This window comes from Dermochelys coriacea, chromosome 9 (assembly GCF_009764565.3).
Source record: "Dermochelys coriacea isolate rDerCor1 chromosome 9, rDerCor1.pri.v4, whole genome shotgun sequence".
NCBI lineage: Eukaryota > Metazoa > Chordata > Testudines > Dermochelyidae > Dermochelys > Dermochelys coriacea.
The window spans coordinates 75,011,971-76,165,403 of record NC_050076.1 but is presented as its reverse complement, the minus strand read 5'-3'; the positions used below and the strand labels follow the sequence as shown (position 1 = coordinate 76,165,403).

General features: G+C 40.6%; 7 protein-coding genes and 5 long non-coding RNA genes across 51 annotated transcripts; 7 read left to right on the top strand and 5 right to left on the bottom strand.

Annotated features, from left to right (window-relative positions):
* The first annotated feature begins 33,952 nt into the window (after window positions 1-33,952).
* LOC122455647 lies at window positions 33,953-62,259 on the top strand. The gene is made up of 3 exons (XR_006273999.1): window positions 33,953-33,964; window positions 39,945-39,953; window positions 62,104-62,259. It is a non-coding gene; the product is annotated as an uncharacterized LOC122455647 (long non-coding RNA).
* A 2,446-nt stretch (window positions 62,260-64,705) lies between these two features.
* RPS6KA6 (ribosomal protein S6 kinase A6) lies at window positions 64,706-139,352 on the bottom strand. Of its 4 annotated transcripts, XM_043491672.1 has the most exons (23): window positions 139,001-139,243; window positions 137,079-137,120; window positions 125,309-125,368; window positions 117,356-117,472; window positions 108,844-108,925; window positions 107,912-107,992; window positions 105,070-105,149; window positions 100,621-100,727; window positions 100,292-100,329; window positions 97,641-97,783; window positions 96,705-96,775; window positions 95,244-95,332; window positions 94,336-94,400; window positions 84,784-84,886; window positions 81,768-81,892; window positions 81,314-81,439; window positions 80,443-80,532; window positions 78,278-78,436; window positions 75,057-75,218; window positions 73,737-73,813; window positions 70,549-70,666; window positions 67,046-67,186; window positions 64,706-64,968 (listed from the first exon to the last, which is right to left on the bottom strand). In XM_043491672.1, exons 1-23 carry the CDS (start codon window positions 139,079-139,081, stop codon window positions 64,843-64,845), a joined length of 2,283 nt encoding a protein of 760 aa, XP_043347607.1. In that variant the 5' UTR covers window positions 139,082-139,243; the 3' UTR covers window positions 64,706-64,842. The 4 variants fall into 4 exon arrangements, with proteins under 4 accessions (XP_043347607.1, XP_038273315.1, XP_043347609.1 ...); XM_038417387.2 differs by lacking the exon at window positions 137,079-137,120 and having other exon boundaries at window positions 139,001-139,352; XM_043491674.1 differs by lacking the exon at window positions 105,070-105,149 and having other exon boundaries at window positions 100,621-100,714.
* A 103,262-nt stretch (window positions 139,353-242,614) lies between these two features.
* HDX (highly divergent homeobox) lies at window positions 242,615-331,177 on the bottom strand. 5 transcript variants are annotated; one of them, XM_038416952.2, is made up of 11 exons: window positions 330,709-331,024; window positions 320,299-320,338; window positions 315,547-315,693; window positions 308,512-309,636; window positions 298,369-298,422; window positions 279,152-279,298; window positions 271,384-271,591; window positions 265,696-265,775; window positions 261,760-261,843; window positions 255,375-255,497; window positions 242,615-251,722 (listed from the first exon to the last, which is right to left on the bottom strand). In XM_038416952.2, exons 3-11 carry the CDS (start codon window positions 315,691-315,693, stop codon window positions 251,597-251,599), a joined length of 2,094 nt encoding a protein of 697 aa, XP_038272880.1. In that variant the 5' UTR covers window positions 320,299-320,338; window positions 330,709-331,024; the 3' UTR covers window positions 242,615-251,596. The 5 variants fall into 5 exon arrangements, with proteins under 5 accessions (XP_038272880.1, XP_038272877.1, XP_038272879.1 ...); XM_038416949.2 differs by lacking the exon at window positions 330,709-331,024 and adding an exon at window positions 330,241-330,437; XM_038416951.2 differs by lacking the exon at window positions 320,299-320,338 and having other exon boundaries at window positions 330,709-331,177.
* Window positions 331,178-331,349: 172 nt separating this feature from the next.
* Window positions 331,350-341,181, top strand: LOC122455711. The gene is made up of 4 exons (XR_006274143.1): window positions 331,350-331,766; window positions 334,828-335,017; window positions 337,866-337,967; window positions 341,082-341,181. It is a non-coding gene; the product is annotated as an uncharacterized LOC122455711 (long non-coding RNA).
* A 9-nt stretch (window positions 341,182-341,190) lies between these two features.
* Window positions 341,191-346,806, top strand: LOC122455710. The gene is made up of 2 exons (XR_006274142.1): window positions 341,191-346,052; window positions 346,730-346,806. It is a non-coding gene; the product is annotated as an uncharacterized LOC122455710 (long non-coding RNA).
* Window positions 346,807-448,759: 101,953 nt separating this feature from the next.
* On the top strand, window positions 448,760-928,516 carry LOC119861898 (connector enhancer of kinase suppressor of ras 2-like). Its single transcript, XM_043492113.1, has 25 exons — window positions 448,760-448,900; window positions 545,037-545,200; window positions 588,645-588,847; window positions 591,632-591,719; window positions 606,896-606,937; window positions 629,466-629,543; window positions 657,499-657,618; window positions 671,550-671,609; window positions 694,828-694,896; window positions 731,766-731,912; window positions 751,751-751,884; window positions 755,238-755,443; window positions 772,647-772,733; window positions 776,622-776,875; window positions 821,856-821,890; window positions 843,317-843,365; window positions 858,869-858,917; window positions 860,337-860,512; window positions 861,740-861,813; window positions 881,508-881,579; window positions 912,096-912,166; window positions 915,554-915,654; window positions 917,062-917,569; window positions 917,937-918,136; window positions 918,624-928,516. Exons 1-25 carry the CDS (start codon window positions 448,837-448,839, stop codon window positions 918,837-918,839), a joined length of 3,267 nt encoding a protein of 1,088 aa, XP_043348048.1. The 5' UTR covers window positions 448,760-448,836; the 3' UTR covers window positions 918,840-928,516.
* Window positions 557,927-581,668, bottom strand: LOC122455709. Its single transcript, XR_006274141.1, has 3 exons — window positions 581,522-581,668; window positions 577,969-577,975; window positions 557,927-557,939 (listed from the first exon to the last, which is right to left on the bottom strand). It is a non-coding gene; the product is annotated as an uncharacterized LOC122455709 (long non-coding RNA).
* Window positions 928,517-933,686: 5,170 nt separating the features above from the next.
* On the top strand, window positions 933,687-980,873 carry APOOL (apolipoprotein O like). Of its 4 annotated transcripts, XM_043491987.1 has the most exons (12): window positions 933,762-933,861; window positions 948,565-948,590; window positions 949,090-949,357; window positions 952,713-952,817; window positions 954,480-954,599; window positions 962,577-962,615; window positions 967,744-967,798; window positions 970,645-970,743; window positions 973,148-973,239; window positions 974,686-974,802; window positions 977,678-977,873; window positions 980,124-980,873. In XM_043491987.1, the coding sequence occupies exons 4-12, from the start codon at window positions 952,713-952,715 to the stop codon at window positions 980,219-980,221; spliced, it is 921 nt and encodes a 306-aa protein (XP_043347922.1). In that variant the 5' UTR covers window positions 933,762-933,861; window positions 948,565-948,590; window positions 949,090-949,357; the 3' UTR covers window positions 980,222-980,873. The 4 variants fall into 4 exon arrangements, with proteins under 4 accessions (XP_038272110.1, XP_038272109.1, XP_043347922.1 ...); XM_038416181.2 differs by lacking the exons at window positions 948,565-948,590; window positions 949,090-949,357 and having other exon boundaries at window positions 933,725-933,861; XM_043491988.1 differs by lacking the exons at window positions 933,762-933,861; window positions 949,090-949,357 and having other exon boundaries at window positions 948,568-948,590.
* A 4,939-nt stretch (window positions 980,874-985,812) lies between these two features.
* On the bottom strand, window positions 985,813-997,477 carry SATL1 (spermidine/spermine N1-acetyl transferase like 1). The gene is given in 7 exon segments (XM_043491989.1): window positions 985,813-985,990; window positions 987,468-987,508; window positions 988,440-988,541; window positions 990,768-990,848; window positions 992,943-992,994; window positions 997,368-997,406; window positions 997,409-997,477. Coding segments are annotated over 7 exon segments (555 nt in total). The 3' UTR covers window positions 985,813-985,819.
* Window positions 997,478-1,036,015: 38,538 nt separating this feature from the next.
* Window positions 1,036,016-1,129,967, top strand: ZNF711 (zinc finger protein 711). Of its 30 annotated transcripts, XM_043493127.1 has the most exons (18): window positions 1,036,210-1,036,550; window positions 1,058,317-1,058,421; window positions 1,060,357-1,060,887; window positions 1,068,386-1,068,544; window positions 1,069,123-1,069,269; window positions 1,069,953-1,070,090; window positions 1,072,170-1,072,217; window positions 1,072,882-1,073,025; window positions 1,073,649-1,073,818; window positions 1,076,574-1,076,603; window positions 1,077,772-1,077,906; window positions 1,093,178-1,093,223; window positions 1,102,118-1,102,202; window positions 1,105,908-1,106,020; window positions 1,112,895-1,113,070; window positions 1,117,850-1,118,108; window positions 1,123,832-1,123,958; window positions 1,124,736-1,129,967. In XM_043493127.1, exons 2-11 carry the CDS (start codon window positions 1,058,343-1,058,345, stop codon window positions 1,077,808-1,077,810), a joined length of 1,485 nt encoding a protein of 494 aa, XP_043349062.1. In that variant the 5' UTR covers window positions 1,036,210-1,036,550; window positions 1,058,317-1,058,342; the 3' UTR covers window positions 1,077,811-1,077,906; window positions 1,093,178-1,093,223; window positions 1,102,118-1,102,202; window positions 1,105,908-1,106,020; window positions 1,112,895-1,113,070; window positions 1,117,850-1,118,108; window positions 1,123,832-1,123,958; window positions 1,124,736-1,129,967. The 30 variants fall into 30 exon arrangements, with proteins under 30 accessions (XP_038272080.1, XP_038272083.1, XP_043349062.1 ...); XM_043493131.1 differs by lacking the exons at window positions 1,123,832-1,123,958; window positions 1,124,736-1,129,967 and adding an exon at window positions 1,078,653-1,078,754 and having other exon boundaries at window positions 1,117,850-1,118,268; XM_038416169.2 differs by lacking the exons at window positions 1,123,832-1,123,958; window positions 1,124,736-1,129,967 and adding an exon at window positions 1,078,653-1,078,754 and having other exon boundaries at window positions 1,036,211-1,036,550; window positions 1,077,767-1,077,906; window positions 1,117,850-1,118,268.
* On the bottom strand, window positions 1,108,506-1,149,194 carry POF1B (POF1B actin binding protein). The gene is given in 17 exon segments (XM_043493146.1): window positions 1,108,506-1,108,559; window positions 1,108,561-1,108,630; window positions 1,110,023-1,110,099; window positions 1,110,671-1,110,799; window positions 1,112,565-1,112,675; window positions 1,112,883-1,113,035; window positions 1,114,459-1,114,572; window positions 1,115,325-1,115,417; window positions 1,117,844-1,117,858; window positions 1,117,860-1,117,919; window positions 1,119,056-1,119,082; window position 1,120,935; window positions 1,121,048-1,121,109; window positions 1,121,111-1,121,182; window positions 1,132,987-1,133,184; window positions 1,136,657-1,136,764; window positions 1,148,500-1,149,194. Coding segments are annotated over 17 exon segments (1,863 nt in total). The 5' UTR covers window positions 1,149,034-1,149,194; the 3' UTR covers window positions 1,108,506-1,108,520.
* Window positions 1,149,195-1,149,251: 57 nt separating this feature from the next.
* Window positions 1,149,252-1,152,256, top strand: LOC119861844. Its single transcript, XR_005295044.2, has 3 exons — window positions 1,149,252-1,149,438; window positions 1,150,007-1,150,076; window positions 1,151,913-1,152,256. It is a non-coding gene; the product is annotated as an uncharacterized LOC119861844 (long non-coding RNA).
* The last annotated feature ends 1,177 nt before the right edge of the window (window positions 1,152,257-1,153,433 follow it).

The window sequence follows — 1,153,433 nt, the reverse complement described above, 5'->3', positions numbered from 1 at the left end:
AGGTTTCAGAGTAGCAGCCGTGTTAGTCTGTATTCGCAAAAAGAAAAGGAGTACTTGTGGCACCTTAGAGACTAACAAATTTATTAGAGCATAAGCTTTTGTGAGCTACAGCTCACTTCATCGGATGCATTTGGTGGAAAAAACAGAGGAGAGATTTATATACACACACACAGAGAACATGAAACAATGGGTTTATCATACACACTGTAAGGAGAGTGATCACTTAAGATAAGCCATCACCAGCAGCAGGGGGGGGAAAGGAGGAAAACCTTTCATGGTGACAAGCAAGGTAGGCTAATTCCAGCAGTTAACAAGAATATCAGAGGAACAGTGGGGGGTGGGGTGGGGGGGGGAGAAATACCATGGGGAAATAGTTTTACTTTGTGTAATGACTCATCCATTCCCAGTCTCTATCAAGCCTAAGTTAATTGTATCCAGTTTGCAAATTAATTCCAATTCAGCAGTCTCTCGTTGGAGTCTGTTTTTGAAGCTTTTTTGTTGAAGGATAGCCACTCTTAGGTCTGTAATCGAGTGACCAGAGAGATTGAAGTCAACTGGTTTTTGAATGTTATAATTCTTGACGTCTGATTTGTGTCCATTCATTCTTTTACGTAGAGACTGTCCAGTTTGGCCAATGTACATGGCAGAGGGGCATTGCTGGCACATGATGGCATATATCACATTGGTAGATGTGCAGGTGAACGAGCCTCTGATAGTGTGGCTGATGTGATTAGGCCCTATGATGGTATCCCTTGAATAGATATGTGGACAGAGTTGGCAACGGGCTTTGTTGCAAGGATAGGTTCCTGGGTTAGTGGTTCTGTTGTGTGGTTGCTGGTGAGTATTTGCTTCAGATTGGGGGGCTATCTGTAAGCAAGGACTGGCCTGTCTCCCAAGATCTGTGAGAGTGATGGGTCGTCCTTCAGGATAGGTTGTAGATCCTTGATGATGCGTTGGAGAGGTTTTAGTTGGGGGCTGAAGGTGATGGCTAGTGGCGTTCTGTTATTTTCTTTGTTGGGTCTGTCCTGTAGTAGGTGACTTCTGGGTACTCTTCTGGCTCTGTCAATCTGTTTCTTCACTTCAGCAGGTGGGTATTGTAGTTGTAGGAATGCATGATAGAGATCTTGTAGGTGTTTGTCTGAGGGGTTGGAGCAAATGCGGTTATATCGTAGCGCTTGGCTGTAGACAATGGATCGAGTGGTATGATCTGGATGAAAGCTAGAGGCATGTAGGTAGGAATAGCGGTCAGTAGGTTTCCGATATAGGGTGGTGTTTATGTGACCATCGCTTATTAGCACCGTAGTGTCCAGGAAGTGGATCTCTTGTGTGGACTGGTCCAGGCTGAGGTTGATGGTGGGATGGAAATTGTTGAAATCATGGTGGAATTCCTCAAGAGCTTCTTTTCCATGGGTCCAGATGATGAAGATGTCATCAATGTAGCGCAAGTAGAGTAGGGGCATTAGGGGACGAGAGCTGAGGAAGCGTTGTTCTAAGTCAGCCATAAAAATGTTGGCATACTGTGGGGCCATGCGGGTACCCATCACAGTGCCGCTGATTTGAAGGTATACATTGTCCCCAAATGTGAAATAGTTATGGGTGAGGACAAAGATTAGGGACAGAAATTTTGTAGGCTGGTTTTCTTTTCTTTTAGAGCAAATTAAAAACCAGATGAAATAAAAATGCAGACGCAACCGGGGCCATTTTAAGCGATAAGTCAAATGTAAGCTTTTAAAATTACAGATCAAACCTCTGGTTTTCAGAGGGCAGTTCTTCCTGAAAAAAAAAAATCACACCCCTTTCAGATGTCTCAAACTGGGCACTTAAGAGACCTAAAATCTTTTGAAAATCTGGGATTTGTACGATAATCTAAGAAACACCAAAGATGTCTTTTAGAATGTGTAACTTTGTAGCAGTCTTAATAGTTATTTGCAAGCCAATGTATTTCATTACAAGTATGCAGAAATACTGTTAAACTTTCCCATAGATGAGAACACTAACAATTTCATTTCACTAACAGTGAAATTTCTCTTAAACAACCAAAGAGGCCAGCATAGGATGATTGCTAGAACAGGACATCTTTAACATGAGAGTGAACAAAACTGTACTGGAAATCCTGGAGATGTTTGAAAATGGTTGCCTAAGTCTAGACACAGGGGTTATCAACTGGAGGTGGTCCTTACTGTAGTCCTATGTGTATTTACTAATTGCAAAACAGCAGCTTTGGTGGTAGCCTTGCAAAACTCTACCCATCTTGTGGCTCTTGACTTTTTTTGATTGACTAAAACATGGCAATTTTTTCTATTCATGTTAAAAGTGTGTGGATTTTGTGCCTGGCAAGTATAGCCAGCCATTTTGCAAGGCTGTTTGGTCACTTTCCTGGATATTAAAATAATAATGAGTTTTAATCTGTGTGCAAGAGCTGAGTCATGTGCTCTAGCTACTTATGCTACCTTAGCAATGCTCAGCTGAATCTTGGACCTATCCATTCAAGCTGGCACATTAAAACCCTGGAAACTAACTAAAGGCTGATCAGACATTTCATGTAAAGGTCTATTAAACGCTGTTGTAGAGCATTTCTACAGCAATCGCAAGTTTGGGTTTTTGTTTTGTTTTAAATGAAGGCAGTGTAATAAGGACTTCCATGAGAACATTTTAGGTCTCACCATATGCATTCATTTCTGGGTATATTTTGTGATTTTCCTTTGATGATGGAGAGAAGGTAAACCACTTGTATTTTAAGCTTGTGATTTATGCCCATGCTTATTGGATTAACAATAGTGGGTGCTTGCCTTAAGTGTGATTATATGTACTATATTCCTAATAGGCTTTTCTCTACTGTAATTTAAGACTTTTGTAGCTGACGGACCGAGACGTCCAGAAGCGAACGCTGACGTTCTGGAAAAGGACGATCAATATGAAAACGTGAGAAAATGTTTTGTGCGTATTGGTGGGATGCTGGCCATGCCTGTGTCTGTGCCAGGCCCACTCTTCACCGGTGAGGAACTGTTCCTGTGAGCAAGACTCAGCGGGGCAGGCACGCTTCGCTAATTTAGGCTGCATTAGACTCTTTGTTTCTGCTTCAGCCTGTGCAATAAACCCAAAATCCGAGTGGTGACTCTCTGAGGGAGCGGAACATTAACTTCATGTTGCGCTCTGCTTGGTTGCTATTTTCTAAGCACTGTTCTTCTGCAATGCTACCTGCTGTGAGAACTCTGACAAGACTCCATTTAGTTGTGATACAAAGAATCTGAATAAGATAAATTCTCTTCCTTGTGGGAGTTTTATAATGCCACATTATCTGTTAAGCACTAGCATTGTGCACGAGTCTGTACAAGACACAGAAGACAACAGACACAGTCCTTGTCCCGAAGAGCTTATAATCTAAATAGATAACACAAAATCTTACTGGGAGACCAGACAGTATTTCTAGTTTACAAATTGTTATTTTGTGTGGGAGACATCATTCTTACTAACATGGGTTAGAGTTATTAGTTAATGCCTTCCTTTCTGCTCAGCTGAAATCCAAAATGTTGATGCACTCTCAGAAATGTATATTTTAAGCCCAGTTTTCAAATGTGGACATGTTAACAGGATGTCCAGATCCAATGTTTGGTGCTCAAACCAAAACATAGGTATATAAATGCCTGTTTACAGCCTCAAGTGATTAGACAAATGGCCAGATATAAGATTTGCATGCCCTTTTAAATGTACACATACTTGACAATGGGGTCTTTGACAAGACAACACTAGAGAAAAATGGATCTCAAACATCCATTCATTAACAGGAAGATACATTGGAGAGAACAATTTTAGTCTAAACATAATGGAACTAGCTCCCCGAATATAATCTTTGAGGGACTACATGTGGTATGTGGTTTCCCACTTCAATATTAGACTCCACACAACAGGATGACTGGAAAAGGTTACTTTCATTTTGACCGCACATAGAAGATAGTTGCAAGAGGGGTAGGTTGCCTTAAAAGAAAATGAAAAGATAAACCTTTCAGAGTCAGGTTCCATGGAGATGGGGGTAGAAAAGAAGTGAATTGAAAAGTAAATACAGTAGAACCTCAGCATTACAAACACCAGAGTTACAAACTGACCAGTCGGCCACACACCTCATTTGGAACCAGATGTACGCAATCAGGCAGCAGCAGACACACGCATAAGAAAAGCACAAGCACAGTACAGTTCTGTGTTAAATGTAAACTACTAAAAAAATAAATGAAAGTTTAAAAATAGATTTGACAAGTTAAAGAAACTGTTTCTGTGCTTGTTTTGATTTACATTAAGACAGTTAAAAGCAGCATTTTTCTTCTGTATAGTAAAGTTTCAAAGCTATATTAAGTCAATGTTCAGTTGTAAACTTTTGAAAGAACCATAAGGGTTTGTTCAGAGTTAGGAACATTTCAGAGTTACAAACCACTTTCTTCATTTACAAAACTATGGGCTATATGCTCCTATGATTTGCATGCCAAAAAGCAAAGTAGCAACTACTAATCACTAAAAGAAAAGGAGTACTTGTGGCACCTTAGAGACTAACAAATTTATTAGAGCATAAGCTTTCGTGAGCTACAGCTCACTTCATCGGATGCATAAGCTTATGCTCTAATAAATTTGTTAGTCTCTAAGGTGCCACGGGTACTCCTTTTCTTTATGCTACCAGAGCAACTTACAATACAAAAATGATCCCATGAAGATGACCTGAAAACATGACTAAAAGGTGATACAACCTGAAGAAGTGTGGATGTGTCAATGCACAATAGTGCTAAATGTGCTACCCAGAAAAATAAAATTAAGACTAACAAGTTCATTATCAGAAAGTGCAACATGTTAATGTATGAATGATATATGAACATCCCTAAATGTCTGCAAAAGGCAAGTTATGATGCTGTCAGTGATTAATATTTGTAACAAACATTGAAATGAAAAGTGCTGTTATCAGCCATCTTCCAGAATCATTCCAGCCTCCTTCAGGAGGTTCAGAAATAACTGAATGATTGACTGTATTAGCCCTACTCTAATTGTATACACTGGGAGTTCTGCATGTAGAGGGCTTGCAGGACCACAACCACAGTTTGCAGTTGATAAACAATGAATTGAAAGGGGCTTCTTTCCATGTTAACTATCAGCAAACTAAGCTGCACAAAATGCATTCACTTTGCTTTAAACAAACAGTAGCGGTAGTGTGTCTCATGTTATCTCTAGCAGTTACTCTCCAAGCTTTCAGGGAAGATAAAATCAAAAATTGAATTGTTATACAGTGAAACAGCTCTTTAGATTAAGTTTGCTCATTTGAAATCAATTTCTTTCAATACTATAAGAGTCACTAGTTGTTTTCTATTCTCTCCCTGCTTCCCATGCACTTCTGCCCTTTACCATATACCTGCAATGGAAAATAAAAATGTTTTTGCTTCATTATGATATCAAAAGAAAAGGGTTTTTAAGTATATTTTGCCTGGTTTTTACATTGTAAATCTTATCACCTTTAACTCATTATTAGACAGTGATTGTGCTCAAGGTATGCTAGCTGCTTCCTTAACTAGAGCTGGTCAGGGACCGGCATTTCTGTTCAATGGGGAATTCCAATATTTTGATTTTTCTTCATTCTGATTTGGAATGAAAAGCTAAGGTTTTCAAATTACCCTTATAATGAAAATTCAAAAAAAAATTCAATGCAGGACCATTAGACATTTTGTAATATAATATAAAAGTTAAAACAAAATGAAATGAAACATTGTGAATTCCTTCCCCCCCCCCCGCCTGCATCAATTTTTATTGATGAAATCTACAGATTCCCACAAAATATTTTGATTTCAACAAAACTGCCTTTCTTCTATGGAAATCTATTCCATTTAAATGTTTTCAACCAGCTGTAATCCTAACACAGCTGAAAGACATTTCCTGAGCTTGCAGTTTAAAAGTGCAAAGAGACAAAGGATGGGGGAAGGGATGTATTGTTTGTCAAGGAGGAAGATTCCAATTTACTCATTCTCACTGGGTAGCACCTGACTCTACAAGTGGCTTTAATGGCTACAGAGATTGGAGGAGAATCGTAAGAGAACAATCACAAAAGCCATAGGAGATAAGATGTTAATCAGGAGCCCTTGATCGGTGTTAAAAGCAGCTGAGAGCTCCAGGAGGGTGAGGATGAAGTACAGACCATGTGATGTGGCCAGGAAGAGATTGTTGAAACCTTGACGAGTGCAGTTCAGTGGAAAGGAGTGGATAGAAGCCGTATTGGAAGGGATACAGAATGGAGCTGGAAGGAACTCAAGGCAACAGTTACAGACTGCACATTTAGATTTTGACATCCTTGGTAATTCATTGGAGCACTAGCTTGATTATGGCATGATAAGATACAAGTGAATGGAACCTGAACAACAGAAGAAAGGATTTGTAGTCAGATTTTAAAATTCTGATAGAAGTTGCTCATCTTTGTTAAACAGCTGACAAAACACTTTGGAAAAATACTTTTTTGGGAAATAAGTTTCAAAACCCCTACTTTAATTGAGAGGCAAGAAAGCTCCTTCTCTAGCTCTCTAGTCCAGGGAAGTAAAAAAAAACCCTGCTCTCCATTACAATTCTTTTATTAAAAAACCCCAAATCCTTTCAGGCCTGCTCTAGATTATAAAACAATCTAATAAGGGTGTAACACAATTTGTTTTTCTTTGCAGGCCACCTTACTAAACCTCAGGAGTAACTGTAGATTTTGTGCAGTTAATTAACTAATAAAATGAAAGGTGACAGTTGAAGAAAATTTAACAAGTTCATTTTCAGAAAGTGTAATTTGCTGATGTATGAATAAATTATATTACTCCCCATAAATCTGTGAATGGCAAACCTTAACTAAGCTTGGCCATTTTTGAAACACGGAGCCAATGTCTTGACCAGAAAAAAAAAAAAAAAACACATTTGCAGTAGATTTTCAACATTGCATATGTTCATACAGATTTTTAAAGACATTTCTCAGATGTCCCCTGGGCAATTGTTCAACCCTTTTGCTTATTGCAGTCCAGTGTACAAAGAAAATCAGTAACAGTGTACAGAATGTCAAAGTGGAGAGCTGTTTGGTATATCACACAGCAAAGAGATTATAGCATCTTGCCATTCTTAATAGAAATCATAATAATCAGATGTTCACCATTTCCCACTTAAAGAAAAGGAGTACTTGTGGCACCTTAGAGACTAACAAATTTATTAGAGCATAAGCTTTCGTGAGCTACAGCTCACTTCATCGGATGCATTTTCCACCAAATGCATCCGATGAAGTGAGCTGTAGCTCACGAAAGCTTATGCTCTAATAAATTTGTTAGTCTCTAAGGTGCCACAAGTACTCCTTTTCTTTTTGCGAATACAGACTAACACGGCTGCTACTCTGAAACCTGTCATTTCCCACTTATTTCAGAGTAGCAGCCGTGTTAGTCTGTATTCGCAAAAAGAAAAGGAGTACTTGTGGCACCTTAGAGACTAACAAATTTATTAGAGCATAAGCTTTCGTGAGCTACAGCTCACTTCATCGGATGCATTTGGTGGAAAAAACAGAGGAGAGATTTATATACACACACACAGAGAACATGAAACAATGGGTTTATCATACACACTGTAAGGAGAGTGATCACTTAAGATAAGCCATCACCAACAGCAGGGGGGGGAAGGAGGAAAACCTTTCATGGTGACAAGCAGGTAGGCTAATTCCAGCAGTTAACAAGAATATCAGAGGAACAGTGGGGGGTGGGGTGGGAGGGAGAAATACCATGGGGAAATAGTTTTACTTTGTGTAATGACTCATCCATTCCCAGTCTCTATTCAAGCCTAAGTTAATTGTATCCAGTTTGCAAATTAATTCCAATTCAGCAGTCTCTCGTTGGAGTCTGTTTTTGAAGCTTTTTTGTTGAAGTATAGCCACTCTTAGGTCTGTGATCGAGTGACCAGAGAGATTGAAGTGTTCTCCAACTGGTTTTTGAATGTTATAATTCTTGACGTCTGATTTGTGTCCATTCATTCTTTTACGTAGAGACTGTCCAGTTTGGCCAATGTACATGGCAGAGGGGCATTGCTGGCACATGATGGCATATATCACATTGGTAGATGCACAGGTGAACGAGCCTCTGATAGTGTGGCTGATGTGATTAGGCCCTATGATGGTATCCCCTGAATAGATATGTGGACACAGTTGGCAACAGGCTTTGTTGCAAGGATAGGTTCCTGGGTTAGTGGTTCTGTTGTGTGGTGTGTGGTTGCTGGTGAGTATTTGCTTCAGATTGGGGGGCTGTCTGTAAGCAAGGACTGGTCTGTCTCCCAAGATCTGAGAGAGCGATGGCTCGTCCTTCAGGATAGGTTGTAGATCCTTGATGATGCGTTGGAGGGGTTTTAGTTGGGGGCTGAAGGTGATGGCTAGTGGCGTTCTGTTGTTTTCTTTGTTGGGCCTGTCCTGTAGTAGGTGACTTCTGGGTACTCTTCTGGCTCTGTCAATCTGTTTCTTCACTTCAGCAGGTGGGTACTGTAGTTGTAGGAATGCATGATAGAGATCTTGTAGGTGTTTGTCTCTGTCTGAGGGGTTGGAGCAAATGCGGTTATATCGTAGCGCTTGGCTGTAGACAATGGATCGAGTGGTATGATCTGGATGAAAGCTAGAGGCATGTAGGTAGGAATAGCGGTCAGTAGGTTTCCGATATAGGGTGGTGTTTATGTGACCATCGCTTATTAGCACCGTAGTGTCCAGGAAGTGGATCTCTTGTGTGGACTGGTCCAGGCTGAGGTTGATGGTGGGATGGAAATTGTTGAAATCATGGTGGAATTCCTCAAGAGCTTCTTTTCCATGGGTCCAGATGATGAAGATGTCATCAATGTAGCGCAAGTAGAGTAGGGGCATTAGGGAACGAGAGCTGAGGAAGCATTGTTCTAAGTCAGCCATAAAAATGTTGGCATACTGTGGGGCCATGTGGGTACCCATCGCAGTGCCGCTGATTTGAAGGTATACATTGTCACCAAATGTGAAATAGTTATGGGTCAGGACAAAGTCACAAAGTTCTGCCACCAGGTTAGCCGTGACAGTATCGGGGATACTGTTCCTGACGGCTTGTAGTCCATCTTTGTGTGGAATGTTGGTGTAGAGGGCTTCTACATCCATAGTGGCTAGGATGGTGTTTTTAGGAAGATCACCAATGGACTGTAGTTTCCTCAGGAAATCGGTGGTGTCTCGAAGATAGCTGGGAGTGCTGGTAACGAAGGGCCTGAGGAGGGAGTCTACATAGCCAAACTTCCTCGTGGCTGGACTTTACAAAAACTAGACAAGCCATTTACAAAACACACTTTGATTCTCTACAAAAGAGAAAGGACACTAAGCTATCTAAACTACTATATGCCACAAGGGGCCACAACAATGGTTCCCGTAACCCACCCAGCAATGTTGTTAATCTATCCAACTATACTCTTAGCCCAGCGGAAGAATCTGTCCTATCTCGGGGCCTCTCCTTTTGCCCCTCCACCCCCACGAACATGATACAGTTCTGTGGTGACCTAGAATCCTATTTTCGACGTCTCAGACTCAAGGAATATTTCCAACACACCTCTGACCAACATATTAACCCACAGAGACCTTCCTGCCAACACTACAAAAAGAAGGATTCTAGGTGGACTCCTCCTGAAGGTCGAAACAGCAGCCTGGATTTCTACATAGACTGCTTCCGCCGACGTGCACGAGCTGAAATTGTGGAAAAGCAGCATCGCTTACCCCATAACCTCAGCCATGCAGAACACAGTGCCATCCACAGCCTCAGAAACAACTCTGACATCATAATCAAAAAGGCTGACAAAGGAGGTGCTGTCGTCATCATGAATAGGTCAGAGTATGAACAAGAGGCTACTAGGCAGCTCTCCAACACCACTTTCTACAAGCCATTACCCTCTGATCCCACTGAGAGTTACCAAAAGAAACTACAGCATTTGCTCAAGAAACTCCCTGAAAAAGCACAAGAACAAATCCGCACAGACACACCCCTGGAGCCAGGACCTGGGGTATTCTATCTGCTACCCAAGATCCATAAACCTGGAAATCCTGGACGCCCCATCATCTCAGGCATTGGCACCCTGACAGCAGGATTGTCTGGCTATGTAGACTCCCTCCTCAGGCCCTTCGTTACCAGCACTCCCAGCTATCTTCGAGACACCACCGATTTCCTGAGGAAACTACAGTCCATTGGTGATCTTCCTAAAAACACCATCCTAGCCACTATGGATGTAGAAGCCCTCTACACCAACATTCCACACAAAGATGGACTACAAGCCGTCAGGAACAGTATCCCCGATACTGTCACGGCTAACCTGGTGGCAGAACTTTGTGACTTTGTCCTGACCCATAACTATTTCACATTTGGTGACAATGTATACCTTCAAATCAGCGGCACTGCGATGGGTACCCGCATGGCCCCACAGTATGCCAACATTTTTATGGCTGACTTAGAACAATGCTTCCTCAGCTCTCGTTCCCTAATGCCCCTACTCTACTTGCGCTACATTGATGACATCTTCATCATCTGGACCCATGGAAAAGAAGCTCTTGAGGAATTCCACCATGATTTCAACAATTTCCATCCCACCATCAACCTCAGCCTGGACCAGTCCACACAAGAGATCCACTTCCTGGACACTACGGTGCTAATAAGCGATGGTCACATAAACACCACCCTATATCGGAAACCTACTGACCGCTATTCCTACCTACATGCCTCTAGCTTTCATCCAGATCATACCACTCGATCCATTGTCTACAGCCAAGCGCTACGATATAACCGCATTTGCTCCAACCCCTCAGACAGAGACAAACACCTACAAGATCTCTATCATGCATTCCTACAACTACAGTACCCACCTGCTGAAGTGAAGAAACAGATTGACAGAGCCAGAAGAGTACCCAGAAGTCACCTACTACAGGACAGGCCCAACAAAGAAAACAACAGAACGCCACTAGCCATCACCTTCAGCCCCCAACTAAAACCTCTCCAACGCATCATCAAGGATCTACAACCTATCCTGAAGGACGACCCATCACTCTCACAGATCTTGGGAGACAGACCAGTCCTTGCTTACAGACAGCCCCCCAATCTGAAGCAAATACTCACCAGCAACCACACACCACACAACAGAACCACTAACCCAGGAACCTATCCTTGCAACAAAGCCCGTTGCCAACTGTGTCCACATATCTATTCAGGGGATACCATCATAGGGCCTAATCACATCAGCCACACTATCAGAGGCTCGTTCACCTGTGCATCTACCAATGTGATATATGCCATCATGTGCCAGCAATGCCCCTCTGCCATGTACATTGGCCAAACTGGACAGTCTCTACGTAAAAGAATGAATGGACACAAATCAGACGTCAAGAATTATAACATTCAAAAACCAGTTGGAGAACACTTCAATCTCTCTGGTCACTCGATCACAGACCTAAGAGTGGCTATACTTCAACAAAAAAGCTTCAAAAACAGACTCCAACGAGAGACTGCTGAATTGGAATTAATTTGCAAACTGGATACAATTAACTTAGGCTTGAATAGAGACTGGGAATGGATGAGTCATTACACAAAGTAAAACTATTTCCCCATGGTATTTCTCCCTCCCACCCCACCCCCACTGTTCCTCTGATATTCTTGTTAACTGCTGGAATTAGCCTACCTGCTTGTCACCATGAAAGGTTTTCCTCCTCCCCCCCCCTGCTGTTGGTGATGGCTTATCTTAAGTGATCACTCTCCTTACAGTGTGTATGATAAACCCATTGTTTCATGTTCTCTGTGTGTGTGTATATAAATCTCTCCTCTGTTTTTTCCACCAAATGCATCCGATGAAGTGAGCTGTAGCTCACGAAAGCTTATGCTCTAATAAATTTGTTAGTCTCTAAGGTGCCACAAGTACTCCTTTTCTATTTCCCACTTAGTTTCTCCAAATTAACGAAAACATTTGCAATCAAGCAAAATATTTATCATCTCACATTGTATCCCCCTGGATCTTGCATCAAGACAGTTGGTGGACAGACTTGAATGGTCTATTTATTAATCTGGTCTTTTTAAAAAAAAATATAATATTTTACACACACACACACACACACACACACAGTGCCACATTTTAAAAAACAACTTCATTTTAATGGGCTTTGAATGCAAGAAAAATTCAAATTCCATAATGAAGTGAAAGAGTTATGGAGCAAAGAGTGAAGTATCTTCATGGAATACTGTGTGAATTCCAGGCATTACGGTTTTTTGTGCAGATGAACTGGAATCCATTTAGAAATGCTCATCCATCAGTTATTTACTTCCAACTAACCCTCCAAAGTGGCCTGTACATTGTATGAATGGTTTGGATGCGTTTTCCCTTTAATAATATTCTCATTCTCTTTATGTCGTCATCTGCCAAGCATTAACAGCCTGACAGAACAAGGCACAGCCACAGAGGAGATGGCCACAGCACGAGAGTAAGATCTTGTGAATACCAGGCTGGGATGAAAATGTCAGAGATGAAACTTGTCTTGATTCAGGATTAGTGCTTTGGATTTTTGAGGTGTCTTTCCTGCCATAAAATCAGAGATTTTAGTCAAAGCAAACATGTATTACCTTATAAAAGTGTGTTGAAAATGGCAAGAAAAGTGGTTAGCTAAATTTGGGGTCTTGTGGGTTGTTCCATGTAGAAAAAGAAATTGATGATAGAGTCACGTATTTTCTGGTCCTAAGTACCTTTTAATTCATCCCTACAGAGTGCAACATTTTGGTATATTCTGCGATTCACATCCCTGTAGTCCTCATGGTAATGCAATGTAGACAGAACCTCGGTCTGTTTTGCTTCTGCTGACTCAGTCTCACACCCACCTCCCACCCAAAAACAGTGCCCAGGAAGGAGGTCCACCCAGGTCATTCAAATTTCTGAGCAGACTTGCACTTTTTGGCCAGAGACACATGCCTATGTTTTGTGTTTGGAGACTATTATGTCAGTTGCTTCTTTATATTCATCCTAAATGAAAGGCAGTGGTTACACCCAACGCACAACAACAAGGTTGGACCCAACTCACAACAATACTAATCTATACAGGCTGCCCTAGTTTTGACAAACAAGTCAGTGCACGTTCATACAACTTTTAGCTACACATTGAGATACTAAAAACAAACAAAAAGGGGCTGAAACTTTCCATTTAGCCAACTAGCCATGCAGGGTGGGGATTGCCATCTCTTTGACCAGTACCTCAGAGTTCCTGCTAGCCCAAGGACTCAAATGATGCATAAACCTTGAGCTAGCCCCTTGCATGAATTTCATGAAGAGCAAGCAGGGATTAAGTAGTGCCAGTTAGCATGTGTTACTGCTAGCCTCACAGGGTACATCTACTCCAGTGGTTCTCAAACTTTTTTTCCATGTTTCAGAGTAGCAGCCGTGTTAGTCTGTATTCGCAAAAAGAAAAGGAGTACTTGTGGCACCTTATAGACTAACAAATTTATTAGAATATAAGCTTTCGTGAGCTACAGCTCACTTCATCGGATGAAGTGAGCTGTAGCTCACGAAAGCTTATGCTCTAATAAATTTGTTAGTCTCTAAGGTGCCACAAGTACTTTTTTTTTTTCCATGGACCACTTGAAAATTGCTGAGGGTCTCAGCGGACCACTTAATGATCTTTCCAAATGTTGATTGTACCATTAGCTAACTATTGTAAAGAGCTTTGGATAAAAGCACTATAGAAAAAAACCCTTAATAATTAACTTTTTTTGTTCTACAAATAAAAGTAGTCTTACCTTTCTAATGCAATGCATGTGCCCTCTCTCCCCTGCCACAGCAGCCCGAGCTGGGGCTGGGAAGCAGTGGTAGTCTCTCCCCCACCACAGCAGCCATAGAGCTGATGCTGGGAAGGAGGGCTATCTCTCCCCAGCAGCCATAGCCCTGGAGCTGGGGAAAGTCGCCTCTTTCTCTGGCTGCTGCTGCCCTACATGTCCCAGATTCCCGCATCCCCTCTTCTCACCCCACTGCCCCCTCTCACCTACCTCCTATTCCCCCCAAAGGCAGGCATGGCTCCATTAATTAGGTGGCTGGCCCTTCATTCTCTCGTGTGCAGCCGCCGGCAGTGCACCATAGAGGGAACTATCTGTGGACCACCTAAATGGAGCTCGCAGACCACTGGTGGTCTGTGGACCACAGTTTCAGAATCTCTGGTCTACACTGTAATAAAAGACCCATGGCCTAGCCCTGACTGGCCCAGGTCACCTGACTGAAGTTTGGGCTCACAGAGCTAAAAATTACAGTGTAGATGTTCATGCTCAGGCTGGAGCCTGGGCTCTGAAATCCCGTGAGTGGGGTGGGTCTCAGAGTCCAGGATCCAGCCTGAGTCCAAGCATATACAGTGTTATCTTTGATCCCAAGAGCGTCAGTCAATTGACCCTGGCTCTGAGACTTGACACTTCAGATTTTTTATTGTAATGTAGATGCACCCTTACATTCTAACCAGCTAGGGAGCTGGAAACTCCCTTCTTCCTGGTACAGTAAATCTGCATTCCTCCCCTCACCTTCCCAATGCAGACCAATGGGGAGGCTTTGAACTTTCATATGAAAAATATACTGATATAAGTGCTATAGAAATACATAAATCAACTGTACCCACCTCCTTCACCTCTCCCCCTTCAGCAGAAAAACCGCACTGACTATTTTCCTTATCACAAATTAATCTGACTACCTAGCCAATCTATCCTCCATATTATTCTCCAAGATAAGAGGAACACAACAAAAAATGTTCTTAAAAACCTGTTTATTATAGTTACATGTTGACCTTTTTCCCCTTAGGAAAACATCTCACATACAATTCTTTTATTTCAAAGCCTGGCAAACCTCTCCACTATCTCTGATGTACAAAGATGGAAAGTCTTTTGCCAAATCAGTCTGTACTACTGTGGTCTCCTTCCCAATGAAGAACAGACAATCACACTAGGAAGTAGCTATGGAGATCTATACAAATTATGTAGTCATGCTGATCTCTATGACTTTCCTAGGCTTGGTCTACGCTACAGACTTAGGCCAATGATAGGCAGCTAAAATTTTAGTCTACACTAAAATCTTGCTCCCGCCAGCTTAATTCCACCTCCATGAGAGGCATAGAGTCAGTGTTGATGTAGTTAGGTCAATGCAGTGTCAGTGTAGGCACTGGGTTGCTTATATCAACTGTTACTAGCAGGAGCTGTCCCACAATGCCCCACACTGACAGTACAATTGATACAAGTGTGCCTGGTGAGAATGAGACCGTGCACCACTGACAAAAAGAACAAAGTATAGACACGCACAAGTGATGTAGTTACTGAGGCAGCTGTTTGCCAACCTAAGTTAGGTCAACTTAATTTTTGGTGTAGACATGTCCCTAGAAAGGAAAGTTTGTCTAAATCACCTAAACTGAAGCAGGATGATACCTTCTTGCCAGTGGAGAAAGGTCTCTTATTGACTGAATCAAGACTACCGGTCTCTTCTTCCCAATACAAGAAAATGTGCCCTTCACTAATTCATACTGCAGCACAATGGTCTCTTCTTACCAGAGATAGAAATTCTCTCTCAGTGATTCAGACTTTCCTAGAGGTGAATCTCTTGCATGAAGAACAGTTGTGTGTCTCCTTAGCAATGGGCAGAGTGCAGGTTTTCTTAGCATCACTAAGGCTGGTGTGAGCTTCTCTCCCTTTCTCCACTCCCCTTTGTTCTCTCTCCTACACCAGTGTCAGTGGAAGGACAGGAGTGTCATATCTTGAAATCTCATCTGCTGATTCAGGTATATGTGGGACTAATGAATCCTCACTGTTATGATCTGACTTGAGTGATGAAGGAAAATATTAGAAGGTTCTATTAAACGCCAAAAATGTGCTCTGATAATTGCCTGGCTCATTTAAAATTCAAAATGGAAATAAAGTGCACCTTTTTAACAGCAAGAGTAATGAACCAATGGAACAGCTTACCTAAGGATGTGGAGGATTCTCCATTACCTGAAATATAAGTCTTTACATTAAAATAAAAATATATTCTAAGAGACAGGTTCTCGTCTAACCGGAAGGACTTGATGCAGAAATTACTGGGTGAAATTCTGTCCTGTGTCATCCAGATGTTCAGACTAAATGACCAGAAAGGTCTCTTCTGGCCTTAATCTATTAATCTAACTGCCTTGATGCCAGGGCTGTAATGGGGAGACCCTGCCCCGTTATGTATCAAACAGCACTGCATCATGAAAAAGTTCAACCACAACAGCCCTCCGCAAGTACCAGCCTGAACTGGAATAAACAAAATAAGACTATCTTCCTGTTGGAAGTAAGCCTCCCCCTCATGAGTCATTGTATCTAATCATAGTCTCTGCCTCTACAATATATTTTATTATCTTATTTGTTTTTTGATGTAGGATTAAATTATTACATTTCCAGATATTTTCCCATTGATGTTTACTGAAATAGCTTACATGAAAATTGTAATAGTCCTTTGGTTGGTCCAGACTATTCATCATCTCATTTCTTTTCAAAAGGATAGGTCTGCAAATTAAATCTTTCTTCTCCAAGGCTGTTTTGGATGAATGATTTAATTAACAAGGAAACAAACAAAACAAACAACAACAAAATCTTTACATGCATTTAAAAGGCTCTCAAGCAAAATAATTCTGAAAGAATTATGAACATTTTATGAAAATTCTAACAGCGTGAACTAAAGAGGCCACAAAGTACTATTGGCAGCAAATCATTCAGTTCTTAGATACTTATGAGTGGCAAAAACATTTGACACACTGTACCTGAGTATAAATCATTCACAGTATAGCGACTCATGAAATTAAAGATAGTGGTAATTGTTTTGGGTTCAAAGTGAACTATGATGATTTTATAAAGTGTCTCTTTTCCTGGAAAGAGAAGCATCTAAATCACAATCAACTTTGAGCCACACAACTAGTAGCAGGTATTCTCATCTCAATGGGCAGGAAGTTGTGCAGATAAAACCCATGCCAAGATGATATATTATTTTAAACATTAAACAGATATACATATTCAAGGGCATGCGCAGAAATTTAACTTTGATCCCGGGGAGGGGCATGTTCTGTGGCAGGAGCTCACCCTTCCCTCCCCCCGCCCTGTCAGGAGCCTGCTCTCCCGCCTCTCCCCACCACCACCATTACTGTGGCCCAAGGGCTGGAGGAGTTCTATGCCCCCAACGATTATTGAGTGAGGGGCCTGTGCTCCCCACTTGTGCATGCCCCTGTTTATATTTTAAAGCCAAATATACCAGTTCTTTGGTTGTTTTATATGTAATCACTAACTGTTTATTTTTAGTTTCTTGACACTTCTTTTAGAGTCGGAAAACTGGTGTCTAACCCAGCTATGGTCTGCCCACTTATTTTTATCTCAGAACAAGGCTAATACATATTTCCATATCAGCTTTTTCTTCTTAGCAAGAGGGCATGACAAATGAGGGAGAGAGTAAAGAAAGCTGGAGGAATTCAATCAAAACAACAAAGCGACAGCATGCCTGCCCTCTATGGCATCCAGCAGTCAGTCAAGTTAGCAATACACTACAAAGGAAGAAACTGAAAGGCAAGTTGCTTATATATGACCCAATACACATAGAACCAAAAATCGTACTAAAGCCAATGTGAGTTTAGGTATTCAAGAAGTGCAGGATGAGCACAAAAAATTCAAACTTAGGTGAACATTCTCAAAAACTGGCAAACAAACAGCAATACACTCAAAGGACAAGGGGTCCGCACCTCTTCCCAGAACTCAGTGGACATTTTGCCACTGACCTCAGTGAAAATTGTATGGGGCCCCAAGTCCTGCAGCCTTCATCCACTGTCTTGTCTGGTTATGAACTACAGGATTTATGGACATTGTCATTACTTTCATTGGGAGGTCCTGCCTGGATATATATTGCAGATATTAGGCCAGAAGTGAAGAAACACATTTACAAGCTCTTAAAAATCTTTCCTAACCAATCAATACATATATAGTGCCTTCTAGAATGCCCACCATGTTAACTTGATGCAGTTCTATTTTCCCAATACTAAAAGAGCAACCATGTGCTAATACTTTCACTCCAAATAACTCAAAAGGAAAAACATCTTTATGAGAGTATTTCCTTTCTGAGAGTCTGTGCTCAAATGAACACAAAATGGCTGCCTATCTCTAAAGACAGCATAGTAATGAGATTTTAAAAGTGCCTGACACAAGATAAAGAGTTATAAGAAGATGCACACTAAATACATCACAGCCAGTCTTGCAATTTAGACATCAAAGGCACTTATGTGACCCTCATTATTATAGTATGTATTTATCCTCACAACACCCCCATTTTACAGATGGGGAACTAAGTGGCCTGCCCAAGGTCACACAGGAAATCTGTGGCTGGTTAGGAAATTGAATCCAGATCTTCCAGCTCCCAGCACCCTAACTCCTGAATCACTCTGACTCCATGTACAATCACCCTATTAGGTTTTTGTAGCAGAGCGTGGCAGGGTCCTCTTGGCTTCTGCCTCTGTTAGGCTCTGGGTTTTGTAACCACTGGTGCACTTTATTCTCAGGCTTGTTCCCACCACCATTTCACCATATACGAGTAACCCTTCACCATCTGCAGGCAGGAGGTACCTCCCTGCTTCCATTCCCTGCCTTTTTCCTTTGATACAGTTCCTGCTTTCCTCTGGTTTCCTTCCCCTGAGGCTTTTATGCAGGCCCAGGCTAATTAGGTAGCAGCTGTCACCGCCTCCCCAATTAGGTCCAGGTTACCTCCAGCCTGCTCTAATTTGTTCCCTAACAAGGAATGGGCATGACACAGGGCTGAATCTGCAACCCTTTGCCCAGCACACTGTCACAATTTCCCTTTTAGATGCTGATGCTCACACACTTAAATATTTCTGATGCTACTAGCCCAATAATATTGTACACATCATAAAGACAAACACTGGGAACCTGAATTGTATTTGAATTTGATGTGGGTGTTGTAACCGAGCAAATATAATATTTATTTCATGACTTTAAAAGAAACAGCACATACACACACACCCTCAACCAAATGAGCACACCTCCTTTCTTTCTCTATTCTGCTTGCCTTAGGCCCAGAAGCAATAAAACAAGGATCACCTGCAGGCCAAGTAACTTTCTCCAAACTCTAGATTAAACTCCATCTGGCCTGTATTCCGGTTACTGCCATCAGTGGTGAAATAGAATATAATTTAAGGGGTGGGGGAAATCAGTGGAAGATAGAATTCCATCCACATGCACAGTTTTAATACTCTAGTCGTATTGCTACAGTTTCCACCTCCAGGTGCATGCAACTCAGACTGCTAGACATTAAGGAAGTATAATTAGTGATGGTAGAACAAAGTCAGCAGCTCAGTTTTTCCTCTCTTTTTTAGTCAAAATGCAAGACTTGTACTGTATGAAAAGTATGTTCCAGGTAAGAGTGTGACTGGGGGTGTGTGTGTTAAACTCATTACTCAGTTGCCAGAGAAAATTACTTGATGACCTAAATAAAAAACATCTAGTCCTGTTAGGTGCTGTGTGTCATTATCTCAGAGGAACTGAGTCTTGTAGTGCTGGGTCCAAGGACTGCAGTATACTCAGTCTGAATCATAGCTTCCCATCCCAGCAGGGTGATCTCAGCCCTTCATGCATCCAAAGTGGATAGAAGGAGTATGATGTTTGACTTTCACATGAGACCTACAAAACAGGTCTGTCCTGCTCTCTGAGAACAATCCATGCTGTTACCTGAAACTGAGCCAATAAAAGGGTCTATGAATAGAAGAGACTAATACAAGAAGTTGAAGCAGTGCAGAAAGCTATAGCGAGTTTGTTGTATTCAGCATTGTAGATAGTTCAAACTACCCGCCATTTTGAGTACTCATCCAATTTGATTAAAAATACGAACAAGAGAGAGAGAAAGAATTAACCTTTTAACCAAAGACAGGTGAATAATTAATTCAATGTTTGCCAGCAAGGGTGGGTAAAACTTGTGGGAGGGAAACGTTATTTCCCAGAATTTGAAGATATCACATGGGTTTGGACTGAGTAAGACCCAACTTGCATCAATTCCGAGTGGTCCGTTAGCCTTTTCCATCCTAGGCACGCTAGTCTATCAAAATACTATAAGACGAAGCTGTTCTCAGATATTTTTTTAACCTGGGCACCTGCAAAATAGGGTGATAAAGAGTTAGCAAAAATCAGTCAAATAGAGGAAGGATTAAAGTTAGGAAGTTAAGTGACCAAAAGAATACAAAAAGACACCCAGAGCTCTGTTGCTGTTACTGGAAAAGTGCTCTGACTGGACTCAGAGAAGACTGTGCAGATAAGCTCTGCCGGAGCAGTGCAGACTAGCCATCCATAAAACACTGAAACTGATGGTACACAAAAAGCTGTGGAATGCACAAGTAAACAAGTTAAACAATAGAGAGAAACAGTTATTTTCCACTAGGTTCTTTTAGATGTGATCTACGCACAGCTTTTGTACCAATATAACTCTTTTTGGGAGGGGTGTGATTTTTTATTCGTATACAACCCTAATATACAGTTGATGCAGTATATTGGTATAAAGATACCTTATATGCATATAAAATTGGTTCCCCTTTCTGTATGGAAATGCAACCTATGCCAGGATAAGCACTTTTATACTGATATAACATGTCCACATTAAGGAGGGTTGTACTGCTTTAAGTATATCAGGATAGCTGAAGTGGTACAACTTGTGTGTTCAGACAAGGTCTTCCTTGTACCAAGGCATGGCAAAACACTGCTAGACAAAAATGTGATTATCAAGTTGATCATGTCCCATTAAAGGCTTTTATATTTATTAGGACTGTCAATTAATTGCAGTAAACTCACACAATTAACTCAAAAAAATTAATCGTGATTTAAAAAATTAATCGCGATTAATCACACTGTTAAACAATAAAATACCAACTGAAATTTATTAAATAGTTTTGGTTGTTTTTCTACATTTTCAAATATATTGATTTCAATTACAACACAGAATACAAAGTGTACAGTGCTCACTTTATATTATTTTTATTACAAATATTTGTAATCTAACTATGATAAACAAAAGATACTGTATTTTTCAATTCACCTCATACAAGTACTATAGTGCAATCTCTGTCATGAAAGTGCAACTTACAAATGTAGATTTTGTTACATAAACTGCACTCAATAACAAAACAATGTAAAACTTTAGAGCCTACAAGTCCACTCAGTCCTACTTCTTGTTCAGCCAATCGCTAAGACAAACAAGTTTGTTTACATTTACAGGAGATAATGCTGCCCACTTCTTATTTACAATGTCACCTGAAAGTGAAAACAGGCATTCACATGGCACTTTTGTAGCCAGCATTGCAAGGTATTTACATGCCATATATGCTAAACATTCGTATGCCCCTTCATGCTTCAGCCACCATTCCAGAGGACATGCTTCCATGCTGATAACACTCGTTAAAAAACATGGTAATTAAATGTGTGACTGAACTCCTTGTGGGAGAATTGTACGTCTCCTGTTTTGTTTTACCCAAATTCTGCCATTCATAGGTGTGAACTCAGTGGATGCTCCAGCCCTGGAGCACCCATGGAAAAAAATTAGCAGGTGCTTAGAACCCACTGGCAGCCAGCTTCCCCGTATGCTCCAGGGCCCCCCGTCTGCCAGGGGCCCTGCTGATCAACTCCTTCCCCTCCCTCCCAGTGCCTCCCGCCTGCCACAATCAGCCGTTTTGCGGCATGCAGGAGGCTCTGGGAGGAAGGGGGAGGAGCAGAGACAGGGCACGCTCAGGAGAGGGGGTGTAACTGGGTGGGAAGAGATGGAGAAGAGGCAGGATGGGAGTGGGGACTTGGGAGAAGTGGTGGGTTGGGGGTAGGGGCAGAAGCAGAGGCAGAACAAAGGTAGGAAGAGGCTGGACAGGGGGCTTGGGGGAAGGAGGCAGGTGGGGGTAGAACCTGGGATGGAGTGGGGGGCGTTGAGCACCCCCCAGGCCCAGAGGAAGCCCGCGCCTATGCTGCCATATATTTCATGTTATAGCAATCTCAGATGATGACCCAGCACATTGTTCGTTTTAAGAACACTTTCACTGTAGATTTGACAAAACGCAAAGAAGGTACAAATGTGAGATTTCTAAAGATGGCTACAGCACTTGACTGAAGGTTTAAGAATCTGAAGTGCCTTCCAAAATCTGATCGGGACGAGGTGTGGAGGTTGCTTTCAGAAGTCTTAAAAGAGCAACACTCCGATGCTGAAACTACAGAACCTGAATCACCAAAAAAGAATATCAACTTTCTGCTGGTAGAAAAACAAATGAAATGATGATGAAAATGATGCGAATGATGAAAATGAACATGTGTCGGTCCACCCTGCTTTGGATCTTTATCAAACAGAAACCAAATATTTGTAATAAAAAATAAATATAAAGTGAACACTGTACACTTTGTATTCTGTGTTGTAACTGAAATAAATATATTTGAAAATGTAGAAAACATCCAAAATATTTAAATAAATGGTATTCTATTATTGTTTAATAGCGCAATTAATCACATGATTTTTTTTAATCATTTGACAGCTGTAAAATTTATATATAATATTGCTCTATGTCCTACTGTAAATTAAACACGTTAACTATGACAAAGCGTTTAGCAAATGCAAAAGGCACATGTTTGAGAAGACATTTTTTCTGAAGTAGCATTTGAGTTCTTAAATTTTTAGTTTCCTTTTTTTTTTTTTTAAACAGTCCAAGATATTTAGCTCTATATATCATATCCATGGAGTTGCTACTTTTTTCTTGACTAATCTGTATTTTTCTTCCATCTAATTTCAGATATTGAAAGCTATAAATTAGTCCAAAGCTCATGGAATACACTAAGTTTTTCTCTGGACTTTCCGAAATCACCCCGACCAGGTACAAAGGCGAGGTCAAAGCCTTTAGACTTGCAAACAAACAAAGTTACTGTAAGTATTTAAAAATGCCACAAAATTTTACTGATTTAAATGCAATGTCTATATTGTACATGGAAGTAAGTCAGTCGCATAGAATTCCAATTACACTGTCTGCTGATAGCAGATATCTGATAATCACCCTATGAGCCACTCTATAGTTGACTGTACCATCTACTGCCGGTTAACTTTTATGAAGACATAGAAGAAATATCCTGAACTAGGCCTATACTGCCCTGTCCATGAGAGCTGAGACGGAAGGGCCCTTTGAGCCCTACATTTCTATGATTCTAGGAGTGTGAATACTGGTTTCCATGTAGGGTTGCCAAGCCCCCAGGATTGTCCTGGAGCGTCCTGGAATTAAAGATTAATCTTTAATTAAAGATTGTCATGGGATGAAACCTCCAGGAATACATCCAACCAAAATTGGCAACCCTATTTCCATGTTGGCGGATATATGCCGAAGAAACATGAGTGGCTAATGGGAGACATGGCAATCATCTATACAGATCCAAATGGTGTAAACCCCCAACTGCACAAATGGGTAAAGCTAGAATTTATGGAATAAACATTAAGAAAAGGAAAACTTAGGCTGCATATCAGGGAAAACTTCCTGATACTAAGACTTATTAGAGCTGTGAAATAGCTTTTCAAGGGAAGTGGTGGAAACCCCTAAAGCTTGGGACAGTTAAAACTAAAATGGACAAAATAGTGGCAAATGTACACTGAAGTTTTCCCCCATAAGGTACTGTGTGAGGTTCATGATGGGTTAGCTCTGCATTCTCCCAGCTGCCATCTCTTGGAAAGGAAGAAAGTGGTTAAGATCATTATTAATGTGCAAACTAATTATCTTTCAGAAACAGGATAAACTGAAGTCTCCACCCATTCAAATAACCCCAGAAACCTCAGCATTTCAACTTTCGAAGACACCATCACAGCCATCTCCTAAGGAGCCCACCCAGGACTCTTCCGAGAGCCCTATCTCCCCAGGCCCTTCCCAGGGACCAATATCAGAAACCTCCCCACAACCCTCCCAAGATCTCATGCCAGGACCCACCCTGGGTCTCTCCCCGGGGCCATCAAAGTCACACAAAGGATTTTTAAAATTATTTTCCTGCCTTAAAAAGAAAAAGCCATCTCCCACTTTGGCTACCGATGCAGTTGCTGTTTCAACATTTCTCTCAATAACCAATGAAACCAAATTACACTCAGGCCTTATAGCTTCCTCTTCGACTACTCAGGCTACCTCTAAGAAAAGTGATTTAAATTGTTTTCAAGGAACAGGATAAATCCAAATTTCCACATGCTAAGGTAAATTCTAAAGCTTTAACATTGCAACTTTCTACCCCATCACCAGAGTCTTCCTCCAAGACCCTTGCCCCAGTGCTGCCTGAGGCTCCCACCGCCAGGCCATCAAGGTCACGCAAAGGGTTTTTAAAATTACGTTTACTTCCCAGAACCAAAAAGGTATCTCCCAGTTTGGCTTCTAAAGCTGTTTCTGTTTCGACATTTCCTTCAATGACCAATGAAACGAAGTCACCTCAAGATCTTATAGCTTCCTCTTCAACTACCCAGGCTACCTCTAAGGTAAGCTCACCTCTAGTAAACACCAGCATTTCACCTTCATCTTTGAAGTCACAACCCCACATCTAGCAGCTGGTCAAACAGTGCTTCCCAAATTAAGCCAACCCACTATTGTGTTATCCACCACCTCGGTCAAATCAACTACTGACACCCAAGCAATCACCAATATTAGTGACACATCTGGAGCTACTATGAAGGGTCCTGGAGAAATGACAAACTAACATCTGCACTGACTCCTGGGGCATCTCTGCAAAAGAAAGCCGTGTCACGGTCTGCACCTCTGGTAAGCTTATCTCTGCTGGGACTTAGAAATGAGACAAATTAAGAGAGTAATCTGAAAGCATTTCATTCCCAGGGTGATCCTGGATTTGATGAAAGCTAGCTCATATTGTCCATACAACAAAAAGAAAAAGAAAAAGAACCTGCAATATTTCAAAATGGTTCCATGAATGAAATGTGAGAAGATGGGGAGCTCCATGTCAAATGTAGGCACCCAAATTCTTTATATGGATTATATTAAATGGTACCTAAGCACACAGAATATTAGGGAACCTACCATATGTGCTTGTTTGATTGGTCATATATAGGATTTGGATACATCATGTTTAGAAATTGGGCCCTGGAATGTTTATGGCTTTCAGCCACTGCAGTTTTTCTTCTTGTTGCTGAAAGATAATTTATTAGAACCACATGGAGATGTTCTGCTCACCTTCTATGTATGTGGAGAATTTCCCCTCTGCAGTTGTCACATCAGTGCCGTTTGCTCAGTTTCCAGATACATTTTACTGCTACTTTCATAACCAATAAGAGATGTACATTAAGTTGCCAGCTTTGCACTATGACCCTGACTAACATGCAAAAGAATTACAGTTAGGTAAGCAAATTTGTTTCAAGCTTTTTTTAAATTGCTATAAAAACTTGGCAATCGTAACAATTTATTTATACAAGATTACATGCACTAGGGCTGATCTTCCAAACCCCCCCGTACTTAAGAGAACACCCATTGAAGACATGGGAGCTCAGCACAAGGGGCACCTGGAGGCTCAGGCTCAGCAAGTTAGAATAGCCAAAAACATGGGGCCAAATTCAGCAAAGCTGGCATAGGAAGGGACAAAGCCCTGCCCCCATGCCAATTCAGCCTACTGCATGGAGGGAGGGGTAATAGCACACTGCCTGCAATCCAAAGCAATGTGTCACTGCCCTCTATAGGGACTGTGCCGGAGTAGGGTAGAGGGGGGCTAAAAACCACTCAGCACTGGCCTAACTCTAATCCTATTGAAGCCAAGGGTAATATGCTTATTCTGCAATGGGAGACAGAGTTAAACCAATGCAGGGAACTTTTAAAAATCCCTTTCTTCATTTCTTCAAGGGCTTCAGGAAACCCAGCTGGTAGGAACCCCATGGGGAGTGGTCAGATCCGCACACTTCATAATTTCCTTGGCTGTGGCCCATTTAGGTCTGAGCCACCATGTTACCCCTCACACCAGCTTTCCAGCACCAGAGCTTAGACCCCCAACATCTAACAATGATCCACTAGGAATTTCAACAGATCAAGCAGGGAAAAGATGAACTGTGACACCTATCTCCAAATCACCCAGCGCTAACCCAGGTGTCAGAATACACTTCATTCTTAGCTGAGGTTCGAATTCTCTAGTATTCAAATACTCCAACCTGGAGATTAAACAGGAACCCTATATAAAATGAATTCATTTCTTGTTTTACAGCTTGCACCACTCAAGCAAATTTTCAGGATGCCTCACTGATTTGTAAGGCTAATCTCTGAGCTGGTTATCATTCCTTTCTCTTTTCTCCTCCTGGTGATTTTGTTATGGCAGCTATTCTCTTCCTGGCTTTAAACAGGAGTGACTGAATTTTAAAAGCGTCCTCTAGTTGGGGGTGGGGAGTAGAGAAAAGAGAATCCTGGTGATTTCCTAAAGGCACTGGCTTCCTGCATTGGGAATTTTGAGGAAAGTTATAGAGGATGCTGTAAAATACATATCCCCAACTGCCTTTTTATAATGCTTTTTGATGGTTTTTAATGCTTCATTGTCTTATTTTAGCCTGATGTTGGTTTGCAAGCCACAGAGTTATGCATAACAAATGATCTGATTCTGCTTGACCAAAGGAGTCATCAAATCCCAGGATAATTTCAGAGTTCACTCAGAGTTCAGTGACATTATACTGTAGACTCTTTACACTTCTCTTTTCTTTTTAGTTAGAAAGGCTGGCAACCCTGACAAGAAACCAGGCAGACAATTTTTAAAAAGCCAGGTGCACGTTTCCCCACAAATTCTGGGCCCACTCCTGTATAGCAATGAATGAAAAGGCCAGTGGATGACATTGTCATAGTCAAGACACAGTACATGCCTTAATTCAGCTCTTGGTTGGGGAAGAGATCTGAGTGGAAAAAGCTGTAAGTGATAAGAGTAGCCAACTGGCCACCAATCCTCACAGCTTTCTCACAACTGTCTACACAAGCCAGTGAATGCTGCAGCCCCAGATAATAATTAGTCTAGCCCATGTATTTTCAGTTTGGAGATTTGCAACGTTCATAAGACTGCAAACAGGTGTCAGGAGGGCTGTGACCACCCTGCCTTTCCAATATTGCTATGGGAGGATGATGATGTCGTCAGGCAGCGGCACAGGAGCTAGCAAACAGAACTCTAAACAGGGGAGTTTGAGTGGGAGTTCTGTTGGAGGAGAAGGTAGTTGTACTTGGTTTTGTATTTTTAGTATTTGTGTGTGTGTGTGTAGGGGCTTTGTGCTGGGAGAGCAGCTGAGCCCTGATTAGGGGGAGGGGCTTCTGACTAGAGGTCCTATAAAGGTAGCCAGCCAGTCGGGAGCACAGGAGCTAGCAAACAGAGCTGTAAACAGGGGAGTTTGAATTGTAGTGCTTGTTTGGGGTTTGCTTTTGCTGGGGGGGGGGGAGGTGGTCTTTTTGGTGTGGCTTGTGTTTCCCAGATTAACAGGACTTAGGTGGGAAGGCGATGACAGATACGGAGGCAGCTGTGGGAGTGACTCCTGTAGTGGAAGACACATTGAGGATGACTGGATGTGGAAGTTGTGGTATGTACATGATCCTGGAGAGGGGACCTGGTAAGAGTTTTTTCTGCATGAAATGCTGTCTGATAGAGCTGATGGAGGAAAAGATCCGAGGTTTGGAAATGCAGGTGGAAAGTCTGGTTGAGTTTAGGAAGGGGTTTGAGCAGATGATGGAGCAAAGATATGAGGCATCTGAAGGGAAAAGCTCAGACTCACAGATGGAAGCAGGGCTGGGCAATTTTGAGGGGAGACTGGGTGAGGAAAGTGGTCAGTGGAAGCATGCAACTAAAAGAACCAGGCAGAGGAAAAGACGGGCTAGTGAAGGAGAAATAGAGCTTAGGAACAGGTTTGCAGAGTTGGAAAATGAAGAAAGGGCTCGGCAGGTAGTTGCTGAAGGTGGAAGGGCAAGGAAGAAGAGAAGAGAGGCTAGTCTTATAGGAAAAGGGGAAGAGTTAAGTGAGACTATACCAAATATGAGCCCCAGGAGGATACAGGATGGGTTTAAGAGGATTATAAGGGAAAATAGGAATGGAAAGAACTTGCAGCCAGAGGGAACAGGGGAGAGACTGGAGAATAGCACCATCACCAGGAAAAGGCAGGTCTATGTGATCGGGGACTCTTTATTGAGAAGAATAGACAGGCCGGTAACTAGAGCTGATCCAGAGAATAGAAGGGTGTGCTATCTTCTGGGTGCTAAGATACGGGATGTAGACCTGAGGTTGAAAAGGATCCTAAAGGGAGCGGGAAAGAATCCCCTAATTATCCTTCATGTGGGAACAAGTGATACGGCTAGATTCTCGCTGGAATGTATTAAGGGAGACTATGCTAGGCTGGGAAGATGCTTAAGGAAATTGAGGCTCAGGTGATCTTTAGTGGGATCCTGCCTGTTCCTAGAGAAGGGCAACAAAAATGTGACAAGATTATGACTGTCAACAGATGGCTTAGGCAGTGGTGCTATAAGGGGGGCTTTGGGATGTATGGCCACTGGGAGGCATTCATGGATAGAGGACAGTTCTCTCAGGATGGACTTAGACTTCTAGGATGGAGGCTGACACTACTGATAGAGAGCTTTAAACTAGGAATCTGGGGGAGATGTCCAGGTAATCTCCACGCCAGATTTTAGCATTGAGAGGGAAGAAGATGAAGAAAGAAAGGATACAGCCGTGGGTAGGAGAATGTATATAAGGAGCGAGGGCAGTGTGGATACTAGTCTAATAGTCTAATTATACTGGCTGTAGAATGACTGTGCCTAATAGGGTACAAAATGTGAGCGAGGCCAAACAGCAAAAATTAAGATGTTTATACACCAATGCGAGGAGCCTAGGTAACAAAATGGAGGAACTAGAGCTACTGGTGCAGGAAGTGAAACCAGATATTATAGGGATAACAGAAACATGGTGGAAATAGTAGTCATGACTGGACTACAGGTATTGAAGGGTATGTGCTGTTTAGGAAAGACAGAAACAAAGGTAAAGGTGGTGGAATAGCATTGTATATCGATGAGGTAGAATGTAAAGAAATAAGAAGCGATGCAATGGATAAGAGTCCATCTGGGCAAAAATTACATTGGGGAAGATAACTAGTAGAGCCTCTCCTATAATGGTGCTTGGGGTGTGCTATAGATCTCCGGGATCTAATTTGGATATGGATGGAGCCCTTTTTAATGTTTTTAATAAAGTAAATACTAATGGAAACTGCGTGATCATGGGAGACTAACTTCCCAGATATAGACTGGAGGACCAGTGCTAGTAATAATAATAGGACTCAGATTTTCCTAGATGAGATAGCTGATGGATTCCTTCATCAAGTAGTTGCTGAACCGACTAGAGGGGATGCCATTTTAGATTTAATTTTGGTGAGTAGCGAGGACCTCATAGAAGAAATGGTTGTAGGGGATAATCTTGGCTCAAGTGATCATGAGCTAATTCAGTTCAAACTGAATGGAAGGATTAACAAAAATAAATCTGCAACTAGAGTTTTTGATTTCAAAAGGGCTGACTTTCAAAAATTAAGGAAATTAGTTAGGGAAGTGGATTGGACTGAAGAATTTATGGATCTAAAGGTAGAGGAGGCCTGGGATTATTTTAAATCAAAGCTGCAGAAGCTATCGGAAGCCTGTATCCCAAGAAAGGGGAAAAAATTCATAGGCAGGAGTTGTAGACCAAGCTGGATGAGCAAGCGTCTTAGAGAGGTGATTAAGAAGAAGCAGAAAGCATACAGGGAGTGGAAGATGGGAGGGATCAGCAAGGAAAGCTACCTTATTGAGGTCAGAACATGTAGGGATAAAGTGAGACAGGCAAAAAGTCGAGTAGAGTTGGACCTTGCAAAGGGAATTAAAAACCAATAGCCATATAAATAAGAAGAAAACTAAGAAAGAAGAAGTGGGGCTGCTAAACACTGAGGATGGAGTGGAGGTTAAAGATAATCTAGGCATGGCCCAATATCTAAACAAATACTTTGCCTCAGTCTTTAATAAGGCTAAAGAGGATCTTAGGGATAATGGTAGCATGACAAATGGGAATGAGGATATGGAGGTAGATATTACCATATCTGAGGTAGAAGTGAAACTCAAACAGCTTAATGGGACTAAATCGGGGGGCCCAGATAACCTGCATCCAAGAATATTAAAGGAATTGGCACCTGAAATTGCAAGCCCATTAGCAAGAATTTTTTAATGAATCTGTAAACTCAGGAGTTGTACCGAATGATTGGAGAATTGCTAATATAGTTTCTATTTTTAAGAGAGGAAAAACAAGTGATCCGCGTAACTACAGGCCAGTTAGTTTGACATCTGTAGTATGCAAGGTCCTGGAAAAAATTTTGAAGGAGAAATTAGTTAAGGACATTGAAGTCAATGGTAAATGGGACAAAATACAACATGGTTTTACAAAAGATGGATCGTGCCAAACCAATCTGATCTCCTTCTTTGAAAAAGTAACAGATTTTTTACATAAAGGAAACGCAGTGGATATAATCTACCTAGATTTCAGTAAGGCATTTGACACTGTGCCACATGAGAAATTATTAGTTAAATTGGAAAAGATGGGGATCAATATGAACATCAAAAGGTGGATAAGGAATTGGTTAAAGGGGAGACTGCAACGGGTCCTACTGAAAGGCAAACTGTCAGGCTGGAGGGAGGTTACCAGTAGAGTTCCTCAGGGATCAGTTTTGGGATCAATCTTCTTTAATCTTTTTATTACTGACCTTGGCACAAAAAGTGGGAGTGTGCTAATAAAGTTTGCAGATGATACAAAGCTGGGAGGTATTGCCAATTCAGAGAAGGATCGGGATATTGTACAGGAGGATCTGGATGACCTTGTAAACTGGAGTAATAGTAATAGGATGAAATTTAATAGTGAGAAGTGTAAGGTTATGCATTTAGGGATTAATAACAAGACTTTTAGTTATAAGTTGGGGACGCATCAATTAGCAGTAACGGAAGAGGAGAAGGACCTTGGAGTATTGGTTGATCATAGGATGACTATGAGCTGCCAATGTGATACGGCTGTGAAAAAAGCTAATGCGGTTTTGGGATGAATCAGGAGAGGTTTTTCCAGTAGGGATAAGGAGATTTTAGTACCATTATACACGGCACTGGTGAGACCTCACCTAGAATACTGTGTGCAGTTCTGGTCTCCCATGTTTAAAAAGGATGAATTCAAACTGGAGCAGGTACAGAGAAGGGCTACTAGGATGATCCGAGGAATGGAAAACTTGTCTTATGAAAGGAGACTTAAGGAGCTTGGCTTGTTTAGCCTAACTAAAAGAAGGTTGAGGGGAGATATGATTGCTCTATAAATATATTAGAGGGATAAATACAGGAGAGGGAGAGGAATTATTTCAGCTCAACACCAATGTGGACACAAGAACAAATGGGTATAAACTGGCCACCAGGAAGTTTAGACTTGAAATTAGACGAAGTTTTCTAAACATCAGAGGAGTGAAGTTTTGGAATAGCCTTCCAAGGGAAGCAGTGGGGGCAAAAGATCTATCTGGTTTTAAGATTCTACTTGATAAGCTTATGGAGGAGATGGTATGATGGGATAATGGGATTTTGGTAAGTAATTGATCTTTAAATATTCAGGGTAAATAGGCCTAATCCCCTAAGATGGGATATTAGATGGATGGGATCTGAGTTACCCAGGAAAGAATTTTCTGTAGTATCTGGCTGGTGAATCTTGCCCATATGCTCAGGGTTTAGCTGATTGCCATATTTGGGGTCGGGAAGGAATTTTCCTCCAGGGCAGATTGGAGAGGCCCTGGAGGTTTTTCGCCTTCCTCTGTATCATGGGGCACGGGTCACTTGAGGGAGGATTCTCTGCTCCTTGAAGTCTTTAAACCACAATTTGAGGACTTCAATAGCTCAGACATAGGTGAGGTTTTTCGTAGGAGTGGGTGGGTGAGATTCTGTGGCCTGCATTGTGCAGGAGGTCTGACTAGATGATCAGAATGGTCCTTTCTGACCTTTGTATCTATGAATCTATGTCCTGAGGATGGGGGCTCCCCAATATGGAAAAAGTTGAGCACCAGTGGTCTAGTCTATGCATGAGGAGCTTGAACCTAATAGTAATCTCTCACCTAAGTCAAGTTCATTAGAAGAGGAACACTAACACCATTTTAACCTCTAAGTTTCCCCCCCCCCCCTCCTTATTCTCTTTCTTATGTCTCTTATTCAACAGCCTGGAGCAAAATGGGTCCAAAAACTCTTCTAAAGAAAGACTCCTTTTCCAGTTTCAGCAGCCTGCTTCCCTGTGAATAGCACATACAGAGACTGGTAGCAAGGAATGGTTCTTCCCATCAAATGTTACTAAATAAACCCTGTCACAAGTAACTATGCTGCACACAAAACCACTGCTCGCCAGTGATTTATAGAGGTAATTAGATTGTTTGGTAATGGCCTGAACTGTTAAAAAGAGGGGAAGAAAGGATACAGGAGAGTCCTGACCCATAACTATTTCACATTTGGGGACAATGTATACCTTCAAATCAGCGGCACTGCGATGGGTACCCGCATGGCCCCACAGTATGCCAACATTTTTATGGCTGACTTAGAACAACGCTTCCTCAGCTCTCGTCCCCTAATGCCCCTACTCTATTTGCGCTACATTGATGACATCTTCATCATCTGGACCCATGGAAAAGAAGCTCTTGAGGAATTCCACCATGATTTCAACAATTTCCATCCCACTATCAACCTCAGCCTGGACCAGTCCACACAAGAGATCCACTTCCTGGACACTACGGTGCTAATAACCGATGGTCACATAAACACCACCCTATATCGGAAACCTACTGACCGCTATTCCTACCTACATGCCTCTAGCTTTCCTCCAGATCATACCACTCGATCTATTGTCTACAGCCAAGCGCTACGATATAACCGCATTTGCTCCAACCCCTCAGACAGAGACAAACACCTACAAGATCTCTATCATGCATTCCTACAACTACAATACCCACCTGCTGAAGTGAAGAAACAGATTGACAGAGCCAGAAGAGTACCCAGAAGTCACCTACTACAGGACAGGCCCAACAAAGAAAACAACAGAACGCCACTAGCCATCACCTTCAGCCCGCAACTAAAACCTCTCCAACGCATCATCAAGGATCTACAACCTATCCTGAAGGACGACCCATCACTCTCACAGATCTTGGGAGACAGACCAGTCCTTGCTTACAGACAGCCCCCCAATCTGAAGCAAATACTCACCAGCAACCACACACCACACAACAGAACCACTAACCCAGGAACCTATCCTTGCAACAAAGCCCGTTGCCAACTCTGTCCACATATCTATTCAGGGGATACCATCATAGGGCCTAATCACATCAGCCACACTATCAGAGGCTCGTTCACCTGCGCATCTACCAATGTGATATATGCCATCATGTGCCAGCAATGCCCCTCTGCCATGTACATTGGCCAAACTGGACAGTCTCTACCTAAAAGAATGAATGGACACAAATCAGACGTCAAGAATTATAACATTCAAAAACCAGTGGAGAACACTTCAATCTCTCTGGTCACTTGATCACAGACCTAAGAGTGGCTATACTTCAACAAAAAAGCTTCAAAAACAGACTCCAACGAGAGACTGCTGAATTGGAATTAATTTGCAAACTGGATACAATTAACTTAGGCTTGAATAGAGACTGGGAATGGATGAGTCATTACACAAAGTAAAACTATTTCCCCATGGTATTTCTCCCTCCCACCCCACCCCCCTCTGTTCCTCTGATATTCTTGTTAACTGCTGGAATTAGCCTACCTTGCTTGTCACCATGAAAGGTTTTCCTCCTTTCCCCCCCCTGCTGCTGGTGATGGCTTATCTTAAGTGATCACTCTCCTTACAGTGTGTATGATAAACCCATTGTTTCATGTTCTCTGTGTGTGTGTGTATAAATCTCTCCTCTGTTTTTTCCACCAAATGCATCCGATGAAGTGAGCTGTAGCTCACGAAAGCTTATGCTCTAATAAATTTGTTAGTCTCTAAGGTGCCACAAGTACTCCTTTTCTTTTTGCGAATACAGACTAACACGGCTGCTACTCTGAAACCTGGTTTAAAATAGGATTCAGATGAGTGCACTGAACAAACTTTAATTAGTTCATTCTTGCAGTTTCCGTTAAAGTGAACCAGATTTATGGAGATCCTTATCACATCAAATTGAATGTGTTCCATGCTCCCAGTTCAAGTCAGAATGCTGAAAAGTGTCTATAAGAAATTGCAATATTGTCTTGGGGCCAAACCCCAGGAGGTGCTGAATGTCCTTCAACCCTATTGAAGTCAGTGGGAGCTAGAGGATGCTCTGCACTTTGCAGGACCAGCCCAACCTGCTATTAGCCAGGCTTAAGTAAGAATGATGGAGTGAAGAGATAAAATATAGGATTCCCCTCTGCCTTTCTGTAAGCAGCAGCTTCATGTTTACTGCTCTCGTGGACATCTCGTGGCAGCAGAGCCGCAGTCCAGCTCCATTCCTACGCAAGCAACAACAAAGCAAATCAGAAGATAAATGATCATGACATGTTCGCTTGATCTGACCTTGAAACAAGTTTCCCTTTTTCCTTTCTAAATGCAACTATTTTCCTTCTCCCCTCCACCCTTCGGGGAGGGCATTTGTTCTTTTTTAAAATAATGGCGATGGGCGGGGGAGGGAGGGAGGGAATTTTACAATTTTTCCAAGACAAACCCCTCGTGTGTTGTCAAAATGTCAAGCCCAGGGGGAGGGAGGGAAAAATTCCATGTCTGTTGGAACACATGCTGCCCTTTCCCTGGCTGTATTTCACTATGTGGTGAGTACAGTTACCTGCATTTCAGCACTTGCATTTGTATTTGTTTTAATACCAAAATCACTCACAGCAGATTTAGATCTCTCTCAAAGGGCTGCCTTCTTACCCCTGGAGAAAACAGGTGAGGTAAGTATTGATGCTGCTATAATCTAGCCTGCCTATAGCCCCAGTTTCTGGACATGCCTTCACTGCACAGTTAACCCAGGATCTTACCTGGATTTTAGTCCAAACCCCTCTCCCCCCACCTTCCACACAGAAAACCCCCTGACCTGGGTTTGGAGGTGTTTTAAGCCTGGGCTCACTTACACAGCTGGGAATGTAGGTTAGCTTTTAGGTAAGTTAATTCAGGCTGGAACCCAATCACTTTCCAGTGAGAAAACAAGCAAAAATCACTTGAGTGCCAATAATCCTCCAATGCCTTCCCACCATGCCTCCCAAAGCACAGACAAGTTCTCCCACAACTGATTGGGAAAGAGTCCAAGAGCATCACAGCACAAAGAACCAGAGGATATGCCCCCAGACACACACGGGCAAGTGCAGAAGCTAAGTAACATGTGGAGGACTTTGCTGTGGGCACGCTTACCCCACGCTGGGCTAACCCACCAACTTGCCAATCGCCCAGGTTAACTGTGCAGTGAAGACATACCCTCACTCTCTGAAACTGCTTCCTGTCTATGTGAGAGAGTCAGAGTCCTCCAGAAGCCTGGCCTCACAGAGGCCTGCACTTAAACTTTTCACTGATGTTTATCCCTTGAAAGTATAGGTATAGGGAGCCTCTTCCCACTATGCAAGCATGAGGGCAAAATCCCTCCTTAATGCACAAGAGTACTGGTGCATGACCTTGCAGTCTCCTTCTTGTGGGCTAGCACAAGCAGGCCGAGTTCCTGGAATGACAATACAGGCACTTGCTCAGTAACGGCAGAACATGTGATTATTACTGTATGTATTGCCTCTCCCCTCCAGCTGCTAGTGCTTGCTGACCCCAGAGGACACACTCCCTTTTCCGGGAAGGAAGAATATCCCCACCCTGCCTCTCTGGGTTACTTGCTCAGTCAACGCTTCTTCCCTCTGGGAGGATCCACAACTTTTTAGGGGCTGCCTGTCTATGGATGTGCCACACTCAGCGACCAGCCAGCACTGGAACCCTGTGACAATACACTAGGAGCTAGGCCTGGCTAACATGCCATGCCAAAGCAGTTTCAAGTGTTAGTTAGAGGGCGTATCTAGGTACCCTAGGAAATAGCACATACTCAGATTCTAAGGCCAGAGGGGACTACTGTGAACATCTATTCTGACCTGCTGTATAGCATAGGCCATAGAACTTCCCTACAATAATTCCTAGAGAATATCTTTAAGGAAAACATCCAACCTCGATTTTAAAAATGGTCAGAGATGGTGAATGCACCAGGACCCTTGATAAATTGTTCCAATGGTTAATTACACTCACCGTTAACAATTTTCTCCTCATTTCCAGTCTGAATTTGTCTAGCTTCTACCACCAGTCATTGGATTGTTATGTCTCTCTCAGTTAGACTGAAGAGCTCCCTATTAAATATTTGTTCCCTATATAGGTACTTACAGACGGTAATCAAATCACCCCATAACCTTCTCTTCATTAAACTAAATAGACTGAGCTCCTTGAGTCTATTGCTATATGGCATGTTTTCTAATCCTTTTATCTTTCTCATACCTCATCTCTGAACCCTCTCCAATTTACTAATAACCTTCTTGAAGTGTGGACACCAGAACTGGACATATTATTCCAGCAATGGCCACACCAGTGATTAAATACAGAAGTAAAATAAGAGGTAAAATCAGATGTTCTTGTCAACTGCTGGAAATGGCCCACCTTGATCATCATTACAAAAGGTTTCCCCCGGCCCCCCCCGCTCTCCTGCTGGTAATAGCTCACCTCTCCTTACAGTGTGTATGGTAAAACCCATTGTTTCATGTTCTGTGTATATAAAATCTCCCCTCTATATTTTCCACTGCATGCATCCGATGAAGTGAGCTGTAGCTCACAAAAGCTTATGCTCAAATAAATGTGTTAGTCTCTAAGGTGCCACAAGTACTCCTTTTCTTTTTGTGGATACAGACTAACACAGCTGCTACTCTGAAACCTCTCTACTCCTATTTCACATTCCCTTGTTTATACATCCAAGGACTGCATTAGCCCTTTTGGTCACAGCATTCTGTTGGGAGCTCATTGTCCAAGATTATCCACCATGACCCCCAAACTCAGCACATGGTGAGCATGTATACAGCTGGTTTGCCATTCCCTATATAATCTGGCTGAGGTAAGCAGTAGTTTCCCTGTGGCAGAAGAGGCACCGAGCTGCAACTCTGCTTCCCCCAACCAGTAAAGGATTTGGCCCTTACAAAGTGGCAGCAACTTTGTCTCCTCTCTATATGCTACAGTCCTCTTCCTTGTTTGACCCTCCCTCCCTTAGACATCACACTATCTTTGCTAAACAGCAAATTTACTCTGTAGCAGAAAACACTACAGCCCATGATTCTATCATCATATTTAAGGCATTCTGTCAATTGCACTTATTTTCAGCTTGCTCTAAACATGATCTGCAAAGGGGGAACAACAGGGCTGGCATACTTTTTTGCTTCTTAAAAAAAGACTGCAGGAAAAAATAAACTTTAAGGAAATAGAAAGGGTTTTTAAAGAAGCAGAGAATGGCATTAACCCAATTTTAAAAAAAAAAAATATTTGCAGATCACCTGTGACAACTCCCATCATACAACCAGGAAATGATAAAACTCAGATGGTTTATATGCATTAAACTCCAAGCAACTTTGAACAGGGTTCTCCTGGTGCCAAATCTCCATGCTGTAGTTAGAGAACTTTTGCTGGGAGAAGTTTATTTTACATGATGGCATTACTGTACAAGCTTCTGTCTAGGAGCTGTCTCCTCACGAATTCTTGGGATGGTCAGCACCCCCTCCCAATTTCTATCTTCGCCAGTAATTCTTCGTTATGACATTCTACATAGCAAAAATGTACCACAGGGTAGACTGCAACCCCTCAGGCAGCTTGGGATTGGTATAGGGAGACCACATGAGTTGATTCAACAACAGGCAAAAGACAGGTTACAGGAGGATAGAATCTTGAAATCTTTTCCTTAACAGGCTAGAAAGGCTCTTAAGGATTTAGCCTGTGACCAGCTGCAATAAAACCTGAAGTTTCAAGTTTTAAATTAAACTTGTGGAAATGAACACCTTGTAGAACACTTAAACCCTATTATGTAATGTGCAGATTTTTTTTTTTAACACAGAAAAAAACAAACCTTAGAAATGCTCCATCTTGTGATGGTTTCGCCACAATCAAAGCAGATGAAATCCAGTTTGGTGCAATATGTTTTAGTAGTCAGAAGAAATGATGTCACCATTTTGATTTTACCACTTATGCCAATTTCCTCATAAAAGGCCCGACCCAAAGCTGAGAGATCTTAATGGAAAGATGCAGAGGCAGTGTTATCGAGCATTTGAGCTAAGAACTGGGAATCAGATGGCTCAAATTCTATTCCCAGGTCTGCCACTCTACTCATGGAGACAGGGTCAAGACTAGCACTTAAAGGTATAACATTAAATTGTATCGGCTAAATTGATTGAACTATCATCATCTAAAAGCTCAAGGCAAGTTGTACTTTAGCACATGCCAAGCTGGTTGAGTTAAAAGGACTATAAGGTGGATAGAAAGCTGGCTAGATCATCGGGCTTAATGGGTAGTGGTCAACGGCTCGATGTCTAGTTGGCAGCCAGTATCAAGCAAAGCGCCCCAGGGGTCGGTTCTGGCGCCGGTTTTGTTCAACATTTTCATTAATGATCTTGATGATGGGATGGATTACACCCTCAGCAAGTTCACAGATGACACTAAGTTGTAGGGAGAGGTAGATAAGCTGGAGGATATGGATAGGGTCCAAAGTGACCTAGACAAATTGGAGGATTGGACCAAAAGAAATCTGATGAGGTTCAACAAGGACAAGTGCAGAGTCCTCCACTTAGGACAGAAGAACCCCATGCACTGCTACAAGCTGGGGACCGACAGGTTAAGAGGCAGTTCTGCAGAAAAGGACCTGGGGATTACAGTGGACGAGAAGCTGGAAATGAGTCAACAGTGTGCCCTTGTTGCCAAGAAGGCTAACAGCATATTGGGCTGCATTAGTAGGAGCATTGCCAGCAGATCAAGGGAAGTGATTAGTCCCCTCTATTCAGCACTGGTGATGCCACCTTGGAAACTGGGTCCAGTTTTGGGCACCCTACTACAGAAAGGATGTGGACAAATTGGATAGTCCAGCAGAGGGCAAAGAAAATTATTAGGGGCCTGGGGCACATGACTTATGAGAAGAGACAGAGAACTGGGCTTATTTAGTCAGCAGAAGAGTGATGAGGGATTTGATAGCAGCCTTCAACTACCTGAAGGGGGGATCCAAAGAGGATGGAGCTAGGCTGTTCTCAGTGGTGGCAGATGACAGAACAAGAAACAATGGTCTCAAGTTGCAGTGGGGGAGGTCTAGGTTAGATATTAGGAAAAACTATTTCACTAGGAAGGTGGTGAAGCACTGGAATGGGTTACCTAGACAGGTGGTGGAATCTCTATCCTTGGAGGTTTTTAAGGCCCAGCTTGACAAAGCCCTGGCTGGGGTGATTTAGCTGGTGTTGGTCCTGCTTTGAGCAGGGGGTTGGACTAGATGGCCTCCTGTGGTCTCTTCCAACCCTAATCTTCTATGATTCTATGAAAAAATAGACACCCCACAGGTTGAGCAGAGTTTTAGAAGATGTTAGCCTGAGGTAGCACCACACCTTTAAATTCTAGTCAGCACAAAGCCTCAGAGTTTGACCTAGTCATCTAACTTCTCTGTTTCTCGCTTTCCCGAGCTATATTAGAGGGCTAATATTAATAACACCTATCCACTCCATTTGTGAGGTTATTAATTCATATTTGTAAGCACTTTGAGATCTTTGGATATAAGGTGCTATATAAATGTGAAGTAGTAATTTAAACTGGGTTTGTTCATCTGAAAATGTTAAAATGTTTGCACCTTAGTTGGTTGAGTCTATTTTTTGAGAGAGAGACAAGGTGGGTGAGGTAATATCTTTTATTGAACCAAGTTCTATTGGTTAGACAGAAAAGCTTTTGAGCTTACACAGAGCTCTTCCTCAGGTCTGGGAAACGTATTCAGAATGTCACAGTTAAATACAAGTTGGAACAGATTGTTTAGCATAAGTAGTAAACACAAATTTCAGAGGACCATTCAAGGTGAAGTGAACCACTAAAACCCCTCCAGTCACAGGGAGGAAAGGAAACGTGTGCAGGTGGGGTTGTTAGTGGGTGACAGATTGTTGTAAGACGCCATGAATCCAGTGTCTCTATTCAGTTCATGATTTTTAGTCTCTAGCAAAGTTATGAATTTAAGCTCCCAAGCTCATCTTTTGAAAGCGTTGTGCAGGTTTCCTTTGAGGATGGGGACAGAGATCAGATACAGAGTGATCACTTTGTGAATAGTGTTCACCCACAAGTGACAGAGTGTTTTTGTCTTTTATAATTTTCCTGTGTAAGTTCATTCAAGAGCAGAGTGATTGTCTGGTTTCACCCACATAGTTGCTATTGTGGAGGAGGGACGCTACTTACTGTGAGAGATGTGTAGGACCCATGGAACTTGAAAGGTATATCATGGGGAGTGTTCATCATTGTAGCAGTGAAAATTTTTCAATCTTTCTAGTTACTTAAACGGGCTCCATCACTGAGGAATCTGAGCACCTCCCAAGTAATTAAAAAAGAAATAATTTATTTTTCTTTCTTCCCAGCCTATAGCAAAAATAGCTCAATTAAATTTAGAGGTTTTTGCTCGTGATTCTGTGAGTGAAAGGGCGTACTGTGAAGAAATTAAAGCAAATGGATTTTTTCCTCCAGGTTATATTGGCTGTTTCTACAAGGTACTATCAATATGATTATCTGTCTGTTATTTCAACATCAGTCCCCACCACTGGGGTTCACAAAGTTTGCTAAGATTGAAAGTCCTTCCATTTAGTGGCATGCCTTGCAAGATTTTCCAGCTCTGATTTATTCTGGAATAGAATGAGTCTCCCCTCCATTCAAACAGTTCATTCACTCCCATCATAAATATAAAGGGAAGGGTAACCACCTTTCTGTATACAGTGCTATAAAATCCCTCCTGGCCAGAGGAAAAACCCTTTCACCTGTAAAGGGTTAAGAAGCTAAGATAACCTCACTGGCACCTGACCCAAAATGACCAGAAAAATGACTTTCAGATCTGGAGCAGGGGGAACAAAGGGTTGGTCTGTCTGTGTGATGCTTTTGCCAGGAACAGGAATGCAGTCTCAGAAACTCTTAAGTTAGTAAGTAATCTAGCTAGAAATGCATTAGATTTCCTTTTGTTTAATGGCTGATAAAATAAGCTGTGCTGGATGGAATGTATATTCCTGTTTTTGTGTCTTTTTGTAACTTAAGATTTTGCCTACAGGGATTCTCTATGTTTTGAATCGGATTACCCTGTAAGGTATTTACCATCCTGATTCTACAGAGGTGATTCTTTTACCTTTTCTTTAATTAAAATTCTTCTTTTAAGAACCTGATTGATTTTTCATTGTTCTTAAGATCCAAGGGTTTGGGTCTGTGTTCACCTGTACAAATTGGGGAGGATTCTTATCAAGCCTTCCCAAGGAAAGGGGGTGAAGGGCATGGGGGATATTTTGGGGGAAGACATCTCCAAGTAGGCTCTTTCCTTGTTCTTTGGTGGAGGCAGCACACAGTCCAAGGACAAGGCAAAGTTTGTCCTTGAGGAAGTTTTTAATCTAAACTGGTAAGAATAAGCTTAGGGGGTCTTTCATGCAGGTCCCCACATTTGTACCCTACAGTTCAGAGTGGGGAAGGAACCTTGACAGCTCTCATGTAGAACTGCCCATGCTCATTATAGAGCAAAACTTCCATTAACACAGAACTGCCATTATCATTTTGGCAAAATACCACAGTGCTCACTTCTTTAATTGTCCTGCATCTGCACTGATGCAATCTCTCTACTTTCTATAATTTGAAATGGGAGCAAGTGGTTTGAGTGGCCTGTTATTTGTGTGACTGGTGAGAAAAATCAAAGTGAGAGAGAGTGCTGAATGCCATGGAGCAAAGTGAAACTTCCAAGTAGAGTTAATTCCAGACTATGCCCAGCAGTGTCTGCAAGTCCCTCATATGATCTCTTTAGTCTTTCTTCCAATCCCCACACCCCCACCCCCATTTGCATCTTCTAATTTGTTACAAAAGAAAACTGTTTTGGGTTTTCTCATGTAAAAATATAAGGGCATAGTAAATCTGCTCTCTTGGCATTTAACATTTTTATTAAAATAAACTCAGTTTTCCAGAGGACAAATATTAGTGCATAATATACAGTAAGATTCAATGATGTTTCCAGCAGGTTACTTTTAAAACTCTATTAGATGCATATGGCAGGTTATTTATTTACCTGTCTAATTATGCTATCTATTATGCTGAGTATGGCATTCACCCCTGCACCACCTCCTTGATGATTGCTAGTGATCAAAACAGGTGAGTGCCTGGACAAGTGCAAGGAGTCATGTTATCAACTGTTTCATCATATGCTTACAAGAAAAAGTCCTGTGAAACATGCAACATCATAAAATAAAGACAGACCACAGACAAACTAAAAATGATAGAGGGGATAGGAAAGAATTATTTTTTAAAAGCTGAATCTGACAAGACCTTAACCACAAACTTTATATCAGGCACAAAACAAACCCTATGTTTTCTAAGCAGTGCACTTCTGCTCCAAAAAAAGCTTCCAAGCTGTCTCTTCCTGTGGAAGAAAAGCGCTTCAAACTGAAACAATTTACATTGCCTACTGAAAACAAGTGTTACAACAATTGCATTTCCCAGGCCAGCCAGAGAGAAGAATCTGCTGAACTCAAGTCAAATTGCTCCTGCCTACCGTGTTAATGAATTAAAGAATTGCTCTGAATTTCAGTTTTGAAACTTCCGACAATAAGAGCAACTCTTGTACATTTTCTAAAATACAGACTTTCAGCTGCACTTGGAGCTTTTCTTCTCCTTCTTTACTACTGCACACCAAATCCAGGACATTTTCAAAAGGAAGGGCATGCCACATATTCAGAAATGCATAAACAAACACAGGAGCATTACTTCTCTGACCTTAAAAGGGAAGATGAGCTGTAAGGTATCTGAAGCTCAACATGGTTGTCCATTGAGAGGTTTTTAAATGTTAAAACTAACACCCTGAACAGCAACAGGCAGCCAGAGCAAATCATGGAAGAGTGGGTAGGTAGAATCCTCGTCGTTCATTCCCAATAATAATCTTACTGCTGTGATCTGCAGAAGACACAAACCCAGTTTCTTAGTTAGCCCAATACAGAGTATACCAAACTTGATGCCACAGGTGTATGCCATTATCTAGTTTCTTTAAAAGTGGTAACAACAAACAAGGATCCCTAACCACACCAGATATCTGGTTTTTAAATTAGCTCCTGGCCCTGACACACACTGAAATTGTAACTCCCCAGCAAAACTCAAGCAGCCAAGGAAAATGTCACCTGCTTCATACCATAATACAGGTTTGCTAGAACAGAGAAATATTGAGCCGTGTAATATGTATACAGCAATGTAACCCCCGGTATAGCTTTCCCAAAGGCATCTCGGAGAAATGCAGCATGGGGAGTGTACACTTGATCGCAGCATAGGCCAATGAGAATTGATTCAGTGTCACTCAGATGTTCTGTCAGATACAGCCAACACCAGTTGTGCATTCTAGACATACTTAACATACCCTCCACTTGGTAGTGCAACCATCAGCCATAGCAAATGTTGCTGATGAATCCAATATCAGCACAAAGGCCTCCCAACCTGTCCATTGTGGCAAGCAGAAATATCATGACTTCGTCACAAATCCAAATACAGTGACCACACTGGTATCTGAACTGAACTGCATCTGACATGCTTTGTATATATTTTACTCAATTTTTTGTTCCATGTTCCAATTGATTATATTTAAATGTAAAAAAAAATACTAACCATGTACTATATCTGTGTCTAATTAAAATACATTAACTTTAAAAATAACCTTGTGGAACAAAGGAAGGGAACAGTAAATGGAACCTGTGCTGCATTCTTCATTCTTGATAGTACCTTGCCATACACATTTGGGTTGCAACATCCATTGTTCATGAAATATATTTCAGTGCAAATGTTTGGAACACTCAAAAGTATATTTTAACCCTAATGTCGTAAGCTAAACTCTTAATTTAGGTCATTCTGTGCTGTTACTTTCATTCCACATTTTTATGCCACTTTCACAAAAAGTTGTTCAGACTAATGCATACTTCAGCACTTGCATTCAGTTAAATTTCAAGGAGAACATATTGCAGAAATGCTGTGTCAGTTCAAGCATGTGGGAAATAATGTGTCAGCTCTGCCTTATGACCCCAACGATAACGTCATTTCTGCATTCATGGAGATTACTCTTTTAGTACAAGAATAGTAAATCAAAAATGAAAATCCAACTCCCCAGTTTCAGAACTATCTCCCTCAGAGTCATGAGACCCCATTTGGTTCTTGAACATTTTTGATCACAGAAGAGTGCTTGATCATTTATAAGCATTAAGTTAGGGCGTTCCTCACGACCTTTATTAAAACAGGGTTACTTTAGTCTGAACATCACATGTTTGTTTATATTTAAGCCTACCCAGTTGGTATCACTGATGCTTTCCATTACAAGAGCAACATGTCCCATTATTAAGATGCCTTTCACCATGCAATAGTGAGGTACCAGACTGCTTTTTCTAAAACAGGTACATCTCCTGTTGCTAACTGCTGGGCCTTTTAGCATCCAATCTTCTTAAAAGGCATTCCATCCACAAGACCTCTAAACCCTGACCCTCTCTTGTGAGGACTCTCCCCACTGTATTTTCTACTGCATGCATCCAATGAAGCGAGCTGTAGCTCACGAAAGCTTATGCTCAAATACATTTGTTAGTCTCCAAGGTGCCATAAGTACTCCTTTTCTTTCAAGTAGACCACAGAAAATCTTCCCTCCAAAATCCTGTCTTCATGTCTTTTTGCACATGTTGGCATTATCCAGATAATGAAGTCAGTTCCAAGATTATTACACGCACTCAAGACTGTATGTATCCCTAGGTAATGGGATTAGGAAATAATTTAATACAGAAATTTAACTCATAATTATTGTTTTATATTTTGCTATTCTACAATTTAGAAGCATTTCTAGTAGAGACAGAAAAAGAAAAAAGAAGGTATAAACTCGTAGCAGCAACAGCCCTGGTGATGAAGTAAAGTCACCAGTGGTATTAAATATACATGAAATCTCGTGAAAATTCCTTACATTTCAGCTATGAATGCCCTGTGGAAAGTGGATGGTGCACTGCAAGAGCTACATAAGAAACTACTTTTAATAAACAAACAGTTTATCAGAGAACCAAGAGAAAGCAGATCAGCAGCAATTAATGGAGTGAGTCACCCAAAAGGCAGAGTGGGGGTATTACCAGACATAAGTTTTCATTGCTTGAGATGGGTGTCTAATGTCCTAGAGCTATAGCCCCGACTATGTCTTTTTTAATTTGCATCTGCATTTTAAGCCACAATTACCCTTCGTACAAACACATTCTATTTTGTCCCATCAAGTCCACAAATCACCACACTTTTACATAGTAGTCAACAAGTCACCCAGATGTTTCCCCTCGAAGGACTTTATTTTCCATTCCTGCACTAAAAAATGAAGAGATCAGACCAGTTCTCATTTCATTACACTGCATTTATTTCTAATCCCACCACTAAGCCTATTTCATTGATTCTTTCACCCATACCACCACTTAATGTCAGAGTCATCACTTGACAAGTTAATCTTTATTAAACTCCAGTATTTCTCAAAGGTGGATAAACCATTGCATTAATAAACCATGATTTGGGATCTGCCTGGCTCAGGTAATAGAGAGAAAAAGCTCTGCTCTCTATGTCCCCAGTTCAAATCCTGCTCCAGTTAACCGAGCCCAGTGATGAGCCCAAATTAAATCTCTAGCTCGAAATACCCCCCAAGCTCTCAGGCAACAGTATCTACACTTCGTCCTGTCTTTATAATAGGACAAACCAAAACTCCAGATTGGAATACTTGTGAAGTTTGAGGGAGTTTGGATCTGACCTAAACAGCTCAGTCCCAATTCCAGTAGTGACAAAAAAAATTCCGTCTGAAGTCTTCTTGATGACAGACTTCAAGCAGGTACATCTCACCAACGCAAAATTCACTCAGCATTATTGTCAATACATTAAATATTTACCCATTATAGGCTTACTTTACTGGGTTTACTTTAGTTTGCTCTCAGAAGTTAGAATGTAAACATAGGAACTAGTTTTTTTTTTAAAATATCAGAGGAGTAGTTAAATTGAATAAGCACTTCCCCCCCTCACACCATCGAAGCACACTACAGCTTTGATCCTGCACACAGGCAAATTGCTGCACCCACATGGAGCCCAGTTGAAATATATGGGGATTAATCACTTTTGGGATGTATTAGATATTCCCTCCTATTTGAAACATGCTTTATAACTCATTAAACTACCTTAAAATTAAATTTTTGTCTGCCTATAGATCACAGTATGGTTAAGAAAATTAAGCACAGTAATAAATGGTGAATAATTTTGAAATATTAATTTGGCCTGTAGCGGTTAATATGTTTATTTGCATTAATTAATTTGAAACCAAGTTTATATTGCCTTTGTCAGTAGTTTGCTAGGAACTTTCAATTATGTTACTAGTGTTCCAGAATTTACCCTTCTGGTGGTATATTTCATCACTGATTGCTATTTCCAGTGCATTTAAATTAATTATTTTGGCCAGCTAAAAATATGATCATTTTTATGAGAATGCATGAAAATTTAACAAGATTGCTACAGGGTTTGTTTTCAGTTTGGTGTGTGGGGAAATTAGTTAAAGAATGCTTGATATTAGTGGTGGTTAACTTTTTTGCCTCTGCCCACAACACCTACACGGTAGTACTTGTAACAAACCCTCAGGTATCTTGATCAGGTTGTTAAAGATGGGCTAGAATGATAAACATTGTTGAGGCTACAAACTGCATGTTTTGGGCACCACAAACAGATAACAGAGCTGGATACTCAGCCTCTCTGTGAGGCAGGAGATATCCTAAAACATCAACTCCGAGGAAGTTGATGTTCAGACCAGCAGCTCTCCTCTTCAGATCTACCTTACAGGTGACCTTTATCCTGGTCTCTCGACAGCTCAAGTTAAATATGACTTAGTCAGTTGATGCCAGGAACTCGTGCCCAGTCCGAATGAGAACCACATGGATTTATGATGCAATCAGTACAGTATAGAGATATAATATCTGGCTCAGTTTTGCTTTAAAGCCCACTAGAAATGTAGACACAAGTCTCACATTATTTGGTTTCTGTAATTGAGACCATATTTGGGGCATTTGCCCTTCCAAATGAAGTATTTGTTTGTCTACATTTTCTATAGATTACTTGGTTTAATTTGCTAAGGAACAACAACAATGACAATTGGAACATCAGTGACAAATCTGGAGCCCTACTGATTTTCCAGGTGTAGCCACATACAAGGCCAGGCCCTGAGACTCCCTCCTCAGGGCTTATCCACAATGGGGACTTAGCTTGCACTGAGTTGATGTGCACGAATTGTTGCATAAGACCTAACCCGCACTCACAGCCACGCCTGTGTCATTTCAATGGCCCATTCTAGATAGGCATTAAATCCTTCTTCATTTTAACTTCTGATGTGGGGCCAACTGTAGATGGGGCTATACAGGCTTCTCTAACGCTTGCCCCTTGGCCTTGGCCCACACTTCAGATGTCACAGCAGCGTGCAGGGTAAGGGCTGGAAGATGAGGATCTAAAGCCCTGCACATCAGCCAAAGACTTTTGCCAAGAAGGCTGACATCTTGTCCAAAAACTCATCCTTTGAAGCAGAGGGGCTGGCTTATGAGGACTGGCTTCCACAAGCCATCTTCCATGGCTATTTCACTGGGGACTGTAACAATCTTGGGAGTCATTAAATAAAAAGCCAGTGAATGAGAAAGGAATAAAACTTTAATAAAACAAAACTGGAAAGCATGTTGGCCAAACTGCTGCACAAAGCCATGTGGTGTTCCCAACCCCCACCTCCAGGGCACAGAGCCAAATTTCCACACTCACAACAGAGTCCCAGATGAGGGAGCATCTCCAAATCACAATCTTCCATAAAAAACTCTCTACAGGGAACTGCAGGGGTTCCACTACAATCAAGCAGTTCACATAAAGCCACCTGGGCCTTATCCTCCCTCCCATTCTCAAGCCCTCACACTTTGCTCCAGGCACTCCATGGCTGGTCTCAACTGATCACTAGCTGCAGGCTTCAGCAATCACTGTTACCAAAAGGGATATTTTGGGGGTCAATACACACCACTTTGCACCAAACCACAACCTGTAGACTGCTGTGATGCCACTGATGTAACAAATATTTTGCTTTCCCACATCGAAGAATTACTCAGGAAATGCTTGTGAGGGACACTAACCTAGAGGATCCTGGAGGAGCCTCCAAACATAACTCTTCTGACAGGTGGTTAACAGCAGCAAAAAGGGTCCTTCTCAGCAAATAACTAAACAGGCTCAAACTCTCAGTAATCTGGGCAAACTAAATACACCTTCCCTGGGTACCCTTAACTGGCAGATCTTGCCCACTCACAAGCCCTCCAAGATAGGGTACAAACAAGGAAAATTTTCTGGGATAATGAAACACAGTCATAAACTTGGGGAAATACAGCAACAGTACATATATGCAAATAAAGAATAAAATAGAATTGCCCCCTTTTGGCAATTTTGGCAGTAGCACATCTAACCCCCTCCTCCTCCACTAGCAAGAATCTCACAGGGAATAGTCCCTTGGCTGCACCACTTCACCCATCCATGAAACAGCACTCAGTTTGAATCAGCTAGTAGCAATGGTCCATGTGTCTCTTTATGGGTCTGTCTCCAGTCCTAAAGGAGCTGCTTGCCTGGTCACTGACTAGCTCAGCAGTTCAGTTTTCTTTAAGTTCTGGGTAGGCTGGGCCTTACAGGAGGGCACTCTGCTCAGAGTTATCCCTCGCAGCAAAATTTTCATGAGCAGGGAATCAAGAGTATTTAGGAACCTTAAGCATAGTCCTTACTCTTGGAAATGATCTCATTACCACAAGATAAGAATCCCACTACCTCCCTCCTCCAAACCTAAGTTCATGTTTGTTTATGGTAACTTCCCAAGTTTCACTTCAGGAATTGTGGGTAGTAGTCTAGGCAAATTAAGCTCTCGGGGGAGCACTTTCCCCTTTTCAGCAATAGAGAAAGTAGAGTGCTCTTTCCCCTCTGGAGCTTTAGGCCATAGGCTTACATAAGATTGATATTAATATCCTAGAAGCATGTTTAAAACAAAGAGGAATCATGCAAACATACACCAACATTGGAAATATGGCGTCATTCTTCCACAGACCTACAACATAACAAGAAATGGTTCCATGCTGCAGGAAGAAGCAACCTTCTGTCCAGACAACACATACTGCTCTGGCAACCTTTCCTTAAAGTGCAGGCTGGAAAAGGAGGTAGGCTAGCCAGAAGACATTATTTGCCCTATGAAGGACAGGTGATGAGATGCAGAGAGGTCAGGGAAGAGACCTAGGGAGGTTCTATGGGATCCAGGAAAAATACAGGTTTCAGAGTAGCAGCCGTGTTAGTCTGTATTCGCAAAAAGAAAAGGAGTACTTGTGGCACCTTAGAGACTAACAAATTTATTAGAGCATAAGCTTTCGTGAGCTACAGCATCCGATGAAGTGAGCTGTAGCTCACGAAAGCTTATGCTCTAATAAATTTGTTAGTCTCTAAGGTGCCACAAGTACTCCTTTTCTTTTTAGGAAAAATACAAGAGATCTGCTATGATGACTCATGGAGGCTGACAAAAAGATAGTTTGCCTAGTTTGTCAACACACCTCCACAGCAATATCCCAGTAGCATGCTTTGCCGTGATTATAGACTTAAAGGTTTGTCCACAAAACGGTTAGGGGTAAAAATGTAATTAAAAAATTGAATTTCAATCCTCCCTTTTAGTATTTAGCATTTAATTATAATCTGACTTTAATAATTATTACAGATTAAAATCTATTTAATAAAATAAAAAAGGTTTGTAAACTCTCAGTCTGATTACTCAATGGTAAAAAGAGGCAAGGTTAACCTCCTGAGTTTTCAGTCTAGTAAATGAAGCATACTTTTTGTACTCCGGTCATACTATATAGCACCGCTTTGATAGTAGCATTAGTTTAATTTAGGTAATGGCACCATCTAATGGCCAAAAGGAGAAGTACGGAGGAAAAGGAATAAAGGGAGAGCTTTGTGAATAGCCTTCTAGGGATAGGGGAAATTTCCTTTGTCAGCATTCTCTGACAACAAGGCCCTGAGTAGTAGCTGCTAAGTGGTGCAGTTGGTAAATACACTTGATTTTCATAGCTAAAAATCCTGCTTCAGATTTGAGCAGATTAAATTAAAAGGAGCCTTTCATATCTTGAAAAGAAAAGGAGTACTTGTGGCACCTTAGAGACTAACAAATTTATTAGAGCATAAGCTTTCGTGAGCTACAGCTCACTTATCCGATGAAGTGAGCTGTAGCTCACGAAAGCTTATGCTCTAATAAATTTGTTAGTCTCTAAGGTGCCACAAGTACTCCTTTTCTTTTTGCGAATACAGACTAACACGGCTGCTACTCTGAAACCTTTCATATCTTGGTTGCTGGGTCACGTCTAGGTAGGATTAACAGAACCCCAAAGTTATCCTCTCAGAGCTGTGCAGTGAGGCTATGATTTTGTCATGGATATTTTTAGTAAAAGCCACAGACAGGCCTTGGGCAATAAAGAAAAATTCTCGGAAACTGTGACCTATCCTTGACTTTTAGTAAATATATCCATGATAAAACAGGAAGGGTCTGGGCAGCTCTGGGGTCACAATCACCCATGGGGGGCTCAGAGCTGCAGAGGTCCCCTTGCCCCGCCATGGCCTCTGGGGAGCTGTGGGGTACCCCCACTGCCCATGACAACTTGGGGGCCCGCTGCCTCAGGCCAGGGCTGACACTACTGTTTTTGCCGCCCCAAGCAGTGTGATGAATTGCTGCTGCCATGGACAGCTGAAGATAGAAGCTGCCACCGATTTGCCACCATGGGTGGCTGAAGAGAGAGGCTGCCGCAGAATTGCCACTGCCACGGAAACGTCCTAACGGCACACAGACTGCCGCCCCTTGCAGATTGCCGCCCCAAGGACCTGGTTGGAACACTGGTGGCTGGAGCCGGCCCTGCCTCAGGCGGAGTGAGTACCTCACAGCTCCCTGCCACTGCAGGAGACAGTGGGACTTTGCAGCTCCTAGACCCTAAGCTGAAGTCACAGAGGTCTTTGGTACTTATAGATTCCATGACCTCCATGACAAAATTGTAGCCTTACCTATGCAAAATGGGTTGGTGGGCTCAGACCAGCATTTAGTGGACAGTGTCCATATCACTAAGTCACACGCAGAATGTTTGTAGGCACTCACCATAGAGGCATCATGAAATTTTAGACAGGTTTCAGAGTAGTAGCTGTGTTAGTCTGTATTCGCAAAAAGAAAAGGAGTACTTGTGGCACCTTGGAGACTAATAAATTTATTTGAGCATAAGCTTTCGTGAGCTCAAATAAATGTGTTAGTCTCTAAGGTGCCACAAGTACTCCTTTTCTTTTATGAAATTTTAGATTGCCTGTCATTTCCTGTAGGTGGGGCACCAGCAGAGCTTAAAGCAGTCTGAAAAGTGTGTGTGTAGGGGGTCTGTCATTACCCCCACATCTGCCCATACCCTTGGTCCATCCATTCTGCCCCAACACCCAAATCTATCCTGTCCTCCAGCCCCATATCAATTCTGCCCTGTCCAGCCACACCTCTACTCCTCCTGCAACTCCCAGGGTTCTACACCCCACTGCCTCTCAGGATGGGGACAGGCTGCATCAGGTTCCTTTCTCTATTCCCAGGCTGGATGTTGCAGGGAGGAAGTGGGAGTGGAACCACCCTGAGCTGTTGGACTTCCCACACTCCTTCCATTGAGCTTGGGGTGTTGGTTCCTGAGAGGAAGGGAAGAGGGCTTAGCCTGCTTCCTGCAGCAGCCCTGATTAGTTGCTCTTCCTGAGGGGGCAAGCAAGTGGGGAGAAAAAATCCAATCCAAGGGGATGTTCCCTCAGGTGCTACTAAAAACTAAAAACATGCACCCCTCAGAAGCCCAGCTTGCTTTTTATAAACTTTATTTCCAAGAATTGAGACCTGGGGCACTTTAACCACTGGGCACCAGAACAACAAACAAGTGGGAGAATAGGGTGGAAGGCTGTATTGATACTCCCTGCACTATAACCAGTTCTGTGGTCACCAAGGCTATCAAACTCATACAATCCATTAGCATTGGTTTACCACAGCAAATAAATAAATAAATAAATAAAAATTAGTGTATTTAGTGAAAGTGCATTGTGTGGGCTCATCTTAGTTCTCTGTAGATGTTTATCCATATCTATTCAGCAGACATCAATAAGGAGAGGCCCCGCAAGAGTGGGGTGCAGTTTCAAAATGAGCAGCATTGGTAGAGCTGTGTCTATTGTAGGGTTGCCAACTTTCTAATTGCAGAAAACTGAACACCCATGCCCTGCCCCCACCCACTACATTCCCCCACCTGCGCTCATTTTCACTGGGCTGGGGCAGGGGGTTTGGATGTGGGAGGGCTCTGGCTGGGGGCATAGGAGGGGGCTCCAGACTAGGGCAGGGGTTTGGGGGTGCAAGCTCTGAGGTGGGGCCAGGGATGAGGGGGTTGGGGTGCTTGCTCAGAGGGTTCTGAGATGGGGCAAGGGATTGGGGTGCAGGAGGGGCTTCAGGGTGCTCCCAGGAAGCAACATCATGTTCTTCCAGCTCCTAGGCGGAGGGGCAGCCATAGAGTTCTGCGTGCTGCCCCTGCCCACAGGCACTGACCCCGCAGGTCCCATTGGTTGCAGTTACCGGCCAACGGGAGCTCTGAAGCCAGCGCTTGGGGCAGAGGCAGCACGTGGTGTCCCCCAGGCATCTCCACGCTGGGGAGACATGCTGGTTGCTTCCCAGGAGCTGCACAGAGCCTGGCAGGGAGCCTACAAGCCCTGTTGTGCCACCAATTGGACTTTTAGTGGCCCTAGCCCATTGTGCAGATTATGCACTGACCATGCCTGTGGCCAGTACCAGATTATTGCATGGTCAGTGCCTTCATATATATGCCCTGAGTGTAGGCTTCAGAGCCCTACCCCTTACCTTAAAAGCCAAAATAACCTATTTAAAGAACTAGGAACAATGGTGTCCCGCTTTATAGGGACAGTCCCGTTTTTTGGGACTTTTTCTTATACAGGTGCCTATTACCCACCACCCTGTTCTATTTTTCCACAGTTGCTATCTGATCACCCGATCTACAGGCATCAACCGTGCAGCAGAGACCAAGACCCCTACACCTCCAAGTTCACACTGTACCCAACTAACAGTGACCACCGCAAGGGTTGGAACTTGAAAGGAACCATTTGGGACTAGGAGACTGGGGCTGAAACTATGTGTATTAATCTGTACACAGGGGTGTTGGGGGTCTGCACATATTGCACGACTGCCAGGGTAAGTGTGTGACTCCCTGTAGGCCCACCTCCACCCCCAATCTATTCCTAATATTAACAGAGGGTTTGTCTCTTCTCATGAGTGTATTATTTTGTTGAGTGTAGTATTTGTTCTTGAAGTTAATTTCTGCCTCCTGAAGGCTCAGGGACAGGAACCTGGGGGATTAGTGGGATTCTCAGGCATATAGATTAAGATTTGGGAACCAATATTTAAAAAGAGTAAATGGGATGATTCAGCTAATTATAGGTGTGACAGCCTGACACAGGTCCTGGGCAAAAGGAGTAGCTGATGCAGGACTCATATTAAAGAAGGGGAATATAATTAATGCTAACCAACTTGGGCTTATGGAAAATAGGGCCTACCCAACTACCTTGATATCCTTTTTAGATATTACAAGTTTTGCTGATAAAGGTAAGAGTGTTTTTAACAGTTCTGTAAGTCATTGGACTTGGTACCACATGACATTATTAAAAACTATAATGATACAAAAACAATATAGCACATATTAAATGGATTAAAAATTGCCTAATTGTAAACAGGAAATCATCATCCACCAGGTGTGTTTCTAATAGGGTCCTGCAGTAACTGGTTCTTGGCTCTATACTATTTAACATTTTTATCAATGACCTGGAAGAAAACCAAAATCACCCCTGATAAAATCTGCAGAGGACACAAAGATTGGGGGAGTGGTAAAGAACGAAGAGGACACGTCACTTATCAGAGCAATCCGGATCATTTGGAAAGCAAGGCACAAGCAAAGAATACACATTTTAAAATGGACAGATGTAAGTGTATACATCTAGGAAAAAATGTAGGCCATCTTTGAGCATAGTTTAAAGGTCCTACTCAGGGAACAAATATTTGATAATGGACAAGGTATAACAAGATCCAGTATCTTGAAGTTCAAACTAGATAAATTCAGACTGGATCTAAGGCATATATAAACAGTCAGGGTAATTAAGCAATGGAACACCTTTCCAAAGATTGTGGTGGATTCTCTATCATTGGTAACTTTGAAATCAAGCCTTGATATGTTCTAGTTCAAAACAGAAATTAAGGCCTATGGTCTGTGCTATCCAGCAAGTCAGACCAGATGATCACAATGGCCCCTTCTGACCTTGGAATCTATGACTAGCCAGCCCCAGGTTCCCTCACCACGAGAGCAAAGAACAGTCCAACATGAGTCACTTTGGAGAACAGGAAGCCTGAAAACGGACAACTGAAGAACAAACATCCCAAGGGGAAGGGCTGCTGCATTTCAAAAAGCTAGTTGAGTATTTCAGGGTATACAGCTTGATTGCTAAATAACAGTTGCAATAATCATGCCCTTCTGAAGACTGGATCATTCTTGCCAACTGTCATTTTGGCCAGGATTGCTTAAACCCTGTCCTGGGTGTTTGCATTAATGGACAACTGCCTGAGCTGTCAGGAAAAAAAAAAAAAATCCTGACATCCTACCATTAAAGTCCACTGTGGAGAACAAGGCAGCCTTATAGCATGGATCAACTTGCCTGGATTTTTGTTTGATTGCTTACAAGTAAGCCTTGCTCTGTGCAGGCCAGAGGTCTGGAGCGGGGGTGGCTTTTTCTGATATGTGAGCATCTAGGAGCTGCTGTGCAGTAAGTGGCACAGGTCAGGGAGAATGCCAAGTTGTTCCTGCTGGAATGCTCATGAACCACAAACTGCTAGAGGGATGTTAAGCAATGAACAGGTTAATGGGGCCTCAGAGGCCAATTATGCTAGCTGGCTGCACCTGGAGGGTGGGCCAGACAAAGATGAAGGTCAGCCGGGGAAAGATCTGTATGGCTGCTTTAAAGGCAGGACATGTGGAGCAGAAGGAGCTGTGGCAGAGAAAGGGAAGGAGATCTACAGTTCCTCTGCTGGCACTGAAGAAAAGTCAGCAGAATCAAGGAGGAAGGCCCAGGGAGATATCCTCTGAAGCAGGGAAGTCAGGCAAAAGGCAGGTGGAGCAAGCATTGGTGGTGAGCCCTGATAAAAGGGCAGGAACTTCCTAGGAGAGAGACCTGAAAGGCATTTAACTGAGGAACTGTGTAAGGGAAACTTGAGTAGTAACAGGTCAATCCCAAGGAGGGCAGAGGTTAAATTGTACTTTTGGTTTGAGATTTATTGGGGTATTCCATGAGGAGGCCTGTGAGTCCTGGCTCCAGGAGAAGACAGAACATAGAGAAGTAGTGGGGAAGTGGCCTGGTAAAAGGTGATGGTAAGAAACAGCCCAGGGAGGTAGTCGGTGCAGGTCTGAATGGAGCTGGACTTTTCACCCCGAGATAAAGCAGGGGAACCTACATGCTTCCTGGGACTGATCACCAGCTAGAGTCCATCTTTCCCTACTATTATGGGGGGCCAGTATGGGGAAGCTGCTTCTTCAGAAACCACCTCTGAAGTATCTGGCAGGGTACAGAGCACTTTCCAGGTGCAAAGATGATGAGCAGGCCAACCAAAGCACCCTGGAGAGCTCTACATATCTATTTAATGAGAAATACCTTTTCTCCCTCCACAAAAGGAGAACAATGCGTTGCTGGAGTCCCAGATATCAACCAAGAACAGGACAGTTGTACTTGCAGTATCTTGCTCATGTGACTGAGCAACCTGCCTTATAGCTGGTGAACAAGGTCAGTGAAGAGAGACTTAAATGGAGCCCACAGTGGGAATATAAAAATCTGGGGACATGAAGCAATCAGTTTTCTTGCAACCAAGAGCACAGTTTTGGAATAGCATCTTTATCCCTCCACACTGGTTATGCCATTTCCTACTGCAATAATAGCCCTCTCATCTATCACAGGCAAATTCTTCAAAGAGCTTGCATTGGTAGTTCAGTTTAAAATAAACTCAAATCCAAGTCAGAGACATGGATTGCAATTCGAGCTTTTAGACCCTCATCTGGCAAACAATCATTTCCGTATTTTAACTTTCAGCACTTGAGTAGGTCCCACTAGTTGTAATGGGGCTCCTCACATGCCTGAAGTATGTCCATGAGTAGGATCGAAGCTTTTGTGAAAAAGCTATTCCTGTAGAGCAGGGGTAGTCAATAGATGGACTTTGGGACAAATCCGGACCACCAGACACTTTTGAATGGACCTCAAAATCTATTTACCTATTAGTAGTTTTTTTTTTTTTTTAATGATTTTCTCTGGAGTCTGGACGTTGATTATACCTGGGCCCAGAAATTTGGGCCTCGACAAAAAATAATTGACTACCCCTGTTGTAGAGTATAAAAAGGATTTCTTGAACAACCAGAAAACCCACAATAAAAACACCAAAATCACGTGAAGTGGTGGATCATCCCACCGTAAGTTCATACTTCACTCATATCTGTTGTGTAGGTATGTTTTTTAAAGTGTTTAATATACACATTTTAAAACACTATGCTGTGATTACAAATATACAATGGGCTTTGATTTATGCTTGAAAATATATAGCAAGATTCAATAAATAATGCAATTCACAGTAGAGGTTATTTTATGAAAGTTGGCTCACTGCTTTTTAAAAAAAATTAAAATGGGCTTGGAAAGTTTCTGAATCACACGATCACATTTGGTCAGTTATAAAGTAAAAATTTGCACTTTTTTCCTAATACCCAAGGAACTGCAAGCTATTTAAAACTGTCCCTCTATAATTATTCACAATGCTTTTAACAAAAATAAATACAATTTCTTAGTCATCTTTGGCATGTTGTAATTCAAGGTGAGAATATTTAGCAGCATAGTGTAAAAGAAAAAATACATACTGTATAATGCACTACTGGATTCAGCCTTACAAGGAGAAGAATGTAGTACAATGCAAACTTTAATGTCAATATATACAGAGCTTTAAAGAAAACATCTTTTAAAAAATGAAATAAATACAATATGATACAAAATCCACAATATGTTTAGAGAAGGAAATGATAGTTACAATATCTGACAATGGGGACCTTTTGTAAAGTTCATCTTTGAAGTACCTCAGCATATAATTGAATTGCACACTTTGTTTTAACTTTAATGCCCTTTCATATATTGAGATTTATGCCTAGTCACATGCCAAGATAGTTTTAGCTATAATCAGAGTATCAGTGCAAGAATGCCTAAGTGCTTGGGAAATTATGACAATGCAATAGTTAGCAAATGTTCATAAGCCTAATGCAACGTACATATTATAGTAACACTTTTCCCTGCAAAGGAGATACCTTCTTGCTATTTTTTTCAGTACCGGAACAAAAACAGGTGTAATTACTGCTGATTACTATAAATGGAATTTGAATGATTATTTCTGAAACATACTTATCAATAAGGGGACTTGCCAATTAGAGTTTAAAGATCCTCTACATACAGCTTTCAGAACTGTTCTTTTCATGAAAGAATTTGTTTTCCTTACACAGAAAAAACCCAATAAGAGATAACGATTTGTATTATAAAAGGTTAAAAAAAAAAAAAGACTAGTTACTCTACTATTCAGCTTTAGCCATACAGCTGCTTTTCCTCAATTTAATTTCCGTATTATTTATATTCGCAAAGAAATATGCAGGTTTATCAACAGTCAGGAAAATATTGCAGTTTGGGAGCAATTATTCTTAAAAAGATACACTGAAAATAAGGACAGCTAGTATTCCGAATGCACTTAATTGAACAGTTGCTAATACAGAAGTGTGGTATATAGCCAATTACAGCATTTGTCTTCTATACACACACACGGTAACATGTATGAATGCTTTAATAAGTAATTGTGAATCAACTGTTCAGTCAAATATATTGCTCCTGTGGTATTATACAAGTAAAGGATTCCCCTCCTCCCCCCACTTTAAACACTACAATTGAATCAAATAGGAGGTTAAACACACTGAAAATTAACTTCTAAAAAAATTCTTTCATTTATCTTAAACACATGCATGCTTCCAGTTTTTGGCTGGGAGTAAGAAACATAACTGTTCTAGTAGTGCACAAAACCCTGTTTGCTTAGCTATTTTAGCCTCATTCTGTTGACTAAGTGTGGATAATCACCACACTCATGGACAATTTATACAACTGAACCTCAATCTTTTGCAGGCTCCCCCCTCCTCTAATTGTAATATCTGAAAAAAATTAAGTATTTTGATGTTATAGCAACCTGTTAAAATGCACTGATGAACAGATGCCTACAATGAATGTTGGTTAAAATACATCTTAAAATTTGCTAGAAATCGTTTTAATTATTGGATATTTCAATTAATTTTTTCAACTCTTACAATATACAGTGAGTGTACAAGTTTGTTTTAATTATTTTTTTCAAAGCTAAAGAGAAGGATAAGGATAATTCAGCTCTATAACTGGAAGTCTAAAGATAACAGCTGACTGGTGTGCGGTTTGCTTTCATTTTTATATTCATGAGAGATGTTTCAGATGTGTTCTCTGGAAGTACTCACTAAGCAGGACATCTAAATTATACAGCTGTGCTACCAGCAATTGGACAGCTTTTGTACAACCATATACATCACAAGTTTCTAGTGTGGCCAAAGGAATGCTCTCCTTTTGAGCATAAGAAAAACGCATAAAAAACTAAAACCTGTATTCAACAACAGATCACAAAACCAAAACATGTTGGCTTAAGACAATCTGCCCATACTGAAACTCCCTAGATTCTGTTGATTCTGCAACATCTGCAATTTAGCCACCACACAACTTTTGAGTAATGGGGCCAGGAGCACATTGCAGATCTTTTCATTTTACAAATACCCGGTACTTCAATGAAACAATCCCGCAGTGCACAGGGTACGACACCTTTTATTACAGTCTTGCTCCAGTTCAAACTGAAGTCAATAGAAGTCTTGCCACTTACTTCACTGGAAGCTGGTCGGGATCTATGTGAATACATATTTGAAAAGAAGGGCTGATTACAATTGCACTACTGAGACTGACTTTTGGCAGGCTTCTTGCTGGGGAATGATATTTGAGATACTAGCCCATATTGGATCATATTAGGTAGGATGGTAATTAGCACTACAGAAATCCCTATATTTAAGTAGCTCTCTATTCTGTTTTTATAAAGGACTTAAGGATGAAAAAAATTCACAACATTAGTGTAGCTTACTTTTAAGCCAGTATCCACAATAAAATGCTAACCAGTTTAGTCTTAGGGTTGCCAACTTTCTAGTTGCACAAAACCGAACACCCTTGCCCCACCCCTTCCCTGAGTCCCCATCCCCATCCCAAACCTTCTCCAAACCCCGTCTCAGTTCACTCCATCCCTTCTCTTTCTGATGCTTGCTCTCCCTCAACCTCACTCACTCATTTTCACTGAGCTGGTGCAGAGGGTTGGCGTGCAGGAGGGGGTGAGGGCTGCGGCTGCAGACTCCGGGATGGGGCCAGAACTAAGGCATGCAGGAGGGAACTCTGGGCTGGGGGGTGGGACCGAGGTATTCAGAGTGTGGGAGGGGGCGAGTGTTCCGGCCCAGAACTGGACACCTGGCAACCCTATCTGACTGTGTGGTAGCTCTATGTATATGACACAAATTATACTTTTCAATAGCCCCTACCAAAAGACTCAAATAATTGTAATTCTCTTCATTTTCAAACAATTCACAGATTACTCCTGAGGAGTTCATGTTGCTTACCTTTTAAATTCCATGACTACAGGGTTCTGCAAAACTGACATTTTCCTTTAAAAATGAGAAAAATCAGCTCAACCCCCAAAAGAGCATTAATGAAGGTTGTGTCATGAAACACTGTAGGGGGATATTCTGCAAATATGAAGGTGAAATTTTATTCCAGCAATACCCAGAGATACTGAAAGACTGACATGATGAAATTGTAAGTATCTAGACAGGATTTTGTTTGCACTAGTTACAATAAGTGTGCCTTATTCCCGAAATAAAAGTGGAAATAGACATGCCATGTATGCCTGATGTGTGTGTCAAATATAACAAAAGGTGTTGCCTACACAGTTTGTCTCTGTGAAAAGGTTACCCCTGTAACAGTGCAGCCAGGGAAACCTTATTTTTGCTCTGGGAGTGCCATTTGTAATAGAGCTTAATGATGTTCTTATCCAAACTGCAGGATTGACTTAGAAAGTGTTCTATATTGTGTGTTCACCAAACAGCATGTCTTTGTACATTTTTCCTCTTTACAACACTATCCTTCACTCCAGGAAGATACCATTACATGCTAAGTACCTTAGCCTGCTTATTACAGATTTAGTGCACAATACTTGTAAGGTGCTTATTGTACAGTGGGTCTGAACAAGTTAAGTGAAAATATCAATGAAAACACTGCTAAATCACTCATGAATAAAACCAAAGAAGACCAGCTGCCACTTTATGGGGGGGAAAATTGAAGACAATTAAACTTAGCATCTTAGATGTTCTCTTTCCCTCATTTTTATTACTTTAACATTACATATAGATCTTTGTTTTTAAATGTGCTTTTTGCTCTTTGTTCTCCATCTAGAGTCTGATTTTTTGTGATCTTAATTTTGATAAATAATTTTTAATATTACAAATGAAATTACAATATTAGGTGGGAAATATGGAGAGGTGTACACTTAATTGCACACAAAGATCTCTAGTAATGAAAAAATGTTGTAAGATGCAGATTTATTTCTAAGTAGTATGTTTCCCGTGTGGCAGCTGTGTTCTTTGATATTTTTCAAGCATTTCAAACAGGCACCTCAAACTAGGTACAAATGAGCCCTAATATTTCAAACACCTATTATACCCAAGAAATTGAGTAGCAGGCATGACACTAGTGTACACACGTTCTTCATATTCATTAAATCCCATACCAACAAGCATCCCAATTTAAAATACTAAATTGTTCAGTAAGGCAATTCCTACCTCCTGCACAGCAATAAAAAGTAACTAGCAGCATATTTACAGTACTCCCAATGACAACAAAAAAGTAGCGAGTCACCTCCATGTTTTAGGATGAGTTGCTGCTACTTTTGTTATTTCAGAATCCCACCAAAACCCTCACACCATTTTATTATCTCAGTATGCAAAGTCTTCCCTCCCCCTGGATTAACATTTTACGATCTGCTATAAAAACGTTACAGGATTAGAAATTCAATGATAGCAGACAAGTCTGGACAACAATTGATTTTTGTTCATAATGATTCTCAATGTGTTCAAATTTAGCAATAGACCACTAGGTATACTTTTGTAATATTTAAAATGTTTATCATTGTACTATATTAGAACAATTGTGTAGTAGTATCTAAAGCTTCATGAAATATTTTATTTGATCACATCCTCCGAGAACTGCATGAGGTTCTAGTTCACTCCTAGGTGCAATTTAAAGTGTTGGTTTTGATTTAGAAAACTCTAAAATCATTTGACAGGTTTCAGAGTAGCAGCCGTGTTAGTCTGTATTCGCAAAAAGAAAAGGAGTACCCGTGGCACCTTAGAGACTAACAAATGCATCCGATGAAGTGAGCTGTAGCTCACGAAAGCTTATGCTCTAATAAATTTGTTAGTCTCTAAGGTGCCACAGGTACTCCTTTTCTTTTTGCTAAAATCATTTGGGACCTGGCAGTGCTACAGATTAAGAGAGAGAGAGAGAGAGAGAGAGAGAGAGACACACACACACACACACCCCACCCACCCCCCAAAGTAGTTCAGGTCAACCAAGACACTTAACTAAATGCCCCTACATTCAGAGAGGGAGAGGGCAGCAGGATATTTTCAGTGAGGTCCACAACTGTGAAACCTACTCCCGCTCTTTGGTCAAAATCCTGTACCTACTGATTTTAAGAGCACACTTCGAGGCTTACTTATTTTCCCAGGCTTCACCTGTGGTTAGCCAAGGAGAGGGTTTTTAACAGGGCCATGAGTCTTTGCATTTATCTTTTGTAATATCTGTACATGTGCCAAGGGACATAGGAGCAATTACATACATTTAAATAAATAAAACTAAAACTATGTGCCAAATATGCTACAATGAAATGTCAATTTACCTAACAATCCAGGATAAACTAACATTGAATATATTGCTCTTCAATAGAAAAGATTGCCAAAGGAACAGCAATATAGTCCACATACAGAGGGATAGCCAGGTACTAATGGACAGCCTTTGATACAGTGGATAAAACAGCTTTATGGAAGTTGCTATGCCACTATGGAATCCCTTGGAAATCTGTGATCACACTGAGTTTCTGTGAAAATATGACATGCCAAGTAATAAGTAACAGTGAGCTAAGCCAAATGAGTTTACTACCAGCAACAGCCAAGGATGCCTTATGTCACCCATGATCTTTTTACTGGTAGCACATTGGGTAATGAGAAAGACCACAGAACAATCAAGTGGCATACAATGGAGTTTCACACAAAAGTCAGAAGATCTAGACTTTGCAGGTGACATCAACTTGCTATCCCATGCTCAGAGGGGCATGCAAGATGAAACAAGTTATCCTTGGGCATATGCACAATTAGTAGGGTTGAAAATCAACACACAACAAGAAACACCAACACTTTCTGGGCTTGACATAGAATAGGTCCAATATTTCACATATCAAGTACAACAGGTAGGACAGACATTAAAGTTGGAATAGCGAAAACCAGACATGCCTTCATAACTCTGAAGCTGACAAGAAGAAACAGGAATCTTGCCCTTCAAATGAAATTTTGAATATTTAACATTGAGAAGTCATTCTTAATAGATTGCACTGAAACTTGGACAATTAAGAACTTACTATCTAAACTCCAAGTTTTCATAAACAACTGCCTTAAACAAATCCTTAATATCAGATGGCCAGGAAAAAAAATAATCGAACTCTGGAGGACGACAAAATATACTGATAGGTCAGAAAATTATGGAACGAAAATGAAGATGACTAGAACATACATGGAGGAAAGACCCAAACAACATAAGACAGGAGTTGGACTGGAACCCTGAGGGCAAGAGGCAACAAGGTAGACCAAGCACAACATGGAAACACAATAGAAAGCTATCAAAATGATATGGGAAGACTACAGCAAGAGACTGTCAAAAGATGGAAAGCAGTGGTGAAGTCCCTATGTTCCTCATGGAATAGACAGGCATAATTCAGTCAAGTCACGGAAGGATAGACAAGGTAACTAAAAGCATATGGACTACTTGGAGATATATCACATGTCCTATCTAAAGTAGTACCAATACTATACAGGCTCTCACTCTTGAACACTTATAATCATTTTTATAGCTCAGTACAGAACACAGTAAGATCTTTTATGTTGAAAACAAGGGGTGTTTCCCCAAGCATATGACTACTGACCAGTGGTGGACAACCTGCGGCCCACACGTGGCCCGTCAGGGTAATCTGCTGGCGGGCCGCGAGACAGTTTGTTTACATTGACCATCTGCAGGCGCGGCCGCCTGCAGCTCCCAGTGGCCACGGTTCGCCATTCCTGGCCAATGGGAGCTGTGAGAAGCAGCATGGGCCGCAGGGACATGCTGGCCACCACTTTCCGCAGCTCCCATTGGCCAGGAACAGTGAACCGCAGCTGGCCATGCCTGCGGATGGTCAATCTAGAAGTGTCTCGCAGCCCATAAGCAGATTACTCTGACTGGCCACAGGTTGCCCACCACTGCTGTAGACAGAAATACATACTGACATTAGACACACCCATTCCCTAAACAAGGTCACTTGTTATCCAGTTGTATGGTTCACAAGTGATCATTTTAATTTTATGGACAAACTGCAATGTCTCACACAATTTTTTTAATATTTTTACACAAAGTTTTTCAATTCTTGGCACCAGGCAAGTGTAGATCTCCCATATTAGCACTAATGCATTTTGCACTGGCACAGTAAGGTGGTCAGTCTTGTCTTCTAGCATCAATGAGTTAAATGAATGGAGTCCATTGGTAAGTGCCCAATTACAAAGTAATTTAAGTAAGAATTTGCAGATCTTTTACAAATGGGTTTGATGGTAAAAATACTGACACTGACACTTTTTACGTACAACTTGGTTATTGGTAATGGTCCCCTAAACCACTTCTTCATGAACCCAGCAAAACTATACAGTATGTAAAGAATATTTGCAACAAATCTCTGAAAGGACAGTGTACAGAAATTCCTTATATCTTTGTGATGTACCCTGATGTTTAAGTTAAACAAACATGGACACCGCCTGTAAAACAACACAGTGTGAATCCCCCTGAACCTGTGGATTTTTTTCTTTTAAAAAAGGACTTTTACAGAATTCAAGTAGTGTAGCAGGAAACCATATATGTCTTTCAATCACAGGTCAGGCAGATATAGAGCCACTTATTGGATTTTCCTTTGCTCCAGTTTGGCTAACGTGCCCCAGTGGATCTATAAGTCTGTTGAAGTTAGCTTTTTCATGCTTCGTCGTTGAGCTAAACTTGAAGCTGCAACAGGCTCTAAGACTGGCTGAAATATCTTGTGATTCAGTGCAGAATACGTGGCAGCCATGGCCCCCTAGAGAACAATGAAATCCACAAAGATTGTAAAAGTTATCTGGGAACGAAAACACAATGTTAAATATTAATTCTTTATGAATCCTGGAAAAGCCACAGAGAGAATTTGTGTGAGGGCAGAATTACTTTTGTGAAACCTTGTGTTGATAAAGGGATAATTAATATTTATGTCTGGGTCCTCAAGGCTGCTAAGCATGGGTTCTTCATAGACCTTAGGTCTGTTCCCTCTTCCCAGTAACATTTATTTCACTTTCCATTAAATTTCCTTTATGTACATGAGGCCAGCAGTGCAAGTAGAATTCATTTCTTACCAGTATGCTGCACTCATGAGAACACAAAGGACACAAAGGAGGGGCACCAGCTAAGGGGGGGCGGGGAGGGACATGTGGGAAATATGATCCATCCCATATTACTGGGGGGAGGGAGGGAGGGCAGGCCTCTGTCCTTCGCTGTGCTGGAGACTTCTGAACTGCAGGGCTCTCCAGAACAGCAGCAGCAAAAGGAACAGAAAGTGTGGCTGCTGGGCGGCCCCATGCCAGCAGCTCCTCTGGCACGGCTGTACTGCCCCCAGCCCTTCCACACAGCTGTCTCTCCTGAATCCTGTCTGGGTTTTGTACAGCAGCCCCACCAGAGGACAGGGCTTGGGACAGTACAGCCATGCTGGAAGAGCTGCACATTCTGCTCCTGCTGTGGTTCTTGGGAGAGCTCTGCATGCACCAGGAGGGGCTAGCCAGCCTGAGATGCTCCTGTCTGAGATGCTAGGTATATATTCAGGATAGCTAGCTAGCTCTTTGTGTTTGTGCTGCTGCAGCTACGCTATTTTTAGCATACTAGCTTGATCAGAGCTAGTGCAGGTAAGTCTCCTTAAGCTGGAAGTGTAAATTCCAGCTTGATGTACAGACATCGCCTTAGAAACCCACCCAAGCCTCCAGAAAATTCTCTATCTGGGTACTGCCCTTATACTCTACTATTTAAAACCAGGAAGAACAGCAACAATCTCTTCTCTCAGCCTCCAAGACAAAAAGCTCGATTAGTTTGTCAATATTTCGTTTGAATGTTTATGAGCGAGCGTGTGCATTGTGACATGACAGAGAGAATGCTAATTCTAAGAAAGGTGTTCAGCATTTAGCTCTGAAAGTGGCTGGTTCCATAATCTAGGACCAGCTCTTGAGAAATTTCTATCATGAACTACCTTCAACAGTTTCATTGTTCTACATAGTGGGAGGTCACAGTTGCAAAAAAATGGTTGCAGAGGTGATTCTCAGATAACTAGGGCCAATCCCCAAGAAGGCTTTGATTACAAGGACAGAGACATTGAACTCTGCATTCAATGAGGAGCCAGTATAGAATGGATGACTGGGTGAAGCGTTCATAGCAACACAAGTTGTTAAGTTGCCAGTCTTCCGTGTTTGGTACTACTGGAGTTTTTGCTGGCCATGGATATTCTGGCATCCAACTGAGGAGCCAAAAAGAACTAAAGACCATGAACCAAGGTAAGGGCATACAGTGAAGGATACTTCAAAAAATGTCCCCAATATCTAAGGGGAATTTCAAACAGAGTAGCTACTCCACTTCTCAATCCACATACTCCCTCGTGATCTACAAAGTCCTGATCCCACAGAAATGTGTCAGAGGGGCTTCTCTGGGCAGGGGAGCAAGCCTGGGAACAACTGCCCTCCTCCTTATTTCCTCTGCCAACACTCTCCATAGGGTTCTCCTTCACTGACATTACTGGGGAAGGAGGGAACAAGTATCATCCCCTCAGGCAACAGAGCAACTATGGAAAGGACAACTTCAAGTGAAGCACATACAAAAAAAGAAAAGAAAAGAAAAAGGATTAACCCCTTTTCAAAAAGGTCCTTATTTCCATGCTAACATCCTCTATAATAAAAAAAATTTTGAAAAATCCCCAAAGCCATATCAGCAGTTTAGGACAGGAAGTGAAAAGCCATCCTATATCCAGCTGAAGCTGCAATTGGAATTTAGGCAGATGATAATTAGCAGAGTCAGAAAAAGACTGCTTTTCTCTCAAAAATGTTAGGCTCACACGTATTGAGATGGAGGACTTTTCGTTTTACCTTAACTAGATGTGGTGCATCTTGTCTGTTTAGCTGATAATGAGGCAACTGGTCCCTGCAGGCTATCCACGAGTGTTTTAATACTTGCTCTGCCGTATATCGCTGATGTGGATCTACATGAAGCATATGGGATAGCAAGTCCTAAATTAAAATAAAAACACATATACAGTTGTTACATACAAATATAAAGTGCCAGAAAGTTAGTGTTAATTACTAACATGAAAAAATCCATTTAATTCATCTGGAAGGATCCAAAAAGCCACACCAAAGAAGAAATTCAATAGCTGTGGTGGGGTATTCTATGTCTTGACACTTCAAATGTCTGAATACGTGTGACACTATATAGGTACAATGAAGTCTGTTAACAGAGCGTTCATTCTAAATAAATTCTTAGAATGTTCATGATTTTTCATATTTTGGTTTGCTTATGAATCCAGTCATCTTTAAGAACAAGGACAGAAATAGTTAGCACTAACCCAGACCAAACAAATAAGCAATCCATTTGCCTTGGATGCATTTTTTCTAGTGGCAGATGCTCCTCCTCACTCCTGCTATACAATTAACGTCTGGACTACCAGCTGCAAAATCTAAAACTCAAATATAATGATATGCCTCTGAAGTTTTTCCACTTTAAGGTACAAACTTGAAAGGTGAAACTGACCAAAAAAGTGTACATTGGGTTTTGTCCTGTTGGAGTATTAAGAAAGTGCTATTTTAAGTTCACATGCAATTAGAAGGTTGGTCAAAAGAAGGTGGGAGAGAGAACAGATTAATTAAAACATTAATAGGTGGAAGGAAGGATATCAACAAAAGCAAGAACAAAGAATGATTACTGAGCAACTGAAGTAAGGACAATACAAGGCATTTAAAAAAAATATAATAAGAACAAACTAAATCCTAGTAATGGTATAGGTCCATTACTAACAGAGATGGGAAAATTGTCACTAATGAAACAAAAAGCAGAAGCGTTCAGTAAATATTTATGTGGTTTTTGGAAAGAAGCTGGGTGATCCATTCACATCTCACAGTGATGATTTTTTTTCTTTTTCCAGCAGTAACTAATTTGGATGATAAACAGCTACTATGGTTCAATATTTTAAAATATAATTTGCACCCGAGTATTAAAAGAACTGTCCAAGGATCTCTCTTAACCACTGATGTTGATTTTTAAGAAGTCCTGAATTACTAGGAAAATTTCAGATGGCTGGAAAAAGGCTAATGTGCCAGTACTTTAAAAGGGTAAACTGAATGGCTTGGGTAACTATAGGCCAACACTGATCCTGGTGAAATCAAGGAATGGCTGACACAGGAAGCCGTCATTAAAGAATTACATGATGGTAGATTAGTGCCAGTCGACAATATTTTATGGAAAAATAGGTAGTATCAAACAAATCTGATATCATTTTTGATTAAATTACAAGTTGGGTTGAGAAAGGTAACCATGTTGACACAATATACCTAGACTTGTGTAATGCATTTGACTTAGTACCATATGACCGGAGGCTGAAGCTAGACAAACTCAGATTAGAAATAAATTTTATTTTAAATTAGGATAAAAAACTAAGTGATAACTAATTGAACAGTCTTTAAATCTAGATTTAACATCTTTTTAAAAGATGTCATAAGCTATGGGTTTGATGTGGGAATTATGGGTGAAATGCTACCACCTGTGTTAAGGAAGTAAGATTAGATGATCAATAATGGTCCCTTTGTAGCTTTAAAGTCTATTAACCTACTAATGGGTTAAAATTTATAATTATACTGGCACCATTTTAGATTACTAAAACTGGGAGATTTAAAATATAACCTATTTTTTACCATTGACACTGTGTGATTAATTTTGCAATTCACATAGCTAAGTCATGAAAAAATAGATTAGTTCCTCCAGTTGATTTTCACTGACTAGCAAAACATTCACCACAGGAGATGCAAAAATTGCAGTGGAATGTTTGCTCCCAAACCAAAAACTTGGTGGCATCTAAACATTGTGAGTAAGAGGCAATTTTACATGTTGAAATACTCAGAATAAATAGATGGCAGTCAACTATTTTTTTCTTATTTTGTTGATTTGAGTCATATCCTTATCATTATCGTTTGTGTTTTGCTTTGCTCTTAGTGTGTTGCATACCAGATTATTAATCTTAGTACATTTTCCTTGTTTTTCTTCACTATCTCGTCATTATATTTCACTGAAATTTAAAATTTTCCACCTGGAGTATTTACAAATTTTTTTTTCAACTTTTTATGCTTCTATTTTAATTTTCTAGTTAAAATTGTGAAGTCAACCAAATCCTAAACACATTATTTGATTTAACTGTGAATCGCCATATAAAAACTTTTACTTTTGATAAGTCTTTATGGACATACAAGAAACAGTTTTTCCTTTTTTTGGAAGTATTTTCCTCCTGGTTTTTCCATTGGGTGTTATCAGATGCAGTCTTTCCAACTTTTTACTGGAAAAAATAAGTCTTAGAAGAATCTGAAAAGCCACATTTGCAAGTCAGACTGAAACCTGAGCTGCAGTCCTCATGTCAGTCAACTGACAGGCTTGGTGATGGTTAATTTTAGGGAGCTATTTTAAAATCACTCAGACTTTTTTTGTGCTGAATATCCTCATTAGACAGGTTATGGGGAAATTCAAAGACATTTATAACTAACCCTTTAAAACATTTTTTCTTTAAACTTCTCTTGGCTTCTAGCTTATTGGTTGTATCCCAGAATGCATCGTCCTGTGCAATCACAAAGACCATGGAACACAACTTAGTAGTAATAAGTAGTTAGTATTTACATTCGGGAACACCTTCATTAAACCAGAAGGTAACTTTATTTTGTAGAGGTGGGGTGAATTTTAAAAGCCAGTTAAAAAAAAAAAAAAAAACAACAACAACTTATTTCTCTACTGAAATCAGCCTTTATCAGCAAGAGCATTCAGTACAGCAATTTTGGCTTAACATTTCTCATTTTGGTTTTTCAGTTCACATCAATACAATAAAACATTAAGCTTTCATCCTTCTGACTTTGTGAATTTGGAGTCCATAATAATATGCTGTTAATAGTGCTAAACAAGAATCAGGTAGCCACAACTCAACAAGAATCAGATTTAAGTAGTCTCACACAATATCCATCCCACGTCAGCTGACTCTGTTGGAAATACAACTCAGGTTTTAGCCCTGAAATATGACATCACCATCTTTGTCCTCCAAAGACTCCTGAAAGTCTTCCAGCAAGAGAGAAGTTGTAGAACACATCCCAAACCTCTTATATAGAGCATGTGGGCTTTGTGAGGCACCGTAAAACATTCTTCCCTTGTTCAAAATGTAGTTCGATATAGCCCTAGCATCAGAAATCTTCAAAAAATATACCCACAGATTCCATACATAAACAAAAATATACCAAGATATAATGGCTAAGAGTTAAGTTACACTAGTCAGATATCTGATCAAGTTTAACATACATTTGCTTGTACCCTAGATGATACTATAGAAGATAAAATATATTTACACCTTTGCTGCATCTGAAACAGTGTCCCAGTTGCCTCCTCTTAAAGAGAATTTTCCACTGCCTATTCGTAACAGGATTTCCTCAGGAGTATCATTGGGACCATTGGCAAAAGGAGTATAGCTATTTAAAAAAAATTACAAGCAAAGGAAGGATTACATGTATATGAAATCTATCAAGAAACATGACGTAAGCAAATCTTCAGAAAGCAGTGTCATTTTGTCTAGATACTTATGACATGGCTGTGGTGTTACAACAACTATGTTATGTGATTTCAGATATTTGCTAAAAATATATGAAAATATAATCTTTAAAAACTTTTCTTATTACTCATTGCAGTGGCTTATTCAGTGGAACAAATGAAGTACAGACCAAAGATCCATAGTAACTAAAGGTTAACAACTTGCAGGCTATACATTCTTATCATTCCAGAGTTCATCAATTAAATTGAAATGTTTCACAAATAGAAATGATCAGGAATATCCTCATGTAAGGTCACACTTTTTAAACTGAATGGCAATAAAGTGACCAAGAAATCTGACTGAAACCCAAAAATGTGTCTACACCTTTTATCATGGACAGAAAATACAAAAAAAATGTGACTGGGACTGGTTATAAGACTCCAGTCTGGGAGGCTCTCATTGTTCAAATTACAGAAAAGCTGTTTTCAGAACCTTTTAGAAAGTTTTAAGCAACAGTCTCTGCCTGTAAAGTCAGATCCCTTAGTAACCATGAATCCAATTGTGGAGCGCTCAGAAGAGTTAAAATGACTAAATATAAACCACATCCAAGAGAACAGAACAGTTCCTGAGAATGTTATGTTGTCTTGTTCCTTCCATGTCTAGAAGCAAACACTGAGTAAAACTTGTACAAGATTAGCAAATGACACTGTTTGCAAACATTTGCAACTACCCTTCAATTGTAATTTACTGTGACTTCAATAATTTATTAATCCCAGATGTATGACTGCTTGCTACCCAGAAAGAGCTGCATTTTTGAGAACTTCATGGTTGAAGCCTCTTGTCTTTCCCAAGCTATGAGCATGAGGATAACACACATTAACACTAACATTTTAAGATACACACAGTGACGGTCAAGTACCTGGTCCATACTGAATATTAAAATCTTTTAAAAGTTAATGATTTCATACATTTTGTTTAAAGCTGAAGAATTAACCTATCACATTTGTTATGTAACTGCTTTCATGGAGGACAAACTCCACAATGTTTAGACTTCTAAAACAATACTCTTTCAGGTCCTGGGAGGGCATAAAATTAAGCCCCTTTGAAAAGCAGAAACCTGCGTATTTTTGTTGCTTTTCTATATCTTAAAAATCAATTACATTCCAGATGTCCCAAAAATATTAATCTTTTGAGTGCAAATAATGAGACATTTCAGTCCAGAAAAGTACTTTTTGAAAGTGTTACAGTGGGATGAGAAGTACAGGTTAGAGAATTAAATGGCAGCTACAGTCTTTTACTTGTGTGCTACTATTAGTGAGTGTCCATTGTCCATTAAAGCTATAATGGCCAGACTACTAAAAGATTGTGAAATTCATGTAGCAAAATTTACCATTTCTTGTCATAAGGAGAATCTCCTCTAAGGATTATTAATTTCAGTACTGTATTCTTGCAAAATCATCTTTAATTGGCCTAACAATTAACACAATGCCCCTTTAGCAGACTGGTATAGGATAGCCACACTGAGAAGCAGTATGTACCTTAAATTTCAGTAAAATGGGTTGGATTCCTGTCCAGGAATGTTATGGCAGTTTGTGAAAGTTTTTCCATGTTTATTGCTAAAAGTTTATGTCACTGATATTCCAACTCAGAGAGATTACTCTGAAGATCCCCAAAATATCCAGCACCATTATATTTTCAGATTTTGTATTCAGTGAATTTGAATTAGCATTCTGGGGAATGAAATCTTAACACTAAGCAGCTGTCTACAAAAGGTTCACTAGAACGTTACACAAAACTAAATTCGGCCTGTTAGCTGCAAGGCAGTTATCAAAAGACAGTATGAAAGCTTGATCTGCAAAATTTCTGATGCTGAAGCTAGGGTAGAATGTGTGCTAAAAAGGAGTCTGACTTCACAATTTTTTAAAGTATTAATTACACACTCCATTGTCATTAGGGTTACAATACAAATATTTATATTTTGAAATTCACATTGATGAATCAACTAATATACTCCTTATTAGGTAGATATGAATCTATAATTTTGAATTTGCTCCGAAAATTAAGTCAACTGTCTGCCTAAAAGGAATAGGTGGTAGTATCATATCCTTAATCTTTAGTGCTATCATTTTACTAAAAGCCTCGCTTTAAATCTCAATCTCAGTTTATTATTTGCTATGACAACTTCAACAGAAATTGCATCCTTTTATATTTGGATGCTACTAAAGAAAGTAACTCAATTCATTTTTTCCATAATGTTGTAATTTAGAGATTTCAAAACTCATCTAATGTAATGTTTCATACCCATGTAATGTATGATTTTTGTGTCAACATCAAAACCCGTAAGGGATGTCGGACACTTGAAATCTGATCAGAAAAACAGTTGTGTATGTGACGCTAAATCTCCCTGCCAAATCTGGTAGTTTTGCCCTCTTATTTTTAAGCACTGTTCTTTCCCCTGTTCCTATAGAAAAGATACAGACCAGGATAATTAGCTATTCAGAGCAAACAGTGAAAATGACTACATACATAGGGCTGTCAAACACATCAAGGGAAAATGAAATAGAGAAAAAATATTTTTAATATTTTAGTTTTAGTAATCTTAGATACTACTTATAACAATATTAGGTACATTTTTTCCAGACAGGAGCACAATTACATCGAAAGCAACAGATTCTAGATTTTGAGTATTTCCACAAATTTATGTTAAATGTTAACACAAAGAACACTGCTGAATTATGGAAGGCTTCCATTAAAATATACTTTATATTGCAATCCATATATTTTTAAGACTGCTACTCAGCATGCCACAATGCCTGATACTGTACACAAAGCTTATTGCAAGTAGGAAAAAAAAGATTTTCCTTCAAACTAGTAAAATCTAGAACTTTTATATTCATTAGCATGTCTAATCCATCTCGGGGCTGCTGTTATATCAGAATGTCTGTGTGTATACATCAAACTAATAATTCTAGGAAACTAAGATGACATCTGAAAGCTGAGAAAAATCTTACCCTGCCAGCATTGTGTAAAGGAGAACACCCAAGCTCCAGATATCACAAGCAGCATCATATCCCTGTCTCATGAGAACCTATAAAACAAAGATCTGTTAAAGTTTTATTTGCTGCATGTAAAAAACTACAGTAAGGGTAGCCAATCCCAACATTCTTTCTTAAAACCAAACAGAAATATGACAAATATACTTAAATATAGATAGTCAGTATAAATATTTTTAAAACATGCTTGTGTCCTCCTACTGGGGGCCACTACCACCATTTTATTTGGTTTGAGCCACTCCTTGGGAGATCAGCAGCACAAACACATTGACAGTAATATTGTGCTGGAAACCCATGAACCTGATTCTACTGTCCTTAATCATGGAAAACTCCCATAGAAACAATTTCAAGATTAAGGTCTGCAGTATTGTATCCCAGTGAGCTTTAGGGACAGATATAAAAGGAAAAACTTTCAGTGTCTTTTATTGTGAAATTTCTCATTCTATGAAGGAACGTGTTCTCTTTAAAGATCTCATTGTAATACTAGAAGCACATGGCAAAGTTGATACAATCTAAAGATGCAGAATACAAGACATTGTCGCTAAGGAAAAAAGCTTGGGAAAAATGAGAAAAAAAGACACGAGTATTTTAAATGCATTTCCTGGACAAATATTTAAAGGGAAGATAAAAATGTTGAAGTTGTAATTAGAAAGGTATCTAGCCTAAATTAGAGTCTCTGGAATTTATTTGGAACTAATCTTTTTGAGACTTAGGATGGCAATATTTAAGATCACCACTCTCGAAACAATACCAGAGCACTGTCATGACAGGATGCTTTTTAACTGTAACAGCCATTTTAGTATAACAATGACTTCTAGCGGTTTTGGGAAATTGCTATTAATACTAAGAATAAAACTGAGGAAGGAGTCCACAAGCCCACAATGTATGCAGTATCAAATCAATATTTTGTAGGACAAAAAGGGATCTAAATGTTACACAGCAAGGAAAGAGTGTAGAGTTGGTTAATTTTAGCCCATTAAGCTAGGAAATAAATTTGTCTCAAATTTCTCATGAAGTCATTCTCAAATTCCAAAAGGAAGAGAACATCTTATTTGTATTAAATAAAAACCATTGTGAAGACTTATGAACAGAGCGTGAATGATATTTATAGATAAGTTTAGGGAAAAGGAGAACAAGAGTTGGAACAATTAAATATGTTGTTCACATCTTTTAGTAGAAAAATATGTCCATCTCAGAAAGGTTATAATGGTGGAACATGGTTTCTTCATGAGTCAGAATGGTACATATAAAGTCAATATATTAAACTGCTGAAGATACCTCTGGTGCTACAAAGTTGGCAGTGTAGCAAGGAGTTAAAAGAAGTCCATTCTCCCCTCGAAGTTGTTTTGCAAATCCAAAATCACAAATCCTGATAGAGTCAGCATTGTTTGAGTCATCCATATATAAAATATTACTTGGCTTAAGGTCTCGATGCACTACCTTTAAAAAAATAGACTTCAAAGTATAATACTTGTAAAGATAACAAATGTTTATAGGGCACAGCTGCAAAAATATGCAACTTCCTTACCTGTAACCGTTCCATGAAGGTAGCACAATACTGATCCATACAATTACTTAAAGTACATGATGTAACTCCAGAAATTCTGGATCTTTAAAGTAACATTATGTAGGAGTATCAGAGCGATAGCCATGTTAGTCTGGATCTGTAAAAGCGGCAAAGAGTCCTGTAACACCTTATAGACTAACAAACAGACGTATTGGAGCGTAAGTAAGGCACTGCATTTACCGCTACATGCATCCGACGAAGCGGGTATTCACCCACAAAAGCTTATGCTCCAATACATCTGTTAGTCTATAAGGTGCCACAGGACTCTGCCACTTTTACATAGGAGAGCTCCCAAATCATGGTAAAGATGCAATTACCCTTTATTGATCCCCCTCCTGTCCCCCAAACTAAGAAATAAAACCTACTCCATGTCATAAGCTATCAGAACAGTATGATTGTTACTACAATGTTAAATGATTATTTATGATAAAGTATATAATTTTTCTATTTGAAATACTGTTTACATTCTAATCTATGAAAGTTCATTAGCACTGATGTGATGTCAGATACTTTAAGTAACTACAATTAAATTAAACTTCTTACTTAAAAACTTATGAAAGACCAAATGAAAAAGTAACTTTTCTCTAAAGTTCCTTCCTGACCTTGTTAACAGGGCTAAATCTGGGAAATAACTCTTTGAATCAAACAGTGTATAATCATAGGCATAAAATTATTATTGTTTTAATTGCTGAAGAGATACATCTCCTGTACTGGATAAGACATATTCCCTGTCTGATGATGCTAGGAAAGCTTGCAATAAAGTGACAACCTCCCTAACACAAGAAGAGAAAGAGCTAGGATTGAAATGGATTATGAAAAAATTACCAGTATTTCTACACAACATAAAAAGATCCTTCTCTTGTTTCGTTCATTGCCCCATACATATGGTTTTGTACTAAATATGGCATTGTTACATATAACAATTTAACAGTTACTTGTTTGTATATCATTTAACCCCTTAAGATTTGGAAAAATGTAATTACTACAAAAAAAACAGAACTCCTAAATGGGCTTTCGTTTTATCAAAAGTCCAGCCTGTAGTGAAAACTTATCTAAATAGCGGGATGCCTGTGTTCATTACTGAATCTAGGTTTGTACATATGGAATCAAACTATCTTGCCATAATCTCATGATGCATCTTGTGTTCAATTCAGTAATTTCAAGAAAATGTGAGGGTTTGTACATTTATTAATGATTCTATTACTTGATAGGAGGATATTAGTGTTCATTTTGGTTTTACTATTTGGGTGTTAGATATTTTTTAGTGATAGCACCCCACATATACAGGGGGCCCAATCTTGCAACAATTTCTGATGTAAATAGTCTTTACTCATGTGAATAGATATTTTATAGCCAATAAGCTTACTCTTGAGCAAGAGAGGTACTAGGACAGCATCCTCACACAACTCTGGTAATATACCTCAATCATTATCTGTAAGAAAAATCTTTTACCAGAAGGCTTCATTTATCTGAATTTTAACACGCTTACATGGTTGCATGTGGACATTTCGAATAAGACTAAGATAACCAACCTCATTTATGATCTAGACATCTCCAAAAAGTGAAAAGCTGGTGCACTCAGCTAACTAGATTTTGAAACCTTAAAAGTCACTTTGCAATATGACTTTTATAAGATACATATATGGATGAACTCTTACCACTAAATATTCCTGCTAATAAACATGTAATTTAAAAAAAATCTGACATAAAAACATTTCTAGTACTAAGCATATGCTTTAAACATTTTAAAAGCTATTAAAATTGGAGTATATTATTGAAAAAACATGTATATAAAGATAAATGCATTAGTAGCATTACAGGTTTGACTACAAACTAAAAGCTGGGGCCTTGTAGGTGAATAAATATAATACTGGTTTCAGAGTAGTAGCCGTGTTAGTTTGTATTTGCAAAAAGAAAAGAAGTACTTGTGGCACCTTAGAGACTAACAAATTTATTTGAACATAAGCTTTCGTGAGCTACAGCTTACTTCATCGGAGCATTCCAATGAAGTGAGCTGTAGCTCACAAAAGTTTATGCTCAAATAAATTTGTTAGTCTCTAAGGTGCCTCAAGTACTCCTTTTCTTTTTGCAAATATAATACCGTAGTTAAAATCCACCTACATTTTATTCTGAGTTGATAGTGACTTTGTATAACAGCAATGTGTATTAAAACATACAGATTGTACAGATGTTTATATAATGAAAGCAGAAATTCAGAACAAAATTAAATCAGATTTCCACAAAATGCCCACTTCCTGCTGTGTGATGCACAAACCTCATTAGTATATACAAGTAGTTATCTGGCTGAGCTCTTCAAGGGGATTAAGCATTATCTGGTCATTATAAATAAAAAATCAGATTATGGCAGTGATATAATCCAATTGGTATTTCCAGATGGATAGTTCTAATAATTCAGATAAATTTTAAATAGAATAACTGAGTAAACTGTTTGTATACTTGAAGTTCACATATACAATCAGATCTCTGGGAGGCACATTTCTATAGAAAACTTTGTTTCTGGTGGTTTAAATATTAATTTATTTTACATAATTATCCTACAGGAATTAAATACTTCATATTAGAATAACTTTGCATTCTAGTTTTCCATTAGAGGAGCAAAAATATTTTTCTTTGTCTAACTGCATGAGTCAAAACTGAAATCTTGGTACGAAATACAGAAAAGTACTCCTCTTCCTCACCCTCCATGGAGATGTAGGATAATTAAAGGTTGTGTAATCCAATTAATTTTCTAGAAAGACTTTTTATAAATCATGCATAAAGCTTTAATTATGTTGTACGCAAATGAAGTCAACTCTTTTCATAATGTGTTCACGTACTAACAAGTCAACAAAAATTTGTAAGAAACAAAGAAAATGTGATTGTTAATTACACAAAGTATAAATACAGTCATGACATAATATCTATCACTTACTCCTTGACAATGAAGGTAGTCAACTGTTTTAGTTATAGTGTACAATACAGCACTAGCCTCCCGTTCTGAGAAATACTTTTGTCGGAGAATCCGATCAAGCAGCTCTCCTCCCTTCATCAATTCAGTGACCAGGTAAATATATCTGCCATCATCATACACCTGCAGAAGTTTAAAAACATACACACACTCATTTGAATAATTCACAATTAAATATACATTCTAAGAATTTTAAGCACTAAATAAAAAAAGTCCTCTCAATCTTCTAAGTGTATATGAATACGAACAGGTATTGCAAAATTTAATTCTTCAACTGAAAATTCATGCCTCATGGAACAAGAATTAAAGAAACCTTACATCTCACTGAACTAGATATATTCATGGAGGAAGGTCCATCAATAGCTATTCGGCTAGGGACACCATCCTTGCTCATCCTGGCTCTGTTTGCCAGAAGCTGGGAATGGGCAAGAGGGAATGGATCACTTTATGATCATCTGTTCTGTTCATCTCTTCTGGGGCACCTGGCATTGGTCACGGTCAAAAGACAGGATACTGGGCTAGATGGACCTTTGGTCTAACCCAGCATGGCCGTTCTTATGCAATGTGAAGGTAGTGGGTCATTAAATGATGATTCTGGGATTCACTCTTTGAGTCTATGAACCTGTGCTGCCCTGGGAAGAAGCATTTTGTTTCTCCCTATTTTTATCAGATGCAATTTTGCGTGATGGCACTTAATATATCGCCTCCAAAGTAGTTTATTTCTCCATTAGATCAACATCATATCAGGTGTTCAGCTGAGATAAGGATGGAAAGACAAGCTTCCAATATCAGACTCAGATACATATATTAAAACTGTTCAGGCAGCCATGGAACTTTACATTTATTTATATAACGTAGGGCTTTTTGTTATTATTTTAAAAACTAAATAAGCTCCCCATGTGCTGGCAAAACATATGGAATAATGATAGCTGCAGTTAGCCAAAGGGCGGCTAGAGATTCTGAATGGGAAGAATCAGCCCTGTATCCCTCTACCATATGTTCTCCACCCTTGTTCAACTGTGGCTCCAGTGGCCCATCAATTTGCCACCCACTGAAATGGGAGTGGCATTTTGGTTCTTTATAGCTAATGATGAAAGCCCCAATGAACTTGGTTTCTGCTTGGTTTGGGCGTTTTTTTTTTTTTGTTTTTTAAAACTTTAGAAATAGCAGGAGTATTTTTTTTGGTCCTTTTTAAAATTTCTGCTAACAGAATTCTTTGGAATACCAGAGAGCTACAGTGGGAGCTTACTGAGGGCTTGTCTATGCTTACTGGGGGATCGAGCAGCAATCCATGTATCGGCGGTTGATTTAGCGGGTCTTGTGAAGACCCGATAAATCGACCGCAGATGGGTCTCCTGTCGACTCCTGTACTCCACCAGATCGGGAAGAGTGGGGGAAGTCATCGGGAGAGCGTCTCCCGTCGACATCGTGTAGTGGGGACCCCGCGGTAAGTAGATCTAAGCCACATTGATTTGAGTTACGCTATTCTTGTTGCTACTCAAATTGCGTAGCTTAGATCGAATTCCCCCTGTACTGTAGACAAGGCCTGAGCCATAAGTTTAAAGTGTACAAGTCGTGACTCTTAGATCTTTTAACTGTTAGGCATTTTGAGTTAAATTGACATTAAACAAAAACCAAGAAATTATTAGTATCTAAAAATCCCATCCCCTCTCACATAGACAATTTCCATTAATTAATTACGGTATCATAACTCTACTAGCTCTCTAGCTGTCTACAGAATCTTCCAGTAGAAACATAACAAACAATATCTGAATTTCAAATGGGAGGGAAAGTGGAAATAAAAGCAAGTAAGTGCAGAATTTTCTTTTCTTTGCAGCCCAGAATCATTTAGGAATTTAATTAATTAGTTAGCAAAGGCCAAAAACATTCCGAGTCTCACAAAACCTGGCACCTTTGCAAAAAAATTAAGATATAATTTATAAGTAACAGTATGTCATTTAAAATATTTTACCTTTTTTTAAACTGTAAGTATTGTTTCCAGTATATTTTACTGGAAATGCACAACTTGGGATCCCTACCCAACCATTATTTTATTTACTGTTTGACTGCTCTGTGGTAAGAATTGTAAAATTTAAAAAAAAAAAAAAAAAAATAAAAAGAGTACATACATCTTTTAAAGTAATTATATTAGGGTGTTGTCCATAGCGCATCAAAATCTCAATTTCTTCTGAGGGATCTCTCTTACTTTTGTCAATTATCTGTGAAATAAACGGTGGAAAAGGTGTCAATGTTAAATGAAGTATTTCCTCATAAAGGCAAAATGGATGAAAATCCCGGATTTAGGATAAGAGACCACAAAAGCTACAAGTAATAAGAATTTTCAAACTGAGCAAGACAGCAGTTTTGACTATAAAAGTCACACGTTATTTCTCTTTACTTTCATGCTTCATCCTTAGTAGTCATGAATGACATTATCCAGCCTATTCACTTAAAGCTTGAGGTTAATAGTTACAAAACAAGTTCTAGCATATATTGAAAATTGTTCTAATTTGAAGATTAGTGAATTTATCAGACTATCCTAAATATTCCTACTTCCCTCCTGCCCACTTCCTCACCTAAAGAGCCCACTGATCTCACCTGTGTTGTACTCTTACTGTAAGGGCAAAGAAAAAAGGAAAAGGGAACATTTAACAGTATGTCTATTCAGTCTAACTAAACATGTGATAATTGAAGTAATTTCAAAGCCAACAGAATTGTGTTTCAAATAATTGATATATTGTTCCATAAGTCTTTTTCCAACAAAGTTTTATGGCAACCTTCCCTCTAACAAGAAATAATGGTAAAAGCAAATACAAAATTTAGCTGAACGGAAAAATTAACTTTTTCACTTCTCAAAGTGCATATAACATTATGCTGACTGAAAAATTAGGTTTAAAAAAAGAAAAAAAGGGTCTCTTTACTTACTAGTACATTAAAAAGACACATGACTTGACTGTGGAGCAACTATTCAAATACCAAGAGAGAATTTACACCAAGTACCTTCACAGCAAACTCCATATTGGTAGCTATGTGCACACATCTCTTGCAAACAGAGTAGGAGCCAACACCAATATCCTCCTTCAGCTCATACACATCAGTGAACTCTGCACTGTTTCCATGAAGTTGCTTTAAAGAAATATAAACTGCATTTTAAAACAATAAACTGTACTTTAACAAAACATGATTTTTACTTTCTCAAGCAGCACATTTTTCTTTACTTTGCAGTTTTTTCCTTTTGAAATTTGCATTTAAAGAGACATTCAACTTGATTTTTGATACTGGATTACTTTAAATTGCTGCACATAATGTTTATACATATTATAAAGGTTTTGGTGCTGCTCTGCCAATATAAGGGTCTTTCCAACAGAGGAGAATGGAGGTTAACTATCAATATATACATCAGCTTTAGGCATTTCAGTTAAGAAATATCTATACCAAGAAAAATAAATTTTACCTGTACTATTGGCAATATATTGGTGAGGGGTGAAATTTTATGATCTTCTATGGCAGTAGTTGCAACAAAGCTAAATCCTTTGAACAGCTGATGCGCATTAGCACTAGGTGGAACTCCTGGAGAATCTAATTGTTAAATACACATGGTTTAATTAGAATCTGAAGAGTATGCTGTTACTACAGTATATTCAAGCTAAGCTATTCTGTGTGTTTACCACAGGTATGTTCTCAAAAGTATTTTGAGGAAAATACTAGAAAGTGGAATTGGTTCTGAACTATAAGATGTAGTCAGGGTGCCAATATATCACCTTTCACTTATATTCTCACTTTTACTTATTTTAACAGTATCACATGCTAAATAAAATACATGCTTGCCCCCCCACACACTTTTTTTTTAAACTACAGGGCTTCAAGATGTTGCATAAACTAGAATACATGTAATTTCATCTATTCCCTCCAAAAAACAACCCAGTCTGATTATTCACAAAGAAGAACTAAAGATTGGTGCCATTGTTTCATTCATAGTAGCGAGCTCAAGTATGTGGAGTCGAAAAGGGTGCATACAAGGGCACTACTTGCTAGAAGTTTCAAATGAAGAACCATAGATGTGGGTATGGCAGAAGTACAAGGATCCATTGAGACAATACTTGAAGAATGTAGTGATATGTTTCAAAAATGATGAGAGCCAAGATCATCCCCAGTGTACACTGTGTGCAACTCTAACTTCACTGTACTCTGTCTAAACACAAATAAAGCACCATTTGGCCCAGAGGTATTTTAACATATGTATGTAAACTTAAGAGCTATATTGGAATACAACCTGCTGATAATACCTCACATGGCCAACAAACCAGGTATCTGGTTTTAAAGTCCAGATGAAACCATCAAGGGGAGATTTATAAAAGGGACCCTTTAAATGAACATACTAATTGCTGAACAGTAATGATCATAAGCCTTAATTGAGTGACTGAACATTAGAACAAAAACATTTCACTGTGTAGTCATTTCTAAAAGGTAATTAAAAGATGACTTCACAAAAAAGGTATTTACATAAGTTTACTTGAAGCACTCCTAAAATTGATTTGATTGCACTGGCTCAAGTCAGGCAAAACATTAACATACCATTTTACTTTCCCCACACATCCAGTTTTACCACTGCACCTCAATACTGACATGGAAAAATCCCTCATCTCTCAAACCTGGATTTCACCTAAGTTCAAATTTGACTGGGCAAAAGAAATAATAAACCCATCAAAAACGTAATTGAGCCAAATTATTTCCAGCTGTTGAGGACGGTGATCCTGAAATATACTCAAATATTCACAAGGCACTAGGATGTCAGAGTCATCTTCACTTCACTTTTGACAAGATGTGAAGAACATATCTAGGCTCACAAGCAATGTCAAAGACTCAGACATAGGACAGATCTGCTCCAACAACTATATTAACCTAGTCCCAGTCATAGGCACATTCTGCAGAATCAAGGCTTTTAATATAAAAATGATTCCCAGCTCTTACAGTTGGAAAAATAATTGTTATAATGTGAAACCAAATAAAACGTACTGCTGTCTTCCTGATCTATAGACAGGCTGGTACAATACCTTTATGAGGGTGAATGGCACTAATTCATTACAATTGAAATTACCACAGAATTGATATTAATAATTTCAGTGCTAATCATTTTAGCAGAAATATTCAATGTCTACTACTACATACAATCCCATTAGCTGGATATCAATCACAAATAAAAAAAAGAACAGTTCTTTCTCTCCATGACTGTCTGGCAGTTCTTATCCTCCAACACACACTGGTCAAAATGGAATAGAAGGAACATGCATTGCTGCTCAATTTCCTCTCATATTATCCACTTAGGAGGAGAAGGCAAAGAAAAAACACTTTCTCTGCAGTTTCTCTCTCCAGCAGCTAGGAGGGGATGAATGGGAGAAAATGATTCACTGACTAAGAGTTCTCCTCTCTGGGGCCTGCACTGAGGTAAGGATGGTTTGTAAAGGATAAGGAAATGAACCTAGGTGGGGGAAATTATGAGTCACTTGGGAGAGAGGAGGGAGATTTGGATTTCAGGCCCCTTTCTACAATTTCAAGTCAATCCACCACTGGAGAAAATGGGGACCAAAAAAAGATAAAGGTCAAAACAGGAACAAGAGAAATGGAGAAGGGAAGTAAAATTGAGACAAGAGTAAAACACACTTGTCTATCCACTAAATGACCCCAATTCCACAGTTGATTTTACTATGATTGGTACGGGGTGAAAAGTAAGTCTAGCGACTTCCAGGTACAGAGCTGGGCTGGGGCCGGCTCTGGCCCCCGGAAGGGGCGGGGCCACAGGTGAAGGGGCAGGGCTGGGGGGGAGGCTCAGAGCCAGCCCAGGCCCACCCTGTACCGGCAACTGCCTCCTTCCCCCTCCCCAGGGTAACAGCAGCAGCTGGGGGCTCTGGCAGCGGTTTAAAGGGCCCTGGGCAGTAGTGGCGGCCGGAGTCCTGGGCTCTTTAAATTGTCCCCAGAGCCTCGCCACCACTTTCCCAGAGCTCCAGCAGCATGGCTCCAGGGACAGGGCTCCGGCCACCACTATTGCCCCGGGCCCTTTAAATTGTCCCAGGAGCCTGCCGGAGCCCTGGGGAAGCGGCAGCAGGGTCCGGGGACGATTTAAAGGGCCCAGGGCTCGGCCCCCCCCGCTACACCCCAAGCCCTTTAAATCTCCACCCCAGCCTTGCCGCCACTACCCCAGGGCTCCAGCAGTGGGGCTCTGGCAGCAATTTAAAGGGCTGGGGGCTCCAGCCGCTACTGGGAGCCACAGGCCCATTAAATTGTGCCTGGAGAAGCCAATCCACCCCCGGTACGGCGCACTGGCTCTTGCCTTTCATCTTTGTGCCAACTCCCAAGATCAATGGCTCTAATTTTATAGCTCTAGCCCCCAGGTACCAAAACAATGTAATTTAGCCCTCCCCATACAATGAGTTTATCATATTGACTCATTATTTTCTAAATATATGCATTACCTTTGGGGGTTTTTGCTGTGAATTCTGGATCAAAACAGAAGGTATCTTCTGGCTTACCAGAAGCAGGTTTAAATGGGGGCTGAATTTCTCTTCTGAACAGTTTCTGGAACAGAAAAGCCACAAAAGAAGTTTAACTAAAATTCAGAATTACTTTACAGATATTATATATTTTGCTAAACTAGAATGTTTTTATTTTCAAAAGATTTAGTTTTCTGAAAGAGCACACTTCAAAATAGCAGGCACAAAAAACAAACATGTATTGCTAATCCTTTTTTAAAAAGATTTATTCAGGTTTTTCTGCTCTCCTGATTTGAAGGGCCATAGCAGGGAAGACAGAGTCAGAAAGGCACAAGAATATACCAAAGCTTGCCCCTGCCGCTGTATACACCTTACCCACCAGGCCTCTCCCCTTCCAGCTTATTAAGTAAACAGCATACAATTGCCCCCACTAACTGATCCTTACCTCCGAAGGAAATGGGCTGGCAGTGGAGTATTCCCCGAATACCTGAACTGGATCCCAGTTTCTGGCTATTGTGGAGGGAGCCAGGTTCTCCAAATCACTCCAATCCCAAGAGGAGGGAGAGGATATCCATCCCATACTTTCCCATTCTGGATCCCTAGGGCAGGAGATTCTCCCTACTGTCTTGCTCTTCCTGCTTTAGGGGATGAAGGAATTTGCCACCTCTTAAAATAATAATCCAGGTCTTTCTTAGGTCCCTTAAGGGAACAGTGTGGAATGGCAGCTCCTCATTCTCCGTCCTGATGAGCAGTACAGTAGTAAAGCATTACCCCAAACAGGTACTCCCCCGCTCTGTTCAGGGTTTGGGAAGAGAAAAAGGAGGCTCACTCAGCATCTCTGTTTTCATCCTTGTATGTCAAGGCCTGTGGAAGGTTGAGTGGATTGTAGGGGCTGTCTGTCTCTATCCTGGCCGGGTGGTACTCCCTGACCATCACCAGACTCCCACTGCTTCCTGTCCTTGTGTGCAGGAATATCCACTGAAGAGAAGTCATCCCAGGCCCACTATCACAGGACTTGGGGAAAATACGCATGAGCTTACCCAGAGCAGTGCATGACACAGGAAGTGAAAATGACCATTACCAAACCAGAATTGATTACACACTAACTGCTGTCAAATACTCAAAGTGCACACTGTAAAAAAGCAGGTACAAAACTTTCAGGTAAAAGTGCAATTTCTCAGTGGTTTTCAACTTTTTTTCATTTGCAGACCCCGGAGAAAATTCTAAATGGAGGTGTGGACCCCTTTGGAAATCAGACAATCTGTGGACCCCCAGTTATCTGCACACACAGACTGAAAACTGTTCTAGATACTGCTCCCTTAGAAATCTCAGTTCCTTATCAATAGAAATCCTCTTGCTACTGTATAAATATATTTTCCTATTACTCAGTATAGGAAAATAGGATTTTTTTCTCTATTTAATATTTGTATTCCCATAGCACCTGCCAGACAGAGACAGGTGAGTACAGGGAAATAAGATAATATTGGTCAACATGATAGGCAGTGGTCTCAGCACACCAGCTGCCAAGCTGTTAAGATTTTTGTAGGCATCACAGCAAAGGAGAGTTTTAAGGAGGGATGTGAAGGAGGATAATGTTTCGTGGTTCAAGGACACTCCTTCAAAGCATGAAGGGAAGCATGGGAGAAAGAACAAAGGAGCTAGTTTGAAAATTCAACAAGTGGACATTAGAAGTTGGCCTCATGGGCTGATTGGAGATGGCAGTTGTCATCTTGGTAGTAAATTAGAGATGACTGGTAGAGTTAAGACAGGCCATGAAAGGCCTTGAAAAAGTGAAGACAAGCAGCTTATGTTTGATGGGACAGAGAAGGGGAAGCCAGTAGAGGAATGCAAAACAAGGCAGGGAAGGGAGGTGATAGGATTAAGTCATCGGGCTAGGAAAATGTTCTTTGCAGCAGCATTCTGAATAAATATGAGCAGGGCAAGATTGCATTTGTGAAGGCCAAGGAAAAGGACACTGCAGTAATTGAGATGTGAGATGAGAATTTAGCTGTGTGGATGGATTGGAAGAATTCACAGATGAGGCCAGAAGAGACCACTATGATCATCTAGTCTGACCTCCTGTACAACAGGTCTTTAGGACTTCCTTGCATTATTTCTTGTTTGAACTAGAGCATATCCTTTTAAGATACAAAGATACAACACTGATTTAAAAGGCTGTATTTTAGAGATGTTATACAGAAAGAATCAGTCAAGATTTAGACAAAGCCTGGATGTGAAGACCTAGAGAGGTCCATATGGAAGAGATACTGATGTTTTGGGTCTGTAAGACAGTTAGAACAGTGGCATTGTCCACAGTAATCAAGAAAGAAGGCATCAGGGAGGGTTTTGGTAGCAGAGATTAAAAGCTCTATTTTAGCCATGTTGAGCTTGGTCTGACAGCTAGACATCCACAAGGATATGTCAGAAAGAGGCAGAAGTTTTAGTTTGGACAAACTGAAAAAGATCTGGAGCAAAGAGGTAGATATACAAGTCAGCAGCATGGAAAGCGTTGTTTAATTTGGGCAAATGAGATGCCCAGATAACATGTAGAGAGAGAAGAGAAGGACCAAGGACAGAGCCCTGTGGAACCCACACAGAAAGATGAAAGGGGAGGTGAGGAGGAGAACCAGGAGAGGACAGTCACAGAAGCCAAGGGAAACCAAGATTTCAAGAAGAGCATGTCTGACAAGTCAATGAGGATGAGGATGGAGTATTGGTTCTGAGCTTGGGCACAGAAAAGTTCAATAGAGACTTTAGCAAGAGGAGTATCAGGGATGAAAGCCAGATTAGAAAGGACCTCGCATGGAATTGGACAGGAAATCCAGACAGCAATTGTCAACACTGAATTCAATGAGCTTAGAGATAAAAGAGGAAAGGAGATAGAAAGATAGCTGGAGAGACAAGTGAGGTCAAGGATGGGGCTTTTTTTAAGATGCGAGACTAAACACGATTGTATTATGAAGGGAAGAGCCAGAGGAGAGTGAGATATTAACAAGTGTAAGGGAGAAGATGAGAGTGGGTGGCTAGCTCCTTTAAAAGAAGGATGTCCAGCTTCCTTATATCATAGGAGGAGCTCCCAGCTGGCCAATTATGAGGGCGGGGCAGCATCTGGGGCTATAGAAGAATCAGAAAGGAAGGAGGTCCATGAAAAAAGCTATAGGAGATTCCTGGAAAAAGGCTGAAGGCATGAGAGCAGCAGAGAATTGTTGTCTGACTTTCAAGCCAAACAGCCAGAACTGAGAGCCACAGAAGGCTGAGGCAGGGGAGCAGCAGAGGGGTTTACCCTCTGACATTTCCATGGTGCAAAGCTGGAACCAGTGGACTGAGCACCAGGGGAACAGTGGAAGGGCCTACCTGCTGCCTTGTCTGACAGTTACTGAACAGGGGGACCAATGGGTGCTCTCCTGGTGAGGATGATCTCCCAGCAGAGAGGTGGGGGAGGGGGAATCTTCTGGGAAGAGCTGGGTTATGCTCCAGTTCCGGTTATGCTCCTGCTGTCATGGCAGAAGGACAGGAGAAGACCAAAGAAAACCCCAGGTGTGCTAGAAGATGCCAGAGTATAGTACATGCACTGTCAATGGACTAGATGGTTTGGAGTTTTACGGATTCTATGCACTGGGGTGATAAATGACCTAGCTTTTGGGACTTTTGGTTATGGACTAGTTGGGCTATGCTTAGTAATAAACTGACCCCCGAGGAGGGGTATTACTGAGGCAAGACAGCATGTCATGGAATCTTTACCGGCCTAAGAGAGCAAATGGAACAGTAACTGCAGCATAAGGACGACCAGCCACAAGGAAGAACTCCGGGCAGAGGAGTAATTATTTACAGGGTATAAATGTGTTCTCTCCTATCCTCATTTCCTTTCCCATCCACTCACCTTCTAATATTTAAACTAATGAACAAGTGGGGTTTTTTAGGGCATTTTCACAAAGCTCCACTGAAGAACAGTTACTTACTCTACAACAATTGGTGTTCTTACACATGTCATCAGCGTGGATCCCACTTTAGGTGCACACGCCCCTCCTGAGCACAAGAGTCTTTTGAATAGCTGTGTCCACCTGGGTCATGCAGGCACCCCGTACCTCCCTTTGTGAGGGCATAAAGGGCAGTACATCTGTGACTCTCCCTCAACTTCCTTGCAACCTGAAGCCAGCATTAGCTGAGGACTCCTACAGCAGGGATAAAACGTGGGTTGTAGGATTCGCACTGACAGCATCTCAAAGAACCAGTTACATAAAGGAACAGTTCATTCTTAGCTATGTATCAGTGTGGATCCCCTGTGGCTGACTGGCATAGAAAACTCCCTCTCCCCCCCCCCCCCATGGTGAGAATGAGGCATTCCAGCTGCATCAATAGAATACAGACTGACATGGTCTACACTTGAAGGTTATATCATTGCAGCAATGTGAGTTAGGGGGATGAAAAACTGCATCTGATCAGTATAAATGCAATTGTGCCAAAGGGAGAGGGCTTCTGTTGAATTAGCTAACTTGTTTGAGGAGATTGTGCTCCTACATCAAAGGGAAAATCCCTTCCGTCAGCGCAGACATACTTGTAGCACTGCTCTTCCAAACCTGGCAGCTAAGTCCAAGGCATAGTGCTTGGCAGAAGTCAGCAGGTTATTCCACGTTGCCACCTTGCAGACCTTTTGACACTAGCACATTTCTGAAGTAGGCAGAGGATAAACAAATAGTGGAGTGAGGTCTGATGTTTGGCAGGAGAGCTGCACCAGTCATTTGTAACGCAGCATGATACACTGCATTATCCATTTAAATATTCTTTGTGTTGAGATGGCCTGACCCTTGGCCAAGTCCACCCCGGAACAGACAGAGAGAGAGCCTGAACAATTTATTTTTCTCAGCATAGAGAAGCAAAACTCTGGAAATGCCCAGTATGTGTAGATTCTCTCCCAACGCAGAGTAAGGCTTTTTTTTGGGGGGGGGGGGGGGGACAAACAGGCAGGTTGATTGATTCAGAGGGAACTCTGAAATCACCTTGGGAAGGAATGTAGGTTGACATTTCAATACCACCTCGTCTCTATAGAATGTCATGTAGGAAGGATCAGCCATAATAGCGCTTGAAGCTCACCTCACTCATTCTCCTGGTCTAAGTGATATCAGGAAGATTGTCTTCAGAGTGAGATGAAACAAGGAGCATTCTGAAAGAGGCTCAAAGGAAGGCCCCCTGAGCCTCAAGAAGACAATGCTGATATGTCAAGCAGGAGCACGTTCTTTGACTGGTAGGTAAAGTATCTAATAGGCCCGTGAGGAACTCAGATACCATAGAGAGGAAGAAGACCAAGCCTGATGGTAAAGGTAGATGGCAAGCAGAGATTGCTTCGAGGGGGACCTTAATGGAGCTGAATGGAAGGCCAGAGGGTTCTAATTGCAGCAAATAGTCTGTATAAGGTCCAGGCCATGTTGGGCCATCCAAATAGAGCACTTCTTCCATTCTGACAAATAAGTCCTTCTGGTAGATATCCTCCTGCTCTATACCATGATCTCCTGGACTTATTATAACAATTCCTGTCCATGGTACCTAAGCAGCCAACATCAAGGCCAACAAGCTCAGGAACTTCAGGTGGATGGAATATCTGCGGTGCTGTGAGATCAGGTCTGCGCAATCTGGGATCTGGATCAGAGTCTGAATAGACCTTTGTAGCATGTCTGTCAACCAAAACTGCCTCAACTAATAGGCACCTATGAGAATGATTGTAGCTTTGTCTCTTGCTTTTGGACATCACACTGAGCATCAGGAGAAATCACTCGAAAGGTGAAAAGGAGGCCTGAATTCCACTGCAGAAAGAACACATCTGGCAATGAGCCCTGGCTCATGCCCCCTTTGGAACAGAAATTCTGACACATGGAATTGTCCTTGGTTGCAAAACAGGTCTACCCTGTCCTACCATAACACTGGCGTATCTTCTTTACAACGGATCTTTGCAGGGGGCACTACTGACTGGTCATGTATGGTCTCCTAAATAAGCCCACCAAGTCATTGCTGACTCCTGGAAGATGAACAACCATCAGGGTTATCTCATGTTGGTAGCATTGTGTCCAGAATCTGATAGTTCCCAGAAGAGGAGCAATCAGCAGGGTCCTCCTGCTTTCACATGCAGTGGATTGCAGGTGAGCTGTCAGTCAGAATCTGCACTGTGAAATTTCAGAGGACAGGTAGGAATGGCATACAGGCTAGTCTGACGAATGAGTTCCAGGACTTACGTGAAGTCCCATGTCTTCTGGGAACCAGGGGACTTGCATTCATACATGGTCCAGGTGGGCTCCCCAGCCTGTCCCTGATGCACTCATAATTAAAATTCTTTTTTGGGGTGAGAGGGATGTGAACAATATTCCTCTTTTTTCAGGTTCTAGGTACCACGTCAAGTCTACAAGGACACGAAGTGGCACAGAGACCTCCTTGTCCATCTGCTGTTTCACAGAGGGGGAGACTATCCTGAACCAAAGCTGTAAGGGCCCCAGGTAAAGTCTGAGAAGCAGCACCATGGACACACATGCTGACATATGACCTAACACCCTAAGGCAAGTTTGTACTGTCATGTTTGATTTTATCTCAAGAAGCAGTGATTGCATAACAGGATTCTAACCTCTGAGAGGTCCGCTCTCTTTTACCTTGAGTTGATCATAACTCCTATGAACACTTATCTGCAAAGGAGTAAGATGATTTTTCATTCTTCACTAGGAAGCCCAACCACGCACACAAGGAGAGTTCATCTTCTAGACTTGCTACCTTCTCCTACTGAGACTTGCCTCTTCTCAGCCAGTTGTCCAGGTACGGGTAAATGCGCCACTACCACCACCAACAACCATTTTGTGAAAACTCTCAGCGCCACAAGTCAACTCTCAGAGTTGAATGGCAGTAACTTGCGTGAAAATTTGGGGAATCTGTACACCTTAAGAAATTCTGGCAGACATTATGAAGTTGTTACTATGAAAACTGCTGTGTATGTGGATTCCACCTTTGCTGATAAGGGCTGGATCACATCCCTCCCATACCAAGAACAAAAAGGGGTCATTAGAACTCAGTGACTGCATATTCTGATAGAAGCATCTTGGGACAATGGATTAGCTGGAGCAAAAGACAACCAGTTTTTCCCTACCCCTCTGCAGGGGGCTGGTGTTTGGAAAGTGGAAAATCCCCAAACACAAAAGACAAAGAAATCAAGATGTTGATGCTAACCTTTAAAAACCTCAGAGACGAGGTGGTCACAGGAGATGACTCAGAACCACACTGGAAGTTTTGGGCAGGAGAAGGGCAGAGATGAGCATGCTTGCATAGCAGGGAGCCCAGTTTAGCTGTAGGACCAAACAAGTCAAAGCAAGCTGACCTGGATAGACAGGGGCTCTCTGGTTAAGAAATCAAGCCATGAGCTGCAGGAGAAGGATCCCTCGGACACCTCTAGAGGATTCAGACCCAAGCCCAAAAATGCTGCAGAGTGATGAGGAAACTGAGTCAGTGAAACAAGTTTACTTTCTTTTTTTTTTTTTAAAAATAGATCTATGCATTTCTTGTGCTAATAAAGAAGGAGCAATGGCTGTTTACAACCCTGTGCAAGGTCTGACAGTGTGTGCTGTATTACACATATCACAAACATACCCTGAACAGTTAATTTATGGACCAGAACACCCATGTGCCTGGAGTTCTGTGAGAGAGTGTGTTTAAGCTACAAGAGAGTTTGAGATATAAGCACTGGTCCCAGGGGTGAGGCAACTGGAGAGTGTACTAAACAGAGGTGCTACACACCAACTGTGTGCTCAGAGACCACACATCCAGGGGAGTGTTTCAACAGTTCAAACTCCAGAGGTGGAAAGTACATGGGATACAGTGAGGTGATCGCTCACAGCATGAGTGACCAACAGGGAGTGCTTAGCTAGATCCAACACTTGGTATTGACAGCGATTTGGACCCACTCAGCTATTTCCTGTGGGCCAGACGGATGGCTATGTGGAAGTACGAGTCCTTCAAGGAAAGAGCCACAAACCAGTCCTGAGCCTACGTGGATTGAATGGCAAAGGCAAGAGTTAGCATCCTGCATATAGGGCAGCAGCGTATGTATTTGTTCAGTCTCCTCAAGTGTAGGATACGACTAAGACCTCTTCTTCAGGACAAGGAAATATCAAGAGTAGAAGCCTCATCCCCTGTATTCCTGCAATTTCTCTTCTATGGCTCTAGACAAAGTAACAAGGCCACATATGTTTGCAATAAGCTCTATAATACGCTCTCTGAAGCTGGCCAGGGAGGGTATCAGTCAACACTCAGGAGCAAGAGATATAGGGGGTTCTGCAAGGGCATAACATGGTTTGATTGTGGGGGATCAACTCAAGTATTGGGGTCCTGTACCGTATACTGTTTCCACGAAGGTGGAGGACTTACCGCTTCCACCCTTGGAGAAGTGATGGTTTCTGTCCTTGTAGGATGGCCCCAGTATTGTTTGGAGATGCATTTATGCTCTATATGAAATTATGCCTCAGCTTCTCTTCTTCTGTCAGCATGGCATAGGTATTGTTGAAGTTGCTAGCCCGTTTCAACAATGTCCTCTTCCCAACCTTTCTATCTCTACCTGATCCCAGGAAACAGAGGCATCCCTCTACATGGAGTGCTGGCCAAGGCAGACTTGAACCTCCATCTCGATGGTGATTGTTTCCTCTAGGTCTGAAATGACCTGCACGTTTGCTCAAGCAGATGTAACTAGAACTATGTGTCTCTGGACTAGTGGGTCTTGGAGAAAAGCAATCAGCACACTCAACACCCGTCTGGGATATGGCTGTCCCCTAGGCAAAAGACGCAGTAATCTATGTCGGTCAGTGAGGGGATGAAGCTATGACAAGAGAGGCAGGGTTTGAAACATGATTATTTAGACTCCATGTGGGGGGGGGAGAGCAGGAAGAGAATGTATTTTTAATTGGAATATTCAAATTAAAGAAAACAAGATAAAAAGGGTGAAGATCAATTCTCCTCACCAAACTAGTTAGGAAAAGGACAAGTTTGACATTCAGAGGATGTAGTGGTTGGACACTCACTGGGTTCAGCCCTGCTGCCACAGGCAGTAATAGGGAACTGAAGGAGAACTGTGGATGCACTGCCTTTTATGGCTTCGCACAAGAGCACAAGAAGGCACAGTGTGCATGCACAGCCCTGACAAACACTGCTATTGAAAAGAATCCAGTCTCTCGAACACAGGCACCTATCTTGGGCTTACACTGACACACAAAGGACTCAAATTTCTGTACCTCTCCCCTCTTAGTCATTTTGAAGGAGTTTTATTTGGTATTTAAGATTTAGAACGTTGCAATTCTAATCACTATTAAAATGTTAATGTATGTTTTAAAATTTTAGTGAGACCCTCAATAAATACTGTACAGCAATGAGGAGAAATACAATCTCAGAATACTATAGTGAGAGGTCTCATTTGTCTAGTATATCCTGTTTAATTATCTTGCAATTTACAGAGGCATTGCAAAATGTTGTAGCAAAACTAAAAATGGCTTTGAAATTAAATTGTTTTGTACTTACATTCCAATCAACTGTTGAAAAAAAAGGATGTCTCTTGATTTCTTCAACTCCATCTGAACCAGCTCCTGTAATTATAGGGAACAAAAGTTACAATTAAAACCAGCTTCAGTGTAAAAATCTCTAAACAAAATTGCATTAAAAAGTCAGTCACTTGGTTTCTTGGAAAATTGCATGGAATCACTTATTCATGGAATACTGCCTAAGGTTAGCATTTCCAAGCAAGATATTTGACCGAGAACGGACTGGTGTATAGCTAGTAGAATTCACACACATTGAAGAAAAACAATCACATTTAAAGGGAACCTGGAAAAAGGAAAAAACTGGACTTGTGCCTTGTTTGCTTCTTTTGGAAATATATAGGAGCCCTCCTCACAGGGCATCTTTACATCAGTTTACAAAGAATCAGGAGACTTCCCTGCAAGTCACTAGTTTAATATTAAACCTCCAAACAAGTAATTGGAGACTACGGTTGGGGGAGTATAACAGCATTTTCCAATCTGCTTCCTGAATTTTTGTTTGGCACCTTAATATCTAGTTTTTACTCCAGAATTACAGCCATTTGGATGGTCTGATAAGCCACTGTTCCATGCACCTGGGAGGGGTGCCAGCAAAAACAGGAAGTTCTACTAAGACAGAGACAGGCATATTGAGGGAGCTAAAATAAGAGAAAGGCTACTTTTTTCTGAATGATGGACTGCTGACCTTCCTCTGTCATTTACTCAGGTGAGCCAAACCCAGAACAAACATACTGCATACTTAAGAAAATGAAGACTGTTGAATAACCAAGAACTGATATGGCTATTCAGTGAAGCTTCACTTAACAATTAAGTTGTTCACAATTTATGGTGTAGATGGTTTTACTTCAAGATCCAGGTCAAAAAGAACCAACCAAAACAAGATCACATTACCTAATCTGTTTGATGGGTTCCTTTTAAACAACATCCTTAGAAGGCTTTGCGCTTCAGGGCTAAGGAATTGTGGCATTCCAAGCTTTGCTCTGGAGAAAGAGAAGGAAGAAATTAGGACTTCAAAAAGCATGTTTTGATAAAAACCCTCTAGATGGACTCATTAAACTGAGGGTAAGAAACTCTGCCATCAGATCTGTTAATGAGTGTCACAAAGACAGTGGAATTGTGTGAACGAGATTTCAAATTGAATACAAATATTAAAATAGCTACCCATTCAAGAAACTTTTAGAAAAAAAGCACATATAGCGTGGTATAGTGGTTTTCAACAAATAGGCTGCTTCAGACTAAAGCTGCATAAAGTACTTAGACTTGGATCTCTTCAGGGATACACAACTTTATCCAAACATGCTGGCATATGACAAAAAAGAAGTATTCATCCTTTCCTACCAGAACCAACTTTTGAAGGCACTTGGAAATAGCCAAAACACCCCTGTAATCTACACAACCCCACAACTCACCTTTTTATTCCTCCACTCAGAAAAAGCCTCAAGAATTAGATCATAAAGTCATTAGAGAAGGCCAAAGGGATCAACTTCATGGAGATTATTTTGTAAGGACAATAACTAAATTTAAAACAATTTTAGTGACTTGAACAATTTTTTTAATCAAAGTGTCTAGTTCAGCCTGAAATTTCTAGGCAGAATTGTAACATTGTTATACACGCACATATTCATTATGCTACAAATCCTGAAATAGGTGGTGAACTAATCAATCTTCTGCAGCAATGCTGCTATTCATTAACCACACACACTCCCTCCTGTCATGGAGTCAGGACTAAGCCCCCTTTTCTTTAGCACCCACCCCCCTCAGAAAGTCCCAGAAGTCTAACCACATGAGCTGCAGGATACCCTTTGACTACTCAAAGCAATAAATGCTTGCTTCCCTCATTTAAAGAGTGGCAAAAGAGTACAGTTAGGACTCGTTTACCAATCACCACTGTACACTTGTCTTACTATTACAAGATGGATTAAACTATTTTATACAGAACGTGTGGGTATACACACGTATGTACACAGAGAATAGCATACACACAATCTGTATAAAATAGGTTGTTTTGTTTTTATAAAAGCTATATCGTCACACAGACAAACAGCATATAGAGAGGTCATTGGCAAATAACTCTCTAGTGTACTTTACCGCCCCTATTTTTAATACTAACTTTACACACACACACACACACACACACACACGTTTATGTTTACAGTTTTAAGCCTCAGAGATATTCTGCAGTATCTACATTGTTTGTGATCAAATTCTTACTTTTGTGTTTGACACGTTATAATTTCACACCCTGAAAATGAGCGAACTACAATACATGAGCTAAAGCATAATATCTATAGCTACATTTTTGGTTACTTTCAAAAACAAGGGTAATTCTATTAAAAAAAGAGAAATACTTACTTTAGTATCATATTCATAGTTTCATTTCGATCTTTACCTTGAAATGGTAGTGTACCAGTAAGCATTTCAAACTGAAAAGAACAAAATGTTTAATCAACATCAAGTGGTTAATTTTTTTAAAAGTACTCTTACAAGATTTTAATTAAAATGGTATTCCACTTGTACTACACACACCAAGACCTGAGAAGTCTTCAGGGTGATTAGCAAATATATACTCATTTTAATTTTAAAAATATCCAAAAGTTAAACATTTTCTCTTCAAAGGCAATTTATATGACAATCTCAATTGTAGATGGGATAAAAAGATGATGTAGAACACCTTGGAGGGCTTTACAGACTAATGGTGGTTCAGGGACCATAATTCAAAAGCTAGTTGAGGAGTCAAACGGAATTCTCCCTGAAGTCATGTACGGCTACACCACAAAAGAGTAGCCAAAATTTTTTTTATTTTTCCTCCTCAGTACAAATGCTAATGGTATAACAATTTATTGTCCACAACGGCACATATATTAGTATTACTGGTGTATTCCACTTTTCTGTGTTGTTCATTCAACAGGCTTGCCGTTACAAACATTTTTTAAAAGGAATGCTTTGCCAAGCTATATGTCAAAGAAACATTCAAACTGAAGCCTTACAACAACCTAGGAAAGTGACTGAATAAAATTGTTCTGGACTGCTACAAAGTCATGTATATGTTAATAATCCTTAGAGGTATGCTTTTCCTTAAAGGTCTAAACAAGTCAAGATTCGAATTACTTCAAAACTATTGTTTCTTCAGTAGTAATCTAGTTACCAGCTTCTCCCAGGTCTTCCCCTTAACTTAAAGTCGTCCTAATTCTGTTTAGGCAGTTTATTCTAAATAAATTTAACATTACTCTGTGGAGGCATGCAGACTATTTGACTGCAAACAACATTATGCAATTAATCATACAGTACCATAAGAACACCAAATGACCACCAATCGGCACTCTGGTTGTGGCCTCGCCTGTTTACTACTTCAGGTGCCATGTATTCTACAGTACCACAGAAAGAGTAGGCCTTCTTCTCTTGATCTACTGATTCTTTGCTGAGTCCAAAGTCTACAACAACAGCATTACAAAGATATATCTAGTAAAGAACTTTAAAAACAATATTTTATACAATAATTTTATATTTTGGATTCAAACAACCAAAGACTGCTTATGAGTAAAGAAATGGTAATCCTAAAGCTCACTGGAGAATGGAAGTTAAATAGTGCATTACACAATCTATTGTACTGTGCCAGGAACAAGTGAACTGAAAGTCTCAGTGACCATTATTGTTGCTTAGTTTTTCTGCAATTAGGTATTTAAAACTTTACATATTTAGAACCTTAAAAATATGAAAGGTTCTGCTTTTATTTTTCTTATTTGCCGAGACTTTGCTGCTTGCTTTATAGGATGGAAAAACTAGATTTAAATGAGAATGTTTCATCATAAAAAACACCAACTACTAAGGCTATGTCTACACTTACAAGCTTGCAGTGGTACAGCTGTACTAATACAGATGTGCCGCTGTAAAAGCCCTCATGTAGTCTCATTATGCCAAGGGCAGAGAGCTCTCCCGACAACATAATGAAACCAGCCCAATCCGTGGTGGCAGCTATGTCGGCAGAAGAGCGTCTCCCACCGACACAGCGCTGTGCATATGAGCGCTTATGCCGGCAAAACTTATGTCGCTCCAAGGGGTGGTTTTTTCCCACACCAATAAGCAATAAAAGTCTTGCCGACATAACTGCTGGTGTAGTCACGGCCTTAACTTACTGAAAACAGCTTATGTAAAAATCAGACTTAAGGTATTTCTACACTTAAAAACGCTACAGCAGCAAGTTACACCACTGCAGCGTAGACGCTCCCTCCGCTGACAGGAGAGTGTTTCCCATCAGCATAGGTAATCCACGTCCCTGAGAGGCAGTAGCTAGGTCAAAAGAAGAATTCTTCTGTTGACGTACCACTGTCTACACCAGGGGTTTACTACTACAGATATATATAAATTTGCCAAAGTCAGACTTGTTTATATCAAGCACACCTCTCAGTTCTCCTTTTCATTGTAAGAAGGAAAATGGAATTTTATAAGTGCTTGTTAATTCAAAAAGCTGCCTTACAAGCAGCTTCCAAATGCTGATGAGAAAACAAAGCCTCAAAGAATTACAAGAAGTTTTTTCCTTTGGACCCAAGTTGAAACTGAATTTAAGTATTGATGTACCCTGCAATACATCAATATATAAAACAATATAATCTTGTAACCCTGATTTCTCACTATCCCCCCACCCTCCCGACCTCACTTTTCCACTAGTCCCTGCACTGTGAAAGCCCCAAATGGCTAAGGTGTTTAAATGTGGTCTGGAAGGAGTTAATCTAAATTAAATCCCTCAATTTGGCATTTCAAGAGAAGCAGAAAGCAAGAGAGAAAACCGCTCAAAGCTGAAGGAGTCCAAGAGAATGGTATCCAGAAATCAATAATATTGTATAGGGATTCAAATCCCTGTTGTTGCCTAAGAGTCTAAAGCAAGTCTGAAACAAAAAACACATCCTGTGGTGCTTTTAAATAATGAATATCCAGTAATTCTGTAATCTACGCAAAGCCCATTTGGCTAAAAGTTCTATCAGAAAGAATAAAAAATTACTAGTAAAACTATTGTGTATATACATTGCACTAAATGGATGAGAGTTTAAATAATCAATCTTTTTAATCTTGCAAGGTGGTTCTAATAGAAGTTAATATTTATACAACACATCATATAGTGGACTTTATGATATAATCAAAATGTTTAATTTATTATAATATAATTTAAGAGTAAACTAGTTCACAACACTTTGTACTTATCCAAATGTTTATAATGCAAGTCTTGTTGGTGAACTTTATTTTCTAAAAGAAAATAGCATTTTTTCTTGTAATACAGAATTTTTCTGCACCTTTGTTTTTAAGCTGATTAGACTATAATTTCTGAAATCACATTTTATATTTTTTAAAGAACATGTTGTCTGCACTAAATCTTTATCTTTCTTTTCTTAAAAGACCGCGTCAGCATATTGACATTTCAGCTTTGCTGAACCTCTGCCTTGCTCAATCACATTAGCTGTTGATCTTCAGATAAAGAGACATTTTATAATCAACCTTGATATAAGACACTTCAACCTGAACAGTAGTTTATTTTTGTTATTGATGAAGTGTCATCTGAATTTATTTTCCTTATTTTTAAAAATGAAGTAGCTTTCAATGTCTATTTTATAAACATTAATTTCTACAACCACTTTACCCACAGAAATAACCTTTACAGTGGTTTTGGGTTTAACATAAATACGATGGCTCCAATCCTGCCATCTAATCCATGCAGGCAGATCTCACTCACGTGGAGTCACACTAACTTCAATGGGATTCTACCCAGGCATAATAGTCTGCTAATGTAAAACAGACTGCACAATCTAGGGCTATATCAGTTAATCTAAAAAAATTAAATTAAGTACTGGTATATCAAGATTATTATACAAGAAATTATATGCAACTCCACACTAAAATACTTAATTTCATTAAAATATTTAAGAGCTATACTATTAAATTTTACCTACCTGTTAACTTGATATGTCCTGCTTCATCAAGCAAAATGCTGAAAATTAAAATTCACATTCACCAATACACGTAACAGGAATATTTACATATAACAATTTAAACATAGTAGCTAAAGACAGATCTCAACCAATCTCCCAATCTTTAATTTAAGAATTCTGTACATTATATTGCAATCAGTGCATATATTTAACTATTAAACCCAATACATATAGCTTATAAAAACATCTTTTACTCCATTTTTATATAGTTATAGAGTTGTATAATGAAAATGCAAAGAAACAAACAAACAAAATACATGTAATAGTGGATAAAATAAATTTTACTTTACTTTTCTGGCTTCAGATCCCTGTATACTATTCCCAAGCTGTGTAGATGATCCAAAGCAAGGGCCAGTTCTGCGAGGTAGAATTTCACATCTTCCTCTGTAAACATAACCTAATAAGAACTGTATAGATTTACCTTCAGATCTTGTCAGTTTCTAATACTGTAATCTAAAAACAGACAGTTCTTCTGCTTCCCTAAATTCAAATATTTCTCGTAACTACATTTCACAAATTCTCAGGAGACAATTTCACTTAATACGGGTGATATGCAAGAATAAACTATAGACTATTAAGTTTTCTGTAGATCTAACCCTGAAATTATTTTTTAGTGTTCCTCACAATCCAGCTCTTAGAGAATTAAAAGTAAAAATAAATTTTGTTGCAACTGCAAGGTAGCATAATTAAAGGAAAGTTAACTTTTGTATCTGCCTTGCTGGTTTACCAGTATTCATTCAGCCACAGTGCCCTATACAGAGCATTTCCTCTTCCTGTTTTTCCACTTTAACATGTATATTTTATACTATTGTAAGCAATAGTACATCAAACTACAGGATGTGTAATTGTAACCTTAAAATTTTATATTCCCATTTTATAGTTTTCAATTGAATGATGTTAACACTATTAAGACTTATTAAGTTTCCTTCTAAAAAAGGAACTACCTGTTCCTAAAGTTACATTCATACTTCACTGAGGTGAACGAGGTTGAAGAGTGGACAGAATTTGCACATCATTTACATGAACAGAGATGCATTCAAACTTTTCTGCTCCCTTTTTTGGAAGGGTGGGGGTTTTGAACATTTTGCTACAAGGTTGGGCTGAACAGCAACAGTACATATTAACATTTTGTTGTGTTTTGTCAATGGGAAAAAAATGAGATCCAGGAATTTTCTTCTTTAGTTTGCCTGCCTCTCTCCCTTATCACCACGGCTGCTCATGTAAAAGAGCCAAGGATGTTTGGGCACCGTCTCTACATATTCCTCCCCACCCCCTCTCCTCTCTTTGGTGTAACAGAAGTAGAGATGTTCTCTAGCAGTCCAGAAATTATTCGCTCTCCTTATTCTAGACCTGCTTCAATACATTCTGAAGACTTTCAGGTATTTAACTTCTAAAAATAGCAGCAGTGTTGACAACTCATGATTTTAAGTCTCACGGTATTTGTTGTTCTTCTCAAAGCCCTGGCTCCTGGAGTCAGGAGATTATGTGAAAAATCTGAGTTTTCATTTAAAAACAAGTTTGTAGCCCTACTGGTTGTAGAAAAAAGTTCTCACACACACACTTATTTGTGTGTTTCTGTGTCACTCTTCCTCCACCCTCCCTTTCTCACTCTCTAGATATATCATTTTCAAATGCTTTGGTAATACTGTAATAGGTTTATATTTTGTATGCACACCATTTAGACAGTCTCTGCACAGATAGAAATTAGTCTGGGGGAGAACTATTTCAATGGCCATGATTCTCCACTGCATCACAGGGGATGGGATGAAGGAAGTGGTGGGATTCTCAAATGATCATCTCTGTTCACTTTGTGCAACTTGGCCTATTAGATGAGAAATTCATGCTCTAAATGCCACATATAACCCAGGAGACTTGAACATATATTCAATTGTATCTAGCCAAATGTTACACCAGGGGAGGTTAGTAGTGCCTAGCAAAGAAGCAGGGAGATTGAGGGAGTTAGTTAAATAAAATAAGGAACAACCAGTCACGTATGTGGGGTACAGATAAAGCATTGCTTTACCTATATACGATGCCATGTACGCTAGCTGGTTGACTCTGCATGACTGGAGCCTCACCAGGATTGAGAAAAATATATTTGCCCTCAGTAGCAGAGTGAGTTCTCCCTTCTGCTCTCACTACTTGCTGTTCCTTTCACCATCTTTCTTCACTTAGTGTTATGGTATATACATTATTTTACCATTTTAACATGCTGGTACCATATGGCCACACAGTCATTATTTGAGGAAACTATAACATAACCAGTAATAACTTGAAGCATTTTGGAGGTCTATATTCTTAGATTTTTTTTTTTTTTTTTAGGTCTTTAAAACCTCAAATTATATTCCAAGATGAACTATTCTCCATTTGCTGAAATCATTGAGAGTATTAAGGAGCATAGAAACTTTGTTCATTTAGTCTCCTTATATAGAACTAGTTAGTCTTGTATAAACCGTGTTGATTAAGCTTAGTAATATACATCAGCATTTGGAACTATGAATACAAGATGTACTCTTATTGCTGAACAGCTCTGCTCAAGATTAAGAAATATTCCTAATTTGCACAGCACACAGGTATTACTGTAGTTTATGTCATGTCAAAGTTATATGCAACAGAAATAAAAGGCTTAAGTTCCTTTATAGTGCCCACAAAGGAAGCAAGAGTCATCTCTCCTATTTCTGAATTAAGAATGAAGTACAATGAACAAAAATGACTGTTTCAGTCCAAAGATACAAAGGAAGTTTCCAAATCTCCAAATACAATTATTCTAATTATTACATTGCAACCTAACAATATTGCACAAATTCATTTTAAATATGATTTCCCCCCACCAAATTAAATGTGATAAAAAACAAATTGCATTAAGTTTTACTTCTGAAGTGAAAGCTGCGGTAAAAGTGCTTTATTGGATGGATATCAGTTATTTTCTGCATTGCAGCAGAAAAAGTCCCATGTTAGAATTTTAAAGACCAAAATTAACACTTCAAACATCTTATTAACAGCTAAATATTCAAAAACAATTTCAAATATGCCTGATAATCCATGTGCAGGATGGTTTCAAGTGGCTCTAGGAACCGACCCCCCTCAATCAGCCTGGGTCATTCACTTTCTATTGCCATGTGGTATTGCAATAAAAAACAGTGTTTTTAAAACTATTGTGTTTTCTTTATAGAAAAAAATCTCAGGTGTTTTTTAATATACAAAATTAAAAGTTTTAAAATATCATGGTACTTTAGAAATAATCTGAAGTTTGTTGAAAACCAAATATAAACTTGAGTAATAAGTGACCTCAAAATTATTGCTCATTTCTTTACTCCTAAAAGAGAGATTTATGCCTTTTTCAGATACCCGGCCAATATTTTTACAGCCAGATTTGCACCCTTCATGTAAGTGTCTATTTTGGAGGATCAGTATATTCTAGCTGCACTATCACAACAAGACCTGAAAGTCATTTCCTATTATACTGAGATTTCTTAAGGGAGACATCTCAGATCAAATGGAAGGTGAGATTGACCAATTTCCTGGTTTATGCTTCATTAATTCTTAACAGGTCTGCTGACTCCTACAAATAGACAACTCTCTCAATATTTTCATAGCACAGCTACAGGATATTTACATTGAGTTTAGTTGTGAAATACTGAGAGATCACTATTGCAAGCTAATAAAAGGAGTTCAATGTAATTTTAGGCATATACTACGTATATGTTCCCTGACCCATCCTCAATATGTAGCTTGACTTTAGGAAACAGATGCACTGAGAAAATCCAGCTCATTGGTTCTTAAAGCTTAAGGATACTAATTTGAAAAAACTACTGAATCAATTTCACATCTAAGTCAGCCAGCCAGCTAGTTTGCCCAATTTTAGACAATGTCCTCTGTTAGACATTATCAAAAGGAATGTCTTGAAATCATACGGAAGTAGATTTAAAATGAGAAACAGACTCGTGAAATTTATGAAGCACTAAAAACTCATTATGAAGATATTTTCAAAAGTTTAATTCAACATCTAGAATTTTTACAGAAAAGTTTTGAAAAACAGAATATTTCTTAGCTTGAAATATTACAAATACCATTATAGTCCACATGCAATTTCACAGACTGACAGATTTAGAGACATATCAGAGTAGCACAATTAGCATTCCTCCCCAAACAAACAATAGTGAGCTGTCAAACAAGGTTGTGATTTCTCCAAAATTGGGGTGGGGAAGAAAGGGGGGAGAAAAGTATTTTACCTAGAAAAAAAATATTTGATTCAAGAAACTAAACACTAAAATAATTCAGGGGCATTATAAAAACAGACTCGGGGCAGCTAAACTGACATCAAGCTCTAATCACACCTGTGTTCTTTATTATATAAACCTGATTTACCTCAACTTGGTCTTTATGCAACAAGACCACTTTTAGATTAGAGAATTTGGTATGGGGAGGTACAGAAAAGAAATTTTAGGCCAATTATCAGTAAAAGTTTGACACTGAGGTTTCTTAAGCTATGGAATATTGTCCCAAGGGATGGATATATATATTAGGAGCTCAGTTGAACTTTCATTTTTGTATATATATAAAAATGAAAGTTCAACTGAGTTCCTAAAAACAAATGGGTCAAGAATTAGAGAAAAAGACATAAGGAACAATCCAATATTGGTAGGAGGTTAGACAAGGATGACATTTTCCAGCTCTAATTTCTGTGCGTCTTTGAACAAATTTTTACTATTGTATTCAGTTAAAATGTAGGTACTTACCTCTTTGGATAATCGTGTGAATACATCTCCTCCCCTGAGAAAATCCAATATTAAATATAGCTTCCCTTCGGTCTGAAAGGCTGATTTTAAAACATCACAAAACTTAATGGATAGTTTTATATGACAATGGTGAAATTAGACAATACTCAGGCATTCTATAATACTTTTTTACAGCTTTTATTTTAGCGTAATAGAGCACAGTTGCTTCTGAATTGAGGTAATTCAATTAGGCATGAGAACTTCATATGAACTACTGAATTCTGCGAACTAACCTGAATAATTAACATCACACGAATACTACACCAAAATGTACTATATTCATTTATTTGAAATATGTAATTTAGTTTTATTCATTCTGTTAATACTTTGTGCAGGGAAGTTTGAAAAAAGTAACCTTTACTAATATATTACGAAGTCCTAGTGACAAGAGATCTCACTACAGCACTGCCATTCTATTACATCTTTGCTAAGCATGGGGAGACCCCTCAGTATTTGTACAATAATTATGTTTTTAATTATTGATATGGGAATTAATGAGGTTCTACTATAATAAAATTTGCCCACAAGTTGTTAGGACCTAACACAACAATTTGAAAAATTAAGAGATTCGGAATTCAAACAAGTCATCCACACACCACCACACCCACAGGTGTGCCAGTCTCAGTTTTTATATTGGACTAATGTTACTGTACCTAAATTATTACAAAGTATTGGTTTTAAAAATGGAAAAGCAATATCTGTGGGACATTTTGCAAAATCTGTAGGAAGTCTTTGGGGAGCTTAATAATAGTAAAGGCATTCAAAAATTATGAAAATATGTTATATGACTATGATGGGGTGTTGTATTCCTCATTCTGGCTCTGAGAAGGTTGAATTAGGCCAGGCAGACCCAACCAACCAATTAAGCACCAAGTCACGAAGAGGAGGCTGTGGTTACTGGAGCAAGAGGGGCCTTCAAGGTGAGAAAAGACAACTGATAGGGACACCGACAGAGGAGGGCAGAGCTAATCCCCAGGACTGCCACGAGGAGGAGCCACTAGCAGTATGTGGACCCTGTGGCAATGGCGTAAAATCGAAAAATGAACAAGGGATCAGATTCTGGGTGACTTGCTCATATATATGTGCAGTGAATGGGAGAAGCACAAGAAGCCTCTTACTCCAACCCCTTGCACTGTCCATTAAAAGTCAACTAATTACATTTTAAACGTAGTGATACATTTTAAACAGGACCTGCCAATCAGATTCTAAAAGGACATTCATTTTTCACTTCAGGTCAAAAGCTTTTTACCTGCAGTTGATAAAAAAAAATATTAAATGAAAAGTAAGATAAAATCACCATTTTCCCCCTCCCCTCCAGTTTGTTTACATTTGACTGCACTTTGTGCAGAGTCTGTTTCAGTTTTTCCCCAGAAAGTTAGTCAACTTCCACTTTTGTTTGTTACAGCAACAAGGGAGAAAAATATTTTAAATACGAAAATTATACTATAAAAATTAACTGGGGGGAGGTATAACAACTGAAACCAGGCTTAACTTTTTTTTTTTTTAAATTGAGTGGATTTCAAGTTAATTGCGTCCCTCCCTATAAAGAAAACAAGTTGGAAGTAGGTAGGGGGGTGAGGAGAGGAGGAGAAGCATTTCAGCCAGTTAAAGACATAGGATGGCAGTGCTTGAAACCTCTGTCAGTGGAGAAACAACAAGACCAACAGCAGAATTCAGGTCTAATGAAACTTAAAAATAGGATTGTGGGGAGAGTCTGATGGGCTGTGAATGAGAAAATAAAGAAGCACAAACGGAGGAAAACAGAAGCCAGTGACCAAAAAGGGCTATAATATAGAGGTCAGGATCCCGATAACACATGCCCAGTGGGTTTTCGTGACCTTTGAAAAGTCATTTCTTTTAAAAAGATTAAGATAAATATTTTAATTCTTCAGTCTTATCAAGGGAATGGGGTTTTTTTGTCTTTTTTTACTACGCATAGTCTATTTAGATGTTTTCTTATGTGCATGTTACCATTTTACTATGTGAAGATGTTAATTGTTTATAAATCTATCATATGCTTTTAAAGTACTATAAAAAGGTAATTATGTTTTCTTGATTAAGTGCTTAGGAATTGGTTTAGTGTGTGTTAAATTGATCACGTGCATGGTTTATTTAATGTAATTAAATGTATTATTTAATATAATAAATGTAATTATTTCATGTCTTTAGCCTCTTGGGAAAAGCACTATCCTGATCTGAACTACATTGGAACAGATATGCATGTACATATGAGAAACATATCCCTGCGAGGTTTGCAATTCACCTTAAGATATGTGCATATCTTACAGAAGAAAACTCGGACAAAAGGCCTAAATGACAAGACTCAACACCATGCACAGGCTGTTAGTATAGAATGGACTGGGCAGATACTTTGACACAGAGAGAGATGTAGACCATAATAGTGAAAACTGAGATATGCTCTGTAATTATAAAAGAAATGTTTACATAACTGAGGGTATATTCAAACCTCTCAAGGCAGAAAATACTGGTTCTGTTAAACTCTGCAGAGATTAATGCTTCAGAAAGGCTGGATTGATGTTTATCTGTTAATGTCATTATTTTTCAGAAAGTGTCCTTAGTTACATACTGGAAGGTAGAAATTACTAGTCATCTATGCCTAGCTTTCACATTATCTGTACCTGCTTACAACAACTGTTAAGGCAGAATAAGATTACATTTGACTTGCCTAACGAAAACTAGGTTTTAGAGCAAATGCACTCCAACTATTAAGAAAGAGATGACTAATGCCCTTAACATGCTAATCCTGCCAAAAATATATAGGCAACAGAACAAAAATACCAACCATAGTGCAGTTTGACGATAAATGGATGATTTACTTCTACTAATATATCTCTCTCCATCTTTGTACGAACTCTATCTCGTACTGAAAAAAAGCAGAATAGTAATAAATAATTCTCTATTTCAGTAAAGTGAAGGTAGGACAGGAAGGAATAGATAGTAAGTTCTGAATTTCCAGAGAAATATAAAATGTTCTGTATTTAGCCTTTAAATCATTTCTTTTTATTTTGAGGTATTACATTTTCCCTCTTACCACTATATATTTTAACCTTTCTAAATTCTGCAACAAATCCAGCTATATTTAGTGATCTAGCAAGTTTCTTTTCAAAAATCGTAAAAAAGTTGGGGAAGGTTGGATTGGTTTGGGGGGGGGGGGAGAAGCTTCAGCTAACTTCAACCTCTGGATTCTGCCTCCTGTGAATATGTATTGTCTATTAAGATCATATTTTGGATTTTCTACCAGTAACACTTCATGCCCAAATGTAACCCACAGTGGACTAAAGTCCAGTGATGTGCCTTGTAAAGACAGAAATACCTTATAATTTGGCTTACTTTGACTTCCCCAATAAAGCAGGGTTGACTCAAAACTTGACAAATGAACAGTTTTGACCAAATTAGAACCATGGAAAATACAGAAAAACTGTTTCTCTGTAATTCTCTTGCTGTAATAAAAAAAAAAAAAAAAAATGTTAAATGGACTTACAGAAGGTTAATATAAAAAAAAATCTGGAGTCATCTGGACAGGTTTGAAATAAATTCTTCAGGCATGGCCTCAAAAAGGTTAATTAAAAAAAACTGATGTCAAAGAAAGAATTATGACTTCACTGAAGGAACAGCTTGTTTAAGACACAGGGCTATTTAATACAAAAATATTTACAATACTGACTTCAACACAGGAAGTATTTTCTAAGACCATTATAAAGAAAACACACTTACCTTTTAGAGAAGCTTTTTTCAATACTTTCATTGCATAAAGCTGCTCAGCATCAGGACCAATTATTTTCCTCACAAGAAAAACCTGACCCAAAAAATATTTTATATTTCAAATTACTGCTAAAATTGTTATATACAACAGTGATTTAGTTTGAACAAAAAGTTATTACATTATGGTCTGTTTCAGTATGAGGAAAAGAGAATAGACTGCATTAAATGATAGCCTCCATAGGGAAAAACTAAGATAATGGGGGTAGGGGGACAGAAAAATCAGTAGGTTTTCACAGTACACCATCGTTTTGAGAAAGCAATTATTAAATCCAGTAAGGGACTATGAGATCTTCTTTTGGCTGGATATAGGAAGGAGCATTAGATGCTAGGACACACACACACACACCCCTACCTGTGCAGGCAGAGCAACAAAAGTAATTGCACTCTCACCTCCACAAGTAACCGGATTGCAGGTGGTAGAAACCCCCAAGGTTCCTGAAGTAGCTAGACCTGGGCTCTAGGCACTCTTCAGTTTTTCTACAGAGATCAGCTTAAATTAATGCTTACAGAATGAATATTAATTTACATGCCATGTACCTGCATATTTTACACTAGTGTGTTAGGAAAGGGCAGCATGTCAAACAGGTGTCCCTAGCTCTGTCTCCTTCCCTACAAATGCTATGTAACCTCAAATACATAGAGGCTTCACATAAAGATCTCTGAAGCTGGAGTGTGAGGAGAAGGGAGTGGGGAAATACCCCATTTAAGATCAAGGCCCTGCACCTCGGGGGAGGGGGGGTTACTACCTTTTTTCCCCTCAGTCTGTTTAAATTTGGAGAGTATGATCTTGCGAAGTAACAAATGTGATTAGAAAAATCGATTGCTATGGATTATGTGCATTTCCATAATCCAAACATCTAATGACTAAGAGCTCTTCTAGCGTAACTACTGAATTACCATTTCTAATACGTTTCAATGAGCAAATTTTTACTATATTATCATAAGGTTAAAATCCAATCATAGGTTTAAAAGTATGCTAACAAAAACCTGAGGTTCAAAAGTCTTTTCATTCTTCGATTTATTTCCAGATTTTCAACACTAGAAGCAAAAAATGTTACTACTGTTTATGGTTTTAACTAGAAGTGGTTAAATAAAAGTATACCATATATACTCGTTCATAAGCCGATTTCTTCTAGTAAAAAAGGGAAGCACCAGAGAAGGGGGTCAGCTTATGAACGGGTATAGAGAGAGGAAGAGGTGGGACACAGCCCTCCCTGCAACAGAGGGAGCAAGGAGAGGCAGCACAGCCAGCAGAGCCAGAAGGGAAGAGGCGGGGCCAGAGTCTCTTCGCTTCTGGCCACTCTGCCCGGCCCTGCCCGCTGGAGCAGGCTGCGGTCACACCAGAGACATCCTCCCTGGCAAGCCTCAGCTAAGGTGGGAAAGGATGGGATGGGGAGAGCGTAGGGGTCCCAGGCTAGGGGGGTGGTCACAGGAGTTACTCCTCTGACCCCCTAGCTTCTCCCCCCCCCCCAAAAAAATTTCCCAACCAGTTGCTGTTCTGACCCATCAAGGTAAGCAGCTGGCGCGCCGGGACACTTTGTTTACTTAGGTTTACCTCCGTGCCTGCGGACGCTCAAGGTAAACAAACCGTATCGGCCCACCAGCAGCTTATCCAAAGTTTGCCGACCCCTGAATTATAGGGTCGTCTTATGAATGGGTCATAAAATTTTTCCATTTTTACTTATCCAACTTTGGGGGGGGGGGGAGGTCGGCTTATAAACAAACCGGCTTATGATCGAGTATATACAGTAATTCATCTATTAAATAAAAATTTTCCATTCCAGGATCAGGCCACCTTCAGCCCTTTCTATTGATTTAACTTCTTTTGATTATTTAGTCAGTTAAACAGAGATGTTCTAAACATAATCCTTCATCCCGATAGGCTAGTTACCTTTTTAATTTTTGCCCAGTGACTGACATAGTGCTTGTTTCCATTCTTAAGTTACTCTTTGAGAAGCCAAAAGCAGCATGTCAAACCTCAATGGATGAAAAAAAATCTGAACTAAGATTGTGACAACGTATTAGTAATAAAAAAGGAATTGGTGAGATACAGATAGTACATCAGATAGAAGGCAGATATTTACAAATATTTTAACATTAGCAACAGTGTAACACCTTACCACACATTTATTTAAAGCAGAAAGTTTTCATAACTAATATTTTTGCCAATTGTTCACTCATAGCAAGCTTTCAGAAGGTCTAAAGTGAAGTATTACACTTTTCCCCTCACTCTACCACATGCACAGATTTCTTATTGTGCATGTGATGGTTTGGCAATGGGCGGACTGGACTGATTAGTGAAGGGATGTTGTCTTTTTTTAAGAAAAAAAAAGGAGAGAAAGCACGTGCGCACACATGAGCTGGATCAAGGTTTTTGGTTTTTTAACTCCAGAACAGAAGTAGTACATGGACTTTGCAAGGAATTTTTTTCTTCAAATCTGGTTTAAGGAATTAAATGGTTAATCCCAAAATGTGGCTAGCTACTTTAATTTTTAATTTATGCATTTCCAATTTTGTAGTGTTAATTTACTGTCCCCGACATCTGACATTTCATTTTCCGCATGGACTGGGACAGGATAAAGTAGGTTTTGTAGTAAAAGAAAACATCCAACCGAATTTATCATTAGAAATGTAACACCACCAAACTTTCAATTAGGATGTTTTTACTTAATATTCTTTGTTTCAAATCACTTCAAATAAAACAGTACAATAAAAAGCATAAAAACAAAATAAAACATATTTCATGGGTTGAAAAAAGATGTTAAGTTTCTCTCTATATATCTACATACGCCTAATGAGAGGTTTGGTATTCTTTCCGACTATAGTGGTTTACTAGTAAATACAAGTGTCAGCCTCTGAACACCACAAGGAATTTTTTTTAAAATTCATATGAAATGACTGCGTTTTAGACCCAAAACAATCTTTTTCCCAAAAAAATGACTTCCACACTAACCCTTGCTGTGGTCGGAAGTCAGAGAACACTACTGCAGTATTTTGATAATTTTTTGCTATTAGACTGATGTAGGCAATACATCTACACAATTCCCAATGAAATCATAGTGGTTAAAATTAAAAAAATATTTAAATAAAAAAAACAAATAGAAGGGAAGTGCAACATGGTGGCCTTCCTCCCACTTCAGTCTTAGAAAAGTATCTGCAAATAATGAATTAAATTTCCAGAAGGTGGAGATTAATCTGGCTAGACATTCAAAACTGTTTACCTATCAGAACATCCAGAGGCTACAAAAACGAAATCCCTTGCTCTCATCAGCTATATACACCCAACCACCACATTACTTGGCTCCTCCACCCACTAAACCCTATAAGCCTCCACGCTGACCTAGCTGCAGAATCCAACAGTCTCTGTTGGCCACTCTGGATGCTCCATTCAAGTTTTCTTCACAAAGCCAACAATGTATATCTCGATGGCTGCAACAACATGCATTTCGATTCCTCTCCATATTATTGTGGTGCTTTAATAGCTTAGCTGTTCATCCAAAACTTTCATGTATCTAAGTAATGATGAGCAAATGCACATCAAATAATCTATTCATTATGTAAATGGAAGATTGCAAAGATTCAGGAGAACTAGACAGGTTTCAGAGTAGCAGCCGTGTTAGTCTGTATTCGCAAAAAGAAAAGGAGTACCCGTGGCACCTTAGAGACTAACAAATTTATTAGAGCATAAGCTTTCGTGAGCTACAGCTCAGAACTAGAGTCTTTGATTTCACAAAACCATCTGAGAAATAGGTCCTTCCCCTCGCACTTGCCCCTCAACAACCCACCTCATTTTCCATTCTTCTCCCTACCATGGGTCCACTGGCAAAGAGCCCCCACCTGAAGGGTGGCACAGAATGCTTGGAAGGAGTACATGCAGTATGTGCTGCAGCAGCAGAGATTAGGCCCGTCTCCCCCTGCTGGTTCTTCCAGCTCCCTACCTCCTTATGGCCACTGCCAGAAAGAGTAAAGGAGACAGCTTTTGGAGGCATGAGAGAGACAGTACTCACACATATAGGTGACGGCTAATAGCCAGAATGATGACACCACAAAGAGGGAGAAGAAATAGAGGGAAAATAGATGGAAGAAAATGGAGATGGTGAGGATGAAGAGAGCAGGGGAGAGAAAACAAAACAAAAGAAAGACCTAATCAGAAAAAAACTGAGTGGATAGAGAAAAATATTGAGATATAAGTAGTACTGAAAATTAGTGAACATTAATCTGAGTGAAACAATGAACCCTAAAGCCACTGAAGGAACAAAAAAGACAACACATTGCCGACAGGGAGAGAAAAAGAAAAATATATATACACGTTACTTTATTTTATAGAAAGACTGCTTTAATCAATGATTTTATGGTGGTTTGGCTGTTTCCAATAAGACAAAATTTAGAAGTTCTTACAGATTTTGGATTAAGAGGCCAACAACATTTCCCTGTAATTTTAACCCAGAAATTGACAGATGTAGAGTAACAGCTTCTCACCTCCAACCCATGCCTCTTACAGCTTCACTTCCCTTTCTACAACAGGTCCCACTACTGAACTAACTGCTCATTCACCCACTGAAACTTCATCCTTAAATCATCACTGGACACATCCTTGATCATGTGTGCATCAGAGTCCAAAATATGATTAAAAACTGCCAGAAATTTGAGAATAAAGAGACTTCATATCATAGGCATAATATTGAACTAACAACTCAACCAATTTTGTGACTGTATGATTATTTGCCAGCGAAACTAGTCCATTTTAATTTTCCCAAGTCAAATGAGGTATACTCTGAATAGTTTTCTGCACTGCCAAGTTTCTCATGCAGTGCTTATAACTAACACGAGGACACCTGAAAAAAGTTTTAACTCTGAGTTTTACACTTCTAATGTGAAGTGCAACAGAAGTAAGTTTAACTTCAAAAACAGTATTTTTAAATCAGTTTTATATCTTTATATTTATTTTTCAATTAAATCAGGTATAAAGTTTTTAAGGTCTTGAAGCTCTATTTGGATAAGAATTCAATTCTGCATTTTGAAACTGACCTTACCCAGCCATCACTGAAGAACAACAACTAGAGCCTGGGGTTTTTCACAAAATGCAAAACACAGTATTAAAACAATTAAAATGAAAAACTCACCCCACAGCAGCGGACCCTGAGTCTCCTGTCCCACAGCACTGGGCCCAGCTCCAGCCATTGCAACCTGGCACAGGGGACTGGAGCATCACTGAGGTTTGGCCCGTCCACCTCCGTCATGACCCCCAGACAGGGCCTCCAGGGACAGGACCCCACTGTGCCCCCCAACTTCCCACATACTCCTGAGGGCAGAACCTGACCCCCCCAGGTGAAAGGAAAATGGATACAACCAAATAACAAAAAACTCCCCAAAATAAAAAGAATTTCTCAGAACTCTAAGTATACCCTGGTGGTTTAAGCAATAATTAGTACTGAATCTTATCAGATGCCTCATCGCTCTGTAGGCCTATGGACAGTGATCAGAAAAGCCTTGTATCAATTTCTGAGGGCCAATATATCCACATTCTTTTCCTACACAGACCCAGCAGCAGTTGCATGTGAATTTGTCACCTTAGGACTTGATTACTTCAACTTACTGCATATAAAGGTGCTCAAAGGCTTAGGAAGGCACTTGGTAGCAGCAATCTACCCTCTGATACCAGAGCTAGAGAAGTAGACGTCTGTCAGAGTAACTTGGGTGGCTTCAGTAGTCCCTTACTGATGAGCACTGTAAGACGTCCAGGCATGGAGGTGTGTAGGAGGTCCAAGAGCTCATGCAACTTCTCCTGGACAACTTCCAGCGAAATCTCAAATATACCCATCATTCTGCATAGCAAACTTGTCTGTAAAGTAGATATTTCAGGTACCACCCCTCATCAAGAGGTAGCAACAAGACAGGTGCTGGGATGGAACGGTCCTCCACCTGTAAGTCCTCATCAGAGCCCTGATCATCTCATACAGTCAATAACACGGCAGCATGAGCTGACAGTGGAGTGGACGGTGGGGAAGGGGATCTAACTCTGGACTGGGGTGCAGAAGCTGGTCTTCTGGCTTGTAATCTCCATAGTGCTCAATAAGGCCATAGATTCCAGTAAGCATAGGGAGAAGGAGACTATGGGGCAGAAACCAAGGCATAGTACCAATGGGATAATAATAAAAAAAAAAAAAAAATGCGTCCTAGACTCTCACTCTGAGGTGTAAGGGTTTCAATACCTAGACCACAGAGAATGTACTGGAGACTCCTTGTTGCTATTATCTGAGCCTGAAGAAGACACACTCTCCTCCTCTTGTGGGGCTGAAGCTTGAGTAGTTGGGAACACACTCAGGCTGTGCTTGGTACTAAGCTTGGGGTATCAGACCATACCTTTATTACCAAAAATAGTGCCCAGTACCAAAGAGGCCATAAAGTAAGGCTACAATTTTGTCACGGAGGTCACGAAGTCACAGATTCCGTGACTTCCAAAGACCTCCGTGACTTCAGCCCTCAGGGGTAGCCCTGCCACCCTCAGCCTACGCGGGGAGCAGTGGAAGCCCCACCACTTCTGGCCCAGGGGGAATCGGCAGCTCTGAGCCGCGGGTGGATGGGCACCATGGAGCTCCAAGCCGGCCCCACAGCTGCCCAGCGGCTTCCCATTTTGTCATGGATATTTTTAGTAAAAGTCAGGGACAGATCTTAATTGCCCGTGACCTGTCTGTGACTTTTACTAAAAATATCTGTGACAAAATCTTCACCTTAGCCATAAGGTCCCTTGATATCACACAGGTTTCAGTATCAAGTACACTAGTGCTGCAGGTAGGCAAATGTAAGGTGCCTGTACCAGAGATATCAGTAACAGGGGCTCAGAGCAAGGGGTTTGCACCTGGTAATTTCTGCAACAAAAATCTTTTCAGCAGTGAAATGTTTCATGGTACAGTATTGTTCTAAGAGAGTCAATTTAGAACTTTGGCCACACTCCTAGTTTAAATATTGTACATTGTAAAAAGTTAAGACCACACAACGTCCAACCAGATGACAGCTCATGTATGCTGATGTAATACCTAACAAGCAAGTTAACAACATGTCTCAGCAAAGGACTAAAGTCAACATGACAACACCCCACAGCATCCCCCATTTAAGGCTGAAACATGTTTCTCTGGTCCATGATGTATTCTATTAATAGTTCTTTCCAAACCCGCTTTCTCAATCTATTGTTTAATATCATTACCTTCCTAAGCCCCATACAGACAGGTGGGTATCACATACATAGAATAAAAAAACATTTAAAATACGGGAGAGACTAACTTAAGAGAAAAGAATTGGCTAACCAACAATTCAGGGGGTACATATGACAGGTCAAACATATATAACGTATGATTGTAAAAACACCCAAGAGTTATGGAATAAAAGTAAGACAGGATCATTTATGCTGAACTTCATAAGAAGCTTCTTGACAGATCTGTTAGGCTGTGAAGTAGTCTCCCAAGGAAAGTCTCAATGCATAGGTCAATTAGAGCTAGACTGGACAAAGCACTAGTAAATGCACAACAGGGAATAATCCTACATTAGCAGGGAGATTGAGTAGTTACAAGACCTTTCCCATCTTTCACTTGTGAGAAAATATGTACTCCACATTTAGAGGCAGTAACTGTGGAAGAGGATAAAGGAAACTTACCACAAATATCAAGTGATACTATATACCCTTCCACAAGAGTTTTATCCTCCTCATGTGACATGGCTAAGTAAATGAACCCCACTGCACATCTCTTCTGCAAGAGACTAACAATTGATCTGAGCATGGATAACAGGAAGAATGGAGTGGAAACACTGGTTTTAGTTAGTTAGACAGTTATAGCAACAAAAAAGGTAAAGAGTGTCTAAAGGACAAGCATGTTCAGGTTAATAGGGGGCTACTGGACACAAGGTTTAAGTTTTCTAATACCGTCACCTCCACATAAGAACTTACAAGACAAGGAATAACATCCTCAGAAACAGGCCAATTTTCACAGGTGTGTGTTTGTGGCTTATTAGGCCTCAAAAAACGATGTCTGCCTTCTCTAACTCAGTCTCAAACTGCAGACAGTAACCGGTTTCATCAAGCTTAAGAATGTTTTTGTATTATTCTGCACCCAGCCTTGCAGTCCTGTTACTTATAGGAAAATTACCCTTGACTTTAATGGGAGTTTTGCCTGCATGAGGACTGCAAGATTGTGCTCCTAATGCTAAGGATAAACAATATGGTGATCAAAGGGAGAAATTCATGTCCTGCTTCACAGGCAGAGTACAAAAGCCTCAAGAATACATCAATATCCAGTGACACTGTAAACTCTACAGGAAAAAAAAAGATGCACTTTTGACAGCAGTCAGGAGTATTCAGAAGCTATAAAACCAACTTTAATGGAGAAGTTCATTAATGTTAACAAGTAGGACTAAGTAGCTATCTATCAGAAGTAGAGGATTGGGATAAAAAAAGAAGTTTGTATCTTACCTTTCCAAATGATCCCTGACCAAGAACCTTAAGTAATTCAAACTGTGCAGGATCTGCTTTCTCACACCCTTCTTTCACATGATGGGTAATAGGAATTTCTTTCACATTTCCTTCATCCTGTTAAAAAAAATGAGGTGGGGAGGAAAGAGGGAGAAAATCAGCACAACACTGAAAAGTATTGAAATAATTATCTCTTACAATATGTATATACAACTACCTGCTGCATTTGTAGATAATTATTGAAAGGGCACTAATGTTATTTTTATAATTGAAGAAGTCATTTTCCTTACTGTTCATATATATATTCTCCTTTAGGAATCCTGAACTTGAAGTCTGTTTCCTCACCAAATTCCCTTCCACTAAGACAATATTCTTCATGGAAGGGTTGTAACCAGATTATGGATTGTAACCATTACAAATTTCCCCAGAAGAAAGGAATTACATCACCACAATATAGAGATATTCTAGCTAAGGCTGAGATGGAACTTCCATTCCAAATCCCTGGCTTCAGTTGCATTTAGCTCTCTCAAAAATAATCATCTGGGGATGAAATTTATGCTTGGCCTTGGCCAAAATATTGTTAATTAAAATTTACTGGCGATTCCTTCATCCTTTTGAATTAACTGAGAATAAAAGGAAGAGTCCGGAACAAACAACAAATGAAGTTATTGACCTGAACAACAGAAGGATGTGCATTATTTGGTGACAGTCAACAGAATGTGAATAGACTATCTAAGCTTAAGAATTCTTCATGGAAAAGCCACCTCTGTGATATGTAAAACAGTTCAAAGAAAGATCAGTCTTTGCTGTGATCAGTTCACTCTTTTCAAAAGTTGAGTACAAATCTGAGGTAGGGTAGGAGATTCACCAGGTCTTCGACTACTCTAGTTGCTTTTTGCAGGGATGGCACCTTCTCTAATAAGCAGTGCAGATGACAGTATGGGAATCTGTGTGTGCAGCACGACAGCAGCTACTATTAAGAAAACCCTGGGAGCCAAGGTGAAGCCAAATGAGATGATGTACTGCTGACGTATTTAACCCAAGGTGAAAGAGAGAAACTTCTGGTGAGCCACACAGTTAGAATATCAAATAAGCATCCTTCAAATGAAGTTAAGTGCTTAGGTCTACCACAATAACAGAAAAGATCATTTGAGCCTTGAAATATTTGAAGGTGGAAGAGATTGGATCTAATGAGAAAAATGCTGACATTTCTTGAGCACTGCAAACAGAAGTGAATAGACTCCAGAGAATCTTGCCTGAACTGACATTGGGCTTACTGCTTTCAAGTCCTGGAGGCGCCCAGTTACTACCCACTTCCTCATTATTAGTTCCTTCCCATGCTCAGAAGCTACGTCTTGAGGGAAGATAGCTAATACTCAATACATACACTATGGTATTGTAGCTCAGATATGGGGGAATGGGAAGGGGAAAGCCAACCCTGCCCTTTGTGGGAGGACTTGCTTTCTGGCATCAAAATTTTTCCATGGCTAGTTTGAGGAATGGGAGAGCTACTGCCTAATATCATGCATCAAAGCTTCCAAGGTCGGATATAAAAAGTCTCGAGGCAAGAACAGATATGGAAACTCCCAGATGATCTGTGGAAGCTCTGCTGATCCTGATTGTAAGCAGGAAAAGCAATGCTTCCTATAAATAGGACAGTCTTTCTCCTTAAGGTCTTGATTCAAGGCATCCCCCACAAAAGCCTCTTCTTTGTCAGAAGCGACAATAAGATGTTGTTTTGTTTGGAATCCTGATAGCCATATTCAAAGCTAGAGGGTTCTTCTACTCATATTAACAGGCAGGAATAAGAAAACTGTGTGCATGCTTCTGGGGGAAGTATCAAAGTCAAAAACCCAAGGTTAGGAGTTAACTCATTAAGCTTTATGCCCAGGCAAATAAGTTAATTTTTTCCTTTGGTGTAAGAAGCTACAATTGTAAGGTTAACTCTCTCTTTTGTGACAAGATCATTTCTCCTTTAACTATATTAAATGCCCAGAGACTTCATTAATACAGCGATACGTTCTCCTATTGGTTTCCTGTGCTCTTCCAGAACGAGAGGAGTGGCTAAACTTAAACTTCTGTAAGGTAGAAAAAAAAGTTAAGATGCATTCCAGGGGTGGCATGTATCTTAACTCTGCTTCTTCTGGAGCTGGCAACAACGACTGGGAATAGTTCAGTAAGTATGCTGCAAAGGTTAAACTAACAAAGTGGTAGATTGTCCATCTCTTGGTGTCTTGAAACCAAGACTGGATGCCTTCATTTTCCTCCTTTCATCATTCCCTCCCTAAAGGTCAGCATGGTTTCATGCTCAGAACAACTGTGATACACATTTTGTTTTATAAAATGCCTCATAACTGTTTTGAAAGGTCTCTTCCCAATGTAAGTCACCAATACGCTGCAATTGTCTAGGCACATGAATCTTGCCAGCTTAGAGAGAGTAAGAACGGAAGAGAGGGATGAAAAAAAGAAAATAAATCAATATTTTTTTTAAAAGAATCATCACCACCCCTCTCAGTTGTAGGACTTCCCCTTTTGTGGAAGTGCTGGGTGTGGTCACTGTTACTGAAGCTTGTGAATAGCTGAGGTGGCATCTTCATAATGCTGGCAAACAGCTTGAAAATTTGAGTGCAGGGACACATCAAATCAGGGGGATTATAGGAGAGAATAGAGTGATCTGAACACACAATAAGATTAGTAAGAGGTAATTGTACATCTATAAATACATGTATCCTGACTAAAAACACTAGAGTACAAAGATCCATACATTGTACAATTAATAATTTTGCAAGCTAGATACCCAGAACCAAAGTGTGGAGGCGGATGGGGACAGTTCAGTTATGCATCAGGAAATGTACCATTTCTGCAAAATATGCTGTTTCACCAAAACCCTAATGTTTAGCAGATACGTTTCCACAAAACTTTAGTTGGAAAGGTTTCTGAATCCGAGGCAGAGAGAGAAAAAACAGTTTAGGTCAGGGGTTCTCAGACTGGAGGTTAGAAGAACAAGTGCTCAATTCCTTTCTTTTCACCTGTTAAGCCAGGGGTGGGCAAACTACAGCCCATGGGCCAAATCCAGCCTGCCAGCCATTTTAATTCAGCCCTCGAGCTCCTTCTGGGGAACAGGGTCTGGGGCTTGCCCCGCTCCGGTGCTCCAGCCGGGGAGCAGGGTCGGGGGCCATGCCACACAGCTCCCGGAAGCAGCGGCATGGCCCTGCTCCAGCTCAGTAGCAGGGTTGGGGGCCACGCCACACAGCTCCCGGAAGCAGCGGCATGGCCCCCACTCCAGCTCCTACACATAGGGCAGCCAGTGGCTTCCGCTCTGCACGCTGCTTCTGCCCCAAGTGCCACCCCTGCAGCTCCCACTGGCCGGGAACCACAGCCAATGGGAGCGGACAGGGCAGTGTCCCAAGCCGCCTGGCCACATCTCCGTGTAGGAGCCGGAGAAGGGACATGCCACTGCTTCCGGGAGCCACTCGAGGTAAGGGCCATCCAGAGCCTGCACCCCTGAGTCTCTCCCCAGCCCCCTCAGCCACACCCCAACCCCCTGCCCCATCCCTAATTCCCCCTCCCGGCCTCCAAACCCCTTAATCCCAGCCCGGAGCACCCTCCTACACCCCAAATTCCTCATCCCCCCCACTACACTCCACTCTCCCACCCCAGCCTGGAGCCCCCTCCCGCACCCTGAACTCCTCATTTCTGGCCTCACCCTAGAACCTGCACCCCAACCCCAATTTTGTAAGCATCATGGCCCGCCATACAATTTCTATTCCCAGATGTGGCCCTCGGGCCAAAAAGTTTGCCCACCCGTGTGGTAAGCTAAGGAAGCACAGCACAACTTACAACATTTCCATAGCCTCCACTTCCATACCACCCCTCAGTGTGTTCTGGTGGGAGCAGTGGCAAAGTTATTTCATTTTAAAGAAGTCTGGTTCTCTCTATCAGCACAAGGAAACAGCAGCTGAACCACACTGGTGCAAAAATCCCTAATGTAGGCAAGTTCTAACATCCAAGCCCCAGTCCATCCAATACAAGAACCAAAATCGCCTTTCCAACTGGTCTTCATTCTATGCATATTAGGAATTTAAGGCCATGTCTACATTAGCAAGCTTACAGCAGCACAGCTGTACTGATGCAGCTGTGTCGCTGCAATATCACTCATGTAGCCACTCTATGCCTACAGGAGACAGCTCTCCCATCTACATAATTAAACCACCCCCAATGAGCAGCAGTAGCTATGTCGGAAGGAAAGTGTCTCCTGCCGACATAACACCATCCACACCAGCACTTCTGTCAGTGTAATTGTGTTGCTCAGAAGGGTATTTTTTCATATCCCTGAGCAACACAAGTTATACCAACAAAAGTTCTAAAGCAGACATAGCATAAGCTTTGCTTTAAAGAAAAGGCAGGAAAGAAATACTAGCAACATTCAAGTTGCCTGGTGACAGCAAGAATTTCTTTAGTTATACATTTAACTGCCTAATGAAATCTTAAATAGCTGTTGATGCGTCACATTAAGACAAAAACATTTTACTTAGAAGCCTTTCTATTTCAACATCACTGTCTTCATTTTTGTTCCTTAATACTTAGAACATTTGTATGAAAACAAATTTCTTAAGAGTTCATCTGCTCTTATGTTTATCACCCACCTTGAATCATTATCCTCTGACATCACAATTGGTTGCTGTGGAAACTGACAGTTATTAAACAGGGAACTCAGGAGAAAAATTTGTTTTTCATGCTAATGTCAATTAAAATAAAGAATAAGTCAATTATAAAGGATGCTTTATAAAAGTAAAACATTTGTTTTAAAAAGCAGCTTATTTTATATTTAGTATTCTATTTAGTTAACTACTACTAGAGAGTTGCAATTTGGCACCCTTGCTGAGCATGGAGAGACCTCTGCAACACCCGCGTCAAAGAATGAATAGGTTAAAAAAAATAATGCTCTGTTTTATTTTTTGGTGCATTAAAAAAATTAACAAATTCCAATGCTACTTTTATAAATTTCAATTAGGTGAAGCAACTACCAAAGTGTGGTACATTTGCAGTGTATTTGCTATGGGCATGTCTACGGTCAGTGCATGGCAAGCAATGTGTGAATCTACAACACACTAGTTGCTGTGCAGATGCTCCTATCAGGCACTAGAAGTTCTGTAGTGCACTCTGACTTTTGGGAGGAGCTTCGGCAAGTTAGTTTGCAGCAAGACAGTGCACTATAGATTCATACTCTTGCTTGTGCCCAGTAACTTGCCCTTTGCAAATACATTTCACCACAAGTATAATTCCACATAATCTGACCCTGATCATAAACTTTAAATTTTAATATTTTTCCCCAAAGGGTCACTCTCAGATTACAAGTTTCCCCAACATACCTGACATTATTAAAACTGAAAATTTCTAAATGCTAATTTATTTCACACTATTCCTCTTTACATTAATTCAGGATGAACACTGAAAGTATATTAACCCGTTTCTATTTTATTTCTAGTCTAGTCTCCCTCGATTACAAATCTGGTTAAGTGGTTTTGCTGCCTGGGCAACAACATCCATTTCTGGGCTTAGCATGTGCCAAGCCTCACTGACTCGCTTGCTTACATAAGAGGTAGTTAGTTTCAGCTGCTTAAAGTGGAGGTAATCCAGCATCTACAGTGATAGCACTTGTGGCACCTTAGAGACTAACAAATTTATTAGAGCATAAGCTTTCGTGAGCTACAGCTCACTTCATCGGATGCATCGGATAGTGATAGCACTATCAGTTTTGGCTTGTTGCCCAATAATTTATTTACAGCATGAGGGGAGGGTGGCTCCAAGCGCTTCACAATCAGATCAAGCAAGGTCTGAGAGATTCCTTTAGTTCATGTAAAATAAAGGGCTTTCACACAACCTACTGCTCATCTCCATTTACCGTGTGGAACAGATTTCTACCAAATTGGAGTCTGTTTACTACATTGTGCTGGAAGATGTACACACAAAATAAGAGCTGCTGCCCCAGGTTTACAATCTACACCTTTTAAAGAAGAGTCATATTTTGGTAGTAATGTAGTAGCGCACATACTGGCTATTATTACATATAAGGTCTATTTGACATCGCTTCTCCAGGGGCCCATCCAGAAGCTATGGATATTATATTTGCTGAGAAACTACTTTTCCCATTATACATTTAGTCTTTTTACTGTGGAGAATTACTTAGTTTGAGATTACTCTGAAACCTAAGTTTGAGATTGATTCTGCATGGAAAGTACCAATATTCAACACGTTTTGGGGATGTAACTTGACAAAATATTGGACAGGATCTGTCTTTGGTACAGTATTTCTAAAAAGGCCATCTTCACAGAAAGGTCAAAATGACTATACCTTTGTTTTCAATAGACAGGTTACACAACTTAGTATTTATCTTATGGGACTGACAGACACTTCAGAAGATGTACAGTCAAACTACCAGAACAACTACAGTAAAAAGGGTGACTGAAGTTTTCAAAGTCAAAATAGTAATACATTAAAGCCCTGTCACCTAACACAAGATCTGCCATAACTGACCAAACTGTCACCAACAGAATCTGGTCCAATAAAAGGTATTACACTTCACCCACTTTGTCTCTCAAACAATCCACACAAGTTCAGTATCTCTGCTTTAGCACCTGATGCTTCAGAGGGCATTGAAAACCACTTCTTAAAAGCATTTAATCTCTCGTTTAATATAGTATAGAGCAAGACAAAGTTCTTTCCTAATCCCTGCCAGTGAGTAGCTAGCTCATGCCTTGAAGCTTGACAAGTTTTCTCCCTTTCAAATCAAACTGAATTGACTAAACATGGGCTAGATCAATCAAAATATTTCAATTAAGTGGGACTAGGAAGATTCACAGAAAATTTAAGAATTCCTAGTTAGCAGCCCAGGATCCAAACAGCCCAATAAAAAGAAACAGGCCACGATTTTTTAAAGTGATAGACTGTCAATTTTTGGGCACCTAACTTGAGACTCCTTTAAGGAGCCGATTTTACAGAAAGAGCTGAGAATCTTCCTCTGAACCTTGAGAAGCAATGAGGTGTAGAGAAATAATTGCAAAAGAAAAACATTTATCAAAACTTCAGATGCTTGCTTTGAAATAAAACATCAGATATGTAGCTTGCAGTTTGTGGCCAAAAGATTCACACCAGGTATCTTTCAGAATTGCACCTGTAAATATCAACAGAGTCAAGCTCAGTACAGGACTTTTCTACCTTCTCCTCAACCCCAAAGAATTGAAAAGGGAGCATTATACCTCGATTTAAATGGAGATTTTATGAGCCAATTATCTTGGCAAGTTTATATGTTACTTCTAAGGATAAGGATGATCAGCCACCATCATCAGATATTAAGTGAACAATTTGTGGAGTGCAGACAGCACAAGCTATATCATCATAAAATGGAAATGGCTGTTGCCCAGTTTAAATCTGATACACATCCTAGGCATACTTCTGATCAATACTTGGGAGCAAGATGTATACTTTGCCTTGATCAGGAGAAAACCTGGAAGAAGCTATGCTGAAACTGAGGGCCATAATCCAATCTGATAATCTGGAGAAGGAAACATTTTCCAGGAGAAAAAAAAAGAAAAAAAACAAACCACATGAAACATCTTCCTGAGTAGCTTAGTCAGTTTTCAAAAGTCAAAAATGGGGTACAGGCCTGCTTTTTTCTTTGGAATAAGAAAACCGGAATTAATCTCTTTGCTCTATATATCTACTGTAAAATCAACAGTTGAGATCATCCCCAGGAAAGGGGCTGGGTTTTGACCTGGCCTCCAACTGGAAGGCAATCTCATTCAGTCATCTCCAATTGTTTATACTGCTTGCTTTGTGGCTCAAACCACAGAGCACAACTACTACAGTGGGTAAATTTTTTAAAAGGACTTCCCCCTCTGGTTCTATGCAAGCAATAAGCATCCAATACTATATTCATCAAAACATACTTACATTGTAAGAATATGGTTCTCCTTCTTCCATGGGCTCATCCACCATTTTAAGACCATTCAGCTAGGAGGGAAAAAAAGATTAATTAGCAGCAGCAGCAATGTTAGAAAGACAGGAGTAAATTAGAATAGCATTACAACACAATTCCAACAGAAATACTTTCATTGCTAATCTGATTAATATTATAAAGCAAGCAAAAATGAAAGTTGGGTTTCCTTTTGGATTGACAACTGCAATTTTGAACCAGGTCAGACTACAAAGAGACATCGGCTTATTCATTTAACAAATTGCTTTGTAAATTTTCCTACGTTGTGCTGATTGACTGGGGATTAATTAAAAATAGAAGCTGTGCACAACACTTATGTCAGACATTGCATACAGTGCCTTCCCCACTCTTGCTTGGAAATGTCTGCCACACAGTTTAAGAAAATGTAGTTTGCCAGTGAGCTAATTTAGAGTTTAAGAAGGAAAGATTACGAACAGGTGTTAGATTTATCCAAGAAAACATGGAAATATTTATCAAGAAGTTAAAATCCAATATAAATACTTTGTGTACTAGAATATTTTGAAAAATAATTTGAGGTTCCATAACTATATGTCCTTAAAGTAATTTTGAAAATTTTTATACTCGCCATTATTCAAAATTATCTAGATCAGTGGTTCTCAAACTAGAGACGCTGCTTGTTCAGGGAAAGCTCCTGGTAGGCCGGGACGGGCTGTTTACTGCCTGCAGTTCGCTTCTCCAGGCCAATGAGGGCTGCAGGAAGGGCGGCCAGCACATCCTTCGGCCCATGCTGCTTTCCACAGCCCCCATTGGCCTGGAGCAGCGAACCGCGGCCAGTGGGAGCCGCGATCGGCCAAACCTGCAGACGCAGCAGGTAAACAAACCAGCCCGGCCCACCAGGGGCTTTCCCTGAACAAGCGGCGCCCCTAGTTTGAGAACCACTGATCTAGATAATTCTATCTTGGCAAACTGAGTAATTCTCAAACTTTGTGAGGTACTACCATTTCTAGTGGAGGAATTGAGGTCTACAGGATTTTTTAAAAATTAGAAAAAGAATTATAGATGCCACAGAGAAGGAAACTTGTCTGTGAACAGATCATTTTAAACAGTTGATATGTAAAAAGAAAAGGAAAAATAGGAGTAATATTGTGTAGATTTAATAGAAACAATTTGGAAGAAATGAAACTAGTTTATTTAAAACACTACCCCACCTGTAACAAATAATCTTCCTTTCTCAGCTTCTCAACCAACTAGAAGTACAGTAAGCCAACATATTAAAAACATGTAATTTATAAAATTAGTAATGTAGATGTCCTGTAGTTAAACTTTTTCTCCTCACTAACGAACACTAAATTTGGCTTAACAGTTGAAACTTAAGAAACAAAAATAAAAGGATATGCCCTGCTTCAACATGCAATGTATTAATTTAAAAACTGGAAAAACCTGGTGAAAAGGGTGAGGCCAATTATTCATTTTGATATAGTAATTACCATGCAATTCAAAACACTAGTAATTATCACAATATCTCCACCTCATGTGGCACAGACATCACTCAGAAAAATGTTAAATATAAATATTATGAGAAACATGTTAGTAAACTAATTTTTTTTTATGTCTGGAAATGAAAATTCACGCAATACACGAGGTTACACAGCTAAATACAAGCGAGATTTTAAATTTTATCTAAAATATCAAGAGAAAGAATAGAATGTTTACCAATACATCTCTTCCTTCACTGTTGCATGTGATTTTTAGGAGAGGTTTAATTCTTGAAGTAGTGAAATCTGATGCAAACTAAATCTGAAATCTGGTTAGCAAGATGCAACCCAGAAAAAAGTAGTAGTATTTTTTTTTTTTAAATGTACTCAACATGCTGTTAATAGCAAAAGCTGAGGTTTTGGCTAACTTCAGTCTCTTCCTAGTTTTTTTATTTTATATATGATTTTTTCACATTAAACAAGTATCTCTTAATTTGACCGCTTGTTAATCAGATGCTAGTCAGTTCTGCCCCCTCTTCCTAACAATATGCACAAACTCCATTTTCTCAAGACTGCAGATCCCTATGCCACTACCTGAAGGTTCTGGATGCTTGCAAAACACTTTTTAAAACAGCTTGCTTCTGAACTGTACACAAAAAGTCTTATAAGTGAGAAACTTAAGAGGGGAAAGTCAACATGCTACCTGAAGCTGTGCGCGCGCATGTGCATATACACATTGTACAACTTCTCTATTATGCACTCCGCCACTTGAGATTTACTAGACTTATCCGTCTTTTTCATTATTATTATTTTTACTTTTAAGTACATTTAGTGTTCATGAAAATTGCCATAACAACAACTCTGGAGAATGAACGCTGTTATCCACAACAGAAGTACGATTCAGTATAAGCAGAAGCTTATTCACGCTACCCTGTTCTGGAGGGGCTGTTGAAGGCATCAGGTGTTACTATCAATCACAATTGGAAAGTAAAAGGCTTTGTATTCCATATACGATACCCGAACCAAACTACTAGTTTTAGAGGTTTTAAATAATACAGACGTACATGTTATTTTCTCCATAAAAGACTTATTAGATAAAATTTGTGTATGCAAGCCACCATTGCAAACGATGGATTAGTGATCTTGTTATTGATCTGTGGACATTCTATAAGGCATTCTGATATCAGTGAGGTGTGGCCAAAACTTCAAGCCTGGTTACCTAAAATTAATCTCCTGAATCCATATTTAGGCACCTACATTTTAGTGGCCATATTTACAGGCATGCCAAACACCACTTGTGGGCCCCCATAAGAGCTCAACTTTAGGCAAGCAGGTATGAAAACTTTGGTGAATGCTTAGATGTATTTTTTCCCCTCAAAATCCATTATGCTGTTTGTTCAGCATACTTTCCACACATCCTGCATACCCATACTTTTGCATTCCTGTCAACTCTCATACAGTAAATTACTGAATGTAACGGCAGGTAGTCAAAAGTTACCTTAATTAGCAGTTTCCTGTTATATGTTTTGTCTCTCCAATATTAGTTTTTTCTGTCCATTCTCTCTTTCTTTATTGATCTTTAAAACTCACTATTGGGCCCAGTGAAGTATACTAGAATATGCCACATCCCAAGTTTCTTGCTACTAAACCACAGTTTCACCTACTGAACTCTGTCAATGTGGCTGACTACTTAGACTTCATAAAAATCAAGCTTTTGGATCACCAAAAGTTGACTCACCTGCAGTGTGCACTTTTAAAATAATATTTAGTTCTAATATTTTCCAGATAAGCTATCAGATCAATCCACATTAGATACATGACTGCGAATTTAAAGACTAAAAGGTTGCAAACAAACATTTTTCTATCATCCACCTCTCGTCAAGTGTTTACTAGAGATGTATCCTTTTAGTTTTAACTCTGTATACCAACTTTTTAGTCCAAAGAAATATTCAAGTTTATAAACCTGGTTTTACAGTCTGACATTGTTGGAGACTACAATGCTGGATTATTCACTTGTGAACTATAACCACTATCCCTTAAACAAATACTCAAATAAACCCATGGACTGCAAATCACAATCCAGTAGTTTTAAACAAGGGCACATAAACTTTGTGCTATTGACCTACAAAAAGTCAAAATTATGATAAAGTGAGTCACTAGCTTTTTAATATTCTGTAGAATTACTTGCATTCAGCAAAGGTTTAATATTCAGCATTATTCATTACCTTACATAAAATGTTATACAGCAAATACTAAATAAAATACCAAGCCTAACTCCCACCCGTAAAGAAACGCAAAATACATACTAACTTGAATTCTGGCTTTTCAGATTACTTTTTTCAGTATAAATTACTGGCAAATGGCTTATCCACCGAGATATATTCAGCTATTTTTAATAAAGTTTCTGACTGTTATATGCAAAGGATAAAGGAATAGCCCATCAATTAAATAATATGCATCTATTTAGGGGGCCACAAAACTAAGTTTAGAACATCTAGATCCTTGGGTGCATCTTCAGAAAAGAAATAGTTATGTGAACTAGAAAACATAGGCTACTCCTTTCACAGCAAATGTGTGAAAGGAAACAACATAGCTAGTTTCAGAGTAGCAGCCGTGTTAGTCTGTATTCGCAAAAAGGTGCCACAAGTACTCCTTTTCTTTTTGCGAACATAGCTAGTGAGAACCAAGAAGTGCCATCAGAATGAGAGACAGTGGAATCACTCAGCTCTTCAGTATTTAACTTTGTTGTAATTATTAAAAAGCTGAAAATATAAACCATCAACACAAAAGCTAACTGCAGCAGTACTTTTCAGCAAACTGTATAAATTTTAAAAGGTGCTCTAGGTTGCTGGTTAGTACAGATTAAAAGAAACTTCTGCATACAAAAAGACAAGACTAAAATCATATCCTATAAGCCAAGACAACACTAATGGTGAAAACTTACTTTTTCAGATGAACAGCTTTGAAGGTCCAACCAACCTTTCAATGCCAAACTGCCTGTCTACATGAAGTTAAAGTGAAATTTGCTTTCTAATTTAAATACATTGCTACAGCTTCAGTGGATCCCGGGACTGGTTGGGAGTGCACTGTATTAATTTGGGAGAATACATTAATTTTTTTTTTATTTCCTTTAAAAATCAAGCCTTTTGGCTAAGTAGGATTTAGTCAGCAGGCTAAAATATGTCTACTAGAGTAAAATATCACATTACACAAGAGCCAGAGTTCCATAACTCCTCCAACAAGAGAAACTTTCAATGTCATCAGAGGCTCCTTTAAAAAAAAAAAAAAAAAAAAAGATAGCCACAGTAGTTCTAACACTACTTAAATGTCTCAGCTTGTTTAGTGAGTTTGTTTTGCTTTAATGTGCCTGGAGGTTTTAGCTAAAAGAAGAGAAGAGCAGAAGTGGAGCACTCCAACGGGTTGACAATTCCAAACCACAAGAGAATCCAATTCTCAAAAGTCAAAAACTGGCTGGATTACCCCTCTACTTAAAATTCTTCATTTTGTCTTTTCAACAGAATTAAAGAATAAAAGAAAAATCAAAACAGCAGAAGTGGGCATTTTATAAAAGCAATACCACCAGGGGTGCAGGAATAAGATCTACAGTCAACAAGGTAAAGCCACCACAGATAAAGGGGAGCTCATAAGTTTGGAGCAACAGGTAAAAGTTTCTGCTAAATACTATGCTTCCATGAAGATGGTCTTCACTCTTATAATACTCCTGACCATGCTAAGTCATTGCAACTATATTATTGAAGATTTACAGCTTCCCTAACATTCTCTCAAAGGGACACAGGATGAGCCAGTCCTTTATTCTGCAAAAGGGATAGGATTTTTACAAACCCACATTAATGTTTTAAATAAAATGTGTCTACTGATATGTCAGTTATTTTGAAAAGGTTTTTCAAAAAAAGTATTCTTTTTAAATAAAGCCTGTGCAGAATTTGCCACATTAGTGAGATTCAAAGGACAACAATCTTGCTAATTAGGTTCCTGAGATTTGTTTGGGAAATTCCACATTTCTGTGCACAGGCAGAGACCTCCCACTCCCCCACTACCTAGAAGTGTCTTTCAGCTGCAATTGTTTCCTTTTTGATTACAGTGACTTGTTCTTATTATAAAAGATGCATCAACTGTATCTGTACCCGACTGAAATGTCATCACTGTGGTATCTGATCACCTGAGTTGCATATGTTAGCTATCTTATAGTACAGGTTTTGCATGCTTCCAGAAGGGGATGTAGGTATAAGATAAGTCTCCCCTGACACTGTTAAGTAGGTCTGGATGTAAAGCAGGAATTCCATTTTGAAAAATATTGAGATTGACATTTGTTTTCATTCTAATGAGGAACAAAAACAGACCTTTCAAAAATTTTAGCAAAAAAAAAAAAAACCAGAGGCACCCCAGAACAAACATCAGCTCAATGACTACAGCATTCACATGAGATATGGTAGACCTTTGTTCAAGTACTGTTCTGCCTAACCACCACTATAAAATCTTTCTTTGTATGAATAGTTAAATATTCATTGGGCCAAAGTGGAACAACAATAACTGTGGTTATGGCACTCATCTGAGATGTGGAAGACCCAGGTTCAAGTCAATCATTCACTGGGCTACTAGCTATTGTGGGGTATTTCTGTGTCTCCCTCCCACTCCCTTCCAATTGTTTTGTTGAAACATTTCCAAGAAAAGATTTGTTTAAAAAAAAATCAATACTTTTCATCAAGAAAAAAATATTTTAAAAAAATTCCTAACCAGTTCTAATAGTAAGTGACCAAATGGGGAAATGAATTATGGAGGTTATTAGGGTCACTATACATGGAACTCAACCCTAACTATGAGTCTTGAATATAACCTCTGCAATACCTGGAAGGATAGATGAGACAAGAAGGAGGATGGTCTAATAGCTAGGACACAAACCTGTGACTGGTTAAATCTTCTGCTCCACCAGGGCTGTGTAAACCTGGGCAAATCACTTAGTCTCTCTCTGCTTCAATCTCTATCCATAAAAATAGGGACATTACCACCTCCACTCCTGGTGTATCAAGAGGATAACTACATTAAAGATTGAGAGATGCTCAATACTACAGTAATGAGGATCATATGTTTACTTTAGGTAGGTAGGGAAGATTTGGGCTGTGTAGCTCACAGCAGTCTATGTAGCTAAAAGATGTTAACATTTCTTAAGTCCTTTGTATACGATACATATAACTACGTTATTGGGGCAAGTTACAAAATGTTTGGTCCCTGATCTAGTTCAACTGTATGTAGTATGGATGGGATCTCACCATGCCCCACAACTGGATTAAATCCTTGAATAGCCCAAAACCAAGGATTTCACCAGCTGTAAGGACATAGTGTGGAAGGAGCCTTACTATAAACTTTAACTAGATTGGGGCAGCTGCACTGTAAGTGTGTCCCATATCAGTTATAGCGAGGGCCCTACATAAATCATGATTTCACAGAAGGCATGGATGTGAAAATGCACCCAAACTGTTATTTTAATTTTGTTTTTAAAGACAAATGTCTACAAAGTCTTTAATACAATAAAATCACCTTTGCTAGTCAATTTCAAGGACAGAATGAATTTCATAAGTATCCTTAGTCAAAAAGTTTACTGGTAAAATTCATTCCAACCTCAAAATTGGCTAAATTTAAATTGAAAAATTCTTTGTCTATTCTATGATAGAAAGACAGTTTATAGAACAGTATTAGTGTATGGAGGGAAACTGTGGTCCATAAAGGAAATTCAGAAAAGAAGTAGAATAGCACCAGGATGATTGTGTTTACTGAGGTTATTGGAAGACACAGGATAGACAATGAAATAGGTAAGATTTAAAGTTGATGGGGATGTATTTAAACTTGTTCCTTAACTTAATGAAGAGGTCTAAATATGTAAATTAGTTAATATCCCAGATGACAACCGTGTTAACTAGTATATAATGATATTCCTTCAGCTATAGCTGCAGCAAAGTTTCTTGCAAGCTATCCTGATGAACTACTTCAAGTAATCTAACTGAAAAGACCAGTGCTGGTCTTTTCAGAGGTTCATACTCCTCAACAAACAATTCCAAGATAAGCTACTCCAACTTCTAAAGTAGTAAACAAAAACAGTAATACCAATTATTATGGAATGTACTTCCACAACTAGCATTAATTCACTGGTTTCAGATACTGTTAAAAGTATTTGTGTGCTTAGATATTTTTGTAAAACCTGTTCTCATTTATGTCGGTTTTCAGAAAGTTGTCTATCATTGTGGTGCCTGAGCACTGACATCAATTCACAAGTTATAAACTACTACTACTCCTCTCAATTCTTGTAACTTCAAAAAAAGGTTATAAGTCTTGTAAACTTTCAGCCAAACACAAATTTAGGTACTTAATTCACCCTCCCAGACTGCCAATATTCATAACAGTTGTATGCCTAGTCTCTAGATACTCTGCCAATAGTGTACACTAGTCTTTATATGGTTCAGTATTTAACAAAATATGAAAAGAACAAATTTAAGAGGATGTCTTATAAACAGCAGCCAAAAATCAAAGTGATGCACACTTGTTTCAAACTGATACAACAAGCACCAGAAAAAAAGATGCAGAGACTTGGCACAACAACAGAAATAGGAAGGCTTAACACATGTACATAGTATTTGCCTTCTCCAAAATAACGGCATTAACCTAAGCAAATATCCCTTTTTTATGGTTGAATAATTTCATTTCTGGTCACTATTATTCTGATTTTTTTATTTCCTTGTGGATTTTAAGGAATGAAGAGATAGCTTTTTTGAAGAATAGATATGTACATGGGAAAACTTACAGCATGGGCAAAACAATTTACAAAACTAATAGATGCTAACTGAAGAGACTGACAGATGTAATAAACCCAATTAAAAGACATAGGATTTTGAAGCTAACACTAAATCTAATTTTGCATATTACCACCTTTATTTGATTAAAGGTTGATTAATACCCAATTTAAGTAGCTCTCTGCATTTCTTAATTCATGTGACATTTCCAAACAGGGAGAGAAATTTTCAATTCCCCCTTACTCTCTTCAAAAGAAAATGCTAAAGTACTGCAAGAATTCTGAAATAGTATCAACACACAAAAATGCAATATTAGTACAAGTAAATTATTAATTTTAATGACATTTTTAAAGATTGACCTTGAAAACTGAATATATGTTGTAAATAAACAAGTTTACTTATGTTTCTTAGTAGTGCCAGAATTTGCTTATCTTCTGTGTGTATCTGGCTACCTTCTCTAGAATCAGTGAATTGTTCAATATGACCTAATTGTTCAAAAACACTTCACACCTAAAAGACCCAACCCACACAAGTTTTTGAAGAGTTACAGCTTTTGGTAGGTATATGCAGGCCTTCTAGCATTTGTACGTAAAACAGTTCTCTTTACAATTAGCTTTGAAGTTCTAAATACATCTGTGGGCATAAGTACAATGTTCATTTTGCTTAAACTGCCTGACCTATTAGACACTGCAATAAGTTTTCCACTTTTAACAACAATCAAAACTGTTTGCTGAATAGAAGATGCTTTTAACTTCTTGCCAATCTTACAGGAACTTTATAACCCAAGTACGTTTTGGTATGAGCCCTTGAACAGAGGGGGTTCATACTCAACAGGATTTCTGGTTTTGTTGAATGAATTTTTTTAAACAAAACTTGTCTTAGTCTGTTTCAATATGAGAAAGTCAAACATTTGTTAATGATGCTTTACAAGATAACTAGAAATGCAGAGTGAAATATATTTCCTAGTATTATCTTACACTATTTCTCTATGGAAATACACAAAAGCACCATGAAAGATATCCTAGAGGTTTAATTAACCTTCAAAAATAGAAGCATCTTTTGGTATGAGTAACGATGAAATTCACTTGACTTATCTTTAAAGTCAAAGTGGCCATAGATTCTACAGACGCTGTAAAGGTGACCTGAAAAAGAAGTTATGCCCTATTTCTTTCTTTACGGTGTATAAATAAGATTAGAAAAATGTCCTACCTCTCCCCTCACAAAAATGTCCACTTTTTTGTTTAATGTAATTTCAATCCTTGATAACCGTTTCCAAGGGAGAGTCAATGGACAAATAAAGCAGTATATCAAAGAAAATATATGTGAAACACGATAGGAAAGAGTAAGTTATTTTTATTTAACTTCTTGTTTCACATTTAAGTAAAGCTCCTGAACACCCATGTAGATAGAAAATATTTTCTTTTTGTTTTGGTAAAGATTTGACACCAAGTTCCTTTCAATAAGAGCTTTAAAAAGCTCACAATGTACATATAAAGAGTTCTGTTATACCACCTTTCAGGTGTTTTATACATCATAAAGAAGCAAATACAGGGCACAACCTCTCCTTCAGATTGCTCCTAAACTGGCTGTAGAGCCAACTGAAATGAATGGATAAGACGTAATTCAAGTGAACCAAAAAGTCAAATGAGGAAGGCATGAACCAAACTGAGAATCTGGCTCTGACTCTGCAATTGTATCTGGACAAGCAGATCCTTGCACTCACATGGAGCTCCAGTAGTTCCAATGGGGATTTGGACAGACAAATCCAACTGTAGGATCAAAGCCAAATTCTCAAAGTTCCATTCATGTTCTCATCTTGGTAGACAGATTACATTTGTAGGACAGCTATTAAAAAAGACATGGCCAACATATCACTTTAAATAGTGTCCTAGTCACTTTCACTTTCTAGTTCCCATGTAGTATACGGTTATTACTGCATAGATATTTATAAGCAAAAACTTAGTTTTCATCTATTTAATAAAATGAAAACATTTGTGTATACAGCCTGTTGTAAAAATGTATTTCATTCTTCATACATATGAAGTGTAAACTACTTGACAGAGATCCTTAACATCCTTAACTCACTCATTTAAAAGAGGACAGTTTATAGGAAACAGTGTCAGTGATTACTAAGTATAATGACAGGTTTCAGAGTAGCAGCCGTGTTAGTCTGTATTTGCAAAAAGAAAAGGAGTACTTGTGGCACCTTAGAGACTAACAAATTTATTTGAGCATAAGCTTTCGTGAGCTACAGCTCACTTCATCGAATGCATCCGATGAAGTGAGCTGTAGCTCACGAAAGCTTACGCTCAAATAAATTTGTTAGTCTCTAAGGTGCCACAAGTACTCCTTTCCTTTTAGTGATTACTAAGTGACTTCTCATTTTTGTCACAGGAACATAAGAATTACCACACCAAATGAGACCAGAGTCCATTTAGTCCAGTGCCTCTGATGCTTCAGAGGAAAAAAGTGCAGAAAAACTGACCTGGGCAACTCTGAATAAATTATCCACAGGGAAACCTTATTTCTAACTCCTTAGAGGTTGGTTTTATGCTTGAAACAACAATACTTCCCATAATAAATATTTTATTTTCCCTCCTAGATTGTCAGTTCAAAAAATAATTGCCATTTCACTGGAAATGTATTTATCTACCTTAAAACATGGGATAAATTTAGCCAACAAGCATATCCTCAAAGATAATTTCTGAATGGTCACCTTAAACTATTTAACCCAACAGACTGGAGCACCGATATTAGAGTAAATGGCCTGCCCTGCAAAATATAAGCTATTGAAAAATTACCACTATTAACTCCTTGCAACTCCATAGAGTCCATGGTCACTTTAAACCCTCCAAATCAGAACCATGAAGTGGCATGATGCACTACAAATTAAGGTTAATTCTACACGTTTACATACAGGATCAAACCCCACCAATATAAAAAAGATTTAACTCAAAATAAACTACAGTTTAAATCCAGTTACTGAGTGAACAGGGACTTCCTAAAAGGAACTCAAAAATCCTACTGTATGTGTGTGATCCAATTAATACAAAATAGTATATTGCAAAATGGTAAATATTTGCATTTTTAGTTTATGAAAATGCAGCTGCAAGGAAAAGTCCTTTATGCATTTAAAACATAAAAGGAGAATATAAAATAAAGACCGTTAGGCAAATGCAATTTGGTTTTAACATCATACATACTAATTTCTGTTCTTGAATTACAGTGTGTCCAAAAAATCTAAGAGAGTTGTGTGAATTCATAACAAACAGTTCATTCCCTCCAAACCCTTAATATCCAAGGCATACTTTATGTATGTTTGTACTTACAGACGCACGCACTGTCTCACTAAGTATAGCCCAATGTACCACAGGAAGCGAGTGAGACCTGTTTTTAGAAGCTTTACTTAGAAAACATCTTCCATATGTGTAACATGTAAATCAATCCCTCAGACACATATGTGTGATCATTCAGTTCAACTGTCTTACCTGACAACTCTGGAAACCCAGGTTCCAGTCCACTTCTGATTTCTATATTTAAGTGCGTAAAATAATAATACTGAGCTGTTACTACTCGATAAATACAGTACTAAATACATATTTAAAAATTACACAGTGCAGCTAAATCACATTTGGTGCTCCACTTCTGCCTAGGACTCTGTTTAAGAGGAAGTAAGGAAACTGTAAGGCTTAAGCACTATTTAAACTCCTCTAGCAAGAGCTTCTTTGATTTTACTCTGAAACTGCTAAGTTCCCAAACCCTTGCTTCATCTCAGACTTCTCCCTGTAAATCACTAATTGGCAGGTACTCTATGGTTATTTAACGAGAAATGTGGTAGTAGCCACTGTATGCAGGCACAAAAATACAGGCTAATTGGTAAAATTCTGCAATCAGAAGAACCCAAATAAATGTCTAACAAAACTATAACAGCAACAAGAGTGTTTAAATTACCAGGACAGTTTATAGGAAGTCCAATACCAAACAGCATTTTCTTCACCACAACCTAATAGCTTGGCAACTGTTAAGTTAAACACACACAGAACTGTGCACCACATCAAATTAACATCTCACACTCAATGACCATTAATTCATCCAAAGAGAAGCTGACACAGCTATAACTTTGCACACGCTACAGGTAGCATAAATCCATGAGAGAAGAGGTCTGTCAGCTCCTGCTGAGCCTAGAAACAGTAACCAGCAGGGCTCTGGGTGTAAGGAGGTGACAGCTAACTGAAGGGGATGGGAACAGTTCAAGGTGGTGGTTTAGGAAGTGACTGGGGCCTCAGGGGAGTAACTGAGGGGATGAGTCGGGGGAAGTCTCGTTCTTTGGGATGGACTGGTTGATGGGCACTTTGAGACCTCAGGAACGCAGGGTTCAGGGCGATGACTGAAGGGGCAATTTAGGATGAGTAGGCTCTCAGAATACGAGGTCAAATTCACTGTGTAGGTGGGATCTAGGGGTGGCTGAGAATGGCCAGGATGAGGAGTATGCAGGATCTATTCAGTCTGACTGGGGGCAGAAGGAAGATGAAGAATAGTAGGCACTGGGGGTGGCTGGAGGCAGCAGGATTGAAGTAACAGGAGGGACCTAGCTTGGTTGTTTGAGGCAGCAGAATTGGGGTGAGGGGCAAGTGGTCTCTTGGGGGCCAGGAGAATAAGGGTGTGGAACAGCAGAGCTCTCAGGGGAGTCACAGCCACATCTAGGGGGACAGGAGCTGGGAACAGCAAGATCAGGATGGGGCAGGTGGGCTCTCAAGGGATGGCAGCAGGATCTAGGGGAAAGGGGCTCATGGGCTCTTTGGGACAGCATCCAGGTGAAGCATAAGCAGGCTCTCCAGAGGTGGCAGTTGGGGGCAGCAGGATTCAAGGGTGGAGACACACATGGGCTCTGAGGGGAACTAGAGGAGGAAGAGTTGCAGAGGAATTCTCGGGGAGGATTTCTCGACTTGGGCTGGGGGGGTTGCTCGACTTGGGCTAGGGGGAGCAGGTCTAGAAGTGAAGGGCAGGGAGGCTCTCAGGGGGAGCAGACGGGGGCTGACAGTCTCTTGGTGGGGGGGAAGTGAGCTCTCTAGGGGCCAGGACCGGGATGGGGAGCAGGTGGGCTCTCTAAGGGATCGGGGGGCAGGTGGGGTCTGACAGACGCAGGATAGGGGGCTGATACGGACTAACAGCCCCAGGGTGGGGGCGGGCAGTCTGGGGGGGGGGGTCAGGTAGGCTCCCGGGGGCAGATCAGGAGATGAGAGGCGAGTAGGGGCCGATAGTCTCGGGGGGGTTCCAAGCTTTTCGCTCTCCGGCCCGCTGCCCCAGCAGCCAGACTCACGCGTGGGAGTGGGGCGGAGACAGCAGGTGCCCGCCGGGCGCCCCCATGCCTGCTGCGCGGCGCCCGTCCCCGGCCGAGCCCCGCACTGACCTCGCCGCCACTCACGCACAGCTCCATTTTGTGGCAGGGCTCCGGCTCCTCCGCGTCCTCCAGAGGGGCGAACGGCACCATGTCCCCGCGCCCGCTAGCCGGGGAGCCGCCGCCGCTCGCAGCCGCTGCTCATGTCCCGGCTCCGCGGCGGCGGCTGCTGCTGCTGCTGCTGCGGCCTCAAGGGCAGCGCGCTGCCGAGCCGGCGGCTCCCCTCCGCCGGCCCATAGAGCGCGGCGGCGGCGGGCGGCGGCGGCGCAGGAACTGGCTCGGCTACTGCTGCTGCTCGGCGGGGGCGGCTCCGCTCTGCCCGCACCGCGCCCCCTCCCCCAACATGGCGGCCGGGGAGGGGGCGGCACCGCTGCAGCATGGGAATGACGTCAGGGCGGGCTGGAGAATCCCCGGCACGGGGAGGGATGGGAGGCGCACGTGGAGCGGGCGGTGTGGGGGAGGCGGGGGATGACGTGAGCCATGGCGTGGGCGTGATGCGCGTCCTCTGTAACGTCCTCGGCGGGCTGCGCGCTCGGAGCTCGGCCGCTGCGCGGGGGGCGCCCTGCCCCCTCCCCCGCCCCGCCGCAGGCCAGCAGGAGTGCGCCGGAGGAGGCTGCCTGCACCCGCCCTGGGGTGGGATCCCCGCTGCACGGTCCGTGCTGACCGCCTCTCGCTGACGATGGCAGCCCAGAGCCCCAGGGGGTAAAACGGACACCGGGGCCAGAGCCGTCCTCGCACGGGGTGGGGTGTGATCCTGCCTTATCGCGGGTACTGCTGCCAGGGGGAGTTAGGGGGACCAGACCTCCGGCTATTATCGGGACCGTCCCCTGGGTTAGGGGTTTGGAGTTATATAGGCAACGATACCTCCCTATACTCCCCTGCAAGAAAAGAAAAAAAAGTGCCCTGATATTTCATACTTGCTGTCTAGTCCCCCTCTTTTGCCTGGGGGAAACTGAGTGAGGACTAAAAGAAAAGGAGGACTTGTGGCACCTTAGAGACGAACACATTTATTTGAGCATAAGCTTTCGTGAGCTACAGCTCACTTCATCCGATGAAGTGAGCTGTAGCTCACGAAAGCTTATGCTCTAATAAATTTGTTCGTCTCTAAGGTGCCACAAGTCCTCCTTTTCTTTTTGCGAATACAGACTAACGCGGCTGCTGCTCTGAAACCTGAGTGAGGACTGCGGGATTTGGCCCTGTTGCAGAGAGGTGTTGCAAGTGCCAATGGCGCCCCAGGCTGCTGGGGATGGGCATCGTATCTTTAAAGCCAAGGGGAGTAGTGCCATTAAAGTCAATGAATGGACACAAATCAGACGTCAAGAATTATAACATTCAAAAACCAGTTGGAGAACACTTCAATCTCTCTGGTCACTCGATCACAGACCTAAGAGTGGCTATCCTTCAACAAAAAAGCTTCAAAAACAGACTCCAACGAGAGACTGCTGAATTGGAATTAATTTGCAAACTGGATACAATTAACTTAGGCTTGAATAGAGACTGGGAATGGATGAGTCATTACACAAAGTAAAACTATTTCTAACCATGGTATTTCTCCACCCCACCCCACCCCCCTCTGTTCCTCTGATATTCTTGTTAACTGCTGGAATTAGCCTACCTGCTTGTCACCATGAAAGGTTTTCCTCCTTTCCCCCCCCCTGCTGTTGGTGATGGCTTATCTTAAGTGATCACTCTCCTTACAGTGTGTATGATAAACCCATTGTTTCATGTTCTCTGTGTGTGTGTATATAAATCTCTCCTCTGCTTTTTCCACCAAATGCATCCGATGAAGTGAGCTGTAGCTCACGAAAGCTTATGCTCTAATAAATTTGTTAGTCTCTAAGGTGCCACGGGTACTCCTTTTCACACAATGAAAGTTAGGGATGTGCTTACCTTGTGGAATCGGGCTTAAGCCCTGATCCGGCAGTGAAGTTAAATTGCATACACACAATATTGCAACTATGGGCTCTTTGAATTCCTCAGGTAGTAACTGATGACTAGTTTCATAGAGTCCAAGGCCAGGAGAGACTATTATGATCTTCTAGTCTGACCTCCTGTATAACACAGGATAAGACACCTACAGAGCAGCGGCAGTTGTTCATGAGAAGAGGTCGTTGAGTTACCAGTGCTAAACTGGTTTACAGATATCATTTCATATTTGCAGCAAACATCTTCTGTATAAGTTGTTCAAATGATAGCAAAAAAATAAGCCAGTGATTAACTTGTGAAATTCACTAAAGGGGAGGATAGGAATATATACTCAGGTCTAGAAGCTGCAAGATAAAACTAAGACCTGTTGGGGTCTTACAACCTTTTAGAGCCAGAAACAGCATAAAAGCATGAATGTGTATGCATGAGAAAGGAAGGGATCATATATTTTACCTTGGTTACAAGCACCAAGAGGTTTATTCCTCGGTTTCCAAGTACGTAATTAGGAGGAACATTGCATTGTTTCCGATTCTGAAGGAGTTTGGCACTGTAGTTAGTTTGCTATTTGCCAGATAAAAAGATGTCTGAGATCCTCTGAGTGAAAGGATAGGGGTTTTTTTTCCCCCTACATCATTCTTTGATCTTAGAAGGAAAAAAAATTGTGGTTCTTGGAACACGGTTAAAAATGTGTGTTTGGAAATTATTACCCAAGACAGAGAACTATTCTGAGAACATTTTAGACTTATTTAAACAAGCTGCATGACCAGGGCCATCCTTAGGATTTATGGGCCCTGCGCAGTATTATTAAACTAGTGCCCCTATGCTCCACTGAAGGCGTCCCCAGTCGGTGCCACTGACCTCAGTGTGTTGAGGGGGCACAGCCACCACCGCCGCCCATGGACTCCCAGAACCCCCCCCATTGCTGACACACACTGAGCTTCGTACACCGCAAACGCTGCGACAGTGGCTCAAGGCAGGCTTCGCACTGTAACATGGGGGGCTGCATCTTGCCAGAGCCCACGGCCCTCCTGCAGCCCCTAGCCACTCCTGGCTCATCACAAGCATTTTGACAGGAAGTACCAAGCAGCAATAACAACAACAATAATACAAGTGTGTGTGTGTGTGTGAGAGAGAGAGAGAGAGAGAGAGAGACTGTGTTACTGTATGTTGGGAAGTGGGAGAGGGAGGGAGCAGGGTTGGGAGCCGGGAGAAGCCTGCTGGCCCAGCGTGGGGGAGGTGCCAGAGAAGAGAGGATTCCAGCAACAGTCAGTGAGGGGAATGGTGCCCCAAATTTTTGGGTGCCAGATGCAGCCGCGTATGCTGCGTATGCCTCAGTACGGCCCTGTGCATGAACTTTCACAAAGGAGCATCACATAAAGCTAGCAAGCACCCTCTCAACAAGAGACAGTTCTTGATTGCCAAATAATTTTTATACAATTGGCAGGACTGAGGGAGCAAGCTGGTACACCACATGGTTCCGAACTATTCAGCCTTGCTTATTTCATTTTACTAAGTGCACACAAGAAGATGTTTTGGTGCTGTATTCCTTGAATACATTTGGAAGAGCAGCATGTCTCACAGAACTAGCCATGATGCATTATAACTGAGCTGTGTGTCTACAAAAGAGAATAGGATATTGTGAGTATGACATGATAACAACACTCAGTTAGCCTGTGAGAACTTCCATTGTAAACCTGTTTTTAAAGGCTTACAACTCAGTCATCGAAAAAAATGTTTTGGCCTGAAACAAACCATGTGCGCACAGGAACATTCCTCCTCCCTCCCATCCCCCATAAAATGTAGTTCACTTGCAAAATATTTAGGTCCAAAATGAACATACTATACACAGTGTTTGATTATTTATGGGCAACTAGTTTTGATTCAAAATATGTAGCTGCTTCTGTTATATTAAAGGCTACTCAGGTCTCTCACAACTAAAAAAAATCATTGTTGGCTTGCAAGAGGGATATTCAGGTTTTAGAGTGATCAGGTGACAGGACAGGAAATGAACTTCACAGATTCTAATGACAAATGCAACCAGGAGATGCAGCCAAGTTTTTGTACCTTTAGTTCACACCCTGGCTGCTCCCTACTCCTACACCTCTGTTTGCACACAGACATTATTAATGTTATTGATGTGCATCAGCAGAAAGCCAAAGGACCAGACCTTGTCTGTGTGGTTAAATTGTAGGCAAAAAAGTACCACTGGGGAGCTATTAATTTAAATCAAAAAGGATAGAAGTGAGAAGTAACTTTTTTTGCTGGTGACACTTCAGCCCTCAGCAAAGCCTACCCTTTCCTCCAGCATTCCAGTCACTTACTTTGAAGGTTGTTGAGGCAGTTCCTACTTCCCAAAAGGGTGACAGGTTACAGACACATATTCAACGACATATAACATTTCAGAATTAGAGGGGGTTCGGAGAAGAGCAATGGAAAAGGATTAGGGGTATGTGAAAACTTTCAAATGAAGACAGATTCAAAAAAATCTGGATTGTCTCCTTAGAAAGAAGATGAATAAGAGAGCACATGGTATATATAAAGAATGAATGGGATAGAGATCAGGAGCTTTGCTTTTCCCTGTTTCATAACAAAAGAACAAGAGGCTATTCAATGAAATGTAAAGGTGGCAAAGTCAAAACCAATAAAAGGAAATACTTTTTTCACACATAATTAAGTTGTGGAACTCATTGTTATGGGATGTCATTAAAGCCAAAAACCTGGCAAGATCCAAAAAGAGATTGGATATTTATATGGATATTAAAAATACCCAGAGTTATAACCATTAATGCTAACAAAGTGAGGAAGAAAAGGAGTACTTGTGGCACCTTAGAGACTAACAAATTTATTTGAACATAAGCTTTCGTGAGCTACAGCTCACTTCATCAGATGCATTCAGTGGAAAATACAGTGGGAAGATTTATATACAGGTTCTATAGCCTGCATTGAACTTTTTTTCAACTTTTCCTACACCAACTCAAACAGCTCTGTTGTTCCTTTATAGACCTCAAACTGTGGTCATATGTCAATAACCAAGTTCTTAGACAGGTACAACATAGAGGGTGACCATGCACATCATATCTCCTTTTATGTGCCTCAAATTTATTCTAGTTAGCCTATTTCAAAAGATATATACAGTCTCCACATCCATTCAATCATTGGCTTCTCTAAAAAAACTACAAATAAGGGCACTGTACCATATGGACTGGTTCTTCCGCTTCCCCACCCCATCAGCAGGTGTTAGAATCCTCCAGGAAAATGCTGACTGGTACAGCTCATTAACTCCACCCTGGATAATAAGGGAGGCAGGAGTGGCAATTTGGGTAAAAAGAACTGAGCTTTAGGTCAGAGAGATCTCCGCAAGGAAACCCTTAAAACAACAATGCCTGAGGAGAACACCTAGGCTTAAGTGTTTGTAATTCTGTGATTTATCAATAAAGCCAAACCCCAGGAAGAGAATAAATGTCAACTAGTTGTGTGTAGACCCTGTTCAGAGCAGGGTGGGAACTCAACATAACTGCAAACATCAATTAGTACCAATTGTGAAGATAGTTTTTGTGATATGGATACATTTACAATTGAGTCTATCATCTCATTTCATCTGCCTTGTCTATCTACAAAAGATGTATCACTTTAACTGTAGAGGTATAGTACAACCCCCTCCCTACTCCAAGTCTATGGATGTAGTTATACAGGATAAAATGTGCTTATAGGGTCTAGTTTATTCCTGTATGGGAAGAGGAATAAGCTATACAGGTTAAGGCACATTTATACTGGTGTTAATCCATCCACGCTTTGAGTTGTGCCATTGTATCTATTTCAGTACAAAATCATGCTCCTAACCGAGTTATAAGTACAAAATCTGCATGTAGATCAGGCCTAAGCCAGCAAAGAGCCATTAGTTCATAATGACTTTTATATACTACCAACCTGGGTTGGACCTAAACTAGTGAACTAGAGGTTAAAAGCTCCATATTCCATTATTGGATCTTGTCTGTACACATACTAAAAGAGCATAAGTAAGGACCATGTTTAAAAATACATATATTTACATAAATGTGGTATAAAACCTGCTATGAAACTGTTCTGCTGGTTTTGTAAATCAGTTTATTGCATGGGTCATCCCTTTCCACACATGGTAAGGAAACTCATATTCACATGATAAGAGCAAGAATCGATTTTATGCACAGTTCTGGTTGACATGGATTTGTCATGAGTGAAACGACCCTAACAAAACTCTTACCTCATTTTTGTTTTTAAGATGATTAATACTTTCTCATGTCAATCTTTCCTAATTTTTGTAGTTATATTGTTAAAACGAATGGAAAAACACAATCTGCCCCTTTATATGTGATGCAACACATTTATCTGTTTTCCACTCCCAATTTAGAAATGTTCATTAGCCTAGATAAATAATCTGATCTTGTTTTCACGGATAAGAATCAAGCTGCCTGAAAAAAAATTAACTAACTATGGAACCGTTATAGAAAAAGAACACTATCATACCTGACACTTGGTCTGGCAGGTCTCTTTTAATCACTGGAAGAGCTTTTTGTGTACAGCTATAATGTTTTTCCTGCTGCATTATTCTGCTCCGAAGGAGTGTTACTTAGAAACAGGCAATCCTAATTAGATGGAGTTAATGTAAAACTCATTTGAAATGTTAAATCCTCTTCTCAATGGAACACAATTACATTTTTAAGTAAAAAAATATGTATTTTACAAATACTACTAGAAAACTCACTATGGGCCAAATTCTTCACTGGTGTAAATCCACTGAGGTCAATGGAGTTTCACCAACAGATAATTTGATCCTATATATAATATCAGATGCCAGTTGCAAAGCATTTACCATTTAAATCCCTAATTTCACATGCTCAGACCTTTTGGAGGAAAGTTTGAGAGCAAAATAGCTGCCACCATTTTTTAGTCATAAGACAGAGAAAAAATAATTTTTCCCCATTTTAAAATAATTCCAACCACACTTTTAAAAATAAGACTACAGAAAAAACGTCTGAAGGCTGAAGCTTGAAACTTGTCTTGAATATTGTGCAACAAATTAAGGGCCTGGCCCTTTAAGGTGCTAGGCACCTTCTCAGCGGAAGGTGAGAGCTCTCATCATCTCTCCAGGTTATGCCCTACATGCACTCTTGGGGACTACAAGTTTTGATTTATTTGTCAGTTCATATTAAATCCGCAAGCCCAATATTTCCAGATTAGGAATTCTGCAAGCTATACATGCCCCACAGATCAAAGATTTTCTTTTCCTATTTTTTCTGTTTAAAAACACAACCTAGGAAATTAAATGACAAAAACTGTTTTAATGCAATATTAAAAACCTGGAGGCTTCCCTATCCGAGAAGCAGAGGCAATATTCATTGGGAGTTCCTCCATGCCAGGGATTCCTGGATTGATGGGAGCAGCAGAGTGTGCTTGAGAGATATCCATGCTGGAAAAGGAAAGCCTGACAGCAGATGAAATTGTGCCCTGGGAATTAAATTAGGCCACAAAAAGCCAGAGAACAATCTGGCTAAGGACTGGGCCGGGAAACAGAACTTGGTGAAATAGGAGTTCTGATGGACACAAAACTTGTCTAGAGAAAGAAAGACTTCCTCACACATGTAAACTGATCTCCCATACAGGGACAGGACCGTCCTTAGGATTTATGAGGCTCTATGCAGCATTATTAAACTGGGGGGAGGGATAGCTCAGTGGCTTGAGCATTAGCTTGCTAAACCCAGGGTTGTGAGTTCAATCCTTGAGGGGGCCATTTAGGGATTTGGGGCAAAAATTGGGGATTGGTCCTGCTTTGAGCAGGGGGTTGGACTAGATGATCTCCTGAGATCCCTTCCAACCCTGATATTCTATGATTCTATGATTCTATGGTGCCCCTATGCCTGACGGCAGCCCAGGCTCGCAGCCCAGGTCGGGGGCAGAACAAGGCAGCAAAGGTCACTGAGCTGCCCGGCCTGTCTCAAGGCAGTGGAGAGTCACAGTTCCCTGCAGAGATCCCCGTACCTTCTCCCTCATGCAGAATGTGCGGCACCAGCACATTCGGCTCTGTGAATACGACCCCTGCCTAAAGATACGGCAGCGCATGCTTGGGTGTGCGCGAGCCAACCTGCTCTTACCTGCTGTCATGGGTGAAGCTGCCGCCTGGGGAGGCTAGCTCCCCAGCACACCTCTTCTGCCTGTGGCCCCACCCATACTCCACTCCTGCTCTACCCTAGGCCCCGCACTCACTCTGCCCAGGCCCCGTCCTCTCCCCACTGTCTCCCTTCTTCCCTCCCCCTCCCTGATCACCCTTTTCCAGCCAAATCCCTGAACCCAAATGAAGCAAATGACACTTGAAAAAAAACACTCTTCTGCAATTTCTTTCTAAAGAAAATGGAGCATGTTTTCCACTGCATGCCAGAAGGTGAAGACTGAACACGCAGAAGGTACCTAATTAAAAGCACTACATTTGGGAATAAAAAATGTCAGTTGCGGGTTTTTTGATATACCGTAAAGTTTGTCAGAGATTTATTTGCAAAAACTTTGTAGTAAGGGCAAGTCAGCTGTCCTGCTAAAAACAACATTGAATATTATGGAATACATGATGCAGCTCTTCTCTGTTTTACATTTTCTTAATCAGTATTTCTAAGCTGATTTTATATTTTAAATGTACTCTTACGCCTTCAAGAAGTAATCATTCCAGATTACTACATATTTAAGTCACTGAAACAAAGACATTATTTTAAATTAATCAGTCACAGAGGTTTAGTGTGTTCATAACAATGTTCATTGCTTTTAGAAAAAGGGAACACCAATTTATTTTGTGTGATTTCCATAACAATAGACATGTTTATGAAATTTCACCAACTTTAAAAAATACGTTTCCAAAGATTTTAGGCATAACAAAGGATTTTATATCTTACAAAGGTACTGATTTTGCTAGAGGATTCTCTTAAAACTAGTTCACCAGATAGTCAGAAGTAAAGAAAGGGAAACTGGTTTGTCCAGTTGTCTGGCAGGAAATGGGTGTAGTCCCTTTAAGGGCTCTCTTCAAGGATTTTTTAGAGATGTGACTTTATCATTTTCAGCAACACACTAATGAAATATTTTTAAAGCAATTTTTAAACTAAGGTCCTATAGACTAACATGTTCTAAGTAAATATTACAATAATGCATAACTGTTTTTGTCAGTAAATTCAGAAACTGACAGTATATACCTGGGGGTTGGCAAATGCCTGTTAAATGGCTTCATTGCCACTTGAATGGCTCTTTAACAGTTTCAATGTTGTGTTAATAGGTCTGGCAGGCTAGAAGGTTTTTCACTTTTAAGTTACTAGATCCCCTCTGGAGTAAGCTAGCTATGGGAGCCTTCAGGAACGGTCAGAACAGGCATAGGAAGATGCGTAAGGGTGGACACTAAAACCCAGGGGTGCCCCAAATTTTCTGGTGTCCTACCCAGTCAGGTATGCTGCATATTCCTAAGGATGGTCCTGTACAGGGACAGTTGATAATGAAGCCAAAGTCCATGAAAAATGGTAAAAGCCTGAAAAATTTAACAACCTGAAACATGAAAATATATAGAAGTTATAAGCAAATGACAACAGCGTTAGACTATAAAAGCTTATGCTACCACTCCTGCTATAATAAATCAAGGGCCCATCCTACAGGCAAACTCTCATTGGATTCACTGGAAGTTTTGCTGCAGTGCAACAGCACAGAATCAAACCTTCCTGGTGTTCTTACATGAGTGTACATAGTATTTAATAAGTATATTTGAGGAATTGATCTTTTTCCTAAAAATATCTCTGTTGTCCCATTAACCTTCAGGGTAGTTTATGTGATGGTGTGATGTTACGCTATGAAATGGAATAATGACAAATATGGCTTTACTTAACTTTTACTGTCTCCCTACAGCTGCCATAGGGGGTGCATATCAAGCCTCATCCTATTCTTTTACTGTGTTCCAGTCAACCACAGTGAAAAATCTTCCAGTTTAGGAAAGAGATCATCCTGCCTTTTGACTATAATGGTTTATTACAGACTTGTCTCTTTAGAAAAATATCTTATCTCATAAGACTGAAATGGGAGCCCATATCTCTCTGAAACAGAACAAGAATAGTGGATTGTATCTTTGCAGTTGCAAGGTACTATTTTAAAATATTATATTTGGCAATCATTTGCACTTATTGCTGGATAATGAGATTTGATTACATGTGCAGAATGATGCTGTGAGTAACCAACAGCCAGGTTACTGACTACAATTTGGAAGATATTAGTTTAGGTCTTAATTAAAGATTCAAAGGTCCTGCACCAGCATCATGGCTGTTAAACTTCCAGTATGTAGGCTGCATCTGGCCCACTTGAAAGATTTAGATTCTGCAAACCCCATGATTTTTTTTAAAGTAAGTTTCAAGCTCTAACAGTTGCAAAAAAAAAAAACCCTTCTAACCATAAACTGAGTATAAATGGATGTAACATTTATGCAGTTATCTTCCTGAGTCCTTGTTCATATACAAAAGTTGCACTAGTTCAACTAAAATTGGTTTTTAAGTAATTCAAAGTGATGTGAAGCCTCAAGGTCCTGTTTGACTCCTCACTAAGCTTAGACTAGCAGGTAATGCCAGGGAAAACAATATCTTCTTCCATTGCATCTTGCTAGGAACTGTCATCCGTTCTCAGAGCCATGCATTTGTTACCTCAAGAACTGATTACAGCAGTTTACTATCTTCGGGTCTTAAAGTCGAAGCAACGTAGAGGCTGCAGTTTGTGCAGAATAATTCAGGTACTGTGAACATATCACCCTTGTGCTCTGATTTCTCCACTGGCTGCCAGTCTGCTGCCAGTGCCAGGTCAAGGTCTTGGTCCTAATCTACAAAGCCATCAGGTATGAAGATGCAGCTTCATACCAAGACAACTGCCCTCTTCTGGGAAAATGCATCTGACAAAGCTGAGGATGAAACATGTGAAAGTCAGAAGAAAAAGGGTTCTCAGTTGAAGAGGCTTCAACTGTGGAATGACTTTCCAGAGGAAATAAAGCTAATCCAGAATCTGACTGCCTTTAGAACATCTGCAAGACTCTATTGAGTCTCTTCTTCAATAAAGCTTTCCCACAGTAGCCAGCAGGATGTATCAAATCAGTTCCCTGTGATGCTACTACCCACCTTGTAACTTTTAGCCCACTGGTTAAAGGATGTGGGAGACCACGGTTCAAGTCTCTCCTCTGTTTAATGGGGAAGAAAGGATTTGAACAGGGCTCTCCCACCTCTCAGGAGCAGGGCTCTAACCACTGAGCTACAGGGTAGTCAGATATGAGGCTTCCCCAGTCTCTCCTGTTGAAACTGTTCCACTATGGATAAATAATGAAAAAATGATTGGAGCAGGGGCACCACACCATGGGACTCCAACCTCCAGGTGGGTGCCCTAACCACCAAGCAACAGAGCCATTCTCATTCTTTTTCTGGTCCAGTGACTATTTTAGTATTTACCCGCAACTTGGGAGGAGAGGGAGCAGAGAGAGAAAGAGAGAGAGACTTTGAACTGGGACTCCATTTCTGCAAAGAAGGACTCATGACTCCCTACCTAAGGGGAAAAAGACACTGAACTGGGGTTGGGGCCTGGAGGGCCAGTGTGTAAGGACTGAATAAATTGGACCCAGGAGGGAAATGTTGTAATTACCTTTGGACAGAATGAGGTATTAAGGGGCCTTGAAGAGGGAAACTGCTGCAGAGTGACTCCTAGCCCCAAGGTGGCAGCCAACCCCATTACACTCCCCCCATATAGAGTTCTTACATGGACAAAGTTGACTTGTGTCTGCACTCCAAATGTCTTACTAAGGTAATTTCCAATTTTCATATGACTCCGTTTATATACTTGTCAACCTTTTCTACAACACCTCACTCTCACAAAGATGAGGAAAAAATATTTTGGACATCCACTGTGCGTCACCATTATACCTGGACAGGACTAAGGCATTTGATCATCCCCTCAACTATTTGTTTTTTCTGCTGATAGAATGAAGGGAAAGCCTGTTACCTGTCAGATGATACCTTCCTGGATCTCCTCCTGGATTTGTTTGTTCTAAGACGTTGCTAAAGATCTTTTACCCCAGAGAGTTTTAGCACATCCTACAAGGGATCAAGCACCTTCAGCAGCTTTCCTGGATCATGTTCCCATTACTGACATTTGCAGGGCTGCCACCTAGTCTTTGGTTCATACATTCAGCACTCATTATGCAACCTCCCAGGCCACTAGGGATGATGCTAAGTTTAGAAGAGTAATGCCTCAGGCCTTGTTTAAACAGACTCCAATACCGTCTCCATATGGGACCACTTGTGAGTCACCTAAAGTGGAATGGACATGTGCAAGCACTCAATGAAAAAAAATAAGGAAAAAACTGATACATAGCTGCTCAGTAACTGTTCTTTAAGATGTGTTGCACATGTCCATTCCATGACTCAATCACTTTTTCCTCTATATTGGAGTCAGGGGCATGCACAGGAATAAAAATTTGGCTGCTTTTGGAGGGGCACTTTCTGTGTCCTTCATGGCTGAACAAGCTGACTATCTCCCCGTCCTCTGGTGTCCATGGCTTTCCCCTTCTCCACCCATGGCCCTGGGCTCAGAGGAGCTCGATCTCCCTGCCCCAGAGGAGTTCTGTACCCCCACTGATGGGGGGGCATGCCCCTGCTTGCTCCCCACTGTGCACACCCCTGATTGGAGTAACTTAAAATACTGGCTTTTAGTGTGAAGGAACTGACGGGGATCAAAGTGTCTCCGTCCATTTATACTCTCAGCTGGTGGGATGGGTGTGCAGAGGGCACATGTGTTGCCCAACAGGTAGCTCTATGGGAAAAAGTTATCCATCTCCGGAGCATGGACACCTAAAGTCAAATAGACATATGCAACACATCTCAAAGAATAATAGGTACTGAACAGGTATGTAGCCCTTTTTTAGATATGAAGGGTTCATTACTAAATGCCCTTTCAGAATATTGAGCAGAAAAATGTTCTTGGTGCTTAGGAATTGCTCTCAGGAGGAGAAAAGTTTATTATGATGAAAAAGACAAGTTCTTATGTGACCTCTCTTTTAAAAGAGGTATTTTAAAAGAAAATTATCCAAGGAGAATGGGTTATTCCCTTGACCCTTGATCACTTTGGGCACTGACAAAGATATGTAAACACTTAACAACTACTATTTTTATAAGAAGCTCTGGAACATTAAACAAAAATATACACATATCTACAGGTAAAACAGAAAGACAGACAGCTGAAAAAGTGGGATCAAATCATACTTGCCACAGAAACAATTTTTCAAAACCTAAATTAGCTTCTTTCAAGAGAGTGTTCTAATTGATGCACTTGCCTTTTTTCAGATAATTATTAGAGTACTTACTTTAGACTGGGAGAACTCCCACTCTTTGAGAAACAGAAGGCAACTTATCTCTCCCATCCAATATTATTACATAGCTTTCATGTGTCACCATAACTTGAATCAATTACTATTTCTTCTTCACTATCAAGATTACTTTCAAACCACCTTGACTTCTCTTCTGACCAAATTTGGCCACACCTTGATTCATCAGTTCTTTATCTGGAATACACATCACGTTTCTTCCTTAAATCACCTTTCTTCCCAGTGAGATCATCTGTTTATGGTCATTCAATCCTTTCTTCAAGTTCTGACTTCTTAATTGCTAGCTAGTGCCAAGAATCTTCCTTAGGCCCACAATTCAGTAAAGTATCCCTAATCAGGAAAGCATTTAGGTACATGCTTAACTTTATGCATGTGCTTATGTCCTGCTAGAGCCAATAAAACTTAAGCATATGCTTAAAGTTAAGGGCATGCTTAAGTGCTTTCTTGAATCAGGGCCTAAGGGCATGATCCTGTTTCCACTGAAATTGATGTCAAAATACATAATAGCATCAGTGGGGTAGGATCATGATGTAAGTAATTGCTATCAAGAATTTAATTAAATCTCATGTGATTGACATTTTTTGTTTGGAAGGTTTCTATTTCAGAACAAGTGTCTTGCTAAAATATCTCTTTTCATCTTAGTCATGACTGATAACAGATTAATCATCCCAGCTTCTTTTCACTTTTTTCTGAATATGAATTTTTACACATCAAACATACAGGACTTGAGTATGGCTGTCCGTCATAGCCGATGATGATGTCACAGCATCTCTTGTGGCTGTATAGTCTGATCTGTGAGGATCCAGATCACAAACAGATGTCACATAGTAATGTGTAGGCTCCCGCTAAAGACTTGGCATGATGCTTGACCCTTTTCTTTAAAATCAGTCTTTTGCATCTGTCTTTTCCAAAGTGTTTACAACCTTTATTGGGATCTGCTCTCCATTGAGGTCTATCATTGTCTGTCTCTCTGAAGTTATCAATATTTATGCCACATGAGTTGAAATTCTGCTCAAGGGTGTCTTTGAAGTATTTACATTGACCACCCTTCCTGCATTTTCCAAATTTTAGCTCACTATAGAAGACTTTTCTTGGGAATCTGTCATCACCCATTCTGATAACATGACCCGTCCATTTAAGCTGAGCTTTGGTAATCATTGCCTTGATGCTGGTTATGTTTGCTTTTTCAAGGATGTCAGTGTTTAACATTTTGTCTTCCCATTGGACCTTCAGAATAGAGTGAAGATAGCTCAGGTGAAATTTTTCAAGTTGCTTAATGTGTCTGCAATAAACTTTCCATGTTTCACACCCATATAAAAGGGATGTTATCACTGCTGCATGGTATATCATCAGTTTTGTTGACAGTTTAATAGTATGCTGGTTAAGTATCCTATGGTAAAGTCTTCCAAAAGTCTGGCTTGCCTTTCATATTCTGTTTGATATTTCTTGATCTAGGGAACCATCACTTGAGTACTGTCAAGTTATATAAAGTGATTGACATTCTTTAATTTTGTACTATTGATGGTAATGTTTTATTCAGTGGCAGTGATTAATGGGGCTGGTTGGAAGAGGACTTCTGTTTTTTCCAGGCTGAAAGTAAGACCAAACTGTTTAGTTGCCTCTGGGAAGTTCTCAAGGCTAAGCTGTAGGTCACTTTCACTATAACTGAGAGAAGCACAATTATCCGCAAAAAGGGCTTCACATATGAGTTCCTCAAGGACTTTTGTCTTTGCAGAAAACCTTCAGAGTCTGAAGAGTTTTTCATCAGTTCTGTAAAGAAGAGACCAAAGTGGACCACTGCCAACACACTGCCTTGCTTCACCCCGTTAGCTATGGTGAATGGTTCAGAGAGACCACCACCTGAGAGTACTTGACCAGCCATGTCTTCATAGAATTGACATATGGTAATAAACTTGGTGGGGAAGCCAAAATTTTGCAGAATTTTCTGGAGGCCATTTCTGCTCACAGTGTTGAATGCTTTTTTTAGATCAATGAAGACAGTATATGGTTCCATGTTTTGTTCAATGCATTTTTCCTGAGTCTGTCTCACAATGAAAACCATGTTTGTGGTACTCTAACCTGATATAAATCTATATTAGGTGTTGGTAGATACCTCTCTGATACTGTTTTGACAAGCTGACTGAGCAAAATACAAACAAGGATTTTATTGCCTGCAGGTAGCAAGCAGATAGTGGGGTAGTTGCTACTATCAGATTTGTTGCCTTTATTTTTGTATGGTAGCTATGATTGTATCTTTGAAATCCTGAAGAATTCTCCCAGTTTCCCAGCTATCTTAATAATTTGGGGGCCTGAAAGTTTAAAGATTTGAGCTGGTATATTGTCTTTGCCTGGTAAGATCACTTTGCAAGTCACATATGACTTGATTAAAGGACTAAAGATGAAAGTGAAATGAAAAATTAAAGCATAGAAAAAGAGAATCATGGGGCAGGAAATGATGCCAAAGAGAGTTCATAAACTCAATGCTGATCCACACACAAATCAGAAGTAAATTTTACATTAATGAAATGCCCTGTACTAACTCATGCCTTACATGACCGCTTCTTGTTTTTGATTTTGCTACCCAGATTCCTGAATTACTGTACCAGTGTATAGTAATTATCTTACTCTCCTCTGTTGCTCTTTACAGTGCAGCTGTTCAATAACTGGAGACTTTTCTCCTTTTGATACATGCATGTAACTCCCATTACTACCAATGGGAGTTGCACACATGCACGGCTGGCCCACAACATTTTGGCACCTGAGGCGGGGAGCTCAAATGACTCCCCATGCCCCCTTGCTTGGGCCAAAACTTTGAAAGGTCTCAATTCTGCTTTCCTCCTGTTCTACTACTCTCATGGTACTGCTCTGCTACTGTCAAGGTTCCTTCCCCACTCTGAACTCTAGGGTATAGATTTGGGGACCTGCATGAAAACCTCCTAAGCTTACTTTTACCAGCTTAGGTTAAAACTTCCCCAAGGTACAAACTATTTTATCCTTTGCCCTTGGACTTCCATTGCCACCACCAAACGTTTGACAGGGCTTACTGGGAAAGCGTTGTTTGGAAACATCTTTTCCCCCCAAAATCCTCACCAAAACCTTGCACCCCCCTGCCTGGGGAAGGCTTGATAAAAATCCTCACCAATTTGCATAGGTGACCACAGACCCAAACCCTCGGATCTTAAGAACAATGAAAAAAGCATTCAATTTCTTACAAGAAGAATTTTAATATAAGAAAAGGTAAAAAGAATCACCTCTGTAAAATTAGGATGGTAAATACCTTACAGGGTAATTAGATTCAAAACATAGAGAATCCCTCTAGGCAAAACCTTAAGTTACAAAAAAAGACACAAAGACAGGAATATCCATTCTATTTAGGTTTCAGAGTAGCAGCCGTGTTAGTCTGTATTCGCAAAAAGAAAAGGAGTACTTGTGGCACTTTAGAGACTAACAAATTTATTAGAGCATAAGGTTTCGTGAGCTACAGCTCACTTCATCGGATGCATACGATACGATGATACGATACGATCGAAAGCTTATGCTCTAATAAATTTGTTAGTCTCTAAGGTGCCACAAGTATTCCATTCTATTTAGCACAGTCTATTTTCTCAGCCATTTAAAGAAATCATAATCTAACGCATATCTAGCTAGATTACTTACTAAATTCTAGTACTCCGTTCCTGTTCTGTCCCCGGCAAAAGCATCACACAGACAGACACAGACCCTTTGTTTCTCCCTCCCTCCAGCTTTGAAAGTATCTTGTCTCCTCATTGGTCATTGTGGTCAGGTGCCAGTGAGGTTATCCTAGCTTCTTAACCCTTTACAGGTAAAAGGGTTTTTCCTCTGGCCAGGAGAGATTTTAAAGGTGTTTACCCTTCCCTTTATTTTTTATGACAGCTACCTACGCTAATAAAGAAGAACTAACAACTTAAAATGCCTTGTTCAAAAATTTTAAGTAACTCTTAACTTTCAAATACCTGAACAGCAAATGTAACTTTTCTTGTCTGCATAGTAAACACTGGCATTTTTATCTGTTGAATAATCAAGGTGATGCTTTTCGTGCCTTCTTGGTTGCAAAGATTTGAACTGCTTCCTGAAGGCCCACAGTCTGGGCCAGCTCATGCTCTATTGAGATGGTTGCAAGGCCAACCAGCCTCTCCTGTGTCATAGTGGAGCGTAGATGTGTTTTTATTAACTTCAGCTTGGAGAAGCTGCGTTCTCCTCTGGCAACTGTAACAAGAAGTGTTAGAAGTATGCACAGAGCAACAAAAGCATTTGGAAAGAGGGTGGTCATCTTATTTGTGCACATATATTCCAGAACAGCCTTTGGAGTTGATCCTGGTGAAATGTATCTTGAAAGGGCTTTCAGTTCATCACCTAAATCACTCACATCAATATCATGCATGTCATAATGTGTCAACACTGTCTCTAGTGCCCTGCATTGCTGGTGTAGGTCTTCTTCAGGTATAGTGAGGAGTTTTGGAATGTCATACAACATTCCAAATATACTGCTGTGTTCCTTGAGCTGTATGAAACGTTCTTCAACTGACTGTATTGCACAATCTAGCACCTGGTTAAAGAATTCAACTTTGAATTGTTGTTTGGGGTCTCTTATGGGATTATCCTGTGACTCGTAATCAAAATGTCTTCTTCTTCGGTGACTCTTGTATTCTTGAATGGGTGGGAAAATAGCTTCAGTGTGAAGTTCCTCTGCCAACTTCTGTGCACTCTTCAGAACGTTTTGAAATCCCTCACCTGACTGGAAAGACTATAGATCTGACTTTGCTTTTTCCAGTTGTTCCATTACTCCAGATATATCAAGGTCAACACCTTGGAGTCTCTTGCTTACAACATTTATTTCAAACAGTATGTCATGCCACAACACTAAGCCACACAGAAATTTGAAGTTATGTATGTTTCTGGTGATTCCATTTCCCTCTCCCATGAACAGTTCCTGTCATAGCATTATCCTCCATAATGGCAACTATGGCATCATCTCTCTTCCCAGTTTGGTGTTTGATAGGCTTTATCACCTCCACTTGACTTTCCCATTGTGTGGCACTCAGTGGTTTCAGTGTCAGAGAGGATATTCCCAGATGTTGCTTCAAAATTTGCCATCGATGAGTTGATGCAGAGAAATATACATAGATGCTTTGAATTACATTAAAAAACTCAGCAGCCTCACTAGAAGCTGATGCTGCAACACTGACCACCAAGTTCAATGAATGAGAACTGCATGGGACAAAAAAAGCTTGAGGGTTAAACTCTCGGATCCGTGTCTGCACTACTCTGTTCTTTCCTTTCATGTGGCACCATTATCGTAGCCCTGACCTCTCATGTCAGCTGTCGCAATTCCCGTATCTTCCAGCTTTTTAAGAAGCACACTTGTCATATCAGTTCCTGTATTATCATCAATGTCAATAAATTCTAGAAAATGCTCTCTGACAGTCACCATTGCAGGGAAATTTTCACTAGGTTCTGTTGTTTGTGACGGGGCAAGGCCAGATGTCTATAAAAAGTAGTCTTATTGGGATCCGGGAAGTGGGCGGGCGAAGCCTGTCCACTGCTAAAGGATCCCCCCCAGCCTAAAAGGGGGATCCACAGGACCTAGATACCCAAAAAATTCCGGGGGACAACTAATAAAATAACAGGGACAGGAGTGCGGTCAAAGGGTCAAAAGAAGGGAACCGGACGGGGACACCAAGCAGAGAACCCCGGACAGAGCCCACTGCTCCTCAAAGGCGTCAAGGGAGTCAGAGGACGCCGCCCAGAGGAACTCTGCCCGGATACGTGAACGGACCGAGGATCGGAAATAGGCCCCACAGTCACAGGAGACTCCATCGGCCAACCTCCTCACTCTGGTTTTGTAGATGGCCATTTTAGCTAGGGCCAGGAGGAGGTTGACCAGGAGATCCCGGGACTTTGTGGGGCCACGGATAGGGAGTGCATAAATGAGAAGGTGAGGGGAGAAGTGCAACCAAAAACGTAATAAGATATTGGTGAGGAGCCGGAATAGGGGCTGCAGCCTGGCACACTCCAGGTAGACATGTGCCAGGGTATCCCTCACGCCACAAAAGGGGCAGGTGTCTGGGATTGTGGTGAACCGCGCCAAGTACACGCCCGTGCTCACGGCTCCGTGAAGGAGCCGCCAACTGATATCCCCGGCGGGCTTTGGGACGAAGATAGAATATAGGCTGGCCCACCGGGGCTCCTCGCCCTCCGAAGGTGGCAGGAGGTCCCGCCATTTTGTATCGGGGCGGGACACGAGGGTGCGGGCGTGAAGGGTGTGGAACACGAGCGTGTAGAGATGTTTTCTTGGCGCGGTTTGAAAACAGACCGGTTGCATCTCGTGCAGCCGGCTTCTAGTGAAGGGGTGAAGGGATCGGTTGGGTCCACGGGGGAGGGGTCCAATTAAAAGGTCCGGCGGGCCTGGGGTAGTGGGTGGGCGGGGCGTGCCCTCGTGCAGGACCCGGTCGAGATAAACCCGAGCAGCGGGCGGCAAAGCGGCCTTCACCTCCTGAAGTATGCATCGGGGAGTACAAGGTCTGGAAAGCCCCATGCGCTGAGCGAAGGTTAGGGGATCCAGCCAGTCTCCCCGGTCATAGTCCAGGAGGTCTCCGACTCTTGTGACCTCTGCCAGGACCAACCTCTGGCGCACCGAGCGGGACTCCGCCACCTGCAAACGGAGCTGGGGGTTGTGTAGCAGGGGCTCCGCGAGGAGATCTGCCCCCTCGGTGGCCGCCACGGACCTGCTCGTTGTAAAGAGTTTCCAGGTCCGGAGGAGGTCCTGGTAGAAGACCGGCAGCCCGGAGAGGTCTCGCGGAAGACCTCTCGCATGGAGATAAAGGAGCTGTCGGTCGTATCGGAGCCCTCGGAAGCGGCGCAGGAAGGCGTGCGCCAGTATGCTCCACGCCGGACTACCTGCACCATAAAGGAGCCTCTGCAGGGTCTGGAGGCGGAAGACATGGACCTGAGTAAGCAGACATTTGAGGCCCTGCCCTCCCTCCTCCAGAGGTAGATGAAGAACCCCTGCAGGGACCCAGTGCAGTCCTGACCAAAAGAACTCCAGAATCGATGTCCGCAGGTTGGTCAGGAAAGCCGGGGCTGGGACCAGGGTGTTGAGCCGGTACCAAAGCATGGACAGGACTAGTTGATTAAGCACTAACGCTCTCCCTCGAAGGGAGAGGCACCGGAGCAGTCCTGTCCATTTCCGGAGCCGCTCTATCACCCCGCCCTCTAAATTCTGCCAGTTCTCCGGCGGAGAGGGATGCGTGGCAGAAAGGTAAACGCCCAGATAGAGCAGCGGACCCGTGCTCCACCGGATGGCTTGAAGCGCGGGTGGGCGGGGGCTCGCCTGCCGCCAGTCCCCTACCACCAAGCCAGAGCTCTTGACCCAGTTGACCCGCGCAGAGGAGGCTGCTGAATAGATGGCCTGGCAAGCCTCCACTCGCACCAAGTCGCCCGGGTCCTGGACCATGAGAAGCACGTCATCAGCGTACGCCGACAGGACCAGCCGCAGCTCCGGCTCCCTCAGCACCAACCCTGTCAACCTCCTTCGGAGGAGACAGAGGAAGGGTTCGATCGCCAGAGCGTAGAGCTGGCCTGAGAGGGGGCACCCCTGCCGTACTCCTCGCCCGAAGTTGACCGGTTCGGTCAGGGTCCAGTTGAGCTTTACCAGACACTCTGCGGAAGCGTACAGCACCCGGAGAAAGTTCACAAACCTGGGTCCGAAGCCAAACGCCTGCAGAGTGCTCAGGAGATACCCATGATCCATCCTGTCGAACGCCTTCTCTTGATCTAAGGACAGGAGGGCGAACGACAGACCATCCCTACACCCAAGTTCCAATAGGTCCCGGACCAGATATAGGTTGTCGAAGATACTGCGGCCCGGGACGGTGTAGGTCTGGTCTGGGTGGACCACGTCCACCAGCATGGACCCTAGCCTCAGGGAGATGGCTTTTGCCACGATTTTGTAGTCCGTGCTGAGGAGCGAGACGGGACGCCAATTTCGTAAATCGCGGAGGTCCCCCTTCTTCGGCAATAAGGCGAGCACGGCTCGCCTGCACGAAAGAGGGAGGACCCCGCTCTGCAAAGACTCGGCCCAGACGAGGTCTGGGCCCAGGACGTCCCAGAACACGCGGTAGAACTCCACGGTCAGCCCGTCCATGCCCGGAGATTTATTGGTGGGCATGCGACGGAGGGCTTCCGAGAACTCGGCCAGAGTGAGAGGCAGCTCTAGCCGGTCTCGGTCGCCCACGCTGACCGTCGGGAGCTCCTCCCACAGCACTCTGCAAGCGTTAGGATCGGTCGGCTCCGGGGAGAAAAGGCTTGCGTAGAAGGTTCTCGCCCTCTCGCACATCTCCACCGGATCCGTGAGGGGGGTGCCATCCTCAGTCAGTAGGCAGATGATATGTTTCTTAGCCCCCCTCTTTTTTTCCACGGCGTAGAAGAAGCGGGAGCCGCGATCCATCTCCCGAAGGAGACGGATGCGGGATCGAACAAAGGCACCCCAGGCCCGATGGTCCTCGAGGCTCCGGAGCTCCTCTCGCTTCTCCCGGCACGCTCCGCAGAGGGGTGGATCCTCGGGGCTGGCGGCCAGACGCCTCTCCAGCTCTAAGACCTCCCGTTCCAACTGCTCTATCGTTGCATCCCTCCGTCGGCTGGTGCCCCGGGTGTAGTCACGGCAGAAGAGCCGGGCGCGCACCTTCCCTACGTCCCACCACCGCCGTGCCGAGGGAAAGGCACGCCGCTGCCCTCGCCAGGCCAGCCAGAACTCCCGGAAGGACGCCACGAAGCCCGCATCCTCCAGCAAGCTGTTGTTAAAATGCCAATAGGCCGGCCCCGGCCTCTCCGCGCAGAGGGAGGCTGTCACGGTGGCTATGTGATGGTCAGAAAATGGGGCCGGCCGGATGCTGGAGGAGTGGGCTCGTGTAAGATGAAAGCGTGATAAATAAATGCGGTCCAACCGGGAGTGGCGCGACCGATGGGCATCCACCAGGACAAAGGTGAACGTGGAAGTGTCATCCGGGTGGTGGTCGCGCCAGACGTCCACCAGGGAGTGGTGTTCGACTATCTCCTGGAGGACGGCCACGGCGGCCGGGCTCTGCTCGGTTCCCGAGCGGTCCCGTTCCTCAAGGGTGATGTTAAAGTCCCCTCCCAGGACCAGGCACTCCTGAGGATCCAAGGTGCCAAGGAAGGCGGATGCCTGCTGATAGAATTGCAGCCACTCCGGGCTCGCTGCTGGGGCATAGATGTTGACGAGGTTGACTACGAGCCCCTCCATTTGGACCCGGAGGTGCAGCAGGCGACCCGGCACAGCCTCGGCGACCCCCAGCACCTCGGGCCGTAGGTCGGGGGAGAACAGGGTCGCCACTCCACCCGTATGAACTGTGAGGTGGCTAAAGTAGACCCTGTCTCCCCAATCCAGCCGCCAGCTGTCTTCGGCGGTCGGATCCGTATGGGTCTCCTGCAGGAAAACCACAGAGTACCTCCCCTCTCGAAGGAAGGAGAGCACCTGGGACCTGCGGAGACCCATCTTACAGCCACGGGTGTTCAATGTTGCGATGGTAAAGGGTGCCATGAGGAGGGCTGGGGGGGATCCTCACCGGCAGGAATGCTCGTGGCTCCCGGCGGGCCGCGTAGCAGTCCGTGACCCACCCCGTAGGTGAGTAAGGAGTCACGGAAGTGGCGGACCCACTGGTAGGCCGTGGCGCCCTGTCTCCCGGTCCTTTTCCCCTCCCCCATGAGGGCCCTTGCGGCCCGGAGGATTTGATTAAAGTCCCCCCATCGCTGGAGGGCAAGCTGGACTTTGTTGCGGGAGCCACGGACGTCTTCTAGGAACTCCCGCAACTCCTCTCGCAGCGCATGGGGGGCTGGGGTTATGGTCTGGTTGCTTCCCGATGGGTCCCTTGGTACAGCCCCCTGGCCCAGCGGGACGGGCAGACAGGGTGCGGACCCCCGACGGGGCTCTTGATGGGTTGACCTGAATGCTGGGGCGATAGGGGGCGGCGGAGGGAGGATAGCAGCCCCTGGTGGGTCGGGACGGGCAAACACAAAGGCCATTCCCTGGGAGTCATCTGTTGGAAAGGGGAAGGAGACTGTCCCAGGGGTGGCAATAATATCTCGGGAGGTGGGCGGGAGAAGGGCAGGGGCAGGAGTAGAGGTGAGATTCTGGGTCGGGAGAAGGCTCTCACCGATGCCGGGCGCAAGCTCTCTGGTGGATTTGGCAGCCATGGCATCAGGAGGTGGACTTTCTTCTGTAGGGTCCTCTCCCGGAAAGGAGGTCGAATGCTCCTCACCAGCGAGGGATGCCCCTGGTGGCTCAGGTTCCAGCCGCGTGGCACTGGCCATCGCCTCAACTGGCTCGGCGGCTCTCAGCGGGGTGCCCTCTGCAGCCGGGTTGATGGAGGAGTCCAGGGGCTCCTCGGAGGTGGGAGCAGAAGCAACGGTTACGGGGAGGGAGTATGGGGAAAAGGGGGCTGGAAAGAAGTCGCCCAGATCGAGGCCCGCTGGCATAGGATCGTCCTCCCCTTGGGTGACCGGGGTCAGACCCAGGGCCTCGATCTCCTCATATATAGAGGGGAAATTGTTTTCCGCTACCCCGGGATTCTCCCCGCCGGCACCTGACGTGATGGTTACTTCGGGGCACACTGGGGTTTCAAATGGTGCCTCGGGGGTCTTGGAGGGGAGGGACTCCCGTGGAGGGGAGATACCGTCTTCCAGTGCTGCCACGTCTTCCCCAGCCGGCTCTGGTGGGTGGAACACACCCCTGGGTCGAGTGGAAGGCTCGGCATCGGTGCCCCCCTTCCTGGTCTTCCGGGGGGCCTCCGCGTCACATGGGAGGAGCGGAGCTCGAGCCTTCCGCTTGCCCCGCTTCCCCTTGACTAGGGCCCAGCCCTCCATGGCATCATCCGGGGGCTGGCTAGCAGGGGTTGTGTCAGGGGGCAGAGGCGATGGCTCAGGGACTCGAGGGGGTAACGGTGGGGCAGCACAAGGGAGGGAAGATTCCCCTTGGGGCGGGCCCTCTCCCATGCTTGGCGCTGTCCCTGCCGCACCCTCCTCCACAGGCCCCGCCAGATTGCAAGCAGCGGTGGCGGGGTTCTCCCGTTCGTCTGGGCATAGTGGGGGAGGTGCCCCTTGGGCCCGAGCGGGAGCAATGGTGGACTGGGAAGGAGGAGGGGCAGTTTCGGGTGCCGGGCAGCCAGGGGCGTCGGCGATAACGGGGCCGGTGCCCTGCCGGGACTCGTGTGTCCTGGATGCCCCTTCTTCCTGGGCCAGGGGGCAGTCCCTCCGGACGTGCCCCATCGCCCGGCAGAGGTAGCACCGGGCCTCCCCCGTGGAATAATGCACCCGGTAAGGGGTCCCCTGGTAGGGGACTAGGAAGGACCCCTCCAGTGCCTCTCCGTCATGCGCCGCCGGCGGCAGTTGAAGCTGCACTTGCCGGCGGAAGGAGAGGACGTGACGGAGGGCGGGGTCTTTGCAGCCCAACGGGAGAGGGCTGATGACAGAGATGGGCTTTCCCAAGGCAGAAAGGGCGGGTAACAGGGCGGCATTGGGGAGAAAGGGAGGGACGGAGGTCAGAACCAGGCGGACGCCCAGGTCCTCTAGTGGCTCTAAGGGGACGAATACGCCCCCGACCGCCAGGCCCTTCTCCACCGCCTCCTGGGCGGCGGCCTCCGATGCTAAGAAGAAGACGACCTTGCCATACATTTTGGACGCCGCCACAATGGCCGTGGGCCCCACCACCCTCGCCAATGCCCGCACATAGGTCTCCACGTGGGGTGAGGCGGGCACCAGGAGGCAACGGACGCCGTGCTTCCTGGTCATGGTGGGAAAGGGGCCCCGGCCGCTATAGATGGTAGCGGAGGCAGTGGGCTGGAGAAATGACGTAGCGGCAGGCGAAGGGGCTGCCGCCACCTGGGCATATGCTCTGGGGGCCTGGGGAGGGACACCTGCAGAGCTGGTGGAGGGAACAGCGGGGAGGGGCGCCCCAGCTGGAGATGGGGCCGGGGCATTGGGGGCAGCCCCTGCCATGGAGGGCCTGGTCTTTTTAGCGGGGCCCTTCCCCTTCTTCTTCCCCTGGCCCTTCCCGCCGGCTGGGGGGACTCCCCCCAAATCTGAGGGGGTGAGAGACGTGGCAGCAGTGGAGGTCACCCCGGTGCCCGTCGCTGCTGGTGCCCCAACGGGGGCGATGGCAGATGGTTTGGCAGCGGAGGTAGAAGCTTGGGGGGGTGACAGAGGGGCAGGCGGGGGAGGGGGAGCTCGGGCTACTGGAGAGGTCTCACCCGTCTCATCCCCCGCCATCATGAGCAAGGAGGAAAGGGGGGACACCAAAAGGAGGAGGGGAGAGGGGAAGCAGGTCGACCACTCCTCCCCGCTAGGCTGCAGGCAGGGGAGGAGGGCGCCAAAAGGGGTGAGCTGGACGGGGGGCAATCAGGGGTTAGGGGTCAGTCACCGACACAAGGTGGAAATTCCGGCTCCTCTTGGTGCACTACGGGGGCGGGGGATTCAACAACATTGAGGGCGCAGTGAAGAGGGTTGCAACTAAAAAGGGGAATTGCACAAGCGCATGGGAGGGGGCATGGGCACACGGAGCGAGGGGCTAAGCGGTCCGGGGGTAGAACAGGGAAACCAAGGGGCTAGCTTCAGAGACTGGGGCGGGGCAAACAAACAAAGGCTGCAGAAGGAAATAGGCGGGGCAGGCAAACAAACTGAAGCTAGTAAGGGGGGCTGGAGCAAAAGAGGAGGCAAAGCAAGTGGCAAATGGGGCAGGTAGTAAAGCGCAAAGCTGGGGGTTAGGCAGTCCGGGGGGGGGGCACATGTGCCCATGTGCACTTGCACAAGTCTTTTTTAGCTGGCTGCTGCTTCTGGCCCAAAGGGTGGAAATAGGGCGTGGCAAGCCAAGCAAGCAGCTGAGGCCAGAGGCAGGAGCTGAGGCAGATGGTATACAGCCAGTGGGGGTGGTGGAGGGGGCAGTGGTGGTGGTAGTAGTGGTGGGGGTTGGGGGGACACACAGATGGATGGGGGGGCAGCTCCACGCCACACCCCGTGTCCCTGTAAACACAGTCAAAACCCCCACCACAAGAGCACAGTTTGAAAATTACTCAGTCTTAGGCCCCCTCCATGGTGGTCTGCAAAGTCTCTAGGTGCTCCCCCACTGGTAGATGGTCCTCTTCTTCTCCTCCTTGGGCTTCAGCAGCTCCAGGTAGCAGACTCCACAGCAGCAGCAGCAGCTCCAGGAACTCCAGGTGGTGATCCAGGCAGGCAGAAAGGACCCCTCTCAGGTGGTGGTGCCGGTGGTGGTATCCACAACAGCAGTGGCTGGGGTCCCTCACTCCTCCTCTCTGGGGAGTGGGCTAGCAGCCCCCCCCCCCAGGGCTGCAGTTGCAGCAGTAGCAGCACCCAAAAGTGGGGGGTCCAGCAGCCAAGTAGCAGAGAATGGGGGGTGTCTGGCCCAGCCAGGGGAGCAGCTGGAGCAGCAGGGAGAGCTTAGGGCCTAGTAGCAGCTTCCCACCTCCCTCCAAGCTAGAAGGCTATGGGAGAGCCGTGGGAGGGAGAGAGAGATTCGCTCCAGGCTAAACAAATCCCTGGTACCAGGTTAATGGAAGCTGCTCCAGGTCAATTAAGACACCTGGGGCCAATTAAGAACTTTCCAGAAGGCAGGGAGAATGCTATGTTGATTGGGACACCTGAAGCCAGTCAGGGGCTGGCTGAAACTAGTTAAAAGCCTCCCAGTTAGTCAGGTGGGTGTGCATGTCAGGAGCTGTGGGAGGAAGTTGCGCTGTTGGAGAGGCTGAATAGTACACACCATATCAGGCACAAGGAAGGAGGCCCTGAGGTAAGGGTGAAGTGGAGCTTGAGGAAGTGAGGGCTGCTGTGGGGGAAGTAGCCCAGGGAATTGTACATGTCATGTTTCTAAAAGGTCAGCTACCATAGCTGATACTATTAGAGTCCCTGGGCTGGAGTCTGGAGTAGAGGGTGGGCCTGGGTTTCCCACCACCACCTTTGCCCCCTGTTTAATCACTGAGACTGGGAGACAACAGAGACTGTGCAAGGAAGAATAACTTCTCCTCACCTCCCTCGCTAGCTTATAATGAAAATGGCTCAGTAGACTGTGACCCTTGTCTCTAGAGAAAGAAGGGTTATGTGGAGGGTCACTGTGAGCCTCTAAGGCTAGCGAAATCCTCCAGGAAACATGGGACCCACGGAGACAAGGACAGAGCTTTGTCACAACTGGTGTCAAGAGTGGGGTTTCATTCACAGCGTGGCAGAAATAAAGAGGTTTAAAAAAAGTGCACTGGGGTTTTGGATTTTTTTTTGTTTTGGTTTTTGTTTGTTTGCTTTATACCACAATGGAGGAGGTGGTAAGAGCTCTGGTACAAGCCATGGCAGCCCAGCAGGAGGCCACCCGAGTTCAGGCAATGGCACTACAGGAGTCTATGCGGCTATGCAGGAAACCAAATCAATTATTGATGAGCCAGGCGACCCAAGATCGTGCCCTCTTGAGAGAGGTGGTAGACCAGCTGAAGATCCTCACCACCCAGGCCCAGGGGTCTGACGGGACGCGAACCCTGAGGGCCACTGGTTGTCTGCCAAAGATGACGTCAGGAGATGATGTAGAGACATATCTCCTCTCATTCGAAAGGACTGCTCAGCGTGAGGCATGGCCCCAGGAGTAGTGGGCCAGCATTCTCACTCCTTTTTTGTGTGGACAGGCCCAGAAGGCCTACTTTGACTTGCCTGCCATGGATGCCACTGACTATACCCGTCTGAAGGCAGAGATCCTACCACGATCAGGGGTAATGGCAGCGGTAAGGGCCCAGAGGTTCTATGAGTGGAAATACCATGAGAACAAACCCCCGCGGTCCCAGCTATTCGACCTCATACACCTCGCACAGAAGTGGTTACAGCCCAATGTGTGCAGGCCGGAGGAGATTTTGGAGACCCCGCATGTAATGGTCTATGACCAGGACTGCCGCCAGATCTCCACAAATGGGTAGGCCAGAACGATCCGTCCATGTACGACGAGATGATCACACTGGTAGAAAGACGGATGACAGCAGCAAACTGACATGACTACCCAAGGAAGGCCCCTTTCGAAGTAAGCACCCGGCCCCAACCCTGGAAGGTTGGGCAGCCAAACCCCCGGGGAGTCCTAGGTGGAAGAAGTGGGAGGACAGAAAACCAGCTGGGACCCCAGAAGGAAGGGATTGGTCTGAGTGGGGGGAGCCCCGGGACTAAACCCCCTAACACCCAGGATAGGGGAGTGATTAAAAGCAATTATAGATGTTATGCATGTGGCGGGAGTGGGGACACATAGTGGCACAGTGTCCCAGCACCGAGGAGCCTATGCAATGTAACTTGGGGAATTGGGAGGTCCCATGCTCCCTTATCCACCTCACGGGGGTCGCATTAGCCCGCTTTACACCAGGCCAGTGAGGATAAATGGAGCAGAGACTACAGCGCTTGTCGACTCTGGGAGTGCTATCACCCTCATATCAGGTAAGCTGGTAAAAAATAGTCAGCTGCTACAAGCCAAACGCTTAGCAGTGACATGCGTGCATGGGGCCGTGAGCCATTACCCCACCATCCCAGTGGAGATAGAGGTTCAGGGAAACCCCATTGAGGTGACCGTGGGCGTAGTTCCTAAACTCCCATATCCTGTAGTCATTGGGAGGGACTATCCAGAGTTTGATAATTTACTCCCCCCAGAGAGGCTGGAGGGCGGTGGGGACCCTGAGGACAGTGACTCGTCACCGGGAAAATGTCAACCCCCGATGTTCGCTGAGATTTCTCAGGATCTGTTCTCAGCCCCCCAAAAGACCCGGAAGACAAAAAAAGAGAGGAACGTTGCAAAGGCCTTGGGAACCTGGATCCTGACCCAGGGCCAGAAGATCTCCCTAGTAGGCAAATGGACGCGAGCAGCCAACAGAGAAACTTCCACCACAGAAGGTGAGCCAGAAGTTGCCCCCAGCCATGATGGCGGCGAGCCGTTGGAAGAAGCAGAAGCCGGCCCCTGGGAGCTTGGGCAGGTTAGTCGCGGGAGAGAGACTTTTGGGCAGGACCAGGCGAAGGACCCCAGATATGATAACGCCAGGAAAGAGGTGGCCGAGATCAATGGGATACCCGTGGATGGGAAGGTCCGGGGTCCCGGACCTTACTTTATAGTGAAGAAAGATCTCCTGTGGTGCAAATGCTGCATGGTGCAAATGCAGGAGCAAGAGATACAACTTCTGGTGTCACGAAAACATCAAAAAGCCATATTGAGTCTCACCCACAGTCATCTATTTGGAGGACACCTAGGGATAGAGAAAACCCAGGCACGGATCCTGTGGAGGTTCTTCTGGCCAGGAGTACATGAAGATGTCCGGCGATGCTGCACCTCCTGTTCCGAGTGTCAGTTACATAGCCCTCACCCGCACTTGCGGGCTCCTTGGATACCTCTTCCAATAGAGGTTCCTTTTGAACGGATAGCCATGGATCTGTTAGGGCCCCTAGAGAAGACAGCTCGGGGCCACCAACATGTACTTGTTGTACTGGACTATGCAACCCGGTACCCGGAAGCTGTTCCCCTGTGCAACACAGCTTCCAAGACAATAGCTAAGGAGCTAGTACAGATCTTTGCCCGGGTTGGGCTACTCAAGGAGATATTGACTGATCAAGGGACACCTTTCAGGTCCAAGTTGATGAAAGATCTCTGTTCATTGCTCTATGTACAAGACCTACGGACTTCTGTATACCACCCGCAAACAGATGGCCTTGTGGAAAGGTTCAATAGGACCCTCAAGGCCATGATCAGGAAAGTGGTGAACCGGGATGGGAAAGATTGGGATACCCTACTGCATTACCTCATGTTCGCCATCCGGGAGGTTCTGCAAGCGTCCACGGGTTTCTCTCCATTTGAACTACTATATGGGCGCCACCCTCGGGGCATATTGGATATAGCCAGAGAAGCCTGAGAAGAGGAACCAAATCCCGGAAGGAACATAGTTGAGTATGTACTGCAGATGAGAGATCAGATAGCCCAAGATACGCTCATTGTATGGGAACACATGGAGAGAGCACAGGAGACCCAGCGAACCCATTATAACAACAAAGTGAAGCTTCGACAGTTCCAACTAGGGGATCGGGTGATGGTACTGGTGCCCACAGCAGAAAGTAAACTGTTGTCCCAATGGCAGGGGCCCTACGAAATAATCAAAGCCGTGGGAGAGATGAACTATAAGGTGCGGCAGGTGCGGAAATCGGAGCAAATTTACCACATCAATCTTCTAAAACCTTGGCATGATCAAGAGGCATGATTAGTCATGCAGGAAACCCTTCCCCAGGAGGTTAACTTACACGAGCAAGTGAGGATGTCATCCGACTTGATGCCGATTCAAAAGATCGAGGCAGCCGACATGATTAATCGCAACAGAGATGTGTTCTCTACAAAACCAGGGTGGACTACTGAGACCTATTACCATATCTGCATGATCCCCGGAGCCAAGGTAACATTGAGATCCTACCGAATCCCAGCAGCCAAAAGAGAGGAAAACAAGGCCGAAGTAAAGAAAATGTTAGAATTAGGGATTATTGAAGAATTTTACAGTCAGTGGTCCAGTCCAATTGTTCTAGTGCTTAAACCTGACAGTACCATGAGATTCTGTAATGACTTTTGCCGATTGAATGAAATATCCCAGTTTGATGTATACCCCATACCACACATTGATGAACTGGTTGACCGAGTGGGTAGTGCCTGATTCTTGACTACACTGGATCTGACAAAAGGGTACTGGCAGATTACTCTGACCAAAGAATCTAAAGAAAAGACAGCATTCTCTACTCCGGATGGGTTATTCCAGTACACCGTCCTCCCTTTTGGGCTACATGGGGCCCCAGCCACATTCCAGCGCCTCATGGATAAGCTGCATACCTAGATGATGTCATCATCCATACGCCAGACTGGGGAACCCACTTGGAGAAAGTTGAGGCAGTACTGCTCACCTTAAGGCGGCCTGGCCTCACTGCTAATCCCGCTAAATGCGCCATAGGGCTAGCAGAGGCTAGGTACCTGGGATATATTGTGGGAAGGGGCATAGTGAAGCCCCAAATGAATAAGCTAGAGGCAATTCAAAACTGGCCCCGGCCGACCCGAAAGAAGCAGGTTCATGCATTCCTAGGCATGGTAGGCTACTACCAACGGTTTATTCCCCACTTCACCACTAGGGCAAGTCCCCTAATGGACCTAGTGAAGGCCCGAGGTCCAGACATGGTAAAGTGGACCGACGCAGCAGAGGGGGCATTTACAGACCTTCGGACGGCCCTCTGTAATGACCCTATACTCATAGCCCCAGACTTTAACAGGGAATTTATTTTACAAACAGACGCTTCCGAGGTGGGGTTGGGAGCAGTTCTGTCGTAAATGGTGGGAGAAGAGGAAGACCCGATCCTCTACCTAAGCAGAAAGCTTCTCCCAAGAGAACAGAAATATGCATTAGTCGAGAGAGAATGCCTTGCTGTCAAATGGGCTATGGAAACACTGCGTTATTACCTCGTAGGCCAGCAATTTACTCTTGTGATGGACCATGCACTCCTCCAGTGGATGCAGCGGAATAGGGAAAAGAATGCAAGGGTCACCAGGTGGTTCTTATCCCTCCAACCATTCCAGTTCCGCATACGGCACAGAGCTGGATGCCACTATAGTAACGCTGATGGTCTGTCACGAGCATACTGCCTGGCATCCCAAGTTGCCCAACTCTATGATATTGAGCAGAGGGGGGGATATGTGACAGGGCAAGGCCAGATGTCTATAGAAAAGTAGTCCTTTTGGGATCCAGGAAGTGGGTGGGCGAAGCCCGTCCACTACTAAAGGATCCCCCACGGCCTAGAAGGGGGATCCACAGGACCTAAATTCCAATTAATTTCGGGGAACAACTAATGAAATAACAGGGACAGGAGTGTGGTCAAAGGTCAAACAAAGGGAACTGGATGGGGACACTGAGCAGAGAACCCCGGACAGCGCCCACTGCTCCTCAAAGGCGTCAAGGGAGTCAGAGGACGCCGCCCAAAGGAACTCTGCCCGGATATGTGAACGGACCGAGGATCGGAAATAGGCCCCACAGTCACAGAAAACTCCATCGGCCAACCTCCTCACTCTGGTTTTATAGATGGCCATTTTAGCTAGAGCCAGGAGAAGGTTGACCAGGAGATCCAGTGACTTTGTGGGGCCACGGATAGGGAGTGCATAAATGAGAAGGTGAGGGAAGAAGTGCAACCAAAAACGTAGTAAAATATAGGTGAGGAGCCGGAATAGGGGCTGCAGCCTGGCACACTCCAAGTATATATGTGCCAGGGTATCCCTCACGCCGCAAAAGGGGCAGGTGTCTGGGATTGAGGTGAACCGCGCCAAGTACACGCCCATGCTTACGGCTCCGTGAAGGAGCCGCCAACGGACATCCCTGGCGGGCCTTGGAACTAAAGTGGAATATAGGCTGGCCCACCGGGGCTCCTCACCTTCCAAAGGTGGCAGGAGGTCCCGCCATTTTGTATTGGGGCGGGACACAAGGGTGCGGGCGTGAAGGGTGTGGAGCACGAGCGTGTAGAGATGTTTTCTTGGCGCGGTTTGAAAGCAGCCGGCTTGCAGTGAAGGGGTGAACAGGTCGGTTGGGTCCACGGGGCAGGGGTCCAATTAAAAGGTCCGGCGGGCTTGGGGTAGTGGGGGAGCAGTGCATGCCCTCGTACAGGACCCGGTCAAGATAAACCCGAGCAGCGGGCGGCAAAGCGGCCTTCACCTCCTGAAGTATGCGCCGGGGAGTACAAGGTCTGGAGAGCCCCATGCGCTGAGCGAGCGTCAGGGGATCCAGCCAGTCTCCCCGGTCATAGTCCAGGAGGTCTCCGACTCTTGTGACCTCTGCCAGGACCAACCTCTGGCGCACCGAGCGGGACTCCGCCACCTGCACACGAAGCTGGGGGTTGTGTAGCAGGGGCTTCGCGAGGAGATCTGCCCCCTCGGTGGCCGCCACGGACCTGGTCGTTGAAAGAGTTTCCAGGTCTGGAAGAGGTCCTGGTAGAAGACCGGCAGCCCGGAGAGGTCTCGCGGAAGACCTCTCGGATGAAGATAAAGGAGCTGCCAGTCGTATCGGAGCCCTCGGAAGCGGCGCAGGAAGGCGTGCGCCAGTGTGCTCCACGCCGGACTACCTGCACCATAAAGGAGCCTCTGCAGGGCCTGGAGGTGGAAGACATGGACCTGAGTGAGCAGACATTTCAGGCCCTGCCCTCCCTCCTCCAGAGGTAGATGAAGAACCCCTGCAGGGACCCAATGCAGTCCTGACCAAAAGAACTCCAGAATCGATGTCCGGAGGTTGGCCAGGAAACCCGGGGCCGGGACCAGGGTGTTGAGCCGGTACCAGAGCATGGACAGGACTAGTTGATTAAGAACCAACGCTCTCCCTCGAAGGGAGAGGCACCAGAGTAGTGCTGTCCATTTCCGGAGCCGCTCTATCACCCCGCCCTCTAAATTCTGCCAGTTCTCCAGCGGAGAGGGATGCGTGGCAGAAAGGTAAACGCCCAGATAGAGCAGCGGACCCGTGATCCACCAGATGCCCTGAAGTGCGGGTGGGAGGGAGCTCGCCTGCCGCCAGTCCCCTACCACCAAGCCAGAGCTCTTGACCCAGTTGACCTGCACGGAGGAGGCTGCCGAATAGATGGACTGACAAGCCTCCACCCACGCCAAGTCGCCCGGGTCCTGGACCACGAGGAGCACGTCATCAGCGTACGCCGACAGGACCAGCCGCAGCTCCAGCTCCCGCAGCACCAACCCTGTCAACCTCCTTCGGAGGAGACAGAGGAAGGGCTCGATCGCCAGAGCATACAGCTGGCCTGAGAGGGGGCACCCCTGCCGTACTCCTAGCCCGAAGCTGACTGGTTCGGTCAGGGTCCAGTTGAGCCTGACCAAACACTCTGTGGAGGCGTACAGCGCCCGGAGAAAACCCACAAACTGGGGTCCGAAGCCAAACGCTTGCAGAGTGCACAGGAGATACCCGTGATCCACCCTGTTGAACGCCTTTTCCTGATCTAAGGACAGGAGGGCGAACGACAGACCATCCCTACACCTGAGTTCCAATAGGTCCCGAACCAGATATAGGTTGTCGAAGATGCTGCGGCCCGGGACGGTGTAGGTCTGGTCTGGGTGGACCACGTCCGCCAGCATGGACCCTAGCCGCAGCGAGATTGCTTTTGCCACGACTTTGTAGTCCGTGCTGAGGAGCGAGAGGGGACGCCAATTTCGTAAATCATGGAGGTCCCCCTTCTTCGGCAATAAGGCGAGCACGGCTCGCCTGCACAAAAGAGGGAGGACCCCACTCTGCAAAGACTCGGCCCAGACAGTGACTAGGTCTGGGCTGAGGACATCCCAGAACACGCGGTAGAACTCCACGGTCAGCCCATCCATGCCCGGAGATTTATTGGTGGGCATGCGATGGAGGGCTTCCGAGAACTCGGCCAGAGTGAGAGGCAGCTCTAGCCGGTCTCGGTTGCCCGCGCTGACCATCAGGAGCTCCTCCCAGAGCACTCTGTAAGCGTTAGGATCGGTCGGCTCCGGGGAGAAAAGGCTTGCGTAGAAGGTTCTTGCCCTCCCGCACATCTCCACCGGATCCGTGAGGGGGGTGCCATCTTCTGCCAGTAGGCAGATGATATGTTTTTTAGCCCCCCTTTTTTTCTCCAGGGCGTAGAAGAAGAGGGAGCCGCGATCCATCTCCCGAAGGATACAAATGCAGGATCGAACAAAGGCACCCCGGGCCCGATGGTCCTCGAGGGTCCGGAGCTCCTCCCTCTTCTCCCGGCATGCTCCGCAGAGGGGTGGATCCTCGGGGCTGGTGGTGAGACGCCTCTCCAGCTCTAAGACCTCCCGTTCCAACTGCTCTATCGCCGCATCCCTCCGTCGGCTGGTGCCCCAGGTGTAGTCACGGCAGAAGAGCCGGGCGCGCACTTTCCCTAGGTCCCACCACCGCCACAACGAGGGAAAGGCACGCCGCTGCCCTTGCCAGGCCAGCCAGAACTCCCGGAAGCATGCCATGAAGCCCACATCCTCCAGCAAGCTGTTGTTAAAATGCCAATAGGCCGGCCCCGGCCTCTCCGCGCAGAGGGAGGCTGTCACGGTGGCTATGTGATGGTCAGAAAATGGGGCCGGCCGGATGCTGGAGGAGTGGGCTCGTGAAAGATGAAAGCATGATAAATAAATGCGGTCCAACCAGGAGTGGCGCAACCGATGGGCCTCCACCCGGACAAAGGTGAACGTGGAAGTGTCATCCGGGTGGTGGTCGCGCCAGACGTCCACCAGGGAGTGGCTTTTGACTATCTCCTGGAGGACGGCGATGGCGGCCGGGCTCTGCTTGGTCCCCGAGCGGTCCCGCTCCTCGAGGGTGATGTTAAAGTCCCCTCCCAGGACCAGGCACTCATGAGGATCCAAGGTGCCAAGGAAGGCGGACGCCTGCTGATAGAATTGCAGCCGCTCCGGGCTCGCTGCCGGGGCATAGATGTTGACGAGGTTGACTATGAGCCCCTCCATGTGGACCCGGAGGTGCAGCAGGTGGCCGGCACAGCCTCGGCGACCCCCAGCACCTCGGGCTGTAGGTCAGGGGAGAACAGGGTCGCCACTCCAGCCGTACAAACTGTGAGATGGCTGAAGTAGACCCTGTCCCCCCAATCCAGCTGCCAGCTGTCTTTGGCAGTCGGATCCGTATGGGTCTCCTGCAGAAAAACCACAGAGTACCTCCCCTCCCGAAGGAAGGAGAGCACCTGTGACCTGATGAGACCCATCCTACAGCCGTGGGTGTTCAATGTTGTGATGGTAAAAGGTGCCATGAGGAGGGCTGGGGGGGATCCTCGCCGACAGGGATGCTCGTGGCTCCCGGCGGGCCGCGCAGCAGTCCGTGACCCACCCCGTAGGTGAGTAAGGAGTCACGGAAGAGGCGGACCCCCTGGTAGGCCGCGGCTCCCTGCCTCCAGGTCCTTTTACCCTCCCCCATGAGGGCCCTTGTGGCCCGGAGGATTTGATTAAAGTCCCCCCATCGCTGGAGGGCAAGCTGGACTTTGTGCGGGAGCCACGGACGTCTTCTAAAAACTCCCCCAACTCCTCTTGCAGCGCATGGAGGGCTGTGGTTATGGTCTGGTTACTCCCCGACGGGGCCCTTGGTACAGCCCCGTGGCCCACCGAGACGGGCAGACAGGGTGCGGACCCCTGACGGGGCTCCTGATGGTTTGGCCTGAACGCTGGGGCGATAGGGGGCGGCGGAGGGAGGATAGCAGCCCCTGGTGGGTCGGGACGGGTAAACACAAAGGGCGCTCCCGGAGAGTCATCTGTTGGAAAAGGGAAGGAGAGAGCCCCAGGGGTGGCAATAACATCTCGGGAGGTGGACGGGATAGGGGCAGGGATAGAGGTAAGAGTCTGGGCGGGGAGAGGGCTCTCAGTGATGCCGGGCGCAAGCTCTCTGGTGGATTTGGCAGCCACGGCATCAGGAGGTGGACTCTCTTCTGTAGGGCCCTCTCCCGGGAAGGAGGTCGAATGCTCCTCACCAACGAGGGGTGCCCCTGGTGGCTCAGGTCCCGGCTGCGTGGCACTGGCCGTTGCCTCAACAGGCTCGGCAGCTCTCAGCGGGGTGCCCTCTGCAGCCGGGTTGATGGAGGAGTCCAGGGGCTCCTTGGAGGTGGGAGCAGAAGCAACGGTTGGGGGAGGGAACATGGGGAAAGAGGGGCTGGAGTGAAGTCGCCCAGATTGAGGCCCACTGGCATAGGATCGTCCTCCCCCTGGGTGACCGGGGTCAGATCGAGGGCCTCGATCTCCTCATATATAGATGGGAAATCATTTTCCGCCACCCTGGGATTCTTCCCCCCGGCACCTGACGTGACGGTCGCCTCGGGACACACTGGGGTTTCAGATGGTGCCTCAGGGGTCTTGGAGGGGAGGGTCTCCCGTGGAGGGGAGACACTGCCTTCCAGTGCTGCCACGTCTTCCCCAGCTGGCTCTAGTGGATGGAACACACCTGTGGGTAGAGCGGAAGGCTCGGCATCAGTGCCCCCCTTCCTGGTTTTCCGGCGGGCCTCCACATCAGATGGAAGGAGCGGAGCTCGAGCCTTCCGCTTGCCCCGCTTCCCCTGGACTATAGCCCAGCCCTCCATGGTATCATCCAGGGGCTCGCTAGCAGGCGTTGTGTCAGGGGGCAGAGGCGATGGCTCAGGGACTCGAGGGGCTAATGGTGGGGCAGCACAAGGGAGGGAAGATTCCCCTTGGGGCGGGCCCTCTCCCATGCCCGGCGGTGTCCCTGCCACACCCTCCTCCATAGGCCCCACCAGATTGCAAGCAGCGGGGGTGGGGCTCTCCCGCTCTTCTGGGCATAGTTGGGGAGGTGCCCCTTGGGCCTGAGCGGGAGCAATGGTGGACTGGGAAGGAGGAGGGATGGTTTCGGATGCCGGGCATCAGGGGCACCAGTGATGATGGAGCCAGTGCCCTGCCGGGGCTCGGGGGTCCCAGATGCCCCTCCTTGCTGCGCCAAGGGGCAGTCCCTCCGGACGTGCCCCCTCGCCCGGCAAAGGTAGCACCGGGCCTCCCCCATGGAATAATGCACCCGGTAATGGGCCCCCTGGTAGGGAACTAGGAAAGACCCCTCCAGTGCCTCTCCGTCACATGCCGCCGGCGGCAGTTGAAGCTGCACTTGCCGGCGGAACGAGAGGACGTGACGGAGGGCGGGGTCTTTGCAGCCCAACGGGAGAGGGCTGATGACAGAGATGGGCTTCCCCAAGATAGAGAGGGCGAGTAACAGGGCAGCACTGGGGAGAAAGAGAGGGACGGAGGTCAGGACCAGGCGGACGCCCAGGTCCTCTAGCGGCTCTAAGGGGACAAAGTTGCCCTCTACTGCCAGGCCCTTCTCCACCGCCTCCTGGGCGGCGGCCTCCGATGTTAAGAAGAAGATGACCTTGCCATACATTTCGGAGGCCGCCACAATGGCCGTGGGCCCCACCACCCTCGCCAACGCCCGCACATAGGTCTCCACGTGGGGCAAGGCAGGCACCAGGAGGCAACGGACGCCGTGCTTCCTGGTCATGGTGGGAAAGGGGCCCCGGCCGCTATAGATGGTAGTGGAGGCGGTGGGCAGGAGAGATGACGTAGCGGCAGGCGGGGGGGCTGCCGCCACCTGAGCGTACGCCCTGGGGGCCGGGGGAGGGACACCCGCAGAGCTGGTGAAGGGAACAGCGGGGAGGGATGCCCCAGCCTGTGGTGGGGCCTGGGTATTGGGGCAGCCCCTGCCATGGAGGGCCTCGTCTTTTTAGCGGGGCCCTTTCCCTTCTTCTTCCCCGGCCCTTCCCGCTGGCTGGAGGGGCTCCCCCCGAATCCGAGGGGGTGAGAGGCATGGCAGCAGTGGAGGTCACCCCGGTGCCCATCGCTGCTGGTACCCCAGCGGGGGTGGTGGCAAATGGTTCGGCAGCGGAGGTAGAAGCTTGCGGGGGTGATAGAGAGCCAGGCAGGGGAGGGGCAGCTCGGGCTGCTGGAGGGGCCCCACCCATCTCATCACCCGCCATCATGAGTAGGGAGGGAAGGGGAGACACCAGAAGGAGGAGGGGAGAGGGGAAGCAGATTGACCACTCCTCCACGCTAGGCTGCAGGCAGGGGAGGAGGGCGCCAAAAGGGGTGGGCTGGATGGGGGGCAATCAGGGGTTAGGGTCAGTCACCGACACAAGGTGGAATTCCGGCTCCTCTTGGTGCACTAGGGGAGGGGGGGATACCACAACATTCGGGGTGCAGTGAAAAGGGTTGAAACTAAAATGGGGAGTTGCACAAGTGCATGGGAGGGGGCATGAGCACACAGAGCAAGGGGCTAAGCAGGCTGGAGGTAGGGCAGGGAAACCAAGGGGCTAGTTTCAGAGGCTGGGGCGGGGCAAACAAACAAAGGCTGCAGAAGGAAATGGGTGGGGCAGGCAAATAAACTGAAGCTAGTAAGGGGGGCTGGGGCAAAAGGGGGGGCAAAGCTACAAGTGGCAAATGGGGCAGGTAGTAAAGCGCAAAGCTGGGGGGTTGGCAGTCCGGGGGGGGCACGTGCACCCATATGCACTTGCACAAGTCTTTTTAAGCTGGCTGCTGCTTCTGGCCCAAAGGGTGGAAATAGGGTGTGGGAAGCCAAGCAAGCAGCTGAGGCCAGAGGCAGGAGCTGAGGCAGATGGTATACAGCCAGTGGGGGTGGTGGAGGGGGAAGCGGTGGTGGTAGTAGTGATGGGGGCTAGGGGGGACACACAGATGGATTGGGGAGTAGCTCCACACCACACACCCTGTGCCCCTACAAACACAGTCAAGACCCCCACCACAAGAGCACAGTTTGAAAATTACTCAGTCTTAGGGCCTCCTCCACGGTGGTCTGCAAAGTCTCTAGGTGCTCCCCCACTGGTAGATGGTCCTCTTCTTCTTCTCCTCCTCGGGCTTCAGCAGCTCCAGGCAGCAGACTCTGCAGCAACTCCAGGAACTCCAGGTGGTGGTCCAGGCAGGCAGAAAGGACCCCTCTCAGGTGGTGGTGTCCACAACAGCAGTGGCTGGGGTCCCTCACTTCTCCTCTCTGGGGAGTGGGATAGCAGCCCTCTCCTCCCCCCCGGGGCTGCAGTTGGAGCAGTAGCAGCCCCCAGAGTGGGGGGTACAGCAACCAGGTAGCAGAGAATGGGGGGGGGCAGTGTCTGGCCCAGCCAGAGGAGCAGCTGGAACAGCAGGGAGAGCTTAGGGCCTAGCAGTAGTAGTAGCAGCTTCCCACCTCCCTCCAAGCTAGAAGGTTATGGAAGAGTCTTGGGAGAGAGAGAGATATATTAGCTCCAGGCTAAATAAATCCCTGGTACCAGGATAAGTGAAATGGCAGCTGCTCTAGGTCAATTAAGACACCTGGGGCCAATTAAGAACTTTCCAGAAGGCAGGGAGAAGGCAAGGTTGATTGGGACACCTGAAGCCAATCAGGGGCTGGCTGAAACTAGTTAAAAGCCTCCCAGTCAGTCAAGTGGGTGGGCATGTCAGGAGCTGTGGGAGGAAGTTGTGCTGTTGGAGAGGCTGAGTAGTACACATCATATCAGGCACAAGGAAGGAGGCCCTGAGGTAAGGGTGAAATGGAGCTTGAGGAAGTGAGGGCTGCTGTGGGGGAAGTAGCCCAGGGAATTGTACATGTCATGTTTCTAAAAGGTCAGCTACCATAGCTGATACTATTAGGGTCCCTGGGCTGGAGCCTGGAGTAGAGGGTGGGCCCAGGCTCCCCCCTCCACCTTTGCCCCCTGTTTAATCACTGAGACTGGGAGACAACAGAGACTGTGCAAGCAAGGATAACTTCTCCTCACCTCCCTCGCTGGCTTATGATGAAAATGGCTCAGTAGACTGCGACCCTTGTCTCTAGAGAAAGAAGGGTTACATGGAGGGTCACAGTGAGCCTCTGAGGTTAGCGAAATCTGCCAGGAAACACGGGACCCATGGAGGCAAGGACAGAGCTTTGTCACATGTTGTTACAAAACGCTCCATTGAAGTCATTTGTTCCATATGGCTGATGTCAGGTGTGCAGTCCAGAATAACAGAGTAATATCTTTCTGACTTCAGATCTGCCACAATCTTCTGTTTGACTTTTGTTGCCAGTAACTGTATGATCTCATTTTGAATTGTTTTTCCAAGGTAGTGGTGTGTGTACATTTCTTGGGTGGTGACTCTTCTTAGATGCTCCTGGAGTACAGCATCTACACTTGATCTTAGCCAAAAGGCCGAGAAGCGGCCTTTTTTTTTTTTTTTTTTTTGCCTACCTCTGTAGCATGGGGCATGGTTGACTGGAGGGAGGCTTCTCTGCTCCTTGAAGTTTTGAACCATGATTTGAGGACTTCAATAGCTCAGACATGGGTGAGGTTTTTCATAGGAGTGGTGGGTGACATTCTGTGGCCTGCGCTGTGCAGGAGGTCGGACTAGATGATCAGAGTGGTCCCTTCTGACCTTAGTATCTATGAATCTACAGCATCAAACTCAGCCATCAGCTCCACAATTTTAAGGAAGTTTCCATTGTTTGGCACATACAGCTGATCTGAAGTGCCACGCAGTGCTAGGTTTTCGGTAGCAAGCATTCTCACAATGGCAATAAGGCTTTTCAGAACATTTTGCCAGTAAAGAGGCTCTGATGCAATCTTCTCTTGATGCTGATCATCTATGGTGGCCTTTAACCGTAGTCTCATCTCAAGCTCTTTCCACCTATGGAATGCTCTCTGGTGATTTGCTGCCTTCTCATGGCATGCCAGATTTCTAGCCAGATTTTTCCAGTCCTTTGTTCCTGTAGAACCCAATGTGGCTGGAACATTAGACTGGAAGAGTTTTCAACAAAAACAGTATGCAGCATTCTGGGTTTTTGAGTACATAAGCCATGACCTCTCCACTTTGTTACCATTGGGGATTTCACGCCAGTAAAGTGTTGGATGGAAACTTCTATTTTCATTGTTTTTGGGGAACATGAAGTTTTTCACTTGCTATGGCCCATGCAGTACAAGGAAGTCCCTCAGGCTACTGCTCAAGTGGGTCCACAGTCCTGGATCATCTAGACTTAAGGAACTAAACTCAGCAGCAGCTGTTTCTTGCACCTCCACCACACTCTTCTTTGATCTACACTTTTCTTCAGGAATGTGCATGGTTACATCCATTTGAGATGGAGATATGGATGCTGCAGTAGCTGCTCAGGTCACCTGCACTCTGACTAACTGGAAGATCAGGCATCTCCTCACCACACACATCCTCACTGGGGCTGGAAAGCTCACCGTGAACATTTGTGTTTATGTATCTCAGGAGAGCTCCTTCCTACTTAGATAGGAAAGCTTCCTTTACTTTCTTTCTTTTTCTGAATGCTGCCTCAGAGGGGTGTTTTCTTCTTTCACTCATGACTGCTGTTCTGTGCCACTATAGTGGCTCTCAACACTCAATTGAAGGGCACAAATAAGCAGGCTGGTAGCAGGGCCTGAGTGAGGGAAGATATCAGCATCTTAAGGGCCTAACTGGCTCCTGCTACTTCAGTTGACTGCCTGTTCTCCTCAAGTGGGTTCAGGGAAGCAGCAGGAAACAGGAAGCTCCCTGATAAGCTGTGTTAATCAGTCCATGCTCCTGGGGGTGCTAAAGAGATGCATAAGAGGCTCCTCCTCCTTTCTCTCCCTGCAGCTCCTGCTGCTTTCTGTTATTTTCTCTCACCTTTTCTCCTGCCTGCCTATTATGTCTCTTGTGCCCTCCTTCCTCCAGCACAGCACTCCACCATCTCTGTGCATCTAGAGCAGAGAGAATACATATGCATCAAAAGCAGACACAATTTTCCACACTCTGGGTCCTAGTGGCGCCCCCCACAGTCTGGTACCTGAGGCGGCAGCCTCAGTTCGCCTCATGGTAAGGCCAGCCCTGCACACATGTATTAGCTGGAGAACAGATCCACTAAATACTAACTAACATGTCATACAATTGCTTGTTATTTCATTCTGTTTCACTTAGCCTAGTGTTCTTCAAGAGTTAACTGTCAGTCTTGTAAAAGCTGTCTGATAGTTCAATACCATCAGCAAAGTCAGAACCATTTATCTCAGTCACACTGTGCTTCTTCAGGACAAATCTAAAGCCACAATTACAACTGTAATTTATTTTTAAACAGAGTCTTCCATACAGAGAAGCATCAGAAAATGTTTCATAGTTCATTTCATTATCTTGTTTCCTCTAGCACTTTAATAAAAGATTGTAATCTCAGGGCAGCCGAATGCTAAGATGCAAAAGGATGTACTTGTGGATGTTCCTACTTCTTTACAACATTTTCTCATTTGCCATAAACTATATTTGTGAGATCCACATATTATGAAGCTTTTTAAAACCAGCCGACTTAACAATGAAAGAGCTGCCTCCCCTTTTAATGTTGACCTTCAAAGCTTTGGTTAATAAAACCCCACATTAAACACTAAGCATTTCCTGTAGGTCTGCCTAACCTAATAGATGCTCATATTCATTGAAGTCCACTTGAGAGCCTGACCCACGGGTATGTTCGCTCTCCTCCAACTGACAGGTGCGTTTCTAAATCCTGCAAAGGACAGACAGTGATCTCAGAAATGTGTCTTTATTTCCTGAAGTATTAGAAGAAGCAGAGACACTGGATACCAGGATACATGCATCTCTCTCTCTCTCTCTCTCTCTCTCTGTTACTGACTGTCTGACATTATGAATTGATATTTTAATCATTCAGAGAACCTTAACTTGGCCACTCTTGCAATTTTTTTGGAAAAAGGGAGAGAGTAGTTATCAAAGACATTTAAGACCTCCAGCAGCAAAAGAGAAAAAGAGAATACATTTCTTCCTTCAGCAAAATTAACAGAAGGTTAAAAATTAAGCCCCAAACCTGCAAAAAAAAAAAAGTACAAACATGCTTAACTGTATCCATACAACCCATCCCACTGAAATCAATAGGATTACAAGTGCACGTAGATCTTTGCAGATTCAGGGCACTAACAAATTATATGAAGCAGGACATTCTATGATGAGTTATCTGGCCCAATCCTCCATCCATGCATACACCGAGGAGATAGTTTAGCTTTGGGAATAATTCTGTAGCATGAAAATACAGTGTGTATTGTAACCTCTTGCAAGAGGTTAAAAAGCTCTACTGAATTACTAATTGCATAAAATTGCCATCTCACTATTGTCGCTATTCCTGTTCATAGCCAGGTGTCACATAAAGGTAACCAAATACTACCAATCAACAACTTTTTGATGCGGAATACTTACTGAATCACTCAGCTGGGCAATTTTTTTCCAGTTTCTGTGGATCTGCATGGACTCATTCCACAGAAACACAAAGCCTTCAACTAAATCCTATAAATCCTCCGTATCCTTAGATCATAGGACACTGCAAAGCAGTTGTCAAAAAACAACCTCCCTCACACTTTCAACTAGCCCGTATGTGTATTACTCAGCAACAAGGCATTAATATTGACTGAACCAGGTCATTAAAAGTCACACCAGTATTTCCACTAGCAACATGGTGCATGACAAACAATGTAATCTACATTGATGGTGCAATCTAGTCGGGGGATTCTGAGGTCAGAATGAAACACAAAGGAATCAGGCCAAGAGCATGAAGCAACTCTTACCTAATGCAGAGGGTCCATGTCCATTATGGCTGTTTTAGAGTTAAGTTTCTCACTACACCTGGTGACTCTTGTGTGTCACGTCAAGATTATTACTTAGAAAGGACTTGCCTACATTGTAACCTCTTTCTGCTACCTGTCTCCTGCCTGCATCACAACCTGACAGGCAGCAGCCTGAAAAATAAAATATTCAACAAATTTCAAATACATAAATATGTACTACAGCTACAAAATACGTTTATGAATATATCATGGTCTTATAAAAATTACTATTACTGTAATTTTGTATGAAGATATCAGTTCAGAGCATCAGCTGGTATACATTGGCACAGTTTCATTTACTTCAATGAAGCTGCACTGATTTACACCATTTGAGGATGTGGCCCATTCCGTTTAAGATTCCACATCTAACTTTAGAAATTACTGATTGAGATTTCCAGCACTTAATTCTAAGGTTGTTACTGAATCCATTCTCAGGCACAACTCCCAGTAAAGTCAGTGGGAACAAGCTTGAACAGGGACATAGTAAAAATTGAGTAAGGAGGTCAGAACCTAGTCCCTAGTGAATAATGAGTCACAAACACATACACATACACAGTCTTCCTTTTAATGATCACACTCTCTGGCTCTATCCTCACACTTGATTTTTCATTGATAAATATGAGAAAGTCTAAGGTTAAAGTGAAGTTATCTTTTGGGCTAGTGTCTATTGATTCTACAGTTTCTACATTCCAAATTGTGATAAGCAAAATGTGGGCTAATTACATGGAAAGGTCTTTTTATTCCTGCTGAGAATGTATACAGTACAGTACCTGGTTTAAAAGAGTCTTTCTTCTTTATCCTTATTTAATGTTTGTATTTAAATGAGCAGTTGCCAAACCTTGCCATGAGCCTATAGGGTTTTTAAAGTATGTTTTGCAACGGTATTCTTAGCATTCAAGTGGGACGGGGAGGGAAGGAGGGAAATGATCTATTGCTACAGTAGAAATGAAAATGGTAATGCACACATGAGTAATGCTTTGGTGCTCTGAGCTGCATGCTAGCTGAATCTTAGTTGAATCACTTACTGATGCATGTACTGATTTAAATCCAAACATCTCCTTTTAAAATTAATAACACAGTCGGTATTCCCAAGGAATATTTCTGCCATGAAGGTGAATGTTATCATTATCTTACTCATAGAAAGACATCATTAGTCTGAGTTCCTTTCAAACTCCTTCTTTATAAGTATTCAATAGTTAAATGTCTATTTGACAAATTTCTTACTAGCCACAAACAAATTAGCTGACAAAATCCATCATTCTCAAAGATGCAAATACATAACTAACCTATAATCCAACATTATCTGGGTCTTGGCTAAAGAACTAAATTCAATCTATTCTCATTTCAAAGAAGGGTAGAACAAAGTGCACTAACAAACTGTAAATGCATATCAACGGGGTCCACATGGATAGTTAGTGTATGAGAGACTAGTGCAGGATAGAGGCACACTCCAATTTGTTGTGAACTAAATGTTTGTGTGGACAAGCCCTCCGAGTTTCCTTTCAACCAAAGCATTTTTGAGACTGTTGCATTGAATTTCCTCCTGTAATTTTTATCAGGAGTGTTTTGCTTTTAATACTAGTTATTATTTTGTGCGTACACTTTATTTATGTGTTTTTTTTATATAATACGCTACATGCACAAAATTCTTTCTTTCATGCTTTATGAGACACAGAAGAGGAGAAAAGATGTGCAGCTCCAGGGTTAGTAATACTGACCCATATCTTCCCCTACAAGACAACCTTGCAGATTACTGGGATGACCTTGGGCATCACTGGTCTTCCCCATGCTGGGTGTTTTCTCAGCACATCTCCAGGCCCCCCGTCTCCCCTCACCCTGCTGCTGTGGATTGATTAATGATGCATCTGATTGCCACCTTCGTTCTGCCATTCAGAAAAGCTGGAGAGGGGAAATCCAAGGTGTTGTCTGTGCTCTGTCTGTAAGAGCCATACTGACAATTCAGGGGTGAGGGGGAGCAATCTCATTCCCTCCACCATCACAAAAAACAAGGTAGCATTGGAAACACACACACACACACACAACTTTGCAGCACTTTCTACTCCCTCTGTGGGAAGTGTTCACACACAGGAAGTCCTTCCCTCATTGATAAAATGCAGCCACCTCTAAGTGAAACATGGCAGCTGTTTAGCAACACACAGCAACAGCAACAGCGAACACCACTTTAGGCCAGGAAATGACAAGGAGTTGGACTAAAGCTGGAATTTGGTCATGATACTTGTGAAAGATTTTAAGGGCTCATTAATGACCACAAGTAGTCAGGACTTTGATACAATATAGTAACTTCCAACACCACACTCAGATATGATTCAGCACTGACTCAAAGGAAAGTGCCACCCCCAAATCACCAGCAGCTCATTTGGATTACATGCAATGCATATGTACACCCTTTTGTTTCTGTGGATACCCTTTGAATGCACAAAGAAACCTATGAGTGTAAAGCTACTGTGACAAAGCTCTGTCCTTGCCTCCGTGGGTCCCGCATTTCCTGGCAGATTTCGCTAGCCTCAGAGGCTCACTGTGACCCTGCACGTAACCCTTCTTTCTCTAGAGACAAGGGTTGCAGTCTACTGACCCATTTTCATCATAAGCCAGCGAGGGAGGTGAGAAGAAGATATCCTTGCTTGCACAGTCTCTGTTATCTCCTAGTCTCAGTGGGGCAAAGGTGTGGGGGGGAGCCTGGGCCCACCCTCTACTCCGGGCTCCAGCCCAGGGACTCTAATAGTATCAGATATGGTAGCTGACCTTTTAGAAACATGACATGTACAATTCCCTGGGCTACTTCCCCCTCAGCAGCCCTCACTTCCTCAAGCTCCACTTTACCCTTACCTCAGGGCCTCCCTTCCTTGTGCCTGATATGGTGTGTACTACTCAGCCTCTCCAACAGCACAACTTCCTCCCACAACTCCTGACATGCACTCCCACCTGACTGACTGGGAGGCTTTTAACTAGTTTCAGCCAGCCCCTGATTGGCTTCAGGTGTCCCAATCAACCTTGCCTTCTCCCTGCCTTCTGGAAAGTTCTAAATTGGCCCCAGGTGTCTTAATTGACCTAGAGCAGCTGCCATTTCACTTATCCTGGTACCAGGGATTTGTTTAGCCTGGAGCTAATATATCTATCTCCCACTACTTTTCTATAGACATCTGGCCTTGCCCCGTTACACTACATTATATAAATCAGACATTTATACATATAATGTGCTGTCAGACTTTTGATTTTTAACTATTTGACTGATGTGGTAGCTGGGAAATCAGTTGTATTATTATAGCTTCCGGATGCACAAATCAATTACACACCAATTCAACTGCTTCACTGTGGAAGAAGCATACAGTCAATGACGTCAGCAATCTCTTGCTGTCATTGAAGCACCAAACACTTCTTTTCTCCCATGCTAAGTAATCTAAGGAAAGCTACACCAAGAAGCCTTGGGGCTTTGACTAAGCAGCTAAAGTTAATGATTTTGATTTCAGATATTTTAGTGGATTGGTGCTTAAGCTGAAGCCTCTATGAGATTTAAAGGGAGACCACGTGTTTAATTCAGAGCTGATTGAACGCTTCATTATGAATAATAATTGCACAAATTTTTCCCCTTTCAGTTAGCAAATTGTCTGTGGACCAATTCTTATTTTCTGATAACATTCACTTTTTCAAAGTACTCATAGGTAAGTCTGCGTGAAGTTGTGACCCATCCTCTGCAAATTAAGTCACATGTTTCTGCTCCCTGAAAGGGGGTTAATCCTGCAAGGAGCTGAGTGTGCTCATCACTCACTGAGCTCAGCAAAACTTGTGAGTGCGCCGCAGCTCACAAAAGTACTCAGGATCCTGCAGGAACAAACCCCAGATGAATGACATTTTTTAAACAAGAGCCTAAAAAATAGGGGAGGGGGAATCACATTTCAGGGTGAATTATTGGACAAATCATAATTTATACTACAGTTTGTGAAACTTTTCTAAATACCCAGTGATTTGTCCAATTCTGTATAAATACAGCATATGACCCCATGACTCATAGCAGACCAAGCCTGTTATTCACAACAATACGCTCAGATTTACTATTCAACCTGCTATGTGCATACAGCAGTGTGTTGAAATGTTAAAACTGGGCCAAAGGTGGGATTACAGAGTTAAGAGAGTGTGGATTGCTAAAAGAAGAGATTGTTGAACTAAATATTTGAAAGAATTAAGGCTATTGGGAGAGAACTGTAGGCAGAGGTAGATAAAATAATTTAATACTGAATATTTGGCAGACTCCTTAAAACATATTTATAATGCAGATGGGAACGTGGATCTGTTCCATTCACTGAGCAAGCCACTTGCTTCCTATTATAGCAAATAAGGCCCATTGTCAGGGGGCTTTTGCTTATGATGGCTTGGTCAATATTACACAGTGAAAGAGATCTCATAGCAAACCTAAGTGTATGAAAATAGTTAATGAGCTTGGTTAGAAGGGGAATAGTTTATAAATTATTCTATAATATGCTGCTTTGGAGGTTTTATGTGTTTGTTTTTCTCCTCTGTTCTGATTTCTACGGGATTCTTTGCCCTTCTCCTCCTGATATGGATTTTGATCTCTCCCTCCTTCTGTGTTTTCTGATTTTGTATTTCCTTTTCTTAATTTTTTACCTAATCAGCATTTTGTTATTAATCATGTTTAGTACAGTAGTGTCTAAGGGTCAACCAAGAATTGTGCTAGGCACTGCATGGATACCATCTATCTTCCATCCTTCAATCTACATCCCTTTTCCACCTAGTCTTTGCCCTCTCCTTTATCTATTCATCCACATTCTTTCACCAGTTACTTGTTCCCCTTGCACCATCATCATCCTGGGAAATAGCCCACTGTCTGCCTTTGAATTCTGAGAGATAAGATGCCTTCTATACCCATGGACATGTGGAGACAAGCATTCCCAATTGCCAATTGTGGGAGACTCAGGCACTGTAGTAGATGTGTTTCAGAGTAGCAGCCGTGTTAGTCTGTATTCGCAAAAAGAAAAGGAGTACTTCTGGCACCTTAGAGACTAACAAATTTATTAGAGCATAAGCTTTCGTGAGCTATAGCTCACTTCATGCATCCGATGAAGTGAGCTGTAGCTCACGAAAGCTTATGCTCTAATAAATTTGTTAGTCTCTAAGGTGCCACAAGTACTCCTTTTCTTTTTGTAGTAGATGTGACTGTGAACTAACAGTAGCAGGAGAGCCCCAGTCCTGATGCAGTTTGCAAAAAGGGAAAAGGCTACATTAAAAAAAATCTTGGTGTTCTGAACCATCTGAACCACCCTACTCAAGCAGGCTGGAAAGAAGGGAGCAGCCCATTGGAGAATCAGCTTTGCCACTCTATGATGGGGCAGAGACAAGCCACCTACCCTCAACTAGGTTGCAGTTTGTGTCCATTGTGCTAGCACAGTTGACTCAAGCCATAGGTCTCTAAATAGGGATATTTCAGTTTTTGGGGACAACTCAAGCTCAGGGTAGGACGTAAGAATAAATATAAACCTTGCAGATTGAGAATTAAGAGGCTCATTTGGGGGAACCATACTCACTGATGCAGGCCCCAGAGAAACCCTTGAGCACAATTCTGTGGGACTATGAGCACTACTAGCCACGCAGGAGGTGCAGAAGGACCTACTGAGACCGCCAGACAGCACCAGGAAAGCAGAAACCGCATCAAGCTCAGGCCCGGTTTTGTTTGCCCTCCAAGAAAGGGATGGGTATGAAGAGACACTTGTGGTCCTAGAGTTGAGGAACCACAAGAAGTCAGGTTCCCCTTGTACCTCTCTGTTGAACAATCCCCCAGTAAATCTTCCTAGGGACTATATCTTCCATATTTTTTCCAGCAAAGTATAATCTATCAAGTCTATGGGGTGAACAGCCTTTCTTCCTGCAAGCCCTAGTAAAGATCATCTTTATTAGTAGACATGTGAGTGTGACTATTAGGAACCCTCCTAAAACAGGACCCTATTAGGCCTAGCATTTGAAGTGCCTTCAGCACTTACCTCAGAGCCTCTTGTACACCTGGCATGCTACCAAGTATCTAAAAGGATTTGGTGTGCTACAACACTTATAGCACTTTATGGGGGTTGATTTCAGCTTCTTGTTTCCTATACCGATGGAGTCAGCTGTCTTGTTTACTGCTACAGCTCTGCAGCGAAAGCTGAAATTAGTGCCAAGGAGTCAGTGGCAGATGAAGAAGCAGTATTTTCTTTATAAAAACACAATTTTATAATGTTTTTGATAAATACAGGAAGGATTTTGGAAAAACATACTAAAGTTCTTGAAGCTGGAAGAGGCTATGAATTTTGAGCAACAAAAATTAAGCAGTGGTCCCATAGGAGTTATTTTCTGTTCTTCTTCCAAGCTAGTAAGAAGGAGAGTGGAATGGGGGGTGAATAACTGTTGTCTCCATGGACTACAGCAAGTGAGTCTGGATGTGTGCATGTGTAATGATTAGATGTTGGATTTGATTGCTAGCATGGTGAAGGAGAGCCATTTTTTCAAGAACTTTAATGTGAACAAGTCTGTCATGAGAGAGATTGTTCTTCAGCTACTTTTGGTGATCAGAAATTACAACTGAAAATAGCCAGGAAAAGCTTTAAAGATAATACGTTCAACCAAATCAATCAAATCTCTGTTTCGCATAAAGAATCTATTGGACAACTCTTTATTTGAGTTTCTTTTATAGTTTAACACCTTCTAAATGAGGATGAATGCCAATGACAGGTTGGAAGGAATGTGGTTCAAAAATAAACAAAAGTGATAAATTGATTCTATGTGTAGTACAATTGTCATCATCTTTGTTTATGTCTAACTTCTTATTTGTGAACCATCTTTCCTCAGACATATCAAATGCTTTTGCTGAGGTCTAAGTTCAAATCAAGTGTGAGTAAAGAACTAACCTGCTTTGAGTTATCTGAGCACAAAAAGGCAACTTATTTTTTTTAAAAGGGACTCTTCTTCCAAGTTTGCACAAATCAAAAATAGCTCAACTGACTTTGCTAAAACTTTATTTTAAAAAAAAATATGTTGTGGCTGAGGGAAAGCAAGAGAAAAAAATCAATAAGAATAGTAATAGTCAATGTCTTATATTTATATAGAATCATTCTGCAGGATCCCAAATTTTAACAGCACACAGTGCAACAGCATACACTATACAATAATTTAGGGACCTGATTCAGGAAAGCCCTTAAGCATGTGCTTAACTCAATTGAGTTCAATAGGCCTTAAGCACATGTTTAAAGTTCAGTAGTACATACTTGCGTGAATTTCTGAATCAGGTTCTAGAACAGGAAGTGAAGAGTACCTTATCCAGTTTAAAATGTAGCATTTTACCCACACTAGAATGTGGACTGGACACCAAGGAGACGCTCCTAGAGCCCGATCTGCATGTGCCATACAGAGTTAAACTGCACCAGGAAGTTTAAGGTTGCCATGTATCCTGCAGGACACGCTTCATGGTGACTCTCAGGATGTTTCTGCACTGGAGCTGGAAGATGTAATTTCTGGCTCAAGTAGACAAAGTCCTGCTAGCTCTGATCAGGCTAGTGCTTTAAAAATAGCAGTGCATCTGGACAGCATGAGTGACAGGAGGGGCTAAGCTGCCTGCATGCATACCTAGGGTTTCAGACAGGACAGTACTTGGGATGGCTAGTCCCTCCCACTGCTTCTACCGCCACAGCCACACTTCTATTTTTAGCATGCTAGCTCTATCAAAGCTGGCACAGGTATGTCTACCCAAGCTGAAACCAGTTCCAGTGTAGACATACCATCAGACTCACACCACCAAATGCTGGACCAATTGTAGAGTCTGAGGCCAAGAACACAGCCAGGCTAGGTTACAGCAGCATCAGTACCTCACTCATCACTGAAATACTGTAATACATGACAAAGCCTTATTCACATGATCACTCCTTCCTCACATGAGGAGTCAGATTGAAATCTACTATTACTCATATGAGTAAGAGTTTGTAGGATTGTGTCATAAAAGAGCAATGGTATACTGCTACATTAACAGCAGTGCATGGGGGACAGAATTGGAATGGAAATTTAGTTTATTTGGCTGATTTTATGTTCTTGTTGTTTCTGGATGGGGCAAGTAACCTTCTGAAAGACCTCCACTAGTACAAAATCTACTGACATTTTAGCCCAAGAGGAAACATCTTGAGACAGTTCTGAGGGAATTAAAATAGGGATCTATGCCCCTCTCCTGAAAAGATTTAAGCACCTGTGTTATCTGACTGACATGAGTGGTCTCATTGATTTGAAACTTGTTATTGAACCCCACAATAAGAATGTTACGCTGTTTAAAATAATAGATGAAGTCTGACTCCAGATCTTATTTTTGTAGCTTGGTTCCAAGTCCTCACATCCCACACACATTTAGGTTTTGGTTCAGACCTATCCCTACTTATAATCTAATTAAATACATGAATCCATGTTAATATAATGTGAAAGTTAACATTTTAAGAACTCAGAAATCAAGGCTTTCAAAAATCAAGGTTCTCCGGGCAATCTTGAAGTGTGGTTCTGTTCTGAAACGTGACTGTACAAATGGTTTTCTGCCTCAGCAGCTGTGGTCAAGATGGTGGATGACCATACTTGTCCACACTGCAGATAGCCAGCTCCCTAAAGTAAAGCCGTACACATGGTCGTCAGTGACACCCTTCTGGGAAAAACATTTGGTTTCCTAGTCAGTTTGTATTTGCTTGCGAGGATTTATTTATTATTGCTAATGTGGTGGGTTGTTGGTAAATATGTATGTTGGATCTGGTTTATTATTGGAGCACTTGCCTAGTAAGATATTTTGAAGGAGAGGTGGTCACAAGGTGCTCAGGTGACTTTGGACAAGACTGGCTCATAGAACAGTACCAAACCTTCTTCCAGAGCATGCCAATGACACGCCCACACAGATCCCGTCCCAAGAGGGACAGGCTGAAACAGCAGTGTCATCTTTACTGCTTATCCACTGTACCTTGAGCTCTGAGGGCACAGCAACTCTGAGGGCACAAAGCTGATAGAAAATGGTACATTTTTTGCTGTGGAAAACTTAGAAAGAAATGGGGGGAAAAAGCCTTTTCTGAAACTTCTTATTCTATCTGATGTTTTGATGGGAAAAAACCTCAAACTTCTAAGGTTCAAAAACCTGAAACAACCAAAACCCGAAAACATTTCAGTTTTGGTTTATGAAACTTAAAACATTTTCTGGGTTTGGTGGTTTTTGTATTTCCATTTTTGATTTTTTTAATTGAAAAATTGGAAATATTAGAGAGAAACTAACATTTTCATTTTTTTAAAAAAAGGCTGTTTTTCAGTGAAAAAAATGTTTTGACAGAAAAATTTCAACCAGCTTCAGTCCTTCTGTCATCTGTTCCTCTTTTCTCCTCTTTAGTAGGAAACCATCATCAACGACTCCTTTACTTCTCTGCAAAAACACACACAGCCATTGTCTGGGGCAAGAGGAGTGAAGAAAGGTCACACACTGAAATTCCCTTGAACCAACCCTTCCTCTGGGTTTGGAGGGCCATAAAAATAAAAATGTAGTGTTATTATTTGGGGCTGAAGGCATTCATATAATCTGCCTATTTTTGAAGGGAGCCAGAGTTTTCAGGGCTGAATAGAACTGTGTATAAACTCTAGCTTGCAAAATAATAGGTCACTCTTCTCCAAGCTGATTTTCCTCTCTGGCTGGAAATGCTGTATTTCCTCTATTGTGCTCATGTGAATCAAACAAACTAAACAACCTTCCTTCCACTGCTGACTCCTCATTTGCCTTAGTGTCACTAAAAAAAGCAATGGCATGCAACAGTGCACACATGATGCAATGAGCAGGATCACCGTCTGTTTCTGCCTCTGTTGTTTTCTTTAACCATGTCTGTTTTTATATTTTCCACCTCCATCTCTCTAGCGACTAATACGTTTTAAATACCTCAAACTACCCTAACAAATTCTAGATCTGCTCAGCCCTGACAGTGACTGGGAGGATACGTGACATCAAAGGAGCAAAGGTACCACACTGAAGAGGAAATCTGGGGATCCCTCAGACATGGACCTGGGTAAGAGCCCATTTTTATAACTTAAAATATTGTGTAATTGGGCTGCAGAGGGGGAGGAGAGATCATATCATTTCTTGTCTATTTTTTAAAGATAAGAATTAAGCAAGATTGTACTTGCTGTACTCACAGGGCTTTCTCTATTCAGCACAAGTTTCATATTTGACAGCTTGGGCCTGGCTGGCTGAAGTGAAGACTAAGGGAACTATCTCACTATCAGGAAATGAGTCACACAATCCTGATTTGCGCATTGTGTTCCAAAACTTGTGTGAATGATATGGAAATTATGTGAAGTACTGCCCTGTCTTTGGCATCCCACAACATAGCTTGGTAAGTGTAGCTTAGGTGCATGTCAACTTGAGAAAGGAGCAGGTCCTCTAAAAACAGGGGTTGAGACTCCAGAACAAAACTGGTTTAAGACTAGGGAAAAGTGAGCAGCTTTGATGTATTCTCTTCCAAATACCATGAAAGTGGAAAACAAATGTGGTGCATTGATTATGTATTTTGGTTACTCTCTTCTCCACTGTGTCACAAGGAATACCCTAACTACAACAGTGAGCTAGCATGTATCATTCTTCCATTTAGGTATAAGTGAAAATGCATTTTGTTGATTTATTTTTTAAGTGAAGGACTACATTCATCTCCAGTGTAGTGACTGCACTGAAATCAATAGGATGATTTTTATTGTTTAATTGTTTAAGATGAATTGCAAAGTTTGTTTTTTTTAAATACATGCGGAAGCGTAAACATGTTTGAATGAGTCCAAAGTAAGAGGGAGAAAAAAATTATGCCTGTCCCTTAAAAATGCAATTAGCAATGTACCAAAATAGGAACGAGTACCTTTCCAATTCCTTTTGTCCTTTGCAAGAGTAAGTATGAGTATTCCATTCCACGATTCCAATCCTGCAAAGATTAAAGTACATCCATAATTTTACTCACGTGAGTAGTCCCACTGATGTCATTCCTGAAATCATGCAAAGTTCATTGTAGCTCAGTAATCCATACCCACTGTGTTCAGCTTTCTAATAAAAAAAATTGTCCCAAATTTTCAGAAGTGGCTAATGATTTTGGGTGCTTCAGTTTTTGGGTGCTCAATTAGAAACACCCAAAATGATGAGTTACTTATAATGTAGGCTTTTTTTCTGTCAGCTCTGTGCATTCAACCCGTGTTCTGTAACTCTACTGGAATGGGGTCTTAGGCCATTTTATGCTTTCAGTGACACCTGTGCAAACCCATTGCCTTCAGGAGGTTTGTACAAGTGTAACAAGCTAGAACTTTGTTCAACAACATAGAACTAACTAGAATTTAGAATAACAGTTCTGCTGCTGATAATCAAGGACAACTAGAATTTCAATGGCAGTCACTTGAATCCTGGGGGGCAGGAGGGGAGGGGAAAGGAAGAATAGGGTCCCGTTCTCTTTCTCAGTTTTATTGGTTCATCAGGAATAACAGGTATAAAAATAGTAGATATCAGATTGGATTCTGATTAATATACATTGGGAGTGGGCTCTGCTGAGTATGAAGAGGCTATTTTTCCATAGCTCTTTTTCAGAGTAGAACTGCACTTACACTGTCTATTAATACGTGTATTTATTAGAATTACAATTATTGCAACATATGTGTAACGTAGATGAACTGAAGTTATTAGGAGAACCTTAACACTAGCAGTTTTTGATTTTTGAGCATTTTCAGCTGTAAATTTAAGGTAACATTAGCTACAATTTTGAATTTATTTCCTCGTTTTGTGTGTTTTTTAAGAAAAAAGAGGAAGGTGACAGTTGATATAAAGCTCAATCTCGTGGATTTCCTGGTGCACTTCCACAGGTGAAAGTTCATAGTCTTTGGGACTTTGCAGTGAATTCAGTAGGGTGACCAGATGTACCGATTTACAGGGACAGTCCCGATATTTGGGGCTTTGTCTTATAAGGGCCTATTACTCCCCACCCCCATCCTGATTTTTCATACTTGCTACCTGGTCACCCTAGAATCCAGTCTGTATTATCTTATCTCATACACACCCCAACCACATTCCCCCTCTCCCTACACAAAGGTAGAAAAGCGGAGGTTACTCCTCCTGTGCAGTAACTCTTCAAGTAGTTCTTCAAGATGAGTGTCCCTGTGGGTGCTCCACCCCAGGTGTTGGTGTGCCCCTGGGCCTTCATTCGGAGATTTTTACAGCAGTACTCGTACCGGCCACGCACGACGGTACCTCAATAATGCACGCACAGCCCAGGCTCCTCAGTTCCTTCTCTACAACGGAGACCACTCCAAACTCTGAAGTACAGGAGAGGAGGGTGGGTAGTAGAGCACCCACAGGAACACTCATCTCGAAGAACGTCAGGTGAGTAACCTCCTCTATGAGAGACAGAGATGTCCCTCTGGGTGCTCCACTCTAAGTGACTGAAAAGCAGCATCTCTTGAGGAGGTAGGGACTTTGGATCTGGTAAGAAAGCTGTAGACCGCACAGCATGGCCCATTCGGGGTTCCCTGAGTAATAGCATAAGGTTTAGCAAAGGTAAGCCCCGAAGCACAGGCGGCTTTGCACATATCTGTGAGGGGAATGTTACATAAGAATGCCACTGACATTGACACGGGTCTGGTGGAGTGTGCCCTAAAAGAAGTTGGAGGATTCATATTCTTTAGTTGGTAGCATAGGTGGATGCAGGCTGCTATCCAACTGGATAGTCTCTAGGTAGAGATGGATTTGCCTCTGGATCGTTCTGCAACGGAAATGAAAAGTTTAGGGGAAGCCCTAAATGGCTTAGTCCTATCCAAATAAATGGACAATGCTCTGCTCACGTTGAGTGTTTGCATTGCTGCTTCAAAAGTGTTTGCATGCCGTTTAGGAAAGAAGGTTGGTATATGGATAGGTTCATTGAGGTGGAAGGACGAATGCACCTTCGGGAGAAATTGGGATGTATTCGGAGTGTGACTTTGTCCTTAAAAAACATAGTGTATGGTGGGTCAGCCATAAGCGCTCCAAGTTCTCTTATACATCTGGCAGATGTAATGGCAACTAAAAACGTAGTTTTCATGGATAGATGTTGGAGGGAGCACATTGCTAGTGGCTCAAATGGTTGGTGCATCATGTGAGGACCAAGTGCAAGTCTCAGGGTTGAGTGGGTGGTCCAAGTATAGGGTCTGGAGGCCTTTGAGGAACCGCTTTGTGATGGGGTTGGCAAAGATAGTAGTGTCTCCGGTCTTATAGTGAAACAACGTAATTGCTTCTAGATGTACCTTTATGGAGCTAAAGGAGAGCCCAGATAGTCTAGTATTAGTGAAAGAGGCTCAGAAGCAGGAATGGTTTGCCTGGCGGAGCACCAGTGAGTGAACCTAGTCCACTTATAGAGATAGCACAACACAATCCACATGTACCACCTATGTAACAGTACTCTTTGTACCTGTTCAGAGCAATCTAGTTCATCATTAGAGAACCATTGAGGAGCCATGCTTTGAGGTGCAGCATCGTTACTTTGGTGTGGTGTAGTTGACCCCTGTGTTGTGATAATAGGTTTGGAAGGGGCAGGAAATGGAATCGGAGAGCAAACTGACATCCTTGTTACAAATGGGTACCATGCCTGCATGTACAGCACCTCGTTGTTTTTTTCTGCAGATAACTTCTTGCCATCAACGGGGAAATCCTCCATGGTATTTTGTATCTTGCATGGGAAAGAAGAAGAGGTAAACCATGAAGCTTGACGCCTAACAATGGCCATCACGGTGGACCTGGCAGCTGTGTCTGCAGCATCGAGGGCAGCCAGCAGTGCCATGAAGGAAATAATCTGCCCTTCAAAGACTACTGCTCTTACTTGTTGTCTCTTGACTTCTGTAATGCCATTAATAAAGTCCATGAGTTTCCCATCATTTCTGTGATCATATATGGCTAGTAGGGCCGAGTAGTTTGCCACCCTGAATTGCAGCGTAGATGATGCATAAACTTTGTAGCTGAGCAGGTCCATTCTTTTACTGTCCTTATCAGAGGGAGTGGACCAGAAATACTGCTATTTGTTCCTTTGGTTGGCTGCTTCTACTACCAGTGAATTTGGTGCTGGATGCGTGAAAAGGAACTCAGAGCCCCTGGAGGGGACATAGTATTTCTGGTCTGCCCTTTTGTAGGTAGGGGGTATGGTGGCCAGATATTCTTGCCAGGGTCCATAATGGCTCCATTAATAGGTAGGGCCATCTTGGAGGAGGTTGAAGGTTGTAATATGTCAGTCATCTCATGCTGAGAGTCTCCGACACCTCCTCCAGAATGATCTTGAACTCATTAGCCACTCTTTTGAAGAGGTCCTGAGAATGAGTAAAATCATCTGCTGCTGTTGGGGGTTGGAGTATAATAGCCTCGTCTGGTAAGGAGGATGAATTATTATTATTTGGAGAGGTGTCAGGTGCCTTCTCTTCTCTTCCAAAAACTATCATGCAAACCCCATTTTTAATTTCTCTCTTCCAACATGTTTAGTTTGTTGAATATCCTAGAGCAGCTACTAAACAGTGCACAGAACTATACATTCAACTCCCAGCTGGGTTGTGGCAAAGCCTCATCTCTGATGCAATTCTTTTAAGTGCAGCAATCATTGCTCTGATGGGAAATGAAGGACTCAGCCTCTGACTGAGAGGAGGTTTATACCACCACTTATGTCACTCTAATTTACCTCACTTAGGGGTGTGAAAAAGCCACCCCCTGATCGACACAAGTTACAGCAACCTAAGTGCTGTCCATGCCAGCGCTATGTTGGTGGGAGATGCTCTCACGCCAACAAAGCTTCTGCCTCTCGCAAAGGTGGAGTAATTCTGCTGACGGGAGAACTCTCTCCAATCGGCATACAGTGTCTTCACAGACACACTACAGAGGTGCAGCTGCGCCGATGTAGCGCTTCTAGTGTAGACTAGCCCTGAGGCATCATTCATGTCTCTATGCTTACTGATCAAAGCACTGCATCAATTACTAGTGGTGAATTAGTGAAATGAGCTTTCTTTACCTGTGGTTTTGAGGGAGTAAGTGGGATCTGATTATTAAGGATTTCCATTCACTACATCTGTTGGATTACATGCATTACTCAACCTGCTAGAGAATTACATTGACCAACAATAATGTCCCTAGGCACAGAGTCAAAGAAATGAAAGATTAGCCAATGATAAGTTTAACTCCTGATGAATCTGTCAGTGCTATTAACAAAGCACAAAGAGAAGCTTAGAGAAGGATATGGGGGAAGACAGCCTCGGTTTAACATATGGGGATATTTTTTTCCAAATTGCTGAAGGCCCAAGACATTCTTGTTAGAAACATAAGAGATAATGCTGGCTTCCTACCACCCATTACAGAGGGGAGAGTAGAATGTGTTGCTGTTATATATAAATATTTTTTATTAAAATCTTCTTGTCCACAGAACAGGATCAGCAATACAGCAAACATCCCACACAGAGCCCTGTTGACACGCTATAAGCCTATCTTGGAATGATCATATTATTGAGACAGAGATTAGGTCAATATCCATGCTCATTCAGTCCACTACCTCTGATGAGACTACAAGTAAGAGTGCAATCTATGCTCGCTTGGATTCTCTGATGTTGTCCTCAACTCCACTTATTGCTCTGTCTTCCCTGACATTCAGAAATTGGATTGCCTTAGACAGTTCCAAGCTCTGAAAATTTCATAATGGGTGTTGTACACACACTTCTTGTTCTCAGCTCCTGCAGAGGAAACATTTAGTTTGATAACACTCCTTCAGCAGTCAACCAGTGCAAGCATTAGCCTTACCCTCTGTGGGCTAAATTCAGAAACAGACCTGAAGAAGAGCTCTGTGGAGCCTGAAAGCTTGTCTCTTTCACCAACAGAAGTTTATCTGATAAAAGCTATTACCTCAACCACCTTGTCTCTCTCATATCCTGGGACCAACATGGCTACAACAACACGGGAAACAATAAAAAAGGTTAATGGTGACCAGATACTTAACACAATTAATATTAACAACAAGGGGAGGGGTGGGGAAAAGGAATGCAAGCCAAAATAGGGAAAGAACAGAATAGGGAAAAAAATATTTAAAAGATATGCTTGATGTATTCCAGTCAACTGGGCCTGATGAAATTCATCCTATCGTACTTAAGGAATCTGGGATAATTGGGTGCACAACTAGTTGAAAGATTGTATTCAACAAATAGTTATCAATGGTTCATTGAAAAACTGGGAGGGCATATCCAGTGGGGTCACACAGGGGCCAATCCTTGATCTGGTACTATTCAATATTTTAATTAACGACTTGGAAAATGCAGTAGAGAGTATGCTTATAAAATTTGTGGATGAGACTAAGCTGGGAGGGGTTGCAAGTACTTTGGAGGACAGGATTAGAACTCAAAATGTTCTTGACAAATTAAAGTATTGGTCTTAAATCAACAAGATGAAATTCAATAAAGACAAGTGAAAAGTACTTCACTTAGGAAGGAAAAAATCAAATGGACAACTTCAGACTGGGGAATAACTAGCATGATGATAGTACTGTTGAAGATGATCTGGAGACTATAGTGGATCACAAATTGAATATGAGCCAATGTGATGTAGTTGCAAAGAAGGCTAATAATTCCTTTTGTCTTTAATCTCTATGAATCATTCTGGATTGCATTAACTGCAGTGTCATATGTAAGACATGAAAGATTATTGTCCCGCTCTACTTAGCACTGGTGAGGTCTCCGCTGGAGTACTATATCCAGTTCTGGGTGCCACACTTCAGGAAAGATGTGGACAAACTGGAGAGAGTCTAGAGGAGAGCAACAAAAATGATAAAAAGTTTAGAAAACCTGGCCTATGAGGAAAGGTTAAAAATGCAGGATATGTGTAGTCATAGAAAAGAAGACTGAGGGGGTATCTGATATGTTAAAGGGCTGTTACAAAGAGGATAGTGATCAATTGTTCTCCATGTCCACTGACGGGAAAACAAGAAGTAATGGGCTTAATCTGCAGCAGGGAGGTTTGGGTTAGATATTAGTAAATCCTAAATATAAGTATAGTTAAATTCTGGGATAGGCTTCCAAGGGAGGTTGTAGGATCTCTATCATTGGAAGTTTTTAAGAACAGGTTGGAAAAACACCTGTCAGGGATGGTCTAGGTTTACTTGGTCCTGCGTCAGCTCAGGAGGCTGAACTTGATGACCTTTCAAGGTCCCTTCCAGCCCTACATTTCTATGATTCTGTTTATTATGTGATTAGTGAGGTTTGGTCCAAGTTTCAAAACACAGCTGATCGTGTCTTGCATATGGTGATTTTTGAATGCCATATGTTGTTGTCTACTGGTACAGGATCAAAGAAAATAATTAATGGCAGATTTTAAATTAACTAATTCTTGGGCTACAGTTAATTAGTTTTTTCTCAAGTAGTATGTTTTTTTCACGTTACTGGATTCATTTTATCCCTTGAGATTTCCATCAAATGTATTCTGTAAAAGCAATTTCTTCTAAATTCATCAGTTCCTGAAAAAGGTTGATATCTGAGAAAAATGCATTTAGTCCATTATTGAATCTTCCACTGAGCAAATGGCTTGGATTTAGTTTGAATGGTATCAAACCTAGATTAAAAAGTAAAGTCTCCTCACCAATAAACATTTCGAGAGGGCAACATAAATAACTCAATGGAAAATAGAGAAGCACACATACATTTAGGGAGAATTTGTAAAAGGTCTTCTGTGATGATGATGATGATGATGAAGAGGAGAAGGAGGAGGAGAAATGCATGCTTCTATTTATTCTCCCAGCTGGCATTGCTGAGATATCTAGGGCCCAATTCTCATCTCACTTAGCATTTTATGTTGATGTAATTCCTTATTTACATTGGAGTAAATATGATCAAAATTGGACTCCTAGAATTAACTGTTCAGAAGCCTCTTTCTGACACTATTATTAACTAAAACAATTGATAGTCCATTGCTAATGTCTAGACTATTTTTATGAGGAGACCACATGACTCACAAAAAAAATTTGGGGCCAAATGCAGCTGTGTTGTAAGAAGAGACCCCCCACACACACACACGGAAGAGAGTGGAGTTGTGCCCACATATGCCAGGGCTGAATGTGGTCCATTGTGTACAATACATGATATTTCCCACTTTATGTCTGTAAAAAGTCACTTACAAATGTGCATACTGTATTCCATGAACTTTAAGATACTTTATCTTCCCTCTGCCTAACGTTTGCAATGTTTATTTTTTCCCCTTGCTATGCAAGGTCAGTGTGCATACGTTTTCATGCAATCCAGTGCAAAGTCTGATTCCACTGAAAATATCAAATGTTAATTTGCTCCTTACTTATTAATAGAATCTACACTGACTAAATTCCAGCTAACACTAATTAGACCATTGCAATTTAATTTCCTATACCATAACCCAGTTTTTATATTAGATGTTTTAGAAAGGAACATTTCAAGACTTCTCTGGATGGAGAAAAGACTATCATCTTTCACTCTCTTTAAAGTTTACTGAGGGTGAATACATCTCATCTGTACAAATCTAAATACAGGAAATGTATCAGCTGCCACAGTTTCACATCTGGCAATGTCCCTTTCTGAAGGATGTGGGACAGAAAACTGAGTTGACCTTTCAGAAGCAAAAATATAACATTTTCTTGAACAAAAAAAGTGTATATATTTTTAACCTGTTGTACTCTAACAATTCAATTACAAGCAATTACTACAGTGTAGCACATCCTTTTGTTTTAAGGAAGATGTTAAATATACATGTACAAAACCATTACAAATAAATTAACAGAATAAATCAGCATAACAGAGAAGATTCTTTAAACACTATATCTAATTATAAAGAAGAGTAAATTGGGGGAGGGGGCGGGAGTGTCTTAAATAGGAGATGGAAGAAACCTCACAGTAACTAACAATGAAACAGGAAGCCAGCAATTTGGCAATTTTAAATAGTGCAAACTTGTGTACAGATCCTGCATCTGTGAACGGCACACCACCTGGAACCTCAGTGAATGATGCACCATATGGGCACAGACATTCCCATTGAAACTTCTGATTGCAAGAACAGCACCAACATAAGAACATAAGAACAGCCATACTGGGTCAGACCAATGGTCCATCTAGCCCAGTATCCGGTCTTCTGACAGGGGCTAATGCCAGGTGCTTCAGAGGAATGAACAGAACAGGTAATCATGAAGTGATCCATCCTCTGTCACCCATTCCCAGCTTCTGGCAAACAGAGGCTAGGGACACCAACCCTGTCCATCCTGGCTAATAGCCATTGATGGACCTATCCTCTATGAATTTATCTAGTTCTTTTCTGAACACTGTTATAGTCTTGGTCTTCACAACATCTATGGCAAAGAGTTCCACAGGCTGATTGTACATTGTGTGAAGAAATACTTCCTTTTGTTTGTATTAAATAAGCTGCCTATTAATTTCATTTGGTAAACCTTAGTACCTGTGTTATGTGAAGGAGTAAATAACACTTCCTTATTTACTTTCTCTGTACCAGTTATGATTTTATAGATCACTATCATATCCCCCCTTTGTCATCTCTTTTCCAAGCTAAAAAGGCTCAGTCTTTTTAATCTCTCCTTGCAGGAAATATGATATTTGCTGTCTTCTTATTGTGACGGGGCAAGGCCAGATGGCTATGGAAGAGTAGTCCTACTGGGATCCGGGAAGTGGGCGGGCAAAGCCCATCCACTGCTAAAGGATCCCCCGCAGCCTAAAAAGGGGATCCACAGGACCTAGATACCAAATAATTCTGGGGGACAACTAATGAAATAACAGGGACAGGAGTGTGGTCAAAGGGTCAAACGAAGGGAACTGGATGGGGACACTGAGCAGAGAACCCCAGACAGTGCCCACTGCTCCTCAAAGGCGTCAAGGGAGTCAGAGGATGCCGCCCAGAGGAACTCTGCCCGGATATGTGAACGGACCGAGGATCGGAAATAGGCCCCACAGTCACAGAAAACTCCATCGGCCAACCTCCTCACTCTGTTTAATAGATGGCCATTTTAGCTAGGGCCAGGAGGAGGTTGACCAGGAGATCCAGTGACTTTGTGGGGCCACAGATAGGGAGTGCATAAATAAGAAGGTGAGGGGAAAAGCTATGGAATAGTAGTGGGAGATAGATATATTAGCTCCAAGCTAAACAAATCCCTGGATTTATCCCAGGGATAAGTGAAATGGCAGCTGCTCCAGGTCAATTAAGACACCTGGGGCCAATTTAGAACTTTCCAGAAGGCAGGGAGAAGGCAAGGTTGATTGGGACACCTGAAGCCAATCAGGGGCTGGCTGAAACTAGTTAAAAGCCTTCCAGTCACTCAGGTGGGAGTGCACATCAGGAGCTGTGGGAAGAAGTTGCGCGGTTGGAGAGGCTGAGTAGTACACACCATATCAGGCACAAGGAAGGAGGCCCTGAGGTAAGGGTAAAGTGGAGCTTGAGGAAGTGAGGGCTGCTGTGGGGAAGTAGCCCAAGGAATTGTATGTCATGTTTCTAAAAGGTCAGCTACCATAGCTGATACTATTAGGGTCCCTGGGCTGGAGCCTGGAGTAGAGGGTGGGCCCGGGCTCCCCTCCCCCCCACCTTTGCCCCCTGATTAATTACTGAGACTGGGAGACAACAGAGACTGTGCAAGGAAGGATAACTTCCCTCCCTCGCTGGCTTATGATGAAAATGGCTCAGTAGACCATGGCCCTTGTCTCTAGAGAAAGAAGGGTTACGTGGAGGGTCACAGTGAGCCTCTGAGGCTAGCGAAATCCACCAGGAAATGCGGGACCCACGGAGGCAAGGACAGAGCTTTGTCACATTATTTATCCCTTGCTTAATGATTTCCAACATTCTGTTTGCTTTTTTGATTGCTGCTCCACATTGAGTGGATGTTTTCAGAGAACTATCCACAATGACTCCAAGATGCCTCAGAGGGAATGAACAGAGCAATTACAAAGTGATTCCTCCTGTCAAACAGGCCCAGCTTCTAGCAGTCAGAAGCTAGGGACAGCCAGAGCATGGAGTTGAGTCACTGACCATGTTGGCTACTACCCATTGATGGACCTATCCTCCATGAACTTACCTAATTCTTTTTTGAATCAACTTATACTTTTAGCCTTCACAATATCCCCTTGTCAATGAGTTCCCCAGACTGATTGTGCAACGTGTGAAGAAGTGCTGCTTTATGTTTGTTTTAAACCTGTTGCCTATTAATTCCATTGGTTGACCCCTGGTTCTTGTGTTCTGTGAAGGGGTAAACAACACTGTCTTATTCACTTTCTCCACACCAGTCATGATTTTAGAGCCCTCCCTTTAGTTGTTTCTTTTCTAAGCTGAAAAGTCCCAGTCTTTTTAATCTCTCCTCATATGGAAGCTGTTCTATAAGCCTAATCATTTTTGTCACTCCTCTCTGTACTTTTTCTAATTCTAATAGATCTTTTTTGAGATGGAGCAACCAGAACTGCATACAGTATTCAAGGCATATGCATACCAGGGATGTATATAGCAGAATTATTATATTTACTCTGTTACCTATCCCTTTCCTAATGGTTTCTAACATTCTGTTAGCTTTTTCCACTGCGGCTGCACATTGAGCAGATGTTTTCAGAGAATTATACACGAGTCCATAATCTGTTTCTTGATTAGTAACAGCTAATTTAGTCCCCATAATTTTATACATATACTTGGGATTATGTTTTCCAATGTGAATTAATTTGTATTTATCAGCACTGAATTTCATCTGCCATTTTGTAGCCCCATCACCTAGTTTCTGTCTTTATAACTCTTCACAGTGCACTTTTTACTTAACTATCTTGAGTAATTTTGTACTGTCTGCAAACTTTGCCATCTCATTGTTTACCCCCTTTTCCAGATCATTTATGAATATGTTGAAGAGCACATGTCCCAGTACAGATCCTTGGGGGACACTGCTGTTTATCTCTCTCCATTCAAAAAACTCAGTGTGTCCTGCCTTTTAACCAGTTACTGATCCATGAGAGGACCTTCCCTCTTATCCCATGACTGCTTACTTTGCTGAAGAGCCTTTGGTTAGGGACCTTATTAAAGGCTTTCTGAAAGTCCAGGTACACTATATCCCCTGTCTCACCCTTATTAACATGTTGTTGTCACCATCAGTGAATTCTAATAGATTGGTGAGGCATGATTTCCCTTTACAAAAGCCTTGTTGACTTTTCCCCAACAAATCATGTTTATCTATGTATCTGATAATTCTGTTCTTTATTATAATTGCAACCTATTTGCTTGGTACTGAAGTTAGGTTTACCCACCTGTAATTGCTAGGATCGCCTTTAGAGCCTTTAAAAAAAAATAGTGTCATATTAGCTATCTTCCAGTCATCTGGTAGCTTTACACATGTGAATAGTCCCATTGAAGTCAAATGAGGCAATTTGTGTGCCAATATGTTTGCAGGATCAGGGCCTAATACTTATACAGGTATTTGTCACAGATACAACAATACGAAGAATCCGATAGCACATCCCAATAGTCTATTCAGTCCTTTCTTCTAACAAAGCATTATGCCAACAGCTGTACACATTTTTTAAAAAGTAGAAGCTGCTCAGTTACTAAAGTTTCTCTAGGTAGAGACCAAATCCAGTCAAAATCAGTGCTGTCTGCTAGAGGTAGTACAGATGTACTCTCTTCCTGAACTTAATCCAGAAGATGAGTCTTCAAATTTCTACCTCAAGGCAATTTTTTTGTATTGATAGTCAGAGGGAACCCACATTATAATATATTTTTAAGACCATTTACATTTGTAACCTTACTCTATACTGTAGGCAGAATTTAAAACTAGGGCTACTAGGAAGTCTCTTTACTAATTTTGGACATAGGTGGATAATTTCTTATCAGCGGGTAGTTTTGGGCCGCACTAGAACATATTGCCCAAATTTACAAGGCATATCTGGCAATTAGAACTAATACAGTTTTGAAAAGCCAAATTTTTTTTAGAAGTTCACTATGTTCTGAAGACTGTATTAAGACCCAGGTCTGCAATCACTTATGCAAGTTAATGGGACTGCTCACACAAGTGCAACTGCCTAAGTGTTTGCAAGGTCAGAGCCTCTGACTATAAAATAAATTTGTCTGTGTTTTATATTCATAAGATTTTGATCCCATTTTCAATGTCACAATTTATATACAAGCAAATTAGAAAGTTTGAAAAAGTTTTTCTTCTTTGCTGAAGTCAGTTTCCCCCCAAAAGCCACAGTTACATTTTGAAAGAGATTTAACTGCAAAGCCCCACTTTGGGTTTATTTCTGGTTTGTTTAACTCTGAAAAACAACTTTTTTAAAAAAGATTGAATTAGGCATTTCCCAGTCTCTGCCTCTACTGGTGGAGTAGAGAGAAAATAAGTCAGTGAAGTTTGTTGCTGACCGGCTTCCTGACATGCTATTTTTTTCACCCCCTACAAGAGTCTATTTAGCAGGGTGAATTGGAACTAGAACCCAAAGCTCCTGATGGCCTGTTGTGTGCTTTGTCCACTAGATATGCCTCTTCCTTTTAACTCAGAGGCATCTGAGCCTACAAATGAGACCAGTTCAAAGTTCATCCCAGGTCTCAATATGCTAACCTGTGCTGAGTTTAAACTGCTGAATGTATTAAAAAAGATTTCAACTTATCAACTCTTAATGTTCAAAACATTATAACTATTGAACCAATTTTCTTTGAAGTTGACTTCTACTGTAGATCTCATTGAGACTTAAAAAACAAGCCAGACCCGAAGATAATATATAAGGACTTATACCTCCAGTTTGTAGAATATATTCTATATTTAAGTTTATTAAGATAGAAATTAAGACCCATTTTAATGCATAAGTACAAAAGGGCAGAATTAAGGTTGAGCATTAATTAAATCTCCTGACTTCTGAGTGCCTGATTTCTCAACCTTGATGTTAAATTAATGCTTATATTTTTAAAGGAAATTTGCTAAATTCCACTGTTTTTCAGTCAACCATTTTTATTCAGTTGTTTATGTACCCTTGCCACCAGGTGGCAATATAGCAATATACATCTCTTCAATATCACTGATTTTCCAAGAGATCTATAGTTGTCAATGTACCACTTTCAAATTTTTCATCAAATATTTAAGTGTCAGAGGTTATCAACTTGCTCTTCATTTCTCTGCATTTTTGTCTTAACTCTCTCAAGATCTTTTAAAACCTTTTAAACCTTTTAAAACCTACCTCTGCACCCACACAAACAGGTACAGAGACTACCAGGTCAATTCCTTCTTTGATATAATCGACATAACCACCATTATCTTACATGGAAACTACCTCCATGGGGAGAGCAGAGAATAGACCCTATAGTTTCTAATAAATTCAAGTCTTGTCAAAATTATTTTAATCTGTTGGTAACTGCCAGGATTTTATGCATCTCCTGCATTAGCTACCATGGGAGAGTCTTGATACAGCATTCAACAATTGCGCTGAGCATGGGAACATACAAAGTATCCTGGATCAGACAGTGGCCAGTACTAGACGATGAAGCATTCCGACATCTTCCTCTGAAGCGGGTAGATATAGGGTAATTTGCCCTCATCACAGTTCACGGCGAATGCACCTGTATTTCCTCCATGTGGTCCAGCAAGAGCACCTTCTCTATGGCTTCTGGCTCCCTTCTTGTGTTGTAAGACAGGACAAATGGGCATCCCAGATCGACCTTCTCTATGCCTTTCGTTATTTTATATACTGTATTGTTATCTCCTTTTATTACCTCCTTTTTAAAGATAAACAATCCCAATCTCTCTTTATATGAAAGACTTTGCGTACTCTAGATCATTCTTATTACCATTCTTTGAACCCTTTCAAGTTCAGCAACATATTTTTGAGATGGCAACATTCAAGATAGCACACAAAATGCAAATGCGTTCTCCTCTTTGAGCCTATAAGTGGACCACACAAATCTACACACTTTATAAAGCACACCGATTTCCCAGCAATGATTTACTAGCAAAGTAACAGCGAATTCTCACATCAGTAAAACTTGACTACTATTATAGAACAAGCTAGAGAATATTTACAGTGATACATTATCCAAAATAATTAAAACTAAATCAAGTGTGTCAAAACAAACATATTACATTATTATGCAATAGCCCTGCTTTAATTGTCTGTTCATATGGAGCCTCAGCATGTTCTTCTAGCGGAAACAGCACTCCCTTTGGTTTCACTGGGAGTTGTCAGTGATGGGGCCTCCTAGTCCCCTTCCTAAGAATCATGGGGTTGGTTTGTTTTTTGTAAGTGTTCACTTGCAAGTACTAAATTGCTTCCATAGCTTCACAGTAACTAAATTACCTTATTTTGGCCAACAGAATTCTGGTGTCATAGAAATACACCAAAAAGAAGCTTCTCATCAGGGCAGGAGGTACAAGTGGAAAAGGAAAAGATGGTTTTAGCCTTTCAAAGTCGGTCTAAGTTTAAAATTGTAAATTCTCTACACGAAGCACTGCCCATGGAATACTGCAAGTAAATGTTTGTAATGATTTCTAAGATACACGGAACTATCATGCCACAGCTCTGGCTGAATCAGCTCTAATTTGACCCTCAAGGAACCACACTGGTCATGAATAACAATGAGAAAAGCAGAAAGATAAATGTTTCAACCAACAGTGAGCACTGGTTATACAGAAGGATGATCTTCAGAACACTGGTTATTTCACTGTTACAATGCTTAGTTTATACCATATTTTATATTTGTGGGTAATGGAAGATTAAATACTCAACTGTAAAGTTACCTGGTTTCGGTTTAACAAGCTGATATTTCCATTTATTTTATTTTTGTATGGGGCAAATCATATAATGCAGGCCTAGTTGGCAGCTGCATTCAACACTATGCCCTGGCCCATTCCGAAGGATCTAAATCAGCAGGATGCAGAAGCAAAATTAGGACCGTACAATGTCAAAAACATCCCTGTACACGTATCCATTAAAAAGGTCTGATACTTATGTAAGCGGGGGAATAGTCCCGCTACTGTGGGGAACTTTCCTGGCTTCTGCATTACCCCAGTGAAGTAGGCTAGCGAAAGGATCCGAGTCCTCGCTCCCACTTCCTTTACCCAGTGGCCTCCCTGCCCTTGAGGACTCCCCTTCCACTCTCCTGTCTGGCAGACTCTTCGTAACCCCAACAAGGCTGGGCCCAGGATTCCTGGGGGGCTCGACCCCCAACCCTGCTGTGGTCACCTAGGACAAGGGGTAGGGTGTCCCCACTCTGGGGTATTCTATTTGCACTGGGTACTTCTCTGACCCACTGACCATTACATAAAAGTTAAAGTTATTTAATCAACAATTAATTTTAAAAAGAATAAGGAAAAATGGGAAAGGGTAAAGGAAACACATCAACCCGCTCTGTGACAGGGAACATCACAAACAGTGTCTCTGGAACATCAGGGCAGTTCACAGTCTGTTCCTTGTACGTCCCAGGCCTTTTTCTCAAGCCCTGGCTTTGCTGTAGGGATGCTGTGGATTGGACACTTGCTCTGGTGGTAGTCACACGCCCTTAGACTCTAAGTGGTAGGACCCTTCTTCCCAGTGTCGCTCCCGCCCTGTCGGGGTTATGATCCAAGCCTGGCCTGCAGAGCCTCTTGGCTGAGGCGTCTCCCTGTGCTGGGCCTGCTGCCCAGAGTCCCCCTCGTTCTCCCCAGCTGCTCACCGCACCCAGCTCCAGACTGCTCCAGCCCCAGCTCCACCACTCTGTCTCAGCACGGATGCTGCTGCTGCTGCTCTGCCTCCAGCTCCCTGGGCTGCTTCTTTGGCCCCTCTGGCTCTGGTTGCTGCAGCTCTGCTCCCAGCACAGGTCTGCTCTGCAGGCTGCTTCTGTGACTCTGCTCCCAGCACTGACGTGCTTCGTGGGCTGCTTTTCTGGCCCCTCGGGCTCTGGTTGCTGCAGCTCTGCTCCCAGGGCAAGTCTGCTCTCTCTGAGCTGTGCCTCTGGCTTTGGGGCTGCAGCTCTGCTCCCAGGACAGGGTCTGCTCTCTCTGGGCTGCTTTTCTGGTCCCTCTGGATCTGGCACAGCTCTGCTTCCCAGCTCAGCTTAAGCCCCTGCTTTCTCCTTAGCTCAGCCCCACTCTGTCTGACACAGGCAAATCCAGCTCACACAGAGAACGGGACCCCCCCGGCCTCCTGACTCCCTGATTAGCCTGCCCGCCGTGTCATTCAGGCTGACCTGGAGCATTGGCCTCTCCCCATTGTTCCTGGGGACTGTCAGTCTCAGGGTCCTGATTTCCCATAAACCCTTCCCCTTTTAGTACTGGGAGCTAGCCAACCAAAACACCCCCACTGAATGTTAGTAAGGGGGCAACAGTCCCCTTACATTCCCCCTGGCTAAAATTCTGCCACAGCCACAATATGCACACCAGTACATCTGGGCCCCATAGTAACACCATATATCCACATCATATCATATCAAAAACCCATTAACAATTATTAAAAGAACATTTAACATATTTAACATTCCACATCTACTTCTTCATACTGTACATAACAATATTAATTAAAACACTACATAGAACCAATAACATAATTATCTCTAAGTCTAACAGGAAGTACACCCTTATTAGCCCTTTGGGACCTTCTTAAAACTGGTGATTCGTTACTCATATTTTCTACTTCCCTGTTCTCGGGTAATACTGGGTCAGCTTGAGGGATTTAGCCATTTTCATTAGGGTTTGTGTTTGCCCCACTCTGTTCTCCTCTGTATTCGGTTTGTGGGACTAGAACCATCCCCCAATTGATTTCTGTCTCCTCAGGGCGTGCTGATCTATGCCTCCTATGGTCCCTGACTGGACTAAGAGTGCAATGTTTTAGCTGGTCCCTATATACTACTCTCTCAGGACCTCCTTGTTCAGGCCGGATGGTGTAAACTGGTAGCTCGGGATTGTTGTGAGTGACTACAATGTGAGGATTTGACTCCCACTTGTCCTGTATTTTATTACGCCCCCGGTGTCTATGGTTACGAACTAGCAATGGTCACTAGGCCTGATGAGAGCTCCACTGGACTTGCGATCATAAGTCCTTTTCCTACTTTGGGCTGTGTCTTTAGCCGTATTGAGAGCAACTTCACAAGCTATTTTCAGCCTGTCATGGTGACCTTTGACCCAGTCATCCAAATTGGTCACCTTATCCTCCTCAGGGCCCTCTCTGTCCAGAATAGCCAACGGCAACCTGGGATCCCTCCCGAACATGAGATAAAAAGGAGCGTAACCTGTTGACGAATGGACATGGCTGTTATAGGCCAACACCAGCTCAGGGAGATTTTTCTGCCAGGCTCACTTCTTTTCAGACAGGAGTGTTCTTAGCATGTCATACGTTGTCCGGCTAAACCTCTTGCACTGAGCGTTTCTTTGCAGGTGATAGGGTGGTGTTCGGCTTTTGGCTATGCCATACAGCTCACACAATCCAGATATCATCTCCGATTCAAAATTCCTCCCCTGATCTGAGTGTAACCATGCTGGACAACCATAGTACACAAACCAGTGTTTTATGAAAGCTTCAGCCGTTGTCCGCGCAGTCTGGTTTCTAGTTGGAACTGCGACAGTGAATCAGGTGAACATGTCCGTGAGAACCAGTACATCCTCATTCCCCTCTGAAGATCTCTCTAGCCGTGTGTAGTCCATCGCTAGGACCTCCATTGGGGCAGTTACGTTAATACAGGTAAAAAGGGCTCGGTTGGGAGGAAACACATCCTTGGCTAGGGCACACCATTTGCACTGATGGACCCATGGTTGCATGTTACTACCCATCGTGGGCCAGTAATAGTTTCTCCTCATCACCTCAAGGGTGCTCCTGTCTCCAAAATGCCCCCCGTGATCATGCCTGGCTTCATAAACTTGACGACGTAGTGACACAGGCACCACTAACTGCCACACTTCTTCGCCATCTTGGGGATGTTATGTTACCTGGAACAGCACTCCATGGTATAATCTAAGTCATCCCACTGTCTAGCTAGCTTCTTAGACTGAGGGTATCTGGCCCAAATCTCCGGTCTGGCCTCCTTCGGCTTGTGACTGCCACTAAGACAGGTCCAACGTCACCTTCTCGTTGCAGAGTCTGAATTTCCTCCCATGAGTATCCCGAGATCGTTGCGCTCTCCCCTTTTACCAGGTTTTGTACTGCATCCTTTACCATCACTTTGTCCTCAGGCATTGGATTCTCTAGTCACAAACATGTCCACACAACAACTGCAGGAATGACTAGGAAGTCTTTCTCCAGATCCTCACCCTCTTCCAATTCCTCCTCCAGAGGCAGTCTAGACAGGGTGTCAGCATTGATGTTCTGCCTTCCAGGTTTATACTGTACTTCAAAAGTGAACTCAGTGAGTTGGGCCCACCGTTGTTCAATTGTGCCTAAGTTAGCTGTTGCCAGGTATTGGAGTGGATTGTGGTCTGAGATTACCATGAATTTAGATTACACTAAGTTATCCTTAAATTTTGCAGTGATAGCCCACTTCAAGGCCAGCAGTTCTAGTTTAAAAGCACTATAGTTCTTATCATTTCTTTCTGACTTCCTCATCCCTCGGCTCACATATGTGATCACACGCTCAGCCCCCTCTTGCTTCTGGCTGAGCACTGCACCTAGGCCGTGCAGGCTTCCATCAGTTGTCACTATAAATGACAGGCTAAAGTTGGGATATGCAAGGACAGGTGGTGACATCAGCCGATGTCTTAATTCGTCAAAAGCTGTCTGACAGGCATCATCCCACACAAAGCATTGGTCCTTTCCTTTGTTTTGGGCCGGTTGGTCCACTAGCCCATATAGGGGTGCAGCAATGTGCGCAAACTTTGGAACAAATCGTCTGTAATAGTTCATAAACCTAGAGCCTGCCGCACTTGTTTGGCATTCCCGGGGACTGGCCAATTTTCCAGCGCCCTGGTCTTCTCCTCATCTACCTGGATTCCAGCCTTTAAAATCACATGGCCCAAGAATTTGATTTTTTCACGTAGGAGGCAGCACTTGCTTGGCTTCAGTTTCAATCCGTGTTCCTTCAATCGTGTGAAAACCAAATCCAATTTTTCCATATGACTCTCGAAATCCTTGGAAAACACAATAACATCGTCCAGGTATATCAGCAAAGTGTCTAGGATATAGTCTCCCAACACCCCCTCCATTAGTCTCTGGAATGTAGCAGGTGCATTACACGAGCCAAATGGCAGACGCGTCCATTCAAACTGCCCTAACAGAGTCATCACTGCTGTCTGTTCCTGATCTTGTTCTTCCACTGCAACCTGGAAATAACCAGAAGTTAAATCGAGGGTTGAAAACACTCTTGCACTTCCTAATGCATCCAGTGACTCTTCCACCCGGGGTAGCAGGTAGGCATCTTTGTGCGTTACCTCATTCAGTTTCCTGTAATCACAGCAAAATCGCACCCCACCATCTTTTTTTTAATCACAATCACCGCGGGTGATGCCCAGGGGCTGTGGCTTTCTTTAAGGACACCTTGAGTCACTAGGTCCAGGATGTGTTTTTTTTTTTTACCTCCTGGAACACTCATGGTGAAATCTGTCGGTGTCTCTGTTTTATCGGAACAGCATCTCCAGTGGCTATTTGGTGTGTCGCTGTGGTGGTGTAACCAAAGTCTCGCTCATCCCTGCAAAAGACCTCTTGATGTTTCTCCAGAAGTGCCCACAAATGGCTGGCTTGTGTAGGGGTTAATTGTTGGAGGTCCACTTGGACTGGAATGGGTAGTTCTTCATCGGGTGCCACTTGCGATGTGATAACCTGTGTTCCTTTTTCCACTTTTGTCACCCGCAGGTCATCCCCATTTTCTTCCAGGGCTACCCTCACTGGTGGCACCACTCCTTCAGGTCGGTGTACCTCTGCCACCCTGGTTCAGGGGCACAACTTTATGACCTTCTCACTTGAGTTTAACAGCCTGACTGGCACTTTTCCTTTACTGGCATGAGCAAGTACATTTGCAACCAGTAGCCCATTAGGGAGACTGGCACCAGGTGTTAGCTCGACAAGTACTCTGTATCCATCAAGGTCACTTGACACCCGGCAGCGCCCATCAATAATCTTCTCACTCCAGGGAGGTATAACCACTTTCTGTCTCCCTGCCACCTTAACATAGCCAATTTGTCCTGTGGGACCCAGGAAACATCCATGTCTCTCCACCTGGGCCAGTACCCGTTTCAGTGTAGCATCCTTTTTAGGCCGCCCATGAGTGTTCATCTCCTGGGTTCCTTCTCCTACTAACAGTAATTCTTTCAGTTCTCTTATAATATTCATCCCAAGAATTCCCGGTACTCTGTTCTCCATTAAAGTTTTTTCTGAAGCTGTGTCCTCTAGGATAAAGATGCATTTCCCAGGGATCGTTTGACCCATGTACCCTACATCGGCTTCAAGACACCCCACAACAGGGATAGCAAGTCCATTAGCTGCCGTTAGCTGTACAAATTGGGTATTTTGCATGATCAGATCTCTTTCTTTTAAGTAGTTTTGGAAATATGACTCAGAAATAGTGGTGACTTCTGAGCCAGTGACTATCAAACAGTGGGTTCTCACCCCTGCTAAGGTTATTTCCACTGTCAAGCAGTCCCTGAAAGCTCGGCCGCAGAAGTGGTCAAATACACTAACATCATCAAGGCCCTCTTCCTCACTGCTGACATGAGGCCCTTTTCCTAGGGACAGCCGTAGAAACCCTTCTGTCCCCACATGACCTTCCCTTGATGGTGGGCTACTCGCTCCTGATGTCTCTTGGATTTCAGGTGCCTGGGACTCTGGTCTCCTTCTCAGAGTACAATTTCGGCTAGTGTGTCCTGGCCTTTCACAAGTGCAACAAATACACCTTCCCAGCTCGTCCTTCAGTGGAGATCTTTGGGACCCTGGAGCCCTGGGATATTTTGGCACGTTAGTGGAGGTTTTTCCTTTCATCACCTCAGTCATCACTTTCAGCATCTTCCCCTATTGGACCGCCAGTTTTTGGACAGCTTCACTTAAGCTTTCCAATGTTAGCTGTGTTTGGGGCAGGACCTTTTCCCCAGAAGCTGCATTCACTAGGCCCCCACTTTGTGTATGGGGGTTAGGCTTGGTTGTCTCTGTCACAGGAACTTCCTCTTCTTCTGACCACATAATGGCAGCCTGCGTTCATGGCACTTCTTACTGGGCTCTTCCTTAAATCTCCTTTTCATTTCGTGATGGAGGGAATCATCCTGGAGCCCCAGCACTAACTGCTCTTTCAGAACCGTATCTGGGTCTGGAACTCGTTGAGGGTCTCGCCACTCCACTTTGCTCATTCTCTCCTGGAGGTCATATGCATATGCCGAGATAGTTTCACTGGGCTCCTGCTTTCACTCAAAGAACTCCTTTAGTCGGGTTCCAATAGGTACCTTATCTCCATACACTTCCAGGAAGAGTTCAAACACCTTTTCCACATCTTTCTTGACTCCCATTGCCATGAACTTTACTGTGGCCTTGGCCTGGCCCTTGAGGTGCTCCTCTATGAAGTCCACATGATCTTCTTCAGGTCTTAGCACATGCAGAGCCGCCTTCACAGACTTGACCCATTCCTCTACTGTAATATCTCCTGGTCTAGTCAGGAAGCCACCAAACTCTGTGACCTTCCGCTCCCATGGGACATAAATAGCAGGGGGCTTCTTAGCTTCTGCTGCCTGTTGGTCTATTATCGTCTTAGCCAGTGATAAGGCTTCTCTCTGTTTTGTTCTAATGCCTCAGCTTGGTCTGACAATCTGTGCTGAAGTCCAGCAAACTGGGCCCGTAGTTCTTCAATTCCAGTCAGAGTAGGGTTCTTGACCAGGCCTGGACAGTGCTACCAGAACTCAACCAGTAAACCAATGGGGTGGACCCTGTGGATAGGATCTTGTTTGTGACGCCAATTATGTAAGCGGGGGAATAGTCCCGCTACTGTGGGGAACTTTCCTGGCTTCTGCATTACCCCAGTGAAGTGGGCTAGTGAAAGGATCTGAGTCCTTGCTCCCACTTCTTTTATCCAGTGGTCTCCCTGCCCTTGAGGACTCCCTTTCCACTCTCTGTCTGGCAGAGTGCTCGTAACCCCAACAAGGCTGGGCCCAGGATTCTTGGGGGGCTCAACCCCCAACCCTGCTGTGGTCACCTAGGGCAGGGGGTAGGGTGTCCCCATTCTGGTATACTCTCTCTGCACTGGGAACTCCTCTGACCCACTGACTATTACATACAAGTTATTTAATCAACAATTAATTTTAAAAAGAATAAGGAAAAATGGAAAAGGTTAAAGGAAACACATCACCCCGCTCTGTGGCAGGGAACATCACAAACAGTGTCTCTGGAACGTCAGGGCAGTTCACAGTCTGTTCCTTGTATGTCCCAGGCCTTTTTCTCAGGCCCTGGCTGTGCTGTAGGGATGCTGTGGGTTGGACACTTGCTCTGGTGGTGGTCACATGCTCTCAGGCTCTAAGTGGTGGGATCCTTCTTCCCAGTGCCGCCCATGCCCTGTCGGGGTTACAATACAAGCTTGGCCTGCAGAGCCTCTTGGCTGAGGCATCTCCCTGTGCTGGACCCGCTGCCCAGGATCCCCCTCGCTCTCCCCAGCTGCTCACCGCACGCAGCTCCAGACTGCTTCAGCCCCAGCTGCACCACTCTGTCTCAGCACGGATGCTGCTGCTGCTGCTCTGCCTCCAGCTCCCTGGGCTGCTTCTTTGGCCCCTCTGGCTCTGGTTGCTGCAGCTCTGTTCCCAGGACAGGGTCTGCTCTCTCTGGGCTGCTTTTCTGGTCCCTCTGGATCTGGCACAGCTCTGCTCCCCAGCTTAACTTGGACCCCTGCTTTCTCCTTAGCTCGGCCCCACTCTGTCTGACCCAGGCAAATCCAGCTCACAGGGAGGACGGGACCTCCCTGGTCTCCTGACTTCCTGATTAGCCTGCCCACCCTGTCATTCAGGCTGGAGCATTGGCCTCTCCCCATTGTTCCTGGGGACTATCAGTCTCAGGTCCTGATTTCCCATAGACCCTTCCCCTTTTAGTACTGGGAGCTAGCCAACCAAAACACCCCCACTGAATGTTAGTAAGGGGGCAACAGTCCCCTTACACTTAGATCAGCACAAAAGCAGAAGAAGAAGAGGTATCTTCCTACCACTGATACTGTTGGGGCCATCATTTTGTTTTGTATGTCCTCAGACACAAGCACCACTGAAACTAAGCAAGAGAACTTAGCAGCCAGGCAGGTGAAAGAAACTCTGTAGATAGCCTTGCCATGATAATGGGAAAGCTTTAAGATTTCCAGTTTGCGTTGCAATCCATCCTAGGGGATTTTTTACTAAACTGGAAGACCTGACTGAGAATCAGGGAGAGGGACATTCCACAGGAGCAGGGATTCCTGACCCCTATAAAACAAACTATAACAGCTTGAAGAATAAGTAGAAGAAAGCAAGAACAAAGGTTTTAGGAAAATATTAGTATAATACGAATGCCTGAAGGAGTTGAGCTGCCTCCATCTGCTTCATTATTTGAATCCTAGGTTCTAAACTTATTTGAGATGCCAAGAAAACCTAGGAAGCCGAAAAATGAAAGAGCACATGAGATACTTACTCGTCCCTAAATCTGCAGGCAACACAAGACCATGACCCCTGTGTCACTCTGCTTCCACAACTATGAAGATGCCCAGGTGTTTTAGCTGCTTCCGTTAAAAAAGGATCAGTGACAATGGCAAGAATATCATGTTTTCCCAGGATTTCTCTATAGCACTGCAGGAAACACACAGCCTTTCATATAATGTGGATGCTCTTCCAGCAACACTTACAGGTACTGCACCATCAAATCCAACTACTGTAAAAAAAAAAAATGACCAGAAAAGAACACAAGAACTTCAAAACAACCAGACACATCTGTGAAGCATGCTGAAGAGCTGCATACACCAACAGCACTGAGATAAGCTCTTCACAGTATAGACCATAATTCAACAAAGAATTTTTGCACATGCTTAATGTAGGCATGAGTGGTCCCATTGATTTATTGCCACATATTGTGAGGCTATTTCTGTATGCTCGTCTCTTGCTGAAGCTGACAAGCATACTAATGGCAGGAGCCTGCATTAAACTGGCTTCAAAACCTCCTGATTTCCATCACCATAGAACTAAATACATGTTAGCTTCCTGTACAGACCATACACAAAACCAGTCATCTAACAGTACAAGCTGGATGCAGATTGCAGAACTTCTGTAATGTTTGTGGAAATGAGGAAATGAGGAAGTCACCAGAAGCCAAAGTTTTCTTTTATATGTGTCCACACATCAAAGTCAATGGGAGCAGAGTGAATGTATATGAGGTCAGAATTTGGCATAATCCTAGTGTCTGAACTCAGGGAAAGTTCTGAACTGAGTCTTGAATTTGTGTCTACTCATGCCACAAACAGGATGTTTGCTCCCTCTAATTAAAGCTGCTCATTTTAGTTTCTCATTTGTATAATTTTTGTGGACAGCTACTACAATCATCTACACTGCAGTGATCATTCGAACTAGCCCATTCACGTTCACGTAGTGTTAATTAACAGCTGGTATGAATGGAGAGCATCAGACAATTCTACAAAGGCAGCAGCTATGTGTATGACTTTAATTTTTGTCTTACATTGCTGCTGTATTAGGCAAGCAACTAGGCATAATATCTTCAGAGTTCTGATGAGACAATAAGAAAAAGAGATTTATAACTAAAGTGAAATACTGTCCCCTTGAATACAGGCTTGTCCTGATGTCAAACAACAAAAAGCTGAATGAGGTTTCTAAGTAAGCAATAACACAGGGTGTATTTTCTGTATACCACCCCCGTCACCTTTGGATACATTTATACACAAGAAATTGCATAAATTGGTCAGCACACACAAACCAATAAAACAAAGATTATTTTTCCTAAAAATTAAAGTTTTCAGATTCATATTATCAGTTTTAAAAATACCAAAGCCGCTTTTCAAAGCACAATGGGAGACTTTCTCCTGAATTGACTGGGGGATGGATTTGAGTCCTAAATCAATTTACTCCAACACTTCATTTACCATCTTGGGAACCCCCTCCTCTCCACACAGCTTCTGACCCACACAGATTCTTAGACATTATCACAGTGTAGCCTATATCATAACTGAGATTATGTCATGGACCAAATACCTTCCCATGGGTCATTAAATACATCTCAGAGGCAGCTACATCAATTGCAGACATGGAAACCCAATACTAGGAAAGTGTTGTATGTGTTAATGTGATACGGCAGTTGAAATGAGGAAAGTCAGCACCACGTGACCAGACAGGTCTTCACAGAGCACCAGAAAATGGCCTGCAGCCCACAGTTTGGGAAGCAATGCTTTAGGAGAGTACTGAAACTTGATACTATGTGAGTTGTGAAAGACTGCTTTATTCAGACAGACAGGGAGCTCTGAAAACACTACCTCTTATAGCCTTGACAGGCTTTGAAGTGCAATTCTGACCAATAAGGGGTTGTGTCACCATTTGCCCTGTAGCACTGGGTGCTTTATGATGCTTTGCTGCTGTAGCTCCTAGTCTGGGCCGTTCCCAGCCAGCCTACAAGCATGCAGGTCACACCCTAAGTGTCTTTGTGTTAGACAGCCATGGTTCAGCACCTCTGACCCCAGCAGCCTGTGTACAGCCCCACCTTTGGTTACAACCAGCAAGCTGACCCAACACACTCCCAGTCCTTTGGTTTCCCCCAAACCAAGTGTCCTGCTGTCCAGCCCTCCCCGGGGGAACTGAGAGACATAATAAAGTTTGATGCTCCTTTAAAGAGACAAAAGCACAATACAGATTATTAACCTAACTCGGGTAAACATACCCTTCCCTTCAAATACAGCACTGAGTTGATTGATAGTAAAAATAAAACAAATTTATTAACAATAGGACATAAATTAAGTGATGCCAAGTCAAGGGAATAAAGTTAGAAATGGTTACAAAAGCAAATACAGGTGAAAACACACATCTAAAAGTCTAAAACTTAATCTAGCAAGGTACAGACTTTGGTCAAGATGGCTTCTCTCACCAGTCATTCTTCTTTCCAACCATGGCTGACTTTCCCTCAGTAGGGACCTTCCCCAGAAGTACAAGATGCTGGACCAAGTACAAGACCAATTTTTCTCTGCTTGCAAGAGCTCCGTTCCCGTGTGTCTGTCTAGTGATGCCCAAGATAGCTTTTGTATTTGCTTACTTCTTACAAAGTTCAATGACCTTGTTTCAAGAAGCAGGATGACCTCATGCTGTTTTCCCCTTCCTGTGGGCGTCCCATTCCCCTGTATGTACATGGGGCTTCCATTATTTTGATTCCATCAACCTTAATTTAATAAGAGACAGATAAATAGCTGTGAAATTCCCTCCTGTCAGGGAAAGATCTGTTTCTCCCTTTTGTTAGGACACAATCTGTAAAGCCTAATATCAATGAGTATCCATAATTCCTTATATAATGGTAATACATACATTTTACAATCATATTAATCACCAGTGTATCATAAGCTTTCATAAAACACCACACGTGATAAACTTTTATAGTACAGTAACATTGCATACAATCAGCTGATTTAATTGCTTATCACTTGAGGTTCACACCCTGTCTTTATAACCCAGATAAAGTTTCTCTTCCCTGCTGAAAACTGTCTCCTCCTTGCATGATAGCATTGTTTACCTAATTATGTAATTGGACCTTCATTATCTCAGCCTGATGACCTGACTGGTCAGAGAAGGAAATACACATTCCATTGTCTAAAACAGGGGTGGCCAACTTGAGCCTGAGAAGGAGCCAGAATTTACCAATGTACATTGCCAAAGAGCTATATATGTCAGCAGCCCCCCAGCAGCTCCCACCACCCGCTCCCAGTGTCTCCCACCCACCAGCAACCCCCCCAATCAGCGCCTCCCCCTCCCTCCCGATCTGCTGTTTCGTGGGTGCAGGAGGCACTGGGGGAGAGAGGGGAGAAATGAGGACATGACAGGCTCAGGGGAGGGGCTGGGAAGGGGTGGAGTGGGAGCAGGGCCTGTGGCAGAGCCAGGGGTTGAGCAGTGAGCACCTCCCGGCACATTGGAAAGTTGGTGCCTGTAGCTCCAGCCCCAGAGTCGATGCCTATACAAGGAGCCACATATTAATTTCTGAAGAGCCGCATGTAGCTCTGGAGCCACAGGTTGGCCACCCCGGTCTAGAAGGTAGACCTGTTTACCAACTGCCCCGATATGCCTGGCTCTCAGTTTGAAGTTGCCATCAATTTAAAGCTACAAGTAGAAGTAATTAAATGTAATAAAAGAAGCAGCTTGTATACAAAATTATTCAGTAATTCTGATTGCTTGAACCATGGAACTGCTGGAACATTTTCATGCCTTGTGCTGATCCCTTCTTCTGCCCATCTTAGGTGGATGGGCCATGTGGGAGCTAACAAGCTAATGGCACTTATGAAAAATAGTAGGGAATAAGTTCACCTTTTTGGCCACATTCATTTCTTTTAATAACAAAACAAACTAATATTGAAGACTACATGAAAGCTACCATTGATTGAGTTCTAGCTGCTCCATTTGTCCACATCCAGTAGTCACTGAACTATCAATGTTTAACTCATTACTTTGCAGAGCACTTTGAATATGAAAGGCACTGTATAAAAGCAGAGCTGAAGGCTGATTCTCCTGTATACTAATGTAAGGGGACTGTTCTCCCCTTACTAAAACTCAGTGGGGGTGTTTTGGTTGGCTAGTTCCCAGTATCAAAAAAAGGGGAAGGGTCAATGGGAAATCAGGACCCTGAGACTGACAGTCCCCAGGAACAATGGGGAGAGGCCAATGCTCCAGGTCAGCCTGAATGACAGGGCGGGCAGGCTAATCAGGGAGTCAGGAGGCCGGGGGGGTCCCGTTCTCTGCATGAGCTGGATTTGCCTGGGTCAGACAGAGCAGGGCTGAGCTAAGGACAGAGCAGGGGCCCAAGCTGAGCTGGAGAGCAGAGCTGTGCCAGATCCAGAGGGGCCATAAAAGCAGCCCAGGAAGCAGACCTGTGGTGGGAGCAGAGCTGCAGCAACCAGAGCCAGAGAAGCAGCACAGGGAGCTGGAGGCCGAGCAGCAGCAGTGCTAAGGCAGAGTGGAGCTGGAGCAGTCCGGAGCCAGGTATAGATGATTATCCCATACATTTTCAGAAGAATGTAAAGGGGCCTTAATGTAAGTGGGAGAATGGTTCCGCTATTGTGGGGAGAACAAGGGGGACCCTGGGCAGCGGGCCCAGCACAGGGAGACGCCCCCAGCCAAGAGGCCTTGCAGGCCAAACTTGGAGGGGGATCATAATCCTGACGGGGTGGAGGTGACGCTGGGAAAAAGGGTCCTGCCACCCAGAGCCTGAGAGCATGTGGCTACCTCTAGAGCAAGTGTCCAACCCGCAGCATCCCTGCAGCACAGCCAGGGCCTGAGAAGGGGCCTGGGACTGGTGAGGAACAGACTGAACTTCCCTTACATTCCAGAGAGGCTGGTTGTGATGTCCCCTGCCACAGAGCGGAGTGACGTGTTTTCCTTTCACCTTTCCCAGTTTTTCCTTATTTTTTTAAATTGATTGCTGTTTAATAAATTGCATTTGCTTTGAACTGGATGGAATGATCAGTGGGTCAGGGAAACATCCAGTGCAGAGGGAGCACCCCGGAGTGGGACACCCCAGCCCCTGGCCTAAATGACCACAACAAGGTTGGAGGTTGAGCCCCCCAGGAATCCTGGACCCAGCCTTGTTGGGGTTACAAAGACTTTGCCACACAGGAGAGTGGAAGGGGAGTCCTCAAGGTCAGGCAGGCCTCTGGGTAAAGGGAGCGAGGACTCAGATCCTTTCGCTAGCCCACTTCACTGGGATAGTGTATAAGCAAGGAAAGTTCCCCACAATAGCGGGACCATTCTCCCAGTTACACTAAGGCCCCTTTACATTCTTCTGAAAATGTATGGGATAATCAGGCTCATAGTCTGTATTTTGAAGAAGAGAAACAGGTATTACTAAAATAATAATAGTTGGTTCACATATAGCACATTTAATCTTCAAAGTACTTTTATAAACATTAATTGTGTGTAGTTTTTCTGTACCCTGGCATGCTTTCTTTAAGGTGAGAGCTATTAAAGCTGTTCCCAAATCTCCACTCAATTTCACACTGATGCAATTGAAGTCTGGAGCTACACTGGAGGAAAATAGGTACAACAGAAGGGAGAACTGGTTCATAGTTTATTACATTACTGCAGTATTAACTTTCTTTTGATCTCAGTCACAGCACTGAGATTAGCTGTAGGCAAGGCAAGATTTGTTTAAAAGTGTTAGCTAGTTTAAACCCCCTTAGTCATGACCACAACCAGCTAATGCATCTTAATATGACTTGCCCTATCTACATTAGGTGAAAATACCTGTTTAAAATTGTTGTATGCAGTGTTGTTGTTGCTGTGTTGGTCCCAGGATATAAAAGAGATGAGGTGGGTGAGGAGGTATCTTTTATAGGACCAACTTCTGTTGGTGAAAGAGACAAGCTTTCAGGCTCCACAGAGCTTTTCTTCAGGCCTGGGAAACATACCCAGAGTGTTACAGCTAAATACAAGGTCGAACAGATTGTTTAGCGTAAGTAATTAACAAATATGTAAAGGGACAATTCAAGGTGACGTGGCCTAACACCCTTCCAGTCTTAAGGAGGAAAGGAACCTGGAGGAGGGGGTTTGTTAGTTGGTTATAGATTGTTGTAATAAGCCCTAAATCCAGTGTCTCTATTGAGTGCATGATTTTTAGTGTCTAGCAAAGTTATGAATTTAAGCTCCCAGGCTCAACTTTTGAAAGTCTTGTGCAGATTTTCTTTGAGGATGAGGCCCGAGAGGTCATACATAGAATGATTGCTTTGTGAAGTGTTCACCCACAGTTAGTTAGAATGCTATTTATTAAATATTTAGAAGACAACCCATTTTTCTAGACTAGACTTAGCCTAAATTGTTGACTCTACGTTTCAGGTAAAATCCTGGCCCCACTGAAATCCAATGTACATGGCAGAGGGGCATTGCTGGCACATGACTGCATATATCATCAGGTCTCCAACCTGAAGCAAATACTCACCAGCAACCACACAACAAAAACATTAACCCAGGAACCTATCCTTGCAACAAAACCCATTGCCAACTCTGTCCATATATCTATTCAAGGGACACCATCATAGGACCTAATCACATCAGCCACACTATCAGAGGCTCATTCACCTGCACATCTACCAATGTGATATATTCCATGTCATAAAAATAAAGGGAAGGGTAAACACCTTTAAAATCCCTCCTGGCCAGAGGAAAAACCCTTTCACCTGTAAAGGGTTAAAAAGCTAGGATAACCTCACTGGCACCTGACCACAATGACCAATGAGGAGACAAGATACTTTCAAAGCTGGAGGGAGGGAGAAACAAAGGGGCTGTGTCTGTCTGTGTGATGCTTTTGCCGGGGACAGAACAGGAATGGAGTCTTAGAACGTAGTAAGTAATCTAGCTAGATATGCATGTTGTGAATTATACCTGATAGGTCACGCACAAAAACTGCTACGAATTATACCTAATAGGTCTCACACAGTTTGAGTCTAGGCTGAGGCACATAAACAAGTGTGTGTTTGCTTGCTGAGGAAGTATCCGAGCGTGTGTTTGCTGGGAGGGAGCCTGAGTGAGTGTCTGATTGGCTGCTAGCCTGCAGGGGGCGGGCATTAGGGTGTCTGTGTGTTTGCGTCAGGGAAGCCTGGCTGTTTAAAAATAGCCAGAGCCTCGCGAACCAGCTGAGCGGCAGCGAACCAGCGGAGCAGCTCACAGCAGGAGTTTGCCTGGGAGTTCGCCTGGAGTGAGCCCAGTGAGGCTTACATCTTGCCAACGTCTCTGAGGAAGCTCATAGTAGGTAGGTGATATGGAAGGGGGGGATTCAGCTGTTGTGACCTGCACTGGATGTGCCATGTTTGTCTTTCTTCCACAGGACAGAAGCGACTTTGTCTGTACAAAGTGCAAGCTGGTCTCCATATTGGAAGAGAAGATTGAAGGTCTGGAGCAACAGGTAACGACCCTGCGTTGTATACGAGAGACTGAGGATTTTCTGGACCAAACTCAGGATAGCCTTCTAGGGGCACAAAGCTCTAAAGATATAGAGCAGGTTGCACAGAGGAGCCAAGAGGCCAGTGAAGAAGCTTGGCAACATGTGACCTCCAGAAGAGGTAAGCGGAATGTCCGGGTTCCAGTAACACAGACACAGGTAACTAACCGCTTTCATGTTCTCTCCACAGGTACCAATGCGGAGAGTGGACCAGATGATATGTCTGGGGGGAGAAAGCAGAAGGAGACTCCGCTGGTTGGGAGGCATGAGATGCGATGTCCTGAGGTTGGGGGTTCCACGACCACCACTCCCAAGAGGAGAAGGCGGGTGGTGGTGGTCGGGGACTCTCTCCTCCGGGGGACTGAGTCATCTATCTGCCGCCCTGACCGGGAAAACCGAGAAGTCTGCTGCTTGCCAGGGGCTAAGATTCGTGATGTGACGGAGAGACTGCCGAGACTCATCAAGCCCTCGGATCGCTACCCCTTCCTGCTTCTCCACGTGGGCACCAATGATACTGCCAAGAATGACCTTGAGCGGATCACTGCGGACTACGTGGCTCTGGGAAGAAGGATAAAGGAGTTGGAGGCGCAAGTGGTGTTCTCGTCCATCCTCCCCGTGGAAGGAAAAGGCCTGGGTAGGGACCGTCGAATCGTGGAGGTCAACGAATGGCTACGCAGGTGGTGTCGGAGAGAAGGCTTTGGATTCTTTGACCATGGGATGGTGTTCCATGAAGGAGGAGTGCTGGGCAGAGACGGGCTCCATCTTACGAAGAGAGGGAAGAACATCTTTGCCAGCAGGCTGGCTAACCTAGTGAGGAGGGCTTTAAACTAGGTTCACCGGGGGAAGGAGACCAAAGCCCTGAGGTAAGTGGGAAAGCGGGATACCGGGAGGAAGCACAGGCAGGAATGTCTGTGAGGGGAGGGCTCCTGCCTCATACTGGGAATGAGGGGCGATCAACAGGTTATCTCAAGTGCTTATATACAAATGCACAAAGCCTTGGAAACAAGCAGGGAGAACTGGAGGTCCTGGTGATGTCAAGGAATTATGACGTGATTGGAATAACAGAGACTTGGTGGGATAACTCACATGACTGGAGTACAGTCATGGATGGTTATAAACTGTTCAGGAAGGACAGGCAGGGCAGAAAAGGTGGGGGAGTAGCACTGTATGTAAGGGAGCAGTATGACTGCTCAGAGCTCCGGTACGAAACTGTGGAAAAACCTGAGTGTCTCTGGATTAAGTTTAGAAGTGTGTGCAACAAGAGTGATGTCATGGTGGGAGTCTGCTATAGACCACCGGACCAGGGGGATGAGGTGGATGAGGCTTTCTTCCGGCAACTCAGGGAAGCTACTAGATCGCATGCCCTGATTCTCATGGGTGACTTTAATTTTCCTGATATCTGCTGGGAGAGCAATACAGCGGTGCATAGACAATCCAGGAAGTTTTTGGAAAGCGTAGGGGACAATTTCCTGGTGCAAGTGCTAGGGGAGCCAACTAGGGGGAGCGCTTTTCTTGACCTGCTGCTCACAAACCGGGTAGAATTAGTGGGGGAAGCAAAAGTGGATGGGAATCTGGGAGGCAGTGACCATGAGTTGGTTGAGTTCAGGATCCTGACGCAGGGAAGAAAGGTAAGCAGCAGGATACGGACCCTGGACTTCAGGAAAGCAGACTTTGACTCCCTCAGGGAACAGATGGCCAGGATCCCCTGGGGGACTAACATGAAAGGGAAGGGAGTCCAGGAGAGCTGGCTGTATTTCAAGGAATCCCTGTTGAGGTTACAGGGACAAACCATCCCGATGAGTCGAAAGAATAGTAAATATGGCAGGCGACCAGCTTGGCTTAATGGTGAAATCCTAGCGGATCTTAAACATAAAAAAGAAGCTTACAAGAAGTGGAAGGTTGGACATATGACCAGGGAAGAGTATAAAAATATTGCTCGGGCATGTAGGAAAGATATCAGGAGGGCCAAATCGCACCTGGAGCTGCAGCTAGCAAGAGATGTCAAGAGTAACAAGAAGGGTTTCTTCAGGTATGTTGGCAACAAGAAGAAAGCCAAGGAAAGTGTGGGCCCCTTACTGAATGAGGGAGGCAAGCTAGTGACAGAGGATGTGGAAAAAGCTAATGTACTCAATGCTTTTTTTGCCTCTGTTTTCACTAACAAGGTCAGCTCCCAGACTGCTGTGCTGGGCAACACAAAACGGGGAAGAGATGGCCAGCCCTCTGTAGAGATAGAGGTGGTTAGGGACTATTTAGAAAAGCTGGACGTGCACAAGTCCATGGGGCCGGACGAATTGCATCCGAGAGTGCTGAAGGAATTGGCGGCTGTGATTGCAGAGCCCTTGGCCATTATCTTTGAAAACTCGTGGCGAACGGGGGAAGTCCCGGATGACTGGAAAAAGGCTAATGTAGTGCCCATCTTTAAAAAAGGGAAGAAGGAGGATCCTGGGAACTACAGGCCGGTCAGCCTCACCTCAGTCCCTGGAAAAATCATGGAGCAGGTCCTCAAAGAATCAATCCTGAAGCACTTAGAGGAGAGGAAAGTGATCAGGAACAGTCAGCATGGATTCACCAAGGGAAGGTCATGCCTGACTAATCTAATCGCCTTTTATGATGAGATTACTGGTTCTGTGGATGAAGGGAAAGCAGTGGATGTATTGTTTCTTGACTTTAGCAAAGCTTTTGACACGGTCTCCCACAGCATTCTTGTCAGCAAGTTAAGGAAGTATGGGCTGGATGAATGCACTATAAGGTGGGTAGAAAGCTGGCTAGATTGTCGGGCTCAACGGGTAGTGATCAATGGCTCCATGTCTAGTTGGCAGCCGGTGTCAAGTGGAGTGCCCCAGGGGTCGGTCCTGGGGCCCGTTTTGTTCAATATCTTCATAAATGATCTGGAGGATGGTGTGGATTGCACTCTCAGCAAATTTGCGGATGATACTAAACTGGGAGGAGTGGTAGATACGCTGGAGGGGAGGGATAGGATACAGAAGGACAAATTGGAAGATTGGGCCAAAAGAAATCTAATGAGGTTCAATAAGGATAAGTGCAGGGTCCTGCACTTAGGATGGAAGAATCCAATGCACCGCTACAGACTAGGGACCGAATGGCTCGGCAGCAGTTCTGCGGAAAAGGACCTAGGGGTGACAGTGGACGAGAAGCTGGATATGAGTCAGCAGTGTGCCCTTGTTGCCAAGAAGGCCAATGGCATTTTGGGATATATAAGTAGGGGCATAGCGAGCAGATCGAGGGACGTGATCGTTCCCCTCTATTCGACACTGGTGAGGCCTCATCTGGAGTACTATGTCCAGTTTTGGGCCCCACACTACAAGAAGGATGTGGATAAATTGGAAAGAGTACAGCGAAGGGCAACAAAAATGATTAGGGGTCTAGAGCACATGACTTATGAGGAGAGGCTGAGGGAGCTGGGATTGTTTAGTCTGCAGAAGAGAAGAATGAGGGGGGATTTGATAGCTGCTTTCAACTACCTGAAAGGGGGTTTCAAAGAGGATGGCTCTAGACTGTTCTCAATGGTAGCAGATGACAGAACGAGGAGTAATGGTCTCAAGTTGCAATGGGGGAGGTTTAGATTGGATATTAGGAAAAACTTTTTCACTAAGAGGGTGGTGAAACACTGGAATGCGTTACCTAGGGAGGTGGTAGAATCTCCTTCCCTAGAGGTTTTTAAGGTCAGGCTTGACAAAGCCCTGGCTAGGATGATTTAACTGGGACTTGGTCCTGCTTTGAGCAGGGGGTTGGACTAGATGACCTTCTGGGGTCCCTTCCAACCCTGATATTCTATGATTCTATGATTCTATGATTCTAAGTTACAACTGATCAGTCTTTGCAAAGTTTCTGTTTATTATGCTCGAGCGTGGTGCCCCCCTGCTAGTCAGAGGGGGACCCTATGCATTGTCTACACACCATATATATATATATATAAGTAGGTGATACATGCAGCCCTCGTGCCCGAACCCCTCCACGAATCAGTAGGTTCCATTGTCCTCGTGCACAGGGTTCTTTAGCCAATGAGTAAAAGCCCATTATTGTTGCATTTAGACCTAACCTTCACTTGCAATAACATGCTTACACAAAATTTTGCTAACTCCAGGCCTTTTTCATAACAGTCGCTTATCTCGCCAAACAGCGAGTCAAGGCCAGGCCAGAGCAGCCTGCTACAAAACCACAGAAATGAGAGTTCTCTTAATTCTTTCACAACAATGCATTAGATTATGATTTCTTTAAATGGCTGAGAAAATTAAGTTGTGCTGAATAGAATGGATATTCCTGTCTTTGTGTCTTTCTTGTAACGTAAGGTTTTGCCTAGTGGGATTCTCTATGTTTTGAATCTAATTACCCTGTAAGGTATTTACCATCCTGATTTTACAGAGGTGATTCTTTTTACCTTTTCTTATATTAAAACTCTTTCTTGTAAGAAATTGAATGCTTTTTATTATTGTTCTTAAGATCCAAGGGTTTGGGTCTGTGATCACCTTTGCAATTGGTGAGGATTTTTATCAAGCCTTCCCCAGGCAGGGGGGTGCGAGGTTTTGGTGAGGATTTTGGGGGGGAAAGACATTTCCAAACAACACTTTCCCAGTAAACCCAGTTTGGTGGTGGCAGTGGAAGTCCAAGGGCAAAAGGTAAAATAGTTTGTACCTTGGGGAAGTTTTAACCTAAGCTGGTAAAAGTAAGCTTAGGAGGTTTTCAAGCAGGTCCCCACATCTGTACCCTAGAGTTCAGAGTGGGGAAGGAACCTTGACATGCCATCATGTACCAGCAATGCCCGTCTGCCATGTACATTGGCCAAACCGGACAGTCTCTACGCAAAAGAATAAATGGACACAAATCAGACGTCAAGAATTATAACATTCAAAAACCAGTCAGAGAACACTTCAACTTCCCTGGACTCTCAATTACAGACCTAAAAGTTGCAATTATTCAACAAAAAACCTTCAAAAACAGACTCCAACAAGAAACTGCAGAACTGGAATTAATTTGCAAACTGGGCACCAATAAATTAGGCTTGAATAAAGACTGGGAGTGGATGAGTCATTACACAAACTAAAAACTATTTCCCCATGCTAATTTTCCCCTACTGTTACTCCCACCTTCTTGTCAACTGTTTGAAATGGGCCATCCTGATTATCACTATAAAAGTTTTTTTTCCCTCCTGCTACTAATAGCCCCCCTTAATTGATTACTCTCATTAGAGTTGGTATGGCAGCCCTCATTTTTTCATGTTCTCCGTGGCCTGGTCTACACTACAAGTTTATGTCGGATTTAGCAGCATTAAATCAAATTAACCCTGCACCTGTCCATATAACAAAGCCATTTTTTTGACATAAAGGGCTCTTAAAACTGATTTCTGTACTCCTCCCCAATGAGGGGGTTAGTGCTGAAATCGACAGTGCCATTTCGAATTAGGGTTAGTGTGGACGCAATTCAAAGGTATTGGCCTCTGGGAGCTATCCCACAGTGCACCATTGTGAACACTCTGGACAGCACTCTGAACTCGGATGTACTGGCCAGGTGTACAGGAAAAGCCCCGGGAACTTTTGAATCTCATTTCCTGTTTGGCCAGGCGAGCTCATCAGCACAGGTGATCATGCAGAGCTCATCAGCACAGGTGACCATGCAGTACCAGAATTGACAAAGAGCTCCAGCATAGACCAAACGGGAGGTACTGGATCTGATCGCTGTATGGGGAGAGGAATCCGTGCTATCAGAACTACATTCCAAAAGATGAAATGCCAAAACATTTCAAAAAATCTCCGAGGCCATGAGGGACAGAGGCTACATCAGGGACGCAACACAGTGCCGCATGAAACTTAAGGAGCTCAGACAAGCGTACCAGAAAACCAAAGAAACAAACGGATGATCCGGGACAGAGCCCCAGACATGCCGCTTCTATGCTGAGCTGCATGCAATTCTAGGGGGGGCCGTCACCACTACCCCACACCTGTCCATGGCATTAGATGATGGGGTACTCTCCGCCATGCCTGAGGATTTTGTGGATGGGGAAGATGAGGAGGAGGAGGATGAGCTTGAGGAGAGCACACAGCACACTGTTCTCCCTGACAGCCAGGATCTTTTTATCACCCTGACTGAAATACCCTCCCAACCCAACGAAGCCGGAGAAGGGACCTCTGGTGAGTGTACCTTTTAAATATAATATATGTTCTAAAAGCAAGTGTTTTTTAATGATTAAGTAGCCTGAAGACTTGGGATGCATTCATAGCCAGTACAACTATTGGAAAAGTCTGTTCATGTGTCTGGGGATGGAGCGGAAATTCTCCAGGGACATCTCCATGAAGCTTTCCTGGAGGTACTCTAAAAGCCTTTGCAGAAGGTTTCTTGGGAGAGCAGCCTTATGCCATCCTCCATGGTAGGACACTTTACCATGCCATGCTAGTAGCAAGTAATCTGGTATCATTTCATGACAAAGCCTGGCAGCATATGGTCCTGGTGTATGCTGGCATTCAACAACATCTGTTCTTTATCTCTGTGTTATCCTCAGGAGAGTGATATCGTTCATGGTAACCTGGTTGAAGTAGGGGAATTTAATAAAGGAGACATTCAGAGGTGGCTGTTCCTACTGGGCTGTTTGCCTGTGGCTGAAGAGAAATCCTCCCCGCAGCTAGCCACACGGTGGCAGGGGAAGGAGGGGCATTGGTGTTGAGCTGTTCGTGTTTGGCTAGCCGGGATCTTCCCTGATACCAGCCACGAGGTGGGGGGAGGGGTAAAGCAATCATCCCAGAGAATTGGATGGGCGAGGGGTTAGTTTGGTTTCTGCTGCTGTACGTTAACCGGAAAACCGCAGCCCCAAATGGCCAACTCAACGTGCTTTGCTTGGTATAGGAGAGGAGGGTGCTGCTGTTATGAAGGTTGCAGAAGCCAAAAGTCTATAGCTTACCATGGCTGCCTGCTAGCCGAATTCTGTTGCCCGGCACTGCATATGTGATCTCTAACACCAAAACCGCAGGCACTCAATATAAGATGCAAAATGCAATCTTGTACCAAAAACACATGTGCTATGTAATGTGAATAGTGTGTTCACCATGAAAGAGTATAGCCATTGTTCTGTAAAATGTATCTTTTTAAATACTTCATTCCCTTTTTTTCCTCCAGCAGCTGCAAATGTTTTAAGCCTCCCTCCTCCGTCTCAAAAGCTATCTCAGATAAGGCGGTGAAAAAAACGCACGCGCGATGAAATGTTCTCTGAGCTCATGCAGTCGTATGGCACTCAGAGCTCAGCAGAATGTGTGGAGGGACACAAGAGCAGAGTACAGGACAGCGGCCGAAGAACGTGAGGCGAGGTGGCGGCAGGAAGATCAGAGGAGGTATGAGGCAACGCTGGGGCTACTGCGGGATCAAACGGACATGCTCCAGTGCCTGGTGGAGGTTCATGAATGGCAGCAGGATCACAGACTGTCATTGCAGCCCCTATTTAACCACCCTCCCTCCTCCCCAAGTTCCATAGCCTTCTCACCCAGATGCCCAAGAACGCGGGGGGGGGGGGAGACTCCAGGCACCCAACCACTCCACCCCAACAAGCAACAGAAGGCTGGCATTCAAGAAGTTTTAAAGTGGCCTTTTCCTTCCCTCCTACCCTCCTCCCACACCCCACCCGGGCTACCTTGTGAGTTATCTCCCTATTTTTATTGTCAATTAATAAAGAATACATGTTTTTTAAACTATAGTGACTTTATTTCTTTGCAAGCAAGCTGTGATCGAAGGGGGGAGGGTGGGTGGCTTAGAGGGAATTTAGAGGCAACCAAGGGGGCAGTTTTCATAAAGGAGAAACAAACAGAAGTGTCACACAGTACCTGGCCAGTCATGAAACTGGTTTTCAAAGCTTCTCTGATGCACAGCGCTTCCTGCTGTGTTCTTCTAACCACCATGGTGTCTGGCTGCGCATATTCAGCAACCAGGCGATTTGCCTCAACCTTCCACCCCACCATAAATGTCTCCCCCTTACTCTCACAGAGATTGTGGAGCACACAGCAAGCAGCAATAACAATGGGAATATTGGTTTCGCTGAGGTCTGAGTGAGTCAGTAAACTGCGCCAGCGACCCTTTAAAACATCCAAATGCACATTCTACCGCCATTCTGCACTTGCTCAGCCTATAGTTGAACAGTTCCTTACTACTGTCCAGGGTGCCTGTGTATGGCTTCATGAGCCAGGGCATTAAGGGGTAGGCTGGGTCCCCAAGGATAACTATAGGCATTTCAACATCCCCAACAGTTATTTTCTGGTCTGGAAAGTAAATCCCTTCCTGCAGCCGTTTAAACAGACAGAATTCCTGAAGATACAAGCGTCATGAACCTTTCCCAGCCATCCCACGTTGATGAAATGTCCTTTGTGATCCACCAGTGCTTGCAGCACCATTGAAAAGTACCCCTTTCGGTTTATGTACTGGCTGCCCTGGTGGTCCGGTCCCAAGATAGGGATATGCGTTCTGTCTATAGCCCCACCACAGTTAGGGAATCCCATTGCAGCAAAGCCATCTAGTATGACCTGCACATTTCCCAGAGTCACTACCTTTGATAGCAGCTGTTCAATGATTGCATTGGCTACTTGCATCACAGCAACCCCCACAGTAGTTTGCCCACTCCAAACTGATTACCGACTGTCCGGTAGCTGTCTGGCATTGCAAGCTTCCACAGGACTATTGCCACTCACTTGTGAACTGTGAGGGCTGCTCTCATCTTGGTATTCTTGTGCTTCAGGGCAGGGGAAAGCAAGTCAAAGTTCCATGAAAGTGCCCTTACACATGCGAAAATTTCGCAGCCACTGGGAATCATCCCAGACCTGCAACACTATGCGGTTCCACCAGTCTGTGCTTGTTTCCCATGCCCAGAATCGGCGTTCCATGGCATGAGCCTGCCCCAGTAACTTCATGATCTCCAAATTGCTGGGGACCATGGTTTTAGAGAAATCTGTGTTCATGTCCTCATCACTGCACTGCTGTCGCCTCCTCGCCGGGTTTTTCAGGTGCTGGTTCTGCATAAACTGCACGATAATGCGCGAGGTGTTTACAGTGGTCATAACTGCTGCGGTGAGCTGAACAGGCTCCATGCTTGCTGTGCTATGGCATCTGCTCAGGCAATCCAGGGAAAAAGGTGTGAAATGATTGTCTGCTGTTGCTTTCACGGAGGAAGGGAGGGTCAACTGACGACATTTACCCATAAACACCTGTGACAAATTTTTGGCCCCATCAGGCATTGGGAGCTCAGCCCAGAATTCCAGTGGGCAGCGAGGACTGTGGGAAAGCTACCCACAGTGCACCACTGGGAGTGTCGACGCTTGCCACAGTACTGTGGACCCACACCGCCAAATTAATGTGCTTAGTGTGGACGCATGCACTCGACTTTATATAATCTGTTCTCAAAAATCGACTTCTGTAAAATTGGAGTACTTTTGTAATGTACACATGGCCTGTATATATGTATATCTTCCTACTGTATTTTCCACTGCATGCATCTGATGAAGTGGGTTTTAGCCCAGGAAAGCTTTTGCTCAAATAAATTTGTTAAGGTGCCACAAGGACTCCTAATTTTTTTAAAGTATGGTGAAGGATTTGAAGATGCCTATAATGTTTTATGAACATTCTCTTGACCAGGTTATTGTGATGCTTACTGTATGCAAATACTGAGTAGATTCAATAGCAGGATTGTCAGGAAATGCATCCAGGAAGGGAGGGTGGATCCTTAGAGACTCTTCTCAGCAAACACTTGAGAGATGATGCAAGAGCCATTCACTTTGTTGCCTGACTTCTCTCCCCTGCTTGACTTGCCAGACCAGTTTCTGCAAAAGTGATGCCATCCCTGAGGGAAAGGGGGAATAAAGGATACAGGAGGCTTTAAAGAGGCACACACCCCTTTAAAAAAAGAAAAGGAGTACTTGTGACACCTTAGAGACTAACAAATTTATTAGAGCATAAGCTTTTGTGAGCTACAGCTCACTTCATCGGAAAGCTTATGCTCTAATAAATTTGTTAGTCTCTAAGGTGCCACAAGTACTCCTTTTCCTTTTGTGAATACAGACTAACACGGCTGCTACTCTGGAACACTCCTTCAAGAGTCTCACAGGTTTATGAGCCTGCTATGTGGTCGGGGCAGGCGGAGCTAGACCTATTGGAGTCCCCCTCAGGAAGATAGATTTGCATATAGATCTTTTACATAAGAACAAAAATTGGTGCTACTGGGTCAGTGGCCAATACCAGGTGCTACAGAGGGAATGAACAGAAGAGACAATCCTCAAGTGATTTATCCCCTGTTGTCCACTCCCAGCTTCTGGCAGTCAAAGGCTAGGGGCACCTAAATCCTGGGGTTGCATCCCTGACCATCTGGACTAATAGCCATTAGTGAACCTATCCTCCATGAACTTATCTAATTTTTTTTAACCCTGATATAGTTTTGGCCTTCACAACATCCCTCTGGCAACTAGTTCCACATGTTGACTGTGCAATGTGTGAAGAAGTGCTGCCTTACGTTTGTTTTAAACCTGTTGCCTATTAATTCCCTTGGTTTATCCCTGGTTCTTGTGTTATGTGAAGGGGTAAACAACACTGTCTTATTCACTTTCTCCACACCAGTCATGATTTTATAGACTTCTATCTCATCCCCCTTTAGTTGTCTCTTTTCCAAGCTGAAAAGTCCTAGTCTTTTTCATCTCTCCTGATATGGAAGCTGTTCCATACTCTTAGTCATTTTTGTTGCCCTTCTCTGTACCTTTTCCAATTCTAATATATCTTTTTTGTGATTGCATGCAGCATTCAAGCTGTGGGTAAACCATAGATTTATATAGTGGCATTATGGTATTTCCTATCTTATCTATCCTTTTTCTAATGGTTTCTAACATTCTGTTAGCTTCTTTGATTGCTGCTGTATGCTGAGTGAACGTTTTCAGAGAACTATCCGTGACTCCAAGGTCTCTTTCTTAAGTGGTAACAGCTAATTTAGACCTCATCATTTTGTATATATAGTTGGGATTATATTTTCCAACATGCATTACTTTGCATTTATCAACACTGAATTTCATCTGCCATTTTCTTGCCCAGTCACGCAGTTTAATGAGCTCTCTTTGTAACTCTTCACAGTCAGCTTTGGACTTAGCTATCTTGAGTAATTTTGTATCATCTGCAGACGTTGTCATCTCATTGTTTACCCCCTTTTCCAGATAGTCTATGAATATGTTGAACAGCATAGGTCCCAGTACAAATCCTTGGGGGACACTGCTATTTATCTCTCTCCATTTAGAGAGCTGACTATTTAGTCCTACCCTTTGTTTCCTGTCTTTTAGCTAATTACTGATCCATGAGAGGACCTTCCCTACTATCCTATGATTGCTTCTTTTGCTTAAGAGACTTTGTTGAGGGACCTTATCAAAGCTTTCTGAAAGTCCAAGTACACTATATCCACTGGATCACCCTTGTCCACCTTTGTTGACCCACTTAAAGAATTCTAATGTTGAGGCATGATTTCCCTTTACAAAAGCCGTGTTGACTTTTCTGAAACATAGCATGTTTATCTATGCGTCTGATAGTTCTGTTGTTTATTACAGTTTCAACTAATTAGCCTGGTACTAAAATTAGGCTGTAATTGCCAGGCTTGCCTCTGGAGCCTCTTTTAAAAATTGATATCACATTAGCTATCCACCAGTCATCTGGTACAGAAGCTGATTTAAGTGATAGCTCTGCAGTTTCATATGAGTTCCTTCAGAACTCTTGGATGGAACAGCATCTGGTCCTGGTGACTTATTACTGTTGAATTTATCATTTTTTCCCCAAACATTCTCTATTTCCCCCTCAGTAGATGAGGTTGTGTTGTTTTGAGGTTTTGTTGTTTTAAAATTGTTTTCCTTTTACATGTTTTATTCTCATGGTTAAACAAACAATACTTTTGTTTTAGAAAGCTGTTTTGGATCACTGGTCACAAGCACCAGCAGGGAAGAACTGCAGGTACCTGAACCTGGTGGGACCTGCAGGGTAAGGATGGTTGGTACTCAGGATACTGAAGCCCAGGACCTGGTCTAACAGCGAGTGATTCCACAGCGAGTAAAGTAAAGGCTTGAGGCCTGATACTTGAGGGGGTGCACTCTGAGAGATCAGATCAGAGAGCAGCAGCTAGTTCTGTAACCATGGCACCTACCTTTATAGTTTTAAGAGGGAAAAACTGGTAATGTGTGTTGCTATACTGCCACCTGGCAACATCTGTGCATAAGAGACAGATGAATAAAAATGGCTAATCAAAGGCATTGTATTACTGAGTGCAGTCCCATGGGCTAAATTCTCCTCTGTTAAGATGGTGATATCCCGTTAACTACAATGGACTACAACTTGGGAATTTGCATCAGAATATTTACCAACTTTTTGTATTTATAGTTGAAGCTCAGATGCCATGGATTGAGGATGCCTCACATAAAAGTTCTCTTTTTCACAGTTAATAACCTTGCTTGCTAATATCCACATTCTTGAAATCACTTTTAAAAATCTTCATATAGCTTTTAGTTAGAATATTTTGTGACAAAGTTCCTGCTCTACCTTGGTGGATCTTGCGCTTATTGGCGGATTTGCTCGCCTTGGAGCTTCACAGCAGCCCTCAGCTTGGCCGTTTTTCTGAATTCACAGTCCAGGTCGACTCCTCCTATGTCTGACCAGGAGTTGGCAGGATTTGGGGGGAACCCGGGCCCGCCTTCTACTCTGGGTTCCAGCCCAGGGCCCAGTGGAGTGCAGCTGTCTAGAGTGCCTCCTGAAACAGCTGTGCGACAGCTACAACTCCCTAGGCTACTTCCCCATGGCCTCCTCCCAACACTTTCTTTATCCTCACCATAGGACCTTCCTCCTGGTGTCTGATAATACTTGTACTCCAACAGTCCGCATTCTCACTCTCAGCTTCTAGTGCCTCTTGCTCCCAGCTCCTCACATGCACACCACAAACTGCACTGAGCTCCTTTTTAAAACCCAGGTGCCCTGATTAGCCTGCCTTAATTGATTCTAGCAGTTTCTTGATTGGCTGCAGGTGTTCTAATCAGCCTGTCTTAATTGTCTCCAGAAGGTTCCTGATTGTTCTAGAACCTTCCCTGTTACCTTACCCAGGGAAAAGGGACCTACTTAGCCTGGAGCTAATATATCTGCCTTCTATTACTCTCCTATAGCCCTCTGGCCTGACCCTGTCACAATTTTTTTTACTGCAAAGTCCTTGGAGAAGGGGCTTCATCTATCTATACGCTCTGCGGTACTGAGTACATTTGCCACTGGTTTAAAAAATAAATAAAAATTAGTATTAATCATTTTTGCCTGAATTCCACAATACAGCTAATCACCAACCTGCAGTTCTATTTGTGGCTAAAGGTAACTAGTAGCAGTTAGCTCATACATGTTTGGAATGTGCTATGTAAGTGCTAAGTAGTGTTATCAGCAGTACTGTTCTGAATAATTTAGGAACATTATGGTTTGACAGTTTAAAGAGCTGGCATTTAAGTTTCCCTTGAGGATCCCTTGATATAATTTAAGGAGTTATGACTGAGGTGTGCAAATTTGTTTGATTTCTCTCAGCACTGTAGCAAGAATGTATAAAGTGAAGCTTTTCAAAAATGCCCAAGGGACTTAGGAGCACAAGATCTGTTGAAATTCTGTGCCTGCTTTTGAAAATCTCCCCCTAAATGATTTCAGGTCGCAGTTATTTTCCTCTGGGGTCTTTAGAACTGATCTTCTTTGAAAAAAGAGCTCTACTTGGTAGACAGCTTATGAGCATAAGATCAGTCAATGTTGTCTTCTGATTGAGGCCAATTAGTAATGGCAAAGTTTTGTTAGCATCCCATTACCTCATTTAAAAGGCATCACAAGAGTCTAATCTAGGCCTCATTGTGTTCCTGATCTATATTCTGCTCCAGTATTATTTGTGCATATTTCCATGTTTAGGTCAATGATAAGCAAATGGTATTTTTTAGTGAAATGTATTCCATCTCAATATTGGTCCTGTTTGCTAGGGATAAAAGCTGGAGGATAAATAATTAAATCCAATCAAATATCAGGAAAACAGAGGATATTCTAGCTTGATTGCCCAGTGAACAGTTTCTTACCTATGCTTTATTGGCAGAGTGTCATCTCAAGTGTCATTATACTTAATAATTCAGAAGAGTCTGGCTACTCAATTTTATATTCCTATTTCAGCCTTTAAATTATTGCCCACTTACAGATTCTTCAATATAGATGATGCAAAGAGCCTTGTGCATTTGCTTTATTTCTTTATATTCTGACTGCAATTTCTTTGTGTCTTGATGATGCTGAATTAGATAGCTGATGATGAATTATACAGTTTGAGTAGGACTTAAGGAGCACATAGGCTGGCGCTGCCTCTCTGCCCTAAACTGAATGTAATCCCTTTGTGTTTATACATAGTGCAACCAAGCACGCTGGTCTTAACAAAACTACATTAGGTTCCATTTCTCTATTTATAAGAAATTTTCTCTCAGGAACTGGTTCCTACCATCAAAATGCTTAGTGGGCAGGCACTGATGATATAAAAATGTTCAAGTGTCATTTGTATTCATTTAAAAATATAATAAAAGGTCAACATTCAAATGCATTTAGGGAAGGTCTGAAGGGATTTTTTTAAATCAAAATTTTTTTTTTTTTAATAAAAAGTATTCAAAGTGGCTTGAGAAATCCTTCCAAAAAAGAAGGAAGACTGAACACAGGAGACCTAATTTAGACTACTAGGATACAAGACAATGGGGAAAAGTGGAGTTATACTAGGAATGAACTGGGCCAATTTCATATTTTTACAGGCTGAACTTCCCACTGGGAATACTTAACAGGCACACTCATTTCCCTTCTGCAGTACTGAGGTAGAGTTTGTCTGTTATATATACATTAGCTTTACAACAGATGGATGTCTAAGTAACACACATCCACCCACATTTTGGTATATCTCTAGAACACTATGAACATTAAAATCCTTACTTCTCTTGGATATTTTTATGCCAAATTAACTGCTATATTGGTAAAAATTAACAAAACTTTACATGAAAAATATGTATCAATGCACTGACAATTCAGCTTCCCCTCCTCCCCCAACATACTACAGGGTCTCTTACAGCTTTGAGAACCATGCATCCGGCCTGTACCTCAGCTTCTTAAAACACACATCCCTCTGAAGATGTATTTTACAAAAATATTTACTGCCAAACTATGACTAAAAGAAAGGAATATTCATCTCATTTACTCAAAATCTCTCATTATCTGAAACTTGGTTATGTCCCTCAACATGCATCATTTGTATCAAAAAGTCTGTTGTTCAGCCAAATAAATTCCACTTCACCCAGCTGTTTGGATAATGATTCTTCTCTCTATATTGCACTTTACAATTTATTCACTCTTTAGGAAAAAATTGATTTTAAGTAATCAACAGTATGGTTTATTTTTTAAAATCTGGTAGTGCAGTAGACTGTTTAGTATTAAACAGCACATGTTCATATGCATGAATTTAACCTTTATTATTAAAGTTGGTTGGCAACATGGTTGTAAGCTAGCAATAATCAGGCTTTTGCAGTGAAGCATGCTACTTTCAGGAGAACAGCATCTAGGTTGTCTTCAGTGCAGAAAGCAGACATATATATTTTCAGTTAGACGGTACGTAAATTCAGCAAACATATACATGAATTCAAGTATCTGTACTCAACTTCAGCTCTCCGGGAAATCTTCAGCTGAGCTATTTTAACACACTTTTCTACAAAACCAATAGGAAGAGAACTTTCATTCAGATGAAAGTTTTCATTGTCTGAATCATCCCATTCTCAAGACCTCTTCATCAAGGCATTTAATCATTTAAACGTATTTTGTGTGTGTGTGATTGACATTTTTATGAATTAGAAATAGAGGACCTGGTCTGAATTAATTGTAAATAAAATTTAAACATTTTAAATGATAAAGCTTAGATTGAATAAAAGGAACTTCTTTATGAAACCCTTCAAGTGGACAGCCATATTTAGGTTCTGATCTTGCCATTTGGTTTCCCACACAGCTCTGATTGCAAGAGAGTAGAGCCCTTGCTAGTAAACTAACCCCACTTTATAAGTAAGCCATGTGTATTGTACAAAGAGAAAAATAACAGAGAAGGTTTAAGCTTTGTGCTATGATATTACGTACACAGAGCATTATTTTGACCTGAGTGCATATACTGAAAAATTAGAGCACGAGAGATTAATTCAGAGCTATTTCATCAAAAGGAGAGACTGTTCATTTTACAATTTAAATTTTTTTTTGAAATGCAGAATGTCCTGAACTTTTGAATATGATCTTTGTTTCAGCTCATGACTCCAGCAAAGTCTCACCTGCCCTACTAGACCTACAGTGTCTGAGACTCTTGGGCCTGTCACGTATCATTTCATTCTTATTCTTTTTTTCTCTGTAATACCCTGCTCTGAGAGTAGTAGCTGTTATTTTAGTAGTTGCCCTGCTGATGCTGGGAAGATAAGCAGCTCTCTTTGAAGTTCATAAATCAGAAAACTATTTCCCTTGGGGACGCAAAATTGCAATCCCCATCGGTTAAAACATCCCCTCTATGAAATTTAGCCAGCCTGAGCTTTAAGAATCCAGAGGACAATGATGAACCCAGGTCTACCATGTATTGTAAGGCAATACATTACCTACTGAGACTGTGAGCTGTTAAAAATTAGTATTTTTTTAACATGATGCTTCAAAATGTCAAGATGCTATTCAACTATGGCCCCTGTATACCCCTTGATGCCACCTGCTTATTGTGCTGAAAAGGAACTTCTTTTTATACCATAATTTGCAAAATTATCAGGTCTTTGTAATCCAGGTGGTTATTGCCATATTGGTGATGAATCTACTGAACAGTCAGACAAGCAACCCTACAACATGCCTCTCCCTTTTCCCAACACAGTGCTTTAATAAGGCCCTGATCCTGCACGCTTTGTGCATACAAAGTTTCCATTGACTTAAAAGGGGAGGAATTGGGGACACAAGAATGTAGTATCTGGTTTTAAACATCTGACTGTACTGATTTTTACAGGTTAGTAATGATTAAAAATATAGAAACTGAGAACTTTATATAGGAAAATGAATTCGTTAACCTTTATTTCATTTCTCCAGATTCCCAAACCTGATCGACTTAGAAAAATATCCTTGAGTCTAGTAGACAAATTTACCAAAGGTAAATAGCCCTTTACTCTGACCAATTGGGTCAATATAGATACATTTTTTTTTATAACCACTGACTCAATTTCTTAAAGGTTTTGCCAAACTATATATGATAAACTAATGAAAAGTTATTACTTCTTGAACTAACAAAGCGTGCATATGAGGATAGATTAAAAAGCTTTAAAGGACAAAAAAGATTAGGGAAGAAACCCTTGATGCAGATATACAGGATAAATAAATTAAAACAACTTTAAGCAAAAAAAAATTAATTTAACTATCAAATAACCACATAAAATTGGTCACAGTTTACTTAAATGTGAACCAAAGATGAGCCAAAGCAAGTTCTGTAAACTATCTGTAGTTAAGTTAGAATAATCTATGGCACAAATTTTCACAAAAAAGTTAAGGCAGAGACCAACATTTATATAAAAATAGCTGGGCAGGTTTCTAAAGAAGGAAATAACCATTTTTCATTATGAGTTTTGTTAACATAAGATTATAAATACCCTTATATATACAGACAAGATCAATAGAAGTGGATGGAATATTTCACTTGGCATCCATCTTTCAAATAAACCAAGATCATATATCCTGGATCTTAACAGAGGTACTCAAGTTCAAGATTGGTAAATCTTTTTGCTACACATACTAATACATACAATAAAAATGCAATATAAATATTGATTTTCACAGAGAAATTCAGTATTATACTAAATTTACAAAACTTGCCAAATTGGCTCAAAAGGACATCATATTAAGTTAAAGAGAATGAGTTACCTTAGCACTTTATAGACAAATTAAAATAGCATACCAGCTTATATAGTAACACTTAAACTTTCAGTGAAGTCACCTTTTCAAACTTTAGTGAAACTAAAATGGACTCTGTCTTGGCTGAAGACCGTTTAAACTCTTCATAAGTTCAACACAGTTTGTGTGCTGAGATTACTTAGGTATAGTATTATACTGGGCTTTTCAAGGTAGTTTTAAGCCTAAACCTAGCAGCGTTATTCTGAATTATGAAAGATTACATATAATCAATATTTATGTGGATGCGTTCAATTTAATCCAAAAGTATGTCTTGAATATGAGAAAAAACAAAAATGATGTGGTAGTTACCTGTTTCAACTGATATCGACTTCACAAGTATTGCATTTGGAATTTCCTCAAGTGAAAATGCCTTTGATGGTGCTAATGTGAGTGAATCATATTTAACTTAGTGTTTTATATCTATATGTGTGTATACACACACAAAACACACACAAATCATGTATGTAATAAACTTAGTAAATTGTATTTAATTTCTATGAGAGCACAGTTTATCATAAGACACATTTTCAATGGAGTTTCCATAATTTTATACTTTTCATTTTATAATATTTAAGCACTTCCACCTTCAAAAAGCCAAATTTTCCCACTTAAGAGATCTTTTGCATTCAGTTTATATCCATGCTTTATTGAATGAAAACCAAAATATTTTTTAAAAAGTTTGTTAATTTTGTTGATTCAACTGACATGTTTATTTGCACCTGACTTTCTCCCCATACCTAACACATTTAAAAAAAAATTTTTTTAAACAGTCTGCAAACTATTTCATGGGTTGGTGGGAATTTACAAGGGCACTTTTCTTTTTGATGTGAAACTTTTATAGGCAGTTTGGTCTGCACTTGGGGCCAAATCCTGATCCAGTTAAAATTGAGAGCTTTGCCACTGATTATTCTTAGACTAGGATTTGACCCTTTATTGCATGCAAATAAAAATACTCTCTTTCTGTGCAGACAAGTGTAGATGCAAACAAAAACTAAAGATAGATTAGTTTAATCCCATATAGTGATGTACTCATTAGATTTTAAATCTTACTCTTTTCAGTATGTAGCTGAGATTCATCACTTGGCTGCTCTCCATCACAGAAATTAATTTGTTTTATGTTAGGAAATGTCACATTAGTCCTTTGGCACTGATAGAGCTCTCTAAGTGCAATATCTATTGCCTGCAATAGCTGCACCAAACACATCACAGCTATTTACTATCTTAACAGTATTTGGACCCAGAAGATGGTAACATTTCCATTGACCCCAACATATACATGCCATATTTTCTTCCCCATATTGTAGACTCAAAAGTCAGGGACCATCATGATCATACCTCATCCTCCCACTCCTGTAATAGACCCATAACCTCTGGCTGAGTTACTGAAGCCCTCAAATCATGATTTAAAGACTTCCAAGTTGCAGAGAATACACCATTTACACTAGTTTAAACCTGAAAGTGACCCATGCCCCATGCTGCAGAGGAAGGCAAAAAATCCCCAAGGTCTCTGCCAATCTGACCCTGGAGAAAATTCCATCCGGATTCCAAATATGGCTATCTGTTAGACCCTGAGCACGGGGGGAAGACCCACCAGCCAGACACCTGGGAAAGAATTCTCTATAGTAACTCAGAGCCCTCCCCACATAGTATCCCATCACCAGCCACTGGAGATATTTGCTGCTAGGAGTCATGTCATCATTCATTGCTTTCCTTTGTCAAAAGTTTGAGTAGCTTGGAAAAGAAAAAAAAATAAAAGCGAAAATTAAAGAAAAATATACAAAACTAAAAAGCATAAACCTTAAATGCAACACAAACACTTTACTAAAAATGAGTATAAAGCTGAAGGAAAATGTGTCTATTGGAAGTTATTGCCCATTATAAAAGTTAAAAAACAAAAAAAGTTCACATTTTTTGATGTGGTCTTAAGGTGGTATTATGTTTCAGAGGTAGTATGTGTAAAATGTAACACAGGATTCTAAAGGTCTTATTCAGTGAAAATGCTTAACATTACCACAGAAATTACCAGAAAGCATTCACCTTAAAGGAACATTCTTTTAACATTTCTTGATTAGAGATTTGCTTTTTTGTTAAATCACTCTTCTTTTTTTTTTGTATCTTGCATCCTTTAAGCAGAATGCTAGCCATTTTTGGTCACAGGGAAACAGGCTTTTTTGATTTGAGTAAAACTGTGGATTCTGCTTTGGTGAAATGTGGTATAGTACAATCTGCCAAAGGCTGTTCCAGTCTTCTGGTACAATTTAGTTTTTTGCCCATAGCTTTTTTGAGGCTGCAAAATGTGGTCAGCCAATGTGGTAAAATATTAACTTGCTGGACAAATCAGATGCCAAAACATGGCATTGATGCCTTCTGATGAGTAGTTAGTCGGAGATTTTGTTCCAGCCATTTTCTGACTTTGATTGGAAATTTGATAACTGATTAACTCATGCAATCTTGGATTTTTAGACAAAGAAAGCAGAACCTCATATTAAAGTTGAAAGAATGCTTCAAAGATTCCAGACCCTCTATAAATAAGCCAGCCTATCGTATAACTGGTTGTAGCTGACAGATCTGGGTAGTGGAACTGGAGGTAGTAAAGTACAGTACAGTAAACTAAGCTTTTGGTTGCAATGTTATCGATAAACTAAATTTTGATTTTTCAGATGCTCTGCTTAATTTTCCATTCATGTGCATTAATTATTTTCTTTCCTCATGCCATCAGAATCCTGAGAGTGAGAATCTGCTATGGCTAAGTGCCGATGGGAAAGGCATCACTACCCAACTAGTTTTTAAAGGGTTAATGCTTATTAATATGGTAACAATAGTACAGTTCTGCTTTTAGATAGGTGACCACTGTGCAGCAGTAAGTTCCACACATATTTTCACCACACATATTCCTGCCATATAATTCTGATTGTATAACTGCATTGTTATTTGACACCCATATTATCTCTTCATTTGGTGGGTAGAGGTGATTAACTGCTTCCTAATTTAAGCTGGCATGTTACATTTTTGGTTTATCTCCTTATTTTGCTCCCCACTTTGTCTCTGAGGAGCTGCAAAGCTCTTTTTTTCTTACCATTTTTAGTACTGACTTCGGTCACACAAAAGGTACTTTAATATTAAAGTCCAATGCTACTCTCAAAAGTGACTACTTAAGACAAGGAACACCTTCTTAATAGATCAATTCTCCATGTGTATTTAAAGCCTTACCTGCTTAATTTACTGACTAGAAATATTCATTACTACTCAATCCTGTTAGCACTGTAGGCAATACAGGAAACATTTTCAGGAAATGAAGACAAGCACCCCTCAAGGGTACAACTTTCCCTAGGTATAGCAAGTTGACTAGCGTGAGACATACTTTCATTTCTCCCTATAGGGAGACAGCACCTTATTGCTGGTTTAAAATGCATGTCTGTTATCAATGCCTTTTTTCACGTTAGGCTTTCTCCAAGTAGGATACAGTAACTCCCCACTTAACGTCCTCCCACTTAACATTGTTTCGAATTTACGTCCCTGCTCCATTACAGAATATGCTTGTTTAAAGTTGTGCAATGCTCTGCTATAACGTAGTTTGGCCACCTGCTTTGTCAACGGCTGGCAGCTCCCTTATCAGCTCCCCTCATGCACCCCACCCCGCGCCTCCCACCTGCTGGTGGATCCCGCGGATCAGCACCTTCCCCGTTCCCCTGCCTCCTAGCCATGGCAATCAGCTGATTTGCGGTGTTCAGGAGGCAGGAAGGAGGAGTGAGGACGTGGCGTGCAGGCTCCCTCTCCCTCCCCTACCTTCTGAATGCCGCAAACCAGCTGATTGCTGCAGGCAGGAGGCAGGGGAGGCTGCGCGCCAAGTCCTCTCTCCATTCCCCCTCCCCCCTGAACACCATAAACCAGCTGATTGCTGTGGGCAGGAGAGGGAGAAGTGAGGACGCAACGTACGGAGGAGAAGAGGTGGGTTAAGGGTGGGGGCTTGCGGGAAGGGATGGAGTGGGCGGGCCGAGGGTTGAGCCCCCCTCGCCAGCAAAGTCAGTGCCTGTGCTTGCAAGAACAGAAAGAGGAGCAGGAGGACAATCTACCCTCTTCCATTCTCTGACTCCACCACCTCAACCAAGCTTCATACTCAGCAATGATGACTGTAGTATTAAATTGCTTGTTTAAAATGTATATAATGCCTTTTGTCTGGCAAAAAAAAAAATCCCTGGAACCTAACCCCGCACCTATTTAAATGAATTCTTATGGGGACATTGGATTTGCTTAACATCATTTAGCTTAAAGTTGCATTTTTCAGGAACATAACTACAATGTTAAGTGAGAAGTTACTGTACACTCTTCTATAACCCATGTTGCAAAAGATGTGTCAGGAATAAACAATGTCTCTAAAGTCATCCCTCACTGACAAAGCAGGAAATTGATGGAAGGTTCTTCAACTCATGGCACTCTTGCTGTATCTGTTGTTTAACTTTATGATTCAAAGAAGTGAAATGGTTGCTTTTTAATATTTCCTCCATGGTACCATAGTATCAGCTATGATTATTTCTCCCATTTTTTATGGAAAAATAAATCTTCCTTGCAATCTATAGTGCAGTGGAAGATGAATTAGCATCTACCTATGAACAAAGGAAATAATTGTAAAGCAAAATCCTAAAAATGTCCAAGATCAACAGAGCCATCTTTGCTTTCTGTCAGCTGAAGAATACCTAGAATTCATTCAGGAGATGAACATCAAGGTGTTCTCTTCTGGGCATTAGACACAGATCAGCTAGTTATCATGACAAATTTAGCTGGAAGTATGGATGGACAATATGAGGTCTTAGGACCAAATTCTGCCCTATCTTCCATGGTCACAATTCCCTATTATTTAAGTGAATAGAAGATGAACCCCTTGAGGTCAGGACTGAATTTGCCCAAGACCATAGCCCTGTGTTTGATCGCAGAACTGGAGAAGCACCTCCCAACCTCATCCTCCACAAACACTTAATATGAAGAGTGTGTGCACCTTCCTAGACAAGCACTGCTCCCCAACCAGATGTCAAAACAAGAGAAAGGGGGCAGCAAATAAAGAACTGGACAAAGACATAGGGAGACTTGCTGATGTTATGCTTATTAATCTGAACCTGTGAACTTAATTATTATATCTAGCTGTCTTTCTGGAGAACAGAACATCAGATCATGAAGCCATGAGACGTGTGGTGACAGAGCATGGCTGGAATGCAATATTCAGAAATGGCCATTCATGACTTTCAAACATAATTGTCCTTCTGAGTTTTTACCATACTGTGCAGTAAAAGAACAAATCTGTTGCTCTGCAGCCTCTGTCCTGTAAATCTATATTTCCTCAATATTTTTAACTAGCACTGGTAATAACTCACCATTAAGAGTTTTGTTTTTCATGTTGCAGGTATTATGGAGGTTATTTTGAAGAGAAGCATGGAGGTACTCAAACAACTGTATAGTACTGCTCTATAGAGCATCTTATTACATCAGAACATAGTTCATATTCAATATTTCTTCTTGATCATCCTACGTTGCCGCTGATCATTTCTGGATGTGAAAGCATGACTATTTTATTATAAATGCTCTGTTATCCTATATTGCAGAAAGAGTCAGAGCATATTTTGCTCAAAGGAATACACTGAGTACAGACTCCAGCCAAGGAGTGTGGAGCCTAGGATTTTAGATGTATATCATGAACCAGGATTCTAGTTTACTGAATTCTGTTTTTGGCACAGTTTATCCAATCTGAACTTGCTGATTTAGTTTGATGTCGTGTCAGGAAAAAAGCAGGTCAGAACAATACAAAATTACTAATGGCAGTGATAAAATTCTACTTGGCTACTAGTGTAAAAGGTAAGGAATACTTGTGGCACCTTAGAGACTAACAAATTTATTTGAGCATAAGCTTTCATGAGCTATACCTCACTGTATCGGATGCATGCAGTGTTTTCCACTGCATGCATCCAATGAACTGAGCTGTAGCTCATGAAATCTTATGCTCAAATAAATTTGTTAGTCTCTAAGGTGCCACAAGTACTCCTTTTCTTTTTGCGGATACAGACTAACACGGCTGCTACTCTGAAACCTAGTGTAAAAGGTGAAATTGCAAAAAGATTCATAGACCACAAGATTAAGCATTAGCTTTAAGAAGATGCTGCCTTTTGTCATATCATGTCAAGGAGAAGTAACGGAATTAAGGTCCAAGTTGTGGAGCATGAGGGCTAGACCCACATTTTAAATTTCTTCAGTAAAGCTTCCTGAAAACATGAGTGTTTATTGTCAGTTGCTGGATCTTCCTATCTAGAGGAAGTACAGTTAATAACCCAGAGCAGAAAACCTATCATAAATCACACCTATTGTCTTAGGGTGTATAGTAATGTAAATTAAATGCATAATATATTTAAATACCGTACAGTGATTGTTTCTCACAGTACTGGGTTGAAATGACTGTCAGATTTAGGGCTAGAAGGAAGTTAATACATTAACACCATATTTACGATAGAATACATTTGTCCCTCAGAAAAAGTTCTGACAGCAGTTTGTTGAACACCTTGGAACATGAATTCAGTTTAAGAGAGAAGATGGACAGAGGGTGCAAACTCTGCATGGATTTTCCTTTTTGGACACTTAAGACTGTTTTCATTTAGAAAGACCAGATTGTTCAACCCTTACTCCCATTATACAGTAAATAGCCTCATTAATTTCAGTGGAACTATTCACAGAATAAGGTACCATTCAGCGTAAGGGTGAAAGAATCTAGCTCTCAAGCTGGTGTGACCTAAGGTTTTAGTGAGGCCAGTTTGTAAATATTCAGACTAGAAATTACCAAGTTCTAGCTGTATGCCGCAGTACTGTGTACCATACTGAACTTATTTGAATGTGTCAGGGTGAATGTATTTATTCAAATGAGATGTGAGATTTAGTATGAATGAGCGCTGAGAAAGGATAAGTTAGCAGAGAGTGGCTAAAGCTATCAGGCACACAGTTTAGAAACTTCAGCTAAATTTATTCTTTGTCAGCACCTGGAGTCTGCTGGCGGAATGACACAATGTATTAAATTGGGCTAATTAGTCAATGAATCACACTGAGGAAATTTGTGGGGCCCAGATTCTAACACTAAAACAGCTTCGGAGGGAGACGGGATGAAAACTGTCCTTGGCTGACAGCACTATTGCAATGAAATGGAGTATAGTTTGTAGAAAATCCATGTAGCTGATTCTTGAATCTTCATGAACCAGAGCTTTTACTGTTCAGGTTTTATAAAATGAAGTGAACTAAAAACATCACTATGACTGTAAAACTCTAAATATTGGTGTAACATTATCTAATCCCATTACTATAGTAAGAATACCAGAAACAGTTGCCTTCTCCAGTAATCAAGCGTTTCCAGTAAAAGCCTAATGGTTTACAACATTTAGTTCTGCTTCTGTACATGAGTAATTTATTGAAGCCAATTAAATTTATTCACTTTGTCTTCCAAGTGTTTTTCAGACATTTTTATGAGATAATGGGAGACTCAACAAGTTGCACTTATATACCAATATGCACCTTAGTTTAATCTTTTAATTCAGATTTTTTCAGGGGTCCAAGAACAACTCTGCCCATTTGCCCATAACAAGCTCATTTTTCCATCTGGATTCCCAATTTTCAGTCCACCTACCTGAGTTAGAAGGGGCAAGGGAAAAGGCAATGATCACAAACAGGACTGCTGAGTCTTACATGACAAGCAACGTTGAAATGTTACCTGGCTCTGTAACTGCGATTTATTTTCCATTCTTGGATCCCTGCTCAGAATAGATTTTGCTACAAAGCAAGAATTATTTTGGAAAATTATAAATGACCTAAATCAAGGCTGTGATGCTAAAAACTAAAACTTTTTCCATGTAGCTTTATCACTTGCCCAAAACGAAGTTCCATATTCCTTGTCACCGCAAGTTGCAGTCGTATCACATCCCATTCACCCTTCAGCAAGGTCTGCCTAGTTAACCCAGGTTTTTGTTGAGTGAATGATATCAGATAACAAAATGCAGTTATCTTGAAATGCACACCTGTTAGGCAGTCTAAGATTGTATATATATATTATTTTTCTCTAAAGATCACAAACTGTCCGAGGCATTTTTCTCTGATAAAGACGACAAGCTGAATGAGGTATCATCAGGCTCTGGAGATACATGATTGAAATCCATCTCTTCTAATTCAGGAGGTAAATCTGACAGCAGTGCCTATGTTTAAAAAAAAACAACTTTTTTTAAAATTAGTATTTGGACACGTTTTTCAAGTTCCATGTTAACTCATTAAGTACTTTGTATAGTAAAGGATCACTTTTTATGATTTTTTCACTGATAATGGCGAAATTTCCAACACTAAAGGAGAAACAGAATGCTGTCCAAAAATGATGTAACCACTGTACTATTGCCAGATAACAAGCTTACTGCTTGCAAGCACAGAGGAAAACAGTGATATCTCAGCTATAAAATGAAAACATAATAAGTGATGGCAAATTACCATATTTCAAAATAGAAACTACTGTATCCTGAGATGCATACATAGGAGGCTATCCAAAAGTGAACCTCCCGCCATTAGTAGTTTAAGAGGGAAATTCATAATTTAATCTTTTCTTCTTGGGACACAAGAAAAATGCCTTAATATACAGGTCAGTGACTCCTTTCTACTCCTACAATATCTGTTCATCACAGTGATACAATTTATATTGTAGTTCTTCCATTAACAGTTATACTTTTCTAGTCTGTATGGCATATATTTATTTTAGATTTTCTTTGTACCTTAGAGTGAATACATTCAAGGACAAATTAAAGAAGTTTAGCCACTATATTTTTTTCCGAATGAAGACATTTTTAGGATGATTATATTTTACAATACATATGCAGACTTGCTAATTGTTTCAGATACAATAAACACTACAAACCATACCTTTTGCCCACAAAGAAAAAGAAACTACATATAGTGAAGGATTCCCAGAATGTTTTCATGAAATTAGACCCTGTTCTATGGTTTATATGATGTAACAAATAAATAGCTTGGCTCTGCACTATTGATTTATAGGTGTGTCAGAAGCAGAAACTATAATTTTTTAAGAAATACTAACAGTTGGCTTATGTAAGATAAATGTCTGGACTTGCTGTTTAAATTTGGAGTACTTATTTTTATTGTCAATATTTATATTAAGATAGCACCAATTGGGATTGGGGCCCCATTGTGCTGGGGTCTATACAAACACATATGAGACAATCCCTGCCTTGGAGGGTTTACAGTCTAAAGATTTGCACAGACAGGTATTTTTTTGGGGCCTTGATAGTTCCAGATCTAAGTCATAAATTATGAAGCCTTCGTGGATTACTGGTTCCAATCCATCCTTGAATGGTAATGATTAACTGTCATCACCAATTGACAACTGCTTACTATGTTTACTTTAAATAAATTGGTGGCCTCACTCTAGTCCCTAGTGAATGGATATTCTCATGATAATTGATACTTGGAATCCTTATTGGCAGTCTCTGTAGAAAAGTCACCATTAAATCAGCATGTAGAGATGGTTCCTTCTGAATAAGGTAGAGACACATTTACAGAGCAATATAGAGGAAGCTTGCCCTGCTGCTGCCAGTGCTATTTCTGTTTTGTGAGTAAACTCATGTCAGTTATCAGAATTGCCAGTCTGGCACATTTCACAAATGGGAAATCAAGTGGGAAATTAAAATAAAAAGATAATACTTTAGGATTCAAAGTTTACTTTAGTAATCATTTTTTGCAAAGCATATTCTGTTTATAAGATCACTTTTAACATCACTTACTTCTAATCAGCTTCTAGGTTACTGTGGATGCAGATTTAAAATTAATTAATGTAAGTAATATTTGAGTTTTAAGATTACATGGTTTTCATATCACTTTATATCTCTAGTAGAATTTTCAAAAGTTCTGAAGTAATTTAGGAGCTTAAGTCCCATTCTCAAAAGAGGCTGACGCTTGAAATTCAATTGGATTTAAGCTCCTAAAATCACTTCAGATCTTATGACAATTGTACTCCATATCTTTAATTTCCAGAGGGCAGGTGGGTTGATTCCTTTTCTGATTGTAAGTTTTACAAAAATGTAAATATAAAGGTAACAGGTTTAAAACATGTACATAATTCTCTTTTAATATGCATCCAGATTTTTGCATCCTTCTGAAAGGAACTGTACTGAATTGCACTGACTTCAAAAGCAGATTGATATCCAATGTTATTTCTAGTATTACAATATGTTAAAAATTCATTTGAAAAAAGTGATTATTTTAATGCAAAATTACCTCAAGATTTAAATTTTTCAAGTAGGACAATTAATTACTATATTATAATGAATATATAAAAAAGGGAATATATACGACCATCTCTACGGACCTGATCCTACATCATGTGAGTAAGGGATATGGGACTGGGCCATATTACAACATCATTAGTAGTTTGCTGTAATTGATGTTTCAGTTTCATAGTTTGTGACATCTCCAAGACTCCAAATTAAGCTTTATTGTACATTGTCAGCTGTGCTCATTCCTTAAATTAAATGCTGTAATAAACAAGGAGCATTATTATTTTAAAAGAAATTATTAGAATGTACAAATTTAGCTTCAAAATGCTGCATGATTTTTTAACACCAAAAACTATGCACCAAGAAGAGAGATTGGAGATTTGATATTTTTTGTTCAGCAGTATTCATTTACTGTTTGTGGATGATCCCCACAACTTACAGTTTGTGACTGGAAAGCTGAACAAACCTACACACACCCCTGAATTAGTATTCAGCCTGTGCATATAAACCCTGATCCAACAAAGTACCAAAGCATGTGCTTAAAGTGAAGTAATATATTAAAATGTTTTGCTAGATTGGGGCCACAGTTCCACCTAACAAACTGAGGAGGAAAATGTTAATGTTTTTATGAATGACTAGAAGAAACTCTACTATCTTACAGTATCACATTATGCATTACCACACAATACCAGATCCTCAGCGGGTATATGTCTACGTTGACATCCCTGGAGACTACACTACATCAGCTGAAGATCTGGCCTTCCGAAAGCCACTTGACACGGTACAAAAATAAAAGGAGTACTTGTGGCACCTTAGAGACTAACAAATTTATTAGAGCATAAGCTTTCGTGAGCTACAGCTCACTTCATCGGATGCATTTGGTGGAAAAAACAGAGGAGAGATTTATATACACAACCAGAGAACATGAAACAATGGGTTTATCATACACACTGTAAGGAGAGAGTGATCACTTAAGATAAGCCATCACCAGCAGCGGGGGGGGGGGGGGGAGTACAAAAATAATGATTCCTCAGAGCAAACTAAGACTAAAGAGAGTAGTTAAGACACTGGCAGGAATTGAGGAGATCTGGTTTTAATTCCTAGTTCTGCCACAGACTTCTTATGTAACCTTGGGCAAGTCGTTTTTTGGTCTGGGCCTCAGTTCCCTCTCTGAAGAATGAAGATAATTCTTTCACTCTCTTATCCTTTGCCTGTATTGTCTGTCTAGACTGCAGAATGTCAGAGGCAGGAACAGTCTTACTGTGGGGATGTCTATACTGCAATTAAACACCCGAGGCTGGCTCGCGTCAACTGGCTTGGGATGTGAGGCTGTAAAATTGCGGTGTAGACATTTGGGCTCAAGTTAGAGCCCGGGCTGTGGGACCCTTCCCCTCACAGAGTCCCACGAGTATTTAATTGCAGTGTAGACATACCCTATGTGTCCATACAGTGTTGATCACCATAGGGCCCCAATCTAAGTTGGGGCCTGTAAACACTACCATAATATAAATAAGTACAAAAATGACAAAAGAAAAAATGTCTGACATAGTTGTTGCCTACTTCTTAGACTTACCTGCTGCTGTTCTTTATCATCTGATTTAATAGCAAGTATCAAGCTCCTAGTGAATGTCTGTAGTTCAAAATATTTCTGTTTGTGATTCTCCAATTCATTTTCAATGAACCTAACTTCTTCATTCTGAGGGGAAAAATAGATATAATTCTCCAAATAATAATTAGTATTGGATAAAATTATGACATTAAATGTACCTATATTCAAATAAAAAGGAACAATGAGTTTCTTATTGTTATGATAAAAGTAAAATAGGGTAAAACCAAATAATTCTAGAGAATAAAGATTTCCTGTGAAAAACTGGAAAAATTCCTCAGGCTTAGCACTGTCTGATTTTATTACTTTGGTTTGATAATTAGGCATTAAGACAGAACAAGGCATGTTTTATAAGGCTTTAGAAATTAACACAATTGGGGCATTCTAACTGGCTGTGAGTGATGTCATACTAGGCTTATAATGCTTAGTAAATGCATAGGCCAAACCATTTCTTCTGATCCTATATAAACTCAATTTATTTATTTGGCATATGCAATCAATGATGTTCAAGGCACGAAGACCTCCAAGAAGCTGAGTCATTTTGTATATTAACTGCATAATAGCAATCACACTACAGACAAAGCATTTCAGGGAAATTACTGTACTCCTCTAGAGCACTTTTAATAAGCACTGTCTTTTGGCCCCAGAGAGGAGAATCTCCTCTATTACCTTAAAGGAAGTTTCTACCTCTCTCCCAGGCAAAGTTAGTCTTGAAAATGTAAACCAACTGTGAGACACAGACAGCAGCTAGGCCACTGCTGCCGCAGGAAGCTTGAAATGGAAAGAAGTGAGGGAAAAATCCCTAAATTCCCTAATTCCATGGCACCCAGAAAAAAACACGTGTTATATGGAGTCAGCTAAGTTTGTACACCCAAGGATCACCTCAATAACCTTCCTCAAAATCCAAAGGCCAGCATGTAAATAGTGATGCATTGACAGTAAACTATTTTGTTTGGAGAATGGGAAGAAAATTTTTTCAAAGGCTCACCCAAAATACTAAAGCTTGTCTGCTTAACTTTCTGAGGTTGGGACTGAGCCAGACACTGCTCATTCAGACAGCTACTGAGCCACAAGTTGGATGCACTATTGCTGCTCCTGGCACTAATCCACCAGCTGCTCCAGTAGAGAACAAGAAGAGGAGCTGGGATCAAGCTGGTGCTACACAGAGTGGAGGTCTTGAAGCCTGCCTCTTTTCCACCACTGTTTGCCTGCCCATAGTTTGCAGATAGTATCTTAGATGTGATCACAGGATATTAGAGAGAGAGTCTGGGTGAGGTAATACCTTTTATTAGTCCAATCACAGATATTACTTCATCCACCTTGTCTCTCATTGTTTACAGAGACAGTATTAGGGGGGAGTCTATAAACTGTTTTCCCCTACCAACCCTGACTCCTACCCAAGAAAACCCTCTTCTTTATCTGCTCCTCCACTAATTAGGAGACACCAACCCACCTAATTCAAAAGCCAAAGAGTACTCATCCCAAACCAATAACCTAGCCCATCATTGGAGGGGACCTGCTAAACCACTCCACAGCCAATCTATTGCTACCAATGCCGATAAAGGAATGAATCTTTGCACATTTAACTCCTCTTTCCATGCCTTCAATAGCTATTCCCTGGATAACTGAAATCCAGCCTAGAAAAGTAGTAGCTGGAAATTCAGCATCTGATTGCTTAAAATAGCCTATGTGAAATGAGCTGGTGGTTTCAAATTCCCAGTTTCCACTATCCATAGCACCTCAGATATTACAGTGACATGCACACTATAAATACCCAAATAGAAAAGAAAAACCACCACAACTGACATCCTCATTGACAGACCCAGCAAAACAGCAGTGTACTAGTCTCTCTCTCTCTCTCTCAAGATGGTCCCTTCATGTCAGATTCATGGCATTCTGGTAAGGGAGTGTGGGAAAGCACTGACAGTGCCAACACAGTAGATAAACAAGAGGGATTCAGCCAGGCATTTCTCAGCCATTCTATAAACAATGAACAACACATATTATTGGATTTATAAAGCACAAGTTTAATATCTAGATAGCAAATCTCTTAAATCAAAAGTTCAGATTTAACTTCAGGTTCAGTAAGTACTTCAGCTAACTCCCACATATGCCTTACTAGACTTACTGCACTGTATATATTCTAAGTTAATTTCCTGCACATAAAAATATAATTTCCCCATGGTATTTAATCCCTTTGCAAAGATCAGTTTATGGGAAGATTATATGTAATTAACTACCTGTGTTCTGTTTAGATTTTCAAGATTAAGAAAATAGTGTCTCTGCAAAAGGTGTCCAAATGATGGCGCTGAACACCAGTTTTCCACAGGATAAAAACAGATATCAATATGCAGAAACTACATCACAGTCAGTGCAAGATTTCTCCCATATGTAGTCTTCAGCCTTCCTCACCACTTCTGCCTCAATTCTGTTCTGGAAGACTCAGTTTTAGGGATGAGAGGGTAATTTGGTATCCATGCCAATGTAGCATTTTCTTTTTGCTGCGACTCCCAAGAGATTGTCAGCTTTTGCTAGCAGTTTTTGGCATATAGATTTATGTCTGCTAGAAACTGAACTGAGATCAACAAATTATTTTGCAACCATGTTTTTTTCTTCCTACATTTATTCATTCCCTAGCTAAGAATTTCTGAATGCAAAGTCAATAATAATCCATGCATACACACAACATGCTTTCACTGTTACACTGTTCATTAAGCTTTCGGGAGAAATACGTATAAAAAACTTCACAATATAGAGCACTTAGAAATAAAGAATTAATAATGAGCACCAGGAAGCTTGAATACTGGTGCCATAAATAGTGATGTTACAAAGTAATTCTTTCAACAAACATTGGAGTTCACATGCCACTAAAATAAATACCAAACATCATTATTTCAGTTAAGGATTCATTACACGTTCTTCTCTTTGAAAAAAATTTAAGCCTTCCTAAATTGAAGGAGTGTAGGTAAACTGCATATACTATATATTTCAACAACCAGGCATGATTATGTTTTTCTTATTGGATGGATAAAATGCAAATCAGAACTCAAAGTGGCTCTTTTTGATCTAATAATTTTTGAAGGCATATCCTAGTTGTTTGGCTCAAACTGTAAATTAATTTGAAAAATCATCTTCTGTGAATGTATAAATGTGCATGTTTGCAGATTTGAGACGTGGAATCGTAGTTTGCTGCAGATACCAGAATTTGTAGCTGTTTTGTACAATTCAGTGCATAATTTACAATGAACAGCAAGAAATTAAGGAAATGGTGTTAGCATGATTTTATTTTTCCTTTACATAATCAATATAAAAAGCCAAATTTCAAAATCATTTAAAATTAGGTCCACCCATCTGTTCATATGATCATTTGGGCCTGCAATGATGTATATAAACCAATTCCTACAGAAACTTTCAGGTTTCGGTAGTAAGAAATTATTGCATGTGCAAATTTACAAATCTAGTTAAAAGGCATCTGAAAACTTTGGCAAAAGAGTGTGCAAAAATGTTCTGCAGAATAGGCATTCATTTATTTTATTGTGTTATTTTAAAAACCTGTGAGACTTAATACTATGTTCTGGACATGAAAGTTATGCATACAGATTTATTTCAGACTGGTTATGATTTCACATTAATAAAACCTGTCTTTCAGTTAAGATTAAGTGATAATCAATTTCCCATTATGCCTAACAATCCGGGATGAATTTTCAGCAGACCCAATCTTGGTTGGTGTAGCTATTTTTGTATACAACACATTTTCCATGAACAAAATGGACAGTTAAACATGTATTTGCCATTATGCAAGCCCTAATGTAATTGACAAACATTGTGAACTGACTTTTATAGGCTTGCTGAAGAGTTGGTCCTAACAATACATTTAATATAGTAGCTTAAAGAAAATATTCTCTTTTGGTAGAAAAATCAGCTTAATGGGATTTGTTGCTGATGAAAGCTTGCAAGTCAGCAATTTACTCAGGGCTTTGGTCCAGTAAAAGCTAGCATGCATATTTATGCAGAGAACATGTGACCATGAAGACTAATAGTTTATGTCAAAACCTAATTAAAAAAAACAAACAAGATTCTGTAGGGCATGCTGTCACAACAAGCCATTCAGTTCAGTGACAAGTGACATTAAGAAAAGGTCATTTGCCATCCATATTCATCCTGCATTGCCCTTACCCTGAACACACTGCCCAGAGGATTCATTTTTGTGCCCCTAAGGATATAGTCTATTTTACTTTTTAAAATATTTTATTCTTTTAGAAACAGGCTCTATTCTAATAAAAGCCATATATTTTACAAACAAGGAAGTTACAAATTTGTCAGTTTCACACAGAAAACACAAGGTATAAAATGAAGCCATGGCAACTCTTACCTGAGCTATAACAAACATGTAACCTTTACAATTTTGGCAGAAGATCGTGAATGTCAGGGTATCCAGTATTTTTTTCATGTTACTGTTTCAAAGACAACTCTATCTAGTCATATTATAACTAAAATGGGCAGCAATGTTGTTATACTGTGGTCTACATTATTAAAGCCATTTCTTTCTCAGACCTTCCTGCTTTATTAGAGGACTCTAGCTGTGATGTTGCCTCCCAATGCTGGCAGTATTAGGCTATATATTTAAAATAAAACCCAAAAGAACAGACTCCTGGCACAAAGAATGTTTGTATTTGATGAAAACTGTAGCCCATGGGATTATTTTGCTAGCTATTATATTTTACTAATCCACCCAGCAGTATCAATTAATATGTTTTTTTTTCTGAAATTAATCCATTTTATTCTTATATTTTATCAGTATTAATTCCATCTGAATTTAGGATGTTTTGAGGCATGTGTTTCCTAATAACAAGTTTTGCTGAAGTGCAAGAAGCCTACTGGCCTGTAAGATCCGTTAAAATCTGCTATATAGCAAAAAGTATGATCAGTTATAAATATGTCAGCATAAATGCTGGCAACCTTTGGCACAGATAAAAATGGTCCCTTAACTTTGGGGAACCAAAGGGAGGAACTATCCACATCACATCACAGGTTTATCTGGCTTCTACAACCAGTTGGTAACCACAGGGTACACCACAATTTGGAGATCGTCAAGAGAGCCTAGGTTGCCAGTTTTGGAATGAAATAATCCTTATTAATATATTTAGAAAGTAAGTGTCATAATCCACTAACCAATCGGAGAAGGGTACCCATAAATTTCTTAGGGTACGGAAATAAGATTTGAGTATAGTAGGTTGGGCCTGAGTTCTTAGTATTTGAGTTCGGTTCTGCTAAATTCAGCTCTTATAAATTCTAAGCTCTATCTATCTACTATCACGCTATCAGCTCAGCTTGTGCAGTATAGTATAACTACTCAACATTCCTAACCATTGGGGAAGCCAGCACCATCACATGATTGGGCATGCCAGGAGCGAGGCTGGTCCTTCACCTCCTATTACCAAGTCCTCAAGGAAGGGTGCGAGTATGTTAGGTTAAGGTACTTATAATAGAAATGGTACCACAAGGAGTTTTGGAATTCTTTTACTGTTTTGCAGTTATAAGTTTCATTGCATTTCTTATTTTTATGTTAATTTCAATAAAGATTTTATCAATTTGGTATTGTCCTCAGTTTCTGTTCTTGCCAAGCACCCTGAGAATCCTCTCCCAATATAGAACTCTCTGAGTTCTTGAAAAAAGAAAAGGAGTACTTGTGGCATCTTAGAGACTAACAAATTTATTTGAGCATAAGCTTTCGTGACCTACAGCTCACTTCATTGGAGGCACCATGAAAGCTCACAAAAGCTTATGCTCAAATAAATTTGTTAGTCTCTAAGGTGCCACAAGTACTCCTTTTCTTTTTTGCGAATACAGACTAACACGGCTGCTACTCTGAAATCTGAGTTCTTGAACTCTGTAGTCTGAATTGGATAAGAACCTATAAATCTTCTGGGCGGATGCAATCAGTGGCGAGCCATAACAACTAACCCATCAAATTCAGGTCAACAAAATGCACATTTCATTTAAAAAATTAAATGAAAAAGATGGTATGTTTTAAACGCTAAATAAATTGCCTTGGTGTGAGACACCCAGTGGAAGCTATAAGCTGCTAGAATCATAGTAATTTAGCTGCTATGAAGGACTGATGCTGATGCTTCTTTCTGTGTTCCTTTCATTTTGCAGAAACAAAGAACCAATGGCTAAGAACCCACAAATAGATGACGGAGCTATTATCACAGCCTGAATGCTGGAACAGAGGTCTTCTTGTGGTTGGGGTGAATTCCACCCTTCCACATTTCTCCCGGCAAAAAACCTGTTTGAGCTTTCTGTGTAAGGGGAATGTCTCTCTCAGCATTACAAGATCTCAAACACTTACCTTATAATCCAAAAGAGAGCTCATCTGATCCACTTCAGAATTACTAATCATATCACTTTCTTCATCATCTATAATTTCTATTTTCTGAAATAAAAGTGAAAGGTATTTCGTTCAGAAAACTAAACTCTTGAATTTCTAGCTTGCTAACAGAAGTCTCTACATTACTCTACTATTAAACTTAAGAAACAATAATTGCATCTCTCAAATTATAATGGAAGAGTCCTAAGGAGATTTCTTTTGCCTATTTACAAATTATTTTGAATTTTGAGTACTCATTAGATGGCAATCATGCACTCTGTTCACATGCAGAGCTCCAGGGAGGAAGCTACCTGAGGCAGTGTACACCCAAAGTTAGGACAATGTTGCCATGGTGACTCACTTTGTTTACTGTGGAGGAGCTAGCTGCTGCCATATTTTTGTTGATTAAATTAAATACTGCATTCTCCTTACAGCATGCACAGGTGGCTTTGGGGGAAAATTTATTTCTTCTACTGACTCTTTGTGAGAGATCATCATACCAGCCATGTAGAATGTTTATTCCTCTAGAATCAGAAAGCAAGACAGACTACTATGATGAATGACTGCAAACCAAGGAATCTCCTACTGGCAAGTTTCGACTGGTTTAATTTTTGCCCTTCTATAGTAAAATCTCTCTTTTTTAAAAAATGGCTCCTCATCTAGTCTGTTTTAGGACTTTGGCAACAATATTACGATAGCTACAGGAATTGACCCAATCTTTTTTAAGTAAAATGATCCGACAGGGATGGGACTCAAGTTTCCTGTACCTCTTCTCCCTCTTCCAGCACCAATGGAAACAGAGAAATTAGTGGTAGGAAATTGGGGAGTTCAATTATATATTATGAAAGAAAAATACATTTGTCTCCATCTGTTAAAACTCTGAGTCTAGACGTATGGAAACTAAGAAAAGGATCATCATCGAAGAGGAAGAACATCCTCTTTTTTGTAAACATTCTAAGACAGTAACATTCTCTTCAGGTAAAGACAGGTTGAGAGTACATATAAGTGATTTATGGGTAGCGTCCAACTTGTGTGTAGGTGAAGGGATCCCTTCCTGAACACCATATGATGTTTCCAGTGAAGGTATAAAGGGGAAATGAGGACAGTAAGGAGATTTTGGGGGGATAGCAAATAGGGGGAATCCCCCTTTACTTCCTGCAGACGTCTGCATTAGAAGATCTCCAATCCTGATTGTAGCAGTCCCTTCCAATGCTCTACCTCCCATATGCATTTGGGGGCTTGCTGGGGCCCCCTAACATCTACTGCAGGTATGTTCTTCAGGGCCAACCAACTTCTCCCACAACAAATCTCAGGAGATGGATCAGTTCTAACAAGCTAAACTTGTATTGCTTGCCAGCCAATGAGCATACATAGGATCTTCAGCCTTCTGAGGAGACTCTATTGGTTCATCAGGGGGCTGGCTGACTTAGTTTTTTTTCCCCCCAAATAGATCCTGATAACTATCTGAGATCCGACCATCAATCCTGAAGCCAATATTCCTTTGTTTGTGGAATTCAGATTGGGGGAGGGGCAGGAAGGCTAAAATCCAGTTTATGACAGAAACTCAATTGTGACTTATCTATGGAGATCTCACACATCACTAATTCTAAGGTATTTAAATTTTACCATAAAAATTAACATATTTTCCCTAAATTCTATAACCTACTGCCCTTTTGAAGGGTTAAAATCCATTACTGATGTAATAATCTAGTATATGGATTTGTGTACAGGCCCAAAGTCCAGAGTTTGGTCAAGAGATCAGAGGCCTAGCAATAGCTAAGAGAAAGCAGAATAACCAAAAATAACCTTGCTTTTGCTAAGATATGCCTGGTCAGCAAAACGCCAGATGTTGGGGGCAATAATTGTGTCTTATTCAAAGTTGCAAATAGAACAAAGAAGTTAGTTTCTTCTGTAGGGAAATATTCTTCCCACACATCCAACCTTGAGTTTATGAAAGGTTCAAGCATGTCAGTATAAGATATGGCCTCCTCCCACCTCTCTTTCACATGGCACCAATGCCTGCCTTAAAACACAAATGAACAACTTGAAAGACAATCTTTATTGTCATCTACTTTCACTGTTTCTTTGCTTTTACCCCTAGATATGTATCTGTTGGACAATCAAAGGAGCTACTTCATTCCTATGGACCCCAAATCAGAATTCAACATATATATTTTATACTAATACATTTATTAAAGTACTAATTAAATGTTAAATGTTATGTTGTTAACTTGAGACCATGGGCGGAGACATGATGTAACCTCTGACCACTGGCTACTGTGCTATCATGTCTTGCTGCTAGACCTATCCGGGGTTGTGGGACTACACATTCACTTTCCCTGGCCCACGGAAAATCCATATATTCCATGGTAATCAATTGATTGACAGTGTCTCTGAGCCTAATCAGATGACACTCCGTCAGCGCTGTACGTAATAAACTCCTGTGCTTGACCTCTACACGGTGTGGATTTATGTCCTTTATCTTTTTATCTGAGTGTTTATTTTTATAACCTTGAAAATTATTTAATTTAATCACTGTTCTTTTAAACAGCAATAAAATTGGTTAAATTTATTATACCTTAGCCCACAGAGATTAAATACTGATTGAAATAGTAGAATAAAAGCCTGCCCTAACACCATTATCTTCCTCATTGAGCCCACCACATACAAAAGTCGAGAAATATAGATTCAGTAATTTCAGGTGTTTGCAGTTTATCTCTTTGATTTACTGGCAAGAATGCCAGCCTCCTATCACAAACTGATTTATATTCATTCCATCTGCTCGAAATCTAATTTAAATATGAATAAAAATAAAAACTATCTCATGGGCACTGTAAAAGCCCATAAACGTGACACGCTTTGTTCTGTCATAACACACTTTCAGAATCATTCTTCTCACTGAGTTTTTTCTCAAAAATATAACACATTGGAAAATACCACCTAAGTGCTAAATACTGTCAAAATAAACATTTTTCAACATGAAATATGGTAGTAATACTGTATTGTGATTGAAAGAATTTATGTTTAACACACTGGCCTTTTACATTCTTAATTAGATATATGTTTGAAAAGTGTAAACCTCTCAATTTTTCACAGAATTAGGTAAAAACACCCAGATAAAAATCTTACTACTTGACAGAATTAAAAATAAATTGATAGTAAAAGTATATGAACCAAATTCATCAAACAGCAGAAGTAAGGCTACCTCAGTGTAGTCTATGGAGTCGTACCTAATTACTCAATGGTGAATTTGCCCCTATATTGTCATGCAGTACACTGGGGCTTTCCAAGACACAAAATTATTAAACACATTATAGTGAGACATGTACCAAGGTCTCTGGGGCATCTGGTCTCTGAGGTTCACAGAATATCTCAGGCTAGCTGTAACCAAATAAGGTATCAGTACTGGGAGGAGCTCCATATGGCACCTCTACAACCACACAGAAGTTCCTTCCTGGATCAGGGCCTAACCATTCAACCTGAATTTAATTGTTTCAAGCCTAGCTAGTACACCAAAACTAAGCAGGACAAAACACTCTTTCAGTACTTCCACATGTCCCTATACACAGGGCATAATTCTACTGAAGTGACAGTGTTCCAGAGCGGAGTAGAGTGGAAGAATTACTCAGGACTTTGGAGATGAAAGAGACTAGAATGTAGTAATGCAGTTACACTAAATAGCCTCCTAAAACACACGATTTCTACTCATTATATGGAAAATATTTTTACATTTTTTGATTGTATATGCACAATTCTATCAATAACTGTTTATTTTTAGTATTAAAGTTATAAAACAGGGTTCTTTTTAACAGGACATGAAAAATCTCCACTAACTTAGACGTACTGCCTTTGGAAGATAGTTTATACAGCAATAATTAAGAAGGTCGAATTGGTAGGATATGGAAAAAGTGTACATACCACATTATCTGCAGATAATGTATTTTGGTCCTCTTCTTTGTGACCAATTTCTTCATTTTGAATAACTTCACTGGTTTCTTCTGCAGAAATAAATGAGCTATTACATCTTCCTTGGAGTGTTGGCTTTAGTACCCTATGCCCTTTTTATGGAATTCCTTCAAGATATATTTATGTGGTGATGCCTTCTATGACTTTTAAGCCAAAGTTTATTTGTAATTTAAAAAATTGCATATAATTAATGTTTGACACAAATATTTCAAAATCACATTTATACCAATCACTGCCTGAGAAGATAGACATTACTCCTGTCAGTTACTCTCCTACAAAATACACCAATTTCTTACTGCTTATAGCTTCAGGCTTGGGTTTTCAAAGGAGCTTAAGGGAGTCTGGCACCCAACACCCTCTGAATTTCAACAGGAGTTGGGTGTCAAACTCCCTAAGCCTTTGAAAATTCCAGCCTAAAAGATATGGGGTACATATATGTGTGGGTTTGCCTGTCTGTGTATCTCACTCACATGCATGCATACACCCCCATGTTGGTGTATTGGGACCACTAAACCCTGGTCTACAATACAGAATTATTTCGGTATAAACCGAACAGCTGATTGGATGGTTCATTGGTTTGTACCTGTATGGCAATCCCTATATTCCCAGTTAATTCATACTGCTCTAATTGCAGACATACATTCACAGTAACTATGGATCTGTGTAAGGCAGCCGCTTCAGTTCAGGAAGCTTCATAGCTCCTTCGGGGCCCTGAATCATAAGAGCTACAAAATCTTACTGCACTGCCCAGGGTCATTGTGGAAAACAAGGGAGACATCTTTATTATTTTATACAAATAGGATATGTATCTCAGTTTTACCAGATGGATATTTAATTTCCTCATAGACTTTTGTTGTTTTAACTCACTTCTCTGACTGCAATGTAGCATTAATATTTTGTTTTGATGAAGCTGTTTTGTGTCACTTCCATTGCCTGCTTGTCACAGGCTTCTGGAGAAAGTTCTGCAGGTGCTGAAAATAGTTAAGCCTGTCAATTTATCACTGGTGGTAAACAGTTGGGCTGCAGCCCAGAGATCAAGTCTAAGAGTAGTAGACCAATTGGTTCCACCCAGAGAAGGGTGAAGGAAGCAAAAGCTGTCACCAGAGAGGTGCACATGAGGGGAACTGAAAAAGGATCTAAAGTGTAACTTGCCCTGTAATCTCAACAGTCACCATTTGTTTAGTTTGACCAGTGAATCCAAATTTCCAATATGAAGAACCAGTTCTTCAACTAGTGTAAATTGGCACAGCTCACTGACCTCAGAGCTGCACCAATTTACACCTAATGTGGATATAACTAACGCAGTATGGACAAAAGGGCCATTTAATGTTACAAGTGAACCATAATGTTTTCCATTTTCTGATTTTGATAAAGTATATTACCTTAATTTTGCATCAAGTTATGGTTTTGATGTTTGTTTTTCATCAGCTACTTTTAAAGAGTAGCAGCCTTCACCAGCCTCATTCCACTTATTTCACTTACCTAGTTAGTTTTTTTTACTCCTGGGGGAATTTTGCACCACTGCACGTGCGCATAATTCATATGCCATGCATATTTTTGTGTAAAAAGAAAAGGAGTACTTGTGGCACCTTAGAGACTAACAAATTTATTAGAGCATAAGCTTTCGTGAGCTAGTGAGCTGTAGCTCACGAAAGCTTATGCTCTAATAAATTTGTTAGTCTCTAAGGTGCCACAAGTACTCCTTTTCTTTTTGCGAATACAGACTAACACGGCTGCTACTCTGAAACCTGTCATATTTTTGTGTGTGACAGAAAATAGCTTCTGTTGGAAATTTATTGAAGTTCTACCTTTTGCTCACTAGAGGGTGCTATGGCACTAGACCAAAGCAGCCTCAGCAGAAAATAACTTCGGCTGGAAAGTTGCTGCAGTTTCGCCTTTTTCCCACCAGAGTGCTGTGGCGTTGGAACAGAGCCACCACTCAAGGCCAGCTAGGGAAGAGAAAGAGCCTGTAGTGTCTTCTCCATAGCACAGGGCCACAGGGGTGAAGAAGGTGCAGGGCCACATGCAGATGGGAGGAGGGGGTACAGTGCCACATGGGGATGAGGAGAGTGGGTGTCTGAGTGGGGGTGGAGGGACACATTTGGACAGGGGGTGCAAAGACATATGGGGGTGAAGGGACACAGAGATGGCGCAGATGTGCCTGACTGAATGGGAGAGGCTGGGGTCAGCCAGGGTCTGCATGGGAGAAGCTCCCTAACAAACCCTCCCTGCCCCCCTCAGAAATCTATTCCATACTTTTCCCACCCATACTTAACAATGCCAAGTTCACACCCAGGCTCCTTCCCAGCAATTACACTTCCCTCTCCCTCAGCTCCTCTGTTACCCCTGATTCCCCCAAGCCTTTGCACCGCTTCTGAGGGGTGCAGGAAATACGGTTCTGTATTGTAGTTTAAATGAATTATTACTCAGAGTTATGTATTAATATGCCTAGTAAGGAATCTATTTATCAAAAAACATTTCCTGAATCGTTTTTGTCGTCTGTATTGTTATAGACATACTGGCTGACAGGTATTTTGAAATAAAATGACCAGAAATTATTCAAACTGCTGTGATTATATTGTGTTAAATATACAGACTTTTACAGAGTATTAAAATATTGTGTGCAAAATTTTTACTTTTTTGGTGCAGAATTCCCCCAGGAGCAGTTCTTTTCAACTCTCTGAAAGTCCTTTTGGAACCTAGAGTTGTATTTTCCGAAAAAGTTAAAAGGGTGATTACACAGCTCCGATAAAACAGCTGTTGCGTGTAATTCTGGACTACTTATCTTCTCCAGGAGTGTCAGCTCTTTTTTCAAGCCCTCATTGATATAATTAGCCTCTCTCTCTCTCTCTCTCTCTCTCTCTCTCCTCTCATAAAGTCTTTATTATGGGGTTAGCAGACTGGAGACTTAAAGTTAAGTGACAGTCAGTGCCAATAGAAGACATAATGTCTGCGACCCAACAATAAAACTGAAATCATCATTTTGGCATACAAATAGATTCAAGTTTTAAAGATTTTTAGAGTCAAAGTCCACTACTATATCAAAGGGGGTTTAGTTACAATTTAGTCCAACAGCTTTTTCACAGACTTGGGCAGGGTCTAATAAAATAGTTTACTTATTTTTAATTAACCCATTTTAATTTTCCATAAAGGTTCTCTTTATTGCCTCCTAATCCATTTTGAACTACTTTCTGGGTTGTGGCTGGTAGGAAAAGAATCTTTATGCTGAAAATAAAAATCTCTTTAATTTTTGTTACTAAGGAAATCCTGTCTTTGTCCATAGCTCCATAAGCTTTATTATAGTCATATTCTCCTTGCCTGGATCCCTTACAGCGCTCTGTTCAGCTTCAAAAGGCCTACCTCAATGAATATTGAGTCATCCTTCACTTTAAATGGCATAACATTCACTTTTCTTTCTTTAAAATAAACATCCTACTGGACCAGTTCCTTCTCCCTCAGGCAAGTCAAGGATTCTCATACTTTGGCATCTTCCTTGGATTTCAATCAGTTCTACCCAATTCTGTATCATCTTATTCTATTTATAGTTGAATTTGACAAAGACATCACGAGTTTGTTCCCAACAGTTCTCAATGTCCCTAACTCTTTCCTCTATACCACTCAAACAAATTGACAAGATCATATGTGGCATACAAAGCTGCAACAGTGTGCACTAAAACAGACTTCCTTTTAGTTTAGCGAGCCCAGGGCTTATTGATCACTTCTAATCAGAAGCGCTGGGAGCAATTAGTTCAACTTTTGAAGCCAGTGAAACGTGCAAAGGTGGCAGTTCATCTCCTTTAGGGCCCAGAGTTTTAATTTAAAAAAAGAGACACAGAAGACTGACTTTGGTCATTCTATTCTGTGTGACACAGCAAATGAGTTGATTGTCTAATTCCCATTTAACACTCAAACTCATGAAATTGTGAGGGTGGGAAGACAAATTCATTCTCTCTCTCTCACACACCCACCTCCAAACAGCGCTGTGCTACTGACTCTGCTGCCTAATTCTCTGCATTGTTACCAGGCTATTTAAAGAGGCTTTAATACTATTGTAGGTTTGTTTGGACTAGACTGTTCTGGTTGTGTTGTAACTCTAGTCAAACAACATGATTGTGTATTTGAGTTGATCTAGAGCAGTGATTCTCAACCTGCTTGTGGCCCAATCAGCACACAGCTGTGGCCCACGTGACATTCTCAGGGCCATAACTACGGCGGAGCAGGGGCTGCACCTGCCCCAGGCACAGAGCCAGCAGGAGGGGAGTGCAAAAATGGGGCAGTGCAGGATTAGGCCAAGCGTCAGCCCCCTTCTGCAGGACTGGGCCCAGCAGCATCGGCAGGAGGCCAGGGTGCTCAGCACTCCCCAAACTCTGCAAGATCGCAGATTCACTGACCCCAGCTAGAGCAGGCTTCCCATCACTAGGACCACAGTAGCAGGTGGGTAGGGCCTCTGGGCAGCTGAGCTACTGTCGAGGTAGAAGACCAGCCTGTGCGGGGAGGAGGATGCAGGGGGGTACAGCTGTGGGGAGGGGGGGTACAGCCGGTGCATGGGGGATAGACTCTAGATTGGGGACTGCTGGCTGGGAGCAGTCCCTGGATGGGGGGCTAGATATTAGGGCACAGTCCCTGGATGGGAAGGTTCAGTGCTGGGGGGCAGTACTTGAGGGTGCTGGGTGGGGGACTAGATGAAGGAGGGGACTGTCCCTTGGAGCAGAGCAGTGGTGGGGGGGCGGTCAGCACTGGACAGGGCACCCTGTTGCTGCAGGGCAGGCATGTGTGCCAGCCAAGTGTTGGGGTAGGGGGTCTGGATGCTGGGGGTACAGTCCCAGGTGGGTTGAGTGATGGGGGGCATTCCTGGCTGGGGGTAAAATGTGGGGAGGGGCTGGGGGGCAGTCCCTACATGGGGGGGGCTGGGCACATGGGGGAGGAGAGGGGGAAATCCCTGGCTGGGGGGTGCCATCTTTGCAGGCAGGCTCCGCAGCTGTGCTGCCAGCAGCACGAGGAAGTGAGGGTGGCAATACACCATACCATGCCACCTTTACAGTAAATTAATTCATTTTAACAGTTAATGTTTTGACTTATTTTGCTAATTTAAAATGCTCTCGGTAAACATTTGCCAGTGTTGAAATGAAAGGTACTATATCAGTTTGAATCATACTGCTGTCATATAACAAATACTAAACCTTATTTTATTTTTTTTTAGATCTACAGGTTTTGTGTGTGTGTGTGTGTGTGTGTGTGTGTGTGTGTGTGTGTGTGTGTCCCACATAATGCACAGAGAGCTACATATGTGGCCTACAATGGTAAAAAAGCTGAGAACCACTGATCAAGAGGAACTGACAGGTCTACTTATTTTAGTGTTTTAGAAAAAAAAAATAGAGTGCTCAGAGTGCTGAATGGGTGCTACAGTTTGTATAAATCTACATAATAGCTCAAAAACTTGCCTCTGCCACCTTGGCAAGGACAATGCCAAATGACTGTAATTTTAAAAATACTGGTTTGCATTTCAGAAGGCTGTTCATTTCATAGGTAAGAAAAGCAACTGTTTCAAGCACTTCTGAATGTACACACTAGAGAGAGATGAAAAGCACACAAATTGCAAAATATAATTAACAAAACAGTAGCAATTGCAGTTTCAAATACCTTGTGAACTTCCTTCAGATAAGCAGATTGATACTTCATCATTCCTGTCATTATCATCTCCCACTTCAGTAGCAGTTTCCTCTCCTGGAGTAAGTGCTGATTTAGCACCAGATTCAGGATGGTCACAGAAATCAGCAGGGCCTCCTCTAGGGGGTGGGACTTCAATCCCCATTAAACGATATTTTCGTCTTCTATTCCCAATCCAAGTCTTATAGAGAGAAATACAAATGGATGATATCAGAAATAGTAACAAAAGTCTAAGTCCTAAAACCAAGAGTAATGAACATTTCTGTGCGACAGGGAGAGGGCAAGATCCTTGGCCCAATTTTCACTGCTCTACCACATGCCAGTGGAACAAAGCAGACCAAAACCCACAGCATACTGTAAATCCTCCAGTGGTATAGCTCTCTCTCATTCCCCTCCACAAAGAGGACATAGCCAGAGAAAACTGGGCAGAGCGAGAGCACCACTATGCTTTGGCTTTCCACCGTAGTAAGAATAGCCTTTAGGAGTTATCAGTCACATTGCCCAGGGATGCTGTGGAATCTCCGTCATTGGTGATTTTTAAGAGCAGGTTAGATAAACACCTCTCAGGGATGGTCTAGATAATACTTAGTCCTGCCTTGACTGCAAGGGACTGGACTAGATAACCTTACGAGGTGTTAAGAGCAACCTTCAGGCCACTCCAAACTATGCAGGAACCTGGGGTAGCCTCAGGGTCAAGTAACCTTAAGGTGACTTAGAATCAGACAACACAACCTTACATTCCTTTCACATAATCCAAGTCACCACACCTCTCAACAGATAAAGATTTACACTTAAAAATATACAAGTATGACCATATAGCTGGTAATAGACATGCTTATTCTTTTTCCTAAATTACGAACATTAAAAGAACATTATTAAGATTGCAAAAAGTCAAGCATTCAAAAATTTAAAATGCCATAATTAAGGTTGCCTGTGGCTTCTTGTCTGATCTGTCTCTTCCCTCCCCACCCACATTGGCTCTCAATCTCTGACCCAGGCTCTGCATCCAGTGATTGGTCATCAGAATTGGTCATCCCCCTCCCTATCTCCATGTCCCAGTCTCTTTGTCCAGCCAGTCTCAATCTTTCTTGCCACCTAATCTCCCCTCACCTCCGTTCCTCCCCAAACTGGTTCCTTGTCCCAGTCTCCTTGCCCAACCAGTCCCAACTTCTCCTTGAACTCCCACTCTTGGTCTCTACACCCAGCCAGTCCATGTTTCTTGCCCCTCCAGTCCCAGTCTCAACAAACTTCTTGTTCCAATTCACTCCACTCCTCTTCTTCCCCTCCAAAGTCTGGTTTTCTGTTTCCTCTGTATTCAAATCAGGCAACTTCTTCCTCCTTGCTACTTGGGTGTCATCAGGGGAGTCACTGAAAGCACAGGAGACACAAGGTCTCTGGGATCAGTTCCCATTCCCAGCCCCACCCTGACTTTGGGATGGCACAGGCAGAGTCTGGTCAGATGTGAGCTGAGAGGCACTGTAACATGCTCGGTGAAGATAGAATCTTCAGATATTTTTAGCAGCTATATTCAAGTCATCTCTAATGAGCATGTGCAAATTGGGATTTTCTTCAAAGGTTTATAATTTGGCCAAAATTGGGCAGATTTTCACAGAGATAGAGAAGGCACATCCCCTGATAAATTTCTAGTTCTGGCTCCAAAGCATGGAGGTACTAAAGCATAAAAAATAGTTGCCAGAATTTTTTTAATATTGGCAAAATATTTATTTTTCCAAAATATTTATTTTAACTGTTTTGGCTGAAATTAAAAAAAGCCTGAAGACACTCACCATGGAAAATTTGAGCCCAAAGTGTTAAAGTTTTACAAAGCTATAAGAAACTGAAAACAGGGTCTTATAATGCAAAGCGTCTGGCAACTTTAACCACAGACAGGGATACCAGCTTTACCTACAAGACTTTGCCATGCTGTATGTAGCTTTTTTCAAAATCAAGTACTTTTGAAACAAAATTACTTTAAAAATGTTCAAACTGGTTACTCGTCACATTGTTTCTGATGATCCCTTGCTCTTGGATAATATGACCCTTCCCCTATCTACATTTTCATAATAAAAATGTACAATAGTTCCAAAAATGGGCAAATTATTTGAAGTTAAGGACTTTCTCATAAAATAATTTGCCATATATTTAACTTCCTTGTGATTATGGCAGCAATGCATGGTGCCAACAACTGTAGGGTTTCTGCAACATTACCACAATTTATCTTTCCTTTATTTAAGAGTGAGTCTGCCTCTTTATTCCCTTCTACAGTGAATTACTAAAAAAATCCAGCAAGTTGTTATTGGAACATATGGACAAGGCAGACTGTTTATTTTTCTTTTTGATGTGTCATTTCTGCTTTCAAAATTCTGCCAAAATAGAACCGTGCATTCACTACTGTATGTTGAACATACCCTTTGAAATACATGTATCCACTTCTGTAGCATCCAAAATTAAAATTAGAAAAGAAAATATATGCCATGTATTTGCAGGCTTTCCTATAGCAAACACCATTCTATAATGAATATTTTGGAGCAGTGCATTGAGAAATGCACCTAAATATATACATTTCTCTTTTCCTTAAACCAACTGGCTTCACCCCAAGGAGGAATACTGATTTAAACATAGTCTAATTGAATTTCTTCATTATACTATCTCCTTGAAAAACTCAAATCAACACTCTACAAAGAATGCATACTTTAATTACTTGCAAAATTCCATTGTCATGCATCTGTCCTCTATTCCTCAAATTATTTCTGATTATGAAATTGTGCAAAGAAAGTTTTTCTTTTCTAGTCATCATCCTTGTGCTCCCAAGACATTCAGATGTCTGAGAGCCCTGGTCATCACCATGAAAGCTCTTCTAATGTAAAACACTGAACTTTGGTATGAATGAATAAATCAGTCAAGAGAAGGAGGATTAAAAAGAAACAAACTTCTAATTAGACACAAAAAGCTAGGTAATTAATCAAAAAAGAAATGAAAGAAGTATTGGACAATTTTATGAGGTTTTGGTACAGAGTTCACATGTCTGAGAATACCACAAAATAACTAGCTTTTCTTCTGGTACCTTGGAAATCCATGAAAGACCATCTGGGGGTGTCAAAACATTTGTAAAATTAATGTACAGCCTGCAGTCACTCTATGGGACCACAATCCCTTTGGAAACATTGGAGCCAGGGGACAAACTAAACCATTGAATCTGAAAGGACTGAATCTGCTCGAATTTGACGGTGCACAGGCGTGAAATGTCATTCTTATGTGAGAAAGAAAAAGCATAGTTTTTATTCATATTCTTTGCACTAAAGAATTCTAATTATACATGGGGCCACGTTTATAGATCACATATGTGTGCATTTCCAGAACAGCAGCATTTCTTGCTGGGGACAAGTATGTTTAGAAATCCTCATTAAGAAAAAATTATCCCCCTTAAAAACCTACTGCAAGGGGGTAAAGCCTGGGGTGGGGGACACAACTGAATAGAATTAAAACAAAGTAAAATTTTAAAAAAAAGACATAAAATGTGAAAATTGTGTACGTACATTAAATCATTTATTTTTGTCACACTTCTTCACAAACTGAAAGAACACAGGGAATATTTGTTTTTGTTTCATGTAACTATACCTCAGTGCTATGATTCAAGTTTGGTACTCACTTCTTCGAAAAAATGTAACCAATAAATTATTAATTCATTGATTACAGGAATTACTTCCCAAAAAATCTTTGTTAGCTAAAAGTTAAGGCTGAGAAGTACTACTCTAAACAATATGCTCAATGAAAACAATAATTTTAAAAAAAACAAACACGCAGTCACCAGCTAATGTTAAACACACAGTTCTGACACCAGACTTAAATGAAGGCATAGAACGCAAATCTGTGTCTGTTAAGCAATCTTAAAAAACTCAGTCCTTGCAGTGCTGCCAGCCTCCAGTCTTTCATGATTTGTGCCTTTCATAGCTAGGTCCTGTTCCTGAAAAACCTCTACATGATAACACCTGTTATTCTGATATGAAGAATATTTAAAAAGGGCTTTCAGAAGTTGGCTGGTTATGGTGAAAATCTTTTTCCATATTAAGATGTCCACGTATTGAGCCAGTAGCAACACCACGTCAACTGCCTTATCTCCTTTTAAATTTGGAGAGTGGTGTACTGTTAGGCCTAGAAGATTTATACACATAGGACCACTAGCTCAGAGCTGAAAAATACTTGCAATTGTCACATCAATTATACTGGTGTCGACATACCACAGCACCTTCAAAACCCTAACATGCATAGATACATTTTTTTTTTATTATTTAAACTGAAGAGGGACTGATAGTCATCTCACTCCTACTGGTACAATCAGGAATTGGTAAAATATATATTCTTTTGTATATCGTTGTAAAGTAGAGCAGAGTGTGATTAAGAGTAGTGCATTCCAGATATTGTTACCCCGAAAACAGATTTAGGGTACCCCCAGAATAGCTCACCTACTAAACAATCTGTTTTCCTGATGTATGGGTCTCCAGGATGGCTAAGGAAATACCTGGAGGACACAGACACAGGCTTCTGATAAATGACTGACACAAAGACAGTGTTCTTTTCAAAACAAGGCACCTTTTTATTGGTGCAAATAATAATCCCTAATACAATAATAATCTAAACCACAAATCTCTTATAGCAAGTTAAAGAACACCCCAAACCATATTGCCTTACAGTTGAGATGATCCTAAGTGATGCGCCTGGCTTATGGTGATCAGTTGTTCAGAGGTGGCTGACAGCAGTTTTAAATTTTCTTTAAATCCTATGTATATACATTCTCTTTACAAATAGCACAACACAAACACACATCTTTATTAACCTAAGTGTACACATACATACCGATACTCACTACACTATATTATTCTGTAATATTGTCTGACAGACTTACTCCACGCTTGCTGACTGTTTCTTCTGGACTCTCTCTCTCTCTCTCTGCTGCTGTGTCGTTTTTACTTCTTCTCCTTCTGTTGCTGGACCAGGCAGGATACTCTGCTGCTGCTGCTACTGTCAATGGACTGCTCAGGCAAGCTTTGCTCTTCTTCTCTGTCCTTCTTGCCTGTCAGCTCCTATTCTCTCCTCCTGTCAGCCCACTGACATGCTGACTGGCCTGCCAAAACTTTTTAGACTCCTTTGATAAGATCTTCCTGTCAGATCTTTACTGCACATGCTCACCGCCATCATTCCATGCATACTCACTGCCAGTTCTATTTTTAGCATGCAGCTGTTTACCTCGGCTGACCTTTCCCTTACTTTTGAAGTATCTTGTAGGGTGACCAGATGTCCCAATTTTATAGGGAAAGTCCTGATATTCGGGGCTTTGTCTTAAATAGGCTCCTATTATCCCCTATCCCAATTTTTCACACTTGCTATCGGGTCACCCTAGTATCATGTGACCTGCAGTTTCCAATGGTGGAGTGACTCTTGCTTATTCAAAAGCGGGTCAGGAATACAAAATGGAATCTGGGGAATTTCTTTGGTATCAATGTGATTCCTACTGATGGGATTAAGTTGTTTGTAATGGCTATACAGGGACAATGGTGAGGCAAGAAGTGGCTTTCTCCCATCCAGACCCATCTTTTACAGTCAGTGTACTGCTGCTCAATTACAAATGCCATAGATGGTAGTCAAATACACTAGATAAATTTCTATTATTGAACATGCTCTTCTTATGAGCACAAGGCCTTCTGCTGAAAACAAAACCACACAGCCAGACCCCTGCACCCATTCAATACTCCACTGACTTCAATTCACAGGCATCCTGAAGCATACTGTGGCTTGCAGAATTGAGGGATCAAAGGGCTTGACCCATCAAACTCTATCCAAGATGTCCTATTAAATAAATAATTGGGCCCATAATGCCTAAAAAAATATTGATTTACTAATCTCCAAAGAGTGCAGTACTATGCTCAGTATCTGATCATTTCCATATTCCAGTGTAAAATACCCAAATATTTGAGAAAGGATAATATCTTTTCAGTAGCCTAAATCCCAGAGTATTATGTATTACCTATCCCTTTTCTAGTACCTCCAGTCTCAAAAAACTCCCAACACTATTAAATGTGAATGTAGAGAGTTGTCTCAGTAATTAACCTTTCAAAAATGAATTAATGTACAAGACTATATTTTTCAGTTCTAATGTTTTCTATTTTAACAAGTACTGGTCGGTACTTAATATGACAGTAGAGTGCCTCCTGGGGCACAAAGGGATTTAAGTAAATTTACATAAAAGGAAATAAAAAAAATTTTGGTCACACAATGGTAAAAAGCCTTTAATCCAAAAATTCAAGAACTACAACAAATGAAACATTCCTTTAAATGCTTGTGTACATTTCAATTTATTACTGATATGATGAAAATTTTATGCATGCCCCCACATAGTTTATAAAAAACTATAAATGTTACTTAACTAAATAATAAATATTTTCATTAGTGCTTAGTACAGCTCCTAAAAAAAGATGATGAAATATCAAGTTAACTAAAATGAAAGATCATCATACAGTTAGCTTGGACTCAAGATAAAAAAATTATCCTGAGACTAACACCTACTTGTCAGAACCATGAAAAGTGAAGGTCAAAGTAACTTGTCATGTCCATCTTCCTGCTAATAAAAGACTGTTCTCTATACTATACTGTCCTACATTTTTCTCCAATTATTCTAAAACAGTCAGGCAAAAGAACTTCCATTACTTGATTTGGCAAACTAGTTCAATATTTGTAAACTGTTCCAACTGCACTCCCTCTTAGTCATCATACAGCCAAACTACACACACTACATTTTTTTGAACTCTTCTCATAAGTCAATTCCTCCATCCCTAATTGCTCTAAATTCCTCCTGACTTTCTATTAGTCAGGGCTCAGAATTTTAAGCTTTACTTTAGGCAGAATTTCACTAGTTTTCAATGATGAGATTATCACTTTCCTAACCCATGGGAATGATGCATCTGTATAAACTCTACCCATATTGATCACAATTCTGCCTTTCTGTCTTCTGCTGTAGTATCCACATTCCAAGTTTAAGGTAGAACAGATCCTGAAATCCAGATATTTGAGAATGCCCCCAGGATTGCATTCCTCTCTACACCTCTGGAACATCTGTCCACTGGTGTCCAGTATCCTTTTACTATTTTCTTCAGTTATATTGCATGGCTTTCTAAAATGATCAAACACATCAACCTTGTATTCATTTCTTTTCCCTAAGGAAATCACTGATGACTATGTGGACTACTAAATGGAAATTCCCCAGTATCCCTCAGAATATCCTTTGCCCACTTTGTCACATCTTGTCCTGGATCCTGCAAAGTATTTCTCCCCCGCCCATTTTGATCAATTTCTTTCATGTGTTTTTGATTTTACACCAAAAGCATTCTCTTATCCCTAGAGGGACTTTGTATTTTAGTCCCATCATAACTGCTAGTTCTTTTCAATCTGCTGGGATAGTCCTGCTCATTTAAAATCTTATATGAATTCCACTCTAAATGGAATGTCAAATGTTTTGTAAAGCTGCTCTTGCTGCTAATCAATAAAAAAAAATTTAAAAAAATCACCTGAGGGCTTTTATCTATATATAGACTGGTGAAAGAGCAAGAGTACATCCTATCAGGCTATTCATTATTTAATATGGTAAAATATATTTCTGGCTACCTCAAGCAATTTTAAAAGGTTTTTTTTAAATCTGTGCTATTTTTGCTTCTGAAACAAGAGAAGGGAGAGACTGAACATTTCTTACCCGCACTATTTCACAGTCAACATTTAATTCTGCAGCAACAGCTTCAATTTTTTCTCTGCAGACTGAGCCCAGGCTGGTCATGCCATTATCCCAGTATTTCTTGAGAGTGGCTAAATCTCGGTCACTAAACTGTGTGCGGTCCTGTAGCTGTAAGACAAGAAGTTATGATTAGAACAAGATATAAAAAAAGGCTTTCAGGTGATACTGCCTTGTTCACAAATGAAGTACTTTGGAATTACAAAACCAAAAATCACTTCATGGCCTTCCATTTCCTTAGCTTTTCTGTTCTTTAAATTCTCTCATATTAGTTTCCCTGAAGATGTCAATTTTTAAATCTATCTAGATTGTCACAGAGTTCTCTGGGATTCACCTCTGTTGGTGGTTTTAGAACCAATGCAAGTTTTAAATGTGCTAGCATTGTTTAATTCCATCTTATTTGATTTGTTTTATTTCATTTTTATAAGATTTCATGAGTAATCATGGGGCATTTTTTGCTTCAGCTGTTTACTTTCTCTTCACCCCATTATGCGTATTATCCCTTGGGGGTGGAGAAAGTTGCCTTTTTTTTTTTGTTTTTGTCAGAACCTTTTTATCTTACTGATAACTACAATACATGCATAATTCAAAGGATTCCAAGCCCCCTAAAGAGAACCCTTTTATGTTTATATGGTAGGCTCTGGAGTTTAAATTGTTTTCACTATTTATGATTTACCAAATGTTGTGTTTTGATAAAACTGCACATGATAGTAGACAACAGATATAAAAAAGACACTGGAAAATGATTCTGAGATTACCTACCATTTCCTTCATTTGTATGGTTGTGTATTAAAAATGTGTTATGTATGTTATACTGCACTGCAAGTAAAACCATTAGTTCCAGTAACTCGTTAGTCCAACTATCTTAATCATTGTTTCCATTTCCTCACGCCGACAAATAGATTTGTCACCTCTTGCTGCGAAGAATCCATAGAGGCAGCTATTTTTGAAGTCTACATAAAGAGATAGCAGAAACACATCTGCAGATGCATAGTTATTTATTATTTACACCAATTACTGGAATTATATATTTAAAACCAAGATTTCTATGTCGGAGGAGAAGAGAATTTTCAAATAAAAAGTTATTAAAACATTAATTTTAAAATGAGTCATCAAAATTAGTGGAACCAAAATTATCGCTAAGATTTTTGATAGAATCCAATATTGTCCTCTCTCTCTTTAGTTAAAAGTATCTGCTGTTTTCTCCCTTTTTAAATAAATGCTTAACAAGTCATTAAAAGAACTTCAGCTTCTTCAGTGCTAAATTAATATAAAATAGGTGTGCCAAATTATAGTTTGTTTTCTAGGAAAATAATGTCCTGTTTAGAGTGATTATATAATTCAGCACATGTATAGTGTAGTATTAACAGATTATATTCACTACCAAAAAATACTCCAAATACTCCCCTGCTATGTACAAAAAGAAAAAGGAGTACTTGTGGCACCTTAGAGACTAACAAATTTATTAGAGCATAAGCTTTCGTGAGCTACAGCTCACTTCATCGGATGCATTTGGTGGAAAAAACAGAGGAGAGATTTATATACACACACACAGAGAACATGAAACAATGGGTTTATCATACACACTGTAAGGAGAGTGATCACTTAAGATAAGCCATCACCAACAGCGGGGGGGGGGGGAAGGAGGAAAACCTTTCATGGTGACAAGCAGGTAGGCTAATTCCAGCAGTTAACAAGAATATCAGAGGAACAGTGGGGGGTGGGGTGGGAGGGAGAAATACCATGGGGAAATAGTTTTACTTTGTGTAATGACTCATCCATTCCCAGTCTCTATTCAAGCCTAAGTTAATTGTATCCAGTTTGCAAATTAATTCCAATTCAGCAGTCTCTCGTTGGAGTCTGTTTTTGAAGCTTTTTTGTTGAAGGATAGCCACTCTTAGGTCTGTGATCGAGTGACCAGAGAGATTGAAGTGTTCTCCAACTGGTTTTTGAATGTTATAATTCTTGACGTCTGATTTGTGTCCATTCATTCTTTTACGTAGAGACTGTCCAGTTTGGCCAATGTACATGGCAGAGGGGCATTGCTGGCACATGATGGCATATATCACATTGGTAGATGCGCAGGTGAACGAGCCTCTGATAGTGTGGCTGATGTGATTAGGCCCTATGATGGTATCCCCTGAATAGATATGTGGACAGAGTTGGCAACGGGCTTTGTTGCAAGGATAGGTTCCTGGGTTAGTGGTTCTGTTGTGTGGTGTGTGGTTGCTGGTGAGTATTTGCTTCAGATTGGGGGGCTGTCTGTAATGTTCCCAATGTTTCACAATATTCTAGGATGATAGTTCTCTTGCTGCAAGGAGACAGAGCAATATGGCAGCTTTTTCAAGGTGAAAGTGCTAAAACACAACCACTGCAAGACAGGGCAGGTTCTGTTGCTAAAATTAAACCACCTAACAGTATATACCTTCAACCTCATGCCAGCATTCTATTACCCATAAGAACATACAAATGGCCCTACTGGGTTAGGCCAAAAGTCCATCTAGCCCTGTATCCTGTGGCTAATGCCAGGTACCCCAAAGGGAATGAACATAACAGGTAATCATCAAGTGATCCATCCCCTGTCGCCCATTCCCAGCTTCTGACAAACAGAGGCTAGGGATACCATTCCTGCCCATTCTGGTTAATAACCATTGATGGACCTATCCTCCATGAACTTATGTAGTTATGAACCCGGTTATAGTCTTGGCCTTCACAACATCTTCTGGCAAGGAGTTCCACAGGTTGACCACCAACACAACACATAGCTTGATCAAACATCCACTACTAACAGTGTTAGCAATGGTTAATTTTGCAATGAGGTATGTGGTGTGGAGAACTGGGGGCAGAGCTAAAGTTGCAGTGTGCAGTAAATTGTGAGAACAGTAGGATGATTCCGGGGGGAGGGAGAAGAGAGAAAGTATAGAGGGTAAGTTCTGTTAAGTAACCTAACTTTTCATTTCCTCACTTTTGTGGGTTTGAGCCAGGTAGGTTATGTGTATAGCAACCCTAATGACTTACAATGGTGTTTTGTGTTTTAAAATATGAAGAAATTAAGTAGGGAGTGTTAACTCTCTTTCCCTGGACAACTTGTGACGGACAGTAATTGTGTGCTTTCCCTTTGACAAATTAAAAAACACTGAAGTAGCAATTCAGCCCAAGTACCGAATCTTGTTTTAATTTTTTTATATTAATAAACAGAATATTTTAAAGTGATGAATGTATCTGTGGCACTGACATTTCCCACAAGGCATTTTAAAAAAAGCCCTGTTGTTGTGACCATAATAGTAGAGATGGGCAAGCTAATTAAGACTCCAGTCTGCCTTGAGCAGAGTGCTTGGCGGTGTGTCAATGAAAGAGGAATAATAAAGACAGACAAGTGAGAGAGAACATTTTGGCATTACTTTCTGGGGGCCACAATGACCTCATACTTGTCTATTGTCTGTCCTTCAGTGCTTATACTTGTACAGCACATGTCATCTCCTTTTGTCCTACCCATATGTACAGTGACCCTTTCTAGCTAGATAAGCACTCTGTATGATGTGTTAGCAATCTCCTATAATTGTTTTTATAGAATTTTTATTAGAGAAATCAAATTACTGCAGTTTGCTCCCTGTCATTGTTAAGCACCACAGACAACAGAAACAAAGTACCTAGCGGGTCGCTGCATGTAGGAAAAAAAAGTCTGAACGGACTCGATCAAAGCAAATACGTCTTAAAGTAAAACTGTGGGAATTGCCCACTGGCGACATCTCTACAGAAACCTTGTTTTTCCACTTACTGCTGTCATACAGAAGAAATTTAAGACAGTTTTGGTTTTACCTCCTTGTCAGAAAAACACTCTAGCCTTTAAGATGCCACTAGCCAAATAACATTTTCCTTCATTTACATGTCAAATCAGGTATTTTAAATTGCTACTGTACATCTCCTTCAAGAGCAAGTATAAGGAAAAGCATGCTGATATTGCTTCTAGGCAGAAATAGGGGGGACAAGTTTCTTCACCTGACAACTAAAATAGGAAATAAAATCTACTCTAAGGATTCCAGATAGCAAAGACAAATTTGAGGGTGGGGGGAAAAGAAATATATTTAAACACAAGACAGAGTACTCAGTTAGAAAATGGTTCTTACTAGGAAAGTTTTACATCACAATGGAAATACATACGTTTCTCGCAAAACCTAGAAAAGGGAAGCCTCATCACAACACCCTAGAACCCCAATTCTAGCAAGACCTTTGCATCTGCAAGCCATCTCTTACTTCTCTTCTGCTTTAACTTCTGTTTCCTCCTTCTACACCTCTTTCACTTTTTGGTCCAAGTCTTTGCTTTGTACTTCCAGGTATCAAATGATGGGTAAATGTTTACCCCCGGAATTAAATTTATCAGTTTTGTTATCCATATTCTGAAAAGCAGATTGTGAGAGTCTTCTGGTGAAAAGCTTCAAAAATTAGCTTCAAAAAGCAGTCCTAGTGAGCAAACTGAGTCAACAACTCTGCCAGACTCTGGGTTATATGCTGCTTATACCAGGGATTCTCAATCTTTTTCTTTCGGAGGCCCTCTCAACATGCTATTAAAAACTCCATGGCCTACCTGTGCCACAACAGCTGTTTTTCTGCATATAAAAGCCTGGGCCAGCATTGGGGGGAGCAAAGAGGGCAGTTGCCTGGGGCCCCATGCCACAGGGGCCCCCCACAAAGCTATATTGCTCACGCTTCGGCTTCAACCCCGAGTGATGAGGTTCAGGGCCCTGGGCTTCAGACCCATGCAGTGAGGGATTGGCTTTCTGCCCTGGGTCCCAGTGAGTCTATTACCACTGATCCTATTTGTCAAACCCTCTAAAGCCTGCCCGTGGCCCCCCAACCCCTAGTTGAGAACCACTGGCTTATACAATGGGTGGGTGCGTGGGTGTGGGTGTGTGGGCAACATTTTTTATAAGAAATTATCCAGTTTGCATATTATGGGCACTGCTGGCATTCAGCCAAGTGTCACAGAATACGCACAATATATCTAAAAAAGTTTTGTTGCAAAATTAATACCTAAAGTTGGTAAGATCCATTAAATTTCAATGGCACTTTCCTATCATGTTACTGCCTTTTGAGCACTGGCTCTGACTTCCCAACTTTTATGCATTTGTTGAAGATGTTTCAGAGAAAATGTACCAAAGCTATACAGGAACAGTATAACTTAATTTTAAATACTCAAGCAATTTAATAACATCAATATTAAATAATTAGAATTTTTAAATATCAGTTCTGGGTATTATATGTTGTAGCTTCCATAAAAGGAGATGTTTACACCTAAAAAATACCATTTACCCAAGCTGGTTTATTTAAAGTAGACTGAATTTGCATTTATTGCCTCTGAGATTCACTGCATTAAACTATATTAAAAAAACCCCACCTTACTAAAATGTTCATTTCTTTCTTTCACCCAGAACAGACATATGATAATCCAGAATTACCTTCCTATTCTTTAAAGATACAATCTACTTCATTCTGATGTACAGACCAAACCTATAACCTGAGAAATGAAAGATTCAAATGTTCACTGAGCCATTTTATAAAGTTTCTATTAGGAATCTATCATTCATTAATTTTGTCTCATTGTATATGTCATGATAACAAGATGGCTTTTATAGAAGTTATGTCTTCTTTCATGAAAATCTGAAATTTGATCAGTAGCAGAGGCAAGACTTGATTTAATTTAAATTAATGAAATTGCTTAAAAACAAATACCCTCTCTGCCCCGCAAACTCTATCACTGAGACTGAGATGGGAAAAACAAATACTTTAATAAAACATATTTTATTAGAGCATGCAGATTATCAATCTCAAAAGCCTACTAAAATAGTCTTCTTTCAATGTGCTTTTTTACTCATTTCAGACAACACAATAATACGTGTCTGTTTTTATTCATTATTTCTTCTTGATTTTAGGACACATACCCCTACATGTTCTCATATTGTATCTTTAAATACTCCATAAATTATATTTATATATTTAACCACAGTAACAGAAGTTACTGCCTGTTTCTTTATAAAAGGGATAGGTCAACTTCTGACCATATATATTACTCAAACCTAAAAATTCAGTTTTTACTTTATTTCGTTCCAGAAGTCAGAATGCTCTCCCTTTTTAAACAGTGACCCATTAGCACTATGCCAGATTAGCTGCATTATAACACATTCACAAAAACCTAACAGCCTTGATACAAGTGTTTGGATTAAAATGTACATCCTTTAATAGGGTTCCTGTAATGGATAACTATATCAGGAAAACAGATCTATAATTCTCTACTACACTCCTCCTTAGAAGCCATCATACACTCCAGTCCCCATTAATATAGGTAAATTAGTGAGGACACTCCACCCGACCCTCGTCATGAGAGAGAGAGAGAGAGAGAGAGAGAGTGTGTGTGTGTGTGTGTGAGAGAGAGAGAGAGAGCAAGCATTTTATTTTTAGAAATGGAGTTACTGGCGAACCACCACCACAAATAACTTCAGCAGGTGGGGGAGGAGATCATCCACTTGGAATCCACACAACTAGGGGAGCACGTTGCACTAAGAGGTTACTAGTTCTTCACTCTCCCTAGAGCTACATAAAACCTTATACAGACACTCCTCAGGTTACACAAGACCCAACTTATGCAAATTTGCACTTACAGAAAAAGTTCCGTAAGCCAGAAATAGGATTTTCAAGTTCCGGAAATTTTTGCGTAACATACAGGTTTCTGACTTATGCAAAATTTGAGTTACACAAGGCTTTCCAGAATGGAATGATTGCGTAAGTCGGGGGGCATCTGTAGACCTCTGCTGAGATTGGAACCTGATGGGTGGGAGAAACATGCAAGAAGTCTGGCGTCAGCCTGAAACAATAGGCCAAAAATCGTGTGAACTGCCTGTCTTCATTTCAGAGTGTTGATATTTTGCCAACTATTTCACTGATGAGTTTAGAACAGGGGTGGGCAAACTATGGCCCACAGACCGCATCCGGCTCATCGGACCTTTTAATCCAGCCCCTGAGCTCCTGCTGGGAAGCAGGGTTGGGAGCTTTCTCCACTCCGGTGCTCCAGCTGGGGAGCAGGGTCGGTGGCTTGCCTGGCTCTGCTCCGCGCATGCAGCAGCTCCATTCGGCTTCCGGAAGCAGGGGCAGCCACGGGGGCTCCACATGTTGCCCCACCCCAAGTGTTGGCTCTGCAGCTCCCATTAGCTGGGAAATGCGGCCAATGAGAGCTGTGGGGGGCAGTGCCCGTGGACAGGGCAGCACGCAGATCGGCATGGTCCCATCTCTGCGTCGGAGGCAGGGGCAGGACGCTGTTTCCAGGAGACGCTTCAGGTAAGGGCCACCCGGATCCTGCACCCAAGCCCCCTCCCCCCCGACACCCCAACTGCCTGCCCAAGCCCCGATTGCCCTCCAAATCCTTTGATCCCAGGCTGGAGCATCTTCCTGCACCCCAAACCTCTCATCCCCAGCCCCACCACAGAATCTGCATCCCCAGCCAGAACCCTCATCCTTCCCATGTGCCCCAATCCCCTGCCCCAGCCAGCCCTCCATACAATTTCCAGGTTGAGATGTGGCTCTCAGGCCAAAAAGTTTGCCCACTCCTGTTTTAGAAGAACCATTCAACCAGGATACTCATCTCCTAGTCTTAGGGCTAGTCTACACAGTTTTTGCACTGATTTAGCTATATTGGCTTAGAAACCAAGCTAATGCAGTTATATCAATATAGAAGTAAAAAGAAAAGGAGTACTTGTGGCACCTTAGAGACTAACAAATTTATTAGAGCATAAGCTTTCGTGAGCTACAGTTCACTTCATCGGATGCAACTTCTACCCCCATCCGCCAATCCCATAACTATAATTCAGTTACGTGTTTTCAATTAAAAAATTTGCAAGACAATGAATGCTGAAAATTCAAGGTCAAAGTAAAGTAAATAGAATTTGACAGCAAAATAGACATCAGAATGGTTCCATACCGATTCTATTTGTTTTCGTATTTAATTCATTTAGAATCTCACTTTTTGAGTTTGCCAGCAGCTGCCAAAGAATTTCCTGTCAGCTGCACTGGCATACCACAGAAACCAGGGAACCTTGCAGTGGAACTTAGGTCCAGCTTGCCATGAAAATAACAAGGCCCCAAAAAAGATTATATTGCTTGAATTTTAGAGATCTTAAAACTTGCCTTCCTTCACCTTGATTAAGAAGATTGCTGTTAAGAGGCAGTACTGATAGCCTATTTTGTCCAAAAGAACATTGCCTACAATAGGGGCTTTGAAGGTGAGGATAGTTCAATGCAAAGTAAATACAAAAAAAAAAAAAAAAAAGCAGATTGGGGAAATAATGAGGGAATTTATAGAGGTGTATAGGAATCTTCGAGGAGGAAAGAAGAGTTAGTCAGTGAGCCAGAGATTACAGCAAAGAACCGTAAACCCGGAGAATCCTAACAGTAATTCAACAATGCAAATATATCAACCGTTGTGACCTTCCATTCTATTCAGGTTCGTAAGAATCTGAATGCCTCATTATGCGACATGACTAGAATGTGTAATGTGTGGGTTTCTTTCTTTGTCTTCCCAGGGAGAAACTGTGCGGTCTCCCCATCAATAATTTAATATAGTATATGTACACTGCAGTCTGTTTATGCTAGCAAAAGCAAGGCTGAAGTACACTTTGATTGGAATATGGTGAAGCTAGTAGTGGTTCTTATTCTTATGGGAGTTTATTCCAGTTTTGGACTGATCCCAAAGAAAACTGTCTCCAAAGAGCTTTACCTTGCAAGAGTCAGTTTTATTGTGCCGGAGTGGCCATGGCTCTTATCAAAAAGCATGAGGTTACCTTTTAGGTATCCTGGGCCCAGATCATTGAGTGTCTTAAAGAGGAGGACGCAGACCTTGAATTTGACATAGTATTCAATGGGGAGCCAGTGTAAAGAGCAGAGGACAGGTCTGATGTACTCATGACATACCAAGTTACCAAGGAGATGTGCTAATGCATTCTGTACTAGACTAGATAAGAGTTTTCTTGAGGACTGACAACTCTGCACCCAAGTAGATAGAATCACAGGGCTAGAAGGGACCACCAGAGTAACAATGCCGCAATCCATTTGGGAAGTGAGAAATGCATTTTTCATTGATGCCAGATAATCATCTGTCAGGATCAGATGCCATCTCTTGTCCAGCCATAGAAATCAGAACTTAATATATGTATTTCTGTATTTTGTTTTTATAGCTTAGTAAAAAAACAAAGAATATTTTCTCTGGTTGAAAAAGAACTAATGAGAAGTGAGAAAATAAGAGGGAAACCAAGATGCTATGATCCCAACATGATCCTCCAGTCTGTCAATATCTCAGACTTTTTGGTAAACATATATTTATACTTGAGTGTTTTTCATCCTAAAGTCCTTCTCACATGGTATATATAGGATACCAGTGAAGTGCAACCATCTCTGGGATGAAGGGCAGCACGCATCTGTCTCATAGCACAGTTCACAAGAGTAAGGTGAGCAAAACTTTGTAGCCACAGACACTGAATCAAACCACCAAAGAAATGCCATGAAATCTTTTGGCCTAAACTGTTGCTTGGTCTGAAGAAAGGGAGGTGGTGAAAGAAGACACAAAAGGGTTTTCATTCCTTTACCCTGGTGTCTACATACAAAGGTCGGTAATAATAGTCCTTGAACTCCCTTAGCATATGGACTGCTTCCAGCTATCACCAGCATCAGCTACTCTGACAAGACTGGGATAGGATGGGGTGAGTCTAGTCCCATTGCTCCTGATTTCTTACCCATTAGCCAGCAGAACTGTTAGTACAAGGTGGGGGAGGTATACATTGCTCCTATTCAAAAAGTAGCAGAATTGTCCTCCAAAATAAATTCGCCTAAAGCTCCTGCAATTCAGGACAAGTTCCCTTGCAGGTCTCCTGCAGCTTTGATGCTTCTCCATGACCCTCACATGGACCAGCCACAGTCTGATTCTTAACATACACAAAGTAGACAGAACCTCTTTTTAAGATCTCATTCGTAACACACACACATACAGTAAACTGCATAGCCTTAACACATCTGTTTCAGAAGGAAGAAGGGCTGAAAGGCCTCTGCTGAGATCTGAACTTGTGTTCAGAGTGTCTTTGTATTCCAGCAATGTTTAGCCCATAACCCCTCACATTGTGATTCCATGTTCTAGGCAAAACTTCAATGCTGTGGCTCAAAAAGACCAATTTCTACCCTTGACTGTGGGCAATTAAAACAGAACTAAGGAATACCAGAATTCCAGTGTCACTCTTGTAGATGGGGTAAAGATAGGGGAGTCTGGAAGTATCATTCTAGTTAACTTATTTTGGTTTAATGGGTAGCACAATGTCCATCTCAGAGTGAGAGTGAATACACTAGAGAAGAGATTTTGCAACACTATCTTGTTTATCACAGCTGTTGGATGAATACTTGTTTCTTTTTAAACTGCAAAGTTAAAAACCCACAACACCCAAAAATATCCAAGTTTTCACTCATATCAAAACACAAGTCTCAATAACCTTAATTACATGTGGAGTAGCAATAACAGCTATAGTTAAGTTTAATTACTGTTTCCACTCTAGTTTCTCAATTGTTCAACTTTGTTTTTTCAAATTTTCACATTTTGGGCTGAAGTTTTCCAAGATTTGCTTCTACCATTGTGATTTTAAAGGAAGTTTTAGCAAGAATGATCCAGACACTTTAAAAAAAAGCAAAAACACAACACACATTTCTTCAACTTAAAAATAAAAGACCATACTACAGCTGAAATGGGCAGGAATTTTTCCTGGTCAGAAAAACTTTTCACTGTGCAGCCGCACCTGTATGCCTAGTGCAGCCTTCCTTCTCTGTACATTTTATAAGCTTTGTGAATAAGCTGTGCAAACATAAAAAACAGTTATTCACCTTCTCCTACTGTTGTTCTTTGAGGTGTTTTGCATATGTCCATTACACTAAGTGTGTGTACATCCCATGTACTTGTGCCAGAGCGTTTCCCCTGGCAAGACGCATGGGGCAGCCATGCCTTCACCATAGTGTTCCTCATACACCAAACTGAGAATATTAAGGGGCAGAGCTGCCGTGTGTGTCCTTCAGTTCCTTCGTACCCGACTTTTAGATGATAGACTTTGCTGCATTGCAGAAGGGGGTGAGTCAGGTAACGGACACATGCAACACATCTCAATGGGTGACAGGTATACGAAGGTGAGTAATTGTTTTTTCTTCGAGTAACTGCATATTTCCATTACACCAGGTGACTCTCAAGCAGTTTCTGGGGGAGCTAGGAGTCTCAGTGGAAGAGAGACTGCAGAACTGCTTTTCTTACATTAGCATCTTCTCTTGATGTGGTTGTAATGTCTAGCAAAAGTGTGGGCTGAAAACCATGTTGCTGCTCTATACAGATATCCACGACAGGAACATTTCCCACAAATACTGTAGAGATTGAGTGTGCAGAGAGCTTTTCTACAAGCGTGATGTCCTGGATCTTGTAGCACATAACAATTCAGCTAGTGATCCATTTGGAAAGTTGTACTGTGATAGGATGTCTCCCTATTCATTCTGAGTAGGAGACAAACAACTGGGAAGAGACCCAAAAGGCTTTGTTCTTTTCAGATAAAAAGCTCGTGCTCAGCAAATATCCAGAGTGTAGAGCTTTTGCTCATCTTTTTGAGTATGAGGCCATGCAAAGAAGATTGGTAAATACAAAGATAGATTGGGGTGGAATCAGATACTACTTTGGAGAGAAACTTAGGGTTTAGCCCAAACTGTACAGCATTCTTGTAAAAAACCTATATGGACAGTCACTAGAACATGTAATTCCCCCATTCTTCTTGCTGAGGCAATGGCTATTAGATAGGCCACCTTTGCAGAAAGGTGTAACAAATGGGTAATTAACAGTTTGAAAGGGAGCCCATAAGGGCTAACAACACTAAATTCAAATCCCAATATGAAGTAGGGTCCCTGATAGGAGGGAACAATCTTTCTAGACCTTTAAGAAACCGTTAAGGTGGTCATAGGATTGGAGAATGCAGTCCCATGACATGAGAGTGAAACTCCAAAATTGTGACAAGGTGCACTTTTATATAGAGCTGACCACCGAACCTTACTCTTAAGGTGCAAGAAATAATCAAAAATCTATTGGATAGTAGATTGCATAGGAGACTCAGGGGATATTTACTCCGCAATTAAATGCCCAGATCTAGCCCATGTCAGCTGACTCAGGCTCACGGCGCTCAGGCTGTGGGCTATAAAACTGCAGTGTAGATGTTCAGGCTTGGGCTGGAGCCCAGATTTGGGGCTCCCGAACAGGGAATGGTCCCAGAGCCCAGGGTCCAGCCTGGACCCAAAACATCTACACCACAATTTTACAGCACCACAGCCAGAGCCCTGGGAGCCTGAGTCAGCTGATATAGGCCAACCTCAGGTGTTTAATTGCAGTGTAGACATACTCACCCAGATAAAGAAATGTTTCCACTTATTAAGGTATGTAGCACTTGTGGATGGTTTCCCAGTATTTAAGTAGGACTAACTAAAAACTGAACATTCACTGCAATCTTCACGGAAGGAACAGACAGACAGAATACTCCGATCGAACATGGATGGTAGGAAGGAACTGAAGGATGAGGAAGGCTCCACCCCTTTATAGCTTCAGAGGGAGCACAAGGAGCACCAGTGAACAAACATGGCCACCATTAGAGAAAACTCTCTGGCACCATAGCATGAGATGCACGCATCCGTTGTGTAATGGACATATGCCACTCTAATAACTTTGCATACAGAGCATATGATTGTTCAGTCAAAAATTGGTCAAAATCAACCAAATTTCACTGGAACACTTAAAAGCATTTCTCTTCAGTGAGGGTTATATCCATGCCACTGTACAGAGAAGTAAGGCTGAACAACAGTTACATATCTAGCTAACTCAGTCACACAGGGAAAGTTTTTAAGACAAGAAAGAATGAACAGAGGGATGTTTTCAGGTAGGATGAGGGCAAATCTCATGGGCACACTTTGGCAAAAATTTTCAAACCTGAATGTTTAAAGTTAGACAATTCAGTCCATAGCTAGGCAAGGCCATAAGTGTCCTGATTTTTTGAAGGTGCTGAGCACCCATTATACATTAAGTCCGTGCCATCCACTCCCAGCCTCCTCTCCTCATAAGAGACTTGTCAGGAATGTGTCAAGGATGGGAGAGGAGGCCCTCTGGCAATCTCCAGCCAGCAGAGCCGCCCCATGGGGCCACTGCATCCAAAGTGTGTAACAGCAGCCCAGAGGCTGCTCTTATTGATGCCAAAAGAAGACAAAGGTGGCCTTAATCGACATTTGCTTTCCCACATGGGGTCCTGAGCTTGAAGATCAGACTATGTATGTCAATTCCATTTCTCCTTCTGATGATGTTACAGATGGAAACCTAAAACCATACTGAAAGACTTCTGAAGATTCTTTTAGAATGAGTGCAATTTATGCATCATGCCATTCAATTAAAATGCAAGCAAGAAAGCAAGTATGTAGGAGTTACTTCAAAATGAACACTAGTATCTGCCACTGAAAATAGTAGTTCAAAAGCTGATGAAGTGTCTAGTGCAGGGATCGGCAACCTTTGGCACGCGGCCTGTCAGGGAAATCCGCTGGCAGGCCGGGATGGTTTATTTACCTGCAGCATCCGCAGATTCAGCTGATCGCAGCTCCCACTGGCCGCGGTCACTGCAGTTAAACTGTCTCAGCCCGCCAGCGAATTTCCCTGATGGACCACGTGCCAAAGGTTGCTGATCCCTGGTCTAGTGTTAAAGCTGTAGATCATAAGAAAAAATTAGTTGTTCAGATGAAACTACATTTCTCACCTAAATACCCAGAGTTTGTTTTTCATACCAGGTCCTCCACGTGTGCACATACAAACTTGTCACTTGTGTACACAAATGACAGAAGCATCAGCATATATAATCGACTTATTTAATATCAAACAATTTTATTTCTTTTCTTCTTCTGTAAATTGCCAATTACTTATATTAGGTTAAAACTCTTAAGGGAAACACATCTCACAGGAAGCACCAATATGATTTCCTATCTACAGCCCACAGGTATGGAAAAAGGACTATGGTTTTGACTCTAGATCAGTTCCTCAGAAGGGCCTGTGGATACTATTATAGATAGCAGAAAGTCAAATGACATAAGTCTACAAGGAAACTCCACAACATTTTCTATTTTTGCTTTCCTTCCTCATTTTTATATTAGTTTTATCTGTTTTTTAAAGGTGATCTACCAAGAGTATGCATGTGTATCCTTTTTGTGATTATTTCTTATAATGACATGAAGAGGAATCCATCTGCTACTCAGGGCACCTTTCACAAACAAACAACGCAGTAGGGGTTTTTTTGCTTTCTTTTAAATAAAAATGCTCTGTCTGAAACACATGAGGAGTGTTAATTCTTCTCTGTCCTTGGAGGTCTCCTTGGAGGACAGATGCGGATTGTGAACTTTCTTCACCCTTAACTGAAGGGATCGGGTGTTGAATGTTTAATATATTACCTCCCAAAAGTTTCAGATATTTGAATTAAACAGATGTTACATACAGCCTATTATTTTTCTCATTGAAAAGTTATTTTTTTCTTTAGAGATAATTTGAGGGCTTATCCACACATAGACTTGTTCCTAAATAATCAGGAACAGCTAATTGGGAACAACTCCATGTGGAGACAACCCCCAAGTTTAAAGGCTGCCAGAAATACCACTTCAAATTAAATTCAACTGTACACCCTAAATACCTACTAACACTGTACAGCCTTCTGTTTTTCTCCAATTTCTCTCTACACAACTCTATTTAGAACCCTATCCTAGATTATTCTGAATTACAACACAAAATTAGATATTTTGTTTTCCTACCACATGTTCAGACAAATACAAATTATTTTGTCTTTTTTGAATCTCATTAGAAGACAATTTGCCTTGTGCGAGATTATGTGAAAGATAGGAAACTGAGGTCATTTAAAAGAAAAGGAGTACTTGTGGCACCTTAGAGACTAACAAATTTATTTGAGCATAAGCTTAAGTGCCACAAGTACTCCTTTTCTTTTTGCGACTACAGACTAACACGGCTGCTACTCTGAGATCATTTATTACACTAGTAAACCTGCAACAGTCAAAAATGGTTTACAAAGCATCTTCAACTGCGCTGATTCAGGCTATTTAACAACACAAATTAATAGCAAGATAGTTAACCAAGGTTACCAAATAGCAGTCTTGGCACACACATTATTGTATTTCCGGAGCAGATTTACAGTTACTACATAAGCTAAAATATTTATGGATCTACATCAGCACATTTTAGTTCCTGTACATGCCAAGCAATCTACAATCTAAGATTTCAGTTCACGTAAATTAAAATGAACTAAAGCAAAATAAATAAAAACAGAAATATATTTCAAAGCTTATTTAAAGGATTATCTAAGATTTAGGAGAATAAGAACTTTACATTACTTTTAAACTAATTTTAAAACTGTAGATAAAAAGTTTCATTTTGAGGGAGCTCACTTGGAAGGAGCTTCATTGCTCTTTCCATTAGCAGGGCTTTAAACAAAAAAAAAAGAAGAAAGAAAACAAAGTCTTATGCTGCATTTCTAAAGAGCTGTGCTGAGCTCTTTTGCACTCCACTGGGTTTTCCAGTTGCTCTTTGTAACATCAGTCTGCCACTAGAGTTATTCTGCTGTTGAAAATCTACTGCATTCTGACTTACAGAGGGAGTGCTAATAGCGACTTTAAAGTATCTCACTATTACATTGTTTCTGAAACTGACTGCTGTAAAATATGCAATCTGCTATAAAACAAATTAGCTTCTCTGTACACAGCAGTAATGAAAGCCAAAGCAGGGACATACAGACAAGTTAAACCTACATTTAAAAGAACCCCTCAGCTTTCTACCCCTGGTGAAGTAGCCTATCAGAAGACAGAGGGCCCCAAACCTCAGGGTTTTTTATATATATTATATAAAAAAGAGATTTTTGATTAGATGGGAAATGAATGACAGAGCTGAGCACCTCACCATCAACCTTGTGATGCTTAACTCTAGGGACTGTAACTCCAATCGTCACAGCGGTACATGAGGAAAACAATGGTTTCTGAGGCCATTACACAAAACTAATCCATCCTGACATTATATTTATGGAACACGATTATTCCCCAGGAAAATAATGCCAGAGAATATGTGCACATTCCAAGAGTAGGAAATCAAAAGAGCTACTTCAGTTTTGGTTTCATTCAGAGAATTATTTTTTATAAATATGTGCATACACATATTTATATACACATGCAGTCAGGGTCAGCTCAGGAGACTGAGGACTTCACTACACTGCAGTGTTAGCTAGAAATATAACTTGAGTGCTGCCCCATACCAGATTCCCACTCATGCAAAAAAATTTCCAGCTCAAGTGCTGACTGACCCATCAGAGGGTATATGAATTGTTAATCATGTCTATTATGGTAGTGCCAACCAATCACGAACAGGGCCCCATTGTTGTAGGCACTGTACAAAATACAGAGTAATACATGGCTCCGTTCCCGGAGAGCTTACAAAAAAGCTTGAGTCCTGGTAATGATGCAGCTACTCTGTGCTGCTCATACTACCACTTTGTGCTGCTCAGATGTCGTTTTGCAGTGTTACCATGCTCATTTGAACTAAGGAAACTTGAGAGTAGTTACCTCAACTCAAGCTAACATTGCAGTGAAGACAAACCTTGAAGCAAAAACATTCTTGTGACAAGAGTAGAAAAGATATGAAACACGTGTGTTTATTAAGCCATGTCTGAGATAAATGGACTGTGGAAATTTCCTCCTGTAGGCACTGGCAGTCACTACAGAAATGAGCCAGCTCAATTTTGAGTTAATTAAATACTTACTCTATGTGGGAACAATGGATGCAGTCAAATTGATGGGTCATTAACAGCAAACAGGGAAATACTTACATGTCTTTTGTAAGTGAGGGATGGGGAGAAAATGAAGTTAACTGTCTTTTCTGGTTTATCAGACAACTTTTTAACCATGCACTCTCATATCCCTGACCATCCTATTACATGCCCAAAGCCCCTTTATACCCTCATATTATATCTTTTCTACATTTCTAGTATAAGCTATGTTCCTATATAAAGTACCATTGATACTATCCCATACTCTTCATATTGTGGTACTCCACAACATGTGCAACCATTATCCACCTACACCAGAACACACCCTCCTGCAGATTGCTCTCCCTTTGTATCATTAACTCATCTCCTATCCTTCATATATTGGCTAAGAAAGATCATTCTCAAAACCTACCTTCTCACTAATGATATCACAACATATCTATCTTACCCTCTACATACATTCTATAAACACCCACCCTTCTAACCACTATTTCACTGTGAACCACAATACATCCTATCCTCTGAACATTTTGAGGTCTAAAAACACTACTATACTTCTCTTGATCTTATGCCTGACATGGATTCAAACATCCCTTTAACCATATAGAATCCATATATCCATTCTAATCCTCTCTGAAAATATTGCCCCCTAAGTATTTCATTGTCCCAAAGGCTAGACTATTTACTCTATGCAGCAGGGGAAGCTCCCACTTTCCTCACATAGTGTGGAATGCAACTTACTAGGGATTGCCTTGTGCCACCTTCCCTCCCAACCAGGATAGCATAAAGCTTCTCTGGCAACTACAGCAATTGATTACATGAAAAAGTAATTAGACAAGTATTTAATTAATTTTAGCTGTCTTTTAATGTAATTTAGCAGATGAGAATGAAGCAATATTATAGGCCTGATCAAAGCTCATTTAAGTCACCAGAAAGACTCCCATTGACTTCAATGGATTTCAGAGCAGGCCACATGTGACTCACTGAACATCTGCAGTCTGCCAGAAAGTTCTCCATGGCCCATCACTGGAACTGCTAACAGACATCAAAGAAACTGGCATGTGCTTACAATATGAAAAACATTTTTTCCCCCAATTTTAATAATTTTTCAAATGTGAAATTCAACCGTTTTCATGCTTATCACAAGCTCAGACTAATTTTATGTGTAGAGTGCACAGCATAATAGAATATAAGGGCAAAGTTATTAAAAATGTGGAATGTCTCTGAATTATCCAACTCACAACATTTAGGTTTAGGGTTTTTTTAATTTTTTTTTTAAAAACTACAATGTTTTACTAAAAGATTCCTTTGTTTAAACCATATCTATTTCTCATCTTTATCTTAAAGTTCTTTTTATGCTTTGGGAAACATGTAAGCATGAACAGCTGCCTCTAACTTTTTATCTTTAAAAAGTAATATTAGATGTATTAAATAGAGGTGCTTTTATATCTAGTTAGGATTTACTGACGGTTGAACTGATACATTCTACCACTCAAAACCTTACTACATGTAAATAACACAGCAAATATTTTCCCTCCGACCGTTATACCACAACACTGACCGTGATCATTTTAGGAAAATAGACTTTGAGCTGGAAGTCAGGAAAGTTATGACATTTTCAATAAAAGTTTGTAAATATGAACAGAAGTATAGTTTTATACTATATTTAGGAATGCCTTATGACTTCAGAACACCAATCTGGTTGATTTCGCTTAATAGGAAAGGGTATAAAAACTAAAATGTGGATAAAAGTTACACCTGAGATAACTATGACATACATTTTAGACTAAATCCTGCTTCTCATATTTTATATATAGACATACAGATAGGATCAAGCAGGCTGACAAACTAGGATTTGTCTCCTTACGAGTTTAGTTTTCTCTCTCTGAATTTTTGGGTCATGACCAGCCTTTGTTTCATTTTTAACACAAATCACATCAAGTCTTGCAGTCTTTACTCATGGAAATAATCCTTATTTGTGCACTTCAGATAGTTAGACTACTTACATGTGTAAAGGTGGCATGACGGGACCTAGGATTTCAATTTTGGGCTTTTAACACACTAGATACTGTACAGCTATTTATGGGGTATATTTACAGGCTACTGTTTGTGACTACTATGAACAAAAAATAAAATAAAATAAAATAAAATAAAAAACAAAAAACACACATTTCTGTTTTACCAAATACTCAAAGTGACATTTCTCTAGAGGTCATTCAAATTTTTTTTTAAAATGTTTTTCCATGCCTTTACTTAGCCCATTTGCTGCTTCAAGTGAAATGTACTTACTGCTCTTTTTCTGGAACACCCTGTAATCCAAGGCACAGTAAGGTTTCCTGAAATCTGTGGAAGCAAAAAAAACAATTACCAATAAAGCATACTCTCAGACTGTTGGTATGGCAAATAATACTATGTACACAGCTTTTGCATGACTTGTGCAAAATAATTCAGCTTCAAGAGTGTGTATTCACTGTGATAAGTGTCTATAAACATGAGTCCCGATCTAAATACTCTTCCTTTCTGCTTAAGAAAAATGCTTGCAAGATTTTCATAGGGGGCCAAATTCTGTGTTATTCATGTGAGTAGCCTGATTACTGTGGGACTTCTCTGATGAGTTAGGTGAGCAGAGTTGCTCTTATTGAACTAAAGTTTCAGGACTAACTTTGTACTATATTATAGTAACACCAGTCCTAAAACATTTTTTTTTAAAATGATGTGGAAATCAAAACATTTACAGAGCACTTACTGAAAGGGTATCAAATTTATTCTGTAGCACTGGCCAAAATACATTTTTTATTATAGTCTGTAGAACAGAACTACTAAATTAAATCAACAGCCAGCCAATCTCCCATTAATAAAAATGACCACAATATTGAGTGCTACTGAGCACCTACTACCATCATTGAGTTACAAAGGTTTAGCACCTCGTTGGATCAGGCCCAGTGGGAGATTTCCATAAAGACTATGGGTAGAATATGATCCTTAGTAATAACTATTATTTAAGGGCCAATTTGTTCAGTCAGTTATATGGAGGCAACTTTAATTTATTGTAGCTGAAGATGCACCAGTGGAACTGAAAGCAGAATTTGGCTCTTAATAAAGCTACTGTTGCACACGGCAGGAAAATAGTTTACAAAGCACTAAAATCAGTGTCACTTCTGCCCTTTGTATATATGACTAGAGGCATGTGCCATTACCCAATTTCAATGCACAATTACAGTAACTGCAAGTTAGGCAAACTTGTACACCCAAATTATTTTAAATTTTCTTGCTTTTAAAAGTGTCACTGTTAGGTTTCAGAAGTAACACCTCAACAAGATGAAAGTAAAAGTCAAAATTTAGAAAATAGTTGTTTCAGGCTAAGAAAAAGTTACACCAACACATTCAGATAAGGCCTAGAAATTTGAAATGAAAACTTGAATTCTACATCATTTGAGTTTGTCATAGAGGCCCATCAAGCAGGCTTGATCTGGCTCATGACCAAGTGAATGAAACCACTCACTGCCAAAACACACCTTCCAATTGTATCTGTTATGTGTATTGCTTTTCGTGTAATGTTCCAGGGACATTAAATAAATGTACCAGATTCAGAACAGGTGGTTTTCAACATCAAACTTTTGTAGATAGCAGAAATTTGCATTTTAGAGTAATAAGTGATCTTTTTCAGGGGATCTCTCCTCTTGATCACCACAAATTTCCACCCTTCCAAAGAGGCATTTGCTTACATAAACCTGAAGTGTACTTCTTTCTCTCTCTGACTCAAACATGCAGGGTATGAAATAACATTCTAGGCTGGTTTTAGATTCTGGTACAAGCATTTTTTTATGCACAACAGAAACTGAAGAGACTCTCAAACAGTTCAATAAAAGGAAGAAAATAAATCCATCATAGATTTAACTCACCTATTTCAAAATATGGTAAATATAATACTTCCCTCTGAATTATATTCATCATTAAAAACATTTACTAATTTCTGAACAAATGCGTATCCAAAAATATAATTGTATTTTCCTCAGCTAAAAGTTTATCCTTGTACTTGCTACCTAAGACACTTCTGTGTCTTAAATACCCTTTAAGATTCTCCAAACTTCCTGTTTCGCCAGCCATCTTCTAGCTTGATCAGGATGCCCACTCACTTTGGACCACAATGGGTTGCCAACTCTGTAATATTTAAAAACCTGACACTGCAGCAGGAGTGTTGGAATGCCCCCACCACCACTTGTTCCCCGCGAGGTCCCGCCCCTGCACAATCTCTTCCCCCAGGGCCTTGCCTCCATTTGCTCTCTTCCCCCCCACGGAGGGACTCGCCTGCAGAGCCGGGGCTGGGAGCTGCAGCTGCCCAACACAGGTAGGAGGTGGCCCTGGCTGAGTAGGGGCTGGCGCGGGTGATGACCCAGTGCCTCCCCACCTGCAGTAATCGGACTTTGGGTGTCCTGTCAGTAGATCTGACTGGACACTGCGGCGGTCCGCTTTTCAACCCCACTTTCCGGTCAAAACCCGGACACCTGGCCACCCTATAAGGGGAGGGAAAGAGGAAAGTCAACATCACCAGTGTTTTTGTCAAAATACCATTCTGTGGTTGCTGCATGCACGCATTGTCCTTTTCATAGATTCTAAGGCCAGAAGGGATTATTGTGAACATCTAGTCTAACCTCTTGTACGGCACAGGCCATAGAACTTCTCCAAAATAATTTCCAGACCATCTCTCTTTTTAAAAAAAAAAAAAAATCTTGATTTTGAAATTGTCAGTGATGGAGAATCTACCACAATCCCTGGTAAACTGTATCAATGATTACTTACTTTCACCATTATGTAAGGTTAAGGCAATGTTTGTATTTACATAGTATCTGCAGTTTGTCAGGTAGGGTTTTCAATTACAAAACAAGAAAAAAAATCAAGAATATAAAGATACTATGTATATTTTTAACATTTGTCCACCAATTCATTTTAACATAGTTTTAAGAAGCTAAACCAAACTGTTATACTGCTTATGTGATTCACATTATTTTTAGGGGCTAAACTGCAATACTCATACTCATGAAGAATAGTATCTAGCTCCTTGAGCAATCACACTGGATTTAAATGGGACTACTCAATGTGAGTAAGAGTATCAGAACCTGGCCCTACATTAACACTGTAGTTTGAATACACAAATACATAAAAGCTGATATTTACAGAGAACTATCTTAATTGACATAAATCACGTTAGACAATAAAAGGCCCCATATCATACTTGTTTTGCTTAAAAAAAAAAAAAAGCAGCGCACCATTCTCTACTACAGGTGGTGTTTTCAATTTCTACATCTGTTAGTCTACTGTTAATTTCAGATAAATCTAGAATGTCTATCTTGACATTTTCATGTGTTCAACAACTCTTCATAAGAAAAATAAAGTGGGACCAGTTCTTTTTTTCAAAAGAATGTAGAAAACATAACCCATAATTGCCATAACACTAAATAAACTAATGGCTTTATACCTAACATTTTAAAGAGGTATCCCAGCCCTCCTCTGTACCTGGCTGCAATGTTTTAAATTTTCATGTACAAAATAAGGGCAAATTACAGACAGCACAGTACAGGATTAACAATAATGTTTCCAAACAGGGAAAGCTAATGTATTAAACAAAAAAGCACCCCATGTTCATTTATATTTCACTAAAATGAAATTCTAACATTTTCTACAAAGAAGCTTAAATACATAATTTCACTTTATTCCCTCCCCTCGCCCCCCAAATAAAAGTCAGACATTAATTTAGTCCCACAAGTCATGCAACTTGGTAAAATTGCTTTGCTCCATGTTAAAAAAGTCTTAAGACACTGATTACTCATTTTTAATAGTTTGAACAGAAAATTTCTGATGAATAAATAACTGGATAAATAATTCCAAAGAACCCCTTGTGTCATAAAAATTGATTATTAAATTTGTTCTTATGTTAGATTAGCATGAATTTAATTAAATTATTTCAATTGGGGAGGTTATGACTAATTGCTTATTAGATATCCCACCAATGTTTAACAGTAATGAATTCATCAGGACACAAATCATCACTTCTTGCTCTCAATCGCTATCTGTTATAATAACTGAGCGTTCAAACAATTCAGTAACTAAAGCTTCATATGTTTCTGAATCTGAAGGATTTCCCAGGAATTTAAGAATAAGGATATTCATTCCCAGGTTGATGGATTAAATTATATTACACTTGAGCAATAACATGAACAATAAATGACTGCATATGCTAGAGTGTCAGACCACAAAAATCTAAAATATTTTTCTTTTTTTCCAGGTTCTTTCTAATGCCTCTCCAAAAGAACAATAAAAGCTGATACTGAAAAACTATTACCAAAATATGGTTTATGTTCCCACAAGCATTTAATATGTAAAAGCATAGTATGTCATAAATATTCATGAAAGTAGATTTTCTTAATGGGATACCATCCTGGCTCTTAGCCAGAAAGTCAGCCTATCTTGGCAGTTTTCTCACTATGAAATTATTGCCATCAAGAAACATCCTCTGTGGGGAAAGGGTCAGAGATGGAATTGGTTACTTGCTTGTTGGGGTGCTCTACTATCTAATGATGCATGTGATTTTGAAGGATAATCAGAGCTTTAGACATGTGCCTGTTTGTTTTAGGTATTAAAAACAAATCAAATTTAAAAGTGGATCCGTGCCACATACAAAAATGTATATAAGAAAATAATCAACACATAAATTACTGTAGTGCATAAGTAAAGTTAAATGGTAAACATTCTAGAAGCCCCACTTGAGGAACTGGTAGGCTGCTTGTCACTCAGGAACCTCTTGGTGCCAAATGGCAGAAGGCATAGGGCTGCATATGGTTTGGAATCCCCTGTGTCTGCTAGCTCCATATTTCTTTCAAAGAGTGTCATGTAAGGTCTCTACTGAAAGCCTCTTTCACACTGATCATCACTGAAAAGTGTATGTACAGTAATATGTATGGAGTTATGTATATATGCTGAAAACTTGTTCTTAAGGCACACAAGACAGGTCACCAGAAGGTGATAAACTTATTCTATTCAGGCAAGAGATAAGAGACATTTATCTTCATAGGAGACATTTGTGTGTCTTACAAGAGAAGTCTGATGGAACACGGTATCACCAGCTAATCAAGACTGCAAAGTTTACAAGAGACCACAAAATCTACAGGAAGAAATAAAATGACAGCAGGGTTGCCAGTTTATGACTAAGATCAAAGAGTTAGTTTGGTATATCAGAAGAATGCAAAGAGACACACAATAATTTTCACCTGGGGAGTACACTGACAGTGGGCTTGCTTCATAAACAAAAAAATCACAACCTGTGGCTTTAATACACTGGAAGGATTTTGGGTGAGCTTTTGCTCTTATGACATAATGTCTTATTAGTTAAGTTTAGACTATAAGTTAAGAAGGCAATTTTATTTCATATGCAACGCTCTGTTTCCAGTGTTTATGCTTGCTATCATTGGAATCTCTGTTCTTTGTTAAATAAACTTACACTTGCTTTCTCTGTAAACAAATCTAAGTGCTATGTGATAAGCAGAACTGTGCTCTACAGCGTAACTAGATAAGCCGTGGTATACTGTTCCTTTAGAAACAGAGGAGCTGGGAATTCTGAAAGTGTCCTGAGTATCAGGGGCTAGGAAATTCCAAGGAGACACTCAGAGGTTGGGGTGTGACTATCATTAACCTGCAAAGAGAAAGCGGGGCCTATGGAAGCCTCAAATGCAGTGCTTGCGATGCCAGAGCCTGGTGGTGATGGGGAACTGACCCACTGCAGACACCGACAAGGCTTCCTCATATTAAGGGCAAGTGATAGTGAAATGTCTCACAACCCTGTGTACCCCCAAAAAGCATCATAGTGCTCAGCTCCCAAAAACCAGCAGATTCCCTCAAGATCTCATGGGATCTACACAGCACCTGTGCCAATATCCCCACCACTTTCTGCAGAACCAGGATGCCATGAGCTCCTGCCTTCCCCCTCATCACACACTGTTACCCCCCAAATCTACCATCTTAAGAAGGATTTCACAGCAAAGAGGCCACTGACAAGTAAATTAATGCTGACAGCTCTGTATTAACTTAGTCACAAAATTTTTGCGAGGCTGGAAATGGGCGCAGGGTCAAAGGCACTAAGAAAAAAAAGAAAAAGCTGTTCCCCCTGTGATGCTGCCTAGCAGGTTGCCAACTCAGACCAAGGCAGCAGGCTAATTCACTCCAATGCTAATAGAACTCAAAGGAGTGCCAAAAGATATTCGCAAAAAGAAAAGGAGTACTTGTGGCACCTTAGAGACTAACAAATTTATTAGAACATAAGCTTTCGTGAGCTACAGCTCACTTCATCGGATGCATCCGATGAAGTGAGCTGTAGCTCACGAAAGCTGATGCTCTAATAAATTTGTTAGTCTCTAAGGTGCCACAAGTACTCCTTTTCTTTTTGCGAATACAGACTAACACGGCTGCTACTCTGAAACCTGCCAAAAGATATTGTATTGTGATCAGACTAGTTTGCTGAAGTAGTTCAAAGAAATGTTAATGTTATTGTCTTCACTCATCTGTAACTTGTTGATTCACATTATCTTTGTCCCTGTAGTTAATTAACCCTAGATCAGAATGATGTATTAGCATGTAATAGGGATGTAAATATCGTTTTAAAAGTTAACCAGTTAAACCATTACAATTATATCGTTTAACTGGTTAACCAATTAAAGGGAGAGGGGCCAGGGGCCACCCCGACTCCTGGCCTCCTGGCTCAGGGCTGCTGCTGGGGCTGCTCCTACTCGCGCGGGGCAGAGGCTGCTCCATTGGGCCGGGGGCTGGGTTCGGCAGGCCGGTGCAACCAGTGCTGTGCCGGCCCACCCAGGGCTGGGGGTTATTGGTTAGGCTGGGTTATCCGTAATACTAATGCTTACCGGTTAACTGTTTACTATTTTACATCCCTAGCATGTAGATGAGAATTTATTTAAATGTGTGAAACTGCATGAAAACTAATGAAGGATTGTTTCTGGCCATCACATTGTTCATGAAAACTAATGAAGATTGTCTTGATTGCTGTAACTGAATGCATTGTGCATGTATGTAACTGAATTGCCCATCAAACAGGATTGAACTGTAAACGAAGAAGCATGTTAACTTCAAAGTATAGATCATTATGTTCAACAATGGAAAATCCACAAACTTTGTCTGTGTTTAGTCAACAAAGGGAGGGCTCATGCTGTGATGGGAAGTTGCCAGATTGCCTTGTGGGGAAAGTAGCTATCAGAAGAATTTCTAGGAGTGATCCAATGTCTCTGATGGATTCTGACAGGGGGAATCCTGAGCAATTGGACAGAGGTCACCAAAGCCATTTTGGGTAACCTTGAGCGACTCATGGAGAACTGGCATACTACAGCTCTGCTATCATTTGGAGTAAAAACTCTAACTCACCTGTAATGTATTTTACCTGCTTTAATATCTCAATAACTCATTTCTTCTTCTTGGCTAATAAATCTTTAGTTAGTTTACTAGAGTAATTGGCTACGGCATTGTCTTTGGTGTGAGATCAACAACATCCAATGAAATAGGGTAAGTGACTGGCCCTTTGGGGTCAGGAGTGTCCTAATGTGTGGGGACTTTTGGTTTTAATAACCTTTTATCACAAACTCCAGTTTGTCTTGGTGGTAAAGTAGGGGTTGGAGAGCCTAAGGAGGACTCTCTGTAGCTCCGTGGTAAGACTAATAAGTGATCCAGGAGTTCACACTTGTTACTAGCTTGGTGAAATATAATAATAAAATGCACCACCAGTTTGAGGTGTCTGTCTTGTTTTCTGACAGTCTGACCTGAGATTGGCACTCACATCTGGAGCCATACCTGTCACGGTGACACCCCGACTCCTGGCCTTGCCAAAAACTGCACATTGCAAAACATGCATGAGGGACATACACAAAAAAAGTCAGAGGAAATACAGAAGCAAAACTGGCCCCTTTCTAAGGCTCACGACCAGGATATACCTTGTTTTCATCCCACTAGCCACAGAAAAAAAGGGAATGAAAAGGAATCCCTAAACGAAGAGCCAGGTTTGATTGTAATAGTTCAATTACATTTATTAGTTTTTCCTGACATAACTGTAACAAATCTGTACAAGTTATAATGATTGGGATGTTCTGATCTGTATTATACTGTATCTTACTCTACTGCAGACACCATGAACCAGGATGAGGAATCTCAAGATCTTCCAAAGGGGAAACAAAACAGACCAGGTGGGTGAGGTAATATCTTTTATTGGACCAACTTCTGTTGGTGAGCAAGACAAGCTTTTGAGCCACACAGAGCTCTTTTCAGGTCTGGAAAGGTACTCCCAGTTTCACAACAACATGCAAGGTGGAACAGATTGTTTAGCGTAAGTAGTTAGCTACTATCATCTCTTACAATATGTACTAACTACTTATGCTAAACAATCTGTTCCACCTTGCATGTTACTGTGAAACTGGGAGTATCTTTCCTAAACCTGAAGAAGAGCTCTGTGCAGCTCAAAAGCTTGTCTCACTCACTATCAGAAGGTTGGTCCAATAACAGATATTACCTCACCCACCTTGTCTCTCTAATATCCTGGGACCAATATGGCTACAACTACACTGCACACAAAGGGCAAGTCACTTTTCATTCAAAAGGGCTCTTTTCCCTAGGAAGGGATGCATTCCTAGGGGATATATTTTAGAAAAGAATATACTGAACCACTGGTAACTAGTACAAAGCCATACTATTCAGACTAAACAGAAAGACTCCCTTTCACAGGAACAAAAGAATCCTTTGAAATAGGCTGATGCTGTCTGAAGTCTTCTTACAGCAATATGAGGAAGAACTGGTCTATTTGTGCAGTGGAAAAAAAAACTGATTCAAGCTTCCTGATTATAAAATAATAATGGAGATGTATTATATGGGAAGGCTGGTTACAGGTTTGCTAATTTCTCAAGTGAACAGCTGGCCTAATGCTTAACAAGTTAAGGAGGACTTTTGATATCTAGTTTCCTAAGACCAATGTTGAGTAAACACCAAAAAGACTCTGCCACTGCCACCATGTCATGAACTAAACCAAGAATGTCATTTGTTTGCAACAACAGCGAAGAAAAACAAGAAAATACATTTAGGTATGTGAAGTTTCAATTCTTAAGCTGTACACCCTTTTAACAGCTTAAGCTGTTGCAGCTTTTAACAGCTCATGACTAGACAAAAATATGTTTACAGGCTTTTCTTCATTTTCACAAATCTGGTTTTTCTTAAGTAAAGGCACTTTGTTAACAGCAAGTACTAACTTGACCATCTCTAGAGAGGAGAAAAGCTCTATCCATGAAGGGAGAGAAAGGAGGGGTGAGCATACCACATGCACCCAAAATGGCAAGAAGATGCTTGGGAGGATTTGCAAATCCTATTAATAGAGGTCACAAAAACTATGGACAGGGTCTATGCTAGCACATAATGGGCTTTCAAAACTTGCAACTGTCACAGAACTGTGACATTCCTGGTAGTACCTTATGATGAAAAGTCACATATATTTGAAGAGTTAACAAACCACAGTAGTGAGAAAAGTATTTAGAAAAATATGTTGAAATCTGAGGCATTCCAGAAGTTCCCATTAGAAGACTACAGTTCATCTGAAAGAGGAACAGCAACCAATGTCATGTCAGGAGACAATGCTCAAAGCTATCTCCTCATCATGATTATAGGAGCATCTTAACTCAGGCTCCAGGCTCTGTGCTATGCTGGAAAGCACAGCAGTTCTGCCACTTTGAAACCAACTCTGATGCTTCCTGCAGTTTCTCTTCCTCCAACAAATGGATCCACAGTGGTTTGCAATGCTCCAGCCACTGCTGGACACAGGTCTTTTTTCAGCCCCCCCAATAACCTGAACTCACATTTCTCCTCTCTCTTTTACCCCTGTAAGCATATTTTATGGGAATGAGATGCAACCTGGGTCCTGGAGATGCCCTCACTACTTTTCCTGTAACACAAATGGAGTAAACTAAACTGCAAGGGTGAAGGATTCACATCCTTGTAACTGGTATCTGCCATCACCCTGATTAGTTGGAAGGAGATCCCAATCCCCATCAAAAAAACAGGAAGCAAAAAAGAGTAGATGGTAGTTTAGTGAGCAGGGTAGTATAGAAGGAGGAACTGATGCTTACCATTTCTAACAATGAATCCAAAAACTTTCATTTCAAGGACAGGGGATGGGTGCACTCAAAAAAGAGGGAGCGAATGATATGATTTGATCTATATGCCAGACTCAGCTCATAGTATGCAAGGAGAAAACCTGAAACAGTGCCAAGGAACAGTGTAAACTTTCATCAATGGATCAAGATATATTAGTCTACATAGATGTATTAGTCTACATTCTCAGCTTTCACAGGAGAAGACTGTCCTGAAAACCTGAAAGGCAAAAATAAATTTACAGATTACCTGGTAGTTGTTTTGGTTTTGTGACAGCCTCAATTGATTTGAAGATGTAAAATGAGGAGAAAAGTTACTTCTTGATGGATTAGCACTACTATACAGTGTATTGGATGGTGTATGTAATGAGGTCCGTGGAGGCAAGCGATAGTCTCTGTTATGATATAATATATTGTCAGGCAAGTCCCTGGCATTCACCATCTGTGAACTGCAGCTCACATTTCTGCCTGGTCCAGACAAAGCTGTGCTTTGGTTCTCCACTCGAAGGGAACTGCTGTTTTCACAAAATCTTGAATAACTTTGTATTTGTGCTCCCATAGATGCAAGCTCTTCTTCTCTAGCATATTCATCATCAGCATCTCCTGTTTCCATTGCAATGGACAGGCAACTGCCTTCGACTGAACAAGGCTTCTGTGTTGTATTTCCTCCCATAATTCTTTGAGGTTGATCAGTAACTGCCAAGGAAAATACTTCACGAATTTCTAAGTTTTGTGTGCTACAAGAAGGGTCTCGAACATTGGCTCTTTGTCCAGATGGGATGTGTGATGCAAGGGCTGTGTGTTCTGTTTTGTGTAATCTCTGACTCCCGACTGGTTCAGCTTTACATGGCCTGTGGCATATTATTGGCTTTTGAGGTAACACCAACTCTGCAGTCTGGACTGATGAACCACCATAATTTTTCTTAGTATGATTGTATATGGAGTTTGTAGAATTCAACACACTTGTTTGTCTTGACAAAATAATAGTTTTTTCCCCCAGGAGCAGCGAAGCACCTTTACAATGGGGTGCTTGTCGTCCTACAGGAATATGCTGCTGCTGAAATTCTGTATCACTTTTTCCAGGTGGTCTCTGAATAGAGTTTTTATGTATCTCAGTCATCAGAGTATTAGTCTGTTTTGTGGATCCCTGCCTGCTGGATGAACTAGCTGGGCTATATATACCAGTTACTATTACATCATTGTTAGATGATGTCCAAGAAGACTGCTGGCTTTGGGATCGAGCAATGTTTACCACATTTCTGACTGCTACTTCTGGAGGAACTGTAGGGGTGCTAGGAACAGTCCTTGGTGGGGTGCCTCCAGATTCTGCAACATTCTTGCTGCTCATCTTTCTTCTTTTATTGCCAACCCAAGTCTGCAGATACAAAATATTAATATACAAGAATGTTAGCCAGTCAGTTTTTTTTTAATATTCAAAGCCTCAATCTTGCAAAGACTTCAGCATGTATACAAGTCTTTACAATTAAAGATTTAAATTACTAATACATTAGAAATGGGCAGCAATCAAAAATAGTTCTGGGGGGAGGGGAAAAGACATGTCCTGATTATGCAAAAACAAAACCCACAGATGATGGGGATTCAGGTCCCATTTTATCCAAATGCCTGAAGTTCAGTAGAGTGCAGATTTCCAATTCTGGCCCATCTCAGAAAACAATATACAACTTGTTGCATCTCCCCTCTTCTTGCCCAAAAATTATCTTTGCATAAATATGGCAGCAGCTTGTGGTTTTCTCCTCCAAATATTTGGACTTGGTTTTACCTTTCATTTTTTATTGTGAAAAACAAACAAAGATACACAAGGTGTTTAATTCCTTCCCCTACCTAATTTCAACTTTTACATCTAGTGAAAATAAGGTACTCCTGAAATCAGTGACTATACTGAGAGATTCAGCATAATCAGTATCTTTACTATCCAATAGCTGAGGAGATGTTTTCAAAATTGCTATACTACAGACACTTCTATCGTCTCTTATTTTTTAATTCAATTAAAAAAAAAAATACAAGCGTAGTCCTCAAAGTACCTATGAATCCCAAGAAAGGGAAAAGTTTTCCAATAGAAAGAGACTGAATTGAAGATTGGTCAAAAAAGAATTTTAAAAAGTTAAATTAAAAAGACAAACGTTTTTATATCATATACTCCAGAGCTGCTTTTAGTGAGAAATTGATTTGATTACACAAATATAATACAGACTAAGGGGATTAGGTTCAGCAGACAGAATAATTTCCCATTACAGATATTTCTGTAACTAACAGTGAAGATATATGGAATTATATTCAAGATATTTAAAACAGTGGAGGCTGTTTTATGCGAAAATCTCTCTCTTTTGAAGAGAGCAAGCGAGAGATATTTAGTGATTTTGTACAAAATTGTTCCAAAAACACTACTGGTTTCAAACAAAATACATCCTTAGAAAAACTTGCTCTGAAGCCAATGAATAAAAATATATTTAAGAAAGGTCGTGGGGAACACTAATTTCAGCATTTCAACAGTGTTGCTAGTAACTTATTAGAAGCAGCATGCGTAGTTGCCAGCTCCATGAGTACTCCAGGGCTGGAGCACCCACGGAAAAAAAAAAAAAAAAATGGTGAGTGCCGAGCACTTACTGGTAGTCCCTCAATCAGAACCTCTTACTCCCCCCAGCACCTCCCACCCGCACTGGGAGGGAGGGAGGGAGGCAGGGAGGTGGAGCAAGGGCGGGAGAAAGAGGCCAGGTGGGGTGGGGCCTTGCAGGAAGGGGTGGAGTGGGGGCGGGGCAGAAGGGGAGCACCCCTCCGGCACATCAGAATGTCGGCTCCTCTGACAGCATGTATGGTGTTACAATATCAGTACTACAAAAACAAACAACCTTTACCATGAGAGCAGTGGGATGAATTTACACACTCATAACAGTTTCGTATTAAGTTGTCTGCAGTGTTGTAGCCATGTTGGTGTCAGGATATTAGAGACACAAGGTGGGTGAGAGAATATCTTTTATTGAATCAACTTCCGGTGCTACACAGAGGGCTTGTCTACACTGGCACTTTATAGTACTACAACTTTCTCGCTCAGGGGTGCAGCAAGTTTCAGCGCTGTAAAGCACCAGTGTAGACAATGCACCAGCACTGGGAGCCGCATTCCCAGCGCTAGTAGCTATGCCCTTCGTGGAGATGGCTTTTTTAGAGCGCTGGAAGAGCTCTCTCCCAGAGGTCTGCCATGACCACACAAGCCACGTTAAAGTACTGCTGCCAGTGTAGACTAGCCCAGAGCTCTTCAGGTCTGGGAAAGGTCCTCAGGGTCACAGCTAAACAGAAGCTGAAATAGATTGTTTAACATAAAATAGTTACCATGGATTGTAAGAGACCATTTAAGGTGAAGTGGCCACTTAACACCTCTGCTGTCATAGGACCAAAAAAAAAAAAAAAGTGGTTAATATGTTACAAATTGTAGTAATAAGCCATAAATCCAGTATCTTTATTAAGACCATGATTTTCACTGTCTGGCAAAATTATGAATTCAAACTTCCAGGCTTAAATTAAATGTAGACAAAGGTGCTGAACACGCCTATCACAACATGTGCCCCAACAACAACTATGTGGGTGAAACCAGACAATCACTATGCTCTTGAATGAACTCACTCAGAAAAATTATAAAAAAGACAAAAAACACAATATCAGAATTTTCAGATCACGACATAACTGACCTCTCAGGCCTCATCCTCAAAGAAAATCCACAACACATTTAAAAGATGAGCCTGGGAGCTTAAATTTATAACTTTGCTAGACCCTAAAAATAACAGTTTTATTAAAACACTGGGTTATGCCTTATTACAACAGTCTGTAACCCACTAATCCTCCTTTTTTTGTCCTGTGACTCCAGAGGTGTTAATTGGTCACCCCACACTGAATGGTCTCGTACAATATGTTAACTACTTGTACAAAACAACCTGTTTCACCTTCTCTTTAGCTGTGACATTTCTGTACCTTTCCCAGACATGAAGAAGAACTGTGTGTACATCGAAAGCTTGTCTCTCTCACCAACAGAAGTTGGTCCAATCAAAGATACTACCTCACTCATCCTGTCTCTTGCCTATTGAGGCCTGGTCTACACTAGAAAAATAAGGTTGGCTTAACTATGTGTAAAAAATCCACACCCCTGAGCAGCGGCATTAAACCGCCCTAAGTCCCCGTGTAGACAGCAATAGGCCAACAGAAGAATTCTTCCACTGATCAAGCCAATGGGAGAACCCCTCCCATCATGTAGGTTGCATCTAGACTGAAGCACTACAGTGGCACAGCTGCAGTGGTGCAGCTGTACCACAAGCATTTTAAGTATATACAAGCTGTAAATTGGACTTCAGATTTGTAACCGTCGATTTCTGCTAATATATATGCTTCAGTATAAAGAGAAGAGTTACGGATATAAGGAACCACCAGAAAATAAGATCTTCCTTCTGCTCACATTCAAGCTAGTAACAAAACTCCGCAGACATCTATGGGTGCAGGATCAGACCGTAAGTGTGTACATAGAGCATATAGTGCAATTTGTTTTTTTTGCTGTTCCACTTTGCTGATCTTTGGTGTGCAGCAAAATGGTGACCAGTTAACTCAAACAAGAGCTGAAAATTCAGCAAACCAAGTGATCAATTTTACACAGAACAAAAGGGAGATTTTATTCTGTACTTACTCTGGATTTCTATACAAGTACTAAAAAAAAAAAAAAGCAGCAGCCAACCCCACCTTACATTCTGATACACCCACATAGATGGTTTTGGTTTTTTAATATTTGAACCTCATACCAATAGAAATTCACTGGAAATCTCACTCCAATACAAAAGTAATCTGACACTCATGTTTACAGAAGAGAGCAACTTTCTGCATTACCATCCATCTACTAGCATGTATCATGCAAAATAAAGAATAATACCAATGATATCTCATTTACAAGTTCTAATGATCAGTATAAAAACAAAAATTTAACAATTGTAATGATATGTAGCCCCCAATCCAACAAAGCACTTGATGATAAGCACAAGATAAAGCATGCAAATCATCTCATTGACTTCAATAGTTATGTATATAAAAGTGTTTGGTTTAGGAAGGGCTTAAATTCGTCGCATTATGTTTTTAGTTCTGCTCTCTTCTTAAGAGGAAAAAACAGGAACAAGCAGCCTACAACCCAAAAATGACTAGCCACAAGTTTCAGGAAAAAGCAAATTAATCTCTCTCCCCATTAGCTCACAATCACAGACATTAATTTGAGATGGATAATTGAAAAGTTATTGCATCCTGTGGTACTATTTGTTTTACTTCTATTCAGATAACATCCTTTTCAAATTGAAATTATATCAAATGAAAAAAAAACTGTAAAATATATTTTAAAAAAAAAAAACAACCCACAGATTGGAACTAATAGAAAAGTCACCTCATCGTTCAGCAAAATTAATACTCAGTTGTCAAATCAAAAGTTATTTTAAAACACGTACAATAAATTGAAGTAAAACTGCTTTAGTAAAATATTTTACAACTATAGTTATGTTAATTATTAAAGAAATAGCTTATTTCTGAACAACTTTCTATGTTGGGAACGTCCAAATCCATTTTGGTTTGAATGCTTAAGTATCCCAGCAAGAAAAAGAAATCCTCTTTCTTTCCAGGACTGGCTGTACAGGTCCTAATTTGGAAACAACCAATATATTGCATCATCTACTTTCGTCATAAAGCTTATTTTTGTTTTTTAAATGGTATCACAAACCAAAATAAGTCATTAAAGAGAATCTCAAAATAAGTCTTTACCTTATCCCCAAACCAATTCAAGAATTTGTCAAGATGGCAATATACTAACCCATAAAACTAACCAAGACTCCATACAGAGATTAACATCAGAGACACTATTGTATTTTCTGTATGACTTTTACATTATTATTAATTGTTTCCAGTACTCTGGTAGAATCTATGCGTCCCAACTCAGATCTAGGTCCCACTGTGCTAGGCACTGTACACAGTAAGAAATAGTCTTTGCTTCTACAATCTAAAAAGACAAGTTAGACAAGGAGGGGTGGGGATTACAAAATGCCAGCAGAGCAAGCGATATGTTGGTCTGCAAATGGCATGTTACTGCCACAATTTTTGTGGAAATGCTTTTATCAGAAAGGCGATGGCTAAACAGGCAGAAAACTGAAGGAAGAATGGACCTTCAGGGAAAGGAGCAAAGGGGATTGGAGAAGAAAGAAGAGGGATGGAAGGCAGGGAGTAAGTACTACAGGTAGAGTGAGGCAAAGAGACTGTGAGGGACCTGATGCAAACGGACAATCAGCACAGGGGAGAGAATGTCCAGAGCAAAAACTGTAGAAAGGATCCAAAGTTCCCTACTGCAGCTACTTGTCTGCTCCCGCCAGTCTGAGTTTCTGGTGAGCTCCCTGGCGTTTTTTTTCCCTATCCTGAGCTCAGGTTTCTCCCGCGAGGCAAGGCTACTTAGAAGCTGGAGTGCCCCTGGAGTGGGGGGATGGGAGGGGCACTCCCCTACATGGTTCTGGGTCCACAGGGTTGGGAATAACTAAATGGATCTAATCTCCTTCCTCCCTCTCACATGGTGTTGTAGATGTACCCACTGCAGCTGCTTGTATCTGCTCCTGCCTGCTTGATTGTTGTATCAACTCTCAATTATTGCTTCATGATTTCTACTTCCTTGTGAAACATTATATAACAAAATGGCTCTTCTTTCATAGAGGGAGCATTATCCCGCTCATATGGAACACAGTGTCTTCAGAAGAGACCCCAGAAGCAATAAGCTACTCAATGATATTATTGTTTAGAGATAACTGTAAATACTAATAAGCAGCAATGCCATCTACTTATGACAAGGTACACAAACATGAGAAGACAGTAGTTTTATATATCTCTCTCAATGTCATTTTTAAAGGATACAAAATTTCTATTCTATTTCAAAGTGGTTTCCTGATATAAACAACATTCACTTTATGTGGTATATAATCTAGGTTTTCAGCAGGAAAACCCTATTTGGAGTTTAACTTTCTTGAAGGGACGCCTGCTGCTTGCACAGTATGAAAGTCCCTATTAATACTTCAATAACGTAAAAGCATTCATAGGAACACAGACTACAAGCAGCCCTCTCTCAGGAAAAAATGAGCATATATTACAGCTGGGGATGGAAGCTTTTTTTAAAAAAATAAAGTTAATGATTCCATCCCCTACAGATATTTTATGTAAACAAATGTACTTGTTAAATAATTATGTAAATTCAAGTGTGGAAGGCCTCAGTACTTACCCTGACTACACTGAAGTCCAGCTTAGTTTCTTGTGCACACTGTAATATGAGCTGAAAGCAATTTTTACTTTGATTTGTCATTCCATTTTCATAATAACGCTGTAATATCCTTTGTTGTTCTACAGTAAATACAGAACGCAGATTCATCTAAAAATAAAAGAAGATACTCTGAAAGTTGGAATAAATATTTTAATACTTGTAGAAATTACTCATTTATCCAAACAATCATAAAACTAGTGTACACATCTCACTTTTTTCCTAAAAAAATAAAATTCATCCATGCTGATTTTTATTTACTTTTCAAAACTTCTGATACAAACTATGTTCATAGTTTTTCTTTATGAGATGGATTTAACCTGAGCTGTTAAACTATATAATCAAAAAAGGCTGTCACCTTTTTATATCAATACTAACTAAAAACCTCTAACTAATTTCAGTTAAAAAGGCTTCTTCCTGAAGATGCTAATGTTGCTTGTAACAACCACCAGTAAATTCTCTACGGAGCAGTACAAAGTATGAGATGAAGTCACCTTGGGGGCAGTGAAGACTCATCAAACATTTAACCAAGGCTGTAAAGGCCTGGTCTACACTAAAAAGCTATGTCACTCAGAGCTGTAAAAAATTTCACATCCAGAATGCAGCAGTTAGATGGACCTAATACCTGGTATAGAAGCTGTTAAGTTGACAGAAGAATTCTTCCATTGACCTATCTACTGCTTCTCAGAGAGACAGATGAACTACACTGATGGAAAAAACCATTAGTCGATGTAGGAAGTGTCTACACAGCAGCACTGCAGCATCATAGTGTGCTGCTGTAGCGTAGACATGCCCTAAATCAACTCTGTAAATCTCCATAAAAATGTACTAGTCCAGGCATGAAGTCTACATGTCCACCTTTTCCATAAAATTAAGAATACACACTCCACATAAACCTAATGCTATTTTACATTATCAACCAAAAAAACCCTTCACTCCTGGCAAGATGAAGTTGTTACCTCAAAAGGATGCTTTTTCACTTTATCGCCATTTAACATTTTATGGCCTGATGCCCCCTTATGCATGTAAAATATTAGTGGGAATTTTGAGCACACATGGAATTCAGGACTAGGCCCTTTATTTGGCTTTAAATAAAAGGTGGCAGCGGGAGAAGAGCAAGATAGCATGTGATGGCAGTTTTGGAAGTAGCTGATACAGTGCCTCAGGAAGCAAAGAACAACTGACCATATATATTCTTTTTACACTTTAAGTAAATGCAGAACACAGTAAAAAGAAAAACAAAAAAGTCCATTTCATGGGAAAAGAGGAAGAAAAAAAAATCAATCCCAGATAGTGGAATATTTTAAGAAGAAAGTTGTTAAAATAATTTTTGTCCATCAATTACAAAATAAAATTTAAAACATCTAAAAATGTTAATTGCTTGTAGATATTAGACAGAATCTTGACTATAACCACAATCATTAGTTTCCTATAAAGTAAAAAAATTTCATGTAGAAACAATAAATTCAGCTTGTTTTATACAAAACAGAAGGTTAGACTGACATTTCTGAACAAGAGAAAAAACTTGACCTTCAGCAAAATAATTCTTTAAAATAAAAAGAAATAGAAAATCATGTTACATTTAACTGAAAACACTGTACCTTTACAAACTATCAGGTTGAAAAAACTAGAGATTTATTTTCTTTAAATGTAGGTGTCAAAACAATATGATTGGATTTTTTTTTAATATTGTGATCTGAAATCTGTCAAACTTCAACAGGGGTGCTTCACCACCAATATCATCAGTCATTAATGTAAAATTCCACTATTTCCCTAGGCCAGAGCTTTAATGGCAAAGTTTATTTTCCTCCAAATGCTAATAATGGAAAAAAGAGAATGGGGGAAAAAAGGCATTTTCACAAAGATTTTTAATGTGGCTTTCAAAAATTAGGTGGTTAATTCCTTTCCTTCCAACAGTGCATACTGAAGATGATTTGTCCATACCATATTTCACCTCCCCTCCCGTCCCTTACCTCAGACTGGCAGTCTAACAGAAGTTATGTTGTTTACAGCACTAACAGACCTGTCAAGTGTCATGCATTTTTGCACCAAGGTCTATCATGCACCAGGCAGAACTAGTAAAATGTCATACATTGGGGGAGGGACCATCCCTCCCAATACTCTGTAGCCTTGAGGAATGTACAACAAACTACAAGGCAAAAGATATGAGAGCCATCTCTTCCACTAACGAGCAAGACTTCACACCCCTTTTATAAGAGAGGCAACTATCATTCATACATTTTACAAATAAGGTAACAGAGTTTTCATAAGGCCACCACAAATAGAGCTAGAAATAGAACCCAGTTCTCTGATGTAACAGACCTAAATTTCATCCACTCATTCACACTGCCTTTCTGAAGAAGTATTTGAACCCTGGGTATCTTTGTCCCTATCTGGAGGCTAGACCATGTGTACAAGTTTATGAGTCTTCTGCTGCCTCGATATGAATGAAACTCAAATGATAGAGATCCCAGTTTCAGTTCCTATAGATGACCAAATTGATCCATTATACTTGGTGATGCTGGCTCTCACAACTAAAACCCACTCTCATCACAGAGCCAGAAATCAAATCCTGATAACTCAATATGCCACTGTATGTCATACACCTGAGGGCATTCTGCACAAAAAAAAATTAAAAATTCTGCAAGTTTTTTTGTCAATAAATAAATGCAGAGGCTCCAGCATGGCAGTGGGGAGCACAGGCCACTGGCTGCATGAAGGTGGGAGATCACTCTGCAGGCCCCCCCCGCCCCCATCTACCCCTGGGACAGAGACTCAGCAGTGAGGCTAACCCTGACGCAACACAAGGCCTGGACCTGCCCCACAAACACCCTGGGCTCTGCGCCAGATGCACCAGGTGTGGGGAAGGCAGGCTCAATGAGGCAGGATCCCCAAGTGTGAAGGGCCTCAGTGTGGGGGGATACAGGTGTGGGGTGAGAGGCTTCTGTGTAGGACAATCTGGGTGCAGCAGCTCACTGGGGGGGGTCTAGATATGGAGGGGATTTGGATGCACAGAGGCTCATTGTGGGAGTTCCAGATGAAGGGGTTGATGTGCAGTGGGGTGGGGTTCAGGTATGGAGTGATAGGGGGTTTTGGGTATACAGGGTAAGACTTGGCAAGGGTGTCTGGGTATGGGAGATCCAGATGCACAGGGGTTGGGTGGATGGGGGAGCAGCTTCCCATACATTCCCCCTCCCCACACAGCTGATGAGTGATGGGGGCAGGAAGCAGGGGAGGATACTGAGCTTCCTACAGCTGGGGGAGGTTTCTGCAGGTGGGTCTGACACAGCCCCAGCCACTCCTTGCAGGGGAAGAGGAAGTCCCATCCTCTCCTGTCTCCAGCCCAGCCAGGACTAACAGCTGATCCCAGCTCAGGATAGGAGCCACTGGCTGGGTTGTCCTCAGCCCCACAGTGATTTACCTCTCTGCTGGCTGCTCCAAGTGCCTGAAATGATGTACCTGCACTGCTAGGGAATGGTGCATGACTGCTCTTGCAGCTTCTCTTTGCTTCTCTGGCAGAAAGTCATTTTTCTGCGAGGAAGCAAAGAAATCTGCAGGAGACATGGATTCTGCGCATACACAGTGATTCAGAATTCCCCCAGGAGTAATGTCACAAACAGTTGTATAACTGGCAAATCATGTTATGTCTCCTTCTATAGGCTGGTTCACTAAAATGATAAAGCATGCTTGCCCTAGCAGTTTCTCTTATAAAAGTGTATAGAAGAGATCTCTCTATGGATCTGAATATTGTGGGGTCCAGTCCTGATGATCACCTATGTGGGAAGGGGGAGGAAGAAATAGAAGTTTGTTTGAGGACCCTAAAATACTTTTTGAAGTAATTTTATATTGCAAAATGCATTTAGAAGTGAATTAAGATCGATGCTAGTATTTGGGGTTTTTTTTAGTACCTGTATATTTTTAGATAATGGTAGATATCTATAAGGGACAGAGTGGAGCATTTAAATTATAGAGTTTGTTTGAAGAACAGCAAGAACAATGTGGGAGATTTTGCCTGTGAGTGCAGAGTTGGTGAACCTACCTATGTAATCACCGTTATGGGTAAAAATTTACTAGAAGAAAGATCCTTCCAGGAAGCCTACCTCAGTCTCAAAACGGCCATAAATAACTGTTATTATTAAAAGAATTCTCCCCTTCCCAACATAGCTGTGTTGGCAGCCGGTATGTGTAAGAAGCTTGCCCCTGCTTCTCCTTCAGTTGCTCTACCGAGAGAGAACTTCATCCATCAGGGCTGTCAAGTACATGCCTCTCACCTGCACTGAACTTGCAGTTTTTATGGTGTTTAATAGTTATGTGTGAATTTCCATAGACATGTAGCTAATTTAAATAAATTTGCATAAAATATCATACATGGTGCTGCACAAATGTGGCAGTTATACACTATGCCCCAATCCTGCCAAGACAAGCAGTAGGTAGACCCTTGCACAGAACCCCACAAAAAGCTACTTAAATGATTAGGTTCCCCCTCCGCAAAGGATCTTGATAATCAACAGACATAACAAATGGAGTAAGTCAGGAGGCTTTGCGAGGTGGGTAGGATTCTTACTCCTGATATTACTTTCAGCAGTAGCTTTGCAGGATTACTATCTAAACAGATTTACAAGAGCCTACTTCCTACCAGGAAGACTATTAGATAACCCTACAGATATTTTGGAATCAAACTATATAGCAGGGTTATGTTTTGAATCATTAACTTACTTGGAGGTTTTGGGTGCCCCAAGAAATGCAGGATCCAGCCCTAAGAGAACAGATGAGCATTAGTTCACTAGAACAATTTGCATCTAAGGTTTATTGAATAAACTGGCTAAGAGCGAGAGAAATGGGTCTGCATTGATTTCTCCCCCTTAATTTTAGTATCTTTTCATTTACTAAATTTATATGGATGACAAATCCATTCATTCAAAGACCTATCCAATGATACTCCTAGTCAATGGAGAGAGAAATAAAGACAGAATATCCACTTTATTCACACTGCTCTTCGAATTAATCTGTCCTAACTTTTACGTACTGTCCTTTTCCAGAGGCAGAACAAATTTAGGCTTAATCTTGTTTAGTATAAGGTTCTTTAGAGAGCAGAAATTCTAAATTAAAAATTAAAATTGTGACATTACAATACAGATTCCAGCTGAGAACAAACTTATTTACATTTCAGAATTATATTAAATTGAACTGAAATCTTAGAAACGAAAGAGCAGTGATTTTATCCCTTTAGGTTTTATACACACACACAAACACACACTTAAATTTATATATCATGTATTAAACTAATAGTGCAACAACTTAAATGATGCATTATCTGGATATTTCCCCCATGTCTATTTTCTTGTCCAACATATATCTAATGTGGGTAGTGACTGACAGCTGCAAATGTGAAGACTTTTCTCTATGTAACTCTGCAACTGAGTTAGTTTGTTGAACAAGCAGTGTTCCACTTGAGTCTCAGCCAAAATTTTCAGTTATAAAACTCTGAAATGAAGTGAGCTGTAGCTCACAAAAGCTTATGCTCTAATAAATTTGTTAGTCTCTAAGGTGACACAAGTACTCCTTTTCTTTTTGCGAATAGGACTAACACGGCTGCTACTCTGAAACCTGAAAGAAAACTGGATCAATGAAAACACAAAAACGTCTTCTCAAATTATTTAAACGCAAAGGAAATTAACAGGATGGTGACAGGGCTGCTACTTTGTTGAGCCATTCTGATATTAGTGCTTGAACACTGCATTGTAGTTACTGCTGCTAAGTCACACTAGCAGGTGGATTTTGTTGTTGTTGTTGTTTCAGCCATGATACAAGAAGAGTTGTAGCATGTCACTAAGAAAAAAGTGAGCCAAGGTCTGGGATGGAGCTCTTAGCAAAAACCTAGAAATGACCAAACTGGAAAGAAAGCTTAAACTGAGGTTCATAATTGGTTGTTATTTGAGTTACAAATAAAGCAAAACCCAGGAATGAGGGAAGTTTGGAGTCTATGTTCATAGCAAGATGGAAAACACACTGTCTCCCAAGACATTAGAAGAGAATTTAAAAAAAGTTGCATCCATCTTGCTAGTCTCAATTTAGGAACTGAATAGCAAGCAAAAGTTTTCCATTTGGAGATCTTTTTGGCCATGAGCATAATGCCAAAAAGGGACACTATTTGTGACATTAACAGTGGGAAGCCCTGAACATTCAGTCAGACAAGGTATGCCAGTTGTCATTCTGTTTTAATACTGGTTTAATAAGTATCCAAGGTACAATCAGCAACATTTCTTTTCCAGTTATTAAAATAAAGTGTAGTTGGAAGTCAGTTTACACCTAGTGCTTTTCACACTGGATTTTTGCCAGTAATTAATTCACACTTCAGAAACATAGCAACGTAACTCATAGCTAGAGCCTCAAGTACCTATTTAAAATGTTAAACTTTATAAAAGTTATCAGATTTGAGGGAACTGTATTAACTTTCAGGAGCTGCACTGAGATAAATGAGAAGCATTTTCTTTTAAATCTCTTAGTTAAGTTAAATAGATCAGGTGAAAGTCATCCTGCAAAACACAAGAGCTGCAGTGAGTCACATTTCCCATATTTGGACTAATGAGGGTTTCAAAGTACTGACATGGAGAGGGAAAAAAACCCTAAAACCCACCAAAATAAGTATGTAAAGAATGTTTATGTTAAATTAATAAATGCTGAGTAAACAAACACCACATATGTACAAGCCTAGCAGCTACTGTAAAATAAACCAACATTGGTTACTTAACAATATAAAAATCCATAGGTTCTTGTACACAGTAACAACTCATTAGAAGTATAATTTTACTACCTTGGATTTTTTCATAAACAAATATCCGGTTTTATTTGGAAGTCAATAACTGCCCTTAAAAACTGAGCACTAAAATAAAGAGGCTCCCAAGTACTGTCAGGAAACAAAAACTGAAAAAAAATCAATATCAAATATATTTGCGGATACCAAAACCTCACAAAATTTGACTGTTTCCTGTCTCCAATACATGTTCTAAAATTCATCATTTAGGACTGGGCACTACTCCACTGTGCTACAATGAAGAAAACTTCAATTCACTGTAATAGAGTTCTCCAGCAGAAAAAACTTTAAAATTTCAGAAAACCCTAACCATAACTCCCACAACTATGTTTACGAAGAATAACCCATTAAACCACTAAAAGGATTAACCATTAAATGGAAATTTTTTCTCTAAGATCTTTATGGTTTCTCAAAGGTCTATATTTCACTTATTTACTTTTGTGAAACATAATCAGCTTGTATTACCTAGATAATTGCTACAGGTACATAAAAGTCTGACAGGTTTCAGAGTAGCAGCCGTGTTAGTCTGTATTCGCAAAAAAGGAGTACTTGTGGCACCTGAGAGACTACCAAATTTATCTGAGCATAAGCTTTTGTGAGCTACAGCTCACTTCGGATGTTATTTTTTAGCCTCTAACCTTCTTATTCGAGAAGTCCACTGATAAGCAGGGGAAAATGTGTATACAAATCCATGCCCAAGACAAGATATCTTTAACTTACAGTTAAATTTGCTTTAGTGCATTTCCTATCACTGCAATCGCTTTTTTTTTTAAAGTCAGCAGTTAAGACAACATTAACACCCAGATCAGCCTCAAATACAGACTCCTCAGTTTAAACCAGCTCCATTTCCAATTACAGTCACCCACAAAGCACACATCCAATATCAATTTCACCTGAACTTGGATGTCAGACTTTTAAGTTAGAAACATGGACTTTTGACTTCAGCAAGTCTAAAATAACAATGTTCCTGTGAAGTGTGCATCTGAAGAATTGGATGTCTGTATAGTTGGTAGTTGGAATTGAAAGGTAGTTTCTTGTAGAGTAGAAGAGTCTGTGAATTTGGGTATTATGTTTAGGTGACAAGGCATGAGAGTTGAGGTTGCATTGGTTATTTTTTTCTGGAAGCAGGATAACAATAATGAGGAAATAATTAGAACAGTTGCACAATTTGCCTATGTTGCTAGTAAGATAAGAGAGTTTTCATCAAGTGTTATGTTTGCTAAATGTTATGGTGTCAAAGCACGATTATATTTTACACCATTTAGAATTTAACATTGTATTACACGTGTGGAATTTAGAACTCAGTTTTATGTCTAACATGTCAGTGCTGACATACTCATTTGTATCTCTATTAGCTTTTCTCATGTTTGACAAAAGCTGATTGACCTAAATAGTCAGTATAAGCTAGGAAGTAGGTCTCCCTACTAGTTCTCTAGCCCCTGCTGCTCACTTATCCTGAGCCTTGATGACCAGCCCCACTGCTCCCCTTGCTTCATTTAGAGAGGCTTTTTCTAAATGTAATGAACACAAAAACACAGTCTACAGAGAGAAGTTAAGTGAGGGAATCTAAATGAAGCCAAAGAACCAGAGAGCCAGGCACCGGGGCCAAGGAACTAACCTAGGCAAAAAGGATGGTGAGTATCAGGGGCCAAAAAGTCAAACTCCATCCACTTGCAGCTTCTCTGCAGCTTTGTTTAGTATGAACATTAAGAGTCAAATCTAAATGCTTTTGTGAGGTCTGTCCAAGCAGTACCCAACCTCTCATGAGCCGCAGTAGGTTCTCTACAGGCAGAAGCTTCCTCTCCAGCAGTGCTGAAACTTCATTTCTCAAGCATCTTTGGCTACAACTCCCCCTCTTTCTCCAACTGACAATGTGCCCTATTTGTAGCAAGAACTAGGACAGGTGGGAGTGGGGGAAAAGGAGATACAGGTAAATTGGCCTAAGAAACATAGCACATAGCTTCTGTTAAAAGGTAAGTTCCTAATGGAGTGAATCTCCTATGGCTTGCCTGAGGGACCACCACTCCCTCCACTTTTAGTTATACTATGGACCCTACAGCGGCACACCTGTACCGCTACAACTGTCCTGCTGTAAGGTCTAACATGTAGCCACTCTTTGACAGCAGGAGAGCTCTCTCCTGCCAGCATAATCAAACCACTCCCAACAAGCAGCGTTAGCATCATCTCCTGCTGACATAGTGCTGTCCACAGTAGCACTTTTGCTGGTGACACTTATGTCGGTCAGGGTGTGGTTTTTTCACACCCCTCACCAACAAAAGTTTTACCGACAAAAGTGGTAGTGTAGACAAAGCCTATATTTGGTATATAGGACTAGGGCTCCCTTTGTGGGAGGTTCTTGTAGTTTGTATAAAAGAGACTGGGTGGAACCTAGAGACATATAATTAGGAACAAAGGTGTGCATCTTGGTGTCTCAGGAGAAAACGACAGCAGGAGGGCCATTGAAAAGACCATAGAAAATGGGAGTCCTCCCTGAAGATTCAGTGCTCAATGGCAAAAGATATATTCAGTTACTACAAAGCAGTCAAATGACTGTTTGTATTTTAAGGTGTTTTTTTCCTCCCCCAGAATTTAAACTATAAAGCCTTGTGTGTAATTTCAAGTTTCTGACTTTTGAGATTGTGATGTTATAAGGACCCTAAGCATTGAGGTCTCTAGGATGGCTTTAAGAATGTTAAGCCTTTTAGAATAAACACACTGAAAGCTCAGAGTTTGAAAAATGCCTAGAAAATTAAAGGTTTCAGAGTAGCAGCTGTGTCGCATCCGATGAAGTGAGCTGTAGCTCACAAAAGCTTATGCTCAAATAAATTTGTTAGTCTCTAAGGTGCCACAAGTACTCCTTTTCTTTTTTAGAAAATTTAAGTTTGTCCTTCAAATAGTCCATCTCTCAGATTGATTTCTCAAAATTATATTCAAAAGGATATATACTTTAGCGCAAACCTCAACACAACCTTAACTATAGAGCCACTAGGAGCCTCTATAGTCTTAAACAAAGAAATCATCATTTAAAAAACACAGGTTAAGTTACTGTGTTGATAGTCAAGGAAAGAGAATGTTACCATTAATGGACATAATAGAAGCATCAGGGCTTGAAGTACAGTACTCATTCCCTGCCATTTCTACTCCATCCATTTTAACAGGTAAACCTTATCCCCACAGAATTCTTCTTTCTTTATTATAAATTATCTTTTCACATGCCATATTGGCCTGTAAATATTCCCTCATACTTATTATAGTCTGGATACTCAAAGCAGATACAATGTCACTCTTTATGCTCTATTTTTGACAATGCAGATTTCCAGAAGTGATATAATCTCCAAAGAGTCCGATACAAAAAACCTAAAAATGAGACAATTGCAAATAGTAAAACATATTTAAGGATACATACACAAACAAAATAAACTGTCAGTACAGATGCTAGGAATCAGCCACGGAATTAGAGCCCTGCATTTTAAAATTGTATTCATTCACTTCCCTTTCCATTCCCAGTCAACAGTTCAAAAGTTTTCTGTTCTATGTTTGCCATAAAATCAGTTAAAAAAAAAAATACAGGACACACAGTCTGTATGCAAGCATACAAGGGACCAAAATTACAATAACCAGAATATTATATATTCTGTGAGTTACATAAAGGAAAGGCAGCAGTTATCTATAATAAGAAGAACTCCAAATAACTATGTGGTATTCTAATTGATTTGATTCTGTTACTTTTAACTATAGTGAAAGCGGTTTTATCAGGCACTTCACCAACTGGAAAGCTCTATAAATCGGCATTTCTGATCTTCATTGAAATTCCAGTTTATAGTCCAATCGGTGCAGGGCTGGCAGGAAGTTGGGACAGAGGAGGGGGTGTGGGGCACGGGCTCTGGGAAGGAGTCTGGGTGCTCGAGAGGGCTTGGAGCAGCAGGTTGGGGAGCAGGAGGGGGTGAGAGGTACTGGATAAGGGGGATGCTCACCTCGGGCAGCTCCCCACAAGCAGCTGCTTGTCCCGGGTGCTCCTAGGCGGAGGCGGCTCTACGTGCTGTCACCACCCCAAGCACTAGGTCCGCAGCTTCCATTGGCTGGGAACTGCAGCCAATGGGAGCTGTGGGGATGGTGCCTGCAGGCGGAGGCTGCGGGCAGAGGTGCCTGCTGCGCCTCCGCCAAGGAGCAGCTGGGACAAGTCGTTGCTTGTGGGGAGCCGCTGAAGCGAGTGCCTCCCGGATTCAGCACCCAGCTCCCCCTCCTGCACCCCAATCTGCTGCCCTAAGCCCCCTCCTGCACCCAAACTACCTCCCAGAGCTTTCGCCCCGCACACCTTCCAGCACCGCAAGCTCCAGCCCCAAACCCCTCCCACATCCAAATTCCCTCTCTCTTAGTTAACTGGCATTTTTCACTTACTGGCACCCGCCATTCCCCCAACATGCTGGATAAAACAGCATTTACTGTATATTGACTAGGAGTATAGAGACATCCTTTTTCACTACCTAAAGTACTCACTGTGTAATAGGCTACAGCAATGGTTCTCAAACTTTTGTACTGGTGACCCCTTTCACATAGCAATCCTCTGCGTGTGACCCCCCCTTATAAATTAAAAACACTTTTTATATATTTAACACCATTATAAATGCTGGAGGCAAAGCGGGGTTTTGGGTGGAGGCTGACAGCTCATGACCCCCCCCCATGTAATAACCTTGCAACCTCCTGAGGGGTCCCAATCCCCAGTTTGAGAACCCTTGGGCTACAGTCACTGAACTACCAGCATTTTAACTTTTAGAACTCAATCCTTTATTGAAGCTGAGCAATATTACTATGTGTGGATCCAACTAGAGTTCGCCCCAATTCTGCTAACACTTATGCATGTGCTTAACTTTACTCATGAAAGTTCTAATGACATCAACGGGATTAGTCACCTGTTTAAAGTTAAGCTTGTACATAAGTTTGCACCATCGTTGCCTACTTCATAAAACTACTATACTCCAAGCAAGCAAGGAACAATTAACTACAATTGCTCCAAAGGGGCGGGTTGTTTTAAAAGGTCACCATCAGAAAAGGTGTGCCTAAAATTAAGGTTTTATAAAAATTCTAAAAGACAATTTACTAAATATGGATACCAATAGATTTTTTTCCATGAAAAGCGTTTTGAATAATACTACCAGAAGTCAAAGTTCTCATGGTAGACTTGCCTGTTTTCATTTCCAAGCCGAGAGAAATGCAAAAAAACATAGTAAGAAGTATCCTGCAGACACTTAGGCAAATGCTTAAGTTTAAGCATGAGTAGTCCCATTTTGTCCAGTAGGCGTATCCAAGCTATGTACATGCTTAAATCTTAGCAGGATCAGGGCTTATATGATATATCCAAGTCAATCATGAATAGTGTGGAGAAAGTGAATAAGTGTTATTTACTCCTTCACATAACACAAGAATCAGGGTCATCCAGTGAAATTAATAGGCAGCAAGTCTAAAACAAACAAAAGGAAGTATTTCTTCCCACAACCCAGAGTCAACCTGTGGCACTCATTGCCAGGGTATGTTGTAAAGACCAAACCTATAACGTGGTTCAAAAAAGAATTAGATAAGTTCATGGAGGATAGGTCCATCAATAGCTATTAGCCAAGATGGTCAGAGATGGTCTGAGTGTCCCTAGCCTCTGACTGCCAGAAGGGGGGGGAAGTGGATAACAGGGGATGGATCACTTGATGATTGCTTGTCTGTTCATGCCCTCTGAAGCACCTGGTATTGGCCACTGTTGGAAGACAGGATACTGAGCTGGGTGGATCATTGGTCTAATCCAATATGGCCATTCTTACTTTACTGACTACTCAAAATAGGCGTTGTACTCATGTGCAAAGCAAAAAGTAATTGGTTCTTAGTTTACTGTATCTGCAGAATTAACACTACTTGCAAATAATTTAAAGGAGCACATGGGAAGATAGTGGTATAAACATTTTAAGAGTCTGAGCAAGCTCCACGGGCAACTAACTGCTAGGAGCCATAAAACAGGATCTTCATTTAGAAACACTAATATATAAAGATTGACATTCAGCCTCTGCAACAAAGTGTTCGTAAAAAAAATAGGTAATTAATGGCAAATCTGATCCAAATATTTTAAAGTAAATCTTGCTTGACAAAACAGGTTTTTCTTTAGACCTACATCTTGCAACAATTTGAACATATCCATAACTTTACACGAGTACTCCTTCTAAAGCAAATACAGTACTCAGACATTTCACAGCTCATCTACACAGGGAATTTTACAAGCATAGTTATACAGTAATAGCTCATGTGGTCACTCAATTCCTTATGTAGATTGTGCATATTCTTAACTCATTACAGTATCAAGGGCCTTATTAAACAGTGACATATCTCAGACTTCTGGGATGCAGCAAGAAGCAATTTTCTTTATCCACTGCATATTGATGCTCCTAAACCAGGGTCACACCATCAGCACAGAGCACCACCTCAAAACACAAGCTGGAAGACCTGCATGCCACCCACCATCTCCCTTCACCAGCAAATACCCAAGGGCTAAATTTCAGAGTAGCAGCCGCGTTAGTTTGTATCTATAAAAAGAAAAGGAGCACTTGTGGCACCTTAGAGACCAACAGATTTATTAGAGCATAAGCTTTCGTGAGCTACAGCTCTCTTCATCGGATGCATACAGTGGACAAAATAGTGGGGATATTTCATATACAGAGAGAACATGAAACAGTGGGTGTTACCATACAGACTGTAACAAGAGTGATCAGGAAAGGTGAGCTACTACCAGCAGGAGAATGGGGGGGGGGAGGGGAGAAACCTTTTGTTGTGATAATCAAGGTGGGCCATTTCCAGCAGTTGACAAGAATAGTAGGAGGGGAAATAAACAAGGGGGAATAGTTTTACTTTGTGTAATGACACATCCACTCCCAATCTTTATTGAAGCCTAAGTTAATTGTATCCAGTTTGCAAATTAATTCCAATTCAGCAGTCTCTCATTGGAGTCTGTTTCTGAAGTTTTTTTGTTGAAGAATTGCCACTTTTAGGTTTGTAATCGAGTGTCCAAAGAGATTGAAGTGGTCTCCGACTGGTTTTTGAATGTTATAATTCTTGATGTCTGATTTGTGTTGATTTATTCCTTTACGTAGAGACTGTCCAATTTGGCCAATGCATATGGCAGAGGGGCATTGCTGGCACATGATGGCATATATCACATTGGTAGATGCGCAGGTGAACGAGCCTCTGATAATGTGGCTGATGTGATTAGGCCCTATGATGGTGTCCCCTGAATAGATATGTGGGCACAGCTGGCAATGGACTTTGTTGCAAGGCTAGGTTCCTGGGTTAGTGTTTTTGTTGTGTGGCTGCTGGTGAGTATTTGCTTCAGGTTGGGAGGCTGTCTGTAAGCAAGGACTAGCCTGTCTCCCAAGATCTGTGAGAGTGTCATAACAGCAGCAATAGGAGCAACGTTATTTGCCCAATCTCTCCTCCTCCACCACCACCACCCCGCCTTCTGCGGGTGCTCTCTTACACCTCAAGTAGAGCACACAGCACCCTCCACAACCGCTCCAGCCCCAAAACAAGGGAGAATGAGCTTTGAATTATTTTCTTGCCACCCCCATCATCCCCACAGCTTCACCCCACTGCGTAGGCTGCCATGCTACCAGCAATGAGTATTTATACTGCAGAGCCAGGAAAGGGGATCCAGGCAGGATGGACACCTCCAATCCCAGCCCACGCACCCTACCCTGACACTAGGCGATTGCAGCTAGAAAGCGTCACCGAGCGCTAACAGCCCACATAGGGACACTCAAGGAGCCCTCATTGCGCATGCGCAAGATTTTCCAACAACTTAAAGACGCCCTCACCGTGCAAACGCCCATGGCCCCGCTACTAGGACGCAGTAACGTGGACTGCGCAGAGCTGCAATCAGCGCCTCGCACTCCGACCGGGTAAAGTCAGAAATCACGCCAGAGACTGTGAATACGCATGCGTACTCAGTCCAGCAGAGCTCAACAGCCGCAGAGCATGCGCAGCTGTCAGCCCATACAGAACACATCGGTCGTACGCATGCGTACTTTCTTCGCAACGGCGGATGGGGCTAGCCAGCGTCTGCCGCAGCAGAACCGAGCCGTAGTGCGCATGCGTGCCTGAGTTTGCTTTGCGAGCACCAGCCCAAGCGGCTGCCCTCCCCCACATCCAGGCCCCCAGCCAAGGGGCATCTTCCCCAGTCCCAGCCAAGGCCGGCTGCCCTGCCTGAGCGCTTCAGCGCTTCCCCTCCCTCCTTGGGGGCTCGCACACATACCCCGCCCCCCCGCGGGCAGTGCCAGGCTTACCGTGCTCGGCGGGGCGGGCGGAGTTGGTCCGGGGGGCTCCGGATTCAGCCGGTTTCAGCTGGGTCGGTCCCGGCGTCACACAATGAAATCAGCGCCTCCGATCATTAATTCTCATCATGATCGTGACGTCAGCGCAGACAGCGGCCAATGGCAGCCTAAGATCAGCGCCGGCCGGGACAGTCCTTGCCCCCGCCCCTCCCGCCAGGGGGAGCGCCTGGTACTGGGAACAGCCCGCCGGACGTGGGAGGGGAGGCCAGTACAAGGAACAGCCGCGCTGCTGCGATGGGTGGCTGCCTGCCTCAGGAAACAGCCCCGCCCAGCTCGGGATCGGAGCGCGAGGCCCAGGGAAGAGGCGGGGCACGGAGGGACGGAAGGCCGCGGGAGTCGTCCGCCTCCTTCCCCAGCCTACGGGGGCCGGGCTGCGCCCCTCGCCTCCTTGTGGGAACGCCGCTGCCCCGCAGCACGCCCAGCTGCGCACCTGCCGGGGGGGGAGGGGCGGCTCTTCCTCCCGGCTGCCTGCGGCGGCCACGGGCGCTCCCGCGCAACCTGCGCTCATCACAGCGTGTCAGCGGCAGTTTGGCCGGCGTGCGGCTGCCGCCTTCGCCGCGCGCGAGTCCGGGCCCGGCCGGCATTGCCCCCCTCCCCCCCAGGGAGCCGCCCCGCTTCCGCCGCTGGTCATGGGTGGGGGAAGATCTAAGTGGCTCACGCGCAGAGCCTAGCCGGGCCCGGCCCCCTGGGCGATGGGCAGGGCTGGCTGCCTTGCAGAGTTCTCGGCCCTGCGTGGCTTGGGAGAGGAGCCTTGCACGGTGGCAATGGTGGATATTCCTCCCGTGTCAGTCCCGGGGCTCCCACTGCCGCCTTTTGCTGCGGGTAGGCATGGCATGCAGACTCTTCCTTGGGGCAGGAAGTTCTCCCGGGAGAGCTGGCTCAATCATTGGAGTCTGAAACAGCCGGGCTTTCCTAACGACTCCTTTGCCTTCCAGCAGGGGCAACTGACCCCTTCCTCCACTCGTGAGAGAGAGAGAGGTCTGCTATGATGTTTTGTTTGTATCTTTCAGGTGAGACGCAACGTCAAAGCCCTGCCTGCTTTGTGTGGGCATGAAAAGTCTGGGGGTACTTCTCATACAAGTGAAGTGTTTTGTCTCACTATTTCCAGCCACCCCACTGCTTAAGGTTTCTACTGCTGTTGAGGTGGTGTTTCACCGTCCCTGAGGTGGCTGTATTACCGTGCTGTATTCATATAAACCCTGTACCTGCAAAGAGCCACACTGATGCAGACCCTCATCTTCACGTGAAGACCCATTGAAATGACAGGAACCCACTGCAGTCAATGAGACCATGCACAAACATGAGGCACCATTTCAACTCATGTTTGCAGGATTGGGGCTAGAGAAGAACAGTTAGAATAATTGAAAGTTATGTAAAATTGTTATTTGCTGTTTATATCGCAGAAGCCCCAATTGGGATTAGGGGCCTATTGTGCACATTCAGACAGATACAGGCTCCTTGCCTCAAGAGCTTACATTCTAAGACCCTGATCCTAAAGAGATTTATGCAGGAGCTTAACTTTATGCATATGAGTAGTACCAGTAACTTTAATTGGAGTACTTGGGCATAAAACTTTGCGGTAATGGTGGCCAAAGAAAGCATGTGGTATATGTAGGGTCAGTGTAATAGGGATACAAGTAATGTGCATCAATAGTGTAAGATGGCAGGTTTGCATGTAGATTACAAATTTAGGTTTCAGAGTGGTAGCCAGGTTAGTCTATATCAGCAAAAAGAACGAGGAGTACTTGTGGCACTTTAGAGACTAACAAATTTATTTGAGTATAAGCTTTCGTGAGCTAAAACCCACATCAATTTATGCTCAAATAAATTTGTTAGTCTGTAAGGTGCCACAAGAACTCCTTGTTCTTATTACAAATTTAGAGATCATACACATTCAGAATTTATTTTTAAGTGCATGTTAATGAAAATGTTAAGTACTCAGATATGATGTATAAAACCATATTCATATAAAGAGAAAAATATTTCCAGATTTGTGCAAGCTGTAAGTCTAAATTGAGAGAGATTAAATATCTTATTGGAACACACATTGAAAAATTGTAAAATATATTTTAAAAACTGTCTTGCAATGTATCCAGAATAAGGGATCCTCTCATAAAGGGACAAAGCTGCATCTCTGAGTGGGTTCGATTCTGTACTTGTTACGCAGGCAAAACTAATTTAATTTAATGGAAGTTTTGCCTCCGAGGGCTGAAGAACTGAGTTCATATTGATTTTTCTGTGGGGTCTCAAATGAACTATTATATAGCTCCTAAAATAACTCAATTTTTAATGAACCCTTCAACATCTAGCAAAATTTTTAAAAAGCATTCTTTTATATAGAATGGAGAGTACATGGTCAGTCTTTTTTTTTTTTTTACACTGTATGATTGAGTCCTTTAAGCTATTAAAATATTTTGCTGTTTTATTGTATATTTCTAGAAGATGTAATAACCCATACATCAGTACTCAACATTTCAGATGGCCTAAACTGGGACCTAGGATATAATATATTCTCTCTCCCTCCACACACACACCCTTTTCTTAGGGTTAAATGGAGTTTTCCAGTATATAGCTTTTCTCCCACAGGAGAGAAAGATTTGTAAATTTTATTTTATTATGCACTGCTGGAAGGTTTTTCAGTTGCTGTAAGATTAAAAGTCTCTGAAATGTTAAAGCACAGAATACACAAAATCAATAATTTTAAACCTGTTAAACACAGATGCAAAAAAATACTGACAATATACCTAAATGCGTAGACTATTGGTCCTTCATCAATTGAAACTGAGCCGATCACAACATGTCTTCTAATCTTCTCTCGGTCTGGCCATCCTTTGCCATGCTTACCCATATCTCCTTGTTAGGAAGTCATCCCACCTCTTTGGAGGCTGACTGCGTGGCCATTTCTGTTCGTGCGGATACCACTCGGATATAGGTGTGGTCCATCTGTTGTCACTGAGTTGAGGCACATGTCCCACCCACCATATTTTGCTGAGCCTGCTTTCAACAATATACCTAAATACAACTTTTATAAATTTAATTCTGTTTGAGAGAGACAAAATTTCATTTTAATGAGATTATAAAACACAAAAATCATATAACAAGCAGTACAAGGCTCTGTGATATAAGCATTTTTATGTGTGGAAAATTCAAATGATTTTCTACTAGTTTTTCTATTGTGAGGATAATGAGACTATTTCCTACTGTGATATAATAAGATAATATGCCATCTGCTGGCAAACCATGTAATATCTTAGTTGCATAAATTTAAACACTGATTTTGAGATTTTTCAACTATATTTTCATGCTACCTGAAGTTTTTCAAAGTATAATTTTACTGTTTCTAATCACAAGTTTTTGGCATATGTATACCAAAGTGTTCAGTACGTTTGCTTGAGCACAAAATATCTTTTTAGTGGTATTAAAATACGTCTTTCAATTGTTCAGCAAAAATAAGCTCTCCCATTAGTGTTATAAGTTAAGCTTCTGTAAGAAGTTCCATCGTATCTTCCTTCAAATCTCTCCTCCAGACACATCTCTTCTGCAACACCTATAGGGAATTAGCTAATGAATAAAGCCTAGTTGAGGAGCAGTAGCATTCACTTTATTTTATTTATTTATAATTTCAAGAGCCAGATTCTCCAGTCCCTCAATATCATTGTGCTACATATGCGTATACAGCATGAAGAGAACCTAAAGTGCCTGGAGATTGCCATTGGGAAATTCCCCCTGTTCATGGTGCATTACTGCTGGGATAAAACTGGTGATGGTTCTGCTGCCTCCTACACCAGAACCATCCCCCTGTCTAAGGGAACAGGGCAAGCATAGTAGGAGAGGAAATGAGAGGGGGCATGATAAGCAAAAGCTCCACTACGGCTAATTCTCATCTGGCATAAGGTACCTGAAGAACCTCATGGCATTTGCAGATGAGAATCAGAGAGCTTGGACTGGCTCCCTGAAAGCCTTCCTTCTCCATTGAAACCAGGCAGAGAATCAAGCCCCAAATGTATATAACGGTATATGTTTGATTATATCTCCCCCCCACCCCTTTTTGTATGTCACTTGTTTTCTTAGGTCCAGATCCTGTACTACTGTGGGCTGGCAATCAATGCAGCAGGGATCAATTTAGTGGGTCTACTGAAGACCTACTAAAATGATGGCAGAGCACTCTCCAGTCGACCCTGCTATTCCAGCTATCCAAGAAGAGTAAGGGAAGTTGACCGGAGAGCAGCTCCTGGCGACACAGTGCAGTAAAGACACCAGGGTAAATTGACGTAAGCTACATCAACTCCAGCTACGTTATTTATGTAGCTGGAGTAACATAACTTAGGTTGATTTATTTCTGTAGTGAACAAGCCTTAAGTGTAGACTTTGCAGCCAAAGATTCTGATCCTGCAAAAAATTATTCATGTACTTAATTTTACATGTCCCCTAGGAGAAAAGGATTCCTCTCATGCTTAAAATTAATGACATCTGTGTTGCCAGGTGGAGGGTCTGGATTACAAATGCTTAGAGGCAGGGATCATGTCTTTGTATGTGGTGATACAGTGTCAAACACAAAAGGGCCCCAATTTGATTGGGGCTCTCTGTACTACTGCAGTATAATTATTAAAACATATTACCCATTCTTTCTAGAGGTTTGGATCTGAGTTGTAGAAATTCACTACACATTTGCCATACCAATCTATGTCCAAAGTTTGAAATCATTTCATTCAAAAGTTGTTTGCTTGGTCTTTGGCTTTGAGAAGGAAATCATCTATTTTAAAATCTTTATAAGATTTTTGACAATATACATTTAATTCTCTCCTCCTTTAATAGTTAAAATATTTTTTTGCAAAAGCACAATAGCACCTCTTCCCCTCCTCTACTTTCCTTATATGTGTAATGAGAACACTTTTCATGTCATTTTCACAAACTGTGGTCAAGTGTTATACCTGGATCTTGATCCTATGCTAGCCAAAGGAACTACCTGATTGCAGAAGAAAGGGAGGTGCTAGCTAGGAAGAGGACAGCAAGATGCTCCTGTATTCTTCAGCTACCAAAACATTTACCCCTTTAAATATAGCTTTAAAGTATACCCTGGTAAAGAGAATAATTTAGGAGTGTGAGAATTCATTCCCAGCTTGGAGGGCTGGAGTTCAGATATATGCCCCCTCCAATTTCATGTACTCTGGATAGAATAAGGTCCTTTTCTTTTCCTGACAATTTGATAATCACTCCCAAATTCTACTGGCCCTAGAAAATCTATACTTGGTTGGTAGGATGGCATACAAGCATATGTTATTCAGCTATAATTAGAGAAAACAGCCAGTAGGCGGACAATATAATTATTCACTTCTGCAGTGCTCTCCATTTGAGGATTTCAAAGTGGTGTACAAACTTTAATTAAGACATATAACAAGCTTGTCACCTTATTTATTGTCCATACATTTTGTATATAATAATTCTTAATCTTTTATTATGCTGCTGCTTTCCCTTTATATATTCCCCTTCCTTCTCCAGTGAGCTTTTAACACTTGCTATGAAAAAAAAAATAAAACCACCTCCATAAAAACCTCTACACTTGAGGACATCACAGAAAACTTTGTTTAGGAATTCCTTGTGCTGAGCCAGAGAGCCAAGACTCCAAATTTTGACATATTGCCCCTTTTATTACCTGAGGACAGGGGAACCACAATGGTTTTTAAATGTATCAGATCGTATAAATGTTACCATGGCTTTCCGCTTTGGAATGATACAATATCTCAAATTCCCTGAAGAAAATAAGATACAATGTTCTTGGATAAAATACTCTTCCTTAATACAGAATGAAGCATGTCCCAGGTCCTTTCCTGTTCTGGACTGAGCTGCTATTTCTATACTTTGTATCAAACAACCAGAAAAAAATATATAATACTTTAATATGCACACTTGTGGCCACATAAAAAAAAGTGCTTTACAGTAATAGTTTTCCTAGGTATACAAATTCATGATGGAGCTGAAGCTTAAGAGGTCTGTATTCAATAAGTGGAATAGAAAAGTGTAAAGGCGGGGGGAAAGGTAAAGAAGAAAAAAGGATCAGTGAACTTTTAAAAATTAACTAATTGTGGTAATTGTTTTTCTTTCACTATAGACAGTCCCTGGGATTTGTTTTACAGTGTAGAAAAGCAAACAGACGCATAGACTGTGAGGGAGGGAAGGTAGGAGAAGGGGAATTAAGAGTAAAAGCTACCTATCATGAAAGCCTTGGGACATCCTTGAAGATAGCAGCTATAGAAAATGATTTTTGTTTTGAACTTCAGCTTGATGCTTTAGACAAAAATTCATATGTAAATATACACAGTGCGCTTGGTTGCTTAAGACAGGAGCTGAGTGACTTACTCCAAAGATTTATTCACAGCCCTGGTACTGCCTTTCATGGGAACATAAGCCCACTGTGACCAACTATATTCCTTATTGTGACACAGACATGCTCTGGCAGGTATATTACATCTGTGTCTGACCATTTTCTTGATATTACACTGAAGGGGTTAATACCGTGTGTTCTCTGCTGAGAGCCAAGAACTAGCTGGTTGTCACACTTGCTGCAAGATGTTTGGACATGAAACAGTTTTAGAGTTACATAATATGCAAGATATTATTTTCCAAAACTGGAAGTGAAACTTACCGCCTTAGGCAGAGGAGTCCCAGAGTTAACCCAGTCAGCACTGAGAAGGAGGGATGTCCTTTGCTTGCTGTTTGGACCAGGTGGAGACTTGAGCATTTACAAAAACACACCCCAAGAGAGCTCTCTGAAGAGGAGCCCCCCACCTTGGCTAAAAGACAATGCCAATGTATAAGAGCAGAAGCAGTGGCAAAGTTGTGATCCTTTACAGGTGGAGATTCTCTGTCAGTGGGGGTAGCTCATGTAGGGGGGATCCCAGCTCTCTGGGCTGGGCAAGTGCTGCAAGGACTAATCTTTGGGTGAGAAATACCCTGGTGGACTAAGAAGAAACTTGTTTATAAGTATAGGCTATGGATGGTATTACATTTGTTTTACTTGCAACCTTATGTTTCAAAACCATTATATTTGCCTTAATTTGAATCTCTAACTCAAGCTCTGTTAAATAATCTTCAGTTTGGTTTTACTGTAGGTACATCTAAATGCCTTATGCTAAGGAGAGTGCTGAAGAGAGGTGAAGCCAGGGGACAGGTATGCACTGCTTCCACAGAGGCTGCAGATCGGTACATTGCAGGTGTCCAGAAGATAAAAGTAGCGTGTACGCATTGCTAACCTGCTTAGAGAAAGAGTGGGGGTTGTGGATCTCAGAGCTGCATGCCTGAATTTCTAGTAGCCAGAGGCTGAAGCATGGATAGGACTCGCTCCTGCTGTTAGGAGGTGGTAGTGATTGCCCTTGGCACCTCAGCTAACCCCAGAATGTGTCTCACTTATTACATGAGAGGAGATGAAATATATCTGTTCTTCTACTCCATCCAAACCATACACTTGCCAATTTATTATAGCACAGCTAGGTGAGGAGAGGTTGAAAAGAGGAAAGGTTAATCCAGTGATTAAGGGCACTAGTTTAAGATGTGGGTTCAGTTCCCTGTTCTGCCACAGACTTCGTGTGTAATCTTGGGCAAGTCATTTAGCCCCTTGGTGCCTCAGTTTGTCATATATAAAATGTGGACAATAGCCCTACCCTTAGGAGGATAAATGCATAAAAGATTGAGATGCTCAGGTACTGTTTCTACTGACTTATGTCTCAGACAAATAGATACAGTAACGATTCGGAAGATATGCATTAGGTCATTGAGCCCATTGCCTTGTAAGGGTATGGTCCTGAAAGAGAATTTTAAAGTAATGGCAAAAAACTACATCTCTTTTCCAAAATGTTGGCAATTGCCCATGTTCTCAAAGTAATTAGTAGCGCTGGGCTTCTGCTAGATGCCTCTTTTCTCTGAAGTTTCAGATAGCCCAAGTATCAAGAAAATTCCCTTTTCATCTCTGTTTGGCTAAGATAGTATGCCAGTTCTTTCTAGATGGAGGCCTAGCCACCATCATCAATGCCTTTGTTATCTTAAAGTGATGCCCACTCCAACTTACTCTATCTGGGACTAACTTTGATGCACTTAAAAGCTTCAGGTAGTGTAGAATGTAGCTGTCTGCCTTTTAGGTAGGACAGATCAAAAGGATCATGTTGCTTCTTTGCTGTATATTCTACAGTGCCTGCCAATTCATTTCTGGATGAAATTCAAGTAACTTTCTACTGTCTAAAGAAAAGGAGTTCTTGTGGCCCCTTAGAGACTAACAAATTTAGTTTAGTTAATTTATTTGTTAGTCTAAGGAGCCACAAGTACTCCTTTTCTTTTTGTGAATAGACTAACACGGCTGCTACTCTGAAACCTTTCTACTGTCTGTAAGCCTTAAAAGGGTCCCAGTTACTTCACAGACCAGCTCTTTTCCAGAATGCCACCATGACTAAGGGTACTTAGAAAGAATTGTTTTAGCTGTCTATTCCAAGCTTGAAACACATAGCAGGCAACATTGGATACATTTGCCTCCCGAGCATGACCTCTCTGAAAAAACGTGATGCTGAACCTGGATACATTTACAGTAAAAGGCTAAACATATCACCTTGTTCAAAGTTTTGCACCTCAAATGACTATATGGGTCTTGGAATCTCAGGGCACTTATTGTTCAAGTTGCCATTTATAATGTTTGCTAGGGAGCTGGACCAGCTACTGTGGAAGTTTAGGAAGTTATATTAAAGGTCTTCTATGGAACCCTTTAGTATTGTGAAATGCACCCATACCATGATTCTGAGCATCCTTGAAATTAAAAATAAATATCAGTTAACAGTGTAATGCCTAACTTTGATCTTTTTGTAGAGTTTAAGGCCAGAAAGGACCATTAGACCATCTAATATGGCCTCCTGTACAGGATACCCCTATACTAAACCCAAAGACTTTAGACTAAAGCATTTCAATCCTCAGGGGACTAAACTATGTGTCGCAAATAGGAAACAGGAGAGACCAAGCTGCAATGGCAGGGAATTGATTAGGTGAGGCATACTCAGAGGATCTCAGCAGATGAACCATGCCCCAAGCTACAAAGAAAGGCAAAAAAAAAAAGGGGAGGGGGATTGCCTGCCAATTTCTCCTGGAGCACATTCTGTCGCAACCCCAAATCCAGTAATCAGTATGAGCATTAAAGCAAGACACCAGCCATGTATCTAGAAAGAAGATTCTCTGCATCACCTTAGCAAACTGTTCCACCTGGTCTGGTGTCATCTCTAGCTGTGGCTAATCACTGGTGCTTCAGAGGAAGGTTTAAAAAAAAAAAATCCCAGATCATCAAGTCAATTGTGCATCAGGGGGGAAAAAAATCCTTCCTGACCCATGTAGATAACCTGCTGAAGCCCTGAAGCATAAAGATGTAATTATTCTCATGATCTTAAATGCAGAGCTAAAAAATGTTATGAGCATGTTGAGGGTAATGCAGACAACTACAATATTTTCCAAATATTCTAATTACAAAACCCCCAGATATTATAAAATATTACTAAATAATAAGTAACAACAACAACAACAACAACAAGTAGCTACCTGGATCTAACACCACAACTTGTCCCAAAATCTTTTGCCTAGTATAAAACCACCCTTCATCAATCATTCTTATCCCACCTGACTTATGCCGTCCTTTCAGACTTACCCTTGCCCTCTGAAATTTGTAAGGTAAGTACATGCAAAGGTCAAGATAAACTGGATTTTAAAACCTTCTAGTAATGTTCTTATTCAAGGGTTCAGTTTTCAATAATCTCATAAGCATTTGTTATTTTGACCTTTGTATATAATTTTGCGAAAGTATTGGGGAGTGACTCTGGGCAAACAGAACAGCTGTTAGGCAGTTGTGCCTCAGGGACCCCTTGGTGACACCTGGCAGAGGGCACATAGGTGTATAGGGTTTTACAGGGATCTTGAAGGTTTAATATCTGCATAACAGTTCACCAAAGGGTAGCATGTGAAGTCTCTACCAGGAACCAGTTCCCACTGATTATCATAATCAGTTGCAAAATGTACAGATAATAAGGAATTATGTATGTTGAATATTATGTTCTTAAGGTCTTGGTGTTAAGGCAGGTCACCAAGAAGTGATGTACCTCAGAGATGTTCCTTTCAGGGAAGAGGTAACCACCTAATTCCTGGCTTGGCCATTTGTGTATTGTATGCCTATTTGCATACTGAGCCAAGCGAGAATTGACATATTGCAAAATCTACAAGAGAGGAAATCTACAGGAAGAAACAAACAGCAGGGGGGTGTCCTGTTTATGAGCAAAGATAAAGAATTGATCTGGTATATCTTGCAGAGTAATGAGACACACTGAATCCATCATCTAGGAGGAAAACTGACAGCATCCATGTCTCATGAAAGAAAGATCACAGCCCGTCTGGCTGTAAAGCACTGCAAGCATTATCTTATTACACAAGTCAAGACTCTCGAATGAATGTTATAATTTGATTTTCTGTATAACCATTTGTTTCCAATACTTCTACTTGCACCTCTATGCTTTGTTAAACTTTTTTTCCCCCACTATAAACAAGTCAGGGTGCTGTGAGTTAAGCAGAGCAGTGATCTGAGGTATACTGCTTCTTTGGAAGCAGTGGATTAGTGAAAACAGAGTGTGTAGTTGAACTAGGGGTTCAACATTCCAGGGAGATGCTTAGGGGGCTCAAGAGTTGGAGTGTATCTATTGCTAACCTGTAGAGTAACAGCAGTCCTATGAGGGCTAGAAGGGAGTACTTGTATTGCCTGAGGCTGATGGAGTTGGGGAGCTGACCACAGCAGGAACAGACAAGGCTTCCTCAAGCTAAGGGCAGGTGGTAAGGAAGTGCCTCATGTTGTTCCAGCATTCAATAATGTCTCTGAAATAGCAATTAAAGTATGTTATACTGAGACAGGAAGTGTTAGCCAGGATATGGGGTTTATTCCCCGTTTTCTTAGTGAAGTATTCAATCCAATATTTAGATGCAAATGTCTAGCTTCCTAAAGTTTGGGACAAGTTTTAGACACTGAGTTTTGGCTTCTCCCCATATAAAGACCAGAGAGAGATTTGGAAAATTTGAATCAAACTCTGTTTGGTTTTCAAACATCTCAAAAATATAAAGGGGATATGGATCCAGGAGCTTACGTCAAGGCTCCTTTGTTATATGGCTCACCAAGGGATCTTTAACTTCCACCTAGACAGCTATCAGAGATGGACAGAGAGGAACTCAGTTTAGTATCTTACTTGAAAGTCTGAACAACTAACAGTGCACTCCATTGCACTACAGAAGAGCTTTGCATGTTTTCCACATAATTTATACTTGAGGCCAAAATTTTAAAGTGCATATACCACATTTGAACATGCAAATGTCTGTTTGCATGTATAGAATGGATTGTCAACTGCTTGAGTGCATATTGAATATTGGTATTGCCAATCACACTTGTAATCATTCAAATGCAGAATTCGTAGACATCAGGTCTAGAGAATTTTACTTCCTGCTTGAGTAAATTGTTTGTGTACATTCAATTATAATAATTAATTTGGACCAAGATAAGGTCCACACTGCCAAGATTTAGGAATACAGTACAGACCTTGTGATTGGTTTCATTTAATAATTTTTGATAGAAAGCCCACACAAATCCACTAATCACCCAAAAGATTTCTTAGGGCACAGTAGTAATACATAAATTCATTATGGGAATGCTTGGTAAAGTGTCTCAGCTCACCTTGGACAACTTCAACAATTACTGAAATAAACAGAACCAGAAAGAGGACAGTAGTTGGTATTTGGAAAGGGGATACTCATAATTACATACTCTAGTTATGTCTTTCTAACATAATAGTGAAAATACAGCAGTACTTGGTAGCTCAGAGCATAAATAGATGAGTGGTAGGAAGCTGATCAGAATCTTGAGTTTTATAAACAGCAAATCTATTTGGTATAATCTGGGGGGGGAAGAATAATCAATCAATCAATCAATCAATCAATCAATCTCCTTCTATAAATGTCCAAAAGCCAAAGCTATTACAACAAACAAGAAATGCATCCCAGCAAGCCTCATGCTTGATGTATTTGCCTTGAAGCACCTGCATTACTCTAACTGTCTGGGCTTCATAATTAATCAGAACTGTTGGAACATATCAAAACCCCAAGCTTTAGCTTCCGCTGACTTTGATATAGCTAACCTGCAACTCAGGAAACACAAAGATGGACAGCAGAGTATTGGTAAGCAGTTGTGTATTAGATGATCACTTGCAATTTTGGAGGACATTCCATTTACTAGCCCAAAATACATGGTTGTGCAAGTGCAAACATAAAAAGCAGACAATCATTTGAGATTCTAGAAAGCTCTTTGCTTTTGTTCACTAATGTAAAACAGGACATTGAAATAAGAAAATGAGAAATAATAACTGTATTGGTTCAGTAGGCAAAACAATAAAACATGAAAATAACTGTTCTTTAACTTTGGCCTCAGACACTATGTATGGACAGGTTTCAGAGTAGCAGCCATGTTAGTCTGTTCTGCAAAAAGAAAAAAGGAGTACTTGTGGCACCTTAGAGACTACAAATTTATTTGAGCATAAGCTTTCGAGAGCTACAGATCACTTCATCAGATGCATAGTAACTCTGTAGCGTAGACCACAGCTTAGAGCAGTGGTTCTCAACCTGCAGCTCAAATCAGCACACAGCTGTGGTCCATGTGACATCCTCAGGGCCATACAGGTAGTATATATACACACCCTGTGGATGGGGCCCACATAACACAGAAAGCTGCATATGCAGCTTACAATGGTAAATAGGTTTAGAATGTCATGGCTAAATACAAGATGGACCAGATTGTTAAACATATGAAGTTCATTTTGAATGGTTTCTTGTACTATGTGTTAAGTGGGCAGTTAATAGTTTCTGCAGTCATAGGACAAAGGAGGGTAAGTGGGTTACAGACCTTTCTAATGAGCTATAAATCCAACGTTTTTACGGTCTGATTTTTAGTATCTAACAAGGTTATGATTTAAGGTCCCAGGCTCATCTTTTGAAAGTGTTGTGCATTTCCTTTGAGGATGAGGATTGGGGAAGTCAGCTATGGTGTTATGGAGGAGAGGGTGTTGATCATCCTAGCCGTAGACATCTCTCTCTATAGGTCCAAAAACTACCTCAGGCATACCAAGAAATCTTATTTACAGCCAGGTACTCAGATACCACAGAACATGCTCCAAAGAGAAAGTCCTTAAAATCACCTTCAGCAAACAAGGACACCACCAGAGAAGTAGATCACATCATGGAATGGGCCACCCAAGTATCCCGAGAGTATTAATATGGCGCGCACACACACACACACAAAAAACAAACAAGAAAGCCTCCAACTGCACACCCCTTGTTGTCACCTACCACCCCGCACTGCAACCCAAAAGGGATATCATTGAACAATTACAACCCATACTCAATGGGGACCACCTCCTGAAAGAAATCTTTCCTGAACTCCCTCCTTTTCTGGCTTTGAAACAACTCCTGAACACTGGAGCTTATTCCGATGATGAGCTTGTCCACAGACCAGGATACACCAACTCAAAGCAGCACTGAAGCCTATCCTAACAAAAGCAGCAAAACCTACAGACATATCTCCACTGCTATGATGATCAATATCCCTTCACAATACACCTTTCAAGATCCATGGGTCCTATACATGTCTATCACCACATGTGCCATCATCATCCAGTGCACTAAATTCCCCAAAAGCATGGGTGTAACCGGACAATGGCTGTATTTTCAAATGAACACAGAAAAATGATAAAAGACAAAAACACCATGTGACCCAGGAGCAAACAATTTTCACCAAAATCACTCCATATCAGACCTCTCAGGCCTCATTCCCAAAGGAAATCTGAGCACAACCTTCAAAAAACCAGCCTAAATTCATAATTTTGCTAGATAATAAAAATCATGGACTCAGTAAAAATACTGGATTTATGGCTCATTATAATGATCTGTAATCCACTAACCTCCTCTATTTGTCCTATAACTGCAGCAGTATTAATTGACCACTTCACCTTGAATGATCTCTTGCAATATGTGTTAATGCCAGTTGTATCATGGCAGCAGACAGTACAGTAGGTCTGCAAACCATGGTCATTGAACAACCGCTTCCGCTGCCATTCTGCTCTCCTGGTAGTCTTGCAGGGTCGCTTCCGTGGCAACTCTGCTCAGCTGCTCTTGTCTCGCCATACCATGGCAAGTGTTTTTTTCGCCTTCTTGTCTGTGCTAGCCTCTGGGACAGAGATGCTAGTCTCAGCATTGAAATATTTGCAGCTGTGGGAGGGAAAAAAAAGAAAAGAGATTGGCCATTTAAAAGGAGGGGCTGATGTTTTCGGGTTAACGTGCAGCACAAACCTGACTAACACCCCCCCCCCACACACACACACACACACACACCACCAATTCTCTGGGATGATCGCTTCATCCCTCCCCCTACCGTGTGGCTAACGGCGGGGATGATTTCTTTTCAGTCATAGGCAAACAGCCCAGCAGGAACGGCCACCTCTGATGTCTTCTTAATAAAATTCCCCTACCAACATGGTCAACCAGGTGACCATGAATGATATCACTCTCCTGAGGAGAGCACAGAGAGAGAAAGAACGGATGTTGCTTGAATGCCAGCAAACACCGGGACCGCACGCTGCCATGCTTTCTTATGTAACGATTCCAGACTATGTGCTACTGGCCTGCCGTGGTAAAGCATCCTACCATGGAGGATGCAATAAGGCTGCCCTCCCCAGAAGCCTTTTGCAGAGGCTTTGGGAGTACCTCCAGGACAGCTTCATTGAGATGTCCCTGGAGGATTTCCGCTCCATTCCCAGACACATTAACACTTTTCCAGTAGCTGTACTAGCTGCGAATGCATCCCAGGGCATTCTTCAGGGCAAAAATCAATCATTAAAACACATTTGCTTTTAAACTATGTATTACATTTACAAAAATGTACCATAAGGTGAGGGAGGCAAACCATCACTCTGGTGCTGCATCTAAGACTTGCCAGTTCTATAAGGAGCTGGACGCTATCCTCGCTGGTGACCCCAGCTCCACTGCCAAGAACCCCATGGATACTTGGTGGGCGTGGAGGCAGCAGAAAGAGGACCTAACCTGGAGGGTGAAGTCATTGATGAAGAGGTGGAGTTGACTATGATATGGAGCTCCCAGTGGGGCAGGCAGCCAGGAACTGTTCACCACTATGGAGGCGTCTAGCTAGTCTCAGTGGCTGCTCTCTGGGGAGCAAGAAGCAGGAGAGGAGATGCCTGGTAAGTGGCTGTGGTTTGTGTAGCGCATTCAGGTATAGAAATGTACATGGCTGGCTGTGTTTCTGTGTGCTGGACATTCCCCTGTGTAGCTAATCAGTATGGTGGAACAGGGTGTTGATGCATGCCGAGATCTCATGGGAATCCTCCAGAGAGATCTCCAGGAAAGTTTCCTGGAGGTACTCGGAAATCCTCTGCCAAAGGTTCCTTGGCAGAGTTTCTTTGTTCCTTCCCCCATTGTAGGAAATTTTCTTGCGCCATTCAACAATCACTTGTGCAGGTAAAGCGGCACACAGGCAAGCAGCATAGGGACCAGGGCAGAAGCCACAAGAGTGTAGTAGATGTACTTTCGCTTCCTTGCTTACCCTTAGCAGTGAGATATCTGCTGCAATGACCCCCCCCCCCCCCGTGGAAAAGTGTGGGAGAATTTTAGAATTTTTTCCTCTAGTTGGCTGTACCACAACCCTTGCGGAGTACTCTTCCCCCCCCCCTCATGTAGAGCGCCCTCATCCCCAGCCAATGCTCACCATGTTTTGGGTGTTCGCAGAGATGTGTGCTTGCCAAAGGTCAGTGAGAAAGTGATAGTTATGTTACAAAAGGTGTACTTTACTGAAATGTTTCAATGTTGTGCGTGAACTTAACAATCATGCTTCTGTGCATTGTTCCTTCTGCTTTGGCAGATGTGGCTTTCAGGAACACCCCAGACAGCAGCCGAGCGTCTCCACCAGATAAGAAAGTGCCCAAGACACAGCAAAGACGACGACATGTTCTGGGAGGTACTGCACTTCTGCAGTGCAAAGAAAAGGAAACAAGGAGTGGAGGGAAGCCGAAAGGCAAAACAGAAAAGAAAATCAGGAGTTTGTTAAGGACACTACTGAGCGGATGATTAAAGTCATGGGGGAGCAAAAGCAGATGCTGAAGTCTGTAATAATACTGCAGACTGAGCAAATGCATCCCCATCCTTCTCTGCAGCACATTCAGAACTCTTTTCCATGCCTTTCCAAATTCCGCCTGCACAGTGCTTTCCACTTTCCGGGACTTGTTCGTTTCCCCTTCACTCCACCCCCTCGGACAACTTTCAAAACGATAGCTAGACCTACACAGCTCTGAAAGTCTGCTCTTCCCTGATACCTCCTTTCCCACCAAGCATATTTTGGGGGGGGGGGGGGGTGTTTCTTGTGCAATAAAAACAAAAGTTTTTGAATGGCAACATCTTTATTTGTGTCTTACAAAATTGAGATAGCAGGCACTACCAATACATACACAGGTAGTTTAAGCATTTGCTTATTGGAATGCAAGGCCCAAAACATCACCATTGCTCCCTAGGAAAACTATATGTAATGTAACATTGCAGCACCAATCATGGAGATAAAACATTACTGGTTCTCATTTTCAGAGTGTTGCCTCAAAGCCTCCCTGATTCAAATTGCCCCCCTCTGATAGCCCTGGTATCTGGCTGCTCTAGATCAGCAGCCAAGCAGTCTGCCTCAACACTCTACCCGAGTAAACCTTTCACCCTTAGCTTCACAAAGATTATGCAACATACAATACATGGCTATGACCATGGGAATATTATCCTCACTGAGGTCTAACCTGCCACAAAGGCATTGCCAGCGTGCCTTTATTCTCCCAAAGGCACATTCCACTGTCATGTGGCATCTACGGAGCCTGTTGAACTGCTCCTTACTGCCATCCAGATTTCCCGTGTAAGGTTTCATGAGCCACAGCTGTAAGGGGTATGCCGGGTTCCCCAGGATCATTATGGCCATTTCAACATCCCCCACTGTAATCTTATGGTCTGGAAAGAAAATCCCCACTTGCAGCTTTCTATACAGTCCGGTGTTCCTGAAGATGCGTGCGTCATGCACCTTCTCAGACCATCCCACGTTGATGTCAAAGAAACTGCCATGGCGATCCACAAACACCTGCCACACCATGGAGAAGTATCCTTTTCTATTGATGTACTCCGTCGCAAGGCGATTTGGTGCCAAAATTGGAATGTGTATGCCACCTATCATCCCTCCACAGTTAGGGAAACCCATTTCTGCAAAGCCATCCACTATTTCACGCACATTTCCCAGAGTCACGGTCTTTCGTCACAGGATGCGATTAATTGCCCTGCTTGCTCGCATTAATGCGGCCCCAATGGTCGATTTGGCAACTAACCAGTAGAAGTCTAGATTTGCCAGCTTCCACAAAGCGATTGTTACACACTTTTCTACCAATAGGGCAGCTCTCATTCTGATGTCCTTGCGCCGCAGTGTTGGGGCAAGCTGCATGCAGAGTTCCAGAAAGGTGGCTTTCCGCATCCAAAAGTTCTGTAGCCACTGCTCATCATCTCACACCTGCATGATGATACGATCCCATCATTCAATGCTTGTTTCCTGAACCCAGAAGCAACGGTCCACCCTCTGCAGCTGTCCTGTGAATGCCAAAAGTAATCTAAAGTTGCTCCTATCCCTATGAAACAGCATGTCAGGCAATTGGGAGTCGTCTTCAGTTAGGAACTTTGCAATTAACTGCACTGTCATCCGCAATGTCTTCATGACAGTTAGAATATAGGAGAGCAGTGCGGGATCCATCCCTTCTCACAAAGATTCCAGGGTGCACAGCAAACTAAGGCAGTTGAAAAATGCCATGAAAGAAAGCCAGAATCCCATGAATGTTAGGACAGAAAGTAATGCATCGTGGGACATTGATGTCCCAGTCCCAAGATGTGCCACAATTTGCTCCGCCTTCCCACAAGACCTAGCAGCAGAAGGTGTCAAGCTGGACTGTAGGATAGGTACCCACAATGCACTACTCACACTGTCGATGCTAGTGCCCCAAGTGTGGATGTTGACAGAGTGAGCGAGTGCTTATAATAGCACTTTGAGTGTCAACATAACTTTTGTGGACAAAATTCTGTCATGTAGACAAAGCCTAACCACTCTACTTTTGACATGACTTGAAGAAAAAAAAAAAGTTACCAGCAATACTGTTATCTGTGCTCTTCAGAAACATTTAAACCTTTCATACTAAATATCAAGCTATTCCTTTTGATTGAAATTCTGGCAAATAGGGAAATTACCATAATCCACTCCCCAGTACAAATAGGCACATATTGACTGTTCAAGTGATGTTAATATGTGACCATATTCTGGTTGAGACCAGCCATACACATAGTCCCATCATCCTTTCTATTCTTGCTACAAGTAAAAATAACATGGGGAGGGATGGCGAGGAGTAGGAAGCTCTGAGTGCAGACCGTTGCTCAATGTAAATGTAATGCCAACAGACCCTGGTCATCGTTGGGCAGGATTGAACCTGGGACTTCTGGAGCTTAGTGCATGAGCCTCTATCACATGAGATTAAAAAAAAATAAAAATAAAACCAACTGGCTCTTAGCTAAGGCTGTACAGCAGACTCATATAATCTCTAAGTGGTCTCAGTGCCACTAGATGGGACAGAACACTACACCCGGGAGGTGTGTGGGTTACATAAAGAGCTACATGTATGTATGAATGTTAGAGATGTTTGGGAAAATTTTGATGAAATATTTTTTCATTGGAATGTGAAGTTCATGGAAATCTAAACAGTTTGATTTTTATGAAGTTCCAATGGAACTTTGCCTGATTTTCTGCCAACTTGCCTGCTCACCTGGCTCCCTGCCAGCACACCTGCTAGACTGCTTTGGAGTAAGGGCCCCACAGCTTCCCTCATCCCCGACTCTAATTCAGTCAGTGACAGATAATGCTTGGAAGTAGGGAACTCCAGGGTCATGGCTCATTACCTTTCACAGAAGATTTTGAAATTGTTGGTTTTCATTCTGCATCTGAACAAAACCAAATGCTGAAATATCAAAATCCTCCATAAAATGTAATTACCTTTCTCTACACAGCTCTAATGAAAAAATGTGGATCACACCTACTCATTGTCATGCCTCATTGCACCCTTCCACGATATTTGCTGTGGACCTAATTTCTCCATCATTTTCCAGAGGAGATAGAATCGGGACACCTAGCTTCTGCTGCATGCCCAAGTGTTGTCTACTGATCTTCTGCCATGCATGGCCTACCAGAATTTGGCTTATTTCTTTCAAGCTTTCAAAGTTGTTTCATGACCAACATACAACTGATTTTCTTTTTAAATATAAGTAGAGTCACTTGAATACCTGGATTTTCAGACAGCTTAGTTGTGCAACTGCATACATAAAATGTGTGCAAACTTTGTGTATTCAGGTGCAAATTGAGCATGAATGCATATCATTAGCTGTTGTACACTCAGCTACCCCATTTTCACCTGTAGTCATATAATTGGACATGCAAATTGCACACTCACATTGTGCCATTAAACTGTAAGAAAAACAAGGACTGTCAGTCTCTCCCTGCTGTTGGGTGCCTTCTGAAATCTGTGCGTCTTGACAAAAATGCTGCTTGAAATTGTATCAATTGTACATCTCCACAGATAGATAAACTCTCCATGTGTACAAAATACATGAATGCTTAATTGGAAGTAGATTTTGTTTTGGAAATTGGAGGCCATGGGAGCATAGATGGTTCAAGTGACTGGTAACAAGATACAGAGCAGGTTTCCCCACAAAATTTTATGGGATTAGACAGGACTAGTACAAGTAACTAGGAGGAAAAAAAATAGGTATTGGTGAAACTGAAAGGTTGCCACAATAATTATACTTCATAATAAAATAAAACAAATCCTGATTGTACCATTGTATTCCAGGATTATTTGAGGGAAATACTTCTATATTTTTAAAAAATATGAAAAGCATCACAATTACAGAACACAAAAGTATGATGGGAGATAATGAGCAGGCTGAAAATGGAACAATAAAGAGATACATGTGAAAGGTTAAAAAAAAAAAAAATATATAAGGGACCTAGTTCCAAACTTGGCCTTAACACAGTCTCTAATTTTGTACCCACAATTATGTGCAGGCATAATTACTTTCCTTTAAATGTTTAAATCTTGATTTTTCCAGGAATTCAGGTACTTAGAATTCCAAATGACAGTAATAATAAAATAATGCATTGCCAGGCTCCTGTGGGCATGCTCTATAATAGGCACACACAGCATGTAGGTCCCAGATCTGCAAAGCATTTAAGCACATGCTACAGTCTTTCCCTCTTCAGCAAACCCTTAAACATGTGCCTAAGTCCCACTGAAATTAGATTTAAACATGTGCTAAAGTGCTTTACTGAACAGGGATGGGGTCATAGTGCTTTTTTATATGTTGGCTTTGTGTGGTTTTATTGGCTGCTCCAAACCAATGTAACTGAGAATTCTTCTAGTGTCTGATGCTAGACATGCCAGTGATAGCAGAACTGTGGGCAAGGCAGCCAAGATGGCTTTGACGTAGAGATTTTTAATTCAGTCCACAGCTACAGTGATTTCTGATGTTTTTTTCAGGTCAGTTGGTCTCAGAATCATAATTTGAAAGGATTCTGTAGTGAGTCATGTAGCTCATCTTCCCTGCATTGTGTCAAGAGCACAAAGCATAATGACATCCATCCCTAACAGGTGACTGCCTAGTCCAGTCCTGAATTCTCTAGGAATGATGGTTCTCCCACCTCCCTTTTTGGGAGCCCCAGATTTTCAATAAAATGCATTGTTAACATGCTGTAAAATCTATAGCATAAAGCAGTCATTTTCAACCTTTTTTCCATTTGCAGACCCCTAAAAAATTTCAACTAGAGGTGTTGACCCCTTTGAAAATCTTAGGCATAGACTGCAGACACCCAGGGGTTTTCAGCTTGAAAACCACTGGCCTACAGCATATGAACAGAAAAAGTGAACATCTAGTGTCATTCAATTAAATTAGCCACATATAGGCATTGAAACATAACCCATTTTCAAACTTGTTTTCCTGGATATTAAAACAGTCAGAAACAAGAAAAGAGGAAACCAAATAGATGGTTACATTGTGTGTGGTTTGTCTGTCTTTTTTTTTTTTTTTTAAACTCCTTTGGGATTATTTGCTCTGTTTGAACCATTTTGTTTTGATTTTAGGTTTCTTTCAAACTCTGGCAAGTGAATTACAACATCTTTTTTGGGGTTTCATATGCACAGGACTCTTTCAGTAGTGGAAAAAGGAAGGTGCTTCTCTTTCTAATTTAGATGCTTTTTTATTAAAATTCTCGAGAGAAAGCTCCCGACATTTAAAAGAAGTTACCATGCTTTGCTTTTTAGATACGTTTTACTTTGGTGTTTTCAATCTTTTATTTAATAAAGACCACCACACACACACACACACACAGTTCATTAGTAAAATCGGACCATTGCTACTGCTTACTTTTTTCTCTTACACTGTAATTCATAGACTGTCTTGGATTGTGACAGGATATGTTATTCATGTGGATCCCAGAACTATCAGGAAGGAGGCTGTGCCAGGATGCCCCAAGGTTTCAGTATAAGGCATATATATATATATATATATATATATATATATGCGCCAGCAAGCAAAGGTTAATGGACAAGGACCAAAGTCAGCTGGAGCCCATTAACACTTGCCTTCCAGCATATGGTTCGAGTCTGGAAGGGGTTTTCTTAGCCAGGCTTCTTTCCTGAGGATCCCAGGCCCCAAACTGATAACATACCTTGTTACATGGCCCAAAATAAACATTTTTATTTAGAGATTTTTCATATTCCTATAGAGAGGAATATTTTTCCATTCATGAAATGTGACTGATTTTATTTTATTCTTTTCTTTTCAGGCTGGGCCAGTGTTTTAACCAATCAGTTGTCAGTGGATGACTTATTCAAATTAAATAAGGAAGAAAATATTTCTATGTTTTCCTTACTCTTCTGAACAGCTTTCAGCAGATTGAGAGACTCTAATGAATTTGGAAATCTGTTTTTAAAAAATGATACCAAATATTCTGTACTGTACTCAGTAACTTATGTTAACAGATACAAAGAAATGGATGAGCAAATCAACTAAATTATATATTTTTATTAAAAACTAGGATTTTCCCCTTGTCTAAAATGCATTTGTAGAATACCAGCTAGATAATCCTCACCCTGGGCTTTTACTTGAACATAACCACCATTCACATTTTGTTTTTGTTTAAGATGGTACCAAAAAGGCTGGGCCAAAATTTTCAACTTGGATGTTTAAAGTTAGGACACCTAAATCCAAACTTAGGCACCTCAGTCATTTGCCTGATTTTCAGAGATGATGGGCACTTACAGATCTGAAAACAGAAATAATTGATTTAAAAACCCAACTGATCATGACTTTGTCATTGGTCTAGAAGACACTCCAGGAACAGAAAAGCTCTTAAGTAAAGTTCTATTAAATGCAACTTTTGTTCTGTATTTTACTGCGAAGACATCAGTCCTTGCCTGTCTCAGATCCCAACTACATTGAAGAAAGTTGACCCCAGTTACATGCTCAACCTCGGGCCCTGGTGTAGACATCTCTCACCTCCAGAGTGCCTCCTAGTGTCCAGATGTGGTGTTTCAGGGATTTTCTCAGAATAGTGGCCCTTTTATCATTCTGGTACCATAACAGTCTGCCATTGACTATGGCCAAGCTTTCCAGCCAGGATAAGCTCTGTTCATTCTCCTTTCAGGGTCAACACAAAAATCTAAAAAAATAAGGAAACCAAAAGTCGAATATTCTTTTAAACCCAGCCTTCAACCCCCATATGGGGCTCACAGTTCTCAGCCTCTTCCACTTCTGGTGCTCAGCCCTTTCCTATTGATCTGGGGGAGGGCAGACCTTTGATTCCTCCACCACTTTGCTAAGATGCTCCAACCTTCATCCTACATGTCAATGTCTTCACTAGGTGTCTGGAATCTGCCATCTCCACCTGGATCTGTTGCACCACACAGTTTCTCCCTAACCAGCTATGAAGATGCTTTCTCAAAGACCACTGCCAACCCTTTTCTGCAGCATTTCAGCAAAATTGTGAGCAGTCCCTCAGTCTCTGGCCTTTAGAGCAGTTGCCAGCTCCCTCCTCTAGACAGGAGTTTCCCCTCAGCCTTCTCTCTGGGGATGACAGTTGTGTTCCATGCAGTCTCCAGCAATATCTTCCTCCTCCAAGCAGGAGTTCTTCCTCAGCCTGTGGTCTGTGTCTCAGATCTCTTGCCTTGGAATAGTCAGTTTGCAATAAACTACATTGCAATAAAACATCCAGGGCTAGCCCACATCAGCTGATTTTGGCTTGTGGGGCTTGGGCTGTAGGGCTATAAAATTGCAGTATAAACATTTGGGATAGGGCTGAAGGCCAGCCTCTGGGACCCCAGGAGGAGGGACAATCCCAGAGCCTGGGCTCCACCTGAAACCCGAACATATCCACAGCTGCCCCATGTCAGCAGTGTATATTTTATTGCAGGGTAGACATACCCTTACAAGGCTTTCACCATCTCCCTTCAGATGAGCACTTTCCAATCTGGAGGGTTCAGTAGGCCAGCCTTCTCCTGTCAGTGTCTGCCTGCTGTGAGGGAAGAGATGCTGGTCCCCTTCTCCCAACTCCTTCCAGTTGATTGGGTGAGAGATGAGTCTTGCCCTGCCCTCTCAGCAAGGCTTCAGTCCCTTAAAAGGTACAGGATTCCTTCCCCAAGCACCATTAGATCTCTCCCTGTATCTATTGGACCCTTTCAAACTCTTAAAGGAGTCATTCTATGTGGCAGGGTGGTGCTATAGCCCTCCATGGCAGACTACCCATCACACCTTTCTTCTGTTCATTGCAGAAAGAGAGAGTTTAGAGTCTGGGACTTCCTAGACTGTGGTATTACAGACACAATGACCAGATTCAGGCCTGGTGTAAGCAGGTGTGACTCCATTAAAACCAGGCCTGAATCTGACCCAGTTTCCCTTTCTGGACAATAGGCTATGGCAAGACATTATATAGACCAACGGGTTGAGCATATTTATAGAACATTATATTTAAAATTGGTCAAATTATGCAAATACTTGTAAAAATTACAGTAACTAAAATGAGAGAAAATACAATTAACATTTTGATTTGTCTAGGAGAGCAATTATAGCTTAGAAGGCATATGTGTAATAATTTATAGAAATAGTTTGAATCACATCTTCTTTGCCACTGAACATATTCAGATGCCTGTCTGCATGTTCTCCCTCTCCCTGGCTCAAAACAAGATTGAAAATCCTGATTTGACATCAAAGACAAGGCTCTTCTGTAAATTAGTCACTTTGATTGGACTATCCATGGTTGCCAAGGGAACCCTTTTTCCTCAATGTTTATCTAATATAAAGAATAACACAATGGGGATATTTTCCATTTGTCCTGGAGACCTTCCTAAAGAGTGTGCACAGAATGCCCTGGGCATTCACACAAATGGTCCTGCTGGCTGAAAAGTTTGTAGTTTTCAGTACCTTACCAGAACATTCAAGTGAATGCTGAACCCCAGGAAACAGCACTGGATTTCTAAAGGCAGAATCTTTCTTTCAGGCGAGACACTGATTTCAAAGAGAAGGGCTTTGTGGGGGTCAGCCTACCTGACTCTGCAATGGAGAATATTGCAAAGAACCCTTTAATCTGCCTCTGGACTGAGTTTCAAATACTGTTTCATGATATACAATAAAAAAATAAATAATAAGTGAAATTCATATTTCACATTACTGATTTTTTTAAATGATGAAACCTTATGAATCATAATAATATTCTGGAGCAACATTTTTTAAATTATTAGGGGGTAGCCATGTTAGTCTGTATCCACAAGAACGAGGACTCCAGTGGCACCTTAAAGACTAAACAGATTTATTTGAGCATAAGCTTTCGTGGGTAAAAACCTCACTTCTTCAGATGCATGGACATAAATATACTGACACATGAAGAGAAGGGAGTTACCTCACAAGTGGAGAACCAGTGTTGACAGGGCCAATTCGATCAGACCCTATCCAATTGGCCCTGTCAACACTGGTTCTCCACTTGTGAGGTAACTCCCTTCTCTTCATGTGTCAGTATATTTATGTCTGCATCTGTAACTTTCACTCCATGCATCTGAAGAAGTGAGGTTTTTACCCACGAAAGCTTATGCTCAAATAAATCTGTTAGTCTTTAAGGTGCCACTGGAGTCATTGTTATTTTTTAAAGTAGTTGCTTAAGTTAAAGTAACCATTGCTTTTTTGACAGACATTATGATATTTAAAACAAAACTGACAGCTATATTTGCTACCTGGCACACTTTGCCCACCACTCCAAAATTTTAAATTAAACTGAAAAGTTGTAAGTCGTGAGAGCAGGCCACAACATACCACATTTCTTGTGCACCCAGCACTCATTTTTTCCACATGGATGTATGAGGAAAGCAAGATTGGACCAAGACTAATTAGCCTTTATTTTGTTTAAATTAGTGATGCAAAGGGCAGCCTGGTGCCTAATGGCCGTGTTCTACACTGCTGCCTGGGGAACCTAGATTTCACTGGCATTCCTGGTCTTTTATTTTCCAGATGGCAGGGACTGGGAGCACTGCAGAAGTAGTATGCTCACTCCCTGAGCCAAGGGAGTATTTCAGGTTATTTCACATCAACTTCACATGTTTTGGGGCTTTTAAAATAATGATAATTATCATCATCATTTATATTACATTAGTGCCCAGGGACTTAGATGAGTTCAGGGCTCCAATTAGGACATGTGCTGACCATGCTCATAGTAAGAAAGTCCCTGCCTTAGAGTTAAAACTAAATCTATATGACAAGACAAAAGTGCTATTATCTCCATCTTACAGATGAGGAACTGAGACACAGAGATTAAGTGACTTGGCTGAGGTCACACAGGAAATCAATAGCATAGCTAGGAACTGAACCCAGATCACTCAAGTCCAAACCCTGTGCTGTAAAGACAAAACAAAATCTTTCTTTCAAGGGGATCCAGACCAGACCAGTATTCCCTAACCTAAAGGAAAGGCATATAAAATTAGTATGGACCACATATACCAGGACCCTTCTTAACCACATCCATAATATTTGCACATGCAGCTATTTGCAAACTAACATCATTTGTTTGTGCAACATGCGCTCTTGTATTGACCAGTTTCAAATTATTCAAATCAAGGAGCTACATAGAGCTGTTTGCTCACTTAGATAATGTGAGAATCTGACCAATGTAGTATACATGTGCTGGCAGAGTAGTGCTGTAGATGATTAAGACTCAGAGAAATAAGTCTGATGCTTTGATATTTTTAGAGAGTGCCATTTAACCACAATATAGTACTCTATTTTTGAAACCTTTTTTTTTCCTGACAAACTCTGCAAAGAATAACTCTGGGTTGTTAGTTTAGAAGAGCTCTTAAGCAGTAATGGAGGTGACATTTTAACATTGTACAGGAGCCCTTTGAAAGACTTAATTCTGTTCCTTTCAATCTATTCTAGTGATTAAGCAAGAGACTGGGAGAGCTGCATTCTATTCTCGTCTCTGCCAGTAATGCTGTAAATGGGAAATTTTCTAGCCACTTTTTGATCTGAAAAAAAATCTCATCATATATTAAGGTACAGGAGGCATCTGGATTCTTAAACATCAGCTGGCCAGCCAGCCACTGGAATTTTCAGAACCCCTCCCCTCAGTGCATCCATGCCATTCTCTGAACACTATTTTGTGTCTGGGCAAAGTGCTCCAGGCTACAGTACTCAGACAACTTCCTTGTTTGTGCCTATCCATAAGCTTTGAAAATTGCCTTGCTAGCCAGCTTTCTCTTGTATTTACAGGGGGATAGTCAGGTTGTTTGCACCCACAGAAGTTTTTAAAAATGTAGGTGTAACCCTATGCTTGTGGCTCCCCCATCATCGGCTTGAAATGCTTTGACAGACTTGGATAAATGCACAAGATAGGTGGAGAGTATTATCAATAAATATTAATCATGATGCAAGTAAAATTGATGTTGTAGGTGTTTGTGTCAATTTCAGGTATTAAGTGGGCGATTCCAGCTAATCACCTTTGAAGGTACTTCTCCATAGGACACTCGGATGACTGTCTGTTGGAGATGTTACTGGCAAGGAATATCCCCAGAACAACAAGCAGGATTCATCTACTTTGTAGTCAAATGGTGGTTTGGAATTAAGCTTTTAGTAGTTCCTTTTGAGCACTTTAAAGATTACAGAAAATGTTTTATAGAATCATAGAAATGTAGGACTTCAAGGGATCTCAATAGATCACCCAGTCTAGTCCCCTGCACTGAGGCAGAACTAAATCATTACTTAGACCTAAATATTGTCTAACATGTTCTTAAAAACCTCCAATGATGGAGATTCCACAACCTCCCCAGAAAATTTGTTCCAGTGTTTAACTATCCTTACAGTTGGGAAATTTTTCCTAATGTCTAACCTAAATCTCCCTTGCTGCAATGTAAGCCCATTACTTCTTGCCCAGTCCTCAGTGAATAAAGGAGACCAATTTGTCATCCTCCTCTTTATAGCAACCTTTTACGTACTGGAAGAGTGTTATGTCTCCCCCGCCCCATCTTTTCTTCTCTAGACTAACCAACTCCATTTCCCCCCCCCCACCCCAATTTTTCCCTGTAGACCATGTTTTCTAGACTTTAATCATTTTTGTTGCTCTCCTCTGAACTTTCTCCAATTTGTCTACATCTTTCCCAAAGTGTGGTACCCAGAACTGGACATGTTACTCCAGTTGAGGCCTTATCAGTACTGAGTGGAGTGGAAGAAATATTTTTCATGTCTTGTTTACAATACATCCCAGAATGATCACTTTTTTCTTTGCAACAGTAATAAGTTGTTGACTCATATTTAGTTTGTGATTTTTCTATAACCCCAGATCCTCTTTCTGCAGTATTCCTTCCTCTGCAGTCATTTCCCATATGGTATTTGTGCAATCCATTATTCCTTCCTAAGTGTAGTACTTGGCATTTGCCCTTATTTGTGATTATATATTTACAGCTTTTAAACTGAAGCAAAAGATTTTGATTAGACTTCTAATAACTGTACCCAATAGTTTTTCCCCTCAAGATTTGTTTAAAAGTTTGGAAGCAAATTAGCGTAAGCTAAGTTTGCTCCAGTTAACTTTCAGGGCTGAGAGAAGTAAGTTGAACAGTCAAATTCACATAGACTTTACACCATATTAAACAGACATCAATCCTGGCAGTAGGCCCTTGAGGCGGAAAGTTGTGGAGGAGCAAAATTATCAAAACATCTCTTTTTCCTGGGGTAGGGGTGGCTATGGGCCAGTGCTACCCAAATAATGGGTGGCAATTGCTAGGAAGAGGCTCATTACCAAAGCATCTTGGACGTGCTGATTTAAGGTCTGATCGAGTGATTACTGAAGTGAAAGGAAAGACTCCCACTGATTTCCATGTTCATTGGGTCAGGCCCTTAGAGCACACCTCAGCAGCCTCTATTTGTCGGATCCCCAGCGCCAAACTAAATCTGCCCAGACAGAAAGAAAACCCCAAGAAATCGCGGTAATGGAAACAACACTACTTGCTCTCCTTCTTGATGACTGCCCCTGGGATGAAGGGGCCCGACTGTTTCAAGGAGACAGCGTACATATCCATGTGCTACCATTAGTAAGACTGGCCCTTCAGGTTTAATGTCTGTGGGCCAAATGTCTTAACTGTGCACACCAGAAAACGTGCAGGAAAACTTAATGCTGTTGCTGCAGCTTACAGCACAAGGCATCTGCCTCAATCCTGTTTCCACAACTCAGAAGCACTCAGCATTTTTCAGAATTGTGCACTATATGAATACTGGTTTCAGAGTAGCAGCCGTGTTAGTCTGTATTCGCAAAAAGAAAAGGAGTACCGGTGGCACCTTAGAGACTAACAAATTTATTAGAGCATAAGCTTTCATGAGCTACAGCTCACTTCATCGGATGCATTTGGTGGAAAAAACAGAGGAGAGATTTATATACACACACACAGAGAACATGAAACAATGGGTTTATCATACACACTGTAAGGAGAGTGATCACTTAAGATAAGCCATCACCAGCAGCAGGGGGGGGGGAAGGAGGAAAACCTTTCATGGTGACAAGCAAGGTAGGCTAATTCCAGCAGTTAACAAGAATATCAGAGGAACAGTGGGGGGTAGGGTGGGGTGGGAGGGAGAAATACCATGGGGAAATAGTTTTACTTTGTGTAATGACTCATCCATTCCCAGTCTCTATTCAAGCCTAAGTTAATTGTATCCAGTTTGCAAATTAATTCCAATTCAGCAGTCTCTCGTTGGAGTCTGTTTTTGAAGCTTTTTTGTTGAAGTATAGCCACTCTTAGGTCTGTGATCGAGTGACCAGAGAGATTGAAGTGTTCTCCAACTGGTTTTTGAATGTTATAATTCTTGACGTCTGATTTGTGTCCATTCATTCTTTTACATAGAGACTGTCCAGTTTGGCCAATGTACATGGCAGAGGGGCATTGCTGGCACATGATGGCATATATCACATTGGTAGATGCGCAGGTGAACGAGCCTCTGATAGTGTGGCTGATGTGATTAGGCCCTATGATGGTATCCCCTGAATAGATATGTGGACAGAGTTGGCAACGGGCTTTGTTGCAAGGATAGGTTCCTGGGTTAGTGGTTCTGTTGTGTGGTGTGTGGTTGCTGGTGAGTATTTGCTTCAGGTTGGGGGACTGTCTGTAAGCAAGGACTGGCCTGTCTCCCAAGATCTGTGAGAGTGATGGCTCGTCCTTCAGGATAGGTTGTAGATCCTTGATGATGCGTTGGAGAGGTTTTAGTTGGGGGCTGAAGGTGATGGCTAGTGGCGTTCTGTTGTTTTCTTTGTTGGGCCTGTCCTGTAGTAGGTGACTTCTGGGTACTCTTCTGGCTCTGTCAATCTGTTTCTTCACTTCAGCAGGTGGGTATTGTAGTTGTAGGAATGCATGATAGAGATCTTGTAGGTGTTTGTCTCTGTCTGAGGGGTTGGAGCAAATGCGGTTATATCGTAGCGCTTGGCTGTAGACAATGGATCGAGTGGTATGATCTGGATGAAAGCTAGAAGCATGTAGGTAGGAATAGCGGTCAGTAGGTTTCCGATATAGGGTGGTGGTTATGTGACCATCGCTTATTAGCACCGTAGTGTCCAGGAAGTGGATCTCTTGTGTGGACTGGTCCAGGCTGAGGTTGATGGTGGGATGGAAATTGTTGAAATCATGGTGGAATTCCTCAAGGGCTCTTTTCCATGGGTCCAGATGATGAAGATCTCATCAATGTAGCGCAAGTAGAGTAGGGGCATTAGGGGACGAGAGCTGAGGAAGCGTTGTTCTAAGTCAGCCATAAAAATGTTGGCATACTGTGGGGCCATGCGGGTACCCATCGCAGTGCCGCTGATTTGAAGGTATACATTGTCACCAAATGTGAAATAATTATGGGTCAGGACAAAGTCACAAAGTTCTGCCACCAGGTTAGCCGTGACAGTATCGGGGATACTGTTCCTGACGGCTCGTAGTCCATCTTTGTGTGGAATGTTGGTGTAGAGGGCTTCTACATCCATAGTGGCTAGGATGGTGTTTTTAGGAAGATCACCAATGGACTGTAGTTCCTACAACTACAATACCCACCTGCTGAAGTGAAGAAACAGATTGACAGAGCCAGAAGAGTACCCAGAAGTCACCTACTACAGGACAGGCCCAACAAAGAAAACAACAGAACGCCACTAGCCATCACCTTCAGCCCCCAACTAAAACCTCTCCAACGCATCATCAAGGATCTACAACCTATCCTGAAGGATGACCCATCACTCTCACAGATCTTGGGAGACAGGCCAGTCCTTGCTTACAGACAGCCCCCCAATCTGAAGCAAATACTCACCAGCAACCATACACCACACAACAGAACCACTAACCCAGGAACCTATCCTTGCAACAAAGCCCGTTGCCAACTCTGTCCACATATCTATTCAGGGGATACCATCATAGGGCCTAATCACATCAGCCACACTATCAGAGGCTCGTTCACCTGCGCATCTACCAATGTGATATATGCCATCATGTGCCAGCAATGCCCCTCTGCCATGTACATTGGCCAAACTGGACAGTCTCTACGTAAAAGAATGAATGGACACAAATCAGACGTCAAGAATTATAACATTCAAAAACCAGTTGGAGAACACTTCAATCTCTCTGGTCACTCGATCACAGACCTAAGAGTGGCTATACTTCAACAAAAAAAGCTTCAAAAACAGACTCCAACGAGAGACTGCTGAATTGGAATTAATTTGCAAACTGGACACAATTAACTTAGGCTTGAATAGAGACTGGGAATGGATGAGTCATTACACAAAGTAAAACTATTTCCCCATGGTATTTCTCCCCCTCCACCCCACCCCCCACTGTTCCTCTGATATTCTTGTTAACTGCTGGAATTAGCCTACCTGCTTGTCACCATGGAAGGTTTTCCTCCTTTCCCCCCCCTGCTGTGGGTGATGGCTTATCTTAAGTGATCACTCTCTTTACAGTGTGTATGATAAACCCATTGTTTCATGTTCTCTGTGTGTGTGTATATAAATCTCTCCTCTGTTTTTTCCACCAAATGCATCCGATGAAGTGAGCTGTAGCTCACGAAAGCTTATGCTCTAATAAATTTGTTAGTCTCTAAGGTGCCACCGGTACTCCTTTTCTTTATATGAATACTGTATGGCTATACAACAACTGCCTTTTTTATATTTTATGCACACACACACACAAACACCCCTGCATTTACCTCTCTAAGATATGATCCCTCAACAATGAAATAAAAGGGAGTTTTGATTTCAGTAAGAGCAGGACCTGGCCCTATGTCCTCTAGTCTAAAAAGCTAGATGCCAAGTGGTAGATTCTATTGATGTGCATATCATTAAACAGCATTTTGGCCACATCTACACTATGAGGTGGGGTGTGATTCCCTGCTTATGTACGTGTAATTGTGTTAGATCTCACTGAGCTAGCTCAAGTATAAATGATAGCATAGCCACAATAGCATGGGCAGTGGCATTGGCTGCATGTCAAATATGTACCCATCAGTTTCAAGGCAGGTTGTACTCAGCACAGCTAAACTATGCCATTGTTGTCACTGCTTATTCTACTGTGGTTACATTACTATTTATACTTGCACCAGCTCAATGAGAGCTAGTAGAAGTATGAGTAGGTGAGCTGGGAATCACACCCCTAGCTTGTAGCATAGATGTACTATCAGTGCATGCTACACTGCCTGTCTGTTGGCTCTCTATTTATAAAAGTTTACATGCTGTTTTTCTTAATGTCAAAACTATTTATATTTTCATTCTAAAATATACAGTACAATTATAATGAAATATGTATCCCACTGGGGAAGTGCATCAAAAGATATCAGAAATTAGTTGATTTGCATTAAATTAGCATATTTCAAAATTTATCAGACTGAAATTTTCCCTGGCTCAAAATAAAATTGGTGGGATTTTTTTAAAATGGAAAATCATATTCAGAGTTTCTGAATTTATATGATTTTTTCCAAGATATTAAATGAACAGACAAACCAGAAAGACCAACTCCCTCCACTCCCATTTTTATGTATAGCCTGGCAAAAAAGTAGCAAAACTGGAAACAAATTACTCTTTTTAAAACAGATTAAAAGGCTCTTTATATAAAAGGGGAGAAAGAATAATATTTTTATCTCAAATACAGTTTAGTTTCACTATGATGCAATTGAAAGTAGACAATACAAACCGCGAAATTGTAGTGTATTACAAGTGCTACCGTAACTTTAATTAGAAGACACATAATATGATATATAAATTAGGACAACTTGGCAACTCATCAGAAAGGGCTGAAGCCAGTACTTAAACAAAACACTATCATAAAAATTGTAATTCTATATGCCTGAGTCTAGAAATACAATGGTGAATGAATATAGAGATAATAGCTGGCACTGATGAATGTTAACACTTTTTATAGATAGATTAAATTATAGTCATTTCAAATAATTTTTCCAACATTTTCAACTGACTTAAAAGAAAAATAAAAAGAGAAAGGATTGTGTGATCATTTCCTTTCATCCAAAATGTAAAATTCTTAAATGAATATCTTACATGCTAAAAAAATATTAATGGCTCTCAGGCTAACCTTTGGGGAACTTGAATGAGGCATCAAGATAGAAAAGGCATGTGGCACACTGAAATATGTTACTGAGTTTTTTTACTCAAACTTGATCCATATGACACAGGAGAGAGAAAGAGTGCTTGTAACAAGGAGCTATTGATCCTGCTTGGGAGTGTTAAGTGGGTTCTGCTGACTCACTGAGCCAGGTAGCTCATTACCCTACCAAGATATAATAAGGAATGTGGCAGTAGTTCTTTAGTGAGAGGGGATCTAGAATAACAACTGAGTGAGCAGTCAAGTAGGAGGAATCTTTGTCTCAGTCAAGCCCAGGGAGAAGGATTGAGCTAAATTTTGTGATCTTATTTTTAATTTCTGTGCTAATTAAATCAAACCAAACCCTATGTAGGGGTGAGCTTGGACTCTACATGGTGTCTGAACTGTATTTGAGAGCAGGTTAGGAATGGTGCCTCTGAACAGTAGTCACCGGAGTCAGTAAATAGCCCTGCCATACAGCAGGCCCATGATAGCCTTTGTTACCTTCCCCCATGTTGGGTAATTGAGAGCAGGAAATTAATATCAGTTTCTTAACTACACACTTCTTTGTTTCCCCTTTATTGAAGCACCTGGTCACAGTGCTAACCCTGCGAAGAAAGGCTTTTTAGCTGAAAGTGACTGCTGCTGCTACTGCACTCTAAGCTAAATAAAACTCCAGGGGACTCCCTTCCTCCCCCCACCCGTTTCAGAGAAATCCTTTATGTTCCAAAGATGTGGATTCTGCTGGGAAACTAATAGAGAATTGTCAAGGTTCCTTTCCCACTCTGAACTCTAGGGTACAGATGTGGGGACCTGCATGACAAAACCCCTAAGCTTATTTTTACCAGTTTAGGTTAAAACTTCCCCAAGGTACAAACTATTTTACCTTTTGCCCTTGGACTTTATTGCTGCCACCATCAAGCATCTAATAAATATATAACAGGGAAAGAGCCCACTCGGAAACATCTCCCCTCCAAATCCTACACCCCCTTTTCTGGGGAAGGTTTGATAAAAATCTTCACCAATTTGCATAGGTGAACACAGACCCAAACCCTTGGATCTTAAGAAGAATTAAAAAGCAATCAGGTTCTTAAAAGGAGAATTTTAATTAAAGAAAAGGTAAAAGAATCACCTCTGTAAAATCAGGATAGTAAATACCTTACAGGGTAATCAGATTCAAAACAGAGAATCCCTCTATGCAAAACCTTAAATTACAAAAAGACACAAAAACAGGAATATCTATTCCATTCAGCACAGCTTATTTTATCAGCCATTTAAACAAAACACAATCTAATGCATATCTAGCTAGATTACTTACTATATTCTAAGACTCCAGTCCTGTTCTGTCCCCAGCGAAAGCATCACACAGACAGACACAGCCCCTTTGTTTTTCCCCCCCTCCAGTTTTGAAAGTATCTTGTCTCCTCATTGGTCATTGTGGTCAGGTGCCAGCGAGGTTATCCTAGCTTCTTAACCCTTTACAGGTGAAAGGGTTTTTCCTCTGGCCAGGAGGGATTTTAAAGGTGTTTACCCTTCCCTTTATATTTATCACAAGAATATTAAAAATAAAAAAAGAGTGGGAATAAGTGGCTCAGGGTATTGGTAATGGACATTTAACAGGGCTGTAAGTGCAAGGCCAGGTCTGACTAGCACCCCTTGTTACAGGGTCTTGTCTTGATAAGTTTACCATTCTAGTACTTGTAGTCACTAGAAATAATGTCCAAGCATGCGACTAGGCAGAGAGCAGTATCTGCTAGGAGAAGAGGCTAGAAATAAAAAAGGATGGCTGTTGCTCAGTCTGAAGGTAGACCTGGGGAAGAGCAGGGAGCCTCCATGTGGAGACCTGACAGAAAACAGCTGTGGTGTTAGATCTCTCCTGGCAAGGACCTGGGAAATAGCCTGAGTCTGGCTATTGTCAGAAACCGGTGAGTGTGCCAAGGACTGCCTGGAACTATTGCAGACCGCTGAAGTCAAAAGAAGTGACAGGACTATTCCCAGACCTTAGTGGGATGTCTGTGGAGGATCCTTGGGCAGCTGAGGCCTAAAAAGAGTGTTGTGAACCTGACACAGGAAACGAAAGGACTACTTCTGGGCTGTGGAGAACTATGGGGACGCCTGACATAAGGCTGGAAGGTCTATATGCAGGTCCTAGTCTGAGGGCTGTAGAAGCCTGAGGACAAGCTGCGGATGGCAACTGATTCTATAAAACAGACCTCTGAAGACGAGATTTTATTTTGGGGCTCTAGTCATGTGGAAGGACAGAAAACGAGGGGAGAAAAATTAAGATGACTCTGTAAAAGAAACAGAGTCTTAGCTCTTGACCATTAGTTCATATTTACTTTCGGCTGATGTAGATAATGTTGTTACCATGTAAAGCAGGGCTAGTCAATTATTTTTTGAGAAGTCCAAATTCTTGGTCAATATATAGTCAAGGTCCAGACTCCAGAGAAACATATTTCACACTGTTATAATAATAATAATAATTATTATTATTTATTATTTATTAAAGTAAACAAAAAAAATTGTGGTCCATTCAAAAGTGTCTGGCTGTCCGGATTTGGCCCATGGTCTACCTATTGACTACCCCTGGTTTAAAGGCTTGTGGTTATCTGGGTAAGTTTTGAAAAAAGAAGAAAGAATTAACATTACCTGTTTTAGAAAAATGAGAACAAAACTATCACTACCTCTAAGAGACGAGAGTGAGTAGAATGATTTGAAACTAAAGCAGCAAGCTATGGTTGAAGAATTTGGATGAGGGGGAATAGCTGCTCAGCAGTGAAACAAAACAGAAAGGTGCTTGGATAAGAGAGCAAATGGGAAAGAATGTAGTCATCTTAATAGCCTGTTTGGATTTAGAACTGGTAAATTCTGGCAGAAAGGCAGAGGGAAAACTCCAAACACTCAATTCTACCACTATCTTTCTCAGCAGTGTTGCAAATGGTTCCCAGGTTACCTTAACCTGTTAAGAAAAGTTTTAATTCTGCATTTAAACCAGAAGATTCAGCTGGCAGCCACGTATAGAAATATTAACACTGTGAGGAGTTCCAGGAGTGAGCATGACACAAGGTTGAGATACATGACTAGAGGAAGGGCAGATTAGCAAGTACAAGGAGCCTGTGAGATAACTTTTTACCAACCTAAAGATTATTTACTGCCACATCTTGTCAAGTGACTACTGAATCTGCGTGTCTACATTTCTGAATACGCCACTGAAACAACAAAAATCTCTACTTTAGTAATCTGCTGGGAGAACTTTGTAGGCCAGAGCTCATGCAAAGCAGGGAAGAAGCTATGCTGATAGCCTAGGAAAACTGCCAGTCGCTAAGCAAATGTCTGTTCATCCAACAACCCATTTTTGGCCTGACTAGATGTGACTAATGTTTGAGTATAAAGTGGAGACAAAAATCTTTGGAGGCTTAACTGAGGCACCACAAAGACCCAATGGTCAATGATTAGAGGATAAGCCAGAACAAAGCAGGAGGCCATCTCAGAGATGCTTTGAGAGAGACTATAAATACTGCTGTGAACAGCTACTTGGAGACATGAGACACAGAGGTTTGGTCTGAAAGGGCAGGGAAGCAGTGTAGATGGTGTAGTTAGGACTCTTTTTGTGCACCTAACACACAAATCTCAGACTTCACTTGCCAGCTGACGCTTATTGCCATCTAAATAATTCCATCAGAAGTCTTTGCAGGACAAAGTATCTGTTTAATTCTGAAGCCACAACTATAATATGGTTTTGAAGTTACTTTAACAAGCTTTGCAACTGACTGACACAGACCAGGGTGAAAGAACTGAATGTCATTTTCTCTTTATACTTCTGCAAAAGAACCCTTCTTTACATCAAGGGCCAGATTGTACTCTTGTGCTCTCATGAGTACAGGGACTGCTGCCAGTTTGTTTCCTGCCTTCAAAGTAGGTTTACCAGTTAGTGTCAAAATCAGTCCCTAATGTTGTCACATGGCCCAAATTCTATAGCCAATATTGGGGGCGATGCTGGGTGTTTCCATTAGGAGGAAGATTTGATAACGAGTCAGGTATCTCTAGTGAAATCCTGTTTATTTACAAAGACTGTACTCAAAGTCCTGTTTTCCTGAACACAGTAGGAACAGACAACAACAGGCAGTTTCTTTTCTTACTGTTCCCAAACCTGCCTTTCCAGCCAGTCCTGTGCCCCAAGGAGCTCTGTCCATACTCCCTCTCAGGGCCATGCTCATGACTGCATTTCTCACTGTCTGCTGGCATTCTGGTTACTTTCTGCCCCGACACCCAGACAGACAGACAGACAAAGCTGCCACCAACCAATACCTCAACCCCTGCAATGCAACTGGTCCCCAAAGAAATCCTACTTATTCTCCTTGAGTTAGTTCTTGCACAGGCCCTGAGCAGTGGCTTCTATTGTTTCAGCTATCTAATTCCATAAGAGAATAATTGCCTTTTCCATTTAGCATGATTGAAGTGTGGCTTGCACCCCCATCATCTTTAACAAGGCCTATGATTGCCAATAGATCAAAGTAATGTCTTCTGGCAGCCATTAACATCTTCCAGAATAATACTATTTTCAGACTAACAAACTCCTTGCTCATTATTTAGGAAAGAAAATGACTGAGGGTTTGATTACTTGGGAGTAACTAGGGGGTTTCCTGTTAATAGTTAGAAGCATTATTAATGTTGTCACTAGTTAATAATTGCAATTACCTTTTCTGAAGTAATCTGATTGGTTAATCAAATCCAGTGACAGACAGACAATTTACTGATTGCAAATGTTTAAAGTCCTGAGGCTAGGTTAAATGATTCTTGTGTAGTAAATGTACTGATCTTGTGCAAAACCAAAGGGATTAATACTTTCCATTCATTTACGGCAAAGGTAAATGGCAGTTATGTTCAAAAATGAATATTGCAATTGATGATAAACAGGAACTGCTGTTAATAACAATGCTGTAAACTTTTTCCTACAGAGAAAAAAGTTGATGGTCACTCAGTATTTTAAAATTCAGATTTTAAGGCCAGAAGGAGCCATTATGATTATCTAGTCTGATCTCCTGCATAACACAGGTAATAGACCCTCACACAGTAATTCCAAACCAATAACTTCTGTTTTGTTCTAGCATATCATTTAGAAAGAGATCCAGTCTGCACTTTAATAACTCCCACTTTCACCACCACCAGCACTTTGATCCTTGGACTTCCAGTACAATAAGCAAGATACCCCCATGTGTAGGCCAACAGGTAAACTAGAGTATGTGAGTGAATCCTTTCTGCAGATTTATTATGTTAACTTAGTTTGGCAGCCATCTGCTACTCAAAATAAGTGTGCACATGCTTAGCTGCCCTGGGGAATAGCAGTGATGCAAGCTTCATAAATCTCCATATAACTGGCCTCTAACTCTGGTAAGACTGATAATTGTATAACTGTATGAAATTCAACTCCAGGTTAGTTCCTAGTAGATTAATACCTACATTATACTTGGCAAGGTTGCAATTTAAAGTAAGAGAGGTGTAGCAGGGTGGTCACCCCGCTCCAGTGTCTTATTGGGATCCGGGAAGTGGGCGGGCGAAGCCCGTCCACTGCTAAAGGGTCCCCCCCAGCCTAAAAGGGGGATCCACAGGACCTAGATACCCAAAAAATTCCGGGGGACAACTAATAAAATAACAGGGACAGGAGTGCGGTCAAAGGGTCAAAAGAAGGGAACCGGACGGGGACACCGAGCAGAGAACCCCGGACAGAGCCCACTGCTCCTCAAAGGCGTCAAGGGAGTCAGAGGACGCCGCCCAGAGGAACTCTGCCCGGATACGTGAACGGACCTACCCCGCTCCAGTGTGGAAGAGGTTAAAAAGAGTCCTGGGAAAGGGCTACCCTGGGGAGCCAATCAGGAGCGGGCTTTAGGCAGCCAATCAGGGCTGGGCTGGGAGTACAAGAAGGCCTTGGAGGGAGAAGGACTTAGCTGTCTAGGTTGGGAATAGGGTACTTGAAACAGAGCAGGGCTAGGGAAGACAAGAGGAGCAGGGGAGCTCCAGCCTGAGGCCTTGATAAAGGCCTATGCAGGTACTGGGGCTGGGAGGTATAGCCTAGGAGTAGGTGAAGGCAGCTGGTCCAACCCCCTGGCCAATGATGAGTGGCCATCACAGACTGCAGTTTGCCCTAGTGAGAGGGGGCTAGATGATGACTGGTAGTAGTCACTAAGGCAAGATGGGCTTAGAGGATGGGGTTCCCCTGGGAGGGGAGACCCAGAGTGAGGGGGTCTGGGAGGGACCCGGGGGCCTAAAGCAGGTGAGACACTGGCCAGCAGAGGGTGCGCTGAGACTGGAAAAGAGCTAATTACCACACAACTAGCAGGAGGTACCGCACCAGTGAAAATATGTGATATATTACTGGGTGGGGGGGGGAAATCTGGGAACAAAGCTCTCCTTTCTCCTGCTCAAAGCAGAGGGAGTGCTTATCTCTTCTCTTCCTTTCTCTGGCTGGGGTTCCCACTTCCTCATTGAATGAGAACTCATGGGGGAAAAGGACTTGGGTGGAAGCAGAGGACAAAGTTGTCAGTTTAGAACTTTCTTTGGACTCTTATCCTCCCTATTTGTTTTTGGAGAAGCAGCAACATTTGATTGGAGAAGAGGATATTTGTTCCTTGTTTGCTCCGCTATGTAACTATTCTGCCATGTATTACTGGTAATAACAAAGGCTGGGTTCAAATAGGTAGAGACCCCTCTTAAAACTGACAGACACCCACACAATCTCTGGGATCAATAAATACCTTTCTCGGCATCCTTACTAGGCAATGCTGCCCCAGTAGCAAACATAGAATCTGTGTACGAAGCAATGAAAGCTTTATAAGGGAGGGGGAAGGGAACACAGCAACAATATATTATAACTCCTGACAGATAATTTCTTGTCTCCATTTTTTCTCCATCCTAATAATTTGTATCTGCTTTAACCACTACACACATTAGAAATCTTAAGAGTGTCAAATCCCAATTAAAAAGGAAAGCATGTGTAAAATGAATTGGCTTTAAAAAAAATCCACTAAAAATCTAAATTTTACCCAACCCCCCTACCAACTAAAAAGTTATATTCTTTGATGATTTTTAACTTACTTTACCTTCACAATGTTTATCTTATCTTTGGTTTTAAGCTAAAAGCAAGAAAGCCCTATGGCAAGCAGCCATCATATTGTGTCACATAGAAACACTGGACCAGAGACTGAAGTTTGGAACTGAAGGGCCAGACCAGGAGATCTAGTTAAAGTAGACTAGGAGTTCAGAAAGCAAATACTATCATAGAAAGTGGAAAGACTTTCTGGTGGCCTGGAATGTGGTAACTTGGCCCCTTTACCAAATCTGTCTTGCTTGCCTTTTATTATTTGTATGGTACAAATATATGTCCAGACACTATAAGTGACAATAATTCTGTTGAACTAGTATAAATTAAGGTGAAAATTGAATCTAAATTGGATGGACTTGTGACTCAGTTTCCCAGCTTTTACCCCCCAACACAGACCAAGAATTAAAGAACTAACCCTGCTCCCACTGAAATAAATGGAAATATTGAAAGGCTGCACACTGGTAAATAAAGTCCCATGGAAAAATCTAGTAGACAGAGGAGTTCAGGAGAACTGGCCATTTCTTAAGGAGACAATATTAAAGACCACTGCAAACTATCCTGATGCCAAGGAAAGATAGGAAGAGTACTACAAGGTCAATATGGCTCCATCCAGAGATCTTTGATGACCTGAAAATCAAAAAGGAATCCTATAAAAATGGACATAGACAAATTGCTAAGATGGATTACGAAATCACAAGCATGCAGGAACAAAAGCACAAACGTGGAAGAAAAATCAGAAAGGCTAAGGCACAAAATGAGTTACACCTAGCAAGGACCAAGTTCTCGCTAGCTGTATAAGGCAATAAGAAGTTCTTTAAATACATCTGAAGCCAGAGAAGGCTGAAGGAAAATATAGGTCTTCTACTTAGCAGGGAAGGAAAACTAAAAGACTAAGGTGTTTAATGCTAATTTTGCTTCAGTCTTCACTAAAAAGGTTAATGGTGATCAGACACTCAATACAATTAATATTAACAACAAGCAGAAAAGAATGCAAGCCAAAATAGGGAAAGAACAGGTTTAAAAGTATTTAGATAAATATGATGTACTCAAGTCAGCAGAACCTGATGAAATTCATTCTAGAATACTTAAAGAACTAACTGAAGCGATCTTGGAACGGTTAACGATTATCTTTGAGTACTCATGGAGGACAGGTGAAGTCCTAGAGAACAAGAGAAGGGCAAACATAGTACTTATCTTCAGAATGGGGAACAAAGAGGACCCTGCAAATTATAGATTGGTCAGCCTAACTTCAATACTTGCAAAGATACTGGCACAAATTATTAAACAATCAATTTATAAGTATCTAGAGGATAATAAGGTTATACGGAATAGACACCATGGATTTATCGAGAACAAATCATGCCAAACCAACCTAATTTCCTTCTTTGACAGGTTTACTGGCTTAGTGGATGCGGGGGAAGCTGTAGACTTATATATCTTGATTTTAGTAAAGCTTTTGAGACAGTCCGATATGACATTCTCAGAAGCAATTAGGAAAATGTGCTCTTGATGAAATTACTATAAAGTGAGTCCACAACTGGCTGAAAGACCATGCTCAAAGAGTAGTAATCAACAGTTCTCTGTCAAACTGGGAGGATGTATCCAGTGGGATTACATAGGGGTCAGTCCTGGTTCTGGTACTATTCAAAATTTTCATTAATGACTTTGACAATCAAGTGGAGAGTATGCTTATAAAATTTGTGAATGACACCAAGCTTGGAGGAGTTGCAAGCACATTGGAGGATAGGATTAGAATTCAACCAACCTTGACAACTTCCAACTGCAAAGGTAGTTACCTTTGAACAAGTTACCTAAGGAGGTTGTTGAACTTCCATCATTAGAGGTTTTTAAGAACAGGTTAGACAAACACCTGTCAGAAATGTTCTAGATAATTCTTAATCCTGCTTCAGTGCAGCAGACTGGACTAGATGGCCTGTCGAGGTTCCCTTCCAGCCCTACATTTCTATGATTCTATAAAGAGAGAGTCATAATCTAGCCTTAACCTTTCGTTTGTAAATTCATGGCAACATAAGGTAAAAGTATTTTGATTAAACAAGCATGCCTGCTAACCCAGTATTGTCAACTCACATGATTTTACCATAACTCCAGCAACTTGGGGGGCATTTTTAACATGTTTTATGAAAGGCTGCCAACTCACAAATTTTCCCTTATTCAAAATGGCCACCATCCCCTATTACTGTCAATGGGGCTGAAGCCAGCAAGATGGCCACCATTTCCCTACAATCTATTTTCATGTGGAAGTGAGGCTGACCTTAATAAAGCTGGCTGCTGCCTCCTACTGTTTTCAGTGAGACTGAAGGCATGCAAGCAGGCAAAATAGCTGCCACTGTATGGTTCACTAGGCTAGACAGGACTTGGACTGTGAGAAGCAGCAGAGACTCTTTTAAGGGTAGATGGTAAGAATGAGAGGGAGCAAGGAGGCAGATTTTGGGGTTGCAGGGTAATGAGGTTCAGGAAAATAAGTGCCCTCCTAGCAGCCAGGAAAAGGCAGTGTCATAGTATTGCATCTATTGCAAACAGAGCATGAGTCCTGAGATTTTGGAGTCTGCAGGAGGAGCTCTCACAATGACACAAGAAGCTACTCCAAAGCCATGTTTTCCAGGGCTGGACAGAGCTCTGTGAAGGAGCTTCAGGGCTATGGCCACAGACCTGCCCTGACACTGAGCCTGGCCTTCGGGTATGTCCCTAGAGCAAAGAGAGGGTCTCAGGGCAGCAGGAGGCAGGGGAATGGGGAAATCAGGGAAGTGGTTCATCTGAGAGCTGGGCAGAGGAGAAGCCCTGGGACAGCAGAAGGCAAAGTGGGGAGACAGGGAAATGGGACTGTTGGGTCCAAGGTAAGTTCTGGGGCAGTAGGAAGCAGAGAAGTGTTGCTGTGAGATCAAGAGAGTAATAAGAAATAGATGGCACTTTCCCTATCTTAGGGATGAGGAAAAGCTAAGTGGAGACTCCATGTGAATAGCCAGGGAGAGGTGTGCATTAAAGGTTGACTTTTCACAAATTATCACAAACACATTGGCATAGGAGAGTTAAAAAGTCAAAAGACAGACTAAAAAATGTTTCCTTTCTTTAAAAAAAATTTTTAGGTCAATCTCATGATTCTTGAGGATCTGACTTATTTTTGATCTTGTGAGATTGGCAACACTATGGGGTCAATTCTCTGGTAAGCCACAAAAAATGCAACATGATTTTTTTTTCTTCATAGCACAAGTTTTATGGCTCTTGAATACCAAAGATAGCTTTCTGCCCTTCCAGATCTGACACATTCAACTCCTCAAGAGTTATGGGGAGCAGAAAAGATACTGCAATAAAGAGTAAAGAATGGCACAAAATAGGTCAGAACTGACCCAAAGGAATAACTCAGCTATTATCCGTTTTTTTAAAAAAGAACATTTTTCCAAAAAGCACTATGTAAGATGGAGCAGAGGCTACAGCCATGAATGTCACATGATAAGAAAGCATTATTGATAGCTGAGAGGCCAACACTGTCATGTCCTTACAGCATTGGCTTTATATTTGAATTATTAGAGTAAGTAAATATCTTACTATAAAATGTCTTCATGTATATCATTACATAACACCTTTTCAATAAAACTGAAACAGGGCATTCGTGATTACGTGAAACTTTAAACAAACATATATCTATATTTGTCATAACAGCTATGAAATAAAGTGCTTGACATTTGCATGGAATAATTTATTTTATAAAATATGATGTAATTCCTATAGAGTGATTATCAGGACAATTACTACCAGATGAAATACATGAAAAATATAAATGAATAGTGTGGGTGTCATTTTAACAAACTACTGAACTGCATTCAAGCATAATCCTTAATTGGAATGTTATCACCTGCCATGAAATCTACAAGAACATTTAACTAATTAAAGGTGTGACCATGAAGACACAAAGAAAAATGTTAACTTCATTAATGACATCATGCATACAAGTCAGTGTTCTCAAATCAAGGGTGTACCAGCATCCCTGGAGAGATGAGAGGGTCTGAAACTTCTAGACAGGCCTGTGCACTTTGGCCTCTTCACTAAGATTGCTACCAAGGGTGCTAATGGTGTTCTCTGTTTCAAATCCCTTAATCCATTTGGATTCCAATGCAGGCATCACTTGAAAAGTAATTATCCCATAAACACGACCTAGATATACCCAAGATGTAAAAAGTATTTTCTTGATTTCTCTTTGTTGGTTTGCTATGCTCAGCCTTGAAGAGAAATGTGATGATAGAAGGTACTATTTCTTTTAAATCTGTAGTAGGAAGCAGTGCAAGGCTGGGCTGGGAAAGGTTCTTGGAGGAAGCTTTGCAATGAGGTAGACTGAGAGTAACTTTAGGGATAATACTGTTTTCCTTATTTTACCAGTTGTTTGTTCAGTGTTAGAAGAAAATGACTCTTCAGCCTTGTGTACACATCATTGCCCATTTCAGGGTTTCTTGCATCATCCCCTGATGCATCCGGTGCTAGTATACTGAACTAGCTGGACCATTGGTGTGATATGATAGGGCACTCCTCTGTTAAAAGTTGCTACAACCAAGTTTTAACTATGGTTACTGAAATGGTGCTGAATATGGCTTTGCCTTGGCTACACTTGCAGCTCAGCCATGTTCAGCTGAATCCATTACTGAAACCTATTGTCAGCAGTGGGTCACTTTTGTGATATAGCCCTTTCTGTAGTTTGTTTTCCATTCTCACAGGACATGGTGTCAAAAGTTGAGACTTTTGGAACCAGCAAAATAAGAGAGAGAGAAAATGCCAGAGTTCACCCTTCACAGGAATGTCAGCGAATAAGTCCATGAGATGGCTTGAAGGAGCACTTCACCAGGTTCTGAATCACAGTGAAGCTTATCACTGTGGCAGAGTTCAGGTCAGTTCATTAATTTATGCAATGGAGATTGAAGTTCAAATGATTTGTAACTATTTTCTCTTTTCTGAGGAATGAGATAATAACAATGTCATTACTCTTCAAAATTTTAAGCATTTTATTCCAATGAATAGTATGTAAACTAGCATGCTTGTATCAATGGTTGCAGAAACTCAGAGAAAGGGTGGAATCCTTTATAAAGACTTTATATGAACAAAAAGAACATGGTGATTTTGGCATCACTAAGGAAGACGGCATAAGAGATTATCTAGTGGAGAGGATTTCAAACATGGCACTTTCAGAAAAATTACAGGTATGCAATAGCTAGCACAAGAATGGGTGGTGCATAGCAATATGAGTTTATGAAAATGCCAGTCACCCAGGAAAAAAGCAGTAGCAGAACAGCACAAGAATTTCCACGGGGGAAGCTGAAAGAGCATTTTTAAAAAATATCTTTGAGGGCTTGATCCAAAGCCTACTAAAGTGAATGGAAAGAGGTCCATTGACTCTGATAGGCTTTAGATCAGACCCTCAGGTCCTTAGGAAGAAATACATGTCAGGTGTGGCAAGGACAACGTCTCCCAGACCGTGGAAGCATGTGTAGGAAATGTAAGATAAAAGGACATTGGGAGGGTGTCTGTCACATTACAGAAATCAGGGAGACAGTCCAGGCAAGGGTGAGTAATGCTTATTTCCTGCAAACTCTTGTCCAAAGACACCATTCACACACAAGCATGAACTGTTAATCTAAAGTTTTGCAACTGTGCTTTTAAACTGAAAAATGATTCAGGGCAGAGTGACTGATTTGTGCTTTTAAACTGAAAAATGATTCAGGGCAGAGTGACTGATTTGTAAAAAGACTTTTAAAGAGATGCCACCCTAGTCCCAAACTGGAGCAGCCTGGAATAGCATTTAATAGCCAAAGGTACATTTATGCTGCTGGGTCATTCTAATTCTGTACTAGGTACACAGACAAGTAGAATGTGTTTAATATCTTTGTCCACTGTATATAGCTTTCTAGATGGAACCAATGCTATTGAAAGTAGACTTGCAAAACTCATAGAGGAAGTTGAAATAGTGCTCAGTGAAAATGTCCTGCTTGAAGGGCAGATTCTATTGAAAGAAACATCCATACCCTATGCACTCAATACACATTGTAAAGTGCCAATCCCACTGCTTCCAAAAGTGAAGGAAGAATTGAAGGGGGTGGGAAAGAATGATATAATAAAACAAATTAGTGAACTAAGAGCGGTGTGCCCCTCTTGTGACTGTTAATGGAAAAAAAAAACAGGCATTTCTATGTCTGCATAGACCTAAAGAAGCTTCCTGAAAAAATAAGGAGAGAAAGCTATAGTCTTTCCACTGTGTAAGATACAGGAACCAGATCGTCATTTTGGGTAAATTAGCATAGCTCTATTGAAGTCCCTGTGCACACCCCTCCCTGCCCAAAACAAAACAAAAGCTCTACAAGGGTAAAAAGAATGCAGGCAGGAGTCCAGCAGCAGAATGGCATGCATGATTACATACATGAATGTAGCATGTATGATTACTGACTTCATGGGCAGGTGGTATACAAGTGCACTCAGTGCAAGTTGCTCTTGGCCCTCAGAGTCACAGTATGGCTCATGAGGCCAGAGTGGCTTAACTGGAGGAGCTAAGGAGACAGAGGTACACAGATGAGACTTTCAGGAACACAATAGAGTGGTCCCACCCCAACTCTGACAGCCTCTGTGCTTTTAAGGAGGATGAAGGGAAGGAGAGCATCAGTCTATAGCAGAGAGAAACTATCCTATAGTGGGGACCCTCCTTTTGGATGATGTCATGGAATCCTCTTGCACTGAGGATATCCCTCCAGGGGATGGAACTGAGGTTACTAGGAAGAGCCAAGTAATAGTAAAGGGGATTTGATTTTAAGAAATATAGACATCTGGGTTTGTGATAACCAGGAGAACCACATGGTTAATTGCTTGCTGGGCATGAAGCCTGCAGATCTCACTAGATATCTATGTGCAGTGCAGGTGAGGAGCTGGTCATGGTTAAAGCTATGTTTTAGTCATGGGTATTTTTAATAAAAGTCACAGACAGGTCACTGGCAGTAAACAAAAATTCACAGCCTGTGACTTATCCATGACTTGTACTATATACGCCTGACTAAATAATGGGGGGGAGGGGTGATCCGGGGGGGCAGCTCAGGGGCACCACAGGTGTTGGGAGGCAGCCTGAGGGGGTGCCACGAGTGCAGTGGGGGTGCAGCCCGGGGACGCCATGGGTGTTGGGGGAGGGCGGGAAGTGGTGTGCAGCCTGGGACCCCCGCTGGTGCTGGGAGGGGTGTGGGTGTTGGTGGGACTGGCAAGCTCTCTATCTGACTCCACACCTCCCTGGAAGCATCAACATCCCACTCCCTCAGCTCCTAGGCGGAGGCGTGGCCAGGCAACTGTGCGCTGCCTCCGCCCTGAGCACAGTCTCCACAGCTCCCATTGGCCAGGAATCAATTTAGATAATGGCATAGAGAGTACACTTATAAAGTTTGCGGACGATACCAAGCTGGGAGGGGTTGCAAGTGCTCTGGAGGATAGGATTAAAATTCAAAATGATCTGGACCAACTGGAGAAATGGTCTGAAGTAAATAGGATGAAATTCAAGAAGGAAAAATACAAAGTACTCCACTTAGGAAGGAACAATCAGTTGCACACATACAAAATGGGAAATGACTGCCTAGGAAGGAGCACGGCAGAAAGGGATCTGGGGATCACAAGCTAAATAGTGGATCACAAGCTAAATATGAGTCAACAGTGTAACGCTGTTACAAAAAAGCAAACATCATTCTGGGATGTATTAGCAAGAGTATTGTAAGCAAGACACAATAAGTAAATCTTCCTCTCTATTCCATGCAGATTAGGCCTCAGCTGGAGTATTGTGTCCAGTTCTGGGCATCACATTTCAGGAAAGATGTGGACAAATTGCAGAAAGTCTAGAGAAGAGCAACAAAAATGATTAAAGTTCTAGAAAACATGACCTATGAGGCAAGATTGAAAAAATTGGGTTTGTTTATTCTGGAGTAGAGAAGACTGAGAGGGGACATGATAACAGTTTTCAAATACATAAACGGTTGTTACAAGGAGGAGGGAGAAAATTTATTCTTCTTAATCTCTGAGGATAGGACAAGAAGCAATGGTCTTAAATTACGTCAAGGGCGGTGTAGGTTGGACATTAGGAAAAATTTCCTAACTGTCAGAGTGCTTAAGCACTGGACTAAATTGCCTAGGGAGGTTGTGTAATCTCCATCATTGGGGATTTTTAAGAGTAGGTTGGACAAACACCTGTCAGAGATGGTCTAGATAATACTTAGTACTGCCTTGAGTGCAGGGGACTGGACTAGATGACCTCTCGAGGTCCCTTCCAGTTTTATGATTCTATGATTTTTAAACTAAGGACTGGGGAAAGCTGACAGGTGCGGAGGGGCACTCAGTTTGGGTGGAAACATCCAATTTATTAAGGAATGGGGGGACTCCCTATTCCTAATAAAGAGGATAAGAAAGAAAGTAAAGTACAGGTAGTTGTTAGTGAGGAATAATTAAATGTAAAATTGTCCCACTTACATATAACATGTGAAGGCAAGCAACAGCAAATCGACAAATTGTACAAGTGTTTATATATAAATGGTAGATGTCTAAATGCTAAGATAGGTGAATTAGAATGCCTGACACTAAATGAGAATATTGATATAATTGGCATAGAGGAAGCTGGTGAAATGAATATAATCAGTGGGGCATGATAAGATCAGGTTACAAAAGATATAGGTATTAGGGCTGTCGATTAATCATAGTTAACTCGTGATTAACTCAAAAATTAATTGTGATTAAAAAATTAATTGTGATTAATTGCAGTTTTAATTGCATTGTTAAGCAATAGAATACCAAGTGACATTTAATAAATATTTTTGGATGTTTTTCTACATTTTCAAATATATTGATTTCAATTACAACACAGAATATACAGTGGTCAATACTCACTTTATATTATTATTAGTAATATTTGCACTTTAAAAATGATAAACAAAAGAAATAGTAAAAAGAAAAGAAGTACTTGTGGCACCTTAGAGACTAACAAATTTTCACTCTATACGGCTAAATTCAGTGCCTTGCATAATGACAGGTGAAACCTGTCATTATGCAAGGCACTGAATTTAGCCGTATAGAGTGGAAATCTGTTAAATTTGTTAGTCTCTAAGGTGCCACAAGTACTCCTTTTCTTTTTGCGAATACAGACTAACACGGCTGCTACTCTAAAAGAAATAGTATTTTTCAATTCACTTCATACAAGTACTGTAGGGCAATCTCTTTATTGTGAAAGTGCAATTTACAAAAGTAGATTTTTTTGGTTACATAACTGCACTTAAAAACAAAACAATGTAAAACTTTAGCGCCTACAAGTCCACTCAGCCGTACTTCTTGTTTAGCCAATCGTGAAAACAAATAAGATAGTTTATATTTATGGGACATAATGCTGCCTGCTTATTATTTACCATATCACTTGAAAGTGAGAACAGGTGTTTACACTTTTGTAGCCAGCATTGCAAGGTATTTACATGCCAGATATGCTAAACATTCATATATCCCTTCATGCTTCAGCCACCATTTCAGAGGTCATGCTTCCATGCTGATGACGCTCGTTAAAAAAATAATGTGTTCATTTAAATTTGTGAGTGAACTCTTTGGGGGAGAATTGTATGTCTCCTGTTCTGTTTTACCTGAATTCTGCCATATATTTCATGTTATAGCAGTCTCGGAAGATGACCCAGCACATGTTGTTTGTTTTAAGAACACTTTCACTGCAGGTTTGACAAAACGCAAAGAAGGTCCTGTGAGGGGATGCGAATCACCACTGTGGAGTCTCTTGCTGGATGTCCCGGGGATCAGCTTTGCTAGCCAGTGCGCCCTCTTCTAGTGGTGCCTTGCCTGCCATCACCTCCACACCTGGACCCGTGCTTTCCCAAAGACTGTGGCGTCCTCTTCAGAACACAGCCCTCTAGCTGTGTCACACTCAGTTCTCCCCCGCTTCTGGTGGAATGGCAGTCCACTATCCAGCCACTTCCTGGGTGGGGATTGGGTGAAAGCGGAGTAACCCAGGCCCGCCCACTACTCTGGGTCCCGGCCCAGGGACCCTGTAGATGTCAGCCATGTGCTATGTCCCCTACAGCCCCGCAGTCTACTTCCCCACAGCCCCAGCATATTCTCTGTCCTTGTCTTAGGGCCTCAGCATGCCAGCAGTCAGCCGGGAGCTTGCTCTTGCTCCCTTGATCCTGCCTAGCACTACCCTGACCAACATGCTAGGTGTGTTCCACCTGCAAGGCACCAGACCTCCTCCCTAGTTGAGCTCCAGGGAGTGACTGATCTGATCTGCCCTGCAGCTCTTCTTATATGGGCTTGCCCTGGCCCTGATTGACTGCTCCCTGCAGCCCCTCTCCAATAGGCTACCCCCTGCACAGCCTCCTTAGGGTCCTCTCCAATTGACTGCCTGTTGCACGGCCTCCCTAGGGTTCTATTAACCCTTTATAGGATAGTGTGGGGCAGATGCCCCATCACAGGTACTAATGTGAGATTTCTAAAGCTAGTTACTGCACTCGACCCAAAGTTTAAGAATCTGAAGTGCCTTCCAAAATCTGAGCGGGACTAGGTGTGGAGCATGCTTTCAGAAGTCTTAAAAGAGCAACACTCTGCTGCGGAAACTACAGAACCCAAACCATCAAAAAAGAAAATGAACCAGATGCTGGTGGCATCTGACTCAGATGATGAAAATGAACATGCACTGGTTCGCACTGCTGTGGATCATTATTGAGCAGAACCCATCATCACCATGGACGCATGTCTTCCGGAATGGTGGTTGAAGCATCAAGGGACATATGAATCCTTAGGGCATTTGGCATGTAAATATCTTGTGACGCTGGCTACAACAGTGCCATGTGAATGCCTGTTCTCACTTTCAGGTGACAGTGTAACCAAGAAGTGGGAAGCATTATTTCCTGCAAATCTAAACAAACTTGTTTGTCTTCACGATTGGCTGAACAAAAAGTAGGACTGAGTGGACTTGTAGGCTCTAAAGTTTTACATTGTTTAAGTTTTGAATGCAGGTTTTTTTACATAATTCTACATTTGTAAATTCAAACTTTCATGATAAAGAGATTGCACTAAACTACTAGCAATGGGGGAATTGAAAGATACTATTTGTTTTTTACAATGCAAATATTTGTAATTAAAAATAAATATAAAGTGAGCACTGTACACTTTGTATTCTGTGTTGTAAATGAAATAAATGTATTTGAAAATGTAGAAAACATCCAAAATATTTAAATAAATGGCATTCTTTTCTTGTTTAACAGTGTGATTAATAGCACGATTAATCGTAATTAATATTTGTAATCGCTTGACAGCCTTAATAGGAGTGAGAAGGAGAGTAGGTTGCATTGGTGTGTGTGTATCACTATATGTGAAAGGAGCTGAGGCAAATAAAGTAAAAATCTAAAATTAATGAATTAAATGTACTATAGAATCTCCATGGAGAGAAATTCCATGCTTGAATAAGAGTATAGCAGTTGTAATATACTACCGACCCCCTGCCAATGAAATGCTCAGGGAGATTAGAGAAGCTGCAAAGGCAGAAAATGCAGTAATAATGGGGGATTTCAACTACCTACATATTGACTGAGTGTATGTCACCTCTGGAAGTGATGCAGAGATAAAATTTCTAGACACCATTAATGACTGCTTCTTGGAGCAGCTTGTCCTGGAATTCACAAGGGAAGAGGTAATTCTTGATTTAGTCCTAAGTGGAGCACAGGATCTGGATCTAGAGGGTGGATATAGCTGAAATGCTCAGTTATAGCAACCATAATGCAATTAAATTTAACATCCTTGTAAGGGAAAAAGTGCCAAAGAAACCCACCACAGTAGCATTTAACTTCAAAAAGGGAAACTACACAAAAATGAGGAAGCTAGTTAAATGGAAATTAAAAGGAACAGTCTCAAGGGTTAAATGGCTGCAAACTGCTTGGAGACTATTTAAAAACACCACAATAGAGGCTCAGACTAAATATATATCCCAAATCAAAAAACCAGTAAGACGACCAAAAAATGCCACTATGGCGAATCAGCAGAGTAAAAGAGGCAGTTAGAGGCAAAAAGGCGTCCTTTAAATACCGGAGGTCAAATCCTACTGAGGAAAATAGAAAGGAGCATACATTCTGGCAAGTCAATTGTAAAAGTATAGTAAGGCAGACCAAGAGAGAATTTTAAGAACTAGCTAAGGACACAAAGACTAACAGCAATTTTTTTTAAGTACCTCAGATGCAGCAAGTCTGCCAAATAGTGTCAGTCAGTGAGGCTACTAGACAATTGAGGTGCTAAAGGAGCACTCAAGCAAGACAGGGGTCATCGTGGAAAAGATAAATGAATTCTTTGCATTGGTCTTCACTGCAGATGATGTTGGGGAGATCTGCACACCTGAGCCATTCTTTTTGGGTGAGAAATCTGAGGAACTGTCCCAGATTCAGGTGTCAGTACAGGAAGTTTTGGAACAAACGGATAAATTAAACAGTAATAAGTCACCAGGCCACTCTCAGAGACAGGATACTGGGCTAGATGGACTGACCCAGTATGGGTGTTTTTTATGTTTTTAACTCAATGGGATGGAGTATCTTTGGGGAGAATACAATTTTCCTTATGCCAGCAAAGCTTCTTGTTCCAGATCTCTGAGAAGAGGGCTGGAGCTTAGAGAAGAACTCAGAGGTGAGGTGTACCTTTTTTTGACTCTTCCTGGAGTCTAAGCTAGTCCCCACCTAGACAGTGTGGCAGTACCTCAGTATATCTCAGACAGAGCATGCACCCATTCAACCACATAGATTTGGGATATTTGCTATATGAGATACTGTAACAGTGTTGAAGACACACCGGTGCGGTGCCTCCTGCTGGTCACTTTGGAATTAGCTCATCTGCCTCAGGCCCCTGTGTCCCTCCCAGACCCCGGTACCCCTTACCCTGGGGTTCTGCCCACTGCAGTATCCCCACACACTGTCTCCCCTCCCAGGGAAACACCCAATCCTCTACACCCACCTTGCCTCAGTAGCTCCTGCCGGTCGTCATCTAGCCCCCTCCCAGCAGTGGCTGGAGCCCCAGGCCCTTTAAATTGCCTCCAGAGCCCCGCTGCTGGAGCCCTGGGGTAGCAGCTGCAGGGCTCCGGCAGCTATTTAAAGGGCCTGGGGCTCCTCTGCTTCTACCGCCCAGGCCCTTTAAATAGCCGCTAGAGCCCAGCCACCGCTACTCCAGGGCTCTGGCGGCTATTTAAAGGACTGGGGCGGTAGAAGCAGGGGAGCTGCAGGCCCTTTAAATAGCCCCCAGAGCCCTGGGGTAGTGGGGGCTCCAGGGGCTATTTAAAGGGCAGGGCCTCCAGCTGCCTCTGCCGCCCCGGTCCTTTAAATAGCTGCTGGAGCCCAGCTGCTTCCCCAGGGCTCCGGCGCCTATTTAAAGGGCCAGGGCAGTAGAAGAGGGGAGCCCCTGGCCCTTTAAATAGCCCCCGGACCCCCGGGCTACTGCTGCTACCTCGGTGGGGGGGCACTTACCTTACAGGGTGGGCTGGCTCTGACCCCCTCAACCCCACCCTTCCGTCCTAGGCCCTGCCCCTTCCGGAGGCCAGAGCTAGCCCCAGAGTACCGGTAAGTCACTCGACTTACTTTCACCCCTGCATGGACACAGACATTCCTGAAAGCACAGGCTGTGGCAGTTGGGACATCATGGCAGCAGTGGGGCTGGTTGATACAGTGGAATGCCGATTCTGGGCCCAGCAAACAAGCACAGACTGGTGGGACCGCATAGTGTTGCAGATATGGGATGATTCACAGTGGCTGCGAAACCTGCACATGAGTAAGGCCACTTCCCTTGAACTTTGTGAGTTTCTTTCCCCCGTCCTGAAGTGCAGGAATACCAAGATGAGAGCTGTCCTGACAGTTGAGAAATGAGTGGTGATAGTCCTGTGCAAGCTTGCAACACCTGACTGCTACCGGTCAGTCAGAAATCAATTTGGAGTGGGCAAGTATACTGTGGGGACTGCTGTGATCCAAGTAACCAATGCAATCACTGATGTTCTGCTATCAAGGATACTGACTCTGGGAAATGTGCAGGTCATACTAGACGGCCTTGCTGCAATGGTGTTCCCTAACTGTGGTGGGGTGATAGATGGAACACATATCCCTATCTTGACACTGCACCACCTTGCCAACCGGTACGTAAACCGCAAGAGGTACTTTTCAATGGTGCTGAAAGCACTGGTGGATCACAAGGGATGTTTCACCGACATCAACGTGGGATGGCCAGGAAAGGTGCATGATGCTCGCATCTTTAGGAACTCTGGGCTGTTTGAGCAGTTGCAAGGAGGGACTTACTTCCCAGACCAGAAAATTACCACTGGGGATGTTGAAATGCCAATAGTTATCCTTGGGGACCCAGCCAACCCCTTGCTCCCATGGCTCATGAAGTCGTACACAGGCAGCCTGGACAGTAGTAAGGAGCAGTTCAACTATAGGCTGAGCAAGTGCAGAATGGTGGTAGAATGTGCCATTGGACGTTTAAAAGCTCGCTGGCACTGTTTGCTGACTAGGTTAGACCTCAGCGCAACCAACATTCCCATTGTTATTGCTGCTTGCTGTGTGCTCCATAATATCTGTGAGAGAAAGGGGGAGACGTTTATGGTGGGGTGGCAGGTTGAGGCAAATCGCCTGGCAGCCGATTTTGAGCAGTCAGACACCAGGGCGATTAGAAGAGCACAGCTAGGCGTGCTGTGCATCAGAGAAGCTTTGAAAACCAGTTTCATGACTGGCCAGGCTACGGTTTGACAGTTGTGTGTGTTTCTCCCTTCTGCAAACCCGCCCCCTTTGTTGATTTTAATTCCCTGTAAGCCTACTACCCTCCCCCCTTCGATCACAGGTGACAAAGAAAATAAAGTAACTATTGTTTTGAAACCATGCATTCTTTCTTTAAAAATTAAAAAAAAAGTGAGATACTGACAAGGTAGCCTGGGTGGGGTGGGATGCAGGAGGAGGGAAAAACAAGGCCACATTGTTTATTGTAGCCACACTACAAATCAAAACTGTTTGAATGACAGCCTTCTGTTGCTTGGGCCATCCTCTGGAGTGGAGTGGCTGAGTGCCCAGAGCCTCCCCCTCCTGCATTCTTAGATGTCTGGGTGAGGAGGATATGGAACTTGGGGAGGGGGGCAGGCAGTTATACAATGGATGCAGCGGGGGTCTATGCTCTTGTTGGCTTACCTACAGCTCCAACAGATGCTTCATCATGTCCGTTTACTCCCCCATTAGCCTCAGCATCGCCTTCTGCCTCTGCTCTTCGCGCTCACTTAATGTTTTCCTGGTCTCTGCCACTGAATGCCTCCATGCATTAAGCTCTGCCCTATCAGTGCAGGAGGACTGCATGAGCTCGGAAAACATGTCATCACGAGTGCGTTTTTTTCGGCTTCTAATATGCGATAACCTCAGGGACGGGGATGATAGAATCATAGAATCATAGAATCATAGAATATCAGGGTTGGAAGGGACCCCAGAAGGTCATCTAGTCCAACCCCCTGCTCAAAGCAGGACCAAGTCCCAGTTAAATCATCCCAGCCAGGGCTTTGTCAAGCCTGACCTTAAAAACCTCTAAGGAAGGAGATTCTACCACCTCCCTAGGTAACGCTAGATAGGGGAACATAGAAACATTTGCACCTGCAGGGAGATAAAAAGGGAGAGTAAAATTTAAGATGATACATTTCTGAGAACAAAAGGGAGACTTTTTCACAGTGAATCAAGCAATTCACAGCTCAAAGCACATGTGCTTTAGGTACAAGGTCACATTTTTCCTTTTATATTGAGCACCTGATGGTATGGTGACACATCACAAATGGCTGGGCAACAGAATTCAGTTTCCAGGCAGCCATGGTAAGCCTTTTGGTATGCGTGGTTGGCTTCTTATGCCTTCATAACATGTGAGAATGGTTTCAAACTGCAGCGCCATTCTTTCCCATAGCAAGCAATGCCGGTTGGGTTTCACATTTAAAAGGAGGGGCTGTGGTTTTCAGGTGGATGTGCAGCACAGACCTCCCCCTACCCCACCGGGTGGCTATTCTCTGGGATGATCCCTTCACCCCTCCCCGCATCACGTGGCTATTCTCTGGGATGGTCCCTTCACCCCTCCCACCGCTGCGTGGCTATTCTCCGTGATGATCTCTTTTAACCAAGCGCAAACAACCCAACATGAATGGGGTCCTTTTACTGTTCCCTTACAAAATTTTCCCAATTTCAATCAGGTGACCATGAATGATATCACTCTCCTGAAGCTAACACAAAAAAATAAAGTCTGAATGTTGCTTGAATGCGACGAAAACTGAGGACCATTCACTGCCATGCTTTGCGTTGCAATGATTTCAGACTACTTGCTACTGGCTTAGCGTAGTAAAGTGTCCTACCATGGAGGATGAAATAAGGCAGCCCTCCCCAGAAACCTTCTGCAAAGGCTTTCAGAGTACCTCCAGGAGAGCTTCATGGAGATGTCCCTGGAGGATTCCCGCTCCATCCCCAGACATGTGAACAGACTTCTCCAGTAGCTGTACTGGCCACGAATGCATCCCAATTCTCAGGGCAAATCAAACATTAAACACTATTGCTTTTAAACCCTTCACTGTAGTTATAAATGTGCACTCACCAGAGCTGCCTTCTCCGGCTTCAGGGTTGGGGATCCTGCCTTGGGAGGTTATTGGCTCCAGGGTGATGAAAAGGTCCTGGCTGCTGGGGAGAACGGATTCACTGCTTGCCTGCTACGCATTCTCCTCCTCCTCTTCCTCATCCACAAAATCCTCCTCATGAGACTCCTCCCTTGCATGAGACTCCTCCCTTGCAGGTGTCCACGGACAGTGGTGGGGTAGTGGTAGGATCCCCCCCTAGAATGCCATGCAGCTGATCATAGAAGCGGCATGTATGGGGCTCTGACCCGGAGTGACCATTTACCTCCTTTGTCTTTTGGTAGGCTTGCCTGAGCAGCTTGACTTTCATGCGGCACTGCTGTGTGTCCCTAGTGTAGCCTCTCTCCACCATGCCGTGTGTGATTTTGGCATATATATTAGCATTTCTTCTTTTTGATTGGAGTTCGGCCTGCACAGATTCTTCTCCTCATACAGCAATCAGATCCAGTCGGTCCATGCTGGAGCTCGTTTGTGATTCTGGGGGGTCTGCAGGTCACCTGTGCTGCTGAGCTTGCCATGCTGACCAAACAGGAAATGAAATTCAAAATTTCCCTGGGCTTTTCCTGTGTACCTGGCCAGTGCATTGGAGTTGAAAGTGCTGCCCAGAGCGGTCACATTGGAGCACTCTGGGATAGCTCCTAGAGGCCAATACCAGCAAGGTCAATTTTAGCTCTACTCCCCTCGCTGGGGAGGAGTACAGAAGTTGATTTTAAGAGCCCTTTAGGTCGACAGAACGGGGTTTGTTGTGTAAACGCATTCATTTTAAAATTGACCTAACATGGCTAAATTTGACCTAACCACGTATTGTAGACCAGGGCTAAGGTTGGAGAGAAAGTGTGACTCAGCTCCTCCCTTCGGCCTTCTTATACTCCCAGCCCAGCCCTGATTGGCTGCCTCAACCCACTCCTGATTGGCTCCCATAGGCAGCCCATTCCCAGGGCTGTTTTTAACCCCTTCCACAATGGAGCAGGGTGACTGCCCCGCTACAGATACAAAGGGCCTGAGAAGCACCATTTGGCACATCTGAGTGAGGTGACTTCATGATTGAGACCTCTTACCTTTATCATTTTTAAAAGGTACCAAAACTTTACCATTATTTCTCTCTCCAATAAAAGGTAAATGAATTAACTGATAGTTCCGGTGCTACCTCTTGGCTGTTTTTATTAGAATTAATGGATTATGGTTAAAAGAAAAAAGAAAAAAGAAAAGAAAAGAAAAGAAAAGAATGGACCCTAACATGGTAGGCTGGCATTCCTTCACTATGGAAAGGAGAGAATCAGAGGGGGAAGGGTACTGGCCCTGAATGTGGCCAAAAAAAAAGATGTTTCTTTAGATAGTGAGTTTTACCTTGGTAAGACTCCCTTTACTGTGTTTGACATTCTGAGTTACATGATTATATATTATAAAATTCTAGCAACATTTTGTATTGTAAAGATGGAGATGCTCAGTATTTTGCCAGATGCCAAGTGATATTATGATATTTCTATGTTCTCTTTAATTTGAACGACAGTCAGCATATTTACAATAAAGCCAAGACAATCTGTTATCAAGTTACAGTAGAGATATTTTCCCTTAAGAAGATCCCAGAGCTGATTGGAATCAAGCTCCATAAAGCTGTGAGTCTGGAATAACATGAGCCTTGATTGCTCTCAGAGCACTATAATTTTATATCAGTCTAATAAGTAGATCATTGGGTATAGGTTTTTGTAAGTAAGTATATACATACTGCACCATTTCCTGATTCAGTGTGCTCCACTGTGTTGCAGGCTGTGTGCAGTGGGGGAGGTGCTAGAGCTGATCAAGCAGTGTAATTTTATACATTACTGAATCAGTGCAGGAGAAACCTGGAGGGACAAAGCATCATCTTGTCTTTGGACTGCATTGTAAAATCCTACAGCTCTCTAATCCCGGCCATGCTCTGATAGATTTCCCCAGTCTTATTCTGATTTTGGTGTGAATGATAAAGTGATCTGATGATGGCTCTCGTTATGGAACCTATTAGCAAGTGGACCCCCAAGCAAGTAGTGGATTGGATGAAAGGTACGATCATTTATTACCATGTATTATCTATGCTTTGACTCTATGAAATTTACATTTCTTCTTCTGTATTTTTTATTTTGTCAAGAGTTAGTTTAGTTCTAAAAATCCATATGCTGTTTGATACAACAGTTCTCAAAGCTATGACTGAACACAGACCTGATATGAGCTGCAAAACATGCTGTTGGAATCTCTGCTGAGAACTGAGTAGTAATCTAATGCATTTGTGGATAAATGCAAGCATAACTATAGTGTTTGTGCCTTAAGACTCCATTATGCATTGCTGTGTAATGATAATATGTTTGGTTGTCTTTAAATTTTTCATGATTAGCTTTGTTTTGCTCATATCAGGTGACTTCATGCAGTGGTTGTGCATGTATGCAGCACTCGTGTGTAGTTTTTAGGGTGATACCCAGAGAAAGCAAGGTACCAGTGACCAAACTATGGAATTCTGATTCTTTTATTATATCCTGATTTGTGCAGGCTTCCCAGCTTCTCTTGTTAGTATCTCTATGTTTTGTATAATGCATATGCTTCTCTGACAATCACTAGTACCGTGGACAGTGCAGTCTTTGCCATATATGGAGAGAGCAAGAGGAAATGAGAAGGGCTGCTTGTTTGTGCACAGTTTAGAAGAGTTTCCCCAGCAAGATAACTTGACAGGGATTATGATTTCCCTGCCGATTTGTAGTTTTATAAACACAGAAATAAGATGTGAAATGTTTTTGTTTGTGGTGCTCTGCTGTGTTGAAAACAGATTGATTTGGATGGAAGAGTGAAGAATTGTTCATGATAAGTGTTTTAAATTTCTCCTGATTAGGAAAAAGTGTATTTACATAGCACATACATTACCATAGTTATACATAGTTTCTAATGAGGTGTTGGTCTCACAGACCAACTAATTTCAGCTATAAAATGCTCTTCCATTATGTACGGGAAATAGGTGCAATTTTTATGGTTAAGGTATCTGTGAATATATGTTTTCTATAATGGGTTTTAAAATATACTATAGGGTTAAACTGGATGGCTATAGTTTTCTTTAAAGCCTTCACATTCATAATGAATCTGTGACTGGCTTTGATTTAATGATGCTGAAATATATCTTCACACTTAACTGAAACTGGGCTAAGTGCTCGTTACTTATCTTACAGTTGTAAACACCCTACTCTCTCTACAGCCATACAGTATCATAAGGTAGATGGCATCTATGGAAATGCATGTAGTTTGTTTCTCAGGTGTCTTCAGCTCAGGCTAGTTGAGAGGCTAATTATCATAAATCAGTCAGCAAGGATGAATCTTGAAATCACCCAATATTTGATTGATAGCCATGCCCAATTACATTAATTGAAATCATACGCTGTTGCTGGTGAGAGGAAGAACCTGATTATATAGATCTCTGCCGGTATTTAAATGGTTAAAAAGTCACAGAGAATGTTATGGTATCTAAAATTATGAGTTAGACTGTAATGTAATACAACTGGTAATATTTAAATAATACTTGTTGCTGCATTTCAGAATATTCCCTGTTACCTTTTCATGCTTTTGATATAATCTGACTACATCTTGAGTAACAGACTATGATAGTAGCATCAGCAACTTTTACCACAATGAGCAAATAGTTTTAGTGCATACAAACAGGAGATTTTTTTTAATGTGTTTTTCAGATGTTCACCATGTAGTCTCCCAATATTAAATTGCCTGTTTGATGGGGGACATTTTGTATATTTTAAAACCTGCTATGTCTGCCAGTATTTTTATATATAGACTGCATGTCACATATCACATAAGAAACACTGGGATATCCTCATGTAACATTTGCCTGGTTTTGTGAATTTAAATATAAGTAAGAATAGTGCATCAATGACTGAAATGTGTATAGAATTTAGGGATTTTCTTTAGTAATATGAGTGCTGTGTGCATGAAGACAATGCAAGCTACGCGTATATTATTTCCAAACAAATATTACACTACCATATTTTACCTTAATATTTTCCCTGTGAAAATATGTGCTTCAGATATTATTGAATGCCTCATGTAGTCAAAGAAAAAGGTTCTAACAAATACAATATCATAGCTGACAATGTAATATGGTAACAGTTAGTTCAAAATCATCTGGAAATCCCTAACTTTACTACAATTGAGTTCATCATTGTCACTGTTGCATTGTAGCTTCTTTGTATACTGTGTAGCAGTTTCACTAGCTATAGTTATTCTGCTAAATATATTTTAATATATTAGTCAGGATGAAGCTGCAGACTGCTAGTGACATTCAAGTGATACGTAACTTATCTATATGAATCACCCAAACTGAAGGATTTACCTCCGAAAATGCTCACATGACAAAACCTGACAAGACAACTTAGCTACTTATATTGTTACATATTCTGCACCTCTTGCTTAAATATATTTATTTAAAAAGGATCAGAAATTAGAATTTGTAACAAGGACCTAGATGTGGAATTTAACTATTACTAGTACCCGAGACTGATATTGTACATCTCCTGGACAAAAAGACAGTGCAGCCTGGCTCCCAGTTCCATGAAATCACATCATAACTATTCCTATTATAACACCACCTCTCCATGACATTTGCAGCAAAATCACTGTGTTCTGAAGGTTTCAGAGTAGCAGCTGTGTTAGTCTGTATTCGCAAAAAGAAAAGGAGTACTTGTGGCACCTTAGAGACTAACAAATTTATTTGAGCATAAGCTTTCGTGAGTGATGAAGTGAGCTGTAGCTCACGAAAGCTTATGCTCAAATAAATTTGTTAGTCTCTAAGGTGCCACAAGTACTCCTTTTCTTTTTGTATTCTGAAGGTAGAATTTAACCTCAACTACAGAAAGCAACACATTACAAGTGTTCAGTAATCAGACCCTGTAAAAATGTTCCCCATGTGCCCTTTAAAATACATTCTCAATTAATTTAAATATTAAAGAGACAAGGTGGGTGAGAAATTCAAGCTTTTGAGCTTACACAGAGCTCTTCTTGAAGTCTGGGATCTGTGTAACCTCAAAAGCTTGTCTCGCTCACTAACAGAAGTTGGTCCAATAGAAGATATTACCTCACCCACTTTATCTCACTAATATCCTGGGACCAACATGGCTACAACAACACTGAATACAACAATGTTAAATATTAAAGGTTGTTAGTCACAACACATTTCACAGTAAGGTGACCACAGTAAGAGGCATTTTTAACTTGTTTCTTGTATAACTTTTTTTTTTTAAATCAGCTAATAAATTTTGCAAACTAATTTGTGCTATCAGCAACATCAGAGTAATGTAAGAGGTCATGGAAGAAAGCCACAAAATTGATGTTAATATTTTGAAACACTTGAATACCCACAGTGCATCTCACTCTATGTCATATTGTTGTAAGAGGTAGCCATACCCTGAATTCAACCCAAGGACAATCTTTCTGTTCCTGCCCTTTAAGAGGTATTACTTGCTATAATGTATAAATTAATGGCCTCTCAGGAACAGCATTATAATAAGGTGGCATCTTGTATTTATACATGGATTCTTCCTTAGGAACAGATTCAATAACAGACTGTCTAGATTTCACATTGTGGACACCCAGGGAAGGCTGTGAAAGATTTGAGAAACTGATTTTTGAAGCTTGTTCTGGATCTGGCAATGAGGACTCTGGATAGCTTTGTATTACTGAATTTGCCTTTAGGATACACAAAAATATTCTGAGAGAATTAACAAATAGATTGTAGAAGTACTGGCTTTAAAAAAAAGAGGTGTTTTCAAAGAAGGACTGGTATGTGTGATTTTGAAAAAAATATTTTTTTGGTATTTGTAGTGAGTTTTTTCTATTACTCTTGATTCAATTATTTCCGTATTTCAAATGTATTTCACTTTCTTTTTTCTCACACAAATCATTGATGCTTTATTTATCCTGATGTGTATCCTTTTCTTACCACAGGCAAATACTTCCATTGGAATAATATATTTCTGTGGACTGAAAACATTAATATAAGAGGGTGATCTTTACCTCATTTTATTTAAATTCCTTGGTTGCAATGTTGGGTAAAATATTTTCCACAAGTATTGTAGAATGTAAAATATGTTAAACAACTTGTTTTCATAATTGTTCTCATGTATTTTTCTTCTGTTTAGCTATGTGAAAACTGAGCATATTAAAATGAGTACTCGGTGGCAAAGTATACGTTAATGTTTACCTTAATGTAATGCTACTACCTGGAGGCTTCTAATGCATTTTAACATATTAACCATCAGCATCTCTATTTACTGTACAATCCAATGAAGCTTTGCAGTTAAGTCCACATTTTATTAAAAGGGCAGTTCTAAATCAAAAGTCACTTTTAGATGTATGTAAATAGCACAATGAAAGACTATGTGGAGTCCTTGTGGCACCTTAGAGACTAACAAATGTATTTGGGCATAAGCTTTCATGGGCTAGAACCCACAGTGGGTTATGCCCAAATAAATTTGTTAGTCTCTAAGGTGCCACAAGGACTCCTTGTTGTTTTTGCTGATACAGACTAACACGGCTACCACTCTGAAACTTGTCACAATGAAAGACTGACACTAGCCCTGTACAGAAAACAGTTTTGGTGTCTGCAGGTTGTACTTCTGAATCTCTATTGCACTTACAACTATAAAATTCAGGCTGCTTAATTTTAAATTTTTAAATAAAATACAAAAGGGTTTTCTTACCTAGATTTAAAAATAACAGCTCTGAGGCTTACTGTGCTTCCTGAATTAAGTAGTTTGCATTAGTTTCTTTAAAATGTTTTTGAATCTAATTGGCATACTGTACAAATAAATTGAAGCTTCTACACAACAATCCACTGTTTTCATAAAACAAAAACACAAATAGTTGAGGCTCTGAGGAGAATGGGATGTTATTAAACAGCTGGAAATTAAAATAGGAAATCAGCTATTTCTTAAGTGCACCTTTAGCAATAACTTCACATGGAGTCAGTTATTCAAAGTCCTGCTGATTGAAAGTAATGTTTGTCTGCCAAAACAGCCTGCAGTAGAGGTTTCTTTCATAATGAATGCTCAGATATAAATACCATTTCACAAATGCAATCAATTTTTTCCCTTAAATCTTGAATTTCTCCATTCTCCACAGGAGATGCAGACATGAAAAAAATAAAAATTAATTCAGTTGGTAAACTGATTAACTGTGCTGCATTGATCCTGTTCAGAATAATTATATGTTTATCTGAAGGGTTTTCCTTAGCATGTAATTCCCTGATTTCAAGCTGGCTCATAAAAGAGAGAGGAAAGATGGGAGGGAGGGTTGAAGAGCAGGGATGTTGATGACGTGACTGTGCTTGTTAACATTCACATCACACAGGAATCTGGCAAACCCCTTTTCAGTCTTTTTGCTTTTCATTAAATCACTACCTGCTTGTAGTAACATGTCAGAAGCAGTGAGCCTCCCACATTTACCAAATGCAATATGTAAAATCTTAAAGCACATTGGAGGTACTCTGCTAAATATTATGATCTGTCACAAAAGCAGCCTTGCATGCACTGAGCTGGATGATACTTAGCCATTCTCCACTAAATCCCATATTTCAAGAACTCTACTTCAAGAAACACAATATGAAACTTGAGTATATAACTTTGGTGCACGTATTATTTACAAAAATGTGGGGTTCACCCCATTCTTCAATTCATCCTGTAGACAAACGGACTTGGAAAAGAAGAGAGCATCCACAAGCACAGACTTCCTTAGAATTAGTGCTGGATTTTCCAGCGGAAACTAAAATAAGCGTCTCATCATTGCCCTTGAAGGCTCACCAATTCCAAAAGTGAAACAATCAATCAATTTATTGTTATGGCTCCCAAGGAACCTTTGGGATAACCAAGTCCCACTATTTCCCCATTTCAATTTCTGACTCATCATTGGAAAAATTTGAGTTGAGCCAGAACTGTCCAAAATTCCTCTCCGACTCCTCCTAAGGCCTGGGCTACACTGAGGGGTGGGGTGGGGGTTCGAACTAAGATACACAACTTCAGCTATGCTATTTGCATAGCTGAAGTCGAAGTATCTTAGTTCAACTTTCCTGGCCATCCTCACGGCAGCGAGTCGACCACAGCGGCTCCCCCAACGACTCCGCTTACTCCTCCTGCTGAGGTGGAGTACTGGTGTCGATTCAGGGATTGATTTATCGCGTCTAGATGAGACACAATAAATCGATCCCTGATAGATTGATCACTACCCGCTGATCTGGGTGGTTTAAAACTGCATCTAATGATTTTTGGCAATAACCCTTTTGCAACAACTAATCCAGTAAATGTTGCTAAGGATCCCTATGTTTTCTTGCCAATCATAACAGTAAGTTTTTAAAAAGATTATTATAGTGAAATCACAGCAAGAGTTGGTCACTATAAATACAAGACTCTGATGAGTAATCTGGCCCCATTGCTAAATTCTTCATTTTCGTAGAACAATTAAACTAGAGTTTCTGATTATCAGTGAATTGAACCAAAGCACAAATGCTTTCTCTTTTTTAAGAATTGGTTTACTGAATGGGAGAAGCTGAAGAGTACAGATTGTTGTCCTATATATACAGTAAGTGTAGGCATTGATTGGGACTACCTTCCCTGGGTTATAGAATACTGTCACAGAATTATAAATCATAGTAATGAAGATGGAAAATACCCAATATACCACCTAAATTGACCTTTACCAGTGCAGGATTATTTCCTACAACACACCTACGGAAATTTTTGACAGTTGTTTGAGAATCAGAATCAGGTAAGATAATTAAAGAAAAACAACATCTATTATGATTTGAGGACTAGGTTCATCCTCCAGTGGAAATCCCTCCACCCTCCTGTTGACAGAACCAGGGGATTGAATACTAGAAAGTGAAAAGGGGATGCAGGAGTCTGAGGATCAAGCCCAAGATCATAATAGAAAGTGGTAGGGACTAGGGGCAAGACTGCTGAGACCTAAATTTTCACCCATCAAGGAAAAAGGATTATGAACTTTATATTGTGACAAGAAGGTGGGATTTAAGGTGAAATTCAATCTTGGACAAAGGGCCTGCCCTACAACTATGCACCACCTAAGCTCTCAAACTAGGCCTTGTGCTGGCCCTCTTCACATGTATGAACTTCATCCTTAATACATAAAATGCCAGGCCCAAACCAGATCTTTCATGGTCTTTCCTTCCAGAATGCCAGGATGAAAGGACATTCCCAAATGCAGTGGCAGTTTAAACTGAGGCTTTTGTGAATCGGCATTTCAGACAATGCTGCAAGGCACCCAGTTTGAAATAGCTGGATGATGGGGGGAACAGCCTGAGGAGGAGAAAATATAAAACAAAATAGATTAATAAAATGTTGAGACTATAATCTGGAAATTCAGCCCACAGCTCCTTAGGAAAAGAAGTCTTGAAATGTTTTCCCCAGAGAATTTTTGATGTGCAGGTAAGTGAGTTATCCTTCCAGGATGAATAAAAATGTGTGGGGTGGTCTGAGGAACATCAATGTATTTTAATTCTCTCTCTTCTAAATTTTTCTGTTTAATTTTTGGTTTTCAGTGTGTCTAAAAGTCATTGGCCAAAATGTCGGAGAGATAGGTAATGGTTTTGTAACATTTTACTCTCAGGAGATTGAAAACATTGGTATTCTGTATTAAATAGAAATTAGAGCACTAAAAAAAATATATGTGCATGGTGCTTATTCATCATTGGTACTATACATGGATAGATACTACACATAGCATTGAGACTACTTAAAACTCCAGTTAAAACCTAACAAATCATGGAGAAAATATTCAAAAGCAAAATCAATACACTGTGCTAAATGCCTTAAGAAATAAACTCTTAATGTCTTGTTATAAGAAGCTAAAATGACAGCCCTTCTGATATCAGAAGGCAGGGCATTCTCTGCAGTCACTGAGCAACAGAAACAAAAATATACCCATTCTACTCCTACTAACCCTGTGACCAAAAGCCCTGTTCCTTTTAATCTAAAAGGGCAAGATGGTACAGAGTGTATCAGAAGACTGACAAGATAATTAAGACCCAGTACATTCAAGGCTTTAAATATTAAAAGCATCACTTTGAATTCAAGTCGATATAACAGCAGGCAGTCAGTGAGACAGCAAAACAGCTGGTTGACTGAATCCCCTCCTTCCCTCTCCACCTTCCCTAAGAACACACAGCCACATTCTGCACTATCCTTCCCTCTGAGTCGTGACAAGTGGATCATTCAAGATTACTGGGGCATTCTCAGTGCTGTATCCACGTTTAAATTCAGAGCAATTTTCCATGTTGTTGACATGTTTTTGCACCTATATCACACCACCATTTTTTTCTAGGACCTAGAAAATAGAAACTGGTTTGTGTACCTCCCCAGAGCAAACCGTAAATTTGCATTAACTGCATAAAGAAATGTAGCACTAGCAAATTAAATGCTCCCTGAACAGTACCAGCAGATTTACTGCTAAATTCTCTAATTTCCTCATTTTGTAAAACATAAATTCAGATTATTTACAGTAAAATGTGACTGTCTGCTGAGAGGCGTATGAGTTGATGGAATATGCCTCTATTAATAGTTGCCAAATGTTACTCACTTTTACTAGGTTATTATCTATAATTAAAAATATCTGTCCATTGTTTGGAATCTGAATAGGCAGCCAGATCCATGATTAGCATGCATCTCTAGAATAACTTGTTTTTTCGCTCTGTAATCTTACCCCGCACATGACTCATGTTATACATGACACATCTCCTTCCTTACAATTTTGGTCACTCTGGATAGTACAGCAGAGTCCTAAAAGGCCACCCCTCTGCACCTCTCCCTGTTGCACTGTTACTTTAGGTGGAGAAATTGGGTTCAGAATTCAAACTTGGACCTTGAAAACCATACTAAATTAAGGCAGCTCATACTCAAGGAAGTACAGAGGGATACACAGTAGCATACACTACTATCTGGCATATAGAATGGTAGAGAATGAGAGTATCACAGTAATGCGCTTTCATCGGCATAGTGTTGGAGACACTAACTTCCCCCCCTAACCCATGACTCTGAGTCACTAACAGATTCTGTTCCTTTCTTTACAACTGGGTGGGAGAATGTTTTGGCAGGAATGAGATTGGCACAGGTACAGTAACATTCAGAATCTACATGCAACACCTGACACTTATTTTTAGAATAGGTTTATAACAGTCTGATTCTCAGAGGAGGAGGTGTAAGAGAAAGTGGGTGCTTTTATAGTTTAATAGTACAGTATTTCTGGTTACTTGGTTTGTAAGTCAGTATTAGAAACAAGATGCTCTACAGGAGAACTCCATTCTGAGTGGCATTTGTACCAATGTGCATGCCAGAAAAGCCCTGGACAAATAGGGGAGTGTGAGGTAATTCTGACTACCTCAGATCTCACAGAGAAGTTGTCTCCAATTCATCCTCAGGAGTAGACCCTCACAGTATTTTCAGGTACATAGGCTCTGGTTCATGGTGTATGATCCACATGGCTTGGCATGTAAATGTCTTAACCCAAGTGAAAGATTTATGTACCTGGTCCTGACAGAAATAATCAATCTGCATGTGCAGTGATGGGGACATTGGATGCTTGTGCATAAGACATGGCTGTGCACAATAAACACTGCTTTTCAGTACCAATATATGTCAGTTTGGGAGTAAAACTGAATAATCTTAGAATTTGGACTGAGGTACTTTGCTGGGTAATTCATCACCACACTGAACCTAACAGCAAAAAAATTCAAAGATAAGAAATAGTATTCACAATGTTCCCTTCTAACTCCAGTCTTGTTAATGACCGCTGACCTACGGTGCCTGCAGGAGTGGGACCTGCAGTTCTGTTCACAGCTACTAACTATCTCTTCTGAAGTTTCAGCTTTTTAATTAAGTCTGAGACTTTTCTTTGTTCCAGGTTTGCAAAGATGGGGCTTCCATGAGCAATAGTACAGGATAAAGATAGTGTGACTAATTATAAGGCTATGTTTGTGAAGTGCTACAATGATGTACCAAAATAAAATTATTCCTGATTAAGCAATTCCCCACAGGTGCATCCAGAAGCCAATACAATGCTTGATATGGTTTTCTATTCAAATTCTCAACCAACTGCTTTCCAGTAAGTATGAGTTATAAAAGAGATATAGCACTTCCTAGCTATTCTGTGAATGGTTTATTGAAATGAAAACTCATTGTACAGTGTCTTTACAGAATAGAGTCAGACTCATAGACAGGACAGCCTTTACTCTAGTCTTCTGTGTACCATGGAGAGATCTGCCTCTTTCACTCTTAATGTCATCTGGGGATTGGCTAATTTCTTGTAGGTTTGGGGAGTCACAGGGATGTTATTCTGGGAAAGGAGATTCTGGTCACTCAGAGGTGAAACCAGGTCAGGATTCCTGCCTGGAAATTGTTCTGCTTGGCTTTGCCTTCCTCTTGACTTATTATTTTTTGCTTTAAGATGTGTAAAAACATAAAAAGAAGCACTTAGCTCAAAGTGTTGTGCTTATGAATTTCACATGGCAGCAGTGTATTGGCCATCTTTGAATTTTGACTCATTCACAAATTCTGGCTTTTAAACTCTTGAATTTTTAGTTTATTATTCTTATAAAGGTGTAATAGGTGCTTCTACAAGTCCATCATAATCTCCTCGCCATTCTTGTACCATTTTATATCTGCTCATTGTTGTGATACCTGTGTCATCCTCTGTAGTTTCAGTATATCAAAAATAGGTACATGAATGTCATCCAACCATTAGAAATATTGAAGACTCCTTTGTAGTGGCAGGAGTTGTCTTTTGTTAAGATAACTATCTATCTAGATTCTTATATGGCCCTCTTCACTGCAGAAAGTGCAAATTATGTACAAATTATCTTCTTGTTGAAGACCTCTAAGCTAGTTTCATTGTTTGCACAAAACTTACTTTTCACTGAATGGTACTGTGCTGGTTGGGTGTGACACACTCCAATCAGCCTCATAATAATAAGAGGCAAAACTGAGGTCCATTGTTGCTTACTAGCAGTTGACCATTTCAACAGATCTCTGACCACTTCAATTATGCGTCATTCTTGAAAGGACCACGTAGATGTACTTCCAAGGATTCTCAGACTATGACTACAGATGCAGTTCCACCATATTCCTTCTTCTCTCAGATGAACAAGGTTTGGCATCTTTTCCATGGTGTAATCCAATACCTCAAATCTAAATTTGGGCAATTTCTTCCATGTGTACCACTCCACAGCACCCATCCTAAAACTAGTCCATTATCCGATTTCTTAAAGGTGATGAAATAACCCTGATAATAGATGTTTTTCTGACAGGATAGATCCACTGGCTATTATTACATATCTTGAGAGAAATTGAGGATTGGCAATGTAATCCTCTAAAGAACAAAAAGTATTTTCTGTTCCTCAGTCAGATCAGTGATTACCACTACCCAGACTTATACTGGCTAGTTATGTAGGCAGTTAACCACTCAAGCTGCAGGTAGAGGGAAAGGACCAAATTCATTCTAGACCATTATTTCCCCATATCTCTGCCTCTGTTTCCATAAGGATTTTCACTATACAGATGTGTTTTATGTGAAGGTATGGCATTCAGAGTTTCAATTCTACTGAAATCAATTATAAATACCTTCTTTATATTATGCATTTCACTGTAACACAGGGGTTCTCAAACTGGGGGTTAGGACCTCTGAGGGGATCGCAAGGTTATTATGTGGGGGATCGCGAACTGTCAGCCTCCACCCCAAATCCTGCTTTGCCTCCAGTATTTATAATGATGTTATATATAAGTGTTTTTAATTTATAAGGGGGGTCACACTCAGAGGCTTGCTACATGAAAGGGGTCACCAGTATGAAAGTTTGAGAATCACTGCTGTAATAAAAATGTGTGAACAACTTTGGGCAGGGATAAAAAACCAATTTTCTGAGTCTGAAAGTAGAAAAGCAGTCACCTTGAACAACTGTTAAAGCAGCTAACTTACTCAAAATACTAAGAGACTGGTTATGGAACCATTATGGCTCATTGGGTAGCCATAAGCTAAAAAATATAAGGATGTTCTACTGTAAAGCAGTCTTTGTTCAGACAAAAAAATGAGCAGTATGTGTCTGTTACAGAGAAGCTGATGATACCGAGAAAAGAGGTAGCATCCATTGTTGAGTTTTCTATACTTGTACAACTAAAAATCTTTAATTTTCCTACTTACAAATCATGGGCAGAATCTATTTCCCCGTAATGCAACTGAAATCTACTGCAGTTACACTAGGAATGAATTTGGCCCATTCTCTTTTTAGTTATTCAGAAAACCATTTTCCATTTGGGTTAAAAAAAGTGAACTCTAATGGGCAATAGTGGCCATCAGCCATCCAATATTATACTAGACCTGCCACAATTACCACTTGAAGCAGAAGTATGCCACATATCTCCCACTTCATTATCCTCACCATATCTCCTCCCAGTTTCTCCTGTCCTCTGTTGCTTATTCAGGCTATTCTCAGCCAGTCTGTTTCTTGCCCTTATTTCTTGATCAGGTGGGAACTGAGCATGAATTCAGAGACTAGTCCTTGCTTTGTTTAGTACTCTGGCCTTGTGTTTCCAGGTGAGTGGAATGCTCTAACGGTTTGCAGATGTGCAACATTCTGGTACCACCAAAAGAACTAGAGAGAGATAAGGAATGAGGAGAGATGAGCAAGCATATTCAGTGAGATCAAGGCAGAAAAGAAGTAAAGTAGGAGTAACAAGATCCTTTTCTTTCTCTCTAATGTTCTCCAGCCAGGCTCTTGCCTTGCATGACAATTATTACCACCATATAAACTTTACATTCACTTGAGTATGAAATTCATTTGATACAATCTAAATAACACAAAGCTCAGCTGCTGTGCCCTGCTATCTATCTTTCAGATGCAAATATCTTAGCTATCACAAAACATTTTGTTTTTTAAAAAAAAGAGAAAAAAGACATTCATATTAAGCATTAGAAGTCTGCAAAACTCATTCATTTTAAATGACATTATCAGCAAGTTTTGCTCTAGTGCTTGGCAAACCACTGATAGTTCTGTATCTCACAAATGACTGATTAAATGAAAATTATTTTTATACAAATAAATTTGCATCTGGGCTGTTATTTCTATAGCATCAAAATTCATTAGACTGGGCTGAAACCCACCACCTGTTTTTGGATTCCAAGGGCCCATTGTGAAGCTTTGCCAACTTTGTGATGTATTTGTAGCACAGCCTCACCAACTGTACTACAAATCGCTTGGATATTAATGATGTGTTTGACTTCTGCTCCATGGGGTCTAAATCTGGCCCCATTGAAAGCAATGGGAGATTTGCCATTGACTTCATTGGGGCTAGGTTTCACCCTTGGTGTCTATTTGTGCACCCCTGAGAGTAGGCAGGAATGTGTGGCAGTGGGCATGTGGCTTAATAGAATACAGAACAGGAAAAACACATATAGGCACCTTCTATGGATTACCCTGCATAGGAGAGTGGCAACTCAACATCCCTGAGCTAATCTTCAGGGTACCCTAAATCATAGGCCACTGTGGGGGAATTTTACCTGTTCAGATTTCAGCTGGGTTACATTGAAAAATTCCTTAGTTATTCACAAGACAACTTTATGATTCAGAAAGAACATGTACAATATACAAGTAGAGGAGAAGCCATCTTAGATTTTCTGTTCACTGGTAAGGAGAACTAATAGAGAAAGTGAGAATAATGGGAAGCTTGAAACCGTGAGCTACTTGAATTCTGAATACTAAAGAATGGGATCACTGACTATAGCAATTCATAGGTATTATATTTCAAGAAAGGAATTTTTGGGAAATGAAGAAATCTAGTGAGTAAGTTGCAATGGGAAGATATTAAAAATTCACCAATTGCAATAATACAAAAGGACCAAGAGAAATTAGAAACATTGACAGAAAATACCAACGTTACATTCTCATTAATAAAAAGCAGCTGGAATACTGTGTCCAGTTTTGAGCAGAAACTGGAAAGAGTCCAGAGGAGAGCAACAAAAATGATAAGAGATTAAGAAAACATGACCTACGATGAAAGGTTGAAAGAGCTGGCCATGCTTAGAGAAAACTGGGGGGGAGGGGGGGAGGGAACATAACTATCTTCACATATGTAACAGGCTGCCATAAAGAGGACATTGATCAATTGTTCTCCATCTCCAGTAGAGGTAGGACAAGAAGTAATTGGCTTAGTTTCAGTAAGGGAGGGTTTAAGTTAGATATTAGGGAAAACATTCTAACTATAAGAATAATTATCTGGAACAAGTTACCTAGAGAGGTTGTGGAATCCTCATCACTAAAGGTTTGTAAGAACAGGTTAGACAAATACCTGTCAGGAATGGTCTAGTTCTATTTAATTCTACCTCAGTATGAAGGTATGAACTAGATACTTCTTGAAGTCCCTTCTAAAATTCTTCAATCTGAAAAATACTTACTCAGTGGGAAGGAAAAAGTCTGCTGACCTAAGAATGACAATGAGCAACAATGAGTTTGCAGTTGAATATGTCTGCAAAAATGTCAAAGCAAATTTTGGTATTAATGTGCAGATACATTGAATCACAGGGCAGGGATGTAATAATTTCTTTCTGTATGAATCTAGAAACAAATTGGCAAATTATAAGTGATCAAGGACTAGAGGAACTGTCCTATAAGGAAAAATTTAAAAGCTAATTCTACAGAGTTTGGATGAACAATGATTAAGAAGTTACCTGTCACTAGTTTACAAATGTCTAAATAAAGTAAATACTGAGGGTAAAGATACATGATTATGAGTAGTGGAAAGGAAAAATTTTGACTGAATGCCAAAGAGATATATCAAATTGTGGAACAGTTTTCCAAGGGAAGTGATAGAAACCCCACCACTTGGATCTTTGGTTGGACAAAACACTAGTAAAGGAAACCCTGCATTGATAGGGAGATAGATTAGATATTTTAATTTGTCTTTTCCATCTCTTGCTTTTATAATTTTATGACGTATAGAAAATTATTTTGGGGCATTCATTAACATCAATTTTTTTTCATAGTACAATGTAAATGTCCAACTCATCATTATTAGCTTTCAGCAAGTAGAGAATGCTTTAACAAGTGACTAAATTGCTCAAATAATTTGTTTGGTAGAAGTGTTTTATCTGAATCTCTGAATCCTCATGATGTCAAATGTTGCTTAGGACACAAATCAAACTCTACTATCCCTGTCTATCCTGGGTAGATCTTTGCATGACCTGTTTATTGTTAAGTACCATAAGTTTTCCCTCTCTAAGTACTGCTCAGTGGAGAGATTCTTTTGGTCAGCTCCTTTTATGTGTTCCTCCAGTTACCCAATGTGGCACAGCTGCCATGGCAGACATTCTGGCTTCATTCTTAACATGTATCTCAGATATTTCCATCTTCTTTTCTGGATAATTTTAGAGATAAGAAGTTGAACTCTGATAAATCTCAGCATTTTTTATAAATTCATTCAATTTAAAATGCAGTATTTTAATGTGGTGGTTGCTTTTGAAAGCATTTAGACATATATCTATATCTTTGATGGATTTTCAGCTTTCACAGCCAATATTAAAGTGGAAATAACATTTGAGTTGAAATTTCATAGTTTAGTTTTTAAGTTGTAGATTTTTGACGATCAAATTTTGTTTAAGTTGGTGGAGGTAGCTACAACATTATTTGTAAAATTATTTTCTTATGGATATCCCTACTGGTGTGCATATTAGTGCCAGAGTATGTGAATTGACACACCTCCTGTATTTCTTTGCCTTCCACTAAAACTTGAGTTAGGAGTTGCTGGAGTTTTCATTAACTAGCTTTTTTTTTTTTTTTAAATAACTACTTACGAAGCCTGTCTTTTGTGCAATGCTGAACAGTCTTTCAGTCTTTGCTCGCATGTTGTTTGAGTGGTCATTTAGAAGAGCTATGTCATCAGCAAAATCAAAAGTTTCTAGTATGTTAAGCTTTGCGATGCTTATGTTGTATTCATCTACACTTGTTCTCATAATGACGTAAATATCAATGCCCAACAGGAGGGGTGAGAGAATGCATCCTTGTTTGATACCAGTATTATATTAAACCGTTCATTCTAGTCTGTTTACTTTATATCAAGGTGCAGTTTGCACAATTAAAGCCTTGGTAAAGTTAATTATTTTTACTGGAATACCATAACACTTCAAGATGTTCCAGTGAATCATGATGAATCTACAGTGTTTCACAGTTCTGATTTTGGGAACCAATGCTATACTTGCCCATTGCTTTCTCCACTCCATTGTTGTCATCCCCAATCTTGGCCATGAGTCCCCCCATTACTAAGAAAACATCATGCTTGGGAATATTGTCAACCAGAGTTTGTAGGCAATTGTAAAACTAATCTTTGATCTCATCACCAGAGTTGTCTTTTGGTGCATAACACTGTATAATTGTCATTTTCACGTATTATGTTTAAAACCTAGCTTGGAGCAGTTGGCTGTTAATTGGCTCTCAGTCAAAATGTTTTTTCAGCTTTGGAAATCATAATTAATGCTACTCCCTTTCAGTGGTAACCATTTTGCCTTCTCGAATATGTTATGACTTTATTTTCATTTATTAATATCTTTTTACCAACTCTGGCCCACTGACTTCTGCTTACTCCAAGGATTTCAAGATTATATTAATCCATTTCTTACACCTCCTGCAGAGCTTTTGTCATTGCAGCCATTATTCTAATGTTCCAGAAACCTACTTTTATAGTTTGTTTTACCTTTAGCAAAGACCTTCTCAACCTTGACCTGATTGCTTGCACAAAGATACATCATTCCTGCTGAGACAGAGTCCATTACTTTGGCCTGCTGTTTCTCAGAAGGGCTAACTTGTTGTGTTTCTATAACTTCTTTGAAAAATGATGATAGACATAGTTCTCAGGGTCTTTGGAGCACATGAACATTCCCACCACAACAAGGTGCAGTCCCCATGGAAAGACATGTTTGATACATGATATTTTGCTGGGTTTTAGTCATTAATAGCTACAGTGAATGTGTGTTGCTCTCTCTTGGCACAAATTCTTTCTCAGCATCAATGTTTTAAATCCCAGATTTGAGGTCCAACTCAGATTTCATTTAGACTTCTGTAAATTAGGAGTTATTCTACTAGTGTTACTGGTGTTAAGTAAGAGTAGAAACTCCCCTTAATATCTGGTAGAAGTTTACAAGATGAAATCAAAATCAGTTGTTTTCCCCAAAGAAACAGAGGATGTTCCCAGCCTCACTTTATAGGGGTATTTGTTTTACCATTTGTTGTCTTTTTTGCATTACTTGATACACTCTGAGCTGAGAGAGCCACATCTCTTTCAGTATCAATAAATAGCATAATAAATGGCATATATTATCCTGTAGGTTCAATGAAAACATATTAAAGCTAGCTCTGCAGATACCAATTCTGTAGGCTGCAAACTAATCAGGGTTTCTAAGTTGCATACTAAAAATAAGGAGGAGACCATATAAGTAACCTTAGTTTACTTTTTTTCAGCCTGAAGGTCAAGGCATACCACTTTTTATTTCCTATAGGTAATTTTACTCAGTAAAAACTTAATTCGCAAGTTTATAAGGCCAAATTCTGCCTTCTGACGAATTCATCTGACTTCCATTGAAGTCAATTAATGTTGTGTGTGTATTTGAGAACAGAATTTGGCCCTCTTTGAGGTCCATTTGGTATGCTCTAGGCCAGGGGTTTCACAAAAATTTTTTTGGTGGTCTCAGAGTGCAGCCATCAACTCTTGCTGGTGGCTGCTCTGACAATTTTTCCTAAAATACTTAATTAACTTTAAGGAAAACAAATAAATATGCACATATACATATCCAAATCATTGTAATTTATTAATATAGGTTTTTATTGCAGAATCAATAATAAAAATAATGTACCATTGTCTCTATTCTTTACTGGACCTAAACAGAATAGAAACAAATAATGTGCTTTGCACGTTCTTGTCTTTTTGTTGTTTCTTTTGCTTTTTGGGTTGCTTTTTTTAGACTTGCTAGCGAGGAAGTTTCTGTGAAAAGTGTTATTTGTTTGTTTGTTAACTCTGCTTTGCTTCTCCACCCCGCCCCCCCAACACCGCCCTGGAAGCTGTGGCCACACGAAAAGCGCCTGGTGTTCTCAGATGACCACAGTGGCTGCATTTGAGAAACACTACTTCTAAGCATTGACAATCTTTGTCTGTATCATTCCTGAGAGAGACACATTATCTGAGATTCTTACTTCTATTGTACTTATAAAGATTATGCATGCATCATCATCTATCTTGCCTGCAATCTGAGTGACAGTCAATCACACTTGTACAATAAACTAGCAGGAAACCAAGACAATCTGTTATCAAATTTTCCATGGTGATAGAAAATTTTAGAACTAATTGAGATCAAACTCACAATACTGAGGCTTGCATATAATTAGTTGGACTTGGTCTCTGATCATCAACCTAGTGAGTAGATAGTTATGCATGTGTAAAAATTGGGGAATATGTAGTATATCAGTCTTGATTCAGAAGATTCAGTATATGTTACAGGCTCTGTGCCATGGATGAGCTGGTAGAACTGATCAAGCAGTGTAATTAGGAGAAACCTGGAGGGACAAAGCCTTATCTTGCCTTTGAGATGAGAGAATTTACAATGCAGCCCAGCCATGCTGTGATAGATTTTCTGCTTTTGATGTGAATGATAAAGTGATCTAATGATGGCTGTTGTTATGGAACCTGCTAGCAAGTGAATGTCCAAACAAGTGTCAGACTGGATGAAAGGTATTCTTGTTTGGAGTATTTATCTTCTGTTTTGCCTCTGTGCAATTTATGCTTTCAGCTTTTGTATTTTAACTAGTTGATTCAGTTCTAAAATTCAATAAACTGTTTCAGCTTGGCAGGATGTTAACACGAGCAATGCAAAACATTCTAGGAATCCCAGTTTAGGAAGAAGTAGTAATCGAATATAGTTAGGGGTAAATACAGGTGTAATTGCTGATAACATATAAACAGGAAGGCATGTCATTGCAAAAGGCCTTGTTTTAAAAAAGTGAAACAGATGCTAGTAGCTTATATACAGATGGAAATGTTTGGTGTCAGCACTGTTTTGCTTAAGTTTTATATAATAAAGTGGAAATGCATTAATCTTGAAGTAGTGGTAACTTCGGGTAAACATAATGGTGATCACTATAGGTGCTTTAGAGAGTTGTGTTGATGATGAGTACTTGTTGCACCTTAGAGACTAACAAATTTATTAGAGCATAAGCTTTTGTGAGCTACAGCTCACTTCATTGGATGCAACTGATGAAGTGAGCTGTAGCTCATGAAAGTTTATGCTCAAATAAATTTGTTAGTCTCTAAGGTGCCACAAGTACTCCTTTTCTTTCTTGCGAATACAGACTAACACGGCTGCTACTCTGAAACATGTTGATGATGCAGTCGGTGATAGTTTCCCCTCTGAGTACATACTAAACCAACACTTCAGCACAGTCTTTGTGTTGCTGAAAGTGCAGTCTCATTTAAATGACCTAAAATCATGGTTCTAATAGTATGCTGTCATAAACAGCATATAAAAACTCTTACTAGAAAATGATGTTAATATCTGTGCTCTCATCAAATTCCTACTCTTTGTGCTTCCCTAAATTTTCACCTCCTTTACAGCTGGAAAAGGTAGCTTGCACTCCTGTTCTCAGAGGCTGCATTGTGTTGCTGTCTCCTGTTAAACAGCTGTCACGTTTCAGCCCAGAGTTGGCTGCATTTCAGTTGAGGATAAAGTTATTCTTGTGTAGATTTTTAATAAAAGGTTTTAAAACCTTTTGAGATCCTTGGAAATGAAAAGGTCTATGTAAATGTACAACTATTATCATCATCCTGCTGGCTGCTAGGTTGTTTTCTTTTGTAAATACATACTCTGGGACAGAGTGGCAGTCAAGCCATGTAGGGAGGTAGTATTTTGAGGCTCCTGTTTCCATGAACTGTGCTGTAGTGAGCAACACTGGTGTTTGTACCTTTCCCTAAGTTTGTGCACAGAGCTGCCCTCTGGCTGGAGGCACAACCACCTCTTTATTACCCTACAGAGCTGTTACTCCCACCTTCTCTGATCAACTATCACATTCCAGCTGCCACAGAATCTTTGCACTCCAACATTCCATCTAGTTCTCACAAGGCCCAGTGATGACTGAACTGGGTGATATGCTGAACAAAAAAACCGCTCTCAGTCATGCTTGTAGCTGTTTCCCTCACTTCACACTGACTCAACAGACATTTTAGGCTTCAGAGTGACACAGAGTGACATTCCTGGAATCTTATTATATAAATAGTAACAATAATAGAAAAAGGGGACAGGGATTCAGAGTAAAAATGAGGGAATGGCAACTGGTAACAGAAATACCACTACAACTGGCACTACATGAAAATTATCAAAATTTCATTTCTGGCACTTGCACAAGAACTGAATCACCATCACCATCCCACAGTACATGGAAACTGCTTCAGGAAATTAGAAGGGCTGTCACTCTGACAATAGCTTCATTGTGGAAATGTCTTCAGGATAAAAGGAAATATTTCTGTACACACAGATCACTAAATAAAGGAGAAATCTGGAGTATATTTATTCACCTATTCTGCTATGTCAAGATTTTGATTGATGAAAATTAAAATAATTATCTTGATTATTATTTAGTACTATAAAATGGTCCATATGAAGGAGACATTTGATTAGCTAACAAAGGTTGAGACATCTGGTATAACCATATGGGTTGGGAATCATTAGCTAATTGTTACAAAAATATAACAAAAACATCATTTTATGACTGCACTAAAGTCCTTCAGGAAGTGAAGTCATATTAGCTACCTGTACAACTGAAGTTCCCAGCCTTCACTGTGATATCTCACATTTCACTGCAAGTGTGTGAGCAGTGCAGTTATACTGCTTGTCATATTCAGTGTTACACATGTTTTTAAACATTCAAATTAGGGAAAAGTCTATATATCTGTTAGCAGAAGTTATTTACAGAATATTCATTACTATGGGGGCATAGTTGTTGAGATGCAAATGACTTTCAAACCCTAATTTGAACTATTTACTGTTTAGCAAGAATTGAATTGATACTTTTGGACTTGCATTGGCATATAATCCATAGTGGATATGTTCAGGTGCACATTTGCCGGATGGAAAGAGGTTAGCAGTTAGCTAATGAATGAAAAAAATTTGTAAGTGGGTGGGAAGATGAAATGCAGGATAGTCCAGCTGATAGGATACTGGAGTAGAAATCCAGACACCTGAGCTCTATTCCTAGCCTTGCCAGTGATCTGCTGTGTGGGCTTGGGCAAGTCACTTCCCCCTAAAGATCTTACAAGGGGCCCAGATCCATCAAGGGACTCAGGTGCCTAAATCCTAGATTTAGACACTACTGTGATCCACAAAACCCCACTCAGCTGCCACCTAACTTTGCATGCACCTAATTTCTGCCTCTGGGCATGCACACTGCTGCCTCAGACAGGTGCTTGGACACCTATCTCACACCTAAGCCCCAGTGCAACTCCTGTGAACGTAGCTGGTGGCCCACCTATCTCACCTGTGGGCCCAATCGGGCATGCCTAACTCCACATAAAATGGCTGGAGGCCTCTCATATAAGATTTAGCCCACTGGACAGAGTGCTCATCCAGGATGTGGGAGACTCTTCTTTAATTCCTTTTGCTGACAGATAAGAAGGTATTTGGACATGGGTTTCCCACCTCTCGGGAGAGTGCCCTAACCACTGGACTACATGCATGACATTCTGATGAGAGTTTCTGACTCTGTGCTGTTGAAGTCATGTCCACTTTGTATTAAATAATTATATACATTGGCTAGAACGTGAAAATGGCTCTATAGCCCAGTGGTTAAGGCACTCACTAGAGATGTGGGAAACCCCCCCAAATGCCTTCCCCTCATCAGGCAGAAGGGGGAATGAAGCCAGGATCTCCCACCTCTTCAGTGAGTCCCCTAGCCACTGGGCTAAAGATTATATGGGAGGTGTCAAGGTTCCTTCCCCACTCTGAACTCTAGGGTACAGATGTGGGGACCTGCATGAAAGACCCCCTAAGCTTATTTTTACCAGCTTAGGTTAAAACTTCCCCAAGGTACAAACTATTTTACCTTTTGTCCTTGGACTTTATTGCTGCCACCACCAAGTGTCTAACAGATATATAACAGGGAAAGAGCCCGCTTGGAAACGTCTTTCCCCCAAAAATCCTCCCCAAACCCAGCGAAGGCTTGATAAAAATCCTCACCAATTTGCATAGGTGAACAAAATCCTTGGATCTTAAGAACAATGAAAAAAACAATCAGGTTCTTAAAAGAAGAATTTTAATAGAAGAAAAAGTAAAAGAATCACCTCTGTAAAATCAGGATGGTAAATACCTTACAGGGTAATCAGATTCAAAACATAGAGAATCCCTCTACGCAAAACCTTAAGTTACAAAAAGACACCAAAACAGGAATATACATTCCATTCATCACAGCTATTTTATCAGCCATTTAAACAAAACAGAATCTAACGCATATCAAGCTAGATTACTTACTAAGTTCTAAGTCTCCATTCCTTTTCTGTTCCTGGCAAAAGCATCACACAGACAGAGAGAGCCTTTGTTTCTCCCCCACCTCCAGCTTTTGAAAATATCTTGTCTCCTCATTGGTCATTTTGGTGAGTTGCCAGCGAGGTTATCCTAGCTTCTTAACCCTTTACAGGTGAAAGGGTTTTTCCTCTGGCCAGGAGGGATTTTAAAGGTGTTTACCCTTCCCTTTATATCTATGACAGGAGGCCACTGCTGCCACCTTCCCACCCATTTTGTGTGTTGTTAGCAGGGCTGTCCCTAGGGGGGAGCAGAGCCTGGGACAAATCAGCCCCCACAAGCTTGGGGGCCCTGCTCTGCATTGGTGGCTGGGCAGAGCCCTCCTCGCATGGGGCTGGCAGCCAGGAGCCCGGGGATGCTGCAGCACCCCCCAAACCGCTAGTTTGCACACCTATGTCTTACGGGACTGACCACGCTGGCCAATCACACCAGCCCACAGGGCCCCCCAAAGCACAGGGCCAGGAGCGGTCGCCCTAATTTGCCCTACCCAAGGTACGACTCTGGTTGTTAGGCATGCACCACTGCTTTTCTTGCAAGAAACTACTTAGGTGCATAAGGCACCTGACTCCAGGAGAGGGTTCCCCGATGTGGATCCCAGGCAGAAAATGTCAGGGCTTAGGATACACCTCTCTCCTTGCATCTTCTAAGGGCTAGCTTTGGTGACTGCCCGCCATTCCCCGGGTGGGTGGGTGGGGGCTCTCTCTCTCATTCTCTCTCTCACTCTCATAGGGAGTCTAACACAGGATTTGTGGATTCTCCTGGATGGCTAGATGCCTAAAAGTTAGGCATTGCAATGCAGAGCATTCCACCATCTAAGTCCCTTTGTGGATCTGGGCCATAGACTGTCTCTTACTATGTGCTCATTACTGTATATACACAATGATGCCCTGATCATGACTGGGGTCTTTAGGAACTACTGTGTACTACTACTACTAATACAGTTGATGGCTTTTTGCCTAACACTGCCATATTTGGTAAGGCATAAGATTAATACTCCATTCTGTAAAACTAAAACATTTTCACAATTTATTCAATAAATCTGACTTGCCAGAGACCTTCTTTATTCTATAAATTTACAGAAAGAAGCCTTGGGCTGGATAGCATTATTGACATTGAGAATGCCTGATGTTTCTCAGGTAGCTGTCAGTTCAGCATAAGAAAGATGCTAATTATCCTAAGCGCAGGTCACTCAGTAAGTTAAAAATCGGAAATTGCTAGATATAAGTAAGACACCAGGGCCTATTGATTTAAACTGAAATATCACACTGAAGAGGTATGTGGATGGGAAAAAATGTGCGAGGATAAATTCTTACTGTCAATATTTAATATTGCTATCATGTCAGAGTTGAAATTATAGTACCATGTATAAAGGGTTCAACAAACACTTAGATTTGTATCTAGAGGAGGTTGAAGAGTAGGATAAAAAACAAGAATGTAGGATTAAGAGAAAACAAAAAAGGAAATGCTGGGATAAATGTCCTATAAAAAAGATAAATGTCTTTCTTGTCCTAAAAATGTCAGATCTTTGTACTAAGTAAAATGGATAAGAAATATACATACACTTTTTAATATCATCCATATGAAAAAGACCTACAAAATGAAACAGAGATTTAACCAGTAACATTCTAGGAAATAATTCTAAAACTATAGAATGTGGGAGAATAACATTTCTATAGCTTGTTTTAAAACTTTATAGAATTTTTATCATATAACTTTCTGTTAAAATTTGTGGGAGATATAAAAAAAACCTATAGAAAGGTTAGCATTGTTGTTTTCATTCTAAGACTTCTCCCTAGTAGTAATTATTTGTTTGTGATTTTACACCTGTGTAACTCCTTTGACTCTAAATTAATTGATTCTCTTTTTATTAGTTATGTATTTTATTAGTTATTAGTCAACAATAATCTTTCCATAATTTTTTAAAGGATTTTCACCTTTAAATTCCAGTAAGAATGACTTAACCTGTTGTTGTACAAAGCATTGTTGTTTTTAAAACTGTGGAGTACTTATTATTAGAGATAGATAAATCAGACTTAATCTTCTCTCATAATATAGATTACATCCAGATGGTGTACTAACATGTACCTTATACAGTAACTATCACTCTTTATTCTGATAACTAGTTTGTTTGTTTTTTTTAAAAAGATCTTACTATACACTACAGAGATCATTTAAATTATCTAGTTATTCCTCCCTTCTCTCCGCCACCTTCACTTAGGGAGTTGTGATTAATATTTGTAAACTGATGAGACTAAACTCGTTCAGGCAAGGACTGTAATTTGCAACACTGAGCAAAGCAGCCCTTGCAAATAATAATTAATAATGTAATACTTATAAATGCTGAGTCTGAATATTAAACTCATTTGTTTTTCATAAGGTATAATTGATAAATTTAGCAAATATTCCCAAACTTGATTCTATTTGCCAAAACTAATTGTTTTACACTTGTCCATACTGAACCATGACTGGTAACCCAATCACCTGAACAATCCACACTGCTGAATCTTGTTACAAGGGACACAATGCTCCACACCGACACTAAATGACCAGAAGGGGACAATCTAATCGATAGCTTTACTGACTTTCTAAATTCACCATAGCAGCATGAATTTGGCAGAAGGCATGACTTACTGAACACGAGGAGACAGTCTCCACAGGAAAATCATGTCCAAAACATAGCTTGTGCATATGCAGCATCCCTTCCCCTTGCTGGCAGTACACCTGGCTGCAGGGGACTCACAAAACACCTATTTCTTTGTGATCTTTGTAATGGGGTTCACATGTCATGCATTACAATTACATACTATCTGAAGTGGTATGAAGTGCCATGGTGTCCATTTTTCTCACATGGGCTGAAGTTTATCCCTATGCAGGGGGCCCATGAGCCACTCAGGTCTCACTTAAGCCCTATTTTGAAGGCTTAAATATAAATTTCACTTGTTCAGAATAAATTAAATAAAAAGAAAGAAACTCTTGCAGGGACTGCAGCTCCCAACTTCTAGTCTGGCACTATGAACAAGTAATACCCAAAGTCGAGACACTGTTGGCAGCTAATTAAAAACTTAGTTGTTACATACAGTAAATGAAAAAAGCGATCTATAGGTTACTCAGTTTAAATGTTAGCTAGTGATTGTCAGTATTATTACTGAGTTCTTTTACATGGGAATGTGATTGCATGGAAAAATTGCTGCAACTTCTTTCAATTGACTGCAGGAATTCTGAAGTTTTCCCCTCTTCTTCTCCTTCTCCTCCTCCTACTAGCTACCCCATAGAAGCCTCTTCCTTTTTATGATCACAATTCCTTCTTGAAGCCACTAATTCAGTACCATATTTCAGAGTTCTGAAGGTGTTTTACAGTTAAATGTAATCTTCAGTGTTAGGAATTATTACTTTACAAGAATAACATCTTTTATTTATAAAAAGGCATTGCTCCTTTGAGGCAGAACCACCATCATATTCTAATTCACTGTTTATATGGAACAAAGATTAGTTAACATTTTATATACCTAATGGCACTACAAATACATAAAGACATGCCAAATCCTGAAGTCCTTACTCATGTCTAGTCATAAACTTAACTCTTACGTGGCACTTTCCATCCAGCGGTCTCAAAGCATCCTGCAAAGGATGACAGGTTTCAGAGTAGCAGCCGTGTTAGTCTGTATTCGCAAAAAGAAAAGGAGTACTTGTGGCACCTTAGTCTCTAAGGTGCCACAAGTACTCCTTTTCTTTTTGCAAAGGATGGTAAGTATTATTATCCCCATTCTGTTCCTGCTGAAGTCATTGCCTGAAGGAAGACTTTAGGATTTTACCCCAACTCCTTTTAATATGCATGAAGATGCATATCCTTACCCTTGACAACGCCCTGGCTGGGATGATTTAGTTGGGGTTGGTCCTGCTTTGATCAGGGGGTTGGACTAGATGACATCCTAAGGTCTCTTCCAACCCTAATCTTCTATGATTCTAAGATACTAACATAAACATAGAAAAGGAACAGATAAATTTACCTTCCTGACACATTAAAGCCACTATGGATGTAGAAGCCCTCTACACCAACATTCCACACAAAGATGGACTACAAGCCGTCAGGAACAGTATCCCCGATACTGTCACGGCTAACCAGGTGGCTGAACTTTGTGACTTTGTCCTGACCCATAACTATTTCACATTTGGTGACAATGTATACCTTCAAATCAGCGGCACTGCGATGGGTACCCGCATGGCCCCACAGTATGCCAACATTTTTATGGCTGACTTAGAACAACGCTTCCTCAGCTCTCGTCCCCTAATGCCCCTACTCTACTTGTGCTACATTGATGACATCTTCATCATCTGGACCCATGGAAAAGAAGCCCTTGAGGAATTCCACCATGATTTCAACAATTTCCATCCCACCATCAACCTCAGCTTGGACCAGTCCACTCAAGAGATCCACTTCCTGGACACTACGGTGCTAATAAGCGATGGTCACATAACCACCACCCTATATCGGAAACCTACTGACCGCTATTCCTACCTACATGCCTCTAGCTTTCATCCAGATCATACCACTCGATCCATTGTCTACAGCCAAGCGCTACGATATAACCGCATTTGCTCCAACCCCTCAGACAGAGACAAACACCTACAAGATCTCTATCATGCATTCCTACAACTACAATACCCACCTGCTGAAGTGAAGAAACAGATTGACAGAGCCAGAAGAGTACCCAGAAGTCACCTACTACAGGACAGGCCCAACAAAGAAAACAACAGAACGCCACTAGCCATCACCTTCAGCCCCCAACTAAAACCTCTCCAACGCATCATCAAGGATCTACAACCTATCCTGAAGGACGACCCATCACTCTCACAGATCTTGGGAGACAGACCAGTCCTTGCTTACAGACAGCCCCCCAATCTGAAGCAAATACTCACCAGCAACCACACACCACACAACAGAACCACTAACCCAGGAACCTATCCTTGCAACAAAGCCCGTTGCCAACTCTGTCCACATATCTATTCAGGGGATACCATCATAGGGCCTAATCACATCAGCCACACTATCAGAGGCTCGTTCACCTGCGCATCTACCAATGTGATATATGCCATCATGTGCCAGCAATGCCCCTCTGCCATGTACATTAGTCAAACTGGACAGTCTCTACGTAAAAGAATGAATGGACACAAATCAGACGTCAAGAATTATAACATTCAAAAACCAGTTGGAGAACACTTCAGTCTCTCTGGTCACTCGATCACAGACCTAAGAGTGGCTATACTTCAACAAAAAAGCTTCAAAAACAGACTCCAAAGAGAGACTGCTGAATTGGAATTAATTTGCAAACTGGATACAATTAACTGAGGCTTGAATAGAGACTGGGAATGGATGAGTCATTACACAAAGTAAAACTATTTCCCCATGGTATTTCTCCCTCCCACCCCACCCCCCACTGTTCCTCTGATATTCTTGTTAACTGCTGGAATTAGCCTACCTTGCTTGTCACCATGAAAGGTTTTCCTCCTTTCCCCCCCCTGCTGCTGGTGATGGCTTATCTTAAGTGATCACTCTCCTTACAGTGTGTATGATAAACCCATTGTTTCATGTTCTCTGTGTGTGTGTATATAAATCTCTCCTCTGTTTTTTCCACCAAATGCATCCGATGAAGTGAGCTGTAGCTCACGAAAGCTTATGCTCTAATACATTTGTTAGTCTCTAAGGTGCCACAAGTACTCCTTTTCTTTTTATTAAAATATCTGACTCCCCCACCCCCAAATGTACTATACCAACATAGCCATCTCTAAAAACTTCTAGCTGCCTAAGATAACTAAATAAGTATTGCCCAAGTATTTGCAGTATCCATTAGTTGAAAATGTAAGGAAGTATACAGAATGCTACAAGTACTGAGATACCCTGATCTAGGCAACTGGCTGGTTTTTAAGGTCAACGACCATAGGTACATCCCTTGGGTTCATATGGTAAGGTACCAATATGGCACTTGGTGCTGAAATGCTTGGCCAACTTGTCTTTAAAAACATATAATGATGTTTAAAGCTTCAAAATAAAATAAAATAAAAGTAACCGATAGGACTATATATTGATCTTGATTCATGAACACAGTTTTCATTTCTATCATTGGGAGGGAGGTCAGCTGCATCATGAGGGTCACAATGTCTAATCAGAACACATAGGGTCATCCTGTCAGTTTGCCTTCATTAATGTGCCAGCAAGATTTGCAGGCATGTCCGTTTGCATGCACAAAACACCACATTTATATATGCAGTCCAGGTAGTGAAGCTGCAGTTCAACTCTGAAAGTGATATGGTGGTTGTGGGACAAGAAGTTCCATAGTTTGTGTGTCTCATTGATTCCATATACATTTGCTCAGTTTGCAAAAGAAGATAGTCACTCCTGCCAATTCACAAGAAAAGCTGAGGTCTTTACTTGATGTTGGCTGGGGTCCAACTTAAATGAAGGTGCAGTCTGATTATTAGGCTCGGGTCCAGGGTTAGGACTGTGAAGCTTCTCTCCTGTCTCAGCTTCACCCAGCACTCCTCCTTAGACAAAGCAGGCAAGTGTTCTTAATTTGCCTGACTGGCTATATGTCCCCTCTTGGCCCTTCTAGCCAATGGAAGACCCAGTGTTGTTGGTTCCTGAGCCTGAGTTACTTTTCAAGGCAGGAGAGTGTCTGGATACTGATGAAAGAAAGTTTTTGGTATACACTATCACACATGTCCTCAGCAACTTCTGTGCTACCCATTTACCCTCAGTGAGACTAGGATCTGACCTAAACAGCATAGCTATCACTTAGAAATCTAATTTAAAATTAAGTTATATATTCTACCTAGTATTAATATTCTGAATATTGTGTGGAAATTTAAAATGCTGTTTGTATCTACCACTCCACAGAGCTGTTACATCTTTCCTCATGCAGCAACATAGGAAGTGGGTGGATCCTTGACTTTATCCTCACAGCACATCTGGCGGTGTAATTACGCCAGTGTGCCAGGAAGTATATGTTGTTGCAGCTTACTCTCTTCTCTGAGCAGCAGGGAGTCCAGGAGGGAGACTATGACTTGGACTCAATCTCCCTGCCAGTCTGGTCCAAGGATAGCACAACGTCATGGTGCCCCTTACTATGGGCTAGACTACAACGTTACAACTGAACACTCAGCAAGATGCTTTTATGGCAAAAAACTTACTTCCCCTTCCTGTCTCCCCAGTAAATTCTTCTGTAGGGCTACTCATAGAGTAAGGTACAAACCAGCATGGGAAAGGTATCAAAATCTGGCTCTTTCAGATTATTCCACTTTTTCATTTTTTGGTCACTCACTGCAAGTTCATGTCAGTTATAAAATATTTGAATCAATAAAGCTTGTATTTAACTAAGATAAACATTTGTTTTTATAGAAACTGTCATAGTTGGATTACCAGAATCATTGTATACTTATGCTCTTAGATTGTATATGTGATGTAAATATTTACATACTAACTCAAGGAAGTAAAAGGAATAAACTTTTACTTATATATGCACCTAGTTTACATTAAAAAGGATTACAACATGCACATGATGCAAGGTATTGCATTTACCCATTCAAATGAAAACCAACCAGGTACTAAGATAGGGCTCTTGGTGGACAAGTGATGTCTGTAGTAATGGCCTCTCTGAATCATCATGGAATCCCCCATGTTCAAGGATTTACTCTCTAATGTATTCGTATGAGTAAACTTGACTAACAGCCCAACTAATTATAATTATATTATATAATATAATCTATATTCTTATGAAATATATTTATTTAAAGGGGCTTAGTTTACACACTGGAGTTTGTAGTTTATGGTTATAACATATGCACAGAGGGAATCCAAACAGCTATAATTGTGTGAGTCAATTTACAGATGTTAAAGAGACACTGACGTTAAAAGCTCAAAATAGTTGTATTAAAACATTAATTTTCTGTATCACTAATATTACCTTGGATTACATGTAAAGAATTGTACAAATCTAATTTACTTTTCAAATGCTGCATGTTTAGTTTTTGCATTTCACTTAACCTGGAGAATTAAAACAGTTTAAGCGGATCCCTTTTGCTGCAGTGTTTGGCCTGGAAATACTGCAGGGGAATGTTTACATGCAAACTAACTATTTTCATTAGCATTAAAAAAATGGAAACATTTCTGTTCATCTTAGGTTTTGCCAAAGTTTGTTTTAATGAAACCTAAATATGGAGACTGAAATGGCCTGACTGTGTTAGTCTGTCATTTTTATCTACTTATTTTAAATAGGGTTGTGTGAAAATTATTCCTAGGAGTCTGATATAGTCTTCTACTCATATTGCAGATTAGCTTTAGAGGGAAAAATTGCTTCCAGCACTTTTCCATTAATAATTAGTAAATAGGGGTCTTATAGATCCCTCCTTATAATAATCCAACAGTTTAAAATGGATCCTAGTTTCTAAAACAGAAAAGCCAAGTTAGATTTCTGGGTATTACACTGAATATGACAGCAGAAAGTTTAGATTTCTGCTTTTAAAAATCTTCATTTGACTAGGAGTATATGACAGAATGTGGGCAATAAATCAACTGTATGAATCTTTCACAATAAATGTATCTAATATGTCAAAGCTCTTAAGAACACGGTTATTGACTATCGATGTCTGCAAGATAATAAATGATTGCTCTGACTTATATAGCAATTTCCATCTGAAGATCTCAAAAGTCCTTTATAAATATTAATGAATTCGGCCTTGCACCAGCACTGTAGTATAGATACAACTTTGTATTTTACAGTAGTCACTACTTAGCATTGCTACTGCCAAAAAGTGGGGACAACAAAGAATGGACCCGAACCCATCTTCTAAAAAAAATGTAATCACATAGTGAAGTTAAATCAGCAGTTCATTAATATTCATACATATTCAAGCAACTATATACTGGAATAGATAGAGATAATCAATACGTCCATACAGAAAACCAGTTTTAATAATATAGACTCTGATTCTTCTCTTAACTTCCACCAGTGTAAATCAAGAGAAATTCCATTTATGTCAATAGATTTATACTCGAGTACACTAGTATAGTCAAGAGAAGAATGACCCATAACCTCATTCTGAAACAGAAGAATTTCTCTCTCTCTCGTTAGAGATAAATGAAATTGCACTTTTAATTAACTGTGCTTCAGAGTTAAACAACGTCATTTAGTCCCAGACCATGTCATAACTGTATCACTCAGTTTCATATGCTGAGTAGTCCATTCAGAATCAGGACTACTTGCATAATAAGATACTACACAGGGTTAGTAAGGCAGACAGTATCTGGTCCTCAGTGAATAAGTCTGTAGCAGGCTGACAGAGTGTGCCTGAATTCTTGCACCCTGTTAAAAGGCGTTCATCTTTCTGGGAAAGGGTTAAGTGAATTCTGCAGACTTACTGAGGCAGATGATATGCTGCCATGGGGCAGTCAGGATGCTGTGCTGAGGTACAGACTTCTGAGTGGTTAGCTCTTTCTTCCTGTGTATCTCAGGATATCTGTAGGTTTCCATGACTGTAATCCTGTGACTGCCTGTTTTGTAGGGAGGCAGACCCTGCCCCATAGGGAATGATCAAGCAGAGACTTCTTGAAGCTGATTTCCTTTCACTTGATAGTGGTTTTTCACGACTACAAACTATTTATTTCAGGGAGATGACTCCTGGTTTCTTCTCTTATAAGAAGAATCAAGCTCCTTTAGTCTAAATTTACAATTTTCAGTCCCATCTGTAAGAATAACACACATAAAAGGACTTTATGGTGCTTAGTTATTTAAAAACACACTCTAAATAAATATCTGTATATAGAAATCATAAAAATCTGCTTTTCTTTTGAGTCTAATAATGAAAGCAATTTTCCAAATACAAATATATTTTCAGCATATGCTGCATTTCTCCAGTCTCCACAGGAGATGTGGACATGATACAAATAAAAATTAATTCAGTTAGTAATCTGATTAACTGTGCTGCACTGATTCTGTTTTGAATAATTAGAAGTTTAGTTGAAGGGTTTTCCTTAGAATGTAATTCCCTGGTTTCAAGCTGGCTGGAGAAGGGGAGGGAAAGCAGGATGGAGAGCAGGGATGCTGATGATGCAAGAGGGCTTGTTAACATTCACATCACACCGGACTCTGGCAAACCCCTTTCAACCTTTTTGCTTTTCATTAAATCACTACCTGCTTTGTAGTAGCTTGTCTCGAACAGTGATTCTCTCACATTTACATAACATAAATCCTAGCATTGTGCTAAGTATTATTGTTTGATCGACATACGTGCAGCCTTCTTCAATGTTAGCTTTTTTTAAAACAATCACATCGGCCTAAGACTCTTCAGGGCAGGGGGAGGAGGAGATATCAAATACAAAACCAACAGACAATCCTAGAACATGGTGTTTGTACTGCCTATTCATTTGGAAAGGAACCATCAGGTCTGTGGCAGATATAGTGCATGGGTTTGCACTATCTTTGGGGTCGACTGTTTTAAGTTTATGTATGGTTATGTTCTACTCCATGTGGAGGAGGACTACCACAGCTCCTCCAGGAACTAAAAACAGTGAGTGGTGATTAAGGTAAATCAGACAGATTGTAAGCCACACCACTCCTCCCCCCCCAAGAGAGGTACTAGCTCTTGGGGAGGCTTGCGTATACTAGTTCAAACTGAATTCTCCATAGACCAAACAGAGGAAGAAAGGACCTTTGGATAAATAGCCTGAGTTTAAACTGACTCAGGGCCTTTTTTCTGATCCAGCAAATGGAGAGGACCTGCTGTCCGAAGTGGGGGTCCCAATTTTTGCAGAAGTGTTGGAAGGACTTTGGCTTACTGGTGCCCCTAGGACTGACGGGTGAACTCTGGTAAGCTAGTAGCATACATATAGCAACATTTATTGGTTATGTTTTCTCTGTAATGCTTTTACCTGATCAATAAATGTGCTTGCTTAGAAAGAGCTGTGTTTATGACTGCTGGAAATATACTGTTCAGAGCTAGGACCCTACCAAATTCATGGTCCATTTTGGTCAATTTCACAGCCAGAGGGATTTAAAATTGGTCAGTTTCACATTTTCAGATGTTTACATCTTAAATGTCAGGGTGTTGTAACAGTGGGAGTCTCGACCCAAAAGGGGGCTGGGAGGGAGATCACAAAGCAGTTGTGTGTGTGGGAGGGGTCACTTCTGCACTGCAAATGTAGTAGTGAGAGAGAGAGAGAGAAGGGAAGGTTAAAGCCACTCTGCAGGTAACAAAGAAACTGATGCCTGAGACAGCTAGGAAGGAGGAATTCCCCTGCCCCATCACCACTCCCCTATGACTGCCTGATGGTCTGTGACAATGTAAATGACCCTAAGCCAGGTGGGAGAGAAAATTCTGCTCACCTTGGCTCAGTGTATGGGGAACAAAAGGCCATCCCAATGGGGGGCTGGGGGGGGGAAGGGTCAGTACTCTTCCTCCTCCCCCCAGAGAAGTTGAGGTTATGCCACAGGGATTCCGAAGCCAAAGCCTTCAAGGAGATGGGGGCAGAGGAGTCTTTCTGATTTACTTTGTTACCCTGCAAAATGCATTGGTTTAGAATGGTGATGATTTTCACAAATAAAATGCAAAGCTCAAACAGATACAAAATAAAAGGAATATGCCTCAACTGGTGTAAGCGCATTACACCATGTGGGGAAGGAGTCAAGTAAGTTTAGGCACCACACTATAGAGAATCACTGCAAAATGAAGAACCAGCTGCCCACCATTTATCCATAGTATCACATTACTATGGGGGCTCATAGGATACCAAATCCAGCTCATAGGATAGTTCTTCCATCTTCTAAAGGTGAACTTCTTTTCAGCAGTATGTTGAATCTCCAGCTAGAAAATCTTCATATATGGGCTACATACTTCCTTAGCCATTGCAAGACACCTTGAACAACTGCTGCTGGGATATAGAGCAAGGGTGCCCAAAGTTACCGACCCTCTGAGCCACATATCACAATCTTCAGAAGTTCGAGAGCCAGGGCTGAAGCCCTGAACCTCCCCCCCTGCTGCCAGATGCAATGTATGGGGGAAGGCACATGGGTCACATCCCCCTCCTCCGATTTTTGCCAGGGTTTGCTGGCTCAGTCACACGGTGCCGCTGGGCCCCATCCCTGCATGGCAGCTGCTGGAGCTGTCAAGTTGGGAGCTATGGCTAAAATAGTAGTCCCTCCCTACAGCTTCTGGCTGTTTGCCCCTGGCTCTCCATGCGGAGCTAACCCCTGGAAGCTGCAGGGAGTGGCCACTGGGGGTAAGAGGTGGGGCGTGCCTGCAGGGGCATGACTGAAGCTGTTGGGGGTGCCAAACCTTTAAATTGTGCCCCTCCACTCTCCGCAGGCACCAGTCGTCTCTGGCAGAAGCACCTAGCCTCCCCTCCCCACCTCAAAGGGCAGATCCCCAAGCTCCCCCTTCTCCCTAGTCTGGTGGGCAGAGAATGGGGAGGATGTGGGGGGCTCCGCGAGCCACACTTTATCTGTAAAAGAGCTGCATGTGGCTCACAAGCTGCAGTTTGTCCACCCCATATATAGAGATTCTCTGGAAGATCAAGAGATTCTCATTGCAAAAATTTGTTTTAAGATAATGGATTTAAAACAAGCATCAGAGAAAAGGGATCTCAGAAAATATAATTAAATAGAATGTTAATATACCCTATCTCCATCAAGGAGCTGAAAATAATTGCTTATTATACATCCACAGTGGATTGGCATTTTTAGATCTAGAACTGTGTATGTGCATGCAGTATCAATTAACAGAATAATTTTTGTGGTATGTTATTAAACAGTGTAAAGGAATATTTTCTATTTTCCCATTCATATATTAAGATCTTCATATGTAATCTTACAACATGAGAATTAAAGGCCATTACTTTAGTACCATTCTGTGTACAAAAGATATTGATTGTGTATTCTAGGACATTAATGTTCTAATTGTAAAATTCACTGCTTTATTTCCTTCTAGTCCTGTACTGTATAAATCTCTCAGAATAGCAAATTTGACATATACTGTGTACTGTGCATTTACTGCAGATACATAGTTTGCTTACATATATCCCCTGCAAATTTACTTTGTCTGTGCTTTTCACACAGTTTATATTTAATTAGCCTCTGAAACTAGAGAAGTCAGGTCTTTTAAATTCTAATCTAAACCAATGTCACAAAATCTAGCTCTCATTTTTTGTGAATTTACACCCAAGAAAGCGTGTACAGTTTTTTGTTTGTTATTCCTTTCTTTTTTCTCTTTGTTTGTGATAAGCATACTGGGGAAGACATTGCCATTTCACAAAGATTACAACAGACTGGCCTGGTCATGTGACCACCTCCATGAGTCATAGGAGAACTCCAGGCAATCCTCTGTGTCTCTTCTCCTTTTTCTTTATAATACCTTCAATCACAGAATAGATTTTATGGGAATTTCCATCATCTCTCTCTCTCGTTTCTGTTTTTTCTGGCTGATGTCATTTGATATGGCCCTGTGCAGACAGGTTCTTGACAGCAAGTCAGGGGTGGGAGGAAGGAAAGCTATTTTTTTTTTGACGGTTTTGTGCTACTTTTCTTCTCTGCTACTAATAATTAGCATATGATATATACACAGAGTATATTGTTGTTTGTTGAGTGTGTTGTTTGAATTTGAGTTTCCAATCCAGAATTTACAGGTTTTAAAAGTTCCATGACTAGAGGAAAAGTAAGCAACAGACAGACAAAACCCAGAAATGAACAAATACTTTAATATATAGTCCCCGTTTGATGCAGGTGCATTACTTCTAATTTTGTGCCTGAATAAAAAAAAGTATATTGCTTGTACTTATAGTACTTATAACAGCTGCATGAAAATTGCTGTTGACACGAATAATGTACTATTCTTCAAATTATGCACAGCAGGGTCATTATAAAATTGGGTTTAGTGTGCCAGAGGAGAGACTTGTCAAATGCATTACCTTTCCCCCCAAAACATAAAACAGGTATCATCATTTGTCAGGTAATTACTAAAGAGAGTTTATTGTCTTCTGAACATTAGAAATGGGGAAAAATTGCACTGGTTGGCATATATATCACAAAATATTAATTATAGATCTGCTGCTGTAACATTTCACCTTTTACTGCATCCAAAGCTAAATTATAACACAAAGTTGATTCTATTAAGCATAATATTTTTTTAACATACATGCTCATCTGAGGCCCCCATCTCTCATTGTTTATCGTCTCATAGGACTTGGACATTAAAAAAGTTTCTCGCTTTCACTTGTATAAATAACATCTGACCCAGAGGGCAATAGGGGTAAAATGTTGCCCAGAGGTATATACAATTCCTGAACTCTGGCATATTTCAGAAAGGGAAATACGAATGGAACTATCACCAAACTACTTCATTTTACACAAGGACAATTATTTTTAAACTGTTGTTCTTGGAGACTGTCGAGTGTATATATTTCTAAATTATCCTTTAAAATGCAAATAGATGCTTATGTTATAAACACCTGCTCAGGAACAATACAGTCTGACATGCCAGAAACTGTCTTTTGAATCTCTTTGCTGGTATGCTCATATACTAGTGAAGACAGTTGTGGCTATCTCCCTGCATAGCTTGTTTCAGGCTGACAGTTGGCAATTTCATGTGAACCTCACTGCACTCCTTTATCTTCTGGCTCATCAGTTCAAAAATAGTTGCAGGACACTTCTTTTCTAAATAGTTAGGGTCTTCTGCACCAAATTACCTCACCATTTGTCAAGACCAGATGTGCACATTGGCCCTCCTTGTATCTTTCTTGCACCCTGGTCACACCAGTAGATATTCTCAAACAGGGGTTCTTAAACTTCATTGCACTGTGACCCCCTTCAGACAACAAAAATTACTACACGACCCCAACTGCCCTAGGTTGGGGGGCAATTCCAAAGCCTGGTGGGGCCAAAACTGAAGCCTAAGGGCTTCTGCCCCAGGCAGGGAGCCTGTCACCTGAGCCTCCACCACCCAGGGCTGAAGCCCTTTGGCTTTGGCCCCAAGCAGTGCGGGCCAAGCTTTGGCCTTGGGCGGTGGGGCTTAGGCTTTGGCCCCGGCTCTCGGGCCTCAGCATATCTAATGCCAGCCCTGGCGATCCCAGTAAAATGAGGTTGTGACCTGTTTTGGGGTCCCGACCCACAATTGAGAAATGCTGATATAGTGAATAGCATATTTTAAAAAACAAAACGGTCTCTAAAAAGCACTAGCAGGGGGAAAATATAATGCTGCCGTCTCCTTTAGCCACATCTTACTTTCATTGTGACACTCCCCCTGCATGGTTGTTGCACTAGTCTCACACACAGCAATCTTGCAATAATGGCAACACGCAGTCAGGGCTTATTTTCACTCCTGTGTTAACTCAAATTATCTACACTCAAGTTTACTCCTCTCACATTAACCTAGCTCAAGAGAGAGCTCTCACACTGCAAAGCTACACTTCGGCTGCACAGAGTAGCTGAGTTTTCACTGCATTACTAGCTCAAAAGTCAGCAGCACTGGAGCTTCAACCCACAACTCCTTCATGGGACCACCAGCTTGAGTTTAAAGCATCACTTAATTCGAGCTAGAGATTTGTGTGCGTGAATGGGATTCAGGGCAACACTCAAGTTATACTTTGAGCTAACAATGCAGTGAAGATGCAGCATACCAGAGCTCCATTTCTTGTGTCTATTGCACTTCTTTCACTTGAACCAATTATATGTTTAATCTTTTCCTGCATATCTTATTGAGCAGTAAGGCCAAAAAGTCACCAGCAACTTTCAGGTTTACATCCATATGGAGGTCAGCTGTATAAAGACTGCTCCCTAGACAGGAAATGTTGAGATTGCACACAGACTACTCTTGGTGACAGGAGCCATCTGACTCTTCTCATCAGCAAGAGAAATTAGATAGAATGTACCATCATATTGGCAGACCTCAGAGTGTCTATGATGGATGGGACTTATTTAAAGAGAATCCTTTTCCAGAGAGTTTCACTGAAGTTCAAATGCACAGTTCCAAGAATTGCACATGATTACCTGTTTTGGTAAGAGTTTTAGGCCTCCCTCTCCAGTTTGTTGAATTATTTATAGAATGATGTGATAAAGCAACACGATTGTTTGTTACATTATAAATAGTATCTCAAATCATTGGGCAGAGTAATAAAAAGCAATTGAAAAATAAGGTTACTATGTCACTTTCATTTAAATCAGGCTAATCTGACTTTTAAACATTGAGCAGTTTCACTAAAGAAAACACAAATCCAAGAATTAAAAGAGGTCTTATTCTGAGCAGGAATTTTTGACACACAAATTTGGCCAGGTATTTGATGACTAAAAAATACAGTTCATTTTATAGATTTATAGATTCCAAGGCCAGAAGGAACTACTTCAATCTAGTCTGACTTCCTGTATAACACAGGCCAAAATAATTCCTAGAACATCTCTTTTAGAAAAATATCCAGTCTTGATTTAAAAATTGTCAATGATGGAGAATCCACTATGATCCATGGTAAACTGTTCCAATGGTTAATTGCCCTCACTGTTAAAAATGTATGCTTTATTTCCACTCTGAATTTGTCTAGCTTCAATTTCCAGCCACTGGTACATGTTACATGTTAAAGAGCCCATTATTAAATACTTGCTCCCCATATAGATACTTTAGGCTGTAATCAAGTCACCCGTGGCCTTCTCTCTGTTAAGCTAAATAGATTGAGCTCTTTGAGTCTGTCACTATAAGGCAGGTTTTCTAATCCTTTAATCATTCTCGTGGCTCTTATGTGAACCTCCTCCAATTTATCAACATCCTTCTGGAATTGTGCACACCAGAACTAGTCAGAGTATTCCGGCAGTGCTTGACCAGTGCCAAAGAGGTGCTTAATGACTTCATTGTTTCAGTTTTCACCAAGAAGGTTGGTGGTGATTAGACATCTAGCATAATGAATGCCAGTGAAAATTAGGTAGGATCAGAAGAGGCTAAAATAGGGAAAGAACAAGTTAAAAATTACTTAGACAAATTAAATGTCTTCAAGTCACCAGGGCCTGATGAAGTACATCTAGAACACTCAAGGTGCTGACTGAAGAGATCTCTGAGCCATTAGCAATTATCTTTGAAAAGTCATGGAAGACATGAGAGATTCTGGAAGACTGGAAAAGGGCAAATATAGTTCCTATCTATAAAATGGGAAAGAAGGGTAATCCAGGGAATTACAAACCAGTCAGCTTAAATTCTGTACTCGAAAAGATAATGGAGCCAATAATCAAGCAATCAATTTGCAGACATCTAGAAGATAATAAGGTGATAAGTAACAGACAGCATGGATTTGTCAAGAACAAATTGTGTCAAACCAACCTGATAGCTTTCTTTGACAGGATAACAAACATTGTGAATAGGGGGGAAGTGGTTGATGTGGTATATTTTTATTTTAGTAAAGCTTTTGATATTGTCTCCTGTGACCTTCTCATAAACAAACTAAGGAAATCCAACCTCGATGGAACTACTATAAGGTGGGTGCGTAACTGGTTGAAAACTACTCTCTGGGAACAGTTTATCAGTGATTCACAGTCATGCTGGAAGGGCATAATGAGTGGGGTCCTGCAGGGATCAGTTCTGGGACTGGTTCTGTTCAATATCTCCATCCACGATTTAGATAATGGCATAGAGAGTAAACTTGTAAAGTTTGCAGATGAAACCAAGCTGGGAGGGGTTGCAAGTGGTTTGGAGGATAGGATAAAAATTCAAAATGAGCTGGATAAGCTGGAGAAATGGTCTGAAGTAAATAGGATGAAATTCAATAAGGACAAATGCAAAGTACTCCACAAACAAAATGGGAAATGACTACCTAGGAAGGAGTACTGCAGAAAGGAATCTGGGGGGTCATAGTAGACCACAAGCTAAATGAGTCAATAGTGTACCCTGTCACAACCCCCCCCCCCCCCCGCATCATTCTGGGATGTATTAGCAGAAGTGTTGTAAGCAAGAGAAGTAATTCTTCTGCTCTACTCTGTGATGATTAGGCCTCATCTGGAGTAGTGTGTCCAGTTCTGGGCACCACATTTCAGGAAAGATGTGGACAAATTGGAGAAAGTCCAGAGAAGAGCAACAAAAATGAATGCATCCGATGAAGTGAGCTGTAGCTCACGAAAGCTTATGCTCAAATAAATTTGTTAGTCTCTAAGGTGCCACAAGTACTCCTTTTCTTTTTGCGAATACAGACTAACACGGCTGCTACTCTGAACAACGATTAAAGGTCTAGAAAACATGACCTATGAGGGAAGATTGAAAAAATTGAATTTGTTTAGTCTGGAGAAGAGAAGACTGAGAGGGGACATAACAGGAGGAAGGAGAAAAATTGTTCTTTTTAACCTCTGAGGATAGCAATGGGCTAAAATTGCAGCGAGGGATGTTTAGGTTGGACATTAGGAAAAACTTCCTAACTGTCAGAGTGGTTAAGTTCTGGAATAAATGGCCTAGGGATGTTGTGGAATCTCCTTCATTGGAGATTTTTAAGAGCAGGTTAGAGAAATACCTGTCAGGAATGGTCAATTCTTTGTTCTGCCATGAGTGCAGGGGACTGGACTAGATGACCTCTTGAGGTCCCTTCCAGTCCTATGATTCTGTACAGAAGCAAAATAACCTCTCTACTCCTACTCGACAGTCCCGTTTATGCATCCACGGATTGCATTAGCACTTTTGGCCACAGCATCACACTGGGAGCTCATGTTCAGCTGACGATCCACAGTGACCCCAACTCTTTTTCAGAGTCACTGCTTCCCAAGATACAATCCCCCACTGCATACGTATGGCCTATGATCTTCGATGCATGCCTTTACATTCGGTCCTATTACAATTTTTAGCATATTGTTTTGCTTGTGCCCAGCTTGTCAAGTGATCTAGAATGCTCTGTTTCAGTTATTTACCACTCAATTTGAATGATCAGATAATTTGATGTTAACAGCTGGTATAGTATAAATACATGACACTACTAGAAAGACATTTATAAAATGCACTTCATGCACAGAGCACTGATCAAATTACTGATTGCTAGTCATTACCTACATTCTGAAACTAACAGCTGAGCCATTATGATGTGACAGAGCTGTTGCAAGCTGTAGCAGTATGTAACTTATTGGGTTGAATTTAAATAACCTATGAAAGCTACCTAAAATGATGCAATATGCTAAGGCTGATTGAAGGATACAAATGAGGGTTAGTAGTTGAATTTTGCTAAAATGTGTGCAGAGCATCTACGATAAGAAATAGATTTGAAAACCCAGTATGCATTCTTTTCTTTTTGTAGTCTGCAAAGAGAATACAGCACAAGTCTGTTCTCTCCTGAGCTTAAGACTTTACATCAGTACACTTAACCGGGACTGCTGACAGAAAAGACCAATGTAGATTCTGTCAGCTCTACCTTCTCCTTCGCTGCAGGTTTCCACACTTACCTCTAATAGTTTATGTAAATATTACTGGTGCCAGTAATAACTTTCACCTCTTAGTCAGTGGTTGCAGTAAGTCCTTGTGAGGGTAGATAAGAACTGATGATTAAAACACTAAAAATCAGATTTTAAAAATTTGAATTAAATAGATTTTTCTTTTTAAAAATAGATCTATTTAAATCAGAAATTATGAGAACCTATATTAAGACCTAAACTTATTATAATTATTTTAAAAAACAAAAAATAATAATATTCAAGTAGTACTTACTTGCTGTCAAGTTTTAAAGAAAGTCACCCCACTGAACTGGTAGAATTCACTGGCTAAGCACCTGGAATCAGAGTTTGTTGAAGTGCTCAACCAATTTTTGGCAGCAGTAGCCTCTTATGCAGATACAGAGAGAATATTTTCTTCATTTCAATTTATTCGACCAGCTCAGTTAAATAACTAAGGATTTGTCTACATCATGGGGTAATTCGCTCTACAAGGGTGTGATTTCTAAAGCATACTAATGTGTTGTCCATTAATTTGTCTGTGTAGACCCTGCTGATGCTCACTGAAGGTTCCCTAATGTGCTTTAATGTATAAAAACTAGGTGTGAAAAAATAAGATCTACTAGTCCTAAAATCTTGAAGGACACGATGACCAGAAACAATCAGTTCAATTCGCTAACTACAAATAATATTTTCTTTGTTTAATAAAACAGTTATAAGTGCAAGTAATGTTTTGATAAACTTACTTTTTTTCTTATGTATCCAGCACATTTAAGATACTTTTATTTAATTCATAAAACCAGTTTGAAAATGTTTTTGTGCATTTTTAATTGAGTTCTAATATCCGGCCAGATACAGCTTGACACAAATCATGAATAAACAAATTAATCATCTATTAAATAAGAAAAGTATAATTTATAATTTTCTAACAATAAAAATACTAAGAATCTTAATAAATGTGTGCTACACATTTATTAAAGCAATTAAATAGCTTATTAACATAGTATATCCTCCTGGTTAGCAAAAAAAAAAAAAAGTACAAAATATAGTGTAAAGACTATGTTTAGTTACAAAACATGTTTAAATGGTTACCAACCAATGAGAATCAATGTTTCTTTATGAAAATAACAAGAAAGTACAAATGCAAAAGAAAACAAAATGATTTAAAATTCACCAATTTTCAATCTTAAATCAATACACTTTGTTCCCTGCCTCTGTGAATTTAAAAGACATGTGTACTGGAATATCTCAATATTTTCAGGAGACTGTGTCCTTGCCAAATTTCAAGTTTCCATTCCCTAGATCAGGTACTTCAAGCAATTACACTTTTTTATTTTTTTAATCTAGCAGAAAACCTGCAAGATGTTCTTCATACCTAAAACTAAACAAAAGATAATTGAGGTAAAATTTTCAAAAACACCTAAGTCCTATTTTCAAAAGTGAAATTCAAGGGAATTTACCCTCTGAAGTCACCAAAGGTATATCTACACAGGGATAAAACACCTACGGCTGGCCCAGGTCAGCTGACTCAGGCTCACAGGTCTCGGGGTCTGGGGCTGAAAAATTGCTTTGTAGACATTTGGACTCAGCCTGAGCCTGAGCTCTGGGACCCTCCAACCTGGCAGGAACACGTTATATCTTTCTCTGGTGGATTGAAAAGCCCATTATTAAATACTTGTTCCCTATGTAGATACTTGTAGACTGTAATCAAGCCACCCGTTAACAATCTTTGTTAGACTCAAAGAGCTCAATCTATTTAGTTTATCATTACAAGGGAGGTTTTCTAATCCTTTAATCATTCTCATGGCTCTTCTGTGAACCCTCTCCAATTTATCAACATCCTTCTTGAACTGTGCACACTGGAACTGGACACAATATTCCAGAAGTGTTTGGGTGGCACATGCACCCCCTGTCTGGGGAGCCTAGCCCACTGCCCCACCCCTTCTACCCAAGGCCAGGCCCCTATTCTGCCCCTTCCATCCCCTTGCTCTTTGCTGGCCAGCCTGCCGGCACAACCCTGAACCCCAGGTGATGTCCAGAGCAGCCCTAAACCCCAGCCGGCCCGTCTGCACTGGAGCAGCCCTGAACCCCAGCTGACCCGCTGGAGCAGTCCAGAGCAACCCTGAACCCTAGCTGGCCCACTTAGCCCCAGCCAGCCAGCCAGAACCAAGTCCTGAGCTTGGGCTGCTCAGAGGAGCTCTGAACCCTGGCACGGCCCAGCCCCATGGCTGTGGCAGGGAGCATTAGTGGAGGTTTGTGGGGAGGGGAAGTTAACCTCCCCCAGCTTCTATTACCTGCAACACATGCAGCAGTGCTTGCACCTGTGCCAAATACAGAAGTAAAATAACCTCTACTCCTACTTGAGAGTCCCTGTTTATGCATCCAGGCATCCTGGAGCTCAGGCTCCAGCCCAAATATCTACACAGAAATTGTTAGCACTGCAGCCTGAGCCCATGAGTGTGAATCAACTGACTTGGCGAGCTGTGGCCATGCCAGGTGTCTTTTATCCCTCAGTAGACATATCTTTAGATGGTTTTGGAAATTTTACCCCAGATCCTTACCTCGTGTAAATCAGCATAGCTGTATTGACTTTCATTGGGACGTAAGGCCCCTAAAATATTTAGGTGTTTTTAAAATTTCAGCCCTAGTTTTCAGTTTTTGGTCTGATTAGTCAGATGATGATGATGAAATAAATTATACTGCAGACACTTGTACTTAGTGGATCAAATATAGTTCTTAAATGAATTCCTGAATGTAATTTAAGACTAAGCTGTGGATAGCCTCTTATTCTGTGTGCTACAGAACTGGCATTTCAAAGAAGCAATAGTTTAAAGTGCTCAGAAATTATTTCTCTAAATCACACCCTGATGAGATACTTGACCAGTCTCTATGTGGGCAGTTGAAGTCATCCACTATTACTGCTTTATTAGATCTAGTTGCCTCTTTGATCTTCCTCAATATTGTGCACTCTATCATTTTTGTGATACAGAGACTAGTGATATATAACACTACTGGTATAATTGTAGATTTTTGACTTTGTAGCCATATGTGCTGTTTTCCATTTAGAAATTTTATCTCTTTTAATTCTATATAATGTTTTAGGTATATTGCTATAGTCCCAGCTCGGTGGTGTAATCTGGCCTTCCTGTATCATTTACAGTGAAGTCTGACAGTATCTCATCGATTGCCATTCTCCTGTGTTTCAGAAATGCCCAGTAGGTTCCACTGCCAGGCATTCTGGTTCACCTATTTTTGCTATTAAGATTCTCATATAGGTATATATGTTGTTTGCAGTGATAGTGTTGTAGCCATGTTGGTCCCAGGATATTAGAGAGACAAGGTGGGTGAGGTAATATCTTTTAATGGACCAACATGTATAGCTTGAAAGTTTGTCTCTTCAACCAACACAAGCTGGTCCAATAAAAGATATTACCTCACGCACCTTGTCTCTCTCTAATACTGATATAGAGATATTTCTTGTTTTATGTTTAGATGTGTTCCTTAGTATCACTGATATCCCTAGCAGAGGTATTTGTTTGAACTGAGGTTTCAGAGTAGCAGCCGTGTTAGTCTGTATTCGCAAAAAGAAAAGGAGTACTTGTGGCACCTTAGAGACTAACAAATTTATTAGAGCATAAGCTTTCGTGAGCTACAGCTGAAGTGAGCTGTAGCTCACGAAAGCTTATGCTCTAATAAATTTGTTAGTCTCTAAGGTGCCACAAGTACTCCTTTTTGTTTGAACTGAGTAATCCTAATCATCCTACTAACCCAGCTTCTAGTTTAAGTACTTCCCCAAAACTCTAATCATTTTGTGTAACATGGTTATACTTTAGTTGAGTTGGAGCCCATCCCTTGGACTGGAAGCATTTCAGCGAAAGCTACAGTAAAGCCCGGGACTGAAGTCTTTTTTCCTATGAATCTAAATTTAGGACCCAGGACCTCTTTTACATTTCCCTATGCCACTGGTATCAGTATATACAAAACGATGGGGCCTAAATAGGATATTTGTACAAGACGAGGGAGGAGAAGTAGATGGACACAGACAGGGATAACTTAAAAGGAGTGATGTACTTTGAAAGTTCTGACTAGTTAACCACACACTTCATTTCTGTTATTTTCTTCCACCACAATTAGTTGCCCGAGGAAACCTCTCTAGACATCAAAATTTCAACATATTTTTGGTCTGTGAAGAGAATGTCACTTAAGTGGTTGCATTTCATAACAACCAACACAGGTTAGTAAATTCAGAATATGTATGTCATACTGTTCCAAAAGAAGGTGGAGCTCAAGCTCTGAAGCCTCAGAGTGGAGGTTGGAGCTCCAGCCCAAGCGGCAACTTGAAAGCACTGTTTATACAGCAATTTTCAGCACACTTGTGTGAGCCCTATCAGCCCAAATCTGCAGGTCCAAGCTGAAGATTCACCCTCTGTCCTGAACCTCAGTCTGGTGGGAGCTAAGAAGATTGCAGAACTACACTGAGAGATTTTGCCTCCGCCGGTTGAAGAATGTGAAAAACCTCTTTGTTGCCCTCCAGACCCTGGCCCATTACTTCTCCTGATTACAGGCACTCTCTTTCAGGCTTCTGAGCAGATGTCTGATCTCCTGTCTTTCACTGGAGGAGCCACCGGGCTTTGTGGGGGAGACCCTCTAGGCTGCATGTGAATGGTTAAGAATCCTGGAGGAGGTGCTGAGCAATGTAATAGATAAAGCAGCACTATGTAGTATAACACTGCAGCCCTGTATCTTTGACCACAGGCCCACTCGGGATATTGCTCTAAGCCGAGTCTCTGGGAGGGGATCTGTGTGCAGAGCAGAATGACATTCTAGGCCCTGGTCTCTGTGTTCCAGTCTGGTTGCTCAGCAGCATGGAGCGAGGCTATAGGGACACTGTCCATGAAGTTGTCTGCTCTGCTGTCCTACCATAGCAAACTCCAGTAGAGAAAAGGATTTATGATGCAGGTCCTTAGGGTGATACAGTTGCCAGCATTCTGGATATATAGAAAAGGTACTGCTACTCCAGGAGGGAAACGGTGGGGATTCAAGATGGGACAGAGGTACCCAGATTAGGGATATGGAGAAACACCAAAGGGGAGCCAGCAATAAGGACCTATGGGAAAGCTGAGGGGAGAAGTAATAGACTTGAGGGAATAATCAGTGCTGGCCAGAAAATAACAATGCTGTTTCACAAAAAATGACTGCTGTCAAAATTTGTTTTTATTCCAGTTCAGAACAAAACTGAAACCTTCAAAAATCTTTTTTTTTGGGGGGGGGAGGGGGGAAGGGGAAGAGAGAGAGAGAAACCCAGCCCAGAATTGCCTAGTGGCTAGGAAACTTGTCTGTGATGTGGAAGACCCACATAAGTGTCCTATATGCTGAGCTATTGGCTTTTCTGGGGTGGGTTCACCAGATACACATATTAGGGCATTGGGTTATTTGCATAACATCTCCAGATTACCATACATTCAGCCTTCATAGGTATGCAGACTGTAAAGCCACTGCTCCTTGGTGTTTGTAGATACTGTATTTTGCTCTCAGACAATGAAGTATAAAAGCTAAAGGACCTTCTGCTGGTTGGGCTCTAGAACTGATTCACAACTAAGACTGGTTAGGTGCAATGGACCTAATGTGTTAGAAAGACAGGAGGGTAAGTAAATGGAGAAGCCAAATAGAAGTTATATTGGACTGGGAAACCTCACAACTGAATGGAGAGGTTAGCATCTCTATCTTCTGAAAACTCATTAAAGCTAATAAGTAAGACCCTGCTTGTTTGCAGGTGTAATACAGTTCTACAATGAAGCTAAACATGGTATCTCAAATTGCCTTATGTAAATGGGGGAAAGCAAAAAATATGTTTTTTGCAGCTGCCTTAAAAATGACATCTTGAAGCTTTTTATGCCTTTTTTATTGCTAAGAACTCTAAATATTGTAATGCTGTCATTAAGCAAACTTGTAAACAAATGCAGTTTTGCTTCCAAACCTTAAAAAAAAAATACCCCACCCCAAACCTACACAAAACAAACAAGAACTGGCAAGTGCTAACTTGTCTTGCACCTGTTTTTCAGCAGCTACATAACCTACAAGAAAACAAATTAGGGACCAAGTACTCTCAATTAAAATAACGTCAATGAAAGTAGTTTGGTGAAAGCTGTTTGCATGGGGAATTCCTCACCAAATAAAAAACTAAAAACTTTATGGACAATTAACAGTGAATTGTGATGCATGTCCATGTCATTTTGAATTTAAGTTTTTTTAAAAAAAGACAAGCTTGACTGATTAAAATAGAGATGGATATCTCTCTCTTCCCATCTATCTTTCATAGGAGTCTCAGAAACAAAACACGAGAAAGCTAAAGCAATGTGGTACACTTGCACAAGATACGTACCACTGAAGAATTACATTTTATTAATTTTTACTGTCCCTTTTTGGACCACCTTCTGCTATATATATAGCTGGACAAAACGATTACATTTGTAGAGACAGCCTATGAAGCAGAAAAGGCATAACAAAAGATAAGAAACAATATGCTTCAAAAGGCCCAAGTTCAATGAAGTTCTTAACTACATACTTAACTATTTTGCTGATCTGGAACCCAAGTGAATCCATATGCAGGCCAGAAGGACTAGAAGGTCGCACCTGGAAAAGTGCAGTATTATGGAAGCACTACGGAATAAAAGCAGATCAGAGAAACAGTCCAAAATAATTCCTGATATTTCAGTACAGTAAAAAAGTTACAAATTTTTGATTTGTAATTTTATGAACTAAGATCATTCTCGTATGCAAAATATAAATTGCCTGATTCTCCTCTCATTTGCAACAGAATTGACTCAAGTGGTGTTACTCTTGATTTACAAGAGGATGAGTGAGTAGAGAACTAGGCCTTAAGGCAGTCATCTTGAAAATACACATGTAATTTTATGCTGGTAAGTAGTCTCATTAAGTTCAATGGGAATATTCACCTGTGTACATTTCTGCAGTATTGGGGCCAGAGTTTGCAAAATAAATATTTGGTCTTATAATGATGTGAAGCCAGTAAATGCTAATAAGTTAGAAAAGGCTGTACAGTTTAAATGGTCAACTTATCCTGCAGTTATGAAATCCATACAGATACCTATACATTGACTCAGAATAATTAGGGGGCATAAACACAGACATGGGAATGCTGAATTGGTGAGGTACATTAATTTAATCTATTGCTTACTGTATTTTCCAGATGGAATAATAATGTAGAGGGCCCATATATAGGCTCTGAACACCCTGACCGTTATTTAACATCACAAAAACAAATACAAATTTCTATTTGAAAACTTCTAACAACTAGCAGCTCTAAATGCAAATATTAATACCCCAAGACATGTGGCCATATTTCTAGGTATCACTTCTTGATATGGCTGATCTACTACTTTGCTATTTCAGCTTTTTTGCATGCATGAGTTAGGGATTTCTGGGTTTTAAAAAGTGGTAACAATTAATCTATACTTACATTGATAAAAACAGTTAATAGAAATATTCATGAAAAAAATACAGCCAACAAACTTGAAGAGAAATCTGTCAGATTTTTAAAATTTGCTACAGCATTCAAATGAATTATTAATGTACAGTTTATGTATTTGTAATTTTATGAACTAAGATCATTCTCATATGCAAAATAGATCAATGTACAGTTTATGTATTGGGGATGCACAAAACCCTTGGTAACGTTTCTAGACTCAAGCCACTTTGAGGCAAAACTTCTTAAGAACCTTGCCAATGCTCTGTTTTAGAATTAGACTGTTTTACTTCTGTGAGCCAAATTCTGCTCCCTTTATTCACGTGGTTAGATGTAAGAACACAGACAAATAGTATCAACTGATGGCCAGATTATCCCAACCTTACTCAAATTGATTTCAGGGGAACTACTCATGGAACAAGATACTGCTTAGTGTAAGTAAGCATGGCAGAATCTGGCCCAGGGATATTAAACACATTTTCACTACCAATTTAGAATGCCTCCGGGCAACTTAAATGAATAAAAATAAATAATAATAGTGGATTTATACAGCACTATAGACACAAATAAGAGACAGTTGAGTAGACCCTCAGCTACTCTAAATCTACATAGCTCCACTGAAGTAATTTACCCCAGTTGAGGATTTAGCTTGGTATTTTTAAGGCACCTGCCGCCTTCATATCTAAGCTATCCAGCAGAGCACTTAGGCACATGTATAATATTAAGCATGTGTGTAGTAATATTGATGTCAATGAGGTTACTCAGGACATGCTTAAGTGCTTTGCTGGATCGGGGTCATCCAACTCCCCACTCCTGCACTCGCCACACAAGTGGACGCCTGTAGTCAAGCGGCTCAATGTGGCACACACCTTACAGGATCAGAGTCTAAGTGAAATACAAAAATAGAGTTCATAACAAAAATGCATTATGTCTCATTTTTTCATGAATAGTAGCATATGGATTTAAGGAAGATGTAATAAGCTAAGTGTGACCTACTGAGAGACAGCATTAGAAAAAAAGGGATGGAGTTGAGGAAGGAGATTAACACAACATAAAATCTTGAAGTAATCTGAATGCTGGTTTCCATTTTAAAAAAAAATATTTGTTTTGTAAATTAGTGCCTGGGTTTCACTGTTGGAAAATCTACTTGAAAGAAGTGGGTCTATAGAAAGCTTTTTATATTTGTGTTGATGAAGAGTGAAATTATCTACAGATTGGTATTCGTCATACAGACAGACCAATCTCATTTGCTCAATAATGACTTTAAATTTATGACTAAATGAGAGCCACTCACTGGCATAATATTGTGACAAGAATCATTCCATCTGGGTTACAACAGCTTTGTGCAGCAGGGCTGAGATAATGATGCAGAGAGAAAATTACTAATCTAATTTTTTATTCTCAGTCAGATAATGAAAAACTTTGCTTGTTTCTGTTAATGTGGAAATAGTGTTTTATGAACAGACTGGTACTTTGGCTTTGATATACTGTGCAGATATTTTAATTAACTCAGATTGATTGTAATATTAAACTATTTCTTTGTGTTTTGGAGAAGACAAGGAAGTTCACATTTTGTTCTTTTTAAACAATATATTAAACCTGCATGGAGGCAGTGACAGGGGAAGCTATTATGGGTCAGATTTTGAGACACTTGCCTTCATTCAGCTGCAAATAATTGAGGGCATAAAATTACACCTATAATTATCTGTGACCATAAAGACGAGATCCAGCTAAGGCCAGGCTGAAAAAATTGACCCAGTTACATATTCCATAATTCACAGCTATGAGATGTTGGTTTTATAAAACCTAGGAAAGGAAGCAAATTAGTCCTAACAGTGTCTTATTTAATTTGACCTTTTAAATAGCGTATTCTTTTCTTAAATGACTTTTTAGAAAATCTTTTATCTCTACAAGTTGGCTATATACTCATGAACTATATTGGGTCAGATTTCTTTCTATTTCTACGTAAGTAAAATCAGAGGCAAAAGGAGAGAGGGTGGGAGAGGAGAGAGAGAGAGAGAGAGAGAGAATGTGAACATTATTCAGGTGACATAGCCACTTTTATATATAAATAGAAGTATCTATAGCTCAGCCTTAAAGGCTGTTTATAAAATTTGAAACAGATCTGTACAGAGTGCAGCATACATATGTGTATACACACACACACACACACACACACACACACACACACACACACACAATTCTGATAGATGACATAATTAATCAGATTCATTACTTCATAGCAGTCTTTTCACCAAGAAACACTATTTCATATATGAACTGCAAAGTGATGCTTTCACATTTGGATGTAATGGAGTCATTGATATATTCTATAGCAGATCATCAGTATTTAGACAACCAAATCAGTACTTAGGTTATTCTTCATATTGCTAAAATCACACAATCCATTCTCATTTTACATATACACAGATATAGCTAAAGAAATATTTTGCTCATTATTCTGTGGAAAACATGCAACTAGAGGTGAATATTGTTGAAATGGATGAAGAAAAATGGGTTATTTAAGACCACGGTATTTCAGAAAATCACCAATTGTGAGTTAATGATGTTACTGTAGTTAAAAAAAATGGTGGCTATACATCTTTCTTTAACTACAGTAGGAATTGTGACTAGTAGCAATGCTAAACAAGAAGCTTTGGGTTCTAATTTAGGACTAAACCTTAAAGTTTGGCAAATGACCGCACCTTAAGTGGGGGATGGGGGCACAGTCTGGCTTGCCTGTGGAAAGGGTATACCTCTTTAAGGGCAGAGAGACAACGACAGTTGCTGCAGAAGTAGAGCGGGTCAGCGTAGGGATGTTGACTCATCCCCCCCAGATGACCAGAAGAGAGGGGAGATTACATAGATGCAGGTAGATATTGAAATAATCATGGCATTACCTGCACTGTATACTTTTATATGCTGATACTCCTAGACACTTAATAATAAAGTTGCGGCCTAATTAAACCACATCCAGTGTCTCCTGTCGTTCTTCTGGTATAACTGGACAACATGCAGATGTCATTGTGTTGCAAAGATAGCCCAAAGAAGCTCAGAATGGTCTTTAGGTGACAGAATATAACACTCATTGTATGGGGAAATGGTTGGCTTCTCTTTTTCCCTGTGCCCCATGGATGGTTTCCAAGTGCACAGCACTTTAGACGATATGTATGAAGTTACTGATATGGAACTGTCTGTGTAAGTGAGAAAACATATGGAAAGTATGGGAGCAACTATCTAAAAGCTCCATGTAAAAGCAATCAATAACTACAAAATTACTCGTTTCACTGCATGAAAAACATTATTGCCTTGAACTTAAAGTCCTTTTTCTTCAGTTTCTTTGGCAAAGGGAAAAATATCAAACTGTCTGTTTAAATGTATATAATTTTTTTCTTCAAAAAGTTTCCTTGCAAAGCTAGTAAACGAACTACTCCATCTTTGGTATGATGTAACTGCTGAGACAATATAAATGTTGAATAAGCACTCAGGAGGCAGGCTGGCTGGAGAGGAGGTCCAAAACACTTACTAAATGCTTGAGCACTCAACTCAGTCCGTGTCTATGCAGTGTTTTACAAAAATCCTATAACAAATCTAATTTACACTGGGCATGCTTAGAGGCTTAACACAATAATAGCCCAGTCATAGTAGCATGGGAGTGACATTTCATTTTCATAATCATGCCTGTATTAATAACTTGCTACATACCCTTACAATTTTGATTTCCCAAAACAGGAACTTTTTGAGTTGGTGCTGAGATATATATACCAAAGTATATATATATATACTTTGATGTGTTGTGATGCTGCCACACTGTTTGAATACACCAAACTCAAAACTAAGAAGCTGGATTTTCATTCTGGTACTACAAACAGTACTAGTCCAAGTGGGTTTGTATATGCTCCATGCTGTTCACCCATCTTCAGTACGTATATGTACTATAATATTTTACCTTGTAGTTTTTTACTCTTCATCTCTAATACTGCAGTACAGACCCTGTTCTAATATGCTAGGAAGATAAAACTGAAATTGCAGCTCTTTTTTTCTTCCTTTCTGTATGTTCTCTGTCAGCTCTCTTGTGCAGTCTCTTTTTCCCCAATTTGTGTGAAAGCAAATGAACCCATATGTAAGTGAAGTAAATAAATGTCAGTCTTCATTGCTTCCTACTTCAGTGCACATTGGAAAAAAATATTGTTTTAAAACCACATACCAAATGATGTGATGCGTAGAGAATCTCTTGTTTGGAGTTCAGCAGGTGTCCCAAATGTAAGTCTCCATGTCCAAGTAATGTTATATTTAGAACTAGAAGCTCTCTGGGTGAGGCACTGTCTTTTTCTAGTTCTGTTTGTACAGCACAATGGGGTCCTGACTAGGTTGGCCTACAAGCACTGCCATAAATGTTAAATAATAAGTAGATGTTGGCAAACTATCACAATAGAGAGAAAATACAAAACAGAAATGGATATCGATTCAACTAGTCAGATAATGTTGAGCTGCTACAAGGGAAGCATGAGCAACCTACTCTAGGACATCAGATCCCTTTAAGATCCCAGCTCTCTGGCAGGTAGAAAGACTCAGTAAAAGCTACAGAAGGAACAATATGTGCAGGAGAAAACTCTAAGGCATATTAACCATTCTCCACTGATCCCTTGCTGGGACACCAGGCCCCAACAGCTTCTCCACTCCCCAGTCTTGTGAAGCCACTATCTAGTGGCCAGTCCTTTAAAACTCCAGCTTTCCACAAAGCAGGACTCAGCAGTAGCCTCATAGCTCTAAAAGTCCTTTTATGGTTTTAGTCATCTGTGACTTTTTACCAGTAAATTGACATCAGCAGAACTACCAATATGCACCTGGAGACTATTCATGGACCACATACAGGGGTAAGGATAAGGTGTAGCCTAGCTAATAATACTGGTAGTCACTGGTATTGTAGCACTATTGCAAATAACATTACAAGTTCTGTTTAACTGAATATATAGGTTAGAGTCCAGAAAAGAAATGTGTTAGTTGGGATGCAATTCTTTTTAGAATCTGATTGTATGACTGGGTAAAGATTATTCTTTGCCTGATTTTCTCTAACTGAAATAGCTGATTAGGATCAGACATGCATACAGGATACCCATATAAAACAAAAAGCAGTACCTGCTGTCAAAGACATTAGTGTGAAGTAAGGATATGTAAAAACAAAAATGTAAACTATAAAAGGGACAGGTTGGGCAGTTTAAATTATAAGCGTAAATATGTCAGAAAAAGGCATTTTAATTTATACTTTAAAATTTAAAGATAATAAAAAAGGCCAAAATATAAATTCAGCAAAACCATAACATTAAAAGACATACAGAGCTATATTGTTTTTATTTTTTATTTCTTCTTCCCCCCTGCCACTTCCAGCCCTGCACCCCTTTTTATTTAATATACTGTAAGATCTTTGGGTCAGGGGCTTTTTCTTCTTTTATGTCTGTAAAGTACCAACTGCAATTTGGATGCAAGATAAACAAACAATATATGAAAATCACCACATGCTGTGCATAAATCGTATTCTAATGTAGGGAAATATTACCTGCAGCGTAACAAAATCTTCCGCTTTCATCACAAAAGAATGTCTCCTACTGTGAGATCAATCTGCTTCCTTGCTATCAAACCTCAGGGTCACGGATCCCAAAATTCCATGTCTCGGGGTTACTGCAGAGCCTGTAGATAGAACGTGTGCATGTTGGTACTTAAGGTTTCCATAAGGATGCTACTATTATATCACCACAGACCAAACATATGATAGTAGAAGCCTGTTTGAGTCTAGTAGCTATGGCTTTTACCTTGTTTTCACTAACATGTATGAATATTAGGCAGTATCATTTTCAAGTAGACCCTCCACTATCCCATTCAGTCTTAATGATTATCTTATAAAACACTTGAAATGGGCATATTGCCAAATTGGAGACCAAACTGGCCCCAGGATTGAGAGGGTAGGGTGACATAAAGCTATTTTTATGTGACCCAGATGTACTGAGCACCGCTCCAGTGCGCTATAAGTTAAACTACTAGGCAAGTCTTGTCCATACATTTTTACAGATCTGGGTATTTATTTATTTTTTAAAACACATTTATATCAGGTGTGCAGTTGCAGATTTTTTTAATGGATTTAAAAATATATTCAATATTATTAAATCATTTAAAACATTTTGACTGTAAAATAAGGGGTGTTTTGCTTAAAAATAACATGACCTTTATATATGTTATGATTTTCATTTTTCCCCAGGTGAGAACACAATTTTTTATTCAGAATTCCCTTGCTAAACAACTCAATATTAATTGAAATAATCTGTCATAATATTTCTTTTTGGGAAAAAAAATTAAAACTTTTGCATTTTTTTTCTTTTGCTATGCCATTTCTGGTCACCTTTGCTTATTGTAAATATAATCCCCTCCATAAATGTTTTGTACATAATATACAATAAAGAGATATACCATAGTGCAATACGTCTCAATAGCTTCCCACTATTTGAAAATCTGAGAATCCAAAGAAACTATTCTTCTGTTTTTTAACTAATTTGGTTACAAATAGTCTAATTAAACTGGTTTAACACAAAATATTTTAAAAACATTATAGGTGATGTAGAGTTTCATTTTTCTTCCCTATAAAAAAGGTGCATTCAGTGCTCAAGGTGTTTTACTCCCCTGTGGTGTATATATCGTATTATCTCATCTTGCAGTTGGGAAACTGAGGCAGGGAGTTTATGTGTCTGAAGTGACAGGTAGCCAGAGTCAGGATTAGAACTGAGAAGTTCCTTACTCCCAGCCCAAAGCTGACATCATGATCTATGTGTCTCCCCTGACAGAAAGTTATACAAAATTCAAAGAGAAACAATTGGGGATATAGCTCAGCACCTTTCTTGCTATATTAATAATATTGCAATTATTATTGAGAGGAGGTTGTGTATTGATTTCTTAAAAACAGTGTTCTGAGTTTGCCACTTTATGCCAAAAATTCTAGAAAATAAAAAGCATGATGGTATAAACTAACACTTGAGCATCCATTTGATATTTTTAGCCTTAGGTTATTTTCCTCCCTCTTGTAAGACTTAAAGTATTCTTTTCTTTTTTTAAAAATAGCTAAAAAAGTTTTAAACATTTTGAAAAGCTTTCTAATTAAACAATTATTCCTTTGGAGTTACAATAGACTCTACAATGAAACTCTAATTAGAAACTTAAAAAAATGTACCACCCAGGAGGTTATGTAGATTACTTTGGTAATGTTTGTAATGTGCGATAGAAGATTAAAAGCACTATATAAATGCTAAATATTAGCTTGTATTATATTCACTGTCTTAGGACAATACACTACTAGACAGCTATTTAAACACAGATCTGGTCATGATAACCCTTTACTGCTCTTCAGAGTCATGTACTAACAAGACCTACTTATGAAATGTTTCATGCACATATGATTGATCTGATGAACAGTCACTTCTAAGTGATTGGGGTCATTCATGCAGTGAGGGTGACAGTGTTAAAAACACTTGCATTCTAACAACATTTTAAAACATCATTTTAAACTCATTTCTGGCAAAATTTCACCTTATTTTTAAACTCCTTTCTAAATATTGTGTTTTATAAGGTTAAAAGAATAATACAAAACAAACATATTTCCTTTTAATTCCACTATGAATAGTGCCATCACAAATAAGACCAGAAAAGGTGGTGCTTATACTATCTCATTTGGTGCAGTCCCTTACAGACACAGAGGTAATTAACACAGAACCCCAGGAAGGATTTTCCAAACAATAGGCCTTTATTTCAGTACAGTCATAACTTACATTGCATGGACCACAATTGAATCCAGGAAAGCTGTACCTCCTGCTGCTAACCACTTGCAAGCATACTGAAGGCACAGTTCACCACAGCACTTAGAGAAAAGGAAAATTTATAATTTGTCAGCATAAAATGGAGAGAAGAATGTATAAACTAGTGTAATAATTTAGTTAAATAATATCCCTGCCAACCCTAGGTTTTCCCCAGACTAATTAAGGAAAATTCTCTCTGATTGGCTATCCCTTCCCACTCACCCACTTCCTGGAGAGTCACCTATAGCTGCTACATGGGCAGATAGACACTCAACACAGAGCTCCACCTCCTAGCAAGGTAAAGAAAGGGCTGAACCTAGCAAAGTAGGGAATTCTTTGATCTCAGAGCCTGCAAGCAGCTTCTGTTACCCAGCTGGTTCTGTAACTATTCATGTGCCCCATACCTCTGACCTCTTTCTGCCTTCCAATGCCTCAAGTACCTTTTGGGTTCTCTTTGCCCATCCCCTGATACCACCAAACCCCAGCTCCCTCTCTTATTTCAGAGTCTTCTGGGAGGAGTCTTGACTGCCTAACCTCCCACCTGGCTTCAGGGTTCATTGTCTGACTACCTACCTCTGCATCTGCAGTTAGGGTGACTAGACATCCCAATTTTATAGGGACTGTCCTGATTTTTGGATCTTTTTCTTATATAGTTTCCTATTACCCCACACCTGCTGTCATGATTTTTCACACTTGCTGTCTGGTCGCCCTATCTGTAGTTGTGCGGTGGGTGGTGAGGCTGCTCCTTCCCCTTATCCACAGGAAGTGGGGAGAGTTTGTGCACATCCCAGAATAGGAGGGGATGCAGGCTCAGATCCACAAAGATATTTAGGCTCTTTACTTCCACATTGCATGCCCACCAGCCCCATTCACAAACAGTTCCACAGGGGTGCATATGAGGAAGGGGTTTGCTAGTGCTGGTGGTAGGGAATTCTCCAGTTTTAGGGAGGGAGAAACGTTGCCAGGAGTGCTAGGAGCCATTGAACCAAACTGTAAATACTGTATATGATAGAAACCACTTCAAGCCAGGGGGTGCGGCAGCATACCTAGCACCTATGAACACTGCATAATGTTGGAGGAGCTGGGAAGTATTATACTCCCTGACCGGCATGCTGTTTTAAACTGCAGCATTTTATTAAAACACTTGTCAGAATCTGTCATCCACCAGCAGCTTGCACAAGCCCCATTGCTGGAAAGATTTCCAGGAGCACCAAACTCTGCTGTAGACATGTCCCCCTCACCCCTCTGTAGCAGAGTTCCAAACCTTGAAGAGACCATATGCTGGCGAATGTATCCTAGTGTTCCAGCTAATTCTTACACCAAAAAGCAGTCTAAATTTATACTGAACCTTATAGAGTGTTAATGGTACAAAGCGATCAGTCTGCAAATGAGGTTGGGCCCTGCCTGGTGGTGGGAACTGAGTCCCTACCCTGTAGATCATGGCTTGCACCTGGTATCTGTGTAGGGGAGGCCTGTGACCCCAGAGCACTGGAGATGGGGGGCATCACAATGGGTAATATTGAGGATTGTGCCTTTAAGGGCTGAGCTTTCCAGACAAAGTTGTGGGTGGGGGAAGGTCTTATGCACAGTCAGTTGGAATGGGACACATAGATCTTTTGCAAGCACCTGAAGCATTAACGATCACTGAAGACCATGTGGAGTCTTGGGTCCCTTCTAGAAGTCTCTGCAGTGGAAGGGGAAATTGGGGCATCAAAAGGTAAGTGGTGGAGATTGGTATGGGGTTAGAGATACTTGGTGGGAACTGGGGAGGGCAGCAGAGGCCTATGAGGGGAACTGAGGTGTATGAGAGAGAATGTGTAGAGAAGTGGGTCAGGCACATCAAGATTCAGAATGGCAGCACAGACACATGGAACACCGAAGAGGATGTTCAGAGGTATATGGAGTGAATCAAGTGTTGGGGGTACTTGGCACTAGTCATTCCAGATGGGGGTGGAGGACTCTGTAGGCCTCACCCCCCAGATGTAGAGGCCTTGTTGGTAAAGTCTAGGGACCTCCAGTGTGGATAGAGTAGAGCAGTGGTTCTCAACCGGGGATATGTGTACTCCTGGAGGTAGGCAGAGGTCTTTCAGGGGGCACATCAACTCGTCTAGATATTTGCTGAGATTTACAACAGGCTAAGCAAAGTCAGTGTAAACTAAAATTTTATACAGACAATGACTTGTTTATATTGTTCTACATACTACACACTGAAATGTAAGTACAATATTTATATTCCAATTGATTTACTTTATAATTATATGGTAAAAATGAAAAAATAAACAATTTTTCAATTATAGTGTGCTGTGACATTTTTGTATTTTTATGTCTGATTTTGTAAGCAAGTAGTTTTTAAGTGAGATGAAACTTGGAGAGTACACAAGACAAGTCAGACTCCTGAAGGGGTACAGTAGTCTGGATAGGTTGAGAACCACTGGAGTAGAGAGCAAGGACTTTGTGGGAAGTGGATGTTGGGGATTTGGGGAGGAACCAGGCTGAGCTGACCCCTTGGTTAGAGGGCAAACTGGAAAGTTGGGGATTTTGGAAGGATGATTGTCTGGCCAAGGAATGGGGAGCCAGGCATTAGAACTGGGGGACCAGGTATTGCGGGGAACTGGTGACATGAAAAACAGGGAATGCTCAAGGAAAGAGAGCGCTCAGGAGTAGGTGCAGGAATGAACTGGGGATGCTTACTAGGAAGGATGGGGCTTTACTGAACACTTGGAAACCCCATCCTTCCTCTAGGCTTTACCTGTAAAAGATAGGTCATATGGCTGTGCTTTCCCTCCCTGTGTGTAGCTTGGGATTTGGTTTGCTGGAAGCAACGGCTGAACAGTGCATTGGGGTGATGGGATATATGCACAGAATTAATGGGTGTGAAATAAGTGTGTGTGCACACATGAAATGAATGGAGAGAGTGGAGTGGGCATGGGAACATAGATAAGGTCTAGGTGTCAGGATGGGGGTATAATATAAGTGGCTATATGTGTTCAGTATGTGCATGCTGAATGAGTGGCTGGGTGAGTCAGTGTGGAGTGGATAGGTGTAAGTAGTGGAGTAGTGGGTAGTATGTGTGGAATAAGCATGTATGTGGAAAGGCAGGATGGAATGAATGCATGGAGTGGGCATGAGAAGGACAAATGAGCAATGTGTCTGCAAGTTGATGAAACTATATGCATCAAATGTATGTAACTTTTTTGTTTGCAAACACTGGCAGGTAGAAAACAAACCCATAGAGTCAGCCAGCCATGTCCCTTTCCCAGGGACAACTATATGTATCAAGCAAAGCACATCGGTTGAGTAAACACTAGAAATTTAACAACAAAAAACCCCTAACATCTATTTTGGAGTTTCTGACCTAACCCCCACAGCCTGATTTCCAAGTCCTGCCTTCTTCCAGGCAGTCTCATCCTCTTGTTCCCAAAACAGCTGATTATGTGTTCCCACTCTGGAGCACCTGTGTAAACCTGAGTTTTTATTAACCTCAGTAATTCTGTTTGCCTTGGACAAGGTGGTCTCTGTACCATGTCACAGGATCATCTCTCTTTAGCCATCAGATTAGTTAGATAACATGTTTACTGAATCATACTTTCAAGAGTTCAATAAAATAATAAATTACACATGGTTTGTAAATATATTAATATGTTTGCTGCACAGCACCTCCTAGGGAGAGAAGTGATGCTTGGGGGGGGGGGTAATTAACTGAAACCGGAAAAGTGCCCACTCATTTTTCCCCTCATCATAGAATCATAGAATATCAGGGTTGGAAGAGACCTCAGGAGGTCATCTAGTCCAACCCCCTGCTCAAAGCAGGACCTAACCCCAACTAAATCATCCCAGCCAGGGCTTTGTCAAGCGTGACCTTAAAAACCTTTAAGAAAGGAGATTCCACCACCTCACTAGGTAATCCATTCCCGTGCTCCACCACGCTCCTAGTGAAAAAGTTTTTCCTAATATCCAACGTAAACCTCCCCTACTGCAATTTGAGACCATTACTCCTTGTTCTGTCATCTGGTACCACTGAGAACAATCTAGATCCATCCTCTTTGGAACCCCCTTTCAGGTAGTTGAAAGCAGCTATCAAATCCCCCCTCATTCTTTTCTTCTGCATACTAAACAATCCCAGTTCCCTCAGCCTCTCCTCATAAATCATGTGCTCCACCCCCCCAATCATTTTTGTTGCCTTCCGCTGGACTCTTTCCAATTTTTTCCACATCCTTCTTGCAGTGTGGGGCCCAAAACTGGACACAGTACTCCAGATGAGGCCTCACCAATGCCGAATAGAGGGGAATGATCACGTCCCTTGATCTGCTGGCAATGCTTCTACTTATACAGCCCAAAATGATGTTAGCCTTCTTGGCAACAAGGGCACACTGTTGACTCGTATCCAGCTTCTAGTCCACTGTAACGCCTAGGTCCTTTTCTGTAGAACTTCTGCCTAGCCACTCAGTCCCTAGTCTGTAGCAGTGCATGGGATTCTTCCTTCCTAAGTGCAGGACTCTGCACTTGTCCGTGTTGAACCTCATCAGATTTCTTTTGGCCCAATCCTCTAAGTTGTCTATGTCCCTCTGTATCCTATCCCTATCCTCCAGCATATCTACCACTCCTCCCAGTTTAGTGTCATCTGCAAACTAGCTGAGGGTGCAATCCACGCCATCTTCCAGATCATTAATGAAGTTATTGAACAAAACTGGACACAGGACCAACCCTTGGGGCACTCCGCTTGATACCAGCTGACAACTAGACATGGAGCCATTGATCACTACCTGTTAAGCCCGACGATCTAGCCAGCTTTCTATCCACCATATAGTCCTTTCCTCCAGCTTTAACTTGCTGGCAAGAATATTGTGGGAGACGGTATCAAAAGCTTTGCTAAAGTCAAGGAACAACATATCCACTGCTTTCCCCTCATCCACAGAGCCAGTTATCTCATCATGGATATGATTAGGTTAGTCAGGCATGACTTGCCCTTGGTGAATCCATGCTGACTGTTCCTGATCACTTTCCTCATCACCTTCTATTGTCTCTTAAATCTAAGCTGCATCGAATTCAGTTAAGATTTGTGTGATGAATGTCTCTGCAAAGAGGTAAAAGCTTTTTTGGCTCCCTTGCTGCCAGCCAGCTGGGTTTCTGGCAGGAGAGTGTCATTTTGGAACAAATTTCATGATCACTTTCACTGAAAATCTAATGTGAGTGCTGGTAAATGTAGGAGTGTTTGCACTGTAGGTTTGAGGGAATTGAGACTTTTCATTAGGGATAGAATCTCTGACAATAGCTTGTTAAGAATTCAATTAAAATCTTTACCTTGGATAAATTTGAATGTTGTTGAGCCACAACATGCTGCCACTCGCCAAGACATAATGAAAAGGTTCTTCTTTACAAGCCAGTAATGTTTACAAATTGTTCTCTCTCCTTTTTAAATTTTTTTAAAATCCTCTATCAGAATAAAAGAAAACAATGTTCTGCAGAAAAAATGTTTGTTTAAAGTAAGTGGGCTATTAATAGGCAGTAATTAATTAATTAATTAATAACCATTAATAGCAGTATGCATTACTGTGACTGCAGCAAGTGATACAGATATTCCTGGGCTGAATCAGACTTTGTACATATGCCAAGAATGACTTGAGGAGAAGATATACCTGAACGCCAACCTATTTGTGGTACACCATTGTTATCTGGTATCTGCTGTGTTATAGAGGCATTGGTCAGGACTCTTCAGATAAGACTGAGTCAGGATTTCAATTACCAATCCTATTTTTTGCTTTTGATAACTTCTGTTACCTTTTGGATTTGTTTACAAACTGGAATGCTTAGATTAGGGCAAAAGAAGAACTTTTCCTGAGAATTTGGAAAATGTAGGATAAAAGATGTTTATATACTACCCTATCAAAACTTAGGTGTGAATGTTAATACTTTCCCCCCATCAGATGATATTTTGGCCTACATGTTCTCTGCAGTAGTAAGTTTTAAGGGGGTCTGAATGTCACAGAGGTGCAGACAGGTTTAATTTATGAGGCAATTTCAAGAACAGAATTATCAAGGAACATTTGTCTTCCCACTGGAGATATGGGTTGCCAGCAACTGATCTAGGGAAAGACCAGGGATTTAAAGATTAATCAGATATGGTCAGAGTGATGGTATGAAAAGGTACTTCTTAGTAGCATCTGGGTCACTGGATTTGTTGAAGCACTGGGAAGAGCAAATTGAAGCCAATTATATATTTTCTGTTGGGGGGGGGGGATTGTGAGCACCTGGGTGGTAATCGCTGAGTTCATCAGGTAATTGGGAGGATATAGGTGGGAGGAGCCAGCAACTCAGTAGGAAGCTCTGAGGGTGAGCCTGGGCTGAGGGAACCCACCCCTTGTTGTAAGTCTGTATTAGTCTTTGTTTACCACATATCACAGAAGAAAATTCTGGAGCGTTCTGCAGGAAGTCATCCATGCTCATAGTAATTATCAGTAATATCATCTGTGGCTGAAAACAAAATTGAAAGCAGATGATATAAAATAGAAGTTAAAAAAAATCTATGAATTAGCCTGTTTTAGGATTTTATTCCTCATGTGTATTTTTTAAGGGCTCCTGATTGCATAGTTATAAAAACAAATTGTGTGCTGTTTTCACTTAGCCACTGAAGGGAAAAATTCCTGCAACAGAATTTTAAAAGTCTAGAATAAAAATGCATGAACAATACCCATAATCCTCTAAAAATCTTATGCTCTTTGGTGTTAATTTATAAGAGCTGGAGGGGGGGGGGAAGAGGGAGGTTGTAAGTCTTCCTGCAAACCATGATTACAGTTTCTGACTCCCACTCTAACTACAGCAGGTTTTCAGATCTGAGGGCACCAGACAAGGAGCTCTTCTTTGAAACTCAAAGGGATAGCTTTACAGCAGTGATGTGCCTTGAAACTGGAACATTTATTCACAGATCAATGGGTGGCATTACTTGAGAGAAGCTAGCAGCCTTGCGGTCTTATTGCTGTCGGTGTGTTTTGATGTTAGACTCGAGGAGATTTGTCTAACACTTGAAAGGAGACTTGGGAGGAAAAAAAGAGAAAAATAAGATCAAACAAAAGCTCTAATTTACATATTGACTAAATAGCAATTTTCAGTGCACACATACTACTGATTTTATTAGTGAACTCAGCTCCACTAAGGCATTGTCTATAACACACACAACTTGTATCTCTTCACTTGTATAATTAAGACAACATAACCACTGTAGTGTGGTATTAGTGTTATACTAGTATATGTTTATAGTGGTATAAAAGTGTTTTTACTCGTACAGCATATTCCTGTAGGGGAATGGGAATAAGCTTATACCTAGCTGTCTAAAGTGCTTTTACGCTGATCTAACTCTGCCCACATTAAGAGTTGGACCATCATAACTGTTTCATTAAAATAAATCACACTCCTAACCAAAATAGTTATACCAGTTCAAAATCTTAGGGTGAACCAGGTCTTAGGCTAAAGCTCCTGCAAAGGGTTATACTCAGAAATTACATGTGGTGTAACTGGTCAGTATTTGTCTTGAAACAACCCTTTCAATTAGGGATTGGAGTGAAGTAAGGGCAGTTGTGCAGAATTTAAGCATTATTAAAAAAAAAAGGCTGTTGTGATGAAAATCTCCAAAATGTGACTGAATACAGCACTATCATACTGAGTCTGCAACCATCCCGCTTGAAACAATAGCTCTTAGAAAGGTGGAGACTACCCAGTTTGTCTCAATAAAGTACTAATTCTGAAGCCTTGTGAACACAAGTTAAATCTCAATGTTAACTATATCTAGTGATCATTTTAGTCATAAAAAAATCCAGCTATTCTGGGATTGTGAGTAGAGTTAGAGATTGTAAACAAAGTCTAGGTAGCATACTGTGATGCAACTAGTTATATAAATTATCCATGTGTGCCCACATGATAGGGACTCCTGATTCATCAGTTCTTAAAACACAGGCCTCTACCACCTGAATTAAAGGAGAACTCCTTTAATTTACCATACTAGTAGGTTTCACATCCTCCCCACGGGCTAGTCTCTAGAGCTCAATTTTACTCGGTGATGGTCACAAAGCTAGTACGTTTCAGTACCACTACTACCAACCCCTAGCTAACTTATGCTTTCCACTTATATAAATTCATTTGGAGTGGAACCTCACTAATATAAAAATGTTCATGCTCTTATGTAGACTAGAAATTTCATCTTGAACAGCATCATCTATCCGTACTATCTCTCTTTCATCTAGATACTTGTCCTCAGAATCTCCCATAAGTTGAAAGATGACAACGCTTTCTCTGTCTTCCTTCCCTGCCATCATGTGGTACAATGTCAGAATCTTTGTATAGTATCAACTTTGCATCATGCTACTTGTGTTACCATTTTAGTATTGATTATGGCTGATTGTGATGTAAGTGAAAAATGTGCTTCTTTCATGAACATACTTACATAATAGATGTTTAAAGTCATATTCTAAAATGAACTTTACAGATATTCTTTTAGAGCTAGATCGAGAATAGAAGGATCTTTTGGAATTGACCCAAGACCAGATTTGTGTCAATTAAGGAATAAAATTTGCATATTCAACATCACCCAACATTTCTAATTACAATATAAATTATATACTTCCCTGTAAGGAAAATAATATATATATATCTGTGGGGTTTGAGGTTTTTCTGTCTCTTAGTATGTTTAAATCCTTTTTTTTGGCTGGAATCATAACCTAATTTTTGTCTCTAGATTTTTGTTTGCCTGTTTCATAATGGGGGGAAAATGCATAAATTATATTAGTTTTATTTAATTCAAATAAAATTGTACTGTTGGTACTGTTTAATAGAGACACTGTTTAATAGAGACACATGTGTTTGGTAAATTATTTCCTGTATTATATCTCTAAATTTTACCCTGTAGTTCAAAAACCATTTGAAGTAAACTTTCTAAATGTCTAAAGAGGAAAGCATTTAGGAAGAAGTATAGGTAATACAGAAAACTGCTTAGTGACTTGCATGGAGACAAACACAGATCAGAAAAAGAAAAGGAGTACTTGTGGCACCTTAGAGACTAACAAATTTATTAGAGCATAAGCTTTCGTGAGCTACAGCTTGAAGTGAGCTGTAGCTCACGAAAGCTTATGCTCTAATAAATTTGTTAGTCTCTAAGGTGCCATAAGTACTCCTTTTCTTTTTGCGAATACAGACTAACACGGCTGCTACTCTGAAACAGATCAGAAAACAAGTGATTGTGGACTTCATACCTATTTTAGGTATGAAATGTACATGTGTACCAAGATATAACTGGGCACATTTGATTAATAAATGTTTTAAAATAAACTCTAATTAAAAATGTGTATAAATCAAGCAGCTTAGCTGAGGGTCTGATCCAAAGCACACTGAAATCAATGGAAAGACTCCCACTGACTTTGGCGGGCTTATGAAATCTGATCCTGACTCAAAGATACACACCTATATATCTCAATGAGAACTGAGCCCAACATATTGAGAGAAAGTGAAAGAGAATGGAAGATGGGAAAAGTACCTATTCTTTTATAGGAAAATCCTGTAGAATTTAACATGGAAGAAACCAGTACGATTCTGTAGAAATTAATCTTCCATCCCATGTAACTTAATAGGGAATTGTATCTCTCTATCCAATTCTATATGTTTGTTCAAATATTCTATAGAGATTTACGTTCTGCTATAGAATTCCATACATTCCTTTAAATATTCTAATTAAAAATAGGACTCATCCATATAGTAAAGGTGAGTGAATCTTCCCCTCCTGAACAAAATCCATGATTCTCATGTCTCACAAGTTTCATTGCGTCATCACTTTGATGAAGTAGGAGCTGTGGTGGTATAGGTAAAGCACGGAGTGGGGGGAACAAAACATTCACAGATTGAGAATCTGCAGGTATAGACAATACAAACTCCACAGATGTTAGCAGTGACAGATTAGCCTTCATGGGGCCAGAGATGACAAATATTGATGATCCTTACCATACTTACCAACTCAACCTAAAGAAAATTTGTGAAAAAAACACTTCTATAGTCTGCTGGCACCATGTCTGGCAAAGGGTTAAACCTGGTGAGTGTATGTGAGAATATTATGTACTGCAGTGTCAAATCAGAGTTTGCAGGCCTAGCACTTAGAAAAAAACATATTTTTACTTGTATGGAATTAGTGAGACTCAGCAAACATGGAACCCCTTGATGCTGTTGTTGCAGAGTCACTTTTAAGAGCAGACCAGCATTTTAATTATTCACTAGGTTCCAGGTGCTAAAAAGATCTAATCCTGTTACGTTCAGAAGCATAAACCTTCTCACATTTATACGTGAAGGACAGAATGCATCCAGTGATAAATAATATGTAACCAGAAAGCCTTTCTAGTTTTCTAAAATAATACTACTAGGTGTTATCAGTCTATTCCTTTATAGTAAATAATTTCACTTCTAATCTTGCAGTCTTTGTGTGTAAATTTGTTTTTGATCTATAACTTGCTTCCAGAAAAGTCAAGTGAAAGGTAGTTTAGCAGAGTCTGAACAACTGTATCCTATGCTGCTTGATGCATACAGCAACAGTCCAAATTTGACAGACTTGCTTTACAATTTAACTGGTATCCAAAAGAGCTTTGTGAAGTAAGGAATTGAAAGTCTGAAGGACAGATGCTGACCTACATGTATTCTGAAATTTGCTCCCAGTTAGTAGATGATGGAGATGTCTTAATGGCTTTTTGATTCTAAAGGAGTTATTCATGCTCCAATTTTTTTCTCCTTTGTTCGTGCCAGGCAGTGTAGCATAAGTATTCTCTGAGCAGGGCTTTTCAGCAAACACAAGTATTTGATTAAACGTAGGTGTGTTTGGAGCAGGACTTCATTGTAAGAGATGAAATAACTCTACATTTTGTTCTGTTTTATCTGTGGTTTTTAAGACAGATATAAATTTACCTAGAATGATTTTAAATTAAATTAAATTTTAAAGGAATATGGTATTGTGTATTTAAGTAGCATATTTATCAGTGAAGGTAACATGGAGAAAAGGATTGTAACTCTTTTAATTTTTGAGGGTTTTGGACAATCAGGCAGTTCTTGAGAACATTTTCTTTGGCAATATAATTTTTTTTCTTTTTAGGAATATTTTAATAGAGATTTGTTCTATAATAAATTGAATCTCCTTTCAAGTCTTGAGGAAAAAGTACTTTCAATAAGCCTTTCACAATAGTTTTTCATTTCTTGAAGGGTCATGTTTGTATATTTTTTTTAAAAAAGAAACAACCCTTAAGATATCTGATGATCAATATATCTTCAGATTATTTAGAGCTGTGCATTTGCCTTCTCATATTTAGCTTTTCAGCATGTAAGGGTCCTGGAGACTTGCTCTGAGTTTTGTACAACACTAAGAAAACTTTTTGCTAAATAAGCATTTCTGTACATCTTTTCTCCTGCCTATGTCCTTTTTGTAATGTCAGTACAATACCAGGAAAGTGTCCACTGTACGTAAAATTTGTATCTGTTTTAACCAAGGGAAAATATAATGAATTTATTTGCATTGCAATGTGGAAACTTGGGTAGTTTCACTATGCCACAGCTTGGGCAAACCTTTCTTTGGTTTTGATCTTTGTGGATTTGCCCCAATTTTTACTTTGAGTGTCAGGTTTGAACAAACTCAAAATCTCAATTGAGTTCCGTATGTTTTCTCATGAATGTTGTGAAAATGCAAACTTCACACAACTTCAATATAACACTATAATTTGGTTGCTACCTATATTGAGTTGAAAGCTTTGTAACTCTTAGTTGACCCTTTGTCAAAAAAGGTCTGAATATAAGACTTGTAATGGAATAAGAGACCAGATGAGTTCCATATAGCTTTGGGTGTATAGCTTTGTCAACATGTCACATCTCTCTGTTCATTGTACCTGATCCATTATACGAAGGGAGGAGTATTCTGTATATTTTGGCTTGACCCTGTAGGTTTCAGAGATTCTGGGATAATATGTAGTTGCTTCTGACACTTCATTTTCTGAAAGTGCTCCTATCTAAAACTTAAGATACAAAGTAAAAACAATTTATGAAAAAATATATTCATATCAGTCACCCTAGGACTAATGCCCATATAAAAACCTTCCTGCTCCACCCACATTAAAGTTCTCCCACCACCCTACTTGCTCTCAGTCAAGCCATCTCCAGGGAAATCCTGAGAAAACTGATGGCTTTTGATAATGAAAACAGGACATCTGGAATGTTAAAGGTTTTTGTTGAAAACATGATATTAAAAATTATTTTAAGGTGATGTCTTTTTAATTACAGTGCACATCTGGAATGCAGAGCAGATGGCTTACTGAGCCCAGCAGTATGTTGACTGAAATCGAATGGCTGCATTTTTCAGAAAATTCTTAAATACTAGAGTCTAAAAATGTTAGGCTTTGATCTGAATTCCTGGAATGTAAAAAGGTGAAAAAATCCTCAATAGCCATAATATACATGTGTCCTGAAAGGCTGTTTTAGTCCTGAGCTAAATTGATTTCTGCCTCCACACAACTGTGTTTCTAACCCAAGCATACTAATTTGCTGCAGGCCTTCTATGCACCAGTTATTTCACTTGACTGTCATTATTATGGTTAAAGACTGTTTTCATAGCAGCATTACCACTGCTCCACTCCAAAGTCTATAGGATCTATATTTATTAGGAATTATTGTAGGAATTTTTATTTTGTGCTACTGGAAACAATATTACATTTCCTTTGTTATAAGATTTGTAACACAAGGCAGCATCAGTCTTAGATAAATCATTTATACCAATCTGGAAAACACTGCTAACATACAACAGTATGTTAATAGCTCTTTATAAAATAATACTTTTGAGTTCTACCACCTCAATAGCTCTGGATATAAGCTACCCAATATTTCTGTCAGTGTAAATATTTCATACAAATCTTTTGAGTGCCTAGTTACAGACTCATTTACTGTGGCCCTTAACTTTCACAGAATGTAAGAATGTACAATTTATTTTTATGAACATACATTATACTGCATTGTATTTCCATAGGGCATTGAAGAAATTTTAATTTTACTGGTATCAATTAATTGTTTTAAAATGAAAACAGGATAGAATAATTATGCTATGTGGTTTTCTTGGAAAAGCTTTATTGGTTTCTTGTAGCAATGTTAGCAGTGCAGTATTGTATTTTCCACAGGGTAAAATTATTATAAATTTATATGCATCACTAGATTACTGATTGTCTCCTCCTTTTACAGTTAGACATGAGAACTACAAAGCTTAATGACCATGAACAAAATTTACTTCTTGAAATGTAACTGTAATGTTTTCCTACATGACTAAATATAAATATGTACAATGGGGACAAAACTTACTGATCGATATGAAGGCTATAGGCAGTTTTATAATAGTACTTACAAAAATCATCTGTATACTGTAGGATCTACAATCATAACTTGTTTAGCTGTAAGTAAAGAACTCTGGTCAGATCTAATGAAATAATGAGAAATTATAGTTGGAAAATCAGTTCTCTGCAAGGTTTCTGAGAAATTGGGGCAGGGAGCAGACAGCAAAACATCGGGAATTTTGCGATATATATTTTAAATGGCACAAGATAGGGTTCCAGTGTAATAGATTTTTCATGGCAGCCTTATATGCCATTTTACTACCTGACTGCAGGGACAACAGACATCAGCAGACAATTTTGGCAAAATCCGCTGACATCTATATCCCAAATTTGTGAAATTTTGCTGGACGTTACTTTTAACTCGTAAGTTATAAAGCATTATACTTTGGAGAAGTGTACAATTACGTGTATACAATGTTTCCCTCCATAATTAGGAGGATCCCGTATAATTTACCAATTTATCGTTATATTACATATTACTCCTTTCTGTGCTTTTTTAGATACAGAACTGAGCCTTGTTTTGAATACAATAACCACTCTTTCATGTTCCCACTGATCTTTTGTCTATTTATCTTAGAAAAAAACTGCAAAGTTGGCTTTGCACACAGTTAGCTATAAGGATGCAGCCATAAATACTGCAGCTGCAGAATGCAGTGGTCCATTATTGATCAATCTGCCACTAAGAAAAGAAAAATACGTTCCTGAAGTGTAAACAGAAATAATCAGTTTGCTAACAATGCAAAAGAGAGGCTGCTTGCCAAGTTGATAAACACCCTTTCTATTAAAAGTCTGGGTAGGATTTTTTTAGACCTGTTACTTCATTAATTTTGTTAGAGGTAGTATGGTAATGTCAAAATCCTTTTATCTGCTTTGCTAGGCAGATCTCAAATAAGCAATAGAAATAATCAAGAAGGATTAACTTGTTTAAAGGCAATTTTTTTGCTCCACTATATGGTTATAAATTACCAAATATGGGTTTGGGCCACCTGCACACTCCTTCCTCGTTGCCAGATCACCCACAAGGGGCATCTAGCCTATTGCATTAAGGGGCTTCCACCTGCAAAATGTTGAACAATTTGATCCTGATCTAGCAATGACTGGTGATTACTTATCAGAGGCAAATTAAGCATGTGCTTAGGTGGACTGCGGCCAGAGTGCTGAAAACTTGAAGTATCTTGCTCTAAAAGTTGACAGAAATTAAAAGTTGTTTCAAGTACAAAGGTACAGTTATGAAAAGAAATTTTCATAGATAATCTGTCAGTAAATTTTCAAATCGTCTCCTATCCTTTTTACTTACGCTATTCATGGCTGTATTATATAAATTCAGGCTTTAGAATTATTAAGGAGCACACTCTGCTTTCTGCAGCTTGAAGAAAGTACTTTTTAAACCAATAACACATGGTAAAATAAAATGTACAATCTAATATGTGAACCTAGCTATTGGTTTTTTAGGTAATGTAGACCTTTAGGCTCCTCCCAGAATAGAATCCTCATTTTAGGTAGAAGAGCATTGGATTAGCTTCTGCTGGCCTGCTTGTATACACAGATGTGTTCTTAAGTAGGAGATCTGTATTCCTGGGACAAAATGATATAGCTCTTACTCTTTTGTTTCAAATGCTGCAAATGACTTTACCTTAAGCTTAAGTGGGGTACTAATTATAAATCTGCATTTAAATGCTTGCAATTAATTCCCAGGCTCCCGCTAAAAAAAGAAATTGATATATAATACTTCCAGAAAACATTGTGTTTATCACAGTAACCAATGTATTATTTGTGACAAGTCTCACACATCTAGTATCATATTTGAGTGCTTTTGCATGGCTATGTGCACCTGTTTTCAATGATTTTGAGTATTTTAACAAATAAAAGTGTAATTTGTATTATTATTTTAAATCATATGCTGTGATGGAAAGATTAAACTGCAAAATAACGTTTTGTCAGTAGGTGGCATTGTTTGAAGAATACTGCTGCACATCTTTAGGGAGAGCTGGGGACAGGCTTTTTTGTATATATTTTTATAATAAAGTTGTTGTTGCTGCTAATGTCCATTTTGCCTCTGTCTTTGTGGCTAACCTGACACATACTAGCATTACTAAATAGTGCTGTGTACTATGGACAGTTTTACACAATCATATCACAATGGATGCCTACTTTACAATAGGGTTGCCAGGTGTCCGGCTGGTAGCACATCAGGACTAAGGCAGGCTCCCTACCTGCCCTGCTTCCACGCAGCTCCTGGAAGCGGTTGGCATCCCCCTGCAGCCCCTAGGCGCAGCTGCGATCAGGGAAGCTCCGCACGTTGTCCCTGTGGCCAATGGGAGCTGCGTGGGCTGTGCCTGCAGGCACGCGCAGCATGCACGGCACAGAACCGCCTGACCACACCTCCGCCTAGGGGCTGGACGTGGCAGCTGCTTCCAGGAACAGGGCAGATCCATGGCAGGCAGGGAGCCTGCCTTAGGCCCGTTGCATCACAGACTGGGAGCCGCCTGAGGTAAGCGCCGCCTGGCCAGAGCCCACACTCCAAACCCTCCTGCACCCAACTGCCTCCTGGAGCCTGCGCCCTGAACCCCATCCTGCACGCCAACCCCTTTTTCCAGTCCTCAGCCCCCTCCTGCAGCCCGAATCCCTCATTTCTGGCCACACCCCAGAGCCCGCACCCCCAGTTGAAGCCCTCACCCCCTCCCACAACCCAACGCTTACCCCAGCCCAGTGAAAGTGAGGGGATGGGGCTGGAGTGAGGGGGGTGGGACATGGGCAGGGCAAGGGTGTTCAGTTTTGTGCAATTAGAAAGTTGGCAACCCTACTTTACAAAAATCTGGTGCATAATTTCTTGATTTAAAATGTGGAAATTTCATGACCACTTAAACTTGAGGATTCACTGTGTCAAATATTATAGTTCTACAGATCAGTAGCTACCTTTACATTATCAACTAGAATTAATTCTACACAGAATCATGTTCAAGTGTTGAAATTCAGAACATTTAAAAAACCCAGCATACGATATTCTGAATAACCTTCTCAGTTGGCTTGTGGCTCAGAGAGACAGCTCATCATTTTAATGAACCATACAGTCATCCTGCTAAATGAAGACTGTCTGCTCTTTTGATGAGCACACATACAGTAGCTCCTTTTGATGCTGATACTTCTCTTTTCTCTACAAGCATAAATAACCTCCTAAAGCTGAGGAATTAAAATAATATCTAAGAATTCTATATAATCACCATTGTAAATGTCATTTTTCAAACCAGCGTGACAGCTGATTTTGCTGATTAAATTAGAAACTGAGTCTTCATTTTACCCTAGGCAATGTATCACTTGCACCAAAATGACCTTTCCACTTCAGTAACCTATTCAGTAGCCAACCAATAGTTTTTCAGAACATGTACTTGCTCCTTACTGTTAATCTGATCCTTCACTGTGGGAGTGCTGTGGTTTATGTAGCAATTATTAGCAACAAATGGGTGAATACATCATGATAGAAACATAAAACATTCAACTACTTTCTGGCACCCATCTTTATGGTTTAGGTTTTCCTCAGGAAAGTCTTACTGAAACTTCAAATAATTTTGGCTAAATTTTGATTTTTTTTTTGTGGGGGCAGGGGAGGAGATTAAAACTGTGATACATTCTGCTCCCTATTGGTGTTCACCAAAGCACAGTCTGTCCACTTACCATAGTGGAATCGTATGACATCCTAAGAGCTATTGTTCTATCCCACACTTAAAAAAAAAATAATTTCACTGGCATGGGAAATCCTATATGTTGATGTTATGAACTCCACCAAATCCCTTCCTTTACAGAGATCAGCAAGTTACATTGGGTTCCTAACGTTTTACACTGGTTACCAATATGTTCTCGGAAATTAGTATTGCATTTCAAGGAGCATCATCAGTACATCACACAATTCCAGCTATTTGGGGGTGGGGGGGAATATTCTACAAACCTTCACATTTTTGGCATCACCAATGTTGTGACATCTACCTGAGCAAATAATTAGTGAGATGAGAAATGGAAGAATCTAATTGCAACTCAATCCCATCCCATTTTCAACCAAAGTTTGGATCTGAATCGGTGTCTTAACTTCAGCAGAGTATATCTCCATTTGAAATTATAGTCATGATTGAATAAACAAACTACAGAGTGGATTTTTTTTTTGGCAGGGGGCTACTTAGCAGGAATTTAGCTTGCTTACTAATCTCTAAGAACCAGTAATGAGGATATTATCCACATTCTCACCAACTGCGAGTGTCTATCAACTGGTGTTTCGAAGGATTGTAACTCCTGACTGTTGGACTTACTGGAATTTAATGTTCAGTATCTTCTGTTCAGTTTGACTAAAGGATTTTATTTCATTTATTGTTGCTGCAAACAGGATATGGCACATAGAAGCATTTTTTTCACTTTAGTGGACTGAGAGCTAAATTAAAATGCTGACAAAAAGGAAATCAGCCAAGTGGTGTGAGGACTGATAAACTAGGCTGGTTTTAATGGAGAAGTTCAGCAGAGTTAGAAATACTGAAGAAGCAAAAATCTGTGATCTGGCACTTCCCTTTCTCTCACCGCAAATGAAAATTAATTTGTATACTTACAGTCTAACATGACTCAATGGATATAGAGTTCACAAAAATAAGACTTCTGGAAGCTTATCTGTCATTTTATATTTTTGCTTTTAGTTGCTCAGGGGGGGCGAGGGCTAATAAAAATGCTTTCAAACAATTTTGCAAATTTACAAATCGTAAAAAGATAGGGCTGAATGTGTACTGATACATCATACCTGCCCAGCTGCTTGAAAATAATCTCCCCAAACCCATCCAGCTTTTCTGTCAGGCTGAGGCTGCCATATTTCATCAGTCTCAGAAAATCCACTTCCAAAAGTATAAATTCACAACCCTAGTTATCTTTGATGTCATTGTGATGACACTCTAGCAAGTAATACTTCTGGATATCATGCTTTTGGGACATCAGAATCCAAAAAGACAGCACCTGCAATTCTCCAGATAAGATTTGGTTGGATAATAAAAATATCCATTTGACTCATATATTTCCATTTTTTCTCTGCTTCTAGAGATATTAAAAGCATTTTTCTAACCCATCCAGCCCGTGTCTGATAGAAAACTGAAAGACTTAAATTCTATAACTGTTTTTCTGTAAACTCACTGGGTTCTATTATGCCCTGACTTAGATTTGGTTCAACCCAACAGCTCTGTTCAAACATTTAGTCTTAAGTCTCTAAATCATACATGTAGCCAATTATTTGAATTAACTTTATTTTTAATTTGATACAGTCTTTTAAAAATTATTTTGGTTCCCTGAAGTCCAGCAGGCAGGGTGGGGGGAGGAAGAATACTTAAAGCAGTTACTATTAAAAATATGGTGGAAAGAAGTACAAATTTGCTGAGCCAATGTTTTTCAGATGAATTGCCAGTTTGGAATATTTTTGTTGCAAGCTGGAAACATATATCTGATAACAGAAAACATAGGAAATATTTCCTAAGATCTTTCTAAGTACAGTATAGCTATTACTCATATTATATAAATGTCTCAGGGACATCTAAAACCTTGAGGTAATTAGAGAGTTGGATAACTAAAACAAGGGGGAAGATCTTCAGATGGCATAAATTCTCTTCGTTCCAATGATGATATTGGATCTACGCTGATTTCCACCATCTGAGGAGCTGAACCTAGGTGTGTAAATTAATTTTAGATTTAAAGGAAAAAATATTTTTGACAATCCAGATAATCAAGTTTACCTATATAATCACAATTCTTTCATGTTTGCATATGACGGGGGCTTTTATATCATCAGTTCCTGTGCTTTCAGGGCTAGATCCTGCACCATTTTAAGTCAATGGTTAAACGCTCATTGACTTCAGTGGGATCAGATCAGGCACATATAGAGATTGCAGTGTCATTACATTTTAACTCAGAGGTAGCTGCCTTACTTGTTTGAGAATTAATGCTACACTTTTTTATGGTATTTTCTTGGTTGGCTATGGGATATGTTCATGGCAGATGTGCAGGATTTATTCTACAGAATAAAAGTGGTGCTATAGCAGTTAGATGCTGTACAAATGAATGACAAAGGTAAGGCAGAAGGGCATTAGATACTACTGACTTCATAAACTGGTGCACTGAAGAGACTTTTCTGTTTCCTTTCTCAACTTTTTAATATTTTTCAATTTTTAGACACAGTTTAGAGTGATTTTACAGCATAACTTCCAAACCATTCTAAACCACAGCCATTAAAGAGTTTGCTCCTTCACTTCTTCTAAGATCTAAACATCACCAGCATTATAGGAATGGTTGTTTACAACTGAATCTTTCTGAAAGTTTCCTGAATCTTTCTTATAAAGTAAAGAAGATCTTCTTGCCAGGACCGGCTCTAGGCACCAGCAAATCAAGCACGTGCTTGGGGCGTTGGGGCAGCACAATTCCAGGGACGGCATTCCGGCCACCCTTTTTTGTGCTTGGGCTGTTGCGTGCTCGGAGCTTGGGATGGCCAATGTTTTGCTTGGGGCAGCAAAAAACCTAGAGCCGGCCCCGCTTGTTGCCACTCTTAGTTTGTGACACACACATGCACTTCTGAGGAAGCACTGCTGTAATCGAGATGATTTTAGGTTTCATAGCCTCCTTATTTACTACACTTATTACGTTCAAGTCTTCTGTGAGCAAGTGCGAACCACTAAATCAAACCACTTAATAATAAAGTATGTGTTCAATGTAGTTACATCTAGCTGCATAGCCAAATCTTGCTCATTTCACTCATACTGGTAGTCCTGTATGTGAGTCATACTAGAAGAAATTGGCCAAAATCTATTGCTTGATATTTCAGCATATTTCATACTTTGTAAGTGAAAAATGTGCATATAATGTGATATTTTACTGAGAATGTGCCTAATTATGTTTCAATTGTTGTTGTAAATATTTTAACACTTAGCATTTACACAGTGATTTACATCTTCAAACTGCTGTACAAATACTGTATAAAATACTTTCCATTTTAAGTATCTATCGAAAGTAAGATGAGAAATTATGTTGTCTTCTGCATTTTTGTGTGTAATAAAAAAACACCATTAATCATTTTACTATATGCATAGAATCTAAATATTCTGAAAGTTTGGTCTGCCTTTAAAATTTGATTGGCCATATTGTGCTCTCACTGACATGGGTGAAGCTAAGCGAAAGAATTTCCTTAATATTTCCAAAGCTGGGAATCTGATTAGTTTCCTTTTTTTCTTTTAGACAGCCTAGTTACTGTATAGTAACAGAAATAAGGCTAAATTCCATTCTCAATTACGCATCTACAGCCCATTGTAACTATTGGGTTTTAGGTGTGTGGCTAGAGCAGAACATTCATGGAAAAGCCTATTGGCATTCTCTTGCTAATAAACAAATAAGGGAAACACATTTCAAAGTATGCGACATTAATTGATCATGTGATTGTTCTCTGTTGTAGTGATATGTTGTTAGTTGTTAGAATTACATTAATTTAGACTGTATGCAACTCTGTGTTTCAGTGTATTGGACTACTCATTCATGGAGTTGGGTACCATCTACAAAGGCAAGGTAATAGTCTCGGATGATAAAATACTCCAGCCAGAGTTGTGGTGTTTCTTTTCCCTAAAATTTTATTTGTGCATGGGTTAATGTGGCCTGGATATTTAATAGGAATTTTTTCAATACATTGTGGGAGGTTGAAAAAAGCAGATTTTGCCAGAAAAAACACCATATTTTTGAATCCATTGAAAACATCATCTGACTTTTTTTTCCCCCACAATTCTTCTTGTCAACTGATATTTCTACACAATACCTGAGGAGTTAATTATAGGGAAGACTGTCCACTTCAGGAATTTTGAAGTCTATGAAATTGCAGGCTACACCAGCAAAACAATTTCAAGCTACAATATTTTTAAGCGGTAGCCTCCAATTCAAACCATATGGCAAATTCTCTCTGAAGAAGTCAAATCTTCAGCAAAGTATATAAAGAGTGTTGATATACTGATATCTTCTTGCTAGAAATTGGAACCGCACTTAATTAGCATTCTGGGCTCCTTAAGTAGTGGTTTGACAAAAGAATAAGTTTCTAGGAACCAGAACTGGACTAAGCCCCTATTATTTTGGAAAGCAAACAAAGGGACTACTACAATGGTAACACAAGCAGAAAATTCATCTTTTAAAATGTATGTAAATGATAATGAATGAAGAACAAACATTTTGATTAAAAAATAGATACATTTTATACTTCAGTCTGTTCTTCCTTCTTCGTTCTCATTTTTTCTACACTTCTCCAAAAAACAAGAAAATAGAAAAGAAGATATTTTTTGATTCTTCACTTTCACAATCTCTTGACACATTAAATTACAGATTATGCTAGCATGGACATTGAAAATCTAAATTCTTAAACTTATTTAAATAAAAGAGGGCAGCCTCGGAATATTGCAGAACAATGGAGATCAAATTGGTGTAAGAAAAGTCTAATCTTTTCTGAATTGATTGTGACAAAAGAGGCTAGAATACCAAGGCCTGCTTCTTCTATGAAACCCGGAGGCTCCTTTTAGACACTTGAGATATCCATAGGTTTTAGCTAACTGTTTTCTTATTGGGCTCTGTGTCATAACCAGCGACAACATGTGCCTGCCTAGTCATAACTATGTCAAAGTCTGTCAGAGGGAGAAGGGTGTTTTTGTTTTTTTTTTAATAGCATTGCGGGGAGCTTTCCAGAGTTGAGGAAACTGGTCAGAAGCACAAGTGAGAGGAGAAGACAGAGTTTACTTAACTTACAGTGTTATGTAAGCAAAATAAAATGTTTACAAAACTAAAAAAACAAAACCCAAAGTGGCACTAACCAAAGGTGTGCCAAACACAACCACTCAATCATTTATTTGTATGCTGCACCTCTTATCCATCTCCCTTCATGTTTCATCTGTTTTCCTATTTACATTTTAAGGTTTTCAGGTCTGAGGCATAGATTAATAGATTTTTAAAGCCAGAAGGGACCCATTATCAGTCTGACTTCCCGTATAACACAGGCCATAGAATTCTCCACATTACCCTACTGAGTCCAATAACTTGTTTGACTAAAGCCTACCTTCCAAAAGAAATTGAGTCTTGTTTTGAAGAGATCAAGAATCGACTACTTCCCTTGGTAGTTCATTCCTATGTACCATCACTGATAAAAATATGTACTTTATTTCAAATTTTAATTTGTCTGCCTTTAACTTTCAGGCATTGGTTCTATTTATGCCTTTCTCCACTAGATTAAAAAGTCATTTATTATCTGGTATTTTTCCCTGTGTGGGTGTTTATATACTGTGATCATGTCACCTCTCAGTCTTCTCTCTGATTAACAAAACTTATCAAGCTCTTTAAGTCTCTCACTGTAAGGCATTTTCTCCAGCCCTTGAATCAATTTCTGTGGCTCTCTTCTGTACCGTCTCAATTTTTCAACATCCTTTTAAAAATGTGGACACCAGAATTGTATGCAACAGTCTAGTATACGTATCACTAGTGCCGCTCACAAAGGTAAAATCACTACTTCTTAGGGTTGCCAACCCTCCAGGATTCTTCAGGAGTCTGCAGGAATTAAAGATTAATCTTTTAATTAAATATTGTCATGTGATGAAACCTCCAGGAATATGTTCAACCAAAATTGGCAACCCTACTTCTACTCCTATTGCCATTCCTGTATTTATACATCCAAGGATCCTATTATCCCTTTTTGCTGCAACATTGTACTGGGAGCTCATGTTCTGTTGCTTGAGTCACTACTTTTCAGAATACAATCTTCCATTCTGGAGGTAAAGTCTGCATTTTTTGTTTCTGGATCTACATCCTTGTATTTGACTATATTCAAATGAATTCTGTTTTAATGAGCCTAGCTTAGGAAGCAATCCAGATCACTCTATATGACTGCCCTGTCCTCATGATTATTTACAACTCCACTAACATTTGTGTCATCTACAAATTTCATCAGCAGTGATTTTATAATTACTTCCAGATCAGGTTTTAATTAAAGATAGATTAGAAATAAGGGAGAGGGGAGCTTTGCAGACAGGAAGACAGTTCCTAGGGTAAGGTTGCAACAAGAAGGATGTGTAAAAATGAGTGTCTAAAGCAGTGTTGGGCAACATGTGAGACAGTGTTTACACTGACTGTCTGCAGGCACAGCCACCCGCAGCTCCCGGTGGCTGCAGTTCGCCATTCCCTGCCCATGGGAGCTACAGGAAGGGGTGCAGGCCTCAGGGACATGCTGGCCGCCACTTCCCATAGCTCCCATTGGCTGGGAATGGTGAACTGTGGCCACTGGGAGCTGCGGTCAGCCGTGCCTGCGGAAAATCCGTGTAAACAAACTCTCTCACAGCCCGCCAGTGGATTACCCTGATGGGCTGCGTGCAGCCCACGGGCTGCAGGTTTCCCACCACTGGTCGAAAGGGAGCAGTAAGAAGAGAGGAGTTGAGAAGATCATAGTGGGAGGAAAAGAAAATTTAGATTGGTGTTACAAATAGGAAAATGTGCATGGCCTTGACGGTAAGAATAAGGAATTTGAATCTGATGCAGTAAGAGACAAAAAGCTTAAATCGATCACGTCGATATTGGAGAGGAAAGCGACTTCAGTGGCAGTATTTTAGAGAGACTGTTTTTAGTGGAGCAGGAAGTAATTAGATAACAAACTTGGTCTTTTCTGACACATAATCACATATATAAAGTTTATATAAGCAGCACTTTAATAAACATGTGTTTAAAAAAAAAAGGCTTCAAAAGTCTGTAGCTCTTGAAGTCCATCTTGTTACCCTGCTTCATTGTTGTAGTTTGAAAATATTTTGCAAGTCTTTGTGCATTTTGATTCCATTATTCTGTAGGCAGCGTTAGATTATTTGTTCCCCAATAATGAAGGAATACCATCTCCTGTTGGTGGCTTCATCAGTTTATTCTTTACCCTTATGAGTTTGGTAGGTGGTGAAAGGATAGCTATTTTCATCTCTGAATTTGAATCACATAATGTAGTATATAGATTCAAAATATATTTAAACTAACATACACCTATAACTTATTTTCTTACTGATCATCTCATTCTCATTTGTTTTTCTTTTTATAAGTTAAAGTAGTGAGAAAGCATACAAACATTTCCCCTGATTTTTGCAAAGAAACTGAGTAATTACATTCTATTCACAACAAAATAGGAAAGCTTTCTGCATTGTTTGTAAGATAGTTTCCTAGAGGTGACGTTTGCATAATGTCTCTGTAATGTTATCACTCCAACAGGAATCCCCTGGCTTTGTTTTGGAAGTTAATTAGTCTGGCCAGGAATTGAGTCAGACTGACTTGTATTGTTGAGTGTGAATGCTGGTTATACAATTTAAATTCATAATAATGGTTTCTCTTAGTCTTATGGTGAAAACGATTACCATTTGATGTTTTAATCATAAACTTAAAGCTGTGAAATCTGAACTTAATAAATATTTTATATAAAATAACATTATTAAAAGAAAAAAATTTATACAAAGAAATAGCCTGCAGATAACTGTGATGGATTAAAACTGTCCATATTGTGCACTCAATTACTTCAATACCTGCACTGGAGTGAGGTCTTTGTGGAGGTTGAAAAATTATTACACTTCTGAAATGTTCATAATGTGAAGTAGTGGGGAGAGTTTGTTGAAGATTATTGAAGTTGGATCAAAATATTTTGCAGCTAATAGGAAGAAATCTTTTAAAGATACTTACTTACTTTGAAAAGCAACAGTCCTCAAACTAGTGGGGACAAGCATTGTGCTTTGTGCAATTGGGATAAGAGAGTAGACCATAGATAAAGATAGTATGGTTTTGTGATTTCTTTTTTTCCCTCCTGAAAAAAAGCCCAGTGGAAGTCTTTTTTACTATACTGGATGGCTTCGTCTTGTAAAAACTGTCAGCAGGAGGTTGCTGACTGAAAGCGGAAAATGGAACACTTTGGAGGTTTCCTCACAGAATGCAGATTTTTTTTTTTTTTTTTTTTTTTGCAGCAAAATGCAGACAATCCTCATAGGAAGATTTTGCTCACATTAATAATGATTCCCACAACTGAGGCTCTCTCAGTTATTATCAGAAGATTTATTATTCCTCTTTATATTTATTCAGAGATGTTTTATTTTTCATTGTGTAGTGTTTCTTTTTTTGAATTTGTCATTTTCTCCCTGGTATTGATGCCAGCTACCAGCTGTGATTCTAATTACAAGGATTTTTGTGTGTCTATGAGTACATTATTAGAATTGATTTTAATACACTACACGTGCCCAAGACATGCTTATGTGTTCTCTAGAAAGCTGAACATCTCATTATGTGATACTATTAATATGCATATTACTCAAGTGTTTCTATACCAGTAATTGCTGAACTTTCTTTTTACCCACTGAAAGTTTCTTGTCAACATGTAACTTGAAATATTTGGACCCGAATCCTACAAACAGTTACCCGCAAGAGTTACTTTACACAATCCCCTCCATAATGAACTCACATGCATAAAGTTATTCATGAACATAGGCATTTGCAAGACTGGGGTCTTGTGGAGAATCAATACCTTTTAAAAATCCTAACCTACCTTGAAGAATAATGCAAAGTGTAGAGTAGTCTAATGTACCTTTAAAATAAGCAAATTAAACACGTTTATACTGTATGTTGCTCTCTGTACTTGACATTGTCTCTCTTTCCAGTTAGACTGAATCGCTTGGATGCCACTGGAGCAATTTGGGATATATGGAACTTTCCCATATGCTATAAAATAAAAACAGATGTTGATAGTTTTTTAAAAGGCTTATTAAAAACTTCATCGTCAACAATTGTCATGGGCAAACTTCTGATTAATGTAATCCCAGAATCCTTACTCAATCCTTATTGTATATACTGAGGATCAGAGGGATATTTTCTGGCTAATTTATTTGAAGGACATGATCTAAGTTCTCTTTTTTGTATATGTTAACATACAATCATGCAAATTCTTCTACTGGGAAATATGCACATAGGTCAAGGGGTGCCTTATTCAAGTGTCCAATTGATTTAGGAGCTTAATGACATTTCAAAAGTGACTTAGGCATTTAAGAGAGTCAATGAGACTTGAGTAAAATTTTCAAAAGCACTTATGATCACATATAGAAAGCTACTAACAGGTCACCAAAATGGAGAGGACTCCAGGGAGAATACGGGGAGTTTGCTCATATAAGTTAATCTAATGGTATCGTGTTGCCTCATAAATGGACAGCATGTTTTATTTGTTCTTGTAAAGATGGCACCAATTTTATGCTTGTAGCTGCGAACCTGATAGACATTGCTTCCAATATTTGTATATAACTTACCATCTTATTGTAGTCTTTCCAATTGTACATTTAATAAATATATAGTACTTTTTTATTCTTATTCCATACAAACACACATTAAAGGAATGTTAAGGTTGCAGAGTCACACACTGCAGTGTTAGGGGATGTCAGAAAGAAGGATGTATATGCAACGTTATTTTTGCCCCCACATATGTCTAGTCAGTTTTTTAACTACATGGGGTGTGTGTGTATTTACATTTTCACAGGGCCTCTGCCTCACTCATTATGGAAGATGAGGCAGCTGTTGGAGAATCAGGAAAATTCAGAGAAAATTATCAAATTATCTTTCACCTTCACCTGCCCCGGCACTTCTTGGTTCCTTCAGGCAGTGTGAGTGTTGTAGAACCCCAAATAGGCTGTTCTTGTAAGGTGTAAGCCTGAAAGAAGGCAGAAAGTGTTAGTAATATCCTGAGAGAGCCTAATCCTTCAAGATTTTCAAACCCGTTTTACGAACTCAGAAGGTTTAGATATGCATCTAAACCAAATCTTTTGTGATTAATTTCCCCTTGTTATTATGTAGGGTTCTTAATATTCAGAGCAGTCAGTGTTCAGAGAACATAATGAATGCTCTATTTTCTGGTGGGGTGGGAAGATGGGAGAGTTAGAGCTTTTTGTTGAAAAATGATATGAGGAAATGTTAGACATGCAAAGATCATGTCATTATAGAGTAAAAAGGGCCAGGACCTGGAATACTGCTTTCCACAATACTTGTCTTAGGGTATGTCTACATTGGCAGAGTTACAGCACCGGCAGTTACAGTGCCGCTCAGAGAGCGCCGAAGGGAAACCGCTGTTGTGTGTTCACACTGTCAGGGGCCTGCACAAGTGTGTTCACACTTGTGGCACTTGCAGTAATTTTTGGAGTGGTGCACTCTGGGCAGCTATCCCACAGAGCACCTCTTCCTCTTCTGCAACTAAGAGTTGTGGGAAGACGGAGGGAGTCGTGGGGCACCCTGGGTCCTGTCCCAATGCCCCATGATACATTGCTTCGCATCCTAGCAATCCCTGTGCTTCCGTCCACATATGGCACCATCTTTGAATGGTTTGTGTATTGTGTGCTCTGACTCTTTGGTCTTCAGGAATGGATCCTGAACTGTTGACCAGAATGCTGCTCACTCTGACCAACATGTCATGAATGGCTGTAGAGTTATTCCTTAAACTACAAAGGCAAGAAGAGTACGACATTGATCTCGCCACACGTACTAGCTACGACACAAAATCACTTGTGTCATTCATGGAGGTGCTGACCACAGTGGAACGCCACTTTTGGGCACAGGGAAACGAGTACTGAATGGTGGGATCACATCATCATACTCGTCTCAGATGACTAGCAGTGGCTGCAGAACTTTCGGATGAGGAAAGCCACATTCATGGGACAGTGTGATGAGCTTTCCCCATCCCTGTGGCACAAGGACATGAGAATGAGAGTTGCCCTGCCATTGGAGAAGTGCATGGTGATTGCACTGTGGAAGCTGGTTACTCCAGACTGCTACTGATCGGTTGCTAACCAGTTCGGACTGGGAAAGTCGACCGTTAGACTCATGTTGATGGAAGTATGCAGGGCCATTAATTGCATCCTGCTCCGAAAGACCGTGACTCTGGGCAATGTGCATCACATTGTGGATAGCTTTTGCACAAATGGGCTTCCCTAACTGTGGAGGGGTGCTAGATGGCACGCACATTCCAATTCTGGAACCAGACCACCTAGCCTCCGAGTACATTAATCGCAAGGGGTATTTCTCAATGCTTCTCCAGGCGCTTGTGGATCACCGTGGACATTTCACAGATATTAATGTTGGCTGGTCTGGAAAGGTGCATGACTCACACATCTTTTGGAACACTGGCCTGTTCAGGAAGCTGCAAGCAGGGACTTTCTTCCTGGACCAGAAGATCACCGTAGGGGAAGTCGAAATGCCCATTATGATCATGAGAGACTCTGCCTACCCCTTAATGCTGTGGCTTATGAAGCTATACACCGGACACCTTGACAGCAGCAAGGAGCGGTTCAACAACAGGCTGAGCAATGACTGACTGTGTGTGCTTTTGGCCCATTTAAAGGCCCACTGATGCTGCCTATATGGGAAGCTGGACCTGGCCGATTACAATATTCCTATACTTACAGACATGTGTTGTATGCTCCATAATTATTGTGAAGGGAAGGATCAAAGCTTTGCTCAGGGATGGACCACGGAGGCTCAGTGCCTGAAGGCTGAATTTGAACAGCCAGAGGCCAGGGCTATTAGAGGGGCGCAATGCGGGGCCATAAGGCTCAGGGATGCCTTGAGGCAGCAATCTGAAGTTGAAAGCTTCTACTATTTATTGCTATGCTCAGGAGTGCAGTGCTTGTAATGCTAGGAGGTGACTGTGATTGGTGCAGATGATGCAATATGAAGGTTTAAGATAATTGTCTGTTGCGTTGCAGGGCTCTGTTTGCTTTCAATTAATAGAATAAAGATTGCTTTCAAACCAACACAATTTTTTTATTAAAAAACAACAACCGGAGGAGAGAGTCAAACAAAAAAACACAACAGCACAGAGGGGGATGGGGGAAGGTAAGGTCTCAAGAGGAGGAGAGGTCCCAGGACAGTTAAAGATTTGTGTATGTCCAGGGATCATATCTAACCTTCTCCTTTGGAGTACAGTGCAGTGGATACTGTACTTCTGCAGGACTAAACTTCAGAGGGATGGGTGTTTGAGTGCAGTGGTTACTGGAAGTCCGCAATGCTGGACTGTGAAGGGGGTGGAGTGGAATGTCACAGGTACAGACTGGAGCCAGAAGCTTGATAAGAGTGTGTTGGTGGTGTCTGGGGAGTGCATGGGAAAGAGTTTTGTGACAGTGGCTGCAGGAGAGGGCGGGCGTGAAGCTGCTCAGTTTGCAGTGCTAGTATCACCTAGAGCATGTCCGCTTGGCGCTCCATAACGTTTAAGAGCCTCTCTGTGGCTTCATTCTGGTGTGGTGTGTTCTCCTTTTGGTCCCTCTTCTTGCTGTCCTGACACTCCTTCAATTCCTATTTCTCAGCGGCGGAGTGCATCATAACATCACGCAGAAAGTCCTCTTTAGTTCTTCATGGTCGCTTTCTAATTCTGTGCAGCTGTTCAGCTGGCGATAACAAAAAGGGAGGCTGGGCTCCCAAGGTCATCTCAGTGAAGCCAAAATGCAACGTTTTACAGAAGCAGTATTGTTTGCAACACACAGAACACTGATTCAGTGGTTTAAAACACAGCCATTATTCACATACCTGACCCCAGGCAAGCAAACATGAGCCGCAAGACCCCCAAAATGGTGAGTAGCCGCAGGGACAGGGTAAATCAGTGTTTCCGGACCCTACTATACACTGGGAACATAGCTCTTGAGGAGAGCCAGCATTGGGTGGGAAGGGCACATGTCCCCACATTTTCCACAGGCTGTGTTCATTATGGAAGATATCTTACTGCTGAGGGTGAGCAGGGAATCAAGGGAGGGTCTTCTCCAAGACTGTGACTTCCACCCTAACCATTTCTGTGGCTTACCTGTGTGCAGCAATGGTGTCCCCGACCCCAACCCCCCGTGACAGCAGAGTGGCGTGGGAAAGTTACTGTTAATGGGGCAAAAAACAAAGCAGCTCTGCCAAAGAACCTGCGGCAGCAGATTGCCCAGTATTTCCATGAGAGTTTCCTGGAGATCTCTGAGGCAGATTCCCATGAAGTGAGGGAGTCTATCAACAGCTTGTTCCGCCACTCAGACTAGGTATGTAGTGATACGCACATCATACAGACACAAGCCTGCTTTCTGCAACCCTCCTGCCCCCAACAACTCAATTCAGCGATTCCCAAAATCAAATTCACTTATCGGGGCCTCGTCTCCTGTTTGCACTTCACTGGCATCCACAGCTGTGACTGGCTAGCCTCCTCCAAGGTAGAAAAGAGCTTCTGGCTGCATGCACCTCTGACATCTGAGTCGTCCTCTGCCTCTGGGTCCATCTCCACATCCTCATCCAAGATTTTCTCTGCCTGGCTTGGTCCACTCTTGACTGCACGTGAGCCACCGACTAGCCACAGTGGCCTTTGCAGTGGAGGTGGGGTCACCACCGAGTATCACATCCTGTTCTTTGTAGATCTGGGTGCAGCTCATGGGTGCAGCACCGGAGCAGCTCGTGGGTGCAGCACCGGAGCAGCGGTTTGCCTCCACGCCTTGTGATAGGCATTCTGCAGCTCCTTCACTTTGACCCTGCACTGCAGTGTGTCCCAGTCATGGCCACTTTCTGTCATGTGTCATGAAATCTGTCTGTAGGTATCATAATTCCTACGGCTGGAGCATAGCTGAGATTGGACAGACTCCTCTCCCCAAATTCTGATGAGGTCCAGCAGCTCAGCATTGCTTCAAGCAGGAGGTCGCCTGATGCATGGAGCAGGTATGGCCACCTGGAAAGATGCACTGAGACCACTGCATGCATCACTGAGCAAACAGGAAGAGGACTTTCAAAATTCCAAAGGAATTTACGGGGTGGGGTTGACGGTTGGTCACCTGAGGGCAGGGCAGTAGAGTTCAGATCGATGACCAGAGAGGCCAGAACAAGAATTGTGGGTCACCTCCTGGAGGCCAATCACAGCACTGTAATCAACCAGGGTGTCTACACTGGCACCGCAGCACTGTACCCCCCAGTGCAGAAAGCTGTACGCCTCTTGTCGGGATGTTTTTTGTTTTTTTTTTACAGTGCTGCAACTGTGCGGTTTCTGCTTGGCAGTGTGTACACCTCGGGAGTTACAATGCAGAAAGCTGCTTTAATGTGCTGAAACTTGCCAGTGTAGACAAGGCCTTAGATGACACTCAAACATCTAGAGTAGCTCTTCATCTGAATGATGGACATAAAAAATTGTCTTGAGTTTATGTGAGAGAAGCAACTTGCACAGGAATTATGAAAAGATCTTACCTGGGAAATTTGTATATTCCTTTAAAAAATCCTATCTGAAGTTTTATTATTTTGTGTGTGTGTGTGTGTGTGTGTGTGTGTGTACACATCCTAATATTTTCCAATGGGATATTTGGACATGAGAGCTGGTTGGATGATGGAAACATCTTTGTGAATAATTATTTGATGGAAAAATTCCTAAATTTTCAAGGAAAATTGCTCACAATAAATAAGCTACAAAGTTCTACTGGGCAGTGAAATATCTTATTTTAAAACCCCTTGATGACTTGCCTCTTGCATTTATATACCTTGTTATGATAGATCATATTAAAGAAGTTCTGTATTAAAATCACAAATGAGTTTGATTCCCCAAAGTTTAAATTCCAGGGTATTACTAATTAAGAGGTCTCTTGGTTTTTGGTCTCTTATTTTTACTATTTCTCTCCCTCTCTGTGTGAAACTTGCAAGCTGCTAATTGTGTTAGTACATCCTAAGACAGAGAGAGACTCAAAGGGATACTTTGTAACAACAGAAACAGCAAAGAGACTCCCCGCCCTTTTGTTGTATTCATCTCGCTTTGTTAACAATTGTGATTAAATAGAGATAGAGGATGTATGTGGATGGATGCTTGGTGTGGATAATAAATGAACGATGAGGGAGGTGCCAGCCTAAGAATCTAGTGTCAATCGGCCGAAGAAGGCGTCAAGTGGAAACAACCAGAGGGCCCCCGGAGGGCAGACTGGAATCCACCCAACAGCCTCAAGGATGGGAAAACCAAAGAACAAGATAACATCTGGCAGCATGGAGCTGTCAGGAATGTGCCATCTGCTGATTGATTCAGCAACAACATGATGAAGCAATTCCCATAGACTGGCATAGGAATAAATTCCTATAAAAATGGACTCTAGAAAGTGAGAACTTTAGGGTCTGATTCTGCAAGCCAACTTTGAGGAGCATCAGATGAGCATCTGACAAGGCCCTGCTCCCTCCTCATGTCCAGGCCACCTGGCCAGTGGCTTGGCATGAGCAACTCTAAGGCTGGTAACTATGATAACAACCTTGCAGAACCTCTGTGTGTGTGTGTTTGTTTGTGTGTGTATGAATGAATGTGTGAATAAATATGAAATTGAATGGAATGTTATAGCTATAACTAACTGCTTACTATGATTCTTTCTGTATTCACAATAAATGTGGCATTTTGCCTTATTCCCTTTAATAAGATCCTGCTGGTTTTTATTTTATTGGTATAACATCCTCTCCCCATCTAGGCCCAATCCTGGAGTTCTTATTCAGGCAAAATTCCTGTTTAAGCCACCTAATGCCTCATTTTATTGTTAGTAAATTCCTCTTTGAGGAATCTCCTCCCCATGGGATCATATGTTGCCCTCAGAATCCAGTAAAATGAAAGCTTACATTTTAAGAACACTGTGGTGCTTTGGTGAAATTTGGAAAATTGCTTCAGTGTTAGTTTGGGACAGAGGTAGAGATTTCATTGAGGGAAGTTATTGTCTCTCTATTTTAGCCATAGCACTTGTGTAATGTAGATGTGGACTATGCTGGACTGAAGATTAGTGAAAGAAAAGAGAGTGAAGAACGGTAATTAAGGTCAGTAACTTTAAGCCACCACAACATAAAAAAGAAATAATGAAAAATGTAACCAAAATGCAGGTGCACAGTGTGACAGTCTCTTTGCCAAAATGACAGATAGTAGAAAACTGCTGTGAATAGCACCAGCAGCATAAGACTTGTGAGCCATTACTCTCCAAGTACCCATTAGTGTCACTGAAAGTGACTAATAAGAACTCATGTTAGCAGTGTGGATGTTTGTTTTTCATACTGACATTCCTGTTGCTCTGCTTTAGGTGAGTGGACTATGCTGGCTTTTTGTCCCTAAAGCCTCTTACTCCATAGAGCAATGAGATTATATTGAAGGAATGACCTTTGATTGCCCAGAGGAAGTATTTGTGTACTAGGGCAACACACATTGAGAGGCATACTTTCTTCTTCTTCCTGGTGGTAACCTAGTAAAATAATTTGAGGGGTAACTCTTTTGAAATGACACAAGTTTAGACAGGAAATAAATCTTTTCAATGAGCTGTTCTGTGCTTCACAGAAGTATTACTTGTGCTAAATAAATAAACTATGATCAGGATGTGACACTACGCCCCATATTCTTCATAGAGATATTGTTATGATATGATTATGGCATAACTATGATGTATTTTATATCAGGTCATGTGAAGTATCACTGAAAAGGTTATAATTTACTGAATATGATTATTCTATTTGTATGCATGTATTGTTTTTGTATCTGAAGTTAGGAATATTGTCTAGGAATCTGTTACAAATGTGTTTACACCTGGGAAACGCCTACTAGACAGAATGCAATCAGTCTGGATGGCCGTGGGGAAGGGCCATTAGGGAAAACAATAGATTTTTGAAGATGCTAATCTCACACTGAGCAGTCTTCTACAAACAGCCTCTGAGTTATGGCTGCAGGATCATGTGATCAAATCACCTGGGTACTGGACTCCATGATAATTTTTCCACTAACCAGGGGTGGGAACCACACTGGGACACACAGAATTCCCACCATATGCAAAAATTATTTAAGGCAGGGGAGTGATATCATCGTGGTTTGGTCTTCACTAACTCCCCACCCAAAAAAGAAGGCTGCTGGAAACACCTGAGAAACAAAGAGACTGAGGTGGGGGGCAGGGGCTGAGCCCAGGCTAGAGGGTGTGTGGCTTGTGAAAGGACTATCTGGAGTTTTAAGCTTGCCTTCAAGAATCTCTGCAATCTGCCTAGAGCAACATTTAGGGTGAGAATTTGCTGTTTATAACTAGTTTCTATTGTGTATTCAAGTTAGATTGGGCGTTGGTTTTATTTGCTAGGCAATCTGCTTTGATCTGTTTGCTATCCCTTTTAATCACTTAAAATCTATCTTTTTTTTTAGTTAATAAGCTTGTTTTTGTTTTGTCTAAAACCCAGTGTGTGGAATTCAGAACTGGGGTGTAAAAAGCTCTTGCATCTCTCTCTCCACATTGAGAGAGGGGGCGAATTTCATGAGCTTACTTTGTACAATTCTCTGTGCAGCACAAGATGGTATAATTTTGGGTTTGCACTCCAGAGGGGGGTGGGCACTTGAGTAATGGGCTGTTCCTTAACTTAGCCTTCCCATGCAGAGCTGTTCTCAGCATCTGTGTGTAAAGCTGCAGCTGGGTGTGTCCCCACCTGTATGTGTGCTGGTTAAGTGCAGTTTGAAGCCTGAGGGAGGGCTTGGCTGACTTATCTCAGCAATACAGTATGAAGGGAGACTGCACTGGTAGGTCAGGTGGGCTCAGTGGTACCCCAGTTCCAGGTGGCACTCTGGGGAAAAACCTGTCACACAAGAGTATGTCTGTTAATACAAAAATTAACATTTAGAAAATGATACAATACATAGATGAGCCTTGGAATGACTTGAGTCATGTAAAAGAATCTAATTACAGAATAAATTGATGAGTAGAGGTCCTTGTTAAATATTATGTAAAGGAAAGATGGCAGGTCATCTAGATTAATTATTATTGGATTTCCCTGTCAGCAATCAGTTGAGCTACCCATTTTTCATTTGTAGATAACAGAGTTCTACTTTGGTAACCAGTTTGTTTAATCTGCTGATGAATCAATTTAGCATTTGGGCATCTACATCTATTTAGGAAATTCTGGCATAGAGAATCTAAAGGAGAAACAAGCATGCTCTTTGCCACTAAGTTATAGCACCAAGTTTGTCATCATTGTTTCAGGCAATGATTGGCTAATATCAGGATTATGTATTCCTCTTCTAAACTGCATTTTCCCCCCTTTTTCCTTTGTCTTGTCTTCTGCAAACAATAATTTTGAAGCAAATACTATTCAACACAAGAAAAATCTTTAATAGCTTAGTAGAAGAGTAAATTGAGTTTTATTAGGATTTGGTTTAATTAACAGATACATGTAAAGCTGCTTCCTAGCCTCATTCTTTAGGAATGCCAAAAGAAACATTTCTATTTCTTCAAAGCTAGCTCTGAAACTTTAATTTTGTATTTCACATCTTTTATTGATTTTGAATGGAAGACTCGTAAACCACAAGACTCTCTTACATTTCACTTCCCCCAAGTGTATATATCTATTTGGGGGATTCTTATGTTTAACTTTAACTTTAACTTTTGATATCTGATATGTTTGTATATGTTAATGAGGTTTGGGTGGCAGTGTGGGGGAGTAACATGAGATGAGATTACTACAAGATTTGACAGTACTGATGAATCTCTAGGCATTTTCAACAGTAGTGCTTTAAGCTACTTTTATCCTAGAGATGAATGGGCATTAAAATCTTGAAAATGAAATATTATCCATTGTAAAAAAAAATGTGCTTGCTTTCTACAAATCTTCCAACTGAATCTCCAGTTTTGCTTGCTACTGCTAACGTATTATCGGATTGTAACATGCTGCCAATCAATGATTTTGGCAGGGCTTCAAAAGGAAATCAGCAGATAAATACTGAAAGGCACATGCAATAAAAGAACAGCTTCAGACAACTGTGAGCTATTGACAGCACCAACCATTTTAGCATGTGTCTGCCTTTGGATATTAAAAAAAAGCTACACAGCCTTGGCTTGGAAATAACTGAATTCGCTCATGGAAACCATTCTTTAGGAAGGCTTTTGATGTGTATTTGCAGATGGATCACAGCAAGTGCAGTTAATGATTAGCTGTTGGGGGACTGTGCCAATAGTAGTTGAGTTCTTCCCAAATATTTTATACTGCCAGAGATTCATAATTTTAACCTGTTGTCTTCCATAAAGATGAAAGGAGGAAAATACGTAGAGTACTTAAGATAGATAGTTTGTCATTAAATACAGATTTCTCAGCCTTTTGAGCATTTGGTAGGGTTCATTGGTTACTTATAATGTTACATAGCATGGATTTCATAGGGAAGTCTGATACAGAATAGAGCTGTTTATCAAAACAGTCCCCCCCACACACTAAACTTAAAGCTTTGCTCCCTGATTTGAGGTGCCCACATTGCAGTATCTCCTAGAATTCTATTTCCAGTGGCCCTGCTTTCCGACTATGTAGTTACTTTTTGTTGAAGTGAGACTTGTAAGTTTCTGATGATTCTGCATTTGTGTCTAGCTTTCCTTTTTTCAGGAATTCACTTTGTCTTTGACTCAGATCATTAGTGCTTGTGTACCCTCTCTGTGATTTATCTCCTTAAGGAAAGGATCAATATTATTATTGTTACCAAAAAAATGCTTCCCTTGGAGATGTCTGTGCAACTATCTGAAATGTACATAAAGTTAAACAAATTATCTTGCTCCCAAAGGAGCAGTCAATGTCACAACTGCATCTCTTTCTGTCTTTCAATGCAGCCAATTACCATGGCAGTAAGTGCCAGTTCCACCCTCTACCAGCTTTAACCTTTGGTTCTGTGTAAGTTACATTGCCTATGTCTCCTTATCAGTGGAATGTAAAATAAGACTAAGGGGAGAATTTTTGAGAGAGACAAGGTGAATAAAATATCGTTTACTGGACCAGCTTCTGTTAGTGGAAGAGACAAGCTTTGGAGCTTCAGAGCTCTTCTTCCTGTCTGGAAAAGATAACCAGAGCTAAATATAAAGTGGGACAGATTGTTAAGCATAGCAAGTTAACACATGTTGCAAGAAACTGCTTACAATGAAATTGGCAATTAACACCTCTGCAGTCTATAAGGCAGTTAGCAGGTTACAAATTGTTGTAATGAGCCATAAAGCTAATGTCTTTGTTTAGTCTATGAGCTTTATTGTCCAGCAGATTCATGAATTTAAGCTCCCATGCTCATTTTTGGAAGGTGGTGTGCAGTTTTCCTGTGAGGATGAGGACTGATAGCTCAGATATGGAGTGACCGCTTTGTGAAAAGTGTTCATCCAAAGGTGTTGTGTTTTTTGTAAACATCTTGGCCACAAGCCTGCTATAGAGTTCACTTGGCTGGTAGCTCCAGCCAAGAAAAGGTGTGTGCAGAAATGCAGCAGGGAAATTCCTTTCCACCCCAGGAGCACCTTTTCCAAGTGCCAGAATACACACACATGCTCCAGAATAGTACAATGAAAGGAAAGGGAAATTATTTATTTACAGAGGGATTAAGAAAAACAATATGGAGACATAGAGGGAGTGGTAAAACAGGGCTACATCCAACATGAGGACCAATGGGCCCAGTGGTACCACAATATGAAAGGGCAGACACTGAGCAGTGTTCAGGAATCCTTAGCAGAGTTCCAGTTCAACAGTGAGTCTCGAGTGCTCCTGGTTGTCTTCAGCACCAGTCAACTTTCCCCAACAAACCCCTCCAGTGCCCTCTTCTGCTGCTGTCTGCAAACTCATAAAGAGTGACACCCTCCCACCAAGTTATTCCAAAAGCAAAGTCACAAGCTGCAGTACTCACAGCCCTATACAGCTCTGTGTGACAGTGATATTGGGTCTGGTTCTGTTTTGTCCTTCTCAGATGATTCCTCCATAGCAGGATGCTCCTGCTGGCTCCCAGCCTGGGACATCCCCTGTTGGCCACTCTCCCTCCCAGGCTTTGGGCTGGTTCTTGGCCATTTCACTCTGGTTCTTGCCACTTTGCTCTGTGAGGGTCTGCTCACTAGAGCTACAGACACCTCCCCCGCACATTGTTCTCCCTCTCTGCACTTCCCTCAACAACCATCACTTCTTCTGCCCAGAACAACCATTTTGCTGTGCAAGTTCATTCAAGAGTGTAGTGATTGTCTGGTTTCACCCACATAGTTGTTGGGGCATTTGATGAATTGGATGAGGTAGGTCACATGTTGTGGTAGGCATGTGTAGGACCATGAATATTGAAGGGGGTGTGTAGGTAGGGTTGTCAACTTTATATTTGCACAAAATCAAACACCCTTCCTCTGTCCCCTGCCCTGCCCCACCTCTCCTCTGAGGCCCCACCTCTTCTTCAAGGCCCCATCCCCCACTCACTCCATTCCCCTCCCTCTGTCGCTTGCTCTCCCCACCCTCTCGCTCATTTTCACCAGGCTGGCTCCAGGGGTTGGGGTGCAGGAGTGGGTGAGGACTCCAGCTGGGGGTGCAGGCTCTGGGGTGTGGCTGGGGATGAGGGGTTCGGGTTGCAGAAGGGGGCTCTGGGCTGGGATCAAGGGGTTCAGAGAATGGGAGGGGAATCAGGGCTGCGGCTGGGGTTGAGGCACATGAGGGGTGAGAGCTCCAGTTGGGGGTGCAGGATCTGGGCGGTGCTTACCTCAGGCAGCTCCCAGAAGCGGCAGAGTTCCCTGCCAATGGGAGCTGTGGAGCTGGTGCTTGGGGCAGGGGCAGAATGTGGAGCACTCTAGCTGCCCCTATGCCTAGGAGTAGGAGTCCAGGAGTCATGCAGAGCCACTGTGGACCAGACTTTTAACGGTCCGGTCTGCGATGCTAACCAGAGCTGGCAGGGTTCCTTTTCGACCAGGCATTCTGGTCTAAAACCAGACACCTGGCAACCCTAGTTGTGGGGGGTATTGGTCATCATAGCAGTGTAGATACGTCTGCAGGTGTTGCATCTGTTGTTCTGGCAGGGTCTGGTGCCACTTTGAGGTGGTGTGTTGTGGTTTGTGGGGAGCTTGCATCTGATGATGAGCATGGTGAGGTTTAGAGAGTTGTTATGAAGCCCAGAAGAGAGGATTTGTAAGAAATTTCTTTCAGGGTATACTGATTGTACTTATACTTATAGTTGTTTGATGATACCCCATATGGGTTCCAGTGAGGGGTGGTAGGTGACAAGTAGGGGTGTGAAGTCAGTGAGGGGTTCTTTTTCCTGTGTTGAAGAAGGTTCTCTCAGGATATTTGGGTGGCACTTTCCAAGATGTGATCTACTTATCTGGTGGAATGTCTTAAAGTGTGTTTCCCCTATTTTTTACTTGGAGCATATTCTGTGGTTTCTGAGTGCCTGGCTGTAGATAACAGACTTCTTGGTGTATCTGGGGTGGTTACTGAATCTGTGAAGGTAAGATTGATGATCTGTGGGTTTCTTGTATATAATTGTCTGTCGAGTTCCATTATTAATGCTGGTGTGGGAGTATTCAAGAGAGAGTTTGATGAAACTTGCTGAAGTTGTGGTGCAAATCTGTCCAGAGAATGAAAATATCATTGATATAGCTCAGATATATTATTGGTTTTGTGGTGCATTTTTGTAGAAATTTTTCCTCTGAGGTGGACCATGAAGAGATTGACGTTTTGGGGAGCCATCCTAGTACCTAGAAAGAAAAGGAGTACTTGTGGCACCTTAGAGACTAACAAATTTATTAGAGCATAAGCTTTCGTGAGCTACAGCTCACTTCATCGGATGCATTTGGTGGAAAAAACAGAGGAGAGATTTATATACACACACACAGAGAACATGAAACAATGGGTTTATCATACACACTGTAAGGAGAGTGATCACTTAAGATAAGCCATCACCAGCAGCGGGGGGGGAAGGAGGAAAACCTTTCATGGTGACAAGTACCTGTGGCTGATCCCATGGTTTGGACAAAGTGTGAATTTGTTAAATGTAAAGTTGTTATGGATGAGAATGAATGGATGTGTTTGGGTGGATATATGAGTATTATTCATTGTCTTGTAGAAGTTTGATGTAGGCAGTGATGATGTCATGGAGAGGGATGTTAGCATATAGGAAGATGTCATCTATGGTTGCAAGGATGGTGTTCTGAGGGATGTTAAGAGCAGAGTTTTTGGAGGAAGTAGGTTGTGTCCTGGAGCAAACTGGCCTTGTGTGCAGTGAGTTGTTTGAGAATTGTTTTTATGAGTCCTGATATTCCTTCAGTAAAAGTGTTGTGGCCAGATATGATGGCTCCCCCTGGGTTCCCTTGCCTGTGTCTCTTTGGAAATGTGTAGAAGTCCCTGGAGTGGGTTCAGGGGGGATGAGGTTAGAGTTTCTCCAAGAGTTCCTTGGGGAAGGATTCGATTACCTCCTTAAATTCCTGTGTGAAATGTGCTTTGAAGTCTTTGAGTTCTTTACAGTGGGTGCTGACAGAGTTGTCTGTTGGCCTTGTTGACAATCATCACAGTTGATGACTATGATGGTACCCCCTTTGTCTGCTGGTTTGATGGCTATCTGGTCATTGGATTTCTGGGGCTGTATAGCTATGCTCTCCACAGTGGAGTGATTGTGGTGGATGTGATGTTTAAGGATTTCACAGTTGATTCCCTCCTCCCTCCCTGAAGCAATCAATGTATGGTTTTATCCATTGGAGTAGGGGGGTGTCTAGTCACATTTTCTTTTTTTCCTTATGACTGTCTGTCTGTGGAGGTGTGGAGGTTGTTGCGAAGTCGGCAAAATAATTCTTTTAGTTCTCCACATGTTAATACAGCATCCATTTCTGTGGTAGGGCAGAAGTTAAGTCCCTTGGAGGATACAGAAAATTCTGCTCTTGTTAGAGGTAGTCTTGATAGGATGATGATAGGGTGCCATGTATCTTCCCTGTGTTCAGTCCTGGTGTTCTGGAATCTCCTGGAGGTGGTGTTTTGTGGAGTTGTTTGTAGTTGGTTCTACTTTTTGTTTTTGTGCAGGATGGCTGTCATCAGGGTTGGGATGTTTTGTTCTTTTTTTTTTTTGGTTTGGGTGTTTTTTTTTTTTATATTTGTTTTGGGTTTCCTGAATAATCTTTAAGTAGGTTTCCTAATTTTCTCCCCCTTCCAACATGGAGGAGGATGTGCTGATTTCATGTTTGTTTTTAGCCATTTTGCTTGTGTTTTAGTGGCACTATAGAATTTCTAGCTCTTTTGCTTGTTTTAGTGGCATGGTTCCAAATGTATTCTTAGAAACTGGTTTCTAAACATGTCTCCTTTGCTTGGAGATGAAATCAGCATGGAGATCTTTAGTAAAGTAACTCTGGTACAGAATCACAGCTGTAGCAACAAAGTGTTGCATTAATAACTACTTTTTAACTGCTTTATTTTCCTTGGCGTGTGTGTTTTGTTTTGTTTTTATTTTAGGGTTTATTATAAGGTTAGATATACCAAGGAATGTGATCTGTTTTCATTTCCTCAGTAAAATCAACTCCTTTGCATGTAAACTCTGACTGATCACTCTGTATCTTGGAAAAAAATCTATACATTTTTATCTAAGACCAGGACAGAATCTGTTAATTGTTAAGATTCAGCAGTGTGGGAAAATAAATCAAACCATCTAACATGTATAATGACAGGTTTCAGAGTAGCAGCCGTGTTAGTCTGTATTCGCAAAAATTTGTAGTCTCTAAGGTGCCACAAGTACTCCTTTTCTTCTAAAATGTAGTTTCCCTATGGCATGCAACCATACCACTTTCGGCTGATACCCCATACCATTGTAGCCTTAGCAGGATTCCAGCCACTTTGCTGGAAAAGTTCCATATTGTTGTTAATTCAATAGGTAGCACTACTCTCTTTGACTCGGTACTGAACTGATGCCAGCATATTGTGTTGGGTCCCCCCATCCTGTTGGGTAGAGGGTGCCACTTTTTGGATAACATACAAAAGCTAGATCTGGAACACTCCTGTCGCTAAGAAGCCTATCCCAACATTTGAAGAAACATGTAATTTCACTGCTGTAATTTTTTAATGAACAATATGCTCTTATTCCAGGACTTGTTTTCACTGGGCTGAGATGATGACTTAAACAGTGATAATTTTTGTTATCTTTTGCATTAGTATGTCTCAGCCTCAGAATGGAAGTCTCCTAACATCACTTCAGTTCGTAAATTTGTCTGTTAAATCATGAGATGCCACTCATGGAAAAATGTGTAAATATTTAAAAATATTATATAGAGGCAGGACGTCTAATTGCAGATATTCTCCAATGTCTGCAAAGCAAGAAGCATTTTGCCCCGATCCACAAAGCGACTTATATCCCAGATTTGGGTGCTACTGCAAGTAAAACCTGCTTGCTCTGTAGCCACCTAACGCTGTAGCTGCCTAAACTCACTTGGCGCCTACATTTTCAGAGTAAAAGTTCCCTAGGCACTTAAGTTTCTGCCTCTTGGCTCATGCACTGCTGCCTTGGACAGGCATCCAGACACGGCTCTCATGTCTAAACCCCATGCAGCCTTCAAAGCAGGGGAAGATAGATGGGGGGACACCAATCTATCTTCCCTGCAGGGCCTGATCTGGTAGGCATGAGTAGCACTCATAAGAGAATGTCAGGATTTTTTACTGCCAGGGTGATATTTAACTGCATCCTGTCCCTTAAAGGGGATGGAGTGGAAAAAAGAACACAGTGTGGGAGCTGGAAGCAGGCCCATGAGGGTTTTTGGTATGCTCTGGTAAGACTGATTGGTGTGGGGCCTACATGTGCTCAAAGCATGCCAACTCCATACAAAATAGCTGAGGTGGAAGAGATAGGAAGAGGACTCCTTATAACCTTTGGTGAGAGCACACACCTGGGATGTGGTCAACACTTCTTCACATCCTTTGTCCTCATCAAACATCCAGGTGGGTATCCTAATTACTGGGCTAAAGGTTGAAAAGGGAGCCTCTGCTGCTTCCATTTTGTGTGGTGTTGAAGTTAATGGAGCTACGCCTATTTGCACCAGATGAGGATCTAGCACTTTGAGTTTTCTAATGAGAAGTCTCAACTTCTGCCTTCTTGCCACTAATACCCACAGGCTGTTATTGTTTCAGTGGTTGTTAGGAGATAATGTCCAGACTTCAGATTAATTGGTCAACTGTTGAATGTTCTGATGATGTAATATTTCTATCCGGTGTCTTGGTGATTGAGTGTTTAAGTATCCAGTGGAGAGTGGGTGGGTGGAGTCTCTCTGAAACTGGTCTCAGTCAGAACGGTCCAGCTCTCTTCCACAGTTTGTTCTTATAGTTTATCTCTTAACAGAGAGCAATACTTAGTCTTCAAACTTGCCTGCAGACTCTCACTTGCTATTACCCATGGCACAAGAGGAAATAGCTGTGTCTGGCTGCTCAGAAGTTGTTAGAAGAAAACAAAATAGGTGTGCATGACCAAAATTAATCAATTATGAAGAAAACTAATGTGAAATATTTATTTGTATTTTGAAAAATAAAACCACTTTGGTGTGGCAGAGTACTAAATCACATATGCAACCAAAAGAGTCCAGATACATTAAATATTGATAGTAAAAAAAAGGTTTTCTGGAGTGCTGTAGCAGTTTGAAAGCATTTAAGTGCAATTGGCACACTTACAAATCATAAGCTATACTGGACAAATCTGTATTTTGTGCCAAACTAAGGCTTTTGAACTTCCCAAGAGAGATGAGTGCTAAATTTGTCTCAGGACAGGCTTCTGTGGAGCTAGTGCATGAATAGCATTTTTTCCCCAAGTGAGGTGAATGATCACAGAATATTTTTATCACATCTCCAAGAGAAAATGGAGAGTTGAGAAAAGGAAATGTTCTTGTAAGGTGTTTCTGTTGATAGCTTTTTATCATAAAGATACGTATTCAAAATTGGGTCTGTTGAATCAGAATCTAATTTGCTTGTCATTCAATGCATTATGTTTCTTCCTCTGAATCTATGTTATGTCTTTACAATTGTGTATGCAGCATTAGTGGCAGCAGATATACTGTTTATCAGTTATACTGTTAGACAAAAAACTCATTATATTCAACCATTGCCCCCAAAAGGAACAATCGTATATCACAAATGTTCGTATTTCAAACTATATTTATGAAAAATGTGGGTAGTAAATGTCACATTTGACTCTGGGCAGTCTTCCAATCTGAATTAGATATTTACATATTGACCACATTTTTTTCTTTTAGATTTTTGAGAGTTTGTGGGGTGTGTGTGTGTTGGTGGAAGGTCACACTGACAGCTCTGGAGGTACAGACAAGTCTCTTTTCCACAGAACAAATATGTAGAGAAGCTTGGCAGTGCAAGTTTACCCAGTCATGCTGCCAAAGTGACACACACTGTTCTAGTGTACTGCCTTTAGAGGCAAGAGTCTCCATGACCACTTATCTCTTAAAGAGTCAGACCACTGAACAATTATGTTGTAGTAATGTATTTTATCATCGTGAGCTGGATTTGAATTGGTAACAAAGAATGAAAATTTCCCATTCTTCACTGTTTTCCTGAACTATCTAATTCATTCCTCCCCCTCATAAAAATGTTAGATTGTTTCTGTGAAACAAATAGATAATCATTTAAAGAAAGCAGCTATGATTACAGTAACCTCCATACAGTAATACTGTATGATAGTTCGACTAAACATGGCACCTTCCAGTGGGAGCTCATTGCTAGATACATAGTGTTTAGGGAGCAAAAAGGACCCTGCTGCCACTGGGGCATAGACTAGCTGTTATTAGCCCAGCAAAAATGCTAGCATGCTGGGCTGAAGGCATAGAGTTACCAAGAGACACTGATGATGCTAGCAGATAATAATGTTGCGGGTTTGATACTTCACTTAACAGTGATAGTGAGATGTGCCTTTCCTCCATGAAAGCTGCTGGTGCTCGTGTGTGTGTGTGTGCGTGCATGTGTGCGCGCACGTACTGGGATTGTTGCCAGCTCATCGTCCACTGACCATAAAGGTTCTGGGTAAATACCCCTTGCACTCATTGGAAGTAGTATGAATGGGAACAGTAACACAATGGTGCCGGTATCAATAAAAACATTTCACTTTCTGTGAATTACTTTCTACAGTAATATTACATTATTTAATAGGGCTGTCAAGCAATTAAAAAAGTAATAATGATTAATTGTGTGATTAAAAAAATTAATCATGATTAATCGCACTGTTAATAATAGAATCCTATTTATATAAATATTTTGGATGTTTTCCATATTTTCAAATATACTGATTTCAGTTACAACACAGAATACAAAGTGTACGGTGCTCACTTCGTTTATTTTTTATTATAAATACTTGCACTGTAAAAATAAAAAATTTACATAGCACTGCCGTAGCCGGCATTGCAAGATATTTATGTGCCAGATGCGGTAAAGATTCTTATGTCCCTTCATCTTTAACCACCATTCCAGAGGACATGCTTTCATGATGATGACACTCGTTAAAATAATAATATGCCTTGAAGGATTAGGGTTTATAAGCCAACCTCTAACAGATGCATGTGAGAAAGAAGCCACTACTATGGAAAGGTTATTCTATAATTGTCCATCATGGAATTTCTTCCAGCTTAACCTGAAGAATCTGATAGTCGCCACTGTAAAGAGACCGTATTCTGGACTAGATGGACCACTGGTATGCATGGTATGGCAAATTCTGTGCTGCCATGATATTAGATGCAGACAAATACAGATTCTTAGTTTATCGCAGCAAAATATGGCTTCCTACTTTGAGACATTTATTGCAGCCTGCTCTTTACAGTTAGTGCTGCCAGAGATGACCTGTGTGTGTGGGTATTGCAGGTGTCAAGTGTCTCCCCAGATTGGCCTACTGGGAGCAGGGAGGGAGAGGGTCTCAGTCCTTCTATTCCTGCGTTTTGCCCCGCCACACACACACATACATACATTCAGCTGCTCTCCCTGGCAGCTAGGCGGGGAGCAGAATGGAGCAGCTTCTGCCTGAGAGAGCCTGGCTAGGAGGTGTGTGTGTATATGAGAGGTTTCAGAGTAGCAGCTGTTAGTCTGTAGCCACAAAAAGAAAAGGAGTACTTGTGGCACCTTAGAGACTAACAAATTTATTTGAGGATAAGCTTTCATGAGCTACAGCTCATTAGCTCACAAAAGCTTATGCTTAAATAAATTTGTTAGTCTCTAAGGTGCCACAAGTGCTCCTTTTTTGTGCATGTATAAGAGAGTGAGCCTCATTGCCTAGCCAGGCAATCTCAGGCAGAAGCGGCTCCATCCCACTGGATGGGGTGTGGGGGGAGAGCGCAGGGAGATGACAGAGAGCTCCGCCCCATTGCAGGTAATGTGGGGTGGGGAGAGCACTGCGGCCCCAGGCTGGGCACATGTCGGAGGAGACATGTGGGGCAGTCGTGTGGCAGTCATGTGTCCTCCTCTTTAGCCTACTGGGTAGGCACCAGTTGTCTGTGAGTGCTGCAAAGTGATTATCCATGTAATAAGATCCAGCAGTATCATTGTGGGTCACTATGAAGCCTAAAATGTCTGAGTCAGTGTGAAACGATTGAGCAGCTACAAGCACAGTTGACTGCTCTTTTGGTTCAGACTATCAGGTTGAATCTGCACTAGGTTTTACAGATCTGTTGCCATCCAATTTTTAAATTCTCATCCATTTTGCCTTTACGAAGTATACTCCTGTGAAAAGCAAGGCATGTATCTATGCCATGCCAAGAGTCCTATACCATTGTGATATCAGCACGCTTACTCTACAACTAATTTGCAGGCAACAATTTCATTGGTTGTATGAAGGAGACTGCACAGATAGTGGCTTACTTGGCCCAGCTGCCAGAGTTTTCCAAAACCACCCACACAGCAATGCAAGCTTCAGACACATAACCCCAAGCACACACCTCTCCTCACTCCAGTCAGTACACACACCTCGTTTGGCACTTGCACTAATCAACACGAATTTCCTAGCACAACATACACATTCACCCACCATTGCTCTAAACTTGAATGGCAAAGGCATGGGTCCATCACTAGTCTGTTTCATAATTCAGTAAGTTTCTCAACAATGTATATAGTCCATTGAATAGCTCTTTCTGAAATTCTTCAGGGTAGTTATAAATCTTAACCATAAATTTTAATTCTGTATGTGCAGAAAAAAACACCAATCAGCCAAAATATATAACACAGCCTTAGACTCTATAATGCATTTATGGAGTATACTGTATTTTCCTCTTCATGTGTAATGCTTGGAGATCTACAACTTTAAATTGTTTAGCTGTCTACAAAAGTCCAACAGATATATATATAATATTTAACTCACATTGGTAAGAGGAAATCTTTTTCTTTCTTCCCCTCCTTCAAATGATTAAAACTAATTGTATATAAAACACTTGGTAATTCCCTCTGATTCTTGTTTCACAGCACTCTGCAAACTTTGGAGTTGTTCCACTATGCATGCAAATTGCAAGTCATAAATTCTTAAGCACTTTGCTTCTGTGCAAACACTAAACCCTCTAGTCAAAGTGAATTGCAAACTCAACAGCTTTTGCCTTTGAGTTTGCAAGATCCCACTCTTATTAATGACAGGTTTCAGAGTAGCAGCCGTGTTAGTCTGTATTCGCAAAAAGAAAAGGAGTACTTGTGGCACCTTAGAGACTAACAAATTTATTAGAGCATAAGCTTTCGTGAGCTACAGCTCACGAAAGCTTATGCTCTAATAAATTTGTTAGTCTCTAAGGTGCCACAAGTACTCCTTTTCTTTTTACTCTTATTAATACAGACCACAGCATTACTCACTCTGGCCAGATTGTCACAGATCTGAAGAAGAGTAAATCAAAGTTAAATCAAATAATATTTGGCAACAGCAGATGGTATTCTCAGCAGTGGTTTCTAGGGATATTTCAAAAAAAAGAGTGTCTGTGTTTGAAATGGCCCTCAATTTGTGAAGAAGTTGGATTCTAATAACTCGATCTGAACCTATTCAATTGGTTTTGGTTTGATATCAGATGCTTTTTGGATGAAGTCCATTATAATAACAATTATTTATTATTATTATTATTTATTTATTATTATTATGTAGTGTTTATGTACGGTGGTTCTCCTTTGAAACCATTCAAAATGCCTTAAATATTTGAATAACATTACCCCAGTATTTGTAACAGTTGCTAGTATTCCTAGGTGTTCCCTATACTTTACATAGTGGTGGATTGTTTATAGGTGTTCATAGGTAGGTGGCCCAACCATCTCTGCCTATAGTTAAGGTTGCCTGACACTTCGCATTATAAAACCCTGTTTTCAGTTCCTTCTGAAGTTTAACCATTGCATCTGAAATTTTGCGTGCTGTCTGCCTCAGACTGATTTTTTTGTTTTGTTTTTGGAACATGTAAATAAACATTATTATGACACATACACCCGAGAGAGGGATTATGTTTGCATCAATACCCTTAATTCTGGCATTTCCTAACTTTTGAGTGCTTGACTTAGCAATGTCCTTTTACCATCCTGTGTGTTTTTCATGCAAGTGTAGGGAGTACCTAAGGTGCTGCAGATGTGCAACATTATCTAGGTATCCAAGCATGGACTGTGCTGCTGACCAAACAAGTTGCTTCCTTTGGCTGAAGGACTGGTCTGCTCCCTCTGCTACAAGTAGGGTTGCCAGGTATCTGGTTTTCGACCGGAACACCAGGTCAAAAAGGGACCAGGCTGTTAAAAGTCTGGTTGGGGGCACAGGTGGGCTCCCTACCCGGCTCCACGCGACTCCCTGGAAGCTATCAGCATTGCCCTCTGGCTCCTAGGTGGAGCGACAGCAACAGGGGCCCTGCCTGCTGCCCCAGTGGCAGCTCAGCAGCTCCCATTGGCCAGGAACAGCGACCAATGGAAGCTGAGGGAATGGCACCTGAAGGCATGGGCAGCGCGTGCAGTCATGTGATCGCACCTCCGTCTAGGAGCTGGAGGGAGATGCCAGCAGCTTCCTGGGAGTTGCCTGAGATAAGCGCTGCCTGAAGCCCGCATCCCGTCCCACACCGCAACGCGCTGCCCCAACCCTGATATCCCTCCTGCACACACACACAGCCCGGCCCCACCCCAGAGCCCAAACCCCCAGACAGAGCCCTCACCCCTCTCCCTCAGCCTGGATCCCCCTCCTGCACCCTGAACCCCTCATTTCTGGCCCACCCCAGAGCCCAGACCCCCAGTCCACAGTCTGTACTCCCTCCCACACTCCACACCCCTGCCCCAGCCTGGAGACCCCTCCTGTACCCCAAACCCCTCATAGAATCATAGAATCATAGAATATCAGGGTTGTAAGGGACCCCAGAAGGTCATCTAGTCCAACCCCCTGCTCAAAGCAGGACCAAGTCCCAGTTAAATCATCCCAGCCAGGGCTTTGTCAAGCCTGACCTTAAAAACCTCTAAGGAAGGAGATTCTACCACCTCCCTAGGTAACGCATTCCAGTGTTTCACCACCCTCTTAGTGAAAAAGTTTTTCCTAATATCCAATCTAAACCTCCCCCATTGCAACTTGAGACCATTACTCCTCGTTCTGTCATCTGCTACCATTGAGAACAGTCTAGAGCCATCCTCTTTGAAACCCCCTTTCAGGTAGTTGAAAGCAGCTATCAATCCCCCCTCATTCTTCTCTTCTGCAGACTAAACAATCCCAGCTCCCTCAGCCTCTCCTCATAAGTCATGTGCTCTAGACCCCTAATCATTTTTGTTGCCCTTCGTTGTACTCTTTCCAATTTATCCACATCCTTCCTGTAGTGTGGGGCCCAAAACTGGACACAGTACTCCAGATGAGGCCTCACCAGTGTCGAATAGAGGGGAACGATCACGTCCCTCGATCTGCTCGCTATGCCCCTACTTATACAACCCAAAATGCCATTGGCCTTCTTGGCAACAAGGGCACACTGCTGACTCATATCCAGCTTCTCGTCCACTGTCACCCCTAGGTCCTTTTCCGCAGAACTGCTGCCGAGCCATTCGGTCCCTAGTCTGTAGCGGTGCATTGGATTCTTCCATCCTAAGTGCAGGACCCTGCATTTATCCTTATTGAACCTCATTAGATTTCTTTTGGCCCAATCCTCCAATTTGTCTAGGTCCTTCTGTATCCTATCCCTCCCCTCCAGCGTATCTACCACTCCTCCCAGTTTAGTATCATCCGCAAATTTGCTGAGAGTGCAATCCACACCATCCTCCAGATCATTTATGAAGATATTGAACAAAACGGGCCCCAGGACCGACCCCTGGGGCACTCCACTTGACACCGGCTGCCAACTAGACATGGAGCCATTGATCACTACCCGTTGAGCCCGACAATCTAGCCAGCTTTCTACCCACCTTATAGTGCATTCATCCAGCCCATACTTCCTTAACTTGCTGACAAGAATGCTGTGGGAGACCGTGTCAAAAGCTTTGCTAAAGTCAAGAAACAATACATCCACTGCTTTCCCTTCATCCACAGAACCAGTAATCCATCATAAAAGGCGATTAGATTAGTCAGGCATGACCTTCCCTTGGTGAATCCATGCTGACTGTTCCTGATCACTTTCCTCTCCTCTAAGTGCTTCAGGATTGATTCTTTGAGGACCTGCTCCATGATTTTTCCAGGGACTGAGGTGAGGCTGACCGGCCTGTAGTTCCCAGGATCCTCCTTCTTCCCTTTTTTAAAGATGGGCACTACATTAGCCTTTTTCCAGTCATCCGGGACTTCCCCCGTTCGCCACGAGTTTTCAAAGATAATGGCCAAGGGCTCTGCAATCACAGCTGCCAATTCCTTCAGCACTCTCGGATGCAATTCGTCCGGCCCCATGGACTTGTGCACGTCCAGCTTTTCTAAATAGTCCCTAACCACCTCTATCTCTACAGAGGGCTGGCCATCTCTTCCCCATTTTGTGTTGCCCAGCACAGCAGTCTGGGAGCTGACCTTGTTAGTGAAAACAGAGGCAAAAAAAGCATTGAGTACATTAGCTTTTTCCACATCCTCTGTCACTAGCTTGCCTCCCTCATTCAGTAAGGGGCCCACACTTTCCTTGGCTTTCTTCTTGTTGCCAACATACCTGAAGAAACCCTTCTTGTTACTCTTGACATCTCTTGCTAGCTGCAGCTCCAGGTGCGATTTGGCCCTCCTGATATCTTTCCTACATGCCCGAGCAATATTTTTATACTCTTCCCTGGTCATATGTCCAACCTTCCACTTCTTGTAAGCTTCTTTTTTATGTTTAAGATCCGCTAGGATTTCACCATTAAGCCAAGCTGGTCGCCTGCCATATTTACTATTCTTTCGACTCATCGGGATGGTTTGTCCCTGTAACCTCAACAGGGATTCCTTGAAATACAGCCAGCTCTCCTGGACTCCCTTCCCTTTCATGTTAGTCCCCCAGGGGATCCTGGCCATCTGTTCCCTGAGGGAGTCAAAGTCTGCTTTCCTGAAGTCCAGGGTCCGTATCCTGCTGCTTACCTTTCTTCCCTGCGTCAGGATCCTGAACTCCACCAACTCATGGTCACTGCCTCCCAGATTCCCATCCACTTTTGCTTCCCCCACTAATTCTACCCGGTTTGTGAGCAGCAGGTCAAGAAAAGCGCTCCCCCTAGTTGGCTCCCCTAGCACTTGCACCAGGAAATTGTCCCCTACGCTTTCCAAAAACTTCCTGGATTGTCTATGCACCGCTGTATTGCTCTCCCAGCAGATATCAGGAAAATTAAAGTCACCCATGAGAATCAGGGCATGCGATCTAGTAGCTTCCCTGAGTTGCCGGAAGAAAGCCTCATCCACCTCATCCCCCTGGTCCGGTGGTCTATAGCAGACTCCCACCATGACATCACTCTTGTTGCACACACTTCTAAACTTAATCCAGAGACACTCAGGTTTTTCCACAGTTTCGTACCGGAGCTCTGAGCAGTCATACTGCTCCCTTACATACAGTGCTACTCCCCCACCTTTTCTGCCCTGCCTGTCCTTCCTGAACAGTTTATAACCATCCATGACTGTACTCCAGTCATGTGAGTTATCCCACCAAGTCTCTGTTATTCCAATCACGTCATAATTCCTTGACATCACCAGGACCTCCAGTTCTCCCTGCTTGTTTCCAAGGCTTTGTGCATTTGTATATAAGCACTTGAGATAACCTGTTGATCGCCCCTCATTCCCAGTATGAGGCAGGAGCCCTCCCCTCACAGACCTTCCTGCCTGTGCTTCCTCCCGGTATCCCGCTTTCCCACTTACCTCAGGGCTTTGGTCTCCTTCCCCCGGTGAACCTAGTTTAAAGCCCTCCTCACTAGGTTAGCCAGCCTGCTGGCAAAGATGTTCTTCCCTCTCTTCGTAAGATGGAGCCCGTCTCTGCCCAGCACTCCTCCTTCATGGAACACCATCCCATGGTCAAAGAATCCAAAGCCTTCTCTCCGACACCACCTGCGTAGCCATTCGTTGACCTCCACGATTCGACGGTCCCTACCCAGGCCTTTTCCTTCCTTCCTTCCTTCCTTTCCTTCATCTCCATCCCCACCCCAGAGGCCCACATCCCCATCCAGTGCCCTCAACCCTTCTCGCACCCCAACCCCCGCCCCCAGTTTAGTGAAAATGAGCAAGTGATTGAGGGTGGGGGAGAGTGAGTGACGGAGGGAGGGGGGATAGAGTGAGCGGTGGGCATGGCCTCAGAGAAGGCGGGCAAGGGGTGGGGCAAGGGTGTTTGGTTTTCTGCAAACAGAAAGTTGCCAACCCTAGCTACAAATGCACTAACGGCAAGTTGCCGAGTGCAGCAGGAGTGTACTGCTACTCCTTGTATTCAGTTACTCAGGCTCCATGTAACAGCATTCCTGGTAACATCTGTTCATGTGCACTATCTGTAGGGCTGGGCAAAAATGTTCGGTCTTACCTGGTTTTAGATGGAATATTGGTTTTTCAACTAAACATTTCCATGGAAATTGTCTGCTTTAAGCTAAAACTTAGATTGTTTTTCATTAGAAAAACTGAAAATGTACAGGCTGAAAACCAAAATGTTGGGTTTTGTTGGGCAATTTTCAGCTGAATATTTTTTTGTTGAAATTTTCTGTGAGGGAACCCCTCCCATTTTTCTGCCAGCTCTAACAATCTCATTGCTTACCATCTATATATTTAGGTTGATGAGAATAGAATGTCAGGGCTCCAGATCTGCAGAATGGAGGAGAGACACCCCCCCGCCCCCGATTCTGAGTCCAAATCCTGGAAAATAGAGATTTTTTAGTGCTATTTTACCTACTCAGAGTTAAGGTTTTAGTAAATGGAAGTTTTTTACTTCCAATTTTTTTGTTGCACATCATGTGATCGATCATGTTATATTGTAAGCATTACAATTTATTAGTACAATGTGATGACACTGAAAATTGAATATTCCATTTTCCTACAGTTTGTGTCCTCACATTGTATTTGTAATGTGTACTAGCATCTCTTTAGTCAGTAGAGAACTCATACTAATAGCTACTTAAGTGCCAAATTCAATAGAAGCCAATTAAATCTGGCCTGAATCAACTGAAACCTGACTTAACAAAGGATAGTCATTATGGAAGCTCAAATAAGCAAATATTGTAGTCAGAAAAGTCATGTTGCCCGCACAGAGCACCTTTCTGAATAAATGCCACTCCACTTTGATATAACTATAGGTAAGAAAATCTAATAAATAACCTGCTAATCAACAGTGCTGAAGATTGACACAAAATGCAGCACTTATTCAGTTGTATTTGTTAACCTCTTAGTTGTTAAAACAGGCGGCAGCTTTCTGACAGCTTTGAATTGAAACAGAATTGCAGCTCAGTGAGCAGAAAATGAGAGTGCTTTCAAACATAATTATCTAAGTCATTATTTTCTCTGGAAAATGAGAACCTGAAAAAGGTGATTGAGTGATCCAGTGGATAAGAAACTCAAAGGCAGCACTCATCATTTTTCTAAATGGGATTGTACCAAAGGTAGTCTACTGATTTTGATTTTGATCTCAAAGATCTAACAGGTCAAATAAATGTTTCACATCCTTCTACCAAAATCATATAACTGGTGTTAACTTTCAGAGGAACAAATAAATATACGCTAGTAACTTTGCCACTCAAGTTTATAGTTTTATGGTAAGCATAAATGAGGGTGGACAAATGTGCGCATGTGGTGTTGGGAGATTTGTGTTGATTTGTGTAAGTAACAAATGAGAGGTGTGTGCTGCAGTGAGGGGCTGTGTGTGTTTGGGTTATTGTGTATGCTGGTTATGAAATGAAGAAGTTTGAGCAAGATCATATAGTGCCCTGTATGTGAGAAGGAGCCGTTTTGGTTGAGTGGAAAAGAAGGCAGAGGTCATGCTGAAAGATTTAGGAGAAAGTTGGTAGAACAGAAGTTTAGGCAGGAGGGGTAGATAACATATAGTAAGATTTGGGGAACAAAGTGGAGGAAGAGCTAGGATCCTAATAAAAGAAATAGGTGGGGTCACAAGTGTGTGTTTGTGTGAGACTGAGGGAGGTGGACGCTTATGAAGTTACAAGGGACAGAAGACTGGGATGGAGGAGAGGGTGGAATTAGAAGTGGGAGACAAAGAAGTTCTCCCTTTCTCCAACCGATCGTCACTTCAATTTTGTTTCTTTAATTGAGGAGTTCAAGGACACAGATGGATGCTAAAGCAACAGAGGGGCTGTGGAGACTCAAAACTAGAGAAGATTAATTGTAAATTGGCACAAGATCATTTAGGGAGTATGTAACTGCCTGGCAGGGCTCTTTGATTGTCCTCTGAGGTCCTCAGCCATTGAAGACCTACAGGGACATGCTGAGTCCTGCTGACTCACCATAGCAGGTGCAACTCATTAAATATCCTGGCTATAAAGGGATTGGGAACAGCGCTTCTACTGACAGGAATCTAGGTTTTGGGGCTGATTCTAGAAAATCTCAGGTGAAGGCATAGGCTGGAGTATGTTTGTGTTGTATTAATCTGTTAACAAAGCCAAATGTTGAGAAAAGGCTGCATTTTGAACTAACCCAGCAAATTCACTGGAGAAAAATGGAAACACCAGAGGCTTTCCGAGTGGAATTAAAATTGCATAGAAGGGAATAGAGCAGCCTTGAAAAAAGAGAATGAGTGGAAATTGGAAGAAGTTTGTATTGTTACTAGACTCTCCACATGCGCTTAGCAGTAGAGCAATAGGAATAGAAGTAGCAACTGCTAGGTGGGAGCAGAGTGATGGATAGCGCAGAATGAGAATGGAACAAAGGAGTCAAACAGAAGAGGGTAGACTTGAAAATAGGGACAATGGAGTTGACAAAAGGGAGCAAAGGCTGAAAGCAGCAGCAGCAGATAGAGAATAGAGATCACAGAATGAATAAGAGGAGAGAGGAGAATGGGAAAATGAGCAACGTTGAGAGAGCTGGTGATTGCTAAAAAGCATTAATACACAATGAATAAAGTACTTGGGGATTTTTTTGCATGAAAGATGCCATTTAGTTATAAGAAATAATTTAATTTGTGCAATTTCCCACATCTTATTTACCAATTTGGTTGAATTGATCTTGATTATAAACATGTGAACTAAAGAGGCATCAAGTTCTAAAAGACCTTATTTGAAAAAAAAAGTGCTTTTTTCAGCTAGCCTTGTAAATATTTTTACAGACCGATTAAAATTACACTGTCATAGTTTCAGGGTAACTGCACCTGTATTCCCCTTCCATGGTCCCTCAAGGGTACCCACTTAAAGGTCCCCTGCTCCCCACAATCACCTCACCTGGGTGGAGACCCATGTCTCACTCCTACGCAGTCTGTCTCTGAATATGAAGCAAGCATCCAGTTTATAACAAAGCAATGCATTTTGCAACTGGCATTGCCTGCCTCAGTTTACCACTAGGTTCAACACAAATGATGGTGAGATATTCTGGAAAATCAATAACTAGGCATACGCAAGTACCATATATTGAATGACCAGACAGAATATGTATACCCTGATCCTTGGTGTCTGATTGAGGTGCAGGATCTGATTGCAGTGCAGGGACTAGGGACAGAAGTGTTTCCGTACTTACCCAATGCCTGATTTGGCTTCCAACATAAATTAGAGCAGCTTCACGTTTTCTCTAACTTTTGACCGCCTCCAACAGCCTCCAAGGTGCCGCTGTAGCAGTTGGGGATTGCCAAAGCACCGCATGTTCAAGCCATGCCCATGTCCCCTACCTGAGAGAACCCCTAAGAGGGAGTGGAGAGGGATGTATAGCTGGTTCTATGCTCCTGAAGAATTACTCTATGACAGGGGAATCCCCACTGGGGTACTTAGGCCGGTTTTAAGGTTGCTTTGTGCCATCATGACAGGTTTCAGAGTAGCAGCCGTGTTAGTCTGTATTCGCAAAAAGAAAAGGAGTACTTGTGGCACCTTAGAGACTAACAAATTTATTAGAGCATAAGCTTTCGTGAGCTACAGCTCACTTCATCGGATGCATTTGGTGGAAAAAACAGAGGAGAGATTTATATACACACACACAGAGAACATGAAACAATGGGTTTATCATACACACTGTAAGGAGAAAGAAAAGGAGTACTTGTGGCACCTTAGAGACTAACAAATTTATTAGAGCATAAGCTTTCATGAGCTACAGCTCACTTCATCGGATGCACTGTAAGGAGAGTGATCACTTCATAGAATCATAGAATCATAGAATATCAGGGTTGGAAGGGACCCCAGAAGGTCATCTAGTCCAACCCCCTGCTCAAAGCAGGACCAAGTCCCAGTTAAATCATCCCAGCCAGGGCTTTGTCAAGCCTGACCTTAAAAACCTCTAAGGAAGGAGATTCTACCACCTCCCTAGGTAACGCATTCCAGTGTTTCACCACCCTCTTAGTGAAAAAGTTTTTCCTAATATCCAATCTAAACCTCCCCCATTGCAACTTGAGACCATTACTCCTCGTTCTGTCATCTGCTACCATTGAGAACAGTCTAGAGCCATCCTCTTTGAAACCCCCTTTCAGGTAGTTGAAAGCAGCTATCAAATCCCCCTCATTCTTCTCTTCTGCAGACTAAACATCCCAGCTCCCTCAGCCTCTCCTCATAAGTCATGTGCTCTAGACCCCTAATCATTTTCGTTGCCCTTCGTTGTACTCTTTCCAATTTATCCACATCCTTCCTGTAGTGTGGGGCCCAAAACTGGACACAGTACTCCAGATGAGGCCTCACCAGTGTCGAATAGAGGGGAACGATCACGTCCCTCGATCTGCTCGCTATGCCCCTACTTATACATCCCAAAATGCCATTGGCCTTCTTGGCAACAAGGGCACACTGCTGACTCATATCCAGCTTCTCGTCCACTGTCACCCCTAGGTCCTTTTCCGCAGAACTGCTGCCGAGCCATTCGGTCCCTAGTCTGTAGCGGTGCATTGGATTCTTCCATCCTAAGTGCAGGACCCTGCACTTATCCTTATTGAACCTCATTAGATTTCTTTTGGCCCAATCCTCCAATTTGTCTAGGTCCTTCTGTATCCTATCCCTCCCCTCCAGCGTATCTACCACTCCTCCCAGTTTAGTATCATCCGCAAATTTGCTGAGAGTGCAATCCACACCATCCTCCAGATCATTTATGAAGATATTGAACAAAACGGGCCCCAGGACCGACCCCTGGGGCACTCCACTTGACACCGGCTGCCAACTAGACATGGAGCCATTGATCACTACCCGTTGAGCCCGACAATCTAGCCAGCTTTCTACCCACCTTATAGTGCATTCATCCAGCCCATACTTCCTTAACTTGCTGACAAGAATGCTGTGGGAGACCGTGTCAAAAGCTTTGCTAAAGTCAAGAAACAATACATCCACTGCTTTCCCTTCATCCACAGAACCAGTAATCTCATCATAAAAGGCGATTAGATTAGTCAGGCATGACCTTCCCTTGGTGAATCCATGCTGACTGTTCCTGATCACTTTCCTCTCCTCTAAGTGCTTCAGGATTGATTCTTTGAGGACCTGCTCCATGATTTTTCCAGGGACTGAGGTGAGGCTGACCGGCCTGTAGTTCCCAGGATCCTCCTTCTTCCCTTTTTTAAAGATGGGCACTACATTAGCCTTTTTCCAGTCATCCGGGACTTCCCCCGTTCGCCACGAGTTTTCAAAGATAATGGCCAAGGGCTCTGCAATCACAGCCGCCAATTCCTTCAGCACTCTCGGATGCAATTCGTCCGGCCCCATGGACTTGTGCACGTCCAGCTTTTCTAAATAGTCCCTAACCACCTCTATCTCTACAGAGGGCTGGCCATCTCTTCCCCATTTTGTGTTGCCCAGCACAGCAGTCTGGGAGCTGACCTTGTTAGTGAAAACAGAAGCAAAAAAAGCATTGAGTACATTAGCTTTTTCCACATCCTCTGTCACTAGCTTGCCTCCCTCATTCAGTAAGGGGCCCACACTTTCCTTGGCTTTCTTCTTGTTGCCAACATACCTGAAGAAACCCTTCTTGTTACTCTTGACATCTCTTGCTAGCTGCAGCTCCAGGTGCGATTTGGCCTTCCTGATATCTTTCCTACATGCCCGAGCAATATTTTTATACTCTTCCCTGGTCATATGTCCAACCTTCCACTTCTTGTAAGCTTCTTTTTTATGTTTAAGATCTGCTAGGATTTCACCATTAAGCCAAGCTGGTCGCCTGCCATATTTACTATTCTTTCGACTCATCGGGATGGTTTGTCCCTGTAACCTCAACAGGGATTCCTTGAAATACAGCCAGCACTCCTGGACTCCCTTCCCTTTCATGTTAGTCCCCCAGGGGATCCTGGCCATCTGTTCCCTGAGGGAGTCAAAGTCTGCTTTCCTGAAGTCCAGGGTCCGTATCCTGCTGCTTACCTTTCTTCCCTGCGTCAGGATCCTGAACTCAACCAACTCATGGTCACTGCCTCCCAGATTCCCATCCACTTTTGCTTCCCCCACTAATTCTACCCGGTTTGTGAGCAGCAGGTCAAGAAAAGCGCTCCCCCTAGTTGGCTCCCCTAGCACTTGCACCAGGAAATTGTCCCCTACGCTTTCCAAAAACTTCCTGGATTGTCTATGCACCGCTGTATTGCTCTCCCAGCAGATATCAGGAAAATTAAAGTCACCCATGAGAATCAGGGCATGCGATCTAGTAGCTTCCGTGAGTTGCCGGAAGAAAGCCTCATCCACCTCATCCCCCTGGTCCGGTGGTCTATAGCAGACTCCCACCATGACATCACTCTTGTTGCACACACTTCTAAACTTAATCCAGAGACACTCAGGTTTTTCCACAGTTTCGTACCGTACTTAAGATAAGCCATCACCAGCAGCAGGGGGGGGAAAGGAGGAAAACCTTTCATGGTGACAAGCAAGGTAGGCTAATTCCAGCAGTTAACAAGAATATCAGAGGAACAGTGGGGGGTGGGGTGGGAGGGAGAAATACCATGGGGAAATAGTTTTACTTTGTGTAATGACTCATCCATTCCCAGTCTCTATTCAAGCCTAAGATAATTGTATCCAGTTTGCAAATTAATTCCAATTCAGCAGTCTCTCGTTGGAGTCTGTTTTTGAAGCTTTTTTGTTGAAGGATAGCCACTCTTAGGTCTGTGATCGAGTGACCAGAGAGATTGAAGTGTTCTCCAACTGGTTTTTGAATGTTATAATTCTTGACGTCTGATTTGTGTCCATTCATTCTTTTACGTAGAGACTGTCCAGTTTGGCCAATGTACATGGCAGAGGGGCATTGCTGGCACATGATGACATATATCACATTGGTAGATGCGCAGGTGAACGAGCCTCTGATAGTGTGGCTGATGTGATTAGGCCTTATGATGGTATCCCCTGAATAGATATGTGGACAGAGTTGGCAACGGGCTTTGTTGCAAGGATAGGTTCCTGGGTTAGTGGTTCTGTTGTGTGGTGTGTGGTTGCTGGTGAGTATTTGCTTCAGATTGGGGGGCTGTCTGTAAGCAAGGACTGGTCTGTCTCCCAAGATCTGTGAGAGTGATGGGTCGTCCTTCAGGATAGGTTGTAGATCCTTGATGATGCGTTGGAGAGGTTTTAGTTGGGGGCTGAAGGTGATGGCTAGTGGCGTTCTGTTGTTTTCTTTGTTGGGCCTGTCCTGTAGTAGGTGACTTCTGGGTACTCTTCTGGCTCTGTCAATCTGTTTCTTCACACTTACAGTGTGTATGATAAACCCATTGTTTCATGTTCTCTGTGTGTGTGTATATAAATCTCTCCTCTGTTTTTTCCACCAAATGCATCCGATGAAGTGAGCTGTAGCTCACGAAAGTTTATGCTCTAATAAATTTGTTAGTCTCTAAGGTGCCACAAGTACTCCTTTTCTTTTTGTGCCATCAGAACATCACAAAGCAGCCACATGAAGGGCAAAGATCTGGCCTATACTGTGCAGGAGGTAAGTTGTCTTATTGAATTCGACAAAAAGAAGCAGCTGGAAATTCTGTTTCCTTCTATTATGCTTATTTTTTTTCAAGCATTGACCTCCAAAGTAGCCCACTTTAAATTAAATGCAACTGTAGCCCCTTCTGGAGCAGCAATTAAATAATAAATCACAGACTACTTCCTGTGCCAGTCAGCTAAGCAAAACATAGAAAAGAAAGCATCTTGAATAAATACTAACCTTCATTAACCCCATTATGGATATTTTTTCAAATAAATTATCTGAAACATACTATAAAGCATCATACTTAATATTTTTAATGTGCTGCTTCTGTTGTGAAAACACATCTGCTTGTACAACCATAATAATTATTGCAAAAGGTTTGCTGGGTATTAGATGATAGGTTTTCATTCAAGGACCTCAGAGCATTTTAAAAACTTGAAGCCTCACAATGTTCCTGTGAGATAGGTAAGTATTATAAACATTTTATAGATTGGGAAATGCTGGGGGGAAGGAGTGACTTGTGCAAGGTTACACAGCAAATCAATGGCAGAGAGGAGAACAAACCCAGAAGTCATGATTCCCTGTCTGCTGCTCAAATTGGTAGAATGCTAGGTTACTCTCAAGATTCAGAAGACACTACTACAGCTTAGGAGGAAGCTCCAAACTCGACAACAAACCATAAAGTTGGCCTCTTGGCTTTTGACATGCAGTCCTGCAACTTTAAACTCCACTGCCTTCCTTAGTTTTCCAAGTCTAGGGTTCTTCATTTTGAAATAGAGCAGGGAGAACTGGGAACTCACAGAATATGGGAGAGTGGGAGGATTGGATCTGCAGTTTTGGTACTTCTTGGGGATGTGGAGATGCAGGAGCAGGGTGGAGTCTGGGGCTCCCTGGAACTGCCTGACCACAGGTGGGGACGCTACTCTTCTGGGTAAGAGCTCAGAGCTGGATGTGGGGCAGGGAGAGAGCTCAGAGCTGGATGAGGGACAATACGGGGAGAAGAGCTGGATATGAGGCAGCAGGAGGGGAGTGTGTACGGAGCTCAGTGCAAGGAGTAGAGTGTTGGTCTGGGTGTGAGGGCAGCAAGAAGTGTGTGTATGTATGTATGTAAGGGTGAAGGGGGGGGGGAAGAGCTTTGGACCACCTTAGGAAAATTCTGGTTGTGCCCCAGCATCACCTCTAGAAAAAATAAATGTCCACATAAAACCTGAACTTCTTTGTTTTCAAAAACTTTCTAAAAATGTTTAGTAAAAACAAGTAGTTTCATCAGAGAGGCCAAGAACTGTATGGACATGAACACTAACGCATCATGCTTATAATGGCCCCGCCATGCCAGAATTACGATATTGGCAGGGCAGTGAAGAAGACCTTGCAGTCCTACTGCCCATGTTTTACCTGTTTCGTGGAATAATAGAAGACTCCAGGGCTGATAGTCTGGAATTTTCTCAACAGCACTAAATCCATTCATATTTAAAACAAGGCAATTTATGGACATGCACACCAGTTTTTTTTCTTGTGAAAAGTTTCCTGAAGGTGGGTTTTTTTGCCTTTACCATTTTGCCTTTATCTAAATTTACCAATACTTCCAAAAATCTGTGCGTTTTCATAAACCAAAAATCAGTAGTGTGAAACAGGCCTGATCCTGCCCCAGTGCAGCCAATGATAAAGTTCCCATTAGCTTCAGTGGTGCAGTATCAAGACCATAGAGAGCAAGGCTCAGAAGGAATATGCTCTCTGATCTATTTCTTATCCTCTGAATGAAATTCTCATTCATCAGTTGGTATTAGGATGACTTAGGGTGACCAGACAGCAAGTGTGAAAAATCAGGATGGGGATGGGGGGTAATAAGAGCCTATATAAGAAAAAGCCCCAAATATCGGGACTGTCCCTATAAAATCAGGACATCTGGTCACCCTAGGATGACCAGACAGCAAATGTGAAAAATTGGGACGGGGGTGGAGAGTAATAGGAGCCTATATAAGAAAAAGACCCAAAAATCAGGACTGTCCCTATAAAATCGGGACATCTGGTCACCCTAGTTGGTATACCCACACTGCGGATTCGCACAGTGAATTTCTCACACAGACAAATCCAGCTTCAGTGTATGTGGGTGTAGTTCCATTGACTTCCTTGATTTCAGTGTAGTGCCCATCCATACATACACTCATGGCTGAATTCAGCTCTATAGGTTACAAATGAATAGAGCAAGCAAATAGCATAGCCATTTGCCCCAGAAACTGGCGCTTGTGTTTACTGATTGTTCAACTTGCAATTGTAATTTAGGTTGTCTTAACTGAGAGGCTGCCAGAATCAAATCAAAATGTGTTCACAGTAGATACAAAATATGGCATAAGTGCCAGGCTTATAGTAGCAAACTATAACCCCACATTTTCAAAATATTTGACATGAAAATCTCTCATGGCGTAGGATTGCACCATTGTGACGTTTTGAGGATATCACACGCAAAAAACCCGCACAAAGCAAATTAAATTTTGGTTTATGATGCTTGTTTGTGTGTAATTGTCACAGGAACTGAATTATTTAATTTTTATTAATGAAAATGTAGAAAATATTAATCTCTTTTGGGTAGAACTTAATGTTAAGTGGCACAATATTGTAATCTTCTATACTGTGGCCATTTAAGGTATCTCTACACTGCAGTAAAAATCTCATGGCCCCAAATCTCAGAACCTGGGTCAATTGACTCAGGTTTATGGAGCTCACGCTACAGGGCTAAAAATTGCAGTGTAGATGTTCAGGCTCAGGCTGGAGCATAGGCTCTGAGACCCACCCCACTCACTGGGTTTCACAGCCCAAGCTCCAGCCTGCAATTTTTAGCTGCGCAGCCAGAGCCCCATGAGTCCAAGTCAGTTGACCCAGGCCAGTCACATGGGTCTCTTATCGCAGAGTATTTGAATCTTTAGACAAAAATTAGGGTTTGGATAGGCTTCTTTGACAAGGGAGATGGATATATTTTTTCCCATTGAATATACTGTCATTGCATTATTTAGGTGCATGGTGTGCTACTTCTATTGGTTATTATTTATTCATGCCAGTTGAGGATGGAGGGGCTGTGGAATGGATGTTAATAGCAGAAAGTTCCTGCTCTGCCAGTATGAAAAACACAATTTTTTTTCTTGTTTTGCTGGCTGATTGCAAATGAATTTCCAAGATTTAATTACTGTGGAGCTTCTGGGCCAGAAAAAATAGGCCCACGCTAGAGCCCTGTGCAGGACTATTTTTTTAAATCCCGCTCCAGTCCCGCCCCACAGTACCCACTCCCACATTGTTTCTTGCATTTTTATCCTGCTTTCACCCACAAAAACCTTAGATCCCAAAATCCCACAAGAGAGACAAATTCCTCCATGCTACTTTAAAATACCCACCTTCCCCCCAAGTACATTCGGTTAATATATCAAGTGTATAAATGGAATTCAGATACAATTTTTACCACTAAAAGAATAAAACAAATCTTGTAAACCCCCCCCCCCCCCAAAACTTTAACTCCTGTTATAATAGACATCAAATCTTTCTATCCCTTATTTAAATTTAAGTATTAAAATCTTTATTTAAAAAAAAAAGATTTAGTGTTTTCTCCCAAATCACCGCAATTTTTTTTTTTTTTTGGCCACCCAATCCTGGCCACAACAAAGTACACTTTCCCCTCTCCCGCTATCATGGCAGTGGGTCCTGCAGGAATCATGGGATCTCGGTCCTGCTGCAGGGCTCTAGCCTACAATTCTGTGGCAGGGGCAAGGGAAGACTCTAATCTCACCCTGGTAAGAGAGATCACCTTGACTTTGTGAAAGATGAGCATAAAAACATACCATGGCAGGGATTCTGCCCCTCCTATAGCTCCAATGTGCTGCTCTGACATGATATAGTAGCTAAGGACGGCCTGTGAGTGGCCAAAGGAGAATTTCCCCCTTGTGCAGGTACAGCGTTAGGCCTCAGCACTGGGGCATGGTAAGGTGTATGCTGCAGTGCATGCAGCTAACTCCATTACAGCTTGTACCACACTGGCTGTTGTAACTTAGAGCAGCCCTCTGGACTTCCTCAATTATGCCAGAAGCAGCACAGAGTCAGGACGGAACAAAGGTGGCTTAAAACCTTTCCCTTGGGCTGCATCTTCTGTGATGTGCCTACTGGAGGTATAGGGAATAACCTGATTCCATATTGCCAGTCTCCCTGAGCAAATATAGAGCCAGAGTTTACCTGTTGATGTGAGTTAAGTCTAAGATGGCTTTTATTAAGACTTTTATTTAAAAAACTCACTGTACCAATAATCTTCTTTTTAACATAATTTCTGATAGCTGGTTTGATTTATACTTGAGAGTTGATATTAAGAAGCAAATAATATAATGAAATTTTCTCTCTCCTTTTTTTTATACTATCACAGTGAAAAAGGAGAATATGAATAATACCTCTGTGACGCACTCTATATGATTTTATAAAAGTATGCTGATGAGTGTGAATATAATGTAACTACAATATTCTTCATGCAAAAGGTCTCTTGTAAGGTGTCATTACAAATCTTATAATCTATTGAGTGTGGTCATCCTACTTGTATAAATGTATCACTCTTGTATCTGAAACTAGAAATATGAAATATAACTCTGAGGGCCTATTGTAATTATGCGAAGTGTGGGCCATTGATGGTGGTTTGGAATCTTTATAAAAAGAAAAGGAGTACTTGTGGCACCTTAGAGACTAACAAATTTATTAGAGCATAAGCTTTCCTGAGCTACAGCTCACTTCATCGGATGCATCCGATGAAGTGAGCTGTAGCTCACGAAAGCTTATGCTCTAATAAATTTGTTAGTCTCTAAGGTGCCACAAATACTCCTTTTCTTTTTGCGAATACAGACTAACACGGCTGCTACTCTGAAACCTGGAATCTTTATGGCTCCCATCAATCAGGACAATTGACTGTGGATGGCTCTGTTTGCAGACATGCCTTCCTGTGAGTCAGGCTGGGAGGAATGAAGGCTTGGGATCTCACAGGACATGTGATCATATCACCTGAACTGGAATCCATCTTTAACCTGGGGCTTTGAGAAGGAGGGGGTGAGAACCCAGAGAGGACCCGCCTTATGCAAAAGATATATAAGAGGGTGTAACGGAACAAAGAGGGCTGCAGTCATGAGAAATTCCCTAGCTACACCTGAGCTAGAAAAAGGGCTGTACCAGAGGAAAGGATTGTGCCCAAACTAGAAAGGTGTCCGGTTTATGAAAGAAACTTATTGAAACATCTCTAAGGATGAGATTTTATCTGTATTCAGTTTTTATTACTGTACTAGACACAGACTTGCGTGTTTTCTTTTATTTTGCTTGGTAATTCTCTTTGTTCTGTCTGTTACTACTTAGAACCACTTAAATCCTACTTTCTGTATTTAATAAAATCACTTTTTATTTATTAATTAACCCAGAGTATGTATTAATACGAGGGAAGGAGGGGCAAACAGTTGTGCATATCTCTCTATCAATGTTATAGAGGGTGAACAATTTATGAGTTTACAGTAGAACAGATTTATTTGGGGTTTGGACCCCATTGGGAGTTGGGCATCTGAGTGTTAAAGACAGGAACACTTCTGTAAACTGCTTTCAGTTAAGCCTACAGCTGTTAGGGGACGTGGTTCAGACCTGGGTCTGGGTTTGCAGAAGGCTAGCAGATCTGGTTCAAATCAGGCAAGGCACTGAAGTCCTAAGCTGACAGGGCAGGAAAGCAGGAGTAGAAGTAGTCTTGGCACATCAGGTGGCAACTCCCAGGGGTTTTCTGTGATCCAACCGGTCACAACCTCCAATCCAGATAAGTTATAAAATAGCTTTAAAAATTTCTACTGTCGGATGTAATGAGCATCATTTAGCTGACAATAACCCAGCTCATTTCTTAGTGGCTTGGTCAGAAAAATGGCCCAATGTCAGTCTTTTGGTACAGCTGCTATCTCTGAGGCCTGAAGGGCTCTACTTTGATTCTGAAGTCAACTAATAGGTAGGTAGCACTTAGCAACTCTAGGCTTTATATGCTGTAAATTAGTTAAAACCTCTTCATGTGGTTATCAGCTGGTAGACACAGTGGTAGGGATTTGTTAACTATGGACGGAGCCAGTCCTAAGAAGATTCTTTTAAAGCGTTTTCACAAAGGAGAAAACAAAACACACACAAACCACTTTCTGTAATTCAGTCATGCCTCATAACTTATATGTATTTAATCATTTACATGATCTTCAAAATGTATATGAAACAACCAGCTTATTATGTTTGCTACTAGTAAAATAAGTATATTTATCAATTACTTTTATAGTAATGAAGATCTGCAACTGTGACCATTTAAAATAATGGTGCAAAATAAATCAGCTAACGCAGCTGGATTCATTTTCCTGACTTTCAAGTGCTAGGTTTATTTTTTGGAGTCAATCAAGGTACAACTTGTAGAACAACTGGCTTTTCATATCCATGCTGAGCCAAGCTGTGAAGTATGGTATGCTTTTCCAATGATCCATATTTAAAGTGCAGACTGTAACTAAAGCTACCTGACAAATCCTCTTATCCCACCAAAAAAAAGTGTTTAGGGTCCTGGCTAAAATGAAGATGCAAATTGCCACCTACTCTGCCTATACAATCCTCTTAGCATAGAAGTACTGGGCTTCCATTTCTGGATAATTAAGAGGCAAGTTGTAACTCACTGTTCATTAAATCCTCTTAGTGAAGAAGTAGTGTGTGAAATTTTGCTGTGGTCTGTAGAATTAACTACTATAAACTACATATGTTCTTTGCCTTGCCTTTGCTTGAATTTGCCATGGGCCTGTGATGTAATTAATTACTACAACCAGTCCTGCTCATTTAGCACTTCCCAAGTCTGTAGAGTCCACTAATAGGAGATCTTTGTAACCACCTAATCCATTTCACACTCATTTCAGTTCATGAGGATATTAATTTGTGGACTGGAAGCTGCTGTTACAGAAAACATTTCCTTTACAGCTTTGTCACCATGATACTTGCCTAAAAGCTGTTGGTGTTTTCATCCTCTATGACAATATATATGACTGGGGAGGACTGGCTTCTGGCCAACATGGAGTGGTTATTTGCAGATACATGTTCAGAGAGGTGGAAACAGCCATGTTTATATTCTAATTCTGTGAGTACCATCACTGGGAGTAAATAGTTCCAATCACAAATGACATTACGCATTTTCATCAAGCCTCAGCCAATCAATAACATCCTGCTTCATTTTGCTAAATGTATTTACTCTCAAGTTATCCCTATTCTGAGCTACTAAAATTACAACATTGCTGCAAACATGCAGCAACTAAAAATACAAATATCAGAGGGGTAGCCGTGTTAGTCTGGATCTGTAAAAGCGGCAAAGAGTCCTGTGGCACCTTATAGACTAACAGACGTATTGGAGCATAAGCTTTCACCCATGAAAACTTATGCTCCAATACATCTGTTAGTCTATAAAGTGCCACAGGACTCTTTGCCGCTTTAAAAAATACAAATGTTTTAGCAAAGGATGGCCAGCCTGTGGCTCCGGAGCCACATGTGGATCTTCAGAAGTTAATATGTAGCTCCTTGTATAGGTATGGCTCCAGGGCTGGAGCTACAGGCATTTACTTTCCAGTGTGCCAGGAGGTGCTCACTGCTCAACCCCTGGCTCAGCCACACGCCCTGCCCCCACTCCACCCCTTCCTGCCCCCTCCCGTGAGCCTGCCATGCCCTCATTCCTCCTCCTCCCCTCCAAGCCTCCTGCATGCCATGAAACAGCTGATTGGGAAGTGTGGGGAGGGAGAAGTAGAGAGAGGCACTGATTGGTGGGGCTGCCAGTGGGCGGGAGGCACTGGGAGCCGGGGCGGGGGAGAGGAACTAATGGGGGGCTGCTGACATATTATTGTGGCTCTTTGGCAATGTTCACTGGTAAATTCTAGCTCCTTCTCAGGCTCAGGTTGGCCACTCGTGGTTTATAAAATATGGAAGCAATTCCTTTTGAGGTAATACTTGCAAGACTGAGAATGTGAAACAATTGTTAAGAATAGGAAGAGCTCACCATGCCTAGTTCTCTTTGAAATATATTGATCCAGCTTTCCTCCTTTTCTCCTCCTCTTGAAAGAAACCTGTGTTGATTAACTATATTTGTCATTTGCTTTGCTCACTCCTCTCATAACTTATTTTGTTTATCACGCTTTGCATAAAATAGTTCTGCAAAAGTTTCCGTGTGATCTATTTTTTTTCTTTTTAGAAGGTTCCTTGGATTTTTTTTTAACCCCAAAGACAGCACTAGTTATTTTTATTTATTGCTTTCAATCTTTTGTGTGTATCAGTTAGGATTGTGGTCCCAGTTCTGATGATTATGGTTCCCAATTGCTTGGCCCTGCCTGAAGGTTAGAAGTAAGCTACCAGATTTCATACCATCACAGGATCCAGCATAGTTGAGTTAGCTGCACCACACCACATCCTGCTGCAATATGCTCATAGCCTGCCCCGATAGACCTTTTCTCCTGCTTATGCTGGAGCGTGGAGTTAGGGACAGCTGCATAGGTTTACACTGTCAGCTTTTCACCAGCATAGATTCCCACTACATCTGTGGAATTCTGTGGAGGAATCACTGGCCGGTTTAAGTTGACTGATTTTTCACAAGTGGCATCAGTATTGTGCTTTTCTGTGCTCTCTGAAGGTTCCCATCCGTGGAGAATTGGGAAATATTTGTGTTAACTTTTATTAGATATCAGGTGCACCTCAGTTTACTTGCATGATACTATGCTGCCTTGACATAGAGTTAAAATCATAGGAGGCTGGAAGGGGGAAACTAACAAGAAGTGAAACAATGGCAAAGATGAGGCAGAGTCCAGAAAATGCCAAGGGTTTTTGGGAAACAATGGGGAAGTTTTTGATTGGGGAATACCACTGCCTGGCTCCTGCTAGTCTGAGAAGGTGTAGTGTTCCTAGACTAAACCTAGATTCAAAGATGCTGGCCTAAAGAAAAAGGAAGGTGGGGGGAGTTGAGGGCAGAGTGAGTTGTCAGCATGCTGACAGACACATACTAGGGGAGAGTCATAGAGAGCATGCCCACCAGCCCAGTTAAATCCATCTCTTCCAGCCAGAGATGGGGTAGAGATGGAGTTCACTGGGTTGAGGTAAGCTTAAAAAAGTGGCAAGGAAAGATTAAGGTGTGAGGTAAGACCCATGTGTCTGTTTTACCCCTCTGCTCTGCATGCTATGTACTTTTGGGTGAAAGAATAAATGATGATGTTTTTTAATTATTTTAATCAGCGGCTGTTACAGCCTGTTGTGTTAACACAGTTGGGAAGCAGAGGCTGCCCTCTAGAGATCCATTCCCAGAGTGGTTGGTTGCAGGGTTCCATTTTTCAGAGAACTGAAGGAAGCCATGTCTGTCACATGAGGAGTGCACTTGAGAGGGACAAAAAATGGGTTTAAAAGTGCAGCCTGCTTTGTGACTATGACACATCTAATAATGAACCATTTCCTAGGCACCAGTAATTTATGCTGTGCCTTCTACATCCTGTGGCATGGTGACCATGACTTACTTCAGACATAAGTCCTTAGAGGAAGGAGACTTTAGAGAACTCATGAATAAGGGATTATTTTCACTATAGAGTTAATTATAACTTGGGTGTTGTCCTTAGTGTGAGTCCCATCCCAAACACAAATCCTTAACTCAAGTGTGGTGGTACTTTTATCTCCAGTTGGCCAGCATGTCAAGGGGCATAAGCTAAAACTCAAGTTAACACAATTCTTCAGCTGCTAACCACTCTGTAGTGTAGGCACAGGCTAGCTCCACTCAAGAGCTGTTAGTTCTCTAATGCTTTCCTACAATTCTGCCCCCCATTCCACCCCATGTGCCCAGAAAGGACAGACAAGTTCTTTCACAACTCACTGGGAAAGATTTCATACAGTGGCTCAGCTTACTGCAGTACAGAGAACAATGGGATGTGCTCCAGGACTCTTAGTGTTGCACCTAAGTCAGTGCCATGCCAGTATGGACACAGCAGTTCACGTGTTGTTTCACAGTGTAAGGGGACTGTTGCCCCCTTACTAACATTCAGTGGAGGTGTTTTGGTTGGCTAGCTCCCGGTATTAAAAGGGGAAGGGACTATGGGAAACCACGACCCTGAGATTGATAGTCCCCAGGAACAATGGGGAGAGGCCAATTCTCCAGGTCAGCCTGAATGACAGGGCGAGCAGGCTAATCAGGGAGTCAGGAGGCCGGGGGCGGTCCCGTCCTCCCTGTGAGCTGGATTTGCCTGGGTCAGACAGAGTGGGGCCGAGCTAAAGAGAAAGCAGGGGCCCAAACTGAGCTGGGGAGCAGAGCTGTGCCAGATCCAGAGGGACCAGAAAAGCAGCCCAGAGAGAGCAGACCCTGCCCTGGGAGCAGAGCTGCAGCCCCAAAGCCAGAGGCACAGCTCAGAGAGAGCAGACTTGCCCTGGGAGGAGAACTGCAGCAACCAGAGCCAGAAGGGCCAGAAAAGCAGCCCAGGAAGCAGGTCAGTGCTGGGAACAGAGTCACAGAAGCAGCCTGCAGAGCAGACCTGTGCTGGGAGCAGAGCTGCAGCAATCAGAGCCAGAGGGGCCAAAGAAGCAGCCCAGGGAGCTGGAGGCAGAGCAGCAGCATCTGTGCTGAGACAGAGTGGTGCAGCTGGGTCCGGAGCAGTCTGGAGCTGGGTGCGGTGAGCAGCTGGGGAGACTGAGGGGGACCCTGGGCAGCAGGCCCAGCACGGGGAGACGCCTCAGCCAAGAGGCTCTGCAGGCCAGGCTTGGATCATAATCCTGACAGGGCGGGGGCGACACTGGGAAGAAGGGTCCTACCACTTGGAGCCTGAGAGCATGTGGCCTCTACCAGAGCAAGTATCCAACCCACAGCATCCCTACAGCAAAGCCAGGGCCTGAGAAGAAGGCCTGGGACGTACAAGGAACAGACTGTGAACTGCCCTGACATTCCAGAGATACTGTTTGTGATGTTCCCTGCCACAGAGCGGGTTGATGTGTTTCCTTTAACCTTTCCCATTTTTCCTTATTCTTTTTAAAATTAATTGTTGATTAAATAACTTTAACTTGTATGTAATGGTCAGTGGGTCAGAGAAGTGCCCAGTGCAGAGAGAGTACCCCAGAGTGTGGACACCCTAGCCTCTATCCTAGGTGACCACAGCAGGTTTGGGGGTCGAGCCCCCCAGCAATCCTGGGCCCAGCCTTGTTGGGGTTACGAGAATTCTGCCAGACAGGAGAGTGGAAGGGGAGTCCTCAAAGGCAGGGAGGTCACTGGGTAAAGGAAGTGGGAGCGAGGTCTCAGATCCTTTCGCTAGCCCACTTCACTGGGGTAGTGCAGAAGCCAGGAAAGTTCCCCACAATAGCGGGACTATTCCCCCACTTACAACAGTGTGACCACTTTCACTCAAGGTAGATAAACTCAAAAGAAGTAACTTAAGAGTAGATAAATCGAGTTAACTCAGCAGTCGATCCATAGCTGCAGACTGTCTTATCAGAGAAATAAGTAATTACATTATAAATTTTGGCTTTACAGCTTTATTTAAAGTTTGCAATGGAGATCATTGTTCTTGGAAAATTTCTACTAGTTAAAGTTGTTGTCTTAAATTTGACTCCTCATCCTCATGATGGGCTGTCCAGGTTTAGCAATTTTCACAGTTTTAGGTAGAGGAGGTGTTCTGATATGGATTTAATTTAGGCTATAGTTTGGTATTCTCATTCAATGGCACGAAAACCTCATAAGCTCTTTTTAAAAGACTACAGCCCAACATTGCAGAAATATCATAAGACCAACTTTATTTGCAAGATTTCTGCCATCTTGGGCCAAAATCTCACAAGTGACTGTTCTTTCAAGACTTCAGCTCCTTCCCAACTGGAATTACAAAATACACCCCTTTTAGTTATTAATCTGATCTGAACCATAACATTGTATATACATGCAATATATATCATTCTTGAAATTCAAAGGGATTTAGATTTCAGATTCCCATTTTAGATTGACTGTCTTCTTGTGCTGTTGTAACAAGCTTCAGTCCTCTGGTGAGAAGTTTAATTGTCTTCGTTTATGAAAATTTGATATTTCAGTGCATCCTACTTGTAACACACAGTAGTTTTTGAAGTATTTTACAATCTGTCAACTTTATCCTTTTGTTCTGAATTATACCAGGTACTCTCAAAGATTACAGGTCTGGCCCCTTAACTGGCTGAAAATAGAAAGATGAATGCATCTCATGCAGCTGTAAACAAATCCAAATCTATTCAGATTGAAACACTATATACTTTGTTTTTTTATTAGGAAATTCTTGCTAGTTTCTTGTCATTTCCTATAAATATTTAGACTCATGCAAGGGAAGTTCAGCTCAAACACCAACCTATTTACAATCAAGATTCAAAAGACAAATATAAGAATCTAAAACATGCTAATAACACTTCTACATCATGCAGTTTTATTTAGAGGTTTAAACCATGTGAATCTAACGCTGCACTTAAGGTGGTAGGCAATAAAGATTTCTAACCATAATTCCATTTCAATAATGGCAGCCATAACCATTTTCTTTGGCATCAACATATAATATAATATAAATAGAGTTCAGAATGAAGTACTGGTTTTCCAGAGGCTATCTTGCTTGCCTTTAAGAAGTAGGATAAAACTGGGTCACTGTAAACGGAGCAAAAAAGCGCCTCTCTCTCCATGGAACAGATTCTGATTGTTTCTTATTTCTTCTGTAATTACTTCATATTGCCTTGATTTACTAATTTCATTCAGTTTATAACAACAACAACAACAATAATTACTCCTGGGTAAGGGATTTTTCCTAGCAGTTAATGACTTTTGGAGGAGCCTTGACTCGTAACTAAGCCAATCATTAACTGCCAGAACTAACTCCACCAAACTGCTTTAAGTAAAGTATGTAATCTAGAATTACCCAGGCTTTGGGATCTTTTATTTATTATTATTATTTATTATATTTTACAATTTGTATGGTCATTAGTGACATGACCAGTGGCCTATGGCTGTATGCATTATATCCTTCATATTTCACTGAAATCAGTAGAACCGCATCATCTGTAAGCGGATATCACGTAGCTAATCATACCAAAATGTTAGCAAAATTGTAGACAAGTAATTATTATAAATAAAATTGCAGGCAGTCTACAAGGACCAAATTCTGGCTATTTGTGCATCTGTGGAGCAGATACTACAACAGTTTCCTAATAGCCTCTGAAGCTGTATAAGCAAATCTAAGGAATTGTGCATTTGGGGGTGAAGAATAATATGAACTGTGTGGATTCCTGTTGCCTCTCCTTGCTGAGGAGAGTCTCACAATTTGTGGCCTACTTGGGCAGTAGGGTTGACGTCTAAGTGTCCTAACGTGAGGTCCTAGATTCAGTGGTGAGTGGTAAAATAAAAGGATGGATACCTTGTCTAGAGCAGAAGGGAAAAATCTCACTCCCTTTTGGTAAGAACATAGAGTGGGTTTTACTCTCCTTCTGACTTTTAGGCATTTTTGTAGTAATTGTCAGCAAAGTCAACACAAAGATTAGTAGTTTGTGGCATCAAATCATTTATAGTGATGTTGCTTTTTGATCCCTCTGTCAGCTGTTACTATTATCAGACAGCAGCATTTGCCAACTATTGGATTGTTCACCTGCTAATAGAAAACATAAACTGGGTTTAGACCATCCTGTTACAGGTTGATTTTGCCCCAGTGATGACTGGTATTGCAATAGTAATTCTTGCTCAGCACAAGCAATATAGGTTCCGATGTCTGTAAGTTCTTGGCTGAGGTGCCAGTGGGCTGAACCTACCATCTGTGGCATTATGACTGAACCCCTCAGCAACTGAATCCCATCTAAATTTAACTCCAAGCCTCAGTGCAACAGCATCATGAAGACTCAGAAAAATCTGTAAACTGGCTGCCCACTTTCCAGCAGGCATGGTGCCATTTTTCTTGGAATTGAAATATGGACGGAAGACTTGCATCTCACCTATATTCCATTGCATGTTTGTGGGAAGGCTGGTGCTGAATCACTTGTAAGCAGCCTGATTCTTGGAAGGCACCAAACTGCAATTTCTTGAGGCGGGTCTCGATGCAGTCAAGCACAACCTTCTCTTGGAATTATGAGGTAGAGAGACAGGCTGAGACAAGGAGAGGAGAAGCAACCATCAGACCTATCTTATGTCTTTAAAAAAGGCTTGAATGTAACCTTTCAAGTCTGTTTTAACAAAAACAGCCATGGATTTTTCAGTTTTTTGGGGGAAGGGAAGGGTGGTGGTTTGTTTTAATAAACCAGTCATCTTTCAACTTCTAAGACAATTCTTGTCTCCAAGGCCATATAAAGTGCTTCCCACCTCCTATACTGAATGCGTTCTCCCACTCCTTATCTAACAGGAAGCTGAGAAGAGTGAATAGACCAGTATACATCTCCTGGATTCCAGTTCTGAAATGGAGCTGTAATTTGGGAGCGGATCCAAGGCCCATTGTGCCATGTAACACTCTTCCCCCACCACCCGGGTTTTGGAGTGATGGGAGGGAAATGACACGCCTTAGCCTTCCCAATTCTTCCTCCCATCCAAATCTGACTTTTTAAAAAATACTTTGGTACTTCTCTCACCTGAGGCAGTAGTACAGTGGCTAATGCCAACTCCTTGGCCCCAGGAAGGTGAGAGGGAATCAAGGTATGTGGTGGTCAGCTCAGGGAGGAGGAGCGGAAAATCCATTTACATGAGCTCCCCATTGGCAAGAAGATCTACACCTCACTTTTCCTTTCCTCAGGAACCAGGTTCAACCATCCTCAGAACTGGTCAGCTTTGTTTACATTATCATATGAGGTACCATTTCATTTTATAACAGTGTAAAGAGGGCCCATGATTTTCTTTAGTGATCCTATGTTTGTGTTGGACCTGACCTGAATCAAAACAGTGGATTAAAAATGCCCATAAATTCTGGAGACATCGGGATCCAAGCTATTTCAATTCAATTTACCTTTCTGATTTTTTTTAAAATTTCTGAAAGATTTCAAAATCTACTTTCTAACAAAAGTGTTTGGAATGTAATCTTAAAATGCCACCTGGGTAAGTAGAAGTGAAAATGGAATAGAGCAGTGCCCAATGTGACAAAGAGACAGAGCAGTGTGTGTTGTGAGTCGGGCACAGCGTGAGGATACAAGTGTTTGCCTCACAGTTGGCAGAAACCTTGCCCCTTTAAAATAAATATCATAATGACACAGAATCAGTGCCAAAGCAGTCTCAACTCTGCCACAATATCCCTTGGAACTTGAAAGCACATAATCAAGTAAATGGGAGCTAGGTACGTGCTTGTTTTTAAAATCATGTAGCATTGCTGGCTCATGCCTCAGCTTTCAAATATGGCTGCAGGCTGCTGTTATGTCTCTATCAAGGAGAAAACAAATGTGGCTTCTGAAAGGTTTAAAAACCTTTATTATTACCAAGGGCAAGTTCAGCCCCTTCTGTATTTCATCACTTGTATGGAAAATGCAGCTGTTACAACAGTAGCAGCACTGCTCACAAAACTACAGATTAAGATTGCTGTGAAATGTGACTCAGCAAAGGGTATAGACTTGTATCTGAAAATGTGGTGCACCCTGTATGTATGACCTTTTTCTTCCAGAACCAGCTTTAAGATCAGCTCTTTCTGGCAAACTTTCTGGAAATGCTATTCATTAATGTCATGATACATCATGGCCCAACAATTCAGAAAACCTGTAGCTTCTTCCTCTTGTCATTTTGATTTTAAAAAAGGTAGGAGGACTTCATTCACTTCAGTCTTCATTTTTTCACTTATATAATGCCAGGTAAATCATGTACCTATTAACAAGTAACAGGAAATTGTACAAAGTTGTTTCTTACACAACTTAAAATTGCCAGTTGTATATATCAGACTATTGAAAGCAAATGCTAGATTGTAGGTGGGGCTGGTTACACTACCCAACCCGTTCCATTATAATCCTGTTTTCAATTGCTTATGACTGTGTCAAACATGGCCATGACAGGGCACTGGAACTGAGAATAGGGAGCTTGTGTTTCTTACACTTCCAATGATGCCTCTGGTGGGCACGGATAGTATGGATAAGGAAGCTAATTCAAATGCAGAGAAGATAAGAGCGGGACCAGAGAGTGGAGGAAGTAGACTGGGACAAGGAGCCTGGGGGTGGGACTAGAGGCTGGCAGGGGGTGGAAGACTGGGAAATGGGCAGCGAAGATTAGAGGGTGGGTGGGAGGGAGGGAGGGAGGGAGGAGACCAAGGTCTTGAGGAACTAGGGTCCCAAGGGAGAACTGAGACTGGCTGGGCAAAGAGACTGGGACAAGAAGCTGGCATGGGGAGGACACTGAGATTGGACGAGGAGACTGGGGAGGGCACTGGGTCTGGTTGTCAGTGGAGATGGGGAATGTGGTGGAAATGGAGGGCTGGGAAGGGGGGAAAGAGGTCAGATTAAGGGCCACAAGGGGCAACTGGGATTGGCTGGGCAAGGAGATTGAGAATGTAGGGGAGACTTGGACTTTCTGTGGTGGGATTGGAGCTGGAATGAGAAATGAATGGACTTGTTTTCAAAGAGGACTAATGCACAAAAAGCAAAGTTTGAAAGATGAAGTTTAGCATGGACATAATCCTCATTTTTTTGTTTGAAAAAAAAACCTTATTTTGATTTAATTAATCTTAAAGCCATTTAATATTATAGCTTGAATACTCATTCAGTATTTTTTATTGTTGGGAGGTAAGTACTTAAAGATAGGCACAATGGACCTTATTCAAGGCCCACTGGGAGTCTTTTCGTTGACTTCAATGGACTATACATCAGGTCAAATGTTCATGCATTTGTAACTTTGTAAGCATGCACTTAATAAAAATGCATTTTTAAAAAGTATTTTCTAACCTACTATATTCTATCCAAATGCCAGCCAATTTATCTCTTCTTGTTCCTCCAATTATCTATTTTTTTTAGAAAAAAATTTAACTGAAAACCATTCTAAAGCCTTAAATCAGTTTAAGATTGATCTAAAGTTGTAAATTTAAATTGGGGAAAAAACCCATTAATAACTAAAAAAGGTGTAAACATTCAGTTGTTCCCTAGTACGCTTTCCTGAAGCGTATTTTATTGACAATATCTTTTGATTGGAAAACAGTTTTCACTTTATGTAATTGTCACCCATTGGACATTGCTGCCAGATATTATTAGGCACTGATCATGTTTAAGGTTGGCTGCAAGAACAAAATGAAAATTAAGATAAAATCAGAAATATGTGCTGAATTCCCCCACTCTAACCAGATGATAGATTCCTTTCAGTGAAGAAATTAAAATATGTTTAAATTTAGTTTTTCCCTCCTTGAAACCTACTAGTATTTCCTGGATTTCTAAAAACATCACAAAATTCACCATTCTGTAAGAACATTGCTACAATTGTCCTATGTTACATTGCCCCATGACTTGTACTGGTCTGATAAGCTACATTAAAAGGAAAGGAGTACTTGTGGCACCTTAGAGACTAACAAATTTATTAGAGCATAAGCTTTCGTGAGCTACAGCTCACTTCATCGGATGCATTGGATGAAGCTGTAGCTCACGAAAGCTTATGCTCTAATAAATTTGTTAGTCTCTAAGGTGCCACAAGTACTCCTTTTCTTTTTGCGAATACAGACTAACACGGCTGCTACTCTGAAACCTGTAAATACATTAAAAGGGGTATTCAATACCTATTTTGGGGCTAAACTTATTATCAAATTGTGGTCCCCCTGAATCAATGGAAACTTTTCCATTGACTTTGATAGCAATAGGAAATTCTGAAAACACCATCATGTGAGTAGTCCCATGGAAGTGCCTAAGTATTTGAATGATTGTATCCTTAATTTTCAATGTAGTGTTACATTTCACCTTAAAATTAAAACAATCAATCAATCAATCAATCAAAAACGTCCTTTTTATGGTTGCTAAGCATCCTTTTCACGGCTCGTCTAGACTCTTACTGAGTATGCTTCTGACTTCTGTCATGTCTTGATAGATTAGTGGTGCTGCATAATCTTAACATATACATTCAGAATAAAGTTAAGATTTATAAAAACACCCTGTTTTAGAATAGGCACAACAATGCAACCATCTTCTTTGTTTCCATGTTACAGAGGCTGGTTTATTTTAAACTGTAATGACAAAAAGTATGGTGATTTAACAAATGTGGACATTATATTTAATGTTCCATTGAACAATTGGGTATTTCACTGCAGTAGAAAGGCGGCATTGCCTGAATGTCTAGGTGGTTTGGTATTTTAGTAAAATAGAGCGTATGGCTGTCTAGACATTTGTCTTCTGCAAAATGTGTTTGTTATTGATGATCTCTCTCCTCTCACTGCTGCGTTTTGCTTGGATGCTATAACTGGACTTAAATATTTCCGTGCATCAGTGCTAACTTGGGTAAACCAGAAGCTGTAAATACAGTTCCATTGAGCAACTTCCCCGCTCTTTAAGCACATACACTGAATGCAGGGATTTTAATAACAGAACTTATCATTTTATAATCAGTTTTCTGTCTGCAGAATCACCTCCAGTGGGAATTCCTGTTCCTTAAATATCATACTTTTACTTAGGACTTTGTTTTCTAGAGTTGATTTCCCCACCCTTTTCTTCTCCGTCCATCTCCATTCGTGTCCTAGCAGACAACCTAAGGGTTTATTGTCTACAAGAGGACACTCGGGAAAGCTAATCCAAATTAGTTAAAGGTGTGAGTTTAAAGTGGATTAGTTAAATCACATTAAACCCCTGTGGATATTTTTATTCAGAATTAAAGTGGCCTTAATTTGATTTTGCTTAACATTAAAATAAATCTAATTTAAGGCAACTATAATTCTGAAAAAGAGCATCCACACAGGGGTTTAATGTGGTTTAACTAATCCACTTTAAATTCACACCTTCAGTTAATTTTCCTGAGTGTCCCCCTATGTAGACAACTCCTAATTTCTTTTGTTATGAATTTGCTTCTCCTCTAAGGATTTGAAGATTTACTCCATTCATGTCCTTTGTTTAATGCCTGCAGGAATGACTACTTAATTAAAAAAAAGTATTCATTTTAATTGTCTAATTTAATTTTGAAAGTTCTCTGTAATGCCATCCCCATTAACATTTTCGCCCGTTATTCCTGCAATCTGTTCTGCTCCCTGTTTCCTCCCATGTTTCTCACCTGTCATTTCCTATGTATATTCCTGGTTCATACCTATTTTCATGCTTCCCCATAGTCTTAGAACATGCTCCCTGTTAATCTATGCGAAGATCTTCCACCTCTGCTTTCAAAAATTCCTTATAAACATCTCTATTTAAAGTGTTCCAGCTGAAATACCCTTTCTGCAATTGTTCTGTTTGGTTTTATTATACCCCATATGCTGTTAGACTGCAAGGTCTTCAGAGCAGGGGCTTATGTTTGGCACATTTCACCTACTGTACAGTGTATAGTCAAGTTTCTAAATGCATTATTTACTGAGCCAGGATATCCCTCTCTTTCATTGGAGCATATCTTTATTACAGCTAATCTCAGCCTCTGGTTTGTCTCCTGGGCACAGACAAACCATACTGATTTGCTAGACACTGGGTATAATTTTCAAAGCACCGAATTGATTCAAGAAGGTGAGTCCTATTTTCAAAAGTGAAGTGAAAGTAAAAGGGCCGTAGACGTCTAAGTGCCTAAATCACTTTTGAAAATGGCAGTCTGGTTCCTAAACCACGCAGGCATTTTTTGAAAAACGTCCTTTGTGTCAAAATGTCTATTCTGTAAACCTGGCATCATGCTCAGACCTGTCTGAGTTATTGCCATTACATTACATTCCACACTTTCCTCTGAGACCCTGTCTGGCTTTGCTTCCACCATCTGTTTAAGGTCTTCCCTTACAGAAGTCCAAAGCTTATGCTTATAAAAAGGTAGTTTTTGGAATAATTTTTTTCAGTATCCCCATTTTAAGGAACTATAATTTCCTTCCTGATTTATGTGACCTAAGAATTGTACATAGGCCTAGTTTATACATAACCCCTAGTGTAGAGAACTAGCTACTGCCTCTCAAGGAGGTGGATTTACTACAGTGATGGAAAAAACCCTTATATTACTGAAGTATCTACATCACAGCAACATAGCTACAGTGATGCAGCTTTGCTGCTGTGGTGCTTGTAGTGTAGACGTACTCTCAGATGGAATAAAGAACCCAAAGAATCAAAGGTATTACCACAACCCTGTAACTGTCCAACATGAAAGAGCTTTAAGCAAGGTTTCAGGTTTGGTATGCAGAGACTTCAGCCTGCTTAATACCATGGCAAATGCATGATAAATCCTTTTTAACCTTTTATTAAAGATACAGAAAAGAAGGAAAAACAGTTAAAATATTTTAAATGTAAAGTGTTAGCTAAAGCTTTCATTTTAACATCCCTTGTTTTCTCCCTTTAGCTGGAGAGTTTTCAGAAGGAAACCAGTGCATTTGACAGTTGCTCATATGTTAATAACTATCCTTGCTGAATTTCATTTGAGATGGGCTGGAGCTACTAATGTTGCTGTTCAAGTCCAGTCCCATTTCCTAGACAGCAAAACAAGACAAACCCATACAAAGGAGAAAGATGCTACATTTCCTGTCTCTTGTATTGACTCTTTTTTTTTTGCAGGCTCACTGCTGGAAAAATATAGGCACAGCACATGGTTTTATCACTCCAAGACCTGGTAAACTTGTACCAGCATCGAGCTGTTTAAAGCATGGCTTTTAGCTGCCACTCTGGTCACAGGTTACAGCAGTGTTGCAAAATATACAGTCTTTTGGTTACGCCAGACTCTTATTTAGACAGAAGGCAAAAGGAGACAGATAGGAAAGAGAGAGAAATAAAGTGGGAAAGGAAAAGGACAAAAGCATGTGTGTCTGCCCGTCTTTCTCACATCCCAGATTGTGTGTGGGATTTAGCTGGAACCAGTGAAGTGGCAATGTCCCCTGGGTCTCTCTCTTTGGCCTGGCTGGGTCAGGACATGTCTAAGGATTAAGGTGAATTTAAGGAGACTGTTGCCTCCTTACTAACATTCAGTGGGGGTGTTTTGGTTGGCTAGCTCCCAGTACTAAAAGGGGAAGAGTCTATGGGAAACCACGACCCTGAGATTGATAGTCCCCAGGAACGATGGGGAGAGGCCAATTCTCCAGGTCAGCCTGAATGACAGGGTGAGCAGGCTAATCAGGGAGTCAGGAGGCCAGGGGCGGTCCCGTCCTCCCTGTGAGCTGGATTTGCCTGGGTCAGACAGAGTGGGGCCAAGTTAAAGAGAAAGCAGGGGCCCAAACTGAGCTGGGGAGCAGAGCTGTGCCAGATCCAGAGGGACCAGAAAAGCAGCCCAGAGAGAGCAGACCCTGCCCTGGGAGCAGAGCTGCAGCCCCAAAGCCAGAGGCACAGCCCAGAGAGAGCAGACTTGCCCTGGGAGGAGAACTGCAGCAACCAGAGCCAGAAGGGCCAGAAAAGCAGCCCAGGAAGCAGGTCAGTGCTGGGAACAGAGTCACAGAAGCAGCTTGCAGAGCAGACCTGTGCTGGGAGCAGAGCTGTAGCAACCAGAGCCAGAGGGGCCAAAGAAGCAGCCCAGGGAGCTGGAGGCAGAGCAGCAGCATCCGTGCTGAGACAGAGTGGTGCGGCTGGGTCTGGAGCAGTCTGGAGCTGGGTGAGGTGAGCAGCTGGGGAGACTGAAGGGGACCCTGGGCAGCAGGCCCAGCATGGGGAGACGCCTCAGCCAAGAGGCTCTGCAGGCCAGGCTTGGATCATAATCCTGACAGGGCGGGGGTGACATTGGGAAGAAGGGTCCTACCACTTGGAGCCTGAGAGCATGTGGCCACTACCAGAGCAAGTGTCCAACCCACAGCATCCCTACAGCAAAGCCAGGGCCTGAGAAGAAGGCCTGGGACGTACAAGGAACACACTGTGAACTGCCCTGACATTCCAGAGACATTGTTTGTGATGTTCCCTGCCACAGAGCGGGTTGATGTGTTTCCTTTAACCTTTCCCATTTTTCCTTATTCTTTTTAAAATTAATTGTTGATTAAATAACTTTAACTTGTGTGTAATGGTCAGTGGGTCAGAGAAGTGCCCAGTGCAGAGAGAGTAACCCGGAGTGAGACACCCTAGCCCCTATCCTAGGTGACCACAGCAGGTTTGGGGGTCAAGCCCCCCAGCAATCCTGGGCCCAGCCTTGTTGGGGTTACGAGGACTCTCCCAGACAGGAGAGTGGAAGGGGAATCCTCAAAGGCAGGGAGGCCACTGGGTAAAGGAAGTGGGAGCGAGGTCTCAGATCCTTTCGCTAGCCCACTTCACCGGGGTAGTGCAGAAGCCAGGAAAGTTCCCCACAATAGCGGGACTATTCCCCCGCTTACATGAAGGTCTGGGTTCACAGGAGATGGGTGTGGCAGTCAGGGAGGTGGCCATATTCTGTCGTATTCCTCTGATGCCCCAGAAACTGCTCAGACCCACTTCTTTAGTGTTCAGGTTGCATTTTATTCTAAATCCTTCCATCCACATCAGTACAATGCTACATCACAGTTTTAAATCCCTACATCTTTCAGCCCTTCCAGCTCTAGGAAGCTCTTTCATCTTTCCCTGGCCTTCCCTTCCTCATAACAAACATGTCCTTCCTGACTTCTACCAGGTTGTTCAGCTGAGGGCTCATCAGTTGTTTACCTTCCCGAGCCTCTCCTTCTGATTAGCTAATTATTCAGTCAGTCGTCACTGGGGGAAATGAGGTGACAGTGATCAGGGTGCTGACCCACCTGTCACATCTCAGCACTCTGTCACACAGCTGTAATGGTAAAACTCGCTGCAGCATTGTTGGCAGACAGCTTTGTCTGTTGCTAATTTCCCCAAAAAGATTTTGCTTTTTTTTTATATATAAGCTTTCAGTCTCTTTTGCTGCTTCTCCCATCAACACTTATTGTGTTAGATTATTGTGACACTTTCTCACACCTGAGGCCCAATTATCATAACAGGCCTTTCTTTTGAAATAGCTCTCCTCTTGCTCCCTTGTGTGTGGCTTAAGCAATCACCATTGCCTGAGCTGGAACTAACTAACTTTTTTTTTCCCCCTGTTTCTTCTGCTGTGACACTCATCCACCTGTTGGACAACTTCTCATACTCACAATTAGTAATGAACATGCCTGAGCTAGAATTCTTTTTCCTCAGATTCCACTTCTTTGAGTCAAGGACACAGTGCAGCCCAAGTGCAAGGGAGAGAACTTTTTTCTGGTGCAGTTAAAAATAGAGAGGAAGACAGTGCAGCAAATTTCAGCACATGGTACTATATCTCATCATGGGCATTCGTCCAATCTTTCAGATGACATGTGCAAAGTTAAACTGTTTTATGCCCTTCACTGATTTTAAAGTGCTTCTAAGAAATATACAGGCCTGTTACAGACTGGAGCCAGGGTGTGAAACAACAGAACTTCAGAGTACAAGGAGTCAGGAATTGCAATTGTGGGTTTCTTAACGCTGCCCCTAACTCCCTGTGTGACCTTAGGATAATAATTTGATCGTTTTCCCACATACAAAATAGAGATAATACTACCTTCCAAGGGGCATTGAGAGTATTCATAAAATAATGTTCAGAAGGTTCATGGATCATTGCATGAAAGCACTATAGGGCCTAATGCAGCAGTCAATGAGCATACAAAACACCTGTTTGCTTCCACTTGGCTCCCTTTGGACCAAATTATGTTCTCAATCTACACTGTGTAAGCCTATCATTATTTATTTTATTATTCTCAGCACTGCCATCCCAGTAATGCATAATTTCTTGAAGGAACTAGTGATTAACACAATAATAAAGCACTAGTTTACTAACAGCTGAATTCTTAATTTTTCTAAAATGCCATGCTCAGAAAAATTCATGTCAGTACAGGATAGAAAAAAATGGAACGCAAACTCCAATCCCTAGGTGAATGGTTAAAGCAGAGAGCCACCCAGATGGAATTCTTTTTTGTATGCTTGCTACATGTTGTCATGTTATGAGACAGTCTGGTCCTTTGACAGTGAAGTTCTTTATTCTTCCATTGTCAGCTGCCATATTGTTTGCACCATTAAGTAAATGTCTTCCAAACTATGCCCCAGGGAGCTATTACAGAGCAGTACGAGTCATAAAAACAGCAGATTTTGCTTTTCTGTCATAGATTGCACCTGGCATAAAGGCACATTTAGTGCAACGAGCTACACAATTTCCTTATCATGACATGTCACATTTGTTCAGTATTTCCTAGAACAGAGCAAGAACTGTGTGCAAAAAGCAACACCCCCACCCCTACACACCTTTTTGTGACCATTGATTTGATTTTTTTTAAATAAATTTGCTTAAACTGCATTCACCTCACTTTTGTTTTCAGCACCTATTTTAGTGACCTAGTTTCCTGGAAGGCTTGTCTGCAAAAAAAAATAAGTTTTAAGCAAATATTCTACTATTAACTGAAAGCATATTTGGAATTTGCGATTTCAAGTATTCAGATAAATCTAGTTTTAAGAGTTATCCAATCAGGGAACAGAAATATCACGTGACCTAGGTTTCCAGTTAAAACAGTTTGAATTTTGAATATTTAATGTTCAGTGCAATATTTGCAGTGAATAGTTTGTGAGCAATTCACAGGCTGAAATATGTTCACATAAAACATTGATCAGATATTTTAGAAAAAGTAACAAAATACATGAAAAATATTATTTGTTTGCAAACATTTCAAGAACAGGGAAAAAAAGCTTATTTGCTACTAATAATTTGTTGTGAACAGAAAATGCATCCGATGAAGTGAGCTGTAGCTCACGAAAGCTTATGCTCTAATAAATTTGTTAGTCTCTAAGGTGCCACAAGTACTCCTTTTCTTTTTGCGAATACAGACTAACACGGCTGCTACTCTGAAACCTGTCAGTTTACTAACTGTATTTCTCTAGTGCACAAACCCTTCCCTACTTTCCGCAAACATGAAAGAACAAATATTGTAAGTCTTGTACATGCCACATAAAAAATCTGATGTTGCCTAAAATAAACTTTTGTTGAATTTGAATGACAGATTTCATCCAAAGCTTTGTTCGGTAATTACTGCTATTACTGTTCACTAGTAGCAGCTACTAGCACTCCTGAACCCAGGGTCATAGTAGCATTTTTACCCAAGATTTCTGGTTTCAGACTTTGCATACCTGTAATTTAGAAAGAGATTTTAAATAGTAAATTAATAGATTCCAAGGCCAGAAAGGATCATTGTGATTATCTAGTCTGAACTTCTTGATAACGCAGGCCATAGAATTTCCCCAAAATAATTACTAGACCATATCTTTTACAAAAACATCTAATTTTGATTTAGAAATGGACTGTGATGGAGAATCATGGTGTTTTGTGTAGCATGTTGAAAAGGAATCGATCAGCATCTTTCCTAGGAAAATAGTGGAAGGTGTATCTACTTTCCGTGAACCTGTAACTCCAAGCAAACCCAAAAACCCATAAATAGAACCAGAAGGATTAAGTTTTTGCAGCTGAAACTGTAGGTTTGATTATTGCTCTAAATAGAATTTTTAAGTGATAACTGAAAGTTATTCTAACCTTTGATTCTGGCTATCACAAATTAAGAATAAAGTGTGAATAGATGGTAAAGCAGTGTCTTGGAAGAGCTTTTCCCCATCTGTAAAATGGGAATAAAGATACATACCTATGTCATAGAAGTGTTGTTAAGCTTAATTGACTATTATAAACTGGCTAGGGGTCCTCAGATGCATGGCACTATATAACTTTTAAATTATTTTTATCAGTGGTAATAAATATAATTAACTACATGCACTTTTCACTGTTGTTTTTTTCTTCTTCTGCTTGCAGTAAAGACTGGAGATCCCCAAAGAGAGAAAAACAATTCCTACCCACCTTAAACTGCTGTTACCATAGTGCGCATTTTTGCTCTTTATGGAGCAATGTTAAGGTTGCATAATTCTTTCATTATAAATCAGTCTTCAGCTGCCCATTATTTTGATAAACTTTAATTGTTTGTGCTGAAATCTTACCTACCTCAGATGCATTTTTTATTTTTAAATTTGAGCACAAGATAGTTAAGCCATTTCTATGATGAAGTTAATGGAGAAACAGGTGGCTCTGTCAATAATTTAACAGGTCTAGGCCCTGATTCAGCAAAGTACTTAGGCATGTTTCTCCTAACTTTAAGCTCATCAGTAGTCCATTTGAACTGAATGGACCTACTCATGTATTAAACTTATGCTTGTGTGTAAGTACTTTGCTGAATCAGGGCCCTTGTGCCTTCCAAGTATGGAGCAGGAACTTGCAATTTGCAATGAAGACATTGCTAGGGTCAGGAAGATGCCTTTCACTGTTTCCACGTAAATCCAACCAGCTAGTTTATAAGCCACAGGCCACCTCAGTTTCTGGCATTTCCTAACTTTTGAGAGCAACTGAATGTTCTCTTAAACTAGTTTTCTGTATGGAATATTATTTATATCCACAATGAAAAAACATTTCACTTTGCCTGCCTCCCTGTTCTTCCCCTATGCACACGCTTTCTTTCGGTAATGGAGCAAAGTAGCAAGAGATGCTGGTTCACTAGTAAAGTCACACTGAATTTATTTTCCCTATAAAACCACCAATTTAATGAGTATAATAACACACATAGATCTTAAAAAGAAATGCAATTACAAAAAACTAAAATAGGAAGTATTTACAGAAAATGCGTCACATTTACAAATTATATGAAAGATAGCATATTACTTCCTTAAAATAGCCTTAGATAAGATACCATCATAGCCCATTTTAATGTTTTTTTTTAGTTGTTATACTGAAAGAAACTATACCTGTCCTTTCCAACTTTCTCATTTCCCTACATTTCCTCCTTGTGATCTTCAGTGCTCAGAACTCAGGTCAGCAAGCAGGATTATACATAGAGAAAGAAATGTGAAAATGTGGGGTTTGCCTTTAAACAAATTAAATTGCTCATTACGCTTAGTTTTCTCTTACAGCTTACTCCACAGGAGGCAAAATCACTGCCCTGTACGATCAAACAAATGGTTGGCTGTGTTGCTGAGCTTATGGAAAATATCGCTTTTCCATGATGTACAACATAAACCTGCAATAAGGCTGCTTTTATGACAGATTAAATCAATAACATTCTGTATTCTGAGTCCATCATCTTTTCTTCTATATAGCTTTCAACTGAATAATCACCCTTCTAAAATAGGTTTGATGAAAGTTACTATTTGATTGGCTAAGTGTTCCCATCCATTTACATGTAACACACTGACTATAATTCTGTGTGCATTATTTGATTAGTGACAACTAACCATCATAGCTGAAATTTCAAAAATTGATGATCAGTCTATACAGATTTTTTAAAAATAATTTAAATTTCAATAATAAATTAATTCAAAGAAACTGTGACATACTGGCACATTTAGGAGGCAGCTAAATTTGTCAAATATATTATGTCATTAATGATATGCTTAAATTTTGTGTCACCACAGACACATCCATAACAACTTGTCCTGTCTGGTGTTCTTGTTAAAAATTTCACAAGACCAATCATGGAATGTGCAGATGCAGTTCCCTCAGGATCGGCTTGAGGCCTACTGATGTGGCGGTATTGCCAGCAGCCAGTACCTATATTATCCACGCTTTGTGGATAAATAAAAGTCAGTCGCCTGGGCTGTCTCCCATTCACTGTTCACTGGTATTAAGTTTGACCTGAAGTTTTTAAAATTAATGTATATTTGGAAAAGTTCAATATGTTTAAATTACTTAACAGTTACGTTTACTGTTAACGTTAAAGATGATTTTTAAAAAAGACTCTGACTCTCAGATCTGCCTCTTTATAACTGCTTTTTGGGAGGGAAAATTTAAAACTGATTTTAGTCTTTTGGTGTTTGAATGCTGGACTTTACCCTCATTTTGGTATTTTATTTAGATCTTTGAGGTAAGTTTAAATGTCTTGTTTGAGCTGGCTGCCACTGTCCAATTTTCTGAGAAAAATCCATCAATAACTGTCAGGTCTCTTCCTCATATAAACATTATGTAATTGTAGGGCCTCTTCCTCTCTCACTGGTTCCCTTTACTGACAGGGACATCACTACCATCCTGAGTTCTGACCTAACTCAACAAAGGGGCAACAAACTAGACCTAGGAATAGGGCTGCACCTCACACATGCACTACAAAGGAGCAGATAGATGAGGGCTCTGCTCCTAGAGCATATTCCTGGCCATCTTTCCCTCTACCCTCTCCCAGCTCCATTAAAATGAGGTGTGGGGGTCACTGGTGAAATTCTACTCTTAGGCAATGTGGGGTACAAAGATGTTTCAAGTTATTCTAAAAAAATACTAAAAATGTGTTGTCTAGAGAAACAAGACATGGTAGTCCAAATCTGAATAAGCCTCTCAATGTCAATTTAGGAACATGACTCCCACTATTTTAGTCATGTGGGGGTCTTTGCCATGGGGACACTGTGATTAAAAAAATTAGTTGTTAACTATGACTACTCGGTTAAAGAAAGGAAAAGACAATATTAAATAAAGCAAAACGCAAACAAGCAATAATGGTTACTACAGTCGCAATCTCTTCTGAATGCTTCTCTGAGGAGAGCTTTAAACACAGAATATGCTTCTGGGAGTGGGACTGCCTCTGGTGGGGCACTCTTCTCTTGGTAAGGTTAAGACCAAAGGCTTAGATCCACAAAAGGACTTAGGCATCTAAAGTGGGAATTAGATGCCCAAGTCCAAAATTTAGGCACCACAGATGTTTTCAGACCCCCCAGTTAAAGTGCTGTCTTACTTGGGAGGTGCCTAAAATCCCTCAGTGCTTACATTTCCACAGCTGAAATCCCATAGGTGCCTAAGTTTCTGCATCTGGGAATTGGCACTGCTGCCTCAGTTTAAGCACCTGGGAGCCTATCTCATGTCAAACCCCAATGTGATCCTTAGACTGGGTAAAGATAGGCATTTCCCTGCCTATCTTACCTGCAGGGCCCAATCCGATAAGCATTCTCAAAGCATGCCTAATTTCACACAAAATGGTCAGGGTGTATGTGTGGTGGGCAAGTGGAGGTGGCCTCCTTTAAACCTTTAGCCCAGTGGTTATGGAACTCCTCCTCAGCATTACAAGGCCAAAGTCCCTCTGTGGGGGTTTGGCCAAAGTGGATTGAATAATAGTTAATCCTGTTTCAGTGCATCACAGATACTAACATAGTTTATAGATGGACAAAAGAAGAGCTGAGCCCAGACTAGGAAGGTATCTGGCCTGTGAAAGAAATACCTGGAGTTTTAAGCTGCAATCAAGAGCAGCTTGCCTTCAAGAAATTCTGCAATCTTCCTAAAACAACATTTAGGGTGAGAAATTACTACCTGTAACCACTTTCTTTAGTGTTAGCTTATGTGTTTGCTTCATTTGCTGGGTAAACTGCTTTGATCTGTTTGCTATCCCTTATAATCATATAAAATCTATCTTTTGTAGTTAATAAACTTGTTTTTGTATTCTCTGAAGCCACTTTGTGGAATTCATAACTGGGGGGCAAAAAGCTGTGCATATCTTCCTCCCCATGGATGGAGGGAGCGGTCTCTGCAGTGCAAGACAATACAGTTTTGGGTTTACATTCCAGAGGGGGTATACACTTGAGTGCTGGGCAATTCTCTAACTGAGCCTTCACATGCAGAGCTGATTTCAGTGTCTCTGTTTTTCTGCAACTGGGTATGTCCTTAGCTGTGTGTGTGTACGCTGGAGGAGGCTTGAGGGCCTGGCTTAGCGGGACAGTGTAAGGGAGTCCAGGCTAGTGGAACAGGCGGGCTCAGTGGTACCCCAGTACATCAGGTGGCACGCCAGATGTGGGGGAAACCCATCATACAACTTTCTCCATCCCATAATGCCATCCCTCTCTCATAATTTTCATGCCTTTTTTTAAAATCGCATACTGTCTGCCATCTCTGATAGAAGCATGGAGCTCGCACAGCTCTGCACTATTGTTATGAACATTGCAAACATGGGATGAACAATCCTATGATATTTGCAGAGCCACAGGACATACCACAACAATGGGGGATGTGATGATTTCTTCAAGGACAGGTTGGTGAGGGACCTAGTGGAAAAACAACTCAACGTTGTTGGTGGCAATCACGAAGCATCTGCAGATGGTGGAGTGCCACTTTGGGCCCAGAAATCAAGCACTGACTGGTGGGATTGCATCATAATGGAGGTTGGGATGATGAGCAGTGGCTGCAGAATCTTTGGATGTGAAAGGCCACATTCCTGGATCTGTGTGCCGAGCTCACACCAGCCCTCCCGATCAGGGACACCAGAATGAGAGCCGGATTGATAGCTGAGAGATAAGTGGTTTTCACACAGTGAAAACTTGCAATGCTAGATTGCTAATGTCAGTGGAAAATGACTTTGGAGTTGAAAAATCCACAGTGGGGGCTTTTGTTATGCAAGTGTATAGGGCCATTAATGGGGACTGGTTAGACTGCTTTGGAGTCTCAAACAGATCCTGGCTTCGGGCATAGCGGGACCTTCCTGCACTCCACTGCATGTCCCTCCTCCTCACTGTTCATGGCAGGGGTCTTCATCTTGGGCTCCACTGCGGTATTTGCGTTGGTCTGCAGGGTGCTGGTGGGGTCTTCGCCAGCACACACATCATTTTGAAAGTAGCAGGTCTTCAACTTGGTATCAGATCAACTGTTGGCCCCCAAGCTACAGTTCCTTCATTTCACATGCTGCTGCTGTTGATGCCTGTTGTACCCCTTCCCCTGCATTCCTTGGGCAATCTTTTTGTTGATGACCCTGCTTCTATGACTGGTCCATATAGCCATGCCTGTGCAGCCTCTTCCTCCACAGACCCAGGAGATCCAACATCTCCTGTCTACTCCAGGTAGGAGAATGTCTAAAGCTTGTAGTCAGCATGGTTGGTTGGGCAGTTGCATACAACAAAGAAGAGTTGCTAAATGTGCTCGCCAAGCTAAGCAATCGGGAAAAAGGTATCAGAAAAACATGAGGGCTTTAAAGGAAGGGAATTCTTCTGGGCTGTATAACCCTGGGCAATGGAGTTCAGAATTGTGACCAGAGCAGTCATCGTCCTGTACTGTTGGACAACTAGCTATTGGAGAACTGTTAGGGTCAATTCAGGAAAAGCAGTATCTATAGTTACACTGTGTCGACCATAGTACATCAACCATGATTTAGCACTTTTTGGGGAGGTGGTGTTACTGCGTCACTGCAATGAGGTGCTTATACGGGTAGGAGACAAATTTGACTGTAGACACATGCACAAATAAACTAATGCAAAGCAACGTACATTGACCTAACTTGGTGGAGTAGATCAGGCCAAATTTTCAGAGCATTTTTAAGGATGGGGTTTTAACTTTTTCTTCTGTTCAGTCCATTTTCTGAGACATCCCTTTAGTTTCATCAGGGTTTAATTCAGCTGAAATTCTGTTTCTAGTAAGTCTAAGCATCCTTACATCATATATAAAGATTTTCCAACATTCAAAATAGTCTTTTTAGCTTTAAAAACTCTAAGAACTATTTAACTTTAAAGAGTCCTCAGAGAATTTTGTTTTATTTTTAACAATTCTTGGAGAGGTGATTCTTGTCTTTCTGTGGTTGGTAAGGAAACTACTTATGTATTGCTAGATAACCAATTCATTTCCCCCATTAAATGTCAATAATTTTATACACAAATGGCTCCTGGTATTGGTAACCAATCTAGCAAGGTTATTCGATTCCATGTTAGTACATAAGGCATCTTTTAATTTATATAACGATATTAGGAAGTTATTATATTAGAAGCTTTGCATTTAGATAACATTTGCAAATATACATCTCAAAAGAAGTCGGTGCCACCTTTTAAACACTTAGGGAATAAACAAAGATTTTTTCCAAAATATTTCTCATGTATATGTATTTTTGTTAAATGAAGATTTAGAATATTTATAAAAAATTACTTTCAATTGGAAAATTTTTAGCATCATTTTGGTATGTTTACCGAAGACTCTTTTCTTGCAAAAGGGGGGCAAAAAAGACCATTTTTACAACATAGTTTAATTACTTCTGATAACATCTCTATGTTCCTTTTTGTCCTAAACAAAACATCCTTATTTTTTTTTAAGTCAGGACTTCTTTCTAAAACATAAATATTTTGTGAAGTTTGTTACTTGGGATAAAATCCTGTCTGTTCCAACTTCTCTCTTACACCAGACTAGTGTGTCTTCAGTTTTTTGATAAGGCAATCATATTGGTTGCCTGCCCTTTGATCAACTGGTTTTCATATTTATAATCTACAGTTTATAACATTTACAACTTGCAGTTAAAAATTCCTATCCAATATCTATACAAAGCACAGTTACCATAACTAATACTTACTTATATACACCTTTCAAAACAGCATAAAAGAAAATCATATATAATGTTAAAGCAAAGTAGAAGTTAGAAGCTGCATTTCAGAGCCTGCTAAACATTCTTTGGGGTAATAAATATAGTGTTATCTCCCTTTGACACTTGAAGTCTGTACCTAGATGACGACAAAAAAGCAAATTTCCTAGCAGTTTCTTTAAATTAGCCTGAACATTTCTTTTAACAAACATGTTATCCTCTAAGTACATTGTTTATGAAAATGCCTGTACCTCCTTTATTGAAGGTGCAAGCAAGTTTGCAATGACCTAATATTATCAGAATAAATTATAATTTTATGTAATAACCATTCTGGCATCAATACTGAGGTTTTCCACATAGCAAATTTATTTTCATTATTTCATGAATTTTGGACATCAGATCTCCATACTATTTTCAGCCTTTGATTATGAACACTGGCTACACATATACAGACAATATAGCTGTAAGAGGGGATTGATCTGGAGGCCTTTTAGCATCAAAATATATTTTTTTTTGTCTAAGATGTGAAAGACGGTAGATTCTTGACTACTTTGTTTTTGCACTTCAAAAATAGTACCTTTGTTTCTAACTTTCCAGTTTCCTCACTCTGTAGTGTAAGTAGACTCAATCACATACGGTTAAAATAATGTGACCACAACAGCATCCTAAGGCCGGAGGGCAAGGGGCTCCCTAGTATCTGGCAATAAATTTCAGCTGTCTTGACCAGTCTACACCAATTCATTGGTGTCATGATCTGTATTTAAAATGTGCCCTGTAATATATCTTTGGAAAACTAATGACACACTGGTGATTAGTATCATTGTGAAATATACATATTAATACTATATGTGGAGTTATAGATGTTCTCTTATAATGTTTTAAAGTATGTATTTGAAGTAGATAACGGGTTTGCCCAGCTCTTGAACACAAATGAAGCAGGTTTGACCAGTGACAATGGGATTGCAGTTTACACAGAGGGTAAACAGAGCCATGAAAGCTCACAAGGTAGCTACAGAGTCAGTATGTCCAGATCACAAAGGAATGAGTATTTGCTTGTCTAACCAGCCTGGTCATCAGGCAGAGGCAAAGAAGGCATTAATGCACGCAGGGTAAACAAAGCCATCAGGAGAACAAGTGGGGAAAGATGGCCACTTAACAATCTCCACTGGGGATGGAGACAGCTCCCCCAGAAAGCCTTCCTCTTGCAGCAGGCTCAATGAAGTTTGTGAGAAATGCTTTTCAAAAACTAAAGAGGTCAGAGCTCTTGAGATCACAGAAGGATGGGTCCTTCAGCCAAGGGAGGTTGAAGTCTCTGGACATTGATTATAAGCAAGAAATCTGCTTAGGCAAAGATTGTAATTGGCTGAAATTAAGTTTTATTCTTAAAAGCGTATTCCTACTTTGGTTTGTTTGTAGCACTTCCTGACCTTTATTCCTTCTGCCTGGTATCACTTAACCTATAACCTTTGTTTAATAATCTTGTTTTACTTCTTACTATAAGCCAATCCACTGCTTCAATTAGAATGAAGTCCTAGTTAACTCCAGTGAGGTGGTAAGCTGTTGATGTACTGTTACTTTAAAGAAAACAGCAAACTTAATAATTTCTCTAAATGTACCAGGAAAGGGCTGCTTTAGGGCAGATGGTTTTGGAGAAATATGGGACTGGGAATGTGTTTGGGGTCACCCCTGCGTAAGGTAATTGGGCGATAGAGACTAGAATGAGTCTGTTGTGTTATAGGCAGTTGCTGGGATCTGAACATTGAATCAGAGCTGCAAAGCATGCAGATACTCAGGGGACTGCATGCTTGTTTACTGGCTGTTGGTGTCTGGACTGTGAGCCACTGCAGCAGAACATTTAAGGCATCCAAGGTTATAGGGCAGGAGGTGCCACAACTCCTCATTAGTCTGGACTGCACCTCAGAATGTGACAAATAGACATAGAATCATAGAAGTTAGGGTTGGAAGAGACCTCAAGAGGTTATCTAGTCCAACCCCCAGCTCAAAGCAGGACCAACCCCAACTAAATCATGTTGCTTTGAAGATGACTTTTAGTGGAAGTTGTTGTCTCTTGTTGGTAATTCAATAAATATAAGGATTTTGGGAAGTGTCTGCAATCTGACATAGTTTGGATTAGGGTTTTTCATTTTAGGAAGAGCAGTAGCTCTTTCTTTTATTTATGGAAGACTCTCCAGGTATGTTTAACATCTAAGCCATACTGCAACTGTCTGCATGCATGTATAGATTTCTGGCCTGATTTTTAATTAATTTAGAAGGCCTGGTGTATAATCAGTCTTGCATGTTGACTTTGCAGATTCCTCTTACTATAATGTGTCTGGATGAGGTCACATTTTTATTTGCTAATAAAATAGTACACTATGATCTGGTGTGATACTGTATGTGAAACCACTGTATGTGGGGAAACAATGGAGAACATGAGCTGTTTTTGCTGAAAGTAGATATGGAGATGTAGATTTAAACTTCAGATTTCTGCTAATATTTTCAACAGAAGATCCCTCTAGATCAAAGCTTTGTTTGTAAATTCTGACCAAATGGTGATGTGATTTCAGGGGAAATGCCTCTTGGTAAGTCAACTTACCCTGATATTTGGTCATGTCTTGGTATTGCAACAATGTTTTATGCTAATAAGTATTGTCTATTAATGTCATCTATTAAGATGCATGTGGTGCATGGTAAAAATCTGGAAATATGAACTAGAGTTTACTACATGTAATCAGAGCTATTGCTTGAAAGGGGTATCCTGATTGATAGACTAGTGGACAGTAATCCATTGCTGGAAGCATTTTAGGAGGTTCATAAAGAAGTGTACTCATCATGCTATTCAGCATGTCTGTGCTGCCACAGAGCAATGCGTGTATCTGGTTATCCTTGCCAAACGGCATCTTCTGATTTCTAAAATAAAACCAATTGCTCAAAAGATTAGTTTGTTGTTTATGGAAAAAAATGGCACCTAAAAAAATGATACCCAATAGCATGGTAGTTATAGTTTTGCATCCCTTTACATGAATACATCATGGAACTGAAGCCTCCTGTAACTTCTTCTTTATTTCTTTTATATTATGTTAGTGAGAGAGTTCAAAGCATTTCTACAATGACAGATAAAGACTCGTATTTGTTACTTTGCTTTTTCGGCCACTATTTATGTTTGTTTATTTTCTTACCTTCATATAGTCCTCCTTGATTTTTGTCAGTGCTTTCCCCCTTCTACTTAGTTCACCCATGCTGGTAACACCATGCTTCTGTGGATTCTATGGGACCTGGAAGGTAATGTAGAGAGATACTTTGTCTTTCTTAGATGCCCAGGACCTGCTGGGTCTTATTTGTATTGACAGATTTGATGGGTTTTGACCCTGCCTGTTCCATTGTAGGAGGAAGGCATGAGAAGCAAACATCCATTCAACTTAATGGAGAGAACTATGGTAAACTCTGCTGGTTGAAATTGTTTTGTGGACTTTGTGGGGGGAAAAAAAAGATTTGTCTAACCTGGGGGCAATGTAGGCCAATGTCAGTGTACCATTCCATCTGGTCGTATTCTAAGTCCAGTCCTTGAGGCAACTTTGATTTTGAACTTTCACTAGATGAGAAATAGGTCTGATTTATATTCCAAGTATTTTACATATGCAAACAGCTGTCCTGGCCTCAAATATAAAACACGTGTTGCTGTGAAACCGTTTTTGGATGATTGAGAGGTATTTATACTTGGATTCAGTTATTCTGGATGGTCTGGGCTTTAGAATGCCATGGCTACTACTAAATCCATTATTCTTGCTAGATGAACTCTGAATTTGGAATAGAAACATAATTCTAGGCACATATATTTTCTTAAGTATTTGTGTAATTAAAGAATCTAGGTCTTTGTCAGAGACCTTAACATTGAAGTGTTGCTACGGGAGTTCTGGTAAATGAGTCTGTTGAACTTTAAAGCATTTCTGATCACAGCAGATAGTGACACTGTTGTATAAGCTGAATATGCATGATGGGGTTCTTCCTAACACCGTCTCAGGAACAGAAAGACAATTCAAGTGCAAACTCTATTAGAGAGCCTTAGAAAAGAGATTCCAGGAAGGATATGCCTCTGATTTGGCTTAGCCTTTGGATAGCCTGTTAAGGTCTCTGAAAGCCTACTTTCAGACAGCATTGCCTCCAAATGTTAAATGTTTTCTTTAATAGAATTATCATACTTGAAAATTATACGTCTGGGAGTAATGTAATAGAACTGGCAAATAATATTTTTGAATACTGTGATGTCATTATTGGTTTCCATTAGAATTTAAATTGTTGATTTTTATCTATGTATCCCAAGTGCCTTTAGGTGAAACTGTGACTCTCCCTCTGTGATACTGAGACAGAAGCAGTCAGCAGCGGCACTGAGCTGGAGCTCTGTTGGTTCATAAGAGAGAGAACTTCTGGCAAGGTGTCCTCCATAAAGGCCCCTCAGTTTTGGAAATGCTTTTCCATCAATTGGAAAGGAAATAACAGTTGGACCTTCAGGACATGCTACATTGCCCATCTGCTTACTAAGACACAAGGGTCCTATAAAAGATGATGCTTCATGGAGGAAAGGAATAATTTCTGAGCTTAATTTTTTATTTGGTCATTTTCTTGTTTGTAAGTTAGGAGTAGCTGCTGGTTTTGCTTTTGATTTGATTGTAATTTTAATTTTGGGCTAAGGTGCCTATATCCCACTATGGATATTTTTCAATTATATCTAAATCAAAATAAAAATGGTGGAAGTATTACTGGCTGAAAAACCATATTGGCATCTGGTATTCACCATGCTATAGGGTCAATGACTCACCTTAAATTTATAAAGCATTTTCATCCTTAAAAATCCCCAAACTGTAGTGTTTCTCAACACCAAAGGGAATTTGTACGTTGACTGAATTACGTTTTTGACATTCTTGGCCATCATTCTCTGAACATGGTTTTGTTTTGTTTTGTGTTTTTAACTAGGCCTTGATGACTGCCTCCAGCAATACATTAAAAATTTTGAAAGGGAAAAAATCAGTGGAGAACAGCTGTTGCACATAACTCATCAAGAACTTGAAGAACTGGGAGTCACCCGCATTGGACACCAAGAATTGATCTTAGAAGCAGTTGATCTGCTCTGTGCATTGGTAAGTAGGCTGTTTCTTGGGTACATTCCTTTTAATAATATAGGTTTATGCATCTCCTAACCAAAGCTCAGATAATGAAGGCTGCATCAAATACAGCACCTTCTCCAATTCCTGCCTTACTTAAATATTGTTCCTTATTGCTTCAAAAAAGGATGTATTCGCAAAAGCTTCTCTAAGTACAAATGAATTAACCATTTTCCTTCTGAAAACTTTAAAATTATTTTTAGTCTTTCCATAGATTGTCTTTGTCTTCCCTTTAGCTTCTTGAGTGCCGTATTCATGTGCCATGCATGATCAGCACTGGCATCCTTATGGTCCTATGATTGTATACCATATATGCCCTCATGTTTCACAGAACTTTACCATAGTGCAGTAAACCATTTCGTTCCTGCATGTGCAAGGCATGCCAGCATTCAAGGAGTTAATGCAGAAATTGCAAAGGCAGTGTTAATTAGACTGGAAGATGATTTTAAAATTAATTTTAAACCATTTTTGCAAAAATCACAATAGACTTTACCCTAAACATTAAATACTGACACCGTGTGATCAGGTTACTAGCTTTGTGTAGCACAGTTTTATTGTGCAGAAGAGTCAAGTTTGGAAGCGAACTTATTTTTTGTCTGGTGAAAAGTTACTGAGTTACATACACCCTGTTCAAGTTGTCTGGGTGCCAGTAATATACTGTCCTTTTTTTCCTCTTAAAATGCCTCCTACCCATGATAAAATTAAATGTGATGGCACCAATCCTTAAAAAAAAACACCACTACCACCACCACCAAATGTTGTCTGAAGTTGTCCAGGTAAGGCTCAGAGGCAGAGGGACTTGGATACAAGAGAGTATAAATAGTAATTAAAAAGAGGGGGATGTTTTATATGTGATGAATAGTCTGGGAGCCCAGGCTGCAAATTTTTGGCTATGTAGCACCTCATGTACAGAAAACAACTGTTTTTTTGATAGAAGTGTCACTTGGGTACTTATCAAAACTGGATGTGGTGGTGTAAAGCTGGAGCAAGTTATGCCAGTGCGAGATTTTGATGTAGTCTTAATGACAAGTGTCCTAGACATCTTGCTGACATTATTCATTACAGTAAAGACTGTACTCCATTTAATAGGTGATTCTGGCACAATTGGATGGTGCTATTAAAATATTTTCATTAGGGCTATCAAACGATTAAAAAATAATCAGGATTAATTGTAGTTTTAATTGCACTGTTAATAATAGAATACCATTTTATTTAATTTTGGGGGTGTTTTCTACATTTTCAAATATATTGATTTCAACTACAACATAGAATACAAAGTGTACAGTGCTCACTTTATATTATTTCTATTACAAATATTTGCACTGTAAAAAAGAAACAAAAGAAATAGTATTTTTCAATTTATCTTATAGTACTGTAGTGCAATCACTTTATCAAGAAAGTGCAACTTACAAATGTATAACTATTTTTTTAAATAACTGCACTCAAAAAAAAAAGTTAAACTTTAGACCCTACAAGTCCACTAAGTCCTACTTCTTGTTCAGCCAATCACTAAGACAAACAAGTTTGTTTACATTTACAGGACACAGAAAGTATTAGAATTTCTCCATGTTGTTTCCCTCTTAGATATCGTTTCAAGGGATAAACATAAATGATTGATTGATTGTAATCACAGACACTTATGCATCCAATCTAGTTGAATTATCTGCAAGCATAATATAGTTCCAACCAGTAATATTAATTATATACACACACACACACACGCGCGCGCACACACACAACTTTAAAATGACCAATTTCCCAAGCTAAAATGAATTCTAAACAAAACTGAGTATGAGAAAAAATGTAAACATAAAAATATTAATGATAATTGAATTGTTTAAGAGTGCTTTCATTAGATGTCCAAAATCACATAATTCTTCAATTGTCTAAGAAAGCTTTTTCTGTTAAAAATAAATAGTTAAGAAGGAAAGTAGCAATTAAAAATAAAAAAAACACCCTCCACATATAACAAATCGAAAAATGGGGAAGTTGAGAGCAATGAGTACAAATCAGCAATTATAAAATACAGACAATGGATAAGGGAAGCTAAAAGTGTCAATAAAAATCAGTGGTGAGCAGGATTAAGGACAACAAGAAGAAATCCTTTTAAATATATCAGGAAAAAGTGACATTCTAACAATGATATAGGTCTAATGTTCATTATGCAGAAGAGGCTCAATATTCAGTAAATATTTGTGTTCTGTATTGAGAAAGAAGCAATATCATGTATTACCTTATAGTGATAAGGAAATACTTTAAAATCATTCTGATGGAATAGAAACAGTAACTTTTGAAGTTAAGGATTTTTAAATCTGGCAAGATCAGATAACTTGCACCCAAAAGTATTAAAGGAATTGGCCCAGGAGCTCTCTGAATCCATTAATATCATGTATTTGGTTTTGTTTGTTTAACAAATTTTGGAACACTGGGAAAATTCAAGTGAACTGAAAAAAACTAATGTTGTGCTAGTACATAAAAAGGATAAATGGGCCAGGATAACTATAGGCTGGTTAGCCTCTCAACTCTCCCAGGCAAAATCATGGAAAAGATAATATGGGATACCATCAGTAAAGAATTAACGTATTGTAGCATAATTGATGCCATTCCCATGTGATTTTATGGAGAATAAGTCTTGTCAAACAGTATTATTTTTTTATGAGATTACATGTTCGGCTGATAAAGGTATTGATATAATATACTTAGAGTTCTATAAGACATGAACATCTGATTTAAAAAAAACACCTAGAACTGTACAAAATCAGTGTTTTCCATATTAAATGGATTAAAAACTGGTTAACTGATAGATCTCAAAGTATTTTTAAATGGGTGATCATCATTATATTGTGGTGTTTCTTGTGGGGGTCCCACAGGGATCTGTTCTTGGCCCAATGCTATTCAATAGTTTTATCAATTATTTTGAAGAAAATATAAAATTTGCAGATGGCATGCACATTAGTTTAAAAAAAAAAGAGGGGGCTAAATAATGATAGGAATAATCAGTGATAAAGACTCATCTGGATCACCTGATAAGGTGGGCTCAGTTGAATAACATGCTGGTCATACATCTAGGAAGAAAAAATATAGGTCATGCTTACAAGAAGGGAGATGTTTTCCTGAAGTGCAGTGACAATTGTGATACAGTAAAGCCAGGGAGCAGTGGGAGAGTGGTAGACGGGAGATATATAAGCCCTATGCTAATTAAAGCATGGTTCCCTGTAGACTAGGGAGGGGTGCTACAGATTAATCGAAGCACCTGTAATCAATTAAGGCCTGGTCAGGAATCTAATAAAACCCCCTGCTTCAGGCAGACAGGAGTGTGAGGAAGGGGAGAGGGCTGGAGTTTGGAGGTGTGTTAACTTAAAAGACCAGAGGACTGAAGGAAGGGAGACCCTGCCCCAGCAAGGCAGGGAGACTCCCTCCCACAGTGTCAAGGACCAAGAGTAACCCTACTCAAGGGGGAAGAGGGTAAGAAACCCACAGAGTTTGAGAGGGGCTGGGGCTCAGAGTGAGGAGCAAACCCAGACCTCTTCTTTGCTTCCCTCCTCTACCACCTTCCTGGGACACTAGTGGGGCCCTCAGCGACCCAAGAGCAGGGGCAAGGGGTGGCTTCTTAGCCCCCCACACACACACTAAGAAAAGCGCAGAACCCACCATTCCAACATCTGCCATTTTGCCACACAATGAAAATGACTTAGGGGGCAATAATGGATAACAAGCTGAACATAACCTCCCAGTGTGATGCTGTAGTTGAGGGCAAACATGATCTTTGGATGTATAATCCAGTAGTAGTGAGGTGATATTACCACTCCATATAGCATTGGTGGGACCTTTACTGGAATACCATGTCCAGTTCTGATGTCAATACTTCAAAAAAGATGTTGGAAAAATTGGATGGAGCTCAAGAAAGAGCTACAAGACTGACCTGAGGTCTGATAATAGTGAGAGACTTAAGAAACTCAATCTATTTAAAATGAGGAATCCTTGTGGCACCTTAGAGACTAACAAATTTATTTGGGCATAAGCTTTTGTGGGCTATAACCCACTTCATCAGATGCATGGAGTGAAAAATACAGTAGGCAGGTATAAATATACAGCACATGAAAAGATGGGAGTTCCATGGGAGAAAGAATCACACAAGGAGTAAGAGGTTCTATAATGCATCTCTCTAATAAGCCTCAATTCCCCAAGCTTAAACCCTCAGTAATTGTGTTGGCCTTACACGGTATCTTGATTGGCAAACAAAGCAGGTATAGCTACCAGTCCTAGATAGAGAGTTCTTTTCTTTTCTTCCCCTCCCAAGTATTTGGTCTGTCAAATATCCCCCAAAGCAGAGTCTTGGTTACCCTGAGGCCCTCTGGTTCATAAGTGCTTCTAAAGTCTCTCAAAGCAGGGTCTTGGCTACCTTGAGACCCTCTGTCTTACAGCATCACAGACCTCTTCAGATGTTAATTGGGGAACTAACTAATTAACTCTGCTTAGCATATATACCTCTTGTTTTCAAAGGAGTCACATGTCCCAGAAATATGCCCTGTGGGCATTTCATCACTGTTTTTTCTAATTAATATTTTAGAAGCGACTGCAAAACAGAGACCAAAGATCAGTCAACATTTATTCTCTCATCAATCATTCACTTGAGCTCTTAGCGTGGTGTCATCCAAAAGGGTCATTTTGACCCAGGTAAGCCTGTGCCAAGCTCACTGATAATTTGTTTTTGCATTTTCTTTACTTGGTGATCTGGTCATCAGCTGATATGTTCCGAAGTTTCATATTGAAACACACACATGGATAGAGTCTCAATTAACCATTCAAGTGCAATCTCAGCGCACTCAGTAAATTTCCCTATCAACTACCTGATACTAGAATCATAGACTTTAAGGTCAGAAGGGACCATTATGATCGTCTAGTCTGAGCTCCTGCACAATGCAGGCCACAGAATCTCACCCACCCACCCACCCACTCCTGTAACAAACCTTTAACCTATGTCTGAGGTATTGAAGTCCTCAAATCGTGGTTTAAAGACTTTGAGGTGCAGAGAATCCTCCAGCAAGTGACCCATGCCCCACACTGCAGAGGAAGGCGAAAAACCCACAGGGCCTCTGCCAATCTGCCCCGGAGGAAAATTCCTTCCAGACCCCAAATATGGTGATCAGCTAAACCCTGAGCATGTGAGCAAGACTCACCAGCCAGCCACCCAGGAAAGAATTCTCTGTAGTAACTCAGATCCCACTCCATCTAACATCCCATCACAGGCCGTTGGGCATATCTACCACTAATAGTTGAAGATCGATTAATTGCCAAATTAGGCTATCCCTTCATATCATCCCTTCCATAAGTTTATCAAGCTTTGTCTTGAAGCCAGATGTGTCTTTTGCCACCACTGCTCCCCTTGGAAGGCTGTTCCAGAACTTCACTCCTCTGATGGTTAGAAACCTTTGTCTAATTTCAAGTCTAAACTTCCTGATCGCCAGTTTATATCCATTTGTTGTTGTTGTCCACATTGGTACTGAGCTTAAATAATTCTTCTCCCTCCGTGGTATTTATCCCTCTGATATATTTATAGAGAGCAATCATATCTCCCCTCAGCCTTCTTTTGGTTAGGCTAAACAAGCCAAGCTCTTTGAGTTTCCTTTCATAAAACAGGTTTTCCATTCCTCGGATCATCCTCGTAGCCCTTCTCTGTACCTGTTCCAGTTTGAATTCATCTTTCTTAATCATGGGAGACCAGAACTGTACACAATATTCCAGATGAGGTCTCACCAGTGCCTTGTATAACGGTACTAACACCTCCTTATCTCTACTGGAAATACCTCGCCTGATGCATCCCAAGACCACATTAGCTTTTTTCACGGCCCTATCACATTGGCGGCTCATAGTCATCCTGTGATCAACCAATACTCCGAGGTCCTTTTCCACCTCTGTTACTTCCAAGTGATGTGTCCCCAGTTTATAACAAAAATTCTTGTTGTTAATCCCTAAATGCATGACCTTGCACTTTTCACTATTAAATTTCATCCTATTACTATTACTCCAGTTTACAAGGTCATTCAGATCTTCCTGTATTATATCTCAGTCCTTCTCTGTATTGGCAATACCTCCTAGCTTCGTGTCATCCACAAACTTTATTAGCACATTCCCGCTTTTTGTGTCAAGATCAATAATAAAAAGATTGGTCCCAAAACCGATCCCTGAGGAACTCCACTAGTAACCTCCTTCCAGCCTGACAGTTCACCTTTCAGTTTGACCCGTTGAAGTCTCCCCTTTAACCAGTTCCTTATCCACTTTTCAGTTTTCATATTGATCCCCATCTTTTCCAATTTAGCTAATAAATTCCCCATGTGCAACTGTATCTGAAATCGAGGTAAATTAGATCCACTGCGTTTCCTTTGTCTAAAAAATCTGTTACCTTCTCAAAGAAGGAGATCAGGTTGGTTTGACATGATCTAGCTTTTGTAAAATCATTATTGTATGTTGTCCCAATTACCATTGACCTCAATGTCCTTAACTACTTTCTCCTTCAAATTTTTTTCCAAGACCTTGCATACTACAGATGTCAAACTAACAGGCCTGTCGTTACCTGGATCACTTTTTTCCCCTTTCTTAAAAATAGGAACTATGTTAGCAATTCTCCAGTCATACAGTACAACCCCTGAGTTTACAGATTCATTAACATTTTTTGCTAATGGGCTTGCAATTTCATGTGCCAGTTCCTTTAATATTCTTGGATGAAGATTATCTGACCCCCCACTCCCACCCCAATTTAGACCATTAAGCTGTTCAAGTTTGGCTTCTACCTTAGATGTGGTAATATCTACCTCCATATACTGCTTCCCATTTGTCATCCTGCCATTATCCCTAAGCTCCTCATTGGCCCCATTAAAGACTGAGGCAAAGTATTTGTTTAGATATTGGGTCATGCCTAGATTATCCTTAACCTCCATTCCATCTTCAGTGTTTAGTAGTCCCACTTCTTCTTTCTTTGTTTTCTTCTTATTTATATGGCTATAGAACCTTTTACTATTGGTTTTAATTCCCTTTGCAAGGTCCAACTCTACATGGCTTTTGGCCTTTCTCACTTTATTCCCTACATGTTCTGACCTCAATAAGGTAGCTTTCCTTGCTAATCCCTCCCATCTTCCACTCCTTGTAGGCTTTCTGCTTTTTCTTAATCACCTCTCTAAGGTGCTTGCTCATCCAGCTTGGTCTACAACTCCTCCCTATGAATTTTTTCCCCTTTCTTTGATCCAGGCTTCTGATAGTTTCTGCAACTTTGACTTGAAGTAATTCCAGGCCTCCTCCACCTTTATAGCCACAAGTTCCTCAGTCCAATCCAGTTTCCTAACTAATTTCCTTAATTTTTTAAAGTTAGCTCTTTTGAAATAAAAAACCCTAGTCACTGATCTATTTTTGTTTATCCTTCCGTTTAGTTTGAACTGAAATAGCTCATGATCCTTTCAACCAAGGTTGTCCCCTACAACCATTTCTTCTATGAGGTACTCACTACTCACCAAAACCAAATCTAAAATGGTGTCCCCTCTTGTTGGTTCAGCAACTGCTTGGTGAAGGAATCCATCAGCTATTGCATCCAGGAAAATCTGAGCCCTGTTATTATTACTAGCACTTGTCCTCCAGTCTATATCTGGAAAGTTAAAGTCTCCCATGATCACACAATTCCCATTAGTATTTACTTCATTAAAAACATTAAAGAGGTCTCTATCCATATCCAGATCAGATCCCAGAATCCTCTAGTAAATTCAGATGTACCAAGCCATACCAAACTCATGTTCACCACATTCATTCGTAACAATCACAGTCATTCATAATAATTTGGCACTGTCCCAATAGAGGACATTCATAATCTTAAAGTTAAAGTGTGATCCACTCTGATTCTGAAAGGTCTACTGTTCAGCTTTATTCATTTGAAAATATTTTCTGGTGACTCCCTGTACATGTATACTGACAAACTCCTGGATGAGGAAATGTCATTTTGTTTCTTCACATCATGTTTCATAAGGAGATGAAACATGATGTGAAGGTAGGGAGGTCACAGAAAGATTCAACTGATTTTTTCCCATGTCTCAGAAAAGAGTCAACAATATCCTTGAATTCAGTCAATAGAAAGTAACATTTCTGTTCCCTCTTTATATCTTAATGTAAGAAAGGGAAATAGCTTTTAAATGATTTAATGAATTTTCTTACTAAAGCTCATCCAAGCAGCCATATGAATGAAAAACTTGTACTCTGAAACACATTAAAATGTTGATGCTTAACACTACATGAGCTTCAGAAGCCAAAAGCCTCCATTATACACACACAAGTTAATACAGAAATTAATACAAAACGTACATGTTAGGAAGTAGATCACCAATTAGCTGCAGCTATGACAATTTACATTAGTTGAGGATCTGCCCCTAGAAATTTGATCACCCAGATACGTAATATCTTCATCCTTCTCCAACAGGAATTTATAGTATTGCTGAAGTTTTAATATTCAGAATTTCAGTTTGGAATTGTGTATTTTGTCTTCCTTCATAACACAAATGTAATTTGGATTTTGCTAAAGTGGATTTTATTTATTCTAACACATCCTCCCTCTTTAGCTCTATAATTTTACAGTGAGAGTTTGATTTTTTTTTAAGTGATGGACAAACCTGAAAAGATGTAGTTAGATGAGTATCCAGATGTTTCTCCACTATTTAATCAATCATGTCTGAGCGCTTTTAGTTGAGAAGTCAGGTCAAAACTATTCTGAGAAATAACCTCTTGTGCTTCCTTTTACTACTTCTGCTTAAAGCCAAAGCTAGGAAACAGGCAGGAGAAAATGACAGTTCAATAAGCTGCTCCAAACACCAGGAACATTTTAGCTTTCTCACTCCTGCTTAAACAAAAAGTATATGGGGCCTGGAACAATGAAAATATCCCCCCATTCTCCCAGACTCAGATGTGGGTGGGTGGAGGTGGGATGTATAGGCCAACAGGGAAAAGAAAAGCCTTTAAATTGTACACACCACTCCCTACCTTGTGGGCATTCAGTGCTCTTGTGGTCTTATGGGACTGGCTCTCTAGGCTGATTGGTGGGACAAAAGGGTGTAGCAAAGCCTTTTGGCCCCTGTACACTTAATGGAATTATTTATAACCCTTTCTCTCGCCCTGGTCATCATTCTGCATAGGAAGAAAAGCTTCCCCCTCAGGATTAAGGATGGACCTGGTCTTTTGGGCTTTGCTCTTGGCATTGTGCTAGTTACATTTTGAGGCCAGGAAATAATTTTTCCTCACTACCAGCTTGGCCTAGACACTGTGGCATTTTGGCCTTACTTTTAGGGTCCTGATGGGTAAATTAGGTTGTCAAGTTCACTTTTTTCACAACTTGATTTGATGCCCAGTACAGGTAATCAATCAATAAGTGTCCAGTTACATGATAAACTGGAATTGGAAGCAGATCAGAGGATGACATCTCCTGAAGAAGGTGGGAATGGGGTTGGTGCCCCTAATGATTGGTACAGTGGAAAGACAACCTCCTCTTCCTTGTCCATTACCACTCTGATGAGGCAGGGTGGTGGGATCTCAGAAATGGTGCTGAAACCAGGAGGAACACATTGCAATAGAATGACCTGCACTGTATGAATTATTGGCAGATAGTTGCCAGATGTGTTGCTTAATAAAATTGATGCCTAATTAAACCACAGTCTTGATATCTTGTCTTTTTTTCATGCAGTGTGTCCAGGACAAATTCAAATTCCCTTATTAGGAGAGTTGGCAGTATATGGTCTACATACCACCACATCACAGTCACATACTTTTCACTTCATAAATTGTTATCTGAACCTACTAGATTTCACTGCTAGTAGTATTATTTCCAAGTATTTTATATCAAGTAGTCTGTAGTGTATTTTGTAACCCACATATAAAAGGTATTAAATGTGAACAAGAGATTTTACTCAATAAGAAGCTTCTATTATGGGTTATGGGGCAATCTTTAATTCTAATGAACAACTACTGATATGAATTTTTGCCATTCAAGAATATTATGGGAATGATAGAAAAATGCTTACATAGTCTCTACTGACTTGCCAAATGCCTTTTCTACGATCTACCATCCTTGTTTATTGTAGCTTTTGAGAAATTGTGAATGGTTGGATCAGATGGCCAGCATTGTCTGACAACTCCATTAACATACAGTTGGGCAAGTCTGTGCAAACTGAAGAGACTGATTCTTTCAGCATTGCAAATTGTATTAAGCATCATCCTCCAATCTCTATTTGGCCTTTTCTTTGCAGACTTATTATATTAAACAACTTGTAACCTGCCCTTGGGTGTAAAGGTTAGATTTTTCTCATTCAAACTCTCTCATGCAGACAAGAGACATTAATCAATGAAGGCGTTGGAAGCTTTTATTAAAGAATTGCTCTTTACTGTGACTGTGAACTTCTAGCCAACTTAGAGCAAGATAATTACATCTCATTTTGTTGCTATCTCTGTAAATTTTGGCTTGAAAATTAACATTTCAAAAACCAAAGTTATGTACTAACTAGCATCAAACCTTATGTTAAACCATATATCAGAATTAATAATACGGTGCTCAGCATAGTGACAAAAGTTAATCACCATGGAAATGTCTGCCCAAACAGTGTTCTAATAGATAGCTAAAAAGCTAGCTAGCTTTTTAGCTATGCACCTGCTTTTTGAACATGTGTGAAAGCAACATGACACCTTCATATAAAGATCAAATTGCATAGTGCAGCAATATTTTCCCATACTACGATAGAACTGAGACATGGGCTTGGTGTAGATTTAATGTTAAAAGTGTTGTACATCTTCTGTATGAGGCATCATATGTGTATACAGTAACAAACGGGTAGCATTAGAAATGTATTTTGGGTTTTGCACTAGGTGCATGAAGCAAATTAGCAAATATTACACTACACTCTTTTAGTGACCAGGTCTTACAACTCCTTTGGTACCAGAAGGCGTTTGGGCCTGGTCCAATGTCACCTGTTTAGGAAGTATTTCTGAACCAGACAAGTAGCTTCAAAGAACCGGAGGGAGAATGAAAGGCCACCTGCTATACCACATAAAGTTGTGAGGGAGAGTTAAATTCCAACTAGATCTCCTAATTAGATCTTTTGGGATGCTGATGTTGTTCTTCAGCCTATAAAATTGGGAAACTGGAAAGTAACAGGGTGCCTAACTAAATCTCAATGTGTAACACACAGGCTAAGTGTGTTCTTCTATTGGGTAGTCCATATAGAGCAGTGGTTCTCAAACCTTAACAGCCCGTGAACCCCTTTCACTAAATTGTGAAATCTCGTGAACCTCCTCCTAAAAATGAATATTTCCAGGGATTTAAGTTTAAATTTCCTCTGCACTCTGTGGGGCTCCTGCTGCTGGACCCCATTGACTGCCTCGGTCAACTGAGCTCGGGCTGCAGGTCCTGCTGACCGCCGGGACTCAGTCTGCCAGCCCCAACTGCCCTGCCCCACTCTCCCTGGGATTCAGGCTGCCAGCCTCGCATGGAGCGCTAGGATTTGTGCAGCCGGCTCCCCCGCTGACAGGGGCAGGGCTCGGGCTGCCAGCCCCAACTGCCCTGCCCCGCTTTCCCTGGGGCCTCGGGCTGTCTGCCCTGCAACCGGGTCCCACCTGCTGTCTCTAATGGCCGGGATCCTCTGGCTGCCATTAGTGAAATTTTTCTGGCGAACCTCCTGTAACATTCTGTGAACCCCTGTTTGGGAACCACTGATATAGAGGAAAAGAGCCTACTGCTGCTACCCGCTAAGTGAGGTAATCTTGTAGATAGAGCAATAATCCTGTGCCTTTAGTACTGAAGGTCCAAATTAAATCATTGCTGGCATCTTCTGGTGAGAATTGTTACACACTCAAAATGTTAGACCTTCTTTTCAAGGTTAGGTGACAGGAAATTTATCCAAAGAGAAGCTGCAGGGGAACTTCTCCTTAGCCTCACTGTTTTGAAACCGTATAAGATACGGGTAGCAGCAGCCCACATTACTGGAACCCTATTGCAGGATTGGGGCCTTAATGTCTACATACTACATGTAAATTATCAAACATGTTTTTGCCTTAGTACACTATTACAATGTGAGATTGTACACTTCTCTTTGTTCTGTGGTTTCAGTTTAATTGCTGCCTCAGTAGAATACCTGTGCATTGATGTATTTTTGTTATGAATTAACAAGAATTTGGGAGCTAAGCTATGCTATGCTATATAGGTTATTATACAGCCTTCTAGTATCTGAATACTGTAAAGGCATAAAGTGTGGACGAGAACACCATCTCCCTAAAACTGGAAAACTTGTTAACAACCAGTTAAGAAATACCTTGTTAAAAGCAGCCTGAATCAAAATTTCAGGAACTAAATTTTGCAATTTGAGTTATCACTATATAAACAAGAAGTAGGTCAAACAAAAAAGTATAGAGAGGACATTGAAGGAATGTGGAGTGAGGACTATTATATAGCACATTATAAAGTAACAAGGTGAGCAGGAGAGAGTGATGGAATTAGAAATGTTGGATCAGATCATCAGCCGATGTAAATAAAATGAGCTCCATTGAAGTATAGGGAACTATGCTGTTTTAACATGCTGATGATCTGGCCCAATATGTGGGAATTGAACTAAATATTTATGTAGATAGGCAAGGATTTAAAATCATACAGAGGAGCGTGGTGTCAAAGGGTTAGGATGACATTTTACACTTCATTCATCTGTTTAGGATTTAAATTCAGGGTGAGTCATCAAAAGGTACAGCTATGTCAATAATGGCTGGAGAACAATGGAAAATTTGTATTCTGATGGCTCTAGTCTAAAATGAAATGTCTAGGTACACTTTGCTGTCTATCTTTGAAAACAAACTCTCTTATGACATATGCACAAATACATTACATGATTTTTCTAAATATGCTGCATTGCATGGCTAAAGAGTACGAATTAAAATAAAGCTCAGAAAAGCATACTTACAAGTGTTATTTCTTGTCATTTATAAATTTAACTACTTACAGGTAAATAGTACCACATTGCTTTTTGAATAATGGTATCTTAGATTACCTTGATACTAAAGAACATAATATATATAATCTTATAGAAAAGAGAGAAAAAGAATAAGAAAAACTAATCAAACCAAAAAAACCCATAACATTTTGTGCATAAAACATTCTTATATTAGATTATCATTATCGATTATGAGTACTCCTTTATACTCTTGCTATTTCATTTTTAATTCATGTAATCATTGAGGGACAGATTCTGATCTCCGTAACATCTGTGCATATCTTGAATTACTACATTGACCTTAAAGAGACAAGGTGGGTGAAGTGATATATTTTAATACCTTGGAAGTTGGTCCAATAAAAGATATTACCTCACTCCCCTTCTCTCTTATGTCCAGGGACCAATACTGCTACAACTGACTTGAGTATAGCTACTCCAAACTAACAGAAATGTAGCAGATTACAATCTGGCCTTAAAATTCCATGCATCAATAAACATCAGTTCTACTTTATACTCTGTACATCATCCATTCACTGGGATGTACTGTGGACCATTGATTTTTTTAAAGATGGAATTCTTCATTGATTTCAGTGGGGATTTCTGCTTAAAAGCTGGCAGTGCCCATCCTGTGTGATCCGTAGCTTGCAGTCTGCATTAGTGCGGCATTCCATTCTGTCTCTACTCAGGCACATTGTTCAATATACTAAACAGAAGAGACTCAAAAATACCTAAATTTATCTTAGACTTATTTAGGGCTAAATTGTGCCTTATAGGTTCAGCTCAGCATTGGCAGTGTGGGACACGGAACCAGAACTTTTGCAGTTCCCTGGAAATTAATATTGCAGAGGCATCTCTTCTGCATGCACTCACCCTGGTGTTTGGGCAGCACCCCACCCTTCTCCCTCTTGAATGGCTATCATTAACAGTTTTCAGAGTAGCAGCCGTGTTAGTCTGTATTCACAAAAAGAAAAGGAGTACTTGTGGCACCTTAGAGACTAACAAATTTATTAGAGCATAAGCTTTCGTGAGCTACAGCTCACTTCATCGGATGCATTTGGTGGAAAAAACAGAGGAGAGATTTATATACACACACACACAGAGAACATGAAACAATGGGTTTATCATACACACTGTAAGGAGAGTGATCACTTAAGATAAGCCATCACCCACAGCAGGGGGGGGAAAGGAGGAAAACCTTCCATGGTGACAAGCAGGTAGGCTAATTCCAGCAGTTAACATTAACAGTGAGTGTGGCTTCCCTCCCATCTATACCATGGCAGGCCCTTGCGCAGGACCAGGAGGGGTGTGACACCCTCTTGTGTTCCCCACTTGTTCACCTGTACAGAGACCTCTAAAGTCTGGCCTTTAAGTTGTAAGTAATTTAAGGGAGAAGCAGTTTACATGTTTCTCCACTGCCTTGTATCTTGTGGTGTCTGTAATACGTGGATGCTCATTCTGATAGAATTTTACATCCACTTTGCAGTTAACAATGATTGCAATAGCTGAAAAGTAGTGGGAAAATCAAGCCCTGGGTAGTCTTCTCTGTGTCATCTGTGTATTGCTTAAGATAATAATGTATCATTTTCAAATCCTAAATTATGTCTGGTTTAAAACTGAAAAGCACCACTAATAATCATGATCATGGAACATATTTCTCCTTTAAAAAAATCTGGACTCCAAAAATCCAGTAATATAGGTACTGACCACTTGTGAGAATCCTACATGTAAAGGTGGAAGGTGAAAATAAGGTAAAGTAAAGGAGGAATATAGGAGAAAATTTAATGGGAGGGGGAATCTTTTTGATACAGTTATGAAGAGCCCATGTGATAATATGCTGATATAGAAGTATACAATCTGTATGTAAGAAAATGAGAGAATTTAAAATACTAGGGTTAGAGTGGTTAGGGGGAATAAATGCATGAGTGAAAGACAGAATGCTTGAAGGAGGTTAGGTGTGCCGGGAGAAATAATAGTGGCACTTTGGCATGGACAGCAAAGACCATTTGCGCTGAAGTTAAGTACAGTGAGAGGTAATGAGGTGACCCATGGGCTCAGCTTTGGTTCTTTCTTCATTCTGAAAATACAAATCATGAGAGGATTTTATAGGCCTGAAAAATCATGGAGGTATTTTAATTACTCAAATAACTGGAATGATAGCCAGGGGAAAAAACTAAGGGAATCTGCAAGTTCCTAGAGATGGGGTAGGATTGCTTCCTTATCAGAGCTGGCTGAGCAATCCTTCATAGTCAGGGCCTGCTCTAAGGATCTAATCACTGCAAATGAGCCAAGTATGATACGTAGTCTTGAAAGTGGAGAGCAAGTAGGGCACAGCTTGTAATCTTTGTTAGATATAAATTGCTAATGAGCCTATGTCCTTGTGGGGACAGTTACATGAAAATATTTGACTTTAAGAAGGAATACAGAGTGTCTTGGGGAAAGGAATTCTATAAAATGTATCAGAGTAGCAGCTGTGTTAGTCTGTATTCACAAAAAGAAAAGGAGTACTTGTGGCACCTTAGAGACTAACAAATTTATTAGAGCATAAGCTTTCGTGAGCTACAGCTCACTTCATCGGATGCATTTGGTGGAAAAAACAGAGGAGAGATTTATATACACACACACACAGAGAACATGAAACAATGGGTTTATCATACACACTGTAAGGAGAGTGATCACTTAAGCCATCACCAACAGCAGGGGGGGGAAGGAGGAAAACCTTTCATGGTGACAAGCAGGTAGGCTAATTCCAGCAGTTAACAAGAATATCAGAGGAACAGTGGGGGGTGAGGTGGGAGGGAGAAATACCATGGGGAAATAGTTTTACTTTGTGTAATGACTCATCCATTCCCAGTCTCTATTCAAGCCTAAGTTAATTGTATCCAGTTTGCAAATTAATTCCAATTCAGCAGTCTCTCGTTGGAGTCTGTTTTTGAAGCTTTTTTGTTGAAGTATAGCCACTCTTAGGTCTGTGATCGAGTGACCAGAGAGATTGAAGTGTTCTCCAACTGGTTTTTGAATGTTATAATTCTTGACGTCTGATTTGTGTCCATTCATTCTTTTACGTAGAGACTGTATAAAATGTATAAAAATCAGTAGGGGAAAAAATTGGATGTATTTTATCAGCCAGCATAGACTGCCATTAAAATTCATGCGTGTAACGTCTAAGCAAGTGAAAAAATATTGGAGGCCATTATTTTTATGATGCTACAGACAGCCTACATGAGAAAATATAAGCAGTCTATTGAGGAGGAGGATTAGGAGAATCAGAAGTGGAAAAAGAAAATAAATAATACTTAATTGCAAAGAATATTTAATGTAATTAAAATAGATTGTGTATTCATAAACTTCAGCTAAGTGAAAGAAATGATCCAGCGAATAATGATTTAATGGCTAGAAGGAAACAAAAGTTTAGAAAGTATCAAATACATGTATCAGCACTTAATTAGTGGCTTATTAATTCTTAATTTTGAGCATTATATTTTTTACAGTGGAAGACCCTATAAAAAGACCACTACGACCATCAGTTAGTAACAGCTGGCAGTATCTTTAATTTGTACATTCATTTCCAGTTTTTTCTATTTTTAGGACATAGCTGCCAAATTAAATGAAATCCTTTTGCACTCAGCATTTTTTAACAGCCATCTCTTCCTTTGCCATAAATCATTTTCTAATCTGACCAGTGTAAGGCAACATTGATGTAGTGATTTGCAATAATTACTTCTGCAGTAGCACAGATTGAAAATGAAGAATCTGATCTCCATATCTGTTTCCACTCCTCTTCAACATTTCTTCTTCATGAAAATCTATTCTTTAGCCTTAAAACTGTTCAAAGCTTTATAGAAACCGCATTCACTCCTTTATGCCCATATCTGGAGTAATACATTTTTCTGTTTTCTAAATATCTTTAAAGTCTTCTCTTTGCTGACATATTCTTTGATCTGAAAATATCGTGAATATTTAAAATCTTGGGAAATGTATTTCTTTTAAAATCTGAAATCTAATCAAGTTAAATTTCAGAATAAATCCTTGAATATGTCACTGTAGAGGGGTGGTCACCCACTCAGGCCTGGGAAGGTCTAAGACAGCTGGGGCAGGGCAAAAGCTAGGCTGATTGGCAGAGCAGCTGCAGCAGGGGGCCAGGCCCCAAACAGACCACAGCTGGCCCTTATAGAAGGGCTGTGGCCAGGCACTGATAGAGACTCTCTCTAGCTTCTGAGAGGGAAGGACCTGGTCCTAAGGACCCAAGCAGGGTAACTAAGGTAGAGCAGGGCTGGGGGCAGGCTAGAGGAGCTGGGGAAGTCTGGCCTGGAAACCCCCAGTCTGCAGGCCTAGTATTAGGCCCAACAGGTATTGGGGTTGCAGGGGACAGCCCAAGGGTAGACACAGAGGCAGCAGATCCAAACCCAACCTTGCCTGTGATGAGTGGCTTATGCTGCAGTCTGCCCCAGGACACAGGGGCTAGCTGGTGACTGGCAGTAGCCTATGACTGAAGTGAGGTAGGGATAGTGGGTGTGGGTTCCCTGGGGAGGGGAGACCCTGCAAGTGAGGGGTTACTACCAGGGGGGCACCACCTGGCATAAAAGGGGCACCGGGTCTGAGAGGGACACGGGGGCCTGGTGTAAGCAGGGCACTGGCCTGCAGAGGGTGCTCTGATGTCTGGTGAGCTAATTCCCAAGGATGACCAGCAGGAGGCATTGCTGGGTGAGTCTGAATGCTTACAATGGCATACCTAGTGTTTTGTTGTTGTTTTTCCCCTAGTCTTCAAAGTTCCTTATTACTAGCCTAGATTGAAGTTCTCACTTACATATATCAGTGCTAGAAGAGTCCCATATTTTTACAGTGACAGTAGGACAATAAAACTTATGTAATTTTTATGTCCTAATAGTTTTTCTCTATATCTACAGCAAGAGAAGTCAGGTATTCAATGACTATCCAGAGCTGCTTCTTATGGTGTGCCTAATCAATAAACACTGTTAATCATCATGCTTGAAAACTATTTGCAAATATTAGGAAGGATGTTTCTTTTTTAGAGTTGATATATAAATTATTTTAGGCTTACTGTGAAGGCCCTTTTTTTTCAGACTTTTCAAATAATTCACTTCTTAGTATTGCACAAAAAGAGACACTTATTTAAATGTAGGGTTGCTTCTTCTTCCAATACTGTCTGACTGTGATACCAATGCTGCCCTTCTGACAACCAGCAGCAGATGTGGGGGTTGGGGGAGAGGGACTTGGAGCTTGGTTTCAGAGGGGAGGAGAAATCAGTGATACTTTGTCTGGGTATATTCTAAATGTTACTTATTTTATTTACAAATAAACACCAGTCCTGGAATAGAGAAACAAACAGTATGCAGGCAATCCCTTCTTCCAGGAATCCCAACCCAGCTCCAGTGCCCTGTTCCCAGACAGAAGCTCTGCTTTAGTCTTTGAGTCGAGTTAGTTTCTGTGATAGACAGCAAACTTTCCTGCTGCTCACACATCACCATATCCAAAATCCCCTGCCTCAAAACAAAACCTTGCATAACAAAAAGTAATGATGCTACACCATGTCTTCCCAAGATTGAATATTTGCTTGCACACTTAAGAAAAATAAACTGGAAGAGTACGTGAAGCAGTGCCATGTGGTGATACCGGTTATGACAATATGAAGCGTCTGTTGGTAAGATTTCAAAAAGTGCCTCCAAGGCTTAAAAGCCTTTGTCTTGTTGAGTGTTAGTAAGACTTAGGCTCGATTGTGATAACTGGATCTACACATTTATTTCAATTGTAAACTCAATTACAAAAAGTATATGAAAGTGCATAAGATGTTCTAACCATGTATAATAACAAAAGAAGATGGAAAGTAGGTCAAGTCGCTTTTAATAATATAAAAAGGTAGACTACATTAGTCTCAACAAAAAGGCCACATTAATATAATTTAAGGACTATGTTGAAATTATGTTTGCTGAAACCAAATGATGTTCAACCAGAAATCAATGAATTAAAATTGGCATGTCGGATATTAAGCTTAATTGGTGGACAAAGTAATGAAGGAATAGGCTATCTTACTCATGACTCCTTTTTTTGGGTCTTTAAAGAAAGACTGTGGGGAAAAGATAGAGAAGAACAGACCGAGCTTTACTGAAGCAAGCTTTACCATCCTGGCTGCCACTCCTGCTGTTTTTTGGAACCCTGAGCTTTTATTATTTTCAGTCTGAGAGATGTTTTGATTTCACTGGGCCAGAGAGAGAGAGATTCAGATGACATCATTACTTCAACTGAACTCCAAACATCATGTGAGATGAAGCAGGATTGGAGTTTAACAGCAGCAGCAACCACTCTAGCTCGTTTTGACTAATTTTTTCATTTATTTAAAAGGACAGTTATTTTGATACTATTTAAGAGTCTATTATACAAGGCATTTTAAAATCCCTTTTTAGCTAAAGGAAAAGGGAACAAAGGATATTGTTAAAATGAAAAACTTGCTAAATATTTTACATTTTTTAAATGTTTTAACTTTTATAGTATTTTATTTTTAATAAAAGGTTAGCTGAGATGTGCCAGAAATTTTAACTTTATTGCTTTTGGGGTGGGGGTGCACTGGTAGGGGACACAGAACTCCTCCGGCAGAATGGGGGAGAGCGCAAACTCCTCCACCTCTGGGGCCCCGGCAAGGGGCACAGAACTCCTCCTACTCCCGGGCTGCAACGGGGAGAGCACGCTCCCCAACACAGCTCAGGGGCTGGAGAAGCTTGCTCTCCCTGTCGCAGCCCAGGGACAGAGCAGGGAGCTCTCTCGCTGTCCCTGCAGTAGCCCAGGAGCAGGACGAGTTCTGCGCCCCTTGCTGATTATTGCAGGGCTTGTGCTCCTGCTTGCCCCCACTTGCGCATGCCCCTGAAGGTTAAAAGGGATATTTAATTATCTTTGCCATGATACTAAGCAGGCTGAAGATTTTATAGATTAAACTCCAAGTATGTGGGTTATGTTAACACCTTTAGGCTTGTATATTTCATCTAAATTAATACAACAGCCCTTAAGTGCCTAAGTCACTTTTGAAAGCAGGACTTGTCTTTTTTTGAAAATTTTAGCCTATATGAATTTGCTTTTCTTGCATAATAATTGCTAGAATTTCAGTTTTAATATAATTTACTTTTAAATCAGAAGCTTTCCAAATTCTTAAATATTTTTTATTGCTAATTCTGTCAGACTTTTGCAGGTCCAATAACATAACATCACCCACATACAAAGAGAGTTATGGTGTGAATCTTCTCTTTTAATTGTTGAATGAAAATTACGTATGTGTTAAGAACATTTTTGACAAACTAGTAAAAGGCAAATGGATTTCTGTTTTGTATTATATGTGACACATTTGAAAGATTTCCCAGTCTCATAGTCCTTCTTTGAGACAGTTTGAGACACATTCTCTACAAGTGTTAGTCTATCAGTAGAGAGTGACAGTTTTTACAAATGAAATTGATGCATTTAAGTAACTGTGAACATGAAAAACCTACACTACCCACAAGTTATGAAGGTGATAAGTCACGTCAAGGAAGAGTAGCCACTTTTGAAAAGAAAATATAAGATGGACTAACACAATCCATCACTTCATATTATATCCTGTTATGTAGCCTGGTAAAACTCAGTGGGATCTCACTCGCTCAGTATGGGTGTCACTCCCATTACTACTAAGATTTACCTGCACTCCATGATGGGGGGAATAGCAGACCATAGTGAATGCTTGTCCTGCATTGCTGCTTTAAAGCAGGCGTTCTCCACCTTTCTGAGGCCCTCCCCAAACATTCTATTAAAAAGTCCATGACCCACCTGTGCCACAATAGCTGGTTTTCTGCATATAAAAACCAGGGCCAGTGTTAAGGGGTAGCAAGCAGGGCAAATGCCCAGGACCCCATGCCATGGGGCATCATGAAACTAAGTTGCTCAGGGCCCCAGACTTCAGCCCCATGCAGTGGGACTTCGGCTTTCTGCCCTGGGCCCCAGCAAATCTAACACTGGTCCTGCTTGGCAGATTCCCTGAAACCTGCTTGTGGCCCCCCAGGGGGTTCCAGACCACTGCTTTAGAGCAATGCTGTAGCAGAAATTTATATAAATGAGTAGGGAAGGACTGTGTGGCAAAGCCCTGCTGAAAACTTCACATAGGCTGATCCAATATCCGTGTTTAGAGCTGGAAGGAAAAGACTGGATGCATTGAAGCCACAGGCAATGTCTAATGTCTGTATATGTTATAGCGTCTGTGTATGCTATTGCATATGTTCTGGGGATTTTTTGAGGCATTTGTTTTAATATCTGAATTAGGATTTTTTAGATGTTTTTGGAAGGTCTAAAAGTTAGTTTGAAAACTTCTTTTTCTTAAGAATTTCAGCTGTTTCAACTGAAATTGCTGATCCAGTAGGCTCCATCTCTGCAGTGTTGGATTAAGGAAAAAATGGCCTCTGGAGTGATAGTGATCTGGGCATTGATGGCTTGTGCTTAGTCTTTTTATAACCACTGCTAGGTTTCACGGGATGGAGATGGTCTCTTCTCCCTCAGATAAGGGAGGGGGACTGTGAGGATCCTCAAGTTCATGGTCTGCTATTGTATCCACAGCATCGCCCAAAGGCTCTTCTAGTGGCTGGATAATTGGGAGCTCTGAGGCCTTACTCTCCACTAAAGGTACCTCTCACAGGGACCTGAATGGAGGTGCTCCAGAGCCTCTGATTAGAAGAGATACACTATTTAAGCTGGAAAGAGACAAAGGAAGTTGTCTATGCAACAAAGTGGATCCTGGTTTGGTTATGCTACAGACCCTGCCATTTGCTACTTAACGCTCAGCCTCATCCCCGGTTCCTGACTTCAACTCCGTCCTCTTGCAAGGTCTTGTCCTCAGCTTCATTTTGGTCTCTAAACCCTGTCGCCCTGGTGTCTAGCTACTCCAGGTCCAACCTTAGGCTGCTCAGCTCTGACCTTCGTCTCCTGTTTCCTGTCTGACCCAAGCTCTGATTTCAGCTCCTGCACCTGACTCCTGACCCCAGGTCTGCCCATTAGCCTGGGGTTCCTGAATACAGCATAGATCACTAGGTCAGACTGCCCATGTCCCAGTCACTGGTACCGGTCCTCCACAGACCCTGACAAGGATTGTGTGGAAGTACCATTACCCCCCACTTGATGTTATAAATGTCTGATGGGATCAACAGCCTCAGTGGTACCACATGCACCATCATCCTACTGTTTGCTGTCTTTTGTGCTTAAATTTAGTACAGTGTTTCAGATCACCCTTTATTACATAGTAGAGTAGTGTACCACATTCAAAAACAGGAAGCTACAGAAGGCAGCCAGTGCCAGCTCCTGCTCCTACCCAAATCCCCATTATCCCTGCCTCAATCTTCTCCACGGGGGGGTGGGGTGTCTCAGATAGCGCTGTGCCATAGGTTCTCAAGTCCTGGGACACATGCAAGCCAGGGCCTGGATCCACAGATCAAAACATAGGCCACAGAGTTTGGAGGGGGCATGGCCCAATCACTTTTGCTGTGTACATGTGTAGCCACACATGCAGTGATCTTGTAACTAGCAGCTGAACGCATTACAGCTGGGAGCATGCTGTGGCTGGCACCTGAGTCCCACTCTGTGTGGGCCATGGGGCAGGCCCTCATGGGCTGGCTGCCAAAACCACAGTGGCTACTCTTAGTGCTGGGGACTGGCTCAGAAGCAAGATGAACCAATCACCTGAGTGTGAGGCTCAACACTAGGGAGGGGGAAGATAAAGAGAGGGATGGGGGAAGCTTGGTCTCCTGGGAGGGGATGATAGTGGGGGCTCTCTCCAGGGCTAAGGCTCTTGGGAGGGTGTATGTGTAGGATGTTATTGGCCAGAGGAGTCAGGCTGTTGGTGGGGAGGGGGCCATTGAGTGGAGAAGAGGAGAATCGGGTATAGTTGGGCAAATCTGTGCCCCCCAGACTTTAAATGGTGTTCCACAGCCCCTGAATCAAAGAACCTGTGCTTTATCTGCTGCTATTTTAGAGGTATCTTGGAATCTCCTAAAGGAATTTCTCTGAGCTCTGTGGGCCAACTTGAGCTAATACCTGTAATTAATGTCTGTGAATCAGTGTGTTAGCTAGAATGAAGAGTGTATGTTGTGGGGAAAGGAGGCACATATTTCCTTTTTCATTATTTCTCTCTGCCTGGAAGGAGGAAAAAAGAAATACCTGTAATGTTTCGGTGTCCTGTGTCATTAGTTGGTAGATGATATATTGCTACGAGTAGTTTGCTTTGTTTTCTGTAGAGATATTGATAGTGGAAGTGATGCATTTGCTAAAGGCTCTCCATAAACAAGACACTGAAAGATTTATAGTAGAGCTGGAACTAATGTTGGTCACCATGGAGCAAACCAGTGCTTTATTTTCCATGTTCATATTCCCATACCATATATTTCAGTATTTTGAAATTTGCAGAAGCATTAATGTTCTTATCAGCTCCAAAGGGGAATTGTGAATTTCCTTTACTTTTTGAAAAACATGAAAATGAAAACTTTCTGGCTGTGTTACCTAGAGGGTCTAGCAAAGTACTGTTTGTCCTGAAATGCCTGGGTCCTAATCTGAATTGTGGTGTATGATTCCAGGCAAGTCGATTGACCTTGGTTAGATCATCCTGGCTTTTGTTATGGCATTGATTGTATTAATCGCTATTCTGTAATGAAAAGCGCATTTACCTAACAGGTCAGCTGTCTTCATTTGTTATGAGTTCCTACTGTGACATAGTACCCCATGAATATCTGAGGCTACAGCATCTAATCATTTGAGTAAATGCACTTTTATGCCATAGTATTGTGACATGTGATATTGAAAAAGAAATCTTTTTCTTCAATATGCTATAATAAAACAGGTGCCAATAATGATCTTCTACTCGTGCTATTCTTTTTCTTATTTTTATTTAAAAGAGGAACGGTCCGAATCCTTATCCAAGACTCCACTTTGTGCTTCCAGGGCTTTGCAGCCAACAATTCTGATCATGAATGTCAATGTGTATGCCAGAAATATAGCAAATATAGTGGTGCTTTTTATAGCAACTAGTTTAGATAATTGCCTCTTGGCAAATGAAATTTTATGTGAGTACTTTTTCATCTGTGCGATACAGAAATATTATTAAGCCTGGACAGAACAGAAACATCACTCAAGATACAGAGCTATAATTCCAGTAAAGAGGGCACCCATTTCTGAGGTTTGATGGTGATCCGTTTGCAGTGAATGTGGACTCTTGATTAGTGAACTAAGGTCTATAGCTGATAAAACTTTAGCAGTTCTGTGTAATGCAGCTTTGGTGCTATAAGCCCACCATTCTATTTTTCTTTGTTGGCTGACATAAAACTTGATTACTGTCTGTTGATGCATGTCCAAATTTAATTTACTGAGTGCATGTTGCCAGATGTGCACTGACTCGTGTGTATATATAACCAAGAATTATGTCAATGCTTTAGATAGTCTTTCTTCTTTGATAGTGCTCCTTCTTGTTGGATGCCTGTAAGTATAAAGAGGTGGTGAAGTAGCAGCAGTGAAAAATGATTAAGATGCAGTTTCAGTGTTAATAACTATTGTTAAATTGCATGCTTTATTGGCAGATATATTCTTGCATCTTCATGGTGGTTCAATGAATATCAAATAGTGTGCAATAAATGCAGATTGTAAATCATATAATTATATTAATTATAATGAATTTGCCTGAAAATGGTGGCCTTAGTCATGACGCCTAAAAGTTCAGTGCTACATTCAAGAAAGTATAAAAGTAGAAATCTTTCTGAATGTGCTGCCTTGTCATGAAGAATGGGTTAAATTTCCAACCTTGTGCAGAGCAGAGAAAGAAAATAGAGCAGTGAAGCAACCATATTTATATAGGAGTGGTTCTAAATTCTGAAGTGCTCAAATTACATAATAAAAAAAAAATCATGATCTTTTGCCAGAATGTCCAGGTTCCAGAACATCTCAGTCTGTGCTACAAGTTACCTTTTTGTTTTTTGTTTAAATAAATTGGGACTTTTGTGGCTTTTATCAGAGTCCACTATATATTTTGTTAATTACAATGCTATGTACTGGTAGAATACAATAAAATATTTAGATACCAAGTATCTCATTAATTTATCTATGTGGAACAATTTTTTTATGTTAAAGTTAAAACACTTAGGGCCTGATTCAAAGCCCATTTAAGTCGATGGGACTCTTACCATTAACTTCAATAGGTTTAGATCAGACCTTTACATTAGATGGGGATCTAAATAATTTAAGTCATTTCCCAGCACTAGTGGTAGTCTTTTGGTGACTCATGGGAGATAGCTAGACACCTTGTTACAGCATAGGGTGATAAGACAGCAAATGTGAAAAATTCGGACGGGGGTAGGGGATAATGGGAGCCTGTATAAGAAAAAGACCCCAAAATTGGGACTGTCCCTATAAAATCAGGACATCTGGTCACCCTATTACAGTATAGTTAATGTGGGAGCTTTATTTAGTTAACAATGCATACTTCTTTATCTCCTCTTCCCCCCCCCCCCCACCCCCGGCCCAATTTTATATAACGTATAGGTATCTGAATTTGGTTACCACTATACTAGCATCCCTAAATTCCATCATTAGTGAATTCAGTTATTGGTAGTTTAATAAACCAGTGGCTTTTCAGCAATCAAAGGCTCACAATTGGAGTACACAGAGGGTGAAAGTCACTGCATTGAACAGCTCCAGCAAATGGAATATTGATTCAGCCATATGTGTCCATATCACATAGTAGAAAAAAATAAGTCCATTTAACTAAGAGGATGCAGAACTTGATGTCTGGAACAAAAATAAATAGAGCTGATCTCTTCCCCATTATATCATATAACTCTTCTACTACTAATTGAAAATGTAGTTTTAAAAAGAATATACTTGGTAATAGTATATAGAATATTTCACTTCTTGGTCACCTGTTCAACTCCTTAACTCCCCATCCTGCAAAAAGATTACTGTATATTGTCTGTCAGGTGGCCAATGAGAAATGAGTTGATGGTTCTTCTTTGAAAGGTTGCAGACTTACTCAGGAAGTGCATGTCCAGTACATCGAAGCCAGAGAACTTTTGTTTAGTAGTTGGACCACATGCTCTCTGGCCCTCATAGCCCCTGGCATAGCTATTTTAAGTGTGGTGCCATACTGACTGCCTCAGTTCCTGTCACCGACCATGGTTTGAGTTGGAGCATTCTGTGTGGTATCTTACCTCACACTTCACTGTCGTAGTGCTTTGTTGTGAACTCGTATGTACAGTTGGCTAGTTGTAGTAGTACCTGGAGTGTGTGTTTAGTTGTTTAGTAGTAATTTAGTAGTAATTTAGCTGGCTGTGATGTCCTCACTAGGGTTTTAAAAAAAAAAAAAAAAAAAAAAAGCTCGCCTCTCCCTACAATAGGTCAGTCCCTCGGAGAACTTTGGAGCTGGTAGAGTCTGTTGTTCCATAGCCAGACTCTGTCCCTTTGAGGAGGAAGAGAGATCATTCTCTTCCCTGTGGTCTTCCAAGGAAAAGGACTCTCAAAACAGATTGAGACCACTCGAAAGCTTGGGAGAGATTCTTCTTTCTCCTCCTGTAACAGAAGTGGAGCCCAGCACCAGAAGTCCTTCAGTATGCAGGATAGAGATGGGTCATTTAGCTGCTCTCTGGTACCAAGACGGGAACAAGAGAGACTGTATCATCTATCTGGTACCCTCTACTGTGCGTCTGTTGAATCCAGTCCAGATGAGAGCAGTGTCAGCACTGACTGTTTCCGCTCCACTGGTGTATTAGGCAGTATCAGATTTGCTCTGATTCTCTGTTCCTGACTCTCCTTTAATTCAGGAGCTGCGGTGATTTATTTTGTGTTCTCAGCACTGCCTGGACTGGTTGCAGAGTATTCGCTACTGCCAACACCATCTTCTGCACCACTTAAAAGTCAGAATGCAGACCTGACTTTGGCTTCCTCAGTATGAAGGGCTTGTTGGAACAGATACTGTCTTTGGTACTGATGGCTATTTTTGATGCAGATCACAGCTGCAGCATCAATGCTCATCTTCACGCAGTTACTTTACCTTCTTTCTTTTCCACTATGGAGCACATGCCAGAATGGACTGTGTAGCTTTTACTTCCTTATATCATGGTCTTCGCTGATAATTATCAATGGTGTGCTGGCATAGTTCTTGAAATGGGATCATGTTCTGCTCTTATATCAGTGTAACGTCACTGACATGAATGGGATTGATCAGTGTAACTGAACAAATTTTGGTCTAGAAATTTTTAACCTGTGATCTTTCAGCTCCCGTTTTTAGTCTTTGCAGCAATAGCATAAAATTATTTCAGGTTGAAATTGATATATTTTTAAATTTAAAGAAAGAAGGAAGGGATACTTCAGATTTTAGAATCAAGATATATCTCTGGGCTGGTCTACACTACAGCTGTAAGTCGACCTAAGTTACACTACTTCAATTATGTAGATAATGTAATGTAGGTTGACTTACAGCAGTGTCTACACCTCCCTGTGTCCATGGGAGATGCTCTCCCGCCGACTTACCTTACTTTTCTCAGGGAGCTGGAGTACAGGAGTCAATGAGGGAGCGCTCTGCCATCGACTTCACCAGACCTGCTAAATCAACACTGCTGCATCGATTGCAGCAGTGCCGATCTAGCCATAACTATGGACCTACTAATGCTCATGGAAATGCAGGAAAATAGTATATACTATTAGTCTTATCTGGAGGCCTTTTTATTAATGGGACTGGTTTGCTGTTTACAAAACACTAAGGTCAGATTCTTTAAAGTTGCACACAGTGTAAAATGGCATAATTTGGTTTTTAGCAGTGTACATAGAGATGGGTCATATGGGTGTTTTTTCTTTCCTTAATGAAGAGTAGAGCCAATGAGTTTCATTTAATGAATTAACTGATGCACCTGGGTTCTTTGCTGTATTCTGGCACAGTGATCCCAATTTAAAATCAGAATAAATTGAATTGTATGAGTTAGTATATTGGGATTTTCACAACACAATACTTCCTTATGATACTGTAACAGTCATTATAATAATTCCACCAGACAGTTGCTACAAAATGATATGTTAAATTGTGTGGTGGTAGGTTTCTGTGATAAAGCCATCTGAAAATTAGGTCATGTTGGGTTCAATTGACTCTTATCTCATTCCTGTGACCAGAGAATATGTGATTAGGATCATTAGTCAATTAAAACACTACTGTGCAGTGATAACACTGACATTGTGTGAATTATACCTGACACAAGGCTCCCTGAAGCTCGCTTTTACTGTTTCTTAGTTTTCTATATCTCGTTAAGCATTGTCAAAGCCTGCATTTTAATGTAATCATCCTCCCATTTCTGCCATTCAGAAAAGGTGTCAGATTTCATGTACAGATTTCTAGTTCTGAATTTTAGTTTCTGAGTGAATGATCAATGTTGGATGTGGATTTTTTCTACATCTGTTTTTGATGGAGGGAATTCTCAAACATCAGAATAAAAGCTCTTACCCAATTTGTCAGTCTGGGTGTCTTCAGGTCATTTCTTAGGATTCTGTTGCCATGGCAACTTTTATTTTCACTGGGATGTTGCTAATCAGCAGGTGGGCCTGGGCAATAATGCATACTCTTTCACCCTACGCCCAGCAATGGACCAAGCATATCATATGTTTGGTACACTGCTTCAAAATTTTTGTTTAATGGCAGCTCTTTTGCAATGGAATAGAGAATACTATAATTATTCTGCTGTGGTGACCCTAGAGGCACAGCATGGGGTCAAGTAAAAAATTCTATCTTCATGCCATTCCAGGAGAGTGTCGGAACAGACATCTTTAAATAAAAAGATCATGCATACAACTGTTGTTCAAAGCTTCATAAATTGTCTTCAGCTCAACTTGTCAGCTTTGCTCATGCAGAATACCAGCCCTAGATCTTTCAGCACTTTATGTGCATTCTGGGATAAAGTCCTTAAAACCAGTTATATTTTATACTAATGGTCCATTGCTTGATGCAAGGAGTGACATGCTAACTTTAGTGTTCAGCTATAGTACAATCATATCTGAAACTTTGAAAATATTTAACAACTGATTCACCTAATTAAGTCACATAACATTGATAACTTTAGGACTATTTACACAGAGCCAGTTCCTTAACAGAGAAATGTGGGAAATTGTTATCCTATCCCACAAAGATCTGCAAGAGTTTAAAAATAGTTACCATCTGAAATTGGGACCAGAAGTCAATCTCGAAAAGGTCTGTGTATTAAAGAACCAATTTTTTTTTAAGTTCACAGTAAAATGGAAATGCTGTTGTTTGTAAGACACTCGGATACTATGATGATGTGGACCACATAAGTACCTAGACAGAAAGAGATTACTGAAGAGCAATTTTTATAGTGAATATCTTTGCCTGTGGCTTTGTTTCTGTTAAATTTTACCCTCATATAGTATTTCATCCTCCTTGTTAAACCAGCTGACTGTTTTTTCTCATAAAAAGAGAGCATGTAGCTTGTCCTGAACAATGGGAGGAGATTATTTTCCTCCCAATAGTCCTTGAAGTGAAATGATAAAGAATCCCCATCAGCACAATAAGGGTGTGTGTGTGTGTGTGTGTGTGTGTGTGTGTGTGTGTGTGTGTGTGTGAAAGAGAGAGAGATCTGATGAACAGTTAAATATTTAAAATTATAATTCAGAATTGCTTTGAAGTATAAGTTAAATAACATTGTCATTCTTTAAATATACACATCAAATGTAATGCATCTTAAAAGTTTGGCTAACTTAATATTTAAATTCCTACTTTAAATATCATGAACTTTATATGATTATGGATGAAGATGTTTGATCTTCAATCAGGGATATGTTGTTTCCCTTAACCTCATCAATCAGCTCTATTGCGCTGCCCTTTTATTTCTCACAGCTCAGTGAAAACCATAACGTGGTCAAAATATCACACATAGCAGAAGCCAAATATGCATCCAAGTGCTGATTATGCAAACTTTGCTTTTCACTCTGTTACTTGCATGGCAGCATCTGGAAACATTAACTACTATACTTTGATTAAAAATAAGTCTGTTGGGATCTGACGAATCCATTTCTTTGGAATTATATGATACAAAATACTTAACTAAATATTTTCCTATACCAAACACAAAGCTCATATTTATTATATGCCAATTGTGTAATATATAAATAATATTTTACCTCATTCAATATACTGTTGTGGAAGTCACTTCATTGTTCATAGGTCAGAACCCTGTAATGCAATGTATTCTTGATATAAAACTAAACTAACCTTCTCTTGTAACACAGGTATTTCTTGCATTGTTTCAGTCTTCCAAGCATACTGATATGTAACAGTTTTTTCTTTTCAACTTATACAGACTGTTTGATGTCTAAGGATGCTCTCTAAAAGACTATAGATAGAAACAATTGCAGTAGCTTGCAAGTTCCCAATCAACACCTATTTTGAGAGAGGATGTTTCTCAGCAACTTCTTTGCTACACTTATATAGAGCAATATTAAACTTTGCCAAATTTCTAACAATGATTTTACTGTTATACCAGTAAAATAAAAACCAGCAGGATCTTATTAAAGGGGAAAAGGCAAAATACCACATTTATTGTGAATACGGAAAGAATCATAGTAAGCAGTTGGTTATAACTATAACATTCCATTCAATTTCATATTTATTCACGCACACACACAGAGGTTCTGCAAGGTTGTTATCATAGTTACCAGCCTTAGAGTTGCTCATGCCAAGCCACTGGCCAGGTGGCCTGGACATGAGGAGGGAGCAGGGCCTTGTCAGATGCTCATCTGATGCTCCTGGAAGTTGGTTTGCAGAATCAGACCCCAAAGTTCTCACTTTCTAGAGTCCATTTTTTTTATAGGAATTTCTTCCTATGCCAGCCTATGGGAATTGCTTGATTCAGCAACAGCATGATGAGTCAGCAGATGGCACATTCCTGACGGCTCCGTGCTGCCAGATGTTATCTTGTTCTTTGGTTCTCCCATTCTTGAGGCTGTTGGGTGGATTCCAGTCTGCCCTCCGGGGGTCCTCTGGTTACTTCCACTTGACACCTTCAGCCGATGGACACTGGATTCTTAGGCTGGCACCTCCCTGATCATTCAGTTATTATCCACACCAAACATCCATCCACATATATCCTCTATCTCTATTTTAATCACGGTTGTTAACAAAATGAGATGAAAACAAAACAAAAGGACGGGGAGTATCTGGGTGCTGTTTCTGTTAAGAGTATTGCTTTGTGTCTCTGTGTGAGTAGTTGTTACAAAGAATTGCTTTGAGAACAGACTCTGTCTTAGAATGTACTAACACAATTAGCAGCTTGCAAGTTTCACACAGAGAGGGAGAAAAACAGTACCAAAAACTAAGAGACCTTTTAATTAGTAATACCCTGGAATTTAAACTATGGGGAATCAAACTCATTTGTGATTTTAATACGGAACTTCTTTAATATGATCCAACATAATCCCCCTTTTGACACTAAAGATTTATAATTGTCAGCGTCACTTTCTATGTAGCCTATTCAAGAGAAGGTACTGTGAGGCAACTTGAGTTTGTGATTCCAATTCATCCCACATACATGATCCTAGTGATGTATCTTTACTACAAGGTTCTGGGGCAACAGGCACAGTGAGGCACACCCACTTTTCAGGAGTTCATTCGGTACAACCTCTAGTGTCCAATAGCTTCCCTCCCTCCCCAGCCCACTGGCTCAAGGTCCGGGGTAGCCAGAAGGATCCCATGTGTAATATGGGGAGTGGGCTAACCTTCAATACCTTTCCCTCCAGGGACTGTTGGTGTGCAATTTTGACAACAATTTCTCCCATTAACAAGTCTGGTTTTACAATACTGGAAACGTATTGCATCCATTCATATTGATAAGTGTCGAACAATGATCTCTTTCTTTGTTTGAACAAATACATCAAACCCTTAATATTTCCCAATATGACCCAGAACATTTCGTGTTCCAAAGTAACTAGGGCAAGTATCTGCATTTCAGTGCATCCCATAGCTATGGCTGTGTAATTTCCTATTTCTAAATTTTTTCTTATGCATAAGCCATGTGGTAGTATTAAGCCATTGCCAAAGATTCCGTCAGGCTTTTAGGTTACCCAAACCAATTTGGGCCAAGTCTACATTGGCATGTACTTATTTTTGTATCGGGCTGTCCTGTAGCTGGGACAGAGAGCTTAATTTATTTTTAATTACCTGCAGGTCGTCTGTGTGTGTGTGTGTGTGTGAGAGAGAGAGAGATATTTCTAAAACACACAACAGTGCTAGCAACAAGACAAAACATAGAACACAAAACACAATTTCTATTGTGACAGTAGATTCATGGTATTGGGGTTGGTCTTCAGCTGGCATAGGCTTTTCCTGATTTTTCTGAAAGACAAAAGAACAAGTTTCTACCCCTTTTTGGGATGGCAGATTATTGCTTAAAATATTTCTTTTACAAATACCCTTGCCGATTGGAGGCAAAACAGAGGAATTACCCCCATATTTTCCTGTTTTTGTTCTATAGGCAGGCCAGGCCAGGTTTCAAGGCTTTTATCTTTTTAAGGGTTATGGGGAAATTTATCCCACTGTTTAGTCATTAAATCCCTGAGACAGGGTACCTCAGTTTTCCTTCTTATACAGCAGACCAAGTTTATAAAGCTTAACACAGCAGGAAAAACATTAAGTTTATTTACAGTAATAGCTGAGAAGCGTCATTACCATATGACCTTGAAGGATTTTTCCAAAACTCATACACTCTATATATTGTTACAGGGGTATGTATTATCATTAAATTTATTTAAAATTATCTTGTTATACCATGCCTTTTATTTAGACAATTTGTTTGCTGACCAGGTATGTCCTTTATCTGCAGCTCCTTTGTGCTGCTAGTACTTTCCTTCCTTTATCATTTAGGTAATTTGCATTTTCACAGACGCTTCCTGCTTTTGGATTTAAAGCCATCAGCAGCTCAGAGACTCTATCTTAAAAGGGACACAATCAACTTTCACCAGAGTTTTGATTACTTTTTTTAACTTCTGCTTCCAAAACACACAGCAATCTGAAAAGAAAACCCAACCTATTATGGCTCCCTTTGGAGTCCTAGTAGCATTTTATTTAAGTAGCATGGTATGTTGGCATTTCTTTTGCCCCTTCTACAATATACCCTGCACATGTTCTGGGGCAAATGCACATTCCTTCCATAGTTTAACTTCTATAAGATTTTTACATAAGGTGTAACTATTTCTTTTTTTTTTTTTTTTTTTGCTTACAGAGTTTCATGTACCTTTTATCAAAGTGACAGTCTGATTACTCAGAGCCATTTTAAGACTGTGTTTCTAACATTGCTGCTTTTTGTTTTGTGCACCTCACCCCTGCTATTGCTTCCGAGGGGCACTGTCTTTTTTTAATTTCTTATTTAGTTATTACAGCTCTCATCTGCTATTTTGTTACAAAAACAAACAAACAAAAAGAATCCAGAAATTTTTTTTCTATTCTCCTGATTTTGACTGCCCTGCTGCAGCCACAACTTAAAAACATTTTAAATTTTGTAAAGCATTGAGTTACCTTTTAAGAGTAAAATGCCAAATCCCAAAGCTAAACAACACTAATCACCTGTGGCTAGCAAAAAGGTCTGTCAGTTTTGCAACTTTGAATTCAAGAGTCAAATGGATTTTTAGTGGCAATATTTAAAACAAAAACAAACTAATTGGTCCTTAGAACTTTCTCTGTGTGTATAAATATGTAGATGCGTACACATTTTCTTTTCCTTAACATCTCTTCCACACTGCTCACACAGGAGGTCATCTAGTCCAACCCCCTGCTCAAAGCAGGACCAATCCCCAACTAAATCATCCCAGCCAGGGCTTTGTCAAACCTGACCTTAAAAACTTCTAAGGAAGGAGATTCCACCACCTCCCTAGGTAAAGCATTCCAGTGTTTCACCACCTTCCTAGTGAAAAATTTTTCCTAATATCCAACCTAAACCTCCCCTAATGCAACTTGAGACCATTACTCCTTGTTCTGTCATCTGCTACCACTGAGAACAGTCTAGATCCATCCTCTTTGGAACCCCCTTTCAGGTAGTTGAAAGCAGCTATCAAATCCCCCCCTCATTCTTCTCTTCCGCAGATTAAACAATCCCAGTTCCCTCAGCCTCTCCTCATAAATCATGTGTTTCAGTCCCCTAATCATTTTTGTTGCCCTCCCCTGGACTCTTTCCAATTTTTCCACATCCTTCTTGCAGTGTGGGGCCCAAAACTGGACACAATACTCCAGATGAGGCCTCACCAATGTCGAATAGAGGGGAACGATCACGTCCCTCGATCTGCTGGCAATGCCCCTACTTATACATCCCAAAATGCCATTGGCCTTCTTGGCAACAAGAGCACACTGTTGACTCGTATCCAGCTTCTAGTCCACTGTAACCCCTAGGTCCTTTTCTGCAGAACTGCTGCCGAGCCATTCGGTCCCTAGTCTGTAGCAGTGCATGGGATTCTTCCATCCTAAGTGCAGGACTCTGCACTTATCCTTGTTGAACCTCATCAGATTTCTTTTGGCCCAGTCCTCTAATTTGTCTAGGGCCCTCTGTAGCCTATCCCTACCCTCCAGCATATCTACCTCTCCTCCAAGTTTAGTGTCATCTGCAAACTTGCTGAGGGTGCAATCCACACCATCCTCCAGATCATTAATGAAGAGAGTGAACTAAACCGACCCGAGGACCAACCCTTGGGGCACTCCACTTGATACCGGCTGCCAACTATACATGGAGCCATTGATCACTACCCGTTGAGCCCGACAATCTAGCCAACTTTCTATCCACCTTTTATAGTCTATTCATCCACCCCATTCTTTAACTTGCTGGCAAGAATACTGTGGGAGACTGTCAAAAGCTTTGCTCAAATCAAGGAACAACACGTTCACTGCTTTCCCTTCATCCACAGAGCCAGTTATCTCATTGTAGAAGGCAATTGGATTAGTCAGGCATGACTTGCCTTTGGTGAATCCATGCTGACTGTTCCTGATCACTTTCCTCTCCTCTAAGTGCTTCAGAATTGATTCCTTGAGGACCTGCTCCATGATTTTTCCAGGGACTGAGGTGAGGCTGACTGGCCTGTAGTTCCCAGGATCCTCCTCCTTCCCTTTTTTAAAGATGGGCACTACGTTAGCCTTTTTCCAGTCGTCCAGGACTTCCCCCGATCGCCATGAGTTTTCAAAGATAATGGCCAATGGCTCTGCAATCACATCCACCAACTCCTTTAGCACTCTTGGATGCAGCGCATCCGGCCCCATGGACTTGTGCTCATCCAGCTTTTCTACATAGTCCCGAATCCCTTCTTTCTCCACAGAGGGCTGGTCACCTCCTCCCCATGCTGTGCTGCCCAGTGCAGTAGTCTGGGAGCTGACCTTGTTTGTGAAGACAGAGGCAAAAAAAGCATTGAGTACATTCGCTTTTTCCACATCCCCTGTCACTAGGTTGCCTCCCTCATTCAGTAAGGGGCCCACGCGTTCCTTGACTGATTTCTTGTTGCTAACATACCTGAAGACACCCTTCTTGTTACTCTTAACATCTCTTGCTAGCTACAACTCCTTCCTGATTTCACTCCTGCATGCCCGAGCAATATTTTTATACTCTTCCCTGGTCATTTGTCCAATCTTCCACTTATTGTAAGCTGCTTTTTTTTGTGTTTAAGATCAGCAAGGATTTCACTGTTAAGCCAAGCTGGTCGCCAGCCATATTTGCTGTTCTTGCTACATATCGGGATGGTTTGTCCCTGTAACCTCAATAAGGATTCTTTAAAATACAGCCAACTCTCCTGGACTCCTTTCCCCCTCATGTTATTCTCCCAGGGGATTCTGCCCATCAGTTCCCTGAGGTTGTCAAAATCTGCTTTTCTGAAGTCCAGGGTCCATATTCTGCTGCTTTCCTTTCTTCCCTGTGATCCTGAACTCAACCATCTCATGGTCACTGCCTCCCAGGTTCCCATCCACTTTTTGCTTCCCCTACTAATTTTTCCCGGTTTGTGAGCAGTAGGTCAAGAAGAGCTCTACCCCTAGTTGGTTTCTCCAGCACCAGGAAATTATCCCCTACACTGTCCAAAAACTTTCTGGATTGCCTGTGCACCGCTGTATTGCTCTCCCAGCAGATATCAGTTATACCAATAAAATAAAAACCAGCAGGATCTTATTAAAGGGGAAAAGGCAAAATACCATATTTATTGTGAACACAGAAAGAATCATAGTAAGCAGTTAGGTATAGCTATAACAATCCATTCAATTTCATATTTATTCCATCTCTCTCACCACACACACACACACACACACACACACACACACGTTCTGCAAGGTTTTTATCATAGTTACCAGTTTCAGAGTTTCTTATGCCAAGCCACTGGCCAGGTGGCCTGGACATGAGGAGGGAGCAGGGCCTTGTCAGATGCTCATCTGATGCTCCTGGAAGTTGGGGTCTGATTCTGCAAACCAAAGTTCTCATTTTCTAGAGTCCATTTTTATAGGAATTTCCTATGCCAGCCTATGGGAATAGCTTCATCATGCTGTTGCTGAATCAGTCAGCAGATGGCGCATTCCTGACTGCTCCGTGCTGCCAGATGTTATCTTGTTCTTTGGTTCTCCCATTCTTGAGGCTGTTGGGTGGATTTCAGTCTGCCCTCCGGGGGGTCCTCTGGTTACTTCCACTTGACGCCTTCTTCGGCTGATGGACACTGGATTCTTAGGCTGGCACCTCCCTGATCATTCAGTTATTATCCACACCAAGCATCCATCCACATACATCCTCTATCTCTATTTAATCAGAATTGTTAACAAAGCGAGATGAATACAACAAAAGGACGGGGAGTCTCTGGGTGCTGTTTCTGTTAAGAGTATTGCTTTGTGTCTCTGTGTGAGTAGTTGTTACAAAGAATTGCTTTGAGAACAGACTCTGTCTTAGAATGTACTAACATAATTAGCAGCTTGCAAGTTTCACACAGGGAGAGAAACAGTACCAAAAACTGAGACCTTTCAATTAGTAATACTCTGGAATTTAAATTATGGGGAAATCAAACTCTCGCTTGTGATTTTAATACAGAATTTCTTTAATATGATCTAACATTATATAGTACAGGATGTGCAATGAAGATGGTTATGAAAAATACATTTAAAAATTAGACCTTACTTTAGGCTAGCCTTTTGCTTAATTCCACTGTCTTAAGTATGCAAGCACAAGTTATTTTTATCCCATGATCAACTTACTCTACAAATAGAGTAAATTGAAGAAATTTTAGAAGAATGCATTTAAAAAAATAATCCCAGTATAGTATCTTGCAAGCCAACTTTTATCTTAGAAATATATAATAAAGAACCAGAGAGTGCTCACTCTTCCACTGTGCTTTTTTTCAGCCATGTTTTAGCAAGATAACGAGTTACACAACCCTTCATTTTGGGATTTGGCAGAGAAATAAAAATTTTCTGCTTTTCAAATATGTTTTTTCAGAAATGTCATTTTTACATTTACCCATATTGTTTATGGTATTGAAAGATTGGATATTCAAGATTTGTTTAATAAAAGTGCTCTGTCATTAATCTTTAAAAGCAAATAACCCACTAATAAAGGCTATAATTTCTCTCAAATTGTGCAGATAACCTGTTGTCCACCCATATTGCGTGCTGTTGTCACACATCTTACAACAGCCACCTGTTATTTCTGGTTTCAGAGTAGCAGCCTTGTTAGTCTGTATTCTGTATTCCTATACTTTGAAAAACCTATTCACTGCAAATGCCCTGCAGTCACTCAATCCTGTTACTTTTCTATCCATAGCTGCGTCCAATGGCACTAACCACTTGAAAGTATGAACAAACTTTGAAACAGACATCTCAAAATGAATTGTAACATGGAACTTGAACTGAAAACCTCACTGTGTTTAAAAATAACACCAAGTTTTTCTCTCCCTTTCACGGGGGCGGGGGCTAGAGGGGAAGACAAACAAACAGAGAAACAAACACCTGTGTCTTTTCCAAGTCAAGCAAGTATATAATAGATTTCAGAGTAGCAGCCGTGTTAGTCTGTATTCACAAAAAGAAAAGGAGTAATTGTGGCACCTTAGAGACTAACAAATTTATTTGAGCATAAGCTTTCGTGAGCTACAGCTCACTTCATCAGAATTTGTTAGTCTCTAAGGTGCCACAAGTACTTTTTTTTTTTTTTTTTTTTGCAAATATGTAATATAAACCCTCTCTGTGATTGATGTAATTCTAAGTCAGTAGAGCGTCAGTACTAGACCTATTAGGAAATTTTTCATTGAAAAATGAAATGCTTTGATGCTTTTCACCCACTTTCTGCATTAAACTGTTTTATTAAAATATAAACAGGAGATACTAGACCTGGAAAAGACTAAGTTGTTTCCATCAGTACTAAATAAGAACTGCCTTTAATGATTTAAAAAAAAACAAACAGAACTATTATGTTATATGGCAGTTGTGCAATATGACATCATGAAATAACATAAAATATAAGTTTGAAAATCCTAAAAATAACATTCAAAATGAAATGTAAAAATTCACAATGAATTTTTAAAATTCCAAAACAAAAATTTTCAGACATTCAGTTTCACAGAAAATGTAGGGTGTGTTGTGTTTTTTTTTTTTTTTTCCTGATTTGGGACAAAAAAAAATTCAAAACGTCAACTTTTCCCATGACACAGAAATTCTGAGTTTTGATGAGCTCTAGACAATACAAGCATAGTTAGACTCTGTGATTAAACCCCTTAGTCAATGATTGCATTTAATTTAATCTCCAACTCATGAAACTATCCTCTCTTTTGCTGCTGTTGCTTCTCTTTAAACTGCCAGTGGGACTTCAAACCAGGAATTCCTGAGCTCTAATCCTCGCTCTACCCGAGTCATTGTGGTGTTACCCATGAGTTGCTCAAGAACATTTTTGTATTTCTTTCCCCATTTCTTAAACAGGGATGGTATTATTGATTTTTTTTTCTTAACTTTCAGGGGCATTGGGGCAGGTTACTGTTCATATGGTGTTTGCATATAAAGAGTTATGTAAGTGTTTTAATATTAATATTACCAACCATATCGCCTCATTACACATTCCCATTATGGCAAAATCCTATTCTGGATTTTTTTTTTATTTTTCTTCTCTACTTTCTGCAATCGAAGGCTATTCTTTCTACAGTATATCTATTAATCAAAGGTATTGGTCTCTTCGCATTTAAATTGCTCAGTAAGAGCACCAGTCTTTGACTTTGTACCCTGCATTTTGTGCAGTGGGTCTTGCAAGCCAAAATTTTAAACCAGCTGTTTTCATTATAGCTTTCTTTTTTATATCAAAGTCCTTGCACTTCTATAGAGCTCTGATTTTCTATCTTGTGAATAGATGTGATATTTTCAGTTTGATTCTGTCGTTTCATTATAAATGATCCTGCTCTGGACTCAAATGTCAAGAGAAGAAAAATAATTGTATATGCTTTCACTTTCTCATATACCATTTGGAGGATAAGAAAAGAATAGTAGAAAACTCAGGATTTCTCCCCCCTCCCCCCCCAAAGTTATTGATAGGTTTGTTTTGTGTGTTTTTTGTTTTTTTTAACCATTCAAAAATATAACTTAATTATGGTCCATGCACACTATTATCTAATAGCTTATGCGTGCACATGGAAAAACAAGGTTCTTAACCAAGTCCTCACCCTTTCTGGCCACCTGTGCTTACCTTCAGATGTCTCCACAGGAAGTTCTGCATCAGTTTTTGAGTGTAAAATTTGCACCATGGTGAATGTGCTGCCAGTATCAAGCCTAATTTTTTTCAGAACTTGGGAATTTAGAAAAGCACTTGGAATTGAGAGAGGCCAATACATTCCTATCTCAATTGCAACAACCAAAGATTGTTTTCTTTTCTTACTTGATGGCAATAGTGGCTTTGCTTGAGAGAAAGTGGGTAGTCTCCCAGACTTTCTACATAGGAGTGAGTTATGGGCAGGTACAGTGGTTGGCCTGTTAGTGCAAAGACAGGGAGATATGGACTCTGAAATACAAACGGGAGGAACTGGCTTATGCTCCTTAATATGGGTTACTGAATAGGCAAAATCAAGCTCCTCTTGAAACGGAGAACCACAGCGCTCTTTACTAACTTGTATCGGCATTTTTGTGGGGCCACTTGCTTATTGTCCCAGTACAAGAGAAAGGGAGAGGAACACGTATTCCCTTTGTATTTCAGTGAATGAATAGGTATAAATGTTAAGCAGATAAAAAGTTAATCTAAAACCCGCTTTTTAACCAGGATTTCAGCACTCAAATGTATTAGGTAAGTAAAACTGTCAAACATTTGCTGTATAATGCTCATTTGGGGGAACGAAAGCAACCGTTTTCCACGTTAAACACCATGGGTATGTCTAAGCTGCAATTTTAAAAAAAAACACAAAAGAGAGTCTCAGAGCCCAGATCGATTGACTCGGGCTCATGGGGCTTGGGCTGCAGGGCTCAAGTATAGACATTTGGGCTTGGGTTGGACCCGGGGGGCCTGAATAGCTACAGTCCTATTTTTAGCCCTGTGAGCGTAGCTCTGCAAGCCTGAGTCAGTTGACCCTGGGCTCTGAAACTCAGTGCTTGCGGATCTTTTATTACAGCATAGATGTACCCCATATTTTATGTACATCTTCCGCTACCCACTTCAAACCCATTATGCCTAACAATCCAACCCTCAGTTGCCCACTTCAGTTCCTGTGACTGCCTACAATATGCATTACCCCTTATGCTTAACAATCTGTCTCAACTTGTAGTTAGCTCAGATGCTCTGATTTCTTTTCCCAGACCTGAAGTAGAGCCCTGTGTAGCTCAAAAGCTGTACCTTCCACCAACAGAAGATGGTCCAATACAAAACATTACTTCACCTACCTTAAAAAGAAAAGGAGTACTTGTGGCACCAGAGAGAGTAACAAATTTATTTGAGTGTAAGCTTTTGTGAGCTACAGCTCATTACACAAAGTAAAACTATTTCCCCTTGTTTATTTCCCCTCCTACTGTTCTTGTAAACTACAGGAAATGGCCCAGCTTGATCATCACTACAAAAGGTTCCTCTCCTCTCCTCCCCCCCCCCTTCTCCCCTGCCCCGCGCTCTCCTGCTGGTAATAGCTCACCTTTCCTGATCACTCTTGTTACAGTCTGTATGGTAACACCCATTGTTTCATGTTCTCTGTGTATATAAAATCTCTCCACTGTATGCATCGGATGAAGTGAGCTGTAGCTCACAAAAGCTTACGCTCAAATTTGTTACGCTCTGGTGCCACAAGTACTCATTTTCTTTTTACGGATACAGATTAACATGGCTGCTACTCTGAAACCGTTCACCTAACTTGTGTGTCATATCCTGGGACCGGCACAGCTACAGCACCACTGCAAACGTATTTTTTTTTAATTTGTCTATTTTGCTAGTTAGTCTTTAATGTTTATCCATATCCTGTTGGGGTGGGTGTGTGTGTGTGTGTGTGTTTTGGTTTTTTTTTTTTTTTTTTTTTTACATTCTTGCAGGGTAGGTCTGGGTGAAAAGAATGCATTCTGTTGCCCAACAATTTCTGTGTTGTGGGTTTTTTGTTTTTCGATTTTGTTTTTTAAAAAAAAATCAGAGCACATTGCAAAAAGTTGACTACCAAGATAAAGTATTCCCTCTCCATTTAGCTTGCAGTCCACCCCAGCAGTTCAAATCCCTCTTCTAACAGACAACTTTCTGAGGAAGGATGGTCTTGCAGTTAAGGCACAGGCCTGGACATCAAGTAAACCTAGTTGCATCCGATGAAGTGAGCTGTAGCTCACGAAAGCTTATGCTCCAATAAATTTGTTAGTCTCTAAGGTGCCACAAGTACTCCTTTTCTTTTTGCGAATACAGACTAACACGGCTGCTACTCTGAAACCTTACAAAATAGTGTTCACAAACATTTGTTCGGATTCCATATGCCTGTTTGGTCCAGACTTATTTTGTCCTTTTTACCCTAGCTATGAATATTGACACACACAGGTTTCTGTTTGCACTAGTGTTTGGGAAATATTTTTACATGTGTGTCTATTCTCATGCAAACAAGTTATACGTTATTAACTGTGCATTAGTATCTGTGTTCCTGGTTTAAAAGTTTTTCTGCTATCTGAGTAGATGTTGATGCCACATGACATAGGGGACCAGTCATACACTATACATGATGAATAGTTTGATTATCCACTGTTAATTTCATCAATGTTCATTTGTGAACAAATGAAATTTCTTCACAAAAACCGTTTTTAAATGGTCCTGAATAGCAAATTAACTTGTAAGAATAAAAGTCTGAATGAATTACAACAAAAAAAAGCTAAATTAATCAGATTATTTGCGGTGAGCAGTTTAACCAGCTGTAGTGTCACATACAAAATGGGAAATGACTGCATAGGAAGGAGTACTGCGGAAATGGATCTGGGGGTCATAGTGGACCACAAGTTTAATATGAGTCAACAGTGTAACTCTGTTACATCCCAGAACGATGTACGCTTCTTTTGCATTAGCAGGAGTGTTGTAAGTAAGACATGAGAAGTAATTCTTCCTCTCTGATTAGACCTCAACTGGAGCATTGTGTCCATTCAGGAAGGAGGTAGACAAATCTGAGAAAGTCCAGAGAAAAGCAACAAAAATTATTAAAGGTCTAGAAAACATGACCTCTGAGGGAAGACTGAAAAAATTGGGTTTGTTTAGTCTGGAAAAGAGGAGACTGAGAAGGGACATAACAGTTTTCAAGTACATAAAAGATTGTTACAAGGAGGAGGGAGAAGAATTCTTCTCCTTAAACTCTAAGGATCGGACAAGAAGCAATGGGCTTAAATTGCAGCAAAGGAGGTTTAGGTTGGAAGTTAAGAAAAATTTCCTAACTGTCAGGGTGGTTACACACTGGAATAAATTGCCTAAGGATGTTGTGGAATCTCCATCATTGGAGATTTTTAAGAGCAGGTTAGACAAACACCAGTCAGGAATTGTCTAGATAATACTTAGCCCTGCCATGAGTGCAGGGGACTGGAATAGATGATCTCTCGAGGTCCCTTCCTGTCCTATGATTCTATCTTGTATGATCCTGAATAAATTAAACCCTCTGTTACCCTTTGACCCTCCAATTCCACCTCTGTAAAATGGGAATAATACATTTATTACTTACCTACCTTGGAGAGAGGCTGTGGGCTTAAATGATTCTTGTGGCTGAAGTGCTTGGAAAGGAAGGGCTCTGAAAGGTCAGCTGTTAAATACTCATGATCTACTGGGACAGTTCATAAAGTCCTGACTTGCCTTGATTTTGCTGTGTTCAAGAATTGAGTGAATCAAAGCAAGCTGCAAATGTTTCAGCTCAATATTCTGTGTCTTAGCTATCTGCTTTAAACATGTTGTGTGATCTACTTTTTTTCTTTCTTTCAGAATTATGGTTTGGAGACAGAAAACCTGAGAACACTCTCTCACAAGCTGAATGCCTCAGCCAAAAATCTTCAGAACTTTATAACGGGTAGAAGGAGGAGTGGCCATTATGATGGCAGGGCCTCCAGACGACTGCCAAATGATTTTCTTACCTCTGTTGTTGACCTGATTGGTGCTGCCAAGAACTTGCTAGCCTGGCTGGACAGGTAATTTAGAGCTTTTTAATTCTTACTCCCTCCCCCCAAGTAATTCTTTTGCCCTGTTTCTTTCTTTTTTCTCTTGCTCTTTTCTCTTTCTCTTGTTCTAATATTAGAATTGTAATTATAGGTTTTATTTTGTAAATTTTGTTATATACTTGAGTTCCAGGTTGACTAGGCATGGGTCAGGAGCTGGCTGTGGGATTTTTGGAGTCTCTTTTTGGGTCACCCCAAAGGTTGATGGTGACCTCTGTGAAATTGGCAGTTTCAGTCTTGTTCCTAGTGAATGTCACTTATGAATGTTCCTCGTGAATGACACAAATTGCCACCATAGATGGCAGGATCATTTCTGTTTCAAAAGGGAGTATAAGGGATAAATTAAGATAGAAACGGAGTTTCCTTATAACCAGAGCAAAGAGTGGTTCTGACCATTCAGGGCTGATGCAAGTTAAGAGAGGAGTGTAGGGAAATTTGAGTTGCTGTTATCCTGCTGCATACCTCTTGTTGGATAATTTATAAAAGAAATTATACCGCTTGCTTATCCCTGGAAACTCTGAGCTTACTAGTTGACTTTTTGATAACAGTAGGGGGCAGGTTCATACATTAGTCACTCTTGTCCCATTAATTACTGCTTGGTGGGAGAATGCTATGATTTCTCATTAATGAATTAGGAATCGGTTTACAAAGTAACTCTTTGCATGAACTGTGTTTTTAAAATATTGATTAGGTATGAAATACTATATTTTATGCATTCACTGCATTTCTCTCTAGCAGTGAATAGCTTAATTGAAATCTGAAACTATTGTGCATATAAAAGAATGACATGACCATTCTTTACAAAGCTTGTTGTGACCCTGATGACCTTCTCTGACCTAATGCTAGCAATGAGGATCTCCTGGGATGTAATCTTATCAGTTCTTATAAGCCAAATGGGTCAGATCTGGACAGTACTTGGAGACTCCAAGAAAAACCCAGGTCCCGCAGGAGTTGGGTTAGTGGCTCAGTAAATGGCACTCATCCCTCTTAGTTAATTCTGAACTAAGGCTATAATTTGCTATTAAGGAGCAGTGTGCTGCTTGATGTACTACCTTTTGGATAAGCCCTAAAACTGAGGACTTGACTGCTATACTTACTATATCTGCTCAGTGCTGAGGCATATCAAACATCTAAGGTACTAGAAGCATGCCAGGTACATCCTGCAGTCACACACTGTTCTATATGGGGTTCCTCAGTTTCTGCACAGCCTGCACTGTACATAAATCCGGAGTGTTTTGCTCTGTATCTGATCCCCAAAGTGCCTAGTTCTTCATAGTTCATGGTCGTTTTGTGGAGTTGCTTCCTCCTTCTCTTACCTGGCCAGGAGGAAGGGGATTTGTGCTGGAAAGGTGGATGGTTAAAATTCTAGTCTTCTGTTCAGTTATATATTACTCTATTGTGCTCATTTGAGAGATCATGTTGCACTTTCTCCAAAAATAGGGATGTTAACTCTGGTGTCCTGCCCAAAATCCAACTTCAGATAATTTGTTCAACTACCTATAGTTATTTCAAATGCATACATTTATTCACTTCCCCTCCTAAAAGTTGTTGTTCAGTGTTGCTGGTGCAGAATGGCATGATTATTGTGAGGTGATTAGCATTTCTATGATAAATGAGTTTACCTCTACAACATGTGTCTTCTAAAGGGCTCGGGGACCCAAAGAAAAGGGAGGGGTATTATAAGCAGCTTCATTTTATATACAATATAAAGAAATTAGCTGACCTGGTTCAGTCTAATTTAATCAAGTAAAGTTACCAACCCTAACAGTCTGTTTTAAAAGCTGTTTGTAGGGATGTTAACTCTGGTGTCCTGCCCAAAATCCAACTTCAGATAATTTGTTCAACTACCTATAGTTATTTCAAATGCATACATTTATTCACTTCCCCTCCTAAAAGTTGTTGTTCAGTGTTGCTGGTGCAGAATGGCATGATTATTGTGAGGTGATTAGCATTTCTATGATAAATGAGTTTACCTCTACAACATGTGTCTTCTAAAGGGCTCGGGGACCCAAAGAAAAGGGAGGGGTATTATAAGCAGCTTCATTTTATATACAATATAAAGAAATTAGCTGACCTGGTTCAGTCTAATTTAATCAAGTAAAGTTACCAACCCTAACAGTCTGTTTTAAAAGCTGTTTGTCTTGCAAGCAAAAAGCCCAGCTTGAAGTCACATATTATCAAATATTTCAATTTGAAATAATCAGAGCAAATAGTACAATGACCTGATATTACTGTGGTTTTTAAATGGATATCAAGAATGCCCAGAGCTTTGCATGGGCAGTTTTAGGTGTGACATTTCCTTTAGATGAAATTTTAAAAAAATAAATACTGCTGCTAATTTTCAGTTGCTGTGTGACTATAAGATCATTATCATTTTTAGCATCATACCTTCTTTAGCATCATACTCTCATATCGATTCCAGTAGGTGAAGACAGCAATTTCTGAATTTGTTACCATATGTAAAATACACAGGTTGATGATGACAGAACTGACCAATATGGCAGCTATAGTACAAGTTAACTCACAGAGAATAAAAATCTTAATTCTTTTTAATGTGGTTTAGTGACTGTCTAAATCTGACTGACTCTTGAAGTTTCTGTTGGAATTCATTGTTCTATCATTTCAAATTAACAACATCCCAGCTTCTCAAGTGCATTATTTAGTGTATTGTTGATTGTAAATATACATTACAAGAGGTACAGCTCAGTAACACAGATTGATGAGGTCTCCTACAAATTTCTTGTCGCTCTCTGGCAGGTCTCCATTTGTCAGTGTGACAGAATACTCACTGCTGAAAAACAATATTGTTCAACTGTGCCTGGAATTAACAACCATCGTGCAACAGGTAAGAACAGGTTTATTGTGTGCCATACCTAAATCACTTCCACATTGCTGAAGAAATAGTAAAATATTACAAAAATAGTTAGAAATGTGTCACCTCATCAGGAGAACTTGTGTGTGTTTTGGGGGCAGGTGCAGGTAGACGGAGGAGGGTGTGTGTGTGTGTGTGTGTGTGTGTGCAATATCTCAGTTGCAACTACAGTAATTATTTACCAGTAATATTGGGAAAGAATTTTTGTATTTTAATTGTTTTCAAGGATATTGATGGGTTTTCTCTCCAAAAAGTTAAAACAAATTATTGCAGTATCTCCAGTTGATCCTTACTTCATCTTCACGTTTTCCTCCCCAACATATTCTATTCCCCTCTTTCCCTGATTTCCAGCATATGATTCCTTGCTGTATACTTTCTTGTTGCTTACCCAACCAATACATATTAGACTTGAAGTTTTTCATCATAAATCAGATGGCCACTAGACCCCTAATCATTTTGTTGTTGTTCTCTGAAGTCCCTGCAATTAGTCAATATATTTCAAATAAGGTGTCTAGAATGTAACACACAACTGCATGTTCCCTGCTAAATGTTGCCAAAGATAAGCTAAAGGTGGATACATAGACAAGAGGTAGACAACTACAGTAGAAGTATATATTTATAAAAGTCATTGTAAATGAAACCCGCCAATTCACTTCATTGGTATTCATGACCCTTTCATTTGCAATTTGAAGTATTCTTGTGAGCAAGACAAAATTTCCAAGAATGTTCATAGACAGTGAAAGCATCATGATTACTAATGCAGCATCACTAGAGCAGGCAGAGAGCACAGATAGCAAAGGAGGATGCACATTTTGCCTTGTCCCTACCTGATTGGACAGGGCAAAGCAGCTGCAGAAAATGGTATATCGTTAGATGAATGTGCCATACTGGCAAATGGACAGCAAGAGATTGTCACTTGGAGCCTAGCAGTTCAAAAGTGTCTAATCTAAACTAAATAAAATCTGCAGAAAAGGTATATTTCTGATGTAAATGTACAGATTTTAGAAAGGGCTCATGTACTCTTAACCTCTGAGATTTATTTAATAAAATGCACTATTGACTGTCTCTCCTTAAAAATTCAAATCGATTAAATAAGCAAGAACAGATTGAAAGAGTTGTACTGCTAAAACCACACAAGGAAGTCATCTGACTGGGTGATGCAACAGCTTTTCAGACACACTGATAAAATTTGTTGGTACCTGGTTGACATAAGCTAGGATGTCATAGCTAGATACAAAAGAGTAAGTGTGTTTGTATACAAGGAAAGTTCTATAGTCATTCTGGAAGTTATAAATAATGATTGTTGATTTCCACATTTTATTAAAGCTTAGAAAATATGTGGATTGCAATGTTGTGCCTTGTTTCCATGGCAATCATATGTTCGCTATTAAATGCTGTTTCCTCTGAAAATAATTGGTATCCTCTTGATATACAAGTGCAGCAAGACCACTGAAGCTCTAGAGCAGTGGTCCCCAAACTTTTAACCTCATGCCTACCCTTAAACTTCCCACCACCCATGGAACTGGGAGCAGGGACAGGGCTCTGGGAGGGGGGATGTGGATAGGGGTAAGGGGGTTGGGGCCATAGCAGGTGGTGGGGGCAGAAACAGACCCTTGGCTGGGAACTGAGGCCTGCAGCCACAGCCAGGTTTGGAGCCCTGGGCATGGGGCCATCAGCCAGGACCTCGGGCACAGGGCTAGCAGCCGCAGCCAGGAACAGATCCCTGGGTGCAAGGCCAGCAGCTGGGACTGGGGCCAGGAGCAGAGCTGACTTCTGCTCCCTCTCTGCCCCTTGTGGGAGTTGGTCTGGGCCCAGTTGCGCCACCCCAAATGTTCCTCCACACCTCCTAGGGGGGCGCACCCCACAGATTGAAGACCTCTTCTCTACAGTAAATTCTGAGTGCATAAGTCTGATTTAGTGCTCATCTCGCTCTTCCTTGGTCTCACTAATTCTCTATTAGCACCAAGGAGAAGGAAGATAATGGAAAATAGCATTGCACAGATCCACAAAATAATCATAGCGGAATATCTTGCTATTGAGATCCCATGTTGTATTAATATGTGTAGATGATGCATCAGAAAAACACAATCTTGTATAAATATCATCACACTATTAGGACACAGTGTTGATAATATTTTGTGGCTCTCCAGTGACTCAGTGACACTTTTGCTTTACAAAGCAGACTGCCATAGCTCTAGAAAAATGAATCCACCAAATTAATCCAAATCTGTTGACCTGGAAGGCATACTGCAAAGCCTATCTATTTTCTCTAACGTTGGTGAGGGACAAGGATATAACAGCTCATATTCTTAGGGAAGGAAGGGTATTTATGGTTGTTTTTTCCCCCAACATTCTGGTTAGTTAATTTTCCTTTGGGCTTTGTAGGTCCTACTGGATCCAGTATAGTTTTGTTGTTCGTGTATGGTAGTAAGATATCTTAAAGTTGCTTAGAGTCCGTGATAGGTGCTTTTCATGTTTGTTTTAATTTAAAATCTTTAGAAATCTCACTCCCATGGTGAGCATTACCCCACCCTGTAGTAAAGACCCTAGATAAGCTAAGTAGATTGAGCTACTTCAGTAACTGGTGTACGTGTTCCATGTCATGAACCATTCGTTTAGCTCATTGTGGAGCCCTCTCCAAGTTGCAGCTTTTACCAAAAAAAGGGGGTGGATACCAAAACTGGACAAGTATTCTTCTTATGGTCTCACTAATACGGTATACACCGGTAATATCACTTTTGTACACCTACTTAATATACCCCTATTCTATACATGCAAAAATTGTGTTAACCCTCTTAGCCACAATATCAAAATGGAAATTCCTGTTCAGTTAATTAACAGTGATCCCTAAGTTCTTTTTAGTCACTGTTTTCCAGGATACAGTCCCCTATACCATAAAAAATGCCCCACATGCTTTATTCTTAGATGAGTGACCTTGCCTTTGGCTGTATAATGCATGCTACTTGATTGTTCCAAGCTTGCGAAGGGTCTAGAGCACTCTATCAGTTGCTTGTCCTTGTTATTTATCACACAACCAGTCTGTCATCTGCAAACTTTATCAAAATAATTGTACATTTCTTCCAGATTATTGATTTTAAAAAATTATTAGCATTTGGCTGAGCATCAATCCTTGTGTGCCCTATGAGGAACCTCCGCCTTACCCCCCCTGCACCACACGCGCGTGCACGCACACACACACACTTGCTGAAGAATCCCCATTAACGATCCCATTTTGAAATCAAAAACATTTTGTTTTAAGCATGTGTATTTGTAGATTCAGGACTAAATAGAGTGTTTCATCTTATTTGTAACTTGCCTTTTCTCTATTTATTTATTTAATTTAAATTCAGTATTTTAATCAATTAGAATGGTGATGGCATGAGGTACTTTGGCAGGAGTATTCTGGATGATGCAAGAGCTGGTTTATATCTTGTTTGAATGCGGACATATAACACTACTACTATTTTGTAGTTCTCTTTACTTTACCATTTTACAGAACTAAATAATGGGTATTCTATGATTATAAAAGCGCCAAGTTAAAATCCACCTTTAAACATGTCACTAATCAATGTTTTGGTAAGGGATAAATGTGACACTTTAGCTATCATTTATTTCCTAAGCAAAATAAATAGACTGAAACCCTATGCATGTTAAACCTTGTGGTCAAAAAGAAAATAATTCACCATAATATTCTAAGTGTAATGCTCTAAGTGGTCTTAAATGCTTATTTAAACCTGACAGATGTAGAAAAAGTCTTACCTTTTAGAAGATGTACATATATCCCAATCACTATTAAAAAAAGAACATCTTTAAATTCTAATATAAACTTCAATATGCAACATAAGCATAGACTCTTTTTGCTAAAAATTAATTCATTCTGCTCTACAAAACAGAGATTTCAGGTTTACTATACATACAAGTCGTTTAGTCTTTGACCTGAAATAATTGTTTACTCAGAATGAAGCTTGCATTGTATTTGTGATATCTAAATTAAAGGAATAATTTTTATTGGAACATTAGCTCTAAAGTGAAACTCTAAGCCTTGCTCTAATCATTTTGTTGTCTTGGTATTTGAAGAGTTAAAGGGAGGCAGTATTTAATAAAATGGATATTCTGTTTGAAGTATGTTAAACTGGTAGGAAAAAACTGCCTTAGGCATTGCCAGCCACACTAATTGAATACTTTTTGTACTGTAGAAAAAAAGCCAGTATGAATACAGAAAAAACGTCAAAGGAATACTTGACCATGAAGCGCAAATAGAAATTCTTCTATATCCCTAAGTTCTTTGGTTCTCATCTTTCAGTACAAGAAAAAAAAAATTAAAACTGGAACTAATTTTTTCTAAAAACTGATGGGGGGGAGAATAAGCTCGGTATAGCTACATCGCTCTGTGATGTGGATTTTTCACACCCCTGAGCAACGTGGCTATACCAAAGTACGTAGCGTAGACCAAGCCTTAGAAAGGCTTCCATGGCTATCCCTACACTTTGCTGAGGTCTGCTGTGGTCCCTGAAGCAGCCCAGAATTGGGCTATCTATGCTATGGTTTCTTTGCTGTGCCTCATAGGTCTCAAGAATCTAGATGAGTAAGAGGATTTAGCTGTTTGTTATTGGAAAAGAGGAAACGTCAAACCTAACCCAATAGAAGAATTCAAAATTTGGAAAGAAACTACTAACGAAGGAAATTTTTCATGCTAACAAGTGGAATATTTTATATTCTTATTAGCTAAGCTATGGAATATTATCTAGATATTTGGTCTTGATAAAGAATTTAGGACAAATTATTTTGTGTCAGAGCTGGTCAAAAATGTTCATGGAGCAGTCTTCTTTTAGAAAATGAGCTTTTTGTGGAAAAACAAACTTCCTCTGGAAACACTGATTTTTGTAGGTCCATAATGACATTTTACTGTTCCTAAAATTTTCTGACATTATTATGATGTATTTAGCTTTGTAAACAGAGGGAGTTCAAAGACCAGACACTAAATTGGAGCAAGGCATGGGGTAGTACTGGGCCAGGGAGACCCCGCCCCTCAGGAGTTGCAGACCTTTTCCAGTGGTGGGACAGTTTAAAAGGACACTGGAAGCCCAGGGGCAGGGGGAAAAGGAGTTACAGGATGTACCAGCAAGTGAGGCTAACACCTAGAGCTATGGGAAGAGTGACTACAGACTTGGTAAGGCACTCTGGAAGCTGTGATTCATATAGCCCCCGCCTTCCGGTTTGAGTTGGGAATACAAGAACGACCTCAAAGGAGGGGACGTTGTCCCTCTGGCAGACTATGCTGATACTGCAAAAACTGTGACCACACCCCTAAAGGAGCTATAGCCCAGAAGGAAGTAACCAGGGGCGTGTAACTTGGGATGGACCAACAAGTGGTCCAGACACTGCAACATCTCTTTAGGGTCCTGAATCAGGACCCAGTGGAATGGGAGGGCCTCACAATGCTGTCATGACAGAACCCCAGTGGGGGAAGGAGGAATACACAGGAGGGAGAAGCTCTCCTGTATATGACTCATCAGGGCCCACTCTAGAACAAGCCTATAGAAAAGAACTGAGGAGCCACTGTGTGATAACTAGACTAGCTGGCTGTTGACCCACTTCAGGGAGGTACTGAGCTTGATTCTTCTCTGATTGGTGTGACCCTTGTGCAGCTCCACTGAAAATGGAGTAATTTGTGATTTATACTCGTGTAACTGAGATGAGGTTCAGTCCCATGTGATTTCTACTTTCTTTCTTCTTCACTTTTAAATGTAGGGAACCTTCTACTTGCCTGTTGGGAGCAATGCGTAATGCCAGTTTAAGATGACTACTACAGAAAGTAATATATTGTGTGCTCTCTTTGTAACAATCATTTTAAGATGCCTGTCAGTACTGTTTCCCTTCCCCACTTCTGGCAAGCAAGCAGAAAAGTTCCTGCATTTAAAGACAGAACACAGAATCATGACATTTACATAACTGAATACACCATACTTTTATTCCTTCTGAATCTGATTCCACAGCATAGCTAAATACTGCCTTGACAGCTGACTGGCCATAGCGCTACATGTTTCAAAACAATATATACTAAGACAACAAACTGAGGGAGAATGAATTTCCTAATTTCATCATCTTGGGTAATATTATAATTCTATTAAGTTTCTGTTGCTTGCTTGCTTGCATATAGTGTTGTCATACTGAGCTCTTTTCATTTCTCAAACAGTTCTTGGATTCCCTCCAGGAAAAAGAGACCCACAAAAGGAAATCTCAGTGAAAAGATGCAAACCAACTGCATGAATGTAATGGTTTGGTTTAAATGCATGGTTTGGCTTAAAATAAGAGCCTCCTAAATTGTTGCTCAGAATTCATAGTGAGCTTTTTTTTTGTAGTTTCAAACTGTGTGGTTGAAATTAAAAAATAATCACTTTCATCTATGTTCACGATTCCTGGCTCAGGCTAGAGCCAGGAGCACATTTAGTAAAGTACAGACCACAACAGGGTGGCTGTTCTTGCAGAATTTATGCTCTGACCAAAAGTGGGAAGAGGTGGAATTTTAATGACTGTTTTCATATTCTTTCTAGTCCAGTTTCTTTGGCTTAAGAAGCTTGCCTGAGTCTCCCACTACTTAAGTTTTCGTGAATTGAGCAGTCATATAAAATAAATGATTCTCAGAAGGTTTCTTTCATTTACAGAACTATAGTGGGCAAAAGCAGTTAAATTAAGAAAATCACACCAAATTTTCAAATATAAAAAATTTAGCAGACCTATTTAAGATATATAAGCAGAGTAAAAATCAAATATTTTATAGGAATCATATTGTAAAGTATAGATTTGGGACTGAATGAGAAGTAGGCCATTTTTAAAGTGCAATTCATACAAGTCAAAGCAGTTCTCACAGGTGATTGAATCTCACACAGCATTTATGTAATTAACAAAGCAAAATGGTACATTTCTTTTAAAAATATGTATTCACCATTGCATTTTAAATGGACAGCATTTTTATTTTCCATAAAATTCTCTGCAGTTGGTGCAGCCCCATAAAGCCATGTTCAAAACATATATTTGATTGTCTTCTGTCACACAGAAAATTGACAATATGTGATTGTCAGGCTGTTGGTTCATTCATAAGAAACGTGCTGACATTTCAACCCAAAGAATATATCATTTAAAGTTTAAGGAAAAGGGAAATGTTGTTTAGAAATTTTTATGTTTTGAGGCAGGTGTCTTGGCAGGTATAACTATTTGAAACTCTTTGTGTGGAAGTTGAAATAGACTCTTTTGGAATAACTGCATTCACACAAAAGCCTTTATTGTACCGAAAGGATGTCAAGGTGTTGAGATAGTAAGTTCAAAGATTCAGTGAATTCAGCCTTACTTCAGTTTTACTGTGCATAAAAAAAAAAAATGCTTTTGACTTCTGGTGGCAAATGGGGGCATCTTCCCCAGGCACATACAATCTTGAAAAATATATATTTGGTCTCAAACCTTTAACATAGAATTTACAAGCTGCATGAATAAGAATGTAACTTCTCTTGCTATAACCAGCAGTGTCACCACTATAATTAAGGTTGTCCCATTTTTCCCTTTAAATTCTTTATTAGAAGGTAGTGAGTGCAAACACATTTCTGTAGTGTTTTGATTGAAACGTAAAGCTTGAAGCTAAGGTCTATAATGGGGATAAGATTGGTATTTTGTGGAAAGCAGTCATAAGTTACCTAGCTATTGTATTTTTAACAGAATCAATTGCATATAGCAGTTTTTTAAAACTATGATCTAAAAACTAGACACAACTATATCTTTTCTTCCTGAACGATACCAAAGCACTTAATGCCTGTTTTTTGACTGGCCCTTGTATAGGTGCAAAAGGGGAGAGTCCCCAGAGCAGAGGCCAGCCACAGTTGTCATAGTTGCATTTGTAACCCACACGTCTTCTGGATGTGGTGTTCTGTCGCATCTAGTGGCACCAAGACCACTTGGAGTTAAATGAGTCTGCTCTAGAGCCTTGACTAAAAGTCAGTTGGCTTTTAGCTCATGGGGTAGAGGCTCATGGACTAAGCTCCTGAGGTCCCCGGTTCAATCCTGCCCACCGACCAGGGTCTGTTGGCGTTGCACATTCACTAGCAATACAAGCCAACTCAGGAAGGACAACAGGGAAATATCCCTTTTTACCGCACTTACACCACACAGGGGAAGGGAGCTCTGGCTCCACCTCTTCCTTAAGGGGTGCAGCGGTATACCAACATCCCCTTGGGAGCTCCGTAAAGAGCTGTGCCCCAAAGCAAAGGGTGTGCTAACACTAAACTGATTATACAAAGATCCACCAATGAAATACTGCCATCTCTGTCGCAAAATATGGTACAGAGCACAGAAACTCTACACAGCATGTCAGAACAAGAAATGAAAAATAATGTAATTTTCTATGGTGATTTAAAACCTATATTAATACCAACTAGGGAACTGCACAAATTCCTCTTCAGAATAAAGGACACTAATGAATAGTTATGTAGATCTTCCAAGCAAATAACTTTGATTTAAAATATATACATTCATTGTTCTAAAAGATGAAAAACTGACATTATTTTAGTGTGACAAAGAAGCACAGCTAAAGAGAACTGTTCAGGTCTACTGGGCGTATGTGTAAAATTCTTCTCAAAAACCCGCATTTTTTATGCTGGTTTCAGAGTAGCAGCCGTGTTAGTCTGTATTCGCAAAAAGAAAAGGAGTACTTGTGGCACCTTAGAGACTAACAAATTTATTAGAGCATAAGCTTTCGTGAGCTACAGCTAACTTCTTTACTGCTCTGAGTCAGAGATGTGGTATATTAAGATATGTACTCCATCATGCATACTGAATATTTATTAAAGCAAATATAGGTAGTACACACTTGGGGAAAAAAATGCTATTGATTCACCAGTGAGTTCCAGCTGCTTTTTGCTGCTCTAGCAAAGCAAAGCACCCATAAACTCAGTCAAACCATCTAGGCATATGGCTCCTTCGTGACTCCAGAGCATACTTTTTGCAGTGTTGTATTAGATTAATCAGTATCCACTGTAATTCCAGGTATTCACTTTTCTGCAACATTAGCCCTTGGGCTGCAATTTTCCATCTTTGGACTTTCACCATTTATTTTTTTTTAAGTTTGAGCAAAAGGTCTTGAATCACTTTTGAGTCATAGGAGTGTAGGAAAAGACTATTGTCATTTATAAAGAAATTCTAAGCATATATTTTGGAAGAGGACTACAGGAAAAAAATGACTGAATTTTGAAACTTGAAATTTTGCATAATCACACATTGAAGTGTTTGCATTGCTTAATTTGAATAGGGTTGGATGGAGATATTAATTGTTATAAGCAACTGAAAAAATAATAGTTAATATACTCACTAGGCAACTGCTGAGTATTTGGGGAGTGGAAGAGGTTGTTTTTAAGTACCCTGTCTTCTCTGTGACAGCATGGTGCACATTCTCCCTACTTGATGTGACCTGACTAAGGTAGCTGTTTTGCTTCTGGGACAAATTACTTTTAACTTCCCTCATTCATCTTATTGAAAGACACCTAAATCCTGCAAATGTGAAAACCAGCAATGTCACAGATAGGAGAAAATCATAGGTACTGGAAAAAAAATCCCTGGATCCCCTGCTTTAGGTTTCATTTCATTCTGCCAGTTGTAAGCTTCATTTAGGTTTTTTTAAAAAAACAAGCTTTTTCCTTTGCCATATCCTAATCCAACCCTGAAAAATAGACCAATGTGTTGCTGTACTCTTTAATCTAACTTTGCAGAAAACTCTATTTAGCCAAATAGCAGTAGCAAAAGTGATAGCTCCCTCTGTCCCCACTTCAGTGACATGAGAATTCTGTGCCCTTCCCGCCCATTCACCCATTCTGAAACCTGGCTGAGACAGGAAGTGAGACAGGAGCATCTCCTATAACTGGCCACAGTAGAACCAGTTCCAGTACATCACTTCTATTCCCATTATTTTTTAATTCAAAAGAAGTCTGGAGGATGGAGACCCATCCTCAGTCTCCGGAAGCTAAACAAATTCATCAGAACACAATGATTCAGAATGGTTATGTTAGCTACAATCATTCCAACACTGGAATCAAGGGGATTGATTTGCAGCCCTCGACCTGCAAGACACATTTTCACATTACTATACGCCGTATGTACAGGACATTTCTTCAATTTGTACTGGGACAGGATCATTTTCAATATACACTACTACCCTTTGACCTCTCCACGAACCCACTGAGTGTTTTCCAAAGTCCTTACTATGGCGGCAGCTCATCTTCACAAGCATGGGGTCATGATATATCTCTACTTAGATGACTGTCTAATCAAGGCTCACACTCGGGCAGAAGCCATTGCAGTTATGCATCCGACAATGTCGCTCTTCACCAGTCTCGGCCTACAAATAAACTCCCAAAAGTCCACACTGACTCTAGTCCAGAAACTAGACTTTATTGGCATGTACCTAAATTATCTAAAAGCAACAGCATCATAACCTCTTCAGAGATTCACTATTCTAATGAACCTCATCAACCTCAGTGCACAGCTCAAGGATATCAGCCAGGACCTGTCTTCAGCTACTAGGTCACGTGGTGGCGACCACATATGTGGTGAAACATGCCAGACTGCACATACGCTGCTTGCAGGGTTGGCTCAAGATGGTTTTCACACCACACAAACACAATCTGAACAAACTTCTGAGTATGCCAATGAAGGTCAAGGACTCATTACAATGGTGGACTCACCCACACAATATCTGCACTGGTGTCCCTTTCCTTCAACCTCCTCCAGAATTGATAATCACAAGGGATGCCTCTCTACTGAGGTTGGGTGCCCACTTAGGCAAGCTCACAGTACAGGGAAGAGGGTCTCCTTCTGAATCAACACTCCACGTCAATGTACTGGAATGACGTGCAGTCTGCAATGTCTGTGCACTCCCTATGGATGGACTCCATTAAACTCTAGACATAGTGCATACAACACACCATAACCATATCAGCCACCTACCTGCTGGAGTCTCAGAATGTCATGGCTGACACATTAAGTCACAGGTTCTCAAATGACCATAGTGGAAAATCAACACCTGCATTATCTAGAGCATATTTCAATTATGGGGGTTCCCCGCAATAAACCTATTTGCCACAAAACAAAACACATATCCAGCTTTTTGCTCCAGCATGGGTCTTTTGGGATCAGGATTCAGTGACGATGTATTTTTCATACCATGGCACGCACACCACCTATATACCCCACAGGGACTCCACTTGAAGGAGAGGGTTACTCAGCTTGTGCAGTAACTGAGGTTCTTTGAAATGTGAGCTCTTGTGGGTGCTCCTGTACCCACCTTCCTTTCCTCTACTTCGGAGTTCTAATTAATTCCTCTGCGGTAGAGAAGGAACTGGAGGGGGTGTGAGTGGGAGACGCAGCACTAGTTAATTGCTGCTGCAGGTGTGAGATGGGGAGAGCGCATGTGTGGCCCAGCCAGTTACTGCTGTCAAAATTATCCGACTAGAGGTTCAGGGTGTACAATCAGCTGAAGTGGAGTACCCACAGGGACTCGCATATCAAAGAACCTCCATTATTGTACAAGGTGAGTAACCATCTCTTACCTACTGAATCTACAGTCTGCTCACAAATTTATCTCTATCAACATTCTAAATCACCAGAAGTTTCAAGCAAAGAAAATATTATTTTCCCAAATCATGTTACTGGGCTGAAGTACAGCATGAACAATAGTCGCATCTTGACCAGTGACAGATTTAAGGGCCCACGTTTAGTGAATCGTCAGTGTTAGTAATAAGGAAGTGGTAATTTCCTTTTTTCTAATGGGATACAGCAGTTGGGCCTACCAGTTGTTTACACTGAAGGTCCTTTACACCATCCTCCTAGAGTAAAGGGACCTTGAAGTGGGTGTGAGTGTAGTAAAAGAATAAAGTTTACATTCAAGGAAATATATCTGACTACTTTCAAGAAATTATATGCAGAGCTGATTATGTAGCTGCTGGACTGACTTTTTCTGCTGGAGAATGAAAAATTCAGATGTGTTGCTAGCCATGTTGAGGAATCCCAGGCCCCTTCATGCTTCCCCAGAATCCCTATCGTACCTCAGCTGTGTAGTAGCAAAATTATTTTTCTCTTTCTCAGATTTTATTAAACACTTAAGATACTCTAAAAGAATTTCTTCTAATTTCTGGCTAGGAAATCATAATTAAATGTTATCTATACCATCTTCATTTCACAATTGCTTCTCTTCCTTTTTGGGGAACCTTTAATGAGGTGACATTTTCAAAACTGGTCTAATTACACTAGAGGGGAAAAAATTGGTTTTGACACTTGTATAGTCTTATCTGACCCCAAATGTTTTGCTGCTTCTATCAGTAGGATATAAAATGGTATTTTATGGCTTGTGCAGCATGCCTGTGTCCATATATCTTTATGCCATGCTGTTCAACATTACTATCTAAAACCCATGTCTTCAGCTTCGTAAGCTGAGCATGTAACTGCCTGGTATTAATATTGTATGTAACTCTGTTGGGCAGAAATCTGGTTGCTCTGAAGCATATTGTCATGAAAAGAGAGATGAAGACAGGGCTGTTTCATTGTTGTGGTGATGGATAATTTGATCTGACCTGCAAATATTCAATATTTTAATTTTTTATAATTAGGGTTTATGTTCTCCCTAAACTCTATTCTTGGAAATCAAAGTATGTGCTTGGTCTAGTGAAAAACACTTAACAGACCAACCACCTGTAATGGCATTCAATCAAAGTGCGAGCTGAGGGAGTAGTAGCCTTTGACCAAGAGTGACAAGTTTCATTATCCTTGCTATGATAAATGAGATAAGAAGTGTGAATGCATTTCTTAGGTATTTAGAAATCTACTGCCAAAACAGATTTTGATCCAGATTGTGGTGTTCAGGCATTTGTTAGAGTAACATGGAGCCATTCTGTCAAAGGGAGCTTGGTGAGGGATTGCTCTTCAGGAGGCCTGATCCCAGATGTGTCCACATGTTGCACTAGCCCTTGGGAAGGAGAAGCCTGCTCCTTTCTGTGGGCCCTAAGTGATGGGACTACAGTTGCTTCTGATCCATGCAGAGAACACACAGAGAAGAGGCTCCACAAGCCCTTCCTGTATAACTGCACAAGAGACAGGAACATTTTGGACCTTTATTTCCTTTTCATATCCAAGATAATCTGTTCTCTTCCTGTAAGCAACTCCCATCCATCCAAAAAATAAATAGGTACATTTTATTTACCTCTTTGTGGGCATTTGCAATTATAACATCTTTGCACTGAATAAAGCTGACAGTCCCCTTCTTTCCTATCCGTTTACCATTTAAGAGGCAATGCCAAGTAGTTTAATTAGGGTCAGTATTTCACCTACCTTTAAAATAAAATGGTGGAGAATTCATGGATTCTATTAGAAAAAAATCTGTCAACAAGAAATATGAAAACTAATCCCTGTCACTATTTTCAGTGGCAACCTCAATTCCAGTGTGAGCAAATCCTGCTGGCTTTGTAAACCATAACATCTCTGCTGTCAGGGAAATGACAGAGAAATGCAACTCTCTTCTAAATGAAGAGCATCACAAATCCAGGTGCATGTAATTCCATTGTGCTATATTTATGGTTGAGTGCATTAAGGATTTTTCTTTTTTTTTTTTTTTTTTTCAGAATAAAATAGTTAGTACAGTTGTGCTACTTTTTGACTTGTAAGAGCAACATTTTCTAAGTAGAGTAATTGTGTCATCTAAATATGTGCCTACAACATTGCCTTCACAAATATTTCTTTTGCAAAAGACAGTGTTGTTCACAAAATAGTTTTAATATGCACAAACCACATAGAAGACGGAGGGCTAGATTTGGAAGATCAAATACGTTTTCACACACATTTTATCTTTTCCAGGAGCAAATGATTGAGTTTTAAATGCAAAATTAGAGGCCATTAAAAAGGGTCCCTAAGAGTAATCTATTTTTATGTACTTATTACTGTTATCTCAACAGTGTCACATGTCTTTCCAACATGGTTTGCCTCACTGTATGCTAAACTCAAGCTTAGATACTACTGTGGTTTGTGAAGAGCTATCTGTGAGACAGTCTCTCTATTAAAATGTAGTTCTTTCTAAGAAAAAAGATTGAGAAACCCTTGTGTACCCAAAACTATGGGCAAAAAATTATGGCTTTTTTGAAAAACTGACCTTGAGGTAATGTGGGTTTTTTTTTTTATATTGTTACTATAGTATCTGTGGTATGAGTTTCTTTGACATAATTAGGTTATAAGGTCTTGGGGGCAGGGGTCATCCTTTTGTTCAGTGTTTGAACAGTACTTAGCAAGATGTGATCCTAGTCCCTGACGAGGGCTCCTAGCAGCTATGTTAATATAAATAATGAATAACAATAATCTGCTTTTGTTTCACAGAAATCTGTAAATATAACTCAAGATGGGATATCTGCCTTTTCACATGTAAATGTCCAAAAATATAGCAACTTGTTGTGATATATAATGCATTTGAGCTCAAAGCAGAAGACCCCTCTTGGTCAGATCTGGTACCTGCAATCTGGTGAAGGTCAAGCAAGACTTAAAAATTAAAGTATTCCCTGAAACACCTTGTCATCCCATCGTTCAGTCATGTCATCTGGTACATATTTAATAATAAATAAATAAAAAGTGGGCAGGGAGAGGGGTACTCACTGGCTGTGGACCTGACACTACAGTCTTCACTAAAGAAAAGATATTTTAGTCAAAACTTTTTTTGCCTGATTGAGAACTTGAGGACTAGGGCATGTCTGTCTAGGTCTAAATGGCCACTAACATTGACATGATGGTGCATTTCTGCGTACATATCTCTGCTTATATTAATGATCTGTTCTCCCCCTGATATAGGTGCGCAGTTCTGATTACAAAGAACAAAAACTATAGCCCTATAAATAGAATAGATCCCTAAGGCTAATGAGAAGTTACTGCAGTGAAGTTTCCCAGAGAAAACAGAATAACCTTTAGACATTCATGTAAAGCGTGGAGAGATGACTTCACTCTGTGTGTGTGTGTGTGAATGCAAGAGACATATTCTAACAGTGTAAAGTGTTAAATTATTACTAAAAAGAAAAATAATAGTTCATGTGTGTAGGGCTAAGATTTTAAATCTCACTAATTTTTTTTCTTTGCTATAGGATTGCACAGTATACGAAACAGAAAATAAAATTCTTCATGTGGTAAGTAATCTTATTGTTCCTGCTTTTAAACTATGTACAGCTATATACCTCTTCATTTCCAAGACTTGCAGTACATTTTTAAATCTAGTGTAGGAAAATAAGGAATTTGGCAGTGGCAAATGGTAATGGATGACACTAGTCACTAAGAGTAAGAGTTTTGTAGATTATAAAATCAAAAGGGATCATTGTAATCATCTAATCTGACCTGTGTAACCCAGGCCATAGGACTTCCCTGAATATCTGTTTGAACTAGAGCATATGTTTCAGAAAAACATGCAATCTTGATTTTAAAATCATTTCCATTGGTAGATAATCCACTAAAACCTTGGGTAAATTTTGTTCCAGTAGTTATTTACCTTCACTGTTAAAAATTTGTACCTTATTTCTAGTTTGCATTTGGCTAGCTTCAGCTTCCAGAAGTTGGATCTTGTTATATTTTTGACTTTTGGACTGAAGAGCCCTCTGTTACCAAATTTATATTTCCCATATAGATCCCTCCCCATATAGATCTTGTGACCAACTCACCCCTTAATTTTCTTCTTCTTAAATTAGACAGATTGAACTCCTTAAGACTATCACTGAGAGGTATATTTTCCAGTGCTTTAAACATTCTTGTGGCTCTTCTCTGAACCATCTTTTTCACCATCATCTTCCTCTGCAGCATGCACTTGCAAATTTAAACTAGCGTAAATTCTCTGTAACTTCAAGTCTTTAAATCATGATGTGAGGTCTTCAGTTACTTAGCCAGAAGTTAAGGGTCTATTAAAGGAGTGGTTGAGCTAAGTTGTGTGGCCTGCAATGTGCAAGAGGTTAAACTAAGGTCAGAAGGCAATATCATGACTCTCTAAAATCTGTGTCCAATTTATCAACATCCTTGTTGAATTGTGGTGCTAAAACTGTGGGCCCAGTATTCCAGTAGCAGTTGGACCAGCAACAAATACAGAGGTAATATAACCTCTCTATTTCTACTTGATATTCCCCTATTTATGCATCTAAGGATCACATTAATCTTTTTGGCCACAGCTCATGTTCAGCTGATTGTCCACCAGGACCCTGAAATCCTTTTCAGAGTCACTGCTTCCCAGTGTAGATTCTACCATCCCATAAATATGGCTGACATTCTTTGTTCCTAGATGTGACTTTACATTTGCCTGTGTTTCAAATGTGTATTGTTTGCTTGTGCCCAGCATCCAGACTGCTCTTTAACAGTGACCCGTCATCTTCCGATGAAGTGAGCTGTAGCTCACGAAAGCTTATGCTCTAATAAATTTGTTAGTCTCTAAGAAAAGTCCTTTTCTTTTTGCGAATACAGACTAACATGGCTGCTACTCTGAAACCTGTCATCTTCAGTATTTACCACTCCTCCAATCTTTGTCATATGCACACTTTATCAGTAATGATGCAATGTTTTCTTCCAGATAATTGATTAAAAAAAAAAAGTTACAGAATAGGGCCAAGAATTGATCCCTTCTGGACCCACTAGAAATACTCGATAATGATTCGCTATTTACAGTTAGCCACTATTTAATCCATTTAATGTGTCACACTGATTTTTGTATCATTCTATTTTCTTTATCAAAATGTCATGATACCAAGTCAAATGACTTACAAAACTCTAAGTATTACCTTTTATCAGCAACATTTGTAACCTCAAAAGAAGCTAGTTAGTTTGACAAGGTCTGTTTTCCATAAACCCATGTTGATTGGCATTTATTACATTATCTTATTTTAATTCTTTGAGTCATTTAACAGCCATTCCCATATTTTGCCTGGGACCTATGTCAGGCTGATGGGTCTATAATTATCCAGCTTTTTCCAGTTATCCTTTTTAAATATTGGCACACATTAGGTTTCTTCCAGGCCTCTGGAACTTTCCCAGTGTTCCAAGACTTATTGAAAAGCAATGCTGATGGTCCACAGAATTTCATGGCCAGTTCTTTTAAAACTCTCAGATACAAGTTATTCAGACCTGCTGATTTTAAAATATCTAGCTTCAGTTAGTGCTGTGTATCACCCTCTGTAGAGACTGTTGAAAAGGAAAGTATTTCATCCACAATATATGATCTGAATATATCATCTGACTTTTTCCCAAATACAGACAGAAATATTTATTGAACAGTTCTGCCTTTTCTGCTTTATTATTGACAGTTCTAACACTTCATTTAATAATGGACCAGTAGCATTCCTATGGTTCTTAACTCTGCTGGCCATAAGTCTCTCTTTGAGTCCTTTTGCTTCCATTGTCAACTTTCTACTATTGCTAGCTTCTGTTTTATATTCATCACCATCAACTTCTTTCTTCCATTTGTTATATATATTTAAAATTATTAGCTGCTTTCACTTCTCCTGTAAGCCAGGTTTGTTGAGTTTTTTTTAAATCAGTGTGGCCTTCTTTCTCAGTTATGGGATAATGCCTGTTTTGGGCCTCTAGTAAAATGTTCTGAGACAGTTCCCAATTAACATTGACATTTTTTTCGTTTAAATTCCTTTTCTCAACTGATCTGCTTATACTTGTTTTTCATCTTTATGAATTGACCATTTTAAAGCACCAAGTATATATATTATGGTTTGGACTTTATTCTGTTTGCACATTACAAGTGTAACCCAGTCACAATCACTGGTACATATGCTGCCACTAATTTTTAGTTTTATGATCAATTCCTCTTTATCTGTCAAGATGAGATCTAATGTAAAAGTCCTCCATGTTGGATACAACACTTTTTGAGTTAGGAAATTGTCATTTATAAATTTCTGAAATTCATACTGGCAGCATGAAATTTACAGCACATGTCACTCAGATTGAAGTCTATGGTAGTGCAGCTTTTTTTTTCCTATCCACATAATGAACAGGTGCTTTATAGATAGGTCATCTTATTCTCTAGTGTGATTTAGTGGTGTGTAGCAGACACCAACTAACACTCCATCTTGTAATGTATCAGTCAAAACATTGTTCCATAAGCATTCAACATCATTTGTTTCCAAGTTGTCAGGAACTTGGAAACAGGTAATGCCATTTTTGACAGAGTGCTATTCCCCCTCCTCTTTTGCCCACTCTTTTCACCCTCCCCTTTTATTGTTAATTTTATGTCTTCCTAACTAGTCTAGCCAGCCTGTTTCCATGAAGATTGGTTTCCCTGCTACTGAGATGGAAGCCATTCAAACTTTTCTCTTCCCACAGAAGGTGGACTAATGTTCCACAAAACCAGAATCCTCCACCTGACACTGGTTATCTTGCCAGTGGTTCACTTCCAGAATCTTCTCTCTTCCTTCACTCCCAGGACGGGAGTTCTCCAAGAAGATCACTGGGACGTTTTTCTTCAGCACCTTTCCGAGTTCCCTTAAAGTCATGTGTAATCTGTGAGGTATCCTGTGAAGCAGCATCATTAGTATCCATATTCACCATCACCAGCAGATTCTTACCTCCCCACACACTTCAGAAAGCTGTCCAATCTTAGTCATGTTTCATGTCTTGGCTCCAGGAAGACAGCACACTGTTCTGTTGTCTGCCTGTCCTTTGCAGAATGTTTTTCCCATTCTTCTTGATATAGAATCTCCAACCAGTATTGTCTGTCTGTATTCTTGAATGGTTGGATATCTCTTTGTGGAGATGCTTGATCTTTCCTATGGGTTGGACTGACTAGTCATCCACAGGTGTGTGGCGCACATCTCTCTGTTCCAGTCAAACAGCTGGATCGTCAGCGATATCTTCTGTAGTTTCCACACTGAGGACACAGTAAGGCTTGGAAACGTATGGCTGTTTGGAATTCCTCCTGGTTCTTTTCTCTCTAGTTTTCAGTCTGCCCATCCTTGTCTGTCTCCAGCCATATAGAATGGTTTAAATGTTTTATTTTAAGTGTTCTATTTTAAAGGACTGGAAATAATCAACAGTGTTAACTTGATATTTTTAAAAACAATCCAGAAAATAACAAGGTAATACCATTTTTATATAACATTTTTGATACTAGAAGCTCTCAGAACATTTTTAAATAACTTCAGCATGCAAATGCATATTTTCTTATTAATTTTATGCTGTTTAATACAAAAACATACATGGAAACAAATTAAAAATAATTAGAGCTAGCTAGATTAGTTAGGAGCAGATAAGAATCAGACTGAACAATTTCCTGTTCTTTGAATCAAATTAAACCCAAACCTTTAGATGTTTTGAAAAGTTTGATCCTAGAACTGATCACCAATACTTAATTTTTGGTGTCAAATCCATTTAGAAGTATCTCACTGCACTGTAGGATAGTGCACTCTGGGGCTTCTGAGCATAGGAGATTTAAACATTGTGTCATGGAAGCACAGCAGATAATCTGGCACTTTACCTGTCAATACCTTGCCAATTAGCACATAGAATACCCCACAGGTTCTACCCAAACAAGTTTAATGGCTGGAGGGATATGGGGGGAAGAGACGTGTGTGAAAGTCAGCTGCTTAAAGAGAGTACATCATCTCCCCTAAAGATGCATGATGCTCTGGGTGTCAAGGGTGCTCTCTCTTTCCTCAAGATATAGGAAAAGAAAAGTTGTGATGGCACAGAAAGAGTTGCATCCTATGGATTAGGGGACATTTTCAGAGGATTTGCAGGTTTTGATATGCTTTTGAGAGGTTCTAACCAAAAGGTCTGTTTTGTTTTTTGGGATTTTTTAAAATCCTCTTTTACGTACACTGCTTCCAACCAGAATTAAAATATGTAGTAAGCCATTGATGTGCAGTTGGATTCAGAAATTGTGCCATGACTTCTTAGAAATGAGTTTACTATTGCAAACCTGTTTCTGGAGGGGGACTTCTAAAAGGACCTGAAGTCTTATGCAGTTTGAAATGTCTCTCTGCACGCAATTTGCAATTCCAGCTGCAGGTGCCTTCCGAATATGCTTCCTCAGCAGAAATATTGCACTTGCTGCTTTCGTCACTACTCGGATGCTTGGGCATGTAGAAAAGAATGTAGAGAAGCCCACAGTCTCAGTATTTACACAGATTATATAACGTCCGCTGCATTTCTATTACCGAGGACTAATTTTCCACAGGTTTTATCTTTCTTGGTTAGAGTATTGGTCAATCATGTGCAAATCCAATCTTCTGTTTTCTACCAGTGGTCAGTACCTGATAAATTGGAGTAAGACACAACAAAAAAGCCACATAATACCCCTGAGGCAATTGTGCAGTCCCGTACAATGGTCAAAGGAATTAGCTTTTGCACTGAAATCTGATTAACCCTTATGTTAGTTTGCATAATTACAGTTGTTATAATGGGGTGGCAACACCATTATAGTTAAGGTTAAGATGAACTTGCTGTTTAACAGCTGACTTTTCGGAGTATTCTAAATTCATGTGCTTCCTTCTATTGTCTTTAAAATTGTAGTGCACTAGAGGGGCTAGAGTAAGATTAGTGGTCCAAATGTGGGGTTGTTTGAGCATAGAGTTCCTGAGATACAGCCCATCCTTCCCCTCTCACCCAAAAATCACTGGAGCTAAATGCTAGAATGCAAATCTGTGGAATACAACACAAACAATGGCAAAAACAAAAGGAGTACTTGTGGCACCTTAGAGACTAACAAATTTATTTGAGCATAAGCTTTCGTGAGCTACAGATGCCTCCGATGAAGTGAGCTGTAGCTCACGAAAGCTTATGCTCAAATAAATTTGTTAGTCTCTAAGGTGCCACAAGTACTCCTTTTGTTTTTGTGAATACAGACCAACACGGCTGCTACTCTGAAATACAAACAATGGCACAGTCTCTTAGGGTATGTCTACGCTGCAATGTAAACCCAGGGCATGTAGAATCTGAGTTAGCAGATCCTGCGTTTGTTAGCCTCTGGCATGAGCATCTACACTCATTTGTAAATCCAGGTTAAGAATTTTTGATTCCCAACCTAAGGCTCCAGCATCTACACTGCATTATGAGGGCTTGAGTCCAACCACCCATATCCCAGATTTCCTAGCACCCTCCTAAAACATGATTGCTCTAGCATTTTGTTCATGATGCAGTGTGGGAAAACTTGACTGCTCAGAGGACAAAGAAAGAACAAAAGAAAGGGATACTTTTGGCGGACTCCCAGAGCACAGGTTCAGTGTGTTGGGAGTGAAGACACATTTAGGCCTGACAGAAGTCTGCTGTGGATTTTAACAGACTGTTATGATGACATTTAATAATGTAAGCATAAGTAGAACTGCGTATGTGTAAAAATTGCAGAATAATCAGTTTAGTGTTGCATATGTGTAAGAAATTGCACAGTAATCATGTTTGAAAGAAGAAGAAAGATAAAGTAACTAAAAAGCTAGAAAAGACTGGTTTGAACTAATTCTAAACCTGTACTGAGAGGGGAGGAGAGTAATTTATTTGTGTGTGTGTGTGTGTGTGTGTGTGTGTGTGTGTGTGTGTGTGAGAGAAAAGATGACAAAAAGTTATAAATAAGTTTGCATAAAAAACTGAAGTTGAAGCTATTTTGTCCAGTGCTGGAGGTGAATGTGATGAGATCGTCCTGATAAGCTTCCCACTCATGAGTAATTGAGCACTACTCCAATGAGTGTTTTGCTTTAATAAATATTTGTTAGATCCATCTGCTGAGTAAGTGAACCTCAATCCAATATTCTGGCAAGCCAGGAAGTTTGCAGATTGGGCTGACGGCCAATATCCCAGAGACCATTACCTAAGAGTATTGAGGGGTTTAAGGCATTTTAAAGAGACAATGGAGTCACTGGGGATCTATGTAGATAAATTATCTACATAATGTGGGTCCTCTTAAAGTGGTGGACATCCTACGAAGCTAGAATTCACTTGAGGTGGCTAATCCGCTGGAAAGCAACTTCCTTAACTAAGAAAAGGGTAAAAGCTGTGGTTGTTCAGGGTTTGATAGTAGCAGCCAGAGCTTTTGTGAAACAAAATGAAGCAATGAAACTAGAATGTAAAATATAAATATAAAACTGAACTCAAGGATGTGCAGGAGGGTGAGATATAAGAACTGAGAGACAAGGTCACTGAGCTACAAGTAAAAAAGAAAAGGAGGACTTGTGGCACCTTAGAGACTAACAAATTTATTTGAGCATAAGCTTTCGTGAGCTACAGCTCACTTCATCTGATGCAACAAGTGTGAGCTACAAGTGTGTTAAGTATTCTGAGGCATTGACTGAGAGCTCAGGAATGTGACCCTCTCAAGAAGCAGTATGGTGTTCTGCAAGCACAGCTAGAAGCAGTGCAACTGGAGAGTACAGAACTGACCAGCATTCTTAATCAGACAGTGAAACTTTTTTGGAAAGAGGCATTAATATTGTCTGATGAAACTCTACCTCCTTAGAGTCCATTTTGCCTTCCTTGAGCAATCTGGACTCTAAAGCTGACCCTATGGAGTTTATAATCATGTCCACAGTCCAAAACAATCAGTGATACACACAGAGGTGAAGATTTAAAAACCTTTCACCAGAGAAGAGATCAACCATAATGAAAGAAATAGGTCCTTGTCCTAGAAGCAGGGACATAGAGGAAGTTTTAAAGTGGCTTATGAAAACTAGGGAGCAGGTTGTATTCTGTGAACTGATTAGAGGGGACTGGGAGAGGATTTTGCAGAAAGGAGTTGGTTCTGGGGTTTAGCTGCATATTCCACAGGGCTATATGGATCAGGGACAGTGGCGGTCCCTGTGGTTTAGATTATCTGAGTTTTATCTGGGTCTGACAAAGCAATCACCAGTGTCAGTGCTGTTAGCAGAAGCATAAGGAGCCCGCTGCAGAATATGAAGTGACTTTTTCTTGCTTATTCTCTAGTTACGAATAATCCAGCCCATGACGATCCAGGCTCCCCAGAGCTTGTTATAGATGGGCTACTTCCAGAGCGGAGAGAGGCAGTTAAAATGGTGTTTGATAGGGGTTGTCCTAATGTTCAGACTATGGTTGAAAAAGCAGAATGTGATTTTCACCAAGCCCTGGAGGATAAGAATACGGACCTAGTGGATGACGCTAAAGCATTCAGGGTTGAAAGTGGCCAGGAACCCAATTCTGAGGATAGTGCAGGAACTCCTGGGTATCTCGCAGGGGATGTGACCGAGGGAAAGGAAGAGGCCATGAGCACACAATGGATTCTCTTTGTGAAGTACAGAGGTGTAATGAGTAGGGTGACCAGACATCCCATTTTTAAAGGGACAGTCCCATATTTAAGCCTTCCTGCAAGTGTCACAACTTTTTTTAAAAAATGGGCAAGTTGTCCTGTATCTTGTCTCCCCACCACCAGTACTGGCGGGTCCTGCTGCTGGCTGGATCCCTGCTCACCAGCCTTCCACCCAAGAGTGGTGAGTGCAGGGGTCCAGTGGCTGACAACAGGGGTGGGTGTGCAAGGCTGTTGGTGGGGGGAAAAGCTGCAGCGCGTGGGGCCAGCCGCTCTTCCTGCTGGCCCGTCAGTACAGCCCCTGCTGAATGCCGGCTCATGGCCAGCAGGACCTTGCCTCCTATCCTGTTTCTGGCTGGCACTGGCTGCATGCTGAGAGCTGCCAGGCTAGTGAGTGCAGGCAGGCACCAGAAGGCGGCCGGTTACATGTTGCCTCTGCTGCCCACCCATTGGCCTTTTACATGCTCCCCCTCTCACTCTTCTCTCCCTGCTTTGCCCCTTTGCCCCCGCTGCTCCTGCATATTGCCACCCCCCACCCCCACCCCAGTGGGCGCATCCCCCTCCAAGTACTGTCCATAGAACCAGCCACTGGTCAGAGTGTTCAGCTCACCAACAACATGGCCAGCAGGCTCCTTCCTTCCCCCATTGCCTCTGGCTGGGCTGGTGCCCTGGGAAAGCCCGAGAATCTCAGGCCCGGTGCACTGGCCAGGAGAAGCTGAGCCCTGCATGTGCCTGAGCCCTGCACAACGCTGGCATGAGGAAGCCTCTCCACCCATCAGTTAAGTTCTGGAGAGGTGGTGGGGAAGCAATTTTCAGCCTGTTCGCGCCCCAACCCTGCCACAGCAGGCCCCCAGGCAGGGGCTTAGCAACCTCTTCACATACACACCCCTCCCCCAGCCCTGAGCCTGCTGCCAGGGAGCACAGGGTTGCTCTGTTGCCTAGGCACCCTCTCCTGATGAGCCACGTCTCTGGTGGGATTCACTGAAGCTGCTGCAATCAGGTTCCCTGGTATCTGATGCACAATGCATCCTTAGGGCATAATCCCTTTCTGCCCACCCTGTAGCTGGGGGACAGGAGGCAGCTGGGTTACGTTGGTGGCCAGCAGCACCCTGAAGGTGTTAGCTGGTTTTCGATACTGTGTGGGCAGGAAGGGATAAGCTGCTTCCAGCCACAGGGAAGGGGCGGGGGAAAGAGATGAGCTCTGCAAAGATATGGGCCAGGACAGCCTTTCCCCTTCCCCTCCACTCCTGTATCTCCCATTCCTTCCTTCCTGGACGGTGCCGAAAGGCTGCTATTGGCCACATTCTGGTGTGAACCCTAGCAGAAAATGGAATGTGACCCCATGTGCCCTCCCCACTATGTGTTGCATCAGGAAGACCACAGTTCCAGGAACAAGGAGTGTGAGAGGTGAACAGAAGTGTGTGTGTGTGTGTGTGTGTGAGAGAGAGAGAGAGAGAGAGAGAGAGAGAGAGAGAGAGAGAGAGAGAGAACGAACTCTCCCTGTGTGAACCCTAAAGCCGTAAAAATTAGAAGGTAAATAAAAAGAATCTAACTACACAGTGTTTCTTTTTAACGGGCTCAATCAACTTGATGTTAATTTGAACGTTTGTACTGTACAGTTCTGAGTGATTGCCGTTGAACTCGCTTGAATATGAGTAATTTTACCAGGTATCCCGTATTCAGCATAGGAAAAAATATGGTCATCCTAGTAATAAGGAACTGGGGGAGGAGGTTGCAGAGGCTTCAGGAGCTGACCTCGGGGATGGGGAGCAGTCTAATAGCTAGAACCACTTCCTCCATTTCCCAACAGAGATTGTAAGCCGCCTCCTACTCATCCAGGATTACCTTGGATGACTGGGGACACCCCATGTGTCATCAGTTATAGGAAGTGTTCCTAAGCAAGTTTGCTTGATAGTGGGATGTCTGTCTCTGTAACATCTAGAATTCAGGCAGGGGATGTCACACACCAGTGTATTACCTTGGCTGAAGGGATGGGGCAGTGCAGGGCCGGCTGTTTCACGTGTGGCAACCCTGGGAGGGAGTGGGGAGAAGTGGAGCGGTGGCAGTGTGCTCACGGGAGCAGGCAGAGCGGAGGCAAGCTGGGGCGGCGGGGACATTTTCTAGGGGCGGCATAGTCGGCACCGGAATGCTGTCCCTAGCGCCTGCTTGTCTTGCTGGTGCCTAGAGCCGGCCCTGGGGCAGTGTCTATGCTGCAAAACAATAGGGCTTGAACCGTGACTTGTCTGAAACTCCGATCCTCCACCCCAGTGGGGTCCTGGAACTCTGGGTCAGCACAGTTTGTTTATAGATGAAATTGGGGCTAGTTTAAGCCTGAGTTCAAACCCTAAGCTCATACTGCAGTGTAGGCATAGACTTAATTGTTCCTCTTGTCTACTTATTCTGGCAACATCTTTATTGAACCACTTCTAGAGGCAATTGCCAGCTCAAGACATGAGAGGAAAGACGGTGTGAGGGGACAGAGCAGACCCAGTAGGAAGAAGAGGCATGTGGTAGAAGCCCATTTGAGCCAGCATGACTGGGGTGATATGACAGAGTGCAACTCAGGTGTGGGGGCGGGGGGTGACAATGTGTGGGGGCATGTAACACAGCCAAGACAGAATTTGAAATCTTGTAGCGGGAGTATGTAGAAATTGAGCTTACTGTGCAGACGGGAGGAATTTGGAGGACTCTGATCTAAGGAGAAGTAGGAGGACCCTGTCCTTACAGGAGGAATTCAAATGCTTCCAGGCAACATGCTACAACTACAGGTATGCTTAGGCAAAGAATGCCACTGGTGAATACAACATTCTCTTGACATGGACCTATGAAGCCAAACAAACCACTCAGTGGCAAGTACACTATACAGTCAGTAAAAACACCAGTCACACCCACTAAGTCTGTTTCAGCAATTCCCAAGGACCTAGTAGTTATATCCAACCTTTAACTACCTCCTATACAGGTGCCACACAGAACACACTGGGCTGAACTATGTCTACAACACACAGGGTACATCTACACCCAAATTAAAATGTAATTGTAGCATGGATAGGCATACACATGCTAGCTTTAATCTAGCCACAAAAGGAATGAAGATGTGGCAACATAGGTTTCAGCATGGGCTGGCCACCTGGTACAAGCCAGCTGGGAACTCTGGTGTACATATTGCAATTGCTAGCCTTTGCTGGGGTCCTTGCTGCCGCATCTTCACTGCTATTGTTATCCATGCTAGTTAGATTAAAGTTAGTGTACACCTGCCCGTGATGCAATTGCACCTTAATTTGAGGGGTAAATGTACCCTCACATAAACACTGAGTAGAACCAAAAGATGCTATACAGGGACAACCTACTCCACAAAAACACATACTGAAATCAGTCCTTCACACTCCCTTTACCTCCAGTACACACACAACCTGTTGTGCCTTTGTACACCCACTTCAGTCCTCACTAAAACATGCCAAAAATCATCATTATGCAAAGTTAAGATTACCCAGCACTGCCTTGTGACTTGGTTGAGTGACACCTCAACACACCTATAATACACGTACTAGCACTCTACACTTACTGATGCCACAAGACACTTCAGGAAGAATGTAGGATAAAATTTAACACCTTCTCTTTGCTATGGCAGAATATGGCTGTAAGAACAGGAACTACCTACACCTGGCCTACACTCAAACACTGAGCCTGCTTCAAACAAACCACCCCAGACTTGATAAATGTTAACACTCCTTCACTTATGCCTTGAGGAAGGGTTCCTTTTGGTATTTTGCCATTACTTACATCTCGCTGCATCCTGGAGACCACTGTCATATCCACAATTAACAGCTGACTATCTCCATTGGCAAGAAAACACCCCTGTGGTCTTTTGCTTTAACAATGTACAGAACTCAGTACAGAAATGAGGCATACTTGATCCTTCAAGGTATACAAACATCTCTCTTCATATCACAGTGACAACTCTGCTAACCTGCTCCAACTAGTAACTCAATTATTCGGTATAGCCGCCATGAATGGCACATGAACACCATGAATGGCACTTGGAGTGCATGCAGATGCATGCTGGAATTCCAATCTGTGGAATACAACACAGTACAAATAATGGCACATTCTCTTAGCCCTGGTCTGCACTGGAGGAATGGATTGATCTAAGTTATGGAACTTCAGCTACGTGAATAATGTAGCTGAAGTTGACGTACTTAGATTGACTTACCATGGTGTCTTCACCGCAGTGAGTCGATTGCTATCGCTCCCCGGTCAACTCCGCCTGCGCTTCTCATGGCGGTGGAGTACAGGAGTTGACAGGAGAGTGCTCGGGGGTCGATTTATCATGTCTAAACTAGATGCAATAAATCAATCCCTCTGGATCAATCGCTGCCTGCTAATCTGGCAGGTAGTGTAGACATACCCATTGTTGTTCCTCATGTCTTCTTAATATGTCACCACCCTTACTGAACCATTCTCAGTGGTTATTTCCAGCTCCAGAGGGCAGAGTTAGGTTTATTTCGTGGGGCTGATGGGTACCTTAACTTTGTATGTTCTGGTTTTCAGAGGTTTACGTTTGTGCTATGTTAACAGTAAATTTCCTGCTTTAAGAGGTTTAAATATAGGTTCACTTGACTTTCTGGAATGGCACAAGGCAGCACTGGGCAACCTTAACTCTGATTAAACCTTTTGAGCAACTAATTATTATTAGGGCTGTTGATTAATTGCAGTTAACTCACACAATTAACTCAAAAAAATTAATCGCAATTAAAAATATTAATAATGAGTAATCACAGTTTTAATTGCACTGTTAAATAGAATACCAATTGAAATTTATTAAATATTTTGGATATTTTTCTACATTTTCATATATATTGTATTCTCTGTTATAACTGAAATCAAAGTGTATATTATTTTTGCTTACAAATATTTGCACTGTAAAAATGATAAAAGAAATAGTATTTTTCAATTCATCTCATACAAGTACTGTAGTGCTATTTGTCGTGAAAGTGCAACTTACAAATGTAGATTTTTTTTTTGTTACGTGACCACTCAAAAGCAAAACAATGTAAAACTTCAGAGCCTACAAATCCACTCAGTCCTAATTCTTATTCAACCAATTGCTAAGACAAACAAAAAGAAAAGGAGTACTTGTGGCACCTTAGAGACTAACAAATTTATTAGAGCATAAGCTTTCGTGAGCTACAGCTCACTTCATCGGATGCATTTGCGAATACAGACTAACACGGCTGCTACTCTGAAACCTAAGACAAACAAGTTTGTTTATATTTAAGGGAGATAATGCTGCCCTCTTCTTATTTACAATGTCACCAGAAAGTGAGAATAGGCATTTGCACACACTTTTGTAGCTGGCATTGCAAGGTATTTATGTGCCAGATATGCTAAACATTCATATGTCCCTTCATGCTTTGGCCACCATTCCAGAGGACATGCTTCCATGCTGATGATGCTCATTTAAAAAAAAGTAAGTGTTAATTAAATTTTGGACTGCACTCCTTGGGGCAGAACTAGGTGTCCCCTGCTCTGTTTTACCTGCATTCTGCCACATATATCATGTTATAGCAGTCTTGGATGATGACCTGGCACATGTTGTTCATTTTAAGAACGCTTTCACTGCAGATTTGACACAACGCAAAGAAGATACCAATGTGAGATTTCTAAAGATAGCTACAGCACTTGACCCAAGGTTTAAGAATCTGAAGTGCCTTCCAAAATCTGGGAGCGATGAGGTGTGGAGCATGCTTTCAGAAGTCTTAAAAGAGCAACACTCCAATGCGGAAACTACAGAACCTGAACCACCAAAAAAGAAAATCAACTTTCTGCTGGTGGCATCTGACTCGGATAATGAAAACGAACATGTGTCAGTCCGCACTGCTTTGGATTGTTATCGAGCAGAACCCGTCGTCAGCATGGACGCATGTCTTCTGGAATGGTGGTTGAAGCATGAAGGGACATGTGAATCTTTAGTGCTTCTCACACATAATATCTTGCAACGCCGGCTACAATAGTGCCAGGAGAACGCCTCTTCCCACTTTCAGGTGACATTGTAAACAAGAAGCTGGCAGTATTATCTCCTGCAAATGTAAACAAACTTGTTTGTCTAAGTGGCTGAACAAGAAGTAGGACTGAGTGGACTTGCAGGCTTTAAAATTTTACATAGTTTTATTTTTGAATGCATGTTTTTTGTACATAGTTCTCCATTTGTAAGTGCAACTTTCATGATAAAGAAATTGCACTACAGTGCTTAGGTGAATTGCAGAATACTATTTCTTTTGTGTTTTTACATTGTGCAAATACTTGTAATCAAAAATAAATATGAAGTGAGCATTGTACACTTTGTATTCTGTGTTGTAATTGAAATCAATATATTTGAAAATGTAGAAAACATGCAAAAATATTTAAATAAATGGTATTCTATTGTTTAACAGTGCGATTAATTGTGCAATTAATCACAATTAATTCTTGTAATCGCTTGACAGCGCTAATTATTATAGATTACAGGTTATAAAATGATGTACAATAGAACCTCGGAATTACAAACATCAGAGTTGCGAACTGACCAGTCAACCACGCGCCACATTTGGAACCAGCAATACACAATCAGGCAGCAGCAGAGACCAAAAAAAAAAAAGGCAAATACAGTACAGTAATGTGTTGGGGGGAGGGATAGCTCAGTGGTTTGAGCATTGGCCTGCTAAATCCAGGGTTGTGAGTTCAATCCTGGAGAGGGCCATTTAGGGATCTGGGGCAAAAATTGGGGATTGGGCCTGCTTTGAGCAAAGGGGTTGGACTAGATGACCTCCTGAGGTCCCTTCCCACTCTGATATTCTATGAAATATAAACAACTAAAAAAAAAAAAGAAAGGAAAACCGCTTTATTATTATGCAGAAGAAAAATGCTGCATTTAGTTTATATTCAGCTGTAAACTTTTGGAAGAACAACCATAACATTTTGTTGAGTTAAACATTTCATTGTTACGAACAACCTCCATTCCTGAGGTGCTCATAACTCTGAGGTTCTACAGTAGCCTTTTAAAAAATGCAATCATGTTATCTGACTTTGTGCAGCAATGAATTCATGGGGTGATGTCCTATATCACTTTCATTTGTTCTACATTTCCCAACCATTCATTTCCTCAACTGATACTTTTTTTGCATTATAGGCAACATGAAAATGAGGGACTGAAGAGTAATCACCATAGCTTTCGATATCTGAAGTAAATCCTCAATCTCGCATCATCCATAAACCTTGCCACATCTTAAGTATTTTTGTTGTCCTTCAGCTATAGTTGAAAAAAAACAGAGGACAATTTAGATCATGTGGTGGTGTTTTGCAGATGTTGACAGATGCTAAAATTTAGCATGATTTAGCTTAGGAAAGTAGACCGTTACAGGGGTCCCCTCAGCCCCAAAACACTTAAAAAGCCCCCATTTCTTTCTCTGCTTCTAAAATGCCATCTCCCTGATCCCTAGAAAGCATCACATGTTCTTATTTAGCATGCAGAGGAGAAAAAATACTCTGGAAATATTGTAAATTGAGAGACAGCTAGGGAAGAAAGAGAGATGTGGCTCTCATACATTACCATCCTATCATTAGATACGTACTTTAATGATAGCAAAGAAAATGTGAACATGTCTTGTGAACTACAGTATTAGATTTGTTTGTTTTTTCTTGAATTGTAATCTCTTTAGTATTCAGTAATAACAACTTGGCCTTTGAGGAGGATGTATTAAAGGATAATATCCTGATTTCATAATGGCAGGACCCCTTTTTTCCTTTTGGCTTCACCAGAATAACTTCCACAAAATGACAATACCTTTCTAATGAAAATTGTAATAAATATGAATATATAGTTTTGTTCTTTAAGCAGCCAATTGAATTCATTTTCTGAATACGCTGGCTTTGCCCATGCATTGTAGGGATATGGTAATTTTGGATTTCTCATCTAGGCACACAATATCAGTAAATTTAGCCTGCAGATGTCCATCCCTTGCTATATGTAGCTCCTTGCAAAAATATGTAGTGTATAGATATGCAGTATGGAAAAGTCCTATAAGATTTAGTAGCATGTGATAATTTTTTCATAATTTAAAAAAAATAACTTGTAGAATTCTCTATAGCAGAGAGATAATTATCATTTAAATTGATGGGATGGTTTAAAATCTTCTATTGAAAAAATGTATTCTCTTGTTAAATTCAATAGGTTTTTTTAAAGTAATTTCATATTAAATGTCTGTGGACTCTATTGTTCTCAGTGAAATTCTACAGGACTCTTCCATAAGGTGTGTGAAGCTGTTTTTAATTTAAGATATTTTTCTTTAAACTGACTTTCATAGGAAAAAAAAAAAGCCAAGGCATATGTAGATAGAATAGGTCAAGCAGTACGGCAAGAATGAGCTACGAAATGTAATCTGATTACAATCTTCGTGCTTATTACTTTGCTGAGGAATAGGACAGGAACATCAAATGATACATAATTCTGATCTTCCGTTCCAGGTGAATAGTTATACATAAAGGTGGAGCTGAAGTGTAAACATTAATTTCAGTGTGCACTGTCCTTCTGTTTGATTTGTTTGACTCTGGGGAGTCAGCAAATTGTTAAATGCAAAAACCAGTACCTACATTTTTATATGCCTGTTAAATGATAATGCTCAAATTTGCCCTGTTCTTAATGAAAGTTGTGCTAAATCATTCTCTCTTTATTCCCTGTCTTAGTAAAGTGTTTTGGTACTCTGCATATGCCTGACCTAAATCTTAGTATGAATGATATTGTACCAGAGGAAAGACACACTACTCTCAAACAGTTACATTTGAAGCTAGCTTTTCTTTGTTAGCCACAAAACTCCATATTAACGTGACCAGAACTAAACCACTCCACCTGGAAATTGAGATGGAATGTGATAATTCAAAAGCAGAAGTGACTCATTTTTTCTAAAGAGGAGATTGTACTGAGTAGTGCACTGAGATGGGAAGGAATCTCTCACAGGGAGCTCAACCTTCCATCTCCAAAGAAGGGTGCACTGACTCCTCTGCCACCCCCTGAGCAGGGCACCCTAACTCACATGATAGTTGGACAAAGACTATGCTGTAGACTGTGTAAGGCAATATGGGGGGAGTATCATGGGATTATGGATTGTACGGGGTTGGTGGAGAATTGTTAGATACGTGTTGCATTACAGGGAACAGAAGGGAAGTGCATCATGTAATAAATAGGGCAAGCAGCCATGGGGGTGCACCATAGGGACTTTGTGGGTATACCAGAGGGCACTGAGGGCATATAATGGGGATGACGGTGCATCATGGTGTAAAGGGGGCTGATGGCATGGGGGCACATCAAGCCGTGGGGCAAATGGAGCAGAGGGGATTCACAGAGTGCATCATTGAAGAAGGTATTATGCACCTGAATTGTGTGGGGATAACTGGCATGGGCCATGTGTCATAACTGTGCGGTAAAATGCGCCTGAGTAGTTTTGGTGAAGAGTGTATGGGAGAGAATCATGGTATTGAGGTCAGGTGACATGGTGTATGAGTCTCTTGATGCAATCAAGGGTCAGCAAATCAGGAATGCGGGGTGCATGTGGATTACATAATGGAATTAGTGTGAAGTGTCATGACCATAGGGCATTGCAGCATGCAGAGGTTCACATGAGTCTCATGCAGTTTGGTGAATGAATCATGGAGGTACAGGCAAATGCAATGGCTATGGCACATGGTTCAGTACTGTGCGTGTAGTTGTATTTGTTGAAAATTAAAGCTGTGTGGAGGATGGTGTATCATGATCAGTGAAACTTGGGTCATGTTCCCTGGATGGGCTATTATTGAGGGGACACCAGGGGAACAGGGAATAGGTGAAGTTAGTCTGGAAGCAACTCAACCACATAGAGCAGTGCACAGGGTTTAAATAAATGACCGTACCAATTGAACTTTGCAATGGTGGATGGTGAGCATTACAGAGCTCTCTTTGGGCATATGGCCATACCAGCCAGGGATCTGATCAGGGTGGGGCATCAGAATGTTATAGTTGCAGTGTAAGAAGCAAAAGAGGGAGTTCCCATAGACAATGGAGATAATTTTAAAAGCACACAGGGATGTTTTCAAAGGTGTCCAGTGCCTCAAAGGAAAACTGCAACTGGAAGTACACTTCACAGTGCAATCTGTGTGCTTGCTGTAAAGGAAAATTCCAGTGGCACTATGTAATCCAGTACTCAGGAAGCTCAAAACTCTGCAAAGCAGAGGTGGTATAGTACTTGTAGAGATCAGTACAGCCTGGGAAAGCAGCATAATAGTGATAAAGAAGCCATCAGGCAAATTACACATCTGCGTAGCTCCAAAGCCACTGAACAAGGCATTGAAAAGATGCTAATGTTCACTGCCTACCATTGAAGACATCTTGAAAGAACTTTCCAAAGCAGAATCTTTGCTGTCTGTGATATGAAAAATTAGTTTTTGGCTCATAACCTTGGATAAAGAGTCCAGCATGCTGATAACCTTTGCTACACCCGTTTGGTTGCTACAGATGGTTGCACATGCAGAAACCTAGCACAGAAGCTGTTCCAAAGAAGACTCACCCAAGGGCTTTATGGGATGAAAATAATTGCAGATGATATCGTCATTGTAGGGGAAGGTAGCAGTGATGCAAAAGCCAAGTGAAAATATAGCTGAAAGCTACAAGGTTTTCTACAGTGATGCAGGGACAAGAATATAAAACTCAACCCAGAAAAAATGTAACTCAGTCAGCGTGAGGTGACCATACGTTGAACATCTACTCACAGCAGCGGAACTGCAAGGAGATCCCAACAAGACAAAGGCAGTCAGAGGCATGCCAACTCCAGTGGATGTGAAAGTAGTATAGCCCTTCATAGGAGGGCATACATTTTCTATCCAAGTTCTGTCACACCTGGCTGCAGAAGTGGAATCCATTTGTCCACTCACAAGGCAGGATGTTGAGTGGGACTAGTCAAGCCCCAACCACAAGCATTTGATATGCTGAAAGTTGCTAATGAATGCCGCTATTCTGAAATATTACCAGCCAGAAGAGCCACTGACACTCCGTGATGCATCAGAGAAAGTATTCGGTGTAGCTGTTTTGCAGGAGCAGTGGGTAGCTTATGTCAGAGACTGAACAGAGGTATGCCCAAACAGAAAAAGAGCTTCTGGCTGTGGTATTTGGAGTGGAATTGTTCCATCAGTTCACCCATGATCAGCTAGTAATAGTGACATCAGACCACAGACCTCTAGAGACAATCAAGGCAAAGCCCCTTCTTTGTGCTCCAAAGAGATTAACCTGAAGCGCTGTCAGGTAGAGATAAGATATTGTCCAGGACGATCATTGGTGTTAGCTGACAGCCTGAGCAGGGCGTATATACCCAGCATCAGTGAGTTGGGAGAAGGGGATCAGGACATAGTGCAGCATGTTAATCAATTTAATCCCCTAGTTTCAACAGCGAAGCTGCTGGAAATCAAAGAGGCAATGGAAAAGAACATCAAAGGACAGGCAGTCAAGAGAGGGATATTAGGAGGGTGGCTAAAAGACAAAAGTCAAGTACCAGTAGGAGCAGAACCATTTTTTCAAATCAAAAATGAGCTGAGTGTGAAGAATGGAATCTTCATTGATGTAGTAACCACTGAGTAACCATCAATCAGAGAATTGATGTAGTAACCATTACAAAATACCCCAACAAGGGGGAAAACAATGTTTATAGGCATAGAACTGATTTTTTTTTAATTTAACCGATATTTGATTCTCTCTCTCTCCACCTTTATTATGCCACTTTCCCTCTTTGGCCCTGATCCTGTGAAGTGCACTTGCAGGAATCGGGGATTTAGACTGCACCCTTTTGTGGCAGGAAGTATGTCATCCTGTTCTGTACATGGCCACTGACCCCAGGTAGTCACACATCTTGGGCATAATAGCCTGTGTCTGAAAGGGTACATTTGTACCATTTTTCTCAATGACATTCTGATAGCCCCCTTCCTACAGAAGTCAGCTGGGAATACCCAAGTGATAGTACGCATCCTTCAACAATGCGTTCTTAAAATCAATCTGGAGGAAGGCCAGCTTGTCCCTGCACAGACAATAGCACACCTGGGAGTTTGGCTGGACACCATGCTCTGCAGGGCCTTTCTCTCCAGAAACAGGCAAACATACAAGATCCTTCACAGTCCACACTCCTGCATGAAGGTTTTACTGTGACTTCTAGGCAGGTTCATTTCATGCATATACCTATTCTTATGTGCAAAATTTCATCTCAATTGTCTGCAGTACTACCTACTTACCTTCCCTCTTCACATTTGCAATTCCAACTCTTACACTGTAAGTCTTTCCTCCACAATAAAAGGTCCGTCAGGTGATGGTTACATCCTGGATGATTCATGGACGGTATCTACCTGGCAGAACTGTCGAGAGACACCAGCTTACAGGCTGGAGAGATCACACATGGTAAAAGATCAATGGTTACGAACAGAATCTCACTGCACCATAAACTTTTTTTGGAACTGTGGGCAATTTGGCTAGCCCTGCAGGCAATCATCTCCACCTTAAACTCCAGACACATACTTTTATTCACAGTCAGCATGACTGCCATGGCATATGTAAATGGATGGGGGCGGGGCACACTGTTGAGCTTGTTCCAAGTGGAAGCTATATACTTCTTCAGATAAGCAAAGAAAAACATTTTGTCAATTAAAACCATGTGTATCAAAATGAAACTGAATGCCACAGTGGATTAGCTCAGCTGCAAAAACAAGACGAGGGGGTATGGTGCCTCCACTAGAGGTATTCAACTGTGTATCCCAGACCTCTGGGAAACCAGCTTGGGATCTCTGTGCATCCAGCTCCAATGCCAAGACAAGCAGCTCCTGTGCCAGGAGGAGAGATTGTCCGGCCAAGGGAATTGACACTTTTCCCAGGTATGGCCAAGAGCTCTGCTATATGCATTTCCTCTTTTTCCCAAGATAACACACACCATCTAATAGATGTGAGGGCAACAGACTAAAGAGATTCTGATTGCTCTGCACTGGTGCAGACATCCCTGGTTTTCAGACCTCGGGTATCTCTGTGTCCCCTCCACCAACAGTACGAACCACTCTGGATCTACTATTACAGGGCCATCTATTCCATTGCAACCTGGCATCTCTCAACCTCGCTCATTGGTTATTGAGAGGTCACTTAAAAACAATCCTCAAACCTCCTGCCTTAATCAGACCTCCTTCCATTCACAACATAGCTCATGGGATCTTTTCTAACATTGTGTGTATTCAGGTACTGTTTTCTAAGCTCTTTTCAGAATGTCACTATATTTCCTAATAATTAAGGTTTCTAGTGGTCATGACTCCTGTGTGAGGGGTATCATTGTTGGGAACTCCCTCTCTGTCCTCCCTCAGAATTGTGTGCATGTGTGGGGGCAGGTATTTCCCCATAGTGAAAGGGTGGTACTATAGACAGACGCTTCATCCATCCCTGCAATAATTTTCTTCCACCTCTAATCCCGGGAGATTTTGCTCCCGGCTTTTTGCCCAAATCCAGCCCATCCAAAAGAAAGGGTTTGGCACACCTTAGGCTTGTGGAGGGCAATTAAGATCTGCGTTAGAGAACAAAATCCTTCAGTAAAACTTCTGCTTTGTTTGTGCTAATCCACGACAGGGTTAGAGGACAGAAAACTTCCAGGTGCTCTACATCAAGTTATATTGTGGGGATGGGGGAAGGTTGGCAGTGCAGGAGGGAATTTCCAAGGCGTGTAAAGCTAAGGAATAATTCTCCCCCGCCCCTTCAAGCTTACAGCCCATTCCACTAAGGCAACAGCAGTCTCGTGGGCAAATGGGTCCAGTGCACTATATGAACAGTTTTTTGCTGGGTGCATATGTTCACTGAATTTTACAAGACTGATAGTCTTCAGTCGGGTGAAGCAGACTTCAACAGGCTAGTTCTGCAAGCTGTAGCTCGCCCTTAGCCCACCCAACTATTTGATGGCAGCGGTACTGCTACAGAAATCCCATCACTACTAAATTTATGGACCCATCCTCTGAAGTGAGAATGAGAAAATTTGTATCACTTATCAGCAAATTTTTGTTACGAGTAGAAGAACAGGTTCATAAATTCATGCCACCGTGTACTTTTTTAAATGTCTTCTCTGGGGTGATTGCTCAATAGTACTGTTTGTTTTTTTAGGGAAGAACTGATGGATAACCATATTCTTACAGTTTATCAATGACCTTCAAGGTTATCCCAGTTTATATGTTTGTCAGGTTGGGCAATTCTGCTTCTTAGTTGTTCGGCAGATTTTCTGCTATTGTTAATATGAGAAGGGGTGTTTCATTCAGATATAACAAAAGCTTTGGAAGTGACTCTCTGGAGAGGCTCTTCAGTGAGAGGAGCTACGTGGAAAGTTAGCCAAGCCAATCAAAATATCTGATTCTGCCTCTTGTAGCAGTCTGTATGGAAACTGAAGAACCTATCACTACTGAATTTATGGACCCATCCACCTACCCAGAATGAAAATGTCCAGGTAAGTGAGACAGATTTTCTCCTTCCTTTGTTGTGGATTAGGGAGAGGTAGGTAGAAAGGAAAGTCCTTTTTGTTTGTTCATTTTTAATACATATAAGAATGTCTGAATGTAGAGGGAGGTACATCAGTCATATTGTAGTTTAATCAAAATGTCCCTGCCAGAGAAGCCAGTTCAATTAACATCCCATTGCTGTATGCCTGGTCTGCAAACATAACAAGTTTGCTAATTATCTATAAATATAAGTGTATTTAAAACCATAAAGGCCTTCACTTATTTTAAAAATGAGTTGTAATTGATTTTGTATTTCAACAAATTAAATAAAAATTAAGTTATTTAATAGAGTATATTTATCTAGCTACATTTTTCCTTTTTAAAATGGTTTGATAAAAATTGACCTATAACCACAGAGAAATCTTACAATGAAATAAAAAGTAGATATATAATTATACATTAAATATAATTTCAAATTTGTTTTGTCAATGAAAAAACATTCAGTAAAAATCTTATCAGTACATTTTAGCTTTGAGTTGGCAACCATATAAAACCCTACTTAAAACTTTCAAGGTCCTTTGTTTTTGATTCCCTTTGCTTTTATGGATCCTGTGCATGGTCAGTTGCTAATGTATTCACACTGGCCTATCTCAGCATGTTGAAGACTGACTTCATGAGTATGCCAAGCTCCTTTCCATTTTAATTTATATACATTTGAGATCCACAATGGATTTGTTCCCACTCCTGTTGAAGTCAAAGTCAAAATTACAATGGACTGTGAGTATGAGGTTACTGCAGTGTATGAGCAACTGGAATTATTCTGATAAACTAAGGCTTTGTCTACACCAAAAAAATATACCCCTGACTGACATAAATTTCACCAACAAAAGGTGCTGGTGTGGGCAGTGCTATGTTGGTGGGAGAGCATCTGCAGCTGACATAGCTACTAAGAAAAGGAGTACTTGTGGCACCTTAGAGACTAACAAATTTATTAGAGCATTAGCTTTCGTGAGCTACAGCTCACTTCATCGGATGCATTTGGTGGAAAAAGCAGAGGAGAGATTTACACACACACACACAGAGAGAGAGAGAGAGAACATGAAACAATGGGTTTATCATACACACTGTAAGGAGAGTGATCACTTAAGATAAGCCATCACCAGCAGCAGGGGGGGGGGGAAAGGAGGAAAACCTTTCATGGTGACAAGCAAGGTAGGCTAATTCCAGCAGTTAACAAGAATATCAGAGGAACAGTGGGGGGGGGGGGAGGGAGAAATACCATGGGGAAATAGTTTTACTTTGTGTAATGACTCATCCATTCCCAGTCTCTATTCAAGCCTAAGTTAATTGTATCCAGTTTGCAAATTAATTCCAATTCAGCAGTCTCTCGTTGGAGTCTGTTTTTGAAGCTTTTTTGTTGAAGTATAGCCACTCTTAGGTCTGTGATCGAGTGACCAGAGAGATTGAAGTGTTCTCCAACTGGTTTTTGAATGTTATAATTCTTGACGTCTGATTTGTGTCCATTCATTCTTTTACGTAGAGACTGTCCAGTTTGGCCAATGTACATGGCAGAGGGGCATTGCTGGCACATGATGGCATATATCACATTGGTAGATGTGCAGGTGAACGAGCCTCTGATAGTGTGGCTGATGTGATTAGGTCCTATGATGGTATCCCCTGAATAGATATGTGGACAGAGTTGGCAATGGGCTTTGTTGCAAGAATAGGTTCCTGGGTTAGTGGTTCTGTTGTGTGGTGTGTGGTTGCTGGTGAGTATTTGCTTCAGATTGGGGGGCTGTCTGTAAGCAAGGACTGGTCTGTCTCCCAAGATCTGTGAGAGTGATGGGTCGTCCTTCAGGATAGGTTGTAGATCCTTGATGATGCGTTGGAGAGGTTTTAGTTGGGGGCTGAAGGTGATGGCTAGTGGCGTTCTGTTGTTTTCTTTGTTGGGCCTGTCCTGTAGTAGGTGACTTCTGGGTACTCTTCTGGCTCTGTCAATCTGTTTCTTCACTTCAGCAGGTGGGTATTGTAGTTGTAGGAATGCATGATAGAGATCTTGTAGGTGTTTGTCTCTGTCTGAGGGGTTGGAGCAAATGCGGTTATATCGTAGCGCTTGGCTGTAGACAATGGATCGAGTGGTATGATCTGGATGAAAGCTAGAGGCATGTAGGTAGGAATAGCGGTCAGTAGGTTTCCGATATAGGGTGGTGTTTATGTGACCATCACTTATTAGCACCGTAGTGTCCAGGAAGTGGATCTCTTGTGTGGACTGGTCCAGGCTGAGGTTGATGGTGGGATGGAAATTGTTGAAATCATGGTGGAATTCCTCAAGAGCTTCTTTTCCATGGGTCCAGATGATGAAGATGTCATCAATGTAGCGCAAGTAGAGTAGGGGCATTAGGGGACGAGAGCTGAGGAAGCGTTGTTCTAAGTCAGCCATAAAAATGTTGGCATACTGTGGGGCCATGCGGGTACCCATCGCAGTGCCGCTGATTTGAAGGTATACATTGTCACCAAATGTGAAATAGTTATGGGTCAGGACAAAGTCAGAAAGTTCAGCCACCAGGTTAGCCGTGACAGTATCGGGGATACTGTTCCTGACGGCTTGTAGTCCATCTTTGTGTGGAATGTTGGTGTAGAGGGCTTCTACATCCATAGTGGCTAGGATGGTGTTTTTAGGAAGATCACCAATGGACTGTAGTTTCCTCAGGAAGTCAGTGGTGTCTCGAAGATAGCTGGGAGTGCTGGTAACGAAGGGCCTGAGGAGGGAGTCTACATAGCCAGACAATCCTGCTGTCAGGGTGCCAATGCCTGAGATGATGGGGCGTCCAGGATTTCCATGTTTATGGATCTTGGGTAGCAGATAGAATACCCCAGGTCGGGGCTCCAGGGGTGTGTCTGTGTGGATTTGTTCTTGTGCTTTTTCAGGGAGTTTCTTGAGCAAATGCTGTAGTTTCTTTTGGTAACTCTCAGTGGGATCAGAGGGTAATGGCTTGTAGAAAGTGGTGTTGGAGAGCTGCCTAGTAGCCTCTTGTTCATACTCCGACCTATTCATGATGACGACAGCACCTCCTTTGTCAGCCTTTTTGATTATGATGCCAGAGTTGTTTCTGAGGCTGTGGATGGCACTGTGTTCTGCATGGCTGAGGTTATGGGGTAAGCGATGCTGCTTTTCCACAATTTCAGCTCGTGCACATCGGCGGAAGCAGTCTATGTAGAAATCCAGGCTGCTGTTTCGACCTTCAGGAGGAGTCCACCCAGAATCCTTCTTTTTGTAGTGTTGGAAGGAAGGTCTCTGTGGGTTAATATGTTGGTCAGAGGTGTTTTGGAAATATTCCTTGAGTCTGAGACGTCGAAAATAGGATTCTAGGTCACCACAGAACTGTATCATGTTCGTGGGGATGGAGGGGCAAAAGGAGAGGCCCCGAGATAGGACAGATTCTTCTGCTGGGCTAAAAGTATAGTTGGATAGATTAACAATATTGCTGGGTGGATTACGGGAACCATTGTTGTGGCCCCTTGTGGCATATAGTAGTTTAGATAGCTTAGTGTCCTTTTTCTTTTGTAGAGAAGCAAAGTGTGTTTTGTAAATGGCTTGTCTAGTTTTTGTAAAGTCCAGCCACGAGGAACCCTCTGCCATGTACATTGGCCAAACTGGACAGTCTCTACGTAAAAGAATGAATGGACATAAATCAGACGTCAAGAATTATAACGTTCAAAAACCAGTTGGAGAACACTTCAATCTCTCTGGTCACTCGATCACAGATCTTAGAGTGGCTATACTTCAACAAAAAAGCTTCAAAAACAGACTCCAACGAGAGACTGCTGAATTGGAATTAATTTGCAAACTGGATACAATTAACTTAGGCTTGAATAGAGACTGGGAATGGATGAGTCATTACACAAAGTAAAACTATTTCCCCATGGTATTTCTCCCTCCCACCCCACCCCCCACTGTTCCTCTGATATTCTTGTTAACTGCTGGAATTAGCCTACCTGCTTGTCACCATGAAAGGTTTTCCTCCTTCCCCCCCTGCTGTTGGTGATGGCTTATCTTAAGTGATCACTCTACTTACAGTGTGTATGATAAACCCATTGTTTCATGTTCTCTGTGTGTGTGTATATAAATCTCTCCTCTGTTTTTTCCACCAAATGCATCCGATGAAGTGAGCTGTAGCTCACGAAAGCTTATGCTCTAATAAATTTGTTAGTCTCTAAGGTGCCACCGGTACTCCTTTTATATTTGAGATACGCTTGTAAGAAAATGCATCCTCTGATTAGTATGCTGTTACCTGTCTGTACTTGCTTCCTGGCTCCAATGAGGTCAATGAGAGTTTTTCCATTGACTTCAGTAGGGCAGGGATTTCAGTCTGAGTCTCTATGCTGAAATCTCTCTCTTAGAATTATCCCATAGTAACATGTCAGTGCCCTATTAGTGCCAGTGAAGAGCATAGTGAAAGAGAGCTCATACACTATGCAAAGGTGCTAACAGGTCTGGTAACTAGCAAAATGCCCACTTTTGTCAGTATAACACCATTAGAAACCATTGGCTTCAGAGAAATTACAAAGTACAGTCATCCTCAGGTAACTGTCCACACATTTTCTGCTTTTGGTATCCATGTGCCCCATGTGTATGAGATTTATTTATTTGGCTAGCAATGTCTGCTGCGGTCATGCCCGTGCAGTCGGTGCCTTTGTACTGCCTATCCAAGGGTATAAAGGGTAGAGTAGGCCCAACCTTCCCTCAGTTCCTTTTCACCATCCCTGGTTCCAAGACAGAACCCTTGGCAGTGTCCAGTTCTCTTTTCACACTGTGCAACTTAAATCCTTTTTGTCTATATAGTTAGTATAGTGCTGAGTGTAGTTTTTCATATTCTTTTCATGTCCACTGGCTCTATTAAAAAAAACCCAAACTTTTAGTGTTATGGAATTCCCTGGTACTTGAAGCTAGCTGAGATGGCTGAATGTGCTCCTCTTGTGATGCAGCTATTCCTCTGAACAACAGGCATCCAGAAGTGCCTTGTTTGCCTTGGAGAGGGCCACATACTCAATATTTGGCTCTATCTGCCATACCTTTGCTAAGAGGATGCAGAAAGTGAAAAAGTCTCACCTTAGGCTATTTCTCCTGGAGTGCTCAATGAAAGCTTCCTCAAAGTGGGAGAGGAAAAGGGTCCTATCAGGCTTCTTCCCTGCATGCTCCTGTGAGCAGTGGCTCAACTCTGAGCTCAGTCTTCAAAGAACATGTCACTTCCTGAAACCAACAGAGAGTAGCGAAGTCTGCCTCTACTCAGTCATCTGGAAAGGATAAAAAGGAACAGCTTTCCCACAGTGTGCACAGGTGTAGCTCATGCTCTCTGTGATCTAGTAAAAAGAGGGGTAGATTTCCTCAAGGTACTCAACCAAAGGGTTGTTCACAGCCCAAATCAGGTCCTTTTGACATCCTCAGAGAGCCTGGTCACCGAGCAAAAGCACTGTCCCACATAGAGCTCCATACTTCATGTGGTACGTTGGCATCAACAGTAGGACACCTGGTGATGTCCTCTATAGAACTTCTGCACTGAATGGCAGACACTCTTGAGGTACTTGTGGAGGTAGTAGAGAAAAAAATCCCACAAGCTGATTGACGACTAATGCATGTCGATGCCTGGAAAATTGTCCATGCCAATTAACAAAGGGTTTTAGAACCAGCAAGATCTCTTTGGCAAACCCCATCATCTGTGGCTCCTACTTCAAAGAACACAGCCAGGAGCTATCAAGTACCTTAACTGGTTTCAAACATTTCTACACACAAGTCCAAGTATCTTGTTAGTATCTGCTGTACCTGAATAATCCAGAGAGCAAGGGCCACTGAAAACAACTCCAAAGGACAAAGGTATAACAAAATTTAGTTTTATTTTCAGAAAGAGCTACTCTTCATCAAGTTTACAAATTGATATTGCTAGTTACCATGTACCTCTAGCACAATATCTTCACTGGAACGTGGTGTTGCAATTTATCAAAAAAACTCTGAGTCTTCCACAGAGCCAGATGAACCTTTTGTGGGCCCTGGCATCTGTACTGTAGCCGTGCTCTGCCCCGAGGCCCCGCCCTGACTCAGCCTTTTCCCCCACGGCCCCGCTTGCTGCTCGCATGGGGGGATCAGTGGAGAGGCCAAGTGGAGGCGGCGGATTGGGGAGGAGTGACGGTTCAGGCATCAGGGCCACCTTTGTTTGTGGAATTGGCACAATTGGCAATCTGGTACTGGTCTCTCAGCTCTCAAATGAGTTGCATAACCGCTGGGCAACAAAGCTAATTTCTCTGTCTCTCGGACAATGAGCATTTAATTATTACAAAGTGGAATAGCTCCAATGGAAAAGACGCATCCCAGTATAACCAATAGTGGTGTCATTAGGGCACTCATCTAGTACGTGGGATACCAAGATATTCAAGTCCATGGTTTTACTCAGGCAGAGCAGGGACTTGCCTAGAATGCGGGAGATCAAGGTTCAAGTGCCCTAACCATGGGGCTGTTGGCCTCTTTTTATTTCTCCCTCTGGTTTTGATGAGAAATTCCATCCTGGAACTGTGAAACTTTTCACGACAGAAGTTTCACTGCAACTGGTATGTTTCTGGAAAAGGTTTCAGTTTCAGTGGCTCATCATTTTCTGATAGAAAAACTGTGTTGTCACAAAATTCCTGACCAGCTCTAATTGTGATCTCTTCAGGCAGGGACTGTTTCTCACTCTGTTTGTCCAGTGCCTAATGCAATGGGACTCTAATCTTGGTTGTACTCTCTAAGTGCCACTGTAATTCATATGATGATGGTAATAATCTTCCTTGTGCAATTTGTTGCATGTACAGGAACTCCTCACTTAATGTTGTAGTTATGTCCCTGAAAAATGTGACTTTAAGCGAAATGAGTTGAGCGAATCCAATTTCCCTATAAGGCTTAATGTAAATGAGGGTGTTAGGTTCCAGGGAAATTTTTTTCACCAGACAAAAGACTATATTTTACACACTCACTCACTCACTCTAAGTTTTAAACAAACAATTTAATACTGGTACACAGCGATGATGATTGTGAAGTGTGGTTGAGGTGGAGGAGTCAGTGGGTGGGATATTTCCCAGGGAATGCCTTACTGCTAAATGATGAACTAGCAATTAGCTGAGCCATCAAGGGTTAACTCTCACCCTCTACAAGGCAGCAGGAAAGGAGGGAGGGCAGACAGCCACACACACCCTGGGTAATGACCGGTTTCAGAGTAGCATCTTAGTTAGTCTGTGTTTTTTGAGAGATAGAGATGCGCATTTCCCCTTTAAGTATGAAGTACACTGTACTTGTTAATTAGATCAGCAAGATGAGACCTGGCTGCAGCTGCTGCCTAAGGCAGCAGCTCCCTCTGTCCCTGTCCCCCCCGGCCCTGCTCTACGGAAGATGGGGTAAGCAGGGTGCAGGAGCAGGGGGACACCCGATATTAGCCCCCCCTTCTTGCCCTCCCCCCACCACAGCAAGCAGGAGTCTTGGGGAGCAGCTCCAAGGCAGAGGGCAGGAGCAGCACATGGCATGGGGAGAGGGACAACTCAACTGCCGGCAAATGATGGCCTGCTGGGCAGCTGCTACACAGGGAACTTAGGGGAGCTCAGAGCTGATGGGGGGGAGTTTTTAGGGGGGCTGCCGGTCCACCCTGGTTCCAGCCACCCACCAGCTAGCTGCAATGGGCTGCTCTTCTTGCAAGCAGTGGACAAAGCAGGCGGGACGTTAGAAGGGAGCACTGCATAACTTTAAACGAGCATGTTCCCTAATTGATCACATCCGATGAAGTGAGCTGTAGCTCACAAAACTTTATGCTCAAATAAATTTGTTAGTCTCTAAGATGCCACAAGTACTCAGTCTTTTTTTTTTTTTTTTCCCTCCAAATACAAACAGGACTGCTACACTGGAACCTAACTCTAAGTGAGGAGTTCCTGTATTGTAAGTAGGAAAGGGCGTGTCACAAATCTGAATGAGTGTTTTGGATACCAGACAATTCCACGTAAAATAAAAATACAATTAAATGAAATTAAGATAATTGTAGATACAATTAATTAGTAGTAGAATTTTAGCAATATATACACTTAACATAAAAATACTACTTTGAGAATTAAAGCAACAAAGGAATAAACAAATTTTAATTCATTTTATTTCACAAAACTTAAAATGAAGACCTAAAAAAAGGCCAACAAAACAGTTCTGTTGGGGAAAAACAAAGTTATGAAGGAAACAATAAATACATATTGTTCTGTTCATCACTTTCACAATTTCAAGGGCAATTTCTCTGGCTGCACCTGATTGGGGATCCTAACTAATCCTTATACTCTGTGAAAGCACCTTGCCCACTAAGAAGTCAGGCCTGGTTCTTTGAAAGTGCTAAAACAGGAACTCTATTATTTTAATTTATTTCATTTCATTTTATTTATTATTGGTGGAGTTGGTAGTTAAGGTTGCCTAACACTTTCTATTGTAAAAGCTTTTCAGTTTTCCGGACTTTTATCATTCAGGCCCAAATTTCCCATGCCAGTCTGGCTCACATTGAATTTTTTAAAAATTTCATATAAAATGCTTCAGCTTGTTTCTGAGAACAGAATTAAGGAAAATACTATATTTTGTCCATTTAAAATAATTCTTACCACTATTTGAGAAGCTGAAGAACATACATCCTTCGCAGCTGGGAGTTGAAATTTTGCAGGGAGCTCATCCTAGTTTCAGAGATGGGCCTTTTATCGTCCCTATGAAAATTTTCCCAATTTTAGCCAAGTTATAGGTCTATGAAAAAAATCTCAGTTGGTACATGATCAGTAGAGGCTTGTTAGAGTTTGGCAGCAATATTGTACAAAAGGACCACCTGTCAGCCTGAGGCTCCAGGGTCTGAGCAGACCTTTCCTACAATTGCTTTTCCTGGTTGCCTGAGGCCATTGTGGCATTAGGCACAAGAACTGAAATCGGGGAGATGGTCTCTCATGTGTTCTGGTGCCAAGGCAATGTGGAGGAAAAGAAGGAAGCCATCTTACAGGAATGTGAGGGGTGAAGGTGAAAGGGGAGAGGGATAGGAAATAGCAGGGGAAGAGATTTCAGGAGTTATGCGATGGGGCAAATGGGGGGAGACAGGAGCTGGGGGAAGGGGAAGAAAAGGGATAAAGGTGTAGGAGAAAGAACTGAAGCAGAGCTGGGACAGATGCAGATAGCTTGGGAGGAGGGTGGTGGTGGATAAGAGTAGAGACAGGGCCACAAACCAGAGTATGGGGGCAGGAGTGAGGGGTGCTATAGGTGAGTGCTGGGGGCTGAAGTCCTAGGTAGGAGGGGGGAACAGAAACCAAGGGGGCACTGTGACAGAAGAATTATAACCACTAGAGCCTACTCCCCTATTGAACCTGGAACTGAATCCAAGATTTCTGAATATCAACGTTCATTACTCTGTGGTCAGCAAATACTGTGCCATCCGTTGACAAAACATTCAAACTATGCTGGACCACATAAGTTTCTCTGTACAATCTTAATTCAACACCCCTGTGCATGTGCATTATGATTATCTTTAGTTACATGATCACATGGGATGTATATAAATGGGTTCAAAAAAGAATTGGGTAAATTCATGGAGCATAGGTCCATTCATGGCTAATGGCCACGATGGTCAGGGGCACAACCCTATGTTCCCAGTGTCCCTATATTTCCAACTCTCAGAAGCATGTGGCATTGGCCATTATCAGTTCTCCCAACTTCTGCAAGAAATGAGGCAAGGGTCTTACAGACAATACATTCACTAGACAAATCTGATTGATTCCTCGCGCATGATCCGCTTCTGGTATTTCCTAACTTTTGAGTGCTTGACTTTACATACAAAAAGCTATATTAAGAAGGTTAAGGTTGCAATTATTATGTATATTGTCATCATACCAATAAGGGAGGGGCAGAGAAATGATGTAACCTGCAAGCAAAATCGTCTGGGTGATGATGGTCATATTCCTTACTAATTTTTTTATTTGTATTGTATGCATTTTTATTTGCCCAAATAGTAAACATAAATGGAATCCTGTTTGCTTATCATAGATAAATCAGATAGTACACTAATTGCAATATCCAAAATTTGTTGTTTAAATAAGTCACAACTGAGTCACCCAAAAGGTTAAGGCTTTTCCAGAGCAGAGATTTGTTTGTTACTTCCTAAGAAAATTATTCTAAAGATATAAGTAACTTAAGCTTCTCAGTAAGTCTAGTTCTTACCAAACTCCCTGTGAAGTAGAAAAATGTAGTAGTATTGCTAATTCTATTCTTAGTGATCACAAACATTCACCTTTGTTAGCCTACTTTCCCTCTCCTCTCTATTTTGGGTTAAAATGGAAGAAATTAATTACAGAGTCTATTCTTTGTCTCAGCCCTGGTCTACACTACTAGGTTAGGTAGAATTTAGCCACGTTAGGTCGATTTTATAAGCAATGTGGCTATACAACCAACCCCATTCCTCGACCTAAAGGGCTCTTAAAATCAACTGCTGTACTCCTCCCCGACGAGGGGAGTAGCGCTAAAATCAACCTTCTTGGATCAAATTTGGGTTAGTGCAGATGCAGCGTTGTGCAATTTGATGGTATTGGCCTCCGGGAGCTATCCCAGAGTGCTCCAATCTGACCGCTCTGGACAGCAGTTTCAACTCCGATGCACTAGCTAGGTACACAGGAAAAGCCCGAGGAACTTTTGATTTTCATATCCTGTCTGGTAAGCATGGCGAGCTCAGGAGCACAGGTGACCATGCAGTCCCAGAATCGCAAACGAGCTCCAGCATGGAGCAAATGTGAGATACTGGATCTGATTTCTGTATGGGGAGAAGAATCTGTGCAGGCAGGACTCCAATCAAAAAGAACAAATGCTATTATATATGCCAAAATCGCACAGGGCACGGTGGAGAGAGGTTACACCAGGGACACACAGCAGTACCGCGTGAAAGTTAAGGAGCTCAGATAAGCCTACTACAAGACAGAGGAGGCAAATGGTCACTCCGGATCAGAGCCCCATACATGTTGCTTCTATGATCAGCTGCATGGCATTCTAGGGGGGGGACCCTACCACTACCCCATCACTGTCCATGGACACCTGCAAGGGGGGAGTCTCACTCAACACAGAGGAGGATTTTGTGGATGAGAAAGAGGAGGAGAATGCGCAGCAGGCAAGCGGAGAATCCATTCTCCCTGGAAGCTAGCCAGGACCTTTTCATCACCATGGAGCCAATACCCTCCCAAGGCGGGCTCCTGGATCCTGAAGGTGGAGAAGGCACTTCTGGTGAACGCGCATTTGTAACTACACGACAGGGGTTAAAAGCAATTTGTGTTTAATGTTTGATTTGCCCTGAAGAATTGGGATGCATTCGCGGCCAGTACAGCTACTGGAAAAGTCTGTTAACGTGTCTGGGGATGGAGCGGGAATCCTCCAGGGACATCTCCATGAAGCTCTCCTGGAGGTACTCTGAAGGCCTTTGCAGAAGGTTTCTGGGGAGGGCTGCCTTATTTGGTCCTCTACGGTAGGACACTTTACCACGTCAAGCCAGTAGCAAGTAGTCTGAAATCATTGCAGCACTAAGCATGGCAGTGAATGGTCATGGGTTTTGGTCACATTCAAGCAACATTTGGTCTTTATCTTTCTGTGTTAGCCTCAGGGGAGTGATATCATTCACGGTGACCTGGTTGAAATAGGGGAATTTTTGTAAGTGAACAGTAAAAGAAGGGCTGTTTGCGCTTGGCTAAAAGGGATCATCACGGACCCTAAACTTCAGAAAAGCAGATTTTGACAACCTCAGGGAACTGATAGGCAGGATCCCCTGGGTGAATAACATGAGGGGGAAAGGAGTCCAGGAGAGTTGGCTGTATTTTAAAGAATCCTTATTGAGATTAGAGGGACAAACCATCCCAGTGCATAGAAAGAATAGTAAAAATGGCAGGCGACCAGCTTGGCTTAACAGTGAAATCCTTGCTGATCTTAAACATAAAAAAGAAGCTTACAAGAAGTGAAAGATTGGACAAATGACCAGAGAAGTTTATAAAAATATTGCTCAGGCATGCAGGAGTGAAATCAGGAAGGAGTTAAGAGTAACAAGAAGGGTTTCTTCTGGTATGTTAGCAACAAGAAGAAAGTCAAGGAAAGTGTGGGTCCCTTACTGAATGAGGGAGGCAGCCTAGTGACAGAGGATGTGGAAAAAGCGAATGTACTCAATGCTTTTTTTGCCTCTGTCTTCACAAACAAGGTCAGCTCCCAGATTACTGCACTGGGCAGCACAGCATGGGGAGGAGGTGACCAGCCCTCTGTAGAGAAAGAAGTGATTCCCACATTTAGAAAAGCTGGACGAGCACAAGTCCATGGGGCTGGATGCGCTGCATCCGAGAGTGCGAAAGGAGTTGGCGGATGTGATTGCAGAGCCATTGGCCATTATCTTTGAAAACTCATGGTGATCGGTGGAGGTCCCGGACTACTGGAAAAAGGCTAATGTAGTGCCCATCTTTAAAAAAAGGGAAGGAGGAGGATCCTGGGAACTATAGGCCAGTCAGCCTCACCTCAGTCCCTGGAAAAATCATGGAGCAGGTCCTCAAGGAATCAATTCTGAAGCACTTAGAGGAGAGGAAAGTGATCAGGAACAGTCAGCATGGATTCACCAAAGGCAAGTCATGCCTGACTAATCTAATTGCCTTCTACGACAAGACAACTGGCTCTGTGGATGAGGGGAAAACTGTGGATGTGTTGTTCCTTGAGTTTAGCAAAGCTTTTGACATGGTCTCCCACAGTATTCTTGCCAGCAAGTTAAAGAAGTATGGGTTGGATGAATGGACTCTAAGGTGGACAGAAAGCTGGCTAGATGGTCAGGCTCAACAGGTTGTGATCAATGGCTCCATGTCTAGTTGGCAGCCGGTATCAAGTGGAGTGCCCCTCGGGCTGGTTTTGTTCAATCACCTCTTCATTAATGATCAGGAGGATGGTGTGGATTGCACCCTCAGCAAATTTGCAGATGACACTAAACTGGGAGGAGAGGTAGATACACTGGAGGGTAGAGAGAGAATATGAGGGACCTAGACAAATTAGAGGATTGGGCCAAAAGAAATCTGATGAGATTCAACAAGGACAAGTGCAAAGTCCTGCACTTAGGGTGGAAGAATCCCATGCACCGCTACAGACTAGGGACCACGTGGCTAGGCAGCAGTTCTGCAGAAAAGGACTGAGGGGTTACAGTGGACGAGAAGCTGGATCTGAGTCAACAGTGTGCTGTTGTTGCCAAGAAGGACAATGGCATTTTGGGATTATAAATAGGGGCATTGCCAGCAGATCGAGGGATGTGATCATTCCCCTCTATTTGACATTGATGAGGCTTCATCTGGAGTACTGTGTCCAGTTTTGGGCCCCACACCACAAGAAGGATGTGGAAAAATTGGAAAGAGTCCAGCGGAGGGCAACAAAAATGATTGTGGGACTGGAACACATGACTTGTGAGGAGAGGCTGAGTGAACTGGGATTGTTTAGTCTGCGGAAGAGAAGACTGAGGGGGGATTCGATAGCTGCTTTCAACTACCTGAAAGGGGGTTCCAAAGAGGATGGATCTAGACTGTTCTCAGTGGTAGCAGATGACAGAACAAGGAGTAATGGTCTCAAGTTGCAGTGGGGGAGGTTTACGTTGGATATTAGGAAAAACTTTTTCACTAGGAAGGTGGTGAAACACTGGAAAGCGTTAACTAGGGAGGTGGTGGAATCTCCTTCCTTTTGAAGCTTTTCATGTCAGGCTTGACAAAGCCCTGGCTGGGATGATTTAGTTGGGGATTAGTCCTGCTTTGAGCAGGGACTTGGACTAGATGACCTCCTGAGGTCCCTTACAACCCTGATATTCTATGATCCCAGAGAATAGCCATGCAGTGGGAGGAGGGGTGTGCTGCACATACAACCCAAAACCACAGCCCCTCCTTTTAAATGGCAAACCCAACCAGCATTGCATACTATGGGAAAGGAGGGTGCTGCAGTTTGAAACCGTTCCCACATGTTATGAAGGCGGAAGAAGCCAACCCCGCATACCCTTCGGTTTATCATGGCTGCCTAGAAACCGAATTCTGTTACCCAGCTGTGTGTGATGTTTACCATACCGGCAGGCGCTCAATATAAAAGGCAAAATGTGACCTTGTACCTAAAGCACATGTGCTGTCTGCTGTGAATTGCTTGATTCAGTGTGAAAGAGTCTCCCTTTTGTTCTCAGAAATCTATCTTAAATTTTACTCTCCCTTTTCATCCCCCCTGCAGGTGCAAATGTTTCTATGCTCCCTGTATCAACTGTGTCCCTGAGGTTATCGCAGATTAGAAGGCGAAAAAAATACACTCGCGATGACATGTTTTCCGAGCTCATGCAGGCCTCCTGCATGGAGGCATTCCGTGGCAAAGGCCAGGAAAGCATTCAGCGAGTGTGATCAGAACATGCAGGAGGAGCTGCTGAGGCTAATTGGGGAGCAAACGGACATGATCAGGCATCCGGTGGAGCTGCAGGAAAGGCAACAGGAGCACAGACTGTCGTTGCATCCGTTGTATAACTGCCTGCTCTCCTCCTCAAGTTCCACATCCTCCTCACCCTGAAGCCCAAGAACGCAGTGGGGGAGGTTCCGGGGACCCAGCCACTCCATTCCAGAGGATGGCCCAAGCAACAGAAGGCTGTCATTCAAACAGCTTTGATTTGTAGTGTAGCTACAATTAGCAATGTGGCCTTGTCCTTCCCTCCTCCGCCACCCCACCCGGACTACCTTGTCAGTGATCTCCCTTTATTTATTTATTTTAAAAAAATGCATGGATTCAAGATAATAGAGACTTTATTTTCTTTGCCAGCTGTGGTCGAAGTGGGGAGGAGGATTGGCTTACAGGGAAGTAAATTCAACAAAGGGGGCAGGTTTGCAGCAAGGAGAAACGCACACAACTGTCACACCGTAGCCTGGCCAGTCATGAAACTGATTTTCAAAGCCTCTCTGATGCACAGCGCGCCTAGCTGTGCTCTTCTAATCGCCCTGGTGTCTGGCTGCTCAAAACTGGCCACCAGGCAATTTACCTCAACCTCCCACCCCTCCGTAAATGTCTCCCCCTTATTCTCACAGGTATTATGGAGCACACAGCAAGCAGCAATAACAATGGGAATGTTGGTTGCACTGAGGTCTAACCTAGTCAGCAAACAGTGCCAGTGAGCTTTTAAACGTCCAAAGGCACATTTTTATCATGATTCTGCACTTGCTCAGCCCCTGTAGTTGAACTGTTCCTTACTACTGTCCAGGCTGCCTGTGTACGGCTTCATGAGCCATGGGAGCAAGGGGTAGGCTGGATCCCCAAGGATAACTATTGACATTTCAGCATCCCCAATGGTAATTTTCTGGTCTGGGAAGTAAGTCCCTTCTTTCAACTGCTCAAACGGCCCAGAGTTCCTAAAGAGGCGAGCGTCATGCCGCTTTCCCAACCATCCCACGTTGATGTCTGTGAAACATCCCTTGTGATCCACCAGTGCTTGCAGCACCATTGAGAAGTACCCCTGGTGGTTTATGTACTGGTGGTAATGTACTGGTTGTGGTTTATGTACTTGGTCTGGTGCCAAGATAGGGATATGCGTTCTGTCTGTCGCCCCACCACAGTTAGGGAACCCCATTGCAGCAAAGCCGTCCACTATGACATACACATTTCTCAGAGTCACTACCCTTGCTAGCAGAAGGTCACTGATTGCCTTGGCTACTTGGATCACAGCAGCCCCCACAGTAGATTTGCCCACTCCAAATTGATTCCCGATTGACCGTTAGCAGTCAGGCTTTGCAAGCTTCCATAGGGCTATCGCTACTTGCTTCTCAACTGTCAGGGCAGGTCTCATCTTGGTATTCCTGCACTTCAGGGCAGGGGAAAGCAACTCACAAAGTTCAAGGAAAGTGGCCTTATGCATGCAAAAGTTTCACAGCCTCTGGGAATCATCCCATACCCGCAACACTATGCGGTCCCACCAGTCTGTGCTTGTTTGCCAGGCCCAGAACCAGCGTTCCACTGTATCAGCCTGCCCCACTGCCACCATGATGTCCCAATTGCCACAGCCTGTGCTTTCAGGAATGTCTGTGTCCAGGTCCTCCTCAAAATCATCCTCATGCTGGTGTCTCCTAGCCAGGTTCTGCACATACTGCAGGATAATGTGCGAGGTGTCTACAATGCTCACAGTGTTTGCATGGGTAGCCCAGGAAAAAAGGCGCGAAATGATTGTTTGCCATTGCTTTCAAGGAGGGAGGGAGGGGAGACTGATATATACCCAAAACTACCCCATCAGGCATTGGGAGCTTAATCCAGAATGCCAATGGGCAGCGGGGACTATGGGATAGCTACCCACATTGCACCGCTCCGTGAGTCGATGCTAGCCACGGTATTGAGAACACCCTCCACCAACCTACTGCGTTTAGTGGGGACGTACAAAATTGACTGTGTAAAATCGCTTTCTAAAGATCAACTTCTAAAAATCGACCTAATTTCGTAGTGTAGACATAGCGTCAGTTTACCAAAAAAGAGATAAGGGGCCAGATCTTTAGCTTATGTAGGGAAGCACAGCTTTGTTTGAAGTCATTCAAGGATTCCTTTCTAAGTTAAAGCAATTCTGGATTCATAAAATGAATTGTTACTTAAAATTCTATGCTAATATCAAATCAATATTTAATAAAGCTGACCCTCTGAACAGCACTTAACATTGGTGGTTCAGAATTCCTTTGGCATTTTTTGCAACCACAACCTAATTAACGTATCCTATGTCTGCCCCACTGAGATTTATATTTTTTATAATTTCTATGAATAATCATAGAATCATAGGACTGGAAGGGACCTTGAGAAATCATCTAGTCCAGTCCCCTGCACTCCTGGCAGGACTAAGTATTATCTAGACCATTCCTGATAGGTGTTTGTCTAACCTGTTCTTAAAAGTCTCCAATGATGGAAATTCCACAACCTCCCTAGGCAATTTATTCCAGTGCCTAATCACCCTGACAGATAGGAAGTTTTTTCTAATGTCCAACCTAAACATCCCTTGCTGCAATTTAAGCCCATTGCTTCTTGTCCTATCCTCAGAGGTTAAGAACAACAATTCTTCTCCCTCCTCCTTGTAACAACCCTTTACGTACTTGAAAACTATTATCATGTCCCCTCTCAGTCTTCTCTTCTCCAGACTAAACAAACCCAATTTTTTCAATCTTTGCTCCTGTATTAAAGGTTTTCTGGACCTTTAATTATTTTTGTTTTTCTTCTCTGGACACTCTCCAATTTGTCCATATCCTTCTTGAAATGTGGTGCCCAGAACTCGACACAATACTCCAGGTGATGCTTAATCAGCACAGAGTAGAGTGGAAGAATTACTTCTTGTGTCTTGCTTAGCAGGAGTGTTGTAATACATCCCAAAGTGATGTTCACCTTTTTTGCAACATACTTAGCTTCTGGTCTACTATGACCCCAAATCCCTTTCCGCAATACTCCTTTCTAGGCATTTCCCATTTTGTATGTGTACAATTGATTGTTCCTTCCTAAATGGAGTACTTTGCATTTGTCCTTCTTGAATTTCATCCTGTTTACTTCAGGCCATTCTCCAGTTTCTCCAGATCATTTTAAATTTTAATCCTATCCTCCAAAGCACTTGCAACCCCTCTCAGCTTCGTATTGTCTGCAAACTTTATAAGTATACTCTCTGTGCCATTATCTAAATCATTGATGAAGATATTGAACAGAACCGGACCCAGAACTGATCCCTGCAGGAACCCGCTCATTATGTCCTTACAATAAACATAATATTGATGTTTATTTGTAAGCATTTAAAAATATAACAGTTGTGCAAAATTATGGGGTTTGAACTTTTTTTATTTTTATCTATTTAAATGTTTGCAGTTGTGGGAAATTATGGGGGCGATCAGGAAATAATTATTTAATGATGGACATTGAGATTCAAAAAGTTAGTTTTATAACCATTAAAATATGAACGGTCAACTTCACATCAAAATATACAAAGTAAATATCCTTAAATATTCATAAGTTCTCAAGCAGCATTTGTCTCTTTGCCTATCTGTAAATTTCAGTTATCACTGGAAATATTTTTGTTGATTTGTGTGTGTGTATCATGAAATTGGCATTTTCTGAAAAAAATCTTTTGAAGCCTAGTCATATGGCATTGATTTTCTAAGCATGAATTTCTAAGTAACAGATTTATTTCAATTAATTTTTTGGTCTGGGATTTTGATATATTAACCTTCTAAAATGTTTTTGTCAAATATGCATGATCATTTAAAGGAAGACTTTGGTTTTGAAGTTTGTTAAAAATAGTTTCTGAGACATACTTGCTTCTGTGGTCTGTCTAAACTCTGCTAGTTGCTCTAATTCCACAATATAAATTTTGAATTTAAAATAACTTTTGCCAGTTCTTTATCATAAAATGATAAATAATCATATGTAACAAGTACATCAGATCGTTTGTATGTTTAATTTTTATAGGACAAAAAGGAGATGAAAATATATAACTCATTGTCATTTGCTACTGTTGAAGTACATTTCAAACAATGTTTTAAAGCAGTAGTGAATTATATTAAGTCATATCTGCAGTCTCTGGTTTTAATCTTATGGACGTGATTTAAATTAGCCTGCAATGAAGTATTTTTCTTTTATATACATTAGTTGGTATCACTGACACAAATATTACTAAAATTTATAAGGTACATTCCTTCTGTAGGTTTAGCTACAAATTCTGATATAAGCTGTGTAGTTGTACCACTGCCCTCTACTGGATGTGTCATAGCAACTATACTGCTAACACTTCAGGGAGAGTCTCCTCTAACTCTAATAAGGACCTTCCCTTCATCTAGATAGATCTAAGTTCTATTCTTGCTATCTGAGAGAAGTTCTGAGTAGCCATAATGTGCAACACAGTTACAACCATGCAGATCTTCAGTGTCCACAAATTGTTACTTTATAAACTGTTTTTTCCATTAATCAGTCTGATTGGCTGCAGAAATTACCAACTTTTTAGCTCTTTGTTCTAGTCACAGTGTACGAAAGAAAACAGTTTGGGAAATCATTCATAGTATTTACATTTTGTTCAACAGAAACACAATGTAAAATCCTTTCATTAGATATAAACTCAAGATATAGAAATCAGACTGCTTCAGCTCAGTTGTATGTTAATTCTAGATGTGTGCTTTTCACTACAAACTTTATTAAATATATCGACATCAAAGAAAGAGATTTGTTTAGATATTTTAACTAAGTTAACTAAGTAACTAACTGCTAGTGGTATTTAGGTTAATAGGTGGAAACTAGTTTTAGGATGAATGAGAACCCTTTGTATTCCCATTAATTTAATGTAAAAAACAAATGACAGCATGGGTGAAATCATGGCTAGGTTGAAGTCAGTGACAGAAAAAAATGTCATTTACTTCAATGGCACAGGATTTTACCATGTGCACAGACAAAACTTTGAATGCAAATTTTCTATTTGTTACTGTAGTATGTGGTTTAAATTTTAAAGTCTGTGGTGCAAAATAGAATTTACCTGTGCAAAAAACCCTTGTTCACGTGTTAATTTTTTCTCACTCCCTACCCTTGCATTTCAAAATGTTTTTAAATGAGTTTATTTTTAGCTGTATACAACTTGTTGTTGTCTGTGTCCTGCTTGCTACCCTAACTGTTTGCACTGGCTATTTTGGGACTGTGAAGACTGCTTTGTATTCATTTCACTTCAAAAAGATTTTCTGGGTGCTTGCACTGATAAGTACAAAAAATGTTCTCTCATGTATGTAGGTTATACTGCCACTTTTATCTTAATGATTGTGGATATGGCATCTGCTTTTTATTTGTATATTGCTTAAGTGATTTGTGCACTTAAATTGCTTCTTAAGGGAAAAAGTCAAAGGCAAGCACTATACAGTATGCTTTCGCCAACAAAATTTAATCAAAACCAAAAATCTTCATTGAAGACTGTGGTGGGGTGTATGTACCCCATCAGCAATTAAAGGTCGAAGGGATTCCTGAGGGGAGGAAAAATACTTTTCCTACCATGAAAAGAGTGTACAATCTTTCAGTCTTGATTTTGGGATGTTAAAATGCATCCATTTGGCAACTAGTTATCTTGGAATTTCTATTTTGTATTTTGTTGTTGTTAATGCGCTCACTACAATAACTAGTATAAAAGCAACCATATCAGGTAGAAGAATATAATAATGTTAGATGCAAAGATCTGGGAATCATGATGAACTATTAGACAATTCTTAAGAGTAGAGATTCTGTCTTTACTAGAAAGCTAGCTATTAGAAAATTGAGGATTTAAAAATAAAGTTTTGAAGGGGAAATTAAAAGTGGCTAAAATAGAGTGAAAAGAAAAGGAGTACTTGTGGCACCTTAGAGACTAACAAATTTATTTGAGCATAAACTCACGAAAGCTTATGCTCAAATAAATTTGTTAGTCTCTAAGGTGGCACAAGTACTCCTTTTCTTTTTGCGAATACAGACTAACACGGCTGCTACTCTGAAACCTAAAATAGCGTGGTTTTAGAAGTTCTTGTCTAAAAAGTTGGATTATCCACCCAGCTCTACTCTGCGTGCAAAGTGTGGTATGCTAGAGGATTGAAACGTGGTGAAAAGGTTGAGAACAGATATTTGTAGGAGTGAATGATAGATAGGGTTGATTTAATCATCTTTACAAACAACCCTTGTAAAAACAAACAAAAACCTTTCCCCTTAAGAGAAATCTGATCCTCACAAAATTGTAAAGAATGTTATGACGTATAATTGTAAACTGAGCAATAGTAAATGTTAATGGGCGGGTAATATAAATTGAGAACCTTAAGCACATGTATATACAATATATGTGTATGTGTGTATATAGATATAGATATTGTATATACATGTGCTTAAGGTTCTCTACACATATATATGTGTGCGTGTGTGAAACAGATTCAATAGATGAGAAAATAAAAGAAAAAATACCTGCATCTCTTTATAGAGTCTTCAACACATGTTGCTGCAGATCTATTACCCTTTTCCCCTGGCTAGCTGATGCTGCTGTTAGGAAAATTCAAAACACTGCCACAACTGTCAAACTGCGTTGAGCCCTGTCAACTGAAATAGTTTTCTATCTCCATTCTGTAATTCTTTAAGACACAAACACTATATGAACTGTTACACACTACTGAGATTACCAATATGCAGTTCGATGTGGAAGCTTGCTAACAAGATTTTGAAATATTGCCTAGTTTCTCAGAGTTTCATTATCAGAACGTCACAAATCCATAGGAACCCCCATTCTCTTAATACAGTGGTAATGACGACAATATAACCCTTACTGCTTTGCTTGCTTATACTATGTGTTTTAAAATGAGGACAGTGACATCAAGGTACTTATCTATAGGAGACTGATCTACCTTAATAGCTCTACAGCCAAGCTCTACGATACAACCACATTTGCTCCAACCCCTCAGACAGAGACAAACACCTACAAGATATCTATCAAGTGTTCTTACAACTACAGTACCCGCCTGCTGAAGAGAAGAAACTGATTGGCAGAGCCAGAAAAGTACCCAGAAGTCACCTACTACAGGACAGGCCCAACAAAGAAAATAACAGAACGCCACTAGCCATCACCTTCAGCCCCCAACTAAAACCTCTCCAACGCATCATCAAGGATCTACAACCTATCCTGAAGGATGACCCATCACTCTCACAGATCTTGGGAGACAGGCCAGTCCTTGCTTACAGACAGCCCCCCAACCTGAAGCAAATACTCACCAGCAACCACACACCACACAACAGAACCACTAACCCAGGAACCAATCCTTGCAACAAAGCCCGTTGCCAACTGTGTCCACATATCTATTCTATGATGGGGACACCATCATAGGGCCTAATCACATCAGCCACACTATCAGAGGCTCGTTCACCTGCGCATCTACCAATGTGATATATGCCATCATGTGCCAGCAATGCCCCTCTGCCATGTACATTGGTCAAACTGGACAGTCTCTATGTAAAAGAATAAATGATCACAAATCAGAAGTCAAGAATTATAACATTCAAAAACCAGTTTTGGGGAACACTTCAATCTCTCTGGTCACTCGATTACAGACCTAAAAGTGGCAATTCTTCAACAAAAAAAGCTTCAAAAACAGACTCCAATGAGAGACTGCTGAATTGGAATTAATTTGCAAACTGGATACAATTAACTTAGACTTGAATAGAGACTGGGAGTGGATGGGTCATAACACAAAGTAAAACTATTACTCCATGTTTATTCCCCCCCCCCCACCCTGCCACTGTTCCTCACACGTTCTTGTCAACTGCTGGAAATGGCCCACCTTGATTATCACTACAAAAGGTTTTTTTCCAGCCCCACCCCCCGCTCTCCTGCTAGTAATAGCTTAGCTCACCTGATCGCTCTTGTTACAGTGTATATGGTAACACCTATTGTTTCATGTTCTCTGTGTATATAAAATCTCCCCACCGTATTTTCCACTGCATGCATCTGATGAAGTGAGCTGTAGCTCACGAAAGCTTATGCTCAAATGAATTTTAGTCTCTAAGGTGCCACAAGTACTCCTTTTCTTTTTGCGAATACAGACTAACATAGCTGCTACTCTGAAATCTGTTTTGACAAGAGATTCTGTACAAATGGCAATATCAGGGCCCATTTTAATGATTTCCATATGCACTCAATTTACAAATAAAATATTTTTTCCTAAGTAATGACCCTGCAAACTCAACTTGGGGCCTGATAGTCAATCTGGGTATTCCCTTTTAGCATATCACTAATAATGAAGGTTCTGCATGCCAAATTATGTCTTTGGTAACACTTGTTCATCTCTGACCATCAGTGGGCTTGCACAGGCATATCTGCCTGGAACTCAGTAAACAATTCTATTGATATCATATGAAAAGGAATAGAAACCAGCTCACTCTGTACTGGTTGTGTTGGTTCTATAGGGTTACAGGACGTAAAAACTAAAATCTGTATATTGTATGAGTCCAACTAATTATCCAGGATGAAATCCTGGCACTATGAAGTCAATCATCAAGATTTCACCCACAGAGAGTATGTCCATTGTGTAAGAGAAGAACATTGTTACACAGTTACTCTTTAGAGTAAAATCATACAATAATATATGCACAGAAATAATGTATAATAGCAGAGGATTAATGTTTCTGTTCAGAGAAATTTGCTTTCTTTAATTTGACTAAAGAGATAGAGGGGGTCTGATTTGAGTCTGAAGTTGATATGGAATTTTGAGAAGTTGGGACAGGGATGAAATGGGAGCTCTCTGGTATTTGTACAAGGCATAGATCCAGATTTCAGAAATATTATACATATTTTATAACATAAACAATAGTCAAATTTTGAGTTAAAATTCTGTTTTCTGTTGACTGCAGACCACTTCATCTCTGCACTTTACTTCACTAGACTCCTTGCATTGAATTATAGCCCCACAAATTCCCTGTTTTAAAGAGATGCCTCCAGCAGATTGACAATCAATTTGTCCTTATCTGCCAAATCTCATTTGTTATAACCCCCTCAGGAGTTATGGATTTGAACTGAAAGTAAGCAAAATGCAGTTATTACCCATGATGTTGACCGGAAACCTGGTAAAACTCAGAAGTTTCAGCTGAATTTCTCTGAGTTTTCGGTTTCACTTGAAACTGAAACACAAAGCAAAGCTTGGGATGAAAACCCTCACTGACCAAAAAAAACCAACAACAATTAAATCAATCCCCTGTGACCTGAAAGTGCATTATCTTGCATAACTCTAGTCATAAAACCATACATGGGACCTCTGAATTAGGGAAAAGGACTGAATCAACTGTATTCAGATTGAGTTTTGTTAAACAAACTTGTTTCCTTGGGTACAGAATTTTAACGTGCGCACGGGGCTATTTTTGTATATGTTGCATTCCTTGCATGGCTCAATTTCACAAAAGATACTACATGGTAGAGAGTGGAATGGGGGTCATGGCTCTATTTCATCTTCCCTAAACACTTCTGTCTTGTTCATATGAAGAAAACAGAAAACTGAGAGGAGACCAGGGAGAAGGGAACTTGGAGTCCAAAAGCTCACTTTAAAGTGCTTTAAAAATAAAAATGTACATGAAAAAGGGAGACAAGGGGATAGCCCCAAAACAGCACTTCAAAGTTGTGTAATTGCTTTTATTTTTATTTTGGGAAAGCAGCCAAGAGAGTTGGAGAGGTACACCTCTACCCCTATATAACGCGGTCCTCAGGAGACAAAAAATCTCACCGTGTTATAGGTGAGACCGTGTTGTATCGAACTTCCTTTGACCTCCCCTGTTCCTTGTTCCCTGACTGCCCCCTCTAGAGACCCCATCCCTAATACCCCCAGTACCCCACCTCCTACCCAACCCCCCTGCTCCCTGTCCCCTGATGGTTCCGACCCTATCCACACCCCTCACCCCCTGACAGGCGCTCACCGACAGTGGTGGGAAACAGAGCAACACGGCCCCAGCCCGCTCCACTCTGCCACCTCCCAGCCATGGCACTCTGCTTCCTGCTGCCGGTGAGTGCTGGGAAGTTGGGGAAAGGACGCCCCTCGCACTCACCGGCGGTGGGAAGCGGAACGACGTGGCCCCAGTCTGCTCTGCTCTCCTTGCCCTGGCCCCAGCCGTGTCGCTGGGGGCGGGGGTTGGGGAAAGGTCCCGCACTCACTTGCGTCGGGAAGCGCTGCGGCTGGCGGAGTGGAGCAGGCTGGGGCCGGGCTGCTTCATTGCCAGTGAGTGCCAGGGGGGATCCCTTCCCCCCAAGCCCCCTCCCCCGAGCGACACGGCTGGGGCCAGGGCAAGGGAAGCGGAGTGGGCTGCTCCCAGCTCCCCACTAATCCCCAGGCCACTCTGGGACTGCGGGTCCCTCAAAAGTGCCCCCCCACAGCTCCTGCCTCCCAGATCCTTGGGTGGGGGGGGAGTCCCTGACTGCCCCCGAGACCCTCTGCCCCTTATCCAACCCCTCGGCCCCGGCCCAGCACAGCACCCTTAACATACTGCTCAGAGCAGCGTGTCAGAGCTTTACCGCGTTGTATGCGAACCTGCGTTATATCGGGGTAGAGTGTATATTTATGTAATGATACTTCAAATGAGAGAGAGAGAGAAACTTTTAAAATGCTGAGGCTTGATCAATTTTCAGTGGCTGGTTGAAAGTGCATAATGGAAAGGAAAAATTACAAAAGAGAAACCTTGGAACAGCATCTGGGAGGCATGTGTCTGCAAAGCAACCCTGAGGGCCAAGTTTTCCCACATTTAGGTAAGTGCTCAGTGAAATGCTGTTACCAGGACAGCAGTCATGGTATCAATTCTTAATACCAGATCAAGACACCTACTGATACCATACTCAACAACACCAAGACACCTCTTTCTCTGTGCACAATAACTGCAGATAGCTATGGTACCAATCTGAAAGTGGCTATTAGGGTGTTTTTATTTTTAACTATGCGACACATGCTGAGTTGTATGTCCAGGGTTTAAAGTGATTTTGAGGAAGTGCTTTTCTTGTCAAGCTCCAGTGATAGGATTTCAATAAATTGTTTATAAGAAAACAAGTCTTGGACAGCTTAAGTACATGTAGTTTCTCTCTGCAGCAGTTACTGAACTACCTGGAATATCAATTTTTTTTGGACAATTTTGTGGTGATGTTCAGTCTAGCTTTCTGTGGTGGCATTAGCCCATCCGGAGAATGTGTCTGTTATTTTAATATAGCGTCATATATCCTAGATCCTATTGCTGGTGGTGCCTGACATGGATTTGAAAAATGACCATGTTCAAGTCACTTTAAATCTGTTTCTCACTCTACAGTGTCATCTCTAAAATGGGGTTAATACTTCACTCTCACAATGACTTGTTTGTAAAATGCTTTGAGATTTTTTACTAGAATGATACAAGAACAAAGTATCATTGTTAATTATAATTTCTTGATGGTAGTTTGGAAAGGTGATCTGTTAGAAATGACAAAATTTGGAGCGAACTTAAGAAACCTTTTCCCCCTCTCTGTTTGCCTTTAATCTCTCCTTGTTTTTATCCAAAAGATGCCGCAACAGATGCGGGTACAGTTTGTATTATTGATAGTGCCAGACAGAACGTTATTTACTCTCTCATTGTTGTCTCCTGGGTATTCTCACATGACAAGTCCCATCCTTTGCAGTCCCAGCCTTAGCATCATTTATTATGGGCATCTGGTCTCTCTGTTGTCTGTTGAGCTACTTTAGAGTGGCCAGGTATTTCTTATTATTTGATTTATTGCTCTTTAATATTTTTTCCTGATGTTAAAATTCTCCATTGATTGTAATTAGGTTTCTGAACTTTGGTGGGGTCTTGGTGAGCTATCATTGAGCACTTTTTCCTAATGTATTCAGTTCTAATGTTTACTTATTAGATTCCCCCCCCATTAAACATTGGTCAAGAGGAAACCTTAGATGTGACTCAAACAATGCAAAAGATTCAATGTGAATTGCTTCTGATATCTAGTCTGTATGTGTGGCATAAAAATAATTTTAAAGGGTAGTGGTGGGCTCAATTCTAAACCATAATTGTATAGGGGTACTACAGCATCAAAAAGTCAGGTTGGAACATAGCCACATGGCTAATACATCCATACTACAGATGCCAAGAAAGGGATATGCTTTGATTAAATTCTTACTCTACATGCCAGCTACATATGCATATGTAAAGTATCTGAATACATTTAATGTGTAGGGTATAGATGGAGTGGACAATGCATATATTTCTCTTCGAGGCCCTGATCCAAAGCCGACTGAAGTCAATGGTAAAATGTGTTTTCTTCAGTGCCCATTTGATAGAGGCTCAAATGCATAGTCAATAGGGAACTGCATATGTACATGTGATTTTGCACATGTGTCAACTGATACAGAGATCCAAATGCAACATCCAGTACTCCAGAGCTTTACCCTAGTTTCTAAATGAGTAAAGATGAAGTAATTCTGAACACTGTTTATGTATTTAGACAAAGGAGTTATTCACTGCTGCTTCTGCTTATATATGTAGTGTCAAATGGGATATTAGAATTCATCATGCATTTGAAAATATATGTAGTATAACTTCCCTTAAGGGATTTCACCACCATTTAATGTAATTAAAATAAATGACAGTGTAGTCCCTGAAGAAAAAGGAGAGCATACAACAGAATTCCCACCAGAAGAGCATTCTGAAATGCATCTAAATGGATGGTTGCAAATTAAGTACAAATATTTTTAAGCATACTATGTCTGAAAGAAAAATTTAGAAAACATGAAAAAAATATGGGGACAAATCCCTTATTTGGGAAAACTGCCCTTGTTTCACGTGGTCTGGGTTCTGTTTCCTTCAGTTGTTTTGTTTAACCTGGGACAAATAACTTTCCATCCCTTTATCTCACTATGTTTTTCTATTGTGGAATTGACACCTTAAATAAACACTTGACTTTATAAATTACCCTTCTCATTTGTTGGCCAAAAAAGTAATTAAATTAATGTGTAAAGTAATTACTATTTACATATTTTGCTTTAATTGAATCTGTGTTTAATAATGCCATGTACAGCAACAGTAAAATAAGGTTTATCAGGCATGTTTGTTAGGGGTGGCCACTTAAATGAATAAGGTAATTCGAGCGCACACGCTTAGGTTATTACTTCACAAGAAGATTCCTTTGGGCTTCTGTGCTGTAAATTCATGACCACTAGTTATGACATTGATAGGAATTTTATTTTCCCTGGCCCTCTTGTAGTTGGCCTTGTGATTAATATAGAACTTCAGCTCTGTGTTCTTATAACAGTACGAACGAAAAGCTACTCCTGCTCAAATATATATACAATGTAAAGTAAACACAATGTAAACAATATTGCCCTTGAACTGTGCTTTAATACCAACTGTTTGTCACTTTAACACAAGGGTTTATGATTATTTTTGTTTGCTTTTTCTAGTGTAAAACTTTGTCTGGAATCTGTGACCACATCATCTCTCTCTCATCTGACTCTCTGGTGTCTCAGTCAGCACACCTTGAAGTAGTTCACCTTACTAGCATTATGCCCAGTGAGGGCTTGGTAAGTAAGAATGTAGCTAATTCCATTTGAATATTAAACTCAAGCATCTATCCTTTAGATTGTTGTATTTTGTTTTGTTTTTACTTGCCACGAAACCAAAGTGCATTTGTTTTATGCAGTTTCCAGCTCTTTATACTAGTGCAAGCTTCAGCTGATTTCTAGAAGTGGTTTAACTACAGTCTTTATCTGTGTTAAAATAAAATAAAATAAAATATCTACAGTACTTAAAGCACCAGACATACCCAGAAAACGTACTGGCAGCAAAAGTAGAGCATTGTAATCTGTTATGAGCTGTAATATAGCTGTTGGACAACAGCAAAATTATTGATCTTATTTTTATGTATAAAAAATGTTGGGCTCCAATATAGAAGTTAATCAGCTGCATAAAATAAATGTAAGAGATGGTGCTAGAAGTTTAAAGGAAAGTGATTATATTGTTTTTCTTAGTATTTAGTTAAAAGGCTTTTATGGATTTTACTTCAAATTTCAGCAAGATTACTTTATTAGGGAAGACCAAAACCAACCAACCAACCAAAAAAACCCCAAAGATTTGTAGATGATATTTACAGAACAGACATTGGGACAGATTCACCCAAATGTGCAGCTGCATTGCACCATTCCACGGTTACAAATCAGCTGTAAATCCAGTTTAACTGGTCAGTTAAGCCAGGTCTGTAGCTATCTTACATCAACAGAGAAGCACAAAAGCAGTCAGAGTATACTAGTGAATCTGGCCCCATGTCTCTCTATAGAGATTGTATTATATTTCTCAGTTATAATCCACATTTCTTCCATTTCCGCTAATAATAAAATCTTAGTCTCTCAACATCTTTGCATTTTGAAGCCTGATGCTGAATAGTAATGCTAACCTGCAGATTACATAATGTGATTATTGTGAAGGATGTGGGGCTGGTATATATTCATTTATGAATAATATATGGATATATTGGATTATGAGAATGTTTGCTATATGGAGTTAATTCACTGTTTGCATGGACTGACTTAGTTAATAGTAGGGATCTTGGGAATCAAGCAGGAGGGTAAAACAATGAATCCAGATAAAACACTTCCTGGTTAACAGATTAGGAGGTTAAGAAACAATACCTGAGCTATTAGCTGTGAAGATGCTACTTCCAGGCTCCAGCCAAAGTTACACAGCTGTTTTACCAAGGCTGGGACCACACAGTTCAAAAGGATGTTACAGTTAAAAACTCTGTCAAGAGCAGGGAGGCAGTTGTCAGGGGCTGTTATCATGAGAAACTGGCTGACTCAGACAGTGGTCCTCTGTCGGGGGGGGGGGGGGGAGGGGGGGAAGGGGTGGTCTTTGAAGGAGATGGACCTGTTTAAACTTCCTGGGGGATGATTAGCCTTGGGAAGATATACATTCATATAGACTGTTTAATTGTTTGCAAATCCCTTTGCTCTTATGCTTTCTGTTCCTACTGTTAAGATTAAATAATACTTTTCTTTCAGAAAGCTGCCTGGTCACTGTATTAACTAGAGATCAGTTTCCTAAGGGAAGACTTTAAGGTGCCGAGTCCAGTCTGTCCTGCTGAGTAGACACTGAGGCTATAGTCCGAGACCTAGTCTAAGAATGGGAAAATCACAGGATTCCCTCCTCCCCTCCCCCACACACGCACAGGACAGGTAAAGGCTAAAGGTCTAACACCTGAGGGGCATGACTCAGAGAGACTTAAGTGCAGCTAGCCCAGTGACCATGACAATTATAATGCCCCAAAAATTAGTTGAAAAACTATATATAGAAGATACCTTGTATTGCAATAATGAATTATTCGGAAAGAGACCATACTGGATATAGAAACATTGGCAGCAAGATGAGGCCACTTAGCAGACCTCTGGTTGATTTAAGGGTCAGACAGGCTTATCTGACTGCATCTCTTGTGCGAGAAGGCTGCTTATATACCACATTGGTCCAGTTCATGTCCTATCTATAGGAGTGAGCAGGAGAGACCCATACCGTCTCAAGGTAGGTAATTCTGCTAATGAGTTGAGTCTACTCCAGTATCTGGCTACTAGTTTGCAGGCTAAGCCGCCATTACTTTTTTTGTTAAATGCTTATTTCATGTAGATCTCTTAATGCTACAAAACAGCCATTCAGTTACTCTGTGGCTCCACTGTGAATTACTAGCTTTCTGCTGAGCCAAGATCTACTCTGTGTATTTCAGGCCACCCCTTTCCTTAGGGGGAATTCTTTAACAGCCAAGTTTTTCAAATAAGATTCTTTAAAGTAATAATTTTAACTGAAAGTGTTTTTTGGATACACTGATGATCAGATTGACAGATATGTGCATATTTAATATTTCTCATTCCAAATAAAAATAAAGAACTATACCATTTGGAAGTACTCAGTGTTTTAAATTTTAAAATAAAAAGCATCTCCCCTCATATGGTAATAGTACACAGTAGGGAATTTCGGCTGGGTAGTTAGAGTTTTAAAGTATCACAAAAATACTTTTTGGTTCATTTTCATTGCAGAAATGTATTTTATAAGAAATTTACATCAGTGAATTGTTGCTGGTGTCACAAGTTGGTTATTTTCCATTTGAAGTTAAATAAAAAGCTATTTTAAATAAGTATGATTCTTGTTACCGGTGATTTTTGTAGAGGTCAGCATGGACTAACAAATTGGCTTTTTCACTTCTTGAAACCTGAATTCAAATCCTGATTTGGCAGTTTCATTATAATTCCTGTCATTTACCTAAATTACGCAGTCACCTCACAATATTGTAGGATGGTAGTTTCTAGTGAGGAACAGTGCAAGTCTGAATTAACAAACAGCATATTTAAACCAAAACAATTCCAAAGATAGATAGATAGATAGATAGATAGATATTTTTACAAATGTTATAAACAAAAACGCTTCACACATCACTGAAATGCAGCCTTCTCTATGGTGAAATCATTATTGGGCACAACAATACAATACATACATTAGGTGAGAAGTTGAAGAATTCTGTAATCAAAACAGATAGTGAGAATTTAGGTAGGTAAATTGGATGGTTGAGCTTATTTTGCCTAATTCTGAAGGGACTGGAATATTATAGGTTTGGAAGTTCCTTGCAAACTTCAACATTCCTGGGTCCATATTCTTCTTAGAAAAGATCAGAAAAAAGGAACAGTGAAAGGGCAGAAAGGAAAAATCCTTTACAAAAATATAGGATGAAAAATAGAGTAGAGAATGGATTACAAATTGTTATTAGAATCTTTAAGTACATGATCATATCGTATTTTCCACAGGACCCCTGTCTCAGTCAATGAACGTATGCATGTGGATTCCCAGGCACTATTTACTACATACTAACCAAGTTCTGTACTGCAGTGAATTATTAATTTCTTGATGGGCATTTTTATGGCACTCTTCACTGTACTATCTGTATGCTTCACAGACAGTAATAAGTTTATCTTCACAACACCCTTGTGTGGTAAGGTGGTATTATTATCCCAGTTTTATAGGAAGGGAACTCAGGCACAGAGAGATTAAGGTTAAAATTGTCAAAAGTATCCATTAATTTTGGATGCCCAGCTTGAGATGCCGAGGGCTTGATTTTGCAGACTATTTTATGTTTTTATAGACCTATTTAAAGCACAGCTTCTGTTGACTTCAGTTGCAGCTGTGAGTGCTCAGCACTTCTGCAAATCTGACTCCAGGCATCTGAGCACCCAGAAAATTAGTGGTAATCTATGAAAAATATGGTTTGGGACTTGCTCAGCCTCTCTTAGGACCTGTGTCTCTGAGGCAGAGATGGAATTCTTTTTTCCAAAGTGACTCTAACATTTTGGGGATTCACCCAGACCAATGAGAGGTTGTCTCATTACCTGCCCTGTAACCCGGGGTGTTTCTGTGCTGTGCAACTTTGGCTCAGATTCCTGACACCAACAGCCTGCTTACAGCACAATGACCTGGCTTCCACCAACCTGGTTATTCCTTGCAGGGTGACACCAACAGTTCTTCCAGCCTTGAGTCTCTCCAAAATCATCTCCCCTGCAGTGCTCAGCTCCTCTCACTATACTGCCTTATCAATTTCCCTGCTCCTTTAAAGAGACAGTACACAGCACCAGTCCAGTCTGTTAGTTTGGCTGAGGATTTTATCCTTCAGTTTGAAACACTGCACTACTTCTTTGTATGGCTGATGTAGATGTGGAGCAACAACTATAATTTTCTATTTAGATGATTAAGCCAGACAATTGCATGAGGAGTAGCGGAGTGTAACGCTGTGATGCCTCTTTCATATTTGAGAACCAGCCATTGAGTCATTATATGTTCCATTGTCTGTTCTGGGTGACCACAGTCGCACACTTGAGAGTTTTTAATTTTCCATTTGTGCATCAAGTAACACTGCCCGGAGATTACTGTATAATAAAACAAGGTTAAATTAATTAATAAGGAACAGCTATTTAAGTGAAACCAAGTAGAAGGAATTGAGATAGAAACGGTTACAAACAAACCAAAGTAAAAAAAAAAGCCCTCCTGAGGCCTCAGCTTGTTATGTCCACCAGAGAGTTGATGCCAGGTTAATTTTGCAGTCTCCTCCCCCAGTAGTTAGGTGGCTGCCTTCCCCATTCGCTAATTTGATGGCTTTAACTTTTATGTAAATATACTCCTATTGCATCTTCTCAATTTACATAGGAGACCCTTTCAAGCAGGCAGGACCACATTCCTTTATCTAGGGCAGAGTGACTTAAGACATTTTAAGAACATATTTCCAGCACACATTTATAACTTTTCATATATATCATCCATACATACACCACACAATAATATTAACAGCCCAGTGTGTTACCCAGTTCATATGTGATTCCCTACATGACACCTTGTAGATACAGATTATGACAACAGTGAGTTAGAGTACACTCAGCTGCTCAGGCCTGCTAAGGCTCAGTGCTAGACACAAGAGACCCCTCTGCATTGGGGTGCTCTCAGGGACACAGTGATGTTCAACTGTATTAACCATGAGACTATCCTTTCTCTTCCTGCAGTCCCCTGCCTCCTTCCCTAAAGGGCTTTCAACTTTTGCACCAAATGAGAGAGGGGTCCTACAGACAACAGCCTCCTTCACAACACAGCCCTGATTTATCCCCAGAGCAGGTCCATGCTGTGCACTGAATGAGGCAGGGGTTGTGGGAAAAATAGCATGTGCTCATGTAATTAAAAGATTGTATCATAATGCACATTCACAAGGAAGCTGAACAAGACTCTCAGACTATAAGGTCAGAAAGGACCAACATGATTATCTAGTGTGACCTCCTGCACATTGCAGGACACAGAACCTCACCCACCCACTCCTGTAATAGACCCCTAATCTTTGGCTGAGTTACTGAAGTCCTCAAATTATGGTTTAAAGCAGGGGTGGCCAATCTGTGGCTCCGGAGCCACATGCAGCTCTTCAGAAGTTAATATGCGGCTCCTTGTATAGTACCAACTCCGGGGCTAGAGCTACAAGTGCCAACTTTCCAATGGGTGTTCACTGCTCAACCCCTTGCTTGCCAGAGGCTCTGCCCCCACTCCACCCTTTTCCTTCTCCTCCCCATAGCCTGCCCTGCCCTCACTCCTCCCCCTCCCTTCCAGAGTCTCCTGCACACCACGAAACAGCTGATCAGGCGCTGCAAGGAGGGAGGGAGGGAGGGGGAGGCACTGATCGGCAGGGCTGCCAACGTATTACTGTGGCTTTTGGCAATGTACACTGGTAAATTCTGGCTCCTTCTCAGGCTCAGGTTGGCCACCCCTGGTTTAAAGACTTCAAGGGTCAATAGGCACTTTAATTCTGGTATCTCCTAACTTTTGAGTACTTGACTTTACAACCTTAATGTTCTTTTAACATAGTTCTTTTAAAAGAAATTTCTTACACTTCTTAAAAAAAAAAAAAAAAAAAAAGCAAACTGAAAAAAATGTTCTCATTTGGAGCCATATTGACTCCTGCTGGGTACCAACGGAGTTGGAGCTTTTAGATCCACAGCATAGACATTTACCACTTGAGATAATGGAGTAACTGTAGTAAGCTCTGTGGGGTTTTTCCTTCTAATTGATCTTTAGCAAGAGAGACTTTGTAATGGATGTGCTTTTTTGTTAATATAAACCTGTTTTTGTAGTATTTTAATACTCTGACGTGTGTAAGGGGAAGAATACTTTAAAAATATACATATCATAAAATCCCGTTTTGCTAACTTTTTCTTAGCAAAGGTATTCCTCATAGGCATGCAATTGGAGAATGTCAGGTAGTAATTAACTAGCTAGCACTGTGAAGAAGCTGTCTCTAGTTTTTGGATCAATTTTTTAAAGATGACATTTGCAATTCTCATTTTAGGAATTATGCATCTAATTGGAGTTCTCCTGCAAACTCATTTTTCTTCTATAATCCCAATTTTCTTGATCATAAATTGTCAACAACCTGAAACCATATTTTACATTGTCAATAAAATTACATCATTGTCTGCTGATTTCGGGCAAAGAGCCAGTCATCTTCTGCCTCTCCCCATGACAGTTCCTTCACTGCCAGCTTCACTTTCTCAGAGGTTAGGGGTCTATTACAGGAGTAGGAGGGTGAGGTTTTGTGGCCTGCAATATGCAGGAGGTCAGACTAGGTGATCATGATGGTTCCATCTGGCCTTAAAATCCATGAGACTATGAGGATGGGACCAGGCACCAAAACTGGGACCAGGGGGAGCCTCTCCTATGGCGAGTGACCACTTCTCTGGCTCGCACCCTGGCAGCACGGAGGAGGAGACTGTCTGATTTGAATAAACAAGGGGAAAAAGCTAGACTGGGAAATGAGTAGTTTGGAAAAAGTTGTCTGGTGAGACTGAGAATGGCTTGGCAATGAAAATGGAATGGGGATCCAGTCAGGGTGAGTGGAGACTGGGAACTAGTGGGGGTGGGAAGGATGTGACTTGTTGATTGATGGGGGCTGGAACTTGAAGCCTATGAGGGAAATGACAGAGGGGGTTGGAAACACTGAAATTGGATGAGAGTGGACACTGGGTAGGCAAGGAGAATGGGAGTGGAACCAGGGATGGGGAAGAGACAGAACTAGGACAGGGTCAGGTTGGGGGGATGGGACACAAGGAATCAAGCTTGGGGAGGACAGGCAGAAGAGACTGGGCCCAAAACAGTAAATTATTCTTCAGAACCTGAAATGGAACCATTAGGAAAGGGATGGATAGATATGACATTTTCTATTTTATTATCACTATATAAATTCATGGTACACCCACACCTTGAACACTGCATGCAGTTCTGGTTGTCCCATCTCAAAAAAGATATATTAGAATTGGAAAAGGTATACAGAAAGGCAACAACAATTATGAAGGGTATGGAACAGCTTCCATATGAGGAGAGATTAAAAAGACTGGGACTTTTCAGCTTGAAAAAGAGACAACTAAGGGGGGATCTGAAAGAGGTCTATAAACCCTTGAATGGAGAGAAGAAGGTGAATAAGGAAGTGTTATTTACCCTTCACATTACAGAAGAAGTGGGGGTCACCAAATGAAATTAATAGGCAGCAGATTTAAAACAAACAAAAGGAAGTACTTTTTCACAAAATGCAGTCAACCTTTGGAACTTGTTGTCAGGGGACGCTGTGAAGGCCACAAGTATAACAGGTTTCAAAAAAGAATTTGCTAAGTTCATGGAGGATAGGTCAATCAATGGCTATTAGCCAAGATGTTCAGGGATGTAACCCCATGCTTTGGGTGTCCCTAGTCTGAGTGCCAGAAGCTGAGAGTGGACAACAGGGGTTGGATCACTTGATGATTGCCTGTTTGGTTCATTCCCTCTGAAGCACCTGGCATTGGCTGCTGTTGGAAGACAGGATACTGAGCTAGATGGACCATTGATCTGACCCAGTATGGCTGTTCTTATGTAAATGTAAGTCAAGATTCTTGAGTATCACCATTCTTCTATGGGCAACTTGTGGGCTTCATCCTCATCTGTTGCTGGTCCACACAAAGGATGACAACCTACTATGCTAGCAGTTACTCAGTTAGCTCAGTGTCAGAGGTTTGTGTGGTGGATCCAACCCTGCTGATGACTCGTGTGTGTCCATATGCTACATGATATTTTTTCCAGTTTTGATATTTAAAAACAAACAAACATGGGAAACAATATATACAAAAGCTACATTTAAAAGAACATTTTTAAGGTTGCAAAGTCAAGCACCCAAAAGTTAGGAAATAGCAGAATTAAGGTTACTTATGCAATCTTAATTTGTCACCCACATGCATATACATTATGCTTTCAAGAGCAGAGTAAGAAGGCCTTAGTGTGAATGAGGGCATCATAACAGTTTATATTTTGTTTATGTTTCTATCTATCTATCTCAAGCCCCAAATGAATAGTTGGGAGAAAACCAGACTTTCTGAAAGATTTATCAAGCCTGCTTCTTCATTTTTATTGGATCTGAAATCTCAATCCACACCAGAGGCCCCCAACAATCCATCCAGCAAACACCAGACTTAACAATCCTTATAGATCTATGGAAAAAAACAAGCCTAGCAGAAACATGTTCTATGGGATTTTAGGCTCTGCTGGAGGGCATGACTTACAGATCTAAATGCTAGTTTTGGAGCATTTTGTTTTCCTGGAGCACGGGTTCAAAGCTATGGAGGAATTGCTCAGTTCTGCATTCCTCAAAGGTTAATAAATCGAACTCCAAGCTGTTTACAGTAGATTTTTGAGGCAAAATCTCAACTACAAAGTGCTGTCTGCTCTCTGTGGACATTAATGAGCCCATGATGCATTTTGAAAGAACAGGGATTTGCGCCAGTGTCATATGAATATTCCCTTCCTATTACTGCTGTGAAGCGTCCTGCATTCTGTAAGGATGTGATGCTGCTTCCATTAAAATGCATAACAAAACTTTTATTAACTATAATAATGCAGGACTCGGTGCCCTCTGTATGAAATTTATAAAGTGTTTTAAGATGAATGTTTTTCTATATAAATGTAAAATATTATTGCAGTACACTCAATTTTGGGTTACTGAGTCAATATGGCTGCTTTAAACCTTGCTTACAGTAGAAACATTTTACAAAGAATTTCCACCATTGTTCACACTTCTTCAACTCCAGAAGTATTAGCAAGAGTTACAGTGAGATCTACAAAACAAGCAAGGTCGGGGGGCGGGAGGGGGGAAGGATGCTTGATGGTTCAATTGTTCAACTATCATATTTCATTAACGCTATATTTTGGCATGGGATATATAGGTATTAATTGTAAGAATTTTTTTAGAGATATATTTCTATTTTAACTAGGCTTCTTCATTATGGAATGTGCTTTATGTGGGAACATCTCGGTGGTAAAGCAGTGATAAACTCAATGAAGACAGATGGCCTGTTACATCTAGAGCAAGGTCCAGCTGTTCTGCCTAATTCTACCTATGAATGTCAGTTTAACTAGGTGCTTTTTATTGGGTTTACAACATGTTAACAGAAGGTTTCTCAGCAGTTCTGGAGTCCTTAAAAAAAAAATAAGTGCCTGAACACGGGGAAGTCAGAAACCCTCGGAAGGAGCAAGCAGAGGGGCTCCTGCGGGAGGCCCATGGGAGCAAGGAATGACTCCCTGTGGAGAACACTTCTTTGTTGCCTTCTCCCTAACTGTGTCTGGTTGCACAGGACAGAAAGGAGCCACCTGTCCCAGGACCAGCAGAAGTACTGGAACACTATTGTGGCTCGTTTTAAAAAAAAAAAAACACCAGCAGAGAATTTCAGTGTGTTATGGCATGAGTCAAGCACTGTGTCTGAGACCAAAAATTTTGCAGTCATATACAAACTTTCAAATGGAGCTACACTCAGAGCCAAAGGTAGATTATTTTGCTTTTAGTGGATAGTGGAAAAAAAATTCTCTCTGAAAACCTTTTGTTTATCTCTGGCACACTTTAGGATCCATGTTACAAACAAGAAGTTTGGAGGCTTAGGCTAAACACATTTCAGTATAGTTTAAAATTGAATTAGAAGTTCAATTCTCCTCTTTACAAAACTTGATTTAAAATAATGCAGCGCAATCCCTAAAGTGTATCACCTTAAATTGTCCTTTAGAAGCAATATATTTCTAAGTCTCAGTGTCATTTTACACTGAAGGGTAAATTGTCTTTTGAGGATCTTCCTACCCGAGAGAGCAGCCGAGAGCTGAATTGAACTATGTGTTCACTGCGTAACAGGACAGACAAACACTGACAGTTTGTATATCAAGGACAGGGTAGATCATGAAAAATGTTTATAGCACTGCAAAGGGTGATTTGAAGTGCCGTCTTTTAAGTGGAATACATTTGACTTCTACAATACATGCCCTGGACAAAAGAAAGAGACAATTACTACAAAAAGTGCTGGGGTTTTTTTCAGTGTTCTAGTCAAAACTTTCTCCCCAATGGAAAAATACAATTGCACCTATCATATTCTACATACCAAAGTATGTAAAAAAAGAAAAACTGAATAAAAACAGGAGTCTTTTATGGCTTTACTAAGTGAAAGCCCGTGTTGTCATAGGAGTGTAATTTGTAAAGTGTATAAGTTGAAAATGGCTGTGTACTTAAACTTTGGACAGTAACAGAATGTCCTTACCATGAATCCCAGATATTATTGAACCTGGTGATGTTCTAAACAAAAAGAGCTCTCAACCATGCTTGTAGCTGTTTCTATCACGGATTCAACAGACATTCTAAGCTTCAGAGTGATATATACAGTGACATTCCTAGAATCTTATTATGCAGATAAATAGGGACCATGTATTACTATACACAAACTTATAAGAATAGATTGTCATGATAAAAGTGTTGTTCTTTGTCGTTTAATTTTATTCACATTTGTATTATTTCTGAAGTACAATTTTAAAAATTCTTTGTCTTCACATATTGTGATAATAGTTTAGAAAAACGGGTGCAAGCTCATTTTTCTTTAGTGGAGACAAGGGATCAAAACTTCTTATAATACAGCCTCATTTCTGTGTTTGGGGGTTCAGGCATGCAACTCCGCAAGCACAGAGAAGAGCATGTATTCATTTTTTTTATTCCCAGACTCACCAAGTTAGAGAATTGCATATATCAAAAGATATATTCTTGTTCTACCTAGCCACACAATTAGTCCAAATTTGTGCAGATTTTGTAGCAAGAACAGTATATGCAAGATACCAAAAAAAAAATCAGTCAAACAAATTACATCTCACTCGCATGGAATTGATTAAATCTAGGTCATAGGTATGGAAATGTAGAGGTGCAGCAGGCATGTGCATAATGTCTGATGGTTGTATTAACCTATTTCTTTCATTTTTAAAGAAAGTTTAATACAACAGAATGTCATCCTTTTTATGGTGCTCATTTATAGTTTGAGAGTGAATTGCTAGTTCCTAATCTGATAGTCTTTATGATATTGAGTAATCCATACTAATGAGATTAATTCTGTTGAAGTCAATAGGACTACATAAGTGAGTAAGAATAAGGGCTTGCGATAGTGGATATTGGATAGCAAAGAAAATATAATTGTTAGTCTTCCTAAGCAGGACATTCAATGGAAAAATTGCAGTGTCAGGACCCTAGCATTGAATCCAGGTCTCTCAGATGGAAAGGAGTACTTGTGGCACCTTTAGAGACTAACAGATTTATTTGAGCATAAGCTTTCATGAGAAGTGAGCTGTAGCTCACGAAAACTTATGCTCAGATAAATTTGTTAGTCTCTAAGGTGTCACAAGTACTCCTTTTCTTTTTGCGAATACAGACTAACATGGCTGCTATTCTGAAGTCTCTCAGATGGTATCTTTAGCCATTGTGCCATGGCAATGCATCAAACTGCTACCCCAACCAACAGCCTTAGTCCTAAAGGCTTACAGGCCCACAGCAGCTAGGCCTCTGATTGGATGGATAGGCACTACTCTCATTGGTGCCTGGGCTATATAAACACCCCAACAGGAAGAGGAAGCTGTCTGAGCGACAGACCATTGCCTGCTGATTGCTGTTTAGACCATCTTGCCATGCTTCTCTGCCTGAGCCAACTTGTTGCTTTGCTGTTTTAAAGAACAATGAGAAAAGGAGTACTTGTGGCATGTTGCCATGTTGCCTGACCTCGACTCCCCAACTCACTGACCCGGCCCTTGGATTGGCTCTTCTGGCTGCTGACCCATGCAAGAACGACGACAATTGCCCCAGATTGCCTCCAATACAGATTAACGTGTTGGCTACCAACTACTCATGCACACTTGACTATAGCTCTTGACTGCCCCTAACCCGCCTTGGCCACTGGGCATTACAAGAAGTTTGCAAATCGCATCAGTTGGCAACACTTGAGCTGCTGTTGATGATATTTCCTCCCATAAAAGTGTAACTTGTGATTAATAAATATTTTATGCAAGCAAAACTTCTTTGACAAAAGTATCAAATTCATGATCGACATCTTGGTAAACTATGAATTGTTTTTGTTTTGTTTTTAAAGCAAGTAAAATATCCTAGATACTTTAGAATGATTTTGCAACATTTATGGAGAAAATTGATTTCTCACCCTCCCCCCCCATAATGTCACAATTTTGGTATTGTATAGAGTGGAATAGAATGGTTTTTCTAGGTTGATTTTCATACTCTGAAAGAACTTTATGAAGCAGTAATTTTGTTAATGGTAATGCAATAGTAATGTAATACACCCAATATGGCAGCTATATATTATGCATTCAGCAATAACTTAAAAACATCCTTGAAAACTGGAGCCTATTTATTGGGACTGGAAAGAGGGAATATAGGCTAGAAGGACATACAGGTTATCCCTTTTCAAAAAATGTGAGACAGCTAGTTGAAAATTTATCCATCTAAGCTGTTTATCAATGGAAATTTGGAGTTTGACTAAATTAAATATTTTGGCCAAAAAACCCCAACATATTTTGATTTGGGTGTGCTCCTGCAGTGCCTCATGGGACTTGTCCTCAGCTGTCTCATAGTCTCTATTGGCCAGGTTTCCCAGACAGATACAATCTCTTATGATGCACATTGGCCATGCGACTCCCATGATACACTTCTTCCCCTCACTAAGAGAGAAGACCATTGTTCATCTTGAGAGATGTAGTCCCAACAGGGAGCCCAGCCTATAGGGAAAATCGGGGATGAGAGGGAGGCATGAGAGCACCCAGACTTACAACTCTTATGAGGCAGCACAACAACATATTGGAATAAAATTTCTTGCTAAAGTATTCAGATTTTTATTTGTTTGTTTGTTTGTTTAAACCAGCAAGTCTAAATTTTCCATGGGGGGGGCATTTTTGACCTCCTCTGGTTATGAGGCTTTTAACTTCACTTGGATAGCAGAAGGGACTTCAGAATCCTTCAAAAGAGGATGATTTAACAGCACATTTCTACCTTGTCAGCATTAAAATGAAAGCTCAAGTCTTGGGGTGGTATGTGACACTTCTATTAAGAGGCAAGAATGCTAGCTGCTGAACCTTACTGACACACCAGGCTTTATCTAGTTTTATTTTTTACTGACTCAATAGACCTCTGGAGTATGGGCTATTTAAGTTTAAAGCCTCTATTTCTGCACTTTACCTGGGTTCTGACAACTTTAGTTCTTTTTTTTTTGAGATTAGTAAAGTAATAAACATCTGTGCATTTCAGATGCCAAAATAAGTCCAGCTTCTCCTATCATATTAGTTGATAAATGTTGTCCAAAAGATTTCTTATCTGCTGATGCTAGAATTAATGGAGGAGCATCCAAAGGAAACATGTATTTTTATATTGACTCTTAATATGTTTTTGTTTTAATTTTGTTTTGCAAATTGTATTCAACCATACTTTGCTCTAATCAGCTGAAATGCCTTTGACTTTAATCCAGAACAAGCGTTCTTCCAACATCACTAGTTTGTTTACTGCAGTATTAAAGAGAGCTAGTTTTTTGATGCAGTAACTACTCACAGATGATAATTATTCCTTCTCTTGCCATTTCTTTAGGGGATGTATATCAAGTCAACATACGATGGGCTGCATGTAATCACTGGGACTACTGAAAATGTAAGATGCTTTATTCCAATTAGACTTGTTTATTACACCTACAGTTTGTAAAAGACATATATCCATGGTATATTTCACATTATGAAGATTTGTTTTAAATCAAGCCACTTTTTATTAATGCTTTAATTTATTAGTATCTTCATTATTATGTAAAAAATATATATACAGCAGATGCCGTTGAATAGCAATGCTGATATCAACAACTTCTAGTTAATAGCAGTGTTTTGCTGGGTGCCAGTCCCGTCCCATTGACTTTAATATTAGTAGGATTTGGATACTGGCAACAGGCATGCCACTTATTGACAGCTTTTTGACATGTCTTTCCTGGCTGCAGCCCCACAAACTTGTCTGCAGCTGGGAGGGGAGGCTTCATGAGGGGGCAGCAGGAGGGAGGACACTGCAGCCCTGCTGCCAAGACTTTCCATGGGGAGCAGGGGTTCTGGAGGGCTGCAGGGTACCTCTCCTCATGCTCTTCGGATTGTGCCCTGTCCTGGCACCATCTCAGTGCTTTCTTCCTTGGCTGGAGCCCCACAAAGCCCCAATGTTGCCAATCTGTAACCAGGGTAGAAAGTGCTAGGATGTGCTGAGCACCTTCCATAGGCTGGTTTGGAGGGCTGCAGCCTAAGAAGGCACCTCAAATAATAGCAACTCTTTTCTGAGAACCAACAGGCTGCTAATAAGCAGAATCCACTGTATTTCTTCCAAAAAAGATGTACATCCTTTTAATAGTATCTATTTACTGATTTTAAAACTATTAACATTATATACATAGAAACCAAAAAAAATGAAGAGCAACAAAGGCTTTAAAAAACCAAAATCCCACACGTTGACCCCACCACGCTTCCCTAATGAGCTCGTGTACACAATTTCCCACTTGCAAATGTTTGCTTTTATAGGAGATAAATTTTTCTCACATGACATTGTTCATTGTTGTCATTAATCTTATATAATTTCTGTCATGTCAAAATGTCAGTCTTCTAAATCATGACTAAAGAGATCTTCCGCCTGTTCTGGATCAATTTCTATGCATAATCAAGGGCAATTGCTATCCATTTTTAAAGACTTTTTTTTAATCTCATGTGTTGATAGAAAAGCAGGTAGTAAATATAAGTAAGACTCGGTAATTTCTGATTTTATATTTTATAGTTTATCAAGTTTGGTAGATATGTCTCAGGTCATTTCTTAATGTGTCCAAATACTAACCTGCACTGTTTCTTTAAAAAAATATAGTTTTAATATATTATAACTGTCCAAGCACTGATCATCACATACCTGGACTACTGTAATCACCTCCTCTGGCCTTAATGCCTGCATTCTTCCCCCCTTCAAGTCCATTCAACAGGCTGCTAAAATCATTTTCCTAGTCTATCATTCTGACTGTCACCCCCTCTCTGTCTTTCACTATGTCAAACAGAATTTTTTGTCCCAACTTACAAAGCTCTCCACAACTTAGTTCTCCCCTTCCTATTCTATCTTTTATATTATCATAAGATTGACTCTTGCCTTCGGTTTATTAATGGCGTGAGCCTCTGATTCTCCAGTTCTCTTACAAGCACCTTCACATTTTCTCCCATGCTGCTCCTTACAAATGAGAGAAACTCCCAGTCAAAATCGATAAAGTCAGCACTTAAGCCTCCTTCATGTCCCTCCTCTAAACCTGCTTCTTCCGTAGTGCATCAGCAATGGCTTGGCAGGTGGAGAGTTGTGATTGTTGCTGCTGATTGTCTGAGAATCATTGCACACATCCTGTTTTTTTAACCCTTTCTCTCCTGCTCCAAAACTTGACCCACCGTTTGTCGTTTCCACCTATTATGTGTTGTCCTTTTGATTGTAAGCTCTTTGAGGCAGGGACTTTAACTTTCTATGTTTGTACAGCCCATAGCACAGTAGGGCCATAACCAAACATCTAGACAATATGGCATTAAAAAGGTTAAATATTAATAATATATGAAAAATATTCTACTTGGTAAACACCATTATATTCGGAGAGTTAGCTAAAACAGAGTGGAGTGTATCACAAACTTTTTATATTAATATTTAGTACATTTCTTACATTGTTAGTTAATTTTCCCAGTGAATCTCTCCTGTGAGTTTTGTGTAAGTTGGCTATTTTTATATAGAGACTTCATGCTAAGAATTTGGCATATGTCTTACTCTATATTTAGTAGTGATGTATTGTAGGCTAGTATTAATGTATATATTATATCATTATTTCTAAACTTAGTAATGATATTCTGTAGACTAGGGTTTCCAAGTCTGACTGAAGCTATTCTGGGAGATGTTTTCCCCAATTTTATTAAAATATCCTATTAAAATCTCCAAGATTGCTTTCAATAGTCATTGGGAGATTGATGCTGATTCTGGGAGATTCCAGGCCAATCCTGGAAGGTTGGCAACCCTACTGTAGACTGGTATTTCCTAAACTACTGAAAAAAGATAAATGAGTATCTCTCTTTTTCACAACTAAGATGAGGCACAAATATCTTTTCCTGGTCTTTAAGAAGGCCAACTGTAATGTGGGGCAGTCACAGGGTGACACTGGCCCTTTAAGAGGGAGCAGCACCAGAATACCTGTGCCTAGTTAGCGGACCCCCGTTAGGTTTAAAAGCGGGCATCTGGGCCAGAGGAAGATCCAGTGAGAGAGAGAGAGAGAGAGAGAGAGAGACTGTCACCTGGTGAGTCAGAACTAGGAAGCTGCCGGGTGTAGAATTTTCTGGGAGGACAGGCAGTGAGTGCCTGGGAGATGCTGCAGAAAGCAGGCGCAGCCTAAGAGGCGAGTGAGTGAGAACCTGAGAGGAACTGCTCGTAAAATGGTATCCAGGGAGAAAGGCCTTGGGTGATGGTGCTCAGGGAACACGGCACAGAAGCAGGCCCACCGGCCAGAGTCCCTGGAAAGGGGAGGCAATGAGAGCCTGAGAGCTAAAGGGGTGGGGGGGGGGGAAGTCCCCTGGGGACTATAGCCAAGGATGAGTTGAAAAACTGTTTTGTTTGCTTTGCCTATGTTCGAGAAATAAAACTCCCCAGAAGAAACTGTGGGCATGCCAGTTGATGCTTTGCCAGCTGGGGAGAAGCCCTGCCTTTTTACAGGCAGTTTATTTGTGAATGTATATCCACCTAATGCCTGTTTAGTTGTGCTGCCTCAGACACAACAGGAAGGTTTTGCATGTACATACAGTGTTCATGAATGATGCTGAAAAGTGCCAAGCACCTTCAGCTGCCAGAATTGGGTAGAACAGACATTCATAATATTAGAGAGTCAAAGATGAGAGCATTTGCTGTTTGGCAACCCTTAATATACTACAATGGTGCTATTTATATACTAACATTGCTATGCAATGGTGAATCATTTTCTGTTAAATGTTCTTTTGCTTCCTTGTGTAATCAGAATGGATTGTAAAAATTTGCTAGAACTAGTCTTAGCCAACCTAATCTAATCTAAAGGTTAACAGGCTTTATTAACCACAGCAGAAAAATTACCATTGTCGACTTTTGGAGGAGATATCAGGCAAATGTGTACACCTTTCACTCTGTCATACTACATTTGCTAGGATTGACTCATAGAAACTGTATCTTAAACTCTTTACAGAATTAGGTCATAAAAGAAATCTAATAATAAAAGTGTGTGTGTGTGTGTGTGTGTGTGTGTGTGTGTAGTGGTATAGATAATTGAAGCAAACAGACATATGCCCAGAGGAAAATTTGACAGGCATAGGCAATAGTGGAAGATAAATTTAAAGAAGAGATTTGAAAAGTAGTCAGTGATGCACAGATATAGAAGGAGGTCTGAAATAGTAGGCACTGCTGAGGAGAAAACTATCATGCTAACAGTGGAAAGATGGTGGGAAAGGGAAAACTGAGACAGGGACTATATGAGAAGGGAGAGTTGGAAAGGAATAGGAAGACCAAAATCTATGGGGAAAAAATAAAAACAAGGCAAAGCAATTTTGAACTCAATACAAAAATAGATGGTTAGCTAGTACAGTTTGAGGATGGAAGTGGGAATTCCCACTCTTTGGTATATGTGAGAAAGTGGCCTGCAGAATTCTATACATTCTGGAGTTTGAAGAGCTGAGGCCTGTGGAGGGCATTGAGGAGCATATTACATTATCAAGAAGAAAGGAAATGAAGTCATGAACTGGGATTGCGGCAGGGAGGGACTCAGGTCAGTTTTGTATCCAGGCAATGTTGTGAAAATATTGAGGCATATTTACAGATAGAGGAGAATAAGGTAAAGTAGAATACCTACCCTAAACTAAACATCAACTAGTTTAGTAAAGGATAAAAAGGGTGAGACTTGGTGTATGTGTCTGTGTGGGAGGGAGCTAGAGAGAGAGTAGATGGAATTTGGTTTTTGCTCCTTTTTCCTGAGAGAAGTATTTCTGTTTTTGAGAAATATGACTGAGGGCAGTTGAGATGAAGCATAGTTTCTTTGCAATAGACAAGCAGAAAAGGTGTATAAGAATGAATTATTTAAGGCATTTAAAGATATGTGTGGTGAAAGCTATCCATGTACTTGAGGTATTTAAAGTTTGAAGATCATAATAAGATGATTTAGAGAGAAGGTAGACTGAGAAGAGCAGACATGTGAAAACTGAAACTTATGGGACTCCAAAAATCTTTACACAGTTTATAAAGTCACCGACTGAAGACTGATAGAGTGCATGATAGGAATGGAACTATTCAAGGAGGGATGCAGGAGATGTTATAACAAAGTGGGATGATTCTGAATTGAATGATGGAAATTAATTCCTCTCATTTGTCATGGGAAAGGCAGTGATAAAATGGCAAACTGTATGGGTGGAGAAGATTTTTGTTTAATTGCTTACAGAAAGTTCCAAAGAAAATTTTACCTGCAGTAAGCTGTGGGTAGTTCTTTTATGAAGTGAACCATTCCTGATAAAATTGGATTAGGTGGAGGTGAAGTTAAGCTTGCCCTCAGATAGGCACCATTGTATCCTTACTTTGTCCATCAACTACCATAAAGAATATGAGAGAGGTGAGAGGGAATGTTGTAATGAATTAATTAAATCTCATTTTACTGTATTCTCAGCAATATTAGACACATCAGAAAAAGATACACAGAGGTATAGTTGAATGCTTTTGAAAAACACATCTGTGTAAATCAATGGAACTAATCATGGAATGAGGCACTATTGAACATGACTAAGGATGACAATCTGGCCTGCAATAATTTAAGATGAAATCAGAAAAATTTGTAGCTTCCAAATTCCTACCTGTTGCTTACCTCATAATTTATAATTAAAGGTTTCAGAAAGGAGCATGGTTTCTACCATGAAATCCTAATGAATGTGATAGACCTTTCGAATTAGGACTGATGAGGAGCCATCTCTCCCGTTGTTCAGTTAGTTAATACTTAGAATAGCATCAGTCACAAATCTTTCTGCCAACATACAGCTGTGTAAAGCCCTGAACAACAGTATTCAAACTCTATAAAGCAATTATTGAAGTTATGCCTTACTAGTGGTCAGACTGGAAAAATAAAAATGCTGCTAATAATTAGCTGAAGACAGTAGGGCAAAGGCCAGTGTGGCACGCTGTCCCATACTAGTGTAATTCTACCCAGCATTGGTTGATTTTTAATGTGACATTAAATAGTGGATTGTCAGAGAAATCCACAAGAGCAAAGAAAATTGTAATTTAAAGATTAAATTTTCACTGTTTACCCATAACAATACTCTGTGTACTCTGCACCTATACCAGCCTCCCCCATTACCGCAGCATAGAGGGTGTGTCAGGAGGATAGTTCTTAGTTGATGTGTGGTCCCTTAGGAAGCAGAGCCAGCTGTTGTCTCAAAGCTGCATGAGACCTGAGGTCAGGGCAGCTTGAGACTCTTGCAGCTATAACCAGCTTCTTCCCCATCCAGGAGCCCTTGGCAAAGGGGAGAAACTAAGTCCTAAAATAGGGAGGAATTATTTAGGATGGGTGAAAGGAACAGAACAAGGAATTAATACAGTGAAAATGAGCAAAGGAAACCTTTGATTGAATATCAGGAAAATGTTCCTAGTAGTGTGAGATTTATTCTAACATTGGATAATCTCCCAAGGGAAATAGTGAAAGCCTCATTGTTTGAATCATTTAAAACTGGACTGAACAAAACTGTAGGAAATTACTGTACTGTGCACTAGTAGGGAGATAGACCATATGAACTAACTGGACTTCTCCATCTCTATTTTCTATTACTCTGTATTTGATGGATTCATTTTATATTGCTGTTTAATCGCTTGGACCTAAAAATGCTTAATTAAGCTAAATTCAAAGACTGAGTTTCATGACAAATAAAAGTAGAATAGATTTTAGAGCTAAAATATAGGGTGTAGGGAAATCGTACTAAGCTTAAATGATCCCTGTCATTTTGGAATTTTTTAAAGAAAAGCCTTTTATATTTTAAATTCATTTGTCAATGTAAAATTAGCAACTTTCTAATAAACAAAAGACTAAAGAGAAAATTTCTCTGTAAGCAACTTGTTTGTGGTATAATCGGGGGGGGGGGGGAAGGGGGAGTGGAGGGGAGGAAGGTGGCGGGGAGGAGGGAAGGGGAAGAAATAGTAATGAAGTTTTCAAATCCTGCTCCTTGTTTCAGCTTTTTCCTCATGATAGTAGAGTAACCTGCTTCAAACCCTTACACTTCACTAGTTAATGATTTTTCATTAAAATAAGTTTTATATTCAAACATACACAAACGCAAAATATTATTGCCCCTTGGCTGAACAAAGGCAAATTTCAGAGGCCTTGCAGCAGCTCAGCTTCCATTGCTGGAAAGATATTGATATCATAGAGTCTGTATGGTATAATTTATTTATACAGTGTTCTAATCTACACTGTATGTATGAATCCTATATGCAATGTTGTTATAGCCATATTGGATCCAGAATATTAGAGAGACAAGGTGGGTGAGGTAATAATTGTTTATTTGACCAATTTCTGCTGGTGAGAGAGACAAGCTTTTGAGTTTGCACAGAGAGCAACCTGAAGAAGAGTTCTGTGTAAGCTCGAACGCTTATCTCTCTCAACAACAGAAGTTGGTCCAATAACATATATTACCTCACCCACCTTTTCTCTACATATGAATCCTGTAATTCTTAAACTAAGAAAGACCAAACAGCACACTGGCAAACTCTGAATCTAACTCAGGCTAATGGGAGGTCGTCATTATTATTTTGAATAACTTTTAATTTATTTATTACTTGTCAAGTTCCAAAAGTTGTACTAGGCACCTCACAAAACAAAGATTTGGACCCTACCTTGAAGACCTTACAGTCTAAATTTGACATGATACAAGAAATGGGAGTCATCTACAGACAAGGAAGAAGGGCATAAGAGAGGGTAAATGTGACAGTAAGATCATATGGTGACTCAGGAGGTGATTTCTTTTGATGTTTTATTTATATTTTCTCCTCCACACACACACTTCATAGAGGTGAGACAGCAGGGTTAGTCTTTAGGTGTGATTTTAAATAAGGCTTGTCAAGCAGCATTGAGCAGAGAGTCTAAATCAAAGGGACAACATGAGAAAGGGACAACATGAAACTGCAGAACTGGAATTAATTTACAAACTTGCCATCATCAAATTAGGCCTGAATAAAGACTGGGAGTGGCTGGGTCATTAAAAAAATAATTTTCCCTCTGTTGATACTCACACCTTCTTATCAACTGTTGGGAATGGACCACATCCACCGTAATTTAATTGGCCTCGTTAGCACTGACACCCACACTTGCTAAGGCAACTTCCATCTTTTCATGTGCTGTATATTTATACCTGCCTACTTTTTTTCACTCCATGCATCTGATGAAGTAGGTTATAACCCATGAAATCTTATGCCCAAATAAATATGTTAGTCTCTAAGGTGCCACAAGGACTCCTCGTTGTTATCCCTGTTAATGAATTTAACTCTAAATTACTGATAAGTTCTCTCAACCTTTACTTCATCTTAACATAGTATTGGTATCTGAGAATATGTGTAAATACCCAAAACGTTGTTGTTAAACAGTTTAGTTTGCCACACACACAACATGCTTGACACTGAAATAAAAAATAAGGAAATGAAAAGTTAAGCAAATACATACTCTCTACTGGCAGTACATAACCGCTACTCACAGGCACACATCTTACCATTACCACTTGTTCAACATCCACAACAACCTTAACTCTGCCCCCTGAGGGGTCTCCTTTACCAAACTACCCTCTCATCAGACCAGACTACTCCTCAACCTTCTCTTGCTCAATACTCCCTTCACTATATCACCATCCCACTAATTGTGGATGTTTGATGTATCTAATCAGATGTGCTGTAGTCCGGAAGCTGTGAGAAATAAAGGAAAGTGGAGGAGATTCTTATCTAAGGAGACTTTGTAGACTAAAGATTACGTACATGTTACAGAACAGCTGAACACTATGAAAAAGGTGCCCTGTCCAAATCCACTCCTAAGAATCAGAGAAAGATCCTGGCTCACTTGTTCAGTGACTGCTATTTGGGGTTGACTTTATGTAGCCAATAAGATGTAGTAATAAAGGACCGGACAATCTCTGAACATAAAAAGAGAGATGTTCCCATTATGACAATACCAAACCTTTAATTTAGTCTAGGTTAGATGGTTTGCCATATCATATTCCTAGACCTAATAAGAGCAGATATTTACTGAAGTAAATAGGAGACTGGACAACCTCTGAAGAAGTGGCAACAGTGCTGTAAGCTAAATCAATGAAATATGCTTTTGTAAAATAATGGAATTATTAGATGGTGAGTGGTAATCCGTAGGGCTAATATAGTGGTATTATGCAAGAGGTTTCTGAGCTGGTGAAGTGCTCGTTCAGCAACAAATTGTTGTCAATCCACAAATGTTCTCCGCAATCACAGACCTTGTTGAAGCTGATGCCCGGGGTGAGGAGGGGAGACTTGCCATTCTTTATTCAGGATAAATGTAAGAAGCCTGTAAATTCCTTTCTGGAATAAGATCGTTTGAAACAATAGAAAACAATGCCAAAAAGACTAAGCCACATGCAAGGTTGATCAGAACCTGAACTATCTGGGTGGAGAGATTTTCCCTGGGGGCTGATTGAGAATGCAGGGTCTGTGTGTGTCAGAAGCATCCAGAAAAGAAGCAGAAATTAGCAGAAAGCCCTGAGAGAGTTGCCAGAAAATCCAGGAGACATTCAGAAAAATACTGGTAACATAGCTCTTGGAGGAAGCCAAGAGAGAGAGTGCTTCTTTTGGGCAGCTGAAAAGAGCCCTGAAATTTTGAGCAAAGAAATTGCCTCCTATTGTTCATTTCCATTCAGGGTAACAGGACTTTGTGTACGTTCTTAGTAGAAAATAGGATTGCACCAAAGAAATACCTGACTCTCTCATCAATTTCTCCTCTTAACAGAAACAACCTGCAAGACCCTGAATATTGGCTAACTGCTCAGGCCAAAGGGGGGGGAATAGAAATAAAAAATAAATTAATTTCATAACCAAAATCCTCATCTCCCAGCATCTCTTATTACAGGAATGGGTTATAACGAGGTGTGGTGAGTTTTACCTTCTTAATAGTCTTCCACTTTCAAAATATCAGGTAGCTATTTTAATTGAATATTTTGTTAGTCCCCAGCTATGCTATATTGCTTGCCCTCATCACTTATGGATACTGGATACTCAGATATTATGGTGATAAGCATGTTGTAAAAACTTGTATAGAAAGTCTAAGTTAACAAGCAGTTAACTTTCTGTTTGCTGAAAAGCAAGTATGGCTTCCATATGCTGGCCAATTCCTGATGTGATCACCCTTTACAAAATTTCCGTTTTCACCTTAGATGGATAAAGTCACCCATTATTTTGCAGTTTTAGCTTAAATTCTCAACATATACTATAGAGAATACTACAGATACTGAGGTAATGCTATTTTGTTGTTTAAGGCAATTGGCAGGGTTATAAGTGATGACTGTAGTATCTTGAGTAGATCCTGTATCTCTTACAATGAGGCCAGCCTAAATGACACAAATACAAAGCCTTTTGTCATGAGAATTCATACTGAATGAAAACCACATGCATATGCACATACAAACTCTGGCAGGTGAATTTCACTGCTACAATAATGGAGTTGAATATAATGAATTCTCTCATGTTTCTTAAGACTTAATGTTGCAAACAGTCCTGGTCTTCTTGCCATCCCCACCAGTTTTCCTCTGGGGAAAAATTGAGAGTAAATGGATATTGCGTAGGATTTAATTAGAAAGGGGAGGAAGCCCTGTTTCAAAGAACAAGATGAGTCTACAAAAGCACCCTGGATTATGTGGGGATGGGAACCACCTGATTGCCTGTGAGCCACTAACTAATGAATAGATAGATCATCAAGAGCTGTATGGAAGGCTGCCAGTTACTCTAATTGGCAACACATTGCTGATGGGCTAGGGGGGATATAAAACAGCCAAAAGGAGTTAAAAGGGAGAGAATGAGATGGATTGATTGATTGGTGTAGTTCTGAAGACAAACAGGTGTTTCCCCATACCTAGCTAAGTGTGTCTTCTTCCCATCTGAATTCTAATTAGGCTGAAGCATAGGTGAGAAAATTACTCATTTCTTATTTCTTCACTGGGACTTTAGATCCTGCTTAAATGTTCAAGACCACTTTGATTCCTCATTTAGAGCTTATTGTATCATCCAGTGCTTATACTCCTTTTTTCAGTGAGTTGTATCTGTGTTGGCCCCCAAGAAACTGGGGACACAAAACTTCTCTTTTCAGTTGCTTGTGTTCTGACCAGGCCATCACAGGTTGGTTTTTATAGGTATTATATTTTGTGAGTCATTTCTTTGAGTCTTTAGATATTGTGATACAGCATGGCCAGAGGGCAGCAGGAGAGTGTTAGAAGGGAGCCTTATTCCCTGTAGAGGGAAGAAAGTTTGCTATAAATTAATTAAAGCACCTGAAGCCAATTAAAGCACCTAAAGCCAGTCACATGATAAAAACTCCCTGCTTCAATCGGACAAGAGGAGGAGTTGAAGCAGAGTGGATTGGTGTTGGAGCAGAGAGCAGTTTGGAGGGAAGCAGAGGACAGTTTGGAGAAGTGCTGCGGTGGGCTAAGACGACCAAGACCCTAGGTAAAGGGGTTGTTTGTGCTGAGAGAGGGCAGGAAGCCCCACAAGCTGAAGGGCAGGAGAGGGAAGTAGCCCGGGGAAGGAACCACTAGTTCTAGTGGTTTTCTACTATCCCTAGGGCCCCTGGGCCGGCACCCGGAGTAGAGAGTGGGCCCGGGTCCCTCCGTCTCCACTCCCCTCCTCTAGGACACTAGTGGGGCAGTTAATACCCCAGTTCAGGGGCAAGAAAACGGTGCTCTTAAACCCTGCCCCGCAAAAAGAGAGAGCGTGAGACCTATCATAGTAGTGCCGGCAATTTGCCATGCAGTATCCAGAAGCCATTCCTTTAAGAAACCCCACATCCAAGGCAATAGCAAAAGAAATACTCCAGGTTTTTGCCAGAGTGGGCATCCCTAAGGAGATCCTGACAGACCAAGGAACCCCTTTCATGTCAAAATTAATGAAAGACGTATGTATCCTACTCCACATCCAGGCCATACGGACCTCAATCTACCATCCATAAACGGATGGACTGGTCGAGCGGTTTAACCATACCCTTAAAAGTATGATCTGGAATGTGGTATCTCAGGACGGAAAAGATTGGGATACCCTTCTACCGGAATTTAATGTTTGCTATACAGGAAGTCCCCCAGGCGTCCCCCACTGGCTTCTCTCGCTTTGAACTACTATATGGATGCCACCCATATGGAATATTAGATATTGCCAAGGAAGATTGAGAAGAACAACTCAACCCAGGAAAGAATGTCACTGAGCATGTGACACAGATGAGAACGCGAATAACTCGAGTAACCCCTATAGTGTGAGAACATTTGGAAAAAGCACAAGAGGCCCAGTGGACATATTATAACCATCGGACAAAAATACTGAGATTTCAGCCGGGGGAACGGGTGATGGTGCTAATGCCGACAGCAGAAAGCAAACTCCTAGTCAGCTGACATGGACCATATGAGGTAGTGGAAGCCATTGGGGAGGTGGACTATAAGGTCAGACTACCAGACCACCAAAGGCCAGAGCAAATCTACCACATCAACTTACTAAAGCCCTGGCATGACTGAGACACGTGCCTGGTCATTCGGGGAGCTCCACCCCAGATAGACGACCTGAAGGGGAAGGTGAAGATATCTCCTGAGTTAACTCCAGAACAATGAACAGAGGTCATTGATATGATCCAACAGAACCAGGACGTGTTCTGTGCACAGCCAGGCTATACGACACTGGTCCAACATCACATTGTCACCAGGCCCGGAGTAAGGGTGATAATAAAACCGTACTGGGTACTGGAAACTAAAAGGGAAGAAATAAGGACAGAAGTGAAGAAGATGCTGGAACTTGGGGTTATTGATGAATCCCACAGACAGTGGTCCATCCCTAACATCCTAGTCCCCAAGCCTGACGGCACCCTGAGGTTTTGCAACGACTTCTGGAAGTTGAATGAAGTATCCCAATTCGATGCCTATCCGATACCACGCATTGACGAGCTAGTTGATCAGTTAGGCAAGGCCCGATACCTAACCACCCTGGACCTGACCAAAGGATATTGGCAAATTCCCGTGGCCAAGAATGCCAAGGAAAAGACTGCCTTCTCTACACCCGATGGCCTGTTCCAATATACTGTCCTCCCTTTTGGACTCAATGGGGCCCCTGAAACATTCCAACGACTTATGGACAAATTGCTGCGACCCCATGCCAAGTATGCCGCCACCTATCTAGATGACATAGTCATTCATAGCCCTGACTGGGAAACACACCTAGGAAAAGTAGAAGCGGTGCTATATGCTCTGCGGAAGGCCGTCCTCACTGCCAACTCTCTCAAGTGTGTGGTAGGACAGCTGAGGCCAGATTCCTCGGGTATGTAGTAGGGAGAGATTTGGTGAAACCCCAATGGAATAAAGTGGAGGCAATACAAGTTTGGCCTTGACCAGTCCGGTCAGAGCAGGTCAGAGCATTTCTAGGGATAGTAGGATACTATTGGAGATTCATCCCTCATTTTGCCACCAGATCAGGGCTGTTGACTGATTTGATAAAGGCTCAGGGCCCCAAGATAGTAAAGTGGACTGATGCGGCAGAAGGAGCATTTGCAGATTTAAGGACAGCCCTTTGCTGCCATCCAGTACTCATAGCCCCAGACTTGGAGAAGGAATTCATCCTACAAACAGATGCCTCAGAGGTAGGGCTAGGAGCCATCCCTTTGCAGACGGTAGGGGAGGAGGAACACCCGATCTCGTACCTCAACCGGAAACTCCTCTCCAGGGAACAAAAGTATGCCGTCGTTGAAAAGGAATGTCTGGCGGTAAAATGGGCTATGGAGACTCTCCACTATTGCCTACTGGGGCAGCAGTTTACCCTCATGACAGACCACACCCCACTCCAGTGGATGCACAGAAACAAAGAGAAGAACGCAAGAGAGACTAGGTGGTTCCTATCCCTGCAGCCCTTCCATTTCCAGGTACAGCATAGGGCCGGAAGCCAACATGGCAACACTGATGGCCTATCAGGACAGCACTGCCTTTCGTCCCAAGTATTCCAACCCCATCGTGTTGAGCATGGGGGGGGGATATGTGATACAGCATGGCCAGAGGGCAGCAGGAGAGTGTTAAAGGAAGCCTTATTTCCTGTAGAGGGAAGAAAGTTTGCTATAAATTAATTAAAGCACCTGAAGCCAATTAAAGCACCTGAAGCCAGTCACATGATAAAAACTCCCTACTTCAATCAGACAAGAGGAAGAGTTGAAGGAGAGGATTGGTGTTGAAGCAGAGTGGATTGGTGTTGGAGCAGAGAGCAGTTTGGAGGGAAGCAGAGGACAGTTTGGAGAAGTGCTGCAGTGGGCTAAGAAGACCAAGACCCTAGGTTAAAGGGATACCTGGTTTGTGCAGAGGGAGGGCAGGAAGCCCCACAAGCTGGAGGGCAGGAGAGGGAAGTAGCCCAGGGGAAGGAGCCACTAGTTCTAGTGGTTTACTGCTATCTCTAGGGGCCCTGGGCTGGGACCCAGAGTAGAGAGTGGGCCCGAGTCCCTCCCTCTCCACTCCCCTCCTCTAGGACACTGGTGGGGCAGTTAATACCCTAGTTCAGGGGCAAAAAACGGTGCCCTGAAACCCCCCTCAGCTCCCCAAGAAGAGAAAGCACTAGACCCATCATAGTGCTGGCAATTTGCCACAATATATATTGGGGGGGAGGGTGTGCGCGCATGTGTGGTTTAAGACCTTAATCTTGTAAAGAGCTCTCCCCAGACAGATCCATTTACCTATGCAAAGCTCTCTGCAAGTTCAGGGCCTAAAATTTTACTAGATACTACAGCAATGTTCCATCTAGATTACTGATGGATACATAGTGAAGAGGATTTGGTTAGGTTTGCATCATTCTTGTCTTCAAATAATACAGAAGGCATCAGTCCTCAAATAATAGAGCAAGCATATTAATAAACCCTTCCAGCTGGGTTACTTTATGCACCTTTCTCTCCCTTTTTTTTTTAATGCTTCTGCTTTATTTTTGGTGGCAGGTTTCCCTCTCTCTGCTGGATCTGCCTCTTTAATTGAAGTTGAAACTTCTTCATAGAGAAGAACCACTTTGCAAACCATGGTGGTGTGTCTTTTCCTGAGGGTTGGAATATGTTGCCCTCTTCCCATTTGTAAAAACTCTATATTTTTTAATAAGTTTAACCATTAAACTACTACATTCATTTCAATGTTCTGTGCTCTAAAAAACATTTTGTTTGGAGCTTTTCATAGGATTTGCCCTTGATGAAACTTGATGTACTAAAATCTATCACTATGCCGGCATGGGTAATCACATATCATCTGTATTCACCTAGGTAGAAAAATTAATCCAAATTGTAGTTATTAACTAATGTTGTAGAAGAAAGCCGTACATACAGCAACCTGAGCTGTAAGATGTGAAATATCTTGGTAAATTATCTAATGCTTACCACGCAAGTCCAAAATGATGGGAGAAAATCTCTGATACGTGCTGCTGCTTCATCTTCAAGTGAGGCACATCCTTTAAGAAAGAGAAGTTTAGGCGCAAACTAACCTTTGTGTAAAGCACATTGCTGTCTCTTGGGGAATTGCAGCTTAAAGTGCAGGCTTTTGCAAAGCAATACCAACAAGCTTTCACTCTCCATTAGCTTTTAATGTTTTGGGAGACAAATCCATGAGGAAGATGGAGGTAGATGTAAAAGAAGCACGAAGATGGAGATTTGACACTTAAGGGAGATTTGGGGGGGGGTTATTTTTCAGCATAGAAGTAAAAGGAACATTTTCACTGAAAATGTATCAAGTTCACGAGTTGTTTCTGTATTTTTATGTAAAACCACGTTAATGTGCATCCCATTGTACAGTCAAGAAATTAATAGCATCAGGCCAATTTCAGTATTCCTTGGATGATTCATAAAACATTTAGGAAGTATTTTTAAATTTTTTAGGAGGAACATGTATAGCTAGCTATGCGGAGATGACACAATTGTACTTTTTAGTACAGAAGGTCAAAATGATCTTTTTATTTTCAGTAAACATTATATTTAATAATATGACTATCAACCACCTAAGGGAGAAGAATTATTTACAGCAAGGTGTTTGACTGAGGTTGAAAAGCTGAAAGAATTCATAATACTTTGAGTAATGAAGTAAGAAGGCTGAAGGTTGGTATCACAGTCATTTTGAAAAATAATTTGGTAACCTCTCTGGATATAGTCAGGAATGCAGGGTAAATGAGGAATTAGTGTGCAAGAGTTTTCCATGCCTGCTGTTTTCATTCTGCTTGATGAACAAGAATTCTTGTGATTGAATTAGAACACACCCTTCTTCCCTTTCCCTGAAGTTTCCCTCTTCTGTGTCCTTGAAGATCCCCTTTTCCAAACCCCTAAAGATTCTGATTCCTTCTCTTTCTTCTCTTAGTCCCATGAGCTCCTCACCTCTCTTTATCTTCCCTGCCTTTCTAAAGTCTAGTTCACATCTGAGTGCCCACAGAAGGGGAAAGAGGCTGGTGTGCAAGAACAGAAGATGGACACAGAAGTTGGGTGGTTCAGAGGGGAACACATAGGAAAGACACAACTGCGTTGGAGACACAGAAGAAGGAGTTATAGTGATAAGATCATTAGAGTACTTAATTTGGTGTGCATACCATGGTGAATACAGTTATGTTTTCTTTAGTTTAAAATATACTGTAATATGGTGTAATGAACTAAAGTGATTAATGGGCTTTATTTGGGAGTGCAGGAGGTATTGGAGGACATGAGCACCTGGGCATGGAAAGAGAATGGACAGCAGTGCAATTGAAGAGTTGAATAGAGGAAAAGTAAGGGATGGGGCAGAGATGGGGTGAGGATAGTGAGGGAAGGGTGTGAGCAGGGTGAAGGAAAGTGAGAGGCAGATGGAGAATAAGGGAAGTCGGAATTGGGAGAGAAAGAAAAGGAAGTTGTGAAAGAGACGCTTGTTTGAGTCCAAGAAGAGAACAGCCAAGAACCGATCTATTCTGATATTAGGAGGCTGATGTCAATATCAAAAGGTTGATTCCTGCTTCTGATCAGCCTACGATGTCTGCCTCCATCACTCACTTTCAAACAAGCATCTTTGTGTTTCTCCCACACTGGCCCTCACCTTTGGAAGAAGTTCCCCGTAATCATCCACAAAACTAATTCACTATCCTCCTTTAAAACTCTACTTAAAACTCTCCTTTGCCACGAGGCCTACAAAATGTTTGACAACAGGTAGGCTGTTGGTGTGTGGAGTACGCTGCCTAGCATACTGCCCAGTATTGTTTCAGTGTTCCCTTGTACTCTCCCGTTGTTTGTCTGTATCCATTTGTTGTCTCTTGTCATCTACTTAGACTGTAAATTCTTTGGGGCAGGGACTATCTTTTTGTTCTGTGCTTGTACTGCGCCTCACACAGTGGAGTCCTGGTCCAGGCCTAGGGCTCATAGGCACTATGGTAATAAAAATAATACCTAATAATTATGTTGAAATCAAAACAAACACAAGCTATACAGGGTTTTCTTGGCCATAATATAGACCATTAAGCTTATCCCATGCCCAACTTGCTTTTCATCATGGAAAAGGCAGAATAAACAGACTTTGTGTAAGAGAACTATGTGAGGTTTTGGGGGATATAATACATACCCCAGTGTGTAAACAGAGCCTGGGTTAACTCAGCAGTCCTCTGCAGCCACTTCTGCATCCCCTGTTATGAAATGGGGGTTATGATACTTCTATGCTATCTATATAGAGGATTAGTGGACATTTGGATATACATAATCATGTACCCAGCAGCCCTTCATGGAAATCCTGTGAAATACCTCTCCTCACCGGCCATTGCAGCTGGAATGAAACTCAATTCCATTGTGTACAGTGGCTGTGGATTTGCCGTGCAAGCCTGCTGTTCAGCCACCTGCTCCCAATATAGCCCTTTTTATGGTAGATGAATTTTCAACCTATGTGCCTAACACATCTGTGAGCTAGCACTTGTAAGCCCTAGCAATGCAGCCAAGGTGGGTAAGTGGAGAAATAGGACTGTTCCTAGTTCTATTCTGCTGACTTATCATTTCTGTAGTTTGGGCCATGGCCTGTACCAGTATATACTTCTAATGTGGCAAATGTCCTAATTCACATAAAATATTTGATATTTCTCCTTTTGCTGTGATGCAGTTCCTTTCTCTGATTTATTTTCAGTTAATTCAGTGCATCTGTATGTATTGTTTCACTGTTGTTTCAATATGATCATTCAAGTCAGTGGTTTGTAGTCAAGTATTGTACTGAATGAAAAAAATCCCTCATTAATTAAAATTCCTCAGTGATCCTGTTCTTCTTTCATGTCTCTTTATTCTTTATGACTGGGGTTTGGTTTGTGAAGCTTGGCTCAGATTTTTTTTTTTAAGTCTGCCTTTTCGAGTTTAAACTGTGAATCAATTTTCTGTGTCTTCTGGTTTATGATAAATATAATAGCACTGAGATGGCTTCTCAAAGCATTTCCTGTTAGTGATATGCTGTTGGTGGCTGAATGTAGTGCACACTGTCTTTCATGTTCAGAAACTAACTTTGTAGTGAACTAAAAGAAATCATTTGTATATTTCCATAATAAAGATTTTTTTAACAAAAATATACTTTTGAAGGGGAAAAGCATTTCTGATTAAAACAAGGCACAAGCTCTTTAAAAAGAAAAATTGTTAGTAGACCAAGTGAAAACCATAAATATTTTAGAGGCTAATTTCCAATTTGCAAACTGCTGTGTTGCTAGCATAAGGAAGCAGGACACCATCAAGAGTTACTTCTTTATTTCTGCTAAAAAATGTTTCATGAAATAAAGCAACTTCAAAGACCTTTATTCCCAGCATTTCAGTAAATTGATTTATCATCCCTTTTGAAGGGATAATTGACCCCAAAGCCACAATTTAATTTTAAAAGATAATAAATAACTCGGCTTTTTCAAAGTCAGAAAAAGAACTTAAAAGGAACAAGAGCCAAATCTTAACTTTTACAGCTAATGTTAATTTAAATCTAACAAATTGGGAACAACAGTATTTCTGTCTCTTCCATATCCACCTCTTATTCATTGTGGGTGTAGCAATTTAATGCACAATGACTTTATGGTCTAGAAATGGAGATGAAATACCCTGTACCTGCAAATGTCCTAAAAGCACTTATGGGTGACCCAATAAGTAGACTAATAATACTGTTACCCATTTTGATTTGAGTAGTTAGCCAAAATCCAGGATCTAGCACAATGGTTCTCAGACAGGGGTACGTATACCTCTGGGGGCATGCAGAGATCTTCCAAAGGGTATTTTAACTCATTTAGATATTTGCTTAGTTTTACAACAGGCTACATAAAAAGCACTAGCGAAGTCAGTACAAGCTAATATTTCATACACACAATGACTTGCTTATGCTGCTCTAATCTGCATGCGGCCCATCAGGGTAATCCACTGGCAGACGACGAGATAGTTTGTTTACATTGACCGTCCGCAGGCACGGTTGCCCAGTTTCCAGTAACCGCAATTCGCCGTTCCTAGCCAACGGGAGCTGTGGGAAGCAGCGTGGGCCGCAGGGATGTGCGGGCCGCAGGGACATGCAAAAGCTCTCTCCCCTAGCATTTTCTTAGGGTCATGCTACCCAGGGCTTCTCTGGCTGCGTCTCGAGCTTTGCTCCTGTCTGCGTGCTTTCGTGGTGCTTCTGCCTCTTTTCTCTCATACTCACAGCTTCAGTCAAATCAGTCCTCTGCTCTTGCTTTTACATTCAGTCCACAGTAAAAACCCTTCTATCCATACAGTTCAGATTCCTGAGCGGCCTTGCATACCGTCTGTGTTTTGGGTGGTTGCTCTTATTGTTTCAGCTATCTTCAAACAAAGTGTCATTTAATTATTTTCTTGGGCTTGTCTTCACTACCAGTTTAAGTTAACCTAAGTTACACTACTCAAGCTATGTGAATAATGTAGTTGGACTCAACGTAGCTTAGGTCAACCTACCCCAGTGTCTTCACTGCACTGCATCAAGGGGAGACGCTCTCTGGTCGACTTCCCTTACTCTTTTTGGAGAGGTGGAGTACCAGGGTCAACAGGAGAGCGCTCTGCTGTCAATTTAATGTGCCTGCACTAGACCTGCTTAATTGACCCTTGCTTCATCGATTGCAGCAGTGTCAGTCTCCCTGTAGTGAAGAACAGCCCCTCATTTTGCCTGAATGGCAGGTGCCTGTTGTATCCACCAGTTCTAGCGAGTTTTTTTCCAAACCCTCAACATAACAAGATATAGAAACTGGGATAGTTGAGTACTCCGAGTAATTACTAGATAATGCCTGCCTAGAGATGGATTACATTTTGCCTCAGCATTCAGAAAGTGGGAAGACTGGTGGCCCAGCAGTTAGTGCAGTAAGAAACCATAGTATTCTCTCCTGGCTGCTGTCAACTTGGTATACAAGTTTTTGGTCTAATTTGCTTACAGCCTTTTTCATTAACCCGTATTAACTCATTGAGTGGCTTCTTATTCCTTTAGTAGTCCCACTGAAACCAGTGCAACTACACTCAGAATAAGCTACTGCCCCAATGTAAGATGCAGAATGAACTCTTTCCATTCCACATTTGTAAAATAGAAGTATTTACCTACATCTCTCTCCAGGATGTTGTGACCTTAATCCAATAATACTATAAGGTGTTTTAGATCTGAAATATTATATACTAGTGAAAAATAGAAGTATTAATAAAACTATAAACTTGTGCTGTCAATATTTTAACAGTGGGCTCCCATAAATATATCCTCTTTTAGTTGGTCTTTAACCTTGTTTAGCCAGCTGTACATGTGGCTGCAGAGAGGAAGTGTGAAGGACTGGGATATTAATTCATTTGTCTTCCTACTTAAATCATTTTCTTATAACTACAACCAAAAAAGGAAGTACACCATATGATACTCTCCTATTAAGTACACTTCCCATAAATGATTATTCTTCACTCCTGAAAATTATATCAAGTGTTTTATCAAAAATAACCATCATAATATTTGCTCATGCCTGTAACTTCCTTGACTGATGAATAGAAATGCCTTTTGTTTATTCACAATAAAAATATAGATTTGATCAGCTTTCGCCACACCCTGCAGTAACACTGAAAAGGTGGCCACAGACAGCAATTTTTTAATCCACGTGTTGAATATGTCACTTAAACCACACAATGTGTCCCTTAGTTAGTATGTTTTAGTTCACAAGAATTTTACTGAGAAAGCCTGTTATGCCTTCCGGTGCCATTAGATCAAAGGCCAGCTTTCTCAGGGAGAAAGGATTGGGATTTCAGTGATGATTGAAACTCTGTATAAATTATGGATTTTCACATTTTCTGAACTCTTGGCTGCTATATACCATTATTCTCACTGAGGTCCAAGAGCATGTGACTGTCAACACCTGAAGCATGCAATGGTAAGGAGGGTATGGTAAAATAGGGCAATTTTAAATTGTTGAATGCCAATTAATTTTATTTTAAAAATACTAAAAATTTAGTTTAGCAAAGCAAGGAATGGTAAGCCAGCTCTTACTAACTGTTTCTCTAACTGTCAACTCAGAGGTGTGACTCCTTGTATTTTAGTGATGGGTTCTTTTCTGTTCCTGTTCCACCTCATGGGACATCATGATTGAGATCAAGAAAAATAATTACAATTAACAGCCATGGCTATTTTAGTATTAAAGAAAGAAAAAGAAAACATTAAAAAAAACACAACACAAATTACAAACTGGTTATTTCCATTACAGTGTCTTCTGTACATCTCTCTGTGCAGAGCTTTTTAACAGGGTTTATACCTCTGAGAGTGGGCCTGCATTTGCTGGGGCACTTTTCTTTTGTTAAATGGAGACCAAGGTCTTATTTCCCAAAATTATTGGGAAGCCAGTCTTAGTCTGTCCTTAGATAACTTAAAATATTCATGAATGGGCAAAATACTTTTGTTTAAGGAAAGGTGGCTCTTGTTGGTTATTAACAAGAACAACCAGACAGTTTATAATTGGGCAAAGCTATTTAATTAAATTCTATGAAATGGAAGAAAATATCTAAATCAGTAACTTGGAAGAAACCATTTGCCATTTAAGGAGCGGTCTTAAAACAGGCCAATCAAGGAATATTAAGAATTTTTAATCAAATTAATTAATTTACCAATATTCAACTTTCCATCACCTCTCCAAGAATACATGTTCTAATCATTTGGTGATTAACAGGAGATTAACATATTTTAAGTTAATTTTATTTCAATATTCCAATAAAATTATTACAAGAGTTTTTAAATCTAATCTTTAAACATTTTACTATTTACATAGGAATGATATTAGGAGCTCTATTAGGAATTTTGTGTTTATAGAACGTCTTTGCAAGTATGCGTTTCATAAAGGTTTATGCCTTTTCAACATTTAAGAAATAAAAGGTTTAAAATATTTCCAACTACATATGTCCTCGGCGCTTTTCTGAATGAAGTTTTTAGAGTTATTATACGTTATTATTTCAACAAGGATATTCCTAGTATTTTTTAGTAGGTTTACTGAGAAGATTTTCTGGGGAAGTGAAAAAAAGCTCACTTTACTTCTAAATTTACTGCTCTGATAACACAACACTACATTCCTTTTCATAATCAGGGCTCTTCCGAAAATAGCCCAATCCCACCTCTTTGTTTTAATTTATGTATTTAATTCAGAAGATCTTGGTCACAACATGCTGGTTTTCTTTGTAGTTTTAGTCTAGTTTTAATGGTAGAATTAATCTCTTGTTTCTGTTTTAGGCCCTGATTCAGTAAAGCACTTACACGGGTGCTCAAGTCCCTCCATATTTCTCAAAGGACTGAGGCACATACTTAGAACTCACTGGGGTCCCAGTGCTCTGTCCAATCCAGAGCCTGAGTCTGTATTTGCTTTATTGTAAACTGCTTGGTTACATTGAAATAAAGATTATGGTCCAGCCCAAAGCAACCAAAGTTATGGCAATTAAGGATATTTCATCTTGAAGTAGTCTGAAGTAGATGAACTGCTCTTAAATAAGTTTAAGAAAATCACCTATCAAGGCCATTATCCATCACTGAAGAACAGAGACAAATGCTCAAAGGATACCTTTAATTTCAAATCACACTTGTCAAATGAAAGAGACAAATTTATTGATATTTCAGGTTTCATACTGGCTGCAAACCTAAAATTTGTGGATTATTTATTTGGCTAATTGCTTTGTTTTCTTGGCTATATTTCTGGTGCTCTCCAACATTTTTGGGCAACTGTATTGATTTAACAATGCAAGACCTCAGCTGTACCTGCTGGTGCCTGGCACCTTCCATTCAGCTGTGTGCACTCATACCCGTAGAGTTTGGGCTGCTTGACACCCTAATCTCATATTTGCAAGAACAGTAATATAACTACAAGTTAAATTGCATGGGAGGTGGGCAATAGAGTGCACCAGGGCTCAGTGGAGAAGATGATCACTAGTGCAGGGATAGGGAATCTAAAGTACCCAGTCACAATACTAATATGTATACTGTGGTTGGGAAAGGTAACACAGCATCTTATAAATACCATTTACTATTGTTATTAGAATTGAGTTTCCTTGAGCAGGGCCTATTGTCTTTTTTTCCCTACTAGTTCTTGATCCTTCACAGTTGCCAAATTAACTGTTATCTCTTGGCTTTAGTCTCCTGCAGACCAGTGTAAGAAGATCCATGCAGGGGATGAGGTGATCCAGGTCAATCATCAAACTGTGGTGAGTACTTGGTAGTTACTGCAGTGTGGGTTTGTTCTGTTCCCAGCACTATGAAAAAATTCCGCTTAGTGGTTAGCTTTGTGCAATCTAAATTATTTATGCATTTAAAAAAGTTGAAAGAGTAAAAGCTATCCAGAAAATATTAAAGCTGTGGTCTGATTGATTGATCAACCGCTCCTCTAGGTATTGAGATAAATTTGTATATTTCTGTATTTGCTGTATGCTGTCATATAATATAAGGAGATCCAGAAACATATCATCTATAAATGCATTCATTGCAAAAACTCTAATTCTTACACTTTGGTTTTCATAATAAATAAACCCACTAATTTAATACAACTATTTAAAAATGGAGTTTAAATTGTTTACAATCTAGGATTTATACTCAAAATGCAGAAGTACTATAAAAGGGAGAAAGTGAATAATCTCTTCCACTACAGGAGCCAGTGACCAGCAGCTGACTAAATAACTAACTCAAAAACATCTTCAAAACAAAGCTTTGATTATTCACTCAAGCAGAGAAAAGGGATAAAACACCAGAAGTCCGGTACACCAAGTTCTGACATAAACTTTAGTCTTTCTTTGCAAGTTTTGGGTGAATTCTACTGAGCTCAGACACCCTGCTCCTGGCTGGGAGAGTCAGAAAGCTCTTGTGGCATTCTTGGTCTATCAGAAACTCATCTCCAGCTATTGTTGCCCATTCAACCTCCATTCCTCCCTAAGTTGGCATTTTAGGGTTTTAGTATCCCCTTTGATCCTAGGTTTGGGCCTGGGAAGAATAAACCTTGCTAGCCTAGCTGGAGCCAGGTAGGTGACTATTCCCCAATTAATAGCTTCTCAAGTGTTTCCTCAAGGAACCTTGATATCCTGTGTGGCAGTACCTTATTTGTCATTGTTTCATATTTCTGTTTTCCCCTCTCACAATCTCCTTTGATTTAACTCCTTGCAGTCAGACAGGAAAATATTAAGCTGGTAACCTGGGATGCATATGATATTTATAAAAATAGACACAACTCCCTCATTCTTACCAGAAGTTAATTGAGTTAGTGCTGCAAATGGCTGCTGGAGTCAGACAACCATCTGCTCTAGGGTTTCCAAGGTTGGCAATTATATGGCCTAATTATATTGCCTAGTTAAATTAACTATCACACCTCTGCCATTGACTTGCTGAATGACCCAGTGCAAGTCACTGCACCTCTATGTTCCCCATTAGTAAAATAAAGATGCTATTTCTCCACCTTTGTAAAGTTTGTTGAGATCTACAGAATAAAAAGTGCTATATATGTGTTGAGTGTTATTTTTTATTATTAAAAAGTCATAAAATGACCCTGATGTCATGGTGACTCTAGGTCTCTGGATTGTCTTTATCTGGGCTTAACTACAGTACGTACAGGATGTGTAATGGAGCAAAGTTAACATTGCTGTTGGTACCTTAACTTTTGCATTTCCTGAATTTTTGTGATTGTAACTGAGCAACCTTAACATTGCAGTAACTCAGTTGTATGTCCACTTCAATAAACTTTTTGTTTTCACTTCTGTTGCATGAGTAATGAAGTTAGAATTTGCTCCACTGTTTAAGACACTGGCATAATTTCTTTTAAAGTTTTGTGGCTTTCCAGACCACTAAAATTCTGATGCTAGAAGCTAACTAGAAACAAACAGGATCAAATTCATGCTTGATGTAGTTTTATTGACCTCACTGGCATTATGCCATAGATGAACTTGGTACTTTTACATTTTTAAAATATTTTTGCAAATATTGCGACAAACAGGAATAACAACAAAATGCATGTATGTAGTATTCTTCATAGGGATATCCTGGGATGCTTCACATAAACATAACTGACATGGGACTGGATTCTGTCTTTTTAATTAACAGCTACATTAGATTCAGAATAAATAGGTTTTGGTTTTTTTCCAGAAGTGATAGAAACCCTCGTGCTTAAGGGAACTACTAAATTAGGTGGGTTAGGAAGTAACTTCCGCTATGGGTAGGTGTTGTGGGGACTAGCTGCCCTGTATAGCCCCTTGCTGGCAGAACATGCAATGGCTGGGGTCTCCCTGCCTCACTTTCCTTGCCTGAGGTTTGTCTCCTCAGTTTTGCAAATACCAGTGTGTGCTGGAGATGTGGCTTAGCCCTCCGGCCACGTGATAGACAAGTCCCAAACTAAAAAGTCCCAAACAAAAAGGTTCTTCTGTCTTATAGGGTTTCTTTTCAGCCCACCCTTTGGGCCCTATTTCTGTCCCTTTTCTGAGCTACCTATACAAGTCTTTCTGGCTCTGGGACAGAGCACTGGACCCCCAGGCTGGTTCTCCTGGAGGACCCTTTCCCCTGCAGACTGTGGCAGTCATCGACTTCCATAGGAGCCTACTCACACCCAGAATTCTCTGTAGTTTTATAAGGCCCAGGTGTCCCTTAAGATATCACCTGATCCTCCTTAGTCCTCCTGCCTTAGGCTGGAATCAGCTAATTATTTATGGCACAAGTATGGCTGGCTCCATTTCCTCTTAAATTATTCCATACTTGCTGATTATGAAGTTTATGCTTCTTTCTTTGGAACTGGTGACTATCAGACACAGGATACTGGATTAGATGGACCACTGGTTTGAGCCAGTATGTCATTTTCTATGTTCCATTGCAGAAATATTCAGTATGTGGCAGATGTTCTTTTAGTTTAGATTTGCAGGTTGCAATAGACTGAGCACTTGGCAAACCTGAGGGTCTTTCTGAAGGGCATAGTATAAATTAGTCCCTCCATTCAGTCATCTTATCTCCACTCATTACATGGGGATATTTTCCTTACCAAGTAGAATACTATTAATGGTCCTGGCTGTAAACCTGTCTGCATGCTGAGCAAATCTTCATAATGCTCTCAATTGTGACCCTTCAACTGTCAGATGTATGGTTGTTCATAACAGTAGTGCTTGATTAATATTTACTTAATTATTGAATAATTTATCTTAAAATGTCCAGGCTAATGATATGTCATAATTTGAAACCTTTTGCTACTTTTATAAGTTTAATTATCAGTATCATTATTGGACCTATCTTTAAATCAATGTGAAAAATGTATAATATGCCTCATAAATTGCTACTTGAAATATTATAGACTGCTGCTCTTGCTTGTTTATTTAGCAGCTTACTTTAATGGCCACTTAAATCAGCACTCTTCAAAGCTATCTATTTTTCCTAATTTGGTTGATATTTTACCCTTCAAGAAACCTGAGGGACATAGTTACCACAGATGTCTAAAAACTAAAATGACCAGATTTTTTTCATATAATCCTTCTGTGGCGGTTAGCCCTCAGCCTGTGGAAGTTTTATGGAGCCATTTCTACATTTTTAATTTCATTTTTAGGTCCTCAACATAATATCCTCTGGTGTATTTAGCATAAAATATTGCCCATCTTTTCAGATAAGTTCTATATTTTAGCTACAATACTCCGTTTACTATGTCCTAAAAAAGTTGTTTTATAAGTATAAGTTGATATTCACTGTATAGCTAGCAAAGGTACCTTTTTTCTTAAACAGTATTATAAATTGCAGCAGAATGATGCTTTTTCCCAGAAGAAAAACTATATAAGGGAAAATCTTAAGAACACAAGAGAGAGAAAGGTCAAAGGTCCAAAAGAGGCTAGCGAGACCTTGCTGACCTCTATCAGCTGCCCCTAATTCTCAGACACCCTCCCAATTCAAGTTTAGTGCCCAGTCCTTTTGGTCTGTGAAGCATTCCAGCCAGACAAATCACTCCCCACACTGTCTTGCTTTTGGATGCTACTGTACCTTCTTGTATCTTTAGACCAGTAAGCTCTTTTGGACATGGACTCTGTCATATCTTTAGAACACTTTACAACACTTCTGTATAAATACTAAATAACTCCCCTGATGCAGGTTGTTTTATTCCAGTTTTCAAATTCAGCAATTATTACTAAAATTAATAATTAAGTGTCTATTTGACTATTAACAAACAAGAATGCTACTTCCCTCACAGACATTTGTAAAATAAATAAATAAATAAAACCTACCTGTTACCTTTCAGATGGATTTCTCCCATGGTTCAAATCTTACGTAGATAACAAGTATAAAAATGAATGTAGTGGTTTTTGTCTTGTACCCTGAACATATTTATTCACATAATAAAATGACCATATATCTAATTTATTTAATCTTTGTATTTTAAAGCACCTATCACTGTGGTATCTGAGCACAAACACAGTTACATAAAGTACTTGACACTATCTGTATAGGACAGTCATTGACGGGGAAGCTAATGTAAAGAGGGATGATTTATGTTTTATTTTGAAGGTGGTGAGATCTGTGGTCAGTCTGATATCATGGTAGAAGAGAGTTCAGTAGCATAAGCCAGCTGCTAAGAAAACCTAATTTCCTGAACTTGCAAGTCTTACTGCCTTTGAACATTTAGCTCCAGTGACTCAGAATATTTCTGCCTCACTCCAGGCATGACAAAACCCCACAGGAAATCCTCTTCAGAAGCCCTTTGTGAATGCAGCTGCAGAGGAGCATTCTAGAAAGGGCCTAGAAATCCAGGCCAAATCAGCATGATTTTGCTGCTATAGTCAAAGGCACCTATACCCAATCCTAGGCTGTTTCTCAAGCTCCTAACAGGAATAATCTGTATGGGACTCTGCAAATTTGGTTTTTGCCAATCTGAATGTCGTTGCATATTAATGTTGTTTATACAAGGACCCATTTAAGGACATTTCTACGCAGAGGCAGAATTTAGCCTTGTGACTGGTTATCCCTGGTATTATTAGCCTCTCACTTCATGAGCATCATGTGAATTTGTGTAGAAAGAGTGAGAATTGCCCAAGTGGGGTGCCATTTTCCCAGCACATGTGATCCCTGCCCCAGTTAACCCACTTCTTTATAATTAGCTCTTCCTGCCCCCACACCCACCCATCATCCACTTCTCTCCCCACCACTCATTCATGCAACTCTCAAAAGCATCCCACTTTCTCCTTCAGCTACCCCATATACATGAGGATTTGCAGGTCTGAGCAAGGGGAAATCTTCAGTTCCTCTCTTCTCCCAAGCCCAGAGAAGGAAGGAGGGGCATTAGAGGGTAAAAGGAAGGGAACAGGGATACTTGGGCACAGGCTAAACAGATAACTTAAGGCCAATTCTGGGAACAAAAGCAATGCTTAAACTTTCATTAAATGTATATATGAATTCATTCTTCATTAAATATATTTAGCATTTGTATAAAGTAAGTCTATCTTCTGAATTAAAGTGCCATGATCATGTACCAGTTTCTTCAACGTTCAGTATCTAATTACCTAATTGTAAAAAAGCCAGGATTTGGTTATTCTTTTTAATAATGGGGCCTAATTTCAAGCTGTTGCACCCATATGTATTAAAATTAATAATCTGTTTCTTTTCTTGCATAGACGCAATTGAAAAAGCCAGTATATGACCTTCAGAAAAGCTTATTTTTATCTTCTTAGAGCAAGCTCCAACTTTGCTGTTAAGTAAATGGAATTTTATCCTTCACTAGTTTGAAGGACAAAACATTCTATTATTTACTAGTGTTGCTGAACTTCAAAGCACTTTATTACTTTTTTAGATATACTAAGTTGGCATGAATCAATATGGTCCTTAAAATTACTATTTCCACTAGTGAGCTAGAATAATTTGTTGGTTACAGCTCCGTAAATTCCTATATAATCAATATATTCACTAATACTGGCATGAGCAATTCACCTGGTGAACTGCAGCTTTCATATAGAGCAGAAGTGCACTTGAAGTAAGAACTTGGTTGTTGTGAATACATTATAAAAGGAAAAACTACATATTTCCTTAGTAGTATCTATATATGTGCAAACAGAACTGCCAAGAAAATGTCTGACATCAAGGAACAGTAGAAAGTCCTGTGCCACATTTATCTATCTCTTTTAACTCAGACCCTAGCTCTTAACCTGCGGTCTCTCTCTCCCTCCCACTTCCATTATGATCCCAAAGCCTTTTGTAAATCTCTTCATTTGTCTTCCCCCTGTTGTGATTACAGGGCCTACAAATTTACCCTAATTGTGAGCTCAACTGTAAAAAATGAATGAAAGTTTATAAAACGTCATAAATGTTGATGGGGGATGAGGCAGGAAAGTGCAAAGGCAAGACAGAAGGTCTGAATTAGTCCAAACAAAAAAAGCCTACTGATATAACTCAAGGACAGTGTTAAGATCATGCCTGGTAAACAAGAAAAGTATGAAACAGAAAATAGGTGAATCAAAATTGGTGTGTCAGAGAATAGGCCTAATTGAGTCTAAAAATAATGAGAGGACAGACTGTTCTGCCCATCATTCCCCTTTAGCAGTCCTCAAAAAGAGATTACACTGACTGAAAGAAGGGGAAGCAGTGAGCTTCAACACCATGGCTGCCACTGCCACTGTCTCCTGGGTTACCAGAACTTTTGTCCTCAGCCTGAGAGATTTCCTGGCCAGCCCAGGCCAGAAAGAGGGACCAAGATGACACTGCCATCTTCACCTGCTCTGGTTAAATCCCAAACACCATCTGGGATGTGAGACTTCATCTCCTCTTTTCCACCCTATGTTTATCCTTTTTCTTCCCTACTTTATTACTTTTCTTTCTTAGCTCAGACCTTTTGCCTTCTATCTAATAAGAGTCTAAAAAGAAAAGGAGTACTTATGGCACCTTAGAGACTAACAAATTTATTTGAGCATAAGCTTTCGTGAGTTACAGCTCATTTCATCAGATTCATCGGATGCTGTAGCTCACGAAAGCTTATGCTCAAATAAATTTGTTAGTCTCTAAGGTGCCACAAGTACTCCTTTTCTTTTTTGCGAATACAGACTAACACGGCTGCTACTCTGAAACCTGTTAATAAGAGTCTGGCTTAGTTGGTCAAGACAGCCTATTTTGCAATACTGCTGTAAGCCTGTGACCAAAGAGACAGCTAAAAGCAATGCTCTAAACAGCCCAATGCTGGTACAAGTTTGCCAGGTCTCAGAGTGGCTGATCAGACCATATGTTGGGCCTATATTTTTCCAGCAGTGAAGTTGCCAAATGAATGTCAACCCCAGTGACAGAATCTGCACTTTTTATCTCCACTGTTCTTTTCTCTCCCCTTTTGTGCATCTCCAGTCCATCTCAACTAACTTCTTCTCTTTTACCCAAAAAGAATATTTATTAACATATTTAATATCATTTAAGACTATCAAACAAGGGGGTTTCCTTTTAAAAACTCTCTCCTGCTAAAGGGAACAAAAATTGTTAAAATGAAAGCCTTATTTAATATTTCACATTTGAAATGATTTAATTGTTTTCCCCTTTTTCCTGTTTTAATCTTAATAAAAGGTTAAAAGGATTTTTAATGGTATGTTGGCTACAGTATTAAGCACTAACCTTGTTTAAAACTGTTTTTAAAGTTGGACAGTGACTGGGTTATGTTAACACTTTTGACTTTCGACCTATATATTCCATCGAAAGTAATACAACACATCTCATGCTCTCTTTTTATACCCCTCCCAACTTTTTCAATTTCTTTTTTTTCCTGTACTCCTCTCTCTCTTACCCTGTTCCCCCTCGGATTTCCATTTACCTTCTCCCTCTCTTCTTTCTCCTGCTTCCTCCTCCATTGCCAGTGGCTTGCTCAATTCAGTTGAAAATTGAGGTCTGCATTCTTTCATGAGAGAGGCAGGACAAATCTGAGAGAGTCTACAATAAGTCCCCATCTTTGTTGCAATGGAGAAATGAATTTTCTTCAGATGCTTCTGTGCTCTAAACAAAGATTTCCATAGCCTGCACGTTGTTGGTCTGACCATGTTTGTTAAAACAAAGGGATTTTTTTAAGGGTTGGGAAAGTCCAATGTTGGAGGATTCAGCAACTGCACCATTAGTCTTATTCAACAGGCCATATGCTTGTAAATAAAATGTGGTGAGAAGACAGGGATCAGATACTGGTTATTCACAAGTCCAACAATAACAAATATTTTAGTGATTAGAGGGAATTTTTTCCATATTTTCACAGATTATAAAACCAGGCCATAGGACTTCGTTGACTTAATTCCTGTTTGAACTACAGCATAACTGTTAGAAAAATATCCAATCTTAATTTTAAAATTTGCGGTGAGGGAGAATTCATCACAAACGTTTTTAAATTGTTCCAGTGGTTAATTAACCAGCACTATTAAAAATGTTCACCTTTTTTCACATCTAAATTGCCTAGCTTCAACTTCCAACCATTGGCTGTTATATCTTTGTCTGCTAGATTTAAGTATCTGATATTATCAAATACCTGTTTCCCCATCTAGGTACTTGACCACATCACCCTTTATGATTAACTAAATAGATTGAGTTCCTTGAGTCTTTCACTAAAAGACCCATTTTCTTTCAAGGGCCTCTGTGCATTCCCACTTATGGGACTTAACATCTGTAGCATCTAACTGTGGAACTGTGTAGCAAAGCTGTGTCCACTGATAGGTGGCATGTCACATGCACATCTTCAGCTCCATCTGTAAAAGAGAGGGCAATGCCCAGCCGCCTCAGTTCCTGCACTGCTGCACAGAAAGCTAAGTGCAACTACTTGTCATGACTATAAGCTAGTTAGCCTATCGTGTAATTGTTTTAGTTACGTAGTTATTCATAGTAGAGTTAGTTAGAATAGTTGGGGCTACTTGCTTCAGGTTATCACTGAAATGGTCCCTAAATCAATCAATTATATCCTCACTCTTTGTCAGGTGGAGTCATCCACTAATCAACCTACTTGTGTCCTGTCAGCATGCCAAATGTGGTCTGTACTGCACCAAGGCTCACAGAAACAAGAAATTTTTACTGTATGTATTCCTGCTGGACTGAAACAGTTACCCTGCCCATACCTTCTCTCCCCTTCCCCTGATTCCCAGATTCATAAGGCAGATAGATCAGCAAGGACAGAGCCAATATCATACTATTAGCACTGATGTGGCCTCAGAATTATTGGTACACAAATCTTCTCCAGTATACCAGAGAAATGTCACTTCCACTGTGCCCAGACCTCCTCTCTTGATGGCAAGGGAGCATATTTATCTAAATCCAGAGACTATCTCATTTAGCTGCATGGGGGGATAACTTGCTGATCATGCACCACTTCTGTTTATAGAGTGCTATAGCCCAGAAAGAACTCTCCTTTACAGACTGGACACAGCTTATGTGGTGGGTGACAAGTAAAGGATTGCCCTTACCCTGGGTGGGAGTCCCTGTTGTATTAATGTATCTCTTGCATTTAGAATCACAAGTTTATTCAGTAGCTTCCCTGAAAGGTCATTCAGCAACTATTTCTTCCTATCATAATTTTGTATTCTCTCACTCCATAGACTCCAAGTTTCCTAAGGGAATGACTAATGCCTTTCACACTACTAGAAGACCTTCACCAGTTTGGGATTTTATTCTAGTTTTAATATGGTTCCACCCTCAGAGCCCCTGTCTCAAGTTTCCTTAAAACAACTGTCTATTAAAATAGAATTTTGAATAGCCATCCCTACTTCTGGGAGGCTTAGTTAGTGCAGTGGCCTCTCCACACTCAACAGTAGTACATAAAGACATAGTCATCGAGACCTTACCCCTGCTTTATGACAGAGATGGCTGCAGATTTTCATCGGTCACAGTATATTTACTTTCCCCATTTTCTGCCCCAGGCCATATGCTCACCCAGGGGAGTCCTGCCTGCACACCACATATGTGAAAAGATCCCTGTGCTGTTACCTGGGCAGCACTAAATCCTTCAGAAAAATGAACGGGTAGCTTGTTACATACCGGGAGAGGCTGTTAGTAAACTCTTTCTGACTGAATTAAGAGATGTATTGAGCATTGGTCTACTTTAGTCAGAAAACCAGAACCTCTTTAGTTAGACACACTCTACTAGGGCCACAGCTACCTCTGAAGCTTGTCTGAGACAGGTTCCCATCGTAGAGATTTGCAAAGGAAAACATGACGTTTTGTTGATACTTTCACAAAGCATTGTCCATTGGATTTGACACTGCTCTGATACTCAATTGGGCAAGGTGGTGCTACAATCCGTTTTTGCCTTGCACACTGTCCTCTGATGGAGTCACTGCTTGCTAGCATCCCATAAGTGGGAATGCACAAAGACCCTCAAAAAAGGAAGAAGGGTTACTTTCTCATATATGTTGTTCTTCAAGAATGATGTGTGTGCCTTGATGCTACTCACGTGCCTTCCCCCAACCTTGGAGTTCTTTGTATTTCAAAACTCTGGGTTAGAGAGAAGAAAGTGATGTGGGGGGTGGGAGTGGGAAGAGAAAGTTGCACTCCTTTATATAGATGGAGATAATAGCATTCCCTTAGCACAAGAGCACTCCTGCATCCCCCCTCCCAGCAGACACAGGTTTGCTATACATTTCTGCAGCTCAACACTAGAGGTTCTAGGTCCTATAAATGTGAATGCACAGAGGCAACTCTGGAGGAATAGCTATTCCTGATAAGTAACCCTTAATTTTCCAATCATTTAATCATTCTCTTGGTTCTTCTCTGAATCCTTTCCAGTTTACAACATCCTTCTTGAATTGTGGACATCAGAACTGGACCCAGTATTCCAGAGGTCAAATCAATACCAAGTACAGAGGTAATATAACCTCTGTACTCCTACTTATACTCCCCTTTTCATGCATCTATGGATTGCATTAGCTACTGTAGTCATAGGATTGTACTAGAACTCATTTTGATGGACATATGGTGATTTCTGGTTCTTTCAGGCACTCTGTGCAACTGAGCTATTGTTCAGTTGTTCCTTGGAGGAGTACGATCCTGGAGTGACTGGAAGCCCTTGGCTAACTCTCAGTACTGGAGGAGAGTTTTTTCTATTCTCATGATCAGATTTCTACTCCAGAAGAAAGAATCTCCTCTGAATGCATTCTATCTGACTGCACGGTCAGGGTGGGGATAGGGTGTAATGCTTGGGTTAATCTGTCTGATACTGTAATAACAAACTAAAATAGAAAAAAATATCAGTCTAGTTCTTGCTATTGTGATGCTGCTACCTGGATTTTTTTAGCCGTTCCCATTCACAGGTTCTGCTTCAGCTTTAGATTTAGTTGGAGATTGGTCCTGCTTTGAGCAGGGGATTGGACTAGATGACCTCCTGAGGTTCCTTCCAACCCTGATATTCTATGATTCTATGATTCAGCTGCATTTACTGAATTCATGCCAATCATGCCCATCTACCAATATGCTTCTGGTCATCTTCTGTTCATTACCACTGTTACTGTTCTCTGCCTGCTCAGGCCTGAGTGCATCTGAGACTACTGTCATGACTATCTCCTGGAAATGTATGTCTCCATAATACAAGTAAGGAAAAATGGAGTTGTCTCCTCTCAGCCTGCTCTTGTGGTGGTGTTTTGTCAGTCCCCAGTCCATTGCTGTGAACTCTTCAGGTCTATTTCCATTGTATGCAGCTTCCAAATCTGAATATTCCTGAAAATATTCTGAATAATAGGACCTCTGATTATGGGAAGGATGTGGCCATCTGTCTCAGAGTGCAAGTTCACACACAATTAGTACTTTATAAACAATCAATATGCAATTATAGTTATGCCTGTTTTACCAATGGGCAGAACTTTCAGCTGCTGCTCATTTTCTTCTTTGCTTATAATGACCGTTGTATGAATGAAAGGAAAAGGTACAGTTAGGAACTGTTCTCACAGTACAAATGAGGCAGAAATAGGAATGAATATAGCTGTTAATGAACAAAGGGTGGTTGCTAGTGTGCAATTTAGAGCTCACAACCTTTTCCCTGTTCTGAACATATTTTTCATGTACAGCACTGTATCTAACATAGGTTCACAATATGTGTTTAGTGCGTGATCCAAAAGCTCAGAAAAAAGGAAATTAAAAAGTTGGACTTTATTAGTACATGCAATTTCATGCTTACTAGCACCATACTTCATGCTTTAAATGCTCTCTCGGAAAATTTGTGTTTTATGCCTAAAGAAAGGGATATATTGAAAACAGTTAAGAAATTCATTCAAATGGATTTTGTTTGAAAGCATTTGTATTAGCTACATTATGCATATTGGGTTTCTTAAATTTTACTTCTATCATTTATCTTGAAGATGTGCTGAGTTATGCAAAAATAGCATTCATTGTGTGCCATCTGGCACCACACTCCCTTCGGAGGTTCACCAACTGCTAGTGTGGCCCAGTGTAACAGACCGTAAGCGAATAAAGTGATATAATGAAGCATGACTGCCAAAGTTTAGGGGGGCATATTACTTTCTTCTGATTGGTTGTCAGTTATTAGTCTGAGCTCTAGATATTCAATCTGTGCTTTTTATAATAAATAAATGCCACTAAATTCACTAATTCTCAAAGCAGCCCAAACCAAAATAATGTTTTTAAAAAAATTTTAGAATACAGTATACTTTTTAATCTCAAAATATTAACAGCTTTAGGAAAAGGTGTTTAGAGGGAACATAATGTGCAGTTTTAAACTCTGAACCCAAATAAATAAACATGCTTCACTGGGCTTCTTGTAACTAGTTACAGAAATAGATTTACAAGTCGCATTTCCTATCTGCACTAGAAGTATTTTTATATAAGAACAGCCATACTGGGTCAGACCAAAGGTCCATCCAGCCCAGTATCCTGTCTACTGACAGTGGCCAATGCTCGGTGCCCCAGAGGGAGTGAACCTAACAGGTAATGATCAAGTGATATCTCTCCTGCCATCCATCTCCACCCTCTGACAAACAGAGGCTAGGGACACCATTCCTTACCCATCCTGGCTAATAGCCATTAATGGACTTAACTTCCATGAATTTATCCAGTTCTCTTTTAAACCCTGTTATAGTCCTAGCCTTCACAACCTCCTCAGGCAAGGAGTTCTACAGGTTGACTGTGCGCTGAGTGAAGAAGAACTTCCTTTTATTTGTTTTAAACCTGCTACCCATTAATTTCATTTGGTGGCCCCTAGTTCTTACATTATGGGAACAAGTAAATAATTTTTCCTTATTCACTTTCTCCACACCACTCATGATTTTATATACCTCCATCATATCGCCCCTTAGTCTCCTCTTTTTCCAAGCTGAAAAGTCCTAGTCTCTTTAATCTCTCCTCATATGGGACCCATTCCAAACCCCTAATCATTTTAGTTACCCTTTTCTGAACCTTTTCTAATGCCAGTATATCTTTTTTGAGCTGAGGGGACCACATCTGTATGTAGTATTCAAGATATGGATGTACCATGGATTTATATAAGGGCAATAAGATATTCTCTGTCTTATTCTCTAACCCTTTTTTCATGATTCCTAACATCCCATTTGGTTTTTGGACTGCCACTGCACACTGCGTGGATGTCTTCAGAGAACTATCCACAATGACTCCAAGATGTTTCTCCTGGTTAGTTGTAGCTCAATTAGCCCCCATTATATTGTATGTATAGTTGGGGTTATTTTTTCCAATATTCATTACTTTACATTTATCCACATTAAATTTCATTTGCCATTTTGTTGCCCAATATCTTAGTTTTGTGAGATTTTTGAAGTTTTTATCTTTCTTTTCTATTTATCACTTTAGATTGTAGTTACTAAAGGACTTCTAATGTTTGAACCCAACTCCTGTTTTCTCATTTATTAAGAATGTTCTGTTTTGAATAAAGATGGGCCCAAATCAAAGTCTCATATCCAAATACCTTTGAACTTGTGAAACTTCAGATTCAGGTATGAGTTGTGTCTTGGGCCCATGTCTAACTTCACGTGAAACATGAAATGCAGAGAGTATAATATTTTGTGTTTAGGGGTACATAGGACAAGACAATAGTGGTTGTAGGTGAGACAGACATTTTAACAAGGAGTTGTTATTAATATATTTGACAAATAACATTGCACAAAATGCTCTGCCTAAAGGAAAATGATGAAGAGTTTTTTCATAGTTGAGGGAAGGCTGGATTTGCTGGCTACTAATTTTTAAACTCACTTTCTGTTCTTCAAACAAAATATGGTGATATGAGAGAACTTTTAGACCCAGGTATCAAATACATGTTCCATGTTTCTCCCTTCAGGCAAGTGAAATTGACAACATCCATCCAGGTGGGCACCCAGGGATCTATTTTGACAAAAAAATCAAAAATTTTCAGCAATATTCAGCAGAATAGCTGAAAACTTAGTTTTACAAAAAGTGCATTTTTTGCATTAGAAAAACATTTTGAAACAGAATTTCTGAACAACTATTCATTTAAAAGAAGAAAAAAACCTCTCAAAAGAATGGAAGGAGAATTGATCAGAGGGAGGATATGTAGAAGTGGTGATGGCAGGGGGAAAGTGGCTGCACTGCTCTGCAGTAAGATGGAGGGAGATGGCTACTCTCCATCATTTGAGAGCATTTCTCTGTGATTGTAGGGAAGCCAAATTTGGACTCCTGCATTCAAAGCCAGGGGGGCGGCTTTCATGTATTAGCAGGGGACAGGAATCAGGCATCAGTACTCTGGGGAGGCTGGAGATATCTGGGTGATACAGAGGAATGCTGCAAACACCTCAAGGAGCCGCCCCATTCTCCCCACTAACTGTATTGAAAACTCCACCAAAGAGCCTTCGTGTTCAATGGCAGAAACACCAGTTCTAAATCCCTCTTCCTGCCCCTAAAAAGCCCAGTAGTCCTACCCCACTGGCAGAAGGTCAGACCTGCACTGTGTAAGGCCCGGCCAGTACTCTTATGCATTGTAAAGTCCAGCCAAAGAGCTGCAAATTGCAATGGCAAACAAGACAAACATCAAACCCAAATCCATTTCAAAGATTGGAGTACAAGAGGGAACCCCCAAACAGCCAGCCACACAATGTATCCCAGCCTAATCCTAAACTCCATCGCAACGGAACAGCAGTTCACCTCTGTGACATGTGGGTCAACTGCACCAGACACATGCTCTCCCAGTATTCTTGGTAACACTCGTCCAAATATGGAACACTTTATGGCAACATGTGACAAAATTCAGTCACCAACCAAAAATTGGAGTGCACCAATCACAAATTACTGAATGGAAAAAATAATTTGTTTTGTGAAATTAAAAAAATCAACAAATTATACTGAAAGTTTTTTTTAAAACAAAAAAAATTTGATCAGATCTAATCAGAAGTATCTGCTGAAATCAGGAGTTACTGTGAAGACTTGTGTGAGATGAAATTGGGCCAAACTGTATAGCCAGCATTCTTTGTCAGCACTAAATTTACATTTATACTTAAAAGGTGTCTAAAGCACTAAAATTTAGCTTAAACCCCTGCACCTGTGTGGAATTTCACTGAAGTCAATCGGACTCCATGTGGGCACACGGGTCCATATTAGCACATCTGTTTGCAGAGTTTATAAATTTTATATTCTTTAACTTTTCATGTAAAATCTAATCTTATAAATTTCTTTATTATTAAACCTTTCATAATAAGCCATTGTTTTCTATATTGTGCAGCTTGGGCCTGATCCAAAGCCCGTTGAAGTTCTTCTTTACCATATTGTCTTGCCTATAATTTTAAGAATATCTATTATTACTTAGCACTTACATTGTTCTTTATGTTAAGACCACTGCCTACACTAGCTAATTAATCCTTACAATAACCATGAGGTAGCTATATTAGAATTGTCCTCACAAAAACAGCTGTATCTAGAAATAAGAAAAATTAAAGATAGAGCAGCTGTTGTACTGTTCAAAGCAAATAATTTGTCAAAAGTGTTTGAAAAAAACCTGTTTCTAAGAAAAGCACATTACTGAATCCCCATTTTGAATTGTATCCTCAGTTTCATGACCCTGTATATCCATATGAAGCAACAACTGAAATAGCTGGGGTGGGAAGGGAGATATTAAGCTGTTCTATTGATCTGACTAAGGAACTTGCTGTAATACCATTACAAGGATCAAAGAAAGAAAAAGTAATATTTTAGGCTAGAATTTAGGTTCAGTATCTGCTTTTCTATTCATCCTTCTTGCTAATTAGATTTTTAATAGAACACCCTAAAAGATATAAACTGTATGTTCCAAATTTCCATTGTGCCAACTCTGTTTACTGACAGTAATAACAGGATGATCAGTTCTGCCAATAATGCTGAGAAATTCCACCTCTTTATCCATTTCTACTTCAAACCATTCTCAGTATTGGTACCAAAACTTCTCTGAGGCATTGAGCTAGGATTGCTAACTATGTCACAATGTACTCCGCTAAACATTATATTAATAGTTGTACCAGGCCATCCACAGTACTTGCTATTTTTGGATATCATTTTATTTTTAATATAGTCCAGTTACAGATATAATCTTATAGAGTTACATCAGGACAGAAAAAACAAAACTTTTAAACATAAAATATGTTTTTAACAATAAGTAAAGAAAATTAAATAACCAAAGAACTGTCTAAAGCATTGCGTTAAATGCTGCCTTCTTTGGTCAGTTTAACAGAAAAATCGATAAAAATGGAAATGTAAAAGCCATTCTGCCTAACCCCAAACATTAAAAAGTCATAATATTTGAATCCACATGATATAAATTGTCTTAAAATTATAATTAAAAATAATAAATTGCAGGTTTTTCTGCCTTCTAATTTTTGAGTCTACAGCCCTTCTTCAAAAATTATCATTTCTGGCTCAAATTCAACCTTTAAGCATGCATGAAAATGTGAATCTTTCCCATTGGCTGTTTGGAAGGGGAATTCCATCTGCCCTTTCTTATGCCTGGGACTGAGTGATATCATTCTATCTTTTCCCTTTACGACTATTGTTTCTCCTTTCCTTCCTAGTCTCTCTTCCCTCCCCCCACCCCACCTCCTGCCCCACTCACTTTCTCCTTTTATGCTCTGCATAATTTCTTGTCATCCACATAGCCCCATATTTTCCCTCCCTTTTTCTCTCAGTATTCTGCCTCTCTCACATTCTCCTTCTTTCACCCTTAACTCCCTGTGCCCCACTCCACCTTCCTCTTATTCACTTGAACCCGTGTCTGTCTGCCTCCTGTGTTATCTTGCTGACACCCTGTGAGCCAAGAGTGTTTTTTATTCTGGGAAAAGGGTCAAATTCCTTTTTTACTTATGATCAGTGGGCCAGGGAGTAAATTTAGACCTACATATTTCTCTGTCATCTTGAACCATTTTGAACTTGAGAAAATTATCTAATGGATTCACTCAATGGCTGTGAAAACTGAGGTAAATCATGGCATATTTGTATTGCAGCTTTGCATCAAAAGGAAAACAAAGAGTCCTTGGTGTTTTGTTTTGTTTTTTATCTGAGTTGATGTTGTATTGAATATACCTGTTGTTTAAAATGCTGTAAATCATGAGACTTCCATTACAGGGAGCTTCTGTATTTAACTTGCTAAATCTATTTTACATAGATAAATATGGCCTTTTTATCATATGTTTACCTAAAACTAACATACAAAGTACAGTTAGGAATTTCCTTCATTTTCCCTTTGGGATTATTTTTTTTTCTTTGTAAGGGTCCTTCTTCTAAATACAACTTTTCAAAGTATTTTAGCAATTAAATGGGTGATTACAGACAAATAGGTCATTACAGACATTTTTGCTATAATTTACAATAATATTTTAAGGCAGATTCTTTTAATCATGGGTTACAGTGGCATGAAGTTCAGATTCCTGGAGTAGCGTTCACTATACACTAAAATGCAGACCAAATAAATTGGTGACATTTATTTTCCATTTTGGCCACAAACTGGATTTTAAGATGGAAGATAAATAACCTTTGCAAACTCATTTGGTTTGGTTTATTCTATTACACATATCTGTCAGGTTTTCTTAAAGAGCCTTTGAGAGGCACTGGCAGATACATTTTTTTAAAGTCTATTAAAAAAAAGTGTTTTTATATTGCCAGTCTTTGAGTTTTTTAAAGTCCCAGCTTCAATGGAAATTGAATTTGCAAATATGCCTTCAATATTTCATTTGAATTCTTAGATTTGTAGTTCCACCAATTTTTGCAAAGCACTGAACTCTTCTTCTTTTTCTTAGGTCTTGACTATATGGACAGTAGTGTACTGTAACTGAAGTGTAAATCTACCGCACACTACCTGGCTTCATGAGTGGACCCAGCTACTGCACACTGAAAGTTCCATAATGTACTCTGCTTTACAATGGGAGTAGATCAAAGTGGACTGTGGAACTTTCAGTGAATGGTAGCAGGGTCCACATGACCAGTTAGTGTATGGCAGGCTAGTGCACTATAGATTTACACCCATCTTATTGTGCACTGCCCATATAGACAAGCCCATATTCTGTAATTTAGTGAATAGTCTGACACTCTATAACCTTGTGCTGTCATTCAGTAAGCAGGTACTACTGAGAGAGGTGATGATCATTCAGTAGGTGACACTCTTGCCTCTTAATCAGTATCTTAATTAAGACAGAGGTTAGACCACTGTGTTGATGGGTAAGATGCAATAGCAAGGTTCTGACTGTTGTGGTCAATGAAGATTGCATGGTATGTCTACACAGCAAAGAGAAACCCACAACTGGCCCATAACTGCTTACTCAGGCTTGCGAGTCTTGGGCTGCTGTGTAGACTTCTGGGCTTGGGCTGCAGCCTGAGATCTGAGACCCTCCCACCTCACAGGGTCCTAGAGACAAGGCCCCAGCCTGAGCCTGGAAGTCTACAGAGCAATGAAACAGCCCCACAGCCCAAGACCTGTGAGCCCAAGTCAGCAGGCATGGTACAGCCGTGGTGTCTAATGCAGTGTAGACATATCCTAGATGTGTTTATCCTGTGTCCTAGTCTAATTCCAACTTACTTAATTGGTTCTCTCTACCTAAATTCATTTTCCTATAGTTTCAGTTGGAAAGATGTTCTTTGCTTGCTGTTTTCACCTAAGGTAGTTGTGTTTTCATGACTGATAGAGATCCTGGTTGCTGTTTGTGAAGGCTTTGGGATTCTTTCAGATGAATCAATGCAAATCAACTGCAAATGCAAGATCAGCTGGTTAACAATCTTTCTTAATATTCATTGTGCAGCTAATTGCATACTTAAAATTACAGTTCAATGTAGGAAGAACCCTGACTTAATGAAGTAATTGTCACAGTCTTAACATTTGTTTATATGGAGTTTATTGCATTAATATGAAGTATGTTTAATGAACTGTCAGTTTGAGTCCTAATGAGCGTTCAACTTAAAAGTAAAGATAAAACTATAAATGTAGCACCAAACTGCACCATTTGCAGAGCTGTTTCATAGTAGCTCATCTAACAGGACTTTAGCTTCACTTTGGGTACTGGGTATCAATGGAAGAAAGGTAGAAAAAGGAAAGATAAAGTCAAAGGGGAATGGAGGGGTTGGGAGGGAAGGGGAAGGCAGCTGGTGTGAGGGGCAACATGGGATCATATTAGATTATTAAACTGCTTAAGATAGTTGATGAATTTTACTCTGCTGAATAAAACTGTGCCAGTAAGCTGAGAAGCCATGGAAGGGGGTGTGCATAGATGACTGTACATATCTCTAACACCGTCTTCAGAAGAGACAGGAAATAGTGTTTTACCACTATCTTGCTATATTTGATGTTTTTCTTTAAAGCTCCAATTCTTGGACTATTTCGATTATATTTGATTGCTTTGTAAGAGCTAGATAATAATAATATAATATTATATGAGAATTTCAGCTTAAAATTAAAGTGAGTTTCTAGCCCTCATGGTTGTGGAGATATGCTTGAAAACATGAACCTTACAGCTCAAAATCCAGAGGGCAGATAAGATCAGAATGTATTATTTTTTAAAATCTCATGATTTTTCAGGGCCTAACTCATGAATTTTGATCTCTTAGATTTGGCAATGCTGAGTAAAGAACAGATGGTATTACAGTTCCGCATGATAGGAAGCAAGGAGGGAAAAGAGTTCTGAGTTAGAGCACCAGTCAGATCGCTCCCAGATCATTTTATCTTCTTTACAATCAAATAAGCAGGGAATCCTCCTGCACTGTTCCTTCCTCCTCTATTTCTTCTAAACCCTTTTCTCCACTGGTTACTAGGCCCCAGAGGGAGGAAAAGAAGAAGAGGGACATATTGGAAAAGACCAAGGCTTTGATTATCCCCTCTCCAGTGGTTCAGGCTCAGGTAAATTTCTTGCAGAGAGGATGCGGATGACAGAGCTTTAAGCTCTGTCGTTGAACCCCTTGCTGGTGGCAAGGCTGCTCCTGCATCTCAGGATAGACCTCTGGATCCAGCTATCTCCACATCTCATGGACCTGATACTGGCCATCCTAGAAATCTGACTTCATATGTATAGGAAGTGGGTTTCACTGGGCTCTCTTCCCTCAGTATTATTCCTACTATTTGCTATTTGTCCAACCTGGAGACCGCAGGCATTTCCCAATAAGCTCCCCACTCTGTCTCTCCTGCCAAACTGTTGGTATTTGCAGATGCAGCTTATTTATGTTCCTTGCCTGTCAGCCAGACCCATCACCCCAGACTGCTGGTAAGCTCAGCATTTTGGGAATTCTCTTCTCCCTACCTCACTGTCCCCTGCATGGGAGCACTTCTAGCACTATAGTAGTTCCTTTCTTCTCCAGACTGCTACAGTCCTCGGCACTAGCATCAATTCTGCTCACTCTGTCCTCATTCTATCTGGGCTTCCAACAATCTCTTAGGTGCTCAAGCAAACTCTGTACCTGCTTTTATGCAAACTTACGACTCTTGGAATTGGGCTTTCCTTTTTTCTGTCAGAGTCTCTCCTCCTGGATGTAGTCTCATTTGCTTTCCTTACAAATAACAGTGGAAAGACAACTCTCTTGCAGAATAGCTCAGTCATCAGCAGTTAGTTGCCTGGGAGTGGAACCTCAGTATTCAGGTTTTTCAGTTAAATATAGTTAAAATTTAATTTCAACTCAGTCTGACAAATGCCAAACTTCCTTTTTTTTTGCTAGAGATACACCAAACCCAAAATTCTGGGACTGGAGCATGAAGCGACATCTTGCCTCCCCCGATCTCTCTCCACTCAAAATGTCTGAGAAATAGCAGGCAAGACAAGGAAGTGATAATTATGCTAGCTTCTTAGAGGCCCATGGCCTTTATTCTCCTATTTAATTAACCACTTCTCAAGACATCCAACCTTTTATCTTGGAGTTCATTTGTTCCAGGCCTAATCCAATCACTTGAGATGAATATGGAAATATGAGTAGTGCTGGTTCCAAGAAAAGACTGCCATGGAGGTTGCAGATGGTTTTCTTGAATAGGAAACCTTCCACTAACATGATGGCTCTTTCTATGGTTTTGTTTCTGATCAAAACATCATGAACTGTTCCTCTTCTATAAGGAATATTTTGGATTTTTATATAAGCAGGATTTGAGAGGGCTTTAAGTCAGAGAACTCTGGGTATAAGATTCTACTATTTTGGCCTTTGAGGGCCCTATTACTGACATGGATTTTAGCTTATTTCAAATAGCTTTACCATTTCTTTCTGTCACAGAGACCTTTACTTAATCCTATCACTCCAAAATGTTCCTTAGTTTTCCATGTTCTCACAGAACCTCCTGTTGATTCTATAAGCTAGGTTTGTTTCATATTCCTGACTCTGAAAGCGACTTTGTTTATAGTTATTTCTGAAAGGAGGACTGGAGAATTAAGTTCTTTGGTTATATCTCTTCCTTCCAGTTTTTCTCCAATAAACTCTGAACTCTGGCTTCCTTTGGAGCTTATTTCCACAGTGAACACCAAGTTACATTTTAATTGTTTTAGCTACCTTTTTTCCTCAGGACAAGTGTTTACATTCTTTTAGCTGTTAAAAGATTTCAGATATTTTACTTGTCTTGTTCCCAAGACTTCAGGAAAGTTAACCAGTTATTCTTTGAAAGTGTTGCCACTGCATGGTCCCACTTGTGGGACTAGTGCCTGGAATCAGTTGACAAGCAGTGTCAGACCATTCACCAACCCCTTCCCCTCCTCCATCATAGAAGATTCTAAGGTTATAAAACCACTCCAGCCATAGTTGCCCTTCAGTTCCTTCTTAATAGATGATCATGCAGCAAGCTCAGATTGCATGCAGTGGTTTGGTCTGGGATTTTTTGGTCAGTTACTCACCTTTCCTTAATTTCAGAAAGGAGAAAAAGTGACTGTCCAGCATGGGCATCATCTGGATCTGCACAGAACGGTTGCCACACTCCTACTGACGAAGGTTCCTTAAGCCTGGTCATAAATGTGTAAATCCCAGCATTGTCTTTGGAGATTGACTTGTAGGAATGGGCAGACCATCTAATACACCTCTACTGACATGGTGGCTGTTCAGGCCCAGTTGAATAAGTCTGGTGATGTAAGTGCAGCATTAACTTTTGAGATTGGCTCTTCAAAATGGCTCTATACCTTGCATAAACAGAGTCCAGGTTCCTGGTCTCCTCCATCTGATGAATTTTGGTGCTGTTGACTCTGAACTGCGAATGAAGTAGTTTGATGATCAAAATAACTAGTAATAAGATCATAAATACATCTGGATCAACCTTGTCCAGTGCTAAGGATTGAGCACCATGGACCATGGTAGTTTGGTGCTCCAATATAATCATCATGAGTGTCTCTGATCTGGTTAATTGAATATGGTGCTGAGGACCCAGCACTACTGACTCAAGAGAATCATATGCAAAGTCATTACTGTGTACTGCAGTTATACTGTTATTGGCAAGTAACCCTTCTTCTGTCTGTTTTGAAGGCTGCCTCAAGGGGACTCTGTCTTCAAAGACTACCATTGCTAGATGGATTAAAGAATGTATTTGTATAGCCTATGAGCAGGCCAACTGCTTTTTAGATAGTGTAACTAGTGGGCAGACTGAGGTGTCTGTCTCTGAGTTGTACAAGACTGTAACCTGGCCATCTCTGCAAATGTTCATCTCAGTCTCAAATGAATCTGCTGTTTGTACAGGACACCCAAATGGGTAGAAAGATGTTGAAAGTGGCATATTAAAGTACTGCTTGCTACCTTTGTCTTTAATGCTTACTCCTAGAAAGGGAAATTAGAGAGATGTATAGCAAAGGGAAATTTCTTGCAGGTAGTTCTGTTTGTTGTGGCTTCCTCTTTTCCTTTTCTCTTTCTCACTATTTTCCCATCTGAGGAAGGAGTGGAGTGCTGTTTGTTCTTTTCTTTCTCAGTTATGTCTATCCTTATTTCTGCTTTGGAAGTATCTAAGGGAGGGATCTGAACAGGTCATCTTATATGAAATGTTCCAACTCTCAAACATTTTGCTTCCTTGCTTCTTAGCAGGTGGAGCCTTAATGTCATTTGTTCTTTACAGAAGAAACTATGTCAAACAGAATTACTCATAATTATTTTCTTCCCTAAAGAATTTTGAGCTGAAGGGGAACTCTGACCCAGAAAAGTACCCGAAACAGCTAGTAACCCCTTTAGCATGTTGGGAAGTGGGAAGCTCATAAGTGCAGTAAGTGACTTTGAGATCTGATTTTATTGTCTATGTAATAATAATTATTGATTTAATTGTCATTGATTATACATGTATAGGTCCATACTCCAAGGAAAAACTAAGGATGGCCACATTGTTGATGATGTACAAATGGAAGGAAGTGTGGGAGTAGATTAGTACTTGTGTTTTATCATAGTCAGTTTGGGTTGGTGGCTGGATATCCAACAAGAGACAACTGAGAGAGCAGCAAAAATGTTGGAGGGGAGTGATAAGACACTGGAGAGAGGATATGGGATGAGTCAGAGTAGAGATAGTAATTGGGGGACCTTAACCACTCCCATGCCTCCAGAGATGCAGTATAGAAGAGGGGACCCTGGGCACCCACAGAAAGAGAGAGAGAAGAGGAAGGGGATACGTTCAAGGAAAGATTGGACAGGAAGAAGGAGAACCAGTTGAGCACAGATTCATGAAAATTAATTGTGACAATCCTATTTAGTTCAAGTAAGTGTTTCCGAACAAATAGGTTCCTTACAAATCTCTCCCATTTTCTCCAATGCTAAATTTGAAAATGAGGGATTTTAGGTGCACAGAAGTGGCACAACATTCTGACTTTTTAGATCACAGTATCTTCATATTCACAAATTTTAGTGTTTGGGGGAGCAGTATTTTTAGAGCTTCTATTTTGAGAGTTACATTCCTTTGCCACTTACACCAGCTTTCTGAAGTACTTTCATCCCATGTGTCGCACGCACACCATCTTATGTTAATATAACAGTCAAATCACTGAATAATTTGTCCTTTTAAGTCTCTTTATTCCATTATTATTCACACTGAATATGTATGAGCCTATAGAATTTAATTCTGAACAGTTTAAATGTGACCCATCAAAGAACCTAAAAGTTTTGCCTGTATTTTACCATTTGTGGGATAGTTTTTTCCATGTTTTTATAGGATTTTCCATGTTTTTACTTTTAAACATGCAGAAAATGTTCTAGTTAAAAGTACAAGATGGTTTGAATCCAGCAAGGCTCACATTACTTAAAATCATGGTGATAATATGGTTGGTAGCACTTCTCACTACAGCTGCCTCAGTATACTTTGAATGATCCCTGAATTGCCTGTGAAAGCAGCACTGCTGCTCGTATGAGGCTATCCTGGTACTGGGCCCCCAACCAATGCACTCTGATTTTGGCATCCTTTTCTCCCATTTGTGAAGTGATAATTTCTGCCATACATAAAGATGCCATAAAAGGGCAGATCCCCAACCAGTGCATTGGTGATTGAGATTAGAGTGTTGGCTATAATTGTTAACTCTGAACCCTAATGGGAAAATTGAAATGTCAACATTTTTAATACTTTCACTGTTAAGCATCTCAGCAGAAACACCAGTCCAATTGGGGATTGTGCCTGGTTCTTGATACTGTGGGGGGATTGTGAATAAAATACCTCAGGTTTTGTCTCCTAGTCTTTACCTACTCAGATTTCTTTTTAGGAATGGGAACAACACAAAGATAGAAAGTTGGTGCACAGTATCCCAATATATAGATATGTCTAGCTGAGAGCTTAACAATGGCTCAGTTATGCTGTGCAAAACAGATACAATAATGTTCTGCTATATTTGGTGATATGAGCTCAGTGGTGGTTCTAATTCCTCTATTCTCATTTATGTAGACAGACATTATTCAACATCCTCACTGGTCTTTTCTGTTCCATTAGAATCATTTTAATGTTAGCTTTCATTATTGTGTGAATTACCTTTTGTCTGTATTATTAACTGAACATACACCTTAGAAAATCTAGAGGAGTAGCATCCCCTCATAGAATATCAGGGTTGATAGGGACCTCAGGAGGTCATCTAGTCCAACCCCCTGCTCAAAGCAGAACCAATCCCCAACTAAATCATCCCAGCCAGGGCTTTGTCAAGCCTGACCTTAAAAACTTCTAAGGAAGGAGATTCCACCATCTCCCTAGGTAATGCATTCAAGTGCTTCACCACCCTCCTAGTGAAAACGTTTTTCCTAATATCCAACCTAAACCTCCCCCACTGCAACTTGAGATCATTACTCCTCGTTCTGTCATCTGCTACCACTGAGAACAGTCTAGATCCATCCTCTCTGGAACTCCCTTTCAGGAAGTTGAAAGCAGCTATCAAATCCCCCCTCAGTCTTCTCTTCCGCAGACAAAACAATCCAAGTTCCCTCAGCCTTTCCTCATAAGTCATGTGTTCTAGTCCCCTAATCATTTTTGTTGCCCTCCACTGGATGATTTCCAATTTTTCCACATCCTTCTTGTAGTGTGGGGCCCAAAACTGGACACAGTACTCCAGATGAGGCCTCACCAATGTCGAATAGAGGGGAATGATCACATCCCTCGATCTGCTGGCAATGCCCCTACTTATGCATCCCAAAATGCCATTGGCCTTCTTGGCAACAAGGGCACACGGTTGACTCATATCCAGCTTCTCATCCTCTGTAACACGTAGGTCCTTTTCTGCAGAACTGCTGCATAGCCATGTGGTCTCTAGTCTGTAGCGGTGCATGGGACTCTTTCATCCTAAGTGCAGGACTCTGCACTTGTCCTTGTTGAACCTCATCAGATTTCTTTTGGCCCAGTCCTCTAATTTGTCTAGGTTCCTCTGTATCCACCTCTCCTCCCAATTTAGTGTCATCTGCAAACTTGCTGAGGATGCAATCCATGCCATCCTCCAGATCGTTAATGAAGATATTGAACAAAACTGGCCCCAGGACCGACCCTTGGGGCACTCCACTTGATACCGGCTGCCAGCTAGACATGGAGCCATTGATCACTACTCGTTGAGCCCGACAATCTAGCCAGCTTTCTATCCACCTTATAGTCCCTTCATCCAACCCATACTTCTTTAACTTGCTGGCAAGAATACTGTGGGAGACTGTGCCAAAAGCTTTGCTAAAGTCAAGGAATAACATGTCCACTGCTTTCCCCTCATCCACAGAGCCAGTTATCTCGTCATAGAAGGCAATTAGATTAGTCAGGCATGACTTGCCCTTGGTGAATCCATGCTGACTGTTCCTGATCACTTTTCTCTCCTCTAAGTGCTTCAGAATTGATTCCTTGAGGACCTGCTCCATGATTTTTCCAGGGACTGAGGTGAGGCTGACTGACCTGTAGTTCCCAGGATCCTCCTCCTTCCCTTTTTTAAAGATGGGCACTACATTAGCCTTTTTCCAGTTGTCCGGAACCTCCCCCAATCGCCATGAGTTTTCAAAGATAATGGCCAATGGCTCTGCAATCACATCCGCCAACTCCTTTAGCACTCTTGGATGTAGCGCATCTGGCCTCATGGACTTGTGCTTGTCCAGCTTTTCTAAATAGTCCCAAACCACTTCTTTCTCCACAGAGGGCTGGTCACCTGCTGCCCAGTGTAGTAGTCTGGGAGCTGACCTTGTTCGTGAAGACAGAAGCAAAAAAAAGCATTGAGTACATTCACTTTTTCCACATCCTCTGTCAATGAGGTTGCCTCCCTCATTCGGTAAGGGACCCACACTTTCCTTGACTTTCTTCTTGTTGCTAACATACCAGAAGAAACCCTTCTTGTTACTCTTAACATCTCTTGCTAGCTGCAACTCCAAGTGTGATTTCACTCCTGCATGCCTGAGCAATATTTTTATACTCTTCCCTGGTCATTTGTCCAATCTTTCACTTCTTGTAAGCTTCTTTTTTGTGTTTAAGATCAGCAAGGATTTCACTGTTAAGCCAAGCTGGTCGTCTGCCATATTTACTATTCTTTCTACACGTTGGGATGGTTTGTCCCTGTAACTTCAATAAGGATTCTTTAAAATACAGCCAGCTCTCTTGGACTCATTTCCCCCTCACGTTATTCTCCCAGGGGATCCTGCCCATCAGTTCCCCGAGGGAGTCAAAATCTGCTTTTCTGAAGTCCAGGGTCCGTATTCTGCTGCTCTCCTTTCTTCCTTGTGTCAGGATCATGAAGTCTACCATCTCAGTCACTTCCTCCTAAGTTTCCATCCACTTTTGCTTCCCCTACTAATTCTTCCCAGTTTGTGAGCAGCAGGTCAAGAGCTCTACTCCTAGTTGATTCCTCCAGCACTTGCACCAGGAAATTGTCCCCTACACTATCCAAAAACTTCCTGGATTGTCTGTGCACCACTGTATTGCTCTCCCAGCAGATGTCAGGGTGATTGAAGTCTCCCATGAGAACCAGGGCCTGCGATCTAGTAACTTCCGTTAGTTGCCGGAAGAAAGCCTCATCCACCTCATCCCCCTGGTCCGGTGGTCTATAGCAGACTCCCACCACGACATCACCCTTGTTGCTCACACTTCTAAACTTAATCCAGAGACTCTCAGGTTTTTCTGCAGTTTCATACCGGAGCTCTGAGCAGTCATACTGATCTCTTACATACAATGTAACTCCCCCACCTTTTCTGCCCTGCCTGTCCTTCCTGAACAGTTTATATCCATCCATGATAGTACTCCAGTCATGTGAGTTATCCACCAAGTCTCTGTTATTCCAATCACATAATTCCTTGACTGTGCCAGGACTTCCAGTTCTCCCTGCTTGTTTCCCAGGCTTCTTGCATTTGTGTTTCGGCACTTGTGATAACTCGCTGATCGTCCCTCTCTCAGTTTGAGGCAGGAGCCCTCCCCTCTTGCACTCTCCTGCTCGTGCTTCCTCTTGGTATCCCACGTCCCCACTTATCTCAGGGCTTTGGTCTCCTTCCCCCGGTGAACCTAGTTTAAAGTCCTCCTCACTAGGTTAGCCAGCCTGCTTGAGAAGATGCTCTTCCCTTTCTTCGTTAGGTGGAGCCGTGTCTGCCTAGCACTCCTCCTCCTTGGAACACCATCCTATGGTCAAAGAATCCAAAGCCTTCTCTCCGACACCACCTGTGTAGCCATTCGTGGACTTCCACGATTCGACGATTCTCTAACCTCGCCTTTTTCTTCCACGGGGAGGATGGACGAGAACACCGCTTGTGCCTCAAACTCCTTTATCCTTCTTCCCAGAGCCACGTAGTCTGCAGTGATCCACTCAAAGTCATTCTTGGCAGTATCATTGGTGCCCACATGGACAAGCAGGAAGGGGTAGCGATCCAAGGGCTTGATGAGTCTCTGCAGTCTCTCTGTCACATCATGAATCCTAGCTCCTGGCAAGCAGCAGACTTCTCAGTTTTCCTGGTTGGGACAGCAGATAGATGACTCAGTCCCCCTGAGGAGAGAGTCTCCGACCACCACCACCCACCTCCTTCTCTTGGGAGTGGTGGTCGTGGAACCCCTATCCCTAGGTCAGTGCATCTCATGCCTTCCAATTGGCGGAGTCTCCTTCTGTTCCCTTCCCTCAGATGTATCATCTAGTCCACTCTCTGCAGGGTGTGGAGAGAACATGAAAATGGTTGCTTATCTGTATCTGCGTTGCTGGTACATGGACACTCCCCTTTCTTCTTCTGGAGGTCACATGCTGCCAAATTTCTTCACCGTCCTTCTGTCCCTGCTGCGCAGCCTGCTCTGAATCTTCAGAATGTTGTGTCCGTAGAAGCATATCCTGGCATCTGTCTAGGAAATCTTCAGTTTCTCTTATGCAACGCAGGGTCGATATTTGTTCCTCCAGACCTTGACCCCTCTCTTCCAATATGGAGACTAGGTTGCACTTTGTACAAACAAAGTTGCTTCTGTCCCTGTGTAGTGATGCATGTCTTTTAAAATGGCACTACACCATAGAAGCTACACAAGGTTTTTTAATGCTGACTACTTTAAAAAAATGACAAAGGACCAGTTCTTAGCTAGATTGCCAATGATATTTTTAGTAGTTCAATTTATAATAAAATATCCATATTGCTAAGAGCTTTTTATCATTGTCTACTGATAATGATTGCACATTGTCCTCAATAACATATATTCTCACTGTTTTAATGGGTTTGTCATTAAGATTTCTCCTGCGAATAATTTATCTTTAACAAGTTAATTATTTATCATTCTTCTCTAAGGAGCTCATGAAATCAGAGGTTTCTGAATTCTAAAAGTATATCCATTTATACCAGTAATTAGTTTTTCATGACATAACCAGGTGATAATAAAACTAGCCTTTGTCAATTTCTAGGCAATGCACAGAGATATAGCAGTTCATATGGAATTACAGTTAGTTTGCATAGATATCAAGTACAATATCTGGTTTTAAAAAATGTTAAGTGTCCTTATCTTTATAATTATTTTTAAAATGTAATTTATTCAAGAGCTCTGTCTACTTTGTAAACTGAGCCCAGTAGTTTAGTTTGCAGGGGTTGAAAGTGAATCAAACAGCTAAAGAGTCACTTGGAAGGTTCGAGTTTGACCTCAAACCACAAAGAGAAACGCCCAGCAACAAACTTGCTCCTCTTGCAATTATCCTCTCTACCCACCCTTGCTCTCACAAGCTCAAAGTCACTCCAACAAGACCCTGACCCTATTATCTGAAAATAGCCAACACGGTAAGAGGAGGAGACCACATGGCTTTTTGGGGACAGGAAGGAAGTGGCTGTTAGAGAAGGGGAGGGGAGAGTACTATAGGAAGTTTCCTTGATGTGCCAGCCACTTCCATGCAGGTTGCAGAATTTTTTTGAGCATAGACTGACAGTAACAGATTCAGATGTCCAACTCAATACTCAGTTTGAGTAGCATTAGATTTGATGTGAGTAATTAACACTAACACAGCTCTAGTGTAACTGTTTAGCCAGTTGCTCAATCACGCTTTTGATTCAGTGTTAAAAATGTTCAAGACCAAATAACCAGGCTAAATGATACAATACGAAAGAGAGACATATATACCCTCTTTCTGGGAAGCAATTCGTATCTTACCATGTTCACCTTATGCAGGTGTGCTTAAAAGATATATCCTCAAAACCACTTATATTTCATAGAATCAGAACTGGAAGGGACCTCGAGAGGTCATCTAGTCCAGTCCCCTGCACTCAAGGCAGGATTGCATATTATCTAGACCATCCCTGACAGGTGTTTGTCCAACCTGCTCTTAAAAATCCCCAGTGATGGAGATTCAACAATCTCCCTAGGCAATTTATTCCAGTGCTTAACCACTCTGACAGAAAGTTTTTCCTAATGTCCAACCTACATCACCCTTGCTGCAATTTAAGCCCATTGCTGCTTGTCCTATCCTCAGAGGTTAAGAAGAACAATTTTTCTCCCTCCTCCTTGTAACAACCTTTTATGTACTTGAAAACTGTTATCATGTCCCCTCTCAGTCTTCTCTTCTCCAGACTAAACAAACCCAATTTTTTCAATCTTCCCTCATAGGTCATGTTTTCTAGAGCTTTAATCATTTTTGTTGCTCTTCTCTGGACTTTCTCCAATTTGTCCACATCTTTCCTGAAATGTGGCACCCAGAACTGGAAACAATACTCCAGTTGAGGCCTAATCAGCACGGAATAGAATGGAAGAATTACTTCTCGTGTCTTGCTTACAATACTCCTTCTAATACATGCCAGAATGATGATTGCTTTTTTTGCAACAGAGTTACACTGTTGACTCATATACAGCTTGTGATCCACTATGACCCCCAGATCCCTTTCTGCAGTACTCCTTCTTAGGCAGTCATTTCCTGTTTTGTCTGTGTGCAACTGATTGTTCCTTCTTAAGTGAAGTACTTTGCATTTGTCCTTATTGAATTTCATCCTGTTTACTTCAGACCATTTCTCCAGTTTGTCCAGATCATTTTGAATTTTAATCCTATTCTCCAAAGATCATGCAACCCCTCCCAGCTTGGTATTATCCACAAACTTTATAAGTGTACTCTCTATGCCATTATCTAAATCATTGATGAATATATTGAACAGAACAGGATCCAGAACCGATCCCTGTGGGACCCCACTCATTATACCCTCCAGTATGACTGTGAACCACTGATAACTACTCTTTGGGAATGATTTTCCAACCAGTCATGCACACTACCTTATAGTACCTCCCTCTAGGTTGTATTTCCTTAGTTTCTTTATGAGAAGGTCATGCGAGACAGTATCAAAAGCCTTACTAAAGTCAAGATATACCACATCTACCACTCCCCTCATCCACAAGGCTTGTTACACTGTCAAAGAAAGCTATCAGGTTGGTTTGACACGATTTGTTCTTGACAAATCCATGCTGACTGTTATTTATCACCTTATTATCTTCTAGGTGTTTGCAAATTGATTGCTTAATTATTTGCTCCATTATCTTTCCGGGTACAGAAGTTAAGCTGACTGGTCTGTAATTCCCTATGTTGTCCTTATTTCCCTTTTTATAGATGGGCACTATATTTGCCCTTTTCCAGTCTTCTGGAATGTCTCCCGTCTTCCATGACTTTTCAAAGATGATTGCTAATGGCTCAGATATCTCCTCAGTCAGCTCCTTGAGTATTCTAGAATGCATTTCATCAGGCCCTCGTGATTTGAAGCCATCTAACTTGTCTAAGTAATTTTTGACTTGTTCTTTCCCTATTTTAGACTCTGATCCTAACTCATTTTTGCTGGCATTCACTATGTTAGACATCCAATCGCCACCAACCTTCCTGCTTTCTTTCAAGTGAGAAAGAATGTTATATGTCACCTTAAGATCCAAACCACCAGTTTTACCAGTTCCTTAACTTGTTATTCTGTAGTTTTTCTTATCTCTGTTTCAGATACTACATTTTAAACCAGTTGCCCTTGAAGGTACCTGTGCTGGGACATAGAACGAATATATCTTGCCTTTGACAATTTGTCTATTTTCTTTACAGTCATTAATATACAATGGTATTCCACCACCTTTACCTTTATTTCTGTCTTTCCTGAACAGCACATGCCCTTCATTACCTGTATTCCTGTGATGACTGCTATTCCACCATGTTTCCATTATCCCTTTGGTGTCTGATTTCACTTCCTGCACCAGTAGTTCCAGTTCCTCCATTTTGTTACCCAGGCTTCTTCCATTGATGTACAGAAATCTTAGTTATTTCCACTAGGCCTTACCCAGATTTTTCACCCTATTAGATGCAGTCATTTTACTGCCAGCATCACCTACCTGACTGTTACTCGTACCCTCTGTTATTCCTTTCTCCATTGCTGTATCCTCTTTTACTTGATTTTTCCTCCTGCTCAGAATTAGAATCAGGTGTGAAGATTACACGTGCATCTCCCAACTGTCTCCCCTGAAGTCCTAGTTTAAAGCTCTTTTAATAGCTTGTGTCAACCTCCATCCCAGAAGTCTATTACCCTCCCTCCTCAGCTAGCGTCCATCCCATGAAAACAATCTTCTGTCCATGAATGACTCCCAGTGGTCAAACATCCCAAAGCCTTCCTTAGAGTACCACTGCCTGTTGATTATCAGAATCTTGTCTCACCTTCACTTTTCTTCTCTAGGGTCAGGTAGAATCCAAATGAAGATCACCTGAGCCTCCATTTGTTTAAATGTCTTCCCCAGCCTGATGTAGTCTTGATGACTCCCTGGCGACCATCTAGTAGTATCATTTGTTCCCACATGATGGACAATCAGTGGATTCTTTCCTGCTCCCATTATTATCCTCTTCAGTCTGAGGTCTACATCCTGTATCTTAGGTTCCAGCAGACAACAGCTCTGGAGAAAGGCCTGTCTGTTCTTTTTTTGTAGGGAGTCCCCAGTCACATAGACCTGCCTCTTCCTGGTATTGGTGTGATTCTCTGGCCTTCCCCTTTATTTCTTGCTGCAAGTCATCTAGTCTTCTGTTCTCCCTGGCAATCTTCTGTGAGTAATCCTCTATCCTTCTGGGCTTCAAACAATGGCTTTCTTGTAGGACTAGCTGTTCTTCTCTTCGTCTTTGTTCTCCCATCTTCTGTAACTGCGTCTTCTCCTCTTCATTTTCCAACTCAGCGAACCTGTTCCTCAGCTCTGCTTCTCCTTCACTAGCCAGTCTTTTCATCTGCCTTGTTCTTGTAGTCAAATGTTTCCACTGGCTGCTTTCTCATCCAGCCATCCAACTCTCACAGTTCTCTTGTTCAGCATGCATCTGCAAGTTTGTGGTTTCCCTTCAGCCTCCTCTCTCCTTCCCTCCACCATCCACTCAAATCCCCAGTGAAACTCAATCATAGTGCCTAGCTGCATATTCAAACCTCTTCTCTTCTATTCCATCAGCTCTCTCAGGCAGCATTTCATACAAATGAAGGACCTTTCAGGTACCCTATCAAAAATAATGTATACCCCATGGCTTCCACATCTAGTCTATTTAATTTTCTTCCATTCTTCAGATCACTATCTTTGTAGCTGGCATAACCTTTCATCCTAAACTCCTGTTAAGAAGAAAAAAAAACACCACCATACCCATTTTTCCACAAATTCCCACTCAAACTCCCCGGTTTTCAACTCTGTTTGCTGGTTCCTGTGCTGCTGACTGGCCAGCTGCCTGCTTTTATAGCCCTCCCCCTAATCAAGGTTCAGCTGTGATCAAAATGTCTGCTTCTTGCACAATACATTGCTCCCTATAAGACTTTGCAAACTGAAAGCAAACCAGCAAGCATACACATTGAAACACTGAAATCCACAATCATTCGGCACAATTTGGATGTTCTTTATTTTGTGTGTGCATATGTGCGTGTATAAATTCAACAACACTAAAAGATTGTTTAAAGAAAAAAGAATTACTGCTTTTTCTAGCAAGATAGAAGAGCAGGTAGTCGTGCTGAACTGCCTTAATGCTTAGAGCGTCATTTATGCAGCAGGAATAATGAACTAAGAGGCAAACAGCAAGGCCCTGTGAAGCTAAATGAACATTTAGCAGGTGAGTCATAGAATAGAGAAATGGAAAAGTCTCCAATTTATTATCGTTAAAACAAACAATAGCCTGCATTCTAATTTTAAAACACTCAGCACTGTTGACACTGTCAACATGGCAAAATAATCCTATTTTAGGCCCCCCTTTTCTGAAATTTGCATGCTGATGTGATCAACATACAATAGTTCCCAGGTGTATGAGGTGATGTGATGATCCATGCTAGTGTGTGCTTTGCTTGCCTTGTAAAATAAGGAGAAGCAAAGTTTAGAGAACAATGTTGTGCAGAAAAAGGTAATTTTGAGTACAGAATATATGACTATACCAAACATTTTCCTTCAGAGTAAATAATGGTGAGTAAATACTCAAGCTAGCTAAGGAAACTTAGGAGATAATTCTTGAAGCTCTTTCTTTATTTCAAGGATACTGTACAAATATATGAAAATATGGCACAAGAGTCTTTTCTGTAACCTATGTATTTTCTTGGGCCTTAAAATATCCCATGGTCTGAGTGTCTAGATCCTTGTTCTTCAGAAGGTCCCTGCTCTTTTCTGCTGTGTTGTTCAGATACATTCCCCTCCAGCTCTTCCCCTGAAGAGTCCTCCTAGGATTTTCAAGGAGATTGTTTCTACAGAACTGTTCTTTGATGAGGAACACAACATGTGGCTATCATGGGAATGATAACACTGACAGCAAAGACGACAAGATTGACAGTGTCAATGGAATTTGGAGATTTTTAGCCTTTCCTGGGAAGAAAATATGCTCAGAATCTCATTTTCTTCTAAAACACTTACACTATCTAACAGAAATTATAGAAAGAAAAGGAGTAATTGTGGCACCTTAGAGACTAACAAATTTATTTGAGCATAAGCTTTTGTGAGCTACAGCTCACTTCATCAGATGCACCCGATGAAGTGAGCTGTAGCTCCCGAAAGCTTATGCTCAAATAAATTTGTTAGACTCTAAGGTGTCACAATTACTCCTTTTCTTTTTGCGAATACAGACTAACACGGCTACTACTCTGAAACCAGAAATTACAGAATAACTCACTATGATAAATATGGAGTGCTATAGTACCTGTTACCCAAGCATCTCAAACATACATGCATTATGTTCCATAATATCTCTCTGAGGTAGGTAAGTATTGTTACAACTGTTTTACAGATGGGAAACTAAGGCCCAGAGAGATTAACTGACTTTTGATTAGCTTTACACAAGCAGGTTGGTGTCAGAGCTGGGAATAGAACCTGATTCAAAGTTAAGGAGTACTCCTTTTCTTTTTGCGAATACAGACTAACACGGCTGCTACTCTGAAACCTGTGATTCAAAGTTGTGTGTGATAGCTTCTAGGCAATATTCTCTACTGATCTAGTCTGTTTCATATTCATTAAGAACTACTAGGAAATAGAAAACCACTTTGGGTTTTTTACCCACGAAAGCTTATGCCCAAATAAATCTGTTAGTCTTTAAGGTGCCACCGGACTCCTCGTTGTTTTTGTGGATATAGACTAACACGGCTACCCCTGATAGGACATAGAAATTCATCATATTCAAGGGATATTTACAACACAGTACCAACCTTCAACATGAATGACAATCATATAAATTAATGCCATGCAGGCAAAGGTGCCCAGTACATCAGATATTAGTTATATTTTGTAATGTATTGTAGGAAAAACAATAGCTTATACTGTATATTTGGACCTGAAACCACAGCCCTATATTTGGCTTCATCCAATCTCATACTTTCACTCCTTTATGATACTTCATGAAGAGGTCCCTGCTGGAAAACAGTGGATATTGATATACTGATATACAAAAAAAATGTTGTTTACTCGTGGCAGAATTCATGTTTCTTTTACTGCATAAAATCTACTAAAAATTATGTAAACAGTACATAAATATTTCAAAAATTCTATAATACACTTTTTTTTTGCACATTGAGACCATTGTTTACATTTATATATCATTTTTTTAATCCCTTTTAGCATTTAGCTTTATAGGATGATAGAAGGTATATTCATAAATACAAATTAAAAATTCATAGCTTTTTTTAAACTTAAATGCTCAAATGGAAAAGCAGGGAAAAAAATGTATGCAAAATAACCAAGAATCCTGAAAAATATCTCAAAGCAGTTTTCAACAAGAGACACAAGTGAAATCCCTTCAGAGTTAGTGATACTGTTCCTTGTGTTATAATTATCATTTATAATAATTTGGGAACTTCAGTTCCTCTCAGTGGAACTATTGGTAATTCAAACAAATGATATTTTATCTTTAATTAATCCCTCAAAGAAGTCACATTTTGTTGTCCAATGATATTCTCTCTCCTATCCCCCTGCCCGCAAAAATTAAACAGCTGCAGTTATAACACTGAGGATGCAGTTTGTAATTATTCCACGACTATTATTTCTCTTCCTACAGAGAAATGCAATGATAATTCAGTGGCAAGGATAATTAAAAATTATCAATTTTGTTTAGAAGACAAGAAAAATTATACCATTACATTAGTATTTTCAAATTCCTCTGGTTACTCTATATCTTTAGAAATAAAATAAGCATTTCATCTCTATTATACAAAATAAGCAATAAATAAATAAATAACAGCATCAGCAGCATCATTTCTGTCCAAGAAAAATCAAATATAATTTATAAATGATGCTCCTATTTGCAAGGAATGGACTGTAATGCAGTTCCATTTTAATAGACCATTTCAGTTTAACACAAGACTTCCTTCATGTTTAAATAAGTTAAATGGAAATCTTTCAAAGTTCCATTATGGGCTGTCTCCTCAGGTTGGCTGGCAGTTAAAGAACCTTGTAAATGCATTGCGGGAAGACCCAAATGGAGTGATCTTAACCTTGAAGAAACGTCCTCAAAACACCCTGGTTTCTGCTCCTGCACTTCTGAAGAATGTGAGGTGGAAGCCTCTAGCACTTCAGGTAAGAAGGTTGTTGAAACTGTAGTGTTTTATGGTAAATGCTATCTTTTGTTAAAGAGCAAGGTGGTAGAGTGGTTATTCCTTCCAAACAGAAGCTACAGTTATAACTGTAGTACAGTTCATAATGACATAATGACTGGTACTGTAAGCCTGTGACAGAGCAATAAAATTAGTGAAACGGCTGGGTCACGCTCATGGCCCAAGGATCATCACTCTGGAACAACCAGGCTAATTGTTTTTCCTCCACATCTTTGTATGAGTGGGGATCAAAGGAGTCAAAAGAGAGAGAGAACAGCTGCAAACAATATATCTAACGGTTCTGACCCAACTCCAACTCAGTTGCTTACTGTCTCCAGCAAAAGCAATACAGTCCTTCCAATTATTCTACATTTCCATCATATCCCAGCAAGTCTTTTGTAATCTTTTTAAGAGGGGATCCCAATCCCTTTGGATTTCTGACGTGGTCTATTTATTTTCCACATTTTTGGCCAACAGGATTATGGTTCATTTGCAGAAACAGTAATACTTTTATGTTTGCTTGTTCCATGGAAGCCTGCCAATATGAAAATAAGCAGTTATAAAGAATAATGGTTGGTCTGCTTGTCAGCTTGGTTGTCCTCAACATGCTAAAAGTTTCCTATGCTTTCCCGTGATTTGTAGCTCGAAAACATTGACATATGTGGTAGAAACTGACCCACCAAAAAACTTAAAAGGAAAACTACTAAAGGCAACTTTCCTGAATAAGCAAATGGATATGGCTGCCTATTTCTACCTTTTAAAATTGTATAAGATTCACTAAGAAGTTTCTGCACTTTTATGATGTGCAAACCAAGTTTGGAGATTTTGTTGGATCATTCAAAAAAAAAAGTGAATAGTTTTCTTAAACCAGTCTAAATAAATAAACTTGTTTATTATGTCCCATATTTCTCTTTCCTTAATCACAACCAAAGACTGTGTCCTCCCTTCTGCCTCTACATCTTTCCCAACTTTTATTCTCAACAATGATCACATCCCCATTAGCTCTCTAGCTGATCTTCACAGTCTGGAAGCTCTGACATTTGTTCAGTTTCTTTTTCCCTCTCAAAGCTAACACCTGGACTGAGTAACCTGCCCCTAAGAGGGACTTTCTGACACACAAAATATTCAAAACATTGCAGTTTTTTCTAAAAGTAGGTCACAAAAATCAAACTTTCCTATCCACTAGAATGCTTGAAGACCTAAAGAAAAAGGCAGCTATTCATTTAGTTAATTTGAAACCTTCTTGGACAGCAAAATAGAGTTGACAAGTAGAGATCCCTCCTTTGTGCCAGCACATTAATTATGTAGTTAAAGAACCTGAAAAGAAACAGAACACAGGTCCAAGAAGCTCCATCAGAATGGAAGTGATCAGTGCTATTGTATATAGCATTCAGTTTCCTCTACGATACAATGGGCGGCTGCATTGTCACCACAGCCATGATAGTTGGCTGAATGGGAGCACATTAAACTAGTTCACTAGTGATCAGTAGTTTCTGCTTTTGTGGTGCGCCTCATTGAGGAAACCAGAATTAAATATTTTGTATTATGTTATTCCATGCATTTTCTTCACTTAGGGACCAGCAAGGCATGCTGTATTTATCATTGTCTCTACTAGATCATGCTTCTCCAATAAGGAGGAAATATTAAAGATGAAGGAAATTGGTAAAATTGTACATTGCTATTTCTCACATTTTTTCCAGAGTAATGCCACTGTTCTTCATGAGTAACCTCTAAGAGCAGATTTTTGTCAAACAAGATGCCTGAAACCATTGAAGCTAGATTTAGCTTTGTTTTTTCCTCCCAGTGTCTTTCTTTTTTTAGGCATTCAGATGCCACAGTGATGAAGACTGTATAAGAGCCTAGATAGATTTCAAAATACCAGTTTTTTATTTCATCTATCTCTTACCGCAAGGAGACACCAAAAAATGCCAGACCTAACTTGTGATATATTTTCCAGGCATTTGATTTATGCACATGCAAATATTTTATGCCTATGTAAATTAGGTAATTGTGCCACCAGGGTAACTTCCCAATCTGAAAATAAATGACTACTTTTGTGCACAGATGCAGGCTTTAAGTGCAGAAGTGGATTCTGAGAACAAAATATATGGTACACTGGCTGAAACTGTGGCCCTGTACACTATGTCTTGCGAATTGACTCTCTCATGAACTGAAGAATTCTTTATTTTTTTAAAGAATACCTTGCTTCCCTCCCAAGATTCACAGAAATTAAATATTATGCAGTGAGATTCTACTGTAGCGGTAATCTCTCTGCCAAGAAACTGTTTAATGGAGACTCATGGTCATGTTAACACGAATTCAAACAAACCTCAAGGCATAAAAGAGATGATTAGTTTATAGAATCCTGTGACAGATCCGGATGAACACTCTCGCTGTAGGACACAAACTGCTGTGAGGGGATCTAGCAGCTGAATCCTGGGTGTTTTAAGCCTCTGGAGCCTATACAAAGGCTCTGCCCTGGCCTTGGGGCTTCTAGACACACTCTTGAGGTGAAAAGAAAAGGAGAACTTGTGGCACCTGAGAGACTAACAAATTTATTAGAGCATAAGCTTTCGTGAGCTACAGCTCACTTCATCGGATGCATTTGGTGGAAAAAAAACTCTTGAGGTACAGAGTATCCCTTTATGGGAGCTGTGACTATGTGGCCCACTGCCTAGCACCTGGGATCAGTTTCGACTCCTCAGATTCCCTTGTAGCTGAAACTTGCCTTCTCCCAGAGCTCCATCCGTATGCATATTCTGGGCCCATGGTTTACCTCTTCCGGAGGCATGTGGTGGTAGGTGTAACAAATATCACACACAGACTTACTTCACACAGGATTCTAAAACAGTTCCTCTTTACTAAACCCAAGAAATACACAAATCATCACAGAGCCCTTTTGTCAATCTCACAGAATGAATCCTTTTGGGAATCCTTTTAAGCTACTGTAGTGATATATAGAAATCTGCATTATGAAACATTTGAAACATTATGAAACCATATCATGGATTTACCTACACTTGGCCTAAGTACTACTTTCACAGTGCACAACAGAAAGACAAATATTACAGTGTTACTAAGTCTCAAGATTTTCTTGGGAATCTCACAATAACTGATATTTTTCTTAAAGCCTGAGCTCCTGGAGGCATGTGGTTAGGTGAAAAAAAATCTCTTCTTACATTTTAAAAAAGGAAGTTTGTAGCCCTCATGGTTGCAGAGAAAAGCTTGCAGATATGAATCAAATTTTTTTTAAAAAACACTTATGATTTCAAATCATATCTAAAGATTTTGGGGAGCCTTACTCAGATTTTTGAATGCTTGAGGTTGGTGACATTGATATTTAATCTACATGTTCATTCTCACCAGCTCAAATCATCTCCCGCAGAAATATTTGATGTAACATATGTGCATTTACCCCATTTTTGGTCACAGTGGGAGCTGGATTAGGCTCTACGTGAATGAGGTAATATTTGGTAGGTTGGCATTAGCTGAACAGCTTACTGGCTAACTCTCTTTACTGGCTACAAGTGGTGTAAACCTGCTGCTTGATGCTGATATGAAACTACTCAGAGAGAGAAACATTTTTTTAAATTCATATTGTTGTTCGTTGGTGTCAGGCAGCTCTAATGTCTTCTTCCACCTCATAGATTAAGGTTTTAGAAGTGGGGGGGGGGGCTCAGGGTTCCTATCATACTCTGAGGTAGATCATTTCTGTTGCTCCCATACCTCTCTGTCTCAGAATTGCCGATGAAGACAATTTTTCCACATGGCTTTGAGGATGGAAGGCTTTATCAAGAGCTGCTGTTCATGATATCCCATTGTTTATCTAGAAGGGATCAATACAAGTGTATAATTTAGTTGCGTTATTCCCTGAAATACAAACATACCATCTCCATAATTTATAAATCTATGAGACCAGCAAATTAGAGTTCCAATACAGAATGTGAGCTTTAATCTCCTATAGGCTATACCCTTGTTAATTTGTGAAACCACCAGATCAGTTAATTGTAATGAGTGCTCTTTCTTTCTATGACTAGAACAAGAACTTCTTATTCACTGAGATTTCAGACATGCTCTCTTCAGTGAGATAAACATCACCATGCTTCTAATCAGGTTCTGGAGATGATAGATTAGAATAAAACAGTTTCAACATCCATATAAATAAAAAATTACATACCTTCCTCTTGTTCTTTTCCTGAAAAAATTTATTATTTGTGGCTCATTCTGCCACCTTCACTCACCTTAGTAGTACCTTACTTCTGAAAGTAATTTCATAGACTCCAATGAGATTATTCACTTGAGTAAGGTTTGTGGGCTTTGGCCCTATATAACTGAATCAATAAAATTATATACATGTAAGTGTATTGGCACATATTAAACATAAATAATTCACATTGCATGTCAGAACATCTAAAAATGTTAGAAATGTTAAAACCTTTTTTTTATCTAAACTTCCATTAATTTAAAAGTTTTATGTTTTATGTTCTCATCACACAGCCATGCTCCCATTGAAATCACTAACAAAATTGCAATGTATTCATTGGGATCGGAAAGCTGGGCCTTAATTATTAACCACTGGCAAATGGGCTAGATAAAATGAAATGCCACCTAAAAAGTACCCTTTATAATATGCAAAAAGAAAAGGACTCCTTGTGGCACCTTAGAGACTAACAAATTTATTTGAGCATAAGCTTTTGTGAGCTACAGCTCACTTCATCGGATGCATTCAGTGGAAAATACAGTGGGGAGATGATTTATATACACAGAGAACATGAAACAATGGGTGTTATCGTACACACTGTAAGGAGAGTGATCACTTAAGATGTGCTATTAGCAGCAGGAGGCGGGGGAGGAAGAAAACCTTTTGTAGTGATAATCAAGGTGGGCCATTTCCAGCAGTTGACAAGAAGGTCTGAGGAACAGTGGGGCGGAGTGGGGGGAGTGGAAATAACTTAGGGAAATAGTTTTACTTTGTGTAATGACCCATCCACTCCCAGTCTCTATTCAAGCCCAAGTTAATTGTATCCAGTTTGCAAATTAATTCCAATTCAGCAGTCTCTCGTTGGAGTCTGTTTTAGGTGTTTGTCTCTGTTTGAGGGGTTGGAGCAAATGCGGATGTATCGTAGAGCTTGGTTGTAGACAATGGATCGTGTGGTGTGATCAGGGTGAAAGCAGGAGACATGTAGGTAGGAATAGCGGTCAGTAGGTTTCCGGTATAGGTTGGTGTTTATGTGACCATCGCTTATTAGCACCGTAGTGTCCCGGAAGTGAATCTCTTGTGTGGACTGGTCCAGGCTGAGATTGATGGTGGGATGGCAATTGTTGAAATCATGGTGGAATTCCTTAAGGGCTTCTTTTGCATGGGTCCAGATGATGAAGATGTCATCAATGTAGCGCAAGTAGAGTAGGGGCATTAGGGGACGAGAGCTGAGGAAGCGTTGTTCTAAGTCAGCCATGAAAATGTTGGCATACTGTGGGGCCGTGCGGGTACCCATTACAGTGCCGCTGATTTGAAGGTATACATTGTCCCCAAATGTGAAATAGTTATGGGTCAGGACAAAGTCACAAAGTTCTGCCACCAGGTTAGCCGTGACAGTATCGGGGATACTGTTCCTGACGGCTTGTAGTCCATCTTTGTGTGGAATGTTGGTGTAGAGGGCTTCTACATCCATAGTGGCCAGGATGGTGTTTTTAGGAAGATCACCAATGGATTGTAGTTTCCTCAGGAAGTCAGTGGTGTCTCGAAGATAGCTGTAAGTGCTGGTAGCGTAGGGCTTGAGGAGGGAGTCCACATAGCCAGACAATCTTGCTGTCAGGGTGCCAATGCCTGAGATGATGGGGCATCCAGGATTTCCAGGTTTATGGATTTTGGGTAACAGATAGAATACCCCAGGTCAGGGTTCCAGGGGTGTGTCTGTGCGGATTTGTTCTCATCATCCTCAGCCTGGACCAGTCCACACAAGAGATCCACTTCCGGGACACTACGGTGCTAATAAGCGATGGTCACATAAACACCAGCCTATACCGGAAACCTACTGACCGCTATTCCTATCTACATGCCTCCTGCATTCATCCTGATCACACCACACGATCCATTGTCTACAGCCAAGCACTATGATACATCCGCATTTGCTCCAACCCCTCAAACAGAGACAAACACCTACAAGATCTCTATCATGCATTCCTACAACTACAATACCCACCTGCTGAAGTGAAGAAACAGATTGACAGAGCCAGAAGAGTACCCAGAAGTCACCTACTACAGGACAGGCCCAACAAAGAAAACAACAGAACGCCACTAGCCATCACCTTCAGCCCCCAACTAAAACCTCTCCAACGCATCATCAAGGATCTACAACCTATCCTGAAGGACGACCCATCACTCTCTCAGATCTTGGGAGACAGGCCAGTCCTTGTTTACAGACAGCCCCCCAACCTGAAGCAAATACCCACCAGCAACCACACACCATACAACAGAACCACTAACCCAGGAACCTATCCTTGCAACAAAGCCTGTTGCCAACTGTGTCCACATATCTATTCAGGGGACACCATCATAGGGCCTAATCACATCAGTCAGACTATCAGAGGCTCGTTCACCTGCACATCTACCAATGTGGTATATACCATCATGTGCCAGCAATGCCCCTCTGCCATGTACATTGGTCAAACTGGACAGTCTCTACGTAAAAGAATAAATGGACACAAATCAGAAGTCAAGAATTATAAAATTCAAAAACCAGTCGGAGAACACTTCAGTCTCTCTTGTCACTCGATTTACAGACCTAAGAGTGGCTATTCTTCAACAAAAAAACTTTAAAAACAGATCCAATGAGAGACTGCTGAATTGGAATTAATTTGCAAACTGGATACAATTAACTTAGGCTTGAATAGAGACTGGGAGTGGAGGGTCATTACACAAAGTAAAACTATTTCCCCATGTTATTCCCCCCCCCCACCCCCGTTCCTCAGATCTTCTTGTCAACTGCTGGAAATGGCCTACCTTGATTATCACTACAAAAGGTATTCTTCCTCCTCCCCCCCCCCCGCTGATAATAGCTCGTCTTAAGTGATCACTCTCCTTACAGTGTGTATGATAACACCCATTGTTTCATGTTCTCTGTGTATATAAATCATCTCCCCACTATATTTTCCACTGAATGCATCCAATGAAGTGAACTGTAGCTTACGAAAGCTTATGCTCAAATAAATTTGTTAGTCTCTAAGGTGACACAAGTACTCCTTTTCTTTTTGCGAATACAGACTAACACGGCTGCTACTCTGAAACCTTTATAATATATAATTTATGCCATATTCTTCTGTTTTCTGTAAGCACCAGAGCCTTTTCATTGAGTAGTACAGTAAAATAAAAATTTTCTGTCTATTCTCCCGACTTTTCTAAGGGATAATTACTTATATTTGATGGGTGGAATTGAACCTTGTTGCCTTGTTTATTTCTGTACACCTGCAATAAATAAATGATGTAAAAATTTATGAGCATTTTTCAGTCACCTTTAATGTAATGATCAATGTAAGAAATCAGTGAAACCAGAGTCCTTGAATTTAAAACTTTTACTGCAAGTAGACTAAGTATGTGAAAAGTTGAACATTTATAAAATAAACGTTGTGTACTTTTAAGGTCATCAATCAGTGCAGTAGCTATCTCTGTCTGAGTCCCCCATCACTGTCATATCTGAGTGCCTAATATACTGTTTTCATATTTTCATACTGTTGGTTGTTTACATGTATGAAATGTGTTTATTTTGGGTTCGCCAGATCCTTAACACAGCCCTCACACACAAGTTCTGTTTTGGTTGGTTGATCTTTAATGAATGTTTGTTTTGTGTAGAGAAATATTATCATGCTAATATCCCATAGCTAATTCGCACAGCTGTTTTAGCTGCCCTTGTTATAGAACAGCAGGAGGTTCCCAGTACACCAGAACCTTTGCAATTCTGCATAGTGGGCACACAGGGAGATTCCATACTATCTGCGACCAGTTCTGCATAGACTGTCATGAAAAAGATTGGGGAAATGGTTCATGATCATACAGATCCAGTAGCCACATACAAGACAAAGATGGTGATTTTTCTATACGAACCCCAGGGTCTGAATTAGCGAACGTGCAGGATTATGTGATTCCTTGCCGATGAATTAAAGGGCTGGATTCTGTCTCCCCAACCCCTGTTCATTTTCCAGTTCGCTATTGTTTTATGTGTAGTGGACATGGTAGGCATTACACCTTTTAATGCAGTGAAGAATCCTCCAAGCAAGAGGTATGCTTTTATAAACTGACCACTGGCTTTTGGAGCCAAGAAACCCTAGGCTCTAATTCTGGGTCTTGACACTAACTCTTTCTGTGACTGTGGCTGATTCATGTGATCTCTCTGACTATGTTCCATTTCTGTTTGCGGCATACTAATACCTCTGACACTCAGAGGTGCTGTAGTGGGTTGTTATGGAGAGTAATTAATTTATTGGAGAATACTCTGCAGGTATAAAGAGCTATATAAGAGCTCATTATTTAAAGAATGGATATACTTACAGGGAATTATTAAAACTCATTGTGGAGATCAGTATTTTCCTCCTGCCAATGACTACATCAGCTTTATTCAATAAAAAAATCAAAAGATGATTTTCTTAAAACTGCCAACAATGCATACTTATTCTAGTATCTAAAATGTTTATTTTGCATCATCATAGTTATTTTATCATAACTATAATGGAATCATATAACTCTTGCCTGTTTACATAATATCATGTGCACATAGTGCATCACAGCTGTAAACAATGGTAGTGTTCTTGCCCAAGGAATTCACGGGGTCATTCATACAAAACAATGACAAAAGTGAGGGCAGATAGCACCACAGAGGCATGGACTGTCTCTCGCTGTTTGTATAGAACCTAGCATAATTAGGCTCCAATCTCAGGTAAGGCATCTAGCCAGTGCTTTAATACAAATAATAATCTCTTTCAATTTAGTAATACAGATTCTGTAATTAGAATTTAAGAACATAAGAATGGCCATACTGTGTCAGACCTATGGTCCGTCTAGCTCAGTATCCTGTCTTCCAACAGTGATAAGTGACTGATGCTTTAAAGGGAATGAACAGAATGGGGAATTTATTGAGTGATCCATCCTCTGTCATCCAGTCACACCTGCTGGCAGTCAGAGGTTTAGGAACACCCAAAGCACAGGTTTGGGTCCCCAACCATCTTGGCTAATAGCCATTCATGGGCCTATCCTCTATGAAATTATCTAATTCTTTTTTGAATCCTGTTATAGTTGTGGCCTTCACAACCTCCCTTGGCAATGAGTTCACAGGTTGGCTGTGTGTTGTGTGAAGAAGTACTTCCTTATGTTTGTTTTAAACCTGCTGCCTATTAATTTTTTGGGTAACCCCAGGCTCTTGTGTTCTGTGAAGGGGTAACTAACACTTGCTTATTTGCTTTCTCCCCACCCTTGATGATTTTATAGACCCCTATCATATCCCCCACTTAGTCATCTCTTTTCCAAGTTGAACAGTCCCAGTCTTTTTTAATCTGTCCTCATATGGAAGCTGTCCCATACTCCTAATAACTTTGGCCACCTGTCTCAGTACTTTTCGAATTCTAATATGTTTTTATTGAGATGGTGAGACCAGAACTGCATGCATTATTCAAGATGTGGACATACCATGTATTTATATAGTGGCATTATGATTTTCTTCTATCTTAATATCTATCCTTTTCCTAGTTGTTCCTAACATGCTGTTAGCTTTTTTGAATGCTGCTGCACATTGAGATATTTTCAGAGAACTATCCACAGTGATTCCCAGATCTTTCTTGTGTTAACAGCTAATTTAGACCCAGTCATTTTGTATGTATAGTTGGGATTATGTTTTCCAATATGAATTCCTTTGCATTTATCAACATTGCATTTCATCTGCCATTTTGTTGCCCAGTCACCCAATTTGATGAGATTCCTTGGTAATTCTTTGTAGTCTGCTTTGGACTTAACTATCTTGAGTAATTTTGTATTGTTTGCAAACTTTGCGACATCATTGTTAACCTCTTTTTCCAGATCATTTATGAATATTTTGAACAGCACAGGTCCCCGTATAGATCATTGGGGGACCCCACTATTTACCTCTCTCCACTGTGAAAATTGATCAATTACCCTTTCTTTCCTTAGTTGACTATTTTGTTGGTGTTGCACAAAGCATAACTGAGTCCAGCTTCATCTTCCATAGCACTGTTACATTTGTCAAAAAAGATGCAAACTCCTAAATTTTTACCTGATGTTTGTAGCTAAACAACATGTAAAATGCAGTTTTGAGATCTTGCGTTTCTTGACTATAAAACATGAAACAGTGACTTTAGGCCTAAATTGTCCCCAATAGGCATTGATAGTGGAAAGTTCATCTGCAACCCAGTGACGCTCAACAGTGTAGTCTGCAAAGCAGAGAAAGCCAGGCTCCAGCTTTTCTCTTGGGCAGCTTCTGTCAGGACTGCTTCTAAAATGCTGCTACTTGCCATTCTCCCTCGCACACCGTTACCTACATACTGGTACAAGGGAATGCAAATTGCACCCATTCTGCCTTCAAGGCTTAATCAAGCCCTAAGTCTTATGCACTTAAAATGTTTTAAGTGCTGTATAAACAATAAGCATTCTTATTATTTATCATCATTAAGGGTTTTCCCTATATATGAAGGAATGTGTTTTTAAAAGCAAAAATGCTAGTTTCTGAATTAGCATAACATTTTAAAAATCCGCATCTCTCTCATATGTCTAAGAGGAAACCAAAGTTATCAAAATGTGTCTCTTGAGTCTCAGTTTATTTCAGGAAGATCTAAAATTTCACAAACTAATGAAGAATTTCTTTGCTTTCACATGTTGTTTCCCTATTTGACCCAAATTTCAGGTGTTTCAGCTCTGTGTTTATCAAGAAAGATAAGACAAATACTTCTCTATTTTTTCACTAAAAATAAACCCTGATAACTTCATTCAGTTTTAAAACAATATTTTATATATTTTTTTAAATATAGAGGATTATTTCTAAGTGGAATCATCCTTCCTACTGCAGGCACTAGGCCCAGCACACAGACCTTGCTGTCAGTTGTGTTTGAAATATAGAACTCCATATTGCAGCCCATTGTCTGACTAGTAAAACTTTCAGCAACAGGGAAAGTTGCATAATGAAACTTCTGTGTTACAAATAGTTAGTTCCTATTCTATGTAATATGGTAAGCACTTAAGGATATTCTCTATCATATGGCTTAATTAGCTGAATATCCTTAACCATATGAATTTGGCTACAGGGTGCCTTTTGTAATCGATAATTTCTGCAATGTTGTAAGAACAGGCCTAGGAGTAATGTGGACGGGCAAATGACAAGTTGATGGTTCTTGTGCAGCTCTCTGAGATTACTTCTCTTTGTATTAGAGGGTTTTTTAATTCACTGTTCAGATACGGTATCCAGACAGCTTTACTTTGCAATCATATATTTTGTATATTTGCCCAAACTTCTCTCAACCAAGATAAGTAGGCAAAGATGGAAAAAGCAAAGAAGAAAAGCTATTCTTCATAATGTCACTATGCCTGAGAACTCTTGCTAGAAATTGCGTTAACAAGCACAATGCTGAATATCATTTAGAAGTCAGTGTGGACTAGGATAAACCCTTTCAGCATTGTGTCACTTGACATGACTGTTCTGAGCAGTATTCAGCCCCAGTAATATTTGGTAGTGGAAATTTGACCCAAAGAAGATACTACTACATTAAGCACTGATGCTTGGGTTTTTTCTCTCCAGATGCCCTCATGAATTTCCTCTCCTCCAAACTCTCCCGGTTTTATGATCATGCAAGTGGAGAAATTCTTTCTATGTAATAAATTCTTAAACTGTGGAGGTATAAGACAGGAACTATTTTCATTCAGTGGCTGCCGCAGTGAGTTTAATACAACTTGTCAGGACACTGGTAGTGCTGCAGTCATACTTAGTGCGGTACTGTAGATTATTTTACAATAGAAAATTTATTCTGTCTTCATCGTGAGACAACCTGGGCTGTGATGCCAACTGTAGAAAATGGATGAGGACTAATGGATATATCCCATTAAACGTATCTTAGGTGAAAATATTTTTATGGAAATCTTGCAACTAATTGAAAGTGGTTGCTTAAAGAAAAACTCCAGCATAATGAAAATGAATTTTAATTACTGCACATAACAAAAATAAGAAGTGGTCTCAACTACAGATTTCATACTGTGTGGATGGATGGGTGAATATGTGCCACGGTAGGGAAGAGATGGGTTTGCTCTCTTTGGGTTCATATTTTGGTCTCATTTTTGTTTAAAGCTGAAGCACTGTTAAGCTAGTTATATTTACTGTTTAATTCACAGAGTTTCAATAGTGGTGATAGAATTTATTGAAGACAGTGACTAGATCATCAGCTGATGTGAATTAGCATAACTCAGTTGATATTAGAACACTAATTTACACAATTTGAGGGGCTGGCTCAGTTTCTATCATTTATTTTATCAGCATAAAAATATAAATGTAGAAAAAAGAACTAATTAAAATAAAAGTTTGTGTTTGTTGAAAGCCACATAGCTACATGGCACCTCAGCAGTGTTTAGAGCCCTAACAGCCAACAGTTTTTTTTATACTTGCTACACAAGAGGGTGGAAAGGGACCCACTGTTTTAACTTCCATCCTATTGGACATTTGTAACTAGTGAGACTCACAATAAAAAGCAATTTTATGCCTTAACATTTCCTCTACAGGAAAGCCTTTTTTTCTAATTTTTTATCAGTGGTTTCATAACTGGGTCTGACTGTAAACCTTACTTCTATGTGTAGCTCTTATCCAAGTAGACCCATTCAATTCAATGGGACTACTCACATGAGTAGGGTTTACTGGGCCCGGCCCCATATTAGTAAAAGTAACAAATAACTATACAGAAAGAACACCCATGAGTAAGGATTAGAACACCTTGTGAATATTGCTGAATCATTCCCATGAAGCTGGTAAATATTCATTGATGTAGTACATGACTGAAAAACAGCAGGTATAATAAAAATATTTGCAAGTCCTATGCATTTATAAATCACTTCAATTTTAAGTGTATGCCTTTTTATGTGTAAATATGAATTTGGTCCCTAGATTAGTTGGCACTGAGAATGCAATGAAATGCAGCAAGTAAATAAAGTAATCAAAGGAAAAAAAGTAAATATTCATGAAGTGCTGGAATAATTGTTTGATTATTTAATTGAAATGTAGACCAGTAGACTCTGAACATATTCCCAGAAGAAACAAAAAATTTATATTCTCTGTGCAGAAACTCTTTAAAACCTGCAAAGAACTTTCCATCTCAAAAGGTTTCAGACACTCAGAGCCACTCTGTCCAGTAAAAAATATTTTTAAAAAACAAATTATCTTACCTCTGTTATTAATACCTTAATAGCCCAGATAGAATTTTTAAAATCTAATCTAGGTCTCACCATTTGTGCTGCTACTTTTCTTTTTGCTTTAGTTGTGGTATGAAAACTTACAGATTCCATTTAAGTTTCTCAAATCTTGCTGTAAGTTTGCAAAATTTGAGCATGAATATTCAAAGAAAAACCTAAAAATGAAGTAAAAAGGAGGGTAGTTTTGTATATCTTTTTGCTAACATAAAATAAATTAATAGGAAAGAAAATGGTTGATTAGGAAGTCTGTACTGAATAGTTTAGTCCTTTGTATTCAATAATACAGCATAGGAAGTGAGTGCTGGCATCAAGCAGTCAGCATTTTTAAAACACAATACAATTTTTCAGGTGAGATCCATGGCACTTGGAGGGAAAGACTGGGTTCCCACTGTCCATCTGGGAAAGAATCATTGATCAAAAATTTAAAATGGCCTTCCTGTAGAGGAAATATCAAGGCATGAAGCTACCTTCCCTTGGGACCTCGTGTGTAAATTATCAGAAAACTCACCACTGGGTAATTTACTCATGAAGGAGTATGTTTACTCCCTCCATGTAAGAAACCAGAGATTCAACACCACCCTAAGTGTTCATAACCCCCCACAAAAGATAAGGGATAATCTCAAGGTTTTTGTCTCTGCACTACTACTGGGCTTTACCCGCTTCCTGCTGACCCTACACTGCAGTGCTCTTACTATAAGGTGGATGCACAACTGGTAGAAAGACTATACTCAAAGTGTCGTTATCAATGGTTCGCTATCAAACCATGGGAGGATCTAGTGGGCTCCTACAAGGGTCACTCCTGAGTCCAGTACTAGTCAATATTTTTACTAATGACTTGGATAGCGAGTAGGCTTATAAAATTTGCAGAGGACACCAAGCTGGGAGTGGTTGCAAGCACTTCGGAGGACAGGATTAGAATTCAAAATGACTTGGAGAATTGGTCTGAAATCAGCAAGATGAAATTCAGTAAAGACAAGTACAAAGTACTACACTTGGGAAGGAAAAATCAAATACACAACTACAAAATGGGGAATAACTGGCTAGGAGGTAGTGCTGCTGAAAAGGATCTGGGGGTTACAGTGGATCACAAATTGAATATAAGTCAACAATGTGATACTGTTGCAAAAAAGGCCAATATCACTCTGGGGTATATAACAAGAGTGTTGTATGTAAGATATGGGAGGTAATTGTTTTGCTCTATTCAGAACTGGTGAGGCCTCAACTGGCATATTGTGACCAATTCTGGGTGGCACACTTTAGGAAAGATGTATATAAACTGGAGAGAGTCAAGAGGAGAGCAACAAAATGGTAAAAGGTTTAGAAAACCTAACCTATGAGGAAAGGTTTAAAAATATGGGTATGTTTAGTTTTGAGAAATGAGGACTGATGGGGGACCTGATAATACTTTGTCAGATCAGGGTATAAATAACTGAACTGACAAAACTGTTTAAATTTGATACAACTACTTGGTTGTAATTATAATTTTCAAGTTTTCTCTCATTTAAATTCCTATACAGTACGTTTTTTCATTGTATAGCAACATGTGTTGAGAAGCAAATTCTCATACTATAATTTTCTTTTCAGCAGATTTTATTAAAGTCATATTAGTTACAGGAAGGCAAATTCTCTTTTGGTATTTCCAGAGATGGAAACACTGATTTCATAGGAACGAATCAGAGTTGTGTGGATTGGGGAAAAAAACCTCTATGGGGATATCTACACTGAAATCAGGAGTTGTTATTGTAGCTCATGTAGACATACCTGAGCTAACTTTGATCCAGTTAGATCACAGCTAGTGTGAGTTATAATGGCAGTGTAATTGCAGCAGCATGGGTTAGCCTTCTTTATACAAGCCCCCACCAGGATCCCGGGTAGCCCATGCTGCTGCCCATGCTGCCATGGCTACACTGCTGCCGTTACTAGCTAAATCAAAGCTAGCTCAGGTATGCCTACACAAGCTGCAATCACACCTCCTGATTGTGGTGCAGGCCTGCCGACAGCAATTCCGGGCCCCAGGGCAAAACAGTAAATGGGCCCTGTAGAAAGAGATGGCTGAGGTTTATGACTACTTTTTATCCTATTGATAACACATTAGAACCCAATATACATAAGTTGTGGTGTTGCTTGATGTAGTTAATTTTTTTCCAGTTACAGCATCAGTATTAAACAAATTGTGAGCCTAAATGTAAGATGTAGAATTTGTTATTTTGAACTATATATTTAAATTAAATAAATACATTATGGATTGAAATTGGAGAGATTCCATCGGAGGGCAACAAAAATGATGAGGGGGCTGGAGCACATGACGTATGAGGAGAGGCTGAGGGAACTGGGTTTATTTAGTCTGCAGAAGAGAAGAATGATGGAGGAGTTGATAGCAGCCTTCAACTACCTAGTTTGAAATTAATTCTTCATATGATACCAAGGATCGCCTACAGTACATATGCTATGGAAGAGGAAGTTGAAATAAAACATACAACACAAATTTTCATTGCTAGGAAAAATATTGGACTTTATCTGATCTTGAGAGGAAAAGTCATTTGTATGCATGTGCTGAATGTGGATTTTTTTTTTGTATGCATGTGCTGAACGTGGATTTTTATGGGGGGTTTTTATCACAGGAAATTAGGATCCTTGTTTATCATCTTTCATCTTGAAGGATCGTAACATACTTCACAATCCGGCAAGAATTACTGATCATAGTGTGTACAAACAAAGCTATTGAAATAATGGTGGAGTAGTAAACATAAAATCTGGTAGTGTTTTAGGCTGCACAGCAGTTAGGGTGGGGTAGGGTTGGGGACATTTTTGGCTAAGGACACTGGGTGAAAGCCCCACTCTTGTGAAAAGTGTTATAGGATCTTTTATGTTTACTAATGGGGGATGGAATTTTTAGCATATTATTGAAAATACCCCCACAAATGAAACTGCATGGTGTTCAAATTATCTGAGTCTGAAAGATTAAGCGCTTAGTCAGGATTTAAAGATGTGGTTCTAGATAATTCTGGTATTCTCCTCCTGATTCCTAGATTCACTTAGTTTTCCTTCTTGCCTGTTAGAAAACTAGCTGCATGTATTTAATCACATTTGTGTGTCTTCAAACTGGAGGCTTCCACATAAATAATCTATACAACCTGCCCAAATATATATATATATCCATGCCCTAAATACATATACAATGGTCTATAGATAGATACTATATTGCATCTATGAAAAACACAGTTACAATGAAAATGTATCCTTATATCTAGGAGCCAGTAATTGTTTGATTAAAATATGTCCTTAACTTTTTGTACTTTAAAATTCATTTATATAATATTTACCTTTTCCATAGCCCTTCTTTCTTCCTTTTTTATTAATTAATTACCTTTAGCAACACCCACAGGGTATCAATGGGTCAGTCTTTGATGCTTCTATATGCAGGTGTCTTATAAGGTTAGGACATTAACATAATATCTCAATTCAGCATGATTAGCTCATTCTATCATTTGTAATGATACCATCCTGTTAATAGTAATATTGCAGGGCGTGGCTCCCAAAGCAGATGTGAGAAGACAAGTCATTGCTGATTACTGTGACTGGTAGTAACCTGTACCTTTTTATATTGTGAATAAAAAATCTAGCTTGGTTTCTCAAATAGTGATTAATATCACAACATCAGCTCAATAATATCACAACTGTGAGTGGGACCTTTGCATTGACATTAGTAATATGGTCAGCCCATCATATCGTTTGTTCATTTCTATATTTCCCCTATTTCTGCGTTCTAATATGAGTCAAATTGTATTAGACAAGAGCTTTGTAGTTTACTGTGTTTGCTGGCTTCATGTTACATTTTTGCCTATGTTAAATCATTTTGCATCATCTATTATCAGTGTATGTGAAACAGGGGCAAGTAGTGTAAGTAGCCAGATGTCCTACGCCTAAAAAATAATGTTGTCCTAGAAAAGCTAAAATTAGAAACAGAAAAAACACTTCTAGAAAAAATTACAAGTTTAAAGACTGCAGGTTCCACATTTTTTTTTAAATCCCCTCCCATCTCCAGCATTGCTCTAATTTATCTTTGGAGAGGGAACTGACAAGAAGAATGCTGTCATCTTCTCTTTGTTCATACTAGTCTTTATGTAGATAATCATAGAGTTTTCTAGAGTATACCACCAGTATTCCTGAACACTGAGCTGGAGAGGCCATTCTTTTAGGGGTGAGAGGGTAGTTCAGTGTGCAGGCTAGTGAACTCTTAATTTCTCTGCTGATACTGCCAAAAAGGTTCATCAATTATGATGGTGGTTTTAGTTATGCGCACATCTGTCCACTAGCAACTGGAGTGAAACCATCAACAGATTACTCAAAGCAGCAATCTGCTAGCAGTAACCAACAATCACTAGTGATCTGGGTTAGCTGTGAACTAATGAATAACCACACAAGTGACTGGTGTGTATTCCATTACCAATCCCCTGAGCCATAAAGTTGTGTCTGAAAAGTTCTGTGTAGTGACACATCTCAATAGTGTACAGATCTATATAATGTCTGTATTTCTCTTTCCTTTTTATACTTTAAAAAAAACATTTGCATGAAAACAGTATCTTGGGCTCTATGTGGATGGAATCAATTTCATCCAAAGTGTCTGGGCTCTATGCAGACACAGTGAAGAGCGGTAAGGGAGGTGTAATCCATCTCCCCAGCCCTTAGGCTGGATTAACTGCTGTAGACCTTCCATGCCAATTGCATGTGATACAGAGGCTACGGGATCAATATAAACACAAATCCAGGGATCCTTCTCTGGCTCATCTTGAAATGCCTTTGGACTGCTAAATAGCCTCTGTGCATCAGTATAATGCAGGGGTGGTGCTGAGCTCATTTCTGTGTCATGCAGGAAGTGTGCAGTGCCCTGTATGGGCATGCAGACAGTTGACCTCCCACAGAGACCCCATTCAGAACATTATCTGGTACTATCCTTCCAACCAGGGATGAACGTCACTTTTTTTTTTTAAGTAAGATGTGTGCTGGTGGTGTTTCTGCTTATTCCTCAGATTAATTTATATTTCATTAATTGTGGCCTCACAATCAGTTGGCATGGAGCCACAAATGTCACAGACAGGATTACGATTTCAGATAAGGAATAAGCAGCAGCTGGTGTGGATGGGCCAAAGATCCGGTTTCCATAGGAATCCTGTAGTTATGTCCCAAAGGGAGAGGTAGGAGTGGTAAGAAGTCTTCCCTCCCGTCCTCCAATATTATGATTCTGAACTCTTTTTCATTTAGCATCCGTATTGTACAGTCTATAATTAAATACAATTAAAGCATGGGATCCACTATAGAAATTCCCTCTTCAGATACAGCCAAGAGAAAATCCTATTTTTCAACTAGCTTCTGTATATAATTAATTCCATTCCCATTGACAAATCTCAACTTTTGGAGCAAGTCCACCCTTTCTAGCAGGAAATAAATACTATACACGAAATTTATGGGTGTTGTGTTCCCACAGGAATAGAGAGGAGAGCTATTGAAAGTGCAGAAATATCTGCTTGAATTAGTAATAGATGGGCCATTTCTCCAGTTTTAAATTGGACAGTCCTGTTTTTTCCCCCCCCAGGTTTGTCCCCTGTCCAGTACTGGTATAAAACTGTATTTGGTTTTATTTCCTCGTAAGATGGAGGCTGCCATTTTGAAGAGCATGCCACTCTGCCCTACTGGTGTGACCTTGCATGAACCATGCATGCAAGATCATGACAGCAGGGGTGGGGTCATGAAGACAGGGGAGGGTCAATGCCATTTTCAGAAGTACCAGAATGTCCAGTGTTCTGGGCATGCACCAGTGGCCACCCTAATTAGTACGGGGGGTGGTCAGTTTGAGAACATAAACCACGTGCAACTTACTTGCATTTTAATAATGGCTATCCTGCAGTGCAGCATCAGGTGGGTTTAACATACCCCACTGTTCTAAGTATTCTCTAATCTGTTGCTTGTTGTTTTGAAGTCTAAAGATCATACTTCTTTGACTTACAATTTTTAAAACTTTCCATAAGACATCTTGAACACTAATACAGTGTTAGTCTCTAAGGTGCCACAAGTACTCCTTTTCTTTTTGTGAATACAGACTAACACGGCTGCTACTCTAATACAGATATGTTTGCTTTAGTTCAGCCTCTTCCACCAAATAACTTTGGCCTTGCAATGCTTACAAAAGCAGGGGGAAATTTCAACAAACATCCCTTTTGCAAGAAGCTGTAATTATGGCTAATCCAAAAGAGAGAGCAGCCAAGAGAATGGTGATCCCCGCTAAGAAAACACAGTTTAGCTTTGTTAGAGCACCGCTGAAATGTAGAATGGAAATGATGAGTTTCATTTTTAATTTGTTTGTTTCTCTTTCACAGCCTGTGATTCCAACCAGTCCAACAAGCAGCTCCACAACTCCAACCAGCACAATGGGCATGTCCTCAAAAATGGATAGCTCTGCTCTCCAGGACATTTTCATCCTCTCTCCCATGTCAGGACTTTATGGCCCAAGGTAAATCTCCCAGTGAATCTGAGCACACTGAGGCAATATTAAAACAGAAACAATTTACTCTTTCCTTCCACTTTATGTATAATCAAATATTTCAAGGTGGTGTTCAAGGCATTTAATTAAAATAAAAAGCTGTAAAGGAGTGGCTATGTATAGGAAATGTCATAACTATCATCCTCTACGTAGCCATGAAAGTCTAGCACTATTCTGAATTGCTAGCTAATGTGCAGTAGAATTAAGAGAAAGGAATATGTTAGCCAGGATACCAAAATTCGGAGTGACTTTTGTTTTTAGTAATGTCATAGCACCTTTTGTTTCCACTTAAGCAAAATGGGAGATGACCACTAAAACCTGTTTTAGACCCTGGTCCAGGAAAGCACTTAAGCAGGTGCATAGCGTTAATCATGTGAGAAATCTCATTGACTTTAGTGAGACTACTTATGTCTTATTCAGAGGCTTGCACTTTTAGTAGTGATATAGTAGTCCCTCAATCCCTGTCTGCCGCCTTTAAGGAAGCAGCCAGATAAGCCGTTTCTGGCTTTTCAGGGATGGCCAGCTGGTATGATTCGTCATCTTTTGTTTTCAGGGGACCAGGAAGGGTCAATCTCCCTTTCCCCATCCACCGAAAATATCTTCAGATAGTACCAGTACATTCTAAGGCATCTCTCAGCTCTAAAATGGGTTAGAAGCCAGCTCAGTCATTAGCAGAAAGATAAACTTGCAGTGTCGAGGACCCCACTGTTTCTGAATTGGACTGGGCAGGAAATCTAATGTTCTGCAGAGGTTTCCTATGGATTGTGAGAACAACAGCTTTACTTTGATGCTCTTCCTGAAGATAGAAGATAGTGGTGATATTGGGAGTAGGTCACCTACCCATGGCCTGAAGAGTGAGACGCGTGAGAGAGTTAAGTGAACTCTGAAGATGCTGGAGGGTGTGGAGTGGACATGACAAATGTGTTGTGAGGGGAAGCAACATCTGGGAACATCCTCTCTGACACTGAAACCACTGAGTGCCACATGATGGGAAAGTCAAGTGGAGGCGATAAAGCCTATCAAACACCAAATTGGGAAGATAGATGATGCAATAGTTGCCCTTATGGAGGATAATGCTATGACAGGAACTGTTCATTGGAGAACAGTGGCAGAGGGAAATGGAAACAACAGAAACATACATAACTTCAAATTTCTGTGTGGCTTAGTGTTGTGGCATGACATACTGTTTGAAATAAATGTTGTAAGCAAGAGACTCCAAGGTGTTGACCTTGGTATATCTGGAGCAATAGAACAAGTGGACAAAGCAAAGTCATACCTACAGTCTTACCAGTCAGATGAGGGATTTCAAAACGTTCTGAAGAGTGCACAGAAGTTGGCAGAGGAACTTCACACTGAAGCTATTTTCCCACCCATTCAAGAATACAAGAGTCACCAAAGAAGAAGACATTTTGATTACGAGGCACAGGATGATCCCATAAGAGACCCCAAACAAGAATTCAAAGTTGAATTATTTAACCAGGTGCTAGATTGTGCAATACAGTCAGTTGAAGAACGTTTCATGCAGCTCAAGGAACACAGCAGTATATTTTGGATGTTGTATGATATTCTAAAACTCCTCACTATACCAGAAGAAGACCTACACCAGCAATGCAGAGCACTAGAGAGAGTGTTGACACATGATGAAATGCGCGATATTGATGCGAGTGATTTAGGTGATGAACTGAAAGCCCTTTCAAGATACATTGTTTCTCTGTGCATACTTCTAACACTTCCTGTAACAGTTACCAGTGGAGAACGCAGCTTCTCCAAGCTGAATTTAATAAAAACACATCTATGCTCCACAGTGACACAGGAGAGGCTGGTTGGCCTTGCAACCATTTCAATAGAGCATGAGTTGGTCCAGACTGTGGACCTTCAGGAAGCATTCAAATCTTTGCAACCAACAAGGCACAGAAAGCACCACTTTGATTATTCAAACAGATACAAATGCCAGTGTTTACTATGCAGACAAGAAAAGTTACATTTGCTGTTCAGGCATTTGAAAGTTAAGAGTTACTTAAAATTTTTGAACAAGGCATTTTAAGTTGTTAGTTCTTCTTTATTGGGGTATGTAGCAGAGCAGTACCATGCGAGGAGTAGAACAGGAAGAAGGCAGAATTGAGACCTTTCAAAGTTTTGGCCCAAGTGAGGGGGCATGGGGGCATCATTTGAGCTCCCTGTCTCAGGTGTCAAAATGTTCTGGGCCAGCCCTGCAGGACCTGCCCTTTGAAGGATGGAGTTCTTTAGTAGCAGAACTCATGGAACATCCATTCACTAAAAAACTCGTAGGCCACTCTGCAATCCTGGGTATCTACATAAGTTACATATGCTGGGTGTTTTCAGAGGCTTACATCAACAGAACCCCATTGCACCCAGCCCAAAACATTCCTCTGTGCCCCCCAATTCAGGGACCACAGCACTATGCAGTGGACTTACCACCAGGGCAGATGCCAATTTCAGGAGGGTGATACTACTATATCTGTTTGACTAACGCAGCTGAAACTCCTCACCCGTCATCCAGAGGGGACACTACTTGCCAGTCACCTACAGTAGGATCCACACTGACATATACTTGAAAAAGAACTATTATTTACCCTACAGTAACAGGTTATTCAAGATAATGTCAATGTGAATGCCTTGACCCACCCTCCATCCCCACTCTCTGAATCCTCAGCTGTCACAGGAATTGTGAGGGACCTGAGGAAGGGTTGCATCACTTCACCTTTTATGTCCTCACATACAAGCGTGAGGATGTTGCACGTATGGCCACAACAGACCCTGCTGTTCAAAATAATTTGATCTCGGGTCTTCGAGGCACTAGCAGATCTTTAGTGGGATTCACACCAACTGCAATATCTTGAAGAAACACGGTTAATGTAGGGTAAAAAACTATTCTTATTCCACAGTGACAGTGTTGAGATTTGTTGCCTCTTTAACTTGGTGTAAAATTTAAGTACAGAGTCTTTGATGATCAGCACATTAGGAATTTATATTGGAAACAAAGTTTTTTCTTTTATGATTATAGTCAATGCCTATACTATGTTTTGTAAAAATGAGTACTTCTTGTCCCTTAAGTCTGATAAACACTAAAATAATTAGCTGAAATGAATTATTTTGCTTTCAAAGAAAACTGAAAAAAATGGTCAACACTGCTTTCTATTTTGGCAGCAGGTACATTCGCTTTCTTTTTCAGTTACTGCCAAATAGTGCAAAATATCAATTTCAAAATATCAAAATATCAAACATCCACTTTAGGTCTTCATCATTAAGTGATCCATTCCCCCATATCTCTTTGGATTATTGTTTTATGTTGATATTTTTAGGGATGAAATTGGAATAATGTCTTGTGATGACATCAGCAAATATGGAAAGTCTGGAATGAAAGGCTCCGAGTCACCTAGCTACTTTCTGGAGCATGAAAGTGGGAAGTATTACACATTAATTGAAGATGAGGGCCATCCAATGGGCTCTGAGTATGAGAGAGGCAGAACCACAGGAGTTCGGAGAAGAGAAAAGACACCAACTCATGGTATGTTTGATTGCTTTGGTCTTCAGAAATTGACTGGATTAACAAATTGTATCACTTTATTATTTACCAACTCTCAATCACTCTGTGACCTGTTTGGGACCAAAAGTTGATAGAGATATGCTTTTGCTTTGAATAATAACTGGATATTAGTATTATTAAATGTTCAGGATCAAGGCACAAGATTTTTTTAATACATTATCTACTTCAAAGCCACAAGATTGTGTGTGAAAATTATTTTTTAAAAAATGTAATGGATGGGGAGATAGATCCTACTTTCACTTATTAGTCTCTACCTACAGTCTCTTGGAGAGATTCCTACCTGCAACTTGCAGAATTACTAAAATATTATGGAATTGCCTGAAAAGGCATTGTAAGAAGATGAAAGCAACTGCAAAATGAAATGTTATCCCTAATTTAATGTTGTATTAAAGTAAATAATCACTTAGTACCTTGAAAGGTATTGTGCGGATTAATTAGTTAATGCTTGCAATGCAATTTCAGATCCTAGGATGTTAGTGCTAAATATGATTGCAGGATATTGTAACAATAATAAACTCTAGTTTTTATGTAGAAATCAAGTATTGTACATAATACATTGTAAAAGAATTGCTGGGCTATAAATATATTTGTATCTATTAAAGATGATTGATGATCAGTGAACTTTAGAATAACGTTACTGAAACATACTAGAAGCCAATTTACTTTTGTATTTGTGGTATTTTTCTTTTCAGTGCAGTAGAGATTAATTTCTTGTTGGGGTCGCATCTTTAAGATGGTATGTGCTGAGCATATTTATAAATAGATATATACTTGTATGTAACTTGTAAAACATTGTATTGATTTTTATTTTTGTTTGGTTGAGAGAGTGACAACATTTCCCTGTCATTGTCACCAGTGAAAAGAATTACCCTTTCTGTCAGACAGGGCACTCCCTGAGAGACTGGTTCTGTCCTCTGAGACATGCATACACTTCCCACTGAAGTCTGTCAGCAGCCCATATGAATGTTTGGGGCTCAATTTGATCCTTAGTCTTTTGTTTCACTTGGAATAATTCTAAATAGTTGCACCGATTACTGTCAGGAATTAATCACAAGTATAGGTTTGTCCCTTCTGCTTCAACTTGCTGACCTCCACTTCCCATCATAGATTTGAATTATTGTTGAAAGAAATGATGATAAATACTGTAAGAAATGGCTTCTGGCAGACTCATTAAAAGCAGAGTTGGAGTCTGTGCAATGTACTTGCATTCCTCTGGGAAACTGTAAAACCACAGGAATCTTCCACTAATGATTTTTTTAGGTGATATATATAATTTTGTAAACATAAGCACATGCTATTCTTTACCTGATGACAATATTGCTGCACAGGAACTAACTTTAATAGTAAATAAGGTGTACACTGTGCATCTTGGAAAGGTTCTCTTCTGTGTTGTTTCTCTCCTACTGTACTTATCTTATACTACTTTAGTTTGTGCAGCCCCTATGTAAAGCACTAGCAGAAACTAACTGCAAGTTGCTGAATTTTAAATGAGACTTCGGAAAGATGCAGTTCTGGGACTTAATGCTGCCACCTCTTCTTCTCCATAAAAAGCATTAAACCAATGCCACTCATGAAGATAATCCCAAAGTTAATGAAAGAGGAGAGAGGATCCAACATGGCCTGCTTTCCCTAAACTCCTGGCATTCCTGCATGTTTGGGGCTTGGTTTGCTGTTGGGAGGACACAGAGCCTGGATGCAGCCACTCTACATGACTTACTCCCATAGGAAAAAACATTAGAATTGTCAGCGAATTTGTTTTTGGAAATTAAAGATACTCACTGGTGAATCCGGTTGATATGTGGCATTTATTCATAATATATGGACAAAAGACTAATAAGAATATGACCGCGTGATTGGCTATATGCAGAAGCAGGATTTTTGCTACAAAGTCAATGGATACCACAAGCCATCTATGCTTAAGTATAAGAACTGATTTCTATGCAAGCCTGAGTAACTGCACAACTGGTATTTCTAAAAACCTTAAAAAGGGACTGGCATATCTCCAGATATATACACAATCTCTTTAGAGACAGGACTAGGCAGCACAGAATTTACTAGGCCATTGAGGGCAACCTTGAGAAATTTCTCTTCTTGGACTTTCTCAAAGAGAGCAAATCTGAAAAGCCCTTCAATCCAAGATATTTGGAGGAGAAACTTAAACCTATAGAATAGTACTTTTTTAAAAGGCATTGTTTCATGTTCTCGTTTTTCCTTCCCTCAGAGAAGTATTTCCATACCTAAGTTAGGCTTCTAGGATAATAAGAAAATATTGATCAAAATGCATCTCCTTTTCTATCTCACTCTTAATCTTCGGAAGGTGTCTTCATTTGGTTCCTCAAGATATTTCAGAAAATATCTTAGTACCACTCAGATTTTAAACTAGAGATAGCCCATAGTGGCAGAAGTCCAGATGGAGATTTCAAACAACTTTAAGTTTGGAGATAATTGGACTTGAGGTTTTGATTTGGCTCATTATAAAGATATGGTTCATTTGCAAAATTAAATTTTGTATTAGAAATACCGCCCAAAGATTAGGAAACTTGATCTAGTTTTGTAATATTTTGTGAAGTAAACTTACAAGCATGTGAGAAAAGCTTGTTTCATTTGGTGTAATGTGAGTGAAAAGTTCCTGCAGAATTCAGATATGTTCTGATAAAGATTTAAGCATCACATCCAACTTCTCAGTGGAATAAGTTCTGTGGTCACAATTTCTGTATAAGTAAATATGGAATGCTATATTTTTTCTAGACTACACAAGTTTAAAAAATGAGAGGGGGGATTTTGTAAAGTGTTTTGAGACACTCTATAGAAGGCAACAGTTAGAGAAGAAAAGAGTATTATTAATAGTGCCTCTCTTTCTGTTTATGTTGAATCCATATCAGCAATTATTTATAAGCATGATTTTCTCTTACCAATGTAGACAGGGTATATTTTGCCTCTGGAGAGCATGTTACAATCATGTTATAACTCCATTGTATACTATACGTAGAGAAGCAGGTTTAGGTACTTAGCTGCATCAGTGATCTTCTCGGTGGAACTGCACTGAGAAGAAGACAAGCCATCTTCGCATTCCCCAATGATTCCTGGAACTACAAAAGTCAGATTGAGGGCTGTTCTAAATTATGCCACACTGCAATGATGATCCTCAAAGGGATTTCAACAGCTGGGACTTGCTGAAGTATATGATGTCATGACCACACCCCTCCCCAGAAATGTTCCCAGTATGCCCCCTACATCAGGACTGGGAATGGGGAAGAAACAGAGTCTGCTACTCTCTGCTATCCAGAGCTCTCCCAGGCAAGGGGCATTCAGGTTTCCAAATGCTTTGCATTGCTTTTGTTTCAAGAACAGTCCTCAAAACAATTCCCAGTCCATGCTAATCAAGTAAACAGTACGAGGGCTTGCCAGCAACAATGGTATTTAAATATGGTGGCAGGTGGCACAGTTTCAACCATAGTATGGACAGGGCGTTAGTTAAATATCATTCTGTTTCCTGATAAGATTGGAGAAACCTTAGTAGATCATTTGTCTCTGTAGCATATTTCCAGTATACTGTACAATCAGACACTATAACCTGCACAATACTCGAAAGAGTAGTCACCAGATTAACACTGAAGAATAAGACTCCATATTAATACTGTTATCATTCAGTTTTTATCATCTCCCTGAGCAAGTAAATCCCACAGGCTTTTACCTTAATATAGTATCAAAGAGAAACCTGAATTGTGTTTGAAATGTGAGCCAGTAATATGGATTTGGCTTGCTTTCATAAACTCATACTGTTCAATGACCTGTAGTTAGAACATCAGGCAATGTGTGTGTGCGCACCAGATTCCAGTACCATTTAAACTTTCTTCTTACGCTCATGATGGGACCATTGTGTCTGCTTTCCACAGCTTTGAGAAATTGTTTGAAAACTTAGAATGAAAATTTAAAAAAAATAAAAAATAAAGCAGCCACACAGGAAAAGGCCTCGCAAAGTAAAGAGAAAGTGAAAACGAACAGAAAGCACATTTGTATTTACCTCTAGTGCTTGTAGGAGAAACTAGTAAAGCAAGAAGTTTTAAACAAGTGTTGTGAAAAGAAAGCTGAGCTTTCTAACCCTGAGAAGAACTTTTTAGTTTTATTTTTATAGTGTGTTTTAAATCTCTCGTTTTAAAGAGCCACTTTTGCAAGCTTAAAGAGTTATGATAAATGATTGGGTTTATGCTTTCAAGCTATGGTTTATCTTTGGTGCAATATCTAGAAGCTTGGGAGCTGAATACACAGGGTAAAGAGGAAAAAATAATATTTAAAAAATTAAATATATTTTAAATCATTTTCCTAGTTGAATAGTCTCTTCTCAATGTTTGTGGGGTTCGTACAAACTGCAGTTCCAAAATTCCTACAGGGAATTTGCCAAAATACGAATGATGGTCATATTCTAGTGCTTATCACAGCTGATAGATTTAATGAATCTGCCAGAAGTCCCTGCAGATGAGACTTGCTTGATGTTTACAGCAAGTGCAAAAGCCAAGCAAGAAAGTAGAAAATCACTTCCCTTCAATTTCTCATTTTCAAAACTGTTTGTGAAAATATAGCTTAGTACCATGATGAGACTCTATTCCAGGTGCAATATATTTTCCATTTGCTTTTTCTAAGACTTATCGATCATAGTTCTGAACTCTCATGCTGGCAGATCTCGTCTCTACTTTTGACTGTGTACTAAAAACACACATATGTAGTGAAGCACAGCAGGTTTTCTTGGTATTAAATTATTCTTTTACAATATCTATTTTACTTGGGTTCAGTAATTTTCCAGTTCAATAATTTTTCATGATGACAAATGGAGTTGTAGCATTCCTAGATGTTGTTCCTAGATGTAATGGGTGAACATGAAGAAGGAGCTCACAGGGTGTGTAAGGGTGTATAGTAGAGAAAAGGAATGTGTAAATATTGCAACCCAAAAAAAGACAAGACGGAAGTTTTCTGTATTTCAGTAGCAATAACCTTCTCTGTATTGCTGTTAAAATAGCCGTATCTGAGCTATACCTTTACATGCCGTGCTTTGCATTCATTTCATTATAAAACACTCTGTAACCTGGCAATTTCAATGAAATTACAAAACGCATACAATTAACATCTGAGTCATACCCTCTTGTTCATCAAAATAAGGTAATCATTATATATACACAAGTGGGATGTTCGTAGACACATCTGCAGTATTTTTATGTGGCACTTGTGCCTTTTCTCCTTCTTGTCTTGCAATGGTTTACTCCCAGACCAGAGGACTCAGACCAAGATTTCTCTTTTGTGGGGCTTATTGATTAATTCTTGTAGAGACTGTAATGGAATGCTAACCTATATTATACTGGCACCATGTGTAATATACTTTATCTGTTTGTCATATTGTAGCCATGTTGGTCCCAGGATATGAGAGAGACATGGTAGGTGAAATAATATTTTTTTTTATTGGACCAACTTTTTTTGGTGGAAGGGACAAATTTTCGAGCTCCACAGAGTTCTTTTTCAGGTATGGAGAAAGTAGCCAGAGTGTTAGAACTAAATACAAAGAGGGAAAGGTTATTAAGCATAAGGGTTTCACACATGCTGTCGGTCACCACTTCAAATAGAGTGGGTAGTTAAGGTTTAGCAGGTAGTACGATATATTACAAATTGTTGTAATGAACTGTAAAACTGGTGTGTCTTTTAAGTCAATGGTTTTTAGTGTCCAACAGAGTTATGAATTTAAGTTTCCAGACTTGTCTTTTGAAGGTGCTCTGCAGATTTCCTTTGAGGACTAAGACTGAGAGGTGAGATATGGAGAGTGATCATCTTGTGAAAAGTGGGTGATAGGATGTTTTTGTGTCTTTTACCATTTTATGTGTGTGTTCATTCGAGAATGTAGTGATTTTCTGGTTTCACCCACATAGCTGTAGCTGAGGCATTTGATGCACTGATGCGGTACACCACATGTTGTAATAGGCATGTGTAGGACCCATGGATCTTGAAAGGTATACTGGGGTGGTGTTGATCATCACAGCAGTGGAGATATGTCTGCAGGTTTTGTATCTGTTGTGATGGCAGGATCTGGTGCTGCTTTGAGTTGGTGTGTTCTGGTCTGTGTGAAGCTTGCTTCTGATGATGTGCTTGGTGAGGTTGAAGGGTTATTTGAAGGTCAGAAGAGGGAGTTCAGGAAATATTTCTTTCATGACATGGCTGCTGGATTTGTGAAGGTTGTGTGGTGATTTGTGGGTTTTTTTGTATATAGTCATTTATAGGGTTCCATTGTTGAAGCTGATTGTGGTGTCAGGGAAGCTGACACTGGTGAGGGAATGTTCAGAGAGTTCAGTTTGATGGATGGGTAGCGATTGTTAAAGTTGTGGTGGAAATCTATGAGGGAGCTTAGGTTGTCTGTCCAGAGGACGAAAATATCATCAATGTAACTCAGATATATCACTGGTTTGTGGTAAGTTTTTCCAGAAATTCTTCCTTGAAATGGACTTTGAAGAAGTTGGCATAATGGGAGCCATCCTAATACCCAAGGCTGTTTCCATGGTTTGGACAAAGTGTTTGTTGTTAAATGTAAAGTTTTCAGGGTGAGGATGAAATAGATGAGTTTGGCGATGTGTTTGGGGTAGATTTCTGAGCATTGTTCATTATCTTGTGAGTATTTGAGGCAGGCATCGTTCCTGTCATAGTGAGGGATGTTGTGTAGGGAGGTGACATTCACGGTGGCAAAGATGGTGTGTGGGGGGGGGTGTTAATGTTGCAAAGTTTCTGGGGGAAGTTGGTAGTGTCTTGCCTTTTCTGTAGTAAGTGGTTTGAAGACAGTTACTATGCCTCCTGATATTTCTTCAGTAAGAGTGGCCTGATGTGATGGGTCTGCCATGGTTCCATTGTTTGTGTATCTTGGGAAACATGTAAAAGGTCCCTGGGGTGAGTTTGTGAGGAAAGAGGTTGTAGTGTTTTTCTTGGAGTTACTGTATGTGAGCATACAACAGATGCATAGAATCTATGAGCTGTGATGCTGGGGTCTGTAAAAGAGTGTCTGCTACTAATAGATTTTTCCCAGGAATGTAAGTTAAATTCATTAACCTTATCAATAGAGATTGGCATCTCAGCAGCACTTGATCTAGGTCTTTTCTGTTGGTGAGGGCTATAAGTGTTTGTGGTCTGTTATCAGTGTAAAAGAATCCAGTCTTCACAGATATTTGTAAAAGTTCTGACATGCCCATACGTTTGCCAGGCACTCATTTTCAATCTGTGCATGTAGTTTTTCTGTTTCTGTGAGCATGCAAGAGAAAAATATAATTGACTTCCACTCAGATCCTTGTTGCAGCAATATGCCACCTACACTACAGATGCTTACATCCACCCTGACCATTGTGGGTTTGATCACATCACAGTACTTGAGAATTGGAGCTGTTGAGATTATTTCCTTCTTGATGTGACCCCATAGCCACACTGTGTTGGACTTTAATAATTTATTCAGTGGTTTTGTCACTATAGAAAGATCTTGTGGGTATTGACCAAGGTAATTTACCCGCCCAGTACATGTCTCAGTTCTAATATATTTATTGGTACTTTCAACTCCTGAATTGCTTTTGCTTTCTCAGATGTAGGACTGATTCCATGTATTTTTATTGTCTGTCCTAAAAACTCAATTTGGTGTAGACAGAAAACATACTTATCCTTATGTAGCTCCAGTCCAGACTGACTGATTAAATGTTAGGGGTTTTGTTGTGTTCTTTGGTTGATTATCCATTTATCAAAATATTGTCCATGAAAACTACAACTCCATTTGAGTTTATTAACAGTTCTACCATCTTTCTTTGGAAAATTTCAGGTGCACTGGTAAACCCCAAAGGTAATCTTCAGAAGCAAAATATCCCAAAGGTTGTGATAAATGTTGTCAGTTTAGCACTTCCTTTGGCTAAAGGAATTTCCCAAAATCCTCTCGAAGATGATGGAAAGGTATACATAGATGCTGTGGACGCATACCGACCAGGGTCAGAAAAGAGACTGCATCAGTTACAACAAGCAACCATGGCAGATACACAACTTCAAGAAGTTCTAAATTACATTAGGGCCAACTGGCCCAAGTATCTAAAGGAGACTAAGAAAGTGAAACTCACTAAATGTCATTAACAAGCTAACCAGTCAGTGTGGTGGCTGGGCATCAGGGAGGACGTAAAGAATAAAAGTTCTGCAACGTTCACGTGAAGATATATCAGACCAACACAATGTAAAGATCCTTTAATAACAAAATCTCTACCAAACAGACGTTGGAAAAGAATAGCTGCAGATTTATGTGAATTCAAAGGACATTATTACCAAAATAGTGAACTATTTTTCCAAGTATAGAAATAACGTATCTGAAAGACATACGTCTCACAGTGTTATTGAGAAACTGAAGTGCACTTTTCCCATTTCTGCCATTCCAGAACAACTAGTGAAGGACAACAGACCACAATTCACTGGAGTTGAATTTGTCATTCCAAACTAAATATGAGTTTGGTTGTATTATTAGCAGCCCACAGAAGAGGCTGAGAGAGCTGTACAGACATCCAAGAAAGTCCTACAGCAAGAAGATCCATTCTTTGCTATTTTGCGTTACAGACCATCACTGATAACAGTTACTAGATATAGCCTACTCCAACTCCAGGTGGGAAGACAACTCAGAACTACTGCTCCATCTCTGGAAAATAGTCTATCTCTAAAGTAACCAGATGTGAAGAGAGTAGCCAAATCAGATAAAAAGGCAAAAAGAGCTTATAAACACTTGTACAACAGACATCACTCAGAAAACTGACAGATCTAGAATATGGTGACAGTGTTTGTGTCCAACTGGATGGAGAACGCCAGGTGTAGTAAAGAAAAATAATTGATCACCCAGATCACATGTAATTGAGACCAACAGAGGAGAGTTCAACAGAAACTGTCACATCTACAGTTTGTTCCTCAGAAAGAACAATCAGCAGAGCAAAATCTACAGATGGCAGATGTAGAATAAGAAGATGACTCAAGGATTCCAAACCAACCACAGCCTGTTGTTGTAACGAATGGACAGACAAATGACCAAATTGTTAGGCATTCAGATGGTGTAATTAGCAAATCAGTACAATTGAGAGACACCAAACTGACTGGTCCATACTGAACTTTTATTGGACACACTTCTGTTGATGATCAAGACAAGCTTTTGAGCTGCACAAAGTGTGTCACAGCTAAATACAAGGTTGAACTGATAGTTTAGCTGTGACTCCCTGAATACCTTTCATGGACCTGAGGAAGAGCTCTGTGTAGCTCAAAAGCTTTTCTGTCTCATCAACAGAAGTTGGTCCAATGAAAGATATTACCTCATCCACCTTGGGTCCCTAATATTCTGGGACCAACACGGCTTCAAGCAACACTGCATACTTTGTTTGAGCATACAACAGCTATACCTGGCAGTTCATTAAAGGATCTTAAGAAACCAGATGTGTTTCCCTCTGGGTTGGAAGCTCTTTAACCAGTCCATATCTGCTATATGACTCATGTACAAAGTTTGTTGCCCTTTCTGATGAGAGCCTGTGTGCTAATTCCGCCCTCCTTCCCAGGATTTGTGCCAGCTTTGCTCCCACCCTGTTCTACAAGAGTTCCTGGGACTTCAAAGAAACCATAGCATGAATTTTCCCCAAATACTAATTCCCTCTTTCCCAGTATCTGCCTCTGCCATTCATTAGGCTCTCAAGTACCCCAAAACTCCTGGAACCTTAAAGGGTCATGACATGGAACATGGGTTGACTAACACCTAGTTTCTACTGCCCTTGAAGGGGACAGACAATCCTTGCATTTAAACTTGCCTCTAGTTGTGCCTAATGCTCCTTAATTGTTATCTGTCTTGAATTCCAGGGCTGCAGCCACACACAATATGCATAAAAAGCATGCGTAACAGCTGTAGGGGCCAAGTTTGAGAGCTGTTTTCTTGTGCATTGATCTTAGTCTAACTCCTTTAATGTAATTATTCTGCAATTGCTGATGGCTTAGTTGCTGACTCAGCTTATGACTCTGGAAGGTTCTGTAAAGCAGCCTGACTGTCAAAATGCTGCTTTTCTCCACGTGCTGGATGGCTTTTCTAGATGTAATTTTCCTTTCACTTTTAGTTTCTCTATTCGGATATATATTATACTTAGGAATAAAAACATGAGTATTGTATTGTTCCTAATATCCCTAGACAATCTGAACCGAATTCAGAATGGAATCTAGGCAGCCTTAACTGGTGTAACATGCACCTTTTTCCAAACCCTATTCCAGCAATATGTATTTTTGCATTCATTCAAACTCCTTCAGACAGACTGATTTATTTACTTTGTGCTAGCTAGTTTTCAGGCTCCTTTGTGCTGCCAACAGACACAAAAGGGCCAGAGCAGATCTGGCCCATGGTCCTGAATGGCCATTTATATCCTTTTTATAACTCTCTTGGAATTCAGAGTAAACCAGATGTATTTGAATCAGAGAGACTATGGCAGTACTGCTCCACGCCAGAATCTTCCGGATAGAAGCTTGGCTTCGCTATAGAGTGTAAGGATTTTCATGGCTTCCTAGCCACAGCTGTTTCATCCAACCAAAGGGTTAGAAACAACTGCCCCTTAATATATAAACTGGAAAGAAACTCAAAATTCAACCTTGCATTTTCAAGAGAGGTTTTCCCCGTAGGAGAGGACAATCCAGGCCTCTTTTGCAGATCTTCTGCATAAGGCCATTTTTATGTTGTAAGCTGGTATGCCACCCATACCAAATTGGAGATTTAACCTAGATAAAAATGTGGAGGTTTTATAATAAATTGCTATGCTTTTTGCCCCATAAACAAAAATCTATAAGTATATGACTCAGAAGTATGAGCATGTAATTGTTTTTTCTTGTATTTGTCATGATTTGAGAATCAGCTATAGCAGAGCATGCTCTTTTACAATGTCAGTTTATATCCTATTCTAGCTCATTATTGGAGGATTTTTCAATAGGTAAATGTCCTTTTTATGGGGAAAAGTATGTCTCACAATTTTAATAGTCTTTAAGTACAGATTTTTGCCCAATGCATTTTACCTGACATGAGAATTCTAGTGTAAAAGTGACAATATTTTAAAAATCTTTGTATATATTGAGTTGTACAAAACAACTATAATCAGACAAAAATGATCACTCTTTCCATCTCTAGTTTAAATTTAAATTTCATTTTGTTTAAACCCATATTGTATATCCTTGAAGTAACAATATAGTTTTACAGTTCTTTTATAAATAAGGAGTAAGCCAAAATAAATAGATCTGAACCCCTTATTATTTCAGACAAGAGTCCTGATACAAATCTGATAACAGCTAATATGGTGAAATTTCTTCCATTTTGACTCCAAATTTCATATTTCTGTACTCCTGACTCTGAACCCTAGTTATGACTTGTTTACCAGAACGGATCTATATCCAACCACCTCCTCTTGGCCAAACTGTTAAAATCCAAAATGTATGAGACTCCTAAAGTCCATAAAAAGGGAGTAGGCACATATTTGGAAGGAAGAGGAGAAAAAATTAAACTAAGTATTGTCGGGTTCCATTTTAAAAGCTGTCTAAGGAACAATCAGCTCCTTCATACAGCAGGCTGGTGTCCTGTCTAAATCAGGAAATGTCTGATTTTATTTTTAAGTGCAGAGCAGTGCCGTAACACCTTTGTGAATGTCTAATACTAATGTTGGCTGATACACATGGCATACATAAGTGAAGCCATTTTAAAGTCATAACTAGGATTGCTATCAATCCAGTATTGACTCCTGATATTCAGAGAACATTTCAGCATGACTTTTTTTGTACACCTTGACAATTTTTGCTTTTGTTTGGAGCTTTGTATTATGAGAATTAGTATGCAAAATCAGCAATTTGTTTTGTTTGAGTTGTTTGTCTCCCATCACAAGTTCCTGTCTTTTATGCTCTGTGCTGGTTCGCGCTAATGCTTTCCAAATCTCAGCATGGGCTTGCTCAGCAATAAATTGGAAGGTCAGAGTCCTTTCCTCTTTCGCATTCTCTCCAAGTCACTTACCTTTAGTGAAAGCTGAGAGACCATATTGCACAAAGTTTATACACAAGTAGAAATGAGCCGATCTGCGGTTTTATGTTCTGTGAAATCAACACTCACTATTATTTGAATATATTTTGCTATGGGTACTATACAGACATTAAAGAGAATAAGGTCCTGCCCTATGATATTTACAGTCTCGTGTGGCAAAGATAATACAATGAGAAATGATAAAATAACAAGAGTGGAGAGGAAAGAAGAGAAACAAAAAGGAAAGAAATTCTGATATTGGGAAACTATATAGGGATCCTCATTTTAATTTAGCTTGCCTGCACCTAAGAAATTACAGTCTGTCTTAATCAGTATTGTAAAGTAAGTGCACATTGTGAGAGAGTTATCTGGTGCTTTGTGGGGCTGGATCCATTACAGGAGGTTTCTGTAGTTTATAAGACTCTTGTGTTGTGGAATGATTAAGGGACTGAAAGTGATACAAATAGAGTATGAAAAGATTGTCTTGTTTTGTCTTCCCCCAACCCTATTATATTTGTTTATGCTGCAGCATTTTTCTATTCTAGTTCCTTTCATGCTTTCTTCCTTCCGGTTGAGCAGAGCAGCAGAGAATGCTGACACCTGGGAATCAGTTGGGTTGCCTTAACAACAATTAGGTAGAAAACTCAGGGGATAATTGCCCTGATTTACTCTTGCAGGGTTGTGGTAGCCATGTTGATCCCAGGATATTAGCGAGACAAGGTGGGAGAGAGATGTTTTATTGGACTAAGTTGTTAAGAAGGCAGAATCTGGGACCAGTCAGAACAGTAGATGGGCCAGAAAAAACAGTTCCTGAGTTTGAGTGTGGGTAATTTAAACACTGGAAGCTTCAGGTGGCCTGAACCTGAATGCTAAGCTCCATGTGTTGGGACTAAACCTGCAATGTTTTGTGCACATCCTTTTCCATCTCACGGAAGGACAAATAAAACTTTTGTTTAACCCTCGAAAAAGAGAGGTACCTGTGAGTCTGTTTATGAAAATTAGATCTACCACTGGAGCAGGGGTGGCAGGTTTGTATAATTTTTGGTGGTGCCCAGAACGGGTCCAATTCCTCCCCCCCCCACCTTCCTAAGGCTCTGGAAAGGAGTTTGGGTAAAGGAAGGAGTTCGTGGTTCAGGCTCTGGGATGGAGTTTGGGTGCTGGGTACAGGCTTTGGCCTGGGGCAGGGGGGTTGTGTGAGGGGGTGGGCTCTGGGAGGGAGTTTGTGTGCAGGAGGGGGTTTGGGATGCAAGCTCTTGGAGAGAGTTTAGGTGTGGGGGGGTGCAGGCTCTGGGAGGGTGGTTGGATGCTGGGTGCAGATTCTGGACTGGGGCAGAGGGTTCGGATGCGGGGCATGGGACTGGGCCAGGGATGAGGAGTTTAGGGTGCGGCAGGCAGGCTGCCTCAGGCCTGGGGCAGGGGGTTAGACAGGAGGACTTCCCTCAGCCCTCTCCCCGCTGGCAGCAGCGAGCCGAGGGGGGGCCCTTCCTGGCCCCCCCAGCGTGACATCACCCAAGCCCCCCCAGGCTGCTGCTCAGAAGGTCCAGCCATGATAAGTCGCCCCCCAGAGTTGACTCAGAGTTGCCTGCTGAGATGGGTGAGGGCTGCCATGCACCTCCTCCTTCCGCAGGTGCAGCAGCCATCTCAGCCTGCCCCCAGTGCCGCTTCCTAAGTTGTAGCTGGCAGCAGCAGCAGCTGGCGAGGGAACACAGTGCAGAGCTGCAGGGGCAGCCGCCTGCTGCCCATGGCAGGCAGGGACGGTTGGGGGAAGCGTGGGGGGGGCGGCAGATGGGACCGGGGGAGGCGTGCAGGAGTGGCAGGCGGGGCTGGGGGAAAGACCCGGCCCTGAACATTGGTGAAACCAAATCCCCCGGGCCCTGAATTTTCTGGAGCCCGGGCACCACGGGCCCATATAACTCACCTGGAGGATTACCTGTTACATATGGTACTAGATAAGAAATAATAACTATAAAGCATTATCGCACAAATTTGACACTGCATTCATAGTTATTATTAATCAGTTTCTAGTCCATTTTACTTTCAGGATCCTATATACTTAGCATAGTGCTGCCATGTTTGAGTTGCAAACCCTGGAAGAGAATGATTATTTGTTTTTTTAAAAATGTTTGCATTTTGAATGATTTCTTTTAACTTCACAGAAGGATTTTTATTGCTCTCTAGTTTTGTAAAAGTTTATTGCTACAAAAGCTAAAAACTTGTCAAGTTTGGCCTACCTGTATCCTTTTAATTAATTTTGATGGACAATCTTCTTAATCTTGTTAAGTTCTTCTAAAGTGCAGTGCCCAATCCAGTTTTTACAAATGTTGAAAGGCATTACACATAAAACTGAAACCAAAGGTATTTAAGAAAATATAACAGGAAAAATCCAAGTCAGAGAAAATCCAAATAAGAAATACTAAAAATGCCTTTTATTATAATTATATTTTTAAAAAGATGGTTAAGGAAAAGTGCCATTAGAACAATGGAGCAAGGTAAATAATATCTTATTATTTATAGGACAGGGTTATTATGAAAGAAATCTTCCTATAAAAATAACTTATTATGTAGTAATATTATAAGTTAGTGACAGCTTAGTTAATATATAACATTCAGTGAAGATGTTTCACATATCCGTAAATAACAAAGTTCATTCATCCATCAGTACAGTATTTATGCACCATAAATGTTTTTTTCAGTAATGAACAGTAGAATTGAGGAAATGAGCTACTGGAAACAAGAAAAGAAACTTTTATGTACAGTGTTTTCGGATATGTGATTATTTTAGGAACAAGATAGTTGGGCAATGTTTAATGTTTCAGAAAATAACTTGATTCTGAAACAAGCAGACCACAGAACTAGACTCAGCTTGGCTTTTGGAATGTTTTTTTTCATTCCATGATGTTAGAGGACTTATTCCTTCACTCACTTACTTCCCTGGTCCTTCTCGCATGAACAGAGAGCAACAATACCCAAAGTCCAAAGGTGCAAACAATTCGATGTTTATTGGGGTGAACTTCCAGCAAGCGACGATTCCAGTTTCCTTCCTTAGTGTCCCCCTTCCCAGCTCTGACACCACAGAGCCTTACACCTGTGTCCCTGTTCCCATTCCCCCCCTTAGCAAAACATGATTCCAATTTCCCCATACCCATTCCCTATTCCCATTTCCCCCCTTACTTCTTGATTGACTGCAGACTATATAGTAAAACTTGAGTTCTGCTTAGCTATACCTTAACCTATCATTTTACTGAAATTTAACTAATCAATCCTAACATATTGTAACATGATTATTTAACCAATGATATCCCACTATCTTAATTAGTTTACACCCAGCAAAATTAATTATACAGCAGACAGAAACAATCACAGAACCAGACAGAGACCATGCAAATAAACAATAGCAAAATGGGAACTATAATGACAAAGCAATACAGAAGTGAGGATTTCACAACTACATCTATAAAGACATAAGGGTTTCCCAGCGGTGTTTATTGATAAATGAGTTCTTGCTAGACAGGATGCTATCAAACTAAGTTTCCTTTTACATCTTCTAGGCAATTCCCTTTCTCTGGAGGCGATAGGCATTATCAGGATAGGATTGTATTCCTAACAGCCCAGTAGCACCTTATTTCAATGTGACCAGTTTGGAATGTGAGGATGTGACCGTTCGCTTCCCAGCTTAGCCAAAGATCTTAGCCTAAGCACAGGGCCTCAGACTGTCACAGTAGGAGAAGGCCTTTATGCTGGCAGACAGTGATTTTGATTTTCTTTTATACCTCTAGAATTAGCTAAGTGATAAGAATACATCTAAATTCTTAGAGTATAGGCCTTTACAGACAGGCCTGAATATCTATATCCTATCACATGAGGCGTTGACTCATGATCTAGAGCAGGGGTGGTCAACCTGAGCCTGAGAAGGAGCCAGAATTTACCAATGTACGTTGCCAAAGAGCCACAGTAATACATGAGCAGCCCCCATCATCTTCCCCCCCCCCCCCGCCAGCTCCCAGAGCCTCCCACCCACCGGCAGCTCCGCTGATCAGCATCTCCCTCTCCCTTTCCGCACCTCCTGATCCGCAGTTTCGTGGCATGCAGGAGGCTCTGGGAGGAGAGGGAGGAGCGAGGGCATAGCAGGCTCAGGGGAGGGGGTGGGAAGGAGTAGAGTGGGGGCAGGGCCTGTGGCAGAGCCAGGGTTTGAGCAGTGAGCACCCTCTATGACACATTGGGAAGTTGGCACCTGTAGCTCCGGTCCCGGAGTCGGTGCCTATACAAGGAGCTGCATATTAACTTCTGAAGAGCCGCTTGTGGCTCTGGAGCCACAGGTTGGCCACCCCTGATCTAGAGAGTGGTTCTGTGTTCAATGATGATGATCAAGGTCAAAAAAGATTATCCCCTCTCCCCCCCCCCCGTAATCAGTATTCCTAATTTAATGGCCTTGCTACCATAACTACTACTGGTTCCATACTATAGAATAAGGTTTACTGGTTCATTCAGCATGGTTGTAGTGCAGATATTACAGTAAAGGTCAGACTAGTGGAAACCATCATTTCTGAATCTCTGTTTTTCACCAGGTGTCCTTTGTTTTCCTCAAGGCGTTTGCAGTTAGTCCACTTTCTATGTGGGTAAAAAATGCCCGCATCAGCCAGCAGGTACCTTTCAGAGTCAAATATATGTTACAAGATTGATGTTACTGTTTTTAGACTGAGAGCTCTGAATTATTGGGCGGGAATCAGTGACCTTTCTAATTTTATCAAAGCATGTTAGCCACTTCAGAAAGCTTTTTTTTCCTTTATTCAAAATCATCTACTTGCTGAGCTGGGAACTATCTTGCAGGAGATAGCTATACAGCAAAACTCTAATCTCAATTACAATACGGAATAACTGCACTGAAATCAGTGGAGTTTACATTTAAATCATCGTAACAAAAAAGCAGAATCTGACCCATGATATTTAAAAGCTTCAGGGAGCTGTAACCTTAATAAATGGATGCTAATAAAACAGATTACACTGGAGGGCGATTTTTCTAACCAGTTTACAGGCATTAATTATTCTGTCATACAACAACCTTTTATTAATGAGTGGCAAAAATTAAATTGGTTCCTCTTCGATTGTTTCCAGGTGACTTGAGGCCTGTTTCTATGCCTACAGAGTTCAGCTGGATGGGGGAGTCAAAAGAACCAAACATGTACAAGAGAGGCAGCCGAGGTGAGTACTTTCTCCATTGCTGTGATCCAAGATTTTTCAATCTGTTCTTTAAAAAAGATGAAAATGTGCATCACAGACACCTGCTGTAGTTCTCATGAGTGCCATGGAGAGTACGGAAGGGTCTACTAACTGTCCGGTTACTTCTGCTTTCCTGAAAATTAAATAGAATTATGTCAGTTAAGGCATTCTATTCTCCTTAATTGTAATAAAAAATAAAATACTTTTCCAAATGCCCGAGTGACTATATGGCTCAGATAATTGCGAATGATGTATAAAACTTTAAAATATATTCATTCAGTATGATTCCATACCCACATTATACATATAAACTGATGTACTTAGAGTCCACTTTGATGAGTATTTTACACCTAGTCATGAAACTGCAACATCAAGGCTCAGTCTGGCAGTCCCTGAGTGTTCAAGCTGCCACTGATTTCAATGAGTGTTTTGGAGAAAAAAGGATTCAGGGTTGGGCCTTTGGGAAGAAGGTTGGTGATAGAAATAGTACCAATAGTTAAAAGAATGTATTTGTCACAATTCAGCTTTGATTGGTGGTGGATGAAACTTGCTGACTGTTCCTCATCTCTCTTAGCTGTTAGTGGTAGGGTGACCAGATATCCCATTTTTAACAGGACAGTCAAATTTTTAAGCCCTCCTGCAGGTGTCCTGACATTTCTTAAAAGTGGGCAAATTGTCCTATATTTTCTGCTTCCCTGCCACGAGGATCCCTGCTCGCCCACCAGTAGTGAGTGAGGTGGTCCAGTGACTGATGATGCGGGTGGGTGTGCAAGGCTGGTGGTGGAGTGAAGCTGCAGCATGCAGGGCTGGGCCCCTCCCCTTGCCAGTCTCTCAGCGCAGCCTCTGCTGCATGCAGGCTCTCAGTGGGATTGCCAACTTTCTAATCACACAAAACTGAACACCTTTTGCCGCGCTCCCTGCCCTGCCCCTTTCTGAGGCCCCACCCCTGTTCACTTCATCTCCGCTCCGTTGCTCGCTCTCCCCCACACTCACACACTTTCACTGGGCTGGGGCAGAGGGTTGGGGTGTGGGAGGGGGTGCAGGCTCCAGGGTTAGGGCCAGAAATGAAGAGTTTGGAATGCGGGAGGGGGCTCAGGGCAGGGACAGGAGGTTGGGATGTGGGAGGGGGTGAAGGCTATGGGAGGGAGTTTGGGTGCAGGGGTGGGCTCAGGGCTGGGACAGGAGGTTTGGGTGTGGGAAGAGGATGTGGGGTGTAGGCTCTGGGAGGGAGTTTGGGTGTGGGAGGGGGTTCAGGGCTGGGGCAAGGGGTTGGGGTGCGGGAGAGGGTGTGGGGTGCTGGCTCCAGCCAATTGGTGCTTACCTCAGGCAACTCTCAGAAGTAGCGGCATGTTCAGCTCCTAGGTGGAGGGGCCAGGAGGCTCTGCACACTTCCCGGACCCACAGGCACAACCCCCCAGCTCCCATTGGCAGTGGTTCCTGGCCAATGGGAGCTGAGGAGCCAGCACTCAGGGCGGGGACAGCACACGGAGTCCCCATGGCTGCCCCCTGGCCAGAGGGACATGTTGCCACTTCTGGGAGCCACATAAGGATGGGAGCCTGCTTTTGCCCCACTGCGCTGCTGACTGGACTTTTAGCAGCCCAGTCAGTGGTGCTGACTGTAGCCACCAGGGTCCGTTTTCGACCGTGCATTCTGGTTGAAAACCGGACACCTGGCAACCCTAGTTCTCAGCCAGCAGGACCCTGTCCCCTTTCCAGCTGGCACTGGCTGCAAGCTGTGGCATCTGATGAGTGCCAGGCGGTGGTTGGTTAGGTGTCACTTCTGCTGCCCACCCATCGGCCCCTTATGTGCTCCCCAGCTTGCTGTCCTCTCCCTACTTTGCCCCTTCACCCCCTCCTCAGCCCCGCTGTTCCTCCATATCCCTCCAGTGGGGCACGTCCTGCTCCCAGCGCTGAGCAGAGAACCAGCCCCAGGTCGGAGCACTCAGCTCAGCAGCAGCCTGGCTGGCAGGCTCCTTCCTTCCCCACTGCCTCTGGCTGGGGTGGCACCCTGGGAAAACCCAAGACCCTCGGGCCCGGTTTGCTGGCCAGGAGGAGCTGAGCCCTGCATGTGCCAAAGCTGTGCACTAAGCTTTGGAGTGGGGGGGAAACGATTTCCAGTCTGGTCCCATCCCGAACCTGTGGGCTTCACAGCAGCCCCCTGGGCAGGGGATTAGCATCCTCTTTGCCCGTCCCCACCCCCACCGCCCTAGGTCCTGTCCCCAGGGAGTGCAGGGCTGCTCCATCCTCTAGGCACCTTCCACTGCTGAGCCACCTCTCTAGCCAGGCTCTGTGGCTGCTGAAACATCTGCAGTCTGGTTCTCTGGGTCCTAAGTGTTAACCCCTTCCTGCTCACGCTGCAGCTGGGGAACAGGAGGCAGCTGGGTTATGTTGGTGGCCAGCGGCAGCCTGGCAGTGTTAGCTGCCTTTCAACACTGTGCGGGCAGACAGGGACGAGCAATGGGAGGGGAACTATGATGGAAGTCTGTGGAAGCCTATAGAATGATTATTTTCTCCATGCACAGTTATCTTAAGCTCAGTTACTGTTCTGATTTACTTGTTAACTTTTATTAATTACTGTTGATCCAAGTACAGCAAGCCATACTTTTCCAAAACACCAGAGCTGGGCAGGCATTTCAAAGGTGAATCTGCATTATGAAACACAAAGAAAACAAAAATATTTAAAATTTTCTGAAAAACAAAATTAAAAAAAATCATTTGGGGTTGATGGAAACATTTTATTTTGATACAAATGAAACATTTCATACTGATTTTGACTTTTTTCATTTTATATTATAAATTTAAAAATATTGAAATTAAAAATCATTTCCAAATGTAAAATAGAAATATTCCATTCTGAAGAGGTTAAAATGGAATATTTTGATCTTATCACAATCCTATTTGTCTATTGTTCTTTATCAAAATTGACAAATTTTTGAAAAACATGTCATTTTTGACCTATTTGCATTTTCCAGCAGAAAAACATTCTATCAGAAAACTTCTGACTAGCTCTACCAAATACCCTTCTCAAAATCTTGTAGTCAAATGTCTTCATGACCAACATTCTAGAATCCGCTAGGCAGGATTTTGGATCTGTCAGCTATACAAACCTAAAAAAGAACCATCAGAGAATCTCATTACTAGATGATGGCACATTTGCTTTCATTAGAATATCTGTGGGCATATATTATGCTGTACTCTAAAATGTACTGAAAGAGTTAACTAAATTGCATAGCCAAAAAAATTGAAAAAGACGGGGCTCCAGAATTGTGCAGCCGAGAGCTGATAAGGGCTTAGAGTTTGAGAAAAACGATCAGAGTAGGAGTCTCAGTGGTTCACAGCTTTAATGTACAAAGTCCAGCTATTTGTTAACTCAAAAAAAAAAATCAAGATTTTTTGAGGCTTTGTGCTGTAAATGAAACCGCAGAATCAATTACTATTGTCGCCATCTATTTCCAGGGGGAAAGAAACAAGGTAATGTTCACTTGTAGTTACCATGCCATTATAGAACAATGGCTTTATGTGGCCCCCTGTATGCTAGTGAACTCTGACTTAGTAAGGACTGCTTTTCTCAAGAGCAGCAAGCTTTTGGATCAAAGGGCTATGAAAGATTGAGATAATAGCTGTGTTCCATTTACCATATCTTAGTAAAACACTCTCTAGACAACACCCACGTGAATAAAAGATTGCAAGTTGTAGTCTCCATTTGAAATGTCATATTGCAACACCCATTATTACCCTGTTTAAGGTGCGGCTTTATTTTTGCACAGATGTGTGCTTGATTGGGTAAGTATAAAAGTGTAGCCTCTCTATATTTTGTGTGTTTGTTTTTTTGTCTTATTCATATTTCTTTTCTTCTTCCTTCAACAACTGATTCGGAGAATTCACTCCTGCGATACCTGAGTGATGACAAGATCTTGGTGATCCAAGAAGAGCCTTTGACACAGAAAGACAACAAGAGAGACACAGGCCGCAGGTCAAGGAAAAAGGGCAAAAACACAAGTAGCCCGAACTATCCAATTAGCCCATCTATGTTGACATCTACTGTTAGCGTTAGGCTGGAACCGGGGCAGCAAGATGTCTTGAATTTCTCACTAGCTGAAAGCAACACTGTTCCACTGTATCACGTAAGTTCATAAAAATTTGAAGTTTTAATTCTTTTTTCTTAATAGCCATTGGAACTAGGATTGGCACAGCAGAAATATGATCTTGTATCTTACAGTCTCATGTTGCCTGGCAGGGTCCTACAGTTCATTTTTCACATCCATACCATAAGATACAGAGCTCATCTGAAAACCATCTGGATATTATGAAAAAGTTCAGTCCATAATACACAGAACACTTGTCCACTATGGGTAGGTCTACTCAAGCACACAGCATGTAGACTGCAGACAGTGCTCACCCAGCTAGCATGGGTATAAACAGTAGTGTAGAAAGTGAGCCCCAGCTTAGGTGAGTATAGTAAATATAGGCCAGTACCCTGCATGGATCTCTGCATCCTCAATAGTGCCTCCCATATCAACTCTACTGTTTTTAGCAGTGTGGTGTCCTGGTGCAAGAGCCTTTCCATGCCACAGTGAAAGACTCTGGCAAAGGGGAGGCAGTGAAGGAAGGCTGTGACAACAGCTCCCTCAATCAAAGGTCACATTCTCCTGTATCTTGATTACGGTTAGTGAGTTATAGTTTTAACATGTAAGATGGTGAAGGTAAAGCACAGAGGAGAGTCTAGGGTTTCCTTCAACTAGCTAACGTGAAAAAATATTAATTGCCTTGTCTTCACTAAGATTTTAGCACATTAGTTGTCTTCTATCAATTAACACATATTAAAAACATACCTTTATTCCTTGTGAAGATAAGGCCAGTGTGACTCACTTGGTGGGATCTCTTCATTTCCAAGTGGATTGGCTAAATCCCAGACTCTGCTCCCAGAACAACTGATGCCGAACCAGGAGATCCTCAGTTTGGCCTGTAATCATTAGGTGAATCCAATAATGGACTTTTTGCAATATCAGAGAGTGTGAACCTCCCCATGTTCTGAGTTTCTACAGTCGATACAAGGAGCTCATTGCTTGGACCATGAAAGCATTCTCAATCATGGTAGGTTGCAGGGCATGTCCCCTCACATACACGTTACCTATCTTTTGAGGAAGGAAAAATTGGTCCGAGGATCCCTGATACTAATTGCCTGCTCAGGTTGTGATTACTTACTGCTGTTAACCTTGTTGCCTGGGTCCCTTTGGACCTGCTCCAAATTGCAGCTCTGCTCTCCTGAGACCCAGTGGTTCAGTCATTCAAGCAAGCTCTTTCTAAAATCTTGGGGTGTAATCGTAGTCCTGTTAAGTTGAACGGAGAAATTTAGATGTATTTAAATGGTGTCCGGATTTCACCCTGGAGTTTAAGTACAAGGAACATATGAATTGTCATGCTGGATCAGACTTGGAGTCCATCTAGTCCAATATCCTGTTAACAACAGTAGCCAGTACCAGGGGCTTCAGAGGAACATATAAGAACTTCAGAGTACGCCCCATAATAGATCTCATGCTTATTTTTTGTAGCCAAAGATTGGCTTACTCCCTATAACATGGGGTTTCATATGCTTTCCACAACATTTTTGTTGCCATTAATTATGGTAACTCTGAATATTCTTGAATATGAACACCCAATCTCTTTTCAAATTTTGTTAAGTTTCTGGATTTAATGATTTCATTTGGCAATGAGTTCCATGGCCCAATTACACATTGTTTGAAAAAGTATTTCCTTTTATCTGTTTTGAATTTCTCACCTTTTTATGTTATTGACTGTTCCCTTGTTCTTATATTATGGTGCAGGAAGAACAGGGTACTGCTCTTTATTGCCCATTTCAGACTGGTTTCCGGCTTAGCAAAAAAGGCATTTTGGTTCTTACCTTGTAAATTGAATTTCTGCAGAATGGGACCAACAATCTGGAATGTAGATATTGCTCAAATTGTGATTGTTTTTTTCCAGAGTTATTTGCTTACTTAATATAGTTGCAAAGAAAGTTATCAACTGGTTCTTTAATCAGGCTGTTCTACATGGGAGGAGGCTAGAACCTGAAAAGCCAACAACCATTTGGATGGGGCTCCCTATTAGGAGATAAGGAGAGAGAAGCCCATTTCAGATTAGTTAGCCCACTATGCAGAAATTCAGTATTCAAGGTAAAACAAAAATCTCCTTTGTTGTACATGTGTCTGAGCGAGAAATTAGTATGTATCCAGAGTGGACCACACTCATCACTGATTTAACCTCGCTGACATCAGTGAGGGTATACCAGGGACAAATCTAGCCCTGTGTTAAGTAATGTTGAAAGTTAAGTTACTGTGGCATTATAACTTTTTTTTTGGTAAAACTATTCTCCCAAAACACTATTTTAGTTAATATAGTTTTATTTTTATTTAATCTTAACTCCATTACATCTACCTACTTTATCAATTTCCCAATAAATTACTCTGAAGTGCTCCAGCAGAGTATTCAGTATTAGTGGACTGTTTTTGTCAGCACAAGTAAATACTCTTGCTCACTGAAACTGGGCAAAATGGTTACCTCTGAGACATAGTTAAGTTGTTATGCATTGGATTTAGCTTTGTTACACTTCATTAGTCTTGGTAAACAAAAGACATTTAATTAAGACTATAGTGTCTACATGCATGAATATGCAATTCAAAATGATATTTTTGTTTTCCACTGGAACATGTAATTGTAATCTTAAAATATGTTCTAAGTTGTTAAAAAAAATATTTAGAACCAGAGTGCAAATGGCTTTGTTTATATTTTGGTTTGGGGTGGGTTTTTTGGCGGGGGACCGAGGAGGAGAGTGGTTAGCACTTCGGCTCAAATGCAAAATTGCCCAGGATATTTTCAAGTAATAAAAAATGCTGCTTTTGATGTTTGCAAACAGCTATTTCTACCTGGAAGAAAATGACATCAAGGCCTGACCATGTGTGCTTGGGCCCAAAGAAAATAATATGAAAGATTTTCTAGAAGGCTTTGAATTGTGATGTTCGACCATTCACTGGGATCCTGCCATATTCATTGTATATGTTTCCATCTACCTCATGGCTTAGTGGAAGACTTTGACTGGCCAGTATAGAATCATAAAAATGTAGGGCTGGAAGGAACCTCAAGATGTCATCGAGTCCATCTCCCCATGATGAGGCAGGACAAAGTATACCTAGACCAGTGGTTCTCAACCTACTTATCGTTGTGGGCCACATATGTGGCCCACAATGTGTTGCCTGGGCTGCAGGTTGAGAACCATTGCGCCCCTCCCCAAGAGAACCATTGCGCTCCGACCCCTATGCCCAGTGCCTGCTCCAACCCAGAGACCCCTCAACAGAGTGGGGCCAGGAGCGGTCTCCACTGCAGGGCTGGGCAGCAGAGCAGCCCCAGGCCCCACCATGTGGCAAGGCAGAGCAGCCCCAGCAGCCCTGGGCCCCACCACGCCAGGCAGCCCTGGCGGCCCAGACTCCAGCCAGGTGGGCCCTGTGGCCTTTAGCACACAGCTGAGAACCACTGACCTAGACCATCCCTGACAGGTGTTTGTCCAACATGTTCTTTAAAATCTCAACTGACAGGGATTCGACAGCCTTCCTCGGTAACTTATTTCTGTACTTTTCTATCCTTAAGATTAGAAAGTTTTCCTAATATTTAATCTAAATTTCCCTTGCTGCAGATTAAGCTGATTACTTTCCCCAGTGGACATGAAGAACAACAGATCCGGGATCAGATTCGCACTCAGGAATTGGATCCAGTAATGTTACCCAAAGTTCAACAAACTTCCCTGAGGCAGGGTTTTCCTCCCTAGATGGACACTCCAGGACCTTCTATGCAACAGGCACATGATATAATGCAGGACTGGAGCAATTGGCAGAACTGGCACATGCCACTATGGATACCTTGGCCATACTGACCAATTCCCACTTATCCTTGCCCTATAAGAAAGTCTGACTGTTTGGTTCCTGATAAAGGACAGCCTAAATCTGTGAATCTGAGGTGATTGGGTCCTATACAATCAGAACCAATAGATACAGAACATTCTTGTAACTTAGTACAAGATACACTTTTGGAAGAAGAGGGAGATACATCCCCTCCAGTTGAATTTCAAAAATAAGAAATTGAATTAGATAGTGGTTCATCTCTGGCCAAGAATGTAGGAGTGTGTTCTCCTTCAGAAAATGCTATTCAGTTTCATGAACTAGTAGACAGAATAGCGTCAATTTTAAAATAACCATCCTGGTTTTCAAAATATTAGGTTCTACAAGAAATAAAATATCTTTGCCAATGTTAGAAGGGCTTTGACAACCAGCAAAAGCAGTCTGATCCAATCCATCTTTGTGTCATCCAATTTCAAAAAAGGCTGACAAACTGTACCAGATTCCATAAACAGCGTTTTCTTGTTTTCATATTCACCTCCCTCTGGTTCACTTGTTGTAATAGCCATGGTACAAAGATCCAAGTCCAGATCTCTTATATTGAAGGGGCGGTAAAAATTCTTCAGGTTCATTCTCATTACCCAGCATCAGACCAAGGTTTGACATACCAGTCAAGAGCTTTGAAGCAGTCTTAGAAAATTCTATCCATATCTTTAGAGACCATTTGTTTCATATTTACAATGTATTGAAAACAGTTACCCTAGATAAATGTGTTTTAGACACAAAGAAGGAAGATTATATCATTCAGTTTGAATCCCTTCCTCCATACAATCCCCTTCCCCTCTCCTTTTTCAGAGACCATTCTACAAGAAGATACCCAGAGTAAAATAAAAGCTCTATTACAAGCAGGAGCAGCAGAGGAATTCCCAGCAAGTTCCCAAAGCAGGGAATTTTAATACTCATTATTTTCTGATCCCAAAGGTCGGAGGACTCAGACCACTTCTGGGTCTCAGAAGACTGAACAGATGCATCAGAACGTTTCAGTTCAGAATGCTAACCTTTGTAATCAATTATCCTCTTCCTTTCTACTCTAGTTTGGCTTGCTGCTCTCAGTCTCAAGGATGTGTACTTCCTTATTTCTACAAGACCTTCTCATCACAAATATCTTTGTTTTACACTTAGTCAATATCATTTCCAATACAGAGTGTTGCCATTTGATCTCTCCACTGCACCCAGAGTCTTTACCAATGCCTGTCTCTTGTAGCAGCATATCTGAGGAGACAAGGAATTTTTATTTTCCCATACTTAGACGACTTCTAAAGACCGGCTTCTAAAGACTTCCTCTGAAGAGGAATTGAAAAGTGTCACTCAAATTACTGATTTTCTGTTTGAGAAACTGTCTTTTAATAGATTAAAAGAAGTCTCTCCTATCTCCTTCTCAAAAAATCTCCTTCATTGGGCAATTCTCAATTCAAAAAAAGGAAAGATTTCCTCCCAGAGGAAAGGTTCATGAAGCTACACAACAATATTTAGAAACTTCATGAACCCTCTCAACAACTTGATTCGACTAGGTCTCATGGCCTCAGCAATGTATATGATGATTTATGCCAGGCTCAAAATGAGGCCGCTTCAACATTGGGTTTCAAGAAATCTCAAAGCCAGCCTGGGCAGTGTGTTAAAAATAAAGATGTTCTGAGAAAAATATGAATATCTCTAAGGTGATGGCTGAAACCAGAGAATGTTATCAAAGGAGCTTTATTCAACCCTGTTTATCTCCTACTGTGTCAAACTCTTCCAGAATGACTAGGGAGCACATCTCAAAACAGTTTTTTCATTTGGGGTATTTGGAGGCACCAAGAATCCCTTTTTCATATAAATGTGTTAGAACTGAAAAGTATTAATCTTCCTATCCTTCCTTTCACAATTACAGAATTCAAGTAGCAACAGACAATATGCCTGTAATGTACTACATAAACAAACAATGTTGCCTCGACTCTGCAAGGAGGTAATAAAACTTTGGAACTGGTGCATCTTGTATAATATTTATTTGATTGTTGAGAGCATGGATCAGATGAGCAGGGATGCTCACAGATACACAAGTGGTCTCCAAAACATTTGGTGATTCAGCACTTTTTTAGCTTTAGGTCTTTCTGGCCATAGACCTGCTTTGCTACCAGGTTCAATACCAAGTGCCCTCAAGTTTGTTCAAGATGTGTTCCTCCTCAGTTGGAGAGGGGCCTACTGCATGCCTTTCCTCCATTCCCACTACTATTAAAGGTAGTTAAGAAAACAAAACAGGACTCAGCCAAGAGGATCTTACTTGATTCTGCGTGGCCAAAACAGCATTGGTACCCAGAACCCCATTTATTTCATCTAATAGTTTGGGCGTTAGAAATATGACAGGTTTAGAAAATTCTTGTTCTGTTGAGGCGCAATGTGTTTTAATTCTAGGAAGCAGACTACTAGAAAATGTTATAGCTTGAAGTGGAAAAAAATGTTATATGGGTGTCTAATAAGGGCGTTGTCCCAGTCTAGGCTTCTATTCATTACACTTTAAAATATTTATTGCACTTAAAAACTATGGGTTTGTCTGTCTCCTCATGTAAGGTCCATTTAGCAGTGATAGCAGCTTTTCATATTCGTATTGTCAGTAAATTTGTTTTCTCACACTCCTTAGTCAAAAGATTTTTTTAAAAGTTTATTGAATTTGTACCCGCCAAGATGGAACCCAGCTCCTTTAAATTTGTCTCCTCCCTTTGAACCTCTCTGAGTGTTCCTGGTTTCATCTTTATAGAAAGATAGCATACATAATAGCAGTCACATCTGCTAGAAAGATTAGTGCTCTCATGGCCACTCCCCCCCTCGCCATATTGTTTTTGTAAGGACAAAGGTCTTTTAGCCTCCCTTGATTCCTTTCTACAGTAATTTTGGACTTTCACATAAATCAGTGTATTAATTTACAAGTATTTTTACCCAAACCCATGCACATAAGGGTGAGTGCAGGTTACCCAGCTGTATCCATAATGGGCCAAAGCAGAATCCCAGAAACAATTCCATACTTTTTGGAGTTTGAAATTCAGATTTGGTGGCTCAGGAACTTGCCTTGTCATAACCAGTGCTGTAGTGGTCCTCCTGCCTTACCATAGTGATGGTATTTTGATCTATTCTCCTTTTCACAGTCTTTGACAATCTTTAGGTTACATAGCTCCTGTTGTTCTCTTCCTGCCCAACCCCTGAAATGGAGCTGGTTGGTACTGTAACCAGTATTGTGTTGGTACATTAGCAATTACAGCACAGCAGCACAGTCCCTTGAATGGCAGTGTGGTAGGGAATTACTTGAGTTTTACCTGATTATGAGGGGAAATAATTAATTGGCAATGACTTGTTTGAAAAGTTTCAAAGCCATACAAACCCTGTAAAGCAACCAGGGCTGAGTCAGTAAGGACCCTTGAAATATGCTGTGTTCTTGAGTCATTTATTCTTAAACACTAATACCAGAGTGTTCCCAAACAGAGAGCTATCTTATATAATGTCTTGTATTAGCAGGTGTGTTTGTACTACTGCAGTCTGCTCCGTGGGAACAGAACTGTGCATCTATGTGACACAGGCCCAGATGTACTTATAGCTAAAAGCTTATGGCTTCAGGGGTCAGTGTTTATGGAGCAGGGAGGAGTTCTGCATTTCATTCCACTTTGAAGTTCCTTGTTTCCATAGTGTATAGGAATGTGATACCCATGTAATGGGTTTAAATTAGACTCGTGTTGTTTGAAAATAGATTTTTATGATTTAATATATCAATAGGCATGTACTGGAAAAAGTCATATGCAGGCTGGTACATCATACTAGATCTGGAAGGCTTTAAGAAAAGCTGTCATTTACAGCAAGTCATTTTAAGTGAATGACCAGAAGTAACTGTCCACTAGAAAGCTTTCATATTCCAGCTGAGTTTCTTTTATTCCTTCCTCTGTCTCTTTACAGTTTGGCCTTTTGGAAATTCCTGTTTTCATTATGTTCATAGTGAGAAATATTCTGTAGTTAACCAAAGCTGGGCAATAGTATAATAAGAAAATACACTGAGTAAATAAGTTTACAGCAGTTGGTTAGAAGCAACTGTGCATTGCATTTGGAAGCCGCAATTTCCTAAATTACTCAAGTTAAAAGTTTAAACAGCCAATTTAACAATGGATATAGAAATCCAAGAGTTAATTGATTTTCACAGTATACGGTTGTGATTTGATACAGCTTGAAACCATGGACAAATAACTGCTTGTCACTAGTATGCATGATAGTCATCTTGTGTGGCTTCAAACCTAAAGGGACTACATAATTTTATAATCCTGCCACACTGTGTCACACAATCTGTTTCATATATAATCTTACCAATTACTATAATAAAAAGAAAAGCATCCACTATTTATAAAATGATTATTAGCTAATGGCCTGTAACACTATATAGCAAACTATAGTATTAGATGGTTACAGTGGAATATTCTTTTACTTCTAGGGCCAGAACAATAATTGTTTGAGTTATATGTACAGTAAAATGTCCATTTTCAGTATCATAACATTTTTGCTGATTGACTAGCTGTCATTTTTATAGCATGCAGAACTATGAACTCCTGTGGCTTAGTCCCTGCAGCCTGGTCTACATTAAAAATTAGGTCAGTCCAACTACATTGCTCAGGTGTGAAAAATCCACATCCCCAAGCGACGTAGTTAACGTGATCTAACCCCCCAGTGTAGACAGCACTAGGTTGGTGAAAGAGTTTTTCCATTGAGTTAGCTACTCCCTCTCAGGGAGGTAGATTACTAGAGCCCTGCACGATTAAAAATTTATATCCGTGGATGCAGATATCTGTGGATATGAATCGTTATTTGCGGAACCACAGGGCTCTCCCGGGAACCACAGCATTGAAAGGAGCAGAATGAGGGGCCGCCGCTCCTAGGAGCCAGCACCCTGTGACAGCAGCTCCTCCAGTGCGGCTGTCCCACCTGCAGCCCTGCCCCCATCCCTACCACACAGCTCTCTTTGTCTCTTGTCTGGGGACACGAGTGCCACTTGAACACAAGAGTGCAACCAGGGACATGGTCTGCTCCTCTCACCACTGCAGATCCTGGGACAACCCTGCGGTTCCACGGATACTGATTTATGTCTGCGGATATCTGCATCCACAGGTATAAACTTTTATCCATGTAGGGCTCTATGGATTACCTACACCAATGGGAGAACCTCTCATATCAGCATAGGTAGTGTGTACACTGAAGCGCAGTGTACAGTGGCATGTACAGTGGCATGGCTGCAGTTTGTTGCTTTAGCATTTCAAATGCAGACAATGGCATGAAGTTTATGTTAGACATGGAATTCTGCCATACCTGCTTGGATTCACTATGTGTGAAAACTATCCAGTTCACTCTATCCTGGCCACTTTAAAAGCTTTCAATGGCTTTATTTTAAAATTATTTAAAAAAACCTTTTAGAATGGTAATACAATTATTTTGCTGTGACTGACATTTTGGATTCATTCCACCTAAGGTGTGAGTCTTCAGAAGGCCTTCACAGCTTTACAAGTCTTGATTTGATTTCTAAAGCATGTTTGACATTTCCAAAGCGCACATACTTTTTCAACACAAAACATTTTTAAATATTTAAAAAAGACATGGGGATTCACTCCTTGAGTAAAAAATGGTGGCCTGCATTTTGTACTGCAACAGCAATTTTAAATTCATGAGATGATAAGATAATGTTTTGTCAACTGTGAGGTAGAATGGGGTGGAAGAAATTGAGGAAATTATGGGCAATCATACTACATACAGCACTCAGGTCTATTCATAAGAATCATAGTAAGAACATAAGAATGGCCATACTGGGTCAGACCAAAGGTCCATCTAGTCCGGTATCCTATCCTGTCTTCTGACAGTCGCCAATGCCAGGTGCCTCCGAGGGAATGAACAGAACAGGTAATTATCAAGTGATCCATCCAAGTCACCCTTTCCCAGCTTCTGGCAAACAGAGACTAGGGACACCATCCCTGCCTATCCTGGCTAATAGCCATTGATGGACCTATCCTCCATTAATTTAACTAGGTTTTTTTTTAATACTGTTATAGTCTTGACCTTCACAACATCCTCTGGCAAAGAGTTCCACAGGTTGACTGTGCGTTGTGTGAAAAAATACTTCCTTTTGTCTGTTTTAAACCTGCTGCCTATTAATTTCATTTGGTCTCCCCTAGTTCTTGTGTTATGAGAAGGAGTAAATAACACTTCCTTATTTACTTTCTTCACACCAGTCATGATTTTATAGACCTCTATCATATCACCCTTTAGTCATCTCTTTTCCAAGCTGAAAAGTCCCAGTCTTATTAATCTGTTCTCATATGGCAGCCGTTCCATACCCCTAATCATTTTTGTTGCTCTTTTCTGAACCTTTTCCAATTCCAATATATAATATCCACATACAGAACCTGTCATAATGTGAAGAAAATATCTGGAAGATAAACATTCTAGGACTGATATAGCAGTGTAAATCAGCATTATATCAATGTAACTCTCTCCGTGAGGTACTGCCTTCTAGAGACAGAACTTTCCGTCACTCAGAGGTATATGTACATGAATGAAAATATCCAGCCATCTGCAGCTCTGTTGATTCCCTCCTGTTGTGATTGAATTGTAGTAGAAGTAATTGAATTCTCTGCTGTATCAGATTATGTAGGTTCTTATCAGACAGCATGGTGTGGGTCACCCTGATCTTGCCACCTTGACCACTGACAAGAAACCTGGCAAGAACCTTTTGGTTGACCAAACTGCCCAGAAATATAGCTATCCAAAGGGACCTGAAAACATTTAATGGCATTTTGGTGTCAAAAAGAAAGGGGAAATTACACAAGGTTATATTTCTGAAGAGAGGCTTAGTTTCTCTGAGCAAACTGTCTTCTTTCCTTATTGTATAATAATGTTTTGTGAATTTTTCTTCTGCTTTTTAGTACGTATGCTACCCACAGCCATCTATATAATGAGACTTCAGGTTAGCAAGACTTAGCGTTTACAGTAGGCTGTATAAAGAACAACCAGACACTGTGACTATGAGGTTTTACCAAACCAAATTTGTTGTGAAACTAACGTGTGCTACTGGCTTATAAAAATACATAAATCATTGGTTTTGGATACTGCTAAGTGGTTCTTCTCTCTTTCATTCGTCTCTCTGTCTGTGTTTTCCCTGGTGTCTGAAATGTTTGAAGGTAGCAGGATCAGGCCCTAAATAACATTTAAAAAAATTAGGAAAGGTTACTGAACTCAAAACTGCTGAAGCAATTTTGATCAAATTTACATTCCTGCTTTCCCCCTCCCTCCACCCACGCACACATTCCAAAATCACTTTTAGACAAAGACCCAGATTTAGAAAATTTCAGTCAAGGTAAATATTTTGGAAAGTTGGAATGACAGTGTGATAATGAGTACTTGTGGCACCTTAGAGACTAACAAATTTATTTATTTTATGCATCCTCCGAATGCATCCAATGAAGTGAGCTGTAGCTCACGAAAGCTTTATGCTCAAATAAATTTGTTAGTCTCTAAAAGGTGCCACAAGTACTCCTTTTCTTTTTGCGAATACAGACTAACACGGCTGCTACTCTGAAAAGTGTGATAATGGAAATTGTTATGCACCCTTAATGAACATGGGTGATGGCCAGTGTTCCATATAATAAAATATAGTATGATCAAATAAGAAAACAAGGGACCCAGTATTATTTGGCTAACCCGCTACTACCTCCTTCCTACATTTACATAGAAGTAAACAAAATGATACTTATTTAATAGTAGCTGTGACTACTAAACATAGATATAGTCTTACAAAACTGATAATTACACAGGCCGATCATGCCAGATAAATGTTCACGAAGCTATGTGGAACTGGAACCTAAACATTAAGTGGTTTTGTAAAATGCTGTGAGGATGCAGAGTTAGCTGTATAAAATGGACATGTAAGTAAGATAATATTTTAGGATACGCATATTATAAAATGGTGCACAGGATTGTGCTAACTGGAATATGTCAGGAAACACTACCACTTCAGTGCAAGTTTAGAATTCTTATTTCAGGGTTTTAACAATGTGTGCTTGGATGGAGGTTTTTTTGTTGGGTTATTATTTGGGGTTTTTTAGTGTCACTATATTCCTCCTTCAATAGACCTAATCAAATTCTCTAGATCAGTGCTTTGAGAAGTTTCAGTATCTTTAAAGGAAAACTGCTATGTGAAATAAAATACTTTCTAGTCATTACAGTTCATTAATTATTAATATTAAATGCCAAAAAATGTTTGAACCACCTGCTATAACAATGACAATGAAAGAGGAAGTTCCCACGTTGACAGTTTGACATAGTTTGAAACAGAAAAATGTTGAGCTAATTGTCAAGAACAACTGTCATCACCCTGGACTTCCTGGAGAGAATTACAAAATGGAGGCGGCACCCTTTCTAGCTATGGAGATATTTGAAAAAGGGGCAGGAATTTCTGATTTTTTTCTGAAGAATGACTTTAAATTATATTCTTATTTATTAATTAATTTTATTGATTCTCACAATTCTACCAGGAAAACTAAAAGGAAGGTATGTCTCAGTTGGAAATTACTCGTTGCATATCTGAAAGTAGTGATCAGTTCCTTGATTAATTGGATCAGTTCTCAAGATGAGCTAGTTTTGAAGGTCTGAGTACTTCATATTACTTAATTATTTTAAAACTGTTTCATCATCTTTATGTTAAAGTGGGTTTTAAGAGCACACTGGTCATGTTGTGGGTCTGCAGCAAAAAGAGTAGTAATAGTGGATCTGGGCTCCAGAGACTGGGAGAAAGCAAAGACGTGCTGCAGTACAGAGAATAATAGTGCGGTATCAAGAAACAGCAAGTAAACAAACAGCAGCAGAAATTAAAAAGGTGCTAGGCAAAAATTTGAACAGTAAGACAAGGCAAGAGAGAGCACAGACAGAAGGTTAACCACAAAATGTATGAGTACCCTTTAAAACATTTATATTGGAATTGCTGAAGGTTTTTTTCATAGATTCACAGTTTAAGGCCAGATCACCATTATGCTGACAACTCCTGACCCCCCATGTAATAACCTTGCGACCCTGAGGGGTCCCAACCCCCAGCTTGAGAACCCCTGCTGTAAATAGTACATCAGAAATGCCTTTGTTAATTTTTTAAGTGTGTCACAATATTAAAATGGTTTAGGGCTTATCATTGTTTCACTGCACTTGCTTAACTTCCAGTTTATTTTCTGTCTGCTGACCAAGCAGAGCTGTTAATACATTCCCATTAGCACAGAGCTTTTATAGATGAATGGAGTAAAAGCTACAAAATTATTTCTGGAACTGCCAAAAGCCAATTTGACAAATGGTACACGGTTTAATGGCACATGCTGAGAGCTAAAAAGGTGCAGTAAAATAGTTGAACAAAAAAATTAGAATTCTGTCTTGTCTTCACATGTGCAATTTGGGATGTCTCAGCTGCGCCAAACATCTCTTTTGGGTGGTGGGAACCTTGAGCACTACCGTAATATATATTATAATAATAAGATGGGCTAAGGAAGTCGCATATTTGTGTGTTTAGCTCCATGTGATTGGAAAAGTGCTGGCCCTTCATTTCTTACTTCCTGTTTCACAAAAGAAGTGAGAACCGTCTCATTGTCAAAGCATGGGACTGAGAGTCACTTCTAAGTTTTATTTCAGGTTTAATTGGGAACTTGTTTTATGGCCTCAGGTAACCACTTAACCTTTCTGTGCCTTAGTTAAACTCTCAGTAACATGGCTAATACCACTTTCCTAAATTGCTGGGATTCTGAAGTTCATCTATCCACCATATCCCATGTGTTCTAGAAGGTGGTTAGGAGCCTGATCTAGAGCCTACTTAAATTAATGAGAGTTTTTCCAGGCCCTATAACTACAAGGTTATAGAATCATAGAATATCAGGGTTGGAAGGGACCTCAGGAGATCATCTAGTCCAACTCCTTGCTCAAAGCAGGACCAGTCCCCAACTAAATCAAAAGGTGACTCTTACTGGCTGTTTTGACTATGAGATGCTATTTTACATTTGTAGAGCACCATGACTGTGTCAATGAGAGCTTGAATTAGCAGGAGTATAAGCCTTCAGAGATTTGGCTCAATTTAGTAAGGTGGTACCTCCACTCAGCCTGTTCCATAACATAGAGCCCCCTTGCAACTTAGCTAAAAATGTAATTTTATTAATCAGACTCTGCATAAAATTACAAATGCTTAGACGTGAAAAGGAAACAATTTTCACCCTTTATAATATTAGGGAAAGGAAAGAGAAAGAAGTAAAGTGATTAGGGCTAGCTGAATACAATCAACAATCTTTAAATGTCTGCATGCATTCACTTTCTTTTGGAGATCCTTGATGACTTGTATGGTAGAAGTGAAAAGTATAATTTTTAATCAATGGCAATTACTGTGATTTATATCTGTAAAATGGTCAGAAGTTTGATCATCATTATCTGTCTAGTGAGAGAAAGCTCTAGACAATGCTAATTCAGAAATATACCCATCCTTGACTTCAAAAGAAAATAGTTTATTTGGACTGAGTTATTTTCTTTTGAGCAACAAAATGGAAGGTCACCTGCTTTGGCCACTTTGCTACAATAATAGAGGTTATTTAGTTTTCCTTATTTTCAGTCCTGTAGGATATACCTTGTTTATCTGGCAATGCTAACCTGGAAAAATGCATAGCAACACATAAAATGTGAATCTGCCTTGATCCAAACTTATGCCATATTTTCATAAGTCATTTTGCTGTCTTATTTCATCTTCAAGACATTTAGTGTTCAGTTCTTCTAAAAATCTTTGAAAGAAAGCACAAAAGAATGTTAAGAGCTTTTGCAGGAGACACACTTGACCTCAGATGAGGCTGCTAAATTAGAATGTGACTGGGTTGGAAAAGCAGTGTCTTGTTGCTTATCATCCACATCCAGAAGGTTAGCCACCCTCTTCCATAAAGCATTGATGGTAACAGTCTCTGAGTGAATTTGAAATGATTAGGGCAGATTTTTAATCCTTAAAGTCACTATAAATGGATTTTAATTAATCATTGTGAATATGTGTAACCTACACACCTCCTGGATGTGGCGTTCTGTCCCATCTAGTGGCGCTGAGACCATTCAGAGTTATATGAGTCTGCTCTATACCCTTAGCTAACAACCAGTTGGCTTTTAGCTCATGCGGTAGAGGTTCATGCACTAAGCTCCAAAGGTCCCAGGTTCAATCCCACCCGCCGACAACTGGGGTCTGTCGGTGTTACAAGTGGGGATCAGCCGGGATTTCAGTGGGAAGTCACTGAAGCTCGGGACACTCCCAGAATATAGAGGAGCCTAGGTACTTCGTGGCGATCGGGACAGGTCCCAGACGATTGGAAAAAGGTAAATATAGTGCCCAGATTTTTAAAAGGGACGAAAGAGAACCCGGGAAACTACAGACTCACTTCAGTCCCCAGCAAAATCATGGAGCAGGTCCTCAAAGAATCCATTTTGAAGCACTTGGAGGACGGAAGGTGATCAGGAAAGTCAACATGGATTCACCAATGACAAGTCATGCCTAACCAACCTTCTATGATGAAATAACTGGCTCTGTGGATATGGGGAAAGTGTGGTTGTGATATATCTTGACTTTAGCAAAGCTTTTGATAACTGTCTCCCACAGTATTCTTGCCAGTAAATTAAAGTAGTATGGATTGGATGAATGGACTATAAGGTGGATAGAAAGCTGGCTAGATTGTTGGGATCAACAGGTAGTGATCAACGGCTTGATGTCTAGTTGGCAGCCGGTATCAAGCAGAATGCCCCGGGATCGGTCCTGGGGCTGGTTTTGTTTAACATTTTTATTAATGATCTGGATGATGGGGTGAATTGCACCCTCAGCAAGTTCGCAGATGACACTAAGCTGTGGGGAGAGGTAGATACACTGGAGGATAGAGATAGTGTCCAGAGTGACCTAGACAAATTGGAGGATTGGGCCAAAAGAAATCTGATGAGGTTCAACAAGGATAAGTGCAGAGTCCTGCACTTAGGAAGGAGGAATCCCATATACTGCTACAGGCTTGGGACCAACTGGCTCAGCAATAGTTTTGCAGAAAAGGACCTGGGGATTACAGTGGACAAGAAGCTGGATATGAGTCAGCAGTGCGCCCTTATTCCCTAGAAGGCCTATGGCATATTGGACTCTATTAGTAGGAGCGTTGCCAGCAGATCGAGGGAAGTGATTATTCCCCTCTATTTGGCACTGGTGAGGCCACATCTGGAATATTGTATCCAGTTTTGGCCCCCCACTACAGAAGGGATGTGGACAAATTGGAGAGAGTCCAGAGGAGGGCAACGAAAACTATTATGGGGCTGGGGCACGTGACTTACAAGGAGAGGCTGAGGGAACTGCGGTTATTTAGTCTGCAGAAGAGTAGAGTGAATGGGAATTTAATAGCAGACTTCAACTACCGGAAAGGGGGTTCCAAAGAGGATGGAGCTAGGCTGTTCTCAGTGGTTGCAGATGACAGAACAAGTTGCAGTGGGGGAGGTCTTGGTTCTGTTTTAGCATATATTCTTTAGATTCCTTAATGCAACCATTGCAGTCTGAGAAAACTTTCCGTCTCCACACTCTTAGAATTAAATCTTTTTTAAGCAGAAAAATCTTTTGATAAATACTCCTTTTTTGCAGGGGGGATAGGTGATAAACTTTTTTTTAAAATCTGATTTAATGTGCTGGGGAAGTCTACATTTTAAAAATGATTGTGGCACCAATTCAGCAAAGCACTTAAACATAGCACTTTGCGTAACTTGAACATTTAAGTAGTCTAATTGCTGAATCGGAGCATTAAAAAGTAACTTCAGAATCAGAGAAATACAGTGCAATACAGATTGAGAAAAGATCTTTCACTTTTTCTAGGTTGAACACAAAACTCTTTTTGTGAATGCCTATAATATGTTGATTTCTTAAATGGTTAGCGAATTCTGTCGCAGAGCTGATTTTATAATTGTTCTTTGCTTCCCATCCATAACTGTAGAGCAGTGTTGCTGAGCAGTGTCAACAATTGTTGTATTCCACCCTAGAGGTGGCAAGCATTGCAGAGCCCTTTGGGATGAAAGTGTCCATAGATCTCTGAGATTTACTATATATTATGTTAGCAGGCTAATAAAATGTTTAATTGGTTTTATTATTTCCTACCTCAGGCAAGCTGAAAGTGAAAGTATACATTTGAACTTCACTATCTCTAAACAGGCTAAAGGGCAGCCATAAGCCACATGAAGTAATCTAAATATTTGTTAAAATTAAGAATTAAATTAAAATTAAAATTAAAACTAAGCCGAACTGGGCCCAATACCCAAAAGCAATACAAGTATGACTGCTGCGTGTTTGGCTCTTGTTAATCCCATTCACAAAGTAAAACGCATGTTTCGTGCGAGTATGATTGTGTGTAGGTGCAGTTCAGGGGCTTATTCCATTTGTAACAGTAAGTATCAGCAACATTCCACGTGACTGAGCTTCCAAGAGCAGTCTTTACTTAGAGCACCTATATACTTAAGGTTCCCATGTATGGCAATAATTTCCGTTGAAAAGCTCTGCACTCCATTTTCCATGTGTAATATCTCTCTTCCTTCAGCGTGTGTGTTCATTTTACTGCCTCTTACCAAGGGACACTAAATTCCACCTGTTAACTTTTCTCTGATCAAGCCACAGCCTGTTCTCGAAATTCTGATGAATATTTCATATGAGCACTATAAAAGTGTCTTTTGGCTTCCATTTACAGATTCAGATAATTTGTTGGTTTTCAATTAAATGCAAACATTCATGGCTTTCACCAGGGGTGAATAATCTTTATTTTTCCTTTCCTCCTCAATCTTTGCAGAGATTTATGTTGATAGACTGTGAATTCCACAAAACACTGGTGCATTGCTGTAACACAAACACGTCTCTTATCTGTTCCAATCATGTTAAAGAACAGACTTGAGATCAGGTTACAAGTTCTTGTGCCACTTCCAGCTGCCCAAAACAACCCAGCCTGGCATGTCTGTTATTTGGGAAAGCATTCTTTATCATTGGTCCCTGAAGAAGGGAGTCAAAACTCGTGTTTCCAGACCTCAGATGCACATGAATTTGTTTAAAACAGTGTTTCTGGTTATCAGTGACTAAACTAGGCTTTTGCTTACTGTACAATGAAGTTTAACCATTGCTGGGAAGTATCCTGTCTGTTCTCTCTGTCTTATTTTAGGCATTTTTTCATGATCTGCATATATTCTACTGATTTGGGTAGGCATAGGTGTCCACTCCTCCTTTAACCCTTTTTTAATTATTGTTTTATTTTCTGTATCCATACTTATTATTTGAGATAATATCTATTTGTTGCCCATGTACTATATCAACTTTTCCTATCATGAAAAAATATAGCAGGTAGTAGGGTGGATCATGATGTGATGTTTCAACATAAAAACTATTAAGGGGAGACCTAGATGTGTCACAATGGCTTTGCATGTTAGAATCAGTGGATTGAGGTGAAGAAAATGCAATACAATTCTAGCAATGACCTTCCAAACCAAGGTGTTATGAACTCTCAATGCACACCACTCCCTTCATAATGAAGATTTGAAATACATTTGAGAGCATATTCTGCCAAAAGTGCAATCTCCAGCCACAAAACAGATGCTTGGAATCTCCATGTACATCTTAAATCAGAGTAACAATGGAACAGAGGTGGGAAATTTTCAAGGATCTCCCTAGCCCAGAAAAATATTTATTTATTTTGTGGGAAGTTCTGATGAATAATAGAATGTAATCAAAACCAGGCATATGAGATGATATTTTGTGGTGTCAAAGAAAAGTTTGACTCCATTAGAGCAAAATTATTTTAAAATGTTTTAGATGAGTTGCGTCCTGATTTATTCAGATCCCATCTATATCCCTGTGAGACACTGTGATGATTGCCATCATCTGGGGCAAATTAATCCCTAATTTAAGTGTGATAATACTGGATAAGCTTGGAAGCTGTGTATTCTCAGTGAGGGGTCCTTGGCTGAATAATGCATTTCCTTCTTTGGTTCACCAAAGCCCTAGTTTATTGTTATAGATCACATTGTGAATCCCATGTGTTCTTTCATGCTTTTCCTGAGATGTAGGGGAGGAAGGCTGAGCTAGTGGATGGGGTGAAATAATTTTTGGGGGGGGGGAGGGACAGGAGAGTTATGGGAGATAAAGTTATTGGGAATAATTAGTTTGATCCTAAATTATTGCTATGTTTTAAGTGTGAATTTACGCAGAGAACTGGACGGAGTGCATTTTTAAAAATCAAAAGAAATTAAATATTTCTTTTTTGATGCTTCCGTCTGGTGAATCTATTACCTACTGTACGTTAACATAATATGTATAAAGTATCTGATAATTGGGAATTTTTAAATGATCCTTTTCTTTTGTTCTTTTCTTAGTTCTTTTTGCTACATTTCTGTTTTTTAGCATAGAAATTAAGGGCCTCTTTGAATTGTAGATATATGCAGCTTGTGGGAAAGTATCTTCCTGTCTTCACCCCAACCCCTCTACATGAGCGAGTAGAAGAAAAACCTCAAAGGCAGCTTTTATTTTTAGCTGAGCATAATACATTTGCCAGTGTTGCATCTTTGATGGGTTAAGCATCAGCTTACTGAACAAGAGAGATATTTAAAGCCTCTGGGAATAAGGCTGCTGCTTCACTTTAGAACAAGTCTAGTGTAGAAAATGCTTAGGAGCAAGAACACGCAGGTTTCAAAGCAATAAAAAGAGTATTTTTGTAGAGCATGTATTGCCCCAGTCTAGCAGAACAGTGAGTATAATAAGGATGTAGCAAAGCTACATCTGCATCTAAAGCAAAGGACATATCTAGATAGAGTAAATTGCATTTCAGATTGTCTGTATGGCATATCAAGCTGCTTTTTGCTAGCAAATTTTCATTTCCATAGAATTCTAGTCTTTGTGAGCAGGGAATGGACCATGGAAGATTTCATGCCATCTCCAAGGTTCAGGTCTTTATTTTATGATGGGGTAACTTTTTTATTTCTTAGCATGGACATTTATTTTTTTCATAAAAATCCTTGTAATTTACGTGATGAATGTAAGGGATGTTAATAATTTACAGGCGTCTCAGGCAGATTAGAATTCTCACAGGCTTTGACTAGAACACCACAAGCAACTCTAGTTGCTAGGCTCGCATGGAGGAAAATGTAAGGCCTAAATCTCCTCTCACTTATAGTGGTGTAAAGGAGAGGTAAATTCATTGAAATCAATAAAGCAACACTGATGTGAAACTGTTGTGAGGAGAGAATTAGGCCTGTAGCTGCTGTACCAGTCATGAGGCTTTTAACCAGAGGTTGTCCAGAGCAGGGCTGTCTTTGTCATTAGTGTCTTTACAGCATTCAACACAATGGGACTTCTAGCCTGACTGGAGGCATGGTGCGATTCCATATCAATTTACTCTTAATAATAATTAATATTGTGGGATGGAAACAGTTCATTTATTTTGATATAGTAAGTTATCATTTTTGCAGAACTTTTAATAATTATTAGGCCTGTTGATTGATCTCAGTTAACTCACACAATTAACTCAAAAAAATTAATCACGATTAAAAAAATTAATCACAATTAATTGAAGTTTTAATTTCACTGTTAAACAATAGAATACCAATTGAAATGTATTAAATATTTTGGATGTTTTTCTACATTTTCATATATATTGTATTCTGTGCTGTAATTGAAAACAAAGTGTATATTATTTTTATTACAAATATTTGCACTGTAAAAATGATAAAAGAAATAGTATTTTTCAGCTCACCTCATATAAGTACTGTAGTGCAATCTCTTTGTTGTGAAAGTGCAACTTAAAATATAGATTTTTTTTGTTATATAACTGCATTCAAAAAACAAAACAAACTTCAGAGCCTACAACTTCAGAGCCTACAAGTACACTCAGTCCTACTTTTTGTTCAGCCAGTTGCTAAGACAAATGAGTTTGTTTGCATTTACAGGAGATAATGCTGCCCTCTTCTTATTTACAATGTCACCAGAAAGTGAGAACAGGCATTTGCATGCCACTTTTGTACCCAGCATTGCAAAGTATTTACATGTCAGATATGCTAAACATTTGTATGCCCCTTCATGCTTTGGCCATCATTCCAGAGGACATGCTTCCATACTGATGATGCTCATTAAACAAATAATGTGTTCATTAAATTTGTGAGTGAACTCCTTGGGGGAGAATTGTATGTCTCCTTCTCTGTTTTACCCACATTCTGTCATATATTTCATGTTATAGCAGTCTTGGATCATGACCCAGCACGTTATTCATTTTAAGAACACTTTCAGTGCAGATTTGACAAAACACAAAGAAGGTACCAATGTGAGATTTCTAAAGATAGCACTTGACCCAAGGTTTAAGAATCTGAAGTGCCTTCCAAAATCTGAGAGGGATGAGGTGTAGAACATGCTTTTAGAAGTCTTAAAAGAGCAATGCTCCAAAGTGGAAACTACAGAATCCGAACCACCAAAAAAGAAAATCAACCTTATGCTGGTGGCATCTGACTCAGATAATGAAAATGAACATGCGTCAGTCTGCACTGCTTTGGATTCTTATCGAGCAGAACCTGTCATCAGCATGGATGCATGTCTCCTGGAATGGTGGTTGAAGCATGAAGGGACATATGACATCTGGCACATAAATATCTTGCAACTCTGGCAACAACAGTGCCATGAGAACCCCTGTTCTCACTGTCAGGTGACACTGTAAACAAGAACCATCAGTATTATCTCCTGCAAATGTAAACAAACTTGTTTGAGTGATTGGCTTAACAAGAAGCAGGACTGAGTAGATTTGCAGGCTCTACGCTTTTCTATTATTGTTTAACAGTGTGATTGATCGTGATTGATTTTTTTAATCGCTTGGCGGCCCTAATATTTGTATTAAAATGTCACTGCCTCCCTATCACCCAAGGGTCTTATCCCACAACCATTAAAGTCAATAGCAAAACTCCCATTAATTTGGATGGTGAGGGATTAGTGCTCTAATCCTCCTAGCAGCATGATTTTTGCAGGAATTGTGTTCCCATGGTGCTTCCTGGTGGCCACTGATCCCCAGACTGGCCTCTTTGGAAAGATGGGCAGAGTTCAAAATACAGAGGGGAACTAGGATGAGCTATTTCTTATTTTCAAAAGATCAGAAATGTAGGATCACAAATAAAAATGGGCTCACAGTTGCTCACATAATTTGGGCATACAATTACTGAGATTGCAGACAGATTTCTAATTGGTCATTAGTATGTACAAATACCAAATTTCTACATGCTGTTGCCATAATTGCACATGCAAATTAAGTGTACAATTGTACACACATGTTTGTGTAAATATATTTGGTTGGATGTATGGACATGTGTAATCAGAGGCCATTTCTTTATATGGTTAGCATAATTTGTGGGTTAGCAACTGAATCAGAATCCTCTCTTCAGATACAGAAATATCTGAAAATACATGAAAATATAGTATTAGAAATTTAGAAGCCAGTAAAAAAGGTAGAATCAGTTATGCAAATATCAACACAAATACAAGGGTATACTCATATCAGTTACATCCACCAAATGTAACATCTATTGATTTATACATAGTCTTTGTCTTTTAAATGGCAGAAGTCAAATGATCAGATATAATGTAGTTTATACCATCAATTCTTTGTTCAAGAACAATCCCTGAGTTTGTTTAGGATCTCTTAAGAGACAATTAAAGCGATTTTCTGCCTCCCTTCCAATATTATTATTGTACAAAAAGTAGGCTTCAATTAGAGAGGCAAAAATTTGGGATTACAATAAACTAAACATTTTATTTTGTATGTGTTACAGTATTTACAGGACAAACAGCAAGACTTTATAATTACTTGGTCATGTTTAAAAATAAAACTTTAACTTTCAATAAACCAGAGGAAACAAACTGAGCAAACAAAACCAAAGAGAATACGTCCAGATTCATCATCCGAAAACCTATCATATTACAGCAAGCACCAATGAAGTACAAGAGACAACTATCAAAGATAGGTGTAGTAAGCCCTTGTAGATGGGGGCATATTCTTGTGCTTTACTTTAATCATTAGTGTTACCATTGAAGGTCATTGGCATTGAAGGTCATGGTTCTCTTATTTTCTTTGCAGACTAGCTATTAGTTTTTCCAAAGGTTACCTAGTACCATTGAACTCAATGGGATTTTTGTGATTGCCTTTAGTGGGAGCAGGATCAGAGCCCAGGTCAAGTCTCTGTCTCAGACTTCTAGAATAGAGCTATTTCTAGTTCCGTGAATTAGCTGAGCAGTAAACCCTTTATTCCAAATGGCGGAACTCTATTCTGCTGTTATCCTATCAATGATATCTTTGGTTTCAGAGTAGCAGCCGTGTTAGTCTGTATTCGCAAAAAGAAAAGGAGTACTTGTGGCACCTTAGAGACTAACAAATTTATTAGAGCATAAGCTTTCGTGAGCTACAGCTCACTTCATCGGATGCATTTGGTGGAAAAAACAGAGGAGAGATTTATATACACACACACAGAGAACATGAAACAATGGGTTTATCATACACACTGTAAGGAGAGTGATCACTTAAGATAAGCCATCACCAGCAGCAGGGGGGGGAAAGGAGGAAAACCTTTCATGGTGACAAGCAAGGTAGGCTAATTCCAGCAGTTAACAAGAATATCAGAGGAACAGTGGGGGGTGGGGTGGGAGGGAGAAATACCATGGGGAAATAGTTTTACTTTGTGTAATGACTCATCCATTCCCAGTCTCTATTCAAGCCTAAGTTAATTGTATCCAGTTTGCAAATTAATTCCAATTCAGCAGTCTCTCGTTGGACTCTGTTTTTGAGGCTTTTTTGTTGAAGGATAGCCACTCTCAGGTCTGTGATCGAGTGACCAGAGAGATTGAAGTGTTCTCCAACTGGTTTTTGAATGTTATAATTCTTGACGTCTGATTTGTGTCCATTCATTCTTTTACGTAGAGACTGTCCAGTTTGGCCAATGTACATGGCAGAGGGGCATTGCTGGCACATGATGGCATATATCACATTGGTAGACACTACGGTGCTAATAAGCGATGGTCACATAAACACCACCCTATATCGGAAACTTACTGACTGCTATTCCTACCTACATGCCTCTAGCTTTCATCCAGATCATACCACTCGATCCATTGTCTACAGCCAAGCGCTACGATATAACCGCATTTGCTCCAACCCCTCAGACAGAGACAAACACGTACAAGATCTCTATCATGCATTCCTACAACTACAATACCCACCTGCTGAAGGGAAGAAACAGATTGACAGAGCCAGAAGAGTACCCAGAAGTCACCTACTACAGGACAGGCCCAACAAAGAAAACAACAGAACGCCACTAGCCATCACCTTCAGCCCCCAACTAAAACCTCTCCAACGCATCATCAAGGATCTACAACCTATCCTGAAGGACGAGCCATCGCTCTCTCAGATCTTGGGAGACAGACCAGTCCTTGCTTACAGACAGCCCCCCAATCTGAAGCAAATACTCACCAGCAACCACACACCACACAACAGAACCATTAACCCAGGAACCTATCTTTGTAACAAAGCCCGTTGCCAACTCTGTCCACATATCTATTCAGGGGATACCATCATAGGGCCTAATCACATCAGCCACACTATCAGAGGCTCGTTCACCTGCGCATCTACCAATGTGATATATGCCATCATGTGCCAGCAATGCCCCTCTGCCATGTACATTGGCCAAACTGGACAGTCTCTACGTAAAAGAATGAATGGACACAAATCAGACGTCAAGAATTATAACATTCAAAAACCAGTTGGAGAACACTTCAATCTCTCTGGTCACTCGATCACAGACCTAAGAGTGGCTATACTTCAACAAAAAAGCTTCAAAAACAGACTCCAACGAGAGACTGCTGAATTGGAATTAATTTGCAAACTGGATACAATTAACTTAGGCTTGAATAGAGACTGGGAATGGATGAGTCATTACACAAAGTAAAACTATTTCCCCATGGTATTTCTCCCTCCCACCCCACCCCCCACTGTTCCTCTGATATTCTTGTTAACTGCTGGAATTAGCCTACCTTGCTTGTCACCATGAAAGGTTTTCCTCCTTTCCCCCCCCTGCTGTTGGTGATGGCTTATCTTAAGTGATCACTCTCCTTACAGTGTGTATGATAAACCCATTGTTTCATGTTCTCTGTGTGTGTGTATATAAATCTCTCCTCTGTTTTTTCCACCAAATGCATCCGATGAAGTGAGCTGTAGCTCACGAAAGCTTATGCTCTAATAAATTTGTTAGTCTCTAAGGTGCCACAAGTACTCCTTTTCTTTTTAATGGTATCTTTATCTCCCTTCTAATCTTACCTGATTTTGGGACCAGGATGAACCAACGGTGGGATATACACATTTACAGGCCTACCAGCAAGTTATTGGGTAATTTTGATTAAATTTCCTTTAGCATACAAGATATCTGAATGCACTTTGCAGTAGACAGAGAAATAATTGTGCTTCCAAACACACCTTCTTGAGCATCTTCCCAGTTTCTGGACCAGTCTCCTCAAATAAGAATTAAGCTCAGGGGTGAAAGTAATTTAAAGGACTTACTGGGTATGCAGGAGTCCTGAGCAAGGGATGGGGCCTCAACCGGAAGAGGCGGGGCCTTTAGAGCCCCAGGCCCTTTAAATTGAGATTTAAAGGGCCAGAGACTCCAGCTGCAGTAGAGGTGGCTGGGCCTGGGGCTCCGGCTGCCGCTACCACAGTGGATCCCCAGGCCCATTAAATCACTGCCCAAACCCTGTTGCCGGAGTACTGGGGTAGCAGCAGCAGCCAAGGGCTCCTGAGGTGATTTAAAGAGCCAGGAACTTCTGGCCGCCGCTACCCACAGCGGAGCCCCAGGCCCTTTATATTGCCAAAGGAGCACCTGGGGCTCCTGGCTGCCACTGCTACAACCCCAGGCCCTTTAAATCACTGCTGGAGCCCCACTGCCAGAGCTGTCAGCAATTTAAAGGGCCCAGGGCTCCGCTGTGGTAGCGGCAGCTGGAGCCCTGGGCCCTTTAAAGCACTGCCCGAGCTCCGCTGCCAGAGCCCCTGGGGTAGCAGCGGCAGCCAAGGGCTCTGGTGGTGATTTAAAGGGCCAGGGGCTCCCAGCCGCCGCTACCCACAGCGGAGCCCCAGGCCCTTTAAATTACTGAAGGAGTCCCGGGGGCTTCCGGCTGTCACCGCTACTCCAGGACTCCAGCAGCAGGGCTCAGACGGCGATTTAAAGGGCTCGGGTCTCCGGCCACCGCTACTGCCCAGGCCCTTTAAATCACTGCCTGGGGAAACCGGTCCGGTGTGGCGCCCCGGCTCTTGCCGATACTCCGGACCAGACAGGGCCAGCTTACTTTCATCTCTGATTAAGCTCTGTATTCTATTTTCAGATATGTGTGAAGTGTGATGTGTGAAGACTTGTGCTCTTAATTAACACTTGGACAAGAATTATCCTAATGTTGGCAGAACAAAAAATTACAAAATGTCATCTTGTAGTCATTGCGTGAAATTTTGATCTCAGCTACATACCTGCATAACTCTGGTAGTCAGAAGAGTTACTCTCAATTTACGCTAATGTAAGTGAATTCAGAATCTGATTCATTATTTGAAACTGGATTTTTTTTTAATTGTACACATCTTGGGTTCACTCAACTGCCACTTAGAAACTCAGCAATTTAAAGCTTAATTATATAGATCCTTAATACAAATAGTATTTGCTTTTTCATGGAATTCTTATCTAAGGCAAGAATGACCTTGCAATACATTTTTTAAATAATTTTCCTTTTTGTAACTGATATGAAAAAACTGGTTTAAAAAAAACATATTTCCTTCCATTATTTCTAAAAACTCATTTCCTTACACTAATTCTGTGATCAAAGGTCAGATCTGAGAGAGAATATGTTCATGTAGAAGGCTATTAGGTACACATGAAGAAGTCCTTGTGATGTATGTACAGTGTTCCTTATTCCATTCAGGAAATTCTGCTTCATTTTTTCTCTGACCACATATAGCCTTTTGTGCCTTTTTAATGGCCTACGTACTGGTGCACCCCTCCTGAACAGTAGAAGAGTGGAGTCTCTAGGCCAGGGGTTCTCAAACTTCATTGCACCGCGACCCCCTTCTGACAACAAAAATTACTACACAACCCCACGAGGAGGGACCAAAGCCTGAGCCCTGTCACCCCAGGCAAGGGACGGGGGCAAAGCCCAAGCCATACCGCCCTGAGTGGGAGGGTCAAAGCCCAAGGGGTTTAGCCCCAAGCAGGGGGCCTGTAACCTGGGCCCTGCCACCCAGGGCTGAAGCCCTTGGGCTTCAGCTACAGCCCCGGACCCCAGCAAGTCTAACACCAGCCCTGGCAACCCCATTAAAACGGGGTTGCGACCCGCTTTGGGGTCCTGACCCACAGTTTGAGAACCACTGCTCTAGGCTTTAAGAACTAGTAATCTTTAAATACTCAGATGTATACAGACTTGGACCCCAGTCTGCTCTTAACTTTAAACACATTGATAACTTTTAGTTGGCCACATAAATCCATTTTTAGGTCCCTAAATACATGTTTTTCAGAGGCACTGAGACGCTACACGTCCTATTAAAATCAGTGCACATTGTGAGGGCTCAGCACTCACAAAATTAGGTGGAAAATGTTGACTTCAATACTTCTCTAGTACAGCCAGTTTTTAATTAAATTACACTGTTCAAAGCACCAAACATTTTAAAAATAATATTTGATCTTCACTATGAAAAAGATTACAAAGAGTTCAAGGAAATACTTACAGAAATAAAAAAGTATTGTTAATATCAACACATTTCGTATTACATTCTGTCTTCTGCATGTCTAAGTTCTGTTACTTTATCCAAAGAATTGGTTAATTATCCTAAGAATTTAGTCAAATGGGAGCCTGGAACTGCTATGTGTAGGTGCTCTTTGTAATTAAAAATTGAACTCAATAAATAAATGGATCAATTCACAATGGCAATGAACACTTCTTCTTTGTAAGGTTTCAGAGTAGCAGCCGTGTTAGTCTGTATTTGCAAAAAGAAAAGGAGTACTTGTGGCACCTTAGAGACTAACATCCGATGAAGTGAGCTGTAGCTCACAAAAGCTTATGCTCAAATAAATGTGTTAGTCTCTAAGGTGCCACAAGTACTCCTTTTCTTTCTTCTTTGTAAGTAGAGGAAGCTGGCTAGCCCTGTACCAAGGGAGAGGAGCAGGTTAACCCTGTCTGAAGAGTGGGGCTGGAAAAGAAAGAATGGGACCAGATTCACTGGTAAATATGGGTCAAAAGACTGCTGAAGAGAATCCGTCCATAGGAGGGAGATGAGCAGTTAAGGAAAGAATGTTATTGGTGTTAGGTTATCAGATCATCTTGACAGCTAGCAAATAGTGTTCAAAATAGCCAATTCACAGGTGATACATACATACATACTGCCCCACTCATGGGCTGACATCCCCCTGGTGAATACAGCTGTGGAGGATCAATTATTCCAGCTCTCTTCTCTTTCAAATTCTAAACGGGGAGTAGAGCATTCACTCTAAATCCTTTTGGAATGCATTAGCTTGTATCTGGAAACCTGGATCAATCTGACTTGAAACCCCTTGATCCCTCAATGTAAATCTCAGTATTTTTGGACTAAACTCACATAAATGTAATTATTTCCCGGTACAGGTGATACTCTTTCAATTTACTGCCATGATTTACAGATCAAAGCCATACTGCTTAGATCTGATATCAAAAGACACTGTTTAACCTTTTGAAGCTCATTACCCTAGTAAATTACAATTTAGGCTCAATTCTGCCCTTACTGAAGCAAAAGGTTTTATGCCATTGAGTTGAGAGAGAGCAGGATCAGGTCATTACATAATTATTTTAAATGCCAACGTTTCTAACGTTAATGCGCTGTCAAAAACTTTTAGTGCACTAATCTTTCTCAAATGATAAGTTAATATGAAAAATCTGGCTTTTTGAATCTAAGCACTACAAGAACTATCATTCTACTTTATTGACGAGATCACCCATGTTTGGGATGATTTCGCAAGATGTGGATCCAATTGCACTTCACTCCTTGAGTTTGGTCCATTTACTCCATAAGACTTATAGGGCATCTAAAGAGGACTTGATCAAATACCTATGAGTTTGAACTATATGTACTGTTGCTGGTTGGTGAAAGAGAGTCAGAAGCAACTTTGGTCACTCATGACTGAAATAGACAGTGCCTCATTTTGTGAAGGAATCTTCCTTCCTTTCTTCCAGCAATAATCTGACCAACACTTAAGAAGATCACCCTGGATATATTTGACCTGGCTAATTAATGCTCACAAACCTCCCATTCTTGAGCAAACTCACAGAGAAGCTGAACAAAAGCCACTTTCAAACTCATCTTGCTACAGCAAATATCCTAGAACCAGCACAATTCAGACCAGGACATGGAATGGAAATATCATTGGTGGCACTAATGGATGATTTCTTATATCAGTTGACAAAGAGCAGAGATCAGTTCTCATATTCTTGAACCCCTGCAGCATTTGATACAGAGCATTATGAGATATTGCCTTTCCACTGGAGATAGATAGCAGGGTTTCAGAGGAATGTGCTAAGATGGTCTGAGTCCTTCCTGTAGGCAGATACCCAAGGAGTAGTATAGGAAACTCCACTATTAGACACTCCCACCCCCTCCACAAACACTGTTGAGTTCTACAAGGATCAGTTCTCTCTCTGGCTCTATTCATAAGAAAGGTCATACCAGGTCAGATCAAAGGTCCATGTAACCCAATATCCTGTCTTCCAACAGTGGTCAATGCCAGGTGCCCCAGAGAGAATGAACAGAACATGTAATCATCTGCAAATTTAGATCCCATCATTTTATATGTATAGTTGGGATTATGCTTTCCAGTGTGCATTACTTTGCATTTATCAACACTGAATTTCATCTGCCATTTTGTTGCCCAGTCACCCAGTTTTGAGAGATCCTTTTGTAGCTCTTTGCAGTCTGCCTGGGACTTAATTATCTTGAGTAGTTTTGTTCCATCTGCAAATTTTGACACCTGACTGTTTACCCCTTTTCCCAGATCATTTATGAATATGTTGAGTAGGACTGGGCCCAGTACAGACCCCTGGGGGACACCACTATTTACCTCTCTCCATTCTGGAAACTGACAATTTATTCCTGTCCTTTGTTTCCTGTTTTTTAACCAGTTACCAGTCCATGAGAGGACCCTCCCTCTTATTCCATGGCAGCTTATTTTGCTTAAGAGCCTTTGGTGAGGGACCTTGTCAAAGGCTTTCTGGAAATCTTTGTACACTATCTCCACTGAGTCCCCCTTGTCCACATGCTTGTGGACCCTCTCAAAGAATTCTAGTAGATTGGTGATTTCCCTTTACAAAAAACATGTTGACTCTTCCCCAACAAATTATGTTCATCTTCTCCAAGAAGCAGTCATTTAAGGTGTCAAGAAACTTTATCTCTGCATCGCATCCCGTCCTGAGGTGACTTGTACTCGGTCAATATGGGGTAGTTGAAATCTCCCATTATTATTGAGTTTTTTATTATAATAGCCGTTTTTATCTCCCTGAGCATTTCACAGTCACAATCACCATCCTAGTCAGATGGTCAGTAATATATCCCTGCTGCTATATTCTTACTATTAGAGCATGGAATTACTCTCCATAGAGTTTCTATGGTACAGTATGATTCATTTAAGATTTTTACTTCATTTGATTCTATACTTTCTTTCACATATAGTGCCATTCACCCACCAGCATGACCTGTTCTGTCCTTCTGATATATTTTGTACCCTGATATTACTGTGTCCCACTGATGATTCTCATTCCACCAAGTTTCTGTAATGCCTATTATATCAATATCCTATTTCATATGAGGCACTCTAGTTCACCCATCTTATTATTTAGACTTCTAGCATTGGTATATAAGCACTTTGAAAACTTGTCACTTTTTAGCTGTCTGCCATTACATGATGTAATTGAATAGGACTTTTTTTCATTTGACTGTTTCTCATCAGATCCTACCTGTATTTTATCATCTTCCATCCTCTCCTCCTTACTAAGACATAGAGAATCTCCATTTATAGATCCTCCCCTAATGGATGTTGCTGTCTGAACCATGTGCTCCTCCGCACCTGTTGGCTTTCCCCCTGCCCTTAGTTTAAAAACTGCTCTACGACCTTTTTAATTTTATTTCAACATCTAAATCCAGCCACTGAGAGAACTGGGGAGACATTGTGAACCCAACAATGTGCAGATGACATTGTGAACCCAACAATATGCAGATGACTCATCGTTATACCTATCCTTCCCAGCATATTACAGCACCACTAGCCTGGCATAATGTTTAGATGAGATCAGCTTATGGATGAAAAACAGCTGGCTAAAACTGAATATAAGCAAGATGGAAGCACTTTGAGCAATTTTCAGATGTGGCACAGTTTCCATTGGCTGAAGATGCACAACCACAATTTGTCAGTTCAGTCTACAGTTTGAGTGCTCCTTCATTCCTCAGTGATGTGTATCTGCAAGTAATGCATTCTGTCATCTACAGCAAACCAGGAAACTGCATCCCATCCTGGCAGATGATGACCTAACTTCAGTTTCTGTCCACTCTTGTCACCTCTCATCTGGATTAGAGCAATGCTATTTGCGTGGTCATGAAACCAGACGTCCTCAGAAAACTCCAACTAATACATAGATTCCAAAGCCAGAATGGACCATTGTGATCATCTAGTTTGACCTCGTATGTAAAACCAGTCATAGAATGTCCCCAAAATAATTCCTAAAGCAGATCTTTTAGAAAACATTCAATCTTGATTTCAGAATTGTCAGTGATGGAGAATCCACTGTGACGGTTGGTAAATTGTTCCAATGATTAATTACCCTCACTGTTAAAAATGTATGCCTTACAGAACATGGCAGCCTAGTTCCTTAATAACTCAGGCTACCATGAACACATCCTATCTGTCCTCTGCTTTTTACACTGTCTTTTCTTCCCAGGTCAAATTCAGGGTGTTCATTCTTACCTTCAAGGCAGGCAGCTGTCTGCGTCCAGGTTACCTAATTGCTAAAGCTCCATGACAAGGACCACAGAAGATAACTGTGCTCCTCAGGCACATTCCCCCCTCCCTAAAATTTGTCCATTGTAAGGACAAATTTTGCCTGTGCAGGAGACAGAGCTTTCTCTGGGGCTGTTCCAAGACTGTGGAACAAACTCACACTGGAAATAAGGACCATTGCAAACCTCATCACCTTTTGCTCAAAGTGCAAGGTGCACTTCCTGGACTTTGCTTTTGCTAATGTAAACAGGTAGCACATGGTACATATAATATATTAAATTAAAAATTTAAGAAAAATTTTATTGAAATAAAACTCCAAACAAACTCCACACAATTTCTTTTTGGGGAGAGGATGAGAGAACAAATGTGACAGCTTAGTCATATCGCTTACTGCACTTTTTCAAGACACAGAGATGTTACAGTGCTGGGGCTGTATAAGAACCTGATTAGAACAGAAGTTTAAAAATTTGTAATTAATAATAGAACGGTCATATTAATATTGATCAAGACTAGTAGTAGTTTATTAAAAAATCTGAACATATGTTAAAAATGTAGTACCGTATTTTATTTTTTCAGTGGCTGAGGTTATATGAAATAAAAACAATTCACTTGCAGTGGAGTGGAGAAGCCAAGTTAAGCAAAGAGTCAATCATCCATATGAAGAAGTGATATCTAAAATATCAGCAACATTAAACAAGTGGGAGCCATTTAAATTATGAGGTACAACCAAATAGAAATAGACTGATTCTTTTGACAATGAGATAAAATATTGGCTTGATTTTCAGAGCTGTGGTGTGCCTTTGGCTCTGACTTCGGTGTGTGTGGTGAATTCTCAGGACCTTTTGAAAAATAAACAATATATGAATAATATAAATATACGACCCACCACAGGGTTTGAAACCACTTCTCTTGAATCCCAGAATCATAGGTCCATGTTCTGCCAAACCATAAGGCAATTATGTTTCTACTAGCATGCATCATTTTTAATTTTGACTTGTGGGAAATTACATATGTTAAATGAGTTATGGGAGAACTACCCTGTTCTCTAAACTCAATAGAAACATAAATAAAATAAGCAGGATAAAGCTACCTTATTTATGTTTTAATTTGTGGTCAAACAAAGCCTATTTCCTCGTTCAGACCAATGGAAGAAAGGTAGACTTTGTGGGTAAGACACAACAGTGGGAGGCAGGAAGGTTCTTTACCTAGCTCTGCCTTAGCCTTCCTCATAATCTCTTTCTGTGTCAGTTTCTTCACATATAAAATTGGAATACCTTCTTCACGGGGGCATCCTGGGGTTAAATTGCTGGTATCAATAAAATGTTTTTTGAATGTAAGATGGAAGGTGCCCCAGCAATGCAAATTATTTTGATAATATTCATGTTCATACAAACTTTACATATTGAACTTTTAGTTTATTTTTCTCATTTAAATAATAGAAAATTAAAAGCCTAATAATAATAATAAAAGACTAATCTATGGTTTTTGTCTCTTTCCTAACATTTTACCAATTATTCTCCACAAATAATGCACTTATTAACATTAAAATGATTTCTTTATGTAATGTTCAAGTGATTAGGACTATGCAGAATAACTAAAAAAGCTTGGTGTTTTGAGTGTAATGTCCCAATTTCTGTTACACTAATCTCTCTTTAAAAGAGAGTTTAGTACTTGTGAAAGGTGACAGATAGTGCTGGAAAATGAAATCTGTTTAAAAAAAAAAAAAGATTACAGCACGGGTAGCTACAGTGCCATCTACCTTACACTGAACCATCAATGTGTCTCCATCTTGTTCTGGGAGGACTATCTCTAAGCATATGTCTCCAATGCAAAAAAAGGTGTCTTCTTTACTCAGGTTAGCTAATCCAAGTTAGCCGAATCCAGTTTAAATAGCAGATTAGCAGTGTCAGAGAGAGCCTATATGTCAGCCTGAGGTGAATGCATGTTGCTAACCCAAATTAAAATCTGAGTTGTCATGTCTTCATTTCTGTTGTAACCCAAATTAGCTAATTCAGGTTAGCTAACCCAAGTTAATAACTCACGTTTTTTTGCAGTGTCAACACAACCTGAAATGATAGAGGGTTCCAAATTCAGTCAAACCGTAACCAAAAAGGATTCTAGTTGGTGCCAGCTGTGCTGGTGGATGTGACCAGATTAAAAACCCACTAAAAAATGGACTGAATTGTATAAGCTACCAAACAACCTTTTGACTACAATAATTTTTAGGCCCTGATCCTGCAAAGGCTTAAGCAAGTGCTTAACTTTACAGACTGCTCACAGCCATGTAAAGTTAAGCACAAACTATGCATACATCTATGCAGGACGGGGCCCTAATCACCATTAGCTGTATTTGAACTGGTGACCGCAAGACTAAAGACTGTATTGTTACCAATCCTGTTCTATCCTGTTCCCCATGTTCATTTCAAACTTGGTTTAGTTTATCTCATTGACGGCTGACTGAATAAAACTGATGGTTTTCATTTGCAGACTTTTCTGTAAGCTTAAGTACTATCTACTAGTTTGTTCCCCAGAATTTAAAAACTTTAAGTGTGAGCTGTGAAAAAGTTATTTGTACTCAATTCTAGTTTAAAAGATTGATTAGAATTAGGTGACAATGTGCCCTTTAGAACATTTGGTATCTCAAGGGAAAGTAGTAGAGTGCATTTTAAAACACGATTTTCCCTGCACAGACCTGCTTTCCCTATTGTCAGTCTTGATCTTTCATCTGCTGTAGAGAAATTTGCATGGGATTAAATTTTCATCATTGTGATTCTTATTTTGTATATGCTTTTTTTTAATAATTGTGAAGCAAACATTTAGTAGCTCACATGTGCATTACATGAAGATTTTTTTTCTAGTTGCTATAGGTTTAGCTAGTCATATCTAATTTTACTTCAAAACACCCACTCTTGTGAAATGTAGGCCTTTTTACCTGGATTGTCACCAATTCAATTTGGTTTTGTGCACATGGAGAAAAGAGGTTTCATATGCATGCAGCATTTCAATGCAAGTGAATTATGTGGTAGATTGGTACACGTCCATTGACTTCAATTTTACAGTGCATTCTTGTATCTAATGTAAAGTTTGAATGTCACCAATTAGATCACTAGTTCTGGATCATGGAAATAAAACATAATTTATGCAGGGTTTTTTTCAAAATTTTAGACCAGGTAATACTTGGGTGAGAAATGTATGTTATGCTAGAGGATGCATCCTCATTGTCTGGCTCTACCAAAAGAAGGACAGGAAACACTAGATATGGTTTTAATCAGGCCGCAACTTTATTATTAGATGTCTGGGACTACCTGGCAGATAAAAATGTACAGTGCAGGTAACTCCATGTTCATTCAGTATCTAGCCAGGGGCTTTCTGCCACCACCCCTCTTTTTGCATCCAGGTCCCCCAGCCAACCCATTGCTAGGACCTTACCATTCCCACCCCCAACTCCAAACAAGGGTTAAGGTAGACTATAAGAAAGGGAGGTTGGCTCCTTGCTGTACCAGTCATATGAGCCCCAACCCTGCTCCCCCCCCCCGCATTCCGCTCCTTTAACCAACACCTTCTTTTGAAGTCCTTTAACCAAGCCATTTATCCAGTCACTGTATCCCTTCCCTATGGAATACCTGCACTGGACCTCTGCCACACACTTAAATAATGAGCTGTGATATCATAACTTAACATCCTTCCCTACGCACCATAAGAAAGCTCTCCCTGAACCCACTGTGGGAAAAGCAAAACAAAAACAAAAAAAAACACTCCACCTAGGCCAATCTGGTGGTGAGGGGAAAATTCCTTCCCAGCCCGCCTAGAAAGAAGTGGCTAGCACAATGCCCACAGCAGGTCCTTACCAAACCTGTTATTTTGACACCTCAAGGGAAGGGAAGGTGGGTGCTGCTCCTCCTGGTCCAGGGAAAAGGGGTTTCTCCCGCTTGGCCTTGCCCTTTTGAACTCCCCAGCCATTTCAGTCCCTGGGGATGAGTCAGCGTTGCCATGCTGACCCACTCCCCTTTTTGCATCAGCTTCTGAGCCTCACACCCCTCCTGGCTGTAAGGAGCTATTTCCTCTCCCCTGAAATCCAGACAACGCCTCCCTGCTCTGCTTAAAGGTGTGGTGTGGTCTAGTGTACAGCAATTTCTGAAAGTTTAGCCTGAGCTGCAAAGCTCAGATGCAGATTCAATTTTCCAAAAGTTCAAAGGAGTTCTAGTTTGGGCCCATTTATACATGTGTTTATTTGTAGTGCACAGTACAGCCAGCACTTCATTGTACCATCATTTTCTGTGACCTGAGATGGATTGTTCATTTACATTTTAAAGCAGTGCTTCACCAAAATGATGATAAATTCTTATCTCAAAGTAATGAGAGACATGGTGTAGTGATGTGGTGCTTATGTTGAAAGCTAGGTGCATATTTCATATGTAGATGTTGATCCTGTACCCACTGACAACAACAGGAGTGTTGTCATCAGTGTCAATGAGCGTATGATGCGCTCCTTATTATGCTAAAAACTATATGAATACTGAAATAAATAAGAAATACATACATATTACAGGTGCAGGAAGCATTGCTTGTGTACAGCTGTGTGTTCTTTGTAGCTATGTCAGCAGCACACCTCACATACCAGTTGATTTATCAGAGGTGTTTTGCTCCAGGGTGATCTATTTCACTGAGGCCGTCCTCATTACTTGTAATATTCTTAATTTTTTGTTCAATATTTCAATGCGTTTCTAAATCTAGAAACGCAGATACCCCGTGTTCATTCATATCTAGCCAGGGGGCTTCCACCAGCCCCCCTCTTTTTCCATCCAGGTCCCCCAACCAACCCATTGCTGAGATCTTACCATCCCAATATGTACATGCTTTGTGTACATTGGGAACACTTCTGGAAAAAATGCTTCATTGATTATTATATAGAGTAGGAAACAGTTAAATGGACTGAATGAGTTTTCCATTTTTCAGTGTCTCGAATTAATAACTCCAGAATGAAGAGGCATGTGAGAAAAAAAATAGTTTCATCTTTTAATATGAATAAATCATAGATAGATGGCAGTAGTATGGTTGGAATGATGATGCGGCTGTCTCTAAAAGTTCTTTTACTAGGTTGCTTTAGCTGTCCAGTGTAATTCTAGGGAGATCAGCTTGGTTCATTCATATTTTAATAACACTTTACTGCAGTAGAAATTCTGACATTTATTAATCAGGATTTTATTGTAACCCTTTTAACTGATACTGTGCTGCTGACAGGTATGGTATGCTGAATGATCTTTCACATCGTTTCAAGAAAATGTAGATGAATACTTTACTCTTCCTATAGATAGCTCCAACATAAGTTTTCTTTTCCTGTAGGCACTGAGGCTTGTGCTTCCTAATTTACTTGGGGTGGGAGGAGGAATGAAGTCACTTTTAGAATTCAGTAGTATTCAGTAGTATTCTGCTTAAAATGGAAAAGCTATTAAAGAATTTTATGCTGAGTGGCAGCTCATGCATTATTACTAAGCCTGAATGCAATCATTTCAGACAATGAAATTCCCTAACTTCCTAGGGCAAGGGTGCAACATTGTTATCATAGACGTACTTTTTATCCACTATAAAATCTTATTTGAAGGGAGGCCATCTTTGATATCAGCATTAGCTAAGTTATTGTAACTGGATCAGTGAGAGAGAGTGGCATTGTGTGCAGCAACAAGAGGAAATAGACCCATCACTCTGAACAATATATAATACAAAATGGCTAGGAAGCTAAGAGGGGGGGAAAGGATATAAAATAAAGATGATACAATGTAAATGGCAAGACAGTAAGTATTACAGGTGTGGTTATACTAGCATGTATTCTGGTTTTGATTAAAAATACATATTTACCATGGCAACATTTTAATCCAAAAGACATTCCATAAATCAAATATGAAAACTAATGTATAATAATTACACAGGATCTCCTCAGAATATTTGAAACATCTTGGCAAAGTATGCAGCTACATTTGTCACTACCATGTATTTTGAATGTCAGTCAATCACATCTGAAGCAGAATGTGTAGTTGAAGTATAGAGTATCCGTACCAGTCACTGATTGCAATCGTCCTGCTTGTTCTCTCAAAGGTAGTTGTGTCAATCAATGGAAATAGATGTGCAAGAAATTAACATTTAAATTTAACATCTTCTTTTCCATGCAATTTCTAGAGACATTTATGTATGACATAGCATCTTTGGAGGGTTCAGCAAAATTGTCTCTTGCCTTACTGAACAAAGATTTAAGACTTTTTAAAATGCTTTATACATGTAGCATGCAGGTGGCAAAAAGTATCCTCCTGATCACCATAATGCATTGCCTATATAAAGGTAAACAGCACAATCCTCACTCTCATTTTGTGAAATGGACACTTTATCAGAGGGTGAGTATGATTTCTTATTTAAATGTGGGTACAGAATGACAATAATACTTTGCAATTATGTATTATTTTTTTATCTGAGGATCTCCAAGCACTCTTTACAAACATTAATAGAGTTTAATAACACCTTTGTGAGGTAAGAAGGTGGGGTTTTTGGCTGCACTTTATAAATGGGGAAACCAAAGGACAGAGTTCAGGGCTGAAAATTTAACATTGTGTACTTATAGTTAAGAACCTAAATAAATGTCTTTCTTTTTTCAGAGATGCTGATCAGGATAGCCTCAAACTGAAATCTTTCTAGATAGTGACAGCTTGCAATACATGTCTGGAATATTTAAACCCTACCTGGATATCACTAGAATGAATGACTTTTTTGAAAGTTTATATATAGGATGTATTTGAGCTTTGGTTTTCCTTTAAAAAAATAATTTTACAGATCTGTAGCCTAGATCTATATTGGATTCATAACGTAATATTAACACATTCCTAACTCAGGCTCAAGAATCATATTTGATTTATCATTTCCATTTCTTAATGTTTCATTGAAATTTAAAACAATATCATACAGGGATGAAGGACAGTCTTGTAGTTTTTTTTATTATTTATTACTATTTATTTCTTACATAGAATGATAGATAAACATGGTGCTTTAGAGATAAATAATAAAAGAAAGTTCCTTGTGCTGAGCAACTTCGTCTAAAATTTACTAGTAGAAATGGCACAGTAAAGGGTAACAAACAAAGGATTCATAGATACTAAGGTCAGAAGGGACCATTCTGATCATCTAGACTGACCTCTTGCACAATGCAGGCCACAGAATCTCACCCACCCACTCCTACGAAACACCTCACCTATGTCTGAGCTATTGAAGTCCTCAAATCATGGTTTAAAGACTTCAAGGAGCAGAGAATCCTCCCTCAAGTGACCCATGCCCCATGCTACAGAGGAAGGCGAAAAATCTCCAGGGCCTCTTCCAATTTGCCCTGGAGGAAAATTCCTTCCCGACCCCAAATATGGTGATCAGCTAAACCCTGAGCATATGGGCAAGATGGTTTGGTGGGTGGATGATGATGGGTTATATGAACAAAGAGAGTTACAAGTGTAAAGGATTGTGTTACATGATCTTTTTATTTGAACATTTTAGAATTTTATGAGGGTAGATATTGTAGTTTCCTATTTTTTGTACATTAATGTAATATGTTTATAGTTTGAGACAGTAAAGTGAGGCAGGAGCTGTGGAGAGGAGGTTAGCTTTGGAAAGCTAAGTAAAGTTACTCTTGAAGAATGAAGGAGAATGAATGGTACAAAGGATCTGAAAAGATTTTACCAGCTTAGGGAATAGCATGAGAAAGTTGTAGTTGCTGGTGGGAAGAGTAGAGCAATGTGGCATGACAAGTTAGGAGAATGTGAGAGATGAGATGTAGACAGAAGAGACTTAAAGGTAAGAATGAGACGTTTTGATACCTCAATTTTATTCCAGTTTTTGCAAATCACTTAACTTCTTTGCGGCTAAGTTTCCCCAACTGTAAGTTGGAAATAATACTACCTACCTCACTGAAATATTGTGATGCTATATTATTTAAAGTCTGAAAAGAATATGGAGATTCTCAAATGGAAGGTGTTATAGAAATTCAAAACGTATTAGGCATCCAAATCCATTTTGGCTAACTTTAGACACTTAAGATTGTAACACATTGTTGCAAACTCTCACGATGTTTTTCTGAATGTAGTGCTGTTCAGTTGTTTGTTTATCTGTCTCATGAAAACGCAATGAAAGGCTGCCAAGTTGTGGATTTTCCTTTATTCAAAATGGCTGCAATCTCCCATTACTCTCAATGAAGCTGAAGCCAGCAAGATGACTGCTATTTCCTTACAATCTATCTGTATGTGGATGTGAGGCTGCCCCTAATAAAGATAACTGCCACTGACTACTCTTTCTTCAATTATACAGAAACCATGCCCACAGGCAAAATGGCTGCCACTCTCTTTTTGTGGGGACTAGACAAGACACTGTTAGGACACAGGGAGTGTGAGAAGCAGGCTGGGCACTGTAAAATATGAATGGGGAGACTGAGTGGGGAGCTGGAGGCAGACTTAAGGGCAGCAGAGGAATTTGAGGGGCAGGAAGCCAATGGGGATTGTAGTGAGGTGGAGTGGCCTCCCACTGAGCCGTGCCTGCCCCTGGGAAGTCAGAGAGCGGAACAGGAAGTATTAAGGGTGGGGCCTGGAGCTCAGTCAGGCTGCAGCTGCCAAAGGAGACAGATGCCTTCCGGCTGCTCCCAAGCTGGGAGGCTACCGCAGACTTCTGCAGAGCCGAGGACTGGCCAGAGCTGCCAGAGCCACCCACTGACCAAACCACGGAGGAGTTGCCAGGACTGCCATGGGCTTTCTACCCTGATGACCCAGAGGACCCCCTGCGGATCCAGGTACATCCCGAGTGGGAGATAGGAAGTGGCGCAGGGGCAGCTGACCCTAGTCTAGCTGCAGCACTGCCTGAGATAAGGTCAGCGCGTTGTGGTCAGGATCCCGCCACTGTTAGGGTCCTTGGCCGGGATGCAGTGGAGTCGGGTAGGCCTGTGTCACCCCTACCTCTACCACTGCACCCTTGATTGTGCAGTTTTGTATGCTACTGTTTCCCCAGATAGACGCTAAAACTCCCAAAGTCTTTTATCTAATTAGTAAGAAATTATTTTGGGTTAAAAGTGTGTTGTTTCAAAACTATGTACTTCACTTAATCCCTTCTGCATCTGTAAGTGTGTCAGAAAGATCCAGACATATTAATGTGGGATGAGAAATAAGCTAAGTAAATAGTCTAATATAGACAATATGTTCAGAGAAACTTAAGGTGGACACCAAAATGGGATGCCATAAAGATAATTTTAAGAGCTGGACTTCCTTAAAAGAAAGGCAAGGGACAGCTTGTGCCTTTAGCAGACTCTTCTTCTTCCTTAACTTTCCTGTAAAGTATTAAAATAATTCTTGTGTTCATCTTATACATTGATTTAATTATTGAGTGTACTAATTGACAAGCCAGATGAATTAAACCATTCATTTATTGATTGAATTTCAGTTGTAACCTTAATTTGATCAGTTCAGAGAAATTAGAAGGAAATTAGTTAGTGACATATTTGTTGGCTTATTCTTTTAATAAATCCATAAATCCTGGTAGGATCCTTCCATATTCAAAGCAGCAACAGAGTAGTGGAGAGTCAGGCCCAAGGAATGCCTTAATGTAATGAAGTGGGTAATTATAGATCTCACCAAGAACCATCATCTCTCTTTGAGCTGGTTTACACTCACTTTTTATACCAGTTTAACTATACCAGTTTAGAAACCCATTTAGCTAAATTGGTGTAATCCTCATAGTGTGTATGCAGTAATACCTGTATAAAAGTGCTTTTATTGGTATAGCTTATTTCTATAAATCTATGGAATTATATTTAATCAGTACAAAAACTGTTTAGAATAGACAAGCCCATTTTTAAATATCAAATTGACATTGGAACTCAAATGGCAATCCCATTCATTGTTCACCTACTTTTGAATTTAAGCAAATCATTAGAAATTGCGATAATATAGAGCTCTCTCTGTGTGTAGGTGTAGCTCAGTCAGACTAGCATTACTCCCTTTGACGTAGACTATGTAAGTGAGATCGGAACCATACCCCATTCTGTGTAAATAATGGCACAATTTGCTGCTTGTTAAATACAATTTTATGAACCACAAATTATGATGTTTTGTAACATTTTAAAATAATGTGCTCCTCCATTTTTGTAAATTCATCTTATACTGTGTTAGGTACTTATATAGCTATAAAACTACTGATAGCTGGGTGTAAATGGGGAAACTCCATCACTATCCTCTGATGTCCCAGAAACCTCTTAGTCTCTCTAGTAAGGGGCAACTTCATGTGAATTTATTTATATACCCATCTCCACCACCAACACAGTCTCGTGCAGCAAAGTATTGATAGTGTTTTTGTCCTTTAGCCCTTTTGCACAGGGCCAGGGGGGAACAGAGGTCTCCCTGCCTTGAGATCTCATAGCTACTAGACTCAGCTAGCCCAGATTCTCCTTTTTATACCCCTCAGATGATGGCTAATTGGTTCATCAGCCCTCCCTACCTGATCAGCTAATTAGCTGCATATCCCCAATCAGCCTTCTCCAGTGGAGCTGACTAATGCTTAAGCGATCAGAGTGCTGGCTCATCTGTTAGCTCCCAGCACTCTATCACACTGGGCTCAAAGATGTTAATAAAGATCTAAAAGCCTAGTTTTATCATTTGTCCCACCAGTTTAACTGAGGACAGAATTGAGCTCTTATGGCTATATTAAGTCATTATCAGGGTTGCTGCACTACAGGAGAGTCAGGGAGAACATAAGAATGGCCATACTGGGTCAGACCAATGGTCCATCTAGCCCAGTATCCTGTCTTATGGCCACTGACAGTGGCCAGTGTCAGGTGCTTCATAGGGTATGAACAGAACAGGTAATCATCAAGTGATCCACTCCTGTCATCCAGGCACAACATGTGGCAGTCAGAGACTTGGGGATGTCCAGAGCACGGAGTTGCATCCCTGACCATTTTAACTAATAGCCATTGATGAACCTGTCCTTCATGAACTTATCTAATTCCTTTTTGAAGGCAGTTATAGTTTTGCACTTCACAATATCCCCTGGCAATGAGTTCCATAGGTTGACTGTATGTTGTGTGATGATGTACTTCCTTTTGTTTGTTTTAAACCTGCTGCCTATTAATTTCATTGGGTGACCCATGGTTCTTGTTAAGAGCACTTTTCCTGTGGGAGCCTTGGTAGGCATTGGCCCAGATTTTGAGCTGCATCCAAAGGGTGCACAGCCCAGCTCAAGGTGGTAGGGCAAAGTTGGCTGTATGTCACCTTTGTATCCCCTGGATTCTGTGGGTAAGTTACAGCAGTCTGATGGCTCTTTTAATTTATGCTTGGCTGCCTCTGGCTCCAGAAGGCCATTCCATCAGCTGGGAATGGCTGTAGTGCAGAGGCACTCAGGCAGTTTCCCTATATCCAGGGACAAGGACAGCCACTGTGTCTGCTCTGTGCTTCCGGGGAAGACCCCTTATGTAGAGTTTAAGCAGAGCAGACCTAAAGGAATATCTTCACATCTAAAATACACCCATGTAAATCTGGAGTAATTCTATTAATTCAGTGGAGTTACTCCAGATTTATACTGGTGTAACAGAGGTCAGCATCTGGTCCAGCATAGCTAGGTGAAAAGAGCAGGATTTGTTCCTTTAGAATTTTGTATCAAAATCCTGTGAAACTTTATGTAGTTTCAACACAAAACTAGATTCTCCTTCAATGTGGTGTAGGTTTTATACGCAAATTTTTTTGCACAAATTCTTCAACTTTGCTTCTACATATAAATCCTATAATATATATATATAGGAGCAAGGTTATCATTCAAAAATTCTCTTTAGCATTTTTGTTCATAACCTAGATAGTTAAAGAAAACCAATAGACTTTGTTTTATTCTGTGTAGATTATGTGGCGCTCATGACCATAGCATGTGAGTGCCTTCCAGTAAGGCATTTAGCCACATGACTACACATCTGTCATTTGTTGTTTGTTCTCTCTCCTTCTTCCCACTGCATATGCAGTGGAATGTCTTGTCTTGGTAGGTTAGTTTGGTTGGTTTGTTTGTTTTTTTTAAATATTCATATTGCTATGTATTTACGTTCAGGAAGGCAAGGTCAAAGAAATATGCCTTGCACTTGAAGACTTCCTGTCCCCTACACTTGAAATACGCACACAGGACTGATCAAAAATTTCTTTCCTCTCTGAGCCCATGTATGCTTGATATCGTCATGGTAAAACTTTAAGGTAGTGGTATTAAAATGCATACACATGTTCCTACATAGGAAATTCAGAGGAAGAAAACTAGTACGTGCCTAGGCTCTTATAGTATACTGTTTGTCACTGATGCTGACTAAATTGTAAAAGTTTTCAGGATTCATTTTTTAAAACTTTCACAGATATATCTGTGTTTCCAAATACATAAATGGTATGAAAAATTTAGAATGTATATGTTTGTGGTTTCAAGCTATTTGGTTGATTTCATGAGAATAAATTATTTTATTGGTTTCTTAACTGGTGAGAAAACTTCTTGCCCCTCAGGGAAACTTGGTTTAAGTTCTTCATAAACAAAACATTTTGCAAAAGGTGTTCTTTTTAATCCATGGATCACTTGCTTCTGGAATATAAATATTTATCTAAACCCTCATATGGATGATTTCTGTGCAGCAAAATAAGTTAAATTGACAGTTTCCTCCTTTACCTTAAAATCCCCACTCAGTTAATTGGAAATGCAAATATTATAGTATATGCCCTATTCTGAAGAAAATACAATTTCTTAATCGTAAAGCACACTATGTATTTTAAAGAGCCTTCATTACAATAACCTCATCAGCTGAGGTTTATTTGATAAATGCAGATTTTTTAACATTATATCTCTGTTGTGAAATCACTTTTAGTTGAAATTGAACTAAGTTTTCAGTTTCCTTTCTCTTAGAGTTACTGAGTTGCTATTATGGTTTATATCTGTGACCTCATTTTCCTACAGATAGTGTGGTTTTGATCACACGAGGAAGTATTTTTTTTTAAACCAGATACTAAATACTACTTTTTATTCTTCTCTACAGAGAGCAGGGGAGACAATCGGTGGAGATTCTGAAAGGTAATTTCTTTTTTGTCATCTTGCATTTGAATGTACAAAACTGTTGTGTACTATATTCATTATATTTTAAGAAATTAGTTGTGCTTTTTACTTTTGTAGAGGTATTTTTTGTTTTGTTTTTCTGAGAGACTGAAGTAATTTCCAGATTTTAGTGAGAAAAACATTGATCTCAGTAAATATATTTAATGGCTTCCCCTGCTGATTGCTTCAAGTATGAACATAGTTTTTAGATTTAAAGGGTTTCTTGAACTTTTTTTTTAAATTAAAATAGTATCAGATATAAATGAAAATAAATTAAAGCTGCAATACAAAGTTGAGAGAGCAAATGTCTTCCCCTTTCCTTTCTTTTTCTCATTCCTTATTTATAAGGATTAACATTTCAAAAGCACTTTGAAGATGAAAAGTGTCACATAAATGTTTAATAGTAGTATTTTGGGAAATCAACAATGAAATAGTCCTTTCTGTGAATATTTTTGTTCCATCAACATTTTTAAAATGCTAACCCCATCTGCACAAATATGTAAACTAATGTTTATCTTTCTTAGAATCTATTTATAAATATACTATGGCTAAGCAATTATTGTTCAATTTGTTCTTTAGTATTTGTATTTGGTCAAATAGAATACAGAGAAACACAAATAATAGTAAAAAGAAAAGGAGTACTTGTGGCACCTTAGAGACTAACAAATTTATTTGAGCACCTTAGTCTCTAAGGTGCCACAAATACTCCTTTTCTTTTTGCGAATATAGACTAACACAGCTGCTACTCTGAAACAAATAGTGGCAATATCTCTGATTCATTTACAATTAGACTGATTATGCACAAAATATATAATAGATTACATCAAATGAACTACATTAAAGTAACATTGTTTGCAAAGTCAGATACTTGAACATTAGGAAATGCCAGAATTAAGGTTGTCCATGTGACATTAATTGTGGTCCCCTTCTGCATATGCATTATGATACAGTCTTTAATTACATGATCACATCCTATTTTTTTCCATAGAAACACTGCCTCACTCAGCCCATGGATAATTATTCCATGTTTCTTTTTGTCCTTCTCATTCATTGAGTGGCACTAAGCCTTTTTTAACCATCCAAACCTTCCAATGAATAAAAAATAAATAATTTTCCCATGGGTATTTCAATGGTGCTTTTAAAATAGTATACAAATGCTTCACTAATAAGCATTAAAGAATTTATTTTCACAACACCTGTGTTAGATTTGGTATTCCTATCCCCATTTTACAGTTTGGGTACTGAAGCACAAAAATATTAATGTCAAAAGCACCCACTAATTTGGGGTTCCTAACTTGAGACACTTTTCAGAGTTCTTTATAGCACTTTCTCTGCTCAAAGCACAGCTCCAAGTCAACTTCAGTGGCAGTTATGAGCACTTAGCACTTTATGCACTCATAAAAGGAAGAACACATAATTTGTTACCAACTGTGGTGTAAATGTTTGACATAAGTGGTTAAGTCTAGCATCAAATAGGAACTCTGTGGCAGGGATAGACTCCAGTTCTCTAAGGTGGCATTCAGCCTCCTTAATTAGGAGGCTGTCCTTTCTCTAGTGCAATCACCTGCCTCATTGCCTTCCAACTTCTGCAACAAATGGGACAGACAGGAATCTCATTCACTGCATACTCTGCTTCATTCCAGAGCACTGTCCATTCTGTGCACTGAATGAGATGGGACTCGTGGTAAAAAAACCTATGATCATGTAATTAAAGACTGTATCATAATGCATACACACAAAGTGGCCAACTTAAGGTTGCACAGGCAACCTTTATAGTGGCATTTCCTAACTTTTTAGTGCTTGACCTTGCAACTTGACATTCTTTGAACATAGGGGTTTTTTTTAATGTGATTTTTTTAAAACAAGAATAAAACCTCTATCACACGGAACTATATTGATGTCCAACTTGAGTAATTTTATAATGGAAAGTGTCAGGCACCCTTACCTTCCAGCAGCACTACCAGCTCCTCCAATAATTATTACAAATGACAAGCCCATCCCCAAATAGTTTTGAATATATCTGCTCATCTGCTATACAAACTATGGGCCAGATCTTTCAAAGACAACTGCATGATGAGACCCAGGCTCCTTGGGAAAGCACCATCAACTTCACTTGGGCTCTGTGCAGTCACAGACATCTGGCCAGGCAGATCTTTGATCTTTATAACGAATTGTTTATAATATATAACAGAGAAGGTACATATTAAAAAACCCACATGCAAATATGTTGAAAAACACTCCTGTTATGTGCAAAATATAAGACTCATTACAATATAGTGCACTATATATCCATTAAAGAAAACAACTTCAAGTAAGTAGGTTGTCAAGTGAGCCTGAGTTGCTGATTTCCCTTGACAAGAAGGACCTGGGAAAGTGCTCTGACCCTTTTGTTCCTATTTCTTGTAGCTTTGGAATCCTATGTGTGGATATCTATATAATAGCCGATTTGTAGAAGCCAGAGGCCCAAGGGAGAAGGTTGCAGTTCCTTGTGGTTGATCCTGGGTTGCTCTTTTTTTCTAGCTGTGATTGTTGACAGAAAGAGGCTGATGCAGACATGAGGCCACAAAATAATCTCCCTGGGAAAAAACTGTGGGAGGGTAAAAACACAGTAGAAAACACTGAATGTTCCTCAGAGTTTCTACCTAGTTCTTTTTTCAAAGGGGAGAAATTTGCATGTCCATTGAGGGGATAGGGAATGGAATCCTCCGTTTCTGTGGATCGTAGTGCTCTGTGAGCAATGTGACCGCAGAGCCATGCCACCACTACAAAAGAGTATAAGGAAAGAGCCCTTCAGAGCTACTCTGCTTGTCTCCCCTGTTAGGGTTATAGAAGGCACAGAGGAACAGTTATTTCTACTTAGAGAAATAAAAACTGTAGAACATTTCTCACTAGGAATTCCTTCTTGTCTCCATTCCCTCTTACTCCTAGCTCTACCATTTCACCTAGCTTCCCATTCCACCTATTGAGAGGCTTTCCTGCCACGTTTTGCTGCTCTTTGCAGAGTATAGTGGAAAGTTACATATGGTCTTGATTTTTTGTGTCTGGATCATTGAGACTATGATTCCCCCCACCCCCCCATCATCATTCTCCTCTGTTTCTTCATGCTGCTAAACACCCAGATAGAAAAGCAGAAGATTCTCCTTTATTTGTTGCCCAAGTATTCAAACCAAAAGGAAAGAAAATGTATTGTCCATGAAATTGCATGGGGATGTTACAGATCAATGTAGCTGCAAATAACAAAAGTGCAGTGGAATCCCCATTTTCCAATTTTAGCCATAGTATTAGATGCCACAGTCTCCACAGAGCTCTCATGAACTGTCATTCCACACATAAGGAATCTTGTTTATTGGGGAAGGGAATGTTCAGTTGTGTTGGAAAATCATTGCCAGCACGAAGTTCCATAGCAACTGTTCTTAGCGTTTGTATTCAGTGAATATCAGTAACTACTCACTGTTGTTCACCTAAAAAAGGTATTAATCATATCCTCAGCAAATATTGCATGCTTAAAAAATAAGTTATTTAAATCATTGTAGTTAATGTTCAGGAGAAAAATAGGGAGAAATGTTTTGTAGCCTTTTTTTACATGTACTTACATGTACAGTATTTTCTTATATTTGCATTTTAAAAATGAGGCACCTTTGCTATTTTATGTTCCTCTGAGCAAGAAGTAAAAATTCATACAGTACAGTATCTCTCATTACAAACATTTATTTGTATAATGAAATTTGAAGTCAAGGGAGTCGCATCAGTGATGAATTTGGTCCCTTTTGTCTGTACTTTAATGGGTTCCACTTCACCACTTTAGAATGACTGGTGCAGTCAATCATAGATTCATTAAGGCAGAAAGAAAACATTTGGTATCAAGTGCTGTGGGCAATATGTTACTATTTACGTTCAATGTCAAAAGTTGAAAACCTGAAATATAGGCTGCAATGAAGGTTTTAAATGACACAGTTGTATCTTCTATGTCCTTTCAGATATTTTTAGCAGTTTTAAATTATTTAAGATTGTGCTTGTGACCAGGGCCCTAGAACAAATGGTGCCCTAGGTGAGGAGCATCTTCGGCGCCTCCCCCCTCCATTTTTTAAACTTTTGAATAACTTATTTTGATTGCATTTGTAGCCCATTTCTTGACTTTGATGCACTATTGGCATGCATGATCTATCCCTGTCAAATAAGACGATAAATTTACACTTTCACAATTACACAATAAAACAAGGTTCACAATATTGCAGCTGGCCTCTCACTTCACTTCACTTCATTCTTATATCTCACTGACTGAGTTCCGATGCCCTGACCATTATATACCTGCGAGGGCATGGATGACAACATGTTAGAAGGTTCGAGGAAAATGTAGTTCTCCAAGTCTGGAAGGTTCCACAAGACTCGATATAGGTCTAGAACGTTCTAGAAGGATAGTGAAAAAGTATGGAATACTGGAAATATTTTACTTCAAACATTCTATTTTCCCTTTTGTCGCTAACAACAAAAACAGCACTCCAAGCCCTGCTTCCCAAGCGGTTGCCTTGGTCACCTGCCCCTAAATCCGGCCCTGCTTGTGACTTCTGGCACAAATAAACCTAATGTTAAAAGGTTATTTTTTCTTCTTAGATCCCTTGTCAGTTTTATATCTGAATAGAGCAAAGTTTACACAGGAAATGAAAAACTGAAAGTGCATATTAACCTATCTGTACATCTCTTAACTTAAATTTAAGGGTTGTAATCTTCAGCTGGGTCCAAACTGCACTTGGCATAGCTTAGGAGATGAGGCACAAAAGTTGGAGAATGCTTTTGCACACATACCCTTATCCTGGGGCCATCTGGTCAAAAGTCTGGTCCCTGGTATAAAACAGTACGCTCAGAGATGCACAATTTTACATTGGTTTCCAGTAGCCTCAAGGGACGGGGTATTCTGGCATCAGCAGATCACCAGGGCTCAGTGACAACTCAGCCATACCCATCTTATGGTGACTGTGTGTGACTTAAGGATTCCCATTGATGGGGAATCCTGAACTGCCAGTTAAGCCTGCATGAGTGTTGCTTTTTGCCCTTGAAACAGCACAAGCAGCCTTACCAAACCAGAAGATCTGGCCCAGAGATGTATATTGTCCTGCCAGTTTTAATGCAGTTGAATTTTTCCACATCATACATAAATAGATGCTCTGATTTTCCTTTGTTACAGTTTGTTTCCTGTCACTTGATTTTAATTTTCGTACCAAGTTAAAGGGAAAAAACATTGATGTTCACAGATAATGTTGGTAAACCCTAACAACTTCCCATTGCCAGATCAGAAGTCACATTGCACCACTTTGTTCCCCGATTTGAAATTTAAAGCCTACCTTCTGTTGGTCACCAGCATTTAACTTGCTGGCCATCTGATATATATTTTCAGATCAAAAGGCAACTTTTTATTTTCAACTTGTATTAGCCATTGATATAGCTGATCTCTTGTAGAGAAGGAAGACACACAACAGCAGGGGTGAAAGTAACTTAAAGGACTTACTGGTATGCTGGAGTCCTGAGCAAGGGAGCGGGGCCTCAACCGAAAGGGGCAGGGCCTTTAAATCAAGATTTAAAGGGCCGGGGCTCCGGCTGCGGTAGCGGCGGCTGGGAGTCCCGGGCTCTTTAAATCACCTCTTGAGCCCCATGGTAGTGGTAGCTGCAGCAGGCAGGAGACCTGGGGCTAAGACAGTGATTTGAAGGGCTTGGGGCTCCCGGCAGTGGCCCAGGCCCTTTAAATTGCCGTCCAAGCCCCGGGACTCCCAGCTGCTGCCACTGCTCCGGGGCTCTGGCAGCAGGGCTCCGGTGACAATTTAAAGAGCCCGGGGCTCCAGCCGCCACTACCGCAGTGAAGCCCCGGGCCCTTTGAATCGCAGCTGGAGCCCCGGGGCTCCCGGCTACCACCACTACCCCAGGGCTCCAGCAGCGGGGCTTTGGCAGCAATTTAAAGGGCCTAGGGCTCCAGCCTGGGGAAGCTGCCCCATGCTGGTATGGTTGGCTGTGTACCGGCTCTTGCCAGTACGCTGTACCATACCGACTTACTTTTACCTCTGCATAACAGCCACCTGCATACAAACAACAGGAACACATGCAGACCTGTTCAGCAAGGACCCATGAATTTCTTCACTTAGTGAAGGCCTGTAGGTGGAATGTACTGAATCCACCATTGGAGGAGATTGTCATTGCCTCTCTTGGGAGAACAAAAGATGCCAGCATCTCTTAAAGAAGCAATTATTAGGTCTCTTCTCAAGAAACCATCTCTTGACATTAGCTTTTTATTGGCTCTGACCTTTGTTTTTTGATTGATCCCAGAGTAGTTTTAGGCAATTAGTCACCTGCCCTAGGGGTTATCTTATGGTGGGTTTTACAGGAATCTGTTCTGTAATCCTTCCAAGTCCATGACAATATGAGGCTATTATGATATAAGGAAGTGGTTCTTCTGCCTTCAATGTGTGTCTGTTACCCTTTTCAACATCTTTATTTTGTCTGTCCTAGATGGTGCAGATGGTGGTCACTGGGTTGAGACTCAACCTGGATTAGACCGTGATAAATAACTAGTCTTATTTTACCTCCATTGTTTGAGGAAGTTTGCCCAACATGTTTTAGTTCTTTAAATGCCCAGGTAGCAGTATGGCCAAGAATGCATATTCTTTCGGGTGCAGCCCTCACTACAGTCAACCATATTTTATCAATAATATCTAAGTCTTGCTCTGAATCATCCATATCTTACCATTGTGCTATGACTCTTCCTGTGAAACCAATATTTTTATAGCCAATTCTATTATCAGAGACTGGTCTGAAATGATTGCCTACTTGTCTATGAAAACTTGAACCCCCCATACGCTATCAGATCTGGAAAATGTTTAAAAGTGCTTACTGACTCCATTTTTAAAAATTATGGAACTCTCTTAATTCTTCTATTCAAAAATCTTGTCAGCTTCTATCTGAAATTATTGCAATCACACCCAGATACAATACATCTGGCTTTAAGAACATAAAATTGTGTAAATAAAAGTTAGAAAGGTGATGGGTCCACTGACCCAAGATTGCTTTTTCACCAACATTGCCCTTAGAAACTATTTCAGTTTTGTGTGCCAATTTTCCATTCTCTCTCTTCCAACAAATGCTCCCTGTACTATAGTGTCGCCATTCAGAAACTATGCAACAAAACCAGTCTCTTTAAAAAGCTGATCACATAACATTTAGTCACCTCCACCTCCAGTAGCAGCTTTTGACAAATGTAAAATCCCTTTTTTTTCCTCCTTGTGACTTTCATAAATAAGAGAAAACTACAAGCTGGAGTCATCAGCAAATACTTTTGGATCTTGCTCATTGGTCAAATAATTTAATAAAAATAAGAGAATGATCCCAGAGTTAATGGAGAACATATCTTATCTGTTTGTAATGCACCATAGAAATTTTTTTTTACTACTGACAATAATTAATAATCATTTAAACTTCTATCCATTACCAGTGGAGTAGGCAGTAGCTAACCAGAGGTATAAAAAATGTATATTTCAACAAGATAAATTGTTACCATCACCCAATCTCCATACCAATACTAGATAAATGGTAGAACTGAATTAGTAGTAGGGATGTTTTTTAGACTTCTGCAATATTATGTGGAGAATAAGATATAGTAGAAGAAAGCTAAAATCATGCTGACTTGACCCAAATTAGGCTGTCATTTTCTCTTAATCACAGAAGCTCAAGAGGATCCTCACAACTTTTTTCTTTTTATTAGTCCCTTTATGGCTTTGTGTCACTAATTATTCCTTCATCTCAGAAAGAATGGAACACAACTGAGGCCCATCAAATGCTGTTATTTAATCAGCCAAACAGGTGCCTGTGGAGTGATGTGATGTCACAACATTCAAGATAATGTTCTTATCTTTTAGACCAAACTCGTGACCATTATTTCAAGATTTGTTAATTTCAGCCTGTCAGCTGCGGAGAAGCCAGAATGATAGCAGTTTTACTAGGAGTTAGAAAGGGGGTTAGGTTGTTCTGGCACAATTGTGACTTTTCCTTTAATGATCGATAACCTTGAAGGTGATACAAAGAGAAATAGGATGATAAAATTAGGTGAACTAAACTTTGTTCCGTAGTGTGTGTGAACAGCAGCTATGAGGCTCCACTTCTTCAGAGGCTAGTCACATGACCAAAGAATACTTAACTTATTAGCACAGATCCTCAGCTGGTATAAATCAGTGCAACTCCTTGGATTTCAATGGAGTGATGCTAATTTATGCCAGATGAAGAGCTGGCCCATAATATTTATGGGGCAGTTTAAATTATTATTATTTTTTTTTACTTTTTCTCTATTGAAAAATGAAAATCATGTTTCTAAAGAGGAATCTGAATGGACTATGAATTTATCTGAATGGCACCATGTAGAATGGCTCTTCATATAGCTCTTATGAGGTAGTTCTGTATTAGCAGTTTCACTCATTTGGTGATGTCTAGTACATGCTGAAATAACGAATTATTTCAATTTGTTAGAGGAATTGTAAGTAGGATTTCTTTTAGCATAGATAGAAAATGTGGGTTAATCACTGTATCAGTGATTCTTCACTCATAAATGGATATACTTGTCTTTGACATCAAGGATGCTTGGATTTTTGCAGTTCTACCAGAAAGATCTGGAATTTTAGAGATCCATTTGTATCAGTCACTTAAGACAAATGGACTGTTTTAATCAGCACAGGTGCACTTCCATTTTTTTTTTATTTTTTTTTAGGCTTCTAGGGTGTGCAAATGAGGTTGAGGAAGTCCTTGCTAGTTGCAAAAGCACAAGTTGCAGAAGCTATGTAGCACAACTACTGGAAATATTTTTAAAAATATGTTTATAAATTCTAGTTCTTCTCCTTCAGACTATTCCAGCTATACAATCAAATACAGTTTATCAGCTGGACCAAGTTTTGTGGATTTCCTGTACAACACTGCACTGCCATTCCTGAGATTCCTGTATGATTTTCAGATGCATCATTTCATGTTGCAAAGGCAATGCACTTAGTTCCAGAGGTTGCAATATCACACCACTCCACAGGCACATTTGGCTGATTAAATAACAGCATCAATGGGCCTCAATTGTGTTCCATACTTTCTAAGATGAAGGCATAGTGTAAGTGACACAAAGCCAGAAAGGCACTAATGAAAAGGGAAAAGTGTCAGGAGAATCCCCAGAAAATCTATGTTAAGAGAAAATGACAGCCCAATTTGGGTCAACTACGCATGATTTTAGCTTTCTTCTACTGTATCTTATACTGCACATAATATTGCAGAAGTCTGAAAAATCCCTACTACTACTAATTCAGTTATATCCTAAATTTTACTAGGTGAAAGCTCAGATGGCTGGAGTCATTTGAGCTAATCCTGTTAGCAATTTACATAACTATTTGTGACTGTTGCCTTCATTAACCTGCCTCAGGGATGTGCTAACTTTTGGCTCACAAAGCAACAGAACTGACTTGGTCACTACCATGGATTAAAGAGAACACAATTGATAGAATAGTTTTTAAATCATCAGCATTAAAAACCGCAGATCCAATCCTGCACTCATTATTTAGGCAAAACTGAAACTGAAGCCAAATGTGATTGTAGCATTGTGACCTGTGTGTTTATAGAAGCTGTGAATGAAGTTACACCCTTCCTTTATAGGAAAGCCGCATGTAACTTGGTCTATATGAAAACATCTATATCTAAAGTCGGCAATCTAGCTCCTGGATTCAATACGTTTAGGTATATTTATTAGCTATGGGTGAAAATCGCATGGTTTGGATGCATCGTTCTAATAGATCCTGTAAAATTTTGGGTGCTTATCCAGTAATATATCTATATCTTTTGAGGCCTACTCTCTGCTTTTTCTCTTGTTTTTTACATAATTATTTGTATGACCACTTATCACTCACCCTCCTCACCTAACCACTTCCTTCTTCCATCCCTCTTCTTTCCTTTGCTCCCATAACACTTTTTTTACTATGCCAACAAACACGGTTCCTAGAACTCTATTGCCATCATTGTTGACACTGGTGTTGTCTATAAAACTGGTGGCAATACACTAGAATAAACTTAATGAATTAGTGGAGTTTCCTTTATGACTAGCCTCAGATCCATGTTTTAGGGGGCTTTCCTGTACTGAACATTCAAAACATTTAAAGTTCACTCAGCAACTTGTACTAAAAGATCACACCATTGCCTGAATTTTGGAGGATTATGTGAAAAGTGTTTGTGGTCTTAGTCCAGTTTGTAGTGGACAGGGGTCATCACCAAAGCCGACGGTAGGCAATAGCAGACTAAGCAATTGTTTAGGGGCCCCAAGCAGCTCAGTGGGCCCCCATTAGCTTTTTATTATAAGAACTTGCCTGTTTTAGTATTAGGGGAGCAAAAATATTTCTGCTTAGGGCCCCCAATGGGCTAGCACCAGCTCTGGTCATCATCAGAAATGGTACCCTTGTAAGTCTCAGCAGAGAGGCCCAGTAATAGAGACTGAATAACAATCTGTATGGAGCAGGGATTAGCACATTAGTGAGCTATGGTAAGGGAAGCTTTTATTGCTCCTGCCCAAGTTGTATTAGGTTCTGTGAATACATGGAAGATTTCAATCCCCTAACTAGTTAATTCAGTATCTTTCCATGAGTATTTGCTATAAAAATGAAAGATAAATTTTGTGACTAAATGGATTTAGGACATTTGTTTAAAGTTACAAAATTCTGTTCTAAACTATTTACTTTAAAAATAGTACTTTGTAACTGGATGTAATGTTACTATATGACTTTCTAATAAGGATTATCCTCTGCTTCTGTCCATCCCAAGCTGCTGTTAGTACATGTATGGGTCAAAATGTTGTTAATTTATCAAGTTTAAATATCAAAAATAATTTTCCTTTGACCTTTGTTCCTCTGCTTTTCTATTTTCTTCAGCTTATCTATGGATGTTTTGCTTGAGAGTATGTGAATTTTACATACTGTGAGAGTTGTCTCTGCAATTTGCCTTACATGTGCTTTCTTTGTAAGCTACATTTATGTCCTATGTAGCTAAGCTTCTGCCATTTCTATTTATCTCGCCAACACATTACATATGCTTTCAGTTTCATTTCCAAAGTATAGGTTTTTTTCTTACAGGGCTCTCTACACTTTGATATTGACTCTTCTATACCTACTAATTACTCATAATAATAATAATTCATAATAATCTGACTTTAGGAGAGAAGATAGTGCTGTTTTTACTATAAGCAGTGTTGTGACTAAGGAACAGTTGCCAAAAGAAAAGAAAAAACAATCTGAAACTTCACCTACGTAATTGTACGTGATGGTAAATTTTCAGGACTTATGTAGAATTCATGCTACATATGTTTTTGAAACTGTTCACTCTGGTCGTTAAAGTGAACGAGTCTTTGCCACTGAATGTGAAAAGAAATTACTTTTAATCAGTGACTGTAGCTAGAAATGGAAAATCAGGTGGGCCCCTGTCATAAATATAAAGGGAAGAGTAAACACCTTTAAAATCCCTCCTGGCCAGAGGAAAAACCCTTTCACCTGTAAAGGGTTAAGAAGCTAGGATAACCTCGCTGGCACTTGACCACAACGACCAATGAGGAGACAAGATACTTTCAAAGCTGGAGGGGGGAGAAACAAAGGGTTGGGTCTGTCTGTGTGATGCTTCTGCCGGGGACAGAACAGGAATGGAGTCTTAGAACATAGTAAGTAATCTAGCTAGATATGCGTTAGATTCTGTTTGTTTAAATGGCTGAGAAAATAAGCTGTGCTGAATGGAATGAATATTCCTGTTTTTGTGTCTTTTTGTAACTTAAGGTTTTGCCTAGAGGGATTCTCTATGTTTTGAATCTAATTACCCTGTAAGGTATTTACCATCCTGATTACAGAGGTGATTCTTTTTTACTTTTTCTTCTATTAAAATTCTTCTTTTAAGAAACTGAATGCTTTTTTCATTGTTCTTAAAATCCAAGGGTTTGGGTCTGTGGTCACCTATGCAAATTGGTGAGGATTTTTATCAAATCTTCCCCAGAAAAAAGGGGGTAAGATTTGGGAGGATTTTTGGGGGAAAGACATTTCCAAACGAACTCTTTCCTAATAATAATAATACTGGTGTTAGACGTTTGGTGGTGGCAGCGCAAGTCCAAGGGCAAAGGTTTGTACCCTGGGGAAGTTTTAACCTAAGCTGGTAAAAGTAAGCTTAGGAGGTTTTCATGCAGGTCCCCACATCTGTACCCTAGCATTCAGAGAGGGGGAAGGAACCTTGACAGCCCCAATTTATGGTGGATGGGCAGTGACCAAAGGTCTAATGTCACAGCAAATCATTTGTTGCAAATGACTTAAAACTATTAAATTTCCACATGTATTAAATATTGTCCATGCATAGCCATTTAACATAACATAAAGTAGAGTCTATATAAATCTGCAGTAAATTTACTTAGAAAAGTCAAGCAAGCGGTATCACCAGATCAACAAGAATGTAGTAATTTTAAATTTTAACCAATTACTAAATTAAATGAAAGTCCATAAAGAACTTACATTGCCTACCTAGTGTCCCTCCCACCACATCGCAGAGATGGACAGGGACACACATGCACACGCACGCGCACACACACACACACACACACACACAGGGAAAACACACACAGGGCAGGTGGCATGCACACACATACAGTGAAAACACATGCACACAGCTGACACACGCATACAGGAAAACATGCACACACACAGGGACAGCTCCGTGTCACATGCAGGGAGAAAGCACACACACATACATGGACAGATCATACACACATACTTACAGGGACAACACATGCACACATGCTGCCTACGAGGAAGGAAGCAGCCAGGGGCTGCTGCCAAGGTTCTAGCTCTCCCTGGGCTCACGCTGCCAAAGGATTCTGTGGGTAAGAAGTATCTGGCAGAGCTGCCAGAGAATAGCTTTCCAAAGGACTGGAGCATAGCTCCATCCTGGATTTTAGGTGCCAGAGCAATGCTCCAGACTGCTTTGGCAGCACTGCACCCCAAGGTGCATTGTTCAAAAAAAACCTGTTAATGAATGGCCCACCAGGCATACTCATGGCTATACCCTGCTTTTAACATGGACAATATAAACTATTAAGGAGTGGTTAGTTCACATGTGAATCGACTGTTTTTCAAAGTATTTTATCACATTAAGTTTTCAGATGTAAAATAATTGTTACTGTAGGTGAAAGCAAAATTACAAGACTAAAGGTTAGCAATGCAGTGTGATGTAAGACTAACTTCAGTTGTGAAAGAGGTGTCCTTTATGAGATCTCAAAGAAACATCCTTCAAGTATAGTTCTACTCTGAAAAGTAACTTTATTAAAAACCTTCTCCATGAAGAGATGTTTTTTCTAAATGCCAGTTTTGCAGATTCAAGCTATAATCTGAATGCCAAAATGAATTCTTTCTGGTTCATACATTACCAACAATAAAGATTTTGCAATCAGAATTTAGTTAGAAATACTGTTGATATGCAAGCCAAAAGAGAATCTAGGTCAGTCTGTAGAATTAATTAGTAGTCAAAATTATCTTAATCACAATACAAATAATTATAAAATAGGTAGATATATTTCTAAGTATGCACAGAGAGCAGATTGATTAGGATGGGGCCATTTTTACATAATCACTTTTTCAGGGAAGAACTGTACTTTCAAATAACAGAGTTTCTTAAACACTTCCACTGAGATCATCATAACTCCAAAGTCAAAAAGGAATTAAAGGAATGGAATAGATCCAGGACTCCATTATCAATATACTGCTGAAGGTATAGATTAGATCCACATAAACTGTCTTCAAAAGCATCACGCAATTAAATGCATTGCAACATGTAGAAACAACTCAATGAGATAAAGGTGAAGGGACTAATTCTGTTCTTACACTGGTGGAATCCTACTGAATTCAGTGAGAGTAAAATTTGGCCCTAAGTTTTTATTCCAGTTTCTTATATAACTTGTGAGGTTGAACATGATCAAAGATCTTTCAAGGAGTTCAAGCTGAATCCAGTCAAGAATCTAAGAAAAGATTCTTAATCTCACATAAGACTGTGTTGCAGGATGGTATTTTTCCTGTGTAAGGCAAATTTATGTCTGTGCTTTATGTAGACAAATTGTATTAAACATTTTAATAAATGTTTAATATAATAACAATAATTAATAAAGTCACTATTTTGGAAACCAAATTTAACAGTACAAACTGTGGGGAAAAGCCACAGCATTTACTGCTCCAATTTTTCATGCACAGAAATCCATCAAATGAAAAGCCTATAGTCTGTCTCCTCAGCAACATCAGACTCAAGAGGAGCAGGAACTAACTTGGAGGGAAAGAGCTGTGGCAAGCACATCTGGGTTACCTCCACTAATGCCTCAGGCTCATAACCCGAAAGAGCATTGGCTACCGCCAAGTCAGCATCGGGCCAAGTCTTCAGCTACTGACTCCTTGCCAGGGGAGAGAAGTGGGATGCAGACTTCTTGCATTGGCAAACCAGCTCACCCTCTTAAGAAATGTCTAGCCTAATTTTGTCATAGTATGCCCCAGTTCTCCTACCATTGCAATCAATGGACCCACTTAAAAGGGAGACATTTTTGCTAGTCATAAGTAGAGGATGTGCCTCCTGCAGGAAGACATTTACTATTGAGGAGTCTTTCTGCAGCTTCAAGACCAGGGGATATGTGTCTTGTCCTTCATATCCCTTCTGAGGCTTCAAGATTAGGTCTATCTTTTACCCCTGTGAGCTTCCAGCTTTCTCACCATCTCCACTCTTCATCCCATCTCCAGTTCCTTCCACTTTATCACAACAGATCCTTAGCTGGACACCACCCCTTCTGTACTATTGGTATGCTGGCTAGAGCTAATTGAAACTCAGAATTTCCTGGGAAATTTGACATTTCAATACAGTATTTGTTTTTGTTCAGAATTGGAACCGAACAAAATATTTTTGAAATTTTCTGCAAAATAGAAATTTTAGAAAATGTTATTTCAGAAAAATGTGGAAAATTCATTTTAAAACCATTTTTATTTTCAAATTTTTTATATTTTATTTTTACATTATTTCATGCTATACCAGTAGTAGTAGTGCATAAGGAGATGTCATATGATGTTCTGTTTATTTTATTTTTAAAATCCATAAAAGCAGGTGCTACTTACTACTGATTGAAACATCTGATGTTCTTTTCTAGATCCAAGTGTTTCCTGTTTGCATTGTAATTAATCAGTTTGACACTTTGAACAAGAAAGGAAGTTAAGCACTTAGTGTACTAATTAGAAGAGTAGCTGTTTTCAATACCCTAGAAAAATGATTCCAGGCTAAAATAAGGATATCTTCCCCCACAACTCTTCCTCCTTCTCTTCTTTGACAACTGTCCTCAGAAAAAGGAAGACTAAGAAGAACTCAACCAAAATGAGATTATATAGATTACTTGAATCTGAACTAGTTAACATAGTAGGTCTCTTTCATCTCTAACTTCCTTGATTCTCTAACTTCTATGGAGAGAATTTCCTCCTCTGAAGTGGAGAAGTCAGGCTGCCTCTTCTTCCAATGTGATCACTGGATAAGAATGTCTGAGGAATCATTTTAATTGGAGGAAAATTATTTCATACACATAAGACCTTAAATAATTATCCTGCAGATTATTAAAGCCCTAGAAATTGACTCTGAAGGCAAATTTGATAAGGTACCAAAGAAGACCCTTCAAAAATGAAAAAAAAAGGTTGACCAGGCAGAGGCACTGACTTTGTGATCTGCCAGGGGGTGCTCAACCTCCCCAACTCTGCCCCAGGACCCAACCCCACTCCACCCCTTCTCCTAAGGCCCTACCTCCAACCTGCCTCTTCTCACACTGCCCCGTCCCACTTCTTCCCGCCCCCACTCCACCCCTACTTCTCCTCCTTTTCCCCCAGTGCCTCCTGCATGGTACTGAACAGCTGATAACAGCAGGCAGAAGGCGCTGGGAGGGAGAGAGAGGAGCTGATCAGTGGGGCTGCCGGTGGGTGCTGAGCACCCACTATTTTTTTCCATGTGTGCTCTAGTCCCGGAGCACCCATGGAGTCGGCACCTATATGATGACCAGGTATTCCTGAACCTGAGAGGATATTGTAGACCCTGGACAGCTAGCACCTAAAAACATCTGTTTATAGCATCTTGCCCTAAAACTTCACAAGGTGCCTTCAGATAATATTCCTAAAATCACCCTAAGAAGGTACAGCTTTATTTTCTGGTTGTATGACTCTGTAAATCTTTACTTGAACAGGACTCCTCAGTTCAAGAAACAGATTCGTTATTCATATTGTATGTTGTCCATAAAAGAGGAGATAAAAAATTGACACTGACATTTTCCAGATGGGTCAAAGCAGTGACTTTAAAAAACAGTCCAGAAGTCAGGGGAAACTTTTCCCAGCAGGACTGAAGTATTTTATAGCAGTCTCATGGGTAGAGAGAAGAGAAGCATTTTAAGACAAAATGTGCTGTGCGCAGTTTGGGCTCCTGCACATTCCTTTATCAAACACCACATGTTGAGCATTTCCTCATTTCCAGGTGCCTCTTTCAAGCCCCAAAATCTGCAGACTGCTCTGATCTCCTGAGTCTTTCCTTTAAACTTCCATTTCTTTTTATCAAAAATTTTGTTCTTATTCAACCTTCCCACTCATGGGATTAGTTTGGCGGGAGCGTTGCCCACCCTAAACTGCAATCTTTGGGCAAGTGCAGAATTTGCATCCCTGCATGCAGCCCCATTGTCCTGACTGGAGCCTTCCTCTCCTCTCTCCCTCCCCCCCCGAAATACAGAAATCAAACTACCCCTATATCACTTTTGACTACTGCCTGCCAGTTTCCATTAGTGATTCAGAACTGATGGATCTACAAGAGTCTACAAGAACTGGATCATTTTGTTCTTTGTAAATTTGTCTTCTCATAACAGCTGAATTCATCAAATCAGAAAACTATCTGCAACACCTACCATAGACTTCTATTTGTTTATGTCGTTCATGAAAATATTGCTGCTGATAGGGATTCTTAGGGAAACAGCGTAAAAACGTTGTTTGGCTAGCACTGCAATAACCTAACTGAAAGCATCTCTTTCTGGAAATGATGCTTCCAGGAAGGGCATGAAAACATGGCTATTTAAAATACCCATGTATATGTGGATATTTGAGGGCACAGACCACCAGATATTGCATATTTTCATGGCAGTCAGTTTCCTTTTCAATGCCATCCCAAGTAGTAAAGCATGAGTGACTGACAGCATGCTTAAATCCTAATTCTGTGAATGATTTGGCTTTGTTTGTTCTTGCCAGATTCTTGTCAGGATTGTAACTGATACTGAATACCAATTAAAAAGAAAAGGAGTACTTGTGGCACCTTAGAGTCTAACAAATTTATTTGAGCATAAGCTTTCGTGAGCTACAGCTCTCTTCATTGGATGCATTCAGTGGAAAATACAGTGGGGAGATTTATATACACAGAGAACATGAAACAATGGGGTGTTACCAAAAACACTGTAACGGGAGTGATCAGGTAAGGTGAGCTATTACCAGCAGGAGAGCAGGCCGGGGGAGGGGGGGAAACCTTTTGTACTGATAATCAAGGTGGGCCATTTCCAGCAGTTGACAAGAACGTCTAACCCCCTCCCCCCACCACCGTTCCTCAGATATTCTTCTCAACTGCTGGAAATGGCCCACCTTGATTATCACTACAAAAGATCTCCCCCTACCCCCGCTCTCCTGCTGGTAATAGCTTACCTTACCTGATCACTCTCTTTACAGTGTGTTTGGTAACACCCATTGTTTCATGTTCTCTGTGTATACAAATCTCCCCACTGTATTTTCCACTGAATGCATCCGATGAAGTGAGCTGTAGCTCACGAAAGCTTATGCTCAAATAAATTTGTTAGTCTCTAAGGTGCCACAAGTACTCCTTTTTGCGGATACAGACTAACACAGCTGCTACTCTGAAACCTGAATACCAATTAGTCCTTTTAGTTGTTCCTAAGTATGGTAACGTCAACTCAGCACACCAAGTTGTTCACATAAAGCACCTTATAAAGTAGATAACATTGTTTTATTAAAATATGCTACCTGTAATTTAGCAAAAAGAAAAGGAGTACTTGTGGCACCTTAGAGACTAACATTTATTTGAGCATAAGCTTTCGTGAGCTACAGCCCACTTCATTGGATGCAGACTAACACAGCTGCTACTCTGAAACCTGTAATTTAGCAATGTGTTTGTGCATAGGAAGGTTGTGGGGGGAGGTGGTCTCCTCCTTTTTGTACCAGGGCCAAGTACAATAGTGATCTCTCTGTGCATAGATTGGTAGTCTTGCTCCATTTCTTCATTGACTTGCCAAGCAGGATCAGTGCATCAGGGCACTAACTGATGCCATCCTAATGGATGGTGCAGAGCATGCACTAGCCCCAGAAAAAGAAAAGGAGTACTTGTGGCACCTTAGAGACTAACAAATTTATTTGAGCATAAGCTTTCGTGAGCTACAGCTCACTTCATCGGATGCTGTAGCTCACGAAAGCTTATGCTCTAATAAATTTGTTAGTCTCTAAGGTGCCACAAGTACTCCTTTTCTTTTTGCGAATACAGACTCACACGGCTGCTACACTGATAGCCCCAGAAAGATTCTGCCTCTTGAAAGGCCGATCCTCCTAATGCTTCCCCAGTGTGGTGTGGCTCCAAGCTGCACCCTACTAAAGGCTGTCTGCAAATTGTACCACAGAACCTGTGGAAAATAATGGCAATTGCAAAAATCTCAGTGAGTTCAATACCAGCAGGAATAAGGCCCTAAATGAGATAAATGAGATTATGTTGTAGTAGTTAATTCAGTTTTCATTTTCTATCTATAAATGAGTCCCCAGTTTCCCTATCATAGGCAGCTTCTGGGTCTGGAAGAACTGGACATGATGACCACTGTTTTCTGAGGGTAGGTGTGACAGTTGCATACCATGTTTGCCAGCCAAGGATATAATGCTAGGTCATCAGTGGTAGAGTACGTTTAGCGCTTTCTGAATCTCTAAATTTTTCTTCCTTCTCTGGACTTCCTTATTCTGATTTCTCTGGAGTGTCTGTTTTACATTATTGCCAATTACTCTATCAAGGAATTGAGAGCCATTCACAGATTCTTGTTTATTTACTATGAAAAGGGAGAGAACAGAGAACCTATTTTAGGTATATGTCAAAGCTTTTTGCGTGTCTTGTTGGTGTGATAATATGATTCTCTGGAAAACTCAAAATGATTTAGAGAGAAAAAGTCAGAGAAGTCACCATCTGTGTCATTATATGTCCTACTAAGCAGTAGTTTAGCAGCTATAATGTGAGGGAAGAGTTGCTGAATGGCACATTAGAGAAGTATTGACTCTAACAGGTTATGAGGGCTCATGTCACAGGATGACAAGAATGAGAGAAAAGGTTTAGGATCTCCTCTCAGTGACAAAAATGGTACCTACCAATCCTGTCAGATTAGTGTTTTGGCACCACAATTGCTAGTATCAGTGTATATGTAAGTGTCCTTACATGTTGCTAAAATAAAGGCACAGAAAATAACACAAATTATCCCTGTTATGACTATATAATTATACAGGAGAAAATGACAAATTTACACAGATTAGTGTGTTGAATAAATTACTTGTACAGGGCACAATTCAAACACATGTCTATAAACTAACACGTCATACAACATAGGTGACATTTAAAGCAAAACTCACAATTTCAACTGATATTACTGTATTTTTTCTGAAGAAGCCAAGAAAATGCTGCTTTATGTGAATAAAAATGTTCTATCTACCCGTCATGATGTCTGGAGTAGTTCATAACTGAGTGCCAACTTCAGGGAAGACTGTCAAAAAGCAGGACAGACACCCCAAACTGATTGCATGTTCTATAATTAGATTTCACCATCCAGTAACAAATGTGAACTCCTGAAGTACTACAATAGCCTTATAATGGAGTCACAGACAGTCCCCTTTGATACTCTAGGCTATCTTGCCACCCAGGTAAGATGGACTATGTGATAAATTGTCACTTACACCAAAGACCACAACATGTTCAGATTGCTCCCAGTCCCAAAGATCAGTCACTTACTCCAGGTCAATTTGTCCTTTAGATCTCACAGCAAAGACCATGCTTGTAGCCAGTCCTGTGGTAAACTAAATAAAAGATTATTAACTAGGAAAAAGAAAAAGTTATTTATAGGTTCAAGCAAGCAAGCATATATATACAATGAGTCTCAGTCTGTGATTCAAAAGCTAACAGTTGTAGTAATCTGTCAGTTCAAAACGTATTTCAGGACTAACCCATGCCAAGCAAAATGGGGATGTCTTTGCTTATGTCTAGGAATCTTTGCCCCTCACAGTACAGACAGCATAAAAGAAATTCAGTTTCTCCTTGTCAGGGATTTTTATCCCCTCCACTCCAGGGGCCAAACTGATGGGATGAGTTCATGCATAGGTCTGTCCTCCTTGGAGGTAATTAGGAATGCAGTCAACAGGGACTCTCTCCTTTGATGCTACATCATCCCTCATTTGCCTTCAATAGGCCATCTTGTATGCAGGATGAGCCCTTTACATTAATGCTTCTTTTCCTGTTTGAGTTATACACTAACAGAGGTTTACAATGCAAACACTCAATATAATTTTATACCATGGGCTATAGAGGTTATAAATGAGATTAATACATGTGGCAGCCTACAAGTATTTTATCAAGTCTAAACACTGTTACGTTGATCAGAATGTGTTTATCTAATATCTATTTTGATAACGCTAACACACAGGTTTCCAGCTATGCATTTGCAAGTGTTCAGTGAGGCCTGGAGCCTTGTCATGAGCTGGAATCTGGTCTGCCAGCATCATACTAACCTACCAACTGTATCTTCTGGTACCCTCTTTCGGCCTGAAGGTTGCAATGGCTGGTATGGCCCTCTTCCAGCCATATAAAGTCCCATTGATACAAGACACGGATATCAAGATGATGCATACTACAAAGAACTTACAACCTAGGACATACAAGACTCACTAAAGACACAGAGGAAAGAATCACTTCAAATCATTTTTTAAAATCTATTTTTGTCAATATTTGCATTAGCTAAACTTCAGTTAATTAACTTTGAAGATTGTTAGGACAAAGACTTGCAAAGGGATCAGACTTTCTTACACTGAATTTGTCTATCTGTAAATCAGAATGTTGAAGATGGACCTGGATCCATTTTTAATACTTCAGTTGTATAAAGTGCACATATTAGGTATATTTTCAAAGTGCTGCACAGGAATTTAGCTACATGATTTGCATTTACCATCACTGGGAGTCATGCAGTTAAATCACTAAGCATGCCTGAATGTGTCATTTTTATTTGTTTTCTTTTATATTCTAAAATCTTCTTCATCTCTGTCATAGGTACGCTAGTTCTGCCAGTGACCGTCAAGGGAGCACATCCATGAGGAAGGTAAATTATTATTGCACTACTTTAAAAACAAAAAAAAAATTCCAACCAATCTAATTTCATTATTATGTAGTATTTATTTGTTTGTTTGTATTATAATAATGCTTAAGAGTCCCAGTCATGGTCTAGGACCCCATTGTGCTAGACGCTGTACAAACCCAGAACAAAAAAGACAGTCCCTGCCCCAAAGATCTTACAATCTAAGTTTCACTGTCATATCTTGATGTAAAGGATAGTCAGGATATTATAGTCTTTGAGTTTTGTCTATGCTGATGAAAGACCTGAAAAGTCTCAAGTAATACAGAAACGTTGGGCAACATTATATTTACAAAAAAGAGTAGTCCAAGGCGTGTTTTAAAGCTCAAAGCATTGAAAGTGCATTCAAATTACCTGCAAAGATGGTGAATTAGGCATTGGAAGGAATCTTGTAAATTTTCCAAGGCATACATGAGAATTGGGAGAGGGGTTTACTTTATTTTATCCTTATATTTCTAAAAATCTCCACTGTGTATGATTTTTAAACAATGCCAGGATTTTTATATCAAAATGTGTGTCTTCCCTTCTTTAGGCCAAAGTTTTGGCTTGCCCTGTATGCCCTGCCAGGGACTCAGGAAACAAAAAGGACCCCTCCGTCCCCTACACTGTCTATCTGCCTTGCAGATTACGGTGCAGAGCTGGGGAGCAGCTCCTGCAAGACCACTATTCACCACTCCCACCCCATGCAAAAGAGGGTTGCGAGTAAGAAAAACCCTAACTCTTCCTCCTAACACACCAGCTGGGACATCTGTGCCCAATTACTTCCCCCAGGAGCAATGAAGAAGAGGAAATTTTGGCTTTGCATCACAATTCATTTCCAAGTCTCTTTCTGGGTTAATGTAATTATGTTGCCCCATACCTTCAATCAAGCATACATACAATCAAGCCTACATTGTTTATTTTGTTTATTAATTACTTAAATGTAATAAACAGATAATAGGGTTGAATTTAAATAATGGTACTTACTTCATCTGTAAATCTCAAAAGTGCTTTACAAAGGAGGTCAGTATCATTATCCCATTTTACAGACAGGGAAACTATACAATGGCATAGAACAATGAGGCAACTTGACCAAGGTCACCCAGCAGATTAGTGGCAAAGCCAGGAATAGAACCCAGTTCTCTTGATTCCTCGTCCAGTAATCTGTCCACTAGGCTATATATATTCTTTTAAAACACTTTAGTTTTAATCCACCTATATAGCTTTAAAATTATGTCTACATAAGAGAAAATTATATTTGATTTTCTTTGTTGATTTTTGTCCATGATTTCTTTGGACAGAATTCAACCTTCAGATACAACATGCAAAAACGCTGTTGAACTCAATGGAAGTTGCATCCACATAACTGAGGGTAGAATATAGTCCTCTGACAGACTGCTAAGAATTTCCATTTCCTTCTGGTTATGCGCTGCGAAGCACACATACTTAATAAACAGAACTGAAATGCGCTGGACAAAATACCTTGGTGTCCAATCACTTTTTGCTTATTTCTTGAATTTGCATTCTGTTCAAATTAAGATGAACATTTGTAGCAAATTGTATAAGCAAGTGGATTTGGTGATTAAAGTTCTCTTAAAGCTTTGAAACAAGAAATAGACTTTTAAAGGCTCCTAAGAATTGATTTATAATATCACACCTTTAAATCTGAGTCTAGATAAAGCCTGTTAAAAGGTATAAAGGGCTAGTCCCCGTGAATGGGATTTTCTGTAAGAATGTTGACCTCCCAATTAAACTCACTGTTGCTTAATATCTATTTCTCAGAATAAGGATTAGAAAAACCTGAGAGAGGACATGCCATCTGGAAGGATAGGCATGTATGCTAGTAGCTAGAAGATTATGAATAGATGACATGCTTTTTGTGGCCAGATTTCCAGTTTTTAACAGTAGAGAATCAGGGTTTTGCAGACAGGTCCTCTGCTACTGTAAACTGGCGTAGCTCCAGTGAAGCTGAGGCGCTATATCTGAGTATCTGTCTAGTTCATGACAGAAGCTGCTCAAGCTGTTCCATGTTGGTAAGATGTAAACATAATTGATAGTTTACTGTCTGAAATTCCTAATTTAGGCAGCAATCCTGCGCATATGGTGAATGTGTATTTGATTGAGTGTTATATATCTGCTCACAGTGCATAAAGTTAATCACATGCGTAAGTCTTTGCGGGACTTACTCAGGCACTCTTGTCTCTAGTACCAATGAGATATTAATTCATGAATTTAGGAATAATAATCCTACATTAAACTAGTCATTTTAAAATTGTGTAAAACCTTAGCCTCCAGCATGTTCTTGACACTTTATGCACCAGAGAAGACACTGGGAGAGAAGAGTACTACCTCTTCTGCAAGACAAAATTTTAGTTCCTCAAAAGAGTATTGAATAGACAATCAGAATGGCAGATTATATCAATTTGAACCCACTTTACATTTTTCAAAAACTCAATACTGATTGGCTTTCACAGTTATGAATGAAATTGCTTACATTTGACTTTGGACAGCATCATACTGGCCTCCACTCACATGAAGATGTCCAGTGAGTCTCTCTCTCTTCTGTTAGAAGTGAGATGCCACTTCCGGTAAAATAGGGGGAAAGCTAGGAAAACATCAAAAGCTAACAAAAGTAATTAAAAGTGGGTAGGAAGCTAAGAAAAATACAGTAACTAGAGAAGTAATAGAACAAATGGGGAAAGAAGGATCCTGGAGAAAATTTGTTTGGAATTTAAATGCCACGTGCCTTTTTTTTTGTTACCATTTTTTGTTATTTTAATTAGTTTATGGTGATAAAAGAAATACAAAAGCAGACAGCTGTGAAAAATTATTTTAATTGGTGAAGTGTTAGGCAAGAAAATCCTCATATGACCTGATTCATCACATCAGACTGTGGACAGCTTCCTCATGACCAAAGAGAGAGAACACAACACCAATATCTTGATGCTAAATTAAAGAGTTCCAGCTGCACTGTTAGTGCCTACAATTTGAACACTTCTAATTTTTCTGTCAGCTCCATGGCCTGATTTTTCAACTTGCTCTTTCAAGTTTCAGTAACAAATGGCAGCAAGCTCATGAGACTAGACAGACTTCTCCAGAAAGTCATATCTCCAATGTCCATCTGATTGTAGCACTGTTGTAAAAGATCCATGGAAGTTGCTTCATAATTGTTGTTTATATGCGGGGGGGAGGGGCATTTCATCACTTACCTCTACCATTAGATGCAAATAAAGTAAACAACAAAGCTCTTAAGAAGACTCTTCATAAACATATGTTTATAAAAAAAACTTACATAAGTTATTAATATCTCATTTCAAACACCTATTTGTTTATTTCTTCCTTCAAGTTGGACAATTAGATGTAATGAAAACTTTTCAATTTCCTATTTCCTCCTTTTGTTTTAGAATATATAAAAATACTCTGTCAAAATAAATGCTTGTGGGCATATGAAATATGGCAATAATAAAGTATTGAAAAACTTGCTGACATTTTTATGCTCTTCTGAGCATTTAAGTGTACTAAATGGAAAAAAACTGAACGTCTGAGAGACAAGTGAGCATCACAAACGAATTATGTCACTAGAGAGGACACATCCCTGCCATTTCTAATCTAACAATAAAGCTTGTATCCTACCTAATTACATGGCCATTGAATCCCTTTATGTGTCCCATTTCATATGAATCCCTGCAAAAGATTTATGAAAATAGCTTCTTGTGATTTGCTTTTCAATGGGCACAGCCTTCATCCCCTCAATACAAGTATCCTGCCTATGACACTCTTCCTCTAAATTCTAGTTATGTCTTTGGCCTAGTGCCATCCCCAATGTCGCCACCAAATATTCTTTCCCTTGCTACATCCTCGGTGACTCTCTTGTACGCCCCAAACCCTTCCTCCTTCCTGGTATCTCCAGTAACCACATGCATATACTTTTCTGCTTTTCCCTATTCTCCTTACACTGCACTTGCCTCAGCCCATTCTCGCACATTCCATACCTTTATGCTAGCCAATCTGTCTCTCAGCTTTCATAGAGAATCAACATTTTAAAAATTAATAATGTCTATTTTCTTGACATTTCAGAAGTGAAATTCTGCAGTTTCACGTCTTGGAAGTTTATTTCTTAAGTTTGCCTGTGTATTAAAGAAAATAATTTAAATGTTTTTTTAAAAAAAGTTCTGGAAAAGGAAACCAATAAATCAGTTGCAAATTGATGATGAGATTCACCAATATATGAGCTGCTTTTCTCCAAATTTACGGCTACTTTATATTACTACACTGGCACAAAGCAAATTGTTCTTGTGAATCTAGCTCCACATTTTTTTTTTAAATAGGTATCTTCAACTGGTTACAGACAGTCTCAAAGCTGCACTTACAATGGTTTCTTAGTTCGTGTTCATGGATGATGTTTTAAATAATTTTTAAAAACAAAGAAATTCCCAGGGAGAAAATGTTAAAAATAAGAAGGGGAGCTAAGGTTCAAAGTACAAACGTAAGAATTAAGCAAAATTGGGGGGGGGGACAAGAAACAAAAGGTTTAGGCCTTTTATAAATAACAAAAATAAGTAAAACAGGGCACATCTCCATATTTTTCCCTTTGTGGGTCACCTTTAAGCCACATTGTAGACAGTTTAATTGTTGTTAACTAAAATGGAGAACACTAGCCTCTGCCTTTGCTGGTGCATAACTATTTAGCATCTTCTCTTTCCTTGCTCTCTCATTAGCCTCTCTAGGAGGGTCAGAAATATATATCCACCTTTTATTACAAAGAAACACTGGCCACAACCCTGAGACACAGATATGGACTTTATTCTGAAGGGCAAGACTGAAACGAGGGCTGGAACAGTAGTTACGGGTCTGGTTCCCTTTGCCTGTATTTGCAGTGGAGTATGATTTCTGTGCTATGGACAGAAATTGTGTGCAAGGTGAAAGAAGAGATGAGGGAAGGTGTTATTGGGAAATGAAAGGTTAAATATAGGGTAGAAGTTAGGCTGGTGGGAAAGCTTCTTAAAAGAAGGTAGATAATGACAGATTTTACAGAGCTGAGGAGAGTAGCAGAGGGGAAAAAGTTGTTGATGATGTTTGAAGTATATGGAGTAAGCGTGAGGACACAGAACCAGATGGGAGGAGGGGAAAGCAAGAGGTGGTTTTCTCAGGGAACTGGGTAATACTGCAAAGGTTCAGAAGGGACAAAGTAAGGAGATAAAATGGAGAGAAGGAATCTAAAAAAGCTGAGAGAATCACAGGATTTCTGGAGAGACATCTGTGGAAAATGAGATTGTTTGGCAAACTGACTTTGTAGAGAGATGTTCTAAAATACTTGGATAGGTTCTAATTAATATGCCAACTGCTCACATTCTGCCCAGGTCACTTGAGACATCTCCTTGCAAAATTAGATTAGTGGAAAAGGACTGTGCTGAAACTAAGATAATATGCTCATAAATAATGTGGTATAAATGTAAATTAGCTAATATGATGCTATTCAGACATTTTCTATCTTCCTTTCCCAGTTTTCTTACAGCATTGCCTTTATGAACAGGGAGTTGTGATTCATGTATTTGTAAATATAATTCCATATGTAGTCTAAATGTGACCATAAGGTTCATGTAAATAGCAGAATTACAGAAATTAGAAACGGAAGACTCCAAGTCATCTGCATTCCCCTGAAATCCAGTTTCATCCCATTACTTAGGGAGCCAAATTCTACTCCTCTTACTCATCCTATTATTCCATTGGCATTAGTGGGAATACTTAGATCAGTGGTTCCCAAAGTTGTTCCACTGCTTTTGCAGGGAAAGTCCCTGCCGGGCCGGGCCGGTTTGTTTACCTTCCGCGTCCGCAGGTTCGGCCGATTGCGGCTCCCCGTGGCAGCAGTTTGCTGCTCCAGGCCAATGGGAGCTGCTGGAAGCGGCGTGGGCCGAGGGATGTACTGGCCACTGCTTCCAGCAGCTCCCATTAGCCTGGAGCAGTGAAGCGCAGCCACTGGGAGCCGCGATCGGCCGAACCAGCGAAGGCAGCAGGTAAACAAACCGGCCCGGCAGGGGCTTTCCTTGCACAAGTGGCAGAACAAGTTTGGGAACCACTGATTTAGATGAATAAAGGGAGCAGTTTTTGACCCTTGGACTATTTCCCTCAACAATGTTCCTTCTTTCTTGGTGTTTGCACTCTTCAAGATATTTGTAAAAGATTCTCATATCTCCTCATTCACTGTTTTACTAAGCAGTACACATTTAGTTCTTTTAATCTTTCCTCATAATTCAGTCCCTCCAGTCACTTAATCATATTAACTGTATATTCCTGAATTTCTTTCTATGTTGCCATCTTTCAAGTACTGAGGTGCCCTGAGGCTGTTTATCATATTTTAAATATCAATCTGTAAAATTATCCTTTAACTCTCCTTCACCCATATCATATTTTACTGGGGCATTGTTTTCAGTTTGTTGTGGTTTTTGTTTTCTTAATGAAGAGTAGGGTGTGTCCTGTCCACTGCACTATTAAAATCACATTCTTAATTAAGCCTTTTCCGAGTCTTGTTGTATGAAATATTAGGTGTGCTTAGTCTTGGTTTGTCACAATATTTAAATTACAAATCAATCTGTATGGTTACCCTTGAGGGAAAAATTGTTTGAAAATAAAAAGGCAATATTTTCTAAAAGGTTTTCAATTAACACACACAAATGCTATATATATGGGGGAAAAGGGATTAAGTTTCATGATTCTCAAAGGCTGGTGATAAAACAGTACCAATTTGTTAAAGATCTTTAAAATAATGGAAAATATCTGTATATTGTCATTTTCTACGGTTTTGTCACTTTGGTAATTTTATTATTTTGTATACGAGTTCACAAGGGTGAACACCATCTTCAGATGTGGAATTAAGAGTGGATCAAGAGAATCCACAAATCTGCTCACTTTCACCACTGGTTACCATTTCAGCATTACCAGATGCACCATTTTGTATGTGGATTTCAAGATTTCAAATTCCTGCCCTCTAGTGTGTCCTGTGTCTAAAATAAGAGATTTATAAATTAGTTTAACACCCTTCCAATAGATATATGCTCCTTGGGGTAATTCTGAAACAGATACCATAGCTCTGTCATTTTAAATGTAGAAGGAACCTATTCTTTCATTGCTCAAACTATTGGAAGCATCCTTAATCTCCATGCCCCCCAGCCCCATACCAGATTGTTCTGACCACATGACCCTGGTTACCTTTTCTCCTTTGGATACAGCAAGCATGAGTTCCATAGCGACCATCATAATAAACATTAATTCTTGAATTTACATGTGGAGCAAACACTGATCTTTCATGAAACACCTATTCTGTTGTCAGATGGCAGATAAATATGTGATGAGAGGTACTTGCTGTGATTCCTGGACCTGGTAGGCCTCTTGAACTTCCTCCAAACGGAACTCTCTCAGCATCATATGCCTGGCCCTTGATAAATGCTGAAGTACTACTTACTGGTACTGATCTGTCCCCCGGGTAGCTGTGCTGTTGCTGATATAGTAGCAGTAGAGGCTCCCTTCTATAGTGACAGCTGTGCACAAGCTATTGGTATGGTGACAAAGTTCCTGCTCTACTTTGGTGGGTCTTGTGCTTATTGGCGGATTTGCTCGCCTTGGAGCTTCACAGCAGCCCTCAGCTTGGCCGTTTTTCTGAATTCACAGTCCAGGTCGACTCCTCCTGTGTCTGACCAGGACTTGGCAGGATTTGGGGGGAACCCGGGCCCGCCCTCTACTCTGGGTTCCAGCCCAGGGCCCTGTGAACTGCCTCTGTCTAGAGTGCCTCCTAGAATAGCTGTGCGACAGCTACAACTCCCTGGGCTACTTCCCCATGGCCTCCTCCCAACACTTTCTTTATCCTCACCATAGGACCTTCCTCCTGGTGTCTGATAATGCTTGTACACCTCAGTCCTCCAAAAGTCCACGTTCTCAGCTCCTAGTGCCTCTTGCTCCCAACTCCTCTCATGCACACCACAAACTGAAGTGAACTCCTTTTTAAAACCCAGGTGCCCTGATTAGCCTGCCTTAATTGATTCTAGCAGCTTCTTGATTGGCTGCAGGTGTTCTAATCAGCCTGTCTTAATTGTCTCCAGAAGGTTCCTGATTGTTCTGGAATCTTCCCTGTTACCTTACCCAGGGAAAAGGGACCTACTTAGCCTGGGGCTAATATATCTGCCTTCTATTACTCAACTATAGCCATCTGGCCTGACCCTGTCACAGTACGCATAATGAAACATCCATTCCAGTGACTGAGATAGTACACAAATACAGGAAGAGAACTAACTGCTGTGATTTATAGGCCTCCCCTTGAAGTACATGTTCTTAGAAAATCTGTTCCATGTGGAACATGTTTGAGATGGGTGCGAATAATGGGTTGACCACTTGCACCCTCTCTTTTCAGCAGCTTAAATCTTTTCAGCTAGTCTAAATCACTGATCTCTGTAGTATTATTTAAACATAGGTGCAACTTTTCAGTTGGGTAATTTTGTGTCAGCTATACATGTTCCTCTCTGTGGTTATGCTGAGGTTTGTGTCGCTGCTGGAACTTCACGAATGCAGACTGTTGTCAGCCTGTGTTTTGGGCTGCTCTTTTAACATCACACTTCATGCTGTGGTTTTGAGAGGAGGCCATAAATGCTGACAACCAGGGTACATTCTCTCATCTTCCGGCTGGTTCCCCCCATAGCCACTCTATGAATCATTTTGAAGTTGCAAGTGTAAAATGTTTACTTATACTGTGAAAAGAAAAGGAGTACTTGTGGCACCTTAAAGACTAACAAATTTATTTGAGCATAAGCTTTCGTGAGCTACAGCTCGAAACAATGGGTATTACCATACACCCATTGTTTCATTTTCTCTGTGTATATAAAATCTCCCTACTGGATTCCACTGCATGCACCTGATGAAGTGAGCTGTAGCTCACGAAAGCTTATGCTCAAATAAATTTGTTAGTCTCTAAGGTGCCACAAGTACTCCTTTTCTTTTTCTGGATACAGACTAACATGGCTGCTACTCTGGAACCTTCTTATACTGTGTAGCATAAAATGAATTATTTGGTTCCATTGAATCTTAAAATTTGAATCTAGAGTTTTGTAAGTTACCAAAGCATTCATTGCTCAGTGTATTCACTCATGCCCTTTTTCCTTTGTTCTTTTCACTGACATAATTTTATATGCTGTTCAGCACACAGAAGAAGGAAAATGAGGCTGATTGACTCATAATTTAAAATTACAAGTCCCTTCTGTTCTCTGATCTATTGTGCTTCTATTCTCACCATTTTTATGTTGAATCAGATCTAGAGATTTGTAATGAATTATGAATAATTTGAAATAGGCATTCTCCAGCTCATTCTAAGGAATTACTACTCTACTTCTCAACCTGTTCTGTTTGAATTTTTAAGGAATTGTAAGCAGTCAAACTATTTCTAAAAATGTTCTGACAATATTTATTTATTTATTTATTTTAAATGTCATGTCTTATTAATGTACATTTCAGCTCAAACTGTAACCTATGCTTACAGAGTGTGGCTTTCCCTCCCCTCCCCCTCCCACACACTCCCCCAACTCTAGTGACTAGACCACTTACAGATTTATGTGTCTGCTACAAATTTTGAGATAAGAGTCATTCCTTACTGTATATGACCCACCCAGGGTCATTATGTCACCGCTACATGGCTGTGAAAAGTCTTCTATAAATAGCAGTTGTCGTGCTCCCAGCACTCAGCAGATTGGGGATTGCACACTCTGGGTCCTGAAAATGGGATGGAGAGGAGCAAGGGCCATGAGACAGTCACCTGCAGTGGCCCACAGAGAAGGGACAGTGTATTAGAGCAGGAGTTCTCAACCTTTTTTCTTTCTGAGCCTCCCTGCTATAAAATTTCCACAGCCCACCTGTGCCACAACAACTGTTTTCAGCATATAAAAGCCAGGGCTGGCATTAGAGGGTAGCAAGCAGGGCAATTGCCTGGGGCCTCCATGAAGCTAAGTTGCTCAAGCTTCTGCTTCAGTTATGGGTGACAGGGCTCAGGGCCCCGGGCTTCAGCCCTGCGTGACACGGCTTAGCCTTTCTGCCCTGGGCCCCAGTGAGCCTACCACTTGTCCTGCTTGGTGAACCCCCTGTAACCTGCACATGGCCCCCCAGGAGATCCTCGACCCCTGGCTGAGAACCACTGTATTAGAGGGAGCAGCCTGCTCCATCCTGATTCATCCCCATTCACAAGAAGCATAATCATTCTTTGGGCAGTCTGGTTGCACAGCACATATTACTCGCTGCTCTGGTTTAAAATAAATACATAAAAGCCACAATACATTGTTTAATTTTTTTGTCACTTTTTCCCATTTAACATCCATTCTATGTCCTTGTTTCCAATATTTCTCCTACAAACAGCAACAGACTGCTGGCCTTTCTCTCTTCAATCTTCCATACCACTCCACAGGCTTGAAATACAGGTTCCCCATCCAGCAGATGGAGAGAATTTACTAAGTCTTTGCATGATATCATACCTGTTACATTTATGGATTTTGTCAGTCTCAGAGTTCAACTCTGTCTACCTGCAACATGTAAGACATCGTACTGTTGTTGGCTGGGAGAGTGGCTAGAACAAAAGAGAGAATGGAGCAGGCCTAGAAAAATGAGAGAATGACTCAGAGGCTAGAAGAATTTCTATACTCACGTTAGTGTACAGGTGCATTGCTATAGACAGTGGCAGTCAGTGGGTACTCGGTCTGGTGTGCAGTGAGCCAGGCTTCACAAGAGTACGGCGTAGCTGATTCCTGCAAGAGATTCGGGGCCAGAAAGCGCTCATGCTGCCAAATATGGCTGGTGAGTTCTGGCTGAATTTTAAGGGGACAACAAGCAGGCCTACAATGATACTGAGACAATCTCTCCCATCCACCACTGTCATTTAAAATTATGCCTTGCTTAAGCCTCTCCAACTTCGAGTCCTATCTTCAGATAATGCTATTATGTGGTATGCTTGTGCAGTGTTTAAATTACAACCCTCGTTACATATCTTTAAATGAATTACTGTACATTTTATAATCTATACTCCACATTCAACCCTTACTCATAAGAAGGATGTTCCTTAATGAATAATCATTAGACTATGCACTTATTACAGCACTTTCTCTCATAGAAACTCAAAGCCCTTTACAAAAAAAAGTAAGCATTATTCTGATTTTACAGATGGATAAACTGAGACACATAGAAAAGTGACTCATACAAGGTTACACGAGTCACTGGTAGAATCGTCAGTTGAACCCAAGTCCCTTATGCCCAGTCCTCTGCTCTAACCACTAAATTGCAGTTGCCTCTGTACTCAAACCCCTGTCTAACTAATAAAATCATAAATTTTTAAAGTAGTAAAATATTGTTGCACTTATTATAACACTGTAACTGCACAATTTTTTTCAGGTTCTCATTGTTATTTCATATCTACAAAGGACTGTTGGTATTTACAGTTTCCCTCTGTGGCCAAACTATAGTCGCAGTCTAATAATGCCATCTTGTTGGGATTTATACTTAATCTTTGCTTTGTGCTGAGCTAACTCAGAAGATCTGATGTATCTGCAAACAGTCTTGCACTATTGAGTAACTTTTCAGCTATTTTTGTCTCTCATTTCAGGCTAGACTGTCAGGGGAATTTCTGATGAAAAGAACAGCATAACAGAGTGTATTTGCAGTGGTATTTGTTGGCCTTTTATGTGGTCTATTTATTCAGAAAAATGCTACTTTTACAGAATGTCCTACCTGAAAAGAAAGATCTTGCTAAGCTAATAAAAGCACCAAATACCCATGTCTCATTTTATACAATTTTTATAATAGAGAAGAAATGGTAATGGAAGGAATCTGGGCCATATAGTTCGAGTTCTGCCAGTTTTCCTGTAATAAATGTCTATTTTCAGGGGAAAATAACTGAACAGTAAGCATTTTATGAATACTGAAATTCAGCACAAAGTTGCAACCCAAAAACAATATTTTTGCAACAAATTTAAGAATACTCAGTTTTGTATGTTTAAATTGGTTATGTGGAAATAAAAATACAAGTTCACCAATTTAGAGTACTATCTTAAACTTTTCACTATGATCTAAAACATATAAAATGGCAAGCAGTTAGTCTAAATTAAACATTTGTTTATTATTATGATCTAATATTATATTCAGAACTTTGTGTGTTCTGCAATTCACGGCTACAATAGAACTTGCTGTGCACAACTGAGCTTCAGAATCTAAATTTTCTTTTTAAAAAAACCCATATTTTTAGCCCATATTGGTTGCAGAGATAACATTGAAAACAGGAATGGAGTACAAACTGATGTCTGCCTGCATATGCATATAGGCTGAAACAGTAGTCTTAGGTAATATTTGCCCCATGTATTCCACTTGGTTGTTAACTCTGAAGCTTAAGGACAATATTTTAATATTAACAATGTCTCACTGATTATCGTTTTAGCAGAAATATTCAGTTGATGTGCTTTTCTCACAATCTCAAATTTCTTCCCATACTTGTCTAGGGACCAGAAGTCATACCCATGTCCTACCCATCTGCAAAAATGTCATCTAGCCCTATGACAATTTCTGAGGTGAAATAAGGCATTATCAATTCAAAAATATACACGTTGAAAATGAAAATGTGAAGACATAAATAATTTAATATCAAAATAAATAACTGGGCTGGACTACTGTACTAATTATATTATTCACATCTTGGCATGCATATTATGGTCATCATCCTGATGTCTGAGTCTTTCTTCCAACCCATCCCCCTTCTCTCCCTTTGGCCTTCAGCAGATCTTTTTTCCTCTCCTCACTCCCTTTTCTTTCTGTGTTCCAGCCAGGCTCTTTGCCTTTCAGATTGTAGTATATTTTGTTTTCATTTTGTTCCAGAATTAAACTAGGGCGAAGAGACTATGTAAACCAACAAGAAGAGCCCTGCTGACCTGTAGGGTGAGATAGGAATAGAAATGAGATGAAAGACCCCAGGCTGCTCCCGTTGAACAGTAGCAAAGTTCCCATTGGCTTCAGTGGGAGAAGAATGCAGCCTGAGGGAGGGTAATGATTCAAAGGGATTGGGGTTTGGTTTTTTAAAATGTTTAGAAAACTGTTTCCCTTTAAACAGTTTCTCAGCCCCATTCTCTTTGCATTTGAGTGGTTTCTTTCTTTTGTTTTTGGAAAAGGTGAATTTCTTTGTTTTTTCTCCTTTTCATATAAGTAGTGATGTTTTTCTGTTTCATGTGAAGGAAATAAAAAGCTACGGTGGTGTCATTTTTGCTGGTAATCAGCTTGAAAATCCTGAGAACAAGAACCAGTCTGGGCAGAAAGGGATTATAGCAGCAAATCAGAGCAAAGATCAGTGCAGTGTGGTCACTGAAAAATAACTACAGTGGGATTGTGCAAATACCTGCACAGCTAACAGGAAGGGGTTTCACCCAGTACAAGAATTCACACACTGTACGGTTATTGAGAAATAGCCCTACAGAGACAAATCAACCCGCTGGAGGCAAGCAGAGCACAAAGAATTGTACTAAAAGGGAAACAACCACTGTACAGTTAAGTCTCAATAGCTGTAGAATTTCTTGCACTCTGATTTGCTTAGATTATTGTATCTATTGCTTATGGTTATGATCTACTTCCTTAAAAAAAACTGCTGCTCAACCACAGTAACTTTTAGTTACTAGAGTGTTACAGATATATGTTTAATATGGTAAAAACACCTGAAATACTGTGTACATTTATGTGATGGATGTAGACATTATATTAATTTTTATTTATCTGTATTATGGTACCAGCTAGAATCCCTGTTAAGGATCAGGACCCCACAGTGTGCTAGGCACTATACAGACAAATATCAAAGATGACAGTCCCTGATCCAGAGGGCTCACAATCTATATGTCAGACAGGACAAAACAGATGAAAAAGTATGCCTTTCATTCACCATGAGACACTGCCCTACATTCAAAAACCAGTCGGAGAACACTTCAATCTCCCTGGTCACTCAATTACAGACCTAAAAGTTGCAATATTACAACAAAAAAAACTTCAAAAACGGACTCCAATGAGAGACTTCTGAATTGGAATTCATTTGCAAACTGAACACCATTAAATTAGGCTTGAATCAAGACTGGGAGTGGATGGGTCATTACACAGAGTAAAACTATTTTCGCATGCTTATCCCCCCACCCCCCACTGTTACTCTCACCTTCTTGTCAACTGTTGGAAATGGGCCATCCTGTTTATCACTACAAAAGGTTTTTTTCTCAGATAATAGCTCACCTTAATTTGTTAGTCTCTAAGATGCCACAAGTATTCCTTTTCTTTTCAGCTTAATTGATCACTCTCATTATAGTGAGTATGGCAACACCCATTTTTTCATGTTCTCTCTGTGTGTGTATATATATATCTTCCTACTGTATTTTCCACTGCATGCATCCGATGATGTGGGTTTTAGCCCACGAAAGCTTATGCTCAAATAAATTTGTTAGTCTCTAAGGTGCCACAAGTACTCCTCATTCTTTTTGCTGATACAGACTAACATGGCTACCACTCTGAAACCTGCCCTATATATGTGTCTGCGACGCCATGAGCTCCTTTCCTTTGCTCTGCTAATGACTACAGCCTCAGCAACTAGCAGTCCACTTCTCCTTCAAGCTGGCCTGTTCTTTCTCCCATGCCATTCCCATGCATAAAAAATCTGCCCACTCTCCATTAAATAATACTTATGTTTTAAAATGTATAAAAATGACTTACTTTCCATTGTTTTCAGAATTAATGGTATATTCTGTGGTCACAAAAGAATGTTACTAAATGTTGAATGTCATTTCATTGTTACAGCAGACATGTACCTGGATATAATAAGAGGACTTGTATATGAGTTCCCACTAATATGGCGTTAAACAAAGGCTAAAATCACATATTAACTTTATAAGATTCAGGACAGAAATTTCCCCTTGAATTGATTGTGTGTAACAGTTTAATTTTTTCTTAAAATGAATGAATATGTGACTTTTTGTTGTTATATAATGCCTGTGAAACCCCCATGAAATTATCTCCTCACTGCTTCATAAGGATTCAGTCAAGAGCTCCTGTTGACTTGATAGGGAAGCATGTGGCTAAATACACCAGATAGCTCTGTGAAAATACAGATGTTAGTTTATTTTTTTAGCATTGCATTGTTCTGCTTGTTTGTTGTTTGTTTTTTCCTCCTATTATTATAAAACAAAATAACACCAAAGGAGATTATTGTGATTGCTCAGTACCACCAATTATTACTACCGTTTTTTGCTGCCTAATAACTGCAATTTGTGTTACTTTTATAACAATATTTTATAATATGATTATTAAAAATTAAGATTTTCTCATGCTTGAAATGGCAAAGATAGGAAGATCATGGACACAGACAATCATTAATGAAGAGATTACTGTTTATCAACAGAATAACATGGTTTAATATTGCATGGACTGGTACTCATCCATATTTTTTTCTCTCCTTATAGTCTTTCCACTACGCTTCCCTGAGGGTAAAAACCAAAAAATGGTCCAAAGGTAAACCATTTCAGTTGATAAATATTCAGAATTTAGAAAATGAAGGCCCTATTATGGCAATGGGAGGAATGTGGGTCACATATACAGATCCACTGTCGGGATCAGACCTAATTCATGTATTTCCAGATATCATATACATTTATCTACAAGTTTGCTTGTAAATACTCAAGGAAACCGTACTGTGGACCTGTTATCCCATTAAAATCAGTGTTAAAACTTCCCTTGATTTCAGTGGCAGAAAGACATATATTATGCCATTTCTTACTACTTTATTCTTTAAAAAAATAATTTGTGAATATCAAGAAAACCAATCTTTTGATAAAAAGTTGTAAAATAAAAAGGCACTTCTTTTGTCATTCTATAATCTGGTATAATTTATATATAGTACATGCAAACTGGTCTTTTTATTCTGTTTGCAGTTTTAACTCACTGCCTAAAGACTTCTCCTTTACTCAGTCAATAAATTTATAGTATTTCTAAAACTGATCAGGATGCAGTATCTTATTTTGAAAAGAACAAAATGTTAAGATCAATGGAATACTATCAAGAAAAGGGTAGTAATTTAATGTGATCTAACCTTCTGGCACTGCTTCACAGCTGTCAGACAAATATAATATATGTAACAATGTAAACTTGATTTTTCACAGTAAAGCATCTAACGTTTTAATTAACTTTGCTTTAGGCTTTTAAGGAAAAATTATACAATATTAAGAAAAAATTCTGTTTGTTAGTGATATCTGTAAGACAGAGTGAAATTTCAGGGTTATCAACTAGGATGTGTTGAAGTAATGCAAACAAGGTATTTTTCTGTTACAGTGCATTTAAACTAAGTTCAGTAAATCTAAAATATTGTTGATGAATTAAAATCAGAGTACAAGTATTGTGGGCATATACTGCTCCATGATTCTTATGGAATGATGATACTCCCTTTTTCTTGACAATAAACTTCCTTACCAGAATTTGACGTATTTTAGGGCAGCTAAAATTAAGAGATAAAAACTGAGTTAGGAAGTGGTGTTTGGATTTGGATCAAGATTTAAATTTATGCCACTTAAAGACCAAATCAGGACAAGGTTTTTGATTTGGATTTGATGATGCCAAAATATCACAAACTATTTTAATGATATTTTGGCCCCATATGGCAGAACTCCTTTGAGATTAAATAATTGGATAAGATTTTATTCAATCCAAACCAGAATTACAAACCACGCCTCTTCTATCTTTGCATCCATCTGAAAATCATAGGATATGTCTAGATTCAGGAATTATAATCTGAACCACCCTCCGCCCTGAAATTTGAAGGTTTTCAGAATAGAGGTTCCTGTTTTGGCTCATCACTAGTTTTAAAAAGTAAGTTGTTATATTTATTTTTATAGCAATAGGATCACTCAGTCTCTCACGTTATCTTCCCATTTACAGGGAGTTCTCTGACTAGTGGGAGCAGGAGGCGGATTTCCTGCAAAGACTTGGGCCATGGAGATTGTGAGGGCTGGCTGTGGAAGAAAAAAGATGCCAAAGGATACTTTACACAGAAATGGAAAAAATACTGGTTTATTCTGAAGGATTCTTCACTGTACTGGTACACAAACCAGAATGTAAGTATATGCTACACTGGAAAGAAAGAAAGAAAAAAGCCTAAATTAAATTTTGCTACTTTTCAAATAAAGGAAGCTAATATTTACCAATTAGCAGTTAAATACGCAGAGTTTACTTGGACATGGGTCTGTGATACATGGGTCTGGATAGGAAAAAATTCATCTGCAATGATTCAGTTGAAGTCTTCAATCATCTATGTGCGAGTCTAACAATAAAATAGCTACATGGCATTCTTCAAGAACTACAAATGTCAGCAATAAACAGTACTTCTTTTCCATATTTGTTAGTTATTAGGTTAACAAGATGTTCGCTGTCATCTTGCTCTATTATCAACAGTGTGGGGAAATTCAGCCGTGAGTTACACCTGGGATGAGTTCATCCCTACAGTCTAAAAATTAAACCAAATGTGAAAACCTGACTCAGGAGAGCAGTTGATTTGAGTCATGGAGACTTATTTTCTTAGATTATGCTGAGGGTAATAATAAAACAGTTTGAATGTATGCTTGTATGTATGATTATGTTGGGGGTAATAATAAAACAGTTTGAGTGTATGCTTGTGTTGTATGTATACCAATATATTTATTGAGGTGTCTGCAAATGTCAGTCAGATGGTGCTCCTTATGTGTGCCAGTGGTTCCCAGGCTGTATAGTACATAAACCATCAGTGATCTGCGCACCACTTATGGATGGTCTTGAGAAAGCTGGCCGGTCATATTGTGCTGGTCATCTTCTTCCACTGTTAAATCACATTTAAGAAAATGAAAATTACATGAAATATTTTCCTCATATTACTTTTCCATGCAAACAATTGTTGAAATTGCCACAGTAATGTTTTCAGTCACCATTAGGAAGGGAGATGTCCACAATACAATCACTGTTAAGATGTAATATACTCTTTAAAAAAATGGGTTCAGATTCCTGCTATGATGTTGAAAGTAATTTTCACATTTGAATGTGCTCTGTATTGTCTTTAACTCAAAAGGACTGGTGTTACTGTGGCATGGTTATTGAACTGACAAGTCGGTCACTTTATAAAAAAACTGTCAACAGCATATGTTTAAGTAAACTATCTTCATGAATTAATAGTGTGGGAACAATGTATTCTTTATCTTTATTAATTGGACTTGACCTGGCTTTTGACTATAAGTCACAGCTGTCCAGTTTTCAACTCCCATTTCTCAATAATGTACTCATCTTCACCTGTACTTCCTCTCCTCTTGTGATAGGATGAAAAAGCAGAAGGATTCATCAGTTTACCTGAGTTCAGGATAGATAGAGCCATTGAATGCAGAAGGAAACAGTGAGTATGAATCAAACTGTTCTACAAATGAAAGGACCACCTTTGTAAGGATATTGTGTAAAGTATGGCACTGGGGAAAGCGGTCTGTCTGTCTTTATCTGCAATCTGTACTAAGAATGCAAAAAGTTCCAGAAAAGGAGTTGTTTAGAAAACCCTAAAACAGACCGATACTGTTTTACAGCCTCATGGGCACCAGTGTTTCTTATTTACTTAAAAAAATTAACTTGAATTAAGTGGCATAAACTGTAATGCAAATACAAACAATCAGAAAACTCTTTTCTTAGCTATCCAGATACCCAATTCCTATTTTAATGAAATGAAAGAATCCTGGGGGAAAGTATATTAATTAGAAAGTAGATAAAGATTTCTTACTGTGATGGGATTTACAGAACATAAAAATGGCAATACTTGTTCAGACCAAAGGTCCATCTAGCCCAGTATTCTGTCTTCTGACAGTGGCCAATGCCAGGTACTCCAGAGGGAATGAACAGAACAGGTAATCACCAAGTGATCCATCCTGTATTGCCCATTCCCAGCTTCTGGCAAACAGAGGCTAGGGACACCATCCCTGTCCATCCTGGCTAGTAGCCATTGATGGATCTACCCTCCATGAACTTATCTAGTTCTTTTTTTAACTCTTCTATAGTCTTGGCCTTCACAACATCCTCTGACAAGGAGTTCCACCGGTTGACTATGCATTATATGAAAAAATACTTCCTTTTGTTTGTTTTAACTGTTGTCAAATAATTTCATTTGGTGACCCATAGTTCTTGTGTTATGAGAAGAAGTAAATAACACTTCCTTATTTATTTTCTCCACATCAGTCATGATTTTATAGACCTCTATCATATCCCCCCTTAGTCGTCTCTTTTCCAAGATGAAAATACCCTGTCTTACAGTTGGGATTATCTTTTCTAATGTACATGACTTTGCATTTATCAGCTTTGAATTTCATCTGCCATTTTGTTGCCTAGTCACCCAGTTTTGAGAGATCCTTTTGTAGTTCTTCGCAGTCTGCCTGGGACTTAACTATCTTGAGCAATTTTGTATTATCTGCAAATTCTGCCACTTCACTGTTTATCCCTTTTCCCAGATCATTTATGAATATATTAAAGAGGACTGGGCCCAATACAGACCCCTTGGAGACACCACTATTTACCTCTCTCCATTCTGAAAACTGACCATTTATTCCTACCCTTTGTTTCCTATATTTTACCCAGTAACTAATCCATGAGAGGACCTTCCCTCTTATCCCATGACAACTTACTTTGCTTAAGAGCCTTTGGTGAGGGACCTTGTCAAAGGCTTTCTGGAAATCTAAGTACACTATATCCATTGGATCCCCTTTGTTCACATGCTTCAAAGAAGTCTAGTAGATTGGTGAGGCATGATTTCCCTTTACAAAAACCATGCTGACTCTTCCTCAACAAATTATGTTCATCTATGTGTTTGTTACTATAGTTTCAACTAGTTTGTCCGGTACTGAAGTCAGGCTTACCAGCCTGTAATTGCCGGGATCACCTCTGGAGCCCTTTTTAAAAATTGGCATCATATTAGCTATGCTCCAGTCATTTGGTACAGACACTGATTTAAATGGCAGGTTACAGACTACAGTTAGTAGTTCTGCAATTTCACATTTGTATTCCTTCAGAACTCTTGGGTAAATACCATCTGGTCCTGTTGACTTATTACTCTTTACTTTATCAATTTGTTTCAAAATCTCCTCTGACGACACCTCAATCTGGGACAGTTCCTCAGATTTGTCACCTAAAAAGAATGGCTCAGGTTTGGGAATCTCCCTCGCATCTCAGCTGTCAAGACCGATGCAAAGAATTCATTTAGTTTCTCCACAGTGGCCTTATCATCCTTGAATGCTCCTTTAGCATCTCAATCGTCCAACCCCACACTAAACCAGGGCAAGGCACAGAACAGCAGTGGGCTTGGGCTGCCCCATTCCCCAGCTGTTGCAGGGTATGCCCTAGGTGGAGGGATAGCTTAAAAGGGAACTGGTAGCCCAGGGGAAGTGGGAAAGGAGCTACAGGCTGCACCAGTAAGTGAGGCTGGTGCTATGAGGAATGGCTACAGCATTGTTAAGATTTTCCTGGAAGCGGTGATCCAGATTCTCCCCCTCTTTTTGGGAGCTGAAAACTCCCAAAAGACTACAAAGAATGGGACATTGTCCCACTGGCAAATTAAGTGGCTATTTCTAAGTCTGTGACCATGCCCCAAACAGAGGAGACACAGCCCGACAGGAAGCAACCCAGGGGACAGTATAACTTGGGGTGGAGCAATGAGTGGTCCAGACATTGTATTGCTTCTCTGGTGGTCTGGGTTGGAACCCGGTGGAATGGGGGGACTTGGGTTCCCTAACTTTGCTCCCCTGTACTTCTGCCATGACAGAACACTAAGAGGAGGGGAAGAAACACTCAGGAGGGATTGAGGCCCACTGCATATGACCTGGATGAAGCCCCCTCAAGAATGACCAGGACAGGAAGTACTGTGGAGCTACTGCCTGACTACTAGGCCAGCTGGCTATCGACTGACATTCAATTTAGTCTTTAAGGATGGGACCACCTTCTGCAGAGCAAATAGTATCCCAGAGTAGAATCGTATCACTTGCTATCCTTGTTAATTTGGAGAGGGTGCTAATATGCTGAAAGTGGTAATTTTTCACCCTATTTTAGGGGAGAAAGGTATTCCCAGCTGTTATAATATTTAAGTTCCAAAGGTTAATGGGTTGAAGCTTGGGTATCTTAGCCTCTCCGCTGGCCATCTGTTCATCACTATTAGTGGCTTGTGCTCCTGGCACAAAGCATATGATAAATTTACCCATCTTTGTGGCATATTTAATGCTAGATAGTTATTGACAGAACTTGAAAATTCTATCTGGCCAGCAGTGCTGCATTTGGAACTAACAGCTGCTGAATACAGCAGGTTTAACACTACAATTCTAGTGCTTTGAAACTAACACATCCTCAAGCAGTCCTGATTTATTCCCATCACTTTTTTTCACACTCCCTGTAAAATATTGAAAATCCTCAGCCTTTGAGAATTGAAGAGAGCAGCATTAATTATATTCTCTTACTAAAGCTTTCCTAGTTATAATTTAATGTCCTGTATTGTTTGTTTGTCATGCCTCTTCAAATGATGAACATGGCATTGGTGTCTCAAAAGCAAGCTTCATACAACTGTAATCACATGCATAATAAACTACTGGTAATATTCATTAGAACAAGGAATGTTGATCAGGATAAAAGTTTCCCTTAGTCACCTTTATTATTATCTCATGATATCATTAAAGTCTCATAAACAGAAGCCAGATCTACAACTTGCATTTTTATTTCTCCTTTCGTCTGAGGATCTCAGAGTGCATTAAATTAAAATTTAGCTGAGTCTCACAATTACAGCCGGGTATAATAAATTTTTCAGTTTGCTGACAATTCTGAAAAAAAAATTATGTTTCAGGTTGAACCAAAACCTTCTTTTTTTGTTGTTGAGATTTTCAAACGATCTGAAAAGTTGAAAAAAAATGAATTCAATTTTGAGCATTTTAAACTATTTTTATTCTTTTAAAATACAATTTCTAAACAAAAAGTTTCTTTGGATGGAAAAATCAAAATCTTTCCTTAAAAAGTGTCAACACATAATGTTTCAGTTTTGGGGGTGAGGTCTCAAAATGAACAATTTGGCAAAATTGGCATGAATTTCAGTGTGATTGAATCTGCTTTTTTTCACTGAAAAAAGTTTGTATTGAAAACTTTTGCCTAGCTCTACTCATAATACCCCTATGAGAGAAGATAGTAACTACTAACAACAATACTTAGCCAAAATATAGCAGGATAATACCCAGTTTACAGATGGTGTCAGTGAGTCAGTATGCAAAACTGGGAATGGCTTCCAGTCCCCTGGTCTAAACACGAGAACACTTCGAGAACATTTCCCAGGGAACAATTGCCATAGAAAAGAGAGAGAGAGATTCTGACTCTAAATTCCAGTTTTCCCCATATTTTTATTAAATTAATCAGATTTAGGGCCTATTCCTGCCTCAATGACATCAGTAGCAAACTGTCTTTGTCTTCAGTAAAAAAGCAGAAGGCTGGTCCTTCATGTTCATCCAGATAGTAGTGCATGCTTGTAAACCTGAAGGGTCAGAATCATTTCTCAGTATTTCTGATTGTGTGATAACATCTGTCAGCAGCTTGAAGCTGTTGTTAGTTTACAATCTGAAAATTATTCTGAAATATTAAATGAAAAAGATTAAAAGACAATAAGTCCCAGGCTCCACGGGATGCCAGTAAACTCTGCTTTCGTGGCTGACTTCCCGTCTTTCTCCTTCTGGAGCATGGATGGTTCAAGCACATGGAGGGCCTTTAGCAGAACCAATCTATTGTGGCCTCCCATATAATGTAAGCCTGGGGAAAGCCTCCCCTCTGAATATACTTATCCAGAGTGGGAGGCCCCCAGAGCACCCACCCACTGAGCCACCATCACACATAGGGATGAAGTACCCTACAAAGCCCCATCTTGGTGGTTGTGTCATCAAAAGGATAAGCCCACTTGTTGTGCCAAAAGCCCTCTATACCTTCCCTGCTGTTGCACTATTACCTTCATTGAGCGCGAGTTTCAAAAATGCCCCCTTTGGGGTCACCATCACCCAGGGGAGGCCTGGAAGAAGCTAAGGCACTATCTCGTACGCCCAAATCCCTTCCCTTCATGTCTATCAGCGGTGACCGACACGTTCACAGTGTTGAGTCCACCACTGAGGACCTGCTTATTGCTAAGGCTTATGGCTTCAGCTCCAGCATAAGGTCAGCATCTCACTCAGGAGAGATTAAGGAAGGTTGCCCTCACAGGACTTGCTTTTGCTTCCCTCTACTTCAGGAGATCTTTTTCACTAGATGGGGGCTTTTTTCATGAGAGATCTTTGAGACTTGTTTTTAGTTCAGCCCAGACCCAAGAAACCTGAAAAAATCAGCACCTGATCCTCCTCTCACACTGTTGTATTTCATGAGTAACTCCAGTGAGCATATTGGAACTACACTACTGCTAACTGTTTTAAGTAAGAAGAGCATCAGGCCTATGTGATGTAAATAAGGACAGGGAAGAAGAAAACTAACTCACATTGATCAGCTTGATCAATCGGTCCTTCAGCCTTAATATAGATTATGCCAATCACAACACATCTTCCATTTTTTCTCTTATTCTTGCCTTCCTTCTTCACGTGCAGCCATACCTTTTCACAATAAAATCTTCCCATCTCTTTGGAGGTCGGCCAAGTGGTCGTTTCAGTTTCCGTGGATACCACTCAATGACAGCTGTAGCCCATCGATTGTCAGTGAGCTTAGCTATATGCCCAACCCATCGCATTTTACTGTACCTGCTTTCAACAATGACATCTTGCACACCACTCTGCTGTCTGATCACTTCACTGGGGACTTGGTCACGGATTGAAAAAAAACAGTTACTCAGTTTCTCGTAACTCTTGTTCTTCGAGATGTGTTGTTCATGTCCATTCCAACTAGGTGTCTGTGTGCGCGCATGCACAGCAGCCAGAAATTTTTTTCCATAGCTGCGTCTGTCGTGTCGGCCTGGGCTTCCATGGAAATCGCGGCTTCTCAGCGCTCAATATAGAGCCCTGCTGACCCGCCACCCCCCTCAGTTTCTTCTTGCTGACTACTCCAATGGAGGGGTAGATATTGGAATGGACATGAACAACACATCTCAAAGAACATCAGTTACAAGAAGGTGAGTAACCATTTTTTCTTCGACTGCTTGTTCGTGTCCACTCCAATTAGGTGACTTTCAAGCCTAAATTCTGGAGATGGGGTTGGAGTTGACTGTTGATTGGAGTACTGCTCTATCGAAGGCTGCATCGTCTCTGGCCTGCTGGGTGATCGCATAATGTGCAGTAAATGTGCATATGGAGGGCCACGTCGCTGCTCTGCATTTGTCCTGGGTGGGAACCTGTGCTAGGAATGCCACCAAGGAAGCCTGCGCTCTGGTAGAGCATGCTGTGAGCGGAGGAGCAGGCACCCCTGCCAAGTTGTAGCACTCCTGGATGTAGGATGTGATCCATGATGAAATATGGTGGGAGGAGACTGGGAGACCTTTCATCCTGTCTGCCACAACTACAAAGAGTTGAACAGACTTCCAGAACGGCTTTGTTCTCTCGATGTAGAAGGCTAGTGTTCTGTGAACATCCAATGAGTGCAGCTTCTGCTCCCTGCCGCTTGAATGTGGTTTAGGATAGAACACTGGGAGGAAAATGTCCTGGTTGATGTGGAATTGGGAAACCACCTTTGGGAGGAAAGCTGGATGTGGTCTGATTTGAGCCTTGTCCTTAAAGAACATGGTGTAGGGAGGCTCTGATATTAGGGCCTTGAGCTCAGACACCCTCCTGGCTGAGGTTATCACCACCAGAAACGCCACCTTATACGAGAGAGAGAGCAGGGAGTATGTCGCCAGTAGTTCAAAGGATAGCCCTGTCAACCTGGAAAGGACCAGATTGAGGGCCCAGGCTGGGACCAGCAGTAAGAAATGCGGGTATAGCCTGTCAAGACCCTTGAGGAAACGGCTAACCATAGGGTTGCCAAAGACGGACTGGTTCTCAGCACCTGGATGAAAGGCCAAGATAGCGGACAAGTGAACCCTTATTCATGACATGGACAGCCCCTGCTGCTTAAGGTGGAGAAGTTAGTCCAATATACACAGTATAGAGGCGAGAGTGGGTGACAAACTATGTTGCATCGATCAGATTGGGAATCTCTTCCACTTGGCTAGGTAGGCAACCCTGGTGGAGGGCTATTTACTGCCAAGGAGGACTTGTCTGACTAGGTCTGAATAGGAAAGCTCCATTGGATTCAGTCATGGAGCTTCCATGCCATGAGGTGTAGTGACTCGAGGTTCGGGTGCCAGAGACTACCGTGATCCTGGGTCAATAAATCCGGGAAGAGCGGCAAGATGACTGTGGATTCCACAGACATATGCAGGAGTGATGCGTACCAATGCTGGTGGGGCCAGGCTGGAGTTATCAATATCACCAAAGCCTGTTCCCTACATATCTTGAGGAGTACCTTGTGAATGAGCGGAATGGGCAGGAATGTGTAAAGGAGATGGTCTCCCCATGGGAGGAGGAATGTGTCCGCGATGGAACCTGGACTGTGACTCACGAAGGAGCAAAACTGCTGACGCTTCCTGTTGTGCCATGTGGCGAACAGGTCTATCTGGGGAAAGCCCCAGAGATGGAAGATGGAGTTTGCGATGTCCAGGCGAAAGGACCACTTATGGCTGTGGAACGACCTGCTGAGATAGTCCACCAACTCGTTCTGTACCCCTCTGAGGTATGATGCTTGCAGGTGTATTGAATGCTCTATGCAAAAGTCCCACAACATGAGGGCTTCCTGGCACAGAGGAGAGGAGCGTGCACCTCCCCTTTGTTGGTATAGAACATCGCCGTGGTATTGTCTGTCATCACCGATACACATTTCCCTGGCTGCATGCCAGGCACACTGCTCTCAGCTCTCTGACATGAATGTGGAGAGCAAGCTCTGCCTGAGCCCAGAGGCCTTGAGTCCTGAGGTCCCCCATATGTGCTCCTCAGCCCAGAGCTGTGTCCACCCTAGGGAGAGAGACGGTTAAGGGCTAGAGAAGGGGATCCCTACACATACTACCTGTGGGTTGAGCCACCACAGAAGAGAGTCGAGAACCTGGTGAGGCAGGGTTATGACCTGGTCCAAATTGTCCCAGGCTGACCGATATACTAATACTAGCCATGACTGAAGAGACCGAAGTCTGAGCCTGGCATGCTGCACCACATTCATACAGGCTGCCATGTGTCCTAGAAGTTTCAGGCAGTTCCTTGCTGTAGTGGTGGTGAACTGCCTGAGACCTCAAATGATGTTGCCGAGAGCTTGCATCTCACCTCTGGGAGGTATGCTCTGGCCTGGGTCAAGTCTAGCACCATTGCACCAGGTTCTGCCGCTGCAGTGGCCACAGTGCCAGGTAAGCTCATCTCTCCCGTCATGACCTGGACTTCCTGCTCCTGGTTGTGCTGGAGCAATAGGAGTTGGACTCTGACCCTGAGGTCTCCAAAAAGGAACACCACAGAGGAGCTGTACTTCGGAGCGCCGAGCATCAGGAGCTAGAGGACCAACTGGCCTCTCATTCCCGAACGACTGGTGTCAGAGGGTGCTGTGGAGAATGCGAGCACTGGAACAGCATAGCCGGTTTCCTTCTTGACTGTACTGCAGGGCGGACCAGTGCTGTCGACGCAGGTATGAGGTGCAACAGGTCCTCAACCATGTTAAACACCTACAGGGTTGATGGGAGCTGCAGCTGCTGACTCCTGAGGTCTACCGAGCAGGGTGAGGCCAGACTCAACCGCCTTTCCGGGTCAGGAGTCGACAAGGCCCTCACAGGTCGGCAGGGCTCTATATTGAGTGCCATGAAGGCATGACTCCAGAGGGGGCAGATGCCAACCAGGAGTGCAAGTAGGGTGGCACCCTCCCGTACACAGTACCAGCAAGAAATTTTTAGTAGGTACGGGGTACCGGAAAGAGTTGGGGCTAACCCTCGCCCCCCACTCCAGGGCGGGTGTGGGGCTGCGCTCTGCTCCTTAAAGGAGCAGAACATGTCTAGGGAGGGCATTCATTCTTTATATGGCTTTAACAGCACAATATGTATGCTAACAAACTTAAACAAAGGCTTTGTTTAAGTTTGTTAGCATATGTATTGTGCTGTTACTGGTCAGGAGTCCTCAAGAGGGGAGTGGGAGGGGAGACAGAAGGTGTTTAAGCAGTGTTTTTTTATTCTGTTTCTCCTCATTGTTCTGAATTATCCATGACATCAATATTGCATCACATCGAGTCCAAATCATTAGAAGAATGCCTCTGCTTGCACTGACCAGAGGATGTTTGGATTCTGATGTCAGCTCAGTTCTGAATCCTGGTGGGAATCAGGTATTGTCCCCAGTGTACATAGAATTATTCTTTGCAGCCAAACTAGTCTAACATGCATTTTGTTAACTGGAACTGGAGCAGCAAAACAAAAAAAACAAATGCCTCATTTTCCAGCTTCGTGGGTGAGAGAATTATAAGTGAAGATTATAATGCTGGACACTGAAGGCCTTAAACCAGCTGCCTGGGGAATCTGCCAAGAACTTTGCTGAAAATATGTTTCTCATCTTAGCAATGGAGCTAAGACTTATCACACATCTGCTCACCTTTATTTGAATGAAGCTCCTTCTGATCTGACAGCTCAGACATTGTCAGTTTCGTCCTGAACAATTTCCAAATGTGGAACCTAATCCTGAAAACCCTTAATCATTTGATCAATCCCATTGAAGACAATGGAACTATCTGCACGACTAAGGACCACCTTTATGGACTAGTTTCAGAGTAGCAGCCGTGTTAGTCTGTATTCGCAAAAAGAAAAGGAGTACTTGTGGCACCTTAGAGACTAACAAATTTATTAGAGCATAAGCTTTCGTGAGCTACAGCTCACTTCATCGGATGCATTCTTTATGGACTAGTAAGAGTTTCAGGAGTCTGTTCCTATAAAGGAAGTTGAGTCCCCCATTAAAATGAAATGTTTGGGTACAATACCATAAAGAAGTTTAGGATACAGTTCTACTTAAAATTTGTCTTTTAATAAGTCATACGTATGCTGAAATGGCTCCTCGCCCAACTCTCATGTTCCATATAAACCGACTGAATACTACATATTTAGGGACAAAGTGAGTAGTTAAGCATGTTGATGTTTGTATATACAAAGGGGGGTGTCGGAGGGGACAGTGAGAGAAAGGATGGCCCGGGCTGGGGGCAGGGCAGGGAGGCATCACATGGAAGGTCACATGGGGAGGTCACGTGCCCCCCGCCCCTTGTGTCTCTCCCATGAGGGCAGTACCAGCAAGAAGTGATTTCTACTTGCATTATTGGTGCCGACCCAATGGATGCTGCTATGGGAAAAAAATTCTGGCTGCCGTGCACACGCGCACACCTAATTGGAATGGACTTGAACAAGTGCTCAAAGAACTATTTTATCAATTATTTGTTTTATGGTTTCAATTTATTTTAAGTAAACAGAAGAAAAATGGTCTACAAAGAGTTCTTAGTGTTGGTGTATAAATCACTCTAGCTGAGATGACAACACTAATTTTGCTTCCTCTATCTCAGAGCACAGCCAAAACTAATAGGGTTAGTCATTTAGGGCTGATCCTGCACTTCTCTCAAAGCACCCATTGCCATAATGCCGAGTTTTCAAAGAGTAAGGAGTGCAGGATTTGGACCTTTGTTCTAACAAAGGAAACTTGGGTCCAACAGCAAAAATAAATAGGTGTTTCTCTTTCCAGTATTCTTATCAATCATGGGGAAGCTGCTTTACTGAATAATTGCTGCCCATGTTACACATTGAGTGGAATACCCTTGAGAAACTTTGACAAAAATGCGTAACTGTTAGACTACTATGTCCGATGTGATTTGAATAGTTGTCTCACTCATACAATTAATGAAGGTACTTAATTTTATAAATAGGAGTCATGGCAATATCTCACCAAGGTTTAGCTCTCCTCCAGAGTAAAAGTAATGATTTCAGGCGCTATATTTGAGTGCTAAGATGTCCTTGGTGCTACCAGTGGAGGTTGGATAGCTGATGTCACTGAAAGATGTTCCATTGATTTTAGGCAGTATCTCCATCATCATATTTAAAAAAAAAATTAAGAGTAAGCAGAAATATAAGAACCCAAACAGAAACCAAAGTAGTTTAAATCTTCATATGAGGTAGTACAAATATCACTTGTTTAAATGCTCTTTTTTCAAAGACACTGTCAATTTTGTGGTTATCATACAATGGTAAATGCATAAGGCTGCCTGATCCTACTTCCATTAAAATCAATGACAAAAAAGTTAAACCCATTGCCTTCAATGGGGACAGGATCAAGTTCTAAACATTTAATAACATTTAATTCTAAACATAATATATGCTAGTATACTAGTCATTTAGTTTGCCAGGTATGTATGCATCCGATGAAGTGAGCTGTAGCTCACGAAAGCTTATGCTCTAATAAATTTGTTAGTCTCTAAGGTGCCACAAGTACTCCTTTTCTTTTTGTGAATACAGACTAACACGGCTGCTACTCTGAAACCTATTCATATATTCATGTTACTTTTCCAAATATAAGCACTTCATCAGATTTATTTTGCACTTTTCCCACCCAGTTTAATAAAAAATGTACTTCTATGTTCACATAAGACATGAAGTTTGCCAGTGTGTTTAGTAGGCTTAGTGTCAGCAGTTTCTCAGTTACTATAAGTTTCTTGTAAATAATCTAAATATGCTGCTACTTCATGGTGGCCTTTGATAAAACTAATTCTGAGAGCTGGGATTAGTGGGGATCCATCTGTAATGAATCACTGTTGATCAGAATAATGCTAAAACATTGGAGGTCTCAATCTTACATTCCCTGTGGACCCAAAAGTCCCATTAAATTCAGTATAAGTTTTGAATATGTAAGAATTACAGGTTTGCCTTTTATCTAATGGAAGTTTATTGCCAGAGTATTCTTGACACCTCAAAATGAAACAGTACAGTCAAAATTCTATATAAAATTCCACCTATATAACATAATAAGTAAAAATATACACCTTGGATGCCACACCAAGAGACTCTGAACACAATTCTAACAGATACTGACTTCTGGCACTGCACTAACCTGAAGCCACAGAATGAAAAATATCCTTCTGTATTATTCAAACTCTGTTCTGAAGACAATTATTAATTTCCTCATGGGCTTCTCTGTGGTGCTCATCACTAGAATATCTGAGTGCTTCAAAAACCCGAAGAAGAGCTCTGTGTAAGCTCGAAAGCTTCTTTCTCACCGACAGTAGCTGGTCCAATAAAAGATATTATCTCACCCACCTTGTGTCACAAACATTAATTTTTCTCCACATCACCCTTGTGAGGTGAGGGAGTAGCATTATCCACATTTTAATGACCCAATCATTGCAGTTTTTTGAGCACCACTATATATATACACATGCATTTGATATCTGGACCCCAGAGAGGTACAAGTCCCATTTATTCTTACCAGAGATGCATAGGAATTCTGGTAGTCATTTGGCATGGAAGAGAGTGAAAGATGTAGCCAAAGATTAATAAACTGGACACTTCCAGTGCTTTGAAGCTAGGCCACCTGCCACTAAAAATATTAAACTAAAAACAGCACAGCAGCCAACAGGTGAATCACAGGCCACCTATAATTTCTTATATGTAACGAGAACCAAAAAGCCATTGCACTGGAACCTTATTTTTAATATACATAATATACAATATGTCAGACTTATGACACAATTTGTTCCTCAGAATTGCGTTGTCGAAACTACTTTTTCCCCTAGGAATCAATGGTATGAAGGGGGGATTGGTTCCTGAACTAAGGCTCGATACACTATTTTCAGCACAATAACCCATAGTTTTGTACTAAATGAATTATAGATGACTAATGTTGTAACATCAATGTATTTACTGTACACTGTGTTTTGTAAACAGCATTCAAACAAATATATAAACTCACATGTGCTGCTCAGAGTGCTGGCAACACAGGCTCAGAAGGCCAGGGAGAATGGCACACATGCTGAGCCTCAGCCAATCACTGTTCAAGCTTTCTGATTGGCTGAGCCCGGGGCCGGAAGCCAATCAAAAACAAGCAGCAACCCTATCTGGCAACAAACTATCCTGCTGCCTAGAAGCCAATTAGAAGCAACCCCTTCCAGCTCCATACCAGTATAAGGCAAGCGGCAAGTGATTTCAAGCGAACTTTATGCAAATCGATTCACCTAAGGGTGAAAGGAGCCGGCAATTGAAAAGCGTCGTAAATCTGGCATCCGACGTACGTCTGGCATCGTAAATCCGAGGGTTTATAATGCATGTAATTAGTTAAAAGAAAAGGAGTACTTTTCAGACTGACACTGCTGCTACTCTGAAACCTGTCATATAATTAGTTAGTGTGCGCCATCTAGTGGGGCACCAAAAGAATGTTCCATTTTTTTTTTTTTTGCAAAAACAGACTCCAATGAGAGACTGCTGAATTGGAATTAATTTGCAAACTGGATACAATTAATTTAGGCTTGAATAGAGATTAGGAGTGGATGGGTCATTACACAAAGTAAAACTATTTCCCCATGTTATTCCCCCACCCCACACCGTTCCTCAGACCTTCTTGTCAACTGCTGGAAATGGCCCACCTTGATTATCACTACTAAAGGTTTTCTTCCTCCTCCCTCCCCTCCCCCCCGCGCTGGTAATAGCTCATCTTAAGTGATCACTCTCCTTACAGTGTGTATGATAACACCAGTTGTTCCATGTTCTCTGTGTATATAAATCTCTCCACTGTATTTTCCACTGAATGCATCCGATGAAGTGAGCTGTAGCTCACGAAAGCTTATGCTCAAATTAGTTAGTCTCTAAGGTGCCACAAGTACTCCTTTTCTTTTTGTAATCTTACAAAAGATTTTGTAATGCTTTTCCATCATGCCATCTAGGCATCTCACAGTAAAACAGTGCAGCCAAAATTCTATTTAAAATTCCACTTATATAAAACAAGTACAAATATTAAGACACTCCTTTGATGCCACATCAATGGCTTTCCCAAACAAAAGAGTTTGGCACACACTTTTAAAAGAAACTTGTTCTGTAGTTCAGTAAAGACCTGGAAGTTGCACACTTCACAAACCTGGAACCAGAAAAAATACATAGCCATCACCCTTCTGCCTGAGGAAACCCTGAGGCCAGAATTCAATCTCCCTCAGAGGGCAAGAGGATGTCTATGATACCAGAAACTCAGTAAAAGACATGAAACTTACTATTATGGTAGTAAATTCTGTGATAAAACCCATAATAAATTATAATGTAGCTATAAAGTAATAGTAATTTCATTTTGTTTGCTGGCTTTTTACCATATTTATTAAAGGAACTTTTTCTAGATACACTACATACTGATTATGATGAACCATTATAGGAGTTCAACAATGAGCATATATATTTGCTAAAGAAATAACACCACATAAATAGAACTGCAGCAAAATGTATACATATGCATACACATAACCCCCACAATGATACTGAGAAACTGTTAATAAAAGAGGCTAAATATATCCAGAACCATCAAAATGCATAATGGCATTATTGCAAGGCTTAATCCAACTTCCCTTCGGGTCAATGAAATAACTTTGGAGGTATTTGGAGGTAACAAATACGATATCTGATATAGGTTTCAGAGTAGCAGCCGTGTTAGTCTGTATTCGCAAAAAGAAAAGGAGTACTTGTGGCACCTTAGAGACTAACAAATTTATTAGAGCATAAGCTTTCGTGAGCTACAGCTCACTTCATCGGATGCATTTGGTGGAAAAAACAGAAGAGAGATTTATATACACACACACAGAGAACATGAAACAATGGGTTTATCATACACACTGTAAGGAGAGTGATCACTTAAGATAAGCCATCACCAACAGCAGGGGGGGGAAGGAGGAAAACCTTTCATGGTGACAAGCAGGTAGGCTAATTCCAGCAGTTAACAAGAATATCAGAGGAACAGTGGGGGGTGGGGTGGGAGGGAGAAATACCATGGGGAAATAGGTTTCAGAGTAGCAGCCGTGTTAGTCTGTATTCGCAAAAAGAAAAGGAGTACTTGTGGCACCTTAGAGACTAACAAATTTATTAGAGCATAAGCTTTCGTGAGCTACAGCTCACTTCATCGGATGCATGGGGAAATAGTTTTACTTTGTGTAATGACTCATCCATTCCCAGTCTCTATTCAAGCCTAAGTTAATTGTATCCAGTTTGCAAATTAATTCCAATTCAGCAGTCTCTCGTTGGAGTCTGTTTTTGAAGCTTTTTTGTTGAAGTATAGCCACTCTTAGGTCTGTGATCGAGTGACCAGAGAGATTGAAGTGTTCTCCAACTGGTTTTTGAATGTTATAATTCTTGACGTCTGATTTGTGTCCATTCATTCTTTTACGTAGAGACTGTCCAGTTTGGCCAATGTACATGGCAGAGGGGCATTGCTGGCACATGATGGCATATATCACATTGGTAGATGCACAGGTGAACGAGCCTCTGATGGTGTGGCTGATGTGATTAGGCCCTATGATGGTATCCCCTGAATAGATATGTGGACAGAGTTGGCAACGGGCTTTGTTGCAAGGATAGGTTCCTGGGTTAGTGGTTCTGTTGTGTGGTGTGTGGTTGCTGGTGAGTATTTGCTTCAGATTGGGGGGCTGTCTGTAAGCAAGGACTGGTCTGTCTCCCAAGATCTGAGAGAGCGATGGCTCGTCCTTCAGGATAGGTTGTAGATCCTTGATGATGCGTTGGAGGGGTTTTAGTTGGGGGCTGAAGGTGATGGCTAGTGGCGTTCTGTTGTTTTCTTTGTTGGGCCTGTCCTGTAGTAGGTGACTTCTGGGTACTCTTCTGGCTCTGTCAATCTGTTTCTTCACTTCAGCAGGTGGGTACTGTAGTTGTAGGAATGCATGATAGAGATCTTGTAGGTGTTTGTCTCTGTCTGAGGGGTTGGAGCAAATGCGGTTATATCGTAGCGCTTGGCTGTAGACAATGGATCGAGTGGTATGATCTGGATGAAAGCTAGAGGCATGTAGGTAGGAATAGCGGTCAGTAGGTTTCCGATATAGGGTGGTGTTTATGTGATATCTGATATAAGATCAGATTCTGAAGAGGATAGAAGGGAAGGAAATTGCCTCTTCTTAAAGTATAAATAGACTGCTTTGCTTTTATTAAAAATTTTATTCAGTTAATTGTACAAAATACATATGAGATAGTGGGTCAAATTATTCCTTGGTGTAACTCCTTTTATTTAAGTGCTAATATGAATTAGTCCCCTTGTATGTTTTTTGGTTTCAGCCATCTTTCCACATGTTCAGTATTACTGGATCTTTTAATCAGGCTAGGCTTGATTAATTTTACATGCATTTTCCTGCATATCTTCAAACATTAAGTTTGTATACATACAGGAACTGCTGGTGTTTGTGAAGACATATCTGCAGACGTAAAATCAAAATCATGTCCTTGGCCATCTTACTAAAAATAAAAATGGGGAGCCTAATAATTTTACTTTTTAAATATAAAATTAATTCTGGTCCAGATGTTGTAGAAACAATTTCAAAGCCATTAACTCAGAATCCAACTTTTAAAGATAATTAGTAATGAAAGAATTATCTGGTAATATGAAGGAAATGGGACGATATGGAGGTATGACTATGATAAGAACACTTAGGACTTATATAGCACTTTACAAATGTTAACTAATTGCAAGAACTAAATGAGGTAAATATCTCTTTTTTGTAGACAGAGAAACTGAGGCAGAGAGGTTTGTGATTTGCCGAAGGCTGCATAGTAAATGGCAGAGAATGAATTAGAACTAAGCAATCTTAGCTCCTAGCCTTGAACACCATGCTACTACCAGGGTTTGTCACATATTTTCGTAGTGTGAATGACAGTGTCTTGTGAACCACCACGGCTCCCATTCGGATGGGCACCTCAGATCAATATTGTGCAAGCCACCTGCCCCTTAAGTTGGGCAGACCACTTGCCTTCCAATTTTTACTGTGCAACACGCCTGTGGTAACAAATAATAGAGTATTTAGCTAATTTTTATTGCCCCACGGGTGGCTTTGCTTCCTGACAGCAGTTCCTCTTTCTGCATCCTCTTACACAGCAACAAATACTAGGACTCCTTCTTTCCAACTCTTTTTTTAGGCATCTAAGCTATTCTTTCAGTGAAGTACATGGACAAGTGAAGTGGGCCACTTTTAGCCTGTAAAAGCAGCTAGAAAAAAGGAGCGCCATGTAACCACCCAGCTCTTTGCAGACAACAGTTTGATAAATGCTGTTCTGGAGCATGATGCTTGCCTGTGACTCTGCTGGATGGATCAGGACATTGGCAGAAGAACATTTTTCAAGTTAGGGAGCATATCCAAAATACATCATTTTAATGGGTGCTTTTAGAAAAGAATCCATTAACTTTGAAGGACTAAGCCTCCCCATGGTTTTCCACATAATTGATTTTGAAATTAATAATAGGATAAAAAGCCATTCATCTCTAGGTTCACAGTCTACTTATTTTTATCAAATACCTGTGTTAAGAATCTGCGTGAAAAATAATTTGGGGTTCTCAATCCAATTCCCGGTGGACAGCTGTCCATATCATTGGCACCCACACTGGCAGTGTCAAAACATAAGCCAAGGACTGAATAAGCAAGAATAATCATCTACTGTCCCACTTCAAGAGATGGCTTGTGATCCCATAGACCACATCTGAGACATATTTTTAGTGCTGGGTGCAAGAAGCTTGCCTGTTCTGTAGATAATTAGAGGGTGTCAGTCTGTTACATTATCAGTCTTGTTTCTTTCACAGCACCACATTAACTTGAGTTTCTATTAAAATAGAGCTAAGATAATGTTTTAAAAATGAAAATATCAGCATGATTCTTTTTTTCTAAATCAACAGTTGCAGTCTCTGCTTCTACACACACTTTTTTTATAGGGGGAGGCACATATTTTAAGGGGAATTTTATGAAGTAACATACAGTATATAGTATTGTTAAGACAAACACACTTCTAACATTTATTAACTATCATGAACAAAATGTTACTTCCACAGTTTATTGCATATGAAGTCAAAAACAGGATTTACAGAAGTCCTCATAAACTGAATCCAAGATCAGTGCTTGCATGGACTGTTCATAATGATGTCTAAGGCTAGTACAGATTGTATTGATAATAATAAAAGGAGATTATTATTTCTATATGCAAATCCCACATGCTTTAAGCACATAATACTGTCAGCAAAGTATGTAAACTCAACAAGAATATCAATAACTGAAGATAGGGTTAATAAATTATGTAAAGTACAGAGTTTTGTCTCTGTAGTCACATACTCACCTGCAGAATTATCACCTATTCTACCCTCCAAAGTTATTTTGCTGGTGGACAACTCTTCATTTTATCCATCTTACCAGTGAAAACTACAGACTAAGATATTTCTTTCATTTTTCTGCTAACTAATGCCAGAGCAATTGTAACAGAGGAAGTGACTTTTTTACAAAAAATACCCTACATGAACATGGATATCTACTCTGAAATGACAGCCTTTCAGGAAATGAAAGATTACAAGTTGCAGGATATTATCTGTGGCTCTGCAGTGATCGGGGATGAGTTCTTTAGTGAAAGAACAGAAAACTGTTGGCTGAATGCCTTCCCAGGAGTTTTATAAGAAAATGATGCTACAATAGATGCAAAGAGATGTACACATCCTGAACCACTAACCAGAGGCTGGTCCCAAAACTGAAGAAATGGTAAATCTAGACACTAAGCACAGCAAGAAAACTCAGCTAGGAAAACAGTTGTATGTGAAAGATAACACATTGACCACACAGCTGATGATAACTTCAGAAATCAAGTCAGATTCACACTTGATGTAACTCCATTGACTTACATGAAGTTAAACCAGGGTTTAATTGGGCTCATTGTGACTACAAGAAACAAACAAACAAAAATATCAAAGCTAATAAATTACAAACCCCAAGACCACTTGAGGTTTGACTGGTTTCAGTTTCACTCTTAGAAGCTGTTTCTGAACTCGGGAATGGGTGGCCCCCACTAATGAGAGCTTCCACATTTTTGTTCACTTCTCAGTGAAGCAATTCTATATCTTATATCCCCCCAGAGTTACAAGGTTGCTGCCATCAAGTTCAATTTGAATGAAAAGTCCCTGATTAGAGAGACAGAACAAATGCAGAAGTGAATTGGTAAATTTACTTTGGGTGCTACCGGATCTTTTTTGCAGTGTTGTTGTAGCCGTGTTGGTCCCAGGATATTAGAGAGACAAGATGAGCGAGGTAATGTATTTTATTGGACTAACTTGTCTTGGTTAAAGAGACAAGCTTCCAAGTTTACACAGGGCTCTTCATCAGGCCTGGGAAATGTACTCAAGTGTCACAGCTAAATATAAGGTGGAACTGATTGTTTAGTTCCACACATTGGAACCATCAGCAGTAGTAATACATATTGTAGGAGACCATTCAAGGTGAAATGGCCAGTTAATACTTCTGCAGTCATAGGGGGAAAAGGGTGATTAATAATTTTACAGCTTGTTGTAATGAGCCATAAATCCAATGTCTTTATCAAGTCCATGGTTTTTAGTAAAAAGAAAAGGAGTACTTGTGGCACCTTAGAGACTAACAAATTTAAGTTTAAATTTAAATCTAAGGTGCCACAAGTACTCCTTTTCTTTTTGCGAATACAGACTAACATGGCTGCTACTCTGAAACCTGTCATGGATTTTAGTGTCTATCAAAGTTATGAACTTAAGCTCCCAGGCTCATCTTTTGAAGGTGTTGTTCAGGTTATCTTTGAGGATGAGGACTTGAGAGGTCAGTTAAAGAGTGAGCACTTAGAAAAGTTTTCATCCTTAGATGACAAGGTGTTTTTGTCTTTTATCATTTTTCAATGAACTCACATGGAAAAATATATGTGTAACTCTAAAACATTCTAAAGAACCCAAGAGCAAGTAAGTCTAAGGAGGACTTTTCAACCTCATCAAGTAAATTTATCAACAAAGGGGAATAAAGTCATTATAGACAAACTATTTGAAAAGAAAACTACATTTTTCTCCTCTGTTTGTTTTACAGTGCCTTCAAAGCATGCCACCCAAAAATTAAGAGCTTTTACTTTGCAACTGACTGTCTTGAAGAAATGAATAGGTAAGTTACTTCTATTCTTCATGGGACCCTAATAATTTTACTGAGATATGTGGAATAGCACAATGTAAGGAAAATATCATATCAGCTTTTCTAGGAACACACGTCACTTGGGGAACATCATAATCTCCTACGATAGTGCTTGGGGTGTGCTATAGACCTCCGGGATCTAATTTGGATATGGATAGAGCCCTTTTTAATGTCTTTAATAAAGTAAATACTAATGGAAACTGCATGATCATGGGAGACTTTAACTTCCCAGATATAGACTGGAGGACCAGTGCTAGTAATAATAATAGGGCTCAGATTTTCCTAGATGCGATAGCTGATGGATTCCTTCATCAAGTAGTTGCTGAACCGACTAGAGGGGATGCCATTTTAGATTTAATTTTGGTGAGTAGCGAGGACCTCATAGAAGAAATGGTTGTAGGGGACAATCTTGGCTCAAGTGATCATGAGCTAATTCAGTTCAAACTAAATGGAAGGATTAACAAAAATAAATCTGCAACTAGGGTTTTTGATTTCAAAAGGGCTGACTTTCAAAAATTAAGGAAATTAGTTAGGGAAGTGGATTGGACTGAAGAACTTATGGATCTAAAGGTAGAGGAGGCCTGGGATTACTTTAAATCAAAACTGCAGAAGCTATCGGAAGCCTGTATCCCAGGAAAGGGGAAAAAATTCATAGGAAGGAGTTGTAGACCAAGCTGGATGAGCAAGCATCTTAGAGAGGTGATTAAGAAGAAGCAGAAAGCATACAGGGAGTGGAAGATGGGAGGGATCAGCAAGGAAAGCTACCTAATTGAGGTCAGAACATGTAGGGATCAAGTGAGACAGGCTAAAAGTCGAGTAGAGTTGGACCTTGCAAAGGGAATTAAAACCAATAGTAAAAGGTTCTATAGCCATATAAATAAGAAGAAAACTAAGAAAGAAGAAGTGGGGCCGCTTAACACTGAGGATGGAGTGGAAGTTAAAGATAATCTAGGCATGGCCCAATATCTAAACAAATACTTTGCCTCAGTCTTTAATAAGGCTAAAGAGGATCTTGGGGATAATGGTAGCATGACAAATGGGAATGAGGATATAGAGGTAGATATTACCATATCGGAGGAAGAAGCAAAACTGAAACAGCTTAATGGGACTAAATCGGGGGGCCCAGATAATCTTCATCCAAGAATATTAAAGGAATTGGCACCTGAAATTGCAAGCCCATTAGCAAGAATTTTTAATGAATCTGTAAACTCAGGAATAGTACCAAATGATTGGAGAATTGCTAATATAGTTCCTATTTTTAAGAAAGGGAAAAAAAGTGATCCGGGTAACTACAGGCCAGTTAGTTTGACATCTGTAGTATGCAAGGTCCTGGAAAAAATTTTGAAGGAGAAATTACTTAAGGACATTGAAGTCAATGGTAAATGGGACAAAATACAACATGGGTTTACAAAAGGTGGATCGTGCCAAACCAACCTAATCTCCTTTTTTGAAAAAGTAACAGATTTTTTAGATAAAGGAAATGCAGTGGATCTAATTTACCTAGATTTCAGTAAGGCATTTGATACTGTGCCACATGGGAAATTATTAGTTAAATTGGAGAAGATGGGGATCAATATGAACATCAAAAGGTGGATAAGGAATTGGTTAAAGGGGAGACTGCAACGGGTCCTACTGAAAGGCGAACTGTCAGGTTGGAGGGAGGTTACCAGTGGAGTTCCTCAGGGATCGGTTTTGGGACCAATCTTATTTAATCTTTTTATTACTAACCTTGGCACAAAAAGTAGGAGTGTGCTAATAAAGTTTGCAGATGATACAAAGCTGGGAGGTATTGCCAATTCAGAGAAGGATCGGGATATTCTACAGGAGGATCTGGATGACCTTGTAAACTGGAGTAATAGTAATAGGATGAAATTTAATAGTGAGAAGTGTAAGGTTATGCATTTAGGGATTAATAACAAGAATTTTAGTTATAAGTTGGGGACGCATCAATTAGAAGTAACGGAAGAGGAGAAGGACCTTGGAGTATTGGTTGATCATAGGATGACTATGAGCTGCCAATGTGATATGGCTGTGAAAAAAGCTAATGCGGTTTTGGGATGCATCAGGAGAGGCATTTCCAGAAGGGATAAGGAGGTTTTAGTACCGTTATACAAGGCACTGGTGAGACCTCACCTAGAATACTGTGTGCAGTTCTGGTCTCCCATGTTTAAAAAGGATGAATTCAAACTGGAACAGGTACAGAGAAGGGCTACTAGGATGATCCGAGGAATGGAAAACTTGTCTTATGAAAGGAGACTTCAGGAGCTTGGCTTGTTTAGCCTAACTAAAAGAAGGTTGAGGGGAGATATGATTGCTCTCTATAAATATATCAGAGGGATAAATACAGGAGAGGGAGAGGAATTATTTCAGCTAAGCACCAATGTGGACACAAGAACAAATGGGTATAAACTGGCCACCAGGAAGTTTAGACTTGAAATCAGACGAAGGTTTTTAACCATCAGAGGAGTGAAGTTTTGGAATAGCCTTTTAAGGGAAGCAGTGGGGGCAAAAGATCTATCTGGTTTTAAGATTCTACTTGATAAGTTTATGGAGGAGATGGTATGATGGGATAATGGGATTTTGGTAAGTAATTGATCTTTAAATATTCAGGGTAAATAGGCCAAATCCCCTGAGATGGGATATTAGATGGATGGGATCTGAGTTAATATAGAAAATTCTTTCCTGGGTATCTGGCTGGTGAATCTTGCCCATATGCTCAGGGTTTAGCTGATTGCCATATTTGGGGTCGGGAAGGAATTTTCCTCCAGGGCAGATTGGAGAGGCCCTGGAGGTTTTTCGCCTTCCTCTGTAGCATGGGGCATGGTTGACTTGAGGGAGGCTTCTCTGCTCCTTGAAGTCTTTGAACCATGATTTAAGGACTTCAATAGCTCAGACATGGGTGAGGTTTTTTATAGGAGTGGGTGGGTGAGATTCTGTGGCCTGCGCTGTGCAGGAGGTCGGACTAGATGATCAGAATGGTCCCTTCTGACCTTAGTATCTATGAATCTATAATATGCAGATTCATAGTGCTTTCAATATATGCTCCTGACTTTGCTACTGATTTATGTGACTTCATGCCTTTGCCTGTAGTGTTATAATGTATGCCTCATTCCTCAGTTTATTCTTTGTCATGCTTGAAACAATACATGTGAAAGGGTCTTTGCAATGCCACAGAGCCTGATACTCTAAATATGCATGTTAGTAACTTTGCTTCGATGAGGTGATCTCATTTAAGTTCATGAACCTTCTCACATGAGTAAAGTGTTTTCTGTGCATAAATTTTGCGGGATTAGGCCTACAAATACTAAGACCGACATTCGAAGCCCAAATGCTTCCAGTGCCCAAGAACTGTATATCTTAAACCAAAACTGCACACTTAGTAACCATACCACATCATAACTGTGCTGCTGCTATTACAATTATAGAAAGGGTCTGGGGTTTTCATATTTGAAAATTTCACCTGCAGTGTTTAATGTTTTACCTGAGTTTTAAAATACATTGGTGTGTATCTGAACTCAGCTGTCAGTTTCATACATACAATCCCATAGAGTTCAGTGGGGCTACAAATGTGTACCTGAAAACAGAATTTGCCCTATGCATTAAAAAACACAAATTTCAGATCACTTGTCAGCAAATGTGATTGCTTCCCCAACAAATGCTATTTTATAATTGTGTTTAATGTCACTTTTGTCCTCCCTAATCTTTATAGCTGACACTTAACAATTTAGAACAACATATTTTGATCCAAACTCTCAAAGGTGAGTTTGCCTTATGTGTGTGCAGACCTTGGTGTACACATCCCTGGTGCATGCACAACAGCTGGGGATTGTTATTGCACATTCTGTTGTGTGTGTGTGTGTGTGTAATCCTTCCTTGTTTGCATACAATAAGGATTCATATGCCCAGATTGGATGTGGGCACTTAGACATGCACATCTTTGAAAACTAGGGCCATATATATTACAGATACCGACTCTTCTATTAAAGTCCATAGACCAGGACTGGAGCAATAATGTATTATACCTTTATGTGCCTCTGAACTATGGATACGGTGTACCCGAGGTTCTTCTTTGAGTGACCTCTGCATATTCCCACTCATGAGAATGTGCCACCTGATTCGGACTAGATGGTAGAACCTTCTCTGTCTTATCACATAAATAAAATGGTAATGGGATATGACGGCTTGGTACAATTTATCAGATTTCTTAGAAATGGGTGGACAAGAAGCTGAATTGGCCCAACTAGATTTTGCAGGCTGTTTTTTGTTTGATTGGTTTTTTAAATCCAAAATAGGGAAAGAAACTATTTTTGAGGAAGTTCCCAAAATATCAAATACAAGATGAGAAGCTTCCTCCACAGCCTCAAAAGGTAACTATTGTTGAAACCATACTACCTTATACAATTGGAGGGCATCTTCAGAAGGCGAAAACATAGAGGATATGCCCCCATTTTCATTTTGGGAACAAATTGGATTCCATCTCAATCTTAAACTGCTGATGTTCCATATGCTCAATTATTTCCTCATCTTCCTCTGACAAACATCACCTATTATGGTAGCAGCAGACTGTAAAGAAAGACATTTTAAAAAGGCAGTGGGCAAGACATTTAAAATAATGCAATAATATTTGAAAACCTCGAGTCAGGGATACAGACAGATGAATATATACTATATATATTGTATTATAATTCAGCAACTTTTTTTACACTAATATACTGTATAAGACTTGCATATTGGTAATAAGAGAGGTGAGCACCAGTCTGGTTCCTGGCTCCCACACAAATGTAGGCACTCCTGTGCCAAAACTGTCTCTCAGTTCCAAAGTTAAACATACACATGAAATAAATATAAAAATATACTCCCAGTTAGATAATAGTCTGCAATGTGCAAGTACTAACAGCAGAGCTCTTCTACATCGGCCTGCCTGATGTTCTACTCTCACTGCAAATGTTCAGAGTATAGTGATAGGTTCTGCCATTGTACTTCCATTGTAATCGTCACATTCTTGAAAGTAGTGTCTGAAAAATCTCCTTTTGTTAATGAATTTTTAACAAAGTCAACCAAATGTGTATTTGATTAAAATTGTCTATAGAAAGCTCCAGTTAAAAGGTCAAATGGCACTTTTTGTGCAGGAGATTAAAATAATTTAAGTTAAAGGTATACATTATATTAACAGAATTCTCTCTAAATTGAATATGTCTTAAAGTTTCCCATGAGGCTTTAAAAAGTATCTAAATAGCTGCACTGTATAAGTTATTAAAATGTCAAGCCTTTCCTTTATTTCAAGATCTTTCCTATCTTCCTAATTCCCAGTATAATTCCAAATTTTGTGGATAGACCAGATGTTGTTTTTGTTTTATTGCTTTGCTGCTATGTTTTTGTTGGTATTAACACCAAAATTCTAGTCTCACTTTAACAATCATGCTTAAAATAGTAATGCTCAAGGAATCTCTGCATGCCATGGTTGAAATTTTATGTCAAAACTTGAATTCGCTGGTACTGCTTTTGTAGTTGAAATTTCAGACTCAGCTCCTTTGATAAAAGCAGTGGGATCAGTTTGGGGGAGGAAAATGATAGTACTCTGCTCAACTCTATCCATGTTCCCAGAATAATGCAAAATTTTAGCTGGAGTTAAGAACAATGAAATAGTTAACAATGTTGACATGTAACTCATCTAACACTGAACTGCCTTCGGAGTTGATGCTCCATTCTTACAAAAGGAGCAGTCACCACATCTTAGAGTTGTTGGATCACATGCTAACCCCTAGCTCTGTCCCCATTATGCCAGTTTGGGAATTCCAACTATGGACAAAAACTGGCTTAGGTGACTCTATTTCCCCCACACACACACACACTTTTCACCACAGACTTACAGGGTGTTCTTGAGAGGGCTTGGGGCTGACTAAGGTCAGTGCGCAGCAAATACCTATCTCTTCAGCTCTATTCCTTCATTATCAACAAAGGGGCTTCCGTGAAATATGAGGAAGTATTATCTTACAGAGTTGTCACTACCCACTCCTGTTATACCTGTAGGATTCCACTGAGTTTTTCATGGAGGCAGAAGGAACAATCTAACCATATCATTTGAGATTCTCTTATTTGAAAAACATGAAAATAGAATTTCTATATCCAAAACATAGAAAATACATCCACTTTAATCAATGCCTTTTAGCATGGGCTCTCATTGACAGTTAATTTTACTTCAGGTTCTCACTCCAGATTCAGTATTTATTCACTTGAAAAACAATTAGTTTATTTTTTATACACTGCAATTATTCAATTTCTCTTTAATACCATGTCCTAATTTCATGAAAGAGTTATGTACTGATCAGTAATGATTGACTTGTTTGTAGCACATAGAGTTGTTCTGTTGCTGATTAATTGCTCCTGCTGAGTTGCTTGTTGCAGACAGACTTTGCTTTGCAAAATTAACGCGCACATGCAGTTTTGTCAGGTCTACATGAGTACACTTGTGTTCTTAAAAAATGAATTAATGAAATTAATTAACGCATCTCTCACTTGGCTTGGGTACTTCGTGGCTTATAGATTGATAAAAGCCTCATGCCACAGTGATGATTCAAGGGTGCAATCCAGATCAGTGAGGGGGTTTTGTCACCACTAGCCCTGTAGCCCTGGATGCCTCACAATGCTTTGCTCCTGTAGCTCCCAGCCTGGGATGCTCAGAACTAGCTTACAAGTGTCTGTGTACTTAGATAGCCCTGGTTCAGCAGCTCTGACCCAAGCAGCCTGTCTACAGCCCGTCTCTGGCTTCCACTAGCCTTGGTGACAACCAATGAGGTGACCGAACACACTGCCAATCCCAAATTTTTCAAAACCATGCACTCTGTAATGTCCACCTCTTTCCTGGACAGTTCAAAGATATATGGTCCATTTGTTCCTCTAGATTCACAAACTTATTAACGTAACTTTCATTTAAAAACAGCATTGACTTGGTTTACAGTAAAAATAAAACAAATTTATCAACAATAGGACATAGTTTAAGTCAGAGGTTCTCAAACTGTGGTCCGTGGACCACAGGCTCCATTTCGGTGATCTGTGGATAGTTCTCTAAGGTGCGCATGTGGGTGGCCACATTCAAGAGAATGAAGGGCCACCCACCTATTTAGTGGAGCCGTGATTGTTTTGTTTCCTGCCATCTCCACCCACTGCTATCTTGATGGTCCTGTTTACATGTAAATTGAGGGGAACACACATTCCTTTGTTTAAGATAGATATGTTTACCAACTCCCCCTCACATACCTGGTTTACACACACGAGTCATAATGCCAACATATATTCATAACTCTTAATACACCTTGTGTGATTTATGTGTGACGGGTTCCCCTCAGGGTGCCACCTGGAACTGAGCCCCTCCCTGGACCACCACCTTGGGCTCCCTTTACACTGTACTGCTGTGACCAGCCTGCCAAGCCCTCTCCCGGGCTCCAGACTGCACTTTACCAGCCCGCATACAGGTAGGGACACACCCCACTGCAGTGCATACACATGCTCAGCTCTGCATGGGGAGGACTAGCTAGAGCATCTCCCAGTTCCTAAGGCACCCACCTCCTTTCTGGAGAGTAAACAGAAAATTATACCACCTTGCGCTGCACAGAGAACAGTACAGCGTAAGCTCGTGAAATTTACCCACTCCCTCAATGTGGAGAGGAAATATACAACAGCTTTCTGCCCCAAATTATGACTTCCACACAAACTGGTTTTACGCAAAGCACTGAGCAGCATGAAAGGTTTCACTTGCAAAAAAGCCTCTTATTGATGTATCTTCTTTTTAACTCTAAATGTAGTGTATTCGTTTAGATGTACTGTCTTAGTAGCAAAAAGAAAAGGAGTACTTGTGGCACCTTAGAGACTAACAAATTTATTAGAGCATAAGCTTTTGTGAGCTACAGCTCACTTCATCGGATGCACGAATGCTTATGCTCTAATAAATTTGTTAGTCTCTAAGGTGCCACAAGTACTCCTTTTCTTTTTGCGAATACAGACTAACACGGCTGCTACTCTGAAACCTGTCTTGGTAGCCTGCACATTATGTAGCACCCGCAGATATTTATTAGTGCTCAATTTAGCCCTACTATATTGAAACTGAGATTCTCTTACATTAGCTAAATGAGCTATTTTCTATGATATTTCATTACATTCAAGATGTATCCCTATAACCAGGATCCCAGGGAGCCACGCTGATGTTACTCAATTAAGATGAACTGCAAAGAATGGGGCAGGCCATCCATCCCAAAGCTGGTGGATATTCCAATACTTTGATTTACCAAGCCAGCACAAAACAGCTTCTATAATACCTCACTGGTTATCCAGAAGCCAACAACACAGTTCCCTCAAAGCAACCCAGCCTGAGGCCTTCACCCAGACACCCAAGTCAAATATGATGAGGATTACTGAAAATCATATTGATCATATAAGAAAGTTCTACCAATCCCAAAGAATCGGACATATTATCTCACAGATTAAAGAGTATTCCAGATTTTACCCAAATATACGCTTACAGCCAATTCTTACTAATTAAAGTAAAATGTATTTTAAAAGAAAAGAGAAAGAGATCAGTATACATACAGACATGAGTACAGTTCTGAGATCAGATTCATAGTAGAGATGGTGAGCTTTGTAGTTGCAAAGAGTTCTTTCAGAATTAGTCCATAGGTTATAGTCTAATGTTCATATTGAGGGTGATCCAGATTAGGACTGGAGATCTCAGTTTTAGGACTTAAGATTTCAATGCATGAAGCGTCAGGCAGATCTGAGATAAAAAGGATCAGGACCCAAGACATTTTTATGCAGTTCCAGGTGGTCTTTGACATCTAGGAGTCCTTACGCAACCAATAGGTAATCATGGAGACTTTAAAGTAGACAGACTTCCAGTACACAAATATTTAATGTTGTGGGAACAATGTCCCTTCTTAGCTTGTAGAGAGGAACGAAGGATTGTGTGTGGAAGTAGGATGACAAGAAAAGTCCTATCCTGCTTCCATATGAGGGCTGAGCTGCATACAAAACTTGCACTGGTTTAACTTTAATTAAATTTAATTAAATCACCACATATCTTGTTACTGAATTAAACTACATCGATTTCACTCAGTTTATAACTGGCTTCAGTGTGTCATAACGGGGTTTTCACCAGTTTTATGTGTATTAGACAAAACTCGCATTGACTTCACGTGAAGTGTGATTAGGCAGGGAGAAGGGAAGTGAATAAGTCTGAGTTCTTGAACATTTTTTTAACATTTTTATAATCATTTTTCTTTTTTATGTAAATGTTGGAGTCTTTGCTGCTTCAGCTGAAGGCAGTGAGAAGCTGAGGTATCATCTTTGTTGCTGGCAAACAGTTTTAAAAAACTGAATACAGGAAACAAAGCTGAGCAATTATAATAGTCAGAGGAGAGAAATGTGTATATTCAGAGTATAGTTACTGAGTAGTAACCATATAGTTATTTTGGGAGCCAGTCATAGTAAACTGCATAGATATTGAGGAATTAACTGAAAATAAAACAAAGTAATTATATAAATAAAACCCTGTAATGAATGAGAGGGCACAAAATTGCATAAATAAAGGGAAAATATAGCTATGTTTCTGTAACTAAACAGTATCTCTGTATTCTGAGTGCCTGAAAGTGTTCCATGTCAGTGAAGTGAAAAAAAAAACATATGGAAGAATTTTCTGAAAGAGACTGTGTCAAGTAGCTTAAACCCAAAATTTAATTTTGGTGCTTTGGTAATATAAAATAAAATGGGGTAACAGAAATATTTAATCAGGTGAATGGCGGTGGTGTTTGTTTTTACTTGCATTGAATACTAATTTTTTTTAAATTAAGCATTTCCCCTATTGTGGTAATAGAAAATCAGAATAGAACTGGCCAATCTAATCAAAGTGAAATGCAAAACCAAACAGAATAAATGATGGAGGTTTTTCATTTTTAAAGCTGCTGTTATTTAATTTCAGGTTTCAGAGTAGCAGCCGTGTTAGTCTGTATCTGCAAAAAGAACAGGAGTACTTGTGGCACCTTAGAGACTAACAAATTTATTAGAGCATAAGCTTTCATGGGCTACAGCCCACTTCATCAGATGCATAGAATGAAACATATAGTAAGAAGATAGATAGATATATACACACATACAGAGAAGGTGGAAGTTGTCATACAAACTGTAAGAGGTTATTATCAGCAGGAGAAAAAAACTTTTGTAGTGATAATCAAGATGGCCCATTTAGACAGATGACAAGAAGGTGTGAGGATACTTAGGGAAGTAGGTTCAATATGTGTAATGACCCAGCTACGCCCAGTCTCTGTTCAAACCCAAGTTAATGGTATCTCGTTTGCATATTAATTCAAGCTCAGCAGTTTCGCATTGGAGTCCAAGTTGTTATTTAGGAATACAGATAAGGACTTTTAAAAATATTTAAAAAATTATCTTAACAAATTCCTTTTAAGGAACAGCTCATGTTTCTTAGAGTCCTGCCCCATGGGGTAGTGACCATTCTTTTTTGGATGTCCTGAAAGTGCATAGTACATTGTGAGTTCTACCAAAATAAATATATAAATATTAATAATAATAATAATAAAAGGAGTACTTGTGGCACCTTAGAGACTAACAAATTTATTAGAGCATAAGCTTTCGTGAGCTACAGCTCACTTCCAATGAAGTGAGCTGTAGCTCACGAAAGCTTATGCTCTAATAAATTTGTTAGTCTCTAAGGTGCCACAAGTACTGCTTTTCTTTTTGCGAATACAGACTAACACGGCTGCTACTCTGAAACCAATAATAATAATGAGATCCCAGTTGATTTAGTGCCATGTGACTTGTCAGATTTTTAAAACCACAATTTGTTATAAAATTACTTTTAGTGTATTTTCTGTGGCACTTGTGATTTTTGTGCAATATGAAGATGTTTTTCTGCTATCAAACAGTGATTTCCCCTATAGAGATAATGGGCTTAATAGTGCCAGCAGGGAAGGAAAACAGGCTTCTGACTAAAACAACATAACTGTGCCTTCATTTGATAGGGTGAAATTTAAAAATTATTCCCATTTAATGCATAAAATAGATGCACACACAAAGAGACCATGAATTGTTATGGTTCACTTGTCATCTGTTAAGCTGTCTAGGGCTTATTCATCTGTTGCTGGCCTGACAAATTTAAGTAGACACTGCATGAAACAAGATCAACAGACTCATGTGAAATTATCAAATCGGAGAGAATACTTAGTTTTATCCCATGAGTGACTTTACTTATCAAAATCCAGCAACTGTGACAGACAATAGCAAAAATGCTGCATACTAAAAGTTGATGTATTTGGATAGATTGGATAGCTCATTAACGCGAGTCTGTTTACCCTTTTATTTCTGAGTGGAAAGTCAGTTATGATTTTTTTCCTTCAAGGAAAACAAAGGACTGAATATTTGTAAGATATGTGTCCAGGTTAGCCTTACATATTACATGAATGCTAATTCAACCAAATGTATAAACAACCTATACTGCCTTAGAAAATGGTCAAAATAGTATTTGTCTAATTTCCTGACATGCATTTGTTGAATGTATATTTTAATCTCAAGTAAAAAAAAAAACATTTTAGTGACAAGTCAGGACACATAATACACAATCAACTATTTTAAAGTGCTACTATATCATATAAATCATTGTAGTTAACACCATATTGTATTTAAGTACCTTGCTGTAGTGCAAGGATGCAATTAAAGTTTAGTCAAAGTGGCAGTATAAAATGTATAGAATAAATTACAACTACTAAATAAATGAATCAAGGGAATCCTTGTGATACTAAAGATGTATTTATTTGGTTTTATTCATGTTTATTTTTTTCCATTCTAACTTTCTGTGAATTTTTTTAAACACACCAAAGCAGGGTAGGCTCTTCACAAACAAATAAAACAGATGTATTCTCTTCCCTAAAGAGCTAGCTTACAATGCAAATATGAGATAAGCCACACAAGTGAGTTGCAATCAGTGTAGGGGGAATTGGGGAACAAAACACATCGGTTGAAAATATACAGATATGTGGTTACTTAGGTATATCATGTGCATGTCTTGGAATCCCATGATATGTAGCAATATATATATAGGTACTTTTCCCAATTATATTGATTTTTAGATGTGTACATTTTGGGAAGAAAGAATTATGGTGCTATGAGTGAGGCAGTAGAGGGAATGTGTGAAAATAGGAGATAGCAGACAGGGAAATGCAGCAGGTGTGAGGAGGAAGAGAAGGGTGTGGAGGGTCAGGGTAGATGGAAATGTAAAGGTCAGGAGGATGAAGCTAGGAGGCATGATGATGTAGAGGTATTTAAGGCTAGTGAGTTTATCCTTACGTTACATACCCCAAAATTTGATAGACTATTTATTGACTGAAATTTTATTTGCAGGCTTCCATTCTGAAGCAATTAGCATTCTAAAAGCAAGAAGCAATTAAAGGAGGAAGGGACTATTTCTTGAATTTAGATCTTTCTTTAATTTATGTCTACTAATTACTTTTTTTAGCTGACTTAAACTGTTTCTTCTATATCCCCACTATCCATTATTTAATGTAAGTACATCCAAAATTGGGAAAAATATAAAATATCATTAATTAAAGTTGTTGTTTGGTCAAAAAATTGCTTGAAGCACGGACTAGATGGTGTAATGGTGTTAGTACTTTTAGCCTTTCAGGACCCAAGTGTCAACTCTGGAAGCAATACAGGTGTGCAGATTAGGACTGACGGGCACTGACAGAACAGTCTTTAGGAGTTAGATGGACTGACTCAAGTTCACTCAAATGTAAAACTTCTTGGATACTCTAAACCATGCAGTTTGGAGTCTACATGACCTCTCCTCTGTCATGCCCCTGTCCCACCCAATTTATAAATCAAGACTGGATGTCATTCTAAAAAATATGCTCTAGATCAATCAGAAGTTATGAGTTAGAGCAATAATTAGTGGGTGACACTCTAGATCAGCATTATGCAGAAGGTCAGAGTAATGAGTGTATTTATCTCCTCTGGCCTTAAAAATCTATTAATCTGTGTGTGCAAATGTTTACAGGATGAAGCCCTAAATCCTTGTTTATACAGACTTTTTTTAAAAATTCCCACAGTTAAATTTCACCAGAGATAGCAACTTGAGAAGCCCTGGTGTAGGCTGAACCCTGCTGCTGCCACTGTAGTAAGCACTGTGACAATTAAACCTGCTATGAACTGATCCACTGTTAGCAATGGCAGAAAACACTTAAAAAAATATCTCTAGTGTAGACAAGAGTATATAGAATCACCTCACCTTTTACACTTGAAGTCAGCAATTGTTTCAAAAATGTTAGTAACCACTCTCAAACCGTCTGTTCTGTTCATAAATTCTAAATTATAGCCTCCTTTAAATTCTAGTGAGATAAATTCATATTCAACAGCTAAAAATATCTTTGAACTTTGGTTTTCTCCTGATTTTATTACAAAGTATGGTAAATATGGTGTAATGGAAACAAATCTTTCTTAGTTTATTGATGTATCCGTAGAAATTGATGTTTTGTGATTTAACTATAGATTTTTATTTATTTTTTATTTTTATTTGAGAGTTCTGGACTCTTGTAGGGATTTAAGATGAGATTGCAGATTAAAAAAACATTCCTTCTTAGGGAAACAAGAAACGTGAGCTTTGGCCAGGTAAAGGCTAATTAAATGCTTATTTAATTTGTTAAAATAAAAAAGCTTTTATTTATTTTTATTGGATTCTACAAGTTTTCAGCAAAGCATAGTAGGACTTGTGTACTTGTGAAAATGCTTACCTCATTTTGATAACAGTCTAACATTTTCCCCCTCTTACAACTAAACACTTCACAAATAAATTTAAACTTGTCCTCTGGTTCAGCTTATAGCATTGCATCATACACAAACATGGAGATTTTGGGGAAACTGCTCCTCAGTTCAGTGATTGGAGGTATCCAGAGATCACTCACTCTCCAAGGGCAAGTATATGGATTATTGTCATAACTAACTGCACTTCTGACCACTCCTGGACTCTGTAATGCACCTCTCAGGTCTGTGTCCACCACCAATCTTTGGGTGAAATCACACAATTCTCCCACTCTCAGACAAGGCCTTGGCTGCAGTGATCTGGTCCTAACCATGACTAGCTCAGCAGGTCTAACTTAGGTTCAGACTCTGCAGTTGTTCCCTCCATAAGCTAGGACAGTGGAATCCAGTAACCAAACAGCCTTCTTAAAGCAAAATGTTATTTATTTAGAACCAAGAGAAAACAAATATAAGAGAAAACAAATCTTTAAAACAATAAACCAGTATATGTGCATGCCTGGCTTTCCCTAAGGCTTACTGTTCCCTGGATCTGGAGGGGGGGAGGGTTCCAACTTCTTAAGATTCCCTCCACAGATTCTCTGTGTGAGCCTGTCTTCTTGGCTCCTGACAATTGACCCCCATGCCCTCTTTCCTTACAGAAAAGGGCTTTTTAACTGTTTAGTGTTCCATTGGTCTCTGGAATCCCAAATTGGCAAAACAAGGCATGTATCGTCATTGGAGACAGGATATACATTCGTCATAATTTTGTTTGTTTTGGGGAAAGATTTTATGTATTGCTATCTTGGGTAATTTACAATAAAACATTGCAATTACATTGGTCTTGACACGTATAGATACGTATCTTAATATGTATCTATTACCAGAATTACCAATATTAAGCCACATATTGGTAATGATATAACAATATATGGTCAATATACATTTTCCTTTTTTCACAAAATTATTTAAACACAGCCTATATATGTGTGTATATATGTATTTAACCAACTCATGTTAAGGTAGGAGGATTGGGCGAGGCGGGGAAGGAAGGAGGGAAAGCTGAGTGTTTTCTTTGGGCTGGGGGAAAGGAGGAGGCAGGAAGAGTCTCAGGAAAATAGACAGAATGGAAAGCTAAGGGAGGAGGGGAGATGCAATTCAGTTATTATCCTCTGTGTATATCTGTTATAGTCAGGCTGCTCCAGTTAAGCATAATGCTGCTTGATGAAGCTTGCCTCAGTTTCCCTTCACTCCAAGTATAAACAAGTCCAAGCAGGCTTTAGAAATTAAGGAGGACCCTCTTTGGAGGTTCTTATTTATTTAACAGACAGTCCCCCACAAAGCTTAAATAAAACCTTCATCCCAGCTTCCTAACTGAGAGACCAAATCAGTCCCAATTCATCTACTCCACTACTCATCTCCATTCAGGCTCTTCATCTGGTGTTCACTCGGCTCAGGTCGCTAACTCTGGAATCAGGTCTCTTGCTGCTTCTGGGCTAGAATCTTCGTCCAGAGTCCAGGGGGGTTTATGGAGGTCTGTCAAGAGCAGTTCTTTCCCAGGACAGCTCTTCCCCATGAGACCTCATACCTCTGGCAGGCCAGGCTTCTGGCTGTTGCTTGGGGGCTCCAACTGCAGCTCTCTCTGTAGAATTCTCCCATCTCTAGGAGCATCCCTTCTAGGTGCCCAGAGAGCTCGCTGTCTCTCGGAGCATACCTTCAACTTAGCTCCCCTACTCAGGAGTTTCCTCTCTCCTCAGGAGTGCCATCTCTAACTGAACTTGGGTGACCTTTATTAGGTCCAGTGTACATTTACTAATTAACCCTTAATTGGCAACATGGGCAGTCACTTCCCCTATGGGGCCTTCAGAAGGCAGACACAGTAGACTGGTAACCTGAACAGACTGTATGACACAGAGTGGCATAGATATAAATTCTCAGTAGCATAGAAAAGTGTGTGCCCTGCATGGTACAAGGTGTATGTTGTACTCTGTCTATCCTGTGGGATGAAAAGCGAATCAAAGAGAACAATAAAACCCAACTAGCTTTTGTGGAGGAAGGGAGGTGTATGGTAACTCCCTTCTCTTCGTGTGCCAGTATATCTACGCCTATATCTGTAATTTTCACTCCATGCATCTGAAGAAGTAGGGTTTTTTTACCCAAGAAACCTTATGCTCAAATAAATCTGTTAGTCTTGAAGATAACACCGGACTCCTCGTTGTTTAGGTGAAAGACTGTGCTTCAGAGAGCTGAGATTCAGACAGACATGTATGTTTGACATATGCAGGCCTGTCAAAAAACTTCTCTTCTTCCTGAGATTACGTAGAATTCTGGGCCCAGTGGAGAAGCAGCCATATTAAGCAAGTGGAATAAACTATCTCCTGTTTTTTTATTGTGGCTGTTTGACAGGTATAGCATAGATAATTTCATTGCCTGATCTTTGATTAGACATGCAACCAGCTATCCCCTAGAGATTTGAATTCTGACATATATTCTCTCTGCATTTTTAAGACTTGCCATTTGTGTACAAAATGTGCAATGAAGAGAGTTCGAAAACAAGACCCCATAGCTTCCAAGCTTCCAGAAAAGTTCAGACTTCAGTAAGGAGGAGAGCCAATGCAGCTGTCAAAACCAAAAGATAAAAATGACAATGAGATCATTATATCCTGACTTCATTCTGAATCGGATTAGTTTTATGTTTGTGGTTTAGAAGGAGAGGAACTGATTTTACATTCACAACTGGGTTGTGTCAGAAACACAAAGGAAGTAATGAAAGAGACTTTGCGTGGAGCAGAACTCCAAAGGGAACACTTTTTTGGAACAGTGTTTCCCACACAGAGAAGCAAGAATGCATCGACTTCATCCTACTTTACCGCCTTCCCCTATGACCTGTATCACAACAGTAACATGATGGTATTGAATCTGGGATTCCCCTGTTACATTTTTCCACCTGTTTGAAGGGAACTACACATAGGAGCCTGAATGTGGCCCAGAGGAAACCAATAATTTACTCAATGAATTTTTTCAAAATACAGTATATTTTTTAATTTCCAAGACACATCAGCCTCTCTAAATTCTTCAGAATTCTATTGTTTTCATGCTGTAGATTCCAGTGCCCTGTAGGTAACTAATATTACAGTAGAAATACACAATACTGGGATTCTAGGAAAACTTTAATACCATTCACATTTATTGTTTCCTGTAGAGGCCTGTTTCTGTAACATATCTGTCAAACATACACATTGCAACCATAGATTTACTGACTGAATTCAATGGACTAAGGGAATGAACTGATCCTGTCAAGAAGATTAAAGGCTATTCATCAGCTGTGTTACATAAAGGGCATTCTTTAACATTGTTAGGAAAAAGCAAGATGCATGTGTGAGGTGAAAGACAATTAAAGAAGCTCTTATTGACCTATTCAATAGGTTGTTTGAGCTGATTTTGATTTATATTTATTGTGAAAGAACTAACAAATGTTAGCAGTAGAGTCAAATTTTCTTTGCAGCATTTGCCCTAACTTCTTATATATGTTTATCTCTTTTATATGCTTTTTAATAGGTTAAAATACTAAGAAAAAACAAAGCATGTACTACTTTTTATCCCTTAAGAGTCTGACAATTATTTATAATGAAAGACTGATGCTGCCATTATGTTATAAAACAAGCTATCATCTGTACACCATATGTATCTGAAAAAATAAATGATAAAAATCACTGTGAACTGCTGTCAGGGACTTTATAGTTTAGAAATCTAACAATGACTAGCACAGGGTATTTTTTACAAATTGTATATTAGAACACTATATTCTCCCGTATTATTTTACAGCTTTGCGTTGCAGAACTTGAATCTTTACTTAGACTGAAATAAGAAATTTACCACACTAAATTCATCATGTTGTATAAGCTTTCCTATTACATAAATGATTCCATCTTAAATTATTTATCTTTGCCTTTCATATATATGTGTGTGTGTGTGTGTGTGTTGCTGTTGCTTTGAGAGCCTTCCGGTGATCAGATAGTCTCTTTGTTTTGATTCACTGGCTGCTGCTTTCGAAATATGCAGAAGGTGCAATATTTTGTTAATTTATATTGTTGTCTTGAAATCACTCAAGCAGCATAATAGGTTGTAAGCTAAGCTTCAGAAAAAACCTTGATGTATTTTGTAGTTTTTTTAGTTATATTCCTTTGTGAAGCAATTATGTTTTGTGATTATATGCATTCAGATTTTGGGTTTTTTCGGATGACTTACTATGTTATGCAATATTTTAGTCAATGGGTCAAATACAGCCTACAACCCATTTTACTCTACTATAGTGTGATGTATAAATAATGCTTTTGACAACAAATTGTCCTTCATTACTATGAACCTTTAAAAATAAGAACCTGGACAGAATCTGTTAAATCACTTTACTCTAAGCCCTGGTCTACACTGCGGGGGGTTGGAGGGGGAAATCGATCTAAGTTACGCAACTTCAGCTACGTGAACAATATAGCTAAAGTTGACGTACTTAGATCGACTTACTGTGGTGTCTCCACCGCTGTGAGTTGACTGCTGCCGCTCCCACGTCGACTCTGCCTGCGCCTCTCGCAGTGCTGGAGTTCAAGACGCGACGGGAGAGCACTTGGGGGGGGGGTCAATTTATCTCAGCTAGACTAGACACAATAAATGGATGCCCGCCGATCCGGCAGGTGGTGAAGACATACCCTAAGTCTCTCTAAGGTAGTGGAGAGTGGGGAAGATTCCCAGGAGACTTATAATGAGGAATTTCTATAATTTCTATTTATTCTAATTATAAATTATTCTAATTATATTTCTATAATAAGAAGGAAAACTTCCAGCATCTCACATTTCTTAGCAACTGTGTAATTGGAGGAAACCCTTGTAATCTGAAAATGTTTGTTTCTTCTACAAGTGATTATCCATATATATTCCATTCTTGGTTTGCATGTGGCCCATGCATCAAGAGCAGAATCTTTTGGTCAGCAGTGTCCATTGGACCACACCTGCATACTGAGTGCCTTTATGTCATTCACCTGCATAAAGGGAAGAGAAGGGTCAACATCCTTCCATTCCATCTTACCACCTGTGGCCATGAGATGGAACTGTGAGCAGTGTTTTTACTCTTGTGCACTTGTGAATTTAAAAAGTTTTGTAAACAGTTGTTTCTTTAGGCTAATTTAGTACTTAGGTTAGTGTAGGATTTTTTCTTAAGTTTCCATTTTTTGGTTACGAAGCTTCTTCAGCCTTCATAACTGAACAACAAACTCCAGATTCTAAGTATCACACCTCATGTGAAGCAGGTATGACCCTCAATGACAGTCACTCAAAATGCTTATTTTGCCTTGGTAAGGGGCACATCATGGACAAATGTTCAATTTGCTGTTCATTTTTTTTTTAAAAACCCACAACAGAGAAGAGAGACTCTCCTAAAACTTTTTCCTCTGGACAAGTCTATAAAACCACTTCTAATCTGGATAAACAAAATCTGCCCAGATCTGAACAGTACTCCTCAAGAATTGCTGTGATGAGCACTGGCTCTGCAGCCAGTACCAGGATTCCAGCTGCTTCAAAGCATTCCTTTACGGTTCCTGGTTTCAAGTCCTCTTCACTGGCTGACGGGGTAAGGCTCAGCACCACTCTTCTAAAAAGAACAATCACAGGTCACCATCTGAGGTACCTAGCAATAAAAAGAGGGAGACATTGCCTCATCGTACCTCAGTTAAAGGAAGCACGAGGACGACTTAGGTCCCTCAAGCACCAAAAAGAACCCCAATGTCCACACTTCAGTACCAGCTAAAGACCAGCTTCACTTGGTCTCTGGTGCAGACCCTGAATATTTTTGTAATGAGTAAACTAGAAACAGATTCAGAAATCTAGTAACCAGAAAGGTAGTTTATTTTATAAAGTTTCAAGGAACCCATTATTTTTTAAAATTTTAATAAAAGCTACTAGCTTCAAATTTCAAACAGGTCATTATAGTTAAGAATACGACACCTTCTTCAAATATAGTAATATTGTTCTTGGAAGTTAGTTTTGTTTTGTAAATGGTTTGTCATTTGGAAGAATTATTTATTTCCATTTTTAAAACATACCTAACTAGGAGTGCCCATCCCATGATCTGTGCACTTCTTCCAGTTTTTAAAACACAATAACCAGCAACTACACTGAACCACTAACATTCACTGCCAAATAAACTCATCATTCCTTCCTACCCTAATGAAATTGTCACAGTCTTCCATGTTATAAAGTGACTATGAAACATAAAAATGATGATTTTGAAGTATAGAATTATCTGAAGAGGACACAGTGTATAGTACTTGTAGAGACCTAGACTATATTTATTCATTATGTTTGTCAAAATTTGCTGTTAATAGCTCTTGCTATTCAAGTTTAAAAGAAATAGTTCATGTTCAGATATGTACCATTAAAATATTTGTTCTTTAAACTTCTAAAATGTTAACCCAATGTTGTCTCTTCCCAGACCAAAAGGAACCATTTCTAGTAGTCAAAAAGAACATTTCTAATTATTCAGATTTTATTTCCATTTGCTTATTGGCTGCTATTGAGAAAATGCTCAAAAGTATGACAATTAGTCCCAATGGTGATGGTCATTTTTATGACAAATTTCTGATGTTTTATTTGGTTTTAAATTTTATATTTTATGATCATTTACCTTGTATTGTATCAGGAGTATTGCATTGTATCTGGTGCTCAGATACCATAGGAATGAAATTTATTAAAATGTAGAGAGATGGATTTTATTACTAATGTAGCATCCTGAGTGCACTTGAAGTAAAAAGTGAAGAATATATGGATGCTTTATTTATAAAGCTATCCACTAAGAATTGGACTGAGACCATCCACTCATTGTGGCCCACTAAAACTGCTATCAGATGGCAATGGCTATTGGTTACTACTAGCTGGAGCCAGATATGAACTAGTGACCCATACATAGAGGACTGTTTCTCATCATCAATCCCTTTAGTCATCCAGTCCCCTGCTGACAATTTAATAGCTTATATAGTGAATTCGTTCAAACCCCAAAGGAAGAAAAGAGGATTCTAAAAATGTCTGTAGTAGTTTGTTTCCATGAGATTGCAATGGTAATTCTGTATGTCAGCAACTTTCTCGTACTGCACTGTAACCTGAAGATGGGATTTATCCCACCAGCATTAAAGCTCCACGTCACTGAGCTTTTTTTTTGAATCAGGAGAGAGAACCATCTTATAGTAATTGATTTTGTCATAACTCCCCTTAAGCTATAAAATGACATAGTAAAATTTCTCCTTGATTCTAATATCTCTTTTAGGACTGAATAATTGGACCTACCAGAAATTGTTCATTAAATGTCTCTGCTTTTCTCTACTTTATTGTTTTCTTTTGACTATTGGCAGGGCCATTCCTTGCAGTCTTTTTATGACCCTTAACTTAGAAATTAAAAAACCAGCTGCTGAATTAATGTATCTTAAAAGCACTGCTCTTATATCAAGGCAAGTGGTCTCCTCCAGCAGAATTGAGGAGCCTCAAGGGGATGGATCTGAGAGCCATAGGGATCACACTTACTCCTCTCCTCTTTTCCAACTTCCTTGTTTTCTCTTTATCTGTTTGTCCTCTGGTGGGGCATCATTAAAACTGAGCCAAAAATAATTTTTAAAAATGGATCTCTTCTGCTCCAGACACCAGAAGAAATATCTTGCAACTCCTACATCTCATTCAGATGGATTGGCCATCTGATACATGATTTGACTTTCTGTGCCAGAAAAGCCAATAAAATCAGGTGAGGTAGGGCAAGGTAAATTCTTATAGCTCTCTTTTGGCTCTGGTTCTCTCATATACAAGAGATGCCTCTGTGTGTTCCTGGGAAGCTGCACCTCAAAGACGATCTTAATGTGCAGGGTCCAAAAGTGCAGATTCCAGTCAAATTCCTGTTGACAGATTGGAACTTGAGAGGGTGAACCGCCAAGAGTGTGGATCATATCTGGAAGACCTTCTGTTTCTTTCTATCTAGGTTACTTTTTAAAATGCAGTCATCTTCACCAGAAGGGTCCATGAATTGATTGCATTCTGTATCAAAACGCCTTTTTCTTTAACTTCCTTTATATCATCTAGTACTCAGGTCTACCCCAGAATTCCTGCTGAAAGTAGTTTCTCTTTACAATTTCAATCAAAACACCTTTTGTCTAAACCTGCTCATCCTCAAGAGTCCCAATAGCTTTGTCTGGTTGTCTACAGAACCATCAAATTCTTTCTAGACAGGACAAAATCCTTTAGGAAGTCAGATGCCATGTTCATCTCTTAATCTTGGCATGAAAAAAAGCCTCAAAACATCTACTACAACCATTTTCAAATGGATAAGATATGCTAATTTAGAAGGTTATATAAAGGCTGGAAATACACCATCTTCAAGTCTCAGAACACATTCAACAAGTTTTATCTCTATATCCATATCTTTTCAAGAGATCTGCAAAGTGGCCCTGGGCACCCTTTGCTCTGAGGGAGGAGTAAATTACTTCACTTATTTCCATGGAGCAGCTTGCTTTCCTCTGAGCTATTCTAGTTGGCAAGTGGGCTGAAAGAAAGAGGGGATCTGGGCTCCTCCCACTTTCTGCTTCTCTTCTCCACCTCCCCTCCCCACTTGCTTGCTGAAAGGAGTAGAAGGCAAAGAGTCCCTGCTCTCCCCCTCATGGCCAAAGTCACAATCAGAGCAGGGGGCCTAGCAAAAGAGTAATGGCAGCCTTATTCACCCCTATTCCCCTCTGCAGCTAAGTAAAGGCTTTGACAGATTAGCCATAATAATCTAATACCTTGTGTCAACTGAGGAAAGTTGTATTGTTTATAAGAATAACTGAAATACCTAGAATATTTCAGATGTATGCATTTTGCACCTTTGTTCCTAGAATTTACTGTATGTTTAGTTCTTCTTTTCACCCACCTCAGGTTATATTGTATTATGAGGCATACATGTATTATTTCTGTATCTAAAGTTAGGAATATTGACTATGTAACAATTACAACTGTCTGTGTACTTGGGGGGAACACCCACTAGGCCATAGGCAATTGCCTCCTGAATGACCCATTAAGAAGAACAATAAAACTCTGAAGATACTAATCTCTCTCTTTCCTGAGAGGTGTCCTGGGACGTAGCTGTGACACTACCAGATCAGGTACTCCTGTCACTTGATACAAAATACCACCTTGGACATTGCTGGAACTTTTCCTCTGTAGGCAGATGGGGATGAAACAAAGGTTTCCCACCTTAGGTAAATCCTTTTCAAGGCTGGGGAGGGGGTTAATCTGGACTTTCCTCCATTGCCTAACCAAGAAGAAGGACTGCTTAAAGAGCCTGAAGGGACAAAAGAACTAACCTGAAGGGAAAAGCAGGGGTGGGTCCAGACTGAGATGGGGGTCCAGTCTATAAAAAAATAACTGCAACTCTAAGCTACTGAACTCTGCAACTTACCTAAAATAACATTTAAAGTAAGAAATTATTTCTTGAAACCAGTCTCTTTAAGATTTTAAGCTTAGTATGCATGTGTTGTTTTATTAGCTCAGTAATCTGTTTTGTCCTATTTGCTATCCCTTATAATCACTTAAAATCTGCCTTTTATAGTTAATAAATTTGTTTTGTTTATTATTAAACCCAGTTTGTGAAATTTCTAACTGGGGCAGGGGTAAGAATTTGTGCATATCTCTCTTCACTTTGAGGGAGAGGGTGAATTTTTATGAGCTTGTGCTGTGCAAATCTTTTTATACCACAAGACAGTATTGTTTTGGGTTTATTCCCCAAAAGGGGTGTGCACATGAGCGCTGGGTGAATCCTCTCTCACAGAGATTACTTCAGTCTGTGTTCGTATCTGTGTTCGTATCGTATCGTATCCCTACCTGTGTGTGTGCTGCAAGAGGCCAGAGAGCCTAATTCAGCAAAACAGGAAGAAGGAATCCAGGCTGGTGGAGCAAGAGGGGCTCAGTGAAACCCCAGTACATCAGGTGGCAACCCAGAAGGTGGCGCGGTCTAACCGGTCACAGCAGCATAGTCAAGCAGGGTAATGTGTACAGCTTTTTGCTGTGAAACACTGGTGTAGATTTTAAGTGAGTTTTAAGTGAGTTGGCTGGAGAACAGACAAAGTGGTTACTGGTTTGTTATTTTCTGTTTGTTTTATTTTGGGTAAGGGAAATAGGGGCAGAAAAGTAAGAAGAGTGAAAGTCAAGCTACAAAAAAGTTGGAGCTCTACAGATTGCAAGTAGAAGAAAATGAAGAAATGCATAAGAGACAGGTGGAATTAAAACAGATGGAAACGGAAGTAGAAGCAACCAGGCAGAAGTTAGCTTATGAGAGAGCCATGGAACTGAGACAGCTAGAGGCTGAGGAAGCCCGAGAATGGAGAAAGCTGGAGGCTGACAAAGAATGGGAAGCAGAAAATACCAGACAAAAGACAGCACATCAGAGAGCCCTGGAACTGAAAGACAAAGAACTGGAGGAAAAAGAAAAAGAGGGAAAGCATCAGCGGGCTATAATGGAGTGGAAGAGACAGAACCCCACACCAGCAAGCTCCACCTCTCCAAAAATCCCCAGTGGGAGAAGTTGTGCCCTCCTTTGATGGATGGCTGCCCCTCACTGGTAGGTAAGGGGTTAAAGCCACCCTGGGCAGGCTGCACAGGAGGCAGCCAATGACTAAAAAGCTTATAGTGCCAGCCAATCAGAAGAAGCTTTATTGGAACAGCCAATCAGGGCCAGGCTGGCCCATATAAGAAGGCACTGCTGAGCAGAGCAGAGGGCAGAGAAAACTCCCTGGAGTTTGAGGGAGGAACACCATGGATAGAGCAGTGCTGCGTAGGGTCAGCAGAGTACGAGACAGCTCTAGGCTGACGGCTGCCAAACTGAGGCCCTGATACAAGGGGAAGTGGCCCAGGGAAGGAGACAATGGAGTTGGAGGAGGGGCAACACGTGGTGGCCAGCTATAGGGTCCCTGGGTCAAGTTCCAGAGTAGCAGATGGGCCTGGGTGTCCTCCCCCCCTTCCCTGTTGCCCCCACTTGCCACTGAGGGGAGTGGCCAGTGAATGGACTGTAGTTTGCCACTGAGACAAGCGGCTAGAGTTGGAACTGTGGTTTGCCACTGAGGCAAGTGGTTGGACTAAGGACTGTCCGTCCCCAGTAAGGGGGGAAAGGACCGACCTGGACACCACTGGAGGGCTGTGTCCAGAAGAGGATGATGTGGTCCAGGGAGTGACACTGGTCTTGGAGGTGGAGAGAGATAAGATGATGGGTGAGACACCATCTGAGAAGGGCGTATTGGCAATCCCTGAGCTAATTCCCCAGATGGCCAGCAGGAAGCGCTGCAGTGGTGAGTCCAGCCCCATTCCACCTCCATACAGTAAGTCTGGGGACATTGTTGAATATTTAATCACCTTTGAGAGACTGTGTATACTCCATGTGGTTCCTGAGGCTCAACAGATGACCACTTGGGTTGCAAAGTTGACTGGGAGAGGTCTGGACATAATCAATAAGATGCCAATTGGTGATGCTGCTGATTATGGTAAATTTAAGGAATTGGTTTTAAAATGGTTTCAGATTACACCTGAAACATATAGAGTAAAATTTAGAAGACTTAAGAGAGAGTCTGGATTAAGTAATGTGGTTTATGTGAATCAAATGAGAGATCTACTGGATAAGTGGACAAGGGGAAAAGGTATTACGAGCTTTGAAGCAATGTATAATTGGGTTGCTCGGGAACAGTTCCTGAATATGTCTAATGATGATGTAAAACTGTGTTTATGGGATAAAAAGGTAGTGATGATTGAAGAACTTGCAACTTTTGCAGATAAATTTGAACAATCTCAAGCACCTAGTAGGAATAAATCACAGGCAGAGGGGTTTAAGTTTGGTGGGTTCCCAATTTGCCCCTGGGAAGAAGGAGGATGGATGGGAGGCTGGACACTCACCTCCCCACTTTAACTCCTCCAGTCTTCATCCCAAATCTCCTGTAAAAGCAGAAGAGCCACAGAAGGTGCTATCATTGTAATTCCACGGAGCACCTGAGGAATAAATGCCCAATGCTGAGTGAGAACAGGCAGCAGGTAACTCATGGAAATGCTGCTACCCATAGCACAGAGGCACCTCAGGCAGTTGCCACTTATCATACACAGTTTGTAAAGGTTGCCACTGCACAGCCAATTTGACTTAGTTGCAAAGTTTTGGAACTAGGGATTTTGTGGTGTAATAAATAAATAGCATTCCATCAGTTCAGTAACCTTTTCTTATTTTGGAGGATGGGGGAGGTTGATAAAATCAGATGCTGAAAAACTGTCTCATTAATAAGAATTATGGAAATTCCCCTTCATGATTATCTTTGACACTAGTACACACTGCGTACTAAGGAAGTTAATCAGACTGAAGTTATAGTCCACTTTCAATAACATCATTTTTACCACAAATTTAATGTATGTAGCTAGCAAATGATGGACTACTCCTTGATAACTTTTTTTTGTAATTCTACAGTACAAATAAAACTGAATTGTTTAAATTGTCTAAATTTTCTCTTTAGAAATCTCCCAATTTTCTTTGGAATTATATATAGTGATATGGTCTGTAATAGAATATATCAAATACAGTACTTTTGATAAACTTGATGGTCATACTGTCTTAATTCAAAATTAATCCCAAAATATTAAAGATAAATTGATATATTCTATGATATCAAATAATGTAAGTTGTTTCATATCTACTCATATTGAATCTAAAAACCTAATTTTATTCAGATTACAAATGAATTAAATGGCAGTCCTTCCAATGTTTAGATTATTGAGGTAGAATGGGATAACATCTATATACAAATACAGTTTTGCCTCTGTCAATTTAAGAGAAAATTTTTCAGTTTTCTTACAGTTCTTTTGGAAATTTTAATGCCTCTGCATGATCTTCACTATCATCATGTTTGTAGCCTGTGACAGGGCCTTCAGTGGTCGGGCAGCCTAGCATTTGGATACGGGCTGGTGGGCAGAACCTGCCCTCCCTTCCCTCAGGTCCTGGCTTAGAGTCCTGGGCCACTCACACCCCTAGACGGGGAGCTGGATCTTGCTCCCAGCCATGAGGGGGAGGCTCAGGATCTGTTGTAAGTGTTTTAGTTTGGGGCAGGGCCCTGCTAGTCCAGTTTCCCCACAGTTGGAGATTGGCAGTAGATCCCCCTTGGCAGGGGAAGACTTGCTTCCAGGGGCTGCATTGGCAGGGAGGCTGCATCTGTGCCTTCAGGTAGACACACAGAGAGCTCCTACCTCTTTGCCAGTCAGCCCCTAACTGAGTCAGGCTATCTTCTTTTCTCCCCCTTCCAGGCTTGGCATTAGCTGCAGGTATAATGGGTGAGGCTAGCTGAACCCACAGGTTTTCTTTAATCCCTGCTGTGCCTGGCAGCCACCTCTCTGCTCCTTCATATAGCCAGTTTTGCATAGACTCTACATATTCATAATAGTAACTTTGTTCAGTACATTCATGGGGTTCCTGTGAATTTAACGCAAGTCTGAAGTTTTGGTAAATGTCAACAAAAATAAATTATTATGCATTTGTGACTGAATAATCTTCCTTCTCTGAATCATACCAATTATATTTCCTGGTCCTGCAGTCCTTATTCAGGTGAAACTCCAACTGAAGTCAGTGGTCATTTTGCTTGAGTAAGGACTGATGGAGGATGATTTATACTTAGCTAGCAAAAAAATGAGATCAGTATCAGATCATAAGTGTCTAAAGACAAACAGTAACAGTATTTTTCTAAAGCAAGACACCAATAAAATTTTTAAAGGAAAAGAAACATGACAAACTTTTCATATAATTACTTAAGTGAGAACTTTTATATTCACAGTCAGTGCCATATTATATGTAATTTCGTGATTCAAGAACACAATTTTAAAATTACCAACACAAATTATTAGTAAAGAACAAGGGAAAATGTGATTTCAGTTATTGCAATAAATAATAGCTTTTATCAAGAAAAGCAAATATCTCACAAATTATAAACATGCCTTTTGTTGAATGAACTTGTATTGCTGGGTATTATAGTGGAGAAAATGTTAAAGAACTGTTCATTGTTTAAAATAACTTCTGTATGTTCTCAAGGTCAGTTATTTGGGATGGCAAAGCAAATAAATTATATCTCTGTAGGCAGTTTTAACATTTGCACCTGATGTTTGTGAAAAGTGATCTGCATTTTCATTCCTATTTCTAAATTTTCCACCTTTTTTTCATTTAATAACAATAATACTTAACGTTTTAGTAGGTAGTTTTTCATATCTTCACAGGTGTACAAACAAATCAATTTTCACAACACCCCTGTAAGTCTGAAAATTAAGTTGGTCATTGTCCTTATTGTACACCTGAGAAAGCTGTGATTCAGCTAAATTAAGTGGTTTGCTGAGGACCACATAGTAAGTCAGTGACAGATCCAGTATTAGAACAAAAGCATTCTGACTCGCGAGTCCTTGCTTACACCATTAGACCATTTTATCTAATTTCTACATTGCCTTCTTTTTATGGTAGCAATGACTTTTCCCTCATTTTATATCCCCTTTTATATGCTGTACCATCAGAATACTCACAGATTCAGTGAGTTAGAAATCTATTGTTGAATATTGTTCACATTTAAGTAGGAAAGAAGTATATTAAACTATCTTTCTTCATGTAACTTACACAAAAATCAACATTCTTGTAATACATATGTTGTTCATGAATGTTTGTCGTATGAGAAGCCCTTGAAGGGTAATCTTGTCACATGGCTAATAATTTTATCCTTGGTTGATTAACTGTATCAGTGTCAAGTTGTGCCATTTAAAAAAGAGCAGAATTGCTTCCAAAAAGCATGTAATCTCACTGTATAAGGAAACTGCTATCTTTTAGACAGCTGTTAGGTCTTTGTTGATTAAGGAAATATTTGAGGCTGCAGCCTGATTGTTCTCAATTTCTATTATAAACACATTTTTAATATTTCTGAATGAGAGAATGCTTTTTAGTTATCAAGAGAAATCTGGCATAGAAAACACTGATGTTCATATTAGGGCTTTTTCTTCATCCATTGTGATCCTGATAGAAAAGGAGTACTTGTGGCACCTTAAAGACTAACAAATTTATTAGAGCATAAGCTTTCGTGAGCTACAGCTCACTTCATCGGATGCATTGATGAAGTGAGCTGTAGCTCACGAAAGCTTATGCTCTAATAAATTTGTTAGTCTTTAAGGTGCCACAAGTACTCCTTTTCTTTTTGCGAATACAGACTAACACGGCTGCTACTCTGAAACCTGTGATCCTGATGTTTCATTATTGCTGAAAATTGGCTGATTCATTCAGTGTAACATGATCATTCTATATGCAGGCAAAAGGAAATGAATTACACTTGATAGAACTCTCCAGAAGGAAGTCTATTTCAATCAAGTATCTTTACCTTCTCTCTAATTCTGTTCATTTTCTTCTTTTTATATGATTCAAGTAAATACGTTGTATAAATACAAACTCAGTGTATTTCAGCAAGGATGGGGTTTGGGGAATTAGTCCCAAAATATGCTTTATCTAATGGTCTGGTTTTGAAAATACCAGATCATCTTGTTAAATAAGGAGCAGCTCAGGGATAAAAGGGTAAATGTGTGTGCAAAATTGTAGCATTTTGTCGGTAATATCCCTTAATAGATTATATTATTATTGATGCTGTCAGGATATATTTCTTTCTGGATAAAAGCAAAGCCATAATCACAGAAGATAACAGAGATCAAAATTTGCTTCCATGACTCCAATAGTATGTACACCTAGACTGATACTTCAGAAATCAATCATATACTACAGTCTCATTTTCACTTTTAGCTTTCTGATTCTACAAGTACAGAATTTTCTTTCATAATTTGTCTGTATGAAATCATGAGCATCTTTTTGTTTTTATTTTAATACTGTCTTGTATTATCATCATGAATGTACAATGGATGTCACCATGGAAAATACTGTTGTTGGGTTCTGAAATAATTATTACCTTGGCAGTAGGTGCACCAGCAATTGATCTGCCTTTGAGCCAGTTCTGTGGGGCCATAAAGGGATGCAAAGGCCCAGAAACAAGCAGAGGGGGTATCAGAACCAATGTAGTATGTTCCCCTCCCCGAAACCATGGAAGCCCTTCCACATAAGCACTATGCAGTTAGGATTCAATGGATATTTGATTGCACTTGAAGGGGGGCAAACTTAGGAAGCCTCTGCTCTATACAGCATGCTCCCCTAAGTATCCAATGGAAATATGTGTAAAAAAGTAGGTGTTAATTAATTCTGCTGTTTTCAGTATTAGCTGGTGTGCTTTGTGTTTGCTGCTCCATTTTGGTGGCGTGATAGACCATTGGCATCCTGGCTCTTAACAGTGCTAGGCTGGCACAGATTGAGTTACAGAGAGAAGCATAGAGGGTCTGGTTCTCCACATGGATGCTCCACGAGGTGCAGATCGAGATCAGATTTCTCCATGGCTCCTCGGACTTTGTGTACTTCAGTGGCTGCATCCTTCATGTAACCTCATTACTCTGATGAAGGTATAAGTCAGGTTTTTCTCAGTTTGAAAACCATTGGTTTTTATACTACTACTTCTCTTCCCTCTGTTTTTTTTACATTATAAGAGAATGTAGGCCACAGCATTTACAATTAAGAGTCCTTTAAATATTCTTCTTCCTTGTCTATTATTTTATTAGATGGATGAACCGCCTGGGTCTTGCAGCCATTGGTTATACACCTGATGACAAGGATATTCGGCCAGATGAAGGTACGGCTTCTGTGATTTTAATAAAAATTGACTTAGAGAGGTCTGATAAGAAAGAAAGAGGCTCCAAAAATGCTTCTGTTTACTGAGTCAACTCAAGATTTGATCATAAATCACAGATATCTCATGAGTTCTTCATTAATGTAGGCAGTACCTTTTAACTATTTGTTTTCATAGATATGTGTAACCCCTTAGAAAATATATTTAACTGTGCAAACAGAAGAAAAAATGAAATCCAGAATGATCATTTGAAAAAACAAAGAAAACATTCTTAAGGCATTCTTTAGGAAAACAAGCATGATTAATAGAATTACTATTTTACATTTAGAATAAGAATGCTAAGTGAAAGCAGATGGCTCTGCATAGGTCTCTGTTAGTGCCATCAGCTGTGCTAATCCCTAATGGGAGAGTGACATGGGCATAGGGCAAGTTGCACTTTAAACTCCTTTTAGTTCCTCTTGAGTGCACTCTTCAGGTGACAGGCTGGGCTTCCTTCACCTCTCTTGGGGTGGAACCCCAAAGTCCAACCACCCTTGGACTGAATTTCTGGGTTGCAGCCCTGATTCCAAACTGTGTAAATACAGCAGGCCCAAATGTACTTGGCACCTGCAAGGAATTTTCTCTTTAGGAGTCTGTGATCAGCAACTGATTAAAGAGGCTTAAAAAGTTGTATCAAAACAAACACATTTTTGTTCACCCAAAGATACATAGTAAGAAGGATAAAACAACAAAAGGTCTATATACCTCATTCTTACATCACTTTATTCTTTCCTTGCAAGTGCTGGGTAAGATCCACTCAACCTAGCCATTCCTACTGCTGGCTGGGAGTGATAGACAACCGCCTCTGCAGTATTCTGTGTGTGTGTTTCCCTCTCTGTCAGAGGCTCACCTCCTGCCACTGCTGCCACTCAGCCTCCCCTTCCTCCCGAGGCTGAGAACATTGGTGGTTTAGTATCCTCTTTGATCCCAGGTTTGGGGCTGAGAAGAATAAACCTTGGTCTCTGACAGTACCTTATTTTTGCCATTGTTTCATTTCTTGTTTGTTCCCCCCCCCCCAACAGTCTTCTTTACGTTAACTCCTAAAAATTAGGCAGGATAATATCAAGCCAATAAACTCAAATGCAAGTGCATATGATCTTCATTAAAAATAATACAAATAACTCCCTCATTCTCCACAGAGAGACAGGGTAGTAGCCCTACCCCCCATTTGTCCATCAGCCAGCGGAGCAGGTCACACACAGATGGGATGAGGAGAATGCACTCATTTAAAGAGAAAATAGTAAACAGGAGAGAAAAATGAACTGAGAAAAAGTGTACTTTGTTTTTACATTATGTAATCCAGATACAGTCTTTTATATCATCATGTACAGATTATGATAAAATACCCAGGAAGGAACATTTGGATAATAGAATGACTTGATTTATTAACTGAATATTTTGATATTTCGCTTTGTAAATGCTTTTGTCTTCTGTGGAGGAATATGCAACTCCTTTCTGATTATTACTGTTTGGGAAGAGAATTCCACTATAAGTACAACACGGACTGCCTGATTTGACAGGCTACTGGTATACTCCTTGGGTGAGTTTTGAGGCATTGGGCTGAAAGCGAAGTGCCTTTCAACCATCCACGAAATATGTCCATAGCCAGCTAATGAACACAGTGATACACACAATATGGCTCATTCATTATAAATTGCTTTTAAAAAAAAAAAACTCAAGCCAGCATTTTTAAAAAACACTTTTGAAATGTTTATGCTTGCTTGTGTATATGTCTAGGGGTAAAATTTTCAAAAGTGCCTAAGTAACTTAGGAGCTTGAGTTCCATTTTCCAAAGTGACCTAGTCACGGCAGGGCCCAAGTCTCACTGAAAGTCAGTGGGACTGAGGTTCCTCAGGTTATGCCTACACTACAAAAGAAATCTCATTGCAGCAAGTCTCAGAACCATGGTCAACTGACTTAGGCTTGTGGGACTCGCGCTATGGGGCTAAAAATAGAAGTATAGACATTCCTGCTTATGCTGGAGCCTGGGCTCTGAGACCTGGCAAGACAGGTGGGTCTCAAAGCCCAGGCTCCACCCCAGTCAAGAACGCTTACACTGCTATTTTTAGCTCTATAGTTCAAGCCCCCAGAGCCCAAATCAGATGAACCAGGCTCTGTGACTCACTGCTGTAGGGGATTTTTTGCCATATAAATGTGCCATAAGTGTCTAAGGACCAGATTTTCAAAAGTACTTAGGGGCTTGAAGATGCAAATTGGTAACTAGTGGGATTTTCAAAAGTGTTTGAGTGGGTTAGGCACTTAACTCCCTGTGAAATCAATGGGATTTGGGTCTTAACCTGCTCAGGCTCTTTTGAAAATCCCACTAGGCACCTGTACATGTCTTAAGGGAGTGGTCACCAACCGGTAGATTGCGATCGACTGGTTGATCCTGGAGCCTCTGACAGTTGATCACAATCTCTAGCCGCTAAAAGTCCGGTGGTGCAGCGGGGCTAAAGCAGGCTCCCTGCCTGCCGTGGTCCTGCGCCACTCCCAGAAGTGACAATCACGCTCCTGAGGGGGACAAGGGTCTCCACGTGCCGCTCCTGCCTGCAGGCACTGCCCCCACATCTCCCATTAGCCGAGAATGGGGAACTGCTCCCATTAGCCAAGAACTGGGAACTGCAGCCAATGGGAGCTGCGGGGGCCATGCAAAGACCCCTGCTCCCCCATCAGGGGCCACAGGGGCGCGATGGCCACTTCCGGGAGCAATGTTGGGCCGAGGAAGGCAGGGAGCCTGTGTTAGCCCTGCTGTGCTGCTACCTGAGGTAAGTGCCACCCGGCGGGAGCCCGACTCCTCCTGCACCCCAACCCTCGGCCCTGAGCCCCCTCCTGGAGCCAGCACCCCATACCCCTCCTGCAACCCAACACTCTGCCCCAGCCTGGAGCCCCCTTCTGTACCCAAACTCCCTCAAACAGCTTGCTCCCTTCATTCCTTCCTGCACCCCAACATCCTGCCCCAGGCTCATTCCAGACCCCCTCTACACGCCGAACCTCTCAGCCCCAGACCAGAGCCCACACCCCTGCCCCAGCCTGGTGAAAGTGAGTGAGGGTGGGAGAGAGCGAACAACAGAGAAGGGGGGATGGCCTGAGTGGGGCGGGGCCTCAGGGAAGAGGCGGGGTAGATCCTGAGTTGCACTTAAATTCAAAAAGTAATCTTGTGCATAAAGAGGTTGGAGACCACTGACTTAAGGCATCTAAATATCTTAGAAAATCCACCTCTTAGACACTTCAGAGAATGGGAGTTACCTTGTCTATATCAGAGAAAAAGTGTGTCAATTATGCTTTGAAAATGTTGCCAATACTATCTTATGAGTAAATATTGCAATGAAACATAGAACATTTTGTTACCAGATTACTGGAGTGAAAGTGACCAGGATGATATTGATGGCTCTTTAACCCTGAAACAGGAAGGTCCTTCAACACTATGTGACACCTACCATCGAACACCCTCAGTAAGTCATGAATAGTACATGTTGTATAAGGCTAAGAAATACATTTCCATGCTTCTTTGATTAGTATTTTGCTTGCTTTATAATGGCATCTAATTACATTATGAGCAGAACAGAGGTGGTTCTCAGATGTAAACTATGAGAATATTATCATTTCTAATGGCTAAGAGCTGGAGTGAATGTTCTGAAAATAAGAGATGGAAGCACATAGGAAAAAGGAGCTACTGCTGTCTTACTCTGCTGTGTTTACCTAGTGTGTCAATTTTTTCTTAAAAAAAAAATCCAATACGAAAGGAATATATAAATTTTGACTCCATTATGAATAAAATGTTTTGTACTTGGGTCATCTCTATTAACTGAGAGTTTATACTGTATCTACAGTGTTCCATATTTACTGGAAATTAAGATTTTTAGATTGTATTCATACAATAGTCATCTGGAGGAAAAATATTTTATTTATTAGAAACATATCTTTAAAGACAAGTTTCTTTCAAAATATAGCATTGTGTAAAATACCCATGGTATTTGCAATATTTTTCTTAAGAGGTGTTTTAAAGCGAAAAATAACTGATAAAAGTTGTGTACAGTGTATGGGCAGGTTCTGGTAGCTGATAAAAGCATTGCTGCTATACAGTACATGGGTAGGCTGTGATATTTAACCTTTGTTTCTAAGTGCAGATAGGACTGTTCTCTATTTTTCTTTCAGATTTTTCTTCAGCGTGAATGACATGATCCTCACACAACCAGAACCAAAGAAAGAGTGACTGAGGCAACAGCATCACATGGGTGAAGTTCAGACTGATTTTCACCCATGTGATGCTGTTTTATCAACCGGGATACAGGTTAAGCCCCTCCCTTTCTGTTTTTCCACTTTTTTGCCTTTCTCTTTTTTTTAAATTAAAATAGTACAAAGACCAAGCAGAATTTAATTAAAATAATTTGGATAAGCTCAGCAGTTCCCTAAAATTTAAATGTTTTCTTGGGTGCTGAAGTGTCTTTTTTTTTTTCCTTTTTGGTGGAACATCTGCCCCTTTTGAAAAGAAAGGAAATCCAGTTATGGTTTCTTTTGGGGGCTTCCATGTCTTTCTCACAATACACCGCTGGACTTGGTGTAAGCTGGGTAGATCTTTGCAAAACCTATACTAGTGCTATCCTGTCCTTTCCAGCAGGAGTTGCTCTTGGGCAGAGAATGTGTCAAAACAAGAATAGGGAGTGGTTAAAAATGTAGTGCTTACATAAAATATTACAGAGTTAGTTATGTCTTGCTTGCGTATATAGTGTGACATACCAAAATATACAAATCAGATCATTTGGTTAGTACTAATCATATACTGAACTGTATCTGTTGTGGTTTGCCAATGTCTAGTCACAATTATGTATTTATAATCAGATATTTTCATTCCTTCTTAGGTGAATTCTTCAAGTCCATTCCCTGAACTGAAACATGGTCGACACTTTTCAAGCGAATCTACCCACTCTTACTCTTCTGCGGAGGATTCCCGACAAGATGCCACAGGAAGTACACACTCGTCAGGATGCAGACCTCCCTATCGAGAAAGGCGCTCATGGCAGGATCTGATAGAGACCCCTTTAACCAGTTCTGGCCTTCATTTTCTTCAGACTGTTCCTCCTGACCCAGAATACGTGAGTGGCCGACCTGGAATGTCACCAGAGAGGCGAAGACAGGCAACGTTACCGGTCCAAAGACGTCACAATCATGAACGAGATGGACCTTTCCCTTTGGTGGAGTGGCAAAGGGGATATAGTTCTCATAACAGGCCCCACAAACAACGTAGTCAAAGCCTTCCACGAAACAGAGATGTCAGGGGCAAAGGGTGTGTAAAGTCTTCAGGCATAACAGAAGAGAAGCCTGAAGAGAAACTTCTTATAAAAAAGCAAAATAGTTTCTGTGAAGAAGGTAAGATTTTGAAGGGACTCTGGCACCAGTACTCACCACTGACCTCAATGGGAGCTTTGCATTGTATGAGATACTCATAGTATGAGTATCTTTGTGGCAAAATTATAATTTCCAAGAAAAATGAAAATATGGAGATTGCATTAGTTACTACACCATAATTTTGGTTCAGAAAGTATATGTACATTCTAATTCCAACTTTATTGTTGATCAGAATGTTTTGATTTTATCAATTCTCAAATCGGGAAAGGATATTAGGTGGTTATTCCATAGGCAACTTTCAGAATTCTTGAGCTTTTCGGGATCTTTCATTACCCTCCCATCCAAAGTTTCCTGGATTGTTAAAAAAAATTGTAATTTTTTTTTCCAGAAAACATAAAGGAAATCAGGGAAAGTACAGATGGTCTGCAAGAGCTGTACAAGTCTTTGGAACAAGCCAGCTTGTCAGCCTTTGGAGAGCAGCGTCCTTCTACCAAGCAGGAATTCCGGAAGTCTTTTGTAAAGAGGTGCAATGATCCAATTATCAATGAAAAACTTCATCACATCAGAGTTCTCAAGAGCACTTTAAAAGTAAGCTGTTACCATTAATGTTTATGTTCAACATGGAATTGTAACAGTATAGCTTCTTAAAATTTTCAGTGTATGGACTTTTATTTTAGAGAGAGATTTAAGTCACCAGGAAACTTTGGCAGTACTGAGAGAAACAGAAGATAGGGGACAGTTGCCAACCTCACAACCACTGCCAGTATTTGGCACTCTTGTTACCTGTGTCATGGAGGATGCCAAGGACTGAGTTGTCAAGAAGACCTAATTTACTACACTTTTACAATTAGAGATGGTCACTGAAAGCCACTGTGGAATCATGCCAATGGATATAGGGAAGATTGCCTTGCACTGTGTGAGCTGTAACAGTTCTGTGTATAGATAAAGGACCTTACTGTGCATTGCTGTTGCTCTAGCACCTTTTGTTAGCACTCAAGGACAAATAAAAGGCCAAGTATTAAGTCACTTAAATTATATTTCTGAAATGTGCTGTGGTTTTTTTGGCATTTGACAGGCAAAGGAAGGGGACCTGGTAACTATCAACAATCTTCTGGATGATCCCAACTTGACATCAAAGAAGTTCAAAGAGTGGAAGCTAAAGAACTATGAATTTTTCCTGGACATTTGTGAGTACAGCACTGCTCTGAAACCTCAAAATGGAGCCACTGAACTTGTAATCCCTGCACCACTGCTGACACACACACATTCATTCATTGAAACACATGTCTGACAGGACTAGCACCGTGAACACTTGCTGGGTGCCATGAGAAATCCAATATAGTAAACACTGTAATATTTGTAAATGTACTCAGCAGTATTATAAATAAATTGGATAAGAGAATAGTGCCACAGGATGCCTACTACATTGCATGAGAAGTATTATTCTGTTCTGAATTACTTTGTTTGCTATTATCAACCAACATGCTTATCAAGTTCTGCATTAGAAAGAAGCAGTGCAGAAGTGTAATGGAAAATATATACCAGTATATTTATTTAAGGACTGTACTAAAGCTAAGCTTATAGTAATGAGTTCTTACAACCATTTTATATATTTAGATATATATTATATGTAAATATATCTACGTATATAAAAGGTAACATAGTAGTTTATATTTATTTTTTAAAATACCCTAAAATTCACCTTTTCACAAATTTTTCTTGAAGGAAATATATAAAAAAAAAAATACACTGGCCACTCTTAGGGGTGCATGTTTTTTTCCAACCTTTCCAAGCAGTGGTAGCTACCATCTTTATGAAATTAGAGAAGACCAGAGTAATAAAAAAAGTAAACTTAACCACTTTCACGTGCCTTACAATGTTTAGTGTATATATCCAGAAAATAGACTCTCCTTTGGCCCTATGAGCATACTGTGCATGCCACTTTGATATTGTGCCTATTTTTAAAAGAATGAGCTTGCCTTTAAAAGGAGTGGTCATAGGCACACAAGTGTGGCACTGAAGAGGTTAAGACACAAGTAGAACAAAGCTGGTTGTTCACTGATGCTGTCACTTGAACTGACTTTTCTATCTACTTTGAAGTGTTTTATGGTAAAAGACAAACATCTGCTTCTGAAGATGGTAGCTATGGCAGTTTTCATAATCGCACCACTGTGAATTTAGTGCCACAAACCTGTGAGCCACAAAATTATGAAAATATTGTTATCTGATGCTTCAAGACTGAGAATTAAGTAAAAGATTCTTGAACTGATCAATTGTATATCAAACTGTCATATAGAGCTGGGTAAAGAAGTCATATTGTTCAAAATTATTCACCATATAATTCTTTATCTGTAGATACTTCATGAACAAGTTAATTGCAAGTGTTCAATTCAGTATTTGAAACTCAATTTGTATTAGTTAGTTTTAAATGTATGCATAAAATCATATGGTTTCTTTCTGTTCCCTGCTTAGAAACTTGAAGATTCAGGTTTTCGGAGTGAATATTTGCATTTATGAAAACAAAATCTGCTTTCCATAAATATTCTCAAATATGCACTTAAAACTCAAGTTTCTGCAAACATTCCTGCTAGTAAACTTATTTATTAGAATATTCTCAGAAAGCAATTTCATATATACATTTGAATAAATATTTGCAGAAAAATGTATTTGCCCAGTTCTAGTTTCACAGAAGGAATCAAATTGTAAAGTTCAAATTATTCGTTGTGATATGAAATAGAAAAAAGTGGCTCAAGGTGATAAATTTACTTACTTTATAGAGACAAGAATTTAGTGAGAGCATCCTTTTGTTTAGTTCATTTATGATACAGTACCTGAAAAAAAGGAATGCTACTCAGACTTATTTTTCTATCACTATTATACCACCATTTATTTGAACCATAGTGGACACAGTGGTAAAAAAAATTCACCCTGAAATAATTCCAGGATATAGTTATATTATTAGTAGAAGAATATTACTGACCTTTATATTGGGTTCTCTGCATCACACCAGCTCTTGAATCATGAAATCATTGCACTACAATTATAATTACATTTGGATAGAACATACAAAATAATTGCATGTAGGTCCCTAATTCGGCATAGCAATTAAGTCCATGCTTGGTCCCATTCAGGTCAATGGGCCCATAAGCATGGGCTTAAAAGGGTATGATCCTGCTCCTGTTTAAGTTAATGGCAAAATTCCCATTGTCTTCAGAGGAGCAGGATTAAACCCTAAATGCTCTGCTGAATAGTGATGGATTTAAGCATGCACTTAAAGTTAATCCTGTGCCTAAAGTGCTTTGCTGAATTGCAGCAATAATGAAGGTGCAGGGAATAGACCGAGAAAACCTTGCCATCACACATTCACCAAAATCAGAATTGTGATATTCATGCAAACAGTAAACACAAATCTGAATGTATTTACTATGTGAACATTTTAATTAGTGCACCACTGAATAGAAAGAGCATGAGAAGAGTTCTTATCTTTCTAACTTTTGTTCATATCAATCTATAAATATTATAAATATATATCTCACTATTTTTTTATTGCTGTCCTCCATATGGTGTGGGAGGAGTATTATGTATTGAAATAAGCAATGGTGTAAGGTGGAAAAGCCACTTTGAAATTGTACTGCATACTGTATGTGCATTAACAAGAAGCTATAGATGGTCACAAAATACTAATTAAATGGATTGTGCTTTTGGTGTTCTTACTGAGATTTTCTCATCTGCATTTTGTTTCAAACCCAAACCACAGTCTGTGCTTTTGTACTAAGATTTTAAAACAATGTTCAAGAGGGATTCCATTGTATTGTAACCCAAAGATCGGAAAATACCACTTGACTGGAGAACATGTTAAATGAAGTCTTCGGTAAACATTCAAAAGTGAACTTACCCTCTTCTTCTCAAATATTAATTGGATAGAGCTAAAATAGAAAAAGAATATATGTGCCTCCAAAAATAAACAAAAAATGGTAGCTAAAGAGACTGGATCGCAACCTTCATTTCTCAGAGGGTTTAGTATAAATAAAAGAAAAATAATCAAAGGTATTTCTGAAAGCTAATGAGTGGCTGAGATTAGTCTGGGCCATAAAACTAATCCCTCCCATGGTTAAGAGATCACACTTCTTTTGATCATATTTTCTTAAAAACCTTTCCTTGGCATGAGTCTATTCGTTTTGAAGTTCTAGTGATATGAGTCTATATTTTACTCTTGGAGAGCCATCCCCATCAAAGAAGCTAAAATGTGTTTTGGTTATTCAGGATAAAAAAAAGTGAGCTAATAAGGAAAATGAACTATTTTTCCTTTTAGTATATGTTGGAGAGGTTTTTCATGGCTGGGGTTGAGACAAACTGGGAGATAGGTTTGGAGCAATGCTTAGCCCCTAGAGCAATAAAAAAATTATTTTTAAGTCTAAAACAGTATTTTTATTCTTTTAGCTTTTACAAATATCACTAACATGTCAATAGAGACAAAGTATTTCCAGAGTAATTTTGACATATTTACTTACATGCATACAAAAGTCTGTACAATAAATAAGAATCGGTTAAAGCTGATTTGCTAAGAAAATGTCAACTAATGTATGCCCATCAATTTCTGTTTAATATTAGGAGAAGCAGAGTTTAACTTTCTAAACCAAACAAGACAAGACTTTCTATATTTAGGTTTAAAAAAAACACTTGAGAATAAAGATGTGGAGTTCTTTAAGTTAAACCAAGAAATTGTTTTAAAAATGTGAATTATACATCCTACATTTTAAAAATAGCCTCCATCTTTTCTAATGGATAAAATAAATTAATAGGCTGGTTAATCCAGACATTTTGTTTGACATATGAGGTCAGATATTTGGCTCTGTTTCAGCCTATTTTGCCTTCTCAGGCCGTGCAAGAAAGTCAAAAAACTGCCCAAAAAGAGGCTGTTAGAGATTTATCTTGGCATAGAAGAATCTCAGAATAAAACAATATAGACAGATCTACTCCACCAGCTCTTGCTCCCAGTGTAAAAGGTGTCATAAGGGCAGGGCTAGGGAACACAGCATTCCAGTAAACCTTGAGGCATAATGGCACTGAGGTTCAAATTTGTGCTCATAGTTGGCTTATCTCCTACCAGCCCTGAGGTTCAGGGAAGACAAAAGATGCCTTAGACTGAGCTATGTGCCTCCCCACTGCTTCAGCTGTGCCAAGCTCTGCTCCAGTGCAATGAAGTTTGGAGTCCAAAGTGTCTGTTGGATGAATAAATAAATCCAGCTTCCACAGTATCCATCTATAGATACTGTTGTAGATCTTATATATTATACAAATGGTGCACAAACCTGCATTAGCACAAATTGTTTTGGGGTTTGTGACCTATAAGCCAATTGGATCATATTTTCATTGAAATCAGTGGCAAAATTTCCTGATCCAAATTTGCCCTAACACTCAATATAGTCCTCCTGAAATCAATATGGTTGCACATGAGTAAGGGTAGGAATGGCGCTCCCTTGACTTCAGTGGTGGAGCAAAATCAAGCCCAGAATAAATATATAATATTTATTAGTTCATCAGAATTCCTGCCTGAATACTCAGATAAATCCTGTATTTTTATTATCTTCAACCACATAAACAATGTGTTTGGATGTATTTTATTTATTCAAATGTTTTCAGAGTTATCCAAACACTTTGAGCCTTTATTCAGACTTTCTACCAGTAATATTTTTAACCAAAGATGTCACTCAATCAGCATGGCTTTCCCGCAACTCCACAAACTTCAATAAGTCTTTTTGTTGCTAGATGCTCTTTTTGCAACTGATTGTATGCTTTTCACCAGTCACCCTCTTTTTTTATTATTGTTATCCTTCCATTTCCTCTAAATACAGTCCTTTGATCATCCCAATATCTATCTCAGTAGCACTTCCTGAAGAGTTTGAGACATTTTTTATTTTGTCATGTTATCAAATGAAAATGTCCCTGAATTCATTCTATTTAATAAAAAGAAATAATCAAAGGGAAAGAGAAGCTCTAACAAGTTGCAGCATCAGTATTCTTTAATATCATCATGTGGCAGAGATGCTGAGTCAGATTCTATCCCTTATCTCAGTTCCTACATGCAAAAGCAAATACGGGCCATAGCTGTCACACAAAGGGTGGAGACAACAGTATAGAGCTGTCATCATGGGTATCAGAGGCATTATCTCTACAGTGCAATGAAGATTCTGGGCTGTGACACAGCCGCTAGACAAGCCATCAGGAGGCTGCTGTAAATTAGAGTAGCGTTTGGCAGCTCTAATTTGCTTTGGGGCCTGCACTGACCCCAAAGTAACCTGCAATCCTGAGGGTTCAAAGGTGATTTAAAGTCATCTTTGCCCCCACCTCCCCCTGGGCTGCACTTTCTCAAACATTGACAGGAGATTGTTTCTTTCTTTCTCTTTAGGATTAAGAATCATCTTGCTCTTGTGCCAACTTTATGGTCCTTCTTTCCCAAATAGCCTGCCCATAAGAACCTCTTGGATTAGGATAGGTCTTATTGCCACAAGGCAGCCCTATCATTTGTTATCAAAAGACTCAGGTGGCCTCTGTGCCAAACAGAGAATTTTGAACTTGGAATGTTGATCATCAGTCCATTGTCAGAGCTGGGCCACTGCCCAGTAAACTGGAAAACTGGCGCACCATTTGTCTTTATTTTCTTTCTTTTTTTTGAACGGGAGTGAGAAGAGAAGCAGGGGAGGGAATGGCATCCATACAATTGATGCAGGGAGTTCTCAGGTTTTGAAGAACTTTAGATGAAAACTTAACTTTACCCCAACTCTCCTCTTTAATTATAGTTTTCTAGGTCAAAGTATTGCAATTTGGGGAAGGGTACCATTTGAAAGCTTTTACTAAGGAAGTTCTCCCATTATTCTCCAGAAATCTTGAGTTCTGACCAACCTCTCACTGAAGTCAATGGGTGTCTTACTATTGACTTTAAGGGGATTTAGACTGGACTGTTGATAGCATAGAGACTGGGAATGTTATCAGTGGTGACGAAATGTTGACATCCAAATTAAGATTCTGGCAGAAATTCCATATCATGTGCCTAAAGTACAGTACATCTCTGAGGAACATTATGAAACTCCAAGGGCCATTAAACTCTGATCCATTAAATCTGCTTTTGTGCTTCTCCGGTGACACAAAGCAAACTTAAGACCATCTGATCTGGGTCTCTGAGTACTATCTCAACATGCAATCTCCTGCAATCCTCCAGTAGCATGAAGGATGTGTAAAGCCCTCTCACTTACCAACACAGTGCATGTGCCTGTGAGAAAGGGAACATAGCTGGGGCTTCCTTACATCCTGGAAAACCCTAGCTGTCAGCCTCTTGGAGCTGTTGGAAGTCACTGTGAGACAGAGCTGAATGCCTAAAGTTTGGGTCAACATTTAATGGCTTTAGGGTCAGGGAGTCACAAAGGTGACAAAGCAATTTTTGCTCCCTTTAAACATACTGGACTTGTGCCAGATGCTACTCAGCTGCTCCAGAGAATCTGAGCCCAAAGGCTTAGCTGTCCCAGAAAACCCTGTGAGACTTGAGACTGTATGAGGTCAATTGACCAATGGTATAAGAAGTATAATTTAATTTTCAGACTAAACACCAATTTACTGATGCAGGTAAATCAGAAAACTGGGCTACTATCATGAACCCAATCCTGAAAAGGGTCAGCAAGGATATCGGGGATCTGCCTGCATGGTTTGTTCTGCAGGACTGGGGACTTGTGCCTCTAAAATGTCCACCACAGCACACCACAATTCAAACTGTGCAAATGTTAGTGTAATATCTACAAGGGAGAACTTCCTAAAGTGGCATTTAATTGGCTTAAGTTTCAAAATACGGAAACTAGGCATTTGTAGGGAAGACATATGGGGTATGGCCCGTGTCAACTGTGGCTGGCCCATGTCAACTGACTTGGGCTTGTGGGGCTCAGGCTACAGGGCTATAAAATTGCGGAGTAGACATTCGGGCTCGAGCAGGAGCCCGGACTCTGGGACCCACAAGAGGGGAATGCAAAAACTGGATAACAATGGCGATAGCAATATTAACTCAGCTAGGGATAACTTGGGCAAGGTGCTGAGCACTCTGACCTTGATCTATAAAAACATTTAAGCAGGTGCTTAACTTTTAGCACATGCAAAGTCCCACTGGAGTCAGTGGAACTACGCACTTGTGTAAGGTTTAGCCTGTAGTTAATCGCTATGCTGGGGCCTTAGATTTTTTGTGGACTGTTACTTTTATGTGAGGAGAGGCATTATAGCTCCTTTTTGACTCATCAGATCTTATTAAACTTCCTGCTTTTACTTCTTCTTCAGATTTTTCTCATTAAACCTCAGCTGTGAAGAAGCTTTCATAGGTGTCCTAGATTTCTCTTTGCTTTTGTCTTTTATCTCCTTTTCTACCCAAATAAATTTGCATACTGTAGTTTAGGCTCTGCAAAGATGTTGTCTTAACTCATACCACTTAATATCTAAATCTAATCTCAGCCATGTTATCCATTAGTGAGTGGAAATTTGTATTTCTTATTATTCTTATTATTTAAGTAACTGCTATTGAAATGTAGTATCTTTATGGTTGATTTTTAAAAGATTTTATTTCCTTAGCTTCTTATAAGCAGAACCAGTATTTTAATTATGATCAGCTCTATTTATTAATGTATATGCATCTGATTCTCTAATCTTAATATAACTAATAGATTAAACTTATTTTCTACATGTTACAATTTATGCCATACTTCCATATTTGGAAGGAAGATTAAAATTAATATTGTTTAACTTTTGTCTGATTTTGAGATGGCTCATATACTAATGCAATCTGGTGTTAATGAATATGTTACACACCTCATTAAAAAAAATACTGACTATATTCACTGTATTCAGAAAATATTTACAGTCATTCTTAATACAGGCCAGTGCTGGAATAAACCAATTGAACTGACTAGTTTTATTAAAATATGTACGTGCACTGCATGCATTAAATGTGACAGTTGAGTACTGTATAGTGTGCATTACAGCCACTCTATATGCAGTACTTGATGTAAGTGCTGATGTTATAGGAGAGAGAAAATAGGTAGAGAACTATGTTACTTGACTGGAAATGCCCAATAAACTTCTGTCCCCAAGCTTCTAGAGCATTGTACAGTCTGAGGCATTTGTGGGGTCTCAATACAGCTGTTTTTACTTATTGTAAATGCATGTGGCAGAATGTTGCAAATAACTTACATTTCCATATTATCTTGAGTCTCTGTTGCATTTTGTTACTAGCAACTACAAAACACGTCTTAACCAACAAATTCTGTTCGCTGGTCAAAGTAACAGTGAGACCTGTTATAAATGCTAAATTAGGCTTAATATCCAGTAAGGACTTCTGTTTCACCAAGAAATTGAAGCATTTCAGTCTAAGAAGCTAGGAAGAGAAAAGTATAGACAATAAGAGGAAGGCACTAGTATTAAGGATCCTTTTGCATTTGACACTGACGCTGTATTAATTACGAAGAAAATATCCTCGTAACACCATTAATTTCTGGGTCATAGATGACATCTGTCTCGTTTACTAAAGTAGATATTAAGACTTGTACAAATAGAGAGCCTATTTTAGATAATGCTTAAATGTATGACACCCTTGTACTATGGCTTGCACTTTACTTGCATATAAACTGTGAAGTAGGCTGTAGTAATAATGTCTTTGTATATTCAGGGGTTGAAATACCAAATCACTAGAGTATTATAATGCTGGTGTTCAACCTGTACTGTTAATCAAATCTGAACAAGCTCACAAAGTGTATTTTGAAAATCCTGCTAACTTAAGATCATTAGCAAATAATGCTATGGAGTCTCCATGGTCTTTCTTTTGTAAATATGAACATTCTTACTATTTCTGTAGCAATAGGAGGTTATAAACCAAACTTTCACTAGGACTGTTTTCAACAACAAAAAATTCTATAGCACCTTGTATAAAAATCATGGAGACTACATGATTTGTGGGCATTTTTGTTTACAGACAATGTGTATATATATGTATTAGAGGCAGAACTGTTATTTATCACAAAGCTATGTTGTGGTTGATTATTTCTAAAAGAAAATGTATGTTTTCTGTCATAAAGAGAAAAAAAGTATTTTAGTGGGAGCCATCCTGAAAAGAAGTTTGAAGATTCAAAGCTTCAAATACCAGTATGTCCATATTACAGATGTTTCAGCCCCACCTGCTGTATGTTTTCATAATTAGTTGTGAAATAAAACTGAGAGGTGATGATACAATGTCTATCTGAGCCAGGGAAGAATCCTGGATTGTATTACAGTTTATACATGGTTGGATATTTTGAGACTGCAATATAATAATTACCATCATATTTATATCTGAAGGTCCCTTTTATGAGTAGACATTATTTAGATTCTGTAGTAAATAAAGTCCTTCAGCTCACTGATGCTACAGAGATAGAAAATGAATTACTCTGGACTCATACAGGTAAAACTAAATTTCAACCCCTGGATAATACAGCATTTTTCCCGTTTCCCAACAGTATACTTAATTTTATACTTGTCCTATGTTGGGAGGTGATCCACTAATTTATATAGACTATGAATGTTAGTTTATTTTTCTTTTCTCTTTTCAGATTAGTTCTGTGTGAATTATTGTAATTGGCTGCATTTTTTCTATCACAGGTTATCTTTTTGTGTGTCTACAATGAGAATTTATGAATGGAAAATTTCACTGTGTGTTGCTCACTGGGCATATACCTCATGGTACATTGCACAGACGTGTAAGTTGTAAGTTGCACTGCAACATTAAAAAAGGAACATATTGCTCTTTTTTCAAAGATATTAACTTATTTAAAAGATATAGTCTGTACATTATGAAAAGGACATTTATTCCTCCTAAATTCAAAAGCAGCTTTTGTTTTGGGGGAAATAAGTTGTAAACTTCAGTTGTAAATTTGGACTTCAATAAACTGAATTCTCTGCACTTAATTTTGTGCTTCTCTCTTCTTTTATCTGTGTGTCCTATAATGTAATTTAAATGGGTTACTCAACCTAGGTCTCAGTCCCGCAAGAGGATTTGTGCAGGCATAAGGATCCTGTGTGGATTCAGATGTAGCACTGAGCCTCATTTTGTTAGCTATTATCTGAAACTTTGTGTGGTTAATATTAGGCACCCTGAGGTGGCTGTTCAAACAAGCTTTTTGGCCAAAGCTATTCTAATTTAATCAGCTTTTCCATTCGTTTCAAGTGAGAGATATTACCCACTTACTTAAATTAGTTCAGAAAAAAAGCCATCAAACGGTCTTATTGCATGCTCCACAACAGAAGGGAAGAAACTGTATGTGAAAAATACACCTTAATGTTTACTTTGGTGTTATCTAAGGACCTGATCCTGATTATGCACAAGAGTAGTTCACTAAGTACAATGGAACTATTCTGGTGAGTAAAGTTACCCATGATTGGCAATTGTTCACAGAATCAAACCCTACAGCTGTTAAAGGAGAAAGAGAGAAGAATTTTTTTAAGTATGAGTGATGGTGGGAAGATACCATAAAAGCATACTAGGTCTGCCACCTTAAAAGTCATTGGGGAATACTAAAGCATATTTTCAATTTTACACAAAATTGCATCTCACATTAATCAGTTTCCAATTAACTTTGAAACTGATTAGCATATGACACCAGATTCCTCTCATAAACAAGGTGAGTTAGCACTTAATTAATTATTTATTGTTATTTTCTATTTGTATTGTAGTAGCAGCTAGACACCCCAGTCAAGGTTGGAGTCACATTTGGCTATGCCCTGTTCAGAAAGAATGACAGATTCCCTAGCTCGGGTGGGTAAACTTTTTGGACTGAGGGCCACATCTGGGGGGGAAATTGTATGCAGGGTCAGGGCAAGGAGTTGGGGTGCAGGGTATGGGAGGGGGTGCGGTGTGCAGGAATGGGCTCAGTAAGGGATTGGGGCAGAGGAGGGGTGCGAGGTATATGGGAGGCTCAGGGAAGAGGGTTGGGATGCAGGAGGGGCGTGGGGTGTGACAGGGGCTCAGGGCAGGGGGTTGAGGTGCACAAGGGTGCAGCGGGGGCTCAAGGCAGGGGGTTTTCGGTGCACGGGGTATAGGGTGGAGCAGGGGGCTCAGGGCAAGGGGTTGGGGTGCAGGAGGGGTGCAGCAAGGGGCTCAGGGCAGGGGTTGGGGTGCAGGAGGGGTGCGAGGTGCAGGCAGGGAGTTGGGGGGCAGGATGCAGGAGCGGTTCGGGCTCCGGCCTGGTGCTGCTTACCTAAAGTGGCTCTGGGGTGGCAGCAGCGCGCACCAAGGCCATGGCAGGCTCCCTGCATACCTGCCCTGGTCCCATGAGGCGCTGCTCCGGAAAGCGGCCAGAACCACATCCCGGCATGGCCCCTAGGGGTGGGGGGACACATGGCTCCATATGCTGCCCTTGCCACGCCTCCAGGTACCTTCCCCGAAGCTCCTATTGGCCACGGTTCCCCGTTTCCAGCCAATGGGAGCTGCGGGAGGCGGTGCCTGGAGTCAAAAGCAATGCATGGAGCCCTCTGCCCTCCCCCTCACCCCAGGCCACAGGGACATGGTGCTAGCCACTTCTGAGAGTGGGGTGGGGCCTGCAGCATCGGAGGGGGGCAATCCCACAGGCCGGATCTGGCCCGTGGGCCGTAGTTTGCCCACCCCTGCCCTAGATACATTAATTTAAAACAAAATGATACACAACTTTTATTGGAGAGAAGGAAGCAATCTCTCAAAGCAGTACCACCAAAAAACAATGAGAATTAGAACATCTCAAAGCACAGAATGCTGTCCTTAAAATGAAGAATGGTCAAAGAATCGTAATCTGGGTGAATAACTTATAAATGTAAAATTATGTACAAAAATAACTGCATTCAAAAATAAAACAATGTACAACTTTAGAGCCTACAAGTCCACTCAGTACTATTTCTTGTTCAGCCAATCGCTCAGGCAAACAAGTTTGTTTACATTTACAGGAGATAATGCTGCCCACTTCTTGTTTACAGTGTCATCTGAAAGTGAGAACAGGCTTTTGCATGGCACTGTTGAAAACAGCTTTGCAAGATATTTATGTGCCAGATGTGCTAAAGATTAATATTTCCCTTCATGCTTTGACCACCATTCCAAAAGACATGCATCCATGCTGAGGATGGGTTCTGCTCAATAACAATCCAAAGCACTGCAGACCGACACATGTTCATTTTCATCACCCGAATCAGATGCCACCAGCAGAAGGTTGATTTTCTTTTTTAGTGGTTCAGGTTCTGTAGTTTCTGCATCGGAGTGTTGCTCTTTTAAGACTTCTGAAAGGATGCTCCACACCTCATCCCTCTCAGATTTTGGAAGGCACTTCAGATTCTTAAACTTTGGATTGAGTGCTGTAGCTAGCTTTAGAAATCTCACATTGGTACTTCCTTTGCATTTTGTCAGATCTGCAGTGAAAGTGTTCTTAAAATGAACAACATGTGCTGGATCATCATCCGAGATGGCTATAACATGAAATATATGGCAGAATGTGGGTAAAACAGAACAGGGGATATACAGTTCTCCCCCAAGGAGTTCAGTCACAAATTTAATTAACACATTATTTTTTTACAAGTGTCATCAACATGGAAACATGTCTCTGGAATTGTGACCAAAGCATGATGGGGCATATGAATGTTTAGCATATCTGGCATGTAAATACCTTGCAATGCCGGTTACAGAAGTGCCAGGTGACCGCCTGTTCTCACTTTCAGGTGATGTAAATAAGAAGTGGGCAGCATTATTTCTTGTAAATGTAAACAAAGTTGTTTGTCTTAGCGATTGGCTGAATTTCTTTTTATCTATCATTTTTACAGTGCAAATATTTGTAATAAAAAATAATATAAATAAAAAAGTGAGCACTGTACATTTTGTATTCTATTTTGTAATTGAAATCAATATATATGAAAATGTAGAAAAACATCCAAAAATATTTAATAAATTTCAGTTGGTATTCTATTGTTTAACAGTACAATTAAAACTGCAATTAATCGTGATTAATTGTTTTGGATTAATTATGTGAGTTAACTGCAATTATTAACAGCCCTATTATCAATATTTCAGTTTCAGTCAATATACATTATTGAGAAAAACTATACCAAGAATTGAAGCACATTTTTATAATTTCTAAGAATGCATAAGGGACCATATCTGAAACGTACTCAATTACTTTTCAGCTGTGTGTGCACATGCAAGCTTACACACAGCTTCAAGTTCATGACCAGCCTCATCATAATTTCTCATTAGTTAATAAAACTCTATTATTTCAACATTCTCTCATTTATGTAAAACAGTTTTATTAGCATACTCTTTGAATGGTGTAGTATAAGGTTGCCAACTTGGCATATGCACAAGAAAGACTCTATAGCCTCGTGCTGACAGCATCCACCCAGCATGTGGGAGACCCAGGATCCCATCCCTTGGCTACAATGATTCTTCAATTATTTGTCCAAAGTGGAAGAGATTTAACAGCAGAGATTGAGGGCACCATCTTCCCCCTCCAGAATATACCATACCCCGGTCATAAAAAGAAAAGAAGTACTTGTGGCACCTTAGAGACTAACAAATTTATTTGAGCATAAGCTTTCGTGAGCTACAGCTCACTTCATCGGATGCATTGGGTGCATCCGATGAAGTGAGCTGTAGCTCATGAAAGCTTATGCTCTAATAAATTTGTTAGTCTCTAAGGTGCCACAAGTACTCCTTTTCTTTTTGCGAATACAGACTAACGCTGCTACTCTGAAACCCAGTCATAAAGGTACTCTCCCGAGAGGCAGCATCTGCCTTCTCCCTCTCAGGCAGAGGAGGGAATTGAAGGGGGTGAGGGGTCTTCAACATCCCAGGTAAATTCCCTAATCACTAAAAGTTACGAGTAAGGTCCTCTTCCCCCATGGCTTACTGCAAGAAACACCTTAGGCACCTGGCTTCAAGTTCACAGCTGCAAATCCTAACCAGAGATAGGCAACTGCTTTCAGGCTAGATTTAGGGACTGAACTCGGTGAGAGCGGTGGGGTTGACTACACACTCCTCCCCTTGGCATCTCCTGTTAGCTAGTTTAGGCATGGTGCCCTCCTAGCATTTTGGTTTTTATGAATCCCATTCATAGGTGCCTATCTCCAGACATTTATTTTGTAGGAAACCTAACTCAGGTTTTGAGAATATTATTGATTTTAAAGGTGCCTAAAAGTTAGGTATGACTAAGCATTGCTATGCCTAAATCCCTTTATGCTAGAGGCTGGGAAGCGGAGTGGCATACAAACCAAGTCATTACAGCAATTTTACCCCATCTCATGCTACCCACACAGATTAAGCTGGTTTCCTGGCTGTTTTGCTTCATTGGCTCAGCACAAAGCAGCCAGATCAGACTGGAACACCCAGTTTCCTTTTTCTCTGATTAATTTCCTCCGGAAAGTCGCCCCCTTTAAAATGCTACATGGCAGCAGCACATAACTTCTAAGAAGCCTGAAACGGCTTTTTCTGCTTTATTCCTTCCCAGCAACTTGAAGTATATTTCCAGCTCTGTTGCTCCCCAGAAACATGAATGATTAAAGTTTCCGATTTCAGTGGGAGAAGACACGCTGATATTAATCAGTCCAGTCACTTTCATAGCTTCTGCCACCATGACCTCAGGGTCATGAGGTACTTGGTCGACTGTTCAAAAATGTATCCCTGCTCGGGGTTCCCTTTCACCGCGGACATACGTTTGGTAAAGGGATGACCTCTTCTTTCCCACGCCTGGTTTTTTGTCAGAAGCTGCCCTTCATTTTCCAGTTAGCTTCCTTACCTCCGCTGGCAAATGTTGGAGCAAAACCCCACTATTGTTGGTTTCAGAGTAGCAGCCGTGTTAGTCTGTATTCGCAAAAAGAAAAGGAGTATTTGTGGCACCTTAGAGACTAACAAATTTATTAGAGCATAAGCTTTCGTGAGCTACAGCTCACTTTGTTGGGTGTCACTCTGAGCCCCTGCAGCTCGTGAATGAGCGTATTGTGTTGCTACCTAACCTTTCAAAGTTGAAACTCAGAGGGCGGACTCCAAGCTATTAGATGGGGAAGGGCCAAGCGATGAGAAATGATGATCAAAACCTGATTACAGTCTCTCGAGACGAAACGCGTAGCTCGTTGCGCGGCGCGCGCTTCACGTTCAAGTGTGACAGGGAGACTCCGGCCAGCGGCGTCTCTAGCCCCGCCCCTCACGCTCAGGGGGTGGGGTGCGCCGGTTTGGCCTCCTCGCGTGCCGTACGAACTCGCCGCCGGGTGACAGGACAGGAGGGGTCACTAAAATGGCGGCTAAGGTGAGCGTCCGTCCCCGCTCCAACTGTCGAGGGGCGGGGGCAGCGGTTCTTCCCCCGGGACGCGTTATAGGCGAGAGCAGATCGGGCGGGGGCAGCGGTACCCCCCGCCTCCCTCCCACAGCCGTTGTCTGCCTCCAGTTCTCCCCTCACAGCCCGGGGACGCGCCTTCCCGCCAGGGATCCTAGCCGGCCTGCTCCGCCGACGCTTCCTCTCGGGGTTCCTGGCTGCGCGGGGAGCCGGACGCGCCTTCCTACGGTGCTGCGGAATGGGGCCCCCAATCGGCCGGGGCGTGCGGCTGGGAGAGGCATTGCCGTTGCCCTGGCTGGTCTGCACGGCACCGGCCTGGGATGTTCTCTGAGCCTCCAGCATGGGCGGAAGAGGCACATGGGGGCTAGTTCGCACCGATGGCCCAGAGCCTGTGACCGGGCGGCGTACCCACCATGGGGACGGTGGGGCTCCGCGCTGTAGGGCGCGTAGATGGCATGACATGGGTCTGTGGGGTCATAGTCCCCTCACTTCTTCATTGGCTCTCTCCACGCTCCTGTTGCGTCTCCGCCTTGGCCACTTGTAGCCCTGCCTTACGGTGGCTAACGTTGTCTTGATGACGGATGTATGGGGTTCAGTGTCGTAGACTTGTCTTGCTCATTCATGATTAAGGCTACGATTTTGTCATGGATATTTTTAGTAAAAGTCATGGGCAGTAAACAAATTCTCGGAAGCAGTGACCTGTCCCTGACTCTTACAAAAATGTCCATGACAAAACGGGGAGGGAGGAGGGCCCAGCACCCTGCCCTGCTATGGCTGGGAGGGACCCCTGCTGCGGCTGAGGAGCTGCCAGGGATCCCCCAGTGCCTGTGGGGACTGGGGAGCTCTGGGGGATTTCCCCCCCCCCCCCCAGGCAGCTGGGGAGCTGCGAGGGACCCGCCACTCCGGGCAGTAGAGGTATCCTGCATCTCCCAACCACCATGGGTGGTGGGGATAACCTAAAACTCTCAGCGGCTGCAGGCTGAAGTCATGGAGGTCTGTGGGAGACATGGATTCCTTACTCATGATTACTTGTGTATTTCTTAGGGAGTGCCAAAATTATCTGTTTGAGTCACTGAGTTTTTTCTTGACATTTTAAAATGTGACTCTGCTTGTAAGTGTCTTGTATTGAGTTTATAGCCGTAGGGAAATATTGGCTTTCCTCTTATGTTCTGTTTAATAATGCATTTAATGCAGCATTTGTACACACACCAATTTTAAATGTTAGTGATTAAAAATAACAGCTGACGGTCATTTCAGATAACCTCCCCCCCATTGCCACAAAAAAAGGAAAATGAAACTTAACACACTTATATTGCTTCATTCGACCAAAGCCCGATTAAATGGCTAGTGGAAACCAATGTTATAGTTTTGTTCCCTATGAAAGCTTGTGTACTAACTTTAAAATAAAAAAATACCTCTGATCTTGCACACCTCTCTGTATATGCTTAAATTGGTTTGTAAGATATTGGGTGCTAAAACCATGTCACAGAGTGAAGTGTGGGAATTAAGATGGCCTTAAAAATGTTGTTTAAGGTCTAGTATTTAATGGCTGGTCAGGTGTAAAAGCAATAGGTGTCAAATACAAATGTAAGCCCTTGATCCTGCAGTATATTGCATGGGGATGGACTGCTATGCCCACATGGACCCCCTTTGACTTCAGTGTGGGTTGAATGTGGGTGCTGCAGACTCTTCTGTTGTCTGTGTCTATGGCTCAGCTCCTAAGGACTAATACTGCTAGATAATTGTTTCTTTAAAAATGCCCTACCAATTAAAACTTCCCCCTTCACAAGTGGGTAAGGAACTCACTCTTGAGTGTGACGTTTTAAATTACCACTATTGTGCCAAAAAAGTTTGAGGTACTGAGGAAGAATGTAAAACATATTATTATTTTGATTAAATAGCAGAAAGACTCCTTCACTTTTCAAATTCTCCAAAAAATAATTCTACCCTCCTTTTTAAATATTCCAATTTGCATGCAAATCAGTTACTTCTATCAAAAATTAGAGTGCAATGCAAAATAGAGCTTAGAACAATGTCTAAACCTAACCATTAAGTGGAGTTGAGACAGAAGCTTCCATAATGACATTATGGAGCATCACAACAATCTGTAAAGTAGATAAAATATTCTAATGCTGTCTTTTTAAATTGAGGCATCAGAGAGGTAAAGTGACATGACCAAGGTATCACAACAAGATAATGGCATCTCTGGGTATAGACACATGAGTCCTGATTTCTAAAAATTTAACTCAACCAGTATATACACATTCTAAATGGAGGGCAGGAATAGAGTTATCAGTTGATGCACTATTGTATATAATTAGTAATGCTAATGTTCTTGCATCATAGATGTTTAACAAAGAGTAATATTCCCGATACTCCCAATTTTTTTCTTTTACTAAATTACTTCATGTTTGCTCTGTCCTCAGTAATAGAGCATACATTGCCTGTCATAATGTTCCCTTGTTACAAGTATACAAAAGATTCTCTTTTGAATTACAAAGGTAAAGTTGAAATAAAGGTTTTAAAACAGTAATATCAAAGTGATTCTGAAAATTCTTAGCGATTTAGTGCTCATTTCTCTTTAAACCCTTTGTATTGTAGAGAACAGGAATTTTAAGAGAGCTTAGAAATACTATTTGCTATTTTGGGATCTGCTCCTTGATACTTTTGATGGGCAGGTTTCATTTAATGGATTATTATTTTTAAAATTTTGTTGAGAAAAGTGAAAAGAAAAAGTCCTCTATATTAAAAATATAACTGCATCTTGTAAGCCATGTTTCATATAATCATAGCTAGCCTTTAAATGATTATTATTAATAAAACTTGAAGCAAAGTACACTTACTTATTGGAGGAACAGTGGGAGGAAATGAACTTACAATATGCAGTCTGTTACTTAAAATGGGAATGTAATCTGACATCTGATTGAAGCAAGTGCCTCAGTTACAATGGAGTTATTCCAGATTGACACCAGTAAAACTATGATTACCCTTGAGAGGTGAAGGGTAGAGTTCCAGCTATTAGCTAGCACCTCTTATCTGCTCAGTAACACTGGTTTCTGCTCTCTGAGGGTTACTAGCTTTGCTTCTTGACAAAAATGAAGTGGGTGTCTGATTAAAATATGAAAAAAGACTGCAGAGAAAATTAGTTTTGTTAATAATTATTCTTTTACAGTCCTTTTCACCTTAACAACATTTTGCAGATGTTGACTAAATTAATCCCCACAACACCCCTTTGATAGGTGAAATCAAAGCAGAGGTTAAGAACTTGATCATGCAAGATGCTGATACTTTGCAGTCGAACCCAATTTGCCTTGCCCAAAGCTACAGAAGAAATCATTCTAAGAGCCAGGTTTGGCACTCCAAAGTTCCTGGCTCCCACTCGTATGTTGAAATAACTAGACTGCACCCTTTTTACTTTGAAATTAGAACACAGAGTACAGTGATGTATTAAGAAATAAAAACATTATTTTGATAAAATGCTTGATAAGTAAATAACAAATGGCCTATCGGCAAATTTAAAATCTGTCTGTGTATGCCATTGAGCAAGTATAATCACACATAATTTTACCAGTAAGATTGTCTGTTTCACACCCTGGCCATTTTCAACCTGTTATGCATGCCCTGTGCAGCTTGACTTTTACTTAATTTAAAAGAGATGCACAGTACTATGGAATAACTACAACATTTCACATAACATATTCACTTTGCATTCATAAAAGTATACAAATAAGGTTAATATTTTTATGAACAGCCTATAAGTACAATAGAAATTGATTCCTTATAAATAGTTGAAGTAATGTTTGGAAGATGCAGTTATACATAAGAAAACATGACATTAAAACATGCTATATTATAAGTAATTAAATTAATGTTTTAAATACATACAATATATTATAGACAACAGATGTTAAATGCTGCATAATATTACCTGAGACATAAACTATACCTAAAGGCCTCAACTAGGCTTCCATTCGGGTGTGCAAACAAATATGTGAACACTTTTTTCAGTACAAGCATGAATCAAACTGTTGCATAGTTCTTGTACTTGCTCACATGCAAGGGTTGTTTGACCCTACAAAATCATTGAAGCAAATGTGTGCAAGCATATGTGCACCCTTACTGTGCATATTCATACAGGTTGAGTTAATGGGATGAAAATCAGGTTTGTTACCTAAAATTCAGTTAAGATGCCTTTTCTTAAAAAGGATCCGTGTACAGCTAGCCTGTGTACATGGGTCATGTTGTCTCGATAGTATTTGGTATATGAATATGACTGAGGTGCAAAGTCTGCTTATGTGACTGACAGTTTAGTGGTGCTTTATGGAAGGATCTACATTACATCATAAGAATAGCCATAGGGTCAGATCAGTGGTCCATCTAGCGTAGTATCCTGTCGTCCTGCGCAGCGGCCAGTGCCAGATGCTTCAAAGGGAATGAAAAGTCAGGGCAATTATCAACTGATCCATCCCTTGTTGTACAGTCCCAGCTTATGGCAGTCAGAGGTTTAGGGATACCCAGAGCATGGGGTTCCATCCCTGACTGTTTTGGCTAATAGTCATTGATAGACCTATCCTCCATAACCTTAGAGCATCAATGCTCCAAAGTTTGCTCTGCTTTCTGATTTGTTTCCATATGGAATTCAAGATGTTGGTTTGAATCACAGAACGCTAAATCAATGGTTCTCAACCAGGGGTCTGGGGCCCCTTGGGGGCCAGAAGCAGGTTTCAGGAGGTCTGCCAAGCAGGGCTAGTGTTTTAGACTCGCTGGGGCCCAGAACAGAAAGCCACAGCCCCACCAGATGGGGCTGAAACCCAGGGCCGAAGCCTGAGCAATGTAGCTTTGCAGGGGCCCCTCTGGCTTGGAGCCCCAAGCAACTGCCCTGCTTGCTACTCCCTAACACCAGCCCTGGCTTTTATATGCAGAAAACCAGTTATTGTGACATAAGTGGGCCATGGAGTTTTTATAGCATGTGGGGGCGGGGCGGGGGAGCTCAGAAAGAAAATGGTTGAGATCCCCTGCCCTAAATGATCTGTCTATCTGAGAACCGTGGAAGAGCACAAACTTTTAGTCCCTTGGTTTACCTGGCTAGGATTGTAACTGAAGGTCTTTTGATTTCCGCTTCTCCTGATCCTCTGACTTACCTGTTATCCCAGGCTATATAGGAGTGAAAAGATTACCAGGGTGTTTGGGAGTAGCATGTACTACTAATCTGGATGGATAATTGTTCATGCTGAAGTCTTTCACTTTTTATTAATTTACTTTCTGTAATATTTGTAGTAGTTATATTGTACAGACACAAAATGTGGATATGCATAGTTTGAGAATCCAAATATGTAAATAGTATGTTGGTGGATGAAAAGATATAAAGGCAAATGTTTGCTTTGAATTTTATTTGTCAAAGATCCATGCAAGAATGATAACTTTTCAGTTTTTGTCAGTGGACACTGTGCCTCTGACTTTATTTTTCCAAGACCGCTTCCAATTTTGCAGGTGTGCTATGGTAATTAAATATCTAACAGCTGTCATGTTCACCTGCAGTTAATTCCAGATGCAAAATTGGAGTCTTTCTGAATATAAAATCCTCTGGGCCAAATTCTGCCTTCGTGTGTGTGCGTGCGCAGTGCATCTTTCATAGAAGTCAGAAGGTGGTATGTGATTGTGTGTAAAGGTAGAATTTGGCCCAGAGTTCTGTTTTCTTTATTTAAAAGAAAAAGTTAATGTATAGGATGGATTGATTTAAGTCAGTTATTTGAATCAGTGATTTTAATCTTGTTTAGCATTAGTCAATTTTGCTATTTTTGTAAACAAACTGATTCATAACAATTAAAATACATTGATTTGCAGCTAAATATAGATTTTACTCTAAATTTGCTTCTTTTTGCCAACCAGGAGGATACACTATGTGTATATTTAAGCCATTAGATTGCTTATGTTTATTTGGATTCTTAATTTTCACACTTTTATAATATTTGAAAATGGTGAAGGATGCATTTCTTATTTACTAGCTGATCAATTGTTTTACTAGTGTTTTGTGTCAAGCTCTATTTGGATGGAAATTCAATTTAAATGCACAAAAACAGCATTTTAAAGTTTTTTTTATTTGTTTAAAAAAACTCCTGGGTACATTAAACAAAAATTATGAAAGCATGTTTTGAATTTAAAACTAACAGATTTATTAAACAAAGGAAGTATCATATGTTAGTCAACTAAACGGTTTGTGGTCACCATGCCCTTCAGGATTTTAGAACTAGCAGATCTCATCCTCACACCTTGTTTTTATTCAGAGATTAGAAAACAATCTTTTTTGCTTTTTTTCAACTCCCGCTAGTTTCTTAACTTCAATGCAATGAAGAAAATATTCACTCTGCCCCATAGAAGAGGCTATTGCTGTTAAAAGCTTGTTTAGCACTCCAGCAAATTCTGGTTCCAGGTGCTCAGCCAGGGACTTCTACCAGATCAGTGGTTTGGCTTTCTTTAAAACTTGGTAGCAAATGTATTGCTTAATACTGTTTGTTTTTATTTATTTTATTACAGTATAGTAAGTTTAGATCTTAAAACAGGTCATAATTTCAAATTTAATTTAAATGGGTTTATTTTTTAAAAGTTAAAAAATCCACTTTTTTAATTGATTTTTTTATCCACCCAGTTAATGTATTTTTGAAGAGCTTGTCACCATAGTTTTTAGGCATGTCATATCTATGGCTTACATGTGTCTGTGTATTTTGTTCATGTAAAGTGTTCGTGGAGCAGGTTGAATGCATAGACTGCAGGCGCTCTTAGCACTTAACTCTTAGTTTACTGTCTTAACCAGAGGGCCTCAAGTAGTGTGGTGTGCAAGGACTACTTGAATGCATGGTAAATAAGCTGCCGAACTTTCTAGTCCATTGTTCTCCTGTCTACCATTCCCAATTCCTGAAAAATTTGCTTTCTTCCACATGTATGGCTTGTGTCCATATGCATTGTATGGAGATGGGAACATTCTGAATTGATTTGCCTTCAAAAACACCACTGCTGTTGGTAAAATAATAATAAATAATATCATTTGTTTTATTGCACTGTAGTTATTAAGAGAACCAAACAGACCTCATATGGGTGTGGAATAACATCTTAACTCTGTTGTTCCCTTGAGATACTTTCAAAAGGATAAGGGGTTTTGAAGTGTTAGTGGGGGAAAAAAAAAATCTAAGGCCACTAGTCTGCAATTGATCAAATTGTGGAATCCCTGTTTAAAGCAGCAAGATATCTGCACAGACTTTGAAGGTAGAATATGGCTATATGTTAGATATAGAAAACTAAGTGATCACGGAAGGCATCTGTGCTTGTTATAAAGATAAGGAGTACTGGTGGCACCTTAGAGACTAACAAATTTATTAGAGCATAAGCTTTCGTGAGCTACAGCTCACTTCATCGGATGCATGTTATAAAGATATGCAGCTTTAAGAAGAGCTCACGTCTGTGAAATTACGACCCAGGCAACAGTTGCTAAAATTAGACCTATCTCGATCTGATAGTTAAGTACTGGTTTTGTGAGAGAGCTCCTGAAGGCAACTTTATTAAAGATGGACACTTTTTTAAAAGTAACGTTTAGGATTTCAGTGTGTAACCTGCTTATTTGAGTCTTTTACCTTTTCTCATTTGAGATTTATCCCCACTTTCTGGGTATGTTTTCTTAGCTTTACACCACATTTTTGGAGGGAGAACACCAAGTTTGCAGAGTTTTAATGAGAAGAATGCTCTTCCAGGAGAGTCATGTAAATGTGGAACATAGATTTAAATTATAACGGAGTCCTAAGTCTTTGAGTAGCAAGGCACGGTATGCTTTGTAGTCCTGTAGCTCTTTAATTTTCATACTTTTTGCAGAATCTGTATTTTTGATCTGCTATTATTCCAGCACTTGGAAGTAGATTGTTTGAAATGCAGAGACTTAAAGCCCAAATTATGTAGGTATATTTTGACAGCTTTATTATTATACTTTGATGTGTTTTACCCAGGTTCTTCTATTGTAGAAATTATGCTTTTAACAGGTTTTTTCCCTGGAAAATATAGCGATGCCAGAATTTTTCCACTTAAGCAAAATATCTGCTATTCATGGTTCTGTGACCAAAAATAATGTCAAGGCTGTCAGTCTGTTCTGTTTTATAAAAATAGTTTAGTCCTTTGGGATGAGATGGCTGATCTGCTTTTTATTTATATGAGACATCTAGAGCCCCGTGGTTTTTTGCAAATGCAAAATAACATAAAATGAAATAAAAACAACCTATAAAAAGGAAAAACTTAGCCTGCAGCAGTAGCTCCTGTCCCACAGGGCTGGGCCCAGTCTCCCATTCCAGGCTTTGTGACCTGGTGCACAGAGTCGCAGTACTACTCACTCAAATTGGCCCATCTGACCCCCACTCCACTGGTCATGAAGGCGAGGTGGCTGGGCCAAACTTGAGCAGCGCTGCAACCCTGTGCATCAGGTGGGGATGGTTTTCCTAGCCTATGTTTGCCCGAAGCTGGGAATGGGTGACAGGGAATGGATCACTTGATGATTACCTGTTCTGTTCATTCCCTCTGGGGCACCTGGCATTGGCCATTGTTGGAAGACAGGATACTGGCCTAGGTGGACCTTTGCTCTGACCCAGTATGGCTGCTCTTATGCAATATTTTATGTTCTTATGCAATACCTGGAGAAGGAGGCTAGGCCTAGCCCTGTGGGACAAGAGCCATTGCTACAGGTTGAGTACAGACAGGCTCACTCTGCAAACCCCTCTGACCCCCTGGGCACAGGACCCAACCACCTCCTCTTCGTGGGCTCCCCCCAAGTCCCCTGGGAGTAGGACCTCATCCCCCAGGGATTCCCCCAGATCCTCCTAGGGACGGGACCTGCCTCGCAACTCTCCCCCATCCCCACACACCACCACCACCACCAGGGGGAAGGACCCGACCGGATACCTCCTCTGGGCCTCACACACACATCCCCATAAGCATGGCCCTTTACCCTCCCCCAGGGTCACCCCCTCCACCCTGGGAGCAGGACCTGATCCCCCCTCCCTCGCACCCACCCCAGAGGCCACCCAACCTCCTTCCCATGGCCTCCCACAGGGCCCCACTCCTAGAGGCAGGACCTACTGCTGCCCCCAGCCCTCCCACAATAAAACAAAATTCCCCCCAAATAAAAAATTTAAACACTATAATGCAGGCTAAGAAGAACACTGTGATGTACTACACAGTACTGAGATCTCCTTTTGCCAACTTGCTGGATGGCATTGTAGGGAAACACTTTCTGATTGTTTTCAGTGACCAGCTTTCAGTCTAGAATGCCAAAGTCACTGAGAAACTCAGGAACCAAAAATTGTGGCTCTGAATACCCTACAATCCTAGTGAAATTTGGATCAGTACTCACCCTGGATTCATCTCTAGAAAATAGTGTTTGAATTCATTCCTTTTATAAAGTGTTGCTTTAGGAACTATTAAAAGTTGTTTATTGTGAGCAATACTAGATGCTGCTTTTCATTTATAGCCTGATTCCATTGAAGCCAGTGGGAAGATTTCCACTGACTTTTTGTGTTTCAGAGTAGCAGCCATGTTAATCTGTATTCGCAAAAAGAAAAGGAGTACTTGTGGCACCTTACAGACTAACAAATTTATTAGAGCATAAGCTCACGAAAGCTTATGCTCTAATAAATTTGTTAGTCTCTAAGGTGCCACAAGTACTCCTTTTCTTTTTATTTGTGTTGGATCAGATCCTTAGTAAAAAAATAAAAAAGAGCACACACAAAAATGCATTGCAAATATGGAGTAACTGAATTCTTATTTTAGAATTTCATGCTCTTCCATGACAAGGGATATTTTTCAATATAAATGCATTTCTTGCAATTCTTGTGATTAGTTCTTTGAAATAGAACAAGACTGGCATAAAATCAGACACAGGCACTTTACTACTTTTCTGAAGTCATTCTCCAGATTAACAATGAAATTCCAATTTGATTTTTATGGCCTTGACTTGTGTACAGAAGTTTCCCTCTGTACTGCTTTTAGCAAGTCTGCAAGAGCTGAAGAGACTTTATGATCATGCTTCCTTTCTATTTTTAATAACTTATAGGAGAAGATTTTTAAAATCCTAAAGAAACCAGAAATGTTTTGACTTTACCAGTGTAATATGAAAGTTCTAGGGCTCATTTGCGTATCTTACTCCATTTCATCTTAATTGTGTTTTACTTTGTTTAATTATGCTTTGAAATTATCAATAATTTTTATTTTACTATATTTGACCTAATTATTAGGCTTCAAGAGGAGGACAAACTAACCAGTGGGTATGGTGAAGTCTCTTAAATATAGCACAAGCATGATTTTTTTTGCTTTTGTCAATTGATTCAATTATTCTTAATAATAATTGTTAAATTATTGGACAGTAAAGTGATTATCATTACATTTTGTGAGTCATTATAGAGTTGTCTTTAATAGGCATCCGAAGTAAAGCAGTTAGTGCCATTCAAGAATTGGACTAATTTCACTCTTCAATATATAACACTCTCCTTTTTAATTTAGCACAGTAAACACAATGGTATACGTACTGAATTAAACAAAACTAGCTTTATTTAATTAACAGTATCCTCCCTACGCCCTTCTCACTTACGTTAATATTTGACTGTTGTTTCCCTTTCCTCTGTATTGCAACCTAGTATCACTAGTCCTGGAATAGAATGTCACAATTAAAACAAATTCTGAGAATGTTCCACTGGTAATAATATAATAATAATGTAAAGAAAGTTTTAATGTAGCATATCTACAAATGGCTGAATAGAAATATGTATACACTTCTTAGAGGTTCACATACTTTCATAAATTATCTTCTGTATCTCAGACCATGGCATTTTATTCCAGGACTTGTTATAACAAAGACAATTGTTCATGTGTTGTTTGTTTCCTGTTTTGATTGCTGCCACTCTTTCTCTTGATAGTCTCCCTAAATCTTTACTCTCAAAACTTCACAATGTTTCAGGAATTGAGACCATATTATTTTCTCCTCCACCACCACCACGGTCTATCAATCGAACACAACTGAAAAAGGCTTACCATTTTTTTTTAATTTCCTTGAGCTTTTACCATCCTTTAGCTCTCTAGCCTTATATCCTCTTGCCCTCTCTGCTCACTATACGCTTTTAACTTTTGCATTCTTCTCTTACATTTGTGCCTGCCTCATCTGCCTAGCAGCTCTTTACTTGTCTTCCAGTACAGTGAGTCAATTCATGTCTTTATCTGTTGGCTTATTACTTTGCTTTTTGTTCTGGATATATTGACTCTTTCTAAAGTTGCGTGTGTAGCATACTATACAAAAATAGATTGTGCTGTATTGTAAGCACTGTATTCTGTATTTGAGTAAACAGTAGTCCAAATTAATTAAAATTGTTGGCTTTGTGCTCACAATCAATGTGAATTCTTAAACTGTTTTTCCAATAGCAGTTCAAAAAAATGCTGTGGAGCAAATCCATGCTATTGAAAATAATTGTGTGTTGAATTATGCCATTTGGAATTCAAGACAACAGACGAGGAGTATGTATTATTAATTTATTTTAGGGAATTGAAACCAGACATTCTGCCACTACTCAGGGCTCCAAGCATGTATCAAATGTCTTAGTTGCCCACTTCATATAAGTGGTCTCCTACAGCATGTGTGAATCTCTTATGCTTAATGATCTGTCCCACCTTGTATTTATCTCGGACTCCTTGGTTACCTTCTGCACACCTAAAGAAGAACTCTGTGTAACTCAAAAACTTGTTCCTTCCACCAACAGAAGTTGGTTCAGTGAAAGATATTACCTCACCTGCATTGTCTTTCAAATGTAGATATCAGGAATACTGTATATTATGTTGTCATATTATTCTTTATATATAAAAAGAATCAAAAATGCTTTTGGTGAAAGGCAGTGAACCCTTTACAGAGTTGGGGAAAGTGACTGGTAGGAGAAAAGGAAATGAAGTAAAAAGATCAGTATACAAACAAAAGTATAGTAAATATTATAGCAGACAGTTTACAGTTGGGTGACAATGAAAGGATGCAATAATGAAAAAGAAAGGGAAAGAAAAGATAAGTTAGATTTAGAGTTAAAATTGATTAACTAATGTGTGCTATTATAGTACCATCATGATCTAAAAATGTCAGTTTTAGAATCAGAGTTCTTGCTGTTCCTTGTATTTCCTCAGCTATCTTATATTATAAACACCTTGAGACACGGACAGTGTCATTTTGTGTTTGTGCAGTGCTTAACGCAATGAATCCCGAATCCTGATTGTATCCTTTATGTGCTACTGCAGTACAAATGCTAAATAATAATACTCTTGATTTATTAGAATATTCAGCTGAATTTGGACTTAAGTTGAACGCAATATATATTTTTCAGAACAAATCGTCTTGCTGTTCTAATCATATCTATAACATTATCAATTATATGGTAAGTTTCATGATTTGGAGGGATGAGCATGAAGTTGGAAATCGCACAATCCTAAATTCAAATCCTTGCTCTGTCACTGATTTGCTAATAAAAGGCAGCTTCTTTAAACCAACAGTATTGTAGTTCATTGCACAGTGGTGTGAGAAGAAGAAATTTTGGCCAATGACATGAGAGAAATCTCCTGTTCTTACAAATAATGCTGTGGAAACTTTATTGTTTAAACAGAAAAGAGGGGACCTCATGCACTTGAAACATCTATACAATAAATTGCATAGGACATAATTTACCTCACTCAGAAGTCTAAAGGAGAAATCTACCTTGTTTTGATTTGATCATGGTGTTCTGAGAGTTCTAGATATTTCAAACCTGAGCATTATGGTTTTCACTGATGTAATTGAAAAGGATATTACAAGTTTTTCCTCTATCCATGATTTCTAGGGAGATGCTTAGGTCAGAAATATGTATTTACTTGCAAATTATTGTAAAATCAGATTATGGGCTAACTAATCAAAGAACAGCGGAGTATGAAAACTTCTATTAAGGCACTAATGACTGCCCACTTGTAGTATTTTGATGACTAATTGCAGTTTGTCATTGGCTTGTTATATATCAGAAATGCATGCTAAATTTTAGTTAATGTTAAATTCAGATCTACTTTAGGATTAATCTAGTAACCATGACATTGCTTTTATGTAGTTCAAAATGTATATTTTTCAGGACTATTTTTACAACGACTGTGAGATTTGGGAGTATGGAAAGAACATTTTTCTGATGGTTTCCAGTAGTGACCGCAAAACTCTTGGGCCTTTGGATTGCTCTGCTGGGTGAATGCTTTCAAGCAGAAAACCAGTGATAGGTAGACAGTGTGGAAGTGGTACTAGAAGGTTACAGGCTGCACTATTTTTTCAAACTACTTTTCAATGAATATAATATTGATGGTGCCTTTGGATAAGGTCATGCATTGTACCCTCAATTCTGGAAGAAAATTGATATGATTATTAAAAGCACGGACGGGGTAAGAATTAATTTTATTTTAAAAAATCAGGAACAAAAAGATAAGAGTATTTAATTCACTTCCATGCCAGATTTCTATTAGACGTGGGGGGATGGGCATTAAGGAGCTTACAATCCTACAGCTTTCCAATCCTATGCTGCATGGCCCTTGCCTAATTACACCACTAGCATAAGGGTATGCCTACACAGGGTTAAAAGCCCCAACAGCATGGCTGTGGCTGACGGGGGTGTGGCTGATCATTCTCATTTGCTTATAATGTTATAAAACTTTAACCATTTGTGCTCAAATTTTCCATGCTTGGTCTCTGCCTCGGGTGGAATTTTTATTTTTAATTTTAAGTTTCAGCAAAAATTCAGTTGCAGTTTCAGAAAATTAGGTCGGGGAAACGTAACTTTGCTAACGTTAAAATTCTTTTTCAAACCATTTCTATGAAGAGCTCTAACGCTTTTGTTATTTGAAGTAGGAGCTTGAAATTTGGCAGTGACTAATCCTGGGATGTGAGAGGCACTTATTTTTATCCTCATGAAAATTTATCCAAATGTGGTCAGGTTATAAACTGCGGAAAATGTTTGTTTGCATATATTCAACAGAGTTTTGTAGAAGCTGTCAGCTAATACCTCTTAATATTGCAGCTGGACTGAGCTCCTCAGGCCCACAGAGTTTGAGCTCCAGACAGGAGACAGCAACAGATGCCATCCCTTTGGCTTATGGTACAAAGTGCCAGACTAGGAGCCAGAAGGAAACTATCTCTTCTAATTTTGGTTGTTCTGCTTGCTCTTGTTAATAATTCTGTGCACTTCACAGCCCTTATTATTGAGTACGGTTTCACACTGCTAACTTCAGAAGTATACTGTCCCTACATTTTACAGCTGGAGTAAAATGCATTTTTTGTAGGTCAAGTGATAGTCCTTTGTTTTTTAGATTTAGAGGATCAAGATTTCAACCCCAGCTCTGTTTACTTCATCACAGCACAATGTTAACCAAAATAAATACTGTTCTTTCTTCAATAATTTCAGTACACCCACACAACAAACTTTTGAAAAAGAATAGCAATTATGCAAGCACACAGTAGTGTCAAATTGATCAGTATTAAATGCAAGTTAACATATAATTATGTTCTTGTATCCTTTCCCAATTAAACTACATAAACAATCTTATGTAATTTGTAAACATTTTATCAATAGATTTTGTTAATGAAAATATTAACTGATATTTTCCATTTAACAGAATTACTTGGAAGAAAATATTTAGAGGTAAAGTTGTTATGATGAATATATATTTCTTTATGCTTAAGAATGTGTTTTCCTTGGAGTGATCTCCATGTATATTCACTGTGGGGTATACATGCTTCTGAGACTGGAGAATTCTTGGAAGTAGTGTCCATTGGTCCATGCCTGCTCCCTTGCTTTCCTCATGTTCTGTGCTGTAGGTATAAGGGGCTCTGTGGACCAGCGCTTCTCTGGTTCCTTCTTACCAGTACATGGCCTGAGTCTCCAGTGTATGGAGCTAGCTATTTCAAAGATTTATATGTAGTTAGCATTGTTAGTAGTTTTACAAGTTTAAATAACAGTTAGAACCCCACCCCCGGGAATTCTCTGATCCCCAGCATGGGATTTAGATTATGCCCGGGCTTAATGAACCACGTCTTCTGCTGCTGGTCCTTTTCAGTCAGCAGTGACACCAGAGCTGCCTGTACTTCCTCAGAAAAGCTCATATCTATGTTAAATTCAGTGTCTGCCTTGCCTTCCCCAGCTGAACATGGCAGGCGTAAGAAGGTCAACTTCAAAAGCACCTATGGAACACCATGAGGCCTCACTCAGATCCAGGTTGCGGAGATCCCCCCTGTACCTTGGCCTGAGCCCTAGAGGAGTACTCCTCCCAGCTTGATGTTTGACTCAGGAATGTAATGACTAGAGTGAAGGACCCTTCGTCTGTGCTTTCTCATAAGAGTAAGGGACACTCATAAACAGAAGAGCAGATCCTCTGCTAAGAGAAGAGATCCCTCCCTGATCCTGTCCAGGTAAAGCAAGACTTCATGCTTAGAGCACACGAATTTAGGTCCTCCTAAGCTTCATGACTGTTGATTAGAAGGTGCATAGAAGCAAGGCTCTTTCAGTACCGTTCCTTGCATCATCACTGATGCTGACCATAGTACCAACTAAAACAAAGCATCGGAGCTGAGGGACCGGGCATGGTTGGTACAGACAAAGACTATGTAGTCAGACACTTCTTTACTGGAGGTACCATCACAGCCCTATAAGGATTACTAAGAGTCCCTTTACACTGACTCTGATGGTACAAGTTGATGTGATGCAGCTTTCAGAGGTTCCAGTATCTTGCAGAACTCCAGAGGATATCTTCATCCTTCCAGACCTGCAATCTGCCTTGTTGTTGGGACCAATCCTAGCAGGGAGTTTGTATCAGTAGAGGACATGGATTTAGGGAGAAGCCCGTCTCTCATCCCATCCATGGTTCCAGTGTTGATTCCATCCCCACCTAATTCCGAGATAGGCTGTGGTGGACACCTAGCACAATTTCCCCATGACTAAAGGGCAATGGCTGTGGATAGGCAGATGCTGGATATCATCCATTCTGGCTATATCATTGAGTTTCCTTCCCCACTGCCTCCAAACCCCCTTTCTTGTCCCTCTTCAGGGACCACTCTCATGAGGAGGCCCTCCTTCAGTAGGGAGAATCCTTTCTCCAGTCCCTGCAATGGTGTGAGTACATCTACAGCATCAAGGAAAAAAGGATTTTATTCCAAACATGTTCTAGTCCCCAAAATGACCTCTATAGGGTGACCATAGACTCAGTCAGAACAACGAGGTGTCTCCTTATGTATAGATTCCTAGCCATGGGAAACTTAATAGATCAGGTTACATACAACCTTTGGACATGGGTCTGGATCTACCTTACTCTGCTGGGTCACATGGTGTCGTATACTTGTGTAACACCATTTGCCACATTCCACCTCTGCTGCCTGCAGGCTTGGCTTTGAACAGTACACATACTGAGCAAACCCAACATGAACATTATAATGGCACTTCCCATCAAGATAAGGGATTCTCTGACTTAGTGGAAAGCTCCTGCACAAGTTCCTTTCCTGTGCTCCATGCCTGACAGGACAATAATCATGGACTCTTCCTTGTTAGGTTGGGGCACTCATATGGACAGTCACACAGTACAGGGTGATTATATGCATTCTATCAGGGCACCCAAATATTCTGGAATTCAGAGCTGCCCAAGAAAGATTCAGGGAAGTCTTACCATTAATCCAGTCTCACCACATTCTCATAATGTCAGACAATATGACAACCATATCTGATGTAAACAAACAAGAAGGAGTAAGATCCATTCTTCTGTGTACAGAAGTGGTCAATTTTATGGAACTGGTGTATCAAGAACTACATCAGCATTGTACCCCCCAGGAACCCAGAATTTGCTGGTGGACAGCCTCAGCAGGCATTTTGTCACTGACTATGAGTGGAAGTTACACAGCTTAGTGGTGAAGAACATCTTCACTCAGTGGAGAACATCTACCTGGGTCCTGTGGTCAGCTACTCACTCAGCTTTTCCCAGCCGCAGCCCTCTCCAGGGCTGCTTTTAACCCCTTCAGGGCCGGAGTGGGGTGACCACCCCGCTACCGTAAATTAAATGTCTGTTTTTCGTTCTGGAATGCTTTATAACTTTTATGGACAATTTCGATAAAGAAATTGAAATCAAAAGCCTTTTCCTGTTCCTTACACTATGGTCAATGTAGTGTTTCTTGTATAGAGTAGGTTTCTACTGGTAAAGCTGCACCCATATTTGAGTGTGTGTTTGTATAGTGACATCTGTATTTTTTCAAAACTGATTTTTCAAAGAAAGTACATACATAGGCTGACTGAACCAGACACATCAACAGAGTCATGTGAAGATGAACATTAGATGAAACAAATGCTAAAATAAATTTGGAAAAGGATAGTTAATAAATTAAACCAGTGGCACTGAGAGTGAACAGGTATTCAAGATGCTATATGCACATTCCTTTTTAAATTCATTTTTTCTTACTGTAAAACAGTAAACAGACTATACTATTATCTCCCAAGGGTCAGTTGAAATTATATAGTATTTGAACAGAATTATCTAATATTGTCAACAACATTTGCAAAAAGAACAAATTTTATCTGTTTGCTTATGCCACCGTCCATATTTTACTTAAGCATTAAACAAAACCACGCTGGTAGGCTATTGGGAGTGGAGATTACAGCAACCCACTTTGAGTTACATAAGTCGGTGTTTAACGTGTATCTACAACATTAAGCCACCCAACACAGTTGTGAGACAGGCAAATATTAACCTTTTACTGTTAGAGATTTAAGGCCAAGTTTTTCAAAGTGGCCAGTGACTTTTTGATATCTGTCTTGGATATACTGGGCCTAATTTTCTGAGGTGCTAACCACTTGCAGTTCCCATTGACTTGCATTAGAGATGTGGGTGTTCAGCTCCTCAGAAAATCAGGCCTAAACTATATGTTTTGGCACAAGTGACGTGCCCATGGTCACACAGCCAGTATATGGCAGAATCTGAAATAGAACTCAAAGATAAAATGTACCTTCTCCATAAAATTCTTCTTAGTATTTACTTGTGTATGTATTATAACACTGAGATTTTACTAGTAAAATCCAATATTTGAGAAGCAGAGTTTATTAATATACATGCTATGAGCTGTCTTTAAATAGAAAGCCTTTGCGGTGAGGGGAAATATATATTCTTTAACACCACCTCTTCCTTCTTTGTTTATACAACACGTAGCAAAATGAGCCTGAACCATGAATGGGTCTCTTAAATGCTATTGCAATACATATTCTTTCTGATGTATTATTGATTTTGTTTGACAAAATAATTCTGTCAATGTTACTTTAAATAAAATGAGTATAGTCAGAAGTACCCAAACACAGCATTATGGTACTGGCTGTAATAATAGCTGTGGGAAACAATATTGCTGCTTTCTGAAACTGAACTAGCTGATATAACAGTGCAATCTTAGACTGTATCTCAGAGGTAATTCTGATAAATAAAAAATTGCTAAAAAACTAGTAGTAGGGCCATACCAATACAGTGGGCTGCGCTTTTCAGGCTCTGGATCTCTTTCAAAGTGAATGCTCTTGTACTTTTGTTGTATCAAAAAGGTTTCTGATGTTTTTTGTGTGATAGAAGTGGATTTTAAGGGATACTTTTCTTAACATGATTTTTAATTTAAAATCATTTGACATGCTTGGTCTGTTATTAGATCAGTCACATCAGTATTACTGGAATGACCTCTGGATTTTAGTGAAGAGGAGAAAAGAGTTTCCATATAAAGATATATATTTTAATCTCTGTCTCTCTCCCAGATGGCAAAGCTAGCAGCTATCCCTGCTGGTCTGGCATTTGTGTCTATTAATATATATGCTGCAACAGAAGAAGAATCAAAAGCCCAGTCAGTGAAGCCAAATCAGGTAAGATTCTTGCTATTGTCTCATGCATTTTTTTAACAATAAGTGGATGTATACAAACACCAGTGAATCTTTATTGTACACTATATCCTAGAGAAAACAAATGATATTTAGAAGATATTTAGGAATGCTATAGCACTGCTTTATATGCTACTACAAATGATCAGAATGTAGCCAGAATTACAGAAAAAATAGTTTTAAAGTTTAATATAATAGATTTTACAGATGTAGGCCAAGCAGGTGGGAATACAGTTGTCACAGATCCTAGCAAGTGACCCCTCCTGGCCACTCACTAGGATTGCTGTGAGGGGAATCCAAGCCTCTCTGTCCTTGGGTCCCCAAGTTGTGTTAAGAGCCTGGAGTCTGAACAGAGTCCAGCCACTGCCCCAATCTTGGGAACTTTAGTCGCACTGTCAGGGCACAGACCTTTTATGTGGCATCCCTTTCAGAGAACTGGAAAGTGTTGTCCATCTGCCTGGCCCCTTGAACTAATACTGGCTCTTCCAAACTCCCTTGTACTTAAACACGTCCTCTCCCAAAACTCCACCCAAAATGTGTAAAGTTTCTGGTTCATGGTTAATTCTCAGGGGGATGCAGCAGTTGTGCATGCAAATTAACTGCTTCACACTTTGCACAGTCTAACACATTTGTTCTTTTACTTAATCATATAAAACACAGACGAGTACAGCTCATACAGAACAATAAACATCTTAAACTGCAGTGTCCTTCACTTTCTAGCGGGTCATTCGGGATTACAGATGTTCAAAAAAGCAGGCAGGCAGGGTGTCTTCTGCTTCATAGAGGCGCTCTCCCTCTCGTGAAGTCCCTTACTCAGCTTCTGTGACCTTGCCTCCCTGCTTCCTCTTCTCATTTGGCTCATTATTTAACCTCCCCTGCCCCATTGCCTTTGTTTTATCATTTGGGTAACTTTCCACTGCTCCTATTTTTCCTCCCTCCTTTTTCCCCCCCCCCCCCACCTTCAGACGAGTCCACTAAACTTGATTTCCAAGGATATAGCTGTGTTTCTCTCCAACTTTTTGGTGTGGCTGAAATACTGTCATTAACCTCAAATATATTCCATTGTCCGTATCTGGTGTGTACAAGCTACAGGACCGGTCAGCATTGATGGAACTATGTACATATAGGCCCCCATTTTTTCATAATACAACTTCACAATATCAACCAGAAGTCATAAGTTGCATAGATATAGCCTCAATTCATCACAACAGTATTTACTGAGACTTGCATGTTACTATTGCTCTAAAGTTCAATTTTAAGTAATATCACACATTTAGATATATCTGTATTAATATTAAAAAGACTGGTTTTCCAATTCTTGCCCTCTCATTTTCTAAAGTAGGGGTATGTTTGTGTCTGCGCGCGTGTGTGAGAGAGAGTGACTATATCATGCTCAGTAATAAGGCTACTAATTAACACTTTTATATAATGCTTCTCATCTCCAAGAACTTTATAAGAATTAATTAATTTGCACCACAGTTTTGTAGGTTTATAGATATAACATGATATGGAGGCTTTGTTGTATTATGGGAAGAAAGAGCATTTGCTATTTTCTTTAAAGTTGTTTCTAAAATTAAGTATTTTTATCTAATGACTTTTATATGTTTCTGAAACTAGCTCACTAGAATAGATTCTTTTTCCTTTCAGCTTCCCATTTATTGTGTGCCGCCTCTGAAATCTAGATACATTGAAGAAGACCCTGGTCGTTTGCAGGTGGGGTTTTCTACATTAAGAAAGACAACTAGTCATTATGTTGAGTGGTGCAAGGTAAGAAATATAGTTTTGATTAATGCTTGAAGACAATCTTCTGGAATTCCTGATTTAACACTTCAGTACAACATTAAAGTACAGCATATTCCATACAATTTGTTGGGCACTTCATTAAATCAGAATTGCCATGGTATGTAGGGGACAAGTATGAATGATATTCTTGGCCTGAGCTTAGCAGGGAGCCAAGAAAGGTGTGCAGAGAATGAGATGACCTATTCATTCTCCCTGCAGTCCAAACCAAACAGCAGTGACCGCGAACCGGTCCCTTTCCGTCTGCCCCTGGATTTCACATTTATGACAGCATCTAATGGCAGCATTCAAAATCACTACTTGGTTGAAACAAGAGTGAAATGTGTTAATATATTGTTTTTTCCAATGCTATTACATTTTACTTTTATTGTTTAAAGTCATTTAGATTAAAGAGACAAAGTAGTATGTCCACCATCACTGGATAGGCATATTCACTGAGGCATAAGTCTTTGCTGGAATGGGGCCAAATTTTGAATTTACATTGTAATTTTACTTTTCCCCAACTGCATTGGTTGAAATGGATTGATGGAAAAATGGAACACTTGAGAATATGCAAGTTCTAGGACTTCCAATGGTTTGCTTGGTTAAATCATTCAAATAGCAATATTTTACACAATGAACACAGTCATTAAATAGTAATACTAACTCCTAAGACCACATGGTCAGTTCCATATTAAAGTTCACATCTTAAACTACAATTGTCAGTGTTAAGAAATTTAAAGTAGTAAGAGTTACTTCATAAATGATCTGGAGAAAGGAGTAAATGGTGAGGTGGCAAAGTTTGCAGATACTAAACTGCTCAAGGTATAGTCAAGACCAAAGCAGACTGTGAAGAACTTGAAAAAGATCTCACAAAATTAAGTGATGGGGCAACAAAATGCGGAACGAAATTTAATGTGGATAAATGTAAAGTAATGCACATTGGAAAAAATAACCCCAACTATATATACAATATGATGGGGGGCTAAATTAGCTACAGCTAATCAGGAGAAACATCTTGGAGTCATCGTGGATAGTTCTCTGAAGATGTCCACGCAGTGTGCAGCGGCAGTCCAAAAAGCAGATGGGATGTTAGGAATCATTTAAAAAAGGGATAGAGAATAAGATGGAGAATATCTTATTGCCCTTATATAAATCCATGGTACGCCCACATCTTGAATACTGCATACAGATGTGGTCCCCTCATCTCAAAAAAGATACTGGCATTAGAACAGTTTCAGAAAAAGGCAACTAAAATGATTAGGGGTTTGGAATGGGTCCCATGTGAGGAGAGACTAAAGAGGCTAGGACTTTTCAACTTGGAAAAGACTAAGGGGAGATATGATAGAGGTATATAAAATCATGAGTGGTATGGAGAAAGTGAGTAAGGAAAAGTTATTTACTTGTTCCCATAATATAAGAACTAGGGGCCACCAAATGAAATTAATGGGCAGCACGTTTAAAACAAATAAAAGGAAGTTCTTCTTCTCTCAGCGCACAGTCAACCTGTGGAATTCCTTGCCTGAGGAGGCTCTGAAGGTTAGGATTATAACAGTTTAAAAGAGAACTGGATAAATTCATGGAGGTTAAGTCCATTAATGGCTATTAGCCAGGATGGGCAAGGAATGGTGTCCCTAGCCTCTATTTGTCAGAGAGTGGAGATGGATGGCAGGAGAGAGATCACTTGATCATTACCTGTTCGGTTCGCTCCCTCTGGGGCACCTGGCATTGGCCACTGTAGGTAGACAAAAAGAAAAGGAGTACTTGTGGCACCTTAAAGACTAACAAATTTACAAATCTATTAACAAATGTAGGTAGACAGTTTACTGGGCTGGATGGACCTTTGGTCTGACACTATATGGACATTCTTATTGTTCTTATGTTCAGCATTGCAGATTGTTTTAGCTCAATGAAATAAAAGGAATAAAAACATTTTCTCTTTTTTTTTTTCATTAGAATAAAGCCTGTTTTACAGTTTAGGAAGCCAATAATTCAGATTTCTAATTGGATCCAAGGAAGTATATTTAATACCATTGTTATTTCAGCTGCTACTGTTAGTACCGTTAAGCTATGTATCTTATGATGTCTACCTTGGAGCTCTTGACACTTTTAAAATTATTTTTTCGTCCATTAACCTCATGACCTCGCTATTTAAAGAATCTGTTATTACTGTGTCTTTGGTATGGTCCTCATCAAACTAAGATGTATTTTTTGCACATTCATACACTTTATGTAGAAGATTGCCTTGGCTTTCATTTTCATGCACACTCTAGCCCCATGCTAGGTAAAAGTGCAATGTTAGCTAACAAGGAAAAAAAGATTTAAGAAGGGAAGGAAATTCAGTGATGCGGAGATTGTCTGGATGAGCTGAATGATCAGTGGGGTAGGTAAGAGTACAGTATGAGTACTGTAAGAGTACAGTAAGACCATGGGACACACGTGAGGGGTTATTCAGAGTTAGCTAAAATTTAATTACAAGATTTGTTAGTTTACATAATATGGAGTTCTAGCTTTACATTTCCTAAATGGTTTTGTCTTTGTATACCATCACAGGAGGACTGGTGGTGCAAGTTATATATCTGAATGCCCCACTTTCCCACAGTCACTTTTGTTTGTGTGGCATAGGGATGTTTTTGTGTCTTATTCTTTTCTATATGTTAGTGTCCTTTGTATGTCTCTTCAAGGGACACTGACTTAAGATTTATACTCTGGCTAATGTTAACACCTCGCTTATAACTGAGAGTTAGCAAAGATGTATCTTTTTTGGACTCTTGGGTTGCCAACTTTCTAATCACACAAAACTGAACATCCTTGCCCTGCCCCTTCTCCAAGGCCCTGCCCTGCTCGCTCCATCCCCCCTCCTTGTGTTGCTTGCTCTCCCCTACCCTCAAGCACTTGCTCATTTTCACTGGACTGGGGAGGATCCCTTTTTTGACTGGGTGTTCCTGTTGAAAACCGAACACCTGGGGATTGTTTACTTTATGAATTTGACAGTATTTTGTATATAGCCAACTTCACAATTTCCCCCTATATAGTCAATCTGTTTTCCTTTTTGTTTGTGTGGACCTTTCATATAGCAAGAGGGAAGAGAAAATATTTACAAACAAGAAAACATGATTATAAAATACAAAAACTGGCAGAAGTAGTTGTACGTGAATATTTCAAATGCTTTTTTAAAATTGATTAGATTTCAAGCTGACTGTCATAGAAGAGTGTCATCAGTCACTGTATAGTGCTTTTTTGTATTAAAAATAAAACAAAAACTTCACCCTTTGGGAAGGAATCTGGAGAAGGCATATTATTTCAACAGACGATAACAGTGATACTCCGATTTGACTTGATCACCTTGTCATTTTCATCTTTAACACTTAAGAGCAACTGCATTTCACATACTCCTCCTGAATAATTCTCTGTTGCTGCCAGTCAGTATTACACTGGTTTATGTAACTTAAGAAACAGTTGACAGAAGGGGTTAAGTTGTTAGAATCCCTAAAACATGTAGTGATTTCCAAAACAAAGTAATAATTTGGTGATATACCAGATAGTTACAGAGCTGCTTAATATTTTAAGTATAGAGTAAAACTGTAGTATCTTAGCTATGATGGTCTCCCTTTAACAAAATAATAACTCTTAATGGTGAACAGTTATTTTGACATTTGTTGTAATGTTTTACATTTTTTTTTTTACTTTAATAAGAGGGCTTTTGCTAGCCACTTTGAGATTTGCCTCCGCTGTTTAGAATCTAGATCAAAAAGGAACAGCCACTTGTGCAGCAAGGCATCATATATGTGTATGTGTGTGTGTATGTGTATGTATGTATATATAACTCTATCAGCTAAAGAATAGCCTGCAGGCATTTCAAGTGAGTGTAGTGCTCATAAAATACATCAGGTTGATAGTCCTGGAAATTAAAGTCCTTTCATCAGTTAATCCATATAACAGTTATAGCATGGGAGGTACCTCAGTATGAGTTTCCCTCACGTCCTTGCAACCACTTCTAGAAATGAAGGTGTCAATGAACCACAAAGGTGACAATTTTTATGGTAGTTTTTCTGAAGTGCACCCTGGTCCTTTAGCAGCTAGACTGAAACCACCAATTGATCTTGGATAAAGATACTGAACAACTGTCAGAACTCTCCTATCTTTTCAATAACACTGACCTGAGTTGGATCTAAACTAGTGACCCAGGCCAGGTCATATTTAAGGTTTTGCTGCTATAGAAATGTTGCTTGGATTATTTATTTTTTATGACACTTCTGGACTGGAAAAACTCTACTGTAGATGCAGTTATTCTGGCAAAATGTGCATTTGCTGGCATAGTTTATTTTGCTTGGGAAATCAGCATAAGCTATACCATCAGAAGCACTCGTTTGCTGGTATAAGCTGCATCTCCATTAGGAGGTTTGCCAGCATAAAAATGTAATAAAAATAATCACATCCCTAAGCAACATTACTATACTGGCAATAGTTCCTAGTGTACACCAGGTCAAACTCTCAGTGAATCAATGTAATCCTCCATAATTTGTAGTTTTCCCATAGATATAGCTATAGGATGTTTTGCTGAGCACTTTGTGGAAACCACAACACTCCTTCCCTTCAAGTTGTGTACAATGCATGCCAAAAGGTAAAAAGCTGCTAAAGCTTTAAATTGGTTCCCTCGTGCCATTTGATGTGGGAGTGTGTACTGTGATGGGGTCCCCGGGTTGAAACCTGTATTGCGGGACTACTGAGCCCTGTGTCCCACCAACCTGGGTTGCTTCTCACACTGTGATGCTGATGTCAAGCTACAAGCCTCTAATTTGCACTGCACTTACACAGACATCACAGGCAGGGACACACCCAACTCTGTTACATGAATGATCTCCCAGTCACTGATGAACCATCAACAGAGAGGCTCCTGCCAATTTCTTCCAGCTCCCCAGTCTTGCACCCCAGAATTGTTCTGTCTTGCACTGGTCAGAAGCATGACCAGTGTAGGTTCATTACTTAGTTTGCCACTTCTTCATAGGAAAGTGGACATGCACCAGCCTTTGTAATCTTGAGCTGAAATTTCCCAAGCACTTTAGACAAACTCACTGGTAAGATAAAACTTTTAAATAAGTTTATTAACTGCGGAAAGCTAGATTTTGAATGGTTATAAGTAGTAGGCATAAATGTCAGAGATTGTTGCCTTAAGAAAATAAAAAGTAAACACGCATTCTAAATCCTCAACTTTCAGTCTAAGGGAGGTCTGAATCAAACCGCTTTTCTCACTCTGACAGATGGTACAAGTAGTTTACAGTTCCTCAATACACAGACTGGGTCTTCCTTCCAGCCTAAGACCAAACTTCCCCAGTTCAAAGTCTTCTTCTTCCAGATGTTGAGTTGGGGGGGGAGGCCAAGTGACCTCACTGTGTCTCTTTTGTACTTCTAGCTTGCTGAAAAGATTCTTGCTCTGATGTGTAGGTCAGGCAATCCCCATTGGTCAAGCAGTCTCTATTATGCCGCCTCCAAGAAGCCTCTGGGATAGCCGATTGTGTACTGATGAGCCGTTAACAACTGTCTGCTATTGATGACTATTCCTTTGTAATTGAAAGGCTGGTTTTGGGTGTTCCCAACCTCATAACGTATTTCAATAACACACACACACAAATACTTCAAACTTCACATACAATGATAGTATGTACAATTCAACAGTTTATTATTTTTCAACATCTCAAGACTTACAAAATGATACCATTCAAGGCATACTTTGTTCAAAACATAGAATAATACTATTATAGCGGTGAATATGGGGGTTCCAGGGTGCTACTTTGAGGTACAGTGTGTCACAGTGTCCCTTAACCAAATTAACGGTGGGTGTTAACTTTGGCAATATGATATGATCTCATATGATCTTCCAGTGTAAATATACATTAAATATCAATATATTGCTTATTTTATAAAATATATTCTATTTTCTCATCACCACAGAGCTGTTGTCATGAGGATTTTTAATTAATATTTATAACGTAGTGCAAGATTATTTTATTTAAGGTATATAAATTTTGTTTGCACTTATAGCACAACATGAACTACCTCTGATATGCTTTAAGTATGATTCTATTTTAAGACAAAGAAAGATTCCACAATAAGTATATCAACCAAAAACTATCTTCAATACTAAATAATCAGGTTAAAGGAAGGGAAGTAAACACCCTGAAGAAACTGTGCAAAGTAGAGTTTTCTTACATTTCGTAAGCGTTGTACTTTTAAGCCCCAGTTGTGTAAACACGTACACCTATGAGTACTATTGAGTATGGTTATTCATGTACGTAGGGATAATTCATAGATTCCAAGGCCAGATTGGACCATTCTAATCATCTAGTCTGACCTCCTGTATAATACATGCCTAGAATGGCCTCAAAAATCATTGCTAGGGCAGAGGTGGGCAAATTACGGCCTGTGGTTCCATCCTGCCTGGCCCCTGAGCTCCCAGCCTGGGAGGCTAGCCCCTGGCTCCTCCCCTGCTGTCCCTGCTCCCCTGCAGCCTCCGCTCACTGCATTGCCAGTGCTCTGGCCCACCACTCCTGCCGGGCACCATGGTGACGTGGCAGGACTGCGAGCTCCTGCCGCTCTGAGCAGCATGGTTTGGGGGCAGGGAGCAGTGGCATTGGATGGGGGGCAGACAGGGGACGGGGAATGGGGGGGTTGGATAGGCATGGGAGTCCTGGGGAGGGAGAGGCAGTCAGGAGATGGGGAATGGGGGGGTTGGATATGTATGGGAGTCCTGGGGGGGAGGGATCCCGGGGGGTGGTCAGGGGACAAGGAGCAGAGGGGGTTGGATAGGTTGGGGGTTCTGAGGGAGGGATAGGGGGTGGGGGCCAGGCTGTTTGGGGAGGCACAGCCTTCCCTACCCAGCCCTCCATACAGTTTTGCAATCGCAATGTGGCCCTCGGGCCAAAACATTTGCCCACCCTTGTGCTAGGGCATATCTTTCAGAAAAAATCCAATCTTGATTTAAAATTTTGTCAGTGATGGATAATCTGCCAAAGCCCTTGGTAAATTGTTCCAGTGGTTAATTACCCTCACTGTTAAAAATGTACGTTTTATTTCCAGTATGAATGTGTTGATCTTCAGCTTCTAGCCACTGGAACATGTTATACCTTGCTCGGCTAGATTGAAGAGTCCATTATTTAATATTTGTTCTCCATGTAGATATCTATAAACTGTAATCCAGTCAACTGTTAACCTTCTCTTTGTTAAGCTAAATATAATGAGCTCCTTGAGACAGTCTGTCAGGGTTCCTCCACACACACACTCTGTGGGTACAGATTTGGGGATCCCCATGAAAGACCCCCTAAGCTTATATTCTACCATCTTAGGTTAAAAATTCCCCAAGGCAGAAATTCTTTTCCTTGTCCTTGGATAGTATTGCTGCCACCACCAAGTGGTTCACACAGCAATTCGGGGAAGGGTCACTTGTAATCCCTATCCACGCAAGTCCCTTCACCCCTTTTCCTGGGGAGGTTGAGAATAATATACCAACCAGTTGCCTTAGCAATGCGAGCACAGACCAGACCCTTTGTCTTCAAGACACTGAAATCAATTGGGTTCTTAAAAGAAGACTTTATTTATAAAGAAAAAAGTAAAAGAATCACACCTGCAAAATCAGGATGGAAGGTAACTTTACAGGGTAATAAAAAGATTTAAAACACAGAGGATTCCCCTCTGGGCTCAGCTTCACAGTTCCAGAAACAGGAATGAAACTACCTCTGTAGCATAGGAAAATTCACAAGCCAAACAAAAGATAACCTAATGTGTTTTCTTGCCCTATTCATAGTTTCTGTGGTTTTACATGGATTATTACAGGTATATTTTTCAGGAGATCTTGTACCTGCTTGGCTTCTCCCTCCACCCAGAGAGGGAACAACACACAGAACAAAAACAAATCCTTCCTCCTCAGGTTTGAAAGTGTCTTCTTTTCTCATTGGTCCTTCCGGTCAGGTGCCAGCTAGATTCTTTGAACTGCTTAACCCTTTACAGGTAAGGCAATCCACTACAGCTGCCAAGGATACATAAAGGCTGCTACCCTTCCCCCTATATCCATGACACTGTAACTATAAAGCTGGTTTTCTAATCCTTTAATTGTTCTCGTGGTTCTTCTCTCAACCCTCTCCTATTTATCAACATCATTCTGGAATTGTGAGTGCCAGACCTGGACTTAGTATTCCAGCAGCAATTGTCAGAGCCAAATAAAGAGGTAAAATAACCTCTCTCCTCCTACCTGAGATTCCCCTGTGTATGTAATCCCAGGATTGCATTAGCTTTTTTGGCCACAGATTCGCACTGGGAGCTCATGTTGAGCTGATTTTCCACCACAACTCCCAGATATCGTTCAGAGTCATTGCTTCCCAGGATAGAGTCCCCCCAAGTAAGTATGGCCTACATTCTTTGTTTAGATGTATACGTTATATTTCACCATATTAAAACAGAATTGTTTGGTTGCACTCAGTTTGCCAAATGATCCACATTGCTCTGAGTCAGTGAGCTCTTCTCCATTATTTACCACTCACACAATTTTTCTAATCAGATTTTATTAGTGATGATTTTGTTTTCTTCCAAGTCCTTGTTAAAAATGTTTAATAATATAGGGCCAAAAGCCAATCCCTGCAGGTTCCACACTGGAAACAATCCTACTTGATGATGATTCCCCGTTTACAGTTACATTTTGAGACCTATCAGTTAGCTTGTTTTTAATCCATTTAATGTGTGCCATGTTAATTTTATATCATTCTAGTTTTTTAATCAAGATGTTGCACGGTACCAAGTCAAATCTCTTAAAGAAGTGTATTATGTCAACACTATTACCTTTATCAACCAAACTTGTAATCTCATTTAAAAAAAAGATATTAAGTAAGTTTTGCAGGTTCTAGTTTTTTTAAACCCATAATGATTTACATTAATTACATTACTCTCCTTTAATTCTTCATTAATCGTATCCCGTATCAGCCGCTCCATTATCTTTCCAAAGATCCATGTTAAGCTGACTGTCCGGTAATTACCTGGATCATCCCATTTACCCTTTTTAAAAATGGGTACAATAATGGCTTTCTTCCAGTCTTCTAGAACAACTGTGGTGCTGCAAGACTTATTGAAAATTAATGTTAATGGTCCAGTGAGCTGCTCAACTATCACTTTTAAAACTCTTGGATGCAAGTTATTTGGACCTGCTGATTTTAAAAAGTCTAACTTTAGTAGCTTCTGTTTAACATTCTCCAGATATGCTGGTGGAATGGAAAGTATGTTATAACTATATGATGAAACTGCCTCATCTGTGTTTCCCCAAATGCAGAACAAATTTGTACTGAACACTTCTGCCTTTTCTGATTATTATTGATGATTCTACCATTCCCATCTAGTAAAGGACTAATGTCATTGTCAGATTGTTTTTGTTCCTAATATATTTTAAAAACTCCTTATTGTCCCTATGTCTACTGTCAATAAATTTCTTCTTGTGTCCCTTGACTTCCCTTATCAATTTCCTGCAATTCCTAACTTCTGATTTATATTCATTACTATCAACTCCCCCTTTCTTCCATTTGATTTATATTATTTTTTTATTTAGACCCTTGGGGCAAAATTTTCAAAAGCATCTACATGATAAGTCCCATGTTCAAAAAGCCTCTAAATCACGTAGGCACTTTGGAAAATGCAACCATAATTGTTGTCTTGAGTACTTACTCAAGGTCAAATCCCCATTCCATTTAAATCAATGGGAGATTTCACTGAAACAAGGATTTGGTCCTAAAGCATTCACAATTAAAATATCAAACTTTTTCTATATATTAGCTTAAATGGTTTCTAACGTGTTTTTTAACATTTCAGTGCTTGAATAGCAGTGACCCCCTGTGGTATAAATTCAAAAATTGATTGCAACAAAATTTCTCATAAAAGATAGAATTATACCTTACAATATGAAGTTAATCGATGTTCTGAAGCATGTGCAGTATACTAATTATTGCTATGCCTAGTAAGCATCACTATGATGATTTGAACTATAGGCTATCGGACTATATTTTCCTTTATTACTTCAAGAAAAATGTTAAATATGACTTTTGACCAAGCTGAAATTTTGCTGAGGATTAGTACATTTGAATTGTTCTGTTGTTGGATGTCAACAGGATTAACTGGTAAATTACTTTCTGAGGCTAGGTTGCACAACTGACTAGGCTACATCACTGAACACAAATAACTCCATACAAATCACTATTGTACATCATGTAATCTTTAAGTTTATAGAGGAGTTAAACATTAGGTATAACTGCACATAGAAAAGTTGGGCTTTTTCCCTACCAGCATAATTTTACTATATGAGGAAAAATCAATTTTGAATACTGTTATAGTAAATAATATTACATTACATATTTCAAATTCAATGAAGAATAACTTTTTACAGTTGGGTGCTCTATTTTTTTGCTCCCTACATTTTTTTTTTTAAATTATGGTACAATTTTTTTTTTTTTTGAAAGTGCCTTGGTTGTGCTGAAATTTGGAAAAACTTTCAGTATGTACAAGAGCTCGTGTGTGTGTGTGTGTGTGTGTGTGTGTGTTTTAAAAGGTACTGTCTGTCGTGGTTTCAGGGAAACTGCCTGTGTATCCCCCACTGTGGTCCATTCCATGAGTGCCCAGTCAAGTTTCCTGGTACCTATCTCTGGGCAGGGACCTTTGTCCCACTCCTTTCTGACTGTGAAGTTTTAAGCTGCACAGCTTCCTGCCTTACACTGCAATATCCCTAGCAAGGCAGTCAGCCTAAAGGCCAGCACTTGTGTGTTGTTTTCTCTTTCAGGGCTATGAACGGGGTATTGCCAGCTGTCACAAGCTACCACACCGCTCTTTCTAAGCAAGCACATTTATTTTTAAGGAGAAAGCATAAAAACACCAATAAATAGGTTTCATCACATACTAAACATACCAATAGTCGCCCATCAGCATTTTGGGGCCTGCATCGGCCAAAGTCTTTCTAATCTTACTACAAGGATTATGGCCCCTATAGGACGGTAGGTCCTGTCAATTTGCTGGATCAAAAAGAAGGCCCTGAGTCTGTTTAAACACTGTCTTCCTATGCCCAAAACTCTTTCTTTCTCTGTGGGACTCTGGAAAACCCAGTTTTAACCAGTATGTGGAAGTCTCCCAATGGGTGGTACCTCTCTGGAGGTGTTTATAAACTGTGTGATTCACCTTTAACCCCCCGCCCCTCCCCCCCACACACTGTTCTTAGTTAAGAAAATAAGAACGGCCATACTGGGTCAGACCAAAGGTCCATCTAGCCAGGTATCCTGTCTTCCAACAGTGGCCAATGCCAGGTGCTCCAGATGGAATGAACAGAACAGGTAATCACCAAGCGATTGATCCCCTGTCATCCATTCCCAGCTTCTGGCAAACAGAGGGTAGGGACACCATTCCTGCCCATCCTGGCTAATAGCTGTTGATGGACCTATCCTCCATGAACTTGTATAGTTCTTTTTTGAACCCTGTTATAGTCTTGGCCTTCACAACATCTGGCAAAGAGTTCCACAGGTTGATTTCCTTTTGTTTGTTTTAGACCTGCTGCCTATTCATTTCATTTGGTGGCCCCTAGTTCTTGCGTTTATGAGAAGGAGTAAATAACACTTCTTTATTTACTTTCTCCACACCAGTCATGATATTATAGACCTCTGTCATATCACCCCTTAGTTGTCTCTTTTCCAAGCTGAAAAGTCCCAGTCTTATTAATCTCTCCTCATATGGCAGCCGTTCCATACCCCTAATCATTTTTGTTGCCCTTTTCTGAACTTTTCCAAGTCCAATATATCTTTTTGGAGATGTGGTGACCACATCTGCATGCAGTATTCAAGATGTGGGCATACCATGGATTTATATAGAAGCAAGATGATATTTTCTGTTTTATTATCTATCCCTTTCGTAATGATTCCTAACGTTCTGTTCGCTTTTTTGAGTGCTACTGCACATTGAGAGGATGATTTCAGAGAACTATCCACAATGACTCCAAAATCTCTTTCTTGAATGATAACAGCTACTTTAGACCCCATCATTTTATATTATAGGTGGGATTATGTTTTCCAATGTGCATTAATTTGCATTTATCAATATTGAATTTCATGTGCCATTTTATGGTGACAAGAATCAGGGGGTAGCCGTTTTAGTCTGTATCCACAAAAACAACAAGGAGTCCAGTGGCACCTTAAAGACCAACAGATTTATTTGAGCATAAGCTTTCATGGGCATCTGAAGTGAGTTTTTACCCACGAAAGCTTATGCTCAAATAAATCTGTTGGTCTTTAAGATGCCACTGGACTCCTTGTTGTTTATTTGCCATTTTGTTGCCCAGTTACCCAGTTTTGAGAGATCCTATTGTAGCTCTTCGCAGTCTGCCTGGGACTTAACTATCTTGAGTAGTTTTGTATCTGCAAATTTTGTCACCTCACTGTTTACCCCTTTTTCCAGATCATTTATGAATATGTTAAATAGGACTGGGGCCAGTACAGACCCCTGGAGGACACCACTATTTACCTCTCTCAATTCTGAAAACTGACCGTTTATTCCTACCCTTTGTTTCCTAACTTTTAACCAATTACCAATCCATGAGAAAGCCTTCCCTCTTATCCTATGACTGCTTACTTCGTTTAAGAGTCTTTGGTGAGGACCTTGTCAAAGGCTTTCTGAAAATCTAAATACACTATATCCACTGGATCCCCCTTGTTCACATGCTTGGACCTGCTCTGTTCCTGGCAGAGCTGTAGCAACCCTTTCCCCCTAGAGCTGAATTCAGTCCCTGGCCTACAGTGATAGGAATGGTTTATATATGCATGCTTAATACAATGTGGCCCTCAAAGATATTCCACATGGTTGTAATATCTGTCACACCATCCATGTATAATTTAAACATACATTGTATGTACTAGAAGCAAAGTAGAAATCTATCTCTGCATTTTTTTTTTTGTTCTAAAAGCTTTTTGACTGATCTGTTTCTTTTATGTGTTATGTAATTACTCAATTCTCTTAGGCCAGAGTAGAAAAGTATGTAGTACAGTGTGTTAGTGTTATATCAATGGCATTGAAGACTTTTGACTCAAAAACAAAGTTCACTTTATCTAAATTTTCTTTTGTGTAGGATGCCTATATCTTTGTTAAAAATGGGATAATGGATTCAATACAGTTTGGAAAAGGTAGGTGAGTCATATAGTCAAAATTTAAAACTAGTCTCTTCTTGCTCATTGTTTGGCTATGAAAGTTACAAAACTGGTTTATACTGGAAAACAGCAAATTCATCAAAAATATTGATATTGTACTAGAGCAAACACAAGAATCAATAAAACAGAAGGGGCGCACATGCCTTCCCTAGAAGCTGGCTTCATGCTATTTACCGTAGTCTCTTGTTTAAAAACGAAAAGGAAGTTCCTAATGTCTTTTTGTAATTATGACTCAACCAACTTAGCTTGTCTGTAATTCCTTTGATTTTAATATTAGATGACATTTTGAGGCCAAATGCTACCCAATCCCTCAGTAGGTTCAGAAGCTTCTAAATATCGTAGAACTTTCATGATTCTACTGCAGGGTTAGATAAAAGGGGAATGGAGCAAGAAGCTGATTATACAGTGTGTGTCTATGTCCCAAGTGTCTCTATATCCCCAGTGTGCTACATGCTGAAGAACTTTTCTTCCTAGTGCTTTCTCTTAGCAGCACAGAGCATGGTTTGGGGAGTGGCATCACATGCTTAAACCTCCACAAAGGTGGTGTATAGGTAGTCCAATTCTTATTACAGTTTATAGCTGTGATAGCAGCAGTAGGATTGCCAACTTCCTAATTGCACAAAACTGAACACCCTTGCCCACTACTTCTCTTCCCGTCCCCCAATCACTACATTCCCCCTCCCTCAGTGGCTTGCTGTCCCCCACCCTCACTCACTTTCACTGGGCTGGGGCAGAGGGTTGGGGTGCGGGAGGTAGTGAAGACTCTAACTGAGGGTGCAGGCTCTGGGGTAGGCCCAGGAATGAGGGGTTCAGGATATGGGAGGGGGCTCCAGGGTGGGGCAGGGAGTTGGAGTGCGGGATGTGGTTAGCACTCCGGCTGGGGGTGCAGGCTCTGGAGTGGGGCTGGAGATGAGCGGTCTGTGGTGCAGAGGGGGGTGGGGCCAAGGGATTCGCAATAGGGGAGGGGGCTGCGGGTTGAGGCAGGGGGTTGGGGTGTAGAAGGGGTACGGACTGTGGGTGCAGGCTCTGGGCTGGGGCTGGGGATGAGGGGTTTGGGGTGCAGGAGTGGGCTCTGGGTTTGGGGTGCAGGAGAGGGCTCCAGGGTTGGGGTGCGGGCTTACTTTGGGTGGCTCCCAGTCAGTGGTGCAGTGGGGCTAAGGCAGGCTCCCTGCCTGTCCTGGCTCTGTGTTGTGCCCCAGAAGCGGCCAGCAGGTCTGGCTCCTTGCTGGGCAGGCCAGGAGGCTCCCCGCACTGCTCTCGCCCGCAGACACTGCCCCGCCAGCTCCTATTGGCCACGATTCCGGGCCAATGGGATTGCAGAGCTTGTGCTCGGGGTGGGGGCAGTGCATAGAGCCCCGTGGCTGCCCCGCCTAAGAGCTGGACCTGCTGGCCACTTCCAGGGTGCAGTGCAGTGCTAGGACAGGTACAGACTAGCCTGCCTTAGCCCTGCAGCACTGCCGACCGGACTTTTAATGGCTCATTTGGTGGTGCTGACTAGAGCTACCAGGGTCCCTTTTCGACAAGGTGTTCCAGTTGAAAACCGGACACCTGGCAACCGTAAGTAGCAGGGAGGAGGCTACACAGTTGCTGAACACCAAACTGCCGTATAGGTGAGAAGAATTCCTTTCCCTTGCTTCCTTATTTTAGTTCTCATTTACACTTCACAGTTTGGTCCTAATTTTGGCATTGAAGATCAAAAATACTCTTTGTATTAAAGATGCATTTCTGAAATTACCCTTGGAAAATAAGTTTCATTAAAAAGAAACAAAGGATGGTCCAGTGATTAGGGCACTATTAGCCGACTTGTGCTGGCACTGGTGAGCGCTTGACCTTCCCCCGGCCCCGCCGCCATTCCAACCCCTTCCCCAACATCCACGCCCAACTCCGCTTACTCCCTGCCCGTATTCCAGCCTCTTTCCCGCGTTCTCCCCTTAGCATGCCACATTCCCACTCCTTCCCCTTCCCTCCCAGAGCTTGTTATGCTGTGGAACAGCTGTTTTGCAGCAGCAAGCGCTCGGAGGAGAAGCAGGGACGTGGCATGTTCAGGATAGAAGGTGGAGGCTGTGGTGAGCTGGGGCGGGGAGCTTGGCTGCTGGTGGGTTCAGAGCACCCACCAATTTTTCCCCATGGGTGCTCTGGCCCCAGAGCACCCACAGAGTTGGCGCCTATGGGCACTAGCTTAGGATTTGGATGAGCACAGTTCAGTTCCCTGCTCCACTGCAGACCTCCTCTGTGATCTTGGGCAAGTCTCTCTGGGATTCAGTTCTGTAAAAATGGGGATAATGAAACTTCCCTATGTCAAAGGGGCATTGTAAGAATCAATACGTTAAAGATTGTGAAAGACTTTGAGATCTACTAATGAAAAGCACTATATAAGAGTAGTAGTATTATTTAAAAAATCAAGAAACACCAGCATAGTGGCATCTCCTTTCACCAATTTTTAAATATATTTTTAACATGCATTGAAAACTGAAAACTCTGTCACTTGCATTAGAAACGAGTGCTAACGTTTAGTAAATACAAAAAGGTATCTAAAGAGCATGATTGTGAACTTTGTAAAATGTATATTTTATGAATGACACATCGGAATCCTGATACTGCAGTGCTGACTCCCATGTGTGCACCTGCAAAATAAGTCAGTGGAGCTTGACATGGATGCACGTATCTGCAGCAGCAGATCCAGTTGTAAGATGGAGCTACCTCAGCATTCAAATTTTCATAGACATGACTTTACTGCTCTCTCTTAAAATGGGGGGGGGGGAACAAATTGACTAATCTTCAGTTATTATATCATAGCTGTTTTGATTATTTTTTTTTTAAAGATGCATATGTTTATCTGAAGAATCCACCTCCAGAATTTCTTCCAAAAGTTGCTGTAATTACAATTTCAGGTCTAACTGGTTTAGTTCTGGCAAGAAAAGGTACGGTTTTTGCTTTTTGTTTTTTCAAACACTGTCAGATTGGTAATTGTATGACATGTCTTTAATTTAACAATACTTTATTTTGTGCTTTCTGAAATTTTCACTTAAGTTTTGGTAAACCTTTTGAACACTTGTGAACAGTTACGTAGTTTTAAAAACAAACAAGCCAAGATTTCAGATCATTATATTATGTAGAGGGGATACCAGCAGACTTTTTTTTCTTTTCTTTTTTCAGCTTTGTTTAATTTAGTCATTTAAAATAACAATTTTATATTTAATTCTATCATTTAAGAATTATTTTATTGGAAATATAGGATCCTATGGTGCCATCAGAAATGCCTTAATTTTCTTTGGTAATTTATTATTTAATAATTAATTTAAATCAGCACACAATGTAAGTGATGATATTCACAGTTTCTACAGTCAGGGGAAAGGTATGCAAATCTAGAGCCACATGAAAAAGATTGAATACTCTCTGCATCACATATTACCTCCCCCATTCCGTAAAAGGATCAGCATAAGTTATAGGTGTCTTCCTGGAGGAAGGAGCACTTCAAACTTCTCAGTGAACCTCCTGGCCAATAGAGAAGTATTTCTAGTGAACACTGAAGAGTCTCTCAGTGCTTCTGAACCGGAATGATTGTAGTTGTGACATGGAATGTTGAAATGGAGCTGTATAAGACAGTGGGGAATTGGGTGCTCTGAGACAGGAACAGAGATGTGCTTGAGAAAAGTATGCAACAATCATTGGATTTAATTTTCATAAAATTATGAAATATATATTCAAAATCACCAGACTTAATTTTTGTAAAATTATGAAATAATATTGTACGCTTTGTATTTCATTATAGTACTGTAGAATTTACAAATCTTTCCTTCTGAAATTTTCATAAGAATAATGTCGGGAAAATAATGATTTAAATTGTGGAAATTTACAGCAATGTGATTTTTAGGTAAAACCACCAACAAATTAAGAGAATACTGGGCATAATTCGAACATCACATTTGCAAATGATCTTTATTTCCTTGGATTTTTAAATAGCCCCAAATCTGAATAATTCCCCACAGTTTAGATTATACAATGGTAGTATAATAAAAAAGAGGGATTTAAATGCATTAAGCACCACAACATGAATTGGGGAAAGGACAGCCTAGACCTAAGGGAGGGATTTCAGAGGGGAATCAAATATGTAGAGGTTAAAAGCAACAACTGGTGAACCAAAATGCTTGGCAATGGAAGATGACCTTGGAAAAAATAGGCATTTTTAAAACATAATAGAATGACAGGTGATGGGTAATAAAAATGAGCCACTGTGAGTGTTTGAAGAGTCAAAAGAAAAAGTGCTAGAGCAAGCTGATAAATCAGACCGTGATCCACGTGAAACAGCTGGCAGGATCGAGTCCTTAAAGGACAACACATCACTGTGGTGGATAGTGTAGATCCAAGGGTGAACTGAAATTGTTAAGCTGCTAGCTAAAATGTAAATTGTTAAGCTGCTAGCTCATTAATGTAATGTACTATACACTGAAGGGTAGCAAGTACTTACTTTTAAAATAGGTGTTAGGGTGTGTTACTGACAAATGATTTTTACTTCAGTACCAGCTAAAATGCTTGAAACAGTACTTACATAGAGTTATATGACATCTACCAGTAGGTGAATGATACAGACAAAACAGCACAGTTTTGAAAGAAAATGTTCAAGAAAATGTTGTCCTTCTGTTGTCTGCTAGATTTTAAGTGTGTCAACAAAATAGTGGGGAAAAAAGAACTAATAGATACAATTTATTTGGGCTTTCAAATACTCTTTGTCAAAGAAACTTAAAGTAAACTTAAGTAGTACTGGTACGAAAACTGTCATGGGTTAGAAATTGGCTAAGAGACTGTAAACAAAGAGTAGGACTTAGTGATCAGTGTTAACAATAGATTGCCTCAAAGATATGTAATAGGACAAATGTGTAATACATTCATTAGTGACCTGGAAAAGGTGGGGGGAACAGTGATGGTGGTAAAATTAACAGATAACACAAAATTACGTAGGATAGTGAAGAGCACAGAAGGGTATGAGTATTCACAGAAACCTGAGAGAGCCTGGCAGTTGGGTAGCATGATAGCAGAGGAAACTCTTTAATAAATGTAAGATGATACACATTGGAATTTGAATTAGTTATATAAAAGATTTTAATAATATTTCATAATTGAAGATGTATCCTCATTTTTTTAAATTCAGTAAATTTTACTGAAACATCAGTTGGCCCATTGGAATACAGACACAACTCTACGCCAATCATACCTGCGATAGATTTTCATCTAGGTAGTTGCCAAGAGTTAAAATTATATAGCTATCCAATGCTATGTTCCATGTGTATCTAGTACCTGTTTAAATTATTTGTGTGGTTTACACAGGTTCTAGAGTTAAGAAAACTGCTTACCCACTGGGACTTGCCACTTTAGCAGTATCCGTTTGTTACCCAGCTCAGTCAGTAGTACTTGCTAAGGTAAGTTTTGTTTTGTTCTTTCAGAGGGTGAAAATATGAACATTTTAATATTTAAACTGAGTGAGACTGAAATGTTCAACACGTCTGCAGTATTTAATTTCCAGGGTTATGGAGCTGGCATCAGTTTATACACTGTGTGTGTGATGCATCACAGTTGGTGATCACATGTCCATCAGAAACGAATAATATGGCTGAATTTACTTGACCAATACAATGCTATTTTCCATATTTAATTCTTAGTTGGAGAAAGGAGAGTTTTATTTTTAGATACAACACAATAACATGTTTAATTGACAGAAAATTGCATTTTTTAACAGCTACTCATTTCAGTGCATTAAAATAATACTGTACAAGAAACTGCCCAATGGATACACAGGTGACATTTCTGAAGCTCTTTTAATGTACATCCAGTGCTGGATCCAGGTGAAACAGGGAATCCCCCTCACTATTTTCTTGTGACTGTGATCTTGAAGTTTGCTTGTTGGCTAGCTACTTAATATACTGATTTTATGGGCTTAACTATGCTGCCCCGCAGTTCAGCTACAAGGGTCTGAATAACAGTGTGCAGCACTGTGATTCCCCTGCATGGATGCTGTAGGCGTGAACTAATATGTTCCTAGTTTGCATAAATGTTGTCCTCTTTAGACAAGACTGTTAAAGCGAACAAGGAACCTTTTAGTTTGTGCACTCAGTGACCGCATGGGGGAGTTTCAGCACAGCACTTTGGTGCACACTGCTATTTACACTCTTTTATAGTCCGAACGGCAAGATAGTGTATACCTAGCCATAGTACCAAACCTTTGTGCATTGCTCTCTGTGAATGAGGAAATAGAATCCTCCTTGGCTGCAGCTTATCTACAGAGCCACTCCACAGATGTTGCTGCAACCTCACAGAGTTTGAATAATTACGCTGAATAAGAATTTACAAATTCAGACCTTTGTGAAGCAAAACAGCAATGTTCGCTAATTTCAGTCAGGTCCTTTTATTTCTTGGTTGTATCTTTCCTCATCATGGGATTTTTTTTTAACCGGACATAAATTTAGCTACGATTGTCTTTGCATGAATGAAAAAAAGCTAGCTAAATGAGTCACGTTTTTGTTTCAAGTTTGTAGCATATGATATGTCTGACTTTTCTTGCTTTTCCTGCTTCTAGTGCATTCATTTATTCAAACCACTATTCCCTGGTTAAGTTTTAAATCCATTTTGTGTAAATGGATGCACTGCAGCAGATTTACAATTTAAATGTGATTTATAATATAAGATTGCAAGTGGGGGGAGACCTGAGATGCATCAAATTTGTGAAATGCAGATTTTCTGTGTTCCAGTATCGGAGCTAATATACAGTTTATTAAAGGAGAATATTTGCTTTACTTGAAATGTTCTGTGAACCCTATCATTTTTAAAGCTTCTTGTTTAAAATAATACATTTTAACTAATTAAATTAGATAACAGGGAAAAAAGTATATGTTACAAGCCATCAAACCTATGAAGCAATAGGATCGCTATGGACAAAAAACTCCTCTATGAAAGAAGTGCTACTCACACAGAAAGAAGATACCAAGGTAGGTTTTTCCAAGGAATGATCACTTAAGTCATTCAGTTCAATACCTTGGATTGATTTTTGAAATGCAAATTTAAGCAAAAAGATACAGGTATGTTTGTTGATACTATTTAATATCACAATGAAGTGTGTTAGGAGGCACAAAGGTCCTCATATTTTATTGCCACTGTTATTTATTTGTATTATCGTAGCACCTAGGAGTCCCAGTCCTGGACCAGGACTCCATTATGCTCGGTGCTGTACAAACACAGAACAAAAAGACAGTCCCTGCCCCAAGAGCTTATAGTCAGTGATTTTTTTTTTAAAATTTTGTTTGACTGTAGTGTTTGTGACAAATCCCAGATTGATAGACCTTGAGATCTGTTTACTCATACAACATATTCAGCATGCACAACAGCTAGGTGAGCTTCCCTCCATTGCCTTTTTAATACACCTCATTGATCTGGAGATGCAACCATAAGAAAATAGTTAATTTTCCTTATTTAGGCCATGGACCTGCAAACACTTAGACATGCTTATCTTTTCGATCTATAAGTGGCCTCATTGATTTCAGTAGGACTACTCATGGTAATATAGTTAAGAACATGTGTAAATGTTTGCAGGATAAGTCCTTGGCACCTAGAGTGACCAGAGTCCCAATTTTATAGGGACAGTCCCTATATTTGGGGCTTTGTCTTATATAGGCACCTATTACCCCCCACCTCCACCCCTTCCTGATTTTTCACACTTGCTGTCTGGTCACCCTATTGGCACCTCTGTTGATATCGCTAACATGATTGCCAGTTTATGAAAAATGTGATGCTTTTTAGCATGTGGATGGCGATCAAGTGGCAGCTGGCCAGAACACACCTATTTTATTGTGATTATAAAGTGTAAATAGGACATTTCATTTTAGTGAATAAAAAGTATAGATTTTTTTCCATAGGTTCTGATGATTCCAGGTATTCGTGAATTTGACTTTACTCTAGTTTGGAAACATAAGTGTTCTGAATGCCAGTTTACAATTTAAAAAATCTTTTATGAGAATATTGCTGTATATCTTAATAATAATAAATAAAGAATTAGATGTGAGCAAAAATTGGAATTTCTATCCTGAGGGAAATGTTGATATTTCAACATTTAAAAATAAAAATCCTGAATTAGGATGAAAAGTTGAAAGCAATATTTTTCACAAACGAAAAGTTCAAAACAAATTTTTGCTTCAGAAATGGTGAAATATTTCATTTCATCATTTTTGATAGAAACAAAACATTTTGAATCAGTTCAACATGAAACTGCATTTCCCTATGAGAACACAGACACAGGCAACTTATAGTTTTGGACATCTCGTGCTCCATTTTCTGCAGTGCACCCAGCTCACTGTCCAGACTACATTTCTGCTGGTGCACCACATGGCTCAGTCAAAGGAGGAGACCACACTGCATCATGGGAGATGATAGTCTGATTAACAAGTATCTGAGGGGTAGCTGTGTTAGTCTGTGTATCCACAAAAACAACGAGGAGTCTGGTGGCACCTTAAAGATTAACAGATTTATTTGGGCATAAGCTTTCATGGGTAAAAAACCCACTTCTTCAGATGGTTAGAGAGTCAAGCCAGTAGGAGAAAGTGAGGGCACAAGATGCCCAAACTACAACTTCCATGAGGCATCGAAGCATTATATGGAAATACAGTTGAATGTTTATCGATTAGAAATTAAACATTTCGGTTTATTCCAGCAAACAAATATTTTGATACATCTATTAAAACACTGATATATTTTTAACATTTTTATTAATCCTCAGTTTTATTTCCATTGAGAACCATGAACAGAATTCTGACTGAAGAGTATTTTATTTCAGTTGAATAATGAGAAACTGTTAGGGAAATAAGAACTGGCGTGGTAAGAGAAATTATAATCTGTCAGAGTTTTGCTAAATAAGGTCAGTTGTTTCCTAGGCTATGTCTACACTACCGTGGTAAGTCGACCTATACTATGCAACTCCAGCTACGTGAATAACGTAGCTGGAGTCGACATACCTTAAGTCGAGTTACCGTGAGGTCTGCACCGCGGGCGGGGTCGATGGGAGAAAATCTCCTGTCAATTTACCTTACTCTTCTCATCGGGGGTAGAGTACAGGGATCGACTGGAGAGTGATCTGCAGTCGATTTGGCGGGTCTTTACTAGCCCCACTAAATCGACCACCAGTGGATCAATCTCAGAGTGTCGATCCCTCCCATAGTATAGACCTGGCCCTAAACTAAACAGTTGCTCATCACTAATCAAGAATAATTTGCAGGAGGTTTGTTTGTTAGTTATCTTGGTCAAAGTGGTTAGTGATAATTCAAACTCCAAGTCTCTTAATAACTTTGGTAATTGGCTGACAATTATCCTGTAAATCCACCTATTGCTTTAACCTTGTTCTTTGCTTCAGTTTCCCCTTCTGTAAAAGGGGATAATGACCTGTACCCTTCTTTGTAAAGTCTTTTGAGTATCTTGGATGAAAAGAGGTATATCAAAACTTAGTAGTATTATTCATTAACCATTAAACAAGCTTCTATCAGTCCAAATTGAAGTTCCTTGTATCTTGATAGTATTCAGAAATGCATCTTCTGTCCCCTTATTGTGGTGCCTATTTTATGCAAACAATCTCAACATCATCAGGAAGTATTGTCAATTATTTGAATCTAATGTGAAGTGAATTGAGGCATATAGTACACTAATTTCTTCTGGCATATTTCTGTGTATCCAGTATGAAACTTTGTAAACACTGAATGAATATCTGGAAATCATTTATTAAAATGTGACGGCTCTTTTGTAGTTTCCTTTATCAACGATGTAATAAACATACACATAAATACTGTTCTATTTTGTTTGGTTGCTTCATTTGCAATTTAGCCTGATTCACACCTGCAGCAAGTTCCAGAACCAGCTGTAAGAGACGATAAAAGTACAGAGATTCATAAAACAACCCCTGAATCTGAGGTTAAGTCAAAACCACTTGCTGTAACGGATTCTCCTGTAATGAAGATTCAGCATTCGAAAGATCTGGTGCCTTTGCCAGAAGAAATAAAACTGCCAAATGTCATCTCAGGTACGAAACTCAAATTAGCATCAACTGCAGTGAATTGTGAATTATTTAATGTTATTTTTCATTATTCTTTTTTTTACAAAGCAACTCTAGCAGGCCTGTCAAATTTAGCTTTAGAAATCTAGCTGTCAAATTTAGCTTTCTAGTGTGGTAAACTCCATACAATTTAGTATGCTATATCAAGAGCCCAAAGAGGTGATAGGGGATCCCACATTGTAGACCACACCTCAATAAAGAATATATATATTGTGGACCACTTATCTTCTCATTCCCAATCACATGGATCCTTCTTGCTGTCAGTTGCACATCTTCTCTAGCATTTGTTTTTGTAAAAAGATCATATTCCTTGAAGATAACATCTGTTTCCTCACATATAGCATCAGCTTACTTGTGAAAGCAACTAGTGTGGCTTCTCCTTGTTTTCAGTTGCTTTTACAGGCATCCTGGCTCTCTTGTAGTGAAATATCTAGGTATCTGTAAAAGCAGCTGGAAACAAAGAGGAGATCCAGCACCAGGTGATCAGCCATCTGTCTAGGGGCCACAGGTTTGAGAGCTACTAGCCCAGGGCATTGACAAAGCACACACAATTTATATGTGAAGCACTCTATTTTATTTTCACTAGTTCTTTACTGTGTTGCTTTTCATGCATCTTAAGTGATCAATAAGGGATCCATTGCATGGCATGCTGATAATGCAAAATCCTTGAATGTGCTCATAATTAACAACTCAATCTATATAGTGACATTTAAGTGAAATTATCATGTCCTTCTGTCAGTAACAATCGTTTCCCTAGTAATCAAGAAAAGTGCTATTGGCCTTGTCTAGTAAAACAGAGCTTCCCCTACCACTGATAACATGAATTTTAATTTGAAAATATTATATTAAGTTCTTCCAATATGCTCCTATCACCGTTTATGCATGCCCATCTGTCTTTATATAACCAAACATAACATGTTAGGGGCTTGCTACTTAGTGTATTTTTGTTGTTTGTTTTTTTTATCCCCATTACATTCCCATGGATACCCACGGTTTTGAGGCACGTTGCTATCAACTGTCCTCAGTGTGAGGAAGCCTGGTCTGTGACTCCTGTGGTTAAGCCTCAAGCACTGCCTTCCAGGCCTCTGCATGACCCACTCTTTCTTTACAGCTTAACAGTAGGCACACTTCAACCTCTGAGTCCTCCGAGTATCTCCCTGGAGTGCCCATCCCCTGACCCAGTGGACACTTACAGAATTCCCAGATCCTCTGCTACCAAAAGGAACAGTACACTCAGCTTAACAGTTATACCCTATCACAGCTCCACTTAACACACAGCACTTAGATATGTTTATGGTAAAAACAAGACGTTTATTTAACAAAGAGCAAAGATTCAAGTAATAGCAAAAAGCATTATTAGAGACAAATGGTTACATATAAAACAAAATCCTAATCCCATAAACTCTACACATTGTTTGGGAGAGTGACTTCATACAAGGCATTCCCTTTGCTTCACCTCCCTGTACTGTGTGTTGCCTCCACATTTTAATAAACATATGAAATCATCAATAAAGTCAAATGGTATGAATTTATTTGCACTAATTTAGGCCTAGATAATTCATCTGTGATCTAGCTCGTAGTATGGTGCAATGAGTTGTTCAGCTTGCCCCCTGGACCAGCTGTGAGGGAGATAGTGACTGAGTCACTATCTCCTTCTCAGTCTCCCCACTGCTCTGGAAAGGTACTAAACTGTGATCCTGTCACTGCATACTCTGCACAGAGTGCTGAACTAACTGCTGCTGTGAGGAGAGTCAACGTTCTGCCTGCTTCCCAATTTGTCTCATTTATTACTTCCCACCTGCAGGAGGGAGGGACGTAGCAGCTCTGCAGAGCCCGCTGACCCAGGAAGCAGCAATATGGTGTAAAGGAGAGCCTTACGCACTACCCCCTACTTCCTTGTGCCAGTGCTCAGGGCATGCCATGATCAGGCTTTTAATAGATTACTTTTTAATTGTGAAAACAATTTAGTGATGAGTTTGTCAGAGGTTATAGATCTTTCAAATGTTTTACTTACTTGATGTGATTTTTCATTGTAACTTGCCTGCACTATTCCCACCAATGTAATTTACAGTTAATTTATAACTGTAGAGCACTTTATTATAATGCTTGAATTTTCACACTATCAGTATGTATAACTTCTGAATAAACTTTTGGGTTTTTTTAAAAAAGCTTTTATGCCTTTATTATCATTTTATTTCATTTTAATGTCTTTAACAGATGTAGCGAAGACATCAAAATTTACGCTTGACCCCAGGTTTATGGACTATGGTCAGTCCAACCCAGAGGATGTGGATATGTACAGTACTAGAAGCTAAGGCACCAATTTACAAATATTGGGAAGTACTAACAATAGCAAAGAAAAATGGATTATGCAATGTATGATTTTACCAAATGTGGTATAATTTAATTGGGTATTTTCTTAAATCCCAATATGTACAGTCAATCTACTTTGTCCTTGTTTACTGTATATTGTTTCTTACTACCTATAAGCAATTAAATATTTTAAATTCTTTGAATAATAATTAGCTGTTTGACACTGAGAATTATATTTCTCTCAATATGTGTTTGCAATGGGGTGTATCAAGATTGTCAGTGTCAAGTTGTTAATAAACATAAATCACCTTTATAAGGGATTGTTTGAAAGTGTAAATGTATTTCTGTCCTTCAGGTCCTTAGTTGTTCAAAGACAGTAAAAGAGAAATCTGGTCATCTTTTGATTGTTGTCCCCCTTCTCACTCACTCCCAGCTCTGGAATGTTACGGGCAAATGATAGTATTTGGATCTATGTTGGCTCAAATATCTGATTAGTCTGAGTGCTCATAAGATAAAAGAAACCAACTGTGATTATTGTACTCTCTCAATTTCAGTTGCTTTAAGATTTATGTAAGCTAACTCCTTTTATAAAAATCACTGCTGTTAACCTCTTCCACCAAGGTAACTAGAATAGAAAATAAATTTTGCTCTGTATGTGTGTAGCTTTCCCAATTTAAAAGTAACATTTAAAGTTAAAAGGAAAAATTGGAGCTAGTCTTCAAAGCATCCCTTGTAGACCACACATTAGTTTTCAGTCAACCTTTAATAACATAGACTGATGTTTATTTAGTTGCTTTTCAGCTCCATCAGCTCTAAGTCTCATTCATAAGACAAGTTTTCCATTCCTCGGATCATCCTAGTAGCCCTTCTCTGTACCTGTTCCAGTTTGAATTCATCCTTTTTAAACATGGGAGACCAGAACTGCACACAGTATTCTAGGTGAGGTCTCACCAGTGCCTTGTATAATGGTACTAAAAGCTCCTTATCCCTACTGGAAATGCCTCTCCTGATGCATCCCAAAACCGCATTAGCTTTTTTCACAGCCATATCACATTGGCAGCTCATAGTCATCCTATGATCAACCAATACTCCAAGGTCCTTCTCCTCTTCCGTAACTTCTAATTGATGCGTCCCCAACTTATAACTAAAATTCTTGTTATTAATCCCTAAATGCATAACCTTACACTTCTCACTATTAAATTTCATCCTATTACTATTACTCCAGTTTACAAGGTCATCCAGATCCTCCTATATAATATCCCGATCCTTCTCTGAACTGGCAATACCTCCCAGCTTTGTATCATCTGCAAACTTTATTAGCACACTCCCACTTTTTGTGCTAAGGTCCAGTAATAAAAAGATTGGTCCCAAAACCGATCCCTGAGGAACTCCACTGGTAACCTTCCTCCAGCCTGACAGTTCGCCTTTCAGTAGGACCCGTTGCAGTCTCCCCTTTAACCAATTCCTTATCCACCTTTTGATGTTCATATTGATCCCCATCTTTTCCAATTTAACTAATTCCCCATGTGGCACAGTATCAAATGCCTTACTGAAATCTAGATAAATTAGATCCACTGCGTTTCCTTTATCTAAAAAATTTGTTACTTTTTCAAAAAAGATTAGGTTGGTTTGGCATGATCTATCTTTTTTAAAACCATGTTGTATTTTGTCCCATTTAGCATTGACTTCAATGTCCTTAACTAATTTCTCCTTCAAAATTTTTTCCAGGACCTTGCACACTAGAAATGTCAAACTAACTGGCCTGTAGTTACCTGGATCACTTTTTTTTTTTTCATTTTTTAAAAATAGAAACTATATTAGCAATTCTCCAATCATTCGGTACAACTCCTGAGTTTACAGATTCATTAAAAATTCTTGCTAATGGGCTTGCAATTTCAGGTGCCAATTCCTTTAATATTCTTGGATGAAGATTATCTGGGCCCCCCGATTTAGTCCCATTAAACTGTTTGAATTTCGCTTCTACCTCAGATATGGTAATGTCTACCTCCATATCCTCATTCCCATTTGTCATGCTACCATTATCCCTAAGATCCTCTTTAGCTTTATTAAAGACTGAGGCAAAGTATTTGTTTAGATATTGGGCCATGCCTAGATTATCTTTAACCTCCACTCCATCCTCAGTGTTAGCGGCCCCACTTCTTCTTTCTTAGTTTTCTTCTTATTTATATGGCTATAGAACCTTTTACTATTGGTTTTAATTCCCTTTGCAAGGTCCAACTCTACTCGACTTTTCGCCTGTCTCACTTTATCCCCTACATGTTCTGACCTCAATAAGGTAGCTTTCCTTGCTGATCCCTCCCATCTTCCACTCCCTGTATGCTTTCTGCTTCTTCTTAATCACCTCTCTAAGATGCTTGCTCATCCAGCTTGGTCTACAACTCCTTCCTATGAATTTTTTCCCCTTTCTTGGGATACAGGCTTCTGATAGCTTCTGCAGCTTTGATTTAAAGTAATCCCATGCCGCCTCCTACCTTTAGATCCATAAATTCTTCAGTCCAATCCACTTCCCTAACTAATTTCCTTAATTTTTGAAAGTAAGCCCTTTTGAAATCAAAAACTCTAGTTGCAGATTTATTTTTGTTAATCCTTCCGTTCAGTTTGAACTGAATTAGCTCATGATCCCTTGAACCAAGATTATCCACTACAACCATTTCTTCTATGAGGTCCTCGCTACTCACCAAAATTAAATCTAAAATGTCATCCCCTCTAGTCGGTTCAGCAACTACTTGATGAAGGAATCCATCAGCTATCGCATCTAGGAAAATCTGAGCCCTATTATTATTACTAGCACTGGTCCTCCAGTCTATATCTGGGAAGTTAGTCTCCCATGATCATGCAGTTTCCATTAGTATTTACTTTATTAAAAACATTAAAAAGGGCTCTATCCATATCCAAATTAGATCCCGGAGGTCTATAGCACACCTCAAGCACTATCGTAGGAGAGGCTTTACTAGTTTTCTTCCCCAATGTAATTTTTGCCCAGACGGACTCTGTCTTATCCATTGCATCGCTTCTTATTTCTTTACATTCTTCCTCATCATTGATATACAATGCTACTCCACCCCCTTTACCTTTATTTCTGTCTTTCCTAAACAGCACATACCCTTCAATACCTGTAGTCCAGTCATGACTACTATTCCACCATGTTTCTGTTATCCCTATAATATCTGGTTTCACTTCTTGCACCAGTAGCTCTAGTTCCTCCATTTTTTTTACCTAGGCTCCTCGCATTGGTGTACAAACATCTTAATTTTTGCTGTTTGGCCTCGCTCACATTTTGTACTCTATTAGGCACAGTCATTCTACAGCCAGTATAACCTATTAGATTAGTATCCACACTGCCCTCGCTCCTTATATACAAGGAGTCATATGCTTATGTCCCCAGGTACCATGTAACATGCACAAAAAAGACACTTTGAAAGTTTACCCTGAATCAAATCAATGGCTTATGAGGAAAGAATCTACATTTAGGTTCTACACAATTAACCATCATTCATTCACTTCTTAATCCTTTTGGTTATGGAAAAAGTGGGAAGCTAACACAAAGGATTACAGATTGCCTTTTCTCTACAAATCTTATTTTAAAATAAACTAAGTTGTCTTTCCTACTAAATTCAATGCATTATCCAATTGTAAAAGAATTATTTAAGTGTTTTGTAGAATTAGGTAAAATGGGAAAAAGCAGAAAGAGATTAATGTCTTCCTGTTGTCATAGTCACAGAGTGGCTGAGATGGCTCCTCAAAGCTAGTCATTTCCAACTGATTTTGTGTTGCCTTATCTATTCCTGAAAGAAGAGTCGTATGTCTGCTTGTATGGTCTATCGTATGTCGTATGTATGGTCTATCTTTTTCCTAGTATTGCATATCCAATGGGAACTTGACCAGGAAATCCAATATCCCTTCCAATCAAGAATTTTTTCAGAATGGGTTTGACAAAAGGTTCTCTACTCGCTGCCCTAGGGTCCAGGCCTCCTCCTGCAGTGTCCTCAGAAGTTCCATCGAAGGGTTCCTAGTGGGGTCCCACCCTGTGTTAGCTAGTTTCCTGAAAGCAGTCTCTTACTTTAAAGTCTGCAGTTCCCCTCCATAGATCATCTACTCTGACCTGATGGAACATATCTTTACCATTCTGAATGGTCTTCCTGACAAGGAAAGTGGCCTTTATGGTTGTCATGCTCTCAGCCCAAAGAGTCAGGAAACTTGCAGCCGTAGCTTGCAATCCCTCATATGTAATCTTCTACAGGGGGAAAAATTCTCTGAATGTACCCCAGTTTTCTCTTCAAGGTGGCCTCTCGGCCTTCATCCTTAGCAATGAGATCTTGCTTCCCAACTTCTGCCATGACCCCAAGACCAGACTTGGTGTGGTGGCAGTACCTGGATCTCCCTAGAGCTTGTGGTACGCATTACCTCATCTGAAATATTCCCCAAGTCCAGGTCTCCATTCATGCTGTTTGGAGGGGCTCATAAAAAGGAGAAGGTGTGTAAATATATATTTTTCTGTAGGATCCAAACTTGCACACAGCACTTCAGCTCCCTTTCATGCCTCACTTCTTACCCCAGAGGAGCTTTGAGTTCACTGTATCCTAATTGTGGCCATGTCCTGGGCAGAGTTGCGGGAGGCCTTAGTTGAGGAACTTTTTCATGTTGCTACCTGTTAGAGACAGTACTGGCTGGAATTGTGTCTGCTGAAGAAGCCTTTGATCAGCAAATTCTCATAGGGGTCCTTCCTGAGCAGTTTCTAAAAGGCTACCTTCAGGAGGTTTGCTCGTCTTAATAGGCTCTTCATGATTATCTTCTCCTCTTGTCACTTTAGCCTAGTCTATCTTAACTTCTCCTTAGTTACTCCTTCCTCCCTGGTATCTGGATCCATACATCATTCATTAATGGTAGCACCAGCATCACAAGAAAAAAAAGTCTCACCTTGCTCTCTGTGATGTAGCAACACCAGTATGAAAACCGACCATGAATGCCACAGTGAATGACCAGTTTCAGACAAAGTGACTAGCTTAGATGGTGATCATGTTCTCCAGCTAGATTGCTCATTAACAGGGGATGCCTACTTGCACCCCCTAGATGAGGAAGAACTGGGTGAAAAATTCTAATCCTGATTGGCTACTACCTGCCTGAAAGATGAGGACACAATCATTCATCATACTGATAATGTCACATCATGGAAAAGGTTAGTAACATAGGACTTGTTTTTGTAGCAGGCAGGATTACTTTAACACATACATCTATTTGTTAAAGTGTTACTGCACTGTATGCATTGTATCACAAGCTTATTTATATTTAATGTGAGGTGGGGAGATAAAACATGGGGTCTCCTTAAATAGTGTCCAGCTATGTAACAAACAGTGAAAGAAATTTTAGTAAATCTAGTAGTACTTAATAGTAATAAAGGCTGCTGGTCATAAAACAGAAGTTACATAAACTTGATTAATCTTGTTAAATGCCTAACAAACTGGAACTTCAGGGTGTAAGCAGCAGATGTTGTATTGTGCCAAACCAAAAGCAGGACAAATTGATTGCAGATTAAAAATCTAATCTCTCACAAATCTTGGAATGGTGAATGGGAACTTCCTTCATTCTCCAGATGCCATTCTGAGAAGATTCTCTTTGTTAAATCTGAAGAGATGCCAGCCCTCTTCAGCAGAAAGGTCTAAAGCTCCACGTCTCATATAGTACTCTATAGATGGCTTGTTCCAAATGACTACAAGGAAATGCATGCAGCTACAGTTTGTTTTGATTGCTATCTGTTGAAAAGTAAACATTCTGTATTACTTGCAAGGCATTATTTTGGGATGCCTTCTCCAGTACTAGTTTGGATACTCATCTACAAATAGAAAGAGCAATCTATGAAAAGGGCCAGTGGTACCATTGCAAAAGGCCACTGCACACACAGTAGATGCCAGAGCAGTTCATATTCTCTAACAAGCTAGTCCCTTTTTGCACATGGTATAGTGATGAACTCAAGAAAATAGCAACAGTTTGATCCAAAATTCTCCACAGAGATGCCTTACCCTCTTTTGTCATCGTGACATTCGCAGGACCAACAAGTGAGTAGTCTGCTAGATTAGATCACTCTTAGTTAAACTGAGGGAAAAAAGGCAGTGTAACTAGTCTATGATCCAATTCCTGGAAACTCTGCAATACACTAGTATATGGGCTTGCAGAGGGATTCTCAGGCGGCCAGGGATGGTAACTCCAAGGGTATGTCTACATGACAGCTTGGAGCAAGTCTCCCAGCCAGCATAGACAGACTTGTATTAGCAGGGCTTGTGCTAGTGTGCTAAAAATAGCTGTGTGGATGTTGCAGCACTGGTGAAGGCTCAGGCTAGTCGCTTGAGCTCTCATGGCTAGCCCATGCCTCCATTGGTGCTGCAACATCCACACACCTATTTTTAGCTCGCTAGTGCAAGCCCCACTAGCACAAGCATGTCTACCCAGGCTGGGAGGCTTGCTCCTAGTTACAGTGTGTGGATATATTCCAACATAAGCCTTGGAGCATATCTACATCTATTACTGCAATAGGAAGGCTGCAGCTGCTCTGCTGATTTCCACAGGAATGCTTAGTTTACCCATTAAACTCTGCCTAGTCTGCTCATTAGATGCATATCTAAGACCCCTTTTGTTCTGCAGACCAGGTCATTGGTACACAATAAATGGAGACGCCTTGAAGGGCTTCTTGTATTCCAGCATAATCACACAAGCTCTGCTGCCTACTGGGACCTTTTTACACACTGAACAGGGGGTAAGATTTTTCCCCTCAATATTTGAAAGTAAGTATGAAGGCCAGAGAAGAATTACTTAGTGTGTTCCTAAAGAGGTACAACAGGGTATATAACAGTGTGAAATTAAGCATAGGGAAACTTTAAGCAAAATATCAGAAGGCTTGTCCTAACTGAACTGTGAGAGTGTATTAAGTTAAGGGAAAATCTCCCTGTGGAAGATGTAGAAGTCCTACTGCTTTAGGAGTCCATTTACCACTATACCAAACAAAAAAAATCATTTGATAAAATTTTGATGAGAACAGACTTGCATTGGCAAGAAAAGAAATCTATATGAAAATAAGTCTACATGTTTGTGTTACATTAATTGATCATATGTAGTAAGCGTACTGTACAGTGACTTTATGAATCAAAATCTTACACTGTCATACGTCATAAAATGAGGGAAATGACCATTTAAATTATGCAGTGTTTCTAAGTCTTTGTTTTAAATGATACATACCTGGCTTAATCTCTTTAAGATTTCCGAGCCAATGCCCAAGCCTATTAAATAATGCAAACATTAAAAATATCAGTATACACACACAATTTCATAGCAAGATATATTTTTATGAAATTGTAGTAGGACATTTTAAAATATTAACTGGAAATTCAAATTAATTTAACTTTTATATAGAAAATAGAATTACTTTTCTAATAAATGTCATTGGAAGTGAGCAAATATACATTTTTGTATCATTTTATATTAAATATAAAATATAAATATATTGAACTAAACTGTATGTGTTTACTGGATCATAAGGAAATGTTGATTTACAGTGAAGTAGTACTACTTTTAAACTATTGCATAAAATATATTTTCATTTGAGATTAATTGTACTTTTATGAAATTTTGGAATTTGTTTAAATTTGTTTTTTTTATTTGAGTAATTATCATATATTTTAGCACCTTCATAAGTACTTGAAATAAAGAGTTAGTATGAGAAATTTTTTAAAAAGTTAATTATTTTATATTTTGTGTCAATATCACTTCTATTGCAGGTCAAGCTCTTGATCCTTTTATTGCATTAAATTTAAAAGCATTAAAATTTACTTTTAAACATGATTAGAAATTAAAATATACTTTTTTCACTGACATTAGAAAACAATATTAGTTTCACCTTTAAAGTTTCAAAATTCTGCAACATAATTTCTTTGAAGAGTTCTCAAAATCGTGCACAGAATGTATTAATAGTATTCAAGTATATTATGTTTCAGAAGACAAAGTCCTCTAATGATTGGAAACACATTCATGCTTTGTTCCCTTATAAAACTTGCAGGATATTTATTTACAGAATTATATTGCCTAGAGGTATTGAAAGAGAAAGCTGGAAGCTAATTCATACTGAAAGAGTAAACGAGTAATTATTTGTTGTTGTTTTTTATCAAGAGTGAGGCTTGTTAACAAGCTTGTTTGTTTGTTTTTGTTTGTTACCTCTATACGGTTCCATGACATAGAAGTCTTCCAGGTAAAGTAACTTGCCAATCCAAGGGTCATATGTAAAGTAATACATAGCATAGCCTACAATGCAACTACCTGAAAAGAAAGAACATAAAAAGTGAAATAACTGGCTAGCTTAAAGAAAAGGAGTACTTGTGGCACCTTAGAGACTAACAAATTTATTTGAGCATAAGCTTTCGTGAGCTACAGCTCACTTCAAAGCTGTAGCTCACGAAAGCTTATGCTCTAATAAATTTGTTAGTCTCTAAGGTGCCACAAGTACTCCTTTTCTTTTTGCGAATACAGACTAACACGGCTGCTACTGTGAACACTGTAACAAGAGAGTGCTCACTTAAGGTGAGCTATTAGCAGCAGGAGAGCAGGGGGGAAAAACCTTTTGTAGTGATAATCAAGGTGGGCCATTTCCAGCAGTTGACAAGAACGTCTGAGGAATGGTGCAGGACGAAAGGGGGGAATAAACATGGGGAAATCGTTTCACTTTGTGTAATGACCCATCCACTCCCAGTCTCTATTCAAGCCTAAGTTAATTGTATCCAGTTTGCAAAATAATTCCAATTCAGCAGTCTCTCGTTAGTCTGTTTTTGAAGTTTTTTTTATTGAAGAATTTCAACTTTTAGGTCTTTAATCAAGTGACCAAAGAGATGGAAGTGTTCTGCAACTGATTTTTGAATGTTGTTATTCTTGACGTCTGATTTGTGTCCATTTATTCTTTTATGTAGAGCAGAGGTGCCAAAGGAGGGACAAACAGGAAGTAAGCTAAACATGTTTTAAATATTTATCACCACACAACAGAACCACTAACCCAGGAACCTACCCTTGCAACAAAGCCCGTTGCCAACTGTCCACATATCTATTCAGGGGACACCATCATAGGGCCTAATCACATCAGCCACACTATCAGAGGCTCGTTCACCTGCACATCTACCAATGTGATATATGCCATCATGTGCCAGCAATGCCCCTCTGCCATGTACATTGGTCAAACTGGACAGTCTCTACATAAAAGAATAAATGGACACAAATCAGATGTCAAAAATTACAACATTCAAATACAATTAACTTAGGCTTGAATAGAGACTGGGAGTGGATGGGTCATTACACAAAGTAAAACGATTTCCCCATGTTTATTCCCCCCGTCCATCCCCCACTGTTCCTCAGATGTTCTTGTCAACTGCTGGAAATGGCCCACCTTGATTATCACTACAAAAGGTCTTTTCCCCCCTGCTCTCCTGCTGGTAATAGCTCACCTTAAGTGATCACTCTCTTGTTACAGTGTGTATGGTAACACCCATTGTTTCATGTTCTCTATGTATATAAATCTCCTCACTGTATTTTCCACTGAATGCATCCGATGAAGTGAGCTGTAGCTCACGAAAGCTTATGCTCAAATAAATTTGTTAGTCTCTAAGGTGCCACAAGTACTCCTTTTCTTTTTGTGAATACAGACTAACACGGCTGCAACTCTGAAACCTGGCTAGCTTATGTAAAGTATAATATCAATACGATTCTTTATAGCTAGCCTTCAACCTTTTAAAGGAAACTTTTGATATAAACTCAGATAGCTCTCAGTGAAAATTCCTGTGTACTGAATCATGTTAAAATGCAACAAACATAGATTTCAGACCAAACAAGCACCTTAAAGCCATTATTTGTTTTAATAGTATCGAAAGGCATACATTCCAAACTGCAGGGTTTTTTAAAAGTCTTGGGTATTTTTCATGCAGAAGGCACTTGTAAAATCTGAGATACTAGGAAAGAAACCTCAGATTCTTACTGATACTAAGGTGTAATCAAGAAGGCAGAATGTATTATCAAAAGCATTTTGCAAAATTATCTGGAGGTACTGGGCGAAGGGGTATTTCATAAGGAACAGGTTTTAGATTAAATTTATTTGCCTTACTAACAATACTCTAATCTCTATTACTATTTGATCACATCCACAGAATTAGTACCACTAACTCGCATTCTTGTCAATCTCTAAAGACCAACAAAGTGGAATGTGCATTGTGGATGAACATCACATCACCAGCGTGCCTCAGCTATGACTGGTGGAGAACACCTTTTAGATAGAGAAGATAATTCAGTCTCTGTTAATTCATCCATTGATGGCAGTGAACTTTTTATTAAAATCTAGAAGAAAAATCCATGAAGTTCCCTTGCTGTGGTCAGCTAATGGGTCCATAGTGGAGCTAGAGGCAGCCTCAGCTTTCTCAGCGTTGTTATCCTTTATGTCACGCTTTGTGTAATCAGGGATTGCTAGAGGTAATCAACTGATAAATATTTAAAACTTGTTTAGCTTACTTCCTGTTTGTCCCTCCTTTGGCACCTCTGCTATTAGACAGTGGTAGAAAGGATGTTCTCCAAAGCCATCTTCAAGCAAATCTAAAATTAAAATGAAAACCTGTAAGTTAATGGCAGGCTTACTGCATTAAAAAAAATAGTAAATAAGCATATTTGTAAAGTAGCTATCCATCTGAGGGAGTACTTGTAAATAGTTACTGCTGGTTGTACAATTACAGTCCATCAGCCTTTTCCAGAAAAATGCATGGAGTGCTCAAAAGGGGTAGATTGGAATAAGAGAAAAAAGAAATAGGTATGGTAGGGTGAGAATAAAAGCTATTTAGGAGCATGAGTCAAGTTATTAATACGCTAGATTGTATTTGCAAAAAATCTTTAAAAAAAAAAAAAAAAGCATAAAGCTAAAGAAAAAATTAAGGTTGTGAAATGGAAAATGTTCAAACATCGATGGGGGGGAAGTACTAAAATGTGTCTGCTGTTGGACTATCAAAACATACATATGAGAAACTATAATTTACAGCTGAACTGGCCCTTCCATGAGGCCTGATCCAAAACCTATTGAAGGTAATAGGATTCTTTCTGTTGACTTCAGTGGGCTTTGGATCAGGCCCACGATGAGCAGTTCCAATTCTGCTGCAACAATGCTTCAAAGAAACATGGTCATGTTGTGGGTAGTTTGTTTAGAGCAGTAAAGTGTTAAATATAAAAACTCAATTTTTGCACTTCACTTTTGATCTGGAACTGGAGCTTTAAAAGTAGTTTGACTATTTCACCTACTGTTTCAGTTAGCAACTAAATTGGAAGATATTTTCCTAAACTAGTGTTAACAATGTTGAGGGGACTGATCCTGCAACCCTTGCTCATATGAGTACTCCTGCTGACTTCAGTAGAACTCCTCATATGAGTAAAGGCTACAAGATCAGGACCCTAGTTTGCTGTCCTCTCCTTTAATCAAGGCCAGAAATAACTAGGCTGAGACAGATGAAGAAATGCCATTTGTCACACAACATAAAACTTAAATTTCTGTGGTTTTTAAAAGTTAGCGTTCAGTTTTTATTTCCAGTTCTCTCAGGGTACAAATTCAGTATGGAACCAGACCGGGGAAACACAGCCAATTGCAAAAAGAAAAGTACATGGAAGGGATAAAATACTTTACACTTATGCAGCACTTTTAAGAATCTTGCAGCTGAAGATCTCGCAGCTTTTAAATGAGGTAAGTGTTTTTCTCCATTAACAGATGAGGAGACAGACTGTGTGACTCTAAGGCTATGTCTACAGTAGAGAGCTTACAGTGGCACAGCTGTATTGATGCAGCTGCACTGCTGTAAGATTTCTCATGTAGCCGCTCTATGCCGACTGCAGAGAGCTCTCCCGTTGACATAATTAGCCCACCCCCAATGAGTGGCGGTAGCTATGTCAGCTGAAGAAGCTCTCCTAGCAACGTAGCGCTGTGCACACTTGGGCTTATGTCAGTGTAACTTATGTCGCTCGTGTAGGGTGGAATATTCACACCCCTGTGTGACATAAGTTTTGCCAACATAGGTGCTAGTGTAGACATAACCTAAGTGTAATTGCAAGTAGCAGTAAGCTAATGGCAGAGATGGGAATAGAACTCAGTTTTTCTGTCTGTCCTAACTACTATAACACATTGCCTCCAACAGCAATATTCATCATAATCTTTCAAAAATATACAGTATATAGTTCTTTTATATACAGTCAAACTTCAGAATTACGAACACTTTGGGAATGGAGGTTGTTCGTAACTCTGAAATGTTCATAACTCTGAACAAAATGTTATGGTGGTTCTTTCAAAAGTTCACAACTGAACATTGATTTACTACAGCTTTGAAACTTTACTATGCAGACGAAAAAAATGCAGCTAAACCTTAATTTAAATTGAAACAAGCACAAAAACAGTTTCCTTACCCTGACAAATCTTTTTTTAAACTTTCCCTTTATTTTTTATTTTTTTAGTAGTTTACGTTTAACCCACTACTGTTGGGGGTTTTTTGTGGGGGGCGTTTTTTTTTCTCTGCTGCTGCCTTATTGTGTACATCTAATTCCAAATTAGGTGTGTGATTGACCGGTCAGTTCGTAACTCTAGTGTTCATAACTCTGATGTTCTACTGTATAATGTATAGATTTCCATAGCTGTTTTTATTTAGAGTATAATCTTACCTTTTTCTGTTAATTTTACTGCATTTGGCATATTTTCATATGCGGCTAGTTCCTGTCAGATGAACAAATTGGAGTTTGAGGTTTCATCAATAGTTGCAGTTTTTATACAATACTATGCAAAATATTAATGTTTATGCTACACTTGGATTTCGATGCAAAATGCTACCTTAGGCCTCAATCCTGCAGTGAGCTCTGCAAATGAGGTAGGCAGAAACTATTGCTCTATATCTGTTCTAGTTCACGATGGAAACTGGAAAAAAACTGCAGCATACGTGTTATCCTATAAACTGAGCACAATCTGACCATAATAATACTTTTACACTTACATAGCACCATTTTATCAGAATATTAAAGGATGTCAGCTTGAAATCTAGTCAACTTTAAAAAGAAAAGTAATTTCATGGAGTACCCCATCCCCAACCCCCCTTCCAATTTTTGTGATTTTACAATTCCATTTTTATTTTTTTGTTTGAAAGACATAAACAGGAGAACTACATATCAGAAATAGTGATACTGAACCTACTCTACCTGGGAAAATAAAGAAAATATTTTTCTTTAGTTTGTTTTATAGTAACTTGAGGTGTCACCTGTACAGCATGTAGGTGGTAAAAACTTTGTGACTTTTTTTAACTTGATGATGTCCCTTTGACTAATGATGTTTCACAACACTTGTGAGACAGGTAAATGGAAGCAGAGAGAAGTTGTTACATCCAAGACTTCAACTGTCTTGAAGTAAGTCGGATAGTAAAGCTAGAAACACAATACGGGGGTCCCAATATCAACTAATCTGCTCAACCGCTAGTGATAATTTTTGTTTGTTATTAGAAAGAGCATTCCTAAGTATTTTGTGAAGGATGTAGCATGTTGTCTTGTCACATCAGCAGAACTCTATAAATGATGTTGAAAAATTGCTGATGTTAAGGCTGGCTCAGTATTTTCCAGAAACTGCTGCCATATTAGTAAAAATTAACTCCAAAAAATGGCAGTATTTTAGCTACCCTTGCAGAAGACGTGAATTTCAGAACTGATTAGGCAACTCTCCTCTTGGACCATTGAGGAACGAACACTTTGTAGAGGTGGTGAACTTTTATCTATGGGAAGGATTGCTGTATCACTTGCGCTGACTTCATAAGTCTGATTACTGTTCCAACAGATGTAGAAGCATATTAACTTAGTCTACAAGTATCTGGGCTTATTTCTTGCATAGAGAAATGTTATATCATTACTTTGCATGTTATCCTTACTAGCCCTTCATTGTTTTGTGGGTATATGATGTAATATCTTCCCTGCTTGCAGGTGAGATGCAGTCAAAAACTAGAAGGGGAAGACAGGGAATAAATACAAAAAGTTAAAATGGCAACTGGAGGACCCCAGTTAGGAACAAGATCAGGGTGGGTTTTTTTTCTAGATGTAAGTCTTAGACACATCACCTCTGGAAAAGAGGATGTCTTCAAAGGCCTGATAGGGAGAGATAAATATGAATAGTAAGGGCCATATTGTGCCTGTAAACCACTGGCCACATTGTGGGGATTGTACTTGGGCTATTGTGCAGTGGTTGCCACTGTGAGAATTCTACCTAACTCCTGCTGTGTCTAAGGGGTATCACACACTGAAGTTGAAATTACTCTGGTCTTTGAAATGGGATAGTATATGCTTTTGCACTCACAGTGGGTCAACTCAATTGGCAGGAAGGGACAGGGACATGGACATGGACATGGACATGGACATGGACATGGTTGTGTCCCCGCCTCAGTTCTTCCCACAGTGGCCAATTCTATCCACAATAACTGTGACTAGCTCTTCCAGAGGGCACAAAGAGGGTGGAGATATTTCAGGCTCTCACTTCTTAATGCACAGTCAGGACCTGCCACAATCTTAAAGTGAAACTCACCACTCCATGCCCAAAGCCAGAGTATTAGTACTACTAATTATTTATCAGCCAAAATGTGTTAGGAACTTTACAGATGAGGAAGAAGACACGGTCTGTCCCAAATAGTTGGCAATCTAGTGAGAAAATGTGCAATTGAGGGATGGGAAATGGTATGAAACAAGAAGAAAAATGGTTGTGTTTGAAGATAACCAGGACTTTTGTTAGTGCCCCTTTTGCCATTCCTCTTTTCCTTTTTTTTTTTTAATGTTTCGGTCAGAAGAACACTATAGCTTTCAACATGTTGAAAGGACTTTTAAAGAGCTCTGTGAAGAGAGTGCAGGCATTTCTGACCAGATATGGGAGGTAATTGCAGGTGTCGTGGAGTAAGGCACAGAGAAGGAAATGAAGGGCAGTTTGTTGTGCAGCATAGGTAGAATAACCATGTTCAGGAGTGATCAAAAAGAAAGGGGAACAGAGAAGTAGTTAGGGGAACATATTTTTTGTGGCTATTGGGTATTTTATTTGAGAAATATTTTTATGGCATTGGTAAACCTGTATAGATTTTATAAATATATATAAAGCACAGATCTTGGGAAGGGCAGTTAAAAAAAAAATCAAACTCTGAATTAAATTGAGTACAGTGTGCAGTCCTGTAAAGATCAATGCAGAAGGTGAGGTAAACAAGCTTTTTGTGGGAGCTAGGTGTAGGATTGAGGACATGGAATCTATCATCACCTCCAGCACATGGGCAAGACTCAGAGCTGCAATGCCATCTGTTGGCACTTGGTAATTGGTCCTATCTACTAGTCCACATAAGTGTGGATCCAAGAGACGCTCAAACCCCAGGCTGCTTCTCTATTCTGGTATGTTTAGAGTTGTCATGGAGCCCATCTGCATGGTATACAGCGGATAGAGAGGGACTCCTCTGAGTCACTTTGCCTTCACACACAGGGTTAACATGGGACATTGACAGCACAGAGGAGCTGGTATAGGCCATCCATGAAGAAGTGAATTCCATCCTAAGGGCTTTATCCAGGCTGCATTTTAAAATGCCAAGTGATGAGGTTTCTATTACTTTCCTTGGGAGACTAACAACTAATGAATCTCACATATGTAACCTTTCATGTGTTCCTAATCAGTAATTTTAAAAATAAGGAATAAAATCAAACTGAATTTAAGGTTCAAGCCTCCAGGGTGGTTACAGAAAATATAATTTAATGGTGGACTGTGAATGACACAATGATAAAATTAGAAACTTTATTTAATATAAAATAGTTAAGCAAACAGGCATTACATTATAACCCTGCAATGCATTTATACTCGTATTCTAAAATGAAATGATGCATTTAGTGTGATTAGTTCCTAAACGAGGCATAATCCTTTCTGTAACCTTGATGGAGGATGGTCACCTCTAATATAAAAATAGTGTGCTGTCCTTTTCATAATCAACTATAATAATGGCACTTAATTAATTAACATTAAATCCACCTTTTACCATATCTGTATTTCCGCTACTATAATTAAATATTTTCTGCTTTCTCATTGGCTAGTTGACATGAAGCATCCTTTTAATTAATATCTGCGTAAATACCATACCCATAACTAACAATATAGATTGCATTGTTCAAAACTTTAACAATTTATTTAAAATACTTGTAAAACCAGTTGGAACCAAAATACAGTTACAACATGACTCAAGTTTATGCCATAACTTATCTCCAGCTTGCTTTTCCAAATTGTCTCACTTTACTTCACTTTACTCGTATTTTACCAGGCCTTGCCGAACTATCATCAAGTGTATTTTTAGGAAATAGATTTTTCGGCCAACTTACATTTCAACAAATTTCTATATAAACATAAGCAAACATCATCTCTAATCTACATGTCAGGGAAAACTGAATTTCTTCCCATTCTTCCCATAATTGATTACAGTATTTGTACAGAGCCAACAGTCTGCTAGGTGAGACAAGGCCCCTATCTCAGAGTTTACAGTGTAAAGATATAGCAGAGTAATCATTGTAAGGAGCCGGATGTAATGAAAAGCAGTATGAGTGAATGGGTGAAGTTTAGCATAGGGCTGTATGTCTTGGTAGCCCCATGATTATAGTTTAATTTTTTTTCCCAGTCCCGTTAACAGGTCACTTATCTTGTAGGGAGGATTATGGTTTATGGTCTTTTGGAAGAAATGAAAGGAGCTGAAGGCAGAGAGGATTAAAGCATGGCAGACCAGGACCGGGAGGGAGCAGCTTGGAGGAAGGAAGGAAAACAGGACTGAGAGAAAGACATGAAGGGGGCAGGTGGTCATGTGGTTTGGATGAAGTGAAAAGGGAAAATGGATTGGGGGAACAAAAAGACAGGGTATCGGAGAGGATAGGCAAGAGTTAAGTTTACGTCTCATGCTTCTACTTCTAACTGTCTGAGACATCTATCTAATTTATCTTATGTACCATTATCCACCAGCACATTAACACAAGTAGCTAATAAAGATGCTCACTGGGTTTATGCCTAGCACAGGAAATAGTAGTAAGCTTTAAAAAGGAAACTTGGAAAGACGCTGACTGAGGAAAGATGCCTGCACACTTCACTGTCCCTCTCTTACTTTGATGAGGCGCAGGATGTCAGGACAGTCCCGGGGCTCTGCCGGGCGGATTCGTAAACAGCTCATGATGCCAGCACCAAGGCCAGACCTGTGGAAAGCAGGAGGCAGAGAACTGATTACTTCCCAGGAGGGAGATGGAGCACTGCTGGGCCGCCGTTTGGGAGATATTCCTTCTCCTTCACCATTTCAAAAAGCACTTTGGGGCAGGGAAGAAACAAAAATGTTTCTTCCTCCTCCTCTTTCTTTCCTTCACTAAAGTGGTAATTTAGCCTCCACTCCTTGCTCTGCCTTAGTTACATCCTACCCCTACTTATCCTTGTGACCTACTACTTTTGTTTAAACCAGCAGCCCCTGAGCAGATGGGTAGTCATAATGGAAATCAGCATCACAATACTCACATTTCCCCTGCCTCAGCTTCATGGCATAGCAGGCTGTGAAATCACTGAAATCAATCATTAAGACTGGAAAAAGAAAGACACAGGGAAGCTAGTCTCAATTGACTTATGGGGAGCAATTGCTTTCCATCGTACCACCTGTGTGTTCTCTGCCCAGAAGGGAATACCAGAGGGCTGTCCCCAGTGTTCTCTCCTGTAATTTCTTTGGGTAGGGGATAGACTCTATCACAAAGATAAGTGAATTGGGAGACATGCCAGTATGTTGGGAGCATTAGACATGAGGGGGATGTCTTGGGTGTGCAAGATGATTCAGGGCTTGGAGAGGAGGAGATGTATGGAAAGGAAGAGTATGGCTGGCCAGGAGGTGTGGGAGGAAATGGTCAATAAGGGCAGTCCAACATCTGTCTTTCCTTACTGCAGCCTGATCAGGCAATTAGCTTTTCTCAGTCTTAAAGTTCTCTGCTTGTTTTCCTCTTTTCTATTTCATACTGAGTATACATCTTTCCATCTGTCTCTGTGCAGATTTTTAGCTTCTGCTTTCTCTATTTGCTGCAGTATGCACATCTCTGCAACTTTTTTTAATTAAGAGAATTTGCCCTTCAAGAGATTTTTTTTTTCAGCCTACCAAAGGGTCTCTACCAAATTGTGATGATTCTTTGCACTCCACTTTCCTGGTTAGAGCAGCTTGTATCATCGCGCCAAAGTAAATGTATTTCTGAATAGTTGCTAAAAAATTTTTCCCCATCAACTATATATTTTTTTCTTCTTCTAGAGAGACTTTAATTCCACAAATTTAGAAAACAAACTCAGTTTAGAAGACACCCAATCAATTCCCATTTGTGTTGTGATCCCATCAGACCTCACATGTTAAACCACATTAAACTGGCTCAGTTCTTGGATAAGAGGCCTAACAGGAATGCCAGGAAACTGCAGGAAGTAGTGTTGGTACAGTCCACACTATAGCTGGAACATTTTCTCTTATTTGCTATTGAACCAATGTGCTGGGATGGAAGTTAGGAGGCATTGTGCAGCAAGAGGTTCTGTCTTGCAGATGGGATTTATGAAATCAAGTTCCTGACCACTTGTGACCATTAAAGATTCCAGGCATTTTTTTTTATCATGTAGGAATATTAATCCCAGAGTCCAGACCAAATTTCACTTAAGGATCTTACATTGGGTCTGATCAGACTTCTTTAGTTATGTCTACTGTGCAATAAAACACCTGCGGTTGGCCTATTCAGCTGACTTGGTCTCACATGTCTGACTGTGGTGCTATCAAATTTCAATGGGGATGTTTGGGCTCAGGCTGGAGCCCAGGCTCTGGGCTGGACAGAGGGTTCCAGACCCCAGGTTCCAGCCTGAGCCCAAACATTCCCACTACAATTTTATAGTTGCACAGTCTGTGTCCTGTGAGCCCAAGTTAGCTGACATAGGCCAATCCCAGGTGTTTTATTGCAGTATAGACATACCCTATGAGAACCCTTGCATCGATACCTTTATCTTTCTTGGTATAACTCCTCTTGGCCCAAACCCTGCATTAACTTTTCCAAAAAAGCAACGCCAGGAAAATCGTGAGTGTGTCCTTGCAGTTTTCCTGCAGGTGTATCTGGTTCCATTCTGCCTTGGTCCATTCTGCCTCCCTGCATTCCCTCTGCACTTCAGGCTCAGTAGTGGTCTACTATCATTCACTTTTATATAGTGTCTTTGTGTGCTGCTAAAATTGTGGCTGCATTTCAGTGCTGGATAAATGATCCCTCTCTATAGTTTTCATGTCAGTTTAAGTGCTATGTGAACCTGTGGAATGAAAGGCATATTATAAGTGTAAGATCTTTGTTTATTCCACTTGAAGTCAATAGGGCTACAGTGTTGTGACAGTGACCTGAATAAAGCTAAAGTTCAGTCTGAAATAAATCTAAGTTTACTTCCTCATGTACAGAAAGAACAAAGTTCAGGGGAAATTCTTATGCTGGGGAAATTATCAGCTTGTCTTACTGGAAACTTTAGGGAAAAGAACATGGAATTGTAAATCTCCCTTCAGAAATAGAATTGAAGATGTATAAACTTGGACGATAGTATGTGCATTAGAAAGTAAAGATGTAGGTGTTTCATTTTAAACTTTGGGAGAAGTGATGGTAAAATCGAAGTGCAAGTATTGTCAGCCATAGAAATTGTAGCAAGAAATTGAACATGCCATGAACATGTTTTGTAACCAAACTATGGTGTGTGAAGGGTTAAAATCCATTGCTGATGTTATAACCTGGTATATGGATTTGTGTACAGGCCCAAAGTCCAGAGTTTGGTCAAGAGGTCAGAGGCCTAGCAATAGCTAAGAGAAAGCAGAAAAACTAAAGATAACCTTGCTTTTGCTAAGATATGCGTGGTCAGCAAAATGCCAGATGTTGGAGGCAATAATTGTGTCTTATTCAAAGTTGCAAATAGAACAAAGAATCCCTGTTTCTGTTGTTAGTTTATTCTGTAGGGAGATGTTCTTCCCATGCATCCAACCTTGAGTTTATGAAAGGTTCAAGCATGTCAGTATAAGATATGGCCTCCTCCACATCCCTTTCACATGGCACCAATGCCTGCCTTAAAACACAAATAAGCAACTTGAAAGACTATCTTTATTACCATATACTTTCACTGTTTCTTTGCTTTTACCCCAAGATATGTATCTTTTGGACAATCAAAGGAGCTACTTCATTCCTATTGACCCCAAATTGAATCCAACATACAACATATGTAACCTTTTGATCATTGGTTACTGTGCTATCATGTCTTGCAGCTAACCTATCCGGGGGTGTGGGACTGCCTACCCCGTCACTTTCCCCGCCCATGGAAAATCCATATATTCCATTGTAATCAATTGATTGACGGTGTCTCTGAGCCTAATAAGCGAGGTGACGCTCCGTCAGTGCTGTATGTAATAAAGTCCTATGTTTGACCTCTACACGATGTGGATTTATGTCTTTCAGTATGGCTAGGGGAAAGAGATATGGATAGAGTGGTACTATACTCCAACAATGCTTGGCATCCAGAAAGGTTCTTTAAGGACCATTACAGTAAGTATGAGAGCAACCTTGAGCTGCTCTAAGGTGTGCTCTGGCCCAAAATGAGCCCAGCCAACCCAAGATTGAAAGGAGTGTGTTTTAAAAGGTAAAGTAAATCCACCTTTATTGCCACTGGGTACTGCATCAAGCAGAGCTCAATTGCACCTAAAGAGCTAGCCCACTTCCTTTAAATAAAATTACATGAAAATTTCTCAGCATTTCTAAACTCCAAGTGGGAAAATATTTGGAACTCATTATTGGCTTGACAGCAGTGCCATGTTAGTGCATTTATTCCTGAGTAAATGGCTTTTTGATCAATGACCTCCAGAATCACCTTAGCTCTATAGCTAACTTCAAGATGTCTTGATAGGTGCAGGCCACGATATTCTTTCAGCGTTCTTCTTCTTCCAGTCCAATGAAATGAAATATTACAGACTTTTTGGGTGCCTTTGTGTCAGTGAAGTAAGATACATGAATCTTTGCCATACAAATATTATTCATAAAATGAAATATTAGATACTAAAATGTGTTACTGAATGTTTTAGGTTTGACATTGTTTTTTTCTTTTTCTCTTTTTATTTGATAACTGTTACACAGAAGTTGTGCCAAATAGGAAGGAGATAGATTTTCTTTTTTTCCTACATCATTATACATCTTTTTGTTAATTCTAAAAATGTTCACCATGAATATAAAGCATTTCATTAGTATTCATAAGGCTTCAGTTTCATCGATTTCATAGAGTTTAAGGCCAGAAGAGACCATTAGATTATCTACTCTGACTTCCTGCATATCATAGGCCATTAAATTTCACCCATGGTATTTCAGTCTTCAAAAAACTAAATTGTTATGAAAAGCTACATTAAATAACAAAGCTAAACAAATGTTCTTATTGAATCTTTTTAACCCTTTGTCACTAACGTGATTTTATTTACATATGATTTCAAGAGTTCAGAAAGAAAGAGGTTAATAGTAAAGATTTTTATAGACATATTTAGTAACCATAGAAGATGTATTTGCTAGAAAAAATGTGAGTAAATTTATTAGAGAGAGGTTAATTAGTAATTATGTGTAGGGAAGTTTATGCTGTAAACCAAGTTCAAAATCCATGATCTTTGATCTGCTATGATATAAGCAAAAGTAACAGCTCTTACCTTTAACAGCTGCTCAACAAATAGAGAAGAATTTGAGTCATCTCTTACTGTAACAACTTCACAATGTCCAATTTCAGCGACTTCTTACCTCTCGTTGTCTTACTGTCGAGTGTTTTGCTGACGGAACAGGCTTCAGAACGTAAGAAATATTTGGGTTTCTTTGCAATATAGAAAAATATGTTTTCAAGCAAAGTCCTGCTTACCTATTCACACTTTGTCCTAGTGGACAACATTCTTCTTTTGTGGTAGGTGGAAATGATGTTGAAATAGGAAAAAAGTAAAGATGTAAGGATGCTTTTATGATAACTAACAATGTGTATATGTTCTTATTAGACATTCTAGGCTTTTCGAATTCTGCAATGGCAAGGTTATGATGATCTATAGAAAAGTATGCACATGAGATATAAGAATACCTGGCATTTTTGTTGGTAAAACTTTTGTCAGTTAGGGGTGTGAAAAAGCACACCTCTAACTGACAAAAGTTTCACTGACAAATGTGCCGGTGTGGACAGCACTATGTTGGAGGGAGACAGTCTCCCGCCGATGTAGCTACTGCCGCTTGTTAGTGGGGGGTTCTTTATGCCAGCAGGAGAGCTCTCCCGCAGGCATAGAGTGGCTACACAGGAGACTTTACATGGTCTCAGTCCTACAAGGTGCTCAATACTATGGTCCCTAATCCAGCAAAGTGCTTAAGCATATATTTGTTTTTAAAGGAAACCCATCCCACCTCTATCTACATGCTAATGGAACTGCAAGTTTGTTTTTGTTTGTTTTTGTTTGTTTAACCCCCTTAATGTTTTCTCATGACATCTTTTTTTTAAAAAAAAAAAAATCCAAATGTAGCCTTACCTTTCTTTTTTTGTTCTCTAGCAGTTGCTTCCATTTGTGCTCTGTCAGCTTAGGAAACAGTATTAGTCTTCTCTTTCATTCAAATGCTCCCAAATTACTTTCAACCCTTCTCAGAGATCTTTGATGAGAAATTTCTGGTCTGATCATGTACTTTGATGCGGGACCCTCCCTACCCTTTGCCTCATCCCATATCTTATGTCCCTCTCTCTTAATTTCCTCCTTACTTTCCCTAAAGCAATGGAATAGATGTTCTTATTGCCTCTCTGGAGTCTGGAGTCTAAGGGTATGTCTTCACTACACTTCACCTGGGTCTGAGCAGCAAGATATGGGAAGCCTGGATGTGGCGTGTCCATGCTGCTAAGCGACACTTGAAAGCGACACAATACATATGCTAACAAACTTACAGGCTTTGTTTAAGTTTGTTAGCAGATGTATTGTGCTGTTAAGTTGGTCAGGAGTCCTTAAGAAGGGAAGGTTGGGGGAACAGAAGGTGTTTAAACAGTGGTTTTGATTCCTGCTCCAGCCTCTAGACTATGAACATATACTGATGGGAGCATTCTAAGCAAGGAACTGAGGACTTTAATGTGATCTGGAACCTTCATATTCCTTGATCCTTTGCAGATAGACTTATCAGTTGTATATGGTACAAAGACTGTTCTAGCCTCATTGATTTCTGATTTCTCCCTTGTAATGGACAAAGATCAGATCTCTGCTGAGTTTCTGACATGAGCCAGCAGCCTTTGATACCAGTGGTATAATCAATATAGCCCTTGCTTGAGTGGTTTTGTTCTTTCCTCTTCAAATGTCAAAGCCTGTTCCCATTGAACTCAATAGAAAAACTTCTTTTGAGTTCAATGGGAGCAGGATTTGGCCCCAAAAGATCAGAGAATGTGATTTTGATCAATTGCTTGTATGTCATGCTGAGGAAAAAAATAAAGCAATTTGGGCTGTAGTTCTATCAAAATGCACATGGCACACAGTTCTATGCCTCTTTTCCATCAAACCCAGATGGCGCAGCATATTTGCTTTCCTAGTGCCTGGTGGAGAGCAATACTTAGGCCTTGTCTATACTGCCACTTTACAGTCCTGACACTTTCTCGCTCAGGGGTGTGAAAAAGCGTGCGCGCGCGCACACACACACACACACACACAGAGTGATGCAAGTTTCAATGCTGTAAAGTGGCAGTGTAGACACTGCACCAGCGCTGGTAGCTACTCCTCTCGTGGGGCTGGGTTTTTTTATAGCGCTAGGAGAGCTCTCTCCCAGCACTGGTGCCATGACTACACAGCCACGTTAAAGTGCTGCCACGGCAGCGGTTTAACATTGGTAGTGAACATACCCTTAGATAAAGGTAAGCTGGCAGAAGCTTAGTTTGGACATAAGAGGAGGCACTGATAGTGTGTTAAGTGAAAGTGGGGTGATTGTACTTCCTATCCTTCTTTCATTTAAGAAGTTTTCAATTTGGGGTACTGCTGGATCCTCAATGACACCTGGAAGTACAGGTGGCACCAGGGGCCAAAAGCATCATTTTGCTTTTAACAGATGTTTAACAGATGCAGTTATAAAATATTAGTCATGTAAGGGGGGTGTCGGAGGGGACGGAGAGAGCATGGGGGTCCCGGGCTGGGGGCGGGGTGGGGAGGAGTCACATAGAGGGTTACATGGGGAGGTCACGTGCCCCCCCCTTGTGCCCCTCCCATGAGTGCGGTACCGGAAAGAAATGATTTCTGCTTGCACCACTGGCTGGAACCCAGTGGATTGGGCAGGCCTGGGTTCCCCTACTAACCACCTGATGGACTTGGTAGTGTAAAAAGGGTTTTCAGATTCCTGGGGCACCAGAAATAGACTGACAGCCCTGCTAGGCTCTGTGGGCCCAGAGGCTGTGCCACACTTGGCCAGAGGGGGTGCCGTTGCACTGACACACCACTCACACCTTGAAATAATAGCTGGCTTTGAGAGAATAGGATTCTCAAACTGTGCTGGGACCATCAATAGAATGTATCCATTGGTGCACATGAATATACCCACCACAAGTTGCACAAGGATACTAACTTGCTCATTATGCAGCCCTTGATCAACCACAGAAGGAGATAAATGAAAACCAACATGAGCTGCACCAGCAAGATACATGATGCCAGGGTGCTCAGGAGATGTGGCATTTACCTACTTGGACAACAAAGGACATTATTCCCTCCTAATAATATGGATAGCAGTGATGTGTCTTTGCCCACTATTATATAGGGATGCATCCTATCCTCTTGCTCTGACTCATGAACCCATACCCTGATTTAAGGACACCTAGCAGAAGAAGGTTTAGTTACACACTGAGTAGTTGCAGGATGAGAGTAGAATGTGTATTTGCCAACTTGAAGGCAAGATGGTGCTGCCTACAAACCTGTTTGGATGTTAGCGTGCCCAGTGCTATTCATGTTGTTGGGTATTCTGCGCGCTAAACAGTATATGTAAGGATAAGGAGGAGAACTTTTGCCACAAGTGGGTCAAAGACGGAGCTGGTTTGCAAGTCACCACAAGCAACCAGATAGTGTGCCTCTGATAAGCAGGGTATAAACTTCCTTTTTTCTGTTTCCCAGGCGCACTCACACTTTATTAAAAATAAACACAGGCAGCCTAGCCACAATTGTTGTTAAAAGTGAAAAGTGCCAACAAAACAAATTGTAATGCCATTCTGTGTAGTGTCACTGGTAATGGACCAATATACCTGTTCTCATTCCCTCTTGGATATGTCCTCGTAGAGGTGCTAGGTTTGGATACATCTCCCCAAATCATGGACTCTACTAACCTTGCACGAGGTTTCCAAAGGGGGAAACACTGAAGGAAATCTGGATGGTGACACAGTCAGAGGGGTGAGTTGCAAAGAGGACGCTGCAGTTCTGCGAGCTGAGAGAGGAGCCATAGGCTGGAACAAGAGACAAAGTGCCAGTGTGCAGACAATGGACCTGGGTGTTGGTCTCAAGTTAATCCTCAGCATGACCAAGAGGAGGCGCTAGTCCGGTGATGAGGGCGACACCCCATGACACCATTACTTCCGTAGTCAAGACATATCCTAAGTGGCCAATCTCATTGTGACATCACTTCCTGCCATTGATTCTATACTTAGATGTATTTAGTATGTTATTGCAGTGTCTTGATTTTGTCAGCTGTCAGCCAAAAATCTAACTAAAAATATTCTGTAATAAAGGTAAAAGTCTGATCATCTAACAGGTTTTGCAGGCCTCATGATTTCTGATGTCTAGCAAGGTTTAAATGACATTGAGAGAAATTCAGATATGGAAACACATATATTAAAACATAATACCTACATATCATGATTTACTGGCTAATGGAGGACAAATGAGAATGTAGGGTACAGATTCAGAATAAAATAACTTGTGGGGGGTAAGGCTTCATGTTTAAAAGGAGGAAATAATAAGACTTCAAAGTGGTTCAGAACTATCAAACAGCAATTCTTATTCACTGGGGGGGTAAAACTTACAGTTTAAAGATTTAACATAAATCCTGAGTTCTGATGCAGACAAATATACAGCATACTCATCTGCATTACTTTACAGTTGAAGTGTTTGTCTTTTAATTTACAGCCAATTGCAGTGGCATTGTCGACTTTGATAATTGCTTGGGTAATACAGAAGGCTTCTGTCCAAAGGATATTGTTTGCGGGTGTAAAGGCAACAAACCTTTTTGCAAGTAAGTATTTTGGATGTGCTGTGTAAGTTGAGGCATCAACAAGATATTATTGCTGATAAAGTAAACGAGGACCCTGCAACTTGATCCATGAAGGTGGACTCCTGTCGTCTTTTGGGCTTTGCACAGGAACAGATGGCTGTTCACAAGAAGCAGATTCAGGATCAGGTCCTAACATTGCTATTTTTTTACAGCATATGTAGCCATAAACTTTATAGTTAAAGTTATAGAGACATATAACCCTCCTTTTCTCATGCTAATAATTGTCTCAAATACGTTCTGTTTTATCTTAAGCTTGAGCAAAATCTGTTTAAGTACAAGAATTTAAGAGGCTTTTTTTGTGGGTCGGTATCTCAAAAACAGTAGAACTTGAAGGGAGAGGCTTTAAAAAATAGCCTACAGTTAGGTTTTTACATCAACATTTAGGTTCCCCCAAGTGGTCTGATTTTTCAAAAGTGCAGAGCAACCGTTGGAGTTGCTGAGTGGTCAGAACTTTTGAAAATTAAGCTACTTTTGGGAGCTGAATGTACACATAGAAGCCTAAGTTTAGTCATATTTTAAAAATAATTGACCCAAACTTCAAAGCCACAGGGTGTTAGTCTTAATTTTCTGGGATATTGTAGTAAAATAACAACTGAACGTGCACAGGTACAAAAATTTCTGCTAGCTTAGGAGTGTGTTACAATTCTGTCACTATGGAGTACTGTAAATGCATAGTCAGGAAGACTCTTGTGGGTGCAAGGTTTGCCTGTATAGAGCCAGTTGTAGGGACTGAAAGCCTTAGCTTCCTTTTAATTCTGGGTTTCTGCCTGCTTCCTCTAACCCCACCCTCAAAACAAACACAACAAAACGCTACCTCTCTCCATCCCCACAAAAAAGGCAAACTACATGCCAAACATAGGTTAATGCAATATTAGTTACAATTTTAAATATCTAGGAAAAACAGAAGAATGCTTCTTCTACAGTAATACATTAACTCACCTGTTTTGCATCATTTTTATTTATGTTCTTAATTTATTTTGATTATAATTATATCACACAAAAGTGTGTATTTAAGGTGCTAATGCTTTTTACATCCATTAAAATATACTCTTTTTAAATGAGAATGAAACTAGTGTCCTCTCCTCATCCTCCAACCCGGCTTTTCTTTTTAAAGATACCGAGCATTTGAGCTGAAATATAACGACCAAATTGATCTTTGTATCCAGCATATTAGTCCTTTATGTGGCATATACTGTAGTCAATCTCTGAAATGTTCTGCTACAGGAAGTTATCAACCTCAAATACCAGGGTAGGATAACTTTATGGCCATGAATCACATTTATAGCTATAAAGAAAAGGAGTACTTGTGGCACCTTAGAGACTAACAAATTTATTAGAGCATAAGCTTTCGTGAGCTACAGCTCACTTCATCGGATGCATTTGGTGGATTCCACCAAATGCAATCCGATGAAAGTGAGCTGTAGCTCACGAAAGCTTATGCTCTAATAAATTTGTTAGTCTCTAAGGTGCCACAAGTACTCCTTTTCTTTTTGCGAATACAGACTAACACGGCTGCTACTCTGAAACCTGTGATTTATAGCTATGCAGATTGAGTTACTAATAATGATAATCTAATGCCATGTGTTGGGGCACAATCTGATCACTTATAGGATTTGGAAAAGAATTTCTCCCTTATACAGTTACCGTATTGCCCAGGGGATTAAGCAAATGAAATGGGGCAATTCCTGAAGGTAAAATACCTAATTAGATGGATCAATATAGCAAATTGTATGTGCCTACGTTTCAGCTCAATGCAATTTGAAGATGACAATATACTACATTAGAGAAACAGGATGGGTGAGGCTGCAGCTAAGCACAGGCTACAGCTAAACACAAGGTGGAACAGATTGCTTACCATAAATAGTTAACACATATTTTACATATTTAACTACTTATGCTAAACAATCTGTTACACCTTGTGTTTAGCTGTGACACTGAGTACATTTCCTGGACTTGAAAAAGCTGCGTAAGCTCAAAAGCTTGTCTCTCTCACCAACAGCAGTTGGTCCTATAAAAGATATTACCTCACCCACCTTGTCTCTCTAATATCCTGGGACTAACATGGCTACAACAAGACTGCATATAATATACTACATTGTGAAAATTGATATTTATAATGAAAAATACAAATCCACTTTAATATAAATTAAAAAGTATGGCTGAGCAAAGTATTCTCAGTGGAGGGGATCCAACTATGGAACAAACTTCCAGAGAGCATTAGGCAAATCAAGAGTCTGACTCTCATTAGAAAATGCTGCGAAATCTTCAAAAAGGCCTTTCTATCACAAACATGACATTCATCACACTGACACACCTCCTACAGGGAAAAACTGTAAAGAGCAAACAAAACCCTGAAAGAAACCAGCTTTAAAAATAAAAGTAAATTAATTAAAAAAAATTTTTTTTAAAAACCCTACCCCAAGCAGAGTTTTACCCTGAAAAGGCAGAAGAGCCAGAGACTCCATGAAGTTCACTACGGACTTTGCTATTGCTGTTGATTTTACATGGAAAGTGTACAGATACGACAGTGGTGGACAGCAGTATAAAACTTTGATAGATAATGCTTCATAAAAGTAATGGATCTGTGGACTCCTGACATACTTCACTCAATAACAGAACAAAATGTTTTCTTTTTTCTGAATTATTGATGTGTTTTTTTAAATTAGAATATTGTTCCTTTAAGAAACGCACTTTTTTTTTTAATTGGCAGATGTCCTTACTACCGAGGCCTCTGGGGAGATTACTGGTATATGGGTCACAAATGTGAACAACTCTGGAATACTTTGGACTTGATTTTAGTAACTGTACTTCCTGCTGTAGCACTGGCTTTCCTAGTTGGTGTAATAATGCAGTGTGTCTACTACTGTAAAAACAAGTCAAATAAAAGTGTTAAAAGAGCTAGGTAAGTTTATTTTTTTACATAATTTTCTTTTGCTGATCAAAGAAATGAATCTAGAAATAATAAACTCCTTTATTTTATGTGATGTTGGACAACTTCAATAGAGGATCATAATTTTTTACAAATCAACTCAAAAGAATTGTGTGGAAGAGTTGGTCTCAATATAATGGAACAGATACCCAAACTTTGTGTGAAGTGCAAAGCAAAGAAAATCCTAGTATTTGAATGTATTTGTATCCTTTGGTGATTTAAATTAACAGTTTTTAGAGTCCAAAATATCCACCCACTTTGTATCTGATATAGTTTAGGAATAAATTAAAACATCGTATCAAAACTAGGGTTGTCAAACTATTTTTAAAAATTGTGATTAATCACGAGATTTTAAAAAATCTTAATTAATCGCAGTTTTAATTGCACTGTTAAACAATAATAGAATGCCATTTATTTAAATATTTTTGGATGTTTTCTACATTTTCAAATATTGATTTCAGTTACAGGAATACAAAATGTACAGTGCTCACTTTATATTATTTTATTACAAATATTTGAACTGTAAAAAAAGTAAACGTATTATTTTTCAATTCCTCATACAAGTACTGTAATGCAATCTATATTGTGAAACTGCAACGTACAAATGTAGATTTTTTTTTTGTTACATAACTGCACTCAAAATTAAACAATGTAAAACTTTAGAGCCTACCAGTCCACTCAGTCCTACTTCCTGTTCAGCCAATTGCTAAGACAAACAAGTTTGTTTACATTTACAGGAGATAATGCTGCCTGCTTCTTATTTACAATGTCATCTGAAAGTGAGGACAGGCATTCACATGGCACTGTTATAACTGGCATTGCAGAGTATTTACATGCCAGACATGCTAAACATTTGTATGACCCTTCATGCTTTGACCACCATTCCAGAGGACATGCTTCCATGCTGATGATGGGTTCTGCTCAATAACGATCCAAAGTAGTGTGGAATGATGCTCGATCATTTTCATCATCTGAGTTAGATGCCACCAACAGAAGTTTGATTTTCTTTTTTGTGATTTGGGTTCTGTAGTTTCTGCATCAGAATGTTGCTATTTTAAGACTTCTGACAACATGACATCGTCCCTCTGAGATTTTGGGAAGCACTTCATATTCTTAAATCTTGGGTTGAGTGCTGTAGCTATCTTTAGAAATCTCATATTGGTACCTTCTTTGTATTTTGTCAGATCTGCAGTGGAAAGTGTTCTTAAATCAAACAACATGTGCTGGGTCATCATCTGAGACTGCCATAATACAAAATATATGGCAGAATGCGGGTAAAATCACAGAGCAGGAGGCATGCAATTCTCCAAAAAAAGGAGTTCAGTCACAAATGTAATTAACACATTAGATTTTATAAAGAGCATCATCAGCATGGAAACATGTCCTCTGGAATAGTAGCCAAAGCATGAAGGGGCATACAAATGTTTAGCATGTCTGGCATGTAAATACCTCGCAATGCCAGCTATAACAGTGCTATGTGAATGCCTGTCCTCACTTTCAGATGATATTGTAAATAAGAAGCAGGCAGCATTATCTCCTGTAAATGTAAACAAACTTGTTTGTCTTAGCAATTGGCTGAACAGGAAGTAGGACTGAGTGGACTTGTAGGCTCTAAAGTTTAACATTGTTTTATTTTTGAGTGCAATTATGTAAAACAAATCTACATTTGTACATTTTACTTTCACTATAAAGGGATTTCACTACAGTACTTGTACAAGGTGAATTGAAAAATGCTATTTATTTTGTTTCTTTTTTACAGTTGTAAATATTTGTAATACTGTACACTTTGTATTCTGTGCTGTAATGGAAATCAATATATTTGAAAATGTAGAAAAAATATTTATAATAAATTTCAATTGGTATTATTTAACAGTGTGATTAAAACTGCAATTAATCAATTATTTTTATAATTGTGTTAATTTGTTTTGAGTTAATCCCTAGAGTTGACTGCGATTAATTGACTGCACTAATCAAAACACTTACGTTATGAGGCATTTTACCTAATATCCACCCAAACAAGATCTTTGTTTCCCTCCCTCAGGACTGACCATGCAAGCTCCTTTAATAAATCCCCTTAACTGACTTGCTAGGGTAAGCTGAAGCTACGATATTTGTCCTGACTGATTTATGAGAGTATGCTTGGCTACCTTTCCTCAACCTCAAACAGACTAAAGAGAGATCTGACCAGGATCCTGCCAATTAAGCACTATTTATCACAATCATTGGCATTTTGAGCAGATGCTTGTGCTCTGTACACATCCCAACACTTTGTGTACTGTCTGTGAGAGCATCCCCAAGTATTTAAAGAATGAGGGCATCTCTGCCCTAAGAAGCCATTTTGGCTCACCACCTGCTGTCACTAAGGTGTGTATGTGCATCCCAAAGCATAGCAACTAAAACTCACAATACTATGCAAGAGCTAAAATTTTTATATGGCTGCCATGCTAAACTACAGAGCAACACAGCCCACTATAGACTATCCTCAAAATATCTGCAAATTCAGTACAAGAGCCATGATCTAAGGAGATGTGGGCAAAATCACAACAAAAAAGCATTACATATCCTGCACTGAAAGGAAAAACACTATGAATTACTAAAGGAAAATTATAGCAAGTTAATGCTGCACTAAATAAAACCTGTTTTGGATGTCTAAGCACACGGGCCATCTGCAACCACAGGAGAGGGGGGAAGTGGGCTTCATTTCAGATTATAAGGGGCTTAGAAAAGTTAACTATACACTTTATATGAAATGGACCCTTACTGTAGAATCTCCATCTTATTTATTATTAATCATGTGTATAATGCTGTTGATCTGTGCAGTGCTTTATAAACCGTATAATACATTATCTGCTGTAATGAGTTTCTAATGTAAGGTAGACAAGACAAATCAACAGCCAAGGGAAAGGAGTGAATACAGAAATTACTTGGGAGAATGAGGAAATTTTGAAGAAGAGCTGAAGCATATGTGAGCTTGAGATAGAAAATGGGAGACTGTTCTAGGTACTGAAAGTGGAAGAAGATGAAGGGGAGGAAGGTGAGAGGAGAGGACTGGGAGGAGACTTGCATTAATGCAACATTCTGTATCTCCACAATACAGTGGGCTCAATTTTGGCCTCAGTTAAACCTCTTCAGCACAGTCCGTGAGGTTGGACAGGTGTAAATGAGGGGGAAATTTGGCCCAACATCTGCAATTTATTTCAGCAATTGTTTTTAGTTAACATCCATGGCCACTGAATACACTTATATCATGATTAATTGGCATGGTACATACTAATCTATGCAGCTGAGGATTGTAATAAAGATTCAGTGTTCTTAGTCTATATTGTACCTGTATATAATGGAGAAGGAGGATCTAAGTTTTTCATAAAAGACATGTTCATGAACATACTCCAGAGCATGGTTTGTTTTTAATTTCAGGAAACTGTCAAGACAAACACAACTCGAGTCACAGCATAACCATGTGTTTGTTCCTGAGCTGGATGATAACTCAATATATGTTTCTCAACAGCGGTGGGCTAAGGTAAAAAGTGAAATATTTGCCATCTAGGTTGTTACATGCTCCCACTTCAAGTGGAAATCAGATGTGATTTGTAATGCTTCAATGTATTGGTGAATAGTATTTGTAACAGTATACATTCTGTAGGCCAGTATGTTAAACAATCGGGGCTTAAAATCTCAGTTTGTCTTCATTCATCCAGTGCTGCCTTGCATCCAAGGAGGAAACAAGCCAGCATTAAAAGTGCAATGAATACTGACAAGTATGTATGGTATGTGTGAATATAGTGCTTGTGAAAAACAGATCTTGAATCTGACGTCCTCAGTTTATCTACAGAACAGGTACTGCGAGGACAGCCATCATGCAGGTTTCCACTGCTATGGTCTGTCAGTGTGTCTCAACACTGACCTCTAACAATAGTCAACTCAGGCTGCTGAGGAAGTGGTTTGCTTTCCAATTCACTTAACTTACTGCTTTCCTAACAAACACGAATATACCTGTACACAGTGTTGTTGTTGCCATGTTGGTCCCACAATATACCTGTCATGTTGCAGTATATGGCACCTGCATTGTCATTATAGTAAATTAAGTAAAATTGTTCACCTGCAAATTTTAAAAACGTAAAGTTTTGCATGTACAAAATGGATATGTTCACAAATTTGATGAGCACATTTAAGGAAGCCTAGCAAGGATTTGTTCCATATCGTATCTATGGTCGTGTTCTGTTGTAATGAAGATATATCAGGGAAGATTCTCAGCTGATGTACTGCATAACTGCTTTGAAATTAATGAAGGTATACTAATTTATACTTGCTGGGGGCCTGGCCCATCATGAAAAAAGATAATGTAATGCCTTAAAATTTGATACAATGAAATCTTGGACTAAAGCTGTATATAAGCTATGAATGTAATTAGGGTACATCTACACTACCTGCCGGATCAGCGGATAGTGATCGATCTATCAGGGATAGATTTATCACGTCTAGTGTATACGCGATAAATTGATCCCCGATCGCTCTGTCATCGACTCCTGTACTCCACCGCAGCGAGAGGCGGAAGTGGAGTCGATGGGAGCAGCCGCAGCCAACCCTGCACCGTGAGGACAGGAGATAAGTCGACCTAAGATACGTCCGCTTCAGCTACGAGAATAGCGTAGCTGAAGTTGCGCATCTTAGGTCGATCCTCACCCCCCCCATCCCAGTGTAGACCAGGCCTAAGTATTTCTTCCAACTGTATTTAGTTTGCCTTTCAGTTTATTCTAGGTGAAAGGCTAACCTCTGGATAAAACTAATAGTGTGGCCCTTCTTTCTCCTGCCATGTATGTTGTGAGACTTCTCATCTACAGACACTTCTGTGGGGTGGATTAGTTGGTTTCGGCTGGCCAGCAGAGTATGGTTATGCATAATGTAATTTTCAGTTTCTCTGTTCTTCATTCCCTAGATGAACAGTCAAGCTTGTGATAGGACATATGTACCTACATACTAAGAAGTTTTGCCATAATTCATAATATAAATTCAGTTTAAAATACACAGTGTACCACTGAATTAGTACTGAGGCTGGAATACTTTAAACAACTGCTTCCTGTTTTATTATTTTATCTTTGGAACAAGGATGAGTCCAATCCTAAATTCACATTGAAGTGCATATGCAGCAACCTCTTTTACCAGTTGGCTAAACTGACCTGAAGAACAGAAGTTACATAAAACTGGCCCAAGGTCACACTGTGAGTCAATGATAGAGCCAGAAAAAAAGAGCCCCGCCTTCATTCTGGGATACATTCTTTAGGATAGTATCTAAACATTTATATGGCATTCATCACCATTGTTTCAAAGCGCCTCACAATCATTTTAATGAATTTTAGCTTCACAAACTCTCTGTCAAACAGGATAGATTAAAAGAGTAGCCCAAGGCCACAAAGGAAATCAGTGACTGAGCTGGGATTAAACTCCTGAGTGCTAGTCTATAGTGCCCTACTCACTAGACGATTCTTCCTATGCCAATTTCCCACTCCTGACTCTCAACTCTGTTCTCTGACCATAGACAACATATTTTCAGTAACAGAGATCACCACTTGTATAGCCAGCAACATAAAGAAGAAATGGCTATATAAACTTTAATTGTATGAGATAAGGCACACAGAGGAACTCACTGTATGTCCATATTCTCCATTTCTTCCATTTGGACCTGTGCATGGAAGTCAATTCATTTACAAACAACAAATTTGGCTACCTGAGAAATGAAAGCAGATAGCTGCCATGATAAATACATTTGTAAAATATTTTAATAGAAAATCATTGATCTTATCACTTAACAGAAATACATAACGCACAGCTTTTCTTTCACCAGTAGATGGTGCTGTTTAATTTTTTTATAATTATTGCTGAATTTGGTACTACAGATGCTAGCTTTATCTTTTCTTACTGAAGTAGTAAATAACCTACTTGTCAAATGAAAAGTAGAAGTGCTACAAACTAGGGGTCCACTTCTGCAGCCCTTACTTGTGTGAGCAGTCCCACTGGAGATATAAGGGCTAATGCATTATGCCCTCATTCACCTCCACGTTATTCTCTTACAATGAAATATTTCTTCAAATTGTTAGTTTCTAAAAACTAAAAATATAATGTTAATGCGTTAAATTTTTTTAATTAAGTTATTACAGCAAAAGAAGGCCAGATCCTAATCTATGCTATGGCCTTGTTATGATACCAAAGCAGTGAAATGGCCCTATAAAACTGCCATAAAGGAGAAGCTAGCTGGTGAATTTCCCATTGGGGGGAATACACAGGTGGTGTAAAGATGGGATGGGGGCATGGCCAACGTGCACTGTAGTCCTAAAAATCCCTGCTACCGTAATAGCCCTATTGATCTGAGCAATTAGCCAACATTTTTGGCCTTGTCTTGTTTACAATGGGAGGAGAGAGTGATGATATAAGTCTGGTGTTTCTTTGGTGCAATCCTGTTTATTTACAAAGAATGTACACAAAATCCTGTTTACCTGAACACAGTAGGAACAAACAACAGGGGCAGTTTTCTTGTTTATTATTTGCAAGCCTGCCTTTTCAGCCAGCACTGTGCTTAAAAGAAGCTCTTTTGACTTCTTCTCAGGACCATGCTACTTGTGCTTCTCTGATTTTCCTGACTGCTTTCAGTTGGCTTTCTGCCTTTGGGAGACACACACACACACACACACACACCACACACACACACACACACAACCACACACACACACACACACACACACACACACACACAACACACACACACACACACACACACACACACCATTTCCTACATATCTACCTGCAATCCAGTCAATGTCCCAGCCCCTGCATTTGTAATCAGTCTAATGGAAATCCCCTTATTCTCCCTTAGTACATTCGAGCTCAGGTTTTTCATGTGGCTGATGCTTTGGGCAATGGCTTCTATTGTTTCAGCTATCTTATTTCATAAAGGAGCTTAATTGCTTTTTCCATTTACCCAGAATGAACGATGGTCAGCATGCCCATCAGCTGCAATGAGATATTTTATTGCCCACAGACCAGACTCGCTTCCTGGAAGCTACCAACACCCTCCAGCACAACATCCCCATTGGGGTTACGAATTGGAGTAACTATGCCTCTGGGTGGTGATTCTGCTGCGGCTGCTAACATTCCAATACAGATAATACTTACAGTCCTAAGAAATAGAGAAAACTAAAAGGATGGTGCGGCTGACATTAGTTGGATACTTGTCTAAATAAGGAAACCAGAACCAACCCTTTCATGTGTTAGACAAAATTGGGCTAGTCAAAACACTAGAAACTGTACACTTAGGGACACTGGCAGGGAGGTGGGCCATATATTCTTCCTCCAGATGCTAGTTTGTTCAGCTAACAACTTGCTGATGATCCTGACTTCTTGTAGCTTTAGAAGAGAAAACATAATTTGAGCTTTTTTCAGAGTAGCAGCCGTGTTAGTCTGTATTCGCAAAAAGAAAAGGAGTACTTGTGGCACCTTAGAGACTAACAAATTTATTAGAGCATAAGCTTTCGTGAGCTACAGCTCACTTCATCGGATGCATTTGGTGGAAAAAACAGAGGAGAGATTTATATACACACACAGAGAACATGAAACAATGGGTTTATCATACACACTGTAAGGAGAGTGATCACTTAAGATAAGCCATCACCCACAGCAGGGGGGGAAAGGAGGAAAACCTTCCATGGTGACAAGCAGGTAGGCTAATTCCAGCAGTTAACAAGAATATCAGAGGAACACAGTGGGGGTCGGGTGGGGGGCGAGAAATACCATGGGGAAATAAATAGTTTTACCTTGTGAATGACTCATCCATTCCCAGTCTCTATTCAAGCCTAAGTTTAATTGTATCCAGTTTGCAAATTAATTCCAATTCAGCAGTCTCTCGTTGGAGTCTGTTTTGAAGCTTTTTTTTGTTGAAGATTAGCCACTCTTCAGGTCTGTGATCGAATGTGACCAGAGAGATTGGAAGTGTTCTCCAAACTGGTTTTTGAATATATAATCTTGACGTCTGCTGTTTGTGTTCCATTCATTCTTTTACGTAGAGAGACTGTCCAGTTTGGCCTAATGTACATGGCAGAAGAGGGGCATTGATGGCACATGATGGCATATATTCCTTGGTAGATGCGCAGTGTGAACGAGCCTCTGATAGTGTGGCTGATGTGATTAGGGCCCTATGAGGGTATCCCCTGAATAGATATGTGACAGAAGTTGGCAACGGGCTTTGTTGCAAGGATAGGTTCCTGGGTTAGTGGTTCTGTTGTGTGGTGTGTGGTTGCTGGTGAGTATTTGCTTCAGATTGGGGGGCTGTCTGTAAGCAAGGACTGGTCTGTCTCCCAAGATCTGAGAGAGCGAGGGCTCGTCTTCAGGATAGGTTGTAGATCCTGATGATGCGTTGGAGAGGTTTTAGTTGGGGGCTGAAGGTGATGGCTCAGTGCCGTCTGTTGTTTTCTTTGTGGGGCCTGTCCTGTAGTAGGTGACTTCTGGGTACTCTTCTGGCTCTGTCAATCTGTTTCTTCCCTTCAGCAGGTGGTATTGTAGTTGTAGGAATGCATGATAGAGATCTTGTAGGTGTTTGTCTCTGTCTGAGGGGTTGGAGCAAATGCGGTGATATCGTAGCGCTTGGCTGTAGACAATGGATCGAGTGGTATGATCTGGATGAAAGCTAGAGGCATGTAGGTAGGAATAGCGGTCAGTAGGTTTCCGATATAGGGTGGTGTTTATGTGACCATCGCTTATTAGCACCGTAGTGTCCAGGAAGTGGATCTCTTGTGTGGACTGGTCCAGGCTGAGGTTGATGGTGGGATGGAAATTGTTGAAATCATGGTGGAATTCCTCAAGAGCTTCTTTTCCATGGGTCCAGATGATGAAGATGTCATCAATGTAGCGCAAGTAGAGTAGGGGCATTAGGGGACGAGAGCAGAGGAAGCGTTGTTCTAAGTCAGCCATAAAAATGTTGGCATACTGTGGGGCCATGCGGGTACCCATCGCAGTGCCGCTGATTTGAAGGTATACATTGTCACCAAATGTGAAATAGTATGGGTCAGGACAAAGTCACAAAGTTCTGCCACCAGGTTAGCCGTGACAGTATCGGGGATACTGTTCCTGACGGCTTGTAGTCCATCTTTGTGTGGAATGTTGGTGTAGAGGGCTTCTACATCCATAGTGGCTAGGATGGTGTTTTTAGGAAGATCACCAATGGACTGTAGTTTCCTCAGGAAATCGGTGGTGTCTCGAAGATAGCTGGGAGTGCTGGTAACGAAGGGCCTGAGGAGGGAGTCTACATAGCCAGACAATCCTGCTGTCAGGGTGCCAATGCCTGAGATGATGGGGGCGTCCAGGATTTCCAGGTTTATGGATCTTGGGGAGCAGATAGAATACCCCAGGTCGGGGCTCCAGGGGTGTGTCTGTGCGGATTTGTTCTTGTGCTTTTTCAGGGAGTTTCTTGAGCAAATGCTGTAGTTTCTTTTGGTAACTCTCAGTGGATCAGAGGGTAATGGCTTGTAGAAAGTGGTGTGGAGAGCTGCCTAGTAGCCTCTTGTTCATACTCCGACCTATTCATGATGACGACAGCACCTCCTTTGTCAGCCTTTTGATTATGATGTCAGAGTTGTTTCTGAGGCTGTGGATGGCACTGTGTTCTGCATGGCTGAGGTTATGGGGTAAGCGATGCTGCTTTTCCACAATTTCAGCTCGTGCACATCGGCGGAAGCAGTCTATGTAGAAATCCAGGCTGCTGTTTCGACCTTCAGGAGGAGTCCACCCAGAATCCTTCTTTTTGTAGTGTTGGCAGGAAGGTCTCTGTGGGTTAATATGTTGGTCAGAGGTGTGTTGGAAATATTCCTTGAGTCTGAGACGTCGAAAATAGGATTCTAGGTCACCACAGAACTGTATCATGTTCGTGGGGGTGGAGGGGCAAAAGGAGAGGCCCCGAGATAGGACAGATAATTTGAGCTTGTTTGCCACTACAGAGTACATATTTTGATTCTTCAGATTGCTCCCTTTCCTGCTGCATGAAAATGATCTCTGGTGTTTCATCATTCTCTTTTTAAGAGAGGATCTTGCTGCAAAACAAAAAGATACTGCATTAAAAAACAGTGCCTCTACAATTACTCACACATATAAGTCCTCCACTCTACATCCTCTTCCTTCTCTCTCTCTCTCTCTCCTCCATAATACAAATAATGAAAAAGAGAAACAAATGTTTGTTTGTTTTTTAAAAAAATACAAACATTAAAATGACCTTCACTATCAGAGTCATTTTGTTGACTTTATTTGTCTTTCATTTATACTGGGAGTAAATTAGGAGTAACTGATATCAGTGGAGTTGCATTGTTATAATACCAGTGGAAGAGGAGCATCAGGTCCATTGAGCCTTATTTGTTATGTGGAATTTACACCTATTATAATGTTAATGAATTGATAGTGACAAGGGTGATTTATACTATCTTCACAACAAATACACCAAAAGGGAGTTTTATAATTGGTAAATGAATTGATACATATACAAGTGTAAATACTAAATTTTTAAAATCAAAGTCAAATGCTAGCAATCTGCACCAGATGAGTTACTTTTGTAAACATACTGTTGTGTACTTGGTATGTAAAGCCTTTGCTTCTCATCTTTCTTATACAGGATGACGGGACCACAGAGAATATTAAAATGCCAAAAATTCAACTGCAAAGCCAGAGTTTTGTGCAATCACAGTCACCTGGTAAGTAGAAGGTTTCAGGTAGGCTGGGCTTTTGTCAGACCTTTTCTCATTTTCTCTCCAGACTTGATCCTTGGTTTAGAGGGTGAAAGAATTGCTATATAACTTTCAGTGGTATAGGAATTGCCATACAGGATCAAATCATTAGTCCATCTAGTCCAGTACCCTACCTCTAACCGTTGCCAGTACCAGATATTTCAGAAGATGCAAGAAACTGATAGTGCACAATTTTGGAAAAACCTGTTGAAAGCGGAAGTTTCCTCCTTACTCCCATCCACCCAGGATTGGCATGTGCCTTGAAACCTGAAAGTTTCTCTCTCTTAAGAGATTGGAGTAATGTGACCCTTCTTTCTCTTGTCCAGTGTATAAATGTCCAGTGCTTTGTTGAATCCTTCTAAGCTTATGGCCTCTATAAGTGATAAGTTCCACTTACTTTTTTTTATATAACACATAATTAGCATTTCCATTTATCATTTAGAACCTTTCAATTTCATTGAATTTTCCTTATTCTTGTATTACAATAGGATAAACAGAAGCATATGATTTACCTCCTCTAAATCATGTATTATTTTGCATACCTCTTTTTATTCATCACTCCTCTAAATTAAATTGTCTCTCATCATACTAAAGTCCCTCCATGTCTCTCTAATCATTTTCAGTGCCCATTTTAGAACCCCTTCTAGTCAGATATTTGATCAGATTAAACTTATACTAAGAATTGATGTAAACTAAATAAATTTTATTTCTAATCACAGTTAAATTCCATTTGCTCAAGTTATGGCTTTGCACAAATATCTGAACAACTATTCTTCATTGTTATAGTCCTTCTTTTACATCCTCATTGCCTGGTCCAGTTGCTCTTTCCACCATTACTCTGCTACCTGCTTCTTCCTTCTACTTCCACCTGCTCTCCCCCTTCCCCTTTTTTTTTTTAAGGCACAAAGCAGAATCTAACTGTTCTGTGACACTTTCTTTTAAGGATCATTGAAGTTCTAATATATCTAAGTGTATTCAGGGGTTGCTATTATACCTGTTGCATTAGTATTCATTGTACTTTTGAATCTTTATATGCATATTATAATTTAGCAGCTACTCACTAGGTTGGTCAGATACATTGTTTTAGAATTGAGACTTTGGGAAAACTAGTGAGTTTTTCTCCTTTTGAACAATGGTCTTTGTCCTCTCATGACTCAAACACTGTTGTTGCAAATACTTCAGGATTGTTCTGTGCATTAATGTTCCGTGAGAACTAGCACATAGGACTACATTTACCAAGTTAGAGTCTAAATCTTCAGTTACTAGCTGATCTTAGTGTTTTTCATAAATCTCTGAGGTTTGTCAAACGTTAAATTCTGTTCCACCTAATCTTAGCTCTCATTAAAAACAAAAAGTTAAGTTTCTAGCCCTTTTCTTTCTGAAGCTAAATTTCAAAATAGGTGAGTAAGCTTGTAAATTAATAATGGTGACTTTTCTCCAAAAATCATAGGTTTATTCGTTTTGATTTTTAGGAAGGAAAAAACCACAATTCCCTCAGTTAGCTATGCTCTCTCCCCTTCTTCTTCCTCCCCAACAACTGCCAGACACCAGAGCTCCTACCTCAAGGTTCTGCAGTAATAGAATCTTCACTCCCTTAATAGGAGGAAGGCAACTGGCAGCACAATATTCTCCCCTTGCAGGATTAACAGGTAGAGATCTCCCTTTTCTTCCATCACTAATGGAGTGGAAAGATGAAGAAAGTCAAAAGAAAAGCGTAGAAAATCCATGACACTTGTGAGCATGATGACAAATTTACTTCCTTATCCATCGCTTAAGATTAGGGTGTATCTGGATTTAGAATACAGCTGAATAGGATGAGATGATAGCAGTGCGTTACCAGAGCCACGCATAACTCCAGCTTCCTTTAAGGAAGAGGAGCATAGCTATCAGCCTTTTGGCCCTTGGTACAGGCTTGCTCTCATATATAAATATACCAAAATAGTCAAGATATACTAATCAAAGATTTAACACCTAGCTAAAATAACCAGCTAAATCAGCTCATTCTGTGCCCTGAGCAGATTTATGATACGTAAGAGAGTAAGAGGAGACAGAGAAGCTTCCAGTACAAACATTGTCAAACCACATAACCCAACTTTGTGGTGTATAAATTTTACATGGCTAGACTTGCATTCATTTGAAAAATGTTGTGTGGTAATGGCCTACAATATCTCTAGCTGTCCCCATTTCTTCTCAAAAATTTCATCTCTAGTCTCATTTTTGGCTAAATTATGTAAAGCCTATATCTTCCAGCAGAGAACCTCTGTATAACTTTTAAACAACATTATCAAAATATTAAGAAGAATTATTCCTGAAGGAAATAGATCGTGCCAAACCAACCTGATCTCCTTCTTTGAGAAAGTAACAGATTTTTTAGACAAAGGAAACGCAGTGGATCTAATTTACCTAGATTTCAGTAAGGCGTTTGATACCATACCACATGGGGAATTATTAGTTAAATTGGAAAACATGGGGATCAATATGAACATTGAAAGGTGGATAAGGAATTGGTTAAAGGGGAGACTGCAACAGGTCCTACTGAAAGGTGAACTGTCAGGCTGGAGGGAGGTTACCAGTGGAGTTCCTCAAGGATCAATTTTGGGACCAATCTTATTTAATATTTTTATTACTGACCTCGGCATAAAAAGTGGGAGTGTGCTAATAAAGTTTGCGGATGATACAAAGCTGGGAGGTATTGCCAATTTAGAGAAGGACCGGGGTATCATACAGGAGGATCTGCATGACCTTGTAAACTGGAGAAAAAGTAATAGGATGAAATTTAATAGTGAGAAGTGTAAGGTTATGCATTTAGGGATTAATAACAAGAATTTTAGTTATAAGCTGGGGACGCATCAATTAGAAGTAAGAGAGCAGGAGAAGGACCATGGAGTGTTGGTTGATCATAAGATGACTATGAGCCACCAATGTGATATGGCTGTGAAAAAAGCTAATGCGGTCTTGGGATGCATCAGGAGAGGTATTTCCAGTAGGGATAAGGAGGTTTTAGTACCATTATACAAGGCACTGGTGAGACCTCACCTGGAATACTGTGTGCAGTTCTGGTCTCCCATGTTTAAGAAGGATGAATTCAAACTGGAACAGGTACAGAGAAGGGCTACTAGGATGATCTGAGGAATGGAAAACTTGTCTTATGAAAGGAGACTCAAGGAGCTTGGCTTGTTTAGCCTAACTAAAAGAAGGTTGAGGGGAGATATGATTGCTCTCTATAAATATATCAGAGGGATAAATACCGGAAAGGGAGAGGAATTATTTAAACTCAGTATCAATGTGGACACAAGAACAAATGGGTATAAACTGGCCACCAGGAAGTCTAGACTTGAAATTAGACGAAGGTTTCTAACCATCAGAGGAGTGAAGTTTTGGAATAGCCTTCCAAGGGAAGCAGTGGAGGCAAAAGATCTATCTGGCTTTAAGATTAAACTCAATAAGTTTATGGAGGAGATGGTATGATTGGATAACGTGATTTTGGAAATTAATTGATCTTTAAATATTCATGGCAAATAGGCCTAATGGCCTGTGATGGGATATTAGATGGGTGGGATCTGAGTTACCCAGGAAAGAATTTTCTGTAGTATCTGGCTGGTGAATCTTGCCCATATGCTCAGGGTTTAGCTGATCACCATATTTGGGGTCAGGAAGGAATTTTCCTCCAGGGCAGATTGTAGAGGCCCTGGAGGTTTTTCGCCTTCCTCTGTAGCATGGGGCATGGGTCACTTGCTGGAGGATTCTCTGCTCCTTGAAGTCTTTAAACCATGATTTGAGGACTTCAATAGCTCAGACATAGGTGAGGTTTTTCGCAGAAGTGGGTGGGTGAGATTCTGTGGCCTGCGTTGTGCAGGAGGTCAGACTAGATGATCATAATGGTCCCTTCTGACCTTAGTATCTATGAATCTATGAAATTTATTGTTGAAAGCTGGTTTTGTAACCAGAGAGACATTGCTTCAGAAATTGAATGTCACAAAAGGTTATTAGTTATTTGACGAGATAAAGTATAATCTGGCAATTTTAGATGAAGTATCTTTCCATTCAAATGGGAGTTGCAGGGAGGGGCCACTGAGGCCAAGGAAGGGGCGTGCCTGGGGGGATGGAAACCTTTAAATTATGACACCCCCCTCCCCACTCTCAGCAGGCACTAGTCATCTCTGGCAGAAGCCCCTTCTCACCACCCCGCCAAGGCCAGAAGCCCTGAGCTTCCCCCTTCCTCACATAGTCTGGTAGCTAGAGAATGGGGAGGGTTTGGGGGGCTTTGTGAGCCATACTTTAACGTAAAAGAGCTGCATGCAGCTTGTGAGCCATTGTTTGGCCACCCCTGGTATGTATTATGGCAGTACCCACAGGCCAAAATTGGGATTTGGGCCTCATTGTGGTAAATGCCAAATATAGAGGTAGATATGGTCTCTGCTCCAAAGAGCTTACAGTCAAAGGGAACTACTCACATCCATAAACATACTTATATGCTTAAGTGTTGCCAGGAATGAGGCCTAAGAGTGAAGTGAAATGTCAAAAATAAAGCTTTTGGTGATTGTTTTAACTCAACACACAAATACTGTGTCATCATTTACAATTATTTATATTTTGTTTAGACATTGAAAATATTTTTAAACCCTGTTTGTTTAATTCTGATAGCTATATACCACGTCAGCCATCAGGAAGAGCAGTTCAAATAGCAGACAGTTCTTTCAGCCTCCAATCTCCTCAGCGTATCCAGTTTGGCTATCAGAACAGTCACGTTCCTAATGTGGATTATGAAGAGGACATCCCCATTCCAGCTATGTCTGGGAGGCAATTTCCTGTACGTATAAACTATCTCAAGCACACATGAAAGGTGTCCCTTATACAATCTTGCAACCTGACACTTGAGAATAAACTATCGTAATCCTGTATACATTTTATGTGGCTAGACTTGCATTCATTTGAAAAATGTTCAGTGTGCTAAAGGCTTACATCTCTTAACTTCTGTGGTTTTTATCTCGGAAATCTCATATCACTGTTCAGTCTAGGCTAGATTGTGAAAGCACCATTTTAAGGGTTTTATCCTTGTGTGAGCCCTCTACATATGGGTAAATTTGACCTACTGTGGAGGTCAGTGGGACAACTCATATGAATAAGTGCTTAATAAAGTGAGTAACAGTTGCATAATCCAGGCTTCTGATAGAGAATCTAGAAGACGAAAAGCATATCCATCTGCTGCTATGAAAACTATAATTCTATGTTGCTGATACAGTGAGGGGAATTTTTAAAATGTATGTGAAACACAAATGCCTAACAAGCTGATTCACCAGTGTGTTACACTTGTTTTGTGCCAGCATAATTTGTTTGGTTGGTTGGAGTTACACTAGTATGAAACTAGAGTAATGTAGTGACTGTTTCTAGAGTCATGCTGAAATCTTCAGTGGGGGTGATGTACAAATCTAAAAGTGCTGTAAATACAAAGCTCTTAGTATAACTATGGTATATTGAGCAATTTACAAACTGACTCATTATTTACTGTTTAACCAAATTTTCTCTGAAGTGTCAAATGTATACTTTCTCCATCACTTTCTGCCCTAAAATGTTGTGTTATTGCTAGCACTGTTAAACAGCTAATAATAGTAATAACAATAGTGCTGCTAATATTTAACTCTTACATAGCACCTTTCATCCAAGGATCTCCAAGTGCTTTACAGACATTAATACAAAAGCTTCATGGCATGCTTGTGAAGGTAGGTAGATAGGTAGGTAGGTACACAAACTATAAAAAAGTAAACTTGGGCACAGAGAAATTAAATCTCTTTTTCCAATACACAGAAAGCCATTTGTAGAACTGAGTGTAAACCATGATTCACATTTCCTTGCTCTAGCCACTGAATCATTTGTAGATGATTATTTAAAACAATGTAAGGACTCCAATTGCTTCAGCAATTAATGTCAATAAAAAATTCTAAATAAATAACCTAACTAGCACTCCCTTCCTGCCCCGTAGTTGTCTCTTTCAGTGGTGCAGTGTAGTGATTTGCATGTACAAACAATTTGGGGTCTTTCCATATGGAAGGTCCTATGCAAGTAAAATAGACACAGCTCTTCATAATCAACCCCCACCCTCACCCCCCCCCCCAAAAAAAAATCAGTAAGGGAAGAGTTTACTGTAAAGATTCTAAAAAACATGTTACAAAAAAATTAAGAAAAAATAAAATAGTCAGAAAACCTCAAATATCTAATTGTTTGTTTTCCATTAGACACTCCACGTATTCATCATTTATGTTGGTTTCTCAGAGGTTCATTCTTAAATCTGACAGAAATCCCAACAGGGATCAGGCCTTTAGAGAAGGGGCAAAGTAGAATTAATGACATAAAAGGGAGCTGGGTTGCCACCAACCAAAAGCTTCCCACCACTATTCTTAAGGACACAAGACATTTATTTTGCTGTATAAATTTGTTGTCATCAATGCAAAAAATGAGGGTCTGAAAACTGTTTCAGCCAGTTTGAATTCTGGAAGAGTGTTTCTTTCACTTAGGCATAAGTTTCGTATAGAATCATAGAATATCAGGGTTGGAAGGGACCTCAGGAGATCATCTAGTCCAACCCCCTGCTCAAAGCAGGACCAATCCCCAATTTTTGCCCCAAATGGCCCCCTCAGGGATTGAACTCACAACCCTGGGTTTAGCAAGCTAATGCTCAAACCACTGAGCTATCCCTCCCCCCGTATAAAAAGTTGCAGACATCCCATGAAGTCCATTTTTTTCAGAAGCCTGTATTCCTATTCAGTATTGTCTTCTATTAGTTGTTCAAAGGTTGATTGGAAAAGGGGAAAATGGTAAGAGAATGAAAAATAAGGTATCTTTTCCTCTAGAGTTTAAACTATGTTTTAAAACAATTCTTGCTAATCGAGTGATGAACTAATTTACCTCACCCTGGCTGGGGAAGGTAGGATCTATTCTGTAGCATGATTTTGTGAAACTGTTACATATGTGATCATGAGTACCATGTGAAATTGTGGAACTTCGAAACAGACAGCATTTTTCGTGGACTTTTGACCAGACTTGCACACTGCCCAATAATTAGGTCCCTACCAAATTCACAGCTGTGAAAAATGCGACTTGGACCGTGAAATCTGGGCTTTTGTATTCTTTTACCCTATACTATACAGATTTCACAGGGGAAACCAGTGTTTCTCAAACTGGGGGCCCCAACACAAAAGCAAGTTATGGGGGCGCTGCAAGTTTATTGTACGGGGGTTGTGATATTGCCATCCATACTTCTGCTTTGCCTTCAGAGTTGGGTGACCGGAAAGCGGTGGTTGCTGGCCGAGGGCCCAGCTCTGAAGACAGCACCACAGAAGTGAGGGTACCACTACCATACCATGCTATGCCATCCTTACTTCTGTGCTGCTGCTGGCAGTGGCACTGCCTTCGGAGCTGGGATCCCAGCCAGCAACTGCCACTCTGCGGCCACCCAGCTCTGAAGGCAGCGCCATCACCAGCAGCAGCAGTGCAGAAGTAAGGGTGGCAATACTATGACCTCCCTACAATAACCTTGCGACCTCCCCACTACCCACTTTGGAGTCAGGACCCCTACAGTTACAACACTGTGAAATTTCAGATTTAAATATCTGAAATCATGAAATTTATTATTTTTAAAATCCTATGATCATGAAATTGACCAAAATGGACAATGAATTTGGTAGGCCTGTACCAATAATCTATCTTGGCAGGATATAGTATAACATTCCAAGCTTTTGGAGAACTTCAAAAAGACGCACAAAAGGAGAAAAAAAAATAACCACTGCCAGAGAAATGTTTTCTTCTTTCCCCAAGTGTAGAATTTCCTCCCTAAAATTACACCAGCCCAAGGTCAACAACAGGCAACATTCAGTCCCAGACCAGTGACAGATTTAAGGTACAATATCGCAGAGCCTTGAAAGGACAGAAATGGGAGGCATTGGAAAAGGTGATTTCTAGTTCTCCAATGGGACACACCACAATTGCTTCAACTCCTGAAATTTTCGAGGATATCAAGATATTAGTAATTTAATTAGTTCTTAAATTCTTTATTCATACTAGAGCAATTAAGTAATATTTTAATTCTAAAAAAAATAAATGTGTTTTGTCCTCTCTCTCTGGTCTATCTGTACAGCAGGACTCATGGTACTGAGGGAAACTTTTTTTTATTCTTTAAAACATTTCTAAAAATAGTTTTTTCTGTTAAGATGGTGACATAAGCATAATATACAATGATGTGGTCTGCAGGTTTTATTGACCCTTTTTTTGGATAACCTACTTGTATCCTCACCAATGATGAACAATACAGCTATCCCAAATTCATAGTGATAAAACCTTTACATCATATCCTATCTCTATTAGCTCGTACTAACATGGTTTGGATCCTGTGTGCACTGGAGGTCAAATCATTTGTAATTTATATCAAAATGATCTCCAGACACTCCGGATGGCTAGTGTTCACGAACACAGAAACTAGTACTTAAAATGTACTTAATGAAACCTAATTTAACATATAAATATGAACCGCCAGTTTTAAGAGGAAACAGTAGAAAATGTCTTATTTAATTACCTTTATTTACATTTTAACTTCAATCTCTTTACAGAAATATGGCATACCGGAGTTTTCTAGATCTGACAGGTTTCAGAGTGTTGCTCAACCAATGAACAATCCAAAAGCTGGAAGACCTTATGAACTAGGACGCTCACAAAAATATATATAACTACAACAAAGCTTTATAAGAAAGGAATCATCTATGGAATATTACTCATTATAAAACAAAATTCAGGTTGTTTCTGAAAATATCTTATTTTGTTTCCTATCAGATTGATATAGTCCTAACCTTCCTTCTGAAGACTTGATATGCAGTTGGATATCTGTTTCTAAGTAGTGCCCTAACTGTTGCATATCTATCAAGACAAAAAGATTTTTGTGTTCACTAAATGCATTTTGTGCATGTGTGACAGGAAAGACCACATAAGGCCACATGCTCCCCTCCTACAGAAATATTCATGAGAAGGAAAAAGGTGTTTTTAGTTTAACCTAAAAATCCATGGGAAATCCAACATTCTTTCCTCTGAGAGGAAAATCTAGAGGCACATGGAGACGACAGGTCATGGTGACCAATCAGCCCATTGTTCCACAAGAAATCCCGTCACTAGCTTGGGGGGTTGGAGCAGACTCACAGTGGTCTGCATCTCAGTGCTGCTTTCCATCCCTCTCTTTCCTTTGTAGAGTTTGTTCCACAGCCATGGTGTCATAAGGTGCATTTCTAATCCCTTAAGGGAGACTGAAGACATTGAGCAAAACCCATAAGGTTTTGTTTTCTGAAATTATACTGGTTCCTCAGGACAACATGGCATGTAGAATGGCTGCTCCCAGACTCTCTCCACATTCCTCATTTCCCTTAAAGCAAAAAACCTAATTACAGTTTGGGATTGAAAATTAAACCTTTAATTTTATACATACTGACTCCTTGCAGAATTGGAGGCCAAATTCTGTTCTTAGTTACCACGATGCAAACCCACTGACTTCAGTTAATTTTGCATGCATGTTTGCGAGAGCAGATTCGGCTAGAGGTTCCAGTAAATGCAAGAGTGAAGTTCCACCAAAATTCTGTGTAAAATTCCCACTTTTTTCCACGTTTATGGATCCACTATTCCTTTCCTGGTCTGTCATAATGGGCAGACGTTTCTATAATCCAACCACTGCTGTGATCTGAGGGCCATATTCTTCTCTCCACCAACATGAAGCTATTCATTTCATAACCCTGGGCAGAGTTTCCCTCTACTCAAAATCAGTGATGTAAGACTCCATAGTAATTTGGGCATAGGACAAGAGGATAGAGTTGGGGAACATGTTATGCTATAGACTCTACAGCTATCTATTTGGAAGTTAATACTATTTCAGAGTTGATATTACTTCTGTCTGGCTCCTCTCTGTGGTTGCTACTGCATAGCCATGAAGGAGGCAAGTAATTATGGTTGAAATGCACGATGTCATGAGGAAAGCATTGTATTGAGATACTGAGCTTCCAGGTGTCCTAAGATGCAGTCAAATCTTGGGACATCCACTAATTTAGGGAGCTGAACCATCTGCTGTTCCATTGTGCTGCCCAGTCTCTCTTGTATTTGATCTCCCTGACATCAAGTCAATTTCCCTGATCCTAAATGTTCAACTCAAAACTCTTTAGTTTTCCCTTTAAAATATGGTTTGATTTTATTTGTAACTTATATGAAAGACATGAAAATATAGTAGTGTGATTTCAACCCTTTGTTTTACCCTTTATAATAAATCATGCTCTTCATTAACTTTATGAAATCGGTAAAACCATAAGGTAAATAAATAAACTGCAGATAAAAATGTTGACATTTCTTTTGTGTAGGCATAATGCTTTTTTCTCGACAGCATACACTTGTCTGTATTCTTGCATGTTCTCTCTCAGCTTTCAGTTATGGCCCAGTTCGTGTACATTTCCCTGCAACTGCATAAGCAACAAAGCCAGAGGCATATTCAGAGCCCCTCACTTCATTTCCTGCTCACTTGAAAGAGTTTAGCTGAACAGGCATAGCTTCCTGTGGGGGGGAGGGAAGGAAAAGAGTGACCGTGAGGTTGGCAGCTTTTCCTGTCACTGTGATGCCTCTCCCCTTTCAGCTGGCAATCTCCCCTGCTGCTATTGTTTTCTCCCTTCCCCACACTATTCTGTGCTCCATGCGCCATCAGCTGGGGCAGTGTCAGTTTTGCTATTCCTGCTTCTGCTGGTGGAGCAGACAGGTGATAAAGGATATTTTAAACAGCATCTTTTACACATCCCCTACCTCTGGGAAGCAGACTGGCTAATGCAGTTGAATCAAGTCATCTCATGGCATCTTAGTAAAGCCAATACTTCTCCCAGGTGGCTGCAATCTCGTGCTAGAGAATCTAAGATTCCATTAAAAAGAAACCAAAGTCTCTAGCCCTTGTGGTTGTGGAGGAAACCTTCCAAATGTGAAATGTATGTAAACCAATGCTGCAATGTCTGTCTGAGATTACAGATAGCCTGAAATAATAGCTTTGCATGTCAGCATTAACAATTTCAATCATTGCTGATCAAAGTACACAAGAACAAGAGAGGATCATATTGCTTAGATATGCATAGACTTTTGAGAGAGATATTTTGTATTGGCATCCCTAAAGGGCAAAGCTTGGTTATGGAGAGAGCTTGAGAGAGTGTCGCTGCTTTTAGTTTTGTTTCCGCTCTTTGCTGGTCACCATATATAACTAAAACATACTGATGTTAGCCACTTGCACTTCCAACTCCTATTATAAATAAGAGAAAAATAGACATCTTTCAGAGCTATCAACATTATTCTTGGATGTGTACAAACAAGGCAAGGAGATTTGGTTTTGGTATATTTGTTGTCTGGAAAAAATAATTTAAAAAGTAAGGCAATTTGGCAGTCCTCACCACATAGATTTAGGTCAAGCAATAGAAACACAAATTGTCATGACCCTAAAAAGTCAGGTCCTAATGTGTGGATGAGTTTCACATCTGTTTTATCCCTTTTTTCCCTTTTCTCATTTCTCTAAACCAGTGGCTTTCAACCTATGGTCTGTGGACCCTTGTGGGTCCGCAGACCAAGATTTCCAAAGGGGTCCACACTTCCATTCAAAATTTTTTAGGGGTCTGAAAATGAAAAAAGGTTGAAAACCACAGCTCTAAACAGTAGAGCGATCTGCCCATTAGCCTGCAAGCAGCCAATTGCTATTCCTTAAAATCATAAACTCAGAATGCCTCCAACTAATGAGCTATTATTGGCATTCAGATCCATCTACCTGTTCGTAACAGTTGGGACAGTCATGCTTTTTCAGCCCCACCACTCAGTTGAGAGAGAGACTGACTGCATGGGAGGAAGAGACACTAGGTAATCCTGCCAAAGGAAGGGTAACAAGGAACAAATCCTGAGGGGTTAATGCACATGATGATCCACAAGGTCGGGAAAGAAAAAGGGCTAGGAGTAACAATGATGGAAGGTATCTGGGACACTAGTGAGACTGTTAACAGGGTGAATGTAGTTTTCCACAGAATGAAGTTTTCCTCATCAGACTTCATCTCTTGTCCAACATCCTTAGGCAGATCAACAATTGCAGGACATCAATCCTGTGTGTAAGTACTCCTCCAGTGAAATTTAAATATTCAAGGATCATCATGGGTGAGAGAGACATTAGTATGAAGAAACTTCATGAAATACTGTGACTGTCCCTTTTAGTACTGAATAATAATAGTTGTGGAAAGATTTCATCTACCGAAAATCTCACTCTTGGTCTTTGCCTCTCACTTTGAAACCAAGTGAAATGTCATAATTCATTAGGTGTTTTGCACCCCAAGTAGCAGGGTGAGGTGCGATCTGGGACCTCTAATGGCTTTTATATGCCACACCATAAATCCTGCACACCACACATTACTGTCAGTTACTTCTTGACTGGGTTGGTCAAAAAGCTTCCTGAAAGTAAGTAGTTCTCATTGTCCCTGTTCGTTCACAGATTTCAATGAAACAAGCAAGCTATCCTTTTATCTCAGTACCCAGCCATCCAACCAGAACTGCTTGGTTGTTGAGGTGTTTACCTCGGGCACTTTGTCACATTTCCCATGGCACTCTGACTTGTTTTTTCTTGGGGTGTTTCAGAAACTATTTTTGGTATTTTTATGCCTCTCAGTGCTTTTTCCTGTACCTCTTGCCAATTTTTGCATGACATTTTTCTGTTTGCTGTCTGACTCTGCAAACTTGAATATTGTCTTATGTTGTATGTTGTGTCACACTGTTGGCAATAGCCTTGTTGCTGCTGCTCATTGCAGCTTTATGCTCATTTTGCTTTTGAGGCATCCCTTGAGCTACTTATTCTCCAGAAGTGAGAATATGGCACAGATGGAATTATTTTAGAAAGAGATAATTAATCATTTTGTAATTGTGCTCCTCTGACTCTTATTCACCTGCCCAAATATCTTCAGAATTTGGAGATTTACTTATTTTTGAGGTGTTTTCTTTTAAACCTCATTTGCTGATCACTTTGAATTGACTTTCCTTCTGGGATCTTTGCCTTCAGCCTAGGTGATTGGAACATTTGTAAGGCAGGGTATGTGATGCTCAGTGGCTCTACCCCACTACTGCTACTCTCAAGAGTCAAAACAACTTCAGAACTAGAAGAGTTCTCCTAGATTTGCACTAAAAGGCTAAGATCCAGAAGTGAGAATCTTGCCAGATTGTCAACTTCAAAAAAAGAAAAATACATAGTAAGTAATGACAGGTTTCAGAGTAGCAGCCGTGTTAGTCTGTATTCGCAAAAAGAAAAGGAGTACTTGTGGCACCTTAGAGACTAACAAATTTATTAGAGCATAAGCTTTCGTGAGATAAGTGAGCTGTATCTCACGAAAGCTTATGCTCTAATAAATTTGTTAGTCTCTATAGTAAGTAATGTTCTCATTTATTCTGTAACTATTTTTATTTAATTGTAAATTAAATTAAAGGGTAGTTTTGTAGTAAAATATTAGAGATATTAAAAACTTACATTTGTTTCAAAATATAAGTTTTTATAAAGACAAGCTTTCACAAACCTTAAAACCATTACAAATGTTTCTGTGATTAAAAACAAAAGCCACCTCTCTCCTCCTCTTTCCCCCCCCCACCCTCATTAAAACAGTTCATTAATAATTCCTTCCTGGGTTGAAAAATAAACATTGTACTACAGGGCTGGTTTACACAGTTTGTGTACTGATTTTAACTAAATTGGCTTAGGCGACTGATTTAGTTAAGTAGGTGTAGTCCTTTTGCCTTAAATAAAATTAAGTTCAATCATCATAAGGCATTTTTAAACTATCACCATTTCTGAGATAAAGGTACCTCTGACTCTTTCGTTGCCTCTAGCCATCACCTTGTTCAGGGCAGAGTCCCTTGATTCTCTCCTTCTAGGCTGGGAATTTAGGCTGCAATTTTCCTCACACGCTTCACTGTGATCACAGTGTCTGTGTCTACTAGACACAGGTGCTGAACTAAGTCGCTGCATTTAACTTAGTTCAGCATCTGCTGTTCTGTCAGTGACAATGACAAGGATAACCAGTGACCAGACAGCTTTTATTGAGCAAGTATAATTTATTCAGAACAACAGCATTACAGAGGAAACATTTCTTTAAAATAATATACAACTTGCATGCAGGCCTTAGCTTACCAGGCTGTCACCTATCTTCCTGATGGAGATCTTGATAGGGACAAAGGCCCTTTCCACAGGATCTGTCTCTCTTGGTCAGTTTCATGTCCGTTCTTGAGTGAGTATGAGCTCCCTTCCTATGTCAGGCTGGTCACTTTTATACAATTTTTAGTTCTTTGGGTATCAGATTTCTTGAATCAGGTTAAATAAATACATGCAATTTCCTCCAAGAGCTAAGACTCCTTCAGACTTGCTACCTGCTTAGGGATTCACATCCCCCATCTCAGTGATTTTAGTTCCTTCTGGAACCATCTGTAAATTCCTAATGGATCTAGAATACATCCCTCGCCCATAATGATACATACAACATTTATAAAATTGATACAATAGCCTTTGATTATTCCATATTGCAATAAAATCTGTTGTATAAACCAATTTAAAAGTGTCCGCACAAAAGGGGTTGTTCCAATTAACTGAATTGGTTTCTAAACCAATTGAGTTAAATCAGTGCAAAAAACTGTTTATAGACTAATCCTAAAGATTTATCTACAGTGAACAGTTTTATCAGTATAGATTATACAGTTATGAGAGTGGCTGTTTTTTTTATTTTGCTTAAACCCCTTCTCGAATGACAAAACTGAAATGAGAAACTCCTGTATTGGAATAAGAATGTGTACATGAACTATGGCTACATCTACCCTCTGAGCTAAGGATATGATTCCTAGCATGTATACGCATACTTGTACTAGTTTGATGAGAGCGAGTGTGAGTATAAATAGCCGTGTATGTTCCGATAGGGGCATCTACCCTGTGCCACTACTGCCTGGGCTGCAGAGGCTACACTACTATTTATAACCGTGCTAGCTTTCATTGAGCTAGTGCAAATATGTGTACATGAGCTGGATGCAAAGCAGAACTTTCACCGCTGTTAATGGGAGAATATAGCACTTTCTATAATATTATTCGTTCAGTGCTTTATTGTCTTATTCAGTATCACTCAGCGAGAAAACAGGTTCTACTTTAGGCCTATCACTAATTTGGCCCTTTGTTTCTCTTCTTTCCGTATCTGATTAAGTGGGCTTTAGCCCATGAAAGCTTATGTTCAAATAAACGTCAGTCTCTAAGGTGCCATAAGTACTCCTCGTTTTTTCTTGTTAAGTTTACCTTTGTTCTTTTATCTGTTTCCTTCCTTGCAGCAATTACAAGTGTGCTTCACTTTTGTTACATTTTTTTGTTCCATTTGTTAAAAAGATCAGCAAAAGGCTATTTAGTGTTGATGAGGAAGTGCCATTACTAGGGGTTAGAGATGACAGTATGATAAAATGAATAAGGATTAGGGAAGTTCACACAGACTCTGAGATGCTATTTCACGTTGTCTGCATTGTCAAGCAGACATCACTGAAGTCACACATGGACTCCCATTTGTAAGCTTATCTCTGCAACCATGACAGAGACTTGGAAACTTGAGTTACCCATCAAAAGCTGAGGTGCTGCAGCATGTGCCTGCAGCCTCTAGGCCATAAAAATGCATCTTTGATACCCCTGTGTGTGTGTATGGCTGTAGCTATAATGCCACATCCCTGTAGGGGGCAGCACAGAGCCACCCTATCCACCCACGACCACAAGCCTGCTCTGCATTGGCCCTTTCACTTTGTCCTCCGCTCTTACCCCTTTCCTGGCCTCTCCCATTTATACTCTCCTGCCTTCTCTCTGCTTGACCCATCCACCCTGCGCCCCAACTACCCTTTCTCCCCGGCGCCTTCCAGCTCCCCGCTTTGCTCTCGGGGCACGTTTCAGAGCGAAGTAAGGGCAGCGACTTCAGCTGCGGTTCCTGCGCATGCTCACAGCTCCGGGGCACGCTCCGGCTCCCAGTGACGTGCGGCAACAGCGGCAGGGCTGGTCGCGAAGCCGGTGGGGGGAGGGGGAGAAGGCCGCGCGCGCTCGCGCCCCGTTTCCTAGCCCAGCGCCTGTGATTGGTGCAGGCCCCGGACCTGGCGGCCCCGAATGCAAGGCCCCGGCGGCGGCGGAGTCCTGCGGCCCGCCCGACCCTCCGCCGGACCCGACCCCGCGGCGCGGCGCAGGGACCCGCACAGGTGAGCGGAGGTGCGAGAGCTGGGCCGGCGGGGGCTGGGAACAATGGAGGCGGCTAGGCCTTAGCGCAGGCCGCGCCCGGGGCCTGTGCGCTTTGCCACCGCCGCCGGGCTTGACCGCCGCCTCCTCGCTCTAGGCGTGTGGGCTCCACCCGCCGGCGTCTGTTCCTCAGCTGGGCCGCAGCAGGGCCCGGATCCCGCCGCCGAGCGGCCTCTCGGGCGGCCATAAAATGGCGGAAAACAAGATGTCGGCGGCCAGGGCGGGAGAGGCTTCGCGCGCGCCCCGGGCTGGGCTCTGCCCGCCCATCCTCCCCGCACCCTGGCCCGGGGGCTGCGTGGCGGCGGCTCCGCTCCCGCAGCCGCCGGGGCTCCGAGCCTCGCGGCGCTGCAGGGGAGGGGTGGGCGGGCCTGGCGGCCCGGGAGTGTGGGGCTCTGCGGCGCAAGGGCGAGTGTGGCTGGGGAGGTGCGGTGCCTGCCGAGCCGCAGCCCTGACTCATCACGAGCTCCTTTGTCTTCCCGGCTTTGCGCTCGCACCCCTCCCCCCTCCTCACGGGCACGCCAGGGGGCGCTGGCGCCCTGCGTCTAGCCGCACGGGCACAGCCCCGCGCATAGTGCGCCCCGCGCCTGCAGTTCCCGTTCTGCGTTTCTGCCGTTTGCTAATAACGTGCCGGGATCCGGGGGCGAGAGCTGTGCCCGGGTCCCCTCTGCGCTGTCCCTCTGTGATTGCGGCAGTGGGTGGGCCAGCCCTCTGCGCCCGCCCTCCCGTCTGTGGCTGCAGTGCACTCGCAGTTCGTCTCATGCGCTGCCGCTATTCAGCGCGCACACTACTTGCCTGGGATGCACACGCATGCACCACTGCTAGTGCCCACCACGACCCGTGCCAGGACTCTGACCACACACTGGTGACTTGTCTTTGTGGTGTTCATGCGCAGGCCTTGCCAGTAGTTAGCACACACGCCTCTGTCATTCTGGTGCCTAGGTACACGCCCTGCCAGTGTTTAGCATGCACACTCCTTCCTGTTATTTCCACGTGTGCACTTCTGTTTGCCCCTGGTACACTCACATGCAATCCCATCTGTAATTGTGGATTGTTTTATGAACATGCCTGTCTTCTTTTGTGCATATGCACGTAGCTTTCTGGTTTTCAGCACTTACACGGTGCTCTGTCATGGTCTGAAGTTTTATTATTTCTTTAGTTGTCATATATATTTAAAATATTCAGGAACTATATGTAGACCAGGGTGGGCAATTTTTTAATTTGAATGGACAATACAATTTTTTTCCCCCAATTTTGTTATGGGAAATGAAGGTGAGGGAAATAGATTTCATACCTAACTGGTAAATTTTCATTACTATTTTGCAGGCTTATATTACATCCAATACTAATTTTTATACTGCACTCTACATTACTGGGTAAGGTTTATGTTAAGCTATGCATTATTTTCTAGTTTAGGCTTTCCTTTGCTGGCTTTTTGTCTAGACTAGTTAGTTCTTGCTACATTTACATTTTCTTAATATGTTGTCATGTTGTAGATGTCTACAATACACACAAGGAAAAAAGAAAATGAGTTTGGAATGTGTGTTAGAGCAGGGGTTCTCAAACTTTTGTAGTGGTGACCCCTTTCACACAGCAAGGCTGTGAGTGCGATCCCCCCTTATATTAAAATTAAAAACACATTTTTATATATTTAATGCTGTTATAAATGCTGGAGGTAAAGCAGGGGTTGAGGGTTGAGGCTGACAGCTCATGACCCCCCACATAATAACCTTGCAACCCCCTGAAGGGTCACGACTGAAGCTGCAGTTCAGTCATGAAGATCATCAAAGTCACGGTTCCACGATCTCCCTGACTTTTGCAGCTGGTGCGGCTGATCCTAGAGCAGCTAGCCCCAGGGCCAGCTGCTCGGGTGCCCCGCAGTCAGCTGCACTGGGTGCAGCTGGAGCCATCCCAGGGGGCAGCCACACCAGCCGCTCCTTGGGCAACTGGCCCCGGGAGTACCTGAGTAGCCATCCCAGGGCCAGCTGCTGCTTGGGCGGCTGGACAGGGGGAAGCAACCGAGCAGTGTTCCTGGGGCAGCTGGCCCCGGGGAGTGCCCGAGCAGCTGGCCCCAAGGCCTCGGAGCAGGGGTGGCGGGGGGCAGTAAGCTCCCACAGCCAGTGCAGGGACTAGCTGTCAGCCACCAGACCCCCACAGCAGCAGTATCTTGGGACCACCCAGAGCGGCAGCACCCAGGGCCTCAGGAGGTGCTAAGTTTTAGTCAGGGGTGTGTGTGTGTGTGTGTGTGTGTGTGTATATATATATATATATAGTAAAAATTATGGTGGACAGGTCAAGGGCCATGAATTTTTGTTTATTACCTGTGACCTGGAGCCTGGCCTTTAGCACACAGCTGAGCTGGGCTGCAGCCGTGTGCTAATTGGGCTGCATGCGGCCCACGGGTTGAGAACCAGTGGTCTACACTGAAGTGCTACAGCAGTTCAGCTACACCACTTTAATATTTTAAGTATAGATAGTCTGTTTTGGAAATTGCTCCGGTTTCAACAGTTGATGGCTAGCCTCCAGAGTAGTTGTGCCAATGAAAGCCTCCAAGAGAAAAATAAGGAAAACTGTAATTTGCACCAGCTTAAACTCTTTCACAGTGCACGTTGGTGCAAATCACAGCTTGTATACAATTAGTACTAGTGCAGCCACATTGTTGGCTGGACACAAACTGCTGAAACTGGGGCAAAATACCAACGTACTTAAGGCTTGAGTGTCATCAGTTGTTTCACTGGAATCTAAATCTTACTCTTCTTAATCTTTCACAACTATTAACAGGATTGGAAATTAGTTTGTCTAGCGTGGACTGTCTTCTGATTTGTCTTAATTTCATTACCTAACCTAGTTCTAGGCAGTATTTGTACTTGGGAAGTTTATGTGTGTGTGTTTGTTTTTTAAGCACCTTCCCTATAATCTAATCAGCTGTAATTTAAATGCATCCGATGAAGTGAGCTGTAGCTCACGAAAGCTTATGCTCAAATAAATTTGTTAGTCTCTAAGGTGCCATAAGTACTCCTTTTCTTTCTGTAATTTAAGGTAATTGGTGATTTTTCATCTAAAACTTTTCAGAAGGGGCGGGGGGAGGAATGGAAAAGTGTGGTCAGGAAATTGCAGGATATTATATTTATTGTCATTGCCATTCCATTGCCAAATGCCAATTGCCATTTATAGTCTAGAATTAAATCTGATTTAGTTATAGCAAGTTATACTGTAGCATCTGTCATAAAAATAGATTGTATGGCTGTAGCTTAATTTGATAATTTTTTTCAGTCAAAAATTGGAAGGTGTAAGATTCCATATTTTTTTTTAAGTTAGATAATAACTAAAGGACCTAATCCTGCAGTTATAACATTCAGAATTACCTCTGAAGTCAGGAGAAGTTGTAGTGTGAAGTGATTTCAGGATTGGATGCTTGATGCTTAAATATTTTAATTTTTCCATTGAGACTCTGTGACTTTTAATTTTTGATAGTATTGTCAGTGTTGCTAGGAATCTGGGTGGGGAGAGTTACTAATTTTAGGGGCTGCCTTAGTTGTGTTTAATTATAAGGCATCAGGGTGCTGTGTTTTGGCCCCCTTATTTTTAACTTGGGTCTAGTGTTGCTGAAGAACTACCTTGACACTTGAAATCCAGGATAGAGCTACACTGCAACCAGTGAAGGGAGGCTGATGACATTGACTTCTCCCTCACACCCAAGGCTTTTGCACTTGCTCAGAGTTCAATGGGAGGGAATGTGTGGCCAGATCACTTTTAAACTGAATCAGTACAGCTGATTCCAGAGTGGTCTGAAGCATCACTCCAGTTGTGTGCTTGCAATGCCACTGAAATTTGACCCTTCTGCACCTTTGAACAGATGGAGGGGCGGCCTGGCTAAGTTTTTGTCAGTGGTGTTGAGATTGGGCACATGGGGTCACAGTGCCACTCAAATTTGGCCCAGCTGCCCCTCCTGCTAGATGAAGGGGTAGCCAGGCCAAATGGTGTTGCAGCCTGGTGCACCGGAGTCTGTTTCACTATGGTGGACTGCAGGTGAGTGTGCCAACAGCTCAACTTCTGGTGTCACTGGCTCATGCAGCGTGTGGGTAAGAGAGAGGGCAAATCTGAATTGGCACCATTGCTACAAGGTGTTCTTTCCTGTCATCTGTGATTGGTAGGGGGCGAGGGTGGGAAGGATTGAAGCTGAAACAAGGGGATTCAATCCCTGATTCCTGAGGTAACTGGTCCAGGCAATATTGTCCTCTTCCCCTCTGCACAGGGAATGGGATGGGAGGCATGGTCTGCTGCCTGTGGGGTGGAGGGGGATTCCAAAAGGAAGTCAGTGTGTGTGTTCCCTATGAGGAGGCCCCTTTTCACTGGAGTGGTCATTTGGGGAACCTATGGAAGTTCTCCCCCAGCCTCAGGAGAGCTCATGGTGATGGGTGTTGATGGGAAGTATGTTGAGCCTGTTGAATATCCCCCCTCATCTCTGGTCTTGGAAGGGGGAGATGTATGGAGAGACCCCTGGAATATTCCACCTCACTTCTGGTCAGGGAAATGGGGGGAGACTTCTAGAAATACCTTCCTTCCTTGTCCTTTCTAGGCAGTGGAGTGTTTAGGAGGGAGTCTCTGCAATACACCCTTTCGCAAACACGCACACCTTATTCTAGGCTGGGGGAAGGTGTGTGATGTGTATACAAAAATAAATAAAAGCAAATAGAGAAGTGTTATACCCCCTCCTCAAAAGACAAAACAGTCCAAAAGCTATAGGTGGGAGGGGGCATCAGTTCCAATGTTAATATTGGCACACAACTTTTTGCTATTTTGTCAATATTGGCACACAACTTTACTATTTGTAAATAAAAAAAAAACCCAAAACACATTCATTGAAAGTGGAGTTAAACAAGATGGGAACGAGTGTCCCTTCTCATTCCCTGAGCCTTCATCCCTCTCCCTGAGCCTTCATCCGTGTCTCTGTCAGTTTAGATGGGAAGCTCTTCTGTCAGGGACCTTGTTTTTCCTACATAAAGAAAGTTTAGCAAGCTTTGGGCATGATAAAAATACCTCTCTTTGACTTGAGAGACCCACCCCCTTTTCTGAATATATTTGGGGGAAAGCCTTTAATCCTGGGGGAGTTGACTATCACTTTTGGGGGGATATGGGTAGGTTGTAACTTGAGGATAGCATTTCTTTTTGTGTGTGTGTGTGTGTGTGGCTTCTGCTGAGATTGTAGATGTTTTGTTCCACAATTTAAATAAAAAATGATTGTATTCATTCTAATGAGCAAGAAATCCAGGGTAAGATCAGAGTAAATTCTCAAGGGCCATTATCCTTTGCTACAGGAACTTGAGCCTTTCTTCTAAAAATAGTTCCCATCTTTCATTAAGGGCCCCTCTAAAATTCCCCCAAAATTCAAGCACTGATTATGGGCCAATCAAAATATTATTTCTGTTATACACTTAAAGTTCCCAGTCAGGATTGGCATCCCGTAGTAATAGAAGTTGTACAAACAGATTACAAGAATGTCTGTGCGTCTGAGACCTTATAATCTAAATTTAAGACCACATGCAACAAGTTGATTTGAACAAACAGTAGGAGTGATAAGGGACAGAAAGGATATGGGTGACATTGTTCAAGTGATATGATTATATTCAATTGGCCTCTGCATATTCCCACTTGTGGGATTGGTGCCTCCTGGGGTTGAGCTGCAGAACCTTCTGGTAAACATTCTCTATGGGGCCACTAATTCCTTCCTTGCTCTTCACCAGTATGGGCCTCAGTCACCCTCAGACCTTGGCTACACTTGCGAGTTACAGCGCAATAAAGGAACCCCGGGCGCACTAGCTCACTACCCGTCCACACTGGCAAGGCACTACTGCGCTCTGACCCTGCAGCTACAGTGCTGCTGGTACTCCACCTCGGCGAGTGGAATAACGTTTGCTGCGCCCCCGCTGTGTCACAGTGTCAGTGTGGACGCCCTGGTCCTATAGTGCACTCTGATTGGCCTCCAGAAGTGTCCCACACTGCCTCTGCTAGCCACTCTGGTCATTGCTTTGAACTCTACTGCCCTGCCCTCAGGTGACCAACTGACAGACCCGCCCTTTAAATTCTCTGGGAATCTTGAAAAATCCCTTCCTCTTTGCTCAGCCAGGCGTGGAGTGCTACCAGCGAATCTTTCCAGGTGACCATGCCTCCGCGCCAGGCGAGCCCCAGTATGGAGCAATGGCAAGTTGCTGAACCTCATCAGTGTTTGTGGGGAAGAAGCTGTCCAGTCCCAGCTGCACTCCAGCTGTAGGAATTACGATACCTTCAGGCAGATATCAAGGGACATGATGGAAAGAGGCCCCAACCGGGATGCACTGCAGTGCAGGATTAAAGTGAAGGAGCTGCGGAATGCCTATCACAAAGCCCGCAGGGCAAACCGCCGCTCTGGTGCTGCCCCCATGACCTGCCATTTCTACAAAGAGCTGGACGTGATACTTGGAAGACCCATCTCCACTCTGGGGACCACCATGGACACTTCAGAGCCCAGTGCAACAAGGCAGGAGGAGGAGGAGGAGTAGCAAAGCGGGAGCGAGAGTGCTGAGGCAGAGGAAGACACCCTGGAATCCCTAGATGCATGCAGCCAGGAGCTGTTCTCAAGCCAGGAGGAAGGTAGCCAGTCGCGGCAGACGATGCTTGGGGAAGGACAAACACCAGAGGAGGTTCCCGGTAAGCAGCTTTTATTTTGGGAAGGAAGTTATTCGGTACGGGCTCTTGGGGCAAGGAGGGTTAGGGCTGCATGGATACCTAGATGTGGAATAGGGCGTTGATGTGCTCTCTCACATCGCAGTAATTGGCCTCAGTGATCTCTTCAGAGGTCTCATCTAGTACTTGGGCAAGGCGCTTGCACAGGTTTTTCGGAAGTGCCACTGTGGTCCTTGTCTGAGTCAGGCTAACTTGTCCACGCCACTGTGTCGTGCAGGGCGGGGGGACCATTGCTGCACACAGGCAAACTGCATATGGGCCAGGGCAGAAGCCGCATTGCAGTAGAATACCCTCCCTTGCTTCCCAGGTCACCCTCAGCAGTGAGATATCTTCCAGGACAAACTCCGGTGGAAAATGTGGGGACAATATTCCGTATGGGGCCCCCTAACGCTGTTGGCTCTCCCCAAGGCACAGAAACCCAAAGGACAGTACAGCCGTGAAACAGTCAGTCACGCTTGACCCTGTGCTTACTCACCATTCTGGGGCTCCCATGGGTTATGTGCACTTGCTTTGGGACGGGCAAATTATGCTATTATATAGACTGTGCTTTCCCTTAAGTACAGGGGAATCATTGCTCTGTCTGGTGTGAACAATGCTGCCTCTGTTAAATGTTGCATTTTGCCTTTACAGGTGCAACCTTGAGTTCTTCGCCATCCGTGTTATCACTATCCAAAAGACTCTAAAGAATCAGAAAGAGGCCACGTAGAAGCAAGGAAGACATGTTGCATGAAGTAATGAAAATCAAAAAGTGCAAGTGAAGAGTGCAAGGGAGCGTGAAAGGAGGGTCCGCCAGAAGAATGTGGATCGCCGGCACCAAAGCACAGAGTGGCTGCTAAGCATCCCGGAGCGCCTAACTGAGTCGATACAGGCACTTGTAGCAAGGCAGACGGAGCACTACTGCGCCTGCCCCCCACTGCAGCCCTTGTCCCGAAACTCTTTCCCTTGTGCCCCCATGTCACCTCCAACCCACTTTCCCCAACATCCAGGTTCTTACCGCCACCAGCTGCCTCCAACACCTGTAGCTTCACCACCCAGCCCTGAAAACTTCGACCTTACCCACTGCGCTCAACCCCCATCAGCATGCAGTATAGCCATCCTGAAGTGCAGCACTCATTGCACAGCACTCCAGATGGGACGTATGCAAATCTGTGATTGTACCATTCCATACCCCTTTGCCCTTTCCGTTTTCCAAGCAGTTGTGTCTCTTTTCAATAAATGGATTTTCTTTTCAATAAATGGATTTTTTGGCTTTGAAAACATTCTTTATTATTGCATAAAGTAAAAGATACCTTAGCCCAGGAAAGGAACAGGCACTGCAAGTCAGCGTAGCAAACACAAATTCCTACTAATATTGGAACCACTGCACTTCACTCCTGTGCAGGGCACCAGACGTTACTGGTGGCTTTCAGCCTCAAATTGCTCCCTCAAGGCATCCCTAATCCTTGCAGCCCCGTACTGGGCCCCTCTATTAGCCCTGCGCTCTGGCTGTTCAGATTCAGCCTCTAGGTGTTGAACCTCCGAGTTCCATGCCTGAGTGAATCTTTCACCCTTCCCTTCACAAATGTTATGGACGGTACAGCATGCAGATATAACTGCGGGGATGATGTCATCGGCCAGGTCCAGCTTCCCATACAGAGAGCACCAGCGGCCCTTTAAATGGCCAAAAGCACACCACAGTCATTCTGCACCAGCTCAGCCTGTTGTTGAACTGCTCCTTGCTGCTGTCAAGGCTCCCGGTGTAGGGTTTCATGAGCCACAGCATTAAAAGGTAAGCGGGGTCTCCAAGGATCACAGTGGGCATTTAGACTTCCCCTATGGTGATCTTCTGGTCTGGGAAAAAATTCCTGGCTTACAGCTTCCTCAACAGGCCAGTGTTCTGAAAGATGCGTGTGTTATGCACCTTTCCGGGCCAGCCTGCGTTAATGTCAATGAAATGCCCATGATGATCCACAAGCGCCTGGAGAACCATCAAGAAATACCCCTTCTGATTAACGTATTCGGAGGCTAAGTGGGCTGGTGCCAGAATTGGAATATGCAAGCTATCTATCCCCCATCCGCAGTTAGGGAAACCCATTTGTGCAAAGCCAGCCACAATGTCATGCATGTTACCCAGAGTCATGGTCCTTCTGAGCAGGATGCGATTAATAGCCCTGCAGACTTGCATCAACACGATTCCAGCAGTCGACTTCCCCACTCCAAACTGGTTAGTGACCGATCGGTAGCTGTCTGGAGTTGCCAGTTTCCAAATTGCAATAGTCACCTGCTTTTCCACCATCAGGGCAGTTCTCAATCTCGTATCCTTGCGCCAAGGGTGGGGATGAGCTCCTCACACAGTCCCATGAAAGTGGCTTTTCTCATCTGAAAGTTCTGCAGCCACTGCTCATCATCCCAGACTTGCATGATGATGTGATCCCACCACTCAGTGCTTGTTTCCAGAGCTCAAAAGTGGTGATCTACGGTGGTGAGCATGTCCGTGAATGCCACAAGCAAACAAGCATCATATGCATTACTCTAGTTGATATTATCGTTGGAGCTCTCCCTGTCGCTTTGGATCATAAGGAATAACTCGACTGCCAAAGACTCATCAGCATACTTCTCAGCAGTCCAGGCTCCATTCCCACAGACCAAAAGTGAAGACAGAGCGTGCAGTACAAAAAAAGTTGAAAGATGGCGCCAAATGTGGACTTAACCAAAGGGAATGCTGGGATGTGAACCGATGCATCACGGGGCTTTGGGAAAGGACTCAGAATGCCTCACACTCCCCAACCCGTTCTCACAAGCCACAGCACCAGAATGAAAGGAGGTGCTCTGTGGGATAGATGCCCATAATGCACTGCTCCCAATGCCCTTGCAAGTGCCGCAAATGTGACTACGCTAGTGCACTTGCAGCTGTTAGTGTGGACAGACTGCAGCACTTTTCGTATTGCACTCTACGAAGGTGGGTTTAACTCATAGCACTCTACATCTGCAAGTGTAGCCATGCCCTCCGTTCTTTCTTAACCACTGAAAGTGCAGTAAACTCGGATTGCATGTGGTGTCCTCAAGATTTTTTGACATTCTTTTTCTTCGGCCCTTTCATACTATTTTTGGTTTGGTTAGTTTGTCAGTTACTACAGATTTCTCTATTTAAAAGAACAGAAAATACATGTTACCATCTGGGCATAAGTATCTGGACCTGCTTTGAGCAGCAGAACTGTGTTACCCAGCCTAAGAGGAGTCTCCTCACATCTGATCAAATAAGTCTGGCAAATGTAAGTCCAGATTGACTGCTAGCCAATGTGACTCAGTGCTCAGCTTGGGCTGCATGCAGTTCCCCAATTTTAATTGGCTTATTGAGCTCAGTGCCAATGGTCTACCACAGTAAACACAGCACTGCTGCCCCTGGATCTTTCTGGGTTTCCTTAATCTGACACCAAGGTCCCTGGATTCTTCCATGTTAACTCAATTTAGTGCTGAGGTCCTGGCATTCTTGACATAGGACTGAGTCCCTAGATCCCTCCAAGTCAACCTAATCTGGTGCCATGGTTCCATCACAGTCAGCTTGAGTGAACCAGAAGTGGCTTAATGCCCACTCTAAATTGCATTAAGGTCCCCTGATCTATCCAGGTTGACTGAGTCCATTTTCTTTGATCTGGTAATGTGGTCTCTAGTGAACCACTTGATGAAGAGGTTCAGTGCCCATTATACCATTAGTGTTTCCACAATAGTCTGAGTCATCTGAGGGCTTGGCTACACTTGCGAGTTAGAGTGCATTAAAGAAGCCCCGGGAGCCCTAGCTCACTACCTGTCCACACTGGCAAGGCACGTAGAGCTCTCTGACTCCACGGCTAGAGCGCTCCTGGTACTCCATGTCGGCGAGTAGATTAACACTTGTTGCGCCTTGGCTAAAATGCCCGGGCATCAGTGTGAACAAGGTGTTGCATTACTGCACTCTGATCAGCCTCCGGAAACGTCCCATAATCTCCTTAAGTCAAGTGGCCACTCTTCTCATTGTTTTGGAATCACTACAGGAATGCGGATATGCCTTTGAAAGCTCCGTTTCTGACAGCCGGCATGCTTATCTGCTCCAAGACAAAGCAACCATTACTTTGGAATGCTGTATGTGTGTGAGAGAGAGAAAGAGAGAGAGAGAGAGAGGCGGCAGGGAGGGGGGGTCTGCTGCTGTCTGAACTTACAAAACAGCATGCTGACATGCTCTCTTCTCCCCCCCATATACACCCAACACACTCCCTGTCACACTCTACCCACTCACCCATTTGAAAAGCACATTGCAGCCACTTGCATGCTGGGATAGCTACCACAATGCACTGCTCTCTGTGGCTGTTGCAAGGGCTGCTAATGTGCCCACGCCAGTGCGCTTGTAGCTGTCAGTGTGGACAGATTGCAGTGCTTTCCCTACTGCTGGTTTAACTCAAAGCGCTGGTTTAACTCAAAGTGCTCTATATCTGCAAGTAGCCGTGCCCTGAGTCCAATACCTAGGTGTCTACACCATTGACTAGTGAACCACTTGCTTGAAGTAGTCCAGTACCAATGTAAGTGATGTTAAGTTCCGGGTTTAATCTGTGTCAACAAAGTCTGGTGCTGAGCATTCAGCACAATTGACTCTGATGAGCCACTTGCTTGAAATGGTTCAGTGCAAAGAATAAGCAGGACAATGGTCCAATCTCCTTGATGAACCATCAATTTAAGTGGTTCTGTACTTCACCCAAGTGGCAATAAGATGCCTGGCTCAGTATAAGTCAACATAGGGTGTGATGAAATACATCCTAGAATACTTAAGGAACTAGCTGAAGAAATCTCTGAGCCATTAGCGATTATGTTCGAGAACTCATGGAAGATAAAGGAGATCCTAGAGGACTGCAAAAGAGCAAATATAGTACCTGCCTGTAAAAAGAGGAAGAAGGACAATCTAGGGAATTATAGACCAGTCAGCTTAACTTTGGTACCTGAAAAAATAATGGAGCAAGTAATCCATCAATTTGTAAGCACGTAGAAGATAATAAGATAAGTGTCAGTCAACATGGATTTATCAAGAACAAATTATGTCAAACCAACCTAATATCCTTCTTTGGCAGGGTAACAATCCTTGTGGATGGGGGGAAGCTGTAGATGTGACGTAACTATAAAATGTAGGGTATGTCTACACTACACTATTTTATAGCACTCTAACTTGCTGGCTCAGGGGTGTGAAAAATCACCCCACTGAGCACAGCAAGTCTGAGCTCTTTAAAACGCTAATGTAGACATTCTCTAAATGCTGGGAGCCAATCGTCTTGTAGAGGTGGATTACCAGAAGTGCTGGGAGACCTCTCTCGCACTTCAAAGTGCTGCCGTGGGAACGTTCCCGTGGCAGCGCTTTGAAGTTTCCAGTGTAGACATACCCATAATATCAAAAGCGTTACAATCTCACATTACCTTCTCATAAACAAACTAGAGAAAACTTGTCTAAATGAATCTTCTGTGAGGTGGGTGCAAAACTGGTTGGAAAAGCTGCTCTGGAAAACTCAGAGAGTAGTTATTAATGGTTCACAATCAAACTGGAAGGGCATAACAAGTGTCCTGCAGGGATATGTCCTGGATCCAATTCTGTTCAGTATCTTCATAAATAATTTGGATAATGCCATAGTGAGTTCTGTTCAGTATCTTCATAAATAATTTGGATAATGCCATAGAGAGTACACTTACAAAGTTTGCAGATGACACTAAGCTGGGAGAGGGTTGCGTTTTGGAGGAGAGGATTAGAATTCAAAATGGTCTGGATAAATGGTCTGAAATAAATACGAAATTCAATGAGGACAGAGGCAAAGTACTACACTTAGAAAGGAAGAATCAGTTGCATAAATACAAAATGGAAAATAACTGCCTGGAAACAGAGGTGGTGCTAGCCCATTGGGTGTCCTAAACAGGAATATTCCCCCCCCCCCAGAATAAAACATAATAAGTGAATAGGAGACCCCCTTGAGCTGCTTAGGGCCCTAAGCAATTGCTTAGTCTGCTTATGCCTAGCACTGGTTCTGCCTGGGAAGGAATACTGCAGAAAAGGATCTGGGGTTTATATGGATCACAAACCTAAATATGGGTCAACAAAGTAATACTGTCGCAAAAAAAGCAAATCTCATTCTGGGATGTATTGGCAGGAGTGTTGTAAACAAGACACAAGAAATAATTCTTCCTTGCTACTTAACACTGATAAGGCCTCAACTGGAGTCCTGTGTCCAGTTCTGGCCACCACACTTTGGGACAAATTGGAGAAAGTCCAGAGAAGAGCAACAAAAATGATTAAAGGTCTAGAAAACATGATATATGAGAAAAGATTGGAAAAACTGGGTTTGTTTAGTGTGGAGAAGAGAAGACTGAAGGAGGACATGATGATGATCTTCGAATATGTAAAAGGTTGTTATAAAGAGGAAGATGATAAATTGTTCTCCTTAAACTGAAGACAGGACAAGAAGTAACAGGCTTAAAGTGCAGCAAGGGTGATTTAGGTTGGACATTAGGAAAAACTTCGTAACTGTAATGGTAGTTGAGCACTGGGACAGATTACCTAGGGAGATTGTGAAATCTCCATTATAGGAGGTTTTTAAGAACAGATTAGACAAACAGCAGTCAGGAATGGTCTGATAATACTTAGTCCTACTTCAGTGCAGGGGACTGGGGTACTACTCTTTCTTGACATTTCTTACACCTCAGCCACTTATGTCTCCGTTCATACAAGATGCAGAATGGCAAAGTAACAATGTGCCCATCAGAGAATTCCCATCTCACTTTTCTTACTATCTACGATAATATTTCAAAATGTGGATTCTAATGTCCATCTTATTTTCCAGACTTTCCAAGGTTTGTGGATTCTGTGGGAAATGAAATCTCCCCATCAGGGCTCTAGGGGTGAGCGCCATTTGTGTAGCTTGAAAAACTTTAATCAAGGCCAAAGACTTACCTGCCAGAGAAAGTGTCCAAGCAGGTTCATGGAAAAGAGGTTTTGTACAACAGCACAAATGTCTTTCTTAGGTCTTAGTCTGGCCTTACATGTTAAGCAAGGGAAGAAAGTTCCAACTAGGACTGTTTATTAGAGAGCAGTCCTTATGTCCAGTGTGATCCTGAATCAAAACAGGACCCAGTGTCATTGGCAGATTGCCCTATCTTGAACTGGAATGGGGAATTCCTATGTGTTCCCTTATTTTGTTGGCGTGGGATATCTCTCTCTGCAGGGCAGTCAGGATGGAGCCAAGATGTTGACAGTAGCTGTAACCAGGTCTTTGCAGTTTTATCTTACTAGCCACTTGCTTCTAGGTCTCTCTTAACTTTCCATCTAGAATTCATGCTTGCTTTTGTAGTTTTGCAGTCCTTGTTCATCTAGAACTCCTCTGCCAACCTTCCTAACAGTTGTACTGCTCTAGTCTCTAACAGGTAGTACTGTACTTGGGGCCACTAGAAGAAAAAAAAGAGAAATTACTTACTAGTAGCTGTTGTTCAAGTGTGTTGCTGCTACATATTCACACTCCTCATCCATCTTCTGAACCTCTTTGGAGTCTCTGGTCAAGAATTCTGAAATTCCCCCTTCTATATTATTAAAATCCTCTGCAAAGGAAGGGGAGAAGGAGGGCTGAGTGGTTTTAACAGGCACTGTTCTCCAGAAGATTTAGCAGCTCAACACCAGAAGGGGCCAGTCCCACATCTGGGAATATGCAGGGCAACACTCACGAAGAACAAGGCTGTGTCTACACTGCCACTTTCAGCGCTAAAACTTTAGTCATTTGGGGTGTGAAAAAACACCCCCCAAGCGACAAAAGTTTTAGTGCTGAAAAGTGCCAGTATAGACAGCACTTTATCATAAAAGCTACCACCCTGAATGAGGGATGGTTATTTTTTATTGCCGGGAGAGCTCTCCCCGGTGATAAAGCATGACTACACTGCCCATGTCACAGTGCTGCCACAACCGCGCTGTAATGTGGGCAGCGTAGGTATACCCCAAGTTACTGGTAAGTAACCTCTCTATTTGGTACTGCACAACTTGATAGCTTCTGAAGACTTTTGCCTGTGATTATTTGTATATTTATAACTCCGCTGTTACTGAACTTTATAATTAGATGATAACTCCTGATCCTTGAGAAGGGGTTACCACCTATTCTCGAGTTAGATGATTACTTTTAAAACAAACACCTATAATAGTGAAGTCACTGGACTTCTGAAGCCTCCTGCTTTCCATCAAAGTCCCTTACAGCCAAACGCTTCCATCAGCAAAAGTTCAGAAAGGGTGGAGTATATGGACAACACAGGGTTGTGAAGGTAATTTCTGCATCCAGAGAGGTAGTATTGGGGCCCCTCACTACGACAGTTGTCCTACCCATGGTACTGCAGTTCTGGAGGAAGTTGTCCAGTATGGCACTAGAGGAGTATGCTAGAAGCCTACTGCCCCACTGCATTTCCCCTTAGTATCTGGATCCAGGAGGTCTTGGCTGGGGAGCTCCTTTTCCCTTAGGTGCAGCTGTCCGACTCTAGCTGCCTATTAAAAGGTATAATTAATGGCATTGTGGGCAAAAAAGTACCTAGTCTAATACCAAAGTTGTGGGTGCACACAAAATACTGTGGAATCAGATTGCTAAGCAGGATCAGTATTGTCATTGGCCCAAGTACAGATTTCAGGAATGACAACGTAGCACTTCTGAGTTTTGCAAAGCTTCAAATGAGATCCTGTCCTCAAAAAGTAAAAGAGACTTCAGTCATAAGATTTCAGCTATCCATGCCCACAGATTAGCCTGTCTTGAGGTCCTTAAAATGTTCCTAACTTGAACTACATCTGCTCAGTTTCTGCAATATGTTCCAAATGGATGCTAGCCAAATTATTTATTATTTGTATTACTATAGTATCTAGGACCCCCAGTCATAGATCAGGATCCTGTTGTGCTAGGTGCTGTACAGACCGAACAAAAAGACCATCCCCGCCCCAAGGAGTTTACAGTCTAAATATAAGACAAATCAACAGATGGATACAGACGGAGAGAGCAAAAGGAGTCAGCACTGATAAGCTTTAGTCTGAACACACTAAAACCATTCTCAAGTTTTTTGTAGACTTTATAGCAAAGGAGATTTGAGAAGGGACTTGAAGGTGAATAATGAGGTAGCTTTGTGGATGTTAATGGTGAATATCTCTCAAGTATATGGCAGCAACAGAGAAAACACGGGGTTGTTTGAAAATGTAATAAGGGTCAATGGAGGCTGGCATCATGGGTAGATTAGAAGTGGGCATTGATAGTGAATGAGAGAGAGGATGTGGGGATTGGAAATGAATACAGGCAGCTTATGGTTATTGCTTTGTGTCCTGACCTGACTAAAAATCCATTGTACATGGTGGATGACTGAAATATCTCAGAGTTGAATCAATGGCATCAGCAGGGGCTTGTAGTTGCCATCATCTTTTTGAACTTAAACAATTAAATTTAAAAATGTTTTCCAAATAAAGTCCAAATTTAAGATTAGGTAATATTTTTTTGAGATCCAGAAGTCCCAAACCCCGGCAGGTGCCTCCCATGAGGCTGAAGCCCCGAGTCCCAGCAGGCACCTCCCACAAAGCTGCAGGCATGACCTGGCTCTCAAACTTCTGAAGATTGTTGTAGCAGCTCGGAAAGTCAATAAGTTTGGCCACCCCTGCAATATAGCTACATGAAACAATTTGAGAGTCTATTTGAACCAAACACAGTCCTTCAAAATTTGGAAATCTGACCCTAGCGAATATAGGAATAACCAATAGAAAGGACACAAATTACAGCAGGCAATAAATGGGAAAATAGAAGGGCCAAAATGGATTTCAAAGAACAGACAGTTAAAGGTGTAAGAACAAATTGATTCTTAAAGTACATTGGAGGCAAAGCCTGCAAAAAAATTGATGGGTCTGCTGGATCACCAGGAGCTAAAAGAAGCAATTAAAAAAAATGAAGACTTCGCTGAGAAGCTAAATTATTTCTCTGCATCTGTCTTCAGTACCAGGAATGTTGGGAAGATACCTACCCCAGACTTGTTCTTTTTTGGGAATAAAGGTGATGTGCTATTGGAGATTGAGATGTTGTGAGAAGGAGATGTCTGGAGGAAATTGATAATTTAAAAAGCAGCAAATCACCAGACCCAAATGATCTGCAGAATTTTAAGCATTAAGTAGCTGAGACACTAACAAAAACATGAATACTCTCATTAAAAACAGCATTGTTTCAGAGGATTGGAGTCTATCAAATATATCTGTGTTTAAAAGTGTGTAGTGTTGAGTAGTGAGATAGAAAATTTGTAGACAATACCAACTTATTTAGGTTAATCAGAGAAGATGGTGAGGAATTTCAGAGACCTAAAACAAGCTAGGTAAATGTGCAAATTTAAACTACTTGTACAGCGTACAGGATTCTAAATGAACTGAATCAGCTCAAAAGAGGAATCTGGGTGTCGTTATAGACAGCTCAATGAAGAGTTCCTCAATGTGCAGTGGTGGTCAACAAAGCAACCAAGATGCCTTAGGAATGGGATAGGGAATAATACAGAAAATATAATGCCTTTTCTATAAATCAGTGGTGCAATCTCATCTGGAATACTTTGCAGTATTGGTCATCCCATCTCAAAAAGATACTGTAGAATTGAGGGGGTCAGAGACAGGCAAGAAAAATGATCAAGGGCATGAAAAAATTATAGAGATTGAAGAGGTTGGGATTATTTACTTAGAAAAGAGGGCGATTGAGAGAGGACATGATAAAAGTATATAAAATAAAGAATGTAGATCAAGAATGTTTTTCTCCCTGTCATAACACAAGAACGAGGGGACATTCGGTTAAAAGGTGGCAAATTCAAAACCAGTGCTTCTTTCTTTACACAACATATAGTTAGACTGTGGAACAAATTGTCATAGGAAATCATTGAGGCTAGGAATTTAGCAATATTCAAAAGGGATTGGATATTTGTATAGATAATATCCAGAGTTGTTACAATTAATTAAAATTTTGGAAGAGATATTAAAGATTATGCATTAGTGCCTAAACCAGTCTCTCATTATTGGAAACCTAATGTGGGAGGCAGGTTCTCTGATCTGCCCACAGAAGGGTTCTTACACTTTCCTCTGAAGCATCTGAACTGGCCATTGTCAGAGAAGATGTCTGTTACTTAGATATATTTTTGTAGCACCTAGGAGCTGTAGTCATGCATCAGAATCCCATTGTACTAGGTGATGCATAAATATGGGCCTTTCCCCCAATAGTTTAACAGACAGACAGGAAAGTACAAGAAAATAATGAGACAGAATTGGTCGTTATGATAGGTAGTGGTATTAGCACAGTAGTGATCTAACCATTGTCAAATTTTTAGTATGCATCTAGTTCTCAGCTCAAACTGTAAGTGGCTAAAACAGCTCTTAATCCTCCATTCCATCACCACCATTCAACTCCCAGGTTATGGACAAGAGTATCTTCAACTAGGACCTCTCTAGGTACTCACCTCCAGGCTATGTCTAAGTTTTGCATATTCTTTCTGCGTACCTTCTCTAAGATACAGCCTTTCCTGTTTTATCTACAGAGCTAAAACTCTTGTCCAGTTTCTCATAGTCTCTTCTCTCAATTATTGTAACATCCTTTTCTCTGATCTTGGCAAATACCATCTTGCCCCGCTTATATCCGTTCAGAATGCTGCTTCAAAGATCATTTTTCTAGCCTGTCACTTCGACCATGTCACTCCTCTCTTTGCATCACTTCACTTGTTCCCTCTTTATTATATCAAACTTGTCTTCGTTTTCATGGTCTTTTGTGACCTATCCTCACCCTACTTATCTTTCATTCAGTATCAAAATACTGACTCCCACCTCTGACAAGCCCATGATGTCAGCTTCCATAGCTCACTTGTTTAAATTTTCAGACACCTTTGTGCTTTCCCATGCTTCTCCCCATGCTTGGGAGAAGCACTGTATAAACATCTGCTAAACTAACTCATTATTCTCCTTTATAATTCTTCTTAAAACTCCTTTTGACGTGAGGCCTACAAAAAACTTAATAATGGGTTGGCTGTTGGTGTGCTGAGACCATTGCCTGTCATGCCAACTATGAAGGGGCACACCCACACACTGACAGAGAGGGGACTAAGGAGTTCCTCTGAGCCTGTTCAATGCCAGCAAAGCAGAACAAGCTTTGCAGGTTTATCTGGGGGTGGGAGCTTAAAAGGTAAAACCTGCCACAGGAAGCCACCCTTCCCTTCCAAACAGGCCCAGTGACGAGACAGCAACAAGGCTCACTGCTCCCAAAGCTGCATGAACCAGCCTCCAAGCAGCACGCCCTAGAGCAGGGGCGGGTAAACTTTTTGGCCTGAGGGCCACATTGGGTTTCCAAAATTGTATGGAGGGCCGGTTAGAGGAGGCTGTGTCTCCCCAAACAGCCAGGCGTGGCCCGGCCCCCACCTCCTATCCGACCCCCCCTCCTCTTGCCCCCGACGGCTCCCCCGGGACTCCTGCCTCATCCACCACCCCCTGTCCCCTGGCCACACCCAGACCCCCCTATCCCTGACTCCCCCCCCCGGGACCCCTGCCCCATCCAACCCCCCGTTCCCTGCCCTCTGACCACCCTGACCCTTGACCACACCCCCGAACTCGCCTGCCCTCTATCCAACCCCTCCCCCCCGGCCCCTTACCTCACTGCCTGGAGCACCGGTGGCTGGCGGTGCTACAGCTGTGCTGCCCAGAGCTCCGGGTCAGGCCGCGGCTCTGCATATGTGCTGCCCAGCCACCCAGAGTGTTGCACCAGCGGCACGTCGCACTGAAGCTGCGGGGGAGGGGCAAGCCTCCCAGGAGCTCAGGGGCCAGGCAGGGGGGTCCCGCTGGCTGGATGTGGCCCGCACGCCATAGTTTGCCCACCTCTGCCCTAGAGTAAGGGCTCGAGGTGAACCCTGTGTAGACTAAGCCAAAAGGGCTGACCCAGGAAGACTGCCTGAGTTCCAGGTCACCCTTGCTTTTTTAAAATTTCCCACAGGCTCCCTTCCCCCATAAGGGAGGAAAAAAGGGAGAGTACTTTTCTTGTTTGTTTGTTTGTTTGTTTGCTCCAAGTCTCCCCTGGGTGTCTGCCGGTGTGGGGGGAGGGTAGGGCAGGGCAGGAGAAGAGACAGTACAAGGACCTGAAGCAAGGATCTTGGGGGACCCTGACCTATATTGTGTTATTGTTGCCTTGTGCTCCCCCATCTGCTTGTATCCATTTTGTGTCCCTTGTCGTATACTTAGTCCCTGTCCCTATGAACTTTCAGTCTGTCTTTTTGTTCTGTTTGTGTGGCGCCTGGCACAATGGGATCCGGTCCACAACTGGGGCTAGACCCTATTGCAATTCAAATAAAAATAATAATGCCTGTTCAGCTGCTATTCGTGGTGTAACTTGTTGTCTTCCCTGCAACAGCTAAATAGTTAACCCCAGTTGGTACATTAGAGTTACTCCATTGGAGCTAGCAAGCTGGAGTGAGAGTGACCACAGTGCAAAACAACACTATGCGGAGTGATTTGATTAGCAGCATAGAATGATTGAATTAGCAGGGTAGTTGGATTAGCCATTGAGCTGTTATAACTTCATCCCCACAGCATTACTAGCTCCAGCTTCATCACCATTTGAACTTCAACCCCTTATCTGACCCCTCTCCAGCTCCCTCCCACATCTCTGATGGATGAGCTAGTTTACATCTTAAAGCACCACTTAACTCCAGCTAGAGATTTTCTTTGTGGACAGAAATTGGGTTAGGGGCTTGAGTTATACCTCCAGCTAACAAAGAAATGAAAACAAACCCATAGGAGCTACACTTCCGTCAGATTTTATCCTACAACAGAAGGGTTAATGTGCAGCTACTGACAGATTTTTATTTTAAAAAATCCCTAAGAAAGTTATATATACAAATTTTTGTAAAGCACACACAACCTACCTGGAAAACTCTCAAAAGCAAAGACTTAAAAAGTCTGCTACACTACAGCCCTCTGCTCCTCCTTACTAATACTACAACTACAATATGCCATAGACCATGCCCTAATAACTTAAACCAGGTATCCACCTGGGATGTTAGCTTCCATCATCCCCTTTAACTGCCTTTACAGCCACAACCCCTTCCCAGACTACCCTCTCTCATCACAACCTTCTGCTACACCAGATGTCTACATGTGCTAGTGTTGGGGAAGGGAGGAAATAATCAGATAAAAAGTATGTACAGAAGGATGAAAATAGGACAGAGTTAAGGTTTTGATACATGATCTGTAGCGTCTTGCAGTTGTAATGTTAAAGTGCATGCTTGTGGGTTGAATGTGTGTACTTGTTAGGCTTACCTTTGATTTCCTCATTTTTGTGGGTAGGTAAGTTGTATGTGTAGCAACTCGAACTGCTTCATAACAGATTTTTGTGTGTCTAATAAGATCTAGGTAACTGTCTTCTGTTGCTAACTAATACTTGGCACATAATTTGTTGCTATTGTCAGTAGTGCGTTAGACATTTTAATGATCTGTCATTACTCATGCTATGGGGAGAATTTCAGAGCATATTTTTATATTCTGCTCCCAACATAGATATAAAAGGTTTGGGCTCAATTAGTACCCCTTGAGGTAAAGCTATGTGTCTGTCTGGAGTTCTGAGTGTTAAGGATGTTCCAGTAGCACATTCTAGGTAAATTTTTACAAATTGTAACGTAAACAGTGCATCACAAAATTTTTACTCGTTTGCTTTTGTAACTAAGGCCCAGTCCAGCAAATACTTGCACTTGCAATTAAGTTTGCTCACTTCAGTGCTTTTTGACTTTATCAGGCTACTCATTGATTTGTTTGCAGGATTGAGATTTAATACAGGATCATAAAATAATATGACAAAGTGAATTGTGTAAGGTAGCATCTATTTTTTTTCCTTCCGTTTTTCAGGGACATATTTCCATGTCTGCACGCATGGACTTATACAGTGTGAATCAGACTTTAGTCCAGTAGAGCTAAACAAACATTAATATGATATGCATTTAATATAAATTACAATTTTGTTTTTACAGCTATTTGTGAAAGAGCTTAGCTGACTATGGATCCAGGTGGTGGAAGTCTTGGATTGCAGACACACGAGTCCAAAATGCCTCACACTATGATTATGCAAGATTTTGGTAAAACATTTTATTTTTAAACACTAATGCATAAAATAGGAGAGATCTTTTTAAATAAAACATATTTTCTACATCATTGAATGTAGCTCAAATCTAAGGTTAACTAACGGTTTATAATAATATTTAGTATGTATTTAATTTTGTCTTCACAATGCCATACAGAGGCAGTCCTTCAGGAAACAAGCTATACGTATCTGAATTCCCACTTTTATCATGTTGGGAAAAAGTCTGCATCAATTTTAAAAATTGCAGCGTTAATTCTGGATGAAGTAGAACTTCAGTGAGTTGACTAAGGGGCAGTTTGTAAAAAGTGCTGAAGGCTTCCTCTGTAGTGCTGAGTACCCTCAATCCTCATTGATTAAATGGGAATAGAGGCTTTCAAGAGCTTACAGTCTGAGATCCTTAAACAGAGAAGGTGGTTAAACAAGATCTTTATCTAAAAAGGCAATGTGACGATTTTTTTTCTTATGTATGCTCTTTTTTTTTTTTTTTAAATTGCTGTTTCCTTTTGATATGTTAGGATGGTAGAAGGACAGCATTTAGCCTGGATTTAGCCTTTCTCCCCCTTTTGGAATAGACAAGGCCTCTGTGCTCCATGAATGCCCAGCAGTCTGTCAGAAAATCTCTCAGATCTTGGGCTTCCACATTACATTAGGCCCTCCTGGAGCATAATAACTTGAGTCCCTTTAGATTCATGTTCTTATGATCTCCCCACTGGCTACTGTCTGAATTCCCCCTGCATGCATGCCTGTGTATAGAGAGGAAAGCAAAGGCCTTGTCTATGCAAGAAAATTGTATCTATTTAGCTAATTATGTTCAGAAGCTCCTAAATTGAAATGAATGTCCATCCAAGATGTTGCATTGATTTAACTAAAGCAGTTTCTAAACTAATTTAGTTAATTTGCTACTGTTTTCTCATGTAGACAGGGCAAAAGTAAGATAATATTGACTACACTAGCCTCCAGTATTGGGGAGGAATGGTACAGTGGGCAGTCGTGACTCTCCCTAATTCTGCCATCTATAAATAGAGAGTTGTTATTTATTTATATATTTATTTATATGGGGAGGACCATTCTGCAGAGCTAGTATTAATGGCATAAGTCCTTGGAATGTGCCAAATTAATTACAATTACAATAAATATGGAAAATATTATTTACCACCTTCATTTTAAAAGGGCATATGTTCTTGAATATTTTATCCATAACGATTAAAATTATTGCTTTTATTTAGGCTTTAAAATAATTGGGATATTTCTAACGTGGCTTCTCTTGTAGCCCAGATCCCTGTTGGCTATGTTTCCTAGAAAAGAAAATGGTTAATATTTACTAGAGTGACTAATTGAAACCTCTGCCATAATTTGATACGCAAGTAAAACAAGTGATATTTTTGACAGTTTGAACTCTCCAGTTTTTGATGTTTAAAGTGTTAAGGATGTTCCAGTAGCACATTTTGATGTTTAAGGAAACTGTTATCTTGTGTCACAGCAAAGCCAGCCAGCTTCATGCTGTTTAGTCAGATTTGTTGTTGGGCTCTGTTGCACTAACAAAATAATGCAGCGTTAAAGTTGCTAACATAATAAAAAAATGTTTTAGCTTTTTTGGAATACATATAATGGAATCAGCTACTGATCTTTTGTCTTTTAAGTCTCAGTTTTATTAAACCTAAATTGGGGGGCAGATTTGACCTAATGTTCCTTTTAAAGAAAGATTTGGGCGGTTTTGTGCTTTTGTTTTGTTTAATTTTAAAATAATAGAATATTACAAGGTGGTGGTTATTTTTATTTGGAGGTATGTAAAATGTAATGAAATTTGTTAGAAGGCAAGAAAGCATTCTTCTATGCATAGCCTGTACCTTAGTTATATTCCTTACATACAGTACATGTGATACCGTAGTGTGAATGTTAACATTTTTTCTCATTCACAATTGTTTCACAGTGGCTGGAATGGCTGGCACTGCACATATAGATGGTGACCATATTGTTGTATCAGTTCCTGAAGCTGTACTAGTTTCTGATGTTGTCACGGATGATGGGATAACTCTTGATCATGGCTTAGCTGCTGAAGTTGTCCAAGGACCAGATATCATCACTGAAACTGATGTTGTAACAGAAGGTGTAATTGTTCCTGAATCTGTGTTGGAAGCTGATGTTGCTATTGAAGAAGATTTAGATACCAGTGATCATGTTTTGACTTCTGATCTAATAACAGAAACTGTTAGAGTTCCTGATCAGGTTTTTGTGGCTGACCTTGTTACGGGTCCTGATGGACATTTGGAACATGTGGTGCAAGACTCTGTGTCAGGAGCTGACTCACCCACAATGGTTTCAGAAGAAGTTCTTGTAACTAATTCAGATACAGAAACTGTGATTCAAGCAGCCAGTACTGTTCCTGGTTCTACGGTTACAATAAAAACTGAAGATGATGATGATGGAAAGAGCACATCTGAAGACTACTTAATGATATCTTGTAAGTGAAATAAAGGTAGATATGAATAGGAGATTATTTCAACTAGAAGTGAAGTAGAGAGAAGTTATTAAAACTGGAATCTTGCTACCCTGTGCACCTGAACTCTCTGAAAAAACAGTCTCATGCCAAATTAATGACTTGGTGCCAAGAGTTAGATTTTTCGTGTGTGTGTGTAATTTCTGAACAGTGGGTGTTTTTTTAAAAAAAAATCTTAATATACTGCATATACTGTGATTTAAATTTGCAGTGTTACAGTACATTTAAAAAAACATAATTATCAAATTATGGAAATATGTGCAGAAAATAGCATTTTTCAAGTTTCATCAATAGTATCAAGCTAGAAAAAAGACATAATATAAGAATGGCCATACTGGATCAGACCAATGGTCCATCTAGACCAGTATCCTGTCTTCTGATAGTGGCCAGTGTCAGAGGAACGAACAGAATGGAATAATTCCCCTGTCATCCAGTCCCATCTTCTGGTAGTCAGCGGTTTGGGGACACCCAGAGTATAGAGTTGTGTCCCTGATCATACTGGCTAACATAAAAACGTTAAAGGCTATACATTTGTCTGACAATAAGTTTATTTGTAAAGCAAAAACATAATAGCCAGCTTTATGTCCCATTGCCTGGTCAGAACTAAACTTAAAAAATACGCACGTTTATTGACTGACAGCTCTGATCTGAGGCTGAAAATGAAAACTGGCTTCTTGCCCTATATTGCACTGCAGGGAGTGCATACAGATTATTAGCTACCTGCAATTAGGGTACAGCTGGCTGAGTGAGAGCAACTGTGGGAAAACTGCAAACTAGGCAAATAATCCTTTTTTTCTACAATTAAATGATATTGACAATTAGATGTCTGGTACCAGTTTTCACTCTCACCCACAGGACTTCCATGTAGGTTAATTAGTATACACAATATTTGTCAGTGCAAACTTGCAACTTTTCTGAATTACAGCTAGTGAAATTTGACTAGGCCAGAATAGGTTTTGATTGTCCAATAACCATTTTATATAGCTGGTAGCAACCCATCTCAATAAATGATGAGAATGCCAAGTGTGTAAAAACTTCAGAGACCTACTTTAAATAAACTGCTTTTATTAAAATTTTCAGGATAAATACAAATCACTATATTTAAATATGTTTTATTAATTCTACATTTTGAAACATGTCTGTGATTCTGTTTTCCAAAACATTTTTGAGTATTACATATTTAGATTTTTTTTCAATATTGTGGGAGAGACAGAGCTATAGTTTTCATCAGTCTGTCCTTAATGTAATGTCATGTGCTGCATGCAAGGGCACTTTAAATATGTCACGTAAACTAGTGAGGGTATTTGAACAAGAACACAAAGAAACCATTATGAAAGCAAATCAAACTTTCTACAGCAGTGGTATTCCTGTGTATGTTTTGTGAGTAAAGGAACACCATTATAATGCTCAGTTGTTTTCACTGAAAGAATTCCTCCTTTCTAACAGAGTACTTATGATGAGTTGTGTTCTGTAACTGCGATATTTCCAACTGCATCCTTGTAATTGTAAGTAAAGTCATCTTTGGAATTCCTTCTAAGGTAGATAACTTTAACTTGATGGTAGTTGTTGTGACTGTGTTTTAGGCACATCATGGTCTGAGTAAACACAATTGCAACCTGAGTTATAAGAAAATCTGGTTTCTGAAGTGTCATTATTAGGCTTTAAAGTCATCATCTCATTTAGACCACTAGGACAGTTCTCACCTCTCATGTGGCTTGATCCTGTAATGTGCTGAGCACTCCAGTCCTGGTGCAACAAAGTATATGCTAACTTTAAAATTAACCCTAAAGTTAAGCATATACTTAAATGTTTTGCTTGATTGGGACCAGAGTTCTCATCACCTTGCAGAATCAGTCCTATGGAGCTGTTTTTTCAGATTTTATAAGATGGCGCTGAATTGGTTATGCTTCTGAAGATAATATGTACATTTTTACAGCTAGATAGTGGTTCTTTTTGTTTCCTTAAAGAAAATGAGAACTTGTTTTCCACAGAATCTGAATCTGTCATGCTGGGACAGATAAATATATCTAGCGAGCCAAGAATTTTAAAGCTCGGATTAGTATAGATGTTTTACTGTATAGTCAAATATGCAACATATATTAAAGGAGTATAATTGTATGCTATGATTCCCCATGATATATTACCAGGGTTGTCAGACTTTTTTGTAGTGTGGACCACATCTGAACAGAGAGATTATCGCATGGACATTTTTCTGATTCATGAACACATAACATCCTTTGTCAACAATAGCAATTGTTTATATGGAACCATAATCTTAGAAAAGTATTTATAATATTTTTAGCTGTCTTTTAATGAAGTGTAACATCTTGAAACAAAGATCTTGCATCATATGACCTGCTAGCTCTTCATGGATCACCACCAAGTGCTCTGTGGAACACAGTTTGGGAACCCCCTACAGTATACAATGTTCTGGGACAAAAAGCTGGATTAAAGCTTGGAGCTTTAGTTCAAAATTACCTTATCTTGTTGCTTTGTGTTACAGTGTTAATACTGCTTAAATGTAGTTTTCACCATTTTAAGTTTGTATTTCCTCTGGCTATCCTATAAATTTATAAGGAAAAATCTTTATTTTAGTGTTAAATGTTACCTGGAAACTAAGAAGTATAGTCTGATCTTTTTGCTCTGAAGTTTATATGCACAGAAAACTTTGCAATAGTCAAAGTTTTCACTAGAAGCTTGTCACCATTGATCTGTTTTGTTTTGTGCAGATGAATTTAACTTCTTACATTAATGGAAGCATTATGAGCATATCAGGTAAAAATCATAAGGTTGAAAACTCAATTCTTACAAATCAAGCAATGGCATATTGGATATGTCAAATCACCGTTTCTGGAGACTTAAAATGACCCAATGGGATACGTTAATGCAGGGTTCGGCAACCTTTGTCCTGCGGCTGACCAGGGTAAGCCCCCTGGCGGGCCGGGCCAGTTTGTTTACCTGCTGCGTCCGCAGGTTCGGCTGATCACAGCTCCCACTGGCCACGGTTCACCACTCCAGGCCAATGGAGGCCGTGGGAAGTGGCGGCCAGCACATCCCTCGGCCCGCACCGCTTTCCACAGCCCCCATTGGCCTGGAACGGCGAACCGCAGCCAGTGGGAGCTGCGATCGGCCGAACCTGCGGACGCGGCAGGTAAACAAACTGGCCCGGCCCGCCAGGGGGCTTACCCTGGCAGGCCGCAGGCCATAGGTTGCCGATTCCTGCATTAATGTCACCACACAAAAAAAAGAGGGAAATTTAGAAGTTAAGATAGGAAGTTTGTTTTAAATATAACTACCTTTTAGATTATTTAAAACAAACAAAATGAGATTTTAATCTGTATACTGTACACACCAGGTAACCAGGGTAAATGGGACAATTGCTACACTTGTAACTTAAAACATACTTTTTGTTTTTTGTTTTTCAGGTTTGCGATATTCAGACCCACAGGGGATTGCCAGCTTCTGGTCTATGTGTTGGCCCTGTATGCACTATGCGGGGGACCTCATACCCACCAAAGAACAACACTGGAGCTGGCCTTTAGGGGTAAGGTAATGTTCCACCACCACCTCCTTTTTAGTATATTAAAATACAGTGTTGCATAGTTTGCTAAAATATTTTAATATATATTTCCTATATTGTACCATATGGTATATAAAATAAACATATTAAACTTTAGAAAACTTTGCAAAATTGTAAAACCATGGGACTTGTATTGCCCTAATTTCATCCCTATGGGCTTCTTTGGTGGGTGTGATATCACCAGCATAGTGCATGCTGAGATATCACATGAATTTGGAGCTGGCAATCCACAGTGAATCTGGACATCACACACCTGAAAACAACTAAAAAAGGTAAGATTTAAGTTATAAGTGTGCTGAATGCTCCTCTTACTGTGCTTATTTGGGAGGATTCAGCATATATTTGTAAAGCAATCTGGTTGTTTTTTATAAATGAGGAAACAGCATTATCTTATGTTAATAGTGGAGAACTCAGCCAGGAGACTGGTGTTATGTTCACCATTGTTTTACTGACTTACTGTGTGATGTAGAAACTTCTATTCCTGTCTTAAAACAAATACTTTAAAAAAATGTGCATTTAGTATTCCTAAAGGCACTAGATTAACAGCCTATGTAACTGGGTCCTCTTAAGAATCCATACAGTATGTATTGTGTATGGGTGTTGTTCAAGCATGCATCTGGACACTGCCTATCATCAAAGAGGAAATCTCTGGGAATTAGAAATTACTTCAGTTCTCAGTCTCTCTGCTAAGACTGTGGACAAAAACTAATTAGTGCTAACTATGATGATTTTATTTCTAATATGACTGTCTCTGAAAAATGGACTGAGATCACCAAACTTATTTCATATAGACTAGCGAAGTAAGTGGTAGAACTTATAGTTAACTTTTTAATTGCTACTGAGGGTGAGCTAGATACGTTTCATCATTCTAGAAGTGAAAACAATTATATTCCATTACTATTCCCTCAAACCATCCAGTTTTCCTAAATGTATCTATTATGTTGCAGATTTATTTCAGGAGTTGACTCCAAATTTTGTTATATTCAGTTTAAACATTTTGAGTATATTTCAGCTCCACGTATTAAAAGAGGAGCAGCTTAATTTTCAGAGAGTCTAGGTATATATAGTTTAGGACAAACTTGTTGATTTCGGTTTTAGTTGTATGTGCTTAGCCTTTCTCAGAATCAGGCTGAGGATGTTTGTTGGTTTAGAAATACTTCTAATATTTTAGTTATTGCAATAATGTTGCCTGCCAGAGCAGGGTTTTACAATTTTTAACAGTAATTAATTAAATTAATTAAAACAGTAATTTTTAACAGTGGTTAAAAGTAAGTTGTATATTAAGCGATAAGATACAATATACATCAATATACACTATATGAAGAAAAGTAATGTAATTGATTATTCCACTGTTCCTGATAGGAGGAGGCTTCCACTTTTGAACAATCTTTAAAGTATTAACATGTTTATTTGTCGTATTTAAATTGATTGTGTGTAAAATCTGTAAATTAAAAAACAGAAAACTGGATGATGATTAAGGTCATCATCTTAAAATCACTTTACCTCAGTTTTATACCCATTATAGTTAAAAGTAACCCATTAAATTAGTGTAAATTTTTTATACTTTTAATTTGTACATTTAACAGCACTTTGTGTAGTCAGTTTCATTCTTCTCTTGTATAGTCAGTTTCCAATACCGCAAAGATTTACGAATGGAACTACTCACTTTGTTAGAACAAAGCATGTGCATAAATCTTTGCAAGATTGAGGACTTAATTGGAAAGACATCAAAAATGGAACAGAAAATCCTGTAATATTAAAAGATTTTTTAGATAAAAAGAATCAGGTCATTAAAGATGCTTTAGCAGAAAATTAGTCCGTTCCAAGATATTATAAAATAGTCAGATTCAGAATATTTAAGTTGATAGCACCCTTTAATAGACAAAACATTGGTTGTCTTAGCTCTCCCTTCCTTTCCTTTAAAAGGCACATGGATAGTTGGATTTAGTCTTATCTGTGGAAACACCATTCTGATAACATGAGCATGCTCTAATAGTATATGCTATAGCTGCTTCATATATAAAATTTGTAGTAACAGCCTGATACTGGTAAACTTATTAATTAAAGGTATTTGTAGATTCCTTTCTAGTTTTGCTATTCTTGGTGTTTGTTCTCTTGGACATCATGCAGTCATCTTAGGTGGGAGGTGGTGAATGTTATACAATACGGTTATTCAGGACATGTTTAAGAAATAAGGGCTTGATCCTGCTCCCACTGATTTCAGTAAAACAAATCAGCTATAAATTCTTTAAATTAAAAGGAAAAAGACTCTGAAAGATTTAAGCTCATCCAGAAGAGGAGAAATTTACAATTGCTTTCAGTAATCCAAGTTTGTCTTTTACAAATTCCCTCCCCATTTACAACCCAATCTTTTTTTAAAAAAGCTTAAATATACAAAAGATTATGTAGTCTCCTATTCTTTCACTTTTTTTAATCTTTATTAAATTACAGAAATTTAAGTAAGAAAATTTAATACTTTACATTAGTATTTGTTGATTTTTAATGTTAATCAATTAGCTGCTTTATGTCTATTTAGTTCTGTTTTCAGTAGCTCCAGTATTGTTCTGACTCATTCAAAGACTTCTGAGATTCACAAGTTTCATCAGTGACACCAAAAAAACCTGCTGCAGTTGAGTAGGTATCATTAAAATGACTTTCAGAGTAGATTATGCCAAGTCATAAAGAAATAACCCATTGTCATCTCTTTAAAAAAAATTCTCACGGTTTTTGTATGTCTAATATAATATACATATTTTTGAATCTGGAAAATGATCCAGTATGAGTTACAGCTTATTTCAAAGTATGGAATTCATTCCTCATTTGAGGGCTTCAGTGGATATTCAGTGTTGCATTAACCTTATGCTGCCCATGTGCAAAGGGAGTAGGTAATGTTCTGTCAATACATGAGTAATAAAGGGCACACAAAAGCAAGCATTTTCTGATCAGGCTTTTTCTGTGTCCTTTAATATGAAATCAGCCCTATATATGTTAACGTTTACTTTATCAAAACTCTGCTCTTCCACTTAATAGTAGTTTGAATGTAATGATTTGATTGTATTGATAAAAGTAAGTAGATGGAGTAGTAGGTGGCTTAATCCTTTAGTTATAGACATGAAGGATGGCAGGTAGCTCAACTTCAAATAGTTGGACATTAATCCAAATATTACTATCTCAGCTTTTAACTAGCAAGAGACAAAAGCTCAAAAATATACTTGCCAGAATAATAACTGACCCCAAAACCTCACAGCCAGATTAAAACACATTTGATAAGAATAACAGCTGTTAGTTACTAGTAATAGATATTGTGGACAGTAGAGCATTTTGAAAATCTCAGAAGAATTAAAATATCAGGTTCTGGGTTTGTTTTTTTATTATTAGATATGTCTTATGTTTTTACTTTTTGATCCATCTATACTTTCTAGGCTTAGAACTACTTAATAGTTTACAATAGAATAAATATCAGGTACTTTTTAATTACTTAATGAGGGTGCTTCCTGTGTGATTCATTTTACAACCATGTTTGTCCAAGTTTTGATAATGAAATTGAGTACTGGACTTTACTAAAATAGACTAAGATAAAAGGAAAAGGAACCATCTGCATAACTGCTTTTATAATAGTAAAAAAGAAAAGGAGTACTTGTGGCACCTTAGAGACTAACAAATTTATTTGAGCATAAGCTTTGTTAGTCTCTGAGGTGCAACAAGTACTCCTTTTCTTTTTGCAGATACAGACTAACACGGCTGCTACTCTGAAACCTTTTATAATAGTAGTTCCATTGGATCTTACATATTGAATATGTGAGGTAAACTGGTTAGAGATCACTTCTTGAGTCCTAACAAAATTTATGCGTGAACCTCACTGTCCTTTTTTTATTTTTACAGTGGATGATGTTGGAGAAAAATTAGACCATATTGGAAGCACACCTTTAAAAATCAGCACTGAGGTTTCACACGATGATGTTTCTAAAGATGATGGGTTTGGTTCAGAAGTTATAAAAGTGTATATATTTAAAGCTGAAGCTGAGGATGACGTGGAAATAGGTACGGTCTTATGTTCTGTTTATTAATTCATTAGTTTGAAAATGTTTGTTAGTTTTGTGTTCTTTAATAAAATCCACTGTTTTGCAGTATGTGAAATACCCAACAGACCACTACAAAGATGTTATGTCAACCCAGTTTAACTATTCCTTTCTCAAAGAAGAATCTCGAGCCTGTTTTTTGCCAGCACAATATTCAAAACACAGCATAAAATAGAAGCTTTGGGGTGACAGATAATATTTCTGTTCATATTTAACACACTACTAGCGTGCAAAAACTGACATGGCTTATGACTATGATATACCCCTCCCCCCCCCGAATAGTACTATCCAACTGTTCAGCCCTGATTTTTGTCAGTATACTGGTGAGAAAGGAGGGTTTTGTCTAATGTGCTACTGATGAGTAACAAATTTGAAATTTATAATGGCAAGAAAACATTTATTTCAAAGCATTTAATCGGGGTTTTACTAAATGGCTGTCTAAAACAGAAAAAAATACTGATAAAACATTTTTCTAATTTAATTCTCATGAGATGATATTCTAGATTATCTTGTTTACATTGACTGTTTTTCTTTTTCAAGGAGGAACAGAAATTGTCACAGAGAGTGACTTTCACAATGGACATTCTGTAGCTGGAGTAATTGAGCAGGGAGCTGTGGGCAGAATGCAGCGAGAGAAGATGGTTTACATGGCTGTTAAGGACTCTTCTCAGGAAGATGAAGATATTAGTAAGAATTCTTTTTTTTTAAAAAAGTACATTTAAAAAATAGTACCAGAAATGAAAACTGTATGCATAATATTGGTCACTTTCTAAAAGGAACTTTTTTCATGTTTGTGAATGATTGCTCCCAGATTTAAAATAGTGGAAATCATACCTTGCCTTGCCCACAAATAAGAGTAGCCTATAGTTATTATAAAATACATATTGTGCCTATCTTATACAAGCAGTTGATTATTTGTATTGAATTTAATGTGATTGTTGATTAACTTAATAAGTAATTGATTTTTGCAACTTGCTAATTTTTCAGTTTGCCTAACAAACTACCATGCTAAAATCTTGTTTACCTCATTTAAACAGCTTTGTTATTGAAAGTGTCAAGATCCTTTTAGATCACTTTTTAAATTTTATTAAGTAGAGCAGTACTTACTCTGGCAAAGCGGCAAAGAACCATCAACAGTTACACACTTATAAGCTTCTTTTGGTTGATAGTTATTTTTTCTGTCTCAGGTCTTGCAATATATATGGATAAAACAATATAACCCTGTACAAGTATTTTGGGGAAAGAAGAGAATTGTGCAGTGGGTACCACTACTAATCAGAATAATAATATGAAAATAAGCAAAGGAAAATTTAGGCTGAACCTACAGTAAAATTAATTCAAGAATCACAACTTCTCCTCCTTAAATGTAGGTTGTGCTGAAATAGCAGATGAAGTTTATATGGAGGTCATTGTAGGTGAAGAGGAAGCAACATCACTTCCCGACACACAACTTGAAGACTCTGGTGTGAATAAAACTTTTGTTCCTGTTGCTTGGGCTGCTGCTTATGGTAGGATCCTAGATTCTTCTTTTCCTGGGAATGCCCTCCTCTTATTTTTCCTCTAACTTAGCTCTCAAATCTTTTAAAGCATGACCTTCCTACCTCTTAGCTCTGTCTAAGGAGAATTGTAAAGAGCTGTCTCTGTAGCCAGTCATTAACTTACAAGAGTCAGACATTGAAATATCAAAGTGATATTTCAGCAGCTGTGCATACTTTCTCCAGAATGCCCTCAGACTCTTCCAACTAAGGAATGAAGAAAAATGCTAGTCCCAAACTCTAGCGTTTTGTTCACTAGCCTGCCAAAGAGCCCTTAAATTATTTTAATAGCTATTTTTTCTTAATCATAATAAATACCTTGCTTATTGTTGGATTTTATATAAGGGAAAGCATTGTAGTTTGTAAGGTTTTGTTAAAGTTGTTTCAGGTACTAGTTCAGGGATGCAAATTTCCCTTGCATATCTTGAGGTCAGATACTGAGCATTATCGAATCTTGCGTAAGCTAAAGGAATTTGTTTAAAATACATGAAGCTGGCTGGTGAAAGGTTCACACAAGTTTTGTGTGAGAAAATAAGCTTAGGGTTTGTCATGCAGACATCTTCCTCTCTCAGTCCTAGGCCATGTCTGCACTAGAGAGCTTAAGAGTGGTGCAGCTGTATCAGTGCAGCTGCACCACTGTAAGATCTCTAGTGTAGCCAATTTATGCGAATGGAAGAGAGCTCTCCTGTCAACATAATTAATCCACCCCCAAGAAGTGGCGATAGCTATGTTGGCAGGAGAAGCTCTTCTCCAGACATAGCACTGTTCACACTGGCACTTACGTCTGTGTAACCAGTGTCGTGGAGATGGGGGCGTTATTCACACCGCTGAGCAGCATAAGTTATACTGACATAAGTGGTAGTGTAGGCATAGCCTTATACTGCATAATCAGACTTTTCACCCTCTGATGGAAAACAAATTGTGTGTTGGTTGTTTTTTTTTTTAAAGGTCTTTTGTATGTCTTAATAAGTTGATCTTCATCTTTCTCTGTGACGGGGATTGAATAGTATGAACATTTTATTAGAAAGTTTTAATGGTGCAAATTCTGTATATTGTATAAATATCATATATATTTACTATACTGTAGGATTTTATCTTGTAAATACATCATATTTAAGGGAATATCCTCTCAGATCATCTCTGACTCATGAAAGAGAGAGTCAGTTGCCTAAGGACGGAATTTTAACTGGAGTTGGCTGGAAAATGGAAATCCCTTCCTGTGAAAAATGCAATTTTGAATTTTTTTCCTTCCTGAATCAGGATGAAAAGTTAAAAATTATTTAAAAAAAAAATTGTGGGAAGGGATGAAAAATTCAAATTTTTTCTGCTTGCCAGCAACTCGCTTGGAAGACTCTTGTTAATTTAACTTTCTCCCCGCAGGCTGAAAATGAATTTGATGAGTGTTCCAGGAAAGCAGCCAGAAGAGCCATCTCTTTGATTTTCCTGATGGAAAATCGATTTTTTATGGAAAAATTTGAATGTTGTGAAAAGGGCATTTTCATCAGAAAATTAATATGACAGAAAAGTCCTGGCCAGATATACTTCTAACCCCATTAGCTGGCAGACAAAAATGTGTTTGAACCACAGAGTCCAAAAGCATAGGAAAAACTTTTTCAGTCCAGAATAAGAAAATGAGAATACTACTAAGATGTAGCCTATGTCATCCCTTAGAGCTTCAGCATTCTTCGTGCAAGTGCTGAATGACCACTGTATCAAGACATGAAAAGTAGTCCAAAACTTTTCATGCACCAAGTTCTTGATAGGAAAGTAAGATATTTGGACTTGCTCTCATGCAAAAGAGAATCGTGGAACTTAGTTATTTTGTACTAGGTGTTGTTTACCAGAACCTAAGAATGAAAGCAAATTTGTTGAGGTATATGTACAATATGGTCATTGTCTGGTTTGGCATCTCTGTAGAGAGCGGTCAGGATGGGGAGGACTCTACAGTAAATAAAATTTGCTACCTAGCTATTCTCTCACACAAGGAGTTTCAAACAATCATTGTCAAATACAATTTCAGTTTATGAATTAATAAAATACTGTGTTCTATAGGAGATGAAAGACGACTGCCCAGAAGGTATGAAGACTGTCAAGCAGCAGGTGAGAACATGTAATTATATTTGATACAAGAGTAAGAGATTCATTTGCTTTCATAATTTTTTGAAAAAACACAGTTGTATATCAGATTTTCCATTAAGAAATTCATGATTCTCCCTTATTTCATGGAATATTGACAAATTCCTAATCCACAGCTGTCCTGATCAGTGAATGCTACCAAACTATTCAGAATGCATATGTTTAAGGGTTCCATACACTTGGAACTCATTTCTTCAAGGAATTTCAGTCACATAAACATTGTAGAAATAAGAACAATCCTATATACAACAGAGACCCTCAGAAATGTACATCAGTATCTTTTAGTACAGTTTTGGGTAAACAGGGAAGGGAAAATGAGCCCACTGGGGAGTAAAGGACTCCTAGGTTGAAGGAAAGAACAGGAATAATCGGCTGAATGTTAAGGGTTTTGGAGTGGAGGAAACAAAGTTCAGAATGAGTCCAAATTGAATTAAATTCTTATATAATGCCTTATCAATAACTATGGTAAATATTGACCCTTTGAAAAAAAGCTTGCCCATTCCTTTCTGCAGTGAACATTTATTTTTTAAGGTAATGTAAAGTGACTTGCTCCCATGTGATTCCAGTCATCTAGTCCCAAAGAAAAAACTTGCTTATAGTTTTTATGGTGTCTGATCTTTGTATTCAGGAAATAACTTGGATACACGATTAGAAAACAAAAATGGTAATGCAGCACAGTACCTGCAAATCTGTGATAGCATTAACACAAATAGAGCGCTTAAACAAAAAGCCAAGAAGAGGAGGAGGGGAGAAACCAGGCAGTGGCAAACAGGTAGAATATTTTTCATTGTTTATTGTTTTGGTTTAATATGGAAAGATCCTTTTTCCTGCAACTATTTAAAAGAAAACCAACCAAAAAAACCCCTACCACCACTGAAATTGTGTAGTGCAACTGTTCTAAAACTGTTGTCCCTGGAGAATTTGCTGATGGTCCACAGATTGCTGGCTGGTACATCATGCTGACTCTCTTAATTTCCAGCTGGCAAATTGCATTAAAAGACATCTAAAATACATTTTTTTCTAATACTTATCCACATAAACAATTCCTGTAGTTGTCATGGGGATGTTATGTGATCATGAATGGGAGGCAAGATATACACAATTGGGAATGGGAGAAAGGTTGATTAACAAGGCAATCTCTCCATTAATTTGTGGTCCATTCAGTAAACGAGTGTCACCAGTGCCTATGCATTGGGGTAGCAATGGGGTTTTATGCCTTGCTTCAGTCAACTCTTAACAGCATTTAAAATTGTAGATGTCTGGGATTTGGTTGTTTCAAGCTACTAAACTATTTGATCTATGTGTGAAGTTCAAGTAAATGTTCTTGAGCAGTTCTTTTTAATTCAGCACTTTTAACAGTTTTCTTCATAACATCTTCTGTTTGTTTGAAAACAGCTGTTATAATAGGTCCTGATGGACAGCCCTTAACTGTTTACCCTTGTCACATATGTGGGAAAAAATTTAAATCCAGAGGATTCCTGAAAAGGCATATGAAGAACCACCCAGATCATATGATTAAGAAGAAATACCAGTGTACGGATTGTGACTTTACAACTAACAAAAAAGTAAGTTTCCACAACCATCTGGAAAGCCATAAACTTATAAATAAAGTTGACAAAACCCATGAGTTTACAGAATATACAAGGAGATACAGAGAGGCAAGCCCATTGAGTTCTAATAAACTGATATTGAGGGACAAGGAGCCTAAACTACACAAGTGCAAATACTGTGACTATGAGACTGCAGAACAGGGACTGCTGAATAGACATCTGCTTGCAGTTCACAGCAAGAACTTTCCTCATGTTTGTGTTGAGTGTGGGAAAGGATTCCGTCATCCGTCTGAGCTTAAAAAGCATATGAGGACCCACACTGGAGAAAAGCCATACCAGTGTCAGCACTGTGTCTTCAGATGTGCTGATCAGTCCAATCTAAAAACACACATAAAATCCAAACATGGGACTGATTTACCATTTAAATGTGAGCATTGTCCCCAAGCATTCACAGATGAAAAAGAACTTCAGCAGCACACAGAGTTATTTCAAGGACATAAGACTCATCAGTGTCCACATTGTGACCATAAGAGCACCAACTCAAGCGACCTGAAACGACACATTATTTCAGTTCACACGAAGGACTTTCCCCACAAATGTGAGGTGTGTGAAAAAGGCTTCCATCGTCCATCTGAGCTCAAAAAGCATAGTGAAACCCACAAAGGAAAAAAGATACATCAGTGTAGGCACTGTGACTTTAAAACTTCAGATCCTTTTGTACTTAGTGGACATATCCTCTCAGTTCACACCAAGGACCTGCCTTTTAAATGCAAAAGGTGCAAGAGAGGATTTAGGCAGCAAAACGAACTTAAGAAGCACATGAAGACCCACAGTGGAAGAAAAGTGTATCAATGCCAGTATTGTGAATATAGCACTACGGATGCATCAGGCTTTAAACGACATGTAATATCAATACACACAAAAGACTATCCACACAGGTGTGAATACTGCAAAAAGGGATTCCGTAGACCATCAGAAAAAAATCAGCATATAATGAGGCATCACAAAGAGGCCATAATGTAATATATGATGTTGAGAAGAAAGCAATTTAGAAACTGTGATATGCTAATTGGGGAAAAAAATCTCATGAACTGTTTCTCCTGGTTTCAAAGCTTGATATTAAATCATAACTTTACATTCTTTGTATTAAAAGTCTTAAAAGTATTAAGGTTGACAGGGATCTCATAGTCCTATGATTGTGGCTTATCAGAACCTAAAGAGCACTATAGAATGCAGAAAGATGGATGAATGTCTGAAAGGTTGCAGAAGGATTGCTGAATGTCTTCTATTTAATAGTATTATACATTGTTAAGCTATAGAAGAGAAAACAAAGATGATTGTGTTTTCCATTTCATCAGTAACAGCATTTGTCTCCAATATGAAAACTGTTCAGTTGTGGTGGGGTTATTTACAAACCTTTTGTCAAAGCAACCAATTCTAACTTCTTATGCAGTTTTGAAAAGAATATAAGTCAATCACTTGGTCATTATGTTTTTAAATTGTGCCTGGAAAGTGTATTCCAGAATTAGTCAAATTTTGGGATTCTCCCCCCCCCTTTTTTTTTAAAAAACATTTTTAAGAAACCTTTTTGTTTCCTTTATTAGTCTAGGTTCAGTAAGTAATTTTTTAAAACTATTTTCAGAGCTGCTAACCTATTTTATGGCAGGATATGATGTTAAAAATATTGCATTATGTTATGAGCTCAAAGGTGGTGTTCCGGTGCTAGGGTTAAAAATATGTATGTATATAATTTCCCTTTTTTATCTGAAACTGCAGTTGAATGTTGTTCAGTATGGCACATGACAAATACCTTTGAATCTGTCATTTTTTTAAAAGGAAAAAATGAATGCAGCTGATAGTGTTGTCTCAACACTTTTTTTTTCTTGCTACTTTAAGATCTTCTCTAAAAGGAGTATTAAAAAAGATTCAAAGAACAATAGTTTTCTTGAATTAAAATACAAAATACTTAGAGGTTCTTTAGGGCAGTGTTTATAACAGGTATGGCTATTATAGTCCTACCTGCTAATATAAAATTTTCAGTATAGACATAAAATTGCACCTTTTAATCAATTCTTTAAAAATCTCTACCATACTATAAACATGCATTTTCAATCTGTAAGAAAGTATATATGCAGTATTTAACCAGAAAAATATGCTGCCACTCGAGTTTGGAGGTGGATCTTCAGTTTACAGTGTATACATTTAAAATATGCATCCCTTTAAACAATGCTTTGTGTTAGCATGCTGCAAATCAAATGGCGCTTAATATAACAAGCTGGTCTAGGGCTATTTAATGAAAAACCTGTTCAAAAATGTTATGCATATAATGTGTACTTTTTTACTTTTAGTTGCTTCATCTTTGCACAGAGCTGTTCACATGATAAATTGTAACTTTACTTCATGCTATATTGTGGCTTTGTGTTTCAGATAATGTTCATATTTTGTTTTTGCACCAGATGAGAATCAGTTCCTTGAGAATAAATTTTTTTTATATTTCTAAACTTCAGAAAGCTAAATTGGGAAATCTCTTAGAAAAATAAGTGTTTTATGTGGCTGTAAAAAATGATGTACACGCTGTAAAATAAGATTGTCACTGTTACATGGGATTATTATTTCTAAATGTGTTACTCATCGTAATGAGCATACAATAAAATGCATCTCTTGCACTCCAAGGTTCTTTGGAGTCTTTGTTTCTCATTTATGCTGATTCTGGGAATGTTTTCCTTCACTGAAAGTGTGCCTAATATTTTAATTTCATCGTTCTTTTCAGCTTTGTATGAGTTTAATCATCTGGACTGCGGTAAGCCAATTAACTGACAAGTGTTTTTCAAACAGGCTACCACTTTTTTATTGTTCAGTTTAATTATTTTCATTGTGTAGTGTTAGCACTAGAGCTGGGTGAAATTTTTTTGGCTAAAACTTTTTCGCCAAAAAATGCAGGTTCAGATCAGCCAAAACATTTCACAACCTTGTGTTGACTGTGAGAAATTGTTTTGGTCGAAACTCCTCCCATCAGGCCTCCAAAAAATTTCTTAAAAAATGAAAATGTTTTGTTTTGATATGTAATTAATCAAACCATTTTCATTTTTTCTATTCAAAATTTCTTTTTGTTTATAAGTATGCTTCAATTTTATTTTTCTTTAAAAACTCAGAAATTAAGTGTTTCATTTCATTTTGGGTCAAGCAAAACATTTTGTTCAACCCCAAACAGTCCCCCCCCCACCAACTTGTATTGGTTCACCAACAATTGGGGGGGGGTGGGGGTGGGAATTGCTTTGGTTGGTCTGAAGTGAATTTGTTTTTAATTTTTTTTTGGATCAGCTAGTAAACCAACAGATCAGTTATTTGTGCAGCTCTAATTAGCAGTGAGACTTTGCAATAAATTTAATTCAACATATTTACTAAAACTGTCAATAAATATGGAAAATAATTGATGTTCCTTTGAGTTTCCTTGTTTGGATTCTTCAAAAACATGATTTTCCACACATTTTGGATAAACCACAAGTAGATTTAAATTTTTCATAAGAATAAGAACAGTTCACAATTTAAAACACTAAACACTTTTTTCTTATTTGAGTTTCCTCCCTCTAACTTCATGTTTTTTCAGTGGAATTATGTAAACTGTAATCAAGTATACAAAAATATATAATATAATCAGAGTTTCCTGTGTGGAGATGTTTCAGAACAAAACAAAAGCCTTCAAGTAGTGGTATCCTGTAAATATTTTAAAGAGATTCCCACCAAAATGTTCCCCTTTGGCTTGTTACAAATTTAGTGTACCCTGTGGGCATGCACTCACAGATATGAGAGATGGGAACCTGGGGAGTCTGTTTTCTTTTTCTTTCCCGTTTAAACCAAATACCTTCTTGTAACCATTCACAAACTAATCTAAGTTAAAATCTAGTTAATTGAAAATGTTTATATTTTTTGTTCCTAAAAATTATACTGACTATATTGACACAGCATGGGTTTCCCTTGTACCGGGATTGAAGATCTACACCCACTAGACTGAAGATCAGAGCAATCTTGCCACTGTCCTGGTCTGACCTTCTCTTCTACCAGCAGATATCAGCGCTATCTCATCTAAAAGATGGACCACTCAGGTAACTTGGAGTGTCATTGAATTTATACATTATAAAACTTTACAAAGAGATTCAGTCCCATACAGGAACAATTTTTTGTAGCTAAAAGTGCCCCAAAACTAGTCTGGCATCCAAACAGGGCATTAGGGCTAGAAATTGCACTTATCCCCATAGAAAGAAATATTTCCATCTTCCCAATGGAAGCCAGCACTTACATCTTGCATATAACCCTGGAAGGGCGTAAAATTCTGGATTTTAGCATTGTGACTTTTCATATACAGAAAAGGTATTTGAAGTCATTTTTAGAAGTTTTTGTGTCTCCCTCTAATCCTGTACAGTAGCACTGTTGGTAGCTAAAATATTTGGCTTTACAAACAGTGTCCTTTGGTGCACATCTGTGCCCATACTCTCAGTGTAGCGCATGAGGAGAGCAGAAGGGGTGGGGCAGACCAGCGACCTCTCCAGTTCCTCCTTATTGGTGTATGGCCTACATTGGAACCAAATCTGTAAATATTTAACTTTTATCTTTAATGTAGCTAATGTAAATAATTTTAATAATATAAGTCATGTTTAATTACATTTCACACCCCAGAGAACCCTTCTGGCTCCCTTTATGGGAATTAGATTGTGCCCAGAACACTGGGCTTTTAAAATTGTCTCTTCGTTCCCTGCTTGTTCTTGGTCAGCGACAGCCACCAACACTGCCTTTTCTGCCTTAGGAAAGTGCATATATTGACCAGGTGAAATATTTGTCATTCCTTCCTTAGCCATGCCCAGCCTGTGCAGGACTTCTGGCTTAAAAACCATCTCATGGAAAAGGCTGTGAGACGCCAGGCAGACTCAGCCTGGGGGACCCTCTCCCTGCCCTGGTATGTTGGCCAGAGTCAGTGAGTTGCACTCCTACCACATGGCTGATTTAGAAGCAAGGGAAATCAAATCTCCAGAGCTCATCAGGAGAGCAAGAAATGTTCTCAGAAACACAAGAGCAGATCCCCCTGTAAGTCCACTGCAAAGAGGACAAATCCCACTATGTCCAGGTAGTACAAGCCTCCATGCCCAGCTCCTAAAGATTTAGAATGTCCTAAGTCACAGAACCATGATAAAAAGAGGGCTTTATCGGAACCAGACTCTGCACCATTAGTAACAATGGCAGCAATACCACCTAGGTTGAAAGACCAAGAACTGCTGGGCTATTGGATAAGTCCATCTCCCATCCTGTCTATTAGCTGCAGCTTTGGTCCGACAGAACTGTTGACACTGCTGATTGAAGTGGATCTGGCCTTTTTGTCATTGAGGAAATGAACCATCATTGCCTCCTCCAACAGGATGTCCACACAGGCAATCAAGAGCTTCCTTGAACCAACCTCTTCCCAGTCACCACTCCTTGGGATAAGTGGTACCCCATGCCTTGGGGCTTCCATGATGAACCTTTGATCCATCCTACTGGGGCCAGTGGGCCCCATACATGATACCCATGGTTGGTGGGATCTAATAAGGAATCATTCCACTTCTCCCTTCCAAGAGAGCAGCCAGACCTTATATAAGACTACAAGCTAGATCCACTGGTTCCACCAGTACTGGCAAGGCTATCTTATTTCCCAATGAGGCAGTTACCCCAGCTTTGCCATCCCCTCCAGATTGTTACAAGCAATTTCAAAAGCTGCTACGCCGGGTGGTGGAGAAGCTCCTAATCTCCCTTATGAAGGTCCAGGATACACAACGCAAGCTCCTACACATCCTGCAACTCATAGGGTTCAGCCCAATAGCACTCCCAATGAATGACGCCATACCAGAGCCAGTAAGAGCCATATGCCATAGACCGGGAACATGCGCCCCTACCCCAGAAGGCTGAGGAGTATTACTTTGTCCTGGTTAAGGGAGTGGAGTTTCCATTTACCACACCAAATTCCCTGTTTGTTAAGGCTGCCACAGAAAGATCTAGGCAGCAATATCCAAGAGCCAACCCCCCCAAGGAAGCCAAGCATCTGGATCTGCTGGTGAGGGAAGGTATTAACATCTAGTAGCCTCCAGTTCAAAATATATAATGATCAAGTGCTTTTGGCTAAGTATGATTTTCTGAATTATTCAAAATTCTTAGATTTAAGGGCAAATTACTTCAGCAAGACGGGATCTATTTCAGGCCCTTATTGATGAAAGCAAGTTTGGGGCCAGAACTGCATGACAATTTACTGCTGATGCAGTGGACACTGCATCAAGGGCAACACTGACATGGTTACACTTAAGGTTTCTCAGGGAGGTGCAGAATGCAATGGAGGTCTTGCCCTTTAAAAAGACCAACCTTTTCAACTAAAAGACTGAGTCTTTGCATTCACCAAAGGACTCCAGGGCAGCCTTCGCTTTCTGAGAAAATAAACACCAGCTCCAAAGAGGAAATACCACAACATCCCTTCAAACCCAGGCCTATACCTCAACTATCTTACCATCAGCAATCCTATGAACTGTCTCATAAAGAACAGAGGGTGCAAAAGCCATAATACCCTGTTCCTTACACGTTAACCACATGAACCTGGATTCACCCCCTGCCAAAGATACTTTTGATGGGATGCTCAGGAGTTGCGAAGCATTGTTAATGGCATCTCCACCCAATCCTCAAATATCCTTTGGTGGCTCTCTAGCACTCTCTTTCCCACAATTGAAGTGCAATAACAGTGGACAAGTGAGTGCTGGAAATCATCCATTCTAGCTATGCCATCGAGTTTCTTTCCCTTCCCAATCCCTATTCAGGGACCTTTCTCACAAGGAGATCCTCTACCAGGAGGTGTAGAATCTCTCTTGCAATGGGGAATGTTGAGTGGGTGCCTCTTCATCATTAAAGAAAAGGGTTCTATTCAAAATATTTCCATATGGCATCAATACCATTCCTGGAAAAGAACACATGGTTCACAGCTCCTAATATAAAAGATGCGTACTTTCACTTGGGCATTCACCCTGCTCACAGAAGATGCCTCAGGTTTATGGTGGGTCATGACCACTATCAATACAGGAGGCTTCCATTTGGGCTAGCAACTGCACCTAAGGTCTTCACAAAAGTTTCTAGTAGTAGCAGCCCAGTTCAGATGAAGCTTCTTCACTGTCTTTAGATTACTGGCTTCTCATTGGCAGGACACATGTAGAAGCCCTCACATCAACATTTTAGCTGCTTCAGCTTCTATCATCCCTAGGAGTCTGTGTGAATTTGGAAAAGTCTATCTTGACCCCAGTGCAGACTATAGAATTTATAAAAGAAACCTTTTGACTCAGTCAAGGCAAGATCTTATGTCTCAATGGAGAGATTTCAGATCATAATGACCAGCCTGCTAGACCTGATATGTGCATTAGTTGGGATTTACCTTTCTGCTTTGGGGCACGTGGTGCTGTGTGCTTATGTGACACTGTTCACCAGACTCCACCACTGTTGCTTGGAGGTTTGGCTCCAAAAAGTATATATAGACCAAGCAAACCTGGTATGAACACCATAATGACAGTCCCTTCCAGGGAGAGGACCTCAGTAACTTGGGGGAAAGATCCAGGCCAGGTGTGTGTGGCTGTTCCTTTCTTATCCCACACATCTGACCACATGATAATTATGGGTGTCTCCCTGACAGACTGGGGAACCCACATGGATAGTCACACAGCACAGAGCAGTTGGGCTCTTTGAGATACCAGAATGCACAACAATTTTCCAGATCTCTGGGCAGTCCAAGATGCTTGCAGAGCTTCTGCTTCATTTGTTCAGTTTCACTGTGTACTCATAATGTGAGATGATACAACTGTATTCTGCATAAATAAACCAGGAGGAATGAGATCCATCCCCCTGTGTATAGAAGCGGTCATCTTATGGAACAGTGTATCAAGAACGATATCACACTATTGTCAATGTACCTTCTAGGAATCCAGAATTCGCTGGCAGACAGGCAGCAAGCATTTCATCATCAATCACAATGAGTTATACAACTCAGTATTGAACAGCAATTTCACTCAGTGGTAACCCACCACTTGGCACCTGTTTGCCTCGACAAACAGGAAATGCAACATGTAATGCTTTGAAGGGGAGCTCAAGGAAAGTACTCCAGAGGCGAAGCTCCCCTACTACATTGGTCAGATCGCTTGAACTATGCCTTCCATCTCATCCCACTATTACCTCAGGTTCTATGGAAGATTCAACAAGACAGTGCACAAGCCATTCTCATTGCCCCTGAGTGACCCAGGCAATTCTGTTTTCCAAGGCTCCTACAAATGTCATTCTGTCCACTAATCAGCATTTGATCCTTCCTGAATCTCTTGACCCAGAAGAATGGTAGGGTCAAGCACCCAAACCCCGAGGCACTTACCTCACGGTTTGAATTTGAAAGGACATCAAGCCTAGAATCTTCCTGCTCTGAAGCCACAGAGAACATTCTTAATAATAGCAGAAAGGACTCCACCAGAAGATGTTACCTAGCCAATTAAAAATTTTTCTTTATCTGGGCCTAGCAAAATCATACATCTTCAGAGACCATGGACATTCTTGCTCTTTTAGATTACCTTCTTACTCTCAAGGGGATGGGTCTTTCCCTTAGCTTGCTATGGGGTCACCTGGTGGCAATCAGTGCATCATCTGCCATTGATGGTTATTTGATCTTTACTCAACCAGTTTTAAGAGACAGATTCTTGAAAGGTCTATCAGACCCTGTCAACCAATAAAGGAACCAAACCTGCACTTAGGACCTTTACTTTCAGTACTCACTAAGTCAGCCTTTCTAACTGCTAGCTATGTGGTCTGCATCTTACCTGTCAATGAAAGTTGCCTGCCTTGTTACCATCACCTTGGTCAGAAATGTGGGTAAATTCGAAAAAACTTGCAATGACTACACCCAAACTTCACTCCTACGATAGTTTCAGAATTTAACCAGTCAGTTCACTTACCTGTTGTTGGTTTTTTTCCAAATCCCCATGCCTCTGACAAGGAGAGGAGACGACATTCCCTTGATGAAGATTGGCATTTTATCTGCTAAGAATGAAACCCATCAAAAAGTGCCCTAGACTGTTTGTTGCCAGAGCAGAATGAGTGTGAGGTCAAGTTACATTTTCTCAGAGGATCTCTGAGTGGATCTCTAGCTGGATCCTACTCTATCAGTTGGGCACACACTACAAAGGCACAAGGGGCTTCAGTGGCATCACTTCAAGAGGTACTCCTGCTTGATATTTGCAGGGTAGCTACATGATGTTCTAGCCACATAGTCATGAGACATTATTCTTTGGTCCAAGCCTTCTCTGCTGACACATCATCTGGGCAGCAGTTCTACAAGCAGCCATACCACCTGCAACCTCACTCCATCATCCTCTCTGAGCACTGCTTGTCAGTGGAATACACGCAAGGACAAGAACTTGAAGAAGAAAGGAAAGTTACTTACCTTATTGGAGCTGGAGTTCTTCTTTGAGTGCTTGTTCATGTCCATTCCAGTCAGGCACATGCACGGTAGCCAGAAGATTTTCCCAAAGCAGCATCCATCAGTTCGGCCTGGGCGCCCCCTGGAGTCGCACCTTTATGGCACTCAATATAGAGCCCTGCCAACCCACCACCCTTCAATTGCTTCTTACCGCCAATGACGGTTAGCTGGAATTTCCCTATGCTCTTGTCTCAGCAAGTGCATCTAGCAGTCTATATACATAATTTTCATTAGCTCTGTGGTGTTAATTAAATAGTTAGTAGCCCTTAGTGTTAGATTAAGTTTCCTTTCGAATGCGGGGGTTCCCCTACTATGCTCTTTCAAAGCCAGGGCATGCTGGGGTCTCTGGGCTTCAAAGTCTGCGACAAGTGAATGCCCAGAAGCGATCCTCACACTTCGTGTTTGAAGTGTTAAGGAGAGGATCTGTTGTGCCATCTGCAAGACCTTTTGGCCCAGGACATTAATGGATAGAGATCAGCACCCGAAAGTGCTGTTAATGGAGACTGCACTCCGTTCCCAGTCCAACCCCGGGTCAATGGACCAAGTACCTCTGCCTCAGTGCGGAGTGCTCCGGCACCATCGTCATGAGCACTGGGGCCGAGTAAGGACAAGAACTCATGGCACCATCCTGGTTCCACTTGTGACTCACATGCTGCACGCAGACACCATTCTCAATCACCAGTGCCACAGAAGAAGAAGAGACCAGAGAGGGGTCATTTGGCCTCTCCTAGGCCCAAGGAGCCAGCCATTGTGAGACCCGAGTTGGGCCACGCTAGTTCTGCTCCACCACCGGTGACTGTCGCGTTGACTCCTGTCCACATGGAAGGGCGGTTGAGTCTGGACCCTCCTCATTTGCCGAGGCCGAGCCAGGAGCTGCACCTGTCTTCGACTCCTGAGGTATTCGAGGCAGCCCAAGAACTGCTCCATCTCACAGCACCGTTCTCACCTGCTAGATGGGGCAGGTTGCCGGCACCGGTTGCTCCCTGTGCACCTTCAAGGGGAAAGCCCACCATGGTGCCCCGCCGATCTCCAACCCCAGCGCGCCACTCCCCAGCACCAGAACAGACCCAGCAGCTACACTGGTCCCCAAGCCCTTGGCGTGAACGGTCAGCACCTAGAAATACTGATCCTTTGTGGTCCTCTTTTTCAGACATGTCGGAGTCGGACTCCTATCGGTTTCATAGGAATAGGAGCAGACAGTCCGCGTCAACATGGGTCCGGCACCCTTACCCGGCACCATGGTCCATGCAATGGCAACCTCTTGCGCAATTGCCCTTTTGGACTCCCTGGTCTTTTCATCAAAGCCAAGGTCAGAACCAAGGGTCGCATTGCAGGGCGATGTTGGTGGCCTTGGCCCTGTTCGTATCCCCTCCAGCACCCTTGGCATCAGCAGGATCTGGGGAAGCCCCATTGCCACCCAGCATCTCCACCCCGATGCCTCTGGCACCAGCACAGCCTGCACCGGCCCCAGGTGTTGGAGACGTCGAGCCGAAACAACAACGATGGCTCTGGCACCAACTGCAATTCTGGTGTTGATGATGGCCTCGGCACTGACGACACTTTCGGCACCAGCGGCAGTGTATGCAGTCCCACCAACGGGCGCAACACCATGTGAGTTGGCACCAGCCCAAGAAATCTAGGTGCTGCGGGACCAGTTGCGTGTGGAAGGAAGGGAGCAGTCACCCCTTACAGGGGTCTCTTCCTTGTCCTCATCAGACGAGGCACTGGTGGGCACAGCTATGGCCCCAGCTCTGGAGGACAGCAGGGTGCTACAGCAATTGCTGCAGCGGGTTGCCCAGGGCCTGGGCATTCAGGCGGAGGAGGTAGTGGAGGACACAGATCCAATTGTAGACATCCTTGCCCCCTCTGGACCTGCACATATTGCCCTACCTCTTATAAAGACCATCTCTGACACCACAAAAGCTTTGTGGCAGATCGCAGCCGCATTGCCCCCTATGGCTAAGTGCAATGAAAGACGCTACTTTATGCTGTCCAGGGGCTACGAGGATTTGTAGCCCTTCCATCTGCCCTTCCAGCCCCCCCTTCCCCATCCCTCTTCAGGGACCCCTCTCACAAGCAACTCCTTATACAGGAGATGCACTCCTTTTGTTAGGGGCAGTGGAAGAGGTTCCTCAGGAACAGAAAGGCAGGGGTTTCTATTCTCGGTATTTCCTAATACCAAAAGCCAAGGGCAGATACTAGACCAGTGAGAACTCAACAAATTTGTGAAGAAGCTCAAGCTCCGCATGGTCTCTGTGGCCTCCATCATCCCTTCATTGGATCCAGGATACTGGTATGCCGCCCTCGACTTGAAGGATGCATACTTTCACATAATAACTCAGTCTCACAGAAAATACCTCAGGTTTGTGGTGAACAACACCCATTGTCAGTTCACAGTCCTCCCATTCGGCCTGTCAGGGTCACCTTGAGTATTCACCAAGTGCGTGGCAGTCGTGGCCGCATTCCTCTGCAGGCGACAGGTACAGGTCGACAACTGGCTGATCAAGGGCCGATCCAGGACTCAAGTAGAGACGCGGATCGCTTCATAAGAGCTTCTTTCGACGAACTGGGCCTGCTACTGAACATGGGGAAGTCAAAGCTGTCCCTAGTTCGGAGGATAGGATTTGTAGGGGCAGTACTGGACTCGACACATGCCAGGACATTCCTTCCAGAAGCGAGATTTCGAGCCCTGAGTGACGTTATTTGAGGTCTCAGACAATTCCACAACACGGAACTGCCTGAAACTTCTTGGACACATGGCAGCTTGTACCTATGTAGTATAGCATTCCAGACTCAGACTGACCTCTTCAGTCATGGCTGACATCAGCGTATCGGCCAGTCAGAGACAGTTTGGACAGGATTGTAACCCTGCCTCGCCTGGTACTCGACTCCCTCCTTTGGTGGCTCGACCTGCACGTAGTATGTGCAGGGGTCCCTTTCATCAGCCATCCCTCTCGCTAGTGACAGACGCATCATAGTTGGGCTGGGGGGCACATTTGGGAGACCTCCGAACACAAGGCTTCTGGTTTCAGGTGGATCTTGCTCTCCACATCAGTGTCAAAGAGTTGAGAGCAGTACGCTTGGCATGCCAGACTTTCCAAGCACATCTAGCAGGGAGATGTGTATCAGTCATGATAGACAACACCAGGGTGATGTTTTATAGCAATAAACGGGGGTGCATGCTCCTCTCCTGTGCCAGGAAGCCCTCATGCTGTGGGACTTCTGTGTAGAACACTCTATACACCTGCAAGCATCTTAACTCCCTGGAGTACAAAACAAATTGGTGGACCATCTCAGCAGGTCGTCCCACGGCCACGAGTGGTTCCTTCGCCCAGACATCATGAACTCAATCTTCCATCAGTGGGGTTTTCCCCAGATAGACCTGTTCAGCCCATGATGCAACAGGAAGTGTCAGCAGTTTTGCTCCTTCCTGAATCACAGCCCAGGCTCCATCGCGGACACATTCCTCTTCCCATGCAGAGGCCGTCTCCTATACGCGTTTCCGCCAATCTCTCTCGTTCATAAGGTGCTCAAGATACGGAGGGAAGAAACGTTGGTGATTCTGATGGCTCCTGCCTGGCCCCGCCAACATTGGTACACATCACTCCTGCAAATGTCACTTTGTCGCTCTTCCTGGATTACTACCTCAGGATCACGGCCATCTCCAACATCCAAACCTAGAGTTGCTGCACCACACAGCGTGGAAGCTCTGTGGCTGAACCCAATGGAGCTCTTCTGCTCAGACTCGGTTAGACAAGTCCTCCTGGGCAGTAGAAAGCCCTACACCAGGTCTACCTACCTTGCTAAATGGAAGAGATTTTCAATCTGGTCGGCGCAGCATCATTCATCCCTGACACTTGCCTCTCGGCCACTTATATTAGACTGTCTCCTCCATCTCAAGCAGCAGAGGCTGTCCATGTCATCGATAAATGTTCACTTGGCCACTGTCTCTGCCTTTCATCCAGGTGCAGAAGGCTGCTCAGTCTTTGCCTACTCTATGGTCAGCCGTTTCCTTAAAGGGCTCAACAGGCTATACCTGCATGTCCGGCAGCCTGTTCTGCTTCGGACCTCAATCTGGTCCTTTCCAGACTCATGGGACCGCCCTTTGAACCTTTTGGCGACATGCTCCCTGCTCCATCTCTCATACAAGGTAGCATTTCTAGTAGCGATAACCTCATCCAGGAGGATGTCTGAGCACAAGGCCCTGACTTCAGAGCCCCCTTACACTGGGTTCCATAGGGACAAGGTCCAGCTGAGATCTCACCCAGCTTTCCTCCTGAAAGTTGTCTCCCAGTTTCACGTCAACCAGGATATCTTCCTGGTATTCTATCCTAAACCACACCCAAGTGGCTGGGAGCAAAGACTTCAACAGCATTCCTGGCGCAGGTTCCCACTCAGGAAATCTGCAGAGCGGTGACATGGTCCTCCATTTGCTCTTTCACCACGCACTATGCAATCGCATAGCAGGCCAGAGACGATGCAACCTTTGGAAGAGTGGTGCTCCAATCCATGGACAACTCCGACCCCACCTCTTGAATTTGAGCTTGTGAGTCACCTGATTGGAATGGACATGAACAAGCACTCGAAGAAAACACGGTTACTAACCTTCTTGTAACTGTTCTTCTTTTGAGATGTGTTATTCATGTCCATTCCCATACCCATCCTCCTACACCTCTGTCAGAGTAGTCGGCAAGAAGGAACTGAGGGGGTGGCGGGTCGTCAGGGCTATATATTGAGCACCATAAAGGTGACACCCGGGGGCGCTCAGGCTGAACTGATGGAGGGTGCTATGGGAAACTCTTCCAGCTACCATGCATGTGCGCGTGCGCACACCTGCTTGGAATGGACATGAACAACACATCTTGAAGAACAACAGTTACGAGAAGGTGAATTTCCGTTTTTTCTTCGAGATGTGCAGTCCTTATCTGTATTCCACTACCTGCCCTCCTTTCCCACTGCTTCGCATAATGACTAGATTTGTGGTAGAGAAGGAATTGGATGGACTTCATCTGAGTAGGGAAGGAAATAGACTTCTAGGATGGAGGCTGGCACAACTACTAGAGAGCTTTAAATTAGGAATTTGGGGGAGATGGTTGGGAGATGTCCAGGTAGTCTCCACGCTAGATTTTAGGATTGAGAGGGAAGAAGATGAAGAAAGAAAGGATATAGCCATGGGTAGGAGAATGTATATAAGGAGCGACAGTAGTGTGGATACCAGGCTAATAGGTTATACTGGATGTAGAATGACTGTGCCTAATAGGGTACAAAATGTGAGTGAGGCCAAAAAGCAAAAATTAAGATGTTTGTACACCAATGCGAGGAGCCTAGGTAACAAAATGGAGGAACTAGAGTACTGGTGCAGGAAGTGAAACCAGATATTATAGGGATAACAGAAACATGGTGGAATAGTAGTCATGACTGGACTACAGGTATTGAAGGGTATGTGCTGTTTAGGAAAGACAGAAATAAAGGTAAAGGTGGTGGAGTAGCATTGTATATCAATGATGAGGTAGCATGTAAAGAAATAAGAAGTGATGCAATGGATAAGACAGAGTCTGTCTGGGCAAAAATTACATTGGGGAAGATAACTAGTAGATCCTCTCCTACGATAGTGCTTGGGGTGTGGTGTAGACTGCCAGGATCTAATTTGGATATGGATAGAGCCCTTTTTAATGTTTTTAATAAAGGAAATACTAATGGAAACTGCGTGATCATGGGAGACTTTAACTTCCCAGATATAGACTGGAGGACTAGTGCTAGTAATAATAATAGGGCTCAGATTTTTCTAGATGCGATAGCTGATGGATTCCTTCATCAAGTAGTTGCTGAACCGACTAGAGGGGTTGCCATTTTAGATTTAATTTTGGTGAGTAGCGAGGACCTCATAGAAGAAATGGTTGTAGTGGATAATCTTGGTTCAAGGGATCATGAGCTAATTCAGTTCAAACTGAACGGAAGGATTAACAAAAATAAATCTGCAACTAGAGTTTTTGATTTCAAAAGGGCTGACTTTCAAAAATTAAGGAAATTAGTTAGGGAAGTGGATTGGACTAAAGAATTTATGGATCTAAAGGTAGAGGAAGCCTGGGATTACTTTAAATCAAAGCTGCAGAAGCTATCAGAAGCCTGTATCCCAAGAAAGGGGAAAAAATTCATAGGAGTTGTAGACCAAGCTGGATGAGCATGCGTCTTAGAGAGGTGATTAAGAAGAAGCAGAAAGCATACAGGGAGTGGAAGATGGGAGGGATCAGCAAGGAAAGCTACCTTATTGAGGTCAGAACATGTAGGGATAAAGTGAGACAGGCGAAAAGTCGAGTAGAGTTGGACCTTGCAAAGGGAATTAAAACCAATAGTAAAAGGTTCTATAGCCATATAAATAAGAAGAAAACTAAGAAAGAAGAAGTGGGGCCGCTAACACTGAGGATGGAGTGGAGGTTAAAGATAATCTAGGCATGGCCCAATATTTAAACAAATACTTTGCCTCAGTCTTTAATAAGGCTAAAGAGGATCTTAGGGATAATGGTAGCATGACAAATGGGAATGAGGATATGGAGGTAGATATTACCATCTCGGAGGTAGAAGTGAAACTCAAACAGCTTAATGGGACTAAATCAGGGGGCCCAGATAATCTTCATCAAAGAATATTAAAGGAATTGGCATCTGAAATTGCAAGCCCATTAGCAAGAATTTTTAATGAATCTGTAAACTCAGGAGTTGTACCGAATGATTGGAGAATTGCTAGCATAGTTCCTATTATTAAGAAAGGAAAAAAAAGTGATCCAGGTAACTACAGGCCAGTTAGTTTGACATCTGTAGTATGCAAGGTCCTGGAAAAAATTTTGAAGGAAAAATTAGTTAAGGACATTGAAGTCAATAGTAAATGGGACAAAATGCAACATGGTTTTACAAAAGGTGGATCGTGCCAAACCAACCTGATCTCCTTCTTTGAGAAAGTAACAGATTTTTTAGATAAAGGAAACACAGTGGATCTAATTTACCTAGATTTCAGTAAGGCGTTTGATTCCATGCCACATGGGGAATTATTAGTTAAATTGGAAAAGATGGGGATCAATATGAACATCAAAAGGATAAGGAATTGGTTAAAGGGGAGACTACAGTGGGTCCTACTGAAAGGCGAACTGTCAGGCTGGAGGGAGGTTACCAGTGGAGTTCCTCAGGGATCAGTTTTGGGATCAATCATATTTAATCTTTTTATTACTGACCTCGGCACAAAAAGTGGGAGTGTGCTAATAAAGTTTGCAGATGATACAAAGCTGGGAGGTATTGCCAATTCAGAGAAGGATCGGGATATTCTACAGGAGGATCTGGATGACCTTGTAAACTGGAGTAATAGTAATAGGATGAAATTTAATAGAAGTGTAAGGTTATGCATTTAGGGATTAATAACAAAAATTTTAGTTATAAGCTGGGGACGCATCAATTAGAAGTAATAGAAGAGGAGAAGGACCTTGGAGTATTAGTTGATCATAGGATGACTATGAGCTGCCAATGTGATATGGCTGTGAAAAAAGCTAATGCGGTTTTGGGATGCCTCAGGAGAGGTATTTCCAGTAGGGATAAGGAGGTTTTAGTACCATTATACAAGGCACTGGTGAGACCTGGAATACTGTGTGCAGTTCTGGTCTCCCATGTTTAAAAAGGATGAATTCAAACTGGAGCAGGTACAGAGAAAGGCTACTGGGATGATCCGAGGAATGGAAAACTTGTTTTATGAAAGGAGATTAAGGAGCTTGGCTTGTTTAGCCTAACTAAAAGAAGGTTGAGGGGAGATATGATTGCTCTCTATAAATATATCAGAGGGATAAATACAGGAGAGGGAGAGGAATTATTTCAGCTCAGCACCAATGTGGACACAAGAACAAATGGGTATAAACTGGCCACCAGGAAGTTTAGACTTGAAATTAGACAAAGGTTTCTAATCATCAAAGGAGTGAAGTTTTGGAATAACCTTTCAAGGGAAGCCGTGGGGGCAAAAGATCTATCTGGCTTTAAGATTCTACTCAATAAGTTTATGGCGGAGATGGTATGATAGGATATTGTGATTTTGGTAATTAATGGATCTTTAAATATTCAGGGTAAATAGGCCTAATCCCCTGAGATGGGATATTAGATGGATGGGATCTGAGTTACCCAGGAAAGAATTTTCTGTAGTATCTGGCTGGTGAATCTTGCCCATATGCTCAAGGTTTAGCTGATCGCCATATTTGGGGTCGGGAAGGAATTTTCCTCCAGGGCAGATTGGAAGAGGCCCTGGTGGTTTTTCGCCTTGTTCTATAGCATGGGGCATGGGTCACTTGAGGGAGGATTCTCTGCTGCTTGAAGTCTTTAAACCACGATTTGAGGACTTCAATAGGTCAGACATAGGTGAGGTTTTTCATAGGAGTGGGTGGGTGAGATTCTGTGGCCTGCGTTGTGCAGGAGGTCGGACTAGATGATCAGAATGGTCCCTTCTGACCTTAGTATCTATGAATCTATGAAACTGGAGAGGTGATCAGTCTGCCCCGTCCCACCCCTTATACCCTCCATTTGGAGCACGAGGAGAGCAGAGACGCAGGTGCAGACCAATTACTTGTAAGAATTCTCCGGTCTTAGGTCAGTGGAGCGCAGGAATACCCACAGTGGAATACAGATAGGGACCAGACATCTTGAAGTACTCCAGTTACAACAAGGCAAATCACTTCCCTTTTCCATTATAACCCTAATTTTGACTCTATTCCTGAGGGGGTTGGGACTCTTCATATGTACTCTTAATCCAGAGGGAAAAATTTGGGGGCAAAAATTTGAAATCAATCTGACAAGCAAATTTTGAATCATGACCCCCTGAAAAATGGAAATGATTTGGGGCAGGGGTGGAGGGAGGAATTGACTCTAGGTCTTATATCAGTCTGTCATTCTGAGGCTGTGTAGTCCTAGGAAAAGTATAGTAGGCATATTCCATAATAAAATGTTTTTGTTAAAGACTGTTGGGGAGACCCAAAAAAGATATGTGATGTTTACAATATATCACTGGTCAAAGGACAGCCAGAGGATTGATGATTGACAGGATCCAGTCACAGCTTTTGCAAGTTGTTTCTTGACTAATTTGAAATCAAGAAGGGACTAGCTGGATAGTTCGAGGGGCTGAAGGTGGTGGAAGTTTTTTCACAACTAGCCTGTTGAGGTAAGGGCCCAGGTCCTCAAAGGCATTAGGTGTTTTATTTCTTTTGGGAATCGGAGTTGGGTATCTTTGAGGATCTAGGCCAAGATGTCTTGCTCGCTAGCCATCACTCCTCAAAGGGCCTGAAAACTTTTTGCGATAGGGGAATTCTGTCCTGTCTCATGCTGGGAGCACCAGACTCAGCTGAATGAAATGGTTGTAGTGGATGTACTTTTAAAGGGGGAATTTTACCACCTTATGATAATTAGTTGGCCATAATTAGGGTATTTTTAAGTATTGGCTACTTTGGAGCAAGGCTATCCAACTGGATGGAACAGTGATCTGCCCCATTATGTTCAGTGTTGTGTAAATTGTTGAGATTAAAGTTAATGTCTTAAACCTTTTAAAAGTTATTTTACCAGGTGTAATAGTATATATTTTAAGTATATTCTAAGCCTTTAAAATTATTTTATTAGGTATTATATGTATGTACAGGTTCAGCTGCAGCTATTATGTGATCAATATCCTATGTCCTAAACAATCTTTTCTGGCCTGAATACAATTCTTCCTAAATATTTATTTATGCTTTATAATATCCTCTCCTGTATAATCTAGGCTCCCACTATTTGTAGATGGGATAAAAAACAGCAGTTGAGAAGCAAAGTAACTAAATTAAAGTTACATCTAATTATTATTTATTTAACAGGGAGAATTCAAAGGAAGGAACAGAGCTTATTTCCTGGGATTCTGAGGTGAGATTCCATATACGGTATACTGATGCTCAGTTGTCTTAACTATAAGATTATTACAGCTAAAAAGGGAATCACCAATCTTGTCCTATCGTCTTATGATTAAGTGAACAACATAGCTTTTTCTTTAACTATTGAAGTGTGTTTGCATGAGAGAGAGAGACAGAGCACAAGAGCAAATTGAAATAGTCAAAATAGAGCAGCAAAAGTGTTGAGTATAGTTCCTGGGTTCCTCACTAGAAAGGAATGGGTGCAGTCTTCTGATTAGCTAGAGGTATAAGAAAGTATCTCTTTTTGTGTGACTTAAATACTTTTGCAAAAATAAAATATGAAGTATCTAAAAACTGTCAAAATGTGATGAAGCAAATAGTTTGCAATCTAACAGGCTCTTATGTTCTCAGTGCCTTAAATTTCTACTTCGGAGTAGAACAGTGACCCCTAGTAGGAGATGTTAAAATACTATGTTAAAGTAAACAAACAAAACCTCTGTATCAAAATGTCAGAAGTAGGCAATGGTTTATTACTTTAGCTGAAACATTACATAGCTAATAAAACTTTCAGTTGTTTAAATTTCTGCACCGATTGTAATGTTCACTTGCAAATACACACTCCATGATTCATAATGTATGTGGCCATTTTGCCACAGTGAGCATATCATTAATTGCATTTAACACAGTGCAGTTTAAAAATACCAAAAACAGATTATTGATCTTTATCAAAACATTGACACAATTACAATAACTAATTTAGGGTTTTATATAGTCAGTGTCATCTACCAAAAATTAGATTTAAAGTATGGGATTTTGATGGACAGAAAATTGAGAGGACAGATATTCTGCTCATCAGTTTAGAGAGCTGAGTTTTGCATCTCAAGCTAATCCCCAAATCTCTTTATTTTAAATGTCTTGCAATTTCAGCACTTTCTTCATGTGTTAAAGTTTAAAAAATAAAGCATAACACCATTTTTTGTAGTGGGAAACCATTCAGTCCTTCATATATTATATACAAGCAATTTTCCCCTTGGCAGGTCAACATTAAAGAACCCTCAGCGATCATCCTTAGTTATTCTTTCTCCCAGCGGCAGCTGGGCTAGTGGTGGGGTCTGTCAGTAATACTTGCTGCAGAAATAGTAAGGCTGGAGCAGGTAGCCACTTAAGTTATTGTGGGGGAGTGTATCCAGACTTTTTTATGAATATGCTTGTCAGGGTTCCCTCCCCACTCTGAACTCTGGGGTACAGATGTGGGGACCCACATGAAAGACCCCGTAAGCTTATTTCTACCAGCTTAGGTTAAAACTTCCCCAAGGCACAAATCCTTTCTTTGTCCTTGGACAGTATTGCTGCCACCACCAAGTGATTTAGACAAACATCCAGGGAAAAGGACCACTTGGAGTTCCTATTTCCCTAAAATATCCCCCCAAGCCCCTTCACCCCCTCTTTCCTGGGGAGGCTTTGGAATAATATACCAACCAATAGGTTAACCAAGTGAGCACAGACCAGACCCTTGGGTTTTTAGGACACTAAAAACCAATCAGGTTCTTAAAAGAAGAACTTTACTAAGAAAAAAGTAAAAGAAGCACCTCTGTAAAATCAGGCTGGAATGTAATTTTACAGGGTAATAAAAAGATTTAAAACACAGAGGATTCCCCTCTCTCAACTTCAAAGTTACAAAAAACAGGAATAAACCTCCCTCTTAGCATAGGGAAAATTCAGAAGCAAACAAAACAAAAGATAATTAAGCGCATTTCCTTGCTATTACTTACCATTTTTGTAATCTTTTAGATGCTTATTTCAGGTAGGGTTTTAGGAGATATTTTTTTCCTGCCCTGGTCCCTCTCTGTCCTGGAGAGAACACCAAAGAGAACACAAACAAAAACCTCCCCCCATAGATTTGAAAGGATCTTCTTCCCTTGTTGGTCTTCAGGTGCCAACCCGGTTATTTGAGCTTCTTAACCCCTTACAGGTAAAGGAGGGATTTTATGCTACCCTTAGCTGTATGGTTATGACAGTGCTTTACAAGGTAAGTTTTAATTTCATCATCTGGATGTACTTTTACATTTAGACCAACCGTTTATTTTCTACATATGCCCATAATAAGGTGCATAAACAGTGCCAAACATTGTATGATCTGCAGTACTGCATATAGACTGTAATGGGATATCTGCATCAAATAAATTTGCCTGATGGCAGAAAGTATGCCATACAGCATATCTTCAGAAAAGTAAAACGTTTCATAATAGCTTAAATGAAATAAGAAGTGGCAGGACAAATTTCTAGTTACAGAAAATGAAATCAGAACTAGAATTTAACAAATAATGAACATTCCATGTATATATTGCATTGTGACTAGGTAGCAATGAAGAGAAAGTTCTAAAACTGTTTTTGTTAAAGCCAACAAAATTTTAAAACATGGTTAATGAACACATTTTTCAGCAAGAGAGCTTACCTCAGGAGAGAGTGGTTCTAAATGTTATCAGATTATTTTATTTGCAAATTGAGTTCCTACTGACTATGAAATGCAAATATTAGAATGGGGTGGTGGGCTGGTAGGGTAGGTGCTGACTGTGATACTCCTTTGTGTGCGGGCTCTCATATGAGGCAAGGGTGGTGGATGGAGAAATTAAGGTGTGGTGCTTAGACCCATGGGTGGAGGAAGCTTCTCCTGAGATGATGGCTTGGTGACTCTACTTTCTCCTATTTCTAGGTTAATTTTTTAAAAGTTGGGGCTTTGCTTTCCCTGTACCTGTTGGTGGCTGACTTATTCCTGGCTGTGCCTGGTAAAAGGAAATCTGTTTAGAAGCAGGCTTGTGCAACTCTATCTGACCGATAAATGTGTTATCTAGATTCTTTGTCCTCACAGTATTCTGATCAATATACAGGGTGTGGTCAGATTTCCATTATATGAGAAACCAAGCTACTGAACATTTCATTGCTTTAAAAAAAAAAACAAACAAAACCCTAATACTAAAAATAAGGGGTTGGAGCATGTCCACTTTAGCTGAACCAGGATTTTAGAAACCAGGAGACAATTTTTATTTTAATGTGAGCACGTTAATATTGTCATCTGACCTCCCAGGCTCACAGCCCTCTTCCCTCACCTCCACAGGCAGACTCTGTCATTGCCCAACTCTGGCCAGCAGAGCACACGGTGCTGCTGCTCTCCCAGCGCTTTCCTCCACCAACTCCCTGCCATCTGCTATCTTCATAAATGATCTGGAGGATGGTGTGGATTGCACTCTCAGCAAATTTGCGGATGATACTAAACTGGGAGGAGTGGTAGATACGCTGGAGGGGAGGGATAGGATACAGAAGGACCTAGACAAATTGGAGGATTGGGCCAAAAGAAATCTAATGAGGTTCAATAAGGATAAATGCAGGGTCCTGCACTTAGGATGGAAGAATCCAATGCACCGCTACAGACTAGGGACCGAATGGCTCGGCAGCAGTTCTGCGGAAAAGGACCTAGGGGTGACAGTGGACGAGAAGCTGGATATGAGTCAGCAGTGTGCCCTTGTTGCCAAGAAGGCCAATGGCATTTTGGGTTGTATAAGTAGGGGCATAGCGAGCAGATCGAGGGACGTGATCGTTCCCCTCTATTCGACACTGGTGAGGCCTCATCTGGAGTACTGTGTCCAGTTTTGGGCCCCACACTACAGGAAGGATGTGGATAAATTGGAAAGAGTACAACGAAGGGCAACAAAAATGATTAGGGGTCTAGAGCACATGACTTATGAGGAGAGGCTGAGGGAGCTGGGATTGTTTAGTCTGCAGAAGAGAAGAATGAGGGGGGATTTGATAGCTGCTTTCAACTACCTGAAAGGGGGTTTCAAAGAGGATGGCTCTAGACTGTTCTCAATGGTAGCAGATGACAGAACGAGGAGTAATGGTCTCAAGTTGCAATGGGGGAGGTTTAGATTGGATATTAGGAAAAACTTTTTCACTAAGAGGGTGGTGAAACACTGGAATGCGTTACCTAGGGAGGTGGTAGAATCTCCTTCCTTAGAGGTTTTTAAGGTCAGGCTTGACAAAGCCCTGGCTGGGATGATTTAACTGGGACTTGGTCCTGCTTTGAGCAGGGGGTTGGACTAGATGACCTTCTGGGGTCCCTTCCAACCCTGATATTCTATGATTCTATGATTCTATGATCTGGCTGTGAATGGACATGGGAGCAGCTTCTGGCTCCTCCGAGTTGCTTGTTGGATGCGCGGACATTCTCACAGAGCAGCGAAGATTGGGGACACAGAGGGGACCCCCAAGCCCAGTAGAGCAGGGACAGAGGGAGACAGGCACAGACCTGGGGGAGGACGGGAAGTAAATGGAAGGACCACTTGGAGAAGAGTAGGAAGGAGCCAGGAGAGAATAGGCTCCTAGGGTGGGTGGGAATCCTGCAGATTAAGGGAACAGAGTGGGATTCTGGAGGGAAGACAGGGACTGCTGGAGTTGAGCTAGGAGGATGGGTGTGGGGTGTGGTAGGGCTACAAAAGAAAAATTAACTCTGAAGATAAAGGACCAAGCCGAAAGAAAACACAGAAAAGAGAAAAGCCCAAGAGCTCACTTTCTCTCTAAATTCATTTATGGAAATGAAGATGCCAAAGTATTCCAGAAATTACATGGACAGATTGCTTCTGTAGGATGAGATGGGGGCATTGGCAGACCAAGTTGTGAATGGGGGTGAACAGAGCAACCCCACAGTTCACTGTATGGAAAGGAAATACACTGCTTTTGTTTGCTGCTTATTTTTACTCTGCTGATTGTGGGCATTCTGGATATTTGTATGTAACCTTTGTGTACTACTTGAGAGTTTAATTGTTTTGGCTGGGGTTAGTGTGCGCACTTTTTGCTTGTCCAAAAAAATGGTCAGCTGTTCGACTTAGTCCAGAATTCCAAGCAAGTACCAGGTGGGCGTTCACTATTTTGGGCATAAACATTTTGCTATAAATTGTTTTAAAATGCAGGATCCATGTTGTTACTCCTAATAGAAGTACTATTCATTAAACATCTTTATCTTTCAAGAAACAAAAATAAAGAAGAATAGCTTTCTTTAAAAAAACACAAAAAGGAGTTGTGAACAGTTTGATTAGCAAGGGTACATGGATAATGTGCAATCCAGGCATGTCAAAAAGTTCTTGGTGATATACAGTATTTATGCTTTCTGCTAATTCAAGAATTGCAGATGGTATTCTTAAACTGTCAGTGAGTATCACACAACAAATATGGTGATGTTTTTCTAAGCAAATTTGATATGACACTATCCAAAGTAGCACACTGTGTCAAGTGAGCTCTGCTGTAAAGCTGTACTCTGTCCTGTGTCATAACACTAAAATGATGCAAGTCTTATTGGCCACATATATGCTGCTTATATGCCTGTTAATAATATGTTTGCTCATGCAAGAAAGGAAACTTATAAATACGCAGATGGGGTTGCTTTAAAATGTCAGACTTTTTTATTGCACTTTATTGATTAAATGATGTAAATTTAAAAGCTACAGGCACATAAAAAATAAGTAATTTATGTTTATATCATAGGTTTTGTAGGCTGTTAACTATATTCAGAGAACCTTAATATTACATGATCAATGAAATGTCGAATACTATAATCAAAGGTGTAAAGAGCCACAGTAGAAAAGACAAAAGTCCATATTCCTGTTTCCCATGCTCATGGTATTTGAACAATGGCTTGAGTACTTCCTACATCTTTTACTGTTAACAATATTGGCATATGGCCAATACACAACAAAGTTTTATGTCTTAATAGAAGACACTCCTCGTAAGTAAGACAATAGCCAGTATCTCTGCTTCAGTAAACAGCATATACAAACATGGTATTTTGCCACCAAAACTATGAAATTTTGTTTAAATAAATTTTTGTTTCATAAATTTTAAATGATGTAAATAAGGGAAAAACTAGAAGCTTGGTGGTATGATCATTTTTCTTGGCCATGTACTGTAATTTAAAATGGGCTTCATAATATAAAGTTAAATCTGGAAAATTATTATCCCAGTATTGCATCTAAACATTTGTGATCTTTTTTAATAAACTCCACAGCTATAGAATTAACGAAAAAGTTAAATAAGGGAAAAATGCCTTTTTTGGCAAAAGAACATAAATTTATTTTTAATATGTACTTCCTTTTCTCTACTGTTGTTTCCTGTACATGGATAAAATACATATTAGCTGTTTTAAAATTCATGTTTATTTTTACAGAACTATTTTTATTAAAACAACTTTGAGTGAATTATATGTATTTAAAATACACAGTGCTTAGTTATCAGTGGGGCTGTCAGTTAACTCACACGATTAATTCAATCACGATTAATCACACTGTTAAGCAATAGACTACCAATTGAAATTTATTAAATATTTTTGGATGCTTGTCTACATTTTCAAATAAATTTAATTACAACACAGAATACAAAGTCTACAGTGCTCACTTTATATTATTTTTTTATTACAAATATTTGCACTCTAAACAAAAGAAATAGTATTTTTCAATTCACCTCACACAAGTACTGCCACTTTCAGATCTGTTATTGAGTGACCAGAGAGATTGAAGTGTTCTCCACTGGTTTTTGAATGTAATGATTCTTGATGTCAGATTAGTGTCCATTTACTCTTTTGCGTAGAGACTGTCCGGTTTGGCCAATGTACATGACAGAGGGGCATTGCTGGCACAGATCACATTGGTAGATGTGCAGGTGAATGAGCCCTTGATGGTGTGGCTGATGTGATTAGGTCCTATGATGGTGTCCCTTGAATAGATATGTGGACAGAGTTGGCACTGGGGTCTTTAGCAAGGTTTGGTTCCTGGGTTGGTAGTTGTGTAGTTGCTGGTATTTGCTTCAGGTTGGGGGGCTGTCTGTAAGCGAGGACTGGCCTGTCTCCCAAGGTCTGTGAGAGTAAGGGATCGTCCTTCAGGATAGGTTGTAGAACCTTGATGATGCGCTGGAGAGGTTTTAGATGGAGGCTTTAGGAGATGGCTAGTGGCGTTCTGTTACTTTCTTTGTTGGGCCTGTCTTGTAGTAGGTGACTTCTTGGTACCCTTCTGGCTCTGTCAATCTGTTTCTTCACTTCACCAGGTGGGTACTGCAGTTTTAAGAACCCTTGATAGAGATTCTGTAGGTGTTTGTCTTTGTCTGAGGGATCAAATGCACTTTAACTTAGAGGTTGGCTGTAGACAGTAGATCATGTGATACAGTCTGGATGAAAGCTGGCGACACATAGGTAAGTATAGCAGTCACTAGGTTTCCGGTATAGGGTGGTGTTCATGTGACCATCGCTTATTAGCACTGTAGGGTCTAGAAAGTGGACGGGTGTGGACTGGTCAAGACTGAGGTTGGTGGTAGGGTGGAAATCATTGAAATCCTGAAATTCCTCAACAGCCTCCATGGGTCCAGATGATGAAGGTGTCATCAGTGTAGTGCAAGTAAAAGGGGACAAAAGCTGAGGAAGCATTGTTCTAAGTCAGCCATAAAAGTGTAGGCATACTGAGGGGTCATGCGGGTATGCGGGTACCCATAGTAGTCCTGCTGACTTGAAAGTATAAATTGTCCCCAAATCTGAAACAGTTGTGGGTGAGGGCAAAGTCACAAAGTTCAACCACCAGGTTTGCCGTGATGGTATCGAGGATGCTATTCCTGATGGCTTGTAGTCCATCTTTGTGTGGAATGTTAGTGTAGAGGGCTTCTACATCCATAGTGGCTAGGATGATAATTGATTTATCTTGTTAGACTGACCTCACACTTGGTAAAGCAACCCCCGTCCTTTCATGTATTTATACCTGCTCCTGTATTTTCACTCCATGCATCTGATGAAGTGGGTTCTAACCCACAAAAGCTTATGCCCAAATAAATTTGTTAAGAGTCCTTGTGGCACCTTGGAGACTCATTATTTTTGCTGATACAGACTAACATGGCTACCACTCTAAAACCTGTTCATGATAAAGAGATTTCACTACAATTCCTGTATTAGGTGAATTGAAAAATACTATTTCTTTTGTTTTTTACAGTGCAAATATTTGTAATAAAAAATAAAGTGAGCACTGTACACTTTGTATTCTGTTGTAATTGAAATCTATATACTTGAAAATGTAGAAAACATTCAAAAATATTTACATAAATGGTATTCTATTATTGTTTAACTGCGTGATTAATCGTGATTAATTTTTTTAATCACTTGACAGCTCTAAAAAGAAAAGGAGTACTTGTGGCACCTTAGAGACTAACAAATTTATTAGAGCATAAGCTTTTATGAGCTGTAGCTCACTTGTAGCTCACGAAAGCTTATGCTCTAACAAATTTATTAGATCATAAGCTTTCGTGAGCTACAGCTCACAAAAGCTTATGCTCTAATAAATTTGTTAGTCTCTAAGGTGCCACAAGTACTCCTTTTCTTTTTCCGAATACAGACTAACACGGCTGCTACTCTGAAACTTGACAGCCCTAGTTATGCCTCAGTTATTGGACAGTCTCATTATTCATTTTTAAAATAAAAATACATATAAAACTATAGTAACATAATGAAGAGTGTTAATAAAAACAAGGGCATTCAGAGAATGATACATTTTTATCTGTTGCTCTGTCTCTTGTGGATTCTGTACTATAAATAAGTGTGGCTGCATATTTGCAGAGACTTCTGCAAATAAAGAATAAATAAAGATTAAGGAAAGTTTCTTTCTTTAACTTTGAATTTTTTAATACTATCAATTAGTTGGATGGGAGTTTCTTTAACCTCTGAATTATTTTTACATTTCTGCTGTTTGTATCACTGTGGGGAAGAGCATTCAAATAGATCACAGATTGGCTTTTGTAAACCTGAAAGACTTTTAAAAGTTATTGCTATAAGTCAACACCTCATATTCAATAGAGAATTTTAGTAATTTTGCATGTTTATTTTTAAAGGTGCTTCCTCTCTGCATGAAGTATTCAACAGAGGAGTGTTGCAAAAGTCTTGATGTACTATGGAGCCTCCAAAATCATTTTTACTGTAAGTTTTGAATATTTTCTGTTCACTCTCTTGCACTATTTGCTGTGTTGTCTACAAGTATTTGGTCTATTTATGCTAACTTGGCAATCTTTTGAGAATTGTTTTGTTCAGTAGTTTTTAAAGGTTCCATTCCTATAGCATCTGGGCACAGTTTATATAGATAAAAACAATACCATACAATAGCTTCTCCAAAATGAGGAAAATATACTTTGAATATATAACAGTGAACCCAGTAGCAGCAGTAGTCTATGAGGAGATTCCAAAGACAGCGTTAATGGAACGCTTTGCTTCTCTGTGGTCACTTTTGGGCTCAGGCATGTATGTTGTAGGACTGAATTTCAGGGGTGAAGTTCTGCTAGTAGGAATGCCCTGTACCTGCAGACTTTACCCTAGAGATTTGATGGCCTAAGCTTTCCTTCCAAATGCTTTTATCTTAGGCACTGTGGGAAGAAGGAATGCCGCTGACCACCAGGAGTCAGGAAGGCAAATTTCTTTCTGTATAGCAATGCAGGGTTGGATACATGCATAATCACTGTGTCAAGCTTCAGCTATTGAGTAGTGCTGGAGGCAGGATAGCAGAGCAGACAAACTTATTCCTAGAGCTTTTAAAATTATTTTAGCATAAAATAAACTGGCAGTAAATCATGGTTTTAAGAACTTTTTATCCATAGACCACTGACACCACTCATTTAGTAAATCAGTCATATCCTCCCATCCAGTGTTAGGGGGTTAATGATGATCCCCCTTTGAGAGGGCTTTTGGAGTCAGCAAAAGGAGCCTACTGATCATAAATAGGTGGCACAGTACCTTAAGGTGGGTGGTTCTGACCAGCCAAGATTTACTGCTTTTGTGGATGAATTGCATATGGTTACACTACTCTGGGCAAACAGACACCTGTGATAGGATCATTTGAATTACTTTCATGAGAAATGTGGCCCTTAATTATTACAACTGCAAGTCAATAAATCCTACATGCTTTAAAATGTAGAATACACATTTCTCTTTAGAGATAGCTAGCTGTACATACAGTGCTCTCATATTTGTATACACAGATTTTATATTTATAATATATATATATAATATATATATATATATATATATATATAAAAAACCCCAGAGATGCAAATACATACCCATAGCAATCTTTTGTATCTAGAGATACACTGTGGATGTCTACAGTGCTAGATGTAGATAGAGATCTCTGGCTGTAGCTGGCTATCTGGCTTGCTGAAGCCACAGATATCTGTAGCTCTCTGTAGGCATAGACTAAGAGATATTAGATATTTGTACATAGCTATAACCATAGCGATATAGCTACAATCTGTATAGATACATGTAGACTGTAGCTATATCGCTATGGTTATAGCTATGTACAGAGATTTAGCTACAGATCCAGCAGTCTAATGATAACTCAGTCACAAGGGCATACTTCGTACAAAATTATCATAGCCCAATAAATACATTGGACAGTCTGTACCCTTTTTTATGTGATTCCTTCCCCCCCAAAAGCATTCTTCCTTTATGTGCACTGCCTGTTGAATTGCTTCCAAGGTAGTTGAGCTAGAGGGAGACAAGACTAAGATGATGCCAGCAAAGATAGTTAGCCATACCTGTTTTTAAAATGAAGGTTTTTTTTTCCCTCAAGTCAAAGCTCCCCAGAGGTGGTGTTTGTTTTTTAAAAAAAGCAGCCATTTTATTCAGTCTTTTCATTTTACTAAGCCTATGATACTGGCTGTTTTGCTTTACTTAAAGTAAAAAACAGGAGACTGTTTTATGCCATGGCCATTAGGCAGACTACATTTTGACAAAAACAATTTCCCACGTTTTCATGTGAAAATCTTCTAGCATCACCATTTACTCTGTAAATTCCTTTACTTTTGGCAGGGAAGGAGCCCTGTGAATGTCATGTTTGCATAGTAACTAAATGAGAATTATTTTAAAATGGTGTAAAGTGCAGTCAGCCATAAGAAATTGGGGCTTTAATATATCCATTAGGAATAAGGTGACATCTAATTTTCAGGAGTTTGAGCCCAGGGTCTGATCCTACTCCCTGTTAAGATAAGTGACAAAATGCCCATTGGGTTCAGAAGGGCATAAACAAGCCCCTAAATAGGAAAGTTGCCGTAGAATGAAGGAAATATTTGAGTTCTGGCCAATTAAAGTTTCAGTGAGTCTGAAGTTGCGATATCATAGACAAACTGCCCATTGACATTACCTGAGTAAGGATGGATAGATGAGTCCCTACTGAACATTTGAATGGAAGTTGCCTTCAATGTTTTTGAGAAATTTTTGCCCCCCATGAGAGTCTAATTGTTTTGTGACTTTGGGGTGGAAAACAGACTAACTGTTTTTCTCAAAATATTGATAATTTCTTTGGTGGTGCAAAGGGCCATAAACCAGCAGCAGTGTGGAGCACTATAGAGCAAGCTCTCTCCCCTAAGTGCCCTTCAGTGAACTCCTGAGATCCTGCATAAAGGATTTGGGGTCTAGTAACAGTGTTAAATAAAATGCAGCATCAAGTAGCCTAGCCGTTTAGATAAATTAATGCATCTAAGAATTAAAAGATAGGCCTTAGATGTTTTTCTAAAGCAGATAGACGCACAGCTGTAAGGTTTTGTTAACAGAAAATTAAACTTGCACATTATATTTTATTAATAGACAAAGAATGTTTATTTCCCAGTTATTACCCATAGGTCACAAGTGCTCTCACCAACATATATATTGTATCTGTATGGATATAAAATGGACTCCAGGGTGCCTATAACTAAAATATAGAAAAACCCATTACAAAAGCCAGCACCCATTAAGTACTGTAGAACCATTAATTCCTCTCCTCCCAGTATCTTCTCTATATTTTTTTTTCAAACCCCACCACATTGCTTCAACTTACTACTTTTTCTATTTTTACCAAAGACATTGGGACACATTGTGTGGTCCTAATCAAGTGGGAATTTTGCTCCATTAACAGAATATAGCCCAAGATCTATTTTCATTCTACTTTTCCCCAATATAAAAAATGGATATGCTACATTCTTGAAATTTTGATTTACAAGTAAATTTCAAGAATCTTAAACTATGCCTAGTACAGATAGTCACAGCTGTTTTTCAGTTATAAAGGTTCAGTCAAAAACTTATTCATATGATCTCTAATGCACTTTTTAAAAAACTTAGTTGTCTTAAATTTAAAAGTTTAGAAGATTTTGCCAGATTATAGATGTTGTTTTTCATAAACTGTATCTGCTAAATTAGCACTCACTTATGGCCCAATATTGAGGAGATGGATGGAGGGGAGTTTATCTTGCATGGAGTTACTCCCAAGTTAATGTACAGAATGCTGTAAATGTTTTCAGAGAGGTAACTTTTACTTTTACATTTTTTTTAAAAAAAAAAAAAGCACACAAAAAATGGCATGAGAAATTCTAAACTTCACTGATTAAATTTCCATTAGGGGCTGAACTTATCTTTTCTCATCTGTCCATACTGAGATCAAATGCCAAGTGCAGGAGTGGAACCAATGTAATAAATTAACACTTTACAAGATTTTCTAGCAGTAGAAACTGGTACCACTATTTTAGGTGTATCAAAATTATGAGCACCACCCTTTCAAGAAATGCTGATGTGCAGACATGCGTGTCAAACTTTACCAACTAATTTGTAATTGATGTAATTTTGCCTCTACTGTTCACGATTATTACTCTTCACCAGGCATGCAGACTAAATCTAAGTGGGGTTTTTGGTCCTCTCCTTAGTAATGCAGCAAGGAATGGAAAAATACCCCTTTACTCAATGTGGTCTGGAAGGACTGAACTTCCTAAATGGTATGGCTTGTTGCTTTTCATCTCCATAGAGAATGTAGCATCTGGGATTTAACTGCATGTAACGCTAGTATTGTGTGTTATGACGCAGTGGTGGTAATGGGCAGACTATGAAAAATGCATGTTCTTTGTCAGATAGAAGTTAATTTCTTGCTTTGAGTAAGGCCAGCTATTGCTTTTTACAATCCATTATTTCCCACTGCATGTCTTTAACACATACACCTTTGACTAGGGTTCAGGGAAAGGCCTCGTTCTAAATATTAGACAACCTTTTAATGATGAAAACAGAAGAAGGTTAAAGCCATGATACAGTCATTTGGTATGAGCTCCTTTAAACAGCTGGGACTATCACTGGATCTCTTCATTCCTAAAAGAAATAAGCAATTAATTGAGTGGAAGTTATTCCTGTCACAAAACATACATCACATTAGATTTCACATATGTAACAATTTTGCTGTACATGTACAAGTGCTTACAAATAAGTCTATGCAAGAAACATGGTTGTTTTTATACATTAGGTATCTGACATTCCATGGGACTCAGATACCTAATGTGAATAGCCTTAGTTCCCATTCAGTGCTTATCTTTAAGCACCCAGGTTTAAATATTCTAGTACTCATGGTAGCATGCTACTCAACTGCTACTTATTTTTAAAAAGTACAATAATGAGCACATAGGTGCTTCTGAAAATTTTACCTATACACACCACCACGTTTCAGTGAAAAAAAGCTTGCTTAAATTTTTTGTAGTAACTGATAAAAACTGAAATACACTGCCTCGTGTGTTGTTACAGTAGCATTTGATGTTACATGTGAAGTTAAAACACCTCTAGTATAAACCTATATTGTCATTTTGTAACTTAAGTAAAATAATTTCTTTTCAACTGAAACCTGCTACAGTCGAACCTCAGAGTTATGAGCACCTTGGAAGGGAGGTTGTTCGTAATTCTGAACAAAATGTTACGGATATTCTATCAAAAGTTTACAACTGAACACTGGCTTAATTCAGCTTTGAAACTTTACTTTAAAAAAAAAAAAAGGGAAAGGAGCATTTTTCTTCTGTATAGTAGTTTACATTTAACAGTAATGTATTTATTGGTCTCTGCTGCTGCTCGATTGCATACTTCTGGTTCCAAATGAGGCATGTGGCTGATCAGTCAGTTCATAACTCTGAAGATCTTGGGTGAAAACCTGGTGCTGTTGACTTAAATCCTGCTCCCATTAAGTGTGGGAGGGATTTTTCATTTAGGGAGCTGTCCTGATGTTTGCAGGAGATAAAACCTCAAAATTTCTCTCAGCTTATAGTACTCTCTCTCTCCTGTAGTGAAACAAACAAATGTGTTTAACTTTCGAACAGGCTCCAGCTGTCCCTTGTAACTTCTACACCTCTACCACCACCTCTCTCCTTGTACTCAGAATTGAGTACGCTCCTATGGTGTCCCCTGCAGCAGGAACAGCCTCCCCGTTCTCACCTACATGCTCCCCACTCTCTCCTTAAAACCCACCAATCTTTCCTACCTGTCATGTGTTTGTTTCTTCAGTGAAAGGAACTGGTTTGTCTGTGTGAAGTGCCAGCTAAGGTTTACGAGGCTGGATGTATATTTATTATTTATAGTCAGGGTTAAAGTACTGCTCCCCAGAAACCTTGTCTGCAAACTACTTGTATTCAAAAGCAAGCCCCTATGCACTGCTCTACCTATTGTAAAAGGGCTCTAAACCAATGCTGATGTCCAACTGGTGGAGGACTCCTCAGGAACTATGTAAGGCTGGCTGCTGAGGATCGCCTCAGAAGTCCTGGAGACTACATGTAGTTGGAGGGGTGGGGGCTTTAGTTTAGAACAAGCAGAGATTCCAGGCAGTGTTGTGGGGCAACCTTGAAACTGCTTGTAACTGTGTCAATCATATCACAGAGCTAAAGGAGCAACCCTTTCAGAGCAGATAAAGGTGATTTGAAACTACCAGCGTCCCTGGGCTTTGAGTTTTGTATGAGAGCCTCTTATTCACCCACCCTACTAGTTTATTGAGTGGTGGTACATCCTATTAGAGATAAGAGAAAATAGGCACATTTTCAGTGCTGGGATTTAACAGTGGATTTGGCTTAATCTTCATTTACCACCATACCAGTACTACTTATGGTGTACATCAATAGAAACTGTAACCCTTTCAAAGGCTAAAGTAGGGTTGTAAGATTGAGGTACAATAGACGAGAGGAAAAGAGTAGAGGCTATTCTACTTATTATTCTTCACCACATGCATAGACCATTTTTAGAAATGTCATAGTACTTGTCTATTATGAAACATTCTCTAGGCTGTTCTTATTGAGCTATTGCTCATTTTGCTATTTTATTTACAGAAAAAAGCCTCCAAAATAAGTTTTTGTTGCTTTAATGCTTTTTACCAGCCCATTTTTGCTTCTTTAAAGTCTGAACTCCCTAAATATCTTTAGAGTACTGATCTGCACAACAACAGAAATGAATATAACTAACATGGATACTTACATGTTTCTACATTGCTTCAGTCTTCTCAATTACAATAGTCTCTGTTTTGTCTAACTGGTGATGAAACCATGTAGTCATTGGACAGGAGACCAAGGATTGGATATTGATTCAGGTACCTGTATAAAAAGTTTTCAAAACTGTAAGTGGAATACTGTTTACAAAGCTCAGCAGAGATAAATATCTATGTCCAAAGCAGTATTTTGTCTTGGGGACCAATTCAACCTTTCCCCCACAATACTCACTTCTAGATTAGTTATTGGGCCCAGATTTGTTTAAAAGAGTTAAGTAAATATCTAAACCATAGTTTTTAAAAGGCTTTAGTTAATTATTTACCCAACCGAAATTCTCTCTCCTCCAAGGCATCCACTTTAGAAGTGTGTGTTTCCACATGTATTACTTTTTCTTTTAAAGCCAAACACTCATTACTAACTACAAACTATATGCCATGATTCTGTCCAACATCCATTAATTAGTATTAAAGGATGCTCAAAAGACACAGGCATATAGTTGCAGAGGACAAAAAAAAAAAAAATGGCAATAGTACGGACTGTTTTTTACTGTTCTTTTGACATGTGTGTTCTCAGCCCAGGACATGTCTACACTACAATCTTAAGTAGACCTATGTTAGCTCTACTTACAGCCACCACAGTAATTACTGCAATGGCTGATGGCCACACTACCGTCCTTCTGTCAGTGGAGGGGTGGAGCTAAGAGACAGGGATTTCAGCTTCACACAGCTCCCTGCCAGGAGCAGGGGGAGGGCAGCCACCTGGGGCTTTTTGTCTCTGATAAGGAGAGTCCAGCCTGGACTCCTCAGTTGCAGAGTCAGCTTTCTGGTCAATTTCACCGCTCCTTTGGAGCCATGAAATTGACCAGACAGCCTATGTCTTAACTACACCAGCATAAGTGGAGGTGTAATAGGGCCCTTACATTAGTGGGAGAAAGGCTGTAGTATAAATACGGATATAAGCTGCCTTATGTCAACCTAATTCTGTAGTGTACACCAAGCTTTAGTGTTGTTAACTCTGAAGAGCAAAATGGATTAAAACAGTACATATTTTTTTATCCCTAAAGCAAGCAAGTCTAAATCAGCATTCACTATGGACAGAGATTGCCATATTTATTGTGATCATTTTCTGGCCATAAATACAAATGTTTTGAATAAAAAGTGCAGTAGGATAGATTTCCAACTAAGTCTTAGAACACTGGCATTTCTCAGACATATACAACTTTCTAAGGTTTAGTTATCAAGTGAGATTCAGAGGAAGGAACACACTCATTTATCTTCACATCCTCCAAACACTTCATTTTAATGGTCAGTGGGACTATATAAAGCACATCCTCTCCAGAGATTTTTCTTATCTGGGGTTTTTTCTAAGCACTGTTATTAAATAACATTTTAAAAGAGAATCTGTAACCTGATGTTGCAGGCCACTACTGCTGTGAAACCAGTATAAAATGAAAATTAAAAAACAATTTTTAAAAAAAGAATGATATTGCTACATTACTTTTTTGTGATGATAGATTTTGTTACACCTGTGGATTGACTGCATGATAATCTTTCTTGCTTCAACCTAAAGAGTTCCTAAGGAAACCAAAAACATTTATTTAGTTGAAGAGTTCAGAATTATCATTTTTAACTCTAAAGTCACAAGAAAATAATAAGGTTAAACTCCTTTCAGAAGACACAATGAATCAAATTTGGTTATTCCAATAGACTGGGTCAGAGAAAGGCCTACAGGCTCTACCTAACAGTCAAGGGTATTACTAGGGGTTGGGCAAAAATTACTCCCGTTCAGGAGAGACAAAAGGTTGAACAGGTTGCAGAACTCCCCTCTCTATGAGGCATGCTTATAGAACTGGGCATCTACTTAGCATGGAGGAAAGGAAGGGGCAGCTGTTGATAAGTATTAAAGATTCTTACAAAGGATTTTTATAGTAATAGATAGAAGAAGTGTCCTGCAAACCAAAGCCTTATATAGTTTTACATGTAGCAGGGCAATTAAAGGAAACTGATCTGTTATCTTGGCAGATCTTCTCTACCCCACCCGCTCTAATGATTTACAGTTAGAATTTGAATTTTCTTATGGTCCTCAACAGGGTAAGAGTAAATAATAGACTTTATAAAACTGTAGCACAAATGAACACTGTTTTACCTCTTGCTGCTGTTTAATAAAAGTCTCCTTCTCTTCCAACATTGAAGTAAGTTCATGCAGCCTCATCTGGAAGTCACTGTTACTTCCATCTCTTCTTGAAATATCTTGCTGGAATTGGTTTATCTGGGACTTAAAAAAAAAAAAAAAAAAAAGTTATGCACATGGTAAATAATCTAAGGAAAATAGGAGCTCTGGAGTCTACACATCTTAAATAAAGCTGACCTGCAATGAACAAACAATAGAGTTATGCCCCTTTGTGTTTCAAAAAGATCTGAATTTTAATTTTTTTTTTTTTTTGGTGGGGGAAGAAAAGAAAAAGAAAAAAGGGAGGAAGTTCAAGTCTTTCCATGTAGTTTTTCCTGAAACATGCTACAGGCAGCAGGAGAATCATAGAACTTGGATAATTAAAAACTTGATTTACAGGAGAAGCCAGTTTTATTCACATGTTTAAAAACCGTTTGTTTGTTTTTAGTTAACACCTATTTCTCTCACACACCTGAACAGGAGAAAAGATGGCTTAGTTAAAAGTTAAATATACATCCAAGACCCCCAACGGAGTCTTCTATCAAAACTGTGGAACACTAAACTTGAATTACTGATATTTAAAAAACCACACACACAAAAAGCTTTTCAGGACTTTTAATACATAATGAACTAAAAAAGGCAAAAAGTCCAACTTTTCCTCCTTGCTGGTCACCTTTAAACTAGAATTAAGCTAATTTTATCCAGTTTGTGAATTTTATTTAATTCACTACTTCTCCCATGTTTTGCTGCTGCTTTTTTTCCTGTTACTTTATAATTATTTAAGATTTGTATTATGGTAGTGTCTAGAAAACTAAATAACGATCATGACCCTGAATATACGAATACAGAAAATATGGTCCAGGACTAGTCACACAGATAGGACATGACTCTGAAAATGAAGGATTTTCATCAAATAATAGAAGGATAATTTTTTTTAATTCTGCATCTACTGGCATACACTTAAAAAATCCAAATTTTATTTAAAAGTTTTATATCTGCTATCGGTACAAAACCTTGGAGTACTCCAACTGAAAGAAATAAAAGGGAAAAGATATTTGTATTTCCAGTTTGTCCACTTAGTACATCTGTCAACGCTTTAGATCTCATCCCCTTATGTTTGTGTGGATTCTCATGCAGCAAGAAACCACACTAAAATAACCAGATTAATATTAAAAAAAAACCACAACTGTTCAGAGAGACTCAAGAATAGGTCAACTTCAATTAAATGATTTTAGCTCCTTTTTGGTGCAATGGAGTGGTTCCAAGTTAACATTATTACTTAGTAGTTCACTGGTGCTTTTATTTTGTTTGGTATCAGTAAGTTTATGAAACTCAGCATGCTCTGGTAAATTCTTTTGGTTACCAATTATAGCACAAGTTAGAATGATCTCTAAGCAGACCAAATATAAATACAGTACCCTTGTGTGACAAGAGGTTTTATAGGTACAATTTAAATCAGGATCCATCTTAGTCTATGAAAGCTGCCTTTCTGGTTAGTTTTGCATGCTCCCAAGATACATGAATCTTTTGTTTATGCTCAACTCGCAAGTCTCTAATGTGTAGTAAAACTGCCAACCCAGTTTTGGAGTCAGAAAAGATTCTGTAAAATCTGCTTCTGAAGGGTGAATTTTTAGTTTTCAACCAAACCCAATGTGAACAATAAGACCAAGATTTCAATAATGGATACAAAAAACAGAGATCACTATCTCTAATTTCAAACCACAAAATAGCTGAAGTATGTATATTGGTTGGTATAAGCTTCTTCCGTTTTGTAATTTTGAAATGGAACCTGCCACTGTCCTATAATCCATACTTTGCTCAGAAATCTGTATACGATTATGATGTATATGTTATAAGATAACCAACATACCCTAAGATTGCGGATCTCTCTATCCTTATCCTCTCTCAAGTTGTTAATCATCTCCACGTAACGACTAGAGAGCTCATCTGTGGTGGTTTGCATCACTGGATTAGAACAGGTCTATGCAAAACAAAATAATAGTACTATTAATTATTATGCAGTTTAATACAGTTATAAGGATATAAAGTATTTATCAGATGAGAAAACAAGAAAGTTATTTTTATATGTCCACCTTCCCTCCACCCTATGAATTCTAAATCTAGTGTAGCTGGATTTATGAGTGAAAAAATTGACAAGAAAAAAAAACAAAAACAAAAAAAACATTACCTTCATTCTCAGGTTCTGAATCTCCTGTTCTAAGGCATGCTTGCAGTATTCCAGTTCTTTTAACCGACAGTCCTTCTCTCCCTCAGCATATCGGAGAGAGATGATCTGTTCCTCCAGTGAACGACATTTTGCAGCACTGTCTCTGAATCCTTGCTATGAAAGCAGCAAACAAAAAATTCTTAGATATGGTCAGTGAGGTAGTCTCAAGGTTTGTCTTTGAGCAAAGCTCAGTTTTGGATATACAGTTACTTATGGTGAGCCATTTTTTAACTTATTGTCCTACATAACTTTATTCATAGCTGATTCATATCAGCTGGAGAGTCGGATGTTGGGAGATGCTGCACATATTCAACTTCTGTTAAATCAATGGAAATTAAAGGCAGTCAGCACTTCCCTGCGCCAGGCCATCAGTGTATATACTGTATCCAGTGTTGGTGTAAGCATATGTGGAAAGAGATTGGGCATTCTAGGAGGTAGGTCAAATCACTCTAGAAGCTATGAAACTTAGCATTGGATTTTTCAAGCGAGGAAGTTCTTCAAATCACTAGTTTGGACAAAATTCTCTACCCCCAAAAGACTACCCAATGTTTATTTGATATAGTGGGCTAAATTCTTAATAGGCTTTCACAGGTGGATAACAACTTCAATTGTACATGGAGCATGACTAAAAAAAATTTAAACAAATTACTAGCAGACTCAACTTATTGCTTCTGCTAGAATGGCTATGAATTATGATATGTTTGGCAATTACCATATCCTCCACAGAACACATTTCCAGCTCTCATTCACTTGCAACTGATAAATACAATTTTTTTTTTAAAAAAACACAAATGTATTTTTAAAAATTAATGTAGAAAAAATAAATTTGATCCATAAGGCTCCATTACATAGGCAGAGCAGCATATGGGGCCTTAGTATAAATGAGAATTGGCCCTTTATTTTCCTAGCCAGAACCCTACGTATTAGATCAGGGGTGGCCAGCCTGAGCCTGAGGAGGAGCCAGAATTTACCAATGTACATTGCCAAAGAGCCACAGTAATAGGTCAGCAACTCCCACCCGCAGCGCCTCCCGCCCACCGGCAGCTCTGACAATCAGCGCATCCCACAATCAGCTGTTTCGCATGTGCGGGAGGCTCGGGGGGGGGAAAGAGGGGAGGAGTGAGGGCATGGCAGGCTCGGGGGAAGGGGTGGAGTGGGGACAGGGCCTGGGGCAGAGTAGGGGGTTGAGCAGTGAGCACCACCCAGCACATTGGAAAGTTAGCATCTGTAGCCCCGGAGTCAGCACCTATACAGGGAGTTACATATTAAACCTCTGAAGAGCCGCATGCAGTTCCAGAGCCACAGGTTGGCCACCCCTGTGTTAGATGCCTGAACATCTCCGGTAACAGTACTCGTATAAAGTGTTCATTCAACACACTCACTTGTTACAGAGAATGCTGATCCCCTCTCTCCTTTTTGTTGGAAGCTGTTCTACCAAGAATAGATTTGTGGAAGTTGTTCATAGAGCTCAGTATTTATTTTAAGTGTGACTTCTTGCGGGATAGCAAATTTGTTCATAATAAATATATGAATTTACCTGCTGTTGGCGATTATTCTCTCTCATGGATGCCAACAGCATTTCATACTCCTTCACCTGAGATTCTTTGAAAGCCAGGTCTTTCTCTAGTAACATCTTGTCAGTTTCCAATTTCTATGAGACAAAAGTATTTGTTATGAATAGCTACTATAATTTGTCAGTATAAATAAAAAAATGGATCCCCTTATTTTTAAAAGAAACAGATGAATTAAAATGACTAATTTATCAGCTCATCATAAAGTCAAACTAAATGAAACAATACCCCAAGTGTGTACTTAGTTCTAAATCAGTTTTGTTGGATATATTTTAAATTCTATCCTGATTCGTTTGCTCTGTTATAATACTGCACATTTAGCCCAAAGTGTCGGTGGTTACATTATTTTCTATATAGATTCTTATATCATGATAATAGTGCATTAAGCAACATGACTAACATCTGTCACGTTTGTTCTTTCATCCTGGTCAAGTTAAGCACCATCAAGTAAGGGTAGATATAAATTCTCCACAGTATCTATAGTTCTATTATTTTGCTGTCCTGTCTTCCTATGCTATGCACATCATCCTGGTATCAGAGTATCGTTCATCAAAGCAGGCAATTACCTATACAGCTAATTATTAAGGGAAAGTCATCATGCAACAGTAGTAACTGCAGTGGAGTCTGCTGCTGGGACAAGATACTAGTCTAGTCTAAATTTTTCTTTATGGACTAAAGCTGATTCTTGCAAATACTTGGAACAATGTAATGTAAAAACTCAGATCTGTGTTACGCAGAGGTCAGACTAGATGATCATAATGGTCCCTTCAGGCCTCAAAATCAACCAACTGAAGAGATTAGACAGTGGAAACTAAATTTTGCAATGACCTACCCCTAAGTCGTCTTGTAGATGGCAAAGCTCCCCACGCAAACTGCCAAAAGTGGAAAGTACAAGTCGCAGTGATTTATCTGATGTCACTCTCATCTAGGAAAAAGAAAAGGATTGATTTCAGATTCTTTGTGGGATATAATCTTTGACAATAACTGAAAATAACCAAACAAGAATAGTAAAACTTCAGTTTAACAGTATGGGATTTATTTGAAAATCTGTTCAGAGACATGTGTTAGATAATTTCAAACTGGACATTACATTTACTCTGCAGCTAACTAATTCTAGAAACAGAATTGTAAGAGCTGCTCATGTCACTTGTACTTTGAAATCTGAATCCATGACTACAAGGATGAGACTTTTTTCATTCACTAAAAACACTGTGTCAGTTACACAAAATTATTTAGATTATTGCCTCATAATATAGGACAAAATAAACATTCCAACTAAGAAAGAACAGGAGAAATAAAGAAGAGTTTCATATATGCACACAGTGGGAAGGAAAAAAACATTAATATTTCTGATTTTCAGCTATATTGTGAGTTTAGAGCATTCAGAATTAGAGCAATTACAAAAAAAACCAAAACCATTAGTCATCACTCCTTGGAAAGCACACACCAGTGAGTCATCTTCTTTGATATCTGCCAAAGTAAGCTTTCACCCCCAGGACAAAAACCATTAGATACACACACCAGCTCCTCCCTTTAGTGGAGAAAAGCAAAACAGATTTAAAGGAGTCAGCAGTGCTTATTAATGCTGTATTGGTTGTCTTCTTTTTTCATTGTTAATACACTCAAGTGGAGGTGCTCTGGGCTGTTCATATTAAAACAATACGTTATTGTAGGTTTCAGAGTAGCAGCCGTGTTAGTCTGTATTCGCAAAAAGAAAGGAGTATTTGTGGCACCTTAGAGACTAACAAATTTATTTGAGCATAAGCTTTCGTGAGCTACAGCTCACTTCATCGGATGCATTCGGTGGAAAATACAGTGGGGAGATTTATATACATAGAGAACATGAAACAATGGGTGTTAATGGGGGGGTAACACCCATTGTTTCATGTTCTCTATGTATATAAATCTCCCCACTGTATTTTCCACCAGATGCATCCGATGAAGTGAGCTGTAGCTCACGAAAGCTTATGCTCAAATAAATTGTTAGTCTCTAAGGTGCCACAAGTACTCCTTTTTTTATGTTATTGTAGTATCTCATGGTGCAGCAAGTCTGTTTTAAAGTTATGGTGAAGTGTCAAATTGTTTTCCTTTAAAGGATACAAAACAGCTCTAGTTACTAGTATGATCAATGACTCTTGGGATTATCAGTGAAGGCTTTGGCATTTATATAGTAAGGATTGTAATCTGATCTTTTTATGTCTGGATCAAAATGGATTATGTTTCTCCTGTCTACTTAATGTTCTTATTAATACGCAGCACTTTTGAAAGCTTCTTTCACAGGATTCCCATCATCTCTTCTTAGTTTAAATTAAGAGAAGTGTTGTAAGACACAAGACTAACACTAAATTTTAATTGAAAGAAATACCTTTGTGTAAAATAAAAAAAATCAGGATAGGCTGTTATTTTGACTACAGGAATCAAAATAGTATTTTAAAGCAGCAACTACAAGCTCATGGTACTCCCTCATTATTCCACCTGCTGCCCCTGCAGCAGCTATCACTAGAAGGGGGCATCAAACATAACATTTATACTACAATTTTAAGCAATGCCAGATGAATTAAGGAGGAGTTTCAGTTCTGACTGAGCACATTTACAGCAGTGGCCAGAAAAGCATACCACTAAAATGTATAAAGGATGGGAAAGAAAATACTGAGAATAATATGCCTTCATTTGGAACCCTGTATTTTTTCTAATCACCTCATATCCAAAAACATCTAGCTAAAGGGATCGAAAGATGAGTGTCAAAGATTACTAAGAGAGAAGATGATTGAGGTATATAAAAGCGAGGCACACTTTATATTAAGATTCACTTATAAAGTTATTAATAGATGTCATAAGGAAGTTACAGACATGAGTTATGTGTGTTATAGATAGTCATCAGATGTTATAGGTGGTTACAAAACATGGATTGTAAGCTATCAATAAGATCTGCTGAACTATAACAATTAACAATTCAATAAAATATCTACCAATCACTTCTTAATATAAAACTATGACCAAAGAAAGAAAGGTACAGACAAGGTAATCCAGATGCTCCTATTTATCCGTCCTCATAATGTGAGGAGATTTCCAATGTAACTGAAAGGAGAGAGATTTAAAACGGGTAAGAGGAAATGTGAATAGTGTGAAAAAAGTAATTAGTTCGTGGAAATGACTGGCACAAGACATCAATGCCAAGCCCTTAGGAGGATTCAAAAAAGGATTAGATGTTTATAGGAATAACATTCACAGTTACATTAGATAGAATAAAAATGTGTAAGACATCAGTGCTTCCAGATGTAAGCCAATCACTAACTGCCTTAAATTAACAGTGTTTTTGTAGATTTGCAAGTATATTTTTCATTTGCATACCTGCAGGAGATAGCGAGATTTGCTGCTTTGTCAACTCTGACAGTCCTTTGGGAATCAAACCTTCAATATCTTCTACCTAATAATGAAGACAGAAAAACAAAACCAATTTGTTGGCTTTGACATCTGGAATAAGGAATTCTTCCTGTATCACAATGTGATTTCTTCATTAAATTACTCTACTGCTTGGAAAACACAAGAAAAAAGACAGAAAACTGAGAAATGGAATGCACACAGATCAAGTTATATCCAGAAAAACTTCCAAAATGTAAGTCTTACATTGTATATAAGCTAATTTAGATGGAGACATTAGTTTGAAGCATATTTATTTTTTGCTGATGAATAAGCAAAAAGTCTGTCAATTTTAAATGTGTATATTTTAGAAATAATAAACAATTATTTTCCTATTCTGGAAAGTTCACTGAGTTTGCAGCTACACTACCATGTGGTGCGATCTGATCAAATCAAATCCTACCTGCTAAGTATGGACAGACTTGGTCAGTAAGATCATTGGAGACTAGAATGATCTACATGCTGCAGGGTATGCTATACATGATGTTAGTAAGTGGCACTCTTTCCCCCCAAGTTGATACTGAACTACAATTTCTGCCTGTGATCCACTTGGCCAAATTCCAACAGGATCACAGCAGTTGAGATTGTTAACTGACTAATCTGACAGTTTGCATTTGTCAGTCTAAATTCCCTTTATGTTTCATTTGGAGGCAATATTGTACTTCACCTCCTGTGGAGAAACAACTCTGTACAGTAGTTGTTAAAAACAGCTGCTGCATTTGTGGGAGAGTGGAAGTGCTATATGTTTAAGTATTTACAGTAGGAAGCTTTTTAAAAGTGACATACATCTTATCCAGGTTTTTACCTATCTTGTCAGTTTTACAGACAAACACACAGGAAAAAAGTTTTAAATGTTTGCCCCTCATAAGCAACTAAATAATGGTACTACAAATTATTTAAATGTACATGTTTAAAAAACATCTTATTTAAACCATATTGCTGTAGATATATTTAGGAACCCTACTGTTTCCTAGGAGTGCAAACTATCAAAAATCGTCCTCCTTATATTACAGATTGGTCTAGATCCTCCAGCTGGGGGTAAACTGGCATACTTTCATTGAGTTCAAAACTGAGAATCTGTCCCATTGTTATTACCAACAAATAGTTAGTGACCATTTGGACTGGATTGCTCTGAGTGCTTACTTGACTTGTAGATTCATTGTCCGTGTCCTGTAAAAGACACACAAAATGACAAATTAACAACGTGCCTCTTGCTGATGTGAAAGAGGAATGAAAAAAACCTGCCCAATCATGAGAAGAAAAATGGGCAGGCTTCAGCTCTCCATCACATTTTTAATCTGTGGATCAGAACAAAGGAGGGTTAACTTCAGCCCAGCTGGCATCTTATTTTCCTCTTGAGGTGACAAGCAACATCCAGAGAGCCATTACAATTGCTCTAAGCACTGCCAATGCCTTAACCAGTATCTGATTGAGTTAATTCCTCGGTATTATTAAAAACTTACTGTTTTCTACAGACTGGACCAAATTCATTCCTGGAGAACTTTTACTGCCTGAACAGGAGGCAAATAGTTCCACTGAGTCCAGGAAAGAGTGTTGGGGAGGAGACGAAATGAGGAATTTTAGCAAAACTTGTAATTTGTTTTGAAGATACAGGAACTCTTTCACTTAAAGTCATCCGGGTTAACCGTTGTTTGGTTGTTACGCTGCTGATCAATTAGGGAACATGCCTTGTTTAAAGTTGCGCAACGCTCCCTTAGAACGTCATTTGGCAGCCGCCTGCTTTGTCCACTGCTTGCAGGAAGAGTGGACTGCAGCTAGCTGATGGGTGGTTGGAACCAGCAGCCCTCCATCAGCTTCCCCCCTATCAGCTCCGAGCTCCCCAAGTTCCCTGTGCAGCAGCTGCTCAGCAGGCTTGTCAATTGCCTGCAGTTCACCGTCCCTCTCCCCATTGCCATGTGCTGCTCTTGCCCTCTGTCTTGAGCTGCTCCCAGGAGCCTCCTGCTTGCAATGCAGTACAGGGGAGGGGAAAAGATGGGGCTAAGGTCAGGGTGTGCCCTCCCCCCCTACCACACCTCTTCCATAGAGCGGGGGGGGGGGACACATGGATGGAGGTAGCTGCTGCCTTAAATCAGCTTGCTGATCTAATTAACAAGGCAGTGTACTTCTGACCCACTCTTCATACTTAAAGGGAAATGCACATCTCTATCTCTAAAAAACACAGACTAACTAAGATGCTACTCTGAAACCGGTCATTACCCAGAGTGGTGTGTTCTGTCTGCCCTCCTCCTTCCTGCTGCCTTGTAGAGGGTGAGAGTTAAACCCTTGAGGGCTCAGCCAACTGCTAGTTCATCAGTAGCATTAAGGCATTCCCTGGGAAATATCCTACCCCTGAGTCCTCCACCCTCAACCAAGCTTCACAAATCATCATCACTGTGTATCAGTATTAACCTGTTTGTTTAAAACTTATACTGTGTGTGTGTGTGTGTGTGCGCCGCGCACAGAGTCTGGTGAAAAAATTTCCTGGAACCTAACCCCCTCATTTACATTAAGTCTTAGGGGGAAACTGATTCGCTTAACATCGGTTTTGCTTAAACTCGCATTTTTCAGGAACATAACTACAATGTTAAGTGAGGAGCTCCTGTACTGATCCTCTCAGACTGCAGCTATCAAAATTATTCTTCAGAAGTGGTTTATAATACATGTAGAAAAGCAGCTTAATTTGCTTATAGATGCTGTGCATTATGGTGCACATAGCCTGTCTCTGAATCCAGAGCATGCCACTTAACATTGGCATCAGGGTAGTTTCTTTCTTTGTATCTTCAGGTGAGTACAATAATTACTCTGTCTTAAAGCCAAAACGTCACAGCTGCAGTATATCACTGCAGCAGGCACTATGTGCTGTCTAAATTAGCTTGACAAGGGAAGTACATAGCTGTTAACTCCGGTAAAGTGCCTTGACCATTAGTCAAAACAGTTTGAAACACACTTGTTGCATTCAATAAAATAGCATGGCTTCTGACATCTTGAGACATTCAAGGAGTTAAGTTATATGCACCTACACTCTATGAACTTTAGCTGTCTGCAGAATGCAGCTCAAACAAACAGCACTGCTTTCTCTACCATGGTATGCATTCCTGCAACACCACAATCGGGGGGGGGGGGGTCTACCAATACCTTCTTCCTATCTTTTCCACATGCTGCAGTAAACAGCTGTACAGGTCATTGCTCTTCCTTGCGGTTCACTTCAGCAAGTAGCTCGCCAAAATATCTGGAGTCTAGCTGGTCATTAGCTTCTTGAAGACACTGTACCTGGGAGGGGAAACATTTAAAAAAAAAAAAAAAAAACATCAAGGTTAACAAGACAGACTGCCCTTTTTTTTTTATTAAGGTGACAATCATGGGGAGTGTAACCCAGAGACGGGTTGGGCCTATAACTGAAAGGGGATTAAACTTGGGGGGACTGAAAAAAAAAAAAAAGCGTCTCAGAAGAGACAGCTTACCCCAGGGACCAGACAGAGGGAGGGGAAAGTAATCTGCCCAATTTCCCCTAGTTGCAGCACAGGATCCACAAAGTAAGCAGAAAAGCTGTGAGATTTCAACTTAGGCATGCAGCCCTTTAAGGATCTTCACTAGCGTACAACAGATCCTTTCACGCTAGCTATCTGGGTAGGATAAACTGAACAGCGTATTGCCCAGCATTCTCCCCAAGGCACTTGCCGCAGGCACTCTAAAAAGGCGGAACAGACACTGCTTCTGGAAGATGGCCTTAATGGCTGCGTAAGCGGAGTTGGCTTTAAGCAGCTGTTTCTAGAGAAAGAATCCCCTCAAAATACAAGGCAGCCTCTGTAATTGTGGAATTTGGAAGACACTCAGGATAGGATCATAAAAGCGATTCAGGTTGAGCGTTACAGCAAATAACTTTTAGGTGCGCTGCTGCCAAATGGAATTCACAACCCCAAAGACAGGCACCAAGGCTCTGGAGACAGGTGTCCCAGAATGGGATTCTCACAAGCCAGTAAGCTGAGTGGGGAGCCACCTAGGCTAGCCAACAGGAAATGCCAGAGGGGATGTGGGCTGATCCTCACCCCTCAAATGAATGTAGACACTTCCCTTCACTTAGGATTCACAGCTGTCAACCCTCTCCTGGAGATAGGCAGCTAAGCCAAGTCAGCTGTTTTCAAGAAAAATGATGGTGGTGGCTTACGCTCTCCTTACCACCTTTAGGCCAGAGGTTAGCGCACTCCCAAGGACGTGGGACATCCAGGTTCACATCCTCCTCTCCCTGATGTGGATCTGGATTCAAAACCCAGGTCCTCCACGTCCAGGTGAGTGCCCCCACCAGTGGGCTAGAGACTAGTCTCTCTCTTGCCCAATCCTGGTGTGAACGTTCCTGCCGCCTGGATTAAAAGTCATAAGGAGGGGGGGCTGGCACCATCACTGCCTCTTCCAGTTGCGTTTTGTGTTTGGGTTTGATCTGGCCAATAGGTTCTAAGGCTGCCTCTGAGCATGTCTACCTGTTTTAGGGTGACCAGATGTCAAGATTTTATAGGGACAGTCCAATATCCAGGGCTTTGTCTTATATAGACACCTATTAACCCCCCAGCCCCATCCTGATTTTTCACACTTGCTGTCTGGTCACCCTAACCAGTTTGTGCCCCAGAAGTGAGACAGTCTGGGGAATGCCTATGGTGAACCCCCACTTGGAACTGCTCAGTGGTGTCAGGACTGAGGAAACCTAGCAGGTGCCCAACAACAGAAAATGTAGGGCCTAACAGACTTCACCCATGGAAACTTAACCCCCTACAGGGATTGGTGGCACTGCATGGGAATTTTGTGAATCTGAATTTGGACCTTAGATGCCTGAATCCCCCCTTCAGGACCTCAACGCACCATGTAGTCACAGACAATTTGAGTTCAACAGCCCGAATAGGAGTAAGGGAGAGAAAAATTATTGAAAAAAAAAAAAAAACTTTTCAGCATTCATTTGGGGCAGGGGAAACCACACCCAAAAAAAAAAATCACTGAATGAATTAAAAAAATGAAAACCGTTGATAACTTTCAGGATTTCTTAATGATTTTTGCTTCCACTATATTGTGTATGGAAATGTCTTTCAAGTATCCATAGCTACTACTACTAACTCAAATCATGCATTCTAACGCACACATGGAACATTCTGGAAGATATGCTTTAAGGATTATAGGCTCTGGACCCTTCATCAAGCAAATTAAACTGCAATTTAGATGGAGAATGATAGAACCAGAATCTCAAATAAGATTACTTATTCCATTACTGTGGTTTACAATACACTTGCAATCTGGAGAAAGAGGAAACTAGTGTTGCTAATGTATGGAGAAGTAGAACAAAAGGAAGGATCCACCAAAGTAAGCTCTAAACAACAAACAAGTAAACAACAAAACAAGAACGATATAGAACAGATTAGAACCGCTCTCTAAGAGCACAAAGGAACAGGAGTTCCGACTCAGGCCATGTAGCAGTAAGAAGGAACTGGAGAGGTGTTGACCCACACAGCATCTTATACTTCTGCTGGAAGTACAAAGCAGACACACATACAGGTCAATGGACACTGCTAAAAAAAACATGGCGGGAATGTGCACCCACGATTGGAATACTTATAGGGACCACCATTCGAAGAAGAACCTCCTTTTCTTTATTGCAGAATTTAGTACACCTGACTACAGTCACCTAGACTGAGGCTGTTTTCCATAGACATCTTTCATTTATTCTGTGGAGCAACCCAAATAACGTTTTTGACTGCAGGCAGCATTGCAAAAGCAGTCTTAATTGAATGAAACCTCAGCAATCCATAATGTCTTCCTAAGAACAAATGAAATGTGTCTCAATCTCAGAGATGCATGGTTTCTTTTTACATACACACAAATATTAACCTTAATGTGCTATGAAAAAACTTCTCTAACTTTTCAAAACATTCTCTATAGGTTCTGATTTCACTCATTACAATTGGCATGCTCCTACGTAACCCTATATATGAAAGCACAGCATACTGAAACAGAAGTGGGAGGATCTGGAGGAGTAGGAGTGAAGGCACCCAGTGGCTAGGGACAGGTAAATTCTCTCTAAAGCTGTAGATTAATAAGCAAGGGTTAACTTTCATTACTGTCCTAAAGAACTGCGTTTCATCTCCTGTATAATTCTTCGTGAAAAATATGAGTCAGAGGTAAACAACTTCCTTTAAGTTTATCTCCCTCCCCTTGTTTTATCTGTTCCACACATTTTGTCATTTCCCTGCTCTTATATAATTTGTACTCTTTTTTCCTACTCACCTTGAAATTGCCCCGAGCCACTTATCTGTTCTTGTTGAAGTGCTAATGCTGACTATGCATCATCATCACAGGATAAAATTATTATTATGTAATAGACCATTAAAACTAATTTTAATATATACAAAAATGTGTTAAAATCACTAAACTGGACATTTAAAATTAAATCAGTGAAGGAGATTAAGAATGCAGAGAGTCACTCTGTCCTTACGTCCTTAAATTCAGCCTTGGAATTATAAGCATCTCAGAACAAAGAGCACTCTTACAGCTCAGAAGGTAATAAAATGTTTTGCACACAACAGGTGTTGGCCTACTTAAGAAGCCCTGGAGACCATTCAAACAAGGACTATTGCTCTTTTCTTTTCAGTAAAATGAGTTAAAATATACTGACCTTGTGTGACTAAGACTGTGGTGCATTTTTAGGCTCTAAAAGTGAATTTCGGATTAAAAATTACTGAATGTTAGTTCTCTTTTCTTAAGACCGAGTAGGATCTCTATTGGATCACTAATAGAACTCATCTTGCCTTTTCCTTTTGTCGCTAGTTATTTCTTCTCATTTCAGCTTTCTGTTAACTAAAGCTCAAAAATCACACAAAGAACATCTGAGAATTTAACACTTATGCTGCATCAATGAATTGATTACGTTGAATCAAGATGTACAATATTGCATTAGCAAAAAGAAAAGGAGTACTTGTGGCACCTTAGAGACTAACAAATTTATTAGAGCATAAGCTTTCGTGATGAAGTGAGCGGTAGCTCCACGAAAGCTTATGCTCTAATAAATTTGTTAGTCTCTAAGATGCCACAAGTAGTCCTTTTCTTTTTGCGAATACAGACTAACATGGCTGCTACTCTGAATATTGCATTAGAACTCCCCGAGTCCTGCCAGCGACGATACAGAAGCAGGAAGCCTGGCAAACAGGCAGTGGGGCAAACTGGACAATGAAGGTGCTAAAGGAGCACTCAAGGAAGACAAGGCCATTCTGGAGAAGCTAAATGAATTCTTCACATCTGTCTTCACTGCAAGGACTGAAAGGGAGATTTCACACCAGCGTCATTCTTTTTGGTAACAAATCTGAGGAACTGTCCTAGATGGGGATGTTAATAGGAGGTGGTTTTGAAACAAACTGATTAAACCAGTAATAAGTCACTAGGACCAGATGATATTCATCAAAGAGTTATGAAGGAACTCAAATATGAAGTCACAGAACTGTGGTATGTAACCTTACCACTTAATCAGCCCCTGTACCAGATGCCTGGAGGATAGTTAATGTAATGCTGATTTTTTAAAAAAAAGTTTAAAGTGGCAATCCACTCCAGTGGCCAATCTTAGCAACTACAGGTTGGTATGCCTAACTTCAATACCAGCAAATTGCTGAAACTATAGTAAGAACAGAATAGTCAGACACATAGATGAACATGATATGTGAGGGAAGAGTCAACACAGCTTTTGTAAAGGGAAATCATACTGGCCAATCTATTAGAATTCTTTGAGGGGGCCAACAAAGGTGGACAAGGATGATCCAATGGATATATAGTGTACTTGGATTTTCAGAAGCCTTTGACAAGGTTCCATTAAAGCCTCTTAAGCAAGGTAAGCAATCATGGGATAGGAGGGAAGGTCCTCTCCTGGATCAGTAACTGATTAAAAGATAGGGGAAAAAAAAAAAAAGAGGATAAGACTAAATGATCAGTTTTCAGAGTGGAGAGAGGTAAACAGTGGGAGCCCCCAAGGATCTGTACTGGGACCAATGCTGTTCAACATATTCACAAATGATCTGGAAAAGGGGGTAAACAGTGAGGTGGCAAAGTTACTTGATACAGTTAAGTCCGAAGCAGACTGCAAAGAGTTACAAAGGGATCTCACAAAATTTGGTGACTGGGCAACAAAAATGGCAGATGAAAGTTCAGCGCTGATAAATGCAAAGTAATGCACACTGGAAAATATAATCCCAATTATACATACAAAATAAGGGTGTCTAAATTAGCTGTTACCATTCAAGAAAAATCTTGCAGTTTCTTTAGATAGTGCTCTGAAACATCGGTTCAATGTGCAACGCATCTAAAAAAGGTGGAGTTTGGTGAAGACCGAAAGCCAGTATTTGCACTGAGTTATACTAGCCTTTGGCCTTTACTGATTTTTCTCTGATTACTATTATATGTTGCTATGTTTTCTTTGTAACCCTTGCTCACTTGCAGTTCGCATGGTTAGTTTCTGTAAGGGCCAAATCCTGGTCATTTTAAAATCAACTAGTACTTTGCCACTAATTTTAGTGTGATAAGGGTTTGGGCATAAATGAATAAAATGTAATGTACTTTGCCTGTTGGATGTTTGCATTTGTTAATTGAGTTGCAGCTTGTTGCCTTTGCCAATAGAGGCATCAGTTTTCTTGTCTGCTCTCTGGCAGAACTGGTAAACAAAGTGAGGAGTAGGTAGATACTCTCTTACCATATGTGCCATCTTTTGCAAATGAGTAACCATGAGAACACAAATTATTCAGAAATTTCTGTGAAACAAAATTCTCTTTTTGGTTTGCCACCTCAGTTTTAGAAGATAATAAAAGTTCACTTAGCAGCTCCACACCACTCTACATCACCCATGTGCTACACAAACATTAACTGACATTTAATTACTGGAGAAAAGTACATTTTAATACTTTTAATCATTCTGATAGCGTGTCGAGGAATATTATAATGCGTATGGGGACGACAAAATGTCTAGTCCACGATTCATGCCTAGACATAGCTGCATTTCTTTGTCTAATTGTTACAGCCAAAGTTTTGAACAATAAGTAAAACTGTATGGTGAAGCGAGACAGCCACTGCATTTGCTTAGTGGGTTAGGATGAAGAAGTACAACTTCAGCTTTATTGTGTGTATAAGTGTATTTTGCTCTAAGCAAAATCCAGAACTAAATTCACTTTATATATACATACATACACACACACACACACACACACACCACACACACACCACAAATAGTAAATAATTCCACCCTACTCTAAAAAATGCTCTGTTAAAAATAGTGGTGTTCATTTTGATTTTTTACCAAATTTAGAAGATCTGTTGTCTAATCTTCAGGCTTACCTATTTGAAAAAAGGCCTCTCTTTTGTTTTATGAAGAAAAAGGTATGATGGGGAAAATGAGAGAGAGCATGAACATAGGACCACAGACAGAACCTTAGAACTTGCAGCAATAGAAAAATATTAAGAAACTGTTCAGCCATAGCACTAGGTCTTATTCTTGTTTAAGAATTATAGTGATATTAGGCAAAGTATCTGAAAGCACAAAGAGTCCAGTCTTGTAACATGAATGGAAGTTCAGGGCCCAATCCAATAGCTCTTACTGAACTAAGTACAGACAATGTCCTCAGCAGAATTACTAATATGAATAAGATTTCATAATCAAGTCCATAACTGCTCAGTGAGATGCTTTTTTTTTTTTTTTTTTTTAAAAACGTATCACACTATTATGTTACATACTTTTACAAGCCATGAGCCAAATCCTGATGGTCTTAACTCATGCCAGTAGTTCCACTAACTTCAATGGAAATTAGAAGTGTAGAATTATACACATTTCCTGTTGTATCAATGTATACATGATATTCTTATTTAAAACAGAAACATGGAAATATATCCGAGGAGCTAACATTCAAGTCTAAACAACAGCTCAGTTTGTGATTTGATCCTGGTTTGTGTCAAAGATACAAGACAATATTCTAAAATATAACCAAAAAAGAAATAATTTAGTCCTAAAACTTTAAAGAAAACTAATATTTAAATTTATATTAAACACTATTATCATCAGACCTAAATGCAACACTCTTATCTATGAATGAATGATTCATCTCTTCAGAGTATTTTGTTTACTTTATCTTGAGAACTATTTAGAATTATTTTTCCCAGGTAGTATATGAAACAGATGTCTCAAAAGTTGTTTCATCCTTTCTCTTGGTCTGGGGTATTCTAAATATAGTATATAATACTAACTCAAGAGTAAACAGAATCTGATCTCTGTTAAAACCGTTGGCATTTTAAAGAGGTACGAGAATACGTTTTTAAAATTACTATACAAATATGCCAACTAAGTCATAGAATATAATAGCGTACACTCCTCCACATTTAATTTTAAATGACCAGAAACTTCTTTAGTACTTTCTGGAAGGGTGAAAAACAAATACTCTCAAAAATGAGTACTATACCTAATTTAAAAAAAAAAAAAAAAAACCCACATGAAAAGAAAGAAGTATTCCAGCTATAAAGAGCACTCCCACTTCTGTAATGTTTTATATTTTGTACCTTCAAATGTTTTTAGATGCTATATTTGAGTTATTTCTCAAAAAAGAAATGTGATACACAATGCTAAATAATGTAGAGGAAGATGTAGAATTTATTAACTCCTTAATTATGTTGGAAGAGCATGTTTAAACATAGTGAGTTTAGTAAGTGGTAATTTTTGCTACTAAATAAAACAGTTCAGTATATTTCCACATTAATTTAACTGTTTATTGGTAAGTGCAGACAGACAGTAATCCTGATAGGGAACTATAAATATGCCTCCTTCATGGAGAACTTCCGACTCTTTCAGAAGTTGAGGATGAATTAATTTCTTGTTTAACAGAAGAATCATCAGTTAATAAATGAAAGATCTGATTTACAAACTAGAAAGATAAGTAGCAGTACACAGTACTAAATAAAAAGACACGTGTTTGGGAGTAATGTGATTTAAGGTGTGAAATATATATAAATGAACAAAATAACTTTCTTAGAATCCATGTTCAAAAATTAAATGGTTGAAAGACTAGAAATTTAGAGTTAAGGTTCCACAGCTATTTAACTCTGCCCATCTTATGCTTCATGGAACAGACGCATAATGTAGAGTTTTGTGAAGGAGGAAAGGGAGGGCACCTGACATATGTTGAGAGGCTTTTCCAAATGGTATGGGAAAAGGTATGAAGTTGGCAGTGCAAGGGAACAAAGAACAGTCCCAAGGGAAGCTAAGTGAATGTTAGGAACCACTAGGAAAGGGATAGATAATAAAACAGAAAATATCATACCACCAATTTATAAACTGGTCACGCACACCTTGAATACTGCATGTATTTCTAGTCCTTCATCTCAAAAAGATATATTAGAACTGGAAAAGTTAGAGAAGGGCAACAAACATGATTGGGGAATGAAACAGCTTCCATATGACGAGAGACTAAAAAAGACTAGGGCTGTTCAATCTTAGAATAGAGATGTCAAAAGGAGGATATGATAGAGGCTTATGAACTCATGAATGGTATGGAGAAAGTGCATAGGGAAGTGTTATTTACCCCTTCACATAACACAAAAACTAAAGGTCACCCAATGAAATTAGCAGGCAGCATGTTTAAAAACAAACATAAGGGAAGTTTTTCACACAATGTATAGTCAACTTGTGGAATCGATGCCAGGTGATGTTGGACAAAGGCCAAACGTATAACTGGGTTAAAAAAAAAAAAAAAAAAAAAAAAAAAAAAAAAAAAAGATACATTCACGGAGCATAGATCCATCAATAGCAAATAGCCAAGATGATCAGGGATGCAACCTCATGCTTCCGGTGTCCCTAAACCTCCAACTGCTAGCAGCTGGGACTGGATGACAGGGGATGGATCGCACAAGATGGCCCTGTTCTGTTCATTCCTTCTGAAGCATCTGACACTGACCACTGTTAGAGACAGATACTGGGGTAGATAGACCATCGGTATGACCCAGCATAGCTATTCTGAACAGCATGTGGAAGATAATGTATATATTGACCATAGTTAAAGAAAAATAAGTCTCTTTATTGGTTTCTCTGTATGAGAGGATGATCAAGTCCTTCAGCCCCCAACTAAAACCTCTCCAACGCATCATCAAGGATCTACAACCTATCCTGAAGGATGACCCATCACTCTCACAGATCTTGGGAGACAGGCCAGTCCTTGCTTACAGACAGCCCCCCAATCTGAAGCAAATACTCTCCAGCAACCACACTCCACACAACAGAACCACTAACCCAGGAACCTATCCTTGCAACAAAGCCCGTTGCCAACTCTGTCCACATATCTATTCAGGGGATACCATCATAGGGCCTAATCACATCAGCCACACTATCAGAGGCTCGTTCACCTGCGCATCTACCAATGTGATATATGCCATCATGTGCCAGCAATGCCCCTCTGCCATGTACATTGGCCAAACTGGACAGTCTCTACGTAAAAGAATGAATGGACACAAATCAGACGTCAAGAATTATAACATTCAAAAACCAGTTGAGAACACTTCAATCTCTCTGGTCACTCGATCACAGACCTAAGAGTGGCTATCCTTCAACAAAAAAGCTTCAAAAACAGACTCCAACGAGAGACTGCTGAATTGGAATTAATTTGCAAACTGGATACAATTAACTTAGGCTTGAATAGAGACTGGGAATGGATGAGTCATTACACAAAGTAAAACTATTTCCCCATGGTATTTCTCCCCCCCACCCCATCCCCCACTGTTCCTGTGATATTCTTAGGTTTCAGAGTAGCAGCCGTGTTAGTCTGTATTCGCAAAAAGAAAAGGAGTACTTGTGGCACCTTAGAGACTAACAAATTTATTAGAGCATAAGCTTTCGTGAGCTACAGCTCACTTCAGCGGATGCATTTGGTGGAAAAAACAGAGGAGAGATTTATATACACACACACACACACACACACACACACACACACACAGAACATGAAACAATGGGTTTATCATATACACTGTAAGGAGAGTGATCACTTAAGATAAGCCATCACCAACAGCAGGGGGGGGAAAGGAGGAAAACCTTTCATGGTGACAAGCAGGTAGGCTAATTCCAGCAGTTAACAAGAATATCAGAGGAACAGTGGGGGGTGGGGTGGGAGGGAGAAATACCATGGGGAAATAGTTTTACTTTGTGTAATGACTCATCCATTCCCAGTCTCTATTCAAGCCTAAGTTAATTGTATCCAGTTTGCAAATTAATTCCAATTCAGCAGTCTCTCGTTGGAGTCTGTTTTTGAAGCTTTTTTGTTGAAGTATAGCCACTCTTAGGTCTGTGATCGAGGTGACCAGAGAGATTGAAGTGTTCTCCAACTGGTTTTTGAATGTTATAATTCTTGACGTCTGATTTGTGTCCATTCATTCTTTTACGTAGAGACTGTCCAGTTTGGCCAACGTACATGGCAGAGGGGCATTGCTGGCACATGATGGCATATATCACATCGGTAGATGCGCAGGTGAACGAGCCTCTGATAGTGTGGCTGATGTGATTAGGCCCTATGATGGTATCCCCTGAATAGATATGTGGACAGAGTTGGCAACGGGCTTTGTTGCAAGGATAGGTTCCTGGGTTAGTGGTTCTGTTGTGTGGTGTGTGGTTGCTGGTGAGTATTTGCTTCAGATTGGGGGGCTGTCTGTAAGCAAGGACTGGTCTGTCTCCCAAGATCTGTGAGAGTGATGGCTCATCCTTCAGGATAGGTTGTAGATCCTTGATGATGCGTTGGAGAGGTTTTAGTTGGGGGCTGAAGGTGATGGCTAGTGGCGTTCTGTTTCTTTGTTGGGCCTGTCCTGTAGTAGGTGACTTCTGGGTACTCTTCTGGCTCTGTCAATCTGTTTCTTCACTTCAGCAGGTGGGTATTGTAGTTGTAGGAATGCATGATAGAGATCTTGTAGGTGTTTGTCTCTGCTGGAATTAGCCTACCTTGCTTGTCACCATGAAAGGTTTTCCTCCTTTCCCCCCCCTGCTGCTGGTGATGGCTTATCTTAAGTGATCACTCTCCTTACAGTGTGTATGATAAACCCATTGTTTCATGTTCTCTGTGTGTGTGTGTATATAAATCTCTCCTCTGTTTTTTCCACCAAAACATCCGATGAAGTGAGCTGTAGCTCACGAAAGCTTATGCTCTAATAAATTTGTTAGTCTCTAAGGTGCCACAAGTACTCCTTTTCTTTTTGCAAATACAGACTAACACGGCTGCTACTCTGAAACCTGTCAAGTGCATACAGTCTCACTGATGAGGAAAAACTACGATCAATTCCTACCAGATGTTCAGAACCAAGTCAATCTACCTACCTTACTCCTGAATATAAAGAAGGATTCACCTACTGAGACGGGATACACTTTCTAATCTTTTCTATTTTAGGCATAATACTATACTCAAGGGCAAAATTTTCAGCTGCTTCAGAATGATTATGTTCCTCCTGTAACTACCTATTGGCATATGCCAACATGGGGTTTTGCAAGTGCAATGACAACACACAATTTTTCGGAGGCATTCACTCCGCACACAATTGAAAAATTAGCCTCCAAATGCCATAATCTGTATATTGAGAGGAAGTATCTATTTAAAATTCTCATCTCCATCGCATGTGACATGATTATAAAGATGACAGACTTTGAAAACTGCTCTCTTGCTCAGATTCCACCCAAAACATGCCTCTATTTGGGCCCCTAGAAATTACAGGGTACCTGAAACAATGTTACAGCAGGACCCTTTCTAGGTCAGAACGTTGACAGTTCTAACACTCTTAACCAAACATTTCACATACTGTGCTGACAGTACAAGAAAATGGGAAAGTTGAGATTTGCAGCAGAAATATCTATACATATACATTTTGGCTCTTAATTTAACTTATTCTGAGCATTTTCAAAAAGGATATATTGAACGTAATCTCCACACTATATATTTTAAACTAAGATCCCACGGACCGTTAGTTCAATTTCTCGGTAAAATGCTGTGCACTGTATACAATATTAATATGCTGTGAAAAGTAAAATATTAAACAGGAATTCTTCTTACCGGTTCGCAGCACTGGATTGTTACCCTCTGCACTGTGTTCGTTCCTCTTCCACCATCACTCACAGAGATTGAGCTTATTTCGCAGGGACTGCAACTTTGTGTTTCTTGGCATTTGTGGATGATTTGGGGCTGTTCAGATTGCTGGCATACCTGGTTAACCTGGGATTGATTGGACTGGGAAAACCGGTATTGTTTCTCCTTTAAAAAAAAAAATACATAGGGAATTCAAGATTATTATAGAACCTGAGAACATTACTCTCCCTCGTACGAAGCCTCTGTATACATGAATAAAATGCATTCTTGCATGGGAAATCTCAAATGGTAGTTTATGTTGATCAGTTAGGCAAATATTTTAATTATTGAAAATGCCACAAATAGATGCTTGTCATTTGGCATATTACAACATTAACACATTAACAGTTGTTGCAGCTGTGTTGGCCCCAGTGTATTAGAGAAACAAGGGAGGCAGTGTTGCCAACTCTCATGATTTTGTCCTGAGCCTCATGATAATTATTGCTTTCCTTTAAGACCCAGCTTCTAGAGTCAAGTGGATATGTAATGATTTCAGCCTTCATTTTAAAGAAAAAGTAAGTTTCTAGCTCTTGTGGCTGTGCAGAAAGCCTCAAAATGTGACCCCCTGTGCACCTTAAAGGTTCAAAAATCAGAAGACAAATAAAAAGAACACCACATCTATTATTTTTCATACGCCTGATTTTTGGTGAGCCTGACTCATGATTTTTGAACATTAGGGGTTGGCAAATATTGCAAGATGGGTGAGGTAATACCTTTTATTGGACCAACTTCTATTGGTGAGAGAGACAAGCTTTTGAGTTTACAGAGATCTCTTCTTCAGGGCTGGGAAACACACTCAGAGTATCACTGCTAAATACAAGGTGGAACAGATTGTTTAGCATAAGTAGTTAACACATTTTTCAAGGGACCATTCAAGGTTAACAGGCCACTTCACCTTGAATGGTTCCTTGAAATATGTGTTAACTACTTACGTTAAATAATCTGTTCCACTTTGTATTTAGCAGTGACATTCTGAAGTCTGGTCTATGCTACAGAGTTAGGTTGTCACAGAGCAGCTTACGCAATGTCTACACAGGCAACTGAACGACAAAACTTGTGTCTTTCAGAGGTTTTTAAAAAAACAAAAACAAAAAAACCTGGAAGACAAAAGTTTTGCTGCAACAAGCGCCAGTGTGAACAGCGCACTGTCAGCAAGAGTACTCTGCTGCCGACAATGCAAACGCTGCTCGTTGGGAGTGGAAGTTTTTTGTTGGCAGGAGAGGCGACAAACAGCGGCTACTCGGCACAACTTTTAGCTATACGGCTGTAGCGACACAGCCATGTCGCTAAAAGCTGCGTAGTGTAGACATAGCCTTAAATTTTGTTCCCGCTATCGTAACTGCCCTGCTACACAGACTTGATAACTCCATCCCCACAAGCGGCGAATCAAGGTTGAGGTCATTAGGTCAATGCAGTGTCAGTGTAGACATGCCATTTCACGAAATGGTACGTCCACTTGTTTTTTATATTTATATTTAGATTCTATTACTATTCTAACATATGTTCCTTTGACATATCCTGTTATAGTCAGAAACACCAACGTTAGGAAATGAGATCAAGTTTGAAAGACATATTTCTTGGCTTTTTCACTGCAGCACTGTTTAGTAAGAAATGTATTTGGAACTGAATTTAATCTGGAGATGGGTCAGTAAATTTGCTTCATGAATTTTCAAGTTCTGATTTTCACAGTAAACAATGCTTAGTGACATCTGCAACATTTTTCACACATTATGCAGACTACATGATGCCACATGTTTTTATAATGCAGGAAAAAATGTAACTTTTTTTTAATTTATCAAGCAAAAAAAAAAAAAAAAAAAAGTCCAGGCATTCCCTTCCCATTTTCCACTCAAAACTTGTCCAACTTTGGAAAAGTTATGCAGGGAGAGGAGACCCTTTATACATAGTTTATTCTTCTGCATTCAGTGGCAGACAAAGGAGGAACAAAAATAAAAATCAAAAATTTCACAATTTTTTTTCCCAGTTTTTGAACAAACCAAACATTTCATGCTTTAATTGTCATCTTGTTACAAAATTCCCTGAGGAAAAATTAAATTAAACCTAATCAATCATTACATTTTTTTTTAATGAAAATTAAGTTTTTGATCAAACCCCAAATTTTGGTGGTGAATTTTTTCAGTTGAAAATGTTCAACCAGCTCCATCACAATGTAATTAGCCAGAAACAGAGTAAAATTCCAAACAATACCTTTCCTTATAGTTTTGTTTTTCTAAAAGTCTGGGTAAATAGGACAACAAATTCATACAAATTTGGAATTATTTCTAGAAGTCAGTGAGACAATCCCCATGCAAATGTAGTTACCAATGAGAGTAAAGGTTCCACAGTCAGGGCTTGTTTACATTACCCGCTGTATCGACGGGCAGCGAGTGATCCAGCGCGGGTTCCATTTACTGCATCTAGTCTAGCCGAGCACTCTCCCATCGACTCCGGTATTCCACCACAGCGAGAGGTGCAGGCAGAGTTGACGGGAGAGCGTCAGCTGTCAACTTACCGCAACGAAGGTACCATAGTAAGTAGATCTAAGTACGTCAACTTTAGCTACGTTATTCACATAGCTGAAGTTGCGTAACTTAGATTGATCCACCCCCCATGTGGACCAGGCTTCAGGCTCAAAATTATAGTACTAGCAAATAAAGAGGCACAACAACTCTCAGCTTCAATTTAAAAGGAAGTTTTGGGGGAAAGTTTAACAGGCTGCACACTTTGTAGTTTCTGGAAGGCCAAGCTCACTGCAAACCCCAGGGGCTCCCCACATGCCATCCCATCATCTCCCTCTATTTCATGGGCTCTCTGCAATTCCCCTCAATGTCCTTCCTGCCATGGGTTGTGTGTGCTCACTCCGTTTTTTCCTCCTCCAATACCAGGGACCCCATTCTCTCCTCCATGTCAGTTGCTGTGTGCCTCTTCCCCCCACCCCCATTCCCACATTGGCAGGGGCTCTGTTTAGCTCTCATTCCATTTCCCCCTCCATGCCAGGAGTTCTGTGTGTGCCCCCTCTCCCCCAGTAAGAGCTCCCTGTGGGCACCCATTCCTCCACCATCTGGAAGATAGGCCATTCACTGGGTCAACATCTTAACTCTATACTGGGGTATTGTTATGATGGAAGGCATTAATGGGTGCCGTCAACCAGTTGTTTGATCTATAGACAACTGCAAAGGTGCTTGTAATTGTGGATTTGTTAAACAGAAGATGGGGAGAAATGGGGTACACATGGAACCCCTTTTTGATTTTCCACAAAATAACAGGGTTCTGGCCACAACATTCCCTGAAATTTTGGAACTGATCTGGTGTGACATTCAAAAGTTACTGCGTTACATATTGACAGGACATAGAAATGTCATCAAGTTGAGTGTAGGCCATTGCAAGCTTGGCCAATAGATGTTCCAAATCCTGCTCACCTTACTCATAAAAGAAATTCCATTGATTTAAAGTAAGGATTTGGCCCTTACACATACTAAAACAATTCTGTCAGATTTGCTTTAATTTCCAAGAGAAGCAAAAACTTGAGAAAGTAGTAGAAAAGAGTTTGTTTTCTTACTCAACAGATTAATATAAATAATAAAAAAAAATCATTTACCTGTTCAGGATTTAGCAACTCATATTTTCTTATTGTCTTTTCATAAATAACATTATTCCCTGGGCAATAACTTTCTCCTTTCAGAAATGGAGACAATGGCTCCTGTAACTGTAAAGCATTAAAAAAAAGTGTTAATATACAATATTGTGGATATACCACTCCTATTTAGGAATTAGAACTATTCTGAATAAAAAGTGCTGGGGTTTTTTTTTAAATGAAAGGACAAGAGCAACATATTTAGGCATGATACGGTACTGTGTACATTGAAGTAGTAGTTGAGACACTAAAAGGTCATGTTAATTTTACATGGGGAACAAATATTTAATAATAAGCTCTGCAATATATTAGAGAAAGGCATAACACAATCAAATGGCTAGATGCTAAAGCTAAAAAAATTTATAGTGGAGGAAATAAGGCATACTTTAACAGTGAGTGTAATTAACCATTAGAACAGTTTACCAAGGGTCCTGGTGGATCCTCTAGCACAGACAATTTTTAAATCAAGATTGGAGGTTTTCCTAAAAGATATGCTCTAAGAATTATTTGGGGGAAGTTCTCTGGCCTGTGTTATGTAGGAGGTCTGACTAGATGATCACAATGGTCTCTTCTGACCTTGGAATCCATAATTTGAGCTCCATAAGGAAGCAAGTTGAATCAATGGGGCTCAGCTTGGTTCCACTGAAGTCAACAAAAGACTCCTACTCACTTCTGTGTGCCTTGGATCAAGCCCTTAGAGAGTATATGAGATCGGGCTCATTATTATTGATAAACTGCGCAATGGCAGGCAGATTATAAAGTGCTAAATCAACTCTGTAGGAACTGACCTAAAACACATGTGTTAAGACGACCACAACTGTTCAGAGTAGACCAGAGCAGAGCACAGATATATAAATAAGAGGAAGGAAATGAAATATAGCATAGTGTCATATTGCCTCAGCAGAAGGAAGTCTGATTTTGGTTCCTTTGGATGGTCTCTTGAGATGCGAGCATTAATCCTCAGAGTGGGTTGGAGGGGGAGAGCAAGGCAGAAACAAAAGGCATAACTCAGATGGATCCAAGTATTGACTGGTCACTGGGTTTATCTATATAAACACCCACTTCATGGCAAGCCTGGGTGTAAATCTACCTCACACTAGCCTGATGCACACTAGCAGTCCATGCTCCACAGTGTGCTCTGATCTATCCCACTACAAGATGATCAGCATGTTGGAACTTGTAGTGCATGACAGCACAGTCCACATGGACAGCTAGTGTGTAGCAGGCTAACGCAAAGCAGATTTACCCCCCCAGTATACCGTGAACTAAGTGTTTGTACAGGATATGTCTACACTGCAATGTAAACACATGGTTAGCAGAATCTGAGTTAGCAGGGTTTGTTAATCTAGGGCTTGAGCGACAATACTTATTTGTAAACTCCAGGTTAGGAATTGTTGAACACGTGGCCCCAAACTGGAGCTTCAACTTCTATACTACATTATGCAGGCCTGAGTTCAACCACCCATATCCCAGACTTCCTAGCACCCTCCCAAAAGTGGCCACTCTAGCCCTTTGTGGTGCAGTGTGAGAAAACTTGACTAGCCACAAAACTTGACTATCCAGAGAACAAAGAAAGTTTGCCTGTGGGATTGTGTGATACTTTTGGTGGCTTCCCAGAGCACTAGTCCAAAAGGGCTTGAACCCTGGGTCCAAATTTGACTCAGACTCTCCACCCCCATGGGATCCTGGGAGCTGGGTTAGTGTAATGGGTGTGTAAGTGGAAGGTGGATTAGGCTTGAGCCAGAATTCCAGCCCTGGGCTTACACTGCAGTGAGTAAATTTGGGCACTCAACAAAAGGGCACTTTTGAAAATCTGAACCTATGCAACTTGCCCAAAGTCATAACAAAATTCTGTGCCAACACCACTGATAGAACACAGATCTCCAGTCCTAATCCAGTCTTTAACCAACAAGATCTTCCTTCCTTTTCTGAGCTAATAAAAATATATATATATATATATATATATATGTTGAGGGTTCCCAGGCTTCTGGGCTAGCAACAATACTGTGTCCAGTATATTTTAAAGAACTTGCTGCGGAAGATACTGTTTCATATAAAGTAGCAGCATTTCTATGTCTGTGGCAGCCACTCATGAGAGCCAGCCACAGACATTCTTTATCCTAAACACAACTCTTCCACATATTTAGGTTAAGCAGTACTTCGGGTGGTGGTCTTTAAATAATGAAAATGGCTACATACATTGTGCTCATGCTAAAACATCTAGGTCCTATTGCCACACTAGTGCACATCTGCTTTCACCCCCAACCACCAGTGATCGGTTTCATACAGGTAATTAGGGTTTTTTTAGCATCATTGATCACCTTGTGCACATTTCCCCACATTATGCAGAAGACTTGGGGGCGGGGCACACATCTGCTTGGCAAAATTAGAATGCTCAGTGCCAGAATTTTTTTTTTCCAGTTCTTTCATTTGCATAACACACACCAATGGGATTAGCCTCTGTGCCTTGTCTGCAAAATGGGGATAAGAATCAAAGCTTATGCAGACTTTCCAGGACAGAGCCTCAGCTAGTGAAGATCAGTACAACTCCACTGAACTCAACAGAGCTGCACCAATTTATACCAGCTGAAGATATGACCCATAAAGTATACTCATCTCTACAAATGAAAAGCACTGTAAATACATTATTTTCTCATCAGTGCTTCCATTCTGAGATTAGAAGCAAAGAAAATCTGTATTTTATTTAAATAGTGAAATAATTGAAATATAAGTGCCAGACCAGATCAGACCACTAGACCACCTACCCCAGTATCCCATACCTGAGAGCAGCATGTGCTTCTGAGGATAGTGCAATGACAACTGTGAAATAAGATGTTCCTGGGACAAGTTTCTCCTTTTAATTTGATCATTTTCATTCTCTAAATTCTATAATTAAAAAAAAAAATTCCTACCAACTGTGTTTGCTTTCATTTGGCAAATATTTGTTTCCACTTCTTCAAGTGTAGCATCCACCTAAATTGACAGTTTAAATTCCGTGTGTGTACTAGCAACATTAACAACATCCAGGACAGAGCGACAGCCCAAACCTACATTCCTCAAGTAGAGCGACAAGGTGGGAATACATTTTATTGGACCAATTTCTGTTGTTGAAAGAGAAAGAAGCTTTCGAGCTACACAGTGTTCCAAACCGGAAGAAGAGCTCTTTGTAAGCTCAAAAGCTTGTTTCTCTCACCAACAGAAGCTGATCCAATAAAAGATATTACCTCATGCATCTTGTCTCTCTAATATCATGATATGAACATGGCTGCACCATCATATTCCTCAAGTAAGCAGAGTTCCCACTGAGGTCAGTTTGAAGATTGGGTCTTTTGTTTGTTAATGGTTATAGAGCAGCAGGAACAACTCACAGGTCATGGTCACTTCCTCCCCAAACAACTCAGCAATGCCAGGAAGATCTTTGTTGCTGTTATCAAAATTTTAAATCAATGGGGCATTCATCACTGGATAAGAGCAATTCCAAAGTAGGTCAGATATCCAGTTTGAAACTGCCACATCTGTGTTACACTGTAATAAGCAGCCTGCAGCAGTTTTTCAATCCTCCTCCTAAAAGAGTGAATCATAACAACAGGAAAAAGAAATCAAAGTAGAAAAGACTCTACTCTAGCTAAGCACCAATTATAGTAATAAGAGAATGTCAAAGTTAGGAGTACTGTTGAAGACTTGTCATGGTCTTGATCACATTTTCTCCCCTTTGCATAATTAGGGCCCGATCCTGCAAACTTTCATCATGTAAGTAATCCTACTGAAGTCAAAAGGAATCCTTATACGAGTACACAACATTCAAAAGAAAAGATATATAGTTTATAAAGCATAACCATGTTTCTAAATTATCCTAATTTTTAAAGGCTCTGGACTATAAATTGAAACACCTATAAATTAATATAAAAAAAAGGAGTACTTGTGGCACCTTAGAGACTAACAAATTTATTTGAGCATAAGCTTTCGTGAGCTTATGCTTAAATAAATTTGTTAGTCTCTAAGGTGTCACAAGTACTCCTTTTCTTTTTGCGAATACAGACTAACACGGCTGCTACTCTGAAACCTACAAATAACATGCGATTGATTTCTTCACACAAATTTCACTTCCCAAAGACTGCACTTTATAGATATATAATTTTGTTTCTCAGTCTTTGGCTCAAAATTACTACTTAGGCTGCAAATGCCTCTCTGAGGCAGGGAGCTTCTTTTTTGTTGTGAATTTTCAAGGAGTCCTGATCCACTCCTAGGCATTGTGGTAATACAAATAAACAATCGGGAAAAGTTTTTTGTTTTGTTTTTTTTGTTTTTTTTGTTTTAATTCAGAGGTACATACTATAGTATGGTGCATTGAAAAAGTATCCTTTTAAGAAACTGGATTATATTTAAAGTAAATAATCTGTTAAAGAGATTTATAAACCTCCCTAAACTAAATCCACTGCTCAGGGCTTTGGAATACATAACTCGTACTATTAAGCTCTCTCGCTTGTAACCAGACATGCCAAACCCGCAAAAAAACCACAGAAATTGGGCTTGTTTTTGGCTTAATTGCCTTGTGAGTTGCTTGTTGGACAGTTTTTGGCTTGTTGCCTTTTTTTTTTTTTTTTTTTTTTAAATCGGCTCCTGGCAAGCAGGGGGAGAGAGTCGGGGTGCAGAGCAGGCCCATCACAGTCCCAGACTGCAGGCTAGTTGATCTAGTCACATAGAATGTTCGGGTTCTTAGGGATTGGCTTGTTTTGGCCTTGTTTTGAAATGGGACTAGCTTGATTTTTTTTTTTTTTTTTTAAATACTTATTGTGGAAGTTGGAGTGCTTATTTACCACGTGAAAGTTGGCAGCTTGTAACTCGTAAAACTAATTTACTCTAGTAAAAAGTACTCTCATAGCTATAAAGACCAGGAGACTATTAAGGTAGAATACATTTCTCATCTTGTAAGATTTAAGGAAAAATAATATACTTAGAGCTCAGGGGGATATTTTACCTCCACAAAACGATGTTCACTTTTAAGATACATAGACTCTGTTTTTTACCTCAAAGCATGTACCCAGTTACACCCATTTACATGCATAGCAATTCCACTGACTTAAACATAGTTACGCTGGCCCAACCACCTTCTCAGACAGCCTGAAGGAGGGGACAAAATGAGAAGTCTCTGCTAAGGTTCTGCTTGTTGAAATTGCTTCTCACTTGTTCTGTAAGAGAGGTGGCATTTGCCTGCACTTCTCCCCACACCTGCAGAACAGGCTGGAGTCACACAAAAACCCTGTGCTTCCACACCAGCTTCAACTCCCCAGCAAAAACTCCAGTGGGGCTGTGTTGCCAGGCCTTCTGCAGCCAGCAGCTGCTCCCGGAACCCTCTACTCTCAAAGAGTGATTCCTATCATAGGACAGTGGGTGCAGGGCGGGAAAAATGCAACAGCCTCAGGTTAAATAATTTTATGAAAATAATGTTGAAGTAAAAAGAAAATGGTACAGAGTTTAGGCATAGAAGTTTCTGGTTATCAGGGAATAAAGGTACAGATTATCAAGGGGTGCAAAGTTCAGTTTAGGAGCAGGTGGCGTAAGGAATACATAATCTGCAATCTCCCCAATTGGGGGTAAAAGTTTAACGGGTCAAAGTACAGACATTGAGATATGGGGGTATGGTGTCCATATAATGGCTATGTTCAGGTGTGGAGTATAATGAGCGGATATGATGAGGAGGATGGATCTACTCTCATTTGGTGGGATTTAATGTTCAGTGAGTTTATAGCTCCAGTTCATATGGTCCAATGAAAAAAAAAAAAAAAAAAAAAAAAAAGTCTCTCAGTCCCTTTCCCATGGTTGATGCACGATGTTGTACCGGCTCACACCTCCTGGTACTGTCGGTGGCCGGTGATGTGTTCGATGTAGATGTCCCTGGACCCCCATCGGATTGTGTCCGAGACCATGAGGTGCCACATGAGCCGTGCGTACCGTCGATCGATCCCGCAGGTCCGCAGCACACGCTCGTTGCAGGGGTCCCAAGCATCCAGGGCTCTGACAATCAGGGCATCTATCTGCACCTCGTAGCCCTTCGCTCTCAGGGTGTCGGCCAAGGGGGAGTATTTTTCCAGCTTACGAGCTCGGGATTCGCGGAAGGCCGGGGTCCTGTTCTCAAAGGAGACTATGATGTAGATTTCAGAGTAGCAGCCGTGTTAGTCTGTATTCGCAAAAAGAAAAGGAGTACTTGTGGCACCTGAGATACTAAAATTTATTAGAGCATAAGCTTTCGTGAGTTACAGCTCACTTCACCGGATGCATCCGATGAAGTGAGCTGTAGCTCACAAAAGCTTATGCTCTAATAAATTTGTTAGTCTCTAAGGTGCCACAAGTACTCCTTTTCTTTTTGCGATGTAGATGAGGATGATCTTTTTCTGGTCCTCATTGATGACTACCACGTCAGGTCGCAACTGGCTGTCCGTCCCGGGGATGGTGGAGTTCATGGCGACCTCCCCCAGGCACGGTGCGATGGCTTTCACCAGGCGATTCTGGATGGCGTTTTGGCAAAGCTGCCAGGCTCTGAAGTGGGGCTTGCAGCTGCACAGGACGGGGGGCAGGGTCTCGTTGGAGTAGCCGCACTTCCTGCAATGATTGTCTCGGTTCCCGTGGCGGACGGCTCCGTTGAGCGGGATGCAGTTGAGCTGGGCGTGGTGGATGAACCGCCAGTCGGCGAAACGGGTGAAGCTGCCCCCGGTGAGGAAGTGGTTGCTGGCATCCCACTTGCTGGTAAATTCGAAGTTACTTGTGTAATTTTTATAAGGATTGTACTGTCAGCTTGCATCCTATTTATACTTCTCCTTTGAGAATTTGAGTATTTGAGACATACAATTAGATTCCGAGGCCAGAAAGGTACACTGTAATTGTCTCATTTCCTGCATAATGTAGTCATTGAAATTCCCAAAAATAGATCATATCTTTTTTAAAAAAGATCTAATGCGGATTTAAAAATTGCCAGTAATGGAGAATCCACCACAACCCTTAGTAAATTGTTCCAAAGGTTAATTACCCGCAAAGTCATAAAAATTATGCCTTATTTCTAGTCTGAATTTGTCTAGCTTCAACTTCCTGCCACTGGATACTGTCATACTTTCATCTGCTAGACTGAAGAACCCATTATCAAATATTTGTTCCTCATGTAGGTACTTACAGACTGGGATCAAGTCACCACTTCACCTTCTCTCTTCCTTAAACTGAGTAGATTGGAGTCTCACTATAAGGTATGTTTCCATTCCTTTAATCATTCTCATGGCTCTTTTCTGAGCACTCTCAGAAAACTCTCAGCTTACAAAACATCCTTCTTGAATTCTTGACACCAAGAACTGAACACAGTATTCCAGCAGCAACCATTCCACTACCAACTACAGAGATAATATAATTGCTATACTCCTATTTGAGATTCCCCTGTTTATGTAGCCAAGGATTGCATGATAGCCCTTTTGGCGAGTGTCACACTGGGAGCTATTCACCCCGATCACCAGGTCTTTTTCAGAGTTACTACTTCCCAGAACAGAGCCCCCTATCCTGTAAGTATGGCCTAAATTCTCTATTCCTACATGTATAACTTTACATTTAGCTGTATTAAAACAGTTTGTTTTGCTAGGGTCTATTGAGCATAATATGATATTTTAGAAACCCATTTAAATATGCACCAAACGTGCCTATGTATCAGGTGCAAATAAGTTTGCCAACCCTACAGGATTGGCCTGGAGTCTCCAGAAATTAAAAATTAAACTTTAATTAAAGGATTATGTCATGTGATGAAATCTCCAGGAATACATCCAACCAAAATTGGCAACCATAGGTGCAAACAGCCATTCGAGCAGCCAGAGACTGTCAGAGCAGGAGGGTGCTCCGTAAACACCACCTCCTTTTCTTAGCTATGCCCCTAACACCATAGGCTATAAAGGGAGGAATCCCCTATGCAAGAGGAAGCTTCAGCTAGCTGCTTAAACTGGATTTAACTCTGCTTTGCAATGTCAGGAGTGACAGAAAGCAGACCTGAAGAGGGCAGGCTCTGACCCAACAAGTTCACATTTAGGGAATCCTAGATCTATTCTCTTGTACCCAAACAAGTTATTTACACTTTTGGACCAAGAGGCACCTACTTTACCTTTAACTTATGCACTTGATAGCTGACTAGGTAAAAAAATTAATCAGTAAAAATTGAACTATTCTATATTTCCCCAGGGACATGTTTTCTAAATTTAAGGACTGACGCTATGATTGGCAAAAGGACAACCTGAACATTTTTGACCAGATTCTGTGAACACTGATGCATGCAAGTAATTTCAATCATGGTCGTAGTCCCACTGAAGTTACTCAAGTACTGTACATCTGTGTTTGTGAGATTGGGCTTTTACATATGTATTTAGTTAACCCACATATTCAAATATTTGGTGCAAATATCCTGTGAGAATTTATTTGCAACACTATTTATAAACATAATCTGAAATATTCCATCCAATCCATCTCCAATATTCATGGCTAAATATTTACCTGCATACCATGGATATTCTACGATTTTGTTGTGAATAATTATAAAAGATATGATTCTGTGGGATAGGAAGTAGTCTGTAGCAAACTGACTGAATTTGCTAAAGATTAGCCTCTGGAATTGGCCTAAAATATATTCAGATTGAAATCACTTTACATCATATACATGATGAGGCAGCTAAAATTTGTCAGTTCTTACAAATCCCAATCTAAACTATTTGTGAAATACCCGTCAATGAGCAGGCAATTTATGAAGAGGGGCCCTCTTTATTTTAAACTAAAATCCTATTTAGATTAATCCTATGCTCCAAATGAAAAATAGTTCACTTGCTACGAGTTCTATGACAACAGAAGGATTATAACCAGAAATTATCCAGAAAAAAAATATATTAATTTTCTAAGCACTGAAATATTTTTTCCAATCACTCCTAGAATCACACTTACTTAATTCTTGCCCATGAATAAAACAAAATAAGGTAGAATTTAAAAATAAAATAATAGTAACACACATGCTGCGTCTATGTTATGAGATTATGCACAGGCATAAACAGATACTTCAGATAATTGCCACACTTCATACCAGACCATCCTGATCCTGCAACACTTGCTCAGGAAAAACTCACGCTGAAATCCATGAGAGTTTTGCCTGAGTAAAGACTAAAATCAGGCCCAAAGACTTTTAGCTCAAACACAAATCTACAAATTTGTTAAAAATGAGATGTGTATCCCAATGCCATAAACATTCTGAACAGGAGGATATCTAAAAAACCTCTTTTGAAACTCAACTATTAGTAAAAAGAAAAGGAGTACTTGTGGCACCTTAGAGACTAACAAATTTATTTGAGCATAAGCTTTCGTGAGCTACCGCTCACTTCATCGGATGAAATGAGTTGTGCTGAATGGAATGTATATTTCTGCTTGTGTCTTTTTGTAACTTAAGGTTTTGCCTAGAGGGATTCTCTATGTTTTGAATCTGATTACCCTGTAAGGTATTTACCATCCTGATTTTACAGAAGTGATTCTTTTACCTTTTCTTCAATTAAAAAATTCTTCTTCTAAGAACCTGATTGCTTTTTCATTGTTCTTAAGATCCAAGAGTTTCGGTCTGTGTTCACCTATGCAAATTGGTGAGGATTTTTATCAAGCCTTCCCCAGGAAAGGGGGTGTAGGGCTTGAGGGGATTTTGGGGGGGGGACTTTTCCAATTGTGCTCTTTCCCGGTTATATTTGTTAGACACTTGGTGGTAAAAGCAATAAAGTCCAGGGACAAAAGGTAAAATAGTTTGTACCTCGGGGAAGTTTTAACCTAAACTGGTAAAAATAAGCTTAGGGGGTTTTTCATGCAGGTCCCCTCATCTGTACCCTGGAGTTCAGAGTGGAGAAGGAACCTTGACACAGCTCCATGAACTTCTGTCGCTAATAGTATCAACAAATGTTAACTTTACTTTTGTAAAAGATAAGACACAACATTTCCACAGAAAATGGATGCATTTGCTGAAGTAGTGAGAAAAGAAGGTTGATGGAATAACTAATACTTGCTGTGTAGTGTCACTCTATGCTACTGAGCTGTTCCAATTGTATCTATAAATTAAGAAGGCATCTGCTTCTTTATTATATATATCAGGATCCACTACAAAATATTTAAATCAGTTTAGCTGCACAATAAAAACTACATCTTTCCTCTGCACTTTGACCTCATTGAAGACCTACTGGTGTTTATCTAATATCATACTGGTAACTGTTCTATTTTTTTTTTAATATAATCAACTTTTCTGGAAAGAGGGTTACCACTACTAGTCTGATCTATTTAAACTGATTTGTGCATTTTCAACTTCAAGTAGAATCCCTTTAGAGAGGTCATCTAGTCCAGTCCCCTGCACTCATGGAAGGAGTGAGTATTATCTAGACCATCCCAGAGAGGTGTTTGTCTTACCCGCTCTTAAAAATCTCCAATGATGGAGATTCCACAACCTCCCTAGGCAATTTATTCTAGTGCTTAACTACCTGACAGTTCGGAAGTTTTTCCTAATAGCCAACCTGAACCTCCTGCAAGCTTCTTGTCATATCCTCAGACATTAACAACAATAATTCCCCCCTCCCTCCTCCTTGTAACATCCTTCTATGTACTTGAAAACTGTTATGTCCCCTCACAATTTACTTCTCTTTTCCATACTAAACAAACCCAATTTTTTCAATCTTCCCACATAGGTCATGTTTTCTAAACCTTTAATAATTCTGGTTGCTCTTCTCTGGACTTTCTCCAATTTGTCCAAGTCTTTCCTGAAATGTAGCACCCAGAACTGGACACAACACTCCAGTTGAGGCCTACTCAGCGCGGAGTAGAGCAGAAGAATTACTTCTCATGCTATTTTTTACAACACTCCTGCTAATGCATTCCAGAATGATGTTCGCTTTTTTTTGCTGCAATGTTAAACTGTTGACTCATATTTTGCTTGTGGTCCACTATGACCCCCAGATCCATTTCCGCAGTACTCATTCCTAAGCAGTCATTTCCCATTTTGTATGTGTGCAACTGATCATTCCTTCCTAAGTGGAGTACTTTGCATTTGTCCTTATTGAATTGTCTTGAACTGAAATATTGTGGGGGGTTTATTTGTTTGTAGCCCTGTACTCAACAATAGTAGGTAGGAATTATTAAAGAAAGCTTGAATACAAATGTAGTTCATCTATTCCAAGATAGGAAAAAGTGGAATTTAAATTGAAAATCATAAAACACATGGATTGTGTAAAGACATTACAGTTATATATAGCTTTTCACACATAGATAATAAACAGATTGCTTAGCATAATTTCAGCAATGCCCCCTGTATAATGCTTTTCTTTAATACTTACAATGTAATTAACAACAGGTTTCAGAGTAGCATCCAATGAAGTGAGCTGTAGCTCACGAAAGCTTATGCTCATATAAATGTGTTAAAAGAAAAGGAGGACTTGTGGCACCTGAGAGACTAACAAATTTATTAGAGCATCAGCTTTCGTGAGCTACAGCTCACTTCAATGCATCCGATGAAGTGAGCTGTAGCTCACGAAAGCTGATGCTCTAATAAATGTGTTAGTCTCTCAGGTGCCACAAGTCCGCCTTTTCTTTTTGCGGCTCCAGGCTGCTGCTCTGAAACACAGTAACTAGTCCATGAAACCCTCCGCCGCCCGCTCGGTCGCGCTCACCCACCCAGGCAGCAGGAAGGAGCAGGGGCCCACGCCTCCAGACGCACAAGAGGGCAGCCGGACGAGCCCCCTGCCAAATCCCGAAGGCAGGAAGGAGGGAGGCGCACGTACCTGCTGAGGCGGGTCGCGGCTCCAGATGACGCGCTGGTGGCCTGGCGCGTCCTCCAGCGGGGACACCGCCCTGGGGGAGCACGGAGGGAGCTCCAGCACCTGCCCCCGCCTGCCCCCGGGGTACCTATAGGTCCTCACCCGCTCGTACACCACGTTGCCGTCCTGATGCTGATGCTGCTGGTGGGGCTGCAGCTCGGGGCACGGCTTGGGCAGCGGCTCGGGGCGCTGCTGGGGCCAGCTCGGCAGGGGCTCGGGGCACGGCCGGGGCCGGCTCTGCAGGGGCGGCGGGTCGAGGCACGGCCGGGGCCGGCTCTGCAGGGGCGGCGGGTCGGGGCACGGCCGGGGCCGGCTCTGCAGGGGCGGCGGGTCGAGGCACGGCCGGGGCCGGCTCTGCAGGGGCGGCGGGTCGGGGCACGGCCGGGGCCGGTGGCGCGGCAGAGGCAGCGTGTTGTAGCAGGGCTGGGGCCGGTGGTGCTGCTGCAGGTGCGGGGGCAGCGCCTGGGTCTGCAGCTGCTGCTGCTGGTCGCCGTACATGCTGCCCGCGGGGAGCCCAGCCGGAGGCGGGGAGCGGACCGGAGCGGGAGCCGGGACGCGGGGCAGCAAGTGCGGGCGAGCGAGGCTGGGGCGGGGATTAGTAGGCGCGCGGGCAGCGCCCGGGACTGGACCCGCCTTGGAGCGGCGGCGGCGGCTCACCTGACTCCCCTCCCCCCTCCGCTGGCAGGCTGCCAGCTCAGCCTGGCATGCGCGCGCGCTCGGGGAGGGGGAGCCGCGCAGGCTGGTGCGCCGCGCCCCCGGGCAAAGAGCCGCCCCCGGCTGCAGGCCCGCCGCGGGCAGAGCGACAGAGGCCTGCAGGGGAAGCCCCCAGTTTCCCACCACTTTAGCGCTGTTCGCTCCAGAGGGGGAAAAGTGATGTTAGCCTTTAAAGGCGCTGGAAACAAGGTAGGACTATCACCCATTCCCTTTCTGTTAAAAGCAGACTGTGCGATTGATGCCAATATGATTGTGCTAGGGTGACAGGGAAGGAATTAGTATTAAATCATGCAAATAGGTGGAGCGAAGGAAAGCCTAAAATACATTAACATTACTTACAATAATTCATGGCCTAAACTAATTTCTGTTACAGGCACAGCGTACAAAGAGAGATATTATTAGATAAACATAAAAGTACTCTTGCTGGAAAATGCAACATAACTTTTTTTCTTGGATTTCACAATAGTAACACGTGCACAAACAAGAGAGATACAAAGCAGAGGGCTCTCAAAAACAGACCACAGCTTACCTTGGTCTGGCTGCTGCCAGGCCCAGATCTCATGCTTCACTACAAAGACCCATAGGGGCAAGCAGGAGCAGGAAATTTGAAGACCTTTGATAATTTAAAGTAATAAATCACAATTTTAACACAACTTCCAAAACACCACAGTTTCCAATAGAGACAACCACCATATTTTCCAAATAGCAGTTTATGTGTATTTGTGCAGAATAATATACTTTATGTACTCATTTTCAGTTGTCATCAGCCTTGGTTGGACATTTCCTGCAGCTGTAATAAAGCAAAATGAATTAATTTCATTCCTGATGTGAGTGCACCTACACTTCCTCTTTGGTGTCTTAATGTATTCCCAGATTGGGTTGAAGGGACGGGGGAGTGTAATCATACAGTTATCTGCTACTTAGTCACAGCCAGTTAAATCACTCAATTTCTATGCCAAAAGTAAGGGGTTTGCAAAACTTTCTACTACGTTGCAGACCATTTCCCATTTGTAATCATAGGGACCACTTTCTCACCCATTCACATAACAACCCTCTGGCTACTACAGCAATTGCTTATATAGAAAAGTGATATTAGGCAATCATTTTAATATATTTGTAGCTATTTTTAATACAGTTTGGGGGTTGGTGTCAAGGAGGAGAGACAGCATCATGTGACCAGGTTGCTCTTTAGGGACCGACCACCAGCAAGTTCTCTGTTGATTGTTTGGGAGTCAATAGCCTAAAACTTCACTCCATAGGAAAGAATGTATGTTCCACTGAATTTTTCAATCCAGAATACTTTCTTTGGAGCTCCCTTGTCACATTCAGTAACCAAATGGCCCTGTCCCCTCTTCTTGCAAGTTAGTGCACAGGAGAGTAGCATTACTAGGTAAAATATTGTATGAAATCTCAAACATATGTATGTATCATCCTCTGATGCTCCAGATTGGTGCACTGTCACCCTATAAGTTTACTAGTTGCCTTCGGGTCCTACAAGATAAAGGTTGTATTATTACTAGTATATACTGATGATGATTTTATTATTAATATTAATTGTAGCTAGGAGTAGCTGATAGAGGCTTCAGTCACATGAAAGAACAGTCAGACAAATTAAAATAACTGTTTAAGAGGCCTTTACCTCAGGAACCCTGGCTTACAAGCTCCTAAACTCAAAGTCCTCAAGCAATGTTCCTGAGCCTGGTCAAGCTAGTCTTCTGGAGACTGAAAGAGAGATGAATGTTCTGATAGTAATCCATACAGCCAGAACAGAGAACAGAAGGAGCAAGGATTTAGCAGCTGGTGATTATCCCATGGGAAGCACTTGACAGAGCTAAGATTTTCAAAGCAATGAACAAAAAAATTGAGTTATCCATAGAACTCCCATTCTTATTTACAGGAATTTTGTCTAACTTCCTTCTTAATTACCGTATTAAGTGACCTTTTGTAGTAGAGGTTATGTTTATTGTAGAAAACCATTTCTATTGGGTTTTTTTGTTGGCTAATGGAGGAGGATGTTTTTCTAAGTTTCTCTAAAAGCTAAAAAAATGAGCAGCAGAAAATGATGTAGAAGGCCTTCAACTCCAAAATCTACAGCAGAATTCATTATTTGTGAGACAAGATAATGGAAGAGATTTGGAGTTGTGGCACAATATTCAATCTGTATTTTATCAATCTGTACTCATAAGATTGATAAAAAATGTTAAGACAGCAATAATTTGAGTGCTATTGCCTCTAACAGTGGCCGCTCATAAGTGAAGCTATGGTCACTTTGCATTGCCACAGCCCTATGTCCCCATTTTCCACAGCCGGGCACTCTGCTGTTTTTCACATTAGCTAAATCAGTAAACAAATATGCCCCAATGTATTTAAAAAAGCAGCAATACATGTCACATGCATAATTCTGAACTGAAATTCTTCAGTTATGATTAATAATGCTCTTTGTCAAAAGTGCAACTATAATTGCTGTTCTGCCTCTCCTGGCAGCTCCTTGCACCACCTCTTAGCTCAATTTACAGTGTAAATAAGCAAACCAGTGAGTCAGTACACCTGGAATTTTGCTTTCTTTCATCCCTGCATCTATAGTAAGTAGTATTTGTTCCTTTGATTCCAGACCAACATAAAATCTAGCAATTAATAACTAACTATTTCTTGTTGTCTTTCAGATGTTGCCAGACATAAGGAGATTGTTTAAAAAAAGATTTAGGGCCAAGTTCATTCCTAGTGTCCAATCACTGACTCCCAATTGTTTTTCTGTTGAGGCATTTTACTGAACATTTTTCTGTGAATCCACAAAAATGTGATATTGTGAAAGTAAGCTTGAGTATAGAATCAGTTGCCTTCTAGAATGTTTACTTATAGAAGAATTGAAAAGGACACACATCATATTGATATTCTTGAAAAGGACACACATCATATTGATATTCCTAATTTCCAATATATATGAACTCTATAAAACCACCATTTGGGATAGTCCTGCCACTCTCAATAAAATAAAAATAAAACATTGGTTCACTTGCAGTATAAAAAAATTAAGACTCTTTATTCCATATAATGAAAGAAGAGAAACGGTACTACGAAAAATGGGATTTGCATATTTTGCATATCTTCGCTAATATCCAAGCTGAGCATAAAGAACTTGAGTTAAGGTCTTTGCACATTTATTAATTAACATTGGTTAGTTAGCTACCCTTTAACATTAGATAAAAAAATCAACATATGAGGGTTATGTGATCAAACAGTACACAATTTCTTCCCATCTCCCCCTCTTTTTCCCTTCTTTCTCATGTTATTTTTCAGCAGGGTTTCGTCTCTTTTTGTGTTTATTATTATATATTATCTGTTATGATGACTTAATAGCAAATAATAAACACCACAAGCATAGTAGCTAATGTAATACATCATGCCTAGTGTTGGTTTCACCTTTCTCCTTTTGGGATGGGGATTCTGCAATCACAGATGAGGATATCATTTCTTGTTTGATTTATATGTTGATTCTTAATCCAATAAAAAGTGGGTGTTTGCAGGAGGTGGAAGGAAGGAATCCTTTACTATGTAACTGATGTAACCATTCATTTTCTAACACATCACAATATTGATTTCAGAGTTTTAGTAGTTTTTAATATACTCAGAAGAAAATGCACGAGTTGGGGATCAAATCAGAAAGGTACTAATCACCCTCTATCCTATGAGCACCCTCATCTCCTAATGTCAGTGAGACATGACACACCTCACATATAACATATGCAGTAAATACTCAGCATTTGAGGGCTGAATCCTAGATTTCTATGAAAAATTAAGTACCATTATTTACCAAACCTGATAAGAGCAATAAATACAGAACTTTATATTCCACATTTAGAAAAGAGAACTTTATCTACCTTAAACCTTCAACATATATTAAGTGGTAAACATGTTGCTCAGTCTTCCTTATTTTATGGTATATCAATGTCATTTGAATACATACCACTGTTTGTTATGTCACCTGGTTTTAATTTACAGTCCCAAGCTGTCCTAGAAAAACTCCTAATGAAAAAGGGCCTGCAAATATCTGGAACATAGTAGGGCAATTGTTAAGCTAAAAAGCCTGGCACACTTTGGGGGAGTTTTGTGCCACAGAATGCTTATTGTGACCTGAGAACAGGAAATGAGCTCAACTTCACAACAATAATTTGCTTTTCCCCTCC

Bases quoted from the DNA above. Each gene is read 5' to 3' on its own strand.
- APOOL (XM_038416181.2), top strand. The intron at 962,616-967,743 runs GTAAGGCAATCC...TCTTTTGTGTAG, and splicing joins AACTGCTTAACCCTTTACAG to GATGCCTATATCTTTGTTAA. The intron at 977,874-980,123 runs GTACGAAACTCA...TGTCTTTAACAG, and splicing joins ACTGCCAAATGTCATCTCAG to ATGTAGCGAAGACATCAAAA.
- ZNF711 (XM_038416152.2), top strand. From the start codon at position 1,058,343: ATGGATCCAGGTGGTGGAAGTCTTGGATTGCAGACACACGAGTCCAAA. The intron at 1,068,545-1,069,122 runs GTACGGTCTTAT...TTCTTTTTCAAG, and splicing joins TGAGGATGACGTGGAAATAG to GAGGAACAGAAATTGTCACA. The intron at 1,072,218-1,072,881 runs GTGAGAACATGT...CTTTGTATTCAG, and splicing joins TGAAGACTGTCAAGCAGCAG to GAAATAACTTGGATACACGA.
- HDX (XM_038416949.2), bottom strand. From the start codon at position 330,431: ATGTGTTCTGTATGGGCTGACAGCTGCGCATGCTCTGCGGCTGTTGAG. The intron at 265,776-271,383 runs GTATTTGAAACT...TTATTTCTGCAG, and splicing joins ATCTGAAGGAAGTTCACAAG to AAGAAACCAGTGAAGTTATT. The intron at 251,723-255,374 runs GTAAGTCTAAGA...TTTTAAACATAG, and splicing joins ATGATAAAGAACAGCAGCAG to GCACTGCTGTCAGATTTACC.
- LOC119861898 (XM_043492113.1), top strand. From the start codon at position 448,837: ATGTGGAGTCTTGGGTCCCTTCTAGAAGTCTCTGCAGTGGAAGGGGAA. The intron at 821,891-843,316 runs GTAATTTCTTTT...TCTCTGTCATAG, and splicing joins ATCGGTGGAGATTCTGAAAG to GTACGCTAGTTCTGCCAGTG. The intron at 917,570-917,936 runs GTAAGATTTTGA...TTTTTTTTCCAG, and splicing joins AAATAGTTTCTGTGAAGAAG to AAAACATAAAGGAAATCAGG.
- RPS6KA6 (XM_043491672.1), bottom strand. From the start codon at position 139,081: ATGGTGCCGTTCGCCCCTCTGGAGGACGCGGAGGAGCCGGAGCCCTGC. The intron at 100,728-105,069 runs GTAAGTACCTAC...AGTTCTTATTAG, and splicing joins TCACACGATTATCCAAAGAG to GTTATGTTTACAGAGGAAGA. The intron at 70,667-73,736 runs GTAAGATTTTTC...TTTTTTAAATAG, and splicing joins CTTTACACAATGCTGGCAGG to CTATACTCCTTTTGCCAATG.